Source organism: Podarcis cretensis (genome assembly GCF_951804945.1).
Source record: "Podarcis cretensis genome assembly, chromosome: 1".
Classification (NCBI taxonomy): Eukaryota; Metazoa; Chordata; class Lepidosauria; order Squamata; family Lacertidae; genus Podarcis; species Podarcis cretensis.
Genome location: NC_137170.1, coordinates 138,078,169 through 139,231,601, shown reverse-complemented (window position 1 = coordinate 139,231,601; position 1,153,433 = coordinate 138,078,169). Strand labels below are relative to the sequence as shown.

At 42.5% G+C, this 1,153,433-nt stretch overlaps 4 protein-coding genes and 1 long non-coding RNA gene across 18 annotated transcripts in view; 2 read left to right on the top strand and 3 right to left on the bottom strand.

The window, feature by feature from the left end:
- Nucleotides 1-275,379, bottom strand: part of ERBB4 (erb-b2 receptor tyrosine kinase 4) — an 832,220-nt gene extending 556,841 nt beyond the window's left edge. For 3 of the 4 annotated variants that reach the window (XM_079976052.1, XM_079976051.1, XM_079976053.1), the window contains exon 1: nucleotides 274,527-275,379. In XM_079976052.1, coding sequence (XP_079832178.1) covers nucleotides 274,527-274,614 — 88 coding nt within the window. In that variant the 5' untranslated portion in view covers nucleotides 274,615-275,379. Of the gene's footprint in view, nucleotides 1-12,712; nucleotides 12,733-274,526 lie in introns of those variants that run through there. The other variant, XM_079976055.1, reaches the window with a different exon arrangement.
- Nucleotides 275,380-400,373: 124,994 nt separating this feature from the next.
- Nucleotides 400,374-512,497, bottom strand: IKZF2 (IKAROS family zinc finger 2). Of its 6 annotated transcripts, none has more exons than XM_079979776.1 (8): nucleotides 512,239-512,497; nucleotides 509,403-509,451; nucleotides 508,771-508,875; nucleotides 457,498-457,767; nucleotides 447,179-447,346; nucleotides 427,780-427,917; nucleotides 418,199-418,342; nucleotides 400,374-412,526 (listed from the first exon to the last, which is right to left on the bottom strand). In XM_079979776.1, exons 2-8 carry the CDS (start codon nucleotides 509,434-509,436, stop codon nucleotides 411,802-411,804), a joined length of 1,584 nt encoding a protein of 527 aa, XP_079835902.1. In that variant the 5' UTR covers nucleotides 509,437-509,451; nucleotides 512,239-512,497; the 3' UTR covers nucleotides 400,374-411,801. The 6 variants fall into 6 exon arrangements, with proteins under 6 accessions (XP_079835902.1, XP_079835903.1, XP_079835904.1 ...); XM_079979777.1 differs by lacking the exon at nucleotides 512,239-512,497 and adding an exon at nucleotides 511,136-511,155; XM_079979778.1 differs by lacking the exon at nucleotides 512,239-512,497 and adding an exon at nucleotides 510,930-511,124 and having other exon boundaries at nucleotides 457,576-457,767.
- A 33,108-nt stretch (nucleotides 512,498-545,605) lies between these two features.
- SPAG16 (sperm associated antigen 16) lies at nucleotides 545,606-983,077 on the top strand. 2 transcript variants are annotated; one of them, XM_079978995.1, is made up of 16 exons: nucleotides 545,610-545,721; nucleotides 552,054-552,100; nucleotides 554,444-554,542; nucleotides 557,124-557,251; nucleotides 569,325-569,462; nucleotides 577,681-577,788; nucleotides 583,387-583,504; nucleotides 587,401-587,470; nucleotides 598,365-598,513; nucleotides 625,550-625,680; nucleotides 747,013-747,156; nucleotides 772,473-772,658; nucleotides 812,516-812,642; nucleotides 852,826-852,891; nucleotides 871,024-871,150; nucleotides 982,790-983,077. In XM_079978995.1, exons 1-16 carry the CDS (start codon nucleotides 545,670-545,672, stop codon nucleotides 982,963-982,965), a joined length of 1,866 nt encoding a protein of 621 aa, XP_079835121.1. In that variant the 5' UTR covers nucleotides 545,610-545,669; the 3' UTR covers nucleotides 982,966-983,077. The 2 variants fall into 2 exon arrangements, with proteins under 2 accessions (XP_079835122.1, XP_079835121.1); XM_079978996.1 differs by lacking the exon at nucleotides 747,013-747,156 and having other exon boundaries at nucleotides 545,606-545,721.
- On the bottom strand, nucleotides 919,075-922,626 carry LOC307211443. Its single transcript, XR_013836459.1, has 3 exons — nucleotides 922,521-922,626; nucleotides 922,093-922,140; nucleotides 919,075-919,546 (listed from the first exon to the last, which is right to left on the bottom strand). It is a non-coding gene; the product is annotated as an uncharacterized lncRNA (long non-coding RNA).
- A 1,256-nt stretch (nucleotides 983,078-984,333) lies between the features above and the next one.
- On the top strand, nucleotides 984,334-1,110,028 carry VWC2L (von Willebrand factor C domain containing 2 like). Of its 5 annotated transcripts, none has more exons than XM_079983150.1 (4): nucleotides 984,334-984,431; nucleotides 986,926-987,395; nucleotides 1,031,719-1,031,848; nucleotides 1,109,100-1,110,028. In XM_079983150.1, the coding sequence occupies exons 2-4, from the start codon at nucleotides 987,003-987,005 to the stop codon at nucleotides 1,109,246-1,109,248; spliced, it is 672 nt and encodes a 223-aa protein (XP_079839276.1). In that variant the 5' UTR covers nucleotides 984,334-984,431; nucleotides 986,926-987,002; the 3' UTR covers nucleotides 1,109,249-1,110,028. The 5 variants fall into 5 exon arrangements, with proteins under 5 accessions (XP_079839276.1, XP_079839278.1, XP_079839280.1 ...); XM_079983152.1 differs by lacking the exon at nucleotides 1,109,100-1,110,028 and adding an exon at nucleotides 1,045,947-1,046,762; XM_079983151.1 differs by having other exon boundaries at nucleotides 984,339-984,431; nucleotides 987,067-987,395.
- Nucleotides 1,110,029-1,153,433: the final 43,405 nt, after the last annotated feature.

The window sequence follows — 1,153,433 nt, the reverse complement described above, 5'->3', positions numbered from 1 at the left end:
TGCATGTTCTGGAAGTTGGGCAATAGGGGCAGTACAGGATTCCTTTTGGTGTACCGACCTCCCCGCTGCACCAAGGACTCCCTGTCTGAGCTGCTTCAGGTCGTGGCGGATTTTCTCCTGGAGACACCTAGTTTGGTTGTCCTAGGAGATTTTAACATCCATGCCGACACGACCTTACAAGGGGCTGCTCGGGACTTCGTGGAAAGCATGGCCTCCATGGGGCTGTCCCTGAATAAGTTTGGCCCAACTCATAGTCATGGACATGCCTTAGACCTGGTGTTCACCTCTAGTGACGTGGGTGATCTGACACTAAGTAAAAGTGAAACAAAAGAAGTGCCATGGTCAGATCACTTCCTGGTGCAACTGGACTTCTCCGCGACCCTTCCCCTCTGCAGGGAGGTGGGACCAATTCGGATGGTCCACCCCCGCCACTTAATGGATCCAAATGGTTTCCAGAGAGTGGTAGGGGATGCTTTATCCCATGTTGATGGCCTTTCAGCTGATTCCCTGGTGGCCCGCTGGAATGCGGAGTTAACCAGGGCTATCGACTGTCTGGCTCCGAAGCGCCCTCTCCGATTGCATGGAGCCCGGACAGCTCCGTGGTTTTCTTCGGAGCTGAGGGCGATGAAACAATCGCTGAGACGGCTAGAGCGTCGGTGGCAAAAAACTCACTCCGAATCTGACCGGACACAGGTTAGAGCTCAACGTCGAGCCTACCAAGTGGCGATAGCGACGGCGAAGAAGACTTTCTTCACCGCCTCTATTGCATCTGCAGAAAATAGTAGCAGGAGACTCTTTCAGGTGGTTCGTAATTTAACGGAACCACCTTTACCACCGGGGCCTTGTAAAGACCCCAAGATCTCCTGCAACGATTTTGCAAAGTTTTTTGCAGATAAAATCACTCATATTCGGAAGGAGCTAGACACCACCGTGGGAGTAGTGCCGGGGCGGGAGAGTGCTAGAGCTCTGTCTGGTCAAGTTGCATGGAATCAATTTCAATCCGTTACCCCCGAGGATGTGGACAGGCTGCTTGGACGCGTGAAACCAACCACCTGTCTCCTGGATCCTTGCCCATCCTGGCTAATAAAAGCAAGCCGGGAAGGGCTGGGCGATGGGCTCTGCGGGGTGGTGAAAATTCCCTCTGTGAGGGAACATTCCCAGATCCGCTGAAAGAGGCGGTCATTAAACCGCTTCTTAAAAAACCATCTTTAGACCCAGCCAGTATGGCCAACTATCGCCCAGTCTCAAATTTTCCTTTCTTGGGCAAGGTGATTGAGCGCGTGGTTGCTGAACAACTCCAGGCACGCCTGGAGGATGCGGACCATTTGGATCCCTTCCAATCGGGATTCAGGCCTCATCATGGGACTGAAACTGCCTTGGTCGCGCTGGTTGATGATCTCCGGCGAGCTAGGGACAAAGGTGAGAGTTGTTTCCTAGTTCTGCTGGATCTCTCAGCGGCCTTTGATACAATAGACCATAACATCCTTCTGGACCGTCTAGAGGGGCTGGGAGCTGGGGGCACTGTTATACAGTGGTTTCGCTCCTTCCTCCTGGGCCGTGTTCAGAAAGTGGTGGTGGGGGATGAGTGTTCAGACCCCTGGGCCCTCACTTGTGGGGTGCCTCAAGGTTCCGTCCTCTCCCCCATGCTTTTTAACATCTATATGAAGCCGCTGGGAGAGATCATCAGGGGGGTTGGACTGGGTGTTCATCAGTATGCAGATGATACCCAGCTCTACCTCTCTTTCAAATCAGAACCAGTGAAGGCGGTGAAGGTCCTGTGTGAGTGTCTGGAGGCAGTTGGAGGATGGATGGCGGCTAATGGATTGAGGTTGAATCCTGACAAGACAGAAGTACTGTTTTGGGGGGACAGGGGGCGGGCTGGTGTGGAGGACTCCCTGGTCCTGAATAGGGTAACTGTGCCCCTGAAGGACCAGGTGTGCAGCCTGGGAGTCATTTTGGACTCACAGCTGTCCATGGAGGCGCAGGTCAATTCTGTATCCAGGGCAGCTGTCTACCAACTCCACCTGGTACGCAGGCTGAGACCCTACCTGCCTGCGGACTGTCTCGCCAGAGTGGTGCATGCTCTAGTTATCTCCTGCTTGGACTACTGCAATGCGCTCTACGTGGGGCTACCTTTGAAGGTGACTCAGAAACTACAACTAATCCAGAATGCGGCAGCTAGACTGGTGACTGGGGGCGGCCGCCGAGACCACATAACACCGGTCTTGAAAGACCTACATTGGCTCCCAGTACGTTTCCGAACACAATTCAAAGTGCTGGTGTTGACCTTTAAAGCCCTAAACGGCCTCGGCCCAGTATACCTGAAGGAGCGTCTCCACCTCCATCGTTCTGCCCGGACACTGAGGTCCAGCACCGAGGGCCTTCTGGCGGTTCCCTCATTGCGAGAAGCAAAGCTACAGGGAACCAGGCAGAGGGCCTTCTCGGTCGTGGCGCCTGCCCTGTGGAACGCCCTCCCATCAGATGTCAAAGCAATAAATAACTACCTGACATTCAGAAGACATCTTAAGGCAGCCCTGTTCAGGGAAGTTTTTAATCTGTGATATTTTAGTGTATTTTTGGTTTTTATGGAAGCCGCCCAGAGTGGCTGGGGAGACCCAGCCAGATGGGCGGGCTACAAATAATAAATTATTATTATTATTATTATTATTATTGAGTGAATGGCTATTTTCTTTTTCTTTTTTTTGTTTCTCTCTGCCTTTGAAATATTTATGATTTTTTTAAAACACACACATTATTTTATGACCTACAATACTTTCTTTCTCTGAATTGGTGTGCCCTGGAATTTTGCATAAATAAACTCTCTTTAAAAAAGCTTAAGGCAACTTGTGTGCTGGGGAGAGAGGGCTTTGCTTAATTTTTGTTTTGAGGCTTGCCATTTGCTTTGACATATCGTAGAAAATAAGTTTCATCCGACATAAAAAAAAAAGGTAAAGGTACCCCTGCCCGTACGGGCCAGTCTTGACAGACTCTGGGGTTGTGCGCCCATCTCACTTAAGAGGCCACCGACATACCTAAGTGCAAATTAGAGTGACGGCAGCACCTACAAAGACTCCCCTGAACCATTCAAGAAAGGAAAACAATGATGCGAACAGGGAGCTGGCTCAAAAGACCTCTTCAGATAAGCCAAAGAGATACAAGATGACAACTACAAAGTATGCAGCCTGTACAGTGAAGGTTAAATATGGGCTCCCATTGCCATTATTTATCCCCCGAAACAGCTGGGAAACTTCTGAAGTAGTTAATATATCACAGGAGTAGAGGAAGCGAGACTGACTGTATAAACATACCTCAGGGCTTGCTACTGTTCCCATTAACTGCCTGTCTCAGTAAAGGCCTGCTATTAGATAGATTCCTGCTGCATTCATGCTGATTGAACACTGCAGGCAGGGCAAAGAATTAGAGTGAGACACGTCTTTAAAGACTGTTCAGAAGAGGTTTTTGTGGGGTGGGGGAAGGGAGGAATATAATATAGGTGGCAATTTTATGAAGAGCCACATGTGGTTATACCAATCCCATGTCCCAGTGTATGTCAGCAACTGTACTGATAAGACTATCTGGACACTTCTTTTGTGTGTGCAGATAAAAGGGTAACATGAGATTCCGAGATATACGAGTTGCGCTGAAATGTGCAGGTCACCCTGCCGGCTTCAGGTTGAACCCATGAAGGTCAACACAATGCGTATCATTTGTGAAGAAGGATTTTATTTCAGAAATACAGAAGCTGAACTCCTACAAAATCTCCCAGAGGTGAACAAATGGCAGTGAAGAGTGCAAAGTGAATGAAAATTCATCACAGAGTTTTGAAGGCAATAGAAACTATTCAGGCAGGATTCTGCTGCTTGAATAAGAAGGCAGCTTTGAAGCATTTTTGACTAAAAGAGAACATTATGTGCACTGCCAACTCATGCCTAGAATGGCAAATATATAAAACTGAAATTATAAAACTGCCTATTTTTAGACAACAATATCTTAGGGTCCTTTTCAGTCATGCAATGGGAACAACAAAAGTTTTATTATTGTTCCTTATTTACTATTGATTCATTTCAAATAAATTGGCAACAAAAAGCCCTTCAAACCCCCCCCCCCCCCAGTACCGAAGAAGTGTGGATCAACATGCTAGGAGAACTATTTGCATGGTGATTCCCTGAGCATGTGATTCCATTACCCTCTGTTCTGCAACCATGCTAAGTTGTTTTTAGATCAGCCAGAAGGCAATGCGGAGTACATGTGACTTCCCCAATGATATACAATGTCAGTATTTCCCAGGCCAGCTTGATCTGGGTTGCTCAGGACAATTTTTGAAAAGATTTATAAAAGATCTGTCACATTCCAGAAGGGAAACTGTGTTTGACTGCTACTGAAAAGAAAAAGAGTCCTGTATGTCACCTTGAAATTTAACAAATGCATCAGGTGGCTTTCAGGTGGGAAAGGACAGAGCCTATTTTATCAGCTGCACGAGGTGCTCACCTAATTATGTATAGATATTAATATGCACACCCTGAGCACAGAAAGAAGAAGAAGTATTTGGGAAGATTTCAGTGTCATGCTCTTCTGATTGTTCCATCAGTCAGGAACAGCCCACCCGTGAGGCAATCCTGCCTCAGGTGTCAGGATCCATAGGGGCAGCAGACCTCAATGTAGATAATGATTCCCCCCTTGTTTTTGATGTAGATCTTCACTCACTCTTCTTCCCTGGTGGGGAGGAGAGCACCATTTTGTGGTTTGCCTCAGGTGCCAAAATGTCTTGGACGGGCCCCACCATCAACACAAGCATTTTGGCTTGGCAGACAGAACAATCCCTCTTCCGTCTCCCTGCACTGTTGCAGAGATTCTTCCTACTCCTCCAGATCATTTTTTGTGGTGCGGGGAAAGGAGGGGGGAAGACTTCTTGTGCCAGTGGAAGTTTCAGCTGACCAGATTCATTATTTGAATCCCACCCTATGTGTACATACCATTTTTGGAAGCCAAGTTCAGAAGGTCAAGTAACACAAAAGATGAAGCAAAACATTTGCTCAGAATCTGAAGTTTTTTTGCTTATGCTTGCAGCTAACAAAAGTATTGTGATGGGTGACATATGCAGGTCATGTCCTAACCAGATGATGACAAATCAACCTAAACTAAAAATGTCATGTAGAGTTGTCATACTTTGGAATGAACCTTAATATGTGTATGTGGTGGAAAAGTCAAGGAAATGATGCATAAGGGCTACTGTGAAATAGGATGAAGATCATGGCTTTGTTCTATATTATATGGAAACTTCCACTTTCTCTCAGTTTCTTCCAAAGACATTTGAGACAGGTATTGTGCCATGCTATAGCATGTAGCTAAATAAATAATGAAAGAGTAAGGTCATTAATCAATTTTTGAAAGTACAAAATTCAGAAAAAAAAGATTTCATAAGGAAAGAAGGTGTACAAGAAAAAGTGGAAGATGAGTGAGAACATGCTGGGAAAGCCTCAGTTGTCTTTGAAGAAGAATTTCCTGGACAACAGACTACAGGGTGGTCTACCTGTTTCATGGTGACACTTTGCCTTGGACTGAGTGGAAAAGGTTCAAGATTCACTTCCACCTAAAAATTAAAGCAGCAGACATCTCCCTTGCTGAAGGTGCAAGGTTTGATTAGTTGTATCCCCTATTGTGTTTGAAGCATTCATTTTGAACTGTATGGTAGCCCTGTGGTCTGAATTTATGTTCCTGAGTATACAGCCGGTATAAACCCTAACCCTGACCTAGGTGAATGCTTACAGTAGGTGTAAGCATTTATTTATTTTTAAACTCTGTGGAGAAAACAAGAGGTGTGCTACAACAGGACAAATAAATGCAGATTCCAAGCTGTTAGGAGTGTTTGACACCAACACTTGATGCTTTTGTTAGATTCAGTATTCATTTTGTGACACACCCACTGCTATCTACTGAAATGCTAAGGTTGTGATTTTCTTACTCATATTTTTTTTAAAATCTATAGTACATATATACTCAGAATTTCTTACCTTGATTTTGACCTCATATTTTCAAAGGATTGTCACCTACCAACGTTGTTTCGTTTTGTTATTAGCCAAAAGAATGAGCAGCAGTTTTAACAGCAGTGGTTGGTTCACTGTAAACTACAATCCTAGCAGAATACCTAAAATTCCACAGTTGGAGGCAGTGATGCTTCTGAATACAGGTGGCGAGAGGGCTCTTGAGCTCAAGTTCTGCTCCCTGGTTCCCCACAGACCTCTGGCTAGACCTTTGGAGAACAGGATGGTGCCCTAGGTGGGCCACTGGCCTGATCCAGCAGGCTCTTCTTATGTCCTTATATAAATCCTAGAAGTTTCTAAAAATTCCTGAACACTGTATAATTCTGTAAAGCTTCAACTGACAAGCAGAATGTCAAAGTACAGACAGACCTCGGGTTACAGACGCTCCAGGTTGCATTTTTTTGGGTTTTGGACCGCCGAAACATGGAAGTACCAGAACGGGTTACTTCCAGGTTTCAGCATTTGCGCATGTGCAGAAGCACTAAATCACGCTTTGCGCATGCGCAGATGCACCGAATCACAACCCACACGTGCACAGATGCACCACTGCGGGTTGCGGAAACTGCGGGTTGCAAACGTGCATCCTGCACAGATCCCGTTCACAACCCGAGCATCGACTGTAAATGGAAGGTTGCCATGCGTCCACAGGCAATACACTGACTACAACGTTGCCACTTTAAGGAACCCTATACAGTGCAAATTTCAGTACAAAGAAACTTCACAATTTGGGCATGTCAAACAGATGCCTTTGATATAAAAAGTATGGTGATAATTATACAGTATAGGCAAAAAAAAAAAAGTTTTACTGTTCAGAGATCTTTCTCTCTTTTAGATGAAGAAATGCAGCATCTGCCACTGAAATAATGCGCCAATTATTGAAGCATATAATGTATCCTCTTGGGAACAGTGAGACTGCTTTATTTATTCTTAGCCAACTGTGAAGATAAACAAACTTCACTAAAAGTGGTATTTACAAAATTCCATCTACTTAGAAAGCTCATATATCAGTGGGATTTTCTACAACGTCACTAACAGCATTTGAAAACACTGAAATCATATGTCCTACCCAAAAAGTACATAACCGGTCCTGGGGCCTATCTTCTGCTGCTTTCTTGGGGACAGGCAAGATTTCTCTGACATTTATGAGAATGAGTTATTGCTTACCTCTATTAACCTTTTTTGGGACACGGGTGGCGCTGTGGGTTAAACCACAGAGCCTAGGACTTGCCGATCAGGTCGGCGGTTCGAATCCCCGCGACGGGGTGAGCTCCCGTTGCTCGGTCCCTGCTCCTGCCAACCTAGCAGTTCGAAAGCACGTCAAAGTGCAAGTAGATAAATAGGTACCGCTCTGGCGGGAAGGTAAATGGCGTTTCCGTGCGCTGCTCTGGTTTGCCAGAAGCGGCTTAGTCATGCTGGCCACATGACCCGGAAGCTGTACGCCGGCTCCCTCGGCCAATAAAGCGAGATGAGCGCCGCAACCCCAGAGTCGGTCACGACTGGACCTAATGGTCAGGGGTCCCTTTACCTTTACCTTTATTAACCTTTTAAGGCTGTCAAAGTCCCCTCCCTTTGCTTGCTTTTTTAAAACTGAGATGGCACAAGGCTCTCTCTGCAGCTCCTGGCTGGCTACCTAAAATGCCTTAGTGGAGTTTCTACTTGCCTAACATGATGGTTGAAAAGGAAACTTTTGAAATGTTCAGCTCATTTAGGGTATATGAAACTGAAAACCACCATTGCAGCAGCAAAAGGATAAATGGAGATGAGGGTAGACATGATTGGAGGTGAGGGGAGGGATCCTTGAGAGAGATAAGGGAGTGCAGTTGTTAGACGTTTAGGCCCACTCTCACCCAAATCAGAGCTCTACTCACCCTCTGAACAGTCTTGAAATCTGGTCTTAGAGACCTTGTTCCCAGTAAAGAAGTAACCCTCTGTTTGAGTCAACTCTCATAAGAATGCAGATAAGGATCAAATGATGAAATAGTGATTCTTCATACAAAAAAATAGTAGCAGAGCACTTAGAAAATTAGGCATCAGGGAGAAGGTTTTAAAAAACCTAGGCTTCTCCATGACATTCTGGAGAACCGGGCCATTGTTTCCGGAGTTTCTATCATTTGGAATTTCTACTCAATGGAGTATTGAGGAGAGGACCAGCTCCGTACATTTTGGCAGCTGAGGCAAACTGCAAAATGGCGCTCCCCTTCCCTGCCAGGGAAGAAGAGGTGAGTGACGATCTACATCAGGAACAAGGAGGGAATAAAGATCTGCATCAAGAGCTCCTGGCCCTGTAGATCCTGATGACCTAGGCCAGAGATGTTCAACCTTTTTGAGTCCATGGCTCCCTTGACCAACTACATTCTTTCTGAAGCACCCCTATGGGGCTCAGGAGCCCAGTTATGTCACCCCTTGCCTGCAGAGCTGGCAGCTTTCCACCCTTTTTTGAACACCCTCCCTTGCGGAGTGTGCCCTCAGCCTCCTCTCCTCTCCTTGGGAGGGAGTCCTCTGTGCAGTCACTGGTCTCTGAGCTGCCCCCCCTTGCCCCCAAAGAGAGGTGCCTCTTCACACTGCCCCACAGAGGCCTGGGGCTTGTCTGCCCATTCCCAACAGCAAGGGCTGGTGGACTAGCTAGCTGGGCTCCCTCACCTGCTTGCTTGCTTACTCAAGGCCACCTCAGCTCCTGGCAACCAGCACCCCCTGACCAGCTCCAGAGGCACCATTCGCCCACGGAGCTTGTAGCCAGGGCTGCTGCAATAAACAGCTGCACAAGACTTTGGGAGGCAGAGATGTGAGAGGGCATCATAGGAGGAAGGGAAGGAAAGAGGGACAGAGGCCAATGTTGCCCATGGCACCCCTGCCCTAGGCAGTCACTTCACTTTGCCTCATGAGTGGGTCAGCCCTGATTAAGGGCTTCATAGGTTATTTATGTTCCTCACAAACATGTGTTATTGTTACACATTCCACCAGGAGGGCATTATCTACAAGCTGTCTTTCTTAGGCTCCATGATCACTGCAGATGGTGACAGCAGTCACAAAATTAAAAGACGCCTGCTTCTTGGGAGAAAAGCAATGACAAACCTAGACTGCATCTTGAAAAGCAGAGACATCACCTTGCCAACAAAGGTCTGTATAGTTAAAGCTATGGTTTTCCCAGTAGTGATGTATGGAAGTGAGAGCTGGACCATAAAGAAGGCTGATCGCCGAAGAATTGATGCTTTTGAATTCTGGTGCTGGAGTGAGCACTCAGGGCTGATTTCCTTAAGAATGGATCGGTTTGATCTTCTTGCAGTCCATGGGACTGCAAGAAGATCAAACCGATCCATTCTTAAGGAAATCAGCCCTGAGTGCTCACTGGAAGGACAGATCGTGAAGCTGAGGCTCCAATACTTTGGCTACCTCATGAGAAGAGAAGACTCCCTGGAAAAGACCCTGATGTTGGGAAAGATGGAGGGCGCAAGGACAGAGGATGAGATGGTTGGACAGTGTTCTCGAAGCTACCAACATGAGTTTGACCAAACTGTGGGAGGCAGTGGAAGACAGGAGAGCCTGGTGTGCTCTGGTCCAGGGGGTCACGAAGAGTCGGACACGACTAAACAACAACACCAACAAGCTGTCTTCAGTTTTTTATTATGAGCCCAACATCAGGCAACTGACTTTCTTCTTTGGCTCACCATTTCTATTTTCAGGTTTTCCACCAGCTCTGGTGGTGACTCTTAGCCAACATACAAAAACGTCTTATCCCACGCCACATCCTACCCACTTTCTCAAATTGCCATGTAAGGGAGCTGAGGAGCTAACTGATAACTCATCACTGGCGGGTGGTGAGGATGGCCTTCTCCTGTTGAAGATTCATTTTGAAAGTGAATTTGGAATGTCTGGGCACTTTTGTTTAGTGAAGCATGCTTTTAGATGCTCCCTGATGTCTTGGTCCTGTGAAAGGTATGTGAGCAACTTTCTCAGCAACTTAAATGAACTGACCTAGTGCTTACTGCCAAGAGAGAGAGTCTGTCATAAGAAATCACTTAGACCACATGGAAAACTGTAATTAGCATGTAGCACAACAATTGTATCACAAGCAAAGCAGACAAAAGATAAGGAGTGAGAGGGGCAAACATGCTGAAGTCTTTGAGAGTCTTGCCTTTTATAGCAATGTCAGGATAATCTTGTTTTGAATGGCTAGAGTCCCTTTGCCAGTACTGATGTGTTAATTGTATTTCTATACATACATAAACTGCACTTGTGCACTGATGAGACGAGCCAGAGAATAAGCATGAAGGCCAGAAGTGTGCTAACTGGTTTATAAAATAGCTAAATCATTGCAAGATGTTTGTCCCAAGGACCTTATATTGTTAGGACTATAAAGAGCACTTTGTTTTATGGCAAGGAAAATTTCTAGAGGGATATTGGCGATGTTATGTAGGGTTGTGTTTCCTCGGGGACTCAGAGGCAATTTGCTTTATGGAATGGATGGAAGGACTTTGAACAATGTAATTTACCCTGTCTGTTTTTAATGCCTCTTGGTTAAAGGAATGTGTTCTTTCTAAAACAGTGAAAAATGCAGAATAAATACCCAAAGAGTAGTGACAAAAAAGGAGGGAAACACTGAAGGCTTGAATGTCAAAAGACCTGAATCATAACATCTCGGTTAGAGCATAGGGTCTGCTTGGTTCTCAATACACATACACCCTCGCTTGCCAAGTGCCATCACTGCCCAGGACACAGAAGGCAGATGGGGCTGCACTCTCTCCTCCTTATATTGCCTGAATCCTTCATCCCCAAGGAGCCAGCAAAGGTTCCTTGTGGCTTGTCACAGAGGTGTACAAAAGTATGCATGGCTGGGGAAAGTGGATAGAGAAAAGTTTTTTTCTCTCTCTCATAATACGTAAGAACTAAACAACAACAACAACAATAATAATAATAATTCATAAGAACATAATACATACATAATAGTATGATAGACAGCCAAGACAGAGGCTTGACAACCATATGTCAGGAGTGCTCTGATGGTGTTTCCTGCTTGGCAGGGGGTTGGACTCGATGGCCCTTGTGGTCTCTTCCAACTCTATGATTCTATGATTCTATAAGGTGAATGCTGGAGGATTCAAGACATACAAAATAATGGACTTCTCCACACAGTGAATAGTAAAATTTTGGAATTCACTCCCTCAAGAAGCTACCGACTTGGATGGCCTAAAATGAGGAATAGACCAATTCATGTCTTCTCACCACTCATTTTCCAGTTCCACTGTTGGACACAGTCTGCCTCTGTGTGCCAGTTGCTGGGGAGAATGCTGTTGTGCTCAGTGCCTGCTTCCGGGCATTCAAGAATGGCCACTATGAGAACAAAATGCTGGCTGAGGGGCCTCCCTCAGAGCAAGTCTTATGTTCTTGCAGTGCTGTTGCATCTGCTGCTACTATAAGTGGGATGGAATTCACTCTGACCCTCTACTGGCAGAAGTACCAGCCACAGATTCCATGTTTGTTACAAATCGCAAATAGAAGCTCTGCATTTCCTCATTTTGTGCATGAAGATGTGTGGAAGGCACAGGGAGCATATCTGCAACCCAGTTTGCTGTTGAATCTGAAATCTGCTTCTGCCTCTGTCCTCTGCATGCTCATTGAGGCCAGCAGTGTGGGCACCTTGACTGTGAATGTCTCCTCCCTTCTCACTTACCCCTCCCACTCCTGCCCATCATCCAGACAGGCAGTAATAAGCTACACTCTTATTATTTGCTCCTCAAATGTGCAATTTTCATGCAATTCTGGACATTCCTGCTTATTGGGGCCAATTCTTATATTCCACAGCACTATAAAGGCATATCCCAAATATATTTTCTTCTTCTTCCATTTTAATGTACCAGTTGGCTGGTGAGTACAGGCAGAGCTTATGAATGGAGAGGGAAATGAAAGGGCCTAGATAAAAATTTTCAACTATATTAACATTTTTCTTATATTTACTTCATACAGGGGCTATTTCACTTTGTGTAATTACAGGCTTCACTAGCTTCAAGGAAATCAAATCTGTTACCAGCTCCAGCAGGAACCTTCAGAAAGTCAGTCCAATAAATTGAAAACATATATAATTTTTATTCTCTGTTTTTGTTTTTTAAGAAAAAAAATGCTTGAACCCCATGAGTTTAATTATATAGTAACTATAAAGAAAATATGTATACCAACAAAAGTTTATGAAATGGACCTCCATAATTATATGAATTCCTGAACAAAGCTAACATCTCACAAACAGAAATATATTAAACTGTTATGCAAAAGAAAAGAGACAGAGAATGTCAGGTTCTGGTTTATGTACCTTTTGTGACATTTCACAAACCCTCCATGCCTCGATTTTCATTCCAAAAACCTGTTACTATAATTAGGGTCACTCTTTTTAATAATTTCAGTATAAGAAGTGCTTTACAGTTCTTTTCTCAGAGTAGCTTTGGATGCCATATCACAAAAAAGAGCAAGGTCGGGGATGGGAAATGGCACACACATAAGATTCACAATCTTCACATCATCACCTTTGCTGCATTAGCCACACATCCACAGAAAAATGGGATGCAAACATAAAATTGCACCAGTCAACATTATTTAGTGCTGGCATTTCTTCCCCATCTTTCTAAAGAAACAGAAGTGGCTTGCAAATAAACAATAACAATCAAACAGTAATAAATATCTACCAATGCAATCCTATGGGGAGGCACTCCAGATGCTCTCTCCTGATCTTTCCACCAGTGCCAGCATTTCAGCCCCTCTTCTCCCCCCGTGCACTGTTCTGGAGGCTTCTCCTGGCACACACAAACCCTAGCCGGTTTCAGGGGGTGTGCGCAGGGAGGAGGGGGGACCCATTGTGCAAGGGAAGCTATTTCACAGGGCAGTTGAATCCCACCCATGGAGGAAAGCTTTTGTCCGCCACAGGGCAGAGAGGAAGCTCTGTGGGTGGAGCAGGAGGTCAGCCCACGGGGCATCCTTCTTGCTGCAGCAGAAACTTCTGTGGCAGCCCTCCAAAAACTGCTCTGAGCTCAGGCCCTGGTCAAGTCTGGTACCAGTTTTTTATGTTTATTATACCATCAGGCTGCAGAGCAGAGGGGGGAGAGAGAAGCAGGGGGCCATTCCATTGGCTTTGCTTAAGACAGCAGCTGCCTTTGGCTCTCCCTCAATTCCTAGCAGTGGCCGTTCTGTCAGATTGCAAAAGAGGGGCAGATGCGAACGAACAGGGCAGTAGCATCACCCCTGTTAAGAGGCTACTGGCTCCTCTTCTCCCTGCTTTGTGTGCTTTCCTCCCTCTTCCCACCCCACCTCCAGTTTTCTTTCGTGTTGTGTTTTTTAGGCAGGCTGGGTCTGCTGTTGTTGCTGCTGCTGCTGACTTCTATACTGCTTTTCGGCAAAAGAATGGGGTAAAAAAAATGCTTTCAATAAATAAAAATATTAAGAATTGGCAAATTGGCAAGCCTAGTATGGCAACAGGGCTTCAGAACACCAACACTAGTGAATGGGGCCTAAATATCCTTGTTTTGTTTCTCCAAGATCATTTCTGGACCTTCTGTATGTACTTTACAAGAAACTGCTGAATGTAAAGTGGGACTAGGAAGCACTAGCCTGGAGACCAAATCATTGCCATTGTGCATTTTCTGTATATCTGAAGCTCCCTCAGCTCCAAGCAAGCACTGCATTGATTCAGCCATATAACTCCAATTTGCAAGGTCAAGATAAATAGAAAGTGCACTTGAAAGAAACAGAACATATCCAAGTTGAATTCCAAAGAAGGCAGTAAGTTGTCGCTCACAATGCTAGACGTAGCCATGTGTGCTACTGAAATCATCTCTGCCCATCCTATTTGACTGCAGGCTTTCAATTTTTGGTAGGTGCCTGCCCGTAGTCTCTTTTCTGAACTGTTCCAACCCAGCATTTCTTTCCCTAACCCTCCATTCACAGTTCCATCTGATTTACTGATCTATTACCCATTTATATTAGGAACTTCTTCAGGGTGAAATTGAAGCTTGTCTCCATGAGAGGCAATAAAAAGCAACACAGTCAAGAATCACTGTAAGGTGATATTTTACTCCTTTAGCCCATTAAACAATAGATAAAACACTAGAGAAGTGAAATCACAGCGGTGATGTGATCTAAAAAATCACAAAAAACCTTCTATCCTTTTATTGTGGAGGAAAAGGCAACGGGAGGGAGGGGCCCCATTCCTTTCCTTACTCACAACCTCTTGCAGCTTCTCTTGCCTTTTTGTGACAGAAGGCCCACCCACACTTCCATGTATCCTGTGTTTGCAAGTGATTTCAAGTTATGGGTCCAAGGGTTGTTTCGTACTATCTTGCTTCTTTCCCTCAAAAACCCAATTGATGTTTGTTTTGATTCAGCGGTAAAAAGCGGGTTTTCCTGAGGAAAGTGGCAGGGCGAAAAGAAAAAACCTCTCAGACCCATGACTTGAAATCACGGGACAAACGGAAGTGTGGATGGCCCTTTACTGTGGGGTGTGTTTGGTTCCAGCCCCATTCCTTCCACAGTTCTGGAGTGGCAACCTCACCCTCCAGCCCAGGGTAGCCAATATGTTGCTTGACTACAACTCCCATCAGCCCCAGGCAGCATGGTCAAGAGCCATGGATGATGGGAGCTGTAGTCCAGTCATACTGCAGGTATCTGGTTGCCTGAAACCAAAATTTTCCGGCTTCCAAGCTTCCATTCATTCCAAATCACATCCACTGGAACACTCTTGGCCCTACACCATCTGTGCTTGCAAGTCCTATTGTATTAAATATATTTTAACAGTGGTTTAGCTAAATTGATTCTGAAGCCAGTTAGAAATCATCTCCAGAATACAGAGGCCTTTTCTATCATCCTATCAGTCACAGTCCAAACTGTGTTATTCCAAGACAACAACATGAGATAGCACAGGACACACACACACACAAAAAAAAACCACACATTTTCTGCCTTTTTCTCTTCTCCTTTTAGACAAATATTGGGGGGAAAGGGATAGGTTACATGTCTGGAATATTTCAGATATGTACTATATAGCTGAGCTGTAAAAGGAGAAGTTTCTGATGGAACTGACCTTTTTGCTCCTTTCCTCCGCCTTCCTCCTGGAAACTTTTGCCACCAGTCAGATACGCAGCATTTATGTTTCGTGACTGACAATTATCTCATAATGAAAAACAAGTCACAATTAATAAAGCTCAAAACTAATACCTGCTAAATTCATTTAATGATTTAATGAACTAGGGGAGAGCGTTATGGTGGGGGGCGGGGCAGAATAGAAATTTAAGAGCAAAGGGATTCCATTTCCAGTTAGAACTTAAAATCATTCTTGAGTCTTTGTTGAGGCTCCAAAAGCAGGGGCTTCATATTTTAATTCCCTACTTTTACAAAGGAACACCTCAAAGCCCAGCAAAGATCCATCTAGGGTTGAATTGTTGACCTTTTGGTTGCAGTGGCTCACCTGGTGGGCTGAGGGAAATCACATTTGAAGCCTTGTTGTTCTGGATCCATTATGCCTGCGTATGCACACACATAGTCAGTATTAAGTCGTGTGTGTGCCTATCGCATGCAGGGAGAACTATCACGATAGGCACACACGCTACTTAATACTGACTATGTGTGTGCATACGCAGGCATAACAGACCCAGAATAGCAAGTCTTCAATTATGGGATCAAATGTGTGCCCCCGTTTCTCCTAATTGCACCCACCTTCCCCTCCATACAACTGAGCCAAGCAGAAACGAAAACGACAAGCCTTCCAGCCTCTTTTTCTTCTCTGCAGGAGGGAGGAGGCGGTGGGGTGCCAGGTGTCTTCCCTGAAGCTGGCAGGGAAGAAGGAGCCATCTGGCTACCACGGTTTCTTACTCGGCTTACAAGGCCAGCCAAAAATTGTAAATCCCTGTGTATTTTGGGGTTTTCAAATATTTGCACCAATAATTATTTAACTGGCTTCCCCCTGTAGCCCAACCTAAGAATATTTTATTTAAAGGGCAGGTGTGCTTGCAAACTCAGGGTGGAAGCAGATCTGGGTGTTATGGAAGAGGGGCATTCCATGGACTGCCATTAGGCTATGCTATTCCACACACAGACTCATAAGAGGAAGCAACTCAATAACTCAACAGTGGTGCCCCTGAAGAAGGCTGTATTTCACTGTGTGTTAACCACAACTAATCCCTTTTGAAGTCTAACAGCTTTAGAAATAACTTTGTACGAAGCCCAGAATCCTGTTGTGCTGCTAAAGGTTTAGTTTTTTTGAAATCCAAAACCAATCCTTGAATGAGTGTGATTTCAATAGTTTTGGCTCACTTTTTAAATATGGTTTGCCTGTAGAAGTTACTCTGCAAATCAAACAGAGGCCCTTTAAAAATAATAATAAACTTAAAATTTTATAGTGGTTCTCACAAGAAAGCTGCACAGATATGCTAATGTAGAAATAAAAAACAGAGCTGTTGTTTTGGTAAGAAAATCTTAATATTCCATTCACATCTTGTAATGCTTGGGCCAAATGATAAGAAGCACAAGGCAGGAAAACTTCCAAAGCTCATCTAGTCCATCGCCTTCCCTAAGGCAATAACCTCTGTACAATGATAACAGACTCATAATTATCTTAAAGCAGATATATATATATATATATATATATATATATATATATATATATATATATATTGGGGGGGGGAACCAATCCATATGAGAAAGCCACAGATGGTATTGCAGAAGGAAAATAAGCAAAACAAACTCTAGCAAAGATTATAATACTGAAGTATAGCCATCACAGGCCTCTCTACATGTTGCTGAACTACAACTGCCATCACTGCCAATGGCCAGAGATTATGGGAGTTGTAGTTCAGCAATATCTGGAGTGCAAAAGGCTCCACATCCCTCTGGACCTAGAAGAATAGGAGGCTGCTTCCTCTACCTGCTTGCATAGTACCACCTTGGGACCTGATAAAAGCCTGCATGCCCCCCCCAACGATCCTGCTGGTAGAAAGGTAGCTATTTGTTTGTTTTTAAATAGAACGTGTTTTATTTATAATTTTTATAATTTATGCAAAATACAATTACATAAAATGATAGGAACACAATTAAATATTGTTGAAGCAGAAAAACATAGAATCATAGAATCCTGGAGCTGGAAGGGACCCCGAGGGCTATCTTTCGAGTGCAACCCCCTGCAATGTAGGAATCTCAGCTAAAGCATCCATGACTGATGGCCATCCAACCTCTGCTTAGAAACCTCCAAGGAAGGAGAGTCCAGAACCTCCCGAGGGAGAGCAACCATCCATGTAAACAACACTTATTTGACCCCAATTATTTCACAAGGAGAGGGAAACCTCCAGATACAGTCCTAAAGTGCACAGGGAGTTCTGTAATATGGGATAATTTTAAAAAGCAAGTGGTCCTCACTGAACCTGGTTCAAAAAGATCTTGTCATCTGGATGAGCCCTGGCTGACTAGATAAAACACTATAGCCCCCCACACTCTTACCTGGGAGTAAGGCCCACTGAACTCAGTGTGGCTTTCTTCTGAGAATATACGTAGTTATTTACTAGATGCAAGACAGCAGCACCAGATGACCCCACTCAGTTAGGATTTCACCCAGCGCCTTGCAGAGCCGGGGTGACGCTGCCGATGGGCCCTACGCCCCTTGGCAACATCCAAAGGCTCTGATCTGCTAGGCGCTGGGGTAGACTGCACCCTGCCCCTTGCAGAGTCAGGCCCAGCACTGGTGGCAGCAACAAGCGATTTTCACCTGTGGTCCCCTTGGAATATCCTGTGGGGCCCCAGAGGGCCATATGGCCCCCAGTTGGGAAACACTGCTCTATGGGAGCTACCTCATCATTCAATTCATATGTCTCACTTTACAACAGGCATAGTTAAACTTGGCCCGCCAGATGTTTTGGGACTACAATTCCCATAATCCCTAGCTAACAGGACCAGTGGTCATGGATGATGGGAATTGTAATCTCAAAACATCTGGAGGGCCAAGTTTGCCTGTGCCTGCTTTACAGGTACTAGTGCTTACAAAGGCCTTCTGCACAAGCTCCAGAATCGTATTTAGAAATGAATATTCTTTTGATTAAATTTCTAGCAGTGCTGGCCTTTCCATTAGGCTGAGTGAGGTGGCCACCTCAGGTGGCAGCTGCTGGGTGGGAAGTGGCAGGGGCAGGGCCATCTGTAGCATATGTGGTGCCGGGGTGCAAAGATCCGCCCAGCGCCCCAAATTTTTTTTGGGGGGGCAGCTCAAAGTTGTTGAGCTTTTAAGGAGGGGAACAGCGAAAACCGCTAACATGGAGGAAAAAAAACAAGCAGCAGCAATAATTCCGTCTTTCCGTTTTTGCGATCATGCGAAAATGAAAGGCATCACTAGGGGGCACCACTGGATATGTTGATTCTGGAGGTCTTCTGCAAAAGAAAATGGAAATGACCCATCGACCGCAATCACCCGGGTGTTGTGGTTAAGAGCTTAGGTGGCTTCAGCGCCCCCCCAGAATTCGGTGCCTGGGTGCACTGCACCCCTTGCATCCCCGGGTAAAGACGGCCCCGGGCAGAGTGTGTGAGGGCACAGCTATGCCTGCCACACATTCAGCCCTGCTGCACCTAAGGTAGCCTGTTACTCTCTTAACTGATGGAGAGAAGCCAGCACAGAAGTAAAATTCAAAGGCCAGTTTGGTTGGCTTCCAAGTGTGGGATTGGGTGTGTGCATGTGCCATCTGGTCACTCATCCCAGGCACCAAATGTCTTCAACCAGCCCTGATTCCTAGGTAGAGAACAAAGTCATGGCAGTGCCCCTGTGTCTGTCAGAACTCTGGCTCAAGTATATGTTGCACATGTAGTTGTCAGGTAGAAAAGCACCTTCTGTTTTAAGCACAAGCTGGAACAAATCTTTCTGAAAATTATGTTCAGGATTTCTGGCCAGCTGGCGCAGAAAAAAAAAAGTCTCATAAAGGCCTTGCTGAATTCCCTTGTAAAACAATATTTTCAAATTTATTCTCCTTTTCTTTTTAATAAAAAGCTATCTTGCATTCCCCCAAAATCAAATTTAAATATACAACAATAAAACAGGCATTAGTCTCCCTGTCAAAAATTGCAATCATATCTTCCTCAGGTGAAACATACAGAGCCTGCCCTAAGGCTAGAGTGAGCAAGGCTACAGTTGCCCATAATGTTCAGCAGGAAAGTCAGGAGAAATTTATCTTTGGTGACACAATCTATATTGCACTGGCAAAAGCACACAGCAGAGCCACTCAGAATATTTTAGATAATGCCTTGATGTAATTGATAGCATTAAAGCCATACGTCTCTTTCACTATTCTGGTACAATGATGGGGGAAATGCCAATAAGATTACCTGCCTCTTCGTTCATCTTGGATAGAAGCAGGAGAGCTCTTGCAAGCAAACCCATTCACACACATATGCAGAGTGCTATGATGGAGATTCACATTTAAACCTCTCTCTCCTCTCAGTCAAGTGCCTCGGTCAAGTGCTGTGATGGGGCAATTTCTCCATGCAGCATCAGGGTGGTGAGGAAATCGCTGTCTCTGCCCTTCAGAGATCTGCTGCTGAAGGATGCTGAGGAAGGCGGGGGGCTGGGGGGCCAGTTAAAAGGGCTTTGTGGGCCAGACACATCCAATGTGTCCACTCTATGGTTTCCTATAGCATTCCATGTATATTGCTGTATATTACCTTAAAAATACTCTGAAAAAAACAAATACAGTAATCCCTCATCTTACATGGGGGTTTGGTTCCAAATATTCCAGGTTTACATGAAAATTGTGTACAGTCAAGTTCTTGGAGCCACCACTTGGCTAGTGGGTTAGGGGGAGAAAGAGAGCGTCCCCAGCAGTCTCAGAGTCTGTATGCTGAGTGGGCTTTGCCCAGCAAGCAGGCAAAGTGCTTAAAATCTTGTTTTGCACTGGGTAACCCCATGCAAAAAGAATTTTTAAGCTTTCCATCTTGCTTGGGACATAACTTGAGCAATTTCAACCAGCCCATCTTCAACCATCTTCAAATCAACTGCTACTAAGATGAGGGATTACTCTAAATAAAAAAGATGAAGTATAATTTTCTACATAGAAAAGGGCAAGGAAACCCAAGCACACACGAGTACGTGAGAGTTGTTGTGATGATGACAGCTTCTCCTATTAAATATCTCTGGTAGTGGGGCTGAGCTAAATGTACTGGACTGACACAGTACTTGTTGGTTGGCAAGGGGAAAAGAAAACATAGAAAGAATTCCCTGGATGCCAAGATCCAGGTTTGGGAGAAGTATTTTTTGGTGAGTAAAACATGGAAAGATAGGCTGTTAGACCTTTAAAATATGACCTTGTCAGTTTCAAAACTTCCCTCTTCCCCTAGCATAGAAAAAGGCCACACGTTTGGTATGTTTAAAATTGTTTACTTACAAACTCTCTAAAGATTAAATTCATGTGCATTCCCATACAGCAGCCAGAAAACACAGGCAGTACAATTTGGCTCAGTGGTGGTATAGCCATGCAGTCTGAACTGGAGCAACAAACTCAGATCTTCCCACATTGAGCTTCTCAGGTAGACTGAAGGGGAACAAAGGCCTTTCTTCCCAAGGTGAGGGGGAGTGACCTAGCTTACGCTATGGCATTAACCCCTTGATGCATAAATTAAGACTTAAGCATATTGGTTATATCACAGTACAGTGGTACCTCAGGTTACAGATGCTTCAGGTTACAGACACTTCAGGTTACAGACTCCGCTAACTCAGAACTAGTACCTTGGGTTAAGAACTTTGCTTCAGGATGAGAACAGAAATCGCGTAGCGGCAGTGCAGCGGCAGCAGGAGGCCCCCTTAGCTAAAGCGGTACCTCAGGTTAAGAACAGTTTCAGGTTAAGAACGGACCTCCAGAATGAATTAAGTTCTTAACCCGAGGTACCATTGTACTAGCCCAAGCTTAGTGTTTACTCAGAAGTAAGTCCTGCTAAATTAAATGGAACTCATAGGCACTCACTCTTGCCCATTCTTATTGATGTGAAAATCACACATCCCCTTAAACTCTCTAAATGTACAATGCAACAGAAAGTGAAAATATCAATGAAAATAGGAAGGAATGTTTGATGCATGAGTGCTACAGCAGCTATCATGACAATGTTATATTACTAGGCACCTTTATATCAAACGACATGTGCAGTAGATCGAACAATATTTTATTACTTGCCTCTTCAGAGCTTTCTATTTCTGAGCATTTGATAAAATTCTGAATGCCTCAGCTTTTCAAGGGGAACAAAAATATGCCAAGGTGCCTTTACTTCTAAAGGCAGTGACTCTCAGCTAGGCTAGCAATCTGGGGAAAATGTCACAGTATGTTCAAGCAGCTAAGCGATTTCCCCTTCCCCTTCCCCCAACATTGTGTAAACGTGTGTGACGAGAACAGCAAGGTTTTGCTCCAGAGGTTGACACTTAATGCAATTGTGGAACTCTGATCTCCAGGGAACAAAAGATGCAAACTGCTATTGTCCCAAAGGAGCATAAAGGAGCTCTTTCAGCTGTAGCTAGTGTCAGTCAGCTCAGGGAGCAAGTCCCAAGCGCATTGCTAAAGTGGGTGTCCTTGCCAAACAACATGCTACTATGTACTGCTAGTAAATGAGTTGACTGGGTCAATCTCCCTTTGAAAATGCTTCATCTTAGAATGAAAGCCACCAGGTGCATTTTTACAGCTCTTTGAAATGGAATACCAGCTACTGAAGATTTGCGTGTTCAGGCCCAGAGAACTCCCTCCTAAATAAAGACACATTTGACTCAAATTTTAGTTTTGGTTTTTGGCAGAATTTAGGCCACAACTTTACTGATTACAGAAAAGTGAGTGCTTGCATAGGCTCTGGTTCAACTAGCTCCCTACCCCCTTGCAGGTTCCAGAGCCCTGTTCGCAACCTGAAAAGAACACAATCCACGTCTGCACACACACGGGTCGCAATTCGCCGTTTATGTGCATGCGCGTGATGTCATTTTGCTCGTCTGCGCATGCACGAACGGTGAAACCCAGAAGTAACCCTTTCCGGTACTTCCGGATCGCCGCGGGACGCAACCTGAAAGCGCACAACCTGAAGCAAACGTAACAAGAGGTATGACTGTACATGATTTTTTAGCAAAAGAGCTTGTTTTTATCATGATGGTGCATGCATAGCACATCCCTATCAATCTCATCAGATATGCATGTATTAGAAGCCTCTGAATGTGCAAATGTGTAGCAAAACAGACACAAGCTCTGTTCTACTCATGGTGATGTACTTACACTCTTATATGAAAAGTGTTGATGCATTCATCACAGCTAGAAAAATCTAACAAATAAAGAGATGCTGGCTATCCTGAACTTTAGATTTATATTAATAAAATCTTGGGGAGATGAATATTCTCCCCATATCACCTATAAAATACACAAAGTTCACAAACATTTATAACAAATCCATCAAGAAAATACAACTAAGAGACTGTTTTGAAAAAGTGCTCATCCAACAGTGCCATAAAAATTGCCAGAATTTATACTACAGAATGTTCCCAAATAACAACAAAAATTGTGGTTAAACTGGGATGTCTTAAAGCTGTTCTGCTGGAGAAAGCATTCCACAAACAGAATGAGCGGGGGCAGAGGGGAAACATTCTCGCATGGCCACTCCCTGACCTCTGGGGGAGGGGATGACACAGATAAAAGTCTCTGATGACGACCACATGCATTTATACCAATAGCAAATATTTATTATACTCTTTCTCCCTGTTTTTCCATGCACTGAGGCATTTTTTTCACAGAACATCCAGTTCTGCCCTGAATATTTGAATAGCAGCTTCCTGCTCTCTCATTTAATCTCCATGGGGTTTTTTTGTTTGCTTGTTTAATGTGGAGACAAAGCCCACAAAGCTCATTCAGGTAACAGGTAAGACAGTTCAACAAATGAGTTTGAGCCGTGGGTGCAGCTTCCCCGAGACATGAAGCACAGAGACACACCAGGTACCCTCAATGCCACTCCATTAGTGCATCCAGTCCTCCACCCAGGAGGGCAAGAATGTGTTTCTATCACATTGTTTTGCACATAGCAGGAGCTTGGCAGAAGGTTTGTGGCATACAATAGATTTCAAGCACTTTCGGTGCTGCTAATTATAATTTTCCAATGCATCCTGTCCAAAAGATTGGACAAAGAAAGAGCTTATGCAACTTATCATTAGCTTCATGGATCAATATCGTTTAGGAAATACAAAACAACTCTAGTTGTTTAAAGACAAGAAGTACCAGGAGGTGTCCCCTCCTTTTGTTGACAGCAAATCCCAGTATTGATCTGTCTACAGTGTAACTGCAAAATTTGCAGAAAGCAGGTGGACCTGCTGAGAATATAAATAGAGCCACTCTTCTTGCTTGGCTCTGTGTAAGGTCCCTGCAGCTCCCCCTGGGTAAGGCAGCCTATATCCTAACTAAATGATACATTCATCTGGTAGCAGAAGAATATAAAGAACTGACAAACTAGAACCAATTTTTCCAAAAGATATTTTCTCCTGTTATTCTCCGAGAATATCTTCTTTTCAATTGTCCCAGCTGAATTCCCTCAAACTCTCTGTGCCTTGGCTGATTGTGAAGCAGATAGCATATAGAACTATATATGAAGGTAGACCACAGTCCATTGTATTTAGTGATCTCTAAAATACGCAGTAGAATTCTGAAAGCATATGAATTAAGATTTATAGAGTATAGACTCAAGCTAAACAGTGTTTGCATTATTCACCCCCACAATAACCTTGAGTGGCAAGTCACAGTAACCTGACCAGCATCTCAGCTCTCATTGCCAAAAGCCTACTCACTGAGTCCCAGTGACTAAGCTCATATCAGAACCCAGGTCTCACAGATTAAAGTCAGAGCTTTATTCACTAGGAAACATAAGGCCAATGTGGAATTTCTTTCCACACAATCAGAAGATTTGATTCCATCCATTTTTTGGCTTAACTAGGACCTTGGAGTTTCTTGCACACTAGAGGACTTAAATTATCAGAGTACAGCATGAAAGGTTGTATTATCACCATTTAGTGAACTTGTGAACGGGCCATTGCTCTTCCCATGTAAAGCTTACCTTTGATCTCTGCAGACCAGCCACTCTTACATTTCATGGCTTTTTCACTTCTGCTTATAATTATTACTTCATGACCTGGACAAAGCTGGTTTCAAAGCTCATGCCACATGCAAAAGGCTAGCAGCCTTGAATGTGCCACACATTTATTTATCCATTTATTTTTAGCTGCAGTCAGTTATCTCAGGTACCTCTCTGTAGAGCAGACAGAAGTCAGTATAGAGGGGGCTCGTATTTTCCCCAGAAAGCTCACTCCCAGTCTCTCTTTCTCTAGGGATAATCTTACACTGTAAATAATATCCAAAGAGGCCAAGTGTAATTTAAAATAATATGTTCTGTTCTATCAAATGAATTATATACTAAACAACTAAGGAGGGAGAAGCACACAGGAAAAAATTGGTCAGAAAAGATTAACGGGAAAGATTGCCAATCTGAGAATGTGAAAAACCCTCACCATTTGCTGCCTTCATTTTCCCACAGAATAAGAGAATCCATTTAGAAAACTGGTCCTATTTATTGTATTTATTGTTGTTGTACAGCCCTGTGACATTTAGCTATGTCCTAGCAGTCTACAAATAGCTTAAATAAAGATTCCACATCCCTCAAGCATCCACTGGGCACTCCTGTGACCAGCTCAGCACATGGCAGCACAATTAAAAGTCCATCTGGGGTGTGGTTGTGACACAGGATGCTGGCTTGCATTGAAATTTGCCCTGAGCCGGCTGCCTTTCCCACCACACAATGAGAAGCCTTCATCAGACACCATGTTAATTAGATTACAAACACGTTTTCCTGAGAGGATTAAGGTAAACAAAAACCCTTCTAGAGGCAAAGCAGAAAATAAAATAAAAAAGCTTGCTCCTCTCATTTCCCAAGTGCTGTTAGATTTGTCTAACGTTCATCTGTTTACTCCTCCAATGATGGAACTGGAGTTTTGTTTTTCTTTCAATAGCAGCACAGCCTCTGTTATTCTCAGGTGGCAATAGGACATGACGGTATCTGGAGGTCAGTCAACATGGGAGTAATCAATGTTTGCATTAGTTCCCATCAGATGGCATCTCAGACATTTATTTTATTTTTTGCAGCTATGGACAAGCATCAGCACTGTCACAATGCATGCCATCCAAAATCCTGACAATTACACTGTGGGATATGAGCCAATCATAAGCACTGGTAGGAAAAGGAAACGTCTGCATTGATTGCTAAAGGAAGCATTGTTTACCATTCCCAGCAAGGAACATATAAATGGTACTTGCTCCCCCAATAACCACCACCGATTCGCTCCTACTATTTGAAGGTATGTATTGACCAAAAGCACAATGAAACTGCGCTGCTGTTTCTTATTGTGGATGAAGAGGGAAGTGTCCAAAACAGGCAAAGAAAATTGGCACGCCCTATAATGAAAGCTGGGTAAAAGCGGGTGGCTCTGTGGTCTAAACCGCGGAGCCTCTTGGGCTTGCTGATCAGAAGGTTGACGGTTCAAATCCCTGCAACGGGGTGAGCTCCCATTGCTTGGTCCCTACTCCTGCCAACCTAGCAGTTCGAAAACACGTCAAAAGTGCAAGTAGATAAATAGGTACCGCTGCAGCGGGAAGGTAAACGGCGTTTCTGTGTGCTGCTCTGGTTTGCCAGAAGTGGCTTAGTCATGCTGTACACCGGCTCCCTTGGCCAGTAAAGCGAGATGAGCGCCGCAACCCCAGAGTTGTCCGTGACTGGACCTAAGGGTCAGGGGTCCCTTTACCTATAGTGAAGGCTACAATTGCTCATGGATCTCCTAGTCAGGAGTCACCTGATGAGTCCCGTCAGTGGAAGCCTGAACAAGGACTTCTGGTTGTGCAGTGTAGCTTCCCCCTTCACTTTCCCCACACACGTCCCCAATGGCTCTGGGGGGCTGGTAGAACCCTCAGAATAGTGCATGGGTGAAAGAGAGGGGAGACTGCTTGTGCTGATGGATAATCAGAAGAATACCATGTTGTCTCTCCCCACCCCAGTCTCAAAATTTCTGTGCTCTAGCAAAGGAATATTTCCAAGAACATCAAAAGAACCTTCATGGATCAGATTGTGAGTCAATTTACCCCAGTATCTTGTTTCAAAAAGTGGTCAGACAGATGTGTCTGAAACGTCCAGACAACCTAGGAATCTGCACACAACACAAGAGAGAAATGTAAGAACACATATGCATATATTGACAGAAAAGGCAATGAATATTGCAGCATAGGAGTGAACAAATGTGAATCTTTAAATTCTCACATTCTGGATCTAAACCACAATTTTTCCCCTCAGAGAATATGCACAACGCTTTTCAATCAGCTCACGGTGCATAGAATGATCAAGCTAATAAAAACGACTTTAAGGGTGCATTAAATTTGGGTTTGGGATGGCTCTTGTATTTGCAGCATAAATGCTAATAAAATTATAAATCTGCTATTAACTTTTTATTTCCTTACCAAGTGATGAAGATTTTTAATGGGTGCTTTAAAAAGGCGCATATGACTAACTAGAAAGGTACAAGAGCATCAGTGAAATAAGAATAAGCCTATACGCTGCTGGGATTATTCGTCTGTCTTTCATGGGGCCTCTTCAAGGTGGACGAGGATTGATGTATAGCAAAGGAAGGTTAGTGTGTGTGGGGGGGGGAGGGAATACTTTAATTTAAATGACAACTGAAGCATTTCCTCAACAGATTATACTCTAGGGACAACACTTAATACGTAGTGTTAATTTTATAATAATTTCATGTCAGTGATACAGCAAAGCTTACTCATTAGGATCATACAGCTTGTTCATTGTAAGTTAATATACTATGTTATGCTTTGCTCTCAAACTAAAAAAAAGAGTGTGTATGTAATTGCCGCCCATGGAATGGATATCAGATGGATAACCCTTTCAGACATTAAGGCTCGTGCATTTCATTACATGCAATTAAAAACATATTTCAGTCTTGTGCATGAAATAATGGCAATTAAAGAATTATGATTTCTGGTTTGGAATGGAGCTTCTTTAGCTCACAGTATCTCACTTTAAAATAACACTTACTAGAAATCATAGGAAATAATCAATGATGCTATATTTCCAATTTTCAAAAATATTCTTCCTCAAAAGACTGTCCCATTTTCTTATCTCAAATACCGAGTCAAGGTGCTTCATCTGGTTTATGCTCAGTTGTTTGATTGCACAGATGGCAGCCTTTTTCACTGTTGCAGCAGCTGTCTCCTCTCTCTTCTGGAGAGGCACCAGAGCTCACCACAGCCTCCGGAGTTGGGAATCCAGGGACTGTGCACCTTCATATATGCCATCTTCTATCTGCAAACTGAATTTTCTCCCACACTGCACAAACTTCCTGGGCACAAAAGTTAGCACACCCAGGAGATGGATACTACCCTAATCATTTATCTGATGCACTATTTTTTCTATACAGCAGGAGTTGGGGAACCTCAGTCCTGGGCATTGTGTATGTGTCACATGCTGCTCTCCAGGCCTCTCTATCAAGCCCCCAAGACTCTCCTCAGTCCAAATCCCCATACCTGTGTCACACCTGCCCTCTTTTGCCTCTGGCCTTGCTCAGTATATAGGGACGCGGGCAGTGCTGTGGTCTAAACCACTGAGCCTATTGGGCTTGCTGATCAGAAGGTCGGCAGTTCAAATCCCCACGACGGGGTGAGCTCCCGTTGCTCGGTCCCTGCTCCTGACAACCTAGCAGTTTGAAAGCACCCCAAAAATGCAAGTAAATAAATAGGTACCGCACCGGCAGGAAGGTAAATGGCATTTCCATGCTCTGCTCTGGTTTCGGTGTTCCATTGCACCAGAAGTGTCTTAGTCGTGCTGGCCACGTGACCCGGAAAAACTGTCTGCAGACAAATGCTGCACCGCAACCCCAGAGTCGTCTGCGATTGGACTTAACTGTCCTTTACCTTTACCTTTTCAGTCCTTTTTGTAATGTGGAGGGGCAGTGAATATGCCATCCCCTAGCCTAGCTGTACCTGCAGCTGCATCTTCCAGGGTTCTTCATTGCACAGAGAGCCTCCATATGTAGAACCAGTTCCAAGTCGCAAAAATTATGCTAGGACATGGGAAAGCCAGCACGAGACACATGAAAATGGGGGTTGGGTCTACCAATGGGACTCTGCCTCTCATTGTGCTGTTTCTTCACATTTGTAACACCCAAAGAGGGTCATACTTTGGCAATCATGAAGGAGAAGAGTATTTTGCAATTGAGAGTCATACTGATATGACAACTGTATTGTTGTTAAAGCTCATGGCCAAACAAATATTGATTGGCTTGTGCACTTGAGAAATATGAATGGCCCTGAAGCTCAGATTTGTATGTGGTTTGTAAATTTAAGAAGGTATGTATGCTTGGCCAATCTTTGGCCATGATTGCAACAGGACATGAGAGTGGAGGCAGTTTCTTAGGCATGGTGGGCCCCCAAAGCGAGAGCCAGTTTATCCACCCAGCAGACTCATGTGGTGAAGCTGCCCTAGACTGTGCAACCTGACGCCACAGGTGTGGGTTCAAAGGTTTGAATGCTCTCCCTTTCTAGAAGATTAACAAAAGCACTTAGCATGTCAAACAGAAAGGGGTAAGCTTGGGGTATACTATTTCTCTATCTGCAGAGAGTTTGATGTGTTTTTCCCCATGTGGGGGAAAAAAGAAGTCAAGTCCTGAAGCACTTACCCCAGGGGAAAGTTTACCACTAGATACAGCTTTTACAAATTGGCACCTAGCACAAAGAAAAACATACTTTGTAGCCAATACTGTATTCTTTAAAATATATATTCTGCAAATAGGCATTGCAACAGATCAATGCATTACTACAAATGTTTAAAATATAAAGCTCTACATCTTAGCAGGACTACAGGGGTGCATTAAGCATAAACTTTAATTCAGGTTATATCTCTGTTCACAGAAGTTTACAGCTCTTTTGTCTTTCTGATTTGTCTTACTGGCAGGGCAAAAGAAGCCACTTGTGTGTAACATGGGCTTTATCATCACTCAAGAGAAAACAAGCAGTTTCCATGAGAGTGCTAGTGCCTTCACCAGTTATCCAAGGTTTCAGATCTCTCACTCTGGGGTTCATGCACAGAATGCAGATTAAAATATAACACACTAGTTGCTCAGCTTGTTTTTAATCACAAATGCATAGTCTTTGTTCCATTGGCATCTTCTTAGAACGTCCACAGAAGACCACAGTTGGCAAGACTTAAAAAAACATAATCTAGTAACTGCATTTCTTAATGAGACTGACAGAAGGTTGGATAGATAATTTGCTCTAAAAAAAGTGTCTTTAGGTAAAATAGGGGGAAATCAGATGAAATTCAGTTTTTCCAAAATAACCCATGATTTAATTATTTTTTGTCCACACCAAACTATAACCTTCTGACATTACCTTCCAAAACACATATTTGTCCAGGAGGAAACAACACATTTCTGGTAAGTGAATCTCCAAAGTAAAACTAGCTTTGTTCCACTCACTCACAGAATGGCTAGAGAAGTATCAAGATGTTTACATTGAAAAATTAGTCATATGGTGTACATGGCCCTGCACTGCCATTTGCATTGTGAAGCAATAAGAGCACCATAACCTTGTTTTTAGATTTTAAAAAATGGTTATGGTCAATTTATCTTATGCAAACTCTCTTATTTTAACTAATTTAAATGAATGAATGGGAGAAGGTTGCAACCCATCTTAGTGGGAGTCTGGAGGCAGTACTTCCCATTAAAATGAATTGGAAGATAGCTATGTTCAGTTTATTGAGCTTTTATAAGAGAACTATGTCCCATATAAAGGAATACCAGAGAAAAACAAAGCCCAAAACTACAATAACTGTAAGGTTTTATAAAAACAACAACAGAAGCACACATTGTATTTCACTGCTTCACTATGAAAATATAAGTTCATGCTCATACATACTGTGTCCCACATCCCCAACTTTCGTTAGTACAGATCAGACAGTACCTCAGCCTGGATCCACTCCCATATGTATGGCAGAGAGTACACCCCAGGTAGTGTGGTTGCTGACCTTGAGCCAGACATCCTGGAGAGTGAAGTCAAATGAGCCTTAGAAAGCACTGCAAATAACAAGGCCAGTGGAAGTGATGGCATTCCAGCTGAACTATTTAAAATTTTAAAAGATGATGCTGTTAAGGTGCTACACTCAGTATGCCAGCAAGTTTAGAAAACTCAGCAGTGGCCAGAGGATTGGAGAAGATCAGTCTACATCCCAATCCAAAAGAAGGGCAGTGCCAAAGAATGCTCCAACTACCACACAATTGCACTCATTTCACACGCTAGCAAGGTTATGCTTAAAATTCTACAAGACAGGCTTAAGCAGTATGTGGACCGAGAACTCCCAGAAGTGCAAGCTGGATTTCGAAAGGGCAGAGGAACCAGAGACCAAATTGCAAACATGTGCTGGATTATGCAGAAAGCTAGAGAGTTCCAGAAAGACATCTACTTCTGCTTCATTGACTATGCAAAAGCCTTTGACTGTGTCGACCACAGCAAACAATGGCAAGTTCTTAAAGAAATGGGAGTGCCTGATCACCTCATCTGTCTCCTGAGAAATCTCTATGTGGGACAAGAAGCTACAGTTAGAACTGGATATGGAACAACTGATTGGTTCAAAATTGGGAAAGGAGTACGGCAAGGCTGCATATTGTCTCCCTGCATATGTAACTTATATGCAGAAGGCTGGGCTGGATGAATCCCAAGCCGGAATTAAGATTGCTGGAAGAAATATCAACAACCTCAGATATGCAGATGACACAACCTTGATGGCCGAAAGTGAGGAGGAATTAAAGAACCTTTTAATGAGGGCGAAAGAGGAGAGCGCTTTCCCTCCCTTTCTCATAATATCAGAATTTAGAATAATCCAATGAAGTTGAATGTTCGGAAATCCAAGACAGACAAAAGGAGGTACTTCTTAATACAGTGCATGATTAAACAATGAAATATTATACCACAAGATGTAGTTGTGGCCACCAACTTGGATGACATAAGAAGATAAATTATTGGAGGAAAGGACTATTATTGGCTACTAGTCATGATGGCTACGGAGGCTAAATATCAGTTGCTGGGGAAGAGGAGTTGGGGACAGAGCTGTAGATATCATGTTCTGCTTGTAGGCTTTCCATGGGCACCTGGTTGGCCAGAGCCATAGAGGGTGCTAGATTAGAAGGGTCTTTGGCTTGACGTAGCAGAGCTTTTCTGCAGTCTCCAATCAAGTTGCAATGGTGGGGGGAGGGCGAATTACTTGCAGCATAGACTTACAACACAGACATAGACAATCACAACTGCAGGCATAAGCATATTTTGCCTACAAGATGCCACTCTCTTTTCTCCGTAAGCTTTTTCTTCTGAATAAGAAAAGTAATGTTATTTTCACGATTTGGGGAAAGGCACTAGAGAAATGGTTTTGAAGTACCAAGCAAGTTGGCCTAAATTTATCCTCACCCATACTAAGGTGGTAAGTGTTAGAAAACTGGATACTAAAAATGTAAAAGGTAAAGGTAAAGGTACCCCTGCCCGTATGGGCCAGTCTTGACAGACTCTAGGGTTGTGCGCTCATCTCACTCTAGAGGCCAGGAGCCAGCGCTGTCCGCAGACACTTCCGGGTCACGTGGCTAGCGTGACGAAGCTGCTCTGGCGAGCCAGTGCAGCGCACGGAAATGCCGTTTACCTTCCCACTAGTAAGCGGTCCCTATTTATCTACTTGCACCCGGGGGTGCTTTCGAACTGCTAGGTTGGCAGGCGCTGGGACTGAGCAACGGGAGCGCACCCCGCCGCGGGGATTCGAACCGCCGACCATGCGATCGGCAAGTCCTAGGCGCTGAGGTTTTACCCACAGTGCCACCCGCATCCCAACTAAAAATGAGGAACACCCAAATAATTGGTTTAGATTTCACAGAACCCCAATGACACATGTCTTCCTTCATTAATAACAAATATCACAGGTGCTCATAAGGAGATTCCCCACTTCCACTATAGCTGTCCAGCAGAGACAGTCCTTCAAATATTACCCATGGAACAGTGTTGCAAGCAATCGCACTGAAGCAGCTCCCATACTACAAATGTAACATATCATGGCATTCTGGTAAAAGGAAAAATGTGTAAATAAAAAGTATCCATGGGAGAAAGATTGTTTTCTGCTGCTCCAGAGAAGCGGACACAGAGCAATGGTTCCAAACTACAAGAAAGAAGATTCCACCTAAACATTAGGAAGAACTTCCTGACAGTAAGAGCTGTTTGACAGTGGAATTTGCTGCCAAGGAGTGTGGTGGAGTCTCCTTCTTTGGAGGTCTTTAAGCAGAGGCTTGACAACCATATGTCAGGAGTGCTCTGATGGTGTTTCCTGCTTGGCAGGGGGTTGGACTCGATGGCCCTTGTGGTCTCTTCCAACTCTATGATTCTATGATTCTATGAATTAGTGGTGGCTGCTTAATAATCACCTTGGACTGTGATGGTGCTAAGAACCAGCAACGTATGTCTGTTTTCATATCAATCAATAATTTTAAGTTAGAGGATTAATTTTAGCATCATCACCTAGCACAGTGTGGTTGCCAAGTGTGGTTATATTATGTCACAGATGCAACGAACAAGTTACTGAGCAAAAACCCTATCAGCCATTTAAAGGCTAGATGAGGGCTCTGTTTGCATTGCACTATACAATTGCACAACATTTAAAATCCACAAATAGAACTTGGCTCTCCCTTGGCTATCTGCCCTTTCCCCCTCCCTTTCTTTAAATTGATTTATTAATGTCCAGTATTGCTTTGCGGTTTTATCCTTTTAGCAATAATGGATGTAATATATCACAAAAACAAATTTTTAAGAGTACATCATTAGAGTGATGTAGCACTGGTAATAAACCCCCTTCACACTTGGATGAACTTAAATCAGTTTCTCTTTATTGATTTTTGGTCATAACATAATTTTTAAAGTTCAACTCAGTTAATAAAAAAGACTTGCTCTAGTGTTGTGTGTTGTTAGGTTTTCATGTCATTTTTTTTAAAGGAAAGGCTGTTATAATACTATTGTATATAGATTTACACATGCATTTTCCTCTGTGCGTTAATCATGATGAGTCATAGTTATATCATATATCTCTTTTCTCAGCCTGCATGTCTTGGTCAGTCTTTATTACCATTGAGCTTGACACGCAATAGATTTGTGTGACTGACTTTCTATCCTGTGAAGATAGTAATTTTCCGTAGGAAGAGACTCAAGAGTGTTGAATAACTCTGCTTCATCCAAGCATACAAGATCCCAATGAATTATGCTATTTGTACCTATTTGCCAATTAATATTAATTACACTTTTATTTTACCCTTTCTACAGAGCACTCAGGATGGCACTGTCATGCATGGGTCATTGGTCAGAGATCAAGGACATGCTTTGCATACAGACAGTCCCAAGTTTAACCGCTGTTTTATTTGACTAAAAAGATCCAAAGGAGCGAAGCTGGGGAAGTCAATTGCCTGACTGACATGTTGGAGAGTCACCACCAGTCACAACGACAGTGCTGAGTTAGATGGACCAATGGGGTCAGATTATGTTCAATTTCATGTACACTACACTACAACCATGCAAGTTACACTGGGCAGAGACAGTGGTCACCTGCTGGGTTTGGGTTCAATGAGCTTCATCTCTCATCAAGGTCCAACTCCAGCATTCTGCTCCCACCATATTCCTTCCCCCAAATCACACTGACTTTCAGCATACATCTGCATGGCAAGCACTGGCGGAGCAAGAGGAGTGCGGGGGGAGCGCACCGCCCCCGGATAGATGTGTAGGATTGTGCTACTTAACTCCATAATTAATTAACCACCTTAATTAATGATCACTGAGAAACAAAGTACATCACTCGGTCTGTGTCCTCCGTTGCACTAAGCCACCTCAGACAAGGATGGGAAACTTTCTTATTGCTGAAGGTCATATTCCCACAGAGATGACTATCCCAATGGTGTGGGGGGTCAGAGGCAAAAATGGGAAGGGCCAGCCCCTTTTCGCTCTCTCTCTGACATCCCATTCTCTCCCCTTGAGTCTTCATTTCCCAACCAGCAGGCCAGTGGAAGAGTTCAGATCAGTCTTGCTAGAAGCCTAATGTGAGAACTTGCAGAGGACTTTTGAAATTAGTCCAAGGGCTGTGTAAAATCAGGCTAAAGTTCACCCAGGCCTTGGAGTGTGGGAACTAATAGAATTTTAAACTTTTCATTGTTTCAGCAGATGATGCCCATGCCTTATATTAGAAAACTTCCTGAACTCCCCCCAGATTCAAAAGCAGTGTGCCATGCAGCACTGTGCCAGCTGTTCAGGAAAAGTCAAGTCTTCTTGCTCAGTCATATGCATGTTCCTTCTCTAGCAAGTCTCATTGTGTTCAGCGGAGCTCGCTACTTAAGAAGCATTTTAGGACTTTAGCCTCAGGTGGGTCACTGAACCAGCTGCACCATCGTTTGTGTAGGGCAGACACAAGGTAGAACTATGAAGACAATAAACAATAGTTGCTTCTCTAATTTCTGTATAACAATGACAAGCTGAAATGCAGCTAGTTTCTCTTGGTTTCTCAGATTCTAGAAATACCTTAAATTGTCAATGCAATCAGAAGAAAAACACAAATGCAAACTAGCATATTTTGAATGTCAAGGAGGAAAAAGTATTCCTCATTTTCCTTTGAACTATACATAGATATGTGCCATCATCAGGATAATTCTCTAAACTTTAAGCAGCACATGAGAGAAAATTGCGGCACAGATTTCAGAACATACCCTATAATCTTGCAACATATTTAGAATGGAAAATTAGAACCGTTCTAAACGACCAATTGTGTCAGTGAAAACAGCTTTTCATAGCAAAATGCCAATTTTCTGCTTTTGAAATCTGCCTTTTTTATTTAAAAATGATGCAGGAATAAGAAAATGTCACCTTTTGCATTGTGAGCAACAGCAAAAAATTCTTTTTAACACGCAAGAATTTTACTACTTACAGTTTTTTGTCAGTGATTTAATTTGTATGGGAAGCTTTATAAAAATGGGCATAAGCAGAGGTTAGTAGTTTAGCCAATGCCAAGCAGTGGTGATATTTTCAGGTGGGATTTTGTAATCCCATCAATGTAACTGATTTAAGGGAATGAAGATAGTCCGCATGAGAGACACTTGGCTTGGGAGGCGTTTAAATGTATTTATTATTTACTACATTTCTATACACATTTGCACTGTGTCCTTTGCATCAACTTCTAGTCTACACATTATTAGAGCTTCTCCAGTTATTCTTTAAAACCAATAAAATTATGGAAGTATTCTAAATTTTAATTGTTCTAAATTTTAATGAGATGAGCAGGCAGAATTGCGCTTCAGAGTTCCCTAGTGGCTTTCCTTACAGGCCAGGTGCTGGGGGAACATGCATCTCTCAGGTGCTGTTGGACTACAAACCCTCATCAGACCCTGCCAGCGTCACCAACAGTCAGCAGCTTCTCAGGTTTTCCATTCTTGGACAGTTATTTTAAACATAACAGGGCTGGTGTTTTTGTATGCACGGGGGGGGGGGGGGGGCGGGGGGGGGGGGAGAGAGAGAGAGAGAGAGAGAGAGAGAACCAGAGAAATTCCAGGAGGCAAGAAAAGTTCTTTACCCTGGGGAATAACAAAGGTGAAGCCATTCAGCTTAAAATGTCCTCTGCTAAAAATAAATACTGCTTCATTTCAGCCTTTATCTTCCTTCACATCATTTTGGCCATCTAATATCTTGAAATTTGGAAAGGGAGGCATCTGCCTTCACTTTAGGTGCTTTTAAGACATCCATATAGAATGTGTGAGCCAGGCTACAACTCAAAATGGCAGTTCTGAAGAGTGATGTATTTCCGGGCATCCCAAAGCACAACATTCTGGATTTTCTGCTATGCTCCTTTGGCCATTATTTACAACAGCAACTTGTTTTTTAGGGGCAGAAATATGTGGCCAAACATTGGGTTAATACTTTTCCTGTACTAAATCAGAATCTTAAAATAATGAAGCCAGAGTTTTCTTACTTGGGTCAAGAGACTGGCTACGTGGGAAATAATGGGCAATGGGAGGAAACAAGGTCATGGTGGCATTTCTGGTCAGCAGTAAAAACGATAAAGCTAAGGTTGCAGATATAAATAAAAATGAAACAATTACCTTGTATTGTTAGCTCTGCAGGAACAGACAGAAATGGGGGAAGACCAAAACATTAGAGTGTTGAAAAGAAAAAAAAGAAAAAATGAATTAGGATATTAAATCTTGCTGTCCTGCTAGGACATTGGAAATGGGCTCTAAGGGAATAATTAAACCCCAATGCTGAATGAAGTGAAAAGCAGCCTCTGTGGCAGACATGCTGCTCTTTAAAGAAGTGTAATGAAAGGTGGCATTGATGAATAGCTGATCTGTTCATGGCTTGAATGAGATGCAAATCCATAATAATGACCGCTCCCCACTTAAAACGGGGGGCGCCTTTTGCGTGGACGCGTGCAGCCCTGGATCTGGAGTGGTCCCATCAGCATACGCTTTGCCTTCCCTCAGGTGGGATACCTGGAGGTCCCCGCCTACCCCAGTGAGTTGTCCAATCCCACCTGGGGGAAGCGTTGCCAGGGAAACCAGGCCAGGTAAGGGGAGGGATTACCTGCCCACACAATAGAGGGTGGATCTTAATTGTTAATCCTCACTTGGCTCCAGAGCTTCTCCCACCCTACCCACCCTCAGTTAATGTCTTCTTTTGCAGGTTAACTTTTCTTCATAGGTTTTGCAGGTTAACCTGTCTCCACAGGTATGCGGGCGCTGCTACAATAAGGTCGCTGTTAAAGGGCCGGAAAGGAATTTCCCTGCATTGGCAGGTTTCGCCTTTCCCGTAGCAAAACGTCAGAACTTTGGCGGTATCAGGCCTTGGGCGGAATCCTTTAGTCCATCTTCCTCTTTGCGGCGGCGATACCAGGGTTCCCCGTTAAAGGGGTTTTTGAAGGGAGGCTTTGGCCGTACGCCGAAAGGTCGTCATTGCTCTCCCCTGCGGCGGCGTAACGGGGGCGGCTATCTCTGCTTGAACATATGTTCTCCAGAGCCGGCCCATCCCCCACACACACACTGGATAACCCTGATGCTCCCTAGGTCCCCGGCTGGGGACTAGGGAGGGAGAACGCCCAATGCCTGAGCCAAGGTCTACCCACATTTGAAATTTAATAAAGTTGTGGCCAATTTAATCCCATAGCACGTTGTCTAGAGTCGTTATTCCACATGACGGGGGGGACCGCTTGGGATCTGGGGACTCCGCCTGTCCACGCAAAGGTCCCCACCACCATCATATGGAAGCTGGGCATGGTGAATAACAAGGCAGCCCACGATACTGGCAGGGAAGGATCCTGTCTGCGGTTTGGGATTTATGATTTTAAGATTAGCCTAGTAGTGAATTGGAAACACACACTGCCTCTGCAGCCAAATATTCCCATGTTAAATTTGTTTGTTTACTTGCTTGCTTTTATCCCACTCTTCCTCCCAAAGGAGCCCAAAACAGCCACACATCATTCACAATAAAACAACATAATTAAAACACTGCAGAAGTTAAAATAAATCTCAAAAAAGGCAGCTGCTAAACAAACCACCCTTCAATTGCTAACACCTGGGCAACAACAGCATGCTGAGATTTCAAGAAAAGCTAGGCAAAATGTGCACTTCACAAGTGAAGGGGTTCCTCAGCCAGGATGCGACCACAGAACAGACCCTGCCTTGGCCTACCACTCCCAGGCTGCCCCAAACCCCCGGCAGCAGCAGCAGCAGCAGCAGCAGCAGCAGCAGCAGCAAGGTTTTGCGCCCGCCAGTCTCAAGGCCTGAGGGCTGGCTGGTACTTGGGCCCTGAGCCATTTAAGGCTTTGCATGTTAATGCAGAGAATAGGCCACTGTCTACAGGAACCATGAGGGTGCCATGATTCTCTTTTAAATATTGCTCTCCATCTAGCAACAATCTGTTTAGGTGTTCTCCTGAACAGCTCTGCTTGAATATTAATTGGACACAATAAAGTTTCCAATCTACTATTCTTCTGCCTAGTTTGAATCACAGAATTGTAGAGTTGGAAGGGACCCCGAGGGTCATCTAGCCCAACCCCCCGCAATGCAGGAATCTCCGCTAAAGCATCCAGGACAGATGACCCTCCAACCTCTGCTTAAAAACCTCCGAAGGAAGGAGGTTCATTGTTGCATCTCATTCAAATTAAACATTTATAAACTGCATTTTAATAAAAAGTGAAAAAAGTAAAGATACAAAAACATTTTAAAACTCACATCCCAATATTCCACCACTACAGTGACCAAGATACAGAACCCAGTATAGGGCATGCTGCCTATAAATCTGGGGGGGGGAGGTTAGGGGTATCCATATGCCCACATGGTGGCAATCCCTGTGGAGGTCCCCCCATTAGATGTAAGTCATAGGAATCCCCCACTGCTGAGTTAGCCTTTGGTGTCACTTCCAGCAGGCAGGCCAGAAGTCTTCTTCTGTAGTCCATAAAACTGTGGCCTTATTCAATCTAACTCAAGCTGTGTTGTCTCCATTATTCCTATTCAGTCCTCCCTGACCACTGGCCATGCTAACTGGGACTGATGGGAGTTGGAGTCCAAGTACATCTGGGGGCAACAAGTTCCCCACCCCCGCTGCTACAGGTGCCGCACCTGCCCAATAGTTGTGTCTGTTCCTACCTCAATACAACCTCCCTTGTATCTGCTTTTACAGCTGAAAAGAATGTGTTTTAATCCTTGCAACAGATAATTTTTGCTAAAGCACTGTAAGGTATTGTAAAGCTCCAAAAGATTAAGCTTTCCAACACGCAGCTGACCTGCCTCGATGAAAAATAGCAATAGGCAGTATATGTGCTATTGAAGTCTGCTGAATCCCTTGCATTTAAGAAGGAAGATTTGCTACTGATTGGATTATAATGTAAGTGAGAAATCTTGGGTATTAATGATAAACCACATTATTATGTGTATAGATGAATATGCGGTCATGGGGCACATTAGTTACTAACTTTTAAATGGAGATTATTTTTTCCTAATGAAAAAGAAGAAATAATCCCTTCTGGACGTGCTTCAGTTTTAATACTTTCTGTCTGACAGCTACATCTGTATGCTACTAGTTTTGACATACTGCGAGACATTTACCATTTGTAATGTTTCCTTCGTGGGTATGTCATTACTTTGCTTCATCCAAAAAGGAAAAGAAGGGGGGAATATTAACATTCTACATTAAATAACCAGGAGGAGAACCTACAGAAGTATCAGGAAAACCAATTACAGCTACAATTATACTAGAGCTGTTTGGTTCAGTTTTTGAAATAAATAGTAAGAGGGAAAATTTGCTTCTTTCATAAGACTCAGTTATCAACCATCTATCTTTTTTTAAACCCCTCAAAACGAGGCTTAGAGGACTGGTGCATGCACACAGACTGGTGACAAATACCACATTGCTCAGAAATACCCAACCTGGAATGTTTTCTTTATTCCACAACACAACACAACACCTAATGAAAATTGTAATATTACTAGAGCACTAACCATTCAACAATTAACCATTCATTAAAATATATAAAGAGAAAATTAAGTGGGCATAAAAATTAGCAACAGGTAGATTAATATCCCAAAGTAGCCCTAAAGCAAAGGGGCCACTATCAGCAATAGTAACTAGAAACCCAGCACACCAACTTTTATAACTAGGCTCCAATGGACAGAAACCCCCTCCAAGTTATTCAGCCAGCAACTCCCTTATGAAGACTGCTGGACAGGGATGAATTAGTCTATCAATCTCAGTGTCTCTCATCCCACCCCCCGCCAACTTAAGTTCTGTTCACCCTATTTCAAGCTCAATCTGTAATTTTTCTAACCTTAATTAAAGTAGGCACATAATTTTATATGAACTTTAGCTTGCATTTCTCTTTCCGTAGGCATGCTTGCACACTATCTTGCAAGCAAATTTCCTTAATATAATGTTAAAATTCAGAAATGTGGGTTTCAAAGGGGTAGCTGTCATTTGTTAACAGTTATTGGTCAGGGAAGTACAAATAAGGTAGCTCCACATTAAAATGCATCTCAATGGGGGGACCTGGTCTCTTTTATTCCAGACGCCAGGTCTACTGCCGCATTTTGCTAATTGGTAGGCCTAGCGCCCTAACTTTTTAACAGCTGAGGTGGGGCCATGCAATTTTCACTGAACAAATTTAATTGCATGACTGTCTCCCCCATGTCTACTCCATCCTGAGCCAGAGAGTGGGGCCATTGACAGGTAGCAAAGCACAGTCTTTCTCTTTCTCTTTCTCAGCTTGTAACCCTCAAAGCCATTTCAAATAGCTTTCTGGACATCAATGGGCTTCTTCCACAAAGACAGAATTGTTTTCCTTGTGCTAAAAAACGAGAGGTGACATCTCTCAGTTTAAACAATTTCAATCTTTAAACTATGGTCTGTTCTCAAGTCGATTTGCTTAGCTACAAGTATAGAAAAAAAGCAATTCATCACTCAAGCAGATATTGCAAAGGGATGCTAAAATACAGGGAAAGTAGAGCCTAGCAGTTACTAGACAGTAAATAAAAATGCATTGTGGTCAGATTGTTCAAAAGTGGTGTGGGTGAATCAATGTCATCGTACCATGATATAAATATTCATGTGACCAGACACTGTGTCTTGAAACTCCATTGTTGATCAATAAAAAAGTGTGTGTGTGTGTGTGTGTGTGTGTGTGTAATGGACCTTCATCAGTCTTCTCACTCTCAGGCAGAGATCAAAGAGCATGACCCACAGGCTTGGTAGCCTCCTGAGGTTGAGATGCTTGAGGTGGAGAGAGACAGAGCCTGAGAGCAAAAGAGTGGCAACTGTCTGATCTGGGGTGGAGCAGATGATATCAAAATAAGGGCAGGTGGGGCTTGTTAACCTGGGAAGGTAGCTCATTTAGGAGAGGGAAAACTCTGACCCTAAACCTTCTCTGCCTTTCAGGATTTTTTTGTGAGAAGAAAAGGCTAAGGAGTAAACCCTACACTAATCTGGAACAGAGTCCCTTGCTAGGTGGGCAGGAGCAGGAACCGAACAGCGGGAGCTCACCCCATTGCCAGGATTCAAACTGCCAACCTTCTGATAGGCAAGCCCTAGGCTCTGTGGTTTAGACCACAGTGCCACCTGCAGTAGTAGGTACTCTTCCACAAAACTCAGACATTATAATCACATGAAGTGGACCTCTAAAACACTCAACAATTTTTGTAAAATGATAACACATGTATTTCATGAGATCATTTAAACACACTTAGAACTTAATGATATATTATGGCTTCTGCTTCATGAAGGGCTTGTCCACATTTACTCTTGTCCCACTGTTTTCACCCAGGGAAAAACAGCACTCATTCAGAGCAAACGGCAATTATGGTTTTCTCCAGATGGACATTTGCTCCAATTTATCAGACAAGAGCGTGTTTTTCCTAGGAAAGGAGCAAGACAAGGCAAAACCTCTTGGACCTGTGCCTAGAAAGCACAAGGCAAGTGGGAAAATGCTTGTACCCGTGCTTTCTAGACATGGAACAAGTGAAAATGCAGACGAGCTCCAATAAGTAAATATGGTGTCACCTATGAAGACGCAGGTGGTGCTGTGGGTTAAAGCCTCAGCGCCTAGGGCTTGCCGATCGAAAGGTCGGCGGTTCGAATCCCTGCGGCGGGGTGCGCTCCCGCTGCTCGGTCCCAGCGCCTGCCAACCTAGCAGTTCGAAAGCACCTCCGGGTGCAAGTAGATAAATAGGGACCGCTTACCAGCGGGAAGGTAAACGGCGTTTCCGTGTGCGGCTCTGGCTCGCCAGAGCAGCGATGTCACGCTGGCCACGTGACCTGGAAGTGTCTCCGGACAGCGCTGGCCCCTGGCCTCTTAAGTGAGATGGGCGCACAACCCCAGAGTCTGTCAAGACTGGCCCGTACGGGCAGGGGTACCTTTACCTTTACCTTTATGAAGACAAAGGGACCTCTAATAATATGTGCTTGCTGTGAACTAGCTGACATATGTAAAGTACTGGAAAGCAAATTTGAAACCAAGAGAAATGGAACGCCTGGTATCTTGCTTAGTTGGATAAACAGCGCATCAAATGTCTGATCCACAATACAAATCAACTACTGGAAACTGGTGATCCGTAGCTAATTATATATTGTGTGCCCTCTCCATTTCTGTTTCTGATCTGGGTTATCAAATTTGCTTTCTTTTACTTATAACAATGATACGTTTATCCTTAAAGTAGCCCCCATCCCAGTATTCTCTATCCTCTAAATAAGGCTTCTCCTTCCTTAACTTTGGTAGGTTGTTTGTCAGTCTTTGGGACAAATTTCCTCGACAGCAGGGGCGTCTAACTTGCAGCAGGGGGTGCGGGTGGCACTGTGGGCTAAACCATTGAGCCTCTTGGGCTTGCTGATGGGGAGGTCAGCGGTTCGAATCCCAGCGATGGGGTGAGCTCCCATTGCTCTGTCCCAGCTCCTGCCAACCTAGCAGTTCGAAAGCACGCTGTGGCAGGAAGGTAAACAGTGTTTCTGTGCACTCTGGTTTCCGTCACGGTGTCCCGTTGCACCAGAAGCAGTTTAGTCATGCTAGCCACATGACCCAGAAAGCTGTCTGTGGGAAAACGCCGGCTCCATTGGCCTGACAGCTAGATGAGTGCTGCAACCCTATAGTCGCCTTTGACTGGACTTAACAGTCCAGGGGTCTTTTACCCTTACCTTTTTACCCAACTTGCAGCCTTTCAGGTGATGCTAGACTACAACTCCCATTACTCCTGTCCAATGGCCCTGTGGGCTGAGGCTGATGGGAGTTGGAGTCCAACAATATCTGGTAGGGCGCAGGGTCCTCAACCCTGCTCTTCGTAAATGAAAGCTGAGCATCTCCCCCAAACTATAATTCATTTATTTAATAAAATTTGTACACCACTTGATTGTAAAAAACCTGAACAAAACTATATCTATATAGCAATGCCTTTTGTGGCTTGGCTCTAGCATTGCCAGTTATCAGGTATCTTACTTGCCCAACTCCCTCAAGGTATTAAAACAAACCAGGTAGTAAGAACTGCCAACTTCTGATGCACCCAAACAAAGCACCACTCGCTTTTACGCCACAGCTCCACCCACTTTGGAAACTCAGAAACTGACAGCCTGTCTTGGTCTCAAGGCGACCCAGTGTTTCAGTGGATTTTATTGAATTATCCTAGCATGAAGCTTCCTCTTTCATACATCACCACTTCCATATGACTTTTGTCTTCTGCTTCACCTTCTTCTTGCCTCATGCAGAACACTGAACTTTCCTCCAACTGCCCATCTAAGCTCAATGCCTGTCTGTGTTCTGTACAGAGGCTGCAAGGGCAAGAAGAAACCAGGCAATGGAACTCAGCAGCTGCAAGGGGTCAGTGATTAGAATGAGGAATAAAATGCAGAAAAATTAAAACAATGAAAACTGCTCCATAGATTTTTGAAAGGTCAAAAGAGCAGGCTAGCAAAGGTGGGGAAACATCACTCAAAACTGACATTAATTCAGTCAGGTTTATAATCAATAAATATAGGTTTGTTTTAGACGGACAGCTATATTTTATTACATTATAAATCATTTATTTGCCCTCGGCCTTGTGGATGCTGTGCTTACAGAAATGTTTGCTTTGAAACCTGCATATACGTTTTAGCCAAAGCAAATAATAGAATCGTTGCCGTTGCCCATTTTTACTTGCTTAATTTCTCCAGCACTTAATTTTTTTTCAGAGCAAAGTCTGGAGTCTTGATTATTGATTGAAATTTGGGTCAATTATAAAATTAGCATTTTTTAAAGAATAGATTTCTGAGAAGCAAAAGTTCTTAGAGATGCTTTGCCAACTGTTAAGACCTCAGCAGAGAGAGCAGCTCAGAACTATAGGCTACTTTTGTTGTGCTTCCAAACACAGCTCTCCTCATCCCTGGCCACTGGGAATGCTGGCTGGGGCTGATGGCACTTGGAGTTAAAGGCCATCTGGAGGGCCACAGATTAGTCATGTCAGCATTAGAGAAAGAACAGCTGAGTTCTTGGCTGCCCCTATTATAATGTGTAACAGGTTGATAGCACAATGTAAATAATCACTCAGAGTCAACAGCAAATTTGAAGTATGCATATTACTCTGGTTAACTCCTCAGACATTGTATAATTGGCCTGTGGGCTGTATACACACAATAAAAAATGACAGGTTGGGGGAATATCAGTATCAGGCCACAAGTCATCAATTACACCGCAGTGTTTAGTACTCACAGTATTACTTATTTTTAATCCCACTCTCCCCTTCTTTTCCCTCTCCCACAAGGAACAGTGAATCAAGAGCATTCCAAAGACAATAAATAATCAAGTCCTCAAAACGAGGACCTGATCCCAGTAACATGCCACTGTGCCCCAGGAAGTACTGAGCACACAGTCAGTTTCTTCACATATCTTTCCAAATCATTCAACATGAAACTGAATTGTTTTCTAATCAAGAAAAAATAAAGCTGCATTTAATGAGCAGACCAGATGACATTTTTAATGGGTCACCGAACTGAATCAGTACCTTCGTCTTTCGGGATTACACAAGGGCAAACAAAGCAGTGACTTTGAAAGTACCAATGATCCCTGGTGGTGAGCAGACCATGCTTTGCTCTGTTATTATTTTGCTTCAGCACAAAACAGCCTTTAAAACAGGGCAGACTAAGTTGACATAAGCTTCTTTAGCACAAGCCAAATATAATGATAATCCATATGTGTGTGTGTTCATCTGCTCTCAACTAAATACAGGTTCCATCCCTCATATTTAACAGTGCAGCCTTATCCTTCAAAACTATTAACATGCAGCTGTGAAGTCACTAAGACCACCTTCTCACAATATCACCTGGCATGGGAGCAACAGTGTTATGAAGATGCCCTTGAAAGTGCTGAGTGGTGTGAGAAAAGTCAGTGCATTAAAATGGAGTGATAAGGTAACTCATTGCACCTTTCTGACCACAAAATCTTGTATATCCCAATGCACGTGTGTGTTTCTTTTGTAACTGATGTGTGATACACACAGGAGCAGACTATGATAATCTTTTGTAATATAGCACCTAGTGTGAGGCCAAAATTCAGTGCCCCCAAATGAAGCTTCTCAATTTTGCACCTCCTAAGTTTGAAGGGAAACTGCTCGCGCCACCCTAATTCCAGAGCTGATACAGACCCCTGATATATTAGGGATGGATGGAGCGATTTATTTCTGGTCCTTCTTCCCTTTCTTAAAGGTCAAGGGACCCCTGACTGTTAGGTCCAGTCGTGACCGACTCTGGGGTTGCGGCGCTCATCTCGCTTTACTGGCCGAGGGAGCCGGCGTACAGCTTCTGGGTCATGTGGCCAGCAGGACTAAGCCGCTTCTGGCGAACCAGAGCAGCGCACGGAAACGCCATTTACCTTCCCGCCAGTACCTATTTATCTGCTTGCACTTTGATGTGCTTTGGCGGGAGCAGGGACCCAGCAACAGGAGCTCACTCCGTCGCGGGGATTCAAACCACCGACCTTCTGATCGACAAGTCCTAGGCTCTGTGGTTTAACCCACAGCGCCACCCACGTCCCTCTTCCCTTTCTTAGGTCTGTTCAATCCTATTTTTCTATTTGTATCCCACCAAAAAAAAAAAAAATTGCAGGAAAATTAGTGATTAAAATAGTATTTACATTGTTAAGAGGTGGCCTGAGGGCTGCGTTTTTAAAAAGCCTGCTTTTATAGGTAAGAGGTACTTTAACATGCCTCTGCAACCATCTTCAAAAGAGAGCTGAAGTGCTCCTGATGCACCATCCCATTGGGTATATTTTAACCTCCCCCCACGCATGTTTTCCCAATGCCCTTGGGAACGATGGCATGTCATCATGTCCTGTTGCTCCTAGGGAAATCTCCAACCCAAAACAGCTGTTTGGTGCTGCTATTGTCTGTGAGTAAGCCTTGGAAAAGGTTTAAACTTAAGGCAGCTCTCAGGAATCTTTGGAACAGTGGAAGTCTTGCAGAAATTGAAGGTTAACTGCATCCTTATTTGCACATTAGTTCAGCAGACACAGCTTTGGAATATGGACCAATCCAGCCTGGTCTATGCCAGGATCCCTCTGGTTGCCATCTTGGCACTTGGGAGCAGATTCTTACGGGCTTTCCTGGTACTTCCTAACTTTCATCAATATTTAAGTTCAGTCCAACCTTTCTTTATTTATCTTGAATCCTTGTGAGCTTTCTCAATAAATTGTTGTAAGCTGACAACTCACTCTGTGCCAGCTGGGACCAGATATCCCATAAAATCTAAAGACACTCTAAAATTGTATTGTACTGTTCATAAGAGGGACACAAGGCTTTCATAACATCCAAACCTGCACTCCCAATGAAGGTTCCAGTTTAGTTATCAGTGATGTGAAAAAGCTGTAACTGAGCAGTGCCACTTCAGAGTGCAGGGGGGGGGGGGCTGACATGACTGAATCTCTCCCCATACAAACAAATTCCTTCCATATAGAAAACTATACATCATTCAGAATGACTGTAACTGAGACATCTCCCAGACATGCTAGTTTTATGCGTGCGTGGATTTTTGTGTGTGAAGAAACATTCAATCACGTGAGCCTTCCATTGGCAAGGCTTCCATCTGAGTGGTACGACACAAACACAGATTTACCACCACACTGGAACTAGGTTGATGATTAATGTTTTTAAAAAAACGCCCCCCCCCCAAATGGACCGTCTAGGCAGGTCTCAGCATTCAGCATTCAGTGAAGGTATATTACATCACCCCACAGACCTTCCAGATTAGCTACACACACACACACACACACACACACACACACACATACTGTATGAACTTCTAATAATAAAAACACGAATAACATTAGTGTGGTGCAGGAGTCCTTTAGCTCCTTTTCCTCCCTGTTGTGTCCTCACTGAGGAGGAGGAGATGGTGGGTCTGTGAGTCAGCATTTTGTCTTTCCCAAGGGGGATGACATAGCCATGTGTGGATTTACCAGCTAAGCAGAAAATGAGCTTAGTATCCTGGTTTTTGGTGAAAACTTCAGTTTGATAAGCACAGCATATGCATTAACATACAGAAATTCTCTTTGTTCAGTTGGTGATTTGCCATTTTGCACATCCTAACTTTAAATCAACTTTTGCTTTTTAAAATATATTCCTGCCTATTCATTTGTATGCATGTGTATATGTATATAAATAATATAAAATGGCTACAATCTCACTAAAATTATGCAATGTAAAGTGACAATCACTTTAGTGGGCAACTTAAGTTCAAGCTTAAATCTGTCACAAAATTTAATGGGACTTTAAACTGCTTAACTGGACTGTGTATAACATTTACTTGATACTTACTCTATTTTTAAAAGAGTAAACAAAACTGCAAAATGCTATTTATTTCAACAGAACATACGTTCAAGTAGGCAGCTATAAAGGGCCAAACTAGACAAGGTAAGAGGAGAGCTGTCAGTGGATTTCCTCTGGTTTTGTTTGTTTGTTTAATTAAATAATTAAATAAGTCATTAGAGGGAGGCAATCAATAGTGCTTTCTTATAAGTTGAACCAGAAGTAAATCCCATTGAATTCAGCTACAAAACCACCAGTAGATCCTGGCTAATGAATTGGGAATCAGTGGAAGACAATCTGTATATTAATTGTATCTAATTAATATGCAACAGAGTATTACATGTACATTATAGCATACGGCAATATTATCCACTTGTGTGATGCGTGCACACCTCTTAGAATCCCAACTTTCCTTTAAAATAGCTAGAAATAATATGACAGAAACAATATTTGGAGTATCATGCTCACATAAAGGTGAAAAACTAAAATCAAAATCCATTAAATGTGTAAAAGATTCTTGCCATTTTGAAGTGAACCTAGCAAGATATTGCAAGGTATTTTTCACGTCTGAGGCTAAGAAATTTGCAGTATTGCGAAATAAGTGCAATATAGCTGCCAACTACAGCTTGGCATCTATACCATGTCCAAGAAAATGATATGCAAATTATGTTAATTACATGCAATTAAAATATCTGAATTAGCTAGCAGCAGCCTTCTTGCATGCCATACATTTCCCCAATGGCCCTGAGCAAGTTGCCAACCCCTGCTGTAACCAAGGCTTGTGCTTAGACATCCCTTATCACATGCAGTGTGAGTCTACCCAGGCAGACAAATCCAGACCTGAAAGGATATGGCAACGTTCCACACTATAGTCTGATTGCATTAGGCTGAGCACAGCAAAAGAAATAAATATTTAGACAGGGAAGATGATACCCTGAACACATCAAAGTGTCACTTCTGATAAGTGACAACTGAAAACACCTTCTTCCTCCTCCTCCTCCCTCTGCTCATATGAAACTCAGCACCCCTCACCGGCTCATCCAGATGGTGTGCTGAGAGCTCTCTCTCCCTTTTGTTCCTAGAAAGCTTAAACTCCACACCCAATCTGCCACATTATTTCTACGTCTCTCTCCTCTGATTCATTTATCATTGCCAATGAGTCTATTACAGTGCTTGCTCTCTTTCTCGCAGGTATTTATGAATAAACACACTTGTATGCAGTACTAAATTGGAGTTTTACTTACAGCAATCCAGCAGGTAATTAAGGAACTCAAAACCTAAGCCTGCCTAGGACTTTCTGCACTTAATAAAATGACAAAGCTTTTTATAATGCTTTTTAAAAAATAAAGAAAAAGAAAAAGGCATTATCCTTCTTTTTTCATGTTGTCAGGAAAGCGGGAAGATGCTTGATCACAAACATCACAATCTATGGAATACCAAACAAATTTAAGATGTGATTTCAATTCACAATGTTGCTTTACCAAGAAGGTGAATGCACCAATCTTATGATTGTCCAGGGCATACAAGAGAAGACAACATCTCCTTTTGAATGTTGAAACCGTGGTTAGGATTCAAGCCCTAAGCCCCCAAAACTATTTCTAGGTGCTTGTACTGGGTTTTTATGACAATTCTACCATGTGGATTGGACATTTCATTAACATCACAGATTACAATATTTAGTAAGATGTTAAATGTTTTCTCTCTTAAAAAAAAAAAAATCGCATAATTTCTGATCCAATGGATACCATGTCAACAAGCCAGTTTCAGAATATAGCTGGAAATGTTTTCTTTCCCAGCCCAAATACAGAAGTCAGCATGCTCAATTGAAAACCACCTGGAGGCTTCCGTAGCATTTGGCATTCCGACACACCCTTTGCATTACCTCACAACTTGGTAGTCTTTTCTTGGCACCAGAGTTCTGCTTCTGATACATGTTGGGCTTGGCATGCATGGTGATGCTGTCTATTCCCAAATAATGAACTGCGTCATTTGGAATACATATCCTCCTCCATTTGCAGCTATTAGATTTGTGCATATTTAAACAGAGCTCAGCCAAAAGTGAGGGAGGCTGAGCCAAAAAGAGGGGAAATCTGTGGTTCGGAACAATTGTGAACAGCCACAAAAAAGGGGGACAGAACTAAAAAAAATCATAGAAAACCTTTTTCAGAACAATGTTATTTCCTTGGAAATACCATTTCTAAAATGTTCCAAGGGCAGAAATTTGGCACATCCCTCTTTATGACTCCACTGAGTCCGCATTAGAGTTTTAAAAAGATGAGCAGAAATAAGATCTTCACTCATAACTGGAAACATTGACATCCAGGCCCACGTCCTGGCAACAGAAATACCAAATTCTGCACTTGACTATGCTTTTGCCTTCTGGACTATGGAGCAAGAGCTCTTACAGCTTGGTTATTATTTTGCTGAGAATGATACACTGCAAAATAAAAGCAATTAAAATGATGAGCAGAGAAAGAGAGACCTGTAAATTTATATGTAAGTGCTGTAAAATGAATTACCACCATGCTTGGTACATATCAAATAAGTAAATAATAGAAGTGTTATAGTCCTTTTAAAAAAAACACCAAACTGCTCAGCATTGTTTGTCTGTCAGTAGGAACACTGCCCCATTTCTCACATAAACTGCTGTTCCGCTATGTCTTTACATGCAGTAGAGCAGTGTTTCCCAACCTTGGGCCTCCAGCTGTTTTTGAACTACAATTCCCATCATCCCTGACCACTGGTCTTGCTAGCTAGGGATGATGGGAGTTGTAGTCCAAAAACAGCTGGAGGCCCAAGGTTGGGAAACACTGCAGTAGAGAAGTGATAGTATCATTCAGGCATGTACTCATCTTCCAGCCACAATATAACAACATTGTCCAGAGCTCCCTACCAGCATGGGCTTTGAAATACTGGATCCAGGGTCCTGTATGTTTTAGATAAGAGAACACTGGAAACCCAAGGTATTTTGTTACATCTGCTGTATCTGTAAATATATAAAACAGACTCTTCAGGGCAGGCAACATAACTGGTTAGCCTGCACCAGATTCTCAAAGTAGCAGAGTGGACTCCTCTTCAATCTCCAAGGCTGCTTCCAATCTCGCTAGCTCCACAGCTCTGAATTTGTATCCTAATCTAAGCATCCCACAAACTTTTTTTTTCTAAAAAACGTCCAACAGCTGAATGTATTCTCTTCCAAAGGCCGAGGAGACAAACTTTCAGCCACTTAGGAATATTCTCTTGCTAGGCACTGACCTCTCAGTTGTTAGCCAATAGACCAATTCACAGCAATAAACTAATAACCCTACAACAGCAACTACAGGGGCAATATGTTATAGGGGAAATTGTGTTGGTAATGAGACTGTACAAAGTTCTGCAATAGGTTTCAAAGAGCTAATGTGGTGTGGAATCTATGTATTGCTAAACAGGGTGCTATGATAGTACTCTAGATGTAAAACACCATATTTATAGAGATATGCCTAGCACCTCGACTGTCTACCTTAAGGCACCAGGTAAAAATATTTTGCTTTGCTATGCTTTTCCTGGTTGAATTTGTTACTAGTTTTAATGCTTTTACCATTTGCTTTACTATTGCTGGCCTTATTGTTGTTTTATTGTACTATGTCCTGATTTGTTTGATTTTATGTATTTATATATTTTTATATAAGCCACTCTAGATAATTTGAATGCTGGGACAGAAATCTATTGAATAAAATAGTAAGTAAAAATATACAAATGTAATCAATAAAGTTCAATTAAGCCATGCTTGCCACTCAGGTCTCTCTTATATTACGGGTTCTTTAGGGAAAACCATGCCTTAGATTATACTACACAATCATTGTGTTAATAATATAATATGAAACAAAGCTATTGACATTTATCTTGCATATGGAGAGATGATGGGCGATCATAAGTTACTGCAAATGCATAGTGACTTTGATCTTGTTGAAGCAAAGGGAAGCGCGAATCCCATTTTTGCATGCATTTTACATGCACTTTAAATGCATTTGTATGCATTTTAAAACATGAAAAAGTGACCTGTCAAGGTCAGTTTCACAAGCTGAACATTTTATCATAATGTGCCCAAAGCTCTGAGATTTCTAGAGAAATGTAGCATTCTGTAAGCTTGTGCATTCGGGGAGGGGGGGACAGATTCACACGAAATTAGGGCGGGAAACTAGTATTATGAAAAAGCTTATCAGAATAAAGAGAGCACCCCAGTGGGGCAATTCTTGGGGATCATTGTGAGTGTGGTCATAAATTGCTTGATTCTTATAGGGATTCCTTGTAGGATAGGATTGCCCATTTTACCAATACAAGAAACACTGCCCTTGTTTTAATGGGATTCACTGGTTCTTAGTGACACCAGCAAATAACACCAAGTCTGAGATGACTGGTTGACCAGAACCACTCAAAGCAAAATGCAAGAGAGGGGGAAATGGGTTGGGAAATGTTCTTCAGTCAATGGTGCACTTCATGATTTTTGCATAGTACAGTCTCAGCATCTAGAGTTAAAGACAGTCAGGAAAGATGCAGGAAGAGGACTTTTTCTCAAAATTATGGAAGGAAAAACTTCTAGTAATGCATAAGGCTTGGCAGTGCTGAGGCAGATGGAGCAGCAGTCTGACTCAGCACAAGCAAGCTCCTGATATCCACAGATGAGTGACATGAGCTCCCAGTCACTGTCTGACAGGCTGAGGCAGATGAAAGGGGCATCATGCTAACCCTTCTTGTATTTGCTTGCTGTTCTGCAGTTTGGCATGGATGGGCAGTTACTTCATGTGTGGGAAGCAGCACTGAAACTGACACAAATAATCTCTGGGCATGATTCTTATCCAGGCTGGAGTACAGACAGATGACACTGGGTTGATACTCTGTTTCCCCTCCAACACCATGCATTAATATAATAATAACAAACAAACAAACAAACAAGGGAAGCATCACAGCTATCAGGTGACATCTGAAATACAACAAACACAAAATTGGGGGCGGGGACTTTTTTTCATATGATCCATCCACTGCATTTATTAAGTTTGCAGATGATACCACCATAATGAGTCTAATTACAGGTGGGAATGAATCAGCGTATCGGGAGGAGGTTCAAAAAGTCTCGACATGGTGCCTAGAGAACAACTTGCACCTAAATATCAGCAAGACAAAGGAGATGGTGTTGGACTTTTGGAGGAAGAGAGGGGAACTAGCCCCGTTGTATATCGGGGGGGGGCTGTGTGGAGAGAGTCTCTTACTTTAAATTCCTGGGAGTTTACCTTAGTGAAGACCTCACTTGGAAATTCAATACAACCCAAGTGGTTAGGGAGGCCCAACAGAGACTCCATTTCCTCAGGGTCTTGCGAAAGAACAATGTCAAACAAAAATTGATGATCTCCTTTTACTGGGCCACAATAGAAAAGTGTACTTTCATACTGTATTAGAGTGTGGCAGGTGGCGCTGTGGGTTAAAGCCTCAGCGCCTAGGGTTTGCCGATCGAAAGGTCGGCGGTTCGAATCCCTGCGGCGGGGTGCGCTCCCGCTGCTCGGTCCCAGCGCCTGCCAACCTAGCAGTTCGAAAGCACCTCCGGGTGCAAGTAGATAAATAGGGACCGCTTACCAGCGGGAAGGTAAACGGCGTTTCCGTGTGCGGCTCTGGCTCGCCAGAGCAGCGATGTCACGCTGGCCACGTGACCCGGAAGTGTCTCCGGACAGCGCTGGCCCCTGGCCTCTTAAGTGAGATGGGCGCACAACCCCAGAGTCTGTCAAGACTGGCCCGTACGGGCAGGGGTACCTTTACCTTTACCTTTATGCTGGTTTGACAGCCATGGACAGGAAGTTCCTATAGAGGGTGGCGAATACAGCACATGACATCATGGGTTGTCCCCGGAGTTCGCTAGATGACATTGCAGGGACTGCTGCCTCAGGAGAGAGAGAAGAATTCTTAGGGACGACTCATACCCTGACCAGCACTTATTTAATCTCCTATCTTCGGGCAGGAGATACAGAAGTATAGTCAGCCACACCAATAGGTTAAAGAACAGTTTTTATCTGTGGGCTGTTGGGCTGCTGAATGGAAAAAATAGTGGAGCAATTGACTTCCGACAAGCACACAGAGCGCAAACAAGACTGAGTGTATGCGGGGGGGGGGGGGGGTCATTTAATTTCACTACACACAGGTGGTGTAGTGGCAATAAAGGTTTGTTGTTGTTGTTACCTCTCTGGAGGACAGCTTTCCTGGGGCAGCAGGCAGCTCAGATGGACACTGGGTCTCCTTCTTATCTAACAATGCTGCTTCTGCAAATTTTACAAGATTCGGAAACGCCCCAAATACAATGATAATAAAATGAGTTGCAGTGCCATGTTGTGATCAGGTGAGGAGCTGGGGGTATATGGGTACTGCTGGACCCAGGGCCATCTTTAGCAGATGTGGCGCCAGGGTGCAAATATCCGCCCAGTGCCCTCAAATTACCACAGATAGTGGGGGGGGGGGAGAGGGGAGGCAAAGCTGTGCTCTGCCAGCCATCAGGGGGTGCAACTCTCCCCCATACCGCTTTGGGAGAGCAATCCCCGCAGATGCTTGGGGGGAAAGCTGCATGCCTGCCAGCCATATGGTTGGCGGGGCGCAGGTGGCATGTGTGCAGGGAAAGGGGAGGCCACCAGGAAAGCCACGCAGCTCCCCCACTCGTTGGGGTGCCCCTGAGAGGCTGGCGCCCTGGCGCGATGCACCGCTAAGCCCTATGGGAAAGACGGCTCTGGCTGGACCTCCTACTGCAGCGGGGAAGTGGGGGTAGTGGCCAATAATAGAAAGCAAATGTGAAGCAGCAGAATAGAAACCAAACCCACTGGCAAGGTTCTCAGGAAACACATAGCAAAAAATCCTTTTCTTGAGAAACAGAAGCTTAGGTGTTATTGTTTTCATTGGTTGAAGCTGAAAGAAAGGTAGAAGGGTTTTCTGCACAAGGTTGCTAGAAAGAAAAAACAAAGAAAGGAAGCTGTTTCTATTTGTTTAGCTACTGATATCATCAACAACTTCAAGAAGCAAAAGACAGCTAGTCAGCCCCGGACACACAATGAAGATGCTATTTGATCAGACATCATGCAAGTAGCACCCAATGTGTCTGCCGCAAAAGAGACAGTAAATACTGAGGTACACGCAGGTGATGAGAACCTCCCAACTGAAAATACTGAAGCAGCTACCAGGACTGTACAACTTGAATGACAGCAAAACTACATATCTAAAAACTACATATCTAAAGCAAATCCTCTCTCAGATGTGTTAAAATTTGAGCTGCTCAAACAATGCTAGACCCTGACAAAAAGATATGACTTTAAGAGCATTTCACCATTTTTGGCTTTCTATATACTTTTCTTAGGGACGCAGGTGGCGCTGTGGGTTAAAGCCTCAGCGCTTAGGACTTGCCGATCAAAAGGTCGGCGGTTCGAATCCCTGCGGCGGGGTGCGCTCCCGCTGCTCGGTCCCAGCGCCTGCCAACCTAGCAGTTCGAAAGCACCTCCGGGTGCAAGTAGATAAATAGGGACCGCTTACCAGCGGGAAGGTAAACGGCGTTTCCGTGTGCGGCTCTGGCTCGCCAGAGCAGCGATGTCATGCTGGCCACGTGACCCGGAAGTGTCTCCGGACAGCGCTGGCCCCTGGCCTCTTAAGTGAGATGGGCGCACAACCCCAGAGTCTGTCAAGACTGGCCCGTATGGGCAGGGGTACCTTTACCTTTACCTTTATACTTTTCTTGGGTACAATACTGTATGTCATTACTGGTTTTTATTTCCGCAGCTGATTGTACGAGCATTACAGGGCACATTCACTACCTAGGTCTGTACCAAGTACAAAGAGAGCACTCACAAAATGGATGGCAATTCACATGAAGAAGTTATCCTTTCTGTCAAACAGGAAAAAGGTGTCATAGAATCATAGAATCATAGAATCATAGAGTTGGAAGAGACCACAAGGGCCATCGAGTCCAACCCCCTGCCAAGCAGGAAACACCATCAATTGAACAGTGACTTAATAAGTCATATACAAGAGCTATGAAGGAAAACCAGCAAGTTGTTAACCCTTGTATACAGTGTGTCATGTGACCTTACTATTTGTGGTAAGACCAGTAACACAGGTAACATGATAGACCTTTTAGAGCTTTGTACTCAGGCACAGGACAAAATGTTTTAGAATTCCGGCAATGAGTGAAGCTTGATTGGTGTGTGTTTGTCAAGTGTCCATAAAGAAAAGCTGAAGCCCTATAAAATACGTTATTGACCACTTTGGCCAAGATGCTAGAAGACTCCAGTTTTTGATTAAAACGTTTTGTATTATATTCACCTGTCCAATGAGGCCTTACAAATAGCGGAGGAGAGAAGGCAAGCAAAATGCAAGGGAGATCGTGAAACATACAGGAAATTGAATGCAGATTTCCAAAGAATAGCAAGGAGAGACAAGAAGACCTTCTTAAACAAGCAATGCAAAGAAATAGAGGAAAGCAATAGAATGGGAAGAACCAGAGATCTGTTCAAGAAAATTGGAGATATGAAAGGAACATTTCGTACAAAGATTTCCATAATAAAGGACAAAAGTGGAAAGGACCTAACAGAAGCAGAAGACATCAAGAAGAGGTGGCAAGAATACACAGAGGAATTATACCAGAAAGAAACGGATGTCTCATATACCCCAGGTAGTGTGGTTGCTGACCTTGAGCCAGACATCCTGGAGAGTGAAGTCAAATGGGCCTTAGAAAGCACTGCAAATAACAAGGCCAGTGGAAGTGATGGTATTCCAGCTGAACTATTTAAAATTTTAAAAGATGATGCTGTTAAGGTGCTACACTCAATATGCCAGCAAGTTTGGAAAACTCAGCAGTGGCCAGAAGATTGGAGAAGATCAGTCTACATCCCAATCCCAAAGAAGGGCAGTGCCAAAGAATGCTCCAACTATCGCACAATTGCACTAATTTCTCACGCTAGCAAGGTTATGCTTAAAATTCTACAAGGAAGGCTCAAGCAGTATGTGGACCGAGAACTCCCAGAAGTGCAAGCTGGATTTAGAAGAGGCAGAGGAACCAGAGACCAAATTGCAAACATGCGCTGGATTATGGAGAAAGCTAGAGAGTTCCAGAAAGACATTTACTTCTGCTTCATTGACTATGCAAAAGCCTTTGACTGTGTCGACCATGGCAAACTATGGCAAGTTCTTAAAGAAATGGGAGTGAAGAAGAAGAAGAGAAGAGTTTGGATTTGATATCCCGCCTTTCACTCCCTTTAAGGAGTCTCAAAGCGGCTAACATTCTCCTTTCCCTTCCTCCCCCACAACAAACACTCTGTGAGGTGAGTGGGGCTGAGAGACTTCAAAGAAGTGTGACTGGCCCAAGGTCACCCAGCAGCTGCATGTGGAGGAGCGGAGACGCGAACCCGGTTCCCCAGATTATGAGACTACCGCTCTTAACCACTACACCACACTGGCTCTCACCTGTGCCTGATCACCTCATCTGTCTCCTGAGAAATCTCTATGTGGGACAAGAAGCTACAGTTAGAACTGGATATGGAACAACTGACTGGTTCAAAATTGGGAAAGGAGTATGACAAGGCTGCATTTTGTCTCCCTGATTATTTAACTTATATGCAGAATTCATCATGCGAAAGGCTGGGCTGGATGAATCCCTAGCCGGAATTAAGATTGCCGGAAGAAATATCAACAACCTCAGATATGCAGATGACACAACCTTGATGGCAGAAAGTGAGGAGGAATTAAAGAACCTTTTATTGAGGGTGAAAGAGGAGAGTGCAAAATATGGTCTGAAGCTCAACATCAAAAAAACGAAGATCATGGCTACTGGTCCCATCACCTCCTGGCAAATAGAAGGGGAAGAAATGGAGGCAGTGAGAGATTTTACTTTCTTGGGCTCCATGATCACTGCAGATGGTGACAGCAGCCACGAAATTAAAAGACGCCTGCTTCTTGGGAGAAGGGCAATGACAGGCCTAGACAGCATCTTGAGAAGTAGAGACATCACCTTGCCAACAAAGGTCCGTATAGTTAAAGCTATGGTTTTCCCAGTAGTGATGTATGGAAGTGAGAGCTGGACCATAAAGAAGGCTGATCGCCGAAGAATTGATGCTTTTGAATTATGGTGCTGGAGGAGACTCTTGAGAGTCCCATGGACTGCAAGAAGATCAAACCTCTCCATTCTGAAGGAAATCAGCCCTGAGTGCTCACTGGAAGGACAGATTGTGAAGCTGAGGCTCCAGTACTTTGGCCACCTCATGAGAAGAGAAGACTCCCTGGAGAAGACCCTGATGTTGGGAAAGATGGAGGGCACAAGGAGAAGGGGGCGACAGAGGACGAGATGGTTGGATAGTGTTTTCGAGGTTACCAGCATGAGTCTGACCAAGCTGCGGGGGGCAGTGGAGGACAGGAGTGCCTGGCGTGCTCTGGTCCATGGGGTCACGAAGAGTCGGACACGACTAAACGACTAAACAACAACAACATTATATTCACCACAGCCCAGGCAGATTCTGTGTAAAAGGTGTGAAATTCAACCTTAGGGGCTTTTAATTTGGTTTTGAGTCCTACGGTATTGTTGTTCAACTGACAAATTGAGGCTGTATGTGTTTCTAGCGCCTTTCTCTGTGGTTGTTTTAGGGACATATAAAGCAATTTGCTAGAAGTTACTTCTGAAATGTATAATCCCAAGCGATACAGTAAATCACCAACAGGCACAACCCACCACTGATTCCTGCTGCTTCCCTTCTGCTGGTGTGTGGAGTTTGGTCATATAAAGTCTGCAAACAGCCAAGTCAACAACCTGTTGCTACAAGTCTTAGAACCTGCTCCCCACAGAGAATTATTTCTGCAGACACTCATATAGCCCAACACTGCTTATTTTGATTGGCAGCTTTCTACAGCCTCCGGCAGAATATTTCCCCTTTAACTGTAAATGCCAGGCTCTGGACCCAAGCTGTCTGTATCTGAACCAGCCTCCCCCAACCTGGTGTCCTCCAGATGTTTTGAACTATAACCCCCACCAGCTCTAGTCAGCATTTCCAAGCCGGTTGGGTCTGATGGAAGCTGTAGTTTGAAACATCTGCATGGCACCAGGCTGGGGAAAGCTGATCGAAAGGATGTGCTCTGTTGCTGAGTTACTGGCTCTCCATAGGCTAGCACCAAAAAGTAAAGATATGGAATCAGGTGCAAAAAAGCTGAGCTCCTTCCAATGATTCAACACAGAGGATTTACGGCTCTGTGGTGCCAAAGCTGTAAGATCACAGGAAGTTGGATTAGGTAGTCAAATGGCTGGCCCTGATTTTGGATTAGGTAGTCAAATGGCTGGCCCTGATATACAAATGACATGAGAAAACTTGGTATGCTTATTTGTATAACATTATTCTTGTTTATAAAACCCAATAATAATAATAATAAACTCAACCACCACAAAGTGATACTCCCACCACCTGCTTTATTTATGACAGACACTTATTTTCTGTTCTATATCCACAATACAGGCACAACCAAAATAAATCAACTTAAAGTGCAACTGCACATGGGCACATAGCAGTTCTAGGGAAAGAAGTTAAAATCAAACTAAGAGGTAATTTATGTTAATACGGCCATTACAACAAAGAACATAGCCTCAAATTACTTTGTTATAAGCACTCCAATTAATTGGATTAATTCTTCACTTAAAAGCAGACTGTGCACGACTGTAATCATTGACATATGACCCAGCCTTTTGCAAAAGATAAACTTGTTCCTTCTGTATGAGTGAGAGAAAGGGAGGGGACTGGCCTTTTTGGTTCACACTGTGCAAAATCTCATTCTGACAAGAAAAGGTCTATTTTTTTCATCTTGTGTCCTACAATAAGTTTAATGAAATTTTGCACTGGGCTCTTGCTTTGCATTACAAAAAATTAAAGGTATCCTCTGGACATCAACAGCTCATCACCAAAGAGAGATTCACAGTACAAGTCATGGATCAATAGGGAGAGTTGAAGCAGCAAAATCATGACAATGAGTAGAAAGGAAGGGAGGGATATTGGCTGAACTGTGATGTCACATTTCATTTTTCAGTATAATACGTTTCTAGATGTCTACCCTGCACAAAAAGAATATTTTCTTGTTTTCTCTAGAATCCACCTCTTTTCACCAAACTTCCATTTTTTGGACTTAGCTTTCAGTCAGGTGGCACACTTGTGCCTGGGTTCTACCACTTCTGACTGTAGGTGCACATGATAGAAAAACAATCCATATAAAAAACTAGATGACAAAAAGGGGCTCTAACCCAGCTTTCTCCCACACAAACCATGAGCAATTATGTTGTTAATTCCCATGTCACTGTCACAAAGGGTTAATAGAACTAACTTTATTATTTGTATTATCAAGTGCCTATGGCGGCTGGGTACCGTACCACACAAAATAATTAACTGGTCTGGTTTCTGCTGGCAGACTTACAACCTAAGGGAGTGGTGACACGTGAAGAAAAGTAAACGGGGTGGGGGTGGGGGTGGAGGGAATCTGAAAAGAGAAGATGAGGCGCCAAGAGAGACAGACAAGGAAGGAAAAGGAGGAGAGCTGTTTTATAAGCAATCATCAAAACAACAAAATATTTCGCTTTCCTGCTGGCTGTGCAGCTCACATAGAGATTACTAGAAAATTCTTCCTGCTAAAGAGCCCAGATCTAAATTCCAAAAACTTTAGAACTGAGCTACTTAGGCTGCAATCCTACGCACAATTATTTGGGAGTGAATCCCATAGAACACAGTGCAGAATACTTCTAAACAGACATGCAAAAGGTTATGTAGGCACAGAGATAATATGAAAAAGGGGGTGCAGCCTCTATAGCATCTCCTCACCACCCCACCTCCCTCCGAGGTGAGCGCAACACCACTGCTCAGAAACATTGTGGGGGAAGGGAACAGGCTTGTGCATCCTCTAAAATGGGGTGAACAATTTTTTTTCGCAGAATCTAAATTTGGGCTGAGCTCCAACTGCTTTGACAGGGGACACATCCATTTCCAGCATTTCTGTAATATTCTGAACATACAGTGGTACCTCGGGTTAAGAACTTAATTCATTCCGGAGGTCCGTTCTTAACCTGAAACTGTTCTTAACCTGAAGCACTACTTTAGCTAATGGGGCCTCCTGTTGCTGCTGCACCACCGGAGCACGATTTCTGTTCTCATCCTGAAGCAAAGTTCTTAACCCAAGGTACTATTTCTGGGTTAGCGGAGTCTGTAACCTGAAGCGTCTGTAACCCGAGGTACCACTGTATTGGCATAATTTTTCTTTATTTTTGCTTTCATGGTCCTCAGTTGCATTTGTCCCAACTGCTCTTTAATTTGATTCTGTTTTCTGGCACCCATGGTATCAGAATTTGATTTCATTGACAAAATCATATGGGTCACCAGAGCCAATCAGATCACAGGACAGTGAAGACAAATGAAAAGACCAGGGACAGGGGCAACAAAAAAGCAAAAGTAATGTGAAGCGGCAGGAGATAAAGAATAAAAAGCAGATAAACACCACCAGAATGTTATGAATGTTCAACAGGGTATCTCCCAACCTCTGTAATTAGTTTTGGTGGGTGAATTATGCTCATTTTGCAACCGATATAAAAATGAATATTTAGCAGAGTTCACGTTTTAATGCATAAGCATGCAAAAACAGCTTACGCATTAAAACCTGTGAGCTTTATTTAAGTTATGCCAGAAAGGTGAGTAGAGTATTGTAAGCACAATTCATTTGTACTTCTACTTCCACCCAGTGACCAGTCTTTGGGGTGAAGCTTCTGCCCTTTGTGGTGTGTTGGCACATCTTCGTAGAACACATGAGCTAATAAACATAAACTTTCAATTAAGTTTTTATGACTTCTTGATAAAACCTTGTGTGCTCATTTTGTATACCCCTGACAGAATTAAGGGCACCTGCTCAAATGCCTTGTTTATTGTTAATATTGCAAGACCTCATTTATGGATGTTATGCTCTGTTACCCAATTTTAATAGTGGCCAATGTCTGGTATGTAGTTTTGCTTGTTTATGGCAGTAGATTATTCTTATGGAGCAAAAGGAACTGGAGAATGCATGCAGTCTCACCTAACGGCAGGAAATGGGTTATACATTCAGCATCCCCCCCCATTGAATTTGGTATTATTCAGTGATGTAAGCCATGTCTGTAGTTATACAGCAACAGGGCTCTGCAACAAGAAGGAGTGCAGCTTCGGGCTGGATTTAGCTATTTTAAAATGAAGAACATAATCCTACACTGTCTTGTCAGTAGCAACTGAGTCCCTTCAAAAACAGCCACCGAGTGTAGCTTTTTATGCATACTTTCTGTGGGTTGCCTGATGACATGAAGAACAAGGAATGCCTCAATGCTAGACATAGTTTTGGCATATAAAAACAAATAGCACAATGGAAAGGGTATGGTCCTTTGGTGGCAGAAAAGTCAATAGCTGGCCTTGAGAAGTGGAACTTTCCCCATTACTTTCCTTATTTGTTGTGTGTGTCTCATAATGACCTGCCTTTTCTTGTGGGGAGGGTAGCAGAGACTAGAAATGAGCAACAGCCACCCATTTCCTTTTTGTTGCCCCATGCGTTTGCTCTGCCTTGCATTCCGTCCCACCTACATTCAGTTGAAACTGGAAATTTCTAAGATTTGAGACTTTGCACCTTGACCATATTCAGCTTCTGTCCCCCCCCCCCCCCGCATTGCCTCCACAATGGTTAAGAAAACAAAGATTGCTCAAAAGAAAAGAAAAGAAAAGAAAAGAAAAGAAAAGAAAAGAAGAAGAAATATTGGTGCATGTGTCCAACATCCCCCTCCTGAATGCACAGTCGTAATCAGTAATAAAAAAGGAACAAACTGAATATTGTGTCACCCAGGGCAACTGCACTCGCCCCACTTGTGATTTCCAGCAGCTAGCATTCAAAAGCACACTGCTTCTGACAGCGGAGATAGAACCCAGCCTGCATGAATTGGCTTGTTGACAGACTGTGGGTTGATCCACAGATGCTGATCCATTTGTGCAATGACTTCCACTTGTGCAATGGAACTGCCCCTACCCCTCCTCCCCAAGTGCCTCCCCCCCCCCAAATTCATTCTGGGAATTCTTCCAAACTTCCAGAGAGGATTTGTGGTGGGAGCTCCACTGCACAAGCAGAAGTCCTTGCACAAACAACTTGGTTGGATACAACCCTGTATGCTGGTGGAAGCAGCTCAAGCACTCCCTGCTTCACTCCTTCCTGGAGCAGATTTTATACTCAGTGTTATGTCCAAATACAGTGGTACCTCGGGTTGCAGACGCTTCTGGTTACAGACGCTTCAGGTTACAGACTCCACTAACCCAGAAATAGTACCCTGGGTTAAGAACTTTGCTTCAGGATGAGAACAGAAATTGCACGATGACGGCGCGGTGGCAACAGGAGGCCCCATTAGCTAAAGTGGTGCTTCAGGTTAAGAACAGTTTCAGGTTAAGAGCGGACCTCCGGAACAAATTAAGTTCTTAACCCGAGGTACCACTGTACACACATGTCTGTGATTTGGGGGTCTGCTCTAAACCTGGTTGCATATATGTCTCTAATTCTCATTGCATTAATTATTCAGACAACACTTTTGTGATTCCAGTTGCTGTTTTTTCCAGACCCAGAACTGGCTTCTGGGAGTCCTCTTATGGTTTTAGCTCAAAAAGCAAAAGCGCTTTTGTAGGAAAAGGGGTTTAGGCACTTTGCTCTCTCCCCAATTGTTTTTCCATCACTGCTGTTCTATTTCCACCACTGCTCATAGAAATGGATTTGACGCCCACTGATCACCTATAATAAATGTGTATGTCTGCCTGTCACAGTCAATGTCAGCAGGCCTTCTTCACATGAGTGTGTTTGTCTGGCTCGCTTGCATTATTGTGCATCCTTAATACTAGGAAAAGGCTTGCCCAATATTGTTGTGTTGCTCTAGTAAACCCTTTGTAATGAATAACAGTTGTGCGCTCTCTCTCCCTCTCTTAAACAGACACACATACACCCCAAACAAAAACTGTGCCGGAACGGCATGTCAAAAAACCAGCAATAAAAAATTCATAACCACCCCTCTAGGCTAGAAGAGCTGCTGCTTATTGTATTTACTGAGAGGCTGCTTGGGAGCCTAGAGGCTGGAATTCACACCAATCTACTCATAAAATAAACTAGATCAGCACCGTACAGATTAGGGCAAAAAGGCACATAGCAAGGCTGACTCTGCTTACACACATCGCAGCATAAAGACAACCACCACCACCCCAGCTGTGTTTGTGTATGTGCGCACCCTTTAAATGAAATTTCTTAAGCAGCAATAAACATTTCACACTTTCTTGCTGTGCTGTTTTCTTTCTCCCCACCTGTTCTCCTCTGCCAAGTTTTGCTGGCTCAATCTGTTCTTCTGAGGAATCAACAATTTGAGCTAAAACCCCCCAGGGTAGCAATATTCCAGCCCAAACAGTAGTATCTCAGAATGCCTTATGACACTGATTCTTCATAAATTCACAGTTTTCTTTATTTAGCAGCAGTTGTACTGGAAAATGGTAATGTGCAACTGATTGGCAAGCTGTTTAATCCATTTTCTTTTTTTAAAAAAAGATACTTAAAAAATAATAGAAAAAGGAAGAGGATTCAACACCCATTGCTCCAGTTTAGCAAATTGTATTATTCTGCAAGAAGAAAAATGATCACTGGCCCACCATCTACCGATGAGTAAAAATAAATACAGATAACTGTTTTTGGATTTGTTCCAGCTAAATTAGGTGATGATAGATGATAGATAGATGATAGATAGATGATAGATAGATAGATAGATAGATAGATGATAGATAGATAGATAGACAGATAGATAGATAGATAGATAGATAAATGATAGATAGATAGATGATAGATAGATGATAGACGATAGATGATAGATAGATGATAGATAGATGATAGATAGATAGATAGATAGATAGATGATAGATAGATGATAGATAGCTAGATAGATAGATAGATGATAGATAGATAGATAGATAGATAGATAGATAGATAGATAGATAGATGATAGATAGATACAGTGGTACCTCGGGTTAAGAACTTAATTCGTTCTGGAGGTCCGTTCTTAACCTGAAACTGTTCTAAACCTGAAGCACCACTTTAGCTAATGGGGCCTCCTGCTGCTGCCGTGCCGCCAGAGCACGATTTCTGTTCCCATCCTGAAGCAAAGTTCTTAACCTGAAGCACCATTTCTGGGTTAGCGGAGTCTGTAATCTGAAGCGTCTGTAACCTGAAGTACCACTGTAGAGGATAGGGAGATATAACCAATAGCTTTCCAATTCATTTCATTTGAGAAACATTGCCAGGTTATCATATAATGGACCAATCACCAGCTTCCATGCAGAAAACACACAAAGGAAGGTTTAACAATTCTATAAAACAGTGAGAAGTAATAACTGAACTTGTGATACTAAATGTTTCAAGATGATACAGTTGCTTCTCTGCATCAAATCCCACTAAATGCATCTTCAAAAATGGTAGGCATGGGTTTGAGCTTCTGCAAAGGTCACAGGCCAGCAGCAGAACTACTGTGTGGAAGCAATGCAGTAAGATCCTTGAACAGTCACCATAGTGGGGCTGGAGAAAGCAGTGAAGGTGGCCTGTTGTTCAGTATCAAGGGGAGTGCATATTTTTTCTAAGAGGACTGGTGGGCAGGGGCGAAGGAAGGCGTCGTGGCACCCGAGGTGGGTGTCGCTACGTACAGCGCATGCGTGTGACGCCGCATATGTGCTGTATAGCGGTTTGCCACCGGCGCCGCTCCAGCACCATTACGGAAGGTGCCAGGATCCCTCCGCCGCTGCTACAGCCGCAAACGGAGGATCCTCCACATGCAGCTGTGGGGGTGCGATGGCTGCTCGTGCCACTGCGAGCCCCCGCAGGATGACTTCTTGTCACCCCAGCAGACATGGAACCCAGGGCACAACGCGCACCCCCCCCCCAGTTGCCACTGCTGGTGGGCCAGACATGAGTTCCCCACTGTCCAAATATACCCCAGAGATTCAGCTTCAGAGGAACTAACTGGGAGCATACTCAATTCTTCCTTTGCAGGTGCAACTTACCACTTATGGCTGGAAAAGAAAAAAATGACATTATAGATACAGTTTGAATCCTTTGCATCCCTGGCTTGAACTTAAGCCAGGTGTATATATCTAATAAACCATAAATAAACATTAAGCCAGGGATGCAAAGGAAGAATTGGGAGTATATTGGAAGTATATTGCTGATACTTCTTCATTTTAGCTGGGCTTGGACTTCTCGAATCTGACATCGTATATCATGTCATGCCTGGAAAGGGTAGCGTGGGTTGCGAAATGTGGACTGCGGGCCAGAGGTTTCTACCACTGAGCTACACTCACATCATAACAAGATTATGGATTATCTATAATTTTACACAGCAGGGCTGGGCGATATCTGGTTTTCAATATCGTGATATATCACCAGCAAAACATTTTGATATATGGATATCACAATGTCTGGAATAAGGATGGAGCTACGTACGATGGGGCATTGACTGGCTCTACTGCTTTTCCTGCATTGTGATTTTTGCTGGTGCCTGCTCTTGTCATTTGCCGCCCCCTGCATGAAAAAGGGGAGAGCTGAGCCAACACTGCAGGAATCGAGAGAAGCATTGGCTGGTTTTATGATTTTTCCCACATTGTGAATTTTACATAGCGGACACATGCACACACACACACACACACACAGAGAGAGAGAGAGAGAGAGAGAGAGAGAGAGAGAGAGATGTGTCATGATTCACAATATATTGCCAGGTCAAAAATTATGAAACCAATAGTATGCTATGGACTTCAAACCGGTTTTGGACAATATATTGATATATTGCCTAGCCCTAATAGACAGACAGACAGACAGACAGACAGACAGACAGACAGACAGACAGACAGACAGAAATTTACCTAATGACCCAGTTGCTATCTGTGCACTGTTTGGAGAGAGAAGAACAATGTGGTACTTGGAAAAATGGAATGTACTAGACAACCTTTTTGTCAAGGAGACAACAGGCCTTGCTCAATGTTTCTGATGGTGCCAATCTAGTGTGCAGCACAGAACATCAAAACCCCCTTCCGTATCTTAAAAGTGGTTTTGGCTCCAGTATAGTGAGCTGGGGAGCAGACACAATACAGAACCTGAGAGGCAGGAATGTAGCTCTGACTTTGTACCATTGTCAACCCGCAGATCCTCATGTACCTGTCCAAATATACCCACCAAAGTGTCTTCTCCTGTCCAGATGTGCCATAAATTCATTTTACCTATCTATGTTACTACTGGGTCATTCCATGCCAAATAACCTGATTTTAATACTTGACCGTGCTCTCACGACTCAAGATTTTCTTCGGGGCGAAAAAATATATGTATGTAGATACCTATGATAAAATAATATTTTAAGATTTTTTGGTCCCAAATTGGGCACAGGAGAAGTTTTTCAACCGATTGGGCTTATTTTGATATTATTGATCGTACCGGGAATAAAATGACAAAAATTCACTTTGAATGGTCGGTGACCCTTTTCTGTGGCACTTAATACCATTTTTATACCTTATTTGGAAAGAGACCACAATTAGCTTTATTTTGATACCAAAATAAGCCCAATTAGTTGAAAAACAAGCAAAACAGGAGGTTTTTTCTACACTGACACAGAAATTGCATTAGCCTAAACAGTGTGAAAATTTCAAAAAATTCTCCTGCACCCAATTTTGGATCAAAAAAACTTACAATATTATTTTGAGGTTACTTCATAGGTATCTACACATAATATTTTTTAAAGAAAATCTGAGTCGTGAGAGCACATGGCACCAGGTGATTTGGCGTGGAATGGGCCTGCTGTAACAATCCTGAGCAATCGTATACTCCAATAGAGTGGGGCAGAAACATACCACAACTTCATTGATGCAATGTCTCCCATATCCTATAGTTCCTCAACCAGCATATCGTAATGTACTAGAATGCACCCTAAGCAATCTATGCAAGTGGGACACAAGAAATTCTTAGATCACAAATGTACTTGCACAGAAAAATTTTATGGAGAAAATACAAACCATGCCATTTTTCTTTCAGCCCCTTGACCAAAAAATTATGTGGAAATTATTTTTTAAAGACTACTATAGCAGGGAGAAAATATTTTAACCTACACTTCTCTATGACACACTAGCTTTTATGTGTAGGATACATTTTTAAATATGAGAACATTCTGAAATTATTTAGTCTGAAGTGGTTTGGTCTGAAGTGGAGGGCTGTACTATTATTAATGTTGTGTATGCAAACTGGCTCTTATTCCTCTATTAGTGACAGTTTTTGAAGCCCAATTTCTGCAAGAGCAGCATCAAATACTTCTTAAAAAACATCCTCCCTGGGGTCCCTAGGGAAAGCTCCTTTCACCTTAACAAATACCAGGTTTGAGTAAGAATTCTGAGTGAAGTTTCAGGGCAGGTTGAATTAGTTTATATTTTCTCTGTACTCGTTCACCCATTCCTAGCCATGATAGGAATGAAATAAACTCAACACACTATTTTATCTTATAAGTCATTGGAGCTATAAATTGCCTTTAAATCCAAGGTCTAGCCTATGCTTCACACCATATTCGGTCTTCTTGTGGTGTTGCAAACGATGAATGGAAAAGCTCTACACCAGCTCAGTTTTTAATTTAGAAGCACTGATATCTTAAATAAAGCTGTGATCCACAGCTCATTCCATGTCGAGTAGTTGTTTTCACATTGACTTCACAGGTGCTCTGAGTTTTCCAACTGTTTCCCCACCCTCACATGCACAAATGCAGGATGCACAGAACGAATGTCTGCCAACTCCATTAAGCACATGAATTCCAGTTTAGAATAGGTCCAAACGAGATGCTAGACACCTGTAAGATCTCTCGACATTTATTGCTTGATAGAAAGCAAACATGGGAGGCTGAAATCCAACGAGGAAGGCTGCATAAACCCCTTTCCCCACATCAGTTTCCCATTCAAAACTGCCCTCAGCCCACTCAAGCTGTTTTTCCACTCACATGGGAGAGAAAGCTATGAGTATCTGCATATTTCCCCTTACAGGTAAAGGAACAGCCTTCTCAAATATGTTTCATGGAGGATAGGAAGTATTCCATGAACCACAGCTGAGTCATGGAACAAATGTTTTGCATGCAGAAGGTCCCAAACTCATTTTGCAGGATCTCTTCCTAAAGGACCAAGAAAGACTCCCACCCTATGAACCTGGAGAGCCACTCATAGTTGTAGTGGAGAGTATTAAGTTAGATGGAACAATAGTCTAAGCCACTATACAACAGCCTCATGAATTCATGGGCCTCTCATTCAGGATACTTCAATTAGGGAGTTGGACAGTTACAAAATCATCCCCAATCCCAGGCTGTCATACTAATTTTCCTTGGTAATGGCAGAGGAAAAGCTGGTACCAAGTGGCCAGTGGTATATAGCACTTGTTTCCAGAAGTAGGTTGCCACCAAAATCACCATATAGTGGCAATACAATATGTGCTTTTTTACATGGGTAAAGCCATTTTGGGCTTCCTGCCAACTCTATGCCAGCTCAGTATTTAGTTTGGGAGCATGGCTACCTCAATTACAGCTACAAGCCATGGCTTACATCAACATGTTGGCCATGTTTTCAAGCAAACTTACCAGAAGTCCCAATTTCCACCTGCGTTTTCTCATAAGGAAGAACCCAAACGACAGGATGTGGAATGTAGAACTGATTGATCATTATCCTATTCAGTCAATATACTCATCAATATACTCATCATTCTTGATTGATCAAGAATGTGCTGGTGGCTACAGTTTTGCCTCCCACCACCCCAACCATCTTCCATTCAATGGACAGCAAGCGTCCACAGGGCTCTCTACGTATTCAGGGATCTAAATCTGGTGGGAATCCTTCGCAACTACAGCTGCAGTTGGCCACCTTCCAAAGATCAGAGGGCAGCCAAACTGGGCATGGGGGCAAGATAGAGAGGGTAGGGCTAGCTTCCATTCACCTGCTCTCCCTCAAGCTATTACAGTCACATGAAGGAACTGAACACCCATGCAGGACTCATGTCTAAGAGCATGAATTCAAAATTAGGGTAACGTGACTATTCACACTATAAATTCACAAACATTAATGATGATACTTTTATACCCAAGCCATGTAAAATGAATGATCATCTGGGTTGCTTTTTTAAATCAAACCCTGGAAAGTTTAAACTAAATTTCAAATCTTGTGAAAGTTTTGCTACAGTTCCAGTCTAATTTAGCTAGGCAAATATATATTTTGACACCAAGCCTTTGCTTATTTGAGAGAATGCTGAGCATTTTTACCAATCCTAGGTAGAAAATGAATTCATATCATTTGAAGCCAAATGTCACTTGACATTCAGTTTAAAACATTTCTTCAGGCATCATTCTCTGTTCTTTCACTAGGAAGAAATAAGTGCTGCAGCAAACAGGATAAAGAGAAATGAACTAGGGGGACTTCCGGGTTGGCGCCACCGACTAATGGCGGACTCCCTCCGAGCTCCGGAGGGATCGGCTCCGCGGGATCGGGTCTTGCCGCTGCGGCAAAGCAGGGACCCTTAAAAATCACAGGCGCGGAAGCCTGTGAGCGTGGGGACTCGGCGGGCACCTTTTGCGGCCCCCCAAGCTGCAAAGGAGCCTTTTTAAAGGCTCCAGAACGGTACGGGGTGAGCGGCGCGGTGCTGAGAGTCGACTGCTTCTCCCGTGGAGTGAAGTCGCACAGCGGTGGTCGGAGAGCGCTGACTTCTTCTTGTGAGCAATTGGACTCTAAAGTAACAACCCGTGAGTAGTACAGAAATTGGAACTTTAAAGAAAAATTCCTTTTTATGAATTAGGCACGATCGGGGAAGGTCCAAACAGGAAGTCAGCCTTCCCTCTCTGTAAACAATCTAAAGCAAAGGACCTGCTAACTATGGTCGAGAGAATCTTTCTTCTTTTTGCAAAAGACTTAAATTTAACGAAATAAAAAAATTCCTTCCAGTAGCACCTTAAAGACCAACTAAGTTAGTTCTTGGTATGAGCTTTCGTGTGCATGCACACGAAAGCTCATACCAAGAACTAACTTAGTTGGTCTTTAAGGTGCTACTGGAAGGAATTTTTTTATTTTGTTTTGACTATGGCAGACCAACACGGCTACCTATCTGTAACTTAAATTTAACGGTTTGGCATTATATGACTTTACTGGAAGCAGGGGAGCCTGCAGACAAAGAATTAATCTTGGGAGCTGAAGTGCCCCCCCCGGACCCGGGAGTGTTCCACGAGAGAGCCTGTTGAGCTACGGAAGAGTTTGACAGCTGTCAAGTTAGCTGTCAAGACGGAAAAAGAGAAATTTGTTTCTGTTGCTCTTGCTGGTTATATTTTGTTGCAACTTGTTGAAAACAAGGAAGGGCTGATACAAACTAATTGGATTTTTGGACTTGAGCTGAAAGGAACATTAAGGAGCTAATATCCCCCTAGAGGGGGTTTTGGGACATTACAAGAATGGCTGGAGGAGGGAAAATTCAGGTTGAGCTGAACAGAGCATTTGTTTTCTTGGGAAAGTTACAAGGCCAAATTGATGTTTTGGCTACAAGTGTTACAACTCTGGACTTAACAGTAAACACCATCATTGAATTTGATAAGGATCTGGAACAGGAAGCCTATTCAACTGGACAAACAGAGAAACTTGAGAGCTTTGAGAATTTGGAGAAGGAGATATATGTTGCCCCTAAAGAAAAGGAAGGAGGAGCCGTAATTTTGCAGATGTCAATAGAGAGCTGCAATTTGAGGCCTGACATGATGGCAATAAAGGAAAATAAAAATGTGATGTGGAAAGTCTGGCCTGAATTGGAGAGTGAAAAATGGAGAGATCTCCTTATGTGGAGATCTGAAGACCTAAGGATTACAAATTTGATTAAGGTGGAGGTTGGAGCTGTGGGGATAATTGGACTTGAAAGGTGTATGAAACAAGATTTGGACTACCCCATAGGCTCCACCTTTAAGTATGGAGGTCTGACCGGAAGAAATATGGACCTTGTTGGGCCGGAGCTTCTCCGAGACTTGCTGTTCAACATTAAGGACTATCAAAAAGACCGGCAGAGAGGAAGTGAGAGGGAATTAAGAGCCTCAGATGTTAGATCTCCAGGCTGATTGCATATTGAGACTGATAGACATTTTTTGGGGACGGAAACCGGGAAGGGGGTATGGGTGGAATAGAAATTGGGAATTTAAAGGGTATATAATTACAATTTGTTTTATTTTTTATTTTTTATTATTTGTATGAAAATTGGGAAATTCGTGGAAGGGAATTGTGGTTGATCTTAGAAAATGTTTAAAGAATAAATATTGATGTATAAGTTTGGTGAGAGCTAAGATGAGACAAAGTAAAATTGGTTTTTAAAGTGAATTAAATTAGGTGAGGACTTGCTGAGTTAACAACTTGAACTGGGATGCAGAGAGGGGAGGGGTGAGGAGGTCTGAGAAATAAGATAAAAGAAAAGTAAGCAATTGAAATTTTATGTGTTTTTAATTGTTTTTGAGTTTTGTATTTTTGTATTTTTGGTCTTTTTGATTTTCTTTTTGTTTTTGTATTTTGTATAAATTTGGAAATGCCAATAAATATTCATTTAAAAAAAAGAGAGAGAAATGAACTAGGATTCTTCTCCTGACTCCTCTTCCACATTTTAAGTTGAAAGTAGGTATGCACATACGCACATGCACACACCTGAATCACAGTGGCACCACACATGCTGACAATGCTCTCAAGTTAGCACATGATTGGCCAAGTCTAAAGCAGTGCACCTTTACTGTGCAGAGGGTTTCCAAAACAGGGATGGGCTCACTCATGGGCTAGGTCTGCTGTCCCTCATTGGAAACCCTGCATGTACTTAAGGTGACCCTTCTCTTCAGGCTCAGCCAACCACACATCTGCTAGCATGTGAGGTGTCCCTGAGGCTCTGCCTTCCTACAGAACCCCTTCACACAGTCGAGGGCAAATGCCTGAACAAGGCTTCAGTGAGAAGAAACACGATAATTAACGGATCAATTCTTTCCTGCATTCATCCATTATTTAAACCAAGGAAATGTATGATAATTAATACAATTGTTCTATAATTGATAAATGCTCATAAATATGAATACATTCATAAAATATTCAATTTTTAAAAATGTCCAGTTGCACTGGAAACTTGCAGATCAATAAAACCTTAGGTGTTTTGGATTGGCTTCTCTTTTCTGCTACAATGGAATGCATCATGCCACAGTGAATCACTCCAAACATTTGTGTCTAATATCTCAGCCTACGCCTTTCACTGTGTATTTAAAAAGCATGTATTTATTCTAATATAAATCTTATCTTGGGTTCAAATTACTGACTGCTGTTTTGAAAGTGTAGGAGGAGGAGGAAGAGAGAAAACTCATCTGCAAAACCATTTGGCTGCCAGCTTTAGCTAGGTAGACGTGCGGCAGGCGTGTTATCTGCTAGATTAAATATTTAAATATGCCACAAACTAATCCTATGAGTAAGTCCCACTGTGTTCACTGGTGTGTTGCTCCCAGGTAAGTGTACATAGGACTGAAAGAAAGAAAAACAGTGACATTTGATAAATATGTAATGAGAGTGACTTCAAAAGTAGAAAGCTTGACATCATAAAGATTTGATCAAGACCGTAGCCCTATGATCCCCCATGTGATCATATCAGCATGGAGGAGAGTATGGAGACTCACTTATAGGCCCCATAGCTTCTGTTGTATTCCTGTAAATCAGCCCCATTGGTCCCTCCCATGTAATGCAGGAGAGAGGTCTGAAGTGGAGAGTCTTCATCAGAACCTCCTGCCTGACACCTAGTCCAAATGCAATTCAAAGTATTGTGGCACGTTAAAGACATAAATTTATTATGGCATAATAAGTAGACTGTAGACCACGAAAGCACATGCCATAATCTATTTGTTAATCTTCAACTGACTCAAGACTCTTTATTGCCATTACAACAACAGCAACATGTCTGGAAACCTTAAAACAAAGCTACACCACTGTCGTGAGGGTTTGTGGCCTGTTTCTTTAAAAAGCCAATTTCTCTGCTTGGCTCCATTCCGAAAATAAAAGGTAGTCTGCAGTATCCCTATATGTAGAATCGGAATAGAGCAGAACTTTGTTTCTTATCTGCCCTTCTGATTTTTTCTTTTCTTTTAAACAAATTAAGTGCCTAAAGCTTTGGCAGGCATTTTTGTTTAATCTCCAGCTACAGAAAAACATTGTGTTATGTTAATGTGAGGTCCTGGGCGATGATGAGGTAGACAAAGAAAGGGAGCAGAAATCATAGGGCTAGATGAATGTAGGATGCCAGGCCTGGAACAAAATGTTCTACATGTCACAGCAGCAGGAAAGAATATTTTTTTCTTCTTCCACATTTAACAATTTGTGAATACCGTTTTGTTTTCAAGAATCCCGAGCTTTCGGTTTTCAACTTTTAATGTAACCACATCAGTGTGAGCATTTTGTTTTAACTTACTCATTTCATTAACAATTGCCCTTGAAGTTTGAAATGAAAAAAGCTATAGCATAATATAGCCTCCCAAAGGTTTCTTCTGGGCATAAAAATGATTGGTCAAGATCAAAATAATCAAGAGACCAAAAAATTGAAATAAACAATGCCGTATTATTTTTTTTAAAAAATCACTCTGCAGGGTTTGGGAGAAGTGGTTCAAGGATGGGGGTAAAGTACCAGACTGCCTGTGTAAGAGAGAAGATGTTTATGCAGGATCAGAGCCAATCTCCAAACTGCATTGACTGAGGGTGGTCAGAAAATCTTTCCTTTTAAGGATGAATTTTGTAATTGTAGAAAGTTACTACCTTTTATATTCCCTATAAGACTGCTCACCTGCAGTCTTCCAAACTCTTCCTTCCTCCTCCAATTTTTAATTCTCTGATACCCTTCTAATAGTTTACAGGATAGCCCAGGGCTACTGCCAAGCTACTGCCATGCCGCCCATGGCATGGTGCTGCTGATGCCCCCCACAGTGCCAATTGGGTTATGGTGCCCCCCTTGCCACCTGCTGCCTCATGGACAGCCTGTCACCCCTTCAGCCCAGAGAGGACTAACTGACAGTAGTGCTGTAATAGGGTAGGAACAGAGCAGCTGCTCTGCTCTGATTGGTGTCAGCTGGACACCACGTTTGATCTCCTTCAGTCTATATTGGTATGTTGGAAACGACCTTGTGTTGAAAAGCTGTCTATAAGTAAATATAATGGAATTCCAGGCATCAGCCTCAGTAGACTCTGTCGGGGCGCTTCCCTATAACAATAGATTTATCACTTAAGCATACTGTGCTCATGTATTCTTTCATCCTCTTCTCTGACATTACACTACTGTTCAGCAGCAAATGGGGAAGCTCAACAAAATGCTTAATTTATATCCACCAGCTATTCCCTTTTTTATTATTCATCCCCAGCACAATGAAATGCAGCTGATGCATGGCTGTGCTGCTGCTCTCAAATCCAGTTGCTGAGAGAGATAGAAAGAACAATGTGGAATTCGTCTCCAGAAGTTTTGTTCATTGGGATTCAGCTGCCAGTCACATTAATCCCAACACAAATGTTGAAATGTGATGGGAAATGTAGCTTGATTAAAAGAGTAACAACGAAGGACTGTAGCTTTGCTTAGAAAAAGTCCCAGGTTCTCTGGGCATCTCCAGAACATGTGGGCAATGATTCCCATCTGAAAAGCCCTGAATAGCTTCTGTCAGTCAGCAAAGACAAGGAGTCGTCACCGTGATGCCCTCTAGATGTTGCTGGACTATAGCTCCCAGATCATTGGCCATGCTTGCCAAGGCTGATGCGAGCACACAACATCTTGAGGGCATCACCCTGACTAACACGCCCCCCCCCCCCGTGTAAACAGCATTGAGCTAGATGGATTATTGATCTTCCTTGGCATAAGGCAGTTTGCTAGGGATGCTATTTACATATTCATAGAGGCTCACAATTTAAATGACGTTATTTCCTCCCCCACCTGTATATACAAATCTATTGGAGGGGTGAGGGATTGACTGTTGTCACTCCCATTGGTTAAATGCTCAAAGTTGGTACATATTAAATCAATGGCAAAGCTCTGGTTTTCCTCAAAAAAAAAAGTACTGCGCAGCTGCAAACTCCTTTCTAAAGAGTTTGGCATCCACCACTTCAATCAAGAAAATGCTGCCCATGGGTGTCTTAGACATAACAAGGGCAGTGCTTCAGAAAGACAGGGATGATAATGGATTATTTTAAGACAAGTACTGGTGTGTGCATTTGTTTGGGGAAGGAGGAAAAGTCCACGCCGGTTTTTTGAAAATGTGTCATATGGCATGGGGAGAGGTAGGCAGACGAACACAGTTGGTTCATTCAAAGGGCAATGAATTAAAAGCAGACCGTGTGCTTAAGGTCTGTGGCCTAGAGAGACAGGCAGAGCACAGAAAATAAAGATGGGGCAAACAAGATCCTGACCCTATTTGAATGTGTGTGAGCATGTGATTCCCCAAACAGAGCTGCCATTTCCCAATGGTGATTCACATGATCACAGTAGCACATTTGAAAGACACCAGATCCAGTTCAGTAAGTGGTGGCAGCTGGCATTACTGGGGGAAATGCAAAATAAATGTCAGCGCGCCCTCCAGGAAATATCAATGTGCCAGATGTTGCTGAACTCTAGCTTCAATCAGTGTGGCCAACGGTCAAATAAGGTGAGAACTGCGGTCCAGGATCTGGAGGGCAACAGGTTACCCACCTTTTCATTACTTCCTCCATGCAACTAGTCTTTACAGTGCTGAGATAGGGCCAACACACCTGGCAGCAATAAAGGAACTCTGTCTCCAGGAGTCCTAAAATTAGGAACTTTGCTGCCACTAAAAGTCTTTCTGTAACTGTGGCAATATACTAGGCTAGGGGAACTGGTAATGGGAACCAGTCAAGGACAAATGTACCAGTCTTTGCTGGTGTTAAGTACTCCATAATGAGACAACTATAACTCAGGCTGCTCCTCTCTTGAATTCCACCTCTGCCAAGCACTCAACAGGTAGCCTTAGGCAAGCCACAGATTTCTGATTCTCAGGTTCTTCATCTGCAATATGAGGATAATAATACTGTAGGCATCACTATGAAACAATGCATCTTGAATATGCTGTGGCATTATATATGCTTATTAATTATCACCAAAATAGATTATAGACATGGCTTTTTTTTTTACTACATCCCAGGTGGATTATATATTTAAATGCAAAAATCAATAAAAACTATGCTATTAAGACACTTATTATTAATAATATACAGAGGAAGGTGAATCAATCAGCCTCCACCAAAATTTCTCTTTCTCCACTGCAGGAGCAAATAGAGAGTCGTGCGGCTAATCAGTCCTAGCAGGCCTTCTGCTGTACTTCTGCTGCAATAGCAATTTTCATTTTCAAATCCTATCTTTCTAAAGAGAACTCCACCTTATGCCTCAAAAGTAGCAATCTCTCCCTCTGAGCAACTGAGATGCTGTTTTTCAATTTCACTCTATTTGCCTTTAAACACTTTTGCTTCACATTCCTTTCATTTGAAGCTGAACAACAAAAGACAGAGAGGCATGAGGGTCCCCCCCCCCCCGAAGATGCCTGCTTAATTCTTCTCCCACTTGCCTTCTTTCCGTAAGGGGAAAGGGGAAAATATGCAGTAGAAGCTAAAGAGGTCAACATTATCTCAGGCGCTCTTGGGTGGCAGGGAGATAAGCTTTGATCTGAAAAGGAAAGGGGGCTGTTCCTTTACTAAAGCTGACTCAAGGGAGCAAATGAGCAGCAACAGAGCCATATCACCAGCTTGTTCAGTTGTGATTCTGAAATGCAGAGAAATTTTAAACTAAATGGAAGCCAACTTATCCCCCAATCAAGTAATTACTGCAGAGAAGGAATAAATGAGTCATGCACAGAAAAGGAAATTCTACTACCCAAAACATTAAGGACAACAGTACATTAACACTAACACAGCATGTTTGTGCATAGTGCATGTGCGCATGTTATACTTCTAAGCATTGGAAATCCCCCTATTTCTAAAATGGGAATTCCTCTCAGAGTCACCTCGTTACAAAAATCTGAGGCAAAATTCAGACAAACTAGAAACAGCATGGCTCTGCTTAAAATGTAAACATGGAAATTTGTATAATTAAGGGGATCGCCAAGTGCATCTGGTAGATTTCACCTGGAATTGCAAAATTGTCAAAATGAAAGAACTGCAAGAGTAAGGTGAAAATGACTAAATCTGCATGGCAAGGTGCAACACATCAGCTCCTTGCTGTAATGTGGAAATCTTCAGGTGGCTGCATGTTAAGAAGCCGTAACTCCTGCAAGTTTGTGTGAATTGGGCTCTTTGCCTTATTTCTACTGTTCATGTGCCAATTTTTGGTCTTCACCCAAATCTTGTCTATTAAGTATAGTGGTTTGAAAGATAGCAGTTACCTAGTCAAATGACATCATGAAAGATTAAAACACTAGACAGGTGAACTTACCTTTGACCTCCAACTACCTCTGGCCTTTTAGGAAATTTTTTACTATATTTATTGAATTCCCTTCCTCCTTGCTTTCAATGTATTTATGCGGGTGTTTTCTTTTTTCCCCCTTTGGTTGTAAGTTGCTTTGAGCAAGATAAAGCAACTAACAAATTTAATAAAAAAATAAATAAATAAAATAAAATAAGGTGAGAAATCTTAATTGTTTCATTAAGAAATCTCATGTAGAAAGAAGCTTGCATGAAACTTTTGTTTTTCTGAGATCTCATAGTTAGTTAGCTTCCATTTTTGTACCTGGAAAGCCATGAGTGAGAAATAATTTTTAAAAGGAAAGGACTAAGAGGATACTTACCAACATCTGATTAGTCTTTCTACTAGTCATCTCCCTGCTTTTGAAATAAGCATTTTGTCACTGCATTAGAGGTGGCAGCACTATCAGTTTCAGTTGTGCTCTGAGAAAAATCACCTGTGACATAACAGCAATATTGCTGCAGCTAGAAATTCTGTTTAAAATTAGTTAAATATTTAAGTTACCTTAAATGTTCATCTAGATTTAATATACAGCTGTTGCAGGAAAGCCAGACCACCTCACGTGAGATGCCTTCCTTCCTCAGGGTGAGGCGGAGGAATGGATTATGTGCTCTGGAGCAGCAACAGCCAGATAGGTGCATGCACAGAAACTACGCATTTAGGTGTATTCAATCTTGGTTTGAAATAGAAAAATATTAAAGTTCTTTAGATATTAATGGAATTTATTCCAGGGAAGAAGGTTTTAGGTCCTTCCCAGTCCCTGGCCAGGGAACATATCTACATACTGAGATGAAGTTAAGCAGCAATTATGCCTTGGCAGAGACTTGCTTACCTCTAGACATTGTTTAGACATGAGGTTCACACCTGCATCACACCTTTTCACACCTTTTATATAAGAATCGAAGAATACTGTAAAGCATAATTATGTGCACAAGCCCCACAAATAGATAGATGGTGGTTTATACATTGTGATGCGTGTGAGTTGAATGGAAAATGTGAATAAAATTTGGCCCAATGTGTACATTCACCAGACATTGTGTAAAATGATTTGCACCACTGGATGGAATTCCACATACAGTGGAATTTTTCTGGCAACCCTTGTTAGCTGCTCTAACTTAGTTGGCTCCAATGCTGACATAACATTAACTTATGGTAACAGCAAACTGTGGATGGAGGCAGAATTAGTGCATGAATGAACAGAGGGACCCTTGTACGTTTACACCATATTCCCAGCCTCCAAACCATGTTTTTCAGACTGATAATGTTGTATCTGAACCAGATTATGTGATGGAAGGCAAATGCATCATGAGAAGAGAAATTATATTGGGCTACTCACCGAAGAGGTAAGCACACTTCCCTCACTTGCAATACAGTAAATTGGAACGGTGACTCAATGGTCATGCTAGCTTATCTGCAGGCTGTCTGTATTTTTATTTTTTTAAAGCATGATGACATGTTTTTTGTTGATGTGTTCATCCACTTCTTTAGAAATGGAAATACAGTGGTACGTCGTGTTATGTACCACCCCCCGAAGAATGATGCAGGTTACACGCTCCGCTAACCCGGAAGTAGATGCCCCTTGTTGCAACCTTTGCCCCGGGATGCGAGCGGAAGTCATGCTCCGGCGGCGCGGCGGCAGCAGAAGGCGCCATTAGCGAAAGTGCACCTCCCATTACGAGCGGCTTCCTGTTACAAATGGACCTCCAGAACAGATTAAGTACATATGTATGTTTAAAACTTCTCAGATGTTTGGAAGGGATTGTTTGCACAGGTGTCAGTTCTAAGTACGCAAGCTATTGCTGCAAATTCAAAGAATTTTTTTCCCTAGACTTAATCCTGGAGATGAAGAGTGCATTGCACTCACTACTCTATAAATGTTGCATCTTTCTCCACAATGACACCATTTTCTTAATCTGGCAGAAAGGTATAGTGCAAAACCAGAAAGGATAGAGCCAAGTTATTCCCAATGAAAGGCACTAAGGCCGACATTGAATTGTGATCTTGATTACAGAGGAAGCCATACAGAGAAATCAGTACATTGGCTGAGCCTTGCCTTAACTGCAATCCTTCAGCTGATCCTGTAGTATGTATAAGCAAGATTCAGCAGTTCACAAGATTCTGAATTCTAGAGGAATTTCGATGTCTCCCCCTTTTTACAGGGTCCTATTTCAGTTGATTTTTTTTATTGGTATTATTTTACTATTTATTTAATTTCTTAGAAAAGCTAGATCATAAGCCAGCTGATGACTTTGTAAATGCAAACGGCCAATGTTGTGGAACCGACAATCTAATGACAGAGTGTTTAGTGTTCCCTAAAGCGAGAGACAGATGAAGAGAAACGGCGAACCGGCCACCTTAGCATAATTAAGACAAGCCTGAGTGCTTGCTGTACTGCCATTACATTAATCTCACATCAGTGGCACCTGGCTAAAATTTATGAGATATGTAAAAAGGCCCTTTCTGACTGACCTTGATAAGACAGTGTTATCTATCACGTGGGGGTGCTGAGGGGGGATGAGGCAAGAACGTTGTATGAGATGGGGACAGATGAGAAATGATCTTGAAAGGTGCTGAGGGGCTACTGGACCAAGAGCTTGTTTACAAGATCAGGGATACACAAGGTTGTTCCACAGGTTGATTCAGAATAGTTATTTTAAAATAACACTCTGGCCCCCAGTTAAAAAAAAAAGATACCTGATAAGAAAGAACTCATTTCCCTGTGTGAGACCCTTGGAAGCTAATACCTTCCAGTAACAGCCTAGACAGGGGTCAGCAAACTTTTTCAGCAGGGGGCTGGTGCACTGTCCCTCAGACCTTGTGGGGGGCCGGACTATATTTTGAAAAATAATAATGAATGAATTCCTATGCCCCACAAATAACCCAGAGATGCATTTTAAATAAAAGCACACATTCTACTCATGTAAAAACCCGGACTGTCTGTGGGCCGTATTGAGAAGGCGATTGGGCCGGATTCGGCCCCGGGCCTTAGTTTGCCCACCCATGGCCCTAGAACAAGAGTGCAGGATTTGTGGCCCTCCAGGTTTATTTTCTTTCACAGCTAAAGTTTGCATTTGCTGTCTCTCTCAGATTACTTCTATTGTAGGCAATTCTACTTCCATGTTCTGGCACCATTTCAGGCACACGTGTCAACATGTTCCACAGATAATGGGTGAAAAGTAGTTGCATTCTGCTGCTACCGAGTAAGCCATTGGGTTTGGCTCAATGCTTTAAAAATTACTGCATAATTATAATGCAAGCATACAACATAACTATTTGTGACAAACGGTTGTACTCTGTGAATTCCAGGTCTGCCTATGAACGGTAAGGATTGGTTTATAAGGACTACAGAAGAACAGGCTCCCGGATGCATTTCTATCTGGGGTTTTTTATTTAAAACATTGCTGATTTTCCAAAAAATCCTTAACTAACAATATTTTCCTTTCAGTCTCATCCACAGATAAAGGATGTGTTACCAATAATATATTTGTATTGAAGTGCTTTGATACATATTGAGTTATCTACTAATGCCCTGAAGGCAAGCCTGAACGGAACAGCTTCAATAAAAACTCATTTGTACAGGGCTCAGGAAAAGAGTGAAGCAGGGTAAAGGTGGCGATTTTTAAATTCCAGCAGTCACTCAGGTTTTCAGAGGCAAGCTCTGGAAAGGAATAATGTTTGCAGAAGGCTGTGCCCGGCAGTTATGCTCTGTCTCTTAAGAAGAGCACCTTCATCTGAGAAAAGCCAAAAACTGCTGCAGAACTACAGACTTTGCACCTTTGCTCCTTCCAAAGTTCCACACTATCATCACTCCACCACAGCTCCCCACAGTGTATACACACGTACACACTCCTATAACAACAAAACCGAATCTGTTGCCACCTCCTCATTTTCTTCAGAACAAAAAGAAAAGGCTGAGACTTAGTTCAAGTAGAATCTGGGAGTGTCTCCTCTTATGACCAGAGGCCTGAGCAAATGTCCACCTGTGGAGGATATGACTAAACACTATGCTAATCCTGCCATTTAATTAATATACCCAAGTCAAGGGTCTAGTTACTCAAAATCTGAGGTAGGCTTCCTACAATTGTTTCAGAAAGCAGGGATGGGGAACTGGACCGGCCAGTGGACTGGACCCTGCGGGCCATTTTGACAGGAGGGCGGCACACCTACCAATCCCCAGACATCACCTGACATTATTTGGCCCGTGCAGTTTAAAACCATAGGGCAACTGGTCATGGCTTGGGGAAAGCAGCCTCATGGGCTGTCCTAACAGCCTTAGGACTTCTGCTGGAGCTGTAAGGCCCACAGGCTGGAGGTTCCTCACCAATGGCTCAAAGAAGAAAGAATAACTCTGAGACAGGTCACCCTATGCTGAACCTGTATCTTTGAATTTCCTCATGTGTTCCAACCCATCTCATTCTTCTCTGTTTGGGACAACTATACATCTATCTCTATTAGGGGGAAAAACTAAAAGGGGGAAATCCATGGCTGATCTCTGGACTTTTTGAAAAACTTAAAAGTTGCTGGAGAAGCAGGGAGGAAATTGGATTATGCCAGTGGTAGTAGGAAAGAAAGATTAACCATTGCACCATTTTCTCTTACTGCAAACATTATGGAAGAAGTTAACTTCAGTTGCTGGGAAAGACAGCATGTTTTATCCACCTCTCAACAGTTATGGGAAATGATTTTTCTCCTTCACCAGCACTCCCTCTGCAAATTTGGGCCCGCCCATAGCTGCATTTTTTACCATTGGGAGATCCTAGCATTTGTCTCCATTTCATTTGAAGGTTGCTTTGTATTCAATAGATCATGTTTATGGTTAATGCAGGACCACTTGTTTTCAAAGCATCCTTCAGGGATGTTTTCAGACTGGGCAGGAAGGGGTCGACTCTCTAAGCATTTTGTTCCATTTCTAGCTTCTGGTATAGAATCATAAAAGCTTCTTATTAATTTGCAAAAGGAGAATTGGCTGCCTTTGAGGGCTTTTAAATTTGACATACATTCCCCAATTCTTACTCCATACTCTGTCCATTAATCCACATTCCATGAACCAAGGACTAGAATGAGAACTGCTGCTGAATTGCACATCTTTGTTCAGTCTCAGTCACACTTTGAAAGCTCAAAAGGTTTCCACATAATATCAGGAACCTGACAATGGCAATTTGAGAATGGCTGCAACAGAGTTGTGCACTTCCTACTCCCAGCTGCTTTTCTGCATGCATATTATTTCAGCTTCCCTGATTAAAGTCAAGACCAGCTTTGACCTTTGGAATGCTTTCCCCCATCAAGCCTTACTGAAATATGCCAGTTTACCTCTCTATCCTATTGAGACAGAGTAATGTCTTTGCATTTTTATTGCTAGGTCTGAAGAGGAGAAACTTTTCAAGCATTTCACTAAGATCAAGATTAAATCAATGTAGAAGTCAAAGATTTATCATCAGGTCATTTCAATAAAAGGAAATTATATGGATTCAACAAATGATAAGAATCAGCACTTTCTGATACCTTTTTGATCATGCTTAATTGGTGGAGGGAAATAAACACTGATTGGTTTCTGATGGGATACCATTGCTGATAGAAGTTATTTCCACAATAAACTATTTTTATTTGCCACTACTGTGTTAAGATTATTTTAACAAAACATAATTACCCTGTAGAATACACATAGTATAATGTATTATCTTGAGTTAAAATAAATGTTGTTTCAAAATAATGGGCCAAGGGTCAGTCGAATAGAGAGTTTAATTCTTCTTTGAAGTCACTGGGACTTCAAAGAACTGTCCAAATTTAGCACCTGCTACTAAATTCAGTGTAGAACCCAGAAAATGAGCAGCCTGAAGGCCATACAGTCAAGCATCAAAATATCTGAATCACTATGTTGCCCATGTCTGAGTTCACACAAAAACGGAAATAGTCAAGAAGAGTAAAAGATACGTGTGCATCTTTTCAACACTGACATATTTGAAATAACATATTTTGAAGGAACCACCTTGTGACAGCCTGCCATTGCCTGTAAGAGGCAAGATCAGACTCCAAACAAAAAACAATGGCAAAATAAGTAGGTGAAACCAGAGAAGGGCTGGACCATATGGAGGCCACTAAACCAGACAGGGATGTCCACAGCCTGAGAAGAAGTGTTCCTGACCTCTCTAGCTTAAGATGAACCAGGGGATTCAGAAACAGAAGATGAAGATCACATCAAGATCCTTGTTTGTGCTATTATTTAATCTATGGCTCATGTGTGTTGCTGCTGCTGCCTGAGTTGCAATCCTACAGGGGGGTGGGGTGGGGAGTTTCAGAACCTGTATATGTGATGTGGCCTACAAAACAAAACATGAAGGGTGACAGATAGCTAACAAACTAGTGGCACTCTGGAAACAAGATCAGGTAATTCATGACCTGACCTAATGGACAGAGAGAAATTTGGATGGGGAGAATTTAATGAGTATCCAAGTAGCCCCTGAAGCAGAGCCCAAGTACCCCTCCTCTACTCGGCACAACAAAGACTTTTAAAAGTCTTGCTGCACCATTCAGGCATCAGTTCTTGCCTGTACCTCTCTCCCCTCATGCTGCTTCCTGGAGCAGATTGTGTCTGCCATGTGGCAGGGCAGGGACAGCATCTTAGAACAGCAAGCTATACCAGACTGAGTGCTTGGTCCTGACTTCTATCATCACTTAGAGGTGATGATGCTCTTCCAAATTTTGCAGCATACACTTGTTCTCGTCACTTCCATGTGTGTGTTTGGAAAGGTGGGTTTTTAAACTGAATAAATAAGAAAAGTAAATGGGGAAGTTACTGTGCAATGGAAAGTGCATCAAAGAAGGATGCGCTAACAAAAGGGGATATTTACACTTAAAAAGAGGTTATCAAAGTTGGTGCTCAACCTACTTTAATCAACAGGTTCAGCTAAGATTATTAGACCATCTCATGGGATGGGCCTGTCAGACCTTCTAATTTAAATATCCATCTTTCATGGCTTCCTTTCATCCCTACACAAAGAACCCCTTCTTCTCTTTCTTTCTCTCTCTCTCTCTCTCTCTCTCTCTCTCTCTCTCTCTTTTTCTTTCTTTCTTTCTTTCTTTCTTTCTCTTTCTTTGTTCATTCTACTTACTCCCAAGTCTGTCTCTGAACTCTCAGTCTAATTAGCTCTTGATAGATCTGCTGCCCTGTTTCCACAAACATTTAATTCTGCCGTCAGTCCTATTTACATTACAGCATGTTGCATTGTCTTTTACCAGACTAATTTTGTTTGAGTGAATGTAAATCCCATTAAGCAGGCACTATGTACCTATTAGATTGTGACATATAAATGGAAAACCCTCTTTATTTACAAAAAAGCCAGCATAAGGCCCAATTCATAAAAGATATCTGGGGCACTGCAATTTGAGAGCCTGGGCAACTGATGCTGAATATTGTCAGTAGGGATACAAGCATTAAAGTTTGCTCGGTTTCCCACCCTGTACATTCTGTACTATTGCATACCATATATGTTAATATACTATTTCAATGGATAGAAAGAATTGGGAGAGGGAATATGCCAACCCTGCTTCCACAAAAGTTTTGTTTTCATTTTGAAAATTGAACACATGGACATTTGGTGCAGCTTTTCTATGAAACCAAAACAGGACCTTAAATTCAGCCACTTTAAACTGCCACTTTTCATCTCTGTCCTTCCTAAACTGTGGTGATGTGAAGATAAACATATCCGCTTTCAACATTAAATCCCTACACAAGTGTGAATAGGAATGTTAAAAAATATGAAGAGGTCAACTGTTCTAGTCATTTTCTGACTTGGTCTGTTGCACACTTCATCAGAGAAAAATATCGCTGTGTCCTGCCATATTGCCTTTTCAAGAGCAAGACCACATGGGGAGTTTTCTGTCTGAAAAGGTGTCCATTCCCGCCCTCCTCTCTTGAGAAGACAGGAGCAGAATCTCCAAATCACAAAACGGCTGCAATGTGTCCTTAATGCTTATGCTCCTTGTGCATTCAGATCTATAGCCAGCTGTTCTAGGATCGGAGCTAAAAAGTGATGTGGGGTGACTGATTATATAGATCCATTTCAATCTAGCTTCCTTATTGGGTTTGGCACTGAAGCTGCATTGGTCACATTGGGAAGTGTCTGCTGTTGACGGTCCTGGCTCACTCTCACCATGGCATATTTCTGGTTAGGCTTTGGGGGCTCAGAACTGATGGTCCTATGCAGGATCTCTTGGGTTCCCATTTGCCCCCTCCCATGTTGTTTAATTTTTACATAAAACTGCTTCACTGGCACCTTTAATCTACAAATGCTTCTATTTCCATAGAATAACTTAGCAGAGAAAAGGGAACTGATTTTTTCTCTCCCCTCAAAACACATTTGTGCATAACATTTACTGCTTGCCAAAAGATGGGGCACAGAACCACTCCTGTAAACATTAAATTATCAAAAGACCACCTGACTCACTTTCTTCAAGTGGAAATAGATTGCAGTAGCTATGGTTGCCCAAGATACCTTGACAAACATGAAGCAATTGTTTCAGCCCCTGTCAGTTCATTTTAGAACTCCTTTGATAAAATACATATTCCACCCCCCACTCATAGCTAAAGGAACATCTCACATCCAATAATTAGCAAAATATGCACCTGGTTAAATAATAGTTGCCAAGTAAAAATTATAACTTGACAAGAATATTATAACTCTATATTTGGCATTACCTTGTGATAATAATAAAAGCCAGGTCATATGTCACCCCAACTTCTATAAGACTATGATTTTAATGTTGCCAAGCACAGAACATACTTTTGAAAGTTTCTTTTCTACTGATTTGTTGGAAATTAAATCAGAGAAGATCTGGCAGAAAAGAGATGAAATTATAGCTTTGCAGCTCCATGAGAAATACAGAACTGCTATCTTTTTTAATTAGGCTCATCCTTTGGAATACTCGTGTTTCAGATGTGACACATGTGTATTGGCAAATGAGGTGTATTATTTGCACCTTTATGGTCTAAAAATGTTGAGTTTTTGTTTTTTTAAAAAACACCTGTTTTAAGAATATTTCCCTGCAACCCGAGGCACGCCATCAAGGTATGCTGATACCTGCAATTCTATGCACACAATCCTTGCTTGCATCAAACAGCATATGGACGCACCCCATAGGAGCCAGTATAGCTCTCCCTTCACACTGCCAGGTGCACCACAACATGGTCAGGCTGTTCACTGTAAGGGAACATTTCCCCATGTCTTCCCTAGAAGTATCCAGCAGTTAATTCTTCCCCAGGCTCCTGGCATGCACACTACTAACTTATGAGTGAACTTGCTTTGGCTCCATTCAGAATCAGCTTCATTACTGCGAGCTTTCTTGTCAAGTCTTTGGAAAAATATTGTTTGAGTGCCCACCCTGAAAGTAGGCATCCTCTAGGCCTGATCACTCTGATTATCCTTTGACTGGCTCAGATATTTCATGTCACAAGGTGTGGGGCCTCCAACCCCTCTTCCCATAGTCTTTAAGTCTCAAACTGAAGGGTCACCATTCTGATACTTTCCTGGAAGATCTGTGATCTCTAGTGTTGAAAGTCTCTTCTCACCTGCTTGTTTCCTCTAGTTAGGCACAATGGCTGCCAAAAGATGGACATACCATCTTGTACTAACAACAACTCACATGGTTTACAAGGACAACACAAGCGTTCCACACAAGAAAACCCCTTTAGTTTGGCTTCACAAAACAAGATAAGGTATTTCAACATTTGAGGAGGGTAAAAGTTCTGATGGTTCCTTATTTATCACATGCCTCAAGGTTTTGTTGAAGCAAACTGTGAGCAAGAACTTTCCTGAGTCACCCAGGGAACTGAGTCACCGCCGGTGTCAGGTAGTTGGTTTTGGGATGCAGCACTACAGAGGCAGCCATCTGTCCAGGCTAATGGACCATCTGTGGACTGAAATGCAGCTAGTTTAGTTGGCAAAGCATGAACGTGTGTCCCCTAATCAAGCTATAAATCACAAGTAGGCCTTGCGAGTTGTCAATTAAAAATCTGATATAGTAAGTGTCCTGGCTGCCTGCTTGTTTTCAACCCCTTGAGGGTGACATTTGGTGGTACCATACTATCACCTCAGAGGTTTTATCTGTTAGCACTTTGAAGCATCACAGCAGTAACACAGTTTATACAACTGGCATGATTAAGTTTTTACAATTCCATAAGGAGAAAATAGAATTGGAAGAAAATGATCTCATTTGGTAACTGCATTGACTTAAAATGGACCATATAATGAACATTAAACTGGACCATATAATGGACATTAAATTATACAAGCTTTTAATTTTTCCTCCTAGTTATGATTTTTTTAAAGAAAAAAAATCCAGTACTTTAGGTTTCGTCAATTAACACATTCAAAAACATTACAGAAAGTTGCCTGTGTACTGTTTCTCCGGGTGTCACCAGAGTCCTAGGTAAAAAAGAAAAGAAAAGGTAAAGGGTTCCTGGACGATTACCGTAAGTCCAGTCAAAGGGGACTATGTGGTTGTGGTGCTCATCTCGCTTTCAGGCCAAGGGAGCCGGTGTTTGTCCACAGACAGCTTTCCGGGTCATGTGGCCAGCATGACTAAACCACTACTGGTGCACAGAGGAGCATGATGAGTGCCAGAGTGCATGGAAACGCCGTTTACCTTGCTGCTGCTGCAGTACCTATTTATCCCTTCTCCCCAACATGCTGGTAATGTTTTTGTAGAGGTATTCCCACCTCCAGTCTGACATGGTGCAATCGGTACAGGTTTATTGTAGACAATACTCAGCAATATGGGCCAGTGGTCTAAACCAATATAAAGCCAATTAAGTTATTTAGCCTTATTCATACAGTCCTGGACTATAGGCTCAGATACAAATAGATAACTCCAGAGCCCCTTATAAGAAACAGAGTAAGAAACACAGGTTTTGTGCAGCTGATAACTTTTCAGAGATAGCTAGGGGGCATTGCAGAAGTATGTTTGGAGACATGAACACACGTTCATGTCTCACTGATCAGAACTGATGTATCTGAAGAAGTGTGCCTGCACACGAAATCTTACACCAGAACAAACCTAGTTGGTCTTTAAGGTGTTACTGGGCAATTTTTTATTTATTTTTTTTACTTGATCAGAATTGGTTTGGAAGGTTTCAGTAGCACTTTAAGCTACTGAAATGCCCCAAAGCTATTGAGAAATGCCCAAACTGATTCCTAACACTGCTTCAAATAGATATACAATGTCAACATTGGTAGTAAGCAGTATCCTCCTTGAATTTTTTAAAAATTTGTTTATTTGTTTATTTAAAAATGAGGCCATAATACCATTGTGGATAAATAGCACACTCCCTCACCTCACTCTGAGCAAGTTAAAAAAGGTAAAGGCTGCATGCATATTCATTATTTATTCTGGTACACTTTCAAAACAAAAATAAAAATTGGCTACACACTGCCATGCACAAAGCAATGCCTCACAGTTTCCAGAATGATTTTGTTTTTATTGAAACATTTTTTGTTGGATGATCTAGTTCCCTCCCTGAAACATTTCAGTAACATTTTTTAAAAATTCTAATACTGTAGTGCAATTGACTAGACTAAAAACAAGTTGTGAACAGTTGTTTTTAGAACTCTGATGCCTGGGACTAGTTAAAATAGCTGCAATTACACGAAGGAGAGCTGCTCCTGCTGCTCTACTGAACTTACTGCCTGTATACAGCTTTAGGTTCTTTTTCTTTATGTGTGTGTAGTAGCTGTCCAAAACAGTAAGGGAAAACCTTTTGATCAGTCCTTCCTATTGGCAAGGCCATTGAATAAGAAGACAATCCAAGAGTAATGTGAAATTGGCCTTAAAACCACAACATTAGACCGATAGGGACGCGGGTGGCGCTGTGGGTTAAACCACAGAGCCTAGGACTTGCCAATCAGAAGGTCGGCGGTTCAGATCCCAGCGACAGGGTGAGCTCTCGTTGCTCGGCCCCTGCTCCTGCCAACCTAGCAGTTCGAAAGCATGTCAAAGTGCAAGTAGATAAATAGGTACCGCTCTGGCGGGAAGGTAAACGGCGTTTCCGTGCGCTGCTCTGGTTCGCCAGAAGCGGCTTCGTCCTGCTGGCCACATGACCCGGAAGCTGTACGCCGGCTCCCTCGGCCAATAAAGTGAGATGAGCACCGCAACCCCAGAGTCGGACATGACTGGACCTAATGGTCAGGGGTCCCTTTACCTTTACCTTTAGATTTCGATGGGAAATCTGTTCATAAGGCCTATTTCCTTCTGATCTAGAAAATAAACAAATGGGGACTCACAAAATAAAGCAGCGGGGAGCACCACACAAACAGTTCCCCACTTGCCACACTGGATGTCTGTCTGAAAACTCACTGAAATCGGAATCCATAATCCCAGCAGGGAGGAGAACAGATCCCAAAACTATAAACTACGGTAAATCCCATTAAGTTGCTTCTTTGCATTCAGGGTTGGATTTCAAATTACAGTTGTCTCTGAATATTAATTTGCCCTGATACTCACTTGGTATATAAGAGGAAACATTTGAGACTGCATTTATATTCAAGACTTGCCTATACAACTTCAACATTAACTAGAGTTTTCCCCCAGAAAGTAAGATCCACTTCATCTTTCTTCATTTAAAAATCCCCATTCAAAAAAGTCAACTGACATTCTAAAATGCTGCCAACTTGCATCACTGACCAGAGCAGCACTTTAAAAAAAAGGGTGAAAGTATCCCCATCAACAGATGAGGATGGCCTATATTAATTAAAATGCCTCAGAATTAGGGGATGAAACTGTAGAACATCAGAAAACTAATTAAAGGATTCCATCTCTGCTGACATCAGCCCTGCCAGGGGGTGGCTAGTCTCTTTGTGGGGTGTCATGGCTACACATGGGGTGTCATGCCACACATGGGTCTAATAGACTAGTAAAACTGCTGAATGGGCCTATCAACTCCCTTTAATATATATCAAATAAGAGCTGCTCACCTTTTAAGATGCCATATTCAATCAGGTAGAAGGCAGTTGGATAGCAGAAAGATAGCTATTGCCAACAAATACAGTGTTAAGGATGGCACATTGCCTGTGCCTTGTGGTCTAATGCTTTCTGAAGGGATAAATCTGTGTCTGGGCTCTGTCGCTTCACATTTTAGTGTACAGTAGATACTCAAAAGCTTCCTCCTTGACATGCTTGTTTTCTGCATGCAGGGAATTTTTAGTGTCAAGAACACTCAGTCATGTGAGCCCCCAGCTGATTGCTGCTTAACTTGGTGCAGATGTCCCATTCATTATCTAATGGTTCACTTTTGACACAGCAGTGCTGCAATGGGCATGGGTCTGTGCTGATGCCACACCTCACAAACAGATGGATCCAGGGAAATTTAGTCCAAGGACAAGGAACCTGTGATTCTCCAGATGTTGGAGGACTCCATCTCCCCCCGGCCCCAGCCAGCATGGCCGGTGGTCAGGGATGAAGAGGCTGCTAGGTACCCTAGTCTGGCTTTAGCTGCTAACATGCCATTGTGCTTATGCCATTGTGGTTTCTAAATGTACATCAACTTAGACCAGATCCAGCCAGTTCCTATCTTGAGTTATGCATGCACAACACGTGATTCTTTTAGTTGCTCAGCTGAGGCCAAGTTGAGAGGAGTCATTACATCAGCAAATTAGTTCACCCAAGCAATAGGCTCAAACCACAGGTTAATTTGAACTGTTCAAATATAATCACTTTAAAAAGGAAAAGATTCATTACTTTTGTCATGTTTGCTGGTCCGCTGCACCACTGCTGGATAGTTTGTCAATAAACAAATTACATCTTACACTCTGCCCTTGTGCTGAACAGCTCTCTTGTGAATATATCTTATTTGTTATTCATTGTGCCAACAAACAAATATATATTACATTTCCTCAAATGCTAGTTTCTCCCCACATTTCCCATTTAAACTACTTCACCTTCAAAACTGGAGAGCCGAGTGGCACTAAAAAAAAAAAAAGCTTTCACAATATTTTTGTTCTCCATTCACCAGGAAACAAATCTAAGAGAGACTGAGTAAATGAAAAACCCCCACCTTGCAACAGTTCCTCAAGAAGCCTCTCCCCTATGGCTCCCACTGGTGGATTTGTTTTGTCACTGCCATCCTGTGCCATTCATGCAAAGCCCTTCCACATAAATATCTGAAGCGTCCCCTAACTCCCAATATAAAATGCTTCACCACAGGCACAATTGAAGAAACACAATTATATTGATGTTTCAAGTAATAAATAATCAGACTGCAATTATATAACACATGCATAACGATTGGTTGAATTAACAGTATTGTCCCTCAGGCTAACACAAAGCTCTTATCTTATTCTCATGGCTTTGGGTGGATAATATTTAATCATCTCAATAGCCATCTTCATATGTTACATATTTGAATGGGGCACTGCATTTAAAGAAAAGCTGTGGTGCCGTACTGTGGGCACAGCTTTCTCTGCCCTGTGCTTGGCATCCACACATTTGGCAAGGATGTCTGGGCCACACATGGGTCCCCATAATCTTGAACCAGGGTCACAGGGAAGCTTACATACATAAACTTCCCCAGCTCTGAGGACACACATAAACTTCCCCAGCTCTGAGGTCCATGCCTAAGACGAGGACATCAGGGCAGGGTTAGGGATGCCTTTGAGTGAGGCCAGTGAGGCAACCTAGCAGTTCCTTTAAACACGTAGTGCCCCTTTGCATGAGTACCATGAAGAGGTGGGTAATGTACCATGTAGAGTTCAGCTAAAACTGCAGGTGACAATTTCAGGAAAATATTCATTAGGAAAAAAATTTAAAGACCTACTTTGGGGGCCACTTTTTAAGGAATCATTGCAGAAAAAAACAACAATTGGATTCCTGATTAGCTAAGATTGCCCTTGTGATCAGTTCTGGACATCAATATGTAGATAAACCTAATTGGCTACTAAATATCACAATTAATATGTGATTGCTGATTGACTTTAGTCACTGAAGGAAGAATGAAGCAAACAAGAAGCAGCAGCAAAGGAGGAAATCGCTTTTTGAGACAAAATCTGAAGCAGCTTGGCTCAATTGTTCTTATATCTGTAAGTTAAGTCACGGTTGTTGTTTTTAATAGTTTATCAAGATTGAAAAAATAACTATGGCTGTCTTCATGGGTGACTATACATGACTATACCATCATGACCATTCCATCACACATGGGGCGAAGTATTTTCAGAACATCAAAGAGGTAAAAAATAGTGACAAGGAACTCACTTAAACATTGGCTACACTGTTGGCCTTGGAGGTGTTTCTCATATCCCATGAAATAAAAATGATCAACTGTGCATAAACAATCAGAACTGTGGGATTTAATAAATAACTATCAATGGCAGCTTCTATAAATGAATGATATGTTCCATGCAGTGGGCAAAATGTAATGCAGAAACAGCTGCTGTGTGTTTTCTGCTACTGATCTGTAAGATGAATTAGAGCAGGCAGCTCTACCATGGGAACAGAAAGATGACAGGATTTGTGAGGGTTTCCTGTCGTGTGTGTAATCCCAACCCCAACAACTGCCGCAAAATGCAGTGTTATTCATCAAAACTGGGGTTTTATTAAGCTGGGAAGTCTCTGGAAATGGGAGAAATTCTTGGCAGGAATGTAGGGATGGAGAGCGATGGACTGGATGAAGGGAGAGGTCAAGGGACGGGGTGTTCGTCATGGTTCGGCAGAACTGGTTGACAGCACTCAGATTCTCTACACTGTCACCCAGATCTTTAAAATGGAAAGAAGACTCATAGTCCGCACAAAATAAAATAAAGTGTTTAGCATTAAAGATGTCTAACAATAAAAGGATGAATAAAAAGGAGGTGATCTTAACTGATGCAGTCTAACTAATCCTAGCACTAAAACATTAAAATAAAACATATATTTGCAATCTAAATTGAATCTGATTTTACTGAAGGAATTGTTCTGAAATCACATTTACTTTGGTCACAGCCCCGTTTAATGAAGACAATAGGTCTCTACTCATGTTATGTACCGCTGATAGCCTTGATGCAAAATGCATGTCAAATAGTAGTCGTAGTAGTAGTCCTTTTTAAGGAAATTGCCAGTCTGGTTGACATTTCCATCCAAAGCTTGATGTGTTTGGAGAGGTAGCCTGTTTGCAAAAAGTGGTGTCCCTGGTTCACTGTGGATGCTGGGGCTTATATTCATATTCCCCTCCCCCATGAGGATGGATACTCTTCCAGGGAGCTAGAGCTCCACCCGCATCCATTATCTCTACATATAAGTTTCTGTGGCCTTGGGGTGGGGGACCTACAGGACAGGGGGAGCGATCGAGCCAATGAATGATGTGCTTGAGTATCAAGTTGAACAAGTCTTCTTTGCAGCCTGCTCACAGCATGTTTACAAGCAAAGCCCTACTTAAACCTACTCATGAGTTGAACAAGGGTGCCCACTTTCACAAACATACTTCTTCAATTTCAATTTCTGGATTTCTGTCCATGCAGGAACTTAGAAGTCTGTGGGTTGCCTCACAGTGTGTAGAGCATACATAAAGCCCTCCAGTCCCACAATATGTGATTCTCTCTTGCACTCTGCCACAAGAACAAGCTGCATGGCAAGGCAGAGTATATTACTTTGCTTATTTATTCCTCAAATAACAGGCACTCTCTGGGCGATGCACAAAAAATAAAAAGAGTCTCAAATCCAAAACACACAAGTATGGCCTACCAAGTTCCACAGAATTAAAATGACCATATTTGAACACAGTATAATTCTACAGATTAGCATCATGGAGTTTGAAAGCCTATGCAGATAAAAAAGACTTGAAAGTGGGTACCAGGCAAAACTATCTGGGAAGGGTGCTCCATAACAAGGGCTCACTGCTAAGAAGGTCCTTTCTCTTGCCACTTGCCACATCTCACCTTCCAAAGAGAAGAAAGGCCTCCCTTAATTATCTCAGGTCATGCTGGATAGATACATCTGCGGAGAGTTTGGCTGAATCAGGTACAAATGGCTAGAGATCAAGCAACAACGTCATACCCTCCAACATTTCTCCGATGAAAATTTCATTATTTATACCCCGCCCAACTGATTGGGTTGCCCCAGCCTCTCTGGCTGGCTTCCAACATATATAAAACATAATAAAACATTAAAAGATATAAAACTCCACACGCTCCAACTTTTCTCCAAGGAAAATAGGGACATCCTAAGGAAGTGCGGGACATTCCTGGATCAAATCAGAAACCTGGACAGCTTCTGTAAATCTGGGACTGCCCCTGGAAAATAGGGGCTGCCCAGAGTGGCTGGATCTGCAATTTTCACCTATCAGTCCCATTTACATTACAGTGGAATGAAACTGAAAGACTGGCTTAAAAAACAACCCTGAGAAACTGAAAGTGTAAATGTGAAATTATTATTTCAGAGTAAGTCCACTTGATTCAAGAGAGCACATTTTATGGTGGCATAGTTCCAAGCTATTTGTAGAAATATCGTTTAACAAACAAACAATATTATTAGCCATGGGGAAACAAACAGACACTGTTTAGGGTTTATAGACCTATGACTCCTTATTTCATTTAATTTCACATTTTCCCTCATCAGCATAGGCAGACTATTTTGAGAAAACCATCTTGGAATCAGAAAATTTTCAATAAGCCCAATTTAAGTGTGACGGATTTCTTGTTTTTATTTTTGTTTCAATATGTCATGTATAAGCATGTGTAAAAACAAACACAACACGTGTGATGCTGCAAAGATAATTTGCTGTATTCATACTACTGCTGTGTGTTTTCCTTGACCAAAGTCAGAAGTTTGAGCATTGATACCATATAAGCTGCTTGCCCTTAAAACCTTTTATGGCCACAGGCCACACTCATGTTGCCACACTTTTCAAGCTAGGAATTATGAATAAGGTAATTAAAACCGGTAGTGAAAAAAACAACACATCTGAATATGAATGAAGAGTCAAAATGAAATAGCTCTGATTTTGATAGCTAGCAAACATTGCTATAATCATTGCAAAGATAAAATGCGCCTCTAGCCCCTTGATCATGAATATACATGAAAATCGTGCCTTTCAATGAGCACTTCCATATTAATTTTTCCTCCAATCAGAATACATACAAGAAGTAATAATACCATGTTTAACACAATCACAAATTCCTGTGACACAGTCTCAGAAACAGGTGTTTCAAACACTGGACACAGACAGCATATAGTGAATTATAAAAGAGTACAGAGTGCTTAATCTTAAGGGATTTAAAGCAAAACAAAATTTATCTCCTTCCAGTATTAGCTCTGGCAGTTAGCATTGGGGAAAACACCCAGGGAGATTTTTCAATGAATGTATTGTGCAGGTATTATCATCTATATAATAACAGAATCTATATGGAGCTTATTTCCATGGATAAAACTTATGTTTGAAATGGCCTGTTTTCTTGCCCAGGCCTATGACTCAGCCAGGCTAAATGCTGTTCCCATCCCAAACTTCAAAAGGAGGATGCAGGGAGATTGTTGCTTGTTGGATCAATGTTTTAGCTTGCACCCAGCCATCTAAGCCTCTTGCACAACAGCTTCACCTTGTAACAGTGCTCTGCTCATATGCCACTCTGATTTAAGTATTTGGCAAAAACCAAGCTGGAAATCTGAGTTCTTCTTCTGGCAGTGAAGGCCAGGACAAGACCATCTTCAAAGAATCAGAATGCCCCCATATTCTCAGGGCAAACCTAATCCAGACCAATAACCCTCGCCAACAGTTTACTCAGAACACGGCAGCATAGGGTAGAATAAGCAAACTAGTGCTAGGAAAAATCCTAGCCAATGATTCGTTGAGGCTACACTGGGGCTCTGCAAACAGTCCCCCAGCATCCTCTTATGCAAGGGCTCCATCCCCCTTCTCTTCTTTGCCTCGAAGTCAGGGGCACCAACTTGGGCCCCAGGTTATGGGTGCCCAATGGCGCCTGTGACATCACAATGCCATGTTGGGTCGACACTGTGGCAGCTCTTCCAAGAGAGACTTCTGAACACAATTTCTGGTTTCTACCAAAAGTTTCATTCGAAGGTGTGGCAGAGCCTTGGACGTTGCTTCTGCGACCCTGCGAGCTCTCAGAAGTGATTTCTGAGGCCCTGCCAGGCCTCTGAATGCAACTTCTGGTGGATACCAGAAGTTGTGTCAGAGGTCTAGAGGCCTTGGACTTGACCTTGCGAGGTCTCGGAGGTCACGTATGAGGCCTCGTAAGACCTCTACCGGAAGTTTCTTTCTACCAGAAGTTGCATTCATCATCTGGAAGGCCGCGTCAGTAACCGGAAGTCACGTCAGAGCTATTCGTGGGTGCTAAGCACCCCCAAAAAAACCTGTAGGTGCCTTGGCACCCAGGGCTCCCTAGACCTGGCACCTATGCTCACTGTTCACCTTCCCAAGTAATCTCAACTTACTTTCTCTCCAGTATGGCCATGTCTATGTGGAATTTGAAAATGGATTCTGCAGGAATGTGTCTGCAGTTACAGGATTCTTTCTAAGCAGCCTGTAAAGTTTGGGTCAACACTGCAGGTTTTGCTCCACCTAAAATTCTCAAAGGAGTAGCAAGGAAGAGAACAACATATTGTAGCTGGAATTTCGACATAGCAGACAGATGCATTCTTATACTCATCAGAAACAGGTTTGGGGTGATGAAAGCTCTTTCTATACACACACAGCAGAAGATGATGTGATGGATGGTTGCCTTGCTAGAAAAGGCAGTCATGGATGCCACCCTATTTCATTATTTAATTACACAGCCGCCTGAATACAGGGCAATAAAACTGCATTTTCATCCATAGCTGATTTCCATTTAGAGTCTGTCATGTTAATAGTGAAATAAATTGCTCTAATTGCCTGCAAACTTCATCAAATTCACATTTTCCCCTCTTTTTGTTCAATATTTATTAAACACCCATGTCATGACTAGCATGAATGGTATAAACAGGCCAGCACCTGAATAAAATTATAGCCTCGTATCAAATGTATTGCTTGTTTCGTTTCTGAATTTTAATTTATCCTGCAAACTTCAGAATGATGTACCCATTAATCATGAAATGTGAATAAAAGTAAACTGTTTCATAATGTACTATTTGCTCAGATATCACTTTCGTGCAACTGACAGCTCACCCACCTGATTCACTTCACTGGGGACTGAACTGGTGAAGTGATCAGAAAACAGGCATCAATTGACTGCCTGGTGTTGAAGAAAGTTAGAATTCTCCAGTATTGCCTGACACCATGCCAACCTATAGACCAGCAATAGAGAACCTCTGGCCCGCATGCCTAATTTGGACTCCCAGTGCTATAAGCACCTGATTTCACGGACATGTCTACTTTTGTGCAGTTTGTATGCATGCATCATCTGTTCACAGTCTGCTGATAAGGATCATGCCCTGTCCCAATGCTGCTAGTATTGAGTACAGTATTCACTAGTCAATGAAAACAGCATGGTAGCATTGAAGAAACAATTAAGAAAAAACCCAGGCACTGCCTTTACAGTCACCACCATCTTAGTAATTTAAAACACTCCATCTAAGCACATGTCAACAAAACCACCTTCCTAACCCCACACCTGTGTTAATGGCTGGGGACAGGGTGGCATGTGCCTTTCCTTCCTACAAACCAGCAGAGAGCACTACATCGCCAACCAAGCACACCACAAATTCCCGTACATTCCAGAAGATGAGACGAAACCATCTCCTTAACGCTCTGCCTTTCAAGGTGCTCCATTGCTGAATTCCTGTTCTTTATGCTGTGCAAGGAAACACAGCAGACTTTTTATGGTTATGTGAAAAATCCACAGGGAACCCGTTAAGGACTGATTTGTACTATCACTGCCACATTTTGGAAATGAAAACAATCTCAGAAGAGACTTTCCGGACCAGACCAAGGTGAGCTCATCTAGTCCAGGCATTATATTTCCAACAGTGACCAGGCAGCCCACAAGAAAAATAAATTGAGAAACTGGAGGTTTTAGAAATCATTTAATGGGAATTTTTGCTAGGTGGGAAATCTTTTTAAAAGCATGCTGTTTTCCATTTCCTAAAAGTTTGGCTTTATTATAGTAAGATAACTTTTAAATGCAGCATTAGTCATATTGCCCCATGGCTGCAGTCTTTCCAACAGTTTTCTGCAGACAGGTCTAATCCAGCGTCTCTCAGTTCTCAAACTTCTGATAACAGAGACTCAGTTCCCTCTCTCCCTGAATTTAAACTGGAGCCATGCCTCACTCTTATACTTGAAAAGCTTTACTTTTACAATGAAACCCTATACATGTTTATTCAGAGCCATGTCACACTGAGTTCAGCTGAACAGTCCCAGGTAAAGGTGTATGGGACTACAGTGTGAAAGTACCACCTACTCTCTTAAAACAGTATTGGGCTTGCTCCTTAACTAAGTCCTGAACAGTAATTCATGATGAAGCAACAGTTTCCTCTGTAGGCAGGTAAGTCCACTGCATCTCTATATTGGGAATGGCTGCATACTTCATCTCTTACAGCTGATATCAAGGCAAGGAAGAATTAGCCACTTCTAGTGGGAGCTGGCTGGAGGAGGCAAAATCAGTGCAGTGAATCACACAGAGATGCATTGGGCAGCTTCATCTACAGCTAGCTAATTTTCTTTTCCTCGTGACACACTCGCTGTTCCCATGAGTCACATGAGCATATTCTGGCTCATCTTTTGGAAAGTTCTGATCTAAATTATTTCAATGGCACTTACTGATTCACGCTTCTTCAACACATCACAAATATTTTTATCTAACACATCACAACTCAGCACATTACAAACATCTGTATCCTAGAAAATAAGGAAAGATGGTAAACTAAGAGACTTGTTTGGATAGTTTTCCCTGCCATTGTTTCCAATATTCATGCTGCCTTAAAAAAAAAAGTCAAGACTAAGGTTTTACCTTTTATTTTAAATCCATTTTTTCTAGTTGTACTTATCAATGGAAACAATGATCTCATTTCCTTGCCCAATACCTTGTCCATCCTCTTCCCTCTCCAACTCCCTCCTCCTTCCCCCAGCAAAATCATGCCTAGTTGGTGGTAAAGCCCTGTATGAACTACATCACTTTAGAATGGAAGTTTTGCCATAAAAAACTTTAAGAAACATAAAAACATAAACATAAAAAACTCTCTGTCTTTCACAGAGAAAATCTGACATTCTGAAGAAGGGTTCCCATCTAATCTTCTTTCTGACATGCTGGTTCTCTATGTGCAAGGAATTGGTTTGCATGTGGTGCTAGTCAATCCATGCCAAGACCCCATTTCTAATCTGACATTCTATAGTACATGTTTAGCACCTGAGTGAGAACCAAGCCTTAGCCTTTGAGTCCTAAACCCAGGGATGGGACTAGGTGTGGTGATCTGAAGCAGCCTCTACTAAATATTCATACACTTAAGAAAAAATACAGATCAAATTTGTTAAAAAGCATTTTGTGTTACTGGTGCTTGTAAGTCTACTAACTGCTATTTGCTGTTTAATGGGTTGGTGTAGAAATCCTCAGTCCATTATCCACTGCGAGAAAGACAGGTCACTCTCTATCACAGCCTTAAATGCGACACTATGACCCTCTCCCACTTAACAAGCCGGACGAGGCAGTCAATTTCGCAAAGGCTCCAGCTGCCACACAACCTTGGTGTGTTTGTGTATACAATACTAACATCATAAAACGATTTTAAAGACGTTCTGGTGCAAAACATTATATGGTGGCAATACCAATAAAATGGCAAATATTCTGAAGCTTCAGCAGGTCAGAATCATACATTAAATGCTCCAGGCTATCATGCACATGAGTGTATGCTGGTCATAAAAAATTTACCAGGAATAAATGTAGCATTTTTTCCTGTGAAAACAGTTTGTGTTGCCTCCTAAATAGTGATAAGCAGGACTGCATAAAATGCTAGGGGTGGAAAAGAATAGGAGTTATGGGCAGAATTGCTTTGAATTGCGCAAATTGCCTGGACACTTAATGTCTGCTGTATCCATGTGGCTCCTCCCCCCTCAAGCACACAATGGCTGAGATGTATGGGGCACGACATGGAAGGGGTCAGAGTGGTCTTCTTTCTAGAGAAGAATAGTATTACCAGCTGAGAAATGGAAGCTGTTCTTACTGAGCAATGAGCTCACACAGTCTCTCTGCTTAGCCATCTGACTGCAAGCATGAAACAGAGGCTGTGTGCACAACATACATATAAAGCACACACCCCTCTCAAAATTCCTGGGAACTGCAGTTTGTTAAGGGTGCTGGGAATTACAGCACCCTTACTACAGTTCCCAGAATTGTGTGTGAGCACTCTAAATATATGGTGTATGCACAACCTATGGCTAGAGACAGGTATAAATGGAGATAAATGGAGAGTTCACAACACCCTAATGCTACCTTCACACCTGGACTACAGGGTATTACAACAAACTGAATGTTCACCCCGTTCTTCACTGACTACTACTTCATTTTCTAGCACCGGCACCTCCTAACATCTCCTCCTTTAATGAAAAATGCCATCCCCACTTCTGTAATGAGTAAGGCGTACCCACATCCGGAGGCAATCTTGCTGCAGGTTTCCTCTGTCCCATCAGGGTAAAGTCATTTATTTGTGGACCAAGGAGCAGGGAAAGAAGCACAACTGGCGGGGTGGGGGTCTGGCTTGCGATAGGGTGCAGAAGGTTAATTCCACTCTCCCTCCCACCAGGGCTTCTCCACAAATTTGATTTGTGTCCCCACAGCTGCTATGTAAACTGACGAAGGCCAGAGGTATCACACCTGAAAAACTATGATGAACTGGTTTATAAAATACTTTTAAAGGCATCTTCTGTAAAAGCAAAACAGAAAGAAAGCAGGTACCATGATCAGAGAGATACTACAAACTAGGGACCATCTCTATGGTCATTCAGAGAATAGGCAGAACATCATGATGGCAAGTACTATGAATGAGGGTGAATGAGGGATAGGGATAGCAGAGCCAGTTATCTCATAAGTGCAGCAAAACAGCTGGCTGATAGCTCTAGGGCAGACTGGGGTGTTTGGAAAGGCTGTCTATTTCTTTCCCTTAGTTTCAACTGTTGTTGTGCTGTTTTCATGTCATAAAAGGGACAAACAGAACTTGTCATTTTGCCATTGTGCTTCCTGTTCCGTTTTACAAAGTTATCTGGGGTTGTTGCTTTTTTGTATTTGTTTGGAAACGCTCATGTTACATTTGCCCTATTTTTCAATAAGATTAAGAATTCACTGCAAAGTGATCAGAAGCACTGTCTTTTGTTTCTATGCTTATTTTGTGTGCACACCTATTAATAACATTATTTCTCACAACTGGGAGGGGGCACGCAAATTGAGCCTCTTTCCATGCTCTGTAAAAGGAGATGGCAAGGACCTCACCCCACGGAGAAGTGGGATAAGGTCATGTAAGACTACAGTATGAATTGATGGTGTAATCGAAAGTGGTCTTCTAGGTGTGTGTGTGTTTTTAAATCTCAGAGGACACTCTTGACTAGTGATTGAAATGCCATAAGAAGACTTGATCAAGAGCAAAAAACCCAGCAAGAGTGTATTGCAATTTTAATGCAAAGCAGTTTGGATGCCGGGTCCCTTGTCAGAACATCATAAGGTTCTCCCAGTAACAAGGAGCCCGTGGCTATTAATTTTTCATTCAGGAGGACATATTACCACAACCTTGCAGGGAGTTATTGATAAGGAAAAATGAAAAACACAAAACACCCCTGCGCAGCATCTTTAATCATTGAGATTCTTTTCCCCTTCTAGGCTGTAAATTGAAGTAAACTAATTAGAAAAGAAAAAAGAAAACCCATAACATAGGTGATAGCTGCAGGCAGATTTCATCACTGAAGCATAGCTAGCTTAACAAAACTGACAACTGTAGTGTTATGATATATGCGCATCTACACAACGAAGGATCACAGCAGAAGGTCAAAGGTTCTGAAAGAGGAGGGATGCTCTCAGCCTGAACCACAAAACTCAAGCTGTATAAAACAAATAGATGACCATCTATTAAATATTTAAAAGATTACAATGCAGCTCAGTAGGAAAGCAGTCCCCTGAGAGGTAATACAAAAATAGTTACTGTATCTTATTGCAGCTTGTGACCCGCCCTGAAGCATCCTGCAATGAAGAGAATGCCTAATAATGACATTGTTATACTGTCTTGTCAATTTGCATTTGCCTTCATGCAAATGCCAGCATGCTGAACAGTGTTAATTACGCAGTATTGTTCTCAATGCCACTTCCATGTAGCCATCTGCAGAGATGTTAACAAGAGGTATCTGTCACAATTAAAGTTTCCTGGCAAATGCCATACCCCTCTCCCCATTGTCCTGCCAAAACAAGTCATTATAGTTCCAAAAGATGAGAGAAAAATCACCTAAATAAAAATCACTATTGCTGCATTAAATAGTCTCCCTCTGCTTTTTGTTTTTTTAAGGAGACATAAGACTGGAGTGCTAAGCGGGTTTTTGTGGCTTGGTCTTGTTATGAATCTGTATTAATTTTCCTGAGAAATAAATGAGCACTACAAGTGAATGTAATCAAGTGTAAGTAATCCTTCTTCCTTATTCAGAAGATGCCCAAGAAGTAGACGAGACACAACCTACCATCGCGGAAGAGATTAGGGCAGTCCTAACTTATACGCACAGCACCATGTGTCACTCACTGTCTAGGGAGCCCAGTAGCTTTTCAGGGGAGCAGCACATACTTTGCATTCAGAAAGCCTCAGGTTCAACCCTTGGCATCTTCACACAGAAACATCAGGAAGCTGGTGGGGAGGGAAAGCTCTGCCCACTAGGGGCTCGTGCCGCCTCCCAGCTCAGACAGCCATGGGGTGGGGCGCATGGGTGTCCCTTTGCCGGCCAAGAGAAGGAGGCACTGCCCCCATTGCTGAAGGTCCACCCCAGGCATGGCTTGTCTCTCCATGTCAGGAGCTCAGCCACACAGCCTTGATGAGGGAGCCTGTTGTGGGGGCACCTGGTTACACCCATCTCAGATTTTTGTGCCTGGGGCCACTGCCCCCCTGCCCCCCCCCCCACTGGCTCTGCCTGAGACCCTGAGAGTCATTGCCTATCAGAGCAGGCAGTACTAGGCTAGACAAGCCAATACAACAAAGGAGGAACTTATAGTACATATTCATCAAATATAGGGCTGGTTTTCACTGGATTGCCCTGGGAACTGAGTCTTAGCATGTGCAGAGATGTCATCTTTTAGGAAAACCTTTCAGCACTGGGCTAGTTAAATGTGGTGTTAACGAAGTACATTGATTCTAACAAGCCCTTAAAGTTCTAATTTGCTGAAGTTGAAATTGGGTTAGGAATGCAGGCAGCTACCATATGTTTGGGACATGGGTGGCGCTGTGGGTTAAACCACAGAACCTAGGACTTGCCGATCAGAAGGTCAGCGGTTCGAATCCCCGGGACGGGGTGAGCTCTTGTTGCTTGGTCCCTGCTCCTGCCAACCTAGCAGTTCGAAAGCACAAAGTGCAAGTAGATAAATAGGTCCCGCTCCGGCGGGAAGGTAAACGGCGTTTCCATGCGCTGCTCTGGTTCGCCAGAAGCAGCTTAGTCATGCTGGCCACATGATCCGGAAGTTGTACGCCGGCTCCCTCGGCCCATAAAGCAAGATGAGCGCCGCAACCCCAGAGTCGGCCACGACTGGACCTAATGGTCAGGGGTCCCTTTACCTTTACATTACCATATGTTTAGTCAGACGAATGGTCCATCTAAATTCTAACTCAGGGTTGCCTATGCTAACTGGAAGCAGCTTCAGACAGCGGTTGTCAAAGAACTTTGAGTAAAATCAGGGGCTCTTGTATTTCAGCAAAGTAGTTGCTAGAGGCCTAGAAGCAAAACTTTGGGAATGAAAAGGATCCTGTTACGGTGGAGTTGCGGTGGGTGGGCAGTTCCTGTATTTGGGGCAGCCTCAGCAATGTGCTATGTTGCCTCCCAGATCCTGATTTAGTGAACATGCTAAGGCACACCATCTCGCTGAAAAAGCCATACTGGCAGGTTCAGTGAGGCTACAAGCCCATAAGGGAGAGCTCTGTCACTTCCACCACCTCCATACTCACTCTCGTCTGAAAGAAAATAAGTTTCTAACCGTCTGTGTCAATCAGGTCCCTTGAAATGTATGAGACAGATGTTCAGATTTCATCGTATGCTTTAAAGTAAAGTTATGAAGGCATATATAGGTGAACTTTAACCTTAACTTTGTTTTTAAGAAGTAGTAGTGCATCAGACAGAAGGAAATGAGCTTTGTTTTCGGGATTTGTGGTGATCTTGCCAAGCTAGCAAAAGTCAGAAAAGCTTTCCTTTTACTTGGTCGCTGAGCATCTAATGGATATAGAGTCATTAATATGCAGAACAGGAAAAGCTGCTGAGCCCAGCTTCATAGTCTTTTTTTCAGAGAAGAGCTACAGTTTTTAAGAGAGAGAGGTTTTTGTGTGTATTTATCATTAAATAATGTAGGATGACAGAGATTTGTTTTAAAAAAATAATAATGCAGAAACATGCAAGTTAACAGCCAAGCCCTCTGTTCACATCATGTTTCCACCCCTCAAAGCTTCCACAAGTCGACAGAAGGTTTTTAAATATTTAAGTCCTGCCAATACAAATACGGCAATAATGATTCTGTATTCCAAATCGGTGATTAATTCTGTCTGCAAAGCCAGCCTAACAGTGCAAAGATCAGCCAGGAGGGAAATGCTAGAAACTGACACTCTTTTATATTATGTGGAGAGTCCCAGACTTCTCCTAGACTCTAATTAAAGCTAAGGCAACAGGCTAGGAATGGGAGAGAAATTAAGTTCACACTTCCTGAAATAACAGACAAATGATAGATGCAGCTCTCCAGTGAAATTTGTACTTCTCCTAATTTTTGCAGTGCTTTGGCTGATTAATATTCTACAGCCTTTTAAATGGGTCTATGGGAAGGGGGGTTATTGTTTTGCTCTTTTCTTTTACTTATTTTCATGTTTTTATCCTGTATTTTACTCTGTGAACTGCCCTGAGTTCTTATGATGATAGAAATTCTTATGATAGAAATCTAATATAATAAATAAATAAATGCAGTTTTTCAAGCAAAAAAAAGTGTACAAAAATGAGTATATTTGGGAAAAGGTGCAAAAAAAATGCATATATTGGGGAAAATGTTTGCAAAAGTTCCTCAAGTAAATTTGCATTAGAAGAAAGCCAAAGAAAAGCCGAATAATTTTTGTCAGGGCTTTTTTGAAAAAAGAAAATAGCCAGAACTTATGTTGAAATGTGGTAAACTGGGGAAATGAGAAACTGCAAGTAACTGATTCATCCAACCTTGGAATAGAGAAGTTTCAGCTTTAAAATTATATTAAAATTATTTATTTTTATTTAATTATTGATGAACAACATTGTGCATGCTTCATAAACAAAAATACAGGATAATGATCCAAACATAAGTACAAATGGTCAGATGAAGAATCACTACTGAATATATTTATCCATTTTTTAAAAAAATAATGGATATTTCTCAACCAGCTATGTTCCTTAACTCACATAAGCAATTATTAAGTCACTTAGATCTCCTGCCAGAGGCGCTGTCTTGTGCCTAAGATTGCCACATGTGTGTGATGTCATGCATGCAGTGTGTGCACAATGTCACATGACAGGGAAGAGGCCCAGCTCTGCCTCCTCTGCCCCCTCTCAGCTGATACTGAGGAGGCCAAAGCCACCGCCACCCCTAGTTGACGTGCCTGTCTCAAACTCAAACAATTGTAAACTGAAACCACTCGAGTCTTTTGTAGGAAAGTTAATGGGGGAATTGGCTCTCTAGATTTGGTCAAATGTGCTTACTACTTACAGAGAAAATAAGCAAGACTGTTCTACAGTTTGGAGTAAGCAGTAATTAAATGAAAATATGAAAGCAAAAGTGACACTTCTTTACATTGCCATGCATACAGGATTGTTTAGTGGGGCGGTTGACCAAAATATGGAGCAAGATGTGAAGCATTGGGCAGTCTGACTGTAAGGTAGCTTCGAAAAGCCTGAGCATCTTCTCAGTCTTTGTGTTGTGTCCTGTTCCAGACAGCAACTGAGGAAATAAACAGGGCAAGGAAGAAGGGAGACATTTGCCCACTTCTCTCCTGAAAAGCTGTAAGATGGCTGGGAATGAAAGCTCAAGGAATTGGGAGAGAGAAAGCATATAGAATCTGTAAGTGCTGCAAGGATGCACAAGTCTGAGGTCAATAAAGAAATATATAATTGATCTTACATATTCACATCAGACATGCATTCACTCCTTCTCCTGAACGGAACACAAATATTGAACACCTCACAGAAGTTGGAAGCCCAGTGCACCCAATATAATAAAAAATGACTACTTCTCCTATGTTCTCAGTTTACCCCCTCCTTTATTGGTATCTTTTCACACAATTCTGCCCTCCTTCTCCTTAGTACTATCTTTTGGGAAGAGTTAACATGGGGGGCTGCAAATGACCAATGGTGACTTCCCCTCTCCTCCTGCGAGGAGGCGGCAAACATTTGAGAACCTTCCTTAGTTGACCCCACCACACAGAACAAACAGAGGGGGAAGCACACAAAGTACTAATTAGCATGGCTCCTCAGGTCATGGCAGAAATTGAAGCAAGAACAGAGGAAGGGAGAAAGGTCAGTGCCCTTGTGTTGTTCAGCTCCTTAGTTATGATCCCTGGCCCACCTCTTTGTTGCCAAGGGATGCTTCTGCTATTCTTCCTCTTACTTGGTATGCCAGACTAAATTATCATCAGCATTAATTCTTTTGTTCCTTTTCTTTCCTAACAGATGTAAGAACCATTCATTTGGACACTGGCAATATTTCTAATTGTATAATGGGGCTGCTGGGTACATTAATTAGTGTATCTAAGTTAGGTTTTTTAAAAAAAATCTAAGCTGCTTTTTTGGCTTAAAAAAATATTTTCAGTTGCTTATGGCTGGAGGATCTGCTGCCACCATACAGATGTGCCAAAGAGCTCAGTTAGCCATGTTAAGTAATTAGGAAACATCTCCCTGTTTAAAAACACAGGAAAAACAATTATGGTTGCGCAATTGGGAAGGTGATTTAAACAGCATATCCAGGGTTCTACTTGACGTGAACACAGTGCAACAAAAAAACATGCAGTCTTTCCCTATGTAATAAAGTGACCACATTTGAGAATAGTGTCATGGACATGTGTCAGTGCATCTACCGCAATTCCAAATAAGCAGGTAATTTCTTTGGGAATCTGGTACCCACCAAGGCACTTGTTTGCTGGACCATCTCAGCTTTCTTTCAAAATAAAGAGCAAACTTTCTGTCCCATGAGGATGTGTTTGAAAATGCGCACATAGCAGTTGCAAAAGACTCAGGGGAGCAAACACCTCCATTTTGTTTGGCTGCCTGTCTTCTGTTCCTGGCAAAAGAACTCTTGACAGCTCCTCAGTTAACTGTACCTGCCACTACACACTACACACACACACAGAGAGAGAATTCAGACTAAAATTTAAGGCATATTTGACCATTTTAAAGATATGTCACATATGCTGAATGCAGAATTTAACATTTATTTGCCTCCAGATTCTGCACTCTTTGCTGTAACTGACGTTATTTGCCCCACGTACACTTTCTGCGCCACAGCACCCTAAAGAAGTGCTTTCTGCAAAAGAAGATGTGAGGCCAATTGCAAATGAGAGAATGTTTCAGGAGCAATAAAAAACGATCAAGGCCATCTGTATCGTGAGGCAACTGTGTGTAAACGGGACTGTAAACTGGAAGCTGGAAGCCAGGGAGCCCATGTGGATCGGAGGCGGCTGCAGGCCAACAAAAGGAGAGTATGTGGCACTGATTACTATACATGCTGCCAATAGGGAAATTGAGAGGTGCATAATACGAAGCTAATCTATACAAGAGCACTGCCAACCGTACTGAAAGCCTCTTGCTGGAGGCATTATAAGCTGCTACGAAAGCCTATGACACAAAGCAAAAGGTGCAGTGGATGTACAAAGAAAACAGAAGTATGGACAACACATGAGGCTTATTTTCCTCTGTAAGGGACTGCACAATTCTAATTTACACCAGCAATTTGAAAACTTGCTAATTAGAGCACTGTGGCAACCCACAAACAAAGCTCCATGCTATTCAACCGCCTAGTTCTCACTGAGGTTATAAACCTCAAGTCTGACCTACTTCACTCCAGACTGTAAAAAGGGGCTTACATACATTGAAGATCCCTCTTACCAAAGAAAGCAGAAAGGGAAATATCATCACCATGGGTTCTAGGCTAGCTCTGTCAGTTTTCTATATGGAGGGAATTGTTTTGAACTGTGGAGCATTCAGTCACAGGAGTCAGCAGCTGTAGTTTAGGGTGATATTGCTCAGCTCAGCATCATGGGGAGAACTAAATACAGTGGTACCTCAGGTTAAGTATTTAATTCGTTCCGGAGGTCTGTTCTTAACCTGAAACTGTTCTTAACCTGAAGCACCACTTTAGCTAATGGGGCCTCTTGCGGCCGCTGCGCCACCACTGCACGATTTCTGTTCTCATCCTGAAGCAAAGTTCTTAACCCGAAGTACTATTTCTGGGTTAGCGGAGTCTGTAACCTGAAACGTATGTAACCTGAAGCATATGTAACCCGAGGTACCACTGTAGAAAGACAGGCCTTGGCAAAAGGCAAGTATCTTTTCAAAGGTAACACCCTCCCTTAACACATGCGAGCTGCACAGCCAGTGTTGGTCCCTGCCAACAGGGACTGGTGAAGTTGGCTGGTGAAGCATCAGTGCAGCATAATGAAACATTTATACTCCACACAAACACACCCTGAGAAGTAAGAAGTTCTAGGAACTGGTGTACGGGCGATTTTACTTCTTAAGGAATAAATTATTGGAGATATGTGACATTTAAAATACAACCTACAAATATCTGTGTGTGACTGAGGAGGTTATGGGATGCAGAAGAAGTCAGGCAATTGTTGTTGTTTAGTCGTTTAGTCGTGTCCAACTCTTCGTGACTCCATGGACCGGAGCACACCAGGCACTCCTGTCATCCCCAACCCACTTAAACCTCCAAACTGCTCATTACAGAAACTGGTGGAGGCCAACAGTCAGCAAGGAGTGGGTGCTTTGAAGACAATGACCGCTCCCCACTTAAAACGGGGGGCGCCTTTTGCGTGGACGCGTGCAGCCCTGGATCTGGAGTGGTCCCATCAGCATAGGCTTTGCCTTCCCTCAGGTGGGATACCTGGAGGTCCCCGCCTACCCCAGTGAGTTGTCCAATCCCACCTGGGGGAAGCGTTGCCAGGGAAACCAGGCCAGGTAAGGGGAGGGATTACCTGCCCACACAATAGAGGGTGGATCTTACTTGTTAATCCTCACTTGGCTCCAGAGCTTCTCCCACCCTACCCACCCTCAGTTAATGTCTTCTTTTGCAGGTTAACTTTTCTTCATAGGTTTTGCAGGTTAACCTCTCCACAGGTATGCGGGCGCTGCTACGATAAGGTCGCTGTTAAAGGGCCGGAAAGGAATTTCCCTGCATTGGCAGGTTTCGCCTTTCCCGTAGCAAAACGTCACAACTTTGGCGGTATCAGGCCTTGGGCGGAATCCTTTAGTCCATCTTCCTCTTTGCGGCGGCGATACCAGGGTTCCCCGTTAAAGGGGTTTTTGAAGGGAGGCTTTGGCCGTACGCCGAAAGGTCGTCATTGCTCTCCCCTGCGGCGGCGTAACCGGGGCGGCTATCTCTGCTTGAACATATGTTCTCCAGAGCCGGCCCATCCCCCCCACACACACACACTGGATAACCCTGATGCTCCCTAGGTCCCCGGCTGGGGACTAGGGAGGGAGAACGCCCAATGCCTGAGCCAAGGTCTACCCACATTTGAAATTTAATAAAGTTGTGGCCAATTTAATCCCATAGCACGTTGTCTAGAGTCGTTATTCCACATGACGGGGGGGACCACTCGGGATCTGGGGACTCCGCCTGTCCACGCAATAACTTTTAGAGCACCTGAAAAACTTTGTATCCTATCAATTCTGTTCGTCCAAAACTCCTTTTCATAGGAACTTAATGAATGACCTTTTCTCCCATGATAATACCACATCAAACAACTGCCAGAGACTGCTGCTTTTTTGGAAGTTCGTGGAGTTTGCAGCTTCTTTTTATCAGCTATAACCTCCTAGAAGAACATGTGTTGCTTGTCACTCTTATTTGAAGACTACTGAGCTTCAAACACAAGAGACATTCCCCAATTTGTCAACCTACATTTCTTTTTCCCTGCCTGAAAAATAAGAAAGGCATCCTTAGATTAACCTTTGTGTCAACACATATAATATCCCTTTAATCACATACGCTGGAAATCAGGCCTGCCTTCTCACATGCTTTGACATTTCTTCTTGAATTTCAGTGGAGTGGAAAATAGACATTCAACTTATGACCCAAGTTCTTTGGGAATATTAATAACGTGCAGTATTTGCAAAGAAATCCTGTAACTTGAATGATGAATGTACAAATCAGCACCAAGCCAGCATGAGCACAATCAAGTTGCCAAGTAGACACAAAGAACAAAGGACCGATTTAACCCAGGGGACACCGATAGCCAGTTATCAACTGGCTCGTTATATACAATGAAAAATCATTTCATCACCTAGTAATTTTTACCGAGATTTGCCACAATTTTGAGCATGCTGTGCTTTTTAAAAGGTTTTCTTAAAAGACATTTAAGGACATTGCCTGTGCGTGCATAGCATAACCTGCAAAAAAACTGCAAAATGCCCATATTTGACATGGTCATCAGAAGATTCAGAGACTTTTAATTCTGCCAAACTTGTAATTTTACCATGCAAGTCTTGTTTTAGTTTCAAAGTGTTAAAAGCCTGCTTTGGATTCTGGGCTCAAGGAGATGGGCCAAAGCTCAGCAGTGAAGGAAGTGTACTTTGTGTGCAGCAAATCCCTTGCAATCCCAGTCCAAGAGCCTCAAGAAGCAGAGATTCAGAAGAACCTGGAGAGGGCATTTATTTCCTAGCTGAAGTAAACAACATGGAGCAAGGCTGAGCAGTGGTCAATGAAAGGTCAATGTTCACAAGTCATCACTACAAAAGATCCCTACCACTGCCCAAACAGTCCCCACTCCTCTTCTAAATCCAGTGGTTATGATCCATAGCTTCACTTGAAATGTAAAAAACAGCTTGAGGCCAGGAGAAGGAAGATAAAGAAAGGGGAAAATTTGCCCCCAAAGCCGTATCTTGCCCTCATGGGATGCAGCCCCTGAAGTCGGGTGGAAGTTTGGTGGTAATAGCACACAATGTGGGAACTGACTTAAACCTCAAAATTACTAGAGTTTGGAAGTTAGACTGAAATCAGCTATGACATGGCAGCCAAGTACTGTGTCTTGTTTTTACTTTAATGCAGCTGTTGTGGGCTTCAAATTTGATTATTAACAGGGTGAGTTAGGCTTTCCCTGACAGCCATTTGTCCACCAAAAACTGCCCTCCCCAAACAGTTTTTCTTTCTACAGTGGTAACTCGGGTTAAGAACTTAATTCGTTCTGGAGGTCCGTTCTTAACCTGAAACTGTTCTTAACCTGAAGTACCACTTTAGCTGATGGGGTCTCTGCTGCTGCCGCACCGCTGCCGTGCAATCTCTGTTTTCATCCTGAAGCAAAGTTCTTAACCCGAGGTACTATTTCTGGGTTAGCGGAATCTGTAACCTGAAACATTTGTAACCCGAAGTACCACTGTATGGGGGGGGGGGGGAATAATATGGACCTCTACATTTTCCCCTGATGGCAAAACAGCTGGGAGGCCCTTAGATCAGCTGAACAGCTAATCAGCCCCTCTGCCTCTGTTCTGATCCATTTCAGAGCCCCCTCCCTGTAGGTTCATTAAAAAGCATTTGAAAACATTGGTGGCATCCTGCAGGCCTCCCACATCACATCTAATTTGGCCTTTACCGTCCTCCAGATTGTCCGCTGCAATCTGAGGTGTGACAAGCAAAGTTGCAAAGATATGGAGAGCAACCCAAACAGGTTTGTAGGGTAGCTTTTTAGTGTTCTTCAAGTTTAGAACTACATGTGCTGTTAATCTGCAGCCTATTTTGGCATCTCACCACCATACAACGTGACATGAAAAATGAGCACAGCTTGGTGGACGTGGCAACTGACACAGCCAGACACTGCAACTTGTGGGAGTAGAGGAAAAACAGCCCACCTCCGATCTAAATGTAGTTACTTCTGTAGCGTCTCAGTTTCAAATGACGGTTTAGGATAAAATCCCTCAAATTCAGTGGAACAAAACTTCAGAAATGTTGAACCTTGCTGAATGTATGTATACAATTTTCTACTATTACAGTTTGATAGTTTTTATTTCACAATAAAAACGCAACCAACCACTGCACACCTACATACCTTCAAGGAGAAAGCAATTTTTAAAAATGCTTTTTTGTTAGGCAGAATTATATCTCCTGATCAAATAAATGCTCAACAAATAGGAGATCTTTCCTTACCATATAGCCTCAGATATTGTAATCAATGTGATCATGAAGAAGTGGTTAAATTGGCTGTTTGCTTGTAAGTAGCCCAACCAGTAATTAGACAGGATCTGCTGCAGCTGAATAAAGATGGGGGCGAAGTGATTGCGAAGCTTCAGACCTGAAGTTTATAAGTCTTAGAGGCTGGGGCGCCATCTAGGGGGGGCTGAAGGGCCAAGCCCACATTTTCAAGGAGGGGGCTGGGCCCCCTCAATATTCTGCAGCAACATGCACAGATGTCAGCACATCACTTAAATGTCAGCATGTCATGCTTGCATGATGTCAGCACGTTTCACAGTGTGAGCATGTTGTGCAGCATGCACATGGGAGCATGTTGCGTGGCAAGTGCATGAGACATGCTTAGAGGGAGGCAGGGAAGAGGGGAGGAAAGGAAATAGAGGAGAAAGGCTGCTCTGGAAGAAGGCTACCTCTGGTGTGCAGCATTAGGTAGTTTTGTCTCTGTCACAGAACAAGACAGTCTCTGGCAGTTGTTTGATGTGGTATGAACATCAAACAGTGCTATTTGTCAATCAATGACAGAATCATCATGGATTGTGACTAATGTGTGAAGGTGACTTCAAAATTAGGCGTGGAAATGCACTGGTTTTGGGATAAGGAGTAAGGTGAGCATACTCTAGGCTACAGGACCATAATATTTAGCTGGCTTTTAAAAGCTGTTATAAGTTTGATTCAAAGAACAAACAAAAAACAGCCAAGGACAATTTTGAATAGTGAAATGGAAACAGGAGCCATTCCCATCTGTTTCATGTGAAAACTGAAACTGACTACACAGATAGGAGCAGAGGGGGTGAAAGACTTCAAAAATGCAGCCTTTCGTTATAATATCACATTAAGCCAGCCTATCATGCGTAAATGTAACACCAAGGTTATGTCTAAATGCCCAGAATGTAGTTACTTATTTATGTCTTACAGAGATTCTGCCATCCTTTTGCTTTAGCCTCACTTCCTGAGTTACTGAGAGTGATAGCTGGTCTGTTGTAGAGGACAGGGTATTTGAGGATAAGTTATACCCACACATGCCAACAGGTTGAAGCTTGTGCCTGATTTAACAGTGTCAAGAGCTCTTGTTCCAATGTTTCTCTGGGGCATTGATGCCTGTGTACTGTGTGCCATAACCTTCCTGCTCTCTTTTACCCTGCTGTACTGGGTCTTGTCATAGCAGCATGTAAGGTTCACAAGTATTAATGCAGCCTGATCAACAATAGCTCAGAGGGATAGAGCTAGGTAATAAAAAGTTCTCTGTAATGGGATGTATGCAATCAGAAGCCACCTTGAACAAATGGTGCACCATGCTTCGCGTAGAAAGAGTTCCTCCTATCATTTTGGTGCCAAGTCTCAAGATGAGTTTGACGTCGCATGCAAACTCTCCTTAGCAATAACTCTGCTGGCATGTTTACAGCCACCTGTAAATATAGAACTTTAAGTCCTTTATATCTACTGCTTTTTAAATTTTTACTGTTGCTACGGTAATTGCTTTAATTTCTAATGTTTTTTATCTGTTTTTTATTTGTTTTTTGGTTCCCTTTTGTAAGCTATCTTGAAAATCTCGATTTAAATGCACAGTTTCAAATAAATAAATATTATTTTTTTTTAAAAGACTTTCTTGTGTTGCATATTAGTTAAGAGCACAGCTATGACCTGCAAAGCCCACAGTTCAGATATCTGTCCTGCATCCCAACCTGCTCAAATGCTTACAAGATTGTTGTAATAAATGACTCAGAACATAGCTCCCTGTGTGGTACCGTAGCAGCCCATCCACAAGGAGTGCAGGGGTAGTGACCTGCTATTATCACAAATGCTGTACTCTGCAACTGGTTATTGTTTATATTTGTTTGGTTACATTTGAATTTATTGCTGAATACAACAAAACATATTTACAGGATGACTTATACTTCTTTACACCAGTATACTTATTATAAATATGTGCACTGGGGCAATGCACAACATTTCTGCAGATTTTTATTCTCTGTTGCCTTCAACCCATCACTCACCACACTTATCACTCAAAGAAACATGGAAAGATAAGTGATAATAAAAAGGAGGAGGATGAACATGCATTATGGATCGGATCACAGGATGTTTTGGCTTTCTCAGCTTCAATGTATCCCACCACACACACAAACATGCAGATCCTATATCACATTCACAGCATGCAACAGAATCATCAGGGAAGGCTTTATTAGATGAAAATAAATGAGAGAGGGAAAAAAGATTTCCTTTCAATTACTCTGCTGCCATTATATGGCCACATGCTCCTGCAGTTTTTCAAATTAATATGCTTAGTTTTCTGAGTGGGTGATCAGAACAGAGGAATTCTAAAGGGAACTCAATTACCAAAGAAAATGATCACTCAAGCATTTGAGAAATCAGAACTACGTCTAATTGTGACTAGTGGATTATTATTGGTATTACAGAAAAGCACTTCAAACAAAAGCTTGGACACAGTCCTAGAAGTACCTTTATCATGTGCAGTGTGTTCATCAGTGAGAGGGAGGCTGCATATCTAATAGATGGGTCATTTGAGGAAAGTTGATGTTCAAAATGTGGGAGTCCTAGTTTGCATGCTTGCCCAAGAGCAAAGCTTAACAGGCCACTGTGTACATTTCATACCCTCCAACATTTCTCCGATGAAAATAGGGACACCCTAAGGAAAAGCGGGACATTCTGGGATCATATAAGAAACCAGGACGTGTTCTCTAAATCAGGGACATCCCTGGAAAATAGGGACACTTGGAGGGTCTGACATTTTATTCCCCTCACCCTTAGCAGGTGATTTGCAATTGACAAAGCTCTGCCATAACAACTTGTCTTCGGCTTATTGTGTATGCACAAGCACCTGAATATGTTCCCACTTAGGCTTCTTGGAAGTAGATACACAAATTAACGCCGATTGTAGAAATAAATGCATATATTCATGTGTTTGCTCCATGAGGTGGGATATGCACAAGGCTCTATAAGACCCTGTCGGGATTCCTATATTGCAGTGAACTGGATAAGCAGCCATTATAAATAGACTACTAATGGACAGTTTATACATTTTATTTTAAAAAATGAAAATGCTTTTTGTAGTTAAGTATTATGTATAAATGGGACATAATGCAAAGTCATTCCCAGTCTAATGTGATCGTGTCTTTCCTCAGGACACTTCTCATACTAACGATTCTGTGTTACATTAAGCAACCACCAACTGAGAACTTATTTCTAGATTAGCCTTTACAACACTTTTCATTCATTCATACCCTTAGAAAGCTGCAGTAGCTCATGCCAAGATGGCAGAGACGGCAACTTGAGAGCAAAAACAATTTAAGACAGCATTCACCCAAAGCACCACCCTTCTACAGTGTGACCTAGTTCAGTTACAGGTCATCCAGAAAGCAATATTGTCAGGATTATGCTGCCTTTTGTTACAGGTCAGCTACAGCCATTAGCAAAAACCAGAATGAGGTGCTCAGTAAGCACTGCAGAAAAACCGCCCCCCTTAGTGACCACTGTGTCAGGTTTTAGCCCAGGAAATATTGACTTGTACTGCTCTTTCAAAGTATCTGTGCTGCCTTTACCTTGGTCGTATAAACTACCCACTATGTCAGATGTCAAAGCGATAAATAACTACCTGACATTCAGAAGACCTCTTAAGGCAGCCCTGTTCAGGGAAGTTTTTAATCTGTGATATTTTACTGTATTTTTGGTTTCTATGGAAGCCGCCCAGAGTAGCTGGGGAAACCCAGCCAGATGGGCGGGGTACAAATAATAAATTATTTATTATTATTATTATTATTATTATTATTATTATTATTATTATATGTGAATTATTCATGATTTCAAGAAGGCTGTTGAATTTCAGCTACATCACAGAGATTCACCTATAGCAGTGAACAGCCAAAGTTGTTCAGGTTTACATTTTGGCTCAAATTTACTGATTTAAGGATACTTAATTGCTACTGTCGGCAATCATGCGACTGCCCCTTGCATGTTTGATGTCATATTGTGTTTTAATTAGTTGGAAGCGACCCAGAGTGGCTAGGGTAACCCAGTCAGATGGGCAGCATAATAATAATAATAATAATAATAATAATAATAATAATAATGTGATGAGGCCATAATTGTATGTAGCCAATAAGATTTGACTATTGGCTGATGCTGATAATTCAGAGGCCAATGCTTCTTGTACAGCTCTTAGGCAATCAGCAAGCACAAAATGAACACAAAATTTGCAGCCCTTTCCCCAAAAATGCCACCAGGGTGTGTGTCAGGTTTGATTGTGATGAAGATTTTCCACAAACTCATTGGTTCAGTCACAGCTCCAAATGATGAACTTGAAAGACAAAGAGCACTATGTTCTTAAAATGTAAAGTAGCTTGTCATATTTATATACCACTATTCCAGAGGCAGAAGCTTAGGTAGCTTAGGCTAAGAAATACTGACTTCCCTTGTTTACATGGAACTTCAGGGTGTGCAGAGAAATTTCACAGCAATAAAACACCATCTGCTTCTCTGTTGCCAAGTTCATCACTGAGTACAAACATTCTTATATAAAATTCATACCATCTTGATGGTAAGTCTTCATAAATAGTCATTTGCTATCTTCAGGGTCACTTTTCGCACTGGATTGCAGAAACACATAGGAATATTCCTTTGCCTGAATGGCAATACAAGCAACTAGGTCAAAGAAAAGAACCATGACGAACAGAGCTGCTCCTTATAGTAGGAGTGCTATGAGCCCCCCCACCTGCACCTGCCCCCCAAGCTTCATCTCCCCCCCCAAGCCACTCCCTTTGGTGCTGACTTCTTGAGCCAACTACACACTTCTGCAAAGGAGTTTCTTTGTGAACCTTTAACTTGAAACTGCTCCATTGCAACAGAGGAGAGAATCCCATGAATTTTTAAGAACCCCTGACAAATATCCTTAAGAAGCCACAAATTTTCATGTGCTGTAAGTTAGCGGATGATGCAGGAAAAGCAGCCATGATTGGAGCACAAGGCTTTGCTTAATAAAGACATGGAATGTGAAACAGCAATTTCGGGAACAACACAATCTTAGCGACACAAAAGCTGTATGCATTTTTTATTATGATTTGGTACATGCTTCTAATATGTACCAACAGTGTTTGGGAAGGCAGAAATATCCCTGGAAGCAAGCTGAAAGGTTTTCAACCACCCCTTTTCCTTAGAAGATAGCCATGTCTGATACTGCAAATCACACCTTTAGACAGCATACAGTTTTAGACAAACACAGTTATGCATTCAATATCCTTAAGATATCAGAATCCCCAGTTCACCATAAGAAGGGAACACTCCTAATACTTTTGCCCTTTCGACAGTGAGCCCAACAGTGTGGCTAAAGGCAGCTGCTGAGTTTTTGGATTCAGTCGTCTTGAGAGTGCTCTTAAGCTCAGCATAAAATTGACAGATAGATGCAAGAGATGACTAGCAGCTAGGTAATATAAACAGGCCATTATATTTATATCTGCTTTTTGAACAGATAAAACTATATTATCCTGGTTCATATTTCTTTCAGTTTGTCAATCTTATTCCTTCTCCACCTTATTCCTGATACCACCTTGGAATCAATGAACAATTTTAAGAACATGAAGGCCAGCAAACATACAGTTCTTTTAAGGTCTCTTTTCAGGGTTATGGCCTTACAGTCTGAAATGATAATATGGTTGTGGTTTCCTTTTTAAAAAGGATCGTGTCTCAATATTCACATCAGCATCTCATATTAATGCTGTTGGCACACAAATGCACCAATATCAAGCAAAGATTCTTTAGCCATCATGTAACTTCATGTCTTCAGGAATTGTATTCTCTGTGCAGGTGACCATCAGAGATCGTGATGCAATAAAAAAAATCAAGGACCTCAGAGCAAAAAGCGGGGGGGGGGGGGCACTTTGACGCTACTGATCACATGCTCAGTGTCAAAACTTTCAAACAGATTTAGAGGTTCACAATGCCTGTTGCTAGAGAAGTTAAAAGCGAGAGTTGTTGGAACAGTTGGTGATGGCATCCTGCTGATGCAAGAGATCATCATGACTGCAGAAGAAAGTTTATGTCTCAATCCACTGTAGTGGCAGGAGGAACAGTTCCACTAATGGAGACAGACAAGGAATTTGAAATTGAAGCCAATACATCATTGAAATGAACTAAAATAAACACTTAGCTGTTTTTACAGCATAAATGGAGATGCTAGGGAATAAGATCCCTATGGGGCAGCACATCTCATCATGAGGTTTTGTGTGTGTTTTGAGTGGGTGGTGGGGAGCAGCTGCCAATATGCTTCACATAAGTACCAGACGAAGATGATGGACAAATCTGCATTAAGGATGCAAAGGAAGAATGTCCTGCCAATTATTTCTTATTACTATATATTTCTCTCATGCTATTCCTCCCAAAGGAGCCCTGAGCAGCAAGCAACAAAGCCACAAAGTAATACAAATAGAATAAAACTTTTAATAATATCTAATAAGCAGGGATATATCATCACTGCTAATAATTTTAAGGCATCCAGGAACAGTACCCATCAACTGTCCTGGACATCCCGTTTTTGAGGGCCATGTTCTCATGAGATCACAGCCAGACACGTGTCTCGCATGAGATCGCAGCACCCAAAAAAACCCCCGTCTTTCACCGTCTGCTTCCCACAGAACTGCAGCCTCCATGAGTCCGAGGAGGTCCTCCGCAGGGAGTCCCGACTGCTTGCTGAGGAGGCTGTGGCTGGTCCTGGTTCATCAGCTCAGTCCAGGAATCCCATGGCAGGGAAGGGCAGGAGTCGGGCAGTGGACTCGCAGCCCCCGCATCTGGGGAAGTGCTGTGCTGCTCAGTCACTTTTGGCCAGACGGGGGTTCCCATCTCTCCTGCTGCAGTCCCTCCTGCAGGGGCCTTGGGGCCACCGTGTGGGCTGCTCTTGGGAAGGACCTTTCACACTGGCACTTACTCTGGCTACATTTGCCTTGCAGTCGTGACAGCCGAGGTCAAAATCAAGATTTATAATTCATATACGGAAATGGTAGGTCCATGCTGTGGTCACATACTATTACAGTACACTGAATTTGTTCTGCAATTAATGTGTATGGTTGCTTTGCCAATTTATAAAATAATAATAATAATAATAATAATAATAATAATAATAATAATAATAATAATTTTGGGTAAAAGATGTGGGTCGTAATATACAGCTTGATTCATGGGGAAAGTTGTGGAATGTGGATTTAAGATTTACTGCTTGCTGTTCGTTAAAAGAGAATTATATGAAAATGATGTACCGATGGTATTTAACTCCTACAAGACTTGCAAAATGTATAAGAAAATGTCTAATTTGAGTTGGAAATGTAAAGAGAATAAGGGCACATTTTATCATATGTGGTGGACCTGTAAATTAGCAAAGGCCTTCTGGGAAATGATTTATAATGAGTTTTTAAAAATGTTTAAAATAACTTTCATTTAAAAACCAGAGGCTTTTCTATTAGGTATAACAGGAGAAGAACTACAGAAGGAAAAAAAGGTCCTATTTATGTATGCGATGACAGGAGCAGGAATGTTATATGCCCAGGGATGGAAGGAAGGAAGAATCCCATTGAAAGAAGAATGCATATTGAAACTGACAGACTATGTTGACATGGCAAAATTGACTGGGAAGATCAGGCACCAAGAGGACAATAAATTTAAAAAAGAATAACTTTATAGAATATATGAAGAAGCACTGTAAACAATTAAAAACGTTAGCAGGATTGGATTAACACTTGTAATATAATTTGATAAAGGGTATTAAAAAGGAGATTTAATAGATGGGATAAAATATTTAGACACAGAAAAGAGAAAATTATTGTGGAGATAAAATTTATACCACGCCCATTTGGCTGGGTTTCCCCAGGCACTCTGGGCAGCTTTCAACAGAACCTTAAAAACAGAATAAAACTTCAAACATTAAAAACTTCCCTGAACAGGACTGCTTTCAGATGTCTTTTAAAAGTAAGATAGTTGTTTATTTCCTTGACATCTTGCAGGAGGGCATTCCACAGGGCGGGTGCTACCACCAAGAAGGCCCTCTGCCTGGTTCCCTGTAACCTCACTTCTCGCAGGGAGGGAACTGCCAGAAGGCCCTCAGCGCTGGAACTCAGTGTCTGGGCTGAACGATGGGGGTGTAGATAAATACCATGTGTTAACATTTTTTGTTAATTGCCATGTTCTTCTGGGGCACACCTATAAACACACATTTTTGGTTGGTCTTGGAGGCACTATGGCACCATTCACATAACAAAATCTACCACAGAGATATAAACATTTTCAAAAGTAAAGGGTCCATGGCTTTGCTTTTAAAAAAAGCAGGGAGTCTATAGTACTGAATGAATTGGGAACCACAGATTTATTTACAATTAAGCAGCATATAAAAGTTTGTTAAATAAATTGTTGTTGTTGTTGTTGTTGTTAGAAAGAGTAACAAGATTGAGAAAAACAGTGGAAGACTATGTCCACCGGGCCACTCCTTTTCAGTGATACTGGAAATTATGCTTCGTAATTACAAGAGGCCCTGACTGAAAACATCATCAGTCGTGTAATAAAATGTTCCGAACCTCTTGGGTAGCTCTAAGTATCTTAATCAAAATAATAAAGTTTACGCGAAAGCCTGTCATATTTCAGAGTCATTTGTACCCATAGTGCTTTGAAGCATGTGTGGCAGAGCCTCTGTGGGACGGGGGGGGGGTGCATCATAAAACTGCAGTAAATGAGAAGGACTAGCCTGAAGGTGCAATTAAAAATGAAATTATTCACAAGTCATCTCATGCACTTAATGCCTGCATGACTCTTCCTCATCAGGGAACTCTAGAATTGCAGGGGCATCTGCTTCTTTTTCCTCTCCAGTCTTACTGAATGCCTTTCTTCACAGCTTCCACTTCAAAGAAACAGAACCTTAATATCTCTTGTTCAGGCCAAGATGGAAACCCCAGGGAACAATACACAGCTCGTCCTTCATCGTTTTACTGTGGGCTAAATGCTGTATCCAACAACATAATCCCCTTCCCACACAGAATTCCGTTTGCGCAACGGAATTCCCCCCCCCCCACACACACACACAAATTTGCTCTGCGAGGTTGGAGGAAAACCTATTTGCTGGTGTTGAATAGGGTCAGGGCGTTCTCTTGCACAAGCACCACACATTCAGGATGCAACCAAAAGTTAGAAGCAGTAAGCTGCACACACCATGGATATTCTGATGTGAAGAAGCCAGCAGCTGAAAGAGGAAGGGTGCAAGGAATTATGGAGAGCTAGAAGCACATTCACCGTTGTGTATAAGTGATTGGGAATTAATCTGTTTTTCAGTTTCACACGACACTCTTTTAGCAGAAAGTATTTAATTTTTCCTTATGAAAGAGCATGTTAATAGGCAAAATGCCGTACCAATTTAAATAACTGCAAGGAATATTTCAGCTATGCTGTTCTGTACTTTCATGGCCCGTTATAAAATAGGGGAAAGTGTCATATTTCTTTCTTTGGTCTTCATTGCTTTCCTCTTTTGAAAAAATAAAAGCATAAGAAATCTAGTTTTTCTTGAAGGAGTGAACTGAGGTCACAGTGTAAGATGCCTCAATATTTTATTTTGCAGTTATGATAACTAGGTCTTTCCATTTGAACCTATTCCAATTTAAAGTATCCTCTATTTAAACAGTGACATTAATAGTAGATTGGAAGAATTCATGAAAAGCCACATCATTCCTGCAGGACTTAATGGGTAAAGTCTTCTGTGGTTGTTTTTTTTTAAAAACCCTCATAGTATTAAAAGTTTTGAGTAGGCTGTATCCAAAAAGGTTCACATTTGGAGAATATAAATAATATCATGATGAAACATTGCTTTTTCATTCCATTCCTTGTTTATCTACTTTCAGGACTCCCACATCAGAAATGTGAAGAACGTTTTATACGCCTGCCAGTAAATTACTTCAAATAATGAATGTATGTCTTGTTTTAAAAACAAAAATGACTTTAAGTTAATGGCCCTCTTGGTGTGGGAACAAATCCACTTTGTAAAACTTGTTAAGCTTTTTCTTTGAGCAGCACAGCTATTCATTGCTTTGAACAGACGCTTCCCTTATCTGCTGCTGTGGTTTACATAGCCAAAATGCTGCCCTTTCCCAATGCTGCCTGGAACAGAAAGCATTCTCTCAGGACAGAGATATCCTTGACAGTCCCACATTAGATGGGAAACATATCATAAGAAATGCTGTATCTGGACTGACTAGTCTGCTGACTTTAGACAGGTTTTTATCTTAGGACCAGTTCACAAAGCTGCAAAAGTTATCAAGGGATGTGTGATCACTAGATAAGCTTGGTAAGTTAGTGGGAAATATTGGCTTCCAATGATAAGAAACTTATCTCTGATAACCATTTCACACCACCAGAATTTCAAGTGATAATTGCAGTTATTGCAGGAATTGGCCCTGAATATTCCAAATAAGGAAGTGAGGCAATAGTGCATTTTTAACTGACAGTGAATAATCACATCTGAATGTACACACACACACCCCCCACTACAGGTTAAAGCTGATCACATGCGATAGCTATTCCAGATTCAATTTTATTTTCCATCTTCTTGCTTTGTGCACGCACACACAGAGAGATGGGGGGGGGGGCTATCACATAACGGAAGAACATGCAAATCATACTTTAACTGATAAACTAAGTTGTCCTTAAACAAGATCACAGATGTGCTTGCACTGTCCACTTCATGCTTGGCCTTTGCAGCTGTAGTTTCAAGGCTCCCTTTAAGAAGATTTTCAGCAATTTTTGAAATTTGCTTTTTAGCTGGCTACTCCACATCACAACCCACTCTTCAGCCTTCCCCACATAATTAGTCTATGTCACACTGCTAAAACTGCACAAAAACTGCAGGTAGGAGTTCTACAGCAAGTTTTGTCATGACCAAGTACAGCTCACGGAAGAACCCCGACCAAACCTAAGAGGAGGCGTGTAGTGGTGATAGGGGATTCCCTACTGAGGGGAACAGAAGCAGTGATCTGTGGGCCTGACAAGATGTCTCGGGAAGTGTGCTGTCTCCCCGGGGCTAAGATCCAAGATGTAACTGAACGACTGCAAGGAATCGTAAAACCCACTGACAAATACCCCTTCCTCTTGGTTCATGTGGGAACCAATGACACTGCAAGCAATAGCCTCCAGAAGATCAAAAGAGACGAAGAGGCTCTAGGCAGGAAATTGAAGCAATTAAATGCACAAATTGTCATCTCATCTGTCCTCCCAGTTGAATGACGTGGCCCAAGGAGAGAGGGAAAAATAGTGGAAGTGAACAGCTGGCTTCGCAAATGGTGTAAACAGGAATGGTTTGGATTCTTAGATCACGGACTACAGTTTCTTGAAGATGGACTTCTGGCAAGCGATGGGCTGCACCTCACAACGGTTGGGAGGAATGTTTTTGCCAAAAATCTCAGAAACCTCATCAGGAGGGCTTTAAACTGACTAATGTGGGGGAGGGAGACAGTGCTCCTGAAGGTAGGAGTCTATCAATTGATGAAGATGATCATCCAAATGTCATAGACCAAATGGAGCAAACAGCACGCAGACCTAGTGGTGGGAGGAAAAAATCCTTAAATAAGAGACACGGGGGAATGATTAATGGACTTCAATGTCTGTACACTAATGCGCAAAGCATGGGAAATAAACAAGATGAGCTTGAGCTCTTGGTACAGCAAACTAAATATGACATAATAGGCATCACTGAAACCTGGTAGGATAAGTCCCACGATTGGAATGTAATAATGGAGGGATACAATCTATTTCAGAGAAACAGACCAGACAAGAAAGGAGGAGGAGTGGTGTTATATGTCAGGGATGTGTATACCTGTGAAGAGATCCAAGATTTAGAACTTCAAAGCCAAAGTGAGAGGATTTTGGTCAAAATTAAGGGAGAGAAGAATAACAGGGACCTTATTGTGGGAGTTTACTATAGATCCCCACGCCAAACGGAGGACATAGATGATGCCTTCCTGGAACAGATGGCCAAGCATGCAAAAGGAAGGGAGATAGTAGTAATGGGGGACTTCAATTACCCGGATATTTGCTGGATGTCAAACTCAGCCAAGAGCATAAGGTCAAACAGATTCCTCACTGGCCTTGCAGACAACTTCGTTGTCCAGAAAGTGGGAGAAGCAACAAGAGGAACAGCCATTTTAGATCTGGTCCTAACCAATGTTGATGACCTGGTTAGTGGGGTAGAAGTGGAAGGATCATTAGGCGCGAGTGATCATGCTCTTCTGAAGTTTACTATACAGCGGAAAGGAGCAGCCAAGCATACTAGGACTCAATGTCTTGACTTTAAGAAATCCGACTTCATAAAACTTAGGGAAGTGCTGGGTGAGATCCCATGGACAGTAATACTAAAAGGAAAGGGAGTTCATGATGGCTGGGAGTTTGTTAAGAGGGAGATAGTAGAAGCACAACTTCAGGCAATACCAATGAGACGGAAACATGGAAGGTGCCTAAAGAAGCCAGGGTGGCTATCTAAAGAACTTTTAACTGAGTTAAGATTAAAAAAGGATGTGTACAAAAAATGGAAAAGGGGGGAAACCACCAAAGAGGAATTCAAACAAATAGCCAGCACGTGTAGACACAAAGTCAGAAAAGCTAAAGCACAGAATGAACTCAGGCTTGCTAGAGAGGTTGAAAGCAACAAAAAAGGCTTTTATGGGTATGTTCGTAGCAAAAGGAAGAACCAAGAAACAGTGGGGTCACTCAGAGGAGAAGATGGTGAAATGCAAACAGGGGACACAGAAAGGGCTGAACTCCTCAATGCCTTCTTTGCCTCAGTCTTCTCCGATAAAGAAAACAATGCCCGACCTGAAGAATTTGGAGCAAATGATTCAGCAGAGGAAACACAGCCCAGAATAACTAAGGAGATAGTACAAGAATACTTGGCTAGTTTAGATGTATTCAAGTCTCCAGGGCCAGATGAACTGCATCCAAGAGTATTAAAAGAACTGGCAGATGTGATCTCAGAACCACTGGCAGTCATCTTTGAGAATTCCTGGAGAACAGGCGAAGTCCCGGCAGACTGGAGGAGGGCAAATGTTGTCCCTATTTTCAAGAAGGGGAAAAGAGGGAACCCAAATGATTACCACCCAGTCAGTCTGACATCAATACCAGGGAAGATTCTGGAGCAGATCATTAAGCAAACAGTCTGTGAGCACCTAGAAAGGAATGCTGTGATCACCAATAGTCAGCATGGATTTCTGAAAAATAAGTCATGTCAGACGAACCTGATCTCGTTTTTTGACAGAATTACAACCCTGGTAGATGAAGGGAACGCAGTGGATGTAGCCTACCTTGATTTCAGCAAGGCATTTGACAAGGTGCCCCATGATATTCTTGTAAAGAAGCTGGTAAATTGCGGACTTGACTATGCTACCACTCAGTGGATATGTAACTGGCTGACTGACCGAACCCAAAGGGTGCTCATCAATGGTTCCTCTTCATCCTGGAGAAGAGTGACTAGTGGGGTGCCACAGGGTTCTGTCTTGGGCCCAGTCTTATTCAACAACTTTATCAACGACTTGGATGATGGACTCAAGGGTATCCTGATCAAATTTGCAGATGACACCAAACTGGGAGGGGTGGCTAACACCCCAGAGGACAGGATCACACTTCAAAACGACCTTGACAGATTAGAGAACTGGACCAAAACAAACAAGATGAATTTTAACAGGGAGAAATGTAAAGTATTGCACTTGGGGGAAAAAAAATGAGAGGCACAAATACAAGATGGGTGACACCTGGCTTGAGAGCAGTACATGTGAAAAGGATCTAGGAGTCTTGGTTGACCACAAACTTGACATGAGCCAACAGTGTGACGCAGCAGCTAAAAAAGCCAATGCAATTCTGGGCTGCATCAATAGGAGTATAGCATCTAGATCAAGGGAAGTAATAATGCCACTGTATTCTGCTCTGGTCAGACCTCACCTGGAGTACTGTGTCCAGTTTTGGGCACCACAGTTCAAGAAGGACACTGACAAACTGGAACGGGTCTAGAGGAGGGCAACCAAAATGGTCAAAGGCCTGGAAACGTGCCTTATGAGGAACGGCTAAGGGAGCTGGGCATGTTTAGCCTGGAGAAGAGGAGGTTAAGGGGTGATATGATAGCCATGTTCAAATATATAAAAGGATGTCACATAGAGGAGGGAGAAAGGTTGTTTTCTGCTGCTCCAGAGAAGCGGACACGGAGCAGTGGTTCCAAACTACAAGAAAAAATATTCCACCTAAACATTAGGAAGAACTTCCTGACAGTAAGAGCTGTTCGACAGTGGAATTTGCTGCCAAGGAGTGTGGTGGAATCTCCTTCTTTGGAGGTCTTTAAGGAGAGGCTTGACAACCATATGTCAGGAGTGCTCTGATGGTGTTTCCTGCTTGGCAGGGGGTTGGACTCGATGGCCCTTGTGGTCTCTTCCAACTCTATAATTCTATGATTCTAAGTAGGCTCCTGAACAGGTGATCCGGAAGAACATTATTGTTGATGGTCTGAGTGATCCCTAATTGGTTGGGATTACACAGAGTTAATAAGAGAGAGAGAAAATGTTCACTAAAACAGCAGCAGACGTTAACAAATACTGGGGCTGCGGAAGACACAATAAATCGAATTAAGGGATTTGGGAGTGTAGAATGGATTCTCCTTTCCTAAATTACTAGTTTCAAAGTAGAATTTTCAGCACGGACAGCATGTCAGTATTATTGCAACTTGTGCTGAAATCCATCTTTCAACATGTGGCTTTTCCATCAGCCTGTCTTTGCCATTCAGCACCCTTATATCACTCATGTCACGTGTCAAGATAATGCCACAAATATGAGGTAAACAACGCTAATATAATACAGCAGCTAAACTTTAAACATACATTATCAGTTCTGACCCGCTGTCAATTTGAGAAGCATACATGCTAATTTGTTACAGCAGCTGTTCCAGACAGTGCAAATGCCAAAGTATTGCAAAGAGTGCATTCCACTGCATATCAATTTATGGGGTCCCTGGAGGAAGGGAAACGGGGGGAGTTTGCTTAAAACAGATCAGACAAGAGGCGAGGAACAAAAGACACCTGAGGACATGAGCCTCTCTAGAACACCATAATCTGGAGTGTATCTTTGTGCTGAACTAGCTCAGTGGCAAAGGAGGGTGTCCTGCTTCCCAATTACCGGTAGGTATTGAAAGAAGCATCATTTTATGTTCCACCCAGTATTCCTCCTCAGACACAGCATTGTTTCCATTCCACTGCAATTTGTCTTCTGAGGTATTAGAAACTCAGATATATAAGCTAGGTGCCAAGCCAGGGTTACAGTTGCCAAAATGGAATGTTTAGTTGCCATTTTAAGCCAGACAGCTCGAAAGTGACTTGTTGGTTCCTGAAATTCATTCCGATTGTGCAAAGAAAATATTGTGGATAGAATTCTAAAGGATGTGCTGTTAGTGTGTGAAAGCAGGCAAGACCCCGGGATCCCCAGGCAGGCAGCTCCAGGTTGCGGTCAGGCGCCATCTTCACTTGGTCGCAAGTGGCCAATGGCCAGGTGCAAAATGGGCCTGCTGCCTGGTGAATTTCAAACACTGGTCTTCTGCCAAAAAGTATGTCTTATGTCTGGTATGAATAAACTACGTGATTTATGTAATTAATTACATAAATTACGTCATTGCATTATTCCATCCCATTCATTTCAATGCAGAGGAAACACAAGGCAAATGTGGAAAAACATAATTGTGTATCATTTTTAGACTGAAAGCAATTAACAGTGAACACCAATCATATTCGCTGGATTGATTTTGGCTCCAGACATGTCACAATTTCCATGACCATTTCCGTTTTTGGAAGAGTTCTCCAATATCCTTATTTGCAACAAATTGTTTTGTCTTGCCCATCATATAGAACATATGGAGCTCCCTTACACAGAGTCAGATCAATTCAACTAGCCTAGTGATCTCCACTCTGACCAGCAAGATCAAGGTATCTGGCAGAAGAGTCTTTCCCAGACCAGCTGTCAAGGAACCTTGAACCAGAGATCCCAAGGAACGAACTTAGGGTGCTATGCATATGAAACATGTGCTCCAGGTGAAGCCTGCATCTTATTCCGCTTGATGCAGAGCCTTCTCAGGCAGAGCACAGCTTCCCCACGCCATAGAGTGACCTGCTGGACAATCTCACAGGGAGGAGAGTTAATTTCAAAATGCAAATACATAAAACCAGAGCATGAAGCGAAGCCCACCTTGTATAGGCAGCCTCAGAGGCTGCAATAATGAGCCAGAGGGGAAGGGGGGCTGAAGCTTTTCCCTTCCTGCCAGTTTATACTCAAATGTGTCCTACCAGGCTGCATTCTGATCCATGGGGGAATGATAGAGAGTCTTTTCCCCTCTGAGATCAAAAGCAGTTAGGCAAGGGACATTTTGAGTGGACAAAGAGAAGGTTAAGTAGGTTCTCCACTCAAAGAGCACCTGTTTCTCAGGAGTACTGTATAAAACAAAAGCTGCTGAGATACTTTTTAAAAAGATCTTCTGCATATAGTCTAGCTTGGCTCCAAACAAAAATATATTCTGCAATAGAATTATGAACACATTCCCTGCTAAGTAGCAGTGATTAAAATTTAGCCCTATTTCTTGAAATTTATGAACAGAAGTCATTTTAGGTATCTGTTTTTGCACTCACTCTTCCGTGCCTCATAGTTCAAATGTTTTTGATTCAATCAGGTTCCTTAAGACCAAAAATGAGAAAATTTCTCAGACACGCACTGCAAACTCATACCAAATTTATTCAGCATTCAAGTTCTCGATGCCCAGCCACCCAAATGTTGAATTTAATTATCTGAATGAGATGTAATAGAAAAAGAATGTTTGCAAAAGGGCTAAGCATAGTACATTGGTTTCAAAACATTTTAAAGCATAAGTGTTCTCAGCATTGTCCTGGTTTACTTAATTAGGAATTGTTTGTTTTAAGCTTTGGTTAATTATGGAGTGGCAGAAAAGTTAGAGGAAGTGACTTGCATCAGCACAAGAAAAAAAAAACTTGCATGAAAGCAGTGAACTTTTCAAAGGGCTTTTGAAATATGGCTTAGCGGTTAGTCAATCATATACTACCAAGAGCACCCCCAGAGCTATGCATTTTATTAATTAACCTGAAATGGTGTGAGCAGAAAGTCAAATATAAGCATTGCTCTATTGCTACAAAGTCTGAACTCAATGTACAAAAACAGCTCTCATAGAAATTCACACTCACTACCACAACTTAATTTGCAAAATAATTTTAAACCTGATGAAGGTCATTAGTTGCATCTGGGATTTTAATTGAGTCAACAAACAGGGTTTGTTTTTTTTTAAAAAAGGCAGCTAACTTGTGGAAAATATCCATTAAGTGCATTATTATGTATGTATGTATTCATACAAATTGTGTTCATGCAAATTATATGAAAGCAGGTAGCTGTGTGGGTGGAATTAAGCAAAATTCGCAGGGACAGTAAAAACTATACCTTTATTTAGGACTAAATAATGTGTAGTGTACAAAGCAGTATGAACCCAAATGCAGGGTGTATGTCGACTAACACCTGAAACAAACTAGGGAGAGTCACATTAAGCGTTAAAATGATGACAGCTGAAGAAGATACAGCAGCAATGGCTTTTGCTTAATTTTTAAAGGTGTTGAGTCCCAATCTTAGACATGAATTGATTTATTAATTGATGAACTTCCCTATACATCTGCCTGCTTCATCACAGCAGCAGTCTACAGGCATTTGTAGAAGTAGACAGTTGCCACAAACAATAAATCATTGTTTTACTTTAAATCATGCATACACGGCAACCCCAAACACTTTTACTAGGCAGAAAGTGGAACTGTATACAGTAGATGTCATGCTGCAGGTAGGGATTAAAAGTTTAAACAACCCCCCCTTTTTTTATTTGATTTAAAACAATGTGCAGACACACAGGTGCATATTAGCAAACTCTGTAATGGGGATGGAACCACACACACACATCAAAAATTGTTGCCCAACTGCACATGTGCCAATTCTGCCATTATTTATTGTAGAAGTTTTCCAGGTTAAAGTTTCCCAGTAGGGGCTCATCTACATTTCCACTGACTTTTCCAGGGAAAACCTGCTTGTTCCTGCTTAACTGGAGCAAATGTCAATCAGGTTCTCCACAGATTGATGTTTGCTCCGTTTCAGCAGTAAAGAGGAGATTCTCCTTGGGAAGGTGGGGCAAACAGAAGACCTCTTGGACCCTTGATTTCTAGGCACGGGAGAAGCAGAAGTGTTGACTTAAAGAAGGAGGGGAAACATAAGTATAAGAAGGTGGAGTATAAGGCCACCTTCCTGTTAAGACAACAGCTCTAGACTGGTGACTGGGAGCAGCCGCCGAGACCACATAACACCGGTCTTGAAAGCCCTACATTGGCTCCCTGTACATTTCCAAGCACAATTCAAATTGTTGGTGCTGACCTTTAAAGACCTAAAGGGGCTCGGTCCAATATACCCGAAGGAGCATCTCCACTCCCATCATTCTGCCCAGACACTGAGGTCCAGCTCCAAGGGCCTTCTGGTGGTTCCCTCACTGCGAGAAGCCAAGTTACAGGGAACCAGGCAGAGGGCCTTCTCGGTGGTGGCACCCGCCCTGTGGAACATCCTCCCCCCAGATGTCAAAGAGAAGAACAACTACCAGACTTTTAGAAGACATCTGAAAGCAGCCCTGTTTAGGGAAGATTTTAATGTTTAACAGACCACTGTGTTTTAATATTTTGTTGGAAGCCGCCCAGATGGGTGGGGTATAAATAAATTATTCTTATTCTTATTCTTATATTCTTTTAGTGGCGATATGGGGATGAATGAAGACTTTCTTGTGACCACCATTCCCTTTGCTTTACTAAAGTGTTATGCTGTCTTAAGTATGCTTTCAGCTTGTGCTTGCCCAACCAAGTGCTATTTGTGCCCACAAAACCTGCATGAAATAACACCTCTAGGCACAATCAAGAGAAAGTGGCAGTTAGGAAAGGATTAAACTCTCCCTGCACTTGCAGTCCTGGTCCAGACTGGTGGACACTGCTGCTGTTTTTGTGAAGGCAAGATAATGGAAAGTTGTAAGCATGCCCTTTAAAGCTGAAAAACCACACTTTAAAAGGTCCAGCTACTTTCATCATCATCTGTACTGAAGTTTTATAACTAAGCAACTAAGATAAAAAGAACAAAATAATAAACGCAAACTAAAATGCAGCAGCTCAGTAACATCTGTCTAGACAGTTCTGGTTCACAGAATAAGAACCACATTTCTAGTAAATGTGATTCGTCCACATTTTGCAAGTGGCACAGCTAGGTAATTTCAGATCTTGAACTGAATGGTCCTATGTGAGGGATGCTTTGGGTGGCCATGTACATTACTTCGGCTGCGGCCCTTCCAGGCTATATTACTGCTTCTACACCCGTGATATGTTAGGCCAGTGGCAGCCAACATGGAACCATCCAGGCACTGCTGAACTCCAGTTCCCAGCAGCCCCAGCCTGCACAGCCAATGGTCACAAAGGATCAGAGTCGGAGGCCAAAATACATCTGGAGGACATCGCATTGGCCACCCCCGGGTTAGAACAAAGAAAAAACAATTGACCAGTCTCCAATAAAAAGAGAAATACTCTGAGTGTATGCAGCTTTTCATTCTAACTTCACTGATATCATAGCACCATCATGCATTTGCCTTGATTAAATATGTTCACTTGGAAATAAGCACCATTTTGTTGTGGGAAATGATGCACTTACAATAAAAAATATAATGAGCATCAGTAACTAACAATATGCCCAGCCGGCCTCTCTCTCAATAAAAATAAACATGCTGACCCATCTGTTGATGTGGGGCCCCATCATCTGCCACAGTCTGGTAGATCATTTAGGGACCCTTGAGCTGTGGGGCCCCAAATGTCCACCCTGAGTTCCAACCGTGGCTGCACCAGGGCATCTCAGCCTCATGAGCTTATGCAAAACCATAATATCAAAAACTTTAGACATCCATTCTTTGTGAGTTGTGTAACATAAGTCTAAGTCATTTTGGTGCAGGCTGCTTAATAAACTGCAAGGGAAGGAATTCATATTACCTTACATATTTTTCAAGGATGGTCAAGCTCAATTAATGCACACCAGTCCCACCCAACACTTTTTTTGGTGGGGGGGGGAGGGAGTTGGTTCCATTAATCTTTTGGAGATAAACGACAGTTTGTTATTTATCAATTCCCTCTGTGCCCTCTTGCACTTCATGACACAATCAAGTAGTGATCAGTTGCATTTTGCATTAGCTTTTTGGCATCGCTTTGCTGGCAGATGTTATTTCAAATAAGAACAGTAGCAGAGAAAATGCCTTTATTGCTCTCAGCAGACCACTTACAGAGGCAGCTGCATAAACTGGTGACATTTAATTGGTATACCTCTCAGACATCTCGCCCTTCACACCATCCAAAATTGTTGCACTCACATTCTGTTTCCTTGATTGGTTCCTGTCCCGATACTTTTTTCCTAATTCTTTTGTCTACCATACTAATAAAAGGGATTTTGCTGGTCGAGTATGAATCAGTCACAGACTCTGATTTCCAAGACATGGCTCCAAATCAGTCACTTGAGAATTTCGGCTTTCATCTAATGAAAAGAATATGTCTAGAAATCAGATTTCTGTCTTCCACCTGAGCCTTATTCAGGCAATATGCCTGGGTAAGAAATGGAAACATGCATAGGGGAGGCTGAAGGTATGCAAGCTGAGTCACCCCCTCCCCAATATCCCTGTGTGCACTGAACCTCACATGCTCCACCACATGTGTTTGAAAGCCTCAGCACAATTCAGGAGTCCTGCTAAGGCAGGATTCTTGGCTGTGTGGAGGCTTCCAAGCAATTCAGTTGAACGTCCTTAGAAATGCCCTCAGACCATCTTGCGTTATGTGGGACTGTGAGGGTGCAGTGCACGCCAGACAGGCGTTTATTGGTCTCATCCTTTCCACATTTTTTCCTCCCTTGTTTGCGCTGAAAAAGTGTGACTGGTACAAGGTCACCCAAGTAAACTTTCTGTTTGAGTGGGCAAATGAATCTCTGTTTCCCCCAATTCAACTCTGATGCTCTATTAACCACACTGACTCACTTTGCTGTGAATATATTGTCTATAAGGCATTATTGCACCTATTAGTTACTAGAACAGTGGTACCTCGGGTTAAGTACTTAATTCGTTCTGGAGGTCTGTACTTAACCTGAAACTGTTCTTAGCTTGAAGAACCACTTTAGCTAATGGGGCCTCCTGGTGCTGCTGTGCTGCTGGAGCACGGTTTCTGTTCTCATCCTGAAGCAAAGTTCTTAACCTGAAGCCCTATTTCTGGGTTAGCGGAGTCTGTAACCTGAAGCGTATGTAACCTGAAGCGTAGGTAACCTGAGGTACCACTGTAGACTTGATTTCATTTTGAAACTTGGGGGGCAGGGAGAGAACATTTGGGAAAGGATGAATTGGGGCTTCTGACATACAATCAGGTCATGTGCTTCTTCTGCCCTTCCACATGATGTTATTTACGTGGTCTTGTTTGCATTGACCTGTCTCCCCATTAATGTAGGAGCATTCATAGGACATCATATCATATCATTTTCCATTGCTTTCTCCTCTTCAATGGGAGGCTTTTGCATCCTTTTAAATTCAAAAAGTCAGGATCAAAAAATAGTGCATTTACAAGGGGAAAGCTCCATTACAACACTGGGGTGGGGTCCATATTTTGCCCTGGTGTGGACAAGCCCACACACAACTTTTTTTCTGTGCAAATTTGATAGCCAGCCTGGTGAGTTAATGAAGGAGGTCAATGACAACATCAGAATCTCCCTTTCCCCTCCTAGATAAGCCATGCAGGCAGCAAATTAGACCATTACAATTAACAAAACAGCAGTCAAACAAAACTCACACACAAATTTGTGCAGGCAAAACGTAAACCAAGTTTAGACATATTGTCACTATTCATCTCAAAGTAGCCTCATTATTCATTTTGTATTACAATACATGAGAAATTCTGGTCTTTTATGCTTGATAGCAGCAAACAAATAGTTGAGATCTCACTCAACATAAATTATTATAGTCATTTTTTATTGATCACAAATTCCCCTTACATTCAGTGTTATGGCTTTTACTGAACCCATGTCCAAAAGTTATTATTATAACACATATATGCAACAACCTGTTTGGGCAATGTTAAAGTTTTCCCTTTTGGGCTACTAGCAATTAGCAAATTACAATATGTAATAAACAATATAAAAACCGATCTCTGACTTTCAGTCAGAGTAACACATTTTCCCAACTGATATGTTTGGTCTGGTGGTTGGGCAGACCTCTGAACCTGCAAACTGTAGCAGGGGAAAATCAGTAAAGAGCTTACAAACATTTTAAACATTCTACATATAAAGCTCTTTAAAAGAGAGGATATGAAGCATAATGCAAGGGTTAAAGACATATGGGCTTCACTGTTGCCCACTTCACACTTCATGTTACACTTTGTTTGGTTTTGGCCGGAGAAAGCACATTCCAGCTGTGGGAGATGTCCTTCCTTCAGAATTAAGAGTATAGTTGTGCATTGTATTTCTCTGTGTGTGTGTGTGAGAGAGAGGGGGGGGGGAGATAAGGGTTGGGATGTTGGGAAGGGCGCTTGGGAGGAGGGGGCTGGGTGAATGGGAGTCAAGGAAATGGGGGAGAGGTTGAAAAGGAGCAGGGGAGGGGGAGGGGGTTAGGTTGCATCAGCATAGCTGGGATTTTTTTATAAGTTATGGATATTAAATTCTTCAGTTTGTTCCGTACTTCCTCCTTCTTCATGTAACAGGCAAAGCAGACAATGATATCACAGGAGGGGGGAGCTCTCCCTCTTCAGTTTGGGTCCAAGTGGTCTGTCTGCATGTTCAAAATCATCCGCCTAAGCTCAGGAACTGCACTTATGAGTTTGCAAAAGAAAAAAGAAAACTACCTGTGTAGGTTGGGGTTTTTTTGGCAGTTTTTATAGCAAGCACACATCAGTTTAGTAACTCCAACTATGGCTGTTTGTCTCTGTGCTTATTTATTCATAAATAGCATGCTTTCTCACATTTTTTTATTTCTTTCAGGTTCCATAGCCACGCCATGTGATTAATAGACCTTATCATCTTTTACCTGCTTGGTGGATTAGTAGCAAACCTTCCCAGCAAGATTTGAGCCAAGTAACCATGACTACATTTCAGAACAGGCCTGCAATCTCCAGTCTTTTCTATGAAAGCAGAAAAGCTGCTCAGCTTATAATTTTGAAGGTAAAATTACTTGTGATATATAGTGTATATAATTAATTTTGGGGGCAGGCCCTTGATATCAAAGACAGGCTAATGCTTTCCTGTTCCTGAAGAGTTCCTTCCATGTTTCACTATACATTGTGTTTGCTCCTCCATGCTAAGCTCTTGTAAATTCCTTGTAAACGCTATTCATTTTTTTCTGGCAAAACAGAGTATGGCACTTGCTCCAATACTAGAGAAGGAAAGGTGAAATCTTAAGAACCCCATACTTCTACCAACAAGGCAAGCACCAATTCAGCATTTCATTTTTCCGCCAATAATTTTTCCTATTTTTGCTTGCTTGCTTCACCTTCAAATCTTCTAGGAGATTTTAAAAACAAAAGTACAATTCAACCATTTAAACACCCGCCTAATAAAATGCAAAACTAAACCAGAATACTTTGTTGGTCCATTCCCTGAGAACGCCAGAAATCTTGACGGATGAGCAGCACAGACCCCCCCCTCCCGCAGAGAGAAAACTATCTAGAGGCAACCCCCCATTTGCACGGGGGCTGCGTTCTGAGGCACTGCATGCATCAGCAGGATGAGCAGCTGCCTGCTGGTGTCGAAAACAGTGCGTGCATCAGCAGCTGCATACAAGCCAAATGCACGCAAATGGGGGAATTTCCTGTATATATGCTTTTTTTAGTTTTGTAGTTTGCTTTCGTTATCAAATGCATTCCCTATGCTAGTGATGGCGAACCTATGGCACGCATGCCAGAGGGAGCACTCAGAGCCCTCTCTGTGGGCACAGGTGCCGTTGCCCCAGCACCAAGTTCATTACTAGAAAGCCAGAGAAATCGAAGCTCGCTGTTGTGACGCAGACACAGGGATAGATTTGTATTGGGTGCTTCATTTTTTAATTTTTGTGTGTGTTTTTGTAGATTCCAAGTCTGGAACATTCAAAAAGGAATACAGGGGGTGGGGAGCAAGAACAGACAGTGGAAGATCATTGAACGCAATGGAAAAGCGTTATGTCTTCTGTGCAATGAAAGTGTTGTGTGTCGCACATCAAGGCTCTGACAGCACTTTGACACCAACCACAAAAGTGTTGCCCAACTTGGTGAAACTGAAAGAAAAGAGTTTCGTGAAGGGAAATTGATGAAATTTCATTCCCAGTAACTTTTTGCAACTCTCTTTCTAGAACAGATCATCCAACAGCTTACAAAGTATCAGCCAAGGTTAGACAAATGATCAGCGTGCATATGACAGCAAAAATCACATTAATTGTTCCAAAGCATGCCAAATGCAAACTTTTACCTTTCAATAAAAAGTGGTTTGTATCATTGAAAGCTCTGTTGTACTTTTTTTTTAAGGCAAAATATGTTAATGTCCAAGTTGTTTTTTCTAAACAAAAACCTTGGTATTTCAGTTAAATTGCCGCATTGGCACTTGGCAATCAATAAGCAGGTTATGGGTTGCAGTTTGGGCACTCAGCTTCTAAAAGGTTCATCATCACTGCCCTATGGCATGGCTTTTTCCTCATCAGTCCATAACTTGCTTTATTTACATGTTGGACACTGACTTTATTGTCTGTCACTGATTTTGTTTCCTGCTTACCTTATTTATGTATAGGCTTAATTATTTTATTGTTGTTACTGCCCAAATTTATACTTATATATTTGTTTTTGAATTTATGGGAAATGTATTTTTTTTAATCACTTTACGAAAAAGGAAGAAGTTCTTGTGTAAGTGGCATCATATTATCATCCCATAATAACAGTGGGCGTGAGGACTTCCTTGTCCAACCCAAGGCCTGCAGGCAGGAATCGTGCACACCTCTTGGCCTGCAACTTTCCCCAGAGAGCTTCTACTCTCTATCTTAGAGGTGCAACTTCACAGCTGTTCAGTTCAGTTGTGTCTGGCAGGCCAAGGGGCAGAGTCTGGCAGGTCCTGGTGGTTCAGGTGTGGGTCTTGATGAAGAGGATAGAGACAATAAGTTCTCAAGTAAAGTCTGACTATCAACACATACTTCACAGCATGGTTACCACAATCTTTTTCTCAATTTTAGACACAGAGGAGAATGCTGTTAGGGATACATTGTGAGATAGCCTTCCCCACCTCCCTCTGCTTTCAACCTCTCACTGTAAGAGGGAGGTTAATCACTTTGAGATGCTTCAAATTGCTTTGAGATGCTTCATAGGAAGTGATTCGTAAATGAAAAATGAAATGAAATGAAACACTCAAATCTTCTGTGAAGACCCAAGACCTGGAACCTTTATGCCCTCCTTGATTAAATCTCATGGCTTGGTGTCGTGGTCTTCTTCTGCATCTACTATCTGTTTGCTTTGGTGCTTCCAACCAGCTATCTCTGCACACGTGGAACATAGTAACAGTGCTGGGCCAAAATATTTTGCTTATTTGTGGTGGGGTTTCTAAATATTTCAGGGATGGGGTGGGCCAATGAGAGCAGCCAAAGACTCCCCCTGTCACCAAAGTAACAGCCCCCCAGCACTGTTCCATTTGGGACAGTCTATTGCAAGTGGGGAGAGCCACATGGAGGCAGGGGGCAGGCAGGGCTGCTGTCACCACTTGAAGGGGCAGGAAAACTTTTCTAGTTAAACATACAAGTGCTGCCATCCTCATGGGAAAACTACTGTCCCCAACAAAAACAAATTATTTTTCCAACTTCCGGGTTGGCGCCATAGTTGAATGGCGGATTCCCTCCGGAGGGAATCTGCTCCACAGGGGCCGGGTCCTGCCGCGCCAGCGACGCGGGGACCCTCAAAAACCACGGGCGCGGAAGCCCGTGGACCTGGTGACTCGGCGGGCACCGTTTGCGCCCCCCCAACCCGTGAAAGAGCCTTTTTAAAGGCTGTGGAGCGGGGGATGGGGAGCGGCGCGGTGCTGTGAGTCTTCTGCTTCCCCTGTCGAGCGAAGCCGCAAGCCATCCGACTGAGAGCGCTGACTTCTTCTTTTGAAAATCTGGATTAAATTTGAACAACCCGTGAGTAATTTGGAAACTTGGATTTTGGACTAAAAATTCTTTTGGATTTGGCACGAGCGGGGAAATGTAAAAAGGAAGTCCGTTTCCCCTGCCTTGTAAACAATCTGAAGCAAGGACTAAACAATTAAGGTCGAAAGACTATCTTGTTTCTATTGGATTAAATTATTAATTACACGGATTGACTGTATAAGTAATTGTGCTGGAGGATAAGAGTTAACTCTGAGAGCTAAAGTCCCCCCCCCCGAAACCCGGGAGCGATCCGCGAGAGGAGCCTGTGGAGGAGACGCAGAAGACTTTGACAGCTGTCAAACTAGCTGTCAAAGTGAGAGAAAATAGAGAACTTTGTTTTTGACGTTTTTGCTGGTTACATTTGCTACAACATAGCGATAAATTGTTGAAAATAAAGAAGAATTGAAACAAATTAACTGGACTGTTGGGCCGGGAGTGTAAAGGAATACTTAATAACCAGAATCCCTCTAGAGGGGGTTCAGGGACACTACAAGAATGGAAATTGGCCGGAAGATACTAGCTGATTTGGATGAGGTTGCCTTTCTCGTGAGAAAATTGGTGGAGCAAAGTTATGTTTTGTCTACAGTCCAGGCAGCTGAGCAACAAAAGAAACTTGAGAAACTTGAGGAAGTGGAGAAAGAGATATTTGTTGAAAATGAGCAGCAGGAAGGAGGGGCTGAAATGGTGCAGGAGGCAAAGGAGAGCCGGAGGCCTGTCAACATGGATATAAAAGAAAAAAAGGTTTGGATGATGAAAATTTGTTTGGAATTGAAGAAGGAGGAATGGAAAGATCTCCCTCTGTGGAGATCTGAAGATTTTGGGACATTAGGACCTAAAAGGATTAAGAAACAAGCTTTGAGTTCCACCTTTAAATATGGAGGCCCGGCTGGAAGAAACATGGACATTTTTGGGACAGAGCCCTTCCGTGATCTGATGGTAATGCAAAGGACTATCAAAATAACCGGCAGATAGGAGCTGAGAGGGAATTAAGAGCCTCTGATGTGAGGAATCCAGGCTGATACAAGATGGACTAATGGACAATGGCTAAGGGATTGAAACCGGGAAAGGGAGGGAGGGGTTTGGGAATCCGAAGGGTGTACAAGCATACTTTGATTCTTTTTACTGTTGTTTTTTTTTTTTTTTTTGCTTTTACATAGGGGAATTTGTGTAAGGGAAATTGGATCGACTTTAGCAAAAGTTTTTAAGCATAATGATTATTATATATAAGTTAAAATTTCGATATATAAATTGAATTAAATATAACAACAAACTACGGTTAAAAATTAGGGATAAGAACTTGTTGAACAAATATTTGGACATGGAATACAAGAAGGGGAGGCGGGAGAAGTCGCGGAAGAAAGTTATTGAAAATTAGGATTTTAAATGTTGAATGTTTTTTCTTTTTTTGCTTATTTCTTTTTCTTTTTTGCTTTCTTATTTTCTGGTTTTTGTGTATTTTGTGTATTTTTTGAAATTATAATAAATATCATTTAAAAAAACAAACAAAAACAAATTATTTTTCCATCAAATCACCAAAAGTTGCCATAAATGTCCCCCAGTGTTGAGGTGGAGGGATATTATTCAACCCAGCACTACAGTTGTTGTTGTTGTTGTTGTTGTTAATAAGCATCAACAACAACAGAGAAGGGGGAGCTGACCACATAAGGCTTTTAGAATGGCTCCTTTCAGATAACATAAATACATTTTGTACACACTGATAAATGAGTACAGCATAACACTTTAAGGTCTTGTTTCTATATGAACCCTTAATTCTCATTTTTAGTCTGCTTTGTAAGCTACCAAAGAAAATTGTTATCTTGCTGTATCATGCCATATTTTAAAAAAACCTAAATGTTTTACAGCTGTCAAAAAGAGTAGGATGCAAACGTAAACCTTTGCTTCTGTGAAACATCTACATTAACGGGATAAGGAGAACCAACAATAAACTTAATACAAACCAGCTTTCTTAAGAATCAAAACATCAAGGCACTGTATTTGTATGTCTAAAAAGGAAAGTGTTCTCTTCAAAAGCCGCCCAAAAGGAAAGAGCCAGCAAGCAAAGAAACTAATTACAGCCCATGGGTCAACCCCACAGCAACTTATCCCTTTGATTTTCAGCAAAGGGACACCTTACACTTTATCCAATTATTTATAAAGTGTTACATATTATATTTAAATGTAGATTGCCATTTGGATTCCCCCCCCCCCGCGACACCAAAATGTAGGTTGTCTCTGCCCCTGCAACAACATTAGCAGCCCCACCCCATAAAAACAGCAGGGAGTCTTACGGCACCTTCAGGACTATGGAATAAGCTTCACCAGTTGTTCCCTGTAATCATGAGGGCTTGTAGCTTGAAATGTAAAAAAAAGTGTGGGGGGGGGGGACTTGAGCTTTATAGGATAATCTACCAATGCAGGAATGACTCTGGCTAATACTTCTTTCCAGGTCTATGATGTCCAACAGAATCCTGGATTCAACTGCTGTCACTCAGTTGCAATAACATTTCAGCTTTTGTGCTGAAGCAAGGTGTCTGCCATCAAACTTTCTTGGGTCAGAATTACACTTGGCACTGTTTCACTTCAGGGTGATCCATAAATTATAATTTCCCATGAAAATATGTTCTCTGGGGAAACTGTAGTGCGGACCATTTCACTTAAAAAAGTGCAGCATGCTGCGCCCCCAAACCTGTCCTCCAAATTTCTTGAAAGTTTTCTTTCCCCGCAAAAGCAGCTTCTGTTTCTCTGCTCCATTCACAGGGAGCCTTCGTTTTTGAGATTTCCATGAGTGTTGAGTTTTGAGCTTACCTTACAGTGCAAGGTGGGTCATGCCATTAAACCGTTCTCCGTTCTCTGCAGGCAGCAAGCCTATCCCACGTTCCCCGATCTGAGAAAGCCCCACGGGGAGAGCTCCCTCGTGACATCTTCTGTGGGGCTTTAATTAAAGGGCAGGAAGATGGGGAGGCTTGCTACCAAGTGCCTGAGATTGGTGTGCTCACTGATTGACTTTACTCCTAAAATAAGTTGACTTAAGGACATTTAATTATTTTTATCTTTAGAGAAGGCGCGGGAAGATACGTATATCTTTTTTAGAAAAGGAAGGACTTCAATTAAAAACAATGTCATATATGAATATCGTGTGGCCCTTATAAAGGTACAAGCTGTGTGTGGAAGGAGAATGGGGGGAGAAATTAAAGGAGATGGGTAGAAATACTTTGAGAGGCATTTGGGTGGGGAAAGGGAAAAATATGAAAGAAAAGGGCTTTTCTATTTAGAGCTTCTGGGAAGCAACTCCTGCCTCAAATGGGAAATTTTTCCCAATACTTTCAGAACAAATGTATGTACTTAAGCTTGAGGTAAGCTCAGCTAATTAACTCATTGCCACAGGAAAATGCTGCGATAAAGAATTTAGCGCTTTCCTAGAATGCACTAAATATCAGTAGAAAATGATGTCTGTAACTGACAGCTGATTATGCCAAACTCTGCTTTCACCTGCTGCCATTTTGTGCTTGGGTCTGCCCCTGCACCAGCACTCTGTGACAGGCGGGCCTCAATAATTTCCGGGCATCTCAGTGGAACAGAAAGTTTGAGAACAACTCCTCTACCACCCAGTAATATGATCTCTCCCCAACTAGAATAATCTCTTGAGAGATTACACTGAGGAAAAGACCAGCTAGTAGCTAGACAGGATCATCAGATTTTCCAGCCCATTTTTCCTTCTAGGCAAAATGTTTTATGTATTGTCAGGGCATTAATTCCACCAAGATAGTCTACTGATAAATCAGCTTTCCATAACTACTCTGAGTTTTCATTTTCATGACTTGGCTATTTCAAAATCACTATCATTATAAGAAATAATGTCTTTGGCTTTACAGATTCAGTGCTGGCACAGTACAATGTGTGTGTACAGCTGACAGTTAATTAACCACATAGCAATGCCAAAGCCCTATTATTTGCAAGGGGGGGGGGTGTCTATCTGTACCAGACTAACATTGTTCCTTCCACATCCCAAATACAAAAGGCATGAGATACTATCTTGCATTCTTTGTTAGTTTAGGTGATGGTGGAAGATAATAAAAAGTCAGTATACAGTGGCTTCCTGGCATGATGCCACCATACGCTTGAAGGCTGATCCCTCCCCACAGAAGTGGCTGAACACAATTGTGACCATGTTGGAACTACCATGCTAGATATGGAACTACCATATTTTTCTGTGTATAACACCCCCCCCCCATGTGTAAGACGGGGACTCAAAATTAAGAAAATGGGGGGAGATTGCCCCCGTGTATAAGACTACCCCCTCTTTTTAGACTTTTTTTTAGTAAAAAAAAACCCTAGTCTTATAAACAGAAAAGTACGGTATATTCAAAAATAAGCAAAAATGAAGGAGAAAGTCGGAGAAATGTGACAATGTGGTGATTGCCCCCCACCTCACATAGATCATAAAATGAACTCATGCTAAGAGGTTTTGCCTAATGGAGAGCTGTTCTACTTGTACATTTATATTTCATAATACAGCAACTGAAGCTTGACCAGTGAAATATAACTGCTTAGCTATGATGCTTATTTTGTGGAACAAGCACAGCAGCAGCTTTCTAAAGGAAACTTCAATATCATTTTGCTAAGTATTCATAAGCCAATTTCTCCAAGAGTCATTCCAGTGTTATTTTCTCCACTGTACACCAGGGTTACAAAAAACTCAAACTCATGACTGCATTTAAATAATAATAAATGAACAGTTATAATGGAAGATGCAGTAAACCTTACATATTACAGTAAACAGATTTATTACGGTATAAGCTTTTGTGAACTTCAGATATGTGAAAGTTTATTGCAGTTTACAAAAGCTTATGTCATAATAAAAATACTAGTCTTTAAGGTGCAATGAGACTCTTTGTTGCAACTGTTACAACCAAACTACCATGACTACACCTCTGGAAGTTACTACATTCTTTTTAGATGTACTGTTCTCTCTCTCTCTCTCTCCTGGATATACATTTATATGCAAATGCAAAACCAACAATATGTTATTCGCTTTGAAGAAACTTGCGAAACTCTCTTCTCATTTTAGCTTCGTGAATTTTCACATTTGGGAATGTCTTCAGAGAGTGTGCACCTTACTTTTAAATGAATTGTAAGAAGCTGCCACCAAGGATCAATACAAAAAGTGGCATTACTGATCAAGTGGAAAAGCTGGAGAGAAGAAACTGACTAATTTAGGAGAAGAAAGGGATGGTGACATGGTCAAAGGATGGGAAATGTAGAAGAAAAACCAAGGGGGTGGGGACAAGGGTGGCCAAGGAATGAAGAGACCAGGCTTCATCTCCTGAAGCCTGGCTTCATTCTCATCTAGCAGGATTGTTCCTCAAATAGAAGTCTCCACCCTGAAAGAAAGTTAAATCTGGGACACCAGAGGATGTTGCAAACCTTGGACTACACTGTCCTTTTGAGGAATGAAAGCCAAACACCCAAGAACTTTATCTTCTATATGGCCAAACACTCCACGTTCCCGGCCAACTTAAGCTTAAGAATGCAACAAAGTTGTGGGTTTTTTAAATGATTATATCACATATATTTGCTTTGTTTCTTACTAATGTGGTAAAGATGAAGTAGCAAGAATACCATGACTAGGAGAACAACAACAACAACAAAAGGCCTTGTATATATCATACACGGTATTTGAATTGAAGGCACCTCAGAATGATTTCCTCGACAAAGCTGATTAATATATTGGAGAGAGCTCAGTTATGCTACCTGTGTTATCACTCCGGACACTATATTGGGTTAGTGCATGTCCTTACTTTTAGGAAAGAGACAGGTGTGCTGTAGAGCCAAAAGCAGCTCAACAATGCCTGTGACTTTCTCATAAGTAATCATGGAACTTAAGCCATAATTTCACTCTATTTCCACATTGTGATTTTAAGAGTCCTCTCAAAATACATATTTTAAATTTATATTTTCCTTTAACTGAGATGAGGTGAAAAATTTGATCAAGAGATATATTTCAACCTGCATGGTTAGCCTTAAACATGCGCATCAGGTCATTTCGTATAGGAATTCACTAAGATCACATTCTTCAAGCATCCCTACTATGCTAAAAAAAAATGGGCCAAGTGTCTACCAACTTCCGGGTATGACGGTGAACACCGTTTGTTTTTTGCTCTGCAGTTTGCTTAAGTTTTTATCGTTTTGAAGTCCTAATTGTTCTAAAATAGTTTCTTTTTTATTTGTCTGTATTACTGTAAGCAACTGCATATTTTTTTTATTGAGAACTTTTTATCTTATTGTCTGTTTTGGCCGTGATGTGCCTGCATGTCTGGTAAGAGGCGCCCTTTGCTTGGCATTCTATCTTTGCATCTTTTTGATTTAATTGCTGGATGGGATACTCTCCTGCTAGTTGCTGAACTGCCTAGAGTTCCTGCTTCTGTCTATGCTTCTTCTGGCTGAGGAAAAGATAATGTCTTGCCAGTGACGGTGTTTGCAACAAGAGAGGAAAGGTTCCTGTCTTTGTTTCTTCCAAATCCCCCCCCCCCATTTACCCCTGCAGCTTTCCTTTCACTGGTGGAGTTGCTACGAGGAGTTACTAAAATAATTCCTGATGTCCAGGGGCAAGATATGAATTTCAGGGGGGTGCAAAGTTGGAGCCATAAACCTTTACTATAAAACGAAACAAAGCTTTACAATAAGATAATTTATTATCACTTATTGACAAGACAGGCAAGAAGCATCGGCTCCCACTACATGCCTCTTCACCAAGCTGTCTACCTTGGACTCAAGAGTGGAGAGACACGAGGGTGTGCTATGAGTAGCTCAGGTCCTTGTGAATGTGGGTTATTTTATTTATTTAATGTGCTATTTTGTTCACACTGCAGCAGGCCTCCGTGGAGGTGCACTGCATGACTGGGCTCTTTCACCATCTGCAGTTGTTGCTCTTCGTTAGCAGCCAGTAAGTGCACAGGTCACTCACCCCCAGCTCTTGCTCAGTGCTGGTGGCCAGGAAATGCAGTGTACACCATTACGCAGGCCTTTGCTGCCCATCTGTGCCCCCAAACATTCATTTGAGGATTTCTCCACCCGACAGTCGTAGCTGGCAAAGAGAAAGAGACTAGCAATTCCCCACTGCATTACATTACTTGTTAAAAGCTGACAAGCAGCTTCTAAATGCTCTGTCTTTCAAAGCAGGCATGGTGCACAGTCCATTGATAGCTAAAACAGGCAGATAGCAAATATTTAATTCCAAGGCCTTCTGAGACACACAGTGACGTCATTAACAAGGTACTACCATGTGCCTGCATTATTCTTAAGCACTTCTTCATACAGCACATAGTCAAACTACAGCACTCACTCTAGCAGAGGCAGTAATGGCCTCCACTGGATGGCTTTAAAAAGCATTAGACAAATTCATGGAGAAGGCTATCAAGGGTGACTAGCCATGATGGCTCTGGTCTACTTTGCCGGCTGCTGGAGTCCGTGGGAGGGGAGAGGACTGCTCTTGTGCTCATGTTCTCCTCCCTGGTTTCCCACAAGCATCTGGTTGGCCACAGTGAGAACAGGAAGCTGGACTAGAAGGGCCACTGGCCTGATCCAGCAGGCTGCTCTTATGGAAGAGACATGGGGAAATCTATGGTATTGGACTATTAGATCATCTTAGGCCGGTCCTATCATTAGGCGGACATGGGGGTAGGGTCAGGGAGGATGAGCCGGTGTTCGCAGTGGTGCCACACCCTCACATGCACCAGCTGACTCCCCTGAGAGTGCCGCATCAAAACACATGTGTCCCAATTTTCACCAGAGTAATGTTGGAGGGTATGTATTCTCACCACAGCAGTCCATTGCTTTCAGGAAAGACTTGGGTGATTTTCCAAGGCAGGGCAAGACCATTGTGACTTGCTTCAGTTATAAACAATAAAAGTAATAAGTGAAAAAGCATCTAAGTATTCTTTTGAGAACATTCAAAACCAACATTAACATAAATATTTTACTAAACGCAAGCAAATTCTATGTAAATACTCTATTAGTTTTTTCCCCTCATTTTTGAAGCAGAATGTGTGTTAAGTAACAGCAGCACCCAAATGGATCTCAACCCTTTTCAGAAATGTGTTTGGGGGGGGTGCCCTTCTATTTACCATACTACAGCCTCATCCCTGTTCACCATGCTTGTAATGATAATATATTAAGAAAATGAAACTGCTTCTCTCATTTACAGCAAACTTTAAAGTCATTCTGTAAACTCAACACAGTCAGGGTTATACGAGGACCTAAAATTAGGGCACTTGGAATATGATGGACCAACATAGTAAATATGATGGTTTCATAGAACAATGGGGTAGTTTGCAGATAGTCAAAGAAGCAGCAACTGGAGATGGGCAAATGGTGCCCCCAACTTCAAAAAGGGGAAAAGGAAGACCCTGGTAACTACCAACAGGTGAGCTTGGCATTGATACCAAGCAAGGTCCTAGAACAGATTATTGGCTCAAAAATGCACCAGAATGTGTATAAAATGTATATTTTAAGATTAAATACATACACTTAAAAAAAAAGTGAATTAATGACATTTAAAATCCACAATACAGAGATGAATAAGAAAACATTGCAAAACTGACATGAACTGGAAATAGACTAAATAATCCATCCTGAATGGTAAACACATAGCTTTGATGATTAACAACATTCATTGAGAACCATTTAGCTTATAGCAGGTAAACACTGTGTGAAGCAAAACTGCTTTGCTTGCAAGCACTAATCGGAACAATGAAATGTTAAATTATGAAAATTTTAAGTGAAAAATTCGCCCCATGTGGTACGCAGGTGCAGTTATACAAGTTCCTCTATGTATGAAGACTGTTCCTTTATCTGTCATACCACTTCCTCTTCCTTTCTAGAATGTACTCACTGCATTTTTTTCTCTCAATATGAAACTAAATGCAACATTAAGTCCTCTCTTAGTACATGGTATAGGGAAGTTTCCCGCCTTTTATCAGAAGAACATAGAACATTATACAAGACTATCTTGCTGAAGATCAGTGTTAATTGTCCAGTGCCTGTGTAAAAAGCCTGGCTTTGAATTGGCAATGACAATGATAATGTCAGTCAAATTTAAAGGGGCAGAGAATTCCAAAGCTAGGGTGCCACCAAGAAGACAAACCACCAAAGTGCCACCATCAAATATATGGATTTCACTGTTGGAATGCTGTGGAGATCTTAACTCTTGGGCCAGGCTATATTAGTAGAAGCACTCCTTCTAGTACTTAGGTTTCAAGCCATTCAGGGCTTTATATGTCCTCTGTAAAAATATTGAATTTGGACCAGAACAGTATTGGCAGCCAGTGTAGATCTTTGGGAACAGTATGAGTCTGACTAGCAAATCCACCTAAAAGCTGAGCAGCCACATTTTGCACATTCAATACATATTGTCCTGCGGATCGTTCAGCTTTTAAAATAGTATGCTCACCCAGAGCATAAGTACCCGGTACTTTGGAGATGAGAAACTCTGACCACCATTATAGCAAGAATAAAGGCTTTGAAGAGGCCCAATTGCTTTCCAGCATATAAAGAAGCTTTTGGAACAAAAGTCATTCACAGTTCTCTATAAAAGAAGGTAATTTAAATACCACATTGTCAGGTTAAAAACAAGGGATGTTTTCATACTTTTAACTGTGAGCAAGTAATCTTTGGAATGGTTTTCAAAGACAATATCTGAGTAATAAACTTGCATTTGGTTTTCAAAAAGAAACAGGTTTCAGTGGCCATCTTTAAAAAGACATTTTAAATGCAAATTTATGTGGTCTTAATTACCCAGACTGCAGTCTGGAAAGTTAAGGTATACTCTGCACTATTAAAACTATATACACACTAAAGTCAACAATTTTGGCTTTGAGAACAAAGCAAGCAGCAGCCCTTTACAATCCCCTAAGGACCACATGAGCAATTTTAAAATCTTGTTTCCATCATGGACTGAAGTTCAGATCATGCTCCCTAAAGTGCCTCAGTTGTCTAAAAATGCTACACTTAAGGAGTTACTTTATATTACTGTTTTCAACAATATATAGTATTACATCAAAACACATTTCTTTTTTCCCCCCACGAGACTGCAGCCTTCCTATGGGATGGCTTTAAAACAGCCAGAGCTACGTAGCACAGCTGAAAAGAAGGTTTGTGGCTGTAGAATCCATTCACAGAAAAATGAAGCAAAAGAAGTTGGAAAGACTTTTTCATTTGTCTTATACCAGGGATAGGCAACCTAAAGCCCATGGGCCAGATGCGGCCCAATCACCTTCTCAATCCGGCCCGCGGATGGTCCAGGAATCAGCATGTTTTTACATGAGTAGAATGTGTGCTTTTATTTAAAATGCATCTCTGGTTTTTCTCTGGTTTTTCTCTGGCATCTCTGGTGGGGCATAGGAATTCGTTCATTCCCCCCCCCCCACAAAAAAAAATAGTCCGGCCCACCACATGTTCTGAAGGATGGTGGACCGACCCATGGCTGAAAAAGGTTGCTGACCCCTTGTCTTATACCAAGGACTCAGAGTGGATGAGCAATGCATTACTGAAACAGATGGGAAATGGGTTCTGGTCTCAAGCACACTTGAACCACACACACACAAAATCTGCTCATGACAAACCTGTCTGCATGACAAAACAAATACAAATGTCATTCTGGTACCAGAGTTCAACCACAAAATGGTGCCTTCCTCCCCACCAGGTAAGGAGGAACAAGGGAATATCTACATGAGGAGCAAGTGAGGGAACAAAGATCTACATTGTGATTTGCTGCCCCTTTGGATCTTGCCACCCAAAATTTAGACTGGTGGGGAAGAAAGGAATCGCAGATGGGGAAGGAGCAAGAGACAAGAATAACAAGGGAAGAAGCAACTGCAGCTGGGATAAGGACTGAGTGGTTAAGTCAAGAGTTTCACAAAGGTGACCTGGGAAGAAATTCCTGGCATAAGGGGAAGCACGAGAGAACGGACGGACACAATCTATTAAGAGAAGTACAGAAGGTCACAAGTCATGAGATCAGATGTGTAACCCATCTTCCTCTATCCCTTTTGCCTCACCAGCATTTTCCCCAATTCAGCTCAATCTGCTATACAGTAGTACCTTGGTTTTCAAACTTAATACATTCCAGAAGACCGTTCCAAAACCAAAGCGTTCCAAAACCAAGGTGTGCTTTCCCATAGAAAGTAATGCAAAATGGATTAATCTGTTCCAGACTTTTAAATACATACCCTAAAACAGCAATTTAGCATGAATTTTACTATCTAACAAGACCACTGATCCATAAAATGAAATCAATAAACAATGTACTGCAGTCACATAATCAATCAATCGGTAGCTGAACTGGGTTCCACACAGGCACAAAAACAAAACAAAAAGAGCCACAAAAACACAAACACAAAATAGCAAAAACAGACAGACCTCAGAGTAACACTCAAAACAAAAGTGTGGCATTCAAAACAGAAGTGTTACACTCAAAACAGAGCATGTTTGGCTTCCGAAAAAAGTTCACAAACCAGAACACTTACTTCCAGGTTTGCAGTGTTTGGGTTCCAAGTTGTTTGAGTACCAAGGTAGCACTGTATCTAATGGCCTAAGCAGGTCCTCTTTAGCTACCTGCAGGGCAATTATAAATGTTCCTGCGGTGGAGGAGTTGGGGAGGGAGGGACAGACAGAGAAAGACGGCTTGTACATATCTCTCCCACTAACTTGCTAGAACAGCTTCCCAGGAGACTTGTTTACTAATACAGAGGATAAGGGACCTGGTTTAACGCCATCATCATTTACTGCACAATTTCACAGCAGTTTGAGAAAAACTCACTCTACTGTAGCAGTGATTACTGGCCATGATCTCTGCATCTGTTTTCCTGTTTAGATCCTGGGAAATTTGCATTTCTTCACTTCATCCAGACTAGTAAACAACACAAATGGAAGATAAATCAATTGTTCTCACTTTTTCTTAAGTTCAGAATATCCTGCAGTCTTTTTCTGCTGTTTCATAAATTAGAACACAGAAACTTTATTTTGATTAGGTTGTACAGTATTATTGCTTTAAAAAAAAATTGTGAGGGAAGAAAACAGCCCATAGTGTCAAAAAGAGCACTGTTTTTACCTGATGGTTCATATCCGTGAGTATCAGCAAGAAAGGTAAAAATAACAACCATCCAGTACAGTATATGACGAAATAGCCAGGCATAGATTCACAATGTGTCCCACTGGCTAATGCTATTTTTCTTTGCCATTTCCTGGCAAGGAGAACTGGAAAACCCTGGCTTAATTATCCCCATCAGTCTCCCAGACAAGAGTTTTAGCTGCTGTAAACACTCCCTTGATAGCTGATAAGAAATCTGCTGAAAAGCTTTTTGTGGGGGGTGGACCGGGGGCCTCATGGGTACACCCATTAATCATAGAGCAGTACTGTACATGTGTTGCCTAGAGAAAAGACATGGAGCTCCACACATCCTGGCCAATATAAGGACACAGAATACCTGGGTTCCCTGCGCGGGTTGGGAATATACAGATGGTGAAACATGATGGCAGGTCACTTAATACACATCCACCTTGGAGAAATATACCTGTGTGCCGTACACCCCCCCCCTTTTTAGTCATTAGTCTCCACACGTTTAGGATTGTGGAGGGAGGGCTGCTTCACCTGTGTCCGTTGCAAGCCCCAACCCTAAGGTGCCTTTGTATTGGGGGCATATCTGCAGCAGGTAAGTTGCCCCGTGAAAAGTGCCGAACAAATGCTTCAAACAGATAAGGAGGAATGAGTCAGTGCTGCTTTGCTGAACAGAGTTTGGCTGCAATTTACTCTGGATTGGTAAATTGAGGGGACACTTTGTTATTATGGTTGTCAACATTTCTCCTAAGATCTTATTGATTATATTCCATTACTGTAATTTGGCAGGTCTTTTAAAACTCAATTACACTCTGGACAGTTATTGTTCTAAATAGCAGAAAGTTCCACAGGGTCAATCGTGCAAAAGGGAGGGGAACTATTTTAATATTTCATATAAACTGATGAGAGGTTTTATTACAATCAAGTTCTCTATACATTTTGTTATTTAAAAAGGGGGAAGGGAAGGAAAGCTTCTGGAGGGCCATAAGGTCCCCTCTCCCGAATTAGTCAGCTGTAAGTGCTAAACAACAAACAACAATCACATAAAAAGTTTCTATTCATGGTATGCACACCTGGAAAAGTTAATTTTTAATACAAATATAATTTACTAGGAAAAGAAAAGGTGGGGAAAACAATTCCATTTCATAAACAGCCTTTTATGTGCTTTTTCCAGGTTTACATGTTATTCTTTTTAAAACATGTTATTAGTTTTAGAAATATCCTGTAAATTCACACTGCCATTCAAGGCAAGGTTAGCACTCTGTTCCAGATAAGCCATCTTCACATAGATAAGACAACATGCAGATTGAATTCAGTCTTTGAACACTGAATAGTTTTAAAATAATAGAAAACTGTGTATAGATCAAAAAGAGAACAGAACCTCACTCTCTGTCTTCTGTATAAGGCAATCGCTGTGTGAAACATTTAGATAGATAAATGAACCCATTCAAAATCAAAATTATCATCATTAATCATTTGTTTGGTGGTGCCAGCAGTATACGAGGCAATTTCCAGAAACACAAGAAGGGGCAGTATATGCTCCCCAGATATCACACACATCAGACAGGTGTGTGTGTGTGCTTATATATAGGTGATGAAAATAGAAATTCTCAGTTTGATGCATAGGATGTCTTAAAGCTACTTACCATTTGGGGTTTTATTGAAACCATAACTGCAGAAGAGATCTCGATTGCATTTTGAGTCTCCATAAACTGATCAGCTGAAATAAGTTTCCCAAAGCTCAGGATAAAATCAAGCCAAGGTGAAAACAGGCCCTGCAGAAACAGCTGGTGCAAAAAGCCAGAAAACAAGTGGAACACAGCTGTGGTCAATATCCACAATACCCTTGACCACCAGTTATTTATAAAATGCTCCCAATGCCATAAAAATTGGGTCATTGGAACCCTAAGGCACTATAGCAGTTATTTTGGTCTGCCTCAGAAAAAATCCTTCACTACATTTCCCAAACTGTCACATGGAAAGACACCGGGTCCGTTACCTTGCAAATATTTCATTTTTGCATTTTAGGTTCTGTGCAAAACAAAGAGAGAGGACATGTCCCTGCCCTGATGTCATACCACAGGATAACATGACAGACGACACAGCGATTTCTCCAAGCAGTTCTTTATTTTGTAAGCTGGAATAGAAACTGAACTGCAAACAGCTCAGCCGGCCTGCTTTTATAGGCAGCTGGCAGTCAACATTGTAGCAAGAACAACCCAGGGTTCCCGCCTAAAATAACTGACGTGGACCTAAGTGAAAACTACATACACAATACTCCTGGTGGCCTGAGTGAGAACTTCAATACATAACACCCCTCCCCACCGAGATAAGGCGTTAGTTACAATCGTAATGGTTTCCTTATATACAGCACTACACGTAATGGTTCAGTTAGGCACAAAAGCATATCGGTTACATTTCCCATACTTAGACCAACAGTGTTACATGTCCAAAAACATAGTCCTTTAAATATGGTCTACTGGCCTTGTGGATTTCCTGGGTGGAGAGTTCAACAGCTTCTGAGGCCACGGCCTCCTCAGTGGCTTTCTGCAGCGTGAGGTCTGGCTTGGCGAGGAGATGCCGTTGCAGACGGATGTCCCGGACCCCACAGATGATTTGGTCCATCAGGGCATCATCTAAGTCTCGGAACTCGCAGTGCATTGCAGCCTGTCGGAGGGTGGTGGTGTAGTTGTTGATTGACTCCCCCTCTGCCTGGTTCTGGTGGTAGAACGCATGATGGGCAGCAATCTTGGACGGCTTTGGTGCGTAGTGGTTGCGGAGCTTCTCTTGAATCGTGTCCCAAGGTGCTGCCTGGACTGCTAGAGGCGCAACCAATGCTCGGCCGTCGCGAACACTTCAGGGCCACAAAGGCTGAGGAGAGGCCCCGCTTCTGCTCTACAGACCCTCTTGTCAGTTCATTTGCTTGGAGGTAGCAGTCAAACCGAGCGAGGTAGGAATCCCAGGATTCAGAGGCTGGGGCAAACGGCGGTAGAGGCACGAGTGAAGCCATGGTTCCGATGCCGACGTGGAGGCGATGGATGGTACACTGTGCTCTAGCCAGAACGGTCAGCTCTGTATTGGTTCTGCTCCGTGATTTTGCTCAGTGTTTCAGCTCCGTGATTCAGCTCATCTCAGAGGGTGGCCGCGTCTGGCTGTGCTCTGATGTCCATCGATCCCACCTTCGTCGCCAGTGTTAAGTTGTGGGTAGACATGACAGACGACACAGCGATTTCTCCAAGCAGTTCTTTATTTTGTAAGCTGGAATAGAAACTGAACTGCAAACAGCTCAGCCGGCCTGCTTTTATAGGCAGCTGGCAGTCAACATTGTAGCAAGAACAACCCAGGGTTCCCGCCTAAAATAACTGATGTGGACCTGAGTGAAAACTACATACCACAACTTAACAGTGGCGAAGGAATTCTTGTGACAGGATGAACACCTTCCTTGTTTATTTAGTTTTAAATGGTTTGGTAGATAAGCATCTCTTGACGCCTGCTTGCCTGCCACTACTACATTGCCTTCCAAAATGCAGCTGTAGTGGAGTGCTGGGCTGGGACTGGAGAACCTACAACACTCTATGTCGCTGCACTATAGCGCCCATCAATCCTGACCACCGGCTATACCGGCTGGGGTTCAAGGGAGTTGTAGTTCAACAGCACCCGGAGAGCACCAGGTTAGTGAAGGCTGCTCAGGGCAAGTCAGTGTGGAAAGGGTTCCCTGAAGTTAGAACATTTGAGAAACTTAAGCACAGGGAGGGAAATACCAATATTATGGTGAAGCCATGTGAGTTTTGGCTCTCTGCCCACTACCAAACATACGTTCAGAACTGGCCGCCTTCAGGATAAGTCCAGAGTGCAGCAACAAGAAGAATGCTCTCTCCAGGGAGGCCTGCCCAACACCAACCTTGCCACTGTTTCAGTGCCAAAAACCTTTGTTTTCTTGTGCTCCAGTGGCAATATATTACACTGTTCAATCTGCTTTGATAATGTTTATGTGATTTTTATTATTATATTATTGTTTAACTTTTGTTGCAAACTGCTTAGTTTGATAAGGGTGGTGAGAAGTGTCAGGGGAGCCCTTCTCCCCGCACAGAACTGTCACAGTTTCCAGAGATCCCTGAGGAGAAGGACTGATTGTTAAACTGTTCTAAAAACTGTAGCTCTGTAAGGAGAATAGGGGTTTCCTAACATACACCCAGCATCCTGTACAAACTACACCTCTTAGGAGTATTTGAGGGAAACCATGACTGTGGCAAGTGGCACAGTAACGCTATAAATCCACAGTGCAGATGAGGCGCAGTACTCAGCTTGTTTGCTTTTCCATAGAAGAAGATACCCTTTTCCTCTCAGCAGCTCAGGTGGAAAACTGGGGGGCTTTTCGATTTTCCCTCAGCTTCCTATCCATCTCCCATTTCCCCAGTCAAGCTGAGGCCTTTCCACAGAATAACATTCAAATACTACATGCTCTAGCAGAGCCGATAAATGGCTGGGCTATAATACTGTTATAAGTTTGGGGGAGAGAAAGACACCCCCCCCTAAACACCCAATAAGTTAATGCATGCCAGGACCTAGCAAATGTTTGGAGCACTGAGGGGAGTTACCTGGCATAGAGGCGTTAAGATGACAAAAGGTGTTGCTGACCCCCATCAGAGAGGAATCCCTCTTTAAAAGAAGGCATGGGATAGCAGATGGGGGAGAGGCCTTGCTTGGAGCAGGGGGTTCCTGCCAGCAAGAAAGGGCAACAAAGGGCAGAACTATCTTGGCAGGCTGGCTGAAGGGAGGCGAGTGAGGGGGCTGTAAAAAGGAGCCCACCACAGAAAGACAACCTTGACTTTTGTTGCCCCGCCCAGTTCTGCCTCTGGCTCCGCCCACCAGGTGGGCGTGTGGCCCTTGGGAGATGGCTCAGGAGGGAAGGCGGCCCTCCCGCGGGAACGCATTCAGCACCCCTGCTGTTTGAACTGAATCTAAGATAAAAGTAAATTCAAACATTGCTTGGTGTTCCTATTTCTAATAAGTAAAAACATGAACGAATGACTAATTCTTATCCAACAATCCGCTGAATGGAAACCTGGAGGTATTTCAAAAAGGGCAGCTTTTTCAAAGAAAATGAAACTACGGAAGGGGAGGATATTATATAAATAAAGACAGATTTCCTTCCAATAAATACGTTCTCAACTTTCATATTTATTTCCCTTAAAAATATTATAAAGAAGGGGAGCTGACTCCGCAGCACGGCATTTCATCTTATTACAGGAAATTAAATGTGTAGCTGTTTTGCAAAGGGCAAAGAATGCCAGGCTGCTTTCTCAGGAGGCAAAACAAGGCCAGGTCCAGCACCGCTTGGGATGGCAGACTCGGCTGTGTGAGCAGACTCTCAATAACACCCCCCACCCCGCCCCCACCCCCACTTGCACACTGCTCTACCTTTCATGTCTGCTTCGCATTTTGTGCATGCCAGCAAACTCCATTCACCCTCACTTTCTCAAACGGAAGACAGGAAGGAAAGACTTTTAAATTGGGAGGCTCTGACTCACATTGGCTTTTAATACAGTGCTGCAGAAGGCGCTCAGCCACTGCTTTGGGGGGTTATGAAACCTCAAAGCTCAACTTTTAAACTGATATTCAGATTACAACCAGACTGACTGGGGGCATTTGCCTGCTTGCTAATGTTTTATTCAAGCAGAGCTACTCTTTAAACATGCTCAGAGATTGCAACTTACACCTGTTCCTTGCTAGAACACAAGGCAAAATACCAAGGCTGACATTAATAATAATGGCCTTCCCTATGTGTTGCTGTCTCTTCAATATTCTGAAGAGAGGTGTGCAAAGAAAATCACTATCTTTCATGTTGAAGAAACTGTGACAACAACTACAATATTGCCAAATGTCTCTGTGTAAAGAAGTTGACCAAAAAGATAAGACATTAATGAGAATATATTTGAATTTAATGAAGCTGGGACACGGACACACCCACACACCCACACACCCACTGTAGGCAGTACAACAGGGGCCAGCAAACTAAGGCCCACGGGCCGGATCCGACCCAATTGCCCTCTGGATCTGGCCCGTGAACGGTTCTGCCATCGCCACTTGGATAGGCACAATCATCATTTAAAATAAAAATAAAAATCAGGCTCCATTTTTTGTGATGTCCCCCCCCGCCCCCCTCACCCCAGCAGCGTCTCCTCTGTCCTCCTTCCCTCTTCCTGGCTTCTCCCTGCCCTGCGGATGAAGAGGGCTGGGCTTTGATAGGAAGCCTCACCGCCTGCCCGCCAGCCTCCGTGGGCTGGAGCTTGGTGCAAAAGGGAGAGGTGCTGCCACTGCCGCCGGCTCCCAACCACAGGCAGAGTGGCAGAGGAGGTAGGCAGGGGGAGGGGAGAGAAGCCTCTGCTGTCGCGTGTGTGAGCTCTCGCACACGCAGTCTGGCCCGCCACTAGGTCTGGGTGATGGTGAAGCGGCCCCCTCCAAAAAAATTTGCTGACCCCTGTAGTACAATTTCACTATTCCCAGTCTGCTATTTATTACAAGTAGTAGCTGCTTCTTCTCTACAAAGTTCTGTCCTCAGGAATCTTGAGACTACATAGGAACTTCCATTTTTCATAAATGAATTTATTGTTTTTGCGGCTACAAGAATGTCCTCCTAAATCATTTATAAATAATAAACTCCCACACGGCAAATAAAAAACAAATGTCCAACTTTGAACTGGGCCCGGAAACTGATTGGCAGCCAGTGCAGTGAGGCCAGAATCGGTGTCATGCGCTCAAACTGTTTTGCCCCAGTCAGCAACCTGCCATTGAATTCTGCACCAGTTTGAGTTTCCAAACTATCGTCAGAGGCAGCCCTTCATATAACTCATTGCAGTAAGAAACAATATGGATTTTGGAGTTTTAGCTGTCCTAGTGAAAACATACCCTAATATGGATTGTGGAAGAAAGTGATTCCATTTTACTGCCTCCACCACAGCCCCTAGATCTATTTATCTGCAATTTTGCAGGATTGTTTGTTTGTTTGTTTGTTTGATTCAAGGGCAAATTCCAAACCAATTGCCCACAAAACATTAGGGTAGATTAAGTGATTCCCAGTTTTTTAGTCACTTGATGCCCTGGAGGGAAAATTGCTGTAAGATATTCTTTAATTTTTAATTTTATTTAATTCCAAGAGAAAATGCAGAAGTTACAGACTTTGCATTTGTTGTAATTGGGAACATTTAGTTCACTCTGGAAGAGTTCCCATGCCTGCAAATTTCACTCACTTTGGCCAAAGGAGGGAAGTTATAGGTTAGGGTTAGAGTCTCCATTAAAACGATAGAGGAACGCAGAGCTACATATCCTATAGAACATTTTGGAACCCAAATTACAGAACACAAAGTGCACCAGTGTCAGGACAACATAAGAGTTTTCAAAAACACACAGATACACGCACAAGGCAAATCTTGAGGCTACTGCACCTCTCTTAATAGGGTATCTTAATATGGTTTCATGAGAAAATTATATGCATTCCTAAAATTTCTTCTCACGGCCCTTAAAATGTTCTCAAAATAATTGCTTAATGGGGTAGTTTAATTGGGTCAAGTTGCCCCATTAAACAAGGCTAAAAAGAAACATTTAAATCATGGTCTCATTAAAAAAACCTTCTTTCTTAAGAGTATAATAATAGAGGTTTAGCCACTGTAAGAGCAAATGCATATCCATTCCCCCTCTTTTAAACTGACACATTTTAACAAATTTTATAGATCACTTGATTGTAACAAAACCAGCAATTTACAAGAAATACCATATAGTCATGATACATTTAGCACTTCGGAATTTTCCTGATGGTGTTGCATCATTTTTGTTCTTAATAATGAATTGGCCAGATTACTTATTGAAAACAATAACACATTTCGATTAGGAAACCAGTCAATCTCATTTGGATCAGTAGCCATGCAGAATAACAATCTCTGACGTAGCACTACTGTCTGAGACTAAAATGTGGAAATTTCTTTGCAGCAATCAGTCTGCACAACCTGGAATTGGTTACAGGTGTCAAATGACCTGTATAAACAATCACTCTATGGTGCCCTGCAGATCAGTTCTACTTCCTTACTAGTTAATTATCCAAGCTATTAATTGGCTTTCTGATGGAGCTGCTTTATTGACTTAATCAGCTTGACTTTCCTCCTTCAAAATAGAGCTTTCTAGGATGGACCGTATCTTAAAGGTAGAGCATCTCCTCTGCATACAGAAGGTCCCAGGTTCACTCCCTGGCATCTCCAGGTAGGACTTGAAGAGACCCGAGTGTGAAATTCTGGAGGGCTGCTGCAGAGGATGCAGAGGATCCTGAGCTAGATGGACGTCACCCAGGGAGGCTTCCTCTGTTCCTTCTACAAGACGAAGTTCCATATGAGCCACAACAGTGAATCTACAAAACTGGTTGTGTGGGTGGAGAAAGTTACAGCTGATGTTTGTTTAATATTTATAGATGCATCTTTCTTGAAAAATATGTAGAAAGATAAGCTCTTTTGTGCATAGTTTTTTTTTAAATCTTTTCTTGCTCTAATGAATATTACAATGAAGATAATTCATTCTGCTTATATGTGCATTTGCTAGGTACAATGTGCTGTAAGTACATGATTGCCGACATTTCTTTTCAAAGTAATTTAATTCTTTTTAAAGGTTAGGACAAAATTAAGATTAAGACTTTACCTTCTCAGTACCCTTCCTCTACTTTATTGTATTTTTAAAGAACTTATTGCAGCAATAGCAGAAAAGAACAGCTATATGGCAGTCATAGAAAATAAATGTGTTCCTTGTAAGTGAGTAGCAAATGACCCATACTAGCATGAATAGAAAAACACCCTTCACCTCCTGTCATAGAATCCTCAAGAAACAAGTTGGGAGGGCCATCTTTACCAGGGATGCAAGGGGTGCCCGCGGGGCACACGGGCACTGAAGCCACCTAAGCTCTTGACTATCTACCTGTTATGAAATAATAATTTTGATCAAGCTAGAAAAACAAAATTCATATATACCTAGGTATTACCGAAATGTATACTTACTGTTTCACTAAAGGACTTTCGACTTTGTGCGCTCATTTACCAAAGATGCGCCGTGCCAGCAGTGGCGCTTGTCATTCACAACGACGGTGCTTATCAGACTCAAAGACGGCGCTTGTCATTCTCAACAGCGCCGTGCGTGCAAAATTAACTCTTACATCAAAATATTATGTTCCATGTTGTATTGAGCTGCTATGCGGCAGCAGGGTCAGCGGCACCCTTGACACGACTGGCAGGCAGGCAGCGCAAGATCAGTTGTGTCAAAGGTGCCGCTAACCCCAAGTAGAAGATTGCAAATTGTGTTTTAATTTCATCACTTACAGTTCAAAGTCATTTAAAGAAATCGTTAAAAAATATATGTTTATTTTTGCTAATTGTTGGCATTTTCTTTGACCAACTACTTAGGGCTCTACTACACATGCGTTTCAGCACACGATTTTAGTTTTCCATTTCCGCAAAAACGCACCTAGAGCACACACTATGAATACCGTGAACTGCATTTTTTCTTCATTTTGGGGATAAACTGTATTTGGGGGCGCTTGGTGGATCTTTGCACCCTAGCGGCGCATATGCTACAGACCACCCTGCAAGTTGGAGTTTGGGACTGCCTAATCCCAAAATGTGCTACAATGGCATCTACTGTACAGTGTAACAACAAAATATACAGTACAATCCTATACACCTACTCCAAAGCAAGTGCTACTGAGTTCATTTGGACTTACTCCCAAGTAACTGGTTATAGGATTGCAGCCTCAGTGGCCCTTTGACTGCCTCCTGATGTAGAAATCCCCTGTATCAAAACAGAGGAAAGTGAAGGGTTATCTTCATGGGAAGGTGGTCAAGGGGGCACAGAGGTTACAATCCTATACCCACTTAATGTCGGGATCCATCTTAATATTGCGTTCTAACAATAGACCCAGAAATGTTGAAGTTCACCTTGCTGCAACCTTCCAGATCTATACCAGAGTTAAGGGAGGGCACGAACCAGGGTTTTTATGCTGTTTTAGAGTGCACAGATGCTGAAATGTTGTATCTGCATGTCTCATCAATTTCGTGCTGTAGCAGTATGTTTGTAGTGGTTGTGGATTTTGCAAGGTGGTCCCTAATCTGAGTTATTTTAGTCGGTGCTAAATTGAAATGTAAAGCAAGCTTGAGAAAATCATTGTCAAAATCTAAAGGGCCTTCCTTTGGCAATTCTTTAGAGACTGTAAAATTGCCAAGAAGCAATTTGATTCTTAGAGCAATTTATAATTGGCTAGGAACATACATGTTACCAATACTAGAAAAATTGCCCTTATTTTTATGTGTTTCATTTGCTTTTACAAGCCAAATCTGATTGGTTAGATAGGATTTTGATGCCATCACATCCAATATGTGTTCAATGGCTGCCTGCGATCACTCAGAAAATTGAAACAGAAAAATAAGGTTATTGAAGCTGTAGCAAAGGGGCAAAATAGTGGCTGTGAAGTTAGAAACACTGGAGGAAAAAGTTCAGCCCCCTCATCACTACTTTTAAAGTAGAAATTGTACCCTGGTGACTTCGGAGTCTGGAGTTCTTTCACTGTTTTTCAGTATTAACAAGCTGGATCTTACTACCAACCCATAGATAACAATAACAATTTAATTTGTGTGCTGCTTAACCAAAAATGTTCAAGGAGGTTGACAATTCTCATGAAAAGTATCACATTATTTGGACTTCAGATTTCAAAGATGGTTTTTATCCAAAAGCTAAATACATTGCCCTAATTGAGAAATTGTAATATTTATTGTGCAATTTTAATTAACTAGCTGATTAGGTTTAAAATAGGGCCAAGAGCTAAAAAATAATAATCAGTCGACAACCCTATTAATTACTTCTGCTAGCCCCATAAAAGCATTGTTATATGGAGTCAAGTAGGAGTCAAAAAATTCTTATGGTTTTGTCAAACATTTAAGAATGTATCATCTTGTTTTGTCTTTATTCATCCTTTAAGACAATCAAGGAAAAACAACATTATAAGGTTATACCAAAACCATCTGATCTTGGCTGTTACTGTTGCTCTTAATAACTTAATGTGAATTATTCAGCCATTTACTATACTTGAAAAATTTTAATATATAAGCAAGAATGGCAAGTATTTACTGCAGATTAAATCATCTCGGAAACTAATTACTACGACAACAAGAACTGGATTTAAAAGAAGATCTTGGTGTTTTTAGGATTATTTTAAAGCCATTTGTTAAACAAACAGGTGACAATATAGTGTGATTGATATTGGCTGGTTAATTTTTATGCAATAAACACAGTTATTCTAAAACAGGATATTTACGTAAATTACAAGGACAGATCTGTGGTTTCCATTAGCCAGTTTCTAAGCTAATATGTGACTATAGTTGTGGAGATATGTACCTTAAATCCAAATTACTATTTTAGATGTAGTCGTTCTTTTTAAAAATATGTAAGGATACATACATTATACATTTTTTAAAAAGTATCTAGATTGCTTGGGGGCAAAATAGTTGATCAAAACATTCAGATAACCAAACGCGCAGCACCATACAAACGAATGTATTTCTAGTGTTACACAGATATATAAAGAAGATCCAATTTAATTTGCTATCAAGACATTTAGGGTGTAATCCATCTTGATTCAGATTAATGAGCTTTTTGCCTTTGGCTTCAGTTCCACTATCCTCTCACCATGGCTCAGTTGTCATTGTACATAAGGATTCTCTCAGACCATTCTCCATACATATTAGCTATTCCAGGCAGCAGACTCCTAACTGGCCACTAGAAAACAGCCATCTGTCTTTTTTAATGTATGCAAATACTTTGCAATAATTATGTTTATTGCATAATAATTAAGCCGCTGAGTGTCTGTTGCTGCAGACAGTTGATCCATGTACTGAATGATACAATACAGGTAAGGCAGATAACAAGCAAGCTTTGGAGTCATATAGAATCCATCAGTCAGAAGAGTTTAAGAAGGGGTCTGAAATATAATTATTTGTATATTCCTAGAACCAGCTGAATGGAGAGAGAGAGAGAGAAAGAGAAGCAACTCTGATGTGATTATAGGTATGGTTCTTTTTAAGCAGTGCTTTCCTCGTGTGCTCCTGCACATTGGTAAAACATGGCACACACAAAATCTGAAGACGACAGTATGTGCAATCAACTTAAGATGGCCCATATTGCAGGGTTTGATCAGTGCACAGAGAGGGGAGGAATACAAGGAAGAACTGGATGTACTGAAAGCTGCAGCAAAGTGCAACATGCCTAGTGCTCTGTACAACATTCAGAAATAAAATTTTAAAAAGTGGAGCTGTGGAGGATTCCTGTCACGTTGGTTCCACGTCTGAGGGTGGGGGAAAGACCTCAGGGAAAACCCAGGGAGAAAATCTGATGAGGAGAATTATGGAAGCATTTCTACATCAACACAAGTTTGAGATTTAGTGAGCTCCCATCCTTCCAGCATAAGGCTCCAGTATAAGGCTACTAGCTAGGGGTTAGGACAGATCATATTGTATGGAAGATGCCTGGGAGGAATATCATCTTCCTCAATACCAGAGTCTGAAAAAGGAACTTTCAGAATCTAGCAAGCGGGGGTTTTTGTAGCTCATGGCTACTTAAATTTCTTCCCAGCACCACCTGGTTTGCCAGGACCCAGCCTTGAGGCAGGAGAAGATGGCTGCATACAAGCCCTACAGTGGCCATAGCGGGATGTCCTTCTGCTTCTCAGCATACCAATGAAGATAACCACATTTACTTTCTATTGTATTTGGCTCCGGGGAAAAGTAAAGAAGCACGTCATACACAATCCAACTACTAGGAGTGAAATATGAATTCCTGCCTTCACCTGAGTAATCATTACTAATTAACAGCAGCCTGCACAACTTTAAATTATGCATACAAGTAATGGCATTATTTGTATAAAAAATTACTACATTTTAAAAAGACTTTCCAAAGTAGACATCTTATGTAGTTATGCAAGCAAATGCTTTGAATATGTATAGAGTTCTTAAATATTGCAACATTTTGACTCTTGCAATCCATCTCTCGTATTACGTCGCCTTTTTTTAAATATTTTAAACCACCACTTTAATTTTTTATTATAAATACTGCCTACACTAAAGGCACACATTCAATTGCTATTCAACATTTCAAATGAATAGGTTAATCTATGTGAACTTCACTGTTGAGCAAAGGCTAACTCTGGCTGTCATTTGTCAGTGATCAAAGATGCTTGCTGGATTTCCTTATTTCAAAAACTGATGCAAAGCCTAATACCAATAAGCCAACTTCTGGAGGGATATAGTTGACCTCCCTGGTTTGTGATGTTGCAGAGCCAAGATTACACAGAAACAAAAGCCCCAAAGCTCCCTAGCCCCTGTTATTTCAATAAAGATTTTGCTGCGTACTTTAAGAGCCACATACTCAGTGCATATACAGACCAGGGCTATTGCTAACTAAGCAAGGATCAGTCAATACTGAGAAGTGACAGCCTGAGCTTTGCCCTGCCATACTCATCCTCTAATAATGTCAGCGGATGCAGTGTCAGATTGGCTCTATAGCAAGTGCTCTTTTCAAGCTGTCAAAACCTGTAAGGGCGTATTGTGATCCTATCTGCTTTTGCACCAAGCTGCCCTATTACAATCCTCTTTCATGATGGTCTCTTATTCTCTTAAGTGTCACCCTTTCAGACATGAGACAGTTCTAACCGATGGTTAATTTCTAAATGGAGAGGGACTCTTAGACTGGCTAGAAGCCATATGAAAGCACACCATCTAAACCGAATCATCTGTGAGTTGAGGGTGAAGGTGGGAAGGGGGCAAAGCAGCCCCCCTCCCAAATACAGCACTGCATAGCAGGAGGGGGGGAGAGGTCACAGCAATATCATGAGAGCTCACAGGTGCACACATAGACACCCCTGGCCTGTGATGGCTCTGCCACCCATCCTTCACGGCAAAAACTTTCCCCACGCATTCAGAAGCACTGGCTGTGCCCTGGGTCAAATGAAGCCTCGGTCTCTTCCTGCTCCTGAATCAAGTTTTACAGGGTCATTAGTCACAATGTTTGCTGCCTTAACAGTCCCACATTCTGATTCTGTAGTTGTATTATGATACAGTGTGATGGCCTGGGAATCTGATTCAGAGGCTGAACCGGAGGAATCCCAGCCTGCACAGGGGTCCCCGCCTCCAGGGCCGGCTGAGCCGGGGCAGGGGCTTGAATCTGAAGGGCCTGCACCTGTGCCGGATCCTCAGGAGCTGACACCAGCTGAATCCGCTCTGGCTCCGGAGGTGATTGAGGACCCATAGCCTGCAGGTGCTCCTCTCCCAGCCCTGTCAGGGGAAGGTGAGGTTGCCTCTGGGTCCAGTAACCCTGCAGAGGCTCAGGGCAGAGAGGCGGAGGGAACTAAGTTCTCTCAGGAGGAGTGCTCGCCTTAAGGCCAGGAGAGGCAGGTCACCTGTGGGCCAGGACCACCCCTGGCCTCAGAGGAGATAAAGGCCAGTCAGCCCAGTCCCAGGTTGCGGGAGCAACATCGCTGGAAACCTGTTCCTGACCTGCTCTCCTGAGTTCCTAACCACGCCCGACACCTCGCTTCGCCCCTGACGGACAGCCTCCTTGCCCTCGACCCAGGACCGGACTTAGACCACGCTACACAGTAACCACACCCCCCCCCCCGGGACCAGCACATACAGTGTTCCTTCTGGTCATTTAAAAGCATTTCTAAAGTGCTCAATGTTTTTTTTAAAAAACTCTTTCAATAGTATACATATAAAAAACATATCAGTTACAACATAAATTCAACCTAAAACAACAGTATAGCAATATATAAAAGCAAATAAAACAGGGATTCAAAGGATTCATTCATGAAGCAGTCCAATCTTATGTGCTAGGGAAGGCATTGGCAAAAAGATACATCTTTATGTCTGAAGCTACAGATTGTTCCTGCTTCCGCTTGCATTTCATACTCTGCTCTGATAATTCTCTCATCACAAAAGTGTGCATGCCCAGCCATTTCCTATTTAGTCTTCCTCTCTGCATGAATTTCCATAACATGATGAGTGAAATGAATTCCAAAAATGGTCCAAGGTAGACAATGCAGATTGTGGAATTTGGTGACAGATAACACATGCTGGCCAACAAGGACACTGTCCCACAACTTTCAACAATTCACCAACTCCGGCACAAAGTTTTAATTCCAGTTTCACTTGTCTGTTAGGAACCCTCTGGTGCTTTTAAAAGCCAGGGGCAACATTTTTCAAAAAAGTTCCAGTTGACTAGCACAGCACATCTATAAAGCTGTTGACCCCTCCTGCCCATCTAGGGATATAAGATTTGAATGTTGTTGCATTAGATTGATTTGGTAAAAAACCAAAAACTTCTCTCTCTCTGCTCTTCTACTGTAGCACTGGATATTACCTTCCAGGGGCTTCCCATGCTCAGACCCCTACAAGCTGCAAAAACCAATTCTTTAGATAACATTAATTCTTTGTATGCTTTGTGGTGCTTAAGTGAAACTTTGAACACTATTCTCTATCAGCCTTGCCCAGCCTGGTGCTCTCCAGATTTATTCACTTTTTTTAGTCCAGCTCCCGTTAGCCCCAGCCAGAATGTTGGCTCCTTTGTGTGAGATGGGTGGTGGTGGGGAGGCTGGAATTATCTTTTGCTTGTAGTGTCACATCAAACAAGTAAACATTCTTTCTAAACCTAATAATTTACAGCAAGCAAAACTGCCCAGGCCCAGTGGCTACCATCTCCGTAATGAGCTGAGAAGCTGCCTTTCCTTTCCCCGAAGCGAGACATCATAAAAAAGTAAGTGACAGAGCTTGTGACCCTATCTAGGCAGTTTATGAACATGATTTGCAGACAGGATGAGTTACAATGTTATTGTAGCACCTCATCAAAATTCTTCTCCAGCAGTTCGCGGCGGCAGTGACTTAAGACAAGTGGACTGCCCTGAAAGTGGCTGGGATCATTTCCAGGGGCTTCTTCCACCCCAGGCACCAAGTTAGCCTTTTCACTTAACCTCTTTTATTTCTCTCTCCCTCCTGGCAGTGCAGTTGCAGGAGCTGCACTGGGGGCAAGAGTGTCTCAGTAACTTGACTGCAAAGCGACAAAAAGGCTGGAACACTTTTTGCCCTGTTCTCTCACTTGCAAGTGAATTGCTAACATTTCTCGGAGTTCAGGTTCAACCGAGGCACTTAACTACAGGAGCTAAATACGTAATGGTCAAAGAAGTATCACGTTCCATTTTTCTTCCTCCTTTTGCTTTCCCTTTCTGTTTCCACTTCCACTACGGTGCTGTGGAAAGACTCTATTTTATTTTTACAGTCCCTGTTTCTCCAGAGGGGTCAGCACATCAAAAACGTATTTAAAAGCAAAGTTACAATAATTTATGCAGGCATAATTATAATTACAATATCCATTTCCACCTGCAGTCAATTTTAAGTAGATAATTGAAACACGTATGGGCTGGCGATGAAACATCTGGACAGTATGAATTGAGGAAAGAGTTACAACTTTATGAGAAGGCAATGATGACAAAGACCTCAAGAAAGATAAGGTAAAGGTAAAGGGACCCCTGACCAGGTAAAGGGACCCCTGACTAGTCGTGACCGACTCTGGAGTTGCGGCGCTCATCTCGCTTTATTGGCCGAGGGAGCCAGCGTACAGCTTCTGGGTCATGTGGCTCGCATGACTAAGTCGCTTCTGGCGAAACCAGAGCAACTCACGGAAACGCCGTTTACCTTCCCGCTGGAGTGGTACCTATTTATCTACTTGCACTTTGACATGCTTTCGAACTGCTAGGTTGGCAGGAGCTGGGACCGAGCAATGGGAGCTCATCCCGTCGCGGGGATTCAAACCGCCGACTTTCTGATCGGCAAGTCCTAGGCTCTGTGGTTTAACCCACAGCACCACCTGCATCCCTCAAGAAAGATAGTGTGCAGTAAATTCATACCAGAATAAACAAAGTTTCTTATTCTGGTAGTTGTTACATGACTATAACATTGTTCATATATATATATTTGAAGTTTGAATGACTGAAGCTTTAGGCACCATACACCAAAAAGTTGAAGAATGTTGTTGGTCCACCTCACTTCAGCTTTATTAAACTGAGTGGTGGAAAGGAATGCATTTTTTTATCGTAATTAATATTAAAATGCCTGAAGAATATGGGGGTAATCTAAAGACTTTTCAACAAAGCTAGCAATTCTTTTTTCCGGAGTGAGGAGAGCTTTGCACATCCCTGGTGTGTCATCACATTTGACTTACAACAAACACAAAGCAGGTTTAAGATTCATCCTCTGCTGACATTTTTAGAGGCAGCCAATGAGTTCTGATAAAGCTAGAGAATTTATCTCCAGGTTTTACCCGTGGACTTCCTGACAGTAAGAGCTGTTCGACAGTGGAATTTGCTGCCAAGGAGTGTGGTGGAGTCTCCTTCTTTGGAGGTCTTTAAGCAGAGGCTTGACAACCATATGTCAGGAGTGCTCTGATGGTGTTTCCTGCTTGGCAGGGGGTTGGACTTGATGGCCCTTGTGGTCTCTTCCAACTCTATGATTCTATGATTCTATGATTCTATATTTATTAAATTTCCATACCGCCCTTCATCCGAGGATCACAGGGCAATTTACAATAGCAACATATTCTCTTACAGAATGAAAAGGTGACCAAAACTCACATTTTGAAATAGCTCTGGAACCACTCAAGCACTGTATATCCAGTATGAGCAAAGCTGTAAAATATAAAACTTGTCCAGGGTTGGATCCATGTACTTTAAAATTCATTTTTGTTCATTGAATTCATTGTGAATAAGATCTCAAAATGTTTTATCCACTTGCTATATGCACACACTTCATCTCATCCAGAGAAATTGCAGAGATACTACCCAAAGTACACTTTAGGCAAAGTACACATCTGAGTAACGTTTACACCTTTCAATCACAGGTAACGTATTTCTTGCCACAGTGTTCTTGCCTTTCCTAACCTTTAGAATTGTTTTATATTTACTTTTAAGCTTTTCAGAATGTGCTTTGTGAGCCTCTAGTAGGTGAGGAACTGCAAATCTATTGTATGTTAATGCATACAATTGTATTTTAATGCAGACGCTCTGCATTTAAAATGGCTCTTGAGGATGGCATGAAACAGGACAAATACCAGCCACCTGTCAATGATCCCCCATATTTTTTCCATGTGGAGAACACAGACTCCAATTTCGGCAATTTCTAGTTTTTGAGTCCTTGATCAAATATTCTGAATTATATTTCCTTAGTTATTGTAGTTATTCTGAAATTTGAACACTTGGCCTATTAATGCACAGAAGCATCTGCTTTAACACCAGACTATTTGTCCACTTAGCCCAGAATTGTCTACTCTATGTCAGGCAGTGGCTCTCTCAGGCAGAGAGCCTTTCTACAATAGAGTATATAAATATCCAAGCGATTCAGCAACTTCCCGTGGCTATCCTAGCGCATGAAGATGCAAAGTGGAAAACTGGAAACAAAAGGTTTTCACACATCCAGCACACATCTTCACAAAACATCCACTCCACACACATACCAGTGCAGCTGCGCCTTCCTCTGCTTCTGCTGCTACCGTAATAGCAGCAACAACAGACTTGTTCCTCTCTTCACAGAACCATGGTGGCATTTTAGACCAGAGAAGAGGGTGGTAAGTTTGGGCCAGGCTAGTGACAGGCCCCTCTGAGCTGCTGAAGTCCTCAGCCCAACTTGGTTGACCAGTGGCACCAGGCCTGTTGTCAAGAAGGACTTTTGGGGAGAATAGATTCAGGTAGGTAGCTGTGGTGGTCTGGCGCAGTCTAAATATATTTTTTTTAAAAAATAAATGTCCAGTAGCACCTTAGAGACCAGCTAAATTTGTTCTGTGTATAAGCTTTTGTGTGCATGCATACTTCTTCAGATACACTGAAACAGAAGTCACCAGACCCTTATATATAGTGGGAGGGTAGGGTGGGTTATTGACTCAGTGGGTATAGTAAACCTGTTGATGACTGCAATTAGCCCTACAGGAAAAAGGAAGGGATAGTGTGCAGATGATTAGCATATGTAATGAGACAGGAATCCAATAGCGAGATGAGCACCACAACCCCAGAGTCGTCTGCGACTGGACCTAATGGTCAGGGGTACCTTTACCTTTTAAGCTGCTACTGGACTTTTTTTTATTTTTTTTATATTTTGGGGAGAAGTTATGGGACCCACTCAGCAGAATGAAGGGGAGGACCTCTTGTCCACATTTTGAAGTAAGATATATTTCCATCTAAAGGGGGAAGGGGGAAGACCATGAAGTACAGAGGCTAAATTTGCCTAACTACAGCACTGCTAGGAATTACAGAAATTTGCTAAAGGGGCTACTAAAACCTCAGAATCACCACCTATGGTCAATGATGCATTTTGAAAACATCTATCTCTACAGAGGCATCTGGAAACATAAGATTCACCATTTGAGGACAGTAATATAATAGATATATAGGCACTTAATGGGATAACCTCTTAACAGGATAACAAATGACAGCTGGATTATTTGTAGGTCCAATACAAAAAACAACAAACCCAACCCTTGACAAAAATGTCTAGCAAATGACAAAATGGAACTTCAAATTAACATTCACTAATGTGAACAGGACAACAGTGCCTTTACTAAAAATAAATCTGGAGAGTCAAAATTAGTAGCTGCTTGTGGATCATTAAACATAAATTAATTCCCACTTACTGACTGGATGTCACTCTGAATGATATGTAACAGAAAAATGGGATTTTAAATAGGTATTGCATTTCTTTCTGTGGGTGACAGAAAATGTCTTGAAAGGCCAAGAGTCTTGAAATTGATGCATTGTGACAATACTATACATTATAAAAGGCAAAATTAGAAAAATAATCTTATTTATTTATTTATTAAATTTCTGTGCTGCTCTTCCTCCAAAGTGGCAACCAATACAACAACAAAACTAACAAAAAAGAAAACAAAAACATTTTAAAACAAGCAAATATCTCCACAGCTAAATAATTTGCCAGGAACTGCCGCTAACTTTCAGGTATCTCTTGAAGACGTATCTCTATAGGTCTCATTGTGAGCACTGAAGGTAAAACCAGTCATGTCACCAAAGAGCCCTTCATTCGAGACTGGATTATCCACTAGGATTAATAGGCGCAGTGCCTTCATTAAACAATTAAATTTGCCATGGGGTTTCAGGCGGTATCCGCGGCATTCAGAAGTCGCAAGACTTCCAGCAAAAAGAAAACTAGGTCATTTACTCACCTTCCATTTTCCTTTTCTCATTAAGACATATGGCAGACCTTTCACTTTCAATTTCCCCTCCCCTCCGTATTGAATTTATGAGTACATATTTATATTCATAAAGGTTATATGAAAGTCAACATTTGAAATGTAAGCCTTTAAGTATTTATGTTAAGGCCTAATCAAAAAGTACTTTCATGGGAAATGTCCCAGGACAGCCAAACTAACCTAGTTCCAGGCTGCTGGTGCTGAATCCATTTCCAGCAATGCAAGCTTGGTGAAATAATGTAGGAGTAGATGTTTATACGATGGTTAAATGTCAAAGCTATTAATACAAGAAGCTATTAGGATATGTTATGATATATGAAGACCTAAGTCATGCAATTATTTTACAGCTTATTGACTCTCGTGTACACATGGAGACCTGGAGAAGGCGGCTGAAACTACAGGAGCTTCAAATCTAATTCTATCAATGGAAAGCTACAGAGCTCTCTCTGTCCTCTTCACCCTAAAAGCTCAACAGCTATGCTGATAATTTATCCTATCCTGAGAAACTCCCTGACAAGGCTCCCTAAGGGTGACCTGCAGCTAAATTGCTCTGAAACACAGAGGAATTCAGGTACCTTACCAATTCCATGCGCTTCAACTTTTCCTGCCACCAATCTGAGACACAACCCCCCCAAAACCATGCCGCCGCCGCCGCCGCCCCTGCCTCCTGCCTCACCTTTGCCAGCTTTCTCTATGCCTCTGCCTCCTCGGCCACTACAAGGTATGTCAGGCTGCCACTGTCACTGCAAAGCCTCCAGGACCACTGCCGCGAGGCCTGCCAGGCCAGCATGAGGCTTGCCAGGCCAGCGCTGCAAGGCTTCCGCCGTACTTCTGGAAGCCAGTGCACTTCCAGAAGTACGGCAGTGGCTTCCGGAAGTGCGGCCACAGCAGAGGTGGGAGGCCATGGCAGAGGTGGCGGGAGGCCAAGGCAGCTCGGCAGCAGAAGCAGGACCCCTGGGATTTCAAACAGAAACCAGGGCGGCTTCCGGGATGACCCAGAGCAAAGTTACATCACACAGGGTTAATGTGGGTAGACATGGTTAGAATTACACTGTTAAACCTTACAGCTCTATGTAAGGAAGTCCAGGAAGTCAGGAAACTTCATTTTTGTTGCTGAAAGCCTCATTTAGCACCTTTTTCATTTGATAAGCTTTTGTAAATTTTTGCATGAATTCACAGGCTTTTATGCCATTTTGGTCCTGATGTTTGTTATCAGTGTCTTTCTACATCCACACCATACATTTAAAGCAATATTATTCCACTTTAACTGTCAGGAGTCCCAAAGGATTCCTGGTAGCTGTAGCTTCTTAAGGGTGCTGAGAGTTGTTTGGAGTCCCCTATTCCCCTCACAGAGCTACACTTCCAATAGTTCCCTGCGAAGAGGGACAACATTTCCCTGCGAAAATGTTTAATTTTCCTTTCTCCCCCTCACCCACCCACACAGGCATGAATAGAAATCCTGAATAGTACTTCCAATTCCTGCCCATTTATCCCTGATTTGAAAATGTGTCCATTTGTGTTTGTGTTTTCATTTGTTTTGAAATGAATGTGCTACCCCAGCCTTGCCATCTCTCTGCCACATCCCATTTGCTCAGATTTCAATAGAGGAGCTTCAGAGGTGAGGTTTCAAAAAGGTTGGGAATCAGAAGGACAATAGGCAGGTTAGCATTAGTCTGACGGAAAGTCCCTGTCTGTTTCAGTACCAAAAGTTGTGGAAACCTAACCTGTAACACCTCTGTGATAAGTTCAAATAACTGAAGTAAATCTAAGCTGTACATTAACCATCTTATTGAAAAGCCTCTGAAATTCATCTCTACTGAATTAAAAAAATAGATATATTATACACACACACACACACACACACACACACGTAGTTTGCTGATTCTTTAAAGATTTTCAACTCCCTACACATCTCTTTTTCACCATTTTTGCTTGTGAAATAAATCCTTCTTCATAAAGCTCAAAATGCCAGTTTAAAGGGTGGGGGGCAATTTTAAATAAAGGCGAACTGTACAACTGTTCTGGGGCTGAGTGATATAGCTCTCAGTATACACCCAAGAGACACTATTTCTCACAATTTAAATGCTGTTTTTGCAAATTCAAACATATTCATAATGGTGTCATCAGTTTGTGCAAATTACCCATAGAATGCACACCAGGAGCTCAGTGACTTGTCTCTGTTACATCTTAATTAACACCAGTGAGACTCCAGCCAACTTTCTTCCTCTTTAACTGAGGAAAGCTAAGGAGAATAAAGTTTACACTCGCCTCCTCTCATTGAATTGCTGCTGCCTTTTTAAACACAGAATCTCTTTTTGTTTAAACTACTGCTACTTCGTGACCTTGAATCTTTCTGCATTAGAATTATTCGACAAATGAGTCCTGAAGAACAAATTTACAAATTAATCCTGAAGTAGCAAAATGACCGCTGCGTAAGATGAGTTGCTCTCCCAAATATTTACCTAGATGTTTGATTAATTCCCCCAAGCAAAGGGAGAGCTAAGAAATGGAACAGGGGTGATATTCTCCTCACCACGTCAGAGACCCAATTCCCCACTGCTACCACGCAAACCAAAAGCTTCCATATACTTGTACAGCTGAAGAAAGTTGACTGCAGAGTGTGATGATGCATCTTCATTTCAGGAAGAAGGCAAAGAGTTCTCATGCCGCTTTGTGCTTGCCAATCTCTACAGCCATCGATTAAATGCTACAGGGCTAGGCAGGGTTTTGAACATTGCTATCTAATCTAACTGGCAATGGCTCTCAAAGGACTCTGGCATAGGTCTTTTGTACTTGAAATCCTTTCAGCAGAATATTCCAGGGATTTGCCCAGGGACCCTCTGCATGCAAAGCTTACATGTTCTACTACAGAGTTATGGCTCCTCAGCCCTTTGCTCTGGGAAATGGGTTGTGAAATGACTATTCACTTGTTGTGCGTATACATTCATATGGCATCATCGACTAATGCAAGTGTTATTTTGAAATGGCATTTTCTTAGCGCTTCATTCCAATGAAGAGTTGCTGAGAGTTTACCATTTCCCCTCAATATTTTGGGGGAAATATGACCTCTTTGTTGGTCCCTGCGATGTTGCAGCCACCTTAAGCACCACCTCCATCATCTGGAAACCCCTTCAATTCCACAGCCCTCCCCAGGGCCGTCTTAAGCATATCCAGTGCCGTGATGCAAAGATCCCATCCCCAAAGTTGTTGATCTTTTTTAGGAAAGGTTCCTCTCCCTACTTCACTTGGGCAGAGCTAAGGATGGCTGTGCTTCCCTTCGGCCCACCAGGAAGCCCCCGCTTGCTGGTGGGGAGCTTTGACAGGGAGATGCTGGGGGAGGCTGCAGCATCCCCCTCAAAAGCGTTCCCACCTGCCTCTTTGGGGGGGGCTCCCCTCCGGCCATGCACAGGAGGCTTGGGAGGCAAGTGGCACGCCTGGGCCATGCAACTGAGCGAAGGAGAGCACAGCTAGGAAAGAGGGAGGAGCAAGGAGGGCAAAAGCAAGCTGGCTGTGTGACAGAGAGCAAGCGCAGCACAGGGGAAAGGAGGAGGAGGAGCCTCACGTGTGCCTCCTTTCCTTTCGTTCCCATCCCCAAGAAGGCCTCGGCTCCCCAAGAGGGCGCGTGGGGGGAGGGTTGCTGTGCACTGCGCTCGCCCAGCTGCCCAGTTTAGTGACACCCCAACCTCACAACACCGCCAGCGAGCAACTATTGCGTTGCCCAGGACACAGAAGCACTGTGCGTGCCCGGGGCAAGCAGATTCTAGGAAAACAGGAAGCTGCCGGCAAAGCCGCGCAGCTCCCCCACTCGCTGGGACGCCCCGAGAGGCCAGTGCTGTGGTGCAACGTGCCACTAAGCCCTGTGGGGAAGACGGCTCCTTTTTCTCCCGCTGTTTGCAGCACTGGCATATTTTCAAGTTTTTAAAACAATACCAAGAGAGAAACCCAACTATATTTTTGCAGGAAGGTTTATCTAGTGGTACCAGGGCTACCACTCCACTTCCGAAAAGAATAGCTTCATCATGCCACCAGTGCTGATTCTCAGAATGCTGAAAGCTGAAAAGAAACAGCAGCCCATGTACATATCCTAAAAATCCATGCCTATATCTCAAAAGCATGAACAGGATTTATATAGGGACACTTTTTAGAATGTTGTAGGCCTCCCTCCCTTCCAAAAAAGAACCCTAGCTGAATCTTACATATGCTGATACTAGACAGTAAGTGTAGCATAATGGATGGTGATCCCAAATTGACCGCAGTTCAGGTTGTTTCGTAGTTACAAAGCCTGCCAAACCTGATAGATATGGGCATGTATGTAGGCAGATTGGAATTTAGTAGCCCCCACCCCCACCCCGCAGCTGTCAGACGCTGAGTTGGTCAAGAGGACTTTAAACCACAAAGGCTTTGTATTCAAAACACATCCCCACCATTAAGTGCCCAGCAATGCTTAACAAACTGCAGTGCCCAGAAGGGAATGCATGTGCTTCAAATGGGCTTTAAAGCTATCATATGCACAGGCTGTGGAGTCCAAGTTATTATTATTTATTAAATTTATATACCGCCCTTCATCAAAAGATCTCAGGGCAGTTCACAGAATAAAAAAGTTTAAAGTGGTGCAACAACAAAAACAGATATTAAAATACGCTTTAAAGGTATAGTGTTTACTAGATAGGGTTGCCATATCTTGAAGAGCAAAAAGAGGACAGCCTGAACCGCTGCCAGCCTGAGCCAAGGCAAGCCCCCAGCTCCTATCCGATTGCTCCGCTGCAGCGCTTTCGCTTCTGGGGCACAGCGCCCTCTTAAGCACTGGCATGCTCCCCCCCCCCCCGAAAAGTGACTGGGCATGACTTTGATGCAACTGAGCTGCATCTTAAGTTACAAATGGATTTCAGGTGGAATTTTGGAATTTATGGGGTTTAAAACCTTAATTTGTGCAAGTGCTTTTGGGTTTTTGCACTGTGTGTGTGTAAATGTGCACTGAGCGGAGGTTTATACTTCTGCAAAGCATTACCACTAACTTGTTGAAATGCGATTTACAAAATTCTATTATCATCCCAGCAAGGTCGTTTAGTCTAACAGCTGAGAGGGGAAGAGGCAAATTAGCATAGTCTTGCAAGTGCCAAGCAGACTACATAACAGCTTTGCACTTAAAATAAACTATCAACAGCACATAACAAGCATAAATAGTCCTCTTGACAATGAGGATCGCACAGGTTCCTGTGCCAGCTCAGTTCTACTCTCTCCCTGCACCTCTGCCCCTTTACCCTCTCCTTCCTACACACTGCTAAAATGAAGGATGCACAAAGCCTGCCACTTTATTTCTGCTGTTTTCCACTTTTCCATGGGTTTTGATATTCTCAGTAACTCTGCAGTCTCAGATTTCCTTGCTTTTTAAGAACTGTGAGCATAAATACACACCACAATGCACAGCTACACTTAGATGCTGTACAGTGCTTTCAATGGAATGCAAATCTGAATGTCCACAATACTAATCCTGCTTTACCAAACAATGGCCATGAGGGAGAGGGCCTGTTCGGTTGTGGAACTCTTCCGTGGGCTGACATGCTTCAATTTTTTGGGAGGGCTTTAAGAATATATCTCTTCCAAGTGCCCTATTCTTATTTTAATTAAGTATATTGGTTTTACGTGTGAAACAACCATTCATGTGGCCAGTCCTATTTTTCTAGAAAGAACTCACCAGGAACACCTCCCTTGTTCTCTTATAATGGCAATGGAGCCCACCTGAGAGGGGCCGGAACTCAGTTCTTGCGAGAAAAATGCCCTGCATCTACCCTATTCTTGGTTAATATCTTCTGGCTTGGACTGTGAGCTGCTAGGGCTAAGAAAAGTGTCTTCATTGGCCATCTGGTACTTGAGAGGAAGAGGCAGAGAGGGCAGAAAGCTTTCCCACAAATTGTTGTTGGTTTATTTAAAAAAAAATGAGGAAGGAAAACAAAAAAGGCAGGTTTACACAAAAAGCCAATCTTCAACAGTTCACTCAAAAACTGCCTTTGTGTTTTTCAATTTCAATACAGACATTTTGTAGGAATTTTCAATGCATTTTATCCCAACTCATTAGATCTAGTTCCTCCCAATGTTTTGAATTTTGTTAATAAGTGGGTGCTTCTTGTAAATTTTGGCACTGCTCACTGTGGAAAAGTGTCATATAACAAAACAAAATTAAATGAAGCTAAACTAAGCTAGAACTTGACAGCTTAACTTTCCAGACAAAATTGAAATTTTTGAGCAGAAATGGTAGGGTGAGGAGTGGATCAAATCGAGGTGAACAAGTGCTATCTAGTGACACCCTTAAATGTCATCCTATGAAACCAAAGATTCAGCGAGAAAATAAATAATAATAATAAATAATAAATAAATTTCCCAGGATAATTTAATAGTGTAAAATAGACCCTAAGAGCCCTATGCATCTCACACTTTGCATTCTCTTACACCAACACCCATCCCAACATTTTCCATTCTATATCTTTCAGACTGAGTCCATAGGGCAGATACATCTTTATTATCTGCTAGGCTTGCATTTCCTATGGGTTGGAGAGTACAGCAGCAAACCATAGCTCCACATAGATTAATAAGATTTTACCAAGCACCGAGTGCTTTAAAATCAATAGGCAGCTAGGTCTCACCACACTGGCTATAGAAAATCTTAGCACTTTCGAATGCCTGAACCTATTTGTTTCATGTACCTGCAGAAATGAGCACCCTATTTGGATTGTGTGATTCTCAACACGGCTCATTCTTTGGCCTATAAAAACAACCCATGTTTAGAAATGGCCCCTTTGTGAAAGCATTTTGGAAAGCTGGGAAAATCTGAGAAAGCCAGTGTTATACTCATTCTCATCTATCCTGAATGCAAGGTTATTAAATCAGAACACATAGTATCTTATTTCTGCCTCAACTGCTTATGCATGTTCGTACTTGGTAAAGGGACTTATAGTAACTTGATAAGCAGCTCCTCAGAAAAAGCCTTATACACTAAAAATTAACTGTGCTTACTAACACACAAAATAATTTCAGTTTAAGGTCTCCTCCACAGAAATCAGCGGCATCTCTATAATTCCTAACATTCATATTTGCAGCCGCCCACAGCTATGTCTCAGTGCAGAATGAAAACTGCTCTTCATTCTGAATGATTAGCTTATCAGAATTCCTCACTGGTAGCAACTAGCTCAGATCAAAACATCAAAAGCTACTTTGTGGGTTCAGTTTTCTTGCCTGGCCATGGCCAAACCACTATCATTCTCATTCTATTCGCCTGCCATAAGGCAGAATGAAATCAGGATGGTAGAACACGCAATGTTGTGCCATAGAAAACAATTTAATAACAGGGATTTTAAAATAAATAAATAAATGCAAGAACATTATACCCTGAAAGTGACAGGATATTTTACCTCTGAATAGCATTGTTATTATCATACTGGTGGGAAACTGGCAAGTGGCAAGTCTTGGGGCAAATTTATCCATTATTTATTGTCTGTTTTCCCTTTCCCCAGTTTGCTAAGACATCCATTTTACGCTGCAGTACAGGGGGAAGTCTGTGTATGTGTGTGCTTGTGTGTGTTCCTGTCTGTACCTGCCTCCTCTCTCTCACAGGTCCACACATTTCTGTCTCTTCCTCCACTCCCCCCCCCAACCCATCTTCTCGTCACGCTAGTGGAGGAGCATGGGAATAGCAGGCCCATGAAATAAGTGAGAAGCAGCAACCACCTTGCTGGAGAAAGAAGATATGGGTGAGGGAGGGCAACTGCCTGGTCAAGCATTTAATGAACTCTCTAAATCAGCCCACAGAAGCATTGGGGGGGGGGTAGGATTTTTGAAAAGCAGAGAGGAATCTAGGATGTGGGAGCAGTGGCGTAGTGTGGGGGGTGCAGGCGGTGCCGGCCGCACCGGGCGCAACATCTGGGGGTTAGGGTTAGGGGATAGGGTTAGGGGGCACAAATCCAGGGTTAGGGGGCGCAAATTACTTGCCTTGCCCCGGGTGCTGACAACCCACGCTACACCACTGTGTGGGAGGAGTCAAAATAATTTGTGCAAACAGTGTCGTGCTGAGAGTTTTCCTTAGCAAATTTCACCTTCCCATAATGTAAAATAGCTGATGTCTCCATTAGGAACACAATGACTGGCCTCTTTGATGTTTGGAAAAATTAAGGGGACTTGCATTGCATTGGGGACTGGGATTCTACAACATTCTTTACATGGCAAAATGCTACACCTCCTCTGAACACAAATTTAACACCGCCATGTCATGAAATGTAGAAGAGATTACAATATTCATCATGAGGGTTAGCTTTTGCAGTCAGCAGCCTACTGATTGCAAAGGTCTACCATGGGTGTAACTCAAGGAATTATTTGACCCAGATTCCCTGATTAACAATCTGCAGGACAAATAGTACAATCTTTTTCCTGTGGGTAATTTTGTTGCCATTACTGCATCAAAAATAGCTGCTCTCTCAGTAGTTAGGTTTAAAGCGAGAGGGACATAAGACTGCATGAAAACCTTGTCCTGCAAATTCTTGATGTAATTCTAACATTGTCTATGACTTTAAGAAAGTAAATGCACTCAGGACATGCTCAGGGTCCACACACTATTTCTGTTAGCAAAGTCACTTAACTAACAGCACTTACTCTTAATACATGCTCATAGTAAGGCTTTTCTACTACAGTATAGCCTTAATGTTGATTACTTTACAAGACTCAAAATAGCTGGCAGCGCACTGGATTTCACCAAGAAGATCAGTTGAGCTGGTCAATGAGCACTGAAAAGCAATCGTTGCAGTCTTAATTAGAGGTTTCTGCAACTGTGTGCTAAGTTGAAAGAGCAGATATTGATTCAAACACTGCAGCTAATGTTTTTTATTGTCTCAGCTGCTCAGAGTCAAACCTAATGATCATTATTATGCTTATATGAATTGGAAACAGAAATTGTGTTTCACATGGGGAGCAGTGAAAGCTTTAAAACAATACACTCAGTTTGGAATTAGCATCTTTGTTGTTGTAGAAAAGCAAACTGTTAAAAGCTAAATAAGACTGGCAGATTTAAGTAAACATGTTTATTTCCTAAGTTATGTGAGCATTTGAGTATGTACTTAGATAAGCATCTCTTCTTTTCCTAATTTACAGGGAAAGATTTAGGAACTTGACCAAAAAAATCCTTATTTGCCTTCACAGGCAGCTGACATTCTGCCCAGGCTGCTCTTTTACCATTCTCATGGATAATAATTTGTGGTAGGGCAGATTTTCACACTCTTTTCCATGTCATGATATATGCAGTTTATCACCAAATTGCTACTACATGTAGACTGGGTCAGGTGTTTTCTAATGCCAGGTACAGATATTCATGCGGAATGACTTTTTACTTGCCATTTCAACAGTTGCTTTAGAGTATTAGCAGTGGAATACAAAAAAACAAACCATAGGAACACACATACACACACACAACACAAACAGCTCTGCATGTTCAACCTGAACCTGTCTAGATGACCTGGTTTATGGCACAATCTTGAGAAAACTCTTTACACACAGCTCCCTCTAGCTTCAAGGTGCAGTTTTCTGAGAGCACTTGACAGCTCTATTGCAGCTTGACTGCCGTCTAGCTTTAAACTGAACAACGTGGAATTCAGGGTATTCACACACACACACACACACACACACACCATGTGCTCTCCTCTGTCAACTGTGAACATAGCATTAAGCCTCCCTTGCCTCCATGACCCATTATCATTATGCAGGGATGCTCCCTGTTGCCTCAGCTTTAATAAATTAAGTACATAAAAAGAGTCTGATGGATCAGGCCAGAGGCCCACCTGGTCCAGCATCCTCTTCTCCCAGGGGCCACACAGACGTCTGTGGGAAACCAGAAAGCACAAGATACACAAGACCATTTTCAAATAAGATATATAAGATGCACAACTGCTTACAACCAAAAGGAAACTTCAAAGCTCCCGCAGGGTGAGGACATTGCTCCTTCTTGACAGCAGGTTTACTAAGCAACTGACAATTGGATTATTTCTCAGGCTTGGCAGTCAAAAAGTAGGAAACCTTTTGTGTTCAGAACTGATAGCTAAGGTGAGCTGGAAGTTGTTACCCTTCCATGCCTTTTCAAAGAGTTCATATAACAACAATTTCCTCCTAGGAAGTGTATGCTGCCTTTCAACTTTCCCCTCTCTCCTTCCCGCTTCCTTCATTCAGCTAAGAGTGTGCAAGCTATGGGAGCCAAGGGCCAGCTGCAGAGGCTCCACGGGGCCAGAAGTGTTGCTTTCAGGTCTTGCCTCAGGTCAACTTTAGGGATGCATGAGTGTAGGACACCGGAAGTGGAACACTCTGGATTTCTCTAGTGATTCCTTCCTCACAGTATGCAAACATGTCTAAGGATGCATGCATCTTCTTTTTTCACCAGATGTTAACTCCTTACCAAATTGCCCTATTAGCAAATCTCACACGACACATGACCATAATACATACTCTGCAAGAAGGAATAAAACTTCTAGGCTGCAGATATTAACTAACCAACCAGAATGGTTATCAGATTTCAGGGTTTCTCAGAGATAGCCCCTGTCTCAGGTTCTCCAGGGGAAGGACTAAAATCTCAAGGTGAAGAAGCAGGATATTTTCTACTTGGCTCAAATGCTTTAGCAATTACCTCAACTTTCCCATATCCAGTGCTTTTTTCTTAAAAAATGTTTAGGGGTACTCTCATTTTCCTACTCATACTGAAATACTGCCCTTCAATGAGGCCAAACTTAGATTCAGGAATTTTTTAGGGGTATGCGTACCCCTGCACCCCCCCCCGAAAAAGCACTGCCCATATCTATCAGGGTTCAATCCTAATCCACCATTGTCAGGCTCTGTCACCCTCTCAAGGCACCACCAGGTTCTACCCTGACGATACCAAGTTCTGCCCTTTGATCTACCTTACCCTTTAGTTGCCAAGCTCTAACTCCTGATTTTCAGGGTTGAAGCCTCAAGAGATATGAAAACCCATATAGGTGGAAGAAGCCAATGTCAAATATTTTAACCTGCATACTGGATGGGTGCACAGATGTGGAAGAGGAGTTTGGATTTGATATCCTGCTTTATCACTCCCCTTCAGGAGTCTCAAAGCGGCTAACAATCTCCTTTCCCTTCCTCCCCCACAACAAACACTCTGTGAGGTGAGTGGGGCTGAGAGACTTCAGAGAAGTGTGACTGGCCCAAGGTCACCCGGCAGCTGCATGTGGAGGAGCGGAGATGCGAACCCGGTTCACCAGATTACGAGTCCACCGCTCTCAACCACTATACCACACTGGCTCCCAGTAAAGGAGTGAAGGTTAGTTCATATCCACATAGCTCAGGCTACCAATGAGTAGCTTGATAGCATATTTACAAAGAAGTGAAGTGATTAACAGGTGAAACCAAACACAGTTCCCAGGCAGCACCATGAGCACATAGGCACCAATATTATGAGCTTGATGAGAGCTCTCAGAAAACAGATAAGCTTTCCTGGATGCTTGCTGGAAAAAAACTTGTCAATACTGAGATAGTTCCAATTTGAGCTGAGTGGAGTTTGCCATTGGTACTGCTCCTACACCAACCTTCACCTTGGTCACCCCATTTTGGAGGCAATCCTGCTCCCCCCCCCCCCCATGAATAAGTTTCACTGCAGTCAGCCAGACACACCTATACACAATTGAAAGCAGGATTGTAGCATATGCCTTTAAGAGCTGAGACACTATAGTGTTTAAGCCAATTGCTTCCATGTTGTATTATTAAGGGGAAAAACAGGAGGTTCCACACATTGTCTCAGTGCAACCAGGCCACTAGGCATATAAAAGAATGAAAAATTTGTTTCATGTTGATTCTTAGTAATAATACTGTGTCTGTGTGCAGTAAAAGATAAAAGGTGAATTGAAATATTTAATAATGGTAATGAAAAATGTAATTGACATACCCTCCAACATTTTGTGAGAAAAATTCAGGGCACCCCCCTACCCCACATCTTAGTCGCTCACCCCCTCCCTGCTGCCAACCCCTTCCTCGCCTGCCTGCTCACCACCTCCTTCCCTCTCCCCTCTTACTTTTGCTGTCCTCAGCCTCTTGCTCAAGAGACACCACATCTCCTGACACACCAGGCCTGGCAGCTGCTGGAGATGAGACAACTGCTTTCACTTATGGAGCCTCCCGGGCAGGCAGGAGGGGCACCAGTGCAAACTATACACCCTATACACTCAGAGCTAGCACTTCAGAGCAGACGGTAGGAGATGCTCAACTTTGGTTTCAGATGAAGCCAGGTGGCTCATGGCTGAGGACAGCAATCATCTGCATGTCATGGGTGACTCAAGTTGTACTTAACTGAGGTGCTACAGCCCTCACATTGGGGACTGGAGCTCTGGACTGTTTTTTATCTGTTCCAAACCAGTAGTTGTGCACTGTGACACCATCATTATTTCCAAGGAGGAAAGAAAGAGGAAAGCCTGGACACTTGTTTTCTTCCAGACTTAGACACAGGCAATAAACAAGAAAAGCTGTGGGAATAGAGGGCCAACATTCTCAGATAACAGCAAACATTCCTTTCAGAATTTTCCCCCAAGTTGCTGACGGCTCTTGAAGTACACTGCCGCTGCCACAACTAGCATCTGTTTGACTGTCTATATTTACAGGGGAACATTGTAAACTTATTGAGCAGCAGGCTCATAGTCTTATTAGTCAAGAGGGATGAAATTTTATTAGCATATTACACCATTTCAACAGATTTTTTTTTAACGGGCGGGGGGAGGGAGTAAAATTTAATGTTTGCAATTTGCTGAGTGGGACAGTGTTAAACCAGGAGACACTTTGCTCATGTGCTGCACTAGAACTCACATTTGTAGCTCTAAAGGTGCCCTAAAACTGTGAAGTGCTGCTATTATGTTAAATGACATTATATTGCTTCATTCCCCAATCCTGCCATATCTACAATAAGGCACTTAAAAGAAATGTTAATGCTCCATTTAAGAGTATTTAATAACCAAATATATTGTTAGGATCATATAGGGCCCACATATTCTGATCCAAATAATTCCATGTGCTAGTGATATTAAAAGAGTCCTGCAGTGCAGAATTGCCAGAATTTTCTGCATTGATTACTTCATCCCACCCCTGCCTTCCTTTCCGTGGGTATGATGCAAGAAATGTCCTTAATGATTTCATCTGAAATAGAGAGTATGTTTATGGCACAGTGTGTTCAAAAGCTGACCTCTGATGAGGCAGTTGTATTGTCACAGTGCAGATCTTCATCTGCATCAACACCTGACTGAACACAAACAGTCCAAGAGATCATTCCAAACCGGATTCAAGCTCCAAGGTGTTGCCTGCTTTGTTTTGGAACATAAAAAGCGTTATTCTGCTCCACTCAGAGTTGTATTTCATTTCAGAAACATGCCTCTATCTGGATTGAAGAAAGTAGACTTTTATGATGCTGTCAAGGAATGAATGTCAGATGAGGTTATTATCTACAGATGACTTGAATATTTTGAAACAAAAAGCACAAAATGTCATTTATTCTGATTCGAGAAAGCTACAGGCTGTTGGGAGGGGGCTGGGGCCATGCACACAAAAGCTCTGAAGATTCATTTGGGGGGGGGGCTGTATCAAGAGGACTGGTAGCATTATTAACATGTTGCAAGTTTCCCCACAAGATATTTGTCAGAATAATATAGCATGAACTGGCAGTAGTCTGCTAGGCTGATCCTCCTCAGAGAATGAAATTCTCTTCAGGCAGCAAGAGCGGAGCCTCGGCATACCTTCCAAAAGCATAATGTGCAAATCAGTAGCACACATGGATATTTCCTGCAGTCAGATTCACTGGAGCGCCAGAGTTCATCTTAGGGTACATATCTGACTGCAAGTAAAATTCATGTGCCAGGAATTCACACGCTGCATTTTGATCAGGTAGCTAGAAATTCAAAAATACCTTGTAAAAAAATGGTGCCCTAAGTGGCCTTCTGTAAGGAAGCTCCATCCTCTGGTGCGTCTCAGGACGGGACATCACAACAGCATAGCAGCAAGACGCTCATCGGCATCATCATCAAGCTGCCCAAGGGATTCTGAGGAATATCAGTCTGCTTTGGGTAAAATTCACTAAAATAACTCAGTGGTAGACCAATTGATTTGCGTAAAGTAGACCCTGGCATTTCCAGGCAAAACGTTCTCAGATAGTGGTGCTGAGAGAGAGGGCTGCTGTCAGAGCAAAAGCATTTGGCCAGCTGACCAATGGGCTGACTCAGCACAAGAAAGAACTACAGATGTAGCCTTAGCCAGGTTGTGAGGCAAAACATGGCTCCGGAATACTGACAGGGATCAGCTGAAAGGAGTGCTATAACTCCTTCTCAGGAGTGACTTGCTGAGACACACCCCTGAAGAAGAGTTAAAACACGCAAAACATTTTTGGTACTAAATCATCATTTAATGGCTCCCCTCCAAAAAATAACATTAGAAATATGGTTGGTGTCCCCATTGCATGAACACCTGAAATTCTCCAGCACTGGGGGGTTTACATGAACTGCATTACATGAGATCTTCCCATTACAGCATCCGCCTCCCAAATGACTTTTTGATGCTGGTGCAAATGTTTTTGAGCCCTCTACGTGATGTTGTATTTGTGCTAGGATCCCTTTCAACAGGCATAAAGAAAAGTTATGATATTTTCTGTTCAGCCTTTCTCTCCATGGTGGTACCAGTTAGTTTCCACCAAACTTGATACTTTTGGAAGAAAGGAAGAACGAACATCATATGATTTTCAGATACATCACTTTGGCTTTTGAGTCAGACAGCAGGTTTGGCATCTTCTGTCACTACTGTAGTTTAACTTTCCTGCAAATCTGCCCAACTGACTCCAAATAAAATGCGTTTGTTGACAGCTCCTGCTCGTACAATCCACCCAGCTCCTTTAAAAGTTTACTTTAAAACAACGTATGTTAAAAGATAAATTCCAACTGGATCAAAAACAAAATATTCTGGGCACATCTGTGTATGATGACCTCCCCCCAAAAAAACTGCTACAAAGAATCTATTTATACCCCGTTAGTGCCTTTCTTTCAAACTCTGCATAAACACAAAGAGCCCATTCCACAAACTTGCACTTGTATAATACTTTCCTTTGTCTTTCTCGTCATCTACCCACGGCTGCGTTAGCCGATGCAACCATCAAGAGTGCGCCATGAAGGAGGCTGCATTTGTCATGCTGACATGAATGCCAAGGGATCAAGGGGAGTGAATGGCGAAGCAGCCCTTGAGCTCTATACCCTGCCAGCCCTTTCCATGGGACCCACCTTCCTACGCTGGGCCCCTGCCTCCCACTCACACCTATTTATCTGCCATGTCGAAATGAAGGGGCTTCTGGGAGGAATGGCAGGATGGGCCAAGCTGACGGGAGGATTAAGGCTCACACAGAGCTCTCCCAGCTTCCTGCCTTTGAAGGGGCTGCACAATACGGCACTGTTCACACACAGCTACCCTCTCAGTTCTTTGCCAGAAAGGACCTGCTCCCCTTTCTGCAAAGATCTGCCATTGCATTGGGAACAAACGCGGGGCTGGCCGGGAGAAGGGCATTGCTCCTTTTGACAATTTCTCTTCGCTTCATTAAAGGATGCTACAGCACCTGAATTTAAGCAAGTATTTCCCCTATCATTGCCACTCATGCACTGAGCCAATATTGTATTTTCAGGTTTTTTAAACAGACACACAGAGAGACACAACCCCCTGCTCCTCAGCAAAAGCAAGCAAAATAAACCCAATTGACAACAACAGTACTGCACATTGTGAAGACAATCACTATGCTGCTCTGAAAGCTGTACAAAGAACGGATTGCACATTCATACATATTTAAAGTACAATTACCTCTGCACACCACACCTAGAGATTTGCACAACTTGAGAAACACCTTTCAGTTCCCTTGACATTGCCACCAGAAAGCATGCTACTTGAGGCAGAGCCCAAATGGTGTTTGGGCTGTGCTGTTGCTAGGGCCAACATTTTAAAATGTCTTCTTGCACTGTTCAGACACTAATCCTGCCCTCATCCCCCAGTTATCTCCACCACCACCCCAATACCACCTGAAGTAGGTTGGGTCGCCATGTTGCATGCCAGGGTTGGGCTGTCCCTTGAAGTTCTTCAGATGTTCCAATTCCTGTTCTAGGCAGTACCTCTACCAGAATCTGTCAGTGCTCAAATTATGGGGTGGTGTTGGGAATCTATAAAAGCTTTCATGGACTCTACAAGCCCTAGCCCCTGGCTCCCCAAATTTTAGGTAAATCATGCCACTCCCACATTAAGTCTTTTTGAAATCAGGAGCTACCAGAACTGGCACAAAGGTGGTGGGATGAGCCCCACCTTCCCCCAGTATTAGAGAACTGGAATCATATTAGGGTATATTTTAGAAAATGGGACGCAGGTGGCACTGTGGTCTAAACCACAGAGCCTAGGGCTTGCCAATCAGAAGATCGGCATCAGAAGGTTGGCAGTTCGAATCCCCATGACGGGGTGAGCTCCCAGTGACCAGTCCCAGCTCCTGCCCACTTAGCAGTTAAAGTGCAAGTAGATAAATAGGAAAGATAAACGGCGTTTCCATGAGCTGCTCTGGTTTGCCAGAAGCTGCTTAGTTATGCTGGCCACATGACCTGGAAGCTGTTTGTGCACAAACGCCTGCTCCCTCAGCCTACAGAGTGAGATGTGTGCGCAACCCCAGAGTCATCCGCGACTGGACCTAACGGTCAGGGGTACCTTTACATTTATCTTTTAGAATGTCTATCTTCACAATAGTTCAAAACAGCCTTTGGGAATCTAAAAACAAAACAAAAAACAGTAAAGCAAAAATCTTCAGAGGCTTCTGTGCAATGAACACAGATTATCAGATGGTGGGCCTATCCTGTTCCTGCTGCTTTGCTGGGGAAAAGTGTTATCTTTCTAAAACAACAACAACAACAACACACAGCAATGACCAGAATTGTGCCTTTGCTGACCTGCTCCCCACCCCACTCTCCCCAGGGCAACTCTGTGGGACTGAGAACAATATCAGCCAAGGGTAATCTCCAGTGATCTTCAACAGAAATAAATGTGGTTATTAACTGATGACTATAGAAAACAGGTTTCTTGCAGCATTTGCAAGTTTCTTTTAATGCAGAAGATAACAATCCATGCACGGGTGTTCCCGCCTCCACTGAATCTGAACTTCTAGTGATAAGCTGGATTTGCTGCAGTTTCTTTTGCTCCAAATAATGCTTGCCATAGCCCTGATAAGATTTTATCAGGCATTTTGTCCTCCCGTAGGGGAAATAAGCCTACAGAAGGAAAAATATAGCAGTTTGAACAAACAGCCAAATTAAGAAGCTTGTATAATTCTCACAATATAATGTCAAAAGAGACATATTCGGATACACAAAAGTAGATGGGATTGGAAGCTTATGTATTTGAGATATAAAGATTATCTGGCCCCAAAGGAACTTCAGCCTCACAAATTTTTACACCCCCCCCCCCACAAGAAACGTGGAATAAAATATAGAAATATAAATGGCTGATCTCCCACAGGGTGGCTGGCATGGTGACAAGAGGGAAGGACAAGGTCCATAAAAACTGAAATTCTTCACCTGCACAGTGATTGGGGGGGATCCTAAAACAACTTTTGTACACTTAAAGATAATGTGAAATATGTAAGAAATAGACCATCCCTGGGCAAAAAGTAGTTTGTGGTCCATGACAAAGTCCACACAAGGCAATGAACAGCATTATAAACTCCCTAGAAGGCTGGCTAAGGGGCCCCTGGGTGTTTTGAAGCTCCCATTCTGCCCACCAGATGCTCTTTGAAGAAGTGTCAACACAAGAACATTGATACTGATGCCTTTTCATATTATGAACACAGGTGTAGGAGGGTATCTGGAGGAATCTTATGGAACATCAAAACTGCCCTCAGTGAAGGGATATGAAAACATTCACTTTTGTAACTGGCTGGTACTTTTTTGTCCCTTCCTACTCAGCAGTGGGTGGCACTGTGGGTTAAACCACAGAGCCTAGGACTTGCCGATCGGAAGGTCGGTGGTTTGAATCCCCACATTGGGGTGAGCTCCCGTTGCTCAGTCCATGCTTCTGGCAACCTAGCAGTTCGAAAGCATGTCAAAGTCAAGTAGATAAATAGGTACCACTGACGGGGAAGGTAAACGGCGTTTCCGTGCACTGCTCTGGTTCGCCAGAAGCGGCTTAGTCATGCTGGCCACATGACCTGGAAGCTGTACGCCGGCTCCCTTGGCCAGTAAAGCCAGATGAGCGACGCAACCCCAGAGTTGTCCGCGACTGGACCTAATGGTCAGGGGTCCCTTTACCTTACTCAGCAGCGTTATGATGACAGTGCTATCTCGACTACTATGAAGGGCAAGGTTTATGCTGACTAAATACAGACACCTGCCATGGAATTTTAGTTTCCCAAATAACACAGATTTCATTTAGATTAATGTGAGCATTTTGTCTTTGGAGAAGGAGGAGGGTCGGTCTTCTTTTAAAATATCTTTTCTCAGTATTCCGGAAAGATATTAATAGCTCCTACCTCACAAGGAAACGTTACTTCCTCTAAATTACATCCCTTTTATACTCCTTTGCACAGTATACCACACCTTACAGGTGTTAAATGTATTTTCATCCTCATATAACAAGCAAATGCCAATATATGACAAATATTAGTCAACAGGAGTGAGTGTGAGGTGCCAGATCCTCAGAAAAGTAGCAGCCATGCAGCATAGTACTGGGCAATGTTTCAATACATCACCCAGAACCGGTCTGAGGGCCAGAGAGCAATGGCAGTCTTATCACGGCCGGGGCTTGCCTGCGCCTGACTCCCTCCGCCGCTCCCACTGCGTGCCTGTCGGGGCCGATACAACTTCTTCGTCCTTCAGCTTCTCAACATTGCGATGTATCACCATATTGTGATGTTGGGCTGGTGATGCATCACTATGTTGCAAAGCTGATCCCACCCAGCCCAAGTGCATATGTAGGGATGGACACAGGTTTTCACAGTAACCCTCCTTTGCCTGCATGCACAGTAGTACAAGATGCTGGGCCAGTAGATGGAGGGTCTCTGCACCCCTCCAACAGATTACTTGAGCCCAGAGTAGCGGTGCTGATACGAGACAACCAACCAAAGTACATCCCCTGAAGAAGCGCATCTCTCCATAAAAATGCACTGGCAACGTCACATGTATGCCATGTTAAAGTTTTCATGCATCTGGTATACTGGAGTCTAGAACATGAACACCAATATCACAACAAATCTGTTCCTCTTTATGTTGCCCCAAGGCTCCTTATCGTTTTTACTTGAACAGTCATGTGGCTACAGAAGATTTTTACAGATTTTGAGCCAAGTAACACATTAAATCATAGAATTGTAGAGCTGGAAGGAACCCCAAGGGCCATCTAGTCCAACCCCCGCAAAGCAGGAATCTCGACTAAAGCATCGATAACAGGTGGCCATCCAACCTCCGCTTAAGAACCTTCAACGAAGGAGAATCCACAATCTCCTGATGATGTTACCCATGCCTTTTTTGAGCTTAACCTGGCTACTTTTATTTTGGAGGGGAAAGCAGCTGTGAGTTCCCAGTTAAGAACATGCTCTGAATCAGGGCCCTGAGTTGGTTTTCTGCTGAAAGTTGTAAATCGCCCCCACCATAACTCTTTGGCCCCCAAAGTGCTGTTTGCCGCAAACTTGAGGGCAAACCTCAGAAGAAGAAGAAGAAGAAGAAGAAGAAGAAGAAGAAGAAGAAGAAGAAGAAGAGGAGTTTGGATTTGATATCCCGCCTTTCACTCCCTTTAAGGAGTCTCAAAGCGGCTAACATTCTCCTTTCCCTTCCTCCCCCACAACAAACACTCTGTGAGGTGAGTGGGGCTGAGAGACTTCAGAGAAGTGGGACTAGCCCAAGGTCACCCAGCAGCTGCATGTGAAGGAGCGGAGACGCGAACCCAGTTCCCCAGATTACGAGACTACCGCTCTTAACCACTACACCACACTGGCTCTCAGCCCAAAATGGGGAACTTAAGTAGAAAAACAGGTCAGGATGGGACCACATTCTGCATTGAGGCCCTACAGTTGCTTTTCTTCCAAAATATAAACACATTTTTTATTTTAAAAAGTGTGCTTAATATCCCCTGGAGTTTGGTCCCTTTTCATCTTCTCCCCACCTCATCACTCCCTATCCTTCCCCCCTTGTGTGGGCAGGGACCATCCTGTGTTATATAAGCCACTCTGGGAGCCTTTTCGGCTGAAGGGTGGGACACAGAGGCTATGAGTAAATAATAAATCAATAAACTAACAAATAAATTTGCAGTTTGCTACTTTTGCTTGCTCGCTTGCTTTTAAATCAATGCCACAAAACGGGGAGGCATTCATTGATCAATTTCCTTCTGCCTAATCGGCTGTATTTGCTTTAGCATTTCAGAAAACCCACTAAAAATCCACACCTTATTTATACAAGGGTTGTAGCAGAGAGCTCCTGAAAGGACCAGCCTCCAACTGTGCCTCTAACAGGGCATGCAGTGTGTGAAATAATGGTGTTGCAATGCCATTTACCTCAGCCGAGTGTCTGTTTCTTCTCCACCTGCCACTTGTTCAAAGCTAAATGATAGGGTGTGTGGGAGATAAGAACAGACAGCCATAAAATCACAGGAATGATATACAGCAAAGTGTGATACAATGGCCTGCCCTTCCTCAATTGCTAGCTGTATCACTGGTATTTTAATACATCACTGACACAAGAAGGGTGTAAGGCAGACAATGCCACTGCCACCAGAGGATCCCCACCCTGTAACTGGAATTACAGTATCTTTAACGCCTCTGTAAATCACTCAGAGAACCTGGTTATATGGGTTGTAGTGTATGCACATGTAATAACAAACATACTGTACAAATATACTACACAAGGATGTGGGTGAACTTTTATCTTCACAGGTACCATATTTTTCACTCTATAAGACACACATTGTCCCCTCCAAAAATTAAGGAGAAATGTGTGTGCGTCTTATAGCGTGAATGCAGGCTCCTTGGCTTCAGCAACGTGAAGCCTCCGAAGCGCAGTGGGAGCTCCGGAGGCTTCGTGTTGCTTTCGCTGAAGCCTGGAGAGCGAGAGGGGTCGGTGCACCCCGACCCCTCTCGCTCTCCTGGCTTCAGGGATAGCTGCCTAAAGCCTCCGGAGCGCAGCGGGAACTCCAGCTGCAGTAAGGAACATTGTTGTATATATTGCAGGTGTGCTATCAAGAATATCAGATAGTACACAAAACTGCCACATGCCATTGCCACTATGTTTTAGGAAGGTGAAATCCCACCTGTTGTGCCCTGTTTTGAACACCATCTCAATTTACTCATACAATTGTTTTACTAATTTTTGGCTACTGGTTTTTAAACCATTTATTTGTTCATTTCTGATGTTTGATTTTGATTTTAAGGCTGGGCACTGCACTGCATTTTGTGAGGTTTGATTTTTGTTGTGAGAGTTGCCACTGGAGGGATTCTGCAGGCATGCTCACTCTTTCTGTCACACTTTTGAACATTTCTGTCATGCTGGTCTGCAACCATTTGGTACACGCTTCAAGGGGCTTCTTCACAGCACGATCCCAGCCAGTCAGGGATCTTGCAGTGAACATGATGACATCATCATGACACCACATATCCAATTGGGTTTGGCTGCAGGGTAAAGTTGAAAGTAAAGGGCCCCTGGACAGTTAAGTCCAGTCAAAGGCAACTATGGGGTTGTGGCACTCATCTTGCTTTCAGGCCAAGGGAGCCAGCCTTTGTCCACAGACAGCTTTCTGGGTCCTGTGGCCAGCATGACTAAACTGCTTCTGGCGCAACTGAACACTGTGATGGAAACCAGAGTACACGGAAACACCATTTACCTTCCCGCTGCAGCGGTACCTATTTATCTACTTGCACTGGTGTGCTTTCGACCTGCTATGTTGGCAGGAGCTAGGACAGAGCAACGGGAGCTCACCCCTTCACAAGGATTTGAACCGCCAACCTTCTGATCGGCAAGCCCAAGAGGCTCAGTGGTTTAGACCACAGCGCCACCCACATCAGGCCTCAGGACCAGCCCTACCATTAGGCTGCCCTTGTCAGCATCATTTATCGGAAACATTTGCAGTTCTGTTTCATAGTGATACTGTATATAAATGTATGTGTAGAGTACTAAATTCAATAATAGCACTAATGTTTTATTTAAACAAACAAGTATAAACATGTATCAGTGACAATGCTTTTAATAAAATATGCATGCACAAAAACATGTTGCATTGTTTTCAGAAATAAATGATTCATTCTAGCTATTGTTTTTCTGTGTGCAATAGTGGTAAGGAAAGCACAGGTTTGGTGTACAAGGAAGAACAGATGTACCCCAGCTAGAAGAAAAGGAGGAGGCAACCCCATAAATGGAAGACAGTGGGGCATTTTTGAACAAACCCAATACTGGGAAAGTGATTTTGGTCAAGCAATGGGAGAGGAAAGGGTTCCTTCTTCCCCCAACTTCTTCTCTGCTCAAACTATGAGCCGCCTGTGACAGCTATTCGGTCTACAAATGCCACACAAAATAAAAGACTGTTCAAACATCCCTCATTAACTTCTACTTTGGTTTCACTTGTCTAGAATCTATGGAACCGTGTATTGTTCAAAGTGTGCTCATCACGCCTGAATTCTCATCACACCTGAATTCTCAACTAACTCTAAAGGCTCATCCACAATTCTGCTTCTTGTCCCGTACCTAGAAAGCATGGGTTCGAGTTGTTTTCTGTTTAACCCACACTCTCTAGGAATGGATCCAAGTGGCCTCACTCTTTTCCCAGGAAAAGCCCACTCTTTAGTGCTACATCGGAGCAAACATCAATCTGGATAAATCTCAAATTGCCATTTGCTCCAACTGAGTGCAAAAGAGTAGTTTTCCCCAAGGGAAAAGAGAGGGGGGGGGGAGAGAAGAAGAAGAAGAGTTTGGCTTTGATATCCCACTTTATCACTACCCGAAGAAGTCTCAAAGCGGCTAACATTCTCCTTTCCCTTCCTCCCCTACAACAAACACTCGGTGAGGTGAGTGGGGCTGAGAGACTTCAGAGAAGTGTGACTGGCCCAAGGTCACCCAGCAGCTGCATGTGGAGGAGCGGGGAAACGAACCCGGTTCACCAAATTACGAGTCCACCGCTCTGAACCACTACACCACACTGTGTGGATGAGCCCTAAGCTTCTAGCTGGACTTTATCCTCAAAGGAAAAAGGCCCAGTGGCCCTCATAAAGGTCCCCTCCTGGGTTAATCCTGTTCTGCAGCTTCCTTAGGTATGTTTATTGACCTGGTTTTGAATCTGCAGTAAATTGCTGGTTTATTAATGTAGAACTAAACATATGAAGCTGAAGTTTAAAGCCTATTTACAAAAACACTGTAAAATCTTTGAATGTTGAGGACATTGAAAAAGAAAAGAAGGGGTTCTAGTGACTGAGTTAATTAAGAGCACAAAGGGAGGGATTAAGAGTCAAAATGAACAAAATTGAGCTTGCTGAACTAATTATTACATAGAATACAAGATCGGGAGGCGGGTGGAAGTAAGGAAAATAAGGTTTTGAAGGTTATAATTGGAAAGTGAGTTTATTTTTATGTCAAAATTTCCTTTTTCTTTTTTCTTTTTTTTGTCTTATTTTTTGTCTATGTTGTTTTCTTTTCTTTTTTGTATAATGTTTGTGAAAATTTTTCTTTTGTAATGTTTGTGAAAATATGCTTTTTTGTTCTTTTTGTGGAAAATGTAATAAAAAAAATTATTTAAAAAAAAAATTATTTAAAAAAAAAAAGGAAGTAACTGTTTTGAGGGTAGTTTTTCTTACAATCAAGTAGTATATAAATGTAATGAAATAAAATAAATTAAAATAGGGGAATAACTGTGTCGCAGAGGGAACAGCTGTAAGGAAGTAACTCAGCATAGCATTACAAAGAAAGAGCAGCAGGGACTCTGAGAATAGATGAGCATAAACAGCCTCCTTCAAGTAAATACTTTTGTCGTATAACTTCCGACACCTGGTTACAAACGCCACTAAAAATTGTGCAGTTCTTGGTGGTTGTGTTTTTCTTGTGCAACCTAAATCTTTATTTCAATCCAGACCAATTTCCTAAAATTTCATCACGTGCATCCTTCTATTTTTTTTCATTTAGTCATGTGGTTTTCTTTTATATGCCTGCCTTGCAAATGAATTATTAGCATCATAGAGGTGCCACTTCCCTCCTCCACCCCACCCCTTTCTAGCCACAGTAGCATTTTAGATAGTTATTTGTAAGTCTGTGTGCATCTGGCTATGCATATCGTATAGCATCTGTCTGACTATATCTGTGCTGTTGTGTGTGTTTCTTGTGTGAGTGTTACACATACACACAGAATATAGGTGTGTGTTTATGTGCATATGTAACATGTACATATATATTTAAACTGTAGATTTTTGGTGGAGAAGTGGAATATAAATCCTGTTACATACTGTATATGTACTGAACAAGTACTACAGTGTACACTTCCATTCTGCCCCCCCCCCGCCCGCGCCCATACAGTGATATCCGCCCACTCTGCTGTATTCCCACATCCCTCTCTGTCTAATCAGCTTTGAACTTTCTGACTTAGACTTTGGTGCCAACTGAGCAGAAAACAAAGAAAATGCCTCAGACTGTTTTTCATTCATCACAGCTCCCTAACCCCTATACCTACTCTTCTAAAACATTGCAAGAAATATTCCTTGGGGCACCTCTATGATGCAGCCTTGATGCAAATTGGCCACAGAACTACAGAGAAAGCAGGGGGGCCCTTAAAAAAAATGCAAAAAAGCTGCCCCTGTACAAAAGCCCCTGTACCTATTTTTCTGACATTTGACATTCTTAACATTCTCACATGCCTGCACATTTCATCTAATTCTGCCAGAACATTAAAATGTTACAGCCATTCATTGATTTCCACACTATGGTCAATGGTGAGGCATAGGAAGCTTCAGAAAACCTTCCAAAGTGAGTCTTCACTTCAGATTTGAACCAAAGCACAATGCCTGTCTGAGCCAAAGCAGCCCCCTATCCAAGATTATGAAGTGGGATCCAGACCAAATCTTTGCACTATGCACATCCCTAACTCTAGCCTGAAAGAGTGCTAAGGGGATGTGGCAAATTGGCATTCCTAAATGGTCCTGGTTCACCGCTCTATTTCAATCCATGAGTTATCAGCAGTTAGAAGAAAGGAACTGTACACTAACAGGAAACACTCAACAGATTAAAATGTTATATTGTCACCACATTACATATTGCAGGTTATAAAAACTGAAATCCTCAACAGACTGTTGCCCCAGTAAGGCTCTTATTATTTGGCTCCAGTTTTCCACTTTCTTCTCCCCTTTGCACTTTTAGCCCCTGATTAATTAGTTGTTGCTGATTGGGTCTTGCTGCTCCTGTGCACTGGCTGTGAATCATAATCTGGCTCTAAAAATTTAATAGGTACACTGCTATTCTATCTGACAGCATCCCAATGAGTGTTAAATAACTCACTCCCCCCTTCCTTTTTTAGGGGTAAATACATATTTTTAACCCAAAGGAGGTGTTAGACTTAAATAAATCCAAATGTCACCAATAACAGTAATTAGCAGCTATGCTGCCTTGTTGAGAGATCACCTGATAAGAATCCAATTAGGGTTTTTTCCCCTTTAAAAGAAGCCATCATTGCACATTATTGAGCTCTACTTTCCTGCTGTGCATCTGAGTTCATTAAACACCAATGGAAGCAGGAATGGTCAATACATTTTTTTCTCTAAAGGATGACCTCCAAGAGACCTGCTTTTAGACTGCATGTGTCTAGATCAGCAAGGGACCATTCATTTTTGCAGGCGGCTTCCCCTCGCCCCTTTTGGGAGTGATTCACAGGGAGTCTAGAGTGTGAGGAAAGCCGTGATGAACTCCTGGCAGCATCTGTGAACCTAATGAAACAGCATTGTCTTTGTGTGTTACACAGCTTTGATCATATTGTGTAAAGATGGCACGGGAACATTTATAGCACACAATCTAATAAAGCTGCCACTTGGATTACATCTCTTATACCTTTGAAAAATTCTTCACAAGTTGCTGATGGGATTCTCTTTTTAAGGTGAAAAGCATTCTGTGTTTAATTAACATAGTATGTATATTACCAGCATCAACAAGCAGTTGTTGTGCCAACATTTTGCCATACCATGTTTTAGATTGAAAGACCCTCAGATTTGGTTCTGGGAGTTTGGCAGTCAGATTAAGAGACAGTATGGCACGTCCTAAGTGCAGTTAAGACAAAACCAAAGTTATTTGGAGGGCAGAGCCCACCTGTGCCTGAAGAATGGAGCTTGCTCAATGGAGCTCTATATTGACTGTATTTCTGAGGGCAAGGAATTAGTGGCTGGTGACTAGCTTGCAGCCACAACCACCAGCAGAGCTTGTGTCAGCTCACGGGCCAAGTACATTGCTCTCCCCGACACAAACACACACAATAAGTGGCAGAGAACCTCCCTCTCTCATCACACTACTGCGTAACGATAGGTAAACCCAACAGGCAGCCCTCTTTTCCTCCAACCTCCAAAACTGGAAACATTGTATTATTTTTATTTATCTGAAGGATTCCCCCCCCCCCAACTCTTCAGGCAAAAAAGGCTCCCAGAGCAGTTTACAAAGATCAGTGATCAAAAGACAGTCCCTGCCCTCAGGTTTACGGTCTAAATTATCTTCCTCCCTTGTGGGAAAATATGGGATAGTCATTCTCAGTATGGGGTGCGCAGGGAAACAACTGATGTAAATGAAATTAGGGGAAATTACCCCAAGAAAATGTGGAATTGAAGGTGTATGATTAAGGGTTTAACTTAAAATTACAGAGTAGAGTGAGACTCAGCCGGTCATCTAGGTCAGACTATCCCAAAACCAGATAAACAAGTTAACAGAGGATATTATAATCAGAGAGAGATGAGATTTTCGGTTTTATCTTCAGCTGTCTGTTTGTTTTTCTCTCTTGGAAGAAATGTAAACTTTGATTAAGAAGATTCTGCACCAGGTGGAAGGAAGGAAGGAAGGAAGGAAGGAAGGAAGGCACAATTTGACAAATTATGAGATTAGAACTGAGTCAAATGGACCCTTGAGGCTGAAAAGTTGCTCCAGTTTTTTAATGAAAGTGATAGGCCTTTAGAAAACTTTGGGGAAACATTTAGCACCCCTTATAAAGACCTCAATTAACAACAAAAAATCCCAGCTGCATGTATTCAGCAAAGTCCTGCAACACAAGCCTCTAATTTATCATGGTTAGATTATCTGCCCAAACAGCCTTCTTCCGGATTTCTTCCTTCTCTTAAGCACTGCCCAATAAGATGTTGGGATGCTGGGTAAATCGCCTAGAATAATGGACAACCTTTCTGATTGGAGAGAAACTTTTTGAAGCCTGCAAAGTTGCACATGCTCAAATACTATATAAGCTCCCCACCACCAGTTAAGTAAGAGGCTGTCACGGCTACTGTTGTCCCCAAATTTAAGTTCAAAATTGCTTACAAAAGTTTCCGCTGATTCCTGCCAAACACAAGAATAAAATTGACTGCACAAGTCAGAGAAGCAGAAACAGGCTCCTGGTTCCAGCTGAATGGAAAGCAGAGAGCAAATTCAAGCATCAAGACATGGGGGGGGGGTGGAATTCCCCCACCCAGGTCACTTCTCCTGCCATAAAAAAACTCAGGTGGTAACAGAGCCAAGTGAAATGAGCAGGACTGCAGATATAAATACACACAGAATTTGCAGCCAAAACATTTGCAGATGTTAGCGCAAGCAAAACTGTGTGTCAAATACTACGCACGATCTTCATTCAGTCTGCCCAGTGCATAATATGCGTCATGCTGGAGGACACAAGTCTTGGCTCCTCTTTGTAATCCATAAAAGATATGAACTTTCTATCTTTCATTCTCCCCCCAGCAGCAGCCTGTGTTTGTACATAAGCAGCAAGCTTGTACATCCTGTGCTGCATCCTAGGAGAAGTCAGGGAGCCAAAATAATGAGCAACGAAAGCCCAGAAATCCCAGCGTTTGAGTTGACTATTCATGGCTTTTAAAAAGCCTCTAGCCAGCCCTCTTGCTGCACTGTGCTAAATTGTTTTTCTCGCCTGGCTTATGCTATCTGTATGAATCTTCTATCTGCCTTAGAATTCTTACTTTTCTTTTTCTTAAAGCACACTTCTTTGCTTTTCAAACTCAAAATACGCCAGTACCTCCACATGTCTGAGTTAAAGAGCACATGGAAAAACAGGCTATATTTTCACTTGCCAAGTTTCTGAGCAGATTTGTTGCCCCAAATATTTCAATGGGTGAAATTTACTTGGCCAGTCTTCTAGTCAGTCCGTCCAACGTAAGCGCTGGTTTACTTTTAAGTCTTTTCCCTACATCCAGTCTTGTGTGATTATTTGGTAAGACCCGATGAATCATTTTGTGGATATAACCTTGTGATCCTGTAATAGGTGTGAAAGTGTGGTACCCTCGATGTGTGGTCTGTGATTTTAAAGTGTGCTTTGAACCCTGATGGGTGATGAACAACCACAGCAAACGGCAATACCAGTCATGCCCAGCAAAGGCCCATTCAGGAGTTTATAATCGCATTTCTTCAGTGTCAAATAGTGAGTTGACCAGAAATATAGATGCGCCTTAGAACTAAACCTGACCACAAAACTGGGAAAGCCCCAATGGCAGGAGAAAATGAGCAAGAAACTCGAGGTGCTTGAAATATTTATTTCAAGCCTGGTAGTTTTATAGTGGTTTATGCACTTGATGAGAATTGATGTTCTTTTGAAACCCCCAAGGAAGAGTTATTTCAGGCCCGGGACATTTTGGAACAAATCTTTCTCCAAGCACCTGGAGTCCCTTCCTCTTTTCTTCCTTCTTCTTCTTCTTTTTTTTAAGATTGATGTAATGTACATATACGAGACCACATTTGGCCACATCCCCAGTAAATGGGTAGGATGTGGTTCTCCTTGTACACAGGGAGGCAGGTGGTAGTTCCTTGTAGGGATGTCAGAGAATTCTGTTGGAAATGGAAGTTGGGGTGGAAATTGCCACAATTCATGTGTTCATTTGAGGTCAGGAACAGAAGTCATGCAAGCAAATACAAGTACTATTTGCTATCTTTTTTAAGTTCATAAATTTTACGTAAATCATTGTGTACTTTTCTGTATTGTTGTTGGCATTTTCCTTCCATTTAAATGCATTGGTTGATTAATTATGAATGAATTAAAGTAGTTTCAGCTGTAGTGGAGAATGAGGTGAATAACAAAGGTTTTAGTAGGAGCCGAACTGCAGTGCTATGGAAACAGCGCAGAGTGCAATGATCATAGGATGGTACAGATATCCATCCCTCCTTGTACCCATAGTTCCTTTATAATGGCAGTTCCCTTTGCATCTCAGAGAAGGTGGGGCTCAAGGAGCAGCCACAGAAAAAGGGAGCTGGAAAGCACAAGAGCAGCAGTCATTGCGACCTCAGCCATAAGCATTTTAACCAATCCACCAACAGAAAACCAATAATTTATTTTTGCTTTGAAAAATAATACAGTAAAATGAAACATAAGATCTGTTCGTAAGACTGCAATACTACTACTACTACTACTCATCTATTTTTGTTGTTGTTGTTGTTAAATAATCACATCATATATCATTTAAATATATTTAAATATTCCTACAAATCCTCACAGGGGGAAATAATAATAATAATAATTTCCCAATTTATTTTATTATTTCATCTACACTCTTAGACTTGCCCCAGCTAATTAGGAGTTCACTGAGTCTTTGTTGTTCCAGTATAAAAGACACAAACTCAATTTCCCAATAAAAAGAATTTTTCCCCACTTTAACCAGATTTGTTAGCTTCGCCATACATGTCATGTCTCAGACGAGTTAAGAATATGCAGAGGGAGGGATAGTACTTTTCAATTCTGTCATATTATCATTCCATATGATAATGACATATCATCATTGGGCTGCCATTAGCAAATAAATTATAATTTCTACGACTTCCTCTGGCATGCTATCCTTCAGATAGCTGAATAATGTTACCATTGGCTCAAGATATAAATATATTTCTAATAATACCAATTTTTGGAATATCTTTCTTATATACCTACTCAGGAGTAAATTCCATTGAAGTCAATAGATTTCAGTTCTCACTGGACATGAGCTGCACCTTGTAAGCAGGGGCACCATTTCAGACTAGAACTGGGGGAGAGTGGAAGTTAAAAGACTGCAGGAGGGAAGCAAGATTCCCAGCAGGATTAGAAGGTGTCCCCCTTGGATACATTTAAGATTAAATTACAAAACAACCAGAGCCAGTTACCGGTTTAGTTTAACATCATCTGTTATGTCCAACAAATGCACTTCTTTAAAATATCATAATAACTAGTGGAATGTTATTGACTGTCACCTTTTTCCTTAGTCAAAAGGACCTGCGCCTTTAGTGGGCCTGCAAATCGCCTGGGCACCATCTAATTGTTTATAATAATAAAAAAGACATAGTCACTCAGTGTGTAGAACTAGTGAGTTACTGAAACATATGTTCTCCTTGGGAATAATAAAGCATGGTGTAAAATGCAAGGAGGACAAACTCTCTGCTCACATATAAGTGGAACTATTTTTCAACTCTACTATTGAGCTGGCATTCTACAACCAAGATTTAAAGTACACTAAATTGTCAAGATTTGTAGAGTCCAAGAGGATTGAGATGGCAAATCTGTGTGCCAAACGGAGCGAAAGGAATGTCTCTCAAAGCATCCCAAATCCCAGATTTTGTTATTGTTTGTTTTCATCCCCACTGACAACTGGAAGAGTGGCATTGGGATCAGAATTTTAGCAAATGACTCAAGCTTGAAGCTCTGCCCCAAATAACAAAATTACTATCAGGGCATCTATTGCAAAGAAAGTGTCATCAGGCAACAGAAAGATTTTAACTCAAAACTGCCCTGTTTTAATATTTTCTATTATTAGTACAGAAGCTACATCAAAGTTATAAAAATTCCTGAGATGTTACAGAGCACACGCATAGTTTAGAATACCTAACCACATTGTAATAAAAATAGATGACATTAAACACTGAACAAGGTCCTGCGATTCTTGGTTTGTCATCAAACAAGAAAAATGCAGGCCTGTTCATACTGATACGTTTCTTCTGATAACTATCCAAAGCCTGTGGTGGCTGTATCCAAAGCGACATCCCAAAAAATGTCTGTGACAGTTGGGTTTAAGCCTGTGGTGCATGAACTGGAATATCGCAGTGCAAAGCTATTCCAGGCTTACATTCCATTCATTTCTGTCTAGATTCCATAGGGCGATGCTATTTGTATGCACAAAGCCTGCCAGATTTATATGTGGTGGTGATTAAGGTAAGTTGTGTGCAGCAAAAGCAAAAGAGTTAAACACAACCCCAAGAGAACAAGAGCAACATTGTTCTTAGCATCTCCTTAGCAGTTTGTGAACGTTTAAGTATTTTCCAACAAGGTTCCCCCCCCCACACACACACACTTAAACTGGGGCCTGTTAATAACTTCCATTCAGTTGTAGAGGTCATGATTGGGACAGAAAGGTATGCCAAGAATGAATTGTAGGAGAAGATCTTCAAAGTTAGCAACGGCTCTGTAAATCACAGGGACAGAAGGACTTTGCATATGCTCTTGACTTTCAAAGGTTCCCAAGGGGCAAGGCTCTTTGTGGAAGACAAGAGTGTGAGTAAAATGACAACTTACCAGGGTCATAAACTATTGCATCAGACATTAGTCTGCAGTTTGGTTTAGGGAAGTGGTTATATTTGTTGTATTCTTACAAGTTATGGATGCATTTACATTACCCAGATAATTACAGTTTGGCACCATTTTTGAGTGAATTGGATAACCTCAGATTTTTGGTGAAATTGTGACCCCACAGGTTAGGGATTTTTTCAAAAAAATGATTTTCCACAGGTTAAGGTGTTGAGCCCTGATTTTTTAGTCTATGATAAAAACCCTTCTGTTTCCACCACCAAACCTTTCAGGGGAGAATTAGCAACAGTTTGGCACCATTTCTGAGTGAACTGAATAACGGTAGATTTTTGGTGAAATTGTGACCCCACAGGTTAGGGATTTTTTTCAAAAATCCCATCCAAAATCTGTGGAGGGAGCTGAAGGTTCAAGTAGCTACACATCAGCCTCAAAATCTTACTGACTTGGAGAGGATCTGCATAGAGTAGTGGGACAAAATGCCTCCTGAGATGTGTGCAAACCTGGTGGCAACCTGCAAGAAATGTCTGGCCTCTGTAATAGCCAGCAAGGGTTTTACCACCAAGTACTAAGTCATCTTTTGCAAAGGGATCAAATACTTATTTCACTCATTATAATGCACATCCATCTCTGACTTTTGTCTTCTGGGTTTCTGGGGGTTTTCCTGTTATTATTCTGTCTCTCACAGCTACAGTAAACCTACCATTAAAATTATGGGCAAATGGGCAAATTTAGCAGGAGATCAAATACTTTCCCCTCTCACTGTAAGTGGTAGGTCCCACTTCATGCATCCGCTGTAAACAGGGATAGGCTAGACCAGTGGGTCTCAAACTTCCTTCTCTGGACCAAACTTTCAAAATAAAAATTTGCTTGTGCCATACTGATTTTTTTAGTTGATAAAAAAATACTGGAAAACACAACTAAGACTGTCCCTAGTATCACTTGATGCTCTTGTTCTCATTTTGAAAAGATATCTATCCATATTCTGAATGTATATGTATATGTATATATTTTGATACTATACTATACTATACTATACTATACTATACTATACTATACTATACCTTACTATACTATACTATACTATACTGTTTTAATGTTTATTTGATTGTCCTTGAATCTTCCTGCTACACTTGCCATCCCCTCCTGCTAGACAATGTTGTGCCCTCCAGTTGTTGGCTTCCAACTTTATTATCCCTGGGGCCAATGGGAACTGGAGTCCAACAAAATCTGGAAGGCACCACAATGGTGACATGTGTTCTGTACTTCCTCGTAAGTGGTCACTGCTTTGTGGAGTGACCCCTCAGTCTTTACAGTTTATGCTAGGAGTAATCAAACCAGCGCAGGTTTACCTCTGAGTAAATGAATTCTGCTGTGGGGCTCAAAGAGCCACTGCCACCCATGTTCCAAGTTCTAAAAAGAAGAAGAAGAGTTTGGATTTGATATCCCGCCTTTCACTCCCTTTAAGGAGTCTCAAAGCGGCTCACATTCTCCTTTCCCTTCCTCTCCCACAACAAACACTCTGTGAGGTGAGTGGGGCCGAGAGACTTCAAAGAAGTGTGACTGGCCCAAGGTCACCCAGCAGCTGCATGTGGAGGAGCAGAGACGCGAACCCGGTTCTCCAGATTACGAGACTACTGCTCCTAACCACTGCACCACACTGGCTCTTAACCACTACACCACACAGCTCTGAACCTGTGAATATTCCATGTTCTGCCTTAACATAACTTCCCTACTGGAACCATTTCCAGAACTTTCAGACTTTCAATATTGCTCAAGCAATCAACTATATATTCATTTTATTATATTTATATCCCACCTTTCCTCCAATAAGTTCAAGGTGGCAGCCATGATTCTGCCTCTTCCCATTGACAGTGACTGGCCCAATGGCAATGTCTGAGGGGGGACTAGAACCCTAGGCTCCCAGGTCCAGTCCAACAGTACAACCACTACACCACACTGCCTTAACTAATGGTTAAGAAAGATTCTTCAGATAGTAGCCTCAGCAACACATCATCACCACCCCTCCATTAGCATGCACAATGCATTATCGAATAATATAAGTTAAGGAAGCTACAATGCAAATGATGTCTGTAAGGAGGAGGCTAATGAGGGATGGGGGGAGGGCATTATTAGAGCTGGGGTTACTCATGCAGGCCCTGGGGCAATATGTGCATTCCCGTCACAATGTCCACACCTCTGCCATTTCTGGCCTCTGCATGTTCAGCTCTTGATCACGGGGAGGCCTCAAAGCCCATTCAGCTGAAAGTGGTTAGAAGCACCACTCAGACCTCCAGGTGTTGGAGTTCTGCACCCAACACTTTGAAACATTTCAGAGAACAATGGAATTGCAATCAGGAATGAGGCGCCTGTGGTGCTCCATATGTTGCTGGACTATAGTAATCTGTCCCAGTAATGATCATCAATGATCAGGGATAATGGGAACTGAAGTACAGCAACACCTAGAGAGTTTGGGGTTCCCCACCCCTGGCATAGATGGTGTACTGTATGGATGTCATGAGCCTCAGCTGTCAGAATAGCTATTTCTTTTTAGGTCCCACCTTGCCATCTTTGTTTACTTCCCAGCTTGGCAAAATACATGGGCACTTAAAAAAACTAATGCTTAAATGTCAGCACATATCTAAGCTGACCATGAAAGTCCTCGTTTTCTGTTTTGGCTGCAGCAGACAACCTAGATATTTACTGGAGATTCATTCATCTTGAAGGTATCCATTTAAAAAGAGGAACAGTTCAGAATATCCAAATCCACCACTGTAGGAAAGCAGAGGGGTTAATTCCAATCAGAATGCTACATTTCAGCTTATGGAAAAGAAAGAGGTTTTGAAACTATCAAATCTAAAGGTAATTTTGCCCTGTGGACCTTGATTGATTTGAATGAGGCGATTAAGAATAAGAATGGCAGAAAAGGCTTGCAAAATTTGGCCGCAGAATAACACAGACAGAGCAAATACGGTTCTCTGAATTGCATTTTAATGTGATGAGTTTAGCAGGGCATTTTACAGCAAGCATCATGACATGGATTCATTCTCTTCAGCAGATCAGAAATTGTAAATAAACTCCCAAGGCAACCGATATCCTAGTGTGGTCTTTAATCCATCAAATATGATAATTGTTAGAATAATCCAACTTCTTGCTGGCTTGCAAATTAATCACTCTGTCTGATCAGCAAGGTTCATCTCTTCTTTTTATTACAGATGCTTGACATCTGAAATATAGCTGAAAGGAAGCCTGCAATTTCTTTTCACAGACCAGTTTTTATAATAAACAAACAAAACAGTAGGTCACAAGTAAACACAAATATTCTAGTCTATGAATATGGCACTTTTTTACAGGGTAAACAGCCACTTAGCAGGCAGATGACTGCAGCTCAACGCCTTGAGAAAAACAGCTGACACAAGGAAAGGAAGGAGCCAGGCATCACCACAGAAGGTCCAGATCCAAAGTTAGGAAATGCTGCAACAGGCAAATACGGTATTATGCACATTAGAGAAACGTGTATGCATTCACTTAATATGAATAAATAGCTTGAAGGCATGCAATGCTGCAGTCTTGATGAAGATGAGCAGCCCAATCAAAATGCTGAGTTTTAAGGCTGTAAACAGCTGGAATCCCGCGGCATGGAAAGGAAGACCTGTCTCAAGACCAAGCCACATGGATGTTAAGGTCATCTGCCACAGCTCTTCTTCAGACACGCACACCCCTCCGTCTTGTTGGACGTGGGGAGGGATGACAAGTGAGATGGTATTTTTGCCTGTGTGGTGTAGTGGTTAGCGTGTTAGACTAGGACCTAGGAGACCAGGATTTAAATCCCCACTCGGTCATGAGGCTCACTGGGTGGCTTGGGGGCCAGTCACTACCTCTCAACCTCTACCTCTCAGTGTTGTTGGAGGGATTAAATGAGGAGCAGGAGAACCATGTACATCACCTTGAGCTCCTTGGAGAAAAAGGTGGGATATAAATACAACAACAACAACAAGAACAACACTCTGTTATTTTTCAAGCACTGAAAAAACCGCTGTTTTTCTTCCAAGTCTTTTAGGTATTATAGATCTAATTCTGCCACTTTGTGCTATGAATCTTGCATGTAAGCCACACTGCTTTTATTTTTCGTTTGTTTGTTTTTTTAAAATTCAGCTGCAGAATATGAATACCTAAAACAGTCCGTCCATAAAGTGAGTCACAGGCAGTATAAACAAGAAGTGGCTGATTTGCAAGGACAGTCACATCTGGCGCTGGGCCCTTGGAAGCTCAGAATGCCACCCCATTGGCAGGATTCCATCACACAGTAAATATCTTATTATTCTTTCCACACTTAGAGAACAAGGCTGACAGTAATCTATTTTCACTTATTGATTGACTGCTTTTGTGTGTGTGTGTGTGTGTGTGTGTGTGTGTGTATTGTTATGCGGGAACAGTTTGGGGGTCATTTATGATGGAAAGAGGCATGCAAGAAACTTAACTAAATAAATGTCCTTCCCCCAGGATTGCCGCATGTTTCTCCCAAGGTATTCTGCTGTCCTGCAGGACCTCAGGCAGCTGAGAACAGTGTGGTTAGCTGCCTTTAAAAAAAACAAGAAGGAGAGCATAAAAACCCTTGGCTAACTTGTATGGGAGAACCCAGTCAGGAGGGTGGGGTATATTAATAAATTATTATTATTCAATTATTATAAAGCAGGAAAGGGGAACCTGTGTCCTTTCAGATGTTGTTGGACTGCAACTCCCTGAGCATCGTCTGTGGTCACTGGGCCTGATGGGAGATGGAGTCCAACAGTATCTGGAGGGCCACAAATTCCTCACATCTAGATTAATATAAATGGCATCCCCCACTCCACAAAGATTTATTTTCCCTTCTGCTGACTGTGGAGGGCTTGAGTTTGCTCCCAGTCACTCCACAAATGGACAAAAGTTGCACAGCTCAGGACTGGAAGAACTGGTGTATTTGGGGGGGGGTGTATGTGTGTGTGTGCATTGCAGCATCTCATCTATACAAGGCGAAGGCAAACAACTAAGTGCAATTCCATGCACAATTATTACATTGGAAGAAGCAGTCCATGGAAACTTGTATCACAATAAATGGTAATCTTTAAGCTACCTCAAGACTCTCCTGTTTTTGCTGCAATAACATGGCTATCTCCCTAGAATCCTTTTTGCTTTCCATGGTGCTAACGGCTATCTTTTTCCCCTTTGTTTTGTTATCTTCAATAATATCTTTGAAATGCATTTGCGAGGCCCATGAGACACACTGTGATGATCACCACAATACCTAGCATTTGGAGGGTTAAATGGAAGCCTTCAGATGAAAGGCTTAATGCTTTGAAGCCTGACCTACCTACACTCAAATGGATCGATCAGCCACATATACTATTGCAAAGATAGGACAGAACTAAAATATGGAAACGAAAAAATACTTTTCCAACAAAGGGCTTGGATAACCTTCAGAACGGGCATATTCCTGCCAATTTGTGTGTGTTTGTGTGTGTGCATATGCATGTGTGTGTTTGTAGTTATTGTGTGACTCTCTTCCCCTCCTCATTATCTAATACTATTACTGCTTCAAAGCAGCTTTCAAAATAAACACAAATACAACAATATGTATGAACTTAATTTAATAGTGTGTGTATGTGTGTTGGTAAATTACAAGACAGAGATGTAACAATTACAGCATTCTTTCTGCAGTAATTTAAATATATATGGCAGTTTTGTTGAGGTATAAGACTTATTTAGCCAATAATACACAAATGTGGTCCAATTCGGCATGTGTCATCTTCTTCCTTTACTTCCTCCTCTTCCTAACTGTGAGGTTATTTGACTCCTGGGAAAGTGTCTGATTCACAAGTGCTGCTATTAGTTAAGAAACCCAATTCATGCTTACCTTGGAGTAAGTCCCACAGAATGTACCTCTCAGTAAACATACAAATTTGGGCACATGAGTTTGGAAAAACTGGGAAGGTGTTTAGTAAGTCAGATGTATTTTGCAGAGTTTGGTAATGTTTTGCTGAATATAAAGGTTAAGTGGGAAGTAGGAACAGCATGTCTGGAAGATGAGTTGGAATAGGTCTGTAAAGGCTGTGAGAATTGGACAGGCCTTGTGGAAAGATTAGTGGCTCTTCCAAGTAGTCCAGACACTTAGCAGTTTGTCCAAGCAGATTCCTACAAGTTCAAGTGCAGATCAGCCCCACTCCTTGTCAGCTGAATTCAGTAAGGAAGGAAGGAGCACATAGCCCACCTTTAATCTTTAAATAAAAACAGTTTCCATATCTCTCAGCACAGCATCTTGGGGCCAAAGGGCATGGAAAAGAAGCTGTAGAGTTCTATGACAGTCTGTCCTCTTTTCTTCCCTTTTTATTTTTGCTGAACCCTAGGGAAACCTGTAGTGATGTATGGAAGTGAGTGCTGGACCATAAAGAAGGCTGATCGCCGAAGAATTGATGCTTTTGAATTCTGGTGCTGGAGGAGACTCTTGAGAGTCCCATGGACTGCAAGAAGATCAAACCTCTCCATTCTTAAGGAAATCAGCCCTGAGTGGTCACTGGAAGGACAGATCATGAAGCTGAGGCTCCACTACTTTGGCCACCTCATGAGAAGAGAAGACTCCCTGGAAAAGACCCTGATGTTGGGAAAGATTGAGGGCACAAGGAGAAGGGGACGACAGAGGACGAGATGGTTGGACAGTGTTCTCAAAGCTACCAGCATGAGTTTGACCAAACTGCAGCAAGCAGTGGAAGACAGGAGTGCCTGGCGTGCTCTGGTCCATGGGGTCACGAAGAGTCGGACACGACTAAACAACAACAACAAAGGGAAACCTGGGTGGAGGCGGACAGAATTCAAAACTGGTTGCTCGAGAATAGTTTATGGTGTTCCTCATGGGTAAAATATAAACATTTTGAGGGTACAAGCCAGTACCCACAAGGTAGTCAAAAGAATATTAGAAAGAAAAAGGGTGACCTAAATTAGTGGCAAAGGATGAGGTGAGAAGCAGAACAATCATTCAGCGCTGATTAATTAATACTAAATTATGCCTTTACCTGATTATTGTTCTCCAGATACATTACAGAGCAGAGAAAACAACTTACTATATATAAATCTTTATTAACCCCACAATTATTTAGGAGAAGGGCACTGGGTGAATTGTCAGAAAAGGCAAAAGGACAAATGTGAACCTAGTAGGATGAACAAAGATGGCACAGCAGGCTCAGTAAAACAGGTTTCTGTTGCTCTGTGCATATGGGATTCCAGGTCCCTCTTGTGTTATTGGAGTCTGTTCTTAAAAGATTGTTACACATGTGCACTCTCTCCTTGAAATTTAGATTCAAACTGGTGCTCTGCTGAAACTCCCATTTTCCAAAGGTGATTTCACCCTGCGAATGAGGCTTCCATTTTTCTGCCTCATTCTCAGGAACATATACTCATTCTGTGGGATATCTGCCCTTTCCCTCTTCTTTTTTACTGCAGTGCTATAAGCTCTCATCCACTCTGTGCATGTTGGGGTTTTTTGGGGGGGTGAGTGTGTATTTTAATGGGCTCATATTGTCTCATTATGGAATCTCTTTGGGGTGGAGTACTTTGGTATTTCTACACAGTCCCTGGCTATGGGCCCTTGCCTTTAATTACAGAAATTATTCATAAAATATTAAAATAGGCCATGGTGATTCACTATTTCAGTACTGTCTTCTGCACATCCATGAGATCTGTTAAACAATTTATTGTGTGTAGGATGATTTAAAAAAACAAACTGACAAGGATGCTTTTGCATAATTTTGTGCCATTAGGAGTGCTAATGCAATACGCTCACACATGCACAATATTTTTATTGATGTTATCTTTCACATTTGGTCCTGGCAGGAGCCCCCACCCCCATTTATGAATAAATAATCCAGATTACATATGAAGCTATGCAGCACGGTGTGATGAATTCACACTTTTCATAGAGATATTGCTACCACTCCAGAGGTGTTTCAATACCATTATGTGTACGTTAAAAAGCTGAAGCTGCTCAGATTGCAGCAATTTCTGAGGCATTTAAAGCTAGCACAATTAGATAGATGATAGATGATTAGATAGATAGATAGATAGATAGATAGATAGATAGATGATAGATAGATAGATGATAGATAGATAGATAGATGATAGATAGATAGATAGATAGATAGATGATAGATAGATAGATAGATAGATAGATAGATAGATAGATAGATAGATATAGATAGATAGATGATAGATAGATAGATAGATAGATAGATAGATAGATAGATAGATAGATAGATAGATAGATGATAGATAGATGATAGATAGATGCCTGTGGCATCTACTGGAGAGTCTAACATTACACAGGAACATAGGGAGCTGTGCTATACTGAGTAAGACCATTGGTCCATCTAGCTGAGAATCATCTACCCTGACTGGCAGCAGCAGATTTCAGACTCTCCTGGCCATGAACCATGAACCTTTTGCATGCACAGCAGATGCTCTGCCACTGAGCTCTGACACACTGCAGTCAGGAACAAACTTCCAGTAGATCAGTATTGCCCTGGAGGAGAGCACTGCCGCAGGATGTCTGCAAAACCCATGTTCCCGAGGGAGGAGATTGCCAGAGGTTCAGGAAGCATCCCCTGGCATGTCGGAATTCCCCCTCCTCCCTACACAAATCATAGAGCAAATACCTTGCAATATGACGTGGCCCAAATCCTGGACGCTATCTTCTGGGTCCACACTCCCATGCGAGTCACATGACCCACATGAGATTGCAGCCCCCCAAGGCACTTTTTTGTGCATAGCACCCTAAAACATGTGTTTTGGGATGCCTTGCCCCCACCCAAAGTGCAGCCAAAAATTGCACAAGATCACAGTGGCCACTGAAGCCACTGTCTTCTCACAAGAAAAAACAGGATGTCCTGTTTCTTCTGGGGCAGTTGATGGGTATGAGAAAACACCGTATGCAACACATCCCATCCTGTCCTGTCATTGAGCTGAAACACAAGATGACAGAAAGCCTCGCTGCAACGCAGTACTATCTATACTATGCTCCTCACTGAAATATAAAACATTTAATTTTGATTTTGCATCTGGCCGGTGACAATAAAGAAGAAGAAGAAGAAGAAGAAGAAGAAGAAGAAGAAGAAGAAGAAGAAGAAGATGATGACTTTTTATTTATTTATACCCCTCCAATCTCGGCGGCTTCCAACACATATAAAAACACAATAAAACATCAAACATTAATAGTAACAATCTGATCCAATATAAAAAGTCACAATAACTTTAAAATAAACAACTTATGTCACCAAAACAACACTCAGTGGTAGCTTGATTCAATCCAGGTGTGTCATTCAACTCTGTTTCGGTTCTAGTTTATATGAGTTAGTTTAATTTGTGACAAGATCCAGAGAGAGCCAAAAGGTGTTTTGTTTTGTTTTATTGGCAGCAGTGGTTACCTTCATGGCCTGCCTGAAGACTTCTCAAAGACACCTGGCTCACAAGTGTTGGTAACACTATGCAGCAGGCATTACAATTGAGATAAAGGTAAAGATAAAGGCACAAATGAAGATCAGCAGGGACTATCAAACTAGCTCCATCTCCCTCTTGTGGCAGGCGTCATCTTCCAACTCGTGGAAGGCAAGGGAATCAGGGAATCTCCAGCACTTTTGGAAGCTCCTGGCAAATCAGGGCTCTAAGATGCCCAAGGAGCCTCCACAAGTATGGAGACTCCCTGATGCAGACCTTTGCCTTCCATGAGTTAGAAAGCAGCAGGGATGGCAATGGAAGTCTAGAAAGGTTCGTGATTGGAGTACAATTTCAAGGGCTTTCACAGATCGCCTGTCTGATTCTTTGTTCAATACCCCCGTAATGAAAACCCAAATGCTGGGGAAAGTTTGTAGAATTTGCCCACTCTACTCTCCAAAACAGACACATAGTTAACTAATAGACTTCATTTGGCTTGCTGTTGCCATTACAACACATATTAATCTTTTTGCTGCGCTAAAGTAAGAAAGAGTGCTTATTGCTGGATGGCAGAAACCTGCAGCTAGATGCTTGCTGAACAAATTGAATATACAGAAAAATGTTATGCTACTTGTTACCATTCATTCTTCTTCCATTCTGACTTCTCTCCTGATAATCTTAATAAGAACCTCCACTGCACTTGGCTGCCAAGAGATATTAGCTGCAATTCTACTTGATAATTTCAACCACAGAGCTATGTTAATTACCCTAGAAGAAATGGGTAAACTATTGTGGCAAGGAAGAGAAAATGGCAGGTTTTTGTCCGGCCAGTTGTGTGGGGCTGTTCTTTTCTTGCCCAGTGGGTGTGGCTCTATAAAGAAAAGGCTAAGTGACGTGGAAGTGAAATTGTATGGATTAAGAACCTCAGAGGGAGAGGCGGGAAAAAGAGCCCTTGTCGTGGGGGTTCTTTACTATGCAAAGCTGCCTTGCTGAGAAGAAAAGTGCTATTCAGAAAAGGTGAAGGGCACCAAAAATGAGAGAAAGCTAATAAGCAAATATCCTACAACTTGCACTCCAAGAGGTCTGGGTTTTTTAAATGGAATGTCTGTTGCCCAGACACATTAGCCAAATTTGTTTTGACAAAACAGTTTAACACTTTTCTCTCTCCGTCTTTCTTGTCTGGCAACAGGACAGGACCCACGCTCAGCAACCTGTCTCGAAATAGTTGAGAAGTCACCGAGAACAAAGATATAATGAAACTCATGTGGCACTAGGCGCAGCTGGCCAAAAGCTCCTACAGCCTTCAGACCAAAGGTATCATATGCTTACAATGCACAAAATGCACACCACTCGGCTAGTTAGACAGAGGCTAGTTCCCTAAATCCAGCAGTTTCTGGGAAGAAGTGTTGATTTGTTCCCTGTTGCTACACCCTCATACGAAATTGTACTTTCTGGGATTTTCATGCACAACTTTTTCTCACTTGTATTCTGAGAGATGCCTTTAAAAAAATGATTTGGAAGCTGATGTTAGGTTTATTTGTTCCTTTGAACACCATCAAGGGGTAGAGAGAGATGTGCTTTAAAAATAGGATTCGCCATGGTTTCTTCTCCTACCACCCAAGATTTCCCTTGCTTTTGTACTGTTTTTCACATACATACATACATACATACATACATACATACATACCAGCAAACTGAATGCTAACTGAGTTATCTGTCTCAGACTTTTCCCCATGCTTTGGTTTTTAATATTGTTATTCTAAAAAATTGTATTGCTTTTTAAGCTAATTTTCTTTAAGGCTATATTTTTTTATTTAAATACCATTTATAAATAAATAAGGATCATTTAAAAGAGAGGGGAAAATGGATTTAGGGTGGGGTGGAAGAAGTCATCAGTTCCTAGCCAATCAGTAAAGTGGCCAGAAAACACAAAACCCACATTGAGATCACAGGTGCAAAATTCAGCATCTGGTTGCTCACTGGGGCAAGCTGATTTGAGAACATAACATCAATCCTAGCCCAACTGTACTGGCTGCCGGTTAGTTTCTGGGCCAAATTCAATGGTTTTACTCTATAAAGCCTTAGCCAGCTCAGGACTGCAATACCTCCAGGACCACCTCCCCCCCCCCCCAATATGAACCCACCATCATCTTCTTTGTGTGCCCCCTCTGCAAGGAGTCTCAAGTAAACATAAGAACAGGCCTTTTCTGTGGTGGCTCCCCACTTGTGGGATGCTCTCCCCAGGGAGGATCACCTGGTGTCATCATTATATATCTTTAGGTGCCAGGCAAAAACTTTCTTCTATAACCAGGCCTGTGGGCTTTAACTATCTGTGGCCTTTTAGAAGTGGGTGAGATGTTTTTAATGTATTTCCTGTTGGTTTTAATGTACCTATGTGGGGTTTATTGTCTGTTTGTTTAGTTGTAAGTCACTTTCGGTTGCTCTGGGCAAGATAAAGCAACTAACATATTTAACAAATAAATAAAGTGCTGTTGAGCTGGAAGCCAATCTCTAAAGAGCCTTGCTGTGGTACTGAGAGCGAGTGTGGGATTTTTCTAAAATGTTTGAACTGAAAGAAAGGACACCCTCCCTAACATTATTTCAAAAAACAACCCATCCTATGGCGGGGGGGGGGGGAGTCTGATGCAGTTCTCTCCATCTTCCAGTCTTTTCGGAGGCAACTTCACTACCTTTCACCCTTGCCAAATGATTAAAATTAAGGCACTTTGAAGGTTTGAGACAGCACTAATCATGTGGAACTTCCCTTGCTCTGCCTTCAGTGGGAATTGGCACAGTATTGAAAAAGAGACTTATTCATCTATGATGTGGGAGGGGAAAATGCAGTTCTGCAGCAAGACAGCCCTAGTCTCTTGGTGACTTTAGGCTTTTGATAGTCTCCAGCTGAGTGCTTGGCTGTCTGGTGATGAAAAGGATTTGCTTCTCTGGTAGCTCATAAATAGAAAAATATCTCATACCATGTTGCTGTGAAATTGCAATATCTAAACGTTGGAATTTGCAGCAATCGTTCATAAACACAGGTTACCCCAGGTCTGTAAAATGAAGCACAAAAATATGAAAGCACTCATTCACTTAACTCATTCTTGTTTACTAGACATCAGAACCTGGAATTCCTGGGAGGCCCAGATTTATAAGCTGCTGTTGCAAAAATACCACCACTGGATCTGCCTGGCACCACACATTGTGAGCACCAAGGAACCACCTCAGCTTTAACATGAAAGCTATCATACAACTAAGTTACCTGCCCTGACCCATAAGCAAACTGTTCACCCAGGAATCGCACATGCTCAAGGCTTTCTCCATTCTCTCTGTGGAGCTGCCTGATCCTGCAGCAAATGGGAAGCCTGAGAAGTCAGGAGGTCTTTGTCCATATCAGAGTCCCTTCAGAGTTTTGTAGCAGGCAGAGAGAGCTTGAACTCAGACATGTTTTAGAACAATGACTGAATTGTGTAGGTTTTGGCTTGGGTCCAAAGCTGATGCCAATGGAAACCTTTGGGCTAATGATCTCTCAATGGCATTGAACATGTACAAATCCCCTACTAAGAAAAGTAGACATGATGTGTGATGTTGATGTGTGGCATATCTGGATTCTTATTTCGTCTCTGCCCTATGAATTACTTGTCAAAGATCATTAAAGCTCCCAATCTAAATGATAATGATGATGATGATAATAATAATAATAATAATAATAATAATAATAATAATAATAACAACAACAACAACAACAACAACAACAACAACAATTGCAATTTATATGCCACCCTTTTTCAAAAGATCCCAGAGCAGCATACAACATTAAAAACACATTTTACAGAGCACAACAATAAAAACCTAATAAAAAGCAAAATAATTTGGTAGCTAAGATTAGTTGCTCATTCAAATAAAGCTCTGCATTTAAACATCTCAACCCTAAGGGGCATGCTCTGCAGAGAATGATAGGGTTTATTGTCTTTAGAGCTCTTCTACATCACTTAGGGTAGGGCTCCAAGGGCATACAAGATGTCCACCAAGCCTCCTCTGAACTGTCCCTTAATCCAATAAAATCAATGGGAGTCTGACTTAAACAAATTAGTATTGGCATATGTGCAAAGAGTTCTGAGAATTATGATGGCTTCCTTTTCCGTGTATCAATCCCAAAGGGTCAACTCAGTCTCAGACATAATGCCCTCATGTCACACTAAGGGTTCAGGAATGAGCTTTTGGAGAGGGAGCTTGCATTCCCCAAACCATGGTTTGACATTATGGCTGGATTAGGCCTTTTAGATCAATACACATAAAAGGGAACCATCACATTTCTTGGTACTCTTGGCACATGGGGCCAACAGTGGTTGTGACTAGTAGTAGCCCCCTCTTAAATGCTTATTTTTTCCAATGTCTACTTTCTCATATATATATATATATATATATATATATCCATGATTTGTGGTGATGCCCTACTTTAGATTGTGCTGGGAGCAAGGCAGTATGTGGTTTCCACAATCTACCGATACTTTGAGGTTTTGGCAAAGAAGAGTGGGTGCATCCCACTTTCTGTCAAAGCTTTGTGTAGTAGATGCATTTGGTTCTTTGCACCCCAACCTTTTGTATCAATTTGGGGTGAAAACCTCAAATAGGTTTTCATGTGGTGCAAAGCTTTGGTATTCAGAGCTTGAATATTAGGAAACACACTCAGATCTCTGTTCAGCCACAAAACTCTTTGGGAGATCACCTGAAGTGATAATAACAACAACATATACCAGAAAATATAATGCATTCATAGCTTGTAGAACGGAGACCATAAGAAATCAAAATTGAAAATGTGTAATAGTATTAAAATTAGAAAAAAAAACCAGCCTCTCCTTTACCATGCAACATATTTTTGCCATAACTATCCCAAAGCAATAAGTATTGACTAGTAGCAGCCATATATATACAATTCAATCCTATTTGTGTCCTCAAATATAAATCCCATTGAGTTCAATGGGGTTTATTCCCAGTTAAGTAAGTGTTGGACTGCACCTTTAAGGTCTGTTTTTTTCACATTAAGTAATATTTTACTTTGCCATATCGCTATGTAAAAAAGGCATTCCTGAACCAGCAAACTTATTTCATCCCCGTATAGTGACATTTTATGAGATGAGAGCTAATTATTTTGGGACTTTTCTCAACAAATTTAGTTCAATTAGCCGCACAGCTCAGTTCAAAAAGTGATTAATTGAGGCCTCTTCTCCACTGCAGAATTACAATCCTGTCAATGGTACATGCAAAGCCATAGCAAAATTTTAAATTTAAGCTCAATTGCCTTGACTAAATGTTGAGGGAGGGAGAAAGAAGAGAAGTGAGGGCAATTGGAATTCAAAACTCATCTGAGGAAAAAACAATTAATTTCCAACTCTGCTATGACCCAGTGGTGTAGCATGCACATAAATACTTGTCTATCAGCCGTCAACACCTCAGGCAGCAGAATACAGAAACAACTCCTCAATCTAGTTGAAACGATGCTCATAGGATTAGGTATGCATGAGGTACTATCAGGAAGGAACCTCTTGAAGTCTGAAACTAATAACCATTCAGCTCTTGTTCCTCAAATCCAATCCTCTTAGCAATGTTTTGAAATGTTTAATTATTATATTCAGACTAATCGCTTTTTACAGAGGGGTTCTTCCCCCATGATTTTGTTACATTATTAAGCAGCTACTTAACCTCCTTCTTTTGTTTATACATGCTGATTTGGGAGGGAGTGGAGAGAGAAGGCTTGGAATAAATGTGAATAAATACCTGATGAGGCCTTTTAATTTTTACCATTTGCTGAGAGAAGGGATGGGGGAAGGAACGGCCCCCTTGAAGAAGTGTTCTACTGCAGGCAGTAAAATGGACGGTGGGGTGTGGGGTGCCTTCATTAGTTTCCCCAGGTTGCCAATGTGCCCAGGGACCCCAAGAGGCTGGTGACTCCCGCTCCAAATTAAAATAGGCAATGTACTTAATGGATGAGTATTTTACTTCTGCCTCTGGGAGTCTTTTAAAAAAATGTTTTCATCCTACAGATGTTGTTGGACTCCAGCTTCCATCAGGCCAGCCAGCATGGCCAGGTGATGCAACGTTCCCATACAGGGAAAATCCATTGACACTGAAAACTAGTATGCCAAGGAGCCAGGGTCTAGCCTGGAATTCTCTTTGACGTGTGAACCACCACCTGCTACAAAGTGGTGGTATCCAGATACAAGTTTACTATCTCAGATCTGGGCCTCAGAGAGCTTCTCTTAGAGGCAAGAATCAAGGGAGCCCTTTAGCAGCCTCTGCTTCCATGGCTCACTACAGAAAGCTTGGTGAAAGAACTCAATTCCCAATAAAAGCAGCTATCTGGCAGGATCTTTAGTCTTTCTGTGCCATGCAATATTTATAGAGCGAGGTAAGAGAATTCATATTAGAAGAAGACTTATTCAGTGTGATCCTGGGGCTCCGGCACAAATATATGCATGCTTACAAAAATATGGCTCAGACACGGTTTTACAACAGATATTACCCTATCCAATGAATCGATCCAGTCCTGTGAATTTAGAACAGTATTGCTAAGTGGAATCTCTTAAGATATTGGCGTCAGACAGAATAAATGAGAAAGGCTTTACTTAAGCTACTGAGTATAAATATTATTCTGTCAGAACTACACAGTGTGTTTCAAAAAACCCCGCTGCTGCCCACTGCAGAGAAGCAGCAGGAAACCGACAGAAAGATAGCAAAATGCAAAGTGCGTCATCTGTTCCCTCACCAATCCAAAGGCAGAGCGTGCACATCAGGTGGGAGAGGAAATGCCCGTCTTCAGGCCAGCGTGTTAGCCCTCTGGGAGACTCTAGGGCCTCCTTTGACCCATGGGCTCCTCTGAGGAGCCACAACAGGACACTGAGCCCCATTCAGGCCTGCTGCCTCTTTCTTAGAGGAGCACGGAGGGATATGCATGTGCAGGGTGTGGTTTTTGTGTGACTGGAATGTAGCAAGAGTCACATCTACTGCTCTGCCTGCTTTTGCCTCTGGCACTGCCAGTCACTGACATGTGGCCCTTGGAAGGTTTCCCACAAGGGAATGTGGCCCTCAGGATTCAAGAAGCTCCCTTCTTTCCTCTAGGTCCTGCTACATCAGGCCCTTTGGGGAAATGTATAATGATGGCTTGTGACCACTTCTCACTGACACCAATGGCGGAATCAAATCTGGGGTCAGTGTTGACCCCATTGAAGTGATATTCAGCAGCCTCCACATTAATGTTGCAAGGCATAACATGGCCCTCAAATTGGAAACTTCTCAAGGTGCTGCAAGTGAAGCTGGGCTTGCTCTGCATGTGAGAGTCGAAGCACAGAAAGGGAACGTTGCAGAACTGGGAAAGGCAAGCAGTCACCACAGCTTGAGCACCCAGATCTTCCCTACCCTCCAATTCCTACTTCCATGTTACACACGAGTGCAGAATGAGGAAACACAACTCAGCTTGCACTTTGACGCCATGTTCTTTCCAATGCCTTCCATTTCCTTGGCAAACAGTTTTCAAATGGAAACAAATGGGCTACGGAAGGAAAACAAGCGAGCCTGAGGACATTTGGGAAAGAACAGAAAGGAATGAGGTGCAGCCGTAACTGAAATGATGCACTTTCAGTTCCTGCTAATGGAATGAAGTTGGACTAAGGCTGCAAATCTCACAGAGTACTACTACCAATAATAGTGGTGCCATTGTTTCCCTTAATACACCTCAAAAGCCCTCTGAGAAAGCAGTATTGTTTTGGCAGCACGGGATGCTGGACAAGAACTGGCCTCAAATTCTGCCTCTGTACTTACACCACCACACGTAGATAAAAGCAGTTTCTTCCACTTCCAAAGTGAAGTGCCACTTTTAAATATTTCCACTTTGCTTGCACTGAATTGCCGGAGATCAAATAAGTCAATTAAGCGCTGTGTCTTTTTTGTTCAGAGGCGAGATGAAGGTAATTTGCTGCTCGATGCATCTGTTTCCTCATCAGCACAGTGAGGACCAGGCTAATTAGGGGAGGAAAACAATATGGTCATATGGATAGGCCAGATTGCTTGTCACTCAGCTATTCAGTGTGCAGGTTCTGCTTGGAAGACAGGAAACAGATGATGATTCTGAGCCTCCCTTCCTTGCCATTTCGGCATTGGGGAGAAAAGGAGCTTCGGGCACTCAGATGTTTGCCGACCTATTTTTAGCATTAATCACAGAAGGGTTTTCACCTACCAGTATCATTATTTATTCTTGCTCTAATGGATGTGTACTTCTGGTGCCAAGACCTCAAGTGGAATCATTACTTCTGTGTAGACAATTCTTGTTTACATGACCATCAAGATTAAGGCGACAGGCTAGTGTGACACACTAGAGCTCATTTACACCACCAGACAGCCAGAGAAAACAATCCCTTGTTTCAGTGTCTGGGTGGAACATGGCCGGGGGGAGGGGGGAGGGAGAGAGTCTCTGCTCATCTCCACATGGGCTGTTAATACCACTTGGCCAGGCCCTTATTTGCACAGGTTGGGTAATGCTGGAACAAATGCCCACTTTTTATCCAGGCACTCTAGAGCAGACAGTCACAAAATGAGAGTGCAGGGGCTCAATCAGCCACTAAGTGGTGGTAGATGGGACTCAAATTTGCCATCACCAGCTGCCAATTACTGCCATTGTTTTCTATCCTTCTCTGGAATTTGCTTCTCCTTTTTCTCTCCCTCAGTCCATTCTCAACAGCTCCACTTTGTGTTCCTCCTTCTCGTTCTCTCTTCTTTTCTCACCTTCACGCTGTCCATTTCCTTAATGTCATTCTCTGTCTTCCCTCTTCTCCAACCCCTTTACCATTTCCTCCCACCTGATGCCCCAATCTGCACAGCAGAAAGGGAAAAGATCAAAGGAAGGTTCAATTTCCATGCAGATAGCCAACACAAGTCCTTCCTCTCTTCCATTGAGAGCGGAAAGGAAAGCCTTTCATTCTCTGTTCATGGTTCTTCAGCAGAGAGAAGCAGCTGAATACTTCCTCTCTGCCTCTGAAAGCTTCCCATCTCGCTTCTTGTTGACTCACAAAACTCCAGCTTCTCAATACGTTAAATGGCTGCAGCCCTTCTGATCGCCTCCTATTTTGTGGGCACACCTGCATATGCTGAGACTGAAGTTTAAATAAAATAAACTTAATTTTATAATTAAGTTTGTTTATTAAGCAATTATATAAACAAAAACTATTAAATTAATTAATTAAGCAATTATGGATATTTATAGTTTAATGTCTTAATAGGATTGTTTTATCATATATTTTAAATATGGATGTTAATATTTTAATGTTTGTGTAACTGGTTTCTATACTTTGTAAACTGTTTAGAAGCCTATTTTGGTGTTAAGCACAACAACAACAACAACAACAACACTCACTTAGATCTCCAAGAGACAACACTTATGATTCATTACTATGCCAGCCAGTTTGGTGCAGGTTTGAGGGATGCCACTAGACAGCAAATTTTGTAGCATTCTTACTTAGTTTTATGCAAATAAAAATGGGAATTCCATCCTCAGTTTGTTGTTTTCAGAGGGAGGCAGGAAAGCTTACTAAAGAATAATTTTAAACATTGAACGCTAAATTATCTTTGCTGGCAAAACCCTGGTATAATTTAAAGCAAGACGATCCCTTTTCTGCCACTGAAAACATGCAGTTTGAAAGCACACTGTTCACACTGTTAATTAAAATTAATAAAGAAATCTAAACTTAACCTTTTAAAAAGTGGAATGGCAAGAAATGATGCCTATAGTTTTCAAGCAATACTCTTGGGTACTACTTCTAAATAAATAAGAGCCAAAGCCTGTTGTTATTTTGAGTCTACTTTTGCACAATTACATTCTGCAAACTCAAAAATCCTTATTTTGTCTCCTCATGTTTTAAATCGGCAGATTAAATTTGCTGCATGATTTCCTTTCTTATAGCTTCTAATTTTGTAGCACTGCAGAATTCTGTCATCCAAACAAGTCTCCAAAGCCATTCAGCTTTGAACAGATTTCAATTTTCAGCAACTAATCAGGACCAGAATGTCCAACAGCAACAAAGGGCTTGCACACACGCACACTGATAGGTACGCCAGTTATTTGGAAAATACAAACCATCTACTGAAAACCCTATGAAAATCACACAGCAAAGCAAAGCTCAGGATAAAGCAAGATTTGCTATCATGGCAAATACTGCATGGTACACTTTATTTTATTAGGAGAAGATAGGGAATGGGCAAAGATGGGCATTGATTCACTGGCCTGTGAAATAAAGCTGCTCTGGCCCAATGCTTACTGAGGCTCAGCTTTATTTCTGGCTGCAAAATAAAATGTTACCTTGGAAAGTGTCAGGGAACTGCCATCAGTGCCGGAGGGAGAGAGCAAAATCCAGAGGGATTCCAGAGAGCGTCCCGGGATTGGGAGAGGCAGCCCATCCTCTGGGGAAGAGAATCAGCGTAGCACCAGTGGAGAAGGGGGGCAGATGGGGGAAGCGGCGAGGCAGTCCCATGACTCCTTGCCGGGGACCAGTGGGGAGAGTAAGGGTCCTCCGCTGCCTACGCCCTCCTTGCGCAGAAGGCTTTTGCGCAGAGAGAGTAGGAGGAGACTAGGCGTCAAAGAGCTTCTTTGCTGGAAGAAGTTTAAGAAACGCCCACTGATGGATTCTGCCAGCGATTGAGACAGCCACGGGTGAGTGGCTGTCCGGACAGAAAAGGTTCACTCAGGCAATACAGCCGGGTGTTTGCACCAGCTTACACACGAGCAACCCCTAGAACCATCACAGAAAGGAAGCACTTTGCTCTTTTTCAGCACCAGGGTGAAATTTACGCAAATGAAGGGGCGTCTGCTTATAAGTGTTAGCAACCATGAATGCAGAAACCGAGCTAGGCAGAACACAGGGCAGATGAGCAGGGTTTTCTTTTGTCTGCTTGTTGGCTGAACCTCCCATAATATGCCATTGATACCCTTTACATTCAGGCGCTGGCCTGTATTTTTAATGCAACTGAGATGGACCTTTTCCATCACCAGTACAAACAACACCTTTTGTAATATGTGCCGTAAACAAAGCTTTCGATAGCCATTCTAACAACTAGAGTCTTGCTGCCTGAAGCGTTAATAAACTGATATGTATATTTTTTTTCTCCGTAAGAAGAATTGTCTTCTTGCAATTCTTTGGCACCTCATGTAAACCCCTGACCCTCTGTAATGATTTTCTGCTGAATGATTCAAGAGTCTCTATTGAACCAGCTCGCTCTTCTTTGCGCTTAGGAAGAAATGACAGTGATACTTTAAGAACATTCATACAATATATTTGTAGGTTTGCCCTTTCTCCTGAACATTAAGGCCCAATTTTTATGTGATGCATAAATTTATATATGATGTATGTATGTGACTGAGCATACATGCTACTCTTAAATAGGTAAGCACTTTCCGCACGACTCTTGTCATATATAAATCAGGTCTCCTTCAAAATCTGGAGTTTTAAATGATGATCTGCCTGATGAAAAGATAGCCTGCTTTAAAATCTGGAGCTCTCAGATGTGAATATACACATACACATTGCTTTTTTATGGGGGTACACAGGGGTACGCATACCCCTAAACATTTTGTGAATCTTTGTACTGTATTTATTTTCCCCGATTTGAACTATAAAATGGTGGTTTTCTTAAGTCAAAATAAGAGTACTCCTAAACATTTTTTAAGGGGGAAAAAGCACTGCACATACATACATTCAGATTCAGAGAATGCAGTACCAAAATATAACTCATAGCTGTCAACTTACAGATTTGAAAATAAGAGACCAGCAGCCTTGAAAATAAGGGACCAGCAGCCAAAATAAGGGACCTGCAGCCTCACCTGTTCCAGGCACTCCAGTCTTCCTGTCCTCATGCAGTCTGGTCAAACTCATGCTGGTAGCTTCGAGAACACTGTCCAACCAACTTTGTAACCAGAGGTTCAACTGAATAGAATCTGAATCACATGCACCACAAGGCCTATGCAGCCTCAACTTAAGATGGCTCCCCGGCCTGGCTTTGCACTGCAAGGTTTGCAGCAGCACGTGCAACAAAATGGCGTCCAGTATTCAAAAAACCCCTCAGCTTGCATTAACTAGCCACACACAAGGCATGCAAGCTCCACCCCCCAGTCGTTCTTAGACTTCTTATTGGGTGAGCAACACAGCCAAGCAACACAGTTGGAGCCACCCTCCTCCCTGGCCGAGGGAGGGAGGGAGGGAGGGGAGCTGCTTCCTTTGAAATTTAAGGGACATCATTTAAGGGACATTTAAGGGACATCCATCAATAAGGGACAGCAGCGGGACATGGCACTGGAATAAGGGACTGTCCCTTCAAATAAGGGACACCTGACAGCTATGATCTAACTACAAACAGAACTAACAATTTGTTTCTTCCTGATTTAAAATCTGAGGTGGGAAATATGACAAAAAGTTGCTAGCTAGATTTGGAGTTATGATAATGTAGCTTGGTAAGGAGATCATGAGAAAGAATTTAGGATCAGAAGAGTTTATAAGATCCATAGGATCAGCTTCTGGGGATGATTACATGCAAAGGCTCAGAACAGCAACCCTAAACTGAAGTTTATGCTATGCCTATGTACAGTGCTTTTGAGTAAAAGAAAAAAAAGAAAAAAGGAGGTCCCAGTGCTCTTATATTGATAAAAATGTTGCGGGTGCTTAGCACAAAATGGCCACCATGGGCAGCAAAAAAAAAGGAGGGGCAGACTCCATTTTGGTGAGTGTCATCACACTATTCCTGGTTCCAGAGAACAATTTTGGGTGCAAAATTACCCTGGTAAACAGGAAGTACAAACCACTCATGCTTGCTGTTTTCTTGCTTCTTTGCTATTGTCCAAAATATAGGCTCACATATCTCTCCCATGCACACAGGAGAGATGCACAACTTAAGCATCCATTTTCAGAGCGATTTGCTCATACTTCGTTTGTCATGGAAGTCGCCACATCTGAGAGTACTCAGAATGTATCTTGCTAAAATAGCACAAGTGTGGTTCGGAGCTGAGAAGTTCCATTTGAATTCTTTTAGGACTGTTTAATTCAAAGTACAACTGTGGATGCCAAGCCAATGAAGCTTTAAAGTGACGTGACTTTTCATCAGAATAGGAAAACGAATACTTCACAATAGGGATATATCCATGGTGTGCCTTTGAAAAGTTTACAGATTCAAATGCAGATAACTAACTTCAAGCCAATAACAAGTAAACTCATTGTGGATCAGGCCACAATTGAAGTAAGCAAGATAAAAGTTGGAGGGTTAAACAAAATTGCAAAAATATAGTTTAATTTATTTAAAGAATTTAAAGTTTTCAGATGAATTTAATTATAGTCCAAGAAACACCTAAACCATTAACTCCCGCCTCCAAAAATGTATATACAGTATTTATTATATAATTGGTGTCTGCTGTCATCTAAAAGATAAACATATTGTACACCCTTGACAAATAGCATAATCAAATTTAATAAACTACATAGAAAACGTGGGTGGTAGAAATTGACAAGCCAAGCTATTTGCCTCGTCAAATAAATTCTGTCATAAAAGTTGTCCTCTTTAGAGACAGAAGGGTTGTACTTCAGGAAAGAACATGTCTGTGCATACATAAAATATTACAAAGAAATTATGTGTCATAAAAAGCTCAGCACACTAAAAGCTTTTTTGAAGATGTCCTATGTATAGGGTCCCATCTTAAATTTGTTTTAAGAATCAAATTATTGGCGCAAATAAGAACCTCAAAAACTTGGGATTACTACAGAACCCTACTGAATACTAACTATTCAGCACAGAATACTATAAACTGCCATGGAATCTGGCAAATCTGAATACTTCTATGTCAAACACAGAGCAAGCCTCTGGTCCCCATGGTTCTTATGTAGGGCTATGGGGGTGGACTGAGCAGAGGTGCCATTCTGCTTAGTTCTGCGGCTGAGCTGGCCTCCTGCCTCCAGGTCTGAGACCAGTTGATGGAGTCCCACAGAAAGCCCCCAAATGGGATATTCCAAGGGTTGTATTCGGCCAGATTCCACAGGAATCCAAGCTGCTCTCACTGCCATTACCGGCTGACATCAGGACTGATCTGGACCAAATCGTGGCACCAGCCTGGAGCTGATGCAGGCATTCGGCTGGACTGTCCGCCACCTCCTGCTTTTGCCATGATGACCAGGAGGACTGTGAATGTGACAGCTCCACTCAGGAACACCAGCTGAGGGGGCCAGAGACACTTTGGGCCCCTCTGAAGTTCTTAAGGAGGGGGCTGGGCCCCTTACAAACATCTGCATCACATAGTACATATAAAGTCTACAAATGATAAGAAGGCAGATGGACTCCCAGTGAGCCTTGCAGTATTGAAGATGCACTTGGGAACCACTGCTTTTGAATGTTGACAACACCTACCAAAGAACCGAACGGTGTCTCTTTTGTGGCAGATCAACAGGAGTTTTAAACTAGGCTTTCAGTAACCCAGCGAGCATACCTGTAACTAACTTTAAGTCATTAAATAGCCTTGTAAGGTATTTTTAATGTTTAAAGTGCAGCACAGAATCTACTAAGCCAATGAAGAACTCTAAATTTCTTTCCATTAGCACCTCAGCAAAGCAAATCTACTTTCCATTCTCTTCATTATTGCACCAGCAGTGATGATTCTTTAATAAGCAGCAATGCATGTTTTATATCATTGTCCTATGAGCCAGGCATGAACTTTCACATTGTAGCTTTTTGCTCTAGAGCTCACAGGAGTCGCAAAGAAGCAGTTGCATGCCATTCATTACGGCTGCAATTTTTCATTTTCAACTTTGCATTTCATAGACTGGATTTGTATGCATTAATTTTCAATGTTTCTAATTTCTCTGTTTCTTAGTGCTGATTGCACGATCACTCATGTCGAAATAAAACGGTAATTAATGTAAGATCCCATTTTCCTACACGCAAAACTAAGCCACATTCTTACCAAATGTTTTTTGGGGGAATTCTCCTGAGTATTCCCATCCTATATTTTACACACCTGACACTGTGCTTGAGCTTGTGCAACATGAAAGATTTATGAGCAACAGTGACTAGGAACAACTGGCAACTGACTGGAAGCATGTTTCCCAGCCAGCTTTTTATTTAATGCCAGTGTAAAAGCATAGAGTTCTCTCCAGCGCAGTGGTCCTAGTAGCACAATCACTTCCATTTCCAGACTTCTTCCCAACCTTCTGGAGCAGATTTGTGCATGGGGGAAGGGCAAAAGGAGAAGAGTTGGAGAGGAAGTCCCATTGCACCTTACTGTAACTTACTGTACTAACAGGGTGTCTTTGTTGGAAACAACCCATAATTGCCTCATTTGGCACTGACACTGCCAAATCATTGGCAAACAACAACTGTATTGTGGGTAGAGACTACCTTCCTTGAGAAAGCCTTATAAGATCTTTAAATGTGTTTTCCCCCATATTCACAAGGGCTAGAAGCTCATTTAAAAAAAAAAATAATAACAGCAGAGATTTTCAGAGTCCTGAAGAACACAGCAAATTCTGCGCCATGCCACCAGGCTCCATGCGAGAGTCTAGCCAAGTAGAATTCCGGGCTCTCCTACATTAGTACAGGACTCCACATCTTGTTGTTCAAGTCAAACACTGCCCACCAGATATAATGGTGGGCATTCAAGTGGTTGATAACTTCTCTACTTTTGCAGGTAGACGGACTAAAAATATTTATTGATTTCTGATGGACAGTATTTGTATTGATGGTTCACAAGTTGAACAAGCCCACTCTAGTAAAAAGCATTTTCTGAAAGCTCTGAATTTTATTTCTCCATCTACAAAATTCAGATTTTGTTCTCAAACTATGTATCTTGAAGTAATAAATTTGAAGCTACACTGAGATCTTGTGTCTGTAATCTATGGCACTAACTTTGTGTGCTGGCTAGAGTGTTCATGAAGATTCCACGTGCTCAGGAATCAAAGTTGTCAAAATGTTTGCAGTCTGCTTCTGAGTGACAGGAAAGATGTCATTTAGACAGGGTTACAACACCACACAGGCCCTAGAGACAAGAGTTGCTTTCTTTGGGCAAGCTGAGAGATGGAAACATTCAACCGCAAATGGGCAGTAAGGGCCAGGGACCCCCAGGGGAAAGGCAAATCAAGTAAGGGTGCTGAATCAAAACTAATAAATTAATTTAGATTCTACTTTATACTGCATTTTTTTGACCCAGCAACCCTGAGGGGAAATCAATTTCGCATATTGATGTGAACTGATTAGACAACTTGTACATTTTTCCTTTTAGATTTCCCACAGTTATTCAGCATGTGTGATTTGAGAATTGTAGCCAATGTGAGATTATGTCCTATGTTCATTTTATCAAAGGCAAATAAAATATCTTTTGGATCTTTGAATTTCATTCGGTGGGGACATAAACTGCAAACCTCCCACTGTAGAAAATGTTTGAGTTGCCTCTATTAGTTGTGAGAAAGAAATAAGAATAAAAAGGCAGGCAAAGGACTATGCAGCTCTTCTATCAATATTCTATCTAATCAATCCAGACTAAATCAAGAGAGAATTCCCTTTTCCTGGACTCTGATGAAATCTGTCTCCTGAGTATTCCAATCTTTTATAGCCTCGGCATTGTACTATTTAATTTGTGCAACACAAATTATTTATTGGCAATAGTGACTAGGAAGCTGGAAACTGACTGTAAACATTACTTCCAGTCAATTTCTATTTAATGCCTGTGCAAAATCATAGTTGTGTAATATGTTATAGGCACTTAGTGTGTTGCTCAGCCTGTTATTGAGGGCTGCATCAAATTTGCATGAAGTGTAATTTTCACTGAAATTGTTGCCACTTTGGGGTCATGAAATAAGTATGCAAAACGTTCCAGATTTCCACTACTTCATGCATTCGTGCCCCCCCCCAACATCTGCTTGGAAGCCACTGCATGGAGTTAGAACATGTGCAACCAGGATGGTGTTTGGTGCACTGGATGCACGTTCAAGGGCACATCACATCAAAAGCAATGCAGAAGAATACCATTTGCATTTGGTTGCATATACTGCACTCAATATTGTTTCTTTTTTTGCTCGATTTGACCAAGAGCTAGCCTCAGCAAGGAGAATGCCTTTCTCCTTGTCCAGCTCCATCTCGCCCCCCTCTCAAAACGTTTCCATTTGCTCTCACAAAGGGGTGTGGAAATGGCTGAAAATTGTGGGAATGTTCAGGGAGGCAGGAGAGGATATATTGTTTAATAACATTCTTCGCAACTTGCGTTAGCAAGTTCTATAATTTAGCAGAGTAACATTCCCTTTTTAAACTTACACAGTGGATAACTTGTTGCCAGGCTTGCTTTAGCCTCTAAAATAAGTTTCCTGGTAATTCCTCTTTATTCCCTCCTAAAAAGAATAGACACGAATAGTCTTTTATAAAAGGTATAAAATACTTTACTCACACATTCTGTCCACAGATGGATCCCAGAAGGCAGACTTAAGTTACAAAACATATACACTTGGAATCTATCCCATAAGGAGATAGTTCCTTTGTCCTTGCTTTGCTGGAGGCCAAGAGAACATCTCAGGCTAATCAGCAGATGCTTCTACAATGAAAGCAAGAGGGAGAAGAGGGAGAGGTGGTGGCCAGCCCTGTGCTTATGTTACCTGCACAGGTAAGGTCACACCCACCTCTGGTCACATGTAGAGGAAGTTTGCCCCAGCCTAGGAGGAAACAGGAAGTTCTGACTGGCTGGTACAAACATGTCCACTCTAGGAATGTTGTATTTGACTGTTCTGTGTTTCACATCCCACAAAAAGCAGTGAAGGCTTGTTTCAGGGGAGTGGGGACATTCATGAGATGTACCCTCCCCATTTTGGCTCAGCACTATCTCCTAAATCAAGCTGTGGAACAGGGTCTATGTCAACATTTACAATGCATGATCATAATCATTTATTACTTGGAGATCTGTATTAGTTCCATTTGATTGCTGTACTTGAGGCCACATCATCAGTCTAACAAGGTTCATCACAACTAGATCAAAACTAGAGTACTGCTCAGTAGGCTAGAAAAGAATAAGCACTTAAACTGATTTTTTAAAGGGTTATTGTGACATTATGCCACACACATCAGAAATGGATATGTTCGAGGAATTTTAACTGGGGGGAAATTCACTTCCTTTACAGCTTTCATATTATCTTGGGAGTGCCTGCTTAATGATATTGTGAGGAGGGTTAAATGTGACCAAAAGGGTATCCTGAATAGTGGTGGGCTTTCTCCTTCCAGTTCCTTGGATCTGATCGTTCTCCCACTGAATGAAGCTGCTCTTTAGGAAGTGGGGGCATCACCTAGCAGGGCTCATCTTCCCAATGGACATGATTTGTGCCATAAGACTCATTTTTTATGCCTGGTATTGGCTGCCTGGGAATTGCAGTCAAGCTGAACAATGCATGCTGCTGATGCCAACATTGTAGTCATGTTCTAAGTCAATTAGGGAGACCTAGAGCCAGATGGCTGCAAATGAGCAAGATTATACAGTACACTTTATTTACCGGTTAGGATTATCATTCAGGCAATAATTGCTTTAGGCAGATTACTTACAGCTCTTGACATTCAAAATAAAATGAGAGTAAATGAAAGTTATAAATACTCAATTTTTTGTGTTCTCTTTCCCCTTCAGGGAACTTGATCAGTTCACATATTTAAAGGGAGGGGGAGCTAAGGTATTCACACAAAGAATACTTCTGATTTCATCAGCAAAATTAATTGGATATAGTGATTCCTTGGGAGCCATTTCTTATATTTTAGCAATGCATAAAACATATTTGATTTGTTGCTGGGGAGAGGTAAGCTGCTAGGTGCCTCTTAAAATGTAAGACTATTGCCATACATTCCTAAATAGAAGTGCAGTCCAAACTGAGCAAGCCTGGAAGGTAAACTGAACAGCTTTTTTACAGTGATTTAGTTTGTAAACCCTCTTGTAAACCCTGACATGCAAAGAGCCTCAGTTTGAATCACTAAGGATCCCTTTCCCATTTCTTTGGGTTTACAAGTGTAGGGAAGTCTACCCTCCTATTAGACAGAATGAGGTAGCCATTTCAGGCACCAGTTGCTAAGCAGGGGCTGGGCAAGATGTTGGAGGACAGAGCAGTTGTGCCATGTGGCCAGTCATGTGATCCATAAACTAGCCTCCTGCTTTCAGATGTGGAAGATACTGTCCAATCACCCCTGTTAAAGTAAGAGTCTCTTGCCAGTCTGGTGGGCTTCTGTATGCGGAATAGGGTGTTGCTGCTGTCTTGTCCATTGCCTCAGGCAGCAAAACATTCTGGGCTGCTCTGCATGAGTGGCAAATCAGAGTTTCAAAATAAATTTAGAGCAAACCACATGCAGAAAACTTTTCCCAGTCACTGCAGAACACTTGCAGAATACTTGCACTCTGCCAACCAACTACTGAATGCTAGTAAAGCCATGCAGAATGATGCCCCATTCTCCCTCAAAGGAACAAAAGCTCCTGAAATGATACAGATAACGATTTCTTAATCATCTTGTATTTTTAGTATTTACAGTTGTACCTCCGCTTACGTATCCCTCTGGTTATGTAGACTTCAGGATGTGACCGCGGCAAACTTGGAAGTATTTTTCCGGGTTTTGCCCCACGTGCATGCACAGAAGCACCGTGCCACGCGCATGCGCAGAAGTGATCCTCCGGGTTGCAAAAACCTCAGGATGCGACCAGGTCTCCGGAATGGATCCCATTGGCAACTGGAGGTACCACTGTTTTTCATCCATCTCAGCATACTACTACTAGTATTAGTAATTTATTATTTATATGCTGGCCATCTGGAAGCCGCCCAGAGTGGCTGGAGCAACCCAGTCTGATGGTTGGGGTATAAAATTATTATTAATTATTATTGTCATTATTATTAATGTACACAAAATACTGTGTTTGAAGTTTAGATTGGACAGGAGCTTTTACAATAGCTAATATGGTAAATCCAAGCAGCTATCGTGAGCAGGAAGTGCATACCTGAGAGGGATCAGAGCGAAGTTCTTGGACTGAACTGAATCTTGTTGCTGCTTGAGTTACTTTTGTATTATGTGTGTGTGTGTGTGTGTGTGTGTGTGTGTGTGACTCGTGTTACTTTTGTATTATGTCATTTTGTAACATTGACTTGTAACTCTTTAAGACTGTTCTGCAGTAAACCTCATGGGGGGGGGGGGAGCTCACTCATTTCTACACAAGGTCCAGGTCAGGGATTCCACGGAACAGCTCATAGGCACTGCCATGGGTCCCTTGCTATGATTACATGATGCCAAAAGGTCCTTGTGACCCCCTCCCATAGCCCCCAAAATGTGTCCTTGAAAATATAAAAAATTGCTCCACCTACTTTGACACAATGCCCCCAGAAGGTTGAGCCTGGGTCAATGCGGTGCATCTCTCTGCCTGAAAGGGGTTAGCACCCCAATAGAATTGAAGTAGTTCAAATCAAAGAAAATGCTATGCCAAATATTTTATCTCTCTCATCATGGATTTAAAGCAGACAACCAGTAAGGCTTGCCAGTACCTTTTAAAGCTGCTTAAATCCATCACAGTATAATTGAATACAGTGTTGGCTGACTGGTGGCTGCCAAAACAGAGTTCATTTCAGATATCGTATATTTTCCTCAGTGATGCATGAGTGTCCACGCTACAGGCTGCCAATCTGGCATGTCAAAGCTATCTGTTTTTGGTCCTGCCAAGGGAAAGATGGCCAATAAAGTCAGGTAAATTATCCCAATAGCATCCTGCCCTTTCTGTCCCTCCCCGGCACGCTCCCATCCCTCATCATATGGCTCTTTGTTCTTGATTTGTCCTCAGAGCTTTCAATAGTAATAAGGATTCACCCAAGCAGTTGTGGTTCTCCTCCCTCCAGGCTGGTTACCTCTCTGTTTTGATGGCTGCATAATTAACAAAACCACTCCAGATAACTGGCAGGCACAGCAAATTGAAAAGGGGATAGATAATCATTCGGCCCAGGGAAAAGCTCCAACCACATCCACCAATGTGGTCAGCAATCTGTCTGTTCTATTAGCCAGGCTGAACTATTAGCAAGTGAATTTGTCTGAAGAAAAAAAATTTTGTCTGAAGCTAAAAAAACCAATGCAATTCTGGGCTGCGTCAATAGGAATATAGCATCTAGATCAAGGGAAGTAATAGTGCCACTGTATTCTGCTCTGGTCAGACCTCACCTGGAGTACTGTGTCCAGTTCTGGGCACCACAGTTCTGCTGAATCAGAACAAATGTCCATCTGCAGAAAACCCAATGGGCATTTGTTCTGATTCAGGAGTAAGTCTCGGGATTTCCTGGGCAAAGCAGCAAGATCAAAGAAAAACTCTTCAGATTCACGCCGAGAAATCATGGGACAAACGGAAGTGTGGATGAACCCTGAGTGCTGACTCGTTCACAAAACTGGGGTCCTCTGCTGTGCCTGAAAGATGACTGAAAAGACACTTCATAGTGAAATGTTGTGGGTGTGAATCAATCCATGTTCAGCTTATGGCTACAATTTCCAAGTATAGCTAACCAAGAGTCCTGTGGCACCTTAAAGCCTAACAGCGCAAAAAGCCTACAGACTAGAGCCATCAGACGTATGAAGTGCTACCATACTGAGACTGATTTTATTTTTTTTATATAAACAGGTAGATGTGCAATTAAAAAACTACCATAAAAAAAGTTGAGGGAAACCTCTTCAAAGGCTCACTGTAAACACTGGTGTTCACCCTAAAATTATGTTCACAGATGCACACACCCGACCTAGCAATCACACAACACACAAAATAATATGATATGACTAGACATATGGTAGTGGAGTTTCCCAGTAAACAGGCAGAAGCATAAATGTTTTTGTTTTTTTAAACAATAAAAATTACTATCCATTTTCTGCATGTGCTTAAATCTTTAAAACATGAATAAGCTGGTAGTATAGCTGAAAACGATGGAAAAATTCAGGCCAGAATGATATTTCAGAATGCTTTCAACTCAATCATTTTCAGAAGGAAGGCAGGGAGAGATCTGAGGGTTGGCTGGCCTTCATTTATAAATGAGTTGGCTGAGGCTAGTCTTCCTTTTCGTTCCTTTTTCTCTCTGTACCAGCAAGCCTTATCACTGACTTTTCAAAGTCGTGTTCTGAGTATCTTCTGACCAGGCATAAAAGGGGTAGGTAGCCACAAGGAACTCTGCAAGCTGCAGAGAGACCAAGAGTCGTCCCTCCTCTCCCTTCTGGCTTGCTTTTGGCCTCACTGGTGTTTCTAGCTGGATTTGTTTCCATGGTGATCTGGAACAGTGGTGCGGCCAGAAGAAAGTCAGAAGGCAGCTTTGCAGAAACAGAGAAGATTTCCCTTTACTACTTTATCAGTAAGGTAAACCAATCTTCATCTCCCAAAAAATGTATTATTATTATTATTATTATTATTATTATTATTATTATTATTATTTGCCATCTCTGAAAAGGACATAAATCCTCTCTCCATATTGTGTGTGAGTGTGTGTGTGCAGAATTGGTCACAGGAAAATGGAGAGTAAGATTTGGCCCAGCGCTAGGGGAGATCTCAGGGAAGACATGCCATAGTAGCAGGAAGGGAAAAAATGTCTCCTATGATTTAAGGGAAAATATTGTCTATATGCAGCATATATCTACCATACAAAAAGGGCCCATGATAAGATTCTAACACTCTTGGGACTCATGAAATTTTGGTTCGGTACTCACATCTGAAAAGATCCCTTGAATTTTTCTTGTCACATGTGTATCCCTTGAGGTTTTCAGCTGGAGAGTATAAGCACTCTAGGTTGGGGAACTGCTAAAATATTCACTTCTTCCTGGCTAACAATGTTCTGCTGCAAATATTAATTGTAGGAGCTTGAGAACAAGAGAGAGAGAGAGAGAGAGGGAGGGAGGGAGGGAGGGAGAGAGAGAGAAATAACAACCAGAAAAAACAACAGCCAAAACAGGAATAGAACCGATATTCCTTCCTGAAATAGATGAATAAAAAACTTCTAACAGTAAATTAAAGCAAGCTTGGTGCTTAAGCAAGGCATCTAATTTGGCTAATTAAAATTGTAATGACAGTTGTAAAACAAAACAACATTAAAATATGCAATATATTTGCCATTTACAGGTTCGCAAGAGCAGCAAAGAAAACAACTTCAAGGAACAAGTGTGTTTTATTATGTTCTGGCTGTTATGCGATAGCCATAAAGGCTCTATATTTTATTTTTATTTTTCTACCTGCTACAGGTTTTTAGCTGAATCTTGACAGGTGAGTTAGTTTGTAACTGGAAACCTCAAATCCATATGCATAATCAGTACTATACAACCACAGACAAAATATAGTAGCTCAACCTTCTGCATTCTAACAAACAAGTGCATATTTGTTAAAGGGGTGGGGTTAAAGTGACTTCCTTTCTTGACTCTGTCACATGTCAAACTTTGCTGAATTTAGTTTACACAGCCTGGGCAGGGGGGCCAGAAGGGAAATTACACATACAAGATTTGCATATAAACTCAAAGGAAAATGGGCAGACCAGTATGGTGCCTGATCTGGAAAAGCAAGATGGCCACAGGTTTGATAGAGCAGATGTGCAATAGCAAACTACTGTAGTTAGAAAATGTGCCGCCCTAATAATACCCCTAAATCTACCACCTGAGGCACACCGTGTCAGCTGGCCTAATGGAACGGCTACTGGGGCCTATTGGGACTGATGGGGCAGAAGACCAATAGTTTGTGGAGCCTGACACAGAAGAGGGTCTTCTCAGTGGCTGCTCCCAGACTATGAAACTTCACCAGCAGGTGCAGTCTTTATTGTTACAACAGACTTTGAGGGAATGTTTTCAATGATGTGGGGGTTTTCTGTGTTTTAGGGCTGTTTCTACTTAATCTGCAAACCGCCTTGAGTCCCTGTCAGAGAAAAAAGTGGGATATAAAGTATTAGCAATAGAAGAAGAAATCTTTCATTGATAGCAGCTAACAGTGTGTGGCAATGTTCTTCATCTTAATGCACAAAGATCTGTCTAAAAAGCAGTCAGGATGTTCAGCATTGAACCCGCATTAACCACAAGTATTTCTGTTGCTTTATTATAACTATTGCTGTCACCCAAAAATACCTTTCAGGCATTAACACTACAGAGGAGCATTATTTTTGCTTAGGCATCAGAATATGCAACGGGCGAAGTACGGGAAGAGAAGGCACCGCAGCGCAGCAGTGGCTGAGGCATCATGTGTGAGACTCACCAAGATAATTAACAGCTACGCTGACCCCATCAGGAGTCAAAATTCATTTATGTGATTGAGATCGGACGTCGTTCCAAGACATCGCACAGCGTGGCAGTTCAATCACAAACACACACCCAGGTGGCAGCTTGAAGAAATGCACTTTGTTTTAAGTAGCTACACTTACCTTAAGCCACGAGAAAAATGTGTGCATGTGATACACATTGTGTGGAAGGGGGAAATACAACACTTTGATGCATACCCTCGCCTACCCTTTTTCTTAAGGTGACATTTTCAGCTATAACAAAGGAAATATTTACAGGGTGCCGATGACACTTTAAACAAATCAGTGCAGGTCCCTCAAGAAAACAAGCGGTGGCATATTCTGCAGGGGCTCGGAGCTCGTAGAACAAAACTGACAAGAACATAAGATAAACCCTTTGTTCTGTCACACCGTGTCATGTTGTGGGAAACACAAAGCGCTGCGTGACCTTTGGCAGCACAGCCAAAATGCCCCTCGTCTGTTGCCTCATTGCAGGTGTTTTCAAAACTTGGAGGTCTTGGCTTTCATGAAGGGTGTTTGGAAGCCATGTTCTGGAAGGATTATTTTCTCCCCTGAAACGTAAGAGGAAATTGACGGGCAAATGGGAACCTTTCCCATTCTTGTGGGGAGGAGAAAGAGAATGCAGCAAGATTGCAGAGTGGAATGGCTGCAGATGCGAGTGGGTCCCATTTTACTTTGATTTCCTGAAATATATCTATTGTTGTTGTTATTGCTGCAGCATTTATATTCCATTTTTCTTCCAAGGCGCTCAAGGTGTCCTACATAGTACCTGCTTTTATCCTTATAACAACCCTGTGAGGAACTTAGGGTGACAGAAAACAAGTTTCCTGAGGTCACGGGTAAGTGAGGATTTGAATGTGGGCCTCCTCAATCTTGGTCAGGCTCTCTAACCACTACACTGGACCCCACAGAAATGAGCTCCTTTTTAAAAAGAATATGCATGGAGTTATTAACTCTATATAAGAAAGTTTCTTAGGTCCTTATCACCACGGGGGAAGGGGGGAATAAAATGACTGAATGTTCTTCTGTATAAAAAATTCCATCTACACAGAGTGTAGGACAAAAGCTGCTGTAAGCTTGGCCTCATCCCTGATACGCACTGGGAATTTTATGGCATGGCGGAAGGAGCACTCAGTCAAGTGAGCCGTCTGCTGCACTCTGAAGTGGTACAGTCTGGAGGTAAGTCCAGTTCCTCAGTACGAACTAACTCAAAGTTCCATGAATAAGCAACACGGGTATATGAGGGGTAGGAGGGCTAACAGAATAATAGAATTGTAGAGTTGGCAGGGATCCTGAGTGTCATCTAGTCCAGCCTCCTGCAATGCAGGAATCTCAACTGAAGCATCCATCACACATGGCCATTCAACCTCTGCTTGAAAACCTCCAAGGAAGGAGAAGGCACCGTCTCCTATGGGAGTTTGCTTCACTGAAAAATTGCTCTTATCAAAATACTTGTGATAACAGTAACCTTTGGGGAACATCTGTTTGCAAGGCCAACTGTACTCTAAGGTGAAATGCACACTATAAAAATGTGTTTGCACATTTGAAATTACAGTAATAATAACAACATTTCTCATAGGAACATCAACACCCTCTTGTCCCCAGTTGTTTTGCATAGCTGGCCTGGTAAGGCATTTTAAAAAGTGCCAAGTGCAGAAAGGTAGACCCAGCTGCCAATGCCTGAGTGCAAACCTGTTCTCTATTTTTAACCATTGTTTTGTGCTGTCTGAACTGGGATCAGATGGGCTAACCAGTACAGTAAATAGATTTGACGTTGGGAAGCCAGTAGAATTCCATTAATGTTCCATTTAAATAGCAATAGGCCAACTGCAAACACTTCTAGAACACTTCATTAATCAGAAGTGCTTCTGACGAGAGCGAGGATTAATATATACTTAAAACAGTAGCCAGATGAGCATTTTTTTCAATACATTAATAAATATCAAAAAGGGCTAAATTAAAGGGGCAATGTCTACTTTTAAAGAAATGCTACTTTTACTACGATGAGCTCTTTTGCCATCATTATAAGCAACACTAAAGGCTATTACAAAAACATTGGCAACATGTGGGGGGGGACTGAACCAAAATCAGCTTAATGGAAACACACCTCCCAATTTAAATAGATGCATTAGGCCATTGTTCCTTTTCTCCAATGGCATCCAACCTACTACAATGAAAGTGCTACAAATAAAACTGTTTTGGGCATTAGAGAGTAAATTCTGGTCTAAATTTGCACAGAAGTTCAGCAGGCAGGAGGTGAAGCCCATGTAGGTTCAGTCTTTGGCAACAGGTGCTGCAGATAATCTCCAACAGGCTATTAAGCATTTCCACAGAAATGTGAAATCTCAGAGGATCACACAGCTGCATAAAGTGAACTTAATTTACAAATTGACACTATCAGACTTGGGTTCACTAGAGTGGCTAGCTCACTACTAGAAAGTAGCTAGAAAGTAATTGTCCCTCTTCTGTACAATACGTATATTCTGTTTGTCAATTCATTGCCAGCTGGGAGTGGAAACCATTGATGGGTATTTTACTCTTTTGACTGGATCTCTTTTTCAACTGTGCGCTGCATACTCCTGCCCTTGCCCTCCCCCCCTTGCCCCTTCTCTTTGATCCTCCTGCAGATATTCCTGCCTACTGAGGTCTACTTCAAGCAGCTGACGGAGTAGCCTCTGACTGATATACCACAATAAATGTTTAAGTGTTTAAGGTGCCACAAGGTCTCCTTTGCCCATTGTGCCACCACAGTGCTGAAAATGCAATAACACGCAGCGAGGCTACCTCTTTCCCCTGTCATTTCAGAAACTGGCAGGAAGAAGCCAATTTCAAGAGGGAGAACTGCAGTTCTCACATACACTCTTGGGGCCTTAAAACTGGAAAGGGTATTCCCTTCCAACACACAACAAGGCAGTCCTCTCGAGCAGTAAGACTACCACACTTTCACACAGAAATAACTTAGGAAGCTGCCTTATACCAAGTCACACAATTTGTCCATCTACCTAAGTGTTGTCTAGTCAACAGGCAGCGGGTTTCCAGAGGTCCTGTCAGGAATTTTTCCCAGTCCTACCAGGAGATGCCACCATGGAACCATGGCCCCTAGGAATGCCATGCGGCACTACAGGTAACATGTGGCATCAGTGCAATGGAACTGGTAAAAATGAGGTTGGGAAGCAGGGCTGGCCCGCTTATGAGGCAGATTGAGGCAGCTGCCTCAGGTGGCAGAATCCCCTTGCAGGAGAAGTGGCAGGTGGTGGTGGCTTCTGGTGAGATCCCGCCAGAGTTTTATCTAAGCACACCCTGCTACTTGGCAAATGCACAAAGGAAGGCTACAGTGCCTGGCTAGGGAAAACATATCCTTTGCAGCACAGAATAATAGCCCAAAGTGGGGCTGAATCCTATAAATGTAACTATGTGTAAAAGCCCCGTGTGCATTCATAATGATTAAAACCAACAATATTTTTTTAGTATGACAGCATCTTTTCAAACATATCTTGACTCAGAAACTCAGTATCTGAACTTTGAGTAAGCGAGAATTATTTGATATACAAGAGATATTTTCAGTCATTTCCCTTTCCTTTGTTGCCTCCTCATGTCATGAGCTTTAAATCACAGCCCTTTCTTATTAATTACTTGTCACTTTTATAAGACAACCTACAGTTACAGAATTTCCATTATGAACCGTTTATATTTACATCAACTTTACAACTGCTTCTTACTTGTGCATCTCATTACTGTGAAAGAGACAGGTAGGCAATTAAGCTGTATTCACATGTAAGAACTGTCAAGGTAGGAGAAATACACACTTGAGGATAAAGTCCATTTGCAGGTGTTAAGAAGCACACTTTTCCAAATATAGTGAGAAGTGTGTATGTAATGGTTAATGACACAGGCAATATTTGGATTGTGAGCATCACATCACTCTGAATTAGTTTGGTATTCATCAAAGCTGCTGCGCTCATAATGAATTCATGGACTGGTTGTGTGGCTTTCAAAAGCGCTTCCACTGTTCCATTATAATCCTGTTTAAGCACTAGTTGAACATTAATTAATACACAACAGTGAACCACGGAACACAGAAAATTTTGTTAGGGCATGGACCAAAACAAAGCCCCTGCCTATAAAGTGCATCTTATCAATAAACAGCACTTTGGGTTTCAACAGCAGGTCTCATGGATGGATGTTTCTCATTCTGTACATTTTTAGCCTTCACAGATGGGGGCAAATAAACAGAATCCAGAGGAGATGGAGTCCTGATGGTTGGAGATTCATCTGCCCATGTGTCCTCTGCTGGATGGACTGGGTTATATATACATACACCCACACACCCCTGCAGAAACAAGCCCAGGGTCTGGTGGTCCGTCATTGACCCACCTTCACCACTGGTGGTACAAGTTGCCTCTGTGATATGGAGGCTTTCTATGAGATTAGGCTGGTCCATCTGCTGCAATCCTACCTGGAGAAAGGTAACCTGGCCTCAGAGATTAAAGTACTGTAATGTGATGTATATGTGAGGCTGCCTTGGAACACGGTTCGAAAACTCCAGTTAGTTCAAAGTACAGCTGCAAGGCTGTTAAATGGGGCTGAGTGATCATAACTGTGCTGGCTCCCAGTATGTTTCAAGGCTCAATTCGAAGTGCTCATTATGACCTTACATGGCTTGGGATAGTGTCATGAATGCAGGAGAGGTGGGAAGTACCAGCTGGGGAACCCCTGAGGGAAGAAGGCTCAGAGCCCGGGGATTGGTGGTGGGATGACAATGAGTGGCCAGGGGGAGAAGACGGAGCAGACTGGGAGGAGGAGGTGTCAGAAGCGGAAGAGGTAACAGGGCTTAGTGGGCAGGAACAGGCTGGGGCAGAGAGCAGCCCAGAAGCAGAGGCAGAAGAAGAGGCTAGAGAACGGGGCCAAGAGGCAGAGATAAGTCAGGGTGGTGAGGAAGCCAGGCTGTCTCCCCCTCCTGCAATAGGCAGCTCCCCTCCCCCTGGCCACCCAGAACCCAAAGAGGTGTGAAGAGTGCAGAGCTAAGACAGAAAAGACAATGGAATCTCGGATTGCTAGAGAAGGAGTCAGGGGAGGAGGAGGAGACTTAAGAGAGCTGTGGGAAAGTGGGGACCTTCAGCCCCTGCAGCTGCTCATGGGGCAAGTTCTAGCAGGAAGAGTTGCGGTGCTCACTAGGCCTGGTCTCCTGAACTGTCTTGTCACTTTGAACCAAGAGTTAAATTTCACCAAAGTGTGTGAGTTATTGCTGACCAGCTCCTGGCACCTACTCCTGACAGGGGTACCTGAAAACAGTTTGTCTGTTTCACAGAGGTTCTTCTTCACATGCTTCCTTGGCTCAAAATGTAGACCCATTTGTGTGGAACCTGGATCTATCAAGCCCAGTCCAATAGCCAGAAATATTTTGATATGGGGAATAATTGCAGAACAGTCAAAAATGAAGTCACCCTGCTTCCTTGCCAAACCTCCTCTATCTTTCCCAAGCAACACAGAATATTGTGCTTATTTAAGCTATTTAATTGCATTACTTATTGGTGAGCGCTGGCTAAAATACTACCTAAATGGTTTTCCTTATACCACCACAAGAGACTTCTTTAAAAAATAAAAACTGATCATCTAGGGATGGGGACTAGAATAACCCCAAGGCCTGCAGAAGTAAAAACTATTTGTAAATACTAAACTATGTAAGTTTAACGATAGAAGTTCATCCTTCTACACACAAGCCCTGTCTATCTTATTTCTGTATTCCCCTGCTCCAATAGCTGTGTTACCTGGAAAGTTGCAGACATGGGATTGTTTCATCCCAATAAATAATTCAAGTTGTGCTACTCAATAAACCAGCATTGTTTAGGATGATTCCAGAGAAGGACTTAAAATTGTATATGTGTCTCTTTGATATTGTGAACAGGTTGTTTGCAGCAGTTTGCATGTTTTGTTTTGATTTTACTTACTGGATTTGCCCAAGAAATGATAAATCCAAATTAAAATGGGGGTGATAGGGGCTGGGATTTTGAAGCCAATCATGTTATGTGGTCATTGCAAAAAATAAATGCATGCAGGCATGAGGAGCACCCTGCAAGAAGCACCCATCTGGAAGCACCCTTAGACACCTTCCACTCATCCCAACTAATCTCCATGGTGCATATGAAACAATAGCGACACAATGCTTTATTCCTATTAAATGAACAAAATAATTAGTCAAAATAAATCAGTAGAAACCCAGCTGGCAACCGTTTATTTTAAGTGCCCAGTAACTAATACTGAATTGCAATGAAACTCTCTCAGAAGTACATATGGCATCCCCTTGAATGTTCAATTGTTTCATTGGTACCACAGCTCTATAGCCAACCAAATGAATTCATAATAATGAAACTATTATGGAGGGGGAGGAGAGTCACCCAGAAAGATAAAGCATCATACACATATCAACAGTGTATTGCAAACCTTGTCTTGCCAAGCTAACAGCAAAAAGAAAGTTAATGCAACATTAAGGTGGTATTTTGAATGAGGAGATCCATTTATAACAACTGCCTTTCCCCCATCTCCATCTCTTGCTAACTCCTTACCAGCCTTTGTCTCAGAACTTTCTGTTCCTACAGTGGAGTACAAGGGTGAGGGGCTGACTTTAAATTCAGGAACAGCACTGAATTTGGAATCCCGCAGCCAGCTTTTTCAGGCATCTCTCTCCTACTGATCAATGTGAATTAGGGAGCCTAGGCTTATCTGCAGAACCCCCACTGAGGGGGAGGAAAGTATTTTAGAAGATGATATACCCAAGAGGAAATAATGAACTGGCTGCTTCACAGAAGTGGGATCTGAATTAAATGAGGGGCATTTTTAAAACCATGTCCGCGCAAAAATGACAGGAGTAATTCTTTGCACTACTGAAATAAAAACTCCCAAACTCTGTACAGGGGGACAGCTCCAGGAGGTTTCTTCATCTGTGGCTAATATTAGCCTCCTCTATATTTAACACAGATTTATGCGCATCTGTCCATGGCTGCTCTATTGCATTGTACTGGAGTGCTTCTGGTGCAATCGTACGCACAGGACTGCAGCGTTGAGTACAAAGTCAATATTTCTCCTCTGTAACCCTTAGTTCACTCCTTAGTGCTTTAAATACCTCTAGGTTAGAGTCCAACCTAGGTTAGATAACTGCAATGCATTATACGTGGGGCTGCCTCTGAAGGCAGTTCGGAAACTTCCGCTGGCAAAGAATTCAGCAGTCAAGCAAGACTGCACTGGCTGCCAATTAGTTTCTAGGCCCAAATCAAAGTGCTGGTTTTGACCTATAAAGCCTTAAACAGCTCAGGGCTACAAAACCTCAATGAATAAATATTAAATAAATACATCAAGCTGTGGGTTAGCCACGCTTGCTTCAAAACTATACTGATGGTACTCTTGTGAAATAATAGATTTCTATAAATTTAATTTATATAACTATATAAAAGATTCTCTTTGTGAAATAGAGTACATATAAATATGTCCTCTATTGTGAAATAATAATATTCACACTCTGCAACACCTGTTTGTAAAGCTGGTTTGTGTTTGATTTCTAGTAAAATTATATAATAAAATTACTTGAATTACTTTGTTAGGTTGCTGTGTTTTAATTACACCACATGCAGGGTGTCACACTTTTTTACTGTCCCGCTGCACAATTAGTAATAGTCTTTGGCTAAGCATATAAGATTTGGCTCAGATGATGAAATGAAGTTACCCTGCTTCCTTCCCAAACCTCCTCTATCTTTTCCAAGCAACATCTGCTTTGCTTGGGGAAGGCAGAGCAAGCCAGAGGAAACTCCGTACCAGAAAAGACTTGCCGAGGATTGCCTCTAATTAGCTGGCTGTCATTCATGGAGTGTCACTTCCTGTGTGGGGAACCATAGGGCCTGAAAATTTTTCAATAAATCTGTTAGAAAAACAAGATGGAAAATCTCCCCTAACAAGCATTCCAAAGAAAAGAAAAAGCCAGGCTGCTTTTGTTTGTTTGTTTTCTTTGTGGTGACTGACTGACAAGCTCATTTCAAAATGCTGTTTTACAAGGAAGAAACTGTTTTGCTCAAATTTAGGGTATTGGTGAGGACCCCTGATTATGCAGGTGTATACAAGCATGGATTTATACTAATCACTTCAATAAGGAAAATAGTTCTTTATAAATGAAAAGACAATGCAATGGTACATCATCAGCACAATTTGGCCTAATTAAAATATTTGATTCGCCCAACAAGCAGAAGCCAGTGGCCAGATTAACTAGTGAGCAAGTTCAATAAAGGATTAAGTGTTCAGACCCTGAACTACAATGGACATAATGCCAAGCAATAATTCCATACAACTAGCAAACGACTTGGGCAAATGCTCTCTCATAGTTCAGCTGCCAGTATCTGCACATCTATAACCACCTAGAAAAAGATAGAAGATTAAAACAGGGTCCTTATCTTTCAAACTACATTCCTATGCCAAGCACCCTTAAAATATAGCAAACAAAATTTCACGTGTGACAGCAGTTATGTTGAAGTTTCTAAAACAGCCAGAGTACTTTTGGAAGCAGACAAAACCCACACCAAGAGAAATCCACACACATAACCACTAAAAATAAACCTAGTGCTACGCTTAGACGTAACCTGATGCTAAAGCAATATGACAGCTGGCATTTGTCTTTCTCGGGCAAAACCAATGACAGAGTATAGTCATTGTGTCCCAATGATACTGCAGCAAATGCTAGTCTATTATTGGAATATTTACAGCTACTGGTAAATGTTATGAAAAGCAGAGCCAAGGCCTCCAAGAGGTGAAGGAAGTATGTGTAACAGAAGTGATAAGGCCCCCAAGACGCAACTGGGAAGGAAGAAACAACCAGATGGCCAGGATTCACTGGTGGAAATTCTTTTTATCTGCCTTAAAGGGCTGGATACATTTAGCAAATCTCTCATTTCCTTATAGCGAGGTCATACATATCTATCTTTTCAAATGGAATCAGTGAAATCTTTAGCAGAAAAGATTTTCTTTATCCAAACAGACATCCCTATGGAGCAATTAGAAAGTGAGAGAGCACAGGTTCTGCATGCAAAAGGTCCAGGGCTTGCCCCAGGCTTGAGGGGGCCCACAGCAGAGTGCTTGCTGGGGGTCCGCTCTCTCTCGCACCATAGTGCCCTGCGGAGCTCATCCTGCGCTTTCAGAGGCAGTGGCAGGCAACACCACCAATGCTGTAATCAGCACAGGGCAGGTGGGGGATAGGTTACCATTTAACATATTATTATTATTTATTAAATTTGTATACCATCCTATACCCGCAGGTCTCTGGGCGGTTCACATACTGACTGGCAACAGCTCTGGAGGGTTCAAGGGAGACAGATGTCTGTCGCAGCCCTGCCTGGAGATGCCTGGGACTGAATTTAGGACTTTCTGCAGACAAAGGCAGCTGCTCCACCACTGAGCTCTGGCCCTTCTCCAATGTGTTGAACTGAGCTGATTTTATATTTGTACCCCACTTTTCCAACAACAAATGTTGAACTCAGAGCAGCTCACAATAATCACAATAGCATTAAAACAACAACAACACTGCAGTCAATATCATATCAAACACAACAGCATATAAAGCAAACCATAAATTTATCAAAACAATTAATACAATTCAATAAAATTACAGTAACTCATAGTATTGCCAGGATACTTCCTAATCACATGGAAGCTTACTTCATAACAAAAATATGGATTAGCTGTTGGTTATCAAATGCGTTGTTTTTCAACACTGCAATGGGTGGAAGCCTCATTCAATGTACATGAATAATAACGAATTCTAGGGATCTATATATTTAAAAACCACAGGGGGCTGGGCAAGGTCACTACCTGTGGTGGGTGGTCGGGGTCAGATGTAGTTGAAGGAAAAAGGATTACCTGGGATCATTTCAACCTGGTTTCAAGCAGCACAATGCCCTGGACTGACACTAGGTGAATGACATTGTGATAAATTAAAATGATGGTTCAAACCTAGCTAACTAAGGGTACCGCATCTTGACATTAGGCCTGAATTAGAGATGTTCTTTTCCTTTTTCCCTCATCCCTTTGCTGCTGCTATAGGAAATCCACAAGCATCTGAGGCTGAAAAACACAGACAGGTTCTTGGTCTGGAATGAATGTGAGAGGGACACTACAAGAAACTTGGGCAATCTATAGGAACTGGCTATCAGCTTTGAAGATCCAGTAAGACAAAACACTTTGCAAAATTCACAATAAAAATAAACACAGAGAATTACCAAACGTATTGCACACAAATCTAATTTTACAGAATAATGGGAGGTCAGAATTACAGAATACATGCTGAAATGATAAAGGGGAAAATATCAATGCTCATTTGCTTAAAACCATTTAATGAAAGACAAATCACAACTAGAGAGAAGTAACAGAAAGTTTTCAGTTAATTAGTATCTCATCTTCTATAAAATCTCTTAACCCAATAAGCCCATTATTTTTATTGCCCAAATAGATTTATATTTGTTAATAGCTAGAAGGCTTGCAGGTACCTTCCGTTTATCTTGTTTCAAAAGAAAAATAGCGCACTTCAAAGCATCCAAAAACCATACACATTATCCACTAAAGCTACCCAAATCCCGGGCTCACAACAAACAATGGACAACATTGCATGCAGGGCTGGCCCTACTGGCAGGTAGAGTGGAGTAACCACCTCAAGCCACAGATACTATGGGGTGTTAAAGGTAAAGGTAAAGGTACCCCTGCCCGTACGGGCCAGTCTTGACAGACTCTGGGGTTGTGCGCCCATCTCACTTAAGAGGCCAGGGGCCAGCGCTGTCCGGAGACACTTCCGGGTCACGTGGCCAGCGTGACAAAGCTGCATCTGGCGAGCCAGAGCCGCACACGGAAACACCGTTTACCTTCCCGCTGGTAAGCGGTCCCTATTTATCTACTTGCACCCGGAGGTGCTTTCGAACTGCTAGGTTGGCAGGCGCTGGGACCGAGCAGCGGGAGCGCACCCCGCCGCAGGGATTCGAACCGCCGACCTTTCGATCGGCAAGTCCTAGGCGCTGAGGCTTTAACCCACAGCGCCACCTGCGTCCCATGGGGTGTTAGGGGGCAACAATAGCAATTGCCTGGTCATTCCTCCTGTCCATTTCCCTTGACTGGAAGACAGAGCTGTGTCTGCCACATAGTTTGCCCTGTACTACATACACGAACCTATGGGAAAATTAAAAAATTGTCCAGTAGCACCTTAGAGACCAACTAAGTTTGTTCTGGGCATAAGCTTTTGTGTGCATGCACACTTCTTGATACCTGGTGTGCATGCACACAAAAGCTTATACCCAGAACAAACTTAGTTGGTCTCTAAGGGACGCGGGTGGCGCTGTGGGTAAAACCTCAGTGCCTAGGACTTGCTGATCGCAAGGTCGGCGGTTCGAATCCCCGTGGCGGGGTGAGCTCCCGTCGTTCGGTCCCAGCTCCTGCCCACCTAGCAGTTCGAAAGCACCCCTAAGTGCAAGTAGATAAATAGGGACCGCTTTCTAGCGGGAAGGTAAACGGCGTTTCCGTGTGCGGCGCTGGTGCTGGCTCGCCAGATGCCGCTTAGTCATGTTGGCCATGTGACCCGGAAGTGTCTCCGGACAGCGCCGGCTCCCGGCCTCTTGAGTGAGATGAGCGCGCAACCCTAGAGTCGGACACGACTGGCCCATACGGGCAGGGGTACCTTTACCTTTACCTTTAAGGAGCTACTGGACAATTAATTTTTTTATTTATTTTGACTGTGTCAGACCTACACGGCTACCTACCTTAACCTGTGGCAATCAGGCCCAATGCAAGATGCTGCTGCCCTGTTGCAGCAGTGTTGAGGTAAGCATCAAGTGCCTGTTTAGTCAACTTTGGTGCTGTAACTGAGGGAGGCATAATATCGTCATTGGCCTCAGGCAGCAAAATATCATGGGCTGGCCCTGACTATACATGCTATGACTGTTGCAGGAAACACCAATGCCTTCAATGAAAAACACATCAATTGTGGAAGTGAAAACAGGGGTGCTTACCTGGCCCAATCAGCGTGCTCACATGCAAAGGGACAACAGAAGTGATGCTATTTAGCTGGGTGCCATTCAGTTTCAGACAGCTTACTTATGTTCCTATGAGTGAGTTCTAGGCACAATACATGCAATCATCAGAAAAAGCCAGCTTTGGCTCTCACGTCCAAGTATGTGGAGCAATGAGATGCTAATATTCATAAACTGTGAGGTATATACATTTCTATATACAAAGGATAATAGCCAGATCCAAAGAAAACACCTGTACGCACGCTGCACATACACCAAGTGCCTTTTCATTTCAAACATAACAAACCATGAATGCAAGTCATTTTCCCCCTAATAGGTTCTGAAGAACCTTAAGGTTTTGTGAGAAATAGCTAGTTTTGCACACAGTTCCTTGCACAAAGAATTACAGTACGCAAAGAGAACAACTCTCTTGTTCAGTTGAACTCTCTTGGATTATGCTGGCTGAAAACAAGTTACCTGCCACGGCTCGCAGTCTTGTGAAAGAGAAGGGAGACACACTTTTATACTCTGTGTTGAATGACTTGGAGTAATAATACATATGTTGTCGTGCAAAGCCAGTGAAGACTTCAATCTCTTGAAGGCTGATGCTTTAGTATGGGTGCGAGTCAAGGTCAATTTTTTTCTTTAATTCTCTTTCTTCCCTTCTCAAGGCACAGGGAAAAGAGCTGTTATTTCTGCATGGATGCAAGGTGAATGAGGCTGCTGCTTCTCACTGCAGTGCTATTTATTACACGTCAGTGACACAGAACCAAAAGAAAAATTCTTTAGCTTCTCGCTTATATGAAATGTACAAAATACATTTTAAAAAACATGTTTTTGACAACTGCATCAGTGTGTTTTCAGTAACCTCCTTCTGAAAAAGCAAGCTACCCCGCTATTACAGAATTTTTTGAAAACCCCTATATGCAGTTAAATAAATATGTTGCACGTACATAAAATTAGCTGGCAGCTGCAGTCTTGCACCTGACCAAAACAAGCAATCTGGATGAGAGGAAGACATTGTGGGTATGTTTCCTTCCACAAAATGACTGGGGAATCTTGACAGCAGGGCAGGCTCCAGAAACATAACTGCTGCTCGACCCTTGGCGTCTTTGACGAGCATGGAGAAACATGGGGAAGAGAAGTTCATGCCCAAATGTACCATAAAATTAAAGGTTAGATCCTCTGCTGATGTTAAGAAGTTAAGCCAGGTTTTTTCAGAGGTGACAGAGAGAATGCTTTTTTATGCTGAGCACCAAGAACAATGGCTTGAATGGTAATCCCAACAGCCTGCAACTCTGCTAGACAATAGATATATTTATGGGGAAAATTTACACAGGACAAACAGCTCTACAGATTACTGTTTCATTCAATGCCCATAACGTGTAGAGCAAAGGTGGCTAACCCGTGGTCGTCTAGATGTTGAACTCAAAGGCTCATCATCCTTAATCATGGGTCATGCTGTCAGGGGCTGGAGTCCAATAGCATCCCATCCCTAGTGCAGTTACCTTGGTAGTTTATACAGGCATTTTTTATTAGTTACAGTTTAACTCTTTACTCTTTACATGGTGCCATTGATATGCATAGAATTTCACTGAGTCTCATTGAGAGAGACGCAAGTCATCGTTTTAGATGAGAAAATTTCATCTCTTTTTACATTTGAACATGTTTTAGCCAAGAATATCAAACCCTGTGCCCTTCTGCCTGACACATGGAGCTGTATATAAAGCAATACATTCTTTACATGTTTGTCAGTCTTGTCTCATGCACACAAAAGTATCTACAATGGTCCTGGTTAAACCTATTTTTACATGCTACAAATCTTTAAGTGTAGTATATTTCATAGATGCCTATTTCTAACACCTAGTTTTATGTTGTAGGTGGGGTTTTAGAATTTTTGTTACATCCATTTTTATGCAAAACCACCTAAATTTGCATCTCAGATTAATACATGGATCAGATTTCGTACTTCTCTGAATTTTCCAACTGAATCCCCGCAAAAACCAATAGAAATGTGTAGCTTAGATAAAATATATTTAGAAATGTGTACATTGAGATAAAATGCATACTTAAATATTTTGTGATAAAATAAGTATATATTAAATAACTGACTAATGTGCGGATGGGATGAAATGAATGCACATGCAAAATTGGCAGGGACCAGAAACTGACTGACCCACCCATCTCTACACATAGCCAGATTGGAATCTAGGTCTATTTTTACTAGAGGGATGCTCTCTGGCTGACATGGTGTTCCTTGCTTACCAGGACTGCATGTGTAAATTCCTACATGCAAGCAACTCTACTGACTGAGAAACAGAAAGCTGAGTGCATAGAAATGCACAGAAATGGACATAAATTTGGTTAGCTTCAGTTTACTTGCAATATGCTTTGGTTAGCGGAATAAAAGTTTGAGAGGAAAATCTCCAGCCCAGGGTAGATGTTAAGAAGGAATGTAAGCATATGTTACAATAGGATGTATGTAGACTTACAGGTCTATATCTGGAATTTTTGCCTTTTCTCATTAGTTCACACTTTTACCACCCCACCCCCAATTTCACAGTTTATTCTATAGCCATAAGAAGTGCGATGGAAGTGGTTTGAATTCACTGTTCCGAAAACAAAGAACTCGGAATGTCAAAATCAGTTCCACCACACTTTAAAATGAGCTGAATCCAGAACAAGTTAGCTGCGTGTTTGGTCTTAAATTAGCTATGGTGCCAAATGGAGCTTTCCTTGTGATGCTAGCAGCAGGTGCAAGGTCCAATCCAGACTGGAACTGTAGTGGGGAAGGCAAAGGGCTGCAACCCCCCTAACCCTCATAAGGGCCCTAATCCAGATGCTGCCCCCTCCCTTCTTGCTATTTATACTTTTCTTTTCTTTTTAAATCCCGTATTACTGGAAGGAGCAGCTAGAGCTTGAATGGGGATGTGTGGTGCTGCCCCATCTAGTGCATCACTAAGCTGCATCTTACAGGATCTGCATAGGCAACTTCATATCCTCGGTCATGGGTGGACACACCCCCACAGAGTGGTCATTGGATTATAAAAGGGCTGCTTCCTCCCAGTAAGCCTTGCTTGAACAAGGTCTTCCCAGCTCTGTTGTGTTCCTGTACCCTTTGGTTGTCCTTCAGTCCTCAGTTCTGGCTTCATCCTCATTGCAAAGCTTGAAAATAGATGCTTTTCCTGTGCATGTAGCATTCATGTCAGTACACTAGAGCTTAGCAGTTCACCAAAAGTGGATTGTGATAGAAACAAAAGACGGAATAAATTAACTCTCTATTACGGCTAGCTTTGGACAACTGATAGCGGGGGGGGGGGGGAGTTCAAGGGGTAACAGTCCACCAGTGTTAAGGCTAGGCGGATATATCATATAGTTATGCACTGACAGTCTGTACATAGTCCCCCAAAATTACCTGATTACTGATTTTATTTCAGACGTTTTATTGAAAGCAGTAAGCACCCTAGGCAAAATACTGAGAATCTTGGCAACAAAGTCAGAAGAAAGGACATCTTGCCCCCCTCCCCCCAGGTTTGTCCACTCCATTCATCTGGCAAGTGAATTACCATCAAAGTCACTAGAAGTATATTTAGAAGTCTTTCAGAATATGGCCCACAGAGGTAGCTATGAATTTTTGTTGACATATTTAATTTTCACACTTCCGTGCTAGCATTAATATTTCTCCTCTCGCCAGAATCCCATGATGGATGACGGGTCAAAAGGCGTTTGATATAATATTGGCACAAAGAAAAGGCAGCTCTTTATTGAAAGACAGCACATTTCAAAATCTTGAGATTTTATTTATTTTTAAGCGGGGTGGTCTGTCGCTCTGCACACTAGCAGGCTACTACTGTGAGACTTGTGTGGCTCTCCACAGGTGCACGTTCTAGTATTGCAGATGGTTTTCAAATCTTCTCGGTGGCAGATCAATTTCATTCCATTTTGTCAATTCCACACTTTTAAGGAAGAGGCCCATGTGTTTTACACATATGCACACCCCAGCTGCCACTGTGCAACGTTGTGTCAAAATACTAAGAGCATATTTAGTTTGGCATGAAAATATGTTTTACGGCAAAATGGCTGAAAGATCATTTTGGAGGAAATGGTTTGGCATTAAAATGTTAAAATACTGTATTGCAAGATTGCAGAAGTTGTGAGAATATATAATTTGTATTCAGCTAATGTTTGGCCAGCATGCACAGGTATATGCATTACTTAATTGCTGAGCACTTGCTAAACCCAATCCATATACACCTTGGCTCCCCCCCCCCTAAAATCTGTAGATTTCTTAGCATACTAAATTGGGGGTGTTTGAAAGAGAGAGAGAGAGCATAAATTTTAATTTTGCAAACAAATCTCAGCTAGTAGAAGCTGTTTAAAAAATTTCCCCTCACAGAATTCCAACCATGTCTCCTCTACAGTCTTACCAACTTTTGATTAATGTGCTGATACTCAAATATTGCAGCTTCTTCATGAGAGTCTGGAAATAAAATACTTTTGAACAAGCACAATCTAGAAGTGCAGACACAAGCAAGGCCAACCTTTTCTGTTTTTATGCCTGTGAATACTTGGAAGAATGACAATTTGATGGCTGGATGACTAGTTTTTGTAAGGCTACAACCCTACACAGTTCTCAGGGAGTAAGTGCTGCTGAGCTCAATGTGGCTTACTTCCGAATATATATGGGCGGGGGCCTGAGCTGTAAATTTTAATGGAAACCATGCTGTCGGAGAGTTAAATATGCATAACTCATTTGCAAGGGACACCTTTGGGATAAAGAACTTGCACTAAACGGACAAATCATAATTACCTAAATGTATTTGCAGCCTTCATTGACACCGCCCTAGGAAGGAAAGAACACATTGTGTGTCCTGCTAAATAAAACTAATGGTCTATTTTGAAATTGGTTTGATAGCATTCTTCAAGCCTTTTCAAAAGATATGTGAGGGACATAACTTTGATTCCTCACCCTGATATGTTTTACTGGCCTCTGTAAGACAGTGGTGAATAGATGGATACTTATTACTTCCTGCTGTGACTTCGTCAAGGTCAGTTACAACTATCGGCTGTTCTTACCCAGGTTTTGCCAATGAAAACTGACCTGAAAGAAGAACCTGGTGATCTGGTGTGCCAAACTGTCTATTTCAATACATCGGATTTGTTTCTTCAAGCATGGAAACACCCACGTCCATGAGCCGTGCTGGCTGACAGGAGTCCAACCATTTCCCCATCCTTGGTTTTTATGATAGAATTCCCCACTTGAACTCTTAATCTTGTAGATTTGCTGAACAACCCATTGATATACAGTTCTGTGTGTGACACTGTTTGGTCTGAGGTAGCCCCAGAGTGAAAACCCAGGTAGTCTAGGCAAGGGAAGGCACAGCTGAATCGGGTGTCATCAGGAAAGGCCATGCTTGGCCTGAAAACCCTCTGAGTCCTTCTAAGTCATGGAAAGCATTATATTTTCCAGAAGAACCAGCGGAATTTCTTAATTTAGGGTTCCAATATGATGGAAATGACAGTGTTATACCTGAATTTGGTATCTTCACAAATTTCAGCCACCAGTGTTGTATGTTCCCTCTCCCAACAGACATTTATTCTACACAATATTTCAATCCCAGCTATGCCAGGCAGGGATGGTTAGATAGCTAAGCGACTGGCTGTGCATGCAATTATATGCACAATTACCTTATTGCATAATCGTGAGGTCTTAATTATGAAAATGGGCTTTTGATTTTTGTGGTGCTCAAACATTTTCAAATCCAATCAACCCATCAAGAGATCAACATTCCTTCTTATTGGTTCAGAAAGTACTTTTAAGATACAGTTGGATGCACATGCAAAGGGAAATTGGACAAATTCTCAGCAGGTACAAAGCATCCCTTGATGGTGAAGAAAACAAGGATCTCACCCCACCTACAAAACATATGGAGAGCTGGAAAGTCTGGAGAAAATCTTAACTATGCCTCAGATTTAAATAGAGGAGAAGACCACTCATGGATATGACGAAGCATGATGAGAATGAAACTTCTCTCCCAAAATGTTCCTGCATCACCATGGCTGTGCGATGCTGGAGCCAATTCATTTTGGAGCATTAAACTCTAAGATGCATGTGGCCTGTTTCCTTTCTTAAAGCTTAGAAGAGTGGGGAGGCATTGAGAATATGTTACAGCCTTTGTGCGTAAAAATCAATCCATTCCTCCAAATGGAATGTTAACTCTGTTATTGCTGCTAACTCCATTGAACTTGTTTCGGGTTTGCAGATGGTTGCCAGAATTCATCCCATAGGTATTTCATATGTATGCTGCCTGCAACGAGTGACTGAGTCCGCTTGCAGTGGGCGTGAAATAGCAGGTATCAGATCTCAATTTGCTAAACAAAATTAGCTGCATGCCAGCCTGTTTGTATATCAATTTCTCTTGCTCATAGTGTGCTAATTCAGGCAACAATCATTTACAGTATTCGCAGGAAGAATAATAAAACATATCTTTCAAGAAGTTAAACAGTCACATATGTTATTTTGTCATCCTGTGCAGCTGCAGGGATTTGCTCAGCAATTGCTCTTCACCCTCTATACTTTGTTAACAGCCACCAAAGAACTACATCTACTGACCAATAATTTGTGCCCCAGAGTTAATAGCAAGTACATTTTTAGAGCGTTAAATGCATCACAAAAAACAGTAGTTACTAAAAATGGATGCTAGCAATTGAAAAGCATTTGATGTTCTATTGATATTTGCACTCAGTGCAGAAATTTATCTCCTAAAATAAAAGGATCTTTTATTTTTTCCTCTTTATAAAAGACATAGAAATAACTCTGGACTCTCAGGATTGCCACAAATCCTCCATGCCCAGCCACCTATACTTCATTGATTACATTTTTATTACTTTCTGGTACAAAGCAATGAATAGAAATATCAACTTTTTAATTTGGCTTGGATTAAAAATGGTAAACTTTCCTTGCGAATGGCTGTCAAGAGAGGACCACATTCAAACTTGGGGAGACAGATCAAAACAAAGTAATTCCTCTGGAGAAATTGTGGCAATAACCAGTGGCTAGATATCACATTATTTTTACAGTGCAATCAGAGTATGTGATGCTTTACACAAGATTTAATAACCCCCGTGCTGTATGGACCAGCTCCAGGCTTTTGGAGCTAATCTCTCCCTTCAGAATTAAAAACAGTTAAAACAGATTAGAGTCTCAGGAACAGGGTGAGCCCTGGAAACACACATCCCGGATGTCAAGGGCTAGGACGAAGCAGCACATCTTTGGCATTTGCCAAAAGCTGCATAGGAAAGAAACCAGATTCCCTCTTTGGGGAGGGAATTCCACAGCCTTTGGGCTGCCATGCAGAACAGCCTCTCCCAGGCCACCACCACGAAAAAGAAGCTTCCGAGAGGTAGAACTACAAAGTTCTACCACTGCTCTTGATGCCTGGAAGGCTCTGTAGGGAAGCAGGGCAGCCTTTCAGCTATCTGGGGCCCACGTTGTTTCAGGCACATATTGCAGAAGGAAAGATGTGCGGGGGCACATCAGGAATCTACAGACATCTTTGTATAAACTCCCCTCCCCCATTCATTTTGGAATCATTTCTTTAGCATTCCAAACCATTTTCTTTCATTATTTGGATAGTTAATTTTTTAATATACAATTCATGTGTTGCAAATGAGGCTATTATTTGATCAGCCACTTAGTACCTTTATTGAGATATTAAGTTTTTAAAAGTATGTAGTACATTATAGCAAATGTCAGAAACTTGGTAAAGGTTGTCATTTACTGGTAATTAACATTTTGAGAGGCAAGTGAGGGAAATCTATACTATCATATTAAATACTATCATACTTTTATATACTAAACACACATCATTCCTCAACAATCCCACTCTGAGAAAGCCACTTGTTCAGGCCCACTGCTAAGTGGGTAATTGCACATGCACTGGATCTGGACCGCTGGGATGGGGGGACTGAAGAGTTTTTCAGCCACAGCAGCAGCACCTGACAGAACATGATCCCAAATTCTCTGGGTGCTGGATTCTGGCCTGCATTCTGGAGGGTCACTCTCAGTTCATGAGAGGAGTCAGACAGGAATCTTGCCTGTGCCCCCGGCAAAGTGAAAACAGAAGCACCACTGACAGCAGATGAAGACTTGGGTGAGGGCTTCTTCCATTCTAGAGGGAACCCAGCACTTAAGAGGAATCCTCCACCTCAGCTGGCCACCTTGAACGAGACTCCATCCCATTGCCCTTGCCATCCTCAGACTCACTATCACTGCCTTCCAATGGACCCATGAAATCCTCTGCATGCACAGTGGAAATTGGAATGTTTCTGACATTACTCTCTAAATCTGGACAACAGCTTTCTTTGTCATGTGAAACATATGCAGTGATGTGGCAGAAGACAGATACTACAGCAAAGATGGGGAACCTGAGACCCTCCAGATGCTGCTGGACTACAGTTGCCATGGCTATTGGCCACGTTGGCTGATGCTGATGAGAGGTGGAATCCAGCTCCACCTGGAAGGCCACGGAATACCCATCCCTGCTACGCCAGCAACTGAATGACTTTTCTGACTAACCTGAGCTAGGTCTTCACTTACCATCTCTATCTGAAAGGTTACATCCCAACAATGAGGGGACAGGACCTCGAGCTGAAAATCCCCATGAAATAAAGGTATGTATTTTGCATATCTCCAGTACTATGGTATAAAAAAAGATTTCTTTAAAATGTGGAATAGCAAGCAGCTGAGAGAGTCAGACTGAGTGAGGGAGTGGGAAATTAATGGCTTCAGGTTTACAGAAAGATCACAATCACAAAGCCAATTGGACCCAACACAACCAAATCATTAGCAGCAAACTTTTCCATGCAAAGAGGAAATGATAGCACACATGAGGAGAAACTCCTCATGCGCTAACGTGCCGTTTGACTAGGGTAAAAGATGCACATATCTCATTAACCAGAAAGTGAGCTGAAGGGATTGACATTCTGAAATGTCTTCATAACAGCCCTAACAGATGTAACTACGGATCTGACTTAATCACACACAGAAATGTGGCAAGTTTCGGCATGCGACACACAGGAAAATGAGTGGATTGTGAACAAACAAGCATCAGAAGCAGTCTAAATATAATCTGTCAGGGAATAACAAACAAAAATAAACAGTGTAAATATCACTATAACTAGCATATTGTCATTTTTATCACTTTCACTGAAGTCAGTACAACTAGAAGCACCAGGGGGTGTGTTCAGGTCTTCACCCTCAAGCAATTATACCGTATTTGCCTGAAAATAAGCCTCACCTTTCCCCCAAATTCTAACCGTGAAAAGTTAAAGTGTGGCTTATATTCACAGCCAGGAGCGTGGGGCAAACAGCACCAGGAGTGCGGCAAAGCAGTGCCAGCCCTGTGTGTAGTCCCCCGCCCTCTCCTGCGAGGCCAGGAAGGGAGAGAGCGAGGAAGGGGAAAGGCAACACAACACAGCTCCCCACCCCCACCCCGCCCAGTATGCACACTCTGCCTTCTGGTTTCCCACAGACATCTGGCTGGCCATTGTGAGAACAGGATGCTGGACCAGACCCAGCAGGCTTTTCTTATGTTCTTACATTATAATTTTGAAAGGCCAAGATCAGGGCCCTGCTTGCTAGTCCCTCCCCCACCTCTCTATGTTTTGGAATAATGTCTGAAGAAGGGGGGCTGCTTGACACCTGGAAACATGCTGTATGATTTAGAACAGGCATCCCCAACCCTCAGCCCTCCAGATGTTTTGGACTACAATTCCCATCATCCCTGACCACTGGTCCTGTGAGTTAGGGATCATGGGAGTTGTAGGCCAAAACATCTGGAGGGCCGCAGGTTGGGGATGCCTGATTTAGAACCCTGATTGCAGAGTGCTCTAAATCACAAGGGGGAGTCCTGCACACAGAAAGCAGACTTCCCTCCTCAGACTTCCCTCCTCAGGCTTTCCGTCAACAATGGGGCATAGTCAGCAACAAGGGCCACCTGTAGTAATACACACTTATTGACTCACACATATGTGCATGAAATGGTTAAACTGACCCCTGAGCTCAAGTTACCAGAGTGGATGTGGTTTTGCAGGGTCTCAGCAGCCTCTGCTTCCCCCACCCCATCCTTCTCTTTATTTTCTTGCTTCCTGGAACAAGAAGGAGCCATGTGGTCAATTTCTTCTAGCTGCAAGAAAAACCAGGTGAATTGAATATTTCCAAAAGGGAGATTTTACAGCCTGCATCTTTGCTAACCCAAAAACTGCACAATCCTTTTCATAAACAAACCAACTATTTTTATTTTGAAGTTGTTTTGAACCTTCTTTTTTTCAACTTCATTTTACTGCCAGCAGATGGAGACTTGCTTGCTGTAATTTCTGGAAACTCTGAGTAAAAGATTCACTTATTTGCAAAGCTAAGCGTCTATGATTTATTCTAGCCTAAATATTTTTATGGGGAATGTTCGTTTAAAAAAGGATGATGGCAGATATAAATCTAACCAAGTTTTTATGTACTTGGAGCAATCAGCATTGTACTACCTCTGCTACCAAAGAGTAAGAATCTCCAACACGACTAAGTGCAACCCTGTTTTCCCCTCACACAATTGAAATGGTAATTGTAATAGAGCTTCATTAGTAGGCAAAATAATTTCACTTAATTCAATGAGGTTGTGATCTCATAGGTGTGAATTCATTAACTGTCTACTTCTTGCTTTAAAAAAAATCTTATTTTAATGTGGTTATGCCAGAAACTTGGCAGGACAAGATGTGGCCTGGAAACCTACTGACACAAACTTTAGGTATGAAATGGCTACTCCTGCCAGTCTACTGCTAGCCTAGCACTCCAGAGCTAAGCAGACACAAGAGGAGGAGGGTATTTGCACAGCATTAAATATCCAAAGTGCTTGAAACACATTATCCAGCTGTAATTCCTGTAGCAACCCTATGTATGACAGTCATGATTACTCCCCATATTGCTGTATGAGGTTAAGAAATAGTGACTTGCCTAAGGCCGCCTAGTGAGTTGAGGCAAAAATTAAACCAGGGACTTCCTCATTCATCAGTCTCTTAGCCACTACACTATACTGACTGTGGTGAACATATAGGGTCCCCAGACGTTTGACAGTCTATTGATCCCTGTGCCACCACTGTGCTCGCTTCCCCGCTGCCACCAACCCGTTACTCTCGGGTACACACTGAGTCAAGACAGTTGTTAACATTAAACCAAATAAACAAGTTTATTTTATAAGCGTTATCAAGTTTATGGTTTCTCAGATAATTTTCTTGTCAGCTTCTTAACCTTAGTTTCTTTACTGGCCTATACCTTCCTAATACCTTCTGACTGATTATCTCAACTATTTGACTGTCCCCTCTTAACAGATTCTCTCACTCTCTCACATCAGACTAGCCCAACCACAGAGTTATCCTCCCTCTCTCTTCTCATAACTCCAGACTGACTTCTTAACCACTCTAACTCTAACTCCTCCCCTTGGGTTCCTATTGGTTAGTCATTTTACTTATGAACCCAGTATGATGTCACACACCTAGGAGGGCAAAGGCCACACCGACTCTCTCCTACTGGTGGGGAGATGCTCTGTTCCTAGATTGACACTGCATCCAGAGGCAACCACCCATCAAGCTCTGCCCGACTTTGGAAGAGAATAAGCTTTCACAGAAAAGTTGGATGAAATGGAAGGGTGAAGATTATGAATTCACTGGACTTCCCTACTTAAAACCCTGTACAATATGCCTCCTTATTTGGGGGGGGGGTTGATCGCTGCAGGGTGCCTACTGAGGATTTTGCCCAGACCCCCCTCCAACCCCTGATGCATGGTGGCTTTGTGTCACTACCTTACTAATAGTCTTCTCCTTTGCATCTCAGCCAAACCATAACCAACAGAACTTCCTTGGAATGCCAGCATGGTTCAGGGAGAGTTACAGAATTGCCACATTTTAAGACCAATTAAGCAGCAGTCGGTAGGGGCCTGAGAAAAGACCCTATCTGTGTGTCAGCATCCAGGCTGTGGAGAACCTTGCCCCATGAGGCTCACCTGGTCCCCCCTCTTTCTGTTTTCTGCTGGCTTTCTATTCCAGCTAGCTTCTGCCTTGCTAGGTCAGATAATGTTCTGATTTGAATATGGTTTTTGACCGTCATGCAGTAGCAGCGAGTATGATGGGCTAGAGCTGTGGAGTTATACTCCCAACTCCCCACAGCTGTGCTGCAGCTTAACTGGACAGCACTGGGGCAGAAGGGCAGCAAGACTGATAAAAACAAATAAAATTCTTTAACCTGCAAGGAAAGTTTCCTCTTTTATTCACAATATTGTCCAATTTGCTTTGTCAGTATTCTGAGAAATCCCTATTTTGGCATTAGAAGCAATCCTAGACAATAATGTGAAATTTACTCCCCTCCTCACCGGCTTGCAAATTTCTCACTTCTCCATCCTCTTGACCCTTAAATGGAATGGGGAAGCAGTGCTATGGCCTATAGTAGCCCCCAATGGTGTGTCAGCCCTTCACCCCTTCCATCCTGGATAATTTGTGTGGAGTGTGGTAAGAGTATAACAGGGTCATGCTGGGGATCTCAAAGACCCTGACAAGGTCCTCTGGCTGCCATGGTTGAGGGTCCTGCCACAAGAGATTCATTATCTGCACAATATATCAAAGCACTCCACAATTATTAATGCAATCTTCAAATATACAGAGCACAATTTGGATTCAAGGTTGCCAGCACAACTCAAATGCTTACACTGACTGCAAAATGGTATTCATGAATTATGTTGGTTGAATCCTCCAAAGCCTGTTTAAGTTCATGTGGAAGACAAATACACACTCCACTGAAAAGGGATTGTCCTTCCAAATTTGTTGCCAGTCAAACAGCTAAACAGTGGTGTCTACTTCAAAATTTAATTTGTGTTTATCCAGCTTTAAAAGTATTTACACAGTGGGAGCAATGAAAAAAACCAAACAAACCATTATGGCCGGCCAAGTCAACAGCTTTCCCTTTATGCAGACTGACAGCAAGATAAAGCAGCAACAGGCTTCCACAAATGGCTCTCCTTGCCACTTGCATTTGGGGCACATAGATGGCAGTGGGGGAGAGGTGTCATACACATCAGTCACCAATTCATTTTCTGTGGATCAGGGCCTTCCATGTGTACACGCAGGCACAATATTGACCTCCCTTGACAATAACTAGTTTAATCCCTTCCTCTAAGACATACACAGAGGAAGTACTATGCACCTAAACATGTTCAAAATACTCCAGTACAGACTGTGCAATAACCCAGTTTCCTAGCTAGAATGCCTTTCCTCCAAACACCATTTACAATGAATAGATGAGAAGAAAAGCATCCATTAATTGCTGAAATCAACCAGACATAAATGGGATTATGTACATTTATGACTGTGATCATAAATGGGATTGTGTACAATCCAGAAGTTCCAGCATATTGGGACTTTAAATTATCACTGGTTCATACTAATTATTTTTCTGAAGTGTTTACAAATCTATGGTGTTTCCTGTTGTCTCCTATAAACTTACTATGTAATTGTTGGTCTTCTTATTGAGAGGTTTATTTTATTCATCCATAGTTCCTGAATTAAGTCCTTCATATCGGAATTGTCTACCTCTTGAACTCTTTCTCCCAGTTTAGTTATGGCACTCAGTGCAAGTAAAGTAATGCAATTTAGTAGCTAGTGCCATATTCTGTTTGCATAAAGCAAATATAAGCAGACTGTGTGAATACTGGTCCCTAGGCAACAACAAACTTTTTACAGGACAATTAACTCTTTCCCAATACATGGTCAAGTTACAGAATAATCAGTTCTTTGCTGCCTGCCTTATGTGGTGCCTTTTGGAAACATAAGCAAAGTTGATGGGTGTCTACGGAGCTATTCAGGGAATACCCTGGGAAGTGCATTGCTACTATTATTATTTTATTAAATGCATTACTGATCCTACATCAGAAAAGCCCTGGGGGGGGAGGGGCATGTTACAGAAAAATAAAATACAGCATTAAAAACATATTTTAAAAAATTGCGATCACAATTAGAGTGGGTCCAAAAGATAGAGTCAATGGCCAGGATAAATAATAATAATAATAATAATAATAATAATAATAATAATAATAGTAATAATTTTTTATTTATACCCCGCCCTCCCCAGCCAAGGCCAGGCTCAGAGCGGCTTACAAGCAATAATAAAAACAAGATGAATGATTACAACTTTAAAACAAAAATAAAATACAACATTAAAATAATGGAACATTAAAATATTAAAATGTAGCCTCATCGCAGGAGGAGAAGGAAAAGAGAAAAAAAGAGAGGGAGGGAGGGAATCAAATTGGCTCCAAGCCAAAGGCCGGGCGGAACAACTCTGTCTTACAGGCCCTGCGGAAAGAAATCAGATCCTGCAGGGCCCTGGTCTCATGAGGCAGAGCGTTCCACCAGACCGGAGCCAGAGTTGAAAAGGCCCTGGCTCTGGTCGAAGCCAATCTAACTTCCTTAGGGCCAGAGACCACTAGGGTGTTGCTATTTATGGACCTTGAGGCTCTCCGTGGGGCATACTGGGGGAGGCGGTCCCGTAGGTACGAGGGTCCTAGGCCGTGAAGGGCTTTAAAGGTCAAAAGCAGCACCTTAAATCTGACCCTGTACTCCACCGGGAGCAAGGGGAGCTTGAAAAGCACTGGGTGAATATGCTCCCATGGCAGAGACCCCGTGAGGAGCCTCGCTGCAGCATTCTGTACCCGCTGGAGTTTCTGGCACAGCTTCAAGGGCAGCCCCACGTAGAGCAAATTACAGTTGTCAAGCCTGGAGGTGACCATCGCATGGATCACTGTGGCCAAGTCAGGGCGGGAAAGGTAAGGGACCAACTGCTTGATGCGGCGAAGGTGGGAAAATGTCGCCTTGGCTGTTGCTGTAATCTGCGCCTCCATGGAAAGGGGGGCGTCAAGGATTACACCCAAACTCTTAACGGAAGGCAATGGCACTAATTGGGCCCCCGCAAGAGAAGGCAGTTGGTCCCTCATTCCCATGCCATCCCGACCTAGCCATAGAACCTCTGTCTTTGAAGGATTTAGTTTCAATCGGCTCCCACGAAACCATCCAGCCACAGCTTCCAAGCATCTGGTCAGTGTGTTCGAGGTCGAGTCGGTGTGGCCATCCATCAGCAGATAGAGCTGAGTGTCATCAGCATATTGGTGACAGCCCAGCCCAAAGCTCCGTATAATCTGGGCAAGGGGGCGCATAAAGATGTTAAAAAGCATCGGGGAGAGAATTGCGCCCTGTGGCACTCCACACACCAAGGAGTGGCGCGACGACATTTCCCTCCCTAGTGCCACCCTCTGTCCCCGACCAGAGATAAAAGAGCACAACCAGTTACGGCCTATGCCCTGTATCCCCACGTCCGCGAGGGGCTAAAAAGAGGCGTGTTTTCAGCATATGACAAACGCTGTACAGTGAAGGGGCCAGGTGCACCTCTGTTGTGAGGGAATTCCACAATTTAGGGACTACCACAGAGAATACTCTGCCCCAGACACCCTAGCCCCAAAACTTCTGGGGGCAGTGGAACTACCAAGATCAGAGAGGGAAAGAGGTAGGAAAGGAGGAGGGAACGAGGCAGTTTTTCGGACACAGTATTTAGGGCTTTAAACACTAGTGTGAGCACCTTAAATAATGTGTCCTTTCCCCTCCCCCTCTCCCCCACCTCCTTGGCGGCTTGAACAGCACTACAAGGCTTCTATTATAGGCTGGTAAAAGCCCTGAACAAGAGCATTCCTCGGGGGTGGCAAGACCCCACATCATTTTGTTGCAGGTCCCACTTGTCATTTTGAAAACCAGTCTCTCCTTGTTAGCAAACAGAGCAACATATTTTGTTTTGCCTCATCTGATCTGTTCCCTCAGAGGGTTTTGTGCAACCTGAATCAAACTGAAGGTGGGGGGAAAGTCTGACTCACCAGTTGCTATATTTTCTTTGTAGCTGCACACTGAAGGCTTGAAACCCGAGTTTCAAATGATCTCCTCCCCTTGCCAAGCCAAACTATATATAGCCCAGTGACCACAGGGTAGAATGCAAAATGCAGTTTAGCCCTTAAATCCCACTTGTTTCAATGGGTCTGAAGCGCACTTGGATTGCACCCATCATTTGCTCAATGATCTCCTTGTTATCAGATCAAACATGTGACAACGCAAAAGGCCTGAGCACTATGCGAGAGCGTTTCTTTCTCTAAAAGGAATCAGTGTCAACTGAGTGAACGATGACCCACAACAGCTTACCTGGTCCACACTCCCTCTTTAGATGAAACAATATTAGTTGGCAAGCTTTACTTTTTTAGATCTTGAAAATATGTACCAGTATTTATGAAACTCAAAGGAAAATGTCTATATGCTGATTCTTGGCAGACCAATATTCTAAATACAGCCATGCCTCTTAAAAAGAGTTCAAAAATAAATGTCAATTTTTAATCACAAGTAGCATTCAGGATATGACCATATTTGGAATACAGCTCCAAATGCAAGTATTTACAACATTAACACAAAAGCACTTGGATGTCATGTTTAGCTCCAGCCCAAAGAAGGGACATCAACTTGACAGAGAAAAAATTGCCATGATGAAGCTGTGCCATGATGAAGCTCTTGCCAAGAGGCCCCACTTGACAGAGAAAAGTCCTCTGAAGGAAACATGGGCTATCCAATATATCAGATAAAGTAGTCTCCTTGTTATGGAAGGGAAAAGCACATACAAAAAATTAACTGCACTGTTTGACAGAGCAGCTGGATACTTCAAACTCTGCAGAGTTAACTTGGCTTTACTTATTCAACAGCTCTGTAGTTCTTGGATTTAAAATGGTGAAAGGGCTCAGCTGAAGCTGTAGAGGGAACAACTTTCACAAAAGCTTTCTCCTGCTGTAATAATGGTCAGGGATTCCTTTTTTTAAAGGGGGTCTGCAAAGGGAGGGGGTAACTATGTTTGCCCATTCAGAGGGAGAGCAGGAAGGACTGTCCTCACTCCAAACGCACTTCGTGATGTTATCCTACTTAATGTGCGTCTGCGTCCCAGGAAAATATAGTTTCAAAGATAAATATAGAACCAAAGGAGCTGCTGACTGATCTGCCAACAGCTTAACGAAAAAATGGGCAGGAACATTTGAGGAGCCCACCACAGCATTTTGGTTGATTCCATCAGCTGCCCATCAACAGAGGAAGTATGGACCAAATTCCACAGCCTTCTTTTGGCAGGAGATGTTGCCCCCGAGTGCAGGAGCAGCACAAGGTGACTGTGAAGTGGGGAGACTCCTGGCATACCCTGGAACCATCATTTCCCAGGAATTTCAGAACACCCCCACCCACACAGGAGTAAACAACCTCACTTTTTCTTCTTCTTCTAGAGCCACAAGAGCAGAATACAGTATTGCAATTAACTGTTGTTGTTGGTTCTCTCATACAAACTAGCCATTCTTGTAAGGTTTTCTTCAAAATGAAAATTTTCTCTAATCCAGTGGAAAATTCCTGTCCTGGTACTGAGATTACCATTTTACCACTGTAGCTGTGCTTTTAGCAACTACATGATGTGGAAAAGATATTAGTAATGGTTATCACCATTTTCTGAAAATCTTCACATCAAACCACTGTTAAAGCTAAAGGAGAGCAGGCTATGCCACTTTTTCAGGTTAACCAGTAAATCTATTCAGTGTTCCCAATGTTCTTGAAAAGTTAAAATTCAATTAGAATAAATAAAAAATAATATAACTTTCAAGTCTAATTGCTAAGCACTATTGTTCAGAACTGAGGTGGGGAATCCTTGGTCCTCCAGGTGTTATTAGGCTCCAACTCCCATCAACCCCAGCTGTCATGCAACATCTGGAGGTCTGCAGATTCCCCTCTTCCAAATGTTTATCTTGTGAAGCCCAATTCCATATAGGGTAAGACACACCTGAGTTTGAGATTAGGCTGTTAATACACAAGGGGCTTCACAGTCTCTCTCTACTCTGATCCCCAGTTCTCATTTTACACATGGCAATCTCTTGCTATTATTTATTTATTATTAAATCTATATGCCACCTTTCATCACAAGATCTAAGGTGGTTCACAGAATAAAATGCAAGATAAAAACCCAAGTAAATAATTAAAACAAAAACAATAGCCCCCCTTCCCACAGACACATTTAAAAGGATGTGGAATATTAATCAGCCAAAAGCCTGGTTGAAAAGGAACATTTTCTTCTGGTGCCAAAAATATATATATAACGAAGGCATCAGGCAATCCTCCATGGGAAGAGCATTCCACAAACGGGGAGCCACTGTAGAAAAGACCCCGTTCTTGCCACCCTCCAGACCTCTTGTGGAGGAGGCACACAAAGAAGGGCCTCAAGATAATGAACACAGAGTCCAGGTCAGTTTATATGGGGAGAGGTATTGCAGTCCTGAGCTGCAATGGGTGAAGAAGAATCTGAACCATGATCCAAATCAAACACTCTGATCACTGAAGTTTTCCTCCTTTAATGCAGTCTTTCCGTTAGCTGTTCACCTTGGGCAAGTAACGGTTCTCTCCAGGCAGGCAGCTGGCACTGATCTGACTTCCTTGCAGCCCATCAGCACACTTAGGTGGGCTCATAATTCTGGTCCTGCTTATCTCCAAGGCAACACTAGTGGACTTCAGATCAGAGCTTACCGCAGATCAGAGCTTTCTGCCAGGGGCCACATGCTGGTGGCAGGCCAGGCCAGAGTTGGTGGCAAGAGGGGTCAAAGCCTGTTATGGGCATGGCTGGAGCCCAAAGCAAGCAGGCACTCATCTTCTCTCACTCTCTCTTTTTTCCTTTGCCTCTTTCTCCCTGCTGGAGAATGGACAAATCACTCTTGCTGGACAAATCACTCTTGCAAAGGGCTTTTCTCCTCCTCCCATCATTCCACCCATTTCAGGTTTCTCCCCACCCCACCCTCCAGACTCCTCTCACCTGCATGAAATTAGGCAAGGTGAGCCCCTGAAGGTGAAGGTTCTCACCTGCTGGACACACCATCCAACATATGCCACTGGCCAAATTCCACCATGATCATCTCCCGTGCAAGGTTCACTGAAATGCATGGGAGAGGCACGGGTGCCCCTTATTTCCCCCCAAGGTGTACAGTTCTCCAGTTTAGGAGCCACCCACTCTGAAACACTTCCGCTCAACTCTCACTGAGAACGTGAGGTGGCACCAGCAGTCATACAGAACAAGGCTGCTTGTGGACTGCAGCTTAATACAGTGACCTCCTCTCAGAGGATGCATCCGTCATGAGATAATAGGTCGACAATGGATCAGCAAATGTTTACAATTAAAACACTTCTGTTTAACTAAAGTGTTTTTCTTCCCTCTGGAGCCAGGAGAAGCTATAAGAGATTGTGCCCAAGGGAGGCATCAACATCCTGTTAAGGACCAATTCGGCCTTGGGAGTCAGTGTTCTAAAGAGCAAGTGACCCTGGATCGATGCCATTTTATTTTCTTTCAGGAATAAATCTGGGCAGCAGAATAGCTTTGTGATTGTCCACTCAGCCAGCCATGTCAGATTGATCAGAGATGGGTAAATAGAGAGCAGCTCAGGCTCCATCCACCATCCAGTTAAACTGAAGGGCTTAGATTCAAGACAATCTAGTCAGTCGGACAAACAGTGAAACCTAAAGGCAGCTAAGTATCAATGGATTCCAGAGTTGGACTACATCAGATTATGAAGGAAAGGGTTCCGTTACTGTAAGTTATTTTTTACATATTGTGATTTATTTATGTTTTAAAAAAGGAAAAAATTGTGACATGCAGCCCGGTACTACACTGATTTACCTGGAGCTAAATGAACAGAGTGGGGCTTATTTCTAAGAAAACATGCTAAGGATTACACACCTAAAGTCTAGGCGCTCTAGCAAAACTAGACGGTGGGTTAGGGTCATTAACTCTAGTAACGGCAAAAAACAAAGACACCTAGAGAAGAAATAACATGGAGGGAAAGACTAGGCAACGACCGAACGAAAAGGAAAGACAGTTGATAAGGGGAAGGAAGGAAGGTTAGCCAGCAAGAAAAGAACAAGAGGCAAAACACAGAGGGAATAAGAAATGATATTTCAACTATGGCTAACAGAGAAGAAAGGCTTGTGTAAAAATAAGTAGAATTATTAATATCCTGCAATTGCCAATGGAAAAAGCCTAACAGAAGGAAATACAAGAGAATCAGTTAACTAAAAATAGACAAAAGACCAAAGTAACATTCATGGACAAAAACAACAATTCAGTAGAATTGTAAAAAGAGGAAAACAGTACACACCAGAAAGAGTTTTCCTAAAACAATGATTTGAAGAATGAATATTCTGCTTCTTTCTCAGTATGCCAGGAAGCTTCGTGCTATAAGAACAGAACCGAAAGCCGCAGTATATGTAAATCAAAAGGCTAGCATTTGCCAAACTTTTTCACATCTTTGTCTGTTGAGATTTATCATGGCTCTCACATTTAGATTGCAACTGTTTATCTAAGCCAGGTTTAAACTCTTTTAGGCCTACTGGGGAAATGCAATAGATTGCAACTAATATAAATATCCCTATTTGAGAAGAATGGACCGAATATAATCAAGGCTATCTGTCATTTCAAGCTCACAGGAACCACATATGTATATAAAAACAGGAATTCTTTTAAAAAGAGGATCAAAGCCAACACAGCCCCCTTATTGCCTTAAATTAAATAGAGCTTTTACTCTTGACTATATTTTGTCTCTCAGTTCCGATATGATTATCTGGCTTCTGGCTCACATGAAATCAGAACCTCACATTTATCTGGATTTAGTCAACCATGTTTGGAGACACCTTAAAATCGTGAAGGAAAAATAGCTGGCCTGTATGCCTTAGGCAGAGATCCAAATTAAACAATGCAACATAATGTGTGTGGACCAGAATGCCTGATCAAATCTGTCCAGCACACAAAACAATCACTTTACTATGTGTGGGAGGTTATGGTGATGGTGTTAATTTTTAAAGAAAGGCGCTGCAGAGAAGCATGAGCGGTGAGATCTGCACTCGTAAACAGCATGCAGCACAATCCCATACATGTCCAGTGTAGCTGGACCAAAAGGATTTATGCCAACATACAGCCAGATCCTAATCGTGTTAAAAGATTTCAATGCGCTATAGTTTTCCTTAGGACAATTTACAACCTTAAAAGTTCCATTCAGTCCCAGTTCCATTCAGTCCATAAATATAATTCAAGAAACTAGGTAAGACAATACCTTTTTACTGGACTCATCTCCCTTGATGGACAAGATTCTAACACCAATGAGAACTGGCCCCTTAAAAGGGGTTTCCTTTCCTCGCTGATTTTTGTCTCCAAGAACAGCAGGCTTAAATGTTTTGCTAATGGGTCTAAAAATAATGAAACTTTCCAGTATGAAATGAGGCAGCATTCTTGGAACCTCCTCTTTTAAATAAATCTCATAGAGACTGGGGTTGTCCATATATTATTCAAGCAATAAAATTAACCAAACACACAGGGAGAATTTCTTGCGATTTCTTTGGAGAAAAGAACTCAAAACAAAATCTGCTTCCTTATTTTTATTTTTATTTTTATTTTGGTAGCGTACCAAAACAAAAAAATACAACCAGCAGCCTGAGTTTCCATGCTGTTCGCATAGAGCAGTAAATAAGGTGCATCCCTCCCACTTCTTAAGGAATTAGCATTTCAAAAATACATCACTTTCCCCCCCTGAACTCCAAGCCGTGTCTAATAATGCAAGAAGCAGATTGTCTCCCCTCGTTTCCTTAATTTGTTTCATCTAAAAGCAATTCACTCAACATCTTGTCGCCCTCTGGCAGCTCAGTTTACTTATCCACACTTAATTTCTCATTTGGACCAAAACAAACTCCTCCAAACTGCTACTGGCTGAAGGGAAGGGAAGACAAGGAAAAAGAGCTCCCTGTGTAGATTTACCAGGGGGTGATTAGCTGTACCTTTCCATTTCTCCACACACAAACACAGAGAGCTTGAGACAGGCGGTTGCTGCAAGGGCCCTGGACATGAAGGAATATTCCACGGGGAAAATATCTTGTAAAAGCTCCACTGCAATGAATGGGAGATGTGTGAGACCCCACTGTTGTCAGTGGGGCTTGCTCAGGATAACTTTCCTAGAGATTTGCCTTAGGAGATCCCACAAGCACATGCATTGTCTTTGGCTCTGTCAATGTTTTGTGAGAGCAGGCAAGCTTCTGAGTAACACAGAACTATTCCCAAAGCATCTATTGTTTTCAGAGGGCGGTTTCATCCTGCCATATTTATGTCTGCTTTGCTCTGAGTGGAGCTGAGTAGTTTGCACTACTTCCATTCAGCACAAAGGAAATTTGATGGCACCTGAAACTTGTATAAAGTCATTGGTCCAGTAAAACAAAACATGTTCTTATCAGTTCTCTCTTTCTCTCCTACTGTCTCTCTTTCACATGCACACACAGACGTCTCTATTGCATCTGTATCTTTGCCTTTGCCTTCCCTAGCCAAGTAGAGGTGTTGCCATTTGCAAATGCCCACATCTTTGCTCCAGTCTTTTGCCCAAATGTTCCATCATTGAAAACCTGAGCAGCAGAAGGCTTGAAAAAGGAAAAAAAGCAGCACTTGCTACCAGTTACTCTAAAGCAACATAAAAACACAGGGATGCTCTCTTTAAGAGCATTGCAGAATAAAGTAGGTGTTTGGAGGGGGGGAGGGAGGGAGAGAGAAAGTTGCTGAGAAGAGAGGGAATCCCCCCAAAACCCTAGAAGCTCAAACTAATAGCAAAAAATTGCTTTGGACCAAAACCATCAAGATCCACAAAGCCCCTTCAAGAAAAATCCTCGACCCTATGAAACGCCCAGTCGAAAGAAATCTTTCTGCTTTTGGGCGGGGGGAATCAACAGTGCCTTCTGAACCCCCACCCCCAAGAACGAGGGGGATCAAAAGCAAGGGCGGAGCGAAGGAGACTAGATTCCTGCATTCATCTGGACATTTATGGCGCGCTTATCTGGAGCCGCGGCTCCTCCAAAGGCGTCAAGAGTCAACAGCAAAACATGCGTGGCAGCAACACCGTCGACACGCGAGAAAAGTCCATAGAATTCGGCCCAGCAAACAGCCCTGCGAGCGCAAGAGAAGCCACGGAGGGCTAGCGGACAATCACAGAACTGTAGAGCTGGAAGGGACCCCGAGGGTCATCTAGTCCAACTCCCTGCAACGCAGGAATCTCACCTAAAGCTTCCATAGCAGATGCCCCCCCCCCCGCTTCAAAACCTCCCATGAAGGCGAGCCCACCACCTTCCGAAGCTTTGTCTATTTATGTCACCCTTGTGCCCAAAGGTCTAGATTTTTGGGAGCAGTAACTTATCCTAATTCGCCTCCTTTCTTGGAAGTAAACGCCAGTGAAATTCTCTAGACTCTTTACTACCAAGAAAACAATATCCGTTGGCAGAAGCAGCTCCTGGCTAGAGGATCCCGGCAGGAGAGATCAAAGCGTGTCCAACTTTGCGCTCAGATCCTGCCCGGCCCTCCCCGGAAAGCAAACCTGGCAGACCGTGATCCCTCCCCACCCACCTGCGAGGGGTCGTGCCTCTGGGTCAGTAAGAGAAGGACCCACAAGCGAAGCCCGCCACCCAGAAAGGAGAAGCTCCTGCGCAGGAGGAGGGAGGGCGGGAGGGAGGGAGGATCTCCGGGGCGCCGAGCGGGGATAACCGAGCTGGAAAAGCCCCGATCTGTATTCAGTACCCGTTCCTCCAGGGGGCAGCTGCAAACAAGGGGGCTTCTTCTCCCTCTCCGGGAGGACCCTTACACCAAACAAAGCAGGGCACGTCGGGCAGGATCCACCCAAAGCTAAACCCTCACTCTCAGCTCCAGGGGAACGGAGGGGAGGGGGCTCCTGCCAGCCTTCCTGTGGAAACCAGCGGAGGCGTGGAACGTGCTGGGACCGGTTGGATCATGCCCCTTCGTTCGGGTGCCAAGAAGCCTCCCCGCCTCCCGGCTCTCCTCTCCAAGCCAACCGAGAGCCCGCCTGCCCGGACAACTCAGCGCCGTCCAGAAACAAGAAACGACCCCGTTCACCTCCGCAGTCCTGTCCGAGGGCAACCAGAACCGGTGGGCTGCTGTCCGGCTGGAAGGAAAGCCGGTCCCACCCTCCCCGCCCGCCACACACACCCCGGGACCGGATCCTGGGCCACAAGCAGAGGCACCTGCCAGCCTCGACAGCGCCGGGCGCGCGTTTGCCAGAAGCGCCCTCCGCCGAGGGCTACAGAAGGACTGGAGCCGCCTTCGCCCTGGCGCCCGGCTCCAAGAGCTCGCTTGCTCCGGAGCCTCTGCCTGGAGTCCCAACCCGAGCCAAAGAGGCCCGTCTCGAACCAAATCGTCTCAGTGCGTTTTAAAAGAAAACCGGATCCTGCACCACAAGCGCGCGCGCGCGCGCAAATAAAGCGCCCCAGAGGGAAGCAGGTGGCAGCGGCCCCTGGAAAGAAGCAAACCACCCCCTCAACTTGCTTTAGCTGCCTGTACCAAATCTCCCAGTCTGAAATATTATCCGGGGGTGTCCTTCTGGGAGCATGAAAAGCCGCTAAGATTTATTTATAGAGAGGGAGGGAAAGTCTGCCGATCTTCAGAGGACATGTAAAACGGGGAAAGGAAGGAAGCTCGGCTGGATCGGCGCGGGGAAAGGATCCAAAGGAACCCTAGAAAGAAGCCGCGCGAGAGCCGCGAGGCAGAAGCCGAGCGCACCTGACTGAGCAGCGGCGAGGCGGAAGGTGGCGGCGATCGCGAGGAAGCAGACCCAGCAGAGCGCTCTTCGTGCCGGCTTCTTCGTCATCGTCGGGCTTTGATCTTCGGCTATTTTTGGGCAGGGACAAGGAAGAAGGAGACTCGGAAGGACGCTCTCGTGGGCTCCCCAATTACATGGTCCAGGCGGCGGCCTCGTCTCCGCTGGCAAGCGCGCAGCGTCCTCTCGGCTCGCCCTGGCGGAAGGTGCGCCGCCGGCGGGAAGGCGCGCTCGGCCCCCGCCGAGCCGAGGACGAGGGAGCCCCTCTCAGCTGGCGCGGTCTTCTCTCCCGGCGCCCCTTTCAAGCGCTGGGCATGGCCTGCTGCTCGGGACCGGAGGACCTTCCCAGAAGCCGGGACCCGCAACTCCCAAAAGTTGTGGCCACAGTTTTCAAAAGGGCAAAACAAGCCGAAAACCAGAAGACCCCAAACGCCCCGGCGGGCCAAGCTCCTCTTCCGCCGCTTCCTCGGAGTCCGCTGCTCCGCCGGCTTCTAGTCCACCCTCCGGCCGCCTTTCTTCGGCTCCCTTCCTCGATTCCCTGGGTGCTGAGCGGAGCGCGGAGCAACAGAGAGCGCGAGCGATCCTGGGCGGGGGGGGGGGGCGGTGCTGCTGCTGCTGCTGCTGCTTTGCTTTTAGTTTATTTCCCTGCCTCCCGCTTTCTCCCTCTACTCCAGGAGCTGCTGTAGTAGTAAAACCTCGGCGCCTCGATTCCCATTGATTCCCAGGACTCCGGCTGCTACCCAGATTAACAATCCAGCCGGCCGAGCAAGCCACCCCCACCAGCCCCCAAAAATCCCCAACCCAGAAGCAGGAGGAGATGATAGGCTGGAGGAACTCAGCGCTGGCCCCGCCTCCTCGCTGCCTCTGAGCGGAGCAAGCCCCGCCCCCGCCCCGCCCCGCCCCCAAAATACCCGGGAAACACCTGTCCGGGGCGCGGGGCGCGCGCGTCGAGCGGGGCGCGCGGCTGCTGCGCGCAGGTTACCAAGGAGCAAGGCGGAGGCAGCCGCTGCCAGCGAGCGCCACAATGTGCCTTTTCAGGCCCGGGCAGCAGAGAAAAGCGGTTTTGTGTTGGGCTTTGCTCTTTAATGTGCCATTTCAGGCATTTCCTTGCGGATTTATTCCGCCGGGCTCCCTCGGCTTTGTTTTGCCGGCTCCCTCTCGTGACGCCGGATCCTTCCAGGCTTACTCGGAAGTGGAACTTACTCCCGCACCCCGAATAAAAGTGTGCAGGGCAGAGGATCGCAGTCGCCGGGGGTGCATGTGTGTACTTACTAGAAGCATAGACAGGTGTGATTCCGGTAGCGCACACGCCCCGCTGAAAAGAGGTGCCGCTAAATCCGAATCTCGTTTCCTTTCTCTCTGACAAGGAGAGCGCGCAAAGAAAGACTCGGAAATCGAACCACCCAAATCAAATCTGGGGTCTCTCCCTCCCTCTCTTTACCACCAGACATAGGAGGGAGGCGAAGACCCGTAGAGTTCAAGTCCGCGCCAAGGCATACAGCAGGCGGCGGCGGGGTCCGCTCCGTTGCGCGGGGGTTATTTCCCTTCCAGAGCGATTCCTCGCCGCGACGGCTCTGGGAATCTGAAAGGGAAAGTGAGCCGGGGCGACGAGGCTCGACGGAGAGCGAGCGGAACTTTCTCCTCTTCCTGCAGACGGAGACGATCCGCCTCAACCTCAGGCTGCTGGTTCGCGGATGCCCCTCGGATGGAAAGCTTAGCGCAAAGACAGAGAGGAAAGGAGGATTTCGCAGACTCCGGTGACCAGCACCACCTCCCTGCCCCCTGTTCCATTTTTGGGGGGGTGGGGTGGGGTGGGGAGGTTTGGTGTGCAGAACCCCAGCCAAGTCCTCAGGTCTGTACAGGAATATGCTCGCGTTTTCCTTTCATACCCACACCTCTACTTTTTGTTTTTGGTCCTGTCTGATCTGTTTGTGGTGAGTGCATGAGTTGGAATGGAAGACTTTGCAAACGTGTATTGATATATGTGTTTGGGATGATGAGACAGTTGTTTCTTTCTTTATGCTGCTGTTTGGCGAATTAATTTTTTTAAATCATGGTTAAACTGTTTAAAATGAGGTTTCTTTCTTTCTCTGTTTTTGATAGCTCATAAATAGCAAACCTTTGAGCGCAGGAATACTGGCCCTCCAGAGGTTGTTGGGCTACAGTTCCCATAATTCCTGTCCACCAGCCACCCTGACAGGGGCTGATGGGGTTTGAGGTCCAAAAACACCTGAAGGGCCACCACTGAATTATGGGATACTGAACTGCCTCCTCAGCCTCCCTAAACAGCGCTTCTCTGTCCTACGTCCTTTTAAATTGTGTGAAGACCACTGGACTCTTGTGGTACTTCTCTGTTGTATTTTTTTCTCCCCTAGAAATAAGCATAAATCAAGATGGAAGTCTCAAATGTTGTTAATCCTCCAAAGCCAGATGCTGGATTGCAAATCCCATCACCCTGATCATTGGTCAGGATGGCTGGGGCTGGTGAGAGCTGCAATCCAGCAACACCTGCTTGCAGGGAAGCACAGCAGCTCAGAGCACCCGCTTTGCACACCAAAGGTCCCAGTTTCAATCCACAGCATTTCCAGTCTGGGGAGATAGAACTGAGCTAGATGGAGTGATGGGTCTGATTTAGTAAAAGGCAGTTTCCTCACACACGGAGATTTCCACCACTACTCTAAAAGGATACCAGCATCTGTGGTATTTGATTTGCAGTCAAATCTAACAATGCATATTCTTGTGAATTAGCATGTGAAGGGGTTAAGACCACAGAGCCACATTGAGGATAGGCCGACTCAGACCATAGGAATGTAATTGGTAGAGAATGTTCTATGGCCCATGTACTTGATGGGCAAGGCACTTGGGCAGTAGATAAGGTGTCACACAGAGAGCAGTTGGTTTCCTTGATTCCCATTCTGCTTTAATTCTGTGGGTTCTTTATGCCAACCATTCTGTTCACATTGAGACCTTCTGCAATTAATTCAAGAGCTGCTACGTGAACAGTATGCTGTACTATTTCTTTTCATTTTTAAGACTTCCCCTCCTCTACTGATGTGTATAAGTGATCATTGATGAAACGCAGCTTGAAGGAGCACATAGTCTCCTGGGCACACACAATTCAAAGAGCCCCAAAGAGGGGCACCACAGTTCCTTTTTCACCCTGTTTCATCAAGTGTCACAAGTGGAAGGAAATGAAAACCCCTCGAAGCCTGGAAAACAAGATGGAGAAATGACAAAAGATCCCTCAGGCATCAGTGCTGCTCTGCAAACAAAGCCAAGTAAATTGGAGATCTTGGAGAAATTCAGACAGGGAGAATTTTGTAAACATCCCTGGTGTTAGTTGTCTTGTGTCCTGAATTCACTGAGGGAGATGTAAAGAGCTGATTTGTCCCACTAAAAATTATTTGTCTTTTCCTTCCCATCCTTCTCATCATATACCTTTCTGTTCCACACTAACGCCAACTCTAGGAATCACACACAAGCCCCTCACCTGGCATTTCCAGTGAGAGGGGGAGCTCCTTTTGCATCTGGCCCAGTGCCTTGGAGATCACCTTTGGGGCTGACTGCAAAACAGTGAGATAGACATTGTGCCTCCTTTTCCTCACCATTCAGATGCTGTCTGAGTGGGAAGTCTTTGTGGGGTGTGATCCATGAGAGGCAGTCAATACAACATTCCTTGAAATGCTAGAGAAGACATGCGAGGGAATGTTTGGTCCAGCCAGTTGAAATTTCCTGTTCCTCCTGGCTGGAGCATCCTTCCTTTTGCATGTGATAGAAGGTGGGCGTGACCTAACCTGTCCAGGTAACAAAAGGATGAGTCATGCAGCAACCTCTCTCTTTTTTGACTTCCTTCTTCGTTTGACCAGCTTTTAGCTAGGACTGCTCTGCTAGCTAGCAGAAGCACTGGGGTTATTCCTCCATGTGGGGTAGATCCACATGTACATATTTGTAACTAAGTCTGCCTTCAGGAATCCAACTGTGAACTGATGTAAGTAAACTTCTTTTATTTACTCTGGAGCCTGCAAGGTTTTGTGTTTCTTTGGTCCATGTCACACTGGTCTAAGGTTTGCTCATGGCTGTCTGTGGCTCTTGTTTTCCTTTCTCCTTCCACATTTGGCAGATACAGTGCAGGTTTAGGTGAAGGAAAATATTGGTGAGCACTAGTATTCAAATTCTGTACAATGGTTTGTCTGGAGATGGGCAAAATGCTCAAATATCGCAGTCCAATTTCACCACAGCTTCGTTTACTAAATCTATGGGATGATCAACTGAAAGGCTTCAGCTCTCAGGAATTCTTGATGTTGATGCCTGCCAGAACTTCAATTGCCCAGAAATGGAAAAGCTCACAGGATTTGCAACTTTCACTTTGGTATACAGATATGTGGAGTTTAGCAGCAGCTGAAAAACAGCAACTCATAAATTACATTTTGCCAAAGGCTCAGAGGATCCTGAAAAATTCTATGCTGTTTGGTAAGGTTTTGTCTTAAATACTGGGCAACAAATACAAAGACACAGGATGCCCTCTCCATTGTACAATGTGAAATTGGGTTTTCCTGGTGGTCTTAAGTACTCTACTTACCTGATTTAAGTCTCTTCTGGATATACAGCACTTTGTTTTTTGTATTTGTACACTCTTTATTTTTATTGTATTGATTTTATTTGATTTGTTTCAGTTTAAAAAATTAAACAAAAATGAGCCATGCATTCAAACATGGAAAGGACAGTGAGATCTGCTGATGTCCTTCCAGCCTGGCAGTGTAAAGCCACCTTCTTAGCCACCACAAGGGCTCGTAAAGTCCACCTTTGTTGTCCACCCATTAGTCTCCACACCACAGGTATATAATTTAAGAATATGTGAGCATTCACAAATATGATTAAATTTTCTAAAACACAGTTATTGCCAACAATAATTTCTGACCAGAAAGTGGACACCAGAGGACATATTCAGCACAGTGTTTCCATCAGCTAGGGAGATGGCTTATAATGGATGGGAAAGAGTGGCTCTCCTGGTTTTGGACTCCAACTCCCTGCCAGCGTGATCCAGAATGGATACTGGAGATGGATAATAGTCCACCATAACAGGAGGCCCATAACTCTGCTCACCCCACACCCCTGGCCTTTAAGGTCTCAGATTTCCTAATATGTTAATAGCAATTGTGGGGACAGATTGTCAGACTTGAATTAAGAAGGACTGCATTGAAACCTAGGCTGTGTACACACCATGCATTCAAAGCCCATCAGTTTCCCCAGAGAATCCCGGGAACTGTAGTTTACCTCTCACAGAGCTACAATTCCCAGCACCCTTATCATTTCACATGATTCCTTGGGGAAAGTCATGTGCTTTAAATGCATGTTATGTATGCAGCCTGACTGATTCTTGCTAGGTGATCTTATCAAGCTAGTTACTATCTCATCACAGTGATCTTCAAATGAAGGGCAGTATAGAAATTTAATAAATAATAAATTATTACCTCTATTATACTTTGCAGGGTTGTTATGAGGGGGATATAGTGGATATAGGAGGAACTGATATAGTGGAAGGTTTGTAATCGACATAAATTGGCCCATGCATTGCCATAAAAAGAGACCAGAAATTTCACTCTTGGGAAATGATCATGATTATCAAGATCATGAATACATGTTCATATCACAGTGTTCCAAGGTTAGGAGCTCTGAGGCATGCATAGAGTTCTCTCAAGTCCAGTGGCTTCCTTCCTCTAATACAGTGGTTTTCAACCAGTGTGCTGTAGCACCCTGGAGTGCCTTGAATGATGATCACGGGTACTGCGGGCAAGACTGGCCTCTGTCCCTCTTTCCTTCCCTCTGATGCCCTCTCACATCTCTGCCTCCCAAAGGCTTATGTGGTTGTTCATTGCAGCAACCCTGGCTACAAGCTGCACAGGCAAATGGTGCCTCTGGGGCTGGTTAGGGGGTGCTGGTTGCCAGGAGCAAAGGTGCCCTCAGAGTAAGCAAGGAAGTGGGTGAGGGCACTCAGCTCCCAGCCAGGCCTTGCTGTTGGGAATGGACAGACAAGTGGGAGGCTGGGCAGGCAGGCATCACGCTAGCCTTTCTGGTGCTTGCTGGGTGCAAGGCCTTCCTGGGAGCTGAGTGCTTGGTGCTGAAGGGAGCCTTTCCGCCATGCAGGCCCAGCAGCAGCCAAGGTGAGGTGCTGGCTTCACAGTTGGCCAGTCACCATTGGGCCACTAAGGCTAGGGGCATCCCAGGCCCCTGTGGGACAGTGTGATGAGGAAGCACCTCTCTTTGGGGCGGGGGGGGGGAGCTCAGAGACCAGGGGCAGCAGCAGTTGCCTGGAGGACTCCCAAGGAGAGGGGAGAGGAGAGGAGGCTGAGGGAACACTCCACAAGGGAGAGCATTTGAAAAAGGGTGAGAAGCTGCCAGCTCTGCAGGCAAGAGGTGACATAACTGGGCTCTTGAGCCCCACAGGGGTGCAGCAGAAAGAATGTAGTTGGTCAAGGGAGCCATGGACTCAAAAAGGTTGAAACCCTCTGCTCTAATGAGTCAAACACACTTTTGGTTCTCCCTCCCTGAGAATAAATGGCGCCACACCCATGCGCAAGGAGTCTCTTTCTGTGTGTGAGCTTCCAGAGAACCCTTGGGATAAATATCCGCCTAAAGCCAATATGAAGGTGAATTTTACCAATCAACACAAGCTTAGGCATATTGGTTTTGTTTTTCATCAACCTATTCAATTTCCATGCTTTATCCTGACTCTGCTGCAAAAAAAATGGAGTTTATTGAGAAGAAATTGTGTGGCCACAATAGAAATGTATGGGCATGTTAAAGGGATTAATGGTAGGAGGCTGTGACAGCAGGGTTGGAAATCATTGTGAAAGAAGGACAGAGAGCCATGTAGAGAAGGGGTATGTAAGGAAGAATGAAAAGGAAGGAGAAGAAATATTTTGTGTATAATTTAAAGAAATTAGCAACCGAGACACAATCCTTCCTTCTCGGTGATTTTCTGCCTTTCAAGATTTCAATTCATTGTGTGAATCATGCATTTTATTAACGTATTCTATACTTGGAATGTCACAAGGTCATGTGGAAAACTATGCCTTGACTGGTGCCTTTTAAATGTGGCCGGCAACATAACTTGAAGATCAGAAATAAATCTGTCACAGCAAATGATTCCACAATGCAGTAAATTGTTTTGAGTTCTGATTAAAATCTGCCTGGATTCTCTACATTTCTCCTAGAGCAATTTTTTTGGTCTTCAATTGTTTGTGTGGCTATTGAAAGTTACCTGACACAGAATGTGAATATGAGCGCGCAGCTTTGAGGCTTCCCTGAAATCAGACTCATTGCAAACTAATTAACGCTACAACCAGTGCCTGCTTGCATGAGGAATGGTGTTGATAACTGGAGGTCTGCCAGGTCAGAGAAAGAAAAAACAAGAGCCAGAGCAAGGACCTGTTACAGTACATTCGCTGTTTGCGAGGAAATGTATCCTAACTGACCCAGAATGGAGTCAGCTGAGCTGCAGCCATAGATGCCATGACGGCAAAAACTATTCCCCATGGCTTATTTTTTGTCAAGGTCTAGCTCCATTCCAGTAATTAAGGTACCCTGTATATGTAGACATTTCCCAGGACCACAAGGAAGTACAGTTTAAACAAAGGGTATTTTTAAGTTAGTACAGTAGACTCTCACTTTACGTGGGGGTTACATCTAGCACGTGAAGCCAAAATTGCATATTGATGCTCCCGGCACCTCTGAACACTCGCCCAAGGGGGCACTCTCCCTTCCAAGGCTGCTAAACACTCTCTTTCCACCTCCAAATATCATCCTAATATAAGTGCAATGGTGGGTGGGATTGTAGCCTCACTTTTGTCCTCTTAAAATGTTCACGACACCATTACCTGCAAAGTGTCACCTCACGAGACAAAGCTTCAATCAGGGACCCACAATGAGCACCTCAAGTCACTTTCTTCCCACAGCCAGATGCCTCCCGTTTCCCTCTATTTTTATTGTTCCTTTTCCAAGTAAATGTGAGGCTGGCTGGGTGTTTTAAATCCCAAAGTCAAGGCTATATTTCAAGCAGGATCACTGTTCTTTTATTTTGTTTATTCCTCTCAGAAGCTCAAAAGTTTGAGCTGTAAAGAATTAACCAGACTTTGCAGGAAAGTCGTTGTAAAGGGTGAGATTTTACTGCACTTAGCACACTGCATTTTGTTGCCCTATGACAGTTCGACATAGATCAGTGGTGGCAAAGAGGTAATTATGCCAGCCGAGAGGAGCGCAAAAGCAGGAGCTTTGTGTTCTCAGACAGAAACAAGCAGGCTTCCTGGACCCCCGTTTTGTGTGTGTGTCTTCACCACCTCCTTTTTCTTAGTAATTTGTCATGCAAGGTCTTTATCTTGTTGTTTACAGTTTTCAAGACACTGGATGGAACCAAAGAAGGAGCCGAAAAGGTAACCTCAGCCTCATAAAAGAGTGAATCAGCTGGAATGCTAATTGTGTTGGAAATGGTCTTCTTTCTTGCAATAGACTGCACAAGATTCCTATTTTCTTTTACATAAATTAGCCAGGCATAAGCAAGAGAACAATATCCTTCTTCAGCCTTTATGTTTGCTTCCTGTCATGGTCCACACAAATGTCGACCTTCCCCTTTTGCTTCTGAGAGCCTGTTAAAAAAATCAGCTAAGTAAAGTGTCAAAGCTTCCTCTGGATTGTACCACTTTGGGATGGCCCTAATGTGAGGTACAGAGAGGCAGTCACCGCAGTCAGCAGCTGCTAGGAGATGGCGAGGTGTTGAAAGACAGACCTGGGTGTGCCACATGGCTGCCTGCCCTCCAACCCCTCAACTAGCCTGCTGCCCTCAGATGTGGTGGACACCAGTCATTCAAAGCATTCCCAGAAAACTGTAGTTTGCTAAGGGGGCTGGGAACTGCAGCTCTGTGAGGGCATACTATTGTTCCTGGGATTATTTGGGGAAAGCCACGTGCTTCAAATATGCTTTAACAGTTTGGTGTGTACACAGCCTAATTCTGGTCAGATGGGGCAGCATTTTGTCTTTTGCCTCAGGCACCAACATGTTTTGGGACAGGCCATCCACACCCAGGATGAGTTTGGTCTCTGATGTCCCAAGCCCAAGGGAGAGGTGGCACCTCAAACATAATATGGATAACTGGTTCCCATCTAGAGAAGTGCACAACTACAGATCTCCTCAGGACTAAATGTGTTCTAAGGAGTAAGATCCTCCTCTCAAGCATACCTTTGGATGAAGGGAGTTGATAGGAGTCAGCTGGGGTGTGGCTCTAGCAGACCCATTGTTGAATCATTTCACTTCAGGTGCTGGGCTGGAAGAGGTGTGTGTCTATGTTCCAGCACTAGACTGTCGGCTATCTGATCTCCTGCCTATGTCAGATGTGCCCTGGCCCTGACCTTAGATTGCTCTGACTGCCTCTCGCTTGAACCTTTGTTGTGGCCTCTGCTTCTTTGGATCTTGACCTTGGACTGGCCCTGGATACTGCTTTGGCCGCTGCCCATGTTCAGGACCAGGTCAAGCAGTTGCCTCAGCTCAGCAGGCTCAAGCCCACTGGGACAAGCGGCAGTTCTAGGCCCATGAGGAGCCCGTCACCTGCCCCCCTCATCCTCTTCCTACACACCTTTTGCTGCCACCAACTCCTCTCCCCCAGCCTCATTTTCCCTCCCTTTTGCACCTTGGTGTTGGCAATGGTGGAGGGGGGGGGAGAGGAGGAGTCATGGTAGCAGTCAGGGGAGTCAGGGGAGCAGAATGTTCCGGGACAGCCCCGCCCATGTTGGTGCGGCTGGCAAGTCTCCCCTTTACCCAGAAGCTCAGTGAGAAGAGGGCATGTGTTGCTGCATGTCAAGTGAGCAGGCAGGTTCACAGCAGAACTTGGAAACCAACTTCAAAACTCCAGATTTCAGATAATATTGTGTATTTCTGTTCATCTAGAACCTGCATTTTGCCTTCAACCCATATGCCAGACTTCACCACCTCCTTTGTTGTATTTTTCTGTACCCTCCGATGCTTTTTCAGAGCTTCTCAATACCATTTCATCTTCAGATTTAATTAACACCATGTTTACACTTGCTTCAAAATTGTTAACTCACATCTTTATTAAACTCTTGTCTAACAGTGAGAAGTGGTGATGGTGCATTGCATGCTTGTCCTTGCTTGAAGCACTGCTCTCATGTATTCTTTATCATTCAGGACCTCTTAGTTAATGTGGAGTTCCTCCTTATTTCACAATTGAAGCTTTAGCTAATTGTTCATGAAACAGTCGTATTTTAACATGATTTTCTGAAACACTGCATTTCAAGGATTGTTAAGGACAGTAAACTCTTAACATTAATTATTTCTATAGAAAGTAATAATACTTTTATAAGCGTGGATGAAGCTTGGCTCTTGGATCCTAATCCTTTGCACCAACAACCGTTGTCCTTCATTTATTGTAACACTGCCAGTTGCCACTATATGTATTAAGCCATTCGCACCAACCTGTGATACAGCCATAACTCTCGTGTTTTTCAGGCATTGTACTAGTTCAGTAGAATGTACAAGCACAGCTAAGCACTTGTATAATCAATTATGCCAAGTTTATGATCAGGTGTGAGTTTAGACTTGATAATGCCTTGAAAAGAAAAGAAAAAGTTGTTATTGGGAGGTTTGGAAATGGGCTCTAGAGAGCAAAACTATATCTCAGAAGCTAGGAACACATTTGGCTCAAACACCATACACAAAAGAAATGAATGGGCTGACTATCAGACTGGGGGGTGGGCAATGTAAGAGCGCTTTTTATCCATAGCTTTTGAACATCTTCAGTAATGAGTTGAATGGAAGAATGTAAAACGTGCCTAGCTGTTTCATTGAGGACACAAAAATGGGCAGGATTTACAGACACTATAGGAGAGAGGCTGGGGCTCATCTCAACAAACTGAAGGCTTTGGCAGATAACAACCCCAAGAAATTCATATAATGCACAGGAGAGAACAGTGCTAAGTCATAAGAAAGAGCGTTTCTCACAGGAAAAAACTGAAAGCACAAGCATAAGGGCTGGTTCATAAATGCATATTTATGATAACTCTTAATCACTTTGCTGATGGGCTGCTGAACATGTGAACTGCCTACACAACCATAAGTTTAAAGCAGATGGGTTTCTCCAGGGAATCATGGAAATAGTAGTTTGCCCCTCACAGAGCTACAATTCCCAGCAGCTATGATAAACTACAGTTCCCAAGATCCTATGGGTGGGGAGCCATGTGCTTTAATGTACGGTGTATACACAGACATTTGTGGTGTTAGATCTATGACAAACTATACATGGAACCATAGAAGCTATCACTTCACTATGCAGCCATCACATGATGAACCTGCCATCACATGATGAACAAAGCCTATAATACGGGATAAGGTAGAAGCAGACTTTTGAAAAAGATATTACAATGGGTAACACATGGAACATGTGTCAGAGGGACAGAGAGCAATCACATGTAATTATATACTCATTATACAGTTTAATCATTAGTTGGCACAGGACTTAATTGTATCTGAGTGGACTTTCCAATTGCTATTCTGTTCTTGGTGGAGAACCACAATGAAGTTTTGTGTAGCGTCCTGCCTGGTCTGTCCTCTAGGCCTTCCATGACACAGTGTCAGAAGCCGAGTCAAATAAGACAAAGAAGATGGGACAGTTCCTTCCATACCAGAAGCCTCAAGCTTTCATAATTCCTCATGGCCTGACTGGCAGTAAAACTGGCATGTTTTCACCAGGTCATGAGCTACACAAGGAGGAAGGAAGGGGACAAGTAAGCCCATTTATTTATGCTGTGGGGAAAGAAGGCAGCAATGTCTACAAATCAGCTTTGCTGAAGAGGCCTATAAGCACAACTGCTCTGGCCAAGTTCAATGCCCGTTTCAATCCCTAGAGGAATGCGGTTAATGGGGTGGCCTGCTTTCTTCAAAGAGCTCAGAAGAAATGGTTGAGTCATTTGTTAGGGCCCTGTATGATCAGGCTGAATGCTGTGAGCTAATTTGAAGGGGGAAAAAAGGAAAGCCAAAGTGAGCTATGCAAGGTGATGAAATCTCACACATACTGTGAGGTGCTCTAAAATATCTTTCCAAAACTGGGAGATGGAGCAGCAGAACAGCAAATACAGCCACAATGCAATTAATTTAAATCACATTGAGATCAATGTGGATTCAGTGCAACTGCACACCTGGCTTGTGTGACCCATGTGCAAGTAAGTGCAAAACGTGGTTGGTGAGGCACATGGGAACAAACCACCCACACAAACACGTCACCTACGGGCTTATGAACTGGACTGAGTGTTCATGAAAGAGAACTTGTGCAGACAATCACATCAGGTCACCGAAGAAAATCCCATATGGATGCACCCTTTGACACCAGATATATCAGCAATAATAGCATAATATTATCTTGACATGATACAGGACATCTTGGCTTGTGAGTCTTGGAAGATCTCCTCCCTGCCTTGCAGGCCTTTTCCACCTGGCCTGGTAGGGTGGGGCCCTGACTGACTCCAGCCACAAAAGCTGAGGCTGCTGAACAAACTCTTCGGTATTGTGTTTTTTTGGGGGGGGGGTTGGGAGGGTTCTTTTTATTTCTATTATTTTGGGGGTGTATTTTAGATCATATTCTATTGTCTTTTAGGGACAAGGCAAACATTTTTTTTAAAAAAAATCAACCAGGTAATTTAAACATCTTGATAATTTTATTTTATTTTTCTTTTAACTAAGCCTTTGATTTGCTGACCTGTGACTTCTGGGTTAGCGCCATTGGCAATGGTGGAATTCCTCTGATCCAGAGGAACCCGCTCCGCGAAAATTGGGTCTTGCCGCCGTGGCGAAGGTGGAGACCCTTTAAAAATCCCAGGCGGAGGAAGCCTAGGAACGTGGGATTCGGTTGACACCAGGAGCGCCCCCCCTACACGCAAGGAAACCCCTTTCTTGGGGATCCGAAGCGACGTGGGGTGAGCGGCGCGGTGTTTTGAATCGACCGCTATTTTTACGGAGTGAAGCCGCACAGCCATTGCCGGAGAGTGCTGACTTTTTCCTGGGGACAATTGGACTCTAAACAAGTACCCGTGAGTAGAACGGAAAATTGGGCTAAGAAACACTTTAATTTGGCACTCAGCGGGAAGGTCCTAAACAGGAAGTCCGCCTTCCGCTTTTGTAAATAGTCTGAAGCAAAAATCATGCAAGCCAAAGTCTGGAAAGTTGTACATAAAGGTTTTAAATTCCTCCTGTTTTGATCATCTAAACCCCTCTTGGAAGCAGGAGTAAAGAGGGGAAATTTGACTGTTCAAGCCTGCAGGAGAGAGAGTAAAGAAAGATAAATTTCCACCGTCTCAAACCTGGGAACGGGGTGTCAGAGACGGAGATTTTTGGTGAAGTCCATTGACTGTGAATGGAACATCTTTTGACAGTTAGTTGAAGAAGAGAAACAAATTGATTCCCATGTTGCCTTTTGCATTTAAAAGAAACAAAAAATCCAAAAAATTAAAGTAATTTTTCTTTGTTGGATCTGCTTTTAAAAGATGGATACAAATAGAAATTGCCTCCTCTAGAGGGAGCTTGTTAAATTGTTGCTGGAGTCGTTCTGGGGATTTTACAGCTGTGGAGATTAGGATCGTGGGACCAGACTGTGACCTTGAACAAAAATGTGTTTGGAAGAAGTTTTGGTGCTTGGTTTTTGCAAGACAAGTGCTTTGTTGGAGCAGATGCATGAGAAGATGGATTTGATAACTGTTGCAGTCAGAAACTTTGGACAAACAGTGAATATGTATACAGAAACCATCCAGTAGCCAACTCAGGAATCTGTTTTGATAGAGCAAGTGCAAACGCAGAAGATAATGGAGGAGGCTGCTGTTGAACCTCAAGTAACACAAATGGAGAGGCCCGAGGCCCTGCAGGAGCATAAGCTATTGTTGTTGAAGGCTGAATTTGAAGTGGGCCAGGGGGGGGTCTGGAGTTCTGGGGCCCCTTAAGTTTGGAGGGACTTTGAAACATGCTTTTAAATATTTTCTGGACTACACTGTTGACTGTGGGGAATGGGACTGTGGGGAATGGGCCGATCTGCTGAGGAGAGATGGAGATATTTTTGAGTTGGAGCATCCCCGAGACCTACTCCTCAATGAGAAAGGAAAGAAATTAAGAAAGAGATCTACAAAGGACAAGGTAAAGTGCAAGTACAAACAAGAAGAAGAACTGCAGAAGGGACATGGAAAAGACTTAAGAGCCTCGGATATAAGATTACCAGGTTGATGGACTAGATGGAATGAACAGTAAGGACTGACATAACTCGAGACCAGGAAGAAGAGACGCTGGAGGAAGATTGGAAGAAAACTTTTAAAATTTTATTTTGGGAATTAGTGTAAAATTAATGAGTATTAGGAAAAATGTTGGAATGAAAATATTTGGCTTTAGCAGAAATGTTATAAGGAATTATGTATAAATAAATATTAAGTTTTAAGTCTTAATGTATTTTTGGGAAGATAAGGTTAAAATAAACTAAGGTAAACTGAATGACAGAATACAGTGAAAGATGGAAAGGATTTGCTGAGTTAATTAATAGGTTAGACCGGACTTCCGGTCAGCGCCAGGGATTAATGGAGGACTTTTCCCGGAGCTCCGGGAGAAGTCTGCTCCGCGGGTTTGGGTCCTGCTGCTACGGCGAAGCGGGGACCCTTAAAAATTACAGGTGGAGAAGCCTGTAAACAAGGAGGCTCGGCGGGTACCTTTACGACCCCTCTGAACTGCGAAAGAGCCTTTTTAAAGGCTCCGGAACGGTGTCGGGGGGAGCGTGGTGCTGAGAGCTGCAACCAAGCCTGTGGAGCGAAGCCGCGTCGCCATTATCGGAGAGCGCTGATTTCTTCCGGCAAATTGATCCTGAAAGCATCTACTCGTGAGTAGGATTAAAAGCTTAAATTGGACTTCAAAGAGTAAAGAATTAAAGACTTAAATTGCTTGAAAGTTTAAAAGATTGGCCACCACGGGAAAGGCACAAAAAGGAAGTCTGCCTTACCGCATTGTAGTGAGAAGAAAGCAAAGAGACTATTAAACTGAAACCTTTGAGGAGTGCATTTGAATAACAAACCCATTGCCTTAAAGCAAGATACCCCCTCACTCAGCGGGCAGGAGCGGTGAGGGAGAACTCTTATTGAACTATTTAACCTGCATGAAAGGAAAGATTTAAATTTTATCCATTGTCTTTTGTATCCTGGGAACGGACTGCCCTGTAAGAAGGGGAAAAGAACTTTGAGCTATCAAAAGTGAGAGCCTTGAAATAATGGGAAAGATACAGTGTTGAGGACTTTTACCTGGACTGTTACATATTTGTAACTATTTAGGAAAAAAGTGCTGGAACTGGGGACTTTTTCCCCTTTAAAGAGACGGGGGGGACTTTGAGACAATATATCTGTTGTAAGAACTGTGAACTGTGAATGCAAGTTGGGAATTCCCCCCCCCCAGAGGAGACTTTGTTACATTGTGAGAAACAACTAAGCAACTAGAAGCTGAGCCACTGGAAATTTACTAGTAAAAACAAATCTAGGAGTGTGGGACTGACCTTGGCCTGGCTGATAGTGGCATGGCAGATGGCAAAGGAAAGATAGATCAGACTCAGGAGAAAAACCTCAGATCCGGCAAAACTTACAGCACTACACAGCCAAGAAGGGCCTCAGTGATAGGAGCAGCTGCGGCCTCACAAACAAAACCTAAAGCTATGTCTGCAGAAGATGCTTTGGCGAAAGCTCTTGGAAAAATAAATGAATCTCTGGAATTTTTAACGAAACAAGGGACTGATACAAGTAAGCAAGTAGCTGAGATCTCAAAAAACCTTGATCTGAATACTTCCAGTCTAAAAGAATTGGGAACTCAAGTTACTGCTAATGCTCAGAATATTGGCAGACTCCTAGAGGAATCAGCTACTACTCGAAAGATTGCTGAGGAGGCAAGGGAGATTGCAACTGAAGTTCAGGGAAAAATACCACCGGTTGTAAAGAAACTGGCGGACCATGATTTATCCTTTGCTATGATAGATCTTCAAAGGAGGGATCGTAACTTAAGATTAAGATTTGTCCCAGAAAGTGAACAGGATAACCTGGTGGATTTTATTACAAAAGAATTTTATGACTTTTGGCAAGAAGGCCTGCAGGGGGAGGAGGTTAAGATTGTCAGTGCATTTAGACTTGGAATAAGACAAAAAAAGAACAAGCCAAGAGACTGCTTGATTACTTTGGGATCAAAGGAGGAAAGAGACAAAATTTTAAATTTGCACTATCAAAATACACTGCAAATTGAGCATTCTTTCGTGGAGATCTTCAAAGATATCCCAAAGCCCATTCTAGATGCAAGAGAGGACTACAAAGAGCTGGTTGTACTACTGAAAAAAAAACAGAATCTTCTTTAGGTGGGAATTCCCCCAAGGCCTATCTTTCAAATACAGAGGAAAGAAAGTTAGACTACGGACACTGAGTGACAAAGACAAATTCTTGAGAGATCACGAAGAAGACTTAGTGAAGGAAGCAGAACTTGGAGAAGAGCCAACAATACCAGGAAAAGGAATATTGGACTTGGCAAATTTATCGTTTGGACTACAGCCACCAACAGAAGAAGAGCAACAATTGGGAGCAGTAGGAGGAGTAAGTAAATAATCCCATCATGGCCCTGCGATTATTGAGCTGGAACTGTAATGGACTTAATATTCCTCGGAAGAGGAAGAACGTTTTTCATATTCTACAGAAACAACAATTGGACTTGATTTGCCTGCAAGAGACACATGTGACAAGAACGCATAGAAAACTACTTATCAATAAAAAACTAGGACATGAATTTATATCATCTGACAGAGTGAAAAAAAGAGGAGTGGTTATATATGCAAAGGATAGATTGATGCCGAAACAAATATTTAAAGATGAACAAGGAAGATATCTGGCAATTGAAATCCAAGTACAAGGCCAGAAATTTTTGATTCTAGGAATCTACGCACCAAATGAAGGCAAATCTGAATTTTTTAAAAAGTTGCATGAGATTTTGCTGGACTACATGGACTCAAATATAATTTTGATGGGAGATATGAATGGAGTTGTCTCTACAAACATGGACAAAGCACAAAGACAAGTAATTTCTAAAGACGGAAGGCTACCAAAAACATTTTTTGAAATGACTGACAATATGGACTTAGTTGATATTTGGAGATTAAAAAATCCTCTTGAAAGAGAAGGAACCTTCTTTTCTGAAGCCAAAATGACCTGGACTAGAATTGACCAAATATGGGTTACTAGAGGACTGGCATCAAAGATAAAAAAAGTGGAAATCTGCCCAAAGACTTGCTCCAACCATAACGCCGTGAAGATGGAGATGAACCAAACAACAGCTGGCACTTTCAGATGGAGGATGAATGACTCATTATTCAGAGATAAAGAATTTTGTAAAAAGGCCCAAAAAACATTAAGAGACTATTTTGAAATTAACATGAGGACTAATGTGGAAAAAAGAGTAATCTGGGACGCAAGCAAAGCGGTTATGAGAGGTTTCTTGATACAACAAAATGCAATAAAGAAGAAAAGCCAAAACGAGAAAAAGGATAAGATATTAGAAAAAATTAAAGAAGGAGAAAAGAAATTGAGATCAAAACCAAAGTCTCAGGAGATCTTGAGAGAAATTAAATTATGCCAAATGCAATACATGGAACTGATGAACCAAGAAATAGAATGGAAAATTAAACAAATGAGACAGAAAACGTTTGAATCCGCTGATAAATGCGGGAAATTGTTGGCTTGGCAATTGAAGAAGAGACAAAAACTAAATACAGTGACAAATTTAGAAGTGGATGGAAAGAACATAAACAATCCAACTGAAATTAGAAGCTGCTTCCAGAGATATTTTAAACAACTATATACACAAGGGCCAGAAAAAGAGATTGATATAGAACAATTTTTGAAGAAAAATGGGATGAAGGAAATTTCATGTCAAGACAAAGTGCTTCTGAATCAGAAAATAACTGAACAAGAAATAGAAGATGCCATTCAAAACATGAAACTGGGCAAATCTCCGGGACCTGACGGACTGACTTCCAAATATTACAAGACTTTAAAAGAATGGCTAATACAACCTTTGAAGGAAGTCTGTAATGAAATCCTTGAGGGGAAAGAAGCACCTGATACGTGGAAAGAGGCTTATATCACGCTTATACCGAAGACAGAGACTGAAAAGACCCAACTTAAGAACTATCGTCCAATCTCTTTATTAAATGTGGATTACAAAATTTTTGCCGACATTTTAGCTAAGAGATTGAAAAAAGTTTTGATGGGAGAGATTCATAGGGATCAATCGGGCTTCCTCCTGAGAAGACATTTATCAGATAATGTAAGGAATATAATAGACATTTTGGAAATGCTAGAAGTTAACATAAACACAAAAGCTGTTCTGATATTTGTGGATGCGGAGAAAGCCTTTGACAATATTTCCTGGACCTTTTTAAAGAAGAATCTCCATGGGATGGGGGTAGGCCAAGGTTTTGAAAACGGTATAGGCGCAATATATTCTGAACAAAAAGCAAAGTTAATTGTAAATAATGTAGTCACAGAAGAATTTAAGATAGAAAAAGGGACACGTCAGGGGTGCCCAATTTCCCCATTACTTTTTATTTCGGTCCTGGAGGTTTTGCTCAACATGATAAGAAAAGACCAGCTGGTTAAAGGGGTACAGGTCGGAGCGAGACAATATAAATTGAGAGCATTTGCAGATGACTTGGTACTTACATTACAAGAGCCAGAATCTAGCACCAAAAGGGTTTTGGAATTAATTCAAGAGTTTGGTCAAGTGGCAGGATTTAAATTAAACAAATCAAAGACTAAGGTATTAGAGAAAAACTTAACAGTAGGGGAGAAGGAGAGGTTTCAGAATGAAACAGGTTTAACTGTGGTTAAAAGTGTAAAATATTTGGGGATTAATATGACAGCTAAAAACATGAATCTATTTAAAGATAATTATGAGAAATGTTGGAATCAAGTGAAAAAAGATCTAGAAATTTGGTCAAACTTGAAGCTTTCCTTGTCTGGTCGAATTGCAGCTATTAAGATGAATGTATTGCCTAGAATGTTATTTTTGTTCCAAACATTGCAAATTGTTGATAAGATGGAGTGTTTTAAGAGATGGCAGCGAGATATCTCTAAATTTATCTGGCAGGGCAAAAAACCCAGAATAAAATTTAAGATTTTAACTGATGCAAAGGAAAGGGGGGGATTTGCCCTGCTAGACTTGAAACTTTACTATGAATCAGCAGCTTTCTGCTGGTTGAAGGATTGGCTGCTTCTTGAGAACACAGACACCTTAGATTTGGAAGGTTTTAATAACTTTTTTGGGTGGCATGCATATTTGTGGTATGACAAGGTTAAGGTTCATAAAGGCTTTAAAAACCATATTGTCAGGAAAGCATTGTATAATGTCTGGATTAAATATAAAGATTTGTTGGAGAATAAAACTCCAAGGTGGCTGTCACCAATGGAGGCAAAGGCATTGAAAAAACTTAATACGGAGTCTAAATGGCCAAAATATTGTGAAATCCTAGAACAGGAGGGTAATAAGTGGAAATTGCAGAGTTTTGAGAATCTAAAAGACAAAGTGCGAGATTGGCTTCACTATTATCAAATAATGGAGGTTTACAAGCTGGATAGGAAAATTGGTTTCCAGGTGGAAAAGTCAAAATTGGAAACAGAACTGTTAGAATCCAATACTAAGAATTTGTCAAAAATGTATAACTTGCTGTTGAAATGGAACACGCAAGATGAAACAGTTAAATCAGCTATGATTAAGTGGGCGCAAGATATTGGACACAATATTATGTTTGCTGACTGGGAAAAGTTGTGGACCACCGGTATGAAATTCACGGCGTGCAACGCCTTGAGAGAAAATATTATGAAAATGATTTATAGGTGGTACATGACCCCAGTCAAGCTTGCTAAAATTTACCACTTATCAGATAATAAATGTTGGAAGTGTAAAGAAAATGAAGTTTCATTCTTTCACCTCTGGTGGACGTGCCCAAGGATCAAGGCTTTCTGGGAAATGATATATAATGAAATGAAAAAGGTATTTAAATATACCTTCTTGAAGAAACCAGAGGCCTTTCTCCTGGGTATGGTTAGCCATGTGGTGTTAAAGAAGGATAGAACTTTGTTTCTGTATGCCACAACAGCAGCAAGAATCCTTATTGCCAAGTATTGGAAGACACCAGATCTACCCACTCTGGAAGAATGGCAGATGAAAATGACAGACTATATGGGACTGGCAGAGATGACGGGCAGAATCCGGGACCAGGAGAAGGAAACAGTGGAAGAAGATTGGAAGAAATTTAAAGACTACCTTAATAAATACTATAAGATTAGTGAATGTTAGATTGACAGGGGTTTAAAAATAATGTGGTTTTCAGAGACCTTGATTAAGAAAAGGAATGGAATTAGTAAAAAACTTTTGGGAAACAAGGGAATGGATTTGCTGATTGGATAATGAAATTAGAATACAAAACGGGGAGGTATGAGGAAGTCGGGGAAAATAGGTTGAGAAAATTAAGGTTTGAAATTATACTTGTTTTTTTTTTATTGTTGCTGTTTGTATTTGTATGTTTTTATTGGAAATGTTAATAAATATTATTAAAAAAAATTAATAGGTTAGACCATTAAGACAAACTATTTAAAAAAAATTGAGAAGGATGGAAAGAATTTGCTGAAATAAATAACTAAACTAGAATACAAAAAGGGAGGTGTGAGGAGGTCGATGAAACAAGTTAATGAAAGACAAAGATATGGAATATTGTGTTTTTATTGTTATTGTTGTATTGATTTTTATGTTTTTTTTCTTTTTTCTCTCTTTTAAGTATTGTTATATATGCTTTGAAAATTTTCTTTTGTTGTTGTTGCTTTATTCTTTTTTCTTTCTCTGTAATTTTTGAAACTTCTAATAAATATCATTTTTTTAAAAAAATGATTTGCTGACCTGTGTGCCTGTCTTGTTGTTGGGCTTTTCTTAAAAACAAAAAGACCTTCTGCACACTACCTGGAGACCCTTGGGTATGTGGTTTTGTATACGGTTGGCATGAAGTTGCTTTAACTAAATAAATGGGGATTCATCAGCCATGGAAGGTTTTGAATAGGAGAAGTCTTTGTTCTGCCTGAAGTCCATCGCTGCTGTCTGTTCTGCTCCTCGAAAGCCTTTGCCAAAGCAGCCACAAGATTCTGTCTTGCTCTCCCCTCTCCCCCTTCTACAGTTTGGTGTTTCTTTGTAAATAATAGGGTGCTGGAGGAAGATGAGAAGTGTGGGAGACATCCATTTTTCCCAAAACACAGGAAAAATGCCCTGCTTGTTGGCTCACAATCTCCATTTCTTCTCGCTGCAACACACAATAAAAGCTGTGTTGGCATCAGCTGGAGTTGCTGAGCCTTGAGATGATATCATAACACAAGTGGCAGAACAAAGTGGGACTACAAATGGATCGTGAAGTCATCTATTCACTAATTAATTAATTTGCGCCAATTTTCCTGATATCAACACTGGCTCCATTGTAATTTGTTGTTTGCCTCCTTGTTGAATCATTATTTGTTGTGGAACAAAAACGACCACCGGAGCTTTAGGAACCCGTTAAAAGGATTCTTATCCTGAAATGAACTGGCAGTTCAGGGAATGGCATCTTATGATCTTGACATTTGCTGGATATTGGACACTTCCCTACAACAATTAAGAGTAGCAAAAAAGAAAACCAGGGAAACCAATGAGACCTGGGGTTCAGTCTTAATCTTCATTGATGAATTTTTTCTTGCAAGTAGATAATCTACCTACCTACCTACCTACCTGCCTGCCTACCTACCTACCTAAATAAGCAAGCAAGCAAGCACGTGAAACGTGAAACATGAAACATGCTGGAAGGGTTTATTTTGTCACAGGCACATTTGCCAAACAGCCACTGCACATCTCAGCTACCATGATTCATGTAGTGAATGCACACTTTCTGCTCGTGTAGAAAAAGAAGAATGGTCCTTAAACTATATTTTTTGCCTTCCAGATCCAGCTCAGTCAGACTTCCTGACTGGCTTTAATTGATAAAAACGGATGGCATCAGGGGCTGGCATGGTTGGGGACGTGCTGCAAAATACTAGGTCCCTGCCCCCCCCCCCCCACTCCCCATTGCTGCTGCCTTCTTTCTTTTCCTCCCTTTTTCCCTCTAGCTTGCAGAGGGAGTCAGTGATGGTGGCGGGGAAGGAGAGAGGAACAGGTCACCACCTGCAGCTTGTCTGCCAGCTCCACAAGCAGCTAATAGTGGTGAGAAGAAGGCATATATGTTTATGCAAATGTGAATATGCTAATGTATATTTGTAGGCACTAATTTAGAAATAACTACTTTAACTGGGAAAGAAATATATATTCACCCATGCAGAAGACTGTGACTGGGTGACTTGCACATCTGTTCAGTCTGCTGCCCAGGTACCAACTGTTGACACACAACTTCACGGCCAACTGAAGAGCTCTTCGAAGAAGGATCCTGTCAAACACCGAGGGCTGTCAGAGAAACAGAGGAATGTCCTCTGCAGGACACACAGTCACCCTAAGCTGCTGGCTTGCTGAGGGAGGGAGGCTCCCTAAGGGACCTCTGAGGAGCCAGTTATGGATTGGAGCTACAACCACAGCTGATCATATTCACCTACAGCAAACATTAGTGGAAGACTTCTCCTGCTTGGGAGAAAAATGGGAGGAATTTCAAGAGAAGCAAAAATAAGACTATTGGAATTTCTTAGGGGAGTTCCACACCTCCCTAATTAAAATGGATTTAATCTAATTGACTTCAGTATAAATCATCCAATGAAATAAATAAACCTAAGAACTCGAGCTTAACTGATTCCAGCTTCAGGCTGCTACACGTATTACAAGCTAAGTAATTATTATTACGGGATGATTGCACTTTGGTTTGTGGGAATTAATTATACTAAATTAAAGTGTGTAACTTTGCCCTTTACTTCGTGGAAGCTGTTGGAAATTTTGGTGGTAACTCACAAATGCATAATTCTGCATCCAAGATTTTGCATCTGAATTCTACACAATCCCCCCTCGGTTGTGTGAACTGACGTGATTCCCTAGTTTAACAGAATGCTTTACTAAGAATACTAAACAAAAAGGCACCTAGAAATTAAAATAACTTTCTCAAATACCCCTTTCATTTTCAATCATTAGAATATGCAATTCTGGACACTTTATACATTTTTTCATTCCCTTCTAGGTGATGTGCTGTTATTTTATATACAGCCAAACAGCGGAATGTTTGAATGGTTCCTAATTGCAGCAGCTAATTGCAGTCCTAACAGGTTTTAGTAGCACTTTAGCAAATGGTTACTTTCTTCTCCATTCTACAATACTGTACTACCCACTCAGTCAGTCCAGAGTTCATTCATTTCTTATTTATTACTTAAAGCTAAAGGCCATGGGACGCAGTTTACAATCTAGCTAAGCCAGAACATCTTATATATTGATTACAGTTCATCCTGTACTCATGAACTGCATACATTGCTTATCCTTAAAACAATCCTGTAGGGTAGGGTGTGACTGAGAACAGTGCCTGGTCCAAGGCCAAATTTATTCCTTAAAAGCCATTGGTCATCACAAAACTATAAACAACCAGATGGAGGAAGACACAGGTGATTCCCAGCACACTGGGCGGCATTTTATGTGATAAATTTTTGTCTAATCTATTGGGCTGCTAGAGCAAATTATGAACCTAACTATGTGTTTGTTACAGATTAGTAACAGGTTTTCAGTTGTTGAGCTGCTGTCAGAGTAGCCCAGAACTGACCACATATATGCTGATTTCCTATGGTCTTATCAGGGCCTGCTCACCCATGAGGGAAGGTGAAGAAGTGGCCTCAGGGCGGCAGCCTCCAGACGTCTTGGAAAGGCTGCAGATTCAGCCTCCAAAGAGTGCACTGCTCACCTCTGATGTTTGTCAGCCTCCTCCTCCTCCTCCTCCTCCTCTGCTGCACACCTGGCTCCCATCTGTACACAGGGGAGGATTCTTACTTTAGTGGCAAAACTTCCTGGTTCCTATAGTGCATGTGAGGCCCATTATACAACACTGGCTGCTCTCAGTGCATTTATCTTACCAAAGAAGCTTTCGAGGTCTGGCCAGTGTTGAAAGTCCCACTAGTGGGATAGGGCTTCCCCCTCTGCCCCCTCAAAGTAGCGCTTGGGGAGGGGGAGAACCATCAGTGCACAGCAGGAGGAGGGGGGAGGTCCGTCCACCAGGCAACAAGAAATGCTGGTGCTACTGGAGCTACGGTACTTTGAATTCCACCCACTTTTAAAAAAACAGCAATATCAACGGGTGGTGTTCAACCAAGCTTTACTCAGTGTGGATCCACTGGAATTAGGTTCATTTAGTTTTTTGTACTCTCAGCAAAATTTAGTTGAAGATCACTCAAAGTGTTCATATATAACGAAGCATGTTGTCTTAGTTTTTTTGAAGATGCATGCATGGGTCGCAATAGGAAGCGCCATCCTAAATTAGGCATTTCCTTTTGAGTGAGAAAGAAGAAGGGGGAGGACATGCCTCTTCTGTGATGGTAGCTCATCTGCAGACTGCAGTTTCATATTTCTTTACATGAAAAAAAACAACAACACAGCTTTCTAAGAATAGCTGTCCTGTCCAATTAACCAGAAATAAGTGTTTTGGGTGGAATCCTAAACTCTGCTTTGGCCCAGGGGGGCAACCACCACCTCTGCCCCCTTCCAGAACAGGCTTCCTCAAACTTGGCCCTCCAGATGTTTTGGGCCTACAATTCCCATGATCCCTAGCTAGCAGGACCAGTGGTCAGGGATGATGGGAATTGTAGTCTCAAAACATCTGGAGGGCCGAGGTTGAGGAAGCCTGTTGTAGAGCATGCTGCCCTGGACAGCAATCAGGCCTGGTGAGCCCATGCCACCATGTGATGGCCATGGGTCTGGTGGATCCCCCCTCGCATGCTTCTCCCTTTGAGCATTTGGGGCACTTTCCACTGGCTGCTGCAGGGAGGGAAACCTGCTGACAGCATTTCCACCCACCCATTCACCAGGAAGGAGGAGGAGTTCCATGCTGGTGTCCGGGGCCAGCGGAGGCTAGCAGGAAGACTGGGAAGAGGGATACCTTCACACAACCCATCACTGCCCCTCCCCACCTTTGTTAGTCAATCAGAGGGTTTTTATTTATTGACTGGTATGATAAATTGACTAAACATTAGCAGCCCTAATTAATTTACATCTTTGAATAGCTCTTTCTAGTGACAGCTTACAATGATATATTTAACACATGAATTAAATTTTGGCTCTTCTAGTAAAATTGCTTAGAATCATAACTGTGGAATAGATGCATATCCACTGACTGTGCTGAATTTATATTACTTTAAATGTACATTAGGAGCAAAAGCATTCAATCTTACAAAACATGCCCTCTCCCCAGTACAATAATCATAATCATATTTTGACATGTGGCTGGAGACTGGGGCAGGATATGGAGGTTTCTGAAAGTTTACTCTGGCTCTATAATTGTTGAAGTAGATTTGTAGAAAGAGATGAGCTTTAAAATGCCACCTCAGTTTGCTATCAAGATTCAAAAGAGTTAACAAGAGTTATGCGTTCAGGTAGGAAGAATAAAAGGCAGGAGGACAGTGCTTCATTGGACAGGATTTAGGAGTGGTTTGTAGACCTCACGCTAAACATACATCAACAGTGCAATAAGACTGGCACTAGCGGTTGGTTCTTCCAGGAGGCTGGGGAAGAGATTGAGCATCATTGCTGGCCCCAAGATTTGTCTGTTGCTGCTGCCAGCCTCCTCTGGAGGAAAGGATATAGGAGCCAGCTGTATGTCATCTACCCTGGTGAAAGGATCCCTTCCCAATGAACTTTATTTAAGCCAGGCTCCTTGGAGTGCAGGGAGTACCAGAAAGTTTATTGTCAGTTAACTCTTGTTTTGCTTTGTATTTATGTACTTATAGCTAGATTGGTGAGTTTTTTTGTTTTTTGTTTAGGTAATATTGAATTTATTCTCTGCTTGTTAGATAGTTGATTTTTGTTATTTTGAAATTACTGACATGCTCCATATTTTGGATACAGTCACATCTCAGTTCCCGAATGGCTCCGTTTTGGAACGTTTCAGCTCCGGAACACGAAAACCCGGAGTAAATGCTTTGGTTTTCGAATGTTTTTTTGGAAGCTGAACATCAGATGTGACTTCTGCTTGAGTGCAGGAAGCTCTTGCAACCAGTTGGAAGCCACGCCTCAGCTGTCGAACTTTTCAGAAGCCGAACAGGCTTCCAGAATGGATTACATTCATTGTGGAAAAGCAGCATATAAGTAAACCTAATCAATCAATTGGTGTAATGTGGCAGAAAAAATGCTAATGCATTTCTACATTAGCAGCAGGACAGCTGGAGCACTGTGTCCAGTTCTGTGCTCTGCAGCTTAAGCAATATATCAATAAACTGAAATATATCCAGAGAAAGATGACAAAGATGGCATGGAGCCTGGAGACCAAGACTTAGCAAAGAAGGTTGAAGGAACTGGATGGACTAGAGAGCAGATCCTTAAGAGGCAATAAATTCAGATTTATGAAGGGCTGTCCCAGAGATAATGGAGCAAATTTGTTCTCTGTGGAACCTGATCCAATGGGTCTAAATTACAAGAAAAAATGATATAGATTAAACAATAGGAAGGTCTTACTGATGATATGAATTGCTTAACAGGAGAACAGACTGTTGGAAGCACTGGGGGGCACCGCACAGCCCCCGAATTGAGACAAACCTCTCCGGGACGCAGCATGGGACGGTCATAACTCTTCAGTCAGCAGCGACACATATCTGAAGATATCTGCACACTCAAACAGCAGAGTAAAGCTGAGGCTATGAGGTGTGGCATCTAAGTAATTTATTAAGTAATGTGCGCTCCCGCTGCTCGGTCCCAGCGCCTGCCAACCTAGCAGTTCGAAAGCACCTCCGGGTGCAAGTAGATAAATAGGGACCGCTTACCAGCGGGAAGGTAAATGGCGTTTCCGTGTGCGACTCTGGCTCGCCAGAGCAGCGATGTCACGCTGGCCACGTGACCCGGAAGTGTCTCCGGACAGCGCTGGCCCCTGGCCTCTTAAGTGAGATGGGCGCACAACCCCAGAGTCTGTCAAGACTGGCCCATACGGGCAGGGGTACCTTTACCTTTTTACAGGACAAAGCAATCATAGCATCCTCTCAAACCTTCTCCAAGGGAGAGAGAGAGAGAAAGTACAAAAGTACAACACAACGGAAGAGATAGGTCTGGCTTCCGTTTCCCACACTTTCCAAGCATGGAATGTAAACACAGACATGTGATGTAACAATTATACATCCAGCAATGGGAGAGAATGAAAATACTGAGACAGACTCCCCCAGAACTTGGTGGACTTCACCAAAAGATCTTAAGAAGAAGCTGGATGGCCACCTATCAGCAGTGATGGTAGAGCCATGACTTCTCTACACTGGCAGAGAGACCTTCAAGGTCCCTTTCAGTTCTGTGTTTCCAAGTTCAGTACTGGGAATCACAGGATCGGCTGTGATGTTGCATTTTTGTAGCAGGATTAGCAGCAATTTGAAGTGAAGCAATCTGAATTTCCCATGAGGCTATATAAGTGGTAGAGCGTCAAAAAAGGAAGACCACCACTACCTCTCAGCCCTCCAAAAGTGCAAATGTCAAAACTACAAATGCAACCACAAACCCAAGTCTCACCTCTACCAGAGCGTGTGTATGGGTACCCTTGGGGTCCATTCCAGCTCTACAATTCTATGATGGTACTCCTCCTCCTCCTCCTCCTTTTATTATTTGTATGCCACCCATCTGACTGGGTTGCCCCAGCCACTCTGGGTGGCTCCCAACAAAATATTAAAAACACAATAAAGCATCAACCATTTAAAAGCTTCCTTGAATAGGGCTGTCTTCAGATGTCTTCTAAAAGTCAAATAGTTGTTTTATCTAAAAAATTCCTTCCAGTAGCACCTTCCAGTAGTTGTTTTATCTGTTTGACATCTGGTGGGAGGGTGTTCCACATGGTTGGCACCACTACCCAGAAGGCCCTCTGCCTGGTTCCCTGTAGCTGCACATCTCACAGAGAAGGAACTTCAAGAAGGACCTCAGAGCTGGACCTCAGTGTCTGAGCAACAGAAGTCCACCTGCACCACCCCATCTGTCACTACTGCATGTGTCAGAAGATCCCTATCTTGAACCTGTAAACATGATCTTTTCCAGAAAACCCACATCAGGTAGGAAATATGTAAAGCTTACTGCATATCAGGTTGAAAAATGGAAGCTTTACAGTTTCATTTTTAACAAGCACTGCCACAGATAACAAGCACAAACCGCCTTACAGCTTGTTTGCCATCACTGACATCTTTTCTTGACTGCAAGTTTTCTATTACAGCTTCACCAAACAATGTGACATACCTTCAGGCTAATAAAAAAAAAGCCTCCTTTTTTCTTACTAAGCCATGTGGGAAGCAGGGGGAAATACTCTGCATGAACAGTCACCAGAATTTATACTCTGCCATTGGGGAAATAGCATCCATCCCATAAATAAATTCCACTGCTTTACCCAGAGTGTTAGGCATAATCAATACATCTTAACTTTGGACCATATATTATTAGTTTCACCTTTTGTTCAGGACTCCCACTTGATATAAATAGAACTTCTGTGTGAAGACCAAATACATGGCTTGGAAATTTATTGGAAATTTATTCTCTTACAACACTAAAGCAAAAAGAGTAAAAATATGATCTAGGAGGAAATGAAGGTTCATTTTGCTTATTGTTTGTTTATCTAAAGGTCTCTGAAATCCATACTCACATGGGTATTTCCATTGACTTTGACTAGCAATGCAGGCCACGACCCTTCTGAGCATCATGTGCATTCAGGGCAACCTTTGCTGGCTACTACAGTAGACAGAACTCAGCAAATGCATATGGGGATTGTTCCTTTTTAATAGCACTACTTATATGGATTCCTATGGATATATTCACATTTTCTTCTAGTAAACATGATCTGCTTGCAGTACAGACTACCTTCTCTACACATGAAGTGTCAGGAACGTCCCTTCCCAAAGCAACAGTGAAGACTCCGGAGAAGAAGGGGGCAGCTTGAGGGGAGTAGAGGTTTGATTCCTTCCCACATTGAGAGTGATGCCAGCCCCTCCCGTTCAGGAATGTAGGCTATAAATCCTTAAGACAGCACAGAGCAGGCCTGCTTCAGAGGAACAGCTACTGTTAAATTCAGCTCAAGAGGAGGAGGGGCAGCCTTCCCCTGAATCTCCTCGTAGTAGGAGGAAGAGTAGAGCAGAGTAGAGTAGAGTAGAGTAGAGTAGAGTAGAGTAGAGGCGCAACAGAGGATATCCTGCTGGCGTAGGCAGTGTCAACCAGTGCGTCCAACTGCCTCATTGGGGAAGAATGAGCTGGGAGGGCTCGGACTGAAACTGCTGTGTAATTACTAAATAAATCTAAGAGTAATAAACCTGCCAGCTTGACGTGTCTTGGAGTGAGAGAGACACTCCATGAAGCTACCTTGAGAAGAGTCAGACCATTGGTCTGTCCAGCACAGTCTTGTCTGTCCTGGCTGGCAGCGGTTCTCTTCAGGTGGGATGGGCAGCCTGTGGCCCTCCAAATACTTAAACACCAACTCCCATCATCTACAACACTCGCCATGCTGGCTGGGGCTGGTGTGCGTTGAACAACATCTGGAGGACCACCAGCTCTCTGACCCTGTCTTAAGTTCTTAGGCAGACCTTAAGGTTCCCAGCATGGCTATCTTAGAGATGCCAAGGACGGAACCTGAGACTGGTCAGGAAACATGACATATTGTGCTGGCCCTGGTTATCACACTATACAGCCACCATTTTACAGCTATTTAATGAAACTCTTTTCTCTACATTGTTAGATCACAAAGTGATTAAAGCATCTCTAGCACACTCCAGATTAGTCCCATTAGCTCTGAAGGAGTATGCAAGAGAGGATTTGGACATGAAAGAAATATGCTTTTGCTTGCATTCCAGCCTCTTCACAATATTCTACCCATGTGTGGCACGGAATAGCTAATATTTTATAAGACAATTTCATTCACTATGCAGTCCATGAACCAGTTAAGCAAAACACAACCAATTAGCTTCCAGTTGGCCTAAACAACCAAAATATTATCTGTTACAAAAAAGAAACATACCAGCGTTGTTCTTCTAGAAAAAGAGGTGTCTCCTTTGTTCTCTTATATTGGCAATTATAAGAGGTACCAGAACTGAGTCCCAGTGAGTTCCGACTGAAAAAAAGCACCAAAACAGACACTTCATGGGTTGGCTTGCTTATGATGTCAGCAAAAATCACTTCCTAGGAGCCAAGACAGCCATGGACATGAACACAAACACTTTCCACCAGATGGAAGGCCTTCAGTTTTCACATTTACACTTCAATCACAGTACATAAATATTTCTGCCTCTAGTCAGGGCCGGCCCATGACATATTGAGATGAACCACAAAAAGGCACCCCCTCTGCGCTGGGTAATAAGGGACAAGTGAAGATTTACATCAGGAACAAGCAGGGGGTGGGATGAGGAATAAGATCTACATTGGGATTGCAACCCCTATGGATCCTGCAACCCAATGTGGTTGCCTCCCCTTGCCTGATGGTCAAGGGCCAATCCTGCCTTTAGTAGCAACACATTTTGCAGTGTTAGGAGATGGAGACAGGAAAGCCATTGCTCTCCCTCTGAATATATATCCCCTGCAAAGGCAGAAGTGAAGTCCAATTCATTTAGAATTATCTGTTGATGAATCCTGGACTCGATGCAATGTCATGCAACATGTGGTTAGATTATGCACCTGCCCTCTTCCTGAGAAATTTCCGCACTCTTACAAAATGCTTTGTATTCAGTGGTGTAAAAGGTAAAGGTAAAGGACCCCTGGACAGTAAAGTCCAGTCAAAGGTGACTATTGTGTTGTGGCACTCATCTCGCTTTCAGGCCAAGGGAGCCGGTGTTTGTCCACAGACAGCTTTCCAGGTCATGTGGCCAGCATGACTAAACCGCTTCTGGAGCAATGGAACACTGTTACGAAAACCAGAGTGCATGGAAACGGCATTTACCTTCCTGCTGCAGCGGTACCTATTTGTCTACTTGCATCAGGAAAGCTTTTGAACTGCTAGGTTGGCAGAAGTTGGGGCAGAGCAACGGGAGCTCACTCCATCGTGAGATTTGAACTGCCGACCTTCCGACTGGCAAGACCAAGAGGCTCAGTGGTTTAGACCACAGTGCCACCTGTGTCCCTGTTCAGTGGTGTAGTGGGGGGGCTGGGTGTGTGACCCGGGGTGCAAAACCAGATGCCCCCACAACAGCCTCCCTGCTGAGCTCCTGCAACATTCTGGAGCTTTGGGGAGGTAAGCTGTGCCCAGGCTGGGCTTCCACCAAGCCTGGAGTGGTGCCTCCTTCTTCTTGGACACCTGTGTGCCCACTCCCTGCCCCTGGGGTTGCCAAGAGACAAGGGTTTGCTCAACCTGTGAAGCAGTGAGGATGGAGGGGTGGGGCCTCGGGTGCTAGGCACCGCTGGGGAGGAGGAGTCTGCTCCCATGGGGGGGGGGAGGATGCAGTGGAGGCTAAGCCAGGGACGCTGCAGTCACTGCAGGCAGAGTACCAGTGCCTCCACTTGGAACTCCTGGCACTGGCCTCACCAGTGGCGGGGGGGGCATGGCTGGTGTGCAATGGCGGGGTACACAAGCTTTCCCAGGGTGGGTGCTTGCTAGTATGCCCACTGCACCTCACCACTGCTACCCATGTGCTGCCCAGCCTGGCCAAGAGGGAGGGAGAGAGGGAGGGCGCTGCCAGCACCCACTGAGGAGGGGAGGGAGGGAGGCTGGAAAGCACCCAAAGGGGGAAGGACCCCCCGGTGTGCCTCTGCCCCAGTTGTCCAGTCCACCAGGGGGAGCAACACTTGTCCCGCACACCAGAAACCCACGCTACACCACTGTTTGTGTTGCCTTTGAAATGCCACCAGTGTTGCTCCTAAGTTCTGAATCTACTTTGTCAAAATGTCACAATATGTGGAATTCAGTGAGAAGACTGGGACACATTTTAAATGAAAGATGTGAAATGACCCTCAGAGATGAATAACTGTCTTTTGGAATATCTGTGTCTTATTTTCCACAGCTTTTGAACACAGAGCGACATGCACAGAGCATTTCTGGTATTGCAGAATCTGGGCCAGTTTATTTACTCCTTGCTTTCATATGGGCAAATATTGAAAACATGTAGTAGTCATACAAAGAACTTCAGTATCATTTTGTTGGGATGGGGCTTAAGCTCTGTTTCAAAACTTCCTTTATGCTTTAAGCAATTGGCTGGATCTCCCCCCCCCCCCTCGCATATATACGTGCAACATTTCCTCCTTTCTCTTGCATTGCAATATCTTGTAAACAGCCTGCTTATTTATGACTGCAAGCAAGAGGCAAAATCCAGTGAATCTCTTAGCAGTATTAAAAAGAAATAGCAGCAGTTACTGCCTTATACAATACACTTGATAAATTTGAATCATCTAAATTTTTATTGCTGCAATCTTTAAAATAAAGGACTACAGTTTCCTTTCTTTTTTAATAATGCACAAAAATTCTAATAAACAATTTAATCTGAACTACAGGATAGAATGAAAGGCCATTTAGATGTACTGACTCAATGGATTGGGGAAAACGACTGTGTGCCTGAGCAGTTTTGGCTTGCCGATAAATCTTCCCTCCCCCTTTTTAATAACAGGATCGTTGTAGAGCTTTTATGGAAAGTGAAATGCCCTCTGTCTTAAGCAAGACAGAAATATTTATGAACTTCAAAGAAATGTAGCTAACGAGGCTATAACTTTCATTTTTTAAAAAAATAAAATAATGAACAAGCAAGTACCCTAAGATACATGCACTGTGGGAATCTGTCTTTCTGCCTCTCCTGCTTTTGCTTTCTGCTGCAGATCAGCTGGTTAATCTTTTCTAAAGGAAAATAGATATATTCAAAGAGGAATGTTAACCAGAATCCAAAGACTTATGCAACTAGTTCTGTGTGCCCAAGAGGAGTTTGGAACGGCTTTTCTCAAACAGCAATTCCCCACTCTCACATTAATGCCACATGGAAAAATGCTTTTGAAATGCTGAAGTCTTTCAAATGCAGTTTGTTATGTGGTATGGGAATCTGATGTTCAAAGGGGGGAGGGGGGAGTGAAGAATAAAAAATCCCACTGCATAAGAGAGTAGCTCTTTTATTCCCAACCACCAGCGTATATTATTCTGGGGAAAACATAAATATCAAAACTGTATTTTTATAACATTAACTGGGCTAGTTGTCTTCCTCAAAGAAGGAGGGCCATCACAAGCACAATATTTGATTCTCTCCCACCCCTTCCTAGTATGTGTGTGGGGAATGGATGACGATAAATTATCCTTCAAATTTAAGAATGTGATAGCTCCAAAATCAAATCTTTATTATTATAGTCAGTGACCAGCATTGAGAAACCAAGATAAGATGCACATAGAACGGATTATCCAGATGCATGTAATAAAGTAAATAAAAAATGAAATGAAATGAAGGAAAATAAAGTACATAAAAATACCACAGAGTGAAATAAAAAGGGGAACCAACATTTTTAAAAGCTGTAATCATAATGTGAACTCCAAAGAAGAAAAACTACAGAATGTCTAAGGGCAGTTTCTGGAGGGTTTTGCTTGTCGCAGCATAGTACTTGGCTACACTGAGAGTAATATATGGTTACCAGATTTTTTTCAATGAATCTGGGGACACTTTTTTTTTTTTTTTTTTAAGCTGAGTAGCAACAGGGAGTCAGTAGTGGGGATGGTGAGGCAAAAGACTCTGGACCCAAGCACACATGCATATTGTATAAAGGTGCTGCAAAGCCCTTCTTTCACACCCTGCAAAACGTAAATGTGCAGAGTTTTTAAAAAACTGGGCAACAGCCACCCGCCAGCGACTCCCAAGCCTCTCCTGATCAGTCAAAACAAAGGGGGAAGGGGGCAAGAGATCTGTACCACCGGACGTCCCCGGTTCCCCTTTGGCAGTGGTGGCAGCAGCGGCAGTCAGCAGCCCGGAGCCAGCCTAGTAGCGCAGTTATTATTAAGATTATTAGCTGGCTTACTGGACTGGACTTTTCTATCAATTGTGGTTGGTGTGTGGTTGGAGGCTGAACCTAGATTGTGTTGGCGTTCAACTTTTGCAATACATTTCTTGAAAACCACTCAAGCCTTTCCGTATTGCAGAGGGCTGGAAGAGGCCAATAAAAATCTGTATAGCTGGAGTTTATGGGGTGGGGTTTGCTTCCATCCTGAGGGGACAGCTAGACTGAGCCAGTTAGATGGAAGGTTAGTTTCAGGCGGAACTTAAAAATGGCAAGCCAAGCCCTGACTTCAGCCTCTTGTAGGACTACCTCTGAAGGTTGGGTGGCATTTGCTTCCATTAAATTACAACTGAGTCACAACTAAGTCCTGTTTAAACAATGGAACACTAATGGTGCACACAGTAGTCAGCAACCATAAACACTTCCAGTGGAAGTTCAAACTATAATTAAAGCAATGCATTTGTGTGCAATATGGTTTTGCATGGTTTTTTTTAATCCATTAATTGAGAAAATAGTGTTACACACTACCCCAGTCTCCAAACCAGTGAGAGACTCCCGGTGTCTCTGCATTTACACAGGCTCGGTTTCCTTGAAATGAAGATCAGTGAAGAATGTGCTGTATTTAGGATATATGGTTCTATTTACACACACACACACAACCTGAATATAGGCTGGAGGGGCTCACAACATCAGCACTCAACAAATCTTGCTTCTCCATTATTTCCTGAGCAGCGTCGAAGTTCAGCACAGAGCAGTACATGCCTCTATGTCTCCAGCTTCCAACCTGCTCACTCACACTCTGCTCCAGCTACTGTTCTCCTACATAGCAGCTGGGGGGGGGCACTAGGACACTGAGCAACTTCTTTGTTTTTTGTTTTTTAAATAATATTTATTACTTTTAAAACTTACAAAAAAGAAAGAGAAGAAAAAAGACAAAAAGAAAAAAAAACAAGAAAGGGAAAAAACAATACAATACAATATATAAACAATACAAAACACAACATTGACACATTGACCTAAACAAAACAAAACAAAAACAATTTAAAAACATACATCATACCATTTCAGTACTCTGTTTTTCATATCCTTGTTTCATCGACCTCCTCTCACCTCCCTTTTTGTATTCCACTTCTATTAATTGTTTCAGCAATTCCTTTCCATCTTTCTCTATTTTCTGTCATATCTTAACTTATTTTTACCCTTATTTTCCATTAATACTATAATGCTTATTTATGCTTAACTCCTTATAACATTTCTACTAAAGCCATAAGATTTCATTCCAACATTTTTCTAACACTCAGTAATTTTACAATATTTCTATTTCTAAAAATAAACTTTAAACTTTTTCCAATCTTCTTCCACCGTCTCTTGTCCCTGGTCTCGGATACTGCCAGTCATTCATCAATTCCATATAGTCCATCAACCTGGTGATCTTCTGTCCGAGGCTCTTAACACTTTTCCAAGTCCCTTCTGCAGGTCTTCTTCATATTTATACATGCACTTTACTTTGTCTTCTACTGATCTTGTTCTTATTTTCCTTCCTTTGATACTGAAGAGCAGATCTCGGGGAAGCTCCAACCTAGCAATGCTTTTATTCCTTCTCGACAGGTCAACCAAATCTCCATGGTTAAATCTAAAATCCATAAGGTATTTCAGGACATGTTTCAAAATTCCTCCAAATCTAAAGGCCCCCACAGCTCCAATCTCCTCACGACCCAAGTCCAAATCCCAAAAGTCAGTAAATCCCTGCATGAAGTATCCAACTTTCCTTCTCCAGTCCAGGCAGAGCTCCGATCCTCAAAATCTGACTTTCTAAATTCAATCATAAAAGGCCTCAACTTATAGTCCTCAATTTGCCTCTGTAAGGCTGGGGCTCCCACTTGTATTACTTTAGGTTCAACAACAGCAACTTTCTCCTTCGCCTTCTCGACAATTTGCCCTGTCAAAGTAGATTCCTGTATCAGATCCTGAATAATTTCTGTATTGATGTTCACTTTTTGTCCCAAATTAGTCACTTTTTGTCCCAAGTTAGTCACTTTTTGTCCCAAGTTGTCATTTTTAGTAGTCATAACATCTGTCTTCTTGTGGAGTTGTTCCAACGAGTGACTTATCTTGCATAATGCAATCACTAAAGCTTCTTCTGTCGACATTCTCAAATAGTCCAAGGTCAATTCCTGATTCTCACAGTCTCTTATCTTGCAGCTGGTTCCCCCAGCTCAGCTCTTATAACAGTTTCAAAGGCTCCCTCTAGAGGGAAACAGTTTCTATTTGTGTCAATCCTTTTAAGCACAGTTCAAACAGTAAATATAGTTTCAATTTTCAGTTACTTTTCCTCCTTTTTAAACGCAGAAGAGGACAATGGAAACAACATATTTCTCTTATTTAGCTAACTGTCAAGATACATTCTATTCACAGCCAACGAACTTCAAAACATCAATCTTACTGGCAGCCCCTTTCCAGGTTCAGAGCAGTGGTCATTTAATTTTCATCACTCTCTCCTGCAGGCTTGCGCGATCCAAAATTTCCCCCCTCTTCTCCTGCTTCCAAGGGGGGGGGGGTTTAATAGTTTTAATTGATGGAAGTTTAATCCTTTGCGGAAGACTTTCCAAGACTTTAGCTTGCAGCCTCTTTGCTTCAGTCTATTTACAAAAGGGGAAGGCGGACTTCCTGTTTTAAACCTCCCCGTTTCGATGCCAAATTAAGACGTTTAAAAATCCAATTTTCCGTTCTACTCACGGGTAGTTGTTTTAAGATCACATTGTCCACAGGAAAAAGTCAGCGCTCTCCGAGAACAGCTATGCGGCTTCACTCCGTGAAAGAAGCAGACAATTCGAAGCACCGCGCCACTCACCCCATGTCGCTCCGGATCCCTGAAACCGGGTTTCCCCACGAGTAGGGGAGGCGCAAAAGGTGCCAGCCGAATCCCAGGTTCACAGGCTTCTCCCGCCTGTGATTTTTAGTGGGTCTCCGCCTTCGGTGGCCAGACCCTGTTTCCACAGGTGGCCAGACCCTGTTTCCACAGAGTAAATTCCTCCCGATCAGAGGAATTCCGCCATTGCCAGAGGCGCTAACCCGGAAGTCCACACTGAGCAACTTCTTTGGTTATGCTAAATCGCAGTACTTAACTAGCCAGCCAAAGCCATTGCCTTGACAAAGGAACTGATTTGGCAAGGTTCCCCTTATATTTTTTACCTTCCCAGATACAGGATCCCAACCCCCTCCCTGAGAGCACCAGTGTGGTAATGTTCCTCTAAACTTAGATTCAGTTCCCAGCATGCAAACTGAAGGGTATCTGTTTCAAAGAGGTAGTGTTCTTCCTTGGTAAATAAGAGACAAATACCAGGTGCATGTGAACAAGGCCCGGGAATTTGTGCTAATTAAGCCATGATTCGTTAAAATTTTAATGAAAATGGAGCTTCAGTGTGTCATTCTAATCAGCTCACAGACTTCGACTCTGAGATAAGCTTCAGCATGGACTTGATTATGAAGTGATCATTTATGCTACATTATTAATTGGTGCTAATTAGTATTAATTTAATGTTTCCACATTTCAAGATATAGACAGTCACATGGCTGAGGCAGGTGTTAACACATCACAGTGACCTCATGCCCAGCACTATTTATATTTATTACAGCACATTATTAAAAGCGTAATCTTGCTAATGGCTGAAAAGAAGCTTGCGTCTGACAGTTGGAGCTTCACCATGGGCTTCGGAAACTCCTCACCTGTTCGCTGTGATTCAGTAAAAAAACCCTGGAAAACTAAAGGATCTTTGTTTCTTGAGGGAATGGTTCCTCTGGGCTTTTCTCCTCCTGCCATGCGCAAGTGTAGCTCTCAATTGTCACTTCTCTTTCCCCTTCTCTTCCCCCAGAAGTGGGGTCAGTATCAACAAGGTCCCATGCAGGGCTTGCACTCTGCTCCTCAGCAGTTCTTGCTGATGCTTCTTCAAAGCACTCACACATGCAGGGCTGACCCTGAAGCAGCCACCTCAGGCAGAGGAATCCCAAGGGGGCAGCACCTCTACAAGTCCCCCCCCCCCGCCGCTGCCACCAGAGAACAGACAGAGGAGAAGAAGCTTCCAGCGAGATCTTGTGAGATCTCACTGGTGCTGCTGCTTCTCCTCACTTCTCCACCACCAGGGAATTGAGAAGAAATAGCTCCGGCTTCCAGGTTCTGGTGAGATCTTGCAGACCTCTTGTGAGAACTTGCTGGAATCTAGAATCAGCAGCTGTGCAATCCCAGGAAGTGAGGCTTTGGCAGGTGTGTGGTCCTTTCACTTCAGGCAGAAAAACAGGACAAGTTGCCCCTGCCAACATGCAATTACAAAACAAGCATGTGGGATGGGGAGGGTCCTCACTACCACCCCCAATCTAAAGTGGTATAGTCCAGAATTTTGTTACTTCACGTTGGGTAGTGTATACAACCCAGCTGAACCAGAGACTTAGTTTTCTTTGAAGGGATTTTACTGCATTTACCTCATTCTGCAAGTGAAGCCTTGCAGGACTGAATGCTTAATGATGAAGATCATCATCATCATCATCATCATCATCTCTGCACATAGATAAAAAGAGATGTGAGGGTGAAAAGCCTGCTGGTTGGGCCTTCTCCCTGGTATACTTGTTTCCTTTTTTCTTTCTAATCGTTTTTATTAAACATCTTCTGGGGTCTCTATTTGCAGATCACAAAGTCCTTTCTGCAGATCAGTTATATTCAATGTGAGACTTTAATGTTGTATACAGTATAAGGTTGAGTAGAGAAGAGAGGTGGGGGGGAGAGATATATGCTAGTTTTCTAACTGCAGGGATCCCCCCCAGCCGAATCTCTGAATCCCCCTCTCCAGTTTGCCCCACTTGTAGCTGAATAGCTCAGCCCAGATATAAGAGATGGCGATAGGGTGCAGACAAGTTGGGGCTGGTTCATTCTCTCCTTCAAGTGATGTTGGAGGTGCCATGTTGCATTTAAACTGCTGCAGGTAATATATAAACTGGCTGAGTCCAGGGAGGCATCAAAAGCTGCAGGTGGAAATGGTCAAGGCAGGAAGCTGTCAGGTAGCTCAGTTTTCATGGTGTGCCGGCAAATGCTGATTGTCTCTCAATCCCTTTTGGAAAGAGTGTGACTGATTCAAACCGTATCCATAGGATAGGCTTGCTATGATTCTGCAGGGACAAATTCCCTTCAGAAAATTAATCTCGGAGTTTGTTTGTATTCACAGCTCTCGGGAAATTGCAACTACAGTCCCTGATCTGTTTGCAGAAAAAAAGTGTCAGCCTGAATTTGCAGCAAGTTAAAATCGTTGATAAGGGCCTCTTTATATAAAAGGGGCTCTTTCCACCACCGCCAGACCAGAGCAAGTACCGTATGTAATGAAAACTTACAGAAGGTCCCCTCAGTTTCAAAAGTCTCTGTCTGGGGTGAGGGTGGGGGGGGGTTAATGTCTGAGAAACACTCATCCAAAGCCCCTTTGACCGTGCAGAACTCATTGGGCAGCTCTTTAGATCCTGGCCACTGATTTTAGAAATATGATCTTTAATACTAGAAAGAAAATTTAATGGCCACATTTGAGGACCACATCACCATAATTTAGAAGACTGGGAATGATGAATGAGTTCAAGCAATTATTTTCCCTTTTCTCATATGCCTGTCTCTATAGAAGACCTGGTTTTCTCAAATCACAATTTTTCATGACATCTGAACCAGCAAACTGGTTAAGGTGAAGCCTGCAGACAAGGATCAATACATAGTTTGCAATTCTAGTTTGGAGAGTTCTTTCCAATCACCTTTAATAACCTTTAAGCCATGGATATGGAGAATGGGGAATTGACGGTTGCGTGGCTGTTGGGTCTGGACACTGTGAGACTGGAGTATTGGACTGGAGGTGCCTTTTCTTACTTTCATAATTGCTTCAGCAGCAAGCAAAGTTTGTATAATTATTATACTGTATAATGTTTATTTGCATTTTATGTGATGTGATCCCAAATAGCTATTCCATTTTCCTTCCTTACTGAATGACAGAGAGTGCAGCTTAATTCAAGGTTTCAGGCATAAGATACTTCCAGGACTCTTTAGCATGGCAGAGTAAGCAGTCCTAGTTAATAAAAAGTTAACTAGCTGTATCTGGCAGACACAATCACCAGACAGCTAGAAACAAGGTTGCTCTCAGAAGCAACTCTAGTGTCTCACAGAGCAGGTGAGCAAAGGAGGCAGGAGGCAGAGTTCGACCAACTCTAGGGGAAGCAATGGCTGGCACCACCTGAACATTAACAAGGTCAGATCCAATGAGGGGGATGTTTAGAACATTAGTGGGGGTTGTGGAATCTTGCCATCCTTTGTGCGTTTGAAATTTCTCTCGGCATATATTTGCAAACATGCGTGCCTTTCCAGATGCTGCTGCTTTCTCAGGGGGGACCGTGCAGCTGTCATAAAGTGGTTTGGATGACAGCGCCCCAGCAAGAAATGCTCTTGTAGGAGAACTGCAGCTTTCCAGCTGCTGGATCCAGCTGTTGGGAAACTGCAATCCTTGGCCTGTCAAATTTGACTATCACAACTTTAATGCTGTGGACACTGGTCACGCTAGCATCCCCTAATGGAGATAAGGTGCCCAAGAATTCACTGCAAGGCGCCTTGATAGAAGAACTTCTTCTGCCTTGCCACCCTGCATTTTGAATACTGTGCTATTTCCTGCTTGCCATCCTCTCCCTTTCTGTCTTGCTTATACTAGAGACTATGAATTCCTTCAGTGCTCTTGCCTTTGCCTTGACTAGGGACAGCTGTCCCTCCAGCAAGCACGAGTTCTGACAACAGCCCTGGCTGCTCATTTATCTTCAGATCATGACTGAAGGTGTTGATGCAAAGCATGAAAGCCAGAAGCAACCCAGTCCGTTCAACAAGACTGCCCTGCTACTTGTGGCAAAGGGAGTCTTGGTCTGGCAAACGGACATCTCAGTCGATGTGAGATAGAGAGGAGCACATGACTCTCCCATTTAGTTCTGTGACTCACCGTCATCTAGCTGGTGGGGACATAAAAGAACAAGTGATCTTAAGAGCCTTGCTGACCTGAACAGCCCCCCTCCCCCGCCCCTGCGCCTGTTTATCTTACAGGTTTGGTTTGACCTCCTGCTGCATAGAGTCTCAAACAGCTGGAGCCTGTTCCAAATACACCTCCTGCTTTGCTAAACTTTATCACATGCATGCAAATGCTTTTCACACCCATAAGATCACTCCACTGAAGAGCTCGCCTGTGCCACTGCTTTAGCCCTCGCTTTCAGATTTCTACTCCTCTGCAAGGAATGAGGCAGGGTCCCTAAGCAGGAGAGATCTGGCTGTGTGCCCCCACACCTATAATATAGTGCCTTCATACTGCTGACTGACAGATTAAAAACTACATTAAAGTGCCTAATAAATACACTCCACCTCACAGTTGCTGTGTAAAACACTCAATACAGCTTCCAGACACTAATTTTCTGAAAATTGCTTTTAACTTTCGTTCTGGAGCTCTTAGCATGGCTGTTGCTGAAGGCTTTCTGCTGAGGAGGGTGTTCTTTGGTGTTCTTTCTATCTACTTACTGTAACAAAATAAGAAGAGAATTTGTGTGAAATCATTGTTGAATGTTGTCGACCTTAAAAAACAACATCAGCAATTTTGCTCTATTTTTTAACAAAGGGCTCTGCTTGTAGCATTTCATTGCTGTAGATGAATTGGTTCCTATCTTCACTGAGTAGCACAGCTGATATAGCTGGTGGAGAGACTAAATTTCTAACGCAATACACCACTGGCCTCTAGCGGGGCATATGCTCAAAAACAACAATCAAAATTTAGAAGACTGTATAGAGCTAGATAGGTAAGAAGACAAGATCTAAACTAGATGTGAAATCCTTGGAGGGGGAAAAGTCCAAAGATCAGCAAAAGCATGGAGGGCAACCCAAAGTCAATGGTAATTGGAATCCAAACAAGCCCCAGCCAAAGAAAATTGGACAGAGAATATGTTAAACCTGTATGTTAAAGAAAAGGCTGTATGTAACAGTTGCAGTCAAATGGATTTGAAAACATTTGTCAGCAGTTTAGTGAAAATGAAGGGGAGGTATTTAATACTAGTCCTACCCAGAGTAGACCTACTGAAGTTAATAAACACAGCTGCCTTCTGCTCCTTAATTTCAGGGGGTCCACTCTGATTAGGACTTAGTTGAATACAACCCAAGGTCTTGATTTGAGAGTGCAGCTGCACTCCACAACCAGCCACACTCCCCTTTTCCCTAACCATCCATCGTCTCTCCCCCCCCCCCCCGCCATTTTCTGTCCCTCCTCTTGTTTTCGGGTGGTGGGTTTCTTCATTTGGATCTTGGAGGTACTAAATGGAAATTTATAGCAAGGCTGTTGGTTTGTACTAAATTATGCATATTATTAATATAACATGTACAATTAAACCAATAATAACAATGAGCTGAATCTCAGCCACTATAAACAGCTGTCACCATCTACTGAAGATCAAATATAAAATATTTTACAAGCTCCTTCCCTCAGTCATCTTCATAACCTTAAGTGGCATGTCACCATTATACCCATTTCACAAATGGGACGAGAGGTTGTAAGATAGTGACAAGACTACCCACACTGGTCTGTCTCTGAGCCTTGCTCTCCCTTCCTTTCTACACTGCAGCCTTTGCAAATGATTATACCACATTTATGCCTCACCCCCACCTCAAAAGAGGTCAAAGTGACCATCGTGGTTCTCCTACTCTGCCCTTTTATCTTCACAATAACCCTGCCAGGTGGGTTAGACTGGCTGCCCCAAGGTCCCCCAGGGAGCTGCATGACTGAATGTGGGTTCAAACCTGGGTCTCCCAGTTCTTGGTCCTACACTCTAACCACAGCAGATGCTTGGTTGTTACTCATTGACTGCATGTAATCCAAGTGCCTTCTGCTTAAGCTTGTTTGCCCACCCCCACCCCCGGTCACATTTTTGTGGTGCTATCATTTCCCAGCACTCAACTAATGACACTGTGTTGCTGGGAAATTGCAATTATCCTTCTAGCTGCCCTAGCAACTGCTACTTCAAGTCCTGTGGGAAATGTGGCTGTGTGACTAGCTACTGATGATGGCATTACTTGTTACTTCATACTTAGGGTTTATACACACCTCCGTTTGCCCTGCCGCTTTCCCCCAGGAAAACCCATGGTTTAACACTGAATCGGAACAAACGGCAATCAGGTTTTCAACGGATTGTCATTTGTTCCAATTTAGTGCTAAAGAGCAGGTTTTGCAGGAGAAAGTGGTGCTCGGTAAATGGAAAACCACTTGGACTTGTGCATTCTAGGCTTGGGACAAGCGGAAGTGTGGAGATGCCCACTCTCCATCCCTGGCCTTTGTTACAACCCCCCCACAGAACAGGAGGTGACTTGAATGCAGCCAAGCATTTGCTAAATCAGGGGAGGTGAACCTCTGGGACTCCAGCTTCCATCAGCTCTAGTCACCATGGTCATGGATGATGGGAGTTGTAATCCAGCAACATCTGGACAGGCTCCCCATCCCTGTGCTGAAACAAAGCAACAAGTCATCAAAAGTGGCCTTAGGCTATGATTTGGGCGGAGGTGAAAGGGTGTTGTTTTTCATACTCTTCCGGCAACGGTGGAAAGCCCACACTTTGGCCATTTGTCAGGAACCGTGCACATGGTGATCCTGCTGTAAGCAGCCAGTTGTCTCCAGTTGCCTTTGGTGATGCTGTACTATACATTCCTTGACTGTCTGGGCTTACACAACGAAGGCGACAGAAGCTGTAAGGAACTGGAAAAGACGGTAGCAGATTGGTTAAACAATGGTTGAAGTCAGATATGAAAGAAGGTAAACATGCTCTGCTCTAGGAATTTGGAGAGGGAAAATATTTTGCTTTCCTCCACCCCCCAACACTTACAACTGATGCATTTGCAGTACAGCCCAACAGTGGGATTATTTCCATTAGAATCTGAGCAAATGTTATGGCTCAGTTATGATATTCAAATAAGTTTTTGCTACACAAATATATCTTTGACACTAATTGCTTCAATTTTACATTGATCCTCCACCATGCAGGACTAATCAAATGCTGCTATAACTAAATAATCACCATGGTAATTTTAAAAGGTCCCTTCCAACTTTACAGTTCTAGGATTACAAACATGGCCAGATAGGTAGGTAGATAGATGATAGATGATAGATAGATAGATAGATAGATAGATAGATAGATAGATAGATAGATAGAAAATAAATAAATAAATAAATAAATAAATAAATAAATAAATAAATAAATAAATAAATATCAAAAGCTCTCTGTGATCTTAATGCAATCCTACAGGCCCTGGCTCAATATTATCTTTTCCCCCCATGTTCTAAAATTAATGAAAAACATATAGAGTGTGAACTAAAGGGTAAGCAATAAATATCATATAAATATGTGTTTCATATTTCTCAGTTCTTCCGCTGACATAAATGAATACAACCTTTCTTTTTACACATAAACAGCAAGTGCACAAAGGAAATCAACTCAACACTCAGAAAAATGAAACCCTCTTAATCAGTCCCCCCCCCAGGTAAGTAGTCCATATTTTTAAAGACCACTCACTTCACAGCATCTATCAGCAGACCTCAGCTCATATTTCTAGATATGATTGCATTTATCACATATGAATTGCCAGTTTTCTTTTTCTTAAAATAACCCACACATTTTTCTCAAAGGACATATTCCTGCCATGATCCTGACTTTTGGAGTTTATCTTAAAAGTGAGGGGGGAAAAAATGCCAATTATGCTTGCAGTGTTGTGCATTCAGGGTGGGTGCCACTGCTGATTCTCACATTCCCCTCCTAATGTTGGAATGTGCATTTGAATCCTCCTCTGCCTGTTTTGTAGGACTTTGCTGAAATTTCTCAGAAAAGATTTTTTTAAATAAACTATCTGAGAATTTTCTCTTTAAAGCACCCCCCTCCCAAATGGAGAAATTCAGGCATTTCCTGAAATAGTATTCAGTGAAATCACCCCAACTCTCTCCCACTCTCCCTCTCTCTCACACACCCACACCCACTTCACTGTTTGCAAATAGGATGGAGAATCTTGGGAGGCCGTGGTGGAAGAGGACATGATGTTGTGACTCAGCTGACGACATCTTCCAGCAGTGGCATTGTGTGGGTTGCCAGTGCTGGGAGCAGTGCAGAGGAATGGGAGGGAGGGAAACAAACAAACAAACAAACAGAGCATACATGTGTATTCAACTGCCTAACAGCATCTGTGTCATCCAGGAGATTGCAGCCACAGTAATAAGATAAGTCGTTCCATTGTCTGGTGAGGTCACTTCCTGGTATGCATGGAGAAGCTGTTTTCAATGGAGCCCAGCAATGGAAGCATGGAGATGTATTGAGGCAGCACCAAGTGTTGAAATTTTGCACCCTTAATAATTTTGCGTCCGGGGCAACCACCCCACACAACACTACTGTGTTCCAGTACAGATTACCTGAACATTCCAATGGGAGCCATGATATAGTGCCATATTAATGCAGAATGTGCATGCAATACAGCCATGTGGGTTGGACCAATTGCATATGTTCCCCCCACCCACTCAGCTCCCTACCTGGAAGAATGGTGTTGTTCAAGCTAGAATGGCTATGGGTCCAGGCACACACAGGCAACTGCAAAATCATACAGCCTCTCTAGTGGTGGTTGCTGAAGGGAACGTAAGGCTATCACTTTGGCAGGGTTGTTAAATTTGTATTTCTTTGATTTGGGCTTAATTTGCCCTGAAAAGAGTTTCCTTTTGCACTGAATCTTATTTAGCTCAACTACTACAACTCTTCAAGAAATTTTGTAGCTGCTTCCATAAAAGAGAAACCAGCCCCCTTTCTTAAATTCATTGAATATTGATGTACCATAGAACGCATATTCATTTCTGAGACAATTTATTTTAAACACACCTTTTCTGATTTTGCTATGTACATTTTAATTCCAATAACTGTGTTTTGCAGCTGCTACAATGATTCAGTGGGTGGGTTTCTTTCAACGCCTTGAAGTTTGAAGGCAAGGTAATTGACTGTATTAATCTTGGCATTTGGTTTGCTGCTCCCTGAGCTCCTAACTGTTATAAATGGGAAACACAGTATTGTTTTGCATACAAAATATTCTGTCAATTGGCATATATTGAATTAAATAAACATATATATCAAATAATTTTGGCACAATCCAGCCAACCTTCTTCTGCTCAAGCTCCACTGAGATGAATGGCTTAGCTCCTGTGTTTCCCCCCCGTGAATGGATCAGGCAGGGGCTTCTGCTGGCAGAACAGGGATTGTTTTATCCTCACCAACCATAGTCATCTCTGATACTGTATGGAGGCTCCCCAACCTGATGTGGCAACCCTGTTTAGGGAAGTTTTTAATTTTTGATGTTTTATCATGTTTTTAATATTCTGTTGGGAGCCGCCCATAGTGGCTGGGGAAACCCAGCCAGATAGGCGGGGTATAAATAAGTAAATTATTATTATTATTATTATTATTATTATTATTATTATTACTACTACTACTACTACTACTACTATTTGGGGTGGTGCAGATCTGTAAGGGGAAGAGAGAGAATTAGCAGAAACTGCCTTCTCCCCCTTTTGTCAGCAGATGCCTCAGCCCGATTAGAGTCCCCTTGTTGATGAGCAATTCTGCAGCAGGTAACTTGCTGGAGTACAGTAAGGTTGCCAGGATATACTGACATGGAACAATGCATCATATGATATTAAATTGAATTGAAAAAGCAGATAGGTCCTAGATGAAGGCAACATTCCATTAGTGTATTCCCTCAGTGAAGTGCTTGTAAACCACCATTGTAAAATCTCAGAAAATAATTGGGATTGCAAAACTACTACTCCTCTTCCTCCTCTCATGGCCAGTTATCAGGATCCTTTAAACTAGCAGTATGTTTTGTAAGCCTCTTTCTAATGCCCCTGAAAAGTCTAAAGTTTTGGCAATGCTGCAGATCTATCAATTGGCCCTGGTGGCTGTTTGCATCAGATATGGCCTCTATTATTCTTCCACAAATACAAGCAGCCCAAAAATTATTGGTTATCATTTCTGCAATCTCTTGACACTCATCTGCTTTAATTACATGGTGATCACAGGCGTGGGCTCAATGGGTAATTTGGGACAGGAGGCTGGCACAGAGTTCTACAAGGAGACCGGGAACAGCTGCTGCTATGGATTCATGAGAGATTCGTGCCGATCAGTCACAGCCATTGTCATCAAACGTTTGCACCTGCACATCATGCCCTTGGCAGTTTGCGATTATAAATACCACAGAGACCCGGGGACAATTAAGGCACTTAAGCATTTTTGTATCAGCACTGGAAGCTTAGGATGTGCGATCTCCAAAACAACTGCTTAGCTATGTCCCTCTTATGCTGCAGTCGCTGTTGTGCAGTTCGTTCAGATATCGCTTGTTAAAAGTTGCCTACTGTACAGACAAACTCCTCTCTCTCTCTCTCTCTCTCTCTCTCATTTAACATCTGTCTCTAAGAAATAGGTCAATAAAGATGGTGGACTGGGAAGGCTGAGCTGTCCACCTCTGACGACCGGTGAAGTCAATGAGGGTTGCAGCTCATAGCCCTTGACTAATAGCTCACTCACACCAGACGTGCCCCTGAACACATGCCATGCTAAGGTGCACCAGTGTCAACATCGCAATGGCAGCCTCATTTGTTCTTATCGCTTATTGCAAGACATGATACTGCTTAAGGGTCAGTTGCTTCCACAAGTCATCTCTGACAAGCCCTCAGTCTGGATAATTGGATGTGGAGCAGAAGCCGAAGGAGGAAGAAGAAAAGGCAAGCAGTGAGGCCAGGGACTCAGGAGACGCAAGGTTTCAGGACTGCACACCCCGGCATATAGCAATGGCTGGGGGTGGAGCAAATCATGGAGTTGTAGATGTAACAAAGAGCTGCTATGCAGAAGCCAGAGTTCGTATATCAAGGCCAACAGACGTAGCCTGTTTTGTTCATCTTTCACCCAGGGAATCCAGAAACAGAACCTAAAGGAACAAAAGATTTAGCTAAGGAATGGGCAGCTGCAGCTCCTTCTTTAATCAGGCTGGCCAGTCTGAGCAGAAATGACCCCCTAATGGCTGGTAGAGGGATTTTCACTTCCTTGAAAAACAAAAGGAATGCATCCCCCTCATCTGTTTCTGCAAGAAACAAATGGAAATGTAAACCTGAGGCTACCCGAGTTCCAGTGACAGAGATGGATCCAATTTCTCGGACATGGGAGTGACTTATCCAGTGCCTTCATCATGCCAGGATTCAAGCTCAACTTGTTTTTCCTCATCCATTTCACCATTGCATCCAAGCAATGGCTCAGGAACTGCATGGCGTCTCCTGATTCAGACGTTGCAGTGAAACAGAACTGAGAATCATCAGCATACTGATGGCATCTTTCTCCAAAATGCCTCATGACTGCTCCCAGTAGATATTAAATAGCACTGGAGATAAGATAGTCCCCATTTGCTCTTCTTGGTTGCAGCACAAGGAATGGAAGAATTCCCTCCACCGACTGTCCCAGATCCTTTGAAAAGTTGTTTATTTTAAAGTTATGTTTTTTTATGACTTCTTTGTATTGGATCAGATTGTTATTGAGTGCTTGATCTTTGCTATCTATTTTGTTGTTTCTTCAGGTGGTAAACCACCTTGCATATAGTAAGATAGAAAGGAGGTATACAAATTAAAAGTGAAATGAAATGATTCTATAATCTCTTCACAGTTTCTAACTGGCCTTGGAAAATTCAAGAACTGATTTTGAAGCCCTGCCTGTGTTGTATCATATCGATTATGGATTCTGAGATTATGGGAGGGATTCTTTTTTTCTTTTTATATATGTTTTTGTACACTAAAGCCTCCCCTGAGATCTTTTAATGAAGGGTGGGCAAGAAATACAGTTAATGTTAATAATAATCTGGGTTCAAATCTCCACTCAGCAATGAAACTCATTGAGTAACCTTGGACCAGCCACTATCTCTCAGGCTAACCTTTCTCAAATAGCTACTGTGAAGATAAAAGGGGGTGAAGGACCTTGTACACCATCCTGATCTATCTCATTGGGGGAAAATAACACCGACTAATCATTGTTCATAAGGTATGTAATGCCAGACATCACGTGGCTGCTTCTGCAGGGCACTAGTAGCTGAAACTTAGCCTGTGGTGTGGTGTGATTACTCTGGATGTAGCTGTGAGAACTGGTGAAAAAAGCTGGAGATGAATAAACTACATGGGTAGAGTCAGTGACAGTACAACATCTGAATAGAAGCGTCCAAAAGTGGCACCGTGCATAGATTATGTCTACTTGGCAAGAGAGGCACACTCATTGAACTCTGATGCAAAGTAAAAAGGAAACTGGTGGCAGAATGGTCCCCATCTCAAGGAACTTGGCACTGAAAACTATAAAAAAGGAAACAAGCGTAGTGAGGGGAAAGAAAATCTCCCTGCTTCAGAGCAAAAAATTCTCCCTGCCAAGGTCAGAGCTGGCAAGTGTGATGGCTCATTTGCTTTGGGTGCTCTACCTCCATAGATGCTCGTGATCACAGCACAGCTAGTTAGTTGCTTTCCAAGCATCTGTGTGGTGTGTTTTTTCCTGGTGTGCCTTTACAAAGGATCATATCATGCAACTCATGTTCATTTAATTTCTCTCTTATTAAAACCAAGTTAGGCAAGTGGCCATTCATCACATTTTACAAGGAAGCTGGCATCTGAGCAGAATGCCCATGTGCCAAGTTTCTGATGTGGAAACGCATTTCTCTGCATTCTAATCCCGTCAATATCTTCATTTCAATGGGGAAAACCCAAGTGATCCTTACCCAGGCCATTAGGAAGTGGAATATATTACGTACTTAATGACACTGAAGAAAGGAAAGGCGCCATAGCACATGGCCTGTAATTATCACAGGCAGCTGCATTGGCAGCTTCCTTGATTTAAATGCTGGGTCAACTACTTGGGGGAAAACACTCCATCTAAAGCTATGAGGGAGAGTGTCAGAACTTGCTGGGGCTCCTTCTGTGTTCGGCTGCCGCATGTGGCGAATTATCAGAACTGCAATTTAGAATATATTCCTGTCAGTGAAATATTCTCAGGCTACTCCAGCAGCTCCCGGGGTGGAATCTACACAAACGTTAAAAACGTTGTGAAAATGCTTTTTAAAAAATCGTCTTGAAAAATGCATTGAATTTGCTATAGCCCACGGTCACCATCTCTAGTGTCCCAATTGTATATTGCACTTTGCAACACATTCAAACATTTTATTTGCAGCTATATACCTGAATCCTGGGTGCTCCTGTATAGAAAGGACTACAAAAGAGATTCCTGTTTGGGCAGGAGCTTTGCCTGAGGGCAACAATGGTCTCCCCACTCTGATGTGTTTCTAAGCTCTGATACCCTGGCTCAGCTCCTGGGTCCTGGGTTCACCTCTGGCAGCTGCCAGTAGCTTAGCCTTGACATACACCCTAGGATGACTTTCTAGTCCTATTACGCATTCTGTTGCAAAGGTGGATTCTAATGACAGACATACTGGCCGAGGCTACAGGTGATACTAATACATCTGGTCAATTCGTTTAGAGAACAGAGTATAAAGGAAGAAATGAAAAATAAAGCATTTCATCTTACATCTTACAATATCAAAAAATGGCATCAACTTTTTAAATTATGAGTTTACCGGGGTCGTACAGCAACTTCCAGTGACATCTCACCAGAAGCAGCTGCTGCCGCATAACCCAGCCCAGCCCAGCCCAGCCCAGGGATTGTGCTGCCTGAGGTGGCTGCTTCACTCTGCCTCATGGCCCTGCCTGGCGCACTGGGGTTCCTCCTTGTGGAGAGGTTTCTAAGCAAGATCGATTGAGGCCACTTAAGAAAACCTCATCTGAGTTTTATGCACCAATCTGAAGAGCCACACAGGACACTGGGAGCAAAGTTTGCTTGTGCCCCTCTCCCACATTTAATAAACCTTTGCATGGACTGGTAAATGCCTGACCGCTATCATTGGGGTTGCCATTATCATTGTTAACGACAATAACATCATCACCAAATGGTCCATTCCAGCTAGATTTCAAGATTCTGAAATACTGTATCACTATCACACTGTTGGCCTCCACACCCCATGTGAAATCAGCTGTAAGTTCTGTTGGTGTGTAGTCACACCAGCAGCAGATCAGGGCTTTTTTATTTTAAAAGGGAAGGCAGATTAGACAGAGATGTATAACCTCTTCATCCACCTGCAAGTATGTGGTCTCTCTGTGTGTTTTGAAGGCTAGCAATTAAGTCAGAATGCTCACATTTAGGTTTAGCCCTATATTAAACCCAGCTAACCATTCAAGTCCAGGGAACAAATCCAGTTTAAATAAAAGTCTAGGCTGGGCTGTTAATTTCCACCTGTGGGGGGAAATTTTCTGCATGGTACTAGGAATTCAAATGTTTCTCTATCTGTCATATTTAAGACAAGCAGAGCAGTATTTATGAGACAGTTAAAGTGCTATGATAAAAAGATATGTAAAAACATTCATAAAATAACGTAGCCACGGGATACATTCATGTGTGAAGTTCCAATTATGTTCTGCACTAAATTGTTTGAGTTACTTCTAGTTCTTTTATTAAAACCAAGTGCTTTATTTCAGAGGTAGGCAACCTAAAGCCCAGGGGCCGGATGCCGCCCAATTGCCTTCTCAATCCGGCCCGCGGACGGTCTGGGAATCAGCATGGTTTTACATGAGTAGAATGTGTGCTTTTATTTAAAATGCATCTCTGGGTTACTGGTGGGGCATAGGAATTCGTTCATTTCCCCCCCCCCTTCAAAATATAGTCCAGCCCATCACATGGTCTGAGGGATGGTGGACTGGCCCACGGCTGAAAAAGGTTGCTTTATTTAATATTGAATCACTGACTAATTTGCTGCAGAAAAGGCAGAGTGTTTGGACTTCATAAGCTAAGCCCACAAGGAACTGCTGGGCAAACTTTAGTATACTCCCAGTCAGTGAGATAAGAGTGCTCTTTACGAAGCGTACTTCTCTGCTGTTGATTTTATATGAGAGGCTCTGCTACATATGAATCTGGCTCTCAGGTCCACTGACCATAGAGCTGTTCCTCTGAACAGTTCAGCTGTGGCATAACTTCAGTCCCAGTAGAATCATAAAATTGCTACATTGGAAGGTACCCTAAGGGTCATCTAGCCCAACCCCCTGCAACGCAGGAATCACGGCTAACGAATCCCTGACAGATGGCCATCCAACCTGTGTTTAACAATCTCCAAGGAAGGAGAGTCTTACTATCTTCTGAGGGAGTCTGCTCCACTGTCAAACAGCTGTTCCTGTCAGAAAGTTCTTCCATATGTTTAGTTGGAATCTCCTTTCCTGTAATTTGAATACACTGGTTTGGGTCCTACCCTCCTGCGCAGGAGAAAACAAGCTTTCTCCATCTTCTGTTGTACCTTCAGGTATTGACGGTAACTATCCAATGTCCTCTCAGTCTTCTCTTCTCCAGACTAAGCATAATACGGCACACCCATCCTAATTTAGCCAGGTCAACCTCTCCAGGGTTGCCATCTCACAGCCCAATAAACATGGCTGGCATAGTTTGCATGTGATCAGAGTAGACCACGGCACATCTGCATGGCTTCCAGAGGCAGACACACATTAGGGGCAGTGAGTGAAGGTGCAGTCGAGTGAATGCCCATTTGACTATTTCCTAACATCAGGAAAAAAAGATTGTAGTCCTATAGTACTTATTGGAGAGTAAGCCCACCGAACTCAGGGGGATGATGTTATGATTAATTTATTACCACCACCACCACCCCAGGGTGGATTTCAACCATGTAAAACGCAGCATTAAAAATAGTTTAAAACAACTTAAAATCACAAAAATAAGATGGACTTGAAAAAATTTTGTTATGAGTTTGCGGGTGCCAGACCTTTGAACCCCTGGATTCAGCAAGTGTTAAAATATAAGCCAGGCTAGCTTCCTGAATCACCTGGCTGGATGGGCCATTACAGGGACCATGGAAAGGGAGCTTTGTGCTGCATCGCAAAAGGATGGAGCCTCTCCTCTAGACGAAGCAGGAGTCTGAGGGCAGAGCTTTGCTGTTATGTGAACTAGAAGCAAGCAGAGGGCCAGAGGGCAATGTTTGATTTCTTTTGGAATCTAAGACTATGGCTGTTAGAGAAACAAGACCCCTTTGGGACGTTAATGCTGTGAACCCCTCCATCAGAGGCTTGGGTTGTTTATATGTGTAAATAAAGAGACCACAGTCTCTGTCATAGGTGCCACCTTTGAAAGAAGAATGTGAGGGCCGGCAATGTGAGGTGTGTGACATTGTGTGCATGGCGTCCCAGTGTGTGCATGATGTCAGGACGTCGGAGGAGCAGGCGAGGAGCTGACTGTGGCGACAGGGCAAAAGCAACACAGCTTCAACGCCACAGATCAGCCTCATCCTGCCACCACTGGTCTGCGGGTGCTTCCCACCACCTTTGGACTTGGGGGGAGCCTGGCCCCCTCTCAAAAAATATTGGGGGCCCCCAAAAGGGCTTGGCCCCTAGGAGATGGTGCCCCTCATTCCCCAAAGTAAACATGAACCCTGGGTGGTTACTCAGAGATTGGGGTGGAATGCAACACTCAGGTGACAAAAGGCCAGCATAAATTTACTCCCAAATACACCAGGCTTCGTAGAGCTCCTTGTTTCCAGAGACAGACCTATTATTGTTGTTGTTGTTGTTGTTGTTATCATCATCATCATCATCATCATTATCATTATTATCATTATTACTATTAATATACCGCCCTATACCTGGGGGCTCAGGGCGGTTCACAGAATAAAATCAAGATATAAAACCACAAAATACCTAATAAAAATAGAAACAACAACCCAATAGCCCCCCCCCAAAAAAAAAAACACATTTTAAAGGGCATAGGATGTAAATTGGATCAACCAAAAGCATGGTTAAAAAGGAACGTTTAAGCTATTAATTTTGTTCTTCTATCACCACTAATAATAATAATAATAATAATAATAATAATAATAATAATTTATTTATACCCCGCCCATCTGGCTGGGCCTCCCCAGCCACTCTGGGCGGCTTCCATAGAAACCAAAAATACAGTAAAATATCACACGTTAAAAACTTCCCTGAACAGGGCTGCCTTCAGATGTCTTCTGAATGTCAGGTAGTTATTTATCGCTTTGACATCTGCTGGAAGGGCATTCCACAGGGCGGGCGCCACTACCGAGAAGGCCCTCTGTCTGGTTCCCTGTAGCTTTGCTTCTCGCAATGAGGGAACTGCCAGAAGGCCCTCGGTGCTGGACCTCAGCATCCGGGCAGAATGATGGGGGTGGAGACGCTCCTTCAGGTATACTGGACTAAGGCCATTTAGGGCTTTAAAGGTCAGCACCAACACTTTGAATTGTGCTCGGAAACATACTGGGAGCCAATGTAGGTCTTTCAAGACTGGTGTTATGTGGTCTCAGCGGCCGCCCCCAGTCACCAGTCTAGCTGCCGCATTCTGGATTAGTTGTAGTTTCCGAGTCACCTTCAAAGATAGCCCCACGTAGAGTGCAATGCAGTAGTCCAAGTGGGAGATAACCAGAGTATGCACCACTCTGGCGAGACAGTCCGCAGGCAGATAGGGTCTCAGCCTACGTACCATATGGAGCTGGTAAACAGCTGCCCTGGACACAGATTTGACCTGTGCCTCCATGGACAGCTGTGAGTCCAAAATGACTCCCAGGCTGCGCACCTGTCCTTCAGGGGCACAGTTACCCCATTCAGGACCAGGGAATCCTCCACACCTGCCTGCTTCCTGTCCTCCCAAAACAGTACTTCTGTCTTGTCAGGATTCAACCTCAATCTGTTAACCGCCATCCATCCTCCAACCGCTTCCAGACACTCACACAGGACCTTCACCGTCTTTACTGGTTCTGATTTAAAAGAGAGGTAGAGCTGGGTATCATCCGCATACTGATGAACACCCAGCCCAAACCTCCTGATGATCTCTCCCAGCGGCTGCATGTAAATGTTGAAAAGCATGGGGGAGAGGACAGAACCCTGAGGCACCCCACAAGTGAGAGCCCAGGGGTCTGAACACTCATCCCCCACCACCACTTTCTGAACACGGCCCAGGAGGAAGGAGCGGAACCACTGTATGACAGTGCCCCCAGCTCCCAGCCCCTCAAGACGGTCCAGAAGGATGTTATGGTCGATGGTATCAAACGCCGCTGAGAGATCCAGCAGAACTAGGAGACAGCTCTCACCTTTGTCCCTAGCCCGCCGGAGATCATCAACCAGTGCGACCAAGGCAGTTTCAGTCCCATGATGAGGCCTGAATCCCGACTGGAAGGGATCCAAATGGTCCGCTTCTTCCAGGCGTGCCTGGAGTTGTTCGGCAACCACTCGCTCAATCACCTTGCCCAAGAATGGAAGATTTGAGACTGGGCGATCATTGGCCATCGTGGCCGCATCTAAAGATGGTTTTTTAAGAAGCGGTTTAATAACTGCCTCTTTCAGCGGGTCTGGGAAGGCTCCCTCACAGAGGGAAGCATTCACCACCCCACGAAGCCCATCGCCCAGTCCTTCCCGGCTAGCTTTTATAAGCCAGGATGGGCAAGGATCCAGGAGACAGGTGGTTGGTTTCACTCGTCCAAACAGCCTGTCCACATCCTCGGAGGTAACAGATTGGAATTGATCCCAATCAACTTGATTAGACAGAACTCTAGCACTCTCCCGCCCCGGCACTGCTCCCACGGTGGAGTCTACTTCTTCCCGAATCTGAGCGATTTTATCTGCAAAAAACTTTGCAAAATCATTGCAGGAGATCATGTGGCCCATACTGGGCCCCGATGTTGCAGGTGGTTCCGCTAAATTGTGAACCACCTGAAAAAGTCTCTTGCTGCTGTTTTCTGCAGATGCAATAGAGGCAGTGAAGAAATTCTTCTTCGCCGTCGCTATCGCCACTTGGTAGGCTCGACGTTGAGCTCTAACCTGTGTCCAGTCAGATTCGGAATGAGTTATCCGCCACCGGCGCTCTAGCCGTCTCAACGATTGTTTCATTGCCCTCAGATCCGTGGAAAACCACGGGGCTGTCCGGGCTCCATGCAATCGGAGAGGGCGCTTCGGAGCCAAACAGTCAATAGCCCTGGTTAACTCCACATTCCAGCGGGCCACCAGGGAATCAGCTGAAAGGCCATCAACATGGGATAGAGCATCCCCTACCACTCTCTGGAAACCATTTGGATCCATTAAGTGGCGGGGTTGGACCATCCGAATTGGTCCCACGTCCCTGCAGAGGGGATGGGTCACAGAGAAGTCCAGTTGCACCAGGAAGTGATCTGACCATGGCACTTCTTTCATTTCACTTTTACTTAGTGTCAGATCACCAACATCCATAGAGGTAAACACCAGGTCCAAGGCATGTCCGCTGCTATGGGTTGGGCCAGACTTATTCAGGGACAGCCCCATGGAGGCCATGCTTTCCACGAAGTCCCGAGCAGCCCCTTGTAAGGTCGTGTCGGCATGGATGTTAAAATCCCCTAGGACAACCAAACTAGGTGTCTCCAGGAGAACATCCGCCACGACCTGAAGCAGCTCGGGCAGGGAATCCTTGGTGCAGCGGGGAGGTCGGTACACCAGTAGGAATCCTGTACTGCCTCTATTGCCCAACTTCCAGAACATGCACTCAGAAAACGTCTTCCCAATAGGACGCCTGGTGCAAACTAATGACTTCCTAAAAATCACTGCAACCCCCCCTCCCTGCCCACATGACCTGGGTTGCTGTGCGTAAGAGAAACCTGGCGGACAAGCGGCGGCAAGGACAGGCCCATCTGCTTCATCCAACCAAGTCTCTGTTACACATGCCAGGTCAAGTCCTCCATCCATGATCAAGTCATGGATGGCAGTGGTCTTATGAATCATTGACCTGGCATTGCACAGCAGCACCTTCAGGTCATGTGGGTATCCCTTGCTGATTCTAGTATCCATCCAGTCAGGACCAGACCCGGAGGCAGGAATAGTCCTCAGACAACGACTAAACCTGCCTCCTCTGTAATGACATGGTATGGTCTTAGCGTAACTCCTCCTCCTACCCGTGATCACTGAGATTGGTTGTCCCAGTGCATCCCCCCCTGTGGAACATGCCCCAGCCATTTTGTGGGCTGGGGCCCACTCCCCGGCAGCCCTGACCCCTCCCCCTAAGAACAAAATAACACCTTAAACAAACAAACAAAACCAATAAAACAATACAAACAAAAAAATGTAAAAATTACAAAAACATCAAAATAAAATAAAAAATTCCCCAAGCCCAACCAAACATCCATCCCATCCCCGCCCACCCCACATACAAAAAATCCAAAAGAAATTTTTTTAAAAAAACATTTTAAAAACACTCTGTGCCCCCCCCTCCCGGCAGTAACAACAACTGTCCTAGTGAGGCCTGTCAGGCCCCGCCCTGGGCCAGGTGGTAAGTGGCAGGAAGGAGCAGGACCCTCAGGCACTCACTCAGGGGAGTCCTCCTGGGCAGCAGGCAGCAAGCACCAAGCAGTCCTTGTGAGGCTTCACTTCTGCAGCTATTCCACAAGGACAGCTCTCCTTGCTCCCACTTCCCATCACCCTCAGTTAATATGAGAGCATTCTGATGATTTGAAATGAACGTGGCTTTGGTTCTAGAAGCAAACCAGGCTGGCCGAAGACTAGAGCTCAAGGGTCCCGCCCTGGACTGGCTGCCCTCCCTCTGAAGCAGCAGCTGTGTGCCCTGGGGGAGCCGCTGGATCCGCAGGGGGCTCAGGTAGCCTTGGTGACTGGGAGACTTTTACCCACCTTTGGAAATCCTTACCTATCAGTTTTAGGAAGGAACCCTTGCTGTAGTGTTTCAAATGCCTGCAAAAACCTTTATTTTGTTTTAGTAAGCTTACAAAAACATTTTGCTGATTTTATCTGTGTACTACTGATATTATTTTATGTATGCGTCCTAAAAAAATGGCTTGGGTATTGCTAACTTAATTTAGTTTTGATTACACAACTTGTGTGTTTTGACATGATGTCTCAGACACTAGGTGTCACTGTTCCACTTACGTTTATTGACATTTTACTGTCTGTGACCATTTACTCTATCCTGTCCCCTGTCCAAATGTTGCAGGCCCAGAGATACTAAAATGTGAAGTACCGTCTCCCTTTCTCCCTCTTCTCTCACCCCACTCCCAGCCAAAGATGCCTGTTTCCGAACTCAAAAAAGCTCAGAAAAAGTGCCAGAAGAAATAAGTGTCTGGAATCTGGAGCTGCCACACATGCCATGTTTTCAATTTGTACCGCTCCCTCTCGAAAGCTTGCAATCAGTTGCCGTGCAAATAGTGAATGAATGCAAAGCACAGCATAGAAACACCTTAAAACACCTTGGTAAGCAAAGAACACTGGTTTGAAAGAGAAATAACTGAAGAACAACCCTGTGCATGTTTACTCAGAAGTAAGCTTTTGCTTCAGTCAGTCAGATTGATTATCAAGTAAGGCTTGCAGGCTCAGGCAGCTGATACAATATTTAAAAAACAAAACCAAAATGGTTCCAGGAGTCTTTCTCCCAGGTGTGGGTGTTGCTGCATAAGCCTGCTTCCTAAAAACCCACAACCAGAGACCCTATATAATAACAGTATGTTGAACCGCAGGGGCCTGGATTAGATGCGTGCCCCTAAGATATGACCAGACCAGTCTGTATGGGATTTTAAAAACTAAAAGCAGAATTATCAGGGCAGGGGGAACACTCCAAGCTGTTTCTCTGCACTAGCTACCGTATTTTTCGCCCTATAGGATGCACTTTTTCCTCTCCAAAAATGAAGGGGAAATGTGTGTGTGTCCTATGGGGCGAATGCAGGCTTTCGCTGAAGCCTGGAGAGCGAGAGGGGTCGGTGCGCACGGACCCCTCTCGCTCTCCAGGCTTCAGGAAGCTATCCCCCCAGCTGGGCAAGCTCCGGGAGAGATGGCGAAGCTGCGCGCAACCTCGCCATCGCTCTCGGACCCGTTCTGGGGGCTGGGGTCGGGGGAAGCTCGGGCTTCCCCCGCCCCAGCCCCGCGCCTGGGGGGGGGGAATATTTTTTTTTCCCTTTATTCCCCCCCCCCCAAAAAAAAAATCTAGGTGCGTCCTATGGGCCGGTGCATCCTATAGGGCGAAAAATACGGTAATTTCGATAATCATTGAGACCTGGAGCCTTTTCCATTATATAAAGCTTTTTTAATTGCATAATGTTCATTCTTAATGAATATGAGATTGTGGTGAGATGTTCCAAGAGCAATATTACTGGTTTTCATTCCAATGAGAGGACATTGGAAGTGTCAGGCTGCCTTTTGCTAATTCAAGCAGAGCTGAGTGGAAGCCTGACACACACTCCGCAACCCAGACATCCCTTTAATGCTTAAAGAATAAGGATGTAGGCTTGCTAATTCTTTGGTAGGGAGAAAGAAATATGTTTTAAAAACACAAACAAATTTTACAAATTTTGACGTAGAAATCTAATCCAGAAATTCAACATCTCTATGTTGTAGAACTGAAATTTGATGGTTAAAAAGGAATACCAACTGCCTGGGGTTTTTCCCCACCACCTGTTCAAGGAGATGTCTCATGATGGATTTGATGAATAAATAAAATTAGTACATAATGTACTAAATGTACATAATGTGCAGAAGCAGAACTTGTCAGATGCTGAATGTGTTCTGTTTTGCACTCCCCCTGTGTTTCTTGTTGCGCTGCTAATTTGTGTCCCCCCCCCCCCATTGTAATTCAAGCCTTCCGTTTCCTATTACAGTGTTCTGAGGTGATGTTTGGAGCTGATATTTGGTGCTATGAATAAAAGCCCCCCATCCAATGACTATCATCAGTGCAGGTAAGAAACAATTTTAATTTTATTTTTTATCATCTACAATACTGTTTTATTTATTTTATAGTACAGTACATTATTTATTGCTTTCATTTTATGGATCAATGGTCTCGTTAGATAGTAAAACTCATGTTAAATTGCTGTTTTAGAGGTTGTTTTCAAAAGTCTGGAACATTGCTTTCTATGGGAGAGCAAGCCGTGGTTTTGAAATGCTTTGGTTTTGGAACAGACTTCTGGAATGGATTAAGTTTGAGAACCAAGGTACCACTGTAATTAGGGTGTTAGATAATTGACCTTTCCTCACAGCATCCCTTATTTGCCACTCTGATTTGCAGGGAAGTATGTGACAAACTCTGGGGAAGGGAGCATTTCATAAGGGAGTAGATCCAGCAGACAGACTAACAGTGCGATCCTAACCATATCAACTTAGAAATAAGTCCAGTTGACTTAACTGGGGATTACCGCAAGGTAAGTGGGGTTTGGATTGTAGCCCAAGACTGCAAGCCTACATGCAGCTGTTGGGAGTAGTCTTGTTGAACTTACAGAGATTTGATTCTGAGTAATCATACATAAGATCCAACTGCATGCAAAACAGAAACCACGGCTGCTACTCTTGTATATAAAAATAGGCATAAAGGCCTCACTTCCTCAAACTCTTAACTTTTATTTTTAATACGGTGTATTTTTGCACTATGTTGGTTCATTTTCCATACCTTTTTATGAATGAATCTTATTTTTCATCTTCAAATTAACTTTATTCTCTATAGACATCTAACACTTTTCATATATTCTCAGGCATCTCTAAGGGAAAGAAGCGTCACCGCATCTCTAGGCAAAGTCCACGCTGTAGAGCATATTGATGTGCTAAAACATTAAGTCATTATTAAGCGTTCTAATAAAATGCTTTCCTAAAAAAAGAATATCCCTTGTTACAGACTCTGAGCCGAGAAAATGGATTTCAGGCCAGGTTCAATATTTCTAAATCAATCTGTGATCTATTTTCTCCCACTAATGTTTGTGTCAAGAGGAATTATTGCTTAATTATATGAAATGATCTGAAAAGAAACAATTACCTTATGTTGTTTAAGAAATATTTCAGTTAGAGTTGCCTCTGATTAGACAACAACAGCTGAGGAAAACATTTTGAATAAGGGCCTGATCCACCAAAAAGAAGTGACTTCCCCACCCTTATCTAAGTCAGCCTTGGACCAGAATCCTAAGTGGGAAATTCTCAGAAGAAAACTTTTTCATTAAGAGCCATAAGAGAATAGTATCAATTGCTAGCCTCATGAGGGGTTTGTGTGTATGTGTTTGTGTGCTGGGCCGTTTAAAATGCATTAATATTTTTGGCTGAAGAATGGTGGAAAGCTTCCTTTTAAAAGAGGTTAGAAAGCAGAGGGTCAAAGGATGAGATTTGGCTTTTGCAAGTATCTTTTTTTTAAAAAAAAAGAAGGGAAAAATCCAACAATATACCAAGGCCAACCTGGTGTTGCATTCTATAACTCTCTGTGTCTTAGAAGTTTGTCCTGAGCAGGAGCCAGAAGTTGAAGGAGGAGATGGGAGGAGCAGAGAAAAATTGACAGACTGAATTAGGCTGAGAATGTGACTGAGTGCAATTAACAACGGTCTCCGTATGAATCCCTTAAATCTCATGGCTAAGGGGGCAGATATTGAACAAAGATTGGTGACAAGCTTTTCTAAAGAACCCAGCACCCCACAGTAAGCCTGAAAGAACAGGACACAGGATTGCATCCCTGTCCGCATCCCTGCTTCAGATCTTTGCATAAGCATCTATATATATATATATATGCAGACCTGTAGCTGATCACTGCCATGGTAGTAACAAAGTATTCATAAAACTCTGTGTACAAAGCAAAGAGAAACCCGGCTTCTCAAACTACCTAGAAGGAGCTGTACTCCAAGGCCCAGGAAGGACTGTGGGAAAGAAGCTCTAGTCCATTCGCAGTAGAAAGATCAATGTTAACACGGTTATATCACTCCTCCCAAGACTAGTGTTGCAAAGGTCATATAGATTCACAGCTGGAGCAGAAAATTGCAAAACTTTACCGAAAGGACAAAGGCTATGCTCATATTTGAAATTAAATCTAAAAATAAAGCTGCCCACCAGAGGAACATGTCAAGGGTCTTTGCACTTCAGATGTAGTTGGTAATGATACAACCAAATAATCTGCTGCAACTAAGTAATCAGGGGGCATTTTTTTTAAGCAAAGCTTGGCAAAGAATCCAAGGAAATCCAATTTTCTGGTCGGCTTCTCCCAAAAGTTATAGAATGGCCATCTAATGATCCATTTATTGCAAATGTTGGGAACGCATTACTTTCCTTTCCAGGCACACTGCTGTAGACCTTGAGTCGGCGCAGCCTGGATAAGTCAGAGGGGGGAGCCGGTTGCCCTTCACTTCTGTTATGCCTCAAAATGAACCGAGAAAGTTATTGGCATCCGTTGCGCACCTGATGGTTGGCTGTTTTCCTTTCCGGTGGAGCAGAGCATATGTTTGCTTGAAGATGAAAAGACACAGGAGCAGAATAAATGAAGTTAGCGGAAGAATCAACACGGCCATTTTTTCCTTTTAAAAATGGTTTGAAATGCATTTGAAAAACCCTGAAAGCAGGTTAGCATATTCCTAGGCTCTACTTGGACATATTGGAATTTTATTTTTAATATCATGATGCCCTGAAACACACCTCAGATGCTGCCATAGGTATGTGAACACCTAGCAAAATGATTGGCAAGGATCTGAAGAGTAAAAATATTTTCAAAATGGGCTGGGTAGGAATCCAGCACCCATGTCACTCACGGACAGCTAATTAGGATAGAACACAGGTTATAAAAACAGAACCTTATTTCCTTTGGCAGGGATTTGAGGTAAAGTCAAACAAATGACTTCCCATAAATAAATTTTATTCTTTGTTTATTTATGTTTTGATCACCACATTATCCCAAAGTCTCTGCTAACAATATTAACAAAAAAAGAAAAAGAAGCAAAGATGCTGCCAAAAAAACCCCTTCACCTGTGGGGAGGCGGGGGGGGGGGGGTTCTCACACCACCTCAGCAAGGCTCACCTAACTGGAATGTGGTGGCACTTTGGAATAAAGGAATTCCAAAACTGCTTCATAGCAGTTGCTAGCTATATTTTAAATGTGCTTGTCAGTGGTGGGAGGGGTTATTGGTTTGTGTTTTTTGTTTGTTTGTTTGTTCTTGTTTTTATTATGTATTTTGCATTTATATCTCATGTTTTTATGTTGTGAACTGCCCTGAGATCTATGGATGAATGGCAGTATAAAATTTAATAAATAATAATAATATTTCTCTTTATTTCTGTTCATGGGCCACATGCAAAGATTTAAGTGATTAGTCCAGTGATAATGCACCCACGAACAATCTTTCACAGCAGGCTCATGTAAGCTGGAACGCTTGCTGTTTTCAGTGGCAGCGATGGTTGTGGCACCGTGTGGCGGTGGGGTTGCCGGGCGGACAGGGGCTTCCTATCTGCATGACCAGCTGACTCTGCCTCAGCAGGGATTGATGGGATTTGCTGCCAAAATAAATTTTTGAGTTGGCTAATCACAGTCATTGGGTGGGGAGCTCTAACAATGGACCTGACGGAGCCCACCTTCACTCTGGTCCACTACCACAGCATTTAAGCCAGCTGTGCTGGGAGCAAACAGTGCAGGCGGAATCAGACATCCACCTGCTCACCTGGGTTTTTGGCTGTGGCCAGAGCTAAGCAGGCATTGCACAAGCTGTGGAATTTATCAGTCACCATATTCGGGGGCAGGGAGGAATTTGCATGCAGACAGATTGTGCCTGTCTAGGAATTTTGTCTTCCTCATAGCAACTGTCACAACTTTTGGCAGAAACTGTTGGATCCTTAGTCTAAACTAGGAGGCAAGAGGGAGCTCCTCCCCCTTCACCAGGATCAAAATTTCATGATACTCTGGTAAAGGGGTCCAGGGAGAAGGTTCTGTCTAAAAGTCCGAAGGGCCATAGATCACATCACCCCAGTTGTGACCTGGAGGGTTCACCCGGTTTGATTTGTGTCATGGGGAGATCCTTAACCCCAGAATTGACCTGGATGGAGGAATCAGCCAGCTGTTGGTCTGGGTGATTCAGGATACATACCCAGTGCCTATGCTAAAGCCTACTGACGTCTGTGATCAATATAGCTGTGGCCATTTCGTTCCCAAACTATGGTCGTGAGATTCTTGCTATTTACACACAGCTGGTGGCCCCCAGCTCACTGCACCGGGGCTCGCCTGGGAAACCAAGCCTTATGAGGAACAGTTTTGAGGAAAAAGAGGAGACTGAAAGGAGATATGGCAGCCCCCTTCAAATATCTCAAGGGCTGTCACATGGAAGATGGAGCAAGCTTGTTTTTTCCTGCCCTGGAGGGTAGGACTCGAAACAATGGATTCAAGTTACAAAAATGGAGATTCTGTCTATAATCAGTAAGAACTTTCTGACAGTAAAAGCTGCTTAACAGCAGAATGGACTCCCTCGGGAGGTGGTGGGCTCCCCTTCCTTGGAGGTTTTTAAGCTGAGGTGAGAGGGCCATCTGTCATGGATGCTTTAGCTGAGATTCCTGCATCGCAGGGGGTTGGACTAGATGACCCTTGGGGTCCCTTCCAACTCTACAGTTCTATAAGTGTTGAACAAGATGAAAACCTGTGAGACTCAGTACTAACTGTCTCTGAAGCACATGATAAAGAGGCAATGCAATTCATTATATAGGGTTGCTAATTTCAGATGATATTGCTGATCATCTGAATTTGGATTCAGATGAATCAATCCTTGTTTCCTGGTGCTTGAGAGGTCCTTGTGTTGCTTTCGGAACTGGGCAGCAAATTCCTTTTAAACAAACGCAGCCATCTCTCCCCCCCCCAATGGTTTGTGGGGCTTCCCGGACATGGTGGGCATGTTTGCTTGGCCACTGGGTGGGATCTGACTGCTTCCAGCAGAGACGCCAGAAAGGAAGAATGCTGTAAGAGGCCTCTCTCACCTTCCAGCAATGTTTCCTCTGACTTTCCCTAATATGGACACCCAATCTGAGCAGGTAGGAAGAGGCTATGAGTGGCTTTATCAAAACAGGGAACGTCGTGTGCAGACTAAGTGGCCATCTCAGCCAGTGATGGCACTCCCTCTCCCCCTTTGTACACAAAGCAAATTGGTGGGGCTCAAAGTCAAACAAGACCGTCACACTTGGTTCACTTCCCTGCCATAAGGTGCCTCTTCTTTTGTAAAATGGGCAATCATAACAGTGCGGTGGGGTAACCTTGCATGTCCCTTTGGAGTGGCAACTGGACTATTTATAATGTAGGGGCTTCAGCAAGGTCATCTTGCCCAAAGACACCCCCCCTCCCTCCACAACCTGGACCCAGCCCTGATGTTCAGTGTGCTGGTAAACGCCAGGCAAAGGCTTCCCTGCAGTTTGATGACAGACGCACCCATGAGAAAAGCCCATTCTTTCCTGTTACCTGCTTGGGCTCTCCTGAGAAAGCTCTGTCAACCATGTCAGAGTCTAATGTGGGCTGCTGTTAACTTCCCATGCAACTGAATGGATCATTTCACGGCTCATTAGGCTGATAATTTCATTCTGCATAGCTGATCTTGTGTGGTGTTGTTCCCTTTCTGCTCAGTTATTCACACACCTTCTCCCCATTACTGCACAACTTGACTAATTAAAAAGGAGAACTCCTGTCAGCAGATGGCTGACAAAGAACCGACAACCGCATTTCTTCAAGTGACATGAACACCTCTGTAAGCCTCTCCAGACACTTTCCTGAGGAAGCCAGGAAGTATTGTGGCACAAGGCAACAATCTCATTTAGCGAATTAGAGACATTACTTTCCACACTCAGTTTCTTACTGAGCTATTAAAGGAAAGATTAAAGAATATTTTCCCAATGGGAAAACACCATACAAAAGAAAGTATTACATTCTCAGAGGCCCAGTAGACTTTACTTCATCAAGTGTTAGGAAGCTTTAAAAAGGCACAGTCTAGTATTCCCCCATAATAAATAATGACGTGCTTCTACTGTAGGTAAAGCCCAAATTCTGAGCCAATTCAGGCCACCCTGGAGCCAAATCAGGCCACCCAAACCACAGTAGCTCTGGGCTGAAGGGGTCCCAAATGAAGCAATCTGCTCTTCCCTAGTTAGTGTGGCTGCATTTTTATAACATTTTGCTAGTACTAGCTGAGACCTCTTCCTCTCCTTTTTTCCAGCCGTCATGGATCCCTCTCCTCATGATCCCAAGCAGAAGATGCCACCACTAAAGGATGGAGAATCACGCATGATAAAGGAGGCAAGGGCAGCCCAAACATGCTCCCAACTCCTATAGCTGAACTGAATTTTGCAAGAAATTCTTTACACATTTTCTCTGGTTTTGTTTCTTGGAAAAGTTTGCGATTCAGTGAAATTCCCTCCCCCTTTGCCACCCACACATCAATAATTTCTGAAGCAACTCTAGATCCAACCAAATATATTGGCAGCAATGGTCTTGGCTCCAGCTCCTTGCAATCGTCTTAGACCACAGCTTCCTTCATCAGCTAGTGTGAACCAACAATATAGTTTCATTCTGTACTGATTGAGAGAATTACCGTAACTGAAAGAAGGTATTTTTCTGAGGTTTTTCTCTTTTAATCTGTAATTCATCCTCACCTTGGAGAATATTTGGCAAACTCCTTCCCCCACCCTGCAACCAGACCCGTTTTGCTTTCCACAAATTGGGTGGGAAATTTCAGTATACCATTTAAGAGCAGAAAAGCCCTGCTGATGCAGACAAAAGGCCCACCTTGTCCCGAGTCCTGTTCTCACAGTGGTCAGCCAGTTGCCTGAGGGACACCTGGCCTGAGGGCAACAGCACTACATAACACTCTCCACTTGCAACTCCCAGCACCTGGCATTCCGAGGAAAACTGGAAGTCGGATGCTACAACCCACTGAAACTGGCGTGGGAAATGGAGTGCTCGCAGCTTTTAAACCCAAAGTGTGATGAGATCCACTATGATCACTCCTACACACAGGTATATGAACCTTTAAAAATCTCACAATCTCTAAACCAATCTTGTTCTTGTTTGAGTGACACAAAAATTCATGACAGTAGCCTGCTGCTGGCTATTTCTTTTTTTGTTGCTGCATCATTCATTCTTTTGCCACAAGAGGGGGCAAATGTGTCATGTTCATCCCTGATTTCATCTAGATTTCCCTTTGAAGCACCAGATTCTCCCCCCCACCCCAAGAATTTTAAAGCATCAAATGTTCAGTCTCTTTCTCCATCTTAATAAAAAAAAATCACAGCGGAACCCTATGTACGTCTAACTAAATAATTAGTCCCATTGGGCTCAATGGGGCTTACTCCCATGTAAGTAGATATAGGATTGCAGCCTCGAAACCCACTTGCCTGCAGCAGCCACTGTATTAACAGATCAGACAGAAAATTGTTTGTCCATGAAATACATTAATATTTTTAAACATAACAACTGCAGGAATTGTTAAATAGCTGTGCAAAACCACCTGGCTTTAAATTTCAGTGATCTGGATCTGTTGAAATTAAGTACAAGTACACTGATTTCTCAATAAAGCCCAGATCCTGAATATGTTGTAAGCCCATAAATAGATACTGTATGGCCTGATGGGCCTCTCAGTGTTTGCAAACTCCCCATTCATTTAAAACAAATCTCACATGCCCAGCACACAAGCGCACATCCAGGCACACAACTGCAAACTCATGGGGGCATTATGATTCCTGTTGATAAACTCTATAGTATAAGTTAAATGCATGTATGGGAAGCCAGCATGCATATGCATTTCACCACAAACATATAAATATGGGGAGCCTGTGTGTGTTGTTTGGCACTGACACATTCAGCAGCATTATATACACTACTGCTCTGTTCCTACAAACACAACACTGCAAAGGGGGGTAAGGGAGGGGGAATGACAACCCAGCTTGGGTTGGATGTGTCTGTAGTAAATTTCTGGCCGCACATCCCTTCTTGGCCACCATCTGATGGGGGGGGGGAGGCAAAGGGTCTGATGTTGCGCAAACTGCGCAACTGCAGCTTCCTACTCTGTAAAAAGATCAAAGTGGAGGAGAAAATGTTTCACTAAAAGTTTGTTTCTTGCAAGCATGCAAAAATAGAATATGCATTTTGCAATTGCATGCATGCAATTGCATTGTGAAGGCTGGAGCTTTAAATAGCTATCTAGCAAGGCTCTTCAGCTGTGCTTAGACCTTATTTGCATTCTTCTGCCGCAGCTGCTGAGTTCTTTCTGCCTTTTGCAATCAGGACAGATAAAGGTATTGGAGAGCTGTTTTTACAAAGTTTATTCAAGAAACAATTCTATAGAGAAAATGGAGTTACTAAGAACAAAATATAATATATGCCTGTTCCCATGGGGCTTAGCGCTCTGTGTGTGTGTGTGTGTGTGTGTGTGTGTGTGTGTGTGAGAGAGAGAGAGAGAGAGAGAGAGAGAGAGAGAGAGAGAGAGAAATTGTGTGCGTTAATGTGTGTGTTAATGGTGTGTAATTGCATATGAGTCTAGTCCCACCCACCATTGGAATGCCGTTGCTGACAGCTTTCCACTGGGAAATGCAGCCTTTAGTCCAAAAAAGGTTCCCCACCCCTCCTGTAGATACTAGTTTTTTTAGAACAATTAATAGGAACAGAATGCAGGCACAGCATTATTTAAAAATCACATGTACCTGCATAAGAGTTCTGGGTACTTATATACGGAATGCATTAAGCCATGCTAAAATATCTAATTATATAGGTAAAGGTAAAGGTACCCCTGCCCGTACGGGCCAGTCTTGACAGACTCTGGGGTTGTGCGCCCATCTCACTTAAGAGGCCAGGGGCCAGCGCTGTCCGGAGACACTTCCAGGTCACGTGGCCAGCGTGACATCACGGCTCTGGCGAGCCAGAGCCGCACACGGAAACGCCGTTTACCTTCCTGCTGGTAAGCGGTCCCTATTTATCTACTTGCACCCGGAGGTGCTTTCGAACTGCTAGGTTGGCAGGCGCTGGGACCGAGCAGCGGGAGCGCACCCCGCCGCAGGGATTCGAACTGCCGACCTTTCGATCGGCAAGCCCTAGGCGCTGAGGCTTTAACCCACAGCGCCACCTGCGTCCCATCTAATTATATACATATATAATAAAAACCGTACCTATTTTCTGTCGTCCCCCCCTCTGTGTATGTTTATGGTGTGATTGGCTCAGGAGGAATATATATGTTGTTGTTATACTGTATATGGAATGAGGGCACTGCTCAGGGCCATTGTCTCTGTTTTGGTGAAGGAACTGAGTCAGATGCTCCTTTCGACCCCTGCCCCCCCCCCCCCGCTGCCATGGAGGGAGAAGGAGAGAATGCCTCTGAACCAGAACTTTGACCATAAGCAAAACTTCCACTTTGTTTCAGATCTGATAGCCGCTAGTTCTTTCAGGAATGTGAAACCTGCCATGTCTGTAGTAATAAAATCCAGTTAAGTACATTGTGTCTTTACCTCTCCCATCCATATTAATTCTGCTGCATGCAAAATGTGGGCGTGTCCAGCGGTGGAGGCTGGTCCATTGGGGCAAATGGCGCACTGCTCAGCCAACCTGAGACCTTTTCATCCACAGCCTGTTCTCTGCTTTGGAGCCATTGTCCTTCCAGATAACGACATTTCTCCTCAGGCTCCTCACCAGAAATCCAGTATCCTGGGATGTTCTGAATTCTAACAGCTCCAGCTGTGATTCAGTCTCCCAGATAAAAAACAAAAGCACTTTGATTCATCAGATAGAAGAAGCTTCCTTTAAAAGCCACATGTCACCACATGTAAACATTATCACTTTTGGCCTTCTCTTAGATTTTTATGTTACATTTAATCCACACATTCCATTTCCACATGGAGTCTAATACCCACACCTTGAAATTTACTGATGAAAGGAGAAGAGTGCATTCCAACACTTATCAGCAGATTGTGTTTCTTTCTTTTCTACCTGAATAATACCCAGAAACCTAAATGCAACCCATTTCTTCCTCCTGTCATGAACCAAAATATTAAGAGACCTATCTGACTTCCCATGCAAATGCCCCCTTTGGCTTTAATCAAGTGGGATACGTCTTTAATGATTTAAATGTCACAAAGAATCAAAAACTGGGATAAACTCTCAGACCAATACCATTAGCCTGTGCAGAGCCAACCCAACTAGTCCTGCTCTCTTCACTGGGAAGGCACCAGTGGGATGTCTAAGGCTTCTCCTGCCCAACATCCTGGACCACAGCTGCAAGCTGGGCAGCTGGTCTCACGTCATATCCAGCTTGTTATGAAATCCCAGTGGCTTTGCTTCTCTTCTATCTGTAGCTCACACACACAGTTACTAAGAGTGATTCAATTAGCATGTGATCATATTTATCTGCAACCTGGAAAAGGGTGCACCCCAATGATGGGCCAAAATAGCCAAGACATTTCCATCACTTTCAAGGACTGGAGTCTTTTTGGAGGGGCAAAATCTAAGAACTTGGTGATGGTGGGCTTACCTTTAAGGAGAATGTGGCTGAGGGTTTCTTTTTTCTTCTCTTCTCACATTGCAGGGGGTTGGACTAGATGACCCTTGGGTCCCTTCCTGCTCTACAGTGCTGATTCTATAATCCTCCTCTCTCTCTCTCTCTCTCTCTCTCTCTCTCTCTCTCTCTCTCCATACATAAATATACAGAAAGGGCAGCTTGGCTGGCCTTGGCTGCTGAGTGGCATGTCCACTGTAATTTTTGAATGAGTGCTTCATGGGAATGATGCTGTGTCATGATTCATTGTTGTTCTCAGGAGGGATTATGTCGCTTGAAGTGGCTTTGAAGCATTTTTTCCCTAGAAAAAGAGAAAAAGAGACAACCAACTGCAAGTGCGTCTTTAAAGGTAAACTCACCCTCACCAAAGGGTTCAAAGAATGTGCCCATCTATTCCTGGAAAAGGACAATACCCCCCCCCAACACACACCTTTGTTGAGGAACGAATGGTTCTGTGAGGGAGTCCTGCTGATGACATCACCTGCTGATGACTGTAGATCACAGTGTTGTTAAAGTCGCAAGAGCAGGCCGGGTCATTTTTCTGTCAATTCACAACTCACATCATTTCTGAAACTTAAAAGTGAAGAGTCAAGGGTGCAGCTGCAGAGCTAGCATATGGGTTGAAGACAGGCAGCCATATGGTCGGCTCCAGGACTCATCATCACATCATTTGGATTTGGGAGAGGAATCCTCATATTCCAGCTGCTATACTTGTTAATTACAAATATTTCTACTACATTATAAAAAGTCACCCATTTTCAGAAAGTGTGATCAATAAACAATTAGATACTGGAAAGTTCCCTTGAGCCTGTTTTAGGCAGAATATCAAGTTAAGTGGATATATATTGGTTCCCATTGGTCGAAAAATGTGTTAATATGTGGAAATAATTAGGTCAAGATAGGATTCCTTTCTAAAAGATAAATTTTAGTCGAATACCAAGTAAATGGCCTATGCAGAGCAATCAGCTGGTGACATTCTATAGCCTGCCACAATCCGTCAGATGGGGAATCATCACAATCATCCATCTTAAAACTAAATGCATCATTAATCTCATGACTGCTTGAGTCAGTTTTGAGCTAAACAAAGCTCAGGAGAAATATTATCCAAAGCAGGGCCTGCCCAAGACATTTTGGCACCTGAGGCAAACCACAAAATGGTGCTGCCCCCGCCCCCTGCCAGGGAAGAAGGTGTGAGTGAAGAGCTATATCAGGAACAAGGAGGGAATAAAGATCTACATTTGGAACAAGGGCGAGAAGAGACCAGCAACACCTTCTATTCCCCAAGAGCCGCTGTAGAGGCAGCAGGGGGGGCACCAAGGAGGTGGCAGATTTGGCCTCCATGGAACATGCCACCCCAGTCATAACTGCCACTGCAGCAGCAACAGCGGGTGATCCATTTCTTGGAGGCCAGAGCTGCTGCCGCTGTGGATTCTGCCACCTGAGGCTGTTGCCTCGCCTTGCCTCATGGGTGGGCAGGCCCTGATCCAAAGTATTTTCTCTTTGCTTATTTACTATACATATTTACTGTTAGCTTTTATTACATACCTTATAAAACAACTTTTTAGAGCAGTTACCATTTTGCTCTTTCCCAACTCAACTTGTGCTGCTCTTTTAAATGAAAGTGAAGAACACTGTAATTAAATGTGGGCATGTAACATGTAAACTGTCCCTTAGGATGACTTTATACACAAGGTCATCACTTGATAACTGCAGCATCAAGTAATAGCTTTCATATGTGGAAACAGCCATCTCAGATCCAGTGCCAAAGACAAATATTACATCTTACCTGACATCACACAACATGTTTAAATGTAGACAGAAAACACTGGGCTCAATAGGTCAATAGTCAATGGGAGCCGACTCTGATGAAAGTGATAGTGCTATACATGTGCTATTGCTCCATCCCTCTCAGCATCTTAGTTGCGCTTTTCTGCATTTTCTGCTACTCCAGGGCATTCAGAGCTATGTACAATGTTCTCAGTGTGAGTGACCATGGCATGATAGAATGGCATTATTTATTACATTAGCATCCCTTTATAGATACCTTGACGGACCTTTCTGTTGTCAGGAACATCTGACATGTATACATGTGAAAAGGATCTAGGAGTCTTGGTTGACCACAAACTTGACATGAGCCAACAGTGTGACGCGGCAGCTAAAAAAGCCAATGCAATTCTGGGCTACATCAATAGGAGTATAGCATCTAGATCAAGGGAAGTAATAGTGCCACTGTATTCTGCTCTGGTCAGACCTCACCTGGAGTACTGTGTCCAGTTCTGGGCACCACAGTTCAAGAAGGACACTGACAAACTGGAACGTGTCCAGAGGAGGGCAACCAAAATGGTCAAAGGCCTGGAAATGATGCCTTATGAGGAACGGCTAAGGGAGCTGGGCATGTTTAGCCTGGAGAAGAGAAGGTTAAGGGGTGATATGATAGCCATGTTCAAATATATAAAAGGATGTCACATAGAGAAGGGGAAAAGGTTGTTTTCTGCTGCTCCAGAGAAGCGGACACGGAGCAATGGCTCCAAACTACAAGAAAGAAGATTCCACCTAAACATTAGGAAGAACTTCCTGACAGTAAGAGCTGTTTGACAGTGGAATTTGCTGCCAAGGAGTGTGGTGGAGTCTCCTTCTTTGGAGGTCTTTAAGCAGAGGCTTGACAACCATATGTCAGGAGTGCTCTGATGGTGTTTCCTGCTTGGCAGGGGGTTGGACTCGATGGCCCTTGTGGTCTCTTCCAACTCTAGGATTCTATGATTCTATGACATTGGATCAGATCAAGGACTGGGTTTCTGTTGTCCACACCATTCATCCATTAATCTTCAGAGCTCCAATCTAACACGAAACATTTCACTGTTCCCTTAACTTTGTATGTAGGTACAGCCATGACTTCAAAGAATGCTAGTGGGCTTTTATTTGTGACCCAGTGAAATGTTTTCTGATATCCCCACTCTAAGCCACTATTTAAATGCTTAGTATTAGTACTATCAATAGCCAAATGGGTTGCATTTTCTTTGCCAAGCAGAAACAATATTTACTGCATTACTGCAGTGCCATTAATATCTCTGAACACACGAGGCAAATCATCCTAGGCCATTTTGAAGGCAACCAAAAAGTGATTAAGCATTTCCCTCTAGTTACCAAGGTGATGACCCCTTCTGAATTGCATTTCAACTAGACATTCCTAGAATAACTTGTAACGAGGCTGGCATGTCAACATTATTGCTTGTAAAGTATTCTGGATTTATGAGGAAAGCATTTCTGTATCTCTATTTCCAGTGCTTTTTTTCTGGGGGTACGCAGGGGTATGCATACTCCTAAACATTTTGTGAATAAGATGGCGGCTTCATTTCTTTTCCCAGTGATTTTCTCGAGTCAAAATGAGAGTACCGCTAAACATTTTTTAGAGAAAAAAAGGCACTGGGTATTTCTGTATCTGTACTGTGAGACACTGAGTGATGCTAGGATGCTTCTGGGCTGACAGGTAGCAGGGAGTTGCAAAGATGCTGCCCCACTTTCAGAGGTGGTGGGCAGGGAAAGGTACAGTTGGAATGCAGGATCTGTCCACCATCTGGGCGGAGATCTAGCTGTTTGGTCTCTGTCCCCCGTTTCACCCCTCCCATTCTTCCAGAAGTTACTGGTGGCTCATCTGATAAGCCCACTGGTCTTACTGAATGTCAGGTTGGTCCATAATAAGACAATGCTCATCCATGACTTGATCCATATGAAGGGGCTGATTTGGCATGTAATACTGAGACTTGGATGGGTGAACCTTACTCAGCTGTGCCCATTTGGCTATTTGGTACAGCACCAAGCATGTTTGGAGCAGCAGCGGCGGGGGGTGTTCCATCGAAGCAGCATGTCCTTTACCAGAAAACCCTTTGGATCTTAGGAAGGGCTTAGAGAGACAAACTGGGGGTGCTGGTGGTCTATATCATGAACTGGCAGGACACTGAGGAAGGGGATCCTGGCGAGGAGTGTAGCCATGATTGGTACACACTGGGACAAGCTGAAGATGGGGAAGGGCAGGTTGGGGACTTAGGAGGTACTCATGGGACATCAGAGGACACCCAAGGGGAGCTGACAATTCATGGAGCCAGGGGAAGGGGATATATCACCAGGACCAGAGGTGTCCCTGTCTCTGCAGACATGGCAGGCTCTGAGGCATCAGGAACAGTGGGACGTGTACTCCAGGAAACTGAGGCAGGCTAGGGAACCCAGCCCAGCTCACTAGTTACCCGGTGGAGATCATGGGGCTTGTTGGGTCTGGGAGGAGATTTGTGGTCACTTGGCTGCATGAGGCTCAGGGCAGGTGAGAATCACTTGCATCGTCAAGGCCCAGCTGGTGCAAACTCAGGTGAAGTCATCAAGACTGGGAAGGATAAAAGAGAAGCAAGGCAGAGGTTCTGTGTCTGCTCAACTTTCTCTGTTGATGGATTGTGACTTGGCTGCTTTGGGAATGCCACTGGACTGTGGCTTTGGGACTGACCCCAGGTGTTCCTGGGTCTTCTGCAGAGGTAGGAACCTGACTGTGCGGATTGACTTTGAACCATGCTTGTTGTGTTGGACATGGACTGGTATTTGACCCTTTGCAAAGTCTGACTCATCTCTAGCGTTGCCCTTGGGACAGTGTGCTCTTGGGAGGGGCTTACATCTGGGTATGCTGGGGTTGAGGACAGTCTACTAGCCACCCAGCAGCATCTCTGACTGAGCTGGTGGAGGTGGCCTCTGATGTTTCCTGGGATATTGACCCCAGCGAAATAGTCCTGGGGGACTTCAATATCCACCCAGAAGCTGACCCTAGGCCAGCTCAAGACTCCAGGGCCTCCATGACTACCATGGGGCTGCCTCAAATGGTCATCACTCCAACACATTGGACACAGCACTCCTTTCTTGCAGCCTTCTGAGTGATATGTGGGATGCCCAAGAGATCAGGTGGGAGTGCAATGTACCCCCTTTTCAGGGCATTATTTGGTGAATTTTGGGGACAGCGCTAACTTAGAAAGTGAAATCTAGATTTGTTTTTCCCTTCAGAATGGATCTAATTTATATATGTGCTTTCAGAGTGCATATATTTATTTTAAATAAATATCACTTCAGGGACAAATAACAGGAAACCACTGTGGGGCCCTGATCCAAACTGGGAAGGCATTCCAGATCACACAGTTTTAACATGCGTGCAGATGTACACACACACACACACACACACATATATAATTCTAATTGTAATGGTATTCTTCACTTTGATAATGTAGTCCATTGATTTGTTGAGTTATTTAATTTGTGTACACTAGAAATCATTCACTTATGTTTGAGTAATTTATTCCAGTTCTGAATAATGGTATCAATACAGATGATCTCTTCTACATTTTTCATCTTCTCTGAGAGACATATTATGGCATCTTTTAAACCCTTCAGCATGGAGCAACTCTAAATTTCCCATGAAATCCTAGCTCTCTCCAGTCATGTTCTATTAAAATTCTGCCTGAAAATAATAAAGTATTTCAATCTATTTTGAGCCAACATTTTGAGGGGAGAAGAACCTATGTGGACACATTATTTTGAGCCAACATCTTGGGGAAAAAGAATCTATGGGGACACATGATAATTTAAAATTCTGCTGTGTCTTACTTAGTATTTACTATTAAGATCCAAGATTGCTGGATTTTATTGTGTGTCTACTCTAGATGTATTAAATATAGTTTTTCTCCCCCCCCATTCTTTTTTACAATTAAACACCCCAGAACAGAGGGGTGGATGGATTTTCTTTAACTTCTGTAATATTGGACACCATTGTTTTATCATTTTAAAACATTTTTAAGCAGACATGCACAATGTAGGAATCTGTTTTCTCCATCACACCTTAACTGTAAGTCTGAAGTGAAACCCAGATTCTCTGCCCTGAAACCTGTGGGTTTCAGGTTAGCTAATTTCACATAGGTCTCACATTTCTAGTAACCTTGCCTTGACTTTTTTGTGTTCCTAATTATTGGTGCAGTGAATCTGACACATTATAATCAAAGTAACTGTCATAATGAGACCTTGGATCTTTTTGAATTTCAAGTAGGAAATTCCCTGTTATACAATATGTTTCATGAGAAGGTTGAATATTACTAGGTTTTTAACTGCCAGGCTGAGTGTGAATTCATACTTGCATGCTCATCAGTTGCAAATGGAGGTGTGCAGGTGTGAAATGGCCACCCCAGGTCAGAGCTTTTATAACATCTGACTTCATCTCAACAGGATGCTTTTGTTGCCACAGTTAGCTCCAGGTTTTTATGCGATGAGGCACTGAGTGGTGAATGTGCTTGTGTGAAGCAGTGCTAATGGGATGAGTCAGGTGTCTAGCAGATCAGCAGCTGAGTTCAGAGAGAGAAAGCTGTGCCCAGGTTTACTTAATCCAAATACCAAATATATCTAGTTACAGGTAGTTATAGCTAGGTAGCCATGTTGGTCTGCTGTAGTTGAAGCAAAATTTAAAAAATTCCTTCCGGTAGCACCTTAGAGACCAACTAAGTTTGCTATTGGTATGAGCTTTCGTGTGCATGCACACTTCTTGTGTGTGTGTGTGTGTGTGTGTGTGTGTGCATGCACACACAAACTTAGTTGGTCTCTAAGGTGCTATTGGAAGGATTTTTTTTTTTATTTTGTTTCAACCAAATATATCAGCTGCCTGAAGAAGACCTCCCTGCAGCTGAAGAGGAGTGAGAAAGGCCTGTCTAGTTCAGCATCTTGTTTTCCACAGCGACCAATCAGATACCCCTGGGAAGCCACAAGAGGATATGGGGGTAACAACCTACTCCTGGTGCTGTTCCCCTGCAACTGTGTCTGATTCTGGGGTGTAGCGCACAACCATCATAACTCAAAGCTACTGAGGAGTAAACACCCCTTACAAATATTCCCAAATAACATCAATATTTATGTTCTAAAGAAATTTAACATAACTATATCAGTAATAGAAAGTTTTAAAATCTGCTGTTTGGTTCTTCTAATGGCAGTTACATTTTATTAAAGTAAGGGGACTATGAGATATTACTGAATGAGGGAAATTGCTAGCATTCCTCACTGGCGATTAGCTAGAGGAATTACTTTCTTGATACCAAGTTTGAACATGTTGCGGAGTGGGCTCTCATTCATGTTTGAGAGAAAAGAGCTGTGATGACTTTGTTAATTTTGCAGAGAACTACATGTAATGATGTCACATAGGTAAAGAAGACTTAAAAGTTGTATATGCCTGAGATTTGTTTATTGGCACCATTTATCCCTGCCTTTCTGGATATGAATCTGTCCAAGGCAGATTACAAGTAATATTAAATTATATTTAAGTAAAACTCACACATAAGAAACAATACCAACATATAAAATTCCACCATGATCTTTCTTCAGGGCAGTTGGTGGTAGAATACCCCAGAGTGGATGGATGTCTAAATACGACAGCTGGAGGAGGATCTGAGGTGGACTTTGCCTGCCTTCCTCTCCCACAGGAGCATGGATGGCTTGGTGGTGAGACTTCTTTTCAGTTTATACTCTCCCTCTCCCTCTCCCTCTCTCACACAAACACACACAGAGAGAGAGACTCAAAGCATTGGAAAAGTTACAGGCACCCCCTTTTCTATCCACTTGATGCTGGTGAAAAACTCATAACTGCACAGGGTGGCTTGAGAGATGGAGCACCTAAATCAGGGATGAGAAACACGTGGTCCTCCTAGTGTTGATGGACTCACAGCATCCCTGACTGGCTGTGGCTGATGGGAGTTGAACGTTCAACAACATCTGGAGGGTCATGGATACCCCATCCTTGAATTTTCATGTCTTTATATGGAGGAGGAGCATGCATTTTCATGGCAATTTCTAAGCATTACATAGTTTCTGTGAGGTTCTTAGGAATGTGCATAGACTAGGCTAACTCTTCCAAGGTGGTCAACCAGTGACTGGGCTGTTTGACTTTAGACTGAAAGTGGGGGGTCTTGCATAGGGCCAATGGTCCCTCATGAATAAAGGTTCCTTCTTGTAGAAAACAAATATGACGGGGGGAAGTTATGCTCTCTCCTTGACATACGGGTTTCTATAGGCAGGGGATTCATTTGCTGATTGATTGAAAGAGGAGCATTCACCCAGACAGTAAAACCCCGAAATGTGATTAGCATTATGGGAACATGTACTTTTTGATGGGATTGTTGCAGGTACCGAGAATTTGGTTTCTGTTTTACTTCACAAGACAATACAGCTACACAAGATCACTGAGACAGAAAACCCTTCAGAGTCATATTATCTTGTCACCCTCCACAACTGGAGAGCAACTGTCAGAAGCAGGGAACTTCTGAACTTATGGGGGCTCCCCACATGTTTTAGAAACCTGGAGGGCAACAGGCATGATGGGGTTGGTGGAGAGGGGTGGAAGAAAATTACATCCAGCTCAGAAGAACTGTGACATTATCAAGCTCTCAAGATGTGCTCTAGTAACCAAACTGAAAATGCAGTTGTTTTTTAAACCATTCGTGACATGAAAGGAATACCTATCTTGGGAGTGGCTGGGGAGGGTTTCTGGATCAGAAAATGAAAGATTTCATCACTCTTATGACTCCCCCATGCTCTTCCAGCTGCTCACTGAAGGGCCGCTCCTGCCAATGGGGCTGACAGTTATTTAGGGGGCTTGGGTGGGGTTGTAACTATGGAATACAGTGTTCAAATATTTGCTGTTTCCCACTTTCAGTGCTCCTTCCTTTGACTGAAGATCAAAGCCTGTAAAAAATTCCAGAAAGCCAGCAGACTAGTTCAGCTGGCTCTGTTAAATATACCTCACGGAGTTATGAGAGCCAGAACTTTGAGGCAAGAAGACAGCAAACCCTAAGCTGCCATTCCAGAAAGTCCCATTGAACTGAAATGGAACTGACTTCCAAATAACTATACTAGGGACTGAAAAGTAAGTAAGAAAGGAAGGTAGGTAGATAGATATGCAGGACTCAGGAGAGAGAAACAGAGAACCATTTAGGAGAAGATGGTGTTACATTTACCTCGTTATACTTTCCGTGGTTATCCAGAAATAAGTGTGGCTATCCAGAAATAAGTGAACCAACAAAGAAGCATTTGTTGGTTCAAGGAAGAATTAGCTATAAATGGATAATTCCCAGATGCCAAGATTGTAGATTGGGGTAAGTAGTGTTTCGTGCGAAAACCCCAGCAGAGATTTAAAATCACAAAACATGCAGCAAAGGAAAACATGGAAATACAGGCTTAGACCTTTAAAATATGCCCTTCTGAGTTTTAAAACATCTCTCCTCCCCTAGCATAGAAAAAGACCACCAAATTGGTTAAAAATTATTTACTAACAAACTCTCTAAATGTCAGGTTCATGTGCTTTTCCATACAGCATTCAGAAAAAGCTGCACAGACAGTAAAACATGGCTTAGTTGTGCTAGTGAAAGGCCCTAAATTATTGGTATAAGAATTCAAGAGTGGCTTGTAAGCACCAAGCAGCAACCAAAGTGGGTGGGAAAAGGGGTGGTGGTGACCAGGCTGCCTGTCTTAGCTAACATTCTTATGCCACCATACAGTTGGAGCTCCTACACACTCCAGTCATGCCCATCATGTTTAGCTTGATGTCTAGGCCCCACTAGAAGAAGACAGGATGCAATAAATCAGGGAAGAAAGCCAGTGAGACTGTCTTCCCAACTGTATGTTCTGGCTAGCTGGGCTCTCAGTAGGAATTCCTACTATTTTCCACGGATTTGGGTTTTTTATATTATTTATTCTATTTATTAAATTTGTCAGTCACATTTTCTTGCCCAGGGAAGCCAAAGCAACTTTCAACCAAACAGACAATAACCCCCATATAGACACTGTTTCATGCCAGCCCCAATCTCTGAGTGGTGAGAGATTCCAGGGATTCCAGACACTTACCCAGAGTTCAGGGGTGTCCTTAGAATATATGGCTTATCTGCACATATATACATCCTGAGCCTAAGATGGAAGGGCTCGTGGCATTAGCACCCCTAGAGGGTATTGCTTCTCTCATAGTCACAGTCTTGGTTTCCAGCAGAAATGAACTATGTCTCTCTCACACACATGCTTCAGCCTGCAGCCTGATTCTAATTCAGCTCTCACATTCTCAGCTCCGGCTTTTGTCTTTCCGTTACCCTAATGACTCATATTTATGGGGCCATTAGCAAGAAATTGGCCTAGCTATTTGCCAATCAAGAAGCATGGGTACCCCCCACAAAAATTTACAATTTGGAAAACAATTGGATTATATGATATGTATTGTTATAATTTGGACTAATTGATTTGATGTGTTTAATTTGGAAATATGAAATTTAATAAAAATTATTTTAAAAAAGAAAGAAAAGAAACTTGCCTAGCTATTTCAACAGTTGAATCCTTGCTGGATTCAGGAATTGAAGAGACTTGGGCGTACAGCCTACCAACACCCCCAAACTCACAACAACCCATTAAAACTAAGAGGAAAGAGAAATACATTGAAAACATCCCACCCACTTCTAAAAGGCCACAGATAAAGGCCAAAGATATGTAACAAAGGCTCCAGGTGAGTCTCCTTGGGGATTGCATTCCACAAGTGGGGAGCCACTGCAGAAAAGGCCCATTCTCATGTTGCCACCTCACGTGGAGGACAAACATGAAGAAGGGTCTTAGATTATTATATCAGGGTCTGGTTAGGTTCATAGGGAGAGAGGCTTGTGTTATTCTGGTCCTGGGCCATTTAAGGCTTTATAGGTCAAAACCAGCGCTTTGAATTGGGCCCAGAAACTAATTGGCAGCCGGTGCAGTTGGGCCAGGATAGCTAACAGTTCACCAGCAAGTCCCTGGTTCTCACCTATGATGAAAACGGTGACAGCACATTCGCTGTTCATTAGCTACACAGCCTCCACCAAAGCCAGGAACATGAACACCAGGGTAACAAAACAGTTCTGTGTCTCCACAGTGAGACTGCACTGAAGAGTTTAAATATGTCTAATTGCTGCAGGAAAGTCAAGCTGAACGGAATAATAATTCACTTAAAAATAAGAATCATTCTGTGTTCTGCTATAATTGTTATTGTTTCCTGAAAATCTAATACAAGGACTTTTAATAAGAACAAATTGGAGCATTACTGTTGGAAAATTACACTTTGCTACCTACTGCTAAAATCATTTAGAAACTGTAATGTATGAAGTGCATAATCTCTTCATATCAATATTTTATGCTGAGCCTTAGGGATTCAAGTTTGCATTAAATGCTTCAGTTGCAGAGGAAGAATAAGGTTATGAGGCAAGAATGTGACGCTGTATGATAGCACTGCCCAACCTGTCTCCTGGCATCTTCAGTCTATCTGCCCATATGTCCTCATTACTGTTATCTCCTGAGTGCCTGAGAATGAGAGCAGCCCCACATACCACAACTGGCGCTGGAAACACAGGGGCAACAACAGTGTTCCAAAGTACAAATACATAATGCATTGCAGGCTGCATGGGAAGGGGAAAGCTGGTTCTCACTCACCAAATGTGAACCGAAACACAGCTACCCTTTGAAAACCACACTTCTCTGAATTTTATCATGTAGTTATACAACAAAAATGAAGATGTGTAAAAAAAAAATGCAAATTGATGTAGAAATGTGGCAAACTGAACATAAGATTGGGAGGGGGGGGAGCAACCCAAACTGGCAGCTTCATCCATCCTTAGGCCACGTCTCTGCATCTACACAAACCTTTACATGCATTTGATTGGGCCAGGGTTCGTGTACATGCATATAAAGTTTTGTGCTCGTGCATGTACATGAACTCTGGGCCAATCAAATTTCCCAGGTATATGTACATTGGTGGTTGAAGATGCATACTCATGTGCCTGGTGTTGATATATTATAGGTTTGTTGCGGGAAGCAATGGTAGAATATCATGCAGCAATCAGAATGTATGGCATTCTCTATCTTGGAGCTATGCATGACAATGCCCATACCAGCTTACCATTACCTGCTCTCAGTAGGTCTAGAATCCCGATACAAAAAAACCTAAATAAGATACTTTCACACCTCACTATCTTTCCAGGTTCCTAGTTATGTTTACACAACAATAGTGGACAACTTACTTGTGAGAGACCAGTGAGGTCCCTAGATAGCTTTGTACAGTAAGTTCTCTTCTTCTCCCTAATGAAGTAGATCTTCTTGAAGTCTTGTCACCTTGGGTTGACTGGTCCAGAGCCTCATAATTGTCCTGTCTCTTTAAGGCCAAGATGTGACCTTCCAGATATTGATGGACTAAAGGTAAAGGGTAAAGGGACTCCTGACCATTAGGTCCAGTCGTGGCCGACTCTGGGGTTGCGGTGCTCATCTCGCTTGATTGGCCTTGGGAGCCGGCGTACAGCATGACTAAGCCGCTTCTGGCGAGCCAGAGCAGTGCACGGAAACGCTGTTTACCTCCCTGTGGTTTAACCCACAGTGCCACCTGCATCCCTTATTGATGGACTACAACTCCCCTTTTGACTATAAGCCATGTTGAAGGGGGCTGATGGGCACTGGAATCCAACAACATCCTTGCCTAAATAAGAATTAGAATAAGCAGGTAGGACTTGTGTTTTCCCCACATATATCTTTTACCAGAAATGCAAATGGCTTATTGACTTTTAATTCAGTAGAGGGCAGACTGCCTCCAGTGTCGTGTGATGGGGTTGGGGGGTTGGGAAGAGGTTATTGGCAGTGATCCTTGGAATGCTAATAAGGATGATACAAGTGTGACCCTCTTTTATCTGTGAAATAAGTAAGAGCTGTGAAATAAGTAAGAGCTGTTCGACAGTGGAATTTGCTGCCAAGGAGTATGGTAGAGTCTCCTTCTTTGGAGGTCTTTAAGCAGAGGCTTGACAACCATATGTCAGGAGTGCTCTGATGGTGTTTCCTGCTTGGCAGGGGGTTGGACTTGATGGCCCTTGTGGTCTCTTCCAACTCTATGATTCTATGAAATGTTGGGATGTGCACTGTCAGGGAAAGCTGCACCTCACAAAATATCTCCCTTCATGCGCCTCCAAAACATCAGGTGTTGTGTAAGGTCCTGAAGCTGCTTCTGCTACTTATCCCTGTTCTCCAAATTAAAAACCTGAGGTGTCCCGTCCCCCCTACTCCTTGGCATCTGAAAAAATGAGAAGTAACATGTGACTATCAATGGCCCATCTAGTCCAGCATCCTGTTCTCACAGGGGCCAACCAGATGCCTGTGGGAAGACTTTAAGCAAGACATGATCAGAGCAGTACAAAGAGAGTGTGACTTACCACTGACATTTGCCAAGCTTCGGGAGCTTGTGAGTGCACAGCTAAAGAAGACAGGTTGGCCTTCAGGGACATTGAGCCATGTTTGCAGAAATAGGGGTAGTTGTTGTTTATTCAATTTATACACTGCCCTGTCTCAGGGCAGTTCACAAACAAGACCACAACATATAAAATCAAAGCAAAAACAATAACCCAATTTTTAAACCCCCCCAAAAAAACCACATTCTAAAAGGGTGTTGGATGTCAATAAGATAAACCAAAGGCCTGGTTAAAAAGGAACGCTTTTGCCTGCCACCTAAAGTTGTCTAATGAAGGCACCAGGTGAATTTCCATGGGGCCACTGCAGAGAAGGCCCTGTTCTCATATTGCAACCCTCTGGACCTCTCAAGCATCTTAGTATTCATTGAGCAAGGTCTGGTGTGAAAACATAACATTATGATGGCTGACTGGGAACAGTTATGGACCACAGGTATGAAGTTTACGGCATGTAATGCCTTAAGAGAGAATATAATGAAAATGATATACAGGTGGTACATGACACCAGTCAAGCTTGCAAAAATCTATCATTTGCCCGATAATAAATGTTGGAAATGTAAAGAGACCGAAGGTACATTCTTTTACCTTTGGTGGACATGCCCAAGGATTAAGACTTTCTGGGAGATGATCTATAACGAAATGAAAAAGGTATTTAAATATACCTTTCAGAAGAAACCAGAGGCCTTTCTCTGCAGTGTTTACACAACACTGGGCATGGTCGGCCAACTGGTGTTAAAGAAGGATAGAACTTTTTTTATGTATGCCACAACAGCAGCAAGAATACTTATTGCAAAGTATTGGAAGACACAAGATCTACCCACCCGGGAAGAATGGCAGATGAAGGTGATGGACTATATGGAACTGGTGGAAATGACTGGCAGAATCCGAGACCAAGGAGAAGAGTTGGTGGAAGAAGATTGGAAGAAATTTAAAGTTTATTTACAGAAATATTGTAAAATCAAGGAATGTTAGAGGGATGTTGGAATGAAGTTTTGTGGTCTTAGCAGAAATGATATAAAGGATTAAGTAAAAATAGATTGGTAATTAGTGAAAGAGAAGAATGTAAAAATATAGTATATTAAGATAAAAAAATTAGGATAATAACAAGGATGGAAAGGATTTGCTGAAATATCTAATTGAACTAGTATACAAAAAAGGGAGGTGTGAAGAGGTCAAGGAAATAAGCAAAGGAAAGAAAGTTATGTAAAGGTTGGATTTGTGTGTTTTTTCTTTTTTCTTTTTTCTTTTCTTTTTTTCTTGGATTGTTTGTCTTTTTTGTAATCTTCAAAATTGGAATAAATATTATTTAAAAAGAAGAAAAGAAAAGAAAACATTGCCTCTAGATTCCACTACGTAATGGTGTCATTGCTACTTTCTGACTTACCCAGTCCCCAAGTGAGGGCATGGTTGTCTAAATACCAGAACACCAAAGATGATTGCCAAAGCTAACTTCAGGGCTCGGCCCAGGGCAAGGCACGACACAAGGCAAAGTAATGGGTAATCGAGATAAAGACAACAAGAAAATATTTGCTGAATTTTTGACACATGTCCACCCATTGTTCTTTGGTGATGTACATTGTTGCCTCGGGATGCAATATGAAGGAACTTTAGGAGATTGCATCTGTTGCCTTGCAGTGTGTGGTTTCCTTGCTCCCTGTTTAATGTGTCTGTCAACGGAAAGTCTGGATAAAAGCTCCTGTGAGTATGACTGAAATTTTGGAGCACTGAGTGCCACAAATGCTTGTAGACTTAGAAGAAATTATTAAAAAGTAATACGTGAATAAGGCATACACATATTTAGAAAAAAATATCAATAAAAGCATGTTGTTGGAGAGTGGGACTTGGGATGCTACTACCAACTTAATTTCCTGAAATGGTGGATAGTAATATTATAATTATAGTGAGTACTGTAGTAGCAAAGAATGTGGAAAAAAACCCCGTCTTTTCACTAGAAGACACAAAATGTTTGACAAGAAACTTTGGTGAGCGTGAAAAAACTAAAACAGTTCTGTTAGAATGCTGGTAGAAATAAATATATATCTTATTGGAATAACAGAATCAAAATGTTGGCAATTAGGTGCTAGAGTTGATGTTAATTAAATACTGCACCCTTCTCTGTATCCACATCTGTATTCCTGAGCCTCCTTTCTTGTGTTGTTTTGCCATATGCAAAAAATATAAATGTTTTGGCAGGTTTTTTTGTTTACCTGAGAGATTGTGTGTTCTGTCTCGTGTCTCTGCTTATCTGCTGCACCTGTCTCTGTCTTTAATGAATGAAAAATAAGATGAATGGTGAATAATAATGTCAATGATGGATTGGATATTTTGATTTTATTTTATTTTTTGGTTACCCTAATTTCTATGTACTGTCAGCATGTTTTTAAAGTCACAAAATGGGAAAGTCTGTCAGCTGTATTTTTTTCTACCATGCACTGGGTGGAAATGGCCCTAGGAGATCTTTCAAAGATGCAGATGGCAAGAGGTCTTTCCAGTAAATGTGAAGGAATGTCACATGTGGGTGAGCCTTTGCTAGGCTCCTTGCCTGAGGCGCAAAAGAGCTGTCCTGCTCTCCCAACTCCCAGTTAGCACACTTTATTTGTGAAATAGGTGTGCTTTGTAAGTTTCCATAAACTTTCGGTAACTAAGATAAATTATGTAACTATCCTTTGCATGAAGTGTCAGTGCTCCCACTTTCATTTGCCAAATAGAAATTTGGGTTAGATTTCTGCTTCTGCATTTTAATTAACTGATTGCACCGACTGGTAAGCCTCATGAACAATGAACAGTAAGGCTGAGTTAAGTGGATAAGATGAACAATTAATTACGCCAAAGTGACTAATTATAAAGTAGTTTGACTGCAAATTAAGAAGGCTTGTTTTTAAAAAGCTTAGTCACCCTTACGGATTCTTCGTTTTGCCTGGATAGCACTGAAAAGGGTTGCAAAGCCTCCCCCACCCCGTCATACTGCGCTAACAGCCACACTCTCAGAGGGAAGGGGCAGAGAAAGGACAGCAAATGGAAAGCACATTGGATGAATAGGCCATATGCCGAATCTAGTTCAGTACTGCCCACCCTGACTGCCAGAGGCTCTCCATGTGCGCTGGCGGACGAACGGGGGGGCGGAGGGAGCGGACCGCCCCCGGCACCACTATTCCAGCAGGGTGCCATCACGGTGCCCCCCCCCCCAGAATGCGCATCTTCATGTATGCGACAACGGCCGCGAGAGTCCTAATAGCACAAGGATGGAAGACTGAAGAAACCCCGACTAAAGAATCGTGGCAAGAAAAATTGATGGACTATGCAGAACTGGCAAAACTGACATACAAGCTATGGGACAAGGATAACTGTGACTTTAAAGATGAATGGGAAACCTTTACAAAGAAATTGAAGATGCAACAAAGCGAACTGGACTCCTGGGCTGGTTTTGAATAAACATTCACAAACTTTTTATTGATAATAATCAGCTAAATAGTTTGAGGATCTATACAACTGTGTAACATGCAGAAAACAGCATTTTTAGAGAAATCAAAGACTGGAACTGAGGGAAGTTGGGGGTGGGGGGTTCTGGGGGGAGGGGTGGGGAAAATGGGGGGGAAATAAGGATGATATGTTTCTGGATAATATGTTTTGTTTAAATTTTGAATAAAAAAGTTATTTAAAAAAAGAACGTGCATCACACCCCTGCGGGCAGCGCACCACGCCCTTGTGGGTGGCGTACCACCACCCCCGGGATGTGCACCGTGCCCCCACCTGCTCTCCGGCCCCGGTAGCGGAGCATGCAGCTTTGCCACTGTCCATGTGTCCTTCAGATGAGAGATTTCCCAGGTCTGCTTAGAGAAATCAAGGACTGAATCTGGGCTCTTGTGTATGGAAAAGCATGTGCTCTGCCCTTGAGCTATGGGATTCTGACGCGGAATGGGGGAGACTCATGCAACTTTAACGCTAGCACTGTGCAGGTACCAAGGGTGGGATTCAAATGACCTATTGCTCAGAGTAGACCCACTGAAGTTAATGAACCTATTAGCTTGGATTATGTACATGAATGAGCATACTTAGCACTGAGTACCTCCTGGCAATGCTCTCCAAATACTGCCACTATGATGGGCTTCCTCAGGCTGCGGATGCTGGGGAGAGGCAGCCCTCCTGCCCTTCCTCCTGAGCCCCTAAGCCATTCCCCTCCATTGCAGGACGGTGCTCGGTGCCCCTGAAGGTCGCCTGGTTCCCCAAGACGTGGTGGAGGACGCTGTCCTGTTGTCAGTACTGGACTAAGAGTGAACTTTCAGTCCAGCCACTTTCTGCATGTGGAGCAGCATCATTCTATCCTTTGCCTCCTCATACATCAAAATCTCTTGGGCTTGCCTTGCTGAGATCTTTATTCTGACCCTTAAAATTATATCATTGGTTCAGGAAATCATTAGATTGGGAGAATATCATACTGTAAGTGATACCACTCCTGCGTGCCTCTGTCCGTCGCACACTGCCCTCATCTTCTGAAATTTATTATTAATATAATGTGGGCTAGAAGCATATTCCCCCCCCCCCCCGCCCCCCAAAAAGCACTTTTGTTGGACTTTCAAAAAGGAATTGAAATTCTGGAGAAAATCACTTTCTAGCTTCAACAATGCATAGTTTAAGGCTACAGCCTTTGTGCACAATTACACATAAGTAGGTCACAGGGAACGAACTGGGACTTAATTCTGATTAAACATGGACAGCCAGGGCTGTAGGTCTTGGGTATTAAAAAAAAAGCATTGGTTGTAGAGATGAAATGCAAAAAAGGAAAGGTAGCTGTTTATCTCTCTTCTACTTCTTTTTTTGTACGGAGTCCACCTCTTTATTAAATTTCAGATAAAATTACAATTATAGCACTATGTCAATGGCATTATTCTCTTGCCCAGAAGCTCTGTTCTATCATTATTATCCTGTCATTTTTGTTCCCTTGGTTTCGTGGAGTGGAGGTGGAGGCTCAAAATGAATGCATGGTATGAGGAATTCTGTTGGGAGGTGGGCGTCTGGGGGCGTGGGATGTATCTCCTGTGGATTTGGACTGAGCAGACAGACGGCAGGGTGAAGGGGGGAGAAGGAAAGATGGGCAAGAAAATTTCACACAGAAGCACATCATTGCTTACTTCAACTCACCTGTGGAAACAACTCAGAGGCCATGAAAGAAGGAAGGAAGGGCAACAACAGGAAGATTTAAAGGAACTATTGGAAACTCAAGGCAGTAGAGATACAAGATGATCAGAGCCCCACCAAACTTGAAGCATGGGAAGTCCCCCTAAAAAATTATAATTTGGCGGAATATTTGGACTATATGATATGTATTTGTATAATGTGGAATATTTAATGTAATTTGATTGGATTGTTAAAATGGAAAATTTAATAAAAATTATTTTTTTTAAAAAAAAAAGGAAAGATGGGCAAGAAAATAACTTTGTCAAGAGGGAGTGAAGTGCAAAGGAAGGAAGGAGCTCTTAGTTGAGAGGCAAAGAGGCCTGTGAAAGACAGCAAGGATTTCTAATCCTGCTTTTAAATATATCGTATATGCAGAATTTCATCACGAGTGCAGTGCCACCTGCTGACTCTTCAGTTAAATGACACCTTTAGCAATTCATTGGAATTTCACTTCAAAGATCATGGTTTCTGCCTTGGCAAAAACTTTGAGGAATATGGAAGGAAGCAAAAAGGGCATTGACGAAATGAATGAAGGTTCTCAGGGCAGGGGGTTCTATAGACCACCATACCCTTGATAATAAAGAAATAGCAGTCCAGGATCAGAAAGAGGCTCACTAGAAGGACTTTTGTGTACTGCACTCCTGCTCCATGTGACAAGTGCCTCATGCAGGAGATGCTCCCATGTGTGCTTTCTCCCATGTGTGAATCAGCTGGCCATTTTCTACTGCAGAGAAGAAGAAATAGAAGCTTGTGTCCAATGTTGTGTGAGCAGAAGGCATCTCAGGCAGAAACACCTTGCACTGGGCTGCGAGGAGGAGCTGAGTATCTCCTGCAAACTCTTTCCAGGAGGTTTGTGGGAGGATCTGCCAGACAATGTGGGCATCACAGTTGGAGGCATAGTTGCCTGGAGTTAGGCAAACCTTGCACCAAATGAGTTCAATGGTCCTCCACCTGATTTCAAGCAACGCTTCCCTTTCACTGGTGCCTCATACAACACAGCCCACACTCTTCAGGATATGGGAAGGTAATCTTGAAATATTAAATAGCTACATAAATGCACCAAAACAATGGGCATAGTCCAGCTAAAATTAAGCACTGAAGCATCATTCCTTTCAAATGAAGAATTAAACACGTGGCTCAGTTGGCAGACCATGAGATTCTTAATCTCAGGGTTGTGGGTTTGAGTCCCACTCTAGGCAAAATATTCCTGTGTTGCAGGGGGTTGGAATGGAATCAGATGGTGGTCCCTTCCAACTCTGCAATTCTATGCACTTAGCTCTCCAACTGAAGAAGAAGAAAATCACTGGGAGTCACCCATTTGTAATAAAGTCATTTTTCCCGTTTCTTGTTGTTCTAAAAGAAAAAAGAGTAATAGCAATTCAGAATTGGAAAAAGAGTTCCAGAGTGCTAATAAAGGACTGAGGTTGCTACGGGTGCAAATAGCGACTGTCCTGAGAATTGAGGCCAACGCAGATTTCTCTTTCCGATTGTCTCAGGGGCATGAACATACCTGTTGTGGTTCCTCCCACCTTTTCTTATCTCAGCTGTTTGCACATTCGAGGAAGCAATCATCTTTCTTTTGGAAAACTTTTTTTAAAAAATCCTGATAGAATGGACATTTTTGTAGGTTTTCTGTTGTTATCAACAGGGAGCTTCTCAACATACTGAACATGCATTGACAATGCTGTTAGCTGTAAATGTGGTGGAGAGCAAAGGTGTTCCTCTGCTATGTTCAGAGTCTCAATGTTGTTCTTTATGCTGAAAAAATGTTCATCAAGTTAATAAGGAAGAATCATCATATTATTGTCCCATAGAGATAGTCATAGGTGAGTTGATCTATTGGTCCATTCACATCCCCATCCTATGGGAGGGACAACATGATGCTTTTAACTGTAGCTAGTGAAAATTTACAAAAAAACCTAGTTAAATTATAAAATTGCTTCACTCCTGGCTGGCAAAAGGCAGCCTATGCTATGGGATCGTCGATGAACCTCTAAAAGAATGACTTCCCATTGCTGTGAGAAAAGCAGCCCACAGTGCCCCTTTGCATTCCCTCGACCTTTGAACTTGGCATACCATAGTATCAGGAAGCTATTTAGGTTTACCTTGAAGGCTGTGTTGTGAAGAGGGTATCTCTAAACTGGGTAGGAATCAAGCCTTTCAGGGCATCTCTATGGGGTCAGGATATCTGCAAAATGGTCCTTTTCTACTTCTCTTGTTCTTTAGTAGATAGTTCAGGAAATATAGGGAGAAGCATTCACAAGGAACCATCAGGAGGAAAGTTCATTCTGGGGCATTGTATTCCCAATAATATAAGATCATGCATACTTACTCCCATTCTAGACTCTCTTAAGCAGAAAACTCCAGGAGCACTAAAAAGAGAGTCCCTTCATGATGTAATGGCCAAATGCATTGTGCCCAAAAGTTTGTGTGTCATCTACCTTTGGTTGGATAGATTAAAGGTAGCTGGCTGTGTGTGTGTGATACTGACAACTTTCACAGGTGCCCTAAACTGCTGAAACCATTTCACTGTTTTGATTAATCTGATCATACAGATTGCTTAAGAAGATCTTTATAGACCACTAGAGTTTAGTTAGGGGCAATATGTCTGCTTATATGCTGGAGAACAGGATTGCATCCAGGCTCCACTGCTGCCCTAAAACAGAGGGATGAGAAGCTGATAGTGTTGAGTATATGTTTGGTGCATCTACAGAGATCATGGCCAAACATGTCTTGGATCAATGTGTGTCAGTGAATAAGTCTACTGAAGTTCTAAGAGAAAAATACATGTCAATGGTGCCATTTGCAACAGCAAATTTGGAAGCAGAAACGATTGCCAAAATACCGTCTGCAAAACGAGAGGCAAACCCTTGAAGCCAAATTCTGATCTTGTTTTGTAAAAGTGTTCTAAAAATTCCTGTATTGTTTTAGTGAGAACTCCATTAACTCATAGGCCACATATAAGCATTTCAGAGGCTATTGTTAAGATTGAATTAATTGCAGAATTAACTTTAATGTTGGAAGATAGACAGCTTAAGGACACAAATCACAGATCTGTCAAAACTGTCAGGTAATTAAGGGAAAACAATTCACACCCTGGTAATTGCTATTAGATTCACTTTTCATATGAATTCAGGGGATATGACTCATCTTTCAGTTCTTTCAAGAAGACCTGCTTTTCATTGCTATTTAATGTACCTGTGTTGTATCTCTGAGGTATTGGCCATGATCCAGCAAGGCTGCCCTGCACAGACAAGCAGAACTTCTTGGCTGCAAAGCCAAGCAGCTCTGTCCTTCTGCTGTAGCAGCAACAGGACGTCCATCCATCCATTGGTTTCCAAACCAATCACAACTACAGACATGGACATTTATTTTTACAGTGGACACTTGGGTTGCGAATGTGATCCGTGCAGGATGCACGTTTGCAACCCGCAGTGCTGGCAACCCATGTCTGCGCATCCACGGTTTGCGATTTAGCACTTCTGTGCATGCACAACCGCCCAAACCTGGAAGTAACCCATTCCGGTACTTCCGGGTTTCGGCGGTCCTTAACCTGAAAAAACACAACCTGAAGCGGCTGTAACCTGAGGTATAACTGTACTTATTTATTATTATGTTAACCTTTTTTTTGTTTTGTTAAAAAACACTTGATTGTAAGAAGAATTGAAGCAGTTCAAAAATATGTAAAATAAAGCCCTACAAATATTGATTAAAAGTTAAAAGTAATTATTTAGAAATATTCCAAATATGATTTAAAATGGACATTAGTTCAAAAGGGATAAAACACATGGAACTTCTACATATCCAAATAGGCTTGCTTAAATCAAAAATGTTTTAAACAGGTGCAGAAAGTGTACAGTGAAGGTGCTGCCATACAGAAGGGTTTTATTACAAGTGCAAAACAAGCATTATGTGGCTCCTGTTCCGCAGATTGAAGTGGCTGAGTGAGGGGTAATAAGGGCTTTATATACTAGTAGAAACACCTTGAACCTGGCCTGGTAGCAAATGGGCAACCACTGCAGATCTCTGAGAAGACATGTGATAAGCTGACATGGCCCCCTCCTGCCAGCATTGACTGCAACTTTTGAATCGTGTGCAAGCGAAGCCTCTGCTAGAGTCCATTGCACTAATCCAGTCTTGAGGTCACCAGTGTCTGAACTACTGTGGTCCAGCTTTCCCGGACCAGTGGCAGCTGGCCAAAGGCGCTGCTACCCACTGGGGCTCCCTGGGCCTCCGGTGACAGTGTGGGATCCAGAAGCAGCCCAGACTGGGCCTTCAGGGGAATGCAACCCCATCCAGGGCAGACATTTGACCAGTTTCTGTCATGGGAACCCGTCGCCCACAGGGAGCTGAATATTGAGCAAAATTAAAAAGTTATACAGCTTACAAGAATATTATTTCCCTAGTTAATTTATTGAGACTTCCTCTGTTATATAGCTAAACATGTTAATTTAGTTTTCATTTCACATTTTTCCCTCAGTGCTGCTGATTAAGGAAAATATAATGATTTCTCATGGAAAGACACGTACTTGTCATTTAAAAAATTATTCTGAAATGCCCAGGCAACCACATTACATGGAGGGAAAATGGGGCACACAGATAGCAGTAAAGTAGTGTGAGTGTTAATGTTGGTAGAAAAGGAGAGGAGTGGGTGACGTTTTGTCCTAGCAAATACTGCAGTGTCTGACAGTTGCATAGTTTCTGATAAGTGGAGAAATAGACCAAGCCGTGGGACTCTAGGTTCTTTCTCCCCCTTATGTGAACTCCGGAATACAAGATTTAATCCATATGCATTATGCACATTTTTTAAAATGTCATATTAGTTGTTAATTGTATTCTATGTTTTATTGATGCTCTTGTATTCTTGTATTCTTTATGATAAAAAGTGGCATACACAAGTCTTTAATAAATAAATCACATACTATGTTTTAACTGTATTGTATGATTATTTATTGATGTTCTTATAGGGAAACCAGTTTTGGGTTTATGATAAAATACAGCATATGAAATGAATACATAAATAAAATTTGCATAACATATTCTGCACCTTTCCCATAGAGCTCTGCAAATTATCTTAATACATTGTGGGCTTCTTCCAGTCATTTTGAATCTTCTGGAGGCATAACTGGGCATGATAGTTACAGCCCCAGTCCCTCGTGCCAACTGGGTTTCAGGGATGTACCTTTAAATGTGCTCTAGGTAGGGAAAAACTGCAGTAAATTTTGTGGGAAATGTCTGGCTAATTATTGCCTCCCCAAACAAACAAACAAATGGAGATGGTACATAGTCCCCAGGGGGATACCACAAAGTTTATTTATTTATTAGTACCTTTTTGTGAAAGTTGCATGCTAAGGAAAAGAGGAAGTCCAGCGACCAAAAAATAAAAACTGGTTTCCTTCCTGCCTCCCCAAGAGTTTGCTGCCAAAACAATTCCTTGCCTGTTATTCACACCCCAGTCTTCGGCTGCCCCCCTTCACCCTTCTTGGCAGCCTCTGTGTCCTGACACTTTTGCCTGCAGCTGACCTTTCGGGCTCACCCAGCCCTCTTCTCCCTGCCAACAGCACCAGATGCGAGAGGCTCTTTGCAGTCTGCGTGTCGCCTCCCATGTGACCCACTGGGCTTGAGCATACCCTTTCAAAAACTATTTGTCAAGTTCACACTCTCTCACACAAATCAACACTGAATCAACATTCACGGACCTTCCTTTGCATCATCTGTGCTCTTGATTATCATGGGTAAAAGCAAAACACATTTTGCCCTTAGGTAAGCATGTAGCCATAAACCTGTAATCGCTGTTCGTAAATTCTGCTCCTGCTCCATATGCAATATTTCTGGGCTGTTGCTTTTAAGAAAAGCTATTCTGGTTCAGAAGATTCCTTCAACACCTAGACTCATTCCCCTTTGTGTTTCTGATCCATGTCACTTTTGCCTTTCTTCACTGACAGGTGTGTTCCATCCCTTTTCTCCAGCAACCTGTGATTTAAAAACATCACACACAATTCACATGAAAATCTGTGCTAAAGGGTACATCTAAATAAGTATACTAAACAGTAGCATCTTATAACTTTAAATAAAGGAGACATATACATTTTGGATAGCGTGGTGTGAATACGGAACAAAAATCCAGCACTGCAGGAACAGTGAATGCACATTAATCAGGAATGTGAACACAGCCTGGGGGGGTCATGTAGTCTGAGCCCACAATACCAAGAGAAACTGGGTACCAAGAAAGGAGCCGGTGCTGAAGCCTACATGCCCACTCTGGTACCCAAGGTAAGTTCTATTCCCTTGGGGACCAGGATGTCTGGCATGATGGCTTTCAGTGTTCATTTGGGCTGTACAGGACGCCTGGTTCCTTTTTCCAGTGCACTCTCTGTGGCCTGTTGTTGGACGCTGATTGGAATCTGCAGTTGGTTCAAAAACTGGCAGCCTGATTCATCTCCAGAATTTGCCTCGGGGAACATTGAACACCTGTTTTGTATGAGCTCTACTGATTTCTGATCAGTTTTCTTAGCTGAATTCAAAGTGCTGGTACTTACCAATTAGGGGTGCCACCTTTGGTCAGGCAAAATACGGGCCAGTCAGGGGAGGACTGGGGGCTAAAAATTTCTTTACCTGCCCCCCACTCTCCACTGGATGGACAGACACCCTCTCTTTGCTCTCAGAAACCAAGTCTCTGTCCCCAGCCCACCCACTTCTGCCTGCACAAAAACTCTTTCTCCCCACTAGGCCCATGCAAAACCCCTCTCTTGCTCTCCCCCTGCTACCCCGCCGAGACTACACTGTAGCCAACCCATGCATTGCAGATTCCCTCTCTTGCTCTCTGTGACCCACACTCTGCCTGCCCAAACTCTCTATCTCAAACTTCTCCCCCAGACCCACCCTGTGCCCACAAAGTTTTGAGGGTGAGGATGAGCTTGAATACATGAAAATATTTGAAGTCCAAACAGGACAGGGGACACTTTTCTCCAAAAACGGACAATCATGTTTTTCTGGGGACAGGTGGCAATGGGTGCTCTGGGCCATGGGCGTAGCCAGGATTTATATGGGGGGCAGGCTCAATGTTGGGGGACAGAACAGAGCTATCTGCTATGTGATTGGTCAGTTAATTATTATTTTTATTATTTTTTTACTTGATGAGGGGGGCTGCCCCCCGCCCCCCCCCCGGCTATGCCCATGGTCTGGGCCCAGAGTAACTGAAGCAGTGTGGTCTGCCTTCTTTTTAGGATCTGGCAACAAGAACCTTTTGGCAGCCTTGCAATTTGTGCAGTTAGGCAATGAGGGGGCAACTTTTCTTTTCTGCTGGGGGCATTATTCCTTTGCGGGGTGGCAGTCTCTCAGGGCCTGCATGCTGGCAGTGGGTAGAGCCAGAACCAATCATGGGCGGAACCAGAGGCAAAATTGTTCTGGAAGAAAGGCCACTGTGCTTCCAGTTTCACTGGGCAGGAACTGTGATGGGCCACAGGTTTCCCTGTTGGTTGGTAGATTTATTGCCGTTAATGTTAGATTAGCTAGACCTTGGGCCAGTGGTGGTTGGTGCCCATTGGGCCAGTAGGATGAAGGCAGGGAAACCAAAGGTACATGAAGACAGAGGCAATGACAGGCAAAACCAATGAATTCTAGTTTCGTCTTCCTCCTGCTCTCTGCTGAGTTCTTCACAGGGGCTAAGGAGGAAGCTGACAGCCAGGGCCAGCCTCTGGACTAGTCTTAAGAAACAAGGCAGGCAGGAGGGGCAGATGGAGCTTGGTAGGGCACTATCGCAGTTGGCCTCCACTGCCACAGTCTGGCCCCTGAAAGCAGCCGTGGTCAACACATCAGAAAATTGTGGTGGCAAAGCCTGATCGCCATTGTGGTGATGATACAGCCTCCCTCCCTTTGATCTGCTTTCAACCAGGAAGTCAGGAGACATGTAAACTGGATACGGAAAATCTGGTGTACAGAATGAGTAATCCCTCCAAGGGCTTGGAATAGAACAAACCTTTCCCTTGCTCCCGCCCCAAGAAAGACCTAAGCCGGTTCTAGTAAATATTTACCCAAGGAAGATTGCATCTGATAGCAGAGCTAGAAGCTTTTTCAGGGTGACCACAAAGGTAGGATTAAGGTTGTCTGGGTGGGATTGGCTAAACATGCGACTGTTACCATGGAAAGCTGGAATGCTGCTCCGCTGGTGTGTTGGGCTGCCACACTGGAATCCTTTAATTGCAACAAAGACCCATATCTTTGTAAACATAATGAAACTTTTTTTGAAAAGGGAGAAAGGTAGGGGAGAGAGGCAGAAAGAACTGGGTCCTCTCCCGCCCACTTTAATTGCAATCATAAAGTTGCAAGTCCTATTAGAAATGCATCCTGCTTTGCCCCCTTTCAAGCTTTGTGGGAATGCAACAGCAGGTGCTACTCAAGATCAGACTGCAAAATAATAATAACAAAATCCTTCAGGGTTAAATGGCTTTCCCAGCAATCGCCTCTAAAATAAAAGTCTATCTGTCTGTCTGTATTTGAACCCTTTATAGCCTGCTTCAAAATGAAGGACTCCAGCCCTCTCACAGCACAGCCAAAAACATAGTTGATCACAACCAAATATTTCTCTGTTAGGCTCTGATTTGCTAGCAGCTTGTGAAACAGTGGTTGTTGTTGATGATGATGATGATGATGATTAAAATTTGTATGCTGCCCTTCATCTGAAGATCCCAGGGCAGTTCACAACATAAAAATACTAAATGAGAATACAGAATACATAATAAAACAAAAACAAACCAATAACCACCCACCCACAAACACAAAACTCAAGAGAAAAAGATACCGATCTGAGCAACATAATTAGGATTTTGATATGTGTGTGTGTGTGTGAGGACAGAACTTGAGGAAATTAGAGAGATGTGGAGTATGAAAGTGCTACATAATAATGCTCAATAAATTAGTCCCTGTTCAAAAGCTCACCTACAGGTTGCTAATGGAAAGTACGTTAACCAGGTGTGAGTCCAGAGGTCACACCTGCTGCTTTGAAAGCTCTGAAATAGAGAAAACGCTGTCACATCTTCCTCCCTTTGCTAAACTTCTCCTTCTCCTGCCTGCTGTGGAGCTAAGCTACTATCAGGCTTGCTACAGCAGGTGAGGGATAATCACAGAATCATAGAAACTTAGAGTTGGAAGGAACCCAAAGGTCACTAGTCCAACCCAGTGGCGGAGTGTATGCCCGCGCTGCCCAGGGTGGGCATACTCCCGAGGGGTGTGTGGCACGGAGGGTGCCCTCCCAGGCGCGGGATAGCCGCTCAGGTGCCCAGAGCGGTGTGCATGGCCTGCAGCCAGGGGCAGAGCGAGCCGCCCATGGCAGACATTTGTCACGCCACCCACCCACGACTCCCAAGCCTCCCCCAAGCTGTCAAAATGAAGGGAAAAGGGGGGGATGCCGTCGGCAAAATGGAGCAGCTCCCCCCTCCCCCTGATGTGGCTGGGTGGCGTGCCGAGTGTCACCCCCCTCAGTGAGGGCACCTGGGGTGGACTGCCCCCACCGCCCCCCTTCCTATGCCCCTGGTCCAACCCCCTGCAGTGCAGAAATCTCAGCTAAAGCATCCCTGACAGATAGCCATCCAACCTCTGCTTAAAAACCTCCAAGGAAAGAGAATCCGCCATCTCTCACGGGAGTCTGTTCCACTGTCAAACAGCTCTTTCTGTCAGAAAGTTTTCCCACATGTTTAGTCGAAATCTCCTTTCTTGTTCCTTGAAGTCATTGGTTTGAGTCCTACCCTCCAGAGCAGGAGATAACAAGGCAGAATAGAATGGTACTATTACTTCCCTTGATCTGGACACTAGACTTCTGTTGATGTATAAGGATGGAGAAAAGGTCCAGTGGAGGTTTGGAGCAGGATATGGAGTGGCTCTGCTCTGTCATTACTTTCAAGCTTTCAAAGGGACAGAAGTGATCTCCAGTTTGATGTATGGTAACTCCAGTGGTCAATGTTCAGACTCAGTTTATACATATCTAGTTACCATCAATGTTACACCAGTTACATCTCCAGCCTCTTCGAGTCCTGCAGAATGCTCTCCACTCCTGACAGTGGGGAAATGGCTTTTTGGGGAGTGGCTACATAATCAACCAGGAAAAATAACTGTCATTAGATCAATTTCCTTATCTTTGATGGCATTTGGCTGCTGTGCATTGGAGGACACTGAGTGACATATTTATATGCAGAAATGAACAGTTCACATTTTCTCAGCTCCACCTTGGCTGGAGATGACAGTTTTGACTCAGAGCAGTGCCAATGCCTACATGTAACAATGTGGCTTTCATGTTCCCAGTTTCTTGAATGTGACAATCAGTCAGAGGTGCCATGCTCCAGTTCCTTTGCAGTCTACCTGTAATTACAGTATAAACACAATGAGCAGAACAACAGGGTGACTTTCATGGATTCAGGTATCATCTTGTTTCAGCTTGTGCTTTGTTATTTCATCTCTGGAAGAAACAGATAATTTAAACACACAAACACACATACAAAACCAGCTGGTTCTAGACCAGTTATAACAACTTCATGTGTTTCAGAGATCAGGCACAGAGCCACAGTTTTGAACTACAGGTACACAGATTTAGGGTAAACATTAGGAAGGATTCTTTAATTGTAAGAGCTCAGGATGGTTGCAGAATCTCCTTCATGGATGGTTTCCAAAATGGAGTTGGGTAGATGGGCAAATATTCAGATGAAGGATACCCAGATTAAGGTGAGAGGTCTGGACTAGATCAACTTTCAAACTGATGACTAGATCAATAAAGGTGAACAGCATGTACAGGAAAAAATCTTTTTCTTATTGCAGTCATTTTTAATATTAAAAGTTTAACCTGTTTCATGACTGTTTCTGTCATTATTCAAAAGAGTTCTTTTTTGCCTTTTTTTGGTGGTCATCTACAGCAATGGTGCTAGAGCTGATTCTCAAAACCTTTCCAGGTCTACACAACGTTGATCCATTCATGCAAGTGGGCCAGCCAAGGCAACATAAGGTCCAGAGAGTCTTAGAGACCGCAACACACAATTAGCAGGTTCTGATCAGAATTCAAACTGTAGGTTTGGACTGAATGTTTGAAAGCTCCCTTGTGGTGGTCATGATGATGATGATAGGCTTCATCGTGTTCAGAAGCACTTCACAGGTATAGTGTTCTGGGAAAGAGGGAAAGAGCACACCTTGTGAGTTCATGGCAGAGACATGATCATAAAAGCACACCCTAATTCTTTTGTCAACACATTAATTTTGAATTTTAAAATTCAGTGCATTTGTGTGCATACCACTCTAGGTAGACAATTTCACCATAGGCCCAAAGGACAATCCCTTACACCAACCTAAGACTCAGTCAAGAGAGCAATAGCAACTCATACAACAATCACTGCAGAAAAATTTGATTGCCTCTATTTGACCCACCAGGTGAATGGAGCGTTTAGGTGCATAATGGTGTTTACATACGTGAGGATGTGGCAATACCTTGTATTGGTTCAGCTTCACGTGATGTGGGTGGGTAAGCATTCCAGTTTCAAAATGCATCTTAGTTGTGAAACTTGGATCAAAAATGGGATAAAGTACAGATAAAATGGAAACATAAATTCACTCTGCAAACAACTGTCCATTTTGTTGTGGTCGAAACAGATATTGCCGCAGCAGCTGTGCCTGTCTTCCTTCTTCCAACTGCTTATCTGGTTTAGACTGTGTGGAGTGGAGTTTTCCAGTTGGGTTTCGCAGGACAAAGACAGGGAGGAACTGGAAAACAACGTGACACCAAGATACCTGTACCAGTAGAGGACAAAGTTATTTCCCTGTATTTAGTGCTTGGTTTCTACTTCTTTAAGGTGTTTTGGCATTCATGAGGTAGCAGATTAGCATCTATACACATCAGAATGCTTCTTCTAAGCCCACAGTACATACTGGCCTGCCCTTTTCTACTCTGAGCATGAATGCACATGACGGCATGCACGCACACCCAATCTCTTTCTAAGCACAGGAGCTGGAAAGGAGAACACTCTTTTGCAATGTCCTAGACATATGCAGGCAACACAGGTAAACAGCAGACCATGAAAAAGAACCCAAACTATTTAATGTTGTAGTATTTTTGATGGGCAGAAATGCTATATTAATTTATTGAATCTTTGGAGGGCAGATGTAGACAAAGTGGGGAAATGATTTATTGCATCATTGTAGAAGAAATTGAAATTTATTTGGAATGAATTTGACTTAACACATGAAATTTGTATTCTCACACATCTGGCTTTGTGACTCTGATAGGGAAGAGTTGTAGCTCAAGGAGAGAACAACCATTTTGCATTCATTTTTTTTTTTAAATAATTTTTATTAACTGGCCAATCACATCAAATTAAATCACATCATATAAATTCCGAATTACAAAGCCAAATTTTTAAATTTTGTTGGGGGAACCCATACTTCAAGATCCAAAGGGGAATTCAGATCATCTTCTTATTACTGCGTTAATGTCCAAATCAGTCCCAATCAGTCCAAACAAAGTTCATAATTCTATCCAGTCTTATCTTGGTGTTGCCACATCATATCTTGTTCGTATAATTTCTCTTTTTCTTTTACGATCTCTTCTGTTAGTCTCCTTAAGCCGATAGCAAGTGTAATAATCCTGTGTGGATTTCCCGTTCCTCCACTAAGTCCAGATGGTTTCCATATATCTCCTTCGTAGATAACATCACTTTATCCATCGTAAATTTTGGCATTTGTCGCTCTTAAGTCCCACCGAGGAGTTGATTCACGATATGTAAACAACTCTATTTCTCTCTTTCTCCTCCCAGACCCAAGAGCTCCCACAATGCCTCACAAAATGGCGAACGGCATTTTTTCCTGACTGCGTCACTCCAAAACTCTTAGCTTTCCAGCTTCATCTTGAAACATTGCTTTGGATCGAAAGTTTATCTCCACACAGCCTTAAATCCACAGCTTAAGTCCTTAATTCAACCATTTTGCATTCAGAAGACCCCGGGTCCAATCCCCAGCATCTCCAGGTAGGGCTAGGAATGGCCCTGCCTGAAATCTTGGAGAGCCACTATCAGTCACTGTAGTCAGTGCTGAGCAGATGAGCTAATGTTCCTAAGTCCAGCTTCCTGTGTTCCTAAGTCCAGTGAAGCATGTATTTCAGAGCAGAAGCCTGCAATACAGAAACAGAAGCATTCAAATCTATCAAAAAGTTAAGGTTTTCCCTGTTACTGCAACTTTTAAAAACCTTCAGCTACCCAAAGTACTGTATTATTCCATGTTAAACTGGCAATTAAAGTGCTTTATTTTTAACACAGTTAGTAAGTGATCAGTATTTCATTTTGATCATGTAAATGCGATTTGTTAAATCCATCTGGCTTTGTGGTTGTGATATCCAGTGAAGCACATTTTTCAGAGAAAAGTTTGGAAGTGGTTAAAGAAACAGTCAAAGAATGAGTCTGAATGTTGAGGTTTCCTGATAAGCTATGTTTTATTCCACGTTAATCTCTAATCCATATAGAAAACAAATGATCAATGTTACAAAACTACTGGACTCTTAGTTTGTAAACCAACCTTTCCTGTTGGTGTTAAGCACTTTTCCGGAAAAGATTAGCATCTGGGAGCAGATAAATCATTTCGCAGACCTAAACTGCATTTTGACAACATAAATATATTCCATAACCTCTTTTAAAATATCCCTGTGACATCCCTGAAAGGCAACAGCATTTTTCTCTTCCATTTGCAAATGGGCAAATGAATGAAGAGCACAGCCAGGAAGTCTTTGCCAGGTGGATATGTCTTCTCCAAGATTGCAATACAGAGCCAACATTCTGTTTGTCCATTGCTAAAAAAGAAAATATGATAAGCTGGCAACCTTAACAGAAAAAAAACCCCAAGTGAGGCGAGGTGTCAAGTGGGTTAGGAGCTTGTACCCAAGTCTCACTGCTAAGTTTTTAGGCTTGCTAAATCGACCTTCTTATGGGTAGCCTTTGTTGATCCAAAGATCAGTCCCTAACCTGGAACATAGAGATAAGGTTTGCCTGGTAAGGCTTGTGTAGCTGTTTCTATCTACATAAAATGTGCACAGAAAAGGGCTGCATTTTTATCACTGAGAGAAAAATATCACAGTTTCCTCTTCCCTGAAGATTTTTAACTAGAGCTGCTGTCCTATGTGCTCTTGCCTTAGAGGAAGAATATAGTAGAGGTTACTCCCCAATTATACAGGATTCCACAGCATAAATTATACAAGACTAACAATCCTAAACTGAGGCAAAAGTTGCAGTATTTTGACGAACATTTTTGGCAATTTCGGGTGTGGCTCACAATAGAGTTAGGGCCTGCCCACATCAAGCTGATATCAAATTTAAGACATTTGTGATGCAGTTGGTTGACTACCGGCCCATAAAGCACAGATTTTGTCTGGATTTGATGCATTGGCCTCAGTCGCATCTTTACATAGGGAATCTGAATACCTGTGCAGTACTGTAATGGTGTCACATTTACTATCTCTGGTTGCCAGGGATCACTTAGGGAAGGTGAATGAATGGAGAGAAATGGCATCAATGCAGCAGCAGAGAAGGGAAATGATGGCTGTGAACAGCCATGAGATACAGTAGGCTTAATAAAGTGTTTGTGGGATAATTTGCAGATTAACTAACCATCCTTCCTTGCTGCGCCCCTGTAAACACTATGTGCACCCCCAAAACCAAAGTGGGAGATCATACACCAGAGCCCCACCAAAGTGTAAAAACATCACAGAGTCTGAATGGATTTCAGGGGTCATCTAGTCTCGTGTTGGACAGCTGGCATGCCAGTTCTTCTTCAGAGGTGGAGGGTCATAGAATGTGCTTCTCAGTAATGTATGAACTAGCCAATATAAAAATATATCCTTTCTTTGCCTCGGTTGAAAACTGCTCCAATACATTCCACTGACTTGCACATGCCAGTGGAGGGTAAAAAGTATTCGTGGGTGGGGAAAAAATGCTCGTTTCAAGGCAGTAACTCCATAAGCAGGAGAGGCGTAGCAGTCATCGTTGGAGAATGGGACAGATGACTGCCTTAATAAAATAGAAGGGAGGGAGGAAAAGAGACAGTCATAGAAGTGGATAAGGAAGAGAATAGGAGACGTTAATTCACTCTGAGACTACCAGAGACACACCCATGAAGTATCAGGTTGGTGTTGTTCTGAGAGGATTAGCCGGACCTCGCCCTTTTGGGAATTCTCAGCTCTGTTTTTGTTATCGTCACCCAACTAAGGTGCGGCCATGGAAGGGTCACATGAAAGGTGAAAGAGATGTTAACTGCTCTTGCTTGCCCCTAGCAAGGAGAAATGCAGAACAGTCAAACCAGGTGAGGTGAAAACAAGACTGGGAGGCTCAACAGCAGAAATAACAAAATCCACACCAGGCCTTTCCTTGACATTCCTCCTTTTTCCACACCATCTGATTTCTTAGTTACAAGATATACAGCTTTGTGATAGTTTTTGACTTGCGTGTTCTCTTAAATCCCACCTCCCCCCCCCCCAAACCTCTGGTTATTCTGCTCCCACTCCAGTGTTAAGCCCATGAGTCCATGAGAAGCCACAGCTCAATAGTCATAGAACCATAGGATTGTAGCGTTGGAAGGGATCCCGAGGGTCATCTAGTCCAACCCCCTGAGATGCAGGAATCCTGTCCTGGGTGGGCTCAAACCACCAACCTTCTGGTTAACATCCAGGTGCACTGACCCACTGCACCGCTGGAGGAGCACACAGAAGCCAGTGCTAAGAGAGCTGGGAAGCAGCCCTGCCCAGATGATGTTTGCTCCGATTCAGCGATAAAGATCAGGTTTCCCAGGGGGAAAGCGGCAGGACAAATGGAAGGAAGTCCAGATGAGCCCTCCAACATTTCTCCATTGAAAATAGGGACATCCTATTCAATTATTATTATTATTATTATTATTATTATTATTATTACCCCACCAATCTGGCTGGGTTGCCCCAATCATTCTGGGTGGCTTCCCTTCCCTATACAGGGCTGACTTCAGTTGTCTTCTAAAGATTGTATAGTTACTTATCTCTTTGGCTCTGGAGTCACATAACTCCATACCCTCCCAGATTTCTCTGATGAAAATAGAGACACCCTAAGGAAAAGAGGGAAATTCCAGGATCAAATCAGAAACCAGGACGGTTTCAATAAATCCAGAGCTGTCCCTGGAAAATAGGGAAACTTGGAGGGTCTGGTATGAACCAGCTTCCTGTGTTCCTATGATTATGTGAACAACAGCAGACATGTTGGTACTGGTGAGCAGGAACCAAAGGCTCCCCTTATTAGCTGCATCACTGCAAAAACATCAGGAAGAAATAGAAAAGGGTCATCTTTTCAGTAGGAGATTATGTGTGATGGACAAACCAGGCATCCTGCTTATATTCCTTTAGGCTGAGACACTGGGAAATCAGAACTTGGTGTTCCTGCCCTTGTTTCCCGCTGACTGAGCCAGCAGAGACTGCGAACACAGATTAAGAAGCATTCTCAGCCCCTGGAGGAGAAGGGAGTGGCTCAAATCAATCAACTCCGGATCTCTTTACTCAGTTTAAAGAGCATTGCTGACAGGCAGAAAAAGAACTCCAGGCCCATTCTCCCTAGCCAGAAGAGAAAAACACACACACAACCAAAACTGGAACACGGAGCCCAAAGAAAGGAGAGAAGTAACAACAAGGCAGCAGAGAGGTGGTTTTGTTCCATCCTCTGTCATTGACTTTGACATTCTATAAAAATGTATTTACTGATTTGCAGACTGAGCACATGCTCCTGCTGGAGTGGGTTGTGAGAACCAGGCTGGTGTTAAGGACTCCTTTGAATGGCACAAATGCAGTAGGCGGACCTTGGGGGTCTCAAATTTCAGCAGTGCCCTGTGTGACGCCAAAATTTGGTCTCCTGCCTCTTGCCTTTCATTCTATATCATAGTTGTGGCACCCTCTGTGGAACTCCCCAGGCTCCGCACCCAGGGCAACGGAACCACTTGCGCTCCCCTAAATCCACCTCTAGCCAAAGCAATCATGAGGGGGTGATGCCTATCTTCTCAGCAGTGGTGCTTTATGGCAAAAGGCAACACTAGTGAGTTCGAGATGTTTTGCTGCAGTTTTGCAACACTAGAATTCAGTAAAGTATATCATCATCATCATCTTTATTGCAGTACAACGACCCATAACATGGATTCAGAATAAAATACAGATTCATACAGACAACCCCCCAGGGAAGGGAGACCAAAGTGTTATTTGTTTAGTCATGGGTATGTTGATCTTTGATTCGTATGACTACTGAAAGAAACTTTGCCACAGCCACTGTGATATCATTGGACTTGTCCAGAAGATATTTGACCCGGCCGATTTGTCAATAGTGGTTTAATCAATAGTTCCCTCGCTTGATCATATTGACTGCAATGCAATAAAATATGCCTCATGCAGTCGACGTCCTGAGAGCATACACAGATCCTGTTTTGATAAGGGATACCTCTCAGTCTGCTATTTAAGACTTCTGATGGGAATACATTTAATCTGGCTTTGGTGAAAAGAGGCCGATATGTTGGTACAGACAAATTTCTAAGATATGCTGGTGTCTGAAAATTGAACCCATAGTGAATTCCTACTGCTAATGGGCCACAGATAACATGAAATTGAGATGGGAGATCACTATGTGATATGTCCCAGAGCCTTTGCCTCAGAGATTCAAGGGCAGTGTCATAGCCCAGATGGTACAGGAGAGAAGGTGGCATACCAATCAAAGTGGCTTTTCTAACCATAATTTTTATCCATGAGCTGGTAAACTCCTTGTTGTTTAGGTATGGAAGTAACCCCTTCCCTAGGCCAAAGACTGAGATCTTGAGCCAGTATCTCAGGGAAGCCCACCATGCTTTAGTTCATAGAAGACATTCACCTGTTTCTAAAAATAGTTTTGCATTTGGAACACAATTTGGAACTTGTAGGAGGGACCAGAGAAACTTTGCCTGAAAGCCATCGAACCTGGAGAATGAGCCATTGAACCAGACGTTTGAGGCGTAGAGGAGTTGAGAGACAGATTTTGCATTAAATATCTTAATGGTTGATGGAACATAACGGCCTCCCCTTGTATAAAAGAATCAAACTATAGTCAGTTTGCTTACCTTTGCCTTTTGATAGGCGGTCTGCCAATGATGTTTCCAGGACTTGGAACGATGGAATAGAAGCCCTAGGTATCAGAAGAATTTGGTCTGCTCTAGTTTGTGAACGTCCAGTACCCATTTACTCGGGGAGAATCTCTTCTCAAACACCAGGACTTTTGATTTTTTGTAATTGATGGTTAACCCATTACCAGAGCAGTAGTCTGAGAATTTCCTTAGTTGGTAGTTCAGGCCAGGTCTGGTTCAGGAGAGGACGGCCGCGCCATCCGCATACAACAAGAGAGGGGTCATAAAGTATATAAGACATAGAACTGTAGAGTTGGATGGGACTTTGAGGGTCATCTAGTCCAACCCCTTGTGATGCAGCTGTCCCATACAGGGACTGAACCTGCAACCTTGGTGTTATCAGCATCGCGCTCTAACCAAGTGAGCTATCTAGCTGAGTCATACTCAGAGCAGACCATATATTTCATGGAACAGACCCATTAACTAAGTATAGTTTAGATGGATATTACCCACGCGTTGACTTCATGCAGTAATTTTAGCTATGTCATCATCTCAAGGATTCTAGAATGAGCTAGGTCCCAGGACAAGCAGAGATATGTTATCTGTCTGTTGTTTGCTGGTTCCCTCAGTCTTGGTTCTAGATTTTTTCAGACAGTTCTCAGCTAAATATTTGAGTGTTACAGATTCTTTTTTTTAATGGTTTTTTTGTTAAAATAGTTCATCATTAATACACATATACAAGCATACAAACATACATTTCATACAATCCTTAAAAGTGTTCAAACATACTTACACTCAATCCCACAAATAATTCCTTTCCCCATCACCACCCACCACCCCTCACCCCACCTTTGTGTTAGACTTCCAATCTACTCAATTACAATTTCTTTCCACTTCTATTACTTTCTTTCACACACCTTTAGCCTAATTTCATACTTCTTTTTCTATTACACATTGTTATCCATCTTATTTGATATTTCAGTATTTGAAATGGAACTTGTTTATTCTAATAGGAGTTCTGATTTTTCGATATGATTTTGCAAGTATCTTTTAAACACCTTCCAGTCCCTATCTATCTTTTCTTTTGAAATCCTTCCAATTTTGTAGGATTCCAGGTGGAAAAATCAAAGTTAGAAACAGAACTGTTAGAACCCAGCTCTAAGATACTTTCAAGAATGTATAATTTGCTGTTAAAATGGAATACACAGGATGAAACGGTCAAATCAGCCATGATAAAATGGGCACAGGACATAGGGTACAACATCATGTTTGCTGACTGGGAAAAGTTATGGACCACAGGTTTGAGATTTACGGCATGTAATGCCTTGAAAGAAAATATTATGAAAATGATATACAGGTGGTACATGACCCCAGTCAAGCTTGCAAAGATATACCATGTGTCTGATAATAAATGTTGGAAGTGTAAAGAAGCTGAAGGAACATTCTTTCACCTCTGGTGGACTTGCCCTAGAGTGAAGGTTTTCTGGGAAATGATTTATAATGAACTGAAAAAGGTATTTAAGTATACCTTCCTTAAGAAACCAGAGGCCTTTCTCTTGGGCATTGTTGGTCAGAGTGTGCAAAAGAAGGATCGAACCTTTTTTATGTACGCTACAACAGCAGCAAGGATACTCATCGCTAAAAGCTGGAAAACTCAAGAATTACCCACACTGGAAGAATGGCAGATGCAACTGATAGACTATATGGAATTGGCAGAGATGACGGGCAGAATCCGAGACCTGGGAGAAGAACTGGTGGAGGAAGATTGGAAGAAATTCAAGGACTATCTACAAAAATATTGTAAATTGTATGATTGTTAAGAAAGATGTAAGATTAGCAAAAACATGGCTTCAACAAACTAGTTATAAAGAATATAAATTTAAATTTAATTGGAAGATGAAAAGATAAATTCTGGATAAGTAACATTTTATAATTAAGTTTCAATAAGACTATGCTAAATCTTAAAATTTGAGATATTAATATTGAAAAATTATATTATATGAATTAAACCAAGTTAATAACTTGCTGGCAAAATTTATGAGTTTAGAAAGCAGGAACAAGGGTTGTGAGGAAGTCCAAAGATGAATATGAAATGTGGATTTTGGAAAAGATTGTGTTATTATTTATGTATTTTATTGTTAAACTAAAATTTAATAAATATTATAAAAAAAAAATGAAATCCTTCCAATTTCTTCCATTGTTTTGGATATATCATAATACTCCAATAATTTGGCAAGCCACTATGTTTTTGTCGGTATTATACCATAAGACCTTATATTTATACGCAACAGTAGCAGCAAGGCTATTGATTGCGAAAAACTAGAAAAGTGGTATAATACCGAGTGTTACAGATTCTATCTCCGCCCCGGGGGGAGGGGCTCAACAACTAGCAGACTTGGAGCCTAATCTGGCCTTGGTTCCCTGTTTGGTAAGCCAGATGTGAAAGAGTAATGTTGAGGAAGAAGCATTTGTGGGGAATTGACGCAAGCTCCTCCACACACTCATCCAAGTGTTCAAGGCTTATTCTCATGGAGAGAGATATGTTTAGGCTGCATGCCTGAGTGTTCCTTCAATCAATATCTGCTGGGCATTTATATAGCAGTAAGTCCTCTTCCTTCAGGCACTGATATGATTCTCAACGCTGCATCTGTGCCTATAAGGTTTGTGCTGTCACCAATTGTTTTTCAGGCTACTTTCTTGTAAATCCAATTCTTCACAGCTCCCCTAATCATAGGCCTGCTCTTTTCATAAAAGCTTCTTGGTAAATGTGCAAGAAAGATTAAATGTGTTTTGGGAAACACATAAAGAATGCCCAGTGTTAGAAAAATCTGGTACATTGGAGTCAAATGGAAATGGTTCTCAGTCTGCTATTGCAAATTAAATTAGCTTGACATACAAAGGGTAAAGTATCCCCATAATGCCTTTTCCAACCATTTTAAATGTACATTCCTAATTGCAAGTTCTGAAGAGGCTTTGGCACAGCAAGCACATATCAGTCCTACCTTTCATATAATTCACTGCAAGAGGTCAAGGGGACAAACAGAAGCAAGAAGGCAAGGACAAGCATCACCTGAGCTGCTGGGCAATTTGATATGCTTTAAAACGGGGAGACTGAGAACTCCAAAACACATGTTTCAATGGCTCCTGTGCAGTGATGAATGATTCACTGTGCCTAATGCTAATACCTTTGTAGCATTTGGCATTTCAGTGTGCACTATTACATGGTGTACATTAATACCTTATCAACTGTGAGCAGTATTAGTAGCATGTACACCAAAGGAAGGCAGGATTCCAGCAAAGGTCTACCCTGACTCAAACCAGTTTCAACCACTTTCCAGCATTCCCTTGCCTTGTAATTGAGGTAGTCAACAGCTCAAAAGTCAGATTTCAAGAAAAGCCTGTAAAAGACAGCCTTAACAGCCTGGTGGCTTCCAGGTACTTTGGACTAAAAGATTTGCTCCCCACCCCTGCGCTCAGGGAACTGTCTGGAGAGCAGCTTCATGCTGTGTGGGATAGCTAGAGAATCCAAATATATCATGTTTGGTCCTGGTGTGTGCAGAAGGCTGGCCTCTCACCTTGATCGGGGCTCTGGCTTTTCAGAGGTGACTTCTCCTCACTGCTCCCAACTGCCTTCCAAGTGCTGATCCAAATAAATGTCCTCTGGTTCACTCACTTTGCTTCTAGCCTCGCAAATGCTGAAGGGCAGTGGGAGGATGGTTTAAAGCGCCATCAGACCACAGCATGAAAGGAAAGTTTGATTCCTCTTTGGGACTCTGCACAAGGTAGAAGAGTTAGAAGAAGGAAGCGGATGGATCTCTTGCACCCGGCATAAAGCTAGAGGCTGCTTCTTCTTCCTCTGAGATGCCTACCATGTGAAGAGAAGTTGCTGGAGGAAAAGCGTCTTTCAAAATGTGCTGGAGCGGGGCAGGTGGTCACCAGGAACTAATTCAGAGTTGCTAATAGAGGTTTGGTCATTATTTTTAGGTCACATTCAATCACATATTGGCAAACTCAGGTTGCTCCAAATAAAGCTGATTTGGAGTTCTTGCCCAATAAATCCACTTCCCCAAACACTGGACCTTTGTCAAAAGAAAAGTGACGAGGAAATGAAGTGGAGATTGCAGGAGAACACCTGCTTTGAGGCCATCGCAATTAGCCTCTCCACAAACATTAAATGTAAAACTGTGTTTAATCTGCCTGCAAACAGATTAATGCTCAATAAACAGTTGTCTGAAAGCATCCTTAGTGTGTACATTGATTCTGAATTTCAGAGTTGAAACAACCACCAAGCATTTCAACATTAACTTACAGTAAGTTATAAATCGACATCAGTTTTCTGTTACAAGTCACATAAGTAAAATTGAAATACAATTTTCACGTGTTTCTCTTTTTCCATGGAGGACTTGAACTCTGTAACCTTGCGCTATTAAGTAAAAAGTGCCACACCTGTCTGGACTGTATTTCTTTCACAGATTTACGGTGCTGAATGCCGAAACAATAAATTGGCACTTGTTTCATTCTTTCCTCTGGGGTTAAAAAAAGTGAACGGGCAGGTTTTCCTCATCTTTTTAAAAAGTGGCCTAGGCTTGGAAGGCAGAAACAAAATACAAATGGTACAGATTCTAACTTAGATACAGGAGGTGTGTGGTGCAAGCAGCCTTGCTCAATCCTGACAAGTTACGCTCACATTTTGGGTATCTGGCAATTGCGGCCACCCACTTACGGTTTATAGAACAGTGTTCTCAAACAGTACAGTATTTATTTGTTCAACTTATATATCACTCTTCATTAAAAAAAAAAACACCTCCTTGAGTGGCTTAAAAAACATCACTCAGCAGATACAATTAAAACTCAGTTGCATTTCCAATATGAAGACTAACTTCCAAACAATTACTCCAGCAGCAGCTCCAATACAATATTATTTCACTTAAGCTCCCCAAAGGCCTCAGTGAAAAGAGGCTTCTTTAGCTGACATCTTGGAATGCCCAGCATCTCTCTATATTATATTTACACTCGTCAGTCGTCACGCTGATGGCCAACTGCATTTGCTTGGGCAAGTGGGCAGGAGGGGTGGGGCAACCAGACCTTCCTATGCTTCCCTGTCATAGTTTTTGAAGGGCTGCTGAGAATTGTCACTCTGTGAGGGGTAAACTACAGTGCCCAGAATTATTTGACAGAAAGAATGTGCTTTGAATGTGATATAAAGGTATAGTGTGTATCCAGCCAAATCCTCCAGAATAATTTCATAGCAGAAATTATCATGAATGGGGGTCTGAGTTTAAAAAAAATCCCCTTCTCCCCTCCCTCAAGGTTTGTACAATCCAGCATTAAGTAATTGATTTTCAGTTTATTTTACAGAGCTGTTTAGTTGAGAAATAGTGTTTTGACTCATGCTTGGGGAAATATGAACCAGAGGTTTCATAGGAACACCGGAATCTGCCTTATGCTGCATCAGATCAGTGACCTGTCCAGCTCAGTACTGTCTGCACCAGGGGTGGAGAACTGGATCTGACAACTGGACCAGATGGGGCTCCCCCACCCCTGGCAGGCCACTTTGACAGGTGGATGGGACTCACCCACCTGCTGATTACCTGGTGTCAGTCACTAAGACGTTAGGTGACTCATCTCCCATACAAGCTGCTCTACAAAGGAAAATGCAAACCCAAACAAGGCTTGAAGTTTCCACCCATCAGCAGATAGGCGGTGACGTCAAGCCTTGCTTTCCGCAGGGATTGGCTGTGCTGCTGAGTTCCCCATGGCACATGCTTTGCATACCCACAAGGATACTCATACCCACAAGCCCATGGAGACCTCAGGAGCACAGCTGATTCATTGGGCTTGAAATCAGTTTCTATCAGCTGATAGGCGCTGATGTCAGGGATTGGCTTTGTTGCCAAGTGCCCCATGGGGTCTCCATAGTGAAGCCAATGCCAGCTGGCTTGTTCTCAGTACTGGTCAGCTGATTGGCAATGACAGCAAGCTTCTCTTGCCTATGAACAACGACATCCAGTATAGGGTAGGTGGGCATGGTTTGGGGGCCAAAATGAGGATCCAGGCCAGGCCTTCTTAGGCCAAGGCACGAGAAGCCCCTGCCTACACTGACTGACCGTGGCTCTCCAGGATTTCAGCAGGCGATGGTACCAGCCCTACCAGGAGATGCTGTAGGTTTGATCTGGAACCTTCTGCATTCAAAAGCAAATGCTCTACCACTGAGCTATTTTTATTTATTTTATTCGTTCAATTTGTACACTGCTCTTCATCCAACGATCTCAGGGCAGTTCACAGCATAAACATACAAAACAAAAACATAAAATACATAATAAAAACTAAAACAAACTTATACTCCCCATTCATCGTATAGAAAGTTGGGGAACTACTGGAAGAAACCTTAATGGTGAGAATAACTGATACACCCCCGTGCCCTTTCATAGCATCCTTTCCTCCTCCAATGTTCAGTCAACCTGTGCCAGCTGTGGGGGATATACCTTGCCATTTGCAATGTGGAAATGTAGTGTGGAAAATATTGGTCCCCTCTTATCCAAGTCACACTGCATTTGTGCACCCATGACCTGTGCATGTAATTCTTAAGCCCGGAAGTGAATCGCTGGGCAAAAGCTGCCACTTTGAGTCACCCAGTCAAGCTGACAGGAGGACAACACCACATTCTTTTTCACTCAGGCTTTTGTGCAATTGCACTTGCCAGGAAAGCAAGAGAAAACAGGATGAGGTGTTGGGTTCCCTCCCATTGTGGCAAATATTAATATGGGATGTGATATCTTCCTTGAATAGTTAGAATAGGGTGGGGTGGGGGATTAATTCCTCTGGCTGGAGTAATCTTTTTTTTTTAGTACCTCCCATTGTCTATTGAGTGTGTGGGATGTACGGTTAGTGAGAACGCTCTGTAATGGTTTAGCATGAAGATTGCCCCCCTTTCACAAGTGGCCCTCTGAACTGTGGCCCTCTGAACTTTAGTGTACTTCTTTGTCTCCACATGGTTATAGGAAAAACTTTAAAAGATCATTAGAAAAAAGTAAGGTAACAATACTATAACATTGGCCGAACTGTTCCCAATACTAGTGAAGAAAACACAATATTTATCCAACTCCTGCCATAAAATGGCTATGGGGGAACAGGCATGATTTGGCATAACTGAGGGTTTTGACATAGAATGGGTTGAACAGAGGACCATTGAGAAGCCACATGCCAGAACCTGGATCTCTTTGACTAAGCTGTTTGTGTTAACATGCCCTGTACTTGGCTTGCTACTGCTTTGCTGCAGGCAATGCTATTAGTCTCTCTCTTTTGATGAGCACAGTCCTTGTGCCAGGAATTAAACAAGCATTTGTACATACAAAATATGAATCACAAACAAATTGAGAGCAATAAACAGATGAGAGATAGATCACACTTTACATAACCAGACTATGTTCTTGTCTACTGGTGCCGTGGCCTCTCGCTACAAGGCGTATTCTGTGAGACATTGCAGGTGTATTTCTCAGGGCTGCAAGGAGCAACAATAACAACAATTATCAGGAATTCCTGAAACAGGCCAGTCCTGTGTCCAGAGGGCAAGTAAGACCCTGCTTGACTGGCTACCACCTGAACCCCAATGTCAAGTTCTCAACCTTGTAGATCGTGAGAGATGAAGGTGACAGAATATCAAAAGCCCCAAATTTTCTTTTCATCTTTTTAATTATTACTATTTTTTAAAAAAAACAACAACAACAACCCCAAAACTATGGTACGAAAAGCAAACAATTCTGTGAAATAGAGAACTTTGATTGCATTTGTTCCACCAAGGCTGTTAAGACAATTCAGGGCCAAACTAGATGCATTCAGGAGATTGCTGATTTTTATCTCCTTGGTTGCTTGGCATTGTTATATCAGTTATTAGTTCCATAGCTTCTTTGAAAATTGGGGAAGTGGTGCTCTGGGGGAGACTTTTAACCCTTCCCTCGTTTGCCTCTGTCTCAGTGAAAAAGGCCTCTTAAAGCTGCTATTATCTGTGGAGGACCAGTAAAAGGTACAGCACCTGTGCCTATCAATAAAAAGCAGGTCACCAGTCAAAATACAATTAAAACAAATCCATTGCAACACTGAATAGGTTTTACAACAACAATAAAAAGCAACAACACCCTCATTCCAACGAAAAACAAAAACACCTCAGGATCCTACCCATTTATAATTAAATTCCACACTTTAACAACAGAATCGACAGTCCCCCATACTAACTAAACTTTGTCCACCTTCAGTGAAGCTGACAGCAACCAAAGGTTGTTTCATTCTGCCAAGTCCAGGCCTTTGGTCCACCTGGCTCACTGTGGTCTCTAAACTGGCTGGCAGCAGCTCTCCAGGTTTCCCGTCAACAGCCTTTCCCAACACTACCTAGAGACATCAAAAATAAACTGGAGACCTTTGGTATGCAAAACATCTGCACTACAACTGCACTGCAGCCCTCTGCCAAAGTAAAGAAGGGTTAAAAATCTTATCCTGGTCCCTGAGTGCCACCTCCATAGTTTTAAAAGCAGCCATGCAGGGTTAGCTGCTTGTTTTAATGGCAAATTACAGGAGATCCTCATCCGAGTTCTCCTGCATCGTATCTGGTTTGGCCCTCAGACATCACATCAAACAGATGATTGCTGGTACCAACCACAGTTTAGAAGAACCCTGAACCTAGCTTGAGTTTTCAAATCTACAGGCACATCATAGTTTAGAGGTGATTGCCTGTTTTCGTTTGGTCTCCAGTTCCCTGGAGCAATGATGAGGCTCGTCATTTCAGATGCCACATCAAACAAGCAACAGTTAGCACACACCAGGGTTAGGAAGTCCACTTTAAAGCATACAGTCAAGCTTCCTGAATCATGGCTTGATGAGAAACCTGGATTGAGAAACCATGTGTTTATTTATTTTAATAAAGGGATAAACAATTATGACACCGGGATTGAAAACAACGTCAAGATTGATTCTAATCCTAGATGTTTGAAGTCATGTTTTCATGTAAGTTGTCAGAATGTTTTTATCTATTGTTGCAAGCCACTCCAATCTCTGAGCAGTGCAAGATTTCATGGGTTCCAGGCACTTCCCCAGGGTTTGTGTTGCCTTCAGATACTGTGGTGTCTTTAGAATATGTGGTTTATTTGCACATATGTACAACCTTAGCCTGTGATGGAGGGCTTCGCAGCATCAACACCCCAAAAGGGTTTTGCTTTTCACATAGCCATAGCCCTGGAGTCCAGCAGAAATCAGGCATGGTTCTGTCTCCCAGCTGCCCAGCCTGCAGCCTTGCTTCTAGTTGACACACACACAACTCTCAGCTTTGGCCTTTGTCTTTCTAACTACCAGTGAGTTGAGGAAGGGAGGCCCACCCAGCTGCCATATGGTACAGAGCCACTTTGTTTGTTACCCTAACTACCCATATTTAGGCCATTACCCCCCTGGGAAGCTAGCCTGGCTATTCCATAAATTTGAATCCGTGCTTAGATTTTAACACTGGATCCAGGAATAGGAAGGGTCTTGGCATGCAGCCTCCCCCAAAGTCATAACAAGAGAGTGAGAGCGAGAGCAAGAGCAAGCACTCTGGAAAGGTAAAGGGGAAAGAATCTGTGTGCTAAACATGTCTTACAAAACTCCTGGGATCTTTTTTCTCAGTTCATACTTTTCATACTCTGCCCTGACCTTTTGTATATACGAGTGCACTTGCCTTCAGGGTGTTTGTCCTCACAAGACCTCTGTGCAAAGTATAGCACAATCATACCCAACCTGGTGCTCTCCATAAGCCATTGGACCACAGATCCCACCAGTCCCAGACAGCATGTCCAATTCTCAGGGGGGAAGTTGTCATCCAAAACCAGGTTGGTGGGGAGGGTCTTTTTCCCATGAATCTGTGGACTGAGCAGGTATTTGAACCTCAATCTCTGTCTTTTTTTCTGCCAAGGCCTTTATGTCTATAATAGCTTTGGAACAGGCAGAATTTATAGAGCTAAATCATGTCCACACCACTGGCAGTCTCAGGCCTGAACTGAACTGAGGAACCAGGCTACTTTCTAAAAAGAGGTTTGTATGTCACACATTGAATGAAAGGTATTTTGCATGCCTATCAACCTATCCTTTCCCAACAACTTCTAGAAACAAAAACTGTTTTTCAGCTGCTTCCTTTCTGCCTTGTGACCTGAAAATTAAATATAGCACATTTAATTCCAGCAACCCCACCTCAAAATTGTGGGGTGATGGATGAGGTGGGATAAAGGCAGAGCCCCCCCCCCAATAGTGTATGTTAACAGCACACACACACACACACACACACACAGCAAAAGCAACTAAAATGATTACGAGGCTGGAGCAACTCCATGTAGAAATATTAAAATGACTGGGAATTTTTCATCTTTTTAAAAAAGGCAAGTAGAGGGGCCAGACAGATATGGCAGACATTTATAAATGGTGGGAAGAAAGTGTATGGGGAGATTCAATACAGACAAGAGAGTACTTCTTCACATGGCACATTGCTAAACAGTCTATTTGGTTACCACAAGGTATGCGGATGGTGATCAACTTGAATGGCTTCAAAAAGGGATTAGACAATTTTATGGAGGATAAGGCATCATGGGCTGGCAGTCGCGAAGGCTATGTCCTTCCTCCAGGAGCAAAGGCCTCTGAATACCATTTGCTAGAAAATACCAGTTGTGTTCATGACCTGTCCATCTGGTTGGTCACTTTGGGAAACAGGATGCTGGGCTTAGCCAACGTAACTCTTCCTATGTGCTTATCAGTTGCCTGTTCTGCACACCCTCTGGAGAAGCAGGTTTGCACCTTGGGGGCACTTCTTGAGCCACCTGTGTCACTAGAGTCTCAAGTGAACTCTGTGGCCAGGCCTGCCTTCTACCTGAACCAAGATAATCCTGGCCACAGTAACCTCAAGGCTTGATTACTACATCATGCCTAATATGCAGCTGCCTCTGTATCCAGTCCAGAAGTTGCAACTAGTGCAGATTGCTAAGACCAGACTGCTCACAAGTGCAAGGTCTGGCAACATGGAGAGCTGCATTGGTTGCCAGTTGCCTACCAAGTCAGGTTCAAGGTTCTTGCTACTGTGCAAACTTCAAAGCCCCCCCCCCCCCAAATTGGGCCCAAAGTAGCTTCAAGATAATCACGCTGCTTATGTTCCATCTCAGTCGCTGAGATTCTCTGGTGGGGCACAGCTAGTGGTTCCCCAGGCCCCTTTGCTTACCCTTTGCTAGGGACCGAGTCTTCAGTGTGGCTGGCCCTGTCTTGCTGAAATCCCTCTCAGTAGAGGTTGGGCAGAAATCATCCCTGTGTTCTTTTAGACATCTGAAAACTGTGTCTCAAAGGCAGACCTTTGAGATGTGAATTTATTTTACCAACAAGTATTTATTTATTGGTTTCTATTATTTAATACCATGAATATCCAAGGCCATTTTTAAATGGGAGGTATTGGCTTAAACTACAGATATAAATTAGGCAGAAATGCTCTCAGTACTTTCCTATTCCACTTTTGTTCATATCTGGAGCACATGAAGACATTTCTAAATCTTCTTAACTGTGGTTTGGAGTATTCTTGTCTTGGTCCTATAGATAAGAACTTTCTCAGGCTTTCAGTTTACAGGGTTTTTTAAAGCAATATTTCTTTTCTTGTACTGATAGTGTCAGCTGAAACAAGGAACTCTCCTAATCCTATCCAAACATTCTATTATGTGTACAGTTACTCCATGTTTTTGAATCCTATTTCCCCAGTATTGCAACCATCTTTGTGATAATAACCATTTCATCATACTTTTATTATCACTTTATCTTTTCTTCACATGCAAGAGAGATTCATGTGGTTTGAAGACATGACAAGACTGTGACAGTATCACTATGGCTTTTAAGAATCATATTTCTAAGTATGGAAGGGATCAGAAGGTCATCTGTTTCACTCTCCATCCTGTTGAAACTGTTCCAAACACAAGAATTCCTAACACTTTATCTTGTATAATAGCTTTACAGCATGTCTTCACCTTTCAAATTATGATGCATCCCAAGCAAAGAGTAAGATTTTGTTGGTTAATTTGGTTAAAAGGGAAAAATGTAGATCTGGTATAATAAAATGAGGATTTCCTGGGTGCCTAGAGTACCTGGGGCAAGTACTATTTGGTGAGAGAGACTCAGCAGAGATTTAAAATCACAAAATATGCAGCAAAGGTTTAGAAATATAGGCTGTTAGATCTTTAAAATATCCCCTTCTAGTTTGCATCCAAAATCCCCCACTTCCCTTAGCAAAGAAAGAGAGACCACACGTTTGGTAGGTTAAAGATGGTTTACTTACAAATTCTTCAGATTCATGTGCTTTCCCATACAGCAGCAATTAAAGACAGGCAGTATAACGTAGGTCCCAAAATGGCTTGCTTAAGTAGGGTTCACATGATGGAAGTGAGAGAACAAAGAGTTTGGCAGCACTTCCTCCCAAGGTGAAGGGGAGTGACCTGGCTATGCCTGGCAGAACAGCTTACTCTATGGTCTTAACCCCTTCATGCATTAATCAGAGTTAGGCATGTTGGTTATATGAGTATATCTCACAGATTTAGCATACCTTTTGTACCTGCAAGCAAAGAATAGATGTGCTGCCTGATCCTATGAATGCTAATTTGGAGATAAGTCCTCTGCGCTCAGTGAAGTTTACACATTAACAACCTTTATCATTAACAACCATTAACAATCTATATCGCTGTTACTGCTGTGCCTCATAGCAAGAAAGAAATGTCTGGAGTTGTTTGTCTTTCCCCACTAAGAAAATCTTCCCTAAAGAGAAAATCTGAGTTTGCCCACCAAATGCAACTTGTGTCTGAAAATGTATTCCTTTTTCAGTTTATGAAATATTTTCTACTGTTCATGTTCTAGATATATCAAACAGAATCAAGCTTGTGATATGTGTACTAAAGAGTAATAAACTTCTCAAGTCCTACACTTACATGCAACAGTAACATACATAAGTGATTTATACCATGTTTCGCCAAAGGATATATCTGGTTCTTTAATAATATTTTGATGACTCATTATTATAGAATATTCGGGGCATCAGCTGGGAGTAATGAGCAATTAAGAATAAAAATAAAGAATATAAAATAAAAAGAAGCAGTTTGAAGAAGATGAGCATTTGTAACAAATGACTTAAGTTCACCATGCAATTTATTTTATTTTATTGCATTATATCCCACCATTTTCGCTAAGGAGCTCAAGGTAGCGTACATGATTCTCCCCCTCCGCACTGAATCCCCACAACAACTTTGTGAGGTGGGTTAGACTAACAGGCAATGACTGTTCTAAGGTCACCCAGTGTGAAGATTTGAACCCTGGTCTGCGAGGTCCGGGTCTGACACTCTAATTGCTATGCCGCACTGACTCCCTGTTTAGATGGTCTGCATTGTCTAGGCAGCATTCCAACCGTGGCCAATGAAAGCTTTAAGGGTACATATTTGGAGGAATACCTCCAAGCTGTCATGGGAAAAACACCTTTGAAAATGAGTAGGTGGAACAGTGATAACATCATATGATTAATTCCATAATGAGAGGTAACATCAAATGTCATGTGCTGCCTCAGGTCAATGATTACTTAAGGCCTGGAATATGCACTCACTTTTCCTGTTTCCTAGTGATTAAGCAGTGGCTATCTTTGCTGACTAAAAATGCTGTACAGAAAGCACAGCTTTGCTCAGGACAATCAACCCCTTATTTTTGGTCAGACTGTAAGCAGGGGAGTAAAATCACAGCAAATCATTGAAGGAAGGATAGGGTCAACATCTTTCCTTCACAATTTCTCTCCTGGTCAGTCGGAGAAGGTGAGAAAAGAGCCATATTTTTTCACCTTAATATTTGGGGAAGCTTGGGCTGCTTTGCACCAATAGTTTCACCCCACAATTTCATGTGAATGCACACCACCAAGGTAATTTGTCCCTGTACTGGGTCTGTGCCAGAAAGTAAGTAGAGAATAACAGATAGAGTTCTGGAGGTTTGAGACATATAGTGTTTGCCTTATGTCAAATTCACCCCTCTTGTTTCCTTTTTTCTTTAAAGATGCCATGAGTAATTTCATGCGGTCAATATTCTCACCATGAGGTGAGATACCATAGTCGGTGATTTATATCACTCTGCGATGTGTGCCCTCAATGAGGTGAAGTATTTTATTTATTTCATTCTTACCCCCCCCCCCCCGTTAGCCATAAAGCTCAGAGGACATGCCCCTCAACCAGGGACACCAGCCTTCAGAAAGGTGTAGCTTATTTCTTTCTCATTGTTTCCAATAGCAGGGAAATCAGATATATCTATATAGATATATCACAACTCCCTGGAAAACAACAGAGTGAAAGAGCTCAGTGGTTCTACCTGGCCAGAGAGAGAGAGAGAGAGAGAGAGAGAGAGAGAGAGAGAGGTGGCAGCAGCGGCAGCAAGGATTGGATAAGCAGAGGAGGGGCCTTCACTTCCCCTGCCAAGCCTGTAGGATTCAATCCTGAGGCTTTAATCACAGATGATTATTTTTGTGTGTGTGTGTTTTATGGTACCACTGATTATAATTTTTTTTATAAAGAAATAGAAATGAAATCCTGGTGTACTGAAGGTTTATGTCTATGAACTGTAAACAATCCCCCCCCCCCAAGCGCCAGTATTCATTTTTCTCCTCGGTTGATGTCTTCCAGGCTATTTTGAGTACAGGTGCACCTTTCCTAGTTTAAAAGATTTCCAGAAATAATGACAGTCACATTTCCTGCCCTGTCTCAACTGCCCCCATCCCTGTACTCATAACTCCTTGCAGTTCTACAGAAAAACAGAAGTATCAAAGATCAGGAAAAAGGTTTAGGTTAAGACCGTTAGGATGAAAGATAAGTTGTTAGGCAGCTGGAAGCCAAAACGTTTTATCTAAAAGAACAGGCCTAGCCACGTTTCCATCTTGATAAGTGTTAGATTGGACATTTTTTACTTCTTCTTTTTTACCACGAGAGAAAGAACCACCAGAGGAAAGTTTGTGTCAGGGTCTTTACTCCAGGTAGGCTTGATAAGTTCAGGAAACAGTCATATACGTATCTGGCTAGGGGTGCATATAATACCAGGTTCTAAAACACACATGAAATCACCAAAGCACAAGGGCTTCACAATTCTTTACCCTGCTCCTTCAAAATGGCTACAGTAGTAGACTACCTTTGGTTTTTTGGTTTTGTGAGAATTACCCTTCTGCTAATTTTCATTGTTTTCTAAGTGATGTGTGATCAGCATATAGAATTCAGAAACTTTTGCTCCAGTGGCTTCTACGACTTCTCTGAAATGAGTTTTAAACCCGCATAGAAACCCTTGGGAGTTGCCTTTCCTTGGAACTCTCCAAGGAAAAGGTTTCCGTAATCTCCCATGGTTTGTTTGTATTCCAGTTGCGTCATCCTTACATCAGATTTGGTTAAACAGAGATCTACTAAGACTAGCAGATTGGGAAGAGGTAGAAAGCAGCGAACACACATCTCAAGAAGAGCTACCACTCTTCTTTTCCTCATCTTTTAAAAAGCCAACACTGAGCTGTCATGCTCATTCTTAACAAGCATTAATATATCGCTTATAAATGCACCACTGGGAGATGGGGCAGATGTTCTTATATGGGGCGGTGGAAATAAACATTTTCTTCTCTTGAGATTTGATTTTCTATTTCAGGGGATGAGGGGGGGAAATGTGTCCAACATATCCCCTCCTTATGCTTTTCATGCATTTTCCCTTAGCTGTTCATAGCTTTGGTGCTCAGATCTGTTGCTGCTTCTCGGGCAAGATGAATGCTTTGTCCCCATGTGCCAAATAAACTGTTACAGCCCCCCTCCCCCACATTATGCTGTGCTTCAAATGTCATGGTCTTTTGACCTCCTAGTTTAATATTTCTTTCTCTCAACATACTGTCCTCCCCCCAAAAAAAGAATCTGGTCCGGCTCTGCTGGATGAATTTCAGCTGTTGAGGCCTGAGGACATGGACAAGGTCAAGTGTGTGATCCACTTTGCGCGTACTCAGTCCTAACCCCTCTTTGCTCAGGGTGGGATTGACTAGCTGGGTCCAAGAGTGGAAAACTGCCTTAATGGAGATGATGCTCTCAACTGCTCTAATGGAGGCAGTGGTCCAACTGCTGTTTTTAAGAACTCTACTCTAGATTCAGAAGAATGTAATAATTATCCCCCCCTCCCCGTTTCCTTCTGGACCGTCTAGAGGGGCTGGGAGCTGGGGGCACTGTCATACAGTGGTTTCGCTCCTTCCTCCTGGGCCGTGTTCAGAAAGTGGTGGTGGGGGATGAGTGTTCAGACCCCTGGGCCCTCACTTGTGGGGTGCCTCAAGGTTCCGTCCTCTCCCCCATGCTTTTTAACATCTATATGAAGCCGCTGGGAGAGATCATCAGGAGGTTTGGACTGGGTGTTCATCAATATGCAGATGATACCCAGCTCTACCTCTCTTTCAAATCAGAACCAGTGAAGGCGGTGAAGGTCCTGTGTGAGTGCCTGGAGGCGGTTGGAGGATGGATGGCGGCTAATGGATTGAGGTTGAATCCTGACAAGACAGAAATACTGTTTTTGGGGGACAGGGGGCGGGCTGGTGTGGAGGACTCCCTGGTCCTGAATAGGGTAACTGTGCCCCTGAAGGACCAGGTGTGCAGCCTGGGAGTCATTTTGGACTCACAGCTGTCCATGGAGGCGCAGGTCAATTCTGTATCCAGGGCAGCTGTCTACCAACTCCACCTGGTACGCAGGCTGAGACCCTACCTGCCTGCGGACTGTCTCGCCAGAGTGGTGCATGCTCTAGTTATCTCCCGCTTGGACTACTGCAATGCGCTCTACGTGGGGCTACCTTTGAAGGTGACTCGGAAACTACAACTAATCCAGAATGCGGCAGCTAGACTGGTGACTGGGGGTGGCCGCCGAGACCACATAACACCGGTCTTGAAAGACCTACATTGGCTCCCAGTACGTTTCCGAGCACAATTCAAAGTGCTGGTGTTGACCTTTAAAGCCCTAAACGGCCTCGGCCCAGTATACCTGAAGGAGCGTCTCCACCTCCATCGTTCTGCCCGGACGCTGAGGTCCAGTGCCGAGGGCCTTCTGGCGGTTCCCTCATTGCAAGAAGCAAAGCTACAGGGAACCAGGCAGAGGGCCTTCTCGGTCGTGGCGCCTGCCTTGTGGAACGCCCTCCCATCAGATGTCAAAGCAATAAATAACTACCTGACATTCAGAAGACATCTTAAGGCAGCCCTGTTCAGGGAAGTTTTTAATCTGTGATATTTTAGTGTATTTTTGGTTTTTATGGAAGCCGCCCAGAGTGGCTGGGGAGACCCAGCCAGATGGGCGGGGTACAAATAATAAATTATTATTATTATTATTATTATTATTATTATTATTATTATTATTCCCCTGCCTTGGGCATGCATTACAGCATGTGGTCCCTGCACAACTCCAGGATGAGACCATGTTTCCAGATCAATTTCAATAAAGTTCAGGTCTGGATTTGGCATTGGCTGCTTTGAGAGCCTTAAAAGATTACCTGTACCAGGGGAAAAGATGAAAGAGCGTCACCCTCCTGATTTTCTTGGCCCTCTCAGGAGCTTTTGATGCCACTAACCATGTTACAGTTATTTAGTTAAATCATTTGAACTGAATCCTTCCACTTCAAAGAAATGCCTTCTGGACTGGGAGCCTGGAGTGAGAATTGGAGGCACTGTGTGGCAATGGTTCTGATCCTGCCTGGATGGCATATTCCAGGTTCCGGGAGCTCAACTCCTTTGCATTTATGCTGTAGGGCTCTGCAAGTTCTGTGCTGTTGCCCCTGTTATTTAACATCTACACAAAACCACAGAGTGATGTCATCCAAAGGGTTGGGCGTGTGAAGTTATCAACATGCAGATGACACGGTAATAATAGATCATTAGCAGCTTCAAGATATGAGGCTGAAGTTAGACACTAGTTTCCAGTTCCTTACGCCTAGTTCTCAGCTTATTTTCAAGTCTGAAACAAGGTGAGCAGGCTCAGTACAGAAGTTTATATGCCCACGTTCTCTAAAAGCATTCTTTGGGCTACCCAATGTCATATATTTCCATAACCAGAGGACCATCCCCTTTGACCTCCACAAGAATTCTCACCACTCTCTCTTCCCGCAGAGCCTCAAGGAAGGTTATAGGTACTATGGGAAATTTTTGAGCTTGCAAGTGCAGCCTTGATGGAGCTTGTCCAGCTTAGGGGAGCACACTACTAAAGTTACCTTGTCTGAGATACCCTCTAAACCAGAGCTTTCCAAACTGTGTGTCACAAGATGTTAGTGTGCTGGCTGCAGTGTGTCATGCAATATGTGTCCGTATCTCTTTTAAGGGGTTAGTTTAACCTCGAGTTTGCTGGGAAAACTGAATTACCATGTCATGAAATGATGCATGTCTAAAAAGTGTGTCACCAACATGGAAAGTTTGGAAAGCTCTGCTCTCAACAGTGAAGCTGGCCTTGCACACAGTCTGCCATCAGTCTCTTCCATATATTTTAACTGGCTATCATATAATAGATAAGCATCAATTGTACTAAGACACTTGTTCCAACTTCCGAAATGTCCATGACAAGAGAGACTAAAGTCTTTTATGTGAGAAGTTTATTTTTATTGGTAAAATATTAAATAGTATACAGAATTAAAAACTGCACATACACATTTGAGAAATAAGTCTTGGACAAATTTAATGCTTGTTCCTGAGATTCCCTACATTTAATTCCAGTAGCTGTGCACAGTACAAACGTCCATAATATAATCATTTTCACAAAGTATTACAAAGTTTCTGCAGCTTTGTCTTGTTTATATACATAGTCAGACACTCACTCTCATGCACTTTCTGCACTCATATCTGTATACAGTGCACACATATATGTACTGAACCATTTGTATGCATGTAAGCAAAAGGGGAAAATATGGCCAGTTTCAAGAACTATGCCATATAGCAGTTGTAGATGCCATTTTTAAAGGAACCCTTGCTTCCTTTACTCTAGAGTAGTACCATTTATTTTTAGCTTTGCCACCTTCTCTCCTAGAATGCTTCCAGAACTAGTGCTAGATCATTAGCTTCCCAGGCTTTGTGTGTGTGAAGACATAATGGGTCTACATCTCTCATACCTAGTAAGGGATGGATTGGCCAACTGATAATTTCCCCAGTTTTAAGAGAAAGTTGAAACCTCTTTCGTGGCCAAGCTAAAAATTGGGACACACCTCTCCCAGCAGGATGAAGAGGAAGGGTAGGTAGTGACTGCAAGTCATTCATCCAAGCATTTCCCAATACCTGAATTTGTTCAATAAGGCCAGTTCCAAATGATCCACTGTTCAGCAATATTGCAAAGATACCTGATCTAAAGCCCTTTCAGATTTTTCTACAACTCCAAACCCTTTTATTCACCTTGAGCTCTAATGTTTGCGCCATGAATCGCCTGCTCATAACTGAGAATTTGTACAAACACTCACAAGCTAGGGAAGAAAGCATTAGGTCACGTTCAATTTTGATACATGTCAAATTCAACCATAGGCAGACTAGGAATCCATGGAATCCCAGTATCTTCCAACTCCTCACACTGACTTGTTCATATTCTGCCTCCCCCTATCAAACATCTCTAAATATTCTGCCAAGAAATTACAAATACATTACAAAAATAATTAAAATGGATGTAAATATTCAAGATTTTTGAGGGGGTGGGGAATCACATAAGATAATAAAATTTATATTGAAGCCACTGCAAATTTTGGAACTACTTGACAAAGGATTGAGTGGTGACAAGAGCAAAGTTACAGGTTAATTCAGAAGAAGAACATAATTAGAAACCTTGGTGGACAAAGAGCACATAATGCAAAATGCAGCACATCTCCTTCCTGAAACTTTCTGCCACTGTGATAGATAAAAACCGTTTCAAAGGAGGCACTTCAAATATGCAAACTGGGTGAACTCTTTTTCCTCTTGAAGTGAAGACAGTAATCGCTGCCACTTCTTAAGTTCATATGCACCCACTAAGATTCCCAGGAATCTGAATTCTGCACTAAGGTCTAGAATATGCATATTTCAAATGTCAGCAGGAATTAGGTTTCCACTCTTGCATTTAATCATGCAGAATAGCAGCACCAGAATTCTCCAGAACAGGAATCCACTTATCAACGCACCAGCTAGCCAAGAGCTCTCTGACTGAAAGCACACATAGAACCCAGATCCTCTCCTCACCCAGCAGAGCACAGATCCCTTTGCCAAAGCAGAGCAGCAGCAGCAGCAGCAGCAGCAGCAGAAGTCTCTTTCAAGAGGTAGGATTGATTCCTGCTGTTTCTTATCTTCTCTATTAAGCTAAGGGAAGACTAACTACTCAGTTGCAAGACCCACTATCTTCAAGACCTTCAGAGAACTTCAGACATTGGCCTGACTAAGTTGGAAACCCAACAACTGGTGGATGTCCCTCCAATAAACCGTCAAACTCAAATGGAAATCTTTATGGAGTAACAGAAATAAAAGTTGAGCAGAGATTTTCAGCTTGTTCTGAAAAACACATACTTTAAAATCAGGTGGGAGCCTCCTGAATGCACTTGACTTCTTTAAATAAAAATGCTTCTTAAACTTTCTTTTCTTTTGGCAAGTGCTTAAAATACAAGATTAATTTTGCTAATCTTGCACATGTGCGCTCTCTCTCTCTCTCTCTCTCTCTCACACACACACACACACACACAAACACCCCCCACATAATTCCCCCCCCCAAAAAAACCCCCAGCAACCACTATGTGGTTTTCATGCTCAGTAACAGTTTTCCAAAGAAATTCCCAAGGATTTTCATTCTGTACCTAAATACATATTTACAGCACAGCAGATCCCGCCTATTGAGAAATAGGCATTAAAATACACTAGATATATAAATAAAGCATGATATATAAAACAAGTCCTATCACAACAGATAAGGCAAGGAGAATTCAAAATCAGCTGTCCTGGTCAGAGCATGTCTGCCTGCACTCCTCTCCAGAAACAAATTTCCCACCAAAACAAAGCCTACACTAAGTGCTCTGAGTCTAACCCAGAATTTTCCAATCCAAAAGACGTTTTCAATGGGCATCTGCAACCTCTGGACAAGGCCCATTCGAGGAGGGAGGACATTAGCAATGTTAAGTGCCTTACCCAGGGAAAAGATCGCAGTCTTACCTAGGAGGAAATAAAACTGCATGGCCTTAACAAGCAACCTGCCGAGGCTGCTTTGCTCAAAGGCACACTTATGAAGAAAAATGCTAAGAAGAATTGGGGCCCCCTCAGCTGCATTCCCACCACTGAATTAATGGTAGTTCTCACTAGCCTTTGCTCAGCATCTACTGTTGCATTGCAAGGTAAGAAGAATTGGGAAGGTGCAGTTTTGGAATGCTTGTACCCACTCTATTTTAACCATTGTACCACATCTAGTTCTGAACAAAAGTCTCTGCTAAAACTGACTTGTTTTAACTGTGATCCAGATAATCCTTCAAGGAATGGCAGAAAAAACCCTTGAAGGACAGCATACCAATCACACAGATCTGCTTTGTGCATCTGTAGGACAGAGTTGGGATTGTTCTTAGGCTGCAGTCCTATGCACGTTTATTTTGGAGCAAGTTAAACTGAACTTAACAGGACTTACTTCTGAATAAACACACATTGGATTGCACGGTTCAAGAGAGAGAGGCAATGGCAGAGTCCAAGAGGACTAGCCTATGCTCCATAAGAACTAAGTGTGCTCCACAAACCTGCACAATGTGCCTGGATTTCAACAGCAGGTGTGCCTGGGGCTCCTCAGTAGAGGAACTGAAGTGGAAACAGGTCTCTGAAGGTTCTTTTAAAACCACTTTCGTTTTTTTAAAAATAGCCTTCACATTTACTTCCCTGCTCGCATGTTTGTTTAAGACTTTGAAGTAATAATTCAAATATTTAATGCACCATAAGACTTTTAAGGGGGAAAGTATTGCACATGAATGGGACAATCAGCCAGACAGGATCCCCCACACCCCATCTTAAACTAAATTGTATGAATGATGGGTCCAAGCCTGCGCGCAGCAGGCTATAATCTAAAAACAAGTTCGAGAATGAAGCATCAAGAGCAGATTTGGCAGGTAGAAACCATACCCAGAAACAGGACAGACACAAAACCTTTCTTTTAAAGCATGAGGAAAGTGACATACTTTAAATCTTTCTAATCAGCTATGCATTAAAAGTTTCCAGTCGGTCATAAAATGATAAACATTTTAAGAGAAATGCACAACCAAAAATTTAAAGGAAGGCAAATATGCAGTATTATGATTCCACAGCATTGCCATCACTAAGTAACCTATGTTTGATAGTTACAAAGATTATTTACCTTTATATATATCTCAATATATATCTGTGTATATATATATATATATATATATATCTCAGATCAACTGCTTTTTTCTTTTTTAATACAAAACTACACTTGAGTACAAAAATATGTAAACAGACTATACAACCAACAACAAATGAAAAATGAAAAACAATACAACTCAAAGCTACAGGAAACAAACTACAACATGAGACCAAAACAAAAGAGAGAGAAAATTCCTACATGTGACATGAAACATGAATATGGTCAAGATTTGAGAGTGCTTGATAATAGGTCAAATCTGTAATCACAGTTTCAAAATCTGAATTACTACAAAAATAACCAAAATCCTTCTCTTTTGTTACAGTCTCTCACAGACATGAACATCAAGTTCTACTATGTACTGTAAAGCAGAAAAAAATCTGAAAAACAAAGGCCTGATTCCACGCTTGGCTCTCATGGGAGCTAAGTCCCTAAATATTTCCCACTGAAATCAACTGGGCTTCAATGAGCTTCGTGTTGGCTGGATTACGCCCCAATTTTTAAAAATGAAATCCAGATATTGTTTAGCACAAATATTTGCAATTGGTTTCCAAAAACCCAACCTTTCAACTTCGGTTTTGGGGGTTAGTTCTCAAGCCTTGGGAGCCAATAATCTCCTCTGCAAGCCCACAATCCTGCCAACTCCAGCTGCAGCTCCACTTAATGTGCTGGTGGCTGTTCTGGAGGCCCTGGGCTAGGAAGGCGAAGCTCAAGAAGAGGGACTGGGACCTTAGAATTTTATTCTGAAAAATAAAATGTTTGGCACCAAAACTGGCTTTCTAACCTCATTGCCTATTTCTAAACCCATTTTTCTATCTTTAGGAATTACAATTTGAATTTATAAATAATCCTTGAATCATAGGATTGCAGGGTTAGATGGGATTCCAAGCGTCAGCTAGTCCACCCGCCCAATGCTGGAATGTCAGCTAAAGCATCCATGACAGATGGCCATTCAACCTTTGCTTAAAAACCTTCAAGGACAGAAAGTCCACCATCTCTCAAAGGAGACCATTCCGCTGTCGAACAGCTCTTACTGCAAGAAAGTTATTCCTGTTGTTTAGTCAGAATCTCCTTTCTTGCAGCTTGAAGCTACTGGTTTTGGGTTGGTGTTTAACTTAATTTCTTATATAAGTATTTATGGTGGTGTTCAGTTACCATGCTTATGCTTGCACAGAAATCCCTAGATCAGATTTTTGGGGGCAAGCAGGGGTAGGAGAGGGAGAAAGCATTTGAACAAAGTGAAATCCTTGCACTGGAACAAGAGACTTAGAGCTACATTGGATTCTACCTTTATTGTGTCCCAGGTAGCAGACAGTAAAAGATTTGATAATCTCTAACTTTCAGGGTTCCCCCCTCTGTGTAACTCTAAAAGCCCCACCACTCCAAGGCAAACCTTCTTGCAATCTAGTTACTCTGAAGCTAGCACAGACACACACCCATTCCATCTCTATTGCAAGAGGCTTCTCCACGTGGCATGCAACTTTCAATAAAAAACCACCCTCTCTTTGTAACACTCTACCGGAAATAATAAGAATGATGACGATGTTATTATTATTTGTACCCCACCTGTCTGACTGGGTTGCCCCAGCCACTCTGGGTGGCTTCGAACAAATAAAAAAGCTTATGAGAAGGAGTTTCAAACAGTGGAACCCTACTGAGCATCTGATTGCAGGGTTTCCTGAATGGAAGGCCATCGAAAGACAGTTTGACCACCATTGCTCCTCTTCCTCTACAGCAGGCACATCCAACTCCCAAGAGACTGTGATCTACTCACAGTATAAGACAACTGCCAGTGATCTACCCATTTACGGAGGGGTTTTTTTTTTGGGGGGGGGGAGTGCAAAGATCGACCAGGGGAGATCGTGATCGACCTGTTGGACATTCCTGCAGCTGTTGTACGGATGTTCTAGACCACAATTTCAGTCCAAGAAGGCCAGCTGTGAGGGTCAACAGGCTTGATCAGCGCATAACATAAATTGTGTGCAGCACTGAAACAAGCCCCAGAATCCATGGGTAGGCATACAAGGTTTTAGAAGGTTCTTGGAAAATTCAACGCACTAAGGGTTTGCTGCCAATCAAAAGCCAAAACTGGGGAAATTGCTAATTTGTACGGTCAAGGCCCAATACAAAACAAGTGAATGAAAAATGAGTGATGTAACAAAACATATTTTTGTATCTCTAAGTAGCCATTTAACTGTGCTCTCTTACATACGTCTTCTCAGAAGTAAGTCCCATTGAGTTCAATGGGTCTTAATGTCAGTTAAATGTGTATACTTCATAGCCTGTAATTCTAAGAAGCCTAAGGTTAGGTTTCTGTCAGTTTGAAGTTTTCATTTAGGTGAAATTTAGTTAATTTTTCAAGGGTTTTACTGAAACAAGATTTTAAAGGTCAAATTAAAATTGAACCATCCGATCAAAATCAATAGAAGCATTTCCATTTTGTTTTACTTTCACAACAGAAGCATGCCCTGTTTGGAAAACAGAAAGATCTTCCAGTTTCAAAGCATTGTTATTAATAAAAACAAAAATCTCCTAAGCAATTTCCCCTCCCTCCATTATGTTAATGCTAAGTAATCAACTGAACTTAATTTGTGGGCAATTTTGCCTCTTGAAAACTGCCAGAGATCCTCAAATTTCAAGCTTGACATAGAACCTATAGCAACCCAAATTTTAAAATAATGATGCTGATTTCACGCTGATGAAGATTCAAATTCAATTTCTTCTTTTTACAAGCTTATGGTATTTCACCCTTATTTTGACCATACTGAAGATTTCACTTTATATGCTGCCAAGCTTCAAAGCAGCCAAGCTGCAAGCCACAATTAGTGCCTCTGAGCTCAGCCAACCCTTCAACTAAAGTATTCCAATATGTTTTTAAGGACTGCAGCCTTATTAAAACATTGCAGAATACAAGTTTACCACACTGAATTCTTTGATCATTGTTCTTGCAATAATACTTCACACTGCTCTAATCAATATGCTATAGTATTTTAAGAATATTGAATATAATTTAATCTAAACCATCACTGTTTAAAACATGCCAATAAATACTTGTTGGGAGATGCATTGTGTGAGTGAGTGTGTGTGATAAATACAAAACGAATGAGAAAATCTTGAAAAGGTAACAGATGCAGTAACATCTATTACTCCTTAAAGACTTTCAGAAAATGTATGCTCAATCTCAGAATTGAACATTATCAGATTTGAATCATCTAGGCATTGCATGAGTTTCAGCAGATGTTCAATTTACATGATACTTAAAAAGTATCCCCATGTAATTTGTAGATTTGGTCATTAATTCCAGCATAAGTAAGATATCTGAATATGGTAGATCCCCTTTCCCCCTAAAACCCCTGGACTTGTGGTTACCTCCCACTGTTGAAACTGCCAATAGAATGACTTGTTTATGTGCAGAAGGTGTCAGAAAGCCTGCATTTTATTAGGCTGGGATATATAAGGTCAATGGACTCACAGTTCTGTGGCTAAATCAGCACTGACACAGAGCCAAAGAGAACAAATAGGGAGGTTATAAGGACATATGTAATGCAGAGGTAGGATTCCTGCACCCAGCTCTCGCCAGACCATAGCATTGCTCTTCTGACAGATCTTACATAAAACAAAGGTTTTCTGATATTGCTAAGCCAGGAAGACCAATGTCAAATATACTGTTTTTTCTTCAGCAAATAATTTTGCTTATTGAAAACAGATCAGTACAGAAAGCGATGCCTCTTTACTTTCATCTCTAACGTTAATCAGCAGGAATGACACTTCCCCACCTGCCTCATATAGCCCAGTTTGACAGAGGAGTTCCTGGCAACATATGCCCCATTCCAGGACCTCACACCCTGTCCTTCTGAAACCCTTCAAGGATGCTGATGGACACATTTCTATGGGAAAAAAAAGCATGCTAGAGCTGCCCACCCCCCAAAGACCTATTTGGTGATTGGACTTCTTGCTCTCTGAGTTCTTCCAACAATTGTGGAAGTGCACATCATGCGGTGCAATGCAATGGTGGGGCTGATTCGGTGCGGACACAACTTTACTTTCAATAGTCATCTTTGTGAACCCTTCAGGCATGGAAGCTTTTCAGTGGTATCAGTTCGGGGGGTGGGGGAAATAGTCGTTCAGAATGTGACCCGCACGACTGAGAGCAAGAAGGAAGAGTGTTAGTGGCAGATAGTCCTTCCTGAGCTCTGCCTTTACCATGATTGCAAATTACAAGGACAAAGGGAGATTATAAAACCATTCGGTTGAAAAAGACAGGGACTGGAATCCAAAGAAGCAACTGAGTGTGTCTCAAGTGTGCACCCATTGTTTTGTTTTTTCTGAGTGGCGTTTTTTTAGAATATTGCCAACCTGCTTTAGGTCATACAGCATCCTGGCAACCGGGAAGAGTGGAAACAGAAGGAACTGGTTGCTTTTTCCTTGTGAAAAGCCTTTTGCCCGATTGCCAAGCTGCTTGTTGGGTTAAGAATAGTTCAAAGAGCAATTTGGGTGTGGGTGTGTGGATCTGTTGTAAAAGTAGATCAGTAAAAAATGAAAATTTGTTTACACCATCACAATATGAAAATAGTAACCTCTTAATTAATTTAAACTCTCATTTAAAACATGCTTAAGGGAGCAATCATAAGTCAAAGTGAGCTGTCAGTCAATAAAAGAGCACCTGGATAATTCAGGGCTTTGACATAGTAATTTTTCATCCTGGAATAAAAGATTAAGTAAAAATTAAGAGGCCAACTATACAAATGTGGTCAGAACTCACCATTTTCCCCTAAGATTTCCTACCAGGAAACCCTTACATCACATCAATATTTCTTCTTGCATTTTAGACGAGTTTATTAATGAAACTTTTAGTAGCTTCTGAATAACAACTGCAGAATACTCTACCCTTGAAACATAGATTGAACCAGCCAAACATGTTTCCTGGAGGAAATCTTAAATCATGCAGTTCCTTTCTGCTATAGCTGCAGACCTGGAAAGGTAAGCAAAGCAACATGACCAAGCCCTCCTACCAGAGGCATAGATGATGAGCACATATACTGACAAGAGTCACCCTTTTGGTTTTGCTGTAGTCAGATGGCTCATAAACATGTCTAAAAACACATTTCTAAGATCCATGACTACTTCCACTTGCAACCACCATAAGGGACATTTTGGGTTTGAATCAATGCTGCCGTGGACCCACATAAAGCAAACTAAGAGGACAGTTGCCCACCCTTCTTGTACTGAGAGAGGATTCATTCTTCAGATACTTTTAAAAACTGAAGGAGTTGACTACCTTGGGTTTATTCTAATAGGCTGAAGAAAAAATATAAAAACAAAAAACTATAAATAGTCTGCTCAAGGTTTAATAAACAACCTTAAAACCTTATCTAATTCAATTGCATGCACCACTTTTAACTACTCTCTTCGTTTAACAACAAGATGTGCAAACATCTCAACCCAAAGGTTGGGAAAACAACTAAGGATGTAAAAAAAAAAAGTGAGGTAGCCACTGTTGTTTTTTTTAAAGCAAAACAGTATCTCTACGCAAAAAAACCACAAACCTACTAAAAATAAAAGTTCAGAATCTAGCTCACCTAAGTACAGTCAACGGAGGGCTCATTTACACAACCTCAAGATTTGTAATCTCTTAATTTAATATAATTTCTCATTTGCTAATAATCAGGGAATTAACTAGAAACTGAAGTGAGTTGCTAGTCAAGAAATTATCCTCCAGATAAATTGGGGTTCTTGACTTAGTTCTATTTTAGCTTGAAATGAATGGTCATTTAAACAATATGAGGGCAGTATCTCTCATTTGCAAATGTCAGCAGAATTTACAACTGGCTGTGAACTCCCAAGTACACAGCAACGAGATGGGAAACGTTTGTGTCTGTGTGAGAGACACTAGAGAGGGAGAGAGAAGAGGGAATTAAGATTGCTTCACACACGATTGTTTTCCTGTATGTTGTAAGAATTCCATTTATCCTTACATATACTGTCATTCATGAAACAAGTATCTATTTTATTATGGCTAGATAGATGGAAACCACATACCATGGGTTTCATATGTTTACTTGTGGCAAAATAGACATTTGTGAATTTTTTACAAAACATGGAAGTGCCCCCCAACCCAAAATTTGTGTAGAAAAAATGCCATGTGTGAAGCAGTTCTAATATTCTCTGGAAATCTTTGCATATGTAAACTAGAAATGTTGACTGAAACATGAATCAACTGCCACTGCAGTAAGATCAGGTTGGAGAGGTGGGGCTGCTTCCCAGAAATCCTGTCCCTGCAGTTGCTGGGACATGCCAGGAGTGGGAGGGGGGGAGGCAATGGTGGAGCCAATCGGGTTCTCCTGCTGGTGCGTTTGCACCACACTGAGCTTGCTGCCACGACAGCAACAGCAGTGGCAGGAGGTCAGATAAGCAGTGCCACCCCCCCAACGGCCACACAGCATTCAGAATGACAGAAGCAACCCCCAATCCATGATGCTTTGCTAACTTTAAGTCTAATTTTAGATGGCTGTTGAGCAATTAACACTGCAGAGAATAAAATGAAAAATAGAAACATTTCATCATTAAAATGCATTTCTGATTAGTATGCCCAAGACTGTTAAGCAGCAGAATCTGTTACATAAAACTTGACATTTGCACCTCTAAAACTGCATTCCCAAGCACACTTACTAGGAAGGAAACTCCTGCTGAACTCAGTGGAGCTTACTTCTGAGTAAACATGCATAGATCTCCACTAGGATTTGAAAATATCTTTCATTGTACACAGGGCCTAACTAATTAAGTGCCTGGATGAAGCTGGGAAATTAATATTTATGACACAAGAACATCTCAGTAATTCTCTTGCCCTTTGTTTTAAAAGTGCATGTCAGGATGAGTAAAATAATATTGTAGAACTTCCAAGTGTCCTGCAGCATGTCTCGTCATAAATATAAAATCAAGCTTCTATTTTATTGTTTCAGTATTAAACCTAAGCATTTCATTTATATTCAAGAAAAGCAACACAGAACCCCAAGGAAAGTAGTTCACTGTAGGAAGTAATGTCTGAGTGAATAATGGTATTTGCTTGTGCTCCTAAATCTAAAGAATTTGGGTTGGCTTTATACTAAACCTCCTCACACCCATGATGGACAATTTTGCAAAATAATATTCCACTCCCAATTCTCAACCCCCAAAATGTATCTACATATTTGAAAGGGCTTTCCTCTGAAATGTGTTTACCTGAAATTGTTTACCAAAAGCTGACAATTTGCTAAGACGTTAGAGCATCTAGTAGAGTTCAGCAGTACCCAAGGTATTACAAAACGTACAGAGAAAAAAACCTGACAGAAATGGACTGCCTTTCGATTTCCACTGAAACAGTTAACACCAGTTTTCAGAGCAAAAGCAACAATAACAACAGAACTACTCTAGTCCCTTGCCTTCCTTATTTCCTTCCTTTCTTCCTTACCACTGGTACCAAGTGAGACTGGGTCCAGTAAGGTTAACAACAAAAATAAAGTTTTTTTTTTTAAAAAAAGCAACAAAAATAACAACAACAACAACAAAAGGTGTGTCAACGTCTGAGGAAAAGTGGAATTGTAAGTGCAGTATTTCTTCATGTGCAGTGTCTGCGGGTCCCCGCCCCCCACCTCAGAGTCCCCTTTGGAAGAGAAGGCCTAGTGGAACGTGTGCTCTCCTCGAACAATGTGTGAGGAGAACTCATAGCGGTCCTGGCTCCGGTAGCCACAAATGTTGCATTCTAATGGGTCCCGATAGCCATGACACCCCATGTGGATGGTGTACATGACATGGTCTAGGAAAAGAACTCGGCAGTGCTCACACTTAAAGGCCCTTATCTGCTCTCCTTCTCCGTTGAAAACTTTGTAGATATCCTTTAAAGAGCCCTTAGATGCTTTTGTGACATCCAAAGCCTTGGAGTCCTCCTTCATGTAAGCTGGGCTTTGCTTCCTTTTGGGATTTAAGGCAGGGTTTTCCTGGTAGGACTGGTGGTCTTCGTGGCTGCTCTCTGAGTCAGAGGAATCCAGGCAACTGTTGCTGGGAGAAGCCTCTCTTTCCTGGGGCTGACTCTTTGGTCTGATGAGGGAGATGGGGCCATCCATGTTGTTTTCATTGCTGTCAGTAGTTTCTCTGCTCATTGGTCTTTCTATCCTGTTAGGGTTGTAGACCTGAGCATAAGCTGAACTTATGACGGGGGCTACATCAGCAATTGTGCTTGGCGTGTGCTGCATCAGGGGGTGAAGTGCCTCTGCCCCAAGGTAAGAAATGGCGTTGTTGATCGCTTGGTCCATCATGTGAGTCTGCATCAGCTCAGTATCTCTCTCATAGGGCAAGTTCGTGTCAAAATGTATATCAGGGTAACCATATCTTATGAGCTTCTCACCTACATGAGAAGAACAACAATAGAGAAACAATAAGGAAACAATCTGTTATTAAACATGAAAATACAGAGATGTTTTGTGCATCCATTTTGTAAGGCAGGACTCTGAACTAAATTAAATTTATTACATTATTAAATTTATTAAATTAAATTTATTACACTAAATTAGCAAGAGTGGAATCAAAGTGAAAAAGGAATGGGGAAAACCATCCTATGGATTTTCAGTTTGACTTAACACTCTAGCCCGATGGTTTTCAATCTTTTTGAGTCCACAGTTCCCTTGACCAACTACATTCTTTCTGTGGCACTGCAATGCAGTGGAGCGATGGGACTGTGTGTTTAGGCCCATTTCCAAGGTTACTCTTGGCCTCTCTCATGATAAGAGTGAATTTCTGTAGCAGGGAGCCTTTTGCATCCATGAAGGCTTCGCCCATGACTAAGAACCCTGATATTTTAGGGGTTCTCAGCTTCAAAGGAAGTATCAATGGTCACGAAAGGATTCCTGCTGCATAAGTCCACTCTCATTACAGGAGGAGCTGGGAGATTTACATGGCCTTGGGAATGGTGCTAAATGCATGACCTGGCTGACCCCATGTTGCTTCTTCCCCTTGCTAATGTCTGAATACAGTTTCTGTGGTTTAGAGCTTGTAACTTCAGTCCATAACCAATACAAGGGTTCCACAAAGTGGTTAATGCACTTCAGTATACTTTGCTCAAAATGTGGATAGGATCAATGTGAGCTAATTCTCACGTCACATTTATATTTCCATGCCTCTTGCCAAACCGGAAGGAAACCTGAAGGAAACATACACATGTAAAATACACCATGTATATCTTTAAAATACTCCAAAATAGTGAATGGGAATGCTGGTCCTCTAGCAATGGCAGTCCCCCCCCCCCGCCGCCTTTAGCTGGGATGGCACACGGATGGCAATGCAACTACCCCAAGGCGGGGACATCCAGCAGGAAACATCTGACCAACCTGGGGCAAGGACTGCAAGGGCTAGCACTAGAAAGGCCAGTGTGAAGATGCAGATGTTTTCTTTTTAATGTTCAGGCAAGAATACACACCAAGAATGACTACCTCTTTATTATAATAAATGAAGACCAAGCAACAAACCCTTGCCCTCACCTCCAATATATGAAACTAATATGGATTATGGAAGAAATTGATGACTTTTCTTTCCCTCAAAAATGCCCCTGAACCTATTTGTCTGCAATTTGGCAGGCTTAACATACTCTGGAGAGGTTCCTGTGCCTGAAACTTTTATTTACTTTGGCCAAAAGAGGGAACAGTTATTATAGTCATTTTCCGATTCACCATTACAGTGAAGGGGGAACCCTTTCTGCACATCATCTTGGAACCTGATACAGACTGAAGCAGGGAGAGCAAAGAGCAACTCAGAAATATATTGGATTAAAAAAAAAAAGACCTCACAAATACAGATACAAGCTGAATCTTGGGTGCCATACACACCCCTACCAAATAATGTTTTGTGTCTTCATTCCAGTAGAGATTGCGGAAGGATTGTAACAATGCTCTCAAGTGCCACAGGGGACATGCCAATTTTTTACAAATGGATGCTCTTCACACTTGACAAGGGACACATGAATGTTTCCAGTTTGGAATCCGTACTGAAGTATTAGATTTATGGGTAAAATCAGCCTTCAGTCTCTGAAGCAGCTTAAGATAAGCAGGGCCCTGGCAAGTGATAGGATCCACCTACATTTCAGAATAAACTATCATATGAAATCAGCATGCCCATTATGTACGCAAAGGTGTTAAGAGAATTTATTGAAATAATTTTGTTTTCTCAGAAACATAAGAGATAATGAGCAAGAAATGTGTCCTTAACACATCATCTTGTCTCCCTCCCCCTTTAAATTATGATTCATGATAATGACCTGGGATTATCAACTTTTGAAACAAGCCCTGGCATCTCAGATTGTAGCATGGGTAAGATTCTGTGTGCCAAAGTGGTCAGGGTACCAATTTGATTTAGAAGCAGTCATTAATAAATTGATGGGTGCTAATCACACACCTCATAAAAACCACCAAATTATTCAAGAAAATAAGTTTTTTTAAAAACTATGTTATATGCATAAAAAGTAAACTATTTTTTAGTTCATAGATCCAAGCAAGCTCATCAGTCTGAAGAGAATTATTCACTGCAGGTTTCAAAACCTAATAGGTTGCCTAGTTGAGGAATTTTCACTATGATTAAAATGATATACTTTTCTATCCTTTACTGCCATAATAACTGCTCCATTAGCTAAAGTAACTAGCTACTGAGATCCAATTAACCACATCATATTATGCCATCTGGAAAACACTGTCCTTCTTCCCATCCCCTTGCTTCCAAGGTGAAGTTGCGCCCATAAATTCACACTGGTGCCCTTCAACAAATGTAACGTTCACAAGTGTTTTTAGTCAGAAACATGCTGCCATAGAGGAGCTGCTAAAATGCTACCACAGAAGGATTTTTTTTAAAAAATAGCTATCACTGTATACTGTAGTTGTAATTCTCTAACTGAATGACCCTTGTACAATGAAAAAAGGTAAAAATATTGTATTAGTATGTTGCTAAAACTGAATATTTTTAATACAGCATCAGAATAAATTTACATGCACACTGTTCCTTGTCTTGTCAAGATTTTAGGGTTAAACTTGTATTATGAAGGTGGGGGAACAGACATTAGTTTCACTCAGTTTCACTCTGTGACATGAATACTGATTACCAGGTCTTATTTAGTCTGTTTCAACTTTTTCCTACATTGGAAGCATGACACTTTCCTTCCTTTCTTCTGAAATTTCAACCGTAACACTGAGATTGCTCAGCTCAGAATACCACCTGCAGGTTTCACCGGAGAGTGAAAGGTCAGTCTACTGACTAGAAGGGCCCGTGCTTCTAGCTGTCTCTGTGCCAGAGTGTGACACCTTTCTCTGAAATTCCAGATCTATTGTATCATCTGCTAGTTGGTGCCCATTCTGCTGGGGTTGGGGGTGGCTGGCTAACCAATCTGAAATCAAATTTCACCTAAGCTTTATGCGCCTAGTAGATAAAAGCAAGAAAGGTAACTGTCTCTCAGCTTCACTCCCCCAGTTGTTGAAAAGAAATAATGCACCTTTTTTAATGGGTTCTGAACATTAATGTGTTGTTAAGGACTGGTCATCTTGTGCAGATGCCTGATGATCGTTTTCCAAAGCAACTACTGTATTCCGAACTTAAAAATGGAAAGTGTAATGCTGGTGGTCAAGAAAAGAGGTTTAAAGACTGTCTCAAGGCAAATCTTTAAAAAATGTAGTATAAACACTGACAACTGGGAAACACTGGCCTGCAAGTGCTCCAGTTGGAGAACAGCCTTGACCAAAGGTGTCGCGGGCTTTGAAGACACTTGAACTCAGGACGCAAGGGAGAAACATCCTAAGAGGAAGGCACGCTGGGCAAATCCACACCATGATTTACTCCCGTCCAGAAACCAATGTCCCCACTGTGGAAGGACGTGTGGATCCAGAATTCGCCTCCACAGTCACTTACGGACTCATTGTTAAAACCGTGTTTATGGAAGACAATTTTACTCGGCTACGGGTGATCGCCAAAGAAGAAGAAGAAGAAGAGAGTATAAATGATTCCTGAAAGACACCTGGCCCTTCTCATAATTACCATGATGCCATTTCGGAATTTGCAAACATTTTTTTAAAAAATAACTGGGCACATGATTATCTATTATGAACAAAATTGTCTACTCCACTGAACATGAAACAAACTTTGACTTGGGTCATTTCCTCTCCATGTACACCAAGTGTTACTGGCTGACATACAACTCTTGGTGCCTCAATTCCTCATCCATAAAACAGCCATAATTATGATTTAAATTTCACAAGGATAAGGTAAAAATTGTTTCTCATACTGAACCTCACACGGAGTTCTTATTCTACCTTGATGGCATGGGAACTTCAGTAGTGCTGATCTGTTGTTTGCCATCAAAACAACATGCAAAGTACAGGGCCACTTTAATCCTTTGGAAAATGGGCTAGTGCAGATGTGAGGAGCAGGAGGAGGGGGAATCCCAATATGGATTCTGCCCTTGTGGTTCTGCGTTTCTCGCATTATAGAACAAACGGTACTGGAAGGAATGGCATTGCTATGGCTCACATGCCAGGACAGCAAAAGCACCCAATGACAGGGTAGGCAAAATGTCTACATAAATGCAAGACTAGAGTTTGAACCACCCCGTGACTCAGTCAACAGAACAAATCTTTAAAGACAAGTAAGAGAGAGGGATACACCTGAAGTTCACCTCACAGCCTTTTCTAGTTGAAAATTCTCCTCCCACTGCTCACAAGGCCATCTATTACCAATTGTCCTGTGGGAAGGACTCCCGTCTCCTCTGAACCCACACAGCTAGAGAACTGGGGCTGTGAACATCTTGTGGGGAAAATTCTTTTATACCTCTATTTATTCAGAGCATGCAATGAGGCTTCATGCAAAAACTGTTAAGTGTGTGATTTTCCCAACATTTACTTGAAGTGCAACTAATATATTCCCCTTAAGAGACTCAGGGCACAGGCACAACAACAATTTTTATAAAAATCATATATGCTAAGTTGCATATATAGATGTAAGTTCAGCTCTCTGAACAAAGTAAGATGGTGGGTGACTCCTTCTTAAGCTTCTTCTTAAAAACTAAAACAAAACAAAATGGGGGGGGGGGGGACCAGTGGGCTACCCCCTAGCAATGCCCCTGTACTCCTAGGCTTTCCCCACTACCTATCCCGCTCAGTCCATCCAGCTGGGTTTCTTACCTATTCCCTAACATCTTATATCCTTTCATATGACCATATACAAAGGCCAGCCATGTCAGTCATCCAGAGGAGTAGCTGGTGTGGTGTTGCCTCCCACAGGGTGGAACAGGGGGGAGGTCAGCTGCCCTGCCCCCAAACCACAGTGGTAAGCAGCAATGACATGGCTGTCAGGAGGCCAGTGGCAGCTCTGGCCCACTGTGCCGGCCACTCCTGGCCATCGATTGTGTCCCTGGAAACTCAAAGATTCTCCTGCACCCACCTTTCTAGGTCTTTTTAATAACAGAAACAAAATGTGTGTGCGCGCACAATTGATTGAGCAGCCTATCCGATATCGCTGATAGCTCTGGAAATATATGAGAAAATGTCATTCTACAATAAGAAGAGGCCAGTTGTAGTTCAGACAGAACTAAGGAAACAGCACTCTTTTAACAGTGTGTATCAGAACAGTGTTGTACCACATAACGCTGTTAGGGAAACACTACTAGAAATGGAATATGGGTTTTAAAAATTTTGCCTTTAAGAAACTGCTATCACAGAGTAAGCAAATGTCCTCTGTGGAGCTCTTAAGCAATCTGGTATATGTTTTTGTTCCCAGATTATATATATATATATATATATATATATATATATATATATATGAATGAGAATCTTTGATCTTTGGCTTTCAGCAGTTCCTGGGTTCTATACTGCAGGTCAAACTGCATGGCTCTGGCCCCATGGCCTATGCACTTCTCTAGTTCTCAGCTCACCCCCTCCCCCAGGTATGTCTCATTCTGATTGTGCCATCCCTACATTAGAACATTTAAGAGCTTAGGATATAACAATGAACTACCCCCTACAAACAACAACATGCTCATCTGACGCTTACCCACAAACTTCTGTGGGGTGGAGCTTTTACGCTTTCCCATGTTGCTTGTCAGCTTCTCTATAACAGCAGGTCTTTCAAAAGGCACCAGAGTAACATTGTTGTCCATCCCAGGATCTTGCTCCTTACCATCTTCCATAGTAGATACTACATAAAACCAAAAAGCCAAATCAGATAGAGCTACCTACACTTCCAGGAGAAATTAAATAAATAAAAGTGGTCAACATTTTTGAGGTTTGCAAACTATAATTAGTCAATGCGTGCCCATAAAAGCACTAGAAAGTCTGGGGAGTCGTTTAATGAGGCTCTTGGCCTTTGGTTCTAATAACCTTCTGGGCAAGGGCTCTTTGCAACTGAAGGTGGCTATGGAGCATAAACAACTCCACTATTGGGGAAAGGAGATTTGGGATTGGTGAGCTAGGTTAAAAGCTATGGATATGTGAATTGCCTCTACAAGCCACTACACTAGGAGTAGTCAACATGGTGTGCACTCCAAACATTCCTGAACTCCAGCATGTGGTGGTCAAGGATTGTGGGTGTTGAAGTCCAGCAACATGAGACTGACACCATGTTTATGCACTACATAAATAACATGCCACATGTTTTCCGGAATCCCCCCAATTTATTAATTCTGCTTATGAATCAAAGAAATGATGCTTAAGGTTAAGCAGTGCACATACTAATCACACACAATGAGAAACTGCCATTTTAAAATACGTTTGTATTTATTATCTGAAACAAAGCCAATAAAAAATATTTCTGTCGGTTTGCTATTGCTTATTTATAAAATGGCTCCACGTGCACCAGCATGCAGCACAGCTCCAAAATTCTATGGTTCCTCTACCCAGTAGTGAGTGAAGCTGACAACCCTAGACTGCCTGAGTATTGAAGGGCCTGGAAAGGTGAAAAATAGGAAGCCTAGATGGAGTAATCTAAACAAAGGCATAGTGGGAGAGGGACTGGATACAGTAGGTGGGGGTAGGCCAAGGAAGAAAGAGCGAGTGAGTGAAGGTATGTAACCTTTTCTTCAGACAGAAAAGAAAGCAGAAGAAAAACACCCCAGGTTTACAGCCCTGCTCTCACAACATATCCAGGGTGAGTGAATGGATGCAGGAGTGAGAGGGACACGATCACATTGGCTGGATCCATCTCTCCCCATCTATGCACATTCTGTAAATTGCATGCATGGAGTAGACATATGTTCAACTGTACACTGACTCCCTCTTCATGATGGAAACCTAGACAAGCAACTTCCCAGTTGCCAGGAGAGATCCCTTGTGTGCAGCTGTATATACAAAGCAGCTGTATATATGAAGATATTCATCGATCCTCCTTCTGCACATGCTCTCTCAGGCTGGATATGCTGACCGTAAGGCCATCAGAATTACATACTCCTATTTCCTGAAAAAATGATTATGTCAAGAACTTCGAGAAGTATATTTCTTTGCAAAGCAAAACAGCCTATCCTGCATTACAGAGATGAAAACAGGGGCATTTGTGCATTTCTACCAGCCTTTCTGACACCAAGGGTCACTCCCTGAACCAGGACCCTTGAAGAAAACTCCTCTTTGCCTGCTGCATACAGGATTCCTTTATCCTGGCATAGTGAGCTCCGTCTTCTGAAACAAGGGGCTGTTAGCAAACTGGCTACCGAGACAACATGGCAGCAGCCCTTCAAGAATCCCACAAAATGGCAGGGGGAGGGGGCACACCACGGAACTACTGAGATAAGCACACCATTTACATTTAGGTTAACTAAAGGGGCACCCTTTTTAGACAGTTAGTATGTTTGGTGTAATGCACAAGAGCGAAGAACAATATCACAGTGGCCAACCTCATGTGCAGACACTAGAAAGGTGACAGTCAGAACAAAACCTGTATGTCTCACTATTTGTCCTGGCATAGGGTCTGTTTTGACAGTTCCCTGAATTGTGTGTAGGTTGGAAGTGAGTCTTGCCACCACCACAATTCTGCCCTCATGGCTGAGTGAATTCAGACTGAACACCAGAAAAGGAAATAGGGCTGCACTAAATGCGGATTATTGCAACACTTTCGTACTGACTATTCTATAAGATCCAGACAAGATAGTTCAAAGTATGAAACTAGCAAAAATGACTAGAGGAACAAAGCTAAAGACTACAATTGAAAATGCAGAATTCATTCATCTTTCCCCATGTATTTGGCTAATAATTCTTCCAAATGAAGTCACCACCACCAGAACAACAAAACAGTCCCCTTTACAATGACAATACTACCTTGGAGAAAAGGTTTTATCCAGAAGTTTTATCCATTTACTGGCTCCCTAAAATCATCTGAACTATTTTCAATTTCATATTGCTCTGTTACTTCCAACAGAATATAAGATATCCCTGCACAACACGTAACCCATCAAGCTGAGCATGTCACCAGCCACATTTTGTGGCTTGCCAGATGTTTGCATGTTTCTGCAGCTCTAGGCCTGCAACAAGCACAGGTGGCTTAGGAAGCCCCGAAGAGCTGCCAAACAGGGCTGGGCTGCATTCAGATTAGTGGGACACACATTTTGAAAATCCAGGAGTTTAGCCATGCAACTTGCAGCTCCCCAAAATCAGTCCTCTTTCGATGACCTGCCTCTGATCAGATACTCATAGCAAATACTTTATAAAGAAATAGTTACGATATTTATCTATATAGCTGAAGGGTGGAGCAATGGTACTGAATTTTTTTCTCCCTTAGGCAGAAAAGCAGCTCAACTGTTTAAGCCATTTCAGTCCTCCTAAATTCCAGAGGCTATGGAAGTAAAATAGGAACACTTAGGCTAGAATGACTTGGGAACTTTTTTTTTTGGTAAGTGTTTATGAAGTTGGTATAAAGCTATGCTGCTATATGCCCACCCCCCACCCATTGCTTTTGTTCTGTTTGCAGTTCTCACAACAACTTGGCACAGAAGAAAAACAGGTTTCCAGGAAAACACTCTGATAAATCACTCTAATTTATATGTCATCCAGGAGCTTTCTTATCTAGTGAAGATTGCATCTGAGAGAAGCCCCCAACCTTTTCTCTGTCTTCCTTCCTTTTCTGTTCACCTCTAGATAGGCAGAGCTAGTCTTCTCAAGGTGAAAGCAGGCCTTTAGCCTACCAGAAACCTCCCACTCCTGCAGAAGACTCTATACTTCCTCCTCCTCATCTCAGGACTGGAGCTTCTCTCCTCCAAATACACCTGTGTGACGTTGCCTCTCCCTCTCATCCTTCAAATGTCTTCTCAAAACCCCTATTTCCTACTGAGACTGCTAAAACTAAGTATGCATATCCAACCATTGAAAATGTCCATTTTGCCTCCCTTCCCAACACCCTATTCCCTCTTTCATTCCCGTTTTCAGTACCACCTGGGAAAAGATAACAACACACTTTGCCACATCTGGGGTTTTCAAAAATGAAATACTAGGCTGCGTGTCCATGTGCGGTTTTCATTGGGATCAGAGCTGGGGAGGGAAGAATGAACCTCCCCTCCCTGCATGCTGCAGTTTTCCTAAAACGCGTCATTTCCACCCGACTACCCATGGACGCAGGTGGCGCTGTGGGTTAAAGCCTCAGCGCCTAGGACTTGCCGATCGAAAGGTCGGCGGTTCGAATCCCTGCGGCGGGGTGCGCTCCCGCTGCTCGGTCCCAGCGCCTGCCAACCTAGCAGTTCGAAAGCACCTCCGGGTGCAAGTAGATAAATAGGGACCGCTTACCAGCGGGAAGGTAAACGGCGTTTCCGTGTGCGGCTCTGGCTCGCCAGAGCAGCGATGTCACGCTGGCCACGTGACCCGGAAGTGTCTCCGGACAGCGCTGGCCCCTGGCCTCTTAAGTGAGATGGGCGCACAACCCCAGAGTCTGTCAAGACTGGCCCGTACGGGCAGGGGTACCTTTACCTTTACCTTTACCCATGGTATTTAATTTTTAATGCCCAGATGTAGTTGCTAATCAGGTTCTCCAAGTACAGTAACATCTTGTTTGGACTATTTTCTCTTCTGAGGACCTTTGTAAATTGTCCTCATGTGGAGCTGGAGAAAGGAGCAGCAAGAGAGAGGGAGAGTTCTGCCATGGAGGCTCAGTTGTAGCACAGCAAGCTCTCTGCATCGGGGACACTTCTTCTTGAACTGGGTCTGGCGCTGGCTTGGGACTGGCTGTGGAGAAGGATTTGCAGGGAATACTACTTCTTTTGATTGGTTCCTATTATTCATTGCCTACTAATGGCTTTTCATGAACCCCCCCCCCCCAACTCCCACAATTAAAAGGGGAAGCTGACAAAAGAGCAGGAATTCAGAAGAGAGCTATAAACATGACTTAATTTGAGCCAGGCCTAGCTATGAAACCCAGAAACTATTAATACCACTGAACACCTGTAACTGGTCCAACTCATGTCTGATATTAGAGGGCGGAGAGATTTGATCTTCCACATTAAACTTTAGAAGTACCTTTTGCTTATGAATACAGGTAGATCACATCTTACGCTGATTTCACTGATGTGATCACAGCTTTATGCTGGAAATTTAAAATAAAAAAATAAAAGGGGCAGGAGAACCCACAAAAGAGTGTGTTCTTTCTCTTCCTCTTCCTGGTAAAAGATTCCTGGGGGTGGGAGGGAAATCTCTGGCTCATGGAAACTGTCCAACTGACAATCCATTCCGTTTATCTATTTGTGGGTTGGCTGCCAAGGAACGCCAAATGTTAGAACCTCATTTATTTTGTAAACTTTCTTTTTTTTAATTGCACAGTATGCTCTTGCTGAGACACACAAAGATCGCTCATTTGCCACAGGAGTCCAACTGCCAGTAGAGAAATAAATGGAAGGTTGGAAAGCTCAAATAACAACAATAAAAACCAGAACTCATATTTACTTCTTTCAATATGACTGAGATATGCAGATGATTAAAGTCTGCATCCTTGTTTCTCTCTGATGGTGTGGGGTTTAAGTCAAAACCAACTCAAAGTTTCTAAGCAATTGTTATGAATTTGTGCAGCCTGTGCCTATGCATTCTTAAAAATAAGGCCCACTATGTTCAACAGGTCTTATTCCCAATGAAGTAAGAGTGCAGAGGTTTTCAGCGTTAGGTTTTTAATTTAAATCAACATTTTTTACAATGCTCATTTTTACAATGGACATGCAATCGAGCAAGGAGTAATGCACATATGTTTGAGGATGCTAGTACATAGCACAACAAGATGATAAAACACAACCAAAGAAAACCACAATGATAGTGACTGAGTCTGTAGTGCTCTGAGCAGTCCTGTTCATAATGTGGGACACAGAGGTTCACTGCTACTCTATTTCTTCCCCTGCCCAGGTGTAACCGCAGTCATAGAATATTGAAACAAGACTTTAAATTCAGGATTTAAGTTAGGCATGCCAGCCAATAATTTCTGGGGCCAGAGTGCATTGACTGATGTGCCAACACAATGGCCCAAAGCACAAGCATGTCTCTTGAGCACATTTCCCCAGGCAAATGCGATAAAGGGTGTGTGTGTGACATGAGGGCTTCTTCAAATAAGAACTAATCCTTTTGAATGCTACAAAAACCTAAAATTAACCCCTGAAAATAATGAATAAACTGCTCTGGGGCTGGAGAGGTGGAGAAGTTTCATGGGCACTATCCAATAGCAGCACACAAAAGCTGGACCAGAAACATACATAAATATACTTCCAGATTTTCCTGCTTTGGGGGCTTTCCAGGGGAATCATAGACTGAATCATTACAAGCCTCCATAAATAAAGCAGTTTGACTAGAAACCATAGCAGGAGAGGAAACATGACTGTGTACTGCAGGAAATTACCGCTATTATATGACCTCTGAGTCTCTGAAAAGCTATCATCCAGGTACAACCAGGTACAACACTTCAAAGACTAGAGAGAAGGTCTTTCAGGGCAGATGTGTGATTTCCATGAGTGCTAAGAGTCTCAGCAACTCTTTTTAGACAAAAATAAAACAAACAAAGAACAAAATCAGACATTCCACAAATATTCAGAGGGCCCCCAGAATCCAGTGCAGCAGTGATGGTGGGTTGTGAATTCTGGCTCCAGAAATCTCTATGGGCAGCACAACAAGCTTATTAATCAAAACTGAAATAGCACTAAAGCCTAGTTGGTTTCATTTAACTGTGATTGCCACAGTTCCTGACAGACTTATGGTTCCTGTTCTCTTCATAGTTCTAGAGAAAAAGTTGTTGTGAAGCGGTGACTTTTTCCCATTCTTGTGTTGCCTGATTCAAAGTTGCCCACAGTACAGCACAGCTTAAATCCTATTCATTGAAGTGGAATTGATGGACTGGCTACTGTTGCCCCAAAGCATTGGCTACTGTGGCTCAATTCGCACTTAGCATTAAAGCATGGTTTGGCAATTGGGAGCATTTGTAATGGGCACCTGCGCTTCCCGCTCTCTTCCCTCTTGCATGTCTCCTTCACTTGGGTTTCTTGGGGTCTTTCTTTTTGCTGACTAGTTTGCCATGATGCCCACATTGGAAGAATATTAGAACCTTGCCTCCAAGCCACAACTTGAAACCCTAATTTGAAATGTGTTTTCAACCATGGTTTGCAAGAAAGGGGCTAATCACAGTTTGCGGTTTTGGACATCACAGCAAACCATACTTGGCAGAAGACAGTCAGCAGGTCAAGGAGGAAAGGAACTTGCACAGAAGCAGGGAAGAGAGAGCATGGGATCCCTTGTGTGCATTCCCTATTGCAAAGCCACAGTTTTGTATTATGTCTGAATGGAGTTAGTGGCTACAGTAGATTTTCTGTTCATGGCTCATTGATCTGAGTCTTTGGAAATGTCCTGCAGAGCCAGAGGGCTCAGAGGAGTTCAGATACACAGGAATTCCAAAAGAAAGATGCCCAAACCATCAGAGTGATCAGGTCTAACGGATTATTAGCACAGGGTACAAACTTACAGCCAAGGTCCAACACCTCCCTCCTCACCCCTGCTCATGGCATCCCATGGGACAGACTTCCATCAGCAGCCCAGGCCAGCTCATCACTATCCAGATGACTTGTGTGCAGTATTTCATGGGTGCTTTTACAGTAGCTGCCTATAAATTGTCAGCCACCTATTATGCTTTATGTTCTGCATTGGCACAGCGGGCAGTGCCCACAGTATTAAAGGTTTTGGTGGGGCAACATTTACTAAGATGACACTGATGTAATGGATGGAAATTTGTTCTCAGTATCCAAAAAGCAAGATTAGCTGTTGTGTAGTTTAACATCGGGGACGCAGGTGGCGCTGTGGGTTAAAGCCTCAGCGCCTAGGGCTTGCCGATCGAAAGGTCGGCGGTTCGAATCCCTGCGGCGGGGTGCGCTCCCGCTGCTCGGTCCCAGCGCCTGCCAACCTAGCAGTTCGAAAGCACCTCCGGGTGCAAGTAGATAAATAGGGACCGCTTACCAGCGGGAAGGTAAACGGCGTTTCCGTGTGCGGCTCTGGCTCTGGCTCTGGCCAGAGCAGCGATGTCACGCTGGCCACGTGACCCGGAAGTGTCTCCGGACAGCGCTGGCCCCTGGCCTCTTAAGTGAGATGGGCGCACAACCCCAGAGTCTGTCAAGACTGGCCCGTACGGGCAGGGGTACCTTTACCTTTACCTTAGTTTAACATCTGAAGACACATGAATGACTTGTTACATGCCTCAAAATGTCCCATTCTTTTTATCAATTTGCAGTTGCCCTGATCTGGCCTCATGTGCACTGTCATGTACAGAGTTTCTGTCTGCATTGGCTGCCCAGACATTTCACTTAAATTACATGGAGCAGCTCCATGTGCTTCCTCAGAGATTATGTGTGCCTATGGCTAGTAGCTTGACCAGGATAAATTCATTTATATCCTCCCCTTTGACCTTGTTGGGGCATTCCCCCCCCCCCATTGCAGCTAGCTTTCCTATTCATAGCTACTTACTGCACTAAATTAACAATAAACATAATTCACGACAAGTCTTTGTTACACTATTTTTTTTAGGCTTGAGTTTATATTTAATGTTTGGATCATTGTGGGTCTATTTAAGTACATGTTCCCAATTCTTTCACTTTTGTGGATTGCTAGGAATAGCACAAAAAACGGGGAAAGGGAGATCAGTGCTGTCAAAAGTACCGTATTTTTCGCTCTATAACACGCACCTGACCATAACACGCACATTGTTTTTAGAGGAGGAAAACAAGGGGAAAAACATTCTGAATGAAACAGTGGATGTATCATTTTTGGGCTTCATGCTGTGGCCACAGACATGTGATCTGATGGTGAATTTGGGGTGACCCAATGCAAAAATCCTGAGAATTCCTGTGGATCCATGCTTTGTAACCACGTTTTTGCACCATTGCATCCCCAGGCAACAGTGGGTGTGTGATTTTTTTGGTGCAGGCTGTAGCCATGGACATGCTATGTGATCTGATGGTGAATTGGGGGTGACCCAATGCAAAGATCCTGAGAATCCCTGTGGATCCATGCTTTGTAACCACGTTTTTGCACCATTGCAGCCCCAGGCAACAGTGGGTGTGTGATTTTTTTGGTGCAGGCTGTAGCCATGGACATGCTATGTGATCTGATGGTGAATTTGGGGTGACCCAATGCAAAGATCCTGAGAATCCCTGTGGATCCATGCTTTGTAACCACATTTTTGCACCATTGCAGCCCCAGGCAACAGTGGGTGCGTGATTTTTTTGGTGCAGGCTGTAGCCATGGACATGCTATGTGATCTGATGGTGAATTTGGGGTGACCCAATGCAAAGATCCTGAGAATCCCTGTGGATCCATGCTTTGTAACCACATTTTTGCACCACTGCAGCCCCAGGCAACAGTGGGTGCGTGATTTTTTTGGTGCAGGCTGTAGGCATGGACATGCTATGTGATCTGATGGTGAATTTGGGGTGACCCAGTGCAAAGATCCTGAGAATCCCTGTGGATCCATGCTTTGTAACCACATTTTTGCACCATTGCAGCCCCAGGCAACAGTGGGTGTGTGATTTTTTTGGTGCAGGCTGTAGCCATGGACATGCTATGTGATCTGATGGTGAATTTGGGGTGACCCAATGCAAAGATCCTGAGGATCCATGTGGATCTATGCTTTGTAACCACATTTTAAGTGGGGAGCGAAGGAAAAACAAAGAAGGGACATGAGAGGGGTGTGCAGAGAAGCAGCTGGCTAAGAATGCAGGAGAGGGATTTAACGGAGGGAGGAAAGAAAGGCAAAAGTTTCCCCCCACCCAAGCCAGCCATATCTCTCTCTCTCTCTTTCCCTCCCCCTCTCTCCCTCTCCCCCAGCAGCAGGAGCAGAGGAATTCCCCTCTGCTTGCCTGGAGGGGAGGGGCTTTCCCTGCTCTTTGTTCCGTTTGAGCAAACACAGCAACGAAACAGAGGAGGGTGGGCAGTAAGACCCTGAGGCAGAATGCAGGAAAGCAGCCACTTCCTCTTTTCAAGTTTCCCTTCTAGGAGATGCGCGATTTGATTTTTGCCTGCTTTTTCGGCTCCAGGGACCACACATTCGCTCTATAACACGCACAGACATTTCCCCTTCCTTTTTAGGAGAAAAAATCTGCGTGTTATAGAGGGGAAAATACGGTACTCAGGACTGAGGCTTCCACTCACCATGGTGACTCATGACTTGCCCAGCAGCCTCTATACTGACATTCTGAAGGTAGTTGTGACAGCGTTCCTTGTGCTCCTCCAGAGAGCTGCGTTGCTTGTAACTCCGTCCGCAGTAGTTACACTTGTGAGGTTTACCCACTGTGGAAAGAAGAGAGGCTTCAGGTTAAATCAGTGTTGCCAGGGCACCTTGCAGTTACAAAAATAGAATAGGAAAAAGCCTACAAAGGTTATTCCACCCTCTAACCTTTGCTCATTTCCCTTTTCTCTACCTCACTTCATCACTACCCTACCATTCACCCACACCATGAATATATAGCAATGAAATGTTACAGAAATGTGTAGTACCCACAAAGGCCAACACAGTGTGGTTTAAATACAATAACCTGTAGCCACAAATAATTTTTCCTTTGCATGTGATGGAAAGATTACAAGACACGTCACAGGGGCTTGAGGAGACTCTTATGACTATACTCTTTTTAAAAGCAGGACTATGGGATAATATCAGAACATTCTTATGTTTCTAATGGCTTTGCAAAACAAAATGGAGACGGGGACGAGATGTGGCTAATGAAGTGCAACATCAGACGTTGTTGCATTGCATCTGTACAACTATCAGTTATTACAGTGGTGTGGCAGCTTTGAGGGGTGTCTATGTCCTTATGAAAGGGAAGGGAAGCATGTCATTATCTCTATGCCAGTGGCGGAGAGCCTCCAGGCTACGAGACCAATTAGGCCTCTGAATTTGGTCCAGGAGACCATTTTGGGCAAGCCACACTCACCTGCCAGTAACCTGAAGCCATGTGAATTCAGATACGGAGATCTGTTATCTCCCATCTAAAGCATGGGTGGAGGACTGTGACCCTCAGCGTCTCCCCTGATCACACCTCCCATTTAACCCTGCTTCATCTCCTGAGTGTTTCTGCCTGGCTGGAATGTGTCCCTGAACTCTGATAATGCCTCCTGCCTGCCTGGATGGAGGACAGAGAGGGCTGCATGAAATGTGGGTTTACAGTCATTGCTTTGCCCTCTGGACCTGCCCATCATTGGCACCTGCCTCTCAGAAGGGAAGCATCTGCACCCTTGCACTCAGGAAGCTATTTGTGTTACAAGCTTTTGTAGTTCTTGCTAACGTTTCTTGGTAAGGAAGAAGCATTCTTTCTCATTCATTCTTAATTTTGGAGGGAGCAGGGCATGGGATGTATGCAGCAGAAATAATATTTCCATTTATGCTAGATAATCACCCTGAAACAGGAAAGCACAAAATGGAATTCACCAAGAACAAATTGGCTTATAAACTGAAGTAAGGAAAAAAATGCTTTGTACTGCTTAAACTCTGAAAGATAAAGAATCTTAGAAAGTACATTCAAGTCCAAGGTCATCATTCGAGAGAAGTGGCAAGAGAAGAAGCCTAGATGGAACTACCTTCCTACTTCTTTTGACATTATATTTCAAAGAGAAAGTACAAATAAGCTTCCTCTCTCCCTTTTTTCCAAGTCCCATGGGAGGGGGAGAAGCATCCCCCCTCCCTTCGCATGAAACTCCAGGTGGGGGGGGGAGGGTGCACAAATCACTCCCACTCCTATGGAATGTGCAACAAGGGCCTAAAAATGCCTTTTAGTCTGGAATGTATTACTTCTGACAAAGCAATATTTACCAATATGTAGAGAAAGGAGTGATTTTTGTAATATGACGTACAGTCTAATCAGTGTAACTTTTAAATTTGATTTATGGACACTGAGGGGGGACCCAGAAGTTCATGCAAATACCTTCAGTTAACAACTGAATTCATTTCTACTGGTCTGGAAAGAGCTCACTGCCAGGTGTAAATTTTATTCAGAACTAACAAAAAGGCTAGAGTGAAATGCCCCCCAGATTACTAGACCATTGGAACTAGGCAAATGTTTAACATCTTAATTGTGTACATATACCATCCCCATTCTCAAACTGAGGGCAATTGCTTGAGCATAGCTAATAATAATAATAATCATAACAACAATATTATTATTATTATTATTATTATTATTATTATTATTATTTATATGCTGCCCATCTGACTGGGTTGCCCCAGCCACTCTGGGTGATTTCCAGCAAAATATAAACACATAATAAAGCATCAGACATTAAAAGCTTCACTGTTGTCATTTATGCTGCAATAGCTTGTTCTGTATGGCTTCAGAAACACATGTTAATAACTGAAACATTATTCTTCCCTTAAAAACTTACACAAGTTTGCTAAAATGTTTAATGTTGCAGTGGATGCGGTTGTACTTCAATTGCCTGCAAATCAAAACATAATCTGCAACGTTTTGTTCTGCCACCAGCTGAGGATTTATCTTTGTCAGCAAGCTTTTAATTCTGCGGCTGTTTTACAATGACATCAATTTATATCTACTCAGAAGTAAGCCCCACTGAGTTCAACGGTTCTTTCTCCCAAGTAAGTGTTTATAGTACTGTTATTTAGTACATATTTAACTCTGCTCTTTTGGTTCCTTTTTCTGTTTTAGTTTGATTGTGTGTTTATCTTTTATCTTTGATTTTTCAACATATTTGGATTGCTTTTAATGTTTTATGGACTAGGTCTTGTGAAGGGATCAAAATAGGGAAACTTGTGCATGCAGGCACGTGTGTGTGTACACGCACGCACACTTTTTTAAAAAAGGGCATCTTCAAATTTTCTCCCAAAGGCAGAACAGGAATAAAGATACTGATTATTAGGGACAGGCACCAGAAATTAGGTACCCACCCCGGTAAATAGAATGTCTGGGTGTCCGATTTTGATGTCTGTCTTCATCAGACTTTTGTAGAAGTGTCCTTTGCCATTTGAATTACTTTTACTGCTGCATCACAAAACAACAGACACTTAACAATGCCTATAACATCAGAGGAAAGAGAAGATCAGAACTCAGACTGCGGATTGTTTGTTTTTATGCTTGAAAAGGCTAGAAATCCTAAAAGATATCCTGCCAGTGTGAAGGAACTGTTAGAAGAATGCATAGTGAATTTCAGCTTTCAGTGGTGCTTTTGAAAAGTACCCTCTCTCCTTCCCTTCCTTTGGAGCCAACTCCTGGGGGCAAAGGTTCCTTCACCCCCACCATAAAATATTCAAGGGGCCCCCTCCAATGTTGATAAACATTGCCATTCAAATGGTGTGGGTGCACTGTGTCAATTATGCAGAGCTGCAGCTGGGGGTGGGGTCTAGCCAGGGCTTCTGCCCCAGTTGAAGCCTCCAGGGGGGTGCCATTGAGGCCCCCAGCCTCCCAACATGTCTGGGTTTGGGCCAGAGAGAAAGATGAAAAAAGTGAAGGTCAGCCGCAAACCCATGAAGCTGAAGGAGGCTCATTTACAAAGTGATGCAGGGAGAGTTGGAAAATCTGGAGAGGCTACGCGGCTCTCCCCAGCGAAGCCTAAGATGGGATCCCCTGTGGGTTTGCTACTGTGTGAGAAAGAAATTCTGGAGGGACGGAAGGAGGGGTGGGACTAGATGATCTTTGGGTCCCTTCCAACTCTACAATTCTATGATCCCTTCAGAACTTTGAATGTGTTTAAATAGCTAAGGTTGAGGCATTTTAGAGACTATACATGATCTACACACAGGAAAGTAAGGGGTGTGTGAGCATATTCCCTGCCAGAGGTGGTTCCCTGGCAAGCTCCGGTCAGCCCGGCTGAATTAGGATTGTAATGCGAGGGCACGTTCTACTTTAGACTCGCAAAAAGTATTTCTTTGCCTTACATGGAGCCTAAAATGACTACAAAATTACCGTTTCCTAAAATGAGTAATCAAACAAAAATCAAATTGAAAGGAATCTTGTTGAAGCTTACTTGGGAGTAAATTTACAGATCAAAACTCCTGGAAAGGGTTTGCACAGAACCAAGAAGAGGGGGTGGGGGTGGGGGTGGCAAAACGTCTCAAATCGCGAGGTGGCAGCAGCGGGAGGCCCCATTAGCTAAAGTAGTGCTTCAGGTTAAGAACAGTTTCAGGTTAAGAAGGGACCTCCAGAACGAATTAAGTTCTTAACCCGAGATACAACTGTAATGAGTCCTTTGAGCAGCAGCCCTACGCAAGGGCTTCCGCTTCCCCCCTCTTCTCCCCCTATGTGACCCCCATAATTGGCCCTGGAATGGGACATCAGAAGAACCTCTGAAACAGCTTGTGGGAAGAGAAGACGGAGAATCATTTAATCTGGTGATCCAAAATGCTTGTGCTTATGGTACGATCAGAAGAGTATGACACAGAATTCCTCCTATACTTTTTCTGGCATTAGGATGAATGGCTGAAACAGATTCCTCTTAAGCAAATTAAACTTTTCATATTGACTGGCACGTAGCCATTGAATTATTCAGTTTAATTAATGGCTTTAGTTCTGGTGTGTAACAAGTGAAAACTATATAGGTAAAATACTGATATGAAATCAGTATCAAAACTTACAAATCAATAGTATTGTGAGCCTTAAATATTATACTTAAAATGTTTGAATTAAAACAGCCATTTGTTTGGATGTATCTAAGTTAACAAACCGTAATTGACTCTGGATGGACGTGTAAGGAAATGGTTGCATATGAAATGAATATATTCAAGCAGATGTTTGTTATACCTTTTTTCAACTCAAAAGCAGCTCCAATACCACATCCTGAACTGCTCAGAGTGAACTTTAGTTTAGGTGTGAAACTCTGGCCCTCTGTAAGGTTTGAAGGTGCTATGTTATCACCACCATCTTTCTAGGTGACAAGTACAAATTTGCAAACATATATGTTAGCAGAAAAGCTTAGCAAGCAAGATGGCTATATCTGCTTGTCAAAAAGAAAAAGAGAAACTGATTTTATTCACCATACTTCCCTCTCCACACTAGCTGCCGTGCTCAAGGGAAAAAGGAAAACCATCACTATGTTATCATAGATTTCCACCCAAAATCCAGAATCCATTTTATTGTATTGTATCTTTGAAGTGGAAGTTTCCAGTTTTTATTGTTGAAAAACTCACACTTAACATACTCAAGGTTTAACAGGCAGTTTGATACTAAGCAGGCAAACTTAGGGAGGTATAATGATATATATAATTAACATTTAGGGTAGGGTGCACTCAACAGGGAACTAAAGTCAGTCGTAGCTCCATGGTGAGTATTTGTGTATGATAAACATAATAGCAAACACATCCTTGTCATGTTCACAATTTATGTTTTCATGTATAAGCTTGAAGCACCTTAAACACACACTTAATTAAATGCAAATGTTGGGTTCTAGAACTTCTGGTCTTTTTTTTTCTTTTGAAGTTAAAAATAGTTTACTTACAAACTTTTCAAAGGTCAGATTCATTTGCTTTTCCACACATCAGTCAGAAAAGTTTCACAGGCTGTAAAACCCACCTTAGTTATAAAGTGGTGAAAGTTCCAAATAGGAATTTAAGAGTGGCTGATGAGAGCCATGCGGTTGAGCTGGAGCAACCAACTCAAACCTCTTCACTGGGGTTATGATAATAAGCTTGATTACCCAAAGTAAGGGGAAGTGACATAGCTAAGTCTGGCAGAACAGCTTTCTCTGTGGTATTAGACCTCTCATACGCTAATTAGACTTAAGCATGCTGGGTATATGAGAGTGCTTATCCCACTGTATGCGTGATGGACCTGTTGCCAGGTGGCAGCTTTTGAACAGTAACAAGAAGGGAGGGCAACACATCACTCTTGAACCCATCTTTTCTCTGTGATCAGAACACAGGAACTTGTCCATTCGCTCTTGCTCATCCTTTGCCAGTAACCGTTCTAGAACATCTGATCCTTATAATAAAACCTGACAAAAAACAACCCAATTAACCAAGAAGTTGAAAACAATGATTCAGAATAGGTGGGAATGGCTGCTTACCCAGTCATGGGGTGGGCTCTAATCCGTGGGGAGCAAGCCTAGGAGGCCAGCAGTTGGGGAATTCCCAGGCCAGCCGTTGGATTGGCAAAATTTTCCACCATATGTTTATTTGAATGGTGGCCAATCTGGCCAAGCTGAGTGTGCGTGGCTTGACAACGGACTGAGGTGGAGCAGGCTTCACTCTGGTGTAAAGGCTGGCTGTGGCTAACCCCAAGGACCGCAGTTGGACAAAGAACATCCCTCCCTTCCCACTCTATTCAGAAATGCTGTGGGTTTTGTATGATAACTTTTTCCTTCCTAGATACTGTGTTTATTGGCTTTGTTGTGGTTCTATAACGGTTGCCATTTTCAGAGTTGGGAAGGAATTTGAGTGCAAACAGATTGGCCCTGCTTGAGGGGTTTGCCTTCCTCATAGGAAAAGTCACAACTTTGGCAGATAAGGCATTGGGTGGAATCCCATCCCCACCTCAGAACAATGTGATAACAGGGTACCCGAAGTCTCCATCCAAAAGCCAAGGCACCAGCCCGCCAACCGGGGGGCTGAGAGGGATATACTGTACACCCAATGCCTAAGCCAAATCTAACCTACATCTGGAATCAATAAAGTTGTAGCCTATTTTAAAATCCCAGAACGTTGTCCTGTCCAGTTTGTCCACCTTCATAGGTTTGGCTGTGCTGTCTGCAAGGTCAAACTTAGAAAACTCATTTTGGCTAAAATAGTATAATGTCTTGGAAGATCTGAACATAAATCCTGTGACAAAACTATGTGAGCTTAGGCAAGTCATTGCTCCTCTATCTGCTAAAGGGGTGTTTTCTTCTTACGGTTCACATCTATGTGATGAAGATAAATTTGTTTGGGTTTGTGAAATTTCTCAGATGATGGTGGATGTTCTGTGAGTCTCAATATTTAAATACACTTTGGTCTTTCCTAAGAATGAAGAGACTCCAAACCCTTGATCATTTTTAGAACAATTAGATGCATGAAAGATCCTAAGTTTGTGTACTGTTGGGGGGAAGAGAGATTTCTTTGTTACTTGATTCTTGTTTGTTTGTTTGCATTAGCGTATCATGACTAAGGAACTTGCTGAAGTTACTCAGTTTTCATTTGCACTGACACTGACCATTCCTAACTGGAGATTTACAGAACACACAAGCAACAAAGGGATGGAATCCTCAGTTAGCATCAGGAATGCTGTCAGACAAATCAGTTCTCTTTTCTAGATATTTTATATTATCAGCTAGCATATTTTTGCTGCTGTACATTTTGTAAATGAGACTGATTAATAGAACTCTCTCCCACCAGCCAAAATTGTGTAGTTAGTTTCATAGCTAAACACAAAATGGCTGCTGTCACAAGCTTTAATTATCTGTGACATTCACTAGAACAGGGTATCCCAAAGTTGGGTCTCCAGCGGTTTTTAGACAACAACTCCCATCATCCCTAGCAGCTAACAGGACCAGTGGTCAGGGATGGTGGAAAATGGACTCCAAACACAACTGGAGACCCAAGTTTGGGAAACCCTGCTCTAGAACTTTGCTTCATGCACCCATTCACAGGATATTTGGTTCTTACTTATACCTAGTATAGTGAATCTAGCTAGGCCTGCCAAAACACCCCAGAATGGGATACCTCATTTTTCATAGGTATCAAGAAAGAAGCTAGCAAAAATATAGACAAATAACTTCTTTCTTTATATGGACCCTCCCTTTATATATAGCTTTAAGCTAGATATGTGAATTGAAACTATTTTTAGTAGAGATAACTTCCAATTGACATAAGAAATCTGGAGTGGATCAAGTAAACCCAGATGAGTACTGAGGTCTGCATCAGACATCCCACTGCCAAGGTCAAAAACATTTCTCATACATCTGAAATCAAACAGTTATGCAAACATGGCACAAATTAGAACACTTCTAATCGCAGGATCTTTAAAATGTCTTGCAGGGAGTGGGGAGAAACATATATTGGTATAGTGAAGAACCTTTGGTTGTTTGACAACCAGTTTACAATATGAAATGCAGCAATTCCTGTTCAACATAGTACTGTTCCCAATCCTTCTGGAGAATTTCCTGCCATTCCTTAAAAGATCACAGGTTTGTCTGTGTTGTTTCCATAATTATATACAGTTGTGAAACCCAAAGGCAGAAGGAACTCAGACAGTAAAACCATACAAAGCAAATGGAGAGGGAAAAAATGCAGGTGTGATGAAAACCAGACCAAAGGACACAAAATATCATGAACGAAAGGCTCAGACAGAGGAATTTTAAGACAACAAGAATACAAGAATGAAGCATTCATGGCTGTTATAGTTACAGTTGAACTATATCCCCAGTTCAACTCAACCCATATTTTTCAAACCAATGGTCAGTGGTCTCTGCATGGAAAAAATAAACATTCTCTAAATGTAAATTGTAAGTTGGCTATTAAATAATGTAATGAATAATGTAATGAAAATAATGTGATGAATGTAAGTTGGCTGTAAATAATCAGCTGGATCTAACTAACACTGGTGAATATGCAGGAGCAGAGGGAACATCAACAAACAAGAAAAGCAGCCATTCTACCTTCAAAAAAGGCTCCTGAAGGACTGAGCAGAAACTACAGGCAACTGTAGTTTCAAATAGGGTGGTCACATATTGCGTTTTACAGCTGCCAGAGGACCTTCTTCCCTAAAGGAGTCCAGTATAAAGAAAAGATTGGAAGTTGCCCATCTACAGGTAGCACCTAGACAGCTGAGTGAGCAGATACGCACCATCACCTGGTCAGTCTTTTCCTCTATGGTGAAATGTACCACATTTCTATTTAGATTATAGTGACTGAATCTAAATTTCCATATCTCCACACATGTACAAATCTTACTCCTCTTTTTGACCATTTTGTTTTTAGGTGCTTGTGCACAACCAAATAGGCTTGGAAAATGATTAACAAATGAATGAATAATAATGAGAAAAAATAAGTGGACTCTGAGCAGAGCTGGTATCTGGGTGGCCATCCTTGGGCAATGGCCAAGGTTCCAGCACCCTAGTATGGGTCACCAAAAGCACCTGGAGCCCCCTCTTCACTGCCATCACCACTCACCTCACCACAGGTGGGTGGGTGAATGAAGGAATAGCGGGTGATGAGGAGCAGCCACCACTCCTCACCTGTCTTCTCATTCAGAAGACATAATGGGGGGCAACAGAGAAGGGGGGGGGGAAATGTGCACCTGGCACTGAATTTGAGGTTCTCAAAGCCCCTTGTATATGCAATTCCATATATCTCCCAGCATGGAATTGCAGAAGATGAATAGGCCTGCCTATATACACACACACAGATGCTTTTGATTACATCAGCTCTTTAACTTATGTCAGTGTAAGGTTTTTCTCTTAACATCAAAGAACATATGGGCAATTTGCCAAGGGCTTGAGGGCCACAACCTGAATATAAATCATTTATCTGCAGAAGCCTGCCAAAATGTTTGCTTGAACTTGTATTTTCCTTGAGAGTATAAAACCGTCTTCTTCTTTCTAGACATATGCAACAAGAATGTACTAAATGTGGAAAGTAAGGATGTTACTGAACAAGTCTGAAAAAGCTGCTATAATGAAAGAACTTAAGAGCAAAGGACCATTAGGTTTTATAGCTGTGTAAAAGCAATGTGAGCAGGAGGTCAAGAGTGTTGCTTCATCCTTGAACATAACATGCAGAAAGAGTCTCTCCTGGATCAGGCCAGAGGTCTACTTAATCCCTTTCCAAGAGTGGCCAGCCAGATGCTTCCACATGAGGAGCATAAAGGGAACATCCTTCTTTTCTTGTCTGGCCTCCACAAGTGGCAGTCTGATGGGCCTCCATTTACATCTTATAGCAGGCTTCCTCAACCTCAGCCCTCCAGATGTTTGTGGCCGACAACTCCCATGATCCCTAGCTAGCAGGACCAGTGGTCAGGGATGATGGGAACTGTGGTCTCAAAACATCTGGAGGGCTGAGGTTGAGGAAGCCTGTCTAATAGCAAAGTCTCTACCATTCCATCCAATATCAGTTCAAGTTTTCCTGTGCTCCCACACACATAGCCAAGGCACACTACCTACCCATAAATAACCAACCGATTTGGGCTAACCCTGAGGTTTCCAGAGGCAAGAAAAATCTTAAGGAAAAAATTCCAGCGGGAGAGGACACTTTTCCAAGACAGCTCAATAATAACTCAAAGATAAGGAATGGTGAGCGACTGACACAATGTGTTCAGGCATTCATCTCAAGATGTGAAGTGATGAGTGTGCATGCAAAGCCTGCCGCCAAGACTCACAGGAAGGCTGGCTGCTCGTCAGATCTTTGTGCGATTAGTGCAAAGGTCTGCAGTGGGCTTTAGAGCATATTCAATAGAACACATTTCATAGAATCATAGAACCATAGAGTTGGAAGAGACCCCAAGGGCCATCGAGTCCAACCCCCTGCCAAGCAGGAAACACCATCAGAGCACTCCTGACATATGGTTGTCAAGCCTCTGCTTAAAGACCTCCAAAGAAGGAGACTCCACCACACTCCTTGGCAGCAAATTCCACTGTCGAACAGCTCTTACTGTCAGGAAGTTCTTCCTAATGTTCTTCCTAATGTTTAGGTGGAATCTTTATTCTTGTAGTTTGGATCCATTGCTCCGTGTCCGCTTCTCTGAAGCAGCAGAAAACAACCTTTCTCCCTCCTCTATGTGACATCCTTTTATATATTTGAACATGGCTATCATATCACCCCTTAACCTCCTCTTCTCCAGGCTAAACATGCCCAGCTCCCTTAGCCGTTCCTCATAAGGCATTGTTTCCAGGCCTTTGACCATTTTGGTTGCCCTCCTCTGGACACGTTCCAGTTTGTCAGTGTCCTTCTTGAACTGTGGTGCCCAGAACTGGACACAGTACTCCAGGTGAGGTCTGACCAGAGCAGAATACAGTGGCACTATTACTTCCCTTGATCTAGATGCTATACTCCTATTGATGCAGCCCAGAATTGCATTGGCTTTTTGAGCTGCCGCGTCACACTGTTGGCTCATGTCAAGTTTGTGGTCAACCAAGACTCCTAGATCCTTTTCACATGTACTGCTCTCAAGCCAGGTGTCACCCATCTTGTATTTGTGCCTCTCATTTTTTTTGCCCAAGTGCAATACTTTACATTTCTCCCTGTTAAAAATCATCTTGTTTGTTTTGGCCCAGTTCTCTTATCTGTCAAGGTCGTTTTGAAGTGTGATCCTGTCCTCTGGGGTGTTAGCCACCCCTCCCAGTTTGGTGTCATCTGCAAATTTGATCAGGATGCCCTTGAGTCCATCATCCAAGTCGCTGATAAAGATGTTGAATAAGACCGGGCCCAAGACAGAACCCTGTGGCACCCCACTAGTCACTCTTCTCCAGGATGAAGAGGAACCATTGATGAGCACCCTTTGGATTCGGTCAGTCAGCCAGTTACAAATCCACTGAGTGGTAGCATAATCAAGTCCGCATTTTACCAGCTTCTTTACAAGAATATCATGGGGCACCTTGTCAAATGCCTTGCTGAAATCAATGTAGGCTACATCCACTGCATTCCCTTCATCTACCAGGCTTGTAACATTTAGGAACTCTTTTTATGATCAGAAACTCTGATAAGTCATGTTTCCATGCACAAGGTGGTTTCTTAAACTTAACCAGGCATTTGCACTAATCATTCAAAGATCTGAAGAGCAGGTAGTTCACCCAAGGACTGGTGGTTCAGGGCCTGTATGTGTCCCTCCTGGTTTAACACTTTGTACAGTCAGCCAAGTTCCAACACACACACACACACACACACACAGAGAGAGAGAGAGAGAGAGAGAGAGAGAGAGGCAAAAGCAGCTAATAAATATTATTAATAGTCAATAATTTTAATGGACACAAATGAGCACCCCCCAAACCCTAATGGACAGAAAAACAAAAGCCACCAGAGGGGAGGGGAAATGCAATGGAATGACTAGAACCCTGAACGCACTCCACACACTGTGACATTTTGTTGCAGAGAGAGACCCATTTATGTAGGCAGGACACGAATCAGAGTTTTAAGCACTTCCTCAAGGGCCTTTTTCCGTGTCCCCCCACCATTTGAAATGAGACACATAGTAACTGGAGAGAGAACCTTCTCTGTTGTGGCCCCTCCATTATGGAATGCTCTCCCCAAGGAGACTCACCTCATGCCTTTCTGGCACCAGGTGAACAAGCTTTTTATTTTGACTTTTAAAGCTGCTTTTTTAAACGCTGGAGTCATTTGTGTTATCTTAAAACAAATCTTCTGCTTCTTTATTAATTATGTCTGACATTATTTCTATTTTTAATCTATAAATCTCTCTGGGATCCTTATGACTGAAGAGGGGGGTAACAAACTTTTTTAATAAATAAAATAAGGAAAGGAGAAAGTTAAACACCAACTATGAAGGAGTGTGCAAATGGGAGCCCTGTTTCTAAATATCCAGAGGACATTTATTTTATATTTAATGAAATGCACAGTTGGGGGTGGGGCGTTTTGCACATGCACACAAGCTCTACTTGACATCTTATTTTGATAATCTATTCCTAGAATCTACAAGAACCAGGACCAATGTTTGACAAGAAGGAACAGGTTTGTGGACAAGCAGGTTTTTCTGACTCACCTGCACGGATCAATTGGAAAAAATAAAAAAGGGTAGCGGGTGGAGATTACAGAGAAGGGAGAAATCGCAGGATAAAGTGTGAGTAATGGAGCTGGCACTGAGCCTTGCCACACCACCACTGACTTCTGAGCATGCCAGTCCCACAGGCGTAGCTTTCTGGCAGGATGAAGGGAACAGAAGGAAGTACAAGAAATGCTAAGAGTTGTATGCAGCTTACTTGGTGAGCTCTCTTTGGGGAACAATGAAGTGGGCTGGAGGTTTCATCCAGTCACATGTCAATCTTTATGACTGGGGAAGCCAGTGTTTCTCATAGTGCCCAGAATGCTACAGATCATTTAAATGTTAGATTATTCAAGTGAAATCCTTCACTCCCCACCCCTACTGCTTACTCCAGTATCTGAGACTTTGAAATTTAGTATTAGAGCTGAGCTGAAATGTCTCCAAATATTTTTTCCCCCTGAAAAATGTCCAGAGTTTTTCGCTCTCTTGCTCCCTTAGAAGAAGGCAAAAGGGAGACAAAAAGTTAGGAAAAAATAAATTAACTGTGCAACTGCCACTAATCCCCACCCCCTATTAACTGCTAGATAAATTTTCCTCCCCCTGGAGAAATTAAGTGAAAATGTCTCTCCAATTGTTCTGCCCACAAAGAGGGTGGAGAATTTCAAGACGTCCTTTGTGCACAGCCCTAATTAGGAATAATGCCTTCCCTCCTGGTAAATAATATTTACCTGGTAAATAATAATAAATGATATTTTGTGTGTGTGTGTGTGTTTGATGTTGAACTCATTTGCAGAGTTTGCCATTGTTGTATCTGTTGGAAGAGAATGCCAGTTTTATGCTGTGCTGAAAATCCATTTTCAGTGTTTTAAATCTCCTACATATGCAGTTTATTTGCATGGAGCAAATCCCATACCTTACAGATAAAACAAGTATTTCAGGTATCTTAATAGCTGAGGGGCACCCTGTTTTAGAAGGGCAAACAGATGAACAACCAGGAGACACTTTCAAATGTACCAAACAGCAGTTGGGTTATCCGATTTCTGGTGCACATTCGCTCCAAAAATATTTCATGCTATTTATTTAGTGACAGCTTTAGAAATCAATTCTATCAACTATGACTCACTGAGCTACTGTTATGTAATTAGCATGAACATAAAAAGATAGCCTTTGTTCCAACATATAAGGAAGTGTAAGAGAGCTTATACTGAGCCATATGGATATTTATCTTCAGTCTTTATTCCTGCCAGTAAATTTCACAAGAGGGATCAACACAGCCAAAGTTCCTGTAATCCTGTGCCCCTTGGTTCCACACGTTGTTCTGAGAAACTATACCAACCAGAACCCTGCCATATTAGATGTGGCCATAAAAGTAAAACATGTGTAGTGGTGGCACTACTGAGACGGAGCATGAACCGATGCGGACTCTGAAGTCGTCATCTGAGGCCCTTTTTCTGCACAAGAGCCTTGAATAGAGGCAACATGAGAACGGGGCCTTTTCTGCAATGGCTCCCTGGTTGTGGAATGCTCTGCCCAGGCAGGTCTGCTTGGCATCACCATTATATATCTTTGGATGCCAGGCAAAAACATTCCTCTTCTCCCAGGCTTTGGGGTAATTTAACAATCTATGGCATTTTAATCTCTCTCTCTCTCTCTCTCTCTCTCTCTCTCTCTGTGTGTGTGTGTGATTGTTTTTGTTTGTTCTTACGTCATGCATTTTTTGTGATTTTCTATTGTAAACAGCCCTGTGATCTTTGGATGAAGGTCAGTATAGAAATTTAATAAATAAATAATCAATATATTTGCTTGGAGACTGTTTTGGGGTGGATGGGGACAATTTGAGGCAGCAGAGGAAGGTATATTAGTTAGGCTAATATCCCAATGGCTTTTGACATTGACACCTTGATCCCTGTGAGATTAGCTCTTGAGTGGCAATGTTGCCTTAATTTCCTTGATTTTTAAAACAGGGATGGGGATTTATGGCCCCCTTGAAGGTGTTGTACTACAACTCCCATCCCCCCCCAAATACAGATAGTTTTAAAATACAAGTAACAGATTTTTGTATTTTGCCAGACATTTGGTTGATGGGTCTTTATTCTTCTAGTTAATATACCTGCTGGTTGTTCTGCAACCAGGAATTATGGAATTTAGTAAGTGATTTTATCTATATCTATGCAAACACAAGCCTCAACACACACATATTCATGCTGATTTTAGCCGCATGTAAGCCACCTTAAGCTGCATCTTGTAAGACATGTGGATATAACTAATAAATAACTAATGAATTTTTACCAAAACAGTTGGAGAATGGAGACTTTTAGCTTGAGTTAGCTGTAAGCAGTTCGAAAGCACGTCAAAGTGCAAGTAGATAAATAGGTAAACGGCGTTTCCGTGCGGGAAGGTAAACGGCATTTCCATGCGCTGCTCTGGTTCGCCAGAAGCGGCTTAGTCATGCTGGCCACATGATCCGGAAGTTGTACGCCAGCTCCCTCGGCCAATAAAGCGAGATGAGCGCCGCAACTCCAGAGTTGGTCACGACTGGACCTAATGGTCAGGGGTCCCTTTACCTTTATATCTGTGTGTGCATGTGTTTGCAATTCAGTTTTATAACTTGCTGTTGTTAGCTACCTGGAAGAAAAGGAGGGATGCAAATGTTTTGATTTTTAAAAAACTTTTGTAAAAGTTAAGGCAATGCTTCAGAAGTGGACTTGAGGCCCTTAAAACGCCAACAGCAACGTTAGAACACTAGGAATTCCCAGGATATAACAAAGGGGATGGGAAGAGAGAGACGTCCTGTGACCTTTGGTACTGATGGGAGTATGGCCATCTTGATCACTGTGGAGTGAGGGTTAGGGACTAACTTCATATGATTACCACATAAATATGTTTATGAGTCTCCAATAAGGTTTCTTTCTCTGTCCATTTCAGTATTTTAATTCTTCTCTGCTTTGATGTATGTCACCCTCAAACAACTGCCTTTGCCCATGCCTCCAATGCTCATTTAGCACTGTAAGGACCACAGCCCTACATTTAATTATGAAAATATAAATCTTTTATTTTATTACACAGAGAGCAGGGAAACTTATGTGTCTGTGCCTGCAGCCAGAGCAGCATAATTAAGCAAAACCTATGTATGCAAATGACACATCCTGTGTAACCCATTGCATAGTCAATCTCCATTAGCCACCACAGGGCAAGAAGGCTGAGATACAGGGCGGGAAAAGGCCACACTTATCAAACAGAGAAATGGGGAAACGGCCAGAGAGCAGCAATCAAGTTAAAAGCTCTTCCCTAAGACAGGAAGCCTGCAGGATAAAACTTCTTTGCCTTGTGTGTACAATAAAATGTAGGTGTGCGGGGAATGTCAAGCAAAGTTCACAACAGGTCCAGGTTCAAGCCCTGGTTTTCATTTGGCTCCCGTTAAGGAGCTCAGCTTCTCAGTATCAGTAGCACAGCATAAAGCCATGTTGTCCCATATAAAGTTACCTGTAGCATGCTTCAACACTTGGGCGTTGGTGATTTGGGCTTCAAGAAGGGTTCTAAAAACACTACTGACATGCATGTTTCATTGAAATCAATGGGGTTCACTTCCAAGATATCTGTTTAGAATCAGTGGGAATGAATTTTAAGAGAAAGAAGCATAAATTTAAATATTTTCTTGGGTTGTGGAGTGGGATGGAAATTCTCGGCTTTCGTTTTGTGCTCTCCAACTGAGAAGTAAAACATTGTATTGAATCTCAACATCTCCTGTAAATCTAATTCTTTTACCATAGTTCCATCTTTACATGCTTAAAGTAACGTCAGTAACTAGTACTCCCTTCTCAGAAATTCTGATCTTGGCTTACATTGTGCCCAGTGCTGTGAGAACAAACAAAATAGTGACTCATGATATGGCTGCTGATAGGAAGCTTTTTATGTACTCAACTTATAAAGGACTGACCAAGATTACAATGTGAATGACAGCATACAGTAATTCACCCTAAAATGAGACAGTCTGACTTCCATCTTGCGTGGTTCAACTTTTTTAAAAAAATAAGTGAAATCCCTATGGTCCACAAATATGTTTTAATTTAGAAAATAAGGATGCATACTCAGAATCTGTTGACAATAAAAAGTAACTAATCTGTATTCACTAATATGGGAATATATGTTCTAGCTTAAGGGGGGGAAAAAGTGATTTGCTGGATCAGAGCAAACATTACTTAATCCTGTATTTGTAGCAAGAATAACAGAAGCCACCAGGCACTATGAGATCCACACAAAAATTGGTCAGTGATTCAGTGATAGACCGTTCCCCATCTCATCCCCAAACACTGGATTTGTGTACAAGTCTGTTTGATATTCAGGATAGCCTTCACATGGGGTAAAGACCACCTGGGAGTAACTTAAAGGTAAAGATTGTCAGGTTTACATTTCTTGGTACCGAAAGTATTCGCTTAAAGTGTAGAGATTTTTCCTATTCTAATTAATTCTAGAGGGTTCTGAAAGCTTCTCTGTGTGATACAAGCTGGTGCAAGCTAGAAGTTTCTAGAAGCTTCTATTCTGCCTGGAAACAAGCAGAAGGTTCCACCTAAACATTAGGAAGAACTTCCTGACAGTAAGAGCTGTTCAACAGTGGAATTTGCTGCCAAGGAGTGTGGTGGAGTCTCCTTCTTTGGAGGTCTTTAAGCAGAGGCTTGACAACCATATGTCAGGAGTGCTCTGATGGTGTTTCCTGCTTGGCAGGGGGTTGGACTCGATGGCCCTTGTGGTCTCTTCCAACTCTATGATTCTATGGTTCCTAAGAATAGGCCATAAGGAGCCTGGGTTTCACTTTCTGTCTCTCTTTCTGGCATGGTGGTCTGTACATAGTACTAAGTGTATGTTTTAGACTTACTGAAGTTTAAGTTAAGTCTGATGCAACTGGATTTCCTATGGACTGTGCCAATCCTGAAGAATTCGATTTGTGACTGTTATGCTCATTTACCTTCAGTAATAAACTCTGCTGAATGAAGATGATTACCTCTGAGTTGTTTTTTGGGGAACCCGGCATCATGTTTATTGTTTTACTCTGCTAATAATATGTTGAGGTCTGCTCTGATCAGTATGGAGAAGAATCCATGACAAAGATATCATGAAGAAAGGAATGTTTAAGCCATTCATAATCTGAGTAGTGGAATAGTTTCCCATAGTGAGAGAAAATACTACCTATTTTAACACCTATTCAAAATGTAAGATGTGGAATTTACCCAAGAAAAACAATTTCTAGAAGGGGTCCTGTGCTGATCTCTTGAAGCAAACACAGCAGTTTTGCGGCACCGTAAAGACTAACTTATTTATTATAGCTTAAGCTTTCATGAACTAGTCCACTTCATCAAATGCATGAAGTGTTATTCTGAGCAGTAGGCACTTTTAAACATGATTGTGGTGAGGTAATTGTAAACAGCAAGATCAGAAGAGAAAGGAATTAGGTAATTATCGCTTGGTGTACCTTTTTGCAAGCAGAAACTGGACCATGGTAATTTGACGTTCAACTTCTGATACAAGAAAATACATTCTCTGTGCCAGTTTAGGATGAAATTTCAAAATCAAAAGGCAACAGAGGCCAACTGTTTTGTTATGATGATGTTATCCCCTGTGTACTGGAATATACACCTGCACCTGAGTAGTCTGTTGCTTAGATGATTTATTTCTTCCTGCAAAGCTTCGTAACTTTTTCCTATGTTGTAAATACCATGATTTCCTATGATGTTAAAACTTAAAACATTATTTCTATTTTAAAACAAATGTTTATCATTATCAGTGACAAAGTGATCTAGAAGACAGAGGGTCCAACCTACACTTGCTAGAGACGCTCCTTAAATGTATTCTCTATCTTAGCTGTACGAAACAGATCTTTAGGGTTAAACAGCTGGGGTTTGGTTTATGACTTTCCACATCTAGTGGGGAATCTTTCTGAAGACTTTCCATTTCTTAAAACATAACGAACACTCACAATATTCTATTTCTAGTTCTTCAACAGTAATTTGAAATACCTAGTCAAGTTTCCAACGCCTAACAGTTGTGTCTTACATCTCGCATACACATCAATAACCTCACAGTTGTAGGACAGATCAGAAAAACTAGCTTGGGAAGGTTTTGGACCTCTGCGTTTTTCTGATACTTGGGGATTACTGAATCACAGATAATGGTGGGCTTAATACCTGAAGTGCTGAAGTTACAAAAAAAATATTCTGGTTGACATTATCCAGGCCTGGAACCATGGGGTCGGGGGTGGGGCACAGAAAGCTTGTCAAGAGTATCCATAGAAGTCTGTTTAAAATAATGTATCTTCCTTTGGCCTAATGGAATCAATTTTCCTTGGAACCATTAAGCTGACATCATAATTTGGTGGATCCATTATTGTGCCTGTCCAATTTATGTGCCAAGGGCACAGAAACACAGTTTTTGCAGCACTCAAGACTGTGGAAATTTTAGCCACACTCAGAAAACCATAGATTGGCTTAATAAGCTGAGGTATGGATAAGCCATTTGCCTGCAGGCAGAGTCCCTTCTTGCTCCCTTTGAGCTCTGACCAAGAAGCAGTGCTTGCTTTTTTGTAACAAATACATAAATGACACCTGGCTGCCTCCAGATCAGTAAGCAAATCAGTAGGACAAAGGAGCCACAGGTAAAAGGTGAAAGCCACGCCTTGGCCAGATTCAATCCCTGGCATTGCTGGCTTAAAAGGATTGCAGGCAGTGGATGTGGGCAAGATCCACCCCCAATACATGGGGAGCTGCCATTTTAGTAACTCAGCAATCCAGGCCACTGTGAAAGAGAATCCTGACTGAAATCCTGAACAGACACTGTCAGTCAGTATAGATAATAACTCACTATAAGGTAGCTAGTGATGTATGTTCAGTGTTTTTAAAAGCACTGCAGTTAAAGAGCAGGCATTGTAGACTCACCCGAGTGCGTCCTGAGGTGTCCTGTGAGGGCATCCCTTCTCCGGCAAGCATAGCTACAGAAGGGACATTTGAACGGTTTCTCCCCAGAGTGTAATTTGATGTGCCTCAGTAGATTCCCCTTCTGCGTGAAGGAAGCTCCACATTGGTTACAGTGAAAGGGACGTTCACCTGCAGTGGAGAAGACAACGGAGAAAAGGTCTGAGAAACCATGGCCAACAAATATACATGCCCAATCTCCCAATATTCAAACAAAGGTGCTCTCATAAATATAATATCTGAGACAATGAAATCCAGGAAAGCTTCGAATCTACCCCTCCTGAAATGCTACATAATAGTAGAGAAAAACTTTCAGCACCAGCAGCAGGCGCACACTTTGGTAATATGGCACCCTGGGTGAGGACCAAATCACACACCCATTTCTTATTTTCACAATAATTCATTTTGGTACTGTTGCTTTTTAACGGATCTTCTCCAAATATAGGGTCAGGATCTGGAGTCAGGAGCAGGTCAGCAATAAAATACTCTTCATTCAAAGAAACCAAAACAATTCAGGCCTAGTGATCACAGCAACTCTTCCCAGCAGGTCTTGCCCCAATGAGGCAGTTGCAAGGACTGAAGGTCACCACTCTCTAAGGCTCCCCCCCCCGATCCTTCCCCAGCAACCTAACGCTCCTTCGTCTTGTCTCTCTTTGCTCCCCCGTCTTCATTCCACTTTGTGTTTTGGCAGACCAGGGAGGTCAACAAAACAGGAATACACTTATGTGGGACACTTCTGTGGCCACCATTTATGTTTTATCACCATAGCTGGGGCTACCAAATAATTATGCAGTCCCACCCACCCATACTCATTTAGACCACATGTGATCAGCAGAATCAGCAGCCATTGGTTTATTAATAGTTATTTATAAAAAATTGTATCCTGCCCTTCCTCCCAAAGGAGTTCAGGGCAGCAAACACAGAAATAGTAAAACAAATAAAATATCTACAAACAATTCCAATACAGATGCAGATAGGGAAAGAACTCTACTTTAAAAAAGCTTGTTGGGAAAGGAAGGCATTCAGAAGACACCAAAGAGACTATGGACACTACATCTGTCTAATATTGAACAGGTGGGAATTCCAAAGGGTTGGTAAAAGGTAAAGGTAAAGGTACCCCTGCCCGTACGGGCCAGTCTTGACAGACTCTGGGGTTGTGCGCCCATCTCACTTAAGAGGCCAGGGGCCAGCGCTGTCCGGAGACACTTCCGGGTCACGTGGCCAGCGTGACATCGCTGCTCTGGCGAGCCAGAGCCGCACACGGAAACGCCGTTTACCTTCCCGCTGGTAAGCGGTCCCTATTTATCTACTTGCACCCGGAGGTGCTTTCGAACTGCTAGGTTGGCAGGCGCTGGGACCGAGCAGCGGGAGCGCACCCCGCCGCAGGGATTCGAACCACCGACCTTTCGATCGGCAAGCCCTAGGCGCTGAGGCTTTAACCCACAGCGCCACCTGCGTCCCCAAAGGGTTGGTACCACAACACTAAAGGCCAGATTCCTAGACTGTGCAGAGCAGACACCCTGATAAAATGGATTGCGCAGGAAGCCCCGCCTGCAGAGCACATGGATCATTTGGGAGTACAAGGGGAGGGAACGTCTTTCAAGCATCCTGACTGCAAGCTGTATAGGGCTTTATATATGTATTCAGACAAATGCAGGTATACCACAATGGGCAGAGCCACACCATATATTTAAAGAACTATGAGTGCTCATTTAAAGCATATCAGTTCCCCCAAAGAATCCTGCGAACAGTAGTGTCCCTCTCACAGCAATATACTACAGTTCCATGATTCTTTGTGCTCAGTCATGTGCTTTAAATGTACGGTGTGGATCTGCCCACTGTCTAAAGCACACATGAGGGATTTCCTGTATTGACTTCATAAATATGGCAATTAAGTTGTTCCATATAACAGTCGTGCTTGCATTATATTGCAGCTGATGGACATTTTTCTCTATAAAGACTACATTTTTCTTATACACAGATAACATGTAAAGTGCAGCCCGCACATTGCCAAAGAAGTCTCTCTCTCACACAACAATGCCACAAGGTGTTTGACAAGCGAATAGATGCTGAACTCAGGAACAGAAGGAGGCAACATTTCTGCTTATTGTTGGGTTGTTTAAATTTAAAGCAGCTCAGTAGCTGGGTAGGCTAAAAATGAAGCACCTTCAAGTTTCTGAGCAGTAAAGCCCTGATTACTGATAAACAAATGACAGAATTCAGCTACAATTTTACACACACCTACCTATACACATATAACTCCATGGGACTTACTTCTGAGTAGACATTGAGCCTAGGATTGAGCTTAGTTCTTAAAAGTTAAGGCTAAATTGTAAATGTAGATCTTAAAAACTTTTAAAATCAGCAAATTCCAGAGTCAGTATTCATTATTCTACCTCAGTTGGAACTTTCAGGGTAGCCAGCTTTCCCTCTCATCTGACAGAATGCTTTAATTACTCATGTCAGAGTCATCCCCATCATTTCCCCCTTCTCACATATGTCATCTGCAGAATAGTCATTTAAAACTACCTTAATAGGGAGATTAATGAGCTTAACTGAGCAAGTGGATTAATGCTTTAATATTCTCAATCAGGTTTCCAACAGTCATACCCTGATAGTGCACATTTGCCTTCCAAGGGAAACCTTTATACCTGCCTAGAAGATCTGAACTGGGAAGCATCATGTTGTGCTGAGCAGACCAGGGAAATCTGAAGCGAGATTCATCTTGACCCTGAGGCCCTCTAAACCCTAAAAACCCATATCAATGTGTGGGTGGGCGGGTGGTTGCTATCATTAATGGGTGGGGAAGTAAAGACTGCATAGGCTCAGATTCATTTGCTTTTATAGCTGCCCCATATATTCCAAGGCTTGGTACTGGAATACCAACCTTGGTCTAAACCCTGGTTGACATCAAGCCCTGCTGACCAGGGAAGCCTAGCCAGGCTAAACCAGGCCTTCAGATTTCCTGTGCTGATTTGTTTCATGCCCTGATCAGGCAATTTGTGCAGCACCCATCCTGAGTACTACCTTCCATATAAATAAAGGCCTTCTGAATCTAGTGAAACTATTTGCCCTTGCTAAAATAATGATCTACCTGAAGTAGTGTTAGAGCAAGTGATGCACATAGCATAAACTTTCATAGAATCAGTGTTAGAAATATAAGCTAGGTGCCAAATGACACCTTCCACCTAGGTTTCAGTCGTCACAACGGAATGTCATTGTAGGGGGTTGAGCTAGATGGCCCTTGGTGTCCTTTCCAATACAATTCTATGATCCTCTGATCTCAACTACATTGCTTGTCTGCAGCTTGCTCTCACAACAATTTGCCCCAGTATGCAAGAAGGAGAAACACACACAGGGAAAATGGAAATGGCACTAACTATGAACTACGGCAGAAGTTTTTTAACTGTGGTCGCCAAACTGGCGCCCAGAAATCTCTTCTATAAGCTCCACAACAAAAGCCTGATTCTCACCGATGAACAAAATCTGAGTCCAGGCTGTAGCATTTCAAGCTACAGCTGTGGCTCACACAGAGCTGAATGCTCATTAACACACCCACCCAATACCCACACCCATAATGTAGAAAACTAGCATGTGAGGGAGAAGGGTCCAGACCGGACTTCTTCAAACCCTAGCTTTCTGTGTGCAGAGACATGTTTTACATGAAACAGTATTCAGTCACATGAGTCATCATCTGCATATGACACAGTCCATATGCACAGACCACCTCTGTGAGAACTAGGCCAAAGAGTACCTTAAGTATTCAGTGACAGTATTACCTGATTACCTGGCTATTGCAATCATGAAAAATTCTATAAAGTAGGCTGTGCAATGCAAGTCTTTGAGTAATCAAGAAGTTAAGTTGAAAAGTGACAAATCTGATTTGGTACTCCTGTGAAACAAACTGTAGAACAGCAGTTTTACATGTTGTCTACAGTTTCACATCCTTCTGTAAATAAAACTTCTTTGATGAATGATGGTCCACAGAAAGCTTGCATTTCATGATCAATGATTGTAAAGGCTACGTCAAAGCATTTTGGAAATGATAAATGGATTAAAAGCCCTTTGCTGGGAGTAGTAGTTTTAAAGGAGAAAAAGCAAGGAAAGGGGGAAGGAAAGGTCTTGCCAATTTTAGATAGGTTTTTGAGATCATGATATGTTATACAAGTTTTCGATTTTTCTTATAAGCCTTTTTGCGAATTACCATCCTGTGCATCAGTTTCTTAACAGAACAGCGTGTGTGTTTGGGGGGGGGGAGGGGTGCTGATTTGTCTCACATATGGAGCACAAATCCACTGCACAGAGAATCTTAGGCCTCAGCCCAAATGACCCCTGATTTTTACAATCCCACTTGGGAAAAGGGGAGGAATCCCAGACCTTAGATGGGAATGTTTCCAAAGCTCACACTCAGGAAATCAGTTTAGAATTTGTGAAACATTCATAAGTTACAGTCAAAACCCAGAAATAATATTTATAGCATCCTAAAGATTAAAATGTGTTGTGTTATAACCTTCCCTCGGCCACAACTTCATTATGCACAATTCAGGTGTTGCTCCTAGACAATAAGGCGAAATTAAGAACAATTTACAGATTCAAATGAATCAAAAAGGTAATCTTTTCAGAAATTACCATTATGGGTTGCACTGGAGGCTCAGGGTCACTGTGAGTTTGCATGTTCGGATCTCAAAACAACCAAAACAAACACAAACAAACAAACAACAACAACCCCATGCCACCTACAGAAAACAACAAGCTGAATCTTTCTTCCTAACATTTCAGGTCACTATTCAGAAAGAGGGATTTACCCCTATGGGACAGAATTCAAACATGCAATCTCCTCCTGGCCCCAACCTGTGGGCAGAACTAGTACAGTCCAGAAGAAGCATTATCACTTGATTTGGTTTATGGTATAAGGGGATCAAGGTATAAGATTGTTTTTTGTACCTACATATGAACCTAAAGCCCTATAAAAGGAAGAGCAAGGTGGAAGGTTCAAAAAGCTAACTAGGAGTGTACACGAGTCTTTTCAGGAGCATCCTTTCTCATAACTATTCCTCATCTTTATGAGTAGCTTTCATGAGAATGTAGTTTCAAGATCCAGTAGTGCGGCATCATAGTCATAAGGCTTGTCCCTCGCTCAGGGGATATTTCAGGCTCCTGCTCAACCTTAAGCTTTCATTTTTTCATTTTTATTTTAAAAATCAAGGATTAAATAACTTCCTGTATGTTAGGCTATCTGCTTTTATGGCCTGCCGGTTCTGTAATTACTCTCTGCCCCTAGTGGCTCCCACCTCACAAAATCTCTGGCTAAGAGCCAGGAACAGCCACTCGAGCTGTAAGTCCCCCTACAACAGGAGTAGGGAAGTTCTGGTCCTCCGGATATTGTTGGACTTCAGCTCCCATCAGTCCCAGCTAGCGTGGCCAGTGGCTGGAGATGATGTGAATGGTAGTCCTCTGATATCTGGAGGGCCACTGGTTTAGTTCCTGCTTTAGTTCCCTCATCTACACAACCATCAAAGGCACAGGAGACCTGTCCTCTTTGCGTTTGCCCCTTCCCCCTGTGTACAGTAGGGTTAGAATTTACAGTCTGAAATTTAGCCTGTTCCCAAGGGCTAAATGGAGGAGTGAAATCTTAGGCTGAAGGAACTGAATGAGGGTGAAGGGGTATAAGCTGCATAGCTTGAGAGTTTCTGCTATTCATTACACACACATGGCCCTCACGCCTCCAGAACAAGACCCCAAACGCATTCAGGTTTTTTCCGCCACCAGGAACAATTATCTGCATCAACCCATCTGACCCCTCAGCAGTTTTCATCCCCCAGATGCTCCAGGCACCACGCCTTCCCCTCCCATGCTCCATTCTCTGCCCCCCTGAATCTGAGCATCAGATGACTGGGAGCTTCAAACATCTACACAGCTCTGAGTCTGCTGGCCAATGCTTTTAGTGAGCTTCCTTTTTAAAAAGAATGAAATACTATGCTTGGATACGCACCAACACATATCTATTTAGACCAACTATTTTGTAGGGTTTGGCAGCCAAGTTTTGTGGTATGGAACAGTTTCACAAAAGGCCAAGAAGTAATTCATGGTGCACATTAATAAGGTAAAGGTAAAGGTACCCCTGCCCGTACGGGCCAGTCTTGACAGACTCTGGGGTTGTGCGCCCATCTTACTTAAGAGGCCAGGGGCCAGCGCTGTCCGGAGACACTTCCGGGTCACGTGGCCAGCGTGACATCGCTGCTCTGGCCAGAGCCAGAGCCAGAGCCAGAGCCGCACACGGAAACGCCGTTTACCTTCCCGCTGGTAAGCGGTCCCTATTTATCTACTTGCACCCGGAGGTGCTTTCGAACTGCTAGGTTGGCAGGCACTGGGACCGAGCAGCGGGAGCGCACCCCGCCGCAGGGATTCGAATCGCCGACCTTTCGATCGGCAAGCCCTAGGCGCTGAGGCTTTAACCCACAGCGCCACCTGCACATTAATATCATTCCCCAAAAGGCTAGCCAGCTAATTATACTTCCCAGTCACAATTACTGCTTACTTATCTGCTTACTCTGCGCCTCTTACATCACAAGAACTGTATCCAGCAGATGAGGTAGGGTATTTTTATTTATTTTTTAAATAAAGTTAAGCTGTTCCTCCCCTCCGCACCTTTCAGTTTTTATTCTCATGCTGTTTGATGCACCACAGGCTTACAGGGTTATCAGTATGTTTTTTGGTGCTTATTTGCAAGGAGATTTTAATGCATCAAAATAACATATCCAGTGTTTTAGAAGATTCAAAGCATTTGAATTATTTCAGGCCAGGTCAAAAGAGGTGGTAAAATGGACTGTACCACTTCAAACTGTGGGGTGGGGTGAATACCATTTCTGAATGTTCCACTAGGTAGAATTACTCCCTACAAGTAAGAAATGGAGTAGACTGGGTAGAAATAATTGTACGTACTGGTTTTTAATTGTGCAGTGTTTTTTCTTATACAGTGGTGCCCCGCAAGACGAATGCCTCGCAAGACGAAAAACCAGCTAGACGAAAGGGTTTTCCATTTTGGAGGTGCTTCGCAAGACGAATTTCCCTATGGGCTTGCTTCGCAAGACGAAAATGTCTTGTGAGTTTTTCCGACTTTTTTTCCCTCCCCCCCCTTTTTCTAAGCCGCTAAGCCGCTTATCTGTTAAGCCGCTAAAAGCCGCTAAGCCGCTAATAGCGCTAATCCGCTAATGGGCTTGCTTCGCAAGACGAAAAAACCGCTAGACGAAGAGACTCGCGGAACGGATTCTTTTCGTCTTGCGAGGCACCACTGTAGGGGTCTTTTTTAAAGGGATCACAATTGGTTTTTGAAGTCGTACAAGTCTATTCTACCTCCTGACAACTCCATCACCACATTCTATGTCATGCGTAGACTCTGCCTGAGTGATCCTTACAACTGTCCTATTAGAGGTAACAACATGATTATCCCACGTTGGAGATTCAGCTTTACCTTTTATAGGTACCATTTCTAAACATGTACTGGAAAACCTCCCCTGTCTTCCCCACAAAAAAGGAAACTTCCATATAATAAAATAGCTAAGCAACATCTGGGGTCAGCCAAAGTAGAGAACAAAGCTACACACAGAAAGAGAAGTCATTTCTATATGCTTGAGAACATCTGAATAGCCAATGCATCACTGCCTTTTCTCAGAGAGGGAACAAGCACTATTCCTCAATATAGGAACTCTAATGGCTCTAACAAAAGGACAGTGTCTTATGTAATCTCTTTCTCTTTCTTTTTTGGGTCACAATGCTATGGGGCGGGGGGTGGAGGTGGAGAGCCAACAACTCTGCAGCGCCTAAAGTGTAAAATGTCCAAATTGTCTCTATATTTACTGCCACTGTAATAAATCAAATAATAATAATACCTGTGATTTACCTCCATGTTCAGTTCAGGGTCAGGTACTTTACACTCCCACTCTATGCATGCACACATACACACACATGCCCCTTAAAACATAGGAAATTGCCTTATACTGAGTCAGACCATTGGTAATTCTAGCCCAGCGTTACCTATTCTGAAAGGCAACAGCTCTCCACGCTCTCAGGCAGAGTTTTCCGCTAGCTCTGCTTCCTGAGATGTCAAGAACTGAATCTTTCTGCATGCAAAGTATCAGCCCTAATACTGAGAGGTGGATCTTCCTCGCTTGCACCAGTCGCACCCTAGTTGCACCTTGTTGAAGACAATGAGTTTTTAACGGGATTGTCCCAACTTGTTTTTTCTCATATCCCTCCTATTATCACCCCCAACCTTTTTCGTTTTTGTAATTGTTCTTCTTCCTTGCCTCCTGCTCCCCTTTGCTAATTATTTTTGAATCTGATATGTAGTCATGCCTCAGACTATATCATGTAGATTTATGAACAGGTTTTTTTTTCAGATGCTGAGTGCTGCCAGGTCATATCACAGTTAGGTGCCAAGGCCCTCACGGCAGTGCATATGCCACCCCACCAACACTCAAGAGCCTGGGAGCGGTTTTGTCTTCTAGCTACTCAGTTAGGGAGAGCCAGGCAGGAGCCCACTTTCCAAGACCCTCCTGCTTCTGTTTGGGTGCAGGACTTTGAACAATACAAAAGTTGTTGCTTCTTATTAAACAAGCAAACTATTTATTTTTAATGCATAAAAAGGGGAGGGGAGCCTCTCAAGGATGTCATAATCAGCTATTTCTATTCAACATATTTGAACCACTTCTGCCCTACCTTAGAAATCAGTTTTTCCAGGTTTGGATTTACCGTTAGACAAATGCTATTGTGAAAGTCATACTGGGAATATGTCGACTTTGGGGGGCAGACTGAACACCCACACTATCCAACCTATGTTTTATACTGCAGTGCCCGCAGAGCTCAAAACGAAGGTTGCAGTTCTGAGCGCATCTACCAGTATGTAAATTCCACCAAAACTAATAGAACACACTTCCACGGAAGTATGTTTTGGATTAAACCCAGTTACAAACTCTTGCTCAGCAGACACACCTAAACACAACTGAAACCCAGCAACCTGGTTGCTTTTATCAATAGCAGCGTGCATTTAGAAGGGGGCTCTCTTGGGAGTTCAACAGCCCTTGGTGATTCAGGAGTGGCATTTGCTGTGGCAGCCCCTAAGCTGTGGAATTCTTTCCCCAAAGAAGCACATCTGGAACCTTCATCATACAACTTTCATATATGCTGAAGACACACCTCTTTACCCTGGCCTTTGACACCAGTGAGAGGTATTTCATGACCGACCTTATTGCTTAGGGCTCCACACTTAATAGTCTCATTATTCATTGCATTTTCTCCTCGCTTACTGCAGCAAATGTCTCGAGGTGACTTACAATTACAAAAGCATACATAATACAAAATTTTAAATACATCAGAAATATAAAATAATACTATTGACTTAAAGTGCTCATCCTTCAATAAAACAAAAAGGACAGATCCTACCCTACCCTACTAAAAGATGAACAGCAATCCTGGCTAGGCTACCCTAAATAAGAGCCAAGTGCCTGGGTGAACAGGAATGTCTTCGCTGGCCCCTAGAAGCTGATATTGATGGTGCCGGGCATGTTTATGAGATCTAGGAAGCAGGCATGGTCCTGCTACTTCCCTGGAAGTCTGGGGACGGGGTGAGCTTACAAAAGGGTTTAGTCAAACAAAATGGGAAAAATAACAGAGGCAAGCAGGTGCTCTCTGGCCAATGTACAATTTTCGTTTTTCTAGGCTTTTCACAAATATGAATTGTTGAGTCCAACATAATTTCAAGCCATCCACTGGGTTCTCCAGTGTATTCAGACACCTCCAAACATGGAAGCTAATAGTTGGTATCATGGCTGATAGCTACTGAAAGACCTAGTCACCATAAAGGCCAGTCACTTTGCCATGTGAGAGATGTCCTGATTTTAGCAAAGACTCTTACTTACACTTTGGTGTGAGCTAAATGACTTGAGAAACAGGAGGTGAGGGCTTTGTAAAGCTACTGAAAAATGGGAGGTCAACTTTTAAAGAGCTGGCTTAGGATGTCCCTTCATAGTGAAGGACACTTGGCAGGGGAATTTTTTCTCTCTCAAATGCATTCATTACCGTGAAGTAGGTAAGTCTAGAAATCTGTGCTATTAACGTTCTCCCCAATTAGTCAACAGACTGACATATTTTGAAAGGATTTTTGAATATATTCCTTACTGCACTTGATTATCATTGGTGAATCAAGAAATGCAAGAGAACAGATGTCAGGTAATATCAACATCAGATGCCAAAGGCAGTCATCACGTTTTCTTTCAGCTGCTTACCAGTGTGACTCCTTTTATGTACCATAAGCACATTGGGCCCAATGCAAACCATGCCACAGACGTCACATTTCAGTTTACCATTCGGAAGCCGGATTCCTCCCTCGCCTGACAGCTCCTGAATTTTTCTGTTCTCCACCATCTCGTGGTTCTCAGTAAGGGGCTCTTCCAAGCTGCTCCCTTCATTATGACCCCTGATCCCATCTTCCCGCCTCAGGGGCTTCCTGTCAGAATCCTCATCATCACTTTGCATTTCTAGCTTTATGGAATTTGCTGCGAATAAATAAATAGCACATTAAGAAAATTAACTTTTGTTTCATTAGCGACTGTAATAAAGAGCAACAATACTGCTGTGTTAGTTTTAAATACTAATTTCAAAAAGGTTCACAGGACATCTTCCATTTCCTGCAACCTTTGTTTAATTTGAAAGTTTGCTGATCTGCTATAATGGCCCAACCAATCAGGAAACAGAAATATAAAGCAGCAAATGTGGAACACATTGTGTGCATAGTCATGTAAGCAAGTCAAGAACTGACACAGCAGGCCCCCAAGAAGCAGTTGTTGCTATATAATATTAATACTCATTGTTAGCTATTATTATCCTGAGATGAAGGGCAGAATGGAAATGTAATAAATACACAAATAAAAAAAGAATTTCAGTACCATCTGTGTACATATTGCTTTACAAAGAACAATGCTGATAAGTCTCTATCCCATAGCAGTCAAAGTTATGGTCAGCAAGATGTCATCAAGGCATGTCAAGGCTCTGAGCAATTCAGAATTACAAGACCCCTCTGCTCTAGTGTTTGAACTGGCCAACTAGACACAGGAGCTAGACAGGACCAGCAAGCACTCGTTCTACCACTCCATTGGTATCTCCTGCCCCAGTGCTGTGCTGCCTGGGACAGTAATTGTGTGAAGGCTCCCCTTGACCACATAGGAAGCTGCCTTATATGGGGCCAGATCATTGGTCCAGCTAGCCCCAAAGTATCTACTCTGGCTAGCAGTAGCCAATGGATGACAGAGGCATGACTACAAGGTTTCAGACAGAAAAGCCATTCTGAACCTCTTTTAAGTGAACCTGCTGCACCCAAAGCACATGGCGGCCTCTCCCATAGGAAATATGTAGCATCACTCAAAGCTGAACTCTCTTCCAGTACTGGACTTGAACTATTAGAGAAGCTTCCCCAGCCCAACCCCAGCTGCCCCAATAAATAAAAACATGATGCAGGTGTAGGAGAGGGGCTGCTTGACCCTTAAAGCCTTTTGCACTGAAAGTGTTTTTGCCTAAAAGTTAATTATTTATTTAACTAACTAGGCAAAGAATTGTGTGCCTAGTGAGAAGGCAAGCAAAGGCATATTTTTCTTGGGAACATACATTTGTATTTTGCTCCCAACGTTGTTCCCAAACTTTTTGTTATTTAAGAAATGAGGTTGGGGTGGGGGCATCTGACTCCTTAAATAACAAAAGGTTTGATTTTCAGAAGAGGAAGCCCTGCTGACAACAGAGCTGACATGAAAAGTGTATTAGCAGCATCATCTTGACTTCACCTGTGATATTAAGCGCTCCCTTCTGAACCCTGGCGAGAATCCAGTTGGATCCGCTTGTAAAAACCAGCAAAACAAAAGATTGCCAGTTAGCTTTGAAGTACAGCCTTTCACACACGCAGATTGTTTGAACGCAGTGCATTGTAAGACTCCCACACGCTTGAGGAATAAAAACTGCCAGGTCTCATGCTCCACTGCAAATCACCTTGGTCACTAAGCAAAGTTGTGCACACAGTTTTAAAAATGTCCATCCTCCCCTTTCTCAGTCCTTACCATTGTCAGGAACCTGCCATTAGAGCTTGTTGCTGTGTGAAGATTTCCTCTCCATCTGGGACTAAGAGAAGAATTGCAGGTCTCCAAGGAGGGAAATGCTGCTACAGCAGGGATCTCCTCAGCTCTTGACAAGTAGCCCTGCTACTTAGGGAATTCCCTCTGCCTTAGCATTACTTCATACACACATAGGCACACACACAGAGAAAGAGAGAGAGACGAGGGTCTTATTTATTTGAGGTACAGCTACTAAGCACTTTGGGGATCATCTGGTGGTAATGGGGGAGGTTTTAGCATCTTCTGAATCACTGGGAAGTCACTGTGCTCAACTGTGGCTGGATCAAGACCAGAATTATAGTCTTTACATTCAGGATACAATTCTATCAATGCTTACCTGGAAGTAAGCCCCATTGAACTCAATGGGATTTACTTCCTAAACATGTGAATTTTGTTGCACTCAATATTATCTGGTTGACCCTGTTTGGTTGAAGAAGAGGAAGAAGAAGAAGAAGAGGAAGAGGAGGAGGAGGAGGAGGTGTGAGACCGTGACTAACCCAAGGCCACACAACGGCCTGGTTCACACCTACTGGGACTGAGTGAACATGCAGGCTCAAGGAGAGGCGCTGCCAGTGGTCCTTTCTGCTGCCGCTTTGCTTGAGCAAAGCCACAGTTTGTCATAGAATGTTGTCCAAACCCAGACTGCATACACACCATGCATTTAAAGCATATGACTTCCCCCAAAGCATCCTAGGAACTGTAGTTAAGGGTGCTGAGAATGGTAACTTTGTGAGAGGTAAACACAGTTCCCAGGATTATTTGGGGAAGCAAAGTGCTTTAAATGTATAGTGTGCATGCAGCCACAGCCCCACGCTTGTTTTTAATGATGAGCGGTAACAAAGAACAAACCTTGGCTCAAGTCATAGTTCAGAGTTTGGCTTGGCTTGGCTTGGCTTGGGGCAGCAGCAAGAATGAGCAGGGGATAAGGAAAGTGGCTGAAATTTTCTCGCCAGGGGCCAAGACCTTTCTTATCTGGAAGTTCTGGAAGCTATGGCTGGCCTTGTCCCGCCTGGTCTGGGAGGGCCCTTACTGACTCAAAACTACAAAAGCTGAGGCTGCTGAACAGACTCTTGGGCTGGGCTGGGGATAGGGGGTTGCTGTTATTGATACTTTTTGTATTTTTATATCTTATGATTTAGGTGGAAATGTTTCAATTTTGTTGTGCACTTTTTGTTGTGTTTTATTTATCAATCATGACATTTTTTGTTATTATATGAATCTTGTCATGAGCAAGCTTTTAACTATGGAAAGGCTGCAGACAAATAAAGTATGATGCTACATTTGTGCTGCCTCCCTCAACTCAATTTTGGTTTAGAGTGTTGTGTGAACAACCAGGGGAAACATTCATGATGCTAAACAGGGTAACCAAGGTCACATTTTTAATTTTCATTCATCCCATAACAGAATTCAGGCACTTATTCAGAGAAGTGAGTGCTGCTCCTGAGTCTAATGTAAATGAAAAACAGAATTTACCAATAACATAAAAGTTCAGTCTAAAATTCAGGACAACTTGCTCTCACTGGCAGCACGTGGATGTTAAAAGCCACTACAAACATGACTGAACCTCATAACCATAGAACAGGCATAGGCGAACTCAGCCCTCCAGCTGTTTTGGGACTACAACTCCCATCATCCCTAGCTAACAGGACCGGTGGTCAGGGATGAAGGGAGTTGTAGTCCCAAAACATGTGGAGGGCCGAGTTCGCCTATGCCTGGACATCCAGTCTGATCCCTTGCTAGAGGTAGAAAATCCAGGCTAGAGCATCCCTAACAGATAACAGTTGTCCAGCCTCTGCTTGTGGTACTTTGCAGAAACCCACAGTACAAATCTCATGAGGAGGAGCTCTCAAACTCTCTACCCCTAGGACATCTGAACATTACTGAGGCCCACCAGTCGCAAATGGGTGATGTAGGGCAGCTGCAGAGCCAGTCATAAAATGGTGGCAGGTGGCAGCAGAGTGTGACATAACTGGTCCTTCTATGCATTTCTCTTCCCTATAACAGCTTTCCCCTCTTATCACCTTCCTTTCTATTCCTTGCCTAGCTATCTATTTATTTTAACAATAAATATTAACCTTTTATCTTACTTTCTAATTTCCTCCAACACCACCCTTGCTTCCACTCCCCCCAAAACTTATCTGTCTCCTGGCCACCTCTAATCAGCATGCAAGGGATTTCTGGTGCTGGCTTTCTTCCAGCCAAAATGCTATGGCACGGCTAGCGGGTGGTGTGGGCAAGTGGAGGCTGCACTGGGCAGGCTGTGGCACTGAGACCCACCTGACAGTGGCCCCCGCTTGGCAGCCATAGCATTTGGGTTGAGAAGCACTGCCATCAAGCAAAACAGCAATTATCCAATACTATCCATTGTGCTTGGTCCTTCAGTTAGGAGTAGAACTGCCAACGGACTGAGCATCCTATCCGTAGCCGTTCTTGCCAGCCCATAAGTATCTAATTATCAGTTGCATCAAAAAAGTAAAACACTAAAAAGTTGTCTAAAATTACTAACACCTCATGAGAAGAGAAGACTCCCTGGAAAAGATCCTGATGTTGGGAAAGATTGAGGACACAAGGAGAAGGGGACGACAGAGGACGAGATGGTTGGACAGTGTTCTCGAAGCCACAAACATGAGTCTGACCAAACTGCGGGAGGCAGTGGAAGACAGAAGTGCCTGGCGTGCTCTGGTCCATGGGGTCACAAAGAGTTGGACACGACTAAACGACTAAACAACAACAACAAAATTACTAACAGGGAAATGATAGGGTTAGTCTTTCCAATATTTGGTTCGTATTAAAGACCCCACTCTCAGACTCTTCTTGTGGTTTCCTCCATTTTCCTATTCAGTTATGTGCTTGCTGGCTCTTTAACAAATAACCTGTGATCTGGGGCCTGCAAAAGTGAGTAAACTCTGCCTTCTTTTGAATAAAATTAATGATAGCAGTGAGAAAATCTGACTGTGTCAGCCTATGGAAAAAACAAGGAATTTAATCCAGAGACTGGGAATGGCAGCAATGGGGAGATGGGGCCATCATTTTCTGGCTAATGAAATCATTGATGGGGACAAGCAAAGAGCCATACTTCTCAGTGTATGTGGCAGGAAAAGATATTCCCCTTTGAGAAGTTTATTGCAGCCACAATAGCCAGGGGATAAAAGTTTGGCAGAGGTGCAAAAGTTCTTGTCTGAAAACTGTTGTCCAAAGCCAAGTACAATTGTGGAATGCTTCAAATTCCATAGCAGAAAGAGAATAGGCCTGATTTCAATAAACTCACTGAACACTGTTCTTTTGGGAATGTTCTGGAGGACATATTAAGAGGCAGATTTGTTTGTGGAGCTGGTAGTATTAAAACCCAGAACCAATTACTGACAGATAGGGATGTGATTTGAGACAAAGCTGTAAAGGTGGTAACTGCCAAGGAGATACCTGTGGGGGGAAATGACAGGATTTACACCTAGACCAGGGGTGGCCAACTCCCAAGAGACTGCGATCTACTCACAGAATTAAAAACTGGCAGTGATCTACCCCCTTTTTTGAGGTTCAGGTCAAAGTTGTTGCATTTTTTCAGGGAGGAGGTAAAATGTTGAGCTTTTTTTTAGGGGAGCCACAGTTGTTCAGCTTCTTTGGGGGAAGCCAATGATCTACCAGTGATCTATTGCAGATGTCCAGTCATCTACTAGAAGATCACGATCTACCTGTTGGACATGCCTGACCTACCTCATACCCTCCAACATTTCTCCAATGAAAATAGGGATGTCTAATTTATTATTACTTATATAGAATATAAAATCTATAGAATATAGAAACCCAAACGGAACTCATAGATAAACGCAAAGGCAACAACAGACATTTAGAGACCTAAGATGTATTTCATTATTGCCGTACTCCCATCATCCCTGACCACTGGCCATTCTAGTTGGGCTAATGGGAACTATAGTAACATTAGAGAGCCACACAGGTTCCCCTTCCCAAGGCACAGCAGAATGGCTGAGCACTCTGAACCTAGTTAATTGGAACCATCCAAAAACACTTGCAGTCAGAAGGTCCTCAAAATAAAAAAGGAGTGGCATTATCTAGTGAGAGAATGAAATTAAGTCATATGAATACTGTAGTCTAAAGTTGGACTCTTTTGTTCTAACCCAATTTAGTGAGAACTTAAAATGTAATCCTGTGTTTTCTCATTGCTACATTCTTCCCTATTAATTCACAACCTAAACTGTCTTTCCAGTAAGCAGCAGATCATCTTTTTCCCTTCTCAGTTCCACGTTTGTTCTTCAGTGAACAAACTATGATATGGAGCTTAGAAAAAGTGTGTAAACTCCACCTCTTTCAAAGGAAGGAATTTAACAGTTAGACTTCTCCTGCCAAGCTCCAAATGATGCTCATCCCTGCCCCCAGAGCCAACAAACTAATCTCTATTCCAAATCCCAGTCTGAATGCAGATTGGAACAGGTCTAGTATTTAAATTTCATCCACAAACCCTCTAAGCTACTTCAGCACACCCAATGCAATCACACTTCCTAAGGATGATATATTTGAAATCGGGCTGCGGTTGTTGAAATCAAACAGATTAGATGAAGTCTTTTTTAAAATATCAAGCATACACAGCCAACTCTTCAAGACCACTGACGTTTCTTTCTGTTGTGAAATGTTACATACAATCAGTAGGAAAAGCGTGGTTGCTTCCTGAAGACACGGACAGATTACAATGCATCTATACTTCCACTAAACCAATATTGAAGAAATCTTGAGGTTCTTCCCTCAGGGACTATTAATACCATTACAAGTTGGCCAGTGGGAAACAGGGACAACACTCCAAATCAGGCATCCCCAACCTTTTGCCCTCCAGATGTTTTGGACTACAGTTCCCATCATCCCTGACCACTGGTCCTGTTAGCTAGGGATCATGGCCAAAACATCTGGAGGGCAAAAGGTTGGGGATGCCTGCTCCAAATCAATGTAGTGGCAGCTCATTTTCTTTTTAATTTAGAATAAAATCACACCACAACCTCTGGATTAGTCAATTAAAAGGTAAAATGTTTGTTCAATGAAACTGTTTTTTAATCCACTGACAACCTTAGCATACCGTATTTTTCCCTCTATAAGACGCACCCAACCATAAGGCGCACCTAGTTTTTAGAGGAGGGAAACAAGAAAGCAACACAAAGCCTCTTGAGCGAAGAGGGAGGAGCGCTCCGGCTGCGCTCAAGAGGCTTTGCGTGGCTATCCCTGAAGCCAAAAGAGCAAGAGGGATCGCTGCGCACCAATCCCTCTTGCTCTTCTGGCTTCAGCAACAGCTGCGCAGCCCGCATTCGCTCCATAAGAGGCGCACACATTTCCCCTTACTTTTTAGGAGGAAAAAAGTGCATCTTATGGAGCAAAAAATATGGTAAATACAGTGGTACCTCATGTTACATACTTAATACGTTCCGGAGGTCCGTTCGTAACCGGAAACCACTCGTAACAGAAGGCGCGCTTTTGCTAATGGCGCCTCCTGCTGCAAAACTTCCGCTCGCATCCTGGGGCAAAGTTCGCAACAAGGGGCATCTACTTCCGGGTTAGTGGAGCTTGTAACCCGAAGCATTCGTAACGGGTACAGTACATAACATGAGATGCCACTGTATAAAAAGTTAACACAATAATAAGCAAAACTAGCTGGAAAGTGCCTGGGTTTTTCTTCACAACAGTTGTTGCAGCTGCAGTCACAGAAAGTGCTCTGCTGTTGTTATTTGTGGTGTTCCACCAACATATCCATCATGGTGATGATATATCTGGCCTCCTGCATAGCACTGAATCTGATCGGCTAGGATAGTCAATATGGTGCCCCCCAGAAGTTCTTGGACTCCAACATGGCCAATGGTCATAGTCAAGCACCATCTGAACAACGCCATGTTGGATAGTCCTGATATAGGACTACACTTAAGCTTCCCAAACCGTATGGGAATCTTGTCAATTTTTGACACTGATCTACTGGAGGTAGATAAAGGTCCCCACCCTAAGAATTCACTTTAAAGTAGAATTCCATTGTGTGCGGCCAGCACAACTAATCCTGCAAAAGTGTTCCTGAGGTGAATGTGTACCTACAGTAACACAGCCAGGGTAAATCAAAAAGGGTACTCGAAAGCCACAGTTTTCAAATCTGAGTCAGAACATTAAGATCATGCAGTTGAGTTGGGGGGGACACAAACACCTAATTCAGTACACACATATTTCTTTCCAGCGAAGGAGATCCACACGCATAAACACCCTTTCCCACCCAGTCACATGTATCACCTGACTAAATAGATGTGGGCAGATCTGATGCCCATCTAAGCCTTCTTCAGGGTGCACATCCAAATTACAGCGCCCGCTATGCACACTGCCCTGTTTTCACCTGGATTGATAAAAGCATATTTAAATGCACATTTCCATTCTGGTGCAGCTAATTGTCTTGCCAAACATGTAAATAGAGTTGGATTGGGGCAATCAATTATGTGATCCAGCAGATTTTCCATGGCCCTTTTGCCTTTCTGTCTCTGTCTTTTGGGAACTTAAATGTGGCATTTACCATTTCTTTGTCAGCCTGTCCCCAGACTGGGGTTTAGCAGCAGGCCAAAAGTCAACCCACTTGCTCTTTATATTGTCACAATAACCCCCAGACAGGATCAAGCCATTTTGAACTTTGATTACTGTAAGAGGCACAAAAAGTGTTCCAAGAGGGAGAGTGTGAAGGGAAGCAGATACAGGGATCAGCAGCAGAATACGGAAACATAGAGTAGCAACATTTCAAGAGCAGTTGTTGCAGTAAGAGTTGCACAACATTAAGTGGGTTGTTACACATTTCACACTCATCATCTTACAAAATCTTCAGATGAAAACCTTACAGTTTTCTGTTTTCTCCTGCTTTTGAGCCAAGACCACTTCAGATGGCTGGACTAGGCCTTACATGCACCAGCTATCACACATTGAAAATATGGAAATAAATTGTCATTTTATTTTATTTATTTATGCCCGTAACTTTCAGGCTTCCTTGCTATGGCAGTTTTCTGTCTGTAGTAACAGATGGCAATGCAAAAAATATAAAATAGTTCAGAATGCAAACTTTTCTTCAGTTCCATGTGTGTCATAGTCCTTAGCATAAATAAAATGGCATTGTGGTATCTCATTAAATCTATACATCTGTGTAGCAACTTGCAATTTCTCGATATTTTCTGACATAATGTTCAAACCAACAGCTTTTGCTCACATGTTTCTTTTCTCACAATGGCATCTTTAAGCCACAAGAAAGGCAAACAAAAGCAAAGCCATACCGTAAATATTTCTGAATTGCTCATACAGAGTATTTGTCATTCATCTTCTCGGCTTTTCTTTAAAGATAATATGCCTAGCTGCAATTATGTCTTCACTAATCCAAATGTTTAGCTGAAGAAATCTTTACTTAAAAACAACACCAAACCAACCAACACACGCACAAACACACTTATGTACATAACATCCAGAACAAAATTCTAAAGCTGTTCTGCCTTACTGGCAGCCCTTAAAATAATTCCACATTTCAGACAAATCAACTGCTTTTGGAATATTTTTTTGTGGAAATGTAGCATACAAATAAGGGGATGGTGAGGTCTTTCAATATTATCTCCACAATTAAAAAAAGTAAAGCAACTCAGAGTACAACCCAACCCAAACTTTTATATTCAATGGAAGAGATAAATTCAGTCAGGGTTGTGGCCTGGTCCTTAAAGCACTCAGGCACAGGCCTACAAAACAAATTACAAACTTGCAGCAGGAGAATAAAAGAGCCCTCGTCTCCCTCCAGCACATGGAATGAGTTGAATATTTATTTGGATCGTGGCCACGGCAAGCCATTTCATGACTCTTGCACAACATGAAAATCAACCCAAAGTGACTCAGCCATATGACCTACTAACCCCCCAAGATATCTTGTTATCACCAGAAAGTACAGGATGGGTGCTCCAGGGCCAACAATTAGTACAAGAAATTCCAAATATGGGATCATATGAGAGATAAGACTTGTCTTACTTCCTGCTGAATGAAAGTCTATTCTACACCATTTGCTTTACTGAACTGGAACCTTTCCATAAATGTGTGTCATATGGGGTATAATCTGCTGTCACTGAGAACAGGGCCATTAGAGTAGGAAAACCCCAAATGGAAATAGCCTTGAGAAGGCAAAGTTCCACAAGGAGCAGTTTATAAAAGAAGTGATTCTTATGCATTTCATCTCCCTTTTTGCTTAATTTTCAGATTAACACAGCAAACTGCCTGCCTTCTAGCACTTCCTTCAGTCTTCAGGGACGTTGGTTTGTTTGCATTTTGTACCTCATACCCAAGACTCAACAGCGACAACAGTTTAGAAACTAAGTAAATACTCCTCCAAAACACCAGAATAAAAAAGCTCCGTGAAATGAGAGTGTGCAAGAGAAGCGTGGTTCGTTAGCAGAGCAAGAGATGAGCCAGAGATGAGGCAGTCTAGACAACCGTTGCAGGTTGCCGCCAGTCCTTGGCAAAATGTCTATGACTCACTGAGGCTTGATCAGCCCCAAAGAGTTAACACAGGGCTTGTGGACTACTCATCTTAAAGCTCTGGTGATCAACTATCCTATAAGAGCCTGGGCTGGCATGCAACTGTTTTACTCAGAGTACACCCACTGAAATTAATGAACCTGAGCACATTAGAGCCATTAATTTCAGCAGGTCTGCTCTGAGGAAAACTTAGTTGAATACCACTTCTCAACTGTGGGGTGCTGTTACCCTTACAATGTATGAGATTTAAAATAAGGTCTTGAATGCTATGTGAACACAACTGGTCAACATATTTCTCTGCTATTTTTTATATTCTATTTTACAGGCCACTCCTTACTGAAAAGTAAGCCCTACTGAGTTCAAAAGGACTTACTGTCAGGTAACTGTGCACATAGCATTGCATCCTAGATTGATTCATATATATTTATACTAGCAAAAAAATAAAAAATAATGGAGCCTTGAAGAGATGTCTCAGGCAAGAGAATTTGTGGGAGAGATATATGGCATTACTTACTGTTTTACCAGAAATATGTATAAATTATTCTGTCGGACCAGGGAATGATACTATAAAAGCACTGCAGAAGCTGCATGTACTGTGAGAGAGAGCAGAGCCAAGTCCTTTTTCTTGGCATTAATTGACTGAGCTAAAATCAGAAGAGGACAGTATTCCACCCAGGGGTGGGGCGGGACAGGGGGACTTGTCTGGGATGCAAGCCTTACATTTCTTTGCATGAGACTGGAAAGAAATTGAAAGCGCTTGGGTATCATAGCATTTTATCAAGATTATTCTTGTATGCAGCATTTTCTAGGTACACATTTCAAAATTTAAATTTCTGAAATTTGACCTCTAAAAATATTTCAGATATGTACTAGTGTGAAAACATGGAACAATTATTCTGTTTTATTAATTCAGTTTATGCAATCTATGGGTCAATGGTTCAACTGTTTTTTGAATGTTAAAGTGTGTTGAGAAAGGCGGTTCTCAAGGTAAAATAAGTCTTGACTCAATGTTCCCTGCTGCACTTGTAACATTTGGGCAGAGTGGCGGGGGGGGGGGGAGTAATGAAGACAATTACACTAAGGGATAAGATTCCTTTCTTTCATTCTCTTTCTGAGTGACTAATTCCCTGAGTGGAGGACTGTTGAAAGATATGACATCCCAAACAAATCATTCATATTAACATTTCTACATTCCCAACATTTGCATTTTCGCAAAATAAATAAAGAGCTGCCATGAGGGCACAAGAAAAGACATAGCTAATTAAAGTGTTAGTAAAGCTGTGCATAAGGATGTGGTGAAAGGGCAGAAAGAAGGGTGTGACACGTCACTTGCACCTGAATGCTGGAACTTTTAGCCAACAGTTCTCTCTCTCTCTCTCTCTCTCTCTCTCTCTCTCTCTCTCTCACACACACACACACACACACACACACACACACACACACACATAATGCAATTCTCTTACCATTAGCAATAAAAACTTGTTTCATTATAAACAAAACCAAGAGATTCTTAAGTGCTCACATTCTATGCCAAAAAAATACTGGATTGTTGGCAAATGGGTATATTTGCATGCAAAGTATCACAAGTGTTGAATGGACCATGAGATCATCCAGTAGGGTCCTTGGCACCTAATTGGCAACACACATAAATTCCTTCAGGGGTGAGTTTGTCGTTCTCCTCTCCTTTGACTTTGCTGCTCTTCTCTGGTACCACTATTTCTTTCTTTCTTTCTTTGATTTCACACATTCAGCACTTTTATGAAAGGAAATGGGGTCACATTATCTCACCACAATCAAATGAACCAAGATCAAGAAATTCCCCTAACTTAATGTCTTCAGCAGGAAACTACTTTTCTATTAATCTGTAATAAGAAGTTCAGTTAGATCATTGGTTCAATCTATTCTGGAAGCAATTATTTAATCTTAGGCTTTTCCCCAGCCCTGCTAGGAAGCCCTACCAAAAACCTGTCTTTGAACTGAAGATGCCAGGGACCAAACCAGGGTCCTTCTGTGGGTGCTGCTGTGCCACTGAGCTACTAACCCCTCCAAATATGGTGCATCTGTTTCAGCCTACTTAAAATAACATAGAAATGGAATAATGCCCAAATTCTATTACATTCCTTTCTAATCTCATTGCCCTTGGCAGATCAGAATTTGGTCTAGCAGATGAAAGGGTTATTTTTCAGGAATGTAGTCATTTAGGAGCTGATACCAGGAAAAATGTCACTACGAAACAGAATACTCAATTGCCTGAGGTGGTGTGCAAATAATTTCTTTGAATTTCTTTGACATTTTCCTGGTTGAAACCAGTTTGCCTGGGGATGGGCTGGTTGAACTGCTGCTTACTCCTGCTTTCCCGGCTTTCCAGATGCTGGTATGATTTTCTCTTAACTCCCTGCTGCAACTGGGATTAACCAGCAAAATCCAGGCAACACACAGAAACTCCCCCCGCCTTGTTCCCTATAATCAGCACGGCAAGAGGAACAAAGGACCTCTTGTTTTCAAATGATACCAGAATTCCATGACTCCCAGTATGTTTCTAAAAAAACCAACACCCCATGGGAGCAGTTCAAAAGAGCAGCAGATACTTTTTTCAAGATTCTATCCTAACTAATTTCTGCACTAAAAAAGTGCAAATTCCTTCATTAGAAAATCTAGATCTTATAAAATGAAATTATCTGAGACAGATAAAATTTTATGAATCTTCTGATAAAAATGTGTTTTTTTAAAAAAGTTCCTTTTTTAAAAAAAAAACCTCAAACACAAACAAAATAGAGACTTTTGGAATAAGGCTATGTCACTTGAGACGTTCATTCAAAAGTCTACTTAATATTTGGTTTTAAGCAAATACTCCAGCAGTAGGTTTTTTGTCTTTGTTGTTTTTGTTTCCCCCTGAAAAGGGCTAAGAAATAAGTTTTTAAAGAAACAAAAGCAAACCCTGGAGGCTTGGTGACGTGGGCATGTGTTGGAACTGCACAGGAGCTTCGCAAGTGTGGATTCCGTATTGCGTTATAGGCACACTAGTGGCCAAACTCCTTCCTAGTCCTGGCCTTCTATTTCTTCTAAAACTGGGACTCAAGTAGTCTAAAACAAATAAATGTAAAGCTTTCTTGATTTATTTTATTCTATTTTTTAGTGCTGAGGCCATCAGAGGGAGAGGAAGTGGCCATCAGGACAACTCGACTGCGTGTGGAGACAGCTCCAGCGAAGAGGACCCTGCTTCTCTCTAGCTACCACCTTCCATCACTGGGCAACAACTCTTCCACCACTGCACTTTGATCCAGCTCCACGAGCTCCAATTCCTTTGGCTCCACCAAGATGAACACTGTGGCAGCTCATGTAGAGTCTGATATGTGGCTGGTTGGGGGGGCTGCGAATTTCACAAGTTGTGCAGGCCTGTTCAGTACAATATGGAAAACACTCAACCCCCTTCTTCCTTGGTTAATGGCCTCAGGCATTATTTAAGTTTTAATTATAACTGTAGTTCTTGAGAGTCATTTGCCAACATTGAGGTTTTGCCCTCGCAGCAAGACATGCATTCCTATCCTAAATTATTGACACTGAAATGACACCAAGAGTTCGGGATTATGAGCAGTGTGATAGGCAACAATAAGAAAATACACATAATGATCATGATCACCAGAACCATATGCACCAGATGGGTACAAGCCCATGAGATTTTACTAGTTGCAATAGCTCTCAGATCAAAGCCACTTCTTATACTCAAGAGAATATAGCTTACTTGCAAAAGCAGGAGTAAAAACCTGTGTGTGTGTGTGTGTGTGTGTGTGTTAGAGAGAGAGAGAGAGAGAGAGAGAGAGAGAGAGAGAGAGAGAGAGAGATGTATTACTGGCTCCTTTGGATCAGAAACAGTAATCTCAACTGCTCAATATTGCAATTTAATAAAATAATAGATAATAGGAAGGAATAAGTCCTATGATCAGAAATCACTATGGTATCAGAAAACAACATTTTCCACTTAGGGAAAAATTGACCACGGTGCATTGTTTTACTTTGTTGTCAAGACTGAAACACAAAAGCAACATAAATAAAAGAACACAAATAAAAGTATCTTGTGTTTCTTATGAACACGTTACAGCTATTATTATTATTATTATTATTATTATTATTATTATTAAGTACATTAATATAAATCAAAATAATCAATACTATCTACAATGGGAGGGGAGAAGGTATGCAGAAATGGCAAGATCTTCACTGGTCTTTTAAAAGGAGCACAGAATTATAGAACTGTAGATTTGGAATGGACCCCAAGGGTCTTTTAGTCCAAACCTTTGCAATGACTCTGGTGAGCTGATGATAGCCTTACAGGATGGTTTCTGAACTAGAGGAGTCCGTATGGGAGAAGGAATCCTCACAAATGGTACTGATGGAGCCACCACCAAGAATGTTCCCATAGTTTGAGAAAAAGCCATTAGAAAGTGATAGCTCAACATGAAATCCCACTGACTGGTGGTGGTTGTTTTTAAAGAAAAATATTACTGTATTGTACCTTTGCATGGTGCATCCAGTTGTGCTGAGAACCACATCTGTTAGTTTCAGCAATAGTGAAGCATAATATTTTCATACACCATTCACCGGGCCCAAATAACTCTCTGTTATTAACAGTAGGCCAAGCAACTGGGGTACATAGGGGTGCCTGTGGGCTTTCTGGATGGTATCTGGTTGGCCACTGAGAACACGATGGTGGACTAGATGGGCCTTTGGTCTCATCTAGCAGGGCTCCTTATATCCTTATAGCCCTGTCAGCCCAATCTAATGCAAACAGACCTGCAGTCTTGACTCACCAAGCTGCACGCAGCCACTACCACCAGCAGCTTTCTACTGTGGCCTGCCATGAAGAGGTCTGCCTTCCCCAAGGAGGCATCAAACGCAAGCAGCTGAGTCTATGGCAAAGTGTCATGCTTGGCTTGGCTATCTGTGTCCAGCTTTGGAGGCCACACTTTCGTACATCTGAATTGGAATTAAGGTGACAATGATAATCATTCCAGTACTCAGAATAAATACTTTCTCCTTCTGTTTAACAAGCTTGTTAGAGCTTAGTTGACATTGTCCTGATTTGCTTGTGGGGAGATTAGACAACTGCTTCAAGCAAATGTGTAATCTCACACTTTCCAGTGAAATTCCCCATTACTTTTCTTATTAAATAAATAAATAAATAAATAAATAAATAAATAAATAAATAAATAAATAAATGCCAGCCAATCTTTTGAGGGAAAAGGATTGTTTGAGAAGAGCTCCAAATCAGTTTCAGTTGCAGTGTCAGAATTTGTCAGTATATGTCTGAATCCCACCTGAAAACAGTGATAATCTGGAAATGACCTGAGATTGGTTAAACATAACTGTGTGTTTTTGGGTGGTGGGAATCAAGTGCTCAATAAATCTTCTTTTGCTGCCTGGCTGGCACTGCAAAAGTAGGAAAAGTTGGCCAAGCCCCTGTCAGGCACAGGAAGGTGTTGAGTTTGGGTGCTCATTCCGTTTGGTGGTCACAAATCACGAACTCAGCCCTAGTACTCACTAGGACCACTTGGGAGTGGGGGGAAGGCACTCTCAAATACTGTTGTAATCTTATGCTGATCTTTTAAAAAGTAATACCAATCAGCCCAGCGGTGGGCAGGGCTTTAAGTGCTCCTGGTCCACAGTCCTCAAACTACAAACGCAATTTTGAAAATTGAAAAGTCAGCCCTAAGAATGCCAGATGCTTCTCCGCTGTGGTGAAAACAAGGCCTTTTGTTTTCTCTCATTCCATTGGGAGGACTGTCTAGCGGGAAACAACAGAGAAAAGAGAGAGAGAGAGAGGGAGGGAGGGAGGGAGAGAGAGAGAGAGAGAGAGAGAGAGAGAGAGAGATGCACACACATTTTTAAAGCCTTTCTAGGAAAGCCCTAGTACAGTTTCATCTCTTTCCAAACAAACGCAGCAGCAATAATAGTTGTTTATAACATTATAATTATTAAGAGTGGTGAACAATGAGATGTCTGTGGGGAGGCTTTGTGGGTAACGAAGCCCCAGCCTATTAAGGTTAGATATACCATATTTTTCCATGTATAACATGCCCCCATGTATAATACGCCACCTATTTTTGTGGTCCCCAAACTGAGAAAATGGGGGAAGATTGTATCCGTGTATAAGACGACCCACAATTTTGAACATAATTTTTAAATATAAAAACCTAGTCTTATACACAGAAAAGTATGGTACTCAGTATCAACACACTCTACAAAACCTTGTAAAAACAATGATTTATTTTAAGACCAATCAAAAAATTGCTCACTGATATTCTGCTTCAGAATGAATGCTAAGAAGATGGTAATGTTGGGGTGGGACAATGGGCACACTGGAATGCCTTGTTGGTAGAATGGGGAAAACATTTCAGCAGTTAATCGTGTTATCCCATCCTTCTTTATTCAGACGTCAATCTCAATGCATTGAGTGGAGCTTAAAAGGTAAAGGTAAAGGTACCCCTGCCCGTACGGGCCAGTCTTGACAGACTCTGGGGTTGTGCGCCCATCTCACTTAAGAGGCCAGGGGCCAGCGCTGTCCGGAGACACTTCCGGGTCACGTGGCCAGCGTGACATCGCTGCTCTGGCGAGCCAGAGCCGCACACGAAAACGCCGTTTACCTTCCCGCTGGTAAGCGGTCCCTATTTATCTACTTGCACCCGGAGGTGCTTTCGAACTGCTAGGTTGGCAGGCGCTGGGACCGAGCAGCGGGAGCGCACCCCGCCGCAGGGATTCGAACCGCCGACCTTTCGATCGGCAAGTCCTAGGTGCTGAGGCTTTAACCCACAGCGCCACCTGCAAAGGATTGTAGCCCTAATTAGGTTGAACTGTGTCTGTTGCAAAAAACAAAATCTCAGAAACAAGTTGGAACTAAGAAGCTGTATCTTCTCTCATTTTGAAAATATAAACACTACTTGCTCAAAACTATCACTGGCACCAAGTGGAACTTCTGGGTCCTGTATAAGAAATAAAGAAATGCAGGCCGCCCCCTGTTTACACGTGTTCATTTTACCACTTGTTTATTTATTTCTATTTTATAAAATTACTGATATGGCGCCTTTTGGAGGATAGGTTGGAAGAAATACTTGTTCACTTAACAAGATCCATTGAAAAACGTCTATGCATAGCTCTCTGCTTTTCACGTTAATGTGCAAAACATGTTCTATTCCAACTGAATTGGTAATTGCTATTGGTCACAGGCAGCAGTGATTGGTTTTGAGAAATGGGCAGTGCAGGGCTGAGTGCTCCCCCCCCCAGGCTATGCAATCTAGAAATTCTCCTAATCCTAATTCCTCCAAGATGTTTAAGGGGAGGAGTTGTTACTAACCAGTATGGAGCCATTGCTCTTGCCATGCTCAGAACTACTCTCTAGCTCAGTATTTCTGCACATTTAACAGGGCAGTAGCCAAGTTCCAAATTCCACATCACAGGTCTTCTCACATGTAACAAGGATGGGATTTAAAGGGAAATTTGGCCTCTCTGCTAACACTTTGCAGCATAACATTAGTTCACAATTAAAATGAGGGAAATTCACTGTTCCATGCATGCCACAAATGGAAACAGGTGAATTGAGCATAGACTGATCTGACAGTTTGCATAACACAAGGACTGCCTGCTTTCATCCAGCAACTCCAATCAATTTCCACTGTCAGCAAGATATAACATTTTAATCTGTCTCACTAATGTTCTTTAAGTGCAGCTCCTTGGCTGAAGGTAACTGTCAGTCACTTTTATTTCACAGCGGATGATAAATTCATGTATCACCCAGATCTCCCCGTGGACCTTCCTGGCTTTCTTATGGCAATGACTAGTGATCAATCAAGTTCCACTAAGATTTATATTCAACACTTTGCTTGAACCAGTTTACAATGCTGCGCTTGGCTTTTCACCATTCCAAGTCTTTATTGCCATTTTTTGTGAAGGGGGGGGGGGGATTTGGCCACAAGCCAATAAAACATGATAGTTTCCAAGTGTAGTAACATTGTTAGAGAAAATAATTTAAGAGTTTGTTCACACAATGTGTTGTACTGAGAAACCAAATCCTTTGAATGAATTCACACAAGTAATTTTCATCACTTGATGGCCGTAACAGTAAGTGATGACAGAGCTTTCACATGATCTCACTAACAGATGGCATATAAAAAACACCCCACGTCACTTTTCAACAAGAATAATTTTCAACAAAGCCAGTTACAATAATAGAGTTTGATGGGATCCCAAAGATCATCTAGTCCAACCCTCTGCAATGAAGAAATCTCCCATCCAGTTTGAAACCATACTGGACCCTGCTTAGCTTTGCAAATGTGCCAGCAGTTTTATTGCCACACCAATTTACATGCAGTTTGCAAATTTAATGCTAATGGCCCATGGGAATGTGGGAAAAAAGCTCCCTGCTACCAATAATTCTCCCTGTACAAGAATTATCAAGAACTATCAGGCTGTATCACAAGTTGGGCTGATATAATAAGAGGGAAGTCACTCTCACGGCCCTACAAAAAAACAATTCAAGGAGCTTGGCGCAAAATATAAATTTTAACTGAATGACTGGGAAAGGTAGTTCAGTATCAGATTCTATACTGTTTAAAATAATGTATATTTTTTAGATTCAATAACATGTTATCCTAGCATGACAAGAAACTGAAGGAACACAGAACTGGCCTAGGCTTTACATCATCTACAATACAGCCCCCGCTGTATAGAGAGCAAAAGATATTCAGATTTTATATGTTCACATTTCAAACACTCAGCTCTGTGGCCATTGGTACATGATAATCCAGTACATAAATGACCTTTGTGTTGAAATTGCCTCCAGAAAGCAATTTCTATGTCCGTACTCCCCTTCATCAATCTGTGGGGCAGGGAGCACATGAAGTGCTAAGAAGATTGCCTCAAGCTCAGTCCTGGGGGATGAAACATTACAAAACACCATGGGTTGGATCCAGACTCTTTCCTACCCACCCCAGCCAGCAAGAGCACCCCATCCGTGGAGCTCTGTCACCTTCCGTTCACGGGAGGCAAAACTTGCTCCCCTGTCAGCCCCTTTGACCATTTTCAAAGCAGGAATAAGGGGCTAATGCCAGAAGTGGCGAATGAAGCCTGTGGATGAATAGAGACTGATGTGACAAATCCATGGAGAAGCTTATGATAACATCCTTGATATAACATCCTTGATATAACCCACAGCATTTTCATCCATTTAGGCAACTATTCAACTTTGTGATTTAGTTTCTACAAGCTCATTGACTTTTTTGTGAAAGCAGCAGCAAAGATATAGTTAAGCCTGAGGATCCAAAGCAAGCTGTTGAGCAGAGGCAAAGCTGCACAAGTCCAGCCCAGCCCTGATTCCCTTCTACACTATCCCAGATCTCTGAAGTCTCACAGGCCTGAGGCCAAAAGTGTCATCTTACTCTCATTGTGAAAGGGGGGAAAGTCTTTTTCCCACCCCCCTCGCTGGTTTGCATCCATCCCTGAGTGCAATCTTCCTGTTTTTCCACATTTTCTAGCAGCCTGAAATCATCCCAAGGGCATATCCGCAAGGATCTCGTAAGAATGATGCGTTCTCAGTTTACAGTTCATCCTTATAATGATGTACTTATCTCATTAAAAGCTCAGTTAAATGATACACATAGCATTTCATTCAAAAAGGTGCCTTTAAACATCCCTTTCCCCCACTTAAATAAATTGCACCATGAAATAGGTCAAAAATTATGCTGAGCGTGGGATAATGGCTTTCAAGGTTTCCTAGTTATAGACAGTTCATTTTATACTGAAAGAAGACGACTCAGTTGTGAAACAATGAAATAAATGTGGCATACCTAAATAGGATTCCTACAAGTCAAAGGACACATAATAGTGAAGGGGCACGTGGGACTTGTGACAAAATATTTTGCAGTGTGAAAGGCCTGCTCAGGTTTTCAGTCATCTCCATTCTGTTCTCTCACCCACCCATTCCAGTTCTCCATTTCCCCCTCAAACTGTCAGTCATTGAGCATGCCCAATCCTTGTGATTCTTTTTACTAATTATTGTATTATCTGACTCCCACAAACTTCAGGGTTCTCCCAAGCCTACTTTCCTCTGGTGTTTGGTTTCCTCTGGTGTCCCCATTTCAAGGCACCCACAGCCTTGGATGTCAGAAAGAGCGGGAAATGTGTCTTTTACTGGTCTAAATTTCATTAGTGGAAGATTATGCACACTTCTGAGCTGCTCAGGAACCTTCGCTAGACAGAGAGTAAAAGAAGCTGCTTCTTACCTACACATGGTTATTAATTGCTTGCATTCATAACCAACTGCTTATTAATGCAAGCAATATGGACAGTCTGGGGAGGCTTTTAGCACTTGAAACACACATGAAACAAGAAACTCAACAATGGAACATTGCAGACTGTGGTGAAAGCCCAAGAATACCTTTTAAATATATTGTATAGACTTTAGCTACATTTCCTTTCTGCTTGATTAAGTATTCCATATCACTTGAAAGTTTATAGATTCCTACCCACAGCACAAAGTAGGGTACAGTGGTACCTCAGGTTACATACGCTTCAGGTTACAGACTCCGCTAACCCAGAAACAGTACCTCGGGTTAAGAACTTTGCTTCGGGATAAGAACAGAAATTGTGCTCCGGCGGTGCGGCAGCAGCAGGAGGCCCCATTAGCTAAAGTGGTGCTTCAGGTTAAGAACAGTTTCAGGTTAAGGACGGACCTCTGGAACGAATTAAGTACTTAACCTGAGGTGCCACCATACTAACTATTTTATATCTCTGGTCCTCTGAGGAAAACATAGCAAAGGCATTTACCTCAAAAAGTCAAGTCACTCAGGGCTGGTTGAAATATCATTTTCCCTCCATGTGCCTTTAACTTATGAATAAGAAGCAGGACTAAGTTGAAATTCCAATTATTTACAATAACAGAAAAACAGATGCTAGAAGTCCATCAGCTGAATCGGCTATTACATACATTCTCTATTCTTGTGTTTTTAAATTGTACAATTTCACAGCACTGATAGATCAACTTAGATATGCACACACCTGCCCAATTTTAATAACAATAATAAATAACAACAACAATGATAATAATAATAATTCCACTATTTATGTCTCTGGTAACACAAAACGTGATATTTTGAGTTACAGGTAGGTAGCCGTGTTGGTCTGCCGTAGTCGAAACAAAACAAAACCTTAGAGACCAACTAAGTTAGTTATTGGTATGAGCTTTCATGTGCATGCACACTTTAACATGAATAAGGCATGTTAAACTTTTCTTTCCATTCCTTTTTACAAAGTGGAGACAACAGAACTAGTTGAATTGGAGCAGGAGTTAAGCCGGCCCTTGTGCCCAAGTCCCTCCTCAGAGCAAATAAGATTCAGAACATGCAGAGGGCCATCTGAAAATGAATGTTTACATCAATTCTGCTTCGGACTTATAAAAATATATATTGTTCTCATAGCCAAATGTGTGCAGTGCAAGCACATGGGCTCACACTCACAGAGAACTAATAAACAGAAAATCCATACTAAAACCTACTAGACCCTTGTCAGTGCCTTCAGTTCTTTGCACAAATATCTCATTTTTTTTGAAAACTACATTATTTAAAACTCAGAACAGAACTGAGTTCAAATTTTTGAACACTGATTGTTACCATCTCCTTAAATAATCTAAATGTTCATGTTTTTTGGCTGATACCTCATAATATTTTTAAAGTAGTACAGAAAAGTAGAAAATAAAAATCACTACAAAACGAATTAGCTCTTCTACCCCTCATTTAGATTATTCCTATAAGACAAAAGGCTTATACAGTGGTACCTCAGGTGAAGTACTTAATTTGTTCCGGAGATCGGTTCTTAACCTGAAGCAGTTCTTAACCTGAAGCACCACTTTAGCTAATGGGGCCTCCCGCTGCCACCGCGCCGCCGGAGCACAATTTCTGTTCTCATCCTGAAGTAAAGATCTTAACCCGAGGTACTATTTCTGGGTTAGCGGAGTCTGTAACCTGAAGCGTATGTAACCTGAAGCGTATGTAACCCGAGGTACCACTATATAGTCTAGCACTGTGTTCTCATATTTGACAACCAGAAGCCTATGAGAAGTCACTCGTTTCTTAGTGTGGTCATTTCTGCTGTCAGTGTTGTTCTTTAGTATAAATTTTTTCCCCTCTCACAGACATTGGGCCATTGGTCTGTTGTTGAACACTGGCAGCCCTCTAATCTACAACAGCTACTCACCAGGACCAACAGGCCACACAAGCACACAAGCACACAGACTTGCAGCAAATCCGCTACCAACTCAGGTCCTACTCAAGCAACACTATTATAGGACTTAAAAACCTTGACCATAACATCAATTCGCTCATATGCCAATATGATATATACCAGCCTTCTCAAAAGTGGTCGGGGAAGTTGATATCTCTCTCACCCACCAGCAATGTCCTGCTTTTAGGAGGCCTAAAGGGTGGGACAGAAAGAAATAATGTTGCAGTGACAGCCCCCATGCAAGATCTGGTTATTCTACTCTTGCTCATGTAAAAAGTCAACCCCAGCATGCTTTTGAGAATGTTCTCAGATGGTTGGTGGGTGTCCCAGAGTTGACTCTGGATCCACAGAAATGAGCAGTGGAGATTATTTGGCTGAAAGGGAGCCCAATGTGCCAAGGTTACAAAATGGGGACAGATGTCTCCAACAAAAGACGACAGCCATAACTTGGCTTTGTCTTATATCTAATTTTTCTGGATTTCCAACCTGCCCACCTCATGGAAAGACTACAGATGTACTGTGTTCGGCATCACAGTGTGACGCGGCAGCTAAAAAAGCCAATGCAATTCTGGGCTGCATCAATAGGAGTATAGCATCTAGATCAAGGGAAGTAATAGTGCCACTGTATTCTGCTCTGGTCAGACCTCACCTGGAGTACTGTGTCCAGTTCTGGGCACCACAGTTCAAGAAGGACACTGACAAACTGGAACGGGTCCAGAGGAGGGCAACCAAAATGGTCAAAGGCCTGGAAACGAAGCCTTATGAGGAACGGCTAAGGGAACTGGCCATGTTTAGCCTGGAGAAGAGGAGGTTAAGGGGTGATATGATAGCCATGTTCAAATATATAAAAGGATGTCACATAGAGGAGGGAGAAAGGTTGTTTTCTGCTGCTCCAGAGAAGCGGACACGGAGCAATGGATCCAAACTACAAGAAAGAAGATTCCACCTAAACATTAGGAAGAACTTCCTGACAGTAAGAGCTGTTTGACAGTGGAATTTGCTGCCAAGGAGTGTGGTGGAGTCTCCTTCTTTGGAGGTCTTTAAGCAGAGGCTGGACAACCATATGTCAGGAGTGCTCTGATGGTTTTTCCTGCTTGGCAGGGGGTTGGACTCGATGGCCCTTGTGGTCTCTTCCAACTCTATGATTCTATGATTCTATTCTATGATCAACAGCTTATGCCGTTGAGATAGTTTGCACAGATAAACTGCTGAGGCTGGTAGCAAAACCACAGACTATACAGAATCATAGAATTGTAGCGTTGGAAGGGTCCCTGAGGGTCATCTAGTCCAACCCTCTGCAATGCATGAATTTCAACTAGATCATACTTGACAGATGGCTGCTTTGCTATGCATAAGGGGGGGACTACTGTTAGCAACTATAATTGGTTAAAAACTAGCATATGTTAGTTTTAGCTATTCTTCGAAAATAAGGTTGCATTTTCTTCATTATCCCATACTATTTTGCTTTCAGGTCCCCACTCCACTGTACATCTCAAACCAACAAACAAACATGGCAGTTTTATTTTATTTTGTTTCCAATGCATGCAATTCATGCTGACTTAAATCACCTCAAGGAGCAGCAAAAAGGGGAGATTATTTCTGGGCTTCCTATTCTTCTTTCTCCCATACTAAAAACTCACAGTTCTTTTACTTTGAAAGAAAGCTTATTATGGAAAAGAGGAGCAACATAAGCTTCTTTATTGCGGCCACTTCAATTTTGCCAAGTTATTTTATTCAGCAGGCCTATTGTGAGGACAAATGGAAGATTCCCTGGATAGAGAGCACAAACCCTTTGGCTTTCTGGCCTTAAGGCTTACAACATCTCAAACTCACTAATATTAGTAATGCAATACAGGGTGCGTTGGGGGGGGGGTAATACATAATGGAATAGCCCTCATGAACCCCAGCAGCTCTCCCACTCTTCTCTTATTCTAGTAATGTAAGGCAGGAGAGTTTCTGCTAAATTTCATCTCCTGGAGTAGCCTTTTTCGTTTTGAGCAATTTCACAGGTCTGATTTGTGTACTTGTGAGGTGGGGACAACGACACACAACTAATTTCACAAACCACGCGCTATGGTACACTTGTATTTTCCTATGAAGCAGTGATCTCCACGTAGGAAAAAGTAATGTGTGAATCAGCCCACAGTGTTCCTCACTGTTTCCTGCTCTGACTAAGTCAAATGCCCTCTATTATGAGATTTCCCCTTGACTTTTGGCTAAGTGCCACAGGATGGTTTTACCAAGGCATAGAAAAACATTTTTAAAAACAAGGGGGGGACCCCTCTCTCTAGTTGCCTCCTCCTTCACTTCTGACATGAAAGGCATCATCAGTTGCACAGACAGGCTCTCCGGGTAGATAGAGTCATATACTGTATATTTCTTTGTAAACAAAATTAACGCAGAGCTTTGCAAATGCCATTCTAACTTTCTTGGATAGGAAACATTGGAACTACAATCCATGTGTCAGGGTGCTGTCGACAGGTTCAAAAAATGAGAAAGAGAAACAGCAAGCTTTTTCAGTTCTGTTTATTAATACAATTTACAGAGATGAATCCAAGATGAACCGTAATGCTTAACGTTGAAGCTCCACCTGAGTGAAACTCCAGCTCCCCTTCTCCACTACTTCCCTATTCATTAGACTCCTCCTCCTGCCTCTGATGGTGGCTGTTATGTGACAGTTGCCTCTGAGCTCTCTGTCCTGCTATTCGCAGCGAACACCTGGTTTGGGGGGGAGGGTGTGGGTTCTGGGATGCTCTCCAGAAACAGCATCTCATTCAACTGCTGGTCAGGCTCTGCCGGCTGAATGCTATCCAATTCCTCCTCGTCTCCCATTATTTCCCAGCTTTTGCCCTCATCTCCCTCTGCCTGTGCCAAACCACTGCTGGAGGTCTATGCTATCTGCCCCTTCCTCCTCCCTGGGCGAAGCCTGGGGTGGCGGTCTCCACCATTCTTCCTCATCAGTGGCAGCAGCAATTGTGCTGGCAGGCTGGCTACCCTTCTGCATCCTCCTCATTGCACTAGACCTATCACCATCCCATTTTGGAGAAAATTCTAGGGCACAGAAAGATGTTCTTTTGCCAAAGGATTCTGTGCAAGTTTGATAGAACTGGGGATATTTTTGCTATGATCTTTCCTTTCAAAGGATCCTCATAGAGGCTAACTTCAGTGATAACTGCTTTAATTATGTAGAATCTAGACCCAATTCCCTTGTTGTTCTCCCAGGCTACAAATGCCTAAATTCTCAACCATTCTTCTCTGCCATATTTTCACCTGCTGCACTGTACTTTTCAAATGTCCCATGCTCCTAGGGCCTAAATGAGAATCTATTTGTGATGTTACATTACTGGCATAGGAAAGTTTACACTTTTATAGCACCGAATTTATACATTCCTGGCATCTAAAACGATTCTGTATCCTCTGGCCTTCCCCAGCAACCTCTAACGTATACTTTCTTTAAAATGTGTGTGTGCTCTATCTCTCTCCCTCACACTCAAAAAAGTACCCCCCTACCCATTTCGGGTTGCCTGGCAACAATGTCATAAAACAATGAAGCTATAAGCATGTGAAATAAAAATCTATTTATTCAAGGCTGAAAAATACTTTTTAACTTTCTAGGTGGCACCAGCACATGTCAGGACACCCAAGCTTTTCACTTGCTTTGTATTTATTTTATATTTATTTTGAAAACCCGTGCCTGACAGGTTAAGGCTACCAGAATGTGTCGAAATAAAACAATATACTATCAAAAATTTACACAGTGTATTGTAACAGAAATCTTATGTGCCTTTTTTTTTTAAGCTTCTTTATCATTAGATCATATTTTTCTTGGTTTGCATTACAGCTTATAAAACCCACCAATCTTTCAGGCTTATGTTGATTCCAATAACCAGTGCAAATTAAAGCACTGGGAAGACAAACAAGCCAGAGATATAATAAAATCATGTGCAAAGTTAAACATCAGGCTTGAAACTTTTTGACACTTAACGATACATTTTCAAAAACAGTCCTGCATGGGAGTTACATTCACAAATCCCATTACTTGTAACAGGATTAGTGACTGAAGCTTTGAAAACATCCCAAGAGTTTTAGAGTTAATGCACACATTTACCAGTCTTCTAAACCCACTGCTCATTCATCTGAGCCAAAACACAGAGACTTAACTTGGAACACAGAACACACACACACACACACACACAGGCCAACATCCCACTAGGTAGTTTTCTTTCTTTTTTTAACTGTTTGCCTCATTTAACAAGATGCTGCAATGGTTGCCTGGATGACAAGTGAATCACCACTGAAACTTCAAATTCTTTTTAAAAATATATATTTTATTAAGGCTTTTCATATACAATACAATAAACCAAACAAGCTGATCTAAACAGAAAGAGAAAGAAGAATGCAGGGTCCTCTCTCGCAGGTAACCCTTGTCAAACACAGAGAGTTGAATCCCCACCCCCCCAGCTCTCACCTGGGAGCTTCCCTTTCTTCTCCCAGCCTCCCACCCTGGGAGATCTTCCCTTCCCTTCCTCTCCCACAGGGTCCTTCGCCAAACAGCCATCACTTTAATCTGCATACAATCCCCTCACTGACCCAGCGCAGAGGTCCACTGCATTTCAGTATCCACTGCATCCAACTCCACTATTCCACTCTCCTGCTCTGGCAGTCCCCCATCTACAGTGGTACCTTGGTTTAAGAACAACTTAGTTCATAGTTTCAGGTAGGTAGCCGTGTCGGTCTGACGCAGTCGAAATAAATAAAAAAATTGTCAAGTAACACCTTAGAGACCACACGAAAGCTTATACCCAGAACAAACTTAGTTGGTCTCTAAGGTGCTACTGGACATTTTTTTATTTATTTCAGCTTAGTTTATAAACAACTTGGATTAAGAATGCTGCAAACCCGGAAGTAGGTGTTTTGGTTTATGAACTTTGCTTTGGAAGCAGAACATGTTCCGCTTCCTGTTGAGTGTTTTCCATTTGTAAATTGAGTCCCCCGCTGCTATGGGAAAGCACGTCTTTGTTTAAGAATGCTTTGGTTTAAGAACAGACTTCAGGAATGAATTAAGTTCGTAAACCAAGGTACCACTGTATATCATTTTCTAAGGGCTCTGTGTCCACTTCAGTCTCAGCTTCATCTAGTTCATTTTTGTCTGCCATTTTATGCATCTCAGCTCTAAGTTCTTTTAACTGCTGATCCAGAAACTTCAAATGCAATGCTCAAAGTAAGAGGAGGAAATAAGTAAATGTGCAAGTAAACAACCATAATTGATAAGCCCACATTTGGAGGATTTGTCTATTCATTTAGCCTGCCAGGAGCAGCTGGTAAGCATGTAGAATAATGTTATGAGCATTATGAGCATAGAAAGAAGGGGGCAAATGCAGGGAAAGAAATGATTCAAAATGTCAAAATCTACAACCTCTACATCTTGGTGCTTTGGGGGGAGACTGAGGAAGGTGAGATCAAATGCTGAAACATGGTTTGCAATGTCAAGTCTCAGGCTCACGCAGGCCAATCTCCTGCTCCCTCCTGCCCTCGTGAACCACAGTTAGTAACTTCCGGTTTTAGTCAAACGAGTCTGCCGATTCATCCATACTATTCATCCAAACTATCCGTTGTTGTTGTTGAATATATAGGTGTGGAGAGCAGCAGACATGTCCCCCTGCCCTTTATCATCACAACTACCTTCTGGGGTATATTAGGCTGACAGATAACTCCTGGTCCAAGGATCCCAGAGGAGGCATTTGAATCCAGGTCTCTGCAGTCTAATACTCTTACACCACACTAAATTATGCCTTGCCCTTGCCTTGAGTACTGCAATTGATCCTGGTTTGTAGGAAAGCACAAACCATACATTGACCATTGGGACAAACTGCAAAGTATGGTTTGCTGAGAATCTAAAGTTGCTAACGGCAGCATGCAAGGGCCGGGGGGGCAGGGTAAGGAGAGTGCAAGCAAGACACGTTAAATTTGGCATTAAGGGTGGATTTTAACCATCAGGGCTACAAAAAAAAATCAGTTAAAAATAGAACCAACCTTCTGTATAACCATCCATTTACAAAAAATAAAAAGAAAATAGAAAAATAAAGAAAATGTTAGTTAGGCTGCCACAGAAAAGGCTTTTAAATCAAGTTTTGTGGGACAGGTTGTGTTGCATAAGTTATTTATTGTATTTATTTCATAAAAAAATTATACACTGCTAAACAACAACAACAACATCTCTGAGCAGTTTACAAAAGATAAGAGAGTAAAACCAATAAAAAATTACAACCCTGCTATAAAACATACTAAGTTAAAATACTAAAATTACCTCAACTGTCTAAGCATCTGGGTAGGTCTATCTAAACGGGAAGGTTTTTAGCAGGTGCTGAAAAGGGGGCAGTGAAGGCGCCTGCCTGATCTCAAGACGCAGGGAGTTCCAAAGTGCAGGTGCTGCCACACTAAATAATCAAATTCTTACAAAGAGGAGGAGGTATTATGTGGCATTCTGCAGATCAAGGTGGTCAGAGTGGGCACACGAGGGATAAAGTGACCTCATAGGTAAACTGGTCCTGAGTTGTTAAGGGCTTTATATGCTAATAGTAACACTTCAAACTTGGCCTGGTAGAAAATCAACAACAGGTGCAGATCTCCAAGCACAGGTGTTATACGCTGACAAGGTCTGCACTGATTGCGATTTCTGGATCAAGCACAAGGGAAGCTCTGGATCATGTCTCCATGCTTCATAATCAGACTGGCACTAACAAAACTTCCATGACTGTTTAAGGACCATTGCTATTCACTTCACGCTTATTTTGTAGATTTGCGATTAATTGTTGAAGGGCATTTTGAGATGTTGGAGGGAAATGAAGAATTAAACACAGAGGCACAAATGCTGATACAACAGTCTTTAGAACTAGTAGCCTAGAATAAGATGCCCCTTAAGATCTGTAGCTTTCAGCTGACGTGCCCCCCTATTATATGATGGTTTAATTAGTTGTTTCCATTCTTAGAACCATTCTTGGTTTGGTTAAAGGAACACACTAATCAGCAGCTGAAAACTAAACTGATTATTTCAGAAATCTTAGCCACTGCATAAACCAGAGCGAAGCAGACGTGTGAATGTGTGCATGGGATGAGCAATCAGAATATTTAAGGAGGGAGGAATAAGCCCACCATATGGCTGGTTTTATTTCTTTCCCCCCATTTTTTTAATCCAGGTCACAGGGAGATAGGAAGCTGCCTTTAGGCAGGAGTCTCTCCCAGCCCTACTGAGAAAGGCCAAGGACTGAACCTGGGACCTTCTGCATGCAAAGCAGACACTTTACCACTGAGCAACAGGTCTGGTCTTTTCCAGATGGGGCTGGACCATCTTCCAGAGCCCCACATAGCATGGCCAGCGATCAGGAGTCATGGGAGTTGCAGCCCAAGGCACCACGTTGAGGCCACTGGGCATCTAGGCTGTTTACTGTTTACATGTACATATGGGGTGCTGTTCCAAGGGGTTTCCTTGTTAATCAGAGACCATATGAGTTCTGTGCATCCATTTCATGTGGAAATTAACATGTTGGGGGAGAAGTGCAGGATTGTTCTTGCTGGCCCTGTGCTTAAACCTGCCTGTGTTCAAGATGCCATTTGCAGAGGGGGCTCCATACATAAAGACCCATACCCCCCATTGCGACAGGTGTGAATCACAGTCCAAATGTGCCAATGGAAACTTGAACACATGGACGTTTGATCAGTGGCATCGTTCTGGCCCCTCTTCCTATCTACCCCAAATGAATGCATGCGCAGAACTTTAGTTTGAGATTAAGCATCTCTCGGTTCATTTCAGAGTGCCCAGTTAGCTGCCCAATACAAGCATTCCTCTGCACAGTGGCAAGAGATAAAGAAACAGTTACCTATTGTTTCATGGGAAATTTTATAGAAAACTGAATAATGTTCTGATATATACAGCCACAGGACTACAAAAAATGGCTCTGGGAGTCGTGTATAAAAACCTTCACCAGTGGCAGTACAGGAATCCTGGAAAAATTACAGATGGCTTAGAAATTGGCCTACTTTACCAATATCTGCTCTGTTTTACCCAATTCCTTACTCTGCTCTTATCCATAGGGCAACATGCCATGCTCCCTGCTGAGTCAGAACTGCAATGTGCAAATGGAATTATAGAAAGCAATCCTAAGAATCACAGAGATCTTTTTCTATGGGGCATATTATTATTATTATTATTATTATTAATCATCATCCCACCTTTTTCCCAGACTCAAAGCAGCTTACAGATAATATTTTAAAAGCTCCAAACAGTGCAACTGAGATATAAATCACTTTGAACACCTAAAATGTGTTACATAAATGTCAAATATTATTATTCCTTCTATTATGGGTCTGAGCTCTAACCTGCTGGTGCAAGCATCTAACAGAGAGTTCACTGTGTAATTGTTAAAATGAAAGCAAACTTGACACTGGAAATTAAGAATGCCTGGTGTGCTCTGGGGGCTTTATTCTTGTTTTTTTTTTAATATTGACTGAATGTGATATGCTTTAATAAAAGCTCATCTGAAAATATTTTTCAAACTTCTCTAAAAAAATCATTTTGCCTCTAGTTCATCACACTGCATTGATCAATAGATCTCTGATGAATTACAGTAGCACCAGTAATTATTCTTGGCTACTGTGAACCCTGAGAAGAGAAGACTCCCTGGAAAAGACCCTGATGTTGGGAAAGATGGAGGACACAAGAAGGGGGGGGGGGGAGACGACAGAGGACAAGATGGTGGGATAGTGTTCTCGAAGCCACCAGCATGAGTTTGACCAAACTGTGGGAGGCAGTGGAAGACAGGAGAGCCTGGCGTGCTCTGGTCCAGGGGGTCACGAAGAGGCAGACACGACTAAACGACTAAACAACAACAACACTGCGAACCCTGGTGGGATTTGCTGTGCTAGAGCAGGACATCAAGGCGGCAAATCAAGGAGTAGGAAGGGGTGGGTGCAATTCGAGAGAAGCCCAAGTGGAGGGAGAACTTGCAATCCCAGTCTCTCAGAGCTGGGGAATCCATGGCCCCTCCGAAGTTGGGTGAGTCCAACTCCCCTTAGCCCCAGCCACCATGGTCAGTGGTCTGGAATGGTGAGGGTTGTGATCCAGCACAACAGGAAGTCTACAAGTTCTTCATCCCTCTTCTAGAACAATCGCTGCAGAAATACAAGGCTGAAAACTAGAAACCAAATAGGTTAAGTTCAGCTGACCATTCCTGTATTCATCACTTCTCTGACAAAGTCCAAGACACTGACTTAGAAGAAAGGGGGGGGACCCTTGGTGTTCATACACAAGCAGGAAAACAAACTGCATTTCAGGGTAGTGTGATTATTGATTTCTTAATGGATTACTACTGGACAAAATTTACACTCCCGCCAAAAGCATCAATCTTGGGATAATAATTACAAACCTCTCTCAGCGCACTGAGCATCCTGAGGGAAGGGGGGGAAATCTTATTACTATCTGCCGGGAAATGGCTGTGTTTCTATTTCTCCTGTCCCAACCACATTACAGCAACACATTTAAAATATATGCTATTATTATAGGTAAAAAGCTGAAACACATATCTTTGCAAGAAGGTTGCATAAGGAAGGTATCCGGTTGAAAATTTTAGAAAGGTGATTATGTGAACTCATAATTACCCATTAAATAGGGCAAGCATGTCTTTGCCATCTAGTGATACCCGCCGCAAGAGCTGCTTCTAGGTTTTTTTGCTTAAAAAATAAGAACAAAAGTTACAGCCAGGCTTTAACTCTGGTTTCCAGTATCTTCACTCACCTCAACTGTTCTCATATAGGACAGCAAGCACAGAAAAATGTAACACATGTATGATAACAGTTAACACATTTTAATTATGGTCTATACAATCAAGGCATTTAAAGGGCATTTAACCATTAAAATTAGGGGTGTCAACCAATTATGTCAGGTGAGAAAAAGGCACTTTTCTTCTTTTCTCATAATACAGAACTGAGTCGTGCTTAGCCAATGAAATTAACCAGGAGGAGATTCAAGACAGAAAAAGAAATTAGTTTGTCACACTATGCATAATTAACTTTTGGAATTTTCTCTCACACACAATGGTGATGGCCACTTGCTCTGATTGTTCTGTTCTGAGAATAGACAAATTCATGGTGAATACATGGTAACTAAATGAAACCTCCAGATTCAGAGGTATTCTATCTCTGAATTCCAATTTCTGGTGGGCAAAACACTTTTGAGTTCTAGCCTTGCTCTCCTTGTGGGCTTTCAAGAAATATATGGCAGGCAAGTGTGGGAAACAACGTTTAGATGATTAATATTCCATTTTTCAATCAAATGATCCCCAAGGTAGCTTTACAATAGACTGTAACAACACACACAGAGAGAGAGAGATAACAAAAGCCCCTAGCTTTGGATAGGACCAAAGTGTGCTTCCCTTTAGGTCCAGAGAAGATGATGTTGAGATTAGATGCCTTCACCTGAATCAATAGGGCTATACATTTAAATTCCATTCACTACCTAGTTTTTAACTGAATAAATTATTATGCTTTTGTTCTGCAAAACCTCAGGAAAGGCCCCTTTTGTGGATGCTGCAGGGTGGGGACTGTTTATCTTCATCATCAGAACATTTACAATTAATGGTCCTTATTACATACTAAGGCCCAAGGATTACAGTTTCAAATTAACAACAACAAAAACCCTCAAGGTTCAATTGTATAGTTCAAGATTCAGATGTAAAAAAAGGTATCTTTCCTGACTAGTGCAGAATCAAATTCAAGACAGGAGGCAGTTTTGCAAAATGCTACAATCAACGGGAGCTCCTTTTGTTAATTTTTCAAGGATGGTTAAAAAGCACTTACATTTTCTGAGAATATCTGATCCCAATACAGGCACCTGTGACCGAATTCTCATGAGCTTCATTCCCTTTAATGACATCAGTACATAACTATATGTGATTGGCCATTGTGACATTGAGACATTGGCGCTTCACCTTTAGCAATGGTAAATTTGCTCTGTCACCCCAACCTCCCTTACCTGAAGGACACTCCCTTCGATTCCCTAAGGGGAGTGGAGAATGAAGTCACTGGGATATAGTTGAACAATCATGAGGGAGCAGACCTTGGAAATATAAGACTGCTCTGATCTCTACTCATCCTTCTTCTGCTGGAAAGGGGCTGAACACCCCTTTTGGGTTGGGTTTGTAAAGAAATGAAATCTTTATGATGTACTTTATCTGCATTTTGATGTCATGATTTAAGTTGTAACCTGCCCTGGAATCAGAAAACAATGAAGAGCAGGTTCAAAATATCTTCAGTAACTAAACTATGCACTGGAACAATTTGTATGCTTTATTTCTTTGCTTTCTCATGAACTTGACTTATACAAGTGGTCTTTACGCTCCTAAGTACAATTATGTGAAAACTGCAAGTTTGCCTCTGCAATCAGGGGGGTTTGGTTGCAGAACATCACCTTCACTTTCCACACAGAAGGTCACCTGTGGCTTCTGCTTGCTTTTTGTGTGTGACAAAAGTCATTTTTTCTAATAGCACATTCTTGACAATCCCTAACTCTAAATGTAACTTCATGGTCAAAACATACTTCTGTAAATCCCATGGGAATAATGCAAAAATTCACAAGTCTTGCCCCATGGCAGAAGGCTAGGCGTGGGGAACTTTTAAAAGGAAGAAATTTTCCACAACAAAAGGGGAAATAGGAAGAGCCAGAAATTCTAGCAAGTTAAATTCTATTCAAGTCAGATGGAGAAGGAACTGGAAGAGAAGAATGAATAATAAAAAAGTCTAAGTGCCTCAGAAACAAGAAGTCCACAGGAAAGAGATAATTAGATGCTGAAGAAGTTTAAAGCACAATGGAGGAAGGATAATAGTTATCCTCACTGTTTTACTTCTTTTACCACTGCAGAATATGTGCAAGTAATCACTCAAAATGTTAAAGATTAGCACATGATGGATCCAAACAAGTAGGTTAGTAGTGACTTCCAAGAGAGAATATAGACCAGGCAGTGCTTAATTTCAAAAAAAAAGCAATGCTGAGGCTCAAGTCAGTCTGGAAACTCTTTCCGCTGATCCCCAGTGTGTGAGTCTTCCCTGTTGTTACTCAACCAGGAGAGAAATTGCCTAACTCTGACAGACATACCTCAGCTCACTCTACTCAGTGGGACTTATTTCTGAGTGGACATGTTCTAGATTGTGCTGTTAGTTGACTGCACTGCTCATTTTCTCAAATTCTCAGCATTATTCAGTAACTTTTTACTTGACTTGACTTTCTATATCTTGTGTCTCCTTACAAAATGGCAGGAAATAAAGTACCAAGAGCCCCTGGGACCCTACAAAAAGCAGAAAGACATTATTTGAACCATCAACCAATAGGCACTTTGCTATAACAGCTCATTTACAGCTGGAAATATATCACATTATCCCAGCTCTACCTACTCTGTAACACCGAGCAAGCTGTCAAAGATAGCGTTACAAAATAGTTATTGTAAGAGATCCCCTTAAGCAGTAAAATTAATTTGACCTATTTTATTACTGAATTATTACTCCCACACAAATTCTGTTCAGTAGATATTTATCAGTGTTGACATTAGTATTCCAGTTAGGCAATCTCCACAGCAGGCCGTCTTCCTTATCAAAGGTGTACTGAGGAAATCTGATGTAAACGCCCCGACACCAGACTAATCACAACTGGGATGAACATACATGCCCTGCAACCCAGATACCACATGCATCATAAATTATACAACCAATACACAAAATATAAAAATGTATATTTTAAAATTGCTCAGTGCATGACTGATTACAAATTTATGTCAGCATTAAAACTTTTGCAGAAACTGACAGTCTTGATGCAGTAATAGCAGAAGAAATGTGGGAAATGAGACGCATATAAGGAGAAAGCACTGTGATCACGGAGGGCCTCATGAAGAAGTTCTGCTTTGTTCTACACCCATCCAAAGTTCTATTTTGTGACCATCAAGCCATTCTGCAGCAACTACTTGCATATTCCTAAATATATCTTCAGTTACAAAACAAAGTTAAATCCAGATGAAAACAGACACATGACACTGAGAGAAAAATCCAATATGTGCAGAAACATAAACATCATATGGTGCTTTAAATATATATATATATTTACTAGTAAGTTTGTGTCCTCCACAGGAAAGATCATATTGCTTGGGTTTTTCAGATTAAAAATTTCAACAGAAACGAAGTGACCTCATGGGCCACTTTGACAGGGGGCAGCATGCCCTCCTGCCAATCCCCTGATGTCACGAGGATATCAGGTGACCCAACTTCAAATCAAAGTTTAGGGCTTCAGCTAGTGTCCAGGAGACCAAGGCCCACCATAAGACTGCACTCCTTGCCTCCCAGAAAGACCACCATGGCGGAGGGAGGCCCTCCCCAGGCTCTTTCCATTGGCCAGTAATGGAGCAGCTATTCCAACCTTGCTTTTCTCTTTCTTCCCTACTGATGCTTCCTTAACACCCTGTCTCTTGGATTCTGAGCCCGTAGCCAAGGACCAGCTATCTTCTAACAACTATACAGAAATTTCTGTACACATATTTCTATACATGTTCTGAACACATGTTTTCAATTGTTCTTACTGTTTTAAAAATGTTTGTAAATTTTATTTTAGTTGTATTGTTTTACTGCTTGGGTTTTTTTGAGGCACTGGGCTCATGTGGACAGAAAGGCAGTGCAGATATTTAATTAGTTTCACACATGTTCATTCATACATCTGTTCCATATTGTTCCACATCAGCCTGTGGTTTTTTAATGCACAAAAAATTATGTTATTCATTTTATTTTTACAAAGTACATATTTTGTATGCATTGTTACCTAAAATACGCATTCTAGTGCTTTTGAGCAGAGAACTGAATCACAAAATTCAGAGAAGTGCAAAAACTAAAGGATAAATGTGCTCTGGTCTATGTTTCAGCCTGAAAAGTATAAACCAGGTCAATTCAACAGCAATAGCCCCAAGGATAAGATAGATCCAATCTCCAGCCTTTCAGTGTCAATCTGATGGCACCAGAGCTCATATTCCATCCCCTGAACCCTAGAGGGACTACTCGGCTACCAGACTCCAACAACCGGATCACAGATTCATTGGGAGATCTGGAACAGTGTAAGGAGCCTTCCCAACAGGTTGAAACCCTTTTACGAGCCAGATGCAGCACTCATCTATCTAGATTATCTTAGCCCAGGCTATAAAGCTCTGGCAGATTCCCCAAGGTATTGCTGAGACAACTTGTATTTTTCTACGTCAACTGCAGGACCACTAACTTGGTCCTGAGCCAGTATCATAGTCCTTATCCAAGATCCCAACCTGACCTGGCCTGCAGAGAAATATACAGTGGTACCTCTGGTTACGAACTTAATTCGTTCAGGAGGTCCATTCTTAACTTAACCTGAAACTGTTCTTAACCTGAAGCACCACTTTAGCAAATGGGGTCTCCCGCTGCCGCCGCACCGCCAGCATGCAATTTCTGTTCTCATCCTGAGGTAAAGTTCTTAACCTGAGGTACTATTTCTGGGTTAGCGAGTCAGTATCCCGAAGTACCACTGTACATGAAATTATGTCTCTAAGCTTATGCTTTAAAGCCAGGATGTTGCAGGGAAAAGTACTAGAAGTTTGCAAAATCAAACTTGCGTCTCTAACTTAAGGAAAACACCAGGATCGGGAGAGGGGAGGAGCACCTGGGCGTGGGAAGAATTTTGCAACAGCAAAACACGTGTCTGCTCTAAGCTTAAGGAAGATGCCAAAATGGAGAGAGGTCAGTGAAAGGGCTCCATTATGGCTGACAGCTGTGATTTAAAAAGTTAGAGACTGTTTCATTTTGGAAAAGATGACTTATTATAGGTGCCCAGCACAAAAGCTCTTGTACCTATTTGTCTGTAATTTGGCAAGAGTCATCTACTTTGCAAGGGCTAGCATGTATGCAATTTTATCCACTTCAAGCAAAGGTGTGCAAGGGGGAGTTATAGTCATTTTTTGACTTTCCATACAGAAAGGGGGAAAACTGAGCAGATTCCAGCAAATATAATAGCTGCCCTTGTTGGAAAACCATTGCAGATGCCCATTTTAAATTTGTCAGGATTCATGCTATCAGAATGTCTGCAAATTTTATTCAGTTCTGCCCCCAAACAATAAATTTAGAGACTTTTCCTTTTTAAAATAAAAAACCAGAATTTAAAAAGGTCCAGTAAAAAAGCCCAGACCATATTTGCCAGTAATTTGGCAGGTTTTAACCACCATGATTGCAAATTTGCCAATTTCTGTTGAAAGGAAAACAGTTATAGACGTCTTTTGATTTCCCAGTAGTGAAGGCGGGGAGAGGAAATTTGGGCAGATGAGTCAAATAGAGCAACCTACGAAGGACCTTGCACTGAGGCAAGTTGTTTCACAAAGCGCTGGATCTGAATCTAAATGGAATCTTGTGGTTGGTGAACACCCCTCCTAAAGACATCTTTCACAACTGCACTATAATTTTTATTTTTGCAACTATGTCTTATCATATCTCCACCCCCCACCCCAATAAATGGAAGATTGTTGCAGAGGTCTGAGTATCTTTCTTAGGTAGCCCTTCGGTTGGAGGGACATTCTCAGTGTAGCACTTCTACTGGAGGAACCAGACCATAAGGTTTTTCCCACTGGGAACATTCCATCCTTTCCATTTCAAACATTGCATCTGTATAGTTGTACATGCACTGTGAAAATTAGCTGTGAAAGTTAGGCATGGGCACCCAACTGGAGCACATTAACGCTTGCCGATCAGAAGATCAATATACGAATCCCCGCAACAGGGTAAGCTCCCGTTGCTCAGTCCCTGCTCCTGCCAACCTAGCAGTTCGAAAGCACGTCAAAGTGCAAGTAGATAAATAGGTACCGCTCTGGCGGGAAGGTAAACGGCGTTTCTGTGTGCTGCTCTGGTTCGCCAGAAGCGGCTTAGTCATGCTGGCCACATGACCCGGAAGCTGTCTGCGGACAAACATCGGCTCCCTCGGCCAGTAAAGCGAGATGAATGCGCAACCCCAGAGTCATCCATGACTGGACTTAACGGTCAGGGGTCCCTTTACCCTCTACCTTTTACTATCACTTTGATACTTGTTCACCCCATTTTGTTGGCACTTTATCTTTTTTTCTTTTCATTTTTTAATAATTTGAAGCTGAGAGCATCTCACAATATCATTCAAGCACAGGTGGCGCTGTGGGTTAAAGCCTCAGCGCCTAGGGCTTGCCGATCGAAAGGTCGGCGGTTCGAATCCCTGCGGCGGGGTGCGCTCCCGCTGCTCGGTCCCAGCGCCTGCCAACCTAGCAGTTCGAAAGCACCTCCGGGTGCAAGTAGATAAATAGGGACCGCTTACCAGCGGGAAGGTAAACGGCGTTTCCGTGTGCGGCTCTGGCTCGCCAGAGCAGCGATGTCACGCTGGCCACGTGACCCGGAAGTGTCTCCGGACAGCGCTGGCCCCTGGCCTCTTGAGTGAGATGGGCGCACAACCCCAGAGTCTGTCAAGACTGGCCCATACGGGCAGGGGTACCTTTACCTTTACCTTTACCTTTATGGAGGCTCCGCCTTGCCCCTTTTCCAGGGATTTGATGGACAACCGCTATGTAGAAGTAGATTTATAGCCCAATTCTAGTTATGTCTACTCAGAAGTCCAATATTTTTGATATTTTAAATGAGACAGGCTGCAATCCCAAGCATAGCATACTTACTAGGATGCAAACCCTTATTAAATGCAGTTAACTACAGTTGTGCAGTGCAATCATATGCATGTCTACTCAGAAGTAACCCTATGGATTTCAATGAGACCTCACTTCCTGGCAGTGCTGACTCCAGAGGAAGGCAAGGTTCAAGACAGGTCGAGGCATCAGTATTTCTGCCTTGCATAGAGCATGCAATAAGAACAGAGCCAGTCCACGTGAATTCTGTTTTCATGTTCTTCCAGGTTAGATCTCACTTAAGAGTACTGTGCCTGAACTCCGCTGGCCCCCAGTGAAATCCTAGGGCCAACACCACTCCCATGAGCTTAGGAGTTTTAAGTTCATGTTTAACGAACAGAAGTACAGTTACAGATAGGTAGCCGTGTTGGTCTGCCATAGTCAAAACAAAATAAAAGAAAAAAAATTCCTTCCAGTAGCACCTTAAAGACCAACTAAGTTAGTTCTAGGTATGAGCTTTCGTGTGCATGCACACTTCTTCAGATACACGGAAACAGAAGTCACCAGACCCTTCTATATAGTGAGAAGGTGGGGAGGGGTATTACTCAGAAGGGTAATATATAGTGAGTAATACCCCTCCCCACCTTCTCACTATATAGAAGGGTCTGGTGACTTCTGTTTCCGTGTATCTGAAGAAGTGTGCATGCACACGAAAGCTCATACCTAGAACTAACTTAGTTGGTCTTTAAGGTGCTACTGGAAGGAATTTTTTTTCTTTTATTTTGTTTTGAACAGAAGTACAGTTATCCACAGAGCAAGTCATGTTTGCAGCATGGTTTAAGAGGCCTTTCCTCCTTTCTTTACATGAAGACAGGATATAGCAGGGCAGGTGGTGAGACTAACAAAGATATAGCGCTAAGAAGAAAAACTGTGTTAATGTCTCACACCAGATGTAACTGACCTGTAGAAAACTCTATGAACTGAAAACAGAGATACTATACAGTGGTACCTCAGGTTACGTACTTAATTCGTTCCGAAGGTCCATACTTAACCTAAAATTGTTCTTAACCTGAAGTATGTAGTTTTGTCATCCATGAAAATAGTTCAATAAAAACTCTTTTTTTGAGAAGAAAAAAAACTGTTTTAATATTGTTACTAGATTTCCCACTGTAATCAGGACTGCATGCCCAATGGGAGAACCTGAAAGCATGCCCTAGTGAGAAGGAGGCAAGCATTTATTGGTGTGTGTGTGTGCGCGTGCGCGTGCGCGCATACTATATAATTTCACATCTATTACTAGTAAGCTGTATTTAACAAGCATTACACCCAGTAATGAAATTTGACAAACTCATGGTGTGAGGGAAGAAATAGTCTCAAACAAGTTTTACAACAATGCTGTACAATTACAGTATGCAAATTAAGTGGAATCATGTCATATGCCAATTGGATGAGTCATGTCTGGTGTAAGGATCCTCCAAGGAAAGCAGTTGCAGATAACTGTATGTTAACTAAATGAGATGCCTTGCCCTTTAGAGACCAGTGGGGGTGGCAGGAAATGAATTTAGAAAGCCATTTTGTAAAAATCAACAGCATGCAGGTTTCTTGCAAGCACCAAAGTCTTACAGGCTGGAAAAGAGGAGGAAATGTTAGAGGTCTCTCTCCTGCACACACATATCACAGAACATCTGAGTGCCAAAAATAAACAAGGTACTGAAATGGCACCAACCACAAGGGTTATAGTGAATGTGTGCCACATCGCCACTGGTGTGGACAGTATTTGTACATTTTTAAAGGGCAAGCCTCCAAATATTGGAGAAAATTCACTTATCGCTTAGAGTACTGACTGGGTAGAGCTAGGAGCCACCCATTGGGAAGAAGTCCAAGCTTGAGGTGGTTGATGTCTGTTTATTCACACACTGAGACAATGAAGAGGCTACATTTCACAACAACACTGTGCCTGCAGGCGAGGAGGGCCAAATAATGCCCCCACCCTTGCTATATTTCTTTGCTTCAGGCACTCCCCCCCCCCCCATAGCATAGCTCACTTCTGGTCTCAGGGCAGGTGTGTGAGAAACAAACATGGCTGCCTAAGGTGCCAAAGGAAGCTGTTTAAAAAGCAAGCTACCTGGTATTCCTCCAGGTGATTGAAGAGGGTGTGGGAGAAACTGACAGGATGACTGTTATGCACACATGCGGGAGGAGAGGGTGTGACAGGTTGTGCTTTATTACAAAGCAATCTTCCCCAAAAAGCCATTAATGTGAATATAATAGTTCTGCCGCAGATTAACCAATGATTCAACTCCACCCTCATTGTAACCTTCAGCAAGAGAGCAGAGTGGTCTAACCACTACGTAACTGGCACGTATAGAAGTCTTCCGAGGGCTCTGTATACTTTGCATACTGGCAGGATCACTACCCAAGAATGGAACCTATTCCCTTCGGCAGGGAAGGCCCAGAGCTCAGAGGTAGAGCCCTAAGGTGGCTTTGCATGCAAAAAGCCCACACTCCAGTTGCAGGATCTCAGGTGCCACAGCTGGGAAGGACTGAGACCTTGGAGACCTGCTACCAGTTGCTACTGTGCTGTTTTGGACCACGGCCTAGCTCAGTTTAAAGAAATGTTAAATTTCAGCATTTTTATTTTTTTAAAAAAGCAGAGGGAGCCCCAAACCTTTATTCTTTGTTTCTGCAGGAGAATTGCCAGAAAGCATGTAAGGATTATCTCATGAAAGTTGGTAGCCAATGGCCAGATTACAGCAACCACACAGAAGCTTCTCCAAAACGCTCCATGTGCCGGCTGACTCCAAAAGGCAAGCAGTTCCAGCACAGGGACTCACAATGCAAAATAAGGTCACTTTCGCCACACTCCTGCAAAACACCCACAAACAAGTAGCATAAAGGAAATCAACAGTGGAGAGCCACTGCATGTCTTTTGCCATATGGAGAAAGCCACCAGACACAGCAATGTAACATCTGTAAAACAACCTGCTGGCTCTCAGAAGTTAGAAAGTAGATAGATGGTGGTCCAGAATGGCACTTTAATTCTCAGTTCTTCATCCTCCCCCCGCCCTACCAAGTATTTCCTCTTCTCTGTTTTCAAAACCCTGCACTGGAAACTTCAAACTACTGTTAAATTGCAATGATTTTTCCCCTGGAACAGCATTATTCTGAGTTTCAACCATTTAGATTGGAGGCACCACTGCAGTTCTGCCAGAGGTGTTGCCTGATGATGGTTCTCAGTTATTGCAAGTGCCTTTCCCCTGTGGACGTGAAGGCTACCTGCAGAGCTGGAGTCAGGGCCCTGTGTATTCTGCAGGTGTGGGTGAGCGAAACTATGGTTTAGCATCAATGAGCAAGCACCCTGGCACCAGGAGCAAAAATCACAGCCGCTTCCTTCCACCAAAGCTCCAGCTACCAGGAGCAAAGCTATGATTTGGCTCAGGCTTACATGTGAATGAAGTGTGGCAGTTGCACTGTGCTATCATTTCTGTTTCCCCATTAAAGAATGTCACTGGGATGATGCTACAGCCTCATGTTGTGTCACTGATAGAAGAACAAGGAAAATGGCAAGTCAGCTGGGCTGCAGGTTGCAGTTTTGCTGCTTCAAGGGCTGACAGAGCTTCTAGATTTGAAGAACAAAATTTTAAAACCACTGCCACCACATAGACTTAAGCTACATCTTCCCCCACCCACCCTCCAACGGTTTTGGGGTTTTTCAGTCTTCCGTCCTCCAACCCCCACTCCTTTGCTTTCCTTGCCATTATTTTTTTTCAGAAATCAGAACTGAACACTTCAGCTCAGTTCTAGAAAAAAACATTTTGATATATAGATATATCTATATAGATAGATAGATAGATTTTGTCCAAATTGATCAGAACAACCTTGCAAAATACTTATTCCATTATAGATATTTTATAGTTCATACAAAATCTAACAGTACCCTGGCATTTCAATCAACATTATCCAATATGTTTTGCAATAAAATAGAGGATTCATAGTACACATGCAAACATAGCTTATAACTAATTAAAGTTTGCAAACAGACATTTACAACCAATTAAAGTTGTCAATATTAAACAAAGTGACAAATAAAATAGGAAAGATGGGCAATAGATTGGAAAAAAATGGATCATGGCTCTTAAGACCCACAGTACACACCAAATAAAAACAGCTTTGTTATATTATTGTGCAGTTAGCCAATGGCCGGGAAAAGATTTAGATATTTAATTATTTTTCCAAAGTTGGAATGGATGAAGTCTTTTTAAAGCCAACATGTTCCAAAAAGGCAGGACCCCAGATGAAAACAGATGAAATGGCATTAGTTGAGGCCACTGAAGCAGAGAGCTTGTGTCCGGACTGTACCACTTTAGATGACAGGTGGAAGCTCACATGACTACACTCTCTTCCATTCCAAAACATTCCCTGCACATGGGAAAATAGTATGTTAAGGGGCACGAAGTTTTCTATGCACTGGGGATTTTGATGTGGAGGACCATTCAGTCATGTGACTCTCCACCTGCAGTTTGAAGTGGTTCAGCCCAGATCCAGGCTCAGCCCCCTCAGTGAGAACTAGGCCAAGGACCAAAAGGGGAACTGGTCATCTGATAACTGCTACAGCAAAGCAAAGAGCACCAACTGACCCAAAATCACCAAGACAAGTCACAAGCTACTCTAGTCACAAACTAATCTGACCTGGGAAAACATTCTTTCCCATAATAAAATACAGTCATCATTTACAACATGAGGGAGGGTGAACAATCTTCTCTAAGCTTAAGAAACATTGCTCCAAACCTCCTACTGTCCACTCTCAACAGCAGTGTTAGAAACTCAGATATACGAGCTAGGCACCAAATGGCTCCTTAAACCAAGGCTGCAGTTGCCAAAACGGAATAAAGCCACTGCAACCCAGTGCCTCTGACATCCATCTCACAGAGTCCGTCCAAAAGCAGACCATGGTATTGAGAGCCACAGAGCGACTGAGCAGAAGTAACAGGGTCACACTCCCCCGTCTCTCTCCCAAGGCGCCCATGGCTAATTCAGTTCCAAAACCTGATCGGAACACAGATTGCAGTGGATCAGTCTCATTCAGGAATACCTGCCACTGTGTCACAACCCTCCTCTCCACCATCCTGCCAGTTGAGTTGCTTCCAAGGGTGATGTTCCAGACATGTACATCTATCTGTGGATTTGCGTGTAAAGTACCATATTGGATACCACAGAGATAACATCACTGCTACTTGGTGAGAGTGAATTAAGATATAGTCTGTCAAAAATAAACTTTATGTGTCTTAAAAGTAATTATCAGTAAAAAATTATTTTAAGTATGTTAACAACATTTGTGATTTCTTTCTGAGGAAAATAGGACAAGTGACTATATACTTGTGACTTGTATTTCTCTCTTTGGAAGCTGAAAGAGCATAAGCTTGCTGCATACACTAAGCACACAGAATATAAACAAAAGCATCCAAAATCACCCCAAATAAAAAATAGCTTATTGGTGCAACTGGGGCGGGGAGTGGGGTGTGGTGGGCACAGGACACAAGCATCACACAAACAGTGCCCTCCTGTTACACCAGCATTGCACAGCAGCTCAGTCAATATGGTGAATCTTCTACAGTGCACCACTGGCAGTCTTAATGGATGCATGAATGGCAGAAAGCGAGGGACTACTACCATTCAGAGTTTTAATAATGCCTACTCCCTTTACTTGGAGTGTGTTACAGCCTTACACCCACTTCCTGAAGTTACTTTAAAAGGCAGTCTCCTTGTGGCTACTTTCTGGGCACAAATTCTGAAGGGAATTGGAATCAGCATTCACTGATCCTAGACCCCAAATTGTTTCTTCTCACAATTTTATCAGGAATTAACACCAACCTCCCTCTGCAAAATTACCTTTGGTATTTTTCCTTTTAGTTGCAACTAGACTGACAGTAACACAGGGATAGAAGCATGTTTCTGTTGTTACCATGAACAGCTGGGAAGCTTTGTTCCTAGTCGCTTCTGAAAAATTGACCCATCATCTTAAGGTTCTGAAGGGAACTGCTAAACTAATGGAATTTGCTGCCACTTAAAGGCTATGGACAAGCAACATATGAAGCCACTTATCTCTGTGAAGTATGACTTCATTTGGCAACCAATGACATATGACTTTGTTTGTCTGGTCGGCCCAAACCATGCCCTGCTACACCCGACCCGGATTAACAAGACAACGTCCCTCCGTTTCGTTCATTGCCTTACGACTTCCTCGCTGCTTTATTCTCACCATTCCAGTGACTGGTGTATTTTCCCCCTTAAGTACATTCAGAGTTATTGTATTGCAACTTACTACTGCCGTTGTCCTTTCTACATCTTAATAATAAAAGTTTAAAAAGGCAGCCTAGAATTCTCTTAAATAGATAAATCACATGGGTGAGCAACAGTCTCACCAGCCCTTCACCTTGGGTACAGGGCAAAAGGCATACTTTTGGGATAGCAGTATGGGTCTAGGGCAGGCATAGGCAAACTCGGCCCTCCAGATGTTTTGAGCCTACAATTCTCATCATCCCTGGTCAGTTACAGAGGCAGGGTAGGCAGCTGCCTAGGACACCTGCCATGCCAACAGGAGAGTGCCAAATCTTCATGTATGAGCATGGCTGGTTCCCCTCGGAAGCAGGGAATGTGCCCCAAAACCCTTTTGCAACATCACAGTGGCTCACACTGCCAAGAGGGCTTGAAGCTGGATAAAAGTGCCTATTCACTAAATTTGTTTCTCAGCACTCACTTATAAAACTTTCAAGATGGTATTCAAATTGATCATCCACCAAAGAATACACAGTATTTTTCTCTTTCTCTCTCGGAGACACATATTGCACAGTATATATAATATTGTTAGTTAGCAAACACAATCTCATGCTGCAAGTATCACTGCTCTCTTGGCTTCATCTATAATCTATGTATGCTATATGTAATTATAGATGTGGTAATGAAAAGATGAAACTGACATCTACGCAACATGTGCCAAAAATATTTGACCTGCAACCTTTTGGAAGCAAACCTGAAATCATTAGTAGTTTAGCCAAGTCTTACTCACCTGGAATTGCCACAGGCTAATAAATATGAAGGGAAAAAACCCTCTCTCCCAAGCATGTAATTTTACTAGAGTTGGGTGAGAGTGGCTTGTTTCAAAAGCAGTTGTTTCTCTCTCCTGTCTGGTACACACACTGTTTACGGTACACAAAAAGCCAAGAAAATTGCCTGTTATGGGCTTCTTCCTTGTTTCAACTGGATACAGATACAGCCAGACTGAGGCAAGGGGTGTAGTCCTAAATTGATTTGTTCAGGAAAGCCACAGTGGAAAAGCTTCTATTATTCTTTGGAGGAACAAGTCCCAGAAGAGTAACAGAATCAATACTGTTGATTTCGGGGTGGGGGTGGGCATTAGATAAGGAAAAACAGCTCTATATAGCATTTAATCTTCTATTAAAGTTAAAAAGTTAAGCGATCAGTCCCACAGACATTAGTGCGGGACCCCAAGTAGGGCTCCCAGACTCTGAACTTTCATTTTTCCTCCAAAGGAAGACTCCAGCCCTCCTAGAAAGAAAATGTGCAGGAACCTTCCTAAGTGATTTCTGTGAAATGGGCAAGCCAGGCTGCTCCCGGGGTGATGGATGAGTGATTCGTTTGGACACCAGCCAATAGGAATCTCTGGATTCCTCAAGAGTTGCTGTATTCCCCTCTCCTTGATGCACTTATTTTCTAGGCAGAAATTCAAAAGGTTAGAACTTTTCTCATATGGAAATATGATCATGGGCCAAGCTTCATCATGGCTGTTATGCCAACACCCCCACCATGGCAGCCGTTTTGTGACTGGTGCCCCCAGAACTCTCTCAAAATTCAAATCCACCCCAACCATTCAATCCAAAATGTTTGGCAACTCTTGTATTAATGCAACATACCAGCATGAGACAGCCTTTCAGCACAGGACTAAGTTGCCAAGACAGGTCAAAAATGCAACAAGCACAAAGAAGTTTCTGTTGCCTTCAGGTGCATGAAATGCTGCATAGGAAACAGCCCAAATCCATAAGCCCATCCATACCAGGTGAGCCTAATGAGCCAAATATGAATGTCTGAGAAAGTTTTAACCCCACCACTATTGCCTGTTGCCTAGGTCCAGATTCCAGAAACTAGGGCTGGGCAAATATACATATATAGAACCCAAAACCAGTTTGAAGTCCATATCATGATCTCAGTTTCATAATTTTTGGCCTGATGATGAGGTGTGTGTGTGTGTGTGTGTGTGTGTTATGCAAAAATCATGGTGCAAGAAAAACCATGAAGGCAGCCAGTGCCTCCACATAGCTCCATCCTTATTTCAGACATCGTGATAAATCGATATATTGTGATGTTTAGCTGGATATATATCAAATGTTGAAAACCACATATCGTCGTATCAATGTATCATGCATCAGAATGTATTCAGCAAGCATCCTGTCTTCTAGTGTCTTGATAGTTTTACAAGTCATTATATTTTGTTTTAAACATATTTTGGGAGAAAGTAGGATAGAATTTCAAACAATTCATTTCTAAATATGAAGTTGAGAAAACAAAAATAGCAGCAGCAAAGAAGCCAGTTGAAGGGACTCTCTGGAGGTTTCTGTGGAGACCTTGCTTCAGATGGAACAGATTTTTAGGGATCTGACAGGCATACGCAAGCCCTGCCACCTAGCTGGCTTTAACATACATTCACAGAATTGTAGAGCTGGAAGGGGCTCTGAGGAGCATCTAGTCCAACCCCCTGCTATGCAGGAATATGCAGCTGTCCCACATGGGGATCGAACTGCAACCTTGGTGTTATCAGCACCACACTCTAACCAGCTGAGCTATCCAGGGCATCTTCTCCAAAGAAAATGCAGAAGATCTATTGAAATAACAATGGGAGAAAGAAAGGTGGAGGAAGACTGGAAGAAATTTAAGGACTATCTACAAAAACATTGTAAATTGTATGAATGTTAAGAAAGATGTAAGATTAGCAAAAACATGGCTTCAACAAACTAGGTATAAAGAATACAAATTTAAATTTAATTGGAAGACGAAAAGATAAATATTGGATAAGTAACATTTTATGATTAAGTTTCAATAAGAGTATGTTAAATCCCAAAATTTGAGATATTAATATTGGAAAATTATATTATATGAATTAAACCAAGTTAATAATTTGCTGGCAAAATTTATGAGTTTAGAAGGCAGGAACAAGGGTTGTGAGGAAGTCCAAAGATGAATATGAAATGTGGATATTGGAAAAGATTGTGTTATTATCTATGTATTTTATTGTTAAACTAAAATTTAATAAATATTATAAAAAAAAAACAATGGGAGAAAGAAAGTACCTACAGTAAACCCTGCAGAGAACCCCAGTCACAACTTGGTTGCAATTACATTTCTACTGAACAGGAATAGAGCACGTGTCCTGCAGGTGTGAGGGCCCAGTTCAATTCCCAACACCCTCCAGGTAACAGTGCTGGAAAACCCCCTGGCCAGAGGATGTGGAGAGCTGTTGCCAGAAGACAAGACAGATCTAGATGGATCAACAATCTCACAACAAGGAAGCTCTTCTGTTCATAGGTCCTACCAAAAATAAGTAACAAAGTCCATAGGTTCAAACAAATTTTTTTTTTTTTGCAAAATATACAGGAACTGTTCTGTCACCGCTGCTTAAAAACTTGACTCAAAATGTATTTCAATGTACCAAGCACCTCATCTAAAGATTTTTCATAAAATAAATGACAGGAGATTTAATTAAAACCACATAGGAAGCCCTGCCCTCACATTTTGGGGCTATCCACTCCCACAGAGAACTGCTGTACTGTGCACGTGTGCACATAGACACACACCAATACACACTCACACACACACAAATATGCTTCTTTCATCAGAACACCAATCCATGGATACAAATTGCTGTTGATAAACCTGAAGAAGTTACAAATGCTCAGAGCTTTAGAAACTGGTGGCCCTTTGTATCTCCTGATCACAGGAGGCAACAACTCAGGTATGCTCCACTTCAATGGCTCCTCCTGAACTCCATCCCCTTGGCCTTTCCCCTGCCGCATAAACTGAGCCCCTGGTGCCAATGGTAGTGAAAATGCAGACGTGGGAATTCAAAAGATCTGTGGTGCTGCTGTGCACACAGCACCCTCTGCATGTTCCACACTGTCAACGGGATCCCTGGTGCAGGTGGCTGGGGCACCTGGGATCAGTGGAAGATTCTAGTGAAGGTCTCAGAATAAACTGCTTTGAGGTTCAAACCCCAAGTCCTCTGTATTCAGGCAAAAGCCCTGCTGCTTGGCAACAGAATTGGGTCTGTATTCACAGGCCAAGTCAGAGGCACAAAGATCTATCCCCCCGCCCCCGCCATCCACCATCCTGGAACAGCCATCTATTTTAAATCTAGACAAAATTATGCATTGTACTTGCTGGTTTGAGTTAACAGGGTAGCACAGGGTAACAGTTGAATTTAGATGATAACATTCTATGAAAGAGCAACTGCCCGATTTCAATATGTTCATTTTCACCCAACAATTAAAAGTGTACTCTTCTCTTCTGCATGCCTACTCAGAAGCTAGTCTCACTGAGTTCAGTGAAGCTTACTCCCAAGTAAGCGTTCACTGAACTGCAGCCTAATTTGGGCAAGCATTCCTGTTGACATAATAAAACAGGAGTTTTCTTTCTCATCATTGATAAAAAAGAAAGAAAAAAAATGAAGGAAGTGAGCAGTAAAGTTTCATAGCTCAATAAAATGCATATCTGAACTCCAATTCCACAGGTTTGGAAATGTCTAAATGTCTGAATTATGAGAAGCTACCATATAAAGTTCAGTTCAGAGTACTAGCAATCGTATTCTTTTGCAACGTATATATAATAATTGGATATTTCATAGTAACTCTCAATTTAAAAGGCTCATAAAACCTGTGTTTTACTCATAACCTCCCGGAGGACAGGAGAAAAGCCTGAGTGTAACACCTTCCTCTCAGCCAGGGGTGATATGAAGATCATACTTTATTACTGCAACAAGTTCATTCTTAAAGCTTCACCTTCCTAGCAGAGCATTATTTGCAAAAAATAAAAATCCACTTTGCAGGAATCCCCAAGCAAATGCACAGTAAGAGTGGGCAGATGGAAAACAAAGTTGTAAATTCAAGTTTCTCAGTTTTAGAGGTCCATTAAGACATTCCAATCAACATCAAAAGTAACCCACAATCCTTAAAAAAATAAAATTATCTCATGCAATTACATCCAGTGGATATTTAATACTCTAAAGGTATGGAGTGTTCGCAAACTTAAAGCAGTCTTGAAACACATTATTTCCCTCAAAGAATTATGGGCACTGCTGTTTACCCCTCAGAGAATTACAATTCCCAGCAGCTCTTAATAAACTACAGTGCCCAGAATTCTTTGAGGGCAGAGGGAAATGTGCTTCCAATGTGCTTTAAAGGCATAGTGTGTATGAAGCAAGAGTCTAAGTTAAAAAGTTTAAAGTGGTTCAACAATTAGAAAGCTATTACAAATAATACCAATTCAGAGGCAGTGAGAGGAAGACAGAACAGCCACAGAGAATAGGGTTGGGGGTTTGTCAAGCCTTCAGTCATTCAGCTCACTGAATATAGCTTTAGAATATTCTTGGCTCTTTGTCTTCATTTTGCCTTTGCTTTGGAATCATGCCTAAATACTGTTTCGATCACAAAAGAAACTAGCAAAGCCTCGGTTTTTCCTACCTGGTTCAGAAAAGTACTAGCCCCTCCCACCCCGGGATAACCGAGACTGGCAATCAAGCTCAGATTTAGACAAGACATTAGCATGAACTACAACAAATCTGTCCTGTCCTCTCTTCTTGCATTTGCAAACTACGTAGATCGAACAAGATTGATAAACCTGCTAGGCAAAAGCTGTATGAAAGGTGACTTACTGCTTGTCATGTGACTTGGTGAGGTATGCTGCCCATTGGGTGTGCTTGAGGTGAGGTCAATTGCCATATTGGAGTGATCCCTTTCGGGCGAAAGTTCATTGTCACCTATTCCATAGAAGAAAACCTTCTATCAGCTTCACAGAGGAAAATTGACATTTGTGTTCAAGTAAGAACATGTGCTTGAGAAGAGGAGGGGAGATTATATTTGAAAGCTCAGTTCCCAGCCTGATTAGATTCTTCCACAGCTTAGGAAGGGTCATTTTCTGCGGCAAAATATATTAGCTGCTGCTCTGGGACAGATATCACTCTGTACGCACACCCCTTTTCATGTCATAGTCAGTTACTTGACTTTGCATAGTATGTATAACTTTAAAAGCAGAATATGTCATCCCACAGGGAAGCATTAAAAACATATGGAGTACAAACATGAAAAAGTTACAGTCCACCCTGTTTCCCTTCAATGCACAGATCCAAAGCATATATGCAGTTACACTGAAGTGCCCAATACTGTATTTAGTATTAAGAGTCACTCAACCCATGCTGTCTTAAAACAATGAATTCAATAAGAAGACAAAGAACATTGTGGTCCCTAAGCAGCAAAAGGCACGAAAGAAAATAAAAGCAATACTTACATGGCATGTATCCATCAGTAGCCTCTGCTTCCATAGTCAAAGTGCAGTGCTGCAAGGCAAAAAGTACACTGTCAAAGTTGCCCTCGCTCTGTCAGTTATTAAACATCTGGGCTCCTAAGCCATTTGCCCATTTTCTCCTGCTGCTGCTGTTATCAATTTAATCAGTGTTTGAGCAGCACAAGTGTCTCTGCCTAGGATCTTCCTGCAGGCATCCAAGTGTTGAGGCAGGTAGAAAACTTTAAATACCAGAAACAACCCTGTGCAGAAGAAAGAAAGTGGGAGGGAAACAGACACACACCTGAACCACCGTTTCCCTGTTTGTGTCGGGTGTATTTCAACGAAGATGCCAATGCTTTATCAGTAAACAGCCTCCTATTCTTCAGTCCACAGTGTACTTGCTAGTAAGTCTGACTGAACTCAGGGCGCTTAACTGCCAAGTGAGAACTTTGGGATTCTGAGCTGAACGTCTTGTGGGATGCCGGCACCACAAGGTTTCCTGCACCGCAGTTGTTCCGTGGTGTCCTCGGCTTCAGGACAAGTAGGTGAGTCCATACTTTTTAAAAGCAGAGTTGCAGCAACTATTTTTACCCAGGGCCCAGTTCATTCTAACTTATCTATTCTAGCCAACCCTGGAGCCCCTTCCAAAATACTTTCAGACCACATGCTCTATACTGTAGTAATCTCAAAAAGTTTCTTGAAGCACTTTACTAGCAGAGAACAAGCTATTACTTTCCAGAAACCTAAGTCACTGTATTAGATGACTCCCACTAGCTCAAGACTTGATTAAAAATAAAATGAAATGAAAAGGTTGGTCATCATCACCATATCATTTTAAGAGGAAACTTTAAAATGAAGGGGTGTGTGGAAATAATGGCAAAAGAAGAGTTTCAATTTTTCCTCTCAGTCCCCAGCTCCCTTTTGCCTTTAGTTTCAAAACTCTTGCTACACCAAGCAGTTAAATTATTCACAATGAGCCATTTCTGTATTGATTGCCAAGTATATTTAGACCCAGCTCCTGGAATTTCTCCATTACTTACTGGAAAACAGGCAGCTTCATTTCTTGTCTCCTAAACCACTTCCCTTCACCTCATCCCCCTCTTTTTTTTAAATAAATAAATAAGATATACACTTTTCTCTGCCTTCTTCCCCCACTCTGCAAACTGCAGATCAAATTCCTAAGACACTCAGTATACATAACTCTTACATTTCAACAGGCGAAGCTGCCATCCAACTGATGCTTGCCTACATGGGTTTAATCATAATGATAATAAATATAACACACGAGCTCTAAATGCTTGAGCAGAAGAGCCGTGCCCTCCTGCCTCTTCAAAATTACCTTATCTTCCCTTTCCTGCAGGTAACACACTCGGTAACAAGGGGGGGGGGAGTTGTCTGAAAACAACAAGCTTTTGGTGGGGTGGTGAGATACTATCCCAGGCAATGAGATGGGAAGAAAGGAAAGGAAATATACAGGGTGGGGGAGGAGAGAGAGAAAAAGTTCTATGATTAAAATAAAAGTTTGTTCACCATTTCTGGCTTCTGGTGGCAGCTTCTAACCCCTCCTCCCTGCCAAGAGCGAAGAGACAGAGGGGATTATGGTGCACTGGAGGTATAGGCAAGATGGGGAAGCGTTTTGAAATAATCCAGCCCCTTCTCCTCCTCCTCTTCTTCTTCTTCCCCCTCCCTCTCGCCTCCCCGCCTCCAGAGTTCAAGGGAAGAGGAAGAAAACTTACAGGTAGGTCACATTCAGAGCAAATGGATCGGTGGGGAAACAAAGCACAAGGAAGGAGAAAGGAGCGTCTCTCTCTCCCTCTCTGTCCTCCCCACCCACCTTTTTTCCTCCCCCTTCGCCAGGATGGTCTTGTTGGAATGGCACGTACTTTCAGGAAAGATGAAGAACAAAAAGGAGAGAGAGAGAGAGAGAGAGAGAGGAGGTCAGCCAAAGCGACAAGCAATGCGATTAACTAGACGAGAGAAAACTTGATCCACCGGTTCCTTAAGAATCGGGGGGGGGGGGGGGGAATCTTGGAGGAAAAGAAAGGGGGTGCTTGGAAGGCGTGGATCAGGGAGTTTTAAAAGGGAAAGGGAACCAAGCAGCAAGAAACCAAGGCCAGCTTCACAAGAACTGTTTTTTGGCCCTGGGCGAAATAGAGATCTTAATTTCATCTCTCTCTCTGTCCTCCTTCCCGGGTCCATAGCAGAACCTGTCAAAGTAATTTAAGCCCTGCGTTTTCAAATGCAATGTGTGCCATGTCATAAAAACCCTGCGTTTGCGTTCAGAGAAATCTTTAATCGTGGGTTTCCTTGCATGCATCTTGCATGGGAGACAGTTGCAAAGGGTGACAAGCCCCTGTCAGTTTCAAAGAATGAGGGCGGGGGGGGAGAGAGGGCTGACTAATCAATTGAGCACCCAAGAAAGCAGATTCCTTGCTTTTTTAAAAAAAAAAAAACTGACTTATGCTTTAATAGGTAATGCCTTTTTGGTCTCTTGAATCGCTCGATCTACACTGAAGAAGAATGTTTTGAAAAATCATCATCATACAGTCCTCTTCGCCTTCCTGCACCATTATAAATATTTGCGGGGGGGGGAGCGGGTAAAAACAGCAACAAGTCATTTGACTCCCGGGGCTCCGGAGATGCTCCATTATTACGCGTTGCTCTGACCGACCTTCCTCCCCTTTCCGGCCCTCTCCCCCTCGCCTTTGCCAAACACAGACACACACAAACACACACAAGATGCACAGAAGACAGAGCTCGCGTTTTGCACACAGATTTTGCAGAGCTGCTCTTGCCCCCCCCCTTCCAACCAAAATAAGCACCCCCAGCAAAGGTTTACCTCAGCAGCAGAGCATGTTGCAAATCAGTTCCATCACCCTGGTTTGTTTGTTTTGTTAATGAGCTTCTTTAAGCCCCCCTCCCTCCCTCCCTCCCTCCTTTTCTTTCCTCCTCTCCTGCTGCGCGTAACGCTCGTATGTTTGCGCGCCGCAGTTGGTTATGGAAACTAAGGCAGTGGATCTGTAGCTAAGGGTAATCCTGCATGGTTGTTTTTTTTACTTCCTCCATCTTCAGAGAGCAGGGTTAGCCTGGGACAGCTGGTCAAACCCCGAGAAACCGATCCCGGGCACTCAGGCGCGCACAGGCGCGCACATCCTCGCGGCGCACAGCTCTCGCCCGGCGCCGGCGAGGGAGGAGACGGAGGGAGCGAGCGGGCGGGCGGGCGGGCGCTCCCTCCGCGGAGCCGCTCAGCAGACTCGGCAATCGATTGCAGGACAAGTGCTCCGCTGCTGCGCCTGGGCCAGGCTGCCTCTCGGGCGCCCCGAGGTGCCGGGCACATCCCCGAGCCTCCTCGCCCAGGCGCGCCGGGAAGAGGGCGGCCTCCATCTCTCGCTCGCCCTTCTTCTTCCCCACCCCGCCCTCCCTCCAGGAGGAAAGCAAGAGCAGCGCCGGGATAAAAGTTGGCGGGTCTTTGGCTTCCTTCCTGCTTAGCAGGGCTACGGAGACAGGTGCCTCCTATTTTTGAGCAAGGTTCCCCCCAACTCCTCCAGCTGATTCTAGGCAGTAAACAAAGAAAGAAAAAGAAGCAAATTGCGTGCGGATTTGTTGGTTGTGTGTGTGTGTTGCATGGAAAACCCAGCAAAGACCTTGGGCTTTTTAAAAGCTTGAAAGCATCTCATGATATTTTAATTTTTTTATTTTATGCATTTATATCCCACCTTTTCCTCCAAGGAGTTCAAGTTGGTGTACATAGTTTTTCACCTCCTCATTTAATCCCCACAACAACCCTGAGAGGTAGGCTGGGCTGAAAGGCAGTGACTGGCAAGGGAGCCCAGTGAGTTTCACAGCAGAGCAGGCATTCAAGCCCTGGTCTCCCAGCTTCCTAGTCCAGCGCTCCAACCACTGCACTACGCTGCTCAATCTCAGAGGCACCCTCCTTTTAGTACTTCTGCTGTTCAAGTGGTAACTGGCAAAAAAATGGGAAAAATGGGTGCATTTGTAGTTGCTGTGCATCAGTCGTCAGAGCGTGTCTCCTCAGAAATCAGCCCCTTTGTGTTAAATTGGGCTTACTCCTGGGGAAATGTGCATAGGATTTCAGCAGCTGCCTTTGCTGGGAAACAGGAATTCTCATTAGGCCTAAAACATTTAATTGAGTATATTGGTTAGATTAATCAATTTTAATTTGTTAGATTAATTTGGCCTCCAGTTCTTTATTGAAAAATACTATTAATCCAAGTATTTTTAAAAATTGCAGAGGGCAAGCACCAGTTTAAAAAGCTTTCTTCCATTTATCTTACTTAGGAGATTATGCCTCTTCTTATTTATTATTATTCATTACAATTATATCCTGTTTACAAGTCCTTCCAAGGCAGCTGACAAGAAACATTAAAGTGAATTTTTAAAAATACACAATCAACAGTACACTAGAGAGTGTTGAACTATGAGCTGGGAGACCAGGATTCAAATCCCCACTCAAATGCCAGGACGCTCACTGTGTGCTCCTGGGTCGGTCAGTGCCTCAGCCTAACTTAGCAGAGCAAGGAGAAGATCCATGTGTAGGAGCAACATCTTCTAAGTTTGTACGTCCTATGACATGTAAATCATTTTAAAACAAATTATGTTACTTCAGAACTATTGATCCCCCAACTCAGGATTTGGATCAGCTAAAATAACTGTAATTGGGTGGTAAAGGGACCCCTGACCATTAGGTCCAGTCACGGACGACTCTGGGGTTGCGATGCTCATCTCGCTTTATTGGCCAAGGGAGCCGGCGTTTGTCCGGATCATGTGGCCAGCATGACTGAGCTGCTTCTGGCGAACCAGAGCAGAGCACGGAAATGCTGTTTACCTTCCCACTGGAGCGGTACCTATTTATCTACTTGCACTTTGACGTGCTTTCGAACTGCTAGGTTGGCAGGAGCAGGGACACAGCAATGGGAGCTCACCCCATCACGGGGATTTGAACCGCTGACCTTCCGATCGACAAGTCCTAGGCTCTGTGGTTTAACCCACAGCGCCACCTGCATTTTGTGATAGGCCATCACAAAACTTACCTTGGACACAGGTCTAGAAAAAGAAAACTGTAGAGGCCTTCCTCGAGGACTGATGCCAAAGCTACAATCCTAAATATTCTTATTTAGAAGGATGTCCTTCTGAAGTCAAAAGGGACTTACTTTAAATTAAGTATAATTAGGCTCAGGATGCAAATGAGATGAGTAAATTAATGCAACTACTTAGAATATTTGAAATGAGATAGAATATGAATATAAATACATAAAAGACGCACACATACAGTGCTTTTTAAAACCAAAATGCTCTCAGAAATTGTTCTGGAAATTCTCGTTTGTGAACGTCAGTGTCAAATATTATCCAGGTATTTTCTGAGTGCTCTCTTGTTTATTAAACTTTTGACGTGCAAGTATACCTCATTTCAATATTTGATATTTGAGTGTTGATACTTGGCAGTATTTGATAGCTGACATGCAACAACATTAAATATTTGACATTAATGGTGGATCATACATCATCATGGCTTTCAGGCTTTCTATCATCACATAGCACTTTCTCCACAGACGTGTCTGTCAAGGAACACCTATGCATTTTTTGAATGCTGCTCTATGGTCTTTTGTTTTTGTTTTTCTAAAAAAAACAACTGTCTGCAAGTTTGAAACCAGTGAGGAAGGTACTAATTGTGCTAATTGTGCTAGAACCTTTCAACTCTCACCTGAAACTGGCATCATCCACTTCAATACTTTATAACATATTCTGCCACATATGTAGATCTGGCCTTAACTGGGTCAAGGTGTTGCCTGAAGCTCATAGGAAGCCCATAGAGTGGTGCGGGTGGTTTCTCCACACAAGTTGCACAGCTGAAGTTCCATAAAAATGCAACTATACCAAAAAGAATTATTGCAGAAAATAAGAAATACTTAAGGGGGCACCAAAGTTTGTCTTCATTTGGGGTGCCATATTACTACCCCTGGTCACATCATCCCTAAACTGTTGGCCATGCTGTTTGAAGTTGATGGAAGCTGAAGTTCAATAGCATTTGGATTTCATTACAGGCTCTCCCCCCTGCTCTAAACTTCCTTCAGTCCACCTTCTGCAGCCCTTTGGGTGCTGAAACAGGGCTGGATGCCTTCCCACAGTGGCTGCACTTCATTCTCTGTACTAGACAATGTAAAACTATATAGGCCTTAATAATCTGTACATTAATCTCTGCCACCCCCACATTATATACTCCTTATAAAGTATTCCATTTTTATGTTTATATGCAGCAGTATCAATAAAAATACCTATAAAGACAATAATGAGCCTCCTTAATATTTGCTGAGCCTGTCTTATTAATTTTTAAGTTGATGCTATACAATGCAATAATTGTTTTCTATTACTATAAATCATTATTTTCATTGAAACCGTTGGCAGTTTGGAAATGTATGTATTTCATTTAGATAGACAGATATACAGAGAGAGACGCTAGTATCGAAAGGTTATTTTTATCTTTCCAATCACCACATTTTTGTCTTAAGAGAGAAGAAAGTTTCCTATAATTGTATGGGAATTTCCCACAGCATGCAAGAGAATGAGGAAGCCCTGGTACGTACAGAGTTCTCTGCACATGATCAGTCAATATGAGCAGACTGTTTGAAAAGTTACCGGTAATCATCAAAAATCCACTTATTGCAGGGTATTCTGCTTAACTGCAAAAAAGTGCTGCATTTTAATAAAACGTGTTGTTAATTTTTATACTTCACAATGACCAGGAGCCAAGTTTTCCTGGAGAAATAATAAAGGTTGTGTTGATGTTATGTTGCGTTTGATTTTTGCAATAATGGATATTCTTACTTTTAATCGGCCATGAGGGACAAGAGTCTCAGGAGCACACACAGTCAGCCGCATGAATCCAAGTGCCTTGTCCATGTCCACACCAACCAAAATTCATCCAAAAACCAGTACTAGACTCTATATACCTCTTGAGATTATGCTGTAAGAGCAGAATCAAGGTACCTGTGGGTGCAAGTGATGTTATTCTCAAAATGTCCCAGAAGGACACTATTGGTTCAACCTCCTCCTTAAGGCCAGACTTTAAAAGGCCCCATATACCTGAAAAAGCTACACCAGATGACACAACGAGGAGACTGCGGAAACAGCAGCTGTCATTGAGAAGGCTCAATAATGACCACTCACTAGTTTTCCTCCACTTGTGTTCAAGCCATTTCTCAGCTCCTTTCATTGCCCTCAGCTCTGGTTAATAAATAAATAAATTATTAAATAGCTATTAAAAATACTGAACCACAACCTTTTAAATCTGCATTTTAATTTTCATAGTGAAGCATTGGATTCATTTAGTGTGACACTAGATGGAGGAGTGGTTCATATCTTTTGTTATGAGCTTGCATATTTGTTATGAGCTTGCATATTAAACTTGCTCTTAATACTTCATAGATTATAAGGCTGGAAAAGTTCTGTCATCAGCAGGCCTTAAAAAACTTCTGGAGAAAACCACTCACCTCTAGTACAATGGAAGACCCCTGTTGGAAGTATTTAAGGCTGTACTGTAGTGCCTATATGATAATCTGAGTTTAGTCTGTTTGGGTCTGTCAAAGTTTGTTCTATATAATAGGAAGAAAGTTTGCAACAGTGTGGCTAGAAAACTTGGAATTTACTCAATGAATCGTCTTGTCACTTGGCATAACTATTGGAGCTGTAAGCACTGAAGCGGATCCCACCGCTACCACCAAAATGTGGCAAATCCCCTCCATAAACCCTCCACACACTATAACCACCATGGATTATCTTACGGTTTTTACATGATGTAAAACTTTGAAACTTGGAGACTCCGGAAAGGTGAACAAATAAGGATTTATTTTGCAGAACTAAGTTGGTATAACAAAATGATTTGTCAGGAGATAAAGTTATTTTAGGAAACAGTTAACTAATAATTATACGGAAACTTGTGGATGTTACAGGCTTCTAAGAAGGTAGTAAACATGCAGCTTTTGTTTAAACTTCAGTTGCTTATTTAGTTATTACTCTTCAGAAGTTCCCAAACCTATTTGGCCTACTGCCCCTAAAAAAAAAAATTACTCATAGCCCCCCTGGGCTAGGTGGACTATGCCCCAGGATTAAAAGCCCATGGGGAGGACTGGAGCGAAGCCTGCCGGCTCAGTCTGATCTGCCAAATAGGCAGGCAAGCTGCAATCCACTTCCTGGGTGAAGCCAAAAAGGGTTTCTCCAAGCCCAGGAAACCCCTCGCCTCCAGCCGGATCCAGGGGAGGCATTGTTGCTGTCCTGGCAGTAAGCGTTATTAAACAACAGGTGAAACATGCATGGATGTTGTCAGGGGTTCAGGAGCAGAAGCACAGGGAAGAGGGGAGATGGAGAGCGAAGGGGAAGAATCTGAGGGCAGCGTAGGAGAAGATGACAGTGGCCCGAGAGATTCCATGAGCCTCTCCAGCGAATCGGAAGATTCACAGAAGGGGGCGCCAGTGGCCAGGGCAAGGGGATTCCCAAGGGGGACACTCCAGGAGCAAGGGGCCAGCAGGGACTCCCAGAGTAGCAGTTGGAAATCAGGACCAGCTTCTCCACCAGAGCATAGTGGGGGGGAAGAGTCCCAGGTAGCGAGGGCAGAGGATTCCACACCAGGGAGTGAAGATAAGTCAGGGCTGGCCACGCCTCCATCGGAGAGTCAGACAACGGAGGGGAGGTCAGATCCGGGCAGTATCCCGGAAGAGGGAAGCAGTGACAGAAGCAGTATGACGGTCAGGAGGAAGGTCACTGGGTTGGCGCGAGAGGCAAGTTCAAATGTACAGGAGCGTGGGACAGCAGAGAATGAGGATTGGGAACCGGGTCCTAAAGCCCGCCGGAGACAGGGGGAGGAGTCAGCCGACTCAGCGTCGGAAGAGTCCAGAAAGGGGAAAGCCCCGGCGGGCAGGAGGACCCAGAGGAGGAGAGAACAACGGAAAAGGTGGAGCAGGGCTAGGATCTTAAACTGGTGTCAGAGGGGAGGAGATTCAGACGGGACTTCGCCGGTCTAGGGTTTAAGACGTAGGGCTGCGCGCTGCGGCTTTGGAATGGAAGTTGAACTTCAATAAAGACTTTTGTACATAACGACGATCGGGCGTTGGTCCTCTGTGAGCTGGGACCTAGGGGCAGCTCTGACAGATGTTTTTTTCAAAATTTTCTTCTCTCTTTATGCTTCTACTGCCCCCTATTTTTCCCCCCAGAAAACCACAGGAAAGAAAGTAAATCAGTCTTTGTTTTCCGCCAAATCAACATTAAAGGTACCTAAGACAAAAAAACAAAAACCGCTGGACCCATTTGTCTGAAATTTGGCAGGTTTCCTTCCTAGTTCTACCTCTTTCACGTATACTATTTTAATAGGTTAAAAAGAAGATTACCTGTAAGTGAATACTTTAGCCACCCCAAAACTGTGAAAGCCACTACAACTCTCCTTCTGAAATGTGGCAGGAAAAGAGCTACCGTGGCTTAAATTTTCATTCTTTTCTTCCAAAAAAGAAAAAAGTATTGGTTGCCTTTGGGGGGGGGGGGGGAGATGAAAGGTGGCCAGCACAAAGAACTCTGGATCTATTTGTCTGTAATTTGGCAGGCTCTATTCACTCATGGAGGGACGTGGGTGGCGCTGTAGGTTAAATCACAGAGCCTAGGACTTGCCGATCTGAAGGTTGGTGGTTCGAATCCCCGTGACGGAGTGAGCCTCCGTTGCTCGGTCCCTGCTCCTGCCCACCTAGCAGTTCGAAAGCACATCAAAGTGCAAGTAGATAAATAGGTAGCGCTCCAGCGGGAAGGTAAACGGCGTTTCCGTGCGCTGCTCTGGTTTGCCAGAAGCGGCTTAGTCATGCTGGTCACATGACCCGGAAGCTGTACGCCGGCTCCCTCGGCCAATAAAGCGAGATGAACACCACAACCCCAGAGTCGGCCACGACTGGACCTAATGGTCAGGGGTCCCTTTACCTTTATTCACTCATGAGGGGCTACTATGTTTGCAAACATCATCCAATCCTGTCTAAAAATTAGTTTTTAAAAAAACCATAAACATTTCTATATATTTTCCTGTATTGAATGGGTGAAGGAAGCATGGAGTGGAGCAGGAGCAAATCCTTAGGACCTTTGTTCACAAGGCATGCAGTTGTGTTTAAAGAAGCCACGCTGGAGGCTGGTTTCCCTGCACGAGTTGTCCTCACTCAGGGCACCCTGTTACCAAAGTCTGCCCCTGAATGAAGTCTTGGCAACAACTCTTTGTAAAGAAAATCACTTTCTGTAGGGAACAGAATGAAATGTGGTTGATTAACACCTTCCCCTGTTTTGGCCCTGCAGATGGCACCCAGTTCAAGTAAGCCAGAAGGCGGCATGAGCTGCTGGTAGTTAACTGGCACAAGAACGTATTCGCAATGTGGTCCTCTTTATTCTGATTGTTAGTCTTTTTCAGATTTACCATTTGAAGGTGAAAGCAATTTACATGATTTGTGTTTTCTCTACTTTCTCATATCCATTGCTGATATTTGGTTTACAACAATGTTTTTGTCCATGGAATTGAACATATTTGCCACTAAGGAAGTAAAGTAATGCTAAGATTAAAAAGTAATCTAGATTTTTTTAGTTCTTAGTGGGACAGTGTTAGCCTATGATAGATTTGCTTAAATAAATTTCAGATATTGCAGCTATATCAGAATTATCATTAGAATTTCATTGTGGAGGTTAAAATTCTCAATTTGCAAAAGGTTTTCAACTAGAGACATATCCTTTACAGCTGTTTGCACTTTCTGAATGTAAGTGGCTATCATATCTGATCCAGACACACCGTCTTCTCCTGTTGCATGGTAACAATATTACTGAAATCACATTAGGCAACATGGTATGCGCTGCCGATGGCTATCCACCATGTATTGATTTTGGTATTTTAAAGCTTAGCTATGATTCTCAACATATAAAAAACCCTCTTGTCGTAGAGCGTTTCTGCTATAAATTGCTTTTATGTTAAAAAATAAGATTCACTCTGTAACAATGTTCTGGGATTTCCAAGACCTATCTTACACAATCATGAAATTATTATTAGAATACAAATGTTCCAAGCATGATATCCAATCACCCATTGTTTTATTTATTTATTTATTTTTTATTATTTCCAAAACAGGTTTCTGATCTTAGTTGTTCCGTTGATATATTTTGTTCATATCCTTGTAACCCAGACTTCTGCATGGTGTTTTTAGAGATATGAGGCAGTCACATTTTCTTTGGCCCCTTCCTCCCTCAGTCTGTTTATCCCCTCTGCTGATTTCTGATGTTGCAAATTATACTGATTGTCACAACTGACAACCTTTATAGCTGGACGTGACTTGTCCTTGACTTCACCAGCATGATGGTTCAAACAGGAATATTGTTGACAAAGTATGACCCTCCCGCAAGCTTTAGAACCTGAAGAACTTTTATTTAATAAAAAGTTAAGAAATAAAATACATACATAAATAAAATGGTAAATTAAGAAATTGGAAAGCCATCACATATTTTTAAATGTTGCTGTACAATTGTAGAACCCAGTCAATATACACGGCCAACACTGAATTGCTTGAATAACTTATGTATCTCCCCAGCCCACTCCCTCCATCGTATTTGGCCCTATGGGGAATGTGTCTCTAGCCATATCATCCTGTTGTAAGTTTTCTCAATCTTTTCATACACCAGAAATGTCCAAGATATTTCTTAACCTGACCTGAAAAGAAACATTTCCAGTTGGAATCCCAGAATTCACCAACCAAAATCATGTTGGCAGAAAGGGGTCATAGGAAGATAGGAAGCAGCCCTATAGCAAGACTATTTGGCTTAGTGTTATGATTCTCCACACTGACCAGCACGCTCTCTCCAGAGATTTAGGCAGGAGTCCCTCCCAGCGTTAGCTGAGGATGCCAGGGGTTGCGTGTGGGACATTCTGGACTTATGTATCATAGTTTTATGTATCATCCTGTGTAGAGATGGAGGGGGAGTAGGGCAGGATGGGCCCATTAAAGTCTGGTCCATGACAGCTTTCAGAGGGGATGGAACAAATCTGTCTGGTCCCATTCCAAGGTGGATTTTTAAGGGAATTAAGGAAAAAAACACCCTGCCTAAAAATATCCATTCAAAAAGATATATGTAAAAACAAGAAGTAGTCTGAGGGTAGCACACTGCTTCCAGCCACCAACGCAAATTTCCCTTTAAACCAATTGCACATTCAGTGTTTCCAAGGGGGCAGACATCTTTTCGCCCCAAACAATTCCCCTTGGGAATAACAGAATGTCACCAAGAATCATTTACCATAGTTTGCTTTCTATCACCTTGTGAAATCAGTCATTGCAGGCCACCCCAATCTCTGCCAAGCAGTTCCATGAGATTCCAGGGGTTCCCGGCGCTCACCCAAGGTCATGTTTCCATTGTGAATTCAGGGCACGGAGGAGGCTGTGGCTTTTTATGCTACACCTTGCCATGCTCCCCGGTCTCTCCATTGTAGCCTTTCCCGTCCCCTGCCCCAAGCAACCCGCATGTCCCCTCTGAGCACAGTCTGCCCCTTCCCTGCTACCTGTCTGCCCAAGGATTCCTCTCTCATGGGGGCCATCAACACTTTTTGTCATGTTAATGCTTCTATTCCTTTCCTGGCTTGGAAATGAAGCTTAGCCTGCATTTTTCCACTGGCCTGGAATCTTCCTTTCAATACTCCAAATAATACCTAGATCCCGACATTTCTGGGGGGGGGGTGTCTTCCTGCCCCCCAACCTTATAACAGGATTTTCCTATGTTAAATGTTGGGGAGTTATGCTAGTGTGCACATCAACAACACAAGTATGGTTAAGACACACAGATATTCAGGGGGCGGGATTTTAAAGTACCGTAATCATAAAGACTGCTTTAAAATGATCTGGAACAGGGAAGATTTGGTTCTCTTGGACGTGCTGCTGCATAGATCTCTTTCAAAATTCTATAATTTTCTATAGTGAAAGTGATTGGGCAAATTCCAGTTGACATTAAACACTTATATGTTCCATTGATTTCACTGGGAGTGATTTAAAATGTACTCAAATTTCCCATTGATGGGAAATGTGCTGAACTTTGAGTGAATTGTGTAAGGTTTGTTGCTTTGCCTTGATAACTGAAGTTAGAAGACCCTTGTTTTCCTTTGTGTCCAGACATAGATCAAATTCAACAAAAACTCTGGGCCATTTACTTATTTAATTTTTTAAAAAAGATTTATATATTTCTTTTCACATAGAATCATAGAATTGCAGAGTTGGAAGGGACTCCAAGGGTCATCTAGTCCAGCCCCCTGCAATGCAGGAAACTTTTTGTCCGATGGCATAGCAAAGTGGTGTACAACAAAGTTAAACACTATTAAAGCAATACCATAAATTCAATTAAAGCAGTTTGAAATATACAAAAAAAATCACACAGTGCAGAAGTGATCGGTTTATTAATGATCAGTAATCCACAAATTCTTGGGTGAACAGAAATATTATAAGATTTTCAGCAGAAATACGATACTGAAAGTGCCCGCTGGATCCTCAAGCAGAGACTGTTCCACAGTCCAGGGCAGCTTCTGAGAAGAGTCTTTTTCCTGGGTGATTCCTGATGGCCCAAGCCGGCTGTGGCATCAGCAGCTTCATATGGAATGGCTATCCTGACCAATGCTCGTTTCATGAGCTTTAGATTCTGTATATAAAAAAGCAAATAAACAGAGGATGTTGGTCCCCCCCCAAAAAAAAAGTGGGGTAGGGTGACAGCAACACAGAAATCTTGTAGTCCTACTCTCTGCATCAGAAACAAGCCACTTGAGGATGTATTATTTCAAAGCTCTATTTTGCAAAAAAAAACCCCAAAACATTTACAAGCTCAGCCTTCTTATCACCGTGTTGTTAAATTTTGAGGGTTGTTTAAAATATTCTTTCTGCTTGCTGAGTACAGAAAAAAAAATCTAACTACTATGGCAGCTTGTTCTGTGACAATTTGTCAGGGCGGCTAACAGCTATCCACCTCTATTCAGCTAATGGAACAATGATGTTCAGACTGTTTAGTAAAGTTTCCTCACATTCTTTTTTCAGTTAACTTCAAAGGGCCAAGATGTTTCTTTCTGTGACATTAAATGCAGTTAGAGGAAGGCTTCCCCCCTGAAGCACTATTGCAACAAATATTATGGACAAACTTTGTAGATATTAGATTTTATTCTCCCTCTGACACTATAGATAATGAAGTTTTATCAACTCCCTTTTATTACAGCTATCTAAAAATGTATCATGTAATAGAATCGTAAACATTTAATGAAACTCAGTGCTGCACTGAATTTTAAAAATGAAATTTTTAGGATAGACAAGTAGATTACCAGGGTGTGTTTTTATATATCTAAAAAGTGCTGTTGAAGTAACTCTTTCGATACTAAACCAAGCCCACTCCACACACAAACCTATTAGAAGTGATGCGCTGTGATTTATTTCAAAGTGTCTCTTTTTTGTCAATTGCCGCTTTAAACCCCGTAAAGGGCCAGGTCTAGAGGAGTGAAAATGCAGAAGCTGAGCTCTGCCATCTTTCCAGAACAGAACTCACTTCAACAGGTTTAACAAGTGTTTCCAAATACATTTCCGGTTCTTTTTCCTGTACCTAATATTCAGGCGGAGTCAGATCTTACTCTAAAGTGTGCATGCACACGAAAGCTCATACCAAGAACTAACTTAGTTGGTCTTTAAGGTGCTACTGGAAGGAAATTTTTTTATTTTATTTTGACTATGGCAGACCAACACGGCTACCTATCTGTAACTTACTCTAACAAGGCAGCTGTTGGAGGGATCCTCTGCCTAGCAGCTTTGGCTGAACACGATCACATATCTTCTTCTGGTCAGTGTTGTCAAATCATTGCAGCCTGTTATTTTCTCTGTTGTTCTATGTTTTTCAGTTATGATTTATTGATATATAGTGTTATGAGTTTAGTAGAGGGGTAGGCTGTATGCCTGAGCCCCTTTCTAATTCCTGGATCCAGCATGGATTCAGTTCCTGGAATAGCTAGGCTAGCTTCCTGGTGAGGTATTGGCCCTCCAAGTATGGGCCATTAAGGTAACAAAGGAAGTGTCTCTGTGCCAGACAGAAAAAGGGTGGGCCCCCCTCCCTCAACTCACCGCTAGTTAGAAAGGCAAAAGCCAGTGTAAATAAACCATATTTCCTAAAGACACCACAGTCTCTGCTGTCCCTCAGTCCAAGGAAACCAAACCCTGGGTAAGTGCCTGGAACCCCTGGAATCTTGCACTGCTTGGAGACTAGGGTGGTGTGCAACAATATAAGGAGACTTGTCTGTCCAATGTGGACAAACAAAGATTATGGGGGCTTTTCAGGGCGTTTATGCCTTTAATTTCTGGCCACTGCTGCTTCCTCTTCCTCTTTTTATCATTAAAATGATGGGAGGAGGATTAATAAGGAATACCTTCTTCATTGCCCCTTGAATAGGTAAAGGTAAATTGACCCCTGACCATTAGGTCCAGTCATGGCCGACTCTTGGGTTGTGGCGCTCATCTTGCCTTATTGGCCGAGGGCGCCGGCGTACAGCTTCTGGGTCATGTGGCCAGCAGGACTAAGCCGCTTCTGGTGAACCAGAGCAGTGCACGGAAACACCGTTTACCTTCCCGCCGGAGCGGTACCTATTTATCTACTTGCACTTTGACGTGCTTTCGAACTGCTAGGTTGGCAGGAGCAGGGACCAAGCAATGGGAGCTCACCCCGTCGCGGGGATTCGAACCACCGACCTTCTGATCGGCAAGCCCAGCTCTGTGGTTTAACCCACAGCACACCTGCATCCCTTATCCCAGTTCTAGGACAGCTTAATTAATAATTCTCTAATTCATAAATATGTTTTGCAGTGCAATCCTAATCAGAAGTGGGTGGTATTGAGTTTCATGGGACTTTCTCACAGGTAAGTGAACCCAGAATTAAATGTTTGCAAAGACTTTTACATGCTTCCAATCCATGACTGGTGCAATGGATGGCTTTAAGCCATTAGAATTCTGGTTCAAATTTCACTTTGTGTCTCTCCCATACACTAACCCATTCTCACAAGGACTTGCCATGACTGATAGATAAAAAGTTCTAAGGCCATAGCTTAATTTATTATTACACTACTTAATGTCAAAATAGGATTCCAAGCGGAAATTTCTAACTCTGTTCAACTGTGTCTTCAGACAATAGTGTGTAAGTGTTTCTGTTGCCAATCTGTATTTGAGCCATTGTCCTAATTGTCAGTATGAACCAGATTACATAAAGATTCTCTCCCACCTAGTAAGAAAAAATGTGGTTCCAGTGAATTAAACTCTGGCTTTATACAAGCTGCACAGTTATTTAATGATTACACTTCGCTGTAATATTATCAGAAATTTTAAAGAGTGCATGATTTTAACAGACGTCTCTGCCATCTGTGCTTCTCCAATTAGAAATGCAAACAAATAAGTATTTTACAGTAACATCAGTTAAATGTAACACATGTGATGTATCCTTTCTCCCTTTAAGAAACAAATCAAGCAAAAAGTCTTTCCCCCCGTCTTCTTTTTTGAAAAGATGAATGTGAAAAAAAGTTGTTTCTATGGCCCAAAAGCATCTGCTGCAAAGATCATTTATACTGTTTCACAAATAAAGGGAACATATATTCACTCTGCAAGGGATACCCACATGACCTGAAGGTGCTGCTGTGCAATGCCAGGTCAATGATTCATAAGACCACTGCCATCCATGACTTGATCGTGGATGGAGGATTAGACCTGGCATGTGTAACAGAGACTTGGTTGGATGAAGCAGATGGGCCTGTCCTTGCCGCTGCTTGTCCACCAGGTTTCTCTTATGCACAGCAACCCAGGCCTTGTGGGCGGGGAGGGGGGATTGCAGTGATTTTTAGGAAGTCATTAGTTTGCACCAGGCGTCCTATTGGGAAGACCCAGTTCTCTGAGTGCATGTTCTGGAAGTTGGGCAATAGGGGCAGTACAGGATTCCTTTTGGTGTACCGACCTCCCCGCTGCACCAAGGATTCCCTGCCCGAACTGCTTCAGGTCGTGGTGGATGTTCTCCTGGAGACACCTAGCTTGGTCGTCCTAGGGGATTTTAACATCCATGCCGACACGACCTTACAAGGGGCTGCTCGGGACTTCATGGAAAGCATGGCCTCCATGGGGCTGTCCCTGAATAAGTCTGGCCCAACCCATAGCCGCAGACATGCCTTGGACCTGGTGTTTACCTCTATGGATGTTGGTGATCTGACAATAAGTAAAAGCGAAATGAAAGAAGTGCCATGGTCAGATCACTTCCTGGTGCACCTGGACTTCTCTGTGAGCCTTCCCCTTGCAGGGAGGTGGGACCGATTTGGATGGTCCGCCCCCGCCACTTAATGGATCCAAATGGTTTCCAGAGAGTGGTAGGGGATGCTTTATCCCATGTTGATGGCCTTTCAGCTGATTCCCTGGTGGCCCACTGGAATGTGGAGTTAACCAGGGCTATCGACTGTCTGGCTCCGAAGCGCCCTCTCCGATTGCATGGAGCCTGGACAGCCCTGTGGTTTTCCACGGATCTGAGGGCAATGAAACAATCGTGGCGGATAACTCATTCTGAAGCTGACTGGACACGGGTTAGAGCTCAATGTTGAGCCTACCAAGTGGCGGTAGCGACGGCGAAGAAGACTTTCTTCACCACCTCTATTGCATATGCAGAAAACAGCAGCAGGAGACTTTTTCAGGTGGTTCACAATTTAGCAGAACCACCAGTATGGGCCACATGATCTTCTGCAATGATTTTGCAAAGTTTTTTTGCAGATAAAATTGCTCAGATTCGGGAAGAGGTAGACTGCACCGTGGGAGCAGGGCCGGGGCGGGAGAGTGCTACAGTCCTGTCTAGTTAAAGTTGCATGGGATCAATTCCAATCTGTTACCTCCGAGGATGTGGACAGGCTGCTTGGACGAGTGAAACCAACCACCTGTCTCCTTGATCCTTGCCCATCCTGGCTTATAAAAGCTAGCCGGGAAGGGCTGGGAGATGGGCTTCATGGGGTGGTGAATGCTTCCCTCCGTGAGGGAGCCTTCCCAGACCCGCTGAAAGAGGCGGTTATTAAACCGCTTCTTAATAAACCATCTTTAGATGCGGCCATGTTGACCAACTATCGCCCAGTCTCAAATCTTCCATTCTTGGGCAAGGTGATTGAGCGAGTGGTTGCTGAACAACTCCAGGCACGCCTGGAAGAAGCGGACCATTTGGATCCCTTCCAGTCGGGATTCTGGCCTCATCATGGGAGTGAAACTGCCTTGGTCGCACTGGTTGATGATCTCTGGCGGGCTAGGAACAAAGGTGAGAGCTGTCTCCTAGTTCTGCTGGATCTCTCAGCGGCGTTTGATACCATCAACCATAACATCCTTCTGAACCGTCTTGAGGGGCTGGGAGCTGGGGGCACGGTCATACAGTGGTTCCGTTCCTTCTTCCTGGGCCGTGTCCAGAAAGTGGTGGTGGTTATTGGCACAACTGTTGGCGGTACCACATAAAGTCTTGGGGCTGGATCATGACAGGTGCTTGTGGCCAGGGCCGTCTTACCTATAGGTGCTAGGGGTGCGAGGTACCCGGGCGCCGGCCTCTCAGGGGTGCCAGGCCAAGAGTCCAGGGCCTGAGAGTTGAGTCTGGGGAAGAGCCCGCCTCTTGCGGGAAGAGTGCTGCAGTGGGCTCTTCTGCTGCAGGCGGCTCTGCGCCCCATGTTTGGGGGCGACCCAGCCAGCGAGACACTGAGGCGGCCGGCCGGCTCCGCCCTCCTGTGCACCTTGGACTGGGCAACTTGGGGGGGGGCACCGGGTGGATCTTTGCACCCCGGCGCTGCATATGCTTAAGACAGCCCTTCTTGTGGCTGCACTCTCAGAAGCAGCTGGTGAGCCACTGCCCACACAGGCTGTGCATCCTCAACTTGACCAGGCTGGGCAGTTATGCAATGCCAAACACGAGGAGTTGTGGTACCAAAGGAAAGGGGAAAAGAGGGTGTTAGTTTGCAAATAGTAATTTATATCCATAACTATAGACACAAATTTAGAAATAATTACTATAATTTAAATAGATATACAATAGATTTCAGTTGACTTGTGTGCCTGCTGGTGAGGGCAATTTCCAAGGCTCCTCTGCTCCTTTTTATGGTTCCTTAAGTTTTTTATTTTAAAAAAATAATTTTTATTAATTTTCTTTTCTTAATATCATTGCTAAACATACATTTTCCAATTTCCCCTCTCCCTCAACTACCACTTCTATTTTATTATATCAGAGGATGCATTCTGCTGTTTATATACAATACTATGTTATCACATTGTTGTACTTCTTGTTCTCTGTAAATAAAATTGTAAATGTTTATTTAAATCCTGCCAGCGAGACCATTTCTTTCTGTTGTTTCTGCAAATATATTGTAAAGGGTTCCCATTCTTTTTCAAAGTCACTATTGTCCTTTTCACGCAGTTTGTCCATTAACTTTGCTAACTCTGCATAGTTCATCAACTTTTCTTGCCATTGTGCTTTTGATGATACTTCTTCGGTCTTCCAATTTTGAGCTATTAAGATTCTCGCCGCTGTTGTAGCATATGGTTCCTTAACTTTAAACCAGACTGGGGTTGATTAACCCTCAAATAGAAGACTACCTTCTGTAATGATGGCCCCCCTGGCTCTCAGGTCCTGTCACACGTCCTTCATGTGCCTCACACATCCTTCCAATTTGATGCATTATGATGGTCCTTCGGACACCCAGACACCAAGATTAGACTCCCTTCAGGGGCAAATGAACCATTTTTAGGGAGTCTTAAGGATAAATGTATGTTTATTTATATTTATATTCTCTCCCTTCGATATCCATACCTTATTCCCCAGCAGCTTGCACTTTGAATATTGTAACATTATACAACCATATGTCAGTTTACATAATGGCGAAGCTATTTTTTGTTTTGTTTTTTAAACCTATTTCCCAAGTGTCATTACATAACATTAAGTGCTCCAAGGAGGTTTGGATAGGTAGCTTTTAGCTCCCTTAGGGTTCCTGGTTCTGGGCCTTGTTGTTACCCGCCTTTGACTAATGGACAAATGGTTAGTTTCTCTGCAAAGACATAAGCAATAAGCATTGTAACATAATGCAGGGGGCCAGGGAGCCAAGTGAAATAAGATTTAATTTGAAAACACAAATGCTCACATTCTCCTAACAATTGTGTGGCTGCATTAGAAATCTACCGTATATCTCAGTGAATGATGGGCGTGGAGACACTCCTTCAGGTATACAGGACCGAGGCAGTTTTGTTCTCTTGGTTTTGGTAAGACTCAAACATTGCTAGTTTCTCTGGAGTGAGGCAAGTTATTTTTATCCACCAAAGAACTACAGCCACACAATTAAGGATGTGAAGAATTTGAGCCACACACTTTAACAGCAGGGCTTGCCTATCAGAAGGTTGGCAGTTTGAATCCCCACTACGGGGTGAGCTCCCCTTGCTCGGTCCCAGCTCCTGCCAACCTAGCAGTTCGAAAGCACACCCCAAATTGCAAGTAGCTAAATAGGTGCCACTCCGGCAGGAAGGTAAATGGCGTTTCCGTGCGCTGCTCTGGTTCGCCAGAAGCGGCTTAGTCATGCTGGTCACATGACCTGGAAAAACTGTCTGCAGACAAATGCCGGCTCCCTCGGCCAGTAAAGAGAGATGAGCAACCCCAGAGTCGTCCATGACTGGATATATAAACATATGGGGAGAAACATGAGCTTGTTTCAATATGAATATGTGATGAAAGAATAGCTTGTGGGTTTGCAGACCTATTCTCCCCCCCCCCCCCCATGAACGTGCTTCTCAGTAACACCAATAATTTAGATGGTAGTACAGCAAGATAACACTATGAAGGCCTTGCTAGCCGGAATACTATGTATATATATATATTACTTAAATCACTTCTATTTGGTTGTCTATACTTTCCCCCATATTAATAATGCCCTCCCTTGTGGAGTAATTGGACTTACGTTATGGAAGCATTCACACACAATTAAAATTCATTACTCAACAGCAGAGATTGTCCCTGAGCTTTGCTAATGAAGAAATAATTCAGTTTGATAGTCATCTTCATTTCAGCCTTACCTTTGGAGGTTAAATTAGTAACGTACGTGCCTCTCTTTAGTTAATTACACTGTGCTCATATATGAGCTCTACTTCAATTAATTGCTTTTATTTGTAGAGATGGTGGAAGGATGCGCAGACTGCAAGCCTACAGTGAAATTAAACTGCATACCTGTGCATTGCATCTTAGAGCCTTCATAAGAACACAACAAAAAGTCTGCTGGATCAGACCAAAGCCCCTTCTGGTCCAGCACTCTCTTCTCACAGGGATCAATCAGATGCATTAGCATGACATGAGAGCTATGGCCCTCTCCCAATGGGTACACAAGGAAAGGCAGACTGTCTCTAATAGGGGAGGAAGAACAGAGGCATCAGGGTTGGTCACCACGAAGAACAGGGATAATTGGCATGGTATCAATGTGGCACAGTATCACCGTGTTCCACAGTTTATTCAGCATATGCTAGGAATAACTTTGCAACAAAGAACTAGTATCTGCATTCAATTCCCCACCTCTTCCCTTCTGATCACTTTTCCTTTCGTATCATGCAAGTCTGAGCTCAGGCCCAGATTATAAGCCTGAGTGCAGGAACTGTCCAGGTACTGGTTGTTCTGGAAGTCTTTTTTGGACTAAAAGGTGGGGTTTGGGGGGAAGGGGGGGGGTACCACAAATAAATAAATAAATAAATATGCATTTTTGAAATACCTTTTCTAATTTGATGTAGCTCTATGTCGGTGCCCATCAAGTGTGCGTGTGATCAGTTTGGGCATACTGGGAATTAAGATTGTGCTGACTTTCCATGGGAGCTATCAGGCAGAGTTCAGTGCTCCACCACATGGGTCATCAGGTGCCCCACATTCAGCTGCTCCTTCGGACTGCAGACACCAGGTGTAAGTTCACACCCAGCACACAAATTATCCCATCCCATAAACTCTTGCCTTTTTCACTATTGGGACATTTATCAAAACTGATACTATGGCCCCCAAATTCCAGCCTCTTGTTTCACTCAACCTGTTCCACTTGTCAGGATACTTTCGCTCTCACGCATTCCATTCCATGCCCAACCCAGTTTTTTTAAAAAAACTACACCGTCTTTAAACTTTGAAGTTGATGGACACTATCTTTATCTTTATCATTAGCACATGAAATAATGTTTCTGTGCTTCAAATCAAGCTGTACACAAAACAAATCCACACTGGAAATCACGTTGTTATGGGAACTGTTGGCAACTCTCTGTTTACTGTCCTGCTGGCCCTCCTTGTCTCAATACTTGTTAAAACTTTAGCAGGTTCCTGTTTGGAATGCATTTTTGTCTTTAGTGTTTTCTTTCAAGTTGCTAGTCTAGTGCATCATGACTTTTTATTGCCTTTGGAGTCCCTGTCTGGGGAAAAGGTGGGGTAAAAATAAAGATAACAACAACAACAACAACAACAACAACAATACTAATAATGGGTCATGCATGGAGAACTGTTTTTCTGCTTGCTGTGTGTTGAGTTTCTGACACCCTTTTCTGCTTTTTGTCCCCTTTAAAGGGCACATGTCACCTTTCAGGCAAAGGATGGAGATGTCACACAGATGTGAGAGGCAGACCTGTGTTTAGAAGCTGTGAATCCTTCTTCCTGCTATTTTACACACTTTTTTTTTACACACTTTATTGCCAACACAGGGAATGCTGTCTGATGATGTAAGCTCTTGTAACTTAACATACAGAAGAATTTTTTTTACCCCCATAAGAGCCTCCTTGCTGATGGGTAGCATGCTTATTTATGATATGATGAGAGAAAAATACACAAAGAATTTTTTAATCATTGCATAAGAAGAAGAAGAAGAAGAAGATTATATGGAGTATGGAGCAGATATCAAGATTCAAGATTTATTGGAAAGGACAACACCTTTATGGTTATCACCTATAGAAGCCAGCACCCCAAAGAAAATAAATATGATGGAGAAGCGGGGTAAACATAAAGATATAGAGATGGTCTGGAAGATGGTCAACTGGTGCAAAATGCTGGGATGTTGGTGGAAGCCAGGCAGTTGGAGCATCCTTTCCAACGTGAAGTGGTCCAAAACTGGGACACCATCTTCCAGGGCGGCACTCCTGCACAAGTCATATGACCTGTGTGAGATTGCGGCCCCTCAAAAAGTGATTTTTCTGGGCACAGAAAATGTGCATTTTTGGTGCAGTGCCCAAAAATGTATGTTTTAGGGCACCATGACCGAAGAAAGCACAGCCTGAAATTTTGGCTGCTTAACTCTCATTTTTCCCAGGGCAGTTGATGTTGGAGCATGCAATACCTATATTGTACTAGTTTCATTGGTTGCTAGTGCATTTTTGGGCCTAAGTTAAAGTGCTTCAGTCAATATTGTAGTACTCCACAGTTTGTTTTATTTTCTTGTTGTATGGTTTGGTTTGTACTTGCTATTGCAAAACAGTAATATACATATTTTTAAAAGTGGGGGAGGAAAGAAAGATAAACACCAGGAGGACAAAGGCACACACCAACCAATGGCCTGGCTATATAGTGCATTTCAACTGCAATCCCATGCACTCTGAGCTGGGAGTAAGTCCCATTGAACTGAATGAGACATATCAGATGGTGCTCTGTCAGGAAGGTTTGTTGTTGTTGTTGTTGTTTAGTCGTTTAGTCGTGTCCGACTCTTCGTGACCCCATTGACCAGATATGCCTGTTGTCTTTGTCCATGGAGTTTTCTTGGCAGGGATACTGGAGTGGCTTGCCGGTTCCTCCTCCAGGTGGATCACGTTTGGTCAAAACTCTCCACTATGACCTGTTCATCTTGGGTGCCCTGCTCAGCATAGTTCATAGCTTCTCTGAGTTCTTCAAGCCCCTTCGCCACGGCAAGGCAGTGATCCATGAAGGGGGTCAGGAAGGTTAGTAATTTATTAAAATTTAATCATTGGGGTCATTGGAAATGCATGGTACTTGCTTGCCCAAATCCAGCCCCACCTCGTGAGTTCATGCTGGTGTTGTAAATTAGTGTATGTTAGTTCACTGCAGTACAAAAGGCCTCCCATATTTTCCTAGTCACAAGAATTACCGGTACCTGAGAATGTATTGTGGGCCACTAGTAGTTCATAAAGGCATTTAAGAATTTCTACCAAGTAAAACTCCTTATTGCGTTGTGTGTGTGTGTGTGTGTGTGTGTGTGTGTTTTATGCTGTTGTTAAATACTGGGGTTTCCTAAATACAAGAATATGTCAAGTGACATTGAACAAGGAATATTATCGGTATTTTTAATTAATTGTTGGCACCTGCCAACATTTTCAAGGACTGAGATAAAATAATATAGAATCTATACCTCCCTCCCTCCCTCCTTCCTGATGTCTCCTTGTTCTGTAGTAGTTCAAGCAATCTAAAATACTAGTAGAAAAAAAAATATTATAGCAAAATGTCATCAGATATGACAGAAAGTTACAGGTCATGTTAAATATTGAAGATAAAGCTACTATCATCTGTTAGTTATTGGATTTGAGAGCCAAGTATTTTTATTATGCACTAGGTGAGGAATACTTTATAAATCACAATAACTTTTGGCATGCAGTAACATCCAGCCTTATTAATATAAACTGCAAGGATTTTTTAAAAAAATGTTGGCAGTAAAACCAGCCTTTTCAGAAATCCTTGGCATTCATTCATACCCTGCAGGTTTGCACATCACCTTTAAGTGCTAAATATGTTCATTACGTCATACACTGAATAATTTTTTTTGCAATGGAGGTTCGCATTGCAATGAAATATCAATTACTACTCTGTGTGTCACTACTAAGAGAGGCTAGCAAGTCCACAGTGACAAAGCCCGACTGAACATGCCAACTGACACTTGGGAAAGACACAGCCACTGAATTCACAAGATAGCCTTGGTACATCATGTGATCGCTCTCTTAAAACAAGACTTATGTGGTGATTAAACCAGGTGTGTACAGTTTTGACATGTGGCTGGAGGAGGCTGCACCAAGAGTCCAGGAGCCATGGCTGACTGCTGGATTGGACCCAAGCTTGCAGAAGCTGCGAGAGGGGCAATAATAGACACTCTTGGGGTATCATGTTCTGCAGCCTCTCCACTTGAAGCCTCCAGGTGTGCCTTGATTTTCCAACGCCAACACAACCCTGGCTGAGCACCTGGAACCCCCTGGGGTCTTGCTACTGCACGGCAGTGTTTTGGAGTGGTGTTCAACATTGTTCTGCTTTCCTGTGGATCACATCAGACAAGTTCTAACATTACTTTCTTGACATGGAATTCTCTTGCTTGCTTTCTATCTGCCTGTCTTCTTTTCTACTTCAGAGAATGCACAGTCCACTGAAAAGAATCTGGAAAACATCTCAAGGAATGATGAAGGGAGTATTCAGCAGCATATCTCAGAAGGGAACAACAAGGGAAACTCTGAAAGGGAGGCTAATCTGGGAGAAATCTGGGAGGCTGTACTTTAGAATATTGGAATGTTATGGCAATTTTTAAAAGCTTGAAAGAGATTTTCTGTCTTTCCCCCTCCTTAGGTATATCATATTTATGCAGCTAATGATTTATTGTTCAAATATATTCAGGTGTTATGCTTCCTTTCAGATTTAAATGAGAAGTGTAATGAATATCCCCCCCCCAAAAAAAAAATTGCATGTCAAATTGTTTCTATTTCACAAATACTCAAAATCTCAACTGTGAAAGTTCCATTTGCATGTGATAATTTCCACAACACTAAATCCGAGCAATTTATTTCCACTATGGCTTCAGCTGAAATTAAGGCTGATGTTTCTTGCACATAAAAAGCCCTGCTAGATTGATCATACTAAAGGTCCATTTAGTCCAGTGTCTTGTTTACAACCGTGGCCAGCCTGATGCTTCTGGGAAGCCCATGGAGAGGGCGTGAAATCAACAACCCCTGTCTGCAGTCCCGCAGCTGGCATTCCAAGCTATGTTGCTTCTGAAGATGGAGGTTCCATTTGGTTATCATGTCTAATAGCCGTTGATATATTAGGCTCCATTTATGCCGCGGTTGCCCAATTCAAGTGGTCCTCTTCTAGACCATGAGATGTAGGTGAAAAGTGTGTTTTGCCAAATGATGCTGAGGACCATAAATTAACCATCAGATTGCACCCCCTCTCCTTCCTTCTCTCTCCCTGGCACAATGGGTCAGTGTGCTGTTAACCAGAAGCTTGGAGGTTTGAGCCCACCCAGGGACAGCTGTGGGCAGGATTCCTGCACTGCAGGGAGTAGAACTAGATGACCCTTGGGGGGATCCCTTCCAAATCCACCATTCTAAGATTCTACGGTTTTCTAATTCCGCTTCCCACTCCATTTTCTATTTAGATGTCATCAGATTCAATAGCAGCAGCCTTTGTCCTCCAAACCAGAATGAGAAAGCCACTTCATTCAGACCATGTGTTCTGGTCGTAGTTTGGAGGACAATCACTCAGCAGAAGGTAGAGATGAGTGAATCTGTCAGTTTTGGCTTACTACGTTTCTTGTTTCTGACTTAAATTCAGTTTGGCATCAATTTATTTTCCACTAACATGTGCATGTTAATGCACATCTTACCCCAGCACACAAATTTTGGTACACCTTACTTGGCTTGAAAGTGGCACTGCAAAATTCAGAAAAACGTAGATTCTGATGTCCTATAGCTATGTTTCAGCTCACATATTTTTTGGAACACTCCAAAATTGCTAGATTTGCCTTTAAATGCAAACAGAATTGAATTTCTCCCTAGGAAACCTCCTAAATATTAAGAGCAGTAGAGGGGTCCTCTTGGTAGTTAAACCTTCCTCAGAAGTTTGGGTGGCCTGAGAGAGGGCATTTTCTGTGGCAGCCCCCAAGTTATAGGGTTCCTTCCCTTCAAAGGATCACCTGGATTCTTCACTATACAGCTTTCAGCAAATGCTGAAGCCACACCTCCCTGTGGCGCAATGAGTCAGTGCCCCTGGCTGCTAAAAAGAGGATTGGTTGTTCCAGCCCACCCAGAGAAGGCTATGGGCAGGATTCTTGCGTTGCAGGGGGTTCGACTAGATGAACCTCAGGATCCCTTCCAACTCTACAGTTCTATGATTCTATACCCTGACTTTTGACACCTGAGATGTGTGTTTTCAGGGCCTGTGACTAGAATCTATGTTTAATCTGGGTTTTGTTGTTGTTGTTTTTACTCTCAATTTTAAATCATGGGACCTGCTCATGATGGGTGGATAAAACAACAACAAAGTAAGCTGCAAGAAAATTTGAATAGTGATACTCATTTTAAGAACTTTGGGAGAGGAGTGGGTTTTTGTTTTTGTTTTAAAAAACTGATCTTTTGCTTTGTAGTGGAAAAGGATGTCTTGAGACAAAATGTTATTTAGATGGTATTTCCCATCCTCATCTGTTTAGCCAGAGATAACAGGGATTGAACCTGGAACTTTTTACATGCAAACCATTGTATGGCTGGTTGATTTGTTTTTGCCACCTAGTGGCTAAAGAGTTTAACGAACTAAGGGCTTTCCACACTTACCTTTTAGAGTGGTATAGTTGCTGTTTGCTCTGATGTTTGTAAGAGTGAATTTGGAGCTGACCATCTGCATTTGGGGTCACATGCTGCTGTTATTAGAAAATGAATGTGGTTTTCCCCTTCCAGACTAATGGTGGCTTGTGCCTGAATTGAGAAAAGTTCCATGGCTGTCATGTTGACCCTTGCATATCCTCATACTCCTCCAGACAGTAAAAGTAACAGCTATGAGCATGTGCGTGGGGATAGCTCTTTCATGCTGTTGCTTTTGTGCATTTGTTTATGGTATATAATGCCTGGTATTATAACCTTGTGGGATTAGAAGAGGTGGCATGTGCCTCTACACCTCGTCCCAGAACTCTTGTCGTGATCTGCCTTAGTCTCTTCATAACATCCCAAACTGAAAGCTTACATTGGTCAGATGTCTCCTAAATCAGGCCCACCAGCCCCACTGCCTTCAAAGAGACATCAGGAGAATGCTGAAACTCAGGCACCCCCAGCCTTCGGCCCTCCAGATGTTTTGGACTACAATTCCCACCATCCCTGACCACTGGTCCACCAGTGATTATACCACTATAAAGGCCCATTTGGAAAGCCCCTGGGACTGAGCATGATCCTAGAGAGTTATTATTGCCTCCCTAAGAAAAACGCCAGAATGTCACTAAATATTGACTACATGGGCATTGTTAGGGGGTGGTCTAGGGGACCGGAGACCCAGTGCTCTGTGCTAGACAACAGATTTCGTGGCTCTTCCCTTAAAAAAACAAAACACACGCAACTTCTTTTTCCTACTTTGCTTACAGGACAGCTGAACCAGGGACCACACAGCCTGTGTTGCCACTTGAGGCAAAACAGAAATTGCCCTGTCACTGCCATCACTTACCCTGCAACATCTGCCACTCAGACAAGTGGCAACAGCCCCGGCTGGTCTCAAATGAGATTGTGCCAATTTCCACCTAGATCCTGTCAAAATCATGCAAGATATCACACTCTTGGTGAGATCTTGCCGGAAATACGCACAATCTCACCCAAAATCAGAGCAAATGCCAGGACCACTTCTCTGGAGATGGCAGAGGCATCAGATGGCATTAGGCACCACCCAATGGTTGTGCCGGTCCTGAGCTGCGTGCATGCCCAGTACAGTGCTGGTGAGACCCCTAGCCATCCACCATTTTCATTTGCCCAGAGGCACTCTACATATGTCTGCCAAAGTCTGATGTGGGTCTTGTCTCAAGTACTAAACAATAACCCAACTTGGCCAGAATGAATGGTTAGAAGTTGCCCTATTCCTGGTGTGATCATCCCTATTTAAAAGTATGTTCTCTGCTCCTGAGTTTTGGGACTTTCTCTGCAAGATATTAAGCCTTCAGTTATAAGGGCCTAAACATGGGGTATCTGGAAAAAAGGGCAGTGAGCGCAGATCTGGGTTTTCATCAGAACGTATATTGGGATATGTGCCAATGCACTGGAAGACAGCATACCACTGGGAAAGATTTGAATCTTTGTGGATTTGCACCTAGTTGAACAGTTCCTTCCCTTAAACAGTAGATGTCACCATTGTCATTCCAATGAGAGAAAGAAAAGTTAAAAGCAGCTTGTATATGATACCCTGTGAATCTGTTTTGACGCAGAAAATGTTGAATGATAACATGGACATTTTTAAAACAGTCCAAAGTTCACAGTGTACTGTTAACAACAGTTTAGCCAGTATTCCTCACTCTCAACGAATTTGTAGCCAAGATAAACTGCATTTAAAAAATCATCACATTGACAAGGTATACTGTAGATATTGCTTACTGTTTCAACATTAAAGGCTAGTATTCAACTAACTTTTACTTAGCATAGACACATTTAAATTAATGGACATAATTTAATCATGTTCATTAATTTGAGCAGGTCTAACACTGAGTAAAACCTAGCTAAATACCTCCCAAAGTCCCCCACCCAGCCTTTTACAGTCTTCTCAAACCCAGTGCTTTTTTCTTAAAAAAAATGTTTAGGGGTACTCTCATTTTCCTACTCATATTGAAATGAGGCCAAACTTAGATTCACAAAATGTTTAGGGGTATGCGTACCCCTGTGTTCCCCCAGAAAAAAGCACTGCTCAAACCATTTGTGGATATAATTTATTTTAGTGCAAGGAACATGGGGCAGATGCAAAAAGGGTAATATAGACAAACTGTCATCCACTAAACAAGGCTTTATGTGAATGTGGTCCTGAAAATTGAATTCATGAGGCAAGCACTAAATAAATAGGAAAGCCTGGAATGCTTGACTAATTTATAGCTGAGCCGTGAAAGCCGATTAATAACTGAGCCACAGCCTTTTATCAGAATGCTTAAGATATTAACTTTGTACACAGCACAATCCAGCACATTAGGGCCAGCCCAAGACATTTTGGCACCTGAGCCACAAAAGGGCATTCCCCTCCTGCCAGGAAAGAAGGCGTGAGTGAAGAAGTACATCAGGAACAAGGTGGGGGGGGGGTGAAATCAACCTTACCTGATGGTTGAAGTGGGAATCAAAGGCTGCCACAGAGTCGGTGAGGGTATACTCATTAATCAAGCTATTAACATAAACTAAGACAACAAGAGTTTCTGATCAGTGCAAATTAGGAAAGGTGATGACTACAGGGCTACAATAACCAGTGCCTATTTTTCTAGAAAGAGAGATGGCGGAACTCACCATGAATGCCTCCCTTGTTCTCTTATAATGACAACGGCACCCACCTGAGAGGTTCCAGAACTGAGTTCCAGCAATTTCTGGCTGAAAAAAAGCCCTGTCAAGATCCTGCTTCTTGTGGCACTTTGCAGTAATTTTATGTAGGGATGAATGAACCTGTCAGTTTTGGTTTCTGTGTTTCTCATTTTTCCTATCTCAAATTCAGTTCACCCCTTGTCACAGGCCTCATGGTGCCACCAGGCACAGGCATAGAGTGGCAGGCAGAGACAAGCAAGGAGGGGGAGCAGGAGGATGAAAGGGTGGGGGGCTGAGACCAAGGAACAGTGTCTGGAGGAGGCAGGATATAGCTGCTCCAGATGGGGAGCAGGACTCCCACCTCCCTCCCTCCCCAGGAAGCTTCAATGGGGTGTCAACCAACTGCTGCAGGTAGAAGAAATGGATTAAGAAGGGGTGGATCAGCCCCATCCCTCCCTAATACAGTGCACATCTGGAACTTGACATTTTCACAAGGCACAGGAGTCTTGCCAATGAGCTCACATGGTGGGTGGGCGGGCTAGCCTATCGGGACAACTCTGTTGCTTCTGTGCAGTTCTGACCACCTTGCCTAAATCTTGGATGCCTTAAACTTGGATTGCTGCTTCTAGCTGAGATAGTTCCAACTTCCCTGTCAGCTAACCTGAGCATTAAGGCTGCTGTGACCCACTACCTGTTGCAGAACCTGCACTTTTAATCAATAAAGATATTTTCCTTCCTCTCAAGGAAGAGCCTGTGTCACCATAGTCTGAGTGGGAGCAGGGACACAGTTCCTCAATCGTGGGGTTGTTGTTTTCTTTAAAAAAGAAGTCCTTGTGAAAATTCATCAACATTTTAGTGTGCATATGTACTAAAACACACAATTTTACAAGCAATCTTCCCTTAACGTTATGCATTTTGTTTATTTTCACTAAATATTTACACTTTTGTGCACACTTTTTGTAGAAGAACTGTATCTCAAAATGTGGAGGAGTGTGAATTTTGAAAGCTAGTTCTTTTTCCGTTCACATAATTTTAATGGTCCATGTATGAGGACTTTGCTATCAGTCCCAGGGATCATGTGTCATAAATATCCTGGTGTGTCCTCTGCCCCATTGTGACTGTATCTTACCTTCAGTTCAATGAGAAACAGGACCTGCTTCACTGATGAATTTTTCCATATACATTCATAAAGCATAGCCATCTTGCCTGGTCATGAATATGTATGTTAGGATATCACACACTGGCATCACACCTGTGTGTGTACAGCAAAATAAATAAACTATATTCCACAGAAAGGAGTGATTTGTATGCATGCATACAATAACAAACTTAGTTGGTCTCTAAGGTGCTACTGGAAAGATTTTCACAAGATTCAGTTTTCACTGTGAAAGATGCTGTTTCAGGAGTGCCAAATTGTTCACGCAAAAAGCCCTCTACTTCCTGCATTTCACATCTTTTTTCAAGATTGCCCACTGCCATTTTCTTTGTCTGCTGCTCTGTTGTATTCTGCTAATTCTAAGTGTTTATGATGTTTGTCCTGGGCAAGCCCTAGTAGTTGAGGAGGGAAAGGAAAGAGACGGGGGGGGGGGGGGGCTGTACGCTGAGCATGTGACTCTTATGAATCATTTGAATCTATTTCTCATGGATAAAGGCATAAATATAAAATGCTGCTTGGGCACAATTGCTTTTACTGAAAATACTTCTTCACTTAATTATTTCAACCAATTGGGGCTCACTCAGTGATATGATCATGTAGCCAAATGTGATTCACGACAAGATGCCTTGATAGCATTGTCTTCACCATACAATCCCTGACTACCTTGGGAAGTGTTGTGAAGAAGCCACTTAAAGTTATAGACATGGAGCAAGTACCTTCCTTGCATTGCTTCCATCTTCAACACAGGCTATAAAGAAACACGTCCTGTGGCCTGCAGTTGGGGCACCATCTTGCTGTGCTGGTTTCCTTGGCAGCAGGATTGCACCCCCTCTTCTGCCAGCACTTGCTGCCTTACAGATTGACGCGTATTTTTTCACAAAGAGTTGTCTAAATGGCTGGAAAGGGGATTGTTTCACAGGTGGGAAAATTTACTAAACGCACAAACACCCATTTCAGTTCATCATTAATGGACATGTATTCCCTGCAGAGATTATTTCTGATAAGAAAGGCAGACAGCTACATGGATTGCAGAAACCTTCACTCATGACATTTGCAGGGAAATGTAAATGACCCCTTGTCCCTTGAACATCAATGTGTTAATTGATTGTTTATTGCCCTTATTAGTTCTGTTATTCACTAGTTTACCCCACCCCTTTGCTGGTATAGATGCCAAAATTTGAAACTGCCTGAAGATTATTGGTGGCTTGCTGATGCTACCCAGTTAAACTAAAGGGTTAAAGAACTGCCTAAGGATGATTCATTGTTACATCTAATGTTTTAGGTTCACTTCTTATTAAACAGTCCCCAAGCCAGAAATAAACAATTGCTCTTCCTTTAACTTGTTTAAATTGTTGCTTTCTACTCTCTCAGATCTATGTATTGGAAAGAAATGTCTAATAAGGCTTGCATTTTGTTGACAATGTCCAATAAAATGTTGCTGATTCTTTAATGTAAATTTTCATCAAGAAGCAAGAGGAAAGAAGCAGTGGGGTGGGGGTGGGGGTGCCTGGATTGCAAGACATCTAGAAATTTACCTGACACCTTTCTAACTAGTAATGCTTTAAAAAGGAATTTGAGACTCAATCCCAGACATATCACATCAGCATCAGAGTGGCACTGCACCAGGCGTTAGAATCAGGCTAGGAATCAGTTTAAATCTAAGTACTCCAGCTGGAATAATTTGTGCATTGGATTGAATATAAGGCATATTAAAAGAAGGTAGCTGAACAAATACAATAGGCACCTGGTACCAATCTATTGCTATTACTTCAGTATAGAAATTGAATATAGACAAAGAATCTGTAGCTGCTAGGAGTCCAGTTGAAATCTAAGAAGCAATTTGCTTGTAACATCCAATTGATTATAATTCATGTGGGTGGGTGGAACCATGTGGGGGCTGGCATTGCTAATGAAAGCTGCAGCATGGCATATTGATACTGTAGGCTTAAATGTCAACTGCAGCTTTGAGATTTTTAAAAAAACCATACTGCTTGTTTAAACAGTGGGATGAGAAACGAAAGATATTAAATTGGAACTTAGTGTTGCCTTCTAAACTTGGTCATAGTTCTTCTACTAGTATACCACTTTTGCACATTGCACACATTTTGGCATGTAGGGCGGGTGGTAGCTTTGCATGCACAGGAAATTGTGGGGACCAGACCTGTGCTGTGAAGACTGCTGTCCCTGCACTGTGAATGGGTGGTATAGTCTGCGCTCCAGGAGGGTGTTTGGACTGCATTATCAGCTGCCAACCATTGTTTGCTCCCCCACAGTCTGAAATAATGTGTACTGTACACTGGTTGGTTGTTGTTCAGTATCCAATTTTTTTTTTTTGTTTTCTCTTCCAAATGGTTGGTCTTGTGATTTACTTTTTAAAAGTTTGCATTTACATGATACATTGGCATCATTTTATGTATGACTTGTAACAACAGGTTGTTGACTTATGAGTGGACCCCATTGTACCACAACATGGTGCTGAAGAGAAGCAATGAGAAACCATGGTGATCTACTATTTTGTATGGGACTAAACCTATTCAGAATTAGTTTCCCACAAATTGCTTTATTCACCCATTTAACAATAACAGAGTAAGGCTTTACACACAACTCTAATTTATCAGTTGAACAACAATACTGTAAATCAAATTAAAAACCCCTAAGGTGAATTTCACACCTGGTCTTTAAGGGTTTGAAATATTGTAACATTTGTAACAATATTGTAACATTTGTTGAAGCAGCTTCATTATATCAGAAGCAGCAACATTCATCTGAGTTGCCTGTGGTCCCAGGAAAGCTGTTCTCCAGAAAAGTGCAAATCCAAGTCTGGCAGCCACTCTTAAAAGGTGCAGTCTCTAAATTGTTGACTAGTTAAGAGTTGTGTGTGTCTGTGTGCATTAAAATAAATAAATAAATAAATAACTACATTTAGGATTTCCAGTGATGTGTCCCTGCCTTGAGGTCAGCCTTGTCTGTACTCTTTAATATTAACCACAAAGGTATTCCATATTGCATATCCAATGTTAATGATTTTTCCTTTGCCAATTTCAATTTGAAAGTCAGCTTCTCGGCCACTGCAATATGCCAGATGTGTTTTGTCCAGTTCCCCACTGTTCAATGGTCAGCCTGCTTCCAATTCTTTGCCATTTCCACTTAGGCAACTGCTAACATGAAACCAATGAATGATCTGTGTAACTCTCCCACCCCTCAGTTTCTTCCTCCCAAATGTTTAACAATGTCAACACTGGTGACGTAACAATAGACTGCTTTCTTATTTTTCCCATTTAAAAAAGTCTCACGGTACATTATCACATATCATCATCATCATCATCATCATTACTATAGCTGAAACCATTACAAAAGATAAAATACATAAAACAGAGAAAAACAGAATATGAATATATAAAGTGCTTTGTTCACATCATCTGCAGCAGTCGTCACTCCCTGCACTTCTAACATGGGCCACTCTGAGAGGTACCACAGTTATGAACCCATTTTAAGGAATTTTCTCAGTTGACCACTGATAAATAACAAAATGGTAGTTGATTTCAAATTCTGTTCCTGGGACCAGTAGAAATCTGCCCACCCAGATCATCCTCCCTTGCTATTCTCAAAGTGCTGGAGGAAAGTGTTGCTGTCTCATCACAGTCTGTTTTTAATGAAAGTGTCGGTGCTGTGCTGTTTTTACTGCAATTATCTGCATGGTTTTAATAGATCTTTATATCTGTATCTGTATAATTTTAATTCTATTAATATTTAATTAAAAAAATGTTATCCCACCCCAGTGTTTTTAAATCTCTCCTTAATTTTATCTGTAAGCTGCCTCAAGTCCCTGTCAGGGAAAAAGGTGGGGATAAATCCCTCTGAAACACAGCAGTGTCAGGCCTCTTGGGCTGGGCTATTGTTGAAGGTGTGTTGTTGGGTTTTGTTGTTGCTGCTGCCATCAATATTCATTTCTTTTGGACCTTTATTTTTAGATCTTATATAGACCCGATCAGGACCGGATTGAGGTTTGATGAAGCCTCAGCTCCTCAATGTAATGGGGCCCTTTATATGTCCAGCTGTCCTTTGTCAACAACATGCTGTCGCTGTTTTTTGTGTGGCATGTATGCTGCATGGACCTAACAGGTATCTAAAGCCATTTGCACAGAACAGAATATATTTGGGAAAGGTACATCCAGGTTTTTTCCCCTTTACATTTTGGGGGGGCCCTAAGCTATAGCTTGTTTAGCTTCTAGGTAAACCCGGCACTGGATCACCCGATTCCTGTGGCGACGTCCGAGCTGGATCACGCTCTTCGATGGGCTTCATTAATTGCTTAGGAAGGACTCCTTTGGCTACGGCTTTAGAAAGCCGAGGTGACTTTCGATCCATTTTCGTATTCTGACTTTTGCACGTTTTCAAGACAGGGCTGTGGATTGCTCCTCGCTTTTATTACCTTTCTTTCGTTAAGTGCTTTGAGGGGTGGGTTTATTATTATTATTATTATTATTATTATTATTATTATTATTATTATGTTTCTACAGTCGAGCGGTGTATAAACCTTCTGAGCCAGATAAAGGATACAGAGAAGTACGGCTTCCTTGGAATGCACGCGGCACCGTCAGGACACGTGTGTGACGCGTGAATTCCCACGTTAGCCGGCCAACGCACGGGCGCGGTTTACACTGCGCATGCGAGCCGCGCGTGCTCGGGTGTTTTCTAGGCGGCCGCGGAGCGAGGCGCGCTGGGAAGGGGGGCGGGGCCGCGGGGTCGCCTGGGCAACGGAGCGACGCGCGCGCGGCCTTGTCGGCGGGACGGGCTGAGGCGGCGGCGGCGGCGGCGGCGGCGGCCATGGAGGAGGCGGCGACGGTGACGACGACGGAGGGCACCTTCTGCCTGCAGCGTATCCTTGGGCCGAGCGAGGGGGAGACGCTTCCGCTTGCCGCGCAAACCCAGCAGGACCGTCGCCCCTGTAGCTCTTTAGAAACGTCCTGCTGCCCTTATCTGTCGCTTTCCACCTGCCTAGCATCTCTCTGTCGCCTATCATTGGTCACCTGTCCACCCTGTAATGCATCCCATAATCTAGTTAAAGGACCGCTGGACGGTTATGTCCAGTCAAAGGCAACTCTGGGGTTGGGGCGCTCATCTGGCTTCAGGCATTTGTCCACAGGCAGGTTCCCAGATCATGTGGCCCGCAGGACTAAGCCGCTTCTGGCGAAACCAGAGCAGCGCATGGAAGTGCTGCTCACCTTCCCGCTGGAGTGGTACCTATTTATCTACTTGCACTTTTTGGCATGCTTTCGAATGCTAGGTTGGCAGGAGCAGGGACCGAGCAACAGGAGCTCACCCCGTCGTGGGGATTTGAACCGCAGACAAGTCCTAGGCTCTGTGGTTTAACCCACAGTGCCACCTGCGTCCCTATCTTTCTATCTATAAATAGGGGCACAGGGATCAATATGGGTGTAGGCGTCTATGTTCAGGGGGGAAAGTTCTTACTGCTTTTATTTAAGCAGGTTTGAGCAAACAAATATAGATTAACTCAAACCAAGTCCTTGTAGGTGGAAAAGTTTGTGCTTTAAGTCCCTTCGGCACTTTTATTCTGTTTGGGACCCCCTCCCACCTGCATCTGGGTTCATACTTCTATTTCCCCATAAATGTGATGATCCCTGTCATTAATTTGCATAGTTGTAACAGCAACAAGTGATGTAAGAAAATACGTTTCTCTTAAATCCTGCTTTCTGAAGGTCCTGGGAGCAAACCCCTTTTGTTTTGTTTTGTTTGTTCGTAAATTGCTTTGAGTTGCCTTTGGCAAGATAAAGCGACTCACAAATTTAATAAATAATAATAAGGTGATGTAATTTTTTTAAGCACCTTTTATCTTCCTGCACCCTCCCTCCAGTCTTCTTAGGATTGCTTTTCCCAAGAGGAGCTGAGTTGGGGCAAAGGTCTCCTTGAAATTTTGCAGCTGGACCTTTTGCATGATAGAAAGGTTTTTGTGGGTTTAGTGGGAGGGGGCTGATCCCAGAAAAATAGGCACTGGGTTGCAACCTTGCAACTCAGTCCTCATAAGTAACTACTAAGTAGGTGTGCATTGGTTTGTAAGGTAAAGGTAAAGGACCCCTAGACAGTTGAGTCCAATCAAATTTGACTATGGGGTGCAGTGCTCATCTCTTTCAGGCTGAGGGAGCCAGTGTTTGTCCACAGACAGCTTTTCTGGGTCATGTGGCCAGCACGACTAAACCGCTCCTGGCACAATGGGACACCGTAACAGAAGCCAAAGTGCCTGGAAATGCTGCTTACCTTCCCGCCATAGCAGGACCTACTGTATTTTTACGTGTATTGGATGAGGATTTTTGTCTCAAAAACCATGTCAAAAAACTGGGGTTGTCCAATACACGGATAGTGGCATGGCGGGGAGAAGCGGCGTGTTGCCAGCTATTCGGTTGGCGGGAGCATGGCTTCCCCTGATGCCGCAGCAAGCGGGGAGGGATCTGGAAGGTGTTTCCTGCCCGCAGCTGCGTGGTGGGGAGAAGCTGCACACCGCTGGCCAGCTCTTTGATGGGAGCACAAATCCACCCAATGCCACTGTGCGTGGGAAGCCCTCCCTGGATCGTTTCCCATGCGTGGCGGCGTCGGGGGAGGTTGCGCTCCTGCAAACCTGATGGCTAGAGGGGGTGCAAATTCACCTGATGCCGCCGCGTGTGGGAAACGATCTAGGCTAGGGAGTGTTTCCTGCCCACAGCTGCGTGGGGCGAGAGGCTCAACAACTTTGGGCCATCTCCCCTCCTTTTCTTAAAATATACAAGGGGGCATCTTATAAACAGGAAACTACGGTATTTATCTACTCTAGCTGGTATGCTTTCAAACTGCTAGGTTGACAGGAGCTGGGACAAAGCAATGGGAACTCATCCCATTGCTCAGATTCAAATTGCTGACCTTATGAATAGCAAGCCCAAGAATCTTTGTGGTTTAGACCACAGCACCATCCACGTCCCTGCATAGGTTTGTACTCTGGACTGAAATGTTGCAGGCTTTGCCATGTAGGTAGAACTCATATTTCCATGTGATGAACGACAGTGCGTTCATCTTTCCCATTAACTTGATACTAAAGCAAAAACAGACCACCACAATGTTTGCCAGCTTCCAGGGAGCTTGATCCATAGTTTCAGGTTTTGTAGCTGCCCCATTACAGTTCTTAAGGGAAGTTAAATATAAAGATAAAGGGATGGGGAGCAGGCAGTGACAGCATACCCTCTTATTCTTTTCTGACTAATGCACATGTCAGCTGTTTTAGAAGAATGTATCTCTGTAGAGCTCAAGCATAAATACCATCTAATTTCAATAAATATGTCTTGAATTGTGAAATATATTAAACTGCTATTTGAACGACGGTCACCTTATCAGGATAAACTAAAGGCATGCACACTACTCAGGCTGCAACCTGATGGCTTTGGAGTAGTTAATGCAGAATTCCCAATGCAAATCTGCATGGTATTGTGAAAAGCTTTTGCTTACCTAGTCAGAGCTTATCACAACTAACTAGGCAGGCCTAGCAAGAACCTAGGCGTCTCATACTTCCTTCTTCTAGGTTAGTTATTCAGGATCTTCAGGGAAATGAGTTACATTTGAAGTCTAGGATGCAAAAGCACGGTGGGCTTTTATTTTTATAGGACCCAGCTGACCCATTAATAAAGTTTAAATCATCACCACCTTTTCCATCGTGTTCCTCCAGTACAATATTTCTTCCCCCCTCTCTCTCTCTCTCTCTGTCTCTCTCTCAGAAAGAGCTCGTGACTCAAGTAGACACCAAAGCAGGTACATAAATATATGTCAAAACACATTGAAAAGGGATCAGTAATGTGACACTGGATATCAGTTAGAAGGAGAGGTTTGAAATTTTGAAGTGCAACCTTGCACTGCCACTGCTTCATTGAGTCCCAGGCTTGCGCCTCCATGCTGTGGCTGTTGGGATCTGAGACTTCAGAGATCTGGCGATTCTAAGGACACATTCCAGCCAGGCAAAAACACTCAATAAGAGTGCAAAGCAGGTCTAGTGAGGGATCTGGAGGGTGTGTGACTTGAGGAGAGTCTGGAGGGCCAGATAGTCCTGGAGGTTCACATTTTGCTCCAGACCCTGAGGTTCCCACTCCCTGCTATCTAGCATCCCTACAAAGTGTCTTTTTCTTACCTTAAATGTGTAGTCTCCACAGTGAGTCTACAATGAAGTAGCTTAAAGGATCTGCCAAGTCCCATGCCCTTATAAAAATGTACAGAATGCTTTCTGGTTTGAAGTGCCCTAAATCATCAAGCTTTTTCTTCAGCTGCTCTTATTTGAAATATTGGGTGGATTTGGTGTTGTGACATATTTGTCAGCATTGCAGCATCTTCTAATAACATTTAATAGACATTTCAAAAGGGGGAGGGCAGTGAATGGTACTATAACTTACTTTAGATAACGTTATTTGTACCATATTGCATCTCCTTCCTGGCCCCAGTAAAACTTGTGCCTCTCCTATTGTCTTCTTACTACAGACTATACTGAAAGAGTCACTACCTCTTGTTGTCCAACTCTGCTCACCAAAAATGAGGAAGGCTTTGACTCATTTGGTAGCTTCTTATTACGAAGAGTTTTGAGGCACCTTAAAGCTTTAGCTTTTGTGGACTGCTGTCCACTTCATCAATTGCATGAAATGTTATCCGGAGCTGTATGCATATCTATCCAAGCATGCGTAATGGGGCAGGTGGTGGTATAAACAGTGAGGTCAGAAGGAAATTAAATGCAGTAAAGTTCAGAGCGTATCGGTTAATAGTGGCTGTCCACAAAAAACCCAGTTATTGTTGATACAGATGTCCAGGCATTGGTGAGCCAATTGACACATGACAGAAATCTTTTTTCTCAATTCATTTCACAAATGAGAGCATGTAACCACTTGATGAATTGCATTGCGGGGGGTTGGACTAGATGACCCTTGGGTCCATTCCAACTGTATGATTCTATGAACTGTGGTTCCTTTGCAAATCTCCCCTTGAAGTTCCTTTGTTTAAGGTACAAAGGAACATTTTTTTCATATTGCCACCTGTGATGTCAGATTAGTGCCTGTTTATTGTTTTGTGTAGGGACAAGCCTGTTCTGTGTAGTGTTCAGAAGGGCATTGTTGGCAGATGATGGCATGTATCACATTGGAAGATGAGCACGTGAATGAACCACTGATATTTTGGAATACATTATTTGGTTGCCAGCGTGGATGTAGCGGGGGGGGGGTGGGTTTTCAGCTGCTCCCCCATAAAGTAAATAAATAAAAATACTTAACTAAAAGTAGAAATAATCAGAATATTGGAAATTGAAATGTTCACTGAGGTCACTTGGATGATGTTGTGATGCATTCTACCAACACAACTGGCAACCTGACTGAGTGATAGGTGTGGCTTCTGCAAACTGACCAATCACGTTGCAGGAAGCTCGGTTCTGGAAGCTTCTCATAGTTTCCATGATTTTCTCCTGAGAGTGCGCACCTACAAGGCCTGTCACCTGGAAGTTTTCCCCAGGCTATTTATAACTCATTACCTGGACACTTTAGTGTCTTTGTTAGAGCATCATTTCTCACCTGCTTTTTCACTTTTGGCCCTACACCCCTGTATCATGTTGGAGATGACCCTTCAAGATGGAAGCCAAGCAGTTCTTATCAGTTGCAAGACTTCGACTGAAGCTGAACTCTGGGACACCATGTGGAAGGAGAAGAAAGTCAGCAAAGAGCAGTCCTAGTAAAAGAGGCAGAAATCTTTTACCCTACTACAAAAAGGCTCTGATCTCTCTTGCTCAGTCATGCACCACTTGTACTGTAGGGTGATCATTCAGTACCTTACAGAGATCAAAGACCTGGCTAAGGTCGTCAGTGGCAGGAGCGTCTCAATGGGATATGCCTACTGAGTGTGCACAGAAAAACTGCATCAGAAAAAAGGAGAAATTTGAGAAGAAAGTGCTGAAAAGGTTTTCAGCAAAGCCAAGAAAACTTGTTTTAGTTTAGATTTTTAAAAAATAAATGAAATATATGTGTTCATTGTAATTTTGTAAAATATAATCATTAACTACATGAAAGGTACTCCCTGATGTTATTTTTTTATTTGACTTCCTAATTTTCAAATGACTGAAGATTTTGACAGATTTTTCTGAGCAAAAGAAAAGTAATTTCAAACAACTGCCGTAAGAAATTAATTTAAAACAACTGTTGTTGAGACATTTCATTCCTAATCTGCTAGACAGAGCCAGACACAGGATGATGACAGGTGGGTGTACCCCCCTCCCGCCTGCCCACCCCGCATAAATTCTGGTTATACCCATGGCTGCCAGGGTAGTTATAGGGACCCTACAGTTTTGTCCAGAGATATTAGCCCCCTTTTGCATCTTGTGGGTTGCAGTAAACCTGAGAGAGGAGCTTGTAGGTGGGAGTTTGCTGATACAAAGGAATAGCATGTTACAAAGAGCTGCTACCCACCTTCTGGCTTCTGCCAGGCATTGTGAACACTTTTTAAAGGCCCTCTTTCACCACCCAGTAAAAAGGGCCACAAGTATGCTTTTAAAACACCCAATCAGGATGAGTTGTTTGGTGCTGGGGCAACAGATAGCAGACTTCTGTGGCAATTGTGCACTGTGCAGATCATTAAGAAGTTTTAACACCAGAAACACCAAGGTGGAAAATAGTGCCCTTGTGAAGTCTTTTCACCCTCATCCTCTTGACACAGTGCTTCACATCACAGCATCAGTGAATTAGCATTTCCTGTAGAAGTATTAAAAAAAATACAGTCCTAATCCTAGTGAACAATATTTATATCTCATAACAGAAGCATATTTTTGGCAAGCTCAAAAATGACAACCCCCCTCCCAGCAATGAAATTAGAAATGATAATTGAATGGACAGGTACTTATTGGAAGATGTGATAACTCTTGGGAGTTTGTAACACAGTCAAGCTGAAATTAGAATCTGTTCCAGCATTCCTGGAGAAAATAGCAACCTGAATTCCTGAAGCAAAGCAAAGCAAATATTCACTAAATGGTGTTCATAAATGTTTGAGTGCTAAATTTTGTTGCCAGATGTATAGTGGCTTTCACTGTTGTGTGTGTAGGCAGTCAAGCAGCAAACTGACAGCTCTGAGTAGAATTTGCTTATCCCAAGAATTGCAGAGTATGTGTTGCTCAGTAAATACTGTTTACTGTTTTATACTTAACTTAACATTTAGAGGTTTCAGTAGCAGAAAGCTCTGAAGATGACTACCAATATGAAGAGGTAAGAGACGTTAACACAAAAATTGCAACCTATTTTATTTTTAAGTACAAATTGTGATATTGATAAGTGACGGAGAAATACAATTTATTTTATCGTTAGCCACAAAAAATAGTCTTACATGCTTTATTATTTATAAATGAAGGGCAAGGTCTATCCCAGAACTAGGGTGATATCTGGTTTTCAACACTGTGCTATATCACCAGCTAAACATCGTGATATACCGATATATCACAATGTCTGAAATAAGGATGGAGCTATGTAGAGGCATTGGCTGGCTTCATGGTTTATCCCACATCTTGATTTTTGCCAGTGCCTGTTCTTGTGATTCACTGCCCCCTGCATGAGGCAGCGGAGAGCTGAGCCGGCTGCAGGAATTGAGAGAAGCATTGGCTGGTTTCACTGTTTTTCTCACATTGTGATTGTTGCATAGTGCGCTTTCTCTCTCTCACACACACACACTTCAGCTTCAACATCATCATTATTCGTGATATATTGCCAGGTCAAAAATTATGAAACCAATATCACAATATGAACTTCAAACCTACTTACAAGAGGGATATTGACATGGGATTCTATGGATCCCTATTTTCACACACACCTTTTGTGCCCACGCAGATTAGAAGGTCTCTGTGCACTGTGTATCTTCATTATCCTCCATCCTGCCCTCCCTCTTGCCCAGATGTAATTTACTTAAACCCTAAACTCAGTAGATCTGACTAGGACAAAATGTGATAAAAGTGTACACTGAACTGATCTTCTGATCCTGTAAAGGTTTGGTTTGGTTTTTTGTTCACTGAATACTGATGTGGAGAGAGGCGAAAACAATGCCTGGTGTAATTTTTCACAAATGCTGTGCCTGGTTTTATTTTATTCTTTTGCAATTCTTTTTTCTCCTTAACTTTGTACTGTGGTTTCTAAAAAGACATATAACGAACAATCCCCATTCCATGCATGTAAATGTAAATAATACAGTCAAACATTAAGTAAGTTTGTAAATAATCTGGAAATAGAATTGGCCTGATTTAGGATAGAAAATATCTGAATGTTTTTAATCTTATTCTTACGCAGTTGGTGCCTGAAAAAAATAGTATGTTGTATCAATGAAAAGCTGGTGACTTTAAGCAGAAATTTGTTAATTAGTACTATCTTAATTTAAAATCAGTTAAATGCATCCAGTTAATCCATTCTGGGATAGTACTGGCCACTTGGTGCCTGAATGTTCAACTTATATTTTCATAGTTGCAAGCCTACATTTATGTATGCAAGTGCACATAATTTGTAATGTACCATTGATTCTGTTTATCCCAAGTAATTTATAGGCATTCTCACACTGAAAACAGTGCATGCACTTTTATACTTACGTGTCCATGAAAATGAAAGATAATAAGAAACATCCTGCTTATAGTTTTTCCATTTATTCCTGCTGAATAGTAAAAACATCCGTGTAAAATTGCTCAGGGACAGGACTCTGATATGAACCAAATCCTACTGATGCCACAGATAAATATGCTCAGTGACTTCTGAACTTCGGGTAAAACTATGGTCTATAGTATGCTCTCACTTTTAATATCCCATGATTTGGTACACATTTCTAGAACGCTAATTTCATGTAGACTTTGATCCAAAGCAACGTATGAGGCGAAGTTGTATTCTCATGCAATGGAAAACATTACAGGCATTTTTGTGCATTTACCAAGTTCGCCTGTACAAAATTGGCAGTCTTCAATTGACAGAAACAGTAAACATAGTACCCCATTAAACTGGCAACCTAGTGTCCTGATCTAGAATATTGTGTATATATTGCATTTGAATATGGAGTTCTCAGCTCATTTAAATAGATGGGCCTTATAGCTTCCCCATCCCATAAATACTTATGCAGATTGGGTCCCCTGATGAAAATGAATAAAGAAGGTATATTAGTTAGGGGTATTAAGCTATAAGGAGATAATCTTATACTGAATCTGATCTCTGGCCTATGCTGTCCACAATACCTCCGCTGGGGTTTCAGAAATTCCTAGTTCTATCACCTAAGACCCTTATTTAGGTAGGGACACGACTAAACAAGTAAACAACAACAACAATAAAAATGAAATAAGTCTAAGTCATACTCAGAGTAGACTCATTGAAATTATGATCTTTAGTTAGTCATGCACATTCATTTCAGTGGGACTATTGTGAGTATGATTGAGTTAAATACAGCCCTGAAGCAGGGATCTGACATATACAAAAAGCCATTCCATTGCTGAATTGTGGCAAATAGATTATATAATCTTGGGGATTGAAACAGTTTCCCTCAACTCAGTGGATGTTCTCATTGTATATGTATTTATAATTCTGTTTTAGGTACCAGCCGATGATGAATTTAGCCTGCAAGATGGTGATGAAGATCTGGCAAAGGCTTTATACACAATACAGGAACAGGCTGTTGATGCCCAAATTATGGTAAATATGTGACTACATTGATTCATATGACTTTACAGTTATTAATGTAATATGCATGTGAGTGTGGTGGTTAACAGACTGTTACAGCAAATGCATTATTATTCAAGACTAATGTGAGAGAGAGCAGAGAACTTCCAGATTGAAAAGGGTGACATTATGTTACATCTAAGTGGCAAAACTGAACCAAACTAAGTAGTTTAACCGCACCCCCATTTTCAAATTTTACAATAGTGTCCATAATGAAAGCTGAAATAAACTTGGTATTTTCTATATTTCATATTCAGATATGGTGACTTATCATCTGGTTGCAATGAAAATAATGGGCATCTAGTGGGAATAAATCCAGTGCAGCTGTCATCCAATTTACATGTTATTGGACAGTTTCAAAACACTTTCTTAAGGCAGGCTAAAGCCATTTAACATTCCCAGTGGAAATACATTCCTTTCCATGTCAGACCTCTATGCTTTACTGCAACTGTTTCTGAAACTGCCCTAAGTTTCAGCAGAGATGCTATTAAAGGAAGGGAGCACATGCATCCTGAAAGTGTTTCTTTTGATCTAGGACATAAATTATATAGAATCTGTGAGTTGTGTGCATGTGTAATTATATATATTTAAAAGGAACAGATAAAAATGAGCCAACAGGGATAATACTCAAGTCTCATCTCAATGAAGGTGTTAAGTGATCCTTAAGCTCCCTTTTCCTTTCAACTGGTTCTATTTTTACTTTTGCAACGTAGGCCCCAATTCCTTTCAGAGGGCACACATACTTCTTTTGAAACTTCATGGAATTTAAAAGTAGTGGCTTGAAGAGTAGTGCAGAAGAACAGGAAGAAAAAGGCCAAAAGCCATGCTGTGTGTGCACAACCAAGCTCTCTGTTGTAGTCATAAACCCTGAAAAGCAGAAGTATTTTATCAATTTCCGAGCTATTGGAGTAATTGTTTACTGCACAGTTAATTATTACAATTAATGACGAGGAGTTTATTGCAGTTCATTATGGGATGTAACTGTGTAGATGCATGCTGTATTTGGATTTGGTAATTCTGTAAACCTTCCTTTTCCCCAAGGGCAACTTTGTATTTCCCTTCATTTTGTTTTAGCCACTGTGTTTTCTTGTTTTGAAAATTTCTGGAGTTTATTGTAATCCAGGTTTCCTCATATGTAAAAACAGAACAAATCAACATTTTAAAAGTGAAACTGGCCCTCCTTACAACTCCATGGAAGGAGAAGGGAGGAGTGCATGAGTGCAATGCTTTGCTTGGGCTCACTGCAGCTTGTGCATGCAAAGCTAACCATAGCTTAACATTACATGCAAACATAGTCAGTGGGTAAAGATCAAGACTGCTGGACCAGGGATGACTGAAAATGAAAGCAAAGGCTAGATAAATTAATATATCATAGCATAGTATAAATTTTTGGTGATCCAAATGTTCTTAGTTTGCTTGAAATACGTTTGGGAAGGTTTTACCCAGAAAGGTTGTATATTATTATTTACAATAAACCAACAAATAAGTAAATAATACTTAATGGCAATTGAACCAGTGTCTTGACTATTATTTTCAGGTTCAGTTTGGAATTGTTTTTTCATAACTTTACAACTCAAAGACGTGTCTGTCTTCTTATGGAAACAGGGTCAGTCATGTGTAGCTGGCTAACATGGTGCACATTTGGGCTTCAACAAAGTGGTTGGATGCGTGTTTTGATGTGGCTATAACAATAAATACCCCACCCAGAGCCCCTAGTTGTTGAATGAAACTAGTTATATGTTGTTGGAACTCGATTCGGGTTAGTTATTACTTTAAGGATATAGTCCTGTGCAGAAACACTTGGAACTCAGTGGTGTTAGACTTGTGAAGTCAGTTGGCCCATAATCTGTTACACTGGGCCAACCATCTGTTGTTGATTCTTCATCACCCGTCAGTCAGTGTGATCAGCAGAGTATGCAAAGCTCCAGCAGACTCATCCAGTGTTAGCTCACCATGCTGTACTGTCACCATATAGCATGTAACCTTCAGCTTCACTGCTGATACCGCACACTTAACTAATGCTGGTGAATGCAGCCTTTGCTTTATACCCACCATTGCACTTACGCACATTCCTTAGAGAACGGGAGGGTGGATGAGTAATACTTTAGGCCTTCTGGCATTAGGCTGCTTCTAAAGCCCAGTACAGCTGTATCCAGGTAAGCAGAATCCAGATGTGGAGGTCGGGCAACTCAAGACATGGACCAAGAAGTTAGTGCAATTTCACTCATTATACTAAATTACACCAATAAGTGGGATTTCCTTCTGTGTAAAGAAGCTGCATAGCAACTGAGCAGTAGTATATCATCCCACTATGCTGGTTGAGCACATTATGTAGGAGGCATGAACCAAAACCAAGAAAAAATCCTGACCGTTCCCATAAAGTTTCTCTAATATGCCAGACCATGATAATTAAACTACTATAGTTGTCTTGTGCTGTAATTTATGTGATAAAGAATCCAACTGGCCTGTGATTGAAATGTGCTTTCTTGAAAGCAATAATGAGGCAAACAGGGAGGCTATATTTCTAACAGTAGCTCTTGAATTTTATTTCTAGGCTCAGCGACCAGGTCAGATTGCTAAACATTCCTTGTCTGAAACTCCAGAAGTTGTAGATGACTTTCTTTGCAATTTCCTGATTAGAATGGGGATGAACAGGACACTAGACTGCTTTCAAACTGAATGGTATGCCTTTTTTTTTTTAAAGTATTCCAGCTACAAACCTGCAGAAATAAATATGTATGACATATTTTGCATCCTGATAGGCAAATAAAGAGGCAGACATGTAAAATGAGGTTGAACTGCGCCACTTTTATTTAAACCTTAAATTATAACCAGCAGAGGGGAATGACCAGGAGGACTCCCCTGAGTGAGTGCCTGAGGGTCCTGCTCTTGCCACTTACCATCTGGCCTGGGGCGGGGCCTGAAGCCTCACAAGGACTGCGTGGTGCTTGCTGCCTGCTGCCCAGGAGGACTCCCCTGAGTGAGTGCCTGAGGGCCCTGCTCTTGCCACTTACCATCTGGCCTGGGGCGGGGCCTGAAGCCTCACAAGGACTGCGTGGTGCTTGCTGCCTGCTGCCCAGGAGGACTCCCCTGAGTGAGTGCTTGAGGGCCCTGCTCTTGCCACTTACCATCTGGCCTGGGGCGGGGCCTGAAGCCTCACAAGGACTGCTTGGTGCTTGCTGCCTGCTGCCCAGGAGGACTCCCCTGAGTGAGTGCCTGAGGGCGCTGCTCTTGCCACTTACCATCTGGCCTGGGGTGGGGCCTGAAGCCTCATAAGGACTGCATGCGGCTTGCTGCTTGCTGCCTGCTGCCCAGGAGGACTCCCCTGAGTGAGTGCCTGAGGGTCCTGCTCCTTCCTGCCACTTACCACCTGGCCCAGGGCGGGGCCTGACAGGCCTCACTAGGACAGTTGTTATTGCAAGAGGGGCACAGAGTGGTTTTAAAATGTTTTTTAAAATTTTCTTTTGGGTTTTTTGTATGTGGGGGGTGGGGGAGGGATGGATGTTTGGTTGGGTCTGGGGAATTATTATTTTGTAATTTTTACATTTTTGTATTGTTTTATTGGTTTTGTTTGTTTGTTTAAGGTGTTATTTTGTTCTTAGGGGGAGGGGTCAGGGCTGCCGGGGAGTGGGCCCCAGCCCACAAAATGGCTGGGGCATGTTCCACAGAGGGGGATGCACTGGGACAACCGATCTCGGTGATCACGGGTAGGAGGAGGAGTTACGCTAAGACTAGACCATGTCATTACAGAGGGGGCAGGTTTAGTCGTTATCTGAGGACTATTCCTGCCTCCGGGTCTGGTCCTGACCGGATGGATACTAGAATCAGCAAGGGATACCCACATGACCTGAAGGTGCTGCTGTGCAATGCCAGGTCAATGATCATAAGACCACTGCCATCCATGACTTGATCATGGATGGAGGACTTGACCTGGCATGTGTGACAGAGACTTGGTTGGATGAAGCAGATGGGCCTGTCCTTGCCGCTGCTTGTCCACCAGGTTTCTCTTACGCACAGCAACCCAGGTCATGTGGGCGGGGAGCGGGGGTTGCAGTGATTTTTAGAAAGTCATTAGTTTGCACCAGGCGTCCTATTGGGAAGACCCAGTTTTCCGAGTGCATGTTCTGGAAGTTGGGCAATAGGGGCAGTACAGGATTCCTTTTGGTGTACCGACCTCCCCGCTGCACCAAGGATTCCCTGCCCGAGCTGCTTCAGGTCGTGGCGGATGTTCTCCTGGAGACACCCAGCTTGGTTGTCCTAGGGGATTTTAACATCCATGCCGACACGACCTTACAAGGGGCCGCTCGGGACTTCGTGGAAAGCATGGCCTCCATGGGGCTGTCCCTGAATAAGTCTGGCCCAACCCATAGCCGCGGACATGCCTTGGACCTGGTGTTTACCTCTATGGATGTTGGTGATCTGACACTAACTAAAAGCGAAACGAAAGAAGTGCCATGGTCAGATCACTTCCTGGTGCAACTGGACTTCTCTGCGACCCATCCCCTCTACAGGGAGGTGGGACCAATTCGGATGGTCCGCCCCCACCACTTAATGGATCCAAATGGTTTCCAGAGAGTGGTAGGGGATGCTTTATCCCATGTTGATGGCCTTTCAGCCGATTCCCTGGTGGTTGACTGTTTGGCTCCGAAGCGCCCTCTCCGATTGCATGGAGCCCGGACAGCCCCGTGGTTTTCCACGGATCTGAGGGCAATGAAACAATCGTTGAGACGGCTAGAGCGCCGGTGGCGGATAACTCATTCCGAATCTGACCGGACACAGGTTAGAGCTCAACGTCGAGCCTACCAAGTGGCGATAGCGACGGCGAAGAAGAATTTCTTCACCGCCTCTATTGCATCTGCAGAAAACAGCAGCAGGAGACTTTTTCAGGTGGTTCACAATTTAGCGGAACCACCTGCAACATCGGGGCCCAGTACGGGCCACATGTTCTCCTGCAATGATTTTGCAAAGTTTTTTGCAGATAAAATCGCTCAGATTCGGGAAGAAGTAGACTCCACCGTGGGAGCAGGACCGGGGCGGGAGAGTGCTAGAGTTCTGTCTGGTCAAGTTGAGTGGGATCAATTCCAATCTGTTACCTCCGAGGATGTGGACAGGCTGCTTGGACGAGTGAAACCAACCACCTGTCTCCTGGATCCTTGCCCATCCTGGCTTATAAAAGCTAGCCGGGAAGGACTGGGCGATGGGCTTCGTGGGGTGGTGAATGCTTCCCTCCGTGAGGGAGCCTTCCCAGACCCGCTGAAAGAGGCGGTTATTAAACCACTTCTTAAAAAACCATCTTTAGATGTGGCCACGATGGCCAACTATCGTCCAGTCTCAAATCTTCCATTCTTGGGCAAGGTGATTGAGTGAGCGGTTGCCGAACAACTCCAGGCACGCCTGGAAGAAGCGGACCATTTGGATCCCTTCCAGTTGGGATTCAGGCCTCATCATGGGACTGAAACTGCCTTGGTCGCACTGGTTGATGATCTCCGGCGGGCTAGGGACAAAGGTGAGAGCTGTTTCCTAGTTCTGCTGGATCTCTCAGCGGCGTTTGATACCATCGACCATAACATCCTTCTGGACCGTCTTGAGGGGCTGGGAGCTGGGGGCACTGTCATACAGTGGTTCCGCTCCTTCCTCCTGGGCCGTGTTCAGAAAGTGGTGGTGGGGGATGAGTGTTCAGACCCCTGGGCTCTCACTTGTGGGGTGCCTCAGGGTTCTGTCCTCTCCCCCATGCTTTTCAACATTTACATGCAGCCGCTGGGAGAGATCATCAGGAGGTTTGGGCTGGGTGTTCATCAGTATGCGGATGATACCCAGCTCTACCTCTCTTTTAAATCAGAACCAGTGAGGGCGGTGAAGGTCCTGTGTGAGTGTCTGGAGGCGGTTGGAGGATGGATGGCGGCTAACAGATTGAGGTTGAATCCTGACAAGACAGAAGTACTGTTTTTGGGGGACAGGAGGCGGGCAGGTGTGGAGGATTCCCTGGTCCTGAATGGGGTAACTGTGCCCCTGAAGGACCAGGTGCGCAGCCTGGGAGTCATTTTGGACTCACAGCTGTCCATGGAAGCACAGGTCAAATCTGTGTCCAGGGCAGCTGTTTACCAGCTCCATCTGGTACGTAGGCTGAGACCCTACCTGCCTGCGGACTGTCTCGCCAGAGTGGTGCATGCTCTGGTTATCTCCCGCTTGGATTACTGCAATGCACTCTACGTGGGGCTACCTTTGAAGGTGACTCGGAAACTACAACTAATCCAGAATGCGGCGGCTAGACTGGTGACTGGGAGCGGCCGCCGAGACCATATAACACCGGTCTTGAAAGACCTACACTGGCTCCCAGTATGTTTCCGAGCACAATTCAAAGTGTTGGTGCTGACCTTTAAAGCCCTAAACGGCCTCGGTCCAGTATACCTGAAGGAGCGTCTCCACCTCCATCATTCTGCCCGGACGCTGAGGTCCAGCGCCGAGGGCCTTCTGGCGGTTCCCTCATTGCGAGAAGCAAAGCTACAGGGAACCAGGCAGAGGGCCTTCTCGGTAGTGGCCCCCGCCCTGTGGAACGCCCTTCCAGCAGATGTCAAAGCGATAAACAACTACCTGACATTCAGAAGACATCTTAAGGCAGCCCTGTTCAGGGAAGTTTTTAACGTGTGATATTTTACTGTATTTTTGGTTTTTATGGAAGCCGCCCAGAGTGGCTGGGGAGGCCCAGCCAGATGGGCGGGGTATAAATAATAAATTAAAAAAAAACAAAAAACTATGGGACAGGAACTAACTTCACTGTATATAGCCATTGGGCTTCCTAGACTGCCCAGATTCCTGGGCCACATCCTGAAGGTGGGAAGGGAGGCCTTTCCTTGTCACCCCCCTCCAGGGCTGCAGAACCCTAGGTGGATGAGGGGGTTTGGTCTCAAAGAAAGCCCCTATCTCACCCTCTGAACTGCAGAGTCTGAAAGGTGAGCCTTGGGGCCGACTCATCACCTGAAAGATGCCTAAGGGGCATCACCAGGCTTAAGCAAACTATTCCTCCCCACCTCCCACCTAAACTGCCCAAAGTGATGAAATCCATCTAGCATTCTGTCAGTGTGAAGTAGGCAAAAAACAGTGTGAAGTAGGCAAAAAACAAATCTACAATCACCTTGGGAATGCATCAATTTGTACCAAGGATTTTCCTGCTCAGCCTCTCTTGTCCAACAGCCCGCAAATGAGCTCAGCCTTCTGGAAACCATCTAGGCCAGGCGTTGGCAAACTCGGCCCTCCAGATATTTTGGGACTACAACTCCCATTAGCTAGTGATGATGGGAGTTGTTGTCCCAAAACATCTGGAGGGCCGAGTTTGCCTATGCCTCATCTAGGCCTTTTTGTTGACAGTTTTTATGGCAAATTATAACTTTTGGAAACCTTAAGTATTAATTTTTGTCTTTATTTTTTCATAATAGGACCTTTCCCCAATGTGAGTGCAAGTTTTAGGCCTGCACACACACTTCATTTACTGCTAAGTAAAACACAAACATTTTTAAAGTGCAAAGACCATAACATTATTTTTAAAATGTCAAGCCAATTTTCAGTGTTTCTGCCCTATTTGTTCTGCATCCTGAACCAAGTGGTTAAGACCCAGAACTGTATACTCTGTTCTCAAATAAGTGTCTGGATGATCTAAATTCTAAAATCAATGTAATTATGTTAATTAAGCAGATATATGCTTCTTTGCTTATTTTTAATAAGTTACTCAGTTTTGGCTTGCCATTGGGTGGAAGGGACAATAGAGCTTCTCTCCCTGCGCCTAGCTTTTAAAGTCATACTTCCCCACACTTTGAAACCTATTTTTGTGGCCTATGTCTTTGAGAATGACACATATATGCTAATCTGTGATTTACGATGCATGAGCTATTTGACAATGTCAATAATTGTTCATCTTGGTGTTGAAGTGGCTATAGTTCCACACAAGGTATTTTGACAGCGAACTGACTACCAGGTACTTAGGAAACACAGAGCCTGGTGGCGCAGCCAGCCCTATGCTCATGGGTGTATCCAGAATTTATTTTAGGGGGACAGGCTTTATGTTTGGGGGCAGAAGGGAGTTATCTGTGACACAATTGGTCAGTTAGTTAATTATTTTCATTTATTTACTTGATGTAGAGGGGCAGCTGCCCTCCTGTATTCTCATGCCTATGCACTTTTGAAAGCCCCTAAGAATAGGGCTGGCCAAACACATTTTTCTCCCCCCTCCCCAGTGCAGAAAAAAGTTTTATTTTAATTCAATCCTTTTCCTCTACAGAGGGGGAAATACTCTGTTTTTCAAAAGTTCTACTGTTTCTCTGTATTTCTATGAGACTATTATCTTTTAATAATGTTTAGAATGTTGAACAAGAAACTGGGAGACTAGGGTTCAGATCCTCATTCAGCCAGGAAACTAATTGGCTCATGTTGGATTAGTAGTCATAGTCATTCAGCCCAACGTACTTCAATGGGTTTTTGCAAGGATAAAATGGTGAGGGGAAAAACTGTGTACATCACCTTGAGCACTTCAGAGGAAAGGTGGGATATAAATGTAGTAAGTAAATTAATAGACTCCTTTGAGTCTGAGGGTGCACACATAGACAAGTGATTTCTTGATTAGTGTTTATGGTATTAAAGCATCATGTTTAATGGTTTGTGAACTGATGCCCTAAACATGTATTTTATGAATGTTTTTAAATTGCATTTACATTGTTAATTAACATCATTAATAACTGAAAGTAAATTACATTTATCACATTTTTCTTTGTACAAGTATCTTTCTCTTGCTAATATACAGCGGATCCATGCTGTGATCAAACTCTAATGGGATTCAAAATGAGAAAATAATTAATGCTGAGAAAGTTGATTCATTTGCACCTATAAGAGCTCAGCTCATTTATTAAATGACCTCTTAGATATGAAAGCCTGTTTAAGAATTAATCTTTAATTAAATTAGGCAAGGTAATTAATGTGTTTATCTCACAGCTTGAGAATTCTGAGTATTTCAAGTATCTAATTTTATATAAAAGTTTCATCTTTTAACTTTCAGTTTGTTTTAATAGAAGAATAAAACCAAAGTATGAACCAATTAGAATATTTTCGTTATAAAATGAGTGGTATATTGCATAAATTCAGTTTTTTGTCACTTGTACAAATCTATATTTTGCCGTTTAAGACTATACATGGAAATTTACCTATGTGTTGCAATGTTGAGCTTTACATTTCTGTTGATGGGGGTGGACCAAAGCAAAACCTGCTCCACTCTGGTCTTCTTCCAAGCCCGGCCTACCCAGCCTGGCCTGACTGGCCCAAATTCAAATACCTGGCTGACAGGAAAGTCCACCAGCCAATTGCTGGCCACCCTGCCCAGCGTTGCTTACCCAGGATTTGGGCCTACTCCAACGGACCACAACTGCGCCCACCCCCGGGAATGGGCGGGCAGCCATTTCTATGGATTGTCAAAATTCCTGTCACATCAGATCTGAAGAATGATGCCTTAGGGTTGATAAACTCTGCAAGAACAGCCCTTCTAAATCAGACCAAGCGCCTACCTAGTCTAGCAACCTCTTTCTCAAAGTGATGAATCATGTGCCCATCAGACACCACAAGCAGGAAATGAGGACAATAGCCCCCTTCTGCTGTTCTTACCTCTTACTCAGTATAAGTACCATATTTTTCTGGATATAATAACCCCCCCCCCAATTTTCCTGTATTTCCCCCCATGTATAAGACAACCCCAATTTTTTGAACCCAAACTTAAGACAACAAAACCCTAAAACAGATTGGCATTGTTGAGCTTTTTTTGGGCAAGCGCCCTCTAAGTTTCCATCATGAGGTGCAGTGGCTGGGGCACCACACACTCCCCCTCGGTGGCAGAGGCTGCTGCTGCTGCTGCAAGGGAGCCAAGGGGCAGGAGGCTCCTGAGCAGGTTGCCAAGGCAGAGCCCAGGGAAGGCGGCACCCACGCTGCCACCAGATTTGCAAGATGACGCTATGTGTTATGTGTAGAAATGTTGTATTTGTGAGAAGGGCTGGAATAGAAGGGTTAGGAGAGGGAGGAGTGCATTCGAGAGTCTATAGGTACAGGCTGAGGAATGTGCTAAATGAAGGAATCTTCCTTTTTTATTGTTACATTTATATCCCACTTGTCCTCCAAGATACATGGTGTTCCTCTTCCCTGTTTTATTTTCCACACTTCCTTATTTTTTCCCCCAGCTGCCACTTTGTGCTTTTCTCTCTCAACCCATAATAGTCCTGGTTCTTCCGTTCCTTTACCCAGTCTCCTGATCCTCAGTCCTTGCATTCAGTCTTCAGGAAAGGTTGGACTCATCAAATCATCACAAGTGTTCTGCAGCTTCAGCTTGAAACCCAGTGCAAAGGGCAGCCTAAAACTACACCTCCCCCCTTGCCGCCTGAGTCCCTTGCACATTCCTGTACCTTTGGTGGAATCTTTGTAAGGGCCTTCTGGGAAAGTCAGAGGTTTTATGAGACTCAAGTCCTCTTAGTTATTCTACTAATGTGTAAAACCAGCACAAGAATGGTGGCTAAGCATGCTAAGCTCTGTGCCCTGTTGTCATCCCCATCACCCACCATGGGTTGGAGAGAAACTTCTAAACTTTGGCGCACAGTTTTGAACCCGTCTAAATTGCACAAGGAGCCTCAAATGTTCATCCTCCAACATGGAGACAGGACCTAGTTCAGCATGCTCTTCCTCACTTTCCCTGCTTGCATATTGATTTTTAAGTGAGTGGAAGCCTGGCAAGGGCTTCTGTTTGCCATGCAGTATTATTGCTTCTCCAGAAATTGTGCACCAAGTGAGAATACTCAAGCCACCAGGTTCTCTGCACATACTCTGCTGGAGATGTGTTACTTTGAGTGTCAGCTTTTTCATAATCATCATAACTATTTCACATATTGCTTTCCAGATCCCATAGCTCTTCACATGTATTTCTAGTTGTTGTCTTGGTGACAACCTTGTATGGTAAAATCAGTATTATCCCCCATGTTGCAGATGGGGAGGACTGAGGCTGAGCGTGGCTTACAGAAGACCACCTCATGAGATCTTGGTAGAAGTTAGTTTCAAACTGGAAGCTTCCTGATTCATAGCTCTTAGTCACTTTGTACACCAGCTCAGCTTCCTTTCAATTAGATGAAATCCTGTGGCCAGAGCTACACCACCTTCCCTAAAGAAACTTAAAGGTAAAGGTAAAGGTACCCCTGCCCATATGGGCCAGTCTTGACAGACTCTGGGGTTGTGCGCCCATCTCACTTAAGAGGCCAGGGGCCAGCGCTGTCCGGAGACACTTCCGGGTCACGTGGCCAGCGTGACATTGCTGCTCTGGCGAGCCAGAGCCGCACACGGAAACGCCGTTTACCTTCCCGCTGGTAAGCGGTCCCTATTTATCTACTTGCACCCGGGGGTGCTTTCGAACTGCTAGGTTGGCAGGCGCTGGGACCGAGCAGCGGGAGCGCACCCCGCCGCGGGGATATGAACCGCCGACCTTTCGATCGGCAAGCCCTAGGCGCTGAGGCTTTTACCCACAGCGCCACCCGCGTCCCTTCTAAAGAAACTTAAGAGGCCTTAAAATCCTGCTTCAACCAGGAAGTGAACACACTTATTTTCAAATGATTTCAACTTTTAGACTTGCTGCTGTGTTTATTTTAACATATTTCTTTAATATTTTTTCTCATTTAATGCAGCTTTTATGCCTTTCTTATACATTGATTTGGATACAATCAGTAGAGATGTGTCTGTCTTCATGATGAGGTTCCAAGAAGGTCAAAAGCAGTGCAAATTGTCCACTACCTACTTTAAGACAAAATTAGAGTGGTGCTGGCTTCATTTAAAAGATGAATGAATTCTGGCTCTGTCCCTGTGTTCTTTTAATACAATGCCTGACTCTGTTATTACTTCCAGAATTGTAGTCTGCTTGTAACTGCTTACACAAGCCTAGAACAAGAGCAAATAAAATTCTGCACAAAATAGTTAGCATGCAAACCCCCCCCCCCCAATAATATGCTTATAAGTTTTTCAGTGTATTTTAACTATGTATTTGTTCTGTTCTGACTTTTGAAGGGTGCTGGGGGTGCTGCAGTTTCAGAATCTAATTAATTTTTATCTCCTGTCATTGAAGCTTTTGATACTTTGATCTGGAGGTCAGGCACAGCATGTATAAGAGCAAGTTACTGTTTCATTCTGAAAGCTGAATAATAGAATAGAATAGAATCATAAAGTTGGAAGCAATCCCAAGGGTCTAGTCCAATCCCCCACAATGCAGGAATCCCAACCAAAACATCCATGACTGATGGCCACTGCTTAAAAATCTCCAATGGAGAGTCTACATACAACCTCCTGAGGGAGTCTGTTCCACTGTTGAACAGCTCTTACGGTCAGAATGTTCTTCCTGAGGTTTAGTTGGAATCTCCTTTCTTGTAACGTGAAGCCATTGCTTTGAGTCCTACCCTCAAGAGCAGCAGAAAACAACCTTGTTCACTCTTCCATGTGACAACCCTTACTATATTTGAAGATGTATATCACATCTCTCAGCCTCCTCCTTTCCAGGCTGAATATACCCAGCTCCTTCAACTGTTTCTCATAAGGCTTGGTTTCCAGACCCTTGATCATCTTGGTCACCCTCCTCTGCACATTCAATATCCTTTTTAAATTGACTTCCCTTGATCTGCATATTTCTGTTAATGCAGCTGTTGAAGAGTATTAGGGTTTTGTTTGTTTTTTCCTGCTGCACCGCACTATTGACTCACGTTAAGCCTGTGATCCACCAAGACTCCTAGATCCTTTTCACATGTACGACTGGCAAGCCAGGTGTCCTCCATCTTATATTTGTGCATCTGGTTCTTCCTGCCTAAGTGCAGCACCTTGCATCTGTCCCTATTGAAATTCATTTTGTTAGTTTGGGCTCATTTCTCAGTTTATAAGTATAAAAAATGACATTTTAAGAGCTCTTGTAGTAACCTCTCTGTTTCTAGGATTCAAAGACTTAAATGTGTGAACTGTTTCAGGATCCAGTTTAGGAGTCTTTACATAGCAGTGGTATAAGGGGAAAATGTGTCTCCTGCCCTGTATTTTGTATGGTTGGGTTTACAGTGGTGCCTCGCAAGACGAAAAGAATCCGTTCCGTGAGGCTCTTCGTATAGCGGTTTTTTCGTCTTGCGAAGCAAGCCCATTGACAGTTTAGCGGATTAGCGCTATTAGCGGTTTAGCGGCTTTTAGCGGATCAGCTGATAAGCGGCTTAGGGCTTAGGAAAAGGGGGAAAAAAGGGGAAAAACCCCGCAGGAACTCGCAAGACATTTTCGTCTTGCGAAGCAAGCCCATAGGGAAATTCGTTTTGCGAAGCGCCTCCAAAATGGAAAACCCTTTCGTCTAGCGGGTTTTCCGTCTTGCGACGCGTTCGTCTTGTGGGGCACCACTGTAGTTCAGTCTTGCATGGTGTACCTTTTTAAAAAACATTAAAAAGTGGTCTGACCATGACAACAGGGTTACAGAGCCCCTCCCCTCATTCCAGACCAACAACCTCCCACTTGGTTGAAAATATTGGCTTGAAAATATTGGCTCAAGATGCAAAATGTGTTGGACAGTGATTTTTGTGACAGCCCCATCGTTATCAGAATGGCCACCCGCCCCAACCCCAGACACTCCTAACATAGCTATTTAAAAGCCACAGGACAGCATTCTTGAGGGCCTATCAGCCAATTCAGGAAGGGAGACTGTTGGGCAGTGGGATGATTGGAACACCATGGAATTTGTGATCTGTCTCTCTGGTCTAACACAAGGTACAAACTCAAGCCCAGTACCCGAGTGAACTGATCTCCTGGTGAGGCAAAATAGCATCTTTGCTTCCCTTACCCTCCCACCTATTTTTGATTCTGAACTAGATAATATAGACAGAGAAAGCTGGGTCAGATCCTGAGGATCTTCTAGTCCAAGCCCCTGCAATGCAGGAATATGCAGCTGTCCTATATGGGGATTGAACCTGCAATCTTGGTGTTATCAGCACCAGACTCTAGCACTCTAACTAAGCTATCCAGACCCACAAAGATAAATTCCACCCAGCTCATTTCCTCAGGTCTTGGTGACACAGGCCAGTTTAGCCTGCCCACCCTAGCTTAAATCATGGATGATAGTTTTCATGGATGACCTGGAATAACTGGTAAACAGCAGCTCTACTTTGCTACAGGGCAGGTTAACAAGGCAGCCCCAAACCTGTTGGTTGGTAGAAGGGATAGTTCTTCATCTTGAGTAGAAGCCCTATTCTGGACCAGCTGCAGTTTCTGTATCATTTTTCAAGGCAACTTCATGTATAACACATTGCAATAAAACTAAAAGGGAGGTTACTAGACTATGGTGAACTGTGACCAAGCTATTTCCATTTAGGTATGGTCAGCAGAAGCGGATAAAAAAGCAACAACTTTGAGCCACTGAGGCATTGAGACTCTAATGACAGTGTTGGTTCAATGAACACCCCCAAACTGTGACATGTTTTAATTTTAATGCATTTCTTGCTAAGTGTTCCCTTTCCCCTTGAATTCTCTAAAGCAATGACAACAATATTGTAATAGCTTTCTAGAAAGAGGAAGTATATTGTATTTTAACCTATGGGTCTCCTGCTATGTTTAACTTTCCCATCAAGTAGTAAACTCTATTTTGATCATTCCACAACTGGGCACTCCACTCATGGATCTTTCTAATCCTTGGGGCCAAGAAGAGAGGGAGAAAAAGAAACACTTTTCATTTTAATTTCAGGTATGAGCTAATGCAGAGAGGTATACTTGAACCTAAAGACATTGGATTTGTTCCAGATGCATACACCTGCAATCAACATTTGGAAAGGGAAAACAAATATCTCAAGAAGGAAATGGAGAGCTATAAAATAGCAGCCAAGTATGTTTTTGTTATTGTTAATGGGTCTTCTGCTGTTCACCTGGGGAAAGATCCTGCCAAATTAACCACAATTTCTGTTAATTTCAAAAGGAAAGTTAAGCATGTGTTCAACAAGATTTGAATGTATTTATTTACAGAACTTACAGCTTTAATTGCAAAGAGCATTGAAGTAAAAGTGATTTAAGAGTGCTTATGTCTGACTAGACTGTGCCCAACATGAACATGTTATAATAAGCTGCCAAGTGAGCAGATTTATGGAATTCTAAGAACCTTGTTGGGGCTAGCTGACAGGAGAGAGCTGGGAAAGCCACCACAGTGTACCAAGCCATTACACAAAACTGCAGACCCATCACAATTCATGGGTTTAAACTTGAAGGGATCAAGTGGGTTCATGGGGAGAAAGGCTAGTATTCAGGTTGGGGCAACCCAGTCAGATGGGCAGGGTGTGTGTGTGTGTATTTGTGGCTGGTAATCAGAAACACAATCAATCCATAAAGCAAAGCTTTTATTCAGCCTTCTGAAGGTGTCCAGGCTTTCCAGTTCAAATGGTTCTCTACTAATTGTGTAATTAAGTAAAATAAAATAAATGGACGGAAGATGGTTTGGTACCATGCCTTTTAAAAATTTTATTTGCTACATTTCCTTGCTCTATACAAAGACATATAGTATATCAACTTAAAAAAATATCCAGAACAGGAACCATGTAAAGATAAGCAGTACAGTGGTGCCTCGCAAGACGAAATTAATCCGTTCCGTGAGGCTCTTCGTATAGCGGTTTTTTCGTCTTCTGAAGCAAGCCCATTGACAGCTTAGCGGATTAGCGCTATTAGCGGTTTAGCGGCTTTTAGCGATCAGCTGTTAAGCGGCTTATCAGCGGATCAGCTGATAAGCGGCTTAGCGGCTTAGGAAAAGGGGGGGAAAAGGGGGGGAACCCGCAGGAACTCACAAGACATTTTCGTCTTGCAAAGCAAGCCCATAGGGAAATTCGTTTTGCGAAGCGCCTCCGAAACGGAAAACACTTTCGTCTAGCGGGTTTTCTGTCTTGCGAGGCGTTCATCTTGCGGGGCACCACTGTAGTTTAATTGCACTGGGATTGTTATATATAGAATCATAGAATCATAGAGTTGGAAGAGACCACAAGGGCCATCGAGTCCAACCCCCTGCCAAGCAGGAAACACCATCAGAGCACTCCTGACATATGGTTGTCAAGCCTCTGCTTAAAGACCTCCAAAGAAGGAGACTCCACCACACTACTTGGCAGCAAATTCCACTGTCGAACAGCTCTTACTGTCAGGAAGTTCTTCCTAATGTTTAGGTGGAATCTTCTTTCTTGTAGTTTGGAGCCATTGCTCCGTGTCAGCTTCTCTGGAGCAGCAGAAAACAACTATTCTCCCTCCTCTATGTGACATCCTTTTATATATTTGAACATGGCTATCATATCACCCCTTAACCTCCTCTTCTCCAGGCTAAACATGCCCAGCTCCCTTAGCTGTTCCTCATAAGGCATCGTTTCCAGGCCTTTGACCATTTTGGTTGCCCTCCTCTGGACACGTTCCAGTTTGTCAGTGTCCTTCTTGAACTGTGATGCCCAGAACTGGACACAGTACTCCAGGTGAGGTCTGACCAGAGCAGAATACAGTGGCACTATTACTTCCCTTGATCTAGATGCTATACTCCTATTGATGCAGCCCAGAATTGCATTGGCTTTTTTAGCTGCCGCGTCACACTGTTGGCTCATGTCAAGTTTGTGGTCAACCAAGACTCCTAGATCCTTTTCACATGTACTGCTCTCAAGCCAGGTGTCACCCATCTTGTATTTGTGCCTCTCATTTTTTTTACCCAAGTGCAATACTTTACATTTCTCCCTGTTAAAATTCATCTTGTTTGTTTTGGCCCAGTTCTCTCATCTGTCATTTTGAAGTGTGATCCTGTCCTCTGGGGTGTTAGCCACCCCTCCCAGTTTGGTGTCATCTGCAGATTTGATCAGGATGCCCTTGAGTCCATCATCCAAGTCGTTGATATAGATGTTGAATAAGACCGGGCCCAAGACAGAACCCTGTGGCACCCCACTAGTTACTCTTCTCCAGGATGAAGAGGAACCATTGATGAGCACCCTTTGGGTTCGGTCAGACAGCCAGTTACAAATCCACTGAGTGGTAGCATAGTCAAGACCGCATTTTACCAGCTTCTTTACAAGAATATCATGGGGCACCTTGTCAAATGCCTTGCTGAAATCAAGGTAGGCTACATCCACTGCGTTCCCTTCATCTACCAGGCTTGTAATTCTGTCAAAAAACGAGATCAGGTTAGTCTGACATGACTTATTTTTCAGAAATCCATGCTGACTATTGGTGCTCACAGCATTCCTTTCTAGGTGCTCACAGACTGTTTGCTTAATGATCTGCTCCAGAATCTTCCCTGGTATTGATGTCAGACTGACTGGGCGGTAATTATTTGGGTCCTCTCTTTTCCCCTTTTTGAAAATAGGGACAACATTTGCCCTCCTCCAGTCTGCCGGGACTTCGCCTGTTCTCCCGGAATTCTCAAAGATGACTGCCAGTGGTTCTGAGATCACATCTGCCAGTTCTTTTAATACTCTTGGATGCAGTTCATCTGGCCTTGGAGACTTGAATACATCTAAACTAGCCAAGTATTCTTGTACTATCTCCTTAGTTATTCTGGGCTGTGTTTCTTCTGCTGAATCTTTTGCTCCAAATTCTTCAGGTCGGGCATTGTTTTCTTTATCGGAGAAGACTGAGGCAAAGAAGGCATTGAGGAGTTCAGCCCTTTCTGTGTCCCCTGTTTGCATTTTACCATCTTCTCCTCTGAGTGACCCCACTGTTTCTTTGTTCTTCCTTTTGCTACGAACATACCCATAAAAGCCTTTTTTGTTGCTTTTAACCTCTCTAGCAAGCCTGAGTTCATTCTGTGCTTTAGCTTTTCTGACTTGGTGTCTACACGTGCTGGCTATTTGTTTGAATTCCTCTTTGGTGGTTTCCCCCCTTTTCCATTTTTTGTACACATCCTTTTTTAATCTTAACTCAGTTAAAAGTTCTTTAGATAGCCACCCTGGCTTCTTTAGGCACCTTCCATGTTTCCGTCTCATTGGTATTGCCTGAAGTTGTGCTTTTACTATCTCCCTCTTAACAAACTTCCAGCCATCATGAACTCCCTTTACTTTTAGTATAACTGTCCATGGGATCTCACCCAGCACTTCCCTAAGTTTTATGAAGTCGGCTTTCTTAAAGTCAAGAAATTGAGTCCTAGTATGCTTGGCTGCTCCTTTCCGCTGTATAGTAAACTTCAGAAGAGCGTGATCACTCTCGCTTAATGTTCCTTCCACTTCTACCCCACTAACCAGGTCATCAACACTGGTTAGGACCAGATCTAAAATGGCTGTTCCTCTTGTTGCTTCTCCCACTTTCTGGACAACGAAGTTGTCTGCAAGGCCAGTGAGGAATCTGTTTGACCTTATGCTCTTGGCTGAGTTTGACATCCAACAAATATCTGGGTAATTGAAGTCCCCCATTACTACTATCCAGTGGCGTAGCGTGGGTTGTCAGCACCCGGGGCAAGGCAAGTAATTTGCGCCCCCTAACCCGTGGATTTGCGCCCCCTAACCCGTGGATTTGCCCTAACCCCAGATGTTGCGCCCGGTGCGGCCGGCCCCCCCTGCACCCCCCACGCTACGCCACTGCTACTATCTCCCTTCCTTTTGCATGCTTGGCCATCTGTTCCAGGAAGGCATCATCTATGTCCTCCGTTTGGCTTGGGGATCTATAGTAAACTCCTACAATGAGGTCACTGTTATTCTTCTCTCCCTTAATTTTGACCCAAATGTTCTCACTTTGGCTTGAGGTTCTAAATCTTGGATCTCTTCATAGGTATACACATCCCTGACATATAACGCCACTCCTCCTTTCTTTTCTAGTCTGTTTCTCTGAAATAGATTGTATCCCTCCATTATTACATTCCAATCGTGGGACTTATCCCACCAGGTTTCAGTGATGCCTATTATGTCATATTTAGTTTACTGTACCAAGAGCTCAAGCTCATCTTGTTTATTTTCCATGCTTTGGGCATTATTGTACAGACATTGAAGTCCATTAATCATTCCCCCGTGTCTCTTATTTAAGGATTTTTTCCTCCCACCACTAGGTCTGTGTGCTGTTTGCTCCATTTGGTCTATGACATTTGGATGATCATCTTCATCAATTGATAGACTCCTACCTTCAGGAGCACTGTCTCCCTCCCCCACATTAGTCAGTTTAAAGCCCTCCTGATGAGGTTTCTGAGATTTTTGGCAAAAACATTCCTCCCAACTGTTGTGAGGTGCAGCCCATCGCTTGCCAGAAGTCCATCTTCAAGAAACTGCAGTCCATGATCTAAGAATCCAAACCGTTCCTGTTTACACCATTTGCGAAGCCAGCTGTTCACTTCCACTATTTTTCCCTCTCTCCCTGGGCCATGTCATTCAACTGGGAGGACAGATGAGATGACAATTTGTGCATTTAATTGCTTCAATTTCCTGCCCAGAGCCTCATAGTCTCTTTTGATCTTCTGGAGGCTATTGCTTGCAGTGTCATTGGTTCCCACATGAACCAAGAGGAAGGGGTATTTGTCAGTGGGTTTTATGATTCCTTGCAGTCGTTCAGTTACATCTTGGATCTTAGCCCCGGGGAGACAGCACACTTCCCGAGACATCTTGTCAGGCCCACAGATCACTGCTTCTGTTCCCCTCAGTAGGGAATCCCCTATCACCACTACACGCCTCCTCTTAGGTCTGGTCGGGGTTCTTCCGTGAGCTGTCCGTTCCAAGGTCGCCTGCACATTCCCTGAGGACTGACTTTGCTGCTCGTCTTCATATACCTGATCGACTGTAACGAGGGAGAGATCCTCAAATGGAGTCTGCTCTTCGTCTTCCATTCTAGGGGAGAGGACCTCAAAGCGATTGTGTATTTCTAAACAATCAGAGCGAACCCTGGGCCTCCTACTTCTTTGAGTCACGTTTCTCCATATATCTGGCTCCTGTGTTGGTGAACTAGCCTCCTTCTCAGGGGAGTCCCCTGTCTCCTGCTTGGTGGAGACAGTGTGCTCTGTTGCTTCCAAGAAGAGCTCCAGCTCTCTAATTCTTTGGAGCATAGCTACACGTTCCTCCAGTTGCTGGACTTTGTCTTCTAAGAGGGCAATCAACATGCAATTGCTGCAGGTAAAGCTGCCTGCAACCTTTGGCAAGATGGCAAACATTGCGCAGGAACCGCAGGCGACTGCAGCTGTTCCCTCACCCTCCATCTTGAGAACGTGTCATTGGGGGTGGCTACAGCAGTCCTCCATCATAAAAAGCATGAAGACAGGACAAATAACTCCCCCCCCCAAACCTAGGTCTCCCCCAACAAACGTTTGAGACTAGCTCCCCTAAATCTAAAAGATGGATGAAATTGCGCGCGCCACTAGGCGCGCGTCGCTGCCCTGCAAGCTCTGATAAGCTCCTCTCACAGCTAATCACCTGCCTCAACAGAAACCCTGCCCCCTCTGACCTTTGCACAGGGGGAGCAGCTAATCAGCCACAAATAAAAACACACACGAGAAAACCCTTTTTGCTCCTTCTTCAGCTGCTGCCCTGCAAGCTCTGATAAGCTCCTCCCACAGCTAATCACCTGCCTCAACAGAAACCCTGCCCCCTCTGACCTTTGCACAGGGGGAGCAGCTAATCAGCCACAAAGAAACACACACACGAGAAAACCCTTTATAAATAGGTCTAAATAATAACATTGTGGTGCTGAAGTTAATATAGATGTAAACCACTGCGTTTAGAAAAGATGGCAATGCAGACTGACCAGAGATACATGCCATGTTACTTAAGCAGTTTATGTTTATGTGTAACTAAATCCTGTCAATTTTCTGAGCCTAAAAGGTATTGCGGGGTACAAATAAAAAGCATAACTATTTACAAAAGAAATTATTGCATGCTGCAGCCATTTTAATGAATGCATGTAAGTTTGCTAAATTTTACATTTCACAATTTTTGAAAGGCCATATTGGATCTATGAGTTGGCTATACAGGAACAGGAAGCTTTATAGCATTATTGATTTGCTTTTGAGAATGCATGCCATACAGAAAAAAAATCACAAAACACTAAATAATTTACATGTTTTATGTGAGAGAGGGAGATCTACTGTGTTGGTGAGAGGCAGCAGTAAGCATTTGTCCTTAAAATGTTTGCTGCATCTGTCTTGTATGCTCCTTCCTGACAGAAAATGAAATGCATAGATATTTAAAGGGGGAAACTCCTAGGCAGTAGTAGTTTTGTGAGCTTGATATTCAAGGTGCTAATATTTCCTTGGAAACACGCTTCCTTGTAGACATTACTATGAGATATGTTGACCAGTTGTCCCTGTTTGTGGTACCCAGGACCAGAAACACACACAGCAAGGTTAACAAGTATACTGTCAATCAAAATATGATCTAGCAGCTTCAAGTCTAGAGTGCTTGAAGTATGTAGCTTCAGTATGAGGGACAGCAACAGGAAATGGCTGCACTACAGTATATCAGATAAGAGTGTTCAATGTCAGCATGTATTCCAGAAACTGAATCCAGTGCAAAGGGAAATAGGAAAGAGAAGGGGCACAAATGAGGAAGCTGATTTCACCATGATTTCTTTATATATAATTTTTTTTATTAGTTTTTCTTAACATATCATTTTCAACAGTAATTAAACATACTTTTACATATTATTCAAATTTTTGACTTCCATCAATCCTGTCTGAAAAATTTCCAATCTAATCTCTCAGTATGCATTTCTTATCTTCCCTATTACATTTCAAACTCATAACCAATATCTCTATCTTTTTCTACTTTGTAACACTTTGTATATTTCTCCTTACAAAACCTCTTGTAGTCCTACTAGCGTAATTTGTTGATTGCAGTTGCTCTTCAAATAATTCATATACTTCTTCCAATTTCTTCAGTAAATCTCTGGTCCCGCAGGTTTTGAATCCTTCCTGTCATTTTGTCCAATTCTGCATAGTCCATTAATTTCGTCTGAGATTTCACCATGATTTCAGTGCATGCTTAAGCAAGTTTACTCAGCAGTATTCCCTGCTGATTTGAATGCATGCTGTTAAAGGTAGTAAGTTAGCAGGGTTGTGTATGGGGAGGGTGTAATAAAAGAACCATCTAAATGAGCTGAAGTGCAAAATGTCAGAAAGTGAATGTCCAAAAGAAGTGTACACTTATAGACTCATAGAATTGTAGAGAGGGAAGGGACCCCGAAGGTTGTCTAGTACAACCTCCTGCAGTTGCAGGAATCTCGAATGCTATCCTTCATTCAATTTGATACCATACTATATCCTGTTTAGCATTTCAAATGTGCTAGCAGTTTTATTCTTTTTCATGACAGCTGAGAAAGTTCCAAATTGATCATGCAAATTTTTAAAAATACTCAAACCTAATAAATATTATTCTAAATACTTAGTTATTGCTCAGATTAATTGAGATACAATTTAGTTAAAGGTAAAGGTAAAGGTACCCCTGCCCGTACGGGCCAGTCTTGACAGACTCTGGGGTTGTGCGCCCATCTCACTTAAGAGGCCAGGGGCCAGCGCTGTCCGGAGACACTTCTGGGTCACGTGGCCAGCGTGACATCGCTGCTCTGGCGAGCCAGAGCCGCACACGGAAACGCCGTTTACCTTCCCGCTGGTAAGCGGTCCCTATTTATCTACTTGCACCCAGAGGTGCTTTCGAACTGCTAGGTTGGCAGTCGCTGGGACCGAGCAGCGGGAGCGCACCCCGCCGCAGGGATTCGAACCGCCGACCTTTCGATCGGCAAGCCCTAGGCGCTGAGGCTTTAACCCACAGCGCCACCTGCGTCCCACAATTTAGTTACTAACTGCCAATAAAAAAACTACCACTAAAAGCAGATCTAGGTGTTAGTGGCATAACTAATAAAAGCTCTAGGTGGTAACTGCCATTTTGGACCTACCATTTCTTCTTGCCTGAAGTTGAACAGTTCTTGACTTGAGAGACTCTTGGGGCTGTAAGGCAAAAAATAAATTGGGATTTAGATTTTCTTGACCATTCTGGGGCTTGTCCCAGCATTATGGCACCCTCCTATCCTCTCTATCAGAATCTCATCACCAGTCAATGTCCCCCTGCTTTTTTTTGTCTTATATTCCTTCATCCAGAAAGCAGTCATTTTCTTCTTTTTCTTTCATGCAGCAAAGCTAAAGAAGCACTGCTAAAACTGCAGAAAGAGCGTGACTTCCATCGAATGCATCATAAACGAGTGGTGCAGGAAAAAAACAGGCTCATTAATGACATTAAAAGGTAAACAATTACAAATGGGGTTCTAAACCCACTTGATTTTCAAGAGAAGAGCCAGCATTACCTAAGAATGATATTTACAACACCCCCCTATTTACATGTGTTCAATTCATGCACCACCACTTATATGCACAGCCCTGGAAACCCGGAAGTGGCGGAAGAAACCTGAAGAGCCTCAGCAAAGCCCTGCTGTGCCTCCAGCTCATGCATAAATGGGGATTCGCCTGTACAGTGGTACCTCGAGTTAAGTACTTAATTCGTTCTGGAGGTCCGTTCTTAACCTGAAACTGTTCTTAACCTGAAGCACCACTTTAGCTAATGGGGCCTCCTGCTGCTGCCAGAGCACGATTTCTGTTCTCATCCTGAAGCAAAGTTCTTAACCCGAGGTACTATTTCTGGGTTAGCGGAGTCTGTAACCTGAAGCGTATGTAACCCGAGGTACCACTGTATAACAAAGAACTAAGAGGCTGAATCGATACAGGAAGCCTCAGTGGCAAGAAGTATCTTTCAGCAGCTGCATTTGCCATTCTTGGACTGGGAGAGCCCGCCCACAGTACCTCATACATTGGCTGCTTCAAGATTTGACTACTGCAGTGTGCTCTATGTGGGGCTTCCCTCGTGTTTGATCCGGAAGCTGCAGTTAGTGCAGAATGCTGCAGCATAATTGCGGACAGGAGTGAGACCTGTGCTCAGATGTCTGCACTGGTTGTCGATCTGCTACCGGGCTCAGTTCAAGGTGTTATTATTAGTATCTAAAGCCCTTAACAACTTGGGACTAGTTTACCTATGAGATTGCCTTACCCCATATGTGCCTACTCAACCACTTTGATCAGCAGAATTGACACGTTTAAAAGTGCCACATGATACCAGTTCCACACCTGTAAAAACTTGATCGTTTAGTGTGGCAGCACCTGCACTTTGGAACTCCCTGCCTCTTGAGATCAGGCAGGTGCCTACACTGTCCTCTTTTCAGCACCTGCTGAAGACATTCATATTTAGACCGAAAAAAATCTCTCAGGAACTGAGTGGAACAACAGGGGCTGTGTTCATCTGAACAAACAGCCTAAGGGGCGGGCCTCCTATTAAAAAAAAGGTCATCATTGATAAGCTCTAGAAGGTTTCAAACACTTTGCAGGCAAATTTGTTGATTGCACAGATTACAAGCAAAGGATTAGTTAGATCTAAGCAACCTGCTGAATACACAGTGGAAGTGAGGAACAGGTTTAAGGATTTAGATTTGGTGGACAGTGTGCCTGAAGAACTATGGATGGAGGCTCGTAACATTATACAGGAGGCAGCAACGAAAACCATCCCAATGAAAAGGAAATGCAAGAAAGCAAAGTGGCTGTCCAATGAGGCCTTACAAATAGCGGGGGAGAGAAGGCAAGCAAAATGCAAGGGAGATCGTGAAACATACAGGAAATTGAATGCAGATTTCCAAAGAATAGCAAGGAGAGACAAGAAGACCTTCTTAAACAAGCAATGCAAAGAAATAGAGGAAAGCAATAGAATGGGAAGAACCAGAGATCTGTTCAAGAAAATTGGAGATATGAAAGGAACATTTCGTACAAAGATTTCCATAATAAAGGACAAAAGTGGAAAGGACCTAACAGAAGCAGAAGACATCAAGAAGAGGTGGCAAGAATACACAGAGGAATTATACCAGAAAGAAACGGATGTCTCATATACCCCAGGTAGTGTGGTTGCTGACCTTGAGCCAGACATCCTGGAGAGTGAAGTCAAATGGGCCTTAGAAAGCACTGCAAATAACAAGGCCAGTGGAAGTGATGGTATTCCAGCTGAACTATTTAAAATTTTAAAAGATGATGCTGTTAAGGTGCTACACTCAATATGCCAGCAAGTTTGGAAAACTCAGCAGTGGCCAGAAGATTGGAGAAGATCAGTCTACATCCCAATCCCAAAGAAGGGCAGTGCCAAAGAATGCTCCAACTATCGCACAATTGCACTAATTTCTCACGCTAGCAAGGTTATGCTTAAAATTCTACAAGGAAGGCTCAAGCAGTATGTGGACCGAGAACTCCCAGAAGTGCAAGCTGGATTTAGAAGAGGCAGAGGAACCAGAGACCAAATTGCAAACATGCGCTGGATTATGGAGAAAGCTAGAGAGTTCCAGAAAGACATTTACTTCTGCTTCATTGACTATGCAAAAGCCTTTGACTGTGTCAACCATGGCAAACTATGGCAAGTTCTTAAAGAAATGGGAGTGCCTGATCACCTCATCTGTCTCCTGAGAAATCTCTATGTGGGACAAGAAGCTACAGTTAGAACTGGATATGGAACAACTGACTGGTTCAAAATTGGGAAAGGAGTACGACAAGGCTGCATTTTGTCTCCCTGCTTATTTAACTTATATGCAGAATTCATCATGCGAAAGGCTGGGCTGGATGAATCCCTAGCCGGAATTAAGATTGGCGGAAGAAATATCAACAACCTCAGATATGCAGATGACACAACCTTGATGGCAGAAAGTGAGGAGGAATTAAAGAACCTTTTATTGAGGGTGAAAGAGGAGAGTGCAAAATATGGTCTGAAGCTCAACATCAAAAAAACGAAGATCATGGCTACTGGTCCCATCACCTCCTGGCAAATAGAAGGGGAAGAAATGGAGGCAGTGAGAGATTTTACTTTCTTGGGCTCCATGATCACTGCAGATGGTGACAGCAGCCACGAAATTAAAAGACGCCTGCTTCTTGGGAGAAGGGCAATGACAGGCCTAGACAGCATCTTGAGAAGTAGAGACATCACCTTGCCAACAAAGGTCCGTATAGTTAAAGCTATGGTTTTCCCAGTAGTGATGTATGGAAGTGAGAGCTGGACCATAAAGAAGGCTGATCGCCGAAGAATTGATGCTTTTGAATTATGGTGCTGGAGGAGACTCTTGAGAGTCCCATGGACTGCAAGAAGATCAAACCTCTCCATTCTGAAGGAAATCAGCCCTGAGTGCTCACTGGAAGGACAGATTGTGAAGCTGAGGCTCCAGTACTTTGGCCACCTCATGAGAAGAGAAGACTCCCTGGAGAAGACCCTGATGTTGGGAAAGATGGAGGGCACAAGGAGAAGGGGGCGACAGAGGACGAGATGGTTGGACAGTGTTTTCGAGGTTACCAGCATGAGTCTGACCAAGCTGCGGGGGGCAGTGGAGGACAGGAGTGCCTGGCGTTCTCTGGTCCATGGGGTCACGAAGAGTCGGACACGACTAAACGACTAAACAACAACAACAAAGCAACCTGCCTGTATTAGAAATTGCCTCTCTATGTAGAAGTCAGAAAAAGAGTATTGTGACTTTCTGAACTTGTTAAATGATGTGTGCTAAACAGTTTCTTGTGAATTACATAGCAAATAGACTCACGATCCATAATGAAAACTTGACTTTCTACTTAATTTGGTGGAACATTCTAAATTTAGGTTCTGTTGTAATTAATACTAGAGAAATACATTTTAGTTGATCTTTCTTAATTGTAATTGGCTTGGTTGTCAGTTCATATGTTCATTTTGTTTGCACCAGGAATAGACATAACATTCATCTGCAAGAAAGAAATAAAGTTTAATATGGACCAGCATATTTAATTCTTTTAATGTACTTTGATAATTTGGAAAATGAAAACTCCCACCTCCATCAACATTTGGAATAGTTTGTTTGTTTTTCATAAGATTTTATTAAAGCTTTTTCATAATACAGTAAGATAAAAGAAACTAATCTAAATAAAAACAAAAACAGAAAGGAAAGAGAAAAGAAAATGCAGAGTCCTCTCTCAAAGGCAGCTCTTAACCCTTGTCACCCACAGAAAGTGGTGGATCCTCCCAGCTCTCACCCTGGGAGATCTTCACTTCTTTGCCTCTCACTCAGGGTCCTTCCACCAACCGTCCTTGAATCCCAATAATGGCCAGAGCAGAGGATAACAAAGAAGAAAAAACAAAAGAATAGAGAAGGAGAAAAGAAATAAAATAAAAATGACTTCTGATTTTCTGTCTGTCAGTTACATAAAATAAATTATTCAAAACATTCACTCTAGGATGACATCCAACTATTCTACTTTGTGTTAAGCAATATTTTTCCAGTCTTCAGACCTGAACATTTGGGTTAATTTGAAAGAACTCGGATTGTATAATTCTTACAGGTAACCAAGAAAAGTCTTTCTTCTGAGAATTAAATGCTACAAAATAAGGTCAAAGCGCATAAAGCGTTTAAAAATCATATTGTCAGGAAAGCATTGTTTAATGTTTGGACAAGATATAAGGACTTACTTGAAAATAAAACCCCAAGGTGGTTGTCACCGATGGAAGCGAAGGCTCAGAAAAAGCTCAATATGGAGGCCAAATGGCCGAAATATTGGGAAATTTTGGAACAAGAGGGAGATAAATTAAAATTGCAGAGCTTTGAAAAACTAAAAGACAAAGTGCAAGATTGGCTCCACTATTACCAAATAATGGAGGCATATAAATTGGATAAGAAAATTGGCTTCCAGGTGGAAAAATCAAAATTGGAAACAGAACTGTTAGATCCCAAAACTAAGACTCTGTCGAGAATGTATAACTTGCTGTTGAAATGGAACACTCAGGACGAAATGGTGAAATCTGCTATGATAAAATGGGCACAAGATGTGGGACACAACATTATGCTGGCTGACTGGGAACAGTTATGGACCACAGGTATGAAATTTACGGCATGTAATGCCTTAAGAGAGAATATTATGAAAATGATATACAGGTGGTACATGACACCAGTCAAGCTCGCAAAAATATATCATTTGCCTGATAATAAATGTTGGAAATGTAAAGAGACTGAAGGTACATTCTTTCACCTTTGGTGGACGTGCCCAAGGATTAAGGCTTTCTGGGAGATGATCTATAATGAAATGAAAAAGGTATTTAAATATATCTTCTTGAAGAAACCAGAGGCCTTTCTCCTGGGCATGGTCGGCCAATTGGTGCCAAAGAAGGATAGAACTTTTTTTATGTACGCTACAACAGCAGCAAGAATACTCATCACAAAGTATTGGAAGACACAAGAGCTACCCACCCGGGAAGAATGGCAGATGAAGATGATGGACTATATGGAACTGGCGGAAATGACTGGCAGAATCCGAGACCAGGGAGAAGAGTTGGTAGAAGAAGATTGGAAGAAATTTAAAGACTATCTACAGAAATATTGTAAAATTAAGGAATGTTAGAAGGATGTTGGAATGAAGTTATATGATTTCAGTAGTAATGTTATAAAGGAGTATTTAAAGATGGATTATTAACAGGTGAGAATGTAAAGTTATAATATATTAAGATAAATTAGTAAGATAAAAGTAAAAATGGAAAGGATTTGCTGAAATAACCGATTGAACTAGAATACGAAAAAGGGAGGTGTGAGGAGGTCAGGGAAACAAGTAAATGAAAGACAAGATATGGAAAAGTGGGTTTGTTTTTAATTGTTTTTATTTTATTGTATTTTGTATTTTTGTTTTTTTTCCCCTTTTTTCTGATCTTTGTAACTTTTTTGAAACTTTAATAAATATTATTTTTAAAAAATTAGATGCTACAGAATATTTCTTGCCTTGTGACCATTGTATAATTTTTTTCTTTTTTTTGTAGACTGAAGACACATTATGCATCATATGAGCCACTGTTAAAGCAGTTGAATGAAAAATATGAGATTCTACTGCGAGAGAAGATGCTCACAAGCTTAGAAAGAGACAGAGTGGTTGGGCAGGTAAAAACCTGTAGTGTGTTTAACCTAGAAATTCAGAAAGCACTGATCTCTTTACTGTCTAATGTAGACTAATGTAGAGTCATGGTTAGAGTGTGGTACTAGGATGTGGGAGACAAGGAGTCAGATCTCCACTCAAGCATGAAACTCACTGGGTGACCTTGGGCCAGTCACGGTCTCTCAGTTTAACCCCCCTGACACGGTTGTGTTGAGGATGAAATAAGGAAGGGAAATAAAGAAGGATCATAATCATACATACTGGTTTAAGTTTCCATTTCTATCCTCAAAACACAAGGTGGACCACATATAGGTAAAAAAGGTAAAGGACCCCTGGACAGTTAAGTCCAGTCAAGGGCAACTATGGGGTGCGGCGCCCATCTCGCTTTAGGCTGAGGGAGCCGGCGTTTGTCTACATACAGCTTTCTGGGTCATGTGGCTAGCATGACTAAACCACTTCTGGCACAATGGAACACCATGATGGAAGCCAGAGTGCACAGAAATGCTATTATCTTCCTGTCACAGCAGTACCTATTGATCAACTTGCATTGGTATGCTTTCGAACTGCTAGCTTGGCAGAAGCTGGGTCAGAACAATGGGAGCTCACCCCATTGCACAGATTCAAGCCACCAGCCTTCCAATCAGCAAGCCCAAGAGGCTCAGTGGTTTAGACCACAGCACCACCTGTGTCCCTACCACGTATAAAACCCAAGAATATGTAATGCACAAAGAACATGGGGCATTAGCGATTTTGAGTTTTTCTTGGATGTCAAGTGCACAGAGCTCTTCATAGTTTAAAATCAATGGGTCATATCACTGAATATAAAATGGAGAGATTACCTGAGGTGTGGGAGGGATAATTCTGTATTCTGAAGAAAGCTGTGCCTTGCTGCTTGCAAGTGCCATCTGCTGGATCTGGTGATTGGCAAGCAGCCACTTCTTAAAGTGAAAGGAGCCTCCCTGTCCATCAAAATTCTCTTCAGAGGTGCAATTGGTAGCTTGTCATTTCTTTGCCAGGTTAATAAACCAATCACTTCACACACACACACACACACACACTATGCCAGACCCCAGCAGCATACAAATTCACAAGGATTTTTTCTCTTATATATCTATACCTATGAATAAAATGAATTAAAATATGTCCTGCTGGCTGCTGCTGTTGAATCAACAGTTGCTGGCCAGAATTGCATGTCTGCCTTCTAGCAGAATTGGATCCATGCGCTGGACTGCGTTAGGCTGTATGCCAATGAAAGAGCTCTAAGAGTGCTGCTGTGCTTGGCCTGTTTCCTTTCCAAAGCCTCTCAGCAAGCTGATATCTGGCTTTTCAGTTAAGACCCTGAAACCTGTTTAAATGAGGTTATTTTTTATTTTCAGTTTTGGAAAATGCAAGGTTATGTGTAGGGCAAGTGGTGTCTCTGTCACTTCAAACTACTTATACAGTGGGTAAAAGGATAATATAACCCACTGCATAATGGTTTCACTCTTTCACACTGGTGAATCCTGATATTATTGTCAGCCATGCAGAATCTCCCAAGTGTCACTGCTATGCCGCCTCCATTCATTTCAGTGAGGTTTATGCCTCAAACAAGCCTTGAGAAAATGAATAATGTGCTCTGCTGCTAAATTCATAACACTGTTCTGCATCTAATGTCAAGGTTCTCCCAATTTTGACACAATTAAATAGATGGATAACATTATTTCAAGAAAAGGAGCAGAATTCATCATTCCCTTTATTAGCCTCACTAAAACGATTGAGGCACTTGGTAGATTTTGCAAGAGTTAAAGCCTCAGGTGTCTTCAGTATAAATATGCAAAACAACTGTCGTTATATATTTCATAGACGTGTACGTGACCTCACTTCTAGGCACAGTGTGAGGAATGTATGTTTGATGCATATTATCCCAGTGTGGGACAGATCTGATACATTCATTTCCCTCCTTGTCAGGCACATCTCCTGTTCAGTTGTGGACAGAGCATGGCAAAAGCAGAGGGCCAAGAAGGCAAAGGCAACCTATATGCAATAAGGGCAGATCTCCTCGATGCTCAGACTGTTCAGCAAGACAGCCCTGGAAGCATTCACAGGATCACTCTGCCTTATTGATACAAGTAAAGCATATTTGATTCCGCCCCCCAAGAATCCTAAGAACTGTAATTAGCCCCACACAGAGCTACAATTTCCAGCATCCAAAATAGACTACAGTTCCTAGGATTCCTGGTCGGAGTATGCGCTTTAAATGTTTGGGTTGTTTTTGGGTAGCCTGGCCACAATTTTGCATCAACCAAAATGCTCCAGACTTCATAGAATCATAAAATCATGGAGTTGGAAGAGACCCTCAAGGGTTGTCTGGTCCAACCCTTTGAAATGCAGGAATCTCAACTAAAGAATCCAAGACAGATGGCCACCCAACCTCTGCTTAAAAACCTCCAAGGAAGGAGAGTCCGCAAGCTTCCAAGGGAGTGTGTTCCACTATCGATCAGCTCTTACTGTCAGAAAGTTCTTCCTGATGTCTAGTTGGAATCTCCTTTCTTGTAACTCGAAGCCATTTATTCAAGTCCTACCCTCCAGAGCAGGAGAAAACAAGTTTGCTGCATCTTCCATGTGACAACCCAAGGGGAAGTAATAGTGCCACTGTATTCTGCTCTGGTCAGACCTCACCTTATTGAGAGCAGTACATGTGAAAAGGATCTAGGAGTCTTGGTTGACCACAAACTTGACATGAGCCAACAGTGTGACGCGGCAGCTAAAAAAGCCAATGCAATTCTGGGCTGCATCAATAGGAGTATTGCATCTAGATCAAGGGAAGTAATAGTGCCACTGTATTCTGCTCTGGTCAGACCTCACCTGGAGTACTGTGTCCAGTTCTGGGCACCACAGTTCAAGGACACTGACAAACTGGAACGTGTCCAGAGGAGGGCAACCAAAATGGTCAAAGGCCTGGAAACGATGCCTTATGAGGAACAGCTAAGGGAGCTGAGCATGTTTAGCCTGGAGAAGAGGAGGTTAAGGGGTGATATGATAGCCATGTTCAAATATATAAAAGGATGTCACATAGAGGAGGGAGAAAAGTTGTTTTCTGCTGCTCCAGAGAAGCGGACACGGAGCAATGGCTCCAAACTACAAGAAAGAAGATTCCACCTAAACATTAGGAAGAACTTCCTGACAGTAAGAGCTGTTTGACAGTGGAATTTGCTGCCAAGGAGTGTGGTGGAGTCTCCTTCTTTGGAGGTCTTTAAGCAGAGGCTTGACAACCATATGTCAGGAGTGCTCTGATGGTGTTTCCTGCTTGGCAGGGGGTTGGACTCGATGGCCCTTGTGGTCTCTTCCAACTCTATGATTCTATGATTCTAACCGTTTAGATATTTGAACTTAATTATGTTCCAGGGCACCATGAAGGGTAGATGGTGGAGAGTATTTTGAAAACACTGCAAAGTGACATTTTTGTGAGAAAAAGAGAAGTCTTAATATTTTTGAAGAGTAAATAGTTTTTGATAAATTTTGGCTTAGCTGTAGTTGATACAGCTGGCTTTCTTGCATTTCCCATCTTTGGCCAGAGTGTGGTGGTAATTTGCAGGCTAAATTCCTGCTGGATAATTTAGGCCACCTGTAAGCTTGAGTGCTGATTCCCCTTTGCCTGAGAGTTACTGACGAACTATGTGAAGTGATCTTGAGAAGGTGGAAAGATTGTTTACTTCACTTTAATTACCCTGACTGAGTGCATGGAAAGCACTGTTTAAAATTATGTTGAAGGATAACTAATATATTGATTTCTATAGGCACTCATATTCTTACCACATTGAGATATTTTAGGCTGATTATTTTGCATGCATTCACACATATGTCTGATCTTCTTAATGGGAGAAATGAAAGTTCTCAATGTCTTTTTCCCTTCATTGTTCAGATTACAGGTTTACAAGCCACTTTACGAAGCTTAGAGTCTGGAAGCTACATTCAAATTCCTGTCACTAAAGGTAAACTGTTTCCTATATATTGAAATCCCAAACTTGAACAGAAAAAAATGCTTTTCAAAGATTGTGCAAATGGTTAGGCATTCAAAATTCTCCTGCATGTTAAACCCTAAAATGATTTAATGAATGTTAAGCTTTGAGACACAGTGATTCACATGGACGAGGCATATGGGTGTGAGCTCTGAAGGGCTATGGTGGGGAAACATTGTTAAATCTGCAAAATGAATGAAATGCTTTCCCAGCTACTGTGGGAGTTGAGATGTCACTGAGTGGATTTTTAATATTGCGTCAGTTCTCTTTCCTGATTGCCTGGGAGCAGAGGTTGCCCTGGGAATGAGATAGTCCATCATTTCATTAAATACTGCAGACTCTGTCTAGTCCACCATAGAAACAGTCCTCCATGCTTAGAGAGATTCCTGCAGGAATCAACAGAGTTTTGTATCCGCTTTCCTTCCTGCAGGGTGTGTGCATGGTCAGTACACTGCCTATTACAGGCCAGACATTGATATGGGAACCATTTACAGGCATCTCATTCCCTTAATGGCTTGGTGTGTTGAGTGGATGTGCTGAGGAATGGGAAGGGGGAGTGTTGGCTCCATGAGGATTCCTTTGTATACAGGCTGAGTTGACTCTGAGCTTTTCTGTTTTAGAAAACATTTTGTTACCAAGTTTTGAAGTACAAGATGCTAACGTTAAGCAAAATTTGAATATGTACAAACTGAAATATGGAGGCTTTTTGAGGGATTTGCTTTTTTATACTAGGGAGTGGCATTTATATGTTATTTGTATTAGCAAATTCACTAAAAGGTTAAGGGTGTTCATGTTTGGATGGAGACTTGAAAATCAAAACAGGAAACTCAAATGCTGTTTGCAATATCACTTTACTACTATTGTTTAACTGGAAAATAGGTTGGCAATAAGTCATAGCATATGTCAAGTTTTATAGATCTTGATCATGGACATTTCTTTTCCTTTGAGTAGCTTTATGAAATATATTTGCAGGTTTGGCAATGGAACATTGATATTTTTATTTTATGAGCCCTTCAGCCTATCTGCTGCATTACTATCATTTTACTCACCTTCCAGAAGTCTAATAGAAATGACTTACTATAAAAATAAATAGCAACTGCAGTGAAATGTGATTAGGCTGCAGCCTTAAGCATATTCACAAGGAAGTCTCATTGAACTTAGTGTGACTTCCTTCCAGGGTAAACTGTTTAGCATCCGCCCATAATATTTTATGATAGTTGCATGGCTAAACCCTTTTGCGTATAATTTTTTGTAGTGGTTGTGTGTGTGTGTAACAAAACATCAATTTAGATTCTGGTTGATTCAATCAGTAGGTACGCAGTTTATTTTAGAGGCAGAGGTCTCACTGGGGTGTACCATTTCAGACTGTAGGTTGGAGTTTACATGCTTGAACTCCATACACACCACATCCCCTCGACACAGAAAATCTGTCGCTCCAATAAGGAGAAGTATGGTAGCCCAGTGTTCTCCTTGACATGTTAGAATGGTGTTTAGTGTGCCCCTCCCCATAAACGCTGCTGGATTTCATATTTTGATAGCAGGTCCATTGTAGGTAGAAGGTGTGGTCCCAGGAATACCTCAGTGAAGATGTTCACTCAGAGTGCAGCAGCTCTAAAAGAGGTGTGTTAAGGATCATTAGGAAAGGGACTGAAAGCAAAACTACCAATACTATTATGTTGTTTTAAAAATCTAAATTGCAGTTGTATTTGGAATATTGTATACAGTTCTGGTTGCTGCACCTTAAAAAGCACGTTGAAGTTAAGCTGGAAAAGATCAGAAAATAGCAACCAAAAGGTTCAAGGGGCTGAAAAACTCCTATGAGGAAAGGTTGCACCATGGAGGTCCTTTAGAAAAAGGGGCTAGAGAGTTCTCCTCCTCCTCCTCCTCACATAATACTATAACCCAGGGCCACACAGTGAAACCAAATGTTGGAAGATCAGGACAGATAAAAGGGAAGCACTATTCATACTGCGAATAAACACTGGAATTTGGCCACAAGTCCTGATGGCTCTGCATAACTCTGATGTTGAAAGTAACATGCCTCTGAGTACCAGTTGCTGGGGAACAGAAGTGGGGAGAGTGCTGTTGTGCTCGTGTCCCACAGGCATCTGGTTGACCATTGTGAGTAGAGGATGCTGGGCAAGATGGAACTTTGGTCTGGTCCATCCAGAATCTCCTTATATGTTGGTACAGTCTAAAGTGATTGAACAAGATGTAGCCATTTTTTTATTTAAGGCTGTGATCCTAGTGAAATTTTTAGCAATGTTGGTCACTGATATGTAGCTTTCATTGAAAAAAGACTTTAATTGTGTACAAAAAATAGCTGAGGATAATTAGTGTTAATATTGGGGCTGTATGTCTCATGCTTTTGCTCAGTTTGGGACCTAAATGGAACAAAGTTAACAGAACAGATACACAATTTACTGAAGTGATTTTCAGGAACATCACTGAAACAGTGCAAAACCTGTAAATCATGGGAAAATACTTTTGTTAAATTTCAGTAAAAATGTTCCTAATTGTCTGTAGTGGCTGAGGCAGTGTTTTTTCCTGTATATTATACACCAGATTTTCTTCATTTTGCCTGCTGACTCTAGTGAGTGACTTGTTATATCTCTATTGAGGTAACATTCCTGGGGTAAAACAATAGCATTCCACTTTTATATACCAGCACAGTTCCTAGGGTTATAGGCTATGAAGAAAAGGCTACCAGATAGTAAGCCAGCCCTATTTTTAGAGGGAGGAATTAAGGTTATTTTGTCATATTCCTGTTCTCCACCAGGAAACATTTCAGATGATACCCATTTACAGTAATCAAGACAGCCCAGACTCACAACAGCAGAATGACTCTGTACTGCTATTCAGTGTGGCTCTTCGAAAAGCTCTATTCATTTTTGAAAACAAGTTTTTGGGAGATGAAAACTGTTATTTATTTATAATTAATCTCTTAAGTACCTCTAGTAGGTGGGATGGGGTGGAAGTGGAACGGTGAAATGAGTGAATGAGCAAGGATTATATGGCAAGGAGTACCAGCAGTGGTGGTTATGCAGCAGTCATGGCTGGACGCTCTCCTCGCTCCACCATCCTACTTATGCCATGGTGCCACACTGTTTTCGTAGCCCACAGAAAATAAGCACAGAAGGAGCCTTCTATCAGCAGGCTGTAGTTACAACAAGATCAAGTAGGGAAAAAATAAGCCTCTTTCTTTTGGGATGCCTTACTCTTGTCCCCCAGCAGTGGTCTAGATACCCATCAACTGGACCAACTGCTACCAAGCCTTTTCACGTCCCTGTTTATACCTGTATGCAAACTTACATACTGCCTACATATTTATGAAGATGCGGATGTGTGTTTTTTTTTACAATGAATCTGGAAAATATTACATGTCACTGGATTCTTGCACTTTGCCAGTATACACTTAGTTACGTTGGGGCATCAGCAACTGAATTCCAGTATTAATCTTAGTAAGAAAACATTCATTTATTTATCTGTTTTCCTTAAGATAGTGGGCAGTGAGTAAAATGGTTCTGCTGCTTGAAGGGGCAAATGCAATGTTACAGAATGGGAAGTTGATTAATAATGCAAGTTTATACACAGGCTTCCCCAAACCCAAATTGCCTAGACATTGGTTGTACTCATTTCTAGATGGGGTTGCACTCTTCCCTCAGAAGAGCTGGTGCATAGTCTGGGGGTGCTCCCTGACTCACAATTCTTGCCGGAGGCTTCAGTGACTTCAGTATAGTTTTGCCAGCTTCTCTCCCTTTGACAGCTATGATTATTTTGGGACAGGGATAGCCGTGACATGGTGACTCATGCATTGATAACCTGAAAACTGGACAATTGTAATATGCTGTATATGGGAGTGTTCTTAAGGCTGGTCTGGAGCCTGCAACTAGGACAGAATGCAGCAGCTAAGTTGCTGAGTGAGGCACCATACCAAGCACAAGTTATGTCACTTTTAAAAGAGGAGCAGCACCGGTTTCTTATATGTGACCAACCTAGTTTAAGATTTTTGTTCTGACTTATAAAGTCCTAAACAACATTGGACTAGGCTGCCTGAGGGAAAGACTTACTCCATTTCAGGTCATTAAGATTGTCTGATAACCCTGTCCTGTCACCTGGTTGTGCCACAACACAATTTTATTTACATTTTTATTTACTAGAGATGAGGAATCTATGTGTGTCTAACCCTCACTATACCCCCACTGTAAACCTTCCCCTGCATTAAAGCTTATTAGGCAAGTTCCTTCCAAAAGGAATTGCACTTTTAAAACGTTTTAGTCATCATGCAATACAGAATGACCTGGTTGGTATGCAGTGCAAAATGACTGAATGACTGAATAGGAAGAGGCACCTGTTTTAATTCTGCTGCATATACTGTACATACCTTCCATCCCACCTGAAAGGCACTCAAAACAGGAGGTCTGCAAATGCTTCTGAGATATTATACTGTGTAACTGTAATGATTTTGTAGAACTTGGAAATGTGTTTGATCAGAAGATGCTTTTTAAACCTCTGGGCATTCCTAGTTCTGTAGCAGTTTGCAAGTATGTATATTTCACAAACGAACACAATCCCACGAGCAATGTAACTGCCAGACAACCACAGCCACTGAGTGAGAGAAGAGCTTCCAAACAAATAAAACATTTCTGCAATGTGTAATGCTTAGGGAAATACTCTGAGACATGATACTTGTAACAGTTGTTGAAAAGTTTTTAAAGTATTTATAAGGCTAGCATCTTGTGTAAGAAACAGTTCTTTTCACATGCGTCCCTTCAAATAAATTAGTTAAGGTGGCCATACGCTTCAGTTACCTTTATTTTAAGGGTTTTAGTTCAAAGAGAAGTTATTCTGGGGCAGGTCCCATGAATGGGAACTGTGCAGAGAACATAGCTGTTTATTTCAGTGGGGCTTACTTCCTAGTCGATTGCAGGCCCAGACAGAGGGGGGGGGGCATATGGGCCACTTGGCCCGGGCCTCCGATTCCAAAGGGGGCCTCGGTCAGCATATTCACAATCGTAGGGGATGCACTGGGGCAAACACGGAGGCGCAAAGGGCCTGGCCTGGGTCTCTGCCTGGCTCTGCAAGGCCCTGGTCGATTGTGCCCTTTGGATGCAGGCTTCATAGTAAAAATAAGAGAATAATTTCACATGCAGAAAGGATTTTTCAATTTATTTGTTTTAGATGCACATATTATTTTAGTGTTGGATTTTGTGTACTTTTCACGAATGACAATTCAAATGACTTCAGTTTACCCATATGGCCATCACAGTCAATTTTACAGAACACTGAAGCATGCAATGCAAAAAGGTATATGTTATCTAGAAAACATGGATAGGCTGGTTGGTCTAAATCTTTAAACAGACTTGATTTAACAAACAGTTTTCCCCACTGGTGCTTGCAGTTTTTATAGAATATATATATATTCATTGATTACTTATCAAAATATATACAAAAGTTCATACACAATACAAAGTATCTTTTTATAATACACCAGAATAAAAAATATTTTTGAAATCTAATATAAAAAGGAACAGGAGCAAAAAGAAAGAAGAAAAGTAATTTTCCTGATTAACAGAAACATTAAAAATCTTAGCCAGCAAAGAATCAAGTAGGTTGTCCTATGGATATATTTTAAAAGTCAGAAAAATAAATAATATTTAAAATAATCAAGAAATTAATGGTACAGGTGGATTTACAGCAACTTCCATCAGCCTCATGTGCAGGGTTTTTTTCAGCCGGAACTCACTTGAACTCAGTTCTGGCACCATTGCCATCAATATGGAACAAGGGAGGCGTTCATGGTGAGTTTCGGCACCTCTTTTTCTAGAAAAATAGTACTGCTCATGTGTAATCATTATTCCAGCATTTGTAACCTTCACACTTATTAGTTCTGTTGAATTTCGCACAAGGAAATCGACAGGAATTATGATGCTGACCTTAAGCATTAAAGGTAAAGGTAAAGGGACCCCTGACTGTTAGGTCCAGTCGCGGACGACTCTGGGGTTGCGGCGCTCATCTCGCTTTACTGGCCAAGGGAGCCGGCGTACAGCTTCCGGGTCATGTGGCCAGCAGGACTAAGCCGTTTCTGGCGAACCAGAGCAGCGCATGGAAACGCTGTTTATCTTCCCGCCAGAGCGGTACCTATTTACCTACTTGCACTTTGTGCTTTCGAACTGCTAGGTTGGCAGGAGCTGGAATCGAGCAATGGGTGCTCATCCCATCGCGGGGATTTGAACCGCCGATCCTCTGATCGACAAGCCCTAGGCTTTGTGGTTTAACCCACAGCGCCACCCACATTCCATAAGCATTAAGATTGTGTTAAAATGGCAAATGCAGTTCAGTGGCAGAGGCTGACACCAGAAAAGGCATCTTGGGGACTGTTGATAGAAAGCTCAATTAATACGTTGACCCAGCTGTTTAAAAGATGAATTCCATGTTAGGGAGCATTAGGAAAGGGAAATTGGTGGTGCAGCTGCACTTGGAATAGTGTGAACAGTTCTGGTACCTACATCTCAAAAAGGATATTGTAAAGCTGGGAAAAGAGCAAAGTGATAAAGTGGCTGGTACAATTCACCTGTGAAGGAACATTACATAGAATCATAGAATCATAGAATCATAGAAACATAGAGTTGGAAGAGACCACAAGGGCCATCGAGTCCAACCCCCTGCCAAGCAGGGAACACCATCAGAGCACTCCTGACATATGGTTGTCAAGCCTCTGCTTAAAGACCTCCAAAGAAGGAGACTCCACCACACTCCTTGGCCGAAAATTCCACTGTCGAACAGCTCTTACTGTCAGGAAGTTCTTCCTAATGTTTAGGTGGAATCTTTTTTCTTGTAGTTTGGATCCATTGCTCCGTGTCCGCTTCTCTGGAGCAGCAGAAAACAACTATTCTCCCTCCTCTATGTGACATGCTTTTATATATTTGAACATGGCTATCATATCACCCCTTAACCTCCTCTTCTCCAGGTTAAACATGCCCAGTTCCCTTAGCCGTTCCTCATAAGGCATTGTTTCCAGGCCTTTGACCATTTTGGTTGCCCTCCTCTGGACACGTTCCAGTTTGTCAGTGTCCTTCTTGAACTGTGGTGCCCAGAACTGGACACAGTACTCCAGGTGAGGTCTGACCAGAGCAGAATACAGTGGCACTATTACTTCCCTTGATCTAGATGCTATACTCCTATTGATGCAGCCCAGAATTGCATTGGCTTTTTTAGCTGCTGCGTCACACTGTTGGCTCATGTCAAGTTTGTGGTCAACCAAGACTCCTAGATCCTTTTCACATGTACTGCTCTCAAGCCAGGTGTCACCCATCTTGTATTTGTGCCTCTCATTTTTTTTGCCCAAGTGCAATACTTTACATTTCTTTTCAATATCTAGGAATTTACTTCCAGTATAATATGGGATGGAAAGCGCATATCACATACTTACAAAATACTTACAAAACTTATCTACGCTCTATTACGCTTCTTCTTTACTGAGGGGGCTATGCATGTTCCACCCGCCTTAAAGAGATGAATTCACCAGCCCATGGGCAACAAAAATCCATTCCAAACTGTTGTCTTATGGAATCTCTCCTTCTGATATACTAAATTTAGATCTAATTACAGCTAAAAAGGTCATCAAACAAAGATTGGAGGAGGCTGATTTGCAACAAAATCTTACTACAGGTGGAGGTACATGTTCCCCGATAAATCAGGGCATTACATCTATGTACCAGATACCTCGATATCTGTCTACCTTATCGGTAGCATCGCATAGATTCGCATTTGTTAGAGCCAGATTTAATGTGTTCCCCTCAAATGTGATGAGCAATAGATTTTCTAACGGTAAAACCTCTGTTTTATGCACATGTGACAACAAACCAATAGAATCCCTTTATCATATCTTGTTTAATTGCCCTTTATACATTGTTCCCCGATTAAGGATTCTGAGTTCAATCATTCTGGAAATTGTTGCTAAACCACCTGAATTACATCTAGCTTATCTACTCCAGGTTATTGACTCTTATAGAACATTACAGGTTGCAAAATTCTGATTTCAGTTCTTTCATATAAAAGACTTCATGGAATGCTGCATGACTATTAAATATCTAGTAAACTCTATGCACCATCTTTATCTTCAAGGCCATAATACGGTACATCTAGAGATTGTAAGTAATGTGAAGGAGATTTTGTGTTGAAATATTTTAGCTGATATTTTAGAATGTAAAATGCTATTTTATTTATTGATTTGTTTTACCTTGTGGGCTTATAGCTGAATAAAGTATTATCTATCTATCTTTACATTTCTCCCTGTTAAAATTCATCTTGTTTGTTTTGGACCAGTTCTCTAATCTGTCAAGGTCATTTTGAAGTGTGATCATCCTGTCCTCTGGGGTGTTAGCCACCCCTCCCAGTTTGGTGTCATCTGCAAATTTGATCAGGATGCCCTTGAGTCCATCATCCAAGTCGTTGATAAAGATGTTGAATAAGACCGGGCCCAAGACAGAACCCTGTGGCACCCCACTAGTCACTCTTCTCCAGGATGAAGAGGAACCATTGATGAGCACCCTTTGGGTTCGGTCAGACAGCCAGTTACAAATCCACTGAGTGGTAGCATAGTCAAGACCGCATTTTACCAGCTTCTTTACAAGAATATCATGGGGCACCTTGTCAAATGCCTTGCTGAAATCAAGGTAGGCTACATCCACTGCGTTCCCTTCATCTACCAGGCTTGTAATTCTGTCAAAAAACGAGATCAGGTTAGTCTGACATGACTTATTTTTCAGAAATCCATGCTGACTATTGGTGATCACAGCATTCCTTTCTAGGTGCTCACAGACTTTTTGCTTAATGATCTGCTCCAGAATCTTCCCTAGTATTGATGTCAGACTGACTGGGCGGTAATTATTTGGGTCCTCTCTTTTCCCCTTTTTGAAAATAGGGACAACATTTGCCCTCCTCCAGTCTGCCGGGACTTCGCCTGTTCTCCCGGAATTCTCAAAGATGACTGCCAGTGGTTCTGAGATCACATCTGCCAGTTCTTTTAATACTCTTGGATGCAGTTCATCTGGCCCTGGAGACTTGAATACATCTAAACTAGCCAAGTATTCTTGTACTATCTCCTTAGTTATTCTGGGCTGTGTTTCCTCTGCTGAATCATTTGCTCCAAATTCTTCAGGTCGGGCATTGTTTTCTTTATCGGAGAAGACTGAGGCAAAGAAGGCATTGAGGAGTTCAGCCCTTTCTGTGTCCCCTGTTTGCATTTCACCATCTTCTCCTCTGAGTGACCCCACTGTTTCTTGGTTCTTCCTTTTGCTACGAACATACCCATAAAAGCCTTTTTTGTTGCTTTTAACCTCTCTAGCAAGCCTGAGTTCATTCTGTGCTTTAGCTTTTCTGACTTTGTGTCTACACGTGCTGGCTATTTGTTTGAATTCCTCTTTGGTGGTTTCCCCCCTTTTCCATTTTTTGTACACATCCTTTTTTAATCTTAACTCAGTTAAAAGTTCTTTAGATAGTCACCCTGGCTTCTTTAGGCACCTTCCATGTTTCCGTCTCATTGGTATTGCCTGAAGTTGTGCTTTTACTATCTCCCTCTTAACAAACTCCCAGCCATCATGAACTCCCTTTCCTTTTAGTATTACTGTCCATGGGATCTCACCCAGCACTTCCCTAAGTTTTATGAAGTCGGCTTTCTTAAAGTCAAGAAATTGAGTCCTAGTATGCTTGGCTGCTCCTTTCCGCTGTATAGTAAACTTCAGAAGAGCATGATCACTCGCGCCTAATGATCCTTCCACTTCTACCCCACTAACCAGGTCATCAACATTGGTTAGGACCAGATCTAAAATGGCTGTTCCTCTTGTTGCTTCTCCCACTTTCTGGACAATGAAGTGTCTGCAACATTGTTTGGGGCTTCTTATATTAGAAAAAAATCAAGCATAAAACCTGCATTTGAATGCTATTTCAAATGGGTTTGTAATATTATGTTATGTTGTATTATCTATGTAGTACCACTTCAAGTAATAAATAAATAAAAGTTCTTTTTTTGGGGTATTCAATAAAATTTAATAAAAAATAAAATAAATTAATAAAAGTATGCATGGTATGGAGATTTTGAAGTGTTTTATATTGTAGCATTTTTCTTAGTAATGTATTTGTACTGTTGTGAACTGCCCATGGAAGCAGTGATGAAGGGTAACACAGAAGGATCCGGTCCATATTAGTTCCCTTTGATATTGTAAATGTGAATGTTACATCGTCTTTCATGTTAAAGGCAATAACTCCCATGCAGATAGTCCATTTTGTGCTCTTTTTAGTGAGAGCTTTTTCTGTCATTCTCAAATTGCTATCCACCATAGACTTCTCAACCAGCTTTTTAACTGGAGAGAATATAAGGAGACACTTGTGACTTGTGGGTGTGCAGTTGTACATGCAGATATACTTTCATACTCATACACCTTTTTAGAGCTCTGCTAAATAAAAAAAAAAAGATTCTAATTTTGTGACTGCAGTCCTTTTCTCCCAAGCACTGTTGATTTTCAAACAATATGGATTCTTCTGCTCTGTGGTTCTTCAGGCTCTGCATAATGGTGCCCACATTGACACTAGCAGTGCCATCTTCTGGGTGTGTACAGATCAGTTGCCAGGAATGTTCAAAAGACTTTATTTAGTCTGGATGAGGGCCAATGTCCCATCTGTTCCATTTGAGATTCCAGTTTAGATTGCCAATCCTTGTTGGATTGGATTGAAATCACAAGCAAGTTGGGCAAATTAATCAGGGATTAATTTGTTTTATAGTAGAACAAATTTATGCATGCTTAATTTCTACCAAAAAATGATTTTTTTAAAGAAATGTTAAAACCAAACTGCTTTTATTTCATAGCCGGCCGTAAGTGTGAAAGAGAAGATGGATTACAGGGACCTTCCCAGAAAGCTCTCAGAGAAGCCAAGGAACACAAAGTATTTACTGGTGTTAATCCGTATGACTCAGCCAAAGATCCAACAAAACAGATGGGCAAGAGATATCCAAAGGTATGCCAATTCTCATTTTGCCTATTTTTGTAGAATTTGGCCTCATGTTCAGTGCTTTAATATTGTTACAAAAAGTATTGGGTTTATGTGATAGCAAACACCACCATGATTAACCATATCGCTGTTTGCTGAAAGATTCTGTAGCTTCCTACAGCTTATCCCTCTTTGTATTCCAGAAGCCAACTGGTGACTCCTGTGTAGCACCAGTGCTGTTGGTGTAAACTGGTTCTGGATTCTGAGGCTTACAGCTGAGAAACACTGGCTCTTCTAATTCTTTTCTATGTGGACAGAGGATGGTTCAGAAGTGTTAAAGGGGGCAGCTATACAGTGGAACCTTGAATGCTTCAGAAATCGAACATTTTGGCTTTCTAACACCAACAACCCGGAAGTGAATGCTTCCGTTTTCGAATGCGCCTCGGAAGTCAAACAGCTTTTGAGGCACGTTTCTCCATTTTTAAAATGGATTTTGCCAACTGACAATTGTGCCTTGGTTGTTGAACGTTTCAGAAGTCGAACGGTCTTTCGGAACAGATTACGTTCAACAACCAAGGTTCCATTGTATGAGAAAGTTGCTAGGGGGCACCCAGAGGATAATGGAGGAAAGGTACAGGCAAGTCCTCGGATGTGCGGGGGTTGCTTTCTGGGTCATTGTGCACATCGGCAGAGCGGGCAGAGCCCCCTCCACCCCATGTAGCTCCCTCCCCATTCAGCCCCCTTCCAGGGCCGAAAAGTACAGCAGGAAAGTTGTCCAAATATGAACAATAATTTCATAATTACCTGTCTTTGTATTTCTAATAGTATAACCAAATCAGTAATTTTGGACATAACTGTAAAAACTACTCTGGAAATTTATTATTCCAAAAATGAAACCTTCATCTGGTTGTAAATATTAAGATGATACCAGCAAGAATGAGTCTTTCTGTAAAAAAAAGAGAAGCCATTCCCCTGGAAGATGAAAAGGTTGTTTTTGGGGACTGATGGAGGAATGAGAGAGAGAGAGCAATGAAAAGGAGGTCGTTTCATCAAGAAGCAGAAGAGTCCACAGGGCCTGAGGCAGCAGAGCATCCTTAGAAGAGAGGGGTGAGCAAAAGGCCCATACAACAATTGCAGTCGTACCTCAGAAGTTGAATGGAATCCGTTCCAGAAGTGTGTGTTGGCAGTTGTGCACAAATTGAACGTGCACAAAATGGCTGCTGCCTGTATTATATTTGGGTAGGGAGAACTTGAAAAATATAATTCTATTTATGATATAGACACAATCCAGTCCAACATAAAGTACATTCTACTGATTTCAAGTCCTGTTCACCCAGTACGTAACACTGTCTCATCCACATTCTAACCAGCTGAGCTGTCCAGGCCAAGGCACACCTTTGATGTTTCTCCTGCCAGGAAGATGTTCAAGTTCCCATTCCATGTTTTTCTGAAGCATTATCTGTTTCCTTTCTGTTACAACAAAAGTTGTGTGTATGGAATAAGCGGTGTTCTGTTAGTACAACTCCAACCCAGGAATTTCCTTTTCTGTGCTTAACATTGTCCTTTTTGGCTTTTTCCTCCGGCTTACATTTATGGTTATATTAGTTGTGTTAGGAAGAGGTGTTCCTCCCTTTGCTTGTTGCATCAGGTGGATATTTTCTCAACCCCCTTCATATTTTGAAAGGCCTGCACGAGGGGGTTGCAGTGCATAGCCCTGTCGTGTGCGAGCCACACCCCTTCCTGCCACATATGAAGAGTTGTACAATCTTGACTGGTTTGTGGGGTGTGTGGGTGTGTGGGTGTGTTAGTGGAACCTTTAGCCCTACTAGGGTCTTCTTCACTGTCTGATTTTTTGGGGGAACAGAAGTCAGACTTGAGGGAAATAGATCTTCTTCAGATCAGTTTTACCTTAGCGCTTTGTATTCTAAGTGGCCTAGGCCTCAAAATCAGGAGAGCTCTCACATTAAGCATTCGTCTTAGTTGCCAGACGAGCCATGCCCATTTGAGCTCAGAATTCTTTAATCCTATATGTTTGTCTTTTGATGTCCCTTTATTCAATTTGCACTGTAATGTCATCTCAGGATATTTCTGACTTCAAGATCTATGATGTAATTTTTACTAAAGATGCCAGGCTGAACTTTGAATATATGAAGAATGATGTCCTCGGTTTGGTATTTTAAAATTAAATTGAACCATAAGAGGGTTGTTTATCTGTGGGAATGAACTTTCCTGTGAGACACATGTTTACTTAGCTCAGATTGCAGACTGTGCTTGCAGAATATCTGACCAGTATATTAAATAGGTCAACAAATTACTGTCTTTGTGTGAGTTGATCTAGCCAGATCAAAGACACTGCACTATGTTATTTCTTGTCCTTGTTACTCAGAGTTTGGGAAAGGTTAAAGAACAAAAGAGGGAAATTATTAATAGCTACTAGGACTACAATCATATGTTCAGTTGCTTGAGAATAAGCCCCGCTGAACTCTGTACAAATAGCAATATATGTTTGTTAAGCATTTAAATAGAACTAGCTATCAATTTTAAGGTGTAATTCCATATACCCAGACACACCCCTGCCCATAGGTGCCATCTAGGTGTCCTGGGGGGGGCAAGGGCCCCATCCCCCAAAATCTGCAGTGGCTGTGCATGCACACTGCACAACATGCTCACATTAATTCCGCAGCACGTCGCGCAACATGCTGACATTACACACGTTGCACAGCGCTGGCCCTTCAATCTCCAACTCCAGCACTTTCAACTGTCTGAATATCTCCTGCTCTTTGAAACAAGTCCACCCTTTCTCTCTTGCTTTGGCATCTTCGGAACACCTCCTAGTTCAGCCGTTCCCAACCTAGTGCTCTCCAGATGTTTAGGGTATGACCATTGGCCATACTTTCTGGGGCTGGTGGGAGTTGAAGTCGAAAACATCTGTTGAATATCAGGTTGGGGGAAACTGCCCTAGGCCCAGTACCCTGTGACTAAGCCAAAGTATGTGTGACTGAAATAATTACTTCTGCCTCCATTTCCATTTTCTTCCTCTATTGTTTCCAGCGTCTGTTTTTAGTTTTTCAAGTCCCTTGGGAAAAGAACTTCTCATACCATTTTGGGGGGTGAAGTGCCTTTTGCATTGCGTAGCTGATGCTAAATAAATAAATAATCTGAAGGGCCATTAACTAGAACTAAGGCTGTCAGGGAACTGCAGGCAGCGAGGGAGGAAAGAATTAGAGGATACAGGGAACGATCTCCACTGCTCAGTACTGAGTCCTCCTCAGAAGACAGAGAAGAGGATAGTGAGTCTGGGGAGGAAGGGGTGCTTCAGAGAGAGGGGGATCCACATCACAGGGGAAAACGGAAGGGGCTGAGCCGTTGGCTCTGTTGGGCTCGAGGGAGAGGGAAAAGAGAAAGTAGTTAGAGCAACGGGGCATTCTGCATGTAATCTTGTCAGAAGGAAATAAAGAAAGGAATTTATGGCTGGCTGCTGGGAGTGTGTCTCTGCTAAGTGCAGCAACGCATGCAGCTGGCCAGCTGACAAAGGCCCACTAAAATTGTGGCTTGCTGCTAGACAGTTAATAGTTAGCTAGTAAATTAGCCACATTTTTTGGACCTCTATGTGATATTGTAGTTAACAATGATAATTGTTAATACTTATTTCCATTTTTGGGACGCAGGTGGCGCTGTGGGTTAAAGCCTCAGCGCCTAGGGCTTGCCGATCGAAAGGTCGGCGGTTCGAATCCCTGCGGCGGGGTGCGCTCCCGCTGCTCCATCCCAGCGCCTGCCAACCTAGCAGTTCGAAAGCACCTCCGGGTGCAAGTAGATAAATAGGGACCGCTTACCAGCGGGAAGGTAAACGGCGTTTCCGTGTGCGGCTCTGGCTCTGGCTCTGGCTCTGGCTCTGGCCAGAGCAGCGATGTCACGCTGGCCACGTGACCCGGAAGTGTCTCCGGACAGCGCTGGCCCCTGGCCTCTTAAGTGAGATGGGCGCACAACCCCAGTCTGTCAAGACTGGCCCGTACGGGCAGGGGTACCTTTACCTTTACCTTATTTCCATTTTAATGCCTCTTTTTATAAGTTATTCATGAATGGTTTTCCACCACTGAAGTGTGATTCAAATACCAAGTAGGACCGCCAAGCCTTAAGCCTAACTAAAAAGGGCTCAGGTGCTCATTTATGGCAGTATTTATTTTAGAAATTAATAATTCTATCCTGAATTATGGATTTTCCTCCTAAATCTTTTTCACAATATTTAAACAAAGCTCTGCATATGTAAATATATCCAAAAGAAATAAAATCAGCATTAGCATTTAGTTTTTCCTGATGCTGAATCACACTAATATGCCACAAGTAAATTGGACTTACGTAATATTACTTTTTCTGATACCCAGTGTTATTTACATTGTATTTTTTAAACACTGTTTGACTCCTGGGAGTATAAAATTAAATCTTAATTGTTTTCATATTGTGCTGAAACTATATGTGCAAGAAGATGCCAAGTCTACATGCCAACTGGTTTATGAATTAATAATTGGCAGGATTAGTTTGCTTCATAGTCAACCCTTGGAATGCATATTTGGTCTTAAAAATAATTTGTCACTTTCCTCAGTTGGTTTTCCTTCTGACAAGATTGTAGATACTTATTAGAACCTAAAACTAAGATTCTTTCAAGAATGTATAACTTGCTGTTGAAATGGAATACTCAGGATGAAACAGTTAAATCAGCTATGATTAAATGGGCACAGGACATAGGTCATAACATTTTGTTTGCTGACTGGGAAAAGTTGTGGACCACCGGTATGAAATTTACGGCATGTAATGCCTTAAGAGAGAATATTATGAAAATGATTTATAGGTGGTACATGACCCCAATGAAGCTTGCTAAAATTTATCACCTGCCTGATAATAAATGTTGGAAATGTAAAGAAACTGAGGGTACATTCTTTCACCTTTGGTGGACGTGCCCGAAGATTAAGGCTTTCTGGGAGATGATATATAATGAACTGAAAAAGGTATTTAAATATACCTTCCTTAAGAAACCAGAGGCCTTTCTCTTGGGCATAGTCGGCCAATTGGTGTTAAAGAAAGATAGAACGTTTTTTATGTATGCGACAATAGCAGCAAGAATACTCATCGCAAAGTACTGGAAGACACAAGATTTGCCCACCTTGGAAGAATGGCAGATGCAAGTAATAGACTATATGGAATTGGCAGAAATGACTGGCAGAATCCGAGACCTGGGAGAAGAAGCGGTGGAAGAGGACTGGAAGAAGTTTAAGACTTATCTGCAGAAATACTGCAAGGTTTATGAATGCTAAAATGATGTTGGATATGAAAATAATATGGCATTGGTGATACAGTGTTTAAAAAGTATGCAAAAACGTAATAGAAAAAGGGTGAAAGATTAAAGTTATATTATGCCAAAAGTAAACAATATGTTAAAGGTGTTTAAACATAAGGAGGAAAGATCGGAGACATAACAGAAGTGATTTTAATAATTAGAAATGAGTTTTGAAAGAGGGTAAGGATTTGCTGTATCTGATTGGACAAAGAGGAACACAAAAAAGGGAGGCGTGAGGAAGTCAAGAAAGAAAGCTTTGTAAATATGAATTTAAAAATTGGAGTTTTTATTTTTAATTTGTTTTTTGTATGTTGATGTATGTTTGTGACTGGTTTTGTTGTTTTGAACTTCTTTTGTTTTTCTGTAAAATCAAATAAATATATTTTTTAAAAAACAAGATTGTAGATAGTTATTTCTTGTCCATTGATTCACAACAGGTTCTAGTTCTCCAGTGTGCTGTGTTCTGACCGCAGTTTAACAACATACCGTTCTTGTTCCTCTACAAGTCTAAGAGGTGACCTCACAGATTTTAGGGGGATTAGCTATGGATGTGGTTCCTTTGTTAACTAGCAGCTTTCATTGCTAAATCCTTATCCTTCTACTGCAAAAGCCAGTGTGTAAGGGTATTGCAGTTTGGTCCATAACAATGCAAGTGCTTAATTTTATTTTAGCAGAACATGCTGCTTTTGCTGGCTCATGGTGCAATCCTATACATATCTACTAAGAAGTAAACGCAGTTGAGTTCCCATGTATATTTGTGTAGGATTGCTGCCTTGAAATGATATCTGCTTCTACCACTTCATTCAGTTTCGAAATGTTACTAATTCTTGTATACATTGCCAAATGCTCCTTCGTGTTTATTTAGAATAGAATTTCAAAAAGAATGCTATATTCAACATCAAGTACTAAGATAATTTAAATGTATTCCTGAAATAATTAGTGAGTGTTTTAAAGGATTGTAGATAAATGACTAGTAAATGTTTCTATATTTTATTCACAATAATTCTTTGTCTGGTACTTCAGCAGCCATCCTTTCATTTTTAGTGTTCTCACAAAAAAGGTTAAGAGTTATCATCGCCAAAAACCTCGCTTTGGAATGCTGAATTCAAATTACTGAGTCCCAACTGTTGTTCCTGTTAAGTTGTGGGTGAACATATCAGACGACACAGCGATTCTTCAAACAGCTCTTGTTTATTCACAGGCCAGAACAGAACAGGGCTGAAGGGTTCAGCCAACCTGCTTATATACAGCTCAACTACAAAGCAACAGTAGCAACTCTCTGTACATATCCAATCATTGAACGTCACTTCCAATTCCTTATTTGCATATGCGGACCTGAGTGAAAACTATCTGTAGTATCCCCCTGCTGGCCCAGGGTGAGAACTTCAGTACATAACAGTTCCTGCAGTCTTATTCCTAGATGCTCCTTTGTTTCTGACTTACAGCATGGAAATGTGCTGAGCAAGGTGAGGTAGTTCATGCTGCAGCCCTTGTCTTCCCCCTACATTGGGACTAAGTGTTAATCTGATTCCGGAGAAAGGGTCCTGGGTTCAGCAAAAGCTTGTACCCAAGTCCCTAAAAGGCTCAAAAGGGTGCTACTGCAGATCAATACCTCCTTAAACTTCAGTTGGAACTTGTAGGAGCTGTTAGCTTGATTCCCTGCTTCTACTTTCTCTGAAGTGCTTTTTCAAGCAGCAGAGCCAGTGTAACACAAAACAGGTCTTCACTTTCTGGCAGGACGCCATGGGGGGGCAAGGCCCCCCAAATTTTGAAGCAGGGGGCTTGGACCCCTCAATATTGCACAGCCTGTGACAGGCCCTGTCAGGCCTAAATGCAGCCACAGCGGACCCTGCCGGGCGTCCTCCCGGCGCATGACATCACACACATGTGCCAGGCTCCCCAAAGTTGGGCAGAACCCGGTGCGTAAGTTGTCTGGGCATGCCCTGATGTTGTCCAGAGTGGACTGGCTTGATGTAGATGTTTGCTTTTCAGACTAAGGGCTTATTCATACTCCTCTGCCCACTTCCCTGCTGCCCCAGGGAATATCACTCCTTAGTGCTCAGAGGAGTACAAAGATGTTAAAAAATATATATTTTTATAAGTGTGTACCCTTGTTTCTCAACACACACACACACACACACACACACAGAGGCCAACATAAGGTAAGAGTACCTACATACAGAAGTAAGGTAAAGGTAAAGGGACCCCTGACCATTAGGTCCAGTCGTGACCGACTCTGGGGTTGCGGCGCTCATCTCGCTTTACTGGCTGAGGGAGCCAGCGTACAGCTCATGTGGCCAGCAAGACTAAGCCGCTTCTGGCGAACCAGAGCAGTGCACAGAAACGCCGTTTACCTTCCCACCGGAGCAGTACCTATTTACCTACTTGCACTTTGGGCATGCTTTTGAACTGCTAGGTTGGCAGGAGCAGGGACTGAGCAACGGGAGCTCACCCTGTCGCGGGGATTCAAACCGCCAACCTTCTGATCAGCAGTCCTAGGCTCTGAGGTTTAACCCACAGCGCCACCTGCATCCCTACATACAGAAGTAGAGCATGCTAAATAGGCAATAGGGCAACTGTAGAAGTAGGGAGTACACATACTCATTCTCTCAACTACAATAGACCAGCATAAGATAAAAATATATAAAGCACCTAAATCATGCGGCATGGTTTTGTGGTATTTGTCATTTTGTAAGTTTTTGTGGTATTTTATGGACTGACTTGCCGTTACTTTTATTGATTATAGTTCAGTAATTCTGTATTGTCATTGTTAAGTGTAAACTGTTTAATTATTATTTGCTGATATTTAATGTTACTGTTTACTACTACTACTACTACTATTATTTATTGAATATTGTTTTATTTGATATAAATTATTTATTTCAAAGTTATGTTTTTATTATCATAGAATCATAGAATCATAGAATCATAGAGTTGGAAGAGAGACCACAAGGGCCATCGAGTCCAACCCCCTGCCAAGCAGGAAACACCATCAGAGCACTCCTGACATATGGTTGTCAAGCCTCTGCTTAAAGACCTCCAAAGAAGGAGACTCCACCACACTCCTTGGCAGCAAATTCCACTGTCGAACAGCTCTTACTGTCAGGAAGTTCTTCCTAATGTTTAGGTGGAATCTTTTTTCTTGTAGTGACTTTTTGTATTGGATAAGATTGTTATTAAGTGTCTGATCTTTGCTCTCTATGTAGTTGTTTCTTCAGCTTGTAAACCACCTTGTGTATAGTAATATAGAAAGGCGGTATACAAATTAAAAGAAATGAAATGGAGCAAACGGCAATTCTGATTTTCTCTGGATTGATGTTTGCTCTGATTTAGCATTGTAGAATGAGTTTTCCCTGGGAAAGGAATGGGGCAAGGGGGACCCATGCCTAAAAACAGCAGGTCAAATGAAAAACCTCTCAGACCCATGATTTCTAGTCATGGGACAAGCAGAAGTATGAATATATCCTGTTGATTTCTTTTTTAGTCAGCTTGAGGCTGAACAGGCAGTGTGTTCCGTGTTGCAGATTTGCTATTCTTTCCCCTTCTGCGTTGGACATTACATGATGAGGGATGGTTCAGTTGATAGAGCATGAGACTCTTAATCTCAGTTTGTGAGTTCAGGCCCCACGAAAGATTTCTGCATTTGGAGGGGGTTAGAATAGATCAGGGGTCTGCAACCCACGGCTCCGGAGCCGCATGTGGCTCTTTTACACCTTTGCTGCGGCTCCGGGGCGGATACTAGCGAGGGGAGGAGGCGCATTGTGCGCCCCGACACTCCCCACTGTGGCGGGCGCTGTACTGGCTGTGACGTCGCATGGGGGCGGTGCGTGCGTTAGTCGCGCACCGTCCCGACGTCACCTTCCCGCCCGCCCGCCACATTGTAAGGGGCATGTACGCTGGTCACTGCATTGAAAGGGGGCATGTACGCTGGTCACTGTTTTGAAGGGGAGTGAAGAACACACACACACAAAAAGGTAACTTGTTAATTTAACGTTTATTTCTATCAGGAGGAGTAATTCTGAGGGGTCAAACAAAGAAATAATAAAAAAGTGACAAAAAAGTTATTTTTATAATGACGAGTTTTGCGGCTCCCAGTTCCCCCCCCCCTTCGGAAACGGGTCCAAGTGGCTCTTTTTGTCTTAAAGGTTGCAGACCCCTGGAATAGATGATCCATTTGGTCCCTTCCAGCTCTACAGTTCTATGATTCTATCACATTTTTGTATCTCCCTTTTCTCTTCAGGTTTGAAAATGACATTGTAGAGGCATTATTGACTCCAGCATGTACACTCATCCCACGGGTGTCTCTGATTATAGGCTTTCCATGTTTGTAATGCTTTAAAACAGCAAGTCTCTTAGCACATTCACATGCTGACGGTTTCTTCCTTTCTAAATTCTATTTTAAGGCATTGTCTTGAACATGAGCCACAATTGGTCACACCAGCACTTTGTAAGAAGACCATCCTGTCACATGTATTATTTCTTGTGGATGAAAGCTTCAGCTTTTGTTAGTATGCTTTCCCCCTCAAAGTCTGCAAAAGAAAACATCTTTGTAGACCCATAAAGCATTTCTGCAGCACCTGTAAACAAATTGTAGCCATGAAGTAATAGAGGACAAATTGAGACTGTCTCCTGTGATTTGAATCAGTTGCAAGCAATTTCCCCAGGTTTCCCTAGGTTAACAAGTAAAGAGAACAATAAACAAATAGTGGGGGGAAATCCCCATATTCTGATACTTTTAAAAACAATCACGTAGTATGAGTGCTTACTTGTTTGCATAAGAATTTTTTATGCATACCTGTCATCCTTCAAACAGGACTAAACCTCCACACTTTCTCTATAGAGGTCTTCAGTTCTTAACATTGAATGAATTCATTTATTTTTTTATCAGTTTAGCAATTACACAAACAGCAGCAGCAGATCTGGATGCTTCTGGTACTTAAAGGTGTCTCCTTGCATGCATTTAGCCCAAGGGGATGGCTCAGCTTGTCTTTTGTTGTTCACTCACTAGCAGAATCAGTAATAGGATGCTTTTAAACAGCAACAAAATTTCCAAGCTTTATCATCTCACATTTTGAAAAGGATTTCCATGTGGTACAGTGCTGAGGTCTTTGGAAACAGCAAAAAAGAGGTCCCTCAATTTTTTGAAAACTATCTCCATGTTGAGAATTATTAGAAAGTACTCCAAAGTACTTTTACAGTGAAACTTCATATTGAGAGTGGTCTATGAAAAAGTGGAAGACACAGAATTCTATTTAGTCTCCCTTGTCCACATAGCTTTTAATCATTCTTTCATAAATATAGAGAAATTCCTTACCCCGCACCACCAAAAGCTGAATAAAGCCCAGAATCTATTGTGGCAAATTCAGAGAGGAGGGAGTATATCTCTTAGTCTGCTGTGTGTTTTCTACTGTATTGTACATACCCAAGTGACTAATCACATGAGGCAATTAATAAATATAAAATATTAATAAATATAAAATATTTTATTTTATAAAATATTTTATAAAATATTAATAAATATAAAAGCAATGAAGAGTTTTGTGGTACATTAAAAACTAAGAGATTTGTTTTGGTATGAATTTTTGTGGGCTGCAGCCCACTTCACTATGTACTATGCACCTGTGTTTTGATTTGTTGGTTATCTTCTTTGGGCTCCCCATAAATGCCAACTCTTTGGGGCCGAGGTCCCTTCAACCCCTCCCAATAAAAGATTTGAGGGGGTTGCCCCCCCCCAGCTGATCAGCATCATCATTCAAATGTGTGTGTGTGTGTGTGTGTGTGTGTGTGTGTGTGTGTGTGTTGCATCATGTGATCCATTATGTGGAGGAGGGCTTACCTGGGCCCCCAAATATTTTATTCAAGTTGGCACTCCTGGTGCTCACTTCAATGTGTGAATTATTTTAGAAACTTACCCTGATTAAATTTAGACCTCTTAAGTGAAACTGAGAATGTATTAATATTGTCTTCCCCATGTCATTGCATGGGGTTCAACTGCCATGGCTATTTCAATACTACCAGTAATCACTTTGTTGCATTTCCCCACATATTAATGGCTCTTTATTTGAATTGAAGCCTTTCCTTCCACATTCATGCTGAGAATAGCTGCATTATTTTGTGCAGGACATTTAGGAGCTACTGAGTCAATGGCCATGGTCAGTTTTCAGCTATGCCATTGACTGAGCAGCTCTTGACATCAGTGGGCAGGTGCCCCAACTAGACAAATTTGGAACCATAGAATCTGTAATTCTCCAGAGAATGCTGAAGTCTTGCAGTACAAGAAGTCTGAAGATTCTCAGCACCAAATTTCAGCTGTTGGTTTGTTGTTGTTGTTGTTTAGTCGTTTAGTCGTGTCCAACTCTTCGTGACCCCATGGACCAGAGAACGCCAGGCACTCCTGTCCTCCACTGCCCCCCGCAGCTTGGTCAGACTCATGCTGGTAACCTCGAAAACACTATCCAACCATCTCGTCCTCTGTCGCCCCCTTCTCCTTGTGCCCTCCATCTTTCCCAACATCAGGGTCTTCTCCAGGGAGTCTTCTCTTCTCATGAGGTGGCCAAAGTACTGGAGCCTCAGCTTCAGGATCTGTCCTTCCAGTGAGCACTCAGGGCTGATTTCCTTCAGAATGGAGAGGTTTGATCTTCTTGCAGTCCATGGGACTCTCAAGAGTCTCCTCCAGCACCATAATTCAAAAGCATCAATTCTTCGGCGATCAGCCTTCTTTATGGTCCAGCTCTCACTTCCATACATCACTACTGGGAAAACCATAGCTTTAACTATACGGACCTTTGTTGGCAAGGTGATGTCTCTACTTCTCAAGATGCTGTCTAGGCCTGTCATTGCCCTTCTCCCAAGAAGCAGGCGTCTTTTAATTTCGTGGCTGCTGTCACCATCTGCAGTGATCATGGAGCCCAAGAAAGTAAAATCTCTCACTGCCTCCATTTCTTCCCCTTCTATTTGCCAGGAGGTGATGGGACCAGTAGCCATGATCTTCGTTTTTTTGATGTTGAGCTTCAGACCATATTTTGCACTCTCCTCTTTCACCCTCAATAAAAGGTTCTTTAATTCCTCCTCACTTTCTGCCATCAAGGTTGTGTCATCTGCATATCTGAGGTTGTTGATATTTCTTCCGGCAATCTTAATTCCGGCTAGGGATTCATCCAGCCCAGCCTTTCGCATGATGAATTCTGCATATAAGTTAAATAAGCAGGGAGACAAAATGCAGCCTTGTCGTACTCCTTTCCCAATTTTGAACCAGTCAGTTGTTCCATATCCAGTTCTAACTGTAGCTTCTTGTCCCACATAGAGATTTCTCAGGAGACAGATGAGGTGACCAGGCACTCCCATTTCTTTAAGAACTTGCCATAGTTTGCCATGGTCGACACAGTCAAAGGCTTTTGCATAGTCAATGAAGCAGAAGTAAATGTCTTCCTGGAACTCTCTAGCTTTCTCCATAATCCAGCGCATGTTTGCAATTTGGTCTCTGGTTCCTCTGCCTCTTCTAAATCCAGCTTGCACTTCTGGGAGTTCTCGGTCCACATACTGCTTGAGCCTTCCTTGTAGAATTTTAAGCATAACCTTGCTAGCGTGAGAAATTAGTGCAATTGTGCGATAGTTGGAGCATTCTTTGGCACTGCCCTTCTTTGGGATTGGGATGTAGACTGATCTTCTCCAATCTTCTGGCCACTGCTGAGTTTTCCAAACTTGCTGGCATATTGAGTGTAGCACCTTAACAGCATCATCTTTTAAAATTTTAAATAGTTCAGCTGGAATACCATCACTTCCACTGGCCTTGTTATTTGCAGTGCTTTCTAAGGCCCATTTGACTTCACTCTCCAGGATGTCTGGCTCAAGGTCAGCAACCACACTACCTGGGGTATATGAGACATCCGTTTCTTTCTGGTATAATTCCTCTGTGTATTCTTGCCACCTCTTCTTGATGTCTTCTGCTTCTGTTAGGTCCTTTCCACTTTTGTCCTTTATTATGGAAATCTTTGTACGAAATGTTCCTTTCATATCTCCAATTTTATTGAACAGATCTCTGGTTCTTCCCATTCTATTGCTTTCCTCTATTTCTTTGCATTGCTTGTTTAAGAAGGTCTTCTTGTCTCTCCTTGCTATTCTTTGGAAATCTGCATTCAATTTCCTGTATGTTTCACGATCTCCCTTGCATTTTGCTTGCCTTCTCTCCCCCGCTATTTGTAAGGCCTCATTAGACAGCCACTTTGCTTTCTTGCATTTCCTTTTCATTGGGATGGTTTTCGTTGCTGCCTCCTGTATAATGTTACGAGCCTCCATCCATAGTTCTTCAGGCACTCTGTCCACCAAATCTAAATCCTTAAACCTGTTCCTCACTTCCACTGTGTATTTATAAGGGATTTGACTTAGATTGTATCTTACCGGCCCAGTGGTTTTTCCTACTTTCTTCAGTTTAAGCTTGAATTTTGCTATAAGAAGCTGATAATCTGAGCCACAGTCAGCTCCAGGTCTTGTTTTTGCTGACTGTATAGAGCTTCTCCATCTTTGGCTGCAGAGAATATAATCAATCTGATTTCGATGCTGCCCATCTGGTGATGTCCATGTGTAGAGTCGTCTCTTGTGTTGTTGGAAAAGCGTGTTTGTGATGACCAGCTTGTTCTCTTGACAGAACTCTATTAGCCTTTGCCCTGCTTCGTTTTGATCTCCAAGGCCAAACTTGCCAGTTGTTCCTTTTATCTCTTGACTCCCTACTTTAGCATTCCAATCCCCTATAATGAGAAGAACATCCTTCTTTGGTGTCACTTCTATAAGGTGTTGTAAGCCTTCATAGAATTGGTCAATTTCAGTTTCTTCAGCACCAGTAGTTAGTGCATAAACTTGGATTACTGTGATGTTAAAAGGTCTGCCTTGGATTCGTATCGAGATCATTCTATCATTTTTGAGATTGCATCCCAGTACAGCTTTTGCCACTCTTTTGTTGACTATGAGGGCCACTCCATTTCTTTTACGGGTTTCTTGCCCCCAGTAGTAGATATGATGGTCATCCGAACTGAATTCACCCATTCCCGTCCATTTTAGTTCACTGATGCCCAGGATGTCAATATTTATTCTTGCCATCTCATTTTTGACCACCTCCAACTTACCCATGTTCATGGTTCTTACATTCCAGGTTCCTATGCAATATTTTTCTTTACAGCATTGGACTTTCCTTTCGCTTCCAGCTGTTGGTTTAGTGAGAGCTTATCCATGCTTCCTTATGTGCCGTGTTTCTAGGCTCAGGCCTGCACTTTAAAGCTCTATATCCAAGCACTTATTCTTTTGCCCCAGAGCTTTCCCTGCAAAAACCTGCTCTTTACTGCTGAATTAGCGCAAACAGCAATCTGCGAAAAACCCAAATTGTTGTTTATTCTGATTTAGCTTTAAAGAACGGCTTTTCCTGTGGAAAGTTGCGGAGCAAAAAAAGGGGGGAAAGCAGTCAGAAATGGAGCTTTAGAACATGGGCCTATGCCTAGAAAGCATGGGGCAAAAGGTACATGTGGACGAGCCCTCAGAGAAAATGTTATTTCCAGCAGATTCCTTTAGGGGAATTGGAAACAACTTTCTTTCCATGTCGTTATCCCCTCTCTTCCTTTTCCCCCGCCCCACTGCACACACTCTGAATCTTAACTGAGAGCTAATCAAGGAAAAATAGGGTATCTTTCAGACACTTCTTTCAGGTATCAGAAAGAACCTCTATTCTGTCAAGACTGCAAGTTTAGAAGAGATTATTGTGAGTGCACCAGAATAACAAATCTTTTGTGTAAGTTTGTGGCACTTTTTAGAGTACAATTCATTTTTAACTCACCATGCCATCTGCTGTAGCCCCCATAAATAATTTATCCCCCTGTCTAGAGATTTTAGAGTGAGTTACAGCTCTTGAATAACAATTTGCACTTAGGATAGCCACAAAAGCATATGGTATTACATTTTGTTGTATAGAGGCCAGGTGGTAATAAACTGATTTTATTCTTCTTCAGCTTTTTCTGCACCAGGAAATGGATCCACAGTAAAACAAAATGAGTATACCAACTCTTTGTGAGATTATAGTTGAAAACTTTTTGGGAAGGTATTAAAAAACTCTGAAAGAAGTGCAAGTGCAGGCACATTTCAACAGGGTTTCTGGATTTGTCTTGGGTGTGTTTGCGTTTGTTTGCTTGTTTATTTGTGTATGTGTATGTGTGATGGTTGGAGGTCAAGGTAGTTCAGTATTAAACTGAAATTTAAATTCAAAAGGATCTCACCTGAAAAGAAACAATTCATGAATACTGTAGAATTATTGGAAAATTAGAAACAATGTTCTGGGCTTAGCCTGTTCACTCCCAAATTCATCCATCCATCTTCCCCCGGCCCTAGTCACATCTGCACCATACATTTAAAGCACATAATGTCTCTGAAAGAATCCTGGGAACTGAAGTTTGTTAGAGGTACTGGGAACTGTAGCTCTATGAGGGTAAACTACAATTCACAGGGTTATGTAGCTTGAGCTTAAGCCATGAGCTTAAATGTATGGTGTGGATATTATCTCTCCACTTAAATTAGCTCTTGGCTCCATTCAGCTTTGGTCCCTTCCCACTGCAGCAAATCTCTGCTACAGCAAGCAAATTGATTACTGGATCCTAGAAAATGGGCAGCATCTCTCACCCTTATTTATGAAATAAACTTAGCTACAGCAGCTGTTTTTTAAAATCTGATTTTCCTACAGGAGTTTTCCAGCACCCTCCCCACTCAGCTCATGTTCACCCCTTACAGGATCCTTGTATTTCTGCAAGAAATGGGTTTTAGAATTGCCCAGCATTTTTTGTTTGGCACCCCAGACAGAGGCTCAAGGAAATAGTGTCCTTATACCTCTAGTGGCACACCTCAACTAGCGGCTTTGCAGGTTTTTGAAGGATATTGAAATGTAGTTGTCCCAAGAATACCTTTGAGACTCTGGTATGGGGCCAGGCATGCAGCTCAGTCTTCAACTGGGAAGAAAGTTTAAAATGAAATCAGTCATTACTGCAGATGTGTTTGGATATAAACAAGAACTCAGAATGACAAACAGGATGGGGATCATTATTGACGCAGGGTCCCATGGAGTGTGGTTTCCTTTCTTTCTAAAAATATTTCTGGGAGCCAATCAGCCTCAGCTCTCAATCCTGCAATAGCCAATTGCATTTTCCAAACCAACTGCTGTTAATTGCCTCACTGAATTGTTACTAGGGTAATTCCTTCACCTACCTCCAATACTGGTTGGGATTCAGACTGCTGGCTATGTGAGGACATTATTGCTTGTCTGTTCCTACTTCTGAACAGCTTTATGAGAAATGGCAGGTCCACATTCTTCTATATTAGCTGTATTTTTTTGATATTTGTGTCTTGATCAGGCCACTCTTATACAAAAACTAGTAGCCTGGGAGATATCTCTGATACAACTGCCAGCAAATCATTAATTGTTTATAAATGTGTTTACCAGTTTATTTTGGTACTAATAAACAAACACTTCTTATACAGTGGTACCTCGGGTTACACACACTTCAGGTTACAGACTCTTCAGGTTACAGACTCCGCTAATCCAGAAATAGTACCTCGGGTTAAAAACTTTGCTTCAGGATGAGAACAGAAATCGGGCTCCGGCGGCGCAGCGGCAACTGGAGGCCCCGTTAGCTAAAGTGGTGCTTCAGGTTAAGAACAGATTCAGGTTAAGAACAGACCTCCGGAAAGAATTAAGTATTTAAGCTGAGGTACCACTGTAATTTTATTGAGATCATTAGGGTGAACATAGAAACTCACACTTAGTGTTATTAAGTTTCATCTGTCTCAAGAACCCTTTTATAGACTCATTAATATTTCTGTTGCAAGAATATATAGGAAGGTTTTGAAAAGACTTTAAGAAGTGGTGCAGTTAAAATTTCATTTTAGTACATAGTGTGTGAGCCCACTGGTAAAATAACTGTGTGTGCGTGATGAACACACACTAAACAATCTAGTGCTTGCTTACATTTTCTTATGAAATATATTTAGTTTTTTAAATAAATATAAGTTGGAAGCTAAACCCCACCGATGTCAACAGGAGCATCTCTAGTCATGCATAAGGAATGCTACCAATTCTTTACACATACACTCAGTATAGTTCCTCATATACTCCAAAAAGTCTCTTGGGAGAGTTAAGGTACTCTCAAGTGGTGTATGATGTGGCATGAGGAACTACAGTCTCAGAATAGTATTTCATTTATTTAACATAAGTTTGTTGTTGTTTAGTCGTTTAGTCATGTCCGACTCTTTGTGACCCCCTGGACCAGAGCACACCAGGCACTCCTGTCTTCCACTGCCCCCCACAGTTTGGTCTAACTCATGCTGGTAGCTTTGAGAACACTGTCCAACCATCTTGTCCTCTGTCGTCCCCTTCTCCTTGTGCTCTCCATCTTTCCCAGCATCAGGGTCTTTTCTTCTCATGAGGTGGCCAAAGTATTGGCGCCTCGGCTTCAGGATCTGTCCTTCCAGTGAGCACTCAGGGCTGATTTCCTTCAGAATTGATAGGTTTGATCTTCTTGCAGTCCATGGGATTCTCAAGAGTCTCCTCCAGCACCAGAATTCAAAAGCATCAATTCTTCAGCGATCAGCCTTCTTGATGGTCCAGCTCTCACTTCCATACATCACTACTGGGAAAACCATAGCTTTGACTATACAGGCCTTTGTTGGCAAGGTGATGTCTCTGCTTTTTAAGATGCTGTCTAGGTTTGTCATTGCTTTGTAAGTTACATACTGCTTAATCACAGTGTAAAATAAACATTAAAAATACTGATAAAGTCAGATGTTAAAAACAAGTGGGCTATAAAATATAAGTAAAATCCATGGTGGGTGGGTGGGTGGGTGGGTGTACACACACACACACACACACACACACACACACACACACGTTAAAGTACATGCCAGAATTACATGTCTGAGTAAGATTGGTCAAATAGAACGTGTTTAGGCAGTCTAAGTAATACAGCAAAGGTGCCTGCCTAATATTGACAGGGAAACAAGTCACGGAGTGATTGAATTTGCATTACAACAAAATTACTGACAAAGGAGGAGGATAGGGACTTATGTGCCACCTGCGTGACCTCCTAGGCACCTAACCAGGTCTAGGTTCCAGGAGCCATCACTGCTGCCGCCTTACTGAAATTTTAGCCTTGCCTCCTAATGGCATTTCACCTAGTACTTCTGTCCGTAATGCTGAAGAAGGATGGCAACATCTGCTCAATTTTACACCTTGGAGGTGGCAATTACTATCTAACAACCAAAGTGTTCAGGATAATTTATTTGACCAACATCCTCCTCTTCGTATGTTTGTGAAGCTAAATGATGCTTATTCCCATGTTTCTGTTCAGCCTCAGTACAGAATGTTTCTGAGCTTTGCAGCTGGTGCTGCCTGCTTCTGATACTGGATACTGTGATTTAGATTCACCCCAGCACCTCACATATTTACCAGATGTATGCCAGTGGTGGCCATGTAATGGCCATAACTAGGCATTTTTGCCTTTTCATTTATATCTGACTGCCTCTTTGCACACAGTACCAAACAAGCCCCCCTGAAGGGTTTCATATGTCACCTTAACTGTGCTCACTTCAGCTGTTTATTAATGTCGAGAAATTATGTTGCGTTTCCATTCAGTAACATCAATTCATTGGAACAATCTTGGCCTTTTTTTCCTTGCCATGTATGCCTTTCCTGCAATTGTGTAGATGCCATTGTTCCTCTTACCTTGCCATTTGGGCAGAACGGCATTTACTTGACTGCATGCCAGCCTTTGTTATCTGCCAGACACTGTTCTGGATACATCTGCTTCAGCTGATGATACCCCGTATATTCAGTCAGTCCAGGTATGTCACACAAGATTTCCAGCAGAATACTTGTCACTCATTTGTGGACTCGTCAACCTTGGTTCACTAAACCTTTACAGTTGGCCAATTACGCATGCTGTTTTCTGCTGCGAGAATCAGACATCAGTGCTGCATGGCCCAGAGTGCACACCCAGATTGCTTGCTCTCTTAAGAGGCTTTCTCTTCTTCCTCAGGGATGTGATCAGGATGCTGTGTGGGGGACTGATCAAGGGATGACTGCTGTTCTGTCCCTCTGCTTGTTTTCATGCAGTCTGCACCCAAAGCATACTGGCTGTACTAATATAGGAAAAAATGTTAGCTGCTACAGATTGATTTTTTTGACTGCCCTTTTATAAATAGTCTCACCTATGAAATATAGTTGAGGGGAAAATATTCTTCCCCTTCTGGACAACTTTATGTAAAAGAAAACCCAAACCTCTCAATCCTTTGGAAGCCTTCTATAGTTGCATGGAAGGCTTTGACTGTTTTTTCTTTCTTAAAAAAATGTTCCTCCCAATTTGAGTAGGAGGAGGAAAAGATTTAAAGACAATCAAGGGTGGAATTCAAAGTAGTGATATTCTGTCACCTATCTCCTTTTCTCCCCCTGTGTGCTGTTCTGGAGGTGAGGGAGTAGGAACACACAGGCAAAGGGGTGGGGTGGGGAATCCTGTTGAGCTAATGGGACTCATTTCACTGGTTTCCACTAGCACAGCATCTTTGTTGGATCTGACCTTAAGACTCCACCAAATGCAGCATATGGCATTTGTATGGATTGATAGGAAAACAGTGGGTGCCAATAGGTCTATTAAAGTGTAGTACCTTCATATAGATGGAACCATATCAGTCATAATAAAATCTGGCATTGTAAAAAATCTACTCCACTACCACTTCAAGCGTTCAACATGTAGCAGGCCTACAATTCTAGATAATTATTATATATCTACATAATAATGAGGCACCTGAAAGCAATTTCACAATACAAGAAAACACACTGGTAGTTTTCAACTTCGTTTTATTCAGAGCAGACCCACTGAAATTAATAAACACGATGAAGTAAGGTCTTTTGGGTCTATTAGGAGTAAAATATAGTTGAATATCACCTACATAAAACAATTACATATATAAAAATAATTTCAAATCTACTACTGATAGCAACTGGGGTAAATAAATGTCCACTTAGAAGTTTTGCTGAAATAAGAAAGTGTTCAACAAGTGTCAAAAAGACAGTAAAAGGGCCTGAAATGCAATGAAATTGAGCTCAAAGGGGTAAGGTCCTGATTGTTACAACAGGTGGAATGGCTCTCCGGATAAGATAGTATCTGCAGGACGTCCTCTCCGGTAGAGTGCAGTGATTGATTGGGATGCAACAATCTTTCAGGTATTCTGGTCCCAAGCTGCATAGGACTTCTGGACATCTGTACCATCTCCTTGAACATAGCCTGTTAGCTACTTGGCAGTCAGTCCAATTCTTACAACAGCAACATTCTGTGATGGGGATGTTCTGTCCCAACAAGCAGTCCATCTCCTACATTCCGCAGTAGCTGCAGCTTCCAAGCAGAGAAAGAGGGGGGGCAGGGGGAGCACATCACCCCTGGCACCACGATCCCGGTGGGCTGCCATTGCGTCTGCCCCCCCCCACTGGGCGCCATGCCCCCGCAGACAGCGTGTCACACCTCCAGGACGCACACCATGCTCCAGGCAGGGCACTATGCCCCCAGGACGTTCGCCATGCCCCTGGGACACGCACCACACCCCTGGGATGTGTGCCACGCCCCCGGGATGCACACCAGCAACGCTCCCGCCTGCTTTCTGCCCCCAGTGCTGGAGCAAGAATCTCGGCCACTGCTTCCAAGTGAAGCTCAAGAGCAGCCTCACATAGAGCACATTGCAGTAATGGAGGTTACCAGCACATGGGCAACAGAAATTGCCAGCTGCTTTGGCATTTACTTTTACTTACTGAGCCAAGAGAAACCTAGTATTAAGCTACTAATTCAGAACTCTGCAGGAATGGGCTTCCCAACCGATGGTGTTCTTGACACCATAGTGAATACGAAGGCACTTTTTGAAGCTTCATCTGTGCATAGGGGGCTCCTACTTATTTCAGACGTAGGAAAGGGGGTGCAATCCTTTCATCTTTAAGACTAATCTCATTGATTCAAATGTAATGGCATGTAATGACATACCAATAAACAATAATGATTCTAATAATGAGTATTGTAAATTAGCCTTATGCATATAAGATTTCTTACAAAACATTGTCACATCTGATCTTATTCCTCGATTTCCTGTGTCTGTTGTGTCATAAAAAATATTCAAACTGCTATAATAATAGAAAATTACCATTTGGAAAGGTCATCAGAATTTATTTGACATACTTTTTAGAGTATGATGTCTTGTGAGATGTTTCCTGGCATTGTTCATGTGGCTTCAGATTGGGAGATTATGTCAAGCAGAAAAGAAACAGCTGTAGCTGTAGCACATTTTGCTTCTCATTTCATCTCTGCAGAATAAGCAGCAGCTGAAGAAAGTTTCACTTGCTTTAACAGACCTTTAAAACAGGGACTGTGTCAGGAGCAGTTTCAGTTTTCATTTTACTGTTGGCATTATTACTCAAGCTTTGTATGAACAGTTGGATGAGCACAGTTGTCATTGTCTATGAAGTTACTGCAGTTTTACAATGGCTTTTTTAATTAATCTAACTTTTACTATCTACTGCATATTATCTTTATGTTTATTAAAAAAGAAAGAAAAGAAAAGCTGTCAGGGTTATAAAGTTGAATAAGGTGGATTTATGTAGCCACAGCCTTTGTGGATGATTTTTATGAGTTTTATTAGCAAGCTAAGCAAGGTGTAGTATATAATAAAGTTTTTACTGTGCTCTTTTTTCTGCAGTGATTTTCAACTTTCCCCTGATATTTCAGATGTTTATAAAATAATTGCACTCATGGTTAAATCACATTGCACTACAAAGTGTCTGCAAGAAGTATTGTAGAACCTTTTAAATGAGATTTTTTTTTTTTTTGTATTCAAAAGTATTTCTATGGGGCTTCCCTTCACAGCTACCTTTTTTTAACAATGGCAACACATAATATTGAAGTATCATATCCATGCTTTATATTGACCCAAGTTGAAAATGAAGAATAAGGCTTAGAGGATAGCACTTCTAACAATCAAACACACTTTCTGCATGTTGAAGATGTTTTCAGCTCTATGGCTGCATTCATATTGAGCATGAACCACAGTAAGCCCCCCGATTTGTATGCTCATCCCCTTCCCATTCTTCCTCTGATGTGGCCACAAGGAGATTGGAATCTTCCACTTCCATTTTAAATTAGCCACTGTTTAGCATGCCATTCAAATCCTAAACCAGAGGTCTTCAGCTATTTTGGCTTATGCTCATACTTTTGGATGAGCACAAAAATTCGCAACCAGAAAAATGCACACCCACAAATCACCACACATTTGTGTGTGAGGTTTAAAAAGGTAAAGGTAAAGGACCCCTGACAGTTAAGTCCAGTCCCGGATGACTCTGGGTTTGTGGCGCTCATCTCGCTTTACAGGCCGAGGGAGCCGGCGTTTGTCCATAGACAGTTTTTCCGGGTCATGTGGCCAGCATGACTAAGCCACTTCTGGCTCAACAGAGTACCAAAACCAGAGCAGTGCATGGAAACGCCGTTTACCTTCCCGCCGGAGCGGTACCTATTTATCTACTTGCACTTTTTTTTTGCCACGCTTTCGAACTGCTAGGTTGGCAGGAGCTGGGACCGAGCAACAGGAGCTCACCCCGTCACGTGAGGTTTATTAGGAAGCTAATGTAACATTATCATCATCACCATCAGTATTATAAAAGAATTTAAATGTATGCTTTAGTTGAGATTCCTGCACTGCAAGGGATTGAACTAGATTACCCTAAGGGCTCCTTCCAACTCTATTCAATTCTGTGATTCAATGAAAGGGAAGAAACTTGAGAGCAGAGCTGGTTTTCATTGGGTCAGAGCTGTTCTCTGGCTAACCTTCCACTTTCTCTCTCTCTCTCCTCCTTCCAAGGGAGAGAATTTAGCATTGAGATGAACACTAAGTGTCCCAATCTGGAAGATTAGGTAATGAGCACATTTGGAATCTTGAGAGAGTGCCTTGGAAGCTGTCATAAAATGGCTGCCATGGGGAGGGTGGGGGGCCCATTCACAAAAATGGCTGAAATACTGTGTGTGAGAGAGAGAAAGAGAGAGAAAAACAAACTACCCGGAGAAAGAAACATGCCACTTGAAACCACACAAGTGGTAATGAACATTATTTTAAATTACTTCATATATTCTCTTTCTACACAAGCATGGACGATGCAGTATAAAAAGTGAGAGTGGAGACCTCATTTCTTGTTCAGAAGGTCGGAGCCTTCACCTGGACCTCAGCCTGCTGGGTATAACAGCATGATTGATAATTTAATGATTCATTAACCTTTCAATGTGAAAGAGGTACCTGTAAATTTATCATTGGCCTTAACTTAAATGGGAAAGGTTTCAATCCCAAATCAGCATTTGCATTTTTCAAAGGTGCATTTTCTTGCCTATTGGTATGAATCCACTGTTATCTTTTCATTTTTAAAGACATATTATATATTGACTCTGCTAACACAGGCAGAATATAATTTTAGTATACAGTGGTACCTCGGGTTACAGATGCTTCAGGTTACAGACTCCGCTAACCCAGAAATACTACCTTGGGTTAAGAACCTTGCTTCAGAAATTGCATGGCGGCAGTGTGGCAGCAGCAGAAGGCCCCATTAGTTAAAGTGGTGCTTCAGGTTAAGAACAGTTTCAGGTTAAGAACAGACCTCCAGAACGAATTAAGTTCTTAACCCGAGTTACCACTGTAAGTGATATGAAAGAAAGAAAGAAAGAAAGAAAGAGAAAGAAAGAATCAAATTCTGGCATTGAATGAATCAATTAATTTTGGAGCCTTTAATAGCGTTAAACAACCCATCAAAGAAAAAAATTATTTGGACTCTAAATGGAGGAACCTTCATTCACTTTCCCAGATGGCATACTCATGCTGGTATCCAATATATGAAACATCTTTTGGGCTGGAGCAGTACTTTATTAATCTCACACTGGTACCACTTAGAAAAGCATTTACAGCTTTGCCTATTCAGTGTATGCCCTCCGCATATCTAATGGGAAGATTCAATAGCACCCCTGTGTACCAAAGTCTCTGTATCTGTGAGTCGGGAGACGTGGAGGACATTCAACACTATTTGTTACGATGCCCTTTATATATACCCCCTAGATGTGCTAAAGTGTTTAGTAAATGTTTAGTACAGTCCCCAAATGTTTTCAAATCATTCTGTTGATGAGTACTTTGAATTCAGCCTGTCTTCCCCTTCCCCTCCTTCTTGGACAATAATATACAGTGGTGCCTCGCAAGACGAAAAGAATCCGTTCCGCGAGTCTCTTCGTCTTGCGGTTTTTTCATCTTGCGAAGCAACCCTATTAGCGGCTTAGCGGATTAGCACTATTAGCGGCAAAGCGGCTATTAGCGGCAAAGCGGCTAAGCGGCTATTAGCGGCTTAGAAAAAGGGGGGGGAGCGAAAAAAATCGCAAGACTCGCAAGACGTTTTCGTCTTGCGAAGCAAGCCCATAGGGAAATTCGTCTTGCGAAGCACCTCGAAAAATGGAAAACCCTTTCGTCTATGGGTTTTTCGTCTTGCGAGGCATTTGTCTTGCAGGGCACCACTGTAATTGTAGATGTAATATAGATCTTTTAGTGAGCAACAGAAAATCCTGTGGCTTTCTCACATATCGTACATTGGAAGGGCAGACACTGTAAAGCTGGAGACTTGAGTCCAGTCATGGTAACAGGAGAACTTTATTGATATTCAAGAACCCCTAAGGCCAGAGGCAGAGAGTGAAAGCTAGCATTACATGTTTATCTTTTTCCTTGGGGATGCAAAATTATCCAAGTCCTCTAAGTGAATTTCCACTTCAGTGATTCAAGAATAACCACAAACAAGGGAAGGTGCACTTTATGAGGTCCAGAGAGGCCTAGGCCACTTCCATCTTTTGAGGACCGTAGCTATAATAAAAAATATTTAAAAATGTCAATACATGAACACAAAATAAGGTGCATGCACACACACATATGTGAGAGGTTTGTTAATATAATCAGCTGATCTGAGAAGACACATCCACCATCTCATCTTGTACCATCAGAGCCAATATATTTTAATGAATATTTATTGACATTTTATGCTCTTTAATATGATAACCTCTATATCAGTTACCAAAAAAGTAAGCCTTTTACCAGATAACTTTTCTTATTTTCTTAAATTTGAAGCTTAAAGCTGAGAGTGTGTCACATTTTTGTCCAATGTGCATAAAAAGAAAGAAAGAAAGAAAGAAAGAGAGAGAGAGTGTTTGGACTTGATATCCCGCCTTTCACTCCCCTTAAGGAGTCTCAAAGCAGCTAACAATCTCCTTTCCCTTCCTCCCAACACAAGAAGAAGAAGAGGAGTTTGGATTTGATATCCCGCCTTTCACTCCCTTTAAGGAGTCTCAAAGCGGCTAACATTCTCCTTTCCCTTCCTCCCCCACAACAAACACTCTGTGAGGTGAGTGGGGCTGAGAGACTTCAGAGAAGTGTGACTGGCCCAAGGTCACCCAGCAGCTGCATGTGGAGGAGTGGGGAAGCAAACCCAGTTCCCCAGATTACGAGTCCACCGCTCTTAACCACAACACCACACAAGTTGCAGACCTTATCAAATACCCCAAATCAACAAGTGTCTGAAGTTGAGGTCCCCTTTGAGTTTGAGGCCCAGGTTGAATCACCCTCTTGGCTTCCCCCTGATTGGCCATGGTCCCATGATTAGGTAATCTGGAAGAGGAGGCAAAAGAAAGACCCTGCCTATCCAGTCCAGTGGGAGAAGTCATCCTATTGAGTAAATGTCCTGCAGTCCATCCTTCCAACAGAAATGCATGGTCAAACCAAGGTCCATTTTTTTAAAAGCTACAGCTAACTTGTGAAATAACCATTATAGTTATGCACCTCAAAAATTGTACCGTATGTCCAAATAGTTCTGTTATATAAGGAAAAAGCAGGGACAGAATGAGGAAATGGAACAAGAATGTTATAATCCTCTTTCATTTTCCCCCAGTTTTGTGAAATTTTATTTTGCGCTTTCTGATCCTTTGAAGACGTAGAATATGAATTGAGGGTTTAAGTTATAGCTTCCTCATATTTTGCAGTTGTAGAATGTGATCGCTTTAGGTGTATTCCTTGTGTTTAATCATAAAATTGAACAACTACCAGAAGGGTTTCAGAATGAAATGGCTACAAATGAGCATCTTTGTTATGCATGGAGATTCAGATACTGATTTTTAAAATTTTTTTTGGTATTTTTAATCTCCAGGGGTGATAGTAGTTTGAGAAGAACTTGTATGTTATCTTTTTTAAATGATATCACTATTTAACAATGTAGAGTGATAATTTTGCAAACATTATTGAGTTTCGAAACCCTCTAATCCTCTCTTTTTATTGCTTAAGGTATACTATATAAGGTCAAATTCTCTCCTGACATTGTTAAATTACAATCAGTTTTTAATAAAGCCTATTTAGCCTGGTTAATTAGAGTTAATAGTAAATTTTCTAGCCTGCTGACTTATCTTTAGAAAATATTTGACCACACTGTTCAATGAAATTGACTCCACATGTATTTCTTACTTATGTGAATCTCATTATGTAAGAAAAAAAGCATTGGTTCCAGCTTGTTGTGTTTACCATCTCTGGTTAAATTGTAAATACAAGTATTGTTCAGAACCTATATAAGCACTGAGGGTTACTTATATGCTTGCTTATTTGTGTATTTGTTCTAGGATTCAGAGTTTCCTGAAGATATTCAAGTGAATCCCTACCTTGCTCGTGCAAAAGAATGTTTGCGCCCTCTAAAGTCTGGAATATATAGGTTGAGCAACACCTTGAAAGTACATGATCTGGCAGTGAGCTGGTAGGAACTACCTTCTAAAATTGCTTATTTATGTATTTGATTTTTAAAACTAACATAGAGAAAAATTAACAATAATTTGGCTAGTTGCCAAATACTTACTCGTAACAATGCAACCATTTCTATATGCAGTGAAATAAAAGAAATGGATGGGTAGGGACCCCGTGAATAAATGGTACAGCGGGAGGTGAAAATGACCATGGAGAAGGTAGGTTCTTTGAGGCCCTTTTGTGTAGAGGTATTTCCCCTTGCATCTGAAATAACCCCCACTCCCAAATATTATATGCATTTATTTCTTTTGATATACACAGACACACACACATACGCCAGCTAGTCAGCAAGAGATTTAGAGTGATCTCTGACACTGGTCCTATTGAGAATGGCTGCCAGACTTTGACTCTCTGCACTTTTCTCGAGGAAAAAGTTCCTGGGCCTGGAGGCAGCTCAGACAAAAACTGCTTCTGGAAATGTTACAAGATTTGAAATCAAATTCTGATTCTGATTCTAAAAATTTGGAAACCCCGAAATGCAAATATAATATGAACGAAGGAGCTGTGGTTCTCAGGAAACGGGTAGCAAAAATAATTTCATTTGGAAACAGAGACTTAGTGCTACTGTTCTGATTGCTTGAAGGCTGAAAGGCAGAAGGGCTTTCTGTATAAGGTTGCTAGTGAGAAAGCAAAGAAGAGGAGCTTTTGTTTCTTTAGCTGTGGATATCTGCAACTAGTTCAAAAAGCAGAAGACAGCTAGCGAGCTCCAGACACATAGTGAAGATATGAGTTCTTCAGCAATCATGCAAGTAGCACCAAATGTGTCTGCTTTAAAAGAGGCAGAAAATATCCAGCAATAGACAGGGGCAGGGCACCAGAACATCCCAACTGAAAATACTCAGGAAGCTACCGGTACTTTTCCAACCTGAACAACAGGAAAAGCTGAATATGGCAAACTACATATCCAAAGCAACTCCTCCACCAGGTGTGTTAAAACACAATGCTGGACCCCTACAGAAAGCTATAATAATTATTATTTATCAAATTTGTCTTTCATCCTTAGATCTCAAGGTGGTTTACAGCATAAAAATACAAGATAAAAACACAAAATACATAATACAAAACAAAACAATAGCCCCCTCCACCTCCCTCCCTCCCTCCCTCCCTCCCTCCCACAAACACATTTGAAAGGACGCAGGTGGCGCTGTGGGTTAAAGCCTCAGCGCCTAGGGCTTCCCGATCAAAAGGTCGGCGGTTCGAATCCCTGCGGCGGGGTGCGCTCCCGCTGCTCGGTCCCAGCGCCTGCCAACCTAGCAGTTCGAAAGCACCTCCGGGTGCAAGTAGATAAATAGGGACCGCTTACCAGCGGGAAGGTAAACGGCGTTTCCGTGTGCGGCTCTGGCTCTGGCCAGAGGAGCGATGTCACGCTGGCCACGTGACCCGGAAGTGTCTCCGGACAGCGCTGGCCCCTGGCCTCTTAAGTGAGATGGGCGCACAACCCCAGAGTCTGTCAAGACTGGCCCGTATGGGCAGGGGTACCTTTACCTTTACCTTTAGGATACCTGGTTGAAAAGGAATGTTTTTGCCTGGTGCCTAAAGGTGCATAATAAAGGTGCCAGCTGAAACTAATCAGAAACTAATTGGCATTCAGTGCAGTCAGACCAGGATCAGTGTAATATGCTCGAACCGTGCTTACAGCCCTACATATAGCATGTTGCAGTAATCTAACCTAGAGCTTACCGGAGCATAGATAACAGTAGTTGGGATATCCCTGTCCAGATAGGGGCGCAACTGGACCACTAGCCAAAGCTCAGAGAAGGCACTCCGCACGACTGAGGCACCTGAGCCTCAAGCAACAGCAAAGGATCCACAAGTACTCCCAAGCTATGTACCTGTTCCTTCAGAGGGAGTGGAAGCCCATTAAGAGCAGGCAACCTTCCATCCGTCTGGTCTAGGGAACCGCCCACAAACAGTGCCTCAGTCTTATCTGGATTGAGTTTCAGTTTGTTGATTTTCATCCCATTATTGTTGCAAGACAATGGTCAAGCACATCCACTGCCACACCTGCAGATGTAAATGACAAGTATAGATTGCTAGCAATGTACTCAGAAACTCTGAATAACCCCACTCAGTGGTTTCATGCAGATGTTAAACAGCATAGGGGATAAAATCAAACCCTGAGGAATCCCACATTGAAGACTCCCCAGGACCAAAGAACACTCCTCAAGCACCATCCTATGGAAATGTTCATCCAAGTAGGACTGGAACTACGACAAAGCGGTGCCAACTATCACTAACTTAGCTGCTCCAGAAGGATACCATGGCTGATGGTATTGAAAGCCAGTGAGAAGTCAAGGAGAAATAACAGGGACACATTTCCCCTGTTTTCCTCTGACACATGTCATCATAAAGGGTACCCAAAGCAGTTTCTATGCCTAACCCAGGCCTAAACCCCAATTGAAATGACACAAGTACTATATCACAACTCAAGCAACACCAAGATAAGATAGCTTTTGTACCAGTTGTTGTGCACCTCTTGCACATCAGCTTTTATTGTTTGTCTTGTGATCTTAAGCAAAAATTCTTGAATGCTAGAGCCAGTCACCCAAGCTCTGCAGTTTGTGAAATTAGATGTAAGGGAACTTAGTGAGAAGACCTTCAGCTCAATAAAAGAGATGTACACAGAACTGGCAGATGACATGGATGTAGAGCTTTAAGCAGCTAGAGAAACCACACAGCTAGTAATACTAATCACCATCACCATCGCATATACAAATAAAGTTTTTGAACTTTTTTTTACAAAAATGCCCCCCAAAAGTGCTTGACTTGCCTAAGATCCAGGACAAAGCTCTGCCTTTCATAACTGCCCCCCCATGTCAATTCTGCCTTTGAAATCTAGGTAATGATGGCTGGCCTAACAAATAGTTATCTCAGTTCTCCTGGGTACAGGGTTACTAAATTAACATAACCTTGGCTTTCTTGGCTTCCTTGTCTCAGCTCTCAACACTTCTATGCACAAAAACATGCCATTTTGTGGGGAAGTCCGATTCAGTATCTTTGAGACCTTGGTGTATTTAGGTTTCTCAGCCTTCAGGTAGAATCAGGGTCTGGGAACTTTGATTTATCCACTCTTTTTGATCTTCTTAAAACCTTAACTATTAGAATTTTGTTTCAAAGGTGAGCAAAAGTTTAATTCAAGAAATGCAGTTTGCTATCAGTTTGCTAACCTATCAGATGTTTTGTTATACTGAGTTAGAATTTTTACAGTTAGGTTTAACAAAGCACTAAAATGCAGATACTTGTTTTTCCTTTAAAACACTGTTTCTACAGATCAGAAAGCCCTACAGATTTTCAAGATGCTGTGCCTCTAAGCAGCATGATAGCTGATATATAATTGCATTTTGAATTCACAGGATCATTCTTTGCAATTCTATGAATATATCAATGTGTTTTCATGTAAGAAGACAGTTGAAGTGTGTGTATATCTGCCTGGAGTGACTTAATAATGTGGGATTGCATTGTTACCTCTTGCAGTAAAGACGTAACAATAAAATATATGACACCTTTTGTTATTCCAAATGACTCCCTGGACAGCAGGATAACACATGCTTTTTAAAAACCACAAAATAATTTATTTATTCTCTGATCTTTTTTATCTGTCAGAAAATCAGTGTTTGTGCGTTTAGAGTCCTTGCCTTCTATATTTTATTTTACATTTCTACTTACATTTCATGTTAAACGTTGGCGGTGAATTCCTGGAGTAGCACATGTTTCCATTTTACTTCAGCTCATATAAGCTTTTTCCAGGAACTCTGGAAGCATGTTCATTTATTGATGCTATGTCACATAACATTGGAGCAGTTACTTAAAGTTGTGTGGTGATACAATTTTATTGAAATGTTTCTTTTCTGTGATTCAGTTACAGATAGGTAGCCGTGTTGGTCTGCCATAGTCAAAACAAAATAAAAAAAATCCTTCCAATAGCACCTTAAAGACCAACTAAGTTAGTTCTTGGTATGAGCTTTCGTGTGCATGCACACTTCTTCAGATACACTGAAACAGAAGTCACCAGACCCTTCTATATAGTGAGACGGTGGGGAGGGGTATTACTCAGAAGGGTGGTGGGATTGGGTGATTGGCAGATAGCTGTGATGAGCCTGTTGACGACTCTTAACGACTGCAATAGGTCTTACAGGAAAAAGCAAGGGGTGAGAAGGTGAAAAATGGCTTTGTCATGTATAATGAGATAAGAATCCAATGTCTTTGTTCAGACCAGGTCTCTCCATGGTTTTAAGTTTGGTAATAAGTTGCAATTCAGCAGCTTCTCTTTCCAGTCTATTTCTGAAATTCCTTTGTAATAGAACAGCTACTTTGAGAAGGTCCATTAATTTATTGTTTTCATTTATGAAATGATTTTATATAGCTGACCATAATGACGTCCACCTAGTGCAGCAAACTATTTCTCCACAGTGGTTAACAGGATGTCAGGACATGAAGAAAACTTCATAAACCTTTCACATTTTTTACCCCTAGCAACAGGTATTTAGTAGTATTTTGCTTCTGAATAGGGAGACTCCAGTTGTTTCCCATGGTTAATAACTGCTCATAACCCTCTCCTCTATGATTTGTCCAGTACCCTCTTAAAGCCATCTGAGCTAGCGACCATTACTAGATCTTGTAACAGTGGATTCCATGAAGTAATTCTGCCTTGTTGAGAAAGTGTCTTGTTTTGTCTTTCCTAAATCTACTGCAAACAATTGAACTGGATGATCTTTAGTTCCATTAATATAGGAGAGAGCAAAATCTCCTTCCACATCATGCATTTCCCACTAAAACTCTGTAATATAGTGTGTGTTTTTCTAAATTTAAAAGTCCAATACAGTTGACGTTGCCACAGTTTGAAAATAACTAAATGTTCAAAATAGGAATTTTCTTAGTTTGGAATAGTAGTGCGAATCAGCCATCTTTTTGCTGAAACTTTAAAATTGAAATTATTTATTGCATTTGTTAGTCACTTTATACAAAACAAATGTCTCACAGATGTATTACGAGCTTAGATGCCAATTTTCCATTCAGCAGACTAGGCAGCATCAGCATGGGGAGAATTGGTTTGTCCTTCTCAAATGAACCTGTCCTTGATTGCTGAAATTTGCTTCACATTTTCAAATCATAATGTATTTTTAAAGCAATCACTAGTCTGGTACTGTCTGTATTTGTTGGGGTGAGGAGTGAAGCATTTCATTCATGCTTGGAACCTAGGTTTCCCTGGTATGTACCACAACGCTTCTTATGTGTTTCATGATTTTTTAAATTTTTTATTTATTATAATTATTTATATCTTGCCTATCCAGATAGAAATCCTGTTAAGGCAACTTGCAAGTAGCATTCAATTACACATGTTAAGAACACAGTAACCAATATTAACGTATTTAAGCACAGGGTTTTAGGTGGTCTTTGCTTGCTGCCCTCTGGAATTCTCTCTTTGATAGTGGGCTGTGGGTGGTGGGGTGGTTGGGAAAAGGTATAAAAGCCTCTTGAACTGCTCATAGCTTGAGGCTTTGGTCCAGGATTGTTTAATTCAAGTAAATTCTTATCACATTGCTAATATTATTTTCCTTTTCAGGTTCCACATTAACATTGCTTTTCTTTCCTAGGTTGTTTCAGCTTAACCAATTGTTTTTTCTTACCTTTTGACCTTGCTATGGCTACTAATGGTTGCCGTATTTGGAGCCTGAAAGGAATTTACCTGTAGACAAATTGGCCGGTCAGGAGGTTTTGCCTTCCCCATGGCAAAATGTCACAACTTTGGGTGGTTAAGGCATTGGGTGGACTCCTAGTCTTTGAGTGTTGGGTGAAGTGTTGTATTACCCAGTATGGAACCAGCGGTGTTTTCAGGGTTCCCCATTAAAGGGGTCTCAATGGGTGTCCCTATCCAGAAGCTTGTGTGGTGCAGATGGTCCACAGGGCTTCCAGTGGTGGCCTTAGGATGGCCACCTCAGTAGATCGATGTCTTGGGGAGGCCATAATCCATGGCATGACCCCGAAGCAGTTCTATCCCTCCAGTAGGATGTTGGAATGGATATACACTCAATGCCTGAGCCAATGTTCCACCTATACCTCTAATCAATAAACTTGTGGCTATTTTTAAATCTCAGACTGTTGTCCACTTGTGTTTGTACCCTCTCACTTCACCATAGAATGAGAGCAGGGGATGGGCTGGGGAGGTAGTGTGACTGGGATCACAAAGTTCTAGCTGTGTTTGCAGTCTCACCTGTATGTGTGTGTCTCTTCTGATCCCACATTTTATTTTAAGTAAGAGGTTATTTCTATTTATAGTATTCTTAGTTGTTATGCAGAAATACCAGAATGTGGAAGAAATATAGATTTTAGAAGTCCCACAGGTTGACCAAACAGTTGTGTGATTACAAGACCATATTCTCCAGTTTAGGAATGTCAACTTTAAAAAATGACAGAACAACAAACACAACCTAAACAGGAAGAAAGCGAATTCCTTTGGGTTTGCCTGAAACTAATTTTCTTGAGCACATTTCACCTGCTGGATATTTCCCAATAGAATGCTTTTCTAGTTTGTCATCTTGAGAATGTCATTCTTAAACCTTTGAATAATCTCCCTAGAGATTATGGCTTGAATTGTCTAAGCATCCTAGGAAAGTAAGTGAGAGAATTTTTTTTATTCATCTTGTGGATAGTTTATTAACCTTTTTTGAATTAGAAATCTGCCATACAAAATAATAATAATAATAATAATAATAATAATAATAATAATAATAATAATAATAATTTATTTATACCCCGCCCATCTGGCTGGGCTTCCCGAGCCACTCTGGGTGTCTTCCAACCAAATATTAAAATACAGTAATACATCAAACATTAAAAGCTTCCCTAAACAGGGCTGCCTTCAGATGTCTTCTAAAAGTTTGGTAGTTGTTGTTCTCTTTGACATCTGGTGGGAGGGCGTTCCACAGGGACGGCACCACTACCGAGAAGGCCCTCTGCCTGGTTCCTTGTAACTTGGCTTCTCGCAGTGAGGGAACCGCCAGAAGGCCCTCGGAGCTGGACCTCAGTGTCTGGGCAGAACGATGGGGGTGGAGACGCCACGCTCTGAGCCCGGCCTTGGCTGGGGAGGGCGGGGTATAAATAATAATAATAATAATAATAATAATAATAATAATAATATGTGGATGCCACATATTTCTTGTATAGGTGTCAGAGCTTGCCACTTTTAAAACACATAGATACTTTTTAAAGCATATTTTAACAATAAATTAAAGCTGGAAAATAACCCTCCTTCTTGAAACTTGTTATCTTAAAATCTAAGCTGTAGAAGAATTTGGGGGTTGTAATGTTTGCCTTGTATGACTAAGCCAGGAAAGTCTTGGTTAAGTTACACCACATTGTTTCTTCTTTTTCTTCTTTTCTTCTAGTAACCCGGTCGAGGCTCAGCTGAGGGTCTTTTGTACATGCTAATCAATAGGATATTTCCTAGTAAATAGAAATAGCATAAAGGCTTAAACTGAATAGTAAACAGGCAGCTTCATGTTCACAGAGGAATCCAGGATGGACCTGGGTTATTTAGCGATGCTTTTGACAAAGAATGTTTAATAGAAATACATCAGGGACAGAAAACTTTTTGCGTAAGAAGGCAATTTTTTGTATTGACAGAGCTCCTTTAAAGGCTGAGAGCAGAGTGAATTAGAGCTGTTTGTGAACTGCAAAATCAAACCAGACCTTCCTTGCAGTAGTTTGCTCTCACATAGTCTGTTCTGCTGCTGGTTTTAACTCTTAAGAGGAATGGATACTTAATGCTGTATGATTTGTGTTTCCCCTCCCCCATCTTTTTACTTTTCAGTTTTGCAAATTGCCAGAGGCTAAGTGAGCCTCAGCAGACATTTTAGAATATGTAAATGACTGCAAGCAACAGCTACTTCCCCCAGGGTACTCATTTGCTTTTAGAGCTGCAATTCTATACATATTTACGTGGGAGGAAGGGCCCTTGAATTTACCAGCCCTTACTCGTGAATAGGATTGCACTACACGTGTACCCTATTCAAAAATAGATTTAGTAAATGTAACATATTACAAACACAGTTCTCAATTAAGCATCCTCATTTATCATATTTTAAATAGTTTATTAATCCTTTATGGGCTACTAGAAGGAATGTGGAACTGTTACCTTTAGATTCTGTTGGACTCCCAATTACCATCTGCCTCAATCAGCATGGCCAGTGGTGATAGAAGTTGTAGTCCCATGACTGGGGGGGGGGGCATAAGTTGCACCTCCCTGAACTGCAGCATGTTGGCTAGGCCTAATGGAAGCTTTAGTGCAAAACATCTAGAGAACACCAACTTGGGGAAGCCTGATCTAAAGGTGCCCTGAAAATTCTTGAAAATGAAACTCCCTGTCAGCAGTGCATTGAAATTTCGTTGCTGCTTTTAGAAGAAAAAAACTGCCACAACTTGCTCCTGGGTCAAAAGTATTGTCCCACACCAGCCCAATCTCCAAGTGTTGTGTGATTATAGGGGTCTAGGCGCCTTATCCAGGATTCATGTTTCCTTTGGAAATGAGGCACAGCAGAGACTGTGGTGTCTTTATGATATATGGTTTATTTACCAAACATACAATCTGAGCCTACAATGGAGGGGTTCACAGCATTTATGCTCCGAGAGGGTATTGCTTCTCTCATAGCCAAAGCCTTGGATACCAGCAGAAATCAGCCATAGCCTCTGTGGCTCTGCTCTAGCTTGCTGCCTTTAACAGACTGCAACTACTTTTACCTAGCCCACATCACCCCCAACTGCAACCCTAAAACAAACTGCTCTCCTCAAAAGCTTTTGTCTCTCTAGCTCAGTTGGTTAGAGCACGGTGCTGATAATACCAAGGTTGAAGGTTCGATCCCCTTATGGGATAGCTGCATACTGTATTCGTGCATTGCAGCGGGGTTGGACTAGATAATCCTCAGGGTCCCTTCCAACTCAACAATCCTATGATTTTATGAGAGACGGGACCCTCTAATTTGCCGTCTTGCACAGATCCATTCCCTTTGTCCCCCTGTAGTAATCGGGCGCCCAGCTGCTTGCCCCCTCCCTCACCTGTCTTCGCTCTCCAGCCAGATCAGGTCTCTTGAGCAAGGCTGACAAACCCGTTTACTTTTCAGAAACAGGACAAAATAGAACTGGTAGGGCTGCCACCATTCCCTCGACCCAGGGTTACCAGAAGCCACAGCTCAAGGGAGTCAGCTGTGCTCCTTTGTTACCGGCTAATCTCAAACTACAAGTTGCTTCTACAAACTTGCAGGCAGAAATCCTTTGATACAGCGCAACCAGGAAGTCTAGGCGTTGGAATTAGCCATTCCCCCGGATAGGCACACACAATACACGAGAAAAATTCCATAATTTGCACGTGGAATCAGAAACCCCTAAACCCAATTAGAACCCTTGATTACATTTGAATTCTCCAATTCTCCAATTAGCTTGTGGGCTAATAATTCTAACTTGTGGCGGTTGAACCAATTAAGCCTTCAGAACCTACCGTATTTTTTGCACCATAACACTCACTTTTTTCCTCCTAGAAAGTAAGGGGAAATGTCTGTGCGTGTTATGGAGGGAATGCCTACGGGTGGCATGCCTACGGATTTTCCTCCTCTAAAAACTATGTGCGTGTTATGGACGGGTGTGTGTTATAGAGTGAAAAATACGGTAGATCAAGGTGTTTCCTCCCTTTCCAATGGAGACTAGTGGAGCTTAGGCAGATGCACATTCCCAAGCAATCAAGGATAGATAACATTACAGAGGGTATGGTCTCATAGCTTGGAACACAGGTGTTAAACCTTCAATTTAGCCTGACAATTCCTTTCCCATGGTAGTCCTCTCACGCCCTTGGAGCCAACGGGCCTACAGATTAAAGCAACAGCTACTAGGGAAGTACTAACTTTACTACACCCCCTAACAAATCTTTAGTGGGTCATTACCAGGCTAGCACCTGACTTTAATTTTAACATACTAATTCCAGAGTCTGGCACCCAGGAATTAGAAGGAGGGTCCAGGAATTGGAAAGGGAGTCCAGGCACTCCAGAAACTCATAACCCTATACTGCAAACCTGTTCTGAGTTGCATTGCTTAGCTTCTGTTGGCTTGAGGTTTATGGAGATTGTGTGCAGGATTGCAGCCATTCTTTGGAATTGGGGTCAGTGAGGTCACGGGTGAGGGCTACTCAATACATTACATTGTTATAGAAATTTAAAGTGTGTATCTAAAAATATAACAACAAGCATCCCGCATACTTTGACACTTGTGTTTCCTACAAGTGCATTCTGTGGAGCCAAGATGGGCTGCAACTTAGAGTGTATACTCAGTGGCAAACCTGAGTGTTCTGCTGTACAATGAGAAACAGCTCACAGTCTCACATTTCTTATTCCTTGGCACATCACATAAAATGAGAATTCATTTTTAATTACAGTTGTCATAAGAGATGCCCAGCAATGACTAATCAGCCTTACACCATGGTGCACCTAAGGGTTCCATTTTACTGCTAGCATAACTAATGCCCTTTGAACTTTATTTGATGGGAAGGAGCTTGGAACCCTAGTAGTGCAGCAGAGCTTGTGGCTCAGAGGATACTGAATTATGGAAGCAACCAGTTATGTGCTCCTTTATTGTTGAAGATCTCAGGTATAGACTGTTGACAGTCCTCTTTTTTCCCCTTTTTTTTAAGTCAGCCCATTAGCAGTTGTTTGACGGAAGGTGAATGCAGTAAGCCTTTTGAAGATGTCTGGGATTCCAAGTAGTATTCTACCAAGAAAGGTCATACTCTCTTTATTAACAAACCCCCGAAATTTGAGTCAAACAGTCACTCCAGTGCTGATGGATCTACTACTCAAGAAAGTTTGCTCAAACTAAGACAGAACTTACTACTACTAATACTACTAATACTTCTTCCCATCTGACTGGGTTGCCCCAGCCACTCTGGGTTGCCCCAGCCCAACAGAATATTAAAAACACGACCAAACATCAGTCATTAAGAACTTCCCCAAACAGGACTGCCTTCCTATGTCTTCTATAAGACAGATAGTTGTTTATTTCCTTGACATCTGATGGGAGGGCATTCCGCAAAGCTGGGTTTTTCACACAGGCACCATAGTATGCCTGAGCAGCATGTCCCCTGTGCCTCTCTTGCAACAACACCCCCCCCCTTCAAGCAAGAGTGCCCCAGCTTCACCAGCTGCAGCTCACCAGAGAAGAATCATTGCTGCCTCTTAGAAAGGTGACATGGGGGGGAGGTGTGTGTGTGTGTGTGTGTGTGTGTGTGTGTCTCCATCTGTCAGTCAAAGGAGGGGCTAGAAATGCTAAGAAACAGTTAAACAGTTCACTTAGACTTTTCCTCTTACTTGGGAGTAAATCTCATTGCATCTTGAAGATGTATAGGATCATAGTTGCAGCCACAGGAAGATGACTCTAGGAGGAAAAGGTTGGGTGGATGAAAACTTCACCAATAAGAATTGGGGTGGGTGAAGGGGTGAAAAACTGAGGACAGACAATGGGTGAAGTGGGAACACATGAGACTGTGATGATGTGTACCAGGATTTGCAAAATTAAACTTGAAATGCAGCAAGAAAAAACAGCATCACTGTGTTTTAAGCCTGTAATGTGTACAAATCTCACTGGCTGTCCTGAGCTATTCTTTCCTGCACAGCACTCCTGAAAATATGGTGGCACTTTTTCATTTAAAAGAGTCAATCCAGTTCCATTTTTTATATTTTAAAAATACATATTTACCAAAACAAAGAAGTAAATTGTTTATAATGTAACTTCAGACAAAAGAAGTCTCTTTTTGCATTTTGGAATTATTAAATGATGCTAACAAAATGTTACCAGTGTGGTTGCAACATGCTGTTTAGTTTCAGATCAAATAATATTTGTAAATTAAACGTTTAACCACAGCTAGATAGATAATGCTTGCCATATCTAATCTACCATGTGTATGCATGTGTCAGCACTTGATTTTAGAAGTCTTGCTCTGGTCAAAGTCTTTACAAGGTTGTGAGCATCTTCGTGGTTTGCATATTCTTAATCATGCAAGTTAATGGACTGCAGCACAGAAACCACCGTTTTCAATCTCTCTCCAGGCTATTTGCAGCCAGGGCAGCTTCAGCAGTGAAATGAAACCAAAACCTGCACACACGATTCTATGTGCACCATGTCCACAAAATAGACTAATATACACCCTACTTTAAAGTTGCTCATAATATCAATTGAATTCTAATCATATTTGGCTGGCAATTTAAAAACAAACAAACAAATAACTAAAGATAATTCATTCTATATTGGTAGATTATGTTTATGATTTTATATGACTTGATGGCTGAATTTAGTACAAAATAAAGCTATGCTTGGAAGTCCTGGTTGACTGGCTGAAGTAAAATTCAGAGACACTAGTGGTTATGCTGGTGGGTGAGTGGGACTGCACCAGGTAACCCCACTGCACGCAGTAAAAGGCGTGAAGTCAAGGGTGGTTTTTGGGTCTCTCATTTTCCATGAAGCAGATGTCATGACCCAGATAGTTACCTACTGGTAACTGAGCAGCTGTGTCTTACCTCAAAGGATATGAGAAGTATCCTCAGGCTCTGCGATGCCTTGGCTTAGTTGCTATAATCCACTCTATTACCAACAATAATAGCTGTCTATGCAAGTTGTTTTTATGTCCAATTCAAGGTACTGGTTTTAACTTCTAAAGCCCTATGCAGCTAGATTATCTTAGAGACTATATGTTTCAATAATAGCATTTCCTCTAGTTGAAATGAGGTGGGTGGGAGCTTTGCTTAGAGTCTTAAGCAGGGGCGGAGAAAGGTGCCTCAGGTGTCATCCCTAAGGGGGGGTGACATCGCCGTGGGTGGCGCTGCCCCTGGGACGCTCTCTGCCGCTGGCGCACCCCCACAGGCGGCTAGCCACATCCCTGTGGGTTGCTCCAGGTGCCAGACCAGCTAGCTCCGCCTCTGGTGTTAAGTAGGGACATTTCAGTGGGCAAAGTGAAATTAAGATATATCCCGAGAAGAGGTTTCATAGACTCATATCCTGGAGTCGGTTGCCTATAGAGACTTACTCCACCTAACCCTGGAGATATTTAGAACTCAGGCATTTAATTGACCGAGTATAGCCACCTGCACATAATCAAAGGGGTAGTGGGGCTGCAGACTTGGCCCTTTCTGTGAGGTTGCCAGGATTCTCCTGGCCATATCTTTGATGTCCATATGTTGGGTGTAAACATCTCAATTGTATGTAAAGCTCATTCATGTAGTTAACCAGGAGTTGAAACACTATACATGATTTCAGCTCCTGAAGAAGCCTATGGTGCCTAGGTTTTCTTCCTTCATGTGTCCATGCTTATTATGTAGACATCAAGGGCAGAGACGAGGAAGCTTTGCACCACCACTGATGCTTGATCTCGTGAGCCTCCTTTCATACATAAACCATGTGAAGTGGCCTTATTATCTTTTAGATACCTCTATCATCCCTGTTTTATGTCTCAAACTATTATCCCATGGTGACAATTGGTTTTTTGTTGTTTTTTTAGTATAGCCTGATGTTTTGTATGTCTCATGGGTGTCTGATTGGAACTTCTTTGTGTGTGTGTACCTGCCACATACATCTTGTCCCAAACACATACACCCCTAGAGAGAAGCGAGATATTTTCTGAGAGATGAACTGAGCACTGTTTTGGGACAGAGCCTGAGTATTGTTTCAGTAACCCAAGAATGTAGATCCACACCAGACTTAAGCAAAGCTTTCTTTTATTGCAAGAAAAGAGATGACTGGAGAGACACAAAATTATTGGATGCATGGCAACTTTAATTTTTATCCTAGTATATTCATACTTCTAAACTAAAGAGATAAAAGCTATCTACTGCTATAAGAAATAACAGGTGGCATAAATCTCCTATAGAAGTGCAAATGTTTAGTGGCTTTGTCTATTTAAGACTTAAAATAGTTATGTCAAGTGTGTGAAAATGTTTGCATTTCTACATCATACTCTACTGCTTTGGGAATTTTGCTCTCCATTACTCATGTTCCTGTCTGGGGACACGTCCCCCACATGCCCTGTTTCTCTTAATTCCTTGCATACTTTGCTGTCATGCCTTCTTTTCCCTCCCTCGGTATCCAGTTCTCTGGCCGTTTCCCCAAACCTTACTGTTCAGCAACCACAACTTTTAACTCTGTCACCACTTAGTGAAACTCCAGGAGTAGAAGAGTAAGTCAGTGACACATATACTACTAGAAAATGGTATCTGATGAACAAATTGGCATTCCATTTTAAATATTGCTGTCTGTCACTTTGAGCTGCAGCCATAGAACCATTTGTCTGGCATTGTTTCATTGACTTTTAGGTACTTTAGGTCAATGAAATGGAAGTCCTTGGGAGACAATGGAGACTCAAAAATGTTGCAGAAGACTACAGCTGAAATAAATTAGTTCTTCCATTAAGTCTTATCTACTTTACCTATTTCCAATGTATTTATAATCATTTGGCGGAAGTGTATACCACACAAGTGAATTACGTTATCTAAATGGGCAGATGTACCATGCATCAACTTAAAGGGTTGTCCATTTACCTATTAAAATATTCAGGACCCATTAAAGATGTCAGGTAGTGAATAATAAGGGGACCCAATCTAAATTGTTGCATTGTAACTTATAATGAGTTATGTAACTGGATGCTTTTCAGTTCATTTAGATTAGTTAATGTGTCTGAACAATTTTGTACTGAATTGATTCTTTAGAAGTGAATTTTACATCTCAGTTCATTCTGTTTTACCTTTCCCCACAGAATTACTTTTAATTAAGAAAACTTAAAATAGCTATCATCTCTCTTATTTATTTTTGAGACATCTGTTATTCATGTTACAAGGAAGAGTTCTTGCATTTAAAGAAAAAGCAAATAACATAATGTAAAGACTTCAACAAGCATGACTGATAAATTGTAAATGCAAACTGCTATTGTTTCCCCATGTATTAGAGGCGAAGCATTTTCAGCACTGGGGTCCAACCTAATGCTATTTCCTGTGCTAGAGTGCTATTTTGTGTTTTTTGAATGAAATGTGGAGTTCATAGAAGAGCAGCCCCCACAAGTTAAAAGTATTTGCTAAAGAAATATTAATAATAATTTAGGAGAATTAGTTGCTGTTGCATGGCACGAGTGTTGTATTCCACACTTCATCATCTATATATCTAGTTTACATTTTCAAAACTTTTCACTGAGCTCCTGAAGTACTTTATATATTACTTAGTATATTACTATGCAGCTCTGCCAATAGCCACATTTTAACATGTGCATGTTTAAAAGCTTGTCCTTTGGGAATGTGCTTTTTAATGAAGATTGCTGGCAAATGCAATATTAGAAGATGGTTGATCTAAACGGCCTCGGTCCTGTATACTTGAAGGAGTGTCTCCACCCCCATCGTTCAGCCCGGACACTGAGATCCAGCGCCGAGGGCCTTCTGGTGGTTCCCTCACTGCGAGAAGCCAAGTTACAGGGAACCAGACAGAGGGCCTTCTCGGTAGTGGCACCCACCCTGTGGAACGCCCTCCCTTCAGATGTGAAGGAAATAAGCAGCTATCCTATCTTTAAAAGACATCTGAAGGCAGCCCTGTTTAGGGAAGCTTTTAATATTTACTGCTGTACTGTTTCTAACATTTGATTGGGAGCCACCCAGAGTGGCTGGGGAAACTCAGCCAGATGGGCGGGGTATAAATAATTAATAATAATAATAATGATGATGATGATGATGATGATGATGATGCAACTCAGTGGGAATAAATATGTTGTCCAAGCCTATTTGGAATATAAATGAGCTTCAAATTCTAAAATCTCTTCTGTTGTTTGGTAGGATTTAGGAGCATTATTAGTATATTATATGAAAGCAAATCATAACATTTATTTACTGGACACTCTTAAAACTTTTATATTAACCACATTCAATTTTCGCTAACTGGGCAGCCTGTAGTTTGCATTATTATGTTCAGCTATATCTGAAGAGCCACTTTTAAAGTATGCCCAATGGTGATTCTAGGCAGGTAGGAGTGGGGCAAGGCATGTGGAAGTGTTTAGTCCTTTGAAATTAGCCTTTCCCTGCCTCATGTTTCTAGGATCCTGATCCTAGTAGGCCCTTCTTGTGGGGTCTTATTTGTCTCCAAGCCTGTGATGTGAAGGGCTATGACTAACAACACTTGGTTGTTGCATGGCCCACACAATATTTAAGTGATCTTATAGGCAGGGCCATCTTTACCTGGGGGTGCAAGGGGTGCGGGGCACCTGGGTGCTGAATTCTGGGGTGTGCCAGGTGCCCGCTGCTGAAGCCACCTAAGGCGAAGGTGGCAGGCAAGAGGACAGAGGAGCAAGCGGAGGATGAGGCAGCCTTTGGCAAGCCTGAGGTGGCGGCGCGGGGAAGCGCGCACAGGTGCCGCGGGGTTGCTGCCACCACCCCGCTCCCTGCCAAGCAGCCATCACTAGGCGCATCATGTGGCGCCCTCTTGGTGCTGGAATGGTGGTCATAGCCGTAGCAACAACTTGACGTAGTTGCAGAGAGAGTACGAGGTCCGGCTGGCTGTGTGTGCGGGAGATGGTGGGTGGTGGGAAGGAGGGGGAAGCAGCAGCAGCAGCAGCTTTGGGTTTCTCATGACCTCCTCCCCTTAGCGGCCACCACAGAGCATGCCGTATACTTAAGTGTATTGTAAATAAATGAGCAAATAAAAAAGTTTCTTTCTTTTTCCTCCCTTCTTTCGCAAACAAGAGATAAGGCGTAAGCATGGTGTCTGACATAAACATAATAAAAGTTAATTTGGGGGCTAAACTAAATTTGGGGGCGCTGGGCGGATCTTTGCACCCCGGCGGCGCAATGCTAAGACAGCCCTGCTTCTAGGTCTCAGCTTTCATTTTGTTTTTTGTGCATACAGAATAGCTAATGTGTTATGAATTCAACTAAACACCAGAGGTCAGCAGAAGGACTGGATTTTGTGGATGACTCAGACAGCACATTCTCTTAGCAAGTCATAATTCAAAACTATAAATCCCAAAGATCCATAAGACATTTTTGTGGTGATAGGCTCTACCCCCCCCCGCCCCCAATGTTGGCATGCAACCAGTTCATTCTGTAGAATTTGTCTAAAATTCCTACAGAAGTTATTTAATGTTGCATAGATAGTTTTATTTTAAAGGTTACTTTATATACAAAATAGTACAGGCTGACTTGGATTTTGTAAATTACTTGATTCATTTTATTAATGTGACCCATTGGGACCTCGCTTCCCTGTTCTCAATTCTGAAGAGCCATTCCAAGATAAACAATCAAAACCACTTGAGAACTTGCAATAATGTTGAAACTAACTTTCTTTCAATTTACACAAAGGCTTACAAGATAAAAGATGATTAATTAGTGACTGAAAAGCAAAACTCCACCAGGTGCACCAGAAGGATAGCACCTCTCGATATGTATTAATTGGCTTCCTTATCTGTCTTGCTTTTTCAGAAGAAAGAAATAGGTAAATTTGCATTATTGAGCAAAATATGGAAGTTGTCCAAGCAAATGAATAAGGACCCACATAAATGTTATAAGAGATGTGTGATCTGCCAACCTGCATTTTCCTCACTTGTCTCTTGGTAATGTCAAGTAAAAGAAACCCTAGTATAAAAGTACCGAGTGCTTCTGTATCGCTGCTGCTCCCCAGGGGCAGGAAACACTTATCAAGATGATGTCATAACCTGACTCTCTTTTCTGGAGGTTAACAGGAAGAGGCATGATGGAAACTTGGGTATGTTTCAGCTACATATCCCCTGTAGTTTGTATTTAGAACTTCAATAAGGGTTAATGGCTGTTCTCAGTGAGCTTGTAGTCCATTGGTTCCATGTTTGCTTAGAATAGCAATTCAGGGATGTTGTAATGTATTGGAATAAGAGATGCAGTGGTCATTATAAGTAGCAGTTCTTATTTCAGATGGTGTTCATTCAGTTATTAAGCACATTCAGTAGCATTGACACTTCACTGCATAATAGTTCTATATTTTATGCATATGTTATTCTTCATAGCCTAAGCACTTAGGAAAGTTAAAGGGTTTCCCCCCACCTTCATCTTTGGCAGTCTATATAACACAATTTTGTTTATTTTAAAGTATATAATGGGATTTAACAAAACCAAAGCCTCCACAGTGGCTGTAAAACCAGATGAATGAGAAATCCTTGCTTGTCCCTTTAAGCTGTCCAACATCATCATTGTAAATATTTGAATATATATCCTGAGAGGTTACTGTAATATTTTAATTTGTGCTTTGAATTAGTCAGTAGATCAGCACTTTACCAGCCTACTCAGGAGCAGGAGCAGGGCAGGTTTGTTCCAACTTAAAATAGTCCTTCTCAGTCTGCTACCTTATCAGCCACCATGTCATTTTCCTTTGTGGCTTGGTGAAGGGTGGTGGTGATGAGCTGAAAGAGGAACTAGAGGGGAACAGGATCATCCATTCCTCTCCACATACCTTCTACCACTTAGCCTTTCAGCCTGCCCAGCCTGCTTTAAATCTCATTTCAGGATTCTGATGCACATATATTGTAAAAGTGAACAGTTGCTTTTAAAAAATAGTAATACTTGGCATAACTTATTTTTATGAATGATAAAACATGAAAGATTCAAAGGCAGACAGTATTTTTATTCCCAAAACAGAGCAGTGGTAAGTAGGTGTTTTAGTGTCTCTTAATCCCAGTGAAAAAGGGTGGTGAATTGGATCATAGTTCGATATTGGTGGGTGTTTGATTTCAGTGTCTCAGAAAAGTATTTAACACCTCAGTGCAATCTTTCCCATTGAATCAATATTTTATGTGGAAGATCATACAAATGACTTTTAGCCAAGGAAGTATATTATCTCAATAGATTATCCATGAATGCATGGTGCCAAAAGAAGTCCAAACTGTCACTTGCTTAAGAGGTTGAAGTTATGTTTTCTGATTACATTATGACTTGTTCTGAATCAGCAGCACCATTCTGCTTATTTAAGCCCAGTCAGCTTTAGTTATTTTAAGGTTCATAGAATCCCAGAGTTGGAAGGGACTATGGTGAGGATCATCTAGTTCAACCCCCTGCAGGGCAGGAATCTTTTTGCCCAACCTGGGGCTCAAACCCGGGACCCGGAGATTTTGAGTCTCCTGCTGGACTGACGGAGCTGTCCCATAGGCTCAGAGAAACATGAATTTATTAGGTGACTTTTTTCTGAAATCAGTTTATATGTTTGGAATCTTCCAAAGCATGCTACCTTGAGTGAGTTTAGGAAGGATAGAAGAAAAACAAGGTGGATTAATTAAATGCAGAAAGGAAATAATGTCTTCTGTGTGATTCCAAACCCATAACACAATTTCTTTATTTTTTTAGCTTATTTCATACACATTATATACTAAAGGTAAAGGTAAAGGTACCCCTGCCCATACGGGCCAGTCTTGACAGACTCTGGGGTTGTGCGCCCATCTCACTCAAGAGGCCAGGGGCCAGCGCTGTCCGGAGACACTTCCGGGTCACGTGGCCAGCGTGACATCGCTGCTCTGGCGAGCCAGAGCCGCACACGGAAACGCCGTTTACCTTCCCGCTGGTAAGCGGTCCCTATTTATCTACTTGCACCCGGAGGTGCTTTCGAACTGCTAGGTTGGCAGGCGCTGGGACCGAGCAGTGGGAGCGCACCCCGCCGCAGGGATTCGAACCGCCGACCTTTCGATCGGCAAGTCCTAGGCGCTGAGGCTTTAACCCACAGCGCCACCTGCGTCCCCACATTATATACTGCTTCATTGTAAAAAAAGACCCCATAGTTGCACAGGGAACACTCCTATATGATCTAATCAAACAAGATTGATTCCCAAGAACTTTCTCATGAACTTGACTTACACAAAATACTGCCAGACTATAATTCTCACTGCATAGAAATGTTTTTTTCTTCCCCCAGTGCTGACTTGGTGTGTACCTTTCAGTGTTGATTCTGGCAATTAAGCCATTAAGCCCAGGACAAATTGCAATCATTTAAAAATGCAAATAGTATTGCATTTTAATTAGAAAACAGAGCTACAGTATACATGCCAAACCCGGCAATATACTATATATTATAGTATATTATCACCAAAGACATACAGAAACCTGTCATCCCTAAGGGAAGCATTGATTTTTCCCAGCCAGCAAAGGATTCAGCTTGGCTCCAACTACAGGCTGCGTACAGGATGCCACTCAAACTCTTTGCATTGGTGGAGGACACTGATTGATTATATTTCATGTAAAACTTCGGGCCAGCTGTATTCAAATACAGTCTCCTAATAAGGCAAAAATGAGAGGTTATAGTCTACAGAATCAATGACAAACTGTTCAATGTGGGTAAAGGATGCCTTTGTTGCTAACATCCAGTCTATTGGATGGTTCATGGTATAGAACAGCTCAATCTAAGAGCACATTGTAGACATAAAATGACAGCATGAAGGAATCTTTCTCATTAGTTCTGTTGTATGTTAATAATATTAAAAAGATGTATGCTGTAGTCTTGGGGGGGGGCATGTGTTGAACTCACTTGTAAATGTGAACAGCTGAAGGACAGTAATTGGCATGTAAAACTTCCTTTGGAGAATGTAATCAAACACAAGAAATCGTCACTCCCAGTAGAACTGCTTTGCTGAAACTGGGACAGCTTCATCTTGAGAAAAGGTGGTGTGGCCATGGTATAGGACAGGCACATCCAACTTCCAAAAGACAGTGATCTACTCCCAGTACAAAAAAAACTGGCAGTGATCTACCCATTGTCAGCTTTTTGGGGGGAGGAGTGACCAGAGTTGTTGAGCTTAGTAATTCTTACTAAGGTCTATTTGCTTGTTTGATTAAATTTCTATACCACCCTTCATCCAAGGATCACAGGGTGGTTTATGCCTGGGCTGAACCAACTCAAACCTGCTGACCTGGCCGCACATGATGGACTGCTCCATAGATGAAGAAGTGTCCTGCACACAGAAAGGCAGCATGTCATTTTTCTCCCCTGTCCCATTTCATTTGTTTTCTCTTTCTTCATAGGAAACAAGGGTGTTTGATATATTGCCGTTTTGGTAAGAAATTGTAATAATATAGCATTAAAAAAATATTTTGAAAGAAAGAAAGGTATCATGTCAAAGAAAAGGCTGTGCTAGTAATCTTCTCCCTGACATAGGGCCGGCGCTAAATAAATCTCATGGGACTCTTGCCACAGAGTCATCAACGAGGCCCACGCCTTCCAACCCCACCCCATGGTCATCCTTTTCCCACAGAAGCAGCAAGCACAAAACAATTCACCCCTTCCAAGCGGCATTTTAATCGTAGGCAGGCAGGGGACAATTCACCAGGCTCAGTTTTCAGTTGTGGTGGCTGGCTGTCTTCTTATATGTGCCCAAAATGCAGTACTGTGGCCTATAGAATTTTTAGATCCATAGGCCAGGGCATTGTATTTTGGGTAAATTAAGATGGTGAGCAGCTTCTGCAGCTGTGAACTGAGCTTTGCTGCCATACAAAAGTGGCACTGCCCCCTGCCCCCCACCAGAGTACATAGGGCCTGCAGGGGAGGGTGGTGAGTAGCAGGGCAGACGGAAGAGGGCCCTTCTGAGACCCTGGGGCCCTTGGCCAGTGCCTGACCGGCTGATTGCAGACCACTCAAATGTCCCAATTTGAGCGAGACCAGTGCTTTTTTTTAGAAAAATAGGTGCCAATCCTCACCATGAAGTTGTTACAGTAAGTAACAACTCTAACAACAAAAAAGAGGTGCTGTTACTTCGTACCCTTGAATACCCCCTGAAAAAAGCACTGAGCAGGACACCCCAGATATACAGAAGCCGCCCCAGCTTCTGTTAGAAAACCAGGATGTCCCTCTTTTGCAGCCGCCTCTGGCGCAGCATTCAGGCATGCAAGACACATTGGCACCACAGAGAGGACTAAGCTGCTGCCTGTCTGTGGATAGACTGCAATATATAGTAGTGTTTTGCTGGGTAGGGCACAGTAATATGTAAGAAAAGGTTTTACATTGAAAGTTTTCCTAGTTAATACATATACAGGAACATACAGAAGAAAAACATATTGGGTTCCTGTTTGGGGGGTGGGGGAGATGATTTCAAAAGCTCTTGTTTGATGAGGCTTTTATGCACATTTGCTGACACAAATGACAGTGGTTCTGTGAAAAAATAGGACATATTAATCCCCTCTTACATTGTATCCCTTCCCATTATCAGTCTTTTTATACTAACACCATGACATTTTTGCCTATAACAGTTATTCTCAGCCCTCAGGAAACACAAAATAAAAATAATTAGAGCTTCCCATTAGCACAGTGTATTTAGTACACGACAGACTGAATGAAAGGAGAGCCATTAATGGAGTTTCAAGCGCAAACCCCAAAGCAATCATGACTCTGTGATATTAAATTTAAAAGGGGCATTGAGATGTTGGGCTTCCTGTTGTAAACGCTCGTCTCCCACAACATTCTCTTTTGTTCTAACAGTGCTGCCTGTGTGACACTTGTTTAGCAGCTCTGAAAGCACTTCTCAGTGTTTCAAATGTGTGATTATTTGTTATTAATGTTGATAATGTGATAGTGTTAAATTAGAATATCCTGGCAAAGAACGTCTAGAACTTAAAACTCTGGCATTCTGTGGAATAGGTTGAATACTTTGGGACACAAACCATTAAGGCAATATAGCATAGATGGATTCTAAAAATACATCAGGAATACAGTGTTTCTGACTTTGCATTACTGTTTGTCACATTGTACGAAAGTAATAGATACCACGCTTTTACTGAAAAAATGAAACTGCATTTGTTGCTTATGCCTGATAGTATTGAATAGATGATAGCTGCTCTAATGAGAGCTGTGTATATAGTGTCTAAAAGAATGCCCAATGAACCAGGCAGCTACTGGTTAAAATCTTGCATCTGCCATGCAATCACTATAGGCGGCCTGATGCAAGACATTCTCAGCTCCAGCTCCTTCTCCCATTCATCTACAATATGAGGATGATAATGCTGAACTACTTCATGTGATTACTGTAAATATTATTGTGCTAATGTAGGAGGTGCAGCAAGCTGAGCTGAACACTTGAAATTGCAAATATTACTGTTCACCTGAAACTTAGATGGGGGTTACATTCCAGAGGTCTGCGCACAAGGTCAAAAATTGCACAAAGTCAGGAATACCCCTGGAACCACCCACCCACATGACCATCCCTACTTACTGGGATTTGGGAAGGTTGTATGAGGCCTCTGGAAGACTGTGGGTAGTTTCCACAAGACCTTTCTGGAGCCACCCACAGCCTTCCAGAGGCCTCATGCAAACTTCCCAGAGCCTAGTAAGCAAGGTGGTAGGCTTATAAAACCCTTTTCATGGCAGGAAAACCCAACATGGAAAGAGCTTTTTAAGCCCTTCACCTTGCTTAACAGGCTCTGGGAAGGTTGCACGAGATCTCAGACAGCCCCTTCCATCTGTTTCCCCTTGTGTTCCATTTATTTGTTTTCCCACTACCTGCTCAAAGCTGCAAACATTCAAGTTGTGGGTCTACTGTACTCATATTCACTTGAGTGTTTTCCATCCCTGACCTCTAATGAACATGCACACTGTGGCAATTCCCCCCCCCCCCCCCCCCCGTTTCCACTTCTGGCAGAATTCACCAACATCCCTATTTGGGACACTTGACTGTATGTATGTCTAAACCTATTTCTGCATTAGGAAAGTAAGTCCTTCAGGAACAATGGATGAAACTTGGTCTGTTGCTAGAAGGGCTCAAATGGGTGCCTAACTAGGTGACTTTTGGTCTTTGCTTGGATAGCATTTGCATAAATTTTCTCTGAGGGGATTGTTAATTTGAATATCTAATCTAGATTCCAATACCAATCCCTTCATTAGAATTACTGGTGATACGGAATGGGTCATTAGAATTACTGGTGATACGGAATGGGTCAAATGAATTGGAGAAATAATTGATTCTATATTGTTGCAGTTTGGATTACTGAATACACACTACATGAGGTTGCTTTTGAAAAGTGCTCCGAAACTTCAACTGGCCCGGAAAGCTGTAGCCAAACTGTTGACCAGGGCTGGTTATATGACTCCCTTGTTACAAGGGCTCCACTGGCTACCAGTTTGTTTCTGGGAACAATTCAAAGGGCTGGTTCTGAGCTATGAAGTCCTATACGGCTTAGGCCCAGGCTATCTGAAGGACTCTGTACTCCCTTACGGCCCTGCATGGGCTCAGAGACCTTCAGAGGATGCCCTTCTCTCACTCTCACCACCTACACAGGCATGTTTCCTGGGGATGTGGGCAAAGGACTCCTCAGTGGCTGCTCCCAGACTTTGGAACTCCCGTCCTAGGGAGGTTAGACCGAGATTCCCTCCTTATTGTCCTTCTGCCAGCAGGTGAAAACGGTTTTATTCTGGCAGGCTTTGGGGAACTGACCGCTTTTAAGGAAATGACTTTTAATAGCACTGTGCTGTATTTATTACCTGTTTTCTTCTATCAGTATTTTAATTAAATTTGTTTTTACATGGTTTTAATTCCATTGTAGTTCAATCACTTTTTAATTATTATCTTTTATATGTTTTTAGTCTTCTGTGTTTTATCTTTATTAGTTTTTATTTTTGTAAACTTCCTTGAATCCTGGTTCGGGGGGAAAGGCAGGGTATAAAAAAACCAAACAAAAATAAATAAAGTATATTTTATTGATAATACAGTGATGAAGTTAAATCAAAGGGCTTTTTTGATGTTAACATGTGAAAATGGCCTATATTTTTATTTTAAAATATTCTAAATTCTGAATAGATAACAATATATATTAAACTATAAAGACGCAGCTAAGAATTCAAAACCCCCAGTGAATAAATTCCCTGAATAAAGTGGTTCTAATTAAAAGAATGAGAAGACAGACTTATGGATGAAGCTTCCTTCAAAAATAGGCCCATTAATCAGTAATAGTTCTATGAAGGTCATTGCTATTAAAAAGGAAGCTACACACATAGCAAAGTGCTTCCAGATCATTGAACTAAGGACAAGGTCAGCTGAGTAATAAAAGTTTGTTCTTAAAGGTGCTATTTGTACTAGGAAGTGTTTAAAATGCGATCTTTCAGGCTTATCCTGATTATATAAATACATTAGAAACTACTGTTTCAGAGTTAATGTTCTATAAAGTTAGTATATTTGTATCATATTTAATTATGTGGTGTTCAAACATTAGGCTTTTTGAAAATAATATTCCATGTATTCCAATTTTCCTGATTTATACAATATAGCAATAGCTTTCTGAATTACCCAGAGGCACAGAAACTCACTTTGGAGGGTGACAGTAGAGAAGGCTTTCACCTCTAAGCGGTGACTATACAAGGCTTTGCTGTATAGTTTGGGGAAGGGAAACAATAACTTATGTATCTGTACTGTTATATCCTTTTTTGTATTGGTTTTTTTTATTTTCGTCTGTTTTTGTATAACTTCAATAAAAATGTATTTTTTTAAAAAAAAGAGAGAGTAGGTGTCAGCCTCTCATATTAACCAGCCACTATTCTCCACTCTCTTCATGTACTTATCTGATAGCTGTTCACTAGTTTCACCTCCTATGCTGGTTAAAAGTGTAGTGATTACCATATTATGTAATACAGGACTTGGGAGAAATAGGGTGGCATTCAGCTATGCTGTGCTCAGTGTATACCCATTGAAATTAATGAACATGACTAAGTTTGGTCTACTAATTTTAATTGGTCTACTCTGAGTAAAGCTTTATTGACTACTACCCCAGGTTCAAATCCTCTCATAGCCTTGAAGAGCATTGGGAAGTGAGGAAAAAATGGTATACTGCCCAGAGTTCTTAGACAGAATGGAATAAAAATGGAATCAGTCAATCTGGCACCAACTCTTGTTGTATTTCTATATATTAATTGGGTTGCACTCAAAGGTTTTGCACTCAGTTTTTTTATATATATATGAATTGAGGTCGAGTAAAGTGAAGGAAAAAATGGACTCCTGACTTGGCTACTTCAGCTGAGGCCAGACTGAACTCGCAAACCGCAATCCACTTAAAATAAATAACAATCAAAGATCCCTCAGTAGATTCGTCCCTGGAGGCCTACAGTAATCTCATTGATCACCTGCAGGATGTTGTCTCTATCAATGTAAGTTCGGGCAGTAAGCCCCATATTAGTAAAGGTTTGACCAAGAGTGCCACATGAAGAAGAAAGCCTTACAGGATTCTTACTTGGCCTATAAAAATGCTGGTCTAAACTATTTACCTCCAACCTATCTCAAAATAAAAAAGGAGTATAAAACCTTATTGGCTGCGAAAAAAGGCAGTTTGAACACAACTCTTGGTCCCTGTTACTGAACGCTTCACTAAATAATGAAGTCAAACTTTTTTGGCAACTGGTTTCTGGTCTGCTAAGAAGTAACCCCCCAGCCCCTAGCTGCTCTATCACAGCCCGTGTATAGGAGAACCATTTTAAAACAATATTTACTGACAATTCTAATTCCCCTCCCCCCATTTGCGACAATTATTTTCCAGAACTGACAAAGCTCCCACTTGGGAACCCAGTTACAGCAGAAGAAGTCTGTGTGCTAATTAGGAATCTGAAAAGCAGTAAGACACCAGGAAATTCCAGCTGAGTTGATCACATCAAACCAGTAATGGTGGGTCCCTCTTTTAGCAGTGCTCTTTACAACAGTTAATAACTCGGGCAAAGTGCCGACCAGTTGGAAACACCCAATTTTTAAGAAAGGACAATCTAATGTGCCTTCAAATTATAGGCCAATTAGTCTGCTTTCTATAATGGGAAAGCTTTACGCTCGTTTCCTCGCTATAAAACTGACAACTTTTAAAAATGCTAATAATACAACATATGAAGCCCAGGCTGTCTTTTGTGAGAACCTTTCAACAGATCACTGCCTCGTGCTGTACAACTTAGCAGAGAAATACACCAGACCTCTGCAGGGAAAACTATCTGTGGCCTTTATGGACATGAAATCTGCTTTTGACTGTATTCCCAGATCGAAACTATAGACCAAATTACCTCTCTTACTGCAGGATAAATGACTCTTCTTCCTTATTAAATCTCTGTAGAGTGATAGCAAATTGTGGGTTGCAGGGCCAACATTCAGATTGTATTGAGATAGCATGTGGAGTGAGACAGGGCTGTATTTTGGCCTCCACATTTTTTAGCCTTTTCCCAAATGATTTAGAGGAAAGTCTAATGGACCCAGATGGTCATATCCCAAAAATAGGAATCAGAAAGATCCCTCCATTGTTATATGCGGACAATGTGGCCATCCTCTCTCGCTCCAGACCTGGCTTGAAATACTAACTAAGGAAGTTGTCAGATTACTATTCTGTAAATGGGTTGTTCATCATCTATGAGAAGTCAAAAAATTTAGTCTTCAGGAAAAGATATTCCCCTGGTAAATAGGTACTAGATGGTCATAATCTAGAGCTGACTAAATGCTTCCGGTGCCTAGGGCTGTTGTTTCACTACACAAAGTCCTGGAATTGCCGCTGGCAGACCCTTGAAATGCTGGCTAAAGATTTCATGCAGCAACCTTTGCTCTAGATCATATGTAACCTGTGGACCGTTTGCATCTGAAATCCACTATGGCCATGATTTTCAGTTACCATCATATTTCATGAATCTGTCTGTACCTAACTATTGTCGATTATTCACCAAAGCCAGACTAAACGTATTTCCATCAGAAGTACTAACTGGTATATCCTATCAGAATAGGCTCTGCTTATGCTCTCTATGAAGCATATCCTACTATACTTGTGAGCAGTTCAAACAAGCCAGGGATCAATTAATAAAAAACCCCTATTGGTAAATTTAACTGGAAAATCTGAAACCATTCACCTTAGGTAAAGGTAAATGTAAAGGTAAAGGGACCGCTGACAGTTAGGTCCAGATGTGGACGACTCTGGGGTTTTGGCGCGCATCTTGCTTTACTGGCCAAGGGAGCCGGCGTACAGCTTCCGGGTCTTGTGGCCAGTATGACTAAGCCGCTTCTGGTGAACCAGAGCAGCGCACGGAAATGCTGTTTACCTTCCCGCCGGAGCGGTACCCATTTATCTACTTGCACTTTACGTGCTTTCAAACTGCTAGATGGGCAGGAGCAGGGACTGAACAACGGGAGCTCATAGCATTGTGGGGATTTGAACCACCGACCTTCTGATCAGCAAGCCCTAGGCTTAGTGGTTTAAACCACAGCGCTACCTGCTCCCCACTCCACCTTAAGTACCTCCTTGGATACACAGTCGTACCTTGTTTTGCGACCGGGATCCGTTCTGGAGCCCCAGCCACTAGCCGAAAAAGACACAGGGCAAAATGCCACCCCTGCACATGCGCACGGAGCGATTTGTGCTTCTGTGCATGTGCGAGTGGCAAACCTGGAAGTAACCCATTCCAGTACTTTCAGATTTGCCACGGACGTTCGCCAGAATGGACGCTAGACAAGGCAGACATTCGCGGAGGTATTACTGTATGTCAAATGATACTACCCTGACCGTGGCTAAGTTCCTCTTGGAAGTAATAAGAAATAGAAACCTACATGCTCTGGACATAGTGACTGCCTTGGAATCCTTTCCCTCTATTTCTGTTTGATTTTTATTTTGATAATTTTGATATTTTTGTGGGTCTTCGGGCCGAAATAAAGAATGAAATGAAATGATATGAGTTGAAGCATCCTCTCACAAAAGATGTAGCAGAAGAACCCAAAGATTTCAGTAGTACAGAAATTGCGGGAGGGGTACCAAAAACAGCTCAACTTTGCATCCAGTAGCAAGCAGTAAATTCTGCTGGTGGGATGGGAAACAAAGGACAAAGAGGAAGAAATAGAGTATCCTGGAATAGGGCACGACTAGCTGGCCAGAATCCTGCCCAGAAGGACTCCACCCAGAAACATTTTGTGTTACAGACCTCACTTGCCCATCCTAGGACTCCAGTTAGATCCCCCCCCCCCCGGATATATTTCCAGCTGCTGAAAATACTAAAGCATCAGAAACATGAATTCATCCACATTATAAACATAAAGGTTAGAAATGAAAAAGTATTGCAAATAAAAAATAAATATATATGTTATAGTGATGCCAGTGTATATGCTGCTTTGGAAAATGCCACCAATAAGCAAGTTCTTTTTTAAAATTTTATTTAGTTTTTCAGATTTTTAAAAATTTACAAACAATTATCAAACAGCCAACATAGAAAGAGAATTCTGAAGAATCTCCTGAGCTTCCCTCCTCACCAGTTCTTCCCAAGTGTAAAATAATTGGAAACATAGTCACTTAGATTTTTGCAGTATTTATTCTGATGTGCTTGCATATGGGCACATGAATTACCAGGTAAGCAACTCTGTTTGTAAGTATTAGTTATAAAGGTAATCTAAATCTCATAGTAAAGCGAATTACATTTATTTTGGCTTTGTTAGGTTGGTGGCATTTTCTGAAATGAAGTGTCAAGAAAAGCAAGCATGTCTGCTTTGGGGTCAGGGCTTAAGTGAAATGAAAATGTACAGAAAGTGTTCAGTGATGTGTTAAGTAGGCTCAGGCACTAAATTACATTTCATTGCTTTAAAAATTATAATTGTGAACAAATTGCCTTTTTCTTACAAATTTTTGACAAAAGGATAATGACCCTAACTCAGTGCAGAACATCTGGTTTATCCTCTGTTGACTGAAAATCAATTAGGATCTTTGATCATTATTCAGATGCTGCACAAGAGTAAAATGAAATCTTTGTGATGTTAGAGAACAGGAAAACCTTTTCTGGCAATAGCAAGTACATTATTAAATTTAGGTAGCTTTGCTGGCTGAATTTTGAAAAACATTTTCTTGAATACTAGGTAAAGGTAAAGGTATCCCTGACAGTTAAGTCCAGTCGCAGACGACTCTGGAGTTGCGGCGCTCATCTCGCTTTACTGGCCGAGGTAGCCGGCGTTTGTCCGCAGACAGTTTTTCCGGGTCATGTGGCCGGCATGAGTAAGCCACTTCTGGCAAAGCCAGAGCAGCACACGGAAATGCCGTTTACCTTCCCGCTGGAAGGAGGTACTTAAGGTGGAGTGGGGAGCAGGTGGCGCTGTGGTTTAAACCACTAAGCCTAGGGCTTGCTGATCAGAAGGTCAGTGGTTCAAATCCCCACAATGGTATGAGCTCCTATTGATCTACTTGCACTTTGAGGTGCTTTTGAACTGCTAGGTGGGCAGGAGCAGGGACCGAGCAACGGGAGCTCACCCCATTGCAGGGCCTCGAACTGCTGACCTTCTGATCAGCAAATCCAAGCGGCACAGTGGTTTAAACCATAGCGCCACCTGCGTCCCTCTTGAATACTAGAGTCATGGCTAAAAACACGACACATTAGTTTCTCTACAAAACTATTCAAACCTGAGAACTAAGATCTTCTAGCGTCTTGGTTCTGTCCTTTTGCTAGTAGGGTATGTGCATAGAGCTGAGCCTTTCTGTCTCTCAAGTAAGTGAAGCAGGAAGCAAACTAAATTTGTATTTAGATGTAATTTGTATTTAGATATATTGCCCAATCCTGCTATAGTTAAGCATTTAAGTTTCATTGTTTTTAGTGTGAGAAACATAACTCTTCAGCTGAAAGCAATTGGACAAAGTGAGCAAATTTCAGCTTGATCAGGTCCACAATCGGATAGAATACAGATACTATTTTACTAAAATATATATTATTATTTAGCTAAAATGTATACATTACTAGCCCAGGTTGTACACACAGTTTCAAATCAAGCTGTCTGAAAGTCAGGTAGGAGGTGCATAGGGCACCTAGTGAGGGGGATTATATTGGTGGCACTGTCATGAAAACCCTGCTTTCTATCATAGTGGCCCTCACATCCTGAATTGTGGAATTCCAAGGTAGGCTTCTTGAGAATGAACTCAACCAGTGGGGGAGCTCAGAAGGAAAATAAATGAATATAAAATAGTTTTGAATATCTGTTTAATCACTGAGGGATTTCTCAATAATTATAAAATACAATTTTAAATCTGTAAAATGTTGATGCCATGTAAATACAGCTCAGTGTGTGTGTGTGTGTGTGTGTGTGTGAGAGAGAGAGAGAGAGAGAGAGAGAGAGAGAGGGAGAGAGAGAGACATTTGTGACATGACCCTTAGTTTGTCACACGTCCTGAGCTTCAGCCTTCAGGGCAAAATCTGGGTTTTAAATGCAGGGGTCAATGTTCCCCAATGCAAGCTACATGGCTGGAAACTGGTCTATAGCAGAAGAGTTTTCCAGGTGGGCATTTTAGTACACATGTTTCATTCTGGCATCACTCTTGGCACAGAAAAGTTTACTTTCGGTACAGCTTCTTGAGGCTGCCATGCCATTTTCAATACAGCTCTGGTGATTGTGAATAAAGCAGTTGTCCAAGTAAGTTAGGTACTTTGGTGTGTAAGAAAATTTGCTAGTCTAGCAATATATCTATTGCTATTGGATTTTTAGATGGGGTATATTTAGATAATCTTTTATGCTCCATGATTTTTTCTTTCAATCATGAGAACAGTCAGAGAGGAATAGAGCCTATTCAACTGAGAAATTTGTTTTAAAACATGAACTGTGTCTACTGTATGAAGTAAAATGTTTTAAAGTAAGTGCCATACTGAAGACATAAAAATGGTACACAGGTGACTAAAAAAAGACTTCAGTTACTTAACTTTCTTTTTATCCTTTATCACATATATGTATTCCATTGTCATCAATATGATGAATTCTTTATAGAAAAATAATGCTTATTTTAACAGGAAATTTAATATAAACCATCAGAATGTAGACTTAATGTTTATTAGCTGTGCTTCTTGGAAAGATAATGTGGTGGTTTTTTTTAAAGATGTGCTGTCCTTAGTACGTTAATGAATACTGGATATCTACAATGAAAGCCATAAGTTTGATAATGCTCTACATCCATTTTTCTTTGATTCAGTTTTGAAGGCTATACATGCAAAATGACTGCCCACAAAACTGACATTAAAAGAAATGTTATTACATAAGTAAAAGTTGGAAGTAAAATACAAATTATCTGACAGAGCAGACATAAAACGAGACCTCTTTGGACATAAAGGCTCTATACTGAGATCCAAAGAGCCACCATAGGTATGTCTAAAGACTGGATTTTTTTGCTCCCTCCCTTTGAAGAGGCCCTTCTTATTATAAGCTGTTTTTGAAAAATTCAATCCGTTTCAAAAGAGACTTACTTTGTGTGGCCTGGGAATGCATTGCTGGTAAAAAGACAACAACTTAAAATTCCAAATGTGAATTAGTTAGACAGTGAATGTGCACAGTAAACAAAGGCAAAAGCAAAGTGGAACAACAAAACAAGGTTGTATCTAAATTCATACCCTGCCTTTTATATCTGAGGATACTGAAGGTGGCAAATATAAATAATCAACTGAATATATAAAATCACAAATAATACAAGCTTAAAACAGACAGGATAGTAGACAAAAATGCAGTCAGATCAAGCAGGTAGAAGTTCTTTCAAAGATGGTGAAAGCTCATTAAAGACAATGCCAGACAGATGTCTTGGGGCAGCAAATTCTGCAGTGTGCATGGAACCACAGAAAAGAAGGCTTTACGTTACCATCAAATGTGTCTGAAATAGGTATGTCATGTAGGTCAGCCCCCCATCATTACTGACCATTCCCCCTGGTGGTTGAAGCTAATGAGAGTCCAACAATATCAGGAAGACCACAGGTTCTCCATCATTTATCTAGATCTTTATCATATTTAAATCCCATTAAATTCAGAAGCACAACTATATGGAGCTATAAAAGAAAGGTAGAAGACAGATCAGAGTTAAAACAAATAATTCATGTCCCCCCCCTCTTGAATTTCAAGTGAAATACAATTAGTAATTGGTTGCTCGTACCAAACTATTTTAAAACGGTCATTTTCTGTAGCAAAGTATAATGAGAGAGGCCGTAGATCAATAGGGAAGAAGATCCTTGCATGCAGAAGACCTTAGGTTCAGTTCCTCACACATTCAGGTAAATGGTCTGATGTAACATATCTAGAAAACACCTCTCTATGCCTGAACCTTTTGAGGACTAATCGCATATAAGTCAACTTTAAATGGTCAGCTTGTTTATAATTAAAGTGAACTCAGTCTATGCAGTTCAGGTATTCTTTCGCAATGCTGGGAGACCCATTGCTTTCACATGGACAATAACATACAAAATAAAATATAAAATATATATAAAGAAATATACCAAGAGTGTTCATCCACAAAATTCACTCAACAACATCATATAGCTATCCCTCCTACCCACCTAAGAATTAATACAAAAAATAAACCACCAAAGCGTGGCCATTAGTGTTGTCCAGTTGTCCATTAAAAACTTATTTGCCTTATGCCAGAAAGGTGTTGACACCAGTTGAATCATGCTGAGGAAAACATTCTACTGTTGGTGGAGGGGCACAGAAAAAGCCTGTTCTCTTGTCATTCTTTGAACATCTGTTGTGGGAGGCCTACAGAGAAGTGATGTATATGCCCAGGGGAAAAAATGGATGGTTGAATTGAAAATCCCAAGGCCCTGACCAGAAATGTGAGGTTTGCTGAGGTACTCTGCTGCAGCATGCTCATCATATCTGTGGTGTTGTGAACCCTTTTCAGTGACAGGAAATGTTTTATTGAACAGTGTCTAGGATGGCCCCAAGATGTTGCAGGTGTTGGATTGGAACGAACTGACCATTTCCCGACTCACCAGGAACCCATGATCCCCCAGGACATTGAGAGTTTTCTGAACATAACTGAGAATCTAATTTAGAATCTCAGCTCTGACCAAAATAGCTCCTAGATATGGGTAGATGGATATTATTAGAAGTGAAGATGTGTCACTGGGATAACTATAACCTTCATGAAAACGCTCAGTGTTGAGTAGAGGCCAAACTAGATAGCAAGGTATTGAAAGTGGTATGGATCATAGGCAAACAGAAGAACCATCTGTGGTGAGGCAGAATAGGAACATTATTTATTTATTTAGAGCATTTGTACCCAACTCATCTTTCTTTTTTCCTTCAGTCAACCTTTCTGCTCTTCTCCTGAAGCCTTTTTAAACATAAGAGCTATGTTGTTAATTGGAGTTCATTGGATGTCTGTAAAGAAAAGTTTTAACATCACGTACATGCTCTCATTAGTAATATCATTGTCTTTTGTCAAGTTTAGTAGTGATTGCGTTTATCCAGGCGGAAAAAGTTAGACAAAGATAGATAGACAGGCAAGTCTGTTTACTGTCAATTAACTTAAGAAGAAAGGCAGCCTTTCATTTTTGATAGATCAAATCTGACATTCTTGTTACTTTTTAAGAGTAATTTAAGAAAGTTTATAGATAAGATGTCATCAGAGTGACTCATATTAAAAAGCAGCTGTAGAAGACAATACCTTTCTAAGAAGGAATAGATGTTGGTGCTTATTTCTCATTATGAGAATAAATATTGCAGCAGCCCATGATTGTTACAAACTGATAGAAAAATAAAAATTGCTGCTAATCTTGGGAAGAAGGTTTAAATGGAAACTCTCCCCCACTAAATGCCTGCCTCATTCTTCTTGTTGAACTAATAGTTTTGTATAAAATATGAATGCTAAAAGCTTGAAATATGATACTAATTAGTATTGTAAAAGTATAGCAGCTTCTGTACTTTAAGCAATCTTGAAATTTGCCAACATTAGTTCAGCATTCCTTGTTTTTCTCAAGAAGAATACTTTCTGAGCTATTACTGGAAAATGAATGGAGGATTAAATACTAAATAACCAGACAGAAACAATAATTATTCACTATATATAATGAGGAACTTTCATTCTATTGAAAATCCTGGCTCAACTTGTTTTCTTTTTTGGAATTGTGTTTCAAGTTGTTCTAACTGTAATTGTTCCATGATATGATTTTGGAATGTTCATTGTAACTACTGTATTTTTTTTAACTCAATCTGTTTGCTTTTGGGCTTCATCCGTGAATGAGGGACTGGAATTTGACAATTATCAGGTGTCAATCTCCATAAGATGTGTCTTACCATTAATTACTGGATCACATAGTATTCAAATTATTCCTATTACCTGTTTCCATCATTATTGTAATGAATTAACTTAAACTATATCCTTCATTGTAAATAGACAGATTGGTTATGATCAAAAGAATACCATGCCCATCTGGATTCTCCAGATTTCCTTTTTTCAATGGCACCTCATTATTCTAGAGGCCCCTTAACTTTCTAGAGTGGTTTTTCAAAGTGCACATGGGACCAAGAAACGAAGGAGTGGCTAAAGTTCTAGTGTGCACACAGAAGCCTGTAATTTTTTTGAATCCTACCTCTAGTAATCACATTAGTAGCAAGAAGCTACTAAATGGCCTCGTCCCAGTATGCCTGAAGTAGTGTGTCCACCCCCATCGTTCAGCCTGGACACCTCTGGGGGTCTTCTGGGGGTTCCCTCGCTGCAAGAAGTGAAGTTACAGGGAACCAGGCAGAGGACCTTCTCAGCAGTGGCACCTCCCTGTGGAATGCCCTCCCATCAGATGTAAGTGAGATAAAGAACTACATAACTTTTAGAAGACTTCTGAAGGCAGCCCTGCATCAGGAAGTTTATAATGTTTTATTTTTATATATTTTGCTGGAAGCTGCCCAGAGCGACTGGGAAACCCAGCCAGATGGACAGGGTATAAATAATAAAATTATTATGAATTATTGTTATTGTTATTGTTATTGTTATTGTTATTGTTATTGTTATTGTTATTGTTGTTATTATTATTATTATTATTATTAAGCTTTCTAGCAAATGCTTAATGTTGCATTACAGCTTTTACTGTAGGAATGTGCATAGAACTAGGGTATCTTGTAAATATGGACAAAATCTGCTAGCACAAGACTCTGTTCTTAACCTGAAACTATTCTTAACCTGAGGTACCACTTTAGCTAATGGGGCCTCCCACTGCTGCTGCACCACTGCCACGCAACCTTTCTTTTCTCATCCTGAAGCAAAGTTCTTAACCCGAGGTACTATTTCTGGGTTAGCGGAATCTGTAACCTGAAGCGTCTGTAACCTGAAGTGTCTGTAACCCAAGGCACCACTGTATAAGTATCATCTATCTAGCTGCTGTGGTTTTATGTTTTTATAACCATTATCTAGAGCAGAGAAAGTTGAGTTATGAAAACAGTCACTGCCCCAAAGCAAGCTTGACACCTGTCACTACATGTTCTGAATTAGAGGGCATTAGTAGTTCAAATTCTTACAAATGATCTTCATCAAACATAATTTTGCAAAAGGGCAAAAGTGGCAGACTCCCCAATGATACTTTATTGTTAGGCATAGAATAGTTTTCATATGTTTAGTTGCAACAAGATTAATCTTTATTAATGATATGTCAGATTTAAATGCTCTGGATAAGGATGCAAAGACTGCCAGATGTCTGATTCAGTGGAGTATAAAATTTTGACTGCTCTTTATTGATATTTGCTAGAAGAAATGCCAAACAAATGAATTACATTATCCTAGTAGTGATGTATAGCAGAGTCTTTGTTTAAAAGTTTAGAAGCCCTGCCCAAACCGGGACATATTTTCCCTTTTTATTCCTTTCTAATATATGACCATGTGATTGCTGTGCAAAGTAAGCTTTCCTGCTGTAAAGGTACATAATACAATTGGTGTTGTAAATTAAGCTAGCTCCTTGTCAGGGATTGAACTCAGGAGGGCAAGATGGAGGAGGAATGGTGGAGGTCGCCCCCCTCCCCCATCTGACACTGCAGGAGAGGAGGGATGCAGCTTTGATTTACAGCAGGGGTTTGAGGATGGTCACAGCTCAGAGACAGACGAACAGAAGAGTTTGGGAGTGTTAGAAGGCAGAGCAACCAGCTGACACATTGTCACTGGAGAGTATTTCTGACCCCCCTTCTCCCAGAACTCAATGTTCATTGAGAGTGCAGGAACAACAGAATCAGAGACATTTGACCACCAGTGGCCACCGTAAGGGCAGATGCTCTTGCTAGGAAGAGGGAGGAGAAGCCAGTTGGAGCAATGCCATTGTCATGCTTGCTGTGTCTCTTGCTATTATGAATGACTAAATTCATTAAAAAGGACTCAATCTTGTTTTCTCTCCTCTTGCTGCAACTGGAGGAGGAACAGCTTTCCTGAAGCCTTTACACCCCTGAGGAACTTTTCTGTCCAGCCCTTAACCTGGGTTTCACTTTTTTAAAATCTACCTTACATCTGTAGAAAGGTATTTTGACAGGCTATGCCTAAAGCACTAGAAACAAGGAAGCAACCCTAAATTAGTCCAAATTACTAATCAAATGTAGGCTCCATTAGTGGAGTAGGTACATTAAGCTGCTTCCTCTCGTAGTCCTGTGCTGCCAGCCATGGCAGGGCTCAATGGAAGGAGAAGCCAGCCAACCAACCAAGTCTCAGGAGGTTGCCTGGAGGCAGAGTCCCTATGCAAGGTCCAGTCCAGTGCTAAGGTCAGAAGTATCTCAGTTCATGTGGTCAGACAATCCAGGGATCAAGAAAGCCGAAGGTCCAAAGTCACAAGAAGCAAGAAGTAGAAAGGTCTGGTCAGGAATGACAAATGTTGTTTCCAGCAACTGTTCGAGGCTGGAAAGCCTGCTTAAGAAAGCTGGATCCAGTTGGTTCTCATCCAGAGCAAGAAGGCTGATAACCAGCAGGTGGAGTCACTTCGCCTTCTGCTCCTTCAGGCTGCTGCTCAGCAGGTGAAGCCGACTCCTGGCCCATGACCCCTCTGGAGACAAGGGTTGTGTAAAAATAAGATGTACGATGTAAAGAGGCCCAACCTTGTTGATCACAGCAAGGGAAGCAGCTTTGGAGTGGAATTGTGGTACCTTGATGTTCAAAAATACCTAACCTATACCAGCACAGCTACTGAGGAATGTTCATGAGAGGTGACCAGTGCAGAGGACCCAACTTGAGGATAGTGACATCAAACTGTCCCTACCTGAGCTAATGAAGGAGTGGCGTGTTACCTTAGGACTCCATGTTTGAGAGCCCGCTCAATACCAATTCTGCCACAAGAGTGGGTGCATATCTTTTCTTTTTTTAAAATAATATTTATTAAGTTTCAAATAAACACATATAAACACAAATACAAACAACAATAAAAACATACAAAAACCAACAAACAAAACAAAAACAAAACAAGTAAATTCAAACCTTATTTTCAAAACCTAATTTCACCGACCTCCTCACACCTCTCCCTTCTGCATTCTAATCTCATTTATCTTGTCAGCAAATCCATTCCCATATTTCCCATAGTTTTTAATGATTCTATTTTTTTTCCTTAATCAACGCCCCTGCAAACCACTAATTTTTAAACCCATATCTTTTTAAACTTCATTAATTTTATAATATTTATCAAGATAGTCTTTAAACTTCTTCCAATCTTCTTCCACTGTCTCTTTGTCCTGGTCTCGGATTCTGCCCGTCATCTCTGCCAGTCCCATGTAGTCTGTCATCTTCATCTGCCATTCTTCCAGAGTGGGTAGATCTGGTGAAGAGGGGTGCATATCAGACCATTCGCCACCAACTCTACTGTTGCAACCGGTGTTGTAGGCTTGAGCACAAGGATTCTAGGCAAACACCATTGCCAGTCTCTAGCTGAAGCTGCATCTGTTGCATAGGTCCTTCTCGCCCAAGTGTATAGTCAATAGGTCTGGAGGGCCGAAGTATACCACTCTTCTCACGCAGGCTGGCTTCAGTTCATCCCATTTCCTGCCATCCCTATGAACCAAAACTGCTGAATGGTGGTAGGCATGCTGAAAAGTGCCTGGTCCTCATCCAATGTTCAGTGCTGTGACCTCATATCCACACAGTCTTTTGGATTGAAGAAATAAGCATGAGAAACATGGTATATCCTCTGTGAGTGGATATACACTTTAAGACACTGGGTCAGTGGTGTCCTATGGCTTTGATTTGCAGATTCTGGAACCTACAATTGGCTGTGGAGGTTTCAGCTTCTATCCTGAAGGAGTAAGTACTATTCTTGCCTAAAGGTAGTCCTAACTTGTCTAGGCATAGCTTCAGGACACCCACAAATTGGTGTCTGGTTAGAGGGAAGGAATCCTGGTGTATAAATAATTGCCCCCCTCCCCAGTAATTGGCTGTACTTTCAAATATGGGTAGCAAGTTTGGCTAGTAATTTTATTGTGGGCTATGCTGTACTAAGTGTAAGCTAAGGCAGTGACTAATGAGAATGGGAGCTGGGTAGTGGCAGTGGCAGAGCTTCATGCTCCAGCACCAGGGGGCGGAGAGCAGGTGTGGCGCACATCCTGGGGGCGTGGCGCCCAGAGTGGGCGGGGGAGCAGCTGTGATGGCATCCCACTGGGATTGCACTGCCGGGGGTGATGCGCTCCCCCCGCACTCCTCTTCCTCCGCCAGTGGGTAGTGGATGCCAAGAGAAGCTGATCTGGTCACAGAATAAAAAGGAAGGCCACTGGCAGAATATCCAGAACTACTTAGGCCAGACTGGGAGCCAGTGAGGGCTATAGAAGCAGCTATGGCTATTAGAGAAGGTTGTAACCCTTGTCCAGGGATTACCGTTAGTCTTAGGATAGCTAACAGGAAATACTTTTGCCTGTGTCTCAGCAAATTCATCTGCCATGTTTCCAGAATCGAAAACTCTATTTTTTAAGATGTAGGGCATAATGATTTAATGAGAGCGACGTGGCAGTGTCACATGGTTGCCATGTCAATTAAAAAAAACCTGATACGTGGTTTGGCCTGAGAGCATGGCTTAGTGGTAAAGTAGTGGAGCTGAGTGGTAAAAGCAGAACTAAACATGTTAAAACCTGGAAACAGTGGGGGAAATGGGGAGAGAGGAAGACCTGCCTTTTCCTATATTTGGAGGACCTCCAATTATTCCACTGAAAAGTTTAGAAACTTACAATGAAACTAAAACCTTTTGTTTGAAATTTTCTCTTTCAGCGTAATGCATGGACTACTTTTTAAAGCAGTACTTTAAAAAATGTCAGTGCTGGCTGTACTGTTGCAAAATGTCTAGATCCAAGATTCAAAGGTGGTAAAGTTAGTAATGATGTAATTTCTGCTGTGTTTCTCTGAATTATTAAGCAACACTGCTGGGATTTGATGCTAGAGATGTTATTTCAACAGCTTCAGAATACAGAGGATCTTATTTGCTCCTATAAAATGGTAACTGTGGCTTTGTACCGCTCAGTCTCTGATTCCTCTTGTTTCTCACTTACTAAGGGGATAAATTAGTTTGCATTTAAAGGTAAGCCTGTCAAAGTCATATTCACATTTTTTTTTGGGGGGGGGGATAAGTGAACCGAAAAACAGCCATCATTCAGAAATTGTCTTTAAAATTTGCAATGTATTTCCCCAGCCACGTTATGCATACAGGAATGCACATACTAGGATAAAATGTGCACCAGAATGCATATATTGGTGGGAATAGCATACAAAAATGCTGTACATTAGAGGAAATTCTGGAAATCTTACATCTCTGAGCCTAGCAGTAAAGAGCTGGTAACACACAATTAATTTAACTTGTGCAGCTACTGCATATGCCCACGAATCGCCTGCCTTTAGGCTGCACTTGGTGCCCTGAGAACAGATCCTAAAACCCGAGTCTCAGCACCAGAGCTTGAGACCTGGCAACAGGTGGGAATGGTAAGGCTGGTGTGGGTTGTTCAGGAATGGAAATAGCGGGTGTCAGAGCTGCCCAAGGTCCCAGCTCACAGAGGACCAACGCCAGGTCGTCGTTATATACAAAAGTCTTTATTGAAGTTCAGTTTCCATTCCAAAGCCGTAGCGCGCAGCTCTACGTCTTAAACCCTAGACCGCCGAAGTTCCGTCTGAATCTCCTCCCCCCTGACACCAGTTTAAGATTCTAGCCCTGCTCCACCTCTTCCTCTGCTCTCTTCTCCTCTGGGTCCTCCTGTCCGCTGGGGCATTCCCCTTTCTGGACTCTTCTGACGCTGAGTCCCCTGACTCCTCCCCCTGCCTCCGGCAGGCTTTAGGACCCGGTTCCCAATCCTCGTTCTCTGCTGCCCTGCGCGCCTGTACTTTTGAACTTGGCTCTCGCGCCAACCCAGTGACCATCCTCCTGACCGTTACACTGCTTCTGTCACTGCTTCCCTCTTCCGGGATGCTAGCTGGACCTGACCTCCCCTCCGTTGCCTGACTCTCCGATGGAGGCATGGTCAGCCCTGACTCCTCTTCTCTCCCTGCTGGGGGAGACGCTACCCCCGATACCTGGGACTCTTCCCCCCCACTATGCTCAGGTGGGGAAGCTGGTCCTGATCTCCAACTGTTGCTCTGGGAGTCCCCGCTGACCCCTTGCTTCTGGAGTGTCCCCCTTGGGACCCCCCTTGCCCTGGCCACCGGCGCCCCCTTCTGTGAATCTTCTGATTCGCTGGAGAGGCTCATGGAATCTCTCGGGCCACTGTCATCTTCTCCTACGCTGCCCTCAGATTCTTCCCCTTCGCTCTCCATCTCCCCTCTTCCCTGTGCTTCTGCTCCTGAGCCCCTGACAGCGGGTCTTGAGGGGGGATGTTAAGGAGGAGAAAGGAGAAGCTTGTGCAGAATGTACCAAGAGTGTGCGGAGGAGAGAAAGGAGAGAGCACCAGGAAAGAAGCTGTGCGCATCATGGGGCATGAAAGACCACAAGCATCTAGGTTAAATATAGGAAGGGGGACTGCAGCGCTTTATAATTTTGTGTACATGCACAGCTCTGAACATACGTAAGCTGGGAATGGAATTGTTTTCTATACAATCTTCAATCCGCCATAGAGGTAGATTTACTCCGTTCTCATTAATTTGCAAGTCAGTTTTAAATCCTGAATACTGGTCTCGTCCGTGAGTTTCCTGAAGGACATCTTGAAAGAACAGTTTGTTTTCTGGTTGAATTCTGCAGCTGGCTCTGCTTCTCTTACTCTTTGAGGTACGCTCTTCTATTCCCAGGCACTGTTGAATCAACACCGTTAGGTGCTTCGCCCTGCTTGTGATTGACAAGAGCTGCAGATTTTCTCAGTTAGCTCACCACTGGCGTGCAGTCAAATTAACAGTAACAGTGTCAGAGACAGCAGAAGCCCCTGGGCCTTTCCAATTTCAACTTAGAGTACAAAACAATAGGCCGCAAGGGATGGAGGCAGGCATGAAAGGGGGAAATAGTATGGTTTCAGAAAAGAATTGAGCTTTTTTCTTTGCTATTGAGCTCATCCCAAAATTGCCTACCAGCCAGTAAAAGCAATCTTGGTTTCTGGGAATTTAGCAGTTGGAAACTGAATTCTGACTCAATCCAACATGCTATGCTTTGAAATAGTGTCTCAATTGTAGCAGGCCTTGCTCACCAATAAACTTTTATAGTTCTCTTTTTTCATTTTGCATTTAATAACACTAGATACAGTGCACTTTGCCACTTAATGTATTGGTTCTGTTTATCAGGTTTCACAGAGCAGTGATTTTGATGTTAGAAAACTGGATTACAGCAGATGTTTCAAGCATAAGTCTGTTAACTATAGCATGTCACCAGCCTTTCTCTCATTTGAGGACATGACATGCTGCCCATCTGTTTGTAACACATATTTTCTTAGGTTTGGGTTTTTTTTGTAGTAAAAAATGAATAATATACAGGCAGGCCAACATGAAATTTTTATGTTTTTCATTTGTGCAGTGTTCAGTGTGGTGAGTTGGTGAAGAAGCTGTTACATGTTGAAAGGTGGGGTACAAAATATAGAGGGTTGGGTTTTTCATGAAGAGAGAAATTATTTTGGTTAACACAAAGGAGAATGAGATAGGAATGCACTTGATTGCAGTCTTATCAAGGGTAGTGCTCCAACTTTTTCTTGTATTGATTAAGAGGCCAGAAAATGACTACCTGTCCTAGGGCCTTATGAATAAATATGCACAATGGGGGGGGGGCAATGAGAAACCCCATGGAGAGCCCATCTTCCTCTTGTACCTGAAGACAGGAACAAGCAGAAACAGAACCTCAGTGGTGAGAAATCTCTCTTGCCAATTTCTCTTCTTGCCTCTTAAGGGTTAAGTATAAGGTGGTTATGGCCATGCTGCCTTTAGGCCCCCATGGGGAAGCATGGAGCTACGGCAGTGCTCTCCAATGGGTAACGAGGTTTCTAGTCGAGGAGCTGACCAAGGCACTCCTTCATTTCACTAAAAGTTCTAAATTTACCAAAGGGTAGTTCATACCATCCAACAATTCTAGACCTGTCAGCAGCCTTCGACATGGTCGATCACGAACTCCTGGACCACCGCCTTGCCGACGTGAGGATCCAGGGCACAGTCCTTCAATGGCTGCGCTCGTTTCTCTCTGGTCGGGGACAGAGGGTGGCGCTTGGGGGGAATTGTCATCCCGCCACTCCTTGGTGTGTGGTGTGCCTCAGGGTGCAATACTCTCCCCGATGCTTTTTAACATCTTTATGCGCCCCCTCGCCCAGCTTGTCCGGAGTTTTGGGCTGGGCTGCCATCAGTATGCTGATGACACCCAACTCTATTTGTTGATGGACGGCCACCCTGACTCGGCCCCAGACACACTGATCAGATGCTTGGAGGCTGTGGCTGGATGGTTACGTGGGAGCCGGCTGAAGTTAAATCCTTCGAAGACAGAGGTCCTCTGGCTGGGACGGGACGACATGGGACTGAGGGGGCAACTCCCATCTCTTGCGGGGGTGCAATTAGTGCCAGCACCGTCCGTTAAGAGTTTGGGTGTAATCTTCGATACCTCCCTCTCCATGGAGGCGCAGATTGCAGCTATAACAAAGGCGGCATTTTTTCATCTCTGCCAAGCTAAGCAGTTGGCTCCTTACCTCTCTCGCCCTGACCTAGCCACTGTGATCCACGCGACGGTCACCTCCAGACTGGATTATTGTAACTCGCTCTATGTGGGGCTGCCCTTGAGACTGACCCAGAAACTCCCGCGGGTGCAGAATGCCGCAGCGAGACTCCTTGCGGGGTCCTCGCTGCGAGATCACATTCATCCGGTGCTATACCAGCTGCACTCGCTCCCGGTGGAGTACAGGATCAGGTTTAAGGTGCTGGTTTTAACCTTCAAAGCCCTATACGGCCTAGGGCCCTCGTGCCTACGGGACCGCCTCTCCTGGTATGCCCCACAGAGGAACTTACGATCTTCAAATAAAAACACCTTGAGGGTCCCAGGCCTCAGAGAGGTTAGGCTGGCCTCAACTAGAGCCAGGGCAGACAGAAAACCACACAGTATACAGAAATTCTACTGGAGTAGAATTTGATTACACTGTGTGTATATTTTAAAATGTTGTTTTTACAAGCATGAGCATTAGAAGCTTTGAATGAAATATGGGATTTCTCAGGAAGATACCTTTTTTGTGTAAGATGACAGGGACTAGAATTCAGCTCAGTTATCTAAGAGAGCCAGTCTAGTAGTTCAAGCAAACTATGTTTTAGTAGTTTTGTAAAGCTGTATTCATTAGACTCTGAATAATCATTTCCCTTTATCTACTGATTTCCTTGACTTCCTATGAATTCAGGGTTGGTACAGTCTCTCCTTAAGCAGTCTCTCCTTAAATTGGGGTTCACATTGGGCTGCTTCATGTCAATCCCTCTGCACTTTCCAGAGGAAGAAACACCTAACATTGGGGAAGAAGGAGGAAGTGCCAGGTATTTCTAATCCCCTCCCCAAGGATTTTCCTGTTTAGGGAAGGGAAGGGGGAGCAGTAGGTGTGGCACAGACCTACCTTGCACTTGTCTATCCCATTAAGATACCAAAGTTCTCTAGTCCTCCATCATGTCAAAGTAGAGAGGTCACATCTCCCCCTCTGATACACTAGCTGAGGAAAGGTGGCTGTCTAGTTGGGAAGTTAGACAACATTGTCAGAAGTTAATACTTTGACAGCTCCATCTCCCAATTTCCCAAAGTTTTCAAGCTCACTTCCTTGGAGTATATGCAATATTCTGGGCTTAGCAACATGTCACTCAAAGCCACTTGGGCACAAAAGACTATAACTATTAATCCGGCACTTGTATGCCCATGTCCCTCATTGTCCCCTTGTCCTGCAATCAACTCGAGAAACCCCATGTCAGGAGTGAACATTTTAGTAAATTTTGCTATGTATGGTATTAGCTATACAAATATTCATGTTTTATTTTCCTGTTGATTGTGCCTACTGTTGTATCTACTTGATTTCCCCCCCTCAACCCCATTTTTCTATAAGCATCTACCTCCAATTCAATTTCAGTTTCACAAATGCCTTTACTGCCAAGAAAAGACAAAGCAATTCAAGAGGGCAGAATTTATTAGTTCAGATATGCTTCCAATGTTTGAATGAAAGGCTTATGTCAGAGGGGTGAGGAAAAAAACAAAAAACTGTCTCTTCTCAATTTTTAGAACTTTAGCAGTGTTGCTGAGTATAGTCCTGGCTCCTGGTATCCTGTTGATGTCCCAGCACATTTCTGGGACATGCATGCTAATTAAATTCTTCTGTTCATTGAGTGAAGCTTTCTAGAAATTCAGAGGAACATGAAAGGCAGGCTACTGGTTTGAATAAGCGTATGAGTGTGCTTTGACATTTCCCCCTGAGAATGGCTGTTTTGCCAATCTCTGCAATACTTATCTGTATTGAGAATGCAAATGAAATCCAGTCACATTCAGATTAGACATGTGCCTTGAGAGGATGTCACTCTTCTTGGAAATATGAATACTCAGATGACTGGAACCTTCACAAAGTATTACCTCCTCTTTGCAGACTTATTCAAAACCACTTCCAGCTTCTCCTAGCTGTCCTAAAACTATGTTATGTGCTCCAGGTGACTAACTGTAGAGAAACTTCTATGAAGACCATCTGAGAGACTTCTACTAAGTGAAGTTGAAAGCCATTGAATTGACTAACTAGTTGAAATAGTTTCAGGATTATGTGTATCTCATTCAATTTACTAGAGTGGCTGCTGATTGCCTTTTGGTTAAGGGCTGATTTGGATGTCATCATCAGTTCTGGAAATAATAACTCTGTTGCCATATCCTATTATTGTTCTGATAGACACTACATAAATAGATCATTTAGGAATGGGATAAGCCTGTCCCTTTATTCCCATGGAATTTTCTGCTTTTCTATTCCATGGTCTTGCATATTAAAAAATAAATAAAAATCCCTGGGATATCCTTGGTTTAGGAACTGTAAAGTGAATATACATCTAAACACAGATACTGTCCATTGCTTTCAGTGGGACACACATCCAAATACAGAATCTATCCTTGGGATACACATTGTGATGGGCATCCTCCTGTTTAAAATTCCAGCTAGCTTACAGTTTAGAAGTCCAGCACCCAAACATTCCCCCCCTTAACATAAAAGGAAATGTAGGATAATTTTAAATTGCAAAAAGTCAAAGCTTGAAATTCCAATGATATAAAATTCCGGGGCGGGGGGGGGGGGAGAATCATTTCATCTCTAGCTGCCCTAAAAACAACATTCACCTGTTCATAGATCAGCAAGATGAGTATGTTCTATTTTAAGATTAGGTATGGAAATTGCCATGGCAGTTCAGGAAGCTCAATGTCCAGACCAGGAATTATGTAGACCTTTATCCCAAAATCCCTATTTAGCCCAAACTGTCCTATTGTATCAATTGCTTTGTATACTTTTTTAAAAATGGAATATTTTTGATAAGAATTTTTTAAGAAAAATAATGTTGCCCAGTTTAGAACTGATACATCTTGTGTGTCCCCCTAAAATGGTAAATTGCACAATATTCCTTAGAAGATGATGAATTCAACTTTTTCAAGCAGGTCAAAGGTTTGCACGGTATAGTGCCTAGAAGCAACAAGCATTTTAACAAGGAATATCTACGCAACATACGAGAATGAAAAACTGATGTTGAACGGGTAGAGCTGAATCTTCTAATGAGGGTTTAACATTATTCAGTGCCCTGCTTAGCTTGGCACCTATGTTTAAGTGGGAAAGTTTTTTCACATTACAAATGTAATTGCTGCCATATACAATGTTGAACTTGATGGAACTTTGGTAGTAAGTTCAACTCTCCATGCTGTGACAATATTTCTGTATGTGTAATATTCTGTAGTATTTGTGACAGTTTACAGCAGCTTGACTGGAGCACAGATCCCTTCCCTGCCCAGTGCCTCTTATTCCCTGTTGCTGTGAACTTACCAACAACTCTTTGTCCTTGTGTTTTTTTGCTGCTATTTTCACACTCTCCTGCCCCCACCTGCTGTCATTTGCTCACTTTGCTTTCACAGCATGCCTTTCTGCTCTCTACAACAACAGCCTTGCAAACTAATCAAGAAGTGTACTATAGGTGAGACCACCCCCACCACTTGATGGGGGGGGGGAGACCATTGGGCAGGGATTTGACAATGCATTAACAGAATCCACACTCTCCCTTGGAATCACCATCAGGTGCAATTAAATAAACAAATACCTGGAAACTGAAATCTTCATGTGCTGAGTTTCAAGTTTTGACCCTTCTTTCAATCCCCTTGACTTGCCCCAGTTCTGCCTTGGCCAGGGTCTGACTAGAGAGCCGGCCAACATGGTGCCTCCAGCTGTTTTGGACTATAACTTTTTTTCATCCCAGGCAGCATGAAAGATGGTCAGGGATGATTGGCACTCTAGAACATCTGGAGGGCACCATGTTGGCTACCTTTGCTCTCAAACCAGGCAAAGGAAGATACTACCATAAGTGAATTTCTAATATAGCAGGTTTGCAGAAATGTTTTTGTTTTACCTAGTGATGTGTATGAGTTAGTTTTTTAAAAAAATGTTCAGCACCTTGCTGCTTTTTTAATGTCACAAATAATTTAGACATACTTGAATGCTCATTTTACTATCCAAATCACAGCAAACTATTGGCACCGAAATGTATCTGTGTCAGGGTTGCATTAGCATACCAAAATGTCTGTGCCTTGTACTTGAACAAACTACATTATGATAATTTCTCCATTTGAAGAAGGGATAGCTATTTTGAAGCTTAATTCAAGCAATTTATCATAATCTTTGTAAAGGTAAAATAACAATATAACCTTTTAAAAGACCCATCAATCTTGTGCTCTGGCCACACTCAAAGGAATTGTACTTTAGCAAATATTTTGAATGTATTTGCTATGAATTTGGCAAATGGGGCTGAAGTTAAAACAAAGATACATGCTGGAAGATTAATTTAAAAAGCAATTAAAATACTGTGGTTGAATTATATAGTGGCATTTTATATTACTTCTTTATTTCATGAAAAAGTGTCTATAATTATTTAAGACAGTTAATTTGGTGCATAACTACTTCTCAGTTTCTTCATACACAATACAAATATAGAACAAGCAATTCTGTTTGCCACATTTTGAAGGCCTGGACATTCTACCTCTTCTAATTAGTTGCTGTTTGCAACTTGAAATTTCCAGATATTTCACTCTCAAATGTATCTTTAATATATTTGGTGCTATAAATAGTATTAAATAGCATCTTGGGAAAATATTTTCATTATGGTACCGTGATTTAGTTTCTTCTTGCTCACCATACAGTTTTTAATCCACATGAAATTACATGCCTACAGCATATTTATGTTATGTTAATATGTCTGGAAAGTTATATTTTGGGGGGCTTTGGGAATGAGATCCCTTTCACTGGTGGCACCAGTCTTGTAGAATGCCCTGTTTGCTGAAGTACAAAATGCCACCAGTGTTGGCATTCTGCCAGCTCCTGAAGATACACATGTTTAAGTAAATGATCTCGGGGTCTTGTTGGACCACAAGCTTAACATGAGTCAACAGTGTGATGCAGCAGCAAAAAAAGCTAATGCTATTCTAGGCTGCATCAACAGAAGTCTAGTGTCCAGATCAAGGGAAGTAATAGTCCCACTCTCTTCTGCCTTAGTTAGGCCACACCCAGAGCTTTCTGACAGTAAGAGCTATTCAGCAGTGGAACAGACTCCGAAGAGAGGCGAGGGAACTCTCCTTCCATGGAGGTTTTTAAGCAGAGGCTGGATGGCCATCTGTCCCGGATGCTTTAGCTGAGATTCCTGCATTGTAGGGGGTTGGACTAGATGACGCTTGGGGTCCCTTCCAAGTCACTATGATTCTTGTTAAGTTGTAGCTTCATGACAAATCACTCCTCCCAGCAGCTTTCAAATACTGTTGGAATCACACCAGAGTTTCTGTTTAGGTGTTAGTCAAGTACTATTGATTAAAGCACTCTGTGAGCTGTTTTGGACAAAGAGAGGGGTAAATTGCGTTAAATAAATACATATGATTTGATAAGAAACTTCATAGAGACAGCCTGAAGACTGTTTTTCACTAGCAGAAAGTACATTGAAAGTTTATGAAGCTTATGAAAGTTTATGAATGCAATATGGTTTATGCATTCTAGTATTACCGAAACTGAAACTGTGTGATGGTGTCAAGGAAGACTTGGAGAAAACCAGTCAGGAATCTAGGCAAGAACTTTATTATTACTCTTGAGTAAAAACAGAACAGCAACTGGAAACTTCTGATCCTACCTTGATACTGGATACTAAGTCCAGTGCCACCTAAGTGATTAAACTATATAATGACACTATTCACACAAGTAGATTCCTAAGACTCAGGGTGCTTGAGCATGAACTATGCCAAACTTACCTGTTTTGCAGTTCCTTTTCAGCTTCATTTTGAAAGGGGAATTCATAAAGGGGTTAAACGGCACTGTATTTTGTGTTTCTGATCATAATGCAGGATAGAATTCAAAAGGATTGGATAGGCTTTGGTTCTACAGCTGTATAAATATCATAATTATATATATATTGAAGCAGTGCTATTAGGCATGATCTGATTGTAAATTTCATGTAAACAAAGACGACATTTCAGCAGTATAAAATATGTTAACAGAAAAGAAGTTATTTTTAAAAATGTATCCCCCAGTTATTTGATTACTAAGATATTCAAGTTACAGATAGGTAGCCGTGTTGGTCTGCCATAGTCAAAACAAAATAAAAGAAAAAAATTCCTTCCAGTAGCACCTTAAAGACCAACTAAGTTCTAGGTATGAGCTTTCGTGTGCATCTGAAGCAGTGTGCATGCACACGAAAGCTCATACCTATAACTAACTTAGTTGGTCTTTAAGGTGCTACTGGAAGGAATTTTTTTCTTTTATTTTGTTAAGATATTCAAAACTGTCCTTAATAGAAAAGAATTGCAGCTTTGCCAAATACAGGGAACTAAATAAAGTCACAAGAGTGAAGGATTAGGGGGGCAGTCCTATAAGCATTTCTCAGTGTTATGTGCAGTTTTATCTCTTCAGGTACACAATATTATCCATTAATGGATTAAAAGAGATACAAAGATATCCTAGATCTTTCTGTTGCAATTAATTACAAGTAGTTGTCTTGCTGTCATGGCAGTGACCAGACCCAATGATGTTGTGTGAGTTCTCAGAAGCTAGGAAGGAAGCTGCTGGCTCTTTCCTGGTGATGTTCATTCCTTTATTTCCTAAATTTATACGTGTTTGCTACAATATAGCATACATGGCTTTATTTTATTTCCACAAAAACAGGACATTACTTCCTTTTATATATATATATATATATATATAAAAACATATAAATTATAAAATGTACCACAAAACTTATCACTTATACAATCTTTTTAGACTTCCATCAGCAGGATGATCCACCGTTTTAACCACTTCTTATGCATTTCTTAACTTTATATTGCCTTTACATCTCTTAACAAATCATCCTTCCCCTTCTCCACTTTTGCAATATTTCCAATAATACTCCTCACAAAACTTCTTGCAAACCTACAAACGTCGTCTGATCTTCACAAATACTTTTCAATGAGTCATAAATTTACTCCAGTCTTCCGTGAATTTATGGTCCCGCCGATTTCGAATCCTTCCTGTTAGTTTATCTGGTTCTGCATAGTCCATTAACTTCATTCTCCATTCTTCGATCATTCTCCATTCTCCAATTACTTCCTATCTGGATGCACTCATCAACTCTTTCTTTATTTCTATAACAGTGCTTAGAATCATAGAATCGTAGACTTGTCATCTACATAGAATTGTAGAGGGTCATCTAGTCCAATACCTGTAATGCAAGAATCTCAGTTAAGTATCCATGACACAGCCTCTGCTTAAAAACCTCCAAGGAAGGAGAGTCCACAAAATCCTGAGGGAGTCCATTCTACTGTCAAACAGCTCTTAATGTCAGAAAGTTTTTCCTTTCTTGATTCAAGGTATGAGTCCTACCTTCCAGAGCAGGTGAAAATATGCTTGCTCCATCTTTCATGTAACAGCCCTTGAGATCTTTGAAGATGTCTATCACATCTCCTCTCAGTCTCCTCTTCTCTAGGTTAAACATACCCAGCTCCTTCAAGCACTCCTCCTAAGACATAGTTTCCAGACCCTTGATCATCTTGGTTGCCATCCTCTGCACATGTTCCAGCTTGTCAACATCTTTCTTAAATTGTGGTGCCCAGAACTGGACAGTGTGGTCTGACCAAGGCAGAATAGAGTGGCATTATGATTTCCTTTGATGCAGCATAGAATAGCAATTTTTTTGCTGCTGCATCACACTGTTGACATGTTTAGCTTGTGGTCTACTAAGACCCCTAGATCTTTTTCACATGTACAACTGGCAAGCCAGGTATCCCCCATCTTATATTTGTGCAGCTGGTTATAAGTGATGACTTACCAGTCATGACTCCGAAGAGTGCATAACACCTTTCCCCCACTTGCAAAAATCTACCCAATTCATAAACATATCTGTTAACACTGAAAAATAAAGCCACATTTAGGAGCTATGTTTGGACATAGGAGTTTGAACTTCAGACATAAATTACTTTTTAAAATAAGAGGAAATGAAGACTTAAATCAATGGAGGATGTGTTGTATTGAAGTAAATATACTAAAGCAGCTCTTTCTAAGAATAAAGTCATTAAAGGTAAAGGACCTATGACAGTTAAGTCCAGTTGCAGACGACTCTGGGGTTGCGGTGCTCATCTCGCTTTGCAGGCCGAGGGAGCAGGCATTTGTCTGCAGACAGCTTCCGGGTCATGTGGCCAGCATGACTAAGCTGCTTCTGGCACAACGGAACACCGAAACCAGAGTAGCACACAGAAACACCCTTTACCTTCCCATTGGAGCAGTACCTATTTATCTACTTGCACTTTTTGGCGTGCTTTCGAACTGCTAGGTTGGCAGGAGCTGGGACAGAGCAACGGGAGCTCACCCCATCACAGGGATTTGAACCACCAACCTTCTGATCGGCAAGCCCAAGAGGCTCAGTGGTTTAGACCACAGCGCCACTCACTTCAAACAAGCAACGAGCAATCATTTGTACAATGAAACTTTTATCTTTGAACTAGCCTCTCATGTTGTCCCCCAAAAACTCTGTTTCCAGAAGAGAAGAGGAATAATAATAATAATAATATATTTTTACTCTGGCCATCTGGCTGGGTTGGTGTCTCTGTGCAAGAGAGAATCTGCTGCTTTTGTATTTCCCATGGAAACCATGCTTATGGGACACATGTATGAGAAACAGAAAACCCAAATGCTCATGTAAGAGCATGCACATTCATTAAGACTGAAGCTTTAGTAATGTGATTCCCAAACATGGCAAGGACTCTCCTCCCTGGAAGAGAGGGGAGTGGTTGTGGGCGGGAGCCCGAGCACCGCCCCCTGCCTCCACCTCACCTGGCTGGCGCCCACGCCCCTTGGCAGGCACCCAACCAGGTGCCTCCAAGGGGGCGGGTTCAGCAGCCTTTTGCTGCGGCGCCAGCTTCTCCCCGGCCTCATTCTTTGCTGTCGTCTCGTCGCGAGTCACCCACCCTCCACTCCCTTTGAGATAGGGCTTAGGTCATTGGCCTTGCTATGGACCTTAGGTTGGTCACCCTGGTTGTCCAGGGGGCCTGGTAGGAGTTTTTCCATTTGGCATTAGGCTTTTTGGTTTTTTCGCCTACCTCGTAGCAATCGTCACAACTTTTGTGGTATTGGTGGGTAGGTTAGGCATTGGAATAATGTGTTGTGGTGTGTCGAAGGGCTAGATGTGGCCATCGCCTATGCCTTCAATTTTTGGATATTCCGTTAAAGGAATCTGGCGATCGTGTATTCTGTCCAATGCCTGCTTGGCGGGAGGCCATGGCACGACCCTCGGTGACATCAGGGGAGAGCCTATAGTTGGATTAGCATCAACAGGCTCCACCTACTGGTGAATAAACCCACTTGTTTTAGAGATCCAATGCCTAAGCCAATACCTTTTCACTGCTGTAATCAATAAAGTTGCGGCCTTTCCTTGCCCATTAACCTTATATCACGTGTCCTTGTGTCTTCTTTTCACATTGCGGGGGTCGGGTCCTCGAACCACAATGTTCTTCTCTCACTTTAGCTAAAAATTAAATTTGCACATCATAATTGTGAAAACATTAGACCGTTAGAATCTTCAATGCAGAAGTTTTCATTTTTGTTGAGAACTTTTGGTTATATTTCTTCACCCCTAAACCAACCAATTTCTTTTTTTAAAAAAACCTAAAATGAATAGATGTAATAGCTAAATGTTCTTTTAAAGAAAGTTGAAAACCTTGGTCTTTTTATTCTAGTTTGATAGTTAACTTGCTGTACTGCCTATGTGCTCAAAATAATAATGAGATGATTATGGCCTAGAATAAGTCTTTCTTAATTTAAAAATAATTTAGTGAAGCAACATCATTGTGGTAATTATAGTCATCACTAGCAGGAATTAGTCTATAATCAGGGAATCAAGCTTTAGAAGTAGGGAGTTGAAATGTTTTTGGGTTTAAAAAGTTTTATGCTAATAAATGTGGAGGTACAAGTACCCTTAGGACAGGTCTAGTTTCAGAGAACTCTTTGAGGGCAAGATTACATGATATGTGGGGTTGCTGTTACTGTACTGCTTGATATTTCCATGTTTTCGTTAAAGCTTTGCTGGTTTTGACTGGAACAGTGGTTGTTGCTAGCCCAAATTAGAGGAAAACCTGCTGTGGTGCAAATAACGACTGGGGTGTTTTGTTGTAATCTGCCATGTGACTTTGTGGTGAAGGGCTGGTAAGAAATCTATTTAAAAAAACAACAACATTGTTATTATTTTTTAAATAGATTTCTTACCAGCCCTTCACCACAAAGTCACATGGCAGATTACAACAAAATACACTATTATAAAACAAGTAAGACAGCTACAACCATGAAACAAGTGTAAAAATAATTAAAAACAATTCCATATATAAAAATAATGGGATTCCACATATAGAATCAGGTGAAAATAGTTCTAATACAGATGTGGATTGGGATAAAGATCTCCACTTAAAAGTTTTGTTGAAAGTAGAAGGTCTTCAGCATGCACCAAAAAAGACAACAGAGACCACATATGTGATGGGAGGAAATTCTAAAGGGTAGGTATCACCGTACTAAAGGCCTGGTTCTTATATCACATGGAATAGACCTCCTGATAAGATTGCATCTTCAAGAGGCCCTCTCCTGGAGAGAACAGTAATCATCTCACTTTTCATATCCGATGTATCTTGCTCCCAAGCTGTATATGTGCATCGGTACCCTCCCCTTGAACTTAGCTCAGTAGGTAACTGGCAGCCACTGCAATTTTTTCAGCAGCAACACAATATAGTGGCAACAGTCTGCCCCACTGAGCAGCTGTAGCTTCCAGGCCAACCTCAAGGGCAGCCCCACATAGAGTGCATTGCAATAATCAAATCAGATGTTATTAGAAATGGTCCATAGCCATCATGGAACAATGGGTTAATTCCTGCTGCCTTCATGGCAGATGCCTCCATGGATGCAACCCAATCTGTTGATCGAGCTACAGTTACGTAAAAAGTCTCAACTCCAGACTGAGCCATCATGGAACAATGGGTTAATTCCTGCTGCCTTCATGGCAGATGCCTCCATGGATGCAACCCAATCTGTTGATCGAGCTACAGTTACGTAAAGAGTCTCAACTCCAGACTGGTCCTAACAACAGATCTATTTGATGGAAGAAGCCATCTTCTCATTTCTGAAATTCCGCAAGTATCAGCCAAGCTGTACTTGCGTCAATTGGTTGAGTTCCAGATCCTCAGTCTCATCCAGTCTAGATTGATCTACAGCTACTTTGTGGGCAGGAAGGTAATAGAGAGGAGGCTAAAAAGATAGAAAGCAAAAACCAAACGGGGCATTATTTCAACGTAGCCTCCTCAGTAACAGCAATTTTCGCCCTTCAGTTTGTTTAAAATATCAAAGGAATTTTAAAAGATTTTAAAAGATTAAAAGGTTTTGAAAGTTAGAAGTCCTTAAAATAAATTTAAAAAACGTGGAGATACAGCCAACAGGAAACCAGGGCGGTGGCTGCAAGGCTGTTAGGTTTCATTAAGACTAATTTACAATGCTGGTTTCACAAAGTTCTATGGTGCAAATTCCTGGGGTTGCCGGAATGCATAAAACAACCTTGCCTTCAATAAGTGGAATTTTAAAAAGAACAAAGGAGTTGGGAGAGAAGCCAGCAAAGCAAACCCCCGCCATGTAATTGAAAGGGAATATGTGGAGCTCTGATAAGCACATCTTACCTCGGCGCCATCTTGCCCCATCTCCCACGTTTCCGTGCTTTTATTTATGTTTCTCAGTTTGTAAAGGTGAACCCATTTCTGTGTTTATTTTGCTGTGCTGTCATAATGCATTATAACAGCAGGATGACACTAGTAACTTCTCATAAAACTTGAATTTTATAAACTGTGTATTTGACCTACTCATTTTCCTGGTTCACACCATTAATTTTATTCTATCAGTGCTGCAGTTTTAAGGCAGTTTTTTTCTCTTGAAGCTTATCTTCCTCTCCATTCCTTCTTGATTGAAACCAAAATCATAATACTTAGTTCCATAGAAAAGTAATCAGCCTCAATGGGGGTGTTTTTGCTTCCAAAACCACCTCTGGGTTGAGAACTACTCAGAACAATTTGCAGTGCATAGAAGTAAACAAGCAGAAAAGTAGATTTTTGTTGTGTCCTAATAACAATATGAGAGTTTGAATCATAGAATTGTAGTGCTGGGAGGGACCCCAAGGCTCATCTAGTCTAATCTGCAGCACTTGATATGCTGGGTAGATGTGTGGTAGTACAGTACATATTCTGAAATATTTCAGTAAGAGGATTTAATTTTTCTCTTATCTTATTTTCCTGCCTACTAAATTTGTTACAGTTGCTGCAATACACATACTGTTTTGTTCTAACTAGTTCAATATATCAATGAAATAAACTGAATTTTCATGGGCAGCCTATGGTGTGTCTTGTACTTGCAACACACATAGTTCATTGGTTCCATTTCTGAGGCTCTGGCATGGCTACAATCTTTGCTGCTACCTGACACCTCTTTCAAATTGGAGACTCTTGAGAGTCCCATGGACTGCAAGAAGACCAAACCTATCCATTCTGAAGGAAATCAGCCCTGAGTGCTCACTGGAAGGACAGATCCTGAAGCTCCGATACTTTGGCCACCTCATGAGAAGAGAAGACTCCCTGGAAAAGACCCTGATGTTGGCACAAGGAGAAGGGGACGACAGAGGACGAGATGGTTGGACAGTGTTCTCGAAGCTACCAGCATGAGTTTGACCAAACTGCGGGAGGCAGTGGAAGACAGGAGTGCCTGGCGTGCTCTGGTCCAGGGGGTCACAAAGAGTCAGACACGACTAAATGACTAAACAACAACAGTGTACAAGCCATGTACACTGTGCAATAATGTGCATTCAGTGTTCAATGCATGTTCCTTTTTGGGGTGCTATACACACGATGTCAGCCCCATATTGTCCCTGTCCCACACAGTCAATCTAAAATATGTTTTACTGGAATGGTTATCATAATCCATTTTGTGCCAAGAACATACTTCACAAGTTCTTGCTGCATACATGTTTACACAGATGGCACTTTCACCTGTCATCTCCTATTGCGGCAGACCTACTGGCATTGCAGGGCTCTTTCACTCCCTCTTGCTATTGTCTATGAATGAAAAGGGCAAAATAAGAAGCTGTAGAGTAACGTGGCTGCTTCTGTATACCAATATCTTTTCTCTTTATATCAGTATGTCAATAAACCAGTGTCAGGGGCTCAGGAGCAGAGGCACAGGGAAGAGAGGAGATGGAGAGCGAAGGGGAAGAATCCGAGGGGAGCGTAGGAGAAGAGGACAGTGGACCGAGGGATTCCATGAGCCTCTCCAGCGAATCGGAAGATTCACAGAAGGGGGTGCCAGTGGCCAGGGGTAGGGGGTTCCCAAGGGGAACGCCCCAGGAGCAAGGGGGCAGCAGGGACTCCCAGAGCAGTAGCTGGAAATCAGGACCAGCTTTCCCACCAGAGCAGAGTGGGGGGGAAGAGTCCCAAGGATCGGGGCCAGTGCATTCCCCACCAGGGAGAGAAGATGAGGCAGGGCTGACCATGCCTCCATCAGAAAGTCGGACAACGGAGGGGAGGTCAGATCCGGCCAGTATCCCGGAAGAGGGAAGCAGTGACCGAAGTAGTGTAACGGTTAGGAGAAAGGTCACTGGGTTGGCACGAGAGGCAAGTTCAAATGTACAGGAGCGCGGGACAGCAGAGAATGAGGATTGGGAACCGGGTCCTAAAGCCCGCAGGAGGCAGGGGGAGGAGCTAAGCGACTCAGCGTCGGAAGAGTCCAGAAAGGGCAATGCCCCAGCGGGCAGGAGGACCCAGAAGAGGAGAGAGCAGCGGAAAAGGTGGAGCAGGGCTAGGATCTTAAACTGGTGTCAGAGGGGAGGAGACTCAGACGGGACTTCGCCGATCTAGGGTTTAAGATGTAGGGCTGCGCGCTGCGGCTTTGAAATGGAAATTGAACTTCAATAAAGACTTTTGTACATTACGACAGCCTAGCGTTGGTCCTCTGTGAGCTGGGACCTAGAGGCAGCTCTGACAACCAGTTTCCAGCTCCTCTCTTTTGAAAGACTTTGATGACACCAATGGTTTTCCTTGCTTAGTCAGGAAAGCTTTGTAGCTTTTCAGCTTTGCAGATGGAGGGTCTTCCATTTCCTCTGGGACATTTTCATTTTCTGGTTAAAATATTCAGTGGCATCCATTCTGTCTCATTTTTGTAGTATACATCTTCCCAAACTCATAAGTTTTCTACAAAGATCTACCAGATTTTCTTTTTTTGGTCTTACCTTAATAGGGCAGGAAGGAAGTCGACTTAGTTTACCGCATAACCACAGCAACCACCTGTAGTGAAAAGAATCCTTTTTTAAAAAGGTTAATGACTCATTACACACCCCCACACCCCTCATGAAGTTGGCTGTTCAGATGTTGCTGGACTAAACTTTCCATAATTTCTTACCATTGACCATGCTGGCCGAGCAAGATGGGAATTGGGTCCAGCAACATGTATTGGGCCTCAGGTTTCTCATCCCTGCTTTAATGCTGGCAGCATAATAACACCCAATATATGTGCTTTGGTTGACCACACATCAAAAGAGTAGAATTGTCAGTTGATACATTTCCCTGTGTGCTCTTACATATCCACATCTGAAAACTACTTTATTTTAAACAAGTTTTTTGTTCTATACTTCCTTACTTATGTGCTTCATTTGCAATAAGAATCTTGGTTTGAAAACAGTGTTGCCAGACAAATCATCTATGTGCTGGTTAGGTTAAGGTCTAAGAGTGACTTAGGAATATAGAAAACTACCTTATGCCGCATTAAACCTTTGGTCCGTCTAGTTCAGTTTTGTGTACTACACTGACTAAACCAGCTCTCCAGGGTTTCAGACATGAGAACAATGAAATGCAATGTGGAAAACGGCAAACAAGAATAAAAATCTTCCTGCTCCCTTACTGCAAGTGTCTGGATTTGTCAAAATGAAAAATGTAGTGGAATAGATTGACGGTGCTGGCATAGTTATGGTAACATAGGAAAGCATTTGCGCTGAATAACCAACAGCATCTGGTTTGGTGTTCTGTTCTTTTTTAAAAAAAAATAAAATAAACTAGGACTTTTGTTAGCAATAACATTGAATTTAATTGCTTTATTGTTTGAAGTCTCTGGGTGTATCTTCTTTCAAGCAAGTTTTAAAATGCTCAGACAGCTGACTGCTCAAACTGAGATTTTATATAACAAAAGCAGACATATTAACTGACAGCAGCATATTAAAATATTTATCCAATTTGCCACATTTTCTGGCACTTGGCAATGGGTTTTTATATAGTGAGGGTCTAAGAATACATTTTGTCTCAGTCTAAGGTTGTTCCCTTGTTTTCTGACAGGACTCCTGTTTGATAGGAAGTGGTTCATTATGTGAAGAAAATGCAGTCACGGCAGATAGCCTAACCTGTTTAATTTCTGCCTGTCATGCAGCTGTTAAAAGATAGCATCTCTGTCACACACAATAGAGCTTTGAATGTATTATCTATCATAGAAACTCCATTGCTGTTTTTTTTCCTTTTTTGAATCGTTTTAAAATGGCTTTTTCCCATTGCTGTGGATAAATCTTGAAAACCTATGGATGCTGAAGCAGGCAAAAGTTGAGTGGGGTCTTCTGTACTCTTTTGTTATTTTAACATTCCGTTCAGTGTTTTGGCGGCCTTGGGGGTGAAAAGTGGTATATAAAGAATTCAGGAAGAGTTTCTGGCCCCTTCCATATCAGCCAAGACTGGACATCATATTGGCAATGCCATTTTTTTGTTTCTTTTTGGGTGCTCAGTATTGCTTTTTTAGAAGCTTCCCCTCATTAATGTGCTTGTGAACCACTTTCCCCACCCAGCCTCTCTTGCTCCCCACCCTCACCAATATCTACCTGCAGTTCAGCCACTCCAGTACGCCACCCTCTTCCCTCCCCAACCCATGGGCAATTCCAGACTGTTGCTATTTTCATGTGGTATTCATTGTAGAGTGGAAAATTCAGATGGTGCAATATGAGTTGATCTGGAGCTCTTCCCTGCCAAAACAGACTTTCTGCGATAAGCAAAGTGATGGGGAAATGCATCAGAAAATGTTGCACTGGATAAAATTTGCATGATGCAGTGTTATCCAACACTTGCCCCCATCCGAAAGAATGCTCAGTAAATAGATAACATTATCTGCGTTCAAACAAAATGAATGATCAATCAACAGGTTGTCTGGAAACAACTTATGTCAAATACCTGCAGTCAACCTGCTCTTCTGTTTCATTGCCATTGCTGGTAAATTACTGTATTCAAGAGCAACAACAAAATTGTGGCTTTTTGAGTAGGGCTATTGAAACAAAGGGAATGGGTGGGGGGACCAGGCATGGGATTTTATATGGAGTAAGAGAACTATGGATTTAGTTCTAGTACTGAAAACAGATTCCTTGGCTTCAGAGACACATTGTTCCTTGTTTTACCTATGACAAGTAAAGAAGAGAGGGAGAGGGAGATTTATGAAAGCTATTGTTTTTCCGAATATTCTCTGCAAGGAAAGGAAAGTGAAAAACAAAGAGTGGATTTTTGTGTGGAGTAGCACATAATATATGCAACCTCCTTGTAAATCTTACTTATTTTGAATGATATGAGAAGGCAACAGATTGTAGTTGCCCATTTAAAAAGATGGGGAGGGAACAGGCTGCCATTTCATAGCAGAATGCATTATGTTGTAGAAATTCAATCTCTTTCTTACTCTTTTTGTTTCTTTGCCTCCATTTTCCATCTCCTGGGCTGTCTCTTTCCCACACAAGGATTCATGGATCAGCTTCTCTGTTCTCCTATGTGGAAGGTTGGGAGGACTGCAGTTGTCTCTGATGCTGTCTACAATCTGTCCCAGACTCCATCTTCTCCCACTGTGCCATAAATGCTCCTGCATTCTCCTGCCACTGCTTACCCATCTCCCACCTTTTCAAGCAGGGCTGCTGCTTCTTTTTTTGCTCTGCTGTTCATTTCTCCTCAGAATGAGCAATCCTAATAACTAGTTACAGTGAACTTTTAGCTGATTTCTAGTCTGCATACGTGCAATTTTTACACTGATACTAGAACATTCTCTTTTCCTATATTTTTTGGCTCTGGAGACACTCACTAAACATGCTAAATTCTATTATAACTAATTGAAAGGATCGCCCATGCATGGAGTAATTATCATTGTAAGCACCCAAGGAAAATTAGTGTATAACATCTTAATTAAGAAAGGGCAATATGATTTCAGTTACAGATTGAAATTATAAGATCTCTCCACCCCCCCAACCCCCTGCATTCAATACTAAGATTTCCATGTTGGTTTTGCTGTGTTGATAGCAGATAGAATAATTAATGGATATTGTGCAGAAAGGGGCAGAAATGTATAAATCAAAAAATAAGGAGAGTAATCAATTTTAAGGTATGCTAGTGAACACTCAGATCTGGGCCTTGGGTCCACCACTTTGCCACTGACAGTCTTCCAGCTCCAAGGTAGCGGTGAAGCTGGTACTCTCAACAGGACAGAATACCATAATGTATCAATTCTGCTTAAAGGACACATCTTGCAAGGGCATGGCCCTTAACCACTGTAATTTCCCGGCATTTCAGAGCTCGGGTGAACATGGAAAACCCATAAAAACATGTTTAAACCAAAAAAAAAAAAAAATTTTGTTAATCGGATTGATTATATAAAACAGCTATAATGTTCGTTGTGGCTAGAATATTTCTGTCAGCAACCAGGCTGTTGCTATTTCTTCTCCAAGGTTTACATTGGAGAGGGAAAGCCCCAGCTAATTGCTTGGCACCCTCACTGAAAATGTTATTGCCGTTATTGATATTGGATATATCAGAAGCAATTAATGAAATTTTGTTCCATTTTGTTTTGGAAAGTCTCTAATAGTGTATTATGGCACCCTCACTGCTGCTGGTGCTTTGTCTAGAATTCTTTCAGTGCTGGTGGCAGGAGACTAATGGGAGGCAGCAGGCATAGTAGAAACAGCTGTGACAGCTGCCAACCTCACTAGGAAGGAAGAAGGAGGAGCTGGATTGGAGGGGGTAATTGTAGCTGTTGACTAAGAAGAAGGGCATTCTTAGACTGAGCTGAACTATTTGACGCCGTTATTAGATGTATGCAGAGAATAATGTATGCATAAGTTGATCAATCACATAAGGGTAGGATTCTTCCTCCCTTAAGTGGGGGGGGGGAGTCATGGAAACGTAAAAAACCCAGCATTATATTGAGTCTGGCCATCAGTCCACCCTGTTCAGTCTGGTCTATGCTAGCTGGCACCCATTTTCCATGATTTGAGGCAGGAATATTTCCCAGCCCTGCCTCTTTACCCACCACCTTGCAATGACATGTGCAGAGTCTCTGAATCAAATGCTGTCATCTTCACACAACCCTCCCATATTTCTGACAAGCTATTTGCTAAGTTTTACCACCCCTGACCCTAGCTTGTTATCTGCTCACACTTTTTATTTTCGGTATGTATTTATTTGTCGTGAGTGCACCTCTGCACTGGCTTTCCATTCATGATTTGTATAGCTCTATTCACCTTTAAAAATCTTTGGACATTTAACTTAAACCCAAGAAGTGGTCAAATTTAGGTGGTAAAGAATGCACACATCTGAACTAGAGATACCACATCTCTAGTGGGGATCATGTTTCTTGGAAACTATGTTCATGTTGCCCGGATAATGCACAAAACGGAGTCTAGATGTGCACATTCCTAAAGGCCGTTTGGAAATTACAGTGGTACCTCGGATTAAGTACCGTATTTTTCGCCCTATAGGACGCACTTTTCCCCCTCCAAAAATGAAGGGGAAATCTGTGTGCGTCCTATGGGGCGAATACAGGCTTTCGCTGAAGCCTGGAGAGCGAGAGGCAAGGGTGCGCACCGACCCCTCTCACTCTCCAGGCTTCAGGAAGCTATCAGCAAGCCTGGAGAGCCCACGGGAGTTCCCGCAGGGCTCCCTAGGCTGCGGATAGTAGCCTGCCGCCCGGCACGAGGGGCGCTCTGAAGCAGAGCGCCCCTCACACCGGGCAGACATCCACAGCATGGGGATCCCTGCGGGAGTTCCCGCAGGGCTCCCCACACTGCGGATAGCAGCCTGCCGCCCTGCGCATGGGCCGCCCTGAAGCAGAGCGCCCTGGGCAGACATCGGCCAGCCCCACAAGCTCGGGGGACAGCTGGGAGGTGCAGCGCCGCCATACCGCTGTTCCCCGACCTGGTTTTTTGGGGGGGGAAATAAAGGAAAAATTTTTTTCCTTTATCTCCCCCCCAAAAAACTTGGTGCATTCTATGGGACGGAGTGTCCTATGGGACGAAAAATACGGTACTTAATTCGTTCCGGAGGTCCGTTCTTAACCTGAAACTGTTCTTAACCTGAGGTACCACTTTAGCTAATAGGGCCTCCTGCCACCACCACACAATTTCTGTTCTCATCCTGAAGCAAAGTTCTTAACCCAAGGTACTATTTCTGGGTTAGCGAAGTCTGTAACCTGAAGCGTATGTAACCCAAGGTACCACTGTATGTATATTGGTTGGGAAACAAGGCCGGCTCAACCATTAGGAAAGGTAAGGCTACTGCCTCAGGTGACAGAAGCTCCCAAGGCTGCACCCCCGCAGGTGCCCCACCTGACCATTTCTGCCAATGGCTCTGATTTTGGGAGAGATAGCATCCATTTTAGGTGAGATTTTACCCCAAATCAGCACTGATGGCCCTTCTCCGCCAGAGGTGCATGCAGCAGAGTGCCCTGTTTAGGTGGTGGCGGTGGAGCGGGCAGTGCAGGGGGCAGAAGCGGTAGTACTTGTCGTTCCCCTCATGCGGATTATCTGCACATTTCCCATAAGGCCTGGAGAGGATACTATCATGCATAAGCCAGTCAAGCAGGGGAGCCCTCCTCCCCAGTCTCCTATCCCCCTCCCTCCATGAACACCCTCACCTTTCTAACTGAGAGTCCCTTCCATACCAATCTAATCTTGGAACAACAAAATATTTGATTTGGCTGCAATATTTAAATGCAAAAATATTTAGTGTTGCTGTGAGGGTCTCTTTACTTCACTAACCCTGCAGGCAGTGCTTTTCTCTGAGGGAACGCAGGGGTACGCATACATGTACTTTTGTCCCTTTATTTTATTTATTTCCCCCGATTTGAACTATAAAATTGTGATTTTCTTGAGTCAAATTGAGAGTACCCCTAAACATTTTTTTAAAGAAAAAAACACTGCCTGCAGGTGTTTAAATAAAACTAGAAAGTCCTTGCCGTCTTTTGCTTTGTGGCTCCAAACTTTTTCTATGTCATTAATGTCCAGCCCTGAAACAGCAGCTCAATCTTTTTTGCTTGTTACATCATGGGTTTTTCTACCATAATGATATAGTTCTTTCTCTTCCCTCTGGATGCCAATTGCCACTCACGCAGGAGCCTGTGAAATTTTCTCCAGGGACATTTGCCTGAATGTGTCTAGTTCTGCTTGTGTGTTGTTGCAAGTCTTGAGAAATTAAGCATTGGCCTGTAATTATAATCATAATAATAACAATAATTTATTATTTATACCCCGCCCATCCAGCTGAGTTTCCCCAGCCACTCTGGGCGGCTTCCAATCAAATATTAAAAACAGTACAGCATTAAATATTAAAAACTTCCCTAAACAGGGCTGCTTTCAGATGTCTTTTAAAGAGAAGATAGCTGCTTATTTCCTTCACATATGAAGGGAGGGCGTTTCATAGGGCGGGCGCCACTACCAAGAAGGCCCTCTGTCTGGTTCGCTGTAACCTCACTTCTCGCAATGAGGGAACCGCCAGAAGGCCCTCGGCGTTGGATCTCAGTGTCCGGGCTGTACGATGGGGGTGGAGATGCTCCTTCGGGTATACTGGACTGAGGCCGTTTAGGGCTTTAAAGGTCAGCACCAACACTTTGAATTGTGCTCGGAAAAGTACTGGGAGCCAATGCAGATCTCTCAGATTTCTGTTATGTGGTCCCGGCGGCCACTCCCAGTCACCAGTCTAGCTGCCGAATTCTGGATTAATTACAGTTTCCGGGTCACCTTTAAAGGTAGCCCCACACAGAGCGCATTGCAGTAGTCCAAGCGGGAGATAACTAGAGTATGCACCACTCTGGTGAGACAGTCTGCGGGCAGGTAGGGTCTTAGCCTGCGTACCAGATGGATCTGGTAGACAGCCGCCCTGGACACAGAATTGACCTGCGCCTCCATGGACAGCTGTGAGTCCAAAATGACTCCCAGGCTGTGCACCTTCAGGGGCACAGTTACCCCATTCAGGACCAGGAAGTCCCCCACATCCACCCGCCCCCTGTCTCCCCAAAACAGTACTTCTGTCTTGTCAGGCTTCAACCTCAATCTGTTAGCCGCCATCCATCCTCCAACCGCCTCCAGGCACCCACACAGGACCTTCACCGCCTTCACTGGTTCTGATTTAAAGGAGAGGTAGAGCTGGGTGTCATCTGCATACTGCTGAACACCCAGCCCCAACCCCCTGATGATCTCTCCCAGCAGCTTCATATAGATATTAAAAAGCATGGGGAAGAGGACGGAACCCTGAGGCACCCCACGCGTGAGAGCCCAGGGGTCTGAACACTCATCCCCCAACACCACTTTCTGGACACAGCCCAGGAGAAAGGAGCGGAACCACCGTATAACAGTGCCCCCAGCTCCCAGCTATTGGAGAGCATTGTAAAATTTGCAACATAGAGCATAATGCTGGCTGGAGAACTTGGAGATTGGTTTCATGCTTCAGTGCTGAATGGGAAGCATATAAATATATTTGAAAATGCACCATTTTTGAAAGAGATGGGATTGGTGAGAGGTGTTTATATATTAGCTGTACGGGATAGACCTTTCCAGAAGGTCCTACAGCTTTCATCTTTTCCCATTGGTGGAACCGCAACATCTGCAGGTATTCTTGGTCTTCCTGGCCTGAGGAAAAACAGCTTCTAGGGTGTCTCTTATATAGAAGAGAAATTCTGCCACCAGTCCTCCCATGTTAAGGAATTCACCAAATTTCTAGTGGGAAGGAAAAGAAGTTCATAGGAAGAGCCGTCTTCCCAGTTTGGTTATAAGCTATGAACATACTACAAGAAGCATGTATTTTACTCATTTCCACTTGTATTGTAGTTGGGAAAAGAAAAAAGGAATTATAATTTCAGCTACAGAGGGAAAGAATGTGAATCCCGTCTTGTATGAAATTTGTGTCAGTAACTGATGACATTCAGCATGTTCTCTTGGTGTCAGATGGATAATTTTTTGACTGGTGGAAAGGCACTTCTGTCAGACTCTCTGTCAGATTGTCAGCATAACCAGAGCAAAGTTGTAACAGAAAATGTTATTGCCATTATTGATATTGCATATGTCAGAAACAATTAATGAAATTTTGTTCCATTTTGTTTTGGAAAGTCTGTAATGGTATATATCTGTCTGATGTATGTGATCATGTACCTCATAGATATGTGGACTGTTTTATGCTTCATTTGTTTATGCTTGGTGAGCACTGGGACTGCTTTACCACCTTGTGTTAGTATTGCTGAAGACTTCTAGGCTGTCAATACTCAGTTCAGTTTACTTTCTGATCCCACCCATCTTAAATGCAAATGGGACATGAAATGCTATATTTTGGCTCTTTTCTCTTTTAATCTGCCATATATTTGAGAAAGTGGTTTGTTGGTTCAATATGCATTTTGAAACCTAAGATAGGCATAACCACATTTTGCATTATGGTTCCTGAGATCAAAAAGCATATTTAGATAAAATTGGGCACCATTTTGAATCATGATAGCAGACTGAACCTTTCAAAACTGCACAGATCTTTCAAAACTGCATGTATCTGAGAATTTCTGAGTAACACTGGGTACAAGGCTGCTTGTAAAAGATGTAAAGGAGGATAGGGAAATCATTTCAGCTTATGTGAAGCAACACATGCATCAATCCGAAATCAACAGTAGCACAACATATGTGATATGTCACATATTTCTAACAAAAAGTTTCAAAATGGCATTCATATACTTATAAGTAGTGCAAAATGTAATTTTGAAACTTTTGTCACAAATATGTGAGTTGGGAAGCTGCTGTGGCTTTCAGGTTGCAAGCAATGAGTCCTGTGTAAAATGAGAAGGATGAGCAGATTTCAGATCAGTTTCAAGATGTCACTGTTTGCCTTAACTAGATCTAGAAATAATTATGTAGTTAAATAGTGGCAAGCAGTGCTGTGTTACAATTCTAGTATAAAAGCTGCTCAGGCCATATTAGTTTGCATGGCATAAAAAAGCCATGAAAGTGGCTTTGTGGAGGACAAAAGTAGTTGCAGACAACAGGAAAAATAGTAGGAGAGAATACAGGATTAAGAATTCTTTACTAGTTTACCCTTTTTGGGGCCTCTGAGAGAATGTCATGGGTGCGAATCACAAAATGACCGTCATTGGTGTGTGGCAGGTGGCAAAACAACTTGAAAAGAGGAGGAAATGAGATATGGGCATGAAATGGTGCAGATGTAGAAAACTACAAAAAAGCTGTGAGTTAACAAAACCAGTGATCCATGGGGACCCCCCCCCCCACATTAGCACCACAAACTCAAAACACAGCTTCAACCCCACATCATTCACTTGGGAACCTGACCCAGCCTTCACACTCTCTCACACATGCACACACTCTACCCAGCCCATCCTACCTCACAGAAATGAAGGGCAGAAAATACTTTTCAAGGAACATGCTTATACAACCCCAGGAAAAAGCAGTGTCAGTCAGTCAGCAAGTATTTTTTTTAAAGTTTATATTGTGGGGGAAGCCCTAAATTAACACAGCAGACCAGGGAGACCCACTGTATGGAAAAGGAAGGAATGAAAAAGTCAAATAAAAATTATTTAAAATGCAGATTCTCTTGGGTTTGTGTGGTTTTTACATAGGACCTGCCCAGATCACCATTAAATCACAGATCACTTTTTTCTCCATGGACTGAACAGTAAAAATAGTGGTTCCAGTGTGGATCCACCATTGTACACAACCATGGGTGCAAGGCACAGATTTTACGGTTTTCCTCAAAAGCACCATCAAAACGCAGATCACATCTGTGGAGACAGAGGGGACCTCTGATTTGGTAGTTTTATCAAAATCATGAAGTAAGGACCTGTGCTTCACACCCATGTTTTATGTTCCATCACAGTACTGGTAATCACTAGATCTGTAATTGTTTACAGTTTAATCCCTAGGGGCAGCAGTGGTTTGATTGTGATCTGCAAGTGCAATAGGATTTGTTTTACTGGATCAACTCTTCACTTAGACATTACGTTGGTCCCCCTTCTCCTCTCTCTCTCTGTCAGACGTGGACACATAGAGGCTTCCTGCCTATCAACCATGAGAAACATGGAAATGTGAAAATAAGGTGTATTTAATTAAGCAAGAATCCATGTAGATTTGTCTGGGGAACATTTAAAAAGAGTTGTATACATTAAGCCATGGCATTACAGTGGTGCCCCGCAAGACGAACGCCTCGCAAGACGGAAAACCCGCTAGACGAAAGGGTTTTCCGTTTTGGAGGCGCTTCGCAAAACGAATTTCCCTATGGGCTTGCTTCGCAAGACGAAATGTCTTGCGAGTTCCTGCAGGTTTCCCCCCTTTCCCCCCCCTTTTCCTAAGCCGCTAAACCACTTATCAGCTGATCCGCTGATAAGCCGCTTATCAGCTGATCCGCTAAAAGCCACTAACTGCTAATAGCGCTAATCCACTAAGCTGTCAATGGGCTTGCTTCGCAAGACGAAAAAACCGCTATACGAAGAGCCTCACGAAACGGATTAATTTCGTCTTGCGAGGCACCACTGTATTCAGTGCTATGTCACGTTATTCAGTCATCTGTCAAATATTAATGTGGCATCTAATTAATAAATGGCTCATGAGAACAGCCATTGTGACCTCTATTCTTTTAATTTAGTATTGTCATCCACTGTTAATAGTGGTTCTGCTTTTGCTATTAGCAATCCTATCTGAGGCTTAATGGAAAAGAAGTACTCAACTATTCCCACCCACTGGTGAGAAACAACAGCAACAGATTGCCTTCTTACTGTCAAGACAATTATGGACAGCGATCAAATCAAGATCATCTCTAGTTATTGTATTTTAAAATAAAAACAACCCAATGTTGTGTCAGAGCCTAGTTTACTGCTCTTTTCTTGTGATATTTAGTTCTGTTTCAGTACTCTCACTGACATGCTATGAAACATTTTTTTATATATATATGGCACCATATTTAATTGTTGCCCATGCTCTTTGATGGCTCATTATTCTGCTCTGGTTCTGAGAAGGAGCCCACGCGGCTCAGCAAGGTAAGACAGGGTGATTGGTGAAACAGCACAGATATTTCTGTGTGGCCAACTGGTTGAAGGTGAACTGAGATCATTTGAGGCTCTGCCTCCAATCCACCTTTCCTGTGTTCTGCCCCCTTCACTGGGCAACTGCAGACTCTTAAAACGTCACTCCTCTGGCTTGAAGACAGGCATTGTTTCATGGCCTCCTGCCTGGTGCTGTCTCTTCACCATTGGACTGGTAAGGTCCAATTTGTCAGGTTTGTCAGGTCCAGGAGAAAAGCCCTGTGATGGTCCTGGCTCTGGTATTATGGGTCTTGGTGCTGTGGGCTTACTGCCTGCCAGCCTCATATTACTTGGGCTCCTGACCACCATGATCAGACACAAAGCCAGGAACCTGGTCCAGCTCCTCAGCCTTGCAGATTTGGTGCTCTGGTCATTTCTAGATTCCAGGGTCATGACACACAAAAACATCAGATCAATTTTACATCCAGTTTGTATAGCTGAATTTGTATTAAGCCTAAAGAACTTATTTGTGAGGCATCTAACTCACATAAATAGTAAGTGCCAAACAAATGCATATAGAGCATGGAGCTGATAAACTTTCAGAATTCTGTACCTTTTGACTGACCTGCTCCTCTAAAGAGAAACTTTTGGAGAATTCAACTTTTACTCTGAGACATCAGACACATTAACTACATTTAAGATTCCCTGAGCAAATAGGGGTGACGAAGAGTGTAAGCAACATGTTCAGATAACAATTGTTTCTCCAGAGTAATGTAATTTATTCTGTTTGGACGAAGTACAGATAGTAGCAATTCTAAATTAAATTGACATGTCTATGCCCCCCCCCCCGGGTTTTAGTTATTGTTCAGAGGGATAATTTAATTTATTATTATGAGTACACTCAGATTTTCTAAAAGACAAGGAGTACCTGGAATAATTTTTTTTATTATGTCTGATGAAATTACATTACCTTTCCTAAAATAACAAGTACAAAGTTTTCAAAGAATGCTGAGTTTACTGTAAGGGGATTTACAAACACAACATTCTTATAAACAATTCCACCATTTGGTGTGTAGCAGAAAAAGTTTTTTGGTTTGTTTTTACTCATATTTATATTAGTAAGAATCCTGAATGTTTAGGGACATTAGAGTAGGCATAGATTCGGCCTTTTTGTGTGGAGACACCATGAAAAGGTGTCTGCTGGATTTCTGCTTTTTATGCTGCTGTTACAGTTGTTGTAATTCTGTTAATGACATGGGCCTAATACTTCCGCCAATAGAACATTCACACAAGAAATTAATGCAAACAATTTCAAAGAAAGAAAAATAACTAGGTGTTTTCCAACTTTAGATGTCATTTTTGGAAGCTAATTACCTTGACCCATTTCAGAACTAGTTTCAGCACTTAAACAGTTTTGGTCACACCTGATGAGGAATGGCTTTTGATACCACCATACTTGGTATTCTGCTGGACCTACTTTGTAGACTGGGAGTTGGATGCATTGGGAGTGTTTTGATGGTTCCTCTCCCACCTGAAGGGTTGGCTCCAGAGAGCAGCAGTAAAAAGCACTTGCTCCTGCTTTTGTGTGTGTATATGAATCTGTTGAGAGTGGTCATTAGAAGATTTGAGGCAAGATACTATCAATATGCGGATGATACTTAGCTCTATTTCTTCTGGGGTCTGCTGAAGCTGGACAGGTGCTGTATCTATGTCTGGAGACAATAATGAATAAGACTTAAGCAGAGGCTTGACAACCATATGTCAGGAGTGCTCTGATGGTGTTTCCTGCTTGGCAGGGGGTTGGACTCGATGGCCCTTGTGGTCTCTTCCAACTCTATGATTCTATGATTCTAAGACTGGAGCTCAGCTGGGGAAACTCTTCTGGTGATGCCATTGTTGAGGGAGGTCAGGAGAACTACAACTTGCCCGAGGGTCTTCTCAGCAATCGTATCCTGATTACTAGGGGTGGCCAAGACCGGCTCCTGAGGTGCAGGCCCATGGGGATCCAAAAATCACCTATCAGATTATGGTGTAAATAATGTATATATGTGTGGCATCATGACAGTGATGTTGCAGCAAGATCAAATGCAGGAAAATCTTCTTGTCCTTCTTGCACCGTGGCACAAAGATGTGCAGTTTTTTCCACCCTTCCTCCTTGCTTTGCCCTCACTCCAGATGCTTCAAGTACTTGGGTTGTATAAAATGTAATAATTTATAATGCGGCTATTATGGTAAAGTGATGGGGCGGGGGTTAAAGCTCCTTGCCAAGGGTTCAAGGGACCCTAGGTACACCTCTGCCCAATTACACAACATTCTCCAGTCTGAGATTCCAATGGTGCCTTGTCGATCTTTTGGTCATTTCATTTCTAATATTTAACAGATGGTGACTTTACTTCTTAGTTGTATTTTACTTTTTGTCAGTTTTGGTATTGTATTTTAAACTATTGCTTTATTTAATTTAAATTTGTGTGTGTGCTTTTAAATGGTTTTAAGTGTTTGCAGTGCTGTGTTTTAAGGGGGTTCTTTCATTACTGTTATGTGTGCTGGCGTGGTTGCTCGAGAGCAAACAGGCAAGATTCCCCGTGGGTCTTTTCAAGGCTTTATTATCTGTCCAAAACGTTCACAATGCAGATCGTCTCAATTCCATGTCTTGCTCACTCGCTAGCAGAATCTGGGAGTGGGCGGTCCTTAAACTTTCCCCAGCAGAGTAGTCTTTTGACCCCCACTCTACGCCTCCCCTCTCTGTGCGCAAACCGACTGCGCAGAGAGGGCGTGCACAGAGGGGGACCTGCCTCCCCCCCTCTTTGTTCATGCTCGGTGCTGTGTCTCCCTTGCATCCTCCGAGCCCTGCACCCCTTCCCCACTGGAGGTGTGGCTTTCCTCCTCCACGGAGGAAGTGCTGCTTCTCACAATCTTTGGAGGCTCCCTGTAACCCAACTGCCCTTCCACCTCTCGCCTCTGAGCTGATGGCAGTTCCCTGACAATTACTTTTTAAAGAAATTATATTTAGGGTAAAGAAATTATATTTTAATTTACGCTGTAGGAACACTGGAAGAAAAATGGGAAACTAATTATGACCCATAATTTTATAATAATAAATAGAATAAAAATAAACTTCATGTAGCCAAAGAAGATGCTGTTTTGCCTCCAACCTACTACTTTTTCCATCTGGAATTGTTTGCAAATTGTCTGGAAATGCCATTCCACTAATACATAACATAGTTCACTTGACTGGGAACAGCTAGGCCACAAAAGTGAAAGTTTTTATTCTGTGAATGTTGGTCTTTAGAAGAGTTTGGATTTGATATCCCACCTTTCACTCCCCTTCAGGAGTCTCAAAGTGGCTAACATTCTCCTTTCCCTTCCTCCCCCACAACAAACTCTCTGCAAGGTGAGTGGGGCTGAGAGACTTCAGAGAAGTGTGACTGGCCCAAGGTCACCCAGCAGCTGCATGTGGAGGAGCGGAGACGTGAATCCGGTCCCCCAGATTAGGAGACTACTGCTCTTAACCACTACTCCACATTGGCTCTCTCACTCGCTCACTCATCTGCTCACTCGCTGTCCTTGTTAGGTGCTCCCTAGTAAAATTATGTTTATTCTGGGCTCATTTTCAAGGGCAAACATCTTAATGCAGATTATACACATTCTACTTTTTCACACTTTGTAGATTGTTACAGCTGGCTATTTTGCAATGTGAAGAACATAGCAGACTGTTTATCATGATATTACTCTTCAGTAAAGAACCTTTGGATATGTTTTTTTTAATTATGAAGCATGTTATGCAGATTGTCATTCATTGTATACACTGGCGGAGGAAGAGGAGTGCAGGGGGAGCACACCGCCCCCGGCAGTGTGACCCCCAGGGTGCCATTGCAGCTGCCCCCCACCTGCGCTGGGTGCCCTGCCCCCGCAGGCAGCGCGGTGCACCCCGTCCCCTGGAAGTACACCCCGACCCTGCTGGCGGCCCACCCCGCCCCGGAACGCGCGCCACCCCGACCCTGCCTGCTCTCTGCCCCCGGTGCCAGAGCATGAAGCTCCGCCACAGATTGTATAGCAGCTGTAGCAATGATTTTGCCAAAATACCCTGCCACTTACAATAGAGTTAATGAAGCTTAATGGCCTTCACAAAAGCTGTAGATATGATTTATGTATAAAGTTATAGGTGCTTTGAAGTTGATAACAGACTGCAAAGTGAGCATAAGATTGGTAGCATATGCAAACATGTATAAATGTTTTCATTGTGCAGGACTTTTGCAAAATGGCCATAGGCTGTATTGCACTTTTCTAGCACTGTGAGCCAAATTGACTCTTTGTGCTCTGCCCTTATTCCAGACAAGGAATCAGGAACTGCACTGGAAAAATTGGATCTGCCCCTCCAGCCAAATACACACATACATACGTACATATGTACGTACATACAGCCAGCAGAATATTGTTGTCTACACTACAGTTGGAATTTACAGCAAGCTTATCCAAAGTTGCATAAATATACTTAGGGTAGAATTCAGCTTTGCACTATGATGAACATTCCATCTGCACAAATATTTCAGCTTGCCAGATGGAACAGCCCCCTCTCTTCCCCATGCATGCTGTTCTTGGGGTTCTCCTGATCCCACACCCAATTAATTTTAGGGTGGTGCAGGGGGAGGAGAGGTAAACTGTTGCTCAAGCTTATGTCCTCGTACAGGGGCTTCTTTGGTGACTCCACCCACAATTTGAACAATTGGGCAATCCCCCATTACTGGTAATTATTGGATTGAATGAAGTCCATGATGGAAGCAATCCTGTTGGCTTTTATGTAGCTGGGTTGCACCCAATAATTATTCCATTTGTTGTGACTTCCAGAACCAACTTGACACTTACTTGGAGGGATAAAGTCAGTAGAATCAGGTGTGCCAGTAACACAATCCACAGAAGCATTAGATCTGGACTCTGACCTCTCCAGTCTGGATTCCAGCAACTAGGAACATTCTGAATGAGAGGCCCCTAAAACAGCAGCCCCACTCACTACTGTCCCTGAGCTGGACCCCGAGGTAGCATCCTCACAGTGATTAGAGTCAGTGCATGGTCAGTCTGTGCACGATCATAGGTGCTATATTTTATGAGAGTTAGCATACAGGAAAGATAATGCCAGACTTCAGAGCAGTTCCTTGAGGTTCCTCATTCTCTACCAAAGGGGTGGGTCAAGGAACTACATCAGAACTCTGTAAACATGAAAGAACTTGTCTGTTCTCTGGGACCTGCCCAAGGTTCTAAAGGACCAGTCAGTGGTGCCTGACCTCTTAATTTGCTCTGCTGACTCTTGGTCTTTACATACTCTGGACTGCAACTCAGCTCATTTCCTCCAGGGCAGGACAATGTCTTTTTGAAGCGCAAAAGTTAAGGTGTATTTTTTGTTATTGTTCCACTTCCCCCTCATCCCCCCCCAAAGAGAAGTATGGACGTATAGGTGTTGCAAAGCACAGCCCCAAAACTGGAGGAGAGCTTGTGGGGGTTTGTAAAACTCAGGAGTTCCAAGGAAGGATTCTAAAGGCACCAGAATGGCCACTTCTAAAGCTTTATTGCAGAAAGGTGTAGACTGGTTTTCCCCAGACATGTCCTCTTTTTCAGAGGTGAAATTATCGTCCGGGGAATTTTTAGAAATCACCAAAATGTCCAGGTTTTTAAAGCAGCATTTCTAATAATATATCACCCAACTTTTTGGAGATGGGAAAGCAGGACATCTGTGCAGTCTTTTTTCCACCCACCCCTGACCAATCTGTGCGCTCATTTAACCAGCATCCCTTGCGGTCTGGGGGTTGTGTCTCCTGCTCCCCACAATGCTGCTGCCCACTCTCCTGAGCTGTGGTGTGCGAGTGCACCTCCTGTGCCATTTTGCAAGGCAAGGGCCCTGCGGTGGGCTCCCCCTCGACATTTCCATATGCTCTGCCACTGCATCCAGTGCTTTTTAAATAGGCATACACCTTCCCTGAATAGTGGACTCTCATGCCACATAATAAACAGCTTTTGAAACAGGGAAATTTTCTAAAACCGTTTGCTACCAGTTGTGTCTGCATGCTGAAAGCAGGGTGGGATGCTTTCCCGTTTCATTTTGGTGGTCCTATGCCCACCGCACATCCTTTCGATGAACATAATTGAGTTTGGCCTACCGTAATCTGAAATCCCTCTTGCTTTATTTCTTACTTTGAGTCCTATTGGTCATACAGAAAAAGTTTGGGGATTAAGGCCAGAGGACATTTTTAGAGAAACAAGCACATAGAGGCATAAAAATGTTTAATCTGGACCACAAGGATGGGAATCTGGCTGGGTGGTGTGCTACTTGTGGGTGTCCTGTGGCTCCCTGTTCTAGTTTTAGAATGTTTAATGCTTTCAGTTTTCTCTAAAACTGTGAAAATGAAAAAAATTCATTTCTGTTCCTTTTAGTAAAAGTTCTTATAATAAAATATAAATATTCTCCAGCAACTCTGAAGGATTTGATCCATTATCTTCACTTACCAAGTTTTCTATAAATATCTGTGTTAGTCTTTGACTTTCATTCCCTCTCAGATCACACTGGTATAAATATATAGGGCTGCTAAGGGTCATTTTTTTCACTTACAAGATGCCCCATCATTATGTGGAAATGGAGTTGATTGAAGATAATATGGGAAATATCAGGCCCTTGTCAAAATCAGAGCTTAAAGATAAATGTATAGAAAATGACAGCACTTCCCTTATGGGGAAAATCACAATATTTGGGGTTCTCCTTAGAAGAGACTTTGATAAGGAGGGGGTATGCAAGAGGTATAAATAACTGTGTGGAGTTTTAAAATGGGACATAAGAATCAGGTTGAGAATCAGCAATGTGTTGAAAGCTCAAATTTAAAACAAATGTAATAAAATATTATGTTCATGCAAGTGCATACTAGATCTGGTTGACTTATACTTTATAAGTCATAGCAAGCACTCTGAATTTAACAAACGGATGATTTAAAGTGTTCTTCAGTCTTGTGTCCCTAGATGTTGTTGGGCTAAAAACCCCATCCTTTCTGATCATTGCCTAAGCTTGTTCAGGAAACCAAGAATAACAAGATAATAAAAATGGTGAATAAAACCCACGGTGCAGTATATTGCACCCCTCTCAACTGAACTGAACTGATATCCATTAGGTATCAAAAGCCTGCATAAACCGCCGAGTTGTAAGCTTGTGTCTAAATGGCAGCTGTAGCCATCTGGCATGGAGTTCCAAAGCCAGGGTTCTAGCACAGAGAAGACCCACCTCGGCACCACTGTGTTCCTCCTGGCATGATGCTGAGGAGGCTTTCCTGGTTAACCTTCACTCCCAGGCACACTAGGAGAGGGGCTCCTTCAGGTATATAGGTCCCAAGTCGTTTTTGGCTTTATAGGTCATTTGGAAAATATTGGACATGGACCAGAATTCTATTGGCAGTGAGACTCTGGAGCACTTGTATAATACTTTCCCCATGGTACATTTCTCTCATCATTCTGTATGAATGACACCCTCTGAAAAAAAAAACCTCATAAAAACATTATGGACATTATTGACATTATAGTTTTGATTTTGTTAAACTGGGTATCTGTCTGGATGCAGTGATTTTTCAGTTTTTTCCATTCACGATTTCAGGAAACATTTCTTAGCTTGCTAGCTCCATAGAATGAGGTTGAATATTCTTGATACAGTTATCATAAAAATGTGAGAAACTGGTCCCCAGTGCCATTTTAAGATCTGACCAGATTGTTCTCATCATCTTGAACTTTACACATTTAAATGCTTAAGGTTTCATTTATCACCTAATCTTCAAATTCTTCTTTCAGCCTGACTAGTACCTATTATGCAGGCTGGGCTGACCTACGTTTATTGGTCCCCAAACACATGTTAATTAATTTACACCATCCCCGGCCCACACCAATGAGATTTTCCTAAGATCTCATTCTCTACCCAGCTCTTCAAATATTCACATCTCCTCCATCAAGCATGTCTTTGTATTTCAGTAGAAGTATTTTAGGAGAAGCAGCCATACGTTAGCTGTCTAGCATAAAAACTAAGAGACTGAACTATGAATCTAGAAGTCCCCAATCTCTCTTCTGTCATCAATTCGCTAGGTAGTCAAACGCAGTTTACTTTCTCACAGCCTTAGTACCTCATCTGCAATATGGAGATGAGATAATGCTGTTCTACCAAACAGTGTGGTTGCAAGGATTACAAGAAATACAAATGGTAAAAAATACTGTAAGACACTGAATGCTGTGTCTTAAAGAGATTTTAGCATTAAGTATTTGTCTTTTTTAAAAAATAGCACTCCTAATGTTATAATGCAAGCTCTTACCATTTTGCCTGTGGTAATTTTATTAATACAATCAATAATTTAAGTGAATAATGTACTTTTGAGTGTGATGAATAAATATAGTGAAACAATGGGTTAAAAGATATTACCATGTTGTTGGATATCCTTCAGATCACCTTCCCTCAGCCAGTGTTTTTATTCATCAAGATGGATTGATGACTGCTTTTTGACATAAATATGCCATTGAGTCTGGATCCATACATATTCTCTTCCACAAATTAATTTAGCATTATGAGAGTGAGCTGCAGCAGGTATTGGGCTTGTCTAGCCCCCCCCCCCTTCTCCAGCGTAGCTCTGAGGAGTTTGGACACTCTTGCTTCAGTTTGAGATTAACTGCAGCTTGTTGTGTTGTCCAAATCCTGGCAATCTAAGGCTAATCTAAACTATGGTTAGTGGAAACAAGCCAGCTTCGAGCCATAGTTCATAAATCTGGCTTAATTTCAGTTACCGATAGCTAATATTAACTACAGTTTAGAGTTCAGATGATATTCTAAACTGCTCTTAATCTACACCAGAAGTGGACGCTTCTGATCTTCTCACACCTACAGCAAAGGAGGAGGAAGCATATGAGCCCAATACTGCAAACATTTTCTCCAGCCTCACGTAGAGCCCATAATAATAATCAAGAATGCACCTTTGAAAGTATATTGGTCTATGATCCTGTTACTGTATCATGTACTTCTATATATTAAGAATTTAGAATAATGCCTCTATCGACCAAGGGGCTTCTCTAATTTGTTCTAACATTGCATATATTGAGTTACATTTGAAAATCCTGTATATGACATTACTGCAATTCATTATGCTGAACAACAATACTGTATCACCAGAATAGTATTTCTTCTCTGTCACATACAGAATGAATTGCTTCACTTATGTGGGCTACAGCTGGTGAAAGCATGTAATTTAGGAGTTTAAATGGGATTGATTTACTTAATCTTATTTGTATATATTCTATTGATTATGTGGCTGAAAAGTATATTATTATTAATGTCCCTTTGTTCTTACCCGTTGCCACCATGTCCCCACCCCAATAGTATTTTATTTTCTGTTTCAATCACCTTTTCCTTATAGAGTCATAGTGTAACACCCTGATCTATAGCTAATATATTTCTGTATGAAATATATCATATTTTAATCAATTTAAATACATAATTGATGTCTGAAGCCCAGTTTTCATGTTATTTGTGCTATGTGCCACCACGTTTGGGAAGAGGAAATTGATACTTTGAGTCAGGAGACTAGTCCCTGTTCCTCAACATACTTGAGTTCCTTGCCGCTACTGCCTCACACTCATGGTCCTCCAGTCCGGAAAAGGGAGTGCTATGGCTGAATAGGGCATTGCTTCTAACCTTCCCACTGAACAGCAGGGTTAGGCCACATGTTAAGAGGATCTGAATGGCAAATCTTAACCGGTTAGCAGGATGGAAGTAGTCCTTAAGTTAATTCCTGGCTTGCAAATGGTGGCTAAAAGATCGGAACATTTAGGGCCCATTATCACAGAGTTGGGCTTATGATGTAGTTTTGAAATTATGTGCTCAATAATAATAATAATAATAATAAGGCAGTTGGACCCTTGCATGACAAGGGAGTCAAAGGTATGCTAAAGAAGGATAAGGAGATTACAGAGAAACTGCATGGATTCTTTGCATAAGTCTTCACAACATATAGGGCAGATCCCAACTAACTTGGAATGTATCACACCTAAGTTGATGATGCTTTTTATGCTGTGTACCCAAAAATTAGTACTGAAGTCCATAGTGTCAAGAAGGGGGGGTGTTGCTTGGTTTGTCAGATTGTAACTCACTAACATACAGTTTTGTTTATTTACTTAAGAGTGATTTTTGTTGAAGTTACTAAAGTTACTCATCTTAAACATTTGCAAACGAATGTAGTGTAGCATCTCTATGGTGTTGGTGTAGCTTTCGTGGTAATGGGTTTATGTAGCAGTAAGGTTGTTTCTGATGATGTGCCCCATATTAAAATAGTCAATATTTGCTGGAATAGCCAAGCTTAGGATCAAGCTGCTTGATGTTTTCAATTAGAGAGTATGACAGTTGCTATATTTTCTCTTGTGCTCTTCTCTGTGACACAGCTCTACTAAGGAAGAACACGCCATCTCTGTTTCTCTTACATACTGTGGCAGACTTATGCAGGTAGAGCACAAAGTGCTTGTTCAATGAAAGGATTTTTAGTACTATCTTGTATTTTTTGTTCCTGTAGCTCTCTCAAGAAATTTCTCATTACATTGTAACTAATGATTGTTCCTCAGACAGTCATGCCTTTTCTTTCTTGCTTTAGTCTGCAGAATAAGAAATAGAGGCCAGAGGCCCACAAAGGCAGCATATAAAAGAAAAGACATTACTGAATGATAAAAGAGCTTCCTTGCTGGGAGCATCAAAAGCACTGATATTTTAAATGTGTGTCATAAAGAGGTATGCAGTTAGCATCCATGTTAGGCTTCCCTACATGAAATAAAATACCCATTTTCTTCCCAAGGGAAGATAAAAATGTCTTCTTTTTATTTTAATCTAATTGCTCTGTTTATGGTTTTCCTTGGCTGGGCTTATTAAATCCATGGCCCAAGTCTATTCTAAAGATGTAAACACACAGGAAAAACAAAACCCAGAAGTAACAGAAATTTATATGCTTGAAGGTACAAATTCCATTAATAGGACATATTTATTTTACACAATTCTTCCTTTTGCTTGAGGGATGAAATTCTTTATGTAACTTTGTTTCTTTTTTAATAAGTATAAATATAAAATTTTGGTATTAACTTTATGTAGGGTCTGACAATATATTTTTAATATTTATTGAGAGGTTCACAGTGAGTTTGCAAACCTCTCTTCTAGTGTCAATGTGAAAATATCCCAAGATAATAATTTATAGGATTGCAATTCTATGCATATTTACTAAGTAGCCATTCTGAACTCATTGGGACTTAGGAGTAAACGTTTTTGGAGTAAAGATACATAACTTCTCAAATTTCCCAGAGTGAAAGGGCCAACATTAATGATTAAAACAATAGCTTCTGCTTGGAATTATATGTTTACCGCTTGTTGTAAAAAACAACAACCCTTTGTTAGTATTACCATGTTCTGGGGAATTATTCTGGGAATTTTGTTTGATTATAGCAGTTATTAAACATAATGAGCGAAATGGGTTTCAGCACAAATATTGGAACAGAAACTGTACACCGCAGAGTAGATTCTGCACCTGCATCTCAGATTACAATGACTGTCGCAGTCCTAGGGGTCACCAGCTGAAAGTTGGAAGGGACCCCAAGCGTCATCTAGTCCAACCCCCTGCTATGCGGGAATCTCAGCACCCCGTCCCCCATCCGATTTAAAACCACACTGGACTCTGCCTTGTATTGCAAATGGGCTAAGTAGTTTTATTGCTGCTCCAGTAGGAGCAGGCTGCTGTCCCTTCTCTGACTTCCCATCAGACCAGAGATAGGGAAGGAAACAGATAGCCCATTCAGCCACTTTATTCTATTTCTTTTATCTTCCACCTGTCTTCTTCTGGTTCCTTCTTTCTTGGGCTCTTGCAATGGCTCATAAGCTCTCCGGAGGAGACTGGAGACCATGCTGGCTTTGCATGAGCATACAGCTGGTCTAGCAACTTCTTCTCTGAAATAGGTTGTATCCAGTCGTGTCGCTTAGTTGACAATAAGGGCTTTCGCATGTCGAGGTCCCCAAGACACCCCCCCCCCAAATAAAAGACATATCACACAGAATTTTTGTTTAAGGTTTTTGGCATAATTTTGGCCACAACTTTATTAACATACATGAATGTGAGTGGTTGCTTAGGCATTGGTTAGGACTATCTGTCCCCCCACCTGGGGACAGAACTGACTTCCGGATTCCAGCAAAAGTCAGTAAGGGAAAACAATATTGGGGAGAAACTAGAGCTGCACCACAGGCCCTCACCTTCTCCCCGCATGTTCCCAGGGGCTTGCGCAGCCCAAATCCAATTCCAGGGATAAGGACGAAAGCATGGCAAGCCCCCGAATTCCTTTAACGGAATTCCCTCACAGCAGCAGCATTGGAGGGGCAGGCCCAGCCAATCCTTATCCCTCCACCAACCAATAGTTTAAACAATGCCTAACCACCAATCGAGCCCCTTTATGCTTGCCACCAACCACGCACATACCCAACCACACCTTCAATTTTGCCGCCACCAAATTCAGCCAAACATTATTCCCCAACGAGGAAAGATGCACCCCATCAATTCTGTAAAGGGCAACAGCCTTGAAAGTAATATTCGGGTGAGGAATCTTTTTTTTTAATTTTCCTTCATGGCCACTGCGCTATCCACGTGCTTCCTGGCCCTCTCAGTGGCAGCTGGGCAGTGGCTACCACGCCACACAGGTCGCTGAAGCAATTGCGACCAAAATATTTTGAGTCCAGGGAGAGCTGCCATCAACTCATCCAAGTCCTCATGCATGTGGGACGCAAACTTAAATGCCGGGGGAAGACGGCAAATCATTTTTGCCCAGCTGCACCACCAACGCTGCGGGAGGACCTACACAAGTCACACTTGACCTCACCAAAGGAAGGAATTCCTCCCAAAGCATCCCTGTCTGGACATCCGGGATACATTCACATAGGCAGGAAGGCCGAGATGGCGGCCCCTGTCCAGACTCGTCAGCGCACTCACCAGCTCAGTGCACGATGCTGTGGCCGACAATCCACATGCGCACAGCTGCTCCTATGAAAAAAGGAAATAACAGACAGGCATCAGCACAGGCATCATTGGCGACACTTCCTGATGTAACCTTTGTCAGTGTCAGACTTCCAATGACTCGTATTCACAATTCTGTCTACTGACAGGCCCCAGTGCACAGCCTTTGCAGCAGTACCTATTCGGAAGGAATGAGGCGTGTTCAGCGGTAGGCAAGCCGCAGGCTGCAATAACTGGCGCACAACATGAGCAATTAGATGCCTGTCTAACAGGAACCCATTTCGTGCACTAGGAGTGAGCCTGCCCCCAGGGGAATGAAAAGCCAAATATTTCTGGTATCCGTAACAGGGCAAGGGCCCGCCTCACCTGTGACCAGAAGCCTGATGGTGGCAACCCTGCCCACTAGGTCTGACTTAGAGCTCCAGACACTAATGACAAGCTCCAAAGCAGATAAGGAAAAGTCCTGAGGCTATAAGCCTCCAGACTCACAGCCCCGTACTGGCTCCAACCCGACGGTCCCTGAACTCCTCAGTCCAGATGTGCACTGCCACTACAATGGGGAAAACTCAAGAAAAGTTAGGTCACATGTGATTGCCTTGCCCTCTCAGGCTCAAGGCCAGTGTACATGATGATGAAGGGACCCCGGGCCATCAGACAACCTGGCCAAGCAAGTATGGAAGGGGCAGCCTGGAGCAACCACCCTGCATGCAAAATTTAACTGACCTAGCAATGATAGGATCTGATGAAGCAACACTTGCTTCAGAGGAAGTATTACAAGAATAACTTCCTTCAAGGGAAACGGCTTCTCCACAGGCAAGCAGATGTTTGAGCAATGGTATCTAGCTAGCCCCCAAATACGTTAAAAAGGGGCAGTAGGACCCACTGTCCTGTCCACTGCCAACGGAACACCCAGCTCCTCAGAGGGAATAAAGGGCGTCCATGTTCAGGGTTTTTTGAACCCTCAACACAAGGCACATAGAATCTTTTACTGTACCAGTGACATCCTTGTAGTAATACTAGACGTAAGTGAGATTTTAAATGAACACACCTCATATTGCCCTGTTATGGGCTCCTTGGGGAAGAAGGGTAGGATATAAATTCAAGAATTAATAATACTACCACCAAAATTGAAAAGGAAAAAGCGATAGCAGGCCGGTGTATAAGCATGAGGTGACTATGATGACTGTCCTTGGTGGTAGTCATTATAATTTCAAAAGGCCAGAAACATAGAATGTTAGCTTGAGAAGATAATGATGCAGTTAAGTGCAGACTTTGGTACTCAAGGTTGTTCTCTTGGCACCAATGTGTATTACATCTGCCCTGAGCAGATCATTGACATGAACTCTGCAGAACCTCTAATTATATCACTACCTGAGTTCTAATCCTTAAACTAAAATTCTGTGCATCAAAATCAAATCAAAATTTCACACCTTTAGTCACAGACAGCATCTGTCCGTTTATGCCAAGTTCTGCAGTAATGGGAACGGATGTGGGATTTCATCTTCTTTCTCATTATTTGAGGAACAAATTCTGCTTTGTTCAAGGAAGAGTGGAAAGCAGTTTTGATTGCAAGTGGCGATGTGAGGGTCACACAGGAAGTGTGCAGAAGTAGCACACATAACTGACGTGTTTTGCTGAGTCAGAAAAAGTGATTGGCAGAAGACGAATAGAAACATTGGAAATGATCAAGAAGAGGGGAAAGTAGGACACTGGGAGTTTGAATACAGAATGCTGTACAAGTGTTTAATAGTCTTTGTATTTGTTTAAAAACAATTAAATATTGTGTTGTTTTAAAGCAAGACACAAAACTATGCGCTCAAGGACTTCAGAAAGAAAATGAAAGAGAATGATAGTACAATAAGGATAAAAGATTAGAGGAATGGTTTTTATTTTTTGTTTTTAAAAGAAGGGCAGACTTAACTATGAAGTAACAAGGGCAGACTTAAAGGAAGACATAGAACTAGAAGACAGGGAATAATTGTGAATATGAAACAAGGAAGGTAGAATTGGTGGAACAATGTATTTCAAAAATGAAGACAGGAACAAACCAAGAGGGCCAATAGTTGCATGGAGTAAACAAAAAAACAAACAGAACAAAAATGGATCTCTAAAAGTGATCAGAAAAAAAATGGCAAAAGGAGGAGCATTTTGATATGATGATAATGGAATAAGTAGTATTTGAGAAAAGCAATGTATAGTCATGATAAAGAGCATTTGCCAACGGAATATTTCCTTTAGCAAACTGCCAGCTGCACAGTAGCTAAGGATCTGACCATTGGTGATGTTTCTGAGATTTCCCTGTGCCTGCAGACTGAAGTGTGGGAAAATTTTGAGACTTCTAGCGGGTCTTTTTTTCTTTGTCATTGCCCAGGGCAGGGTGAGGATCAGTACCACACGCATCTTCCCATTCTGAGATGCACAGAATTTTGGCTGCATCCAAAACAGTGGCTTATTATTTCAAGATACCTGTACAACCCAGCACACAGTTAGTAAAATGAAAAGTTACTGAGTACAGATGGCCAAAAACAAAGCTGAAATTGAATTGACTCTCTGTCTAGTATACCACCTGCATGGATCACTCATAACTGTTTTGTTGTATTTTTTCGGTTTTGCCCAATCTAATCAACTAAGAAACAAAAAGAATATAGGCCATTCTGTTTTCATACCTCAGCTCAGACCACTGCTCTTTATTACATTTTTACAGAATGTTTCCTGCTTATGCATTATAAGTGATAATGCAACTGCCCAATCTAGCACAGTCAAGCGTACTGTGCTGTGCCGTGCCAATACTCTACTCTACTCTACTCTGCCTTCCAGTTTTAGAAATGCTGCTTTAACTGTTCTGCAAATGTCTGGTTGCTCTAACTCTAACCGTGATTTAAGGAAGCAACTTGATAAGACTGGACTGACGAAAGATATTTCACTTTCGTGTAGCAAAGCAGAATGACAGTTTCATTTTAACAGTAGCAATAATTCTCTATAATTTCTGAAACAGCCACAACCTTCTAGCTTCCCTCAACCTCTGTTCACTATATTTCTGCTACTTTTAATTTGCTTTTAAACTTCAAAAATCCTATGAAGAAAATTAATTCTGAACCCAGTAAGCTCCTCCTGACTTTATATACATATCATGCTAAGTGATCTCTGCTCCCTTGTAAACACAAGGAACCTTGTACTCTAGATGCGCCAGCTTTGTTTAATTACTTTCACAATCTGCTGACTATAGGACATGCACTTGATATATTACAATGGAGTTTTTTGGGCTTTGAGAAAGTTGTTCCATTAGATTTGATTAGTTTTTCTAGAGAGAGCAGTGAGTGGTTGGCAAAGTATTACATTACAATTACATTGAAAAGACAATGCTGATTTGAATCATAGTCCAGTAACAACAGCTACATGTGGTACACAAATAAAAGTAAATTTCACATTAATTATTCCAGAGTAGAGTCAGCAATGTTACTCCTTGGAATTCATTACATTAAAAGAAACAAAAGGTCCTAGGATATTCAGGTTTTGAACTTGGGCTATACTGACAGATTTTGTGGCTCTGGACTAAGGATGAGCAACTCTGTCAGTTTCACTTTCTCATTTTTCCAATCATGTATTCAGTTCTCCACATTTCCGTATCAGTTTGAAAATTATTTATTCTTTAAATAATCCTTATAAATATTAACAGCAGTTTAATACCATTTTCTCCTAATATATAGCAATTTTTTGTAGTATATGCATTTTGGGACACATTTCTTGGCTGGAGAACGCCACTGAAAAATCTGTTTTGGTAAAGATTAGAATATTTTTACTTCTCGTTGTTGAAGTAACAACTAAAAGTACCTGAATTTAATCTAAATAGAATGGTAAAGGACTGTAGAATATAGAAAGATAGGAAATCCTGCCCTGGGACACAGTGAGGCAAGATACACCACTGTATATCCATTCCTTCAATATTTGACTACTCCTGAAATATATTCTGAAAAGAATAGTTTGAAAGCAGCTAGCCTAGATAAAAAACAACAACTGTGTTCATGCGAATGCTAAATTATTGATACTTTGACCTCATATTCCTTGGAATATTTGGTGTATGAGGCAAAACTGACAGCCTTTTAGGGCAATTGCTGTAGTTTTTTTGTAAGGCACATAAAATCTATACATTCAAATACAAAAGATTTGTTCTAAATGGTGCTAGAAAAGGAACAATGTTCTTTATAGGGCAGCTTGTACAGTCTGCCTTATATTTCTGCCAAGGACTTAACACAAAAAAGCTGGTGTGTATTAAAAATGCAGACAGTTTTACCATTCAGGATGTAAAAGGTGCTAGAAAACAGCATTTACTCTTGTATTCAAAGCACACCATAAGATCCCTAAATGGAATAAGGAATCTCTGAAGAATCCATGTTGTTGATTTCATGTTCAGCACATCAAAATGAGGAAAGGGCATATCTATTACACACAGCAAATCAAATGCAAATTATGGTTTTGGGTTGCATAAAGCCTGGCTCCAAAATGTTCCAGGTGCCCCAGCTGTTTTTGATGCCGATACATTGGCATCAGTAATGTAGAAATAGCTTTCCATTCCCAGCACAAATATTTCAGGGCTCTCAATGTAACAAATTGAATAAGGAAATTGGTTTCTCACTTGATCCTAGCTCCTGCAATTTCTGTTTTAAATTACTTTTGTGAAGCTGGATGAGAAACAAAGGCGTAAAGATATTTCCACTTTACCAAAACACCAATATCACAAAATAAATAGAGTATACCTACTAACAATGGAAACAGGCATTTTAGTTATTGAATTAGTGGCAGTTATTTCCATGTATTCACATGATGTTTTATTCAGATTCTGTTGGAAAAAGGAAGGAACACCACCACTATCATTGAGTTGAATGAAAATAACCCATAGTTTTATCTAAAGTACTGGAATAGCTAAGCTGGCCCTGGGTAGGATTCCCATGCCAATTGTTACTCTTCTACTGCCCATGCTTGGAGTCAAGTCCCCAGCAAGAGACCAATCATCTTTCAGGTATTGGAGCCCTGCCTGCCATTTGGGCTATGTATCTCCACCCAGTGACTTCTAAGTACATTGCAAAGTCACTGAGCTGGCAGAAAAGGATGCTTTGTCCTTGAATATTGCCTCATCAGTTTGGGGTATGTGTGTTAAAATGTGAATTGAGGGATTTACTAATAGAACAAGAAGGAAAGTTAAAATTGAAAGAATATGAAGAGTTAAAGGAGTATGTTCAGACTTGGCTGCATCATAGACAACTAAATGAGATTTTTAAGGAAGATAACAAAAAAGGATTTAGTTACACAATCTCCAGATTTCAAAAAGAAATTATAGAGGAGAACTCTAAATCATTTTATAAAAGCGTATAATATATTATTAGAATGGGAAACTAAAGATGAAGAAGTCAAATCTGTAATGATCAGATGGGCACAAGATTTGGGGCATAATATAAAATTTGAAGATGTATGAAAGAGAATTACATGAAAATGATGTATAGTTGGTATATTACACCAGTAAAAATGGTTAAAATGTATAGAATAGAATAGAATTATTGCTGGAGATGTAAAGAAAAGGAAGGCCCTTTTTAGCATATGTAGTGGGAATGTAGAATTATCAAAAAAAAAAAAAAAAGGAAAATGATATATCATGAATTGAAAAAAAAAATGTTTAAAATGACATTTGTAAAAAAAAACCCAGACGCCTTCTTGATAGGTATCTTAGGCCAAGAATTGCCTAAAGAAAAATGTAAACTATTTATGTATGCTACAACAGTGGCAAGAATTTTAATAGCTCAAAGTTGGAGGACTGGAGAAATACCAGCGAAAGAACAATGGCAAGAAAAACTGATGAACTATTCAGAGTTAGCAAAGTTAACAGACAAACTACATGAAAAAGACAATAGTGACTTTTAAAAAAAATGGGAAATTTTTAAATTTATCTGCAGAAACAACAAAAAGAAATGGACTCATTGGCAGGATCTGAATAAACTTTCACAACTTTAATGAATTAAAATATGTAGGATAACAATGTAACAATATTCAATAGAACATATACATGCAGAATACAACAAACAACGTAATAAACCCAAGGGGAAGATGAGGGAAGTCAGGGTGTAGGGCAGGGATTGTAAAGGTATGTTTGGATTGGATAATGGTATATGACATTTGTTGTTACAGAAAATAAAAATATTTTTTTAAAAAGGTGAATTGAGGGGGGCATTTTCTATTTAAAATTATTGATGATTTTCCTTGAGTCAGCATCTGGATCATGCTTATAAAATATTGTGCACTTGTATGGAAATATTTTCTTATTCTAGCAAGAGGAACATAGTTATTACTGTTTTAATTAGCATACTGATTATCAAATGAGACTTTCAAACACACCACATGTGTTTTGCTGATGCATTTTTTGCATGGATGCCAACCGTTTCTGGATTCTACCATCATTTTTGATGCCTAGAGGAAGTTCCACTTTGCCAGAACCTCAGCTGCAAAATCAAAAGATAAACTTGAGGCTTGGTGATGCATGGCGGCCTGGAGGAAACAGTTAAAGCTGACAAGCTGGAATGTTGCCCAAAGTATTGTAAACATTGACCTTTCCTCTTAGATTAAATGCTTCATTTATATTGTGTGGACTGAAATGAAAGCTGAGTGGTAGGTATTCTTTTAAGTTTGTGAAGTCTATTGAAAGCAAAAATAAAATAACTTAAATAAGCAAAAGTAAATTAAATAACTAACAATGTTTTATGTTTTCCTGTGGTTTCTATAACTTGTTGGAAGCCACCCAGAATGGCTGGGAAACCCAGTCAGATGGGTGGGATATAAATAATAATGAATTATTACTGGTATTAGTATTAGTATTGGTATTATTTATTTCAGTGAGTCTACTCTGAATATGTCAGAGTTAACTATCTAATTTAAAATAACATTATGAACTATTGATCATGTTAGTCTAATGAAATCATTACAATTCCTAAAATTATTTTAAATTGCAGGCTGCACTAAGCATTACTAGATTAAGTCATATACCAATTTACCTGAGAGTAGGGAAGCAGAACTTGCTTCAATTTGCATGTTTGTCTGTGGTCAGAAACAGAACAATATACCATATTTTTCTGTGTATAAGACGCCCCCTACTTTTGAGGACCCCAAATTTAGAAAGTGGGCATATGCACTATCCATGTATGACGCCCCCAGATTTTTAACCTTATTTTAAAAGTAAAAAAAACCTAGTCTTGTACACGGAAAAGTATGGTATAATTAGTAACTTTTTACATTATTTTAGTGTTTCATTTACATTGAAATGAATGTAAGTTATCTAAGTTATAGTTACAGATAGGTAGCCGTGTTGGTCTGCCATAGTCAAAACAAAAAAAATTCCTTCCAGTAGCACCTTAAAGACCAACTAAGTTAGTTCTTGGTATGAGCTTTCGTGTGCATGCACACTTCTTCAGATACACAGAAGTGTGCATGCACACGAAAGCTCATACCAAGAACTAACTTAGTTGGTCTTTAAGGTGCTACTGGAAGGAATTTTTTTTGTTTTATCTAAGTTATGTAATTAGTTGCATAACTTACGTTTAATAGCAGACCATGAAATGGATAACAGTGGTTTGAGCCTTACAGAGTAACCTTAAAAAAGATATCTAAGGCTTTTTTCTTTCTCCTAAGTAGATGGTAGCAGGGAACATTTGGGGGGATTCAAGGGAGATGTAATGAGGGTCATGGGCTGTCCACCTGTTGGGATGGAATATTCTGAAAATCTCAGCGTCAATTGAAGTGGGGTCCCCCCCCTTTGAACCAGATCTACTAAAAATACAAACAATTCTCACATATTATATGCATTATTGTAAATGTGATATTATCCACACATAAGTGCATACATTCCAGCTTACCTAAAGCACTCAGTACAAGGAACAGGTAATGGGCAAAGCTTGCTAAGGTCAGAACTGGTGCCTTCATATACCTTTAAAGGTAAAGGTAAAGGGGCCCCTGACCATTAGGTCCAGTCGTGACCAACTCTGGGGTTGCGGCGCTCATCTCGCGTCATTGGCTGAGGGAGCCGGTGTACAGCTTCCAGGTCATGCGGCCAGCATGACTAAGGCGCTTCTGGCGAACCAGAGCAGCGCACGGAATTGCCATTTACCTTTCCGCTGGAGTGGTACCTATTTATCTACTTGCACTTTGATGTGCTTTCGAACTGCTAGGTTGGCAGGAGCAGGGACCAAGCCACGGGCCAGGCAAAAACGTTCTTCTTTCACCAGGCCTTTGGCTGATTGACATCCAAAGCCTTTTAAAAATGTGTTGTTGAAGGAGGGATTCTTGTGTTGTCTTTATTTTTGTTTTTATTCTGTATTTTCTGTTTTTATATTGTAATTTTATATTGTGAACCACCCTGAGACCTATGGGTATAGGGCGGTTATACAAATTTAAACAACAACAACAACGGTAATAATTTTATTTACACCCCAGCCACTCAGGGTGGCTTCCAACACATAGATAAGCATCATAAAACATCAAACAATAATAATAACAATCTGATCCAATATAAATAAGTCACAATAACCTTAAACAACTTACATCAAATAAAGCAATATTCAACATTCCAGTAGAATCTAATAGTAAACAGTAGAATTAAATATCAGCATATAATAGTTAAATAGTTTATACTTATCAATTACAATAAAGAAATACTAAACTATAATCATTAAAAATAACAAGTCACATTGCATAAAATACCACAAAACATACAAAAACATGTAAAATTATTAAATTAAGAAACAAAGACACACAACTTATAAAATCATTTCAAAAAATATCCCTGAACTCCTCTTCTCTCTTCACAGCTGCTGTTCTGAAGTCCTGGTCTGGGCTGAAGGGGGGGGGGTAAGGCAGGTGGGAAAAGCCATTGCCTGATGCCACTGTCCCTTTCGCTACATTCCCCTGTCTAGGTTTGGCATTGTTTTGCTTTCTGTACTGCACCTAATTTTGAGGTGGAGAAGTAAGATGGGAGAAAAATGTGTTTTGGCACGTCATATTTTCTTATTTCCCTGTTCCAGTGCTAGCCCAAAAGTGTCTTAACCCCCTCCACAAAATGTATTCTGTTCACAGTCATCATATTATTTAATCTACTCATGCATGATTCTGTTTTCAACCATGTATAAAACAACCTGTTGTTGCAATGTTTAGGAAAAGGACATGTAGCAATTAATCTAGTCCTGCTAACTTCTCTTCCACCTGTTATGTATAAAATTCAACTATTCTACATAAAGTAAGCCTTTCATACCAATTATATCTATATGCTCCTAAATTCTCTCCAGCATCTTCTCTTGCTTGACACATCCATTCTAGGAAGCAGCGTAAGTGTGGGCTGGCAGCACTAACAACAAGATTAAAGAAAGTAAAGGACCTGCAGTAGTTTGGCAGTCAGAAAATGGAGACACAAAGGAACGGTCTGAAAAAGACTGAGAGCTGGATGGTAATTTAGAAGAGCAAAGCCTTGGAAAAAAATCTGTGATGTGAAAGAGATGAGAAGGCCCATTTAATGCTTAATCAAAAAGGTTGTTGACCTAGAAAAGAAACCATGGTTGCGGCTCCAATTTGAGATTTTAAAAGGATACTACTGGAGGTCAGTGCATAAAAGGTTTTCCTCAGACAGACTTTCCTCAGTTTTGCTTTCCTCCCCCCGTGCATCTCATTGTTTGTTGAACTCATGTCCTCAGCATAAGAAATAGCGAGGGAGCTAATAATCCATTTCCTTTTTCATTGAAATTTCATACACAGGGTGAATGAATAAATAAATATACTTGCATGCCTTTTCTATTTAAAAATGGCTACAAAGCCAAGAATTTTAGAACATAGATATGAGAGAAGGGAAGGTTTTTTTTAAAAAAAGGTTGTTCACATTCTTTTTCTTTTTACAAAAATCAACACATCTCTTTCATGCAAAATAGTGGAAGCAACATACACGTACAAACACACACTGTATGGTATAATGAATAGAGTGCTAACATTAGCTCAGATTGCCACTAAGCCCTGAAGCAAACTGGATTCACATCTCTTCTCAGTGGCAGCCACTCTGAGGGTTTTTGAGGTGGGGGCGGGGGAAGCAGCCGCGGGAATATTTGGTGGGGGGTGGGCAGAAGGAGCACGGAGATGGGGCAGGAGGCATGGTCATAGAATCATAGAATCATAGAGTTGGAAGAGACCACAAGGGCCATCGAGTCCAACCCCCTGCCAAGCAGGAAACACCATCAGAGCACTCCTGACATATGGTTGTCAAGCCTCTGCTTAAAGACCTCCAAAGAAGGAGACTCCACCACACTCCTTGGCAGCAAATTCCACTGTCGAACAGCTCTTACTGTCAGGAAGTTCTTCCTAATGTTTAGGTGGAATCTTCTTTCTTGTAGTTTGGAGCCATTGCTCCGTGTCCGCTTCTCTGGGACAGCAGAAAACAACCTTTCTCCCTCCTCTATGTGACATCCTTTTATATATTTGAACATGGCTATCATATCACCCCTTAACCTCCTCTTCTCCAGGCTAAACATGCCCAGCTCCCTTAGCCGTTCCTCATAAGGCATCGTTTCCAGGCCTTTGACCATTTTGGTTGCCCTCCTCTGGACACGTTCCAGTTTGTCAGTGTCCTTCTTGAACTGTGGTGCCCAGAACTGGACACAGTACTCCAGGTGAGGTCTGACCAGAGCAGAATACAGTGGCACTATTACTTCCCTTGATCTAGATGCAATACTCCTATTGATGCAGCCCAGAATTGCATTGGCTTTTTAGATGCCGCGTCACACTGTTGGCTCATGTCAAGTTTGCGGTCAACCAAGACTCCTAGATCCTTTTCACATGTACTGCTCTCAAGCCAGGTGTCACCCATCTTGTATTTGTATGGTGTGTTTGTGTGTGCGCTGCTTTGCCCTCCTGAAATGTTGGAGGCTATGATATTGTTGTGCACCACCCTGATACCTTTTGAGATGGTGTGAGGCAGGAAGTTTGTGGTGCTTCCATGCCGCCAACGGAACATCAATGGAAGTGGCTTGTGGTTCATTCAGCAGCTTTGCAGGGACTCTGGTGTGATTGGAGTCACCAAGGGGGGCTTTTCTCCCTCTCACTGGACTCTGAATTTGGCTGGGCCCTGACTTAAGTTTGGATTTAGGTTGCTATATTTGAATAATCTGAATACTTTGGGGTAGATGATAGTCAAATATTTATTTCCTCGTTTTGTCAATAATACCTATGTCCTGTTATTGGGAGGGCAATTCAGGGCACACGCACGCACACACACACACCATTCCGCCAACCCCATCACTTGCCCCCTCCCTGCCATTGACCCTTTCAATAATGGTTCTGTGTTTAATCTCTAAAGAGAGAGATGCTGGGGCTTTAATCTGTTTTGAAGATACAACATCATTATGTAAGCCCTCCGTGGGACACATCCCATTATTGATTGTGTTGTTCAAGCTATTGCACGCTGGGCCATACCACCAGCCTGCTGGACTCTGGTCCTACCCACTTTTCATCATCATTATACTAGTGTTGCCATATTTCAAAAAGTGGAAAATCTGGAAAATCACCAAAAACAAACCGCCGACATGAGTTGCCATACATCCAGATTTTCCCAGACATTTTTGCGATTTCCGCCCAGACACTGTTTCCAACGGCCGAATCCCGGCTATGTCCAGGAAATTCCAGACGTATGGCAGCCCCATGTTGTGCAATTTACCTCTGTGAAATGTTAGAGACTCTGAGTCTATTAAAAGTTATTTAAACGATCAGGGAATGTACCAGTAGGAAGAGGTCCTTTGCCTCAAGAAGGCTTCTTTCTGCTAAAATAATTAAAGATACAGGAAGCGTAAGCTTCAAAAACAAATAAGACGTAACTAATGCTGTCTTTCCATTCATGGAAGTGTCTTTGATCCAGTGGCAGAGGGAGGGAAGCAATAGCCATAAACTCCTCCTTCCCTCTGCCAGCCTCTCCACCTCCAAAAAAACTGCTGCAGAGGGTTCAGGGACTCTCTTGAACACGATGAAAGGTGGCATGGAGGACTTTGAACATGACCCTGAAACAGATTCAGCAAAACAGTTGTTCACAAATATTGTATGGTGTTCTCTTGATATTCCTTCCAGTTTGGATGAACTTGCTCACATATTTATTTAAATCTTTTATAACTTGTCCACACAGTTTTCATCAATTCCTCATGCAGGGATTTCTACATATGCATTCAGAATATGTATTCAGAATATGCAAAACTGAAATAAGCATCATTCCAAAGATTTTCCTTCTGATTATCTGTTTTACCCTGCAGACTTCTACAAGGGAAGACTGTTTGACAAGTTGTTTGCTTGCAAAGTTTATCTGAAATAACAAGATGTCAATGATTACTTTTATCGCTAAAGGGAAGGAAACCAATACCTTGAATTAAAAAAAAAATGGAGCAATGCTTATATACAGCTCTTCTATTCTTTCAGCAGAACATGAAAGGATGAACATATTTTAACCTGTTTATGCGAGCAAAACATGGACGTTTAAAAGGGGGGAAAGTATGTTATTCCATCTGTATATCAGGCCATTGGCAGCCAATCTTGTTCTTCCTGAAGAATAATCATGTTCTCTAAACAGAAAAAGCAGAATGCAGATGCTGCACTTGTGATGTGGATGTTAAGTGAGCAGGGGTGGGGAGGGGAGAGGTGGATTATTATTACCACTGATTTCCTAACATCCATAACCAAAAGGTTTAAGGGAAACTAAATCTGGACTGCAACCAGATCAACACTCATTTAATTTCTCTTTTGTCCTTATTGTTTTGGGGAAAAGGGGGATATTATTTTTATTAGCACATTTCCTATAAAGGAAAGATATAGAAATAGATTAACTATATTGGCCTGGTACTTTCACATATCAAACTCCAAATATTCACTCTCTGTTCCTCTTTCCTATCCTTTTCTTAGAAATACATGGGGGGGGGCGGGGAATCCTCTTAGCAATTGCTACTTGCATTTGTATTCAATAAATTAATAAGGAGCTCTACATACAGAAATAAAAGCTCTAAATATACATTTTTATTAACAAAAACTAAGTTAATTTAAATAGAGTGCATCAGTAATGTTTCTCTGTAAGGAACCATGCTTTTCTCATTGTATTTATTACTAAGTGGTATAAAGGCAAAGAAAAATCTAACATAAAGTTAAGTGAATTACAATATAATTTTCAGCAGTTTTATTTGTATAACTTATTTAAAATGAAAACGCCTGCAGTATTCTCAGCAGTTTCGTTGGATTTTTAAACTTACGTTGACTAATATAAGTTGCAGCACCAAAAATGCAAGCAAAGGCTCTTGTTTGTAAGTAAGAAAGAGATCTTTCTTTAGGCAACTAATGGTACAGGCTGATCAGAAGTCCCAGGGCTCAGGCGTTAGAGTTCAGGAATTCAAGAGCAGGGCAAGAACTGGATGGAAGTGATAAAATCCCAAGAAGTTCCCAAGGCTTCCCCACCAAGCTTTTAAAAATGAGACATGGTAGACTCATGAGACTCACTCACCTTTCTGAAATGTTGGAATTGCAAATGCATGCTCTGCTGTGAAGGGAGCACCTGAGGCAAGGCAAGAAGGCTGCCCTCTCCTGTTTGGGCTCCTGTTCGCTTGCTGCCACCTCCTCCTCAGCCTCCTCCCTTGGCTGTGGGCTCTCCGCTCCACAGGAAAGTTGTGGGAAGGGGAGAGGTGGCGTCCCAGATCTGCCTTCTGAAATGACTGGCAATAAAATTATTATGCAAAGGAAAGTAATTCCACATGTTATTCCCTATTGCTCCTCACACTGATTTGGGCAAATATGACTGAAATGAGAGCTAGGAAGTTGCCAGTTCAAATCATGCTTCATCTATGCACACACTCCTTAAGCAAGGCCTTAATCTCTCAGCCTCACCATATTCATTGTGGAGATAATAACACTGCTCTAATTTACAGTGGGATGTAGGCAGCAAAGCTGCACTCAGCAAAGACCCATAGAAATAAATCACCCTAAGTTAGTCATGCCCATTAACTTCAGTGGCTCTGCTCTGAGTAGAATAAGCATAGGATGCATCATAGGGCATAGCTGTCAAGTGTCCCTTATTTGAAGGGACAGTCCCTTATTCCAGTGCCATGTCCCGCTGCTGCCCCTTATTGATGGATGTCCCTTAAATGTCCCTTAAATGATGTCCCTTAAATTTCAAAGGAAGCAGCTCCCCTCCCTCCCTCCCTCCCTCGGCCAGGGAGGAGGGTGGCTCCAACTGTGTTGCTTGGCTGTGTTGCTCACCCAATAAGAAGTCTAAGAACGACTGGGGGGTGGAGCTTGCATGCCTTGTGTGTGGCTAGTTAATGCAAGCTGAGGGGTTTTTTGAATACTGGACGCCATTTTGTTGCACGTGCTGCTGCAAACCTTGCAGTGCAAAGCCAGGCCGGGGAGCCATCTTAAGTTGAGGCTGCATAGGCCTTGTGGTGCATGTGATTCAGATTCTATTCAGTTGAACATCTGGTTACAAAGTTGGTTGGACAGTGTTCTCGAAGCTACCAGCATGAGTTTGACCAGACTGCATGAGGACAGGAAGACTGGAGTGCCTGGAACAGGTGAGGCTGCAGGTCCCTTATTTTGGCTGCTGGTCCCTTATTTTCAAGGCTGTTGGTCCCTTATTTTCAAATCTGTAAGTTGACAACTATGTCATAGGGATTTTGTAAGGGGTGCTGAGAATTGATATCAAAGAATTTAACTTCTCTGTAGTGTGTTTATTATGAATGCCTATTATCATAAAGTAGTATTCAATTAAGTTTTGCTAAAACTAGACCTACTGAAATTAATGGCCTAACTTAGCCATGTTCATTCATTTTTGTGGGCCAACACTGCGTGAAGCTTAGTTGACTATCTTTTTTTCTTTTTTTAAAAAAATAATATTTATTGAAGTTTCGAAAAGGTTACAAGAATATAAAAGAGAAAAAGAAAAGAGGAACAAAAAATACAAAATACACACAAAAAAGTAAAAATAATATAAAAACAATTAAAAAAAACACATCATCCTTTCCATATCTTAACTTTCCTTTACTTGTTTCCCTGACCTCCTCATACCTCCCTTTTTTGTATTCTAGTTCAATTAGTAATTTCAGCAAATCCTTTCCATTTTTTCTTTTATCTTAATAATTCATCTAAATATATTATAACTTTACATTTTCACCTAATAACACTCAACTTTCAATTAAATAATTTATCTTAAAAAACCTAACCTGTTAATTAAGTCAGCAAATCCTTCCATCTTTCACTACTATATTCTGTCATTCAATTTGCCTTAATTTATTTTAACCTTATCTTACCATAAAATACCTTAAAACTTAAGACTTAATACTTATTTATACATAACTCCATATTATTTCTACTAAAGCCAAATAGTTTCCTTCCAACGTTTTTCCTAATATTCATTAATTTTACAATAATTTCCAAAATAAAACTTTAAAAATTTTCTTCCAATCTTCATCCAGCGTCTCTTTTTCCTGGTCTCGGGTTATGTCAGTCCTTATTGTCCTTTTCTTCTGGACCATCAACCTGGTAATCTTATGTCCGAGGCTCTTAAGTCTCTTCCATGTCCCTTCTGCAGATCTTCTTCTTGTTTATACTTGCACTTTACCTTCCCTTTTGTTGATCTCTTTCTTAGTTTCTTTCCTTTCTCATTGAAGAGTAGATCTCGGGGATGTTCCAACTCGAAAATGTCTCCATCTTTCCTCAAGAGATCAGCCCATTCCTCATAGTTCCATTCCCCACAGTAAACAGCGTAGTCCAGAGGGTATTTAAAGACATGCTTCAAGGACCCTCCAAACTTAAGGGCCCCCACAATTCCAGATCTCCCCTGGCCCGCTCCAGGTTCAACCTTCAACAACAACGGCTTATGCTCCTGTGGGGCCTCTGGCTTCTCCATTTGTATTGCTTGAAGTTCAACAACAATTTCCTCCCCTGTCTTCTGCATTTGCACTTGCTCCATCAAATCAGGTTCTTGAATTGGCTCCTGAGTAATTCCTGTATAAATATTCACTGTTTGTCCAAAATTTTTAACTGCAACAGTCATCAAATCCATTTTCTCATGCAACTGTTCTAACAGGGCACTCGTCTTGCAGAGAGCAAGCACCAGAGTTTCTTCCAGACACATATTTGTTCAAGGTTGCAGTCTGTTCCCAAGATCCTAATCGCCACAGCTGGAAAAACCCCAGATCGACTCCAGCAACAATTTAACAAACTCCCTCTAGAGGAGGCAGTTTCTATTTGTATCCATCTTAAAAGCAAATCCAACAAAAGAAAGTTACTTTCACTTTTTGAATTTTTAATTCCTTTTAAATGCAAAGGGCAACATTGAAGATAATTTGTATCTCTTCTTTAGCTGTCTGTCAGAAGATGTTTCTTTCACGGTCAATGAACTTCACCAAAAGTCTCTGTCTCTGACACCCCGTTCCCAGGTTTGAGACGGTGGAAATTTATCTTTCTTTACTCTCTCTCCTGCAGGTATAAACAATCAAATTTCCCCTCTTTACTCCTGCTTCAAAACAGGAGGAATTTTAAATCCTTATGAACAGCTTTTCAGACTTTAGCTTGCACAATTTTTGCTTCGGATTATTTACAAAAACGGAAGGCGGACTTCCTGTTTAGAGCCTTCCCGCTTGAGTGCCAAATTAAAATGTTTCTTTGCCCAATTTTCCGTTCTACTCACGGGTACTTGTTTTAGAGTCCAATTGTCCACAGGAAAAAGTCAGCACTCTCCGGCAACGGCTGTGCAGCTTCACTCCGTAAAAATAGCGATCGATTCAAGACACCGCACCACTCACCCCCACGTCGCTTGGGACCCCCAAAAAAGGGGTTTCCTTGTGTGTAGGGGGGCGCTCCTGGTGTCAGCTGAATCCCACGTCCCCAGGCTTCCTCCGCCTGGGATTTTTAAGGGGTCTCCGCTGCTGGTCCCTTATTTTCAAGGCTGCTGGTCCCGATTTTTGCGGAGCGGGTTCCTCTGGATCAGAGGAATTCCGCCATTGCCGATGGCGCTAACCCGGAAGTCCCAAAGCTTAGTTGACTATCACCCATAATTATCAATATCATTTGACCATAATACAGCACCACATTACTAATGCTGAAGCCCATTAATATTAATCGGTTAAAGATATCTTCCTCCTCTTTTTAAAATTTAATTTGCTAAAGTTCATTCTACACACACACTCTCTCTAGCATTGCTTCATTAACCTATAATTAATATTATAACATATAATATTATAAATTTCAGAACAGAATACAAATCTCAGAATGATAAATAGAACATTTTTTAAAAAAAATAATATATATTGCTTTTTAAAAAGGAAAAAGAAAGAAAAAAGAGAAACTAAAAAAGAACAAGAACAAGAAAAAATAAAACAATACAATACAATATACAAAACACAACCTCAACACCTCACCCAACATAATAAACAAAACAAAACAAAACAAAAACAATTTAAAAACATACATCATTCCTTTTCCATATTCTAACTTTCATTCCCTTTTATCATCGACCTCCTCTCACCTCCCTCTTTGTATTCCACTTCCATTAATTGTTTTAGCAATTCCTTTCCATCTTTCTCCATTTTCTATCATATAAATGTCTTAACATATTTTTAATCTTATTTCCATTAAAATTGGTATACTTATTTAAACTTAACTCCTTATAGCATTTCTACTAAGGCCATAAAAATTCATTCCAACATTTTCCTGTCACTCATTAATTTTACAATATTTCTATATATAGACTTTAAATCTTCCAATCTTCTTCCACCATCTCCTCTCCCCGGTCTCGGGCTCTGACAGACACTTCTGTCCACTCCATACAGTCCATCAACCTGGAGATCTTATGTCCGAGGCTCTTAACTCTTTTCCACATCCCTTCTGCATTTCTTCTCCTTGTTCTTTGATGCTAAAGAGCAGATCTCGAGGAAACTCCAATCCAACAACACCTCCACTCGCTCTCAACAGGTCAGCCAAATTTCCACAATTAAAGCTGGGATCCATAAAGTATTTCAGGGCATATTTCAAAATTCCTCCAACTTCAAAGGCCCCCTGAACTCCAATCTCCTCCTGACCCAAGTCCATATTCCAAAAGTCAGTTAATCCCTGCATAGAGGGATCTTTCCAACTTTCCTTTTCCAGGCCAGGCCAGGCACCGATCTTCAAAGTCTGACTTTTTCTAGTTTCAATCATAAAGGGCCTCAACTTATAGTCTTCGATTTGCCTCTGTAAGACTAAAGCTCCCCCTTGTATTGCTTTAGGTTCGACAACAGCAACTTTCTCCTTCTCCTTTTCAGCAATTTGTCCTGCTAAAATAGATTCCTGTGTCAAATCCTGAGTAATTTCTGTATTGGTGCTCACTTTTGGTCCCAAAATGTCAGTTTTAGTAATCATAACATCCAATTTTTTATTAAGCTGTTCCAGCAGATAATTTGTCTTGCAAAATGCAGTTACTAAGGCTTCTCCTGTCGACATTCTCGAATGTCCAAGGTCAATCTCTAGTTCCCACACTTCTTATCAAGCAGCTGGAGATTTCCCAGCTCCACTCTTGTAACAGTTTCAAAAGCTCCCTCTAGAGGGAAACAGTCTCCACTTGTATCAATCCTTTCAAAGAAAGTTCAAAAAGTAAAGTTGGTTTCAATTTTCAGTTACTTTTTTTTTTATAAATATTTATTAAGCATTTTTTAAAACAATCAAAGACATAGATAATAACATAATATTTTCAAATATCCATGTTTCATACACCTCCTTGGACTTCCTCACAGCTCTTGCTTCTGCATTCTAGACTTATAAATTTTGCTAGCAAATTATTAAATTAGTTCCATTTATATGATAAAATTTCCCCAAATTAATTCTCAAATTTCGGAATTTAAGATCATACTTATAAAGTACTTAATTATAAAATACTGTTTAACCAAAATTTATCTTTTCTTCCAATTACACTTAAATTTATGTTTTTTATGTTTAATTTGTTGAAGCCATGTTGTTACTAATCTTACATCTTTCTTAACATTCATACAATTTACAATATTTTTGTAAATAGTCCTTAAATTTGTTCCAATCCTCCTCCACCAATTCTTCTCCCAGGTTTCGGATTCTGCCCGTCATTTCCGCCAATTCCATATAGTCCATCAGTTGCATCTGCCATTCTTCAAGTGTGGGCAAGTCTTGAGTTTTCCAGCATTTAGCGATGAGTATCCTTGCTGCTGTCGTAGCATACATAAAAAAAGTTCAATCCTTCTTTTGCACACTCTGGCCGACAATGCCTAAAAGAAAGGCCTCTGGTTTCTTAGGGAAGGTATACTTAAATACCTTTTTCAGCTCATTATATATCATTTCCCAGAAAGCCTTCACTCTAGGGCAAGTCCACCAGAGGTGAAAGAATGTTCCTTCAGCTTCTTTACACTTCCAACATTTATTATCAGACACATGGTATATCTTTGCAAGCTTGACTGGAGTCATGTACCACCTGTATATCATTTTCATAATGTTTTCTTTCAAGGCATTACATGCCGTAAATTTCAAACCTGTGGTCCATAACTTTTCCCAGTCAGCAAACATGATGTTATGCCCTATGTCCTGTGCCCATTTTATCATAGCTGATTTGACCGTTTCATCCTGTGTATTCCATTTTAACAGCAAGTTATACATTCTTGAAAGTGTCTTAGAGCTGGATTCTAACAGTTCTGTTTCTAACTTTGATTTTTCCACCTGGAATCCTATCTTTTTGTCCAACTTGAAAACTTCTTTAATCTGAGCATAATGTAACCAATCTCGCACTTTATCTTTTATTTTCTCCAAACTCTGCAACCTCCAATTATCTCCATCTTTTTCTATTATTTCCCAATATTTCGGCCATTTGGCCTCCATATTGAGTCTTTTCGGGGCCTTAGCCTCCATTGGTGATAACCACCTTGGGGTCTTGTTTTCCAATAAATCTTTATATTTCAACCAGACATTAAACACTGCTTTTCTGACAACATGATTCTTGAAATTCTTATGTATTTTAACCTTGTCGTACCACAGATATGCATGCCAACCAAAAGCATTGTTGAATCCTTCCAAATCCAAAACATCAGTGTTTTCAAGAAGTAGCCAATCCTTCAACCAGCAGAAAGCTGCTGATTCATAGTACTATTTTAAGTCTGGCAGGGCAAAGCCCCCTCTTTCTTTAGCATCAGTTAGTATTTTAAACTTAATTCTGGGCTTTTTGCCCTGCCAGACAAATCTAGAGATATCTCTTTGCCACTTCCGGAAACATTCCATTTTATCCACAATCTGCAAAGTTTGAAACAAAAACAACATTTTTGGCAATACATTCATCTTAATGGCAGCAATACGTCCTGACAAGGAAAATTTCAATCTTGACCAAACATCTAGATCCCTTTTGATTTCAGACCAACATTTTTCATAGTTATCCTTAAACAAGTTTCTGTTCTTCGCTGTTATATTTACCCCTAGATATCTTACTTTTTTGACCACATTTAATTCTGTCTCTTTCTGAAACCTTTCTGATTCTGAAAAAGTCAAGTTTTTTTTTCTAAAACCTTGGTTTTTTGCTTATTAAGTTTAAATGCTTATTAAGTTTAAAGCTCGACCAAACTTATGAATCAATTGCAAAACCCTTTTAGTACTAGGCTCTGGCTCCTGTAAGGTCAATACTAGGTCATCTGCAAATGCTTTCAGTTTATACTGTTTCTCTCCGACCTGAATACCATCTACCAACCGGTCTCCTCTAATCATGTTTAAGAGCACTTCCAGGACCGATATAAATAACAAAGGGGATATAGGGCAACCTTGTCATGTACCTTTTTTAATTCTAAACTCTTCTGTCACCACATTGTTCACTATCAGTTTAGCCTTTTGCTCTGAATAAATTGCCTCTATCCCATGCTGGAACCCCCGCCCCACTCCCATTCCTTCCAAATTCTTCTTCATAAACTTCCAGGAGATATTATCAAAGGCCTTCTCCGCATCTATAAATATCAAAACTGCTTTCGTGTTGATATTTGTTTGCAAGAGTTCCAAAATGTCAATAATGTTCCTTGTATTAGCAAACAAATGTCTACCTGGGAGAAAGCCTGCCTGGTCCTTATGAATTACTTCATTCAAGACTTTTTTAAATCTACTTGCTAAAATGTCTGCAAATATTTTGTAATCCACATTTAAGAGGGAGATGGGGCGGTAATTCTTAAGTTGTGTCTTTTCAGTTTCTAATTTAGGTATCAATGTGATGAAAACTTCTTTCCACGACTCCGGTGCCTTCTTCCCCTCCATGATTTCATTACAAACCTCCATTAGTGGGTGTATCAGATAATCTTTCAATGTCCTATAATATTTGGAGGTAAGCCCGTCTGGCCCTGGAGATTTGCCCAGTTGCATATTCCGAATGGCCTCTTCGATCTCTAATTGTGTTATTTTATGATTCAGGATTGTTCTGTTCCGCAGAGACAGCCTTGGTAAACCATTCTCCTTCAAAAATTGTTCTATCTCTGATTCATTTTGCAGCCCTTGTGTATATAATTGCTTGAAATATCTATGGAAACACTTTCTGATGTCCACTGGGTTCTGAATGTTTCTTCCCTCAATTTCTAAGTTTGTTACTGTATTCAGTTTTTGTCTCTTTTTCAGCTGCCATGCTAGCAGCTTTCCACATTTATTTGCCGATTCAAAAGATCTTTGTTTCATTAACTTGACTTTCCATTCCACTTCTTGATTTATTAATTTTGAATATTGTGCTTGGTAGTATTTGATTTCTCTTAGAATCTCCTTTGATTTCGGTTTCGATCTTAGTTTCTTCTCGCCTTCTTTAATTTTCTCCAAGATCTTATCCTTTTTATCATTCTGTGCTTTTTTCTTAATGGTATTCTGCTGTATCAGAAACCCCCTCATAACCGCCTTGCTTGCGTCCCATACAATTCTTTTTTCCACCGTAGTGTTCAAATTTATTTCAAAATAGTCCTTCAGAGCTTTTTGGGCCTTTTTACTAATCTCCTCATCTCTAAGCAGATTGTCATTCATCCTCCATCTAAAGGAGCCGGTTGGCATTAATTTCATATCCATCTTTACAGCGTTGTGGTCGGAGCAAGTCTTTGGGCAGATTTCCACTTTTTTTATCTTGGGTGCCAGGCCTCTAGTTCAAATTTGGTCGATTCTTGTCCAAGTCAGTTGGGCTTCAGAAAAGAATGTTCCTTCTCTTCCTAGAGGGTTCTTTGTTCTCCAGATGTCAATCAAGTCCATATTGTCAGTCAGTTCAAAAAAGGTTTTAGGTAGTCTGCCTTCTTTTGTTACATTTTGACTATGTGATTTATCCATGTTCGTTGAAACCACCCCATTCATATCTCCCATCATTATGATGTTATCATAGTTCAGATAGTCCAGCATGATCTCGTGCAGCTTCTTATAAAATTCCGATTTTCCTTCATTTGGCGCATAAATTCCTAATATCAAAAACTTTTCTCCTTGAGTTTGAATCTCAATTGCCAGAATACGTCCTTGTTCATCCTTGAATAAAAATTTTGGTGACAGGCTCTCTTTTGCATAAATCACCACGCCTCTTTTCTTTACTCGATCCGAAGAGATAAATTCTTGACCTAATCTTTTATTTATTAATACTTTTCTATGTAGCCTAGTCACGTGCGTTTCTTGTAAGCAAATAATGTCCAATTGTTCTTTTTTCAAAATATGAAATATCCTTCTTCTTTTCTCCGGGATGTTGGCGCCATTTATATTCCAACTGAGAAGTTGCAGAGACATCCTGGTCAAATCTGTTATTGTTCTGATGGTGGTGTCTTTTTGTCCTGGCCTTCAGGCCCCAAAGGTGTAGGTGTAGGTAAAGACTGTGGTCCAGCCCCTGGAAGTGTTTCAATTCCTTTCTGAAGGTCTTCTCCGTAAATATTCAGGAATTTATCTCTGTCTTCAGCTGTTTTGATTTTTACCTTCTTCCCTCTGAACGTAAAAGATAGTCCTTGTGGATATTCCCACCTAAAGACAATTGAATTACTTCTCAACAGCCTGGCTAATTCAAGATAGGTGGATCTAAGGTCCAGAAGTTGTTTAGGAATATCCTTGTAAATCTCTGCTCTTTTATCCGAAATTTGAAGTGACTTTCCGTAGTGCAGTCCTAATATTTTGTCCCTTTCCTCCTTAGATCTCAAAGTAATCAAACAGTCTCTGGGCTTGTCCTTCTTTGTGAATTTCCCAAGCCTAAAGGCAGTCACAGTTTTAAAATCTTTTTCCTCCTCCAAAGGCCACCACTTGGAAAATTCTTTTGTTAAAAACTCAATTTGGTTCCCTTGTTCGGATTCAAATTCTGGTATAAACCTCAATTTTAAATTGTTTTCCCGAGCTCGAAGTTCAGTCATAGACAGATAGGCCTGTTGTTCCCCAACCTGCTTGTGCAGTGGTCTTACCTCCTGCTCCAGTGCCTCAGTTTTCTGAATGGCTTCCTCTGCCAGTTTCCGATTTTCTACAGTGGATTCAGATAAATTGCCAATTGCTTGAGCGTTCGAAGCAACTTGTTCAGTTAACTTGTTAACACAATCTCTAGTCTGGTCAATCTTTGCCGTTTGTTCATCCACTTTTTTATCCAGTCCTTCCAATTTTTCAAGTATTTTGTCTAAGACTGAAGCAGATCCACCTGATGCCATATCTTCTCCCAGCAAGTGTTCACTTTCCTCTAGTTCCAAAACATCAGGAACAGATGATCTGCACTGCTGTGAAAGTAGATTCAAAGTTGTTTGTCTTTTCCCTTTAGCCGCTCTTGTTTGTCTCCCAGTGCCGCTCATTCCACTTCTATCTGCTTAAAAGGTAAAGGTAAAGGTACCCCTGCCCGTACGGGCCAGTCTTGACAGACTCTGGGGTTGTGCGCCCATCTCACTTAAGAGGCCAGGGGCCAGCGCTGTCCGGAGACACTTCCGGGTCACGTGGCCAGCGTGACATCGCTGCTCTAGCCAGAGCCAGAGCCGCACACGGAAACGCCGTTTACCTTCCCGCTGGTAAGCGGTCCCTATTTATCTACTTGCACCCGGAGGTGCTTTCGAACTGCTAGGTTGGCAGGCGCTGGGACCGAGCAGCGGGAGCGCACCCCACCACAGGGATTCGAACCGCCGACCTTTCGATCGGCAAGTCCTAGGCACTGAGGCTTTAACCCACAGCGCCACCTGCGTCCCATATCTGCTTAGTCAAGGTCAAATTGAATATGTTCTCATGGGAATCCACAAGCCCACCAAGTAAACAGGAGGAAAGGAAACCAAAGGGAAAGTCACATATAATTGTAATTCCAAAGTCCTCTAGAGGGAGCCACTTACGTTGCAGGGAAGAAGTCAAGTTGTTAATATCAATTATTTAAAATATTCCAAACTTCAATACTTCAAAAGCTTTAAAAACAATATCCAAACAGCCTTTGCTTCCCTGGAGACCTTCAGCTAAGTTGTATCTGGCAGAGTTGGTCTCAAAGTATAACAATGTCTCAATAAGTGCAGGATGTAGCAGCACAATGCAACAGTTCCAATAAAGCTCAGCAAGTAATAATTCCAACAACAAAGTATCAGAGTCTTGCAATCTGACAGTTCTGTTATTTAGGCAGTCCGACTACCTGGGGTTCTTGTTGATTTGTAAATCCAGCAGGGGAGGTACAGACACAGTTCGTATTTGAAATAAAACTTTTAAAAAGTTGAGTCTTAAATAGCAACTTAAATAGATGTGAGAGTCAATTGCCTTTTAACACCTCTTCAAAGACTTCAAACGTCAAAGTCTTTGCTTTAGATCTTAAGTAGTGACAAGAGACGGACTTCCTGTTTTCGTCTCTCGCTTTTAGCCGAATTAGCCAAAGATTTACCCACCAAATCCTTCTTTCATTTCTTACTCACGAGTTGTTGGTTTCAAGCCGAATGTTTCCAGGAAAAGAGGACAGCGCTCACCGACAGCAGCTACGCGGCTTCACTCCACAGAAAGAGCGATTGACTCACAGCACCGCACCCCCTTCTGCATTCCGGAGCCTCTTACGAGGTCCCTTCTGCGTTTCGGGGAGCGCTCCTGGTGCCCGCCGAGTCCCACGGCCACAGGCTTACGCTGCCTGTGGTTTTCCGATGTGGGTCTCCGCTGCGCTGTAGCGGACGACCCGTTCCTGCGGAGCTCCCTCTTCGCAGTTAGAAGAGGGCAGCCATTGCCGGACGCGCCGCCTCCGGAAGTCTCAATTTTCAGTTACTTTTCCTCCCTTTTAAACGCAGAAGCGGACAATGGAAACAATATATTTCTCTTACTCAACCGACTGTCAACATCCATTCTCTTCGCTGACAATGAACTCCCCCAAAACGTCAATCACTGTCAGTCCGTTCCCAGGTTCAGAGCAGTGGGAATTTAATTCTAATCACTCTCTCCTGCAGGATATACGGTCCAAAATTCCCCCCCTCTTCTCCTGCTTCCAAGGGGGGTCTAATAATTTCAATCGATGGAAGTTTAATCCTTTACATAAGGTTTTCCAAGACCTTAACTTGTAAGCTCTTTGCTTCAGTCTATTTACAAAAGGGGAAGGCGGACTTCCTGTTTTGAACCTTCCCCGTTTGGTGTCAAATTAAGGTATTTAAAGATCCAATTTTCCGTACTACTCACGGGTTGTTGTTTAAAGTCCAATTGTCCACAGAGAAAAGTCAGTGCTCTCCGGCAGCAGCAATGCGGCTTCACTCCATGAAAGAAGCGGTCGATTCAAAGCACCGCGCCGCTCACCCCATGTTGCTCCGGATCCCCATAACAGGGTTTCCCCGCGAGTAGAGGAGGCGCAAAGGATGCCAGCCGAATCCCAAGTTCACAGGCTTCTTCCGCCTGTGATTTCAGTGGGTCTCCGCCTTCGCTGTGGAGGTTCAGACCCTACTTTTCACGGAGCAATTTCTCCCGTTCGGAGGAGCTCCGCCATTGCCGGAGGCGCTAACCCGGAAGTCCGATAAATAGAACATTTTAAATAGATTATAGTTTCTTATATTAATAAACATTAATGAATTCATTGTTTATAAGCCATTAAATGTACAAATACCAGAGTGGGTGAGTCAGAAGTATTTTTCTGCATGTGAAAAATGCTTTCTGCTCATGGAAGAGATTTTGCACGTCATGACAGAGCTCAAGAAAATTGAAATGAAACTTTTCTTTAGTGTGTTCTGTAGAAATATTTATGGGTGAAGGCATTGCTCAGTTAGTGGAGCATGAGACTCTTAATTTCAGGTTTGTTGGTTTGAACCTCACATTGGGCAAAAAGATTCCTGCATTGCATGGGGTGGCTAGATGACCCTTGTGGTACCTTCTAACTGTATGAGTCTATGAGTCTATGATTCTGTCTCAAAAAGTAGAGTTTAATTGATTGTGTTTAAAATTAATGAATTGCCTAAGAGCTTTCTTTGGCCTTTGGCACAAATAAAGCAAACAAACTGCTATAGAGCCTTACTATTATAGCACTGCATGGAGTTTGTGGAATTATGCTAGCATTTATTTTCCTTCTCCCTGCAGTCATTTTGATCTGGTTCATAGATTTTGCATCATTCCTAAAACAGTGCTGCATTGGGCCCACTTTCAAATCTTTATCGAAACAAGTAGAATATGAAGAAAGAAAGAAAGAAAGAAAGAAAGAAAGAAAGAGAAATGTTGTGGGCCCGTGTGCAGTGTGCCCTGAGGGACAGGAAAGGAGGAAGTGGCAGCAGAACAGAAGTAAAAACGTTCTGGAATTGAAAATGACCACAACTTTTTTATTATTACAAATGCCGGTAGGCTTTGGCTTAGGCATTGGGCATGTATCCTGAATTAGCCTCCTGCCTGCAGGCTGATGTTGGACAGGGTCAGGCTTGGGTTAAGGGTCACCTCAAGACACAGGTCAACTAAGCTGTGCCCCCCCCCCCGCCGCCGCCTTTGGAGGTTGTATGGCCCATTTGCTCCCCATTTTGGCTTCTGGACAGAATCTTCTTCTTAAAGGTACCCTGAGATACCGCATCTGCTCAAGGCAGATGATGCACCATCTCACCGGTCCATCCCCCCCCCCCATGCCAGAATAGACTAAAGATTCAATCCAATGCCTTATCTGCTGAAAGTTGTGACAATTGCTATGAGGAAGGCAAAACCCTCAAACAGCCCAACTTGTTCCCGGCTCAAAAAACGATGATTTTCTCCATAGCAAAATCTTCTGAATACAATGCCCATGTGGCTGGTGGATTGATCTGCCGCTGATGACATTGCTGGCACTCAGCGCAACCAGCTTAAATCCCCTTGGCAGCGGACCAGAGTGAAGTCTTGAGCCCTCTGGTCCACTGCCAAAGCACCCTACCCCAAAGGTCTTCATTGGCCAGTTTTGATTTAAATTTTGGCAGGCTATCTCATCATCCTCTGCGGCCGGCCAGAGGCCCAAGCAAAGTGGCCAGCTCTGAAGGAGGAGGCGACTGCCCCTCCCCAAGGGGCCATGCCAGGCCGCAACTGTAAGGGGAAGCAAATTTTGCTGTGGACCCTCATTTCTAACAGTGCTCTTGTTCATGGTTCAGCCAGCTAGCGGTTCTAGGATTTAATAAATTGGGTTTAATAAGTGGTGCTGTGGTCTAAACCACTGAGCCTAGGACTTGCCGATCAGAAGGTCGGCAGTTCGAATTCCCACAACGGGGTGAGCTCCCGTTGCTCGGTCCCTGCTCCTGCCAACCTAGCAGTTCAAAAGCATGCCCAAAATTGCAAGTAGATAAATAGGTGCCATTCCGGCTGAAAGGTAAATGGCGTTTCCATGCGCTGTTCTGGTTTCGCCAGAAGCAGCTCAATCATGCTGGCCTCATGGCCCAGAGAAACTGTCTGTGGACAAATGTTGGCTCCCTTGGCCAGTAAAGCGAGATGAGCGCCGCAACCTCAGAGTCATCTGCGACTAGACTTAACTGCCAGTTACCTTTTCCTTTTTAGGATTTAATAAGCTGTAAGGCACTGAAGCAGGGATTGTGGGGTGCAGGCAGGATTTTCCTGGAGTGGCAACTGACTCCATCGTACAGTTCTGATTTTGGGCAATGCTGAGATGACTTGGTAGGTGAGACTTTGGTAGGGGGTTAGGGAAGTGGGAATGAGAGCAGTAAAGGGAGACAATGATTGGACCAGGGAGGGTGAATCAGGTATGGTTTTTCTCTAAAATGCAGATCAAAATAAATTTCCCATTCCCAGTTGCTACAGACCTTTGCGCATTTCACACTAGGGGGCAGAGCTGCATGGTGCACCCCCATTCCTGGCTCCCATGCTATGAAAATGAGAGTATTAATTCCCAAATAGGGCAATGGTTGGGGGAAAATAAATATTTATGCATGTTAGTTTCAGTACTTTTTAGATTCATGTATGTTATATATTTTTAATGCCCACAGTATTCCTTTCCTGAGGTACAATGCAATCACATTTTTTACAGAAAGCTTTGAGGTAATGTTTACTTTCTTGACAGTATATAACACCAAGGTTACAACTACTGACAAGAGGAGATTTTAACAAAGAGAATGTCCTGTTAAAAAAGAGGAGGCTGGGGTGTGTTTGTTTAGAATCTATAGCTAGTTGAGCACAATAACAGCTGGAAATGACAGTATTTGTGTATTCTGAGAAAGAGATATTGGGGTGCTCAGCCTCTTCAGTCAGAAATGAGCTATAAAAAGCCTGTAATCTAAAACTGGCAACATCAGATCCTTGAGTGTAAAAGGGATTTTGTTGTTGTTTTCTCCTGGGATCAATCTAAAGGAGTAAAAAACCCAAGATGGTTTATTGTTCATTTTCTTTTCTTTGTATTCTGCAGGAGTACTAAAATGAGTTGGGAAGTTGGTGGGGTTCGCTCTTCCTGCTCAGCTTTGTCCAGGGGCGGGGGGGGGGGGATGGAATATGTCACTGGAGGCTTTTGAACAATAGATGTGAAGCAGCATACTTGAGCAGGAATGCGCAGAACTGTATGTATGTAAATCTTAGTGTTACTGCTTCTGCTAGTATGTTTTATCCCACCTGGCCTCCCCCATTCTATGATATTTTACCACAGCACTCCAAGGTGTGTTAGGGTGAGAGATAGTAACTGTCCTAAGGTCACCCCATGAGCTTATGACTGAGCAGGGCCTTGGACCTTGTTCTCCCTGATCCTGGTGTGACGTGATAACTGCTGTATCATGTTATCCTGGTCCACTTGGGCCTCAAATGGCAGCGTGGCGGTGAGAGGCACACCCCAGACCATGAGCCTGTTCTCTCGGGGAAAGTGCTAGGCTGCCTCCCTGATTTCCATGCACACATACATACCATCTTATCAGGATCAGCCTTAGTTTATTGGCCTTCATCTGGCCCATCTGGCTCAGTACTTGCACAGCCTTTCCTGATTCATGGGGAATGGAGAGAGAGGCAGGGTTCACTCACTTACTTATTTGTTTTTATAGTTATATCAGAGACTTTGCATTCCCAGTCCCTCCTAGTGGTTTCATATAGATATTAAATATTCTGGGGAACAAGGTGGAACTTGATGGCAGACTGCCTACACATTCTGTGTCCATTATTTGTTGAAATGTGCCCTGCTTAGATGCATGTCAAGTGCATAATGATAAGGTTACACAGGAAAGAATGAAAGAAAAAATATGTTGCTTTCACATAGCCGAGTCTGAACATCCTTCTAGTTCATTTTTCAATTAAAGCTAATGTTCTAACATCCCCCTATAGTTTCCTGATATAACTTTATCTGAGTTGGTGGCTATTTAAAACTAAAAATGTAAACCTTCATCTCCACATTTCTTGTCTACTCCCTTACTGAAGTGCATAGTGAAAGTTATTTTTTAATGGTTGCCTTTTTTATTTTAAAGAGAGGATCACAGTCTATTTGTCATAGAAAAAGATCATCAGCATGGTAATTGTAGAATAATGCAATGCACAGTTTAAAGACTAATGTTAGCAAAATAAATAAATATTACTTTACATGGTAAGAAGACTAATGGGGCACATCTTAGATTAGTTTAGTTTATACATAGCTGTGCCAGTAAAAGGAGTATTCACATACATTTATTTAATTGTTAGTGCATTCATCTGGGTGATATTTCTATTCATGAATATCCCTTTCTTAACCACATTTCTGCACCACATCTAAATTAAAACTATTTTTTCCAGAGTACACAGATTTGAAGTTTGTAACATTTTGATATGCCATTAGGTATTATAGACAGTTTTGTTTTTCTGATAGGGCAGGTGATGTATGTATTCTTTTCCTAGCATTTCTGTGTTGTTCAAATATTTAATTAGTGATTTAAATTTGTATCCCCACAGCCAAGAACTAGCATAACAGCAGCATCACAGAACCTGTACTGTGTGTGTGTGTGTGTGTGTGTGTGTTGGGCATCTCTCAGTGCACAATGTGCTCTGCTGCTGAATCCCTAACACTTTGTTCCAGGATACACAGTCTGAGAGCCTGAGGAGAGCATTTGCATGCATGTGTCAGACCCCCCTCTTTTTCTAGGAAGTCTTCCTAGTAAGAATGGGTCATTTCAGGCCAGGGATAGTGGGGCCTGCCCCATTGCTAGGCTTTGGCGAGAAGGTTGGGGGGAACACAGTACCTGCATTTGCTACCACCTCTGCATTTCCCTTCACCTGAGTGGTGGAAGGTTTCTTCACTTTTGGGCAGGGGGAGGATGAGGTTCAACACAGATTTGTTCTATTCTCTCATGGCCGAATGGTGTTCGCCCAGTCTTTTGTCCTTTTTCTGCACTCGGTCAGGGACCCTTCCAAATCCCTACTTGTGTGAAGATTTCCACAGCACAGTGATGCTCCTCTCTTTGCATACAGAAACTTCTGGCCCTGGCATCAGGAAGAAGAGCTAGCAAAGAGCTGGCTTGAGACTCTGAAGTACCACTGCCAGTCACTGCCATGTGGCCAGATGGACCAAAGATCTTACTCAGTCAGAGCCAGTGTCATACGTTTTGGGCCAATTTTATTTACTTTAATATACCAGAGGTTAATATTGTAATATTCTGTGACGGTTATTTCTATTTATAACTCAAGTTCTAATAAAACATTTATCATAACGGGGTGGGTGGGTGTATGAGAGAGACAGAGAGAGAGGGAGATTTTCACATTTGTCAAAGATCAACACTGGCAGCTTCAGCCCTGAGCCTCAGGTCTCTTGACAGATGCATCTTGAGTATAGTAGGTACATGTATTATTATTGTTATTTGTATACTGCTACAAAAAAGCAAACAAAGCTAAATGACAATGGTTTGAGTATCTGCAAATACAAAATTGTCTTCAAATAAATAAAGTGAACAACTTACCAGAATGGAAGCTTTACACATGTGGGGATGGATGTGGGCATATAAGGAACCTAAAATGGAAAACACTATTAGAATAATGTATCTCATGCTATCCGAGGCCCTTCTGGCGGTTCCCTCATTGCGAAAAGCAAAGTTACAGGGAACCAGGCAGAGGGCCTTCTCGGTAGTGGCACCCACCCTGTGGAACACCCTCCCACCAGATGTCAAAGAGATAAACAACTACCTGACATTCAGAAGACATCTGAAGGCAGCCCTGTTCAGGGAAGTTTTTAATGTGTGACATTTTAGTGTATTTTTGGTCTTTGTTGGAAGCTGCCCAGAGTGGCTGGGGAAACCCAGCCAGATGGGCGGGGTACAAATAAATTATCATCATCATCATCATCATCATCATCATCATCCTCCTCCTCCTCCTCCTCCTCCTTGGTCTGCTATCTGGTTTGTTGCCCCCATGCATATATTTTTTTAAACACTGCAATCAGAAGTAAGCCCCACTAAGTACAATGGTATTTCCAGGTAAGTGAGTATAGGATTACAGTTTAAGTTGTCCATTTAAAATACCGTATTTTTTGCTCCATAACACTCACTTTTTTTCTCCTAGAAAGTAAGGGGAAATGTCTGTGCATGTTATGGAGCGAATGCCTACGGATGGCGGGGGGATCTGCTGCAGTCGTGAGCAGAGGATCCATGGTTCCCCTTCCTTCCCTCCTCCGTGGCTCGCTTTGAAACAGCAAAGCGGGAGAAGAGCCACTGAGTGGGGAGGAGAGAGGGACAGAAAGCCTGCTTGCTTTAAAGGAGCAAAGCAGGAAAGGAGAGGAGCTGCTTACACGAGTGTAAGCGGCTCCTGTCCAGTTGGCTCCTTTAAAGCAAGCAGGCTCTCTGTCCCTCTCTCCTCCCCACTCAGCTCGCTAAATAGCAGCAAAGTTTTTCAGCTCGCTAAGCCGGGGAGGTGGGAAAGAAGCAGAGCCTGCTTTCTTTAAAGGAGCAAAGTGGGAGAGGAGAGGAGCCTCCTCCTCTTATACCACTCTTCTGCAATATTAAGTAAAGGTAAAGGTACCCCTGCCCGTACGGGCCAATCTTGACAGACTCTGGGGTTGTGCGCCCATCTCACTTAAGAGGCCAGGGGCCAGCGCTGTCCGGAGACACTTCCGGGTCACGTGGCCAGCGTGACATCGCTGCTCAGGCCAGAGCCAGAGCCGCACACGGAAACGCCGTTTACCTTCCCGCTGGTAAGCGGTCCCTATTTATCTACTTGCACCCGGAGGTGCTTTCGAACTGCTAGGTTGGCAGGCGCTGGGACCGAGCAGCGGGAGCGCACCCCGCCGCAGGGATTCGAACCGCCGACCTTTCGATCGGCAAGTCCTAGGTGCTGAGGCTTTAACCCACAGCGCCACCTGCGTCCCAATATTAGCAGCATCCTTTCTCCACACATTCTGCAATATTAGCAGCATCCTTTCTCCACACACCCCATGCGTGCTCCTTGTCCCTTGAGTGCCCACTTAAAACGTGGTTACAAAGCACGGATCCACATGGATCCTCAGGAATTTTGCACTGGGTCACCCCAAATTCACCATCAGATCACATAGCATGTTCATGGCTACAGCTTGCACCAAAGAAATCACGCACCCACTGTTGCCTGGGGCCGCAGTGGTGCAAAAATGTGGTGACAAAGCATGGATCCACATGGATCCTCAGGATTTTTGCATTGGGCTACCCCAAACTCACCGTCAGATCACATGTCTGTGGCCACAGCATGAACCACAAAAGTCATACATCCACTGTTTCGTTTAGAATTTTTTCCTCCTTGTTTTCCTCCTCTAAAAACCATGTGCGTGTTATGGTCTGGCGCGTGTTATAGAGCGAAAAATACGGGTATATATAGTTGCTACAGGAAACTTTGAGAAGGGGACTATAAATATTTTAATAAATAACATAAGAAAAACAAGTGATTTCAGGGTAATGAATTTTTGCGCTTTTTACTTTGGATAGTCTGAGTGGAGTTCTAGTGAAACCTGGAAACAAATGTGACGAAGAGGCACATATTTATATTTTTGGTGGACACAGTTTTTTCAAAAAGAAATATAGTAATAGAAGAAATTTCAGAATGCCAACTGCATCTACATATTTTCCATAAGGATGAAGAAAATACAATATGTATACAGTCATACCTCGGGTTGAAGTAGCGTCAGGTTAAGTATTTTCGGGTTGCGCTCCGCGGCGACCTGGAAGTGACAGAGAGCATTACTTCTGGGTTTTGCCACTCGCGCATGCGCAGACGCTCAAAATGATGTCATGCACATGCGTGGAAGTGGTGAAACATGACCTGCGCAGATGCGCAGACGTGTGTTACGTTCTACTGAGGATGCGAACGGAGCTCTGGAACAGATGCTGTTCATATCCAGAGGTACCACTGTACATTCATATACAGTAACTTGTGGACTTTGGTAAAATACCCAAATATTGCTCTATATATACAACTACACAGGTAGAAAGTACTGACAATGTTTAAGAAAGAGGGAAATATCTCACTTAATGATTATATAAAACATGTAAGTGTTGGCTGAGTGAGGAGTGTAAGGTAGAGGTTAATACTGCAATGCCAAATTTTGTTTAATGCATTCTATAGAATTATAAAAATATTTTTAAATGTGCATGTCACAGATGTAGCTTGGCCTTCACAGCTGTAGTTTTGAGGCTGGGAAACAGGATTCTGGGTGAGATGTGTGTCATGGGCCAGGAGTCGCCTTCACCTGCTGAGCCTGAAGGAGCGAAGTGACTCCACCTGCTGGTTATCAGCCTTCTTGCTCTGGATGAGAACCAACTGGCTCCAGCTTTCTTAAGCAGGGTTCCCAGCCTCGGTCAGTTGCTGGAAACAACATTTGTCGTTCCTGACCAGACCTTTCTACTTCTTGCTTCTTGTGACTTTGGACCTTTGGCTTTCTTGACCCCTGGATTGTCTGACCACATGAACTGAGATACTTCTGACCTTAGGACTGGACTGGACCTTGCATAGGGACTCTGCCTCCAGGCAACCTCCTGAGACTTGGTTGGTTGGCTGGCTTCTCCTGCCTCTGAGGTCTGTTGTGGCTGGGCAGCAGCAGGTATAATAATAATAATAATAATAATAATAATAATAATAATAATAATAATAAATTTATTATTTATACCCCGCCCATCTAGCTGGGTTTCCCCAGCCACTCTGGGCGGCTTCCAACTGAATGTTAAATACAGTACATGACAATGTTCTGTTTCAGCAGAAATGAAAGGTTTTTAGAAGTGTCTGTAGTGCAGTTTGTTTATTGCCATTTTAATGTGATTTAAAATTTTGTTGGATGCTGCTTTGAACATTGTGAATGAGTGGGATTTAAATATTTTAAATAAGTGTGATAAAAATATAACATAGAACAATGGAGACAAGGCTATTGGGAAATATGTTCATCACATAAGTAGCATCTGTATGGGTAGTGTGAATAGGCATTGTCAGAAATAATAGCACACAGGAGAAATGCACATGCAGTACGAGAGTCCTGTTGAATCTGTGCAATATGGACAATGTCAAATCATTAGGCGATTTATGAGGTAGTTGAAACCCCTTGTTACCTAATGGCTAGAAATACAGAATTTATTATCACTGTAAATGTCAGAAAACTGTAATTCTTTGACCTTAAAAGAAATGTTTTCGATGATATCATACACAACAGTTTTCAGATCTGTAAAATGTCAAACCTCCAACTGAATAAAAGCATAAAAACGTTATTTCATCACCAAAATTAGATTTAAATAAAGGCAGAAATGTTTCAAGCCGAAATGAAACCCATCCATTCATAAAGGCATTGTTAATTATAGGATGTGCCAGTCCTGTTCTGCTTGCTGAGATTTGAAACCCTTCTTTCATATTACTCTTTCTTTATAATTGATTAAACCTTACTGGACAAGGAAGAGAGCCAGTGCGCTTCCCAACTAGTTCTGTGTGCTGAAGGGAACAATTAGTTCTTGAGCAGAAGTCCAGTCACTCAACCCACTTCAGACTCTGACCCCATTTCTCCAGTCCCAGTAAACCAGTAACCCAGTAAACCATAGCTAACACTCTGAACAGGGGCAATTTGCCCCCCCCCAGCATATGGGAGAAACAGTGATCCCTGGCTTATGTCTGATCTGGAGATTGTGACTGTTTTGCTCCAAAGCAGGCTCTGTAACCAACGTTTGTTTGAACTGAATGGCTAACAGCCCCATCTTCTTCTTCTTCTTCCAGCCTGTCATAGTGGGAAGGCCAGGCTGCATAGGAAGAGAGTTTGCACCTATCTTACCCTGACCAGGGATCTTTTATATCATTGCTATCAAAATACTTCCTTTTTATAAATGTTATTTTTGCATTTTTCATTTTACATAAACAAATGAATTAAAAAACATACAATCCCTTTTGACATCTCCCCTCCCCGCATTGTGGATCTTAATGTAATGATTCCCCCCTCTGCATCTCCTTCATAACTATTTTTATAAATCCTTTGTCAATCCATAGTTCGAACTTTTACTACAAGTTTTCGGTCAAGTATCCAAATTAAGGTTTATTGCAGTTTGGACAGTACCTTCTGCTCACAGAGTATGAAGTAGGGACAGGAACGAAAGGGGAGATGTCACACAGGTCTGATGCCCACCCTAATCTCATAATGCATAGGAAGGTGTGTGTGTGTGTGTGTGTGTGTGTGTGTACGTGCACAGAAGCAACATAGGCCATTAAATGCATATACGCAGGATCAGGGCCCCATATATTGAAAATAGGAAGTGATATATCTTTTTCCAATTCTAATGGTGACCTTGAAAAGGGTAATGCCTTAAATTTTCATATTAATTTAGGAATTTGAATTGGCAGGTCAATGCTGTATTTTTTAATCAATTTGGAAATACCTTCTTGTATAAACCTTTGTAATTTAGCAGAACTAGCCAAGTGCCAAGTTTTGTGTCACATTCTTTCTAAGTGTGTACAGAACGCAGCAGTGCTTCTAACCATCTGTGAAAAAGCTGCCATGCAAGAGAAACCTGGGAATTGCTAACAATAATGATGAATGTTAATCTCAAACAAGCTAGAGATAGAAACTGCCTTGTTTCAAGTTGGTCAAGCTAAAATTGCATTTGGGAACAGCTGTTTTCCTTTTATTGAAAAAGAAGACAGTTTAATATTTCTGTGCTCTCAGAAAACATATACATTGAAAAGTGCCAAAGGTCACACAATAAAAATTATTAGCAAGTCAAATAATCATTGTAATTTACCTCACAAAATGTCTGTTTTGTTTCACATTAGAACACTCCAGTTCTATTTAAAATATATATATTCCAGCAGAACCTGATGAATGTTATTAGTAACCGCTGAGGTAACCATTGTTGAAAGCAGACAAAATATAAGTTGTCATGCTTTTTTAACTGGAAGCTAATAGATACCCTTACCTTCAACAGTAAATTGTAGAACGATCATTGGTCACAATATGCTGCACAACCACCACAAAGTACCAAAGTCTAATTATATATTTCAGTGCAAAATCATGAAATAGGAAAAAATGCAGCCTCTCTTGGGACAATGAGACTAAACTTCTGAATGCTCCAGATCAGTGCTTCTGGTTTCGCTTAGTGTGATACTCAAGACAGGTCAATGCACATCAAATCATAATTCAATTTTATAATAATATAAAACCAGATCTCATTACATTTCAAATATTACTAAAATTAGTATAAAACAACAATACCCAGTGTAGTCTTGTGTAGATGTTCAGTGTCAAAGTACATGCGCAGCGGGGAATCACAGTTGTAGAAGCAGGTTTGCGCTGAGGCTTAAACATCTCATTAGGATCACACAATTCATGCCTGCGCACATCTGTATGAGTAGACCTTTATGCAATCTCTCTCAGTGGCCCAAAGTGTTCTGCTGAAATGATGGGAATCGGTGCAATTCCATGTAGCCTTGCGTTGGATATTTCTCATTCACAGATAGCTTAGACATACATGTTACCCATGAAGACAATTCCATTGAATCTGGTGGCGCCGCTTGGGTGTTACTTGAGCCCAAGTAACAGTGATTTTCAATTTGGAGGTGGAAGCGGTTTCAGTTATTGGTATATTTATGCTTCAGAGTTGATAACATATCTTGAATTGTAACATAAACTGAAGCTAGTCCCAGCTTTGTAAACAAAACCACGCCCACATTAGCCACTGTTCTATAGCAGTGAGGCTAACCTGTGTCCCTCCAGCTCTTGGTGGACTCTGACTCCTGCCCTATATCTGACTGTTGGCCAGGCTGCCAAGGATTCATGGGAGTTGGAGTCCCACAACAAGTGGAGGGCTGCAGGTTAGCCACCCCTCTTTTTAAGGAGAGTTAAACAATTCCAAATAATGCAATGGGCATATAAATGCATCAGATGAAAATGACTATGACATCCTCTGCATTGCCACTTTATGTAGGGACTAAGTCCTTCTGCAGTTGGGGGGGGGGGGAAGAATGCTGACATCACATGTGCCAAGGCCTCTTAAAGTACTTTCACTTGAGTTTACAGGGGCTTCTGTACTGGAAATAATTAGATCCCGTGAACAAAAAGAAAGCAAAACTTTTTTACATTGCTGAGCTGCTGAAATAAAAGCAAGGGCACCTAATTAATGTTACGCATATGGCACCCTTTGAGGAATGAATGTGATTCCCTTTGCAAGTGGCAGCCCGACCATACTTGTGTCACCAACCCAGCTGCTAATTAAATGGTATTCACTTCTGGTTGTACGACTCTTGAGCAGCTTTCACATTTTGTAGGAGCCCTGTAATTAAGGCAGAGGGGGGAAACCCTATGAATTCTGCATTGTGCGTTACATTCTAGTGGCAAGAGCTTATTTTCTCTGATATACTATACATGTTATTTTTACCAACCAGTTGCTACAGATTATTACAAAGGCACTTTGAGAAATAGTTGTGGCTTTTTCTTTTTCTAAAAGGTGTTTAAAAGGAAGTCTAGAGAAGGACAGGGAGAAGATAATGTTCCATATACACACAGGCTTATTGAAGACAGTGGAATGTGCGCAAGCTGAAAAAAGGACTTGTGCCATTTTCACTTGGATTCAGAGAAATGAATTAACTGTTTTTAATCTTCTTTAAATAGGAAAATTTAAGAAGGGAAAGGGGGTAAAGAGTAAAGGAAGTTATTACAAATTACAAATGGGACCTTAGAGAAGAGCCCTTTCCTGCAGCACATCACCCAAGTTTGCAATAAGCCAAGGAGTGGGTTGGGTTTGTTTCTCAAGCATTCTCCCCTCCTTGCCTAAGTTAAGGTCACCAGATTTTTTTTCAATGAACCTGGAGACACTTTTCAACTCCAGTGGATTTTGTATGGGGACTGATTTGTAAATTCTGGGACTGTCCTTGGGAAACGGGGATGTCTGGTAACCTTAGCCTAGGTGCCAGTTCAGATTAGAGGATTTGGGGCAGATATCTCCTTCACAGTCTCCCAGGGTAAAGGGCAAGTACCTTTCTCAGAGTACTTGCGACATATATGATGTAGGATGAGGACATCAAGTAAGATTTGATTGTATTTTGAAGTTCTGAATGATTATGCTGGGTTCAGCATTCAAAACATTGACATTAGGAATGAGTTGTTTCCTATTTATTAATATTTGGAACCTTAGCTTTAAAAAAATCTGTAATGTTTCTAGAGTGTTTGTATGGTAGGTATAATGTAGCTGATGGAACTTCCTTCTTGAAGCAAATGCCTTAACAAATTGCTGGGGTACTATGGTTCTTTTGATTTCATTTCTCAACCCCTACTTTCTGCTCCCTACAGTTTGGCTTTACATCCGAGGAAAGACATTGTTGTTACTGGAAGTGATGACCGCCTGTGGAAGATGTGGGCCTTTCCCAATGGGAACATCATCATGAAGGGTGAAGGTCATACTGACTGGCTTTCTGGGTGCTGCTTCCATCCAAGGTCAGTAAAAGCAGCATTGTGAACCAGTGCTTGTTTGCTATGCCTTTTCTAGCCAGTCTGCTCTGATGACTTTCTATTCTGAGTGGATCCTTCTGCTGAATTTCCAAACATGTAGATAAATGTTCCTTTGCCTTTCACTGTGTTGACTTAAGATTGATTGCTTTCAGTATTTTGTACATTTCAGACTTTTGTCCACATGCTTGTGCATCTCACAAAGTGTAATAAGTTTTTCAGATCTCTCCATGCCAGTCTCTCTGCTTATCACAGGGCTGAATTAGATGCATACTTAAAATCACCTATAAGTACTGCAATTGGCTTTTTAAGTGTTTATTTCATTTGTCCAAATGGTATCTATTTTCTCTCCCATGTTACCTAGAGAACAAGTGCATCAACCTTTCCCTAAAACTTCTCCCACCATGACTTAAGAAAAAGAAGCAGTGATTTAAGACACTGAGATAGCCAACAACTCATTGCATTTAATTACCATTAGAAATCAGACAGTTAATGCAGTTTTACTCGGGAAAAGACAGTCTTCATTCCTCTTTCTCTCTCTCTCAGTATAACTAAGGGCAATCTCATAAACCCTTTTGACTGCTTATTTGCACAATTAACTGGGCATGTGAGTGGTTTATTAGCATAAGACTCTATAGTCAGAGAAAGGAGCTCATTCAAAATCTTAAGGACAAGCAGATCTAAGAGTCATCTGAATTGGACATTATTAGTTGCTTAGTCAACTCTCTCTCTCTCTCTCTCTCTCTCTCTCACACACACACACACACACACACCACACACAGTGGTGGGGATGGAGGATCTCTCCTTTCATCTGATACCCTCTCTCCTCTCCTTTGCTACCCTTTCCCTCCTGCTCAGCCCTCCTTCTGCTTCTGCTTGCCTCTTACTTTTCCCCTGCTTCTTCAAAGGTTGCCACTGCTACTTCCTATTGTTTGCCCTGTTCTGGGAAATCCTTGGTTGCACTGGCGACACCTTGACATACACTCCTTTGACTTGCTTGTTCACTGAAACATCAGGCCAAATGGCATCTGCTTCTGCTGCAGACTGTCACTTTACTCGGGAGGTTCCTTGTGTGCAACAGTCTGTCTTCTCTCCAGTTCCACATCTTGGTAGTGGATAGGAGGAACCAATTCTTAGTGTTACTAGACTACCACTGCATCTGGAATCTGGTGGTGATGAGTCCTTCCCAGCTTCATAGTTCTGCCACAGTGCATGTGCTTTGCATGTAGATGCTCCCAACTTAAACCCCCAGCACTTTCCCCAGTGATGGGAAAGATCTCTTCCAAAGACCCCTGGAGAGTAGACAGTACTAGACCAATGATCTTACCCAGTATAAGCAGGATCAAATGTTCCATTGAAAAGGCATCAGGAACACCATTGATGGATTATCTATCAAAGTATCACCCATACATGAAGTTGTGGGCAGGATTTTAAATATAAGCAGTGGATTTAATGATAGTGAAGTTCAGATAATATAAACATATATATTGCAAAACAGTTAATAAAAAGAAGTAAAAAAACAAACATCAGGAAAGATGAGGTGGGAAGTCTAGAAGTACTTTTTCTTCAGAAAATTGTGTATGACATTAAATGTTTGGGAATATTTTTGGAGATTTTTAAAAAATGTTAAGAACAAAATGGCATCTGGACAAATAGCAGGTCACTGCCACTTCTGTACAAACTTAGAGGAAGCAGCTTTTTAGTGTGGCAGCAGCAGTGGGTGGTGGGTTATTCCACTTCTCTAAGGTGTGTACAAGGCAAATTAAAGAAGACGGTAACAAGGCATTCTCCTTCCTTCCCCCCCCCAACATACTAGGCTTCCTCCTCAAGCCATCCTGTAGCTATAGCTGCTGCATCTGTATGTTAACTTTGGCAGTGGGCTGTCCTTCCTGGGGCTTGTAGCTAAAATTTAACTGTTAACTATGGTGGCGCTGTGGGTTAAAGCCTCAGCGCCTAGGGCTTGCCAATCGAAAGGTCGGCGGTTCGAATCCCTGCGGCGGGGTGCGCTCCCGCTGCTCGGTCCCAGCGCCTGCCAACCTAGCAGTTCGAAAGCACCTCCGGGTGCAAGTAGATAAATAGGGACCGCTTACCAGCGGGAAGGTAAACGGCGTTTCCGTGTGTGGCTCTGGCTCTGGCCAGAGCAGCGATGTCACGCTGGCCACGTGACCCGGAAGTGTCTCCGGACAGCGCTGGCCCCTGGCCTCTTAAGTGAGATGGGCGCACAACCCCAGAGTCTGTCAAGACTGGCCCGTACGGGCAGGGGTACCTTTACCTTTTTTACTTGAATTAAGGGAGGCTTAGAGGTGAGGGATTGTTTTGAATTCTCCCCTCATCCCATGATCAGGAGTTACAGCTTGCCTTGTGAGGCAAGATCTCCTGTCCCAATACACCCCACTTCCATTTGTTTGATGCTGTGAACATTGCAGCTTCTATGAAGGAAGGGTATGGTCAATTTGATGGACGGAGTGGGGAGTCTATCATAGGACCTTGGAGCATGAGCCATGGTTCACTGTAGGTAGGAAGGGTGGCAGAGAGGCAGGGAAAGCTTGAATATTGAGTAATGGGCTTACGTTGCATTTTGTATTATTGCATTTTGTAAGTTTTATGAATGACTGAATAATAACATTAAATTAGAAGAATAGTTGGAAGAGGCAGAGCCCAAAGGGAAATGGGAAAAGAGGCAAGGAAAGGAAGAGTAGATAGGAGTTGGTGTTGAGCGACTTCACACATGGCAGAAAGGGTTGGGTTACTGTTGACAAGCTTGAGAGCTAGCTCAGTTGGTACAACATGAGACTCTTAATCTCAGGGACATGGATTCAAGCCCCATGTTGGGCAAAACATTCTTGTGTTACAGGGGATTAGACTAGATGACCCTTGTGGGTCCCTTCCTATTCTGCAGTTCTGTGACTCTGAGACTGAGGGACTTGTAAACACTGAAGCAATGAATCCTAAAATATAGGTGTGTGTGTGTGTGTTAAATTACACATATGAATAACCAGCAAAAACTTTGTCACATTTACTGTTGAGGTATAAATGTTTGTGGGCTCCCCTTAAGGTGGCAGGTAGGGACGTGGGTAGCGCTGTGGTCTAAACCATTGAGCCTAGGGCTTGCCGATTGGAAGGTCAGCGGTTCGAATCCCCGTGACAGGGTGAGCTCCCGTTGTTCGGTCCCTGCTCCTGCCAACCTAGCAGTTTGAAAGCACGTCAAAGTGCAATTGGATAAATAGGCGTTTCCGTGCACTGCTCTGGTTCGCCAGAAACAGCTTTGTCATGCTGGCCACATGACCCAGAAAAACTGTGGACAAACGCTGGCTCCCTCGGCTTGTAAAGCAAGATGAGCCTGCAACCCCAGAGTCGTTTGCGACTGGACTTAACTCTCATGGGTCCTTTACCTTTACCTTTCGGGTCTGTTATGACTGAACATTCTTCCACTTTTTTGCAGGGCGAGGAACCCTTCACATAAAAAACTAGCATCTCAGGTAGAAGGCTAAACTAGAACTCTTCTACATGACACACCAGTTTTCTATGACTGAGTGTTTTAGTATGGAGGAGCTATCCATCATGTGATTCCCACCAGCCGTACTCTTGACAGAGGTTTATACTTCAGTGAAAACTAAGCATTTTAATACATGTCGCTAGTATGTTTGGTTGTTTTGCTTCTGGGAGGGTGGGGCATAGATGCATGTCTGTCAAAATATTCTAGTTGATTATGTAATGTAGTTCCTACTGGACCAGTCTTGAGAACATCAAAGTAATTTATGGAATAAAGGGGCGGGGGCAATTGGAAGAGAACACTACCCCTTGTAGCGCTGCTGGGCATACTAATAAGATTTTGATCCTGTATTGTTGCCATGGCATCCAGTGACTCGGCCTCCAAGGATTTCTCATTAGTCTTTGACCAACACACTTTTCAAAAGGCTTTCCTCTTTTTCACTCAGTTATTAAAATTAAAATAAGCCAGTCTGAATTTATTTTCACCGCATGGTATTGAAAGAATAGGAAAAAAGCTGCTGTTATTTTTGTACGTCGTTGAAGTCATTCAATATATGAATATGGAATTCACACATTTCTTCCAATTTAGGGTTTTACTAAGAATGCAGCATTTAATAGGATTTAAATTCTAACTTTATGTTTGGTTTCTAAGTGTATCCTTGTAAGTGACTGAGCAGCAACCTGGTGGGCTTTTCTAGCAAGGACTGAAGGGAAATAAAGACACATGACTCAATTATTAAGGTTAATGGGCTAAATAAGGCCACAACTTTATTGGTTACAGGTGATGAGTGGTATTGGCTTAGCCTCAATTGTTATTTCAGGACGAGGAAGGCAGAACTTTAGGTGTAGAAATACTAACAAAAGAAGGAAATATAGTGGTGGGAATATACGCCCTGAACAATAGAAAGGATGAATTTTTTAGGAATTTAGAAGAGAGACTATGGGGCTATGTGGGCGAAAATATAGTAATCAGGGGGATTTAAACGGGGTGACATCTATAGAAATGGATAGAACACAAAGAGACAGAACATATAATTCAGGTAGACTACCACTCTCCTTCTTTCATTTAACTGAAAATTTTAATTTATATGATGCCTGGAGAACAAAAAACCCAAGTGTTAAGGATATAACTTACTATTCATAGGCAAAAAAATATGGGGGACGAATCAATGCAATTTGGTTATCAAAGAAATTGATGTTGAATTTAGATAAAGCGGAAATATTGAACAGATCTATATCAGATCATAATCCAGTATCAGCTCACATGAAATTTAAAAGTCATACTAAGGGGAGGTGAAGAATGAATGATGAGGTATGGAGAGACGAACAAAGGGTATTAAAAGCAAAAGAAACATTGAAAGAATTTTTTGAAATAAATGAAAATCATGGTACAGACAAGAAAATAATCTGGGAGGCAAGTAAAGCTTACATGAGAGGATATGCAATACAACAAATGGGGAAAATAAAGAAAATAATATTATGGAGATAAATAAACAAATAAGAGAGAAAGAAAAAGAACTAGTAAAAAATCCAAAAATGAAGACACACTCCAGCACATAAAGAATCTACAAACTCATTTATCCAATTTAATCAATAGAGAAGTTGAAAAAAAAATTATCTGGACAAAACAAAGATACTTTGAACAGGCAAATAAACCCGGCAGAATGTTGGCATGGCTTATTAAAGAAAGGCAAATAGAAAGAGTAATAAATAGAATTATAGATGAAGAAAAAGAAATTATTGAATTGGAACAGATTAAAGACAGATTTATAAAATATTATTAAAAAATTTATAAAGCGGAACAGAAGGAAGAAAAGAAAATTCAAAAATATCTGTTAGAGAACAGTTTACCAGAAATTAATGAAATGGAATATGCCAGCTTAAATTCAAATATTGAATTAGAAAAAATAAAAAGTGATAAAAAATATGAAAGAAGGGAAATCACCAGGACCAGACGGAGTCTCAGTGACATACTATAAAAAACTAGAAGAAATAATTGCACCAAAATTAAAATTAATTATGAATGAAATACTAGAGAAAGGAGAAATACCAGATTCTTGGCAAGAAGCATTAATAACTAATAACTCCCAAAACTAGGTGCAGATTCAAAATTAATTAAAAATTATAGACCAATCTCCCTATTAAATATAGATTATAAAATTTTCACAGGTGTTTTAGCAAACAGAATGAAAATTTTGTTAATAATAATAATAAAGAAAGACCAAGCCGGGTTTCTACCAGAGAGGCAAATTAAACATAATACGAGAGTAATCATAGATTTACTAGAATATGTGGAAATGAGACCAAGTAAGAAAATAGCAATGCTGCTGGTAGACGCCGAAAAGGCATTTGATAGTGTTTCATGGACTTTTTAATTAAAACTTGTAAAAGTTTGAGAATAGGAAAGAGTATTATGAATGGAATTCAGGTAATTTATAAAAAACAAAAAGCTAAATTAATTATAAATAATGAAATTACGGAGGAATTTGATATTGAAAGAGGGACAAGACAAGGATGCCCCCATCACCACTTCTATTCATTACAGTATTGGAAACATTACTAATAGCATTAAGGAAAGATAAAGAAATAAGGGGTATAAATTTGGAAACACAATGTTACAAAGTTAAAGCTTTTGCAGATGATGTAACAACCGAAACTCCAGTAGAAAGCATTCAGAAAGCACTAATAAAAATGAAAGAATTTGGTGAAGTCTCAGGATTTAAACTGAATAAAGACAAGTCAAAATTGTTAACAAAAAATATGGGAGAGAAAGATAGAATTGAATTAGAGAGAACAACAGGATTAAAAATAGAGAACAAGGTAAATTACTTAGGGGTATGGATCACAAATAAAAATACGAATTTGTTTAACGACAATTATATTAAAAAAATGGAAGGAAATCTTTTTTAGTCTGCATTCTGGAAAACTGTGTAGACAAAATGTTTTTATGTATGGTTATGTATTGTTTTTATTTCTTCTATTCATTTAATAAAATTTAATAAAAAATTAATTAAAAAATAAAATAAAAAGGTGCATAAGACTGGACTTAGTGAAGACAAACATATTTGCTTTAATGGTTAAAATGCCACACTGTCACCTAATAGGCGTCCTTGCCTTCAAATACAACTGCTGACCTTAAATTGCTAAAATTACTATGCACTGAAAAATACTTACCAAATCTTAACTATACCCTGCAATTTCCCCTTCTGTATCTACCCAATGCTTCCAAATAAAAGTGTGCTGGTTTTAGTGGTTTTTGAGACACATTATCACTTAACAATATACCGGTAATTCTTCATCTTTAGTCGCAGCTTCTTGCTTGAAAATTGTGAAAATTGCCATGCACTGCAGGCTACAAGCTTACAATAGTGCTGTGTGATCCTCCCATCTATCTAGAACAATATCACAGGGGAGTCTTAAGGTCACCATCTCAAGCCAGACATAAGGTGCTTAGCTTACTTTGCCACTGCAGGATGCACATCGTTATAAATAGATTTATAAATAAATTACAGATTTAAGTAGGTTTCACAGGAAAAATATGTTACAAAGAAGCAAATAACATTGCTGTATCAATAGTCTCAATAACAGCCTTTAAATCAACAAAGGAGGCAAGCAAGATGTCTTACACACTGTCACATACTTGTGTAAATGTGAGTGATAAAACATTGCCCATGGTGACATAGCCAGTTCTCAAATAATCAGTCTGTTATTTGACAGAGACAGCAAAAGCTGCCCAGATTTCTAATTTAAGTAGTAGAATTTAGCCCCAATACAAATTAAGCTGTGTTAGGTCTATAGAATTTAGGCAGAACACCTATTAAGCTAATTTGTCTGTGCTTTGAAGAACTGTTTATATCCCCCTTGTGGAATATATGGACTACACTGCTTAATTTTCAGTCATTACAAATAACCATAAATAAAAATGCTTCCTAATAACTGAGACTTAATAATCATTTTAAATATATATATATATATATATATATATATATATATATATATATATATATATATATCTATCTATCTATCTATCTATCTCACTGGGAATGCTTTATTTTCATTCACAATCAGCTCAGCCAATTCATTCCTCATGTCCAGGGTCATGAAAACTAGCTGAATCATTATGAATGTCTTTGGATCAAGATACTGAAAAGTTTTGTTAGAAATAGCAGCAAAGTGCTGTTCTCAGACAGAATTAGAAATGTTAGTTATCAAGTAATTAGAATCGCTAGCTAATTAGAGTGGCTGCCTTGGAGTTCTTAGTCTTCCCAGGGTTGTAAAACAGCATTAAGGGTCTGATGGTATTGGTAGGTGATCCTGCCAATCAAGGAGGCACAGAGGTCTGCCTGCTTTCTTCTTTCTTCTGGGACTTGCAAGTCTCTGGCCATCTCTGGTCCTGAGATACTTGCCTGGGTGGAAGGGCCAAGCCAGGAGCAATGAAATGTCATTAAGATAACTAGAGTAGCCACTTCAGAGTTCTCTGGAGGTGTAAAACCAGGCATGGCATTTACAAATCAAGGGCAGGTTTTCTGATATCGCTCCTCCCTTTTAAAATCAAATGTCATAATTTATCAGGTGCATATCTGGTTATTATGCCGCTTTAAAAAGTGACCACAACAAATGCCCTTTAAATGCATATGATTTTTATTTTGCAAAGTAGTCTTGAATAAGTGCAAGGTTGTGAACATTGTGCTATGATTACAAGCTCTTTGCTCTTCCTCCACCCTAACCCCAAACCTAGAACTAAAATATGAAATCATACTTCTGTTTGTCACCATACTGGCCTCACAAAAGGAGAGAAATAAACTGAGAAATAGCCCTATTCAGACAAACCACTGAACGTGTAGAGGCAGGAGGTGGGTGGAGAAGTCAGTGCCTTCTCTCTCTGCTTTCAGACTTGGTGTGTTCCTCTGCTCTTTTATATACACCTGTATATATTATATAGGCCTGTATACTATATGATTTTTTACATAGGCCTGTGAACGTTAACTGGGCCAGTTAATTTTGGCCTGACATTGAAATGTGTACATTGTTCTTAGAACATCATTAGCCAAAAACAAAAATGAATGAATGTCCTTGGTGTGAGAAATGGGAGAAGGTTGAGCAACCACTTGCAAAGTAAATGTCTTAAGAAAAAAGTAGACTTTAGTTTAAATCTCCAAGACCCTCATGTTCCCAATCCTTATTTTTATATCACATTATTACATTACAAGTGAATCATGTAGGAATTTTAAGTCATAGCCATTATTCTGGCAGTAGTTTGAAATTATGGATTATGGACAGCGAATGACAATATTCACCTGCCACATTATGGCTGAACCTTCAAAAGAGCTAACCTCCATTCTGATTTGGGCTCTGGGATCAGCTGAATACTAAGCCAGTGTTAAAAACTACCTCAGTCTCCCCACAAGGTCTGTGGGCCCTACGATATTTGTAAAGAAGAGCTGAACAAGTTCCCTGCAGTTAAGTAGACCGGATGTCTATACTGTGATCCCTTGTGCAGCTCTGAGAATGGAATTTTGCCTTGAGCTTTATAAAGGAAAAGAAAACTTCAAACAGAGTTAATAATTTGCAGAGTATAGTAGCTGAAAAAAATTGGGAGGTGGAGGGATACCTTTTCCTTTCTTGTTGAATTTCAGGTAACAAATGGTCAGACTTCAAAGGGAGACCTCAGTATTGTGTTCTCCATATTTCTATGTTGCGCTTTCCAAGAAGAGAAGCTTCGAAGCTTTTATTTTGATTTAAACAATTTAGGGCTGGAAATTGACCCTTCCTATGTGGCTATCTCAAGATTATGTTCCATTCCAATTCTCTGTTTAGTGATGTCAGGGATGGGAATCACCAATCCATGAGCCAAACTAGCTAGGGGCCAGCAACTAGCTGAAGATAATGAAGATACTTGCAGATGTGGGTGATGTAATTGGTAGGCAGTGCCGGGGGGTGGGGTGGAGTATCCATTGTTCTCCTGGCTTACCAACACTGCAGGTCACAACCACTTACCAAGAGGGAGAAGGGTGAGGCATAGGGAGCTTGGTGCTATGCAGCGCATGGCAGCAGAGCCAAGCCTGTTCTCCAGCCACCACATGCTACATCCTTCCATGTTCCCTGTGCCTTGTCCCTCTCCTCCTTCTCTCAGGAACTGGCAGCAACTGGGAGAGCAATGGAGTCCCACCCACACGGCCGCCCCATTGCTCATGTTAGTAAGGATGGGGGGAGAAATTCAATTTTGTTTGCATTTTACTGAAAAACTACCTAATTTGCACTTCTCAAATTAATACACAAACCAAAATAGCCATCTTTTGAAACTGACATTTGTCAGAATGTTGCACTACAGTTCTGCAACTAATCAAGGTTTACAAAAATGAAGAATAATAGGGGAGAAATGTGTTTAAAAACGTTACCCACAAAGAACATAAAAAATCCACTATATATAGGCTAATGGCTTGTAAAAATGTGTACTTTAGTCAAAGCTGCATTAAAAAAATGTGCTTATTAAAATAAAAAACAGTTCTGCAAATTGTTGAAAAGTGTGCAGGATTAAATTTAAGATTGGAAAAATGAATAAAAGCAGACAACCATAACTCACAGATTCTTTCTTCTCTAGTAAATGTAAAAGAGAACAATTGACTAGGGGCAAGTCTCCACTGGAGCTCAGAAGATCCACATTACAGCCATATGGTTGTTAAAGCTTCTGGGAATTGAAGCTGTGTGAGGGGTAAACTATTTTTTAGGGGAAGCCATGTGTTTTAAATTTATGGTATGGCTGTAATCCCAGAGACCTGATTTGCTCCCTGAGCTGGGTCCAAAGCTATGACTTTGGGGGGGGGGCTCTTTCTTGCAAGATTTGTTGGAATGTTAATGCTGTGTTCCCTTCCATTTTAGGCTTAGGGCTGTATACATGTGTAAATAAAACCATATTCTACAAAGATACTTCCATCTCAGTTACCAAGGAAACAAAGCCCAAAATATATGCAGACACCCCTGAAATCTCTCAGCACTTGGAGGGTGGAGTGCATATAGCAATATGGAAAGAGACCCATATTTCGTCTTGCGAAGCAAGCCCATAGGGAAATTCGTCTTGCGAAGCCGCTAAAAAATCGGAAAACCCTTTCGTCTTGCGGGTTTTTCGTTTAGCGAGGCACTCGTCTTGCGGGGCACCACTGTAGTACACTAATCTGATAAAATCTGTACACTCCTGAAATTTTTGAAAATCCATGGTCTGTTTCCTGTTCCTACTTATGTATAGGAAGATGTGTGGTGTTGAAAATTAAAATACAGCATTTCCTTCCTTCCTTCCAACCACAAGCTGTAGAGCTGTAAAATTTATCTACTCGAACAGTAAGCTTGGTTATATTTTTAACAGGTATCCCAAAAGCACACTAAATCAATCTTCTTGACAATGATAATGCCCTCATAAATCAATGTCAGGTGAGGAAAAAAATCTTTTGAGAGCTCAAAAAGTTAAGCTGATGCCAAAAATATATAAGCTTTTTTTTTGTTTGTTTATATGAAGTGTAAGGCAGCACAATTCTTGGCAGCCACTCTAGTTGCCCATGGCATGAAGATAATCCCCAAGATTAAAGTGGTGGAGGACCCCAAAACATCCCAATGAGCGCTGAACTTGCTTAAGTAAAGGTAAAGGGACCCCTGACCATTAGGTCCAGTCGTGGACAACTCTGGGGTTGCTGTGCTCATCTCCCTTTACTGTCCGAGGGAGCCGGCGTTTGTCCACAGACAGTTTCTCTGGGCCATGAGGCCAGCATAATTGAGCCACTTCTGGCGAAACCAGAACAGCGCATGGAAACACCATTTACCTTTCCACCGGAGTGGCACCTATTTATCTATTTGCAATTTTGGGCGTGATTTCGAACTGCTAGGTTGGCAGGAGCAGGGACCGAGCAACGGGTGCTCACCCCGTTGCGGGAATTCGAACCGCCGACCTTCTGATTGGCAAGTCCTAGGCTCTGTGGTTTAGACCACAGCACCACTTATTAAATCCCATGGCAGTCATCCCATCAGCACAAACATTTCACCTTGCCAGATGGAACTATCCACCCTCTTTCTGCCGCATACCGTTCTGGGTAAATATATGGACCTCCTAAGCAAATTTCAGGGGGATTGTATGGGAGGGGGGAAGCACAGCTACACTACTGGAAGTCCTTAGTAGAACCCGACCCTGTCTATTGACAGAGGAAAAGCTGAAAACCAAGTAGGATGGAATGGGATCCCTGAAAAAGGAGGAGAGTGTAGGGGTGAACCAGTTATAAATACACTTGCTGTCTTGCTAGCTGTCACTTGCCCGTTTGGAAAGCTTCCTGCATTACAAGAACAAGAACTGCAGACACGTCGGTGGCAGAGTATAGATTTTGCATGCAAAAGGTCCCAGAATTCAGTTTCCTGCATTTACTTGCATCAAAAAGCAGCTGACTGAGTCCTGGGAGAACTGACAGTCACCATAAACCAGGGTTGAATCTATTGGCCAGATATGGTCCTCAACTGGATTTCACCTGTCACTCTGTGTCCCCTCCTATCCAAAAGCTTTTCAGCTGAAAGCAGCTGTTGGGAGGGGAGAGATTGTGTGGAGCAAAAAGTAAAATTCAGGAATAGAGTTACTAACAATGAAATCTATACCTCTGTTTCTATGGGAAATAGCCTTGGTATTTGGCATTAGTATTAAGGGTGTGCATGGTATTACGACGGCAAAGTGGTTTTCAGGCAAAAATGGCTCCCTTCTCCTGAAGAAGACAATACTGAGCTAGATGGATCAGTGATTCAGGCTCATGAAAGAGAGCTTCCTGTATTTAAAGAGATCAGCCCCTCCTTAATATATGCATAATTTCTAATGTTTTATGAGATTATTCTATTTGCTTGGAAGAATACTGCAATATCCTAATACTTTGTCTTTTCCTTGACTTCATAAGAGAGACTTTAAGCTTAGTGTATCATTTACATTTGAAAGCATTTTTTGCAGCTTAGGAGGTTTAGTGGTCAAAATTGCCCTGTCAGATTCATGACTCAAGAACCTCCTAAAAAGACAATCTAAGTACCATTTTAAAGCCCTAGTTAAGTAGAGCACTTTTATCCATTCTGAAACTGTGAAAAAAGCATTAGCTTATGTGATTTGACCTTGCTGTTCTTAATGGCAGTTATTCCACAGGGTCTCTGGTAAATTTGTTAGATATGGAGACAACAGTGAGTTCCAAAGTCCTGTTGTACAGCAGATTAGATTACCTTGTTCTGTCTAATAACGCACTTGACCGTGGAGGCTGCACTAAGTACCACACTGCCTGTGTGCTTAATTCCTAAGTATTAAAGATGTATCTTCATGGAACAACTAAGTTCCTATAAACATGTAACATTTTGGGTGTTAAGTGCTTTTTTTCCCTTAATTTTTTTTTTTAGGGGTATTCTCATTTTCCTATTCATATTGAAATACTGCCCCTCAAATGAGACCAAACTTAGATTCACAAAATGTTTAGGGGTGTGCGTCCCCCTGCGTCTTCCCAGAAAAAAAGCACTGGGTGTTAACCATCAAGTACCTATCTTCAGATCAGTCTGGATTCACTGCCTCATTTACAAAATAAATGGTTGTGGCCTTCCCTAGCCTGGTGCCCTCCAGCTATATTAAGCTGGGATAGCTCAGTCGGTAGAACATGAGATTCTTAATCTCAGGTTTGTGGGTTCGAACCTCATCTTTGGCAAAGGATTCCTGCACTGCAGGGGGTTGGACTAGATGATCTTCATGGTCCTCCAAACCTCTACAATTCTATGATTCTAATTTCTTAGCTGCCCTCCAGCATGAGGGCAGGTTGCAACAAGTTAAAAATACATTAAAATCAGTTAAAAGAAACTGCAGTCCAGAGAATGGACTACGGTGCCCATTGGCTGATGATGAAGGTTATTAGAGGTAATAATCTGAACCATTTATATCTGGAGAGCACCCAAGTTGGGAAAGGCAAGTTGAATATTGCTATCACTATTGAGGCATTTTGTGAGAAAGTCGTTAAGAAAGACATTGATTTAGGTCTTGTTTCTTGGTTCCACACAAAGTGACAAATTCTGCTATGAAAGACTAGTGCTTGCAACCATATTGACCTCACAGATTAGGAAATGAAGACTCTCCGGAAATAAATCATTTTGGCTAACCAGTTCAACCTGCATACTTAAATAAGGATAACAACTTTATTTAATTTTGAAGATTTTTCTGTATATCCCAAGTATATCTGTCCCCTCTTGTTTGGTTCTACAGAGAGACGAGGCAAAAATTACTGACTGGGTGGGGCTATTCAAAAGACCTATTTGGCCTGGGCTAAGACAACCGCAATAAAAATGGTTTCAAATATGTCTGTTTCCACTCTCATGGCACACTTAGCAACAGGGAAGTTTTACAAACACTTTCTCAAGGGTGCCAACTTGAATAAAATATTGGGTGGGCAGGTAAGCCCCGCCCCACATAATCAATCACAAAACACAGCACACGGACACCATTTGAATGGCAATGCCCATCAACTTTGGGGCAACTACCTCCTCAAATACTTTATTGCAGTTGGCTCCTATGCTCTTTCTGGAATAGAACTGAATGTATAAAAACAACCAGCAATTTCCAAACATCAAACAGAAAGCATGGCTATATTGTGAAAAATCTGTAAAGCTTTTTGAAACAATAAAAAAATTCTATTTCAGGACCAAAGGAATAATAATAAAAACCAGTTTTGCTCTTACAGCTTGATCAGAGGTACCCAACATGTGCCCTCCAGATGTTGTGGAGTACAACTCAAATCTGCCTCAGTCAGCATGGCTTATGGTCAGGGATGATGGGAGCTGAGGTCCACAATGTCTGGAGAGCACATGTTGGTTGTTCCTGAGCTGTATTGATCTGCTCTCCTTTTGGTGTCCTTAACATCTTTTTTAAAAATGAGTCCTTTCCTCAGCCAAAGTAACAAATCACTCCTGAACAGAAGCTGAAGTGGGACTGTTTTCTTTCAAAGTAGGCTAGATATTCATTGAAAAGAAGTGGGGTGGTTTGGGACCTAAAGTTTAGGTAAAGGTAAAGATACCCCTGCCCGTACGGGCCAGTCTTGACAGACTCTGGGGTTGTGCGCCCATCTCACTTAAGAGGCCAGGGGCCAGCGCTGTCCGGAGACACTTCCGGGTCACGTGGCCAGCGTGACATCGCTGCTCTGGCCAGAGCCAGAGCCGCACACGGAAACGCCGTTTACCTTCCCGCTGGTAAGCGGTCCCTACTTATCTACTTGCACCCGGAGGTGCTTTCGAACTGCTAGGTTGGCAGGCGCTGGGACCGAGCAGCGGGAGCGCACCCCGCCGCAGGGATTCGAACCGCCGACCTTTCGATCGGCAAGCCCTAGGCGCTGAGGCTTTAACCCACAGCGCCACCTGTGTCACCTAAAGTTTAGGTCCACCTAAAATGTAGTAGTGTGGTATCTCACTTCATTCCATCACACTTGAACAATGATCCATAGTGAAATTTGAGAAATTGTAAGAGAAGTTAATTTTTTTACTCAGACTAATCTAGTATCTTTGGCCAAATGGTTCAATGTCACATGCTATATAAATTTTCTGCAGGACCTGCCTGGCAAAGAGAAATCAATAAGTAGGTAATGGATTTGATTAAAATGTTTATTTTTCCCTCCTCCTGCTCAAACTAAAATGCTAAATGTCCCTTCCCATCCACATTCATCTGTGGGTTGGCTTCTGCTTTTAATGAGTTTATTGAAATATTGTTTTTGGTAGTACCTAGGCAGTTTCAAAAATCCTGGCTGGTGTTTGTGGGAAGTTAGTTATTGTTTTGCTATTACGATTGTCAGGTCGACTCTGAGAGAACCTTTGCACTTTTCCAAAGCTGCAAAGGAAGGAGAATTTTATCAAATGTTTTATTCCTTATGTTAACATTTTTTCTATGCTACTCTTAAAGCTGCAGAAGTCATGTCAGGATCTGGATTCGCAACCCTATGTGCTGTGCTTTCAACAAAAATGGTCATACTTCCCTACTACTGTGAATGTTCTTTTTCCCTTCCCTGCTGTGTGATACCAGAGTGCTTTTGTGCTTAAGGTAGCATGCTAAAGCTGGGGCATGCTGACTTTGGAACACAGCTATGGTGTACCCCTGAGCAAGTTAGCCAGCGGCACTGTAAATAGAGATCTAGTAGCATAATTTAATACATATCAAGTAAACCTTTCTTTCCAAAGACTTGGTGAGCTCTCAGGAAGAAAGCATTAATTGGTTTTTATCTTAATGAAAAATTGTCTTTGTATTTTTGATTTGGAAATAATATTGAATGGCTGAACTATTTTTCCTGTTGCTAACTACATTTCACATACCTCACTTACTTTTGGGTTGATTTTTCTGTGTTGAAAATAGGATCATGCATTTCGTGGGTGCACATTGCCAGCTTACCATGAAATCCTGAAGGCTGTGCGAGTAAGGCAGCCATTCTTGCACAAAGTACTCTAGCGATGGTCACTTTTCATTACAAGCCCCACTTTTTTCTCCGTATCTGCCATTATGGCAGCTCTTCCCACTTTCAGCTTAGCTCCTGATGTGTAGCAGCAGATACAGCCTTGCAGTAGGCATGCACATGATTCATGGATATATTTATCCTTCACTCAAAATGTGACCTGACATCCCCCAAAACAGATGTGCAGTGTACACAAAGCTAAGTGTTTCCATATTGACATTTTGCATGTCCTGCTTGCATTATGACATGTGATTTTATCTATAATGGCTCCTGAGAGTTGGCTTGATGGTGCATGATTTATTTATTGTCTGTTAACTCTATATACCACTTTTCCATGTGCAGTGCATAAACTGGCTTGCAGTAAAGGTACCCCTGACCATTAGGTCCAGTCGCGGACGGCTCTGGAATTGCAGAGGGAGCTGGCGTACAGCTTCCGGGTCATGTGGCCAGCATGACTAAGCCGCTTCTGGCGAGCCAGAGCAGCACACGGAAATGCCGTCTACCTTCCCGCCGGAGCGGTACCTATTTATCTACTTGCATTCTGATATGCTTTCGAACTGCTGGGTTGGCAGGAGCAGGGACTGAGCAACGGGAGCTCACCCCGTCGCGGGGATTCAAACCACCGACCTTCTGATCGTCAAGTCCTAGGCTCTGTGGTTTAACCCACAGCGCCACCCCTGCTGTAAACACACACAAAAATAAAAACACACAAAAATAACACACACACAAAATAACACACACAAAAATAAACACACACAAAAATAACAACCTATTAACGTAACCATAAATAGGGGTTGCATCCAACTAAGTCATGCTCAGAGGAGACCCATTGAAATTAATTGAAATTAATAACACAACTAAAGTCCATTGATCCAGAGAAAACAGTAATGTAGAAAAACAAGGTAACAGTTAAATAAGAGCAGATAAAACATCAACAATGACAGCTGGTTGAAAACATACTGAGCTGTGATTTAAAAACCACCATTGGAATATAGTTCCATAGCTTGGGTACAGCCGACGTCCTGTCTCAAGTTCCTGCCAAATGTACATCATATAGAGGAGGGCATTATTGGAAAATCTCAAAACCTAGGCAGGTTCATACGGGAGAAATGTAACTTGATCCCAAACTGTTTAGAGCTTTTATAGGTTATGGCTAGTAGGGATGGGGCAGACACTAGTTGGATCTGCATTTTTTCACACACATATATGGAAAATTATTTGTGTGTTGAGGTGCCCAAGCCACCCCTCAAATAACTCACAACACACATGTAATTTTTGTTTAAGGTGTTTGGCATAATTTTGGCCACAACTTTATTAACATACATGATTGTTAGGCATTGGTTAAGACTATCTGGGGACAGAACTGACTTCCGGGCACCACCGAAAGCAAGTAAGGGAAAACAATATTGGGGAGAAATGGAGCTGAGGCACAGACCCTCACCTTTCCCCGCATGCTCCCCAGGGCTTGCCGGCCCTAGCCCCTTTCCAGGGATTTGGACGAAAGCATGGCAAGCCCCTGGATTCCTTTAGTGGAATTCCCTTTCCGCAGCAGCGCTGGAGGGGCAGGCCCAGCCAATCCTTGCCCCTCCTCCAACCAGTTTATAACCAATGCCTAACCGCAACTTGTGATGATTTGCTACGCAAAAACCAAATGGCCCAGCCAATCAGCTAGATGGACAAAATTCCTACCAGGCCCCTGCCCCCAAAGCAGATGACCCCCATGACAGGTATAGCAAGGTCAACACAAAAAAACCCTAATTACAGGACAGGTGGGCGGGTGTTCTGATGCACACAGCAAAAGAGAAAGTTCCAAAGCTGCGTGCACAGAATATAAAGCCTTAAATCCCTCCCACCAAATTGCAACACACAAATTGCCCCAGCAACCATCCAATCATTGCCACAGGCCAACCTTCCAATCCTGCCTGGCAACAGAGGGGCGGCCTGCCAGACCCCACCGCAACCCGCGTTCTCTATTAAGGAGAACACTCTATGCTATCATCCCCTTAGCTCTTTTTATCTTGAATGGAATTTTAAACCTTCTCTCTCTCTCAATAAAGACTAACATGGGAGTAACAAACAGATTTCGCTTCAGATATTGCTTCTAGCAGCAGCCAGTAAAGCCATCATAATCGGCAGTTGATTAGTTGACAATGGCAGCTTTTTTCTTTTCTTTTTTTACAATCCTAGGATGAGTGGATTGCTTAGACCAGGAGTAGCAATTTAAATTTTTTTGGATAATATGTTAATGTGTTAGAGAGCTTTCAGTTAGATTCTTCAAAACACGAAGCAGAGCAAGTCCTATATGGGGCTTAATGCCATGTTGATGTCCTGCATTCTATAAAACTTCCAGGTTGAGTACAGGGGCACCGACTTGGGCCCCACACTGTGGGTGCCCAATGTCAGCACACACTGCACCATAATGACGTCATGGCATGATGTGACATCACCATGTCATGGTGCACCATCATTATGGCGCAACACACTTCCTCTGGCACCACGCTGGCAACAGGACTGGGGTCTGTGCCTCTCCCGCGGGGCCCCATAGCAGAGGCGCAGGCCCCCAGTCAGTCGCTGTGGCACCAAAATTAAGGTGGTGCTCGGCTGCGGTGGATGGAAGCGGCAGCCGTGGCGCACCATGGCAGCACTTGCAGGGCGCACTGAGGCCATGGGGGGGGGGCAGATGCTGGGCAGCAAACTTTTTGTGGGTGACTGGGCTCCTGGGCCCCCCTGATGGCACCAGTGGTTGAGTATATTTTTAGCTACAGATAGGATAAGGAGAATAACAAATGTTAGGGCTTTTCGGTTCTGCCATGGTTATTTCCTTGTATCAGAATCACCAGTCTTGGTGTTAGAATCCCCCCCCCCAAAAAAAACCCCAATTCTTTAACATAAAAGCATTGAATTGTAGAGTTGGAAGGGACCATGAGGGTCATCTAGTCCACCCCTGCAATGCAGGAATCTTTTGCCCAACGTGGGGCTCAAACCCACAGACCTGAGATTCAGATTGTCATGCTCTGCCGACTGAGCTATCCCAGCTCTAATGCAAACCTTTTCCAAAAAGCATTTTGTAAACAGAAAATATATTTGTTTTGTTTATAGCAGTTTTCACATGCCCACTATAATTCACTAAAATGTATTTGTGTGTGTCTCAGGGGTGGTGATTCATGGTGCATGAATATATTTGCAAACGGATACTCTTGGTTCAACTAGCTTTCTTTTCATGATTGCAATTCTGCAATCTTTGCATCTCTTGCAGATTAAGTATCTCAGTCAGAATCTGGAAATTCTATTCTATTTGGTGTAAAGCTACTGGTAATTGGTTTGTGGAAATTTTTTTACTGACTTAATTGAGAAAAGTATGGACTAAAAATTAGGCGGGAGTTCTGAATTGGTGAGGGCAATGGCTCATTTCTGACTCAGAAATTTAAAATGGACAATCCTAAAATATTTCTATTCTACTAACTTGAAAATCACCTTCATAATTTTTCAGCAAACATTGGGAATAGTTGGATATTTAAGATTATAAATATCTTTATATTATGTATGAACAAAAGAAAATCCACCCTGTAAAGTATGAAGGGGCTTACACATTTAATGGGATCTCTATTAAGATAATATGTGAAGCAGTGCTGTTAATGCAGATAAAGTATATTGCATTCTTAATAAAGCTTTTCAGTTATGAGGTACTGGAGGGAAGATTGAACAAGAATATTTTAGATTTTTAATGGTCATATTAAATAAATTAATAAAGTAATAATTCAAACAGATGAATAAATTGAGTCAATAATAATAATAATAATAAATTGAGTCAATAATAATAATAATAATAATACCACCCCTCCCCCATCTGGCTGCATTGCCCCAGCACACCTCTGAAAATGCCAGTGACATGTGATTCTCTGGACTGAAATCAGATACCAAACTGCGATGAAAGCTTTGCAAGCAGTCAGTGTTTGTGTCTCATGCATATTAGGTTCCCCTGCCGCAGTGCACAGCTCAAGGGCGCAGTGGCAGAGGGCAGGCAGGAGGTGCGTGGGCATCAGATGGAGCAATGGGATGACCATATGGGATGAGTTTGGGTAGTGAAAGGTCTGGAGGCAGATGAAGAAGTCTCTCTGCTTCTGGAAACTTGAACTTCAGCAGATAAAAGCCGTTTCAGTCAGTTTCTCGGGAGAGGGAGGAGGAAGCTAGATTTCTTTAAGGAAAGTGTGTTCTCCCTCATGGAGAGCACAGGTTGCAGGCGGGGCTGACAAGGCACCTCACTGTCACTAGGCAAATGGTTTGGCCATCCTTTAAGCAGGGGAAATCTAGATGTTGCCATTTGTTGACTGACAGCCCTATTTGTTAAATACAAGGCTCGCAGCGAGGAACTTCCTCTTTTCGCTGCTTACTTTGGATCACCCGCCCTCCCTTCCCTAATTTTAGGCTGTCTGCTTTGGGGCAGGGGCCTGGTAGGAATTTTGTCCATTTGGCTGATTAGTGTGTGCCACTTGGTTTTCGCCTACCGTGTAGCAAATCGTCACAACTTGTAAGGTTTGCCGTTAGGCATTGGTCTTGGAATTAGTTGGTGGAGGGGTATGGATTCGGCTGTGCCTGCCCCCCAAAATGCTGCTGCAGCTGCTGCTTCAAGGGTTTTCCATTAAAGGAACCCAGGGGCTCCCCATGCTTTTGTCCGAAACCCCCTGGCAAGGGGCTAGGGCCACGCAAGCCCCTGGGAGCATTCTGGGGAGAGGTGAGGCATGGTTCCCAGTCCCGTCTCTCTCCCCAGGTGACTTACCCTTGCTGACTTCGCGGGGGGTGCGAATGTCAGAGCTGTCCCCGTGCGGGGTCAGTTAGTGCTACCAATGCCTAAGCAACCACTCACATTGCTGTAATTTGAATAAAGTTGTGGCCAAAATTATGCCAAAACCCTTAAACAAAAATTAAGTGTCAATTGTGTTTTTCTTTGGGGGGGGGTGTCTTGCGGACCTCGACGTGCAACACATCTTTACAAGACAACAGAGAACTTACTTCCTTACGTTGGCATCAACCTGCAGACATTTCTTCCCTCCTAGCAATGTCTTGCTGTGGCAGCTGAGGTCAGCACTTTTACTCTCACTTCATAGACTTTTCATGCTAACCCTTGTAAAGTGGTTCAGAAGTTCTAATCTCTGGGAAAAACTCCCTCCACCTTCAGAGCCAGAGATTATCAACCTTTAATGCAGAGTTCTTTGCTCCCCTCAGGTATGTTTGATTTAGGAAAATATCAGAAGGAATATTTCAGGCACTTGTCCGCATTTGAAAAAGTAATTTGACATGTTTTGCATTTTATGCATTTGTCCAAACACCTTCTTGTTACCTCCTGCATTTTAAATATAAGTGAATAAACCCAGTCAGACTGAAGTATTCTTTGACTGGTATGGCCTTTATCTATGATCTTACGCCTCAGTCTTTTATGCAAGTAGCATGCAGGTAGAACATGGAGTGCTGACACTGTGCCAGTGCTGTGATAGTGTGGGGATAGGTTAGCATTCTCTGGCAAGGAGCTAGTAACTGTTGTCCCCTAAATAATTTGTCATTTTAGAAAGCAGCAGTTCTATGATATGTTTGCCTTAAATAACTGAGGTCCTTTCACGTTTCCCCCATACTTTCAGGGAGTAACAGCCCTGTTTCTACTTCAGTTGCAGGCCGATCAACAAAAGATTGCAATCCTAGCTCCATTTACCTGGGAATTCAATAGGACATACTTGTTAGTAGACTTGGGGTGGTATTTCAACATGTTGATTGACTAAGTTAGGATACTTAATTTCAATAAGTATATTCTGAGTAAAAATGTAGTTGGTTAGGATTTTAATTAATTGAACACAGTCAATTTCAGGAGTCCATGGTTAGGACTGTGCTGTTAATGAGAAGTCCACTGCCCATTTATCTGGGAAAGCTATATTGAACACTGGGACTTCATTCCAAATATATATGCCTAAGACTGCATTGCACTGCATGTGTGGCCTTGAGACACTGTACTCTATGAATGACATTTTCTCTCCAGACAGTTATATAATTAATTGATGTAATTTATTACATAATCCTAATAAAACCTCCCTGTCAGAGGAACAGAGAACTGTCTGCAAAGTTGTAATTTTTTTGAATAACATTAAGTTACTTTGGATAATGTTTCATGTCTTATAACGGCAACCCTACTTTATATATCCAAGTTTTTCAGTGCAATGAAAATAAATGAAGGTATTTCAAAGTCTGTTTCAACCGGTCTTTATCTGTGGCTTTTATACACTGACATATTGTTGTCATTTATGATGGATCAAAAGGCACCTTTATGTTGTGAACCACACTGTGATCTTTGGATGAAGGATGGTATACATATTTAATAAAAATAAATACAATTATTAAGTTTAAATTAATCTTCCCTTCACCTTTTCTAAAATGTAACCATGGGCAGCCATCATATGAGACTGGATGAGGCGCGCAGAAGGAATGGGGGGCACTTCTAATTAATTTATCAACTTTTGTTAAATCAATAATACTTTTATCAAATACTGTACATAAAGACTTCTATTAAACACACAATATACTAATACATGAAGATGTATTACATGGAGAATATCTAACTAGAGATGGGACTTTCTTTCTTTCATTCATAAGGAATTATTATTTTGACTGCCTTGGCAGACTTTTTAATATTGTATTTTTTCATTTTTTTATTAACTTTCCAAATTTATAACAAATAAGACACCCAAATAAAGAAAAAAAGAGAACAGAAAGCAACAAAAACAAACATATATATATACTTAATACTTTAAAGCCTAATTTATATTTCATTGTTAACTGACTTCCTCGAATCCCTCCTTACTGAATTTCATTGAAACACTTTTTAACAGCTTTCCAATATCCTCTTTCTAATCAAATTAACACCTTTAGTTTACAATGTTCTTCTCTTTTCATAATTATCCAAATCCATAGTATTTTACAATTAATTCTTAATCTAGTCCTAGACCCATTTGGTACTTTCAAATAATTTCTACTTATTGTATGTTACAATATTTAGCTAAATAGTCTTTAAATTTCTTCCACTCTTCTTGGTATTCCTCTTCTTTCTGATCACGGATTCTTCCAGTCAGGTCGGCCAGCTCCAAAAAGTCTAACATTTTTCTACCGTTGGTATTTCTTGTGATTTCCAATTTTTGGCCAATAAAAGTCTTGCCGCTGTAGTGGCATACAAAAATAATTTAACATCTTTTGGGGGCAATTCCAAACCTATTATGCCAAGCAGAAAGGCTTCTGGTTTCTTAATAAATGTATTTTTCAACATTTTTTTCAACTCATTATAAATCTGTTCCCAGAAATCTTTCACCTTGGGACACGTCCACTACACATGATATAAGGTGCCTTCTTTTTCTTTACACTTCCAACATAAATTATCATTCATATGGTATATCTTTGCTAATTTTACTGGGGTTAAATACCATCTATACTTCATTTTCATGATGTTTTCTTTTAATACAGTACTTGCAGTAAATTTAACCCCTTTCTTCCACAACCTTTCCCAATCCTCCAACATTATATTGTGTCCAACTTTTAAATATTGTAATGGAAATTCCTTTAAAATATTGCTCACATTTAATTTGTACAAATTTGAATATGTGGCTGACGCCAACAAACACAACAGCAGAGGAATGTAACTTCTGCCACCACAGCCTCCCCAACCCAATTCCAAAATTTGGACCCTGTCATGCTCTAGCAGCGAGGAATCTCCACTCACCTGGGGCTCTGGAGGAGCAGCATTTGCTTCATGGTGCAGCCGTGGCTGGTCCTGGGAGGCTACCATCTTCCTGTGTGGCTGGGGAAGGGGATGACCACTTGGTACCCCCCGACCTCTGGGTGCTGTGCAGGAGTCCCTTCTGAACTCCATTTGTACCTGAAAAACAGATTTCAAAGGAGCTCTCTCTTAGTTTCCATCAGCTGATGGGCACAGAGGAGAGCCTTTGAAGAAGCTGGCTTTCAACGCTGATCGGTTTATGAGTTCTGAGAGGGAACTCCTTTGAAGTCTGTTTATGCCTGCAAATGGGGAGTCCCTCCCAAGCTCCCTATCTACAGTATGGATATAATGTTTGTGACCTCTTCCAGAATTGTTTTAAGACTTATAGCAGCATAATATATCTTGTTGGTGTGTGTTAGGGGAGGGGAGGGGCAGTGCCTCTGGTGGGTGACATCTTGTGCTCCTTCTCATGTAGTTTGTCCACCTTTGGACCCATCCTGCTCTTAGCTGTCACTTGTGGCTTCTAGAAGCTGTCGGCATGCGACAGTGGCTACACCCTTTGACTGGCTGGCTAAACTAGGTGAGAGTCGTCAATGGGTCTCAAGCCCTCGATGATTTAGGAACTTCCCCTGCATGAGAAGACAGAAGAATCTGGTGGATTGAGTGGACAAGACTTGTAATGTGTCCAACAGTCAAGAAGGTGGTTTTTTCATGCTCCATAGAGGAAACTGAATGGCAGATAGAGCTTGTCAACCTGGGAAGAAGGAAAACTCTGTGCCTTGTGCAATATCTTCACAAGGAGAAAAGGCTAAGAAGTAAAACCTACACAAATCCGGAGTCCCTAAGATGGTTGGATGGCGCCTTGCACACCTTCTTCCAGCAACTCCTGCAGCCAAGCTGGTGCCACATATATTACTCTGCTTTCCTTCGGACCACATCAGCAAGGCTGAGAGGGAGGTCTCCTCGTCTGGGCAGCCCAGGATCTCCGTATACACTGCCCAGGCTTGTGCCCCAGGGAGGTCACTTAGGGGCTGCAATTTGACTACACCCCTGGGGGCACACTCCATTCTCTCTCACGACCGATGGATGACAACAACAAATGTAACTTGTTGCTTTGAATACCATAAAGCACTATTATTTTCATACTTGGACATAAACTTTAGGTTCATAGTCAAGAAACATTGCTTAGCCTGTCAGTCCTCTTGGAGATTTGAAGGCAAGTGAACCAAGTTTTATAATTCCACAAAATGCTACTGTATTCCACCCCCACCCCCCGCTCACTTCTGTGCTCCTTCATGTGCTCCAAACCAGTGCTAAAGGATCTCCCAGCCTTCCAGAGCAGATTTAGGGGGCCCAGGGACATGGAAAGTCCCATTGCATGAGCATATCTCAATTTGAACATGCAAAAACTTGGGTGAATTCCACTCAGTGAAATTAATGAACATCACTTAATGAACATCACATTAATTTCACTGGGTCATCTTTGAGTAAAGCTTTGTAGAATATCACCCATGGATGTCATCATATTGACCTGAGAGTGTTACCTGAAATGTTGCCCATGTGTGATCCAGATTTCTTATTTTCAACAGTGGAACAAAACTGGTCACTTCCAGCGGAGATGCAACTGTTCGGATATGGGACTTTGCAAAGGGCGGCTGCATTTTGACCTTGGAAGGTCACAGCTATGCAGCCTGGGACTGCTCCTGGCATTCATGTGGAGATTTTGTGGCTTCTGCCTCTATGGATAAAACTAGCAAAATATGGGACCTGAACAGGTATGTGATAATTTATAATCATTTGTATGTTGAAACAGATTCTAGATGTTGGTGGGGGGGGGGAAGGTTGGCTCAGGAAAATGACAAATGATCTTTTAAAATTTTCAGATGCTTTCAAAAACACCAAAATAATATTGCACTATATTAAACATAATCTACTCAATATAAATAAAACGAATAATCATAACAAATTTATGTCACATTCTATGAAGTGTGCATGTGCATACCTATTTCATTCAGTATGAAGGCCTATTGGATTCAGTGTCACGATTGTTGCAGATCACAGATTTGTGTCATGATTACACCCGATTTTTCTGGTTGTAAGTTATTTTTACATCCATGGGGTTTTTAGGATTTCCCTTTATATCAGTTCTGGTAGAGCGGAGCAGTGTGTAGGTATGTCTCGTGAACACTCCCTGTGATCCTCCTGGGGCTGGAAAGGGGTTAGTTTAACCTCCAATTTTCTAGTAGAACTGAATTACTGTGTTGCGAAATGATGCATGTCTAAAACGTGTGTCACCAATATGAAAAGTTAGGAAAGCTCTGTGGTAGAGTATGGAATAGGTGATTTATAGCAAGTGGCAGGAAACCTATGGCTCTATTGGTGTTGCTGGGTCTAAATTTCTCATCATCCCCGACTATTGACCATAATGGCTGGGACTGATGAAAGTTGTAGTCAAACAATAAGAGCTGTTGGACAGTGGAACGGACTCCCTTGCGAGGTTGGAGACCATCTTTTTTTTTTTTTTTTTTTTAAAAATAATTTTTATTAACAGGCCAATCAAATCAAATCACATTAATTCCAAATTACAGAGCCAAATTTTAAATTTTTGTTGGGGGTACCCATACTTCAAGTTCTGAAAGGGATCCAATCATCTTGTTGCTGCTGCTTTAATATCCACAATTCTGTCCAAATGATGTTCACAATTCTATCCAATCCTTTCTTGTTGTTTTCCACATCTCTTCTTGTTATTTTCATATATTTTTCCTTTCTCTTTGTGGCCTCTGATAGTCTCTGCAAGCGAGTTGAAGACAAATGTTTTTGTAATCCTGTGTGGGTTTTTCCATTCATCCAAGAGTCATATTCAGACGGCTGCTGCCTTTCATCACTTCCATAGAGAAAACAATTTTACCGTCCGTTCGTTAATCTTCACAGGCCTGTCACTCCCTTTCTCGATCTTCCGAGGAGGTTCTGCCAGGAGTCCAATATGATAACAACCATAGCTTCCTCCTCCTCGATCATCAATGATTGTTGACCTGCCTTGGCCTGCCAACCATGCCAACCTTGACCTGCCAATATGGCAACTCTCTTTTTATAGCTGCGCCATTCCAAAAGCCCTTATTCTTTTCCAAGTCTCCATAAGCCAAACCTTTGGTTAATAATTAATTTCCACACAGTTTTTTAATCATCCCACTTATAGTCAACTGTGCAATGGTTCTTTCTTGGGGAGGGGTTATTAGGTAATCACATAGAGAGAAAAAGAAAAGCTTTCCCCCCCCCTTCCAGTCCTGTTCCGACATACCGACCTGTAATGGTTCTAGGGGTTGCTCATGCGTAAAATCGGCGCCACACCTGGCTGGGTTGCCTGAGTGAACCCTTTCTGTCCGGACAGCCACTTACCCGTGGCTTTCTCAATCACTGGCAGAATCCGTCAGTGGGTGTTTCTTGAACTTCTTCCAGCAAAGAAGCTCTTTGACGCCTAGTCTCCGCCTACTCTCCCTGCGCGGAAGCCTTCTGCGCATGGAGGGTGTGGGCAGTGGAGGACCCGTGCTCTCCCCGCTGGTCTCTGGCGAGGAGTCATGGAGCCACCTCGCCGATTCCCCCATCTGCCCCCCTTCTCCACTGGTGCTACGCTGATTTCCTTCCCCAGAAGATGGGCTGCTTCTCTCCCTCCCGGGACGCTTTCCGGAATCCCTCTGGAGCCCTCCCTCTCCCTCTGGCTCCGATGGCAGTTCCCTGACACGACCCTTTGATGTATCTTCTTGATTTATTGTCCTGTTGAATCCAACCCGTCGCTCTACTTCACAGAGGTCACTTCAATTAGCAGTCTTAACTCCCGTTCTTCACTTGAAATATGTGCATTTGCTTCTCTCTAATTGTTATTTTGAGCTCCTGCAACCAGTTCGCGCGATCAGAGACAGCTTCAGGGAGAGCTGTCTCATACGAGGGCTGTGTGCCTAGTGCCTTCACCCCCTTTCGAACTCGGGGGTGATTTATGGCAACAGCAGGCGAGGCAGTGTTTCCCCATTCCCTGGGGTAACAAGGGAGGCTGCATACTCCCATATCAGCCTCTTAATTACCCCGTGTGAGACGGAGAGATGGTATTGTCGGCCATCTTCCAATGCGCCCCTGGCGGCCCCCCAAGGTTGGAGGCCATCTGTCATGGATGCTTTAGTTGAGATTCCTGCATTGCAGGGGGTTGGACTAGATGACCCTCAGGGTCACTTCCATCTCGTCAATTCTGTGATAATATCATGAGTTCATCTCTGGTTCTACAACTTCCAGTTCTTTTTTGTCCATTTCTGAGCTATGTAATGACTTGCACCATCTGGCGATAACAGCGTAATAGTACCAGTCATGTAATTGTAAGATAAAGGTACCCCTGCCCGTACGGGCCAGTCGTGTCTGACTCTAGGGTTGTGCGCCCATCTCACTTAAGAGCCCGGGGGCCAGCGCTGTCCGCAGACACTTCCGGGTCATGTGGCCAGCGTGACGAAGCTGCTCTGGCGAGCTGGCACCAGCGCAGCACACGGAAATGCCGTTTACCTTCCCGCTATAAAGCGGTACCTATTTATCTACTTGCACTTAGGGGTGCTTTCGAACTGCTAGGTGGGCAGGAGCTGGGACCGAAAGATGGGAGCTCACCCCGCCACGGGGACTCGAACCGCCGACCATACGATCGGCAAGTCCTAGGCACTGAGGTTTTACCCACAGCACCACACGCGTCCCTTCATGTAATTGTACCGACATGATATTTTGGATTTCTTTATTCTTTGCTGCTGCAGTGACTTATGGGATTAGGTCTTAAAAGTACTCTTTTGTTTCTTGGTGATTGTTATGGAAATGACACCATGTGTGTTCTTACGGCTAGGAAGAAAGTATCTTCATTTTTTTCCAAATCCTACTTCTAATGGATACTTGACAAAGAGAATTAAGCCATTATCTTGGCCTAGAGCAGGCATGTCCAAAGTCCATTTTGGGGGTCTAATCTGGCCCACTGGTTGGTTTAATCTGGCCCCTGTGGCAATTTATTTCCTGGGGTAAAATCCTAAAAAAACCTCAACAACCTCAGGATTTATAAATGCTTTGGTTTTATATCTACTTGTTCTTTCTTGAAAGAGCCCTCAGGGTCAAAGAGTCTTCAATGGAAATTCAGAGTGACTGAATAATAAAAGTATTTCATTCCTTTTCCAGTAATAAACTTTCATTTTATCATTAAAATAAATTTTGAGCTGTTTGCTGTATTGCATATGTTCTTCATATTTACAAAGAATTTCCTAGCTCGTATTTCTTCTGATGCATGTAATCATCCCCACAATTCTTCACAACATAAATTTGATTATGGAATTGGAATATGATCAAGCAATCATTTATCATTTATTTGTAGAGTCATGTATTTGCGTAAATAGGCATAGTTCAGAAGATTGTTTAATGTTTCGGTTTGGTATGTGTTCAGGATTGTGCCGTACAGATTGTACTCTATGTTGTTATCTGGACAGTGATACGTGATCTGCATTTTTGTGGCCTAGCCTTGTCAGGGCAATGCTGATCAACTAAACAGTTTCTTAGAGACGGCCCAATACTATCAAAGTTTACTTTGCATTAGGCTCCAGCTAATAGAAACAGCAGTAAAATTGTTACTGGACTTGTACACCTTAGTCAGCAGGTGAGGCCAGTTGCATTTTTGAATATACCCATCTGTACACAGAGTGCATTTGGATGTAAAGTCAAATCATGGTTTATCATTAAAAGCACGAGAGCCACGTACCTTTGTCTTGCTCTGTCTTCTCTCCTCCCCCTTCTGGTGTTGGCACTTTTTATATTTTTTATCAATAGAAACTATATCACAAATCAGGTAACTATTGTGGACAGATGTATTCTTAATTGCCTGTATATGCCTGGCAGAATAGGGGGGGGGGGAATCAGCAATTGTTTAAAGTCTGAAATAAAAAGTGCCTGCTGAATCTGTATGGAACTTAGCAAATCAAGTGATGTCCATGGTATGAGTCACTGTAGGAGGGATTGCAGTGGATGCCCCATGCAGAGCTTGAGATAATTGTATGCCATGGATGTTCCTTGGGCTTCCAGCTAGATCAGTCTAGTAGTATCCTTGAGCTGTGAAGCTGAACTAGGGTGAGCACAACCCCATTCATAAAAGGCTCAGCATCTTGTTGATCAGTGAAAGCTTTCTTTCACAGGACCTCCATATTATCTGGGTTTATCCTCAGTTTATAGGCCTTCATCTATTACTGCTTCCAGACACTGATTCAGTAGTTTTGCCTTCTCACCTGAATCTCATGAAAAGGAGAAATAGAGCTGGGTATCATCAGTGTCCTGATGGCATCTCATTCCAGATGTCTAGACGACCTCTTTCATGTATACTTGGTTTAGGGGTTCAGTGGTTCAGCCTGTTTCCCGGTGTGAGAACGACCCAAAGACACAGGGCATAGTCCATCCACGGTAAGCACTTGACAGTTCTGTTGATTTCAGTGGTAGTTAAACCTTACATTAACTTTGGCTGGATCCAGCTTTCAGAGGTTTCACACAATATCATCATTTATGTGGCATTGTTCCAAAGGGGTTGGACTTGAATGGATTCTCTGCAATCTATGAAATGGAATTCTATCAGTGGTTTAAGCTAGATTTTAAACTAAATAAATAATGCTTATAATGGTATTTCTTCACTGTGGGGACATGTTTCATTATGTTTGTTTGTACAATAGCTTGCTACTGCAGTATGGGCAATAAAATTAGTTTGCAAATGCAATCAGAAGCCCAGATGGTGGAGAATATAACTTTTTCTGACATAAATTCATTGGGGAAAGTGTCCTAGGTATTGAACCAAGTGTTGCTGAGTTGAGCAGAACTCAACAGGGAATGTGCTTTCTGGTTTCTGCATTATCTTCACCATCGCTCTTGACAGTCCCAATCTGACAGTGTTGGCACTTTCAATTTTCACTTTCTTGTTTTTGTTACTTCATGTTACATGGTACTCAGGTTGAAACAGTTCAACTTTCTTTCAGGAAGAAAGCACATTAAATTTCACTAGGGAAGGAGCTGCTTTTCCATTCAGTCTGAGCTGCCAGGCCATCATTTCTTTAGTAGCTCATCAGCAGATGGTTGATTTAAAGATATGTTTTACTTTTGAAAGGGCTGGATCTGATTATCAGAAAGCTCCAAATGCAGCCTTATAGAGAACATGAGTGGATGCTGAAGAAGGACTGCACAATGTAGGACGTACTCTGAGATTTCAGACAAAAGCAATGCAATCAGATGGACTTGGTCATTATGCTCAACCGTAATGGCATTAGCAGGGATCCCAGACAGAATTGAGTTGCATGATACAGACTCAGGAGAGATAAAATTGCAACATTGCCAATAAATTCCAACCAGGTTTAAAGCTAATTGCACTCTCATGTGATGTCATTTCAAATATTGAAAGAGAAAGCAATATATACAAAGGAAAGGCAGGAGGCTCTAGTGAAACAATGTGATTTCTGTTGAATAGATTTATAAAGTAACTCAGTACAGTATAAAACTTTTTCTTGTGATGAAATGAATGCTCTAGAAAAGCAAAAGTTTGTCAGATTACTATCAGGCAACCTTCCAATGGTAGCACAGAGAAAGTAGGCTAACAAACCTACATATGGCTTCCATATTAATTATACAATTTTCAATTAGGGAAAAATCCTCAAATCAGTCTACTTTGAAAATATTTGAGCATACACAACATATACTAGGAATGAGATATTACTCCTTGGGATGTATCTGAAGAACTGTGAATGGGTGGAAAATAGTTGCTAGCACTGTTGCACAGGTGCCTAAACAACAGTGATGAAGCAAGCCCACTCTCCTAATTTGCATCTTAGAGTTGTATAATGACTTTATGAAGTTGACAGTTTTACTTCAGTTCCTTTCCTCTTGGACTTTCTCTTCTCTAAGGCATGTTACTGTTGTATTTCTATTTTATTTTATTTCTACAGCTGCATTTAGAGATAGTTTGTGAGTATTTATTTGTTTGGTGGCCAAGGCTGTGTTGTGCAATGCAGGAATTTATTTTCATCACCTAGTTGTTTGTGTTGCATTGGTTTTAACAGCTGAATTATATATTGGATTTTTAATATTTGTAAGTAGTCTGAGACTATTCATTTATTTGCTCATTTATATAATTAAATAAATTGCCTTTTTTTGAGCTGTTGCACACTGGGTCATTTTCATTGAGCTGCCCATCACATCTCCAATGTCTCTTCCCTGAACAGGCACTGTGAGTTTGGATCCCATATATATGAAGTTAGGATCCTCTCATCCATAATGTGCATCACATTACATTTGCTTACATCGAACAGCACCTGCCATTTTACTGCCCGCTCACTCGGTTTTGAGGGATCCTTTTAGAGCTTCTTGCAATGGCTTTTTTGTTCTTGTCACCTTCAACAACTTGGCCACTGTGCTGCTCACCCTTTAACACTTTAAAAAGGACAGGTTCCCCCCAAAAACCAACCCTGTCCATTTATTTGTACTTTCTTCATCCTGTTCTTTAATCAGTTGCTGATCTATAAGAGGATCTGTCCTCTCATCCCATGGCTGCAAACCTTACGCAGGAGACTTTGGTGAAGGACTTAGTATAGAAACCATTTTTTGAAAGTCTAAATTCAGAGTGACTATTGGACTTGTACACCTATTAAGACTTTCAAAGTACTATAAGATGTTATTGAGCCAGGACTTACACTTGTGGAAGCCATGCCAGTACATCTTCAGCAAGACTTGTGCTTGGTAATTGTATCTTTAATAATGCTTTCCACCACTTTTCATAGAACCTACATTAGGCTAGCTCACTTGTCATTTCCCAGACCTCTCCTGAATCCCTCTTTAAAAAGCAGTGTTGCATTGATCACTTTCCAATTCTCAGGCATGGTGGCCAGTCTTAGAGACAAGTTGCATAAGTTTATTAGAAGATCCGTATTTCACATTTCAGTTCTGTAATAACTCTCTGGTGGATGCCACTCAGACCTGGTTACTTGGTTACTTGCTTTTTAAAAACTGTCAATAAGGCCCAGAAATTTGTCTCTTGTCAGCACTGTTTGCCTCAATTGATCAGACTCCCTTTTTGAGAAAGTTAGTTCAGGCACTGCAGTCTGCCCTACATCTTCCACAGTGAAGATAAATACGAATAAATCATTCATCTTTGCTGCAGTATCCTCCATTAGCAAAAATTTGATTCCCTTGTCCAAAAGTCCAGAAGCCTCCCTTTCCTGCTTCTAATGCATTAATAATAATAATAATAATAATAATAATAATAATAATAGTTCAATTACAGTGACAGGGAAGGAGAAGCTTAAGACTACAGAATCATAGAATTGTTGGTTGGAAGGTGTCTCGAGGGTCATCTAGTCCAGCCTTTCTGTTAGCATCCAGACTTTGGAACACTTTTCTCTGCACTAATAACCAGGCATTGTCCTTGTTAGCTTTTGAGTGCTTTTGGCTTGTTTTTTAAGCACATTTTATTTGCCTGAGACAGAGGTAGCCAGAGGCACCTACAGGGTGCTACAGATTTTGCTGAATTACAACTCTCATCAGCCTCAACCAGCATGGCTATGATGGGAGCTGTACTTCAACAATGTTGTTGGGTATATTGGCTATCCATGACGTAAGCTTTTGCAATGATTTGACTGAACTTGGTTTTCTTTGTCTGGTTGTTATCATTCACTGGTGGATTTGCCTGTTTTATTTGTTGTTGTTGTTTTAATTGTTTTTAACTATTTGTTATGAACTGCATCGGAGGCCCATATTTGGCAAAAAGATGGGATGGAAGGTTTAGAATAAGTAATTTAGATGTATGAATTTCTTCTACCCCTGGGCTTAGACTGCAACCATCTATTTCATATGTAATGTGTAGTGTTCCCATCATAGAAAGAATATAGGGGGAACAATTTGTGCATAGCAGCCCACTGAATGAATGGGGAAACTAGACTGATTTTTCCATGGTTATTCACAGACTTGTTGCTCTCAGTCTAGCAACTGGAGCATACAGGCTCTCAGACTGGGAAGCGTGCCATATACCCACTCTAAAGGAGAAGACATCCGCCTTATTTCACCCTCTAAAATTGACAGTGATGTCATATTCAGCAATAACCAGAACCCTGCGAAATGGACATCTCTCACGAATAACCACAGAAAAAAAGCTTTGTGAAAAGGATGGGTGGGAACAGTAATCACCATTTTATTATTCATAAGTGTAACAAAGATTGAAAAGATACAGCTATGCATATTAATAGATCTGCAAACAGTTTGAGGATTGGGTTGCCTGACCATAAATCCAGGGCTGTCATAGTCATTATGGCAAGATTAATTGCAATTATAAATCTCTTCAGAGATGAAGGGACTTATCTGAGAAATGCAAATCAATCTTAGCTTACTCCTGACAATGACCGTCAGTTATCTTGTTCAGTAGCACATACTGCACACAGTGAATAAAAAGCAAAGTGACATTTTAAAATGTTCAATCTGAGGTTGTTTTGCCTCTAAGTCACAGTATTTAGAGTTTAGGAATTCAACAGATCGTATTGAGCAGTAAAAATGTTGTTTTAATTATCTTTGTTGGTTTATCTCTCAATAGCCATTCTGCCCCTCACCCATGCAGCTAAATATAATAAAACCATGTCTTAGTTTGCAACCATCAGCTTTAAACAGTTACTAGTTCTAAACCAAATAATTAATTAAACCAGCTCCAGCTCCATGCCTTGTTTCTATCACAATGAAGAATGTAATAAACTGGACCTCTGCTACTATGGCTTGTGAATGGTGTTAGAGTTAATACTTTTTGTGAATTATTGAAGTACCCTTGCCTATATGGAAATTGTTTATTTAAAAATGACTATGAAGCTGTATAATGTTGAAAATTACCTCCATCTTAATTCTACTGCTACTCTCCTGCCTGTATAATGAAATCTACATTTTAAAAAGCAGTGTAGCTGGATACAGGTCAGTGCTGTGAGGGCATGTAATCAATAACAATGACCTCATATTAATTAGTGTAATGTCTGAGTAAAGTTTGGTATATGATTTAGCAAACTGTGGACAAAACTAGGAGGTTGGAAAAAAGGTTTGCCTCATTTCTTTATTCAAAAAGCAACCTATGAAGCATGTTCAAAGTGTTAAAATTGACATTCTTTACTCTCAGAAACTGACCTGTTTTGCGTGACACTGTAAGTGGAGCTGTGCCTTCCCCAGACCACACTCACTTTGCTTCTTCCTGGTCCCTTTAGCATAGTGGGTGTCATCCAAACCCAGGATTGTGCTCTCTCCTCCTTAATCACAATCTGTAGCCAAGAGCAAACCTTGGCTACAGCTCCTGTTAAGGAGAAGAGAGCTTAACCACAAGCCCAGGTTGGGACAACACACTAAACAAAACCTTGGCTTAACTGCCATGTGTTTGTTGAAAGAACCAGGGTAGAGTAGTTTTCTCCAGAAAACCATGCTTTTACATGAAGCCATGGCTGGATATAGCCTTACATGCAGATATGGCTACTATGTGAAGAAGAGCAGAAGCAGAAGCAGAAGCAGAAGTAGAGTTTGGATTTGATATCCTGCTTTATCACTCCCCTTCAGGAGTCTCAAAGCGGCTAACAATCTCCTTTCCCTTCCTCCCCCACAACAAACACTCTGTGAGGTGAGTGGGGCTGAGAGACTTCAGAGAAGTGTGACTAGCCCAAGGTCACCCAGCAGCTGCAGGTGGAGGAGCGGAGATGCAAAACCGGTTCCCCAGATTACGAGTCTACCACTCTCAACCACTACACCACACTGGCTCTGCAGACAGTTAAGCACATTTTATTTCCTTCAATTTGACTACATCTGAACACTTCAGCACAGTGAGCTTCCATTGAAAAGGGAAAAAGAAATAGCAAAGGAGCACCTCTGGGAGCTCCCTCTTACCTTTTTCATTATCATCATATTTGTTTTCAGTCTTCTGTTCCTACTTATGGTCTCTGTCATCCAGAACCTTCATTAAGAGATCTCTCTCTCTCTTTTGCAAAGTCATTTTTTACTCATACTTTGTCCTACAAATTTATAGAATCCCGTACCTTGTCAGGTTTGGAACTGTTTCACTGCTCTCCCGGACAACACAGGGCCTGTCAGCGCATGTGAGGTTCAGTAATGCCGCAAACAGGCCACTTTGGCTTGGACTCCCGCTTCTAGAATTTCTTGCACTTTATTTTGTCTCATTTTGACTACTGAAATTTATTCCGTACTTGATTTTTCTTGTCTATCTTAAGAGTTTTTCACCTTTTGTTCAAAATCCAATTGCTAAAATTATGTAGCTTTCCTACTGCTTGGATCGTATCATTCCTCTCTTCTGATATCTCTGCTTGTTTCCTCTAATCTTTCATATTTGGAACCATTTTTAGATAGTCTTTGCCAACTCTTTATCAGATGATTGCATTGCAAGCAACAAGGACTAGGAACAATTTGAGCCTATCTTTGTTGATATCAGGGGCATCAAGAAGGGTTAAGCTAATAAAAATGATCCTTTGAATAAAAATATCCTGGCATGGGGTCAGCTTCTAAAGCTGCAATTCATAGATGACTGCAGCAGTACTTGGTACAGCTGAGAAAAGAAAGTTGCAGAGACCTAGATTAGGGTAATTTTATGCACCAAGGAAACAAAGCATATACAATGGAGGCAAGTTGCATTGGGGTTTGAAGAGGAACAAGGAAGACAGGCTAGGGACCCTTGCAGGGGAGAATTTATGTGTGCTTAACCACATTTCCCGTTAGCTGAATTTAATTCTTGTGTTACAGTCCAGCCATGAAAATGATTAAAACTGAGGCTGGGGAGGGGCTAAGGGAAGCCCTCCGGTCAGTTTCCCCTATGGCCCTGCCAAAGCATTCATATTAGAAGGGGAACCCAAGAGTTCCCCTTGTAACATGCAGTTCTGCTCTATATAGTGGGCCACTTTCGGACTTGCTTCCATGCATGAATCCAGTGCCAACTAAAAGCTCCACTTTCAGCAGGAATATTTGTGACCCCAGCATGAATTCAAGCAATGGCTGTAAGGATACCTACTTTGCAGCCGTGGCTTAAATTACAGATAGGGCTGCAAAGGGAAAGGTCCCTTTGAGGTTTAAATCATCAGATGCCGGGTGGGCAGAATCTCATGGCACCAGCATGGTTAATATTTTTAATTGCTTAAGACACCTCTGAGTTACCTGCAGACAATCTAAATGGAAGTTTGAAGGTACAGCTTGTGTGACCCAGGCTTGGAGAATCCCCCCACAGTGGAGATGGGGCAGATACAGTATTAATGAGGGGTTTTTTTATCACCAGCCAGTTTGTGCAAATCTTTTGTGGAGGGAAAAAGCTGGAGAAATCTACCTAATAAATAAAAAAGCAAATAATTGCAAATATTTTGCTGCTCTGTTTTTTTAAAATCTAACTATCAGATTTTTTTAAAGCCTTGAATAATATACGCTTAACCACTGAACTATGAATAGCTAAATAATTATAGCTCGCATGCTCTTTCCAATTAGGTTCAGGTTTTTTAAAGCAGATTCTGGCTATATCCTTTCTAGTTTTATAGCCCTTTATTTTCTTTCCCATTCCTTTTCTTTTAAAGAACATTTGTCGTTCACTGCATTCAAAACTGAAATTGTTGTGGAGAGAGACAGAGACACACGGAGAGAGAGATTTGCAGAGCACCAGGAGTTGTAATATATTCAGTGTAGACAACAGTTCATTAAGATTAAGTATTTCAATCATCGCAGCAATGCTTTGTCAGTACCGCTCAAGTCACGTTTTAGGTACACACCCTTTGTTCTGTCTTCAAGTGGTACTGTTTCATTCAAAAGAAGACAATGTTGCATCAAACACAATTTCAAATGGCTCCTCTGTTTACAGCAGCTGAATGACACAAGCCTCCCATTTCTGATTCAGAAGCTGTACATGGCTAGTGGCAGCAAGCAGACTCCTGAAACCATTGTAAACCGTAATGTATTCCAGCTTGAAATTAGATGAGCTGGTCATTTGCTATCGAAAGATGGTTGTAATGAATGCCTCTCTATTTATCAATTCTTCTTATTTCAATCCTAGTTCTTTTAGCCCCAGGCGCTCCTCAAAGATTGGTCTTTTTTCTCCCTGCTGAGAATTCAGAAAGGAGAAACTTTGCATAAAATTGTATGCTGTCAGATGTTTTTCTCCAGAATAGCTGAAAGTCTTGTCTTTTCTACTTCTTATGTGCCCTACAAAAGCATCCCATGTTAATATTTGATTAGGTGAAATATGAGCAAGAGTCCCACAGCTGCCCTCAGACAGTTTACTATTAAGACAAAAAAGTTCTTCCAAGAGGTTGCAAAGCTAGGAGATAATATATTGATTTTTACACTTCCTGAGAATGTGATAAGAATCATTTTGTATAAGAATATATTCTAGCCTCATGCATACAATTTCCATTCAAACTGCTCCCCACTCTCTCAAGCCACCACTGCCCTGCATTTTGAAGTGAACAAGCAACCACATTTCTATGCTTTTGTAGCCTGGCTGGCATTATTCCTATTCACAGTACTTCTGTATAAATTTTTCCTTAGCAAGAATTTTCCACAGAAATTCATATATAAAAATCAAAGCCAGACTATTTAATGAAATGCTGATTTATATGTACTGCATACTACCCAATGAGAAAATGTGTTGATTTGTCTTGACGTCACATTCTGGCCTTGAGCGCTACATGAATTCAGTTAACTAAATCCAGTGCTTTTTTCTTTTTTAAAAAATGTTTAGGGGTATGCGTCCCCCCAGAAAAAAGCACTGTCTAAATCCCAAACATAGGCCAGGGGTGGTGTTTTGTACAAAACTTTAGGCCTTTATTCAGCTGGATTACGGAAATGGAACCTTATGTATAATTATTCATAAATAAAATCATTATGCCAGGGATAGGATAGTAGAAACGAGCAAATTCCAGAGCTTTCAAACCAAATTTCTGTCATTTTTACAAGAACTAGAAGGGGTCTTAAGAGGAATTACTGTACATACATGAAGCATGGGGTTAAACTCTGTGGAGATAGTAAGGAAGCAATTAAAGATAACTGTTTCCAACAAAATTCTAGAAATAACTCTGAAATGGTTTTTAATGGAAGCAGACCACTCGCTCATAGTCAGGGGAATATTATTTTGAGTGGTGGGAAAGAGATAGTAAGAACGTTTTGTAAAGCAAATAAGTATTTTAAGATAGGAGTCCTTTACATTGTGTGTGGCTTTTTAATGTTGCATGGAAGGTTCAGTGAGGTGGGGCAATAAATAATATGTTATTTATATGGTGACAACCACCATGATACTGTATTTAAGAAGTGGTGACTGACAGTCACATCATCTATTAAAAAATGGATTGATAAAATTGAGTCGCCTTCATTCGGGTGTTCGGCTGATTAACATTAAATGCCTTTTTAAATGTTTTTGTGGGAGGGGGCTTATTGGTTTGTTTTTATATTATTATGAATTTTGTATTTTCATTTTGTATTTTTCTATTGTGAATATGGGATCTTCGGAGGAAGGGTGGTATACAAATTTGCTAAATAGTAATACTAGGTTCTTTGGTGTTAATCGCTGCTGCTGCATCGTGAGTGTTTGGAGTGTAAGGCCTCTCCCTCCTCAGGCTAATTCCATCTGGCCTAGGGGGCGGGGCCCAGGCTCACCTCCGTGATAGTTTTAAGGACACTGGTGCTGCTGCAGCAAATGCTAAAGATGTTTTTATATATTTTAAGGTGTTTTAAACGTGTTTTTATTGTTTCTTTTGTTGTACCACCTTGAATGGTGGTTTTTATCTATGTATTTTTGTTTTGTTCCATCTTGTTTTGTTTTGGGGTGGGATATTGAGTGGGGTGGGGATTGGCTTTTGTTTGGGCATAATATTTTTTTGGTTGTTTTGTTTTTCTATTTTGTAAATGGAGGTTAGTATGAGGCTTGGGATTGCTACCGTGGAGGGGCGAGGGAGGTATGGCGGTGGGGGCAGATGTTATAGGCGAAGGGGATCGAGATACGGACATGCTCGTACCCCTTCCAATCTGCGCCCCATCCCGAGAGATGAGGGTAGGGTGAGCAAGGATTACTCACCTCCTTCACTGGTGTTGTGCAATGCCAGGTCTATAGGCAACAAAACCGCCACCCTGCGAGATTTCTTTACCTCTCAGGGGGTCGACCTGGCTTGTGTGACGGAGACCTGGGTGCGTGAAGGGGTAACTGTTACCTTACGAGAGATGGCGCCCCCGGGTTTCTCCGTCCTCCACCAGTCACAGACTGTGGGCCGGGGGGGAGGGGTGGCGTTATTAATCCGGGAAGATTGTTCTTTCAGGGCTCTACCATCGCCATCGATCCCCGGCATTGAATGTGTTGGCCTAGTGTGGGGCTCCGAGGAGAGCTTGGCTGTCTGGCTGGTGTACCGGCCACCTAGCGCACCAGCAGCCACCCTGTCAGGCCTGCTGGAGGCGGTGGCCGGCTGGGCCTTGGAGTTCCCTAACCTATTGGTATTGGGAGACTTCAACTTCCATGCTGATGCCACTCCCTCCTCACAGGCTCTGGACCTGGTGTCTTCCATGGCGACACTAGGGCTCTCCCAGTTTGTTTCGGGCCCCACACATCAAGCAGGCCACACGCTGGATTTGATCTTTGGCGCCGGTATAGATGTGATCATGCCTCCTTCAATGAAGGTGCCATGGTCTGATCCCTACGCTCTGAAAGCCAGGATTGACTTTCCACCCCCACCCTGCTTAGGTGGCGAGCCGATTTGGGCTCGCCCGCAGAGGCTGATGGACCCTGATAGATTCCGTCAAGCCTTGCGGGACCTTGCTCCCCCTGGCGACTCATTGACTGAGCTTGTTGAGGGCTGGAATACCCAGCTCCTGGCAGCCATCAATGAGATCGCACCTAAGCGCCCTCTGCGACCCCGCAGAAACCGGGCTCCCTGGTTTACCGAGGAGCTTCGGAAAATGAAGCGAGACCTCAGAAGGCTAGAGCGAGTATGGTGCCCGTGACGGAGCCTCAAGAACATCTTATAGGGTTTTTATGAAAACCTATGAGATGGCAGTGAAGGCCGCTAAAAAGTCTTACTTCTCGGCCTCCATTGCATCCGCTAGCTCTCGCCCGGCGCAATTATTTAGTATAATTCGGTCTTTAACGTCCCTTGAAGGACAGCCAAATTTAAATAACAATCTGACACACAGCTGTGAGGCATTTGCGAGCTTTTTTGCAGAGAAGGTCCTGTTGCTCCGCCATGACCTCCCTGCCAATTTGGATACAATAAAGGAACTGGAGGCCCCTCGACTGTCCTCGGCTCCAGTATTGGACCACTTTGACCGGATATCTCCAGCCGATGTGGACAGACTCCTCCGAGCTGGAAAGCCCACCACCTGTCCTCTTGACCCGTGCCTTTCATGGATGATTAGAGCGTGTCCAGACGAGGTGCGGGCCCCCCTGGGGGAACTGAAGGAGGCAGTGGTGCGTCCGCTCTTAAAGAAAACTTCATTAGATCCCTTAGATCTATCCAATTACCGCCCGGTCTCGAATCTTCCATTCCTGGGTAAGGTGATTGAGAGAGTGGTTGCTGAACAGCTTGGTAGGTTTCTGGATGAAACATCTGCTCTGGATCCATTCCAGTCCGGCTTCCGCGCTGGTCATGGGACCGAGACGGCTCTGGTTGCCCTAACAGATGATCTCCGCAGGCAGCTGGATCGAGGCGGGTCGGGGCTGCTGATTCTTCTAGATCTGTCAGCAGCCTTCGACATGGTCGATCACGAACTCCTGGACCACCGCCTTGCCGACGTAGGGATCCAGGGCACAGTCCTTCAATGGCTGCGCTCGTTTCTCTCTGGTCGGGGACAGAGGGTGGCGCTTGGGGGGGAATTGTCATCGCGCCACTCCTTGGTGTGTAGAGTGCCTCAGGGTGCGATTCTCTCCCCGATGCTTTTTAACATCTTTATGCGCCCCCTCGCCCAGCTTGTCCGGAGTTTTGGGCTGGGTTGCCATCAGTATTGTGATGGGACAATGAGCTACTTGTGCGTAAAAAGATTAGTCCCTCGGAGTTTGCTTAACGTAGCAAAGCTCTGCCTTGAGCGGAGCCCTTGGACATGGCTCCGTTAGTCACTGGTAGAATCCGACAGTGGGCGCTTGCGGAAACGTTTCCAGCATAAAAGCTGCTTGACGGAAACGCGTCTCCTAGATTCCCTGCGTGACAGCTTCCGGCGAGGGGTGGGGGTCGCTAAAGGGAGCCTTGATACCTCCTCACTGTTCTCGCTGGAAGTGTCCCAGAGCCTCCCCTCCGACTTCCTGTCCCTGGAAGCTCCTGCTCCCCCCCTACTGGTTCCCTCTTCTGCTGCTGAATCTCTTCTATCCTCCTGGAGCCCTCCCACCACCTGTTCTTCCGATGGCAGTTCCCTGACAAGTATGCTGATGACACCCAACTCTATCTGTTGATGGATGGCCATCCTGACTCGGCCCCAGACACACTGGCGAGATGTCTGGAGGCTGTGGCTGGATGGTTACGTGGGAGCCGGTTGAAGTTAAATCCTTCGAAGACAGAGGTCCTCTGGCTGGGGCGGGACGATATGGGATTGAGGGGGCAACTCCCATCTCTTGCGGGGGTGCAATTAGTGCCAGCACTGTCCGTTAAGAGTTTGGGTGTAATCTTCGATACCTCCCTCTCTATGGAGGCGCAGATTACAGCTATAACAAAGGCGGCATTTTTTCATCTCCGCCAAGCTAAGCAGTTGGCCCCTTATCTCTCTCGCCCTGACCTAGCCACTGTGATCCATGCGACGGTCACCTCCAGACTGGATTATTGTAACTCGCTCTACGTGGGGCTGCCCTTGAGACTGACCCAGAAACTCCAGCGGGTGCAGAATGCCGCGGCGAGACTCCTTATGGGGTCTTCGCTGCGAGATCACATTCATCCGGTACTATACCAGCTGCACTGGCTCCCGGTGAAGTACAGGATCAGGTTTAAAGTGCTGGTTTTAACCTTTAAAGCCCTATATGGCCTAGGACCCTCATACATACGGGACCGCCTCTCCTGGTATGCCCCACAGAGAAACCTACAAATAATCTGCAAATAATAACATCCTCAAGGTCCCAGGCCTCAGAGAGGTTAGGCTGGCCTCAACTAGAGCCTGGGCCTTAGAATCATAGAATCATAGAGTTGGAAGAGACCACAAGGGCCATCGAGTCCAACCCCCTGCCAAGCAGGAAACACCATCAGAGCACTCCTGACATATGGTTGTCAAGCCTCTGCTTAAAGACCACAAGGGCCATCGAGTCCAACCCCCTGCCAAGCAGGAAACACCATCAGAGCACTCCTGACATATGGTTGTCAAGCCTCTGCTTAAAGACCTCCAAAGAAGGAGACTCCACCACACACCTTGGCAGCAAATTCCACTGTCGAACAGCTCTTACTGTCAGGAAGTTCTTCCTAATGTTTAGGTGGAATCTTTTTTCTTGTAGTTTGGAACCATTGCTCCGTGTCCGCTTCTCTGGAGCAGCAGAAAACAACCTTTCTCCCTCCTCTGTGTGACATCCTTTTATATATTTGAACATGGCTATCATATCACCCCTTAACCTCCTCTTCTCCAGGCTAAACATGCCCAGCTCCCTTAGCCGTTCCTCATAAGGCATCGTTTCCAGGCCTTTGACCATTTTGGTTGCCCTCCTCTGGACACGTTCCAGTTTGTCCGTGTCCTTCTTGAACTGTGGTGCCCAGAACTGGACACAGTACTCCAGGTGAGGTCTGACCAGAGCAGAATACAGTGGCACTATTACTTCCCTTGATCTAGATGCTATACTCCTATTGATGCAGCCCAGAATTGCATTGGCTTTTTTAGCTGCCGCGTCACACTGTTGGCTCATGTCAAGTTTGTGGTCAACCAAGACTCCTAGATCCTTTTCACAGAGGATCGCTTTCTATTCTATTGTGACATCAATAGGACTCCCAAGCAGGATATAAAGATCACGTGAGTAAACCCACTCTAGTAGTTTCTTGCCTTGTGGGTTCATTTTCTTGTCCAGAGAATAATGAGATAATGTGAAGATTTCTTCCAAGTCTATTCCCGCAGGGAGTAAAATTCCCTCCATTGCAGGTGTTGAAGTCCACATAAGATATCTAAATAGAGATCTAAATAGAGACTATTATTTGTGGTGCAGCATCCCTTTACGTGTATTTACTTTTGATTCAGATTTGTCATGGCCAACAACTAGTACAATAAAGTTATTTACCTACTACTACTACTAATAATAATAATAACAACTGATAATAATGATAATAAATTTATTATTTGTACCCCACCTATCTGACTGGGTTGCCCCAGCTACTCTGGGCAGCTTAAAGCATATACAAAAACATAATAATACATTAAACTTTAAAAACTCCCCTATCCAGGGCTGCCTTCAGGTGTCTTCCAATAGCTGCATAGTTCTTTTTTTATTTTATTTAATTTTTATTGATTTTCAATACAAGTTGAAAAAACAAAACAACTCACACATATAAACCAACGCACGCATATCAACCAACCAAAACGAAAATCAACAAACAAACAAACAAAAAAGAAAAGAAAGAAAAAACAAAACACACCAATAAACCCATACATATATCCATTTACAACATTACATTAAGGACTTCCCTCCATCACGGTTTGAGCTCTATTTTATCCTTATTTCTCTGCAGTTTGTTTTCACCATCTGTATCAATACCTCTCAGGCTTTATATTATACCTACTGTAATTTTAATATTTCCTATATTTTTTTCTATATATGTAAAGAATTTATTCCAGTCCGTAATAAATTTAGTGTTTTTCTGGTGCCTGATCTTCTGTGTCATCCTTGCTAGCTCTATATATTCGAATAATTTGGATTGCCATTCTCTAATAGTTGGGATATTTGGAGTCTTCCAGTTTTGCGCTAAGAGTAGCCTGGCCGCTGCCGTTGCATATTGGAACATGGTTTGGTCTTCTCGTCTTATTTCCTCCCCTACCATTCCTAAGAGGAAAGCTTCAGGTTTCTTAAGGAAGGTGTATTTCAATATTTTTTTTAGTTCATCATAAATATGTCCCCAAAACCTATTCACTTCTCTACAGGCCCACCACATGTGAAAGAAATCGCCCTCTTTTAATTTGCATTTCCAGCAAGTTTTGTCCCCGGTCTTATACATTTTTTCCAATTTCACAGGGGTTATATACCACCTGTACATCATTTTTTGTAAATTTTCTCGGAGTCCAACACATGCTGTAAATTTCATATCTTTGTTCCAGAGTTTCACCCACCTATCGAATTCTAGATTATATCCGAGGTCTGTGGCCCATTTGATCATAACTTCCTTCACTTCTTCATCCTTGGTGTCCCAATCTAGTAGTTGATTATACATTTTAGAAAGGAGTTTGGAATTTCCTTCTATTATTTCTACCTGGTATCTGGACTTTTTCTCACTCATCCCTATTTTTTTATGCTCGTTCCATAACGCATTAATTTGATAATATTGCAACCAAGTTGTTAATTTGTCTTTAATTTCCTCATAAGGTCTGAGTCTCCATCCTTTATCTGATCTTGTCAATAGCTCCTCATAAGTCCATCTTTGTCCTTCCATGTTAGTTTTTTTAATTATGATGATATCAATTGGTGACAACCACCATGGGGTGTCCTTTTCTATGAGTCTCTTGTTCCTGTTCCATACTTCAAGCAGCGCTCCTCTAAAGATATGGTTGGCAAATCCTCTATGTGCTCTCTCCTTATCCTGCCATAAATATGCATGCCAACCAAATCTCGCATCGAATCCCTCCAAATCTAACAAATCCGTGTTTTTCAACGCAATCCAATCTTTGATCCAACACAAACATGCGGCCTCATAGTATAATTTCAGGTTCGGGACCGCAAACCCTCCCCTGTCTTTACGGTCTGTGAGTAGTTTGAATTTGATTCTTGCTCTTTTACCCTGCCAGATAAATCTGGACAGGGTTTTCTGCCAATCTTTGAACAGCTTCGTGCCTCTAATCACCGGGATGTTCTGAAATAAAAACAGCAGCCTTGGAAGAATACTCATCTTAGTTACTGCCATCCTCCCCGACCAGGAGAGTTTTAGCCGGCTCCATGTCTCTAAATCCTTTTTAACTTCTTTCCAGGTCTTTATATAGTTATCTTCCACTAAATTTATGTTTTTCGTAGAAATCCAAATACCTAAATATTTCACCTTTTTCACAACCTTAATTCCCGTTTTTTGCTCAAGCTGGTTTCTTTGATCTTCAGATATGTTCTTTGTTAACATCTTGGTTTTAGCCTTATTCAATTTAAAGCCAGCCAGTTTCCCAAATTCTTCCAACAACTCTATAACTTTATCGATATGCTCTACGGGGTCTCTCAATGATATTACCAGGTCATCCGCGTAGGCTTTTAATTTGTATTCCTTCTCTCCAATACTAATTCCTTTTATTACCGGGCTTTCCCTTATTTTGTTTGTAATTATTTCTAACACCATAATAAACAAAAGGGGAGACAGGGGGCATCCCTGTCTTGTACCTTTCGAGATCTCAAACGAATTAGTTAAGTTATTATTGATAATCAACTTGGCTTTTTGACCCGAATATATTGCTTTAATACCCTCCATAAATGGCCCCTCCATTCCAATTCTCTGCATACATTTTAGTAGAAACTGCCAGGATACATTATCAAATGCCTTTTCAGCATCGATAAAGATTAAGGCTGCCGGGATGTCAATCTTAAGTTCCAGATACTCGATAACATTTACTATATGTCTTACATTGTCTTTTAAATATCTATTTGGTAAAAAACCAGCTTGATCTTTGTGGATAGATTTGGATAAGTATTTTTTGAGCCTACTAGCCATTATTTCCGCAAAGATCTTGTAATCGTTATTAAGTAATGATATCGGTCTATAGTTTCTGATATCCAACTTATCCGACTCTGGTGTCTTCCAATAGCTGCATAGTTCTTTATCTCTTTGACATCTGATGGGAGGATATTCCACAGGATGGGTGCCACTACCGAGAAGGTCTTCTGCCTCATTCCCTTCTCTTCACTTCTCACAGTGAGGGAGTCACCAGAAGACCCTCAGAGCTGGACCTCAGTGTCCAGGCTGAATAATAGGGGTGGGGACGCCCCTTCAGATATACTGGACTGATGCCATTTAGGGCTTTAAACACTTTGAATTGTGCTCAGAAATGTACTGGGAGCCAGTGTAGGTCTTACAGGACCATAGCTGTCAACTTTTCCCTTTTCTTGCAAGGAATCCTATTCGGAATAAGGGGAATTCCCTTTTTAAAAAGGGAAACGTTGACAGCTATGTTCAGGACTGGTGTTACAGTGGTGCCTCGCAAGACGAAATTAATCCGCTCCGTGAGGCTCTTTGTATAGCGGTTTTTTCGTCTTGCGAAGCAAGCCCATTGACAGTTTAGCGGATTAGCGCTATTAGCGGTTTAGCGGCTTTTAGTGGATCAGCTGATAAGTGGCTTAGGGCTTAGGAAAAGGGGGGGAAAGGGAAATAACCCCGCAGGAACTCGCAAGACATTTTCGTCTTGCGAAGCAAGCCCATAGGGAAATTTGTTTTGCGAAGCGCCTCCAAAACGGAAAACCCTTTCGTCTAGCGGGTTTTACGTCTTGCGAGGCGTTCGTCTTGCGGGGCACCACTGTACTTGGTCCCAGTCGTCGCTCCCAGTCACCAGTCTACTTGCCTTGTTCTGGATTAGTTGTAATTTCTATAATTCCCATTATCCTTGACCATGCTGGCTGAGGCTGATGGGAGTTGTGGTCCTACACAGAACCTTGTATATCATTATTTTAGGCTTAGCAGCAGGCAGACTTTGTAACTCTTAAAAACAACTCTGTGATGGGACCCTAGTCAGGTAAAGTAGAAGCCACTTGAGGAATCATGCTGATCCAAGAATGAAAATAAATCAATGCAAAATTTCTTTAACAAGATAAACCAGTCAAAGGGGTAATTGATTACAGTTGGATTTTCATGAAATAGTTGGCACAAAGAGCCTATTTCAAACAGTTATGTATGACAAGTGCTCCATGAGGTGAACCATTTTGTGTGTTTGTGTTTAGTTTATGGATCATCCCCACTCTCAGAGCAGATGGTTTGTCTCTGTGCCATCACAATCCATTGTTAAAAGTGTTTGACAGCAAATTACACAGTGAGGACCACCAATCATAGCCAAGAACCAATGAATTGCTGAATACACCAGCTGCCACATGTCAGTATTCAGCCTCAATGGAAAACCAAGAATATTAATATAGCACCTATAAAATGACTATTGGTGGGTAATGGAGTCCTCTTATGTGCTGATCTTATGTCCTTTTTGTGTTGATCCAGATCACTGGCACTATCCCCTTCCCTATCAGAGAACGTCTGCTATTTACTCTGTTGGGAATAATAGTACCCCATACTTGGGAACAATGTTACATGGGGGTGAAATCTGTGAATTACCTCCTGAAGTGGAGCAGTTGGACTTGTGGCTTCCTCAATCTCTTGCTACCTCAGCCCTAAAAAACCTAGGCCTCCCCTGTTCTGCTATATACTCTGAATATTAGCCACTACAGCTGTGGTCTTCATTGAGGCAAGGCTCCTGAATGGCAACTAAAAGGTTCCTCCATTTACTACTTTAATAACAGATTTATGTCTGGAAACAGACTTCATACCTTTGGACACAAACAAGGAAACAAAAAATAGTCTCTCCTAAAAATTGTGAGTGGATTCCAACATACTGATTCATTCCTACATTTTCAGCTCTGCTCAACCTCAGATTTACCTCCTTCTTCTTTAAATTTTTAATCTATAAATTCAGTTGCTCAATGCAAGCATATCTTTTGGAATCAGAACATAGATTGCATTCATTTCTTTTAGACAAATCATCTCCTTCAGAGCTGACAAGCAGATGAGAAGAATGAAATATGCCTTCTATATTTTAGATCTACTGTCCTTTTAAAGCCACTTCTTCTGCTGAAAAGATGGGCAGTCATACCCCACGAAGTCATCTGCTGCAATAGCTACTGGAAAAACAAAATTAATGAAAATGGTTTCACCTGTAGGTTGGTGAATGTTTTATTTTGCACTTCAACAGTTGCTTATTAGAAGAACCAGAATGAGTTTTATTTGCTGTGGTACTGTGTCAAAGAGCACAGCAAATCCATTATTCATAATATCTCTTCCAATTCATAGGCCCATTGATACAATGAAGGTTGTTTTTCTGAAGAATGCCACCCACTTGAAATCTGGCTTATTGGGATAAATAACTAAACTCTACTCCGAAGAAAAGCAATTTAAAAACACCCTGAAATTCATTTTACTCACTTAAGTGCTTAAGTGTTTATATTTATTGCATTTTAACCATTTGCATTGTTTTCACAAGTAGCTGCCGATTGAACAGAGCTAAGCAATTTCAGTCAAGTTTAGTTGAGGAGGGGGAAGACAGAGAGAAACTTGTGAACACTGCAGTATAATATATAATGAATATTTAGCGATTGTAAGATGTAATGGTGCTCTAGTAGGCAGATTAAACAATTATTAATATACTACATAACTATATCTTCATGCTAATTTACAACAGAATATTGAAGGATCTCTGTTTTGGCTATGTATTATGAGTGCCAAATGGAATGGGCTATCTTAACCTAGAACTTGCCTGCAGCTGCTTCTTGGGAGACCTCCATCTCCCCCCCCCCCACCTTCTGGACCTGTGGCCTTTACTGGATCTTCAGACCAGGAGCTGCCTGTATCTGTGCAAATAGGGCAGGGACTAGGACCCTGGGCGGGCAGGCAGCACTGGAAACACCTAGGCATGCAGGGGTCGCTGGGGCAGCTCTCTAGAGCCTGCTTGACCTGGGGGAGGGGCCACCACCAAAGGACTTTGTGTCTTTGGGGGCTGGACTTCAGGGGTGGAACGAGGGCATGGGCCAGCCCACTTGTGCTAAAGTTCTGGTTTCAACGGGGATGACGTTTTAACATGGGTGGGTGTGGTTTATTTGGGGTGAGGTTATTTTAAATTGACGCAGGTGGCGCTGTGGGTTAAACCACAGAGACTATGACTTGCCGATCAGAAGGTCAGCGGTTTGAATCCCCACGACGGGGTGAGCTCCCGTTGCTCGGTCCCTGCTCCTGCCCACCTAGCAATTCGAAAGCACATCAAAGTGCAAGTAGATAAATAGGTAACGCTCTGGCGGGAAGGTAAATGGTGTTTCCGTGCACTGCTCTGGTTCACCAGAAGCGGCTTAGTCCTGCTGGCCACATGACCCGGAAGCTGTACACCGGCTCCCTCGGCCAGTAAAGCGAGATGAGCGCCGCAACTCCAGAGTTGGTCACGACTGGACCTAACAGTCAGGGGTCCCTTTACCTTTACCTATTTTAAATTATTCTTAAGAGTTATGTGTCAATTTGCATTTTGAAAATGGATTTGTATTTTTTTGTTTTATAAGGCTGATTATCAATCTTTATTGCAGTCCAAAGACCCACAAAACAATTTCAAAACTAGATACAGTTAAAACGACCAGACAGACAGCTAGAAGAAACCAAGGCAGTCATTTTTTTTTATCTGGGGCATAGTCTTCATTGTTCCTTATAACTTCTGAAAAAAACTTTGCCACGGCCAGTGTAATATCATTAGACCTGTCATCCAAAAGATATTTAATATGGTAGGCTTCAGATTTTTCCGGCATATTTGCTAGTAGGGGTTTGATCAGTTGGTCCCTTGCTTGCTCATATTGCCCACAATGCAGTAGGATATGCTTCATACAATCGACGTCCTGGGAACATAAACGAAGCCTATTCTGATATGGGATGCCTCTCAGTCTACCATTTAGCACTTCCAAAGGAAATACATTTAGTCTGGCTTTGGTAACTAAACGCCGATAGGTAGGTACAGACAAATTCCTAAGGTATGAGGATATCTTAAAGTCGTACCCGTATTGGATTCCAGCTGCGACTGGGCTACAAATTACATAAGACTGGGCTCGCAGGTCACTATGTGAGATGTCTCAGAGCCTTTGCCTCATGGATTTAAGGGCAGTGTTGTAACCCAGATGATAATAAGAGGGATGATGGCAGTCCAATCAAGATGGCTTTTCTGACCATAGTTTTCAGCCATGGGCTGACAAACTTCTCGTTGGTTAAATGTACTAATAATCCCTTCCCCAGGCCGAATACTGAAATCTTCAGCCAGTATCTCAAGGCAGCCCACCATGCTTTGATGGAGAGTGGGCATTCACCTATTTCCAGAAATAGAATTGAATTTGGGACACAGTTTGGGACCTGTAATAGGGACCAATTAATACTCTACAGCCTTTTAAATGTGTTTGTGGGAGGGGTTTGTTGTTTTGTTGGTTTTAACAATTTACTTGTGTTTTTACCTTGTATTTTTATCCTCTGAACCACGCTGAGATCTTGTGATGAAGGGCGGTATATAAATCGAATAAATAACAACAACTTTTTGACAAAATATTTGTGCTGAATGGAACTGGCTATCTGAACCTTCTGATGAAGAACCTTATCACAAAGGGTGTATGAATAAACAGCCAATCTGAAGCAAATCATACCTTTAATTTTGTTAGGACTGTACAATTTGAATTTCACACATTGCCGTAGTTTAGAAGGCTTTTCTTTATCGATTGGAATAAAAGATAATTGCTAATAAAATAGAAGGAAATGCTTTATATCTAGCTTTTGTGTGGATACAATTGGATTAAAATAATGAAAGCTAAAGCACCAGCTCAGGAAAGTAATGATGAGAAAAGTGAATCAGCTGCCATGCACACTTTAATCTCCTTGTTTTGAAAACTTTGTGACAGAAAGGTTTTCACTCTGTCAAATAAATGTATCAATAATCTAAGCTTCTATTAGAATGTAAAAACAAGTTGCTATACTCATTTTCCCATAGATCTGTATCCAAAGTCATTATTTTAAACAAAGATGGAAGGTTGGTGTCCCTTGCACTGCTGCTGTGGCAACCAGATCATGTGTCCAAAAATACAAGTCAGTGCTTTTTTTCTTTTTAAAAAAAATGTTTAGGGGTACTCTCATTTTCCTACTCATATTGAAATACTGCCCCCTCAATGAGGCCAAACATAGATTCACAAAATGTTTAGGAGTATGCGTACCCCTGCGTACCCCCAGGAAAAAAGCACTGATACTAGTTAAGGAGCAGAAAACTATTGTAGTGTTTGTGGGCCTAGAGTACCAATAAATATTTTGATTCACTATAGCAAAAAGCCAGTGCTCTCAGCTGATGGTTCCCCAACCATCAAACATACACAGTTGAGGACTCCTCTTTAATTAATGGTTGCCACTACCAACTTTACTACACAGTGTTGTGAGCATAGAGAAGCAAGGCTTAGCAAGTGCACTGTTTACTGATCCTGTAATACCCATTTAACTCTCAGTACAGGTAGCCAGATAGCTGTAAGCATGAGCAGTCAGCTGTGGGGACACCATGTGCAAGCCGGCCTTTGGGGAGCAAGTCCAGGTTTCTAATTCAATGAGTTTTGTTGAAACATTCAATATAAAGAGTATTGAAATAACATGTGGGCATTGATTGGTAATGTTCTAGTTATTCCTAGACTGGCATAGTCTAAATGTAATTTCAGTACTTTCAAACAGAGCCTCTCTAGATAGCACTCTCTCGTGTACAGGACATTGTATTCTGTGGTGGGCATAGATCCAGAGGCAAAAGTAAGTGGAACAAAGGATGTGATTCTTATCTTTTACAGCAGGCTATATTCCATTCTAAAGTCATACATTTCCGCATCCGCACATACACCCCTCCCATCTTCCATCCATGCAAGCAAGATTTGTTATCCCAGTTCAGGCATTTGAATGATGAAAAAGCACTTGAGAAGGGTGTGGAGCAAAAGGTAAAGGTAAAGGACTCCTGGACGGTTAAGTCCAGTCAAAGGCGACTATGGGGTGCTGCGCTCATCTCTCTTCAGGCCAAGGGAGCCGACATTTGTCCACAGACAGCTTTCTGGGTCATGTGGCCAGCAAGACTAAACCGCTTCTGGTGCAACAGGCACACCATGACAGAAACCAGAGCACACAGAAATGCCGTTTACCTTCCCACCACAGTGGTGCCTCTTTATCTGCTTGCACTGGCATGCTTCTGAACTGCTAGGCTGGCAGAAGCTGGCTACTGTTCCTAGGCCAGGAAAGCTAATATTCTGTCTTGAGAATTAGTCATTTCATTTTATAAACACTTCAAATATATATTTATATTAGGGGTGGCTAATCTGTAGCCCTCCAGATGTTATTAGAGTCCAACTCCCATCATTCCCAATTGGCATGGCCAATGATTAGGGGTGATGGGTACAACACAGACTTTGGTTTTTCAAATTTCAGTGGCACCCTGTGTGAGGCCGAAATTTGACACCCCCAGCCTCTTGCCTTCTGTTCTGCTCCATTCACTATGACATAGTTGCAACACCCTGTGGCATCATCTAGGCTCAGCGCCCAGTGCAGGAACCAGGCGTGCTGCCCCAAATCTGCTTCTGATGGTAGTTGTGGCCCAACATCATCTGTTTGACAAACCACTCGTATTGTATTTACTGTAATACTATAAATACCTTGAATGTGCCTTCATTTTCAGCATAGCAACTCCTTCCATCAGCAAAATTATTTCCTTTTAAAAAGCAAGGAGATTATATAAGTAATATCTTCCATTGAAGTAAGAGCTAATTGTTAATAGGAAAGTTAAGCAGCAGGCCACTTCAGTGGATAGTTTCTGTTTCCTTCTTTGTGCACAATTTTTTGTAGTGGTACCCTATTATGTGGAATGCTCTCCAGTGTAAGTTGTCGGAAATCAAGCCTTATCAGGAGAAACTGGCAACTCTCCCAGGCACCCGGCATGATTCCCTGTTGACCTCCCTGGCTGCATTCCCCAGCAAGATCCAGGCTAGGTTGCAATAGGTGATCCTTCTCAGCGTGAGAAGAACACACCCCTCTTTCCTGCCTCCCCCCCCCCTCGGGCAGGGGAAAGAGATAGACAGAAATGTATTTACATGCCTTTATTTCTGTCTTTGCAGCATTACAAAAAAAGGTGACTGCTCTCTTCAAGCTCCAGCAGTCTAGTGACAAACACTTCCTGGACAGGAATAAACGGAAGAGCTCATATTACACTCTGAGCTAATTCCGGTGCTTCGCACTGTGAATTGACTGCCCCTCTGATTCCCACGGGCAGTCCCAACATTCCCATCATGTTTACTTTTCAAGCTAGCACTTAGCAGCTGCATTGCATCCATATCGTAACATAAGTGTGCTTGGCATTGGTGCTAAGCATTGGTGCTATTTTGCTGCTAAGAAAAGGCTTACCTTTCTGCCTTGGGCATTTGAAGTGTTGGTTTGTGTAGTATTAACTGTGATATGTAGCACTCATCTGATTTTAGTCTCTCTTACTGTTAAGAGAGAAAGATGGGAAAAATTGAGGGCACAAGGAGAAGGGGACGACAGAAGACAAGATGGTTGGACAGTGTTCTCAAAGCTACTAACATGAGTCTGACCAAACTGCGGGAGGCAGTGGAAGACAGGAGTGCCTGGCGTGCTCTGGTCCAGGGGGTCACGAAGAGTCGGACACGACTAAACGACAACAGCAACTGTTAAGTCAGTTTTTAATATTTATGGTTGTATTTACGGTTGTCTTTTACCCTGCTCTGGGATCCACCAAGATAAATGCCATTAAATAAATAAATATCATGTATGAATCTCCCTCTGGAGGTTGTGGAGTCTCCTTAGAGGTTTTTAAGCAGAAGTTTGATGGCCATCTACCATGGATGCGTTAGCTGAGATTCCTGGATTGCAGGGGGCTGGACTAAACGACCCTTGGGTTAAGGTTACCAGACGTCCCTGTTTCCCGGGGACAGTACCCAGATTTACAAATCAGTCCCCTGACAAAATCTATTTAGTAGGAAGTTGAAAAGTGTCCCTGGATTCATTGAAAATAATCTGGTAACCTTACCTTGGGTCCCTTCCAACTCTGACATTCTATGATGCTATGACATGAATATTTTTGCATCTAGTTTCAACACTGCATTCTGGTTCATCTGGAATTAATCTGTGTTGATTGTGACCATTAAGAGAAACATTGTGGGATTTTTGCTGAGATGTGGTCTCAGAATTCCTTGGGTAGATGTCAAATAATTTCAGAATGTGCTATTGGCTCTGCTGTTCAGTGTGGGGTGTTTATCCCTGCCATGCCCAGCTAGGCTGCCTGCCACTAATTTTGAAACACGATTAGACACTTCCTGCTGAAGTCAGCAGACCAGAAATCTTAACAACACATTCATCAATTGAAAATAAAAATATTGAACCATGTTTGGATGGCAAATTGAGATAAAAGGTAAATTATTGGATTAACCTGATAAAACTGGGCAGCCATCCATTCAAGATATGCTGCAGGACTTTCCTGTTTAATCAAGATCTTGCCTGATAGGTGTGAATAAATGGTACTGGGTTTTATTTTGGTGCAAACAACAAGTTGAGTTATTCATGTGTTGCGTTTTATCTTTGTTCTGGCATTCAGAAACCGATATACACATATTATACATCAGAAAATAAAGCAGTTTAGAAGTAGAGAGCTAAAAGAGAGAGAGACAGAGATGTTTTACAGCTTTTTTTTCTTTTAAAAAAAGCAACAACCCCAGAAAATGAAACATTTTTCTACATTATTTGGGTTGTAGTCAACTAACTTTTACTAGAGTAGACCCACTGAAATTAATGGACCTAAGTTAATCATGCTAATTTCAATGGGTCTACTCTGAGTAAAAGTTAGTTGAATGCTACCCTTTATTATTATTTTCAACCCACTTCAAAAATCTACAGTAAAAATATTTTTGTCTGTAATAACTGAACTTTCTACTGCAATACCACTTGGCTACCATCCTGAGTTTTTGGTCATTCTGGGATATAATTGTTGCAGGATAACACTGTTGCAGCATAAACACTGTTGAATTCAGGGGGAAACAAGTTTATATATCCATGCATATCAGCCATTCAGCCTAAGAGACTGAATTATAAATCAGGAAGTTCCTGGTCCTGAATTTCACCTCTACCATCAGTAGCCTAAGGCAAGCCTCTATTCTCTCAGCTTCACTTCTAGAATTAATACTATTGCAAGGATTGCAACAAGCTAATGTTTGGACACTCAAAACATTACATAAATGCTAATTAATAGTATTGAACAAGAAATGAAATCTGTAGCTGTGAAGGGATAACACAGAGGGATAATTTGCTATATAAGCCTTGCAGAAGAGTTAGAGGGAAAAGTGCATCTCATTGCTGATCTCAGCTGCTGTGGTAACTCATGATAACCTTACTGTCACTGACACGGAGGCAGAGTTAATTCTTGTCTTCTAAACTGCTGAGCAGAAAACTAAACAAAAGAGAACAACACAGTTTAAGGATGATTTAGTTGTTTGTACTTTGTTAAATTTCAGATCTGGTCTATCCATTTGCATTTTTAGTTTGACACAGCAGTAGCCAATTGTAGGTCCAGGTACTGCTTCTGGAAAAGAGAGGCATCACATATCTGCTTCAAGAAGGAAGCAGTCCATGCTGCTCCCACAACCTGAGTTCGTTCTTTTTTCACCCTCTTCAGGTGTGGGGTGGGACTGAACCTCTTTTGCATTTGGTTTTACAGAACTGAGAACACTGTGAGCAAAAAGAAAAGGGCAAGATTCAGCCTGTGAGTCCACTATTGCAACAACATTTCTGCACTCTTTTCCCCACATGCCCCCTGCAGCTCCCCAAATTGGTTCTGGTGGGATCAGGAAAAGCTGCTGAACAGTGTGGGGGAAGAGGGGATCATTCCATCTGGCAAACAGAAATGCCATAGCACATGAGTAGGCAGACTAAGGCCCAGGGGCCAGATCCAGCCCAATCACCTTCTAAATACGGCCCATGGACTGTCCAGAAATCAGTGTGTTTTTACATGAGTAGAATGTGTGCTTTTTTTAAAAAAAATGCATCTCTGGGTTATTTGTGGGGCATAGGAATTCATTCATTCCCCCCCAAAAAATATAGTCTGGTCCCCCACAAGGTCTGAGGGACAATGGACCGGCCCCCTGCTGAAAAGGTTTGCTGACCCCTGCCATAGCACTACATTGAATTCTTCCCACAATGGGCTCATGTGCCACCCGCTCTAGACTATTCTCATTATGTCCACATCAGAAACATTAGTTAGTCTCAACTATGTTCAGAATCATTAATTACTGTTTGAAGCTATCTTGTTTCAATAAAATTAACACCAACTGCAGGTTGTCTTGATTCAGACGTAGTGAAGCCACTGTAAGTTGAAAACAGGCAAAAGTGCTGGAGAAGGAGAAGTGAGGCAGCGGCATTTGAGCCCGATGCTTATGGTGAATCAGGCCACTGATTTGCCACCACAAGTCCGCTCACCCCTCTTGGTGCGGCAGCGTTGCAGAACAGCGGAGGCTCCACTGGGGCCCCGATGATGGAACAATGATTTCAGTGCCCTTCCTGATAGGCGGTGGGGTCTTATGCCCCCACTGCTTATCAGGAGCCAGATCCTAGTCTGCACCCTGCTTTGGTGAATGGGCTTGCAGGCTGGGATTTGGCCATTTAAACAGTCTGCATCCAGGGTGCTACCTGTTTGTTCCTTCAGCGGTTGGGCATTGGGGGAATCTGTTATCTTGGATAGAGGGGAGGTTGTAGTCTCCCCCTGCCCCTCCAAATGCTGGGGTATCCTGTTAAAGGGATCTGGGGGGGGGAGGGAGTAGTCATGTCTGTGTGCCTGCCCATGTGGGGCCAGGGCCGAAGGCACTCCCCCAGATAGCAGTCCCTGCGGGGGTCACCCTATTTGATGTAAGTCAAAGGAACCCCCACCCAGATTGACCACATGTCACTTCTGGCAGGCGGGGAGAAAGTATTTTGATTGCCCCATGTCTAAGCCAAACCTCTTTCATCTGTATTCAGGAAAACTGTGGCCTGTTTTGATCCAAATCAGTCTTATTGGTCTCTTATTTATATTGGTTGGGGATCATACGGGGATCATAATGCCTGGACCTGCAACTGCATGTTAAACATGAAAATAATGAATTTGTCAGTAATAAATATGGATATGCAGCTAAGGTAGCCCAGTTCTTGATGTTTCTGATCAACATACCTTTTCTAAAAATTGTGGAAGCTGTAGAAGAATTATTCAGAAATATTTGCATTGAATGCTGAGGCATTCTAACTTATGAGGGAAATAGTGTTTGATAACATGTAGCTTCCAAGTATTACATGTTAGGCCAATCTTTTTTTCCAAATAAGAAACTTAGGAGTTTTGGAGACATCCCTAGTTACTCCCCACTGACTGAAAAGATCTAGTTAAGGAAGGGATCGTAGTGAATCCCAAAGGTATATTTGACTGCTTTTTATAGTCTGGAAAATATCATTTTTTAAAACATTTCATACACCATGTCAAGGTTGGCAGAGAAAATAAATTAATCTAGGATTATATTTCCATTTTAATAGCCTAATTTGACCTATTAGTATTATTTATCTGTTTTAGTTATCTAAATCCTGCCTTAAGGTAGCTTTTAAAAGATGCATCATAAACAATATCAGCATCATCAGGATCCTATCCACAAGACAGTTGAAGGTAGAACTGAGGTTTGGGGGTGTTGTCTCCCATCTGGGTTCAAAATATTGTGCAGAGCCTACATACAGGGAACAAACATTCCTACTTCAGACCTTTCCGCTCCAACTCATGAAAATTTATATATTTCAAGCTTTTTTTCTTTTTGAACATACTTAGAAGTTTGTACTAAAACCTAAAAACGAAGCCCTTTTATATTTCACAGAGATGATATGAGCACTCACCCACAAAGTCTGTGCTTTGATACTTGCTATGTCAATGGGCTTCAACTGACTTGATTTGAAATGGAATATGCATCCAGTCCAAAGAAAATCTGCCTGTGTTTCAAGCTACACATTGAGAGTTTTGGTTGGCTCACCTTCATGTTGTGTTCCTCTTGCATTTGTTCATCATGTCGTCAGTCAGAGCCTGAAGAGATTTGAAAGATGTGGAAACAGATATTTGGCTCATTGGAGAATAGCTAATTTAAATGACACTTTTGAACATGCTTGTATTCAAGTAGACAAAGATGCACAGTGGGTATCTGGCAAAATATCAGTAATGAAGTTATTTATTTATCAGTCCCATATGTCTTCCATTTTATCTTCACATTAATCCTGTCACATAGGTTTGTCTGAGGGTGACTGACTGAGTTCACTCAGCAAGTTTTGTGGCAATATTGTCACAATATTGTTGAAGCTTCCCTATCCAACATTTTTCTGGGTGTACAGACTGCAGACTTGGAGCATATTTACTTTGGAGCTTATGTTGGGGTTTATTCATCTTATAGAAGGTCAGACATGTTGAGAGGATAGGACCAGCAGATGTGACCACAATCTCTGCCTCCATCCTTACATCTAACATCTGATCAAAATATGCAAGAGGTTTAATATGTGAATTTCTTACTAATGCAGAGTGCTGGCAGTGATGACAATAGCATCATCATCGTCATATATCATACTCCAGTAGACAGTGATTTAAGTCACGGTAGCTCAACGTCCTCCAAACAACCTTTTGACATTCATTATTCTAAAAACAGTTCCTAAGGATCCTGGGTGAGCATTGCTGGCTAGATTCAACAAAAGGGTTGCACCCCAACTTTCAGCAGAATTCTATACATGTCTGCTCAGAAGTACGCTAAATGCAGGTAGGAATACAGTGCAAGTTATGTTCCTATTCAATGTGACTTGTTGTGACGAACATTTCACATTGATTTTAGTTGGGCCTAAAGACAACTAGCTGTCTGATCCAACCCAGCATATTCTGAGATTTAAGAAGTACTTTAAGTATTCGAACAGAACTCTTTTAAATAATTCTGTATACAGTGGTACCTTGGCTTACAAACATGTCGGGTTACAAACACTTCGGGTTACAGACTCCGCTAACCCAGAAATAGTACCTCGGGTTAAGAACTTTACCTCAGGATGAGAACAGAAATTGCGTGCCAGCAGTGCGGCGGCAGCGGGAGGCCCCATTAGCTAAAGTGGTGCTTCAGGTTAAGAACAGTTTCAGGTTAAGAACAGACCTCCAAAACAAATTAAGTTTGTAACCAGAGGTACCACTGTATCTGCCTGTATTTTGTGTATAGAACTCAAACCTGTATTTTGCTGTTTTCTGTTTGGTTTTGTTTCAATTTCATGTAGTATCTTCATCACAAGCAAATAATGATGATATACTTTCATAGCACGTCACATGTTCAAACAGCATAAAACATTATCTCCCTAATCCTTCATTACAATAATCAGTAAAAGTCTTATTTATAGTTCTAACAATAAAAACATGAATGAGATCACAGACTCTCATAATTAAATCTCACTCCCCCACCTTGTTAAATCCTAATTATAATATAAATAATCCCAAAATTTGTATTTCAAGGTCACAGATGATAGCAAATCGATTTTTCCCCAATCACAAGTTAGTATTTTAGTACATACAAAAATGTGTCTTACTAAGGCACATTAAGATACTGTTTCTAGTTATCTTCTTACAGAAGTCTTCTGTTCTAAAGCACACAAGACCTGCTGCCATAAACCTTTGTAGGAACATTCCCTGTAATTAACACAAGAAAAGTCATTGTATTCATTGTTTCATTGGGCAGGCTCATTAAAGGACCAACAAGGCTCACATTAACACAGGTTCTTGTGTCATTTTTCTTAATATCCCATTAGACTGTAGGATCCTCTGCGGCCCTTTCTCTGAACTCCTCCGCATATTCTAGGGCAACAGTGTGGTGTAGTGGTTAAGAGTGGTGGACTCGTAATCTGGTGAACCGGGTTTGCTTCCCCGATCATCCACATGCAGCTGCTGGGTGACTTCTCTGAAGTCTCTCAGCCTCACTCACCTCACAGAGTGTTTGTTGTGAGGGAGGAAGGGAAAGGAGATTGTTAGGTGCTTTGAGACTCCTTCGGGTAGTGATAAAGCGGGATATCAAAGCCAAACTCTTCTTCTTCCCCAGCTGTCAATTTGGCTTTGAGGATGATATGCTGACAGTTAAACAGATGCCATCCTCTGTCAGGATAGGCTGAGCATATAACTCCCGCATAAATGGAAAACACAGTAATCCAGTTATGGTAGTTGCATTCAATGGTTATCTTCTATTCCTTCTTTTACCACTCATCCGGTTTTGATTTTATACTATAAGAGGAGGCAGGGACAGCAGGGGAAACATGTCTATAAACTCACTATTGAGGATGCGCTCACGTATTTTCCCCCCATAAGTGAATTCTGGGGGTTGGTCTGTGTGCTTAAAAGTAGACTCCCTAATACGCCCCTTGGAGTCTAAACCCTCCTCGCCACAAGAAGCTGTGGCTCCATTATCACTCCTGTGCTTCCTATTTCTCTGTATCCAGACCCACAGGCGATCTAGCTGTCATGACCCAGTACCCCTAATCTGGTCCTCGTGGTCACTATCAGAATAATCAGACTTACTTGAGGAATCCCTCCTGGACTTACGTCCCCTTCTCCTGGTTCTGTGGGATCTTTTTCTCCTGTGCTGCGACCTATGTGGTTCGGGGCTCATAAAACTGTCAGATAGGCTAGAGCAGTGGTGGTAAACCTATGGCACGCATGCCAGAGGGGTGGGCACGCACACCCAGCACATTGTGTGTGTGTGTGTGTGTGTGTGTGTGTGTGTGTGTGTGTGCGCGCGCGCAAAACGGAGCTACAATCTCCAGGTGGGCCCCCGAGAGTTCTGAGCAGCCACCTTCCTCCTCCTGCTGCTGCTGCAAGGTTGAGGCCTTACACATCCTTTGGCCGGGGCCAATGGGAGTAGAGTCAGAAGTGGAGTGGAGGCTTCGCGTTCCCACTTGCGTGCAAGCAGGAGCAGGGCGGGGATCTCTCAGCTAGGAAGCACAAAGCCTCCTCTTCTGAGAGATCCCCGCCTCCACTCCTGCCTCCACGTAGGAGTGGGATTGGGCAGCTCAGCTGAGGAGTGCCTGGCTGTCTTCAGGTGGTGCAGGGGCTCTCAGATGCAGCTTCCGGGCTGCCTCCACCTCCCCCAATTTCAGCAGCTATTCAGCTTAGCTGCCTTCACGGGTTGCAGGGGATCTGATGCGGAAGTGGGGGCTCCTTTTCTCTCTTGAGGGGAGTGCAGCCACGAACCCCGCAATGGAAAGTGCAATGGAGCCTGCACCTCCCCAGCTGAGCAGCCCCGATCCAGCTCCTGTCCCCGTGCAAGCAGCAATGCTGCCTAGCAGAGCAGCCCGATCCCCCTCCTACTCAGCTGCAAGCAGGAGCAGGCTGGAGGGGTGGGGTGGCGGTGACATCCCTTACCAGCTCACTTGCCGCCCCAGCCAGCCTTCCCTCACTCTGAAAACGGAAGTGTGGCATTCAAAACGGAAGTTATACTCAGAACAGAGCATGTTCCACTACCGGAAAAAGTTTGAAAACCCAAACACTCGTTTCCGGGTTTGAAGTGTTTGGGTTCCAAGCATTTTGAGAACTAAGCTATTCGCAAACCGAGGTACCACTGTGTTGCTCCACTCTCTCTCCACGGGGATGCGCCAACCTCCCCTTCTAATCTAAGACCTCAGTATTCAGGTTAAATTGCCATGTTGGCACTTTACGATAAATAAGTGGGTTTTGGGTTGCAGTTTGGGCACTTGGTCTCTAAAAGGTTCACCATCACTGCCCTATGTCATCCTCCCATTGTTTTTTGATTACGTCGAGGGGGGTTGTGGGGTTTTGTAGCAGTATTTTCTATACTGTGGATACCATCCCTTTGCTGTGTCCCTTTGTTAGGAAGAGGTTTTCAAAGGTTGTCAAGGGCCTAGTTGCTGCTGATTTTACTACTGGATTGTTTAAGAGGGCATGTGATTGGTGGTGTGCTAGCCAGGGCATTTGAGTGCCCCCTAGCTTGTCATGCATTTCTTGTGTCAATGTGGGTTTGTTATTTTTGTAGGTCTGCTAGGCAGTATAAGCCTTCAGCTTGCCAGGTTTTTATCTGGAGGTTTTGTGCTGCGTGGTGGAATAGTGGGTGGTGTGCCAGGGGGATCAGTGGGGATGGGGGGTAAGGGGGGCATGTTGCCTCTTTTAAAGTGGTGTGAAGTGCATTAATTTGTATGTAAAAAATGTTTCCTCTCCTGGAAAAAGTGTCTCTGGGAGAAGAATTTTGTCCATTCTTGATAGAATTGTTCTTCTGTCCAGTAAGGAAGACAGAAGGGGAAGAGGGTCAGGGAGACAGAGGTATGCTTCAAAATGTGCATTTTTCTTTGCGGAAAGTCATAAGACTTTTGCCTTCTTTTCAGCAGTTGCTTTGAGTGTGGCTGCACACTTTCATTTAAATTATGTCTCAGCTTGAAGAAGATGAGTTTGTTTTATGTAGCAGTCAGAGGTTCGGAACAATATCAGTCACTGAGCTACCAGAATGGTAAATTAAATCTGGAGAGAGTGAAGGGAGCTTGCTCATCACTACACACTGATATAGAAGCGGCAAAGAGGGAGAGCTGAAACAGGCCCAAGTGTTTATGTTCTTGATGGAAACGTACAAATCATTTCCTTCCTTCCTTTAGTTGTCGTGGTCCATCACTTTAGTCCATTTTCACCTTGCTAAGGGATTCTGAATGGGCCTCCCTGCTCTGACACCTAATTAATCTCTCACAAGCCTCTTCTTGCAGCCTGTCTGTCTGCAGCCCCCCACATCCTATCTGAGTTACTCATAATATATATTCCTTTCTTGCCTTGTCTTTTCCCCTGAAGATGCAGCTTTCAATTTCTCTATTGGGAACTGTCTGATATAAATCAATCTGTTCTTCTTGTTCTACCCCACAGGAATTTATCAGCAGTCTCCAGCACATTCTTTCTCTCTTTGCATTTCTGTCAGAAGTATGATATGGTAATTGTTAGGAGTACACAATTTGTTCAGTGCTAATTGATTATTTCAAACTATTTTACCTACATCTTTCTCTATTCAGATAATGTAAACACTATTGCCACAAATACAGGCTTTATCGAAGACTCGTATTATAATTTGGAGCACAGACTGTGACAACTGAAAGGAATCACACAGGTCATCTTGTGCTAATGTGACTCAACCACCTTTCATATCCTGTGAACATGCAGCGTGCCATTTCCCCAGATTGTTTCTTTGTGTCTAATTGGAATGAGCTCTCACAGCCTGTACTGTGCTTGCGTGGTGCCTGCATTCCAGGACTCTCCTCTAATGCTAGAAATGTAATGATGTGCTGAATCTCTAATAACCTATTCAATTCACTGTGTAATTGATTATTGACTTACAAAAATGGCCACTGCCATTAGGATTTAAACAGCTGGGTGTGATAAATATAAACAGCATTCCAGACTTGCAAAACAGAAGTTAACTCCCGCTTGAGAATTGGCCACAAAGGACATAATATACCTTTGAAAACCATTTTCTGGGGAATAAGAAGGCGGGCGGGGGGTTGCTATCTCTTTGCTCTGCATGACGGCTTCTAGGAAATATAGGGCTGGCTACCCTTGGAAACAGGATGCTGGGTCAGATCTTACAGGGCTATGTGTAAATTCTTAAGAAATTTCTAGGCAATTTGAAACACTGATAGTCTTCAGTTGTAAAGCACATTGGTGGTGGACTACACATTCACACAAACACAGACACATACGTCTCATCGCCCACTCTCACACAAAGACAGGTGTGCACATGCAACACAGAGACATACATGCATCTTGCACAGTCATGGAGAGAGAGACATGTGGGAAGGGTCACTGCCATGCATCCATTTGCCTTTTTTTCCCTAAAAATAACCCTTTTTTTGTTTGTTTTTCTGTTTTATCATATCATCATTGCATACTGTATTATAGTCATATTCAGGATATTAAGAGGGGGAAATAACATAAATGTAAGACATACATAAATAAATAAATAGTAGTAACATAACTTCTTCCTCCAGTTTTCCATTTAAATACACCCACACAGCCTGCCCACATTTCCCATCTGCCAAACAGGGAAGAGTTATTTCCATATGTGTATCTTCTATTAAAATGTGGCAGATCACTTTCCTATGAGGCTAATAGTAGCACAAACACAGTGATCTTTGTGGGATTAAATCTTAACCTCCTTTGTTCTCTGTATCTGCATAGGGTAAGGTGGGCTCGGTGGGTCACAGGGCTTCAGTTTCACAGGTAGGGATAGCAGCTCCATCGTTCTATGAAATATCAACATTTCATGCCTTTCTATGACATTCATTTATTGTAATTGCAATGCAAGAATGTGCATGAACAATGTAGCACATAAAACGAAAGTCAAAGAACTGGAAATAGTTTGCTCAAGTGAATCTAACTGGCACAATTAATGAGCTTGTTAGTGGCCTTGTTATGTAGAAAGGCAGGGTATAAATATTGGAAGTAAGTAAGTAAGTAAGTAAGTAAGTAAGTAAATAAATAAATAAATAAATAGTGGGGGGAGGGGGTTTGTCAACATGAATAGTGTGGATGCCAAATTATAATTTGTCGGTCAGTTGTAGTTATGCTTCCTTTTGCTGTTGGAAAACTTTGCCAAGTTATTCCACTATGGTTGCTTAGGATATGTCATTGTGTTCTTTTGCAGTGAGCGGTGCAGATACACCTTTCGTGGCCATAAGGATTCAGTAAACAGCATTGAATTTCTTCCTTTCTCCAACATCATTCTCACCAGCTCTGCAGACAAGACATTGTCTCTTTGGGATGCCAGAACAGTAAGCTAACTTATTGCTTTGGGAACTGGGTGAACTCATAAAACTCACAAACACACTGCTTGCTTGATGGGAAATATTTGAATCTTTTGTAATAATACCTCAATCAAGTGGATGACATCAAGTTATAGGGAGGAAGTAGGAGGGAAATGAGGAATGTCCCAATTTAATAAAGGTGATTTCCCCCTCTGGACTCCAATAACTTATGCATTTAGAGACCACTGAACTTTACGTAAACATATAATATATAATATTTCTGAACACTGAACACCAAGTTTTTGTAAGTTTCCTTCCATTGCCAGGTGCTTTGGGAGGTTGTTCTGTGGACTCCTGCCTATCAGTCTTGGGCTCAGTCATCTCCTGATCTATTATAGCAGACTCAGCCCTGATTCTGGTCTGGCTCCTTAGCTGGTGACTCTGAGGCCTCCAACCCTGTGTTTTAAAGGCCGCTGAACTTTGAGATCCTGACACCACCTCCCCCTCCATGGTCTCAATGCAGATAGCCACAATGGAATTGCTGACATGGGCATGAACAGCTTCCCACAAATAGTCCTTGGGTAGGTAGCGCTTCCAGTCAGTGAGGCATTATAAGAGTCTCTGATGCATTCATGATTCTAGAATTTGAGCCACTTCATATTCTTCCTGCCTGTTGTCCGTGAGTGGTGTGGCTGGAGGTTGGTGTCTTTCTGGATCTGGATTTAGCATAGCTGAAACCAGGAGCGACTGATGAAACCAGGAGCAACTGATGCTTACAGCTGAAGCCTGTAAGCAACAGGGTTTTCAGAAAGGGGCAAAGCTGTTATCAGGGTTGGGGCAGTGGCGGAGGAAGAGTGTGCGGGGGTGTGTGGTCTGCCCAAGGTGTCATCACTGGGGTGTGTGTGACAAAATGAGTTTTTTTAAAAAAATAATAAATTGGCTCACAAAACTTTTTAGGAGTGACGTGGTGGCTTAGGCGCCTGCAGGTTCCTGAAACGGCAGCATGGGACATGTGCCTGCCTACTTCCTCTCCCTCAGCCGCCCTACAGCTGAGGGGGAGGTGGCGGAGAGACTCCAAGCGTTGGAGTGGCTCGCCCCACCCCCACAGGCAGCTCACCCCGCCCTCATGGGCAGATTGCCCTGCCCCCTGCTGCAGGACACGCCCCCATACCAGGCACCTGAGCGGCTAGCTACGCCACTGGGTGGGGGGACCTACTTGCAATCTATTTTACTAGATAGGCATTCAGTGTCAGTTGGAGAGTTGATGAGCATACTCAAGAGGGTTCTCAGCCTGCCATTTGCGGTCAGCATAGGCCTTGCATTTGGCATGGTTCAACTTGACTCTGAGGTCCTCCTGGATAGCCTGATAAGATGCACCAGCAGCTGGAAATTGGTGGAAGAAGTGACATCTGGGAAATAGAGGGTTTGGAAGTATTGCTGAGGAAAAACTGAGAGCTGTTATAGGCCAAAATCTGCTATGCCCAACAGATCTACCCAGTTCTGCTGTTGATGGGATGTTGCTCCTATGTAGGGCTGATCCCTTCTGTCTGCCCATCACTTTGAGGATGATAGGCTGAAATATAGGCATGGATTTCTAGCAGGTTGCATAGGGCATGGCAGAACTATGGCCTTTGGTCTGAAACAGTATGGGCCAAGAATCCATGTAGATGGAATAGGGTTGCTGTTTCATGGGTACTTGGGGTTCTCTGGCAAGAAATGAAGTGGGTCATATTAGTGAGGACATCAGTGACGACAGTGTGGTTGTGAATTGCCTAGAGGGGAACTGGTCTGTGCAGAAGTCCCTAATCAATATTTGTCATGGTCTGGGTAGTCTTTTCTTCTTTTGTATGATTACTTAAACAGGGACGTGGGTGGCGCTGTGAGTTAAACCACAGAGCCTAGGGCTTGCTGATCAGAAGGTCGTGGTTTGAATCCCCGCGACGGGGTGAGCTCCCGTTGCTCAGTCCCTGCTCCTGCCAACCTAGCAGTTCAAAAGCATGTCAAAGTGCAAGTAGATAAACAGGTACCGCTCTGGCGGGAAGTTAAACGGCGTTTCCGTGTGCTGCTCTGGTTTGCCAGAAGCGGCTTAGTCATGCTGGCCTAATGACTCGGAAGCTGTACGCCGGCTCCCTTGGCCAATAAAGCAAGATGAGCACCGCAACCCCAAAGTCGGTCACGACTGGACCTAATGGTCAGGGGTCCCTTTACCTATGATTACTTAAAGTACCAACCACAGTCACTGCCCCCACTCACTACACTTACCCCACCCCACACTGCTCAGAGATGGACACTTAATCTTTTAACTGTTCTATTTGCCTGAATTCAGATCACTTCAGTAAAAATTGTTTTACTGTCTGAAACTCTAACTGTGGCTGGTAGCTGGCTGCCTTTCCAAGCAGAAAAGGGTGTGCATGTTGCAAATGAAATGAATGCATGACATAATGGCATTTTCACATAAGAAATACTAACTCTTCTTTCTGCTTTTGACAATGCATGCTGCTGATTGCTGACAGTCACATCAGGGGAGAATTTGCATTTAAAAAAAGCATTCTGTAAATTTGTTGTGTAATGCCAATGCATGGCATAGCATATTAAGAAATCATCGTCTAGATATAACAGACAGAGCACACACATAGTTCCAATACATGTTTACTCTGGCTGGATCAAACTAGGACCACAGAAATAATGACAGTGAGATGAGCAGAGTGACGATCTTAAGCTCAGAGACTGAAAACAGTGATGAGAAATACAGGGTGAAAAAGTTATCAAAAGATTGGTATCAAAGAGTGCTCACAAGCTCTCACGTGTATGGCAGGAGATCGTTTTGTGCATGAGCAGCCAAGCTCTGTCAAAACTTGCTATTCTGCTTACTTTTAACAAATTTTGTCACCATCCCTACCTGACAGTAAAAGGGCCAGGAAGGAGTAAAGCAGATGAACCCACATGCACATGTGGTTTTGCTAAGCCAAGGTTTGACTTAATTAGTTGTGTGAACCAGGCTAATATCTGTTCCTTAAGTACACAGCCTCTTATATTTACTTCTTTCTGCAATATGCAGCAGCCTCTGATGATGAAGCAGTGGCTGTAACTATTGTTAGATACATCAGGCATCGTAAGAAACCATGTTCTACAAACCCACTTCACATTATGGTTTCTGATTCTCTTTTGTTGGCATATCTCAGACTGGTTTGCTAAATCATTCCACGCTGTACTTTTTCTTCTTTAACCATGAATGTGATGATTTCTTTGAACCTTTATGTGATATATCTGTGTTGGCTTATAGGCTCTATAAATAACTTTCCTTAAACAATAACATTTTATTTAAATTATACTAAGAGAAAATGCCAAATAGAAAAATAAGAACAAGATTTAGAAAGCAACAAGAAACTTAAATGTGGGTATCATTGTTCACTCTAATAAGTTGTGGGTCATTTCACCCTTGAGTGGAATGGTCTTCCTGGGGAGCTTGTGGACTGCCCTTCCTTGGGGGGGGGGGCGTTTAAGCAGAGACTTGATGGCCATCTGTCAAGGATGCTTTAGCTGAGATTTCTGCATTGCTGGAGTTTGGACTTGATGAACCATGCTATGATATCATTGCTAGTCTTAACTGGATTTTTAAAAAATGTAGTTCACTCTTTTAAATCCTTCCAGGCGTACACAGGTTAACTATGGGTTTGAGAATACATTAAGGAATTTTTCAGAGTGTTAAGTTGTGGGTGAACATATCAGGCGACACAGTGATTCTTCAAACAGCTCCTGTTTATTCACAGGCTAGAACAGAACTGAACTGAAGGGTTCAGCCAGCCTGCTTATATAGAGCTCTACTACAACGCAACTGTAACACTTTCTGTAACTATCCAGTCACTGAACGTCACTTTCAATCCCTTATTTGCATATGTGGACCTGAGTGAAAACTATCTACAGTATCCCCCTGCTGGCCTAGGGTGAGAACTTCAGTACATAACACAGAGAATGTGAAAAACATAGAATACCTACTCTAGTACATTATGCTTTCATCATTATATTCTTCCTCCACCTTTTTCTATTTCTTTTTGACTAGTTCAACAAGAATTTTATCTTTGTTGTTTTCCACAGAGCAGTCTAATGTTGTCATCTGGGCAGTGAGGATTTGATACGGATGATAGGTAGCTGATGTAAAAATAATTATGTGTAGAAACCTTGAAAATGAGAAAAAAGGCCAGCAGGATATGGACCACAGCTTCAGAAAGACTGAGCTGAATCTTCTGTGAATATATAGTTGGTGTGCATTGAATGAATAGAAATACATGAATATTGAGATTGCCATGGTAAGTGAAGCAGGAGGTTTCAAAAACTGATGCAAACCAAGGTCACACATGGTGGCATCTCTATTTCTGCTCCTCCATTCCTTCATATAGATAATGTCACTCACCAGTGCCGTAGTCACAAAGGCACAGTACATCTTTTAACTTCAGGCAGCAGTTATATTATTCCTAGAGAAACTTGGGTGTCTGTTGAGTGGCCTAATAGTCACGTGCCTGCTGAAAAACAGCAGAACTTCAGTCACAACATGTCCCATTATTGATTTCAGTGGGGCCTAAATTCTTCTAGTTTAATCTGGTTCCAGGTCATTATTCCTTATAAATTTGCTCAACTATGTCAGTTCCATTGTATCAGAAACAGGAAATACGTTTATGTGGGAGAAAGGTTATGCTTAGGATTTGTCTGTTCTTCAGAAATAAAAGTAACAGATGGCTAAAGACTGGTCAGCTGAAATAGCTGTCTTTTCCATTCTTATGTCATTCCTCTTTTCTTCTTACTCCATGCCCCACTATGCCCCCAGTAGATTGGCAGGTAGCCAAGGGGGAGGGCAGGGGGCAGCTGCCCCCCCCAATCAATACAAATCTGCCCCCCAACAGAAATCCTGATAATGCCCATAGGCAGGCAGTGAAGACTTGTACTCTTCCTTTGCTGCTGCTAAGGAGAAGCGGCAATGTGTTCAGCGCATGATCCAACTAAAATCATTCTTCGTGTTGGCTCTTCTGCATGCATGTGTGTTTGTGTGAAGGAGAGGGCGAGTTGTGTGTCTCATTTGTAGGAAATCCACTGGGGGGGGGGGAGGCAGTGCTTTTCTTTACACCTTCCAGACACTGCAGTGAACTCTGTAGAAGAGGTGAATGCATCTTTTATAAAGTGTTCAGGTTCCTCCCTCCCAATGCATCCTCATTAGGACCACTTCTAAGATGAGGCATGAACTCCACAAAGAGTCACTGCCAGACACCCTGAAGAAAAGAGGTACTGTGAACTGCAGACATCCCCCAAAGTATTTTCATCTGGAATGATTAACTCCTATATCTTGCAATACTGTGCATGTATTTATGTATCTAAATATATTGAATGGAATTCAACATAGCAGTTAGTGACCCCCTGTGTGACCCCTGCAAATCCACTAAACCTATTCTGGACTTTCCCTGAACCCTACATTGCAAATTTAGGGGGCACTGGGGTGGGTAGAAGTCCTGTTTCACAAGCGGACCTTGCTCCACACACACAACTTAGCTGAATCCCACCCATTATTTTTCTCACTTCTATCCAAATGTTCAACCAGCTGAGTCTTCAAACAGTTGCTGTTATTATATATGAATCCACTTTTACATAGTGTCAGGGAACTGCCATCGGAGAGTCAGGTGGTGGAAGGGCTCAAGGAGGCTAGGAGACCCTCGGATGCTGAGGAAGGAACCAGCAGGGGGAGAGAGAGAGTTCCCGCAGAAACTCAGTCGGAGGGATGGCTCCAAGATACTTCCAGTGAGAACAGTGGAGAAGTCTCAGGACCTCCGTTGGGGACGCCTACTCCGCGCAGGAAACTGTCACGCAGAGAATCCAGAAGGAGAGTTTCCGTGAAGGAACTCTTATGTTGGCGTAAATTCCGGAAGCGCCCACTGACGGATTCTGCCAGCGATTGAGGTAGCCATGCACCCATGGCTCCGCGGTCTGGGAGAGTTTTTAGAAACTGATTGCATGAGTTGAGAACTCAACCATTTACGCACAAGCAGCCCCTTGACCCATAACACATAGTATTATTATTAGTAGTAGTAGTATTTATTAGAATTAGAATCTATATACCACCTTTCATTTCAAGAAGCAATATCAATGCAGTTTGCAAACAAACAAAAGCCAACAGCAAAATAACAAGAATAAAAACATTATAAAAGTACAGCTACATGCAATTAAAATACATAGTAAAACAACTACATTTTAACATCCATAATCAAAGTTATTTAATAAACCTTTCTGAAAATATCAAAATGTTGCACTACCAAAGGTTTTGATGCAGTCTTAATATATATTTGCCTTTTCTCCTATACCAGATATTCTGAGGCACTCTCACACAGTCATAGATCAGAGTTGAGAATATGGGACCTGTTTTCTTTCATTTGGGGGCCCCCTCCCTAATCCCTAGGGGCAGTCATCCACATATACTTGAATAAGTATGTTTGCTCATTCCCCAGCTGTATCACCAGCTGAAATACCCTTAACATGGACTGCAGGTACTGGAATAAGTGAAACTGGCCAACCCTGACGAAAGTATAAAACTCCCATTATGATAATGCTTTTGTTTAGAGCCAGACTGTAGCTCATAACCCAAACTTTTATAGAAAACAGCGAGAAACAACTCAGGCAGAGCACTGGCATGGATGATTGTGCTATAGAATCATCATTCTCTCTATTAGCAAACTCAGGTGACTGAATGCCTATCAATTTGGAAGCAAAATGGGGCCACCCAAAAGTAAGGTACAGTGGTACCTCAGGTTACAGACGCTTCAGGTTACAGACTCCGCTAACCCAGAAATAGTGCTTCAGGTTAAGAACTTTGCTTCAGGATGAGAACAGAAATCGTGCTCTGGCAGCACAGCAGCAGCAGGAGGCCCCATTAGCTAAAGTGGTGCTTCAGGTTAAGAACAGTTTCAGGTTAAGAACGGACCTCGGGAACGAATTAAGTTCTTAACCCAAGTTACCACTGTAGTGGTTTCTGCATACTCAAGGGATTCTCTAGGTATGCAGAAGTACAGTATATAACTCTGTAAAATAAAAAATAGCCACCTCCCCACCGCCACGTCTTTGCACCATATAACAGGAAAAGGACACACTTTCCCTTTTCTGCTCTCCAGATCTACCCTCATTCCTCACTATTTAGCTATATAAGCAAACCCTATAAGTGTCCCTATTTTCCAGGGATAGTCCCAGAAGCCATCCGTATTTCTGATTTGATCCCGGAATGTCCCACTTTTCCATAGGATGTCCCCGTTTTCATCAGAGAAATGTTGAGAGGTACGAAATTATGCGACCTCGGAGCCAAGGAGGTAAATAACTATACAACCTTTAAAAGGCATCTGAAGTCAGCCCTGTATAGGGAAGTTTTTTGATGTTTAATATTTCATTATGTTTTTATATTTGTTGGAAGCCACCAAACTGGCTGGGCCAACCCAGTCAGATGGGTGAGGTATAAATAGTAAAAGTTGTTGTTGTTGTTAAATAGGACATCTCTATTTTAACCAGAGAAATGTTGGTGGGTATTTATAAGTTTCAGAGGTAACAGATCTTAGCCAACTGTAACAGCAGGGACAGACCTTGGGGGATGGAAAATGGGGAAATAGGTTCTTTCCCCTTTATTGGCTCTTAAAACTTCCCACCATGCCGGAACACAAATACAAGGCTTCTCTTCTAGGCTGGTGGAAGCCTTGGATAGGATAACTCCTATTCTCATCTATCTCAGTCCAGTTAAGCCCAGATCTTACCCAAATGCACATAAATCCCATTCCATTCTTCTTCACCAATATGAACACTAGAACCCTCATTCTCTCTTTTCAAAGCATGCATGTCATGCACTCCCATTGGCAGAAAGGACAGGACTCCTGTACACATGGCAGATCCACTTGTGCTCCTCCGGACTGAGCCCTTATTGCTTCATGTGCTGCTGCATAACTAACTACATTATGTTCTAGCTTCATAGTGCAGATTCCTGTGCGAAAGCAGAGGGTAAATAAGAATAATAGTATTTACAAAATTCTATGGTGGATTGAATGATTGAAGGGGATGCAGGTGGCGCTGTGGGTTAAAGCCTCAGCGCCTAGGGCTTGCCGATCGAAAGGTCGGCGGTTCGAATCCCTGCGGCAGGGTGCGCTCCCGCTGCTCGGTCCCAGCGCCTGCCAACCTAGCAGTTTGAAAGCACCTCCGGGTGCAAGTAGATAAATAGGGACCGCTTACCAGCGGGAAGGTAAACGGTGTTTCTGTGTGCGGCTCTGGCTCTGGCTCTGGCTCTGGCCAGAGCAGCGATGTCACGCTGGCCACGTGACCCGGAAGTGTCTCCGGACAGCACTGGCCCCTGGCCTCTTAAGTGAGATGGGCGCACAACCCCAGAGTCTGTCAAGACTGGCCCATACGGGCAGGGGTACCTTTACCTTTACCTTTATGGTGGATTGAAGCCTGTTTACTCAGTATTTAACTCCAGAGACATTGACAGGAGTATGATAGCTGATGAGGATGGCCTTTATATCATATGCCTCCTGTGTTGCCTTTTTGGATATTCCCAGGGACCATGTTAGTTTTTCAACTTGTGACCTGTTGCTTTAGCTTTTGAAGCATTTACTGAATACCATTCATGCCCGTGTTGAACAGGATTAAGTCTTCTGGTTTCATTATTTTTCAGCCTATATATATATATATGCTTTGAGAGTGATGCATACTCTTTCTGCTAACCAGAAGGTTCCCATTTACGCCAGTCAATGAAAAAGGTGTAAATTTAATCCATTTCCATGGTCAATTTGCTTCCCTCCCCCCACCGCACAAGGACAACAGGTCAGTTAGGGGACTTGCCAGTTTATGTCAATCTCAGCCTTCATCCCAGTCACATGGGAAAACTGCATATAGTTTGAGCAGCTCTGGACATGTTTCTCTCAACTTTGGAGCTGAGGAGGGCTCAGGAATCCCTGTACAGTTGTACCTTGGAAGTCGAACGGAATCTGTTCTGGAAGTCCATTCGACTTCCAAATCATGACCTCTGATTGGCTGCAGGAAGCACCTGCAGCCAATCGGAAGCTGCGGAAGCCCCACCAGACTTTTGGCTTCCAAAAGAACATTGAAAAAACAGAACAGTCACTTCCGGGTTTTTATCGTTTGGGGGCCAAAACATCCGAGTTACAGGGCATTTGACAACCATGGTACGACTGTACTGAATACCCCTTGATTCAGCAGGGGTCAAGCCAAAGGCTTGGCAGAACTAGTGGGTTTTAAGGAAGGATTTGAAGAGAAAGTGAGATGCATTATGCCAAATAGATGTTTGTGAGAGAGTTCTAGGCATAAAGGGGCATCAAGGGAGAAACAAAAGCCAGTAAGGAGGTAGAAGTCCTTTGGGCAGCTGAGGGTAGTGAAACTAAAGGGTTAAAGGCCACAGGCAGGTATCTACTGAGATATGAGTTCAGAAAGGTAAGGACCAAAGAGCACTGGGACACTGCACCAGTTTCACTAGAGGGAATCCTCATTCTCCATTTGCACCAGATCTAGGTATTGGAAGGAAGCTTTGGGTTCCTTCCAGATTGACCAGCTGTGATATGCAGTGTGTTCAAAGTTGAGAACATGCCTTTTTACAAACCTACAAATATTTAGCATGCTTTGCACATCTCCAAAACAAATACACTACACACCACCCCTCTGAATCCCTTGAATGTATATGATAATAACTGGAATATTCTTTTCAGCTTGAAAGAACTGCTTGTTTTTCTGATCAAGCTGTTTCTATCAACACATAATGTTTTCCTTTCTATTATGTCAATGGTCTGTGAACATAAAAGTGTGTAAAGTGGCATATACCAAAGGGATAAGTAATCTAGATGAAATTACTTTTTTACTTAAGCAATAGTGTTGAGAAGTGAATAATATTACATATGAAACAATGGCTTACAGGTTCAGTAAACACCAATGTTCTGCTTCAGCAGTTACCTGAATCTGAATGAAAATGTTTTGTTTCTCAGCATTATTATCTGAAAAGAAAATGGTATGCAGTATATACTTTATGGGTCTCTGAGAGCGTACCAGTGCCAAATGGTAATTTCTCAAGTTGGGTTGCCATAGTTGCATAGGAAATGCAAAATATATTCCTCAGTTTGCAGAAGGGGAAACATGAGAACTGCTATAAGTGTATCTGCCTACTATGGCACTGGATGAACATTTCCTCTAATGCTCATGGCAAGTATTGGCAGCTATTTTCATTCTGCACACCATTTTTTTGGATCCAACTCACTGTTGTTTAGGATAGCCTGAACATTCACTTTAATTCAAATCTGAACATTTTGGTTGACAAGTAAACACTCTTCAGAAACTGGGTTTTGTCCCTCAAGCCCTTCTAAGTCTGGGCTTGGGCCAAGCAAAAGCTATAGTTAGGCAAAGAATTAGAGACACCAAGAGACAACAGGACTGCTTAAGGTGCCCCCGACTACAAAATTGTAGAAATCGAGAGATATGCACCGGCAGCATATCTCTTTTTTCTTGTAGCCAATAATGCAAGAAGGGCTGTTACACTTGCCAGAAGCTCGGCTCTGCCTTCGCCGGTCTTGGAAGGATCCTTTAAAAAAGTCCCATATGACCAGAGAATTTGCGCTTGTCCATTGGGGGGTATAGGAAGCCCCGAACACATATTTTTTAGATGTCCCTTTTACAATAAGGCACGTAGAGAAACTATTGACCCCCTGCTGGTGAGGCTTGCTGACCTCCCGATAAAGCAAAAATTCAATCTTCTCCTGTTAGGCAAAAATCACAAGACGACCCGGATGGTCGCCAGATTCTGCGCACAGATCTGTAGGCATAGACCATCGCCCAATTCAATCTAGTTTGTTAAGAAAATTCCCAAACTTGGATCCACGGGTGACTCTGGGTCATTTGTCTATGGTAATCTATCTTAAAGTTTTTATGTATTTGTGTTTCACAAGCTGGTCTCTGACCATAATAAATTTCATGTATGGTTGACGAGTATATGGGTCGACAGTGAAATTTCAGTTAGAAGACTGGCAATTCAGCTAGTCATTTTGTTTCAGATTTTGAAATGTCACTTTTTGGAAAATCCTATCTATTTAACCAGGCATCGTCAGATACACTTGTGACACCTGACATGGTGCATGTTGCTTTGTCAGCTGGAGAGCATGACAAGTCATCAGCCTTACTGCCAACTTGGAAGCTGCACAGGTGGGCAGGAATCATCCCAGCAGTTAGGTGTGGCAATCCCTGTCCCTTTCCCAGCTCTGTGAGCTGCAAGGAAGGCTGGGAGATGGGTCATTCAGGAAAAAGAAGTCCCCAAACAACTTGCAGGGCTTCCTTGCTCCAACTTGCTTGGGTGCCTGCTGCCAGAACCGGCTTGGTTCACCTTCAAGCAGTGGCAGTTGGGAAAGCCTGGCAATCAGGAGGCTTGCAGGGAGAGGGAAGGCTGGAAGGGCTGACGGTTAAAGAAAATGGCTTAATCAGCAAGGCAGCAAAAATAATAGACTGTTGCTGCTGTACCCTCCAGAGGTAGATGGTTTGTTGTGGGCAAGCTGTGTTTTCATGGACCCTGCAATATGCTTCTGAAGAACCCTAGAAGATTTGCACATCACATGTGAAGGTATAGTCCAAAGGTATAGTCCAAAGTGGGCAGGGAGAAGCTGACAATGCTATAGTCCTTTCTGCCCAGCAACTAATGTTCAAAGGCTCTGAATCTGGAAGTTCCACAGCTGACAGACAGAACACAGCTGGGAAAATGCTGCTTAGAGACATTTACAGTTGCCTAGAGACATAGACAGCAGATGTATCGCTCACGCACTAGATGTTTCTTTTGAGTTACATTTAGGCTTGCCAGTCTACCAGGTGGGGGACCTCGCTTGCTTGCTTGCTTCTTTGGCTTTTCCTTCAGGCTAGCTGACATATTTTGTGTGTGTGTGTGCATGTGTGGAAGAAAGCAGAATTTGGAGCTGATTGGCAGAGTTTTTGTTTATTTTTGAGTAAAGTCAGCACAATCTCTTTTTCTGCTGAGAGCTCATGCTGGAGCTGTGCTGCACATCCAACAAGGAGACAAATGGTTCACCTGAGCCCTAGTGCACCATTTCCAGTGCTGCATTGTGAGAGACTTGCTGCATAGCCACCAGGTCTGGGGTGTATTGAGCTGAGGGAGGCAGGGTGGGTGGTGTCAGATCAATGACATGGCCTCAGCAATAAGGACTGATCTTGTTCACATTTACTTGCACAGCTCCCTTACCCTGCACTAACACCCAAACATACACACACCGAATCACATTTGTAGCCACAGATGGAAAAAAATCTTTGCAGCTAGTTCCACTAGTGGTGGAGTCGGGTTTTGCCCTCTGACCTGTTCACCGCTCCTGCTTATTTATTTTAAAAGCTTCTAGACCACCCTTCATGCAACAGATTCTGGGGTGGCTGTGTACAGCCATAAAAGTACAATATAATGCAAAACCATGCTACCCTTTGTCCCTGTCCAGGGGTCAAAAGATTTATGGCAAAAGGTTGGCTACCTAATGCAAATCCAGGTATTTTTCTGCCGGATGTTGAGATGCAGATTCCACTATGACTGTTGCAATGCCTCATCACTCTATGCCTTAAAAAACCCATCACATGCTGAAAACAGTGCCAAGCTTAGGGGCTTAATCGCTTAAGTCCCTAAGTCTCTGGCAAGAGTTTGCAGTAGCCTATTTGAAATTAATTGTTGCAGAATATGGCATGCACTGGCACAGCATGCAGAAGGAACAATGAGCTGCCAAGAAGGTGCCATTGGCTGATCCACTGAGAACTGGCTGTTCTTTCAGATCTGAACTGTGACTTTCAATCTCATGAAATAAGTGCTGGTAAACACCATTTGGAAAGTTTGTTTTGGCATTTAAATTCCCCCAATGAATATATATATATATATATATATATATATATATATATATATATATGTAATATTTCACTTCCATTGATATTATTCCAACATTCCTGTCTGCAAGGAAAATGCATAAGAGTATTTTGCTAATGAGGGTGCTTTACATGCCAGTCTCTTACTCAGCTGATTGAGGCTTCCCACCTGGTTCCTGAATCATAGTGGTTTATAGTGAGGAACATTGTCCCTAAGAGACCAAAAACTATCACTGGGATAAAAGAGGAACAGGATTTCACATTGGGATAACTCTACTGTGTGCAAGTTGATTACATTACTAATAAGTTTATTACATTAGTGCAAGTAGATAAATAGGTACCGTTGTGGTGGGAAGGTTAATGGTGTTTCTGTGCACTCTGGCTTCTGTCACAGTATTTTTTTCTTGTAGGGAGGGACCAGTGCATACAGTGGCAGTTGCCACGCCAAGGTGCAGGGCCCTAGCAGCTGCCCATGAATGCCTGGTGCAGACACCAACCTTCCATTCTTTATAGTAGTGGCCTGGGCAGGAAGTTCAGTTGTTTCCAGTGGGACCTACTAATAGCTGTTTTAAGATTGTAGCCAAAGGTTTTCTGCAGTGCTTTTGTGTGTGTGTGTGTGTGTGTGTGTGTGTGTGTGTAACACACCTATGCTCAAAGAGCTGTGCAGGGTGCCAATCTGCTACAGGGCCAAATTCAAGCTGCTGCTATTAGTACAGTCGTACCTTGGTTCTTGAACAGAATGTGTTCCAGGAGTCTGTTCGACTCCCAAAACTGTTCGAAAACTAAGGTGCAGCTTCCGATAGGCCAATTGGAAGCCGTGCCGGACGTTTGGCTTCCGAAAATCATTTGAAAACCGGAACACTCATTTCCGGTTTTCGATCGTTCGGGAGCTGAAACATACAAGTTCCAAGGCATTTGGCAACCAAGGTACAACTGTATACTAAGTCCTTAATAACTTGGGACCAGTTTACCTATGAGATCGCCTTACTCCACCTGTGCAGTCAACTGCTTCAGTTGGCGAAATTGGCACTACTACAAGTGCCACATAGTACCTGTTCCACATTTGTAAGAGCTGTGCATTCTGTGCCTACATTCTGAAAGTCCTTGCCTATTGGCATCAAGCAGGCACCTTTGCTGTTTTCCTTTCTCTGCCTGCTAAAAACACTCTTGTTGAGGCAAGCCTACCCAGTTGCTTAGAAACGCTTATGTGAATTTTAATCTGTTTTAATATTTTAACGTGTATGTTTTAAAGTGTTGTAATATTTTCTTGATTTTATTGTTTTATCTTTGTGTAAACAGCTTTAAGGGTGTGTGTTTTTACAGTCAAGTGGTGTATAAATTTTATGAAATAATATATAAAGAAGCTACTTGGGGGCTGCAGTATGATTTCCCCTGTTCTTTAGATTTTAGCAGTTTATCCCCCCAACCTTGCCTTCCTCTCTTCATTCAATTATCTACAACCTGCAAGTGTTATTAGTGCAACATGCTCCACAAAGTCTGGTAAAAATGAGCATTATGTGAAACAATTCTTAAACCCTTTCATTGATAATGTGCATCTCTATATATTTTACTTCATCTCTGCATTGTAATTGACTTAAAATTGTCTGTCATTTTATTTTGTCCAAAACTGTTAAAAACACAATTAGTAGACTTTAGATAATGAGATAGAACTGAAAATAGTGCAATAAAATGTAATCCAAATTACTATTTTTTCTTATTAGAGATTACCTTATATATAGATGTTCAACTCAAAAGTGAAGATTAGCTAAGCAGTCTCCCTTTCCCCATGACAAAATTTATTCTGTTGATGAAAAAAAAAATTTTCATTTTCATATTGCTAATATGCATTGTCAGTTTTCGTCTGGTAAAATAAAACAAGTTCACTGAGTCAGTGAACAGGGAAAACATTATTTCCCTTAATGTTAAGGCAAGAAATACCCAGTACATGTTTCTGAGTGGGAGTGGCCCGTTAAAGACTACCAGATGAAAAGCAACAATGCAGGAACAGCCATTTAGCCACACATAGAAGAGCATGGTGCCAGCAATTGCCACTAAGGTTTCTCTCAAATTGATTGTTATCCTGTCCCAGTGTTGCCAGCTGCATGCCATTAAAGGCATCCTTGGACCATTTTGTGAGGCAGAGACGGAGGAAAGCAGGAGCAACCCTCACACAGCTTTCAAGTAAACTGTCAGACTAATGTCACTTTGGAGAAAGAGAGTGCATTATGCACAAGTCTGCACGTCTTGGAGAGGTGTCCATTGGCACAGTGGGCCACAAGTCAGAGAGTAGCTAGTGTGATGTTACACTCTGGTAGATTCTTCCCTTCCGAAATTGTCTTTGGAAGATAAGATAAGGATAATATATATGTCAATGAAGCGAGGACTTCATTGACATGTGTATTATCTTATGTTTTCATCCTTATTGATGGCTTCTTATTATTTGGGGTTGTTATATCAGAAATAGCATGTCCCTACCCCTGAAAAATATTCACAGCTGTTTTTAAGATTCATAATCTAACTGCTGGAGTTGAAAAATTCCTGGGTATCTGCTTGGGCCCAGATAATGGTCTGAAGTAGAGATAGATGCTTACAGAATTCTCCACATCCAAATTTCTTCATGGATTTTGGAATCCCAAATTAACTAGTCTTGATTGTGGAATGATTCCAATGAGTTAGCAGTCCACCATTCTTTGGGTTTTGATCTGTTGGCTTTGTACAGACTTAAAAATGTGCAGTCTGCTGCCCTTTTCAGTTTCTTCTCTTTATTTATAACTTTTCCCCAATACAGATTGCTGATGTGCAGAGACACATTATGCCTTGATGAAGCAAAGCGGGGAAAAATGGAATGTTGATGCATACAATTGTGTCATGATTCGTTTTCGTGCAGTATTTCATCATTGGGTTATCAGACATTAGTCAAACTCAACGTAGACTCACTGAAATTGGCACACCCACCCCCAAAATAAGAAAACAACAACTGTAGAAAATGCAATTCACCAAAACAGTAGGAAACAAAAATAAATAAAATAATAGCAACAGTTTAAACTTCAACTTTCAGGATGCAAACCTTAATTAAAAAGCAGATCAAGATATTAAGAACTCATTTAAAATCAATCAGAGAGGAAGCCAAGCACAACTCTTCATGTTAGTGAATCCCATAAAGATGGGGTAAGAATAGACAATGAGAGGAAAGCAGAAAGGTACAGTAAAAGAGGACCCCAGGATTCCTATGAATCGTATATCTCACTTCACTCATTGGCTGAAAGCCTGGAGTAGCCAGGGCAGTTCATCTCACAGAAATTGCCTAGAAAGGCTACTTTTCCTTTTTGCTTCCTAAATTTCTTAGGTTTAGAACTAGGACTAGAAACTAATCACTGTACCTAAACTATGCAGGCTTGGCCTAGTAATCTGCCTGGATCCAAGACCACATAGGGACAACCCCCTGGACTTTTTGGAAAACTAGTTAGCTAAATAAAATGCTCTTAGCACTCCAACAATAAAATGCTCTTAGCACTCCAACAGTTTCTTTGTACAGCATCTCAGAGGCTTTTTAAACCCTGTGGGATGTAGGAGCAGGACTGCAAGAGCCATGGAATATGCAAGGCAGTGTCCTCCATGGCCTTGGGAGAGTAGACAGACTCCATGTTTACCATCAAAGACTAAACATATATTATTAGTGTATCCTTGTAAAGAAGCTAACTATGGTATGACTGATCCAAATTTAATTTAGAACATTCATTTAAAAATGTGTGCTGCTTCCTTAGATTATCTGAAAGGCATAAACTCAGAAAATAGCACCAAGCTGTCCTTCCTAATGGCATTGTTTAGTGATGCTAATTACTGTTCTTATTAAAGTAGATAAACTGCTGCTGACTTTAGCAATAAAAAAATGTTTTTTAAGACTGTGTGAGACTTATTAAAATAATTGCAATTTATTTTTTTATAACTAATTTTCAAAAACAAATAAAATAATTACATGTATCTGTATATATAATTTCCTCATAATGCAAGTGGATAAGTGAGTTGATATTCCTAAATACAAGCTTGTGTGTATGTATCTATCTGAATGTTAATTGTGTGATTACTCTGAATTCCTATGATGATTGACCACATAGGAGCCTACTTCGTGGGGCTGAGGTGCCTTCGGCGTCCTCAATAAAATATTCAATGGGTGTTGGCATTCAAAGGGTGTGTGTGTGTGCTGCATCTTGTAATCTAGGGTTTATCTGCCAATATTTTAGTCAAGTTGGCACACTGATTGACCCCATGCTGCTTTAAACTTCTTCCTAAGTTTTAGGGTGGGGTGGGAGGCAATTTCCATCAGAATTATGGGAGTGATAAGGAAGGTTTAAAACTCTGATCGACTCTGCATTGCTCAGTTTGCTGGGGAGCAGCTGAGTGGTGAAAAGGAGCTTGGACTGCCATAATCTTTAGTGGGGCTCCACCCCTTCTTCCAGCAGATCAGCAGGGCAGGTATACTGAGGGCCTTTGTTAGATCAGGAAGCGGAGCAGAAGCAGTCCAGGAAGTGCAGATTGCGCATAGTGCCCATAAAATGTAAAGAAAATGCACTCAAGATCCCAGTTAAAAGGGATTCAGGAAATCAGCCTCATCCAAGAACACTTGGATCTGGTTGCTGGTTACATACTCAATAAATTTGCAGAGATAGGGGAGATTTGCAGCTGGTTTATAATTACAGTACCATGTATCCAGATCTTCCTGCTCCAGAGAGAAATTATTAAGGAATGGTTTTTCTATCTCCTCCTTCAGGGGAGCTGTTTTCTTTTAAAAACAAACAAAAAACTGTTTGTCAGTATATTGCTCATGGGATGTTTTATCCAAATATGAATTTCTTTAAATATTATCAGGGCAATAGTGTGAACCCATACAGCTTGTGGCCACTACACTAGTGGTAACATGACTTGTGATCTACAGCACTCACAATCCTGTGCTTAAACAGCAGTCCTTAGACTCCTGCCAGCTGGTGGAGTTTGCTACACTCATGTCTCTTTTCTGCCAGTAAAGCAGGATTGCTGTGCCAACAGAAGGGGGTTTAGGAGTTATTTTTACCCCACACAACAGATGCAACTTAGAGATAGATTTGAAGCTTATTACTATTGTTAATAATTGAGTTCTATTTTTTTAAAAAAAAACCCAGCCTGATTCCAGGTTCCTTTCCATATTCCATTTCCAGTGTGTGGCACTGGTAATTCCTTACCAATAGGCATAGAAAGGGGATGCTGTATAGAGCAATTGGGGGTGGGAATCTCAGAAAGAACCAAGAAAAGCACTATATTTCTGTAGACAAAACTTTGTGATCTAATTGCAGGTTGTACTGTATAACAGTGATTGATTTATGATCTCTGGTGTACCTTCGCTATTCATGCCACCCACTCCGACTTCCAGCTGGGGACTATCTGGAGAAATCCCTGGGGAAGCTTGAGATGGGAATTGGTAATCAATTTTCTACCTGCGAGGCAAGATACATTTGCTCTGCCCACATTTACTCTTCAGTCTCCTTCCTACAGAAAGTCTCCATAAGTACCAAAGGGAGGGAATACAAATATAATGGGGTTTACAAATCAATCTCTTCTATTGTTGTAAGAGCTGGGAGCTGAATGTCAATGACAGGCCAAGGAAGTATTTGTCGAAGACTATATATAACACTTTCTTAAGAAGCAGGGGGGGAAATATTTTTTTCAAGAATCATTGCTGTTGGGATGACATGTAGTCATCGAAGAATCTTCCTGTGGGGCTACAAGCTGTAAACTGGGAGAAGGGGGGTTGCTGCACAGGTCAATCAGGAGAGCGAGATCAATATTCTTCACCTTAGGAGCACATTTAACGTATAAATTGTGGAAGCTGTACACATGCCCCAGTTCATGTTATGCTACTTTAATTCTCAAGTTGGACTGTAGGATAGAAGTGTGAGGTTCATTGGGGCAGATACAGAATACAAAGGATACTTCATTAAAATAAATCAACTTTAGGTTAATGTAATACTGACTTGATTAGGAACTCATTTTGTAACAAGTACATTGCAGCCACTTGACACAGGGTTACCATCATCATCATATCAAATTTTGTCCACTCTTTACAACAATATTTAGTCAAACTTGTGATAAAATCATATGCTCTTTTTGCCCCTAGCCTGAATAGAAAAAGAGAAGCATACTATATAATGACATCATAATATCTATGGGAAGAGGGAGGAAACTTCACATGGGTTTGTCATTTTTGGTTTCATTCCCATGAGAATTACATGCTCAGGTCCAAAAAGTCTATTTATATTCCTGCATTGTGGGGGTTGGACTAGATGACCCTTCACACCCCTTCCAACCCTACAATTCTATGATAAGTGTAAAATGCGGATTGTGGGTTTACTTGTCCCTTATATTGCAGAGGCATAACTTTTATAGGCATTTTTGCATGTTTAGTAGGTTGTCACCACTTTAAAGAAGAAATCATAGAGCTGCCTGAGGTCCCAGCTCACAAAGGACCAACGCCAGTTCTTGTTATATACAAAAGTCTTTATTGAAGATCAGTTTCGATTTCAAAGCCGCGGCACGCAGCTCTACGCCTTGGAGTCTAGACCGCTGAAGCTCCGTCTGAATCTCCTCCCCCCAGACACTAGTTTAAGACTCTAGCCTTGCTCCACCTCTTCCTTTGCTCTTTCCTCCTCTGGGTCCGCCTGTCCACTGGGGTCTTGCCCTTTCTAGACTCTTCTGACGCTGAGTCCCCTGAGTCTTCCCCCTGCCTCCGGCGGGCTTTAGGACCTGGCTCCCAATTCGGGTCTTCTGCTGTCCCGCGCGCCTGTACATTTGAACTTGGCGCGCGCGCCCAGCCGGCAACCTTCCTCCTGACCGTTACACTGCTCCTGTCACTGCTTCCCCCTTCGGGGGGGGGGGCTAGCTGGATCTGACTTCCCCTCCGTTCCCTCACTCAGCGATGGAGGCGTGGTCAGCCCTGACTCATCTTCTCTCCCTACTGGAGGAGACGCTGGCCCTGATACATGGGACTCCTCCCCCCCGCTACGCTCTGGTGGGGAAACTGGTCCTGATCTCCAGCTGCTGCTTTGGGAGTCCCCGCTGGCCCCTTGCTTCTGGTGCGTCCCTCCTGGGACCCCCCTTGCCCTGGCCATCGGGGCCCCCTTCTGGGAATCTTCTGATTCGCTGGAGAGGCTCATGGAATCTCTCGGGCCACTGTCATACTCCCCTACGCTGCCCTCAGATTCTTCCCCTTCGCTCTCCATCTCCCCTCTTCCCTGTGCCTCTGCTCCTGAGCCCCTGACACATAGAATCATAGAGTTGGAAGAGACCACAATGGCCATCGAGTCCAACCCCCTGCCAAGCAGGAAACACCATCAGAGCACTCCTGACATATGGTTGCTCTGTTTTGTTTTGTTAGTTTTACTTATTATATTTTGAGGGGGGGGGGGATGCATGTGAGAAAATCAGTAGTTCAGTGGAGGGCAAGGGGCTTAGCATTTACATACCAGGCGGAATCTTAGAAGTGGCATTGCCATCACCTGGGAGGCATGTTTAAGACGCCCTCTACAGAGCTTTTATAAGCACTTTTATTAAAAAATAATTTAAAGAGTTTTAAAAGCAGGGACATGTATTCAGTTTATCAAAACGTTTGTATTTCAGTAATCAGTTAACTGGATAAGGCTGCAGTCTTGTATCTACTTACCGTATTGGCCCGAATATAAGCCACACCTGCACATAAGCCACACCTTTAAAATTTGGTGTCTTGGGAGCTGTGGGCGGGACGTGCGCTGTTGCCCCATTCTGCTTTCAGGGGGGGGGAGAGCCACAATCCCCTCTCCCCCCCCCATAGCTCGGGGGAGGCTTGGGAGCAGCCTGCGGCCGGCGCACAATTTCCCTGCGCTCCCAGGCTGCTTTCTTTTCACAATCGGAATTTGGGGGGGAAACTGCAGCTTAGATTCAGGCCAATATGGCAACCTAGGTGTATGTCTCATAAAATTTAGTGGCACTCATAAAGGTCGTACCCCAAGTGTGTAGTGAATATACCTAGTACAAAATATGGTCCCAGTGAAATCCTGTCACGTGAGACTCAAAGCCTCTGCTTTGTGGGGTGAGGGGGTGTCTCTCCTCCTCCTCCCTGAATTGATTAGTGGTCTGAATGTAAAACATGCTTATATAAGTATAAGAAGCATACAAAAATATCCATATATCAATAGTCATTACTCATTCATATTAAGATGTCACAAAATATTTGTTCTAACATTATCCTCATTTCTGAAGAATAAAAATGTATACTTAAGTAATCATGTTTCCAATGCAAAATTCTTAAAATGCAAAAGTAATTGACACCAACACTGAGGCTTTATAGGCATTAATATTAATATAACATTTCTGTTTCACATTAGTTATACATGGGGTCCGTAATCTCTCACATTTGGATTTAAAACCTGTCAGAGCTTGAGTCATCTAGGTCCTTAGAGATGAACAAATTTATTTTGGCATAATTTTTCATGGGCATCCCCTTCATCATGCATCTTATGAAGTAGACTCAAGTCCATAAAAGCTTATGCCACAATAAACATGTTAGCCTTTAAGATGCTGCAAGGCCATTTGTTGTTTTGGCTATATGAGTCTAACACTGGCTTTCTCACTGGGATTAGCTAGAATGTGCTTTTAGAATATGCATTCAGAATTGCAAGTACTTTTGCATTTCCTTTAGAGAGGTTCAAGTTTAACAGGAAAATTCTTACTGTATATTCTGGAGGTAGGGTTACCTATGTGAAGATGCTATTGAGGCTTTGTTACTGACAGGGTATAATGTGTATAATGGAGACCCTAGCCTCAACTATGGAAATCTGGCTGAACTGTCCAGAAGGAATAAAAATATTGTTAAGATGGAGTTTTCTCGAGATTTGCTTTCTAGCATTAAAGAATATGAAGAAGATTGGCAGAAGGGACCTGGAAAAGAGTTAAGAGCCTCGGACATAAGATTTCCAGATTGATGGACTATATGGAATTGATGGAAAGGACTGGCAGAATCCAAAACCAGGGAGAGGAGTTGATGGAAGAAGATTGAAAAATTTAAAGTTTATATATAGAAATATTGCAAAATTAATGAGTGATAGAAAATTGGTGGATTGATATTTTATGGATTTAGCAGAAATGTTATAAGGAGTTAAGTATTTTAGTTTTAACGTTAAAATAAGGTTAAAAAAATATGTTATGTATAATATGATAGAGAATAGAGAAAGATGGAAAGGATTTGCTGAAACAACTAGTAGAAGTGGAAAACAAAAAGGGAGGTGAGAGGTGGTCGAGGAAACAAGGGAATGAAAGAAAGAGTTTCGAAAAGGGAGGGATGTAATTTTTTTAAAAAATTTGTTTTTGATTTGTTTTACTTAGGGTTAGGGTTAGGGAGTGGGGTTTTTTTAGTTTAGTTTATAGTGTTTAGGTTGTGTTTTGTACTGTTTTTATGTTGTATTCTATTGTATTTTTTTCTGTTCTTTCTTCTTTTGTTCTTTTTTTTTTTGCTTCTGTTTTCTCTTCTTTTAAAAGTAATAAATATTATTTTAAAAAATATATAATGTGTATAATGGATACTTCAACAGAAAGAGATGTTTGAGTCAGATCTAGCAACTCTGATATAATAAGGTCGTTCCTTTGGCAAAGCTCATTCCTTGCAAATATAGCTGAAGCCCTTCTCATCCTACCCCCACCTGCAAATGTTGCTAATCTTGTTATGTACTGAAGTTCTCACCCTGGGCCAGCAGGGGGATACTGTGGATAGTTCAGGTCCACATATGCAAATAAGGGATCGGAAGTGACGTTCAGTGATTGGATACTTACAGAAAATGGTTACTGTTGCGTTCTAGTGAAGCTCTATATAAGCAGGCTGGCTGAACCCTTCAGTTCAGTTCAGGTCTGGCCTGTGAATAAACAAGAGCTGTTTGAAGAATCGCTGTGCCGTCTGATATGTTCACCCACAACTTAACAATTCTTATAAAAAAAAAGTTTTACTTTCCCTCTAACATTTCTGCAGTTGGTTGCTGGAGCGGGACTATCCCAGCTGCCCTCAGTTTTTATTTACATGAAATTAAGTCAGAGCTCTATAGGTCTGTACCACCAATAGAAAGTAAAGCTGAAGAAAATGGGAGGAGTGTGCCAACACAGTTATGTATGTGGAAATGGTGATTGGAGGGGAGAAGGAAATATGAATTTGAAGGAAGTTTTTTCAGAATGTAACTAATGCTGAACTAGTCATGGTTATAGAGCACACATTTAATAGAGGTGAGTAGTATCTATGATGAAATGTGCTATAAGGGTTAGGAGCACATATTGCCTGGTGTTATTTAGTGCTGGGGTAAAGCGGTCTCAGAACATTTGCCAAGGATGCCAAAGGGATAAATAGAATTCAAAAGAGAAATTACCAAAAAGATCCCTTGATAACTAAACAGTATCATAAATTGGAATGTATATGCAAATGAAGTAAATAATTAAAAACTCCAAGAGGAGCGCTGACTAGGTAGTTGATGTCTGGCAATTACAAAAGCTGCATTTTTAATATGCATACATCTCAGGAGCCAGTAAAAATTAGCTGCCAGACTAATGGACTTGCCTTTCATCCAAGGCAGAATTTTAATGAGAGTATTATTTATAGTGTGGAAGAGAGCACTCAAGCACAATCTTGTGGGATGTTTGGCTTTGGTATTCTCCTTGCCTATTTCTTTAACCTGTGGCTCTTAGAGGCAAGACTTGTATATTATGTCTGTGAAGGTGCAAGGATCATCCACTGACCACTTTCACATACAAGTGGCGTGAGACCTGGTCTTGTGTGCTCCCTGCTCTTCCCACACAACTGGAAGGAGGACTTTGATCAAACTATTCATCAAACTACTTCCGGGTTAGCGCCATCGACTAATGGTGGATTCTCTCCGAGCTCCGGAGGGAATCGGCTCCGCAGGATCAGGTCTTGCCCGCGGCGGTGACGCGGGGACCCTTAAAAATCACAGGTGCGGATGCCTGTGAGCGTGGTGACTCGGCGGGCACCATTTGCGCCCCCCCAAGCTGCGAATGAGCCTTTTTAAAGGCTCCGGAAGGGGGACAGGGTGCGGCACGGTGCTGTGAGTAGACTGCTCCTTCTGCGGAGTGAAGCCGCAAGCCATTGTCGGAGAGCGCTGACTTTTTCCTTGGAACAATTGGACTTTAAAGTAACAACCCGTGAGTAGTACGGAAATTGGAATTTAAAGAAAATTTTGTTGAATCAGGAATGAGCGGGGAAGGGTTAAAAAGGAAGTCCGCCCCCCCCCCTTTGTAAATAACCTAAAGCAAAGGACCTGCTATCTAAGGTCGAGAGAATCCTTTCTTTCTTTTTTTCTAAAAGACTTTAACTTTCACGGTTTGACATTAGAAGAAACTTTACTGGAGGATAAAATATTAACTTTGGGAGCTGAAGTTTCACCCCCCCCCCCGGACCCGGGAGCGTCCCGCGAGAGAGCCTGTAGATGAAATATTGAAGAGTTTGACAGCTGTCAAGTTAGCTGTCAAAAGGAAAAAGAGAACTTTGTTTCTGTTGCTTCTGCTGGTAATATCTGTTACAATTTGTTGAAAATAAGGAAGGGCTGATACATACTAACTTGATTTTTGGATTTGAGCTGAAAGGTACATTAAGGAACCAAAATCCTCCTAGAGGGGGTTTAGGGACATTACAATAATGGCTGGAGGAGGGAAAATCCAGGCTGAATTGGAAAGAGCATTTGTTCTCTTGGGAAAGTTACAAGGCCAAATCGATGTTTTGGCTACAAACGTCACAACTCTGGACTTAACAGTAAATAACATGGTTGAATCTGATAAGGATTTGAAGCAGGAAGCCTATTCAATTGGACAAATAGAAAAACTTGAGAGTCATGAGAATATGGAGAAGGAGACATATGTTGCCCCTGAAGAAAAGGAAGGAGGAGCTGTAATTTTGCAGATGTTAAAGGAGAGTTGCAATTTGTGGCCTGACATGATGGCAACAAAGGGGGAAAAAACCTGATGTGGAAAGTCTGGCCTGAATTGGAGAGCGGAAAACTGAGAGATCTCCTTATGGGGAGATCTGAAGACCGAAGGATTATAAATTTGACTAAGGTGGAGGTTGGAGCTTTGGGGACATTTGGACTTGAAAGGAGCATGAAACAAGATTTGGAGTACCCCATAGGCTTTACTTTTAAGTATGGAGGTCTGGCTGGAAGAAACATGGATCCTGTTGGGCCGGAGCCTCTCCGAGATTTGGGGTTTAACATTAAGGACTATCCAAAAGACCGGCAGAGAGGAATTGAAAGAGATTTAAGAGCCTCGGATGTGAGATCTCCAGGCTAAACAGTATATTGAGACTGATGGACACTTGCTGGGGACTGAAACCGGGAAAGGGGTGGGTGGAGTTTGGGAATCCAAAGGGTATACAATTATAACTTGCTCTGTTTTTATTTTGTTTTGCTATCTGTATGGAAATTGGGAAAGTCGTGGAAGGGAAATTTTGGTCGACTTTAGGAAAAATGTTTAAGAATGAGTAACGATGTATAAGTATTGATGTTTAAGTTTGGATAAGTTAAAATTGGTTTTTAAAATGGTTTAAATTAAATGAAAATAAGGTTTGCAGAAATAAATTGAGGAAATGGAAGAAGAGGAAAAGTAAAATAACAACATGTTAAAATAAATTATTAAGTTAAAGTTGAGAAATAAGTAATAAGGATTTGCTGAGTTAATAATTTAAATTGGAATACAAGAAGGGGAGGTGTGAGGAGGTCTGAGAAACAAGTCAAATGAAAATAAGTAACTGAAATTTTATGTGTTTTTAATTGTTTTTTAAGTTTTGGGTTTTTGTATTTTTGTTTTTTCTTGTCTATTTTTGTTTTTGTGTGGTTTTTTTGAAAATGCCAATAAATATTCATTAAAAAAAACAAAACAAACTATTCATCAAACTGTAATATTTCCTTAAATAGTCTGAAAAGGGTTTCCGTTCTTCCACAAAGCAATCATCATTATATTCTCTCATTTTGGCTGTTAACTTTGCCAGTTCAACACAGTCTATTGCCTTCCTTATCCATTCTTCTTTGGAACTTATATAAAGAATACTAGCCACTCTTTTTCTGGAACTTCTTTTCCAATAATCCCTAAGAGAAAAGCTTCTGTTTTTTGTGGGGGGGGGGGGTTTGTATAAGCACTTTAAACGTATTTTTCATCTCATCCTATATCATTTCCCGGAATGTTCTTGCTTTCTTACATGTCCACCACATATGAAAGAAAGTTCCATCAACCTGTTTACAATTCCATTAATTATTTCTAACCTTCTTATACGTTTTAGCCAATTTGTTAGGTGTTAGATACCATCAATACATCATTTTCATATAATTTTCTTTAAAAGTACAACAGGCAGTAAATTTCATGTCAATTTTCCACAACTTCTCCCATGCATCCATTTCTATATTATGTCCTAGATCTTTAGCCCATTGTATCATTCCAGATTTAACCAGTTAATCGATAATTTCCCACTCTAGTAACAGTTTACACATTTTTGAAATCAATTTTTCTCTTCCTTCAAGCAAAACCTTTTCAAAACCAGAAACCATCTGTGGCAAGGAGAGGCTTCCAGTAAGCTTGTGGATCTTCTCCACACCCCCAATACCATCAGCGGGTTTGAGGGTGTGTTGCCGTCACAACCTGTTCTTGGATTGTCAAATGAGTTTTCTCCTGACCAAGAGAAATGGCTTGCCATGTGGGTGGTTGACCTGGAAGTCCTTTCTTATCTCATTTCAGTTAGTCTACTAGGCCTATTCTGCTTAAAAGAAAAGAAAAGTGGATACTTCCACTTTGTATCAGATATGGTGCCTCTGTTTCTAAAACTTTCAGCTAATATTCTTATATTTGCAAAGATGGAATGTTTGAGAGAAACGATGACATGATATCAGTTTCTTATTGTCGGTTTTCTATATTATAGACCAGTCTTTACAGTCACTAAGGGCAGATTGTTCCTCAAAAGAATGCAATGCTTGCATTAAAAAGTGTTTTAATTATTACCCTGTATAAAAATGTACGAAGGGGCGCCTAGATCTAGATTTATGCTTCACTGAACACTTTTTTTGACCTTCATGGCTAAATTGTAGACACAAAAGCAGTTTTGAGAGCTTTAGTACATGCATAGCTGAAATGTTTCCTCTGCAGTAGCAAATGTGATTCTATTAAACATATTCACAGCTGAAGCTATTTAGAGCTGTTTAGGACCCCCGCAGGCAGACTAACATTAAAAAATGAGAGTGATTAGGATTCATTTGCATATTAAAATGATTTTAATTAAACACAGATTTTGCAAATGTTTTAAAAGCTATGATCAATCTTTTGCAGGCTGGCTTGCTTATTTATATGATCTAATAAGGGCTTTTGCTATTGTTAAGGAGCCCTCTGTTCCTTAACCTGTATCAATGAGACTATTTTTCTAACAATGAATAGTGTTTTTTGTATTTTACTGTCAATATCTGAATTGTCAGCCACCCAAAATGATGTGTAATTTTTTTACACAGAAATAATATTTGAAATTATAAAGTTATTAGCAAATGGAAATAGGAATGTCAAGAAACAGATGTATATGAAGGCAAGCAGTTTGGGCTTAGCTGTGGTGGAAGGGGTCAGCCCGTCTGAGCTGTGACACTTTAGAGTGTGGGGGTTCACAATACTGAATGCTCCTCAACAGAAAACAGCTTACAAAACAAAACAAAACCCAGCAAACATGTTCCTATCCTAGTGTCTCCCTGATATGCTAGTTATTTATATACAAGGATATTTTAACATAAGAACATTCTACCGTACTATTCTGCACCTCTAGTTTAAAGTGGCACAGTCTATACACGTTTATGTCTTTTCTAAAAACACAAAAATATTATTATTATTGCAAATCTGGTGAAACCAAGAAAGAGATAGAACCGAAATATTATATGGTCGATACTTACTAGCACTGGGGTCATTCCACGGCAGTTTAACGCGGTCATGTCACCCATCGTCTTTTTAATGAATTTAATGAAACTTGGTGTACACCCTTTCCTTATGGTTGAAAGAAACCCCCTTAATTTTCCCCCTCTATCTCAAACAGTTTTAATTTTATAGCACTTCAAAGTTTCATGAAATTTGCATTTCTGTCCCTCTTGAGATCCTCGGCCTTGTGTACATTTTTCTCTCTTTCCATAACCAATGATCAGATCTCTCTGAAATTGACAGAAAGATAAAATGTAATCTAGAATATGTTTTATAACTTTATTGTTTACTTATTGATGGGAATTATGACAGAGGTTGGGGATTGCTTCAAGAAGTTGGCTACTTTCATATAATTTACTGAAATATATAGGGTATCCATATATACTCTATATACTGTATGCGCTTGAGTCACCTGAGAAATGTGTGCTTGAATGACTGTATGTAGAAGCCTTGTGCTATCCCTGAGATCATGGCCACTGGGCCCATCACCTCCTGGCAAATAGAAGGGGAAGAAATGGAGGCAGTGAGAGATTTTACTTTCTTGGGCTCCATAGTCACTGCAGATGGTGACAGCAGCCACGAAATTACAAGACGCATGCTTCTTGGGAGAAAAGCAATGACAAACCTAGACAGCATCTTAAAAAGCAGAGACATCGCCTTTCCAACAAAGGTCCGTATAGTTAAAGCCATGGTTTTCCCAGTAGTGATGTATGGAAGTGAGAGCTGGACCATAAAGAAGGCTGATCGCCAAAGAATTGATGCTTTTGAATTATGGTGCTGGAGGAGACTCTTGAGAGTCCCATGGACTGCAAGAAGATCAAACCTCTCCATTCTTAAGGAAATCAGCCCTGAGTGCTCACTGGAAGGACAGATCGTGAAGCTGAGGCTCCAATACGTTGGCCACCTCATGAGAAGAGAAGACTCCCTGGAAAAGACCCTGATGTTGGAAAAGATGGAGGGCGCAAGGAGAAGGGCGACAGAGGACGAGATGGTTGGACAGTGTTTTTGAAGCTGCCAACACGAGTTTGACCAAACTGCGGGAGGCAGTGGAAGACAGGAGTGCCTCGCATGTTCTGGTCCATGGGGTTACGAAGAGTCAGACACGACTAAACAACAACAGCAATCCCTGAGATGCTAATTTTAACAATTGCTTTAATAATTAGTTCAGCTTGAAACAGTGGGTAGGCATACAAAATTTCACAGACACACAGTGGAGTTCTAGCAAATTTGCTATTCATAATTAAAGTTTTATTTTAAAAAATAACTCTTAATTTGGTTTTTATTATTAATGTTGATACATTTGCTAGATCACAGTTGTATGGATTTGATCTAACAGTCTGATATGCACTTTCCAAACCACTGATAATGTGCATGTGGAAGTAAAACATTAATGTGCTCTGCCAGTGTGTTCACCATTTAACTGCAGGTTAAACCATGGACTTAACTTTATGCCTATGAGTAAAATCCTGGCTATGTATTACTCTCTTCATCACATCAAAAAATATCCACATGTAAGTCTGACTATTCAGAATTATGAAGCCCCTCAGTTCACTGCCCCCAAGAGGCTGGCAGAGAATGCTGGAGAGAGCTGGAGAATTACTGGCCACTACATACAGTCATCTCCTATGTGCTTTCCAGTGCAATCCTCTATATGTTTACTCAGAAGCAAATGAGGTTCAGTAGGACTTTGCAAAAGGCTTTGGGGATGTGCAATAAGTGTGTATAATGTTGCAACTTCCATGACATGTTTTCTTTAGGATTTGGGATGAGGAGGGTTAGGAATAATTTGCTGCTATGGAAAAATAAGATATACATAGATGAACAGCAGGTGGAGGAATGTTAGCCTTCACCATGTTAGAACTTCTATAACTCTATGTAAATCTTAATCATTCAAGAGAAAGAACTGTGTTTAGGAGAAACCTCTGCTTGAGACCTTGGGAAGCATTGTCAACTGGAGTAGACAATATGCTGGGCTGGATGGACTGAGAATCTGGCGGAGCTGGGGGAAATGGCATGTTTGTTTGCCTTTCCATTTTAAAATGCTGTCTGGGGAATAGGGTTGCTCAATGTACTAAGCCTTTCTTGACTGCTCAGTTTCTTATCCCCGTTTTTGTTATTGTTAAACTTTCTGTCTTGGTTAAAATTTGAATAGTCTTGCAGTACTAAGTAGAGGAAACAGTCCTTCTGTCTGGTCAAGTACCATCTTTTTAAAGAATTTTAGAAGCTGCAGTATTTGAAATGCAAGTGTTGATAGAAGATGACAACATATTTCACTTTAATCTGGAGAACAAAGCTGAACTGAGAAGCTTTTTCAACTTCCTAATTCATGAAACATTTATCTCGCTATCAGGTTATATTATAATACCACAGATGTGGCTTGTCAGCATTTCTCTTATAAATTGTTGTTTTTGAGGCTTTAAATGAGAGCCTTAAAGGCTCACTTAAATTACTTTCACATACTTTCAGTATGTTGGCCTACGAACATGGTTTATCCCCCACCCCAGTTCCTAATTAAGGAAAGAACAGTTGGGATCTTTTTCGTTTGGTGGCATACGCAGAGTAATAACTCTGTTCATGCTGTGTTCAATGAGAGTTCAAAGGCCAAAGCATTATATAGCGGAGAACCCATTGAGAACTGGAATAGTTTGTGAAGACTGGAGGAGAGCTAATGCATTCCCTGTAGTTTAAAAAGGCAAGCAGAAAGACCAAGGGTTAGTCTGGTTAGTCTAAGAAATACAAAAGTAAACTGCAAAACAATCAGTGAAAATGGGTTGGGTTGTTGTTGTTGTTGTTGTTGTTATTATTATTATTATTATTATTATTATTAAGATGTATATACCACCCTTCATCATAAGATCTCAGGATGGTCCATAGAATAAAATACTAGCAGGCTGGATACAAGCTGGCAATTTTTAAAATTATTTACATTTATTAAGACTAAATCTTGCAAGACTAGTGCAATTCCCTTCAATTAAAGAAACAATCACTTTCAACAGGCTAGCTGCAACTAAAGCTGCAGAGCAAATTTAGCTTCCCTTTTGTGACCTTCATATAGAAGACCTCACATGCAATTTAGGCCTAGTTCTTAGGGGCAGTCAATCTCCATCTGGGCTGTAGCATTTCAGACTGCAGATGGAGATTGACATTACTGAGTGTTCCTCCATATATTCAAAATTCATCTCCAAATAGGAAATGACAGGGCCAGAGAAAAGGAAAGGTTAGAAACCTGTTCCCCACTGCTACCCCAATGGTGTAAGAAGAGAGAGAAAATTCTTTGTGGAGCTGCTCTGGGGGTTTTCTGGGGATAGATATTCAAAATTTCCCTTAAATATTTACAAAGAAGCAGTCTTTTGTATTTATCCAGCCAGAGTAGTTTAGAGGTGCATGTTAATTTACAGTGATACTTTGATTACAATGAAAAAGAATAATGAAAACCTATTGCTTCAGCTGTGAAAATGCAATGTGGACCATGACTTAGGCTGACCAAATGTTAACAAATAATATAGTTACCCACAGAAGACCTGTCCTCTGATAAATATGCAGCAACATGCTACATACCTTCTAATAATATTTTCTCACCTAATTTAATACTTCTACCAGTATCTACCCTCAGGTGCATATATAATCACTTTTGTTTCCTAGCTATTAGTTCCAAAATAATGGTTATTTAATTTTTACTGGGATCTTCTGGTTTTAATTCGATTAGATCTGAAATGTTCTACTTTCAGAGACTAAGACTTGCATACAATTCCTATAGATGATTTGCAATTAATTATTATTTTTGTTTTATGGCTAGAGATTAGTGATTCTCCTGGCTAATAAGCCAAACTGGTTGTTTTTTTTTAGAGAGAGAAAAAAAATGGCATCTGGTTTTCTGAGCCAGTCCAACTTCAGAATCACCCACCATCTCTCCCCCACCTACACAGCCCCCACTCCTAAATTTCCCACTTCCTTGTTCCTTTTAAACTGAACTGTGAAGAAAATATTAGCTCAGAAAGCTTTTTTCTATAAAATGCCATTGTTTTACTATCCAGATGGCTTAGCTCTCCATTACACAGGGAACTCCTCCTCACATACAAAGCATCTGACATGTATCTGGTCGGGAAAACCTCCTGAATTGTTCTGTCTAGCAGGGAAGGAGTGGCGGAGCATTCAATTCCTTTCTCCCTGCTCTTGTTTTTCTTGAGAGAGTGTCAGCTGGTCAAGCTCAGGTTTTACTGGTGGCCCTGACAGACAGACATACCCCTCACCTTTCTCCTCTCTCTTCACACAAAGTTTAAACAAGGAAACATTTTTTATAGAAAATTGCCTCTTCGTGGATATGAAGCTCATCTGTGCTAATCTGCTATTAGGTAGGCTGTAGAATTTAAGCTATTTGGTTGCTTTCCTTTGCTCATTTACACATAAGCAACAGAACTGCAAAAAAGTCACACCCTCATGTTATTCCTCCAAATTTCCCTACATCAGAGGTTTTCAACGTTTTTTGAGTCCACAACTCCCTTGACCAACTATATTCTTTCCGTGGCTCCCCTGTGGGGCTCAGGAGCCCAGCTATATCACCCCTTGCCTGCAGAGCTGGCAGCCCCTCACCCTTTTCTCCCTTGAGGAGTGTTCCCTCAGCCCCCTCTCCTCTCCCCTCTCCTTGGGAGTCCTCCAGGCAACTGCTGCTGCTGCTTCCCCTGGTCTCCCTTGCTCCAAAGAGAGGTGCCTTCCAGAGCCACCATTTGCCTGTTCAGTTTATAGCCAGGGCTGCTGCAATAAACAGCTGTGCAAGCCTTTGGGAGGAAGAGACAGGAGAGGGCATCAGAGGAGGGAGGCAAGGAAAAAGGGACAGAGGCCAGTCTTGCCCGCAGCACCCCTGACTACCATTCAAGGCACCCTGCGGTGCCACAACACACTGGTTGAAAACCACTGCCATACATTCCTGGGTGCCAGATCCTCCTCATAATTCCTGGATTTAGCAAAAGTTAGAATTAATGAAGGTTTGATTAATCTTCGCCAAACAGGGAAATGCCCTGGATTTAGTAATGCTAGCAAGTTGGATGGGCCATTAAAGGTAAAGGGTAAAGGAACCCCTGACCATTAGGTCCAGTCGCGGAGAACTCTGGGGTTGCAGCGCTCATCTCACTTTATTGACTGAGAGAGCTGGCATACAGCTTCCGGGTCATGTGGCCAGCATGACTAAGCCGCTTCTGGCGAACCAGAGCAGCGCATGGAAACGCTGTTTACCTTCCTGCCAGAGCGGTACCTATTTATCTACTTGCACTTGGACGTGTTTTCGAACTGCTAGGTTGGCAGGAGCAGGGACTGAGCAACGGGAGCTCATCCCATCACGGGGATTCGAACCACCGACCTTCTGATCGGCAAGCCCAGCTCTGTGGTTTAACCCATTAAAGGTAAAGGTACCCCTGCCCGTACGGGCCAGTCTTGACAGACTCTGGGGTTGTGCGCCCATCTCACTTAAGAGGCCAGGGGCCAGCGCTGTCCGGAGACACTTCCGGGTCACGTGGCCAGCGTGACATCGCTGCTCTGGTGAGCCAGAGCCGCACACGGAAACGCCGTTTACCTTCCCGCTGGTAAGCGGTCCCTATTTATCTACTTGCACCCGGAGGTGCTTTCGAACTGCTAGGTTGGCAGGCGCTGGGACCGAGCAGCGGGAGCGCACCCCGCCGCAGGGATTTGAACCGCCGACCTTTCGATCGGCAAGTCCTAGGCGCTGAGGCTTTAACCCACAGTGCCACCTGCGTCCCAGTTTAACCCATTAAAGGTAAAGGTAAAGGTACCCCTGCCCGTACGGGCCAGTCTTGACAGACTCTGGGGTTGTGCGCCCATCTCACTTAAGAGGCCAGGGGCCAGCGCTGTCCGGAGACACTTCCGGGTCACGTGGCCAGCGTGACATCGCTGCTCTGGCGAGCCAGAGCCGCACACGGAAACGCCGTTTACCTTCCCGCTGGTAAGCGGTCCCTATTTATCTACTTGCACCCGGAGGTGCTTTCGAACTGCTAGGTTGGCAGGCGCTGGGACCGAGCAGCGGGAGCGCACCCCGCCGCAGGGATTCGAACTGCCGACCTTTCGATCGGCAAGCCCTAGGCGCTTGAGGCTTTAACCCACAGCGCCACCTGCGTCCCTGGTTTAACCCATTAGCAGGGGACAAAAGCCAGTGATGGCCCATCAAGGAGAAGGCCCATCAGAGGGCAAGGCTGCCAGGCAAGGGGCCCCTTCTTTGCTGGGTGCCAGTGGGCAAAGGCAAAGGCCAGGTTTAGGGTTTCAACTTTGAATGACACATGTCTATGGGGAGGTCTTTGGAGTTGGTGAGCAGCGAGGAGGACGAGGAGGGGCAGAACTCCAAGTGAGCTGGGGATGACCAGCTGGAACTAAGAGACACAGAGGATGGCTTTTTGCTGCCTTTTTAATCCAAAGCTGCTCTTAAGGGGGAAGCCAGACCCTCATAGGATGTGACTGACCTGCAATCCCCCCATCTAGGTGCAGGTTGTATATATGTATAAATAAAACCATATATCATAGAGACACTACAGTCTGTGCTTTTGAAGAAAACACATACCCTGGAGCCCCTGGAATCTCACTCCAATTGGAGATGGGGTGGTATTTAACACTAAAAATTATGCAGCCAGAACTGTCTTTCACTTTTTCCTCTAAACTAAATACAGTCAAACCTAATTCTGCGTCCGCCTCCGCTTGCGTCCTCTTCGACGAACGTCCGCGGCAAACCCGGAAGTATGGGCATGGGTTACTTCCGGGTTCACTGTTTGCGCATGCGCAGAAGTGCTAAATCACACTACGTGCATGTGCAAAGGCGGTGCTTCGATGTGCGTCATTTTCAGGTTGCGGTGGGGCCTCCGGAACAGATCCCCGCCATAATCCGAGGTTCCACTGTAGTCCCAAATGCTGTAACCTTTCTTCATAGGGGAGTTTCACACCCCCTTAATCCTTTTAGTTGCCCTTTTCTGTTGCTCCCCTCCAACTAGCACACAGTGGGACTCTGCTTCTGGGCATGAAGATTCCAGCTAACAATCATGGCCTAATATCCACAAATACATTGCCTTCCATGAATCTGTCTAGTCCCCCTTCCTTCCAAGTTAATGTGTGAAGCCAGGCATTAATCTAGATCCATGGAACTATAAGGACCTATTTCCAGAATTTTGGGTTAGGTTTATATCTAATAGTTTCTAGGATATTTGGATAAAAAAGCAACAAGCCAAAAATATCAGTCCAAAGCATACTAGTTATATATATTTGGTTCCAAAAGGTTCATTATCGATGATAAAATGTTGATGCACTTAGAAGTATGATGGAAATAGTATGAACTAACTTACGTCTCCAGATTTAATTCAGGCTTGTAGCTGAAAAGATATGGACGGCACCCTTAAGAGAATTGAATTGTAAGGTTTGCATAGTTTAGTAGCCCTATCAATAGCTAGGAGTTATTATAAATTTCTTTCTTTTCATATGTAAATCTACATCTAATGCAAAGCGTTGCTTTTGCAAATTAGCTTTGAGAATATTCCTTGGCAAGGTCTAATGTTGCCCCAAGTTAAATTTATAAACTTGATTAGTCAGGAACTAATGAAAAAATGATAGAATCTATATAATGGAAAGGAGGTTCTTTTAACCCTACTATTTCATCATAATTTTTTTGATGAGGATAGTTGTTAAATCAACGGTCTAATTGAATAGTAGGTGTAATTACAATAGTAAGAGGTAGAACTAGACTTCTTTAAAGTCAATTCAGATGGTGCACCTTCAGGAAATGCTCTTGGCGGTTTTCTATTGGATAGAGCAGATAAACCCCTTTGAAGCCCTTGAAGCCCAAGGAGCAGAGTTCTGGGCCTTCAAAGCCCACTGTGACCTGTTTGCAAGGCCCTTTCAGAATAGATTTGCTCCCTTCCATAGCAATTTTACTGGAGCCACATGTTTTGCAATTTCCAGAATAGTCTCCAGCGTAGTAGGATATTATGGCATCAGTTTTAGTTGATATGGCCTGATGACACGGACAAGGCACTTGCAACAATGTGCCTGAACATATGCTCCTTTGACCCTTCGCTTCACAGAGCATGTTGAGGGTACATGACAGGTGCATCTTTGTGTAAGAGAGTGGTCCTGGCAGTCTTGAAAGAAGCAATGATCCAACTTAAAGGTAAAGGGACCCCTGACCGTTAGGTCCAGCTGCGGATGACTCTGGGGTTGCGGCGCTCATCTCACTTTACTGGCCGAGGGAGCTGGCATTTGTCCAAAGACAGCTTCTTGGTCATGTGGTCAGCATGACTAAGCCGCTTCTGGTGAAACCAGAGCAGCGCACGGAAACACCATTTACCTTCCCACCAGAGTAGTACCTATTTATCTGCTTGCACTTGGATGTGCTTTCGAACTGCTAGGTTGGCAGGAGCAGGGACCGAGCAACGGGAGCTCACCCGTCACGGGGATTCAAACTGCCAACCTTCTGATCGGCAAGCCCTAGGCTCAGTGGTTTAACCCACAGTGCCACCTGCGTCCCTATGATCCAACTTACTTGTGGACAACTGCCACCCAATGACAAATACTCCCTTTCTGTGGTAGGTGATCAAAAGATTTGTGGTGTGACAGCTGCAGGAACAGAAGAGCCTGCTGGATCAGGCTAATGGCTCATCTATTCCAGCATCCTGTTATCATAGTAAGCACAGCAACACAGCTGACAGGAGGCCAGATGCATGGCAGCATGCTGACATTACCAAGATCTATTTCTCTGTAATTTCTGAATCAGGAAAAGCCATGCAAGCCCTATACCAGTGCTTGGACACAGTGGTGGGCTACATGAGGGTCAAAAACTGAGTCTGAATCTTGGCAAGGTGGAGACACCATGAGTGAGAAGTTCCTGAGTCCAGATAACTGGTCATTTGCCTGCTTTGGATGGGGCTGTACTTTGCTGAAGGAGCAGGTTGTTAACTTGGCAGTGCTCTGCATCTCTGTTTCTACAGGCTGATGTGACTCCAGTGGCTAGGTGTGCCGTCTGCCATAGATGCCATGGGGGGGAGGATGGCGAGGCACCCACAAATTTTCACTGTGGGTGCCCAGCTGGGTGACCCAATGTGTCACGTGCTGCAGCAGGACACTCCGTCAGGCCCTCCTGCTGTGGTGGTGTGTGACTGTCGTGAACATGCCAGCCCAAAGCTGCCTGAAACAGAAAGCAGGCAGACGCAGAGAGAGCAGAGAGGCGTGCATATTTCTCAGACAGTTGAAACAGGGGGGCTATCAACCCCTCCTCTTTCGGGAGCTGGCAGGAATGCAGCTTATCTGCTTCAGCAGAGCGGGCTGGGGAGCAGCCTGCTCTCGCAAGAAGCACAGTCATACCTGGCACAAAGGTGTGCAGTTCCTCACAGGAAGAGGAGGCAACTTACACCATTAGTCCCCAAACTAGGCGAATAGGGAAAGTCCTAGAAAGAAAACAAGCCCCAAAATGTAAGGGTCGGAAGTTCAGGATGTTCTCCAGAAACCGGAAGCACTCTTCAGAAGGGTCAACTTGACTGTGATGAACGGATGCTCCAATAGAGCGGTCAGAGACTAATTGCTGCTTGCAATAAATCTACCAGTTAATTAAGTCTTGTGTGCTGTTATCAAGCCAGCTGCCAGCCCACACCTGACAGTGACATCACGCATGCTTGCCGGACACCCACAATGTTGGGTGTAACCTGGCATGTCTATCTTCTGCCATCTTTGGCTGGTGAAACAGCTAAAGCCATTTCTGGGCCAGGATGACCTGACCACTTTCAGCCATCTGCTGAGACTACTACAATGCGCTCTATGTGGGGCTACCTCTGAGTATGGCTCTGTGCACCACTGCAGCTGGTGCAAAATGCAGTGGCTCACCTACTTGCTGGGGCAGAATATTGCTATTGCATTATGCCACTGCTGAAAGACTGGCTGCCAATTAGCTTATGGGCTAAGCTTATGGTGCTGGTTCTAGTGTACAAACCTTATACAGCTTGGGATCAGGATATCTAAAAGATCATCTCACCCATTAAATTTGCAGTCAATCGCTGTGTTCTGTAGGAGAGGGCCTGTTGCAGGTTCCATCTCATGAAGAAGTCCATTTGTTACGATGTAGGAATTGAACCTTTGGTGTGATTGCATGTACCCTTTGGAACTCCCTCTCATTACATATCAGAAAGGTGCCATCTTTACTGTCTTTTCCGTGCCTGATGAAGATGTTCCTCTTCCAAGAAGCCCTATAAGTGGAGAGTTTTACCCCACATTTGATTGCATTGGACTGAAATTTCATTTTTTATTGTTAAATTGGTTCAGGATGTTTTATGGGTGATTCACACAATAAATAAATAACCAATAAACAAATAAATAGCATTACACTATTACAAGGCTGAGGTTTTTCACAAGATCAACTAAGAAAACCAGAACTTCAGTAGCCATTGCCATCTTGACTTCGAGCAAACTAAATTAAGTACTGTACATTATAGTGGAATGGGAGATTTTATATAATATAAAACATCTAGATAAATTTGACTTTAGCCATTAGAGTTGCTAAGATCATATATAGAGTTTTTGCAGTTCCCTTCACATTCTTTGTGTCTATTTCCTAAGGAACAAAACCAAACAGCAGTATATGTTGGAGAAATGATGGGAGTTAAGAGTTAACAGCAGGAAGATAAATGAGCTGTATACTCATCTCTACCAGTACCTTGGCTATCCCCTTCACTTCAATTAACAAGATTAGCTTTACTCCATAAATTACATGATTATTCCTATCAAGTAGCTAATGCTAGATTTATAGCAATGTACTCCTCATAAAATAATGGTTATTTTCCCCTTAAAGATATATATACTTCACTTTAGCTTCTCTTAATTACATGTATATTATTCATCATTGTTCCAACCAAATTCTTTCCTGTTTTTTAAAGTAAATATATGGCTTTGGTTGTACACAGTATGCAAGTTACTTGAACAGTTGCCATTGACTATCTGTAATGAGGAACAATGTGCAGTATGCTTAGGATCCAAACTAATCTGCAAATAGCAAGTTAGAAAAATCTGCTGTTCAGAAAAAATGCATACCCATATTTGCAGATAAGTGTTCAAAACATTCAATGTCTCTTCTTGGGCATGGCAGGAATATCCAGATATTGTTGGAATGCAGATGCAGCTTCATAGGACCTCCATGGGATAATAGATAAACCTTCAAAGACATGGTTATTCACTCCACCTGTCCAACAGAAAGTTCGTTCAATGCCAGTACAATGATATCTAGGTGCCCTTTAACTTCTCTTTCTAGTTAGAGCAACTGGGTAGGTAATTAGAATACGAGTGGTAGAAAAATTGTGCTGAATGCTCACTGTAGGCTGTTTGAAGATGTTTGAGGTGGTAGTGAAAAAGACAAAATTTCTCTTCTCTAGTAATTTTGGTTTGGGACAGTTTGGTTATAAGGACAGTTTTGTTATTTCATCAAAGAGAAATACTTCCTCTTCAGCTCTCAGATGAGCCCTGCCTGGTAAACGTCAGTCAGGGTTTTGCTTTGTAAGCAAGCCCAACAACACCAAGCCCTTCAAGACAGGGCCGGATTTAGGTTTGATGAGGCCCTCGGCTACTGAAGGTAATGGGGCCCTTTATATGTCCAGCTGTCTTTTGTCAACAACAAATTGTCACTGTTTTTTGTGTCAAATATATGCTATATGGTTATTTATGGACCATTTGTACATGTTGCCCTGCAACCAGTCCATGCAGAATGTAGGCACCCTATATATAGAAATGAGCAAACCAGTGATATTTTAGGGAGCAGGCGGGGCCCACGACTTACATCATAGGAGCCTACACAACACAAAACACATTTGCTGTATCTAGGTTTTATTTTATTTCATTTGTTTTTTATCTTATATTCTGGAAATGTACATCCAATTTTTTTCCTTTAATTTTTTTGGGGGCCCCCAAGAGAGTGGGTGCCTAAGCTATAGCTTGTTTAGCTTATACATAAATCCGGCACTGCTTCAAGATGATATCCTCTGCAGTAGAAGGCAAATTTTCTGAGGAGATGATGTAGGAACCCAGCTACTACCACCTTTTAATACCTGATTCCCCGCCCCCCACCAGGAATCTGACCAAAGTCCTTAGTGCTAATGTTGTCTCTGGAAACTGGAAAGGGGAAGAGTTGGTTGGTATTAGACACAAGGATAACATATTATCAGTTTACTCAAATATCCATTCATCTAGCTGGAACAGCACAAAATCAAACTCAACAAGTTTATAAAGAAGTTATACAGCACATGTGATTGTCTGATTTGTGTGTTTTTTGTGTGTTTTCTTTTTAAAGGGGCTGTGTGCTCAGACCTTCTGTGGTCACATGCATTCCTGCAACCATGCCACATTCAACATGAAGGTAAGCTCTAAACCCTAAAGTAAATGGTAGCCTAGAGTAGAATATATCTATGAATGACACTACAGCTGAATATGTCATGGGCACAGCCTCTAAGATTCTGTGGGAATAGAGGAATGCTATGCTATATGTTCTCCACATTGCATGACCCGATGCAAAAGAAGGCAGAGCTCCTGCATGTGTAATAATTGTGGAGGAGACGGAATTTCAGCAGAATTGGCTTCCATTACAAGAGCTACACCTGCTGAAATTCTCTTGTCTACACAAGTATTTTAGGCATATGAGCCCTGCCATGTTTTGCATCTGGCCACCAGATCGCCACGTCACCCGGTTTTCAGGTCAGTATTCATGATTTTAGGGAGTGGGTGGGTATTCCCCTCCCAGGAAAGAGTGTTGAGCCTATCTTTTTCATAGCTATTCACAGGTATTTGTATCTCTACTGTTTTCCTACTCTGTTCCTCAGACCATTTGTTTCATTCCTCCCAAAGTCATCCGAAACAGAGGTCACACTCCAGAAGGGATGATTTCACTACACTGTGTAGCAACTCAGATTTAGCTATATGTCAGTGTCACTAGGGATAAAGAAAGCCCCTTAGAGTCAGACCTGGTCAATTACAGACTACTATCAGAAATGGATAGTTTTGCAGACCTTCTGCTTCTGCATTAATATCCCCCCTGCAGAGAGAGAGAGAGAGAGAGAGGGAGAGAGGGAGAGAGGGAGAAGTGCCAGTTCTAATGAACCTTTTCGTGAGATAGCATCCCCCTTTGGCTCAGCACTAAAACAGATACTTTAATATTACATTCTTTAAAACCAGTGTTTAAATGACAGGTGGTCTGGGGGCACCTACCCCCTTACTGTGTTCTCTGTTAATTTTTCTTGGGGTCAAATTTCTTAAGGTATTTCACCCCCAAATCCAGAGCAAAACAGAAGGGGAGGGTGACATATTTAACAGCAGGGGTCAGCAACCTTTTTCAGCTGTGGGCCGGTCCACCATCTCTCAGACCATGTGTGCAGCGGACTATATTTTGAAAAAATAATAATGAATTCCTATGCTCCACCAATAACCCAGAGATGCATTTTAAATAAAAGGACACATTCTATTCATGTAAAAACACGCTGATTCCTGGACCGTCTGTGGGCTGGATAGAGAAGGCGATTGTGCCAGATCCGGCCCCCGGGACTTAGGTTGCCTACCCCTGTTTAACAGGGAGGAAGGGGCAATTACAATTCTACTGCAGCTGTCAAGCTTCTTACCTCTTGTCACCTGATTTTTTTATGTATATAAATTAACTCCCTGGTACTCAGGTGGCAACAGAATTGCTGAATTCAGAAGCAAATAATACTGCCAACTCCCCAGTGGCATAGCTGGAGGAAGCCAATAAACATGTGTTGTCTTCTCAGCAAGGTTCCTCATTTCTCTGTGGAGTCAACAAAACCTAGAAGGCTTGATGTGCCTCTTTCCCCAGACCCCTGCACAATTATTGTTGCTTATTGTTTATTATATGATGTACATCCCACCCTTCCTGTTGAAGGAGCCCATTAAGACATTCTCAAGTAAGATACCAACTTTCCCCCTGCAGAGTATCCTTCATGACCTAACATGATTAAATGAAGCAAGCTTTTGTATGCTGATGATTTTGCAGATTAGCATATTATTTTGATAAAGAATATTGCATCTGGCATTAAACGCTGTGTTGGAATCATGGCTTGACATCCTCAGTAACTTAATTAGAAAAGATGGAAACTGCCAGTAGAGGGTTGATTAAACAGAGTGAGGGGTGCAATTTTAGAAGCTGTAATTACAGTTATATAAATTAATCGCAGATACATGGAAGGCAGGCAGCTGAACTGTAGGTGCACAGACATCAAATTATTCAAGTTGATTTTTTTTCATTCTAAAAGCTGCAGTGCTGTATATACTTTCACTGAAGTCCATTCCCTTGAAATATGTTTGACTTACTTCTGAGTAAATATGCTTCGAATTTAGATGCAAGACTGTTTTTCAAATGCATGTGCTTACTCAGGAGGAGGCAGAATGGCCAAATAAATTGCCATGTGTTCATCTTTGATATATTTATTTTTTAGTTAGTGGTTTCAGCATAGCAGCACATGCAATTGCTTCATTGCATGTATTTTATTTTACAGCTGATCTTATGTTTTTGAGAGTGACACAGGAAAATTCTCTCCACTGAAGCCCACTTGCCGCAAGCTTCAGAGGAGTTAGCTAGGGTTGCTATATTTCAAAAAGTGAAAAACCGGATATGGGTTGCCATGCATCTGGATTTTCCTGGACTTTTTTCTTTCTTTCTGAAAATTCCCCCCAGATGCCATTTCCAGAGGACGAATCCCATATATGTCTGGGAAAACTTGGAGGTATAGCAGCCCTAGGGTTAGCATCTGTCTAGTGGCGGTAATGTCCAAATAATAGTGTATGGGAGACCCAGTAAAGCAGATATAGAATTTTTTTGACCCTCCAGATATTGCTTGAACTGCAATTCCCATCATCCCTGACTACTGGCCATGTGTTCCAGGGCTGATGAGAGTTGTAATTCAGCAACATCTGGAAAGCCAAAGGTTCTCTACAGCTGCAATAGAGGGTGTGAAGAGTAGTCATGATTTGGGCTGCCAAAGCAGGAATTGTGGTTTCCAGATCTGAATAAAAGAGCAGGAGAGAGTTATAGGCTTTGCATCAGGCACAACTGATGAGGAGCACTTTGGACTCCATTAAAGTCTGACAGAATAGAAAATTAAAAAATACCACTCTCTACCCTTTTAAACATAATGGACATAAAGACACAAGCTGAGATCAGCTAGGCAAGCATCACTTGAGTCCCATTACTTTGACTCTTTACTCTTGCTGTCTTACAATATACAATATACACTCTATATAGTATCCTTTCATTCTAATATAAAATAATCTAGTCTGAAATAGTTATTTGTAAAAGAATTAAAAACCTGCTTCATTTCCACAGATTTATATGTGGGAAAAGCTCCCTGTGGGTTCTATCCATCCTTTGACCCTCTTTTCCTGCATATTATTTATACCCTTATATGGAGTTCAGATGTATAAATGTGATTTATAAGGCAAAACAAAATGTAGTTTGAAAGAAGTAGCGCGACTTCTCTTAATTCCTACTCCCTAACAAAAAGGATTGCGTAGATTCTGCCATACAACCAGGCCTACAGTGAGGGGCTATTGACATTCCATTCCCATACCTTTCTTCCCAGCTTAGCACTCCAGTGTTAAAACATCCTAGCAAAACTCTCTGACTAACTATCTTCTAGGCTCCGATAAGTTTGTAATGCAGTTTTTACACAGTGAGATTTATACATACATACATACATACATACATACATATATACATACTGCCCTTCATCATAAGAACTCAGACTACAGAATAAAATACTGCATAAAAACAAATAAATAAGTAAAACAAAACCCTCCCTTCCCACAGACACATTTAAAAGGCTGTAAAATATTAATCAGCCAAAGGCCTGGTTGAAGAGGAACATTTTCACCTGATGCCTAAAAATATAATGAAGGCGCCAGCAATACAGTGAAATTTCAATGCTTTAAATCCATCTCAATTTTCTCACACAGTTCTATTTTTCTTTGTAATCCATAAATATAACCCTGTTCTCTTTTATCTTCTCTTGCCTTTTATCAATTTGTTAGCATGGGGTGGGGGGGGTTGCCATAATAAATTATGTAGCAAACATGGTATATATAAAGAAAGGCTAAATGCTCCCACCCCCTCATTTACCATATTTTGCATCGAAGAAAGTCTTCTTTCCAGTTCGAAACATTACGGCTTTGTAGCAGGTTCAGTTTAGGAGTTTATGATCTTGACCCATCTGTTCCAGCACACGTCTGCATATTAGTCCTAATTTCACTCTAATAAACAGAAGTACCTCTGCTTCTTAATGGCTGCATAGGGGGGGTTACCGATAGGTGAACTGCTTTTGCACTCAGTGCCTCCCTGCCTCCCAGATTCCATGTCAGAGCGAGAGCCGGGTACCGAGATGGTCTGTGAGTGACACTCACTCCCCCGGCCCCTGGGGGGAGCTTGCAAGGACAATTACCCTCAAATAATCCTTGTTTATCTTTACTAATGATCTCTGCTATCATGGGAGCGGCATCCATTAAGGCAGACTGGAACCAGAAGCCGAGTCTGGGACAGTTTCTATGGGGATGCATTCTGTCAAAAGGTTAAATGCAATCAGTTTTGGAACAGTTAAAACAAAAGCTGTATCAGGAATCTGATATCTAATCAGACTTCAAAGCTTTTACATTATGAAGAATTATGAACCTCTAAACTTCCAGATTCTTTAGTACAACACAATTTAGATCTACGAAATCCAAAATGTAGGGGCTATACCACATTAGATTGCAAATGGCATTTACATAAAATTTCTTCTATTTAAAAGAACATAGAAAACTAGTATATCAGGGAGAATACTAGACTTGAACCCATCACTTTTTTAAAAAAAAAATTTAATCATTTTTTCGATACAAACAATAACCACAAAAGACACTACAACAAAAACCATAATAACAATAATAACACAGTTTGACAATTCTGATTTAAATACACTGATATACCTATGACTGCACCCATCACTTTGACATCCAGAGTTCTGTGGGTATTGCACACAAATGGAATGGTTCCGTTCTGGTTATGATGTAGTCACTTAGACTTGAAACATTTCTTAGAGCTTATCTATTGTTCTCAAGCAAGAAGTAGCTAAACTTCAAGGCTGAATATCTTCTTGCAAAAGTTGAACATTTAACTAAGTTACCAACACAGCCTTTACTAATAATGAACGGATAGTATAGAATTTGAGAAGTTTGATAAAGTTTGAAGTTTGGAAAGCATGCTGTGTGGACGTATCATAAAAAAACATACATGAATAGGTGTCTGTAACATTAACTTCCTAGTTTGTCAAATACACAAGCTGGCCATAGGGCTTCTGCTTATTATGTTTGCTTATTTACCAAAACCATATTTCAAGTTACAAGATGCAACCACTGAGCCTTGGGCTTGCCAATCATAAGGTCGGCGGTTCGAATCCCCACGACGGGGTGAGCTCCCGTTGCTCAGTCCCAGCTCCTGCCAACCTAGCAGTTCGAAAGCATGTCAAGTGCAAGTAGATAAATAGGACCGTTCCGGCGGGAAGGTAAACGACACTTCCGTGTGCTCTTCTGGCTTTGCCAGAAGTGGCTTAGTCCTGCTGGCCACATGACCCGGAAGCTGTCTGTGGACAAACGGCGGCTCCCTCAGCCTATAGAGTGAGATGAGCGTCGCAACCCCATAGTCGTCCGCAACTGGGCCTAATGGTCAGGGGTACCTTTACCTTTAACTTTACATGGAATTTTTGGATTTATGAGTTTATACTTTCAGCAAAAGCAGAATTAAGAGGAAGACTGAGTAGGCCCGAAAAAGACCCAATATGGAGGCCAAATGGCCAAAATATTGGGAAATATTAGAAAAAGATGGAGACAATTGGAAATTGCAGAGTTTGGAGAAAATTAAAGACAAAGTGCGAGACTAGTTACATTACGCTCAGATTAACGAAGTTTTTAAAAATGACAAAAAGCTAGGGTTCCGGGTGGAGAAATCGAAATTGGAAACAGAACTGTTAGAACCTAAGACTAAGATACTCTCAAGAATGTACAACTTGCTGTTAAAATGGAATACACAAGATGAAATGGTTAAATCGGTTATGATAAAGTGGGCACAGGACATTGGGCACAACATTATGTTTGAGGACTGGGAAAGGTTGTGGACCATTGGGTTGAACTTCACTGCATGTAATGCTTTGAAGGAAAATGTAATGAAAATGATATATAGATGGTACATGACCCCAGTTAAACTTGCCAAAATATACCATTTGTCTGATAATAAATGTTGGAAATGTAAAGAAAATGAAGGAACATTCTTTCACCTCTGGTGGACCTGCCCTAGAGTGAAGGCTTTCTGGGAAATGATATATAATGAGCTGAAAAAGGTATTTAAGTATACCTTCACTAAGAAACCAGAGGCCTTCCTTTTGGGTATTGTCGGCCAGAAGGTGTTAAGGAAGGACCAAACATTTTTTATGTATGCAACAACAGCAGCAAGGATACTTATCGCTAAGCACTGGAAAACCCAAGATCTACCCACACTGGAAGACTGGCAGATGCAGCTGATAGACTATATGGAATTAGCCGAGATGACTGGCAGAATCCGAGACCTGGGAGAAGAGAAGGTTGAAGAAGACTGGAAGAAATTTAAGATTTATTTAAAAAAGCATTGTAATTTGGTTGAATGTTAAGAAGGATGCTAGATCATAAATAATTGACCACCACTAAATTAGATGGAATTGGGACGATAAGTAGATCGAGGAAAATATAAACCATTTGGAGAACGATTAGATCATGTTTAAAAGAATGGGACCTAGGAATATAAATAAGATGATAATTTGCTGGTTAAAATTTAAGACGATGTAAGTGGGAGCGGGAGATGTGAGGGAGTCCAAAGAGGTTTTGAAAATATGTCATGATATATGCTATATTGTTGATTATTTTTGCATTTGTATTTAAAATTTTTAATAAACATTTATATATATAAAAAAAGAGGAAGACTGAGTAAAAATGTATGGGAGTTTAAGGGGGTGCTTCAGACCTGCCAAGCAGCAAGGATCATTTCTGGATGTGATGAGGAAGGAAGTTGGAAGGGAGTAGGCAAACATTTTTAAGGAGATGGGCTAGGGTATGTATGTATATCTGAATGAGGGTATGTATGTATATCTGAATGAATGGATGAATGAATGGCAATTAATTGGGAGATAAATATGTCAAATTATGAAAGGGTCAATCTTTTTGCAACAAGAACATTTTAGGAGTAAAAAATTACAAAACCATGTCAGTTAACAACCCACAATCTGTTAAAATTGGATATCCAAATTGGATGTATTATTTGCTCTCTCTGAAGTTAAAATTAGCTCCAGTCAAAATTCTGGAATGGTAGGACTGTAACATTGAGAATGTTAACTCAACATTCATGAAGGTGAAAATTAATTTGGAGAGTTTCAGAATCTGTACAGCCGTTTTTAATTATGGAAATATGGTAAGAAGATAACTTTGCTTTTGTAGTTAAATTATATTATTCCTATGTTTTATTCATATGACTTTAGGAGACCTGAGCTTGGGCAGTTTAAAGTATTCAAGATGGCTATTGCTTGGTGAAATCCAAGTCCTTTAGTTGTTTGGAGGAAATGAAAAAAACCTGGAGCAGTAAGACATAAGGAAAAATACAGCCTTGCTTATTTCCCTAGAGAGATCAGTGCAGTGCAGGCACACACTCTTCAAAAAGTTCTGAATGAATAGCTCTGAAGCTGACCAGAATAGCAGATTGCAAAGGTCCTTGTTAACATGGTGCTCAAACTTTTAGTAAGTAGGGATATCCAGATAAAAATGCAATACTGTGCCTTCAGCAAATTTCCAAACACATTCTCAAAGACAACATGGCATCTCTCCAGATACTGTGGACTAGAGAAGAAAATAGGATGAAACTTTTTATTCATCTACTAAAACCCCAGTAGGCCATTTCCCCCTGCCAGTTGACTTTACATGTCAGGAAAGACCCAGGCGGAGGCCTTCATTGATAGGCTCTGCTTCACAACCCACCCAAACCAGGACCGATCCTTTCCACTGTATTCCACAAAAGCTCCTTAAATACCTGTCACTAATGTTCAGATGGGCAGCCTTCCAAATCCAGATGTCACCTAATCTCATTAATTTGCCTCTCCTGAATCCACATCCATATCCAGCTTCTGTCCCCTCTTAGCCAGTCACATGTTATCCCAGTAATTTGGAGAAAGTGTATTCTGTGACTAGTAGAATATCAACTGGCTAGATTAGGCATAGGCAAACTCAGCCCTCCAGATGTTTTGAGACTACAGTTCCCATCATCCCTGACCACTGGTCCTGTTAGCTAGGGGTGATGGGAGTTGTAGTCCCAAAACATCCGGAGGGCCGAGTTTGCCTATGCCTGGGCTAGATGAAGGAAGAAAAATTCTAAATGTGACTTGAGCTAGCAATAATTTGATCTGTCTTTGTACGTGCTCTTTTTTATTTCTAGAAAAAGAGAGGGGAGTTCTCATTTAATGAAGGGAGCACCCCATTTAATACCCCAGCACCCAATGGTTGTTGAATTTCTTTGGAGAGCTATATATGTTAGGTGATCTACAGCATACATGCACACGATGGGTCCTTTGTTTGCAGTTCTCTGCCCTTTAAGTTTATCACATCCAAGATAATCAAGGCCATTTTAACTGTATGCAATATTTAATAAGGGATAGCTAAAATAATATTTATTTATTCATTTATTTATCATTGAACAAGATTTATATAGCAATCTCTAAGCTGCTTATAAAATATACATAAGAAAATGCCAATAAAATCAAATGTTAAAAATAAGTAGACATAATTTTTTATCAAAATGCAGCTAAAACCAGCAGTTTCAAAGCAAATTGCGCAGTAAAAACACATGTCTAGATAGGCTTGTCTTAACAAAATGCTTTTTAGTGATGTTGAAAACAATGCAACAAAGGAATCTGCCTAATATTAATGGACTGAGAGCTCCAGACAGTAGGTGCCCACTGAAGGGTCAATTGCAAGTATGGTGTGAAGGCTTTGTGGCACGTGTAAAAAGTGCCAGGTCCACAGATTGAAGCAGATGAGTAGGCACATATGGGGTCAGGCAGTCGTTCAAGTAAACTGACTCCAACTGAATCCAATAGCTATGTTATTGTTGTTTTAAAAAGTAGCATTAAAAAGAATGATTGCAAATCTCTCATACAGCAACAGAGACACACAGCAAAGAAATAAGAGTTTTGAAACAAAACAAAGAGGATCTATAAAACAAAAATACATACCTGTAAATCCAGGACTGTCCCTGGAAAATGGGGATACTTGGAGGGTTTGCAAATAAGATCAACATAATGATATGCAAGGAGCAGTGTGTTTGCCTATGAGTATATGAGAGATTTGCAACCATTTTCTTTTTAAGATTGAATTTTAAAAATATATAACAGAATAATCAATCATAATGCATAATATTATTTTTGCTATTTCCTGTTGTTTACATTCATAATTAAACTGGCCTTAGGCTCAAGAGCCGAGTCTTAAAGCACTTGAACCTATTGCAGATCTAGCATGCCTGAGCCCATTGATTTCAGTGGTTTAGACATTCTGCAGTCTGTGCATCAGATTAAGCTCCAAATTGGTGATGTGCAAGGGGCTTTAAATAGGCTGAATTATCTTTATATTTTTAATACTTTGCCTATTAATATTCAAACATTTTGTATTTGCAATTATCTTAACACCTCACGGTCTGTGGAAACCCATTCTCCTTTCTTTGTTTTCCCCCACCGCCCAAACCAAAAATGGGGGAGGGGGAATCCCCAGCTGAAATGCAAACACTTCAGGTCAGTTTTCCATTGATTTACCAAAGGACAAATAATGTCAGACAGTTCTTATACCAAAACAAAATTTCAATTTTGTTTACCTCTTCAGTAGTCCAGCTTGATGTCAGTTACCATTTAGCTAGGCCAATAGTATTGATATTTGATGTCAGTTCTTATTCATTACTGAGCCAAACGATTCAAGAATCAGATCTTTTAAATGTTTCTACGGATGGCAAAAATAAAGAAGGGGCAGCCTGCCTGCAGTTGACAGACAGAAGCAGAGAATAGAATAGAATATAAAACTGAAAAGGCACCAGAGGTTCTTATTTATGTATTCAGAGTATTCAGCGCTTTGCATAAACTCAAAGTCAGTCATTTGCAAAGGTTACTTAATAATTTTAAATATGTACCATTGTAGATGCAGAAAGGCTAATAGGGTCTTCCTTAGATGATTGATGCTATTACTTGCAGAGTGTAATTACAAAGTAAGGTTATAATGAAATACAGATATTAGCCTTGTTATTTAACACAAGACTAAGACTAGTACAGAAGGTGCTTTGAAAATGAAAAATGTAAAAATATTCACGTATGAAAGTGTAACAGAACAAAATTATGAATATGGGTGTTGCGTTAAGCAATAAAATGTGTATTAAAAAGAGCCCTTCCTAGGGACTGCTTAAATAAATTTTATTCAGGATCAAGACATTGATTATATCAGTGGTCTTCAACCAGTGTGCCATGGCACCCTGGGGTGCCTTGAATGATGGTGAGGGGTGCCATGGGCAACACTGGCCTCTGTCCCTCTTTCCTTCCTCCTCTGATGCCCTCTTGCATCTCTGCCTCTCAAAGGCTTTCGTGGTGGTTTGCTTATATCCTGCCTTTTCCTCTAAGGGGCTCAAGGTTGCAGTCATGGTACTCTCCCTCTTTATTTTATCCCCACAGCAACCCTCTAGAGTAGGTAAGGCTGTTGGGTGGTGTATGCCCTGTATCCTCTTTGAGGAAGCCAGAGAAGAGGTTCCAGGGACAACACATGTTATGCAGAGAGGGGTTTACAGGTTTCTTGGAAGCTTTGGATACTCTGGGGGTGGTTGTGTGTTCTAGGAGCCCTAGTTCCACCCTGGCTCATCCTAGTACTTTATGAAGCTGGAATTCTTTTCAGCATAAATAAAACCACCCACAATTATCTCTTGCATCCTGGTGGGTCATTGAAAAGAGTCTAGAGATACGGTGGACTGGTTACCTGTCTTAAAGCATACTCAGTGAATAGGTACTAGGTACCTGCTCAATTTGGAATCAATCTGAAGTTCAAATTCACTTTGAATGTGTTTCGTATTAACTGGGCTGCCTCTATCAGGCCATACTTTTGTTAAATGCAGTAAAGCACAGTGGGATGGGAGTGGAGTCAGAGATTTGGAAGTCTCTTGTTAAGCCTATATAAATTTCCTTCTGACACAGACTCTGGATTATTTGAAATCTAATTCAAAATAAATCTGCTGGTAGAAGACAGCCACCCGCAAGAGAAATCTGGGGTGAACTTCAAATAATTACAGGATTTGGTAAATCTAGAATCTTTGTGGAGTTTTCAGCTAGTCAATTTATAAAATGAGCAAAGTAGCAGATATTTGAAGAAAACAGATATTACATATTGGGTTTCAAAGGATTACTAGAAGCATCCCACCCATTACCTTATATTACTATCACTCATGAGAAGGGTTCAACTTGCCCTTCAGCACATTGAAAGAAAGCATGTATGGGCTGTATGAGTTAGTCCCGCCTTTTGCTAACATGCCCAGTAACTGCACCCCTGGCTGCCTGAATATTCAAGGTTTCTATGTTCAAGTAGATGTATGTTCTATGTTCAAGAAGGACACTGACAAACTGGAACGTGTCCAGAGGAGGGCAACCAAAATGGTCAAAGGCCTGGAAACGATGCCTTATGAGGAACGGCTAAGGGAGCTGGGCATGTTTAGCCTGGAGAAGAGGAGGTTAAGGGGTGATATGATAGCCATGTTCAAATATATAAAAGGATGTCACATAGAGGAGGGAGAAAGGTTGTTTTCTGCTGCTCCAGAGAAGCGGACACGGAGCAATGGTTCCAAACTACAAGAAAAAAGATTCCACCTAAACATTAGGAAGAACTTCCTGACAGTAAGAGCTGTTCGACAGTGGAATTTGCTGCCAAGGAGTGTGGTGGAGTCTCCTTCTTTGGAGGTCTTTAAGCAGAGGCTTGACAACCATATGTCAGGAGTGCTCTGATGGTGTTTCCTGCTTGGCAGGGGGTTGGACTCGATGGCCCTTGTGGTCTCTTCCAACTCTATGATTCTATGATTCTACTTGTGCAGATCTCCATGCAAAGTGGGACTCTGACTTGACAAAGATCTCCTACCCTTGTGTGGAAAAGGTCTACTCACATACATGAGTAGACACACAGAGCCCCTGTACATGCCAGCCAAATGCACAGATGGCAGAAGGGCATTCAGTCCCATCACATGTGTTGCTTCAGCACATGTGGCATCATCTGAAACTTCCTATGGAGGAGAAGGATTAGCACCATGGAGTGGGAAATAAGCCCAAAAGGCATGTGTGAATTCACACCTACTGATGTTGGTCAGGAGCACACTTGAAGGTGCTTTATACGCATGGGATGCTTATGGAGTACCATCTGAGATGTCATCACCCATGAGTCCTTTATGAATGCCACTATCAGGGCTTTGGTGTAAAGATAGCATCCAATTCACAACCATCTTAAGAAAGCTTTGGCAATTATCATTCCTCTCCTCATCTGACTGCACAACTCTTTGCAACTGAGAGACACTGCTTTGATAGATAAAAAGAAAAATAAATTGATTAGACTAAGCTCCTTGGGAAAAAAAGTGTAGCAAAAAAACCTGCTGTATAAAGTGCAGTGTCAACTCTGTATAGCAATAACTCTGCAGGGTGTGCAGTGATCTTGAGCTCTGTATGTAAATTTATGCAAAGAACTTTTGCAAGCCTAGCATGTCCTCTTCTTTTCAAACACCACAAGAAACGTCTTAGTCCTTGATTTGGTAAAAGGCAGAAATATTCCCTCTGTTTCACACAGCAAGGAGGGATCATGTGGAGTGATTTTAAACAAACAAGAAGAGAATAATCTACCATTGTTTGACAATTTCAAGTGCTAGAAACATTTCAAGGGAAGGGTAAGATCCTTATTTTCATTCATGTTTTCAGTAAGAATATATATATAATGTGGGGTTCTCTGAATAAAAACCGGACCTGCAAACTTGATAAGATAATTTGCTGGATGAGATCAAACCCTGACCAGGAGTTTGTGGTGCATGTTTCATATTTGAGGTGAACATATCAAAGTCACGAGACTCTGTTTCTGAACCCAGGCATACAAGTTTTGATAAAATCACTAATAATTATGGGCAGTATTTTATTAACAAGAACACAACAGGACTTCCCTGCCCTCTCCTCCCCAAACTGTTCCAGAGGCTTGGGGAAAACCTCTAGAACAGACTTCGGGGGCACACAGGGTGGAGAGGATAAAAACATTGCATTTCACAAACAGAAATCCATGCATTTCAGCACTTCAACTTAGCTCATTTGTTGCTTGTTTTGCAAGATTATTCAGTCACTGCCTGAGTCACTGCCTGAGTCCAGAGGTCTTGTGGGGATACACATGCTGTTGTTGCCTGCCTCCTTCCAGCTTCCCATGTGTTCAGGGCAAATGTCTGCAGTGGTAACCCTACTCTCCTTATGTCGATTCTGCACTTGATTTAAAGCCAGGAACCCTGTGCTGAACATGTGAGAAGGCAGAAGAAGATATCCAACTATTGTTGTTGCTGTTTAGTCGTTTAGTCGTGTCCGACTCTTCGTGACCCCCTGGACCAGAGAACGCCAGGCACTTCTGTCTTCCACTGCCTCCTGCAGTTTGGTCAAACTCATGCTGGTAGTTTCAAGAACACTATCCAACCATCTCGTCCTCCGTTGTCCCCTTCTCCTTGTGCCCTCCATCTTTCCCAACACCAGGGTCTTTTCCAGGGAGTCTTCTCTTCTCATCAGGTGGCCAAAGTATTGGAGCCTCAGCTTCAGGATCTGTCCTTCCAGTGAGCACTCAGGGCTGATTTCCTTCAGAATGGATAGGTTTGATCTTCTTGCAGTCCATGGGACTCTCAAGAGTCTCCTCCAGCACCATAATTCAAAAGCATCAATTCTTCGGCGATCAGCCTTCTTTATGGTCCAGCTCTCACTTCTATACATCACTACTGGGATATCCAACTATACAGTATGCTAAAGCCCCAACCCTGCAGCCTCTTTGTACTGGCAGTGCCCCTTCATGCAAATAATAATGGAATAGGTGTCCAGGTGCTGGACACCTATTTGTCCAGGTGCTGGACACCTATTTGTCCAGGTGCTGGAGTGATGAGCCGCTGGTCCTTTCTGGTCAGCTTCCTCAGTTCTTCATGCCACTGCCAAGAGATACCCAAAGCCCCCATTTATCTTGTCTGAAGCTAATAAGATTCACCTAGTAGCATGAGTGAGCAGTAATTGCTCTGCACCTAAATTTATGAGGGGAGGGGGGCTCAGCAAGGGCGCCATGCATTTTATAAACAGCCACACTATTATGTCCTCATTACAGAGATGCCTATCAATCAGGGTGGTTGTTTCCTTGCACACATGAAAGGGAAAACTTGTGACTGCTGTCAAGGCTGTGTTTTTGAAAGGAAGCAGCAGCTTTTGTTTCATTCCTTTGTGGACTGCAGGATCTGCAGCTGAAGCAACCAGGGAAACAACAAGAGCATAAATGTGAGGTGATCAGTTTTTCCACTAGCCGAGGCTGTGGTTAAGCCGCACTGAAATGTCAGTCATGCCCTGTAAGCTCCTACTCTTTGTGAGGACAGGACAGGTTATGAGATACCTTTCAGAAGTAAACACGCCAGCAAGAGAGCAATGCTTGTAAAATTTCTCTCCATCCAAGTTTCTCCTTGAATTTTGGTCTTCTGAATAACTTGCTATTGATTGATTGCTCAGCAGTGCTGCTTTAAAGTCCACCTTTCTTCTGTTTCTGATTTCCAGACTTCATTGTGCCTGCTGCAGGTGGGCATCTTTTCACAGTTTTTATTTGATGCCCTCCCTCCCCAAGTGTGTACTAGCACACATGTATGTCAAAGCAAAAAATGATTCCTGCTATGATTGTGTGACTGCCCTGACATAGCTTTGAACAGGGTTTCAATCAGTGTGTGCATGTGCTTGTGTACATTAGTAACATGCAATGAGAAAAAAGATATTAACTTCAATCTGTGGCAAACTACACACCCACCTATTAAAAATTAATTTTAGAAATTCTCCAAATTAAAATTTGCTCAGAGGAACGGAAAGCAGGTAACAAGCACAAACTTTGAATTTGATTTCTAGTTACCCAAAGCATTTGTTAAATAGAAGTGTCTGCGGAGGATAGACTGTCTACTGGGGATATGGTTCAACTATGGGCCATAACTTTATCAACTTTACAAGTCTGAATTGAAACAGAACTTATTTGTGACTGACTCCAGCCTATAGTGTGGAGCATCTTTGCTACTAAGATAAGGGCTAGAAATGAAATATCTGAAAATCACATTGGACAGGCAAACCCATTAGCGCGCACATTGGTCTAGATTCCCCAATCTGACAGAAATTAGATTATCATGATAGTGGTGTAAAGGCCTGCCCCACTCCCTGTGACTCCACTTCAGTTTTGTATACCAGGTGGATTTCTAATTTGGCTGGACTCTTTTCCCAGAGGCTGGCAGGTTCTATGAGCCTCCTCCATAGGCTTCCAGCTCCTATTTAGGCTTCCTTTTCCTGTGGTATTGTGTAATGAGTGATGGGCAGAGCAGGTGGATCCTGACCCAGAGTTGAAAAGCAGTGGAGGAAACAAGGGAAGGAAGCCTCAGCCAAAAAAAGTGCTTCATGAGCTCTTTACCTGACTGCTGGAAAAATAATATTCATATGTATCCATCTAGTTGTGAGTCTTGCCAAATCTGATTTCTGCTCATCATGTGGCTCATTTCAGCCTGGTCTGGTAACACAAGGCCCAGACCTCCTTCATACCCTCCAACATTTCTCTCATGAAAATAGGGATGTCCCACTTCATAACAATAATTTTACTATTTATACCCCACACATCTTACTGGGTTGCCCCAGCCCCTCTGGGCAGCTTCCAACATATATAAAAAACATAGAAACATAAAAAACATGTTTTTAATACTTGATTGGGAGCCACCCAGAGTGGGGGTATAAATAAATAATAATAATAATAATAATAATAATAATAATAATAATAATAATAATAAAATATATTAAACTTTTAAAAAAACTTCCCTATACAGGATTGCCTTCAGATGGCTGGGGGGAAGATAACTCCATCCCCTCCAGCATTTCTCCAATGAAAATAGGGACATCCTAAGGGAAAGTGGGGCATTCTGGGATCAAATCAGAAACTGGGACAGCATTTCTAAATCAGGGACATCCCTGGAAAATAGGGACACTTGGAGGGTCTGTTGTTTCATCTGCAAAGTGCCTGGAGAAGATTAGCACGAGGCCTTGTTTAGGTGTTGCTGCTGGGGCCAACATTTTGCTCTTGACAAGATGTTTTAGTTATGCTGCGCCTTGCATTATGTTCTTGTACTTTTGTTGCTAACCTTAGTATGCATTTCTACTGGATTGTTTATAGTATATATTTGTTAATATGACATACTTTGGCCGATTTAAATTTTGTTTATATGCCTTGCAATTGTGAATGAATGATGTTTTCTGATGTTGTGAGCCACTTTGAGCATGGCTTACTATGGAAAAACAGCATACACATAAACTGATGTCTATGTGCTGTACAGATTAGGTTTGGTACACATGCTGAAGGAAGCAATATTTCTTTTATTTACCCCCCCCCCCCCCGATGTGACAGTGGTAGGTCACAGCATTCACCCTTCCTTATGCAGTCCTATTTAGCTCAGCTTTCTAACAGTTCTTTAGTTCCACTGGTGCACCTGGCTGGAATCTTAAATATACTAACTAAGGGAGTACATTCCATTGAACGTAAGAAACACATATAGGGTTGTGCTGCATATGGATCAGCTACTGAACTATTTATTAGTGGTTTTATGCCTAAATTATCTCAGTCTGCTTGGTGCATTTGATGAAATAAGTAGTTGCTTCCATGAGTTCATGCCAGATGAACCAGTTCCTGTCTATGATTGGACAGACCAGTTATATTACCAGACCAGTTATATTACCAGTGACAAACCTGACCAAAGGTCGAGCTTGCCATTATTTTAATTATTCCTTAAAAGAAAATGATAATGAAAGGATAATTTTACTAAGAGGACATCTGCAACATTTGCCTCACCTACTCAGTGATTCATCTGTTATTTGCTCTTTGACCATATAAAATAGCAGAATTGATATTTCTATTATGCAGAGCGTGTAACCCAGAAGAAGGATAATTCTGGAGAACATTACTCTTAGGTTACTGGGGTCTGAGCAGGAGCTTTTTGCCTTGTATTTAATTTCGTTCTTCCACAACATACCAGAAAATCACACAGTTCACTGCTTCAGCGCTCCATTATGCTGTTGTGTAAAACTAATTTTACTATGGGGCATACAGCATCAATAGAAGACAGCAGAGAGAAGGGCAGTGAGCCTTACTAAATAATAGTACTTATGGAGATGAAAATGTAGAAGGCTTCAGCAAGGTTGGTAGATTCTGATTTCAACATTTTGTGGAAGGAAGAAAACCATACTGTTGCCAGAGGCAGAAGGCCATTTCTTATCAGTACCTGGAGATGCCAATCCAGTAAATTACCAAGTTTCTTGTTTAGAACAAAATGTAGCATTAAAAGTTCTTCCTTTTTAACAGTATTTATTTTGGAGCCTTTTATTCTAGCTCACTGAAAAGTTTTCACCTTGTTTCATGTCCAAGTTCATTGGTTTTAAGGAAGCTGTAGAATAGATTTATGAGGGGACAAGGCAAATGGCAAATCATGAAAGCAGCAGTAGGACTAAGGGGACACAAAGCTACCATTGTTGCAAACCAAAATAATTTCCCAGCCAAGGCTAAAACCTGCTTGGGAGCAAGGGTCTACTTGGGAGTATGAAGATGGGATAGAACAGAGAATGGGTGTAGTTTAAAGGACCTCCTATAAGATTCAGCAGGGCAAGGCAATGAAGATATAATACTCTCAGCTTCTCAGAGAGTCAGAGGAAGCACAGAGATAATGTTGAGAGAACCCACCCTCTCACTTTCTGCTTTGGCCTTGGGCAACCAGCTATGGTAGTCATGAAAGAGAATCTTAAGAATCAAACCGAAATGTTTGTGCAAAAGGCACATTGTCCACTGCAATCCTGCATATCTTAATATCAATGTAACACAATATAGATGTATTCTTGTTGGTTTATGTCAAATGCCTCCAAATCGATCTCCAGTTAACATTTTTGTGCAGATAACCCCCCCCCCCCATTTCAACTCCAAATACAGATTTTTGGTTTTTCTCTAAAATATATTTTTTCTATTACATATGGGATATGCCTTCCCTAAAGCCGTTCCTTAAGGTAAAGGAGAGGGTCATGAAAAAATGTTAGTTACTAATATGGCTTCCTTTGTATTACAATTAACGTTGTATTACAATGGCTTCCAGAATTAACGTTTTCCTCATCTTTCCCAGGGTGATACCATTGTTTCCTGTGATTCTTACGGAGTGTTGAAACTGTGGGACATTCGGAGAGGCGTACCAATGGTGTCAATTGACGCAGGCCCACATCCTGGCAACCAAGTGGCCTTTGACCCATCTGGTAAGATGCTCCATGAAACTGGAGGCTTTGACTGTTTTTCTTTTCCTGATTTATTTTTCTTTCAAAATAATTTGATGCTGAAAAAGAATTAACTTAGCTCCACTAGTTTCTGTTTCTTTCACATATTACCTATGTACCTCAGCCGAGTTCATACATTTCAGTTTTTTCAGAGATCACACCATCATTTAAATGCATGAAACTTTAATCTCAAATTAGCCACTCACCTTTCATCTCAGCCATTGCCTAATAATGGATCGGATTGTTCATGCATCAAAATGAGGTGGTGCAGGTACACTATATCACTTAGGCTACAGGTTGGAGATACTACTTATGAAGACCACCATAAAATGTTTTTAAAATTGTGTTTATTTAAGAAAAAGTATAAAAAAATCCTGCAAATAGACAATTTCAGGAGGAAAGGTTTTAGAGCAGCCTTCTCCCTATATTTCCCTTTCTATTTATAGGGAGCTTTCAGTGTAGACAAACATTTTAAAATCAAGTCCTGTACCTATAGTCTAAAGTGGTGCAGTCCATTTCACCACCCCAGTCTGTGGCATGCATAGAACAGACCTGAGAGGTGAGCAAAAAAAGGAATATGTATGAAAGATACTTGCTATTATTTAAATTAGTGGTGTTAAAAGTTGCTTAAACCTAAACAGAAAACAAAAAGCTTTTATTCACGGGGGTTTTTATATACTTTTCCTCTTTTCTGCCATTAAAATACTTATACAAGTTTCATAAGCCACGACTGATAAGTACTATTACTCTTACAGCTGACTTTGTACCATAATAGATGGTCTGCAACTCACAAGGAAATGAAATATATGTAGAGCACAACCACTTTTGCATCCTCAGCTATTTATAACAATATGTCACCTGCATTGTGAATGACTTTCCTTTTATTTTAAAAAGTAGCCAAGGTACAAATAGAATAAATGTATTTTATGTGGGACATTAATCTTCATTCCAAAAGCTAAGTAATTGCTCAGCATAAAACACAGGCACACCCCCCAGACAGGAATGCACATATGCTTTACTTTGTGTTTTTTCAAATACATAGTGGATTTAGAGTAATAAAATAGGAACCATTGCTGCTTTTTGCGATTTCTAAGACTCCCCACCCCCCACGTAAATGTAAGCTTAAACTCAGGGTGCAGAAATTCATCGCATAGGAATGTATGTGCACTGACCTGTCTTTTGGAATATCAGTCGTTTTTATCAAACCCTCTTTGTGTGTCTCTCAGAATTCCTCTGATCTTGTCCAAGCAGGAATCTGCAAGTTCAGCTAGAACTATTTTAGGGCAAAATTCATGTGCAAGAAAGGCTGCTGCATATAAAAATGCTTGGGGTACTAGCACCTTTGGCAATAGTCCTCATTCCTAGCCTGTATTCATCCTACCATTCTTGAAAACAGGTGATAGATGGTGTTAGAGTTGACAGCACAAGCTATCTTGATACGCCTTAAAAAAAATGTTCTCAGAACCCTTTTGCACATGTGAACCATATTTGTCAAAGTAGAGATAAGTGTGCTTTCCAAAACTCTCATTGGATTAGTCTAGAAATTACTCAGGTTTGGGGGTAGTACTTCCAAGCCAGACCAAAGAGATGGGAACAATAATCTACTTATGTGGGACAGTAAAAGACACTGGACATGCAAAATATGAGGAGTGAGGTATCAATAGGCTTCGAGTTCCAAAGTGTAGGTGCTGCCACACTAAATGATTGAATTTCTACAAATGTTGAATGGATATTATGCAGCACCAGCTGTAGTGCCAATTCTGCCAATCAAAGCGGTTGAGTGGGCACATGTGCGGTAAGGCAGTCTGATTTTACTAATGTACCTCTTTATTCCAATCCTATTCAATGTAATGTCATTCTGTGACACTGAACAGGGTCAGAACAAAAAAGCATGGGGTAAAAAATCAAGGAGGGAATAGAAGCCAATCTCGTGTGTTTTTTCACAAGGGGGTGGGCTTTCCTTGCCCAGCCCTCTATATTCCAGGCCAATTCATTGTAGGGATATTATAATAAATGGGATCAAATTAAGAAGCTGGTATGAATTTCCACAGCCAAGAACCCTGTGCACTGGCAGCTCTGGCAACTTGCTGGATATTTGGCTGCCAAAGTCCTCATTATTCCTGGCTGATGATACTTTGCTGTCCTAGCTGTGCAGAGTATTTTGTCTTGGCCATGTGCTTCTTCCTCAGCTTGGATTTTAATTTCAGCAAATATTTCTGGGGTGTGCAACGGTTTGAGGTACATTTTTTAAAATCCAAGAGCCAGTCTTTGAACTTTGCTAAGAATGAACCTCACCCTAGCTAGTATATATCTCCTATCCACATCTACCAACTGCTCACTTCTGAAAGACTATTTTGAGCCAAGTGAGGAACTTTCCAGTAGAAAAAAAAAATCTTGTCAGATCTAGATAATTTAAATAGGTAGAACAATCCTATAATTTGGATAAAATCCAGAACTGTCACTACAGTAAAAAGCCAAAGAAGGAATGGCAAGCTTGACTCAATGACCAAGAATAAAGTTCAGTTTAAAACAATGCAGTCATAACTCCCAAGCAATAGGGAGAAATTTTACAGCAGGTTTGTTAATATAATTTGAACATAATCTTCGTTTTCAGATTAGGTTCTGGGAAAACATATCTGCCTGCTACACACTTCTTACCCCTTGTCCTTGTCTATGTTATGTATCACTGCTACACATCTACATGCATTAGGACAGGCATAGGCAAACTCAGCCCTCCAGATGTAGTGGGGTTACAATTCCCATCATCCCTGACCACTAGTCCTGTTAGCTAGGGATGATGGGAGTTGTAGTCCCAAGACATCTGGAGGGCCGAGTTTGCCTATGCCTGCATCAGGGTCTTTTGAGAGTCACAGTGCATCTAAGAAACAACAAGGCTCTCTAAGGGGGGCCATGAGGCAATGAGAGCTTAGAGTAATTGAATTGGTCATTTATTATAAAACACAGACAACATTTAGGCTGGACCAGCAGTTACTGGGTTAAATTGATAAAGAAGGCAAGAACATGGACAAGGCTGGGTAGGTACAACAATGGTGCCAAACTGAAAATCACGCTTTATTTGAAGCAGCACCTAGAGAGAGAGAACTTCCCGCTAGTGCAGAATTCAGCGGCCAGGTTGCTCATGGCAGGACAGTTTGAGCATATTGCACTGATCCTGGTCTGACAGCACTGGCTGTCAGTTAGTTTCTGGGCCCAGTTTATAGTGCTGGTTTTGACGTATAAAGCCTTAAATGGCTCAGGACGACAATACCCCAAGGACTGCCTCTCCCCATATAAACCAGCCTGGACTCTGAGATCATCTTCTGAGGCCCTTCTTTGTATGCCTTCTCCAAAACAGGTCCAGAGGGTGGCAACATGAGAATGGGCTTTTTTTTGTAATGGCCCCCTGTTTAGGGAATGCTCTCCCCAGGAAGGCTCAACTGGTGCCTTCATTATACACCTTTAAGCACCAGGCAAATGTTCCTCTTTAACCAGAGCTTGGGCTGGTTGACATCTGATGCCCTTTTAAAATGTGGAAGGGAGGATCATTAGGTTCTATTTGTTTGTGTTTTTATTATGTATTTTGTGATTTTTTATTGTGATTTTATGTTGTAACTGCCCTGAGATCTACGGGTATAGGGCAGCGTACCAATTTAATCAACAACAACAACAACACCCCACCACACACACACTTGAATTAAAGAGTGAAATGAAGCTAGAGTGCAAAATATCTGTTCCAAGGTGAAAGGGCTTTTCCTCAGGGGTCTGCAGTCCTTCTGGATGTTGTCCTATGTTCCAGAGCACAGGGAGTAATGAGTCGCTCCTTACAGATTCCATGAGGATTAGTTCACTCTTGTGTTTAGGTATTCACTTTGTTATCCACAAACATCCAGGGAAGAAACTGTGTCAGGAGACTGACAGCAGCCAAGCCCTTGCAGGCAGTGTCAGAGCATGTCTCAATTATGCCTGGGGCAGGTGCTGGCGGGGGGGGGGGCAGGATGCACCAACCCAGTCTGAAATCTGCCCACCCCTAAAGTCTGCCATGATGTGGTAGAGGGGGCTGAACTGGGATGGGGTGGGGGGAGAAATGGAAATCACTGATTCCTCCCCAAGTTCAAGTGGGAAGTATCTTCTCCTTTTGCAAGTGGATCTTTGGATTCAAAGCAGTGAATAACTTTAGGCAATTGCTTTGAGCTTTTCGGTACTTTGAAGAGATAAGTCCCATTGATATTCTCTTTATCTTTGTGAGAAAAGGAACACTTCCCTCCCCTGAGTGCAGCAAGATGGACAGTTATTTAATGGAGCCAGCTTTTGTCACACAATTCAGTGGAATTAAATGTTTTCATCTCACAAGACTGCATGAGTCCATCATAAAACGAAGGTTTAGAAGCGGCTGGGTACCTCTTAGGGCAATATATGGCACATTAGGTTGGTTGCAGGCCCTTAGTTGACTGTGGCAATATTTGATTGCTGCTAAACAGTATCCTTTGAGGAGATGAAACAGCTGCAGCTGCACTGGATTTATGCCAAAATCAACTCAATGGGAAAATAGTTTGCCCTGAATATGTAAGTGTTGGAAATATCCTCACAGTTTCTGACTTCTCCATATGAAACTAAAGAAATCGGAAAGGTTTGATCATTGCTTGGGGGAGGGGTCTGGTCACAACTAATTTTGAGTCCACAAATCACATACTAAATTATCTTATTTTCTAAATAAGCTTTAAAATCACACTTAATCTAAAAAGAGGCATTTTAAAACTGAAGGTATGGGAAATTACAAAAACACATTCTCATTTCCATTTCTCCTCTAGTGAATATTTTAGCTCCATACATTCTCAAATTTATATTCATCCTAGCTCACAGAGGGCTGTGATTAGTAAATTCCCACTTTGGATGTATTTCCAATTATTTGATGAAAATTCCTTCCTTTCATGCTGAAAGCTACATGGTTTCATCTCAAAGTCTGGCTTAGATTCAAGAGCTTCATCTTGTGATTAGCTTACTCCTGCAGACAATCAGACACTATAGATCCTTGAAGGTCATCTTATCCTTTCTTCCGTGAAAGCTTTTTTTTAAAAAAGATCAACAGCTTAGACAGCTTCTGTGCACTGAGTAGATTTTATTCCATTATATTAAAAAAAGAAATCAATTGCCTTCTGCAGTATAATACAATAAAAGAAGGGATTTACAATATATTGCATTGTGAAATTAATCTGATAATATTCATCCGATGATAATAATACTAATAATAACACTTCAGCAGACTACATCTGTTGAAGACACCTCATAAGACAAGCGGTTATATATTAAAAAGGAAATAATGCTAATTGCTAAATGCTTAGGATGATGAAGATCAAACAATATATCCCCTGGAGTGAGATACAAGGCAACAGCTTTAACTTAGCAGCTATCAGTTCAGATTTCCATCTGCACTCCCTTTGGACACATGAGGCTACTGTACTAGACTTACTTTAGGTGCAGAACTTTGAGTGCAGAATTTCCACCACTGGTGCCTAAGGCTCAGGGGAGTTGTAGTCCAACAACACTTGACAAAAAGATCACGAATATGTCAAACTGGTTTAGATTAATAGGGAAACCCGAACAACATCAGATGACCCTCCTAAATTAGACCAAGATCCGTCTAGTCATGCTTCCTGTTTCCAAAGCCAAGCATGGCCAGTCAGGAAGCCAGCATGTGGAACATGAAGGCAACAGCAGCCTGCAGTTGTTTGCTTACCAGCACCTTGTATTCAGAGGTTTTCTGCCTCTGAACAGAGAGCACCTGTTTACCTATAATGCCTAATAGCCATGCGTAGATGTCCCAAACACACCTAGCCTCCTCAATGAGGACCCACAATTGGAAGTTTAATTCTTTATTGGCAAAACACTCAATTGCATCAGTTCCTAAGGTGTAAGAATCACATGCACCACTCCTGATAAATAGCTAGCTATGCAGCTCCTTCTTCAGATTTGTTCTCTGACTCAGTTGGAGCAACAGTGCGCCACACCTCCTGACATGGTGCATGCAAGCAACTGGCGAGTTTTGCACAGCATCTCCAGCTGCTGCTGCTGCTTTAAGCCCCTCCCTGTCCTTGGACACAGTGGGGGAGGGGACGGAGGAGGCTCTAAGGGCCTAACTCTTTGGAACCATTTCTTCCATCTCTGTGCCTTTCTGCTACAGTACTTTCCCCCCAGCTCCTCTCCTTCCATCTCTGACCACCCAGACACTTTCCCCTGCCTCACAGGTGGCACAGAACCCCACAAATCACTGGCCCCTACCATCTCACTGGCCCCACTCTATCCTGTATTACTTGGTTTAATCCCCTTTTAAAGTCATCTGAGGCAGTGCTCATCACTACATTTTGTGGCAGCCAATTATTTTGGTTAACTACGCATTTTTAAAAGAAGGACTGCCTTTCTTTTCTATCCTGAATCTGTTGCCTTGTATCTCATGTCAGGAGGGGTTGGGGGGGAATGAAGCAATGCCTTAAGAGAACAAAAAACAATCCTATTGAGGGCATCACCTTGAACCTCATCTTAATATTCCAGAATTCACACATCATCTCCATACTAGGTTAGTTTATTAATTTATACTGAATGGATAAAAAATAGCATAAAATATATAGAAAAGACTGTTTCTAATCATTGAGGATTGAATAGGTTGTCTGCGCTTACATTCCACAGGGGAAGAAGAGTCTCCCTTGAGTTCATCAGATTTTATTTTTTAGCAAGTTAAGAGGAATGGTTGAAGGGCAACATGGTTGTGTTTATATACAATGCTATTTCTAATGCAATATTTTTCCCTCCCTGTGGAAAATTTTCTTTTAATAATGTTAATTTGTTATTGTAATTTTATTCCTTGAGAAATCCCTTTTGCACTAAGACTTTGAAGTTAACTTTTCTCTTTTGTCTTAATATTTTTGAAAGCTCTCTTGGCATGGAAACAATGAGATGAATTTGAATGTAATTGTGTGAGGTGTATCACAATTAGAAAAAGAGGTGAATTATCATGAATTACTGCTGTTGTGAACTATATAACTGTGAAGAGACATAATCCTTTGATTCCATGAGTGACAGACTTTTCTGCTTCTATGAACTTTGGAATGAAGAGTGGGATATCAATTTAATAAGTAATAAAAATCTAAAAATATATATTTAAACCTCCATTCCAATTTTAAAGGCTTTTCAATGGAAGATTCCCCAATAAATTAGTGCCGGAGTAAATAAATTATAGCTGATATCTCATTTATGCTTATACAAAATATGAAGAACACTTAAGATTGATTCACATGTGTGTGTGGTAGTGTCTCTTCTGATAGGGTGATAAGTACCGTATTTTTTGCTCCATAAGGCACACTTTTTTCCTCCTAAAAAGAAAGGGGAAATGTGTGTGTGTCTTATGGAGCGAATGCAGACTGCACAGCTATCACTGAAGCCAGCACAGCAAGAGGGAGAGCTGTGCAGCGCCCTTACGGAGCCCCTTCCGTTCCTCCTCCTGCTTCGCTGGGAAGCCAGCATAACAGGAGGGGCTGCGCAGCTCTCCCTCTTGCTGTGCTGGCTTCAGCGATAGCTGCACAGCTTGCTCTGGCTTTTCAGGGAGGTGGGAGGAGGGCAGCCCGTCAGTCCCTTCTCCCACCTCCCGGAAAAGCCAGCAAGAGCTGCTCTATCTTTAAAGAGTGAGCGTGTGAGCGAGTGAGCGTGTCTGTGGCTCTTGCTGGCTTTTCTTGTTTTCCTCTAAAAACTAGGTGCGTCTTATGGTTGGGTGCATCTTATAGAGCAAAAAATACGGTATGTAGATTAGTCTACTCATGTTGGAAGCCAGGCAGGAGGTGTTGGGGAAATGTCAGTTGTCTGCCATGAGGAAGAGGCATGCTCAAACAATTGCTATGGCAACAGGGATGCAAGTCCACCTCACTACAAGAAGTGACTTGATGGGAAGTGTGTGGAATAGTCAACCATGCTGGTGGCTAGGCAGGAGGAGGTGGGGGAATCAGAGTTGTCTGCCATGGATTCCTTTGTCTCACTAAACTGGAATTTCTTAAGGAACTTTGAGAGAGGAGCTAGTGGCATGTACAACATTGTGGCATTGTTTAAGGGCAGAAAGCTGTGCAGTTGAGAATAACTTTCCTGGGGCTCCTTGACAAATCTGATCTTTTCAGATTTCAGTGATGGAGCCTTAACTCCCAGATTAATCCACGGATTGGATTTCTCACGTCTCTGAATTGTTGGAATGCAGTTATTGGCATATAATATATGTATGTTGTTGGCATCCGTCTGTTTAAAGAGACAGTGGAGTGCACTTTTGTGGAGTGAAGTCACATTGTTGTGTTAACAGCACCGAAGTGACCTCCCCAGAGCGCAAGCCTGGGTAGTGTGTATGGATGTCCTGGGCTGCCCAGTTGAGTCTGTAGTGTTCCCTCCTCTGCTTGCTCTACTCAGATCTCTGATGTTGTTTAAAATATCTATTTTCCTCTCATTGTCACCCTCGGCTTGCTGTACTCAGACTTCTGCCATTGTTTGAAATCACCATATTCCTCTGAGATTAAAAAAAAAACTATTTGTAAGACAACCCTCATGAAAAACTAAGGCTGCAGTACCCTGGTCCCCAGAAGAGTGTCCCAAGGGCCACAGGATGGTTCAGAAGTCCCTCCCAAAGGGCAGAACCCGAGTTCCACCCTCATAGACAGAGATCTGACCCCCAAAGCCCCTTCCCACTGCCATGGAAACCTCCACAGCCCTTCCCTTACTGAGTTAGAGTTCTTCCCATTACTCCAACACATCACCCCCCAAAAGGAGGGAGGCGGTATACTCCAGGCTCTGGATTTAAAAGTGTTGCTGTCTAATTCCAAAGTATAGTGCACAAGCCCTGTGGTTCAGAAACTTGCTTTATTGAAAGGGAGATAATCGTAATATAGAATCATAAAGCTGGAACAGACTCCAAGTCCAAGGGTTATCCAGTCCAACCCCCTGTAATGAAGGAATCCCAACAAAAGCATCGATGACAGATGGCCATCCAACCTCTGCTTAAAAATCTCCAGTGAAGGAGAGTCCACCACCTTTCGAAGGAGTCTATTCCACTGTTGAACAGCTCTTACAAGCCAGAAAGTTCTTCCTGATGTTTAGTTGGAATCTCCTTTGTACAGATGTGATTCACAAGTCTTTTTGACTGCTACTCCCAATTAGTTCACACTGAGACAGAACAGGGATGGGTAACCAGTGGTCCTACAGATGTTGTTGGAGTCCAGCTCACATAGTCTTAACAGCATGATCAATGGTCATGTTGGTCCAGTGGTCTGACAACATCTGGAGGGCCACAGGTTACCCTTTCCTGGAGCAAAGCAGGAAGTCAAACGGGCTGGTGAACAGAACCAGGGCATAGAATCTGGATGGAGAAGGAGATCCCATGGAAGAAATATGGGATCAGGTGCACTCACCTGAGGATTGCAGAGCAGGGTTCATGAGGGAACTAAAATTTAGAAGCTAGTGAGCTGTCAGAAAACTGGGGAAGAAACTGTATGTTGTATTGGTTTTAAAGCCATCGTTTTCCTTTTGTAAGAATGAAATCAGACTGTATTAAAATAGTTCATCTTTTCACAAAAACTCTTGGCTTTCCGTCTCATCCTCATCTCTTACTCACTTTTTCTGATCCCCTTCAGAACTTCTGCACTCATAAGGCTCTATATGATTATTTATTTCATTTAGATGATTTATTTACCACCCTTTGTAGAAGCCACAGGGCAATTTGCAAAGCAAACAGATAAAATGCATAAAATCATGCAATCCTTTAAAAACACATAGCAGCAAATCACTATATTGGCCATAATTATTCTGAGAAGCTGTTTCAGTCTTTGAATGATCAGTGTTCCTTCAGCCTGAATTTAGTTCCCTTTCACCACCACCTATCCCCTCTTAAATAACATTTTCTGATGCAAACAAACCAATCTCTTTTAAAGAGTCAGTAGATAAAGCCTTTTGAAAATGTTTTTTTCAAAATCAGTGTGAAGAATGAAATTCTTTAGAATCAATCATGAGGGCCTCAAGTTCAGATGGTTGACTTTTGTTTTCATTTGCTGCTTTGCATCTAGCCCAGGGAATGATACCCATGAGTCTTCATCACATTTCTTTCAGAAAACAAACACACAAAAACCTCTGTCAAGAGTTCACTTTTTTAGGTGAAGCCCCATTCTTTCCTTTGTAGTAATATTCTTTCAATATACTGAAAAACATGGAAAGTGTTCTGTTAATTTGTGAATATTATGTTGTCTGGGAAAGCTCACCATACTACTACTATTGAGGTTATTTTTAAATCCAAGTCAGGCATTGAAATGTTTTTGGGGTGAGCATGGAAAGAACTACAAGTAAGATTTTTGTATCTACATTTACCAGTACTGTACAACTATGTTGCCTTTAGAGTTATCAGATCTCCAGGTCTGACCTGGGATATCCAGGTTTGCCTGGTCCCCTCCAGCAAGTAGGTAAAGGGCTCAAATTTCAAGGTAGGTGATAAAAGCATATTTAAAAACACTTTTTAAATCAAAAAGACTGCTCTGTGTGCAGCTTGCAAGCTTCAACCTAGCAGGAGCCAGCTTCAAATTATTGCATAGATTCTCCAGGTGTTTTACCTCTCCTTAAGGGCTGTGGTGGGAGGGAACACAGAGAAAGAAAGAAAACTAGACTGGGCTCAAGAGGAGGAGGAGTTTATGCAGATATATGCATGCCTGGAACAAGGTGTGGTGCTTCAGAAGCAGGCAGAGCATCTGAAATGCTGAGAGACGGGGTGGAGACTCAACTGGAGGAGGCATTTATTTTCAGCACTGGATCAGAGCGCCTGCTGAGTTGCTAGAGCATGAGCCTCATGCTGGGCAAAAGATTCCTGCATTGTGGAGGTTCGACTAGATTACCCTTGTGGTCCCTTCCATTCTATGATGTCAGGGGGGAACCAGATGAGGTAGGGTTTGCCTTGGAAGCAGAAGGAAAGAAGACCCTGGATTGGTTCCCGATTGCATCCCACCATTTCCCCCCTTTTGCCTCTAGGACAGCTCCCCCTATTCCCCCCACAAAAATTAATTCAGTTGGGAACCCTAGGAATGGGGATAAGAAATCACTTTGGATATGGAAAAGAGTGGAGTGATTGAAGTGGGGGAAAGCATATGTAAGAAAAATCGGGTTGTACAACCTAAAATCTGGATTGAAGATGGAACCTCCTGATCTCAGGTTTGGGCCCTGAAACCTCAAGGTCTGGGATGCTTCTGACCTGGCAACCCTAGTTGCCTCCATTTGTTGTTCTAAGTCTAAATTCATTCAGTACTGGCAATTTCATATGTTTAATAGCTATTCAGTATGGCTTAACATCACTCCTATTTGGCACGGTTTGGGGTTTCTTCTAGCACTTCAAGGGTTGCATTCTGTGCATGCTGATGGCCTGTTACCAGATGCACGTGGAGAACACTGTCCAGGCTCATACACCTCATGGCTAGAAATCCCCAGGGACTGCTTGCCTCCCCCTGCAATGGCCATATGTCAAAGTAATTATGAGAATAGCCCATTTAGGTGATGTGTGATTCGTAATACCAGTGTCACCAAGGTAAGGCAGGCATAAAGTATTGGAGCTTGCAGTTTGTGGATAAGCCAAGTACTAATGAGATATATTGTTGGGCCTCAATTCCAACCATGTATATAATAAACAGGAGTAATTCTGTCATATCTCCATGCTGAATGAGATAACAAATATAAATTACCTGGCTCAGAACTACATAAATGGTTAATAATAATGAAAGTTACTAGCACCTCATTAATAATATCGGGAATGCTTTCTTCTGCATTTAATTAGAATTTTTATCTCATCTTAACCTGATGAAATATATGCTTTCATGTTGCCTCTGAATGGGTTAGGATTTTTATATTCTCTCGGTTGTAGTAATAAGACAACTGTAAATCATAGTCCTCCCTTGATATTACATTTTCACATTTATGTCCCTGCATGCTTAGTATTACAGGTTGGTTCCTTTTTAGTTTTCAGTATTTACAGAGTGCTCACATATCAGTCCTATAACTGCTTGTATGCTAGGGCTGGACATATGCTGCCCCTGCTCGGTGGTAGGCCTGCCACATCCAATAGTGGTTCAGCCCAGGACAGGATAGGGGGAGGTGGGGGAGGAAGAAAAATGTAAAATGCCAGCAAATGAGGCCCACTCCCATGTCCTTGAAATTGCCACCACTGCCCACCGACCTGAGGATCTGGTGGAGATCACTGATGTCTGGTGATCATCAATGTGCATGGATTAAAATTTTATATTTTTATGCCCTCCCATGTTGCCACTAGGGAGCTAATGGACTGGACTTACACCATCTCTTTAAAAGGTACTGCAGAAGTACCGTATGTTTTAAATGTTTTGTTTACCTATTGTTGCACGCCACCTAAATCTCTGAGCAGTGCAAGATTCCAGGGGTTCCAGGCGCTTACCCAGCGTGTCTTTTTGATATATGGTTTAGTTACAAATATATACAACCTGAGTCTACAGTGGAGGGGCTCACAGCATCAGCATCCCCAAATGAGATCAGTCATTGCGCTCTCTCTGTCTTTTCCCAGCTTGCTGTTTTACATCTAGCTCACATCACAGTGAACACTGCTCTGCAACTCAGGCTTTGTCCTTCTGTCTGAGAGCTAGAGGAGGGGCCCCATCCATTTACCATCTGACACAGAGCCCCCTTTCCTTGGTTCTCTTAGCAGCCTATCCCCCAGGTGATTACCTCATCAGGAAGCTAGCCTGGCTTGATTAACTTTTAGCATTTGCTAGGACCATCAGTGTCTGGCATCCACAAACTCATAACAATATTTTAATTTCGTTTTTCTATGTTTAATGAGAACAAATAAACATGAGAAAAATAAAAGGACTATCTGCTAAGAAGTTAGATTATAATTGCAAACCAAAAATTAACTGGGGGTTTTTTTTCCTAGAGAGGATACCTAAAATTGAGGAAAATCTTTTGTAAGCTTAAATGTAATCAGTGCATGTGTCTGCATATTGTTGTTTACATAATTTTAATTATATCTCCAATTTATTTTGAGCATAGAATTTAGAAGATTTGCACTGAACTTCTGCTTCTGTTACTCAGAATATGACCAACAAAGCTTGAACTCTGCTAGTTACAAATTTCTGGATGTAAATGGCTATAATTTATTTTATGTTTCCCAGATATCAGTCTTGCATCTTGTGACTAAGTTTTCATATTATTTGGAATGGATAATATGTGTCCTTTGTATATACGCCTACTTGGAAGTGAACTGTATTGAACTCAGGCTTCCTTCTCAGAAGACATGCATAGGATTGTGTAGTAAATTTTCCTTCAGTTTCCTACTGATGTCAATAGCACCCCTAACCTATATGCAACTCATCATTTTCTAAGTTTGAATCTGGGAGAGGTCCAGAATTCTCAATGCTGTCTTGGAACCCTTCTGATGGGCAAAATGCTGAATATCCATCTGAAGATTAATCTTGTCCTTTAAAATAAGATCATTTTCTTTCTTTCTTCATGCAAATGTTCCCTTACAAAACTGAGTACTTCCTTCAGATAATTACTGCATCCAGCTCAGCCTCACACAGTACTTCATAAAATGATTCTCCTGATTCATACAGGCTTTTGGGTGTTGAATGACAGGCCCTTGGCTTTTCTGCTTGTTAGATTAACATCAGAAAGGGGAATTTGCATCTGGCCGATTGGCCTTTAGTCATCGAATCAGCAAATGGAGCTAATGTTGAATAATAATGGGAGAGCTTGCTTCCATGTACTCCAGGACACACAGTATTTCATGTAGTATGCAGCTCACAGGAGCAAAATCACAAAAGCCATTTAAAACTGAATGCATCTTATTCATCATGTCAGTGGAGGTTATCATTATATGTTCCAGAGCGTTTATGATTTTCAGACTCAAAATGATGCAGTTGCCTATTGGACTGAGGATTTTACTGACACAGTTTTGAATACTAGACACGTAAATGCTTTTCTTTTAAAGGCCAATCTTCAGTTCAGCTATCTATATTTCTAGTGTTCCATAAAATGGATTGTGAGGGTGAAAATGACTGAATATGCATTATGGTTACAGTGAGAAACATGTAGAACCCAACATCTCTTCTTTTTTGGTCATGCTGTCTTCGTTTGTTTTTCTACCTGGGAGTAAGTTTCATTGAATTCAGTTAACCTTACTTAGAGCAGATCTGCAGAGAATTGCAATGAAAACCATATTTTTTCTGTTTTTTAAAAAGTAGACCCAAATGTGTGTGTTCAGATAATTAGATCACTTCTGCAAGGATCCAGTGAGATTCCTTATGTGACTTAAGAGCAGAACTATACAATCACAAGGCAGACATGGTGTTTAAAAGCAGAGGTAAGCTTGGGCAGTGCAGTCGGTTCTGTTGCCTTGGGCGCCGACACTACAGGGTGCTGCCGCAGGGCTTTGCAACTATAATAGTGAATTGAGCAGAACAGAAGGCGAGAGTCGCCTTGCACAGAGCGCCACTGAAATTTTAAAGACCAAAGACTGCCACTGTCAAAAGGCTGAGGCGTAGGGCACTTGCAGAGGAGCATTGGCAGGTGGGGGAGAGGTGATTAACCCTTTTCCCCAGAATAAGAATTCTCTCCAGAAAACACCCCTACCTCACCCTAGCATTGCTATTGCCCAGTGGTGTAGTGCTAAATGCCAAAGTGAAGAAGGCCTTCTGAAAACTACTGCATGCTGCAAAGAGGTTTGAAAATGGCACCAGTGAAGGCCATTTTCATTACTAATGTCCATGAAGATCACCCTTCCACGCACAACAGTTAGGTTTGAGAAAACCTACCATGCTCCCCACCAAGCTTAATTGTTGGGTGGGCATGAGTGAGAATCTGTGTCTCTCTGTGTGTGGTGTTCTTTTATGTGTGCGAGAGAGACGTGGACGTAGCTATCTGCAACATGATTGGTCTGTTCGTTAAGTATTTTTATTCATTTACTTGATTTAGGGGGAGCAGCTACATTCCCTTGGCTGTGCTCATGGAGAGTGAGGGTAGAGTCGACATACTGATGCTGGTTTGGACCCTGCTTATAATTAGCTTATGGTTCTTAGAGGGTTGGGAATACAGCCCTCAGTCCAGAAAATATTCCCCTCATTGCTGTGGAGTTTATTTGTTAGGAGTAGTAGGAGCACTTTCTTGCAGACAAAAATAAAAAAAAAGCTTAGCTTGCAGATAGATGTCTTGTCTCGTGATGCTTCAATTCCTTGGTGTTTACAAGGCTTAAGTTTTCCATTTTAACAAGACAGCTGGAATAGAGAGCAGTGCAATGGGCAGAAGAGCATACAAGAGCACGCACAACACAATAGATCTGGAGATGCCATTCTTAAGATAAAAATGTTTGGATTCTGACATCTCAGACTCTCAAGACCTTCCCTGATTATTGGGAGTTGGTTACATGCCTGTTATATGTCATGGGATTTCAGAGCATTACATCAATGTCCCTACTTTTCCTTATTCTAGCTGCTTATTCCCAGAGCCAATTAAAATGCAAACGGGGGAATTTAAAAGTCTGAGCATTGATAGCAGGCAGCAAGGCAAGTAAGGAATAGGGCAAGTGCTGAAACACGGCTGCTTAATGTGCACACGTTGACAAATAAATGGATTGCTAAAAATCTTTATAAGCTTTCCCTCTCATCAGCTGTTAAATCCATTGATGCTGTGCACTTTTGATTTAATAAGTACTCCACTTTTCAGTAATGATTATTTGCTACATTTCACATTAAAATAGGTTGCTATCATCTCATGGGCATAGCTAAGGGGACAGGGGGCAGCTGCTCCCCTAAATCAAAATCAATACAAATCAATACAAATCTGAGGTTCTGGCCCCCCCAACAAAAGCCTGCTGCCCAACAAAAGCCTAACCCTCCCTCCACAAAAATCCTGGCTACACCCATGTATCATCACTTGCCTTTTTCAGGAGCAGAGACAAACAATCCTCCTACAAGCAATTGTCATAAAAGGTATATAGTTAGCATGTGCTTAGGCGGGTGCCAGAAAATCAAATTGTATTTAATTTAGAAGGACTAGAGATCTATGACATCTTTGACTGTTCAGTTACCATGAAGTTTCTGGTATCTTCTTCTTTTTCTTCTTTGGCAATCACTTGTAGCTGAGTAAGATCATCTTCCATAAACACAGTTTTAACAGTGGGTTCGTAAGTGACTGTGGAGGCCAATTTTGGATCCACAAGTCCTTCCACAGTGGGACATAGGTTTCCGGCTGCGAGTTGATCACGGTGAGGGTTTGCTAGGCATGCCTTCCTCTTAGCACGTTTCTCCCTTGCGTCCTGAGTTTGAGTGTCTTCAAAGCCCATGACACCTTTGGTAAGGGCTGTTCTCCAAATTGGAGTGTTCACAGGCCAGTGTTTCCCAGTTGTCGGTGGCATGGTTTATTATCTGGCATGGTTTGCCAAATAATGCTAGAAGGCATTTCTAACATACTGAATGGCACCTCCTGTTGGGCAGATTAAGCAGAGTTCTGCCTCCTCTCCGGCCTTTTGTACCTGCCCTTCCTAAGGTCAGAGTAGGCTGGGCCTGACCTAAGCTCCAGAGTTCTGTCTTTTTTTGCTTTCTATTCATGTGTGTTTGACTTTTGCCTTTCTTTTCACCTTGTATTCTCCTTTTATTGTGCGTGTGTTTAGTCTTCTGTTCCTCTCCAGGTTTTTGGTTTCTCATTGTTCTCACTTTGTTGGTTGGCTTTCCCCCCTCTGTTCCCCTCTCTCCACTGTTAAAGTTGTGCTAAATACATGGATCAACTTACATATATGCTGGACTCTCCCATTGATGCCTCTGAACCTGGAAGTGCTTCACTGTGACTGTAGCCCTCTTCAGGCATCCAGGAGTTGGGGTTAACGGTAGAGATGTACATGCTAGCTCCACCCCCACCCCACCCCACATTGCCCTTCGTCAGTTGGAGGGCAGCTGTCTGAAGAGGGGGGCCTGCCTCTCACTTACAGATGCTCACCACATCAATGTAGAAACCTGCTTTTCCAGGATTCTGCATTACACGAGGAGCGTATAGACGTAGAAGTAGGCTCCCCACTCACACATTTGCCCTCCAATTCAGAGGGCAATGGCGATAGGGCACAGAGCTCCCACGCTCATCCCCATGGGCTTTACCTCAGTTCTTGAATTTCACATGTTGCTTTGCCCTGGTTCCTCTAATGCTTGAAAAAGACTTAGATTGTGCTCATTTTCCCTGTTTCAGGTTCTCTTGCAAGCCAGCAGTATTTGTGCTTAAGTGAAACTTTCTATATTATTCTACAACCAGTTCCTGAGTCTGTTCCATTACATTCAATTCTTCAAGCTGGGTCTGCTTTGACCATCTACTTGTAGAGATTTAAATGCAAATAAGGCATCTTGTTACACATCTCTTCAGGTGAAAGTTCCTGTGTGCCCTCTTCTAAAAATGAATTATTAATTCATGGAGACCTTCATGGCCCAAGTGGGAGGCTGCATGAGTCAGTGAACTCATTGCAAACCCTTGTACTCATTGGTACAAGGGACTGAGTGAAACCAATCTCAAATGCACAGATAAGAAAATATATTTTCTGTCTTCACCACCCCTGTCCCAAATAAAAACAGTCATGCTGTTTGTCAGATGGGATAAAAGACTGCAGAAGATTTTATAAGGGTGTATAATAACAGAAATGTTTGGGTGCCTCGGTATTAACCATATTATGGCAGGTACTATTCTCCTAGATTAGAGTATATGGGGGGGGGAGGGGAGACATAGTGCCTCTGGTAGGGGACCCGTCATGCTCCTTCTGGGGTTGTTGCTCCACCTTTGGTCCCCATCCTGTACTCAGCTCTCACCTGTGGCTTCCAGGAGCTGTCAGCACGTGACAGTGGCTTCCACTGGCCTGCTAGACCAGGTGAGGATAGCTGATGGGTCTCAAACCCTAGGTGAGTTAGGGACTTTCCTTGCATGTGAAGACAGTCTCCAGTGGACTGAGCAGATGAGACTGCCTGTTCTTGAGGGGGCTACACTCCTTCTTAAGGAGCAGGTACGCAGCTTGGGGATGCTCCCGGATCCACTACTGTAACTTGAGGTCCAGGTGGCCTCGGTGGCATGGAGTGCCTTCTGTCAGCTTCAGCTGATGGCCCTGCCATGCCCCTATCTGGATAGGGCTAACCTCTAAGTTGGATTACTAAAATGTATTGTACGTAGGACTGCCTCTGAAGACAGTGCAGAAACTTCAGCTGGTGCAATTCAGTGGTCAGATTATTCACCAGAACAAGGTGGTTTGAACATATAATGCCAATTCATTTCCAGGCCCAGTTCAAAGTACACGGCTCAGGACCTCAACACCTTAAGGACTGCCTCTCCCCATACAAACCGACCTGGACCCTGGGCTTGTCATCCGAGACCCTTCTTTGTGTCTCAATCCCTGAGAGGTTCAGAGAGTGGCAACATGAGAATGGGCCTTTTCTGTGATGGCTCCCCCTCTGTGGAATGCTCTCCCTAGGGAGGCTCACCTGGCATCATCGCTACATCTTAGACACCAGGCAAAAACATTCTTCTTTACCAAGGCCTTTGGCTATTAAATCATATATGGTCTGTTAAACAGGAGGGGGTTGTTGTTGTTTTATTATGCTATCTATTATACTTTTTATTATGTTCATATTATTATGCTCTGTGATACAGTGGTACCTCGGGTTACATAGGCTTCAGGTTACAGACTCCGCTAACCCAGAAATAGTACCTTGGGTTAAGAACTTTGCTTCAGGATGAGAACAGAAATCATGCGGCAGCAGCTGGAGGCCCCATTAGCTAAAGTGGTGCTTCAGGTTAAGAACAGTTTCAGATTAAGAACGGACCTCCGGAACAAATTAAGTTCATAACCCAAGGTACCACTGTATGTGTTTTTAGTGATCCCACTGCCCTGGGATCATTTGATAAAAGGTGGTATATAAATGATGATGATGATAATATCTGCCTTCTACACAATCATCAAAAGGAGATGTACAATAAAAACAGCAAAAACAAAAACAAAAAAACCCCCAGCAGATATATTAAACTTAAACAAAAACAATATAAAACAGACACTCATGGCATTCCTTAGCTGGGAAAGTCCACTGGTTTTCCCTCCACATAAAAAACCTAGGAAGGTATGGGAAATAGTTTTCTCCTTCACTTATCCCAGTTCTGGTGGTGGGGTTTTGGTATGAAGAAGCATTAGATCATGTGAACCAGCTTACAGTCTGGAGTAGTATAGCCAGCCTAGGCATCTCCTTGCCACCTCCAGCCACAGTTTCCAAGCATGGTTTCAGTTTGCTTCCTTCCAATGGTAGTTATGTCTGGGTATGTGCAGAAGCATTTCCAATATTTCAAAAGGATTAGCTAAAACACCCTTCATTTTAACTTTCCATGTTCTGTGAGTCCACACCGAAGCTTGGGGCAGTGTTTATTTACAATGCTCTCTTTATTATACCAAATAAATTATTAACAGGAAAATAATTGAATATTGAATATACCCTGCCAAGGAAGCCATATTTCACCAAGTTTGTCACATAAGATGCCGCAAGTGTGCATTCTAATTAGCAAAGTGGGCCTAGTAGATTAAATGTATCAAGCTGTTAAGATTCATGATCTATGCTTACTCCAGTAGTGCCAAAAACCAAAAGACATTGTGGAGACGTTTGTTTGTTTATAAACTTCGCATGAAATAAAGTTCAAGGCTTAAAAGACCTTTCAGATGTCTTATAGAGAATCAGGGTAACTTGACATATCAGGGCATGCACATACACACATACACACACACAAACACACACGTATGTATAAGGGGTGTGATATTGTACTATGTTTTATATATGCTGCAAGCCGCCCAGAGTGGCTGGGAAAACCCAGCCAGATGGGCGGGGTATAAATGTTGTTGTGATGGTGGTGGTGGTGGTGGTTGTGATTGTGTGTTATGGAGGGGCACATCATGCTCCTTCTGGGGTAGTCTGTCCACCTTTCGTTACTTGCCTAGAGAGTGGGAACATCTGGCTGGGCAAATTCAGTGGCCAGGTTGCTCACTGGGGCAAGACACTTTACACCAATCTTGGTCCAACTGCACTGGCTACCAGTTAGTTTCAGGGCCCCATTCAAAGTGCTGGTTTTGAGATACAAAGCCTTAAATGATTCAGGACCACAATACCTCAAGGTCTGCCTCTCTTCATATGAACCTACCTGGACCCTGAGATCATCTTCTGAGGCCCTGATTCATGTGCCTCCTCCATGGGAGGTTCAGAGAGGGCCTTTGGAGTAGCTCCCCATCTGTGGAATGCTCTCCCCAGGGAGGTTTAACTGGCACCTTCTTTTTATTATATGCCGGGGGGTCAGGTGAAAACATTTCTCTTTAACTTTGGACAGAAGAATCAGTTAGGTTCTGCAGACCACGTAAAATGACATTTGGCAGTACCCGAGTCCTGTTTATTATGACATTATTTCATATACAATGTTTATTACAATCATTATTATTTCATATACAATGAATTTTTAAATGTCAAAAATTTAAATGTTATTTTTTTTACAGATTTTTTGTTGATTCCCCCCCCCCCCCAGATTTCCAAAGAAGTTACCTAGTAAACGTCGTTGGGATGCAATGATTAGTTGGCACTTTTTGCTATCCAGATTTCAAGTTTACTTACACATATTTGGAAGGTCCATAGGAATCAATGTTATATAACAAGAAGATTGTAGGATATTGTACAAGTATTTAGATATAATCTCTTGTAAAGTTTAGTAGTAGAAGAGTGTCTGGAAAAGGGAGGTATTAGGTGAAATTATTTTGATTACTGCTATTTGGTGAGATTAGTTCCTTTCCTGCCAATTCATTGTGTCATTTTAGAAAAAACGTTAAGGTCATCAAGTCACTTTAGTTTGAGTGATTTCTTCCTATTGCTGAATTTTCCACGTTGATGGGGTGAACTGACAGGAAGCACAGTGCAGAAGAGGACAGAAGCAAAAAGGCATTCAAGAGAGTTCCCCAAAAAAGGAAATAAAATGCTTAGCCTCATCAGTAGATCAGCAACAAAGAAATCTTTTCTGGGGTTTTTTGCACTGTTCTTACTCTTGAAAGTATTTGCATGCCAAGTGGTGTTTGAATATTCTTTAAACCAGCAACAGCTCAGGGTCATAATCCTGAGAATTATTGGAGGTACTAAAGTCATTCCAGAACTCTGTCAATACAAGCTTATTTTTGACTTGTTTGCTGCTATGATTTTTTTCTCCAGAAGAAAATATTTAGTGGACAAATGTGGCTGAAACTGCTGCACTGTAGTCTTTTCAAAATTGGAATATCTAAGTACAACCTGGATCATGATATTGAATGTCCTTGGCTTGTGTGATTTTCTTTTCTTTTTTTAATACATATTTATTAAAGTTTTTTGAATACAAATGCATAAATAATAAACAACATTACTTATATTATAACATAATTTCATCACTTCTTTGGACTCCCTCACGTCTCCCGCTCCCACTTACATCGTTACAAAAAAAAAATTTCCAAGCAAATTACCCACTTGTTTGCAATCTTATCTCCGCTCATTTAAATAAAATCTAACAATTCTCCAAGAAATTTATATTTTCCTTAATCTCACTTATCGTCAAATTCAGATCTAATTCAGTGGTAGGCAGTTATTTGTGATCTAGCATCCTTCTTAACATTCAACCAAATTACAATATTTTTGTAAATAAATCTTGAATTTCCTCCAGTCTTGCTCAACCCTCTCCTGTCCCAGGTCTCGGATTCTACCAGTCATCTCGGCCAGTTGCATATAGTCCATCAGCTGCATCTGCCACTCTTCCAGTGTGGGTAGATCTTGAGTTTTCCAGCTCTTAGCGATGAGTATCCTTGCTGCCGTTATTGCATACATAAAAAATGTTAGGTCCTTCTTTAGCACCTTCTGGCCGACAATACCCAGAAGGAAGGCCTCTGGTTTCTTAGTGAAGGTATACTTAAATACCTTTTTCAACTCATTATATATCATTTCCCAGAAGGCCTTCACTTTAGGGCAGGTCCACCAGAGGTGAAAGAATGTTCCTTCATGTTCTTTACATTTCCAACATTTATTATCAGACAAATGGTATATTTTGGCAAGTTTAACTGGGGTCATGTACCATCTATATATCATTTTCATTACATTTTCCTTCAGAGCATTACATGCAGTGAAGTTCAACCCAATGGTCCACAACCTTTCCCAGTCCTCAAACATAATATTATACCCAATGTCCTGAGCCCATTTTATCATAACCGATTTCACCATTTCGTCTTGTGTATTCCATTTTAACAGCAAGTTATACATTCTTGATAATACCTTAGTCTTTGGTTCTAACAATTCTGTTTCCAACTTCGATTTCTCCACCTGGAACCCTACCTTTTTATAATTTTTAAAGACTTCTTTAATCTGAGTGTAATGTAACCAGTCTCGCACTTTATCCTTCATTTTCTCCAAACTCTGCAATTTCCAATTGTCTCCATCTTTTTCTAATATTTCCCAATACTTTGGCCATTTGGCCTCCATATTGGGTCTTTTTCGGGCCTTAGCTTCCAGAGGTGAAAGCCACCTCGGAGTTTTGTTTTCCAATAAGTCTTTGTATTTTGTCCAGACATTAAATACTGCTTTCCTGACAATATGGTTCTTAAAGACCTTATTGATCTTAACTTTATCGTACCATAAATATGCATGCCAACCAAAAGCGTTGTTAAAACCTTCCAGGTCCAATACGTCAGTGTCTTCGAGAAGTAGCCAATCTTTTAGCCAGCAGAAAGCTGCGGCTTCATAGTACAGCTTTAAGTCTGGCAGGGCAAAGCCCCCTCTTTCTTTCGCGTCAGTTAGTATCTTAAACTTAATTCTGGGCTTTTTGCCCTGCCAGACAAATTTAGATATATCTCTCTGCCACTTCCGGAAGCACTCCGTCTTGTCCACAATCTGCAATGTTTGAAACAAAAACAACATCCTTGGCAATACATTCATCTTAACAGCAGCAATTCGGCCTAACAAGGAAAGCTTCAATTTTGTCCAACTATCCAAGTCTCTCTTAATTTCAGACCAACATTTTTCATAATTATCCTTAAATAGACTCAGATTCTTTGCTGTTATATTTACCCCTAGGTACTTTGCTTTTTTAACCACAGTTAATTCTGTTTCTCTCTGAAACCGTTCCGACTCTATATCTGTCAGATTTTTTCCCAACACCTTAGTTTTCTGTTTGTTTAATTTAAATCCCGCCACCCGACCAAAGTCTTGAATCAATTGTAACACTCTTTTCATACTAGATTCTGGCTCCTGCAGGGTCAAAACTAGGTCATCTGCAAAAGCTTTAAGTTTATATTGGTTCGCTCCGACCTGAATCCCTTCCACCAACCGGTCCCCTCTGATCATATTCAAGAGCACCTCCAGAACCGAAATAAATAGCAAAGGGGAAATGGGGCAGCCTTGTCGTGTTCCTTTTTCGGCTTGTGTGATTTTCTTGGCCAATTTTGTTCATTTCAGTCCTTGGTAAGCACAAAGAAAGAGATTATGAGCTCTCATGAAAATATAGCCTGTTCTCTGTGGGAGGTTTCAATTACAAGCTATGACCACAGCCCACATTGGAAATGATTGGACATCCTGGTTGGAATTTTCATTGATTTCCTCTGAAACAAAAACATAAGAAAAAGCAAAGTAATATCCCTGCAGCATAGGAGGATGCAAATGGGGAGGCAGCTATGTTATGATATTGAATCTGAAAAGGATGTGGAAATCAAATTTATTTTGGAAACCCAGGTGGTTTTTTTACCCAGTTACTGTTTTTAATGTAGTTTTATATGGCATGTTTCCTTGCTACTCTTTTCCAGTTGTCTAATTTACTGCTTCTTTGGAAACAGTCACTTCAGACATTTTCATTGAAATTGACAAGCAACTTATGAATATAAACAGTCCACACTGCCTGAAGTAGGCAAGTGGCAAGTGGGGAGGAAGCATTGTGGGATGATGTCCTTGGTGGCCTGCCTGCTGCTTGTTCTGTTGTCTCCTCAGGTGAAGACCCTTTGCATTATCCTAGGCTTTTATTGTCTTTGCTCTGAGGATACAAAATGGCCTTCCCAGTGAAGGGACAAATTTGCTCTTCCCTTTCTGCCTCCCACGAAGGATGTAAATTGCTTTACTACACAAACAGTTACACTAGACTCAGAAAAGATATATTTGGCCGTAACTCAGGGTGCAGGATGCACAAAAAAGCCCCCCACCCCAAACAAAACTGCCTGATCAGCACATCGGATGCTGGTCCAGGGAACCTAAAGACCAAGACTGGTGCCAAATACAGTCTTCTTTGGTCATCAGAACTTGCTGTGAGCTAAGGCTTAGCTCAAGGGCCATCTCTGTGTCAAGGCTCAGGCCTGGAATATGTGAAGCAGTTGTAGAAACAGATGAATTGGAGCATATGCAGAGTCCCCTTACTTTAACTGGCTAATGACAACCATCTCCCCACATGCTGATCTAGGTTTATTTAGAGCTTTGGACCCTGCTCTTCTGCCAAAAAGGGTCCCAGAGTAGCTTACATACACCCCAAACAAACCAGTCCCTGTCCACAGGCTCGCAATAAAAAAAGTGACACACAAGATCAAGGAGACTGGGAGGGAAGAGGAAAATATTGAGCCCAAGCACCAATTCTTAAACAGCTATTTTTACAGTGACCAGCTAGCACACTTCAGGGTAGGAGATGCTTTCAGTAAAGCTGAAGGAATGAGCTCTGTTTCCTACGTCTGATGCAGTAGGTTATCCTAAGCAATGGTGGAGGGAGAGAGGAGGCGTAAGAGAGCTGGCCTGTCACAGCAGAGCTGATGGAGCAAACTCTGCTTCCCATCTCTCCCACTAGGGAAATGATTCTTATGGCTTTGTGCCCATAGTTTGCCATAAGGAAATCACTGGGGAAAGAAAGGGTGGTGCACTTCATCCTGACATCGTAATGCTTGCAACACTATCAGACTGGGAGAGATCAAGAAGAAACTGAAACATCTAGATGCTGGCATCTAGTCCTTGTTCCCTTAATGTGGAGCAAATTTGATGCCCGAGTCACACAACACTGTCTCCCAATATTTTCTGTATGTGCAGTAGAAGGAGTGAGGTCACGCCTTCCTGCTCCACCTCCCTGGTGCACCTGTCACACCAGGCAGCCATGTGTTGGCATAAAGTTTGAATAAGATACCATATACATAGGGCAGAATTGCACAATTGATGTTCCAGATGAGTCCAGAAATTGATGACTCAATACTGGCCTTACAATTCGTGATAGTGTATTAAAGGAGTAAGGAGGAAAGCATTCACTCATTCCTTCATTATACAGACTTCTGCCTTCTAGACACAATTTGTACTAATAGTGTTGAATCAAAGCTAACTGGGTGCTACTTTCTTTTAGAGTTATGGGGAACTGGGCTCCACAACTGTAGCACATGTTTGATTTGATTCCATGACTGACGTGACCTCCAGTAGAAAATTAAACTAATATATGAATTGATGTACTGTATTTCGTTAATGACACAGCCAAATTAAGGTGTAGGTTAATAGTATGTAATTACAGTTTAATCTGAAATTTTGATACATTCTTCCTCCCCTTTTAGCTAGATTAATGTTATAGCCTTTCTTAATTGGAATTCTGTTGATATGAGTTACATAAATTTTAGTGAAGCCTCACATTGTACACATTTTGATGATCTCTTATTTTTTTCAACTGACCAATCCATGTCCTAATCTACTCGATTTACTCAAACTGTATTCCTAGCACTAGCAGTCTATTTTCCCTTTTACAACATTATACAAAAATTGTTGTCTAATTACAGTCATCACTTTTGGGGCCAGTTTCTCTGTTGCAACAGAGATTTATAGATTAGTTTCAAGCAAATTTGTTGAAAACTTAATTATGGTTTGCTTTGCTCATTGTTCTCTGGAAACCATACCTAAATTGAAAATTTATATAAGCTCGTGCATTTCAGATCCATTCTATGCATTTTCAGGGTCTGATGAGGTTGTATGTTTATTTAAATATCAAAACCTTTATTGCATTAGCATACAGCCATAGCAGGATAAAACAAACTACGTTTATTTAATGAAGGGTTGGCATCAGACTTATTTGAGATTAGATGACTTTGGCTCTGCTTTCAGGAGGGTGTGGCTCAGTGAAGAATGCCCTGTTTCAATCACCAGCATCTCCAGGTAGGCCTCAGAATGTCTGCTAATCCTAACTCTAACCCTGGTGAGCCATTGCCAGTCAGTGTTAGGTAAAAGGTAAAGGTAAAGGACCCCTGGACAGTTAAGTCCAGTCAAAGGCAACTATGGGGTTGTGGCGCTCATCTCACTTTTCAGGCCAAGGGAGCCGGTGTTTGTCCACAGACAGCTTTCCAGGTCATGTGGTACACGGAGGACCTTGACGAGTGCCGGAGCTCACAGAAACGCTGTTTACCTTCCCACCACAGTGGTAGCTATTTATTGACTTGCACTGGTGTGCTTTTGAACTGTTAGGTTAGCAGAAGGTGGGACAGAACAACGGGAGCTCACCCCGTCATGTGGTTTTGAACTGCTGACCTTTTGACTGGCAAGCCCAAGGGGCTCAGTGGTTTAGACCACAGCACCACCCGCATCAGTGTAGACCAGCTTTCCTCAACCTTAGGTCCCTAACTGAAGTTGGACTACAATTCCCATCATTCCTAGCAAGCATGGTCAGTGGTTGGGGCTGATGGGTGTTGTGGTTCAAGAACATCTGGGGACCCAAGGTTGAGAAAGGCTATTGCAGACATGACCGAGCTACGTGGATCAATGGTCTAACTCGGTATACAGCAATTTCCTGTGTTCCTAAATTTGTTCTGGCAAATGTCTCTGAGGGTGTATCAGAGCAGAAAATGGTGAACAGAAAGAGTTAGGTGCATTACTGTTTTACATTATTCTCTAGCACAAGAATGAATTTCATAATGGTGAGAAGATTGCTATATATGTATATCATTTCTGTGAGTTCTGTGCCTATTTATGCTATAAGGAATCCCTCCTTGTTCATTGTGTCTCTGCACATTTTGTTACTGGCCAGGTCAGTACACCACAGACCTTCCTTGAGTATTTGTGATAACTAGGAAATGCTCTATAGTGCCTAAGTATTGTTAATATTAGGGACGCAGGTGGCGCTGTGGGTTAAAGCCTCAGCGCCTAGGACTTGCCGATCGAAAGGTCGGTGGTTCGAATCCCTGCGGCGGGGTGCGCTCCCGCTGCTCGGTCCCAGCGCCTGCCAACCTAGCAGTTCGAAAGCACCTCCGGGTGCAAGTAGATAAATAGGGACCGCTTACCAGCGGGAAGGTAAACGGCGTTTCCGTGTGCGGCTCTGGCTCGCCAGAGCAGCGATGTCACACTGGCCACGTGACCCGGAAGTGTCTCCAGACAGCGCTGGCCCCTGGCCTCTTAAGTGAGATGGGCGCACAACCCCAGAGTCTGTCAAGACTGGCCCGTACAGGCAGGGGTACCTTTACCTTTACCTTTATTGTTAATATTATTATTTTTTCCTGCATGGGGAGACAGTGCTGTTGTAGGATCATAATATATCCCTAAAAGTACACGGACTAAGATCCCATTTTGGATTTTTTCTATTCCATATTTATCCCACCATGCTAACTCCGTGTGGACTTTCTGCCATATCCAGGTTCCTTTTGGAATCCAACTAAAAAGTGAAGCATATTAATTTGGGATTTCTGCATTGCCGGGGGTTGGACTAGATGACTCGCAGGGTCCCTTCCAACTCTAAAATTCTCTGTGTTCCAGCAGTTCCATTTTGTTACTTATTTATATGCCTGTTTTAGATATTTTGGGTTCCTCATTTTTCCTCTCCTAATAATATTTTCATTTTTTAAGGTTAAGTAATTTGTTGGATTCCATAATATCCTCCACACTTTCTATAGGTAACATTTCCTTTTCATCAGTTTCAAATGGCGAGGTTAAATTTCTGATCCATGTGGTAAATGTCACATGTATAAAATTCTTTCTATTTAGACTATTTCTGATTTAGAAGTAAACCAGAGGATTTGGGTATTCTGCTTTATATAATTGTACTCTGCCACTGCAAATAGCACATGTAATTCCTTTAAAGGTCCCATTTATAAGCTTTCTATGGCACATTACTCAGCAAATTGCAGTATCCAGCAGCAGGCACACGACTGAAGCTGACCTATGACTCTTCTGATCAGTAGGAACTAAGCAGCTGAGTCTTTCCTTATACCCTCTCCAGCCAAACCCTACCTTCCCTCCACTGTTTTCACACTAGGCAGCTGTTTTAAAGTGGGAATGTCAGATGTCATGGGTATTTATTCTTCAATTTACAGAATGGCTAATTTGAAGAAATGGCTGTTTGAAAGAGGAGGCACGGCTGCCTCATTGACTTGGGCTTGCCTAGTGATAAAGTCTACTAATAGTAGGACAAGAATAATCAGAAGTGTACATTAATGAGGGCTGCTGGCTTCTGGAATTAGTTTCTTTCACTTTTGGGGCCAGAATGTGAAGTTTTGACACCTAAAACTTAACATTTGTCTATGAAAATCACCCACAAATAGAAGTCAAAGCAAGAGAGGAAATTAATAAATAATCTTGATCTATAGGAGATATTTTTAGTTTCTCTGTGGATGTGGTAGCAGTGATGTATGACCTTTGCAGAAGCAATATTTAAAACAAACTTTTCTTTGGGAGGAAAAAGCATGCTTTCAAAATGATGAGAAATGGAACATAGACAATTTCTTCAATGTCATCATGAAATGAGGCAGTAAGAACATTTTTAGTTGCCTAGTTTTTAGATGAAATGAGCTTGTTTTCTGTGTGCCCACCATTAGACCTTTCAGTGTACTTAACAGCATGGATCTGAAATCCATATGAAAATCAGAAGTTTGGGATTAATTAACTCCCAAATACAACTATGCAGATTTAATTGGCTCTGGGGTTTAAACCTTACTTGTTAGAGTGTAACTAATGAATAGAATTGTCAGGATCTTAGGCAGTGTGTGAGTTTTTCAAATGCTTAATTGTAGATATACAAGAAATATGTCGGAAAATGACCATGCATCTAATTTCTAGTTTACTCTGTTTATTAAAGAATCTTGAGAAGGAATTAAAACCCACAGTTTCCCTGATAGCATGGGAAGAAATGATTTTATTATAAAAAAATATTGCAGCCTTCGCTTGGAAGAGTAGCTTGTGGTGATGGTTGCTTTTTGCCCAAACTGTTTTCAGATTTAAGAAAGTCATTTTGTCAGAATGCTAATTAAACTGCTCAGTATCCAAAGAGTCTCCCATCATCTAGTTCTGTGTGCCCAATGTGGCTTTGGAGTCCTGTTTCTCTAATAGCATGAGCCAGGCTGCATTGCAAAGTACTTTCAAAACTGAGGAGCCCTTCAGAAGAAGATGTGGATGTATTATGGGGATCTGCTGTTCAAAGACATGCCTGCCCAAATCTTTGGGTGCACTAAAGTATATTTTTAGATCCTGGCCATAGATTCTCTTACATGATAAATGTGTCTCCTTCAGGTATGATTCTCCCACTTGCTGTGCCGTCAGGAATGTGATTAGGAAAAAGGGCATATAAACTGCTTTATCAGTAGAACAGCGGTGATAATATTTCACGGTAGATATGTAGGCACAAATGGTGTAAGCTGCAGCTTATTTAACTGTTAGTCTATCCAATTGGTATCAAGGCCAATTATTCATACGCAAGTGTCTTCAGGATAACAGCCAAAGCCTATAAACCATCTTAATGGAGAAACCTAATTTCACAATAGAGGATAGACAAATGTGGCCATCTATTTTTGCCCTCAGACCTCCTGATACAATATTACATAAGCAAATACTACATAATCAGACCCATTGTCCAGCATACACAAATTATAATGGGCAAAAGCCTGACCAGTGTGTGTCAAAGATGGAGTGAAGTCAAGCCCGAACTGAAATCTGGATCAAAGCCTGTCACAAACACTCTGGAATTGAACCTGAAGTCTCAGGGGCCACTAGGGGCGCATTGGAAGATGGCCAACAATAACATCTCTCCGAGGCTGTGATGGGAGTAAGCAGCCTCCCGCCCCCCCCCCAAGTGAGTTGGGGGGACTGCCCTTGCCTGCTGTGCCCTATACCACCCCCGATTTCGAGGGGGTGGGGGCACTAGGCAGAAAGCCCTTGTGTGGACTTCGGCTCTCCTGGACGCTGTCTCTGATTCGCGCCTCTAGCTGCAGCAACTTCAAAAGAAACAATTAGGAGGAAGCTAGTGCACATATTTCAAGGAAGAATGGGGAGTAAAGACTGCTAATTGAAGAGATCTCTGAGAAAGAAGACGGGTCGGATAAACAGGAATATATAATGAGAAGACACACCAAGGCTTGGTATGTCGGCAACAGGACTGGATGGAGGGGGAAAACTTTCCTTTCTTTTCTCTATGTGATTAACCAAGAATCCCCCCCCCCAAGTCAGAAATGCCGCTTAAATGACCTAAGCTGATGATTTAAGACTGTGTGGAGATAATTTTCTAACCAAAAGCATGTTTTAAGGTGATCGTGGAAAGTATAAGAGCTTTGGGATGACGCAGTAAAAACGTCGCCATTTTGGCAAGTTCTGTCGAAAGACTTATGTCTGGGAGGAGGAATGGATCTGTTTTCATATTGTGGGTGAGCCTCCTCAGAGGGACTAAAGAAGGCAACAGATTTATGAAGATTAATGATGGAAAGAGTGCTTTTATTTATGGAAGTGATGATATATGGAAACCATCTCGATATGGTGATTGGACGAACGGAAAAATTCACACAGGATTATAACTGGTGTTTTAGCTGCTTAAGGAGATTATCAGAAGAGATCACAAAGAAAAAAGAAAAATATATGAAGAAGATGAGATGTGGGAACAACAAGACAGGACTGGATAGAATTATGAAGATTATTTGGACAGATTTGTGGATATTAACGCAGCAGCAAGAAGATGATTAGAATCCCCTTCGGATCTTGAAATATGGGTCCCCCAACAAAAATTTAAAATTCGGCTTTGTAATTCAGAATTTATGTTATGTGATGTGATTTGATTTGATTTGATTTGATTTGCTTGGTCGGTTAATAAAAATTATTAAGAAAAAAAAGGAATTGAACCTGAAGTCTCAAGCCATAACGAAACAACAAAAATCAAGATTCATATTCAGAATATTTATTTATTTATTTATTTATTTATATTATTACTTCTGTTTCACTACCCCAAATGTATTATGAGCAGTATTGGGGGTGGGGTTGTACATTTTAGGTTTGTCTAGGCCAGGTTTCCTCAACCTCGGCCCTCCAGATGTTTTTGGCCTACAACTCCCATGATCCCTAGCTAGCAGGACCAATGGTCAGGGAATTGTAGTCTCAAAACATCTGGAGGACTGAGGCTGAGGAAGCCTGGTCTAAGCCATTGTACTCTTACCATTTTCACAAGCTGGGAAACAGCAGGCAGGACAGAGGCCTGTTGCTTTAAGGCCACAGTCCATTCTACCTACCGTTGAGCACATTTGCTCTATTATTGAGCAGAAAGCTGATCATTCTCTTATATTATATTGTGTAATTAGTCTCTGCTGCTATTAACATAGAATTTTTTAGCCACAATTTCTAAATTTTAACTTAAAAGCCACAATATGCTTATGCAATTTGTTGACAAACTGCATCAGTGTGATGGTTAGGCTTTAAATTACTCAATGTGGTAGAACTTATGTAACTCAATAAAGTGGTATAAAGCTTTTCTCAAATCATTAAGATCTACTTTCTATGGATTATTTTGGCCATTTCAGGAGGGGAGGGTTGTATCTAACTCTCCTGTAACTTCCCTTGTCCATTTGCAAGATACTTGCAAATGTGAGAACCAGGCATCATGTCCCACACTGTAAAAGTGGATGTTTGAAAATGTGGATTTAAAATTTAAAATCCAATTGACACTCAGTGGATTGCCTTGGTTCTTCTGTGTATTTTAGACTGCAGTCCTATTCAGAGTTTGCAAATAAGGCGTAGCAAACATACTGGGATTTACTTCTGAGTAAACATGCGTGGGGGAGCTGCAACACTGGCTGGGAACAGGAGTCCACTTTCCAGACCAGCTGCAAGAAACTGTGTAACTTCATGCTAATTTAACAAAATTTATCCATTTGCACCAAAAACACTCCATCCTGAAAACAGAGTGCTAAGCAGTACAGTGGTGGGAACAGCATTGCATCATCTAAATATAAAAAGCAGATGTTGTGAAAAAATACAACCTTGGATTCATCCTTAGTCTGGAGTTTAGGGTAGATGGTTTCATGGACTATTAGCCCCTCCCCTTCAGATCTGACTTGAAGCTTTTAGTTGCAAACTTTCTGAGAACTCCTAACACCTGCACAAAAGTGAATGGGCAAAGCTGGAGATCAGTACTCTGCAGATCAGACACTAGGGATGTTAATATTCTGCTTTCATTCTTGGAGCTTAATTGTTGACTCACCCTTACTAAAGCACAGTTGCTCTGGCTCCAGCTCTGCCAGATATATGTTTACATACCATCCCTCTTAATCTGCATAATTTCCCTAACATCGTCAGAGAACAACTAATTGCTGGTTATTTATTTGTTTACCTGTTTATTGCAGCTTGCAAAGTGTGTGTGTTATGTGTAGCAGTGAAATTTCTGTTCCAAGCACTTCACAAAACCATGCATCTTAAAACAAGCAGGAGATTTACAGACTACTTTTGCATACATGATGAAGTCTGTTTTATTTTATTGCATTATACTACAAAATAACCTTGGTTGATGCTTTTCAAGGTCCTAAGCAACTAACAGCTACTGAATGTGTATCAACTGCATTCCAGCACTGTAACTACAAACGAAGGGGTGATCGAAGATCTTTCAAGCTTAGCATAAGCATATGGACAGTTCCCTACTGCTAGTATAATAAAGCAGCCTTTATTTCGGAATGTTTAGGCAGAGTTCCCCTAGGATAGTGTCCTTCGATGATCTTCAGCATCTACAATGCACGTGGAAAGAAAAAGGGAATAAGTAATTAGCTACTATGGTACTTTGAAGGGGAAGAGATCACATAAATGTTTAAACTCACGGAGTATATGCAAAAAGTACAACAATGGATGACCAAGATTCTGTGTAACAATACATATATTTAATTCATATCCAAATGCATTTTTTATAAAATGTAAGTCGATGAACTCTTGGGCTTGATTAAAGCTACAGTGGAAACATTTGGAATCACTTATTTTCTAGTGAGAGCTTAAATACATGTGACAAGTACTGGAATTTGCAAATCCGCCAGAGGGTAGATATGGGGAGGAGGGAGAATTTTATGAAATCTTACAGTGAAATCGGACAAGGTCAGAAATGACAAGTGCTGAGCTGAATGTTCTTCAGGTTTTAATTTTACCTCAAATGCAGTGAAAACGTCCCAGAAGAACCTTAAATCCCAGTGGTGCTGATGGGTGTGAGGAGACCTGGGCAAGGTGCCCCCCCACTCCCACTGCCACCAACAGAGACATGGAAAATATCATGGGGGGGTTGCATTCTTTTTTCTTCTTTTCATACATAGGAGCGGCTCCTTGAAAAATGCAGTTTCCAAACTGTAAGCAGGCAAACACTCCTATTTTTGCTTTCCAAGGATCTCCACAACTGAGGACCCCCACTTGACATTTCCACTTTACCTGATCTTACTTGGGTATTCAAATAAAAAATATGAGAGGATTCTTTCCCCCCTTCCCTTTATAAGTAGCTTTTGAGATACTGAATTTGTTGTACCGGTAATCTCTTTAAAGTTTTCTAACCTCTCTGCAAGGCCCCAGGTCCTGCTGTGGAGTGCTTGGATCACAGTGGAACAGAGATACAGTTTTGAGCTGGAAGGGGAGAAATCCCATTTGAAATGTATAGGACACAGAGCTTTGTGGCTGCTTTAGCCAACCTTTTATGCTGGAGCAGATTTCTGGGGCGAAAAAAATCATTTTTTCTGAACATGAGGGTGGACAAAATGCTAAATACAAAGAAGTGCTACTTGGGGTGGAGAGTTGTGGAAAAGAGGCTAAATTAGAAATGTAAATTAGACTAGTTAGAAATGTGTGTGGATGGGATAAAGTATGTCATAAATATGAATAACGATAATACAACAAAGGGCATAAATAGCTGTCGCGATGCTACAGGAAAAAACAAGTCTGTCTCCGTAAAGGGCTGCATCCTTGTCCTTTGTCTTTCTGGGATGTTCAGAGATGTTCTCTCCCAGAACCTCTCTTCTGTAGAGAACTCTGGACATGCTTTGAAACCCAGCACTTGCCTCAAATAGGTAAAATATAACTGATTTTGTAGTTTCATTTTAAGTTTCTCTCTGTGAGTTTCCTTATCCTTCCTTCCCCTTCCTTTTCACACACAAAACTAGACAAAACTTTTGTACTGTTCCAGAAAACAGATGGTAGGAGTCAGCACATAGTTTTGCTTCAGTGGCCTTGGAGTTGTCTCAATAGCTTCATGCTAGTTTAAGGACAAGGCAGTGATCCATGAATATATGCCTGTTGTCTTTGTCCATGGAGTTTTCTTGGCAGCGATACTGGAGTGGCTTGCTGGTTCCTGCTCCAGGTGGAACAAACTCTCCGCTTTGACCTGTCCATCTTGGGTGGCGCTGCAAGAAGATCAAACCTATCCATTCTTAAGGAAATCAGCCCTGAGTGCTCACTGGAAGGACAGATCGTGAAGCTGAGGCTCCAATACTTTGGCCACCTCATGAGAAGAGAAGACTCCCTGGAAAAGACCCTGGTATTGGGAAAGATGGAGGGCACAAGGAGAAGGGGACGACAGAGGACGAGATGGCTGGACAGTGTTCTCGAAGCTACCAGCATGAGTTTGACCAAACTGCGGGAGGCAGTGGAAGACAGGCGTGCCTGGCGTGCTCTGGTCCATGGGGCCACGAAGAATCGGACACGACTAAACAACAACAACAAAGTTTAAGGAAGGAAGCTAGCTCAGCCTCCTGTTGCTGTCCATCCCTACAATCCAGGGATGAGCTTCACCTTTTGACTTACAAAGTGTTCTGTTTAATTCAGAAATGTTCATACTTCTCATCCATAGAAATTGGGCTAAAGAACTTTCTTCAGGGAACTTTCTTTCTTTATGAATGTAAGATCCAAAATGAAACTGGTGTGCCCTTAATTTACAGCCCCACCAGCTAATTGACAAAACCTTTAGTGTACTTATCAACCAGCTAGAGCTGGCAGCTCTCATTAAACCGTACCAATAAAACAAATGGCATTGGATCACTAATGATGACTAGACAAACTCATGTAGCTGTGTTTCTTTCGGTGAAAAGTGCACATTGGGTGCACAAGTATATTTATACCAATTCCTTTATATAGCAGGGTGAGAAATCTTCATGCGTGTGATTTTGAAAACCTCTTTTCTTGAAAATGTTAGGAGCAATTCAATTTCCTATGCAGTCCTTTTACCTTCCTTATACCAAACTGCTAAAGGCCATGAATATTTCATGCAAAATTTGAAAGAATGTTCGGAGAAGTATTTATAATGATTGAAGCAGCTCTAATGAGATCTTAGACCTCCATATTCAGGAGATGAAGGCACCTACTGCCGGTAGATGTGTGAGCTTAAAGTTGTTTTCCCTTGCTGCACAGATGGCTCTATTTAACTATCAGCTTCCTCAAAAGCTGTCAGTATTCCTGAAGAGAAATGAAAGGCATCAAACCAATGTTATCACAGATATAACTTGGATTTCTTTCCTCTTGATCGATTGTTGTAACACCTGAAATGATTTCATAACTGTTACTACTAATGGAGAGAACAAGTTTCACCTTAGGCTGAGAGGTTAGCCAAAGAATGAAATTATCACAGCAGTTACATGCCATTGAAAAATTGATAGACGATGTTGGCTGAACCTGATGCCAAATTATAGCATAATATAATTGTCCAGGTTATGGCAATTTACAGCACTCACAAAGGCAAAACTGTGAAGCACCATAGAGCTCAACCCATGAACTGTCTAAGGCACTGATTCCCAGCTCACAGCACCACCAGAAACATGGTGGGACATCTGCAGCCTAGAATTCTCTTGGTCAAGGAGTCGAGTTGTACCAAAGAACTAACCCTCTAACATTGTCTGCTGCAAAACTTTCAGATCTCTGTGTTTCCTCAATCTAGGCAGCTTGGAAGCTACCACTTTTCCCTCTCTCCCCCACACTGTTGGTCAGTTGATAATATAAGAAGTGGCCCATCTAGTCCAGCATCTTCTTCTAACAGTGGCCAAGCAGGTGCCTTTAGGAAGCCCACGAGCAGGATAGGACCATGACAGCACCTCCCTGCTTTATATGTGCACAGGATAGTCACAGGAACAACATATGTGATGGTTGCAATTGTCAAATCTCCTTTGGTCATGAGCGCAGACTGGAGCACAGGGGCAGAGGTGGAGGGCAGGAGACATCTTTCTTCCAAAGCATTGATTTATGAAAGAAGTCAAAAAGCTTTTGCCCCACCCCATCTTTCAAATATAATGACAAAGCACTTAAGTATGTTTTTGTAGACAAAAATATTTTTTATAAACTCCATGATTCTATTATTTGTGATTACATTTTATATAAGCAGCAATTTAAACTCAGCATAACAATAAATGAATAAAAATTCAATATGTGAAGCTTTTAGTGGAGTGGTGTGCATGCATAAATGACCAATGGGAAAAAATGAATTTTGGTAGCTCAGTAAATAAAATGAATCAAAGGCTGAGCTAGAGCACAGGAAACAAGAAAGCAGCAAAATAGTGATTATTATAAATGTTTCCATTTCTTTTAAAGTAAAAGCTTTAGAACAGTACACCAAGCTAGTGCTTGTGTCATATTTAAGATGAGCAGCAAGCATAGCCAGTACCGCTTTTCACAACAAAAAGACAAATAATCTAATGCAACTGTTGTAGAACCAAGCCTAGCAATTTATCGTTAATAAATTCTGGCCAGAATTACACTTGCCTTGTTGACTACTCCTTTTGGTGTCTATGTAAACATCCTCTCCTTTTCTCTCTACTGTCACCTTCAGTATTGCAAAATACATAAAATAATGTCATTGCATTACCATCTCTTGCAATTGACAGGCAATGAAATGGAACCAGGACAGGGAAACACATAACAGGATGACATTGTGTCCTGCATTTTACCTTACTAAACTCTAAATGGAGACTAAGGGAGGCACACAATAATACACTAGGCTACTGTTCTGGGGTATGGCTACACATCAACTGTGACTTCCAACCTGAGTCGCCATGTCATTTATCATGGCCAGTTTTCAGCTACTGGGTATAGTTATTACTACCTTAAATGACAGAAATGAGCTGTCAGGTACAGCTGTCAGGTACTTAATATCTCCTTATACGTCTTAAGAAGAAGGAAACACCTCTGATTCAAAGAACTATGGCAGGAGTGAAAGTGACATATTGCCATCTTGAGAATATTGATTTACAGTAGCTTTTTGGGTAAGAGTTCTGAATAGTCAAACGATGTGACAATTTGTTGTTGTAGAAGAAAATGATATCATATGTTCCTGGCTTGGCTGGTGCAGAGTATACATTTATAAGTTGTATGGATTAGAAGTGGCATGTGATGCCTGACCCTGCTTCAAGAGGTTAGAAGTTATTTTTCCTGAGACAGGGCACAAGAGAAACCTCTCTAGGTTGTCATTTGTGTTTTAAAACTTTAACACTTCAAAATTTGTAAAACATCACATATAAAAATGACACCATTGTTATCACACAAGCTCTCTTTATCTGCAGTGAAGGAGAACTGCAGTTGCTGATCCTAGTACTGGAAGAGAAAATATTTCTAAATTTGGTTCAAGGATACACAAAAGCCGCAGCCCTTGTGGGAATTTATTTTTGGGGGTTGGTTCACTGGAAGCTTTCCAATAGACCAGGGGAGGAAAACCTCTGGCTCACCCACCCATTTCAGCCAAGCAGTGCTCCCCTGTCCTACACCTCATGTCATATATGATGTCAGGCAAGGGGCAGATAAAGACCTTGTTCATCCTAAAAGTTTTTGCAAGCACTGGTGATCAACTGAGTGGGGGTGCCTGCAAAGCCCTGTGCAAAGGTTGCTGCAGAACCCAGTAATAATTACTGTTGGGTTTTGCAAAGCACTCTACAAGGGCTCCACAAGACCCAACAATCAGCTTATTGTCAAGAGCAGGTTGAAAGGGGCTTTGAGGGCTATGCATTTACCTGCATGGTTTGAAACTGTGCAGGCAAAAAAGGTTTAAAAAGTAGAAGAACCTCATCTGATTCTCCCACGCTGAAGTAGCTTACAGTTCTAAAACAAAAAAGGGGTTTTCCCTTAATTTGTAAAATCTTGCCATTTTTTAGAAAGCAACTAAATAAAATCAATTTTCATTCCAAATCTTCAATGAAATACTAAAGTTGAAGTCCCATGCATGCTTACTTGAGAGTAAGTCTTATTAAAATAAATGGGTCTTGGGAGTGGAGTCTCATTTCCCCTTCCTACAGTCCCTACCCCCTTTTCTGGCACTTTTTATGGATGTCTTTCTTTCACAACTGCCTATTTGCTTTCTCCTTGTGTCAACTTGCTTGAAATCAAATGTATAAAAAATAAATCTGAATTTTTTTTAGCTCCCTCAGAACCTAATATAGGCAGCAATTGTTTTGCTGCTGTCCTAAGCCCACTTAATTTGATGTGTGCCCCAGTTAAATGAAAAGGCAGGCAGCGAGCAAGTGAGTTAGTGGCCTGAGTGAGCAGGTTATCGGCTAATCAGTCTGCATACAAGCATTACAGTGCAACCCTACTCAGAAGCAAGCCCTACTGAATTCAGTGGGGCTTCCACTCAGGTAAATTAGATTAGGAGAGCAATCTTACTCCTGAATAAATAAAAGCTCCAATAATCAAATGAGACATATTATCAAGTAAACACAGCAATCCTAAAGCCTTAAAGGTAAAGAGACCCCTGACCATTAGGTCCAGTCGTGGACAACTCTGGGGTTGCGGCGCTCATCTCACTTTACTGGCCGAGGGAGCCGGCATACAGTTTCCGGGTCATGTGGCCAGCATGACTAAGCTGCTTCTGGCAAACTAGAGCAGCGAATGGAAACACTGTTTACCTTCCCGCTGGAGCGGGACCTACTTATCTACTTGCACTTTGACGTGCTTTTGAACTGCAAGGTTGGCAGGAGCAGAGACCGAGCAACGGGAGCTCACCCGTCGTGGGGATTCGAACCGCTGACCTTCTGATCGGCAAGTCCTAGGCTCTGCAGTTTAACCCACATTAAACCCAGGGAGACATTCTCCTAAGGATCAAGCTGTAAAATTTCCATAATTCTTCTATGGATGAGAAAATAAAAGCCCTGTCATGGCTGAACCCAAGTAATCTTATTCCCTAAATGAACTTCCTCCTGGCATCTGACCTCTATAGCTAAAGCAACATAAACCCTACCCATGCCCTTAAAGGCGACTGGATGCTAGGTAGACTTCACAACACCGTCATGCCAGTAGTTTATGAATGTTTACCCTTTACATAGAACTGAGAAATTTCCTCCCTTTGACCCTTCTATTCCAAGTACAGCGAAATAGTCCCTTTACCACAGCACTTGTAGACCCTCTTTTCTGTGGAGAGGAGAGGTGCCTACCGGCTTCTAGGTCTCTCCCTGCAAGGTGCTCTCCGTGATGTTGCTTCAGCTGAGCCATTGAAATTACGGTAGATGGATAGCCTCTTCCAAACCCAGGGGGTGGGGAAGAGTCTGTGGCAAGGCTGGACCAAAGTGGGCCAGTAACACTCACATAAGACAAGTGGAACACAAGGCTGTAGCCTCCAGGCTTGGCTGAGGGGTTTACATTGTGACAACTTTTCAGAGGCTCACCTGGGTGGGTCAACCTATGCACATAGTTTTGGAAAGCACTTTCCATTTTAACTGAGTTTTACATGTTGCATGGGACGTGCTGCTTGAGAAGTAAAACTCCAGATCTCACTTGGCTACACTGAACCAGTTGTATAATTCTTTTCATCTTGGTGATAGTCTTGCCTGAGCAACACAGAGCTGAATCAAGAGGGCAAAACCACTTGCAGGTGTTTGGAACTTTGTGTGTGCAATTTGCAAAAGGTGAACTATTTTCCCAAGCAAACCCTAATGTGACTTTTAATGCCAGTGTGTGGATAATTTTCCTTTTTCAAAGGCTGCACGATAGGCTAGGTTAATATGCTACTTGGAAAAGTAAATGGAGACTACTAACCGCCCCTGGGCTCACCTGCTCTTAATCACAAACTAATATTTATGGATATAGCATCTTCCCTTTCCAGGCATCCATGACACAGATATAAATTTGAAATTTGCTGCTTCTAAGCTGATTGTTTTTCGTTAGCAGCAGCTCTCTCTCTCATGCTTCCATTCTTGGGAGCAGCAGCAAGCATATACTTGTATGTGGTGTTTCCTTGGCAGCAAATGTGTTTAAATCACACACCCAAGGCTAGAATTTATAATGTAGTTTGCCAGAACTGTCTTATGTTCTCCCAGTACCTACAATGGCATTGCTTTATTTTATTTTATTTTATTTTATTATTTTATTTTGATGTTCACAAGAATCTGGACTGAAACCTGAGGTGTGTTATTAAACTATGCACCCAAATTATTTGGTTAGCTTTGAGTGTGTCTCTCAGATTTTCTGAGTGTCTTTGATTAATACCTGCATTTTAAAAATTGACTACTTACAGAAGTAAATTATAGATAGATTAGAAAAAGGCTATTCTCTCTCTCTCTCTCTCTCTCTCTCCCCTCTCCCCTCTCCCCTCTCCCCTCTCCCTCTCATCTTTTCTTTAAACCAAGACCTGTAGCCTTCGTTTCTTTTGTAAAGCTGAATAATAAATCATGCTCCTTATTTTCAATTTATACTAGAGAAATTAAAAATGGAGCTGGAGGTAGACTAGGGGTGTTGCCTGTAATTATAACCTGCATATTCTGAGACAAAATGGTTAAGCAAGGTAGAAACAATTTTCATAACCATCAGCCAAAAACATTCGAGTAAAGAAGTGAAAGCCCCCAGCCTTTCGCATTAGTCTTTGCAAAATAAGGTATGAATCATATCTAGATCAGTGAAGGAGAAATGAGCATGATTAATGAAGCGATTCAAACCTTTAATGCATGCCATAAAAATGTTATTCCTAGCCGAATACAATATGATTAGCAAAATATTGTGAGTTCTCCCTTTCCCCCTGCTCTATAAGCCATTTAAATTGGATTTGAGCCCCTTTAAGCTGCAATCTTATACCCATTTACCCAGAAGTAAGTCCCATTTTACTCAGCTAAACCAAATCACCTTAAAAGATTATGTAAATATGACTTTGTTTTCCATTGCCCAAAGATTCTGCCTTGTTGGCATCCACTGAGAAGTCTGGAAAAGTCTCTTCCCCCCCCCCCAATCAACACAGAACTGTTTTTATTTTGTGCTATGAGTAGTCCACCTTTAACCTTCCAGATTTGTGCATCAGCACAAGCTACAGAGCATTAATGCAGAAATTTTGGCAAACCACCCGCAGACTCCACATCTAGAGTTTTAGAAGCCATCTGAGGTGCTCTTTAGTCCCATGTAGCGTTGCCCAACTTGGGTCCCTTTCCTGGAAGGTTAGGGAAATCTTCCTTGGATGTAGAGTCAGGGATTGGCGATTCAGTGAGGGGTTGAGATTGTATTTGCAGTTCTTCATACGATCAGTGTTTGGTGGAGCTTTCTGCCGGCACAATGGAACATCTACTGCCTCGTCTTGGGCTGTCTGAACCGGCTGGTCATCCAGTTTTTGCTGAAGGCTATGCAGCTGAGAGGATAGGCAGTCAATTCTCTTAAATATACAGTTTAGAGTTCTAATTACTAGATGGAGTTGCTCGCATCCTGAGCAGTCCGCAGATTCGGCTACCAACACCTCCTTCAGATAGGGACCATCCCCATTTGTGTTACCATTAGCGTTTCCAACTCCACAGTTCCTTCATTAATCCAGCCATCGTCAACTGCCAACACCCCAAGCAATTGTGCAGGAAACACCCCAGTTGCCACAGAGCAAAATCACAAGTAAAACTTCCAGGACCAGCTGAAGATCTTTTGCTCCCTGGGGGAGAACAAGAAGTTCCCCCACCCCCCACCAAGCAAAGGTGCAGTTCACTCAAGGTTAGCCAAGTTATTTTTGCATTGGAAGCACAAACATCTCTGCACCACCACCCAGGAGTAAAAATACATTAAGAAATTAAACAACAAACAATTTGCTGCCCTTCAATGATGCTTAAAATCAGTTGCCAAACCCTGCCTTGAGGTAGGGTCAACCCTGAACACTTCACCGAATCACTTTTTATCTTCCCTCTTCTGGACCATTGCCAGGGAAGGTTAGAGTGGTATGGCATTCTCCAAAACTCAAGGCTCACTGCACACATGTACTGCCCCTTATTGGCAGGATCAGGAAAGAGAGTTACCCTCCCTGACCTTGGGAAATTAACATAACCATGTATTCTAGCAAAGAACTTAAGCAAGAAAGCAGAATTTTCCAACCATGCCTTGCAGGAAAACCAACTCAAGGGTAACTATGACCATAGGTAGGTGGTGGTTTCTCTGAGCAGCAACTGAAGAGGCGGAGGGTGCCACGACCTCTGCTGACTTTCCTCTCATAGTGGCACTCCAAGGTCAACACGATTTAGGCTGTTTTCTGCTGTGTAACCAACTGTCAACCCATGTGGGATGCTGCTGGCCAATCAGCGGCAGTGTACTCACTCAAAATGCCCACCCTTTTCCATCTCTCTCCTTTCTACGACAACATCATCACAGCGGCCATGGCTGTTTAAAATTTTCTGGGGCAACTATCTTGGAGCAGTTTTCTGAGCAGAAGAGAAAATCATTTCCCCCAGGCTAGGGTCTGGCCAGTGTCCTGGGTCAGATGTTTATCCTTTTATTTGAATGCATCCAAAACCCTGCCCATTTTTCATTCCAAGTTTTCTCATATTGCATTAGATTTCAACAAGTGCTATAGACTGTTTTCCACCTCGGTCCGCAACCCGGCTCTTAGAAATCAATTTGGTAGGCAACATTTTCATTGCCTTCTTCGTATGTTTTCTTTCCAGATCACATAAGATGCATTTTTGTAGAAAAGAAGCAAAGGCTGGGGTGGAAATAAAAGAAAAATATGTGTTTTGTGTTAAAGATGGATCATTTATTTTCTCTTTGAGGGTTTTGTACTCTGGTTTATCTGCATTTATGTGAAGAAACCCAGGCCCACTTTTTTTGAGCTAATGGCTCTGGAGTCTTCCTACTTCAGCCTTGAACCTTTCAGTTGGGAGAAACAGATATAAATAATATGTTCAAAATATTTTTTCCACCACCAACACTCCCTAAACCCACTGCAGTCAGGGTGAATCAGGGTGGCTTCTCCTCCATCCCCTTGCTATGGTGGAGCAAAAAAAAAAAAAAAAAGGCTGCAGCCTGGAGCTGTGCCAGCAGGGTCCTCATGCCCCCTGCCAATAGGGAGGCATGGAGGTAGTGCTGACTTACGGCTCTTGAACCTCCCTTCAGGGTCAGGCCAAGGTAAAGAAGCAAAACGTCAGTAGTGTGGGATCAGTTGGTCACTGCTAAAGGCTGAGTAGAATTCTGGTACTATTTCTGTAGCGTTTCCTAAGATGAACAGTGCCGTGCAATCTTCGTTTCCAAATAGTATATGGGCAATATTCCTTGATCAAAGGAAGAAAATGTTGAGTTCAGTGAATAAGTTTTGTTTACAAATAAAATAATCAAATATGACAGAATTCTTAATGATTCAAAGCAGAACATTTTAATGCTATTTACTGAGGTAGTTGTGGCCTTCATGGAGCTATTGAACAGGCTACTAGGGGGAACAGGATTCTGTATTAGATTAAGCCTTTTTCTCATCCAGCAGGGCTCTTCTTCTTTTGATCTGCACAAAGACCACATGGTGTCAGCACATCAACTAAGGACAAACCACCTCAGGAAAGACAGGAACAGTTCAATGAAATGTAACTGGGGCTGTACTGACTGTTCACTGACAAACGTTCTCTCAATGAGCGTTGCACGGGGCAGGGGGCTGAAACAGTTTCCCCTCAAGTCCTCATTTTTGTATATACTTTCCCCAGCACTGTTTGCAGCCATTGTTTCCTTGGTCCGCTGCTCCTTGTACCATTGCTTCCCACTTTTAATTCTTGGAGTGATCTGGCCAATCCCCATTTTCCCCTTTGACCTCACTCGTTGAGAACTTGGTACTGCTCCTTTCCCATGGTCTAAAAGTTGAGACTCCCTTTCTGGGAAACAGGAATCTTTGTGCTCCTGTAGAAGGTTGAACACCGGGACGCAGGTGGCGCTGTGGGTTAAAGCCTCAGCACCTAGGGCTTGCCGATCGAAAGGTCGGCGGTTCGAATCCCTGCGGCGGGGTGCGCTCCCGCTGCTCGGTCCCAGCGCCTGCCAACCTAGCAGTTCGAAAGCACCTCCGGGTGCAAGTAGATAAATAGGGACCGCTTACCAGCGGGAAGGTAAACGGCGTTTCCGTGTGCGGCTCTGGCTCTGGCCAGAGCAGCGATGTCACGCTGGCCACGTGACCCGGAAGTGTCTCCGGACAGCGCTGGCCCCTGGCCTCTTAAGTGAGATGGGCGCACAACCCCAGAGTCTGTCAAGACTGGCCCGTACGGGCAGGGGTACCTTTACCTTTACCTTTAGAAGGTTGAACATTTAGGTAGAAGAGTCTCCAGGGGATGATCTGGAGCTTTCCTCCTTTCCTCCCCTCTGCTTCCTGGCACCTCCACAGTTGGCTTTGCAGGGGGGGGGGGCGGAGAAGCCCCAGAAAAGCATGCAGGATAAGGATAAAATTCTTCCATCTGGCAAGCTGCAGTTCTTGTGCTGACAGGACCTTCACCACAGCATGTTGTTGAATTCAGCTCTTAGTCTTTTAACTGTTGTTGTATTCGCTTGATTTCTTTGAGCTGCAGCTTGACAATTTTGGCTCAACAGTAGGGCCGAGTTCACTGTTAATAAACCCACTGTGACCCAAGCTAAAGCAGGCCATTTCTCAGCACATACTGAGCCAGTGTGACAAAAACTGTGAGCACTAAATGAGCACAGACAAGCAGTGAGCTCCATCCATATTGAAGGTCCATAGTTAAGAATTATGGGGGAATGGGTCAACTACAAAGCTGGAGCTTTTAAAAATGCACCCATGCTTTGTTTCTTAAAAATATATATAATATACATCATTGTGCTAGAAATACTAGAAGTATGTTACGGGGTGGGAATTGTTCCTTGAACAGAGGACAATTACAGTAATTATTCAAATACAGCATAAAAGAAACTAATCTCTGAAGCAATCCATCCCTGTTTCCAGTTTCAGACCAGAATCATCAATCCCGTTCATGACTGTGCACACTTTTGTCAACCATTCTTAGATTTGCATTAAGTTGTTAGATTTCCAGCATGTGGCAATAATAATCTTTACAGAAACAAGGAGATTTACCATAAGAGCCCCATGCCAGCATCCTTCTGGCAGTTGAACAAAATTATCAAGCATCTGACCTCAACTTATTTTCTGCTATTAATATAATGGCATGCATAACCTTTACCCAAAACCTATTAACCCAGGAGTATTCCCACTACATATGCATAAAATTAGAGTTGAGCATATGACACTTTTTGTTCTTAAATTGAACTCTTTTATCAATTTTTTAACTTAGTGGCATGAGATACATTGTACCTTCCTCAAATTTAATGACATAATAAATGATTTTATCTTTCTTTGGTGTGCTTGTGTTTCAGATACATTTGAACATATTAAACTTCCAGTCCACAGTTGTCTTTTTTCTAGGCAAACCTGAACTTCTCCCTTAGAGTAGAATCCAAAATAATTATATTTATATTTTGCCAACATTCTTTTGTAACTGCATTCACTGCCACTGCATTCACTTTCTGTTTCTTATTTGAAAAACATAACCAAATATAAAAAACCATAAAATAGGCAAATTGAGACATTGAACCGGCAAATATTAATAGACAATGCTATTAAACATTTCCCCCAAATTTGATGAAATTAAATAATCACATATTCACAATACAGCAACCTATCCCATTTGCTTACCAAATAGCAAAAACATCTCGCATTGTATTTAGATTAAATTCTGCATCTTGAATAACTGAAACGTAAAACTAGATATCTGATTATACATCCTTCCTATATCTATTAGCAGATTTCAAAATATGTGTAGATATCAGATTCTTACAGTTTGATTCATCTTTCTCAGAAAGCTACGGCAGTTATTCCAAGCGCCAAATGAAAAGCCCCAAAGCTTGTAATCTTTTTCCTCACAGGGAAGTTGCTCTACCCCCTGAACATTTTGGTTGTCCTTTTCAACAATTTCCCCAGCTCTACAATAACCTTTTTGAGATGTGGTAATAGATAAACTTTATCTATTTAGCAAGATTTATAGACTGCTTCATCAAAAAATATCTAAGCAGCTTATATAAACTGATATAAAATATTCATTAAAACAGTGATACAAACAGACTTTAAAAACAATAGATGTAGAAACATTATCAAAATATAAATCAAGTCAACAGATTTTTAAAACAAATGTGTATAATAAAATTACATGTTTGGCTAGACTTGCCTAAAAAAAAAAAAATCATCTAAGCTACTCATGTCTATTTATTTCAGTGATTAGTTGAAAACCATACAATAAAGGGCCTTTCCTACTGTACCACATAGACAGTATGCTATACACAGTATTATTTCCCTTTTGACACAAAAGTATTTGTCAGATTCTATCATATTCTTAAGTGAACCCTTAAAGAAATATCAATTATAGGAAATAGAAGTTCTGGCCCAATTTGTAAAATTGACATTTTGAATGGAAAGAAGAGTGTTCACCAGCCATGAGCCTTCATCTGACTGATGGTTGGGGGGAGGAATCACCTGCAGAGACATCCCCTCCCTTTTAGACCATCTGAACCTGAGAATTTGGCCTTATTGGACTTCTCCACCCCAAGGGACACCCCTCCAATTCTTCCTCATCACCCTCACACTGTATGAGCCAGTGGCTAGAGCATATGGCAATGATCCTTTACAATAGCAGGCGACTCTTCAGACAGTGGGAATGAGAGGACTAATAGGAGGCTCAAACAGACAGTCTTCCAAGTGCTCACAAGGCTTCAGGTACAGTACGCTGCAGAGGCAACAGGTTTTTCTGTGTTGAGTCCTAGCAAGTACTGTCTTCTGTCATCTCCCCAGGGTGTTGATAAGGTGCCCTTTTGCCCTGCTTCCCTAGTCGGGGTGATCTGGTAATGCCAACCAGATTTGATGGGACTAACAGACTTTCTTTTTTTATATTTTTTAATAAATCCTGTTTTACAATTTCAAATAAACATTTTACAAACTTTAAAATATCCAATGACTTCCCTTCTTCTGTTTCTGTGGTTCGTTTTACATATCATACATCCCTGCATATTTTACGATAACCATTCCAATCAATTTTCCACTTTTACATCTATCAAAAATTATTTACTCTGTTAAATTTATCTCAATGCTACCAGTGTTTTCGACTGTACACAGTTATTTTCCATATACTCAATAAATGTTTTCCAATCTTCTTTAAACATATGTTCTTCTTGCTCTCTTATTCTATATGTTAAGTCTGCAAGTTGTGCATATTCTGTCAATTTAAGTTGCCAATCCTCGCTCACTTTCCATTTTTGAGCTAACGAAAACAGGCCGCAGTAGTTGCATACATAAATAACATTTTCTGGCACCTGGGAATTTCAGTCTGGGTTATCCCCAGCAAAACAGACTCTGGTTTTTTGGGGAAGGTAATTTTGAACATTTTCCTTCAATTCATTATAAATCTTTTACCTTTTTACATGTCCACCACATGTGGAGGAGGGTTCCCTCCACTTCTTTACACTTCCAACACTTATCTGATTCTGTCTTTAAAATCTTAGCCAACCTACTCAGAGTTAAGTACCATCTATTAATCATTTTCAAATAATTCTCTTTCAATGAATAGTATGCTGTAAATTTCAGGTCACTTTTCCAGAGTTTCTCCCAGATGTTAAGATCTATATTGTGTCCTGTATCTATTGCCCAGTGTGCCATTGAACAAGCTCGTCTTTAGTTTCCCATTCTAATAACAGATTATACATTTTAGACAAAAAAAAAAAATCATTGTTGTCTTGCAAGAGTTCTTTTTCAAATTCTGAGCTTTGGTCCAAAGATCCATTCTTTCTGGGGCTAACAGACTTTCATTGCTATGATCCTGCTCTTTGGGATGAAGTGAAGCCTATCAGTCAGCCTCCTGGTGTCAGCCCAGCCTTCCCTTGGATCCTAAACCAGAAGAGGACAGGACAAGATTATTTTACTCTTCCACAATTTCAGGTTACCCCAGTTATCTAAATATGTGTTAATCTGTGCCAGTAGATGGTCAATTTTAATCCAAAACAATTGACTAAAATCTGCACCAATTCTAATCTCCAGATATGTGACAGAACCATTAAAAGGTAAAGGTACCCCTGCCCGTACGGGCCAGTCTTGACAGACTCTAGGGTTGTGCGCTCATCTCACTCTGTAGGTCGGGAGCCAGCGCTGTCCGCAGACACTTCCGAGTCACGTGGCCAGCGTGACAAGCTGCATTTGGCGAGCCAGCGCAGCACATGGAACGCCGTTTACCTTCCCGCTGGTAAGCGGTCCCTATTTATCTACTTGCACCCGGGGGTGCTTTCGAACTGCTAGGTTGGCAGGCACTGGGACCGAACGACGGGAGCGCACCCCGCCGCGGGGATTCGAACCGCCGACCATGCGATTGGCAAGTCCTAGGCGCTGAGGTTTTACCCACAGTGCCACCCGCGTCCCTTTTGACAGAACCATTAGGTAAAGGTAAAGGTACCCCTGCCCGTACGGGCCAGTCTTGACAGACTCTGGGGTTGTGCGCCCATCTCACTTAAGAGGCCAGGGGCCAGCGCTGTCCGGAGACACTTCCGGGTCACGTGGCCAGCGTGACATCGCTGCTCTGGCGAGCCAGAGCCACACACGGAAACGCCGTTTACCTTCCCGCTGGTAAGCGGTCCCTATTTATCTACTTGCACCCGGAGGTGCTTTCGAACTGCTAGGTTGGCAGGCGCTGGGACCGAGCAGCAGGAGCGCACCCCGCCGCAGGGATTCGAACCGCCGACCTTTCGATCGGCAAGTCCTAGGCGCTGAGGCTTTAACCCACAGCGCCACCTGCTCAGGTGCCATCAAGGTATCAAAGGCAATTCTTTCACAATAGGACACAATGCAGAGATAAAGTTAGAGGGATTCTGTACTAATACAGAAATATGATCAGCATATACAGAAAGCTTTCCAACAACTATTCCATCTCCCTCTTCAAATTGACAATTGTTCCCAATAGTATATTTTAAAACTGGAGCAGAAGAAGGCAAGCAATGGATGAAATTCACAACAGAAAGCTTTCTAGTAAATGCAGTTTGTACCCAGAGGATATTAACAGCCCAGTGAGTGAAATGCGTAATTTAACCATGGCCAAATAACACAAAGCCCTATAACTCCAAGCAAGTTAGTTATATTAGACTTATCCAAGAGGGAATTATTTCAGTGAGATAGATCCCTGTAAGACTTTAGAGCAAGTTCTGTTGCTATGCTGTATGTATGCTGCTGCTGGCATCCGTCTTGGGAGACAATTGAGTAGTGTGTCTTTGGGGATGAAGACAAACTGCTGGAAGGTTACAATGCTGGCTGAGGCTGTGGAGACTGATGTGGGAGACACATGTTCTGTTGCAGCTGAGGCAGATGAACGTGTCCAGTTTTGCTGCTGCATTTCTTCTCTCTGCACTCCTTCCAGCAGTTGTTTCTTCTCTGGTCACTGCTGTGGATACACGAGTTGCCTGCCTGTCTTCACTGCGGTTGTGTGCAAGGGATTTCCACATGGCAGAGTTAATGTTTCCAGCTTTCATGTCATGTTTGCAGACATCTTTGTAACAGAGTTTGTCTGCCAACAGGCCTGGTGCCTGAAGCCAGCTCCCCACAGAGCACATTCTTTGGGAACCTGCCATCTTCCATTCTGTGGACATGACCAAGGCAGTGTAGACGACGCTGAGACAGGACTGCAAACATGCTAGGAATGTGGGCTTGGTGTTTATAAAGAGGCAGTGTTGTTTAGTGGGTAGAGTGGCAAACATGAATGCAGGTCTAAAATACTTTGGTTAAATCCAAGCTTAGTTTTGAATTCACTGGGAAATGGGAAATTCATTGTCTTTCAGCCTCAGTCCTTCCTTCAGTAAAATCAAAGGGTAACATTTAAGGCCAACCTAATATCACATGGGTTTTTCTTGAACATTTTCAGCAATGTTTTCTCCCTGATGTTTTGGCACAATTAATTTGCATAGCCTCTCTTTCTCTTATTCTTGGTTAACACTAGTAAAATAGGCAGATGCAATGTAGTAATTGCATGTGGCCACTCGTAATGCAGCCACATCTGACTGGCTATGCTGCATAGTGACATCATCTCATTACATGATTTCTGATTGAATGGGATCTCTTGTGTGACTAATTCAGGAAGGACAGAACAACAAAACAACAACCAGAGGAAAAAACATGGCACTCCAGTAGTTGTAGCCAGGGGTCACAATAGCAATGAAAACTCACAAAGTGCTTTGTGTGGGTGGGGGCATTTCTACCCCACTGAAATTAGTCTGTTCAGACCACAAATAAAAACTGAAGAATATTAGGCACAGCCATGGTAATAGTAAAAGGTGTACTTCAGAGAGTGTCCCAGATTCCCACCCAGTTGTTTGTCATTGTATGATGTGAGATAACTTAGATTCAGTTGCTTACATCATGCAGGGAAGAGCTGGAAGATGACTGTAAACACATACCGGCACACGTCGCAACAGCTTGAAAGCAGTAATTAGGGCCTCCATAACCTGTGGGCGTCGGGACGCAGGTGGCGCTGTGGGTTAAAGCCTCAGCGCCTAGGACTTGCCGATCGAAAGGTCGGCGGTTCGAATCCCTGCGGCGGGGTGCGCTCCCGCTGCTCGGTCCCAGCGCCTGCCAACCTAGCAGTTCGAAAGCACCTCCGGGTGCAAGTAGATAAATAGGGACCGCTTACCAGCGGGAAGGTAAACGGCGTTTCCGTGTGCGGCTCTGGCTCTGGCTCTGGCCAGAGCAGCGATGTCACGCTGGCCACGTGACCCGGAAGTGTCTCCGGACAGCGCTGGCCCCTGGCCTCTTAAGTGAGATGGGCGCACAACCCCAGAGTCTGTCAAGACTGGCCCGTACGGGCAGGGGTACCTTTACCTTTAACCTGTGGGCGTGGCATAGCTAATTGGTTTATGACCCCAATTAGCAGTAGCTCCAATCGATCTGGAGCCCGGCACGTTACCCTCTAGCTGCGCCTCTTTGCTGCTCCGATTCTCCCGTTCGCCACGCATGCAGAGTAAATAAACACAGCGGAGCTGTTGCTTCCCGGTGTCAGCTTAGAAGCTTCAAACACACCCAGGCGTCTGTGTGTTTATATAACAGTGTTTATTCAAGCAGTAAAACAATAAATTCACTTTACAGTCTCTCCCGGACTTCTAGCGCTCATGGCAGCCGTCTCCTTCAGAAGCCAGAAAAACAGGAAGTGGAATCAGACCACTCCCTCAGTCACGCCTCAGGAATTGAGGGACGTCACACAGAACTCTTGAACCCTGTGAGTTCTGAAACCATTCGCAAAAGGTGTACTTCAGAGAGTGTTCCAGATTCCCACCCAGTTGTTTGTCATTGTATGATGTGAGATAACTTAGATTCAGTTGCTTACATCATGCAGGGAAGAGCTGGAAGATGACTGTACAGGAAGTGGGTATCCTATGTGGTATCGAAGAGAAAAGGGCTTTTTGAGGTGAAGGGCTATAGCTCAGTGATTAGAGCAGCAGTTCTCAACCTCTGGGTCCCCAAATGTTGTTGGACTACAACTCCCATCATCCCTGAACTCTGGCCTTGCTAGCTAGGGGTGATGGGAGTTGTAGTTCAACAACATCTGGGGACCCACAGGATGAGAAAGGCTGGGTTAGAGCATCTACTTTGCTTGCATCCTAAGCATCCTCAGCATATGATAGGGCTGGGAGAGACCATTGCCTGGAATTCTGAAGGGCCACTGTCCAGGCAGTGTTCTAAGTTCCTTTGGAGTCCTATGGCCCATTTAGTCTAGCATCCTATTCTGGAGGTAGCCAGCCAACTCTGGTACCCTCTGCACTTGCGATCCCCAGCAACTAGTATTTTGATGCCATAAGTGTGATCACGTTTAGACTGAACTGTGCCCTAATAGTAGAAAAATCTGAATCCAGTACTACAATATTTGTCATATTTGGGGCTTGGGTTTGTTTTTTTAAAAATGTGGGAGCTTGAGCTGATTCGAAGGAGTTGGTTTAATGGGAAGTTATGATGCTGTGTGCATAATCTGTAGGAAAATCAATTTGCCTGAGGTACTGAAATATTACACAGTGGGCATTCAGACTAATAGGATTATATTAATTAGTTAGATTGCTAAAACCAAAATAGGATACTATAAAGAAAGATAAAGCATTTTTCTGTACCCTTACTTTTGTTAATCAAGGTAAACATTTTATATTAGGGAGAACTATAAATTTCAGACATTCACAGAGAAACAGCAATAAGGGCTTTAATGCAAGTCTTCCATCCAAGATAGAAAATGAATGGGAAATGGTTTGACAAGCTGAGGAAAATTCCTTGTTTTCTATGGGGTAGGGCCTGATTCAAATCTCATGCATCACTGAATTGGGGGAGGGGTGCATTGTATAGAATTGGAAACAGGTTCAAGTCCATTTAACACACACACACCCTGGGGGGAAAAACTCCAAGTAAATGGCATATATCAGTGGTAATGGTAGGGCTACCATTGACATTCAGGGAGAATTTCCAAAAGGCAGCACTTTGTCCTGGATCTTAGGCAAGTCATTCAAAAAACTGTGTTTCTTAAAAAGCTCAACAACTTCCAGGGCGTCCTGGAGTACCATTTCATAAATGGAATATCAGATTCAACACTCAACATGATTCAATAAACACATACCTTAAAAGTATTTCGTTCCTTTTCAGTCCCTTCCACTCATAAAAATTACCAGTGGCATGGATTTTAAGTATACCTACCTTAAGCTGAGGAGGGACGCGGGTGGCGCTGTGGGTAAAACCTCAGCGCCTAGGACTTGCCGATCGCATGGTCAGCGGTTCGAATCCCCGCGGCGGGGTGCGCTCCTGTCGTTCGGTCCCAGCGCCTGCCAACCTAGCAGTTCGAAAGCACCCCCGGGTGCAAGTAGATAAATAGGGACCGCTTACCAGCGGGAAGGTAAACGGCGTTCCATGTGCTGCGCTGGCTCGCCAGATGCAGCTTGTCACGCTGGCCACGTGACCCAGAAGTGTCTGTGGACAGCGCTGGCTCCCGGCCTCTAGAGTGAGATGAGCACACAACCCTAGAGTCTGTCAAGACTGGCCCATACGGGCAGGGGTACCTTTACCTTTACCTTAAGCTGATATATATGTTTGTCAGATCACTGTCTCAGTCTTATGGGTACATCCATTCTTTATTACCTCATGTTTCAGTGTAGAAATAGTCTATATCCTACATACTAGCTGTTCTATAAAAATAAAGGTAAAGGACCCCTGGACGGTTAAGTCCAGTCAAAGACGACTATGAGGTGAGGTGCTCATCTCTCTAATATATGGGACACAGGTGGCGCTGTGGTCTAAACCATTGAGCCTCTTGAGCTTGCCGATCAGAAGGCTGGCAGTTCAAATCTGTGCGACGGGGTGAGCGCCCGTTGTTCTGTCCCAGCTTCTGGCAACCTAGCAGTTTGAAAGCACATTAGTGCAAGTAGATAAATAGTGGGAAGGTAAATGGTGTTTCTGTGCCCTCTGGCTTTCGACACAGTGTTCCATTGCGCTGGAAGCGGTTTGGTCATGTTGGCCACATGACCCGGAAAGCTGTCTGTGGACAAACACCGGCTCCCTTGGCCTGAAGCGAGATGAGTGTTGCACCCCATAGTTGCCTTTGACTGGACTTAACTGTCCAGGGATCCTTTAGCCCTATAAAAATGGGAAAATCCTTTAATTTTGTTTTCTTACATTGCAAAGCTAAGTAGCAGGTGTTAGCACTGAAATGAACTGCATCTTGTGCTTAGTGGTGTGAGATGATAAATAGATTGTGATATTCATTTCCAATTAAAATTCTTACACAAAGATCAACGAAGCAGAGTCTTCTAAATTGAATCACAATGAACTAATAAACAAAAATTCTCCCAGCCTCTTGATGGCAAATTATTATTTCCTTAGCATGTTAGATAACATCCTGGTATTCAATAATAGCACTTAGGAACAAAAGATTCTTGGTTTTGTTCTTAAACTTTCTTCCAGCTCAGTATATACCAGGCTTCCCCACCAACCTGCTGCCCTCCAGACGGTTTGGACTACAACTCCCACAATCCTTTGCCATTGACTATGCCGGCTGGAGCTGCTGGATTTGCTATCCAAAACATCTGGAGGGCAGTGGGTTGGGGGAGACTGCAGAATGCAAAAGGTCAGGAGCACACCAGGCAGGAGCAAAAGCAGTTTCATGAGAAGGTCATTAATTCGATTCTCCTTCCTCTGAGCCATAAACTTTTAAAAATTAAAACACAGAACAGTTTGGTGATGGAAGGAAGCCTTCCATCATATAAATTTAAAATAGCAGCAAAGTAACCTTTACACTCAATTAGTACACAAGGCTTTCGCATTGGGGTTTATAGATAATTATAGGCAAGACTTACTTCTGTATCCTTAGACACTCTTCTGCAGTTCGTTGATAAAAATTAAAATGTTAATTTAGTCATCTAAAATGTCACCAGCATATTTTCAATATATGGCAATGTCATGAATCTTTGTTGTTGGAAATCCAGCCATTGTTATGCATTTACTAATCCAGCAGGATTATTGGGACCTCCCCTCCCCCACTGAAAGTCTAGTGTTTTGTCTCGCTCTGCCCTTCTTTTTTTATCCTCCTCTTCCTCATTAGAATCACTGTTTGATTAATTGCCTTCTAAACAACTGTCTTGCACAACACAAAGCAGCAAATACATTTAAAGCTGTAGTCCGTTATTGTATCCAGTTGTTTCACTCTATTGTTGGTAAGTGCTAATTAGGTAAGCGTTGTTACATTTTGGTAAGAAAACCTGTGCAAAGCTACCCACACAGGCTGAGGTTGAGTTCCTGGAAAGCAGAGCACCGGATACTATTAACACTTATAGCACACAGTGTAGATTCTTTTAAGGAAGCTATAGTAACACCCCATATTGGGGAAGTGAAGTAAATACATCGTGTTAGTCTGAATACAGCTGACAAGGTATAAGCTGCTCGTTCTGTTGGGAATCTCTGTACGTGCAGCTACTCACACAGAGTCAATTAAGGTTTGGCAGACAGCCAGAAGGCAATCTGAAGGAGTAAGTCTTCCTGGTGATAACAGAGACATGGAAACAGCTCCCTGATTGGTCAAGCTCTCTCAAGGGAGTGATAATTAATGGCCTACTAACTGGAATCTGTTAGTTCAGAGGTCAGTAGTTCAGTTGTTCTGTGTCAGTGTAGGAGTTGTGAGTCGTGTATGAGAGAGCTAGCTAAAGATCCATGTTCTGTTCCTGTAAATAGTCCACTGTATATAATAAACACCAAACTACAAGTTCCTGCTTCCTGCTTCGTCTATCCTGTCTGCAGCCAAGTTGCCAATTGCTTCTGTGGATTCTGCATTTACTCTGCTAGGTCTGGCTAAGGTCCTGCAACTAGTCAGAAAGTTGTGAAACACCAAATAGCAAATCTTCCACATGCAGCAGCTCACATTCTGTAGTTTTGCTCACAATTATATGTAGTGGCTTCAAGACAGCTGTTGGAATTGCAAGCTGAAGTGTTTGCACATGAATGACTTGCCACGTGGAGCAACTTCCATGCAGAGATGTTTTAAGCCAGCACCCTATTATGGTCTGTATGAGTGCATGAAGACATGTAATCAGATTTGCATCTTGCAAGTTTACACTGTTAGCTTCTACCAATGCCACCATCTCCAGGGGGTTTCAGGGGCCCAGGCACCTGCAAAGCTTTTGCTGTGGATGCCCGGCCTCTGCCTGTCCCCCACATCTGCCGGCTCTGCAGCCGCTTCCATGTGCCCCCACTGCGGCTGCCACCTCTGTGCGCCCCCCACGAGTGCCACGGCAGTGCGCTGTGGCTGCAGCTTCTGCACACTGCATCCACCGTATGCTGCCTGCTGCAGCCGAACACCACCTGCCACAGCCACCATGGCAGAGTGCTGCCTTAACTCTGGCACTTCACCACCGTGGGGCCCCCCAGCAGAGGCACAGGCCCTGGCCAATGCTTCACCACCATAATGGTGCACTGTGACATGATGATGTCACGTCACAACAACATCACGGCATGGCGCAGTGCATGCTGATGTTGAGCACTCACAGTGTGGGGCTCAAGTTGGCTCCCTTATCTTCTACATATCATAACCTCCAACATTTTATAGATTAAAACAGGGACACGTGTTTATTTTTAACCCCTGTCTAGTTTCACACACCTGACCTAGTGGCATAGCATGAGTTGCCAGCACCCAGGGTGGAGAAAGTGTTGCCCCCCCGGGGGCGACTGGGCAGCTGGGGTGGAGGCACGTGCCATGGCGCACATGCACAGATCCCACGAGACACATGGCTGCTGGTGCTTCTACTGGTGGTGGTGGCTGCATGCCTTCTCTGCTTGACACCTCTTCCACCTTCCAGCTTGGCCAGCTCAGAGGCAGGGCATGTGGGCTTTGCACCTGGTTGCACCCCCCCCCCTTATAATTTTGTACCTGCCGACACCGCCCCTCTGACCTCCCCCCATTATGACCAAACTCATCCCCATTATACCTGCTGTGTGTTCTGTTCATGTGCTCTACAGTAGTCTGAGTCGGAAGCAGGCTGTGTTAGCAAGTTGACCGCATCTATATATTTGCTTATGTTTTATCTCACTGTGGCTGCCTCATGGAATAGATGCAACCTTCAGCAACATTTACTGATAACTGAAAGTGCCCCACATTGCTTGGGAATTCTAAGAAACAACCCCCCCATGGAGATTTTTCAAAGAGAGAATGTGACCCAGACCAACTTGGCGTTAAGGTGAGTTACCGTATTTTTCACTCTATAGGATGCACTTTTCCCCCTTCAAAAATGAAGGGGAAATGTGTGTGCATCCTATGGAGCGAAGACACCATAGCCCCGCGACCCTCTCCCGGCTGGAGAGGTGACGCGCGGCTATGGCAGGAGCCTCTATAGCCGCGCGTCACCTCTCCAGCCAGGAGAGGGTCATGGGGCTATGGCGTCTTCGCTCCATAGGACGCACACACTTCCGGGTTAGCAGCCCCCCGCACTTCCGGGTTAGCGCCTCCGGCAATGGCAGAGCTCCTCCGATCGGGAGGGACCAGCTCTGTGAAAAACAGGATCTGACCGCCACGGCGAAGGTGGAGACCCTCAGGATTCACAGACGGAAGAAGTCTGTGAACCTGGGATTTGGCTGGCACCTTCTGCGCCCCCCCTACTCGCGGGGAGACCAAGTATCGGGAATCCGGAGCGACGTGGGGTGAGAGGCACGGTGCTTTGAATCAACCGCTTATTTCACGGAGCGAAGCCGCATTGCTGCTGTCGGAGAGCGCTGACTTTTTTCCTGTGGACAATTGGAATCTAAACAACAACCCGTGAGTAGAACGGGAAATTGAGCTTTTAAATAATTTAATTTGGCACCGAACGGGGAAGGTTCAAACAGGAAGTCCACCTTCCCTTTCTGTAAATAGACTGAAGCAAAGTAGTTCTTAACTAAGGTTTTGGAAAGTCTTACGTAAAGGATTAAAATTCCACTGATTGAAACTATTGATTTAGACCAAGTGAACTTACAGGAGAAGGTGAAAAATTAAAAATGGAAGCAACACGTCTCTGAACCTGAGAACGGCTTGCAAAAAGTCCATCGACGGTAAACAGGACAAATTTGACAGCTAGCTTTAAAACAGGGCAAATTTGACAGCTAGCTTTAAAAGAAAGACATTGTTTCTATTGTCTGCTTCTGCACTTAAAAAGAAGAAAAGGTAACTGGGAACTGTTATTAATTTACTTTTGGAATTGTGCTGGAAAGGATTGATACAAATGGAGACTGTCTTCCTCTAGAGGGAGTTTTGGGACATTGTTACAAGAGTGCAGCTGGGAAATCGGCCTTAAGATAAAGACTGTGAGAAACTAGTTCTGACCTTGAACATCTTAAGAATGTTGGCAAAGGAAGAAGTAGTGTCTGTACTGAATAGGACAATCTATCTGATGGGAAAGCTGCATAAACAGATAGATGTCATGGCTACTAATATTGATATTTTGGGAACAAAAGTGGGTATCAGCATAGAAGTCGACAAGAACCCAGCACAGGAATCTTTCTTAACTGAACAAATTGATGAATTAGAGAAGGAGAAAGTTGCTGTTGTTGAGTATAAAGCAAAACAAGGGGAAGCCTTAACCCTAAAGAGGCAAATGGAGGATTACAACTTGAGGCCTTATATGACTGTAATTAGGAGAAGCCAGTTTTTGAAGATGGGTGCCTGGCCTGATCTGGAAAAGGAAAGGTGGAGAGATCCCCTTATGCAGGGAGCAAATGACTTTTGGAATATGAATTTGAGCCAGGAGGAGATGGGAGCTTTCGGGGCCTTTGGACTTGGAAGAATTGTGAAATAAGATTTGGAATACTTTATGGCCCTAGCTTTAACTATGGAAATCTGGCAGACCTGTCAAGAAGGAATATAAGCATCGTTGGGTTGGAGCTCCCCCGAGATCTGCTTTTTAACATCAAAGATTATCAAGAAGATCGGCAGAAGGGAAGTGAAGAAGAGTTAAGAGCCTCGGATATAAGATCTCCAGGTTGATGGACGCTGGGAGGTTGATGGAACTGACGGCAGGGGTCGAGACCGGGGAGGGGAGACGGTGGAAGAAAATTGGGAATTTTGGAGATTTAAAAAATATATGGAGATTTAAAAAATAATAATAATGAGAGATGGAAAAATCGTGGAATGAAATTTTTATGACCCTAGGGGAAATGTTTTAAGAGATTAAGTTCAAATATATTTTTTTAATGAGAAATAAGATTAAACAAAGTAAAAATGGATGATTAATTGGTGAAAGAAGAGAATTTTAAATTACAGTATATTAAGATAAATTATTAGGATAAAAACAAAGATGAAGGATTTGCTGAAATATCTAACTGCACCAGAATACAAAGAGGGGAGGTGTGAGGAGGTCAAGGAAATAAGCTAAAGAAAGAAAGTTATGTAAAGGTTTGATTTGTTCCTCTTTTTTTTATTGTATGTATTTTTTTTTCTTTTTTGTCTGTTTTCCGTTTTTTATCTTTTTATCTTTTTTCTTTGATGGGATTTGGTTTTATGTATTGTTTTGCTTTCTTTTTTGGTTTAATTGGGTGTTTTTCTGCTGTTATTTTTTATTATTCATGTAACCTTTAAAATTTTAATAAAAATCTATTAAAAAATAATAATAAAGCAGCCCCCTGCGACCCTCTCCCGGCTGGAGAGGTGACGCGCGGCTATGGCAGCAGCCTCTCCGCTGCGCCTTTCCGCTGCTCCCTGACCTGCTCTTTGGGCCTGGTGGTGGGCTTCCCCCCGCCATCCCCAAAGAGCAGGTCGAAAGGAACCTGAAGCCTGGAGAGCGAGAGGGGTCAGGCTTCCAAGGTAGCTGCCTGAACGCACCTTAAACGGCACCTTGTTTTAGAGCGAGAAAACAAGAGAGGGAAAGTTCTCCCCCTCTCTGCGCAGCGCCTCCTGCCGCTTCGCTGAAGGGGCGCTGGGCAGAGAGGGGGAGAATTTTTTTTCTTGTTTTCCCCCATCTAAAACAAGGTGCGTCCTATTGTCCGGTGTGTCCTATGGTGCGAAAAATACGGTAATCCCTACACTCAGGAGGGAGGAGATGCTTTTTAATATTATGTTGGAACCTGCCCAAGGCGACTGGGGAAACTCAGCCAGATGAGCGGGGTACAAATAATAAATAAATAAATCATCACCATCATCGCCGCCACCGCCGCCACTGTACTGCAGAGAACAGGAGGGCTGACTCCTCCTGGGTGCTGCTACACTAGTAGCATGAAAATGATAGTGAAGCAGACCCTTGTAACTTGCAGGATTGCATCTTTGGTGGGTGGCTCCTGCACTGCCCCTCCATGTGCTCGGTTGCCATGCCAGGCCTACTTACCCTCCCCGCTCTGCCATCACCCCCACATGCTCTCCCCCCCCCCAACATGTCCTGGCTAAGTGTGATTCAGGATCTAGTAGATAATTGCATATATCTGTTTAACTGCTGAATTGGGATTTTATTATTAGTTGTAGTTGTATTCTGCATTTTCTCCAAAGGTTTATCTCTTTTAATCCTCTCTCACTACAGAATTAAGCCACGTTAATACTAAACTGCAGTCCCTCGTATTTGCCTCATATTTGCAGTTTTTCACCACAGGCTGCTTGCAAGTCCTGCTAGTAGGCTAAAAAGCTCTAGGGCAGCTTTCCCCAACCTGGTGCCCCACCCCCACCCCCAGTGCTTTGGACTGTATCTCTCACCATCCCCAGCCAGCATTGCCAATGGCCGGGGGGGGGATGGGAGCTGTAGTCTGGCCACATCAGGAGGGCATCAGGTTGGGGAGTGCTGCTCAAAGCTGCTAGAGTATTGGGTCAACTCCATGATTATACTGTGGAGCATCATGGAATACAACACTAATAATCTCCAATCAGGCTGCTGCTGAGTTTAAACAACAGCATATTAATAGTTCCTAATCAGATTGACTGAGTCTATTTTACATATCTGATTCTGTCTCATGTGTGCTTTTGTAGTTTGATATGTGAGGACTTAATATCTCATGCACGTATTAATGGCACATCTGATTCCATGTTCTATTTCAATATCTCAAGGATACATAAAACTTCATGACTGAAACTTGCAGATGAACATTTCTCAATGTCAAAGCAATAAACAACTATTTTACTTTTAAAAGACAACTGAAGGCAGCCCTCTTTAGGGAAGTTTTTAATGTCTGATGCTGTACTGTTTTTAATATTCAGTTGGAAGCCACCCAGAGTGGCTGGGGAAACCCAGCCAGATGGGCGGGGTATAAATAATAAATTATTATTATTATTATTATTATTATTATTATTATTATTATCTCAATTTAAGCCATAGCCACTATCCATATGTTGACTGATTGGTGTTGTTAATGATATTATACTTGCAAAGTATAAACTTATAATAGCCAGTCTTGCAGAATTCTTAATAGTCAGAACCTGGTTTACACATGGCTAGTTACTGTGTGATTATTTAACATGACCTCATAGGAGACTTGTTTGGATCTTGCAGGATGAGATTGAGAATAGACTTCTGACTTGCATGCTTCCTCCTCTGCTCTCTTCATCTCAGGAAGAAATTAACTATGATAACCAGACAATCCAACGTTTCTTTCGCAGTATGCGTATTGCTTCTCGCTTTCTATCCCATTTTCTTCTTTGGTGAGCAAAGATATCCCAGCCTTAACCTTGTCATACATTATGATACACTAGGTTCACAATGGGAATGAGAACACGGAATAAATTTGTAGGATGAAAGGCAAAGATCCCCCTGTTCTGCTCTGTGATGAGGCTATCTTTTGCAAGGTTCAGGCTGAATACTAACAGAGGGTAAAGCTCTGGAACTGCTTCAGCAACAGCCAGACTTGGGCCAGTCCCTATATAAAAGCAGCAGCTGTATTCCAGTTGCACACTCTGCCTTTACTGAAAGGTGCCTCTTCACCTGCAGGGGCTCAGCCAACTCCAGCATTCTCTTAATCCTGCCGATCAGGGACAACTGGTCACACAAGTGTCCTGAATGGAGTCCTCAAGCAGTGCTCACGTCATGGATGCTTCAGTTGCATTGCAGGAGGTTGGACTAGATGTCCCTCAGGATCCCTTCCAACTCTACAGTTCTATGGTTCTGTAATCTTAAGGTTTACCTCCCCTGTCACTGTAAGTGAACCATATGTTCTTTCCTTGGAATTACATTTAATTCTTGGACTCTGTACCTAGCAGGAGCTAGCCCTTCATTTAGGCATTGAGGCATGGCTTTAATCTGGATGACCTATGAGCTGTTTCTTGGTCTAAGATGATTTGCAACAAAGCACCGACACCTTTTTTCATTCTTTAAAAAGAAAACGAGAAATTAAGGAAGAAAAATGAAGGGACAGTGAGCTGGCTTCTGCACTAGCTGTTTCATCTGGCATCACCAACCTTTATTTTCTCATAATAAGATGAGTCCTCATGACATCACTGCTGAATCATTGCATCCCACACTGTCTGTTGCCCTCTCATGCTATTTTCAAATCTGTTCTGTGACCAGTTGTTTTTTTTAAGATGTAAGTGCTGCACAGTGCCTTTGAAATATTTAAGAACCATTATGCATTTAAGTGAAAGCTTCCTGTTTGCCAGTTCAGCCTGTTTAATTGTTTCCTGTTCAGTGGCTAGTAGGTTTATTGATGAATTGCCCTTCATTAATCAGATTTCGTTCCTTGTAGGGTGTGTGTGTCACATTACTGATTTCCTTCCAAATTTTGTTTCATAGCAAAGGAGGGATATAGAGAGAAACCAGTAACTGCCCCCCCACCTCTCATGGGGAACAAAAGATGACTAACTAAGGGACAATTCATCTCTAATCCCTCGGTCATGCTAAAAAAAACCTCATAAGTAAATAGACTGAACCTACAAGGATGAAATGTTTAGTGAACTTGCTGGGAAGCTTTGCTGCACTGGACTTACTTATGAGTAAATATTACAGAACAGTCTTGAAAGGGCACTTCTTTAGTGTAGCATTATCATAAGTTTTGTGTGGAACCTTCATTTTAATTCCACTCCCAGTGAATAGCAGAACAGCAATGCCAAAACAGTCCTAAAGGACTTGAGTGTGAAAAGTTTGAAAGCAACCTAGGAATGGCAGATGCAGGAGAAGTTAAAATAAAAGAAGAGAAGGAGAAACTCTGGGGTGTGTGTGTGTGAGTGAGTGAGTGAGTGAGTGAGAGAGATATCAAGTGTAGGTACTAAGTTGCAGGTTGAAGTGAAAGGAGGGGCCTCAATCTAGTAAGGTTAACAACCAATATTTTATGGTAAAGGCATTAAGATCACATGGAAGTTACCATTTCATGGCCTATATTTCACTGGATGCTTAGCCCTCTGCTATATATTGTTACAAAAGTCCGGTGCCTGCCCCTGTCTCTGCCAAGTGGTGGCAAGAGCCCATGGGGTCCCAGGCCTCATGGATACAGGATCTGTGCTCCTTTGGAGAACTGAAGACATGGTGGAGACAGTTGTGACTTTAAGAAATATAGTTTATTCACTTATTTACACCCTCAGTCTGCATGGAGGGAGTCCATATCTCACTGCATAGTTATTTCAAGAGGCAACAAAACAAGCTGCTTGCAGCCAGCCTACCCAAGATGGATCTCAGCTCTTCCTTCTGCTTCTCCTTCCCAGCAAAAACTCAATTTTCTTGTCCCCTCACCCCCCCCCATCACCTTAGTAACATCTCACTCACCAAGCTAAAGGATTACTCCCCCAATTGCCCATCAAGACCTTTTGTCATGTTAACAGGTTTGCTCTTTGAGGGTGGTGCTGTGGGTTAAACCACAGTGTCGCTTGGGCTTGCCGATTGAAAGGTCAGTGGTTCGAATGCCCATGATGGGATGAGCTCCTGTTGTTCGGTCCCTGCTCCTGCCAGCTTAGCAGTTTGAAAGCATACAGTGTAAGTAGATAAATATGTACTGCTCTGACGGGAAGGTAAACGGCATTTCAATGCGCTGCTTTGGTTTCCCCAGAAGCGGCTTAGTCATGCTGGCCACAAGACCCGGAAAAACTGTCTGCAGAAGCAGACAAACGCCAGCTCCCTTGGCCTGTAAAGCAAGATGAGCGCCGCAACCCCAGAGTCGTTCATGACTGGACTTAATTGTCAGGGGTACCTTTACCTTTAAACCAGCCAGGCTGGTTTGCATAAGTCAGCCCAGGAATTCCCTGTCTGGCACAGCTCTGCTGCTTGTACATTAATCCATATCCCAATTAATCAAAATCATGGGGTTTAGATGGGTTCCCCCCCCCATCTATATCTATAACAATACAATACTATTATGGCAGTCACTCAGTTCCATTAACTGAGTGACCTTATCATTATGATGCTCCATTGTGTTTCCTTCAGTATGAAAACTTTTAAATTGGTATTTTTGCAAAATTGGTGTGTACAACTAGTTCTCATTTAAGCCACTTTGAAATGTTTATGCATGTATTTTTGTTTTCTTAGCTAGGCATGAACGATGCTCATTTGCATTACTTTACAACCTCTTGAAGTTTGAAGGCCATGGGCAGTGTTTTTGTTTTCCTTATTGACGTTTCTTTTATAAGCTTACTGCGGCTGGATTTTCTCTCCTCCTGTAACATTTCACACTTTACGGTTCAATTATGACTAGGTCAGGATGACCTTCTTTCAGCCAATAAACAAGGTTTGTTTTGTGGATTTCCTTTGCAACCTGCTCACATTGTCATCTCTTATTTATATCTTTGAAATCCACACGAGTGAAAGAAAGCTAGATCAGGCACAGCGATAAGCATTTGAAATCACACAATTAATATGTTTATTCAGAACCCAGGTACATTAAGTACTCCACTACATATGAATTATAACTGAAGGAAGAGCTTGCTCCTTTTCTTTGCTGGTATGTATAATGTGTAAACTACATTTATATTTCGATGAAGCAAATTTTGCAAGTGTATGCATGTAGAATATATTTCTTTAGATATGCTTACTTATGTGCATGCATAGAACACATTTACACGGTTTCCACATCTCAATTTTTGTTACTTTGATGTCTTGTCTATGCTATGCTCCATCAAAAACTTTAACTGACATGAAATATCTTATTTCATGTCAGATATATATCCATATCTAAGATATGCACAATATAGCATCCCTGAATCTCTGATTTGTCATCTAAGCTTTGTATCGAAATGAAAGCTATAATTCAAAGAAGCTTTGTACATGCACAGGGAAGAGTCACACTTACAGTATATGGCAAACAATTTATAGAAAAGTCTGTCTGCATTCAAAGTTCTCTAAAATGACTGCACATTCAGTTTCTTTAGATTTCCAAATTAATGTTTATGACACTGTTAAAGCAAACTGAAACAGTCTGAAGATTTCATTGAATATAGTTGACTATCTTCAGCAGTTTGATCGATTATAAAATGATTTTAGGAAACCTTTTAGGAAACTGTGATTCGATTAACAGAGAGTTACATAATTGAAAGCAAGTTGTGGTAATGGACTTCCAGACTTTTGAAAAAGAGGTCATGGCTGATTCTGTCTTGAACCGTGAGCCTGGAACAAAAGTAGCCCATGGCCATTCTCAGTGCAGCTCCCCAAGCCACACACACACTCTTTTCCCCAGTGCCCAGCTGATCAGCTGGACAAAAGGGCAAATCACTGTTCCCACATTGCTAAGCAGCACAAAGACAGTGGCAATTAGCTGTAGCAGGATCACTGAGGAGTGCCAGTTAAGCATAGCTGAAGGGGAAGTTAAAATGTGCATGTGTCTGTGAAAAAGCAAGGGGAAGTGTGAGTGCCTGAGAGATTGTGTGGAGGGAAGGTTGTACTGGGGGGGGGGGGCGTTGTGGCTGTGTGTGCATGAGGAAAGCAAGACATGGAGGGGACACCAGTCCTGGCCCTGCCCTTGGTAAAAAACTCTGGCTTAATTAAAGTCCCTTTAAATATATATTAAAAACACCAATCAATTTAATTAAAATAAAATATTTGAATTGATAATTTTGTTAGTGAACCTGGGAGAAAAAGCTCAATGGAAACTCTTCGTGAAGCCATGCATGGTATACATGGCAGTGCAGCTTTCTGTTGAACATAAAGAAAAAGTGTTGACTTTTAAAAGCCTTATGGGGGCGGGGGAACAAAACAATTCTGAGCCGGTACCTTCTATCTCCATACTGAGTCTCTCTATCAAGATGTCTGGAGGTCAAAAGAGAGGGAGGAAGATCACTCCAAATTACATGCTCATCTTGATACACAATGTCATATACACAGTGCCTTTTTAAAAGCCAGCAGCAAAGCTAGAAAGCCTTTATCCATAAATCAGGGGCCGTACTTTATCCTAGTTATCCACTAGGGATGTCAAGGGTGCTCTGAGGTATTAGAACAAAAAGGATTTAGCATACTGCCACATAAAATATTGAAGGGAAGTTTTGTTTTGTTCTTAAACTCTGGACAATACATTGATAATCTTTTTTTTAAAGACAGACATAGGATGGAGTTAGATATTAACACATCTCTTTTGTAATATCATCTATTTGCCTGGTTCCATTCAAAAGGAACTGTTGCCCCATTTCAAAGATTTTCAGAAACAAATACATTTCCGGACCAAACACACACACACACACACACACACACACACACACACACAACAACAAACAGGAGGAAAGGAATGTCTACATTGAGCAGGGAGGATGATGGGAGGTCATCTACCTGTGCCTAATAAGGAGTATGGCATCTCTGACTTCCAGTGGGGTTCCACCACTGTGAAGGGAGCTGATATCAGACCTCTGGTGTCTGTGCATCTCTGCATGAGATATGGAGCTATTTCTGGATATGGATTGTACCTGGCTTTTTATCCGCAGCTTAATAAAAGTTTGAACTCTTTTTAAAATGAAGCAGTTCTCTTAGCACTAGATTAGTGTTTAGGAAAACCAGCGTCTTAGCTCCTGAGGACAAAACTTTAAACTATCTGCAGTCTGTTCCATTATTGTGTTTCCTTTGCCTAATAAGCAAAATAGAGGCTTTCAGCATCATGAATTAAATAGAGAATTCCTTATTTGCCCACAGAGAGCCTTGGAACTTATATTGTGCATATGCACCAAGTATTTCTAAATTGCTGCACATACTTTAAAAAAGTCAACAGAAATTGGATTTTAGAGCTTACATTTTATATATGTAGAGTTGTACACACATAAATTGTATTTTAATAGTTAAGAGGTTGTACTTCAAAATCTTGAGCCACAGCCAGTGGAAAGAGGGATATTTATCAATAACAGTCCCATCAGGGATTTTGTGTCTTGTCTCAGGCAAGTAACAAAGACATGATGTCCTGAAGCAGAAAGGCTGATGGCTAGGTATTTTGAGCGTCACTGACATAACTGCTGGTGATATTCATATTACTTCCCTTCCCTCTTTTCTTTTAAAAAGGTCCCTCCGGTGTTCCCTATTTTCACATCATTTCACTCCTTATGACTTTCTTATGCTACACGTCTGCCAACTGGTTGTATCTGAGGTTATAGTGATTTAATAGCTATCCAAAAGTGGTTCCCTTACTTGAAACTTTCTCCAAATGCTTTTGATGGATTGACAAGCCTCTCAGGGCCCAAAACTGAAAGACAGCCTCATTTATCCCTGTGTCTGTAGATCCTGTTAGCAAGGATCTTGGCAGCAAGAGCAGTTTGTAAATATAAATCAGTTGGTGCTAACAGTTCTTTCACCAGCTCCGCAGTTTCTGATTAGTAAACACCCTCCTTAGGAAGGGAAGGCTGCAAGGGGAAAGGTTTTTATTTCCCAAGACCCCACAACCCCCTTTCCTCCTGCAATGTATGGGCCATTGAAATAATTTCCGAAAAGCACTTTTAGGAAAGGCTGTTAAAGATTCAAAGGTGTCGTCTCAGAGATGAGGAGCCACATCTTGCTCGCTAGCAGAAAAACTGTGAAAAATCTAAGCCAGTTCCTGAATACCAGCTAGTGTGCTTCATCAAGAAAGAGCTACTGGGATGTGAGGTTTGATTATAATCCAATCTGGAGGTAATAGGAACAAACAGCCACTTACGTTTGTTCACGTAAATTCCCCATTTGTGTATCAAGCAGGGAGTGGGAGAGGGGTCTAACTTCTGCAGCAAAAGATAATCATGGGAGAGGAATCTAATTCTCTCCTTCACTACCTTACTCTCTTCAGGCATTTTCCTCCCAGCCCAGATTGTATCTGATATTGTAATGAGGCAGGGAAGAAAAGCGGTTTGGATGACAGACTGTATGTAGGGCAGGTAAGATCAGAACTCCCCATATCTGCACATCCCTTTGATGTAAAAATTAGACTGCTTTTAGAACAATGAAGTGACCAAGAGACAGGGCTGCTCCTCTAGCTTGACCCCAAATGACCTCTTGAGAGAATCTTGTGGGTACTTTTGTGCCATCCAGAGTTGTTTTATTTATATTTATTTAACAAGATTTATATACCGCTTAATCATCAAACCCTCTAAGCAATTTAAATTATTCATTAAAATTACTGATAAAATCAGAAACTAAAAACAAGTTAACCTAAAACACTTCAAATATATATATACTATAAAATAAAATTACATATTAAAATACATAATTTAAATTCACATGTCTGGGAAGATGTGCTTAAACTAAAAAGCTTTTAGAAGGCACCTGCCTAATATCAATGAGCAGAGAGTTCCAAGGTGCTTCTACACGGAAGGATAGATGCCTTGCAAATGCAGAATGAATGTAATATGGCACTTATAAAGGTGCCAGTTCTGCACATTGAAGCACGTGAAATGTCAAACAATCCTTTAAGTAAACTGGTCACAAGCTGTTAAGGGCTTTTTATGCTAATAGGAACACCTTGAATTTTGCCTGATGACAAATGAGCAGCCAGTGCGATCTCTGAGCCAATGTATTGCCAGTAACCATGCTTCAACTTGCTGCATTTCCTACAGTTTCACACAGAGCACATTGCAGTAATCAGTTCTTGAAGTTACCAGTGCCTGGACCACTGTGGTCAAGCTGTCCCAGGCCAGGAATGAGCACAGCTATCAGCCACAGGTGGCAAAAGGTGATCCCTGCCACCAAGGCCATGTAGACCTCCTGTGACCAAGGTGGACTAAATAGCTGCTACTTCAGAGGGAGTGCAACTCTAACCATTTCCTTTTTGGACATGGAAACCACTCACTCACATCATCTCCATCATGTTGGGATCCAGGCTCGGTTTATTTTCCTGCGTCCAGGCACCAATCAAGGGTCCCTATGGCCTTTCATGATTCAGAACATTCCAAAATCTTTTAAAAAAAATAAATAAATCATTTTTATTGATTTTCCAATAAAAACAGCCAATCAATGTATCCACATCATAATCCAATTAAAAACAAGAAACTAAAAAGAGAGAGAGAGAGACCAAATTGTAATCCAAATTGTAATTATTAATTTTTCCGGGCTCCCCATAGTCTGGACCTCTGAAGCATATCTCCAAATCTTCAGTCCTGCCTCTTCTCATTGTTTTCACATTTTCTGCCTTCTGGTCTTAACGCTTTAAAGTTCTCCGTCCCTGACTGACTGGCTAGACCAGATGAGGGTAGCTGATGGGTCTCACACTCTCAGTGAGTTAGATGCTTCTCTTGCATGTGAAGAAATGCTCTGGCTCGTCAACCTGAGAAGGTAGCCCATCTAGCAGAAGACAAATTCTGATCCTAAGTCTCTGATGCCCTTGGAACATATTCGGAAGAAGAAACGCCTAAGGAGTAAATCCTACCCAAATCAAGATGGTTGGGTGGCATCTTGTACACCTCCTTCTGCCCACTCCTGCAGCCACATCAGCAAGGCCCAAAGGGGGGTCATCAACTGGGCAGCTCAGGACCTCCATACACACTGCCCAAGCTAGTGCCCCAGATAAGTCACTTTGGTGCTGCTAACACAGTGGTCTGACTTCATGCCCACAGGCACACTCTATTGTCTCTTGAGACAGACAGATGCCAACCACAATTATATAGTTGCACTCAAAGATTTAAAAAGCATTTGAGGATTAGGAATGCCTCTTTATCTTTACATGTCAAAAGTATGGCTAAGACTTTTAGCAGGAAGACAGAATGAGCATATATGGTCTGCTCCTAGTTACATGCACAAGTGGATTTTAGTGGGCTTATGCATGCATAAATGCACTTAGGATTGTATTAATTTTCTTAGTGTATTGTTTCGGCTTTAATTTCAGTCTCCCCTTCTCCTACTTTGTTTGTTTCTCAGTAGCTACTTAGACTTTTAAAACAGAACCATGAAAATTCAGCAGACATCTGGCATAACTTGTTTACAGTAACTTTTACAGCTGGCCATTAATTTTCATGCTAACTACAACATTATTTATCTCCAAAGGAAAAAAAAATCAAATTCAGCCTCTCTCATTTAAATGCAACCTCTTTAATTTTATCCACCGATACATCTGCATAAAGTATTCCCTTCATTTCCAGAGATTCCATATAATTGCCAAAGACCTTTCTTTTAACTCACTTCTTGACATTCCATTTGTTCATAGGTTCATTTGTTTTAGCATTTTGCTCATATCTCTGTTGAACATTGCTGCTGGAATGAAATTCCATACACATGTTCAGAATAGATTTCTCCATTCCAAATTCAAATCCCAAATAGACCTCTTTGTCTATTTTCAAGTAAATATGAAAAATAGATTGTAGTGTAATATCCAAAGCAAGACCTATTGAACACTATGCAGTACTAGTTTGGTAAGAGAAGCCCTGGGGAATGTGCCTTGGAATGTCTAGTAACAAAAATAAAATAAAAGTAATTATGCCTCAGTAGCGAATGCTATTGGGGAAGGGGTTAGAGTTTTAAAACATATTTTTCCTTCCCCACCCCCAAATAAAAACAGTCAAGTTTATCAAAGAGATTAGCATTATATAATTTTCATGCTTTTATTTTAGAAAATTGTCCAAGTGACTGGCATGTGTTAAAAAATGTATTCATTTTCCCTGCTGGGGAAGAAAGTCATTCAAAAAGAGGGAGAGAGTGGAGGCTGACATCCTTATTATGCTGTCATTAGAAAGACTACTACATTTCAAGGTCTGTGTCTCTAAAGTGACAGGCTAATACATTCTCTTCTTAAATTCTAAATCTCCTTGAGTGCACCCACACAATTTATCTTAAAAAATAAAATTCTGTTGGTGCATTGATGCTGAAAGCCTGTAGAAGATAGTGAGTGGAATTTATTTTTCCCCATATCAAGTGAAAACATAGATACAATTTTTGGCAAATATAAAGTTATCTGCATACTATGAATATAATACCTATCCTAAACATTTGTTCAAAGACCATTTTCATATGACTAGAACCTTGCACCCAAAGAAAGCAATATATGAAATTAAATTTTCCCTCCCTCCCTGCAAGACAATGAATCATTGCAGTAGAAGCTACAACTGGCAAAATTCCCTCTTAGGGCCTGGATTCTTGGCCTTTCAGCCTGTATCTATGTAGCTTCCTAGTCCCCTGTTCCCAGGCCCATGCCAACCTTGCCAGGATGCCAGCATTTCACACCCCATCTTGCATCAACGCCCTGTGTATACTTCTGCTCCAGTTCTTGGCTCTTACTTAGGGCTGTACTTTCTGAGGAGCTTCTTCTTGCCTTAATTCCTTGTCTCTGACCTTTACTTCAAGCCTAATCCTCTCGCTGTGCTTCTCTTAGATTCCTCTTTCTCAGACCAATGTCTTCTCTGCATCCTTATTTATGTCAGTCTCATTGCTTCTGGGATCCTATTCCTGTGGTTTCCCTACATACTGGAAACCCTTTCCAGTTGTGAGTCTGCTGCTGTGTAAGACTTTAATTTCCCTTCTCTAACAGAAGCTGTACTAATTCCCCAAACAACCGAACATTCAGTGCAACTACACCAATGCTTTCTTTCTGGGGATACTCAATGGTGTGCAGTACCGGCACCAGTTTTCTTCAAATGCTAAAAGTGTGGCACTTACTGTACCAACTTCATAGTGAGTACTGGCACCATTTTTTCTTAAAAACAAAACAAAACACCAAGGCACTGAGCTGCGCCATCTCCACTGATCGGTACTGGATTGGCTTCAATCCACCAGAACAATACTGTATTCCTAGGTGCCAACAGTTTAATATTTCCAGTGAAGAGCACAGTTGCTGTTCATCTGAGCTAAATGTCATCTAATGCATGGTAAAAGCAAACATTGCTCATTGTTTTCTTTTGTTTTATCTCCATGTTGATTTATGCACATGATGATAAAGATTTAGCAATAGTGGTTTCTCTGTTTTTTTATACATAATATTGCACTATGCTTTAAACACAGCAATAAATTTCTGTTCATATAGCAAGAAAATGAATCAGTTGAGTAGTCACATTTTTTTTAAAAAAGCAGGATTGAGAAACCAGTAAGAAAAGATATGTCCCCCAGACAGTCTGCTACTGACACTAAAGTCACTATTCTTCACCAAAGGACCTCAAACGGAAGTTCCAGCATGAAATTCCTGCGCTATAATTTATCAGTGAATTTGATTCTATTCATATCTGATTTAATCATTCCAATGGGTTTCTTTTCCACTATAGATGTTTAAATAGACTTCCGGTCGGCGCCAGCGCTTAATGGCGGTCCTCCCTTCGATCTCCGGAGGAGGACTGCTCCACGAGTTCGGGTCTGACCGCTACGGCGAAGCGGGGACCCCTAAAATCACAGGCGCGGAAGCCTGTGAACAAGGAGACTCGGTGGGCACCATTTGCGCCCCCCCTTACTGTTAAGGAGCCTTTTTAAAGGCTCCGGAGTGGCATCGGGGTGCGTGCGGTGCTGAGAGTCGTTACCCAGCCCGTGGAGTGAAGCCGCGTCGCCATAGGCGGAGAGCGTCGATTCCTTCCTGAAATTTGGACTGAAACTGAACACCCGTAAGTAGGATTGGAAAATCTACTGGGATTATTAAAGAAGTATTTGAAATTTGGCCGAAATCGGGGACGGTAAATAAAGGAAGTCTGCCTCCCCCGGACTGCATGATTCTTAAAGCAACGGAACTAGAAAGCTGCAATTGAAGGAAAAGTAACTTTGAACTTTTTGAACTGTTTAACCTTGACATTGAATTTCAACTCCCCCCCCCCCCCAGCAAGCAGGAGCAGGGGGGGAAGAAAAGGGAATTTGGCTTAACCTGCATGAGAGAAAATATAAGGGGAAAATTTCTGCTGTCTCTAACTCTGGGAACAGACTGCCTGGGTGAAGCACTTTGACAGGGGACTGTCAGATAAGACCTGCTGCAAAGCGGAGATTTTATTGGATACATTTTTTGGGACTTTACAGAAACAACATTGTTGCAATTAGAAGACTGAAAGATTGTTGTTAAAAACTTTCTCCCTCTGAGGGCTTTTGGTTTCTTTGTTTCTTCTGCTCATTGGATACACTGAATTGCTCCCTCTAGAGGGTTGAAAGGTAACAGTTGTAACATAGACTGTCACTGGATTTTTCCATTTAAGAGCTGTTCCTGTGGGAACGACCTTGGGACATGAGCGGCTCCGCAGAAGAGATAGCAACAAGATCTAAAGCTAAGGCTGCACAAAAGAAAAGGGGCTCAATATCAGGCTTACTGCCAACAGGCACAGCTGGACAGGAAAAAGGAATAAGTGTATTCATGGATTCAGTGACACAAGCACTACTTAAAATAAATGAATCCTTAGAAAATTTGACAAAGCAGAGTACGGAAAATACCAAACAACTGAAGAACTTACAACAAAATTAGATTTAAATACCAAAAGCATTACATCTAATACAGAGGCTATAAATAAATTGGTTCAAGAAAACGCTACAATCCGAAAAATCGCGGAAGAAGCCAAACTTACTGCAGAAACCACACAGGAGAATTTAATACCAGTTTGTAAGAAGCTTGACCAACATGAGGTGGCCTTGTCTTTGTGGGAGATGCAGAGGAAGGAGAAGAACTTAAGATTAAGACTTGTCCCTGAAAGTGAGGGGGACAACCTAGTGGACTTTCTTACAAAAGAACTTTCAGAATTTTGGCAGGTAAACTCAGAGGAAGAAGAATTTAAGATAACAACTGCCTTCAGATTGGGCAGAAGGCAAGGCAGGAAGATTCCAAGGGACTGTCTGATAACTTTGAGATCTAAAGAGGAAAGAGATAAAATATTAAACTTGCATTACCAGAGAACTCTTCAGATTGGAAATGCCTTTGTGCAAATTTACAAGGACATCCCAAAATACATTCTGGAGGTAAGAACCTACTACAAGAACCTGGTTGACCTGCTGAAGAAGAACAATATACCTTTTAGGTGGGAATTTCCACAAGGTTTGTCTTTTAACTTCAAAGGAAAGAAAGTTAAAATAAGAACGGTGCAAGATAAAGAACAATTCTTGGACAGAAACGAGGAGGACCTTCTGAAAGGAGTGCTAGAATCGACCTCTGAAACAGATCTTGGAAATCTGACATTTGGACTTAAATCACCAACGGAAGAAGAACAGCTGCAGGGAGCAGTTGGAGGTAACTAATTAACAATGTCTCTGCGATTTTTAACTTGGAACTGTAATGGACTGAACCTTCCCAGAAAAAGACGTGAGGTTTTTCACATTTTGAAAAGAGAACAATTGGATTTGATTTGTTTATAAGAAACCCATGTGACAAGGGCACATAGAAGATTGCTTATAAATAAAAGATTAGGACAGGAATTTATTTCATCAGACAAAGTTAAGAAAAGAGGAGTGGTGATCTATGTGAAGGAGAAATTGGCCCCAAAATTGATTTTTAAAGATGAACATGGAAGAATTTTGGCAATTGAGATACAAGTCCAAGGAGAAAAAATTTTGACAGTTGGCATTTATGCACCAAATGAAGGGAAGGCAGAATTTTATAAGAAATTGCATGAGACATTAATGGACTACTTGGATTACAAGGTGATTTTGCTAGGAGATATGAATGGCGTAGTTTCTACTAATATGGACAAAGCACAAAGACAGGTGGTTTCTAAGGATGGGAGACTACCTAAGACTTTCTTTGAAATGACTGAAAATATGGACTTGATTGATATTTGGAGAACAAGAAACCCTCTTGAGAGAGAGGGAACATTTTTCTCAGAGGCACAGATGACATGGACAAGAATAGATCAAATATGGACTACTAGTGGAATGGCTCCAAAGATAAAAAAAGTGGAAATCTGCCCAAAGACATGCTCCGACCATAATGCAGTAAAGATGGAAATGAAATTAACAACAGCTGGTTCCTTCAGATGGAGAATGAATGACACCCTATTCAGAGATGTTGAGATTTACAAAAAGGCCCAAAAAACTTTGAAGGACTATTTTGAGATAAACCTGAGGACAGAAGTTGAGAAAAGAGTGATTTGGGACGCAAGCAAGGCCGTGATGCGAGGTTTCCTAATACAACAGAATTATTTAAAGAGGAAGAAACAAAATGAGAAGAAAGATAAGATTCTGGGAAAAATAAAAGAAGGAGAAAAGAAATTGAGGTCTAAACCAAAGTCTCATGAGATTCTGAGAGAAATTAAGTTTTACCAGATGCAGTATATGGAATTGATGAATCAGGAGATAGAATGGAAAATCAAGCAAATGAGACAGAGGACATTTGAATCAGCAGACAAATGCGGGAAACTTCTAGCATGGCAACTGAAGAAGAGACAAAAATTGAACACAGTCACAAGCTTGGAAGTGGATGGAAAGAATATTGTTAAACCAGATGAGATCAGTAATTGCTTTCAGAGCTATTTCAGAAGATTATATGCACAAGGGCTGGAAAACGAAGGAGATATAGAAGATTTTCTTAAGAAATATGAATTACAAAAAATTTCGCAACAAAGTATGTTGGTTTTAAATGAGAAAATAACAGATCAAGAAATAGAGGGTGCCATTCAAAACATGCAACTAGGGAAATCTCCAGGACCAGATGGACTAACCTCCAGATACTATAAAGCATTGAAGGAATGGTTAATACAGCCGTTTAAGGAGGTTTGTAATGAAATATTAGAGGGGGAAAAGGCACCTGAATCGTGGAAAGAAGCTTTCATCACACTTATACCAAAGACTGAAACTGAAAAAAATCAGATCAAGAACTACCGCCCTATATCATTACTTAACGTGGATTACAAAATATTTGCTGACATTTTAGCAAAAAGACTGAAGAGGGTGTTGATGGAGGAGATTCATAAGGACCAGGCAGGCTTTCTCCCAGGAAGACATTTATCAGATAATGTAAGGAATATAATTGACATTATGGAACTGTTGACAGTAAATATCAATACAAAGGCAGTTTTAATTTTTGTGGACGCGGAGAAAGCCTTTGATAATATTTCTTGGAACTTCATGAATAAGAATCTCCATGGGATGGGGGTAGGTCAAAGGTTTGAAAATGGTATAGGTGCAATATATTCTGAACAAAAGGCGAAGCTAATTGTAAATAATGTGGTTACTGATGAACTTTCTATAGAAAAAGGGACACGGCAGGGGTGCCCAATATCCCCATTACTCTTTATATCAGTCCTGGAGGTCTTGTTGAATATGATCAGGGGGGACCAGCTGGTGAAAGGAGTTCAGGTCGGAGCCAAACAATATAAATTGAAGGCATTTGCAGATGACTTAGTATTGACTTTACAAGAGCCAGACACTAGTACAAAAAGAGTCTTAGAACTAATTCAAGTTTTTGGTCAGGTGGCAGGATTTAAGTTGAATAAACAAAAAACCAAAGTTTTGGAAAAAAACTTAACAAATGTTGAAAGAGAGAGGTTTCAAAGTGAAACTGGGTTAATGGTGGCAAAGAAAGTAAAATATTTGGGGATTAATATGACATCTAAAAATGTGAATTTATTTAAAGACAATTATGACAAATGTTGGACAGAGGTAAAGAAAGATTTAGAAATATGGTCGAACTTGAAGCTTTCCTTGTTAGGCCGAATTGCAGTAATCAAAATGAATGTATTGCCAAGAATGTTATTTTTGTTTCAGACATTACAGATTGTGGATAAACTAGATTGTTTCAAGAAGTGGCAGAAAGATATATCCAAATTTGTCTGGCAGGGCAAAAAGCCCAGAATAAAATTCAAGATATTAACTGATGCGAAAGAAAGAGGGGGGTTTGTCCTGCCGGACTTAAGACTGTACTATGAATCGGCAGCTTTCTGCTGGTTGAAAGACTGGCTACTTCTTGAGAATACAGATATTTTGGATCTGGAAGGATTTGACAATAGATTTGGGTGGCATGCATATATATGGTATGACAAGGTTCATAAAGGTTTCAAAAACCATATTGTTAGGAAAGTTCATAAAGGTTTCAAAAACCATATTGTTAGGAAAGCATTATACAATGTTTGGATTCAATATAAGGATTTGTTGGAAAATAAAACTCCTAGGTGGTTATCACCAATGGAGGCTAAGGAAGTGAAGAAGCTTAATATGGAATCTAAATGGCCAAAATATTTTGAAATTTTAGAGCAAGAAAGTGGCAAATTTAAATTACAGAGTTTTGAGAAAATAAAGTCCATGGTACGAGATTGGCTACATTACTATCAAATAATGGAGACATTTAAACAAGACAGGAAAATTGGCTTTCAGGTGGAGAAATCGAAACTAGAAACAGAATTGTTAGAACCCAATACTAAGAATTTATCAAGAATGTACAATTTGTTGCTGAAGTGGAATACAATAGATGAGACTGTTAAATCAGCTATGATCAAATGGGCACAGGACATAGGTCAAAATATTATGTTCACTGACTGGGAACAGTTATGGACCACCGGTATTAAATTTACGGCATGCAATGCCTTAAGAGAAAATGTTATGAAAATTATTTACAGGTGGTACATGACCCCAGTCAAGCTTGCGAAGATTTACCATTCGCCCAATAACAAATGTTGGAAGTGTAATGAGACTGAAGGGACCTTCTTTCACCTTTGGTGGACCTGCCCAAAGATTAAGGTCTTCTGGGAAATGATCTATAATGAAATTAAGAAGGTACTTAAATGTACTTTTCACAAGAAACCAGAGGCATTTCTCTTGGGCATGGTCGACCAATTGGTGTCAAGGAGGGACAAGACCTTTTTTATGTACGCCACCACAGCAGCAAGAATTCTTCTAGCAAAGTATTGGAAGACACAAGAACTACCCACACTGGAAGAATGGCAGACGAAAGTGATTGACTTTATGGGATTGGCAGAAATGACTGGCAGAATCCGTGACCAAGAGAAAGAGACGGTGGAGGAAGATTGGAAGAAGTTTAAATTATATCTTAAGAACTGTTACAAAATTGAGGAGTGCTAAAATGTCAAGGGGAGGGAAGAGGCAGAATTACAGCTGAAATTGTTTGATGATTTAAGGTGAAATTGAGAAAGATAATAAGATTAAATTTAATTGGTAAAAAGGGTTGCTGAAAAACTGTAAAACAAGGATGCAAAAAGGGTGAGGTATGGGGAAGTCCGAGAAAGGAGGTTTATGAAAATGAGGTTAAGAAATTATATTTGTGTGTTTGTTTGTATTTGTTGATGTTTGTGTGTTGTTGTTGTTTTGCTTTAATTGGAAAATTAATAAAAAATATTTTTTAAAAAAAAGATGTTTAAATAATACAGCATAGCTAGAACGATAGCATTATATATAACTGCTGCTATGAATGATCCACTCTTTTCTTCATTTAGCCTATATTTTAAAGCATTTTGGTTCACTACTGCTTACCATTTTATGTATCTTAAGTGTGGGTGGCAGTACTCTATAAGAAAATATTTCATTGGCTAACTGATTACTTTTCATGAAGTGGAGTATAATCCACAATAGTTTATACTGCAAAAAAATCTTTTACCGGTAGTCTTTAACATGTCGCAAGGCATACTGCTATTTATCCACATTCATTAGTCAATATCCCAAATAGGAATGGCTGTAGAGAAGGAATGATAGTAACTCACTTAAACAGAGACACAGTCTTAGTTTGAAGCTACACTGTTCCTCCTTCATATATTCTCATGTTTTCAGGCTGAGTATCATACTATATGAGAGTGTTTGGTCATAGAATCATAGAATTGTAGAGTTGGAAGGGACACCAAGGGTCATCTAGTCTAATTGCTACAATGCAGGAATCTCAGCTAAAGCATCCATGACAGATGGCCATGCGACCTCTGCTTAAAATCCTCCAAGGAAGGAGGTTCAGGATCTTCCAAGGAAGTCTGTTCCACTGTTGAAGGACGCTTACCTTCAGAAAGTTCTTCCTGATGTTGAGTCAGAATCTCCTTTCTTGTATGCTCCAGAGCAGGAGAAAACAAGCTTGCTCCATCTTCCATGTGACAGCCCTTTAGATACTTGAAGTTTACTTGGTTTTAGATATTTGAAGATGACTTGGCAAACCAAGCTGTTAGACTATGCCGAAATGGCAAAGCTGACCAGAAAGTTCAAAAACCAAGAAGACAAAAACTTTAAGAAAGAATGGGGGGAAATTATAATTTATTTAGGAGACCACTGTAAGCCGATGAAAACATTAGCAGGCTTTTAACCTCACTTGTAATGTAACAAATACCATGGACAATATGGATAGATACAAAACATAGACTATGAAATAATATGGAATTGAAAATGTTGACAGTAAGACCCATCGAGGGGATTGGGGGGGGAGGGGGGAGTATTGAGATTTATAGAAATCTCATTTTATGGATATGTCTTGGTATTGTGATTAACTTATACTAGCAAAATCAAATAAAAATGATTTCCCAAAAATATATATATTTGAAGATGACTATCATATCTCCTCTCCTCTTTTCTAGGCTAAACATACCCAGCTCCTCCAAATGTTCTTCTAAGGCTTGGTTTCCATACCCTTGGTCATCTAGGTTGCCCTTCTCTGCACACTTTTCAGCTTGTCAAGTTCAACAAATTATTACCCAATTTCTTCTATTATATTGTGCTTCCCTTATATTTGCTCTGTTCATTAATGATTTGTCTGTACCTCCACCAAGTAAAGGTGGATTTAGCTTCCTTCTCTTCTCTCCCCCTGCCCCACTGTATACCCACATACATCCCAAAGCAGTGGGAGCTTTTAAATGAAAATATTTTTTCATGCTTTCCATGTTTCTGATCACAAGACATTTCTTGAAACCTTTCAGGGTAACTTAACTTTTCCAAGTAAGTGACAGGCCTTAGTTCTTTTCTAAAAATAAATGAGAGCTGCTCTGAATTCAACTATTAATAGTAACTCATTTGAAAATAAGCTAACTGTAGTTCATCTGAAAACCAAGTTTCTGCAATCATTGTTCTATACTTAAAGTCACAATCTGTTTAATCATGGTGCCACACAGTGCTGAAATGGAAAGAATTGAGGTAGTCTTCTTCATTTACATAACAGACCAAACTTGGAAAAGGAAAATGGAGCCTGTAGTCATAAGAACAATATATTCAATGAGCAGAGAGAGTATATGGGGCGGGGCGGGGCGGGGGGTTGCATTACTCCAGAGTGGTGGATAGGGTGGGGTAAAACAAGCAGAGACAGCTTTAGCACTTGTAAGTGATGTCACAGACACACAATCAGTAGCTATTTGACTTCACTTAAGTGCTTTGGGACATTAAATACTAGGATGAAGTATATTCAAGGAAGAACGGCAGCACCCCCCCCGCCTCCCCCCACATTGTTATTAGAAAGGAGGCTTGAAAGAAGCATTCAACAATAGCATTGCCTGTGCTGTTTTTGTGGTCTCCACAACAGTTTGTCTAGTTTGCAAATGTTCCCATGTGCCTCCAAATATTAGTGACTCATACCCTAAATGAAATGCCTGAAAGAAGCTGTTTTACTTGTAGTGCTTGACAATTCCCAGTTTTTGCAGTCATGGGTGAATGACAGGAACAGCAGTTGGGTAAGAGCTGCCTCTTGCTTCATGGGTCATAAATTGTGCAGGCCTACAGTGATAAGCTGAAGTGCATACAAGGAATTGTGGTTGTTTTTGCAGCTCTGGAGGAACCCATCTAAGCAGAGTTGCAAAGTATGGGTTTCTTCAGTTAATTGATGAGTGTAAAAATCCAAGCTGACCATCTTTCATATAGGGCATGGGTCAACAAAGGCATGGGTCTCACAGGCCGGATCAGGCCCAATTGCCTTCTGGATCTGGCCCGTGGATGGTCCGGGAATCGTTACGTGGATTGCCAGCGCACACATTCTTTTCCTCTCCCTCCCTCTCTCTCACGGTAGTGGCGCCTCCTTCCTCCCTCCTCCTGGCTTCTCCCTGCCCTGCCTAGAGGAGGAAGGGGGCTGGGCTTTGTTGGTGCCAGCAGCAGCAGCACTCAAGTGGCCGCCATTTTAAGCTGCCCCTCTCTGGAGCCCTTTTGCACGCTGCTCATTGTTCCTCTGCCGCCACCACCCTCTGCCGCCGCTCTTGCATCATTTTTTAAAATCAAAGTATAGTCCGGCCCCCCACAAGGTCTGAGGGATAGTGGACCGGCCCCCTGCTGAGAAAGTTTGCTAACCCCTGGTATAGGGTAACAGAAATTCCCTACTTTGGACAGTTCACTTCAACAAAGCTTTTAATGGAAATTGCCAGGCCAGGCCAGTACGTGGGGCTGCTGGGACATAATGAACAAAGCTGGAATCCTACCATTCAGGTATTTGAGCGGAGTGTAGGGGTTGAGTCAGCCCCTTCTTTGCCAAACGGTGGGATTCCAGCTTCTTCTACCAAGTTACTGAAGGAATACAGTGGTGCCTCGCAAGACGAAATTAGTTCGTTCCGCGAGTTTTTTCATCTTGCGATTTTTTCGTCTTGCGAAGCACGGACTTTGGAAAAGCTTCAAAAATCACCAAAGTCTTCAAAAACCTCAAAAAAGGCTACCACACTGTGTGCTATGAGTTGCTCCTCGAAGTGAATGCACGGTTTTAAGAAAAAGGAAACAAACTTGCAAGACAAAGGAAACAAACTTGCAAGACGTTTTCGTCTTGCGAAGCAAGCCCATAGGGAAATCCGTCTTGCGAAGCAACTCAAAAAACGAAAAACTCTTTTGTTTTGCGAGTTTTTCGTCTTACGAGGCATTCGTCTTGCGAGGTACCACTGTATGAGTGGATTTTGCACAACCCTGAACAGATGCAGCCACATACACTTTTCATCAAAATAACTCCTTGTTATCACGTTACTTCTAACTTTTTTCTTGTTCATATCAGTATTCTGAAGTTAAATTAAAGGACTGTAAATTATTAAATAGATTAACTGGTTTTTCCTTGCTAATTTTTGGATTTGCAGGCATTTCAGTAAAGTCTGAATCCTGACAAATTTCTGATGTGCTATTTTGGTCTAATTACTTTTTAATAGAGGGGATTAGATTGGGGCTCTTCAGTGGGGACTGCATGTTACATCAGCACCCGAAGCCTTACACATTTTATCAAAACTGCCAGATCTTAAAGTGTAACTACCTTTTGGGTTATAGTTCTTTCTTTGGTGGCAATGAGGGTTTGATCTGTAATTCAGCAACTGTTTATTCTGTGGCAGACAGCAACCTGCAGAGAACAAATCCATTAGTCAATAGAAGAGAAAACACATTGATTCTTACTCACTAGCAAATATCAAGTCAAAATAAATGGTTGTCTGCTGTCATAGTTTTGCAGTGCTATTTTGGTTCTTGAGAAGTTTGGGGGCAGATGTGCAAAAGTAGGGTCTTGTCATAAAAAGAATTAAATGGCATGGATTCAGAAACAAAGCAACTTAGCTCTTGAAAATATAGTCCTTCAGCAGCTCAGGAAAGAGTGGAATCCTAAGGCATGTTCAGCTGCCTGAAGATTCTATATGGATGGTGGACATTGGCTATGGATGCCTGATGTTAGCAGTTGTAGGGGTGGGACAAACATACATACATACATGCAAGTGTCTGTCTGTCTGATACCTACAATCCATCCAACCCTTACTCTGGAGAGCCAGTGTGGTGTAGTATTTAAGAGCGGTAGTCTCGTAATCTGGTGAACCGGGTTCGCGTCTCCGCTCCTCCACATGCAGCTGCTGGGTGACCTTGGGCCAGTCACACTTCTCTGAAGTCTCTCAGCCCCACTCACCTCACAGAGTGTTTTTGGTGGGGGAGGAAGGGAAAGGAGAATGTTAGCCACTTTGAGACTCCTTTGGGTAGTGATAAAGCGGGATATCAAAGCCAAACTCTTCTTCTTCTTACAGTATTTGCAGGTTGACATAGGCATAATCAGCAGTGAGAATTTCTTCTTTGAATAAGTTGTCGTGTCTCAAATTGCTTTTGAAAGCAAACCCTCAAATTTAAAAGTGGTTTTCGTTAAGTGTGCAAAACCTTCCCTTTCTTACTATAGAGTTTTTCTCTGATCTTGCATTATGACATCTAGCCAGGAATTTTATGGAGTTTTTTTCCTGTATAAACTGATTAGGGGAAGAGCTGGGATGGCCATACTTCAATTTTCCTCTGAGAATTCCACTAAGATTATGATTCCACCTTCTACCATCTGGTGGGTCTATTCTGCACATCAGGCAACAAAATTATGTATATAACATTACAAGAACATTTTAAAGGATACCTACTTCTTTCCATTATTAGAATCTTAAATCCCGTTCAGTTTCTGCAAAGCAGCTAAACAATTCAGAATGTGACATACAGTGGTACCTCGGGTTAAGTACTTAATTCGTTCCGGAGGTCCGTTCTTAACCTGAAACTGTTCTTTACCTGAAGCACCACTTCAGCTAATGAGGCCTCCCGCTGCCGCCAGAGCACGATTTCTGTTCTTATCCTGAAGCAAAGTTCTTAACCTGAAACACTATTTCTGGGTTAGCTGAGTCTGTAACCTGAAGCGTATGTAAGCCAAGGTACCACTGTACCTTAAATAATGATGCCAAGGAAAGCTCCTAAACTCTTAAGGGGTATTAAATTATACATCACGCTTCCTCTTTTACTTTCACTTTGCTAGTCCAGCATAAACTGTACAAGAAGCAAGCAAGAAACTGAGGCTCAAACTATGTTACACAGAGTTCTGTGTTTCTTTCCACCATATTTTTTTAAAAAACCAAAGCAACTTAGGCAGGCTGCAAGTCAGAGCAGAGGGAAGATGCATGAAGAAAGGTCTTCTTTGCCAGCCCAAAATCATCACCCCGAAGATTTTTCATCTTTGTGGCGAAGTTACTGGGTTTCCAGTTTACCCTCATAGATGAAAAAGCAACTGGAGAAGGATGACTTGGGTTTGGAAAATGATCAGAGGAATAGCTTGGCATCCTCCTCACCTGCTGTTCCACATCTCATATACATCCTGCCCAAGGCTGCATTGATTTAAAGAAATGCAGAGGGGGAAGCATACAACTCTGTGTAATACATTGTCTGAGCCTGAGAGCCTGCAGACATAAAATACGAGATACTGAGAATACCTAGCATTAGACAGGATGGTGTAGTGAAGATCAGGAGAGGCCAAAGTTGATAGAAACCTTTTACTGAAGTATTATATATCTGGATTACACTGTCCTTGCAGACAACTGTGCCTTCTTTTAATGCTTTTAAATAAAATCCTATGGCTTAACAGAGATCTGAAAAGCAATTTGTTTCTCCATAACTCTGGATATTTCCCAGCCTGCCTTAGTAAGATTAGATTTGGCAACAAAAATAAAAAGCAAGCAACCTATAGATCTATCAAACAAAAAGATGAGCATCACCTCTGATATTCACTACAGTAGAAAAGTGCATTGAAAAATCCTTCAGATTTACTCGTATTTTCTGTGCTCAACCAGCTGGAATTCCCTAAAAATGCATTGCTAGTGGAGAAGTATATGTCAGCAACTATACCTGGAGTTTCTTCAATTATCTGAGATTCAGAGTTCACCCATTTTCTTCCATGGTTATAATTTCTTTTTTGGCATATCATAAATAATGGTTCAGATCTTCTGTATTGTTCACCATCTTGATAGGGTGGATTCTGCTATCTCCTCCTTAGAGGACTACTGATTTCATTTTTAACACACACAGCCCACATATGCATTTTTGTACTCCTTTGACAGTGGTACCTCGGGTTACAGACGCTTCAGGTTACAGACTCCACTAACCCAGAAATAGTACCTCGGGTTAAGAACTTTGCTTCAGGATGAGAACAGAAATCGTGCTCTGGCGGCAGCGGGAGGCCCCATTAGCAAAAGTGGTGCTTCAGGTAAAGAACAGTTTCAGGTTAAGAACGGACCTCCAGAACGAATTAAGTACTTAACCCGAGGTGACACTGTACTTGGAAAAAATGCAGTATTAAATGCATTTTATCATATTTATTTTGTTCACATTCTAACCTCAAGCACACATTTTTACATGAATTGCTGTGTATTTTTGAGCTAAGAACTGTATCACAAAATTCAGAAAAGTGTGAAAACTGAAGAATAACAGCATTTCTGATTTATGTATTAATCTGAGAAGAGTGAATCAGCTTAACTTCCTTAAAAATATGGGCCCACATGAAATCCTTGACCATCCACATCTTAAGACATGCTGCAACCTTAAGGGAAAAAAGTAAAAAAGAAAGATTAAAAAGTTTGTTATGAGAACAGTCAAGAACATCATTGCTATTTTTAAAATGAACTATGTTAAATATTTTACCTAATAGATAAGAAAATGCAAGTACCTTACCCATAGCTGTGTTGCTAAAACTAGGAGGGACTGAAACTTTGATGATGTCTTTCTATGTGGCATAACAAACAGGAGCAAGAAAGTTTGGAAACCTTCTGGCGTGTGCACAAGCCCTGTGTCCAGTATATTATAACATAAGATAAGCCAACTTCTCCAGTCTGTAAAAACTGTGGAAAATTGGGAATTTGCATACTTTCTTTTATTTTCCATCATTTCATTCAGCATGATAACAACTTTGCATAATTTAATCCTGTTTTGCTATTCATGTGGCAGGGAAGGGAGCTATGCAGGTCACTGAATCCATCAGACAATTTACTGAAGCTCTTAAATGGCTTTTGAGTCTGAATCAGGTATTACCTAGTCTTTATAGCCTAGTCTTTATAGGAACTAGAAACTTGCATTTTTAAATGAAAGTGGAGGTTCCCAGGAAGATTAACATCATGCCCTGCATGACATTTTGTATTGTCCCCCTTTGTGTTCCTGCAGAAGAGTGGCCTGTATTCAGCTACGCCCCTAAATGTGCTTATGCAACTGAGCTTAGAATTTGGAACCCATGTCTGTCTGATAAAATTTGTTCAGGTGACCTCTTTGGAGCATTTGCTCTGTGCTGCTGCTCATTCACACATGCAGTTCCGACTTACACCTTCCTCTCAGTGGCTAACATTACATCACAACTGCAGTTGTGGTGGTGGTGGTGGTTGCTATTTATATACCATCCCAGGACAGTGTAGAACAATAAAAACACATTTTATGGAGCATAATAAAAAGCATAATAAAAGGCATAATAGTAGATAGTATAATAATAAAATAATCATAATAACACCCCTCCCCAAACTTTAACAGTGACACCTGGCTTGAGAGCAGTACATGTGAAAAGGATCTAGGAGTCTTGGTTGACCACAAACTTGACATGAGCCAACAGTGTGACGCGGCAGCTAAAAAAGCCAATGCAATTCTGGGCTGCATCAATAGGAGTATAGCATCTAGATCAAGGGAAGTAATAGCGCCACTGTATTCTGCTCTGGTCAGACCTCACCTGGAGTACTGTGTCCAGTTCTGGGCACCACAGTTCAAGAAGGACACTGACAAACTGGAACGTGTCCAGAGGAGGGCAACCAAAATGGTCAAAGGCCTGGAAACGATGCCTTATGAGGAACGGCTAAGGGAGCTGGGCATGTTTAGCCTGGAGAAGAGGAGGTTAAGGGGTGATATGCTAGCCATGTTCAAATATATAAAAGGATGTCACATAGAGGAGGGAGAAATGTTGTTTTCTGCTGCTCCAGAGAAGTGGACACGGAGGAATGGTTCCAAACTACAAGAAAGAAGATTCCACCTAAACATTAGGAAGAACTTCCTGACAGTAAGAGCTGTTCGACAGTGGAATTTGCTGCCAAGGAGTGTGGTGGAGTCTCCTTCTTTGGAGGTCTTTAAGCAGAGGCTTGACAACCATGTCAGGAGTGCTCTGATGGTGTTTCCTGCTTGGCAGGGGGTTGGACTCGATGGCCCTTGTGGTCTCTTCCAACTCTATGATTCTATGATTCTATGATTCTAACAGGTGATAGATTATTTAATAGCCAAAGGCCATTAAATGGGTAAAGAAGAATGTTTTTGCCTGGTACCTAAAAAAATGTAGCAATGGTACCAGGCGAGCCTCTATTGGAGAGCATTCCACAGATGAAGAGCCACTACAGAAAAGCCCCGTTCTCAAGTTGCCACCCTTCAAACCTCTTAGGGATGAGGGGCCTATAGAAGGGTCTCAGATAACAAGCGTAGGGTCCATGTCGGTTCCTATGAGGATAGGCGATACTTAAGGTATTGAGGTCCTGCACCATGTAAGGCTTTATTTGGGCCCAGAAACTAATTGGCAGCCAGGGCAGTCAGGCCAAGATTGGTGTTATATGCGCAAACTGTCTTGTTCTGGTGAACAATCTGAAGTTTCTGAGGCATCTTCAGAGGCAGCTCCATGTATAACACATTGAAGTAATTCAACCTAGAGGTTACCAGACCGTTGCTCACAGAGGTTAGGCTATCCTGGTCCAGATAAGAGTGCAGCTGGGCCGCTAGCTGAAGCTGGCAGAAGGTACACCACACTCCTGAGGCCACCTGGGCCTCAAGTGACAGTAATGGATGCAGAAGCACCCCAAGCTACATAACTGCTCCTTAAGAAGAAGTGTAACCTCCTCAAGAACAAGACATCTCCCATCCATCCGGTCTAACAGTGCCTCTGTCTTATTTGTATTGAGCTTCAGTTTATTGGCTCTCACCCAGTCCATTATTGAGGCAAGATACAGGTCTAGCACATCCACTGCCATGTTGGTAGATGTAAAAGAGAAGTAGAGCTCTGTGGCATCAGCACTGCTGACAACATAATGAGGTTCAGGATCAGGATGATTATATTTCAGCCCCACCTTCACTCTGAAGTGGTACAGACCAAATACAGGTTTGTAAGCTCAGTGAGCTAGATGAGATGGCAGGAGATCATTGATAATATGTCAGTGTTGTCATGTTTTAAAAGCAGCTAGATGGGTGCCTACATTGGGCCAAGGATGTGCTGATGGAAGAGACTGAGCTGCCTTTTCCCCATGGCATTTATGCAGTCTAAATTGCCACCCTCCTGTAAAGTAGTAGTTGTCCTGTGGGAGGAACCATACAGGTCCCTCTATGTTTCCTCTCAGGCAAAGTGCAGTAATTTGGGAGGGAGCAATTTAGATGGGGAAACTGGCACAGGAAAGTTAACTCATCACCCTCGGTGAAATGGCTCAATACCAGAGATCTAGTCTCAGGTGTCCCACTGACTCATTCACTTTGATCCTAAGAACTACGTCTCTATAGCCAATAGCAATATCAAACATAGCAAAAAGTACAAATTTGGCTTATTATGTATTTTTAGTTACAGCATCTTCATTAGCGATTTTAGGAACATATACCGGAGTGGACCTGATACGGAGTCTACCATTGGTCGCTCTAGCTCAATACTTTCTACATTAACTGGTTGTGGCTCTTTGGATTTCAGACCAGGGTCTCTGCCAGCTCTATCACAGATGCCTGGGACTGAATTTAGGATATTCTGCCCCTTCACTGCAGCTGCCTGAATCTCTAGTCCTTATTTTGACATAGCAATGAAAAGGTACATCCCATTCCTTAGTGTAGAACTTGGAACACAAAGGGATAAGATATGAAAGTAATATTCTGCAATTCCCAAGGAAAAAAAGAATAATAATCCTTAAAACGTAAAGTGAAAGAAAATCAGGAAAGAGAATCTGGAGAAACAATGTCTTCCTTGCAAAACACAATGCGTTATTTGGGTGAATATAACTTTTGGAGTGATTGAACTAGTTAACTTGTGTGGTAGATTGATGCCAGCAGCATTTTAGTGCATAAAAGCTCTTAAGGGTGTAAAATTCAGAATTGCTTTCCAGTACGGGGCTAATGGGGGAGGCATGCCTGTTGGGTAGTCACAGCAACAGTGGCAAACAAGCGAACCCTTGGCTCCCTCTTAGGTGTTCTGACAGGCTGGTATTAAAGAGCAGGAAATGTCAGGTGATGTAGGGAAGCAACTGGCCTCTCTGACAGGTTCTACAGGGCTGTGTTTGTGCTGTCAAAGCAGTGAATATGACAACCCTGAGAAGTGACAGTAATAGGAATGTTTCGCTAAGAGAACAAGCCTAATAGAGATGCCGTTGCTGACAATTACATGCTTATGTTAAAGGCATCCTCTTCTCTTTCAACCTTTCCTGAGGCTGGAGAGAGAGAGAGAGAGATTACTCATCCCATTTTCTAAATCTCTGATTTTCGCTGCTATGGCAAACCACGCTTGTTTTCAGGGCAGAAAATGTAGCTGCCAGTCTGACTCTACTAGCCTGCATTTCAGGAAGCATCTGAAGCCAATTATTATTTACTGGGAGTATTTATAGCATCGTTGCACCTGATGACCCTCTCTGAGGTCAAGACACTATTGTGTTCAGTACTTTATGAATATAAAAAGGTCACCATTCCTACGTGGCATAACTGACAATTTAAATAGATAAGGCAGACATAAAATGGGAGGGAGGGAGTGTTGTTGTTAAAGCCATCCTACAGTTGAGGACTGAGCCAATGCAGAAACAAAAACAAAACAAAAAATTCAGGCATTTTCCATTTAAAAAAAATATGCCTGGGTTCATTTGCATATCATAGTTAGGAGGCATTTGGGGACAGATAGGAAGCATTTTATTTAAATGAAGGAGGGAGGAGCTCATGGTGAGTTCCAGCACCTCTTTTTCTTGAAAAATAGCACTAGTTATATTTGATGTAAGACACAAATGTTATAGACAGTATACAGTGGTACCTCAGGTTACATACGCTTCAGGTTACAGACGCTTCAGGTTACAGACTCCGCTAACCCAGAAATATTACCATGGGTTAAGAACTTTGCTTCAGGATGATAACAGAAATTGCGCAGCAGCAGCAGGAGGCCCCATTAGCTAAAGTGGTACCTCAGGTTAAGAACAGTTTCAGGTTAAGAACGGACCTCCAGAACGAGGTACATAACCCGAGATACCACTGTAATGTCGGGGGAGAAGGGAGCTGGGGGGAGAGAGAAGGTGGGGTGGTAAACTTAAATTCTTTTATGTACTGTAAGGTTGCCATGTGTCTTCTTTTTCCAGGACACACCCTCTTTTTCAGGGGTAAACATTCTGTCCAGGTGGATTTTTAAAATTTGCCAAGTGTCTTTGGCTCGACTTTCTGGATGAGACCTAGACATAACTGGTGGCTGAAGACTTGCTTTCCTCTTCTCTTCTCCTGCCCTCCTTAGCAATATATCACAGCTTCTACATTTAGTAGGGGTATTTAAAATGAGAGTTGTCATAGCATCTTCTTTTTTGCTCTTCAAAATATGGCAACCCTAATAGTAATGGGCAAGGTTTTTGTGTCAGTGTCATGTGGATAGGTTCTCTTTCTATTCATATATTAGTTTTCAGTGGCAGTAAGAGAGGTGGGGGGGCAGTAATTTTTGTTTTGGTGTGAGGGGTGAAAGCTTGTTGGGTCAAGTTAGACATATCGGTTTGCATGTTGTCAGTGGGTTCTTGTTGTTGCCTTTTGGGGCTGTGTATGTGCTAAAGGGGAGTCACACTGGGGTGAAGGCGTCGTCCTTTATTTGTCCCTCTGTCAGTTTCAGCCTGTTGGTTAGCTTCTCTAGTAGAGCTATTTGCCATACGGATTGGTACCAGTGGTCCATGGAGACTCCTGGCAGGTCTCTCCAGTGTTTAGCTATGATGTTCCTGGTTGCTGAGAGTAGGTGGCTGATGAGTTCTTTGTAGTGTGAGTGTGTGTTATTGTCTTGGAAAATATTCAATAGGGCCAGTGCTGGGCTGGCTTCTAATACCTCTTTCCTGTGATCATCATCTGAGGCCCTCTGCTGAGGCCCTCCATGAGACGCTTGTAGGTTGCCAACACAAGAATGGGTCCTTTCTGCAGTGGCTTCCTGCTTCTGGAGTGTTTCTCCATAACCAGGCCTTTGGCTTTTAACTATCCGTGGACTTTTAGGAGTGGGTAGGATATTTTTCATCCCCCCCCCCTCTTTCTTTTAATGTTATCTGTGGAGGGTTGTTCATCTGTTTGTTTGGCCATAAGGTTTGGGTTGCCTTGGGAAAGATAAAGAGACTAACAAATTTAAAACAATAACAGCAGCAACAACTTTTTCTGATTTATATGAAGCAGCAGTACAAGCTACAATTATTTATGTGTAACATCATGAAAGTTTTGAATGCTAGAATATTAGCAGTATTAGGAAATATTTAGACAATAGATTAAAAAGTTAATAATTAATAATAGAACAGAATAATTTATTATCATAATGATGTATTGCGATAAAGGGCCATGATTGAATAAAAATGAAAAAAGCGCCCCTAGTTTAATTGTAATTTATTGTTTTACACAAACTGTCTAATGGATTGGATCTTCTTGGGACAAAAGGTGGGGCGATGTATAAAGTGTGATGCATTATGATTCATCTGTTTTGAAGACAGCTTGTGCAGCATTTGATAATGCACTGTGATGTCATGCCCGCTGTCCTGTTTCATGGTCTCAAGCCGTGTAAGGCTAGGCCAACAGCAGCACTGTGACTTCAGCTTGGAAGCTGATAGGCAGCCAGTGTTGCTGCCAAAACACTCTGGGTCCTAGGGGCTGCCTTTTTATGGGTTCTTCCTATGGTCCTGCTGTAACATTGAAAGGGCCAGCAGTCTCACTGATGGAGCTAATCAAATGTATTTTCCTTTACCACGAAATAAGCACCCAGCTCTGACCATGTGCTTGCTAGCCTTTAAAAGATGCAGCGACAACATGGGCAGTGGCGTCGCAACAGGGGGCGGTGTGCCTCGGGTTCCACATCTGGGAGGGTGACAGGGAGGGTGCTTGCCCTGCCGCCCCGGCCCGGGCACGGCGGCGCAAGCAGCCATCCCTCCACCTCAGCCGCATGTGGAGGATCCTCCGTTTGTGGTTGCAGCTGCAAGCAGAGGATACCGACACTGGCGGCAAACCGCTATGTACAGCGTATGTGTGGCATCGCTACGTATTGTGTATGTGCTGTATGTAGTGACTCCGCACATGTGCTGTACATAGCGATTTGCCACCGGTGCTGCTTGAGCGCTGTACGGTGGGATCCCTCCTTCGCCGCTACAGGCACGAATGGAAGATCCTCCATTCGCAGCTGCAGCCGTGAGCAGAGAATCCCAGCATCGTCCGTACAGCGCTGGAGCAGCGCCGCTGGCAAACCGCTATGTACAGCACATGTGTGGCGTCGCTATGTACAGCGAATGCATCATACGTAGCGATGCCACACATGCACCCTACGTGATGATGCCCTGCCCCGGGTGTCCCAGCGCCTTTGTATGCCCCTGAACATGGAATGAACAATGGGAAGTGGTTCCCACAGGCCTTCTCTGTCAAGGACGCCACCATTCAGCCTCCCCATCCCAGCAAGGAGGCAGCTAACAGCAGCATTCTGCGTGGAAACTCATTGAAGCTTCTGAGCCATTTTCAAGGACAGCCCCCTGCTGCCACCACTTTCTGAAAGTTTCTCAGTGATCTGTCTTTCAACTCAGAATCTCATAAAGGTAATTTTATGGTGATTAATTCATTTAGGAAGCTCAGTCAGCAGATTATGCTGCACTTTATTCTCATTCTCAGTCACCTTCCATTCAGGCAGCATTTTAACATTTGACATTTTTCTGTCATCTCTTTGCCCCCAGTGGCAGGGACTCTTCCTGCAAACTCCATTGCAGGCAGCACATTTGCAGCTGTAACTCAGGCAACAGCTATTAACCAAGCCTTTGTGTGGACATGCCTGCATAGCATTTTCCATTGATAAAAATTTAAGCATGTCAACTCCAACTGTACTTGGAGTCAGCCGATACACTTGGGTGGTGAAGATGCTTCACAGATGGATGCTCTTAACAACTACTTTCCAATTAAGCAACAGCTAAGTGGCTGGTAATTCTGACCTTTTGTTTTAGCACTAGCAGCCACAGAAGGAGCTCCCTGCTTGTGACAGCAATTTACACATTTGTGAAATGGCTGTATTGCTCTCCTATGAACTCTCTCCTGCCTCAGCCATTCTCAACACATTTGATCCCAGATAAGGAAGACACACGTCTGATAGTTAACTTTTTATTGGTAAGAGAAACATTTCAAGCAGCTTCCATGGTGCTCCCAAAGATATCCCAGAAAGTAAAAGCCTGTAAAATGAGTTGGAGGCAGGGGAAGCTTCAGAGCTGGAGGGTGGAGCCAGGACTGGTCATAAGAAGAGGAGGAAGAATCAGGTCAGGTCAGGCATGTGAAGGGTTGGGTTCTTCCCCACCTCTCCTGCACCAGAGGCAGCGCCCACACAGTGAAGAGCTAACCATCTGCTGTGCTCATTTCTTTGGTTGTGGACTGCCCTCCACACCTACCGCAAGCTGAAGCAGGAAATGCCAAAATGGAAAGGATCCTCACTTTGGGGCATGGATGAGTTGTGAAAATGTTGAGTAGCTCTCTAAGAATCTGGCAGTGATCTCTGACTGGTTAGAGTTGCTTCTTTAACCAGCAGAGTAAATTTTCCATCACTAAAAGATTTCCCCTTAGTAATATGATTGGTTTGCGGTTTGACTCGTTGTTGGGTACAATTGCATGAGGAAAAATGAAACAGGATTAAATGGCCACCAAATCATGTGGGGGCAGGAGTTGCAAAACAGTGGTTGCAAATAGCCATGGAAAGGGCAAGATTATGGATATTGGGTGACATGGAGAAGTTTGTTTCTCTACACTTGAACTGGACAGCAAACATTTTTCTTGTAACTACTAAGAACATAAGAAGAGCCTGCTGGATCAGGCCAATGGCCCATTTCGTCCAGCATCCTGTTCTCGCAGTGGCCAACAAGCAGGATCCTGCAGTTTCCAACAACTGGTATTCTGAAGCACTGATGCCTCTGACCACGGAGGCAATGCGCAGCCGTCATGGCTAGTAGCCATTGGTAGCATTATCCTCCATGAATTTTCTAATCCTCTTTAAAAGCCATCCAAGTGGGTGGCCGTCGCTGCTTCCTGTGGGTTCCATAGATCAATCTGCATCACAGGGGGTTGGACTAGATGACCCTCTTGGTCCCTTCTAACTCTACAATTCTGTGATTCTAACTGCTAGGCGAATAAGTACTTTATTCTATCTGTCCTGAATCTTCCAGCCTTCAGCCGCATGGGGGGTTCACAAGTACGAATGCTGTGAGAGAGGGAGAAAAGCTTTTTTCTACCCGCTTTCCCCACAGCACGCATAATGTTATAAACTTTGATCATGTCACCTCTTGCTCACCTTTTCTCTCAGCTTGAAAAGTCCCCCAAAGTGCAGCCATTCTTCATAGGGAGCTGCTTCATCCCCAAGAGAGCATACTGCAGGAGTTTCTGCTCCGTGGCTGCTTTCCCCCTGTGGCATGTCTGTCTCGGAAGGGACTTATGCCCAAATGTGCTCAGACTACACTTAGGCAGGAAGAACCAGATGCACAAATATTAGACGGGGGACACCTGGCTTACTAGCAGTACATGCAAAAGGGATCTAGGGATCTTAGTAGTTTAACATGAGTCAACAGTGAGATGACTCATCAACAGAAATATAGTGTCCAGATCAAGGGAAGTAATAGCCCCACTCTATTCTGCCTTGGTCAGACCACACATGTGCCACAGTTTAAGAAGGATATTGACAAGCTGGAACGTGTGCAGAGGAGGGTAACCAGGATGATCAAAGGTCTTGAAACCAAGCCTTATAAGGAACAGTTGAGGGACCTGAGTATGTTTAGCCTGGAAAAGAGGAGACTGATAGGAGATAGGATAGTCATCTTCAAATATCTAAGAGGCTGTCACTTGGAAGAAGGAGCATGCTTGTTTTCTCCTGCTCTGGAGGATAGGACTTGTACCTTGAATCAAGAAAGGACATTTCAACTAAACGTCAGGAAGAACTTTCCGACAGTAAGAGCTGTTTGCCAGTCAAACTGACTCCTTCGGGAGGTGGTGAACTCCTTCCTTGGAGGTTTTTAAGCAGAAGTTGGATGGCCATCTGTCATAGACCATAGAATTGTAGAATTGGAAAGGGACCAAGAGTCATCTAGTCCAACCCCCTGCTTTAGTTAGGATTCCTGCAATACAGGGGGTTGGACTAGATGACCCTTGGGGTACCTTCCACTTCTGCAGTTCTATGATTCTATGATTCTTTGAACTGAAAAAAATGCAGATGGACTGGGAAAGAATAAGATTAATGAGCATTAAGACTGGGATGTAAATCACGTAAAATCCAAGGACTGATTAATTTTCTTGAATTTTTTTCTAATAATTGAAATTTATTTCTCTTCATAGATTTTGTAGTTGCTTTGAGAATATTTCTTGTTTGCTGTATGTACTCTAGTATTTCCCGTTTCCCCAAGCGTTCCAGATGTGTAAATACCTGCTCAAGAACATTTTGATTATTAAAACAAAAAAACCAAACAAAGCTACTCTAAATCGGTAGAAGGAGTAAATGTGTATTCATTGGCAAGAATATAAAAGATTTATTCACCTTCTAGATTTTAGGAATTATAGCACTGTTGGAAAAGTGCATTCCTTGGCAAAACATGGTGCACATTACATAGACAAGAAATAATTACTGCATTTGTTGAGAGCTGTTTATAGAACAAAAATATATAAAACATATTTTGCAGGGTGAAAATCAGTTGCTTGGTAAATAACACTCTGCATGGTGTGACAGTAATGAGGAATTTTATCTACATCTACTAAAATCACAGTTTGCAACAGCTGTTTTATGTTTTATCTACTCTTTCTGAGGCAAGTATGCTAATATTTGATATTACAGTGTTTAAAATCAAAGTTCTCTGCTTGATCTTCAGCTGATGTAAATCAGCAAACTAGATCAATATCAGCTGATGAGATGGTTGTGGCTCAAGCACAGCACACCTGAGCGGAACAGCTGTCCCCTATGAAGTTCTTCAGCCCGTTGCTGAAATCTTCACTGTATGTTGCACTCATCATTTTACTTTTTGTAAATCTCTTTGAGGGGTTTTTTAAACCTTAGTGTGCAGGCTGAATAACGTGCCTGGAGATGCTCCTTCAGGTATGCAGGTCCAAATCCATTTAGGGCTTTAAAGGTAAACACCAAGATTTTGAATTGTGTTAGGAAATGTACTGGGAGCCAATGAAGATCCTTTAGGACTAGTGTTCTATGGTCCCGGCTGCCACTCCCAGTCACCAATCCGCATTCTGGATTAGTTGTAGTTTCTGAGTCACCTTCAAAGGTAGCCCCACGTAGAACGCATTGCAGTAATCCAAGTGGGAGATAACCAGCGCATGCACCACTCTGGTGAGACAGTCTGCGGGCAGGTAGGGTCTCAGCCTGCATACCAGATGGAGCTGGTAAACAGCTGCCCTGGACACATTTCTCCATTCCATGCTGTCTACCAGCTCCACCTGGTACGCAGGCTAAGACCCTACCTGCCCGCGGACTGTCTCACCAGAGTGGTGCATGCTCTAGTTATCTCCTGCTTGGACTACTGTAACGCGCTCTACGTGGGGCTACCTTTGAAGATGACCAGGAAACTGCAATTAATCCAGAATGCGGCAGCTAGACTGGTGACTGGGAGTGGCCGCCGGGACTACATAACACCAGTTCTGAGAGATCTGCACTGGCTCCCAGTACGTTTCCGAGCACAATTCAAAGTGTTGGTGCTGACCTTTAAAGCCCTAAACGGCCTTGGTCATGTATACCTGAAGGTCTCCACCCCAATCATTCAGCCTGGACACTGAGATCCAGCGCCAAGGGCCTTCTGGCGGTTCCCTCATTGCGAGAAGGGAACCAGACAGAAGGCCTTCTCAGTAGTGGCGCCCACCCTGTGGAACACCCTCCCTTCAGATGTGAAAGAAATAAGTAGCTATCCTATCTTTAAAAGACACCTGAAGGCAGCCCTGTTCAGGGAAGTTTTTAATATTTAACGCTGTATTGTTTTTAATACTTGATTGGGAGCTGCCCAGAGTGGCTGGGGAAACTCAGCCAGATGGGCGGGGTATAAATAATAAATTATTATTATTATTATTATTATTATTATTATTATTATTATTAATCTTTCCTCAGCAGCTAGTTGTCTCTGCTTATTCCCCTCCCAGCTCCCAAGGAAAAGTAGCTGCTTAAGGAGAAATAAGATAAGCACAAAGGATAAAAAGGTGATCAGCAGCTCTAGTATTTGCTGCCCCATTCTCAGGCTGCCTCTTGAAGGACCTTGGCTGAGATGTGGTGGCAAGAGTGCTGCTGGGATGCATCTCCTGCCCAGGAAGTAGGAGCAAGGTACCTGCTAGGAAATTAGTGTAGCAGCTCCATCCCACCAGGCAAACTGTTTCTGCCCACAGCCCATTAAGCTAGTAGCCTAATATAAAAAGCAAGCAAGCCTAATTTTAAAAAATGAAGAAACAAAACCTGGCAGGATTTCAACCATTGGCCCCTTGTATTATATGGAGATGCCATGGCTAATCTCTGACACAAATTAAACCCTTGGTAATAGGGATGTGGCACGTGTGTGTGTGTGTGTGTGTGTGTGTGTGCGTGTGTTCCAGTTACAGATAGGTAGCCGTGTTGGTCTGCCATAGTCAAAACAAAATAATAAAAAAAATTCCTTCCAGTAGCACCTTAAAGACCAACTAAGTTAGTTCTTGGTATGAGCTTTCGTGTGCATGCACACTTCTTCAGATGTGTGTGTGTGTGTGTGTGTGAGAGAGAGAGAGAGAGAGAGAGAGAGAGAGAGAGAGCGCACATTTGTGAGAGTAAGGAGAGCATGTTTTGTGGAATTGTGGTCAAACCGTTTTAGTCAAATTCTAACTAAATGGTGACTAGATGGGAGTAGCATTACTGGGGCATCTCTGTTGTGCCCCAGTGATTTCACCTAGGGAAATAATGTCAAAAGCATCACGAGGGTGCAGTTTCTTTGTAAAATTGACATTATTTACAAATCTACAAGCAACACATCTAGGAAGTAAACAGGCTTCTTCAGTGGGCAGCAAAGCACTTAGCCCTACTTCAGATTCTGAGTGAAAGCAACTGCAGCCCGAGGATGCTTTATCCAACACACAGCTCATGGTAGACACATTTCGCATGGGGATTCCATTCCTGGCCCCCATGTTTATAAGCATGTATAAGCATACCCTGTTATGGCCCATTATGCCTCACCCACATTATGTCCCTGAAAGGACCCGCATTTCAGCGATTGTGCGTCAATTGGATGCGCATAAAATGGTCACCACTTGGTGACCTTGGAAGTCGAATGGAATCTGTTCCAGAAGTCCATTCAACTTCCAAAACGTTCGAAAACCAAAGCACAGCTTCTTATTGGCTGCAGGAAGCTCCTGCAGCCAATCGGAAGCCGCGGAAGCCCAGTCAGACGTTCGGCTTCCAAAAATAGTTTGCAAACCAGAACAGTCACTTCCGGGTTTGAGAGGTTCAGAAGCCAAAACGTTCAGGAACTAAACTGTTTGACTTCCAAGGTATGACTGTATATGGTAGTAACAGTCATTTATGAACAAACTTCCCCAACATGTTTCTGATAGTGTATTGGCTAACAATTAAGTTACTGTCCCTTTCCTCTAGTTGGGCTGAAAAGTTCTGAATAATGGTACGGGTTGAGCTATTAATAATAAATCCTTAAAATTCAAGCACTTTCCTGATACTTTTTACTTTGCTACATCTTTCTGGAGAAACAACAGATTCCTCTCCACATGCATAGCAGAAATCAATGCAGATTATCAATATCCCCCTCTGCAGGTAATAAAATGCCAAGCAGTGTTTCTGTCTATCTATAGTGATCCTCCAGAATTGCTTTAAATTGGTTCTGATGTGTATAAAAATCATTTCCTTAATGATCAAAGCTTTTCTTTCTCCCCATGACATGTTATTTCATATCCACTACACATAATAGATGCTGGCTTCCTTCTCTGTCCAGCTATGGTATACTAGGCAACTAAAATTCATGTAGGAGAGCAGGAATTAGAAGAAATGACTGTTTTGGGCCCTTTGAAGACTGTTTTGCTTATGCATTTGAGCAAAATCTGAAAAACCATTCTTTTGATTTATTTCTAAATGACATTTTAATGGCTTTTATTACTTTCTTCCTTTTAGTGGGGAAAAGCTCCCACTCTGGCTTCTTATTCTCATATACTGTTCCATTCCTGATACCAGTGTGGGGGTAAGTGCTGCAGAACCAGGAAATGTGCAGTTTTATGTACAGTGTTTAGGTTAAAAAGGCTTTACTTCTGTTATAATTCCATTATGTAAATAACAGAATTAAATATAGGAAACAACCCTAATTACATCCATGTTTATCCATATTAATGCATCAGTCTAATATGCTATGTTAAATTGTCAATTTCTTGTGCACTCATTAGAACATTTTCTCTCTCTTTTGCACTATAAACGTACTGTGGCATCCATTGAAATATGCTGCTAAAAAAAATCTGTAAAATTTATATGTAAATCTGCCTGAAGAAAAGGTGTTGCAACATCATTAGTATTGTAGGGGGAAATCCCATGGTTGGAATTTGACCTGATAGTCACATGTGGGTCCAACTGTGTCTTAGGTCTGAAGAGTCCCAAACACAGCTCTTAAACATATCCCGACTTGTGTGCTGATGGCCCACCCTATTCTGTTTTACCTGGGGTGGAAACACTGTTTACAGCTAAATCGGAACAAACGTCCAGCAGTGTAGGAACCAGCGCCTGGGACATGCACACTGAACTGGGGAGGGGGTGATTTCAACTAGCAGAAGGCACAGGGTCTCCATGTCATGAAGGCCCTTTGAAACCAGGGGTTTGGAGGAACTGCACCCCACATGAAACTTTGGCTGTGATTTGGTCATGTGGTACTGATTGTAAGCACCAAATGCACTAAGGATTTGCTAAGAACAACTGAACTACTAAATGTTAGTTGCTTAGAAGATGTCAACTGAGAACTAATACAGCAAAATCTAATTTGTATCCCATCTGTGAGGATCTCATGGTATGAGATGCGGGAGGAAGGTGGCAGGATCGTGAGACAAGCGCAGCCTCGTTTCTTCCGCCATCAGTAATTTGGTTTTAACAACCCAGCAAATTAATCTTGTCTAGTTTTGCATTCTCAAGGAATCTACCATGCAGTAACAAATTAAATTAAACAGCTTCAATATACCAGCATGATTTTTGTTTTAGCAAACAGTTCTCATGAGGAGAAGGATTGCATATTGTATATAACGAAAGTGGTTCTGTTACTTTTTACTTATTTGGCATCAGTTGAGCATGGAAGATGAGCATCGAAAACATGTTCATCCTTCATTCCACCTTGTTGCTGATGGAAGAACAAGATGCACGTTTGCATAAGCAAATGAGATTTATACCTCCAGTGTGCATGAAACTGAAAGAAAGGGAAAGTATGGGAGAAAATAGTTCCCCAATGGGAGTGTATTTATTTAGTTATTGAATTTATATACCACCCTTAGGGCTTAGGGTGGTTCACAGAACAAAAACAAAATATAAAACCACAATATATGTAATCATATGCGAATGTGTTGGGTATTTCTGGGTCCAATGGCTTATTTAAATTGGGCTGCATTACCCCTAAACAAAATACAGTCCCTCATCTCAGCTTAGTCTTACAAGTAACATCTAAATTAAGAATATTTACTTTTGTTTAAGGGGAAGATTCAGGACATGAGAAGTTTACCAATGAAGTGACAAGTGAGCATGCAGGAACTATCAGTTTTGCAAAGTTCATATGCTTACACAATATGATAGAAAACAGGCATTTAGTCTTTCAAAGGAAAGATGAAATGAAGAGAGAATGAAAATGAAGACTGATGGGCTGCATACTTTCTAGAACATACAGCTCTTGGGCACTCTCTAGATAGCCTGACAATTTCTGGTGAACCCTGCACTCCTGATCCAGCCATGGTTCTTGTCTCTGACCTGCTAAGAGCAGCAAAGTAAGCTTTTGGACATCAACAGCCCTGAGGGTGGGGTGGTTAAAGCCTGATTCAGCCACAGTCACTATCTCTGCTGCTATGGCACCAGGAAGATAACCATCTTTTGGACCAGGAGCACTGGGGAGATTTGATCTGCCACCTTCTCCCAAGAGTCTCAATTTAGCAACATAGGGTAGCATTCTCCCTCTTCCGTGTGTGTGTGTGTGTGAGAGAGAGAGAGAGAGAGAGAGAGAGAGAGAGAGAGAGCTCCCACCCTCACTGCTACCCAGCGGCGTAGCACGTAATTTGCGCCCCCTAACCCAGGGCAAGGCAAGTAATTTGCGCCCCCTAACCCAGGGCAAGGCAAGTAATTTGCGCCCCCTAACCCGGGACAAGTAATTTGCGCCCCCTAACCCCTAACCTGCCGCCGCTGCCAGCTTCTTCTTGCTGCTGCCTGGGCTAGTCGGATGTGGTTCTCTCAGCGCTGCGCTGGGCGGCCGCTGCACTGTCCCTCCCCCAGATAGTCCTTCCCTCGCTCTCTCTCCGCTCTGCACCGCAACGCACGCCTGGCACCCTCCCCCTCCACAGTGGGCAGCGACCCGGCAGCTCGGATCGGATTCGCACAGCCAGCACTGCAGTGAGAGAGCGCGAGTGAGCCAGGTAGGGGCAGAGAGCTGCGAGTGCGCCCCCCCAAATGTTGCGCCCGGTGCGGCTGCCCCCCCTGCACCCCCCATGCTACGCCACTGCTGCTACCCACCCCCATTGGTATGTACACCTGAAGGGCCACCCACTGCTACAACCATCCCTTGGCAGCATAAAGGTGGTTCATTCTCCCTCCTGCTCTGAAGGTCTGCTTCATACATGCAACTAGATTGCTTGATTTCCATACACTTTATAGCTGAATGTGCAAACTGGCTATATGGAAAAGCTTTTAGTTACAGGCACCTGAGAAAGATGTGAAAAGATGTGAAAAAAGGGTGAGAAGCTGCCAGCTCTGCAGGCAAGGGGTGACATAACTGGGCTCCTGAGCCCCACAGGGGTGCAGCAGAAAGAATGTGGTTGGTCAAGGGAGCCAAGGACTCAAAAAGGTTGAAAACCTCTGGTATAATGAATCAGCCCTATAAAATATACATGCAAGTTATAGATCCTTTACCCTTCTCTATGTATTTTACTTACTTACACACACACACACACACACACACACACAAAAGCATATTTTAGACCAGGGGTCAGCAACCTTTTTCAGCCGTGGGCTGGTCCACCGTCCCTCAGACCATGTGGTGGGCTGGACTATATTTGGGGGGTGGGGGTGGAAATGAACGAATTCCTATGCCCCACAAATAACTCAGAGATGCATTTTAAATAAAAGGACACATTCTACTCATGTAAAAACACACTGATTCCCAGACAGTCCGCGGGCCGGATTGAGCAGGAGATTGGGCTGCATCCGGCCCACGGGCCTTAGGTTGCCTACCCCTGTTTTAGACTAGACTCTTACATTATAATTTCACAGGACATTTTGGAGCTGTTAATTTGAAAACGTTTTTAATCAGCAGTGAAATCCCAATTTGTTCTCACTCCCCTCAACAAGAAAATCTCTTTTTGGAGGAAAGGATGGAGTGAATTTACATTATAATGAGCAAATTCTTCAGAGCAAGTAGATCAGTGTTGACATAAAGGGTAATGGAAAAGAGACATTCCCATTTTGAGTCCTTTCATTTCCATTCTCTGTCTTACATATTCGCTTTCCTGCTGCTGAGGAAATACGTTACTTGCTGTATTCAGTCAACAATTGCAAAGCATTGTAAGATGGCTAGAACTGAATGTGTGTGATGAGAGCTGTTCCCTGTCAGTGCAGACACACACAGGAAGGCAACAAAATCTTTCGCTGAATGTACTTGCTGCTACTTAGTTCCTAATTTCTTATAATACAGTTCTGTGATTTGCTTTAATTGAGGAATAGTGTGTCATGTAGAAAGATGCAACCTGCATGATTTGAGGGCTAGAGCATCTTTCCAGGAAACGCTAAAATGTTTGGGATTTTTTAGCGCAGAAACAAATGATTAATTGGCAACCTGATTGAGGTTTATAAAATCATGAACGGTATATGGCAGCCTTGTCCAACCTGGTGCCCAGCAGATGCTTTGGGATACAACCCCCATAAACTGCAGTCTGGGTGGCCAAAGGACAGGGATTATGGGAGATCTGGTCCCATTGGAGGAGGGGTGTCATCCAGTTGCAGAAGGCTGGTATAGATTAAAGAAAGAAAACAAGAAAGTACTTCTTCACACGTTGTATAATTAACACAGAGATGTGACAATGACTGCTGTCTTGAAAAAGATTAGACAAATTCATGGATGTTCACTTTTTCATTGGGCGTTAGCCACATAGCTAAAAAGTGAAAGCTCCGTGTTCAGGGGAAGGGTAAGGTAAAGGTAAAGGTACCCCTGCCCATACGGGCCAGTCTTGACAGACTCTGGGGTTGTGCGCCCATCTCACTTAAGAGGCCAGGGGCCAGCGCTGTCCGGAGACACTTCCGGGTCACGTGGCCAGCGTGACATCGCTGCTCTGGCGAGCCAGAGCCGCACACGGAAACGCCGTTTACCTTCCCGCTGGTAAGCGGTCCCTATTTATCTACTTGCACCCGGAGGTGCTTTCGAACTGCTAGGTTGGCAGGCGCTGGGACCGAGCAGCGGGAGCGCACCCCGCCGCAGGGATTCGAACCGCCGACCTTTCGATCGGCAAGCCCTAGGCGCTGAGGCTTTAACCCACAGCGCCACCTGCGTCCCATCAGGGGAAGGGTACCTGGGGGCAAATAAAAATAGGAAACCTGCTGATTTCATATCTGCTTGTGAGGATTGTGGAAGCACCTCGGTGATGACCGTTGGAAATGGGATGCTGGACAAGACAGACACTTGGTCAGAACTAACAGTTGCCTTTTGACATTCATTGTCTAATTAATTAATTGCCACATGATAATGCTACTCACATCTGTAAAACTCCCCTCATTTTTATTTATTTATTTATTAGTCTCCCCCCCCCTTCCAAAAATGAAATTCAAAGCAGCTTTCAAATATTGTATGCCAAGGATGCTGAATATTGAATATGGAATTCTTCAAAGTTAATTGTGCAAAAGAATTTTATACAAATGTGTTTTGGTGTTATTAGTTTTATATTTCAATAGTTGTAGAATAGAGGGGGTGGTGTTTTTTTTTTTTTTTGTAAAGGTGTGATGGGAAAAGGGAACCATGGGTGGGAGTTGGTGTGGTGTTTGGGTGGCCTTCGTGAAGAAAAGGAAGACCGAATCTGCAACTTAAACAGAGTGATGCCTTGAACACTCACTTCTTTGACAGGCTCCCCAAATTTTGATTGAGGTAGTTATGAGGCATGAGTGATGCTCCCTGCCTTGAATGGCTTTCCAAAGATGCGTGTCCAGCCCATATAATGTATAGGCAGAAGAATGACTCAAACACGGAATATTATGGGTAAAAATGCTGTGTATAGAACATAAATATGTGAGATTCAGCTATGTCAATTTATTATCAATTACAGAAAGTTGATTCATTATATCTGCACAAGCGTTATCAATTTGATCTGAGTCCTTTGGTAACCTGTTAGCTTCAGAAGAAGCACAAACTACTCTTTTGTATCCACTGCTGTTTGATGGATTTCCCACTGACTAGCACGAGATCACCTTACAGATAAAATAGGTTTTTAAATACAATTTCTGTCCATCTTTCTAGTACTGCCAACTCTACAAAATTGTTGTTGTTGTTTAGTCATTTAGTTGTGTCCGACTCTTCGTGACCCCATGGACCAGAGCACGCCAGGCACTTCTGTCTTCCACTGCCTCCCGCAGTTTGGTCAGACTCATGCTGGTAGCTTCGAGAACACTTCCCAACCATCTCGTCCTCTGTCATTCCCTTCTCCTTGTGCCCTCCATCTTTCCCAACATCAGGGTCTTTTCCAGGGAGTCTTCTCTTCTCATGAGGTGGCCAAAGTATTGGAGCCTCAGTTTCACGATCTGTCCTTCCAGTGAGCACTCAGGGCTGATTTCCTTCAGAATGGATAGGTTTGATCTTCTTGCAGTCCATGGGACTCTCAAGAGTCTCCTCCAGCACCATAATTCAAAAGCATCCATTCTTCGGCGATCAGCCTTCTTTATGGTCCAGCTTTCACTTCCATACATCACTATCTACAAAATTAAGCATACATTAATAGTGGCTTTGCTGGGGACTTTAGTTTGTTTCTGACATTGCACTTGCAGTGTTTCTTTCATGCAATGAGACTTCCTATCCTCTCCCCCTGCTCCCTCAGAATCTGCTCCCGTCTGGAGCAGGTTTTGAGAGAGGGGAGCTGCAGGGGAGAAGAGAGGATGGTCAGGTTCCATTGCGCACACGGAAGTCTGCTGCACTAGCTAGCAGAACAGCAGTGTGGGATATGACCCAGTACACTTAATATTTCTTATAGCTACAATTCTCAGCTTGCTCGCTTATTTCAGTTAAAGGAACCAATCCAGGTGTGCCTTCATTTCTGAGCACAGATTGTCTGTCTGCAAAACCAAGTTATACATTATGAGGTCCCATCTATTTCAGAGGGCTTCATGCCTTCCAGTGAAATTGGTTGAACTGACAGGTGTTTAACTTTGGATGAATCGTTCCCATGGTCCTTTAAAAACACTGAGATTCCAAGTGCAGAGCAATCCACATTCTAAACCAGTAACTTCATGCAGTAGGAAATGTAGAGCTTAGTCTGTTGCAGTATAAGAATATATTCCTAATCCTCTAGAAGGCAACTGAAGTTTTAATTAAATATATAGTATTTCAAAAATATCCATTTTTGTTTATTGTTGTTTCTCAAGGTAAAATGCAGCTTCCAACAGCCTACTAAGAAAAATAAAATAAAATACATTTTACTGGTTTGAAAAGCTGAAAGGGTATTAGCCCTCTACCAGACATAGTATTTTTAGGACACATGGGGGGCATTTCCCCCCCCTCTCAGTGATTGCCCATGGAGCCTGACTGCAGGTGAAATCCATACGTAATACTTCTGTCAGCAAAGCCTTGCTAGAAAAGAGCTTATAATAGATATTCACATCTGCTCCTTTGGACACCCTAATCCATCGTAGAGATCTTTGCTGTGTCAGGCTTTGTTTTAGATGAAGTAGCCCAGTAGTTATAAATGTGTGCAAATTAGGGCATATTTATCATGCTTAGACTGGCTTCTCTTGTACTTATATCAGTGTCCCTCCTCTAAGTGTGGAGTGTGCAGAAATGTGCTGAAATAACTTGGAAAGTTAAGCCTGCTCTTTCTCCTCTAGCAAATTCAAAATCTAAAGCAAATTTTCCTCAGCCCCTTCATGCTTTGCTTGTTTATTCCATCCTCATCCTCATTCTGTTTACTTGTTTAATTCCTTTCTCCATTCTCTGAGTTGTGTAACCAGAATTTAGTACAGCGTATCCTGTAGCAGAATTAATTATTCTGTTTTCTGCTTCATTTTTGCAAATTCTGTAAACCATCACTAATAGAATTCCAAGCAGAGGAAAACAGGAGACATCTCAAGAAAGAGAACAGACATTGGGTTGGATCAAGATTGAGTTAGTTGAGTTTAGGTTCCATTGAACTCAGTGGTTCATGATCTAAGTCCCACACATTTCAATGGGACTTAAGTGCATTTAAGGATGCAATCTAAACCCTGGCCAGGGCCTGGCATGGTTTAACACAGTAGTTGTGCTATTGCCTTACCCATAGCCCTGCTGCTCATGTTGGCCAGGGTGGAAATGAGGCAGGGCTGTATCTGGTGCTCAGTGCCCTGTGCCAGTTTGGACCCAGTGCCATCACGTGACTGCACAGAGGGCCATCTCAGCCCCTCTCCACCTCTGGAGTACACCATTTTGGGATTTCCACTAGTGGCCACCAGACAGGGATCTTGCCTGCCTGCACATTCAGTGGGTGGAAGGGGAGCTCCATGCCAGCAGGCTGATGCTGGCATCACCCCACAGGGGGAGCCTGGCAGGGTTGGGTGAAGGAGAACTTCTGCCCAATGCAGCACCCACACACCAACCTGGTGCAAAGGGGATTAGGGCTGCACCCTCAGCTAGATTAGATCTAGCTCATTGTCAGTTGAAGCTTCTGTCTAAAATTTACATAAAATTATTGGATCAATGTAATAATTCATAACCTCAAATTCTTCTACTGACGTTAGCCATGGCAAAGTCTCATTGAAAGCAATAGAGTAGAACCCATTGAGTAGAAAGTGGTGGGTAGCCTTTGTCAATTTCCCTAATAGTACCCAAATTCACAGAGCTGTTGCAAAGGTGCAAGAAATAACATTAAAAAGATAAGTTGGTCATTAGAAGCATCTGCTGGACACCCATTTAGTATTAAGATTAGTATTTAGTATATAAAAGGATGTCACATAGAGGAGGGAGAAAGGTTGTTTTCTGCTGCTCCAGAGAAGCGGACACAGAGCAATGGCTCCAAACTACAAGAAAGAAGATTCCACCTAAACATTAGGAAGAACTTCCTGACAGTAAGAGCTGTTCGACAGTGGAATTTGCTGCCAAGGAGTGTGGTGGAGTCTCCTTCTTTGAAGGTCTTTAAGCAGAGGCTTGACAACCATATGTCAGGAGTGCTCTGATGGTGTTTCCTGCTTGGCAGAGGGTTGGACTCGATGGCCCTTGTGGTCTCTTCCAACTCTATGATTCTATGATTCTATGATTCTAAGAAGTCATGCAGGAAGACCCATTCTGAAATGTGAAAATGCACCCCGAGGCATGGGGGGATAGAGCAGGTTTTAAAAGGAGTATAAGATAAAATGTATTGGCACAGTGAATCTCGTTGAAACTATGAAGTGAGATAGTTGCCATGTTAAATCCCACTGCTTCAATCAGATCAACATTTATTATATGTGCATGTGCACCTATTCTCAGAATGGCAAGTTACTATTGGCTTCCGGGACTATTTATGAATTAAGGAGAAGGGATAACGGCAGCAGCAGCAGCAATAATAACAGCAACAATAATTTTATTATGGGAGGGCATTCCAAAGGGAGGGCATTCCAAAGGGAGGGCATTCCACCACCAAGAAGGCCCTCTGCCTTGTTCCCTGTAACTTCACTTCACACAGTGAGGGAACCACCAGAAGGCCCCCAGAACTGGACCTCAGGGGCCAGGTTGAACAATGGGGATGGAGTTGTTCCTTCAAGTCAGCCTTTGACCTGGAAAAAAACAAATTCTTCAACTTTGGGTAATTTTTTAAACCATATACCAGAAGACATAAAGGGCTTATAATCACCCTGAGTGTATTTTGAACTTTCTGCTTTACCCCAAAAGTGCTTGTAATCATTACTTGAATTGCAGTGATGTCTTTCTTGGAAGGACCACATCTGCTTTGAAATGATTTTATTGATTTTTGATTGTACGTGAAGCTCATGATTATTACATTTAATTTATGAGGAGTTTCTCAGGTACGTTTAGAGAGTAATTCAAATATATAACATACCAGATCCTAGCTTAACTTTAGCTCTTAAGTGATCTCTCTACAATGGCATATTGGGGTAGAATAATAGAATCAAAGAATTGTAGAGTTGGAAGGGCACCCAGGGTCATCTAGTCCAACCCTTTGCAATGCAGGAATCTCAGCTCAGGCATCCATGACAGATGGCCCTCCCACCTCTGCTTATAAACCTCCAAGGAAGAAGAGTCCACCACCTCCCAAGGCAGTCTGTTCCACTGTCAAACAGCTCTTTCTGTCAGAAAGGTTTTCCTGATATTTAGCCAGCGTCTTCTTCTGCTCCTTCTCCTTTTTTAAAAAACGGTTTCCTGTTTGTGATTCTGGTATAGTACTAGCAATTTGGATTCTAATATCCTTGGACAGTGTTCCAATGTCCTAACAGTTCCCCTACCTATGAGTGGTAGCCTATACTTCCACTGGTAGAGGGCAGTGATATGACACTTCTAAGTTCCTCATGAAGCCTAGCCAGGTGAGTAAGGAACATGGGATGATAGTGCTACATTGCCAAAGCTTTAGAAGAGCAGCACTGAACCAGCTAACAGTACCCTTCTCAGTAGCTCCAAGTAACTTTAGCAAGTAGAAAGACCCTCAGGAAGCTGAAGGCATATTGGAAGAGTTATTCAGATTCATTATAATATTGATAACAATTTATTAAACTTCTATACTGCCCTTCACCTGAAGATCCTGGGGAGGTTTGCAATATAAAAACAAAAATACATACCATAGTAACAAACAATAACACCCCCCCCACAAACACACACAGTTTAAAATGCCATAGATTGTGAGACCAGGGAGAAGAGTCGGTGGAAGAAGATTGGAAAAAATTTAAAGTTTATCTGGCTGCTCCCATAGAGAAGATGGCGGCTGTAACAACTTCTCCTCCGTGAACCCTCCTGGATTACAAACCTTTTATAGCCTTTATAGCCTTTTATAGTTTATCTACAGAAACATTGTAAAATTAAGGAATGTTAGAAGGATGTTGGAATGAAGCTATGTGGTTTTAGCAGAAATGTTATAAAGGATTAAGTAAAATTGGATTGGTAATTAGTGAAAGAGGAGAATGTAAAATTATAGTATATCAAGATAAATTTTTAGGATAAAAACAAAGATGGAAAGGATTTGCTGAAATATCTAATTGAACTAGAATACAAAAAAGGGAGGTGTGAGGAGGTCAAGGAAATAAGCAAAGGAAAGAAAGTTATGTAAAGGTTGGATTTGTGGGGGTTTTTTTGTTCTTTTTTGTGCTTTGTTTGTCTAACTTTTTCTATTTTTCTTTCTGTAAGCTTCAAAACTTTAATAAAATCTATTTTTTAAAAAATGCCATAGATTGTTCAATCACCCAAAGGCCTGGGAGAAGAGGAATGTTTTTACTTGGTGCCTAAAGCTACATAGTGAAGGCACTAGGCAAGCCTCCCTGGGGAGAGCATCTCGCAAGCCGGGAGCCACTGTAGAAAAGGCCTGTCCTTGTGTTGCCATCCTCTGGACTTCTCACACAAAGAAGGGCCTCAGATGATGATTACAGGGTCCAGGACATTTCATATGGGAAGAAGTGGTCCTTGAGGTATTGCAGTCCTGAGCTGTTTTAGGCTTTGTAGCCTAAAAGCAGAACTTTAAATTGGGCCTAGAAACTAATTGTCAACCAGTGCCAGGCCAGGATTGGCATTATATGCTCAAACTGTTTTGCCCCAGGGAGTATCCTGGCCTTTGAATTCTGCACCAGCTGAGGTTTCCAAGCCGTCTTCAGAGGCAGCCTAAATCACAACAGGAAGGGGCTGGAGTCAATATTCAGATCACCCTCTTCCTGCCCAGTTGAGAAAACAAGGTCCAAGGTGTAGCCTGTCACATGCGTTGGGTTGATGACATGTTGGGGCAGCCCCACAGTCATCAGGGCAGCCATGAAGTCCTGTGCTGGACCTCTTCAGGGTCTCTTTCCATGGATTCCGTCATGTGTCCAGGGTCAAAAGGATTTGAGTTATCCCACCCAACTCTTGACCTTGAGGCTGTCACAGGTTCCTGCTGTGGGAACCTCTGCTTGGCTGAAGGAATGCTGCCAATAAAACATGTACTTCCCTTTAGCCACCCAAATTTTCATGCTGGAACACTGAGTTACTGGCAATAGAGGGCGACAGAGGGCAGTGTGTATGTATAGCCTTTGCCTCAATCAGGCTTTTAGGTTTTGTAATGGAGTTGGAAGTTCCAGCCCTTGCCAGTTTTTGGAAAATGTAGATCTCTGCTGCTTCTAGATATCCTCCCCAGCCCTCTTTGACACCCTTTTCTGTCATCCACATTCACAATCTCTCTCTCTCTATGGGTTACAAATAAAGGATTCTTGCTCAGCATCTGATATAATTTATGTTTTCAATAGCTAGTTGCATTTTAGAGCCATTGAAATGCCTATTCTCTCTGGTCCATATTTTTACCTAGATTACAGAGAAAGCATTCCAGAGGGCTCCCCCACTTTCTTCAAATCAAGTTGGAAGCTCTTAGTTTTTGACTCCATTGCAAGGAGGGGTATTGCAGGAAATGGACCTCTTTGTGTACATACTGGGCATCCTCTGCTTCCAAGGGTTTGCTGGATAAGTAGCTGTCTTCAGTTTGGGGGGCAGTTTTTGACTTCAATGCATAGCAAACGTTCATGCTCTCATTGCTAAACACTTATGGCCCCTTACAATCTAAATTTTATTTATATATATACCTATGGTAAAAATATTGTGCAAAAAACTTAAAGTTTATTAAAAAAAATCATTTTATTGATTTGCATATTTAATTTACAGATTTATTTCATGTTTTAATTCAAAATTTTGCTTCCTGATTACAGAATATGAATGACTGGACTAAAGGCATTTAAGCCTTATATTAAACAATGGTCCCCACAGTTTTGTTTACTTGAATGGCAGTGTGAAATCCTCAGGTTTATTTAATCACTCTCAGATCTAATCTCTTTTAAACATTGATTTTATGTACTTTGTGGTAAAAGTGCTTGCTCATCTGAGTCTCAGTTATGTGCAGAAAATGGATAAATTGAACGTGAGAGTCTACAGCCTCAGGCACTGAGCTCCCAAAGTTGCTTCTTTACTCTTGTCTTCTGGACCTCTGATCTCCTTGCTCTATGTTATAGGTCGTATTGTAGCTCTCGCAAGCAACGATGGAACTGTTAAGACCTTAGAACTCAAATCGGGTCATCTGTCCAGCTTGTTGGGCCATGAAGATGAAGTTCAGAGCATCGTTTTTGATCACAAGGCAGAACATCTGGTCTCGGGTGGCTCTGATGGTACCGTTCGCATTTGGAACTGAGACACTTGTCCACTATTTTATTAAATCTCACAGTAATTCTCCTGCACCCTCCTAGCAGTGCCGGTGGCTTAAACTGTATTTCCATTATCTGAAATAAAGCAAAGTTTTCATATCTTAGTTTAATTTTATATATATATATATGTACACACACTATCTTTTTGCAATCATGCCTGTTCATTTGGCAATAAAGAATGCATCAAAGGAAGCTATCATTTGGCATTTTCCTCGAGAAATAGCTTTACAATGACGCCTAATGACAGAGGAGATGAATTGCAGGGGAAATTATCCCCACCACCACCAAGGTACTACAGCACAAGGCAGAAGAGAAAATATACTTTTCTGGCAGTGGTGCTATATTTAACTTGTTCTAACCTCTAAATTCATCTACACTTTAGAGTTCAATACAGATCTACACACACACACACACACACACACACACATGTATTTTTTAAAGTAGTAATTCTGACTGACAGCAAAACAAGAATGTGTAAGTTTCAGACCAATGCCTTGACAGATACCCTTGCCTCATCATTCAGTAACTGCAGAGAGCCTCAATCTACCGACTGCCACTTCCTGGAACGTAGCCCTGCAGTCTCGTCTGATTCTACCGTTTTGAAATCGGCAGGGTTTCTGTTTTGTTTCTTTGGAAGGGAGTTGTCAAATGCAAAAGTATATTTATGGGTAATTTAGAAAATACCTTCCGTCTAGGGAAAGCTTCCCAGAGTGAACGTGGACCCACTGAGTAGAAGCGTAGGATTTGTTTTCTTCGCCCAGAGGAGCGGCACGTTCCGCCGCCTGCATGATGCAAAATGCGAATCGCCGGCTGCTGTCCGTGGTGCTGAAGGATCCCAGAATCGGCTCGACAGAATGTGCTCCGAAGGTGCTGCTGTTCAGTGCTGAATCTTGCCAAAAGTTGCTGCCGTGCTTGAAACCCACACGTCCCCTATCATTTGTTTTGGGGAGAGCCTCTGGAAAGCCACACTGACACGATGGTGCTGCTGACTGCATTTCGGTCTGGATTGGCTCTAAGCTCCAGCATGCTGTTGCTGTTGCTGTTTCTGGAACTGGAAGCGTAGCACATTCTCCACCCTTGCCTGCTTTTTTGCAGATATACAGAGCGGTGTGATCTGGTGGGGGTCTTTTTTGGTGGGGGGGTGGAACTGAAGATCGCAACCAAGGATATAAGGAGATAAAAGAACAATCTAGCAACAATGACCATAATTTTGGGGTGTAGCTTTATACCAAGCAGCCTCACCTCCGGACCCCCTTATGGTTGTTGATTTGAATTCTGAACACAGGGTTAAAGCTTCAGTCTCTTGGTGTATCTGCCGGGTTTCCTGTGTGAAATGGGAGGCATTGGGGAAAGGGATTTTCCATGATTCTTTCTTGGAAGTGTAATTAAGAGGACTTGCTGAAATTTTAATCTATGGTGGCCTGTAACCCTTTCCAGCTTTCACTTGGAATAGGTAAGTATACATTTTACAATGAAATAAAATGTAGACTTCTCAAGAATTTAAAATCCCCTAAAATCAGAAATAGTAAAAGAGAATAAATTTGTACTGCGATAGCTTTCCAGAGCTTATTTTTATGTTGAATTTTTAAACAACAGAATAGATTTTCATTCTATTCCATCCCCCCTCTCTCTATAAAAACACAGGCTAATGAAGTTCTAACAAAATACCCACAATGGCCAAATGCTGTAGGAAAGTATTGTTAACAATGTTAATCCTTTGTGAAATTTGTTTTCTTTTTATTCATGATGCTTGATTTTATTCAATAGGTTGTTCTCTGTTGTCCCCACTATAAGTCAGTTTTTTTGCAATTTGCTTGTTTTCTAAAGTTTCCACAGCTTTAAGCATGGGCTCACTGGAGCCTACCTGTAGCATGTAAGTGTCTCTCTGACTGAATCCGAAAGGCAGGCTAAACAGTTCTGCAGCACAAATAAAACAGAGCCCAATGCTCTTGCCACTGCTGTAGGATGTACTCTTGTGGTAAAAGCATATCTTGAACTTCAAGTAATGAAACATTCTGAGCAGACATGTGAAACACCCAATCCCCTTCTTTGCTTTCTCTCAGCACTGAATAAACTGCTTTGTCAACAGGATCATCTAGTTTGTTCTGCAAGATGCAAGGCTTGCTTTTTCCCTGAGTCATTCTTGCTTGGCAGCATTTTATTTTTAAAAGAACCTGGAGTATATAGATGCATATACAGATGGGCATATAAATGATACACATTCATTGTGTACATGTCGATATAAAAATTAGATATCCTATCATTATTAGCATGTCTATATCAGTTAGATATAGACCACTGTTAAGTTGGTCCCAGACAGCAAGAGATTCAAAAGAGGTAAGATTATTGTTTTGATTTTAACTCTATGCCACACATCCAATTAATTGAAATAACTCTTGCCATAGAAGATTTTTATTATAAATTTAGAATTTATAGAATTTCTGTTTTCTCTCCAATTTCATAAAAACCCTCCTTCCCACTCTTTTCTTCTCTTGCTCTTGGGCAAGAAGAGTGATACAGGAGTAAGTCTGTCAGAGTGAGCACAGCCAATAGTAAAGCAGCAGAACAGAAGTAGAGTGTGAGGGAAAGGCAGGACTCCCCTTCGTTTTGAAACCAGGCAATCTGTGTACATGCCTTCTGTTATGAATTCTGTGGATTATCTGTGTGTATATGGTGGTGTATGAGATACTAAGCTGACATGGCCTATTGAAATAATTAAGTGTGCCTAGTAGGTTTCTCCTTGTACATGCTCTTGTATATTTTGATATGATATTAGATGCCCTAAGACTAGGGGGGATGATATTAGATGCCCTAAGATAAGGCAAGGGGAAATGTAAAATAAGAAAAATAATCAGTTCGCAAATCCAAGTATGAACACAGCCACTCAGGATCCACCAGGACTCATACATATGAGTGCTACAGTGATGTTGAGCCCCTGTAAGGCATACTGGAGGCTACTGGCTAAGAAAAAGAAGCCATTATGAATCAGTTCATATAGAAAAGACATATAGAAATACAAATTTTGATTTCTGTCAGAAAAGTACCACAGCCAAACGTTTTTCATTATACTCAGTAGTAGAATTGGTACACCATTTTCTTCTCATTTGAAGTCTAAATGTAATTACATTTCAGAATCATTCTCTCTTTAACCTCTTGCTTCCCATATTTGCTGGCATATTTACATCTTTGTTTTAATTAACCAATTGAGGTGGGTTGAAAGCAGTGCTGGGTTGTGATCCCAGTAGAAACGATTATGGTCTCTAGACTGAATTCCATTAAAGTCTCATTCACCTGTAATTCATCCTCATAACAATTAAAAAAAAAAAATCTCTGCACCAGTGAGTAAACAAATGTGCATGCCACCTAGATGTAAACAACAAATTCCTTGCATTTATGCAAACACCGTGGGAAATATTCAACATGTCACTCATGTGTTTGTCACACAGAAGTCTGACTAACGTCAAGAAGTATCAATTCTTATCTTGCTTGGCTAATAGGCATATTGTCCAATCCATTTTGGATTAGCATTCCCTTTTAGTTTTCTAGTTAGAATGATGGATGCGTTATCTGGAGACAAGTTGAAGGCATATAGCTCATCATCCATTGAGATTTAGCAATACATTGCTTTATACAATTTCATTCTATTGTGTGAACGTTGTTTAATTCAACCAGGAGAATGTTTATATTGAGGTACACATTGTGCGTGCTATCCAGATGAAGTTAGATGAACAACCAATTCCGGGCATTAGACAGAGCCAATATAGCTTGAGGATTATCCAAATTATGTACACGTATTTCCAGTTGATTATGCTAGTATTACATACATGGCCTAATGATTTGACCCCATTGTTCTTAAAAAGACAGGATTTCTAATCAGTTAATGTTTGTCAGCTGCTATATAGCTATATATGTTTCAAATTGTACCTGTTTAAAATATTTGTTTTCAGCCCATCACTCTGGCCTCTCCATGGAAGCATCTGTGTATATCTGATATTAGGACCATATACAGAAGTTGAGGAGGGGGATGGCTCTTCATATTCATGAAGCCTGCATATTTCTGTTGCTAATTCCTAGTTTGGTCACTCCAGCTGCCTTCAACCATGAAGACTACCCTGCTGATGAAGGTGAACAAATCTCAAATAATGATAATAATCTGATATTTGATGACTATCGAGGGAAAGGTTGTGTGGATGACAGTGGTTTTGTATACAAACTGGGAGAGCGGTTTTTTCCAGGGCATTCCAACTGTCCATGTGTCTGTACTGAGGATGGACCTGTTTGTGACCAACCAGAATGCCCCAAAATCCACCCAAAGTGTACTAAAGTAGAACACAATGGATGCTGTCCGGAATGCAAAGAAGTGAGGAACTTTTGTGAATACCATGGGAAAAGCTACAAAATCTTGGAGGAATTTAAGGTAAGACCAATACATATTAATTCATTGATTCCTTATTTCATTGTGTATGTACATCTAGATATAGAAATACATATAGTACTTTAAAAATCATGCATTAATTTGATGTCTAATTGATATTGGGAAAAGATGTGGCATGCTAGTCAATACATATCCAATTTCTGTGTTATCATTGTCAGGTGGGTGGGAATAGGAGGTGCATTAGAGATAATTAGAACTAGCATGTTACCTTCAGTGTCAGATTTTAACTTGTTTTGGTTCCAAAATATGAGACTCCTTAGAGATATGTACAAGTCCATCTACCTCCTTTGGAAAACGTGTTGTAGCTTTCATGCTGCAAAGGAGTATAACCAGCAATTAAGCACTTTGACTGACCTGTATCTAGTATTAATGAAGAACACCAGAAAAGAAACAATCAATTTTGCAAGTTAACCTAGAATGATTGTACCAGTGGAGAAGTGTCAGTGAAAGTGGAACTGACCTCAAATGACTTCCCCACACCTCCCTTCTCCTGGCAGCCCTCTCTCCTGAGGGTTGGAGGATTCTTATAAATGAGGTGGGCTATGTTGCTGTGGGGAAAGGATGGATGGGCAAAAAATCAGGCAGGCACCTTCCTGCTCATGTAAGGTGTTTTCACCCAACTTTCAGTGTCTCCCCCTTCCACCCCAGCCCCTCACATCACAACACACCTCATCCAAGAGGGTCCCCAAGTGCTCAGGTGGAGCTTTTTGAGGTGCTGAAAAGTCACTCTAGGGCTAGGCCATCCTCATTTCCACTTGTGTTTCTCTGGATCAAGGCCACAGTATTTCCATTTTTCATCAAGGATGGGTAAACACATGAGAAGATCCACAATAAGATGGTGGACTGAAGAACTCCAAGCCTATGGAAACAAACAAAACTGATAAGAGGTGGTTCATATTCTATCATTATGCAGGAAAGGCTGACCCCATTGCCATTCCACTTGTTTACAGAGCAATCCAAAGGCGCAGGTGAAGGACAACCGAAAGTTGAAGAACGATATTTCCCAATGCACTAATGGCATTTTGTTCTCCCTCCTAACTTTTTGTTAAGCCCCCCCCCCCCCCAGGAAACATTGGTAAGGAGTACTCCAGCTCCAGGACTGGCATAGTTTGCTCCCACCCCACTTTGTGAGCTTGTTGAGAGAACAGGAAGGCAACGCCCTCTCCAGAATGTCTTCTTTTCACTATCTTTGATATTAGAGCTCTGACATTGAAGCAGGACTGATAGTTGATCTTCCCACAGCTTCCAACATGAGATCTCTGAGAATAGAGAAAATGAGATCTAATGGATCCAGCGGCCTCTAAAATGCCTTCTCAGGGATCATAGGGTTATATTCTAAATGGCTTGAAGTACCGTATTTTTTGCTCTATAAGACGCACCAGACTTCAAGACGCACCTAGTTTTTGGAGGAGGAAAACAAGAAAAAACATATTCTGAATCTCAGAAGCCAGAACAGCAAGAGGGATCGCTGTGCAGTGAAAGCAGCAATCCCTCTTGTTGTTCTGGCTTCTGGGATAGCTGCGCAGCCTGCATTCGCTCCATAAGACACACACACATTTCCCCTTACTTTTTAGGAGGGAAAAAGTGAGCCTTATAGAGCAAAAAACATGGTATATATTTCTATTGCAGGAATTAGTTTTGACTGCTATGAATGCCTAGGTTACTTTCTGTGACTGAAATCACCCTGCCTTTTCTGACAACCTGAAGATCTAGTTCTCTTCAACTGGAGCACTTTTGAGCAGTTAGGCTCCAATTATCATGAAGCAAATATTTTCATACATGTAACCTTAGGCATGAAACAGCCTCAGTAAGTCTGGAAATGAGTACCTACGAAGTGGAAAAATGAATTGCCCTGTTCAGAGTAGATCAATGGTCCATCTAGCTCAAGGGATTTTTCCTCAACCCCATCCACAGTTTTTCTGAACCTCAGATGGAGGTTCTTCAGCCTTTTCAACTGGCATTATTAGTGCAAAGATGATAAAACCCATATAAAGCCCAGAAAAAGCAATAATCATAGGGCCTCACCTTTCTTACTGTCTTACTATCTTTCTAAAGATGGGGTTGTATATCCAATGCTGATGTCCGCTAATGGAACAGAAAGGGAAGCATTTACTTCCAATTCTGCCTTCCACAGTCTCCCCTGAAAATCTGCTCTGGGTGGTTGGGGCCCACCAGAACAGAGTGTGTGTTGAGGTGGGGTGAGGGACTGCAGGAAGGAGGACAAACTTGTAAAAATTGCCACCCCTCCTCTTCTGTTAACAGATGCCCCTGCTGGAGCAAAAGAGCAACGTGTACCACTCAGATTTATTGACTGCGTTTCATTAGTTTTTTTCTAAAACTTGTTATTACAGATGTGAGATCTCTTAATTGTAAGAACTGTTCACACCACATATAGTTGCCTCCCACACTGTGTATACATTCACATGGACCATTAAAAAACCCCTTGAACATGGTGACTGCAAGTAGGACTTAAGGTCAACTAACAACAATCGGTTAGAAGAATGAAATTTCAGTTGGAGTATTCTCCCATTAGAATAAGTAGGATTTAAAGGCACTCAACTTTGCTAGACTGAATCTTCTGTTTCTCCATGTGAATTGCATACTATGGAATGGTCAGGACTGCTCACATGTCTGGAGGGATGCTATATGTGTATCCACTTTTGGGATATTGCTAGGTTCACCAGTAGGCCCACTCTCTGATAATTGATTATGTGAGCCATATGTTAGCTTGGCTTAGGTGCTAAGGCACTCCAGGAAATAGAATGGCCGGGTGGAGCTTATCCCATCTTATCCATAGAATACTTCAGTCAAAGTAACTGGCATCAGTTAAATTGTTAGCAACATTGCTGGAAAAGCTTGAATGTCCAAATTCACATGTGTTATTAGCAGCATAATAGTCCCATGAAAGCACAGCTGCATGAAGATTGCCCCACATGGCAACCTGTTCATGTCAAATGATTCTCTGCATTGCTCCAGAAATTGTCACCATCCCATCAAAACCCCTCTGTTGTGCAGTTTGGGATAGCATGGTGCTGATTGCCACATCTGTGTAGGAAGTCACCACACATGTGGCACAGCTTACCTATGACTGCATTTTTGAAAGACTATCAGGTGTCAGGGTGATGGTAGGGTGTCAGGAACTGGCAGGACACGGATGAGTGTGCACTGGGGGAAGGAGGACTGGAGTCTTACTCAGGAGAGGAGACCAGTGATTTGTGGTTAACTGTACCAGCCATGAGGCAAGAGTCAGAATGGCCAAGAGATTGAACTGCAACTCATGAACTCCTTGCTTTAAATCCTGTGTCAGTCAGCCAGCAACTGAAAATGTCCCTTTGACCAGCCTCTCCCTTTTAGCCCTCTGCAAGATGAGGATTATAACAACATTGACCTACCACAGTGCAGGTGAAGGTGCCACAGTAATAGTTGCAACTTATCATTAAACAGTCACAAAGAAACCATTCTGGAAATGTACAAAAACTGGTCAAAAATAAATGAAGACTTTTATTATTCACCCTATTCCTAAATTATTTGTATCTTACTGCAATGTTAAGACAGTGTGAGCTAAACTCATTCCTTGTTCTAGTTTGTTGTCTTTAGTGGGGACTAGTGTTCTTCATCAGGGTGAGGTGAATAGTGCTGACAATTGGTGGAATTACTTAGCCACTAAAATATGTTTCACATATAAAACATAATTTGAAGGGAAGGGAGACGTGATTAACAGCACTCTGTTAAATTTCAAATAATTCTTTGTAGCATGACCTACTATTTGTCCTTACATTTTGTAGTCCTCAACTATACAATTCAATTATTTTATGATTCTCCCAACTCAGAACAAGATTCTGCAGTGTTGAATGCCAGCTCTTTTGTTCCTGTCTGTGGACCACAGAGCTGGACAAAACTGAAGAGTTATTTTGGCCCAGTTCAGTCTGAATGAAGATAGAGATGGCTTGCCCATTGCTAGTAATGTATAAAGAGCTCATTTACTTTAAAAAGGCTCCTTCGCGGTTTGGGGGGCGCAAATGGTGCCCCCCGAGTCACCACGCTCACAGGCATCAGCGCCTGTGATTTTTAAGGGTCCCCGCGTCGCCGGCGCGGACAAGACCCGATCCTGCGGAGCCGATTCCCTCCGGAGCTCGGAGGGAATCCGCCATTAGTCGATGGCGCTAACCCGGACTTCCATTTACTTTATAAATTACTCCAGCTAGGAAGAGCTGCTGGGTATACAGGTAACCCTAATCTATATTAAAGAAAAATATCAAGGTGATTTTGGAGAATCCTGCTTGTGTAAAGAGCATCCAAAGAATTTTTTTGGATGGTGGCCATATTTATACATCTAATGAAATATTTCACATTGACACCAAATTGCAGCTAAAGTGAAGTTTTGAGGCAAATTTTGAGGTTCCTCATAGAATCATAGAATTGTAGAGTCTTCTAGTCCAAACCCCTGCAATGCAGGGATCTCAACTAAAGTATAGTGAAAGGCTAATTGAAATGGAGTGTTGTTGTTTTTCACATATCCCTGCTTCCCTCAACTAGTTCTCATGTCTCAGTGGCCTTAATTGTTAATGTGATATACGCTCAAACCCAAGTTCTTGTGAACTCAACCTATGTGAAAACCTATGAGTTCCGTGCAGGTTTCCTGTTTTTGGAATGCTTCCCCATGGAGACTCACCTGATGCCTACATTACATAAATGCAGGCGCCGGGTGAAAACTTTTCTCTTCAACCGGGTTTGGCTGATTAACATTCTATGGCTTTTAAAATATGTTTGTAGGAGGGGGGTTATTAGTTTGTTTTTCTTTTACTATTATGTATTTTGTGTTCTCATTTTGTATTTTGATGTTGTGAGCCACCCTGTGATCTTCAGATGAACAGAAATATACAAATTTAATAAAAAGTAATAATAATTATAATAATGACAATGATGATAATACAGCCGTACTTTGGAAGTTGAACAGAATCCATTCCCGAAGTCCGTTCAACTTCTAAAATGTTCAGAAATGAAAGTGCAGCCTCTGATTGGCTGCAGGAAGCTCCTGCAGCCAATCAGAAGCTGCGAAAGCCGCACCAGACATTTGGCTTCCACAAATCGTTCAAAAATCGGAACAATCACTTCCAAGGCGTTTGACAACCAAGCTATGACTGTAATAATAATGTCATGAACTGAATTCAAATTAAGCGGAGGCAGAACAACAACAACAACAAAAACCACCCCTCTTTTGTTACCTGATCCAAAGCTACTGCCTTCTAAGCTCTCATTTTATTTTATTTTTTTTATAAATATTTATTGAGATTTTTTTAAAATACAAAATGCAAAAATAATAAACAATATAACATGGATCATAACACATTTTTCAGAACTTCTTTGGACTCCCTCGCGTCTCCCACTCCCACTTACATCGTTATAAATTTTTTCCAGCAATTTATCATCTTGTTTATATTCTTAAATTTTATTCAGTTAATTTAATCTATTCTCCACAAGTTTATGTTTCCCTCAATCTCACTTATCGTCAAGTTCAATCTAATTCAGTGGTAGGCAATTATTTATGATCTAACATCCTTCTTAGCATTCAACCAAATTACAATACTTTTGTAGATAAATCTTGAATTTCTTCCAGTCTTCTTCAACCCTCTCTTCTCCCAGGTCTCGGATTCTGCCAGTCATCTCGGCCAGTTGCATATAGTCCATCAGCTGCATCTGCCATTCTTCCAGTGTGGGTAGATCTTGAGTTTCCATTCATTCTCAAGTGTATGAAGTTTGCATTGGAAGATAATGAATGAATAGCTTCATCCAGTTTCATGGGAGAGTTTGTGGCAGCATATTATTATTATTATTATTATTATTATTATTATTGCTTTATCCAGTTCAGTGGAGGATTTCAGCTAATTTATTATATTGGATTTGTTTTGTATGATTCATCTTCAAGATGCTGAAAAACTTTGCCTGAACTCAGCTTTTGTTTTGAAACAAGAGGCCCATTTCAGTTATGCATTTCTTCCCTGCTCCATGGGGTTTTGTTTTCTTCCCTGGAAAACCAGCATGAAGTTCTAAGTTTCCAAGGGAGAAAACTGAGCCAAATCTCCCTAAACAAATATCTACATTGGTGGGTGATAAAGATGGGGAAAGGACCATGGTGTTAAAAAGCTTACGATTTATAGACTAAATTAGAAAGGGAAACCCCAGTTCTAAATATTAGACAGAAAGGGGGGGGAGGCCTATAAGGGAAGTGGTTTCTGTCAACATGTGCAGATTGAACCAGCTAGTCAGGGAACCCACTCCATGAGCCCCAACTGACAAAGTGACTTGGCCCTGGCTGCTTATCAAGGTGAGTTAAACAGACGTGTGGGTTTGGCAACAGGGTGAAGAGGCCAAGGCAGCGCATTCTGCCCAAAGTAATCCCCAACTCTTAGTTAGATAACAGAAACAATGAAACAACAGCAAACAGGCAAGTAGAAAGCCAGCAGGGGCATGAGAGCTTTCCAGTGTTTTGCACCCGTCGCCATATATATAATTATCTCTCCATGCAGCAGAAGTCATGGGTATGTCAGAGGTGCAATGAGCTCCTGGCTCTCTGGGAGCAAGCTTGTTCCCTTGAGGCCAAGGTGGCAGAGCTGGAAAGTGCAAAAGAGGCAGAGAGGGAGTGGAGAAGGCCTTCGGGAATGTGGTAGCTGGTGCCACTCCCATGATGGCAGCTCCCCTCCTATCAGGGAGAATGAAGGTCTCAAGGAAAGAGAACATCACCTTGAGGAAGAGAGAGGCATTCGTTTAGAAGGGACCAATTCTTTGGGAGACAATAATGTATTCTCTCATGCCGAGGATACCTGTCCAGTGGGTGGAGCGATTGTGGTATTGGGTGATTCAATCATTAGGGATATAGGTAGTCGGGTATGTGGTGGACATACAGACAGCAGCATGAATTGCCTTCCTATTACAAAGGATGTGGATGTTGCTCATGATCTCAGTAGCCTGGTAGATAGTGCTGGAGTCGAAGGAGTTGTAAAGGAAGATAAAAAGATTGTGGAGAAGCTACAATCTCACATCTATCTTCACAATGAAGGATATAGGGCAGATCTCAGTTCAAGAGGAGAGTCTGAAGGACTAGGACAGATAGTAGTGATGAGAGATGATGTTCTAGACCTAATAGACAAAATAAAAACCGACATATTGCTAGGTCTGGGTGACATCCACCTGAGAGTTCTCAAAGAACTCTAATGTGAAATTGCTGGTCTTCTAACAAAAATATGTAACTTGTCATTAGGTTCAGCCTCCATATTGGGGACTAGAAAGTAGCCAAAACAATGCCAATTTTTAAAAGGGGGATACAGGAAATTTTAGGCCAGTTAGCTTAATTCTGTCCCTGGAAAACTGGTGGAAAGTATGTTAAAGATAAATAACCAAACACATAGAAGAACAAGGCTTACTGAAGCAGAGCCAGCACAGCTTCTGCAAGGGAACGTTCTTACTCACAAACCTCTTTGAGAGTTTAAACAAGCGTATGGATAGAGGTGATGCAGCTGACATAGTGTATTTGGACTTTCAAAAAGCTTTTGACAAAGTACCTCACCAAAGACTCCTGAGTATGCTTAGCAGTTAATGAGAAAGAGGAGAGGTCCTGTTATGGGTGAGGTATTGGTTAAGTTTCAGGAAGCAAAGAGTAGGAATAAATGAACAGTTCTCCAAATGGAGAGAAGTAGAAAGTGGAGTCACTCAAGGATTGGTATTGGGACTTGTGCTTTTCAGCTTGTCCATAAATGTTGTAGAGTTAGGAGTGAGCAGTGAGGTGAGCAAGTTTGCTAATGACACCAAATTGTTCAGAGATTGCAAAGAGCTCCAAAAGAACTTCTCCAAACTCAGTGAATGGATGGTAAAATGGCAAATGAAATTCAATGAAAACAAGTGTAAAGTGATGCATGTTGGAGCAAAAAACCTGAATTTCATGTATATGCTTATGGGGTCTGCACTGGAGGTGATGGACCAGGAATGACCTTGGGGTCACAGTAGATAGCACAATGAAGATGTCGACCAAGTGTACAGCAGCTGTGACATAGGGACACTGCATGATAGGAATTATTAGGAAAGGGATTGAAAATAAAACTACCAATATCATAATGCCATTATACAAATCAATGGTGTGACTGCATTTGGAATACTGTGTACAGTTCTGCTTGCTTCACCTCAAAATGATCAAAGGGATGGAGTGGCGCCCCATGCAGAAAGGTTGCAGCACTGGGAATTCCTAGTTTAGAGAAAAGGCAAGTAAAATGTGACATGATAAAAGTTCATAAAATATTGGAAGACTTAGGACACATAAAAGGAAGTACTTCTTCATGCAGTGTGTAGTCAAATTATAAAACTCACTCTCCAATGAGGCAGCAATGGCCACCAGCTTTGGATTGTTTTAAATGAGGCTTGGACAAATTCATGGAGAAGAAGGCTTTCAACGGCTATTAGCTATGATGACTATGCTCTGTGTCCACATTTGGAGGCAGCAAGGCTTCCTGTGGTTGCTGGAAACCACAGGAGGGGCTCTTGTGCTCATGCTCTGTTTCCTGGTTTCCCACAGGCATCTGGTTGGCCACTGTGAGGGCAGGATGCAGGATGCTGCACTAGATGGGCCACTGGCCTGATCCAGCAGACTGTTCTTGTGCCCTTATGTTCTTATGCCTCAGGGTGGCAAACCACAGTTTTAAAATAGGGGGTCTGTGTATGCAGAGCCATTGTTGCCAGATAAGTATAAAAAAGTCTCTGGCCAGTTTTGACTATTGCGTATGGTCTTATAATCCAATTTATAGCTGCCTTAATAACCTTGTCAAGCACTGATGATCTATTAATTATAGGAACATTTGTTTTGGGAATACTAGGCATCTGCTCCTTTGTTAATTCTCCTTAAACAGGTTTCAATCAATGCAATTATATTAAAGAAGGTTTGCATTATATATTGTCAGGGACTCAGCGGGAGCGCAGGGAGGAGAGGAGATGGAAAGCGAGGGGGAGCAATCCGAGGGGAGCGTAGGAGAATATGACAGCAGCCCGATAGATTCCATGAGCCTCTCCAGCGAATCGGAAGATTCACAGAAGGGGGCGCCGATGGGCAGGGCAAGGGGCGACACAAGGGGGACACCCCAGAAGCAAGGGGCCAGCGGGGACTCCCAGAGCAGCAGTTGCAAATCAGGACCTGCTTCCCCACCAGAGCGTAGTGGGGGGGAGGAGTCCCAGGTGTCAGAGCCCACACATGCACCACCAGCGAGAGAAGATGAGTCAGGGTGGACCACGCCTCCATCGGAGAGCGAGTTAACGGTTAAGAGGAAAGTTGCAGGCTGGGCGCGCGCGCCAAGTTCAAAGGTACAGGCGAGCGGCACAGAAGGTAGCCCGGATAGGGAACCAGGTCCTAAAGCCCGCCGGAAGGAGGGGCAAGAATCGTCAGGGTCAGCGTCAGAGGAGTCCAGGAAGGATGAGACCCTAGCGGGCAGGAGGGCCCAGAGGAGAAAGGAATTTAGGAAGAGGTGGAGCAAAGCGAGAGTCTTAAACTGGTGTGGAGGGGGAGGAGACTCAGACAGGACTTCGCCGGTCTAAGGTCGGGACGTAGAGCTGCACGCTGCGGCTTTGAAATGGAGACTGAATCTCAATAAAGACTTTTGTACATAACTACAGCCTAGCGTTGGTCCTCTGTGAGCTGGGACCTGGAGGCAGCTCTGACATATATGTATTGCTTTCCACTTGTGCATTATTGCATTTCAGCAGTGCCTAAATTATCTAAGGCCAGGGTTCTCTTTCCTCCCTCCCCCCTTCTGACGCAGATTGAAAGCACATACTACATGGTGCCTTACTTGCAAATATCATATCCATTCTGTCTTCAAGACTGAAATGTTGTTTTTAAGGTCTGCAGTAAGCCAGAATCTATCATTTCAGGTGGGAAGGAAGCATAAGGGGCACGGGGGCAAAAGCACATCCCTTCCACAATGCACAACTATCATATGAAATCCAGTCTACACAGTGCTCCCTAAATGACTTCAAAGTTACAAGTTGAAAAATATCAGTCTGCTCACTGGGTAGGAGGAGAATGTTTTGCTTCTTCTATAACTCAGCATATCTCCACATCAAATGGTATTCTTTTTAAAATAATAATAATATTTATTAAAGTTTTGAAAGTTACAGAAAGAAAAAAGAAAAAGAATTAAGCATAACAAAACCATACAATACAATAAAAAGACAAAAATATTACATATACATAACAAAAATAAAAGAAAAACAATTAAAAAAGAAACACAACCAATACTTTCAATGTTATTAACTTTCTTTTACTTGTTTCAGCGACCTCCTCACACCTCCCTTTTTTTGTATTCCACTTCAATTAATTGTTTCAGCAAATCCTTTCCATTTTCCTCAAATTTCTGTCCTATCATTTAACTTAACAAATTCTAACATTATTTTTTTCCCTTTAATCCAATTACAATCTATTATACTTAATTCTTTATAACATTTCTGCTAAAGCCATGTAACTTCATTCCAACATCTTTCTAACATTCCTTAATTTTACAATATTTCTGTAGATAATCTTTAAATTTCTTCCAATCTTCTTCCACCAACTCTTCTCCCTGGTCTCGGATTCTGCCAGTCATTTCTGCCAATTCCATGAAGTCCATCACCTTCATCTGCCATTCTTCCCGGGTGGGTAGATCTTGTGTCTTCCAGTACTTTGCAATAAGTATTCTTGCTGCTGTTGTAGCATACATAAAGAAAGTTCTATCCTTCTTTGACACCAATTGGCTGACCATGCCCAGGAGAAAGGCCTCTGGTTTCTTCAAAAAAGTATATTTAAATACCTTTTTCATTTCATTGTAAATCATTTCCCAGAAAGTCTTAATCCTTGGGCATGTCCACCAAAGGTGAAAGAATGTGCCTTCGGTCTCTTTACATTTCCAACATTTATTATGAGGCAAATGGAAAATTTTTGCAAGCTTGACTGGTGTCATGTACCACCTGTAAATCATTTTCATTATATTCTCTCTTAAGGCATTACATGCCGTAAATTTCATACCTGTGGTCCATAACTGTTCCCAGTCAGCCATCATAATATTATGTCCAACATCTTGTGCCCATTTAATCATAGCTGATTTTACCATTTCATCCTGAGTGTTCCATTTCAACAGCAAGTTATACATTCTTGACAAGTTCTTACTTTGGGGATCTAACAGCTCTATTTCCAATTTTGATTTTTCCACCTGGAAGCCAATTTTTTTGTCCAGATTATATGCCTCCATTATTTGATAATAATGGAGCCAATCCCGCACTCTATTTTTTAGTTTTTCAAAACTCTGTAGTTTTAATCTGTCTCCCTCTTGTTCCAGAATTTCCCAATATTTCGGCCATTTGGCCTCCATATTGAGCTTTTTCTGAGCCTTCGCTTCCATTGGTGACAACCACCTTGGGGTTTTATTTTCAAGCAAGTCCTTATCCAGACGTTAAACAGTGCTTTTCTGACAATATGATTTTTAAACGCTTTATGTGCTTTGACCTTAAAGGTAAAGGTAAAGGTACCCCTGCCCGTACGGGCCAGTCTTGACAGACTCTGGGGTTGTGCGCCCATCTCACTTAAGAGGCCAGGGGCCAGCGCTGTCCGGAGACACTTCCGGGTCACGTGGCCAGCGTGACATCGCTGCTCTGGCGAGCCAGAGCCGCACACGGAAACGCCGTTTACCTTCCCGCTGGTAAGCGGTCCCTATTTATCTACTTGCACCTGGAGGTGCTTTCGAACTGCTAGGTTGGCAGGCGCTGGGACTGAGCAGCGGGAGCGCACCCCGCCGCAGGGATTCGAACCGCCGACCTTTCGATCGGCAAGCCCTAGGCGCTGAGGCTTTAACCCACAGCGCCACCTGCGTCACCTTTGACCTTATCATACCACAAATATGCATGCCAATCAAATACGTTGTTAGAACCTTCTAGATCCAGCACGTCAGTGTTTTCAAGAAGCAACCATTCTCTCAGCCAGCAAAAAGCAGCTGATTCATAATAAAGTTTAAGGTCTGGCAGGGCAAATCCACCTCTTTCTTTAGCATCAGTTAGTATCTTAAATTTTATTCGTGGTTTCTTGCCCTGCCAGACAAATCTAGAAATATCTCTCTGCCACTTCTTGAAACAATCCATTTTATCCAAAATTTGCAATGTTTGAAACAAAAACAGCATCCTAGGCAATACATTCATTTTTATAGCAGCAATTCAGCCTAGGAATGATAGCTTCAGATTGGACCATATTTCTAAGTCCTTTTTCACTTCCATCCAACATTTTTCATAGTTATCCTTAAATAAGTTCACATTCTTGGCACATCAAATGGTATTCACAACACAAAACAACAATTCAATTTACATCCTTCTGTATCCTAATTTCTCTACAGCAAACAGGGTAGTCTTATAAGTAACAAGGTATCTGAGTCAGATATCAGAAAACATATCTTTTGGATGTATGTGAGTTATATCAGTCCTCTATTTTCCTCAAACTGATATCTACATAATTGGCTAATTTAAGTTGCTAGAGGTCCTTTATTTTCTAACAGTAAATTTTTTAAAAACAACAACAACAACAACAACCTTGCAACTAGAAATCTTTAAGCATATTGGCAATTCTTTGATCTCTCTCCAAACACATCCTTCCTTCCCCAGTTTGCTTACTGAGTGGCAGAAATGCTCAAATCATTTCTGTGCTGAGCTCTAGAAGGCATTCAGCTCAAAGTAAGTTAATAAAGGCTTAAGCAAACATTAGGAAAACCTCTTGGCTCTAGGTAGACTGGCCAGTGGTGCACGTGTAACAAGGAACGTTAAGGTGTTCTCAGTTTACAAAAATGATGACTAATAAAGTCACCCAAGGGTGGGGGCATGGTGAACCAGGATCCCTGCAACCAGGATCAATGATGCCTTTTCATTATGTGTTCTATAATTTCATGTACTGCTTGAAAATCTTTGCACACAAAAGCATTTTCAATAATGTGCCGTATCCTTTAATAAGAGAAACGATGAACAATGCCAGATAGAACTCAGCTGCTGAAACCAGACAAGAGAAACAGAACATCAGTCAAATGGAAAAGTATGATTTATTATCTCCCTCCTGGCAAAATTACAGTGACGCTGCCTATGCAACAGTGTCTGAAATTACTGACTTACTATATTTCTGTCATGGCTGATAAAAGCAATACATATTCAAGTAGAAGGGCATGTCAGACAATAACTAGAATAGTACCTATATAAAAAGTAAGCCATTTATTTAGTGTTGTTATAGTAGTCAAGTATCTTCCCAGGCATTGGTTCTATACCATACAGAAATCCAGCATTATAATCATGCGTAGCAGTGGTGATGGTCTGGTGATGGAAAACCCAGCCTAGGGGCCATATAAGGGACAGAGTGTGCATCCTTCAACAGTGACACATTTCAATGTATTCACTGCACCTTTCGTGCCTTCACTTTTCCTAGCCAGCACTGCTGAGGTCTTCTTGTGGGCCACAGTACTCATTATGGATGTATAAAATCTATCCCTATATGTAGCTTTAGCCTTCCTGGCCCATGGTCTTCGAAAGCTTCAGAGTCTCAGTCTTGCATTTAGGAGCTGATGACATAAATATGTTCAAAGGTTGTCCTTTGGTCTCAGTGGAATGCACATTCAGATGGACATTTGGATGCATATCTGAATTTCTAAACCCCACCTCATTTGTGCATCCAACCATAACACCCCCCCCAATGGATAGTAACTCAGAATAGGACAAAAAGAAGGTTAAGAATAATTTACACAGCAGCTGAAATGCAATAATTGCTTCAGATACTGGACTTGCTCGACTATCATAGCATCTCCGCTTCTGGCATAAACTAGTTCTAATAGCTAAATTGGATTACAAATGTGCAGGCAGTTCAGTAAAAAAAGAACTGCCACATGTCCCTCATTGAATGTTCCTCTAGTTATGTTGCTCTGTTCATCTTGACTTATGCACATAATCCAAGTGTGAATACATTCATTGTCCAAAACTGCACATAGCCCCTGTTGAAGAAGCAGTCATTCCTCTGACTAGCCGTTCAGCAGGGCAAAAGGAACTAAATACAGTGGGGCCTCGCAAGACGAAATTAATCCGTTCCGCGAGTCTCTTCGTCTTGCGCTTTTTCGTCTTGCGAAGCACGGCTATTAGCGGCTTAGCGTATTAGCGCTATTAGCGGCTTAGCGGCTATTAGTGGCTATTAGCGGCTATTAGTGGCTATTAGCGGCTTAGAAAAAGGGGGGGAGGGAAAAACTCGCAAGACGTTTCGTCTTGGGAAGCAAGCCCATAGGGAAATTCGTCTTGCGAAGCACCTCAAAAGACGGAAAACTCTTTCGTCTAGCGAGTTTTTCGTCTTGCGAGGCATTCGTCTTGCAGGGCACCACTGTACAGTCATATAACCACAAGTATGATTATTGCTTTTAAAAGAGGGTTTCTGAGCCACCTGGACTGGAGAGAGGATCCATCTACGGCAGAACCTGCATATTGCCTCCAAGCTTGTTCTCCCCCCCCCTTCTTTTCTCTTTTTTGCAGTATTGCTTCCACTGAAATTAAGTAGACAGCTGGATTTGCAACACTGTTAAACCAATTCAATCACATTGCCATCCATGATGTCCGTTGTCTGGCTTAAATCCAAATATAGAATGCAAGAATGCTTAAATTCAAGGATGCAGCCTTTCTTGTTTTGGAAGTGCAGCCCAGTCATCCAATGACACACAATGTGTCCATGCTGGACAGTCATCACAAGCTGCTAGGTCATAAGCATAACATGGCGTTACTTTGTATCTGGAGATACTGATTACATGTTTGCCTGTGATGTTCTGCTCTTAAGGTACCCGTACTGCTCTTAGCCTGTGAACAAAATTCCCACATATTTTTAATGTAAGCAATTTTAATGCAGGCACTGATAAAAAGTGACAGGAAAGTGCTGATATCTAGGCTGGGGGAAGTGTCTGTGAATTAATTTAATGCAAAGTATATAATTATCCTACTAATTGTTTAAAGGACTGTGACATATTAAGCCATCCAATGACAGATTTTATATAATTAGCTAAAAATAACCATATTAGACTCTAAAGCTATAGGAAAAGAAAGGGCATGACTCAGACCTCACCAGCACAGGAATAAACCACTTACAACTCAGTATTACTAGGAATACAAGAGTTGAAGGTGAATAGCTGCCCTGAACTGACAGACCAGATGGAAAGAAAAGGAAAGAAAATCTCAGCATTTTGAGTCCCACATTTCCATTTTTTTCTTTCTGCTCATGTAGTTTCTAAAACACTATTATCAGATGTTTTAACTATGGCAAAAGGATCATGTAGCAATTCTGTCATTTGTATTGATGTGAACTTTGTATAGCTAACTATTTATCTCTATAACCAGTATATTTTATCTTACTGCTGTGGCTAGTGGCTGATGCAAATAAAGTTTCTGTCTATCTGTCTCCAAGCACTATATCCAATGACATCATGTGATTGGTAAATATAAACAAACCTCTCAAGAGTTGACCAAACACATTCCTGCCAAGCCCCTTCCTGAACTACTCCTTGATCTCATCTGCATCTCCTGGAGCCCAGAAGGACTGCAGAGCTTCCAAGGCCACCTTGGCTGTCATGTCAGAGCCCTCTCAGTTGTACAGTAAAAGTAGAAGCAACGTAGCAGAGAAAAAACATGCTTCAAGACTGAACATTGTATTTCCTCCCTGCCAATACTTAATTAAGTTGACAATACAGCAACTCGACAATACATTAATCAAGTGAATGCACATGTTTAAAACACACACATATTTAAAAATGTAAAATTATAGCCATAGAGTGTGTGGAGGGAGAGAGAGACCACAAGGGCTGGAAAATAATTTTTTCACCCTTCTACCCTCCCTCACTATGGTTCTGACCAAGCAAGCAAGCACACACACAAACGGCTGTTTGCTTCCATCAAAATGCAAATAGCAGCGTCAGGGCAGCATTTTTTCACCAGAGTCATGGCGGAGAGTTACTGTCCCCCTCTCCACCTTCTGTTCCACCCTGGCATGGTAGCGCTATTGACGTTTTTATGAGCAATATTGTATCATCTTCAATCTTGTGTTGTGGAAGTAGGCTTCTGTGGGACACCCCCCCCCATGTATATAAAATACCATGTGTATCTAGTGAGCATACAGGGAAGCTCCCACCTCTTGCTTTGCTATATCTGAAAAGTGTGCAGGAGGAGGAATTGTTTGTTTGTTTGTTTGTTTTTAATGCAGCCCCCTACCTGCAGCTAAAGTGTTGTGGACACTTACTCTGCATCACCTCTTACTCTGTATGATGTTTATAAGGACACATAGCTCACCGTTTCCTCTGCCCCTGCTCTTCAATGCTATGACTTAATAATAGTGATCAGTGATTTCTTGGCCTATATCCCAGCAATTAATTTCTGGTACGATTTCTCTCAGGTCAGTCTTATTTATATAGTGGCATCAGCACTAAGCACAGTATGTGCAGTAAAATTGCTCTGTATTTCCAGTAGTGTCAAAGCCTGGCCCCCAACTATTACTTTCTGACTGTTAATCCTGCCCTCCAGTCCTTGCCATTTCCTATTTCTGCAATTTAATATATGCTCCAAAATTGCATTTGCCACTTGTGTTGCTTCTTCCTGGGTAGAAACTTCAAAGCTATCAACACTCACTTCTCACATGCCAGTATTTTTACATATCGCCCAAGGTTTTGAAAATCCCATTGTATTTCTCTTGCATTCTCTATAGTGTCATTAACCTCTGCTGTCATTATGCCATTTCTCTATCTCTGGGGACGGTAGTTTAGCCCTTTGTCCAAATCACTTAGCTAAAAATTAAATGGAAGAGATCTCAAGACAAAACCATATGGGGCACTTCTTAAAAGGTCATTGTAAAATCATTCACAACTATTTAAGAGATCTTGGCTCCAATTTGCCTTAAATATATATATAGTTTTGTTACACACCCAGCAGCCACAGGAGAAAAGCAAGGGACCTCCTTTGAATTGTGAATTGCCTTCTTGTTGCTTTCACCAAAGAACGTCTGTGCCATAATTCTTGTCCATAAGAGCCTAAAGTAATTTAAAACGTGCATTTCAGATTTTGGGCATTTGTTTTTGTTTTGTATGTTTTTAATTTCCAAAATTTTAACTGGCCAGTGGTGTACATGTTAGTGGCCTCTTGTTTAAATCTCACTGTTGTGGTGATCTCACTGTGTGGCCTATGGCTGGCTGCCATTACCTTGTCCTCAGCTCCCAAATGCAAAGTAGGGAGGGATAATATTCACCTAACTTGCAAAAATGATGTAAGGGCAGGAACAAACAGTGGGCTCTTATGTGCATCATGCCATATGTAAGTAAGTCTTATGGCTTACTTCCAGGCATGGGGACAAGTTTGCAGTCCAAGGCACTATATAAGCTATTGGGGGGTGTTTTGTAAAAGAATAGCAAAAAAATAGAAAAAGGAAATATTATGCTTTTTCACTATCTTTATTGTCGTTTTCAAAGAGCTACTTGCTCTTCCAGTTCACATGGTGCACAAGAACGACACCATTTCCTAGCTAATAAAATATTGGCAGCTGTTAAAAGTCTGCAGCATAATCCAAGCTGTGATTTACTACAGAGTGAGACTGAAGACAAATATTTTGAAGTGAATTTCAAGGTATGAAGGAATGTGTGCCAGTCTCAAAAATCTAATTTCCAGATGCTGCCCCACAAAAACTTGAAATTTAGATTTCGGGTATTTCAATCTTGGCAAAAACAAAAATGCCAAGATTGTGAGGAAGGATTAATGAAGAGTAAAAATGGAAACAAAAAGCAAAACCTTCACAAAATGCAGTAGATGGTATTTAACTGAATAATAATTCAAAGGGACATATATATGTTTTGCTTGATGTCCAATGCTGGTTGTGGGGGACTCGTAATTCAAAAATCCTAAATCAGAGTAATTTATTTCTGTATTTATTTAAAGTATTTTTATACTGCTCTTCAACCAAAAAATATTACAGATTATGATTAATTATAACAAATCTGCAGCTGCCTACAGACTTATAGGAGATAACACAAAAAGAAAAAAGGATTGAAGAGGGAAGAGGGGGAACAAAACTCACTCGCAAATAGATAAAGTTAACTAGTAATTTTTTCAATGAGCAACTGGGGTGGACGCGGTTTAGGGGCAGAAGCCAGATCCTGCTGGTCTCTCAGCAGAGCTGATAGAGGGGCTCTGCTCCCCTTCTCTCCCTCTCCTGCTGCAGCCGCATGCAATGGCGACTGGCAGCTGATGGGCAAGGGAGGAGAAGGCAATGGCGCTGGCTTCCCAGCAGAGCCAATCCTCCTTTTAAAATTATAGTTACTTTTTACCTGAAGATTTTACTTCCCATAAATCCTAACTTGTATTCGCTGCCAAAGTAATTAGATTAAAAGAGCAAAAGTGGAAATTGCATAACTTTGGAACTGCAGAACAAAAATCATAGACTCATAGAGTTGGAGGGACCCCGGGGTCATCTAGTCCAACCCCCTGCAGTGAAGGAATCTCAGCTAAAGCATCCATGACAGATGACCATCCAGCCTCTGCTTAAAAACCTCCAAGGAAGGAGAGACCACAGCCTTCTGAGGAAGTCCATTCCACTGTCAAACAGCTCTTACGGTCAGAAAGTTCTTTCTCATGTTTAATTGGAATCTGCTTTCTTTTAACTTGAAGCCATTGGTTTGACTCTTACCCTCCAGAGCAGGAGAGAGCAAGCTAATTCCCTCTTCCATGTGACAGACCTTGAGATATTCGAAGATGGCTGTCATATCTCTTCTCAATCTCCCCTTTTCCAGGCTAAACATATCCAGCTTCCTTAACTGTTCCTCATAATACTTGATAATCTTGCTCTCCCTCCTGTGCACATGTTTCAGCTTGTTAATATCCTTCATAAATTGTGGCATCTAGAACTGGACACAGGACACATCTAGAACAGACTCCAGGTGTTTTCTGACCAAGGCAGAACAGAGTGGTACAGTGCTATTACTTCCCTTGACCTTGAAAGCCCTTCACGGCCTAGGACCCTCGTACCTATGGGACCACCTCTCCCAGTATGCCCCACGGAGAGCCTCAAGGTCCATAAATAGCAACACCCTAGTGGTCCCGGGCCCTAAGGAAGTTAGATTGGCTTCGACCAGAGCCAGGGCCTTTTCAACTCTGGCTCCGGCCTGGTGGAACGCTCTGCCTCATGAGACCAGGGCCCTGCGGGATCTGATTTCTTTCCGCAGGGCCTGCAAGACAGAGTTGTTCTGCCTGGCCTTTGGCTTGGAGCCAATTTGTGTTTTTTTAAAATAATATTTATTGAAGTTTCCAAGAAAAAAGAGAAAAGATAAAAAAGAACAAAAAAAGAAGTTACATAATCAAAAAAAAGAGCAAAAACAGATACACAATGCAGAAAAAAGCAAAAAAATATGAACAAATTAAAAACAAAATCCCTCTTTCTCTGTCCTATAATTCATTTACTTATTTCCATGACTTCCTCACACCTCCCTCCTTTGTATTCCAATTCAAATAGTTAATTCAGCAAATCTTCCCCTCCTTATTTTATTTTCGTTCTTTATCTTAATACATATTTTATCATTCTATTTCTCATCTAATTATCAAGCCGTTTTTTGCATATTCCTTTTTGACCTTATTCTTAGAAATCACTTCGTTTCATTCCTACTTCATTTTAATATCCATCAATTTTACACTGTTTCTGCAAATATTGCACTGTTTCCTTAAATTTCTTCCCATAAAATTTCAAAATTTAAACCATATTTATGCTTAACTTCCTCAAACCTTTCTACTAACGCCAATTATTTCCTTTCCAAACAAATTCCCTGTTTTTTCATTAATATCAAGCTAATTCCAAAAATAAAAAGAAATTCTCCTCAAATTTTTATCCAACGTCCCTTCTTCCTGGTTTCGGGTTATGTCAGTCCTTTCAGTCTCACGTCCAGTCCATCAATCTGGTGTTCTGATATCCGAAGCTCTTAAGTCACTTCCATGCCCCCTCTGCAGATTTTCTTGTTCCTGTTTATTCTTACACCCTTCCCTGTCCCTTGTTGGTTTCTTTCGTGATTTCTTCCCTTTCTCCTTGGGAGGTGGGCTTCCGGGGAGCTCCAACCGGTAATAGTCTCCATTTTCTTTCATCAAGCTAGCCCATTCCCAGGAGTCCCACTCCCCCAGGTTAATTTTATAATCCAAAAAATCGTTGTTCCAGAAGTAGTTGTCAACCCGTTCCGGAGTCCCGCCAGAGCTAAAAGCTTCCTTAACTCCAAACACTTCCAGAGGCACATCATATTCAGTCTTGCAATACTGCAACTTTTGGTCATGCAGGGCTTTAGGTTTCTCCATCTGTATCTTTTGAGGTGCAGTCACAACCTCTTCCGTCTTCATCTGCCCTTGAACTTGCCCTGTCAAGTCAGTTTCCTGAATTAGTTGTTATGGAGCTTCTTTATCCTTATTTTCTATTGGCTCATATTTACTGGCTATAACAGACATAGAGTCTAGCTTTTCGTTCATTAAGTCCACTTTTTCATGCAGCTGTTGTAGCGCAGCATTTATTCTGCCAAGGTCAGACAACAAGGTTTCTTCCCAACACATTGTTGTTCAAGGTCAGGCAGCTGGTCCCACGGTCTAATTCCCAGAGTTGTAGAGTTTCACTATAAACTGCAGCAACAAATTGGCAAGCTCCCTCTAGGGGACACAGTTTCAGTTCACATCCATCTTTAAAATGTATCCAACAAAGGAAAATTTACTTTCGGTTTTCAAATACTTTCAAATACTTTGTTTCCTTAACATGCAAAATGCAGAAAGTGGCATTAAAGTTAATTTATTTCCCTTTTTTTACTATCTGTCAAAAATAAACCACTTTCAATCGATGGGCATCTCCAAAACTTTCTGTCCTGACACCCCATCCCCAGGTTTGGGACGACGGAGGATTATGTTCCTTTACTCTCTCCCCGCAGGCTTAGAAGATCAAAAAAAATTCCCCCTTTTCCCCTGCTGTCAAGGGGGGTTTTGTTGTTTATAAATGCAGGAAATTTCAGTTTTTAAGTCAATTTTCCAGGCTGATTAGCTTATAAAATCTTTGCTTCAGTCTATTTACAAAGTGGAAGGCGGACTTCCTGTTTAGACCTTCCTGCTTCGCACCCAATTCGTGAATTTTGTAGTTTCTTGATGAAATCTTCCGTTTTTACTCACGGGTACTTGTTTTAGAGTCCAATTATCATCAGGAAAAAGTCAGCGCTCTCCGGCGATGGCTGTGCGGCTTCCCTCTGTGAAAGTAGCAGTCAGTTCGATGCACCGCGCTGCTCACCCCACTTCGCTCCGGAGCCCCAAAAAGGGGTTCCCCGCGAGTAGGGGAGGCACTCCTGGTGCTCTGCCGAACCCCACGTTCCCAGGCTTCTTCCACCTGGGATTTCTAGTGGGTCCCCACCTTCGCTGCGGCGGGAAGACCCAGTTTCCACGGAGCCCGTTCCTCCGATCGGGGGAACTCCGCCATTCACCGATGGCGCTAACCCGGAAGTGGCTTGGAGCCAATTTGATTCCCTCTCTCTCTTTCTTTTTTTCTTTTCCTCTCCTCCTGCGATGAGGCTACATTTTAATATTTTAATGTTTCGATATTTTAATGTTGTATTTTAATTTTGTTTTTAAGTTGTAATCATTCAACTTGTTTTTATTATTGCTTGTAAGCTGCTCTGAGCCCGGCCTTGGCTGGGGAGGGCGGGGTATAAATAAATATTATTATTATTATTATTATTATTATTATTATTATTAATCTGGTCACTATACTTCTGTTGATGCAGCCTAGAATAGAGTTAGCTTTATTTTTGCTGCTGCATCACATTGTTGACTCATGTTAAGCTTGTGGTCCTCCAAGACCCTGAGATCCTTTTCACATGTACTGCTAGTAAGCCAGGTGTCCCCCATCCTATATTTGTGCACCTGGTTCTTCCTGCCTGAGTGCAGAACCTTACATTTGTCCCTATTGGAATTCGTTTTCTTAGTTTGGACCCAGTTCTCAAATCTGTTAAGGTCATATTGAATCCTTACTCTTTATTAGCTACCCCTCCCAGTCTGGTGTCATCTGCAATGTGTTATGCATTTCCAATTCATTGTTTGCATTTGTTCTGATTCTGATTAGCTGCATAGTGACATATAATCACATTTCAGTGCATGATCTGAGTAGCTGGAGTTTTTTAAGAGGAGGAATGAAAGAAATAAGGCATTTGAAGGCAGTTCAAACTTAGAGAACTTTTGATTCTGCACTAACTTTGATACCTAATGCTTTTCTTTTACAATGCAATCCATCCAGTATAGTATGCCTGCTTCAAAATTATAACATCATTCCTCAGCCCTCTGACTACTGCCATTTTGGACTACACTGCACAGAACCCTTGGCATGAGATGCCTTTTGTAGCAGAACCCAGCAGGTGTTTAAGGACCAATTTAAACCCCAGTTTCGATTAGCTTTCATAGTTTGGAAATCAGGTCCCAAAAATATAAAGGTTGAAAAATTCAAGTGGACATGCTATTTCTATCATTGCTTTAGCCACAATTAAAAAAGAAAGGTGGCAGCCCAGCTCACAGTCTCCTTAGAGTTTTCTGTGGAGCTCAGCTATCATATTCACTTTACAGAGGCAAAGGATGAAACAACAGATGAGACCATCCTTTGCTAAAACCAACCAACCAACCAACATACAAACAAACCTACCGGTATCTGTAATCCATGCAATCACTGATCCATCCAAACAGAAGCTGCCTCTCTTGCAATATCAAGTAGAATTGGTCATTATAATACAATACAACATTTGGGGTGAGGTGAGGGCATTATTAAGAGCCCAAATCATTTTTTAAATCTTACATAAATAAGATCAGCTACCTAATGTGTAAAAGGGACGCAGGTGGCGCTGTGGGTTAAAGCCTCAGCGCCTAGGGCTTGCCGATCGAAAGGTCGGCGGTTCGAATCCCTGCGGCGGGGTGCGCTCCCGCTGCTCGGTCCCAGCGCCTGCCAACCTAGCAGTTCGAAAGCACCTCCGGGTGCAAGTAGATAAATAGGGACCGCTTACCAGCGGGAAGGTAAACAGCGTTTCCGTGTGCGGCTCTGGCTCGCCAGAGCAGCGATGTCACGCTGGCCACGTGACCCGGAAGTGTCTCTGGACAGCGCTGGCCCCTGGCCTCTTGAGTGAGATGGGCGCACAACCCCAGAGTCTGTCAAGACTGGCCCGTACGGGCAGGGGTACCTTTACCTTTACCTTTTTACCTAATGTGTATTCCATGTCATATGTAGGGTTGTGTGCATCTTATGGTGACTTTGCTTTAGTGGAAGTGCTTCTGTTCACAGCTAGTTTCCTGTGATTCCCTGCCTATCCACTTATCACCTCCCAAAGGTTGCTCCTGAGAGTTGGGGACTCTTATGAGCTAGGGCACAGAGGGCTGAAGTAGGTAGGGAAGAATCTGCAAAAACTGGGTACCTCAACTTGTGTGAACAGAAGCAGTTTCTGCTAAGGCAAAGCAAGCATTGGATACTGCCCTCTGTGTGCTTCTCTAGTTTTTGCACCCCACTGGAAGGTAGTAAGAGGCAACAGCAAGGTAGGTTGTAAAAATGAAGAAGGCTTCTCAGCTGTTCTGACCCACAAGGGAATTATCAAAATGCTATAAAACCTTTTCCTCCCTTCAAAAGCAGAGATCCACCCAGGGAGAGAGACAATGCAAATTTTGTGCATGGAGTTTTTTTTTGGATTGCTTAAATGGGTCATCAGGTCAAGAATTTTTTTCATGAAATTCAGACCCTTTGCACAGAATTATATACGGTAAGGTTTGCTTATATAATGTTCTTCTGAACCAGATACTTCAGGCTCTACATAATTTGAAATGCTCGCCAAGAGTTGTGTTGTGCCTTGAGAAAATTGATGAATAAATGAATATGGCTTGGGGGCCTTTAGAAAAGCAGAAGAAGCAGACACCTGGGAAGGAAAGGAGCTAATGAAGAAGGAACTATAGGGAGAAAGGTGGGGACAGAGAGAATCAGCGTCTGAAGACAGAAAAAGCATTAAGCCTGTTGCTGGTGAGAGGAATATGCAGCAGTCAAAGAGCCTACTCCAAATAGCTGAAGGAAGCAGGGCAGATCAGCGAAAAGGGAGGGAGGCTTGTTAAATTTATTTTGAATATCCATTACTGGGAAGCAGAAGAGAGGAGAGTGCCATTCCACTGATGTCCTGCTTCTGGGCTTCCCATGGGCATCTGGCTAGTTACTGTGAGAGCAAGTGCTGGAACAGAGAGGCCTTTGGTCTGATTCAGCAGGGCTCTTGTTGTGTTCAATCCCTGACATCTGCACTTGAAAGTGCCTCTGGATATGAGGCAGGAAACAATCCTTGCCAGAGACCTAGGAGAGTTACTGCTACTCTGTGTTAGATGGACCAGTGGTGTGACATGGGGCTTGTCCACACTTCCGCTTATCCCATGCCTAGAAAGCACAGGTCTGAGCAGTTTTCCCCTTGGCCCACTTCTTTCTCAGGGAAAACCTGCTCTTTAGCAATAAATTGGAACAAATGGCAATCTTTGGAAAACCTGAATTGTCACTTGCTGCAAATGAGTACTAAAGAGTGGATTTCCCGGGGGGGGGGGGAGAAGCGTCCATAGTGAAACAAGGGACTATCTCCTGTTGTAGCCACAAAGTTTTAGGCTGCAGCCATGCATTGCACTGAAGAGGTCTTCTTAGCCGTATTTCCCAGGCACCTGGCACTATTCCAAGCGCCACTTGCAGGTTTATAAAGAAGTCCCAAATGCTATCTCCCATCCACCCAAAAATGGTTCTGGGCCGAGCTAGAAGACATTTCCTCTTCCTCCTGAGGCTGGTTCTTGCCAGCAAGGCATAGGAAGCTCCAGCTCACCTGGATGCATCATGTTCCTACATGGAAGAAGAAGAAGAAGAAGAAGAAGAAGGAGGAGGAGGAGGAGGAGGAGGAGGAGGAGGAGGAGGAGGAGGAGAAGAAGAAGAAGAAGAAGAAGAAGAAGAAGAAGAAGAAGAAGAAGAAGAAGAAATTATTTCTACCCTGCCCATCTGACTAGGTTTCCTCAGCCACTCTGGGTGGCATTCAACAGAACCTTAAAAACAGAATAAAGCTTCAAACATTAAAAACTTCTCTAAACAGGGCTACCTTCAGATGTTTTCTAAAAGTCAGATAGTTGTTTATTTCCTTGACATCTGATGGGAGGGCATTCCACAAGGCAGGCGCCACTACCAAGAAGGCCCTGGTTCCCTGTAGCCTCACTTCTTGCAGGGAGGGAACTGCCAGAAGGCCCTCGGCGCTGGACCTCAGTGTCTGGGCTGAACGATGAGGGTGGAGATGCTCCTTCATGTATTCTGAGCAAAAATGAAAAGGACACCTGCTTAGCGTGGGAACCCTCTGCCTAAATTCATTCAAACAAGAGACAGCTGTCTGTGAAAACACCCATAAATGATATTTTGGAGACTATATTTAAACTGGCTCCATAAATCCAATCTTAAATAATGTGCTGCCAACAATGAAGTATAAGCCTATGTTACCCGACACACAATGGCTGCTGTTCTGAGCACCATTTGCAAATTTTGTTCTTTATCTGTCTTCAGTTTTATTCAAGGAAGAGGTATGGATAGACCTCATTTCCTTAATCACTGTACATCTTTAGGGATAAATGTTTTTATTTTATTTTAATAGGTTGGCCTCTTATATAGGACAAGCCCACCAGCTACATAGATTTGGAGTTATCAAGGAAGACAATATAACTGTATGTTGCTTGGGGATGGCCGCAACACACTCTCAGTCCAGGGAGCAGGGCAGACAATAGTATTATAATAATAAGTAAAGGCAATTCAAGTGTGTGTAGTCAGTTCAATAAGTGTAGCCAGTAATTTTAGCCAATTCAAACAGCCAGTAACTTCTGTGAATCGTGAAAATATGTTTCTTGCTAGCAATTCAGCTAGCATTTATCAGTTTATAAACAAACGACCCTTTTTTCTCTCTTATCATCAGTTCAACTTGCATGCCTGCTGTGAAGGTGAAACTAACTCATCTATTTTTGGATAGTTTTTAACACCTACTAAATCTCAAATTCTGGAGCCCTAGATTCCTTTCAATCCCCAGCTATTCTACCCAAGATCAGAGACAATCTAAAGCAGACATCAAAGTCTTCTTTTCTGCTCTTTAAATAAGTGCCGCCTTGTGTTAGATGGCTTTTTTCCTGAACCATCTATTCCAGTTTATCTGCTTCTGTCTTGGCTCTAATTTTAAAGCCCCCTTTGCCCTTGATTTGTCTCATTCATTTTTTCATTTTCAGACTCCGCTTGCTCACCACGCTTTTCCCACTATACATTTACCAGCTGGAATTACCATGACAATAAACACCCCCTTAAGAATTGCTATTGTCCTGGCCATCATTAATATTTACAGCTACTCTACAGGTATAAATGTACACTTTGATATGCTTCATTTTTCCTCTTTCTGAATTTCTTGCTGATGTATCTGCATAAAATACAATTCCATCAAAGCTCACAGGAGGAGGAAGAGCATGAAAGGGTGTATTGTGTGATCAGCCCCCAAGTACGCCATACACCAGATACTAGGTAGAGTGGCATTTAGCTCCTGCATATTGCTGGGTTTTCAGTCTCTTTCAACCACCTGAGTGTCTTTTTGCCATTAATTAGTATCACTGATAGACAGAGCTCTAGATCTGTTGCAGTTATTTTTAACATTGCCATACCTGGAACCTCCAATATCTCAGGTGCAACAGGTGATTGGAAGGTGGCTACACTTTTGGTAGTGGGGGTTCCTCCTGAGTGGCTATGGCGTGCCATGATGTATCCTAAACTGTCCCCCCAGGCGGGGGGTCCTGCTGCTGCCCCTCTGCTCTTCCTGTCCATGGCTGGGTCTGGAGGGTGGGAGGCAAATGCCTGATGGCGGGGGCTGAACTGCTCTGGGGCACCTGCAAAGCACAGCTGAGTCTGGGTAGTTCCTCCACCATGGCCTCCTTGCCTTGTGTTGCCTTGCTCCCCTCCCCCTCCCCTTGGAGGCTTGTACCTCCCAACTTCCTGCTTCCCCCAGCCTGGGTCATTGGCAAGCAGCCCTGGAATGTGCTGTACTGTCACCGGTGGCTGCCTTCTGCCAGGCCAAAGGACCTTCCTTTCCTTTGAGTGGGGGGGTTCCTCTCCCAGGGGTGCTCTTGTCTTGGGCAGGCTCTTCTCCACCTTCCAGCCTTGCACTTAGAAATGGGGCATGTGGGTGCTAGGAGAGTACCCAAACACTGCCCAGGGGTGGGTTAGGGAGCGGGCAATGGCAAGGAAGGGGGCAGGATCAGCCTCCCGGGCTGGTGGAGGGCAGGGGTGAGTGGGCCGGGACACCATGATGGGCTCATTCTGAGCTTGGTGCTGTGATATGGGAGAGGGGGGTGTGATGCTGGGGTCCCTGGCACTTTGAGCTCAGTTCTGTTTCCTTCTATACTTGTGTGTGCATGTGTTTTGCAGCTGGCACAGGTCCCCCCCCCTGCCATGCATTTTCTGGAGTGGGGGGACACATCAACTAGTTTCCTGCCAATTGGAGAATGGTGGGCTTTCCTGTGAGGAGAATCAGAACTTACAGGGTTAAACAGTTCTGTGTGACGTCTCACATTCTGAGGCGTGGTTATATTCACATACGGGAATCTTTCTTTGTGTGTTTCTTCTCTTTCGCTTTTGGCTGAGAGGCGAAAGGATGCCTGCTTTTTCTCCGGGCTGAGTTATGATGTTTTTCTACTCATTAAAAAGACTGTTGGAGATTAGCAAAAAGCCTGCATTCAGTCTGATTTATTATCCACACACAAGGCAACAGTTTCTCCCGTTGCTGAACTCTGCTAAGGACTATGCTAAAAGAGCTAAGGGAGCTTACGTTTTCTATCGGCACGGACGTCCATCGGCGCAGCAGAAGCGTACTGGGCGCCATCTTATCTAACATTTCCCCCTCCCCTCCCTGGCCAAGGGAGTCTAGAAGGCAGCACCACTGAGGGGCCTCTCCTCACTTGGCAGAGGAGGAGGCGAGAGTTGCTCATCATCCTGTCCCTCTCTGAGGAGCAGAAGACCCTGCAGGCCCCAGGACAGGTGGCAGCTTCTGGAGAAGGCAGCCTGGCCACAGCAGGGATGGAGCCCTTGCGAGGGCGATGGTGGTCCATGCTGCAGGACTAAGGCAACTGTCAGGCAGGGGAGGAGGATGAAGTGGCCATTGCACATCCCGTGCACCAGGGGCGCCAACTTGCCTTCCACATTGGGGGGGGTGCATCACGTGATGTCGCATGACATGTCCCACCCAGTAGGACATGCCACGGGGAGAAGGACGTGGAGTGTGAAGCCCAGCACTGCACTTTGCCTCCTCCTCCTCCCCACGCAGGGAAAAGGAGGCGGACTGTGGCGCAGCGCTGCATCTTCCCCACAGCATGTGCCTGGGATGCGCAGAGGGCGATCTTCACTTTCGCTCTCCCAGTCCCCTCCCAGCTCCTGGGTGGGGCGCCCCAAGGGCTCTGGCAGGGGGTGTTGCCCCCTTCAATAGTGGGGTGCCTTGACCTTGATTCAAATTATTGATGGGGCTGGAGCCCCTAGCGCCCCCTATACCCAGTGCTGTGCACTATTCTTCATCATCACAGGCTTTCGTTTATTTACTGTCTTGAAGCCTTCTGAAATATTATTATTATTGTTATTATTATTGTTGTCATACCTCACCTTTTTATTCTGACAAGGATTCAATATCTGCATTGTTAAGGAAAGCACACATATCTATTTGTGTATTGAATTTCCTTTTATAAATAAATACATAAAATCTATTAATTGTATATTTTTATATATATTCTAATAAATTTATTGATTTAAAGAATATTAATTTACAATATGGACATTTTCATTCAGTCTGTGGCCTGCGGGTTCTGTGCCAAAGTACTCTTGTGGCCCATTTGTTCTGAGAGGTTGGACTGCCTGCTGGAGGGGAAGGTTCAGTTATTGTGAGAGAAGTGTGGCAAGTCCTATGCTATGAGGGGAATGAAAGCTTGTTATTTAAAAGTAAAACTAGAAGTGCCCTTCTACTGACAAGCAAAATTTTCCTACTGTTTATTTCCTGGAAATAAGTTATGAATCCTTTTCACACTGTGCACTGTTGCTGTTGGCTGTAATTAGAGAGGGCTAGCAGAGAATGTTGTCCTAATGCTCAAGCTGGTTTAATTACAGTGTAACTCACATTAAAACAGGCATTAGCAGCTATATCATGCTTGACTTTTCAATTCTGAAGTTAGCTAATAGTGACCCAGAACATTCACCATAAAAGTGTGAAACAATTAGGAATATAGAGCACAATTCACCACAAGTGAAGCATGCAAAATGCTCATTCATTTCTATGGAAGAGTGCTAAATGTGAGCTTCCTTCCACTGATATTAATAGAAGTAAAATGTGCTTTGAAATTCAGCCTGGTTCACACAGGAGACTTACATGTGGTCAGAAGCTTTTGATGCTGTGGCAGCTACAGGGTTAACAAATCATGCAGAAAGCCCTTTTCCACCTCTACCTATGGCATTGTGTGTGCGCGCGCATGTGTCTTCTTGCAGCGCCAAAGAAGAGCAAAAAAGTCAGTGCACTTGTGCTTCCAGAACAAGAGATCCTGGGCTTCAGGTAACTCTGGTACCTGCTGGAAACGAGAGGTACCAGAGCCAGCAGGAAGCGTCTGCCTTTGCAAATGCTTGCTTTTAGCTGCCCTACCCCAGCTGGCCCAGCAACTGGAACCAGATCTGCCCCTGGATTGTATCCACAGTCCCCGTTCCTTGTCTGCTGTTTTCATTGTTTTATGCAGGTTGTTTTTATAATATTGTACAGGGCTTTTTCATAAATATGTGGTTAATGGCACATGATTCAGCACATTATGACACCCTTTGGAGTCCTTTCTTCAAAATCTCAAAAGTTTCTAATAGTTGATAAAGCCATTTCTTTCCACTTCACGGTGTCAGGTGGCAAGAATGTATCTTAACAGAATAAAAGCTCATGGCAATATGATAAAAGAGAAAGCAATTGAAACAAAAAGCATAATCGCTGGTATGGTGGAGTGAATAGAAACCATCCAGTTGTTCAGAATGAAGTAATTCTGCTTCAGTTGGTTCTCATCTGGAAAACTTGAATCCAGTTCTGGGCAACGTGGTTTAAGAAGGACATCAGCAAAATGGAATATGTCAAGTCCTATGAAGAAAAGCTGAATGAGTTGAGTACAGTATCTTTAATCTAAATAAGGGAAAGTGATATGGCCATCATCTTTAAATATTTGAAGGCCTGTCACATTGATGTGTTTCTGGTTGCTCCAGAAGATAGTTCTGGGTCTGGGTTTAAATTACAAGAAACAGGGTCTCAACTAAACCTTAGGAATAACTTCCTGGAGGTGTGAGGTATCCAGCAGTGGAAAAAGATCAGTCTTAGATGATCTTACTTGATAGACTCTCCTTCTCTGGAGGTTTAAAAGCAAAGACCGGATGGCCACCTATCAGGGATGCAATAGGAGTGGGTCTCTTGCACCGTCAGTGCACTGGTATGGGGGGGGGGGGGGCTTTTGAGTCTATGATTCTCCACTGGCAGTATAGAAACACCAGGCATTTGTACTATGCCTGGACACATAATTAAAATGTGCAAGATCTATAAAATAAAGTAAAGGATTTATATTTATTTATCACCATAAAGTACTGTATTTTTCGCCCTACAGGGCACACTGGCCCATAGGGCGCACCTAGTTTTTTTTTGGGGGGGGGGAAATAAAGAAAAACAATTTTATTTCCCCACCCCCCCAGGCATGGGGCTGGGGCGGGGGAAGCCTGAGCTTCCCCCGACCCCAGCCCCCAGAGCAGGCTGCTATCCTCAAGCCTAGGGAACCCGGCGGGAACTCCCGCCGGGCTCCCCAGGCTTGCGGATATCTGCCTGAAGCCCGGGGCACACTACTCAGCGCGCCCCAGGCTTCGGGATGCAGGCTGCTATCCGCAAAATGGGAACACAATACAAGAAATTAAAGCAAATCAACATTAAAGCCAAATGCACCATAAAAGAATAGACAATAGTCATCCTCCAGCAAATTAATTGATTAGCATATAAAACAGCTAAAACCACCTAGCAGAGCTAAAACCAATGATACAGGAGACCTTGATGGTTAAAACCTGGGAGAATGTTTTAAAAAGAAAGGAAGTCTGAAGTAGGTGTCAAGAAAAGCCTCTCCAGGGAGAGGAAAGAGAGGCAGGATATTTCGGAAGAAGGATGGTGGAGGCTCAGTTAAAACAGAGATCAGGCGACAGAAGGGGTGAGTCTATATTGGACGCATTGCTGTTTGAAGAAGTACAAGAAGTCACACCATCTCTCTACAACCCTCCTATCCAGCAAGTATCAGGTTAACGTGTTCATTGGTTTATTGGCACATACGGTGAGAAGTCTCTGGGGGAGATCAATCCATAGTCACCTCAGCAAATGGAATCTGCTATGTCAGCTCCTGTCTGCCGGCAGCCAGCTGACGTGTGTCAAGTAGAATCTGGTGCATTAAGACAACTTTGGCTGACTTGGGAAGAGATGCAGAAAGAATCAACAACCTGATAAAAATGAAAACCCATCCTCGAAATGGATCAGATCGTATGCTCCCAATCAGTGTGGCGTGTGAAGGAAGGCAGAAGGAAGAGGAAGGAGACAAAATAACTGCTCCTGACAATATTGCCACGCTTACGCTACAGACTCACACATCCGCTTTATATGAGTGTTCCATTAATGGTAAGTAAATGTATTAAATAAATATATTTCAAAATGACACGGCCAAGAAAGCAATAACCCTGCAGTGGAAATCAATCAGGAGGATGGACATGATCTTTTTAAAAATAATAATGTAATAGTCAACTGCTTCACTCTTTTTTCTTGTTCTTGTTTTTAGGAACAGTTTATTAAGATTTTCCTTGGCAAAGAAAAACAAGCAAATAAACAAAAAAAAAAATGGAGCATATACACCCATGCATTTTGCTTTCAGCTTTCAAAGAGAAGAGCAAAACAAGTAGAAAACAGGAAATCTCGCACAAATACGCAATCTGAAACACATGAACCAAGTGCTTCACTTTTGAGTTATTGCACTTTCTCATAAAGACCAGGAGAAGGAAACTTAAAAACCCTGGAAGTTCAGGTCAAACCTGAGACCTGACATCAAGCAGAATTTCAGCTGGAATCCTCTTTCAGAATTGGCCCAGCAGGATTCTGCATAGGGGTCTTTTGCTAAAGATGTTCTCTGTGGATCCACTGCTGACAAATTCTAGAATAAACAAGTGACTGGGCACAACCAGGTGCAAGAGAGCAGGCCCTCACACCATGTGTAGAACCAGGGATGGTTCAAGAGATACAGCTTTTCCTAGGGTTGCCATATTTTGAAGAGCAAAAAGCCACTGAGCCCCCTCGCCTTCCACAGCACACACACACTGCAGACGTGCGAACCATACCCTCCAACATTTCTCTGATGAAAATAGGGACATCCTATCCAATGATGGTGGTGTTGGTGATGATGATACCCCAGCCATGTGACTGGGTTGCCCCAGCAGCTCTGGGCAGCTTCCGACATATAGAAAAACATAATACAGTCAAACCTTGGTTGTCAAACGTAATCCATTCCTGAAGACCGTTCGACTTCTGAAACATTCAGCAACCGAGGCACAGCTTCTGATTGGTTTAAGAGCTTCTTGCACTCAAGCCGTGTTGGACTTTCAGGTTCTGAAAAACATTCGAAAACCGGAGAATTTACTTCTGGGTTTTCAGCGTTTGGGAGCAGAAACGTACGATAACAGAGGCCAACATACAATAACAGACCAATTAAGAGATCCAGAAGAAAGTGCCTATAGTGGGAAATTTTGTTATTTCTTGGTGACTAGAGAAAGGTTGCCAGTGGCTCTTTATCCATGGGCTGGAAAGGGAAGGGTAAAGGTGTGGAGACTATCACAGCCATGCAGAACCTCAGGCCTGGGAGAGGAATGTGCCCTTCAAGGCTCTCTACCTGGTGCTGGGAAGAGTCCCAAGACCACCTTCTGCCACAGGACTTTCTCTCTCTCTCCTTGCTCTATGCCCTCCTTGGGTGCTTTTGCTTGACTGGCTGGAACGTTCTTAAACTGTGGTTATGCCTCTTGCTTGCCTAGTTAGGCATGGGGTGGGTATGTAGAAACCTCTGGCTTTCGTGTGGCGTTAATGCAGCCTACTGCAAGAGTCACATCTGGGGGCCACTCCCAGGGCTCTATATTATAAAATACCCCCCAAAATTCCTACACCGTACCCACCACTGGCACGTGGCCCTCAGCCTAAAGATGTTGCCAGCTCCTGTGTCACTGGGAGAGCAGCAAGTGATTTGGGAATTTATAAAGTGTTTTTCTCTCTCTGTGTGTGTCCATGTAGTGTCCTGGACAACCACCCAATTCCCTTCCCTGCTTATCCAACTAAGGAACTGCAGGAAGAAGGGCAGCATCAGGGCTGGCCCAAGACATTTTGCTGCCTGAGGCAAAGCATCCAGTGGTACCCTCACCACAAGTGTACCACAGAGTACCCAAGGCTGGTCAAAGTACATTGGCACCTGAGGCACAAAACCCCACAGGTGTCTGCCCCCTTCCCTGGCAGTAAATAAACAACAACAACAACAACAACAACAACAACAACAACAAGTGAGCTGCCCCTAGACTGCATTCATCTCTTGTTCATCTCTCTGGCTTGCTTCCTGAGCATGCTCAGTTCACTTCCCTGCCACAAGCATAAATATGATGCAGGACATTTCTGTAGCACTTCTGAGTGTTAAAAGTACATTATAGGTCTTTCTTATTGATATGTTTGGTGGTGTGTATTAGTCCAACTGAGCTTCACTCAGTGCCAACATGCAGAATGATTCCAAGGGGTCTTGCTGTTCTATAACGGAGACACCTTCAAGCCCTGATACCAGTCATTCCTGAAACATGGCAGTGTTGGCTGGTGTGTGTCATGAAAAACAGAGTTTAGTCTCTTTTTACCTTTATCAGAGCATTTTCAAGAAAGACAAAATGACGCAATTCCCTTCAGATTACAAACCTTTATTGATTAACAAGCAATAAGCAATAAGGACTCATTCATTCATTCATTCATTCATTCATTCATTCATCACTCCATTCATTCATTCCTTTCATACCTACCAGATGGTCGGACCCACTAAAAGAATTGACCAGGTTCTTTTATGAGTCTCTGGACAGCATCCTCCTGCAGGTAGGACAGCATGTGATGCTACCTGGGTTTCCCAGCCATTATATAGTCTCAGGTCCCCATATAGCTACATTGTCTTGTATTGCAGGGTTTGGACTAGCTGTCGTCATGCTGATTCCTCAAATAGATATGAATAGTTATAGTTGAAAACACCTTGGTTTCTGGCATGTTGTACTGTCTTTATGAATAGCATGTTTCTTTCAACATGTCTTCTAAGAACAGTCATGTCTCAATCATCTTTCAAGAACAGGTTGTCCTCTATTTCACCCAGACATGCTGTCATTCTGCTTATCTTGTCTTGCACAATCCAGTAACTGGTTCACTAGTTCATCCATCCTGTTCAGCTGGCGCAATATTCAATAGTTTAATGATGGTTCTTTGTATTGCAGTCCATTTTCGTCCATCCTGTTTTTGCCTTCAACTCAGTAGTCCTATGTGTTGAAATGCAATCAGTTCTTTATCTTTAATTCTTCAGTTCTTTATCTCTAATTCTTCAAAGCCACTAACCATCTGGTTCTCATTCATTCCTTCAGACATATCTACATTCATAACTCCATTCAGACCCGTTAAACATACTAAATATATTATCAGTTATAAAATGAGATCACATTTGGTTCTCAGACTATTCCTGTGACTTAAAAACATCTTAGTGAATCACATATAGGAGATTCAACATATACCTGAACATTAGTATTGTGTATAAGTGTCATTTATCACCTATAACTGCTACATATGAATGGCATCCTTCATATCCCTATAAGAATATAACACAGTGTGTCAGAACATCTGTTTTGTAACCGAAGGAACAGCGTCAAACCTACATCAATGCTGTTGTTTGATACCTTGGGGAACTCAAAACCAACCATATGGAAAGAACACCCCTAATACTAACATAACACTTTTATTCATACACAATTTATGAAAAACACCTTTTCACCCTCACAGTGTGCACATACCCATGTGTGACATTTGCCTGGGAATGTTAAGGAAACAGCCATGGCAGCTGGAGTTGAACTGTAGCTGAGGACGAGAAGTCCAAAGGGAATTAAAACAGATGGAGTTGACATAAAAATTGGGGGTGGGGAAGAGAGAGAGACAGAGATGGAGGTATATCCCTCCCCACCAGTTCCTGTGCCATTTCTCAGCTCTTCAGCCAGTAACTTTCTCCTATTCATAGAAATGAAGGACTTACTGTTTGTCAATTTCAGCAAGGCATTTGACAAGGTGCCCCATGATATTCTTGTAAAGAAGCTGGTAAAATGCGGACTTGACTATGCTACCACTCAATGGATTTGTAACTGGCTGACTGACCGAACCCAAAGGGTGCTCATCAATGGTTCCTCTTCATCCTGGAGAAGAGTGACTAGTGGGGTGCCACAGGGTTCTGTCTTGGGCCCGGTCTTATTCAACATCTTTATCAACGACTTGGATGATGGACTCAAGGGCATCCTGATCAAATTTGCAGATGACACCAAACTGGGAGGGGTAGCTAACACCCCAGAGGACAGGATCACACTTCAAAACGACCTTGACAGATTAGAGAACTGGGCCAAAACAAACAAGATGAATTTTAACAGGGAGAAATGTAAAGTATTGCACTTGGGCAAAAAAAAATGAGAGGCACAAATACAAGGTGGGTGACACCTGGCTTGAGAGCAGTACATGTGAAAAGGATCTAGGAGTCTTGGTTGACCACAAACTTGACATGAGCCAACAGTGTGACACGGCAGCTAAAAAAGCCAATGCAATTCTGGGCTGCATCAATAGGAGTATAGCATCTAGATCAAGGGAAGTAATAGTGCCACTGTATTCTGCTCTGGTCAGACCTCACCTGGAGTACTGTGTCCAGTTCTGGGCACCACAGTTCAAGGAGGACACTGACAAACTGGAACGTGTCCAGAGGAGGGCAACCAAAATGGTCAAAGGCCTGGAAACAATGCCTTATGAGGAAAGGCTAAGGGAGCTGGGCATGTTTAGCCTGGAGAAGAGGAGGTTAAGGGGTGATATGATAGCCATGTTCAAATATATAAAAGGATGTCACATAGAGGAGGGAGAAAGGTTGTTTCCTGCTGCTCCAGAGAAGCGGACATGGAACAATGGCTCCAAACTACAAGAAAGAAGATTCCACCTAAACATTAGGCCGAACTTCCTGACAGTAAGAGCTGTTCGACAGTGGAATTTGCTGCCAAGGAATGTGGTGGAGTCTCCTTCTTTGGAGGTCTTTAAGCAGAGGCTTGACAACCATATGTCAGGAGTGCTCTGATGGTGTTTCCTGCTTGGCAGGGGGTTGGACTCGATGGCCCTTGTGGTCTCTTCCAGCTCTATGATTCTATGATTCTAATCCTGCACATACTTCATTGGGAGTAAGCTCCACTGAACTTTATCTTCAAGATAAAGCATTTCTTTAGCCTATCTCTAAAGCCTGTCTTCAGGAGAGATTTGTGAGCCTAATCCAGTGGTTACTAACAAAGTGATCTGCTGCCGATGTCCTGTCATAGCAAACAGCACAGATTTGAGCAGAAGGTTTAGGAAAGAGAAAGAACTGCAATATGCTGCAGCTGTCAAATGGCAGATGAAGTATAATTAGGAAACAAATGCAACTGTACAATTAGTGCAATTAAGGCATAATATGGAAAATATCATGAGACCATTAAGTATGTCATGAGTCTCTTTGACATACTGCATGCACTAGTTGTCCGACCTAAAAAGTGGTATAATTCAACTGGACGTTTTTTCCTAGAAGGAAAAATACAAATGAATAGGAATAGGGTATGCTCTCCTCATAGGCAGAGCCTAAAATATGAGATCTCTTTGGCTCAGAGAAGAAAAAGCTAAAGGGAAACATGATGGAGGTTTACGAAGATCAAAGTTCCCAGTTCACTTGCTGCTCTCCCAAAAGCACAGGGTGGGAATATTTACTATCTTTGTATACCACAAGAAATACAGAAAACTTTGTAGGATCTGCACCCAACAAACTTAAATTATTATTGGGGGTGGTGGTCTTGTGTGCACCATGGTAAAGATTTTGGCATTTACTGACACAGTCTAGACAAATTCCTGAAAGGTATGAGCTATTCTCTGAGAGCCTGTTTTTGAAACCCATTGTATTTGGTCTAAATCTGAGATTCGCAGAAACTTGAACAGAACCATGGGGTTCTGTTATATATTCTGTTAATGTATCTCAAACCAGTTGCTATATTAAGAAGGGATTATGGGACTAAAGGGCCACTCATCTGGCAAAAAAAGCATGCTCTGATACATTTTAAACCACAATTAAATGTATATAGATTGAAATACATTTTGTATCAGGGTGTGCACTCATTCATACATATATGTTTGTTTCTAGTTTATTGTAGCATTAATTGATGATCCGAATGTGCGAATGAGAAGTCAAGACTAGTTTATGCAGAGTCAAGCAGCAAAGCATTTTTGGGATGTAGCACTTCAGGTTGCATGGTTGACTGCCCCGCTGGATAATTCTTAATTGAAACACACCCACAACACACATACACACACTTCACATAGAAAATAAACGTGTCAGGGGAAGGATTCATTCTAGTCTCATCCCTGCATGCTGTTCTTAATTGGTTCGTGGAGTTCATGTCACAGAGGATTTATTGATTACATTTATAGCTCAACTTTTTTTCAAGGAACTCAAGCAGGGGCTGCATGGTTCTGCCTGCCATGTTATCCTCCCAGAAACCCAAGATAGGTAAGGCAGAGAGACAGTGACTAACCCAGGCTCAGCCAGTGAGCTTTGTGGTTGGGGGAGGATTTGAACTTCAGTCTTCAGGATTCAGTCTTCAGGGCAGTCACAGGATTCCTTAGTGGACAGCCATGGACTCACTGAGTGGTCTTGGGCCATTCACCTATTTTCCCGCTTGTAAAGAGGACATAATTCTGACCTCCCTTTCAAGGTTGTTGCGGGAATGAGAAAGTTCTGGACAGCAAAAGCCTCTTTGCATTGTAGTGAATATTGCATAAACGACACACCCTTCACTGTGATTGCATGTCATTCTGGGACAGCAGATCTGAAGTGGAAATGTAATTAAAACAGCTCTGTGTTTTTTTTAAAAAAAGTTACATTTATATGCCTCCCTTTATCTGAAGATCACAAGGCGGTTTACAGCATAAAAAATACATATGGATTAATTGGAGTTCTTGGACCTAGAGTGTGGCCCTGTGGTTTTAGAGCCAGGAGTTCTTTTGCCCACAAAATATTATTTATTTTTAAGATATATGAAGTTGGGTCTGTATGGTAGGAAACACAGCTTGCATTTTGCAGCGCTATGCATGTTATCGGCTACACTGCAAAGACTCCTCTCCCACGCAGGACCGCTAACATAACATAGACCTCAACTATCTGAAAGACCACCTCCTTTCATACAGACCCGCTCTATATGAATGCACAGGGGTTAAAAAACACTGCTTACCTTCCCACAGCTGCCGTGAAGAAGCTGCCGGAACTGCCAATCATTTCACTTACCATTTCTGCCTGCAGGTGCTGCAGATCAGCCCTGTGGCTATAGGGTAGCATGGAGGCTGCAGGGGGACTGGAGCCACTGTCCCTCCCAGAATGCTCCACAACTTTGGGGAATATCGGGTGTTGGTGAGGCCTGCTTTGCTTGCTGCCTGTGTGTACCCCCCCCCCCACACACACAGCCCAAGGTGCTGGTGCTTTGAATATTTAATAAAATATCAAAGTTCTTCTGTTTGATGTTTAACATATTGATTTCTTAATCTGGGGTTCAAAAAAATAGGAGTCATATTTTACATGGGGGCATCTTATACACATAAAAATATGCTTTCTATAGCTAGAGGAAGGAGCCTTGTAAGTTAGAAAGGAAGACCGTGTTGTGTTCCAGTCAGGAGTTAGAAATGATGAAAATGGAACTGGAGATGGCTAGAAGTCAAACAGATCAAGCGAAAAGATCAAGGTGGAGGAAAGAGAAAAATTAGCTAGAATTCAGGTAGAAGAAAAGGAAAAAGAAAGGGAGCATGAAAAAGAAATGTTTAGCTTTAAAATGCAGAAGATACAGCTTTGGGCAGAGTTGCTCGCACCACAGAGAAGTGGGCAAGTTCTCTCAGTGGAACAGGGGAAAATTCCCAGATACCAGAGGCATAATGATATAGAACCCTTTCTGATTAGTTTTGAAAGGACTTATTTTCCAAAATTGGAGAAAACTAGAAATACACCTTCAACTAAAAATGTTAAATTGGTTAAAGAGTCAAAACCTGCCCATAGACCTTGATGACAGCCAGCCTGAGAGACCAGCCCAGGTCTTGCAGGTCTGGAGAGTCCAGGAGGATGTGGACAGGGGCTATATGGAGGCTTTGACAGGGAGTGAGGAGGGATGCGATGGGATTAAGGGACACTGGTTCTGAGGTAACTTTCATCCAAACTCGCACCTCAGCTGAGCACAGAGAAAATGATGGCATGGAATTGGCGCAAAGTATCCATGATACAGAGTTCTTAGCTGAGCAAAGGCAAGGGCTGGATCTAGACACATCAAAGAAGCATTTTAGTTAAAACGTGTTGTAAACCTCAGAAAGGGAAATCACATTGATGAAAGACAGGACTCCACAGCACCATCTGGTGTCACAGTGTTATAATGCATATAAAACAGGTTGTGGGGTTTTTTTTTACTAATGTAACTGAGTCCAAGATGACTCTTTAAAGGAAATGTGGATTAAGTCCAAGAACTCCCCAAGGGAAGCTACAGTACAGTAAAGGCTGTTGCATATGTGACATGTCATACAATTTAGGTTCCTGACTGCAGCGGGGCTGCTTCAAGTCTGTGGAGGAGACCCTCCCACAGCCTAGCATTTTGTTCTGTGTGTGGCATCTCTTCAGGGCTGCCCCGAGTTGTTACTTACTGTAACAACTTCATGGTGTTACACCTATTTTTCTATTTTTCTTGGGGGGGAAAGCATCACCTCTCAGCCTTTTCCATCCAACTGGCAGCTATTAGCTGTTGTGACTACTTGTGAGTGAGATCCAGGTGTGCCCCATTAAGTACATTTGGACAATTGTTATCTCTTATAAGGTGCTGAACGTCTTTAACTTCTGCCTAGGACCTATGAAAGCCTTTGAGAGGGACATCTTTCTTTTTCTTGAGGCCTGGGAGTAGAGTGATAAGGGCATGTATTGATTCTTGTGCAAAGGCTTCATAATTTTAAGCAATGATATTGGAAATGGATGATGGAAAATTTTTCTAGAGTGAGAAAATTATATGTGTTTGGAACGGGGTGGGGGAGATTTATTTGGTTGCATGGCACAAGAAAACAGCTCAAGATTTGATGGTGTGGAAAATAAATGGAGAGAAAAGGTCCAGAACTGGTTCCAAAAATGCTCCTTCTCCAAAGATTTGAACATTTCTTTATGCCATACAGTGGTGTGATTTTCTTTCATCCCGACAGTTGCTTTCCGTGTCATACAATATCCTATTTCTCTCTGGTGTCATTTTCAGGTAACACTAACACCACAGAAGCAAAAAAAGATGCATCTGTCATGTCTCATTTACTCAGAGCAAAGTCATTCGGGGGCATTTTCCACATCTATTTGATGCTCTTCCATCCCCAGAATATGCAGCTAGCTTGTAGCACCACTGGAAACTTGCAAGACATTTCTTGACATCTCTGAAATGAGTGTAATATTCTGGTGAAAAAGAAATCCCACAGGATGTGCTAATAAAGGAAGGTCTCTGTTATATCACAGAAACTTGCTGTAAGCATCCCTGGGTCTTAGTCACTAAAGTGTGTGTATGTGTGTGTTTGTATGTGATAATTTTCTATGGCAAAAATCAAAGGGAACATGGAATCAGAATGATAATTAGACAGGGTGATCCACCTCCCACAGATTCCTCCTTTTGCTTAAGGACTACTGATTTTTATCTAATTTGCCAGAGTCACAAGGAAACAGAATGGTGATAAGGATTAGAGACTGTAGACACTGAGACAAAGCAGGCGATGCTTTAATTAGATCATTTCAGGGCAGACATGAATTTCTTAGGAACAGATTGTTTGATTCCAGACATATGGAGCATCTCTGAGGTGAACTGCAAAGAGCTTTATGTCTGCAAGACTTTAGCATTGTTTTGCAATTCATGAAGCAGAGAAAGCAACACCATTCAAAAACTGTAAAGCCATAATATATATATTCCCCCCTTCTTCATTTGTGTTCCAGTGTAATTTAAACGGTGTTCATGTTAATGTTTTGTTTTTATAATATTTTTATTAGATTTTCAACAAAGATAACAAAAATAAAAAACAAACAACAACAAACACAACAACCACAAACAAAGAAAAATATACATAAAAGCAATATCAAATCTCCAGATCCTGTGACTTCCCTCCCCCTCTCCCTGGTTCCTTTAATTTCCTTTTCAATTGCACATGCTTTCTACTCCAAATTATTTTTCTACCTCAAATTTCCTACACTATTTCTAAATTTACAAGTTTTCTTAAAATCCTACCAATGTATTAACCTGTTTACAATACTTTTGTAAGTAAGTGTTAATGTTTTAAAGTGATTTTAAAGTGATTTTAGGTAGACATTGACTGTGGTGCATTTACATCCTTGGTCTAGATGCAAGAGTGCAGTCAGCTGCAAGAACAATGTCATTTCCAGAGTGATCTGTCCCAGTAAAAACTGTGCAATATTAGATAGATCAGAGCACCCTCCAAACAACCTTTGAGGTAGGTTAGACTGAGATATTAGAATTCCAGGTCACTCAAGGGATTTCATAGCTGAGTATGGATTTGAAGCATCCCCTCCCATACATATTACAAAATTGTTGTTGTTGTTGTTATTACAAAATACAAGTTTTAAAAAACAGTAGAGCTATTACTTCTGTAAAGTGCATCAGGCAGAGTGGGATCCTTAGATAACTATCCTGAGGTAGTGATTGTGAAAACAAGCTCTTGGTACATTGCCATCGATGGTCAATAGACCATGAAACAGGATGAGCATGTAGAAATATGTGCAAAGTGCTTCCATCCATTGAGGGTGCCCCACTGGAGCCCCGTGTCTCTGTCTCCCGGGAGGCGAGTGAGGCCCACCAAAGAAACAGGGCTGGCTTGAGGGAGGGGTTCCTTTGCCTGTCTTTCCAAGTGAGCTTCTCAAGCGTGCCAGTACTGCGCGGCGGCGGTGAGGGCTGGGCTGGGGGGGCGGGCTCCTCCTGCCCCATCCCCCAGCATGCACACTTGGCGTGTGCACTCCCCCCCCCCCGAGAGGCATTACTACACCCTATGCCCCTGTGGGTTACTCGATTTGGAGTACAGTTCAGGTGCCTTATCTTCCTGCAAAGCAACAGAGGCAGCCAGGAGAATTTAGATGAGACGAGTTGTATCTGCACATAATCAACGGAAGGGTTTGGAGGCTGGAAAAGTGTCCAGGCAGAGGGCCTTTCAAACTGAGTCACACATTTTTATCCTGTATGTCCAAAGTCCACCAGTCGGTTTAATCCGGCCCCTGTGGCAGTTTATTTGCTGGGGTAAAATCCTAAAAAAACCTCAACAATTTCAATTCCAAAAAAAAAAGCTCAACAATTTTGGTCGGCCCCCACGGCCCTTCACTTCATCTGGCCCTCTGGGAAACTCTGGCACCAGCAAATAAGGTGGTTTTTGTTACAGATCTAATTTCTAGATATTTCTAGATATTTCTATGAGTAACCAAGAGTTTGACATGTAGAGCTTAGGGAATTTTTGGTGAGTTTTAGTTCTCATATGAGAATTTGCATATTCAATTAGAAAGAACTTTTTGTTTAACAGCTAAGCCAATCTCCCTGCTACTTGATCAGGGAGTGCATAGTTCTTTGAAGTCTTAAAAACCAGCCTACTAGTCATGGGTGTAGCCGGGGGGGGGCAGGGGGACAGCTGTCCCCACAAATCAAAACAAATCAATAAAAATCTGAGGTTTTGGCCCCCACAAACAAAATCCTGCCCCCCAACAAAAATCCTGGCTATGCCCATGCTTCTAGTGTCAGAACCTGGGTGAAAAATAGACTCTGAAGTGCATAGTCAGCACTCCACTGAAAACAGGGGAGCTTTTGTACAACAATGTAAATGAGACAGGGAATTTTGTTTTAGCCAGGCCAGCTCCAGGTCTGAGGTGGCCCCTGGCAAAGTGCTACCTGCTTTGTTACCTGACAACTTGTGCCCCCCACCAAGGTCAGGGCCCATGCTCATGGGCTCACTAGCAGTGGGTAGTAGCAGTGCACTGCACTCTGCAGCAGATCGAGACCGTTGGACTGGCCACTTGGAATTTCCAGCAATGATCCAATATAGCACTGCAGGGAATTTAAAATGGCAGGCAGTTCACAGCTGCCCATTGCAAAGTAGAATTGGGCCACATTCAGCAGACGGCAACAGCACTTGTGGTCCTTCTGCAGTTTTAGCTCAGGTCTAAAATGCAGGTATGAAAACTATGGGAAATGTAACTGCAAGTTCTGTTCCAGCCTTTCCTCATTATTAGCCAGATCCACACCATAGATTTAAGGCACTTCCAACACACATTTAAAGCACATGACTTCCCCCAAAGAAGCATTGAAACTCTGCTTTCTTAAGGGTGCTGGGAACTCTTGCTCGGGGGGCGGGGGGCGGGAGAAGGAGCTACAGTATCCAGGATGATTGTGCATTGGGTATATGGCGTGGCTTTGCCCAGTGTTAATTTGTCCTCCCAGCCTCAGGACATATGCGTGTTCCTTTAGGCTGGAGTAGCTGGCTTTGGTGTCAAACAACAATGGTGAAATCCTAACCCTTTATCTGGTCTGTATTGCAGTGGCGGGAGAAGAAAGGGGCATTTTTGTCCACACACCCTTCCCTCCTATGGAACTTTTGTTGACTCCTTGGAAGCGTGAACTGTCAGAACTTTATCAATAAAGTAAAGCTCATTTTTGTTACATTATGTGCATGTGCCATATTGTCAAATGAATAAGCTAAGTGGGTTTTATGTCTTGAGATATAAATAATACTAACTGATGGAGCTACTAGAAGGGGGAAAAATGGGCTAATTTGAGCTTTGTTCCTAGCCCTCTCCATGTGAATGGTGTCGCTGTGAGCCCAGCAATGAAGTTCACTGTGTTGTAGCAGACTGTGCCGTTCCTGAATGTGTCAACCCAGTCTATGAACCAGAACAGTGTTGTCCAGTCTGCAAAAATGGTAAGCTTTCAATACATAAAAAAGAATGTGTGTGTGTTCTTTTTTTTTTTTTAAAAAAAAACCCTCTGTACACCACTTAGAAGCTTGTGCTAAGAGCAGTGCAGGATTTACGTATAAGCTAAACAAGCTTAGGGCCCCACTCTCTTGGGGGGGGGTCCAAAAAAAAATAAGGGGGGGAAACCTGGATGTCCATTTCCAAAATTTAAGATAAAAAACAAATAAAATAAAACATACATACAGCAACAGTGTTTTGTGTTGTGTAGGCTCCTACAATGTAAGTAATGGGCCCTGCCTGCTAGCCTGCTCCCTAAAATATCACTGGTTTGCTCATTTCTATATATAGGGTGCCTACATTCTGCATGGACTGGTTGCAGGGCAACATGTGCAAATGGTCCATAAATAACCATATAGCATATATTCAACACAAAAAACAGTGACAATCTGTTGTTGACAAAGGACACCTGGACATATAAAAGGCCCCACTGCCTTCAGGAGCTGAGGGCCTCATCAAACCTAAATCCAGCCCTGGCTAAGAGCAATCTGATTCATGGCTGCTGGGATAATAGATCCTGATGCCAGTTTTAACACATGCTCCACTTTACAGCCATACAGAAGTCAAGCTGCCAGATGGCATTATGCTTTTACTTCTGCCCCGGGGCAGAGGATGCATGGAAGAGTGGCAGGAGTAGGAGAAAATGGGAAGCAGCAAGGAACTGGGTAAGGCAAGTAATGGCCAGATTCCTGGAATAAGGTGATTAAGCCTCAAACTGTAGCTGAGACAGCTTGAACATTTTCTTGCATGCCTTAGCAAACATGAGGACCAGAAGCTTACTTTTACTGCTCTGTATGATTAGAACCATCTTCAGTATAGTCCGAAAAGAATGCTGGGTGACAATACTGGTTCAATTCATAACTGGAGTCTGCAAGAGAGCTTGCTTCATTCACAGCCCAGTTATGACCCCCAACTGGCCCTTCTCACACCTCAGGGACGTTATCTAGAGTATAACAGGGTTCCAATCGCTCCCTACCCTCTCCTCCCCAAAGTCCATCAGATATGTTGGGGAAACTGCCATGACAGTACAAAGTGCCAGGCATTGGTGGAAGGGTGGGGGAAAGAACGGCAAACATTAGGCATTCTCAAGATTGATATTCAAGCCAAGGAAAGGAGCCTCTGAGGCTTAAAGTCATCCAGTAAACAGGGACTTCTATTCTATCAATTGTGTGACACTTTTTGCCTGTCCCTGCATCATGGAAGAGCCGAGGGGGGGGTGGCTTTGCTGCTGCTGTTTGCCACGCTGGGGTGGCTGTTACATGCAGTCTTAAAGTGGAGCTGCTATTTGTGCTTTGAAACCTGGAAGGCAGAGTGCTGCCCTCCCATCCTCAGGCACGGCAGCAGACTTTCTCCTGTTCCGTTCTTTTGGCCATGGCTCACCACAAAATCCCACTCCATCTGTGCTAAGTAAATATCCTGTAATTGAGCTGTAAAACATCACAATCAAAACCCTGCTTCTGAACCCTGCTTGTTCCTTTATTTCAGTATGAATTACTTAGAAGTAAATGAACATTATTGGGATCTACTGAGGATGATATAACGCTATATTTGAAGGCCCCTGATGGACTTGCAGAAGTGGAAGGTCCCACCATTCGCTCTCTCGTTGTAGATCGTAGAATTGCAGAGTTGGAAGGAACCACAAGGGTCTCCTAGTCCAGCCCCCTGCAATGCTGGCATCTTTCACCCAATGGGGATCCTCTCTGCAGCCTCCTCCCACAGATGGTTTTGAATTTTGCCACAGAATATTCATCAGAATAAGGTTCACGTATCTGGAGGGAGCAGCTGTGGGAAATAGCTTTGGCACTGTTCATATCGGGACACCTTAACACACAGTAGACTGAACAGGGCTTTTGCTGAATGTTATGGGAAAGACAGGAGGGGCTACAGGCTGCTTGCTGTCTTGTGGTGGCTGCCTGTGGCCTGGGCCTTAAGCCTGAGGAAAGGTGGGCTCTTGTGCCAGGAGGGTGGAGCAGGAGGGAAGGCTGTTTTTCCAGACAGTTCTCCCTTGCGCGCGCGCGCACACACACACACACACACACACACACACACACACCAGTGGGAGGGAAAGTAAGTATGCCAGCTTTTAATAGCTATGATGATATCTATAATAATGAATATTATTATATTTATTTATATCCCAACTATTTCTCAGTCTGGGACTTGAGGCAGCTTACACAGATTAAAAAAAGAACAAACTAAAAACATTAAAAAGTAAATAATTAAAATGTAATTAAACACGAATAGAATTAAAATATTAAAAAAGATCCTTTAGAAACAGACAACAATAAAAACATCACAGCACCAGCCTTTTCCTCAAAAACAATTAGTTCCCAAAGGCCTGTTGGAATAGAAAGTTTTCCCTTTCTGCTGGTGGAAGGACAGCAAGGAGGGAGCCAGTCTAGCTTCTATAAGGAAGTGTTCTAAAGTCTGGGAGCAGCCACTGAGAAGGCCCTATTCCACGTCCTCACCAAGCACACCTGTAAGGGCAGAGGAACTGAGAGAAGGGCCTTTCTCACAAGATCTCAGAGTCCAGGCAGGTTCTTATGAGGTTCTTATGAGGGAATATGGTCTTTCAGACACCCCTGGTGCTTTTGTGCACTTCCTTCACACGTGTTCAGTGCTTGGATGTAAAATAGATGGAATTGCAAAGGACCAGTCAACAGCTGACTTACAAATTCATCTCAAAAATAGCACATCTTCAAGCAAATCTTCAAAGACTGTTAGGGCTTAGTTCTAGTTATTTCTGAAGAGCAGTGTTGACTGACCTATGGCCATGGTGGCTGGGGCTGATAGAGATTTGAGTTCTGCAGCATCTGGGATGCCACAGGTTAGCTGTTTATCTGGTGACCCCGTCAACTCACCATTCGAAATCCTAGTCCATGTGTCAGTGCCTCTTGCTAAGGAGAGAGCTTTTGGCATCTCATACCTGCTGCCTGGTGGCGGGTGGCGCTGTGGGTAAAACCTCAGCGCCTAGGACTTGCCGATCGCATGGTCGCGGTTTGAATCCCCGCGGCAGGGTGAGCTCCCATCGTTCGGTCTCAGCTCCTGCCCACCTAGCAGTTCGAAAGCACCCTTAAGTGCAAGTAGATAAATAGGTACCGCTTTATAGCGGAAAGGTAAATGTCGTTTCCGTGTGCTGCTCTGGTGCCGGTTCGCCAGAGCAGCTTTGTCACGCTGGCCACGTGACCCGGAAGTGTCTGCGGACAGCGCTGGCTCCCGGCCTCTAGAGTGAGATGAGCGCACAACCCTAGAGTCTGTCAAGACTGGCCCGTACGGGCAGGGGTACCTTTACCTTTACCTTTACCTGCTGCTTGGAGCTCACAACTCTGAAGCCCTGCTTCTTTATCTCCAATATGTGTTGCTGGCTGTTCAAAGGGGAGGAAAACACACTCTAGATATGCTCAGAGACAATCTCTTTGTTATTACCTGCAGAGCTGAGGATTGGCACAGATAATATATTCATGACAGGTCTGAGTTAATCATGTGGTTGTGACCGAGTCCTGACGATGTCATTTTCATACTCTATTATAGTATCAAAAAATATCCCAGGAGCAATGTTTGATGCAAATTCCCATTAGAAAGATTGTTCCTTTCGAATCTAATGTTAACAACCGTCATTTTGTGGCAAGGAAAGAGCCCTTCAGCATTTTGCTGTGCTTTCTGCACTAAGCAGTTTAGCATGCCTGCATGCCTGCTTGCAAAACTGTTGTGGCCGTTAAGTGGCCAATAATTTCCTCTCAATACACTGAGATTGATTTTTATGCCTTTCTTAATTATAAATGGCCAAGAGCAGAAAGCTGTGCAGCAGTAAGGTTAATGCAGAAGGCTGTTGAGTCTAGCATTCCTGACCTGAAGATTCACATTTTTAAAAGGGGAAAGGAAAAGGAAAAAGCAAACATCTTCTCCCCTCCAGTCTTGCCATCTTTCATGAGGTGGTACCTAATTTACACTCTATTTTTCTCATGTGCCAACTGCAACAATCAAGTGATGGTGGAACTTTTACTAATGACACCATCTAAACCAGGATACGTGGGAAGGAATTGGTATTTGGCTCTGCGAAGGAAAACAAATGTAAAGCCATTCTTACTTTTTCTGTCTTTCTTTTTTTGTAGCTGCCTCTTGTGAGTAGGGATTAGGAAGAAATTAGTTCAGTTTTTCATTTTAATGCAAACCTACCTAACTCACACTTCCTGAACCAATGATCACACATTTACATTTAACACAGTTCCAAAGATAGACACGGGCACACTCTCAAGACACGCACAAACTTTAACATAACCACACACATAACATAACACACAATCACAGACACAACTACACCCAGCGTTGGGAACAAGCTGCCACCTCCTTTTCCCCTCTCGTCCTCCCCATTTGGGAAGCCCCACCAGTAGATTGGCGCATGGGCTCTCTGGAGAGTCTCCTCCACGAGGCAAGGGGAAACAGAGGCACTCATGGACAGCTGCTAGGAAAGCCACTGGATTTGGAGGCAGAGCTGCAGCCTCCTGGCAACTCTTACACAGCTGGAGTGTTCAAGCTATGAAAGAGGCTCCTCCTCCTCCTTTTCTTCTTCTTCCTCCTCCAGTTGCTTGCTGCAGATAGCAGCTGAAATTTGTAGTGCATTCTGAAACTGCAAGAATAGTCCTGATTGCTCCAAAGATCCCAACAGTGCTGCTGTCAGAACTGCTTGTGCTTTAAGAGGGAAGACTTGCCAGAGCACCCCAAAAAAGAAAACATAAACTAGCAGTGTTGGAGCCCTGCCCTTTCCCGATACCAAAAATCTGATGTCTGAGGCAGCTGCCTCACTTTGCCTAATGGTAGGGCCATCCCTGACTGTCCTAGATGGGCTCTCATGCTAATTTGTGTGTCACTCCCACATTCAAGTGGTTCTGTGAATTAGCCCCAGGATCTCTCAGGATTTCCCCAAATGAAGCTGAATGGCCATTTTGTGCTTTGCAGAATGTCAGTGGCAGTTCCGCTTGCCATGCTGGCTGCACAGAGCCACTTAATCGAGTTGTACATCTAGTAGGCAGACTCTGCGGAAAGGCTAAAATCTGAGAGCAGAGAGATATGCGCTTCTTTCCAGTCTCATCGTCTAATTTGTCACTGCAAATGTTAAGGACGATGGCTCCAGGTGATGTGCAACATTTCTGTCTTAAGAGGAAAGGTCACTTAATTTCAAGTTTCCCGGCACTGATAGAATACAAAATCATTGCCCCAAGTTGTTATTCCTACTCATCGTGACTTTTTGAAACAAAAGTCTGTCAAGTGTTGTTAACTCCCTCTTTTACATGGTCTAAAATTTGCCTCCTTCTGTTAAAATCAAGCTCACAACTGTCACAATCTGTGATGGCCCTGACTCCCACAGGCTGCACTTAAACTTACCAAGAAAGATCTCTCTCTGCCCACTGCACTGTGGTGCAAGAGGAACGACCACCTGAAGAATCATCCCTTCCCCCACTGCGCTGCTATGAGCAGGCCTGTAAGCTCTGGAGATCTAAAGATCAAGCAGGAGGGTGACAAATCCAGTGCAACAAGACCTCATTCAATGCTTATGCCCTGCAGAGTCATAGCACTGCCAGATTCTGAATCCAAACAGCAGCAGCAGCAAGCAGCACTGTTTTGCCAGTGTTTTCCTTCCAGCATAAATCAGCAGTGCTATTGATTATATACATGGCTGTGGGAGTGCCCCTGCTCTATGGGAACACAGAAAAAGGGCAGAATATGCCACTGAGCATGTGTTTCAACTTCCTTATTTTTTTAAGTTCAAACAGCTGCAGATATGCGCAGCCACGTGGGCACTGCCTGCTGAAGTTTCCAAAGCCACTGGGGATTCCAGCAGCCTTGTATAGCTGCTTGCTCTTCCCTGTAACTAGCAAGCACAGAATAAATCATGCCAAAATAAGAGTTCATGCAATTTGGATTACCTTGGCACATTTTCATTTAATATAGGCCCTGCCTATTCATCACCTGCAAGAAAGAGGCACATCACAAGGGTTATTTAGTAGTCAGGGAGAATCAGCGGCTCAATTCAGCATTGATATTGTAGAGCTGGGCTACAAAAAAAGTACCCATTGCTTGGCTCTGCGTGTCTGGCTTCACCAGATTTATGTGAACAGGACTGCTCACTGCAACTTCAGCTCTTCATTTAATTTAATTTTGTTTGTAACTATGAAGTGGTGCCGTTAAAATGTCTCTTCCATTCCTAGAGTTGGAGGCACCTAGGAGGTCTCCTGTCCCTCATCGCTGGTCTATTGTCCTATAATGTTAAGAGGGAACAGGTCAGGGGGCAGTAAGATTCCGAAAGACACTTTGCCAGCTTGGTCCAATACTTATCTTTTCCTGCAATGAGGAAATATTTCAAAAGCTTGCCTTAAGGTGCGGGGTCGGGGTGGAGGAGGTGAACACAAGCTGTGTTGAAGTTGCTAAAAATGTCCTCTTAACAGATGTAACCAACTGAAAGGTTAGTCAATTTGCAGCCATGTGATCAGCCAGAAGTTACCAGCACATGGGATTTGAACCAGTTGTCAGATTGTAGGAATGTACCACTTAGTTTGTGCCCAGGGATTACATACTCACAGTGTCCATTCCCCAGGGACTGCCCCTATCTTCTCCTAAGACTCCCTCAGAAATGTCTGGCCCCTTTTTGCTGCTGTTTTCATCTTCGTTAGAAATTGGTGTGTGTGTGTGTGTGTGTGTGTGTGTGTGTGCCAGTGCCATTTCAGAAAGTTTGAACATGTGAAATAGTGCACTCACTTCCAATGCACTCACTACCCCCATTATCTATAGTAAATGTTGCTGGATGTTTCAGCTGAGCTGTTCCATAGATCAAACCAAATCCATTTTGAGATTAAGCAATCCATTAAATATTCTATTATTTATAAGGAGTCTGATATTGGTCACTTTATTAACATGGTCTGCTACAGATGCTAGAGTAGTTTATTTACTATTGCAGGGTAAATAAATACAGAAAAACCTTCAGTTTATTTATTCTGTTCTAAAATATACTGTATATACCAAATCCTCCAGTGTTTCTCCGATGAAAAGAGGGACATCCTAAGGAAAAGTGGGACATTCTGGGATCAAATCAGAAACCAGGATGGCTTCTCTAAATCAGGGACACCCTTAGAAAATAGGGACTTTTGGAGGGTCTGTCTTTGGGACTTGTAGGGCAGAAGTCAGGGAGCCCAACAGCAGGTGGCGCCAGAGTCAATGAGAGGCAGAACCAACCAGGGTAGGTCTGTCCCCACCCACCTCCATGCTGAGTTGTACAAGCGCAGCACTGAGGTGTGGGAAGAGGAAGCTGGTAGGCAGTGCCACCCCCTGGACTGAATTGCTGTAAGAAGGCAAGCAAGGGGGGGGGTAAGTTGGTGGTGGTGGGTCAGTGCCCCATTCACCCTGAAGGGTTAGTCTCCACTGACACATGGCCTGGAGGCACATGTAAGAGTCTCGATTACTCCTGGCCTCAGCAGACCAAAACACAGGGATCTCTCACAGTGTTGTCTTGCAAAGCAATGTAATCCCTATTATTTATCCCTCTTTGCATGGGAAAAACTGTGCTCAAGCTCTCTCCTGTTGAACTGCATCATGGAGCTGTAGTTTTATATCAGTGGAATGTATGTTTTTTTAGAAGTCTTTCTTTGGAATAATTGAGAGATTGATCTTTATGGTGCCTTTAATCCTCCTGAGTGCAGTCTGGCACTCTGAGATTCTTCCAAGTGTTCTCTTCCATTTTCCTTTGCCCAGCATAGGCTGCATTCCAAAGGGAAGGGGCTCCTTGGCAGCCAAAACGCCACTGAGTTCACTGGGGTTTATGTAACTCTGACTACAAGTCATAGCTTATATATCACAGACCCTCCAAGTGTCTCTATTTTTCAGAGACTGTCCCGGATTTACAGAAGCTATAATCCTGGAATGTCCAGCTTTTCCTTAGGATGTCCCTATTTTCATCAGAGAAATGTGGGAGAGTATAGAGTTATGTGATCCCCAAGCCAAGGATATAAGGAACTATACGATATTTAGAGGGCATCTGAAGGCAGCCCTGTACAGGGAGGTTTTTCAGTGTGTAATGTTTTATTGTGTTTATATATATGTTGGAAGACGTCCAGAGTGACTGGGACAACCCAGTAAGATGTGTGGGGTATAAATAAATTAATAATGATAGAATAGGACATTCCTATTTTCACCAGAGAAATGTTAGAGGGTATGATATCAGAGCTCACAGACATGTAAATGTACATGTAAATAGAGATAGTTGCAGATTATATGGGGGGGGGAGTTGTTTTGTTTTTCTCTCTCCATGCTGCTTAAATCAGCAGAGGGGAAATGTTTCAAAAGGAGCATTTTGCCATTAGATTTGAATGACAGAATAGCTCGACCTAAGCAGAAATTCTGATCTTGTGGATTGGTTCTTTCTGCAGACTTAGTCATAACAAGAACAGAAACAGGGGTTTTTTTTTGGGGGGGGGAGGGAATACACTGCTGTGAATAACGAGCACTGCCAAATTGGCTGCAACTATGCATTCAGTTAGATTACTTAAATTCCAGTGAGATTACTGTGCAGGGTTCCAGGAGTTGGGCAGAACCCATCAAAAGTTACATCTAGTTCTCAATCAGGTGACAAATATGTGCAGATTTTTTAAATTAAAAAAACCCCACCACCATCACAACAGCAATCCTCCAGGGTGAATCATAACTTGAGCTGGTAAATTAACTATTTCTGTTCTAAGTCATGTGTCCAGTTATGTGCCAAATCAAACCCAGTCACACCCAAATGACATCATTAGGAATGCAATCTCCCCCCCCCCCCGTAACCACTCAAACACTTCCCTACCCCCAAACCCCTGCCACCCACTAATGTAACTGGCTGCTGTTGCTGCTCTGGCAGTGAGTGAGTCTCTTTTTTCCTTCCTATCATTTTTTATTTTTACAAATTTTAATGAAGACAACCTAGAGAACATGCATAATATACTCATATAGTACAGATAAGTAAGTACATATCTATAATCCTCAAAATATCTGTTGCTCTATCAATCATGACCGCTTATAATAATACAACTTACCATCATTATTGTAATAGACCTCTATCCTATCTTAGAATATTTCCAGGCCTTCCTCTAGTTCCTGAAGCACAGCTATGATAAGTGTCAGTTTTCCAAGAATTACCAAGGTCCATAAGACATCCTGGGGGGATCAGGAGCTCTAGAATAGCTACGTTTTCTAGTCACTACATTAGCTACTGGTGTATCAGGACTTCAGGAGCCACATAAGAAGTGGGTGTGGAGTGGAACCCCCCCTTCTTTTAATTCCTTTACTCCCACCAGAGTTTTTGAAGCAAGGTAGGTGGGTAGCAACAGGGAGGTTAGGAGCCCGACTGTTGAGTGGGTGGGTTGAAATAAGGGTTCTTGAAGACTGGTGGGAGGGCAAGTGGAAGGTGTTCGAGCATTCTCTGGCTCTCCCACCCTCTGTGTAGAAAACTGACATATCAGGGCAATAAAAAAGCTAGCACCTTCCCTTTGACATGCTATTTTCCATATGTACTGTAGCAGTTTTATCCGGTAAGGAGGACCAACGCATTGTGTGAGCCACCGCGCATAAAGTCTGATGTGGTCAAGCCCAGGAAAAGGTTTACCACCTCACTGAGGCCTATGTTTTGACCAAGGTCCATTGTAATTAATGGGACTTAAGTGAATAAGTCCCACTCCATTGCTTCCAATAGGCAACTAATGTCATAAGTGTGACTTAACGTCCGCTGCGATGTGCTCATTGTTCCCCCACTACCATAACAGACCCTCCAAGGGTCCCTATTTTCCAGGGACGTCCCTGATCCAGAGAAGCCGTCCCAGTTTCTGATTTGATCCCAAATGTCCCACTTTTCCTTAGGATGTCCCTATTTTCATTGGAGAAATGTTGGCGAGTATAGAATTATATGACCCCCGAGTCGTCTGAAGGCAATCCTATATAGGGAAGTTTTTTAATGTCTAATGTTTTATTGTGTTTTTAAATATGTTGGAAGCTGCTCAGAGTGTCTGGGGCAACTCAGTAAGCTGTGTGGGGTATAAATAGTAGAATTATCATTATGGAATGGGACGTCTCTATTTTCCTCAGAGAAATGTTGGAGGGTATGCCATGATCAACAAAACTGGCTTTTGTTCTTGCCATTTTTCCCCTGCAGTGGGGGCAGCGAAGGAGGTAACATAAAACTGCCTCCTTCTCTTCCCCCTGGCCACCTATGCAGCTATCAACATCACTTATCACCCTTTAGGCAGGTTGAGTGGGTGTGCACCAGATTCTGCTACATCCCCAGTAACTTCAATGGGAGCCAGTGTGTTAGTGAGGAATGAGGGTGGGCTACCATTTGTGTAGTTTCAGTCTTAGGTCTTAGCAAATTTTAGCTTGTTGCCATCACACTACAATATAGACAAAACCAAAACACACTGACAGTGAAAAACTTCCTGGCCACTGCATTAATCACTTGATGCAAAGACTAGTGGAGAGAATCATGATGAAATATCAGACAGAAGAAAGATGTTCCATAGGCAATCTCTCATTGACTCTATAATTAAAGTTGTAAATTATCAAACTTGATACGGACTTTGAAAATACTGTTCCTGTATCTGCCTTCAAAGGCTCACTTGAGATTCTTGCAGATATCTGCCAGAGCATTGCTTGTGCAAGGAGCAAAAGGTCAGGTGTGGTTGTTATGTACATTTATTTTAATAGGCAACAAATATTTATATGACCTCTGCTTTTAGGGCATTGGCAGAAATAACAGTAAATAATCATTTATTCCCATGCATGGCACTTCTATAGTTTACCAAAGCTTCTTTCTTAATTTACTTAAGAAATATAAACTTCCTGCTCATTACTGAATTAATTTAAAATCAACATTTAAGACACAAATGAGCTGCCCATATCTGGCACAGAAATCCTCAGGATGTGAACAGGATGACCTAAGTGCTATCACAACATGATGACCTCCTCAGAGAGGTGGTGTGGCCTGACGTGGACAGGTGGATCACTCAAGTGACTGGGTCTTGTGACCTTCAGTAGGGGTGTTGAAGCCATTGTGTGTTACAGAACTGGGCAGAGATAGGACATGTTGGGATAAGGGGTGGGGGTGGGGAGAAGTGATATCTTGCTCACCTAACACTGAGTAGGAGTAGCCGTATTCTCCCATCTTTCTAATAATATGACTGTCTTGGGGCTCAGGCTACTTTGCATGCTGCTTCACCTATGAATATTATCTATGGCATCCCAAGGCAGGTTCTTTGGTGTTCTTCCTTCAGCTTGATAGAGTGTGCCCCAAAATTAAATCAAGAAAGTTCTCTGGTGCTTAAGCACTGCCTTGAGGGAACTTCAAGGTTAAAAGATTTCACTTCACAATAATACCACGGAAGTGTCAAGTTCCAACTGACCTCCAGTCCATTCATCCAGCTAGTGGGTTGGCCATATATCTGCTTCCTAGGTTAGGCCAGCTGTCACTCTGTGGCATTCAAAGTTGGACATTGACATTTGCATTGCAACTGCTGTATGTTCTGCTCTAAATAATTCACCTTGCTTGGCCCTGCTGCTTATCTCCTGATCCATCCTCCTCTGGGTGCACACTTGTCCTGCTTCAGATGGATAGTAATCCTGGTATTTGCTTGCTCAATCAAATATCATAAATAGGATGCCCCCCCCCCATCTAACCTGGGTCTATGTCTGTCTGCTGGCCAGGCTGTAAAAACTCACCCCAAGTTGAATTTTCCCAAACTGAAAGAAGATGGGAGATTCTGACTTGCCCCTTAATTGTGAGCCCATCTCCTTCTCATTATTTCATAGGGATATACTTGCAAAGCACCACAGATCCATGGGCCAATCTTTCTGCAACTCGGACATATCAATAGTATGTGTATTCATGGTTGGTCTTCTTCACCACCACCTCCCTTGAAGGATACTTTTACTCCTTGATTCTTTGTAAGAAGTTATATGACCTTCAGAAAGACCTTTTTGGAAAGTTCCAAGTGTGATGATGACAAGCACATAGAGCCCACTCATGCACTGCCACTCCTAATTTGTCATTAGAGTGTCTATTTGTAGTTTAATGTGGGCTGGCTGCCTAATTGCTCTCTGTGTCTTTAATATTTTGCCTCAGGCTTTGTGAATGTTAGCATAATTGAGAGTGAGGAAGTAGAAGCATGAGGAAGACTCAGTACTCTCTTGTTATCTGGCAAATAGCTTTGTGCATGGACAGGTATGTCCACCTGGGCAGTCATTTCATGTCATCCTAATTGTAAACTAATGTGGAGATTCCTTATGTTTTGTGGTAAGCCAGTCCATAGACTCCCCACAGACTCACTTCCGTATTAAGAGTCTTGGGTTAAGTGATGTTTCCCAAATGGAGCATCTCCCATCTCATTCTTGCAATAACCCTGCAGCTGCTGCTCCCTCTTTCTGGAGTGTGTGACCCAGCATTTGAAGACACTCTCCATGCCCTAAGCTTCAGCAAACTTTATCAAAGTTTCCTCTCTAAAGAGACTGAGTGGTAGTGAGACAGAATGTTTGGATACCATCAGCTAAGCAGTAACTTCAGCACAGTCTTCATGTAGCCCATTTGATAGGCCTGCATTAGTCCTGCCAAGCAGTAAGGAGAATTTCCTCACCACCAGTTGGTACAAATGTGTGGCAAATTAGTTGTCTCTACAGATTTGGTGTCATTTGCAAAGATCAAACCTGTTTCATCTGATCAAAGATTTCATCTGATTGGGAAATGCAGTCTACAGCAATCTTTGGAAGGGTGAAAATTTCAAAAGTTGACTTGCTTCCACTTTCGAGTTTTTACTTGGTTATTCAGAGGCTACACTTCACACTTCAGTGTACTAACTGACATTGTTTTCTTTCTAATAGTGATAACTTTAAGATGATAACCAAAGTTATATTTGTTTAAAGCTACCAGGTCTAACCTACTGGCAGAGAGTAGTAAAGCTACTAATGCCTATGGGGATGGAATATGAAAATATTTAGGATCTCTCAAAGTGCAGTGTCCAGTCACCAGATTCAGGTAGGTAGCCATGTTGGTCTGACGCTGTCAAAAATAAATTAAAAAATTGTCCAGTAGCACCTTAGAGACCAACTAAGTTTGTTCTGGGTATGAGCTTTTGTGTGCATGCAGTATCTGAAGAAGTGTGCATGCATGCAAAAGCTTATACCCAGAACAAACTTAGTTGGTCTCTTAGGTGCTACTGGACAATTTTTTATTTTATTTTTTATTTCAGTCACCAGATAATACAGATGGTCCCTTCCCTTTATATTCAACAGCAGCAGCTTCATCAAGCCCAGTTTGGTAAATATAGATTGTAAAGCAAGTGGGGAACCTTTGCTGGACTACAACTCCCATCATGACTGACTATTGGCCATGCTGGTTGGATTTAATGGGAGTCAGAATCCAACAACATATGGAGGGTCACATATCCCACACTCCTATTGCAAGGCATCTGACTGCTTTCCCATTTTATTGTAAATGAGTACCTGATCCATCCAAGATGGGTACATCATTGGTCTATACAGCTGTGGCACTAACATCCTCAGGTATATAGGCTATAGGAAATGGTCACCTTGTTAATTGATGTTGCAGGATGATTTACGGTGATATCCCGATCTAGCAAAGGAGACCTTAAGAATGGCCATCTATGGGATGAGGCTCATCCATGTACTGTTGAACTTAATGTGTGATAGATGAACATCATTATCAGGGCGAAATAGTCACGTGCAAGGCAGATCACCAGAGTAGGATTAGGATATGAGTCTCTAGTGGAATTAGAGAGGAGATATTATACTTACTAGGGAGTAAGCCCCATTGAATACAATTGCACTTGTAAGTTTCCCAGATCCCAATGTAATTCATTGTCTGCTGGACTAAACTCAACTCTTCATAGCTTTTTCATTTCCCTGCCAAAATTATTTCTGGGATGGTTCACAAGGTTCAAAAATATTTTGAAAATCTTTGAAGAATGAAAAGATGTTTCGGAGATGTTTTAGCTGCCATTTGATTATATACAACTGTTGCAGGATAAAGAAGACCCTGAAAATTTGGGAGGACAAGAGATGAGAGAAGACTTCATTCACTTCTCTGAAGAGTTGTTTGGATCCCTGGGGAAATCCCGCTAGAAACAAACAAACAAAAAAGTCAGCAATTACTTTTTAAAAAAGGAAAAAAATGTGATGTGGATCAAATATTAAGCAACCAAATTTGGGGATTTCAATTCTCACCCACCCCTGAAATGTACTACTCATTACTAGTGGCGAAACATGACTCTTGCAGTGCTTTATTTACAAAAACCTGTTTCATCTTATCAGAGATTTCATCCAATGTAGTTAACAGCATCCTTCTTTCATGACTGTAATCAAAGAAATGTAACCAACTGTTCATTTCTGATCTTATACTTTTCATGGTGCTATGATGAAATCTATAGCGGTCTTCTCTCAGTACTACTCCAGCAATTAGTACTCATTTTGAATCCCTACCTGATAATATACTAAATAAAGCTACCGTCACCACTTTATTCCCACCCCATCCCATAACATTATTCAGGTAATCCAAAGAGATGGAAAGATCACATTGAAATGCCAGCTGCTAGGATTAAATGTGGGGAGTGGTGACCAGATGGCAAAGAGGACTGTGCTCCCGTACCTTTAATTATCTCCTCTGCATGGCTATTAAAGGTGCCCGGGCCCTTCCCCCTTTCCCCATTTGGCTGCCATAGTTAGATATTGATGACTTAAGGAAGTGATGCAGAATAATATGTGAAAAATATCAGATGATTCTTTCACTCAATTTGTTGTTGTTGTTGCAGTTAATACTACCCCTTGTATATTGTGAGCCTTTACAAGCACAATAAATTCATTATTATATCTACAATTGCCAGAAAATAGTATCAGAAAATAGTGCATTCACTTTTCACACATACAGTTGTGACTGTTTATGTTTAGGTGATTGTCAAGATTCACTGGAGTATGACTTGAGTTTGCAGGTGTACAAAAGTCTGTTTGGGCTTATCAACTTTCAAATGTCTGTGTTGACATACACCAAAGTTTGAGCTGTCACTGTTACATATATGTGGGATCAAAGTTGAAGAGGATGGTCTTGTAGGGCATCTTAGTCAAACTTGACTCAGGAAACAGGTGGTGAAGTACATGTGTGTACCTATCACATTTTTGCTCTCAATGAGATGATAAAGCTGTCTGAACTATATCACTTCAAGTTGCCAGATGGACTAAACTTGCAGGAGGGTATTAGCTTACCTGGCAGTGAGTGCCATTGAACTCAATGGGACTTTCTTTTGTGGAAATAGGCATTGGGTTGTGGTATCAGATTGGAGTAATGGTAACTAGACATGGTAGCTAAAAGGAATCTTCAGGATTGGAGGCAATATGCCTCTGGATGCTCCTCAGTACCAAAAATAGTAACCCTTCCACACCAACATGTCAGACATGAAGGTTTTGGCCTAGCCTCTTCCTGTGTACTTTACTGGGCAAGGACTTTTTGTGTATGGAGAAATGTTTGCTCATGTTGAGCCCCCACCTGAGTTTGAAGTCGTACAGACCAAAACAGGCTTCCTCAACCCCCAGGAATCCTCCAGATGTTTTGAATAACAACACCGATCAACACTGACCATCCCAGGACTTAGAAGATACCAGGCTGGAGGTTGGCCCAGGCACAGACTGACCGCCTCATTAAGAACTAGGCTGCAGATGTGGTCAAAATGTTTGTTTCTACCTGAAAGTGGACAAGGTAGAAAAGAAATACGCAAGCAGGGATTCCTTCCCCTTGACTTATAGAGGCTTACTGAGCAGTTGTCTGGAAGCCCCTGCTTTAAGTATAATAACTGGCTGGCATTGGAAGAGAATAGTGGAGGGTGTCATTTGGGCAGACCAGATTCAAAAGAGGACAGGTCTCTGACACCTTAGGAAGAAGAAGAGTATGGGAGCTTGAATCTGGGTTCTCTTAGCCTTGTGAGGTATATCCATTCCAAACAATACAAGATTGATGATACTGTTAGGAAGATCCAGTGCCACTGGAAACAGACCAATGGCTCACCTAGTCCAGCATCCATTTCCCCACAGTGGCTTCTTTATATATTGAAGCTCACCTTTGTAAATGGTCTAGAGGAGAAAGGAGCCATCCTTTCTAAAATGCTTAGATTCAGTTGTACATCTTAAGCCTTGAGGTGGGTATGAATGCTGGTTCATCAAGCATTTTGTTTAGGCAAAGCTGCAGAGTCGCTTTGCTTTTGATTTAGGACATATTTAATTCTCTCTTGTTGGGTTCTCCATAAGGGAAGAAAAGAGAATGTGGAAAAGGAATCCTAGTATGTAAAGTGCTGAATGTTTGATCTGGTCTTTTTATATTAAATTGAGACTTTGCTGAGTGAGGGGTGTAATAAAGCTATGAATTAAATATTACAGCTAAGTGAGTTTGGCAAACTGAAGATTAAGAAGGCACTTAAAAGTTTTCTCTGTGTGTTTCCCACCCACTTCCAGCTTCTGTGTCTCTGCTGTACTCATTAATTCTAAGCCAGGGATAGTCTTTCTCCTCTCTCCTCTCTCTCTCTCTCTCTCTCTCTCTCTCTCTCTCTCTCTCCTACACCCACACACCATTTAAAATGAGATCATTACTGAAATCTCATCCTGGACATTACCATATGTTTGAGTAGTGCTGAGGCGTCAAAGTCTCTCATCCATGACAGCCATAGACTAAGTATTTTCATATTATGAACTCTTGAATTAGATATGATGAGAAATTTCTCCCACCTTCCACTTCAAAGCAAATCAAGCTATCTTGATGCATTTGGATGAAGGATCTGCACTGTCTTTTAGCAGCAATCCTACAAGGAACCTCATTGAATTCAATGAGACTTACGTTTGAGCGGATATGTATAGGATTGCACTTTTAATTAGGTAGACGTTTTTGCACCTTTCTTTCCCTTTAAAGCAGGGTTGTGAAGCCAGTGGGCCTCCAGATTTTGCTCAACCCCAGCTCCCGTTAACCCCAGTCAACATGGCCAATGGTCAGGGATGAAAAGACCTGTAGCCCAGTAACATTTGGAGGCCCCCAGGCTCCCCAGCCCTGCTAAGCCCACTGGGTTATCCAATTTGGTGCCCTCTAGATGTTGATGAACCCATCATTCCATGGGGCTAATGGAGGTCCAGCAACATTGGGAGGAGCACCAGGGTAAGCTGCCCCCTTACCCAATGGTATAATGCATTGGCTTGCATCTAGGAAAGATGTATTCCAATCCTACGTATGCAACAGCTATGTTGATAGTAATAAAAAATTTAGGAAGTCACATTTTATACACGGCAGACTGAGGCTGATGAAAACTCACTGTTCATAAAACTCACTGTGTAGGACTTTGGTCACTCACTTCACGAAGTGAGACACTGAGCAGCATGATTATGATTGAAATGCTTCTTATTCATTTGGTGGCATCAAGGTAAGACTTAGTAAGTCTTCTGTGGACTTCTCTAACAGGTGAGGTGCTCTCTGGAGCTACTCTGAATGATCTTGGAGGGTCAAAGTACTTGGAGCAAGCCTGATACAAGGAAGGAAGGGGCAGCACTTTCAGGTGATGGACTGTGCCCAGCAAAATAGACACATTAAACTTTGGTATTTTGCACAGGATAACTAGGGCCTAATGGTCACAGAAACCATTTTTTTCTCACTGCATCTGATAAGAGCATGCTATCTTGATTATGAGTACAACCATTAGAGATATGTTTATGTGTCAAGTGAGAACATGAACACAGTATAATTCAACCCAGCAGCAGAAAAGTTGCCTCAAGTCAGGAATTGTTGGCTGTGGACAAGGTTAACAAAATTTCAAACTGAGCGGGTATCACTGAGGTCAAGAATGCTGACAATTTCCCTTGGCTTCAAATTCTCGCTTTAGCACAGTTCCTTTGGTGACAGAGGAACAATCAGGCCTGGCAGAAATCAACATCAGAGCACTGAAGACCTATTTTGCCAGAGGCACCAACAATTTTCAATGACGCTTCCAGTTGGAAGAATAAAAGAATGTCAGACACACTCTGGAGATGATTATATTGTTTTATATTTCACCTGGACTCATGTGAAGAAATGCAGTTGGTTTTGTAGTTCTGCTGCTTCTCTCTGTGTTACGTACATGTCACTCTTTCTCTGCCTTCCAACTCCACCTCTTCTCCCAAAAGGAATCCTGTGTGTGGTCTGTCATGTTTCTCCTGCATTCCCACATCCCTCCAACCACAAGCTGTACGTATCTACTCTTCCCACATTACATTTGCAGACACAGGAGTGATTTGTAGAAGCAGGAGTGATTTGTAAATTTCTAGGGCTAATCACAGCCATTAGGGAGCAAAGCCTGGGAGGTTTTCTGGATGATTTTGTTTAGAGAAAAATCACCCTTAGGTGTTTTTCATGTCTGGCTGCAGCTAGGAATATAAGAAGCCACCTCAGACCCATTGGTAGACTTCACTCAGTAGTGTCCATCCTGGTTGGCAGTGGCTCTCCGGGGCTTCAGATAAGTGGACATTTCCAGCTGCATGTTGAACCTGGGACCTTCAGCTTGTGAATTGGGTGCTTTTCTGCTGAGCCTTTTGATTCTGACATTGCCCCATGCACTAAAATGTCTCTATGCTCATCCTTTTTCCACACAGTGATTTACACATAAGGATGCAATCCTAAAGGGGGAGGAGGAATCCAAAGGTGGTTCTACTGCCTTATGCAAAGTCCTGCTGGGCTTGAGCCTACAAAGCAGAAGTGAGGGTGGAGGAATGTTCTGCATTCTTCTGTCCATTAAAAAAAAACTTATTGAAATGTTTCCCCTCTCCTTGCTCCCAGAAGAACAGGTCAGAAATTTGCCCTAGTTTGGGATTCCAGCCATTTCCCAGCATGCCTCTAGGGTTCCCACTTTCTTGGGCCTTCAGAGCGCTGATATGTTATTTATTCAGAAGTATATTTATATAGCACTATTTCATAAAATACATCAAAGTGGCTTCGAACCAAAGTAAACAACCATATAAAAAAAATCGAAATATGTTGGAGAAGCTGGCACTATTCCAGAGGGATGCCAACATCAGATCCTTTCCAATATCTGTCTTCGACATCAGAAAGGTGGATCTGATTCAGCTGGTGGCCTTTGGGGATAGCCTCCCAAGGACAATAGGAATGTAGCCTAATTCTAGTGGCTTTTCCTGTGATACTGCTGTTTTGTCAAAATCTATTACAGCTACCACTAACCCAGTCAATCTCTGTGCAAGCTTTATATTGAAAATCCCATGATTCAGATATTGTCAGTGTGAGAACTCTATAGACTGTCATCAGCCCCAGCCACCATTGCCAATTATCAAGAAAGATGGGAGTTATAGTAGTCCAGAAACATTTGGGAATTCACACTGGCTATTCCTGCCATTGCAGTGAAAATGAATGTGGAGGGTACTGGATTTTGTCATATAATTCCAGCCATTTTTGTCCGGATGAATAAAAATATTTACACTGACAGAATCCCGCCAAAAGCTGCATAGTGTTCTGTCGCATATCAATAATGTGCTAAATTGCCATTCATCTGTGTGTGTGCACATGTGGGGAGAAAGGGGGAGGGTTCCTTTCCATCCTGTCTTCCCACAGTGTCATCCTAATACCTGCCCCCTTATAGTGATCCACAAACCACAGAGAGAGAGAGAGAGAGAGAGAGAGAGAGAGAACATGCTTTGTTTATTCCACTGGTGAAAGGCTTCCAGAATAAATAAAACCGTCCAGGTACGCATGCACACCTTCCAGAGAGTAGAGAGAATGTTTCCTAATTAGAGTTGATGCACTTGGTTTAAAGAAGGTTTCTGCCTTTTATGTGCTCTCCTAATGCATGTAAATCTCTGCTCAGGTTTTCAGTTGGCATCATTTCAGCCTTAGTTACACTCTCCTCCTCGCAGTGAGCTGTGTGCCTTGTGATATGTATACAGCAGCATTGCTTTTTGACACTCTCCTTTTCAGATCAATACACATCTCTGTGGAATGCAGTACTTTCTCATTTATGATCTAAGCAAAACCCTGTACCTCCTTCCTTTTCTACATTTAGAAGCACCAGAAGAGTGAGAGAGCTCAGAACTCAGAGTAAGCCATCCTGCTGATTGATTTTGGTCAGGGAGCGATGCCGCAGTCAGCCGTGTTTCAGTCTGGGAGGAACACACTGTATCTTTGAAATCAATGCATTTGCCTATCTGCATCTCTGAAAGGAGCCTCACAGGTGCCAGCCTGAGCATTCTCGCTGCGCACGTTTCCCTGGGTACAGTAGCCGCATGAGTAACTCTTGCCCACATGAGGAGCCCTCTGAAGTCAATTAGGCGTCTCACATGAGCGGCGATTGCTTGTTTGAGTAAGCTCTATGGGGTGCAGTTTAATGCCCAGGAAAGGAAGCAACGGAATGGAAGCTGCCACTGTAGCTCAGAGTCAGATGCCTGGCTCAGAACTGCATAGTAATTGCAGGTGTCCTCCCAGGTTACAGACCAGGGCAGCAAACGCCAAATATTAATGAAAGAATTTAGTTTTCTTTTATTTGAGGCACTGCACTTAATTTGCATAAGACTCCTGTGCTGTGATAAAGCTGCAGGCAAAAGGCTTGAGAGATAATTTTCGGTTACCTTTCAACCAATGTCAATGCAAACAAGAAATGCATTACAGGAAATACAGAACAGTAATTATTAGAGAACTGAAGGGGGAAATGTGATTAAAAACAGAGGCCTGCCTTTGGAACTAGGCTGGTGTTTTAGCATTTCAATATTTTTAAAGTTTTTTTATTGGAGCTGCCTCTTTTGTGGATGTTACTCCACTAAAAGATTTTAATCAGGGATTTGAGCCACTTTCCTTTGACAATGGGAACCTGTGTTTCAAAGGGCTACTACTTTAATTTCAAAAAGTATTGTTGACATTCAGCAGGAAAACTCCCCACTTTGTAAAATGCAATTAAATAGAGACTTCTGAAGATGGACAGTGTCTCTTCGGAATGACAAAGTCATGAACCAGTGTGATGCTGAAACCTTTTGTGGACCACAAACTTTATGGTTGGTGGGCTTAGTATTGCCCATTTGTGCTGTAGGAAGTTGACGTTCTCATGGTTTCATAAAGGAAAAACTGAAAGTTGGGGAGTATCTTTTCCTGAAGTTGGTTGAATAAAAGAGACCACATCCTGTGGCTCAGTGGGCCAGTTCAGTTCTCTATCTGACCACAGTGCATCCTGGGAGCCCTTGGGCATGTCATTATCTCATGGCATGTCCTAACTCACAAGGTAACTGAGGGAAAGGATGAGAGATATTAACTGTGAAGCACAGCGTACACTTTAAAAGGTGCTGTAGAACAGTTGACTTAAGGTTGAATTTCCCTTTGTTCCCCTATAGAATTTGGCTACAATTTCAAATTGCCAGCTAGCACACGTTGTCATGAATCAGTAAAAACTAAGATCATGATCCAGAATGAATGAAGTCCTATTAATTTCAGTGTGAGAATCTCCCTTTTTGAAATCAATGGATCTTTAATGTTCTTAAAGTTAACTAGGCTGTTCTCTAAGCTTCTAACCCCAGGTGATGTAAATTATGATTAATGAATTGGGGCATGATAGTTCTTTAGACCAAATTAGGATACACGATGTAAAGTTGTCATCTGAGCTAAGGATTAGGGTAGTGGAGTGGCATATTGGCTTACACAGCTAAAGACCACGATAGTGGATTCATGATAGTGAATCTCACTGCTATTGCCCAGAGATGGACTTTTTATGCTCTACCTGATAGATGGAGGGTAACACCCTCTGAAACTGGCAAAGCATAAAGAAGACTGCCTGCTGCAGGTAAAGAATGGGAAAGGCAAGTATGAGAATATCATGGCATCAAAGGGAAATTAAATAGAATTGTAAAGTTAAGAAAACCTCTTTCCCAAACAGCTATGAGAATATTCATGGGAGACATTCCATTTCCCATAAAAACTAACATGCAGATAGTTCCTTTGCCTCAATGCATAAATGATACGCTAAGAACCAATCCATTTGGCTGCAGTAGCTGAACATGAATTGCAGGGAGTTGGACTAGGTGGCACTTGGGATCCCTTCTAACTCTACAGTTCTATAATTCTATGTGGATCTAGCCATTTCTGCCATGCCATCCCTTGGCACCTATTTCAAGGTGGCTTGTAGGAGTATGGAGAAAATTGCTGTATCCTGCATGACAGGCTATTGCACTTGGAGAAGCCACCATGCAGTGGTATTTTAGAATCATAGAATCATAGAGCTGGAAGAGACCACAAGGGCCATCGAGTCCAACCCCCTGCCAAGCAGGAAACACCATCAGAGCACTCCTGACATATGGTTGTCAAGCCTCTGCTTAAAGACCTCCAAAGAAGGAGACTCCACCACACTCCTGGGCAGCAAATTCCACTGTCGAACAGCTCTTACTGTCAGGAAGTTCTTCCTAATGTTTAGGTGGAATCTTCTTTCAGTTCTTAGCATTTGTGCAACTATAAAGGACTTTGCACACATTGCATTTCTGTGATCCTTACAACAACCCAGTAAAGTTTGGAGATTAAGGCAAGAGACTGATGCCACAAAAGAATGGCTTGCCTAAGGCCATCTTGGTGAGCTGAAGCAAGATTCAAACAGCTTTGGAGTTGCTGCACTACATCAGCTGTGCCACTGGTTCCGTGTGTGCGTTCGGTGCATATCCTGCAACATTTCATAATCATAATAGGAACCTGCTTATAGTGACCTTTTCCCATACCTTCATGGATCACTGTTTGAGTCCTGCTTCCACCCCCTCTGCCTGCTTTGCACACGGCTGGTGGCTCTTCTCTTCTCTGCCTGCCGTATGCTGCATACAATTACTTTGCTATCACCTGCCCTAAGCCATTTTAAAAACCAAAAAATGTGTTTGTTCTGCTGGTTAAAGATATGCTAGAGAAACATAATTGACTTACTATCAGATATCAACAGTTCAAAATGAGTTTCTCCGGAATTTGAAATTGCAAGCCATTCACGTCATGGTGTCTTTGTGTTCACATATTGCAAGATTCCTTCCTCCTGCCCCCAACTCAGTGATTTCGCTTTCAATATTAATCACAATTAATTGGAAGCAGGCCCCATTTAACTCAATGGGACCCAGTCTGAGAAGGCCCGTGTGGAGGTTTGGACTCCAGCTTCCATCTGCCCCAGCCAGCACAGTCAAGAATGATGGGCATTGTAGCCCAGCTTGGAGGGTGCCAGGTGGGGAAGGCTAATCTGCAGTATGGAGCTGAAACCTGGAGAATGGTAAGCCTGGCAACCCAGGGCCAGGCAAGGGCTGTGTTCACCCACCCACTTTGCTGCTCTGCATCCAGCACACTCCTGCTGCTGGTTTGAGAAGTGATATACACACAATGTTGGTCACAGCCCATATATATCCTGTCATTTATTGGGGAAATACTGTCTTTTAGGAAATATGTTGCAAACCATTCTTTGAGCCTTCTATTTTGCATTGGGATAAAATCTCCCAATGGCTTCCATTAATTATCAGGATCCAATATATGCTTTTTTAAACATGCTGAGTGCAAAAACACATTTAATATCACATCTTATTCTGGCCCCTCACTAAACAAAATATTGAACAGGGATCTTAAAAAACAAAATAGGAACAAAATGGGGGCCACAAAATGGGGAGAGGTATCCATAATCAGGGTCTGCCACTGATAAACAGGAACAGAACTGGAGTGTTGTTAAGCATTCGTCTTGCTGCCTGACAACACATTGTGCTGAATTGGTTACAAGTGGTGCTTTGGGTCATGCATAACTGACACTCTGATAACCTGGTATTCATTAAGAAGTTGAATCAGTCTCCCCACTGGCAATAGTCAGCTGCCATCCAGTGAGACCTGACTTTGCCAGTAGCAAAGGGAGCATTTTCTCACCCAGCTCTCTTTAATTGAGGCAGACTGCAGTGGCAGTCAGAGAACACAATGCCAACGAGCAAGAGGCACGGGCATAGTAACGAATCATACAGAGAGACAGAACGGAACACAACTGCAGCAAAGAAAGAGAGAGAGAAAGAAAAGCAGGATGTCATTGTTATTCTCTCTGCTGTCTGTCACAGTGCTCTGGAATTCAAAGCAACATCCCCTCCCCCAGGTGAGATGCTAACTGACTGCATTCATAAGGAGGATTAAAAACCCCTAAATGCCAATGATAGCATGAGTCTCAACTTTACATATCAATTCTGGGATTTCTGAATGGCAAACTATCTCTACAAAGAGCAGCAGTGTGGGTATTTTTTTAGCAGAGATGCGCAAGGCAGGGAGGTTTTCCATTATGCAGACTGATCCAAAACATATTTATTTGAAATGCAGTCCAATTATGTTCAATGGGACTTACTTCCTGCAAGTGCAACGGTATCTTTATGTGCTTGCTTGAAATTAAGTCCCACTGACTTCAATGGGGCTAGTCAGTTCTCCAGGTTTCAGGTAGAGTCCCTACCCTGAAAACGCCAGGCGTGGGACCTGGGGATTTAAACACACAAACCACGTGCCCCACTACTGCACCACAGCTCTTCCCTAATTGGGACAGCTGTGGACCTACACATAAATTACAACAAACCCTCACTTCTGGTATATGACTGTATGTTGATTTATTACATGCCTGTATAGATTCACAGGCAGGTAAAAGATAAAGATAAACTGCAGAAGAAAAGTTATGTGCCTAAAACAATAACATTCTGGCAAGGAACAGATGCAATCAATAGAACATGTTTTCACAACATGGAGACCATGTTGCATGAATCCAAAGATGCAAGCAATTATCTTAGTTAAATCTCAATTTGTAACAAGTTCAAGATGTTATAATGAGAGAAAGGGGGAGATGTATACCAGCCCCACACCTTTACAGGATTACAGTTGTACCAATGGGAAATAGACTCCTATAATACAAAGACATTTGCAAATACTGTAGACTTGCAGTAGCTTTAAGAATTTAGTAAAAAAAAATTAAAAAAAAAATTAGTAAAAGTTATGATGTCATGTGAAAATCCCTAATCTGCATTGTCCAAGAAGACCCCAGGACTCCAACTAAGGAGGGCAGTAATTTAGCAGGAGACTCCATCCATTCTGACATAGCAGATATCATATTTGCAGTTCAGTGGAGACACTTGGTTGAATATACTTGTACTTGGTTTAAGACACATTATTAATGTCTGGAATTCCATATATGAGTACAATGGTAGTTCACAACTCGACAAGCCTGATTCTGTTCTATGAATGCAAATTGTAAAATTGTACATGCCACCTGCTGCAATTGTAATACGTGCATCACCTTTTCTTCCTTTTATGTACTTAACTGCGAATCAATACATTCCAGGGGTGATTGCCTTGCTCTGTGTTCCTGCATTACTCAAGGCCCTCCTTTTTGGCCTCCCTGCACAAATAAATCAACCAACGGCAGGGGAATAGATGGGTTCATAAAGTCCTTTGTAAACTGTAGAAGATGACACAATCTGACCCCCTGTGAGCAATATTTAGTGCTTGCTGCAAATGCTGCCTAAATCTGATCATAGTAAAAGCTGGGTAGAGTAAGGGCAAAGAGGAGAAATTAAGAAGCTGAACAAATCCAGCAACTTGTCACACTGGCAAATATTCATGTTTCAAGGTCGGGGCTGATTTCATTTGGAAAAGGTTCCTCTCTTGCCTTTTTTGGCTACCACTGTAGCCTTAGCCATATGTACAATAGCCATCTGGAAATCTGTTCCTAACTTTGTCCCAAGGCTGCGTTTACTCATTGGCACCGTTGTTCATTTCAGTCACTGAATGCACCGCTTTCTTTATGTTCTGCTTAATAGCCAAAATAATTAGCACTACTGTAGCTAAGTCTCCACGGGGATGAGTGGGCATACGGAGTATAGATTCTCCCCCCCACACACACACACACTGCATTTCTTGGTGCATTCCGCTATAGTTTTTGTTTCATAAATAGCTACGGAGTTGTCAAGTTCTGCTTTTGTTACATACATTGTAGGACTGGGTGCATTATTTTTTCCCCAAGATAAGGAAATGCTCAGAGGTCTAATCAGGTCCTTCCACAGTACTTAATTAGCCATAATAAAAGGCATCTACACAAAGCATGGGCTTTTCAAAGCCTACTCTTGTGTTACACTGCTAATGAATTAAGTAATTAATTGGCACTGAAAAATACAATAGAAAAACATCAATCTTTTCAAGTGAAGCATTAAAAAAACTGTTTTGGAAATAGATTTCATCAGGATTTAAATTATGGAACATTTCTGCTTTATGCCAACATCAGCAGAGAAAGAAAAGGATTTCAAAAGAAAATGAGCAATAAGTTTTGTAGGTCTGCATATAAGCATTTCTTTTTTTAAAAAAAAACCAAACCAAATCATGTTGGAGAATACCTTGACAAGGTATGGGGCAACATGACCTCAGAATAGAGATGGTCAGCACTGTTGTGTGAACTTATCTAATTCATGCTTCTCAAAGCAATACAGTACCTGAAACACAGCTGCCTCAAAGTTTGCACATCTCCATATATAATTAATTAATTAACAAATAAACAAAACCTCAACCTCCCCCTAGTCCAAAAATAATTCACATTAAACCAAGCATTTCCCCCTTTTAACCTCCCCACCCCACCCAGAAGTCTGGTGTCAAGCCCAACTGCTACAAATCAGTGGTGGGTGAATCCACTGTCCTTCAGGGATGGTCCAGCATCCCTCCTCTCCCTTCGGTAGGGAGAAGTAGCAAAACAAAGCAGGAAGATGGTAACAAAAGTTTTGCCTGCTTTGTAGTTGACCCAGCTACTGCTCCTCTCCTGCTGCTGGTTGAGGTGCAGAAATGGCAGATCCAATTCAGATTGCTTTAAAATGTGGACTAAATTGTTGCTTCATAATACCCTCAAGTGTATGTGGGAATCACTATATCTTCCTTTTGCCTCTGACTCCTATGAAACATAAAATGTGGGCTGGATGAGGGGACTATCTGGTGATTTGTAGCTGGTTGACTGACGGAACCCAAAGACTACTCATTAATGGTTCCTCGTCATCCTGGGGGGAAGTGACAGTTGGGGTGCCTCAGGGATCTGTCCTGGGCCCGTTGTTGTTCAACATTTTTATAAATGACTTGAATGAAGGAGGCGATGCTCATCAAATTTGCAAATGACACCAAACTGGGAGGGGTATCATATGCTACAGAGGACGGAATCAAGATTCCAAATAATCTTAACAGATTGGAGAACTGGGCGCAAGCTAACAAAATGAATTTCAGTAGGGAGAAATGCCAGGTTCTGCACTTAGGCAGAAGACCAAATACACAAAATTAAGATGTGGGGCACTTGCCTTGCCTGTAGTACATGTAAAAAAGGATCTAGGGCTCTTAGTAGACCACAAGCTTAACATGAGTCAACAGTGTGATGTAGCAGCAAAAAAAGCTAGTGCTATTGTAGGCTGCAGCAACAAAAGAAGACTGTCTAGATCAAGGAAAGTAACAGTCCCACTCTATTCTGCCTTGGTCAGACAACACTTGGAATAATGTGTCCAATTCTGGGCACCACAATTTAAGAAGGATGTTGATAAACTGTGTGCAGAGGACAGCAACCAAGATAATCAAGGGTCTGGAAACCAAGCCTTATGAGGAACAGTTGAGGGAGTTGGGGATATTTAACCTGGAAAAGAGAAGACTGAGAGGAGATATGATAGCCATCTTCCAATATCTCAAGGACTGTCACATAAGAGATGGAGCAAGCTTGTTATCTCCTGCTCTGGAGGGTAGGAGACTCAAACCAGTGACTTCAAGTTATAAGAAAGGAGATTCCAACTAAACATCGGGAAGAACTTTCTGTCAGTAAAAGCTGTTTGACAGTGGAACAGACTCCCACAAGAGGTGTGGACTCTCATTCCTTGGAGGTTTTTAAGTGAAGATTGGATGGTCATCTGTCATGGTTGCTTAGGCTGAGATTCCTGCATCACAGGGGGTGGACTAGATGACCCTACGGATCCCTTCCAACTCCACAATTCATTTATACTATGATCTATAGAGCTGCTTAAGTTACTGACTATCCAAGAGCTTGCAAAAGGGTCACAGCTCACAAACAATCAACACCCTTTAAACAGAACACAGCCAAATCTTACGCATTTACAAGGTTAAAGCAAAGTAGAAGATGCTCAGCATCTTTGGAAGTGGGACCTCTCACCAGGATTCTCAAGATCTCAAATATCTGCTTTTATACTTTTCCAAAATGGGTTATGTCAGTCTTCAATAATAATTTATGATGCCAAGGTTTTAGGGTTCATGACTGAACAATTCACATATATGATCTCACTTAGAACCCCCTCCACTTTGAGCTCATTTCAGGTTATGTACCCCTGATTTTCACTTCCTAATTTTCATATCCTAGCATGCTAGACTTCCTAAAATAATCACTATCCTGGCCAAAATCCACAATCTTAGGTCATGTCCTAACAAACTCTTCACAAAAACAAAAATTTAGTGGCCCTGACAAATGTCAACAACCAGTACTTCCACATTTCTTCTGAGCATCTGTGGTTGCCTCATTCTAGCAAGAATAATTTTGAAATGTTAGATCTTAGTAATATCAGTATTTTGTACAGTATTGAGGCTTATGCCCTATCACTTAATTATGTGATCAGGCAGCACCGAGTTTGACTCTTCCCAGCTTGTTGGTCCTCAGGAAACATCTGGTTTCACTTTTCATAGAATCATAGAATCATAGAGTTGGAAGAGACCACAAGGGCCATCGAGTCCAACCCCCTGCCAAGCAGGAAACACCACCAGAGCACTCCTGACATATGGTTGTCAAGCCTCTGCTTAAAGACCTCCAAAGAAGGAGACTCCACCATACTCCTTGGCAGAAAATTCCACTGTCGAACAGCTCTTACTGTCAGGAAGTTCTTCCTAATGTTTAGGTGGAATCTTCTTTCTTGTAGTTTGGAACCATTGTTCCATGTCCGCTTCTCTGGAGCAGCAGGAAACAACCTTTCTCCCTCCTCTATGTGACATCCTTTTATATATTTGAACATGGCTATCATATCACCCCTTAACCTCCTCTTCTCCAGGTTAAACATGCCCAGCTCCCTTAGCCGTTCCTCATAAGGCATCGTTTCCAGGCCTTTGACCATTTTGGTTGCCCTCCTCTGGACACGTTCCAGTTTGTCAGTGTCCTTCTTGAACTGTGGTGCCCAGAACTGGACACAGTACTCCAGGTGAGGTCTGACCAGAGCAGAATACAGGTTGCTCTAGTTCCACCAAAGCAACCTGCAATTCTGCATGTTTGCAACTTAAGCAGCTTGATTAGATATTTTATATTTTCGTTTATAAGCCTTTAAAGCTGCAGGCACTCCAAAAAATCTTATCATAATCAGGCAGCACACCTGAACAATTCATTTGATCAAATTCCACATCTTTGTGATTCTTCCCAGGTGTGAAATACATGTTTCCCATGCCTATGTGCGCTTATTATCTTTCTTTTTTAAAAATAATTTTTATTAAATTTCCAATTAACAAACCAATCATATCACATTACTTCGCAAATATACCAATACATAATAAACTCCAAATATTTAGCCGAATTTTGATGACTTCCGGTCGCAGCCACGGACCCGATGCAAGCGGGATTTTCTCGGAAAGGGAAAATCCGGGCTTTCGGGGAAAATCGGGTAGCCCCCCAAAGCCCCTCTGGAGGGAGACCAGAGGGTCAAGATCCCAGCGGAGCCGACAGCGGATCGCCTGGCCGTCAGGTAACTCCGTAAAAAGGAGCGAAGAGAACGGCGGGCGGAGAAGCAGGCACCGGGAATCCATTGTCTTCCCCCCTGAAAGCACAGCCCCAGGCTTTCAATGCGAGTGGGCGATTCTCAATTAACAAGAAATTCGAACCGATTTGGATTTATAATTGGATTTTTACAAAAAGGAAGGTTTCGGAGTAAAAAGATTGAAAAACGGAAGTCAACTTCTTCCTCTGAGAAAGTTTGTAAAAAAGTTATATACAGTGTTGCAAATAGTTGCAAAAGCGGGTAGAGGAAGCAGAAACTTGTTTATGTACGACTGTGGGGGGGGGGGTCTTCGTGTAACGATTGGTTTGACAGAAGGAAATTTATAGAGGCTTCCCGATACTTTCGGTTTAAAAAGAACTGCGCAACAAAATAGTGCTTTTGTATCTCCATTTTGCTGAAGTTTAGCGCGATCTAGCAACAGAAGGAAGAAAGTAGAAAAGAGATAAAAAGACAGATTGATGGATTGACTGGCTTACATTGAGCAAAGCACTTCCCTTTGGGCACCTTCTTATTTTTCTTTTGTTTAAGTCCTTCTAAGTTTAATTTCCAACTTTCTAAGGATTGCTGAGTCTGCATGAAGGTTTTTTGCTAATCCCCTCCTCTGAATGGTCTATCTGGTTACGTTTTGACAGAGCCACTTGAAATATATAGGGACTAGATGCCTATTCGGATTTGATTTAAACTGAGATCTAAACTTTTATAATTTTGGATTATTTTTAGCTCCCTCTTTGTGTTTTTAGGGGGATCCTGTTCTCATTTTTATTTTTCATTTTTTACTCTATTCCCCCCCCCTCTTATTTTTGTTTTTGTTTTTATTTGTTGTTGTTGTTGTTGTTGTTCTTTTTTCTACAAATTAAATGCATGATTTGCTAAGTGGATTTTTACAAGTATATTGGGACATATAGGCAATTGGAAAATATTCAACATTTGGACTTAATTTCATCAATTTAATATAACTGAGCTTGGGATTATATTTTCATTCCCTTTTGCTTTTTTGAGACACGTCTGGCCATTTTGTTTTTTGGTTTCTTCTTTGTTTTTCCTTCTTCTGAGATAATACTACTGGCTAGGGAAATGTATTGATTTGGATATTATCACTATTCAACCCTGGAGTCTGTGGAGCTTTAAGCGTGGTCTGGAGTGGATTTAGCCTAAGTGGTGGCAAGAAGAAGGAAGAAAATTTATTGGTCATCCTGCCCATCGGGTTTTGGGTCCTATAACAATTTTGGGGAAAATCAAAGGAAATTGAAGTTTGACATTTAAACATTCAATAGGAGGGTTATTCTGGAAACTTTTTGAACTATAATTGGAATACATAATTTAATTGAGATATAAAAATAATTTTCAAATATTTTGTTATTGGGCATAAGAATATTTTGAGAAGTGTGGGAATATATTAACTTTGCTTCTCCAGAAAAAGGGTTGTGTTTACATTAATTTGTTAACGACTATATATTGAGTGGGAAAGAGTTGAGATTTGGTAAAACTATGTCTCACACACAGAAGAAAGCGAGCAAAAGTGGAACTCCGGCAGACAGGAGAGGTTCTAAACAGGAAACAGACTTCAGAGGAGGAATTTTGAAAATGTTTTCAGAAATTAAAAATGATATTAAGCAGAGTGAGAAGAATTTAGAATCCAAATTAGAACAAATGGACAAAAGAATGGGCCAGATGGATAAAAAAATGGGCCAGATGGACAAAAAAAATGATGAAACAGTTAGTGAACTGAAAGGACAATTAAAGGACATGAGTAGAAGGACTCAAACTTTGGAGGAGGGAATGAAAAGGAATAAATTGGAAATGAGGGAGGTGAAAAAAGAAGAGGAGAAGATAAGAACAGGAATGTCAGAAATTAATAAGGCACAGGAGGAGGTCTGGGACGCGACTGCCATGAATGAACTGAGACAGCGGGAAGTGAATCTGAGATTTAGGCTTGTCCCAGAGGTACAAGGAGAGAATATTAAAGAGAAATTAATAAAGGAGATTGCACAGTGGATGGAGCTGCAGACAGAGGAGGTTGCAAGGACAATACAAAATGCATTTCGAATCAAGACAAAATCAGTGAAGGCAAAGAAGTTCCCAGGAGATTGTCTGATTACATTTAAAGACAAAGAGATGAGAAACTTGATACTTCAAAAAAATAGAGAAAAGAGATTGAACATAGATGGAAATTACATAATTATTTTTAAAGATATCCCAATTAGGCTGTTAAAACAAAGAGACCCATACAAACCAACGGTGCAAATCCTCAAGAAGAACAACATAGAATTCAGATGGGAATTTCTGGAAGGAATTTCTTTCTTCTACAAAAGCAAAAGACACAGACTTACAAGTCCAGAGGAAATAAGCAAATTTTTGAGAAAATATAAAGAGCTACAAAGTGAAGATGACGAGAGGTGCAGAACCAGGAATGGAGGCTGCAGGAGGAGTAGACTTGAAACAGATAGAAGAAGAAGAAAGGAAAAAGTTAGAAGAAGAAGAGGAAGAAGAGGAGGAGGAGGAAGAAGAAGCAGATAGATTATAAAATTTCTAATAAAAATTTCCAATATGGCAAAGATGACATTGAAATTATGGACATGGAATATTAATGGGATTAATGATTTTAAAAAATGGAATAAGATTGAACAACATTTAAAAAAGAAGAATTTGGAAATTATTTGTTTGCAAGAAACTCATGTGGCAAGAAGACATAAAAAAGTTATTGTCAGGGACTCAGCGGGAGCGCAGGGAGGAGAGGAGATGGAAAGTGAGGGGGAGCAATCCGAGGGCAGTGTAGGAGAATATGACAGCAGCCCGATAGATTCCATGAGCCTCTCCAGCGAATCGGAAGATTCACAGAAGGGGGTGCCAATGGGCAGAGCAAGGGGCGACCCAAGGGGGACACCCCAGAAGCAAGGGGCCAGCGGGGACTCCCAGAGCAGCAGTTGCAAATCAGGACCAGCTTCCCCACCAGAGCGTAGTGGGGGGGAGGAGTCCCAGGTGTCAGAGCCCACATATGCACCACCAGCGAGAGAAGATGAGTCAGGGTGGACCACGCCTCCATCGGAGAGCGAGTTAACGGTTAAGAGGAAAGTTGCAGGCTGGGCGCGCGCGCGGCACAGAAGGTAGCCCGGATAGGGAACCAGGTCCTAAAGCCCGCCGGAAGAAGGGGCAAGAATCGTCAGGGTCAGCGTCAGAGGAGTCCAGGAAGGATGAGACCCTAGCGGGCAGGAGGGCCCAGAGGAGAAAGGAATTTAGGAAGAGGTGGAGCAAAGCGAGAGTCTTAAACTGGTGTGGAGGGGGAGGAGACTCAGACAGGACTTCGCCGGTCTAAGGTCGGGACGTAGAGCTGCACGCTGCGGTTTTAAAATGGAGACTGAATCTCAATAAAGACTTTTGTACATAACTACAGCCTAGCGTTGGTCCTCTGTGAGCTGGGACCTGGAGGCAGCTCTGACAGTTATGATTAACAAAAGACTAGGAAATGAATTTATATCATCGGATAGGACTAAAAAGAGAGGGGTAGTATTGTATATTAGTAAAAAATTTGAAACTCAGCAAATTTTTAAGGATGAAGAAGGCAGAATTATTGCAGTCCAGATCAAATGGCAAGGAGAAAAAATAGTAATTGTCGGGATCTACGCACCTAATGGTAACAAAACAGACTTCTATAAAAGTCTAGAAGAAAAATTATTCGAATACATGGACCAGAAGATCATAATAATTGGAGACCTAAATGGAGTGGTGTCAACGGAAATGGATAGATTAAGAACAACAGGGATGAGCAAAGATGGAAAACTACCTAAGACTTTTTTTTCAATGATAAAGAACTGTAACTTGATTGACATCTGGAGACTTAGACATCCCCTGGAGAAACAATTTACATTTTACTCTGAGTCAAATCAATCCATGTCGAGAATAGATCAAGTATGGGTCTCGAACGAATTAACTCCAAGAATCACAGACATTGAAATTCAACCAAGAGTGATTTCGGATCATAGTGCAATAAAATTTGAATTAAAAGGCTATGAAGAAAAAACCTTTAGATGGAGAATTAATGACGCCTTTTAGATGATCAAAAAGTTTTGGATAGTGCACGAAGGTGTTTGATGGACTATTTTGTAAATAACTGCAATAAGGAGACAAAAATGAACACGGTATGGGATGCCAGCAAGGCTGTGATGAGAGGTTTCTTTATCCAGCAAAATGTCTTGAAAAACAAAAATAGAAAGTAAAGAAGGAAATTTTGAGACAAATAACAGAGAATGAACAAAATTTGATAAAGAAATCTAATAATGAGAAGATAAAACAGAACATAAAGACTCTACAATGATAGATATGATACAATGATAATAAACAAAGAAGTAGAAGGAAATATAAAAAGGTTGAGACAGAGAAATTTCGAGTTCGCGAATGTGATAAGATCTGTTGGCTAATTACTTTATAGCCCCAATTAGCCTCAGTTTATTGCGGTCCAGCACACTTCCCAGCTGAGCCAAGCTGCGCAGACCTGCTTTTCTCCGGTTTCGCCTTGCAGAGTAAAAACACAGCGGAACAAAACTGTTGCTACTTGCTTCAGATCCAGACAAACACACCAAGCACCTGTGTGTCCAAATTCATCAGTTCTTTATTGCAGCAAATATTTACAGCTCAGCATTTCTCAGATTCTCCTGGACTGCTAGCATTCATGGCGTCCGTCTCTCTCAGAGACCAAGAGAGAACAACAAGTAGAGCTCCTCCCTCCTTCCAAACGTCAGAATGGGAGGCACTACTCAGAACAACTTAACCCTGTAAGTTCTGAATCCCAACACCCCCTCTTGCCGAGTATTCTGACAAGACCTGCGGATGTACCTTTGCAGACCTCTGTGAGATCAATCCCTTCCCCAATGCCTTGCGCCCTCTCCTGGCGTTCCTGTCAGGCATCTGTGGAACATCCTCACAACTCTCAGATTCGCACTGTGCGAAACTTACCCACGCACCTGTGGCCTGATACCTCTCAGGTGGAATACCCTTCGTTGTGCGACTGGACCGCCTGGGCACAAACTCAGGCACTTCCTCTGACTCACTGTGGTCAGCAGGTGTGTCCTCTGCATCCCGGGATTCCCCCTCTGACTTAACGCGTCTTCGAATCCTTTGCATTACCCTCACAGGAGAACTAGGCTCACTCTTGGGCTCTCTTTTTACAACTTGCGGAGATGCCCCATCCTGCTCCTGACTTTGGTCAGTGAGCTGATCGTCATCAGCAGATTCAGCCCCTGGCTCTCCTTCCTCCTCATCAGAACCTTCCTGCTCTGAATCAGAAAGACATTCTGAAAGAATATCACGTCTGGCAGGAGTCTTTGACTTTTCATCCTGCTTATAGAACTCAGCGTGTTTACTGATCAGCAGCTTACTCTGATCACCTGACGGGTACGCAAACCTCCATGCACGAGCCGCTGGCTCATACCCACAGAAGATCATTTTCTGGAACTTGGGTTCACCTGGCCCTCGCAAAGCTTCAGGCACCGGCACCGAGGCCGTTGATCTGAACGCACGGAGGAAGTGTACCTGAGGTTTCCTCCCGTGAAGCATGAAAAATGGTGTGTCTCCTACCACTGAATTGTAGGACCGATTCCAGGTGAAGCTCACATATTTAATTGATTCCATCCAAAACCTTGGAGATAACCCAGAATCTGACAGCATCACCTGTGCAGCCTTAACCAGAGCCTCACTTCTGAGCTCTGCCACCCCCCTCTGTTGAGGAGAAGTCACTGTGTGACTTATCCCTTTCTTGTGAAAGAACTTCTGCAAAGCAGACCCAGTAAACTGTGAACCTCTGTCACTAGCAATTTCCTGCACCTTCGTGGAGAACCTTAGTTCCACCTCCTCAATCCAACGTCTAATCAGCTGTGCTGCATCTTCCTTGGATTTGAGACCTTGTGTCCAGGTGTTCTGCGAAAAATCATCCTGCAGCGTCAGCAGAAACCTGGCCCCTCCCAAACTTGGATCCTTCATGGGACCCAATAGATCTATGTGCACAAGATCGAAAGGTTTTGTGGTTACCCTCTCCACCCTGGGGTAACTGCACCCTCTTACCTTTGCCTGTCTGCAAGCCTGACAATCTAGGACTCTTGCACATTCCTCAATTTTACAGCCTTTGCTAACCTCAGGTAGCACCTGTAGTTCTTCAAGACAAGCATGAGCTGTCTTCTTATGCCACGCACAAGAACATGAAACATGAGTGGGAACTGTAGCACGCAGGGCTTGTGCTTTCTCAACCTTCCCCTCACCCTCCAGAGACGTTTTAAGAATGAAGAGATCATTCTGTCCCTTTGCAACTCTGACCAGTTGCTTCCCTCCTTTGGAGATTGTACAAAAATCATGTTCAAAGCAAACCTTAAACCCCTTTTTCAACAAATAAGGCACAGATAAAATACAGTGTTGCACTCCTGGCACAATGCAAACTTCCATCTGCTCCTGCAAAACAGAAAAAAAGGCATTTGCAATGTTAGTCACATTTTTCTTTTCCCCATTTGCAAACTGAACAGTTTTCCCAGCCGGAATTGCCTTGCAATTCCACATCTCGACTGCAGGGGTCTCTGGAATCAGGTTGCAGTTAGCTCCTGAGTCGATTAGAAAGCGTAAGTCAGTGTTTCTCTCAGAGCTGTCCTCAAACAACGCCATAGCAACAAACGTCCCGCTGCCCCCTCTCTTTGGGCTTCTGCAGCAGTTCTCTCTGGTTGTCTCGGCAACCAACTCCCCCTTGCTCAGGACCTTGGCAGCTTCCGTAGAAGTAGCCTCCTCCGTTGCCTTGGAGACCGGCCTGGCCTCTGCGTTCCCACGCGACTCTTTAGGCCTTATCTTCACTTTGTCCAGGTGGCCGACCTTGGAACGTCTAGCTCTCCGCCGCCTTCCAGACTTTGGCTGACGACAATCCCCAGTGGAAAAATACTGCCCAGGGCTCCTTTCAGCTGGCCTGGCCCCCCTTCTTCCGGAAGAGCACTCTGTGCCAGCCCTGCCCTTGCTGAAACTGCGTTTCACTTCAGCACTCACAGTGGAAAACTTTTGAAACTTGCCTTTGGAATTCTCAGCCCCCCCGACTTGCACCTCAGGGACAAGGGCTTCAGCCATCTCCAGGCTCTCCATGACTTCTCCAGGGCCCTGGCCTCCTGCTGAAGTTTCACACAAACTTCTCAGCACCTCCCAGGCAGCCCTTGCTGACTTTACGCCCTCCAAACTGGGCAAGAGCGATGCGTGTACACATGCTTTCAGCATAGCAAGCTCTCTTTGCATTCTCTGCTGGCCATCTTCAGGCAACGCAGCCTCAAAGCCTGCAATGTCTGTCCCTTCAGGACCTGGATTCAGGGGAAGTGGCTCGCTCTGGCTTACATCCCAAAGCCCAGTAACCAGAAACCAACCCCTTACTCTTCTGGACCAGGTTGCCCAACTTCTTAAAGTGAGCTTTTCAAGCGGAACGTCCTCAAGGACCTGGCTGTCTGCCATTTTCTCCTCTTCCCCGGGGCCCCAGCTGCTACTCACGTAAAACCAGTCAGCTCTCCGGCACCCGATTTTTCAGCTGCTTTCTCAGCTCTCAGCTCTCAGCATCTCTTGCCTCTTAGCAGCAGGCAAAACACAGAACGCAGACCTCCGCTTCGGTAGCGTCTTCCCAGCTGTTCAAGCTGACTTCAAAGCCCACCGGCAGACTCTCAGCAACAGTTTTATAAGCGGTAATTAGGTCCCCCATAACCTGTGATAAGATCTGTTGGCTAATTACTTTATAGCCCCAATTAGCCTCAGTTTATTGCGGTCCAGCACACTTCCCAGCTGAGCCAAGCTGCGCAGACCTGCTTTTCTCCGGTTTCGCCTTGCAGAGTAAAAACACAGCGGAACAAAACTGTTGCTACTTGCTTCAGATCCAGACAAACACACCAAGCACCTGTGTGTCCAAATTCATCAGTTCTTTATTGCAGCAAATATTTACAGCTCAGCATTTCTCAGATTCTCCTGGACTGCTAGCATTCATGGCGTCCGTCTCTCTCAGAGACCAAGAGAGAACAACAAGTAGAGCTCCTCCCTCCTTCCAAACGTCAGAATGGGAGGCACTACTCAGAACAACTTAACCCTGTAAGTTCTGAATCCCAACAGCGAATAAATCAGGAAAATGGCTGGCATGGCAGATAAAGAAAAGAAAGGAACAAAACACAGTGAATAAGATCATCATTGAAGGTACCAAGATAGATAATCCAAAAGAGATTAGAAAAGGATTCCTGGACTTTTACAGACACCTATATAGAAGTAAAGGCAAGAACAACATGAGAAAAATAGAAAAATTTTTAAAGGATAAAGAGGTGCAGAAGATCCCGACGGAAAAAAAAAGATAATTTGAATGCCCCGATTGAAACGGAAGAAATAAAAGAGGCAATAAAAGAGATAAAAAAGGGAAAGCTCCAGGTCCAGATGGATTTACAGCTAGTTACGGTGAGAGGCTTCTGGGACATGATATATAATGAATTGAAAAAGATGTTGAAATATACGTTTATTAAGAAACCGGAGGCCTTCTTATTGGGATTGGTAGGAAATGAGATAAGTGAGAAAGATTGTAAACTTTTTCAATACGCAGTTACAGCAGCGAGAATACTTCTGGCCCAAAAATGGAAACAGGAAGAATTACCGACGGTGGAAGAATGGAGACTGAAATTGACTGATTATGCAGAATTGGACAAACTAACAGGGAAGATTCGGTATCAACGAGACCAAACGTTCATCGAGGACTGGGGAAGATTTACAGATTATCTGAAAGGCATATGTGATGAACAGATAACGTTTGTTGGTTTTCAAGAGACTCTGTGAAAAACAGAGGAATATTGTTAAAATGAAAATAAGAGGAGGAAAGGAGATATCTAAAGGCAATACTAAGTTAAGAAATGCATTAATAATATTGATGCAAACGAAAGATCGGCAGAGGAGCTGAGGGAAGTCAAAAAAAAGAGGTGAATGTGTGATAAAATGTGAATTGATTGTATAAAAAATGTTTTTTGTCCCCCCCCCCCTCTTTTGTGGAAAATGAATAAAAATATTATTTTTTAAAAAAATTAGCCGAATTTTAATTTTTTGTTGGGGGTACCCATGCTTCGAGTTCAGAAAGGGTCCAATCATCTCATATTTCTGCTGCTTTGATGTTCACAAGTCCCATCTTTCCGTCTCTTTGTTGTTATCCTTTACAAATCCCGTCTTCCAGTCTTCTTGTTGCTATCATTTTTCTTCTTAATAACCTCTGAGTTATCTCCACAAGCGAGTTGAAGCAAACATTGTTATAGTCCTGTGTGGATTTTCACGCTGATCCAAAAGTCCTATTCAAACGGCAGGCGTCATTAACTTTCCCAGACCAGTTGCTCCATAAATCAACCTTTTCAGGGGAGTTCTTGCCAAATCAAACATAGAATTCAGATATGATAACAAAGCAGTGGCTCCCTCCCCCTCTGGCTGTAAATCTTGCAACAGTCTGTCTCATAATGGCGGTTCCCAATTAGAACTGCGTCATCCAAAAGCCTTTCGTTTCCTTTCCAGATCTTCCGCAAAACAGAGCCTTTAGTTAATAATTTTATTTCTACACAGTTTATTTTCCCGTCTCACTTGCTAATCAATCATGTGGCGGTTCTTCTTGGGGAGGGGTTGTTAGGTAAATCATACTGAAAAAGAGAAAAGTCCCCCCCCTTTCCGATCCGTTTCAACATACCGACATAGCTGTGAATCTTTGATGTAGTCTTCTGTTCAGTTCAACCCGTCACTCAGCTTCTCAGTGGTCGATTTAATTAGCAATCAGTACACACTTTCCTTTGCTCAAAACATGTGCATTTACTCTTCTCCAATTGTTCATCTTGAGCAATGCAACTTGGATCGCAAATCAGAAGTAGTGTCCAGGAGATCCAAAAACTCACTCGAGGGCTTTCCGTCCAGTGCCCCCCCTTCTTTCGAACTCGGGGGTGATTTATTGGCAACCGCGGACGAGGCAGCGCTTTCCCATCCCCTGGGGAAATGGGGAGGCTAATTTACTCCCATCATTAGCCTCTTAATTACCTCGTGTGAGCCGGAGAGATGGTATTGTTGGCCATCTTCCAAAGCGCCCCTAGCTGCCCCCCATGTGCGCTTATTATCTTATTTGCTATGCACAATATGTGCACATCTCCCTACCTCCTGCAAAACTCTCAATCTTCAAAATTTCAACACTAACATTGAGCCAGATGGTTAGTCCATCTAGCCCATGTACACTGGGAACAAGAAGCTCTCCAAGGTCTCATGCGGAAGTCAACATGTTCCCCAACTTAGTTGGTTTTTCAGTGTCTGACATGCATACATTTTTGTCTCTTTCATGTGTGATTTTCCTTGTGGAAATACCTCTGCTGTAACCCTTTCCTTGATTTCAGAGGCAACATTAGGGATCAACCTTTCTTCGAGCAATATCCTGGTTACACAGATGGTTGCAAGGAATAAGTGCTGATCACAACTCTTCCATGAGTACCCTGCAGATCCCACTGAATTCCATGCTAAAACCACCATTGATTATAGCTATGGTTAAGAAGGAGGACAATCCATCATCTATTACATGTAAAATGGTCAAATAGTCCTACAAGATATTCCTTGGTCTAAATTAGTTTTGGCTAGTGCGCATCTCTTTTGTCTGCACTGGTGCTACCAATGGTCAGCAAGGGCAGAAAACTTTGTCCTCATTCTTCCAAAAAGCATCATTTGAACACATGCACTTATTTCACCATCTGCTCACATCAGGCCATGACTACCGTGTTGCCCTGCTATACCACGGATAGGGAGTTCCACTCTGCTTCTGGATCATAGGATTTGGCAAGCTTCAGTTGCTTCTTTATGTTGGACCATCCAGGACTGAGGAACTGCTTCACACGAATGGACAGAGAGCTAAGAGAGCCATGGCGCCTTAAAGGCTAACCAATTGTTTGTGCCATAAGCCTTTATCGGCTAGAGCCCACTTTGTCAGATACTGATGGAAGAGAATCTCTTTGTTTTGATGCCCAGTCATTCTTGGATACTATAACTGCAAACACTTCCGTTCAGCAGGCCAGATTGATGAGGGGCCATAGATCACTTGACTCATTTGCCCAGCATACAGTGCCAGAGAATATATTATATTGACTGGAGGAAAGCCTACTTTATATCTCCCTTTCCATGGGATCTCAGAGTCTTCTTTGTAAAAAGCCTTCAAATGAGGAAAATGCAGACTGAAAATGTATTTTGGGTGCAAAGAAGTCATAATTAAGAATGTTTAATTCTCATTTATTTTAATAGGAAACAAGCACTTGTTTAAATACTTTCCGCTGAAACACCAGTGGGATATTTCACTTTTAACTGTTGGTGGATCATTCACATTTTCCTCCCTGGTGTTTCTAATCACCATGAAAGAACTGTGCAATATTATGAATCGTATTGACAGAGATATATTTTTCTCCATTTTTTACCACTTTGACGGGTGTGTCACCCAGTGGAAAAAGAAAGTGCTAGTTCACACAGCACACACAGTGTGCACAACTTTGCCACATGATTGGGTGGCAGCCACCTATTCAAATAACTTTAAAAACAAAGTTTGACATGTTTTATTCTGTGAGCTGCTCTGAGATCTCCAGGTATAGGGCGGTATATAAATTCAATAAATAAAAGTTCATGGAAGGTAGGACTATCAATGGTTGTGAGCCACAATAGGTCAACAGAACCTCCATGATCATGTGCACTGTATCCCTGAATGTCAATGTCTGGGTGACAAAGGGGGAGGGGTTGTTGCCTTCATTCCCTGCTGGTTGAGTTCCCTGGAAACATCTGACTGGCCACCATGGAGGAAACAGGATGCTGCACTAAACTGACCTTTGAGCTTTTCTTACATTGCTATCATAAAATCTAGTTCATTGTTACAACACATTTACATATTGTATAATATTTGTGTTATAACAATGTTGTGCCTATGAATGATATCACTTTTATATTTACATAAAATATGTCTGCATATTATTCTGCAACATCTAATCCATATATGCTAAGTAGCCTGCTGTGTCCCTTTATCAAATGGTATTCCCAAGCTCATTTCTTATTTCGATGTGCTCATTTCTTGTTTCTCTTGATCGTGGTCTGGTAAGTGTGGGGCTTACTGGCACCTTGTGTGGGGCAGAGACCCGCACTTGCTGCATCAGAAAAGAGCCTTGTTGTGCCTCATCACTTGAAGCCTGATGGAGGGGAGTTGCCCCACAACTTTGGTTCACCTTGGTTCACCTGGAGACCCTGAGAAGAAAATGAAATCAGATCTTAAGACTTGGCAGTCCTGGATTGAGGTGCCAAAATGACCAAGGCCAGTCACATCTTTTCCTATCCCAACATGGTTGTGCAAAATACAAGCAATGATGAAACATCAGGCCCTTTGCAATTCAATGGAAACCCAGGAATTATTAGCCCATGGATGCAACAGCAGCTTTCATCTACTCATTTAATTAAAAGGGAACTACATGCTCACAAAAAGTGGCATATGCTCATTTCATTTTATTAGCAACCTGATTCTCTGCATAGCACTCCAATAAAGCCACAGATGAATGCCATGAATCTAATTAATTAAATGGCAAGGGCTCACAAAGGAAAAAGCCATGAGTGGACCAAAGGGTTAAAGAAACTGAATGGGTATCGGATATCATTAACACCTTTGTTAACTCGTTTGAAGGAGGTTTGGACAATGAAACCACTCACTAGCCTCCAGTCGGAAAGTCTTTCCATTAACTTTAATGCATCTTTGGAGCTTAGGCTATGGGGCACAATCCATCACTACGCTGTCTAAATGGATTTTGAAATAAAAAATTTTTACTTGAGGTAACCAAGGCACAGAAATGCCTGCACCTCAGGATACAAGAGACCACTGTGGTTTCTGGGACATATATGTTTAGCCATTAATGTCTCCATTTACATTTACTTCTGACACCATTTCAGAGAACTACAGCAGACAATGGTTAAATAAATCAGAACACAAAATATACTGTGGCTGGATTCAGACAGCCAGTTTTCCAAGCAATTGTTTTTGCAAACACGGATAGTTCCCGGGAGGGCATGTTGACACAATCTATACATGCTGTTTTGTCTGACTTTCAGCCCATCTTAGGCATCTTTACTTAGAAGTCTCACTGAATTCAGTAGGGCTTAAGGTAAAGGTAAAGGTACCCCTGCCCGTACGGGCCAGTCTTGACAGACTCTGGGGTTGTGCGCCCATCTCACTTAAGAGGCCAGGGGCCAGCGCTGTCCGGAGACACTTCCGGGTCACGTGGCCAGCGTGACATCGCTGCTCTGGCCAGAGCCAGAGCCAGAGCCGCACATGGAAACGCCGTTTACCTTCCCGCTGGTAAGCGGTCCCTATTTATCTACTTGCACCCGGAGGTGCTTTCGAACTGCTAGGTTGGCAGGCGCTGGGACCGAGCAGCGGGAGCGCACCCCGCCGCAGGGATTCGAACCGCCGACCTTTCGATCGGCAAGTCCTAGGCGCTGAGGCTTTAACCCACAGCGCCACCTGCGTCCCATTCAGTAGGGCTTACACCTAAGTAATCCTATAGAGGATCACAGTCTTTCCCAACTAGCTCTGTAAGGTCCTCTGAGTTCCAAAAGAAGAGGAGAGAGTCCTAAGAACTTCAGATGAACCCTGCTGGATCAGGTCCAAGGTGGTCTAATCCTGCATCTTGTTCTCAAGGCCACCCAGATGCTGCTAGGAAGCCCAGGCAGGACCTACAGCCCAACAGCCATAGTTGTTCCCCAGTGACTTGTATTCAAAGGCCTGCTGCCTTTGAGAATGGAGATACTGGTCCATAGCCATCATAACTAATAGCTATTGAGAGCCTTATCTTCCTTGAATTTGTCTTATCCCCTTTTGAAGTAATCTAAGTCCATCACCATCACCACATGGTGTGGCAACGAAGTCCATACTTTTCAACTATGCACAAGCTTTCATAAGCAGATGTGTGCATCTGACAAAGTAGGTTCTGAACCACAAACGCTTTTGTCACAATAAATTTGCTAGTCTTTGAGATGCCACAGGACTCTGTTGTTTCGCTGCCGCACAGCTACCCATCTGGAATTTGTCACCATGGAAGGCACCTAAATATTAACATGACTTGTAATGTTAGGCATTTTAAATAAGAACATTGTAATAAGAGTGAATAATGAGATGAGCTGTATAATTATCCGAGCAGAGTTATTACAATAATTTATTTTAGGAAGCACCAGTTACTGAAAGTAACAGCCTGGAAGTGAAATGTGACCAGAGTATATATTTTTGTTTATTTCGTTTCCTAGTGATTTGTACATCGAGTCATTTCTAATGGGTCTCTAATTATTCTTGCAAATTTAAATATTCACAACTTAAAATAAATTTAAGGCCCTCACTTTGACCAGATGACTGCAGCTGCATTCTTGGAGACCTCGCCTCTTCCCCTGTCGACATTGCAGTTCACTGACGCTGGCTCAGATGGAGCCAACCAGGTGGGGGCGCAGGGGTGCAGGGGTGCTAGTTGTGGGTGTGTCGCTTGAAGGTCTGAATGAAAGGATTCCCCAGGGATCTTCTTCTCTGGGGGGTGGCAAGATTGGAGAAGGAGAATTGGCCATTCAATCCTGTTAAGCTGGAGCTATAGAATGGACTTCGGTCCATGCTTGTTCAGTGCCAGAGAGGACAAAGAGGAGGCATGCCAAGTTTGGGTGTGGATCCACTGGATCCAGAGCTTTCCCATTCCCACAGCATACCTCTGAACCTATGCCAGCTTGGAGCTTTGTAGAAAGACAGTCACAAAAGCAGTGGGAGAGGGAAGAGGCATCCTGGTATAAGCCAGCCTGTTGGCATCCCTCTGTCACAGGAGACTACACCTTTGGGGGTAAAGTTAAACCATTGGAGAGTTACAGCGCCTACACGGGAGAGACATGTTTTGTTGCAGCTGGGGCAGAGGAAGGCATCCAGTTGTGCTGCTGCAGCTGTGCCATGGCATTTCTTCTCTCTGTGCTCCTCCCAGTGGCCATTCCTCTTCTGGTCACTGCTATGCGTGCTTGACCTGACTGTGTGTCTCCAAGCACTGTGGTTGTCTGCAAGGGATTTCCACATGGCAGGATTGATGTTGCCAGCCTTCATGTCTTGTTTGCAGACCTCTTTGTAACAGAGAGTGGATCTGCCGTCAAGCCTGGTGCCTGAAGCCAGATCCCCATAGGTCATCCTTGAGGATCCTGCCATCTTCCATTCTGTGGACATGATCAAACCCATGAAAAGGTAGTTCACCCCCCTTGACTTCACCCTCTGCCCCCTTGCCATAGTAGGGAAGGTGCTTCAGCCATTTTGTTGCCCCTTATCTGCGACTCTAGGGCATGTTGCATATGTGGCTGGCACCCAAGACTTTCATGCCCTAGTTTATCAGACAGCCCAGGATAGACCTCAATGTGTTTCATTATGTTTGGCAATATCAAAAGAATCCATTGGGTTTTCCACCACATCTGTTCATACGTTTCATACTGGGCTGGTTACAGTTGTGTGCTGTTTGATGTCAACTGGTGGGCTGAGTGGTAAAGGGAAAGAAGTCACTAGGATGGGAGCTCTGTCTTCCTGAAATTGGCATCATTACAGCTTCTGCCCTCTTTATGAGTGAGATAAAATAAATGCATAAAATATCATGCACAGCTGTAGGTGGAAAAAAAGCAGAGGGAAATGTTGGTATTATGCTGACTTGACTCACAGCCAGCACCACTGTGTATATATCACCCACTTAAAATATGAGACATGCCATTAAATCCCCCCACACGTATTAATGCAGACTGAATAAATAAAACAAAACAAAATAAACTACATTAATGTCATTTTACCTTGTAAACTTAGAACTTGAGATAAATGTGAAAATTCTCAGCATCTTGTTTCTCTGGTACGTTCCTGCTACAAAATGTAAGGACAGGTGGGGGGTTTTGCACCAGGTTGGTGGAAAGATTTGTTCCACTCTCCAGCTCCTTGCATGTAGCAGCAGATTGCACACACACACACACATTTTTCAGGTGGTCAGCACTGCCAGCTGTGAAAATGCTACTCAGCTGTATAGGAAGAAGATTTGAAGGTCCTGATATGCAGACCTCCTCCCTCCACCCATCACAAGACACAGGTCAATCTACCACTGCCAACCCTTTATTTAGCTGGCATGCCTGGAAATTCCACCAACCTTCTGGCCCTAGATGCTGAATGAAGGAGTTTTAACCATGTGTAGCACTCTTGTGAGCATGTGCAAGCACTGCAACCAATAATGTGGTCCACAGGTAGAAAGCTGCCACCTAATGCAAAGTGCCTTTCTGTCTTTGGGCATTTCATTGTGAGTGGGAAACCTGATGGAAGATTATTGCCTAGCTTGAAGAAACTTGTGGAAAAGAAAACAACTGTTGTTAGAACTGTCAGCCCTAAAACTAATATTTTACAGCCAGTGATCAAACACACCCACATTTCACAAGCTCTGTTTTAAATTATAACCAGAAATATTCATGGAACTCTTCACCAAGTGCTTGTTTTCATCAATGGATGCACTGCCCTTCAGTTCACTGCTTTCCCCAGTTTGTTTTCATGCTTAAGTGAAAGTGGCTGAAGCAGATTCAAAGCATGGGAAGAGGTGGCCTGCATAATGGCTCTTTGCTTGCTTCTGTGAACACGTGAATGCAGAAATAATAGCATGGTCATTGTGAAGTTAAGTAGATATAGGGAGGACAACCAATTATTCAGTGTAAGTGACAATGGGTTTTTTTGGGGGGGATGCCATTTTCTGAATAAGGTTTTGCAGCTAGGAGATTTTCCTGCATCTATGAGCATAGCAAGAATTTATTTTATGGTGGGGGGGCAGGCTTTATGTTAGGGAGAGCATAACTGAGTTATCTGCAATGCAATTGGTCAGTCAGTTAAGTATTTTTATTTACTTACTGGATGGGGGGGGAGCTATCCCCCACCCCCTGGCTACACCCATGCCTGCATACCAGAAAAGTGAGCCTAGTAGTCAGCAGTAATAAAAACAATAAAGAGCCTTTAGTTCTGTATCTTTAAAGCACATTCAAAACCCTTCTCCCCCTTCAAAGAATTCTGGGCACTGTAGTTTGTTAAGGGTTGCTGAGAATTGCAGTTCTCTGAGTGATAAACTACACTGCCCAAAATTCTCTTGAGGGAAAGAAGGTGTGCTTTAAAGGTATAGTGTGTAAGAAAAGCCCTGGGGCATGGACTTTCATGGGCTTCTCTCTGCATTGTCTTCATTGCCTTTTATGAAGAGGGAAAGCCACACTCATGAAACTTGTAGCATCATTAGAACTCTGTGGAGATAAACCCTTGCTACTTGCTACACACAATTTAAACAAAAATCTGCCACCAGCCTTCTTGATACTGTTGCACACCACCCCAATCTCCAAGTGGTGTGAAATTCTAGGGTTCCAGGCACTTACCAAGGGTTTAGTGTCCTCGGAATGAGGGACATCAGAGACTAAGGTATGAGGGCGCAGGTGGTGCTGTGGTCTAAACAACTTGGGCTTGCTGATCGGAAGGTCGGTGGTTCAAATCCACAGGATGGGGTGAGGTCCTGTTGCTCTGCCCCAGCATCTGCCAACCTAGCAGTTCAAAATAGGTACTGCTGCGGCAGGAAGTTAACATGGAAGGAGTCAGCTTATGGATTTAAGAGGAAAGGCTGTTGTCTGTGCCTAGATCATCTTCAGGAAGTGAAGTAGGGAGGTGGTGGAGGATATAGGAATCCTTAAGGGAGACAAGCCCTTGGTGGAGGTGACTTTGGCTCTTCATCACAGATATCTACCCTTGCCTTGTCAGAAGTAAAATACGGCTATTCCACAGCGATAGAATTCTAACTCATGAAGAAGATGCAAATGATATGTCATCCTGCCTTCCAATGACACAAGATTATGTCTGTAAGTACTAAAATTAATAGAAGCAGCAATTGTTTGCATGACTGTTCAGATACAATGAAATAGAACCAGCTGTGAACCAGAGCCATAGTTTTCAATAGGTTCTTCATGCTCACGGAACGCAGTGTGAAGCCTACCTCAAACCTTTAATATGCTCAGTTCTGTTTAATTATGCCAAAAAACAGTGCCTCCACTTTTAACTCTCAAAGATCACTGATTAATCCTTGGCTCATCTTCTTTCTGCTTGTGAATCTGCTGAACAAGTCAGTCTTCCGCAATTTTGACACAGAAATAATTCTCTCTGGGATTTGTGGGAGTTGCTCCCACACAAGTATACAAAGAGATGCATGAAATCTCCTACATCAATTTAGAACAAAATGCCAGTGACTCAAGAGAAAGACCTCAGAGCCCATCTGAAACCACAGCCTTGTCCAATGCTCCAATTTCACAGTTTTAAGGCTCCAGCTGAAGACGCAGCAGCCTATGTGAAAATCATGATAATTACAGGAGTTGAAAAGGCAAACTGCACTGCAGCACTTCCCATCCTAAGTATAGAGCAACACAGTCAGCCTTGCAATCACAAAGGAAGAAAATATTAGGTTTCCCCACCCCTGACCTGACATTTTGGAGATCCCCATATCTTTTTCCATGCAGAGAGAAAAGCAGCTTGCACTGGGACAATTTTGAGCAGACAAATGACCAGCAGAGCCAAGACTCAGCAGCCTCTCCATTCCACCTCAAACCCATCCACAGTGTTTCTACATTCTAAACACACACAGGCAAGGGTGTGTGTGTGGAGATGATACAAATCAGGGACAATTTGGCCTTGATCTAGTGGGAATTTTCACTTTCCCAGGGCATATTGATTTAGGGGAATGCCTTCTACCTGCTTGTGCAATTTTGCTGGAAACTTACTTGGACTAGGCTGAACTCTTGTCATGAATCAGATGGAGAGGAAAACTTTTTATTATTTGAAGCTTTTCAGCCTAAAATGTATCGGAATGTATGCCGTAGTCTTTCACCTAACTGGATAATGACCTGGAGCTTGCTTTTATGCACCCAGTCAGCATTGTCTGCCAGAGGAAGCTGACAAAGTGCTTTTTAAATGCAGCTATGGGTCTTTTGTGCACCAACATTTCTGTTTCAGTATCTACTGGTGCCTCCAGTTATGCCTCCTCTTCACACTGTGCAAGAATGCTAACAATAAACAGGAGTAATTCATTCTGTTCCATCTGGATGCCTTCCCACCTTGGATTTGTTTGGGGACTATTGCTCTTGATCAAGAATGATAACACACAAGTGTTTAATATTCCACTCTCGATGTAAAGCAGCTGAGGCACAATCAGTCTGTGTCACAGGGAGCCATATCACCATTTAGGAAATGCAAACTTATTATGACTCAACTTATTAGTCCCAAATGGAGTTGACTTCTGAGGCTGTCTGAGAAAATCAGGTCTTGGTACTGCCTTCGGTTTACAAAGCTTCATCAAGACACATGTACAGGACTAATGGCTCCTGAGGAATATAATATGATAGGACAATCCTTTTCAAATATTCTGCCTTCATGCAGTCCTTTCTCTAGATCAAGCTGCCTGTCAAGGGAAACTTGATGACCGCTAAGCAACCTCTACACATTGCAAAGAATTCTGGGGATTGCTCTAAGGTGCACATTTGGTGCTCACGTGTGTGCTACTTCAGTCATGTAGACTGAGAGTGATTCCATACAACATACCCAACATACCCCTGCAGCCACACTTTTATCCATAATGGGTGCAGTATGCAAAGTTGTATTTCAGGGAAGCTGGTCTACTCATAATTCAGGTTTCTGAGAAAAAACTGATCAGAACCCATGAGTAAAGGTGGAGGGAAAAAAGGAGGGGACTTTAAGAGTTGCGTAGAAGAGAGGATTTCAGCACTTGTAGCTTGCCATGCAAACTACCCCTGCTGAAATTCCCTCTCCCATGCAGCCATTAAAGGCGGGGGAGCCCTGTCTTCTCTTGCAGGAACATGGTTTGCAGTAGGAGATCTCAAGTGAGCTGCATGGTTGAGTGGAGATTTGAGCTCCGGTCCCCTAGGTCTTAGTCCAACACTTTCATCACTATGCCACACACTGGAAGTCATACTCCATGCGGAACACCTAGTAAATACGGTATACATACTCCATGGCATAGCTGATACTTCTGCTTTTATGGTTCTGGTGCAGTTTCAAAGATAGGCATCGTCTAGTCTGAACTAGAATGGGGTCAGGTTCTTTTAATTTTGTTTTGTATGTTACATTTTTATTATTCATTCATTCATTTGTTTTTGTTTTTAAGGCCTGGATATGCCACTGAATCATTGGCATCTAAACAGTGTACATAAAAATAAACAATACAGAGAATAAAACAATAAAAAGTCTTAATATAAACAAGCACTACCTTAAAATGCCTGTTGGAACAAGAAAGTCTTTGGTATGTACCTGACGTTTAGCAGCTTTGTTCTCAATAACTGATCTCCCAAGTACACGGCGCATGTGTGCATGGCAACATTTATAAGACTGGCATATAAACTGCACAGCAGTTGATGCTCCTGTATATTTTGCTGACAAAATATGTAATTTGCATATGTGTGTGCCATTCATAAATCATGAAATATATTTTGTGCTCTGAAATAGTTCCCAAGTACAGTACATAATGTTCAAAGGGGCACTAAGTAATTCACTGGCAAGGGCTGCCTGGATTTTGATTAGATAAAGAAGATGCTACAGATAATTCTCTTATATAGAGTCTGTTATTCTCTAATCTCACCACGTAATCTAGTTCCAGAAATTCTGTTTAAAAAGTTTTGTTACAAGATGGGAGATAATTTAAGATAAGCTTGTGGAGAGAGTTATTTAGTTTCACAGTCATCGCTTTCCTCATTTTGATTCTCCCTAGGCTAGGCGTGTCATAGGAATCTCCATTTGGCTACAAATACTCAGCTGGGAGATGGAGACTGGAGCCCAGATCCAAAGTACTATGACAGTCATACGTAGAGGTGATTTTTACATACTCCCCTGTCCTCACCCCACCGCCAAATGATCAGTTTAAATTCTAGTGGAGAAATTTGCAATTTCTGGTACCCATCACCCAGTGAATGACCACCATCTGGTTTGCCAGTCTCACAAGACTTCTTCCATCACCACCCCACATGCCATACCAGCCACGTGCTCCCTAGCCTGAATGGTGGGCAATGAGAAAGGTGAGACCAGAAATAGGGCAAGTCAGTGGAAGTAAGGAAGCAAAAGCATAGAAAATTTTAAGGACACACAGGGAGTCATGAGTCAATGTGAGGTTTGGAGGCCAAACTTTGGGATGATCCTTGATGCAGCCCTCCTGGAAATCTAGCTCCCAAACAGAATGATATTGCAAATCCAGTCCACTCACCATCTGTATTATTTATGCAAAGAATGATTTATTCCATGCCTTTCTGCCCTCAAACAGGCGGCATATGCTAATAATGCATTAATATTGCGACAACAACAACAACAACAAGAGCACTGAAGCAAAATTATTAAAACATTCTAGCAGCAGAGGTGATTGAAACATTCCAATAGCAGAATGGCATAAAGGGCCCCTCTAGAAGAACTTTTTATTGTTCCTTCATGATGATATGTGCTCATGATACTATTGGGGCAGTTATACGTGATTCTTTGGCACACCAGAAGTCCCAGGTCCAGTTCAGGTCAAATTCTGGCATCTCCAGATAGGGCTGGGAAAATGCTTTGGGAAAGCTTCTGCCAATCAGTGTAGATACTACTGAGTTCAATGGACCTATGGTTTGGCTTGGTATATAAGGCAGCTTCCTTCCTTCCTTCCTTCCTTCCTTCCTTCCTTCCTTCCTTCCTCCCTCCCTCCCTCCCTCCCTCCCTCCCTCCCTCCCAAAAACAAAACAAACTCCAAGTAGTGACTCTAGAGGGTAAGCTAAGAGGATTTATAACGATTTAATCCATGTTGTCAGAGATATGGAAATACTCTCTTGCTCGTGGGATGCTTGCCAGAACAGTTCAGCCTTGCTTGACTTCCCGTTTTCTTATCCGTGCTACTTGGTAGACAACGCGCTGTCGCTTTCTATGATCCCATATGGCTTATACGCATTTCTAACTGAGACAGCCATTGGCAAAAGGGAGATAGAATCGCAATCAAACACGTCTACATTTCGGAGCAGAACAGACACATTTACTGTTTGCTCTATCCCCCGGAATGCATTGAAAATATTTACATACAACAGACAGAGCTTGCAAGTGGCAGTGTTTTGAGGATTAGCATTTGTGGTGGCAGATGGGATGGCAAGAAACTTGCCTATGGCTGTATGGATTTACACCTACAATATCCCTCTCCTTCCGGCTGTAAGGATTTTTAATTGGAAGCATTAAAAATGATGCAGTTTGATAGATGTTAAGTCCCTGTGTACATTAGTATACATATGTAGCTTCCACAGAATACAAACTAATCTTCTTTTTAGATTTTGAAATTCTGAATGGCTTGGTATTATTTATGAGTTAGAAATCTGTATTTTTTCCATTTATAAATAAAAATCTGGACCTCTGGATTTCTGCTCAGAGACTACTGTGTTTGCTTTGCTTGTTGCAGTTTTCAAGGCACACTGTAATTTGTTGCAGTGTGTGTGTTTTCTTATAGGTTACCAGTTTGCACCAATGCAAAAGCAGACTGATTAAATCACAGCACAGAAAAGAATCTTGATCACATAATCACACTGAGTCCATACAGTGCAGCCAACGGGCACCTTCTATTCTTGGGAGGGATTTTAATCCTTGCAAATAATTTTTTCCTCCTATTAGCAGAGGCCTAGTTACATCAAAGACCCTTCTGCAAATGGAAGGACTCCTTCCATTCATGGAAGAGCACTGTTGGATACAATCACACTGATCACCACTTACCAACACAGCAGGTGTGGAGCAGCAAACTAGCCTGGGTCAACTAGCCTCTTGACATTGCAGTCAAGAGAACAGAAAGCTACCCATCAAAAAATGCAGGGGTAGCCAATGTGGTGCCTTCCAGATGTTGTTAACTGTAACAACTCCCATCAGCCCTGGCCATTGGCCATGCTAGCTGGGGTGGATGGGAGTTATAGTCCAACAACATCTGGAGAGCGCCATGTTGGCTACCCTAGTCTAATGCATTACATGTTTTACAACGCCCTTCCTCCAAGAAGCCATGGGCAGTGTGCATGGTCTCCCCTGCCCTCTTTAGTCTCGTAATAACCCTGTGATAAATAAACAACTTATAAACAACTTATATCCAATAAATAAAGCAATATTCAATAGTCCATTAGAATCCAGTGTCCAGATCAAGGGAAGTAATAGTACCACTCTTTTCTGCCTTGGTCAGACCACACCTGGATATGACGCATTTAAAACACTGTTTTCTGACTAACGTAGCTAAGTCCAATGTCTGGGACAAGCAAGATCTCCATATGTTTGCAAATGTGCAACTCTGCACCTGATCCATTTGGCAACTGCCAACATAAGCACACACCTCAATTTGGCTATTAATTATCTGTGACACGACACAGCAGCTTCTGCATCCAGCCTCCCCCTACTGATAAACTGACCATTGTTTGCACCCCTTAAGGATATGATTCTCCACCTCCATTTGCACACAGAACTCCATTATCACCTCACTACTTTGAACTCAGCATCCATTTGGACTTGGGATCCTTGTCCTGATTGGCACATTGCCTTCCAAGACCACCCTATTGTCCTGTGGGTGGAAACTTATATTATCATACCTCTGGCTACTGAGCATAACTAACTTAGCCTGAAAGTCCCTCTTTTTCAGAATAAAAACTGGATGTATGAAGCAGCTACTCAACCAAAGAGGAGATTCCCTAACACCCCACTTGTGTTTTCCTTCTCTTCCACTCCAAAAACTGATGGAGAGGGCAGCAAATGAGGGGGGGGGGTCATGAGAGAGTTGAACAGGGCATTTCCTCAAGGGGAAGGCGGGAAACTGGAATACTCTACACATGGAATCGAGGAGATCCCTTTAACCTACTTGAATCATTGGAGACATCATAAGTGAGAGTGGCGGGGCTCTTACCTAGTCTGGCTGGTAAAATTTGGTGATTTAGAAGATAGTCGAGTGAGCATATTTGGGAGGGGTTGGCTGATGTGACATAATGTAAGTTTTACAGATACTCCCTAGATGGGAAATAGCCACTTTTATGTCCCCGTCCCCCGTTTGAGTCCTCTGTACTATAGGTTTGCAAGAATATTGTGTGAAGTAGCTGAAAATAATTTGCTAATGGTATTTTTTTTCTCCTCCAGTAGTCTAAAAACAATTTTTCTTTCATGATTATCACAGGGAGACAGACACAAGATCCACTGCTTTTTAAGTGTTACATTAGTGAGAACTGGTTGGATCAAAATGGCATTATCTTTTTAAAAAAATAAATAAAGAAGCTTTCAGCATCTCAAGCCAAGAAAAACTTGGCATTTCTTCCCACCCACCCCCCATGCTCCTACCCACCACAATTTTCAAGACTCATAAATGGGAACAATGCTAACAGAGAAAGAGATCTATCTTCTCTGCTCTCTCTCTCTCTCTCTCTCTCTCTCTCTCTCTCCCCCACACACACACACACACTTTTTTATCTTTGCAAATCCTTTTCAAATGTGTTGCCAGTTTCCATGTTTCCTCTATAATCTCCAGTTAGTGGTGTACTGGGATACAGAAACCTGAGCATAGGTTTTTAATTAGCACAATTTATTTTGCCATGAAATACCTTTTTTTTTTTTTTTTTTTTTTTTGAGGTGGAGTAGTTACAGGAGCTACTAAGATTAACTAATCAAAACCTTTGGGCAATGAACACAATGGAGTCTGTGCCAATCTCCATTCCCCGTCTGTTTGTTCAGAGCTGTGACTTGTACCCAGGAAATAAATCTTCTATGCACATAAGGGGATCAGAATCTAGACCATTATAAAAAGACAGGTAAGTAAGTGGGTCAGAGAATTTGAAATGGATATGAACAGAGCAAGTGAAATAGCTAGTCTGTGAGATTAGATAACACCTGCCTAGATGACAACAGAACTCCCAGAATGAATTGTTTGGCAGTTGAAACGGGGGTGGCTAGAGCACTCGGGAAATAGCTGTGCTGGATCTCTCCTGCCAAAAGCAAGTGTCACAAATAGAAGGGAAAAAAGAGAAGCGGCTGGGGGAGAGAGAATGGAAATCCAGATGAGAATATGCAGCTGACAGCCTGCTATGTTTCAGACTCTGTAATCTGATGTGCTTGAAACAGGCTGATCAGTATCAAAGTGATTGGGATGTATTTTATTTGCTGGTATTTATATATATCCTTTGATGTGTCGAACAGGTTTCATCTCAGACCTACTTGTGGAGACAGGGGTGCCAACTTGAATTGGGGGGGGGGCAGGTAAGCCCCACCCTCCATAGTTGATCACATGATGATCACACACACTATTTGAATAACAGTGCCCATAAATATTTTATTGGGGCAGCCAAAGACCCCTCAGACCCTATGAGTTGGCTCAAATGTGTGGAGAACTGTTTTGTTATGAGTTTGTGGGTGCCTTGACTCCCCTAAATTCCTGGATGCCCGTTACCAGCTTCGTCATGAGAATATTGTGAGGGACTTTGTCAAAAGCCTTACTGAAATCAAGATACACCAGGTCCACAGCATTCCCCCTGATTCCCCAAGCTTGTAACTCCATCAAAAAAATTGTTTGGCATGACTTGTTTTTTTGAGAAATCCATGCTGGGTTTTAGTAATCACAGCATCTTTTTCTAAGTGCTCACAGACCGACTGTTGAATAATCCGTTCTAGGACCTTCCCTGGTATCAATGTCAAACTCACCGGTCAGTAGTTATGGTACCTGGGTCTTCCTTTTTCCCCTTTGTGAAGATGGGGACAACATTTGCCCACCTCCAGTCTGTTTCATTTCTTTGCTGAAGTTCCACAGAAATGCTCCACTCAGGGAGCATTTTGGTTCTCAGTACCATCACAGGAAGGGATAATGGGCTTGTTACAACAGAATCATAGTATCAGGATAGTAGAATTGGAAGGGACCCCAAGAGGCATCTAGTCCAGCCCCCTGCAATGCAGGAATCCTGCCCACAGCTGCCCCTGGATGGACTCAAACTACCAACCTTCTGGCTAGCAGCCAGGCACACTCACCCATTGTTTTCCACTCCTATGATGGATATTGCCTTGCTGCTTTTATCCGATATGTGAATATTCTAATTCCCTAGGTTTTTTTGTTTCTGTTTTAATTCTGTTTTATGTTTATGTGCATGTGTTAGCCACCCTGGGAATAGAATAATAAATAAATAATGATGATGATGATGAAGGGCATCATTTTATTCACCGTCACTATCATTAGACCTGTTACCTGTCCTTCAACAGCAGGTTCCAGAGTGAGTTGCAACAATTTTAAATTAAAAACAGTTAAAGCAGATTGCGATCACAGGACTACACATCTGAAAGCACATCTCTCATGTGTCAAAGGCCAGGGCAAGGATCAAGGTATTGTTCTGCCTGCAGGGAAAGCCAGGACTGTGCATCCCCCATGGGCAGTTGGCTCTGACACACTTGAAGACAGCAAGCTAGCCTGGATGTTTGGTTACTAGATGTGGTACAAGGCAGGCCACATGGCTCACACAGTTGTTTATTCTCAAGCCCTCACTATCTACCACCTGAGGCAACAGCTTCACTCTGCCTAACGGCAGTAGGGCTGGCAAGACATTTAGCTGCCTGAAGCAGAGTCCAAATGACCCCACTCGCATCCCAGCTAGGGCCAACCATTTCACAAGTCAGTCTGCACCATCCCAATACTAGCTCCTGTCTTCATCTGTATCCACATATCCTCACAGACACTGTCTGCTTCAAGGCAGGACCGATTCTGGGCATGATAGAACTTTTTAAAACAGACTGTGCCCCAAATGAAGTCAGCATGTTGTTTATGGTCCACCACTTTTCTTTGCCTCCAAGCCTTTGCTACAGTTTTGCTTGCCACCACTGAGGACCCATTTGCAAATAGCCTTGGTTGCCATGAGTAAGGTTGGCAAAGTCGTTGGCTGTAGGGAGAGTGTGTTAAGTATAGTGATTTAATTTACTGAATTTGGGAATACTTAAATGCATTGCTAGGGACGCGGGTGGCGCTGTGGGTAAAACCTCAGTGCCTAGGACTTGCCGATCGTATGGTCAGCGGTTCGAATCCCCGCGGCGGGGTGAGCTCCTGTCTTTCGGTCCCAGCTAGGAGTTTGAAAGCACCCTTAAGTGCAAGTAGATAAATAGGTACCGCTTTATAGCGGGAAGGTAAACGACGTTTCCGTGTGCTGCGCTGGTGCCGGCTCGCCAGAGCAGCTTCGTCACGCTGGCCACGTGACCCGGAAGTGTCTGCGGACAGCGCTGGCTCCCGACCTCTTAAGTGAGATGAGCACACAACCCTAGAGTCGGACACGACTGGCCCATACGGGCAGGGGTACCTTTACGTAAATGCATTGCTGTGTGTTTAATTCTGGAATGTTCCCCAGTAACTCTTGTGAGATTGGTTCATTTTGGTTACATGGGAGGTGTCTTGATTACATTTTTCATTTTGTTTTGTGTGTGAGTGACTGTATCTCTGTGAACACTGAAGAAGAGTTAGTGTTAGAGAACTCTCTCTCAACACAATAGAGGAGAGGAGTGCTAATGTTTCTGTGCAAATGTGTGTGACAGAAAGAAGTACGGAAGTTGATGTTCTCCCAAAGAAGCAGTCAGGAGAAGTCTGCTGGAAGGAGAAAGTGGAAACTTCTCTGAAGGAACTGCACGGCCTCTCTGGGTAATGTCCAGAAGGCTGAGTGCAAGTACTGAAAGAGAGAAAGACAAAACATTTGTTTGAATGTTTCAGGAAGAAGCTGTAATCTAAGGAAAACTAAGCCCATACTTGGATGTGAATGTAAACACTTTGCATACATTCTTCTTTAGATATATTTTCTGCAAGTAAAAGCTTCTTGAATATTTTAACAAGGATTTGGACTTTGTTTTAATTTCAAGGAAAGCTTTGGCTTCCTAGGTGCAATTTAGCTACTCTGGCAACAGAGTGGCTGTGCTGTTCAGCTCTTAGGTACATTCTTTGGATATTGTTTACTTTGCTGGGTGTTCCAGTAAGCATGCAATGCCTTTCTGGCTGCTGCATTGTATTATTCATGACTGAGTAAATTATACATGACTCTTCAACATATTATTAGCAATATGATGGACACGTCCAAAACACTGTATAATAAACCATGGGATTATCCGCTAGCTACCGAAGCAGGCTCAAAAATATTTGCATGATCAAATAACCTGGCTCTTTGCAAAACAATAAGATGGATCACCTTCACACCCTCCTTCTGAGTTTCCAGAGGCTACTGCTGCTGCTGAAAACAGAATGCTGGAATAGACAGCCCTTTGGTCAGATCTACCTAGACTGCTTACATTTCTCCATTACAGTTTTATATATAGATGCACATCTCTTCCCAGGGCAGAACTTCAGAGATTTTGTATGCTTATGAATGTGCATACTTGTTCTTAGCCATACCGTAATGCTGGAATTAGGGATGGGGAAGAGGGAGATTTGCATATTTCAGGCCCATGTCAATTTCACATGTTCACGTTTATAAGTCTGTTCTGTTCTGTTCCATGTCCACATTATGCAGATTTTTAAAAACCTGCATAAAAGTGTTGTGTCTTGAGAAAGTATTCAGACAAGAGTTATCTGGGAGGCTGAGATTGAGAAGGAGAAGTTGTGAGGATAAAGTCTCCTTTGGTCTCATGTCAGTCAGGAGGGGAGAGATCTTCTGGAAAGAGAAGACTCCCAGGCCAGTTAAGGCGCGTGTGGGGATCCCCTGGGCCTGTTACAGTGCCTGAAGTACCTCAGGAGTATCACTGATCAAAGGTTGGGAGACAGACAGAAAGTACCACCTTGTTTAAGAACCAAAGTATTAAGCTGTAACACCTATGCAACAACTAAGTTAAGGAACTAAGAATTTACCATCTAGTCTATAAACCTGTAACGTCAAACTGAGAATAACTGAATTAAGCAACTGACATTTAAAAGAAGCTGTGTGTTTACTACTTTGTTTAGAAGCCTGTACATCCACTAGATTTAGTATAATTATTAATAAGCAGGGGGGGGGGGAGAGGAGTTCTGGCGCCTCTTTTTCTAGAAAAAAAAGCCCTATTAACTGTTTCCTGAAAGAACATTATCTCCTGACACAGCCTTTGTTTTATCAGCTTTGTTCTTACTTGTTCCACTTCTGCCTGAGTCTCCAAGGATCTAAGTTTACCCTCACACAAAAACCAAAAGATAAGCCGTGGTGGTTATATATAGAGTCTACATAGGTGGGATCCGCCACAGTTAGTAGCTAGAGAGGGGGATCTTCAACATTTTGGTAACACTACACCATCATATCACTAATAGTTATGTTTGAGGAACAAAGAAACAAAACAGGTGAATACAAACAACTCAGCTGCAGGAAATCCCTTTGCTTCCAGGAATGGGGTCAAAGCCACATCAAGGCCCAGGCTGTGATGCTTTTACTAATGCTCAAAAGTGATTTATTCCATAAGAACTCCCGGGGCTAATTCTTAACTCTGCAATGTACTATTCAATGCTGAGGGCATCACCCTGATTTTCTAATGTGTTTACTCTTTGATTTCCTTTATACCAGAATTCAATCCAACACCCAAGGTCAGGTTCTGTACTGGTGGAGCCCTTGGGCAAACACATTGATTTCTATAGGCTTTCCTGAGATTTGTAAGAGTGGGATGTTTAACCTGCCAATGCGTTTAGGATTTGTCATGGCATTTGGCATGCGACCGCTTAAATGTGAGCAATGCCAGCACAATGCCATATGCTCAGTGCTCTAAAGACAATTAAGCCACATGCTTTTGCTTCCAGCTTGCTTTCACACATAGTCCTTCCAAGATGCCATAGCAATCTGACAATTTACTCTGCATCTCACTGAAACCCTAACAGGGATTGGGACTGACTCATATTTTACTTTGAAAGAAGCGTTAGTGTCAACAAAATAGGCTTGTTCTAGCACAATTGCCCTCAATTATGGTGCTTGCTCTGGGCTCATGAAAGGAAAGTAGAATACTTTAATTGTGGTATTTTAAAATGTTATTTTAGCAATGTGAGTGTCATGTGGCTTTGATTAGGTTGGCTTGCATATGCAATATTTTGATGGTCACAGAGACTGTTATTTGAAGTTCCAGACTTCAAAGCAGACATTAGCTGGACTATACAAGGTCTGCCCAGGGGTAGATTTCAACACACACACACCCCAAATTGAATCCATTGCTTTTGGTCAAAAGTGTAAATCCACCTTAGCTCCCTTTACAGCTAAGTGAGTTGTATTTTAGTGCAGCACACACCATGGAATCATTTTTCGCTTAAACTTTTCACAGAAATCCAGAGTCAAGATGGATGATACATTTCACACATCTTGGTGTGTTTTTTTAATGAAAAGCTGCCAATTTATCCCATACAGCATATATGCCACTGAATAAGACCATAAAACTGAAACACGTGTGGCAGTTACAACTATTGGTCTTCATCATACTTTGTATGCTGGGTGTTTTCATGTTGCCTGGCTCGCCAAATTGTTATAAGAAAAAACTGCTCCTTTTCCCTTATGTGGTACCCAAGAGTCCATATAGAGTCCTTTTTTAGGTTCTCTATTGGTAGGAGAAAATAACAGGGGCCAACCAGAGAATATTGAGAAGCAAAGCAGCTAGTAAGCCTGATCTTTATTAAAGCTGTTGCAACAGGGTGCTCCCTCCCCCCACATGTGGGAGAGAGGAGGAGGACCCAGGACAAAGGAGTGCAAGCCCTTAGATAGACTTCTGCACTGCCCACCCTGGAGCCCAAGACCACCCCTCCATATATCATACATATATCATACATATACCCCTCCATATATCATACAGAAGGGGCGGACAACAGAAATCTGAGTGCGTTGTTTTTATCCTGTCTGCCAGGTTACCTGATTGGATTACTTGGGCATCCTGGCCACTCTTTTGTTGTGATAACTACTCAATTCCTGTATCCAGGTTACAGGCTTGCCCTCTTCATATCTTTCTCATTTCCTCCCTCTTTGCAGAAAAACATTTGAGGTGAGTTTGAGAGAAACAAAATGGTTTCAGGACTTTTTCCTGTACTGTTTTCAGACATGTGGTGTATACGGTTTTGACCTTAAAATTCTTATAACAGATATCATTTTACTGAATAACATGCTGAAAGTGTTTTTTTTATATTTTAAACTTGTTTTCAGTTTTCTTTCTTTTTTAAATACATGCTTATATATTCTCTGTATGATAGTAAAGTATCTTGTATTACATTCTTTTTCCAGACCTTCATATTACTTCCCAGTGTTCTTCATTCCCTGACCCCCACCTTTCCCTCTGTTTTGGACAGTTCAAATTCTATGTATATTTTCAGGCTGAACCTAAAATCTGCTCTGGTGATTTTCTATTGCCAGCCCTGAGCTTTGATTATTCTGACTTCAATGCAAGGAAGAAGCTCTCCTGCCTTACTTTGAATGGCACTCTCCCCCCCTCCCCAGTCCATGCTAATCCTCCACTAGATTGTATAGAAATCCAGGCAGGTCTTGCTCCCTGGTGTATTAAGAAAACAAGACCTGCAGTGGGTCTCTGTGGAAGCCTGTTTGTTTGCCTCAGTGGAATAATACATAGGCTTTTAATTCAATAAAATGTCTTCAGTGGATGCAAACTACCCCATTGTGTTACCAACATATACAGCTTCTTCTTCAATAATGCCATTATTTGAATGCACACTGATTATTGACAGAGCTAGAAATAGCATTGTGATGGTTTATTTGAGACTTTGTTGAGTAAAAAAAAAGGAGCAAAAAAAAAAAAGTAACAGGGAGGCTTCCTTTGGCAGTACAAAATTAAATAGATTATGGTTGTCTTTCTGTTTCAGTCTTAGGGCAACTTTGACCCCTGCCTGTAAGATCAGGCCAGCTTTTATTTATTTAAGTTTAGCTGTAGCATGCTCTCTCTCACACACACCCCCCCACTCCTTCTCTCGGTTTTCCTACACTCTGCTCTGCATTACATCCACTGTCAGAGGCAGTATGCTGGGAATAAGAAGTAGAGAGGCTGCTGTTGTATTCATATCCTCCTTGTGAATTTCCCATATGCAACTGGTGGACCAATGAGAGAAAGGAGATGAGCCTTTGACCAGCAGGGTCAGGGCAAGATCCAGTTCTGAGTCACAATCCACTAGCTGAAGACAGTGGAGTCTCCTCAAAGCAGGAATTTGGATCCTACCATGCTAGTGGTTTCTTGGAGCAGATACCAATTTTTACTTAACACAAAGAATACTGGGATTTATACTTGGTGAAAGTCCCAGGAGACTTCTACCTACTGTATTCAACCGAACCATAGTGGCAGTGACACGAGCTTTGCAGCTGGAATGTTCAGAACACCTTTACTCTCTAAAGTGGTCAGGGATCAGGATCAGACTTGCAGGCCAAATTGGACAGGAAGGAAGGTGTAACCACCCATCTGTCAATCATATATCATTATTATGCCATCATGCAATTGACAAGAGGGCAGACCCCGCCCACCTAACAACCTATCACCCATTGCGGCTGCAGAAAAGTGAGAAAGAAGCTCTCTCTGGCGCTTTGCTTGGAAACCCCTCTGGCTTCCTTCTCTCCCATTGTAGTGGAGTGAAGCTTTTTCCTCTCCTTCAACCCTGACAAAGCAGAGGAAGAAAGCTTCTCCTGCATCCCTGTGGCAGAAGGGAAAGAAGGAAAGCTTTTCCACGTCCCCACCTCTACCTCTATTAAATTCCCAAATATTGGGGGCTTGAGAGACTTGGAAAAGCCTTTGCAAGTCTCCTCAATTCCCACTTTAAGTTCATCAGGGATTTGAAGGGAGGAGGGAAGGAGACTTGCAAAGACTTTTCCAAATCCCGCCCCCACTCCCGTGTCTCCAGTGTCCAGAACTTAATGGGGAAGGTGGAAGATGTGAAAAGGGCTTTAAGATGGCCTTTGAGCACACAGGAGCTCATGAGCTGTATTAAAGCCTTGGCAGGGGAACGGGACCCTCTTTGAATTGGCTCCCACGTGAAAGCTGCTTCAAAGAGTGCTTTTGCATGGGGCTTTAATCACCACTCAAGGGACGCGGGTGGCGCTGTGGGTTAAACCACAGAGCCTAGGACTTGCTGATCGAAAGGTCAGCGGTTCGAATCCCTGCGACGGGGTGAGCTCCCGTTGCTCGGTCCCAGCTCCTGCCCACCTAGCGGTTCGAAAACACCTCAAAGTGCGAGTAGATAAATAGGGACCGTTCTCCAGTGGGAAGGTAAACGGCGTTTCCGTGTGCTGCACTGGTGCTGGCTCGCCAGCTGCGGCTTAGTCATGCTGGCCACTTGACCCGGAAGCTGTCTTCAGACAAGCGCCGGCTCCCAGCCTCTTGAGCGAGATGAGCGCGCAACCCCAGAGTCGGTCACGACTGGACCTGTTGGTCAGGGGTACCTTTACCTTTTTTTAATCACCTCTCATCAAATGAGTGGGGATGAAATCCTGATGCCTTGGCTGTGTGATCTTGTTTCTGTCTGGGAACAATATCCAGCCGTCAATGGGGAATCTCTTGTTTAAATTTTGCCCCAAAGTGATTTCTGTAAGATGAAGTCATTCAAGTGCCCATAGCTGTGCCTTGTAGTTGCAGATAGTGTGCCTCCATTGAATGTAAAGTTATTACCAGTCAGGACTTGGGTAGATAAAGTAATGATAACCTCTGCTGGAATATTTTTAGAACTTCCGTTGCAATTTTCAGTAACATGGCATAACTTATGAGCATACTGTGTCCAAAAGGCCAGAATGTGCAATCCAAAAAATATGCATCGTGTTCAGGGAAATGTGCATGGCAGTGAAGAAAAGTCTGTATTGAAATATCCGTATAATTAACAATAATTGCTCCCATTAACTGGGGTTATTCTGTGAACCCTAATAAATTCACTGACATGAACAACAGACACCATTTGCCTGTTCTTCCTCTTAGATCAGCTGCTGCAGTTACATCCTCTTTGGCTCTAGAAATGATTAGTTTATCAAGGTTGCTTCCTGAAAGGATTCATGGGGGACATAGTTCTTGCTATGATGGCCCCAAATAATATGATACTTGTTATCATGGCATAATTTATATCAGAGAAATGTCTCCCAGAAATAGTTCATTCAAGCTTTAATATATTTATATATTAGTAATAAACCAAATCATTCCCAAATCAGACATAGACTGCTTCAGATCTGTGTGGTTCTGACAGTTGAAGAAACCTCTTGCAAGAGCAGAAGCTTCCTTATTCATTTCAGTGGTGGAGACAGATCAGAGCACTCAATGGTTAAGTCCTTCAAGTCAAAGTGAGTGCAGAAGCCCAGGCACAACAGGAGTCTCTGGATCAGAGTGAAAATGTTTGAAGTTGAATACATCTTACAAGGTAGTTTGTAACCTACTGGTAGATCTCTGAGTGATTTGCAGTAGATGAGCAAAGGTTTCTGACTCCTAAATGTTTAATAATGGCAACAACAAAATGACTCTCCCTCACCTAATAAACAATGTATGTCAATACATATCATAATACCCATGCAATACAAATAATTAAAATGACTGTGTAAGTACAATTCATAATAATGAGCAATGAATGGAAATAAATAATCCCTAATAGTACATAATGCATAATGAATACATACTAAGCAGCAATGTCAAATTATACACAATATCACCCCAGCAATTAACTCTACAAAATGCAAAGTTTCACAACATACAGTGCCACCCACTTATCTTGGGTGCAACTACAAAACATAATACCCATCCATCAACAGCAGCCACTCCTCCAAGGAACAGCACAATTCCACATTAAATCCCAACATGCTACATTTTCCATTTCTGCTTCTGGATTGGCCACTTCATAGGTATTTGGAAAGGGTTGCCAATAATTGCACAGCTGCAGGCACTGAGAACTGCCAGTACTTTGGGAACAAAGAAGTGAGGGCAATGGTTGTCATTGCTGGCTTAATCTTTTCATTTTATATATTCAGTGTTTGGATTCTTGCTGCCACTATTGACCCTGGCAGACCCTCTCCTGGCTTGCAGGTTTGGATACAGAGCAGTGTTGGCAGCTAAATATAGAAATGTCCACTGGATGGTCAAGGCTGGCTTGGCAACCTGATAGACCTAGTGCTGATTGAACGGATAAATTTTGGGAAGCTGGAAGCCTTTAAGGAGGTTTGATCTTTAAGTGAAACTTTGGCTCCATTGAGAGTGGTCCCCTGCTTCAGATCTCCTAGAACCCTCCCATTTTCTCCTCAATCTATTTTATAGCCCATTGATTTTTAAAAATATATTTATCATTACCTTCATCTACCTTTAATTTAGGTCATGGCTTCATGGATGAGAGGGGAGGGGAAAGAAGTTGCATAGCCCCAGTTCTAGTGTGACATTCCTTAACTATCACAGCAAATTGACTAGGGGTGGCTAGTTATGCATTACCAAAAAATAAAAACTACCTCACAAAAAAAAGACAAAAGAGGAGAGCAATCTGCATATGATCATTTATACGCATAGGTGCACATTTAGAACCAGCCAGGTAGCAGATGTGCTTTTTCAGTCTGCTGACCAGGTGCTGCTAAGTGTTGGTGGCAATCTCTTTTTTTAAAAAAATAAACCAAACATTTTATTTTCAAAGTTTTTATAATCACAATAATTCATCATTTCAATACTTCTCCAAATATAAAACAAAATGGACTTCCCCACCCCGGATTCCAATCCCCCCGCAAAAAAATTCATGCATCTAATTGTATCTCCAATATCATTATTTTCTCTAATTTATCTTAATTCCAATTATATAATTGCATAAATGTTATATCAAACCTGCTAGCGTTTTAATATAGTTTGGTCTTTCAAATAGTCTATAAATTTCTTCCATTCCAACTCAAACTTTTTCTAATCTTGATCTCTGATCTTCGAGGTCCTCTTTGCCATTTCAGCATAGTCCATCATCTTAATTATCCATTCTTGTTTAGTTGGTTTCTTCTCCTGTTTCCAGTTCTGGGCGAGCAATATTCTTGCAGCTGTTGTCACATACATAAATAATGTTTTTAACTCCATTGGAATTCCCTTCCCTGTTATTCCAAGTAAAAAGGCCTCTGGGTTGTTGTTTTTTTGCAAAGGTTATCCTAAACATATTTTTCAATTCATTGTATATCATTTCCCAGAAGTCTTTTACTTTTCTACAGGTCCACCACATATGGTAGAAGGTACCTTCCTTTCCCTTACATTTCCAACAGATATTTGATACACTTTTATACATTTTTGCTAATTTCATTGGACACAAATAACATCACTACATTATCTTCCTGTAATGTGTTGATGGCAAGCTCAAAGCCCCGAAGCTCCCTTTTTTAGAATACCTCATCTTTAAGCCAGACTTGGACCAGACAGGCCTGCCTTCTGTGAACCAGGACACATGGCCACTGTAGAGTGGACAATGCCATAGTGATGTAGTGGGGGGCGCACAGGGGTGGTTGTCCCTGGTGCAAAATACCCGGAGCTGCCTCAGTGCAGCTGCATGCTTCTATCGCTGGGCTCCTTTGAAAACAGGTTCTCTGTGTGAACCAGGAAATGACCTCTCCAGACAATGGAACAACTCCAATTTTCTTATCTATGCAGCTGTGATCTCCTGCATGTTGTGGGTGCTGTTAGGCCATTGAATGAGCATGTGTATGCCAACTCCCTCCCATCCACCCCCCCCCCCCGCCCGTTTGGCTCTGGGTGCTGGCAACCCGTTCTACACCGCTGCAGTGCCAGGCAGGAGAAAACACAACTACAGAAACAAGGGGTTGGGGGAGAGAGTAGATGGTAGAATAAAAGAAAACATTGGGACATGTGTCCATTTTTCTGGCAAGGTTGGAGGCCCCAGGCCTAGCCCTTTGCCCCTTTTTTGCATTCTGTTTAATCACTGGGCTCCAGTCCTTAAAATATATGCCTCAGGCAGTATGCCAATTGATTGCTATGTACCACCCTCCCTGATTCTGCTGTGTCAAATGTCCGTCTCCATCCAGATCACGACAGAAGCTTGGCGGGCCTGGAATACTGTCTCATCTGGCCCCCACAACATTCGGTGCCAGAGACATGGCCAAAGGCCTCCTTGGGTAGTGAGGCTTTGCTGCAGAGAGGCAGGCAACGGGCACAAAGGCAGGCAGCGCCAGTATATGCCCGGCAGAGGTTTCCCTCAGCCTCTTGTCACAGAATGGAGGGGGTGGGGAAGAGAAACAAGATCCCAGCTTCCTCCCTTTATTCCTTTTGGCATAGTTAAATGGAGGCCAATGCAGCAAATCACAGTTTTAAGTGCCAAGAGAACTCTTCAACTGTGTGTGGGAGTCTGAGCAATATTGAATTTTCCAATAAAATAATTAACAGCCTGCCTGAGGGCAACCACAGAAAATACAGTCTCCTCCTCTTCTGTCCCCTATTTTCCGTCTTCATGTGATCTCCAGAGGAATCTTTTTGTTCTTAGATTTAATGAAAAGGATTTTTCTCAGTATCCCAGGGACGAGTGAGCTGGCTGAGTAGCTGTTGCCCGAGACCCCCACACATGACAGCTGGAACCTTACTACAGCCTCCTTTTGTTGGCAATCTGGCAAGCAATCAGGATGCCTCTCATTAAAGTGGCACAGGTAATTGGCTTGGCTGCTCGCAGAGCAACTACAAACAGTTATTGCCTTTCCTAGATTATTTGACCCAAGGCATTTAAAAGCGGGAGATGTGTCTGCCTAATCAGAATGGCATCGCAGCACTGCAGCAAGGGCCCATTTCTCACTGAGGTAGAAAATCTGTGCCTGAGCTGAACCAGTTCAGAGTGCAGATGGGAACTCGCAGGACTGAAGGCTCCACCTTACAAAACACAAATCATATAGAAAACGGTAGTATGTCAGAGGAAAGGTTTCTAGCTGAGTTTTCCCCTTGGCATACTAGTTTTCTAGGGGCAGAGAACTGTGTACAGTCTGTGGTGGTTTATCACCTCACCAAAAATTAGCCCAGTATTCTGGGCTAAGCACAGAATTACAGTGCTACCTCGGGTTAAGAACTTAATTCGTTCCAGAGGTCCATTCTTAACCTGAAACTGTTCTTAACCTGAGGGACCACTTTAGCTAATTGGGCCTCCCGCCGCTGCCGCCCGATTTCTGTTCTCATCCTGAGGTAAAGTTCTTAACCCGAGGTACTATTTCTGGGTTAGCAGAGTCTGTAACCTGAAGCATCTGTAACCTGAGATACCACAGTACAGGTCATTTTTAACCTAGTCTGCTGGTGCAAGGGGGAGGGGAATTGTTTTCAGCATTGCCTCATTGCAATCCCGCTGGAGGCTGCATGCTGTTAGTGGCTGCAGAGAAAAGGTAATCACAGTTACTCCACACTCTCACATATCCATGTACGCACCAAGCACTCAAGCCACCCCCCTGTCCAGCATGCACTCAGGGGCATCATTGGAGTGAGATCTGGACTGGCACTCTGCCCTTCGTGACCCCAGGCTCAGGGTCAAGGAGGGCTACTTTTGGCTCAGTTCCATTAACTTTAGTCCTAGGAATACATTATTCATACCCTTGACACCAAGTCTTCTTTTAACAACCACACACTGTGCACACTCATCTCTCTTCAAAAAGCCCACCACACATCCTGTCTTATGCAATTGGGATATTTACTTGTGTGGGTGTACCAATTGCGTAGGCCCAACATATGAGGAGGAACTTGTATGTTGACCTTTTAATACAGACACCCACACACAGTGTGTGGTTGATAAAAATAGAAGTTCTGACATCGGGGGCAGGGCTGAAAGTGCAGCCTACACATGAGTAATGCTTCCCTGGGACTCCACTAAAGATTCAACCAGTCCCTCTTGGTATATTATCAGATGCTTAATCCCAGCTTTTTCTTGATGTATCTTGAGCTTGGCAGAGAGAGGGGGAGGCATGCAAAATTTGTAACAATAGGCAGAAGACAGAGTGCTGAGCAAAATGGTTGCTGCCACTTGGACAGGAACTGATGGATATGTGCAAAGCAGCCCAGAAAGATGGTTTGACAGTTACCCGGGGATGTCTTACTCACACAGTTTTATTGTGGGTGGGCTGTAAAAGCCAATACAAATGGGAACAAAATTTATTGTGCTGCTTATAAGCAAAGCAGAAGGCATCGTTTTAATGTGAACAATATCTAGCAGCCATCCATTATCTTGGCTGACAGCAATCTAAATTGCATTGAGGTAGTTAAAACTGGCAACTTCAGACTTGGGGCCTGCGGTAGGGGTTTCTTTTTCTTTTTCTTTTTTAAAAAACCTGGGCTCTTGTAGAAGTGCACTAATAAAGCCCATGGTGATCATAAAGTTAATGAGATGAAAGAAATGGGTTTCCAATGCTATAAAATGTAAATGCCTCTGGCGTGGAAAGCAGACCACAGTCAGCCCACCCCATTCACAAAAGTACATGAGAGAGGCACACAGAGGCCAGTGAGTATGACCAAGCTAAACACAGCTTTGGATCTGCTTCCCCATTAAACAGACTGGCACCTCTAATTTAGGCTCATCTACAATTTAGACAGAGCAGATGGGAACTATTTGCCTGTAATAGTTTCCATTTACAGGTGAGGATTCTGAGCAGAAAATAGAGGGGGCTAAGTGTGAAATCCATCATCATTTCCTTTGCCTTTGGTCCAGAAAAGCAAGAAGAGGAATGTAAACAACTCTCCCTAGTGTAAATACATTTCCAAAATGTAAATGAGAAAGGAATTGGACTTCTGCAACTGCTTCAGAGACAGGGCCTATCTTCTCAGAAAGTAGAATCATAGAATCATAGAGTTGGAAGAGACCACAAGGGCCATCGAGTCCAACCCCCTGCCAAGCAGGAAACACCATCAGAGCACTCCTGACATATGGTTGTCAAGCCTCTACTTAAATACCTCCAAAGAAGGAGACTCCACCACACTCCTTGGTGGTGAGTAGTCTCAAATGGGAAGGGTTTTTTCAAACATATGGCTATGGGGTGAACCTATGAATCTCTATGTAATCACACTGCAGAAGACAGAATATGGCTTCTAACAATGAGTTTGTACAGCACTCCCAAAATTTTATTCATTTTTTATTTGTTTCTTTGCCTTTGTGCCATATCAGATATGCCAAAACGACAGCACAATCGTCCAGTATGGATACTCCTGGAGCAGCTGAAATGGCACTTGCGGGGTCTGGACCTACAAGTTGGTCTTGCCTGGACCTTCAAGTTAGTCTTCCACCTGCCTCCCCATGAGTCACACCCTTGGTCCCTCCTGCTCATTATGATTGGTGGGCACCAGCCAGGGCCACAGGTGCCACCCTCCAGCTGCTTACCCATCTCCAGTGAGAGATGAATATCACCCACGATCTGGTTGGCACTTCGATTAGACCAGAGAAAGGGGGAGTCAGTAGGGTACAGATTTAAATCGCTGGAGAACAGCAGTTAAATGATCCGCCAGGTTTCGGTCTGTGCCCCTAGTCATAAATAAAATAGCATTGCCCAAACTCCTACTTTTGATTCCCTTGTATTTGTTGTGGTATTAACGGAGGCACAGTGCAATTATGTACACGTGAGTCTGAGATTAACATAGCATGCATGTATATAAACATCTGGGCCATTGTTTTTAGTAAGACTTTTATGAGCATGAGAGACAAATTCCTGCTGACTTAGAAGTGGTTTGGTTTTTGATATTTTCTCATAAATAAATGGAGTCGAGAGAGGGGAAAGATAATAAGCAGATTAGAGAAATCTCTTTTATAAAATAAAAATCCATAATAAATCTTGTTTGGAGTATGAATAAATCATTTCTGCCATACATAATTCATTGTTCTCAAATAACAAGCGCAGGAACCAAGGAAGGAAGGAGGCACTTTCAGGGACTATATTCCACCCCCACCCCCACCCCGCTTGCAGCTCTAAAGAGATTTTGGGAGAGCTGTGCCCTTTTCCATCACCAGAGAGTTTGACCCCACCTCTCTCACTGTAGTAGGCAAGCACTTCTATAGGAGTGCAATCACTGTAAATTGCCAGTATGTGTCATGTTCATTATTAGATTTCTCCTCCTAAAACCATTTGGAGAAAAGAAACTTTATTCACATAATATACAGAGAGAATTTGGAGGAAGACCACACAAAAGGGAAGCTAGACTTCTCCTATACTGTAAATCATAATTCTGCAACTGAAAGCTGAGATTCTGCAACTAGAATGAATGGCAAAAGTAGGATGTACTTCCTGCTCTCTTTTCCTCTCTCCTGCCAAATTGAGTGAAAATTAAAATCTGCGGAATATATAGACTGCTGAGGCCTGGAAGAATAGATAGGAAGGCAGTAGAGGGTGCAAACAGAGAGTTTGACAGTCTGCAACTTGTACACAGAGAAAATGAGAAAGGGGGGGGGGAGGTGCTAAAAGAAGCCCTACCCTAAGCTTTGGTTTTTGTGCTTTTCCATATGATTTTCCTCTGCTTGGTTTGTTTTCTCTACAATGATAGGACCTAGAAATCTGTTTTTTATATTTTAAAAAGTGGTAAGATGTCCCATGAATGCTGTGGACTGACTTTACATTCATGATCATCCTGCAGCTCCTTCAGTTCCACTCTCACCAGCCATGCCGTTAATAACTGGTCCAGGATCACAGTAAAGATGCTGGCCATACACATTTGAAAGAAAAGTTCAGAAACTGCACCCCTCCAACACATATTGGGTCATACTCAACTAATTTGTTGTGCCAGCAGAAACCAGTACAATGAGTCTTGCTAGTGCAATAGCCTTCCCCCCCCCACTCCTTGCTTGTGACCTCTGCACCCTTCCAGAACATTGTGGGGGGGGAGAGATTTCTTCTTCTTCTTCTTCTTCTTCTTCTTCTTCTTCTTCTTCTCAACCTGAAAGTGTTGCTGTGCAATGCCAGGTCAATGATTCATAAGACCACTGCCATCCATGACTTGATCATGGATGGAGAACTTGACCTGGCATGTGTAACAGAGACTTGGTTGAATGAAGCAGATGGGCCTGTCCTGGATGCTGCTTGTCCACCAGGTTTCTCTTATGCACAGCAACCCAGGCCTTGTGGGCGGGCAGGGGGGGTTGCAGTGATTTTTAGGAAGTCATTAGTTTGCACCAGGCGTCCTATTGGGAAGACCCAATTTTCCGAGTGCATGTTCTGGAAGTTGGGCAATAGGGGCAGTACAGGATTCCTTTTGGTGTACCGACCTCCCTGCTGCACCAAGGATTCCCTGCCCGAGCTGCTTCAGGTCGTGGCGGATGTTCTCCTGGAGACACCTAGCTTGGTTGTCCTAGGGGATTTTAACATCCATGCCGACACGACCTTACAAGGGGCTGCTCGGGACTTCGTGGAAAGCATGGCCTCCATGGGGCTGTCCCTGAATAAGTCTGGCCCAACCCATAGCTGCGGACATGCCTTGGACCTGGTGTTTACCTCTATGGATGTTGGTGATCTGACACTAAGTAAAAGTGAAACGAAAGAAGTGCCATGGTCAGATCACTTCCTGGTGCAACGGGACTTCTCTGCGACCCATCCCCTCTGCAGGGAGGTGGGACCGATTCGGATGGTCCGCCCCCGCCACTTAATGGATCCAAATGGTTTCCAGAGAGTGGTAGGGGATGCTCTATCCCATGTTGATGGCCTTTCAGCCGATTCCCTGGTGGCCCGCTGGAATGTGGAGTTAACCAGGGCTATTGACTGTTTGGCTCCGAAGCGCCCTCTCCGATTGCATGGAGCCCGGAGAGCCCCGTGGTTTTCCACGGATCTGAGGGCAATGAAACAATCGTTGAAACGGCTAGAGCGCCGGTGGCGGATAACTCATTCCGAATCTGACCGGACACAGGTTAGAGCTCAACGTCGAGCCTACAAGTGGCGATAGCGACGGCGAAGAAGACTTTCTTCACCGCCTCTATTGCATCTGCAGAAAACAGCAGCAGGAGACTCTTTCAGGTGGTTCACAATTTAGCAGAACCACCAGTATGGGCCACATGATCTTCTGCAATGATTTTGCAAAGTTTTTTTGCAGATAAAATTGCTCAGATTCGGGAAGAGGTAGACTGCACCATGGGAGCAGGGCCGGGGCGGGAGAGTGCTAGAGTCCTGTCTAGTTAAAGTTGCATGGGATCAATTCCAATCTGTTACCTCCGAGGATGTGGACAGGCTGCTTGGACGAGTGAAGCCAACCACCTGTCTCCTGGATCCTTGCCCATCCTGGCTTATAAAAGCTAGCCGGGAAGGACTGGCCGATGGGCTTCGTGGGGTGGTGAATGCTTCCCTCCGTGAGGGAGCCTTCCCAGACCCGCTGAAAGAGGCGGTTATTAAACCGCTTCTTAAAAAACCATCTTTAGATGCGGCCACGATGGCCAATTATCGCCCAGTCTCAAACCTTCCATTCTTGGGCAAGGTGATTGAGCGAGCGGTTGCCGAACAACTCCAGGCACGCCTGGAAGAAGCGGACCATTTGGATCCCTTCCAGTCGGGATTCAGGCCTCATCATGGGACTGAAACTGCCTTGGTCGCACTGGTTGATGATCTCCGGCGGGCTAGGGACAAAGGTGAGAGCTGTTTCCTAGTTCTGCTGGATCTCTCAGCGGCGTTTGATACCATCGACCATTACATCCTTCTGGACCGTCTTGAGGGGCTGGGAGCTGGGGGCACATACAGTGGTTCCGCTCCTTCCTCCTGGGCCATGTTCAGAAAGTGGTGGTGGGGGATGAGTGTTCAGACCCCTGGGCTCTCACTTGTGGGGTGCCTCAGGGTTCTGTCCTCTCCCCCATGCTTTTCAACATTTACATGCAGCCACTGGGAGAGATCATCAGGAGGTTTGGGCTGGGTGTTCATCAGTATGCAGATGATACCCAGCTCTACCTCCCTTTTAAATCAGAACCAGTGAAGGCGGTGAAGGTCCTGTGTGAGTGTCTGGAAGTGGTTGGAGGATGGATGACGGCTAACAGATTGAGGTTGAATCCTGACAAGACAGAAGTACTGTTTTTGGGGGACAGGAGGCGGGCAGGTGTGGAGGATTCCCTGGTCCTGAATGGGGTAACTGTGCCCCTGAAGGACCAGGTGCGCAGCCTGGGAGTCATTTTGGACTCACAGCTGTCCATGGAGGCACAGGTCAAATCTGTATCCAGGGCAGCTGTTTACCAGCTCCATCTGGTACGTAGGCTGAGACCCTATCTGCCTGCAGACTGTCTCGCCAGAGTGGTACATGCTCTGGTTATCTCCCGCTTGGACTACTGCAATGCGCTCTACGTGGGGCTACCTTTGAAGGTGACCCGGAAACTACAACTAATCCAGAATGCGGCAGCTAGACTGGTGACTGGGAGCGGCCGCCGAGACCATATAACACCGGTCTTGAAAGACCTACATTGGCTCCCAGTACGTTTCCGAGCACAATTCAAAGTGTTGGTGCTGACCTTTAAAGCCCTAAATGGCCTCGGTCCAGTATATCTGAAGGAGCGTCTCCTCCCCCATCGTTCTGCCCGGACACTGAGGTCCAGCTCCGAGGGCCTTCTGGCGGTTCCCTCACTGCAAGAGGCCAAGTTGCAGGGAACCAGGCAGAGGGCCTTCTCGGTAGTGGCGCCCACCCTGTGGAATGCCCTCCCATCAGATGTCAAAGCGATAAACAACTACCTGACATTCAGAAGACATCTGAAGGCAGCCCTGCTCAGGGAAGTTTTTAATATGTGACATTTTAGTGTATTTTTCATCTTTGTTGGAAGCCGCCCAGAGTGGCTGGGGAAACCCAGCCAGATGGGCAGGGTACAAATAAATAATAATAATAATAATAATAATAATAATAATAATAATTATTATTATTATTATTATTATTATTATTATTTCTTGAATTTGTATATTGTTCTTCATCCATAGCTCTCAGGGTGGTTCACAAACTAAAATTACAAAATAAAAACCACAAAATACATAGTGGGGAAAAACAGCAAACCAATACTCTCCCCTCCCACATCACACTTAAAAGAGCATTTGATGTTAATCAGCCAAAGAGCTGATTGAAGAGGAACATTTTCACCAGGCGCCTAAGGGTGTCTAATGAAGGTGCCAGCCAAAGCTCCCAAGGGAGAGCATTTCACAAATGGGGAGCCACTGCAGAAAAGGTCCATTTATGTGTTGCCACCCTCAAGACCTCTCATGGAGGAGGCACACAAAGAAGGGACTCAGAGGATTATCTCCGGGTCCAGAGACTGTTCCATTTGGCCAGCATAAACACTTGTGCTAGTGGAAAAATCACCTTAGCGTTTCATCAAACACCATCCTTTTTCAATGACAAAGTGATGGGAAATGTTGTGGTCTCTGTAATGTCCCACTTCCTGCTTGCCAGCATTTCATGATAGCCTTGTTCATAAGAAGTAACCAGGAACCCATAGTTCTAGACCTGCTCCTCATCATTTTGTTTTCTGCTGCGCCACTCTTTCGCCATACTCTGTTTGCAATCAAGGAAGGCGTACATCATGGGTAGGCAAACTAAGGCCTGGGGGCCAGATCCAGCCCAATCGCCTTCTATTTTTTTTTTTTTTTTTATAATAATTTTTATTAATTTTCCACACATAAAATAAAGAACAGTGTAACAAAATATAACTTCATACTCATCGGTTCATAGCCTTTTTTTCTTTGACTTCCCCATACCTCCCCATCCCTGCATCCTTGTTTAATAATTCTTTAGCAACCCTTAAGTCCATTGTCTTAGTTCCTTTTCGTAAATATTTCTTAAGTTTTTTTGTTTACTGCTGCAATTCTTTACTTCTTACCCCCTGACATCTTAACATTCCTCAATTTTACAATTATTTTTAAGATATATTTTGAAATTCTTCCAGTCCTCTTCCACTGTCTCTTTCCCCTGGTCCCGGATTCTGCCCGTCATCTCAGCCAGTCCCATAAAGTCAATCACCTTTGTTTGCCATTCTTCCAGAGTAGGTAGTTCTTGCGTCTTCCAATACTTTGCCAGTAGAATTCTTGCTGCTGTAGTGGCATACATAAAGAAAGTCCTATCCTTCCTTAACACCACTTGGCCCACCATGCCCAAGAGGAAAGCCTCTGGTTTCTTAGGAAAAGTCCACTTAAGGACCTTCTTAACTGCCCAATCGCCTTCTAAATCCAGCCCGTGGATGGTCCTGGAATCAGTGTGTTTTTACATGAGTAGAATGTGTCCTTTTATTTAAAATGCATCTCCGGGTTATTGGTGGGGCTTGCCTGGTGTTTTTACATGAGTAGAATGTGTGCTTATTTAAAATGCATCTCTGGGTTATTTGTGGGGCATAGGAATTCGTTCATTTTTTTCTGTTCAAAATATAGTCTGGCCCACCTCATGGTCTGAGGGACAGTGGACCGGCCCACAGCTGAAAAAGGTTGCTGACCCCTGGAGTACATGCTCCATTAGCAGCTGTGGAAATGTGTCTGTGATGAAGCATCCTCTTTTCTCATTCATGCATTTGGACCCTGATCGAAACCATATGGTCTGGGGTCTACTTAGATGCCAGCTCAGCAGTCTTTTTTCTGATTTTCTACTGTTTGTCAACACACTGTTTATATTGGTACATGGAACCTTTCCACTGTTCCCTGCTTCCATAGGTGTTGGATCATGAGTAAAGTAGATAGAGTATTAGGTTTAGAAAGAGATGTTTGCACTGTAATTATGACCAATGCCTTTTTTCTAGAAAAATAGATGCCGGTACTCACCGTGAAGTTGTTACAGTATGTGCCACACTTTTTAACAACAACAAAAAGGGGTTCCAGTACTACGTGTCCTTGAGTATGCCCTGAAAAAAAGCCCTGGTTTTGACCTTCATCTTAATAGATTGTGACCACATTGCCCAACCCAAAGACTGGTTCGCATTTAAGCTTTGCCCCTAAACAACACTCTGCTGTGAGAACAGTGGAGCTCAAGGCTGCCAAGCATTTAATGATCAGTTATTCTGCCTAGGACTGTTCATTAGGCAGAGTGAGGCAGCTGCCTCAGCTGGCACAGAGGTGTATGTCATGTGCCCCGTGTGTTAATTGCTGCTCTGAGGTGTGGTGGAGGACTGTTGTCCTAGCACTGTTATTTTAGTAAGGCTGTGCTGCCACTCTGAATGTAAATGGGTGGGGGCATTTGCCTTATTGCTACCCTGACAACAAGGCACAAACAAAGGGGCAGGGGGTCCAATTCAGTGGTAATCACAGTGGGCTCAATACCGCCCAAGTAAGGCACTTGTAACTTTCACTGGTTTCAATGGAAGAGAATTAAACATGGGCTTAACTATTGCGCTCTGTCATCAGTGGGGCTTAAAAGTGAACTACTTTTGGCTGAATTGTACCCAGCATAAAGACATCCATATTCCCCAATCTGCTTCACTGTTTAATGTATTTATGTGTGTACATTTCCAGGTCCAAACTGCTTTGCAGGAACCACCATCATTCCGGCTGGCATCGAGGTGAAAGTGGATGAGTGCAACATCTGTCACTGCCACAACGGGGACTGGTGGAAGCCTGCTCAGTGTTCCAAACGTGAATGCCAAGGCAAGCTGACTGCATAGGGCAAAATCCCAAGCAACAAGGAGTGTGTGTCCAATGTAACGGCTTCTACACTGCACATGTTAAATCTGCCAGCTGCAATAGGGTCACCAGCAAAACCTTTAAGGGTTTAACAAAAGTGAATATTTTACTAATGGGCAAGTTTTCTCCCTATATAGATATTTAACCTATCACGGCAAGCAGCACAGATTGATGGCTAGCCAAAGGACATCCTACAGAGGTTCTTCCTCCAACCTGCCAACTGAGTTAGAGCTCATTTTAGCTCTTCACATCTGTGACATCAATATCATTCATGGTTTTGTGAGCTTCAACATCTTCTTTCTTTTCCTCGGAGCCAGGGTAGTTGGAACATGCAAGTTAAATGAGGATGGTTCAGAAATGAAATGCACTTTTTAAAACCAGTGGGAGAGAGGATGCAGGAAGAAGGAGGACCTTCAAGAATATAATGGATGCACAGATATACAGCAACCAGGCACCCTAGGAGCCTTCTGTATATGTTATGCTTTCTCCACCACGTGGGGACAATTGAATTGAAGAAATGTATACACCATAATGACAAAGGATACAGTCTAAAGTGTCAGGCAACCAGTATATAGGTAGATAACCTCAATGTCCTTGAAATAGTTTATGTGACTCAAGAAAGCCAGCACTTACTGACATCCCTCCATATACCTTAATGCCTCCCCTTATGTTGCATTCCTGTTTCTTCCCACTCCACTTATTTTGTTGTAGGCTCTGTGAGGGAGGAAAGGGGAGAAGAAACGTTAAATTTCTACATTGCCAGCTTGACTATCAGAGAAGGGAAGAGGAAGCCCACCTGAGGCATGTAGCCAGACGCTACAGGTAGACTCCAGAAATAATGGCACCTTCTTTGCCCTCCCACACATACCAAGTTACATGATATTGAAAGTTGCAGTCAACGGGTTTTATGGGATAATAAATGAAATGATGTTGTAATAAATAACAAGATGGAAGATGAAAAAATCTTTTTTAATAATTTCAGTGGCACCTTTAAGATCAACTAAATATAAGCTTTCAAGGTATGAGCTTTTGTGTGTAATACACACTTTGTCAGATACTCTGAAGCAGAGGTCGCTTCAACCTTATAACTGTTGATGACTGTTATGGCACTTGGTTCCACAGAGAAGGGCATGACAGATCAACATGGCTATCCACCTGAATCTGTAATTATGGAAGGCACCACACTGAGCTGCATGAAATGGAAGTCCATCAACCTTATAAAAAAAATTCGCACAGGTACAGACTGATATTTTATTTCTAACTAAATGCAAAAATTTGGATATTATACCTAAAGGTCTCAGAGCTTATATTTAGTTGATCTTAAAGGTGCCACTGGAATTATTAAAAAAGATTTTTTCATCTTTCATATTTATTATGCCTATGACAGATCAACACGGCTATCCACCTGAATCTGAAATGATGTTGGAACAGGAAAACATCAATGATAGGGTTTCCATCCATGACTAACCGTTACATTCTTCATCAGTACTTTAAGGGGGAAACTATGGAAAATACACGTCATCCCAAATTCCTAAAGCATGGGACTTCAGCAGGCTCACATAAGGGATTGGTTTGACCATCTGTGATGTCTGAAACCAAAGTAAACAATCCCATGTAATACAATGTTGATTTCCTCCAGAGCTAAAATTTTCTCTGCAGTTTTCCTGAGTTATATCTGTATTTACCTTGTTTCACTATCATCTAGGTTTTGCCTCCAAAGACTGGTCCTCTGTGTGCCATTTCCAGCATTCACTGAAGGTAATGGCAGTATTTTGAACTAATTCAGTAAGACCAGGTTTTGGCACACTGCTCTTCCTCAAGAGCAGATCTGAATAGGAAACAGCTCTGCTTGCTGGCATTTTCTTGTACGGCAGTAAAATATTTGATGGAATAAACATGTTAGTGTCCAAAGCCTGTAATTGCCAAAGCCACTCTGGAAAGCCTAGTGGCAACAGCTAGCTTGCAGCATCATGGAACAGGTTGGAACCAGGTCCACAATTAACATATCCCACAGTTTTTCTTAAGAGCTTGGTGAGGTATGCCTCATGCTCCACGGAGAGAAATTTGTGTTCCTGGGAATGCAATTGGTCTTCTTCTTGTCTCAGAGTAGGATCATCTTGCTAAGTGGGAAGGATGATTTTGCAACAGAAGGCAAGTATTTAGGGCCCAAGTTAGTGGAGGACTAGTAGTAAGCCTGCAGCAAATGTTTGTAGAGATGGAGGTGATATTAGTTGTGTTTTCCTCAAAATCAATTGATTGTGGGTAGGACTGCTTTGTTGGGAACTAGATCCAGCTTAAAATACAACCTTTACACCCTGCTTCAACAAACCACATTTCTCCAGTAGGCCATAGCTGCCATTGTCTTGCCTCCAACCCCATTAAGCCATGGTAAGGGATGGTGGAGAAAGCCAATTCCGTTTGAATTTAGAGAGGAACCTACTTAATTGGCACTTTCTGAAACTATTCAAAGGATGGTTACCCTCTGAAATCCACATATCTCCAAATTTTGCAGTGCAGTTCTCCAGCTATGTAATGCATCTGAAAACACATATATTAGTGAAAATAGCGTACATAAATGAATCACATTATTTTGCAACAATGTGCATATTGGGCAAAATTGCATATAAATGTGTGTATTATGAGAAATTTGCATTAAAATGCTGGTGAATTTTCATGAAGACTTTAAAAAGATTCAGAAATTAATGTGGAAGAGTGGAGAATGGAAAAATGAGAGAAACCAAAATTGACAGATCCAACCATTCCTCACCATGACTGCCAGACCACCCATGATTTCTCTCCCTCACCTGTCTCTCACACATACGCACACAACATGCAATAAGCACCTTGATTTCACTTCCTAGCCACCTGGTCTTTTCTTTCAGTTGGGGCTACACCATTCCAATGTTAGTGTTGTTATTAAGTTTTGAATGAGTCCAGTCCCACTGGCATTTCACCCCTCCCCACAAGCCACATCCTTCTCTTTCCAACCAGGTCCATGCCCCTGGCCTCAGAGTGCTCAGCTGGCCAGGTGCCTTGCCTGGACTTGCGCTGTAATGACAAGACAAGACCCAGACAAGCTCTGCATGGGCCTGTTTCTAACTATATATTCATTGGTTGGTTGGTTGGTTGGTTGACAGAAATTAGTTTGTAAGATTTGGCATGCAGGTTGGGAGTATGTAGGCAGCTGCTCACACATAAGCAAGCAATTTCCCCCCATTTTGGAATGTGCGTCATGCATCACCCTGCAAGCAAGAATGCTGTTTCATCTTCAAAGCTCTCCCTCCTCCTTTCTAAGGGCATCCTCTTCTCAGTAATTTTTTCATTGATTTCAGCTGCCCCCCCCCCAGGTTTATCAAGTCATAGAAGAAGGCTTTTTGAACCTATGTGCTGTTAACTACGGCCACGTAATCATGGGTGCAGTAAAAAGATCACTAAACCAAACCTTTAACCTTAAAGTGGAGCCCTCCCTCTTCTAGCACACCAGACCCTGCAGTGCAGGAGGTTAGGGAATGGGAGGCTTAGAAAAGTGCAGATGCTTTGCTTGCATGAGCTGATACTTCATTCAAACGTCTTTTGAGACGTAGAGTTGAGAAAGTCTTCTACATTATTATTATTATTATTATTATCATCATCATCATCATCATCATCATCATCATCATCATCATTCCGCCCTATACCTGGAGGTCTCAGGGCGGTTCACAGAATAAAATCAAAATATAAAACCACAAAATAAAGGGGTAGACCAAGGATAGCCAACATGGGGCTTGCTAAACGTTGGACTACAAATCCTATCAGCCATAACTCAGGGGCATCTAAGGGGAACCATGTTGGCCTCCCCGGAGTAGACAATTATGGGCTAGAAGGGTCGACAGTCCCATTTGGCATAAGGCAATTTCATATACTCATAGCACACCTAGCAGAGGGTGAAGTTGCCAAGTCTGAACAACAGAACAAGGTTCTGGCAGGTAACCAGTATTTGGATCTCAAAAGCTAGCTCTTGCCAGGGTCCACCTGTGACCCGGCTGATTTGGTAACACTCTCCTCCCACCAAATTCTGCCCTGCCTATTCTGCTCATAGGAGAAATACATTTGAAATCATAAATGTATTTGGTAGCCCTAAATGCGTGTCTCACTGAGCAGTGCTGGTGATTAAAGCAAGCTATGATATATCCCACAGGAGAAGGCAAAACATGTAGAGAGAGAGAAAAGAATCCCAGCAAACAAAGGTAGGGTTGCTAGCAAAACTGACTGCAATGAAATGAACCAGAAGTTCTGCCAAAACCAGCACAAAAGTCAACATAAGACAGCTGGCAGCATGGGATAGGATCGCCCAGTGCCCACCCAAGATATTTGGCTGCCTAAAGCAGTTTAAAGTCAACACTTTAAAGAATCATATTGGACACCAATTCCTGACCTCCGCTCTTTAGAGGTGTGCCTGAGACAGGTCACTTCATCCTGCCAGGGCAGGCTCACTTATGAGGCAGGGTGACGCAGCTGCCTTGGGTGGCAGAAGCCCCAGAGGCAGCACCCCAGCAGATGCCCTGCTCCCTACTGCTGCCATTGCTAGCAGAGAAGTGGTGCCAGTTTCTGGCACGAGCTCATGAAATATCACTGAAATCTCGCAAGAACTCATGGAGCACATGAGATCTTGCCAGAACCCACTGTTGCCATTGCTGCTTCACAACCTGAGTAAGGGAGGCAGTGGGACAGCAGTGGGGTTTAAACCAAAATGCAGCTGCCCTTTGAAATTTGGACTTCTCTGAAATCTGCAATACAGTTTCTGCAGCCAAAGAATGTATAACCAAAAAAATGTCTATTTTATTGAAAATAACCTGCAAAAATGCATTCTGTTAGGGGGAAATTACTTGCAAGATGCATTAAATGGCAAAGCTAGTTACAAATATGCATACGATGGGAGATGTGCATGTACATGTTTTTGGACATGTGCCTACGCAGTTCCATGTGGACTTCAAAAAAGCATATATGCCCAGAAACAGGGCAAACCAAAATGAGAAACAGAGAGAAACCCAAACTGATGAATTCACCCATCTCAACTTTTCATATATTTCAGTAGCACTTACCTGGTGCTTCGTTCCATTACATTTAGAGGAACTGGACCACGAGGGGAGGTTTTGTCCTGCAGAACCTTTTCCCATGGCAGAGAGCAAGGGGTTCTGGTGTGGGAAGGGCACTGCTAGGCAGGCAAAGACGCAGACTTCAAGGTACCTTGAGGACAGCTTCCCTGGGTGCTTGGCAAGTTTATTTCCTCAGCCAAAGCCAGCATTGGCCCTCATCATCCTGCATCATATCAGGCAGCCCTTCTCTAATACACCAATTTGCAGCAAAGTTGGCACTTTGCTGTTGTGGCCATTAATTCACAAATGCGCATTTGTAAATCATTCATGAGCTGCTTCCCTCCTCCCTCAGCCCTCTTTGTGATTTATTCATGTCCACAAAGAGCAGAAAGAAACATTTCCACACTTGCCATTCACTGAGAAATGCCTTCTGTGGTTTGTTCATTCTCCCAACCCCAACCCCCCTTCTACACACAAGTGAGCTAAGACCAGTGCAGGCCTGAGCATTCTCATTCCCTGGAATAAAAAATAAATGACATACCTAGGCGTTTGAAACACTATGAAAACCTTAAGTGGAGCCATGAAGTATAGCAGCCCATCTATTATTAAGGAACTACCATGTCCTATTGGGGTTGCGGGGCGCGTGCAGCGGGGGGGGGGGGGAGAACTGAAAGAAAAAATGCAATTGGCTGGGATCCATCAAAGCACAGGCACACTAAGAGCTGTCCAAATAATTTACTGAGGCACAGAAGCTTGAACGCACCACAAAGCAAGTTTTAGAAAGCAGCTACTCTTGGAGCTGGAGAGTGCCAACTGCTACGCAGGACCACTGTGAGTAGCAGCAAAGAGCCTTTTCCTGGAATTTGACCACTTCAGGGGTCACTGCAAAACACTACCGTTTTTTTCTCCAAGGAAAAGAGCACCCTCCTCATAATTGAAAATGGACCTGAATGTTCTTGTATACCACCATTTCCCCTGTTTTGTGCCTCTCCGAGAGCTGCTCTACACATTTAAGAAAAAGCACAAGGTACACCACTTTAGAGAGCCAGTATAGATGCTTCCCTGCACCAGCAGAAAGCTAGCATGCCAGGGAGATGGGTTCTGTCCTAGCCAGGTTTTTGTATGTGGGAGGAAAACCTATAAACGTGCAGCTGCCATGATTCAGCCCCAGAAAAATTGGACTAGGTTGTTTTTCTGAATGGGTGGGTGGGTTTCTGCAACCACAAGGAGCCACCTTAGGGTCTGCACCTTGTACACTTCCCTGATGAGACAATGTCTTTATATCCTGCACACCCTCTCTGAAGCATGATGAAGATAAGAGAGGCAGAGATGGAGATCATTAGTTTCCCCTCCTCATGGCCATCAAAATACATGGGTGGCTGGATAGCTTCAGTAGCAGTCAGGGCTCTTGCACTGTGCAGTTAAGGGCACACAGGTCATGTCCCATATGGTTTCTGGCTTCTGCACATGGGGAGGACTGCCAGATTGCGTAAAGCTGTGGAAGCACTTCATTTGTCATACCTCAAACGACAACCTAGCTACACTTACACCACCCTGTTTGAATGACCGTGCATTCTTACCACAAATTCATACAGCTGCAAAAATCTAGAAATCATCTAGACTGGCTCCCTGGCACAGTGTGAACTTCAACCCACCAGAAATGGTGTTGCAATTTGCAGGGGCCGGCCATGCTTCTTAACCATTCCAACAAGTTAGGTTATTAATTTCATTTACATCCTGCCTTTCTGTAGTGGAAATCAAGGTGGTCTCAGGCATTCTTCCATCCGGGCACTAACCAGACCCAGACCTGCTTAGCTGTAGCAATGATGCTCTATCATGTGCCTTCAACCCATGCTTGCAAGTCTGCCCACCCAGGGTGACTCAGGGGAGTTATTCCCTGTCTGAAAATCATATGATTGGCAGATCCTGACCTCGATCCCTCCGCACATACTTTTCCCATTAAGTCAAACAATTTCAAAGGTTACAAAGCATGTGTGTCAGTGTGCAAATGAATACCATGATATGGGAGTGGTGGTGGGTGCTCTGGAGGAAGGCAGGGCACAGCTTCTAGATCAGCCTCCACCAGCCTCATGGTCTCCAGGTATTTTGGACCAGAACTGCCATCAGCTGCTGTGCTGGGTGGGGCTGATGAGAATTGTAGTCCAAAACATCTGGAGGGCATCAGGTGGGCAAACAGTGCACACAAGCCAGACCATTAGGGCCAGATCATCAGCTAGGTGCCCCCAGCATCAACTATGCCAAATCCCACTTGCAGAGACCAACTTGTGTACTCAAACAGTTGCTGAAATGCAGGGGGTTGTTTGGTAGGACTTTTGCAAAGAGGGTGCCTGTCAGCAAGGAGCCAGATTTTTTTTACACCTTTAAACAATAGTGTGCCTGAAAACTAGTGAAAACAAAAACAAACACTCTACTGTAAAAAATGGGATTCTAGAATACAATATTGAAAAAAAATATATTATTAAAAATTATTTTGTTAAATATAAAGTGTGTTATCCAGCAAACAATGTCTCTGGTGTCTTTCATCATCTCCACACCTACCGGCTGATGCTTCCAATTCCTCATGATTTTCCCTGCTATTTTGTTTTAAAACAATCACAACCTAATTGGCTGTGAAGAACTGGATGGGATGAAACAAGCTGAAACTTAAAACAAATAAAATAAACTTAATCCATATATTATGGAGGTACGGTTGGTTCCTGGGAGGGATCAGTCTGGAAATTGGGGTTCTGCTTTGTTTTGGACATTACCCTTCCTCCCCCCCACCGAAGAGTTGAGTCTGCAGTCTGGGACACACTTTGATCCAGGGCTATTCAGGTGGCAAAGGGGATTCCAGGTGTCTTTTACCAGCTTTGATTGCTGTGCCAAAATTGATCAAAGTAGTTGCCTATTCCTTTCCAGGCTCAATTCTTACCTCTAAAGCTTGGGGTCTAGACATTTAAAACACTGCCTCCTGCCGTATGTGACCCATATACTGCATACTTGCACTGACAGAAATTCTACTGTCAACTAGGAGAAGCAGGAGAGAATGCAATTAAACACTTATTTGGTTTTACAGCACAGCTCAAAATAAAATTGCAACAGGAAAACAAAGAAACAAAATATCTCAGTATGAATATCCCTGACTGGTTTTGATCAAATCCACAAAACCTTATTTCCAATTCTCTTTCCACCTTTAAATTTGTTCCTATAGCCAGGACAGTAACCAAATCTGGGCAGGGCAGGAATTCTATACCTTAATAGGGGACAATTTCAGCCAGTGCACCATTCTTCTCATCCCTGCTTGCATGACAAAAGCTGTATCTGCCAAAATTCTTTCTCCTACGCAACAATTAAAGATACAAAAGCCTCATCTTCCTTGACTTCCCGGACATTCTAGCAGCCTGTGTCCCACATGTTGGCAATACCGCCTACATTTCTTGAATATTCAGAGGGGCTGCATCTGTCCTCTAAGGTGGGCAGATGCAAATGATGAGAGCGCTCTTGCACCTTTAATAGGAGAGGGAATTTCAGCAGCTTTAGCTTGTATGACAACACCCTAGGGGTTGCATAGTTGGATTATGATCATTCTGAAAATCAGTGACAAATTTATACTGTGAAGGAGAAGCCCAAGTATTTTTTCTCGATCTATAATGCTAGCTTTTCCCATCCTGGACCATATTTCTAACCTTAATGCAGCCTAATCAGAGTAATAATTTGCCTCCACATTGCAGAATGCATTTGATACCTCTAGGGAAAGATGGGAAGTGCCATTAATCATTTAAACTAATGGTTTGCTGAGTAATTACTGCTATCACTACTGTTTGTACAGTACTTTAAATATGTGCAACCCTAAATATGATAAAAACATTATTATTCTTTGTTGATTTGGGGACATGTTAAAATAAATACATTAGACAAAAAGCTATCAGTTTGACACACCTATATTGTGTAGCAAGACAGATGTTACAAATGCATAAAATGCATAAAATATTGCATACATTGCAAAGCTACTATCATTGCAACTTTCCTTTTCATTGCATGTTTTGGTTTGGTAGCCTTCAAGTGACTGGGGTAATGCCTACACAGCTTTTGTGTCCTTGTAACAGTTGTGTAGAAGAGGGAATTTCAGGAGGTGTCATACAAGCTAAAATTCCTTATTCCAGACAACTGTTAAATGTGGAGAAGCCCTGCCCTCTTTTCCATCTGCCCAGCCTAAGCCAGGACCCTCTACAGCATCCCTGTGGTCCACCATGTATTGTTGATCTACAACTCACATCGTGGTCATGCTGGCTAGGCCTGGTGGGAGCTGGAGTTTCGCAAGATCTTGAGGCCCACAGGTTAGCCACACCTGTTCTACAGGGTTGCAGCTTGACCTAAGGTGGCTTGAGAGAGCAGAATTACCACTATACAAATAGATGCTAAAACGTGGGTCTTGAAGTAGTGAACATGGGTCCAAAAAGGCTGAAGGTTGTTTAAGATGCTGATGAAGACTGCTGGTGTCTACTTTCTCACCACGGTGGCTAACTTGTGGTTTTTGGACTGCATGGCATCAAACTGGAGGGTGGGAGGAACTCCAGTCAAAATTCTCTCTCCCTGCTGCCCAGAAAAGTAGGTGCCTAGCCTAACCTTTCGGAATATAATTAAAGGTGGTATAAAAAACACAAGTAATAAATTAATAGTGTTTTTAGTTTGTTTGCATGGAGCCCATTCTGCCATGTAGCTTCGTAATCTGAAGTGGTACAGCAGCATCACCAGTTTACCTCTTTGGTGAGAATCATGACATGGCAAAGTGGGCTTGGTGTCATGGTGTGCACATGGAAATCCACCATAGGGTATAGTGCTCATTTGTTTTATGTCGCTTCATTTTCCTTGTACGGAGAGTTGCTTTGCACATAGTAACATGCTGCAGGAGCATAACTTTGTAGGTGCAAATGGTCACCTAGTCCACCCCAAAGGCATTTGTTATTCAAAATATTTGGGCAAAGGGAGACATCATCTTGTACCCAGTCATCTTCACTTACTTAAACCCCCAAAGTCACTTCTACACATCTAGGTACAACTACTCTCCTTGGACTCAGTTCTCAACAGACTCACTGTAATTTATCTCCTGATTAGAAGAATTGTGGCTTTCTTCCCACCTTCATGCCTGTGCCTTTTCACTTTCCCTCCCTGATTTCTCTCAGGTAAAACAATTGACCTCCCTGTTGTGAACTGCAGGGATCCCACTCCAGGGTTGGTTTCCCAGACAACAAAAAGTTCATCCCCAATCACAGACATTAACTGTAGAGGCTGCTCAGTTTCAAATGTAAAAGGTTTCTTTAGCCTACTGGGTATTAGGGAAACTGAAGAAAGCTTTCAAAGGCACTACCACAATCACAAAAGCTTCTAATCTACTCAGAAATCCTGGAGAAATACTTTACCCTGAAAACTGAAGACCCGCAAAAGTGCCTCTGAGGAATAACTCAACAGAAGATAGCATCTCCTTGTAAATCAGAGGTGCCCCTATTCAGATTGTGCACTACCTGGTATCAGTACCAACCAAGGGTGGACTATACATCTTTTAAATAATAATAGTAAACACTGGAAATCCAAATACATTTTCAACAACCTAACTCCAGAACATGAAAATAATGTACCATGTCAACATCCCCACACAAAACAATTGATGAAAAATGGCCTTAGAATGTGACTCAATAAGATACTAATAAGTCTTTATGTTATTATGAAGGAATGTGGGTGGTGCTGTGGTCTAAACCACTAAGCCTCTTGGGCTTACTGATCAGAAGGTCGGCGGTTCGAATCTGTGTGACAGGGTGAGCTCCCATTGCTCTGTCCCAGCTTCTGCCAACCCACCAGTTCGAAAGCACACCAGTGCAAGTAGATAGATACCACTGTGGCGTGAAGGTAAATGATGTTTTTGTGTGCTCTGGCTTCCATCACGGTGTTCTGTTGTGTCAGAAACAGTTTAGTCAGACTGGGCACATGACCTGGAAAGCTTTCGGTGCACAAACGCTGGCTCCCTGGGCCTGAAGCGAGATGAGTGCCGCACCACATAGTCACCTTTGACTGGATTTAACCATCCAGGGGTTAAGTCCAATTTAAGGGAATTTCTCACAGAACAATTATCAGAACAATCCTCTGACAGAACAATCCTCAGAACAATTTAAGGGAATATCTCAATTTGCTTTCATGTTATTATTCCTTATCCAATGGGGCCATTTGCTTTCTTGCTTCAATTGCACCAATTCTTGCTTTTGTCAGCTGAATGCAATGGGATTCACTTGGGATTGTGACCCATAACAGACTTAGCAGCCCTAGTCAAGATGGAGCTTATATATATATATATATATATATATATATATATATATATATATATATATATATATATAATATGCACTACTACTTTTCTACATAGAAGATACCTGCCAGTTTTGGTCAAGGCTGTGCTCAACTGTCAAGAGGTTCAGTTGGGCAGGATTCACTTAATGAGTCCCAAGAGTGGAAGCCCTGCGCAAGGACTTCTGCTTGCACAATGGAGCTTCTTCCTCTGCTCACCTCCTTTATGTGCCCCCTGAAATTGGGTCAGGGGAACCGCCAGAACAGCAAGTACAATTCCATCTGGCAAGGCAAAATTATGCAGCAAACATCATAGCATGCTGTTGAATTCCTCCCTAGGGCTTTTTCCGTCTGGGTTGAAGGAACGGTTGAGCAAACACAAGCAAACATTTATAATGAAAGCCCCAAACTTAAGCAGTATCCATACAACCGCTAGCCATCCTCCAAAAAGTTATGAAATGCTATGACAATGGTAAGTCTACACCGGGGTAATGAACCTGTAGCCCTCCAAATGTTGCCACCACCCCATCATTGGCCATGCTGGCTGGGAAAGAGGAACAACCACAAGGTCATAGGATGGCTCAGTGAAAAAGAGGGCATTTAATCAAAGTGGATTCTAGGGGGTTCAGCAAGTGTAGCATATCATGGAAGCTAGAAGCACTAGGATTTTCTTCTGTGCACAGGTATCAAAGGGGCAGCAGCCCTGTCCCCTTTTGCATCTGTCCACTCCTCAAGGTCAGCAACCTCATAGAGGCAGCACTGCAGGCTGGTGTAGCTTGTTGTCTAAAAGGCTGACTCTTCGGTTGCAAAACCTCCATTTCAATTCAAGGAAGCCTTTGGCAAACCACTCTTTGCCTCCGCTGTCCCACCCACAACATGGGGATAAGGATACAGATTGCATTTGCTTGGTTATTTATGCGCTCTGAATGCTCAGAAGCACTATATAAATGCTAAAGAGTCAAGCAATGCCTGCATATTTTACAAGACTTTGTTGGGGGGGGTTGTTTTTTTGTTTTTTTAAGACTCCAGATTGATAAACGGCTTTTGCTGCTGTCTTGCTGTATTGTTATAGGAAAATGGAGGTTCTTGGAAGATTGCAGTGGATGAAAATGGAAGAACAATTTTGTGTAAGGTTGAGAAATGTCAAGCTCCACTAGAGCGTGTTTGAGTTATTCAAGCAGGTACCCTGAAACTTTACAAGAGCTGGTGAGCCTCTTTCAAGAACAAAACTGTTTCAAGCCTCCCAATGCAGAACAGATGTTCACTCACTCCTGGCAACAACAGAGTGCTGCTGGCTCCAAATCAAAATGGGGGAAGCAGGATCAGTGCCCATTGGATTGGTGTGTACATGCTGATCCTTGGATTCTGTATGTAAAGTCTCAAAGTTTTAAAAAGTGCTTGCAAAGCATTTCAGGATTTTGCAGATTCTATTCACTTCCAGCCTCCCATCGCAGGGAGGGAGAATTCCATCTAGGCAGCAGGGAGGTTTTAGTCATTTAGAGTCTGCAGCTGACTTCAGAACCGGCACTTATGCATTTTATCTACACCAATCCACTTGGCCTGAGAACCAGGATTAAAGGATGATGGCTGCATAACACAAACCTAAGGTTGAAAATCGATCCTTTGCATTCTGCAGCTCTTTCAAATTAGAATTTGTAGCCTAGGCTTACTGTCAGACATTTATATATGACAGTCCTCTATTTGAAAGAGCTGTGTGGTCCAAGTTGGTTTAAGGAGAGAGAACCCTAAGAAGGGAGAGCAACAGGGGAGACCTTGAAGTTGCACCAGGACAGCAGGCATTCTGGTCACCTGACCTCAAAAAGAAAATTGTACAGTCGGAAAAGGTACAGAAAAGGGCAATCAAAATGACTGAAGGGATGCAGCGATTTCCTGTGAAGAAAGGTTGCCACATTTGGGACTTTTTAGTTTGGAGAAAAGCAGGTAAGAGGTGACAATGGAAGTTTATAAAATTATGCTTGGCACAGAGAAAGGGGATAGGAAAAAGCTTTCTTCCCTGTCTCAGAACACGAGAACGTGTGGACTCGTGGATGTTGGCGCATTCAAAGCAGATTAGAAAAAGCACTTCTTCACACAGTGCATAGCTAGACTATGGAACTGGCTCCCACAAGAGGTAGTGGTGCCTTTAAAAGAGAATTAGATAAATACATGGAGGTTAATCAAGGGATACTAGCAACACAGCTGTGCTCTGCCTCCATGGTCAGAGATGAATACCAGCAAGCTCCTCTAAGGTTTTTCATACCTTCCAACATTTCTCTGATGAAAATAGGGGCATCCTATTCAACAACAACAACAACAATTTTATTATTTATACCTTGCCCATCTGCCACTCTGGATGGCTTCCAACATATATAAAAACGTAATAAAACATTTAAAAACTTCCCTATACAGTGGTACCTCGGGTTAAGTACTTAATTCGTTCCAGAGGTCCGTACTTAACCTGAAACTGTTCTTAACCTGAAGCACCACTTTAGCTAATGGGGCCTCCCACTGCTGCCGCACCACTGGAGCACGATTTCTGTTCTCATCCTGAAGCAAAGTTCTTAACCTGAAGCACTATTTCTGGGTTAGCGGAGTCTGTAACCTGAAGTGTATGTAACCTGAAGCGTATGTAACCCGAGGTACCACTGTACAAGGCTGCCTTCATATATCTTCTAAAGGTTGTATAGTTACTTATCTCTTTGGCTCAGGGGGTCACATAACTCCACACCCTCCAACAATTCTCCGATGAAAATAGAGACATCCTAAGGAAAAGTGGGGCATTCTGGGATCAAATCAGAAACCAGGATGGCTTCTGTAAATGTGGGACTGTCCCTGGAAAATAGGGGTACTTGGTGGGTCTGGTTTTTATGGCAGGCAAGTCACTTGGTCGTGGCCTTCCCCACTATGGCAAGATGTATTTCTAGCTAGATTATAGTATTATTTCTAAAGTTGCTTCTATATGTATAAATTAGCATTTGCAAATTTGTTTCTGCTTTTTCTATTATGCATTTCTTCTAAAGCTAAAAATACAGGCAACAACACACACACACACACACACACACACACACACACACACAATATATATAACCAGGTCACTAATTAAAAGGAAATGGAAACTTACTCATTCCAGTCCTCATCATATCATGGGTGGGATTCTGGAACCAGTGGAGTTAAAGGAGCCTAAGGAAAGCCCCTAACTTGGGCAACATCCCTTTCTGTCCAAATACCCACCCCCCATGTTTGTTACATTTCAAAAGTCTTTACTTGTCACAAAACCCACACTGAGAACCCCAGAGCAGTGGGGAGACAAGCAGCTTGATGGGGGTCACATTAGAGCAGAGAAGTTGCGGGCAGGAACCGGCTCCCCACTGCCTCCCCCTTCCAACTCACCCTTTCCTAAAATGGCTTTTGCCCAAAGAAGGAAAGGGCCTCTTGGGTTTGGCCATGCACATTTGCATGTAATAGATGCAAGCCAGTCCCAAAGAGATGTAGGGAACCTTTTATCCTAAGCCACTTAGGTGTTTATCAGTCTTCTTTCCAATAAATTTATGAATGAAAGGTATGCCCATTTTCCTCTTCATAACTTCTCAGACCACTTACAATTAACTTGTAATTTACATTGCTTTGTGGATGTGAGTTGTCTTAATTCTGGTACTTCCAAAGCTATCCACTCAGATCTCAATCTTTTCTCTCTCTCTCTCTCTCTCTCTTTAGTAATGTTCTCATCCCTTTTAATTAATTACAGAACGGGGCCAGCCAGACCCATTAACTGCTTTTCTCATTTAGACCTTTCAGAGATGTGGTTGCAGATGCAATTTAATTTTTTGACCCATGATCAATAGCAATTAATAGCACCTCTTTAATCTAGTTGAAAGGTTTCTCTTTGGCTTCCAAGAGCTGTCATCTCAAGAGACAAGGGACTGATACATATATTGCCAGATCTAAGAGCTCAGCAGTCTGGACAGCTGCATTATTATTATTATTATTATTATTATTATTATTATTATTATTCAGTAGTGGATTTAACAGACCAAAAGGCAAATGGTCTTCTCCTGCCCCTGCTGCTTTCCCCACACCTGAAATCAGCTGTTCTCTCCCTGTCCATGGGAAGCCAAGACCCATCCCCCATCAAAAAAAATATATTCAGGACCAAAATACATTGTAAACTAAAGCCAGTTCTAAACTGCTTTAACACTCCCCCAATGAGGCTCCAAAAACATACAAGTACATTGTTTGGGTGTGGGTGTGTTTCAGGTCATACATGATTATTTCTAAGGAGCACTTATATTTATGGCCAGCTCATGGGTTCTTATTATTAAGTATTATTATTTTTAGTTAGTTTTCTTACCCGCCCTTCACCATATGTTCCCAGGACAGGTTACAGAACTTCTTGTTGTTGTTCCTCCTCCCAGCATTCACCCTAAGGTCACAACAATTAAAACACAATATTAAAAACAGTATAAAAACCCTTTAAATTACGCAAATAAGGTGGGTTCTAAAAATATACATCTCAGGTGTTAAAGGCCACAGTAAAGCAGTGTGTCTTCTGCCTATGACAGAAACTGTATAATGAAGGTACCAGGCACAGCTCTGTGAGGACGGACTTCAGCAGCTGGTGGGCAGCTTCCCCTCCTTCCATTTATGCACGTCACACCATCCACTACTGGGAGGGCCCGATTTCCAACAGAATACTGTATCGAGGGCATGTTTTGGATTGCTTTTTCTGTAAAATAAGAGTGGCAAAGTTAAGCTTGTTTAGACACACAACAGGGGTATCGTGGTGAGGGGGTGCCGGGGGGGGCAGTGACTTTGAGCACACAATTTTTGAGGGGATGCGAACAAGGCGCACCCACACAGGCAACCCCAGTGTGGCCCAGCCTGGTGCTCCTCTCCACTTGCCACAGGCCACCTTGGGGGCAGGCAGGTGGCTCAGCGTGGCCCCGCATTGCTCTGGTGGGGCTGGGGTCACTTCAGTGGCATGGACTGGGCTGCCCCCCCCACCTGCCCCCCCAGGCACCAGCAAGCTACATGCAGATTAGCGTGTGGGTCAATTCTTGTGGGCAGTTAAATGGACTTCCTTTATAGACAAGGCTAAGCTCTTTGCCGAAGAACTGATGCTTTTGAATTATGGTGCTGGAGGAGACTCTTGAGAGTCCCATGGACTGCAAGAAGATCAAACCTCTCCATTCTGAAGGAAATCAGCCCTGAGTGCTCACTGGAAGGACAGATCCTGAAGCTGAGGCTCCAATACTTTGGCCACCTCATGAGAAGAGAAGGCTCCCTGGAAAAGACCCTGATGCTGGGAAAGATGGAGGGCACAAGGAGAAGGGGACGACAGAGGACGAGATGGTTGGACGGTGTTCTCGAAGCTACCAGCATGAGTCTGGCCAAACTGTGGGAGGCAGTGGAAGACAGGAGTGCCTGGCGTGCTCTGGTCCAGGGGGTCACGAAGAGGCAGACACGACTAAATGACTAAACAACAACAAGCTCTTTGCTTTAAAAGAGTGGCTTTTCTACCTGAATTTGTAATATTCAGACACAGACACAGGGGTCCCCTCCATAAGCTGAATACACATGTGGAGGGGACCGTGGGGCCATGTTGACTAGCACCCCACCCCCAATACCAATGGCTGTGATTGCTATTTTCCTTTGGTAAATTATCTGCACACAACAGTTGGGTTGATAAGTTGATAAAGAAAAATACAACAACCCTGTGGTGGAGTTCCCCCTTATTATATTATATGCCCCTATTCCAGGTGGGAGACAGTTGTACTGAGAAAGGGTAGCTTGCATCAACAACAGCAGTCTGCCGCTAATACTGCAGACCAGAGGTAGGGCTCTTTGAATTGTTCTCCCAGGCCAAATCAAGCACTTAATTGCATGGAGAAGCAGGCAGATTGCTGCCACTCTGTTTATTTGAGCCACGTTTAGCCTGCTTTTCATTAAAATCAATCCCATAGTGGGTTACAAAAATAACCCCTTATAATAAAACTTTGATTGTTGTTGTTTTATAAATTCCCCACTTGAAGAAAGACCCAAATTAGAACTGGGACTCCTGTCCTTGATGATAACTTTTGTGTGTTTTCCCAACCCTCTCACTCATTCAGCAAATACACGCCAGGACTACCCCGTTCTCAGGTCCTGCTCCTCATATCTTTCATTTCCCTTGTTGGCCCTTGCAGCTGGAGCTCTGGCCCTGAGGGCAGGCTCTTTCAGGCTCAGCCCACTGGGGCCCAGAGGCCTCCCAGCTCTCTCCGGTCTTCCCCTGGAAACTGGCCACTTGGCTCCCTATGCAGGTCGCTGACTCACCAAGTGCTCTGGCTCCATGGCCAGATCATGACACACATTCCCTTTCATCTGGCCAGCCTGAGAATCAAGTCATTCTAGCTGTCAGTGGGGAAGGGGAGAGCTGCTGCTGCTGCTGCTGCTGCAAATGCAGTTTGACAATGAACCGGGAAGCAGCAAAGTGCACCAGGTACTGAATTCTCGGCATAAATGCGCTTTTCATCCACACTGCTTAGCGTTTTGGTGGCTGTCTTTGTGCAAGGGAGCAAAATAACAAAGATTTCCCTTTTGATCCTCTTCTCTCCATGCACCTCACTCCCAAAGTGCAGCCTCACTTTAAAGCAGAGATTTTTAGGGCCTGTCCAAACCTCCACCCTGCCAGGATTTCCTTTGGAAAAACCAAGACTGTGGTCAAATCAGCACACAGAAGCACAGTTCAGAAGAGATCTGAAATGGGTTCAACCAGAGGCTTGGTATCCCTTAGAGTGACCAATTTGTTATCCACCAACTACATAGAATTGTAGAGTTAGAAGGGACCCTGAGGGTCATCTAGTCCAGCCCCCTGCAATGAAGGAATCCTGCTCACAGCTGTTCCTGGGTGGGCTCAAACCACCAACCTTCTGGTTAACAACCAGGTGCCACTGGTAGATTAACAGTTATTTATGCAGAGTGCTTTGAACATTCACAACATTTATATAAACACTTGTTATTACCATTATTCGTATTATGGTCAGATAGCCCTATAGGGCAAAAAATAAAAGAAAGCAAAGAGGCTGGACGCTCTCCCCTTATCCCTTTTAAAGTAATGCCATACGTGATGAAAATAATACATTTGATTAGAGGCATATACAATTATGGCTGCCAAAAGACCAGCCTTCTCATGTGCTTTTGAATGCCAGCATGATCCGCTGAAATCTACCAGGGAAGCTTTGAGTGGCACAGAGCTGCAGTCCTCCATGCTCTACACTGGGCTCTCCCTCCAGCAGCATTTGACAGCACTAGCAAGCCCTCGTCTCCTAGCGCAGAGAAGGGGAACCTGTGGCCTTCAACTTGTGTACTACAACTCCCATCTTCACTGACAACCAGCCATGATGACTGGGGCTGATAAGAGACACAGGCTCCCCACACCTGTCCGAATACAGAACTGGATTAGGTTGCTGAAGAACTCCAACCCTGTGGTTTCTCTGTACTGGCAGGCCATTTAGTGCTGCCAGCAAGGCTACATACACACCCTATATTTAATGCACATTCAAGGCTCAGGTGGACTTGGTGGCTCCAAGAGCTTCAGCTTCAGCTGGTGGCCCAGCTGCACCCTTATCTGGACAGGGATAGCCTAACTACTGTTGTCTATGCTCTGATAACCTCAAGGTTAGAATACTGCAATGCGTTATACCTAGGGCTGCCTCTGAAGACAGTCTGGAAACTTCAGCTGGTGCAGAATTCAGCAGGCAGGTTGCTTTCTGGGGCAAGATGGTTTGAGCATGGACCCTGACTGTACTGGTTGTCAATTAGTTTCTGGTTCCGACCTATAAAGCCTTAAATGGCTCAGGACTGCAATACCTCAAGGACCGCCTCCACCATATGAACCAGCCCAGACCCTGCAATTCTCATCTGAAGCCCTTCTTCATATGCCCCCTCCATGAGAGGCCCAGAGGGTGGCAACATGAGAACTGGCCTTTTCTGTGGTGGCTCCCCATATGTGGAATGCTCTCCCTAGGGAGGCTCACTTGGCGTCTTATCAGAAAACCTAACAGCGAAATGGCTTACAGGCAGGTGAATGGAGATCCTCCGCTTTCATGGCTGCAGATTCTGGCCAGGACTCTCTGCCAATCTTTCAAAGAACTAAGAACATTAGATCATTGTGTGAAGGGTGGGAACTCTCCAAGAGGTGGGGGAAATTCAAATGTTCCAGTCAGATAGCCTGCTGGAGTGAGGGTATTCCTTTAGGTTGAATTTGAAGGTACTTCTGTTAACAATTTGCTGAATTATTGGGGGTGGGGGAAAGGGGAGCCCATGGTGTAGATTTGGGTGGCTGTATTGGTTTGGGAGACGTCTCAACAGGCTTCTATGGTCAGGGGGTTTCTATAGAAAGGGAAGGGGGTCTGTCTTTCCTCATGTTGCAACAGAGAATTTCCAGTGTCTGATGCATAACTTCAGATACACGTGTATAGCAGGCCTTCTGCCATACCCTAAAATAACCCAATTGGTGTATCTGTGATTCTAATACATCTAACTTCTTTCTGGATTTTGTTTATCGCCACCATATATGTGTGTGTATATATATATATATATATATATATATATATATACACACACACACACACACACACACACACACACACACACACTAAATGAAAATGGGCGGAATCCTCTGAAATCCTTAGAAAGGCATTTCCACAGAGAAGGTGACAAGTTCATTGTGAACAAAAAAGCAAACTTTTTCCGAAATTAGGCTAGCCATTATAGAAAGCTTTTTCTTTTTCTTTTTGCATGTTTCTGGGCATATTATGTCTCAGGCACATATATGAGATGAGATGATGGTGTCACTAGCAGTAGTGATGGAAATGACAATGTTGCACATTATTCAGATCATTCTGAATATTCTGAGGCAGCTGACTAATCTAATGCCAAGTTGTTACTGAGATATGTCAACTTGGGTCAGGGCAGTGGAAGCCCATGTGACCAGATGTTCCTCTCCTTCATTCAGGCTAAGGGTCGTGTGAGTGGAGAAGTTGATATGTGTAGCAACCAGCCATTAGACACATCCAGCACTCCATATGGAGTATGTGCATATAATCTGTCTCTCAATTCTACACTTTTCCTGATTGGCAGACCTTGATTCCCCAATAGACCTTGTGGAATGTGCATATTTCAACAACTTTTGTACATTCATTTGCTCAGGGCCAGCCCACCTATGAGGCAGGGTGAAGCCTCAGGTGGCAGGATCCACAGGGGCAGCAGATCCCAATGTTGATTTCTCATCCCCCCCCCATTGCTCCTGATGCAGATCTTTCTTGGTGGTGACTGAGATGCCATCTTGGGGTCTGCCTCAGGTGCCAAGAAACATGCCATTTGCTTCTACCTCTAGTTCAGAAGTGGGCAATCCACCCTCTGCAGGCCACAAACAATCCACTATCTAATTTAATGTGACGTGGTTGCTCCTCCTGCCAATCACCTGAGCAGCTGAAAAAAGAGGAGAGGTGTGCAACCTCCCCCCCCTCAATTGCTCAGCTATTCCTTGCCCATTAGCTAAGCAGCAGAAGACAATGGACCATCAATTCACCAGCAGCTTTATGGCTCGAGACATCAGCCGGAGGGCACAGCAGCTTCTCATAGTTAGAGGCTGGATATTTGGCAAGTTCAGACAACCAACAGTAGACACTCCCAGATTCACAGGCAGAAACATGGAGGGCCTTGTCTCCAAGAATCGACCCATCCAGTTACAAAGGCTGAAGTGTCCAAGGAAGGAGAGAAGTAATACAAAGCACAAAGTAGAAGTAGATAGCACAAAGTAGAACAGGCATTGTTTTTCATTTTACACTTTTACTATTTATTATTTTTGTAGCAAATTTTGTAGATGATCCTGTCACCCAACCAGCACAAGGTTCCCCCTCAGCCCTATGGGTGCTGCTCCATATGGGTGAAGTGTCCCCCTTTTGACCCTCTCTTGTCTGTCAGCAGCCCTTCCTATGTAGGGAAAGGGAAGGCGGCAGACGTCTAGGATTTGATTGAGCCCCTTAATTTTCAAAGTGCTTTAAAGTGTTTATACTGTTCTTTTTCACAACAGCATATAAGGTAGGATATTTTTATTCCCATTTTACAGGTGTGGCACTGAGAGAGTGAAACCAAGCCCTCCCAATTAAAGCTCCATCTGCTATCAGCTGGACCATGTTGTTGTTGCTGTTTAGTCGTTTAGTCGTGTCTGACTCTTCGTGACCCCCTGGACCAGAGCACCCCAGGCACTCCTGTCTTCCACTGCCTCCTGCAGTTTGGTCAGACTCATCTTTGTGGCTTCGAGAACACCATCCAACCATCTCGTCCTCTGTCGTCCCCTTCTCCTTGTGCCCTCCATCTTTCCCAGTAGCAGGGTGTTTTCCAGGGAGTCTTCTCTTCTCATGAGGTGGCCAAAGTATTGGAGCCTCAGCTTCACGATCTGTCCTTCCAATGAGGGGGGACCATGTTGTTGGAAACATATAAAACCCAGAAGTTCAATTGATAGTCAGTGACCATTGATATTTAACTAGGAACCCTCTGCATAGTTTCTGAGTTATATGATTGTTATCTGATTAATATGCACATTGCAATGTTGCTCTGAAATAAAATAAAAATAAACTGAAATGTGTGACTTAGTGTATACATATAGACAGCTACGCACACATACTTCGCACAGAAGCATGTACAGACCCCCACTTCACACATGCACAAATGGTATCACAATAATGTTACCTCTGTGTATTGAAATCTGCATTTTTTCAAGCCTTTCAGTTCAACCAGATGCATACAGAACATACCAGAATCAACAGGATCCTGAACATTTCATTTTAATTTTACTCAGAAGAAAAATCTAATATGCTACTTGGTAGTATCAGTACTTATGCCAGCAAGAGCAACAGGACCCGTAGGAAGCATAAGGCCAAGGTTAAAGCACTTTTAAGGCAATTTTAAGGCTAGATTCTACGATACCCGAAGAGCCAATTTTCCATTGCATTATGTGTCTTCTGCTATTTTATCAGCATGAGCTGAATCTGAGAGCAATAGGGTTGCACTGGGACCAATTTCAATTGCAGATGTATCAGTCCTGGCTTTCAATTTTCCCTCACTTTCACAAGACTCAAGGTTACTGTCATGGATTATTAAAAGTCCCATAGATTCCAGCTAATTCTACATCTAGACAAGTAACAGGCAGGCATTGATTTCCCCCCCTTTGCAGACATTTAAATCTGTAACATGTTTTTGAAATGAAGCCTGTTTTGCTATCTGAAAAAACACACACACACCATCCCTCAGCCACCACTGCCTCCCTAATCTATCCCCCAAACAGCTGCTTGCACAACGAAGTATTTAAGGCTCATTCTACTTAATGAGAAAACAGTATCGACAAAGGGATTTATAGTGCTGGTTTTAAAGTGCTAGCACTAACCTTTAAACAGCTTAGGGCCAGGTTACCTGAAGGAACATTGGCTACCTCAGCCATGGGGAACCTCTAGTCAGCTGGCCAAATTTGACTGCAGTGTTATTCCCCCAGCCCCAGCCACCTGCCCCACACTTGACTGCCTTTTGGGTAGATATGGAATGCCCGTCAGACATCTTCTCTATTTTATTTTCTAACATAACATTTATATCCCCTCATGGAGCACAAGGTGGCATCCATGTGAGTTCTAAGAGTTCTGCCATCTGGACGCTGACCAGCCCCAGAGGTGCTCAGTTTGATGCCTTCAGACTATACCCTAAGACCTCTGTGGTCTTTATGACATCAGGGGAAGACCTTTTTATTCACCAAGATCTTTTAATTCTGTTTTAAATCCAGGCTGTAAACTATTTTATGTTGTCTCTGTTATAAGGATTGGCAAGTTGCGGGGCTGTATTTACTCATCCGTCATTGATTTTAAATTGAATTTTTAATACTGTTTTGTTTGCTGGTCACCCAGAGAATATTTACTGATGGGTAGCTTTACCCATCAGACAGACAGACAGACAGACAGACAGACAGACAGACAGGCTTTGCTGAGAGTGCCACAAAAGGCAAAGGCTAAGCTCCTTTGACACATGACACTGATCTAGAAATGCTGGAGGCCATAATTTCTTTTCGCTCTTAGTAAATCTATAAAACTTTGAGAAGGCCTCAGGGAGACAGATTGTCTCCAACTGCCAGAGGACTGAGCAGGCTAATAAAAATCCTTTTCACAAAGTCCTCTATCATACAGGGGATTTTGCGCAAATCACCTTTGACTCTGCAGGCCAGAGCACAGCCTTGTGGGCCAAACCTGACAGGTGGGTGGAGCTGTCAACCCCCTGATTTGACAATGGTAACAGGTGACTGAAGTCAGGGGTGGACAATTTTGTGCATTAGCAAGTGGCCACTGAGACATAGGAAGCTGCCTTACACCAAAACAGGCCCGGGTCCACCTAGCTCAGCATTTTCGGCACTGACTAGTGGCCCCTCTTCATGGTTTCAGACAAGGGACATTCCCAGCTCTGCCTGAAGATGCAAAGATTGAACCACAGCATGCAATGATTGTTTCTGGAAGTGTCATATATCTCATTCAAAACTGGAGGATGCCACAATTTTGACCTAAGCTGGTCATACAATGCTGCGTAGCCAATCTTTCCATGTGGCCTTTAGCAGAATGATGGCATTCCTAATCCAGACTTGTTACAATTCAAAGGGCAGTCATGATGGATTGGTGACCAATATAGAGATTTGCTTGTCAGTTGCATGCCTTTTCCCTAGACATCAATTGCTAAGACGAAGCGTCTAACAAGGGTAGATTATTCCGTTTCATTAGTTGTTACATTTCCTTGTCATATGCTGGGATTGATGGGAATTCGTGTATGAAGCAAATTCATTCTTTGACTTTTCCTTTGTCACTTCATCACAGATTCATTTAAGGAGATTTCACCATGGAGCTGATTCCCTACGGTATAATGTGTCACGTTTCACGAGATGGAATGAAAACAAGCCTAGAAATATAATGCATTAGCAGACATTTTCCATCTCTGTAAGGCACAAGGAACATCAAAAAGAGGAAATTACTTTCATTCTCAAGCCAATGCATATTGCGGGATCAATGGTCAGCAATTTGGGGGCCCTGCTATAGAGAAACCCAGAGTTATCACAGCCCTTCCGTTATCATTAAAAGCTATTAACAGCTCCTTTCGGAACACGCCAACTCCTGGGAGTTGTGTTCTGGAAAGGGAAAGAAATTGAACATTTTAGAAAACAAGAAGGTATTAAAATGTTCTTTCATATGGCTGCAGGGCCAAGGGAACTAACATAATGGCATGAAAGTAAATGAGGTTCCTACTTCAGAAAAGATGAGATTTTAAGGTTAGATTTTGCTTTTGCTGGAGTCAATAAGAAAACTCAGCAGGGGTTGAAACTGGGCATGCAAGTTTGGGATAAGCAGTGACAAGAATATCCAAATGCTTTGGTAGCTCCTACTCAAATTCCTTTTCCAAACTTTGCCATCTTCTCCTCCTTGGGGAAGAGCAACAGCTTAGTGGTAGACTGTGTGTTCCTCTGGTGGTAAGAGCCATTTGTCTTTGGAACAGATTCCCATGAGAGATGGTGGAGTCTCCTTCCTTGGAGGTTTTGAAGCAGAGGTTGCATGGCCATGTGTCATGGATGTTTTAGTTGAGATTCCTCCACGGGGTTGCACAGGGTTGATCTAGATGACCCTTGGGGTCACTTCCAACTATACAGTTCTATTATTCTATCATTCTAAGGCAAGGAGGGGTGTAATAAGCATAAACAGTATGCTCAAGGTTGGAATTTATTGGTCACCTTTTGGAATACACAATTTAATAAAATTTAAAAAAATATTCCTTTGATGTAATGATATTTTTAAAATAGAAGGATGGGTATGGGAATGGCATTGTGAAGCTAAGAATTTATTAGGAAAAGTTGTGGCCTGACCAATGATGGTATGGTCTTAACAACCACTTTATGGCAAGGAAGGCAACTTGCATGACTGCATAGAGAGAAGAGCAGTTGTAAGAAAGAATCATTCTGTTTCCTTCTTTATGGCCTCTGTGCAGCCCTGTGAATCATAATTGAGTGGTAGAATACTGTTTTGCGTCTAGAAAAATCACAGGTTCATTCCCTGGCAGTCACATGTGTAAGGCTGATGCATAGCAGGACTGGAATGCCAGAGATACTCTGTTGAATTCATACTCAAAATAAAGCATGATGGCAACAACTTGTTTTTAAAAATCTCTTTCTGAGATTGTGAACCCTGTGCACACAAAACAAACACATAGATATAGCTATAGATATATAATCACTTAATAAACATATGAGGAATTGCATGTCACAGCCCTACATTATCTCTCTGCAGTGATCCTTGGTGACAAAGTGTAAGTGGCCAAATCCCTTCTGGGGGCAAATGACATTTTGCCTTAGTAAGCCAGTGATATATCTCACGTGGCAAAAATAAAGCACTCATGCATAAAATTAATACAGTAAGCTCAGAGGACATAAAACTTTCACTCAGTGACATATTTTGCTGGGGAAATTACCAGTTTGTATTTCGAGTTCTCCTAATGTCTTCTCAGGTCGCTTACATTTTCCATGCTCAAACAGGGATTTTAAAAGCCCACAAGTTATTAAGGGCACTCTACCAAGGTCTTTGCTGGCTCTTTTTTATCCATATCAGGGCACTCCATGTATTGTTTTACCAACAGGGAATTTATGTGCAAGTCCTAGGTAGATCACACTGTGTGACAAGTGGATTTGATATGTAACCTGCATGTCACAAGCGCTGCAAAATTGAGACTAGCCACATGGTGACATGGATGATGTGCACCCACTTTGTGAAACGCATCTACTTTCAGTCAGTAACAGTGCTCTAAATATCCTTCCCCTGAGAAGTGCTTTCTGTTTAGGTGTTTTGTCACATCTAAAATGCTCCTAGCAATTGCCGAGGAGAGAGCCATGCTACCTTTTAAATATGACCATATTTTAATATCCTATTCACATATCCAAGTTCATGGCAGTAATAGTTTAGTGGACTTGTTTTCCTTGGCTGTTCTCTCTAGAAACATCACCCACACACCTCTCATCTACTGTGTTTTGCATGCACAAGATCCAGGGCCGACTCACACATGAGGCAAGAAGGTGAGTCAAGTGCCTTGGGTGGCAGAATCCAAAGGGGCAGCAGATCCAGCCTCCAAGAAACACATCACCCACAGCTGCCACTGCAGTAGTAGCAATGGCTGCCGTGCGCTTCTTCGAGACTGGATCTGCTGCCTCCTCCGTAACATCTGCTGCCTCCACAGTGACTTCTCAGAGAACAGGAGGCGCTGGTGGTCTCTCATCCCTAGGGAGGAAATGGCAGGGGCTGTCCTCTGGGGTCTCCTGGGGCATGCACCCACCCAGCATTATTTTGAGCAGGCCTCCTCCTCACCACCACCAAACGATTGCCTTTGATTCCCAGTTCAACCATTTGATTCTCTCCCTTGTTCTTGATGCAGATCTTTCCTCACCCCTTCTTCTCTGGTCAGGGGCACAGCATCTTGTGGTTTGCCTCGGAGGCCAAATTGCCCTGGGCCAGCCTTGGCAAGATCCCAGGTTTCAATTCCAACATCTCCAGCTGTGAAAGGAACTCAGATATTAGACTTGAAGAGCCGCTGCCCGCCAGAGTTGACAGTTCTGAGCTAGACTGATTGGTGGTCTGACTCTGTATAAGGCAGGTTCAGGTAAGATTTTGGAGACTAAGGCTCATATGTTGAAAGCAGATGTGAGGAAGTTGCCATCCCCAGCCTCTGCCACCAAACCACAACTACCTGGCATGCTCCTCTCCAGCCACACATCTTGACTGCCTCAGGCTTCCAGCTGTCATGGAGGAGCCCTACAGACAGGCGCTGGGGCATGTGGAAGGCTACTTCATGTGGCAGCTGAATACGCCGCTGGTAAGACAACTTGAAGGAGGAGCAGGGTAGGCAACCTGATACTTCAGCCTTTCTGTGAAACACACCCCACACCACATAAGCACAAAGAGATCTATGGCCCACTGTCCAACAAAAGTTGTACACACCATGGTCCACATGGTTCCAAAATGCTGAAAGTAAATTTAAAGATGAAAATAATGAAACTTTTCCATCAATTGAACCAAACCTGAATCCTGACAAGATGGAGGCACTACTAGTAAGTGGTGGCTGGATAGATAACCTGCTTTTGACAGAGTCATGCCATCCCCTGACAAAGCCCATTTGTCCTCTAGGAATATGCTTAGATGATCCAACACTGTCGCTCGAGATCCAGGTGGTCTCACTGGCAAGGAGTGTCTGTTCTCAGCTCCAGCTATGGTCACTCCTGCATCAGGATGGTTCTGCCATGAGGCAAAGTGAGGCAATTGCCTCGGGTGGCAGGATCCACAGGGGCAGCAGATCCAGCCGCCAAGGCAATGCACTGCTGCTGCTGCTGCTGCTGCCGTCGCTGCCGCCACTGCCACAGTAGCAGCAACAGTCGTGGTGCACTCTTTGGAGGCTGATCTGATGCCTCCTCAGCAGCAGACTCCTCTACACTCTATCTATCTATCTATCTATCTATCTATCTATCTATCTATCTATCTATCTATCTATCATCTATCTATCTATCATCTATCTATATCTATCTATCTATCTATCTATCTATCTATCTATCTATCTATCTATCTATCTATCATCTATCTATATCTATCTATCTATCTATCTATCTATCTATCTATCTATCTATCTATCTATCATCTATCTATCTATCTATCTATCTATCTATCTATCTATCATCATCTATCTATCTATCTATCTATCTATCTATATCTATCTACCTACCTATCTATCTATCTATCTATCTATCTATCTATCTATCACCTATCTATCTATCTATCTATCTATCTATCTATCTAATCTGTCTATCATCTATCATCTATCTATATCTATCTATCTATCTATCTATCTATCCCCCCCCCACCTTGTTCCTGATGTAGATCTTCACTCACCCCTTCTTGGGGGGGGGACCATTTTGTAGTTTGCCTCAAGTGCAACAATGTCTTGGGCCAGCCCTGCCTGCTGCACAGTTTTATGGGAGGAGGCTTCTCTGCTGTGGCACCCTGACTGCGGAATTCCTTCCATCTGGAGACATTTTGGCTCTATCAGCAAGTTAAAACATATCTGTTCTTTCAGGCCTTTGGAGGAAATGTCTTGTTGCTACTTAATGTTCCATGTCTATGATTTTTTGTTTGAATGCTGGATGTGATGAAGGGTGCTTAAAGAACCTGGTAAGGAAAAGAAATAAAATAAATTCAAAAGTTGTACCCTCCACGTTCTGGAGAAATGGGTTTTGATTGCAACTGCTAGTTACTGAAATGATGTGCAGAAAGACATGCTTTTGGGAATTTCAAAGACAACATAGGTAGAGTCAATCTAAGCAAGAATCTACATTTTGCCTGTCTGTTCTCTTCATAATTCATAGACACCAAAGTGCAGTTTGTCCCTTTTCTCAGTAAAGATTTAATAGCTGACATGAAGCCTCCTATTACGAAGGTTTCATTATTTTGTGAAATACTGCATAGTACATCTAGGCTGTAAAGAAGTACGACCATTAATAATTAAAATGATGCTGTGATGGTCAAATCAAAATGAACAAATTACGTTTGGCAAGAAAGTATTCTCGATTGCTAATTATTTATATTAAAACAGAAATTAGGAGCTCTCTCAGAGATTTGGGCTATCTTATTAAGGAACTCTGCCCGGCCCCCTGCTGCTGCAAGGAGCTCTTTCTTGCTGCCTCTGAAGGAGAGAGAAAGGGCCGGACCCAGAATCTGAGCCATACTGAATCTCCAAGGTTAACACAAGAGCTCTGGTTCTCTTTCTTTTTTGTACATAGGCCCTATAGGATGGTTCATGACAGGAACTTATAGGCTGACATTGTAAAAAAAAACTGTCAGCTCCTACTTAAAAGATCCTTCTGTAAGGACCATTTCTGGGAGTTTCAACACCTCCCAAGGCGAGACAGCTAGTAACTGGGGAAAGGGCTTTTATCAGGGGCAGCTCCCTGGCTTTAGGAAGCTTTCCCTGGGAATATTTGATTTTCTGCTTGAATCCAAGGCTGTGGCTATGAGAGAAGCAAGGCCTTCTTGGGGTGTTAATGCTATGAGCCCATCCACCCTAGGCTCAGATTGTATACGTATATGTGTAAATAAACTATATATCCTAAAGACACCACAGTCTCTGCATTTCCAAAAGGGAACACAATTCTGGGCAAATGCCTGGAAGTCCTGGAATCTTGCACCGCTCAGAGAATGGGGTGGCAGGCAGCAACACCTTATGGGTATTGCCTTGCTGGAAACAATATTTAGGGTTGAGGAAAGGCATAGGAAGGAGGATAAATCAGTAAAGCAGGCATGAGGAACATGTGACCTCTAGGTGTTGTTGGAATGCCATTGTCCATGCTGACTGGGGCCTGTGGGAGTTGGAGTTCAGCAACATCTGGGTGGCCACATGTTCCTCAGTGCCTGCAGTGAAGTCAGTAGGCAAGAATCCAAGCCTCCCACCCTCTTAGTGACACCCATTCACTGTGATACACTAATGGCAAGACCTTGGCAGTTTCACGGAGGGGTGCCCCGTGACATGTTCCTTTCTTAGCCTTTCGTCCTATGCAGCGTGCCCTGTCTAAAGTGCCCAGCACGGGCAAATAGGCAGGGCTGTGGGCATCCAGTAGAGTAGAAACATAGGTGTGTGCACAGCTCCCTTAAACCAAGGCAGAGCATCTGTCTCTCTAGCAGAAACACTTTGAGGTTTCAAGCAGGGGTCCTTCCCAGTTGTATAAGCACCACTGAACACCAGCTCCTAAGAGACCACAGATGCAGACTCCCAAGGAGAAAATTCCCCCTCTGTAAGCGTGCAAGAGTTTCTCCAGATGAAAGTGGTCACTGGTGGGCTGATCGCAGCCCCCGCCCCCATGTTCATGGGACTGCTTGCCGGGGCCTAAAAATAATTTGCCACCCACCCACCCACCACTTTCCAGTTCTCCAAATGCAGTATTCTGGAGCATGCCTTCAGATCATCAGTCCTTTAACTGGGTGAGCATGAAGAGGAAGAGAAGTGATACAAGAGAACCATGTTCCTCGGAGGGAAATGCATCACTTGGGTGATGTATATGTCACATGGCATCAAAGTCTGCATCTGAAGAGGATGGGAAGTCGACACATGTGATTACATCCTCAATGTCTAATGAGACACACAGTGCGTGTTCTTCCACTTCTTCACTTTCACAACCATATTTGTCCTGAATATTGGATTCATGTAATGTCACTTTTTGTGCTCATCTACACTTTGGTTGCATAAACGATGCGCTGTAGTGTGAGCACCTTGCACTGTGACTCTGCCTTCCAGGAGAGGGTTGCATTCTGCCCAGCAGCACTTTGAGCCATTTTCCCCATCAGCACCCACAAGAAGCAAAGGAGACAAAATAGCGGTTAGAAAGGAAACACAAACCTAGCAGCTTTGCATTGTAAACAAAACAAAATGAAAATTCCACTGTTCTAGTATCCTATAATTGTGCAACCATTTTGAAAGACTTCTTTTTTTAAGGTGAGTGTTTGGCATGCAAGGACGGCCACCACATTGCCCTTCCTCTCTCTTGGATGGGGGACCAGTGACCCCACAAATAATTTAACATGGGAGTAGGGCTTAGCAGCAAGCTGAAACAGACATCACTAAGCTTATGCTTCCTCTGCCTCCTCTAATGCCCTTTAGCTCAAAATGTTTTGTATCATGACATGAGCAGCTGGGCAGGTGGCATACTATTCCATCAGGTGTTCGCAGTAAACAGTCAAATGCATTAAAGTAGACATTGTTGTTGCTGTTGTTGTTGTTTATTATATTTCGACACCACCCCTCATCCAAGGATCACAATGTGGTTTACAATACAGATGAAGGCTCAGAGAGAAATAATAATGATACAGGTCTACACACACCATCCACCTCTCTTGGCCTATACTGTGCAAGCTCTCAGCTGACATACCAGACTGCATGGATTTCCAGGATGTTTGCAGAAGATGAAGACATACTACAAATCTTTACCAACCAGGAGGGAGCAAAACATGTGAGTGTTGCATAGTGAGGGAGCCTTATGGGCAGTTATTGCTTTACCAAGGCAGGAAGCAGAGGGAGAATCTGGTGCCATTTCCCATCTGTCAAGGCGTGACAGATTTCACCATCCTTGCCTCATCAATATAGGTTCAGCGCACATTTTGGGAATGTATGACTGCCCATTCTTAGGAAAATATACTTTTTAACTAAGTGCCTGAGTTTGCTGGGTTTGCTGCTGTTTTCCTCCTGCCTCCCAATCCCCTTTCCTTTTGTGCAGTGTCTTTTTAGATTGTAAGACTGAAGACTATGCCGTTTTTATTGATCTGGAAGCCACTCTGAAAGCTTTTCCAGCTGAAGAACAGGCTAAACGTGCTTTAAATAAAAAGACAGGCAGACAGGGCTAGAACTAGCATTACTGTAACTAAGCAGATACCAGAAATCCAGAGACCATAACCCTGATTACTGCCCGGCACAAGCCCTGTTGGTATTATAGCCTTTTCAAGGCCCCACATCAGAGTATGCTGCAGTTAGTATTAATCAGGTTTCCCTTGCTGTGAAATCTAGAGACTAATACTTCAATATCTTTTTTTAAAAAACAACCAAAGCTTTCCATTGATATTCAGGCTAGATGGAGGTAATAGCACTTCAGATTTCAAGCGTCTCATGTGCCTTTTCAGGCCTAATGAATTTACAGAAATTGGTTGTCTCCTACTAGCACATTTAACAAAACTAATGGATATACATTAACCTTTTGGTACTAGATTTCCCGATACTAGCTACAAATGTAAAAGGCATTAGTAGGAAATGTCCAGAAACGATGCACTGTGGTATAATCTTGAGAATTAGTCCGCCAAAGTGCCCCAAGCCAAGGTGAACTGAGGTGTAATGAGGGTGGAGGGGTTAAGGAAACATGTGCAAGTTATACTTGAAATTATGTTAGTGTGTTAAGAATAGTAAAAGAAGGCTTTAGTCTTTGCTAAGACAACTTAGAAAAAAACCTGAAAGAGCAACTGAAGTGACCCAGAGAGTAGAATAGTGTTCTTACTAGGAAAGGCTGAAAGCATCTCTGGCTTTGTAGCTTAGAGGAGGGGCGGGTAAGGAGGGGGACACAACAGGGGTGTGTGAAATTATGCATGGTGTGAAGAAAGGCAATAAGACATACTTGCTCTGCCTTCCTCTTGTTTGTGGCAAGGAAAAATAGGTATATAAAAGGAGAATTCCCTGGATGCCAAGATCCAGGTTTGGGGCAAGTACTCTTTGGTGAGAGAACCCAGCAGAGATTTAAAATCACAAACATGCAGCAAAGTACAGCACAGGAAAATAGGCTGTTAGACCTTTAAAACATGTCCTAAGTTCCTTCCAAAGTTTCCCTAGCATAGAAAAATACCACATATTTGTTTAAAAATGGTTTACTGTCCCTCTTCAAAGGACAGGTTCATGTGCTTTTCCATATAGCAGTCAGAAAACACAAGCAGTAAAACTTGGCTTGCTTACAGTTGTGAAAGTTCCTAAATCCTCAAGGGAGGCCTGTTAGAGCCATGTGGGCTGAGCTTGGAGCAACCCACTCAGACCTCTTTACATACCAAGCTAGACTGAAGGAGACCAAGAGTCCAAAGGGGAACTAAGCCTGGCAGGGCAGCTTACTCTATGGTCTTAACCCCTTCATGCATTAATTACACTTTGGTTATACGAGACTGGTTATTGCACACCCATCTTGTAGTACTAGAACTCGTAGACATCCAATGAAGCTGAATAGTGGGGGACTCAGGACAGACTTGTCCAGCTTTCTGTCCCAGAAATCAGAAGTTCCTGCTTTTCTCTATCACCCCAAAACTTACATGCAGTAGAACATACCGAGCATTTAGGCATGTGGGAGATTATACAAATCCTGGAGTTTGGCAAACACCCGCTCCACACACCAACACCCAAATTGGATGAAGCATTATTAGGAATAGGATAGAAGGAGACAGATGGACAAAGCAGGCTCAAATCTACTTATTCTGACCTAGGAACTTACAGACAGACTTCTTGGTCTACTCACAAGTAACAGACCATACACGGTCAGTTGCAGGGTTTTCTGATATTTGAACATGGCTATCATATTTGAACATGGCTATCATATCACATAGGGACGCAGGTGGCGCTGTGGGTTAAAGCCTCAGCGCCTAGGGCTTGCCGATCGAAAGGTCGGCGGTTCGAATCCCTGCGGCGGGGTGCGCTCCCGCTGCTCGGTCCCAGCGCCTGCCAACCTAGCAGTTCGAAAGCACCTCCGGGTGCAAGTAGATAAATTTGTTGTTGTTGTTGTTGTTTAGTCGTTTAGTCGTGTCCAACTCTTCGTGACCCCATGGACCAGAGAACGCCAGGCACTCCTGTCCTCCACTGCCCCCCGCAGCTTGGTCAGACTCATGCTGGTAACCTCGAAAACACTATCCAACCATCTCGTCCTCTGTCGCCCCCTTCTCCTAGTGCCCTCCATCTTTCCCAACATCAGGGTCTTCTCCAGGGAGTCTTCTCTTCTCATGAGGTGGCCAAAGTACTGGAGCCTCAGCTTCACGATCTGTCCTTCCAGTGAGCACTCAGGGCTGATTTCCTTCAGAATGGAGAGGTTTGATCTTCTTGCAGTCCATGGGACTCTCAAGAGTCTCCTCCAGCACCATAATTCAAAAGCATCAATTCTTCGGCGATCAGCCTTCTTTATGGTCCAGCTCTCACTTCCATTACATCACTACTGGGAAAACCATAGCTTTAACTATACGGACCTTTGTTGGCAAGGTGATGTCTCTACTTCTCAAGATGCTGTCTAGGCCTGTCATTGCCCTTCTCCCAAGAAGCAGGCGTCTTTTAATTTCGTGGCTGCTGTCACCATCTGCAGTGATCATGGAGCCCAAGAAAGTAAAATCTCTCACTGCCTCCATTTCTTCCCCTTCTATTTGCCAGGAGGTGATGGGACCAGTAGCCATGATCTTCGTTTTTTTGATGTTGAGCTTCAGACCATATTTTGCACTCTCCTCTTTCACCCTCAATAAAAGGTTCTTTAATTCCTCCTCACTTTCTGCCATCAAGGTTGTGTCATCTGCATATCTGAGGTTGTTGATATTTCTTCCGGCAATCTTAATTCCGGCTAGGGATTCATCCAGCCCAGCCTTTCGCATGATGAGTTCTGCATATAAGTTAAATAAGCAGGGAGACAAAATGCAGCCTTGTCGTACTCCTTTCCCAATTTTGAACCAGTCAGTTGTTCCATATCCAGTTCTAACTGTAGCTTCTTGTCCCACATAGAGATTTCTCAGGAGACAGATGAGGTGATCAGGCACTCCCATTTCTTTAAGAACTTGCCATAGTTTGCCATGGTCGACACAGTCAAAGGCTTTTGCATAGTCAATGAAGCAGAAGTAAATGTCTTTCTGGAACTCTCTAGCTTTCTCCATAATCCAGCGCATGTTTGCAATTTGGTCTCTGGTTCCTCTGCCTCTTCTAAATCCAGCTTGCACTTCTGGGAGTTCTCGGTCCACATACTGCTTGAGCCTTCCTTGTAGAATTTTAAGCATAACCTTGCTAGCGTGAGAAATAAGTGCAATTGTGCGATAGTTGGAGCATTCTTTGGCACTGCCCTTCTTTGGGATTGGGATGTAGACTGATCTTCTCCAATCTTCTGGCCACTGCTGAGTTTTCCAAACTTGCTGGCATATTGAGTGTAGCACCTTAACAGCATCATCTTTTAAAATTTTAAATAGTTCAGCTGGAATACCATCACTTCCACTGGCCTTGTTATTTGCAGTGCTTTCTAAGGCCCATTTGACTTCACTCTCCAGGATGTCTGGCTCAAGGTCAGCAACCACACTACCTGGGGTATATGAGACATCCGTTTCTTTCTGGTATAATTCCTCTGTGTATTCTTGCCACCTCTTCTTGATGTCTTATGCTTCTGTTAGGTCCTTTCCACTTTTGTCCTTTATTATGGAAATCTTTGTACGAAATGTTCCTTTCATATCTCCAATTTTCTTGAACAGATCTCTGGTTCTTCCCATTCTATTGCTTTCCTCTATTTCTTTGCATTGCTTGTTTAAGAAGGTCTTCTTGTCTCTCCTTGCTATTCTTTGGAAATCTGCATTCAATTTCCTGTATGTTTCACGATCTCCCTTGCATTTTGCTTGCCTTCTCTCCCCTGCTATTTGTAAGGCCTCATTGGACAGCCACTTTGCTTTCTTGCATTTCCTTTTCATTGGGATGGTTTTCGTTGCTGCCTCCTGTATAATGTTACGAGCCTCCATCCATAGTTCTTCAGGCACTCTGTCCACCAAATCTAAATCCTTAAACCTGTTCCTCACTTCCACTGTGTATTCATAAGGGATTTGACTTAGATTGTATCTTACCGGCCCAGTGGTTTTTCCTACTTTCTTCAGTTTAAGCTTGAATTTTGCTATAAGAAGCTGATGATCTGAGCCACAGTCAGCTCCAGGTCTTGTTTTTGCTGACTGTATAGAGCTTCTCCATCTTTGGCTGCAGAGAATATAATCAATCTGATTTCGATGCTGCCCATCTGGTGATGTCCATGTGTAGAGTCGTCTCTTGTGTTGTTGGAAAAGCGTGTTTGTGATGACCAGCTTGTTCTCTTGACAGAACTCTATTAGCCTTTGCCCTGCTTCGTTTTGATCTCCAAGGCCAAACTTGCCAGTTGTTCCTTTTATCTCTTGACTCCCTACTTTAGCATTCCAATCCCCTATAATGAGAAGAACATCCTTCTTTGGTGTCACTTCTATAAGGTGTTGTAAGTCTTCATAGAATTGGTCAATTTCAGTTTCTTCAGCACCAGTAGTTGGTGCATAAACTTGGATTACTGTGATGTTAAAAGGTCTGCCTTGGATTCGTATCGAGATCATTCTATCATTTTTGAGATTGCATCCCAGTACAGCTTTTGCCACTCTTTTGTTGACTATGAGGGCCACTCCATTTCTTTTACGGGTTTCTTGCCCACAGTAGTAGATATGATGGTCATCTGAACTGAATTCACCCATTCCCGTCCATTTTAGTTCACTGATGCCCAGGATGTCAATATTTATTCTTGCCATCTCATTTTTGACCACCTCCAACTTACCCATGTTCATGGTTCTTACATTCCAGGTTCCTATGCAATATTTTTCTTTACAGCATTGGACTTTCCTTTCGCTTCCAGGCATATCCGCAACTGAGCGTCCTTTCGGCTTTGGCCCAGCCGCTTCATCAGCTCTGGATCTACTTGTACTTGCCCTCCGCTCTTCCCCAGTAGCATGTTGGACGCCTTCCGACCTGAGGGGCTCATCTTCCAGCGTCATAACTTTTATATGCCTGTTGTCTTTGTCCATGGAGTTTTCTTGGCAGGGATACTGGAGTGGCTTGCCGGTTCCTCCTCCAGGTGGATCACGTTTGGTCAAAACTCTCCACTATGACCTGTTCATCTTGGGTGCCCTGCTCGGCATAGTTCATAGCTTCTCTGAGTTCTTCAAGCCCCTTCGCCACGGCAAGGCAGTGATCCATGAAGGGGAAGTAGATAAATAGGGACCGCTTACCAGCGGGAAGGTAAACGGCGTTTCCATGTGCGGCTCTGGCTCGCCAGAGCAGCGATGTCACGCTGGCCACGTGACCCGGAAGTGTCTCCGGACAGCGCTGGCCCCTGGCCTCTTAAGTGAGATGGGCGCACAACCCCAGAGTCTGTCAAGACTGGCCCGTACAGGCAGGGGTACCTTTACCTTTACCTTTATCATATCACATAGAATCATAGAATCATAGAGTTGGAAGAGACTACAAGGGCCATCGAGTCCAACCCCCTGATGATTGATGATGGAAGGGTCTCTGATGGGAGGGACAAAGGTCACATACCTGGGGCCAGCACAGCCATTAGGTGGGATGAGACCACCACTTCAGACAGTGGGAAACCCAAAGCAGCCCTGCTCCCCCTACCAGGTGCCTTGCCTGCCCCACGGTTTCCACCACCGGCAGAGAAGTAGCAAGCTGATTTTGGTCAATAACTTGCCAAAATTGCATGAGATCTTGTGGAGTATGCAAGATCTCACTCAAAATCGGTGATAATGTCAGTGACACTTCTCCACCAGTGGCAGAGGCAGAGGCAGCAGGGTGGAGCAGCACTTCCCATTTCACCTCAAGTTTTACCCCTGCGCATACCACAGTCCCGCCACCTCTGCCACTGTCACTGCGTGGCACCTGGCTCCTTTTTACCAGTCAGAGCCCATGTCACATTTCACAGGTACCCAATGTGACACCTTTCACACTCCCTGGCGCAGCAACAGAAATAATCACCAGGGTTTCCTCAAATTTCCTGTCAGACAGCTCCTTTCCTGAGGTTTGTGGCTCCAGGAGCTGGCTGTGTATGTGCTAGTCTTGCTGGAGGAAAACATAGGGGCAAGAGACTAGGTTTTTTACTCCACAAAGTAAAGGGACCGCGGACCGTTAGGTCCAGTCACGGACGACTCTGGGGTTGCAGCGCTCATCTCACTTTACTGGCCGAGGGAGCCGGCGTACAGCTTCCAGGTCATGTGGCCAGCATGACTAAGCCGCTTCTGGTGAACCAGAGCAGCACACGGAAACGCCGTTTACCTTTCCGCAGGAGCGGTACCTATTTATCTACTTGCACTGCATGCTTTCGAACTGCTAGGTTGGCAGGAGCAGGGACCAAGCAAAGGGAGCTTACCCTGTCACAGGGATTCGAACTGCTGACCTTCCAATCAGCAAGCCCTAGGCTCTATAGTTTAACCCGCAGCACCACCCGCGTCCCTGTACTCTGCAAAGACTAAGCCCCAAATCCTTCCATCCAAATACATCCAAAATTTGGAATGTTGGTGGGGAAAACCGCCAGAGACATGACTTGCTGCTGTTCACATTTTGACTTGTCCATTTTGTTGAGACAAAACCCAGGGCATTTTTGCAACTGAAAGCACCCTAGAAGGAATAATGACACCCACCCCCTCCATCACCAACCAGTTTGCTTCACTGCACCGCAAGAGAGTTATCCTGAATCCACAACACGTTTGAGCCACCAGGAACCACGAGGGGGTGTGTTGCTCATCGTTCTCTTGCATACCACTCAGGTCACTCCTTGGCACTCACAAGGCAGCAAATGTGGTGTCCTTAATTTATCTCAACATGAAAAATAACTGAGGCAAAAGTCTCCCTCCCACTTTCATTTTTTAGTTTGCTTTTAGTTTGATTAATTGCTTGCTTATACAAGCCAACCCATCACTAAAGCAAGTTAAATAATTGTTATTCCAGAACAACTGATAATGTAACGTATCCTCTGCAGGATGGTATCATTTCTCTTGTCCTTGGTTTCCTGGTGCAGCATCAAAGCTTTTTCACATGGCTATTCATCCCTGTCTCCACATCTGTATGCAAAAGGTTACCTTTCTGGCTCCTTTCTAATTAACATGCAAGTGAGCACGCAACCTTCTCTTTGAAATCCTGTTGGCATGCTGCTCTGTTGCTGGATGAAAGACATGGGGTAGATCCAGATTTAGTGGTGCATAGAGTAGACCCACTGAAATTAATGTGATGTAAGTTAGTAATGAAAAACCTGAATCTCATTGATTTCAATGCATCTACTTTGAATATGATTAAGAGTAGGTCTGTAGTGGGATGCGGGTGGTGCTGTGGGTTAAACCACTGTGCCTCTTGGGCTTGCCCATCAATAGGTTGGCAGTTCAAATCTCTGCAACAGGGTGAGCTCCTGTTGCTCAGTCCGAGCTCCTGCCAACCTAGCAGTTTGAAAGCATGCCAGTGCAAGTAGATAATAGGTACTGCTCCGGCGGGAAGGTAAACGGCGTTTCTGTGTGCTGTTCTGGTTTCGCCAGAAGCGGCTTAGTCCTGCTGGCCACATGACCCGGAAAAACTGTCTGTGGACAAATGTCGGCTCCCTCGGCCAGTAAAGCGAGATGAGTGCCACAACCCCAGAGTTGTTCAAGACTGGACTTACCGTATTTTTCGCTCCATAAGATGCACCAGACTATAAGGCGCACGTAGGTTTGGGAGGAAAACAAGAAAAAATTATTCTGAATCCCAGAAGCCAGAACAGCAAGAAGGATCTGGCTTCTGGGATAACGTTTGGCTGTTCTGGCTTCTGGGATAAACGTGCCAAGCCTCTTCAGGACAGCGGGATGAAGGCTCCCCCTGCCTGAAGAGGTTGCACACAGCTAAGGCATAAGCCAGGACAGGCGCATCACTGAAGGGGCGCTGCACAGTTCTCCTCTGCACAGCACCTCTCCTTCGCAGGAGAGGCGCTGCACAAAGAGGGAGAACTGCGCAGCACCCCTTCAAGCGAAGCTGGAGAAGAACAGAAGGAGACCCTTCTGTTCCTCCTCCAGCTTCGCAGGACAAGCATCGCTGAAGGGGTGCTGCACAGTTCTCCCTCTCTGCGCAGCGCCTCTCCTTCCCAGGGGCTCCTTCTGTTCCTCCTCCTCCTGCTGCTTCGCTGAACGGGCTTTGCGTAGCTCTCCCTCTTTGTGCAGTGCCATTCACTCCATAAGACGCACTGACATTTCCCCTTACCTTTTAGGAGGGAAAAAATGTGTCTTATGGAGCGAAAAATACGGTAATTTTCAGGGGTGCTTTTACTTTTACCTTTGAGTAGGTCTAATTCACGGCAATTCCCACTGCACTAAAAGATGCACACACATAAATGCACCTAGTTGTCACTCAGGTGGATCAAGCTGTGTCTGGGCTGTTTGGCTTCAGTTTCCAGAGCAGGGACTCACATGAATAAATACTCCTCTGTACAGAAGAATGTCCTCACACAGAAAACCAGCATGTTAGGGGAAGAACCTGATATGGAGGAGCATTTGGTCCCATCCGCAGTCTGAAGTGGTGCCTTCTCACCTGGGCACAGGTTTGGCAACCTCAGTGACAACCAGGCATGAGAGCCCTTAGGGGATCTTTTGGTGTAGGATGGACATAAATAAAACTACTCACTTTATGTGCAGGCTGGCAAAAATGCTGATTGCTGCTGAAATAACTCTGGAGAAAGATGGAAAGAAAGGTAGAGTCTTGCTCCAGCCCATAATGATAAAATGGGCTAAATTTGGATCAATAATGAGAGTCCAATGAATATTGCAGTGTGTGTGTGTGTGTGTGTGTGTGTGTGCGTACGCGCAAGGCTTTTTTTTAACACGGCATGGAGAATGTTTAGTTGTCAAGCTTCTTGGACAGGCATAGGCAAACTCGGCCCTTTAGATGTTTTGGGACTACAATTCCCATCATCCCTGACCACTGGTCCTGTTAGCTAGGGATGATGGGAGTTGTAGTCCCAAAACATCTGGAGGGCCGAGTTTGCCTATGCCTGTTCTTGGATATTAATATTTATTTTAAAAATGAGCTGAGAATGGCAAGCAAAAATTTCTAGTAATCATCCAAAGGGCCCAGCCACATCTGTCTCGTTGGGTGAAGAATAGGACAGAAATTTTGTCCAAGGGGGGCTGCTGTTTCGTCAATTATTGGAATGCAAGCTACGGACATGTAAGGTTTGAAAGGAGTCATTTTCTGTAATTATTTATAAAGTTCATAATAAAGTTTTAGAAAAAGAATTCTAAGTGCATTTAAGGGAGACAAATGGACAAAATTCAAGTAAAAGTATTGGCACAGTTCAACAATGCACAGATGAAATGATTGCTTTGATTCATGCACTGCTAACAAGCGCCTTGAAATTGCTGTTTGCTTTCAATTCAGCTGGCAGGTGTCCCCTTTCCATAGACCAATTTGAAAATGCTCGTAAACTACTCAACTTAGATTTTTGAAAGGATGTGCTTCTCTAGTACATGGTATCCACCTGGTTTAATGACTGTGGTTATATTTAAATGGTATTGTTTGACAAGGAAATCATCCGCTGTACAGATTAACAAAGCTTGCCATTGGGACGCCACCATCTTTTAAGTTTGCATCAGTAGGAAAAGAACTCTTGGGGGGCTATTTCTCATGAACTCTGTTGCATCATTATCACTGCAGATCGCCAAAGCATGCTATTTTTAATTGTGTTAATAAGTACAGGGGTGTTCTGATGAGCACTCATAGTTCACTTAGGCATTATTAATTGCACACAGAGGTCTAATTATAACTGGCTTTAGTTACTCTGCTCTTGGTACATGTCATTGAAAGTGATCAAATATTGTAAAATGAAAAAAAGAGAGAGAGATCTATTTCCCTCCAGGCTAAAAAGGAAAAAGAAAGAAAGAAAAAACGTGATTCAGCCTCATGACTAACGATAGTTTTAGGAGAAATAATGTTTTCAAGAAAGTGATGAATGTAACTTAAGTGGCCACCAGCTATTCTCTTGGAACTTTACTAGAACCATGAAGCTGAATGAAGTGTAGAATGGACTGTACCACATTAGACCGCAGATGATGGCATCACATTGTTTTTAAATGGAAACATAAAATCCCCTAGCACATCAGGGAGGCATGTTCTACTTTCACTCTCTCCTTGCTCTGCTACATTTCTGCTTGCAGGAATTTAAACAAACAAATAAATATGTTGTTGGACTATAACTCCCATCCATCCCAGCTAGCATGGCCACGGCCATGTTAGTATTCCTTAATCCAGCAAGAAATGAGAAGCTTTCACATAAAAGGAAGGAGGGGAGAAGGAAAAGGAGGGCTGCGAAAGAGGGAGGCGACAGCAAGGAAACGGGAGTGAAGCTGAAACCTGGAGTCATAAAGGGGCTGCAGAATGAGCAGGGATGGGGGCTTCATAACTGGGTAGAAATTGAAAACTATGCATAGCAGTTGCAGAATGGGAAGGTGCAGGAGGTTATCATGGGGGCCGGCTTGTGTTTAAAGGGGTGGTTGCACAAAAGGAGGAGAAGCCAGAGACATAGGTGTGGATGTGAAGGTGAAGAAAGGGGTGCAAAGTGGGGCTGCAGAATAGAAGAGACATGGCCAGAAATGGGGTTGAGATAGGGAAGCTGTGGGGATTAATGTGGGGAAAGTGGGAACGTGGAGTGGCCCTTAGCCCCTAGTGGGTGCTTGTGCGTGTGTTCACACATCCAAATATCACTTTAGATAGTGTAGATTTGCAGATTAATCTTCTAATTTCACGTAAGTTAGTTTAACACACAGGAAACTGCAAACAGCTTCTGGGGAAATAAATGAAGGGCATCTTTCATCCCTTTGTCCCCTTTGCTTTGTTTGGGATTTGTGTGTGGTGATGGTTGCAATGAAAACTCACCCAACTCAGTGGCTGCTTTGAGACCCAAGCCCTGGTTCCTTTCCCTCCCCCAATAAATTCAGTGGTGAAGACAGGGTGCCAGAGAAGCTGAGGGGAAAGAATTGGTCTTTCATAGATGAATGCAAGCAAGGTATAGGGGTGTGTGTGTGTGTGTGTGTGTGTGTGTGTGTGTGTGTGTTGTACTGTCCTCAGTTTACTTTGGTTTATCAGGGGTGGCCTGCTCTTCCAGTTCCATTAGTGGATGTTCAGTTTGAATATCTGTACTTCTACCTGTTTAATTGCAGAGAAATACGAGTGGATGAATATTCATAGTGATAGCAGTGCATTGAGACTGGTACATCTCGAAAGGCAGCTCTCTGTCTCAGCAACCAAGGAGTACCCCGCTGTCAACAGCACTAATGAGACTCCATGCTGACAACGCTGCTGCCCTTCACCTGACTGATGAGGAAATAAAAAGCTGAAATAATCGTCTCTTCTTGGCCCATGCAGACAATTTATCTGATGGGTTTCAACAACAGTAGATGCAATTTGCAAAATGCAAAACATGATTTTGGCCTTTTCACGTTGTTAATTAGTGCAGTCTTCCCAGTCTCATCTCTGCTACAGTCCTTACAACCACTTTACAGACTGTGGAAACAAGTAGTTGGCTCAATTGTTCTTAACAGTGTTTACTGTTGCCACCTCTCTTCCCCTTCAAACGCTTCCACAAAACCTACCTTCTGTGAAGCTTAAGCTGAATTGCAGGAGGTGAGAACTGAACGGTTAATAGCATGCAACCGGGTTTGTGCATACTCTCCCACTGCTCACTGATTCATGGTCCAAATCCATGAGGATTAGGATATGGTACAACCACTGGGCCCTCACTGGAGGGAAAGCTACACTGGTGTAAGCCCCCCTCTTCCAGCAGAAGTTCTTCCACCTGGCAACAGGCCGCCTAGGTGTGTAGAAGTCACACCTACCGACAATCCACCCAGCATAACCAACCAAGGGAAGGGGCTTGATGGGGCCAGGCTGGGGGAGATCCTGAGCCGCCATAGCCATGCGCCCTTGTGACTGGGTGGATACTTATGCCAGCCGAAAGGGCAGTGCGTGCGGACACGTCTGTAGGAAACAATGGACTGCCTCTGATAAATGAAAAGCTTTTGAAGCAGAAACTGCTTTCACGTGTCTAAAAATTCTATTTGAAAGCTGAAAGTTTTTATATGTATGCTGCAGGAGCTGCCAAGGTTCTGTATCAAAAGGCCAGATTCTGAAATTCAGAGTGTGCACATCATCACATTGGTTCCTTAAGCATGCATAGGTTGTAATTCTAAGTTCTCTTAATGAGAGAACTCACCTCTCAAGAGTGTTACAACAGAAAATTGATTCTAGATAATAAGAGAAAGCTACAACATCTCTTGTTCTCTTAAGTATAGTTGGTGTTAGTTCAAAAGAACCCCACCTCCCTGTTAGGGGACATTCGGCACAGAAACATGTG

What these genes read in the sequence shown, in the direction of transcription:
- IKZF2 (XM_079979775.1), bottom strand. An exon ending in ACCAAGTCACATGACAAGCA is followed by an intron (nt 457,768 to 508,770) that starts GTAAGTCACCTT and finishes ATTTATTCGCAG; the next exon opens with CAAATTCCATAAAGCTAGAA. An exon ending in ACACCTCAGGACGCACTCGG is followed by an intron (nt 427,918 to 447,178) that starts GTGAGTCTACAA and finishes TTCTTTCCACAG; the next exon opens with TGGGTAAACCTCACAAGTGT.
- SPAG16 (XM_079978995.1), top strand. Translation starts at nt 545,670, where the DNA reads ATGGAGGAGGCGGCGACGGTGACGACGACGGAGGGCACCTTCTGCCTG. An exon ending in TGGGCAAGAGATATCCAAAG is followed by an intron (nt 598,514 to 625,549) that starts GTATGCCAATTC and finishes TATTTGTTCTAG; the next exon opens with GATTCAGAGTTTCCTGAAGA. An exon ending in GGGTGCTGCTTCCATCCAAG is followed by an intron (nt 747,157 to 772,472) that starts GTCAGTAAAAGC and finishes TATTTTCAACAG; the next exon opens with TGGAACAAAACTGGTCACTT.
- VWC2L (XM_079983150.1), top strand. Translation starts at nt 987,003, where the DNA reads ATGGCTCTTCATATTCATGAAGCCTGCATATTTCTGTTGCTAATTCCT. An exon ending in AAATCTTGGAGGAATTTAAG is followed by an intron (nt 987,396 to 1,031,718) that starts GTAAGACCAATA and finishes CTTTGTTCCTAG; the next exon opens with CCCTCTCCATGTGAATGGTG. An exon ending in TTGTCCAGTCTGCAAAAATG is followed by an intron (nt 1,031,849 to 1,109,099) that starts GTAAGCTTTCAA and finishes GTACATTTCCAG; the next exon opens with GTCCAAACTGCTTTGCAGGA.